General features: G+C 35.3%; 2 protein-coding genes, 2 long non-coding RNA genes and 1 pseudogene across 5 annotated transcripts; 4 read left to right on the top strand and 1 right to left on the bottom strand.

Moving 5' to 3' along the window:
• The first annotated feature begins 71,564 nt into the window (after positions 1 to 71,564).
• Positions 71,565 to 72,992, top strand: LOC102137073 (elongation factor 1-alpha 1 pseudogene; annotated as a pseudogene).
• Positions 72,993 to 204,649: 131,657 nt separating this feature from the next.
• ZNF804B (zinc finger protein 804B) lies at positions 204,650 to 799,994 on the top strand. Its single transcript, XM_005550294.5, has 4 exons — positions 204,650 to 205,268; positions 685,577 to 685,720; positions 788,055 to 788,185; positions 794,036 to 799,994. Exons 1-4 carry the CDS (start codon positions 205,161 to 205,163, stop codon positions 797,700 to 797,702), a joined length of 4,050 nt encoding a protein of 1,349 aa, XP_005550351.3. The 5' UTR covers positions 204,650 to 205,160; the 3' UTR covers positions 797,703 to 799,994.
• TEX47 (testis expressed 47) lies at positions 239,294 to 240,237 on the bottom strand. The gene has a single exon (XM_005550291.5). It carries the CDS (start codon positions 240,131 to 240,133, stop codon positions 239,372 to 239,374), a length of 762 nt encoding a protein of 253 aa, XP_005550348.3. The 5' UTR covers positions 240,134 to 240,237; the 3' UTR covers positions 239,294 to 239,371.
• Positions 799,995 to 910,077: 110,083 nt separating the features above from the next.
• LOC135969908 (uncharacterized) lies at positions 910,078 to 959,123 on the top strand. 2 transcript variants are annotated; one of them, XR_010585262.1, is made up of 6 exons: positions 910,078 to 910,204; positions 931,108 to 931,164; positions 936,356 to 936,504; positions 953,829 to 953,904; positions 956,433 to 956,928; positions 958,837 to 959,123. It is a non-coding gene; the product is annotated as an uncharacterized lncRNA (long non-coding RNA). The 2 variants fall into 2 exon arrangements; XR_010585263.1 differs by lacking the exon at positions 936,356 to 936,504 and having other exon boundaries at positions 956,310 to 956,928.
• Positions 959,124 to 1,131,810: 172,687 nt separating this feature from the next.
• On the top strand, positions 1,131,811 to 1,140,283 carry LOC135969907 (uncharacterized). The gene is made up of 2 exons (XR_010585261.1): positions 1,131,811 to 1,131,898; positions 1,139,663 to 1,140,283. It is a non-coding gene; the product is annotated as an uncharacterized lncRNA (long non-coding RNA).
• The last annotated feature ends 13,150 nt before the right edge of the window (positions 1,140,284 to 1,153,433 follow it).

Below are 1,153,433 nucleotides of genomic sequence, written 5' to 3'. Positions count from 1 at the left end.
TTCTGAGAGTGTTTAAAATGGTAAGGCTGTGTTTCTGTGTGGCGGGGGCCATAGCTCCCTGCAAGCCGCTGTGACTTCACCATTGCTTACTACTTTGGGTTTTTGTTCACAGAGATGTTTTGGGTTCACAGAGATGCTTAGCTTATTTTCGAATCAGCTATGTGCTTTTAGTTTTCTCTTTTTGTGCTTTATCTATTACCATTATGTATTTCAAACACGGGGTTTAAAAATAGGAATTTATTATGTCTTGTTGACTATAAGTTTTTGTATATCTTCAGTAGAATATACTAAGCATAACTTCAACTTTTCTTCACAAGGTAGGTAATTTGTGTTTGAAAATTAATTATTGTATCATGCGATAGCACAGTTGTATTTTCAAAACATTTTTTAAGTAATTTCCCTTTCCGCTAAATAACCTCTAGTCAAATCACTAAAAGCTGCTTATTTTACTTCCTATGTATTTTTCAAATTTATACTCTCCTCTGTAGCTATTGTTTCTGCCTAATTCAGACTATCATGAGATTCCTAATTTGTCTCCCTATCTTCAGGTCTGCCTCCAAAATATATATCCCATAGGCTCCTTCAGGTCTGATCATTTTATGTCTCCTCTCCCCCAGGTGGAGGTCTAGCTTCCTACTGAGGCACACAAGCCTTACATGGCCTGATCTGTTCCCATCTCTAGCCTTCCAAATCACGTCGGTTCCCCACATGCCTCCTGCACTTCCTTCTGCCCATAATTCTGGTCACTCTTTCCTTTTCCTGAACAATCCTACGTATCTTTCAGAATTGATCTCAGGTATTCTTCATTAAACTCCCAGACTGGGCTAGTTGTAAGCTTTGTTCAGTTTTGTGCACCAATGTTTGAGTTACAAAAAAAGTTGCAAAGATAGTACAGAGAATTCCTGTAAAATCTCCACCCAATTTTAGTTTCCTTAATGTGATTATCTTACATTACTGATATATTTGTCAAAACTAAGAAACTAACATTAACATTGATACATTACCATGAACTAAACTCCATTTTTTTCCCCCAGGTTTCAACAGTTTATCCGTTAATGTCTTCCTGTTCTAGAATCCAATCCAGGATACTGCATTGCAGTCCTCCTGTTACAGAATCCAATCCAGAATACCACACTGCATTTAGTTGTTATTTTTCTCTACTTTCCTCTGATCTGTGACAATTTATCAGCTTTTCATTGTTTTTCTTATTCAGATTTGTAACCCAGCAACTAAATTAAGTGATAAAATATGCAATAAATTATTCTGGTTTTGGTAGCTTTTCTGCATTCTCATTTTGCTATTTGCCCTTTATTTTCTAACTGCTACTAAAAATCGCTGCTTTGCACTGCACACAAATGATCTGGCTACCAGTCCCAGCAACTTTACCTCTGGGCTTTATGTTAGCTATTTCTGACTCATAGGCCTTTTCCATTTCTTCTGGGTTCACAGTAATTTCCTGGATGAATTTAATTAAAAGGTTTAGGTCTTTTAATTAAATAATTATTAATAAAGTAAATAAGATTAGAGGTTACAGAACTGAGAATCTAAAACATTTCAGAGGCACCATTCGACATAACATCAAGTGGTAAGATGGGATTCCAAAATTTCATGGAGGTCTAGCAATGTAAATGCTGTAGATTTCATGTCCACAAGATGAGAAGACAACAGACCCCTTTCAGTACTTAGTACCACCAGCTCCTTGCTGGCCATAGGATGGAATAACAATGCTAAGGAGTGTCACTTTGTACAAGACAAACTTCTTTTAGGAGTTAATGCTAATATATGGACTATGACCTTAGATCAAATAGCAGTGAGAATGTGCCCCAGTGGGGTGCATATGACACCAGGACCAATAATTCACTACTGGATTTGAGGGAACAGCATAAAGTAGGCAAGAGAAAGAATTTTGAAAATATCTGCGTGCAGTTCTGTAGTTTTAGGCTTAGATTGTTCACTCATCTAAATACTACCTCCAAGCCCTGTAAATGATAACTTTGTCCTAACAGACACACTTTTAGACAAAGAATCTCTAGTTTGGATGTTTAACTTTTATTCCCTTGAAGTCCTCAATGATACTTAAGCCTGCCATGAAAACAATGAATAAAAAAATTACTTGGTCTAACTGGATACAGAAAGTAATTTTATAAATTTGCTAACAATATTCTAACAGACTTTTCACATTATCCACTTTATAACCCTTTGACAAAAATACAATTTAGATAAATCACAGCTTTGGAAGTACCTGCAGCTGAGAAATACAATACCAAAGATTATAGGGTTTTTTATGAACGTCATCCCCAAAGAATTACAGCCAAATTATTTAGAACCTGTGGGGAGAAATAAAACTCAGGGTTGCATTTATATGTAATTTTATTGTCCTGAGGCCAGGCTGACTACAGAGAAACAAAGGCATTTGCTCAAGATAGATGGTGGCCTCTTGGACAATACCTGTTAGCACAGTGATTGGTACAGTTACAACACCCTAATGATTATATAATTACATGCACACAAGTTAAAAGCCAAATCTGGAAACCTTGCACACCAACACCAGACACATAATTCACTACTAGCTCTGAAGGACAATCATTTGATTCTGTCTTTTTTCCTTGTAAATGTAAATGGCAGTCAAACCCCCCATATCTTAGTGACTAGTATAGAGCATTTCCCAGAGGAAGTAGATGCATGGTGAGAATTTTTAATTTAAAAAATTCTGTCTGGGCACAGTGACTCACTTCTACAATCCTAGCACTTTGGGAGGCTGAGGTGGGAGGATCGCTTAAGGCCAGAAGTTTGAGACCAGCTTGGGCAATATAGTGAGACACTGTTACTACAAAAAATAAAAAATAAAAAATCAGCTGGGTGCAGTGATGCGTGCATATAGTCCTAGCTACTTGAGAGGCTAAGGCAAGAGGATTTCTTGAGCCCAGGAGTTTGAGGTTGACTAATTCCACTGAGTATACATTCGTGTCCTTATTTACCATCTCAATATCTTGTCTGGTGGACTGTCTATTCAAATCTTTTCCCCGTTTTTTGTAAATTTTTATTATTCTTTATATATTTAGGATATATATCTTTTATTAGATGTATGCTTTGTAAATACTTCCTTCCAGTTTGTGACTGGTCTTTTAATACCCTTGGCAGCATTTTTCAAAGAGCAGAAATACATAATTTTGATGAAGTTTGAGTGGCAAGTTTTTATTTGATGGATCATGCTTTTGGTGGTGTATCTGTATCTGTTAATATTTTTCTATCTCTAAATCAAAAAAATTTCTAATGTGTTTTTCTGTAGAAGTTTTGCATTTTTCAGTTTTTTATTGTAATAAAAAGATACAATATGTGATCTACCCTATTAACGCGTTTTTAAGTGTACAGTACAGTGTTAACTATATGTGTACTGTGGTACAACAGTTCTCTAGAATTATTTTGAGTGAGTAAAACTCTATGCCTATTGAACATCAACTCCCCATCCTTTCTCAGCCTGGAAACCTCAGTTCTACTCCTATGAGTTTGACTACTTTAGATACCTCATATGAGTAGAATTATGCAGTATAATTTGTCCTTCTGTGACTGGCTTGTTTCACTTAGCATATCTTCAAGTTTAATCCATGTTGTTGCCATTTGACAGGTTTTCCTTCTTTTATAAGGCTAAACAATATTCCATTGTATGCATATACTACATTTTCTTTATTCTTCAATGGACATGTAGGTTGTTTTCACCTCTTGGCTATTGTGACTAATGCTGCAATGAACATGGAAGTGCAAATATCTCTCCAAGATTCTGTTTCAAATTCTTTTGGAGAAATACTCAGGATTTGAATTGATAGGTCACATACATAGTACTTATATGTGTATAATATAATATATATAATTTTTTTGAGGAACATACAAACTGTTTTCCACAGTGGCTGAACCATTTTATTTTTCCATCAACTGTGTAAAATAGTTTCAATTTCTCCACATTTACACCACTTGTTTCTTGTTTTGCTTTTGCTTTTGATCATAGCCATCCTAATATGTTTGATTTCATATCTCATAGTGGTTTTGAATTATATTTCCCTGATGATTAGAAGAAAGAATCTTCTCATATACCCACTGGCCATTTTAGTGTCTTCTTTGGAGAAATGTCTGTCCAAGTTCCTTACTCATTTTTTAATTGGGTTATTTGGAGTTTTTTGCTATTGAGCTGTAGGAGTTGCTGGTGTACTTTGCATATTAATCACGTATCAGATATATGATTTGGAAACATTTTTTCTAGTTTTGTAGGTTGCCTTTTTACTCTGCTATTTCCTTTGCTATACAGAAGCTTTTAAATTTATATAGTCCTACTTGGCTATTTTTGTATTTTTTACCTGTGCTTTTGGTGTCATAGCCAGGAAATTATTGCCAAGATCAATGTTATAAAGCTTCCTCCTATGATTTCTTGAAGGAATTTTAGAGTTTCACATCTTATATTTAAGTCTTTTAGCTATTTTGAATTATGTACCTGGTGTGATATAAAGGTCCAATTTAATTATTTGCATGTGGATATCCCATTTGTCCACCACAATTTGTTAAAGAGATCATCCTTCCCCCACTGTATATTCTTGGCATCCTTGTCAAAAATAGTAGATCCTATATGCATGAATTTATTTCTGAACTCTATTCTGTTCCATTTGTCTATGTGTCCAGTTTTATACCAGTACTATACTATTTTGATTACTGTAGTAGGTTTGTATTATGTTTTGAAGTCATGAAGTATGATGCCTCCATCTTTGTATTTTTTCCTCAGCATTGTTTTGGTTACTTGGGGTCCTTTGTGGTTACATCTAAATTTTAAGATTGCTTTTTCTGTTTCTGAAGAAAAAGTTATTGGGATTTTGATAGAGATTGCATTGAGACTGTAGATTACTCTGGATATTATGGGCAGTTACACAATATTAAGTTTTCTAATTCATGAACATTGGGTACCTTTCTATTTATTTGTGTCTTCTTCATCTTTCAGAAATAATTTCTAGTTTTTAGTGTATGTCTTTTATCTCCTTAGTTAAGTTTATTCCTAAGTATTTTATTCTTTTTGATGCTATTGTAATTGGCTTTGTTTTTATAAGTTTCCCTTTAGATTATCTGTTCTTAGTGCATAGAAATACAATGAATTCTGTATGTTGATTTCGTGTTCTGCTACTCTAGTAAATCATTTTAGTAAATCAAATCATTTCGTGTTCTGCTACTTTTAGTAAATCATTTCGTGTTCTGCTACTTTAGTGTTTTAGGGAAGTCTTCAGGATTTTCTGCAAATGAGAGCATGTCCTCTATGAACAGAGGTAATTTTACTTATTTCTTCCTATTTTGATGCCTTTTATTTCTTTCTCTTGACTAAATCCTCCAGCCAGGACTTCCGGCATTATGTTGAATAAAAATGGTGAGAGTAAGCATGCTTTCCTGAGTTCTCATTTTAGTGGAAATGCTTTCAGTTTTTCACCATTGAGTATAATGTTAGCTGTGAGCTTTTCATATATAGACTTTATTCTACTGATGTATTTTTCTTCAATACCTAGTTTGTTGAATGCTTTAAAATGAAAGGGTGTTGAATTTTGTCACATACTTTTACTGCATCTATTGAGATGCACATGGCTAAAAAAGCACTTGTTTTTTTAACCTTTATTCTGTTAATGTGATATAGTACTTGATCGATTTTCATATGCTGAACTATCCTTGCATCCTTTTGATAAATCTAACTTGGTCATGGTGTATAATCCTTTCAATGTGCTGTTGAATTCGGTTTGCTGATACTTTGTTGAGGATTTTTGCATCTATATTAATCAGGGATATCAGCCTGCAGTTTCTTTTCTTGTCCCATGTATAAAATGGTGTTAAAAGTAGTGTCTCCTTTATTTTTTTTTTTTTTTGGAAAAAATTCAGAATGACTGGCATTAATTCTTATTTAAGTGTTTGGTAGAATTACCCAGTTAAGCCATTTATTTAGTCCTGAATTTTTTTTTTTTATTGGGAGGTTTTACTAATTCAATCTCCTTAACTCATTATTGGTTTGTTCATATTTTCTATTTCTTCATGGTTGAGTCTGAATGACTGAATGTGTCTAGGAATTTATCTTTCTCTAGGTTATCCAATTTGTATATAATTGTTCAAAGTAGTCTCTTAAAATTCTTTTCATTTTTGTGGCATCAGTGGTAATGTCTTCCCTTTCATTTCTGATTATATTAATTTGAGTCTTCTGTCTTTTCTTAGCTAGAGTTGATCTAGCTAAGGGTATGTAAGTATTGTTGATGTGTTTTAAAAACCCAGCTCTTAGTTTTATTAGTTTTTTTTCTGACGTTTTCTCTATTCTCTATTTAATTTATTTCTGCTCTAATATTGATTATTTTCTTGCTTCTGCTAACTTTGGGCTTAGTTTATTCTTCTTTTTCTAATTCCTTGAGGTATAGAGCTAGGTATGTATTTGAGATTCTTTTTCTTTCCTAATGTATGCTTACTTCTATAAGTTTCCTTCTTAGAACTGCTTTTGCTGCATCTTACAAGTTTAGGAATGCTGTATTTCATTTTTATTTGTCTCAAATTATTTTCTCATTTCCCCTTTGATATCTTGTTTGAATATTTGTTGTTCAAGAATATGTTGTTTCTACATTTTTTGAATTTTACAGTTTCCAACTGCTATTGATTTCTAGTTTCATTTCATTATAGTCATAAAAAATATGAATATTACAGTGTTCTTAAGTCTATTAAGACTTATTTAGTGGCTGAACATGTAATCTATTATTGAAGAATGTTCAGTGTGCACTTGAGAAAAATGTATATTCTACTTTTATTGGTTGGATGTTCTGTATATGCCTTTTAGTTCTATTTGGTCTATAATGTTGTTCAAGTCCTCTATTTACTTATTCATCTTCTGTCTGGATGTTCTATCCATTATTAAAAGTGGGTTTTTGAAATATTTTACCATTGTTCTATTGCTATTTGATTATAATGCATTTCATCATGGACTTCTGTGGCCTCTACCAAAAGTCAATTTAGATTTAAGAACATGTGAAAGGACATAAAAGATAGTCCACACAAATAGTGACCAAAAGAGAGCAGAGACGGCCATACTTATATTAGACAAAATAGAGTATATGTCAAAAATTGTCACAAGAAATAAGGAAAGATATTTTATAATCAATAAAAGGGTCAATTTACCTGGAAGACATGACAATTTTGAGAAAAGAATCAAAACATGTCACTACCAAAAATAAATAAATAAATAAAAATAAAAACAATGAAACATGGAAAAAGAAAGGAAGAGAAGGAAAGAGGGATAAGACATAATAAAGCTACAAGACAGACAGGAAACAACTAACAAAATGGAAATAGTAAGTCCTTCCCTATCAGTAATTACTTTATTTTATTTTATTTTATTTTATTTTATTTTATTTTATTTTATTTTATTTTTGAGATGGAGTCTAACTCTGTCACCCAGGCTGGAATGCAGTGGTGTGATCTTGGCTCACTGCAACCTCTGCCTCCCGCATTCAAGTGATTCTCCTGCTTCAGCCTCCTGAGTAGCTGGGATTAGAGGCTCCTGCCACCATGCCCAACTAATTTTTGTATTTTTAGTAGAGATGGGGTTTCACTGTGTTGGCCAGGCTGTTTTTTGAACTCCTGACTGTGTGATCCACCCGCCTTGGCCTCCCAAAGTGCTGGGATGACAAGTGTGAGCCACTGCACCTGGCCAGTAATAGCTTTAAATGTGACTGACTTAAAGTACCATATAAAAGATGTAAAGTGGCTGAATGGATGAAACAACCACCAAAAGTGAAAAACGATTTACCTATATGCTGTCCACACTTTAATATTTTAGTTTAATTTTCTTTCTCTTTCTTTCCTCTTTTTATTCATTTTGTTAATTGTCTTGTAACTTTTTGGCCTTTCATTTCCTGTTTCTGTTTTTCTTTGTTTTCCATCAATTTTTTTTCATAGTGACATATTTTGATTCCCTTTGAATTTTCTTCTCTGTATCTTCTATAGGTATTTGATTTGTGGTTATCATGGAATTTATATAACATATATAAAAGGTATAATAATCTATTAAAAGATGATAAAAATGTAACTTTAATTGTATATAAAATTGACTCTTTTACTCCTCCCACCACACCTGATATATTGGTGTCACAAATTATGTATATTTACATTGTGTGTCAATTGGGGGAGCCAGCCCCCAATATTTCAATGTAGGTCTATTTTCCCTAAGTGTTGGCTGGTCTGAGAAATAAAGAGAAAGAGTACAAAGAGAGAAATTTTACTGCTGGGCCTCTGGGGGTGTCATCATGTATTGATAGGACCATCATGATGACCCCGAGCCGCAAAACCAGCAAGTTTTTATTAGGGATTTTAAAAGGGGAGGGGTGTATGAACAGGGAGTAGGTCACAAGGATCATGTGCTTCAAAGGGCTATAAATATCACAAGGCATAGGCAAAATTAGAATTACTGATGAGGGTCTATGTCCAGCTGTGCACGCATTGTCTTGATAAACATCTTAGCAGGAAACCAGGTTCGAGAGCAGACAACTGGTCTGACTAGAATTTACCAGGCTGGAATTTCACAATTCTAGTAAGCCTGAGGGAACTGCAGGAGACCAGGGCATATTTCAGTCCTTATCTCAACCGCATAAGACAGACACTCTCAGAGCGGCCGTCTATAGACCTATCCCCAGGAATGCATTCCTTCTCCAGGGTTGTTCCTTGCTTGGAAAAGAATTGAGCGATATTTCTCCTACTCACATATCTGTCTATAGTCTTTCTTCTAGAAGAAAAATATGGCTCTATTCTGCCCGACCCTGCTGGCAGTCAGACCTTATGGTTATCTTCCCTTGTTCCCTGAAAATCGCTGTTATTCTGTTCTTTTTCAGGGTGCACTGATTTCATATTATTCAAACACACATGTCTTACAATCCATTTATACAATAGTGGTCCTGAGGTGATGTACATTTTCAGCTTACAAAGATAACGTGATTAAGAGATTAAAGTAAAGACAGGCATAAGAAATTATAAGAGTATTGATTGGGGAACTTATAAAAGTCCATGAAATCTTCACACTTTATGTTCTTCTGCCTCGGCTCCATCTAGTCCCTCTGTTCAGGGTCCCTGACTTCCTGTAGCATGTGTCCATTAATATATATTTATAGTTATAGTTTTTTATACTTTTGTCTTTTAACTTTTATATCATAATTAAAAGTGATTTATGAACCACTAGTATAGATAGTATTACAGTATTTCGCATTTGTTTATATTTGTATGTGTTTCTATATGTGTGTATGTGTGTGTGTGTATATATTATACACACAACTTTATAAGTGAACTTTATATTTTCGTATGCCTTTGTGTTTCTGTCTAGCATACTTTCATTTCAACTTGAAGGACTCCCTTTAGAATTTCTCATAACGCAGGTCTAGTAGTAATAAACTCTCTTAGCTTTTGTTTGTCTGAAAAGTCTTTTTATCTCTCTTTCATTTTTGAAGGACAGTTTTGGTAGATATAGTATTCATGGCTGAACTTTTTTCTTCCAGCATTTTGACTACATCATCTCTCTTCTGGTCTGTAAGATTTCTGCTGAGAAATCCACTGATAGTGTTATGGGGGATCCATGATATGGATGAATCACTTTGCTTTTGTTGTATTCAAAACTCTTTTTGTTTTTGACATCTGAAAATTTTATTGTTTCTCAGTGATGACTTCTATTTATCATAGTTGGAATTTGTTGGACTTCTTGAATCTGGGTTAAGTTTCTTACCCAGAATTGAGACATTTTCAGTCATTATTTCAACAAATAAGCTTTCTGAACTTTTTCTCTTTCTCATTCATCTCCTTCTGGAATTCTAATATACTCCAAATGTATGCTGGTTTATTTGATTGTGTCTCTTAAGTTCTTGAGGCTTTCTTCACTCTTTTATTTTGCCCCTCTGAATGAATAATTTCAGAAGAAATTATCAATTTCTTAAACTTCTTAAAGTTCTCTGATTCTTCTACTTGATCAAGTCAGCTGTTGAAACCTTTCCAGTGAATTGAACAATTTAGTTATTGTATTCTTCAGCTTAAAACAATTTTCATTTGGCTCTTTTAAATTTTTAAAATCTCTTTGTTGATATTCTCATTTTGTTTGCACATAATTTTCTTTGGGTCATTTATGGTTTATAATGATTAGTTTGAATTTTTTTGTCAGGTAGTTAATAGACCTCTGTTTCTATAAGGCCATTTTCTGGAAATTTGTTTCTTCAATTCTACCATATCTCTTTCTACATGTGCCTCATAACTTTGTTTTGGATCCACCCATTTAAAAAAAAACCACCACCATTTCCATTCTCTATGGACTGACTTCATACAGAAAAATACTTTCACTAATTTGCCTAGCTTCAGATTCTGGGGCTGCTCTGCGCTTTTCTGTGGATGCAACTCTCTGGACTTGGAAATGTAATTCCCAATTAGAGGGATCTACTATTTCCTTTGTTTTGATTTGTTTTGTTTTTAATAAAGCATGTAATTTCTTCCTTTCTCTGGTGTTTATCTCTAGTACTTTACTACAGGTTTTCTTGGACTACCAGAAGCCACTCAAATCTCTTCTATTCTCAGACCCCTATCCTTCTAGAGTATGTCAGGTCCTATCAGTGCTTTCAGATAGGTGAGACAAAACTAGGCCCTTGAACAGCAACTCCCCAAAAAAGCCAGAACATTGGATGCATGTTCCAACTATTTCCCTCCTCAGGGAGAAGTCAGAATTTGGGGGTTTCTCCCACTTGTTTCATGCTGAATTGTCAGGAGGGACGGCTACAAGTGAGTGCCTGCCTATCCAAACCATTTCCTTTTGTCTCAGCAGCTTCCTACCTGCACCTTTCTTAATGCTCAGATTCAGGCAAGACAGAAACCAGTCCCTTAGCAGCCCCCTGGAAGGTCTGGTCATTGCACATATATTTCAGTCTTCTCTCCCATCCTGTTCCCCCAGGGAGAAGATTGGACCTGGGAGTTTTTTCCTAATTGTGCTGAGCTGACTTGCAGGAGGGGCTACGGTAAGTGAGTACAAACATTTTCTGTTGACATGAATGCAGCTGTTTTCCCATCATCTGGGTTGCAAAAGTCTCTTACCTGATTTCTGGATTTACCATAAAAGGAATTGGTCCATGTGCTGTTGAATCAGTGTCTCTGTGGGGAGAGAGAGATAGTCAGGGGCTTCCTATTCCATTATCTTGCTGATATTATTGTTTTAAGTTTTGCATTTATTCTTACAACCCATGAGTTAGTTTTAAAAAAATGCAATTAGATAAACAGGGAAGTTGTTGTTCTTCTTATTTATATGGATAGTCAGTTGTTTAAGAGATTATCAATTGTCCACTGAAAACAGCATTGAAAAAATCAGTATTTATGTAAGAGATTGTCCTTTCTCTACTGAATTGCTGTTGTATTTTTTTCCTAAACTTAAGTATGGGTCTATTTCTGAACTCTTTGTTCCACTGATCTATTAGTATGTCTTACTATAATATGACACTCTCTTGATTACTATAGTTTTATGATATTTATTGAAGTCAAGGAATATAAATTCTATAGATTTGTTATTTTTCTGTCAAAGGAGTATTGGCTTTCCTAGACCTTTTGTATTTACATGTGAATTTTAATGTCGGTATGTCAGTTTCTACTTTGATTGGGATTATGATGACTCTGTAGATCCACTTTGATGAGTTGACATCTCATTACTATTGTGCCTTTGTACCATTAACACAGTGTAGCTCTCCACTTATTCACATCATCTTTGATTTCTCTCAAGAATTCAGTGCACATTTTCGGCACATATGTTGTCAGATTTATTCCTAGGTATTTCATATTTATTATATTATTGTAAATTTTTAAAATAATTTCTTACTGTTACTTGCTAATATATAGAAATACAATTGATTTGTGTTTATGATCTTATATCTTACAATTTTTTCAGCTGACTTATTAGTTCTAGGAGCTTAATTTTTGTAGATTCAATATAATTTTTTACACAGTTTTTAAAATAATGTGTTTGGTTTTGGTATCAGAGGAATACTGTCCTCATAGAAAGTTTGGAAATATTCTTTTCTCTTCAAATTTATGGAAGAGTTTTTGTACAATAGATATTATTCCATTCACAAATTAGAATTCTCCATAAAGCTAAATAGATCTGGAGTCTTCTGTGTAGGAAAGTTTTACACTACAAATTCAATAATAGGTATTAAGTACTCATGTTATCTATTTCGTCTTTTATGATCTTTTATAGTTTGTATCCTTAAATGAGTTTTTCTATTTCATCTAACTTGTCTAAATTGACGTAAAGTTATTCACAATTATTCCTTTATTGACCTTTTAATATATGTGGAATTGCATGTTGAGACAGTTATGTCATGTCTCTCATTCCAGATATTTGTAATTTGTGTCATGTCTATGTTTTTCTAATCATTTTAGGTTTCATTTTTTCTTTTTTTTACTAATTTTGTTTTCCAAAATAAAAACTTAGTACTATAAATGTATTTATCTATATCTGTAGATTTAAAATTTATTGCATCCCACAATCACGGTATTTGTGTTTTGGTTTTTATTTAGCTACTTTTTCAAATTTCACTTCTATTTATTTTGACCCATTAATTGTTTAGATTTCTATTATCTAGTCTTAATATTTGGTGTTTTGCTTTGAATAGTCAATCTTTTATATACTTAAATAATAAGAAATGATATATTTTATATTTACCCTGAAGTTAACCTTTTCTGATGTTCTTCATCATTTTGTGTAAATCCAGATTTCTATCTGGTATCATTTTAGTTCCACCTAAAATGTTCCCTTTAGATTTCTTGTATTGTTGGTCTTCTATAATAAGTTTTTAAGGTTTTTGTATTTTGTTAAAAAAATTACATTTAGTAAAGTAAAGGTATTATTTCATTGTCCTTTTGCTAGTCTTATTTCCAGAAAATATTTTTTTATTTTTATCTTTATTTCTGTTAGATAATGTGTCTCACCCCTGCCCCACTACTTCCCTTTCCCAACACACCACCAGCTTCTTTTAGAATTTTTTTTTATCACTAACCTTCAGTAATTTAATTATTCTGTGACTTTACACAATTTTATTTATTTATGTATTTATTTATTTGTCTTTTGTACTCATTGAGCTTCTTGAAACTGTGAGTTTATATTTTTTACCACATTTGGAAAATTATCAGACATTATTTATTTTAAAAACTTGAATAATTTTCCCTGCTTTATCCTCCTTCATATATTTCATTCAGACATGTGGACATTAGAATTCTGAAGTTGTCTGATAACTCATTTATACTCTGTTATTATATTTTTAGTCTTTTCCTTCTGTTTCATTGTGGATGATTTTTAATGTTATCTTTTTATGTTCATTAATATTTTCTTCTTCAATGTTTATCTTCTTTTAATCTCATCCATTATGTATTTCATAACAGACATTTTAGTTTTTTATCTCTAGACATTTGATTTTGGTTATTTAAAGAAAATGATTAAATGCCATTTTGAAAAACTGTTACATCTCTAAATGTAAAACCCAAAACTATAAAAACTCTAGAAGACAACCTAGACAATACCATTCTGGATATAGGCATAGGCAAAGATTTCATGACAAATATGCCCAAAACAGTTGCAACCAAGCCAAAATTAACAAATGGGATCTAATTAAACTAAAGAGCTTCTGCACAGCAAAGGAAACTATCAACAGAGTGAACAGACAACCTACAAAGTGGGAGAATATTTTCGCAAACTATACTTCTGACAAAGATCTAATATCCAGCATCTATAAGGAACTTAAATTTACAAGACAAAAACCAACTCCATTAAAAAGTGGGCAAACAACATGAGCAGACACTTTTCAAATGAAGACACACATGTGGACATATATATATATATAAAAGCTCAACATCACTGATCATTAGAGAAGCGTATATCAAAACCACAGTGAGATACCATCTCACACCAGTCACAGTGGCTATTATCAAAAAGTCAAAAAGTAGCAGATGCTGGAGAGGTTGTGAAGAAAAAGGAACACATAAACTGTTGATACGAGTGTAAATTACTTCAACCATTGTGGAAGAAAGTGTAGCAATTCCTCAAAGACCTAAAAACAGAAATACCATCTGACCCAGCAATCCCATTACTGGGTATATACCCAAAGGAATGTAAATTATTCTGTGTAAAGGCACATGCACACATATCTTCATTGAAGCACTATTCACAATAGCAAAGACATGGAATCAATGTTGATGCCCAACAATGATAGACTGGATAAAGAAAACATGGTACCTATACACCATGGAATACTATGCAGCCATAAAAAGAACAAGATCATGTCCTTTTCAGGAACATGGATGGAGCTGGAGGCCATTATCCTTAGCAAATTAACGCAGGAACAGAAAACCAAATACCACATATTCTCACTTATAAGTGGGGGCTAAGTGATGAGAACATATGGAAGCATAAAGGGAACAACACACACGGGGCTTGTTGGAGGGTAGAAGGTAGAAGGAGAGGGAGCATCAGGAAAAATAACTAATAAGTACTAGGCTTAATACCTGGGTGATAAAATAATCCGTACAACAAACCCCAATGACATAAGTTTACCTATATGACAAACCTGCACATGTATCCCTGAACTTAAAATACAAGTTAAATTTAAGAAAAATGTTAAGTCTTTACTTAACTTGCTCAATATTTCTTCAACCTTTGTGAATATATGGAATGTTTACTTACGTATTTCTACTAATTCTATCATCTGTAGAATTTTTGGCTATATATATAAAGGTCATATTTTCCTCCTTCTTTGCATGCCTTATATTTTTTTTTGTTGGATCTCAGACTTGGATATTTTACCTTGTACAGTGATGGATATTTTGTGTTCCCATAGATATTCTTGAGCTCTGTTCTAGAATTCGGTTACGTTACTTGAAGTTTGATCCTTTTGAATTTGGGCTTTATGCTTCTTTTTGGGGCTATAGCATTGTTTAGCACTAATCTTGCTCAATCTGTGATACAAATCTCTTCTACAATTCTCTCTGATGTTCTATGAATTATTGAGATTTCTAGAAGCAGAAACTCCTTTTGACCTTGTTTGAGTTGTGGTTATTTTTCCATTTATTCCTTTCAAATGGCTGTTTTTCCAGGCCTAAATAATTTTTTTACACAATTGTGCTCATTACTACTTAGCTTACAATGCAATAGCAACTCCTGCAGATCTCTGAAGCATGCGTATATTCTCTCTCCCTCTTTCAATTCATCTCTTTTTTCTCCAGTGCTCAGCCCTGGGAACTCTAGCCACCTTGACCTTCCTGGACTCCTAACTCTATCTCTGCAACTCAGAGACATTGCTGGTACTTGGGTTCCCCTGCCTTGCACTGTGGCTGGAAATCTCTCTCCAAACAGTAAAGTTACCATCCTTGGGGTCATCTTGTTTATTTTCTATCTCTTTGTGGCTACTGTTCTATGTTGCCTGATGTCCCAAATATTTACAACTATTGTTCCCTATATTTTGTCCAATTCTTTGTTTCAGGCAAGAGGTTATATCTAGGCCCTGTTACTCCATCTTTTCCAGAAGCAGAAATTGGCACAAGAACTTCTAATAACATATTTTTTCTGTAACTACTTATATGCATTTTGTAAGTGAACTTCCATACAAAAGTGTGGACATAAGAACAACTACTTTAATTGAGGTGGAAGTTGGGCTCTATGCACTCTCTCCCTTGACACATACTCTTCTCATTTTTATAAACCTTGAGACTTCTTTGTGTGATTTTTAAGCTCATAGTTAGGTCTGATTCAATAATCTGATGTGATAAAGCAGAATTCTCCATATTGTAGCTCTGGCATGTTTTTCCAAACTTCTTTTTCATTATTTCCCTTTCTAAGCCTTATATTTCTGCCAATAAAATTACATTATGTTCATTGTATTATTAAGTTCTACCCTTTCGTGTATCTGTATGCTTTTATATTGTTCCCTACACTTGAAATATTTTCTACCATTTCCACATGGCAATATATTGCAACACCAAGCTCAAAGAGCGCTTCCTAACCAAATCTTTCATAAAAATGCTTGTTATAAATAATTTCTACTGTTGGAATTTCATAGTATCAGTCTATGTTTTTTTATCCTACTTTGTATTTTACATGGCATCCGAGTGCAATTGTGAATCATCACTGTTTGTGTCTGATATCTGTAATATTTGTCATGTAGGCAGTTAATACCAAATATATTTGAATGAATAAATATACTTTAATGTATAAAGTGGTTATATAATGTCTTTTTCTTTTTCCATACACAATATTAGCTAATACTTATATAGCACTCATTGCATGTCAGATAGAATCATAAATGTTTTATCTGTATCTACTTATCAAAATTGCCTTGTGATGTAGAAATTAATATTTTGATTTTGTAAATGGCAAATGTTAAGTAACTTCACCAAGTTACTTTAAGTAGTGTTGCTGGGATTGGAACCACGGCAGTCTAATTCTAGAGGCTATTCTGTTAGTCTCTGTACTAAGTACCTCTTAGATAAAAAATTAATACTTAATTTCCTATGGTATTAATCATTAGTTATTTTATGTATGCTTATCTTTTTTACATATAATTATTAAGCTGTTTGTGGACAGAACTACATTGTATAATTTTACATCCCTTCCAATCCATTCTGGACTGCAGCATAATTAATTGAACATAGAGATATTCAGTTTAAAAACTTTTTTATTCATTAATAATTCTTCCTCTAATCATTTATTAATAACTTTGTATCCACTTATAAAAGCAATGTAGAATTACTTATAATAACATACATACATACAACTGCTTTCCCCAACAAAACTATAAAACAATATGTCATAAATACTATTGAGTTTGCCTAGACTTTATTTTCTCATCTTAACTTCCTAATGACATCCCTGTTTCAGTTCTTGGAATTATCTATTCCCCATTATATCCACACTAGAGAGATTAAATCAGGTTCCTGTAACCACAAGTCAGTCATGTGACCCAAGTTTTTGTAATTTCATTCCCCTCCAACCAAACTGTCCTTGTTCCTAGATTATTGTTGTGATTCCTATTTTCAAGGCTGTAGAATTGCCTTGGTTCCTGCCTCCCACCAAGCTTTATTCTCTGAACCCTCGATATTTCGGATGATTTTACTTTTTGTACAAATTAGCCAATTTGCACAAAATTGGAACAGTTGTGCAAACAATTATGCAGTTGTGCAAACAATTGTGCAAACAATTGTTTGCACAAAATTGGAACAAACAATTATAACTGACCTACAAGGATACAAGGGCAGAAATTAGAGGAGGCAGTACTGACATACTTCTTAATCTCAGAAAACTTAGAGTGGAACAAATTAGGCAAAATTACAAAACATAAAAAAACTTAGCTTTGAATTTTCTGACCACTAACATAAAAAAGCCAAAGTTTCATAACTCTGTAAATTATAGGAAAGGGGATCAAATAAAATCGTTGGGAGAAACCTCCTCCTTTTTTTTGCTTAGAACTTTGAGTTAAAACATGAAATGGCAGAATTTGTGTATAGACACTGAGCAATATAATGGCAGTACCTTCAATAGCAGTTTCATCAAACTACTACAGAGCGTTTCTTCATAGAACCATTTATTAGATCAGCCCTCAATAAACGCTGAGGACATAAGGCTAAATCAAGTGCTGCGAAGACATTTCTACAATTGATTGATTTCCAATTACGGCATAAACCTGAGGAAAACATGAGGGACTTCCATGTGTCAGAACTGACAGGTTTATCTCTGAAGTACACACTGCAGGGAGAGAAAAACCTGGAAAAAAAAAAAAAGCTTTTAAATACATTACGTTATGAAATTATAGTCAAATATTAAAATTAGGTGCCTTTTCCCATTTTCCATAACATAATAGTAAATATAATTACTTCTGTATTACTTTAAAGTAACTACAAATATTTTATTGATACATATAGATTTATGAGGATGTTTAGGGAGAAGCCGTCTCAGTTAAATGGGAAGGAGTTCTTAATCTTCAAAATCTTTATTATAATCAGAAGGAAGCAAAAATCTTTAAGCTACTTACCATTTTGTAAACTCTTGTAACTTAATTTGTCAAATTCTCTATTTCTACTTTATATCATTTTAAAAAGAAGTCTAATTAGAGATTTTTATCTAAAGCACCTCAGACAAGAATTCCCAAATGAGACGCAAACAGAAAAGTAAGCAGGAAGGTAAACTCTCATTGTAATAAGGAAACAAAATGAAAAGTGTGCAAAAGTGTTAGTGAGACCACAACAGGCTTCTACAATTACACTCAGGAGGGAGATAGTAGCTTATGTGTTGTCTCCTTTTTTAAACAAATGAGAAGGGGAATAAAATGCAGAATAATCAAAATGGCTGACACACAGCTCTTTAAAAATAGGTTTCCAATCGCGCAACTAAAGAAATAACATTTTCTCTAAAGGCACATAAGGAAATACAAGTAATGAAGCAGTAGGCAAAATAAAATAGAAAATCTGAATGAAACAAAATGGCTTGTGTTTTGGGTACTGAAATCAACTAGGCTGATTTAATAACTTATTTGGGGGAAGCCAAATGGAATTGGAAATCAGCAGTACTATTTCAAAAATTTGCCCACTTTTTAAAAGAAAGCAAAGAAGAACTGTGAATTCTACCTAAATATTTATTACTAACCAATTTTGAATAAGTAGTAAAATGAAATGACAGAAGAAATGTGTACTGCTGCTAATAAAGAGAAAATTAAAAATGATAATGACTGGTGGCAATTATTTATTCCAGTTTTAAACATGTCTTATACTCATGATCATGTGTCGTATGATCACACATGGCCTCCAAAGTCTAAAATATTTACTCTCTGGCCCTTTATAGAAAAAGTTTAGACTGTCAGTTAGCATTTGAATTATCTGCCCTTTAGTTATTTCATCCATGTGAGAAATGGAATAAAATCCATTAGAAGAAATTACTGTAAAGTACTTGACAATATTGGTGTCTAATACACATTTGTCATGACAATGAGCAGCTTAGTAGTAGAAAAATGTCTTTTCAATTGGTTTGTTGCTGAAGGAATGTAGATACCCCTTGTTTTATAGTGTAAGTTCCAAAGTTCAATGTAGAGTAATAGTATTTTATTCCTCTCCTTTCTCGGTGATTTCAGGAGAATTTCCAAGTATTAACTAAGCCTCATGGTGAATATCATCCCCCTTTTACAAATACAAAAATTATAGCAGTGAGAATTTAAATTAGTTATTTAGGAAGATGTAGTAAAATGATAGAGGAACTGGGAATAAAATTATCCTCATGAGTCAGTGCATTACTTCTTTGATTATTCTCCAGCTCTAGCACACAGATAAAATACTTTTAGAATTGTTTCCATTTATTTTTCCTTCTCCCATGATAAGGGTGGAAAGAATATTTACTGGGAAAGTTGTGACTATTTCACCCATTACAATCAATAAAACTAATCTATGAAAGAAACTTGACTGACAATTCATTCATTCTTTTTTTTTTTTTTTTTTTTTTTTGAGACGGAGTCTCGCTCTGTCGCCCAGGCTGGAGTGCAGTGGCCAGATCTCAGCTCACTGCAAGCTCCGCCTCCCGGGTTCCTGCCATTCTCCTGCCTCAGCCTCCCGAGTAGCTGGGACTACAGGCGCCTGCCACCTCGCCCGGCTAGTTTTTTGTATTTTTTAGTAGAGACGGGGTTTCACCGTGTTAGCCAGGATGGTCTCGATCTCCTGACCTCGTGATCCACCCGTCTCGGCCTCCCAAAGTGCTGGGATTACAGGCTTGAGCCACCGCGCCCGGCATTCTTAATCTTCCCTAAAAGGTGTGAGTCTAGTTAGGACGAATTTTTTTTAAAAATGTAGTTTTTGGGGAAATTGAAATGACTTGAAACAGAATAAAGAAAGATTTTAATAAAGCTTGAAATGTGGTAAAACTTCTCTTTCATTTCTTATTGAAATGTCAGGACCCTGGCTGAACCAAAGAAAACATCTATGTATACCGGGTTGTGAGGCAAGGAGAAAGAGTTTCATAATTTTTATTTCGTTCTGTAAGAGTAGAGCAAGGCCACCAAATCACTAGGATGACAGAAGGAAGAGCCTGGAGGATTATGTTTCTTCTTGAGCCTGAAGCACATTGTCTTTCAGTTTCTGAAATTCTGCTCCTTTGTCAAAGCACAGTTCAGAGGCTGAGTCCAGCATAACATGTTCTGCTTTAGAAGGCTTATTACACCTTCCTCTATGTTCCCTTAAAATTCTGTTGAACCTCTATCTCAGTGGTTCACAAAGTCTGGTTCCTGGATCAGCAGCATCAGCATCACTTGAAAACTTGCTAGAAATGCAAATTTTTAAACAACCGCTTGCCCACCCCATAGTCCCCTAAGTCAGAAACTCAGGGGACGGAGTCCACTAATCTGTTAGCAAGTCCTTCAAGTGATTCTAATGCCCACTAAAGTTTAAGAACCATGGCTACCACAACTTGTATTTCATCTTGTATTTTGTTAGGGTTTGCATTTTACAGTGATTCCTCCGAGGGCTCTCCAAGACTGAAAGTGTGTCTTATTCATTTTTTAGAATGAATAAGACATTCTAAAAATGGAATGATTCAATTTTTAGAATCCTGCATTCCTCGTATTGCTAAGACCATGGAGTTCATAGTATTTTGCACTCAGTAGTAACTCAATGAATGCTGTTAAACTGATATCACACTTGTGTTAGTATATAATATTAATTGTATTTGTGAAATATATACCATTTGATAATTTTCCTAGTATTTGAGAAAATAATGTTCTATATTTTCTCTTGAACATATGAATCCTCAAAAAGTAATGCAGATTTTCACAGTCTGGTTTTCCTTGTACAATCCAGAGAAGGTTTCTCTATGATTCTGCCATGTGCTGCTTATCTTGGTGAAACTGTAATGATTAAGAATACAAACTCTGAAACCAGACTAATAGGAATTGTATCCCAGCCTCTGTCACTTTTTCTCTGGGCTTGTTCAAGTTACTTAACCTTTTTATGCCTGAGTTTCTGTCTGAAAAATAAGTTGTAATGTCTACTTTGTTAAGTTGCTATGAATTTCAAAAATAAACTTAAAAATACACAATTTAAAACATGTCAATTAGTAAATGTTTACTGTTGTGTATTAGTTTTATTATTATTAACTTTAATTCTTTAATTAGTTCTTTAAGAAAGAACACATGGAAATTTATTACTGCGAATAATCATAATGAGCTCAACTAGTTATTCTAAAAGTAGCACATAATTTCTATACTGTGAAAGAACATAATGTTTCTATACTAGGAAAAATATATCTGGATAACTGTTTATTTTCTAAATTGTTCAATTGAGAAAATTACTTCTTTCTAAAAAAAACTGAGTTGTTACAAATACCCTTATAAAGAGACAGTATACTACTAGAGGAAGAACAGTAATCTTGGAATCACAAGGACTGAGTTGGAGCACTACTTCTATTCTGATCATGATTAGTTTTTTATTTTAGGTGAAAAGTACAAGGTATAAGTTACTTAGCAAAACTGAACTTCAATTTTCCACCTCTGTAAAAATAAAAGCAATAATACCTTATAAACCAGTTAATTTCATAGTTGTTATAAGAAACAAAAAATAATTACTATGAAAATGCATCATAAAATGTAAAGTGCTACATAAATACAAGGTGTCTTGTTGCTGTTATAAAATTGAACTACTGTGCTACTCATTATTTGTTAATGTGTTCTCTTGTGTTACATGGACATGGTTTATCATTGGTTGTGCAAGTTGGGAGCAAGTGGGGTAGTATTCTTCATGATGTAGTCACATCCCTTAAGAACTAGGTTCAGAATTTTGAAACATTTCACATTGGCTAATAAAACACTATTGGGCACAAATAACTTCTGCTCTGACAACTGACCCTGCTTGGATTTAAATTGGTGTCCATGAGGTGTAAGACATTGCAGTATATCATGCAGGGCCATCAAATGCTTTGCCTTTGAAGACAAACATATATTCTAGCCTACTGTCACTACAGTCCTAGTTAATCAGTTCCCTGGTGCTTCTCTTTATGACTCCAGGCTGTTCAGTAGTTCTGTGGTAAAACTACATTCTAGCAGGGCCTTTGATTTTATTTGAAGTTTTCATGCTTTTGCTTGAGTTTTCTATGTCTTAATATTTATGAGTGGTGCCCCAAACTTGATGGTAGTTTTAGAATCAACCTAGAAATCTCCTACTATCTCTGATCTGGCTGGTTTCCTAAAAGAAATCCTTCCCTTTGATTACTTTTGAAGTTAAATTAACAGAATATAATATACACATCTCAGGTTTGGAGATTCTCTTGCTCTGTAAATGTAGAACCAGCCTGAGCTTCCATGAAGCATGGGGCCCATCTCTCCCTCCCTACATGGGGCAGCAGTGTTCCTGTAGTGGAGTGTGGGCCAGCCACAGAGCTGTCTGTTTTGGGTGAGAGAGAAGGGATTCTGCCCTGAAGCCATTTCAGTTGTAGCTGTAGGATAGGCATTTTCCAGGGACTTCAGTTGCATTGTGGTCTGGAGATAAAGGACAATGTCTATCTGAACTGAAAGTCATGAACCCTGAAAGAGGGATATGATGAGAAACGGATCACTTTCTTACCTGCCAAGGATATGGGGCTGCTGCAGCCGCCTTCCCACTCTCTGTGGAGACCTCCACTCATCTGACTATGAGTTCCCCCTTGTAATGCCCATCAGGACAGGTGCTTCTGCTCCTCTTTGGGGTAGCTGAGGATAAGGTGGCTTTTACTCATAAACATCACCTACTAGATTGGAGATCAAACCACACCACCAAATAAAAAACCTGCTGACAGAGGGAATAGGGCTAAGGAAGAAGATAAGCTTCCTGAGACCTCCATACTCCCAGACCTGAAGAAGAGAATGAACCAGCTCATATTCCAAATACACTGCTACTACAATTAACGTTTGAGAAAGCCACTACACAAAAGCTATCTGTAACCAAGGAACTTATACAGAGCCTTGGCCCCCTGAAAGAATATCTAATCAAAGCAAAACAATCATACACAACATACATTATAGTCACAACCTCAAGAGGGAGAAGAGAACCCCATTGAAATGAAAGTAAAATAAAAAATAAGAAGTAATAGCTTATTCAGATGAGTAGGAATCAGTGCAAGAATTCCAGCATTAGAAAAAAATAGAGTGTTTTGATACCCCCAAAGGATCGCATTTGCTCACTAGCAATTGATATTAACCAAAATGAAAATTTTGAAATGACAGATAATTCAAAATATGAATTGTAATGAATCTCAATGAGCTCCAAGAGAAAGTTGAAAACTAACACAAATAAGAAAAATAATTCAGAATATAAATGAAACATTTACTAAAGGGATACACTTAAATCTTTAAACTATTGAAGGAATTGCAAAATATAGTTGATAGATGCTAGACTGAGCAGAAAAAAATTTCAGAGCTTGAAGACTGGTACTTTCAATTAACTCAGTCAGATGACAATAAAGAAAAAATAATTTAAAACTAAACAAAGGATCCAGGAAATAGGGCATGTGTAAAGCAAACATACCTATGAATTATAGATATTCTGAGGGAGAAGAAGAAAAAGTGAAAAGCTTGGAAAACATATTTGACAGAATAATTCGGGAAAGCTTCCCTGGTCTAGCTAAAGAATTGGACATTCAGATACATGAAGCTCAGAAAATGCCTGGGAGGTACTCTGAGAGATGAACCTCATCAAAGCATATAGTCATGAGACTATCCAAAGTCAATGTGAAAATAAAAATCATAAAAGCAGCAAGAGAGACACATTTAATTACTTATAAAGGAAATCCTATCAGATTAACAGCAGACATCTCAGCAGAAACCTTATAAACTGAAAGATAGTGGGGGTCTATTTTCATCTTTCTTAAAGAAAAAATATGTCAGCCATGAATTTTATATTCTGCTAAACCAAGCTTCATAAATGATGGAGAAATGAACTCTTTCCCTGCAAGCAAACACTGAGGAAATTCATCACCACTAGACTGATCCTACAAGAAATGCTCAAAGGAGTTCTAAACATGAAAATGAAAAAATGATACTAGCAATCATAAAAGTACATGAAAGAACAAGGTTCACGGATGCCATAAAGCAATTACAAAATTAAGAGTACAAAACAAGTAGGTAACAATTCATATTATGACAGGAACAAAACCTCATATATCAATATTAACCTTCAATGTAAATGGTCTAAACACTCCACTTAAAAGACAAGGAATTGCAAATCGGATTAAAAAAAAAAACAAGATCCAACCCCACACTGCCTACAGTAAATCCATCTAACAGGTAAAGACATCCACAGACTCAGAGTATAGGTATGAAAAAAGGTACACCATAGAAATGGAAATGAAAAATGAGCAGGAATAGCTATCCTAATATCAGATAAAAACAGATTTTAAATAAAAAACAATGAAAAAAAGACAAGGTCATTATATGATAAAGAATTCTAGTCAACAAGATCATATATAACAATCCTGAATATATACACACCCAACACCAGAATACCAAGACTCATAAAACAAATACTACAATATCACAAAAAGAGATAGAAAGCAATACAATAATAGTGGTGGACTTCAACACTCCACTGGCAGCATTAGATAAATCACTGAGAGAGAACATTGACAAAGAAACTCTGACTGAAATTGCACTCTAGACGAAATAAACCTAATAGACTATTACAGATCATTTTACCCAACAATTGCAGAATATACATTTTTCTAATCTACTCATGAAACATTCTCCAAAATAGACCATACACTTGGCCATAAAGCATCTTAATACATTAAAAAATCAAAGTCATATTGCATATCTTCTTAGACTACAATAGAATAAAATTAAAAATTAATACTAAGAGGAACTCTCAAAACTATACAAATACATAGAAACTAAACAACCTGCTCTTGAATGATCTTTAGGTAAATGATGAAATTAAGGCAGAGATTAAAACAAAATGAAACAAATGAAAATAGGGAGACAACATACCAAAACTTCTGGGATACAGCAAAAGCAGTGCTAAGAGAAAAGTTTATAGCATTAAATGCCTACATGAGAAAGATTTCAAATTAGCAACCTAATGCTACACCTCAATGAACAAGAAAAACAAGAATAAACCAAACAGAAAGCTAGCACAAGAAAAAAATAACAAAGGTTAGGTCAGAGCAAAATTATATTGAGAATAAAAAATGATACAAAGGATCAATGACACAAAAGTTTGTTCTTTCAAAAGATAAGTAAAATTTGTAGACCTCTAGTTAGATTACCAAGAAAAAAAAAGGAAGAAGATTTAAATAAGCATAGTAAGAAATAATAAAGGTGAGATTACCACTGATACCACAGAAATACAAAAGATTATCACAGACTACTATGAGCATCTCTATGTGCAGAAACTAGAAAAGCCAGAAAAAAAGGATGAATTCCTGGAAACCTTCTACCTCTAAAGATTAAGCCATGAAGAAATTCTTAACAGACCAATAATGAGTAATGACATTGAATCAGTAATAAAAATCTCTCAATTAAAAAAAGCCCAGGGCTAAATGGATTCACAGCCACATTTTACCAGATGTACAAGGACTGGTGCCAATTTTGCTGGAGTTGTTCCAGAAAATTGAGGAAGAGGGATTCCTTCCTTATTCTATGAAACCAGTATTACCCTGATATTAAAATCAAGCAAGGAGACAACAAAAAAGAAAATTACAGGCCAACATATCTGATAAACATAGACACAAAAATCCTCAACCAAATATTAGCAAACCAAATCCAACAGCACATGAAATAGATAATTCACCATAATCAGGTGGGTTTTATACTAGGGATGCAATGATAGTTCAGCATACACAAATCAATAAATGTGATTCACTACATAAATAGAATTAAAACAAAAACCATGTGATCATCTCAATAGATGCAAGAAAAACATTTGAGAAAATTCAACATCCTTTCATGATAAAAACCTTCAAAAAAGTAAGCATCAAAGGAACATATGTGAAAATAATAAAAGGAATATATGACAAACCCACAGCCAGAATCATATTAAATGGGGAAAAGCAGAAAACTTTTCTCCTAACCAGAATAAGACAAGGATGACACTTTCACCATTTCTATTCAATATAGTACTAGAAGTCCTAGCCAGAGCAATGATTCAAGATAAAGAAAACAAAAGGCATCCACACTAAGAAAGAGGAAGTAAAATTATTTCTGTTCACTAATAAGATAATCTTATACCTAGAAAATTTTAAAGACTCTGTCAGAGGACACCCAGATTTGATAAATGACTTTAGTAAAGTTTTAGGATACAAAGTCAAGGTACAAAAATCAGTAGCATTTCTGTACAACAATAAGGTGAAAGCTGTGAACTAAACCAAGAACTCAGTACCATTTACAATAGCTATACAAAATAATAAAATACCTAGGAATACATTTAACCAAGGAGGTGAAAGATCTCTACAAGTAGAACTACAAAACAATAATAAAGAAGTCATAGAGGACATAAATGAAAAAAAATCTCATGCTCATGAAGTGGAAGAATCAATATTGGTAAAATGACAATACTGCCCATAGTAATATACAGATTCAATGCAATTCCTATTAAATTACTAATAATTTTTCACAGAGTTAGACAAAAGCAATCTTGAAATTCATATGAAATCAAAACAGAGCCTGAATAGCCAAGGAAACCTTAAGCAAAAATAACAAAGCTGCAGGTGTCACATTTCCTGACTTCAAATTATACTACAAGGCTATAATCACCAAAATAGCATGGTACTGGTACAAAAGTAGACACATAGGTCAATGGAATAAAATATATACCCTAGAAATAAATCCACATACCTACAACCAAGTGATATTTAACAAAGTTGGCAAAAATATATTCTGGAGAAAGGACAACCTATTCAATAAATGGTGCTGGAAAAATTGGATAGCCATATGCAGAAGAATGAAACTGGACCTCTATCTCTCACCATATACAGAATTAACTAAGATGAATTAAAGGTTTAAATGTAAGACCTAAAACTATACAAATTCTGGAAGAAATTCTAGAAAAACCTCTTCTGAACATTGACCTATGCAAAGAATTTATGACTAAGACCTCAAAAGCAAATGCAACAAAAACAAAAATAGACAAATGGCACTTAATTAAGCTAAAAACCTTTTGCACAACAAAAGAAACTTATCAACACAGTAAACAGACAATCTACAGAATGGAAGAAGATATTTGCAAAGTATGTTATCTGACAAAGGACTAATATGCAGAATCTGTAGGAAACTCAAACAACAGCAACAAAAACAACTGCAAATAACCACATTAAAAAGTGGGCAAATAACATGAACCCCATTAAAAAGTGGGCAAATAACCTGAACAAACACTTCTCAAAATAAGACATACAAGAAGCCCAAAAACATATGGAAAAATGTTCAACATCAGTAATCATAAGAGAAATGTACATTTAAATCACAATGAGATGCCATCTCAAACCAATCAGAATGACTTTTATTAAAAAGTCAAAAAAACAACCAATGCTGATGAGAATTTGAAGAAAAGGGAATGCTTATACACTGTTAGTGACAGTGTAAATTAGTGCAACCTCTTTGAAAACAGTACAAAAATTTCTCAAATTAAACCTAAAACTGCCATTTGACCCAGCAACCCCACTTCTGAGTATATACCCAAAGGAAAAGAAATCTTTATACCAAAATTACACCTGCATTGTATGTTTATTACAGAACTATTCTCAAAAGTAAAGTCACAGAATCAACCTAAGTGTCCATCAATGGATGATTGGATAAAGAAAAGATGATATATATACATTATGTAATACTAATGAGTCATAAAAAAGAATGAAATCATGTATTTTACAGCAACACAGATGGAGCTGAAAGCCATTATTTTACGTGAGATAACTCAGAAACAGAAATCAAATACTCATTTGTAAGTGGGAAATGAAAAATGGGTACACCTGTACATACAGAGGGGAATGACAGACACTGGAGACTCCAAATGGGAGGGCAGAAGCAGAGTAAGGATTGAAAAATTATCTATTGGGTACATGGTTTACTAATTAAGTGATGGGTACACCAAAAGCCCATACCTCACCCCTACACAGTATATCCATGTAACAAACCTGCCTATGTACCCCCTGAATCTATTTTTTTTTTGAAGAATGACTCTAAGTTTTTTGATGTGAGCCATAGGAACGATGATAGTACCATTTCTTGAGAAGGAGAATAGTCATGAGGAGGATGTCTGAGAAGAGAATAAATAATTAATTTTAGTTATAATACATATGAGTTGGCTATTATATATAGAATATGTGCAACTAATGCAACTGTTATTTACTGAAATCTATAGTTCAGGAGATAAATCATTGCTTAGTATACAAATATTGAGTTTTCATTGAACACATATACTTAAGCTGTGGGATTGGGTAATATAGAGATGGAGACAAGGGTAGGGAGGGAGTAAGGGGAGAGAGACAGAAAGATGTAACTGGGTGAAGGTCTTAGATGCAGGAGCAAAGTCCTTGAATGAACAAGGAAAGGAGCCAGGGTATAAGGAGAGTATTTGGATTTACACAGGATAAGGGACAGAGTATTTTATTAGAATGGGAGAGAAAGGAGAACGTTTACATATACATGCAGAGAGGCCAGCAGGCAGATTAGGCTGTGAGAAGATTATCTTTAAGTGAGAGGGAGGAGGGGGTGTGGATATTGGCAGTTTGAATTGAGAGAAGTTCTGAAATAACATCTTGGCTTGTGGGAGAACCAAATTACTTGAGACATGCTGAGAATTGACTTGTGCTTAAAAATATTAGATAAACTCAGTCAGGAGGGTTGAGTGCTTTCCTTCTGCCATTCTCTGATGCTCAGATGCAGGTGTGGATTAGCCAGACAGTTGGATTTAGCCCTAACTCACATTCTATCAAGTGGTTATCATAGAGAAAGAAGAACAAGAAAGTGGAAGGGATATGAAAAGGAGTGATTAGCAATTACAGAAAACATTCTACTTTATTGTGTAATGCGAAAATGTATGATGTCAGTCAATATTCCTACACAGCACAATTTATAATATACCCAAAGTGTCCCATCAATGCATAATCATTTTTTGTTGGGTATCAAAGTCAACAGTCTCATTTTTCTAGTAGAACTCTTCCCACCTTCAAACATGTAGAATATACTATAATAAGGTGGTATTGCTTTTTCTGTGCTTACTTCAATAAACATTTATGGACTATCTTACTAGGTACCAGGGACCTTTTCTCTACAATCAATTTAACCAGTGAGTTTTAAAACTGATTGTTCTTGATCAGGACAAAGTGTTTTTCTTCAGTGCAGAATTTGGCCCTGTGAAAAATCCAGAAGGCATGCATTGAGTGGAAACCATTGAGGAAAATGCTGTTACTGTCTTGAAAAAGAAGACTGCCCCATTAGACCCACCAGTGTTCTTTTTGGGTTGGCAGGTGGCCCTGCCTCTGTTTTTCCTTCTCAGGTGCAATGAATACTGTTCTGTAGTTGCTGCAGGAAAGCAAATCATACTAGAAGAAATCAAATCCTTAGCAATAGACAAAGAGACTCACATTCCCAGCAACTGATGATAGGATAATGTGTGACTGACATCATAACATGGCTGCAGTCAGGCAGAATGTGCCAACTGTTATGAAATAAAATGTGATGAGCCAACTACAAAAATAAGTTTGGACACCTCAATGTAAGGAAAACAGGAGGTTGAGAAGGGAAAGTGGCAGGGCCATTGGAAAGCCACACATTCGAGCTTCCATTAGACTTGGTTGAGGATGGGGATGTGTTTGATGGTAGCAGTATGAATTATTTAGGATAATTTAAGTTGACTCAGGTTTATTTAGGTGCTTTTTTCCTTTATGTACTAGCCTGCCATTATGAATAATGATTCTAATAATTTAGAGTGTCTTTGCTTTTATAACCAAAATTACTAACTCTTTTAGGCCACTAAGAAAACATTTAAATAATTAGCGTTGTTGAGGTGGAGCAAAACAGCCTTGAATGCCTGTTGACCAAAGAGATACGGGGCTTTCGCTCCCTCTAAAAGTGGTCAGAGATGTGGGAAATCATCATATTTGCTTCAGTATTCCATTTGGCTAATGGCACAGCATGATATTTTACAGCCTGAAGGTAGGAGGAAAAGTCTCTACATAAAGAAGGCAATAAACAGCCAAGGAACTAGGAAGCTCTCCTTAATCTCCCTCTGGCAAACCAAGTAAGGTGGATTGTAAAAGCCTGACTTGAAGCCACACTGTTTTGAACGTAAAGACAAGGCTCAAATGTTCTTAATTCACTCCCAGGGAACACTCAATCCAGCTGACTGTAACATAAGGAATTTAATAAAATAAAAGCAAGTTATCTAGTCGAACCTCCTGCTGCTTTTTTTTATAATATCAAAATGAAAATAGGCTTAATTTGTTGTTGTAATCAAATTCATTACAACATCCAAATGTGTTTTATGCTGTTTCCCCCTTGGATATTGTATTGCTGCTGATAGTATGAATTGGAAGGGGGTAAAATTGTTCACTTGTTGAATGCAAATTAATTCATGGCACTGAGGTATCGTTCACCAAACCTCACAGGAGGCAATTTATAAAGTAGTCATTTCAAAATGGAAACATAATGGCTTGGCTGAGTTTTTTTATTTTAATTTATTTTATTTAATAAGAAGCATTTTATTTTTTGTTTAATAAAGAGCTCACTAGACAACTTTATATGAAATCTTATAAGTCCAACATAAGGAAGCGTTTATCCATGCTCTCACTCTAAGTGCAAAAGGTTAGATTCCTAATTATCAGATAATTACAATATATGATGCTTTTCTGGTGCTATGTGGGCTCACCTAGGATGATAAAAGTGTATCCACTGCCCATGAGGCTGATAAATGAGACAAAGTGAGCGTACAAACAACTGAAGCTTAAAGAACACAGTAGATAACAGAAGAGTGGCAGATAAAAAGAGTTATGAGTTCAGATGAGTGAATTCAAGCTGTTTCTTAGCTCTATTAGTGTTATATTATCCGTTTTAGAGAATTTAATTTTTGCCACTTCCTACATGCACTTCCTACATGGTGTATATTTCTCATCTCTCATTTGCTTTTTTGAAAATTGTAATCAGCAAGGTTTCGTTAAAAATAGGTGAAGAAGAAGAATTAATTCAGGCAATTAGGCTGGCTCATCGGGGCTGTACTAAAGATAACAAACAAGCTGATACTTGTAGAAAACATAAGTGAAACATATATGCAGAATAGAGGGTGATTTGTATATGCTGTCTTCTAAACTTCCCAAATGATGACAGAGCAGGGGTCAGCTAAAAAATATTAAGCATGAATAAGGTACTGACATACTGACAGATAGAAAATTACTTTTAATACGTAATAAAAACCATCTGTCAAGATGGAGAAGATTTAGAAGACTGAGAAAATGGGTGGGACATCCCCATGGATAGATGAATAAGTCACATTGTGTGTCTATAGAATGACGTTGATGATTGTTACTTTACGCATTAGTTGATGTCCAGTTGAGGAAAGAGCAACTTCAAAATAAAACAGAGATACAGACTATAGCCAGCTTAGCATTCTGTGAGGCGAGTTCTTAACTTCTCTAGTCACTTCTCTAGGCACTCTGGGGAGACATTTGTTTGGACTTGCCATATTGTAGGGGGGGTGTGTGTGTGTGCGCGTGTGTACCTGCGTGTGTATGGTGGGAGATGGAATGTGGGTATCTCTCCTTCAAGCCAATGAGTAAAATTGAAAGATCATCTGTCTGCCGCCTTCCTCTCCCTCCTTATATCCCTCTATTTTGTTTTGTGGTGGTGGTCTCTCGGTAAGTAGAAAGGTAGGACACTGATTTCAGAGAAGCCTTCCTTTGTCTTTGCTTCGGTTCTTAAGTAGTCTTGGGATAAAATAATCAATTATTTATCCTAAACAGGGCTTTTGAAAGTCAAATCTGACAGAGAATTTTAGGATTTGGATTAACAGAGGAAAAAGTAACCACAGAGTTGATTTGATGAGGAGAATAGAATAGTGTCTCTCAGTCAAGATAAAATGTAGCCAAGTTATCAGCAACCCGTAGAGTACAGATGATCTCTGACTTACCATGCTTTGACTTAGGATTTTTTAACTTTACAATGGGTTTATTGGAATGTAACTCCATCAAAAGTCAAGGACCTCCTTAGAACTTATAATGGGGTTATTGTTTCTACTGAATGTTATTGCATTCACACCCATAAAATTGAAAAAACTAGTAAGTCAAACCATCCTAAATAGAAGATGGTTTGCTCTGTTGCCAGGATAAAGTGCATTTTCAACTTATGATATTTTTTATTTACAAGGGACTTATTGGGACAAAACCCCATCGTAAATCAAGGAGCACTTATACTTTGAATGTGAAATAGAAATAATAGGTCTTTATAACTCAACCTCTGAGTACTGCTATTCAACTGTAAGCCATCAGCACACTGATAGAATTGCAAGCACAGTAGCCCTATCTGTTATATGGGAACATTTAGTCAGTAGCTCCTAATCTAATAATAATAATAATACCATATGTATCTATGGAAATTAAAAATATAAAGCAAGTTTTCACATGTTTTATTATTTTGAACTACATAGTAAATGTATATCGTAGGAAAACTACAGCCACTATCCCCTGGTTACCGAAAACAACTCATAATCTGTATGAAACAATATCAACTCATATTATATTGGACATCAATAACTCATTTATTGTCTTTGTGAATCAATACCAATATCTATGGCACTGTGTTTTGTAGGATTAGGAATGCTACATACTATTCTGAAAACCAAAGAGTGAAGACAGCAATTAAATCACACAGGAAAACAAAGCAATTAGAAAGAGAACTAAAATTAGAACTCAAAACTCTTACTATTATTCTGATGTTCACAAGAAAGATGGTTTACACTAATTATACAATATAGAAGTATGAGCTTCTGTGTATACATCGTAGACTCTGACCATTTCCTTCTCAATTCAATATTTAAGTATACATTAGCATATGACACAAGTTAAAATTATCATTAACTTCGTAGTTAGTGTATACATTCTTCCTTATAACTTTAAACTATTTCATTCTAAAAGAATAAAAAAGACCAGAGGCAGCAGCCAGATTTAACTGGACATATTTTTAGGTCAATGATGCATTCCATTTCAACATTTTTGTTTTGTAATCAAAACTCCATATCAGCACTTAAAATATACGGGTATTAGATGAATGACATAGAACAGATAAATTATCCTCAGGTGCCCTTTTTGGCATTACAAATGAGTCATTTTGGAAAGAACTTTTTATATCAAAGCTTTTACAAAGAGCCAGTTCAGGAAAACATTTGGTATTTACAATAACTAGTATTTCTAAAACTGCAAAGCCCACGTTATATTAAAAAAAATTCTCACTTCTCAGAAATTTAAAGAACCCCTAGAATGCTAAATGCAAAGCTATTTTAAATTGTGAAACAGACCAGCAGTGAGAAAAAGCTGTAGCATGTTTCAGGAGATAGGAGTGATTACAAGCTCTGGGCCTATCACTGTCTAGTTGTATAACCTTGAGCAGGAAATGATATCTCTAAACCTCAACTTCTTCATCTGAAATAAAAAGGAGTAGGGCTAGATAACACATAAACACCATTTCAGCTTTAATAATCTCTGGCCATAAAACCTAAATTTTGTAGTATTACTTGGCAGATCAGAATCCTATAAAGTAATTTGATTCCCTCAGCAGCCTGTGGCTATAAAGAAGTTTATTTTAGCATTTCTGCTCACATTTCACTGAGCATTGTTTCTTTTACCTTTACACAGCAGACTTCAGTCCTCTGAAAAGTTCACCTTTGTATTTCTGGATGTTGCTGAGATGTCTTACATATGCCTGTGAATAAATCTCAGCCTGCCGAAGCTCTTCAAGCTTTGCTGTTGCTCTGATGGCCGATTGCCACTCTGTCCAGTTACTGTCTCCTGCAATTCCTAACCTGGAGACCCATTAGGGGCAAAAAAATCATGCTGTGTTTCTTGTAGGTGGGGTGTCACTGCATTAGAACTAATTTAGAAACACCTTTTCCTCAGGAGGCTTTGGACTCACCTCATGGGGCCTGAGCTGTGAAGGCATCTTCATTTCCCGGTGTCTCTCTTTTACGGCTGTAGAATCCATGCATAAATCTTCCTCACTGGCTCCTTTTCCTCTTACACAAATCAATGTATGTAGATTCCTGAGAGGTTGCTGACCCCACAAAAGCAATCTGAATTTGGACCAAGTCAAGGCCTTCTCTGGTAGTTGTGCCTGTTGGTGGGAACTAATATTTTAAAACAGTGGATACACCCCCTACAACACATTCTCTTCAGTCCTCCTAATAAAAGGGAGAAGCATCTAACACGAAGAAGCCTGCACTCAGATTAGAAGTGTCCTGTTTTGGAGTCATGTGAATTTTCCTTGTTTTAGGGTCATGTTAATGAAAGTTCTTTCATTTAAGATTTACTGTTAGCACACCCTAAATTTTATAATCATTATCTGTGTGGTATGGGGTTGCCGCCAGCAACTAGGTGCTTATAAACGTGATTTCAATTTCAAAAAAGAGAATGTAAGCTTCTATAGCAGTCAGTACGGTGTTGTGGAAAGACTGAAACTTTCAGTCAGACGTGGGATCAAATCTTATCTCCACCACTACTGTAGAGAAAATTGTTTATAGCTTGACCCTCCATTTTCTCACCCATTAAATGGAGATCATAATGCATAACTTGTAGAGCTTCTTAGAAAACTAAATGAGCCAATGCATGTAAAGTGCTCAGTATAGTAAACTTTAACAAGTGTGATATATCTGAAGGGACTCTCTCAATGGTTGGTGATATGGTTTGGCTCTGTGTCCCCAATGAAATCTCATCTCGAATTGTAATCCCCGTGTGTCAAGGAAGGGACCTGGTGGGCAGTGATTGGATCGTGGGGGCAGTTTCCCCCACGGTATTCTCATGATAGTGAGTAAGTTCTCATGAGATTTGATGGTTTTATAAGTGTTTGATGATTCCTCCTTCACACTCACACTCTGTCTTGCATGCCACCATGTAATTTGTACCTGCTTCCCCTTCTGCCATGATCATGTTTCCTGAGGCCTCCCCAGTCATGTGGAATTGTGAGTCACTTAAACCTCTTTTCTTTATAAATTACCCTGTCTTTGGCAGTGTTTTATAGCAGTGTGAAAATGGACTAATACATATTTTATTTATAATTATTACTGACTTGGTATACAGTAGCTAGATGATCTAAATGTATTATATGACTTAGACAAAGTAAATTCACCTCTGTGGGACTTAGTTTTCTCAATGGGAAAATAGGAAGATCAGCGCCAGTGATTTCTAAAGTTTCCTTGAGCTCTAAAATGAATTATTCTACAATTTAAATGTTTAATTCCTTTATTTAATGATATTGCTTTTCTCTTTGATACCTGTCAAATTCACATTAAAACTATTATCACACTTCATTTATTTTCTAATAAATTTCTGACAACATGAATGAAACCTACAAGGATCCTATTGAGTTTTGTTAATTTAAGTCTACATAATTCTAAGTGGGATCTGAAGATATAAAATATTTGATTGTGGTTGCCATACATGTTATTTAATGAGTCAACATATGAAGTTTCCAGGTGCTACTCATTTTTATTGGGAGGTGATAATTAGCTTTATTATGTCTATCTGGCAACACACTATACGTTGTTTCCTCACATGGTTTCATCCCTCTATATATTCAAAAATCAACTGAAGCTAGAATCAATCATTTTCTATATGTGCCAGTTGGGTTTAGTTGTGCCTGAAGAGTTTAATTTTGAATGTAAAAGGTGACAAAATAGCTTTGACAGCGCTAGTTTGACATACATTTTTGTGGAATAGAACCACAACTCAGTCGCCTTGAAAATCTGTATTTGTTCCAACACTAACCAATGCCATTATTTTCCATTTCATTTGAAAAATGTTGAACAAAATTAATTCCATCATGATATTTCATTATATACGCATAAACAATGTGAGGATACTTTATCCTTTTTCTTTTCTAACAAAATATTTAATTTCTGTCTTGGACAATTGTTATCATCTTGCTCTTCTCTTTTGAAAACCTATTCATTATACCCTTGTGGGTTCTTTATGTTCTCTCCAAAGTTAATAATTTAAAATAATTTTTCTGCTTAACATTTTCCTCTGATCTCATGGTTGAAAAGCAACAATTTGAATTTTTCTGTTCAAAAAACAAGACTCATGGACTTCCCTTAAAAATAATACTTTTCATTGTTAGTACTATCTTTAAAATTCTTTAGCTCTTTACACTTATGTAAAACCACAGAAACCAGAGTGTGAGGAATTGGTAATTTGTACTATTTTTAATTATTATCATGATTGTTATATGAACTGTTTATAGTCCATATTAATAAAAATGAATGGAGTGGCAGTAACAAATCCAATGAATCTCTAAATGTTGAGACATGGTATTTTGGCCACAAAATGATCATCTTTATGCATTTCCAGTGGACACTTCTCATTTGAATATTCTCCTTTTTTATTGCTGTTTTTCTACCATGTGATGGTTTCTTAGTACAAGCATCTACCACATGGTTTCCAGTGTTTTCATGTATATAGTGACAGTAAAAATCATGATCATGACCTGTGCCAATATTCTTATTGCAACTTCCAAATATCCCTATCATATTGCTTATAAAAGTTATACACTGATTGTATATTTGCTTTTTACCATCTACATGCAAGAGATTATTGCTTCAAACACATGTTTTTCTGCTTTTGTTGGTAAAAATTAGAGAAATCAGAAAGTAGAAAAAATAAATATCATCTATAGCTTTATGTCCCTAATGTAGCCACTATTAATATTCACTCTTGACCAATGTGACTTTTTGGCTTTTGTATGATTAGTGTGGTGCTTCCTTCTCTTATTTTGAAAGTAAACTGCTTAAACATTGTATATGCCCTTTGGCATTCCTGAAAAACAAATTTTTGATAAGCAAGAATTAACCTTAGTCTAAATTTCATGTGACAATCTAAGACTGAATAATACTGATTGAAATTTAAAATGATTGACAATATAACAGAATTTTATCTTGTAAAAATCATGTAAAAGAAAAAGTATTATAATATATATATGTAAAGTTTGAAACAGATGAAAATATCCTGGCATTTGAGAGCCATTCAAATCCCAGAAGTTATAACTCTTTCAAGAATGCATGTTGACCTATTCAAACGAAAAAAAAATCCTGATCCACAACCCAAATATCATATATTCCCTTCCTGTGTCCTGAAGTGCTAAAAAGAGTAATGCTCATGTTAACATAAATTTTCTTTGCCATCTCCCAAAGCTTTATGACCTTTTCCATCCTTGACCTAATTGTACAAGACAAACAGAAATTGTTTTGACTGAAGGTTTACTTATCTCCTAGTAGTGAATGGAGAGGGTGGATAATCATAAATGTAAGAATTGACGATAAAAGTATGTAAAGGAAACAAATGAGGGAGTAGTTATTTGCTTTACAAAAGTGGTCATTAAAAATTATTTAAACAAGTCTTCCCTTATTTTCTTTTAAAAAGTATGGTTTAATTTAATCACAAAAATTTTAAAAGCTAATATATAAGATGAGGTATATTGGATTTGGAATTATAGTGCAATTCATTTAGAATCTATCTGGTAAGTTGAGTTAGGTTTTATTCAAGAAATAAGTATTGAGTTTATCTCTCACTTTTAAGCAATTACACTTGCTCTGTTTTGGGGGCATTATTTAATACTAATGACATCAACTTTACTGACAGGGAGCTGGGGTGTTTTTAAGTAAGACTTGTTTTAATAATTATTTTCTGATGGTGTGGTATTAGACACCAAATCAACAACCACAAAGATGCCAAACTGATATCATTTTTCAGAAGGTCTCTCACAGGTGAAGAAATTATCTACAAAAATAACAACGTCTAATATACGTAGAGAAAATAATGTTATTTTATATTCTGCTTGTGATTATCTGAGTTTGGGGGTTAGAAAGAAAAGTTGATAATAGTCCTTATAAGGAATCTCTTTTTGAAATTTTATCTGTCTTGGAAAAGATAGCATAAATCATATTAATATTTAAATTGCAAGCATATTTTGACTCAAAATGTGTTTAGGAACTAAAGATAATTTTATACTAGTTCAAAAGATACTGGTTGGAAGAGTGTTCTCATTTATTAAATCTGTCTGTTGAAGTCATTGATAAAGTTGTTGAACCAACAGGTCGTAGGAGGAAATACGTCAAAAACCAATAATCTTTTCAACTGCCACTTCTGAGATAACAATCCTGGATTGAGACACTGGTTGAGAAACCAACTATATTTTGAGGTACAGTCATGTATTGCTTAATGACAGGAATACATTCTGAAAAATGCACTGTTAGGCTATTTTGTCATTGTGTGAACGCTATAGTACAGCCTACTACACATCTAGGCTAGATGGCACACCTTGTTGCTCCTAGGCTACGAACCAGCACAGAAGGTTACTCTACTGAATACTGTGGACAACTGTAACACAATGGCAAGTATTTATATATGTAAACATATCTAAACATAGAATAGGTACAATAAAAATACCATTATAGACCTAGCACAGTGGCTCACCCCTGTAATCTCAGCAGTTTGGGAGGCCGAGGCAGGTGGATCATGAGGTCAGAAGATCAAGACCATCTTGGCTAAAATGGTGAAACCCTGTCTCCACTAAAAATACAAAAAAAGTAGACAGACGTGGTGGCGGGCACCTGTAGTCCTAGCTACTCGGGAGATTGAGGCAGGAGAATGGTGTGAGTCCAGGAGGCAGAATGCCACCACACTCCAGCAAACAAAACAAAACAAAACAAAAACACACATACACACACACAAAACACAAAAAACAAAAATATACCATTATAAAGGGTTAAAAAATGGCATACCTATATAGGGCACTTACCAGGAGCTTACAGGACTGGAAATTGCTCTGGGCGAGTCAGTAAGTGAGTGGTGACTGAATGAGGGCCTAGAGCATTGCTGTATACTACTGAAGACTTGATAAACACTGTACACTTAGGCTACACTAAATTTGCAAAAATTATTTTTCTTCAATAATAAATCTTGGCTTACTGTAACTTCTTTAGAAATTTTTATCTTTTTAACTTTTTGACTCTTTCATAATAACATATTGAAACAGAAACATATTGTACAGCTCTACGAAAGTGTTTTCTTTCTTTGATCCTTATTCTATAAGCTTTTTTCTACTTGTAAAATTTTTATCTAATCTTTTTTTTTTACTTTTAAAACTTTTTTGTTAAAACTAAGACATAAACACACACATTAGCCCAGGCCTACCTAGGGTCAGTATCATCAATTTCACGGTCTTCCACCTTTACATCCTGTGTCAATGGATGGTCTTTGAGAGAAATAACAAGCATGGGGCTGTCATCTCCTATCATAACAATGCCTTCTTTTGGAATAGAAGGACCTTCCTGAGACTGTTTCACAGTTAACACTTTTTAAATAAGTAAAATGAGTACATTCTGAAATAAGATAAAAATACAACATAATAAACGTATAAACCAGTAACATAGTAATTTATTATTGAGTATTATGTACTGTACATAATTATATGTGTGTTACTTTTCTTTGACTGGCAGTGCAGTAGGTTTATTTATGCCAGCATCCCCACAAACACATGAGTAATGCATTGTGCTAGGACTTTATGATGTCCATGATATCACTAGGCAATAGGAACTTTTCAGCTCCATTATAATCTCCCAGAACCACTGTTATATATGTGGTCTGTTGTTGACTGAAACATCCTTATACAGTGCATGACTGTACAAGAGTTCTGAGGGATTGTTATAAAAGTTGTCTGCCTTTAGCATTACATTTATTCCATTGCGGTGATATCTCATAAAATATCTACAATTTACCCTTTAACAACATGAATTTGTGCTGCAAGAGTCAACTTATACGTGCATTTTTTCCATCTCTGCCACCCCTGAGACAGCAAGATGAACCCCTCCTCTTCCTCTCCCTCCTTGACCTACTCAAAATGAAAATGATGAGGATGAAGATCTTTATGACGATACACTTCCAGTTAACAAACAGTAAATATATTTTCACTTCCTTATGGTATTTTATCTTTTCTTACTGATTCAAAGTCACCACATGGGGATACGTGCATTCGCCAGTCACCATTCCTGCAATTGGTGACATTTTTCCTTGGAGGAAATGGCCACTACAGATGTCTCACTTCATTTAAAAAATATAAAAATTTTCAAAGCATCTTATAGGCCAAAGAGCTGAGTAAGATCCTCACTCAAATACTCAAGAATTTCTCTGAGGAAAACTCAGGGAAGGAAACAGCTTTGAAGATTTTCCCAACAGCCACGGTAAACAACAAACACTGAAGTCATAGAGCTTTAGTGCTGAGAATGTCAACATCTGCATGAAAAGTGGCTCCTTTGGCCAGCAGGAGGGAAGACACTGTTTGCGGGAGCCACTCTGAAGCAAGTAGAACTCTGGGGCCTAGGGGCTGATGGGTCAGCATAGGGCTGCTAAGCACGGTATGACCTCCTGTTAAGGGGGAGCAGAATATGGGGTGAAAAGTGTCAGAACAACAGCTGCAACAGACTCAGAACTGTGGGACCCAACATGCCCAGTTGGCAGTGGACAGAGGACAGTGACGGGGGCACCTGTGGCTAGGCCACTGCTCACAGTTCTAAAGGTTGTGCAGGCCTGAGAGCCCAGAGAAGCAGCAGCAGAGTGTGGGACAGGGGCCATACCAGCAGCTAAGACCCTGCACATTGTAGGGTGCCTGCTCTGGGCATCCTCTCTACTACCCAAGGCTGTCTCTTGTCCTTGAAGATGGACATCAAAGCTGTGTCCAGCTAGTGTGTACAAACCCAGAAAAAAGGGAGTCCCCACAAGGGGGGCCCAGGCTGTGTCCACACAGCCTTCCCTGGTCTCTGCGGCCTTTCCCACTGCCCAAGAGGACCTCCTTGTCTGTCTGAAGGTCCCTGGCATTGCACACGTCCCCTAGGACTGGAAGAGAGCTGGAGGCTCTGACTCAAACACCCTTGAGCTTACTCTGGCCAGTGCCTAGCCAGGCTCAGATACGGTCTTGATACTGACCCCTGTGAGTGTCTACACCAGCCCCTCCCGGAAGATATCATCATAGCAAAAAGGCTTCTGCAACCCGGTGCTGGGTGTGGCGCTTGGGCATCAATGTGACGGGGGCAAGCTCAGGAGGCAGCCTCTCTGAGAGCCCTCGAAATGCCAACTGCAGCCAGAAAATCGAGAGCACAGGTGCCAGGGCATCCTCACCACCTCCTTTCCACATGTACCGGGGCAGAGAAAATCCCAGCTCTGATGTCTGTGATGACCAAGCTGGGCAGTAGAGGCCACCTAGTCAAATTAGAGCATTGGGTCAGGGTTGTGCTGAGTCTGAAGGCTCCGCCCACAGGACTTGCTGGGTCTTCCTGACACTGCTCTTTCTTGCTTCCAGGTCCCACTTCCAGCCTGGAGCCCTCCGTACCCCGTGGCATGTGCATCCTGCTCATCCTGGCATGCAGGCCCTGTGGGCCACCGCGGCCGAGGCTAGCTTGCAGGCTGAGGCAGATCTGGGAGTCTGGGGCCCAGATTCGGTCATGATCGGAGAAGGGTCCTGAGGACCTGGTGTTCCCCAGAGGCCTGAAGTTTGTTTGCCTTCTGGGGTATTTATGAACACATCTCAGGTTCAGGCCAGGTGATTTGTGAGAGTGGGAAGATACCTGCTTTTTCCATCACCTTAAAAACACCTGAAAGCCAGCCCTTGGGTGTCAAATCCCTCTGGCGGTCTTTGAGGTGCTGAGCTCAAGGTGTCTGGTGTCAGGCCCTGCCCCAGCATGCCTCTGAGAGCTCCAGCAGAGGCAGGTGGAGAACCTGACCCCTGACACCATCTCCCCACACCGGCCCATCCCTCTGCAGTGCGCCACGGTGCCTGCCCTCCCCCATGTGGGGAGTACAAGAGACTCTCCGGGCCTCCGGTGGTCACAGGTCCTCGTCCTCCCTGGCTGCCTCAGTGCCTTGGCACTAGTGGGTGTGCCTCATGGGGCACCGGCATCTGATGTGGCAGGTGGTGTGAAAAGAATGCCTGCCCAGCATGGCCATGCCCAGCAGATGCAGAGCTGCAGGGAACATAGCGGGCAGCAGGCCATCTGGAAGGCCATTCCACTTTTCCGCAGGAGCGCCATCCTGAGGCTCCTGCCCCTGTGGGCTGGCGGTGGTGGTTGCAGTAGGGCTGCCTCATGCCCAGGAGGGCCTCCGTCAGTGCCACCAGGAAACCCAGAGTCTCCACAAACAGGGCCAAGTCATGGACAGGTACCTGACACACCCTGCCATGCCATGAAGGCTAAGGCGCACTGCCTATAGTCCCCTAAACTTCTGGCTCCAGTGCTATAAGTGGTGGGGCCAGAAGTCTGCAAAGGAGTGAGTTTTGTTCAGCTCATTTGCCACGCGGATTTCAGTGCAGAGTTTCAACATTAGCAACATGGTCAAGATCATGATTATGCTCTGCCACAGGAGAGGTGAGTCAAAATGACTTCTGAACCAGAAGAGTATCCATAAAACATTGGCCACTAGTGGCACTAGACACAAGCAGGTAGCGAAGCCATTGGCATTCTGAGTGCTCCCTGCAGTGTACTGCAGGATACATGGGAGCGCCCCTCTAAAGACCATGGCTGTAGTTGACTCAGTTGACTCCAGGAAACCCGCAGGTGCAGCGGCACCAGAAGCCAACCCAGCCCACAGACCTGTGCTGCCCTGCCGGATACCTGGGGTCTGCCTGGCAGAAGCCCCTCCATTCTCACGGGCTCCTGCAACCACACACCACAGTCACCTCCCCATTGTTGCAGCTATTCTGTACAGTTCTCCACCAACAGGACCCAACACCACCTCCTCCCCCCGGGCCAGTGCACTCTGCTCGTCTGTCAGTCCTTGCATGCCAGCGCCCCTTATGATTTTCCAAACATTTTCTTTCCTCTAGCTTACTTTATTGTAAGAATACAGAATGTAATATATATAACATACATAATGTGTTTTAAATGACTGTTTATGTTATCAATAAGGCTTTAAGTCAATGGTAGGCTATTAGTGTCTAAGTTTACAGGGAGTCAAAAGTTATACATAGATTTTCAGCTGCACAGGGGTAGGCAGCCCTAATTCTTGCTTTGTTTAAATGTTAGCCATATATTCTCTCTTTGGTTTAAAAGGTGGGTCCTTGCACCAAGCATACACAATTGGCATCACATCTACTCTAAGTCACATCGTTCCCACAGAGAGTGTTCTCAGACTCATTAGCACCTTCTAACCTGGGACCAGGGAATGACAGAAGGTGAAAGGGAGTTATGCTGAGGGAGCAAAGATTGAGAAATTGCTGTGGTACAATTTCTCTCTTTTCCTCTTTATACACATACCGAGTAAATGGACATCTACTGTGAAAACATGCCTTAACTTGAACCCCATACATTGACTATGAATTACTAACCAGGCAATGAATTATTGAAATTGGCCATAAGTCATTCTGCAACAACCAAGTGCCCTATAGGGCAAAGTCAAATAAAACATGATATTTTCCCTTAGATAGCTTAGTTCTACAAAGAAAAATAATCAACTACTATGGCACAACACTATATAAGTGCCATGATATACAGATCTCTGAGAACCGTAGATGAATTATACTTGGTTGATGAGGAAAGTCTTCTGGAGAAAGGTAACACTGGTAAGGGAATGAGTATGGTTTAGGTAGATTAAAAAGAAGGAAAGAATGGACTTTTAAAAAATGACATAAGAGCATCTGCCAGGGTCCTAGTTCATGAATATGACACTTGGAACTATAAATATTACATCAAAGCAGGAACTCTAATAAGTGACTGTGGAAGAGTGGTAGAGCTGACACTGAGACAGATAGTCCCAGGACCAGATCCTGGAGGGGTCTCGTTATAGATGAAGATTCTAAATTTTATCCTGAAAGTTATAGGGAGACACTGAAATCCTATTTAGACAACCATGATTAAAGATATAACCTATTTTCTATAGTAAAATGATTGACATTTCTAGGAAATTATACTTTGCCTTAAATATGAAAAAGTATCCTAAGCTAATTTTATCTTTGTAAGTAATAAAACCTGAAAATTAAAAGAGCAGACTGTTACTTTTGGTACCCTTGTTCAGAAGTGATTAAGAAAACATTCTCGGCCAGGCACGGTGGCTCACAACTGTAATCCCAGCACTTTGGGAGGCTGAGGCGGGTGGATCATGAGGTCAGGAGATTGAGACGATCCTGGCTAACACGGTGAAACCCCGTCTTTACTAAAAATACAAAAAGTTAGCCGGGCGTGGTTGCGGGCGCCTGTAGTCCCAGCTACTAGGGAGGCTGAGGCAAGAGAATGGCATGAACCCGGGAGGCGGAGCTTGGGCGATAGCGCAAGATTCTGTCTCGGAAAAAAAAAAAAAAAAGAAAAAAAAGAAAACATTGTTTTATTTTTATTAGTTCATTTTGTTGAAAATAACAATATCACACTTCAAATGCAAACACACAAACCAGTGTATGCTATAAATATTTAAAATATCAAAATTTGCAAGCATTCCATAATGTGCATACAGATTGTTGTGAATTTATACACATACATGCACCACAAATATATATACATAATATTAAATGCTTTCTTTCTTAAGCATTTGTTAATTTTTCCCTAACATGTGCTGGCCTATAGTTTAGTTGAATTCTTAGTAATTTATTCAATTGCACTTGATAAATGATTCATGAAATTATTTACATCTTTTATCCTTTCAACACAGAAGTGCAATATTGCCCTAGCTTAATTTACTGTATCTAGTGACTTTGAGTAGAACAATACTACTGGCTAACAAATATTTTAGCCTGCTTTCCATTTCTGTGTAACCTGCTCTGCCTTTGATATATATATATATCTCTGATATGATATATCTATATATGATATATATATAAAATACACTAATCCGAGCCAAGAAATTGGGAAAAAACTGCAATAAAAATGTGATGAGGCGAGGTGCAGTGGCTCACGCCTGTAATTCCAGAACTTTGGGAGGCCAAGCGAGGTGGATCACTTGAGGTCAGGAGTTCAAGACCAGATTGAACAACATGGTGAAACCCCATCTCTACTAAAAATACAAAAAATTAACTGGGCATGGTGGTGCATACTTGTGATCACAGCTACTTGGAAGGCTGAGGCAGGAGAATCGGTTGAACCTGGAGGTGGAGGCTGCAGTGAGCCGAGATTGCGCCACTGCATTCCAGACTGGGCGACAGAATGAGACTCCATCTCAAAAAAAAAAAAAAAAAAGAAAAGAAAAAAATGTGATGAGTTTGCAAAGTTTGTTCTATTTGGAAAGTTCTTTCATCCAGTGTTTTATAAAGCTGTTCAGTTTATTATTTTAATGTATTTTAAATATAAATAATAGCTTACATTATTGAGTACCTGTGTTTGAATCACTGCTGCATCACTTACTAGCTGTGTGAATTTGGGCAAATTTCTTAGCATCTCTACGTCTTAATTCCAGGATCTGCAAAAGAGATAATTAGACCAATATTTTCACAGGTTTTGTGAAGATAATATGAATTCACACGTGTAAAAATATTTTAAACAATCATTGGCAGGTAATTAGCACTTAGCATTTATTAGCTTTTATTATTTTATATTGCAGTTAAGTAACTAGGTTTCTCTATCTTGTAGGCGTTAGCACAGACACTTGAATCTGCTTCCAAATTCATGCACATGTGTGTATTAGTCCGTTCTTACACTGCTGTTAAAAAAATACCTGAGACTGGGTAATTTATAAAGAAAATAGGTTTAATTGATTTACGGTTCTGCAGACTGTACAGGAGGCATGACTGGTGAGGTCTCATGAAACTTACAATCATGAGGGAAGGTGAAGGGGGAGCAGGCACATCTTACATGGCCAAAGCAGGAGGAAGGGGTGGGGGAGGTGCTGCACACTTAAAAAAAGGAAAGACAGATCTCCTGAAAACTGTATCATGAGAGCAGCACTAGGGGGATGGTGCTAAACCATTAGAAATCACCCCATGAGCCAATCACCTCCCACCAGGCCCCACTTAGAGCATTGGGGATTACATTTCAACATGAGATTTGGGTGGGGGCACAGACCCAAACCATATCAGTGTGATAGATTTTTCTCCAAGCTGTAATATCATCCTTTCCCTTTGCTTCGCTAGTTTTGTATAGCGTACGGAACTTTTAGGGATTAGCTCAGTCTTTTGTTTTCTGCTAAGTTTTGTCTGAACACGTCAGCCCACAAAGCTCCTTCTTTGTTAATATCTTTTTAACATATCTTCTTTACTAGATCATATTAAAATAAGAGATTTTTAGCTTACCCAGTCCCCTGCAAGGTATGTTCTTGGTTAGTAATTCTCTCTCTCTCTCTCTTCATCATCATTCTATGAATGATAAATTAGATTACCTGGATCACAGAACCATTGAGTGAATTGTTATGCAAGTAATCTAACTCCTTCTATGGTGTCAACTCTGTCAGCTGTAACTCACCCATCCTTCACTTGGCATATTCAGTCACTATTTTTATTCAGGTTTTTGTTGTTGTTTAGAATTTTTAGGTGCCTGTGCCTCTAAGGTTATATTGAAAGAATTACTGAAATAACATAATTTCTTAAAGTGCTATGAATGATATGCACTGGCCTTTTCCTAAATCACCTAGTTGTTCCAGAAAAATTCAAATTTGATTGGCACTTTTTTCTTCTCTAAGAAAAAAGCAGCTTTTAACTATGGAAAGCAAAGGCTTCATTTACTGGGTATCATTACAGAACTATGGCCCAGAACAGAAGCTTCCTAAAATTCTAAGAAAGCTTAATTGGATATTATAACTTATAATTATTTATTTCATCATCAGATGAGATGAGAGAATTGGATCTTTTCTGACATTCAATCAAAGTGATTTACTTTCTGTTTTTCTTTAATTTAGCCTTTTGATAAGGCAAGATTTGTACATTCAGAGATCAAAATATTTGAACAAAATCCCATGTTTTAATATATTAGTGAAATTTTAGTAGAGGTTCAGTGTTCCAAAGAACAATCTTGCTAAATAGAATCAGATGATTCTTTTATTTTTCCATTTATGAGGTATAAAAATGTCAGATTACTTAGGAGAAATGAAAGAAAAGAATGAACTTTGTCTTTCAGACAAACATGTAGAATCTACCTGCTTCTATGAATAGTTTGTGACCCTCCAGATAGTGAAATATGAAAAGAACACAGGCAGTTAGGAATGCTCTTTCCTCACAGAATGTGCTAGTGGTTATGTGGAGGGAGGTCATCTGTCTTTGGTAAAAGAAACTCCATTGTCCACTTCATCATGGGAGGATTCACTCAGAAGGCCAGGATTCATAAAGGAGAAAGCAAGAATTCAAGAGTTTTGGTGCATTTTCTCTACTCTAATTAGAAGCGATGATTTTTTTACACAACTGTGGTGCATAAGAAAAAAAATCGATTATCTCCTGCTCTATCTTGTTTTATCTTTGTACCCCTCATGGCAATTTCCCACTCTCTGTCTCAATTTCACACATTTTCCTAAAAGCAGACTGCCTTTTTATGGTTGTTACTTATGTACTCATCTATCTTCCTAACTAGGTTATGAGTTCCTGGAGGGCAGGACCAATGTCTTACCACACTTTATATATATCACAGCTTTAGGCTCAGAGAACTGCACATAGGTTATCAATGGATGTTTGCTGAATTGAAAACAAAATAAACCCAGAATTTTTTTTCCTATACAGAAAGAGCTAAATAATTTTATTTTCTAGCATGTTTTTAAAAGTTCTTCCCACCACCTCTTCTTTAATCATTCTTCTAGATTTGTGTGTATAGAAGGCCAGAAAAGGTGTGTGGGGGTGGGGAAAATTTGGGGGCAGAGCAATTTCTGGTTCAACAGGCCTGTTTCAGATTTTCTCATTACCTCCATGTTAAGTATCACTGAAATATTTTCCTGGGGATCAGAATATTTGTGTTCTTTACATAACCTAAGTTCTGACTTGGAGTTTACAAATGAACTACCCATGGAAAAGTATTTTGATTTTACCAGCCTTCCATTTCCTAATCTGTAAATGAGGCTGCTGGATGAATTAACACCAGGCACTTTCAAGCTCTGAGATGATATCATGTTTGATCAATTGTTCAGCATTGTCTCTTTCTTTTTTCCCTTTCTCTCTTCTCTCCTTCCTTTAGATGCCAGAAACTGTTCTTGGAAGAAAACATACAACATCTCTGTCTTTGTGGAGCTTACATTATATTGATCGTATGTAGAAGCAAAATAAGCGTGAGGTTACTTAATGGTAGGTGAGTAGGGTCAGTGCAGTATGAACAAGGTAGAGCATCATCTGTTTTGGTCAATAATAATGTGTTTGAAGGGAATAAAATGGACTATTATTAAGTTCCTACTTGATTTGCAGAAAAACTGCTAACAAATTTTCGATATGACTAAGAGACCTGAGACACAGCCAGAGACTCCTATTTTATTACCAATTTTCTGAAATGAGTAGCTCTCCTTTTGTAAAAAGGAAGCTTAAGAAAATGCAGTTATAATAACACTAAAAGTATGTGTAATACTGTGAAACTTGTTCCAGTCTGTCTTCAATAAGCTAATTATTATATATCTAGAGAAAGAAATACAAAAACTTTGGGAAGACTATTGAATCCTGACTCTATACTTGCACTTACTCCTGGTGTCACAGAAGATCACTGAATTCTACCAGTAAGAAGAAGAGCTTTTGTGGGCAGGAGTGGATACACGAAAATGAACTAAGTAAGCCTAAGGACAGAATCAACAGGACATGGGACTCCAGTTTCTAGAGTTCCTGATTAATACAACTACACAGGTGTGCTGGAGCCAGCTTATATCTACTCATGGAGCCGATTGTGGGCATCCCTTTCCAACTCCATGGTTTAGTGAATTTACATTGGTAGTTTGAAGTTGGACATAGTTGAACTGATTATAGAAATCAGCAAATGCTACAAATCATGACCTTCCCTTCCCAGAATGGTATTATTAACAATTTGCCAAGCACAACACTATGAATGAATATCCTTGGCAAATAGCAAATTGCTATGCTGTCTCCCTTTATTTTTTTTAATATAAACTATTATATTGGGAAGGTAAAGTGAATATTATTTGAATATTTCCAAAGGCCAAATAATTATGGTTAGTTGGGGGGTATAAACCAGAAATTGTGTGTGCTTATAGAGAGGAAGAGTATGTGCCAAGGGATAGTTAGATCTTGGCACATACTTGTGGCATTTTTGAAGTAGAATGAGTTAATTTTTGAAGTAGAATAAATTAATTAAGGAAATGCCATCATAATCACACTAAAAGTATATATAGTACTGTGAAAATTGTTCCACTCTATCTTTAGTGGGTTGTGTGTGTGTGCACACATTTGTGTATGCGAGTTTACGTGTGTTGAGAAGCCAAGTAAAAAATAATATGGAATTGGCTCATCTAGAATGGAAGGAAAATAATATAATGGACAAAGTAGGGTGACCCTTCATGTTCAAAGTGATGCCTCAGTGACTATGATATAGCTCTTTCTTCTTGCCATAGCTGATTAATTCTAGGGTAGACACGAGAGCCATGTATGAATAATCAGATCTGCTGTCACTGGGATTTGAATTTGAACAGAGTCATCTGGAAGAGGGAGGTCATAAGATCTGTGTAATGTTTCTGGAGGATAATAGTCAACACAATCTTAGCCACACTGAATTTACTCCATCCCTAGCAAAAAGATGGATCACATTTTTAGCCCAGGCTTACTCATCTGAATTATCACCCTAGTAATGCATCTTTCAAAGAAACTAGGACTTACATCATGTCTACTCCTAACTGAAAAGTAGAATGAAGAGTTGTCTGAACCCTGGTAATAAAAATATGGAGGAAATGGATGGGTGAAAAGTATGGAATAAATCCAGTCTAATATTATTTTCTCCTGTAGTTTTCAAATTCTTTCTTTTACACCAGATTAATGACTTTCTGATTTTTTAATATTATCTGTCTTGGGTCACCTTTTGATGTAGTTTTGCTTCAACTAACCCAAGAAATTGCTACACTCATCATGGTTAGCTGTCTAAAACCTATTGAATTCCAAATCTCCGTGTATTCACTTGTAGCAAAGAATTAACCCTGATCCCAAATCATACTCTGTTCTTTATGACTGGGTATTCTTAAAATACCCATCTAAAAATTTCATTTTTAGAATTAAGGAAATTTAAATCAATGAAACTTCTTCAGAGTGTAACTCTTACTCTCTACTCTAATTTTGCATTTCACTATTTGGGGAAATTGTGGGAATATAAGTGGCAGGATTGAGCAGATTATTAGATTTGTATAGCAAGAAAGGCATAGGGGGAACATTTCAGAGCAGTTTGAAGGGTTGGGATTCTCTAAATCATGTGAATGCTCCTAGATATCTTTATTTCAATTACCAGAATGTTTATAATTTCCTGCTGGTATCATATCTTTCATATAAAATAATGAGTCGTGAATATAACTGATATTGTAGTTAAGCCACTGATGGAATCAATATCTGCATTTGACTTTTAACAGCTTTGGCTCTATGACTATAAGAGATAGGAGATTTGTTTGTTTGTTTTTAGCATGGTTAACATACAGTACCCAAGTATCAATTTGAGCCTTGAGGTAAGATTTTTAAAACTTGCTTTTAGCATGCTTTCACTTTAAATTACTTGATGCCATTGGATGTAGCAAAGATACTACTGTGGCTGAGAAATTTTTCATCCATTGTTATTTCTCTGGTAACCACAGTCAATAAATTGATTGGCTAATTTGCTGCATTTTACCATGGGCTGGTATTTTCCCATCCTGGAAAAATGAGAGGGTATCTCAATGCTTTTTGCTTCACACCAACCTAAGAAAAATTCCAGAAAGTTAACTTTCTCTGAGGATCTGTGGCCATTGCCGTGCTCCTAGTATCTACTTCTGTGTTTGTTTAGGTATTATGGTTGCAAACGATAGACACAACTGTGGTAGTGCCTTCTGATCCTAAGTTTCTATAGATTGACCATCATTACATGGTTATGTTGCATCTAATGTGGACCCAATAATATGTATTTTCATTCTTTTACAACCTGTTGACAATATAGCAACATGGCATTGGAGGCATAATGCAAAAGTATACATAGAGCTTAGGCATTAGATCCAGGTGAGGTGGCTTGCTAAATAATTTTAGCATCACAAAAGGTCATTTTAATGTAATTTCAGGGCCATAAATTGATGGTGTTAGAAGCCTGTAAGTCCCTTCTTGTGGCTTCCTATGACCTTTGAGAATCTGAGGCATAAGTAGAATATCTTCTCCACCATTCTGAGAATATTATCCTTGACAAACTGGAGAGTTTTGAAAAGTATCACTCATCCCAAATCTTCTACCTTTGTATTTCCTAGTATTCCCTCTTGATAATAAATCTTCTATATTTTTTATAATAAATTATAACTTCTGCAAGAATGCTATGCCAGAACTGTTTTTCTCCCAATCTCTATCTCGCCAACTCTTCTAAAGGACTGATTCAGAAACTTTGACTCACATGATTTAAAAAATAGAATGTTTTTTGGAAGGAAAAATGGTATAGTTTACAATCAAATAGCTGGACAACCAAGTCTCAGGAAGAGCAGAAAATACAACTTAGACAATAAGAAAATTTATTGGTTAATGTGGATGCTATAGCAGTACATTAGCATTGGTTTTATCCAGTGCTTCAAAACTTTCTCCAAGAAATTTGCCTCTTTCTATATTTCCTTCATGTATCATGTCTCATTCTAAAGTTGACTTATTTTGTCATGTCATAAGATAACATTCATAAGCTCCTAAAGCTACATTCTTCCTTATTCAGAGAGAGAGAGAGAAAGAGTGACGGGGGGGGGGGGGGAGAGAGAGAGAGAGAGAGAGAGAGAGAGAGAGAAATTTCTGCTGTAATCATTGAATAAAAGTCTTGAGATTTACTGTAACTGAACTAATTCAGCACTTGTTCATTCATAGAATGTCAAATACTAACTAGCTGATATAGGCGTTAGTATGCTGGTAAGTGTTTAAAATAATATCTCAAAAAAGTAAGCATGTATATATACACAAGTTTACTATAAATTTTACTGATATATGTAATCAATAATAAGTTTTTTATACCTTAACATTGCTAAAAGAATAGATTTTAAGTGTTTTCACTACAAATAAATGATAAGTATGTGAAGTAATATATATGTTAATTAAACTTGACTTAATCATTCTAAAATGTACACATGCTGCAAAACATCGTGTTATATACCATAAATATATACAATATTTGTCAATTAAAACAAATAATAAAAACAAATAAAGTCTTCCAAACATACAAAATTTTTATTGATGTAAAACATATTTAGCTCTCAATTTACAAAATAATAGAATATATTATACTTTCACTGTAAATTCCATATGACCAATTAATTCCCACAGAATAAATTTGTTAAACTCTTTTTCTTTTCTTTTTTGAGATGGAGTCTCGCTCTGTTGCCCAGGCTGGAGTGCCATGGTGTGATCTCAGCTCACTGCAATCTCCACCTCCCGGCGTAACTCAGCTCGTGTGTGTGTGTGTGTGTATGTGTGTGTGTATGTGTGTGTGTGTGTGCAGAAAGAGAGAAAAAGAAAGAGAGAAAGGAGGGGGAGAGAGAGAGAGATTTATTGTAAGGAGTTGTCTCACATCATTATAGAGACTGAGAAGTCCAGACTCAGGAGAGTCAATAGTATTGTTACAAATGAAGTCTGAGTCTGAAGGCAAGAGGAGACCAATGTCTCAGTTTGACGACAGGCAGCAGGAGATTATTTCTTACTCAGCCTTCTGTTCTATTCTATTTAGGTCTTCAAAACATGAGGCCACTACATTGGGGAGGGAGATCTGCTTTACTCAGTCTACCCATTTAAATGTTAATCTCATCCAGACATACCTAAAAATTATGTTTAAAAAATATTTGGGCATCACGTGACCCAGTCAAGTTGACACATAAAACTGACTATCGCACGAAGGTTGTGTGACTCTGCTCAACTTTATAGTTCCTGGGAGAAAAATATGATTGACAACATCAGAGTTAATGGGCAAAAGCTGGAAGTATTCTCCTCAAGAACCAGAGCAAGACAGGATGCCTTCTCTCACCACTTCTATTCAACACAGTACTAGAAGTCCTTGCCAGAGCAATCAGGCAAGAGGAAGAAATATAAGGCATGCAATAGGAAAGAAGAAGGCAAACTATCTCTTTTCACTGACAATATGATTTGATACCTAGAAAACCCTAAAGACTCCACCAAAAGGCTCCTGGAACTAATAAACAAGTTCAGTAAAGTTTCAGGATACAAAATTAGTGTAAAACTATCAGTAGCATTTCTATACACCAATAATATTCAAGCTGAGAGCCAAATCAAGAATGCAATCCCATTTACAATAGTTGCAGAAGAAATAAAATACCTAGGAGTACATCTAACCAAGGAGATGAAAGATCTTTACAAGGAGAACTACAAATCACTGTTTAAAGAAATCACAGATGACACAAACAAATGGAAAAGCATTCCATGCTCATGGGTTGAAAGAATCAATATCATTAAAATGGCCATACTGCTCAAAGCAATCTACAGTCTCAATGCTATTCCTATCAAGCCCAGCAATGTTATCTTTCACAGAAATAGAAAAACTATTCTAAATTCATATGGAACCAAAAAAGAGCCTGAACAGCTAGAGCTTTCCTAACAAAAGGAACAAAGATGGGAGCATCACATTATCTGACTTCAAACTATGCTATAACACATAACCAAAACAGCATGGTACTGGTACAAAAACAAAGACACATAGACAAATGGAACAGAATAGAGAACTCAGAAATAAAGCCACACAGCTAGTCATCTGATCTTCAACAAAGTTGACAAAAACAAGCAATGGAGAAAGGACTCCCTATTGAATAAATGATGTTAGGATAGCTGGCTAGCCATATGCAGAAGAATTAAACTGAACCACTATCTCTCACTATATACAAAATTTAACTGAAGATGGATTAAATATTTAAATGTAAGAACTCAAATTATAAGAATCCTAGAAGAAAAGCTATGAAATACTATTCTGGACATCAGTCTTGGGAAAGAATTTATGATTAAGCCCTCAAAAGCAATTGCAGCAACAACAAAAAAACTTGACAAGTGGGACCTCATAAACTCAACAGCCTCTGCACAACAAAACAATCAACAGAGGAAACAGACAACCTATGTAACGGGAGAAAGTATTTGCAAACTAGGCATGTGACAAAGGTCGACTATAGAGAATCTAAAAGGAACTTAATTCAAGAAGCAAAAAGCAAATAACTGCATTAAAAATTAGGCAAAAGACATGAACAGATACTTCTCAAAAGACAGACAAGTGGCCAAGAAACATATGAAAAATGTTCAACATCACTAATCATTGAAGAAATGCAAGTCAAAACCACGGTGAGATACAGTCTCATACAAGTCAGAATGGCTATTACTAAAAAGTCAAAAAATAACAAATGCTTGTGAGACTGCAGAGAAAAGGAAACATGATACACTGTTGGTGGGAATGTTAATTAGTGCAGCCACTGTGGAAAACTGTTTGGAGATTTTTCCAAGAATCTACAGCACAACTATCATTTCACCCAACAATTACATTACTGGGCATATACCCAATGGAAAATAAATTCTTCTACCAAAAAGACACATGTACTAAAATATTCATCACAGTACTATTCACAATAGTAAAGATGTGGAATCAACCTAGGCGCCCATCAGTGGCAAATTGAATAACGAAAATGTGGTACATATATACCATGGAATACCACACAGCCACGAAAAGGAATGAAATCATATCCTTTGCAGCAACATGGATGCAGCTGGAAGCCATTATTCTAAGCAAATTAGCACAGTAACAAAAAACCAAATACCTCATGTTCTCACTTATTGTAAGTGGGAGCTAAACATTGGATACTCATGGACATAAAAACGGCAAAAACAGACACTGGCGACTATCAGAGGTGATAGGAAGGAAGGAGGGTAACAGTTGAAAAACTATAATTGTTAGGTACTATGCTCACTACCTGGGTGATGAGAGCAGTCATATCCGAAACCTGAGCAGCACTCAATATACCCAGGTAACAAGCCTGCAAATATATACCCTGAATCTAAAATAAAAGTTGAAATTATATAAACAACAAAAAAATATGGTTGGTCCAGCTTAGAACACTAGTAGTCAACATTCTCTTAAAATTGCTAGATGCAACTGAAGTAGGCCAAAATAGTTCTAATCCATATTTGGCATAACATAATTATCTCATTTTAATTCAAATAATTGATAATATATTTCCAAATTTAAATAAAATCTAAAATAATTGTATTTTTAGAAGTCAAATAATAACTGCATCATGGGTATGAATTTAAGGGACTATTTATCACTTTTGCTCTTAGATTTACAAAGTTGTCCAAAAAAAGAAAGAGGAAGAAAATGGATAAAGCAATCTGATTGCTTGTATATGTGTATTAATTGGATTAGATTTGACTACAGCTAACAAAAAAACCCATACAACAATGGTTTTAATAAGGATGATGTCTATTTCTTTTTTTTTAATTTAAATATTTTATTATTATACTTTAAAATCTGAGATTAATGTGCAGAACATGCAGGTTTCTTACATAGGTATACACGTGCCATGGTGGTTTGCTGCACCCACCAACCTGTCATCTACATTAGGTATGTCTCCTGATGCTATCCCCAACAGGCCCCAGTGTGTGATGTTCCCCTCCTTGGGTCCATGTGTTCTCATTGTTCAGCTCCTACTTATGAATGAGAACATGCAGTGTTTAGTTTTCTGTTTTTGTGTTAGTGTGCTGAGAATGATAAATGGTATTGGAAAAATGGCTAGCCATATGCAGAAAACTGAAACTGGACCCCTTCCTTGTACCTTATACAAAAATTAACTCAAGATGGATTAAAAACTTAAACGTAAGACCTAAAACCATAAAAACCCTACAAAAAAACCTAGGCAATACCATTCAGGACATAGGCATGGGCAAAGACTTCATGACTATTTCTTTATCAAGAGTATGGAATAAGTTAGTTGAAGGATGCTATGATGCTACACAGTGTTGGAAAGCCATATTACTTTTCTCTTTTCCCTCTGTGAAGACCAGGGTTCCCAATATGAACACATGGCAGGAAATGAATGCTTCAGTTCTAATATTGTATCCTCATTCCAGCCAGTTGAAAGGGCATATTCTCGAAATTTTATACTTTTTTCTGTTTACATTCCATTGCCAGGACTCTTAGTCTACTTCCATATTGCTACAAGGGAGGCTGAGAAATGTGGCTTCTGTTCTGGGACACCGTGGTTCAGCTACATATTAGAGGGAAATCTATGAATTTGGAATAAGGGCAAATATTAAGAGAAAAGTATCCATTTCTTAAATGCCACATAATTCCACCGGTTTCTTTTAAAACAAAACCGATTTTGCTTAGTATTAAAAATAGTCTTACTGGCCGGGCACGGGGGCTCACGCCTGTAATCCCAACACTTTGAAAGACCAAGGCAGGCGGATCACTTGAGATCAGGGGTCTGAGACCAGCCTGGCCAACATGGTGAAACCCCATCTCTACTGGGTAGCCTGGCGTAGTGGTGTGCGCCTGTATTCCCAGCTATTCCAGTGGCTGAGGCATGAGAATCGCTTGAGCCTGGAAGGCAGAGGTTGCCGGGAGCCGAGATTGGGCGGGCCACTGCACTCCAGCCTGGGCGACAGAGAGAGACTCTATCACAAATATTTATGTGTACTCTTACTGTCAAGAGTCTGTAAGAGTCTGGCTCCTGAAAAATTTTTGTTGATATAATGGTTCTTCATTTAAAAAAATTTTTAAGGTTCATACAACTAACAGTTTTAAAAAATACCCGGGGTTTAAAGTTTTTAGGTAAATATATTTATTTTTAAAGAAAATTGTGTTTTACACTAATGAATGGAAAACTCATAATCACTTCCCATAATAGAGAGTAATCACACACATGAATAAAATGTAAGCAATCCTAGGTTTCTGGCTTGTTCAGATGCCAATTTTATTCTGCAGAGTTTGGAAAATTCCTTTTTTTTGCTTTGTGTGGCTTTAATTCAATTCTTATTTTTCTTTTACATCATCTTTCTTTTCTTCACTTTTTCAATGTTACTCAATTGTTTTCAATTTATCTATTAAATATTTAACATTTTGAGTAATAATACTCTTTATTTTTGTGTTTTAAAAATAGAAAATATTAAGCCATCTCTTAACCCATCACACAACTAAGAACTCAGTGTTACCAATAACTTTATTCTTGTCCTGTGTCCCTCACATCCCATTGCTCTGCTACTCCCCCAGAGCAATCTCTGTACTGAATTTTCCATTTATCCTCCCTTGAATGTTTCTAATACAATAAATCCTCACTTAACTTTGTTGGGGTGGGTTCTTTGAAACTACAACTTTAAACAAAATGATGTATAATGAAACCAATTTTATCTAGGTTAATTTACCTAAACAAGTCGAGTTCCACGACATATTTCTATTCACAAAAACATCACCAAACTTCTTATTAAAGACCCCAAACACTTCTAATATCAAACATTGAAATAAATGAATGTGAGCTCTACATACATTTAAGAAAGATTAATAAGAAGTAAGATAATCATTCACCCAATTTTGGGTGGATGAGTGAGTGATGATGGTCATAGTGATGGTGGGTTAAATCAAGAAATAAGTGTTTGCAAAGAAAAATTTTAAGGAGTGCCTCCTACAACCACGTAGTTCAAACAGATACAATAATGAATATGGGAGGCTCACTGAACACTTTTGTACCAATCATTTGTTGTCATGCATTTGTATTTTATTGTATATCTTGCAGATTTTTATTTTACAATAATTTTTATTAATTTATTCATTCATTTCCCAACCAGCTTATTCTAGTTCAGGGTCAAGGATGGTCAGAGCCTATCCCATAAGGTCAGGGCACAGGACGGAAAGCAACCCTGGATGGGACACCATTCCATTGCAGGGTGCACACGTACACACACATACCCCTACTCATTCATATTGGGACAATTTGGACATGCCAAGTCATCTAACTGTGCACATCTTTGGGATGTGGAAAGAACCTGGAGTACACAAGAGAACCTACACAGACTTGGAGAAAACTTGCAAACTCCTCATGGTGCCCTGCCAAGAGTGGAATTTATTTCTCATCAAGTTTAAAACTAACTGACGTTGAACAAAACAATGTTATTTGAGGAACTGCTACAATTTCATTACATACTCAAGTATCCCTAAACAATATATTGTTTAATTTTCTTGTGTTTAGTTTTCTTATTATCTAATGTCATATATTTACACCCAACTTATTGTTTGCATTTCCTGGCCAACCCATTGTGTTTCCTCTGAAAACTTGAAAAAATATCCAATAATATGCTAGCACATTTGTATCATGGAAAAAAACATATAGGGGCTATAGTCAAAAGAAGCACAATATTTTTAAGCTGAGATTCTACAGCAATTCACATTTTCTTAAAGATTCTTCAAAGATGTCTGATAATGTTATATATAAATATTTCAACATAAGCTGTCAATGTGAGCTAGATTTAGTGATTTTAATTCACTATTTATTCAATCATAAAATAAATAAAGCAAATAGGCATATGTCTTGTTTCACTATTATCTATTTTTATATAATTTAACAAATTGGAACCATGTTTTAATCTAACATTCTCTTCATATAATTTTGTAAACAAAATGGACAATATTAAAGATACAGAATACTGGAACACATTGGGGGAAATCTACAAGTGAAAGAATCTGTAGTATATGTTAGACGGAAAGAAAATCTGTATTTGAGAGTGGATACATGTTCATTCATTCATTTCGTTAATTATGTAATTGTTATTTTGAATCAATGATATGCTAGACATTCTAATCTGTGTGTGAGGGGTGACCAAATACACACATGGGTTTCTAGAATTTTAATAATAGACTCTAAATAGTTTAGCCAACAAAGAAATATTTGCTTACAAACTGTGATTAAGGCTGGGAAGAAAATGAGCAGATAGCCATATCAGGTGGAAAATGACCAATAAAATGGAAGATATAAATAAATTTCCACAAGAGGCAAAAAGAAGAAATTTATAGAGAAGATTTTGATAGTCTGATAGAATTTGCAAAGATTTTGGCTAAAGATAAGCTTAGAAAGAGAATTTAAGTGTAGGAGAATCTTAAGAAAAATCACAGGCATCCAAAAATGTGAGATTTGTTCAGAGAGTATCATGCAATTTTGTTTGTTGAATACTTAAACAGTATTGACTCTGCACCAAATACTGGCCTAAATATTTATCTTAGCTCATTTACTCTTCACAGTCACTATTTCAGGGAGATTCTATTATTTTTCCGATATTCAGATGAGGAAATTGAGGCATGGAGAGCACAAGAAACTTGCTTAATGCCATCCCCATCAAGCTACCAATGAGTTTCTTCACAGAATTGGAAAAAACTGCTTTAAAGTTCATATGGAACCAAAAAAGAGCCCGCATCTCCAAGACAATCCTAAGTCAAAAGAACAAAGCTGGAGGCATCACGCTACCTGACTTCAAACTATACTACAAGGCTACAGTAACCAAAACAGCATGGTACTGGTACCAAAACAGAGATATAGACCAATGGAACAGAACAGAGTCCTCAGAAATAATACCACACATCTACAGCCATCTGATCTTTGACAAACCTGAGAGAAACAAGAAATGGGGAAAGGATTCCCTATTTAATAAATGGTGCTGGGAAAATTGGCTAGCCATAAGTAGAAAGCTGAAACTGGATCCTTTCCTTACTCCTTATACGAAAATTAATTCAAGATGGATTAGAGACTTAAATGTTAGACCTAATACCATAAAAATCCTAGAGGAAAACCTAGGTAGTACCATTCAGGACATAGGCATGGGCAAAGACTTCATGTCTAAAACACCAAAAGCAACGGCAGCAAAAGCCAAAATTGACAAATGGGATCTCATTAAACTAAAGAGCTTCTGCACAGCAAAAGAAACTACCATCAGAGTGAACAGGTAACCTACAGAATGGGAGAAAATTTTTGCAATCTACTCATCTGACAAAGGGCTAATATCCAGAACCTACAAAGAACTCAAACAAATTTACAAGAAAAAAACAAACAACCCCATCAAAAAGTGGGCAAAGGATATGAACAGACATTTCTCAAAAGAAGACATTCATACAGCCAACAGACACATGAAAAAATGTTCATCATCACTGGCCATCAGAGAAATGCAAATCAAAACCACAATGAGATACCATCTCACACCAGTTAGAATGGCGATCATTAAAAAGTCAGGAAACAACAGGTGCTGGAGAGGATGTGGAGAAATAGGAACGCTTTTACACTGTTGGTGGGATTGTAAACTAGTTCAACCATTATGGAAAACAGTATGGCGATTCCTCAAGGATCTAGAACTAGATGTACCATATGACCCAGCCATCCCATTACTGGGTATATACCCAAAGGATTATAAATTATGCTGCTATAAAGACACATGCACACGTATGTTTATTGCAGCACTATTCACAATAGCAAAGACTTGGAAGCAACCCAAATGTCCATCAGTGACAGATTGGATTAAGAAAATGTGGCACATATACACCATGGAATACTATGCAGCCATCAAAAAGGATGAGTTTGTGTCCTTTGTAGGGACATGGATGCAGCTGGAAACCATCATTCTTAGCAAACTATCACAAGAACAGAAAACCAAACACCGCATGTTCTCACTCATAGGTGGGAACTGAACAATGAGATCACTTGGACTCAGGAAGGGGAACATCACTCACCGGGGCCTATCATGGGGAGGGGGGAGGGGGGAGGGATTGCATTGGGAGTTATACCTGATGTAAATGACGAGTTGATGGGTGCAGCACACCAACATGGCACAAGTATACATATGTAACAAACCTGCACGTTATGCACATGTACCCTACAACTTAAAGTATAATAATAATAAATAAATTAAAAAAAAAAAAGTTTACAGAACCCAAAGAGGATCACTATGAACCCTGACTGGACAGATAGTAAAACACTGAGGAAGTCATCTGAGATTCTAGTTTCCTCATCTACAGGAAATATTTAGGGTAAAATGAAATAGAAGGCAAAGTTCATAATTCTTTGCATAAGAGTATGAATATTAATTATTGATCATTTCTGCAGTGGGAGATGGGCTCCAAAGGGAGTAATAAACATTAGTGTTTGGCAATGTTTGGTAATGTTTGTTAGACATGTATTTTGGGACTCGCATTGACTTTGGTTCCCGTCGTTTCAACAATAATTGATGCATGTGGGTACGATTGACTTTTTTGCAAAGTTGATTGACTGTTAAGCCAACTGCCCATGTTTTAAATATTAATGAAAATACAAATTACTTGGCAGTTTTGTTAAAAATGCAGAATCCCAATGTCCACCCTAACACATTTCTGATTTTATTGGTCTGATATGTGACCTGTGAACCAGTATTTTTTAACAAGAATCTGAGGGATTCTTTTATAGATGGCCAACAATCCATACTTAGGAAAGACTAAAGTGAGGCATGGTTACCTTTGTCTGCTATCAATAACTGATATATATTTGTGGTATAGGATTGTCAGTCTAAAATCCCATTACAATCCAGGAAGTAGTGTCTATAGAATGCCAAATCCCAGGCCTCTGTAAAAATATAAGTAACCTCAAAAGGATTTGGTTAGACTCACATTTAACAATTCACAGTGGTGAATTCAAGGAAATGAGGGTGGTTCCTTAACTTTTGAGTGGAAAGCCTGGTTGGGGGGGGTGGGTAGCATAACATTTCCCAGCATGTTCCTTACTGCCACTGCCTGGGAGCGGATTCTAGACAGGCCTGGCAGGCCCATGTTCCCATACACTGGGCCAATTTTTGTTCCTGGCTCAGTGCTGTGCTTACTTAGAGGGGTAATAGCTTTGTCTGTTTTGCTCCTCAGTGGGACATATCTCCCATCTATTTTGTTTAGGAACTCTAAACACAGTCCAAAGGGAAGCTCAGCTGTGGAACTCTGAATAGGATCTGGCTAGAAGCAGCCTCAACACACTTTTTTTTTTTTTTTTTTTCACTCTTCTCATAGTCCTTTTCAGACCTGGGAGATTTTTCAGAAGACTTGGTGCTGCAGGCTGTTGCCTGAAACCACCCATCAAGGAGCATGTCCACCTCTTACTTTTTGGCTGGCTGTAAACCTTGGTACATTCAGCACAGAAAGTGGAGGCTGAAGAGGGTCATCAGTTTGTGCCTGAAGGAGGTCATTGTTTACCCCTTATGAAAGCAATGGGAAGCAGAGTCTTTTTCTCCTACTTCCCAGAAGCAGAGTAAGCATACCCTTTTGAATGAGAAATGCTGGTGTGTTAGGCAAGTTTCCTATAAGAACCCCATTGCATCTTGTCTTTACTCTTTCTGGATGCCTTCAGCTTATACTGCCCTTATCTCTTTCCTATCTCCTGATAGCCCTCCTTAGACATTTGACATGGTTTCCTGATGACAGCCTGTCTTGACTCATTGTTTAATTGCTGTGCAGTGCTCAAACTTCTCCTTCAGGCAAACAGCGTAAATACACAGCACATTCTTTACAAATTGACTTAAAGTCTTGGTCTCTATAAACAAGTACCTTTTTTGTATAATGATGTATTTTTCTCTGGGTAGATACCCAGTAGTGGATTGCTGGATCAAATAGTTGTTCTACTTTTATTTCCTTAAGACGTCTCCACAATGTTTTCCATAGTGGTCGTAATTCACAATTGCAAAAATGTGGAACCAATCTGAATGCCCATCAATCAATGAGTGGATAAAGAAGCTGTGGGGTATATATATATATATCACATATATATATATATCACATATAAAATATATGATGGAATATTACTCAGCCATAAAAAGGAATGAATTGTATTCACAGCAACCTGCATGGGATTGGAGACTATTATCTTAAGTGAAATAACTCAGGAATGAAAAACAAAACATAGTATGTTCTCACTCGTAAGTGGGAGCTAAGCTATGAGGATGCAAAGGCATAAGAATGGCACAATGGACTTTGGGGACTCAGTGGGAAAGAGTGGGAAGGGGGTGAGGGATAAAAGACTACAAATTGGGTTCAGTGTATACTTCTTGGGTGATAGGTGCACCAGAATCTCACAAATCACCACTTACTCATGGAACCAAATACCTCCCGTTTCCCAGAAACCTATGGAAATCAAAAATTAAAAAAAAAAAAAAATCCTCACAAAACAATGATATGAAACAGGATTTCTCTGAATTCTATTCATTCTGAGAACAGCATGACTAATTGTGAGGTTTCCACAATAAGCAAAATAAAGAACTGAAATGTAGAGTTCATTCTTCTGTTTCCTTTAACAATCTGCAGCCCTTGGGGCAGTGCCCAGCTCAGAAGGAAAGTTCACAGCCTCAAAATGGCTGATCATATACTTGTGTTGAGAGATGTTTTGAAATAAATATTTCTTTGAAATTCAATCTTCTCTAAGATTGCTTTGATCCTAATTCTAAAGTATAACAGATTGAAGCATAATTAGACAAATCTTTATTTATTTCTTGTTTGCTCACGTGATTAACTTACATGTACAAGTTTCAATAACTATATTGCAGAGGAAGAGGAAGCTCAGTGTTTCCAGAGATTCCCAAGCTTTTCATTTCATTGGGCCTTAGTCATGTTTTCACAATGTTATAAGACTGAAAGGAATACTTTAGAGTTTCATTTATTAAGCAATGAAGTTTAAATAACTTTATAAATGCTTATGTCCTAACAATTTGTTAGATGTTTAAGGAAAAAAATACACATAAGTTATAAAAATAATATGATATTTAATTTTTAGATAAGAACAATTACCTACTAGTGATATGCATGTATCTAATGAATGCTGCACAACTTCTCAGATATTAGATCCAGACTAGACACAGCCAGGACCCCCATTTTATCTGTTCCACATTGTGTTTTTTTTTACTGCTTACTTGCTTATCATTGTAGTAATCTCTGAAAACAAAACTTTGCAAAGATATGGCATTGAAAGGAATGTAGTATAATCCATTGTTAAAACTGAACTACTTCAACCTAGTAGTTTGCAGTATCTGACAGATGTTACGTATCATTGTGTTTCCCTTAAAACTTTAAAATATTCCATGGTTCTGGGTGAATTTTGTGGTTATAACCCAGGATGCAATTGCAGAGGTAGTGAAACATTGGTATACATGATTCAGCACATTTCAAGAATTTGACCTGAACACATTTCAATTTGCATCCAAACATACTGAATTCAAAACACATATTCCAATCCTAATGTTTTTATTTCGGATAGATTTTCCCATAGGTGCATTATGTTGTTGGGGGGACTAAAAGTAGGGATTCAAATCAAGTTTCAAATCCTTGTTTCAGTATTTGTTAGCTAGAAGTTTGTCTCTGAGCAAGTTACCTAACACATTTGAGCCTAGTTTCTTCATATATAATGTAGAAATAATAATAATAAGCACATCTCATAGTAGTTGTCAGAATTATAGTAAACATTATACTTTGAGTACCTAGTACAATATTTGGCACCTTTGGGGCTACAGTGAGTGTTATTTTCCTTCCTATTTCTCTATGAAGAGAGATTTTCTCATGAAGTTAACCAAGTTTCTATTTTGAAACACATATTTAAAACGAGAAATCTTTCTGTAAATACCATGAAGGGCAATGATTCATAAATTAGCAAAATGGAGACTAACACATACGAGATCAGATGTTTAATTTTGGAGGATTTATGCCATTGCAACCATTAACAATCTCCCCCTAATAACAGTTTCTCAGTGGCAAGTAAGAAGTGAAAGGCAGAGAAGCAAGAAGTCAAGCAAAAGGCAGCTAGATTAAGAAAGTAGGAACAGACGTACCCTATATCAAAAGATGTTCTATATGTTCCCCTCAAAAAAAGTTATAGGAAAAATTATTGTTTAGGTTTTTTCCCAATTTTTGAGAGTCCTATTGCTCAGAATTGTCATTAGGATCAAGAATTCCTAATACATTTCTTAAAATGTGTATGTTATGTGTGATTGTGTGGCTGAGGGAAACCATTGAACCAGTGGATTTCATCACCCATTCTACACATCTTTCCTCAGATCTGACATAGGTAGTTGGGAAAATTATTTCTGGAGAAGAATCTCATTCATTCAACGTTCCTTAGAGCTACATGAGATCATTAATAAAGATTTTCTCAATTAACTACTAAATCAGCAATTAAGGCAAAGAGGTCTACTGCAAATAAAAGGATTATTGATTTTAAAAATTTCAGTCACATCTAGTAATGATGGATATTAATCACACACAATCTTAACTATAAACTCTGACTCTCCCTACCAATTAAACATAAAAAAAAAAGAGGAAAAGTTAGATGGTTTTCAAGTGGTCAAACTGCCAAGACAGTAATGAGATTGTATGGTATAGCATAACACTTTTTAAAAAAGTATACATGCTTTAAAACAGAATTTTAAAATAGCTTGAAATATATTTCAGCTGAGTTAAAACTGATCAGGCATGCGATACATGAGCACATTTATTTGCAGGACCACATAAAATTACAATAATGGAAAGGCAGCGTGATATACAAATAGTTACAGCTACATCCTAGACTTGCATAGAGCAGCATATATGCCAGACTACGTGTTAATTATTAAATATCATGTAAGAATGCTAAAAGTAGAGTGCAATAACCTAGTGAATTCCTTCATGTTTAAATTTATTAAAATAAAAATATAGAATTTTAAAATCTGGATATGTTCATTTTAGTTTAACAGGATATTTAGTCTCACAAAAATTGAAAAAGCCTACAACCCAACACCTTTCCCTCTTTGACTAGATGACAACATTTTCTTTAGCATTTTTTAATGCTGGCAGAAGCTCCAGTTATTAGCCCTGTGATGAGTGAGTTTTGGCAATCTAGAGAAGATAGTACTAGTTCGACAGGGCAGTGTTACAAATTTTCTTAAAATTTTTCCTCGTCCATGACTAATTATATGTAGACCTTTTGTAAATTAAGAATTTCAAGTTTCATGCTAATTTATGTGACTGATAGCAGCCTTTACTCAAAGAGTAGCTTCTGTTTATATCTTTATCAAATGCTGTTCTATCTAGTCGGCTTTTTCCTGATTGCAAATCTGAAGGAGTGTTTTTTTCTGTCCTAGAAAGCATGACTGCAAATCTGAAGAAGTATTCTGTGTGTGTGTGTCAATGCAAACATTGCACTGGACACAGTTAAATAAGTAAGGAAGACTTTATTCAAGGCCATTACAATAGGGGAGCAAGACCTAATACAATGTGAACTCACCTTTGCTGAAACAAGGGGTGAGAAAGTTTTAAGCGCTGGAGTAAGAGGGAAAACACAGGCCATTTGTATTGGCTGATTGGCTTTACCCAAAGGACAAGTAAAGTTTCTTTTATTTTTGTGACTGGAGGTAGTTTTATAATTTGGGGCAAGCCACCCACTCAGGAAGTTAGGCTCCTGTGTTCTTACAAAGACCCAGAGGTAACACTTTATCTTCCTTGATAATTACATATCAAAGGGATGGCTCCTGGATCTTTGAGAAAGACAATCCTGAGTTGTGAAACTGGTAAGAGGCTTTTAGAAAGATTTACTCTCAAAGGGGCAGATAAAGGATTTACAATTAAAGTTTTCTGAAGTAAATGCTCTAAGAAAAGGAAGGTCTAGGGGCCTAGCTAGAGTCAAGAAAGAGCCTGTCTAAAGCTTAATCAAGCTGGAAGTAACTTGAAGCCCATCTTGATCACAAGTATTAACAGAGGTTCAGCTGTGAACACTGATGAGAACCCTATAATAATGGCAAATGGTTGGGATGCAGAAGTTATCCCAGTGTTTAATCTTACCAGAGTTTATTATGATTATGATGATGTACTCATTAGATGCATTTAAGAAATCACCATGAACCCCATTCATAAGGTGAAAGTGTATTGTGTCCATGTACATGTGAGTCAGACCTTTCATTGATTCTCACCCCTAAGTCAGACCTCTCATTGATTCTCACCGCCCACCCACAGAAATGTGTGAGAAAAACATAGAAAACTTTTTCATTTTTCATTTCATGTTTTCATAATCTTTGTTAATCTGACACAAAATGGGCCATATTTATATTTTGAATCCTTGTAGCCCATCATGGACTGTTATGATGTACAGTGGACATCTATAACATCTGATATCAGGCTTTCAGTTAATTCTGTAAATTACCACTGGAGTATAATGGAATTAACCTAGAATTTAGGGTGGGAAAAATAAGGCGAAATTATGGGTAGATTTATATCTTTGTCAAAAAGACTTTTCTAATTTAGAATGTTCCAAAGGTAGAATTGATTGGGTTAGGAGGTAGAGAACTCTCTGTTAATCGGAGTATTCGAACTGAAACTTCATATAAGACATAATCAAAAGAATCAATAAATCGGTTGAAAAAAAAGAATTATTGACCTCAAAGGCCCTCATTTTAACTTCGCAGTAATTAGATTTGCCATCTGTCCAGCCAAAGTTATTACCACTTTCTTATTCAATTATTATTACTTGAATGCTAGTTATAATTCATCTGAATTTCCATGCTTTTATTTCATAGATTTAGTTAGAATATTAAATGAAGTATTATGCCTTGAATGTCTTTATCCTAAACATATGCAAAACAAAAACAAAAGTCTTCTAGCTCTCTATTTGCCCAAATTAACATGCAGTTGAAAAAAGTCATAATTAGTAGGTAATGTAAAGCAATAGAAATTTTGAAGGCCCTTAGCTTCCTGAAGAAAATTTTCATGACTGAAATTATCACTGGTTTGTATATACAGTTTCTCCCAATAATTTGGCAGTAGTTAGTATTTTAAAATCCTCTCTAAGGGTGTTGTGTTGAATTTTTAATACATTCTTTTTTGTTGGATAATTTGGCTGAATATTAATTATAGTAAAATATTCTGAAAAGGTTAAAAAATTCAATCAATTGTCCGGTACATTGTCTTTCTAATGAAAAGGACCCTGGAGTTTCCAAACATTCATGTGAGCACAAACTTCATTTTCCCATACAATTTTATTGCATAAAGACTCCTTCCAAAGATTGTAAAGGAATGGGTCTTTTTTGTTCTTTTCATTTTTTCTTTTTTTAAATTTTTTTTTATTTTGAAGGTAAAAGCTATCTTATTTTCTTTTTTTTAATTATTATTATTATTATACTTTAAGTTCTAGGGTACATGTGCATAATGTGCAGGTTTGTTACATATGTATACTTGTGCCATGTTGGTGTGCTGCACCCATCAACTCATCAGCACCCATCAACGTGTCATTTACATCAGGTATAACTCCCAGTGCAATCCCTCCCCCCTCCCCCCTCCCCATGATAGGCCCCGGTGTGTGATGTTTCCCTTCCCGAGTCCAAGTGATCTCATTGTTCAGTTCCCACCTATGAGTGAGAACATGCGGTGTTTGGTTTTCTGTTCTTGTGATAGTTTGCTAAGAATGATGGTTTCCAGCTGCATCCATGTCCCTACAAAGGACGCAAACTCATCCTTTTTGATGGCTGCATAGTATTCCATGGTGTATATGTACCACATTTTCTTTCTTTTTTTTTTTTTTTTTTTTTTTTTTTTTTTGAGGTGGAGTCTCGCTCTGTCGCCCAGGCTGGAGTGCAGTGGCGCGATCTCGGCTCACTGCAAGCTCCGCCTCCCGGGTTCCCGCCATTCTCCTGCCTCAGCCTCCCGAGTAGCTGGGGCTACAGGCGCCGCCACCACGCCCGGCTAATTTTTTTGTATTTTTAGTGGAGACGGGGTTTCATTGTGTTAGCCAGGATGGTCTCGATCTCCTGACCTCATGATCCGCCCGTCTCAGCCTCCCAAAGTGCTGGGATTACAGGCTTGAGCCACCGCGCCCGGCCTGTACCACATTTTCTTAATCCAGTCTGTCACTGATGGACATTTGGGTTGATTCCAAGTCTTTGCTATTGTGAATAGTGCCGCAATAAACATGTGTGCATGTGTCTCTATAGCAGCATGATTTATAATCCTTTGGGTATATCCCCAGTAATGGGATGGCTGGGTCATATGGTACATCTAGTTCTAGATCTTTGAGGAATCGCCATACTGTTTTCCATAATGGTTGAACTAGTTTACAATCCCACCAACAGTCCACATCCTCTCCAGCACCTGTTGTTTCCTGACTTTTTAATGATCGCCATTCTAACTGGTGTGAGATGGTATCTCATTGTGGTTTTGATTTGCATTTCTCTGATTTTTTCAAGAGTAGAATTTCCATTTCCTTTACTAGTCATTTTTGGCAGATAATAATCATTTGGCATATTTTTATGATGCTTTGTATCACTTACTGTAGACATAAGAATTTCCCCTTGAGAAGTTTTCTAAAGAGAGCATTTGACAACTACTTAAAAAATGATTGGATGATATTCTCAACATTTATCCATTACCCATTTTATATTTTGCTTAACAAAGAAATGCATTGAAGATAGACTTACAGTTCACAAGAAACTCCAGGAGAAGCAATTACTTTGGCACCAAAACTATATTTCACTTCTTGAATTAATTGATTTGGGAATCAGCAAACTGGAACCAGAATGCACATGCATTACACAAGACTCTTGCCCTGAAGCTTGTAGTTAATAAAATAAACTATTGAAAAAAAAAATGTAGCTTGGGAAAATGTTTTAAATGTAGTATTGTGTTCCAATTCTTTTTTGGTAAACTTTTTAATCTGTCAGGTTGAGGAAAATGTGATTGATTTCAAAAGTGTCACTCTGATAGAATAAAGCCATCTCAGAAAAGAAGAGATTGTCAAGGGCAAACAGCTACCAAAGCACTAGCTGATTCCACATGCGGAGTATTTGTATCATATGTGAAGTTGTAAAGAATTCCCACATAACCTAACTAAATATATTTTGTGATTTGTAGTACTGAACAAATATTTGTTCCGGCTACTTGTTTTTATTAAATACTGTAAACTCATGACCCATAGGCTGCATTTAATAAGCTTTGTTTGTTCTGCGTATTTTTGTTTTTCTTTGTTCTTTTTCTGAATTTTAAAATGTATTAACATTTAAAAATTATTTAAATATCCAGATGTCTGATATTTCTTGAAAAATTGAAACTCCAACTGCGTTGGGCCCCCTGCCACACATGGCATTCATATACCCATTTATGTATCCATCTTTTCAATTAGTGAATAAATGTTTGTTGGAAATTAATTATTTGCCAGGCACTGATGTAGGAATTGGAAATATAGAAGGTCCCTGCTCTCATGAAGCTCCTATATTAGATAGAGAGGGAATGCATTTTTCTAGTTCATTACAAATAGCATCTCTTTATTTATGTGTTTTCTTGGCTTAAAATTGTAATTCCTAGTCTACATACTTGGAATGAAAGATGACATAAAGTTAACTCTAAAGCAATTTTTAAATAATGTTTTTATTTTGCCTTGAGGACTTTTTAAGATTAAAATCTGATACCTTAAATTGTATGAGTAAAATTGTAATTTAAGAACTGGCAAAGATTGTAAATACTTATCATATTTAACTAAAATGTCAGTTAAGTATAATCAGCTCTGATTTTTTTCTCATTTTCTGTTTATCAAACATTTATAGAGCATTAATTATGCACTATAAAATATTTTAGGTATGAAATTACATACATGATAAGACATGGCTCCTCCTCTTAATGTGAAATAAATTTAACACAATGTGATACACTCTAACAGAGTTTACATACAAAGTGTAATTCAGAATATTTAAAAAAGAAAGCCAAATTTTTCTTGGGAATTCAAGGAAGGTCTCACAGAAGAAGGGACATTTGGTTCTTTCTGAAAGAAGATGACAAAAATGAAAAGTAGTCATTTTCTAGGAATATAAGACGCGAGAAACAGAATGTACAAACCATGAAAGCATAAGGTGTCATAATATAGAAAACTGATCATCCTAAAATTTATTTAGTCAGTGGTTCTGACTTACTTTTCAACAAATCTTTCTCTGGATCTGTTAATACTGTGTTACTGAATGGTTGGGCTGTCAATCTCCTCTGCCAACATCAGCTTAGCTTAAGTGTACTTGTCAAAAAGAAAGGCTTTTGGTTTCATCTGAGACCTACTGAAACAGAGTGCATTTGCATTTTTTGAAAGAGTCCTCTTTGATATTTACAATAGGCTGGTATAATATATTTTCCCGTAGAATTAACAAGGAAACGAAAAGTGTTCTATAAAAATAGTAGAGTTTTTTTCCCCCCCAGTGGGTTTGCCACCAGAAAACAAGTGTTGTGAAAAGTAACCCAAGAGCCAGATGGAAGAGGAACACACTCATATCAGCATTGTTGTCATGGGACATGTAGATGGGGCAAGTCCACCACTACTGGCCATCTGATCCACAAATGAAGTGGCATCGACAAAAGAACCATTGAAAAATTTGAGAAGGAGACTGCTGAGATGGGAACGGGCTCATTCAAGTATGCCTGGGTCTTGGATAAACTGAAAGCTGAACGTGAACGTGGTATCACCATTGATATCTCCCTGCCAAAATTTGAGACCAGCAAATACTACGTGACTACCATTGATTCCCCAGGACACAGACACTTTATCAAAAACATGATTATAGGGACATCTCAGGCTGACCATGCTGTCCTGATTGTTGCTGCTGGTGTTGCTGAATTTGAAGCTGGAACCTCCAAGAATGGGTGGACCCATGAGCATGCTTTTCTGGCTTACACACTGGGTGGGAAACAACTAATTGTTGATGTTAGCAAAAGGGATCCATTTGAACGATCCTAAAACCAGAAGAAATACGAAGAAATAATTAAGGAAGTCAGCACTTACCTTAAGAAAATTAACTACAGCCCTGACACAGTAGCATTTGTGCCAGTTTCTGGTTGGAATGGTGACAACATACTGGAGCCAAGTGCTAGCATGCCTAGGTTCAAGGGATGGAAAGTCACTCGGAAAGATGGCAATGCAAGTGGAACCAAACTGCTTGAGGCTCTGGACTGCATCCTACCACCAGCTTGTCCAACTGACAAGCCCTTGCCCCTGCCTCTCCAGGATGTCTACAAAATTGTTGGTATTGCTACTCTGTCTATTGGTGGAGTGGAGACTGGTGTTCTCAAACCTGGTATGGTGATCACTTTTGTTCCAGTCAATGTTACAACTGAAGTAAAGTCTGTTGAAATACACCACGAAGTTTTGAGTGACTCTCTTCCTCAGAACATTGTGGCCTTCAATGTCAAGAATGTGTCTGTCAAAAATGTTCATTGTGGCATTGTTGCTGGTGACAACAAACATGATTCATCAACAGAAACAACTGACTTCACTGCTCAGGTGATTATCCTGAATCATCCAGTCTAAATCAGTGCTGGCCATTCCCCTGTACTGGATTGCCACACAGCTCACATTGCATGCAAATTTGCCGAGCTGAAAGAAAAGATTGATCGCCATTCTGGTCAGAAGCTGAAAGATGGTCCTAAATTCTTGAAGTCTGGTGATGTTGCCATCAGTTGATATGGTTCTTGGCAAGCCAATGTGTGTTGAGAGCTTCTCAGACTATCCTCCTTTGAGTTGCTTTGCTGTTCATGATATGAGACGGAGAGTTGCCATGGGTGTCATCAAAGCAGTGGACAAGAAGGCTGCTGGAGCTGGCAAGGTCACCAAGTCTGCCCAGAGAGTTCAGAAGGCTAAATGAATATTATCTCTAATACCTGCCACCCCAGTCTTAATCAGTGGTAGAAGAATGGTCTCAGAACTGTTTGTTTCAATTGGCCATTTAAGTTTAATAGTAAAAGACTGGTTAAGGATAACAATGCCCCATAAAACCTTCAGAAGGAGAGATGAATGTTTTGTGGACCACTTTTTTTTTTGTAAGTGGCAGTTTTAAGTTATTAGTTTTTAAAATCTGTACTACTTTTTGTTTGTTTGTTTGTTTTGAGACAGAATCTCACTCTGTTGCCCAGGCTGGAGTGCACTGGCGTGACCTCGGCTCACTGCAACCTCCGCCTCCTGGGTTCAAGTGATTCTCCTGCCTCAGCCTCCCTAGTACCTGGGACTACAGGCGCTGGCCACTGTACCCAGCTATTTTTTTTTTTTTTTTTTTTTTTGTATTTTTAGTATAGACGGGGTTTCTCCATGTTGGCCAGGCTAGTCTCCAACTGCTGACCTCAGGTGATCCACCAGCCTCAGTCTCCCAAAGTACCGGGATTACAGGTGTGAGCTGCCTCGTCCAGCCTAAAATCAGTACTTTTTTTTTTTTTTTTTTTTTTTTTTTTTGAGACAGAGTCTCGCTCTGTCACCCAAGCTGGAGTGAAGTGGCGCGATCTCGGTTCACTGCAAGCTCCGCCTTCTGGGTTCACACCATTCTCCTGCCTCAGCCTCCCAAGTGGCTGGGACTACAGGCGCCCGCTACCACGCCTGGCTAATTTTTTTGTATTTTCAGTAGAGACGGGGTTTCACTAAAATCAGTACTTTTTAATGGAAACAACTTAACCAAAAATCTGTCACATAATTTTGAGATCCATTAAAACAAAGTTTGGTGAAAAAAAAAAAATAGTAGAAACCTCAACTTATAAGTAATTGCTTATTGTAAACTATACACAATTGATTCCTAACTTATCAGAAAGTGTGTGGCCAGTTTTTTAAGTCAACTGTTTGGAACTCAGAATTTCCAACAGAAATTGCTGTGTACATAGTGCTCAATTCATAATCCATCAGAGAAATATCCATATCCTTCAATCAAGTATGAAAATAATCCATTTGCCACAATCCTTTGACGGCAATGATTTAGAGTTTTGACTTTAGAGTTTTGAAACAGGATCTTAGCTTGCCATTCTGTTCTGCATTTCAGTTAAAACACAAGGTAAATGGGACAGTAAGGTGTCTGAAGATACATTAGAAAGAAATGAGAGAAATGGAATCAAAGGAGATAAGAAATGACAGAAAAGGAATATGTTTTTGGAGGAGTTGGATGAACTGAGTAACCAAGGACCCATCAAGTTATAGTGACCTCTATCTCATCTACTGTTTTCGATTTTTGATGGTTCAGAACTTTTGGAACAGGAGAGATGGTGCTCGAAAGCTATGCTGTCCAATTTGGTAGCCACCAGACACATGTGGCTATTTAAATTTGAATTAATTAAAATTAAATGCAGCTAACATGTATTTTCTCAGTTGCACTAGTCACATTTCAACCACTCAATACGACGTTTCTTTTATGACTACCATATTGGACTGCAGAGATACAGAACATTTTCATCACTGTATAACATGTATTAGGTAAAGAAGCCAATAGTAAGTATTTTAGGCTTAGTGGGCCATGATCTGTGTCTCATACTCTCCCTTTTTTTTTTCACAACCTTTACAAATGTTAAAAACATTATTAGCTCATGAATTGTACAATAAAAATGTAGAGGCTGGACACCGTTGGTTAATCCCTGCTCTGGAACATCTCATCCTTTTCCTCTAACGAAGAGCAGATTAGGAGGTCAGAGGTAGGTTCATGATTACAAAGGTTTTCTTGATCCTAAAATAGGTACTTATGCTTCACGTTGAAATTTCAGCAAAAATAGGGGCATGATCCTTTCTACCTCTGCTAAGAACTGTGATTGGGTCTATGTGTTTCCTCTACCATGCCCTCATGAGCAGGGCCGTATTTTGAATCTCAGTGCTCATGGATGGTGGTACCTGAGAAAATGTATTACAATGTGATTGCTTTGGAAGCATCAGTCTTTCTGTCCATGGCATTTTCAGATGAATAAATTACTAAAAATACATATTGATGAAAGATTCACATGCTCTATTACAATATCATTATAATTAACCTAAAAAGTCATTCTCTATTTAATGTAATGAAGTGAAGCATCATATAGAGTATTTATGCTCATTTTTAAAAAGATGTGTTATATTTATAGTGAGAGTTTAAATTTATGTATATATTTTGCATCATAAAAATGCGATCATTTGCTACAATTTTTCTATTACTAAAATTCTAAATATTTTATATTTCTCCTTTAGCTATCCCCACTGGTAATAGTAAATATGAAGTTTCTAATCTTAATTTTGCTTTAAAAACAGAAAAGAAAAATGTAGAAATATTTTCTAAAATATTTATGCATTCAATTCAACAAGATTTGTTAAATATTAACTATGTGGCAAACACTATGCTAATAAGTAGTTAATATTATATATAATATATATAATAGTATTTATATATATATATATATTAGTTTGAAGCATGAATAGAATAATTCAATTGTGATTTGACTTAATAACACATTATGTGTTTGTAAAGGGTTTAAGCCCTGTTGGGTATTTGTCATTCACTGCCTAGTTTATTCCTCACAAAAATCTCATAGAGAAGACACTATTATTACACCCATTTTAGAAATGAGGCACATTTGTTTACTTCTGCCAGGATTATCTTTTCTACTACTATATGATCCAGAAAAATGCAATGAGACATGTGAAAACCTCAAGCAGTGCCTAGTTCATGATAAAAACTCAACTATTAAAATTCAAAGCATTATGACAGTAGAATATAGTAGTTAGGACTACAGGCTCTGGAATCAGACTGTGGTTTCAGATGCACTCCAGCGCCAAAACCAGACAATGACATTGTAAAAGAGGAAAACTACAGACCAGTATCCCATGAATACAGATGCAACTATCCTCAGCAAAATATTAGCGGATAAAATAAAAGTAATTGTACACTATGACCAAGTGGGAATTATCCTAGGTATGCAAGACTGGTTCGACATTTGAAAATTAATTAATGTAATTCATCACATTAACAGGTTAAAGAAGAAAAATCACATAATCATAACAATAGATGTAGAAAAAGTATTTGAAAAAATCGAACACTCATTTATGGTTAAAACTCTCTACAAACTAGAAGTATTGGCAGACTTCTTCAATTTGCTAAAGAACATTTACAAAAAAAACTATGGCTAGCATCACACTAACAGTGACAAACTAGAAGCTTTCTCTCTAAGATTAGGAGTAAAGCAAGAGTATCTCCTCTCACTACTCATATTCCATATTGTACTGGAAGTCCCAGCTAATGCAATAAAACAACAAAAAGAAAACAGAGAAAAAAGGAAGTAAAAAGTGCACAAATTGGGAAGGAAAAAATAATATTTTCTCTATTCACAGATATCATTATTTATATAGAAAATTCCAAAGAATCAACAAACAAGCCTTAGAACTTATAAGTGATTATAGCAGATTTGCAGGATACAAAGTGGTATGGGTTAGCTGTGTCCCCACCAAATCTCAACTTGAACTGTATCTCCCCGAATTCCCACGTGTTGTGGGAGGGACCCAGGGGGAGGTAATTGAATCATGGGAGCTGGTCTTTCCCATGTTATTCTTGTGATAGTGAATAAGTCTCACAAGCTCTCATGGGTTTATCAGAGGTTTCTGCTTTGCTTCTCTCTCATTTTCTCTTGCCGCCACCATGTAAGAAGTGCCTTTCACCTCTTGCCATGATTCTGAGGCCTCCCCAGCAAGGTGGAACTGTTAAGTCCAATTAAATCTCCTGTTGTTAACATACAAAAGTCAGTTGCTTTCCTATATACCAGCAGTGAACAACTGCATTTGAAGTACAAAACACAAATTCATTTATATGAAAATTAAAAACAACACAAAATATTTGTCCAAAAATGAAATACTTAGATATAAATTTATCAAAAACATATAAAACTGTATGAGAAAAATTATAAAACTCTGATTAAAAAATCAGACAATTTAAATAAATGAAAACATTCCCTGTTAATGTGTAGAAAGATTCAATATTGTTACGATGTCAGTTCTTCCTACCTTAATCTACAGATTCAAGGCAATCCCAATCAAAATCTTAGAAAAATTATTTTGTGGATATTGACAAACTAATTTGAAAGTTGAAATAGAAATGCAAAAGACAAGGTGTAACCAAAACAATAACAAAGAAAAATAATTGGTGGATTGATTCTACCTGACTTCAAGACTTACTATAATGGTATAGTAAGTAATAGAGACAATGTGATATTGGTGAAATAGACAAATAGGTGAATAGCACAAAATAGAGAAACTAGATATAGACCCAGTTAATACAAATGAGGTCAACTGATCTTTGACAAAGGAGCAAACACAATTTCATGCAAAAATCATAGTCTTTTTTTTTTTTTTTAAATGGTTGTCTATTCACACACAAAAACTGAACATAGACTCAAACTTTATATTGTTGGCAAAAATTAGCTAATAACAGATCATAGATCTAAATGTAAAATAAACAAACTATAAAGCTGCTAAAGATAATATGGAATAAAATCTAGGTGATCTTGTGTTTAGTGATGACTTTTTAGATACAAACCAAAAACATAATCCAAAAAATACAAAAATAATAAGTTGGGCTTCATTAAAATTAAAGGCTTCTGATCTGCAAAATATACTGTTAAGAAAATTAAAATAAAGGCTCGTAGAAAAACTTTTGTAAAACAAATATCTGATAAAGGACTCATCCAAAATAGACAAAGAATGCTTAAAACTCAACAATAAGAAAACTAACTGTCCGATTAAAAAAACAGGCAAACTATGAGAACAGACGACTCAACAAAGAAGATATACAGATGGCATTTAGGGTGACTTGATGCTCAATATCATACTGGACCAGGGAATTGAGAATGAAAACAGCAATAAGATAGCACTGCACACCACTAGAATAACTAAAATCCAGTACACCGACAACACCAAATGCTGATGAGCACGTGGGGCAACAGGATCTCTCACTGTTTGTGGGAATGTAATATGGTGTAGCCACTTTGAAAGACAATCTGGCAGATTTCTTTTCGCCCAAAACGAAGTTAAGCATTATCTTGCCACACAGTCTAGCTATTGCATTTGTTGAGGGTTAATTTGTGTCTCTCTAGAAAGGTATGTTGAAGTGCTAAGTACCTTAGAATATGACCTTGTTTAGAAATAAGATCTTTACTAAGATTATCAAGCTAAAATGAGGTCATTTGGTTCAGCCCTAATCCAACATAACTAATGTCCTTATAAGAATGGAAAATTTGTACACAAACACAGACGTGCACAAGGGAAAGACTATGTGATGACACAGGGGAGAACTCCATGTAAAATGAAGGCAGAGATTAGCATCTACAAGCCAAGGAACACTAAAGATTGCTGATAATTCTCTAAACACTATTAGATAAGCATGATTATGGCCATAAGAAGAAACCCATGCTGCTGACATCTTGATTTCAGACTCCTACCCTCTACAACTTGACACAATAAATTTCTATTGCTTTAAGCCTCTCAGTTTGTAATATTTTGTTATGACAGCCATAGAAAACTAATATAGAACTCCTGGATACGTATCTTAGCAGCTTTATTCATAATTGCCACAACTTGGAAACAAGCAAGATGCCCTTTAATTGGTAATAGAACAATGCAATGGAATATTATTCAATGATTTTTAAAAAAGAGATATCCAGCCATGAAAAGATGTGGAAGCACCTTAAATGAATATTACTTAGTGAGAGAAGCCAGTCTGAAAAGACTAAATACTGTACAATTCCAACTATATTATATTCTGAAAAAAGCAAAACTATAGAGACAGTAAAATGATCACCAGTATCTAGGGATTTGGCATGAAGGATGAACATGTGAAGCACAGGTAATTTTTAAGACAGTGAAACTATTCTGTGTAATACTTTAATAGCAGATTCATGATATTATGCATTTATTAAATCCCAGGTAACTGTACAACTCAAAAAGTAAACCCTAATGTAAACTATGCATTTTAGTTAATAGTCATGTATCATCAACTGTAACAAAGGTACCATACTATTGTAAGATTGTAATAACAGGCGAAGCTGTGTACAGGGGAGAAAGGAGATGTAACAAGAGGGTATAATGTCATTTTCTGCACTTTCTGTTCAATTTTCTGTAAACTTTAAACTGCTCTAAAAACTAAAGTATTTTAGTTTTAATTTTTTATTTTGTTTTTAAGTGATGCATAATTGTACATATTTACGGCTTACAGTGTGATGCTTCAATCATGTATGCGTGGCATAATAATCAAATCAGGGTAATTAAAAAAACTGAAGTCTACTAATTAAAGTAAAATGTAATCCAAAATTTACTAGCTGTGTGTCCTTAAATGATTTGTCTTTCTGGTAACTTGGTTTTCTCCTCTGTAAAAAGGAACTAATAACAGAACAACAACCTTATAGAGTTGTGAGAATCAAATGCAGGTAAATACAGAATCAAATACAGGTAAACACTTAGCACAATGCCTTGTACTTATAAGTACTCAAGTGTGTTGTTAAATAAAGAGAAGGAAGAATTTTATAGGTCACATACTAGTATCTATTTTTAAAGTGGAAGTTTTTGAAATAGCTAGAGACTGGCCAATTAGTAATTTAATGTATAGTATAAAGTCTAATTTCATTACATTTCACATTGGGCTTGTTTGTGACTGGTGCATAGTGTTGAAACAATCATCCAAAATTACCGAATTTACTCTTGGTAATATGCATTTTCTCAAACAAGGTTTAAATGATCTTATACAACTCCTTACATTATGCAGCAGATGTGAACATTGTGTGAAATGTACCAAGTGGAGTTATTATGACAGACAACTATAAACACAACTTAAATGCCTTATCTTCAGTGCTGTATTCAAACAATCCTGTTTGGACAAACAGAAGTTTAGAATCATATTAGCGTACATATAAGATCTTTAGGGACATTTAATAATGGCTTATATATTCTTATTTTATTAGAAATCTTGTCTTTACTAGCAAGTGAGGTTGAAAATCAGCATTATGTTGTCTAAGTCAGTTTTCAAAGCTGGCAACATAAAGCTCATAGGCTGGTAGTGGTATTCATAAATCAAGGATTACTTTCATCTTCACTGACAGAGATTTATGTAACATTGTTTTAAATTTGTGCTTCATGTGGTAAAGCAAATTGAGTCTATTTTATAAACAAAAGCAAATTGAGGAAACCCATAGAAGACTTTGGCCACAGAAGGGTATAAATGATCTTTAACTAAATTTTGTCAGTACTATATGTTGAACTATTTAGATAAAACATGTTTTTGACATTTATTGCAAAATAATACCTTTTTCTAGACTCCTGCATTCAATGAAGTTGAGTATAAATGAATCATTGAGGGAATTAGTAATCCTTCTCTTGACATGAATTATATTATCTGAGGATGTGAAAATCTGAATGTTTTCTTCTAAGTAAATTATTGTGAAAAAGTATCCAGACCGATGATGATGAATTTAAGGTAGGCCAAAACATTACATGACCCACATGCATAATTGCTAGGCAAATTTACTGCCATTATTTAGGATTTTTATGTATATTCATTCCCACGGGTGTAATCCCATGTAGAGTCAAGGTAAGTAAATCATTCTGATGGTGGTGCCTGCTTATAGAAATAGAACAGGTTTTACAGAGCATGAGGCTTTCTGGTGGACACCCTGCCACCAGCACTGGCATTGTTGTTATTATTCCCCTGTAGAAAAACAAAAAGGCCATCCATTATGAACAAAGCTCTGCAGTAGGAAGAAAAATATATATGTTTTTAGACTCCAAGGAATATAACATTTAATGAGAAAAAGAGGCTAATGTGTATATGTGTATAAACATTAAAACATAGACAATCAGCCACAGGACTAAACAGCAGTAGGTATGAAAGATGAAGCATGCGTAAAAGTTTTTTTTTTTTTTAAACAAAACCAAAGCAAACAACACTGTAACTATATCCAGAAAAATTATTTGATAATATTAGCAATACAATTAGTGTGACACTCAAATTTATATATATACCTGTGTGTATATATGTGCATGTGTGTATACATATATATAGCAAATGCCATTTATACAATTTCAATTTAAATATGAATTGTTTTAGCTACTGCTAACTGGAGAGGGGATAATAGACCTTTGATATCAGTTCTTTCATTTCTCAAAAATGTTACTCTAGATAAACCTAAACTAAAACACTGTAATATATATTTATGTTATTTACATTGAACTATAGTGGCCCTGACATATATAGTAGATAGCCTTCCCTCCTAGCTAACATAATTTAAGTGGCATGCCATGTCTCTATGTCATACCAGCAGAGATGTCAGAAAAAAAGATGTAATTAATTCAATAGCTAATTATTTTTTCTACTCTGATTAAATTTATCCTTCCATGGCTCATCTTAGTTCACTTATATTATCTTTATTACTTGTACATGTGTACTTATTTCCTCCATTTTTTCCTTATTTTTTATGCTCTTTCTTAACATGCTTTGAACTTCTTTTCTAACTCGTGTTAGATTAGTGATCATGTCTTAATCTAACTTTTAATTTCCTGCATTGATTTGATGAAATGGACTGAATATTTTTAGTAGTTACCTTTGCATTTCTTTAATCCTCAGTTTAAAAAATACATGGAGTCGATGAATGAATTAGGAAACAAAACCTAGTGATCTATTGCCTACAAGAAACATGCTTCACCTATAAAGACACACATAGACTGAAAATAAAGGCATGAGAAAAGATATTCCATGCAAACAAAACCCACAAAACAGCAGGAGTAGTTGTACTTTTATCAGAGAAAACATATTTCAAGAAAGAAACTATAAGAAGAGACAGAGAAGGTCATTATATAATGATAAAAGTTTCAACTCAGCACCAGATATAATCATTTTAAATATATACACCTAACACTTGAGCACCTAGGTATACAAAGAAAATATTATTAGAGCTAAAGAGAGAGATAGATTCCAATACAAAAATAGTTGATAACTTCAACATGCCACTTTCAGCATTTGACCGATCTTCCAGGCAGAAAATCAAAAAAGGAAACATCAGACTTAATCTGCACTGTAGACCAAGTGGACTTAGTAGATATTTATAGAGTATTTCACCCAACGGCTGCAGAATACTCATTCTTTTCCTCAGTACATGGGTCATTATCAAGGATAGACCATATGTTTGGTCGCAAAACAAATCTTAAAAAATTCAAAAAAGTTTAAATAATATCAAGCATCTTGTCTGACCATGATGGAATAAAACTAGAAACCAATAACAAGAGGAATTTTGGAAACTATACAAACAAATGGAAATTAAACAATATGCTGCTGAATGAACAATGGGTCAATAAAGAAATTTAGAAGGAAATAAAAAAATTTCTCCAAGCAAATAATAATGAAAAGACAATATAGTAAACTCTATGGGATATAGGAAAAGCAGTACTAAGTGGGAAATTTATAGCTGTAAGTGCCTACATCAAAAAACAAGAACAACTTTAGATAAACAACATAATGACACATCTTAAAGAACTAAAAAAGCAAGATGAAACCAAACCCAAAATTAGTAGAAGAGAAATAATAATGATTAAAGCAGAAATAAATAAATTTGAAGTGAATAAAACAGTACAAAATATTAATGAAACAAAAAGTTGTTTTTTTGGAAAGCGTAGCAAAACTGACAAAACCTTAGGCAGACTAAGAAAAAAGGGAAAAACTCAAATAAATAAAATCAGAGATAAAAACTGAGACATTACAACCAATACCACAGAAATTTAAAGGATCCTTAGTGGCTACTATATGCCAATAAATTGAAAAATCTAGGGGGAAAAAAAGGATAATTTCTTGACACACATAATCTACCAAGATTGAGTTATGAGGAAATCCAAAACCTAAGCAGACCAATAACAATGAGATTGAAACTATAATATAAAAAGTCTCCCAGAGCAAGAAAAACTCAGCACCTAACAGCTTCACTGCTGAATTCTACCAAACTTTTAAAGAAGAACTAGTATCAATCCTACTCAAACTCTTCTTAAAAATAAAGGAGCAGGGAATACTTCCAAACTAATTCTTCAAAGCCAGTATTATTCTGATACTAAAACCAGAGAAAGGTACATTTAAAAAATGAAAAACTACAGGCCATATCGCTGATGAATATTGATGTAAAAATCCTTAACAAAATATTAGCAAACCAAACTCAACGACACATTAAAGAGATCAGTCATTATGACCAAGTGGAATTTATTATAGGGATGCAAAGATGGTTGGACATATGCAAATGAAACAGTGTGATATGTTATATCAACAGAATGAAGGAAAAATCATATGATTATTTCAATTGATGCCAAAAAACATTTCATAAAATTTAATATCCCTTCATAATAAAAAACTCTTATAAAACTGTCTGTAGAAGGAACAGACCTCAACATAATAAAATCCATATACAACAGAGCCACAACTAGTATCACACTGAATGGGGAAAAACTGAAAGCCTTTCCTCTAAGATCAGGAACATGACATAGATGTCCAATTTCAAAATGTTATTCAACATAGTACTGGAAGTCCTAGCTAGAGCAATCAGACAAGAGAAAAAAATAAAAGGTATCCAAATTGGAAAGAAAGAAATCAAATTGTCTTTGTTTGCAAATGATATGGTCTTATATTTTAAAAAACTTAAAGACTCCACCAAAAAAACTATTTAAACTGATAAATAAATTCAGTAAATCAATAAATTTTCAGGATACAAAATCAACTTACAAAAATCAGTAGCATTTCTATCACCAACAGTAAACAATCTGAAAATGAAATCAAGAAAGTAATTTCATTTACAATAGCTACATGTAAAATAAAATATCTAGAATTAAATTTAACCAAAGAAGTGAAAGATCTCTACAATAAAAACTATAAAACATTGATGAAAGAAATGGAAAGATATTTCATGTTCATGGGTAGGAAGAATCAATATTGTTAAAGCATCCATACTACCTAAATCAATCTATAGATTTAATACAATCTCCATCAAAATACCAATGACATTCTTCACAAAAATAGAAAAAAGAAGTCCTAAAATTTATATGGAACCACAAAAGACCCAGAATACCCAAAGCTATCCTGATCAAAAGGGACAAAACTGGAGGAATCACATTTCTGACTTTAAATTATACTACAGAGCTGCAGTAACCAAAACAGTATTGGCATAAAACCAGACACAGATCAATGGAACAGAATAGAGAACATACAGGTAAATCCATACATTTTCAGTGAACTCATTTTTGACAAAGGTGCCAAGAACATACTTTGGGAGAAAGGACAGTCTAATAAATGGTGCTGTAAAACCTGGATATTCATATGGAAAAGAATGAATGTCCACAATGTATCTCTTGCAATATACAAAAATCAAATCAAAATTGATTAAAGCCTTAAATCTAACACCTCAAACTATGAAGCTACTACAAGAAAACACTGGGCAAACTCTTCAGGACATTGGTCTGGGCAAAGAGTTTTTGGTTAATACCCCATAAGCACAGGAAGCCAAAGGAAAAATTGACAAATGGGGTCACTTCAAGTTAAAGAGCTTCTGTATAGCAAGGAAAGAAACAACAAAGTGAAGAGATAATCCAAAGAATGGGAGAAAATATTTGCAAATTACTTGTCTTACAAGGAATTACTAACCAGACTATACAAGTAGCTAAAAAAAACAAAAAAACAAACAAAAAAAAAAACAAAAAAAAAACTCTATAGGAGAAAATCTAATAATCCAATTAAAGCATGAGCAAAGTGTCTGAATAGCCATTTCTCAAAAGATGACATACAAATGGCAAACAGGCATAAGAAAAGTGCTCAACATCACTGATCATCAGAGAAATACAAATCAAAACTACAATGAAATGTCATCTCACCCTAGTTAAAATGGCTTTCATCCAAATGTCAGGCAACAACAAATGCTGGTGAGGATGTGGAGGAAAGGGAACCCTTCCATACTGTTGATGAGAATGTAAATTAATACAACCATTATGGAGAAGAGTTTGGAGGATTCTCCAAAAAACTAATAATAGAGCTACTATAGGATCTAGCACTCCCACTCCTAGATATGTGCCCAAAATAAAGGAAATCAGTATATCAAAGAGATATATGCACTTTCATGTTTATTGCAGCATTATTCACAATAGCCATGCTTTGGAAGCAACCTAAGTGTTCATCAACAGATGAATAGATCAATAAAATTGTATATATTCATAATGAAGTACTACTTTTCAGCGATTAAAAAAGAATGAGATCGGCCGGGCGCGGTGGCTCACGCCTGTAATCCCAGCACTTTGGGAGGCCGAGGCGGGCGGATCACAAGGTCAGGAGATCGAGACCACGGTGAAACCCCGTCTTTACTAAAAATACAAAAAATTAGCCGGGCGCGGTTGTGGGCGCCTGTAGTCCCAGCTACTCGGGAGGCTGAGGCAGGAGAATGGCGTGAACCCGGGAGGCGGGGCTTGCAGTGAGCCGAGATCGCGCCACGGCACTCCAGCCTGGGCGACAGAGCGAGACTCCGTCTCAAAAAAAAAAAAAAAAAAAAAAAAAAGAATGAGATCCAATCATTTCAACAACATGAATGGAAGTAGAGATCACTGCGTTAATTGAAATAAGCCAGGCAAAGAAAGACAAAATTTGCATATTCTCACTTATTTGTGAGAGCGAAAAATTAAGACGACCGAACTCATGGCGATAGAGAGTAGAACAATGGTTACCAGTAATGGAGGAGTCAGAAGCAAGTGAGGATGGTTAATGGGTGGCAAGTGGAGATGGTTAATGGTTACAAACAAATAGAAAGAATGAATAAGAACCCATATATCTAGCACAACAGGGTGACTGTAGTAAAATATAATTTAATTGTGCATTATAACAACAGTAAAAGGGTATAATTGAATTGTTTGTAACACAAAATATAAATTCTTGAGTTGATGAATACCCCATTTACCCTGGTGTGATTATTACACATTCCACGCCTATATCAAAATATCTCATGTAATCCGTAAACATATATACCTATGATGTACCCACAAAAATTAAAAATGAAATTAAAAAATAAAAATTATATTTTCTCTTCAAGTCTACATAAGATTTGTCTACAATATCATTATTCATCTCTCCAGAAAGATGAGAATTTAGGTATACTTAAACTTTTCACCAAACCTTTCCATTTTCTTTATCATTTGTTTTAAGACATTAGTTCTAAACTTTCCTTAGCATAACATAATCAGATGTTAATTAAATATCCCAACAAATAATATATTTATCTTTTTTTGCATTTCATTCTTGGCTTTTAGGACCTCTTTTCTTCTGACTTAAATTCTTTCTTTTGTATCTCTTTGAGCAAACCTCTGTAATTCCTGAACTCTTCTTAACATTTGAGCATCTAGAAATGTCTTTATTTCACCATTTCTCTTTAAAGTAGCTTAGTTAGATATGGAACTCTAGGTTGGAATCCTTTTCTCTCAGCACTTTGAAAATATCTCATTGTGTTCTCCCATCTATTTTAGCTCATGTCATTCTAGTGATTGCTCCTTTGTAGTTAATCTGGCCCATCTTTTATGTTATTTTAAAGGTAATTTTTTATCTCTGATATACTGAAATTTTAACAGGGCATATTTCTGTTTGTTTTTATTATTGTCCATCCTTTCTAACACTCTGTTTTCACTTTCCGTCTGAGGAATCATTACTTTGTTAGTCCTCGAAATTTTCAGTCATCAATTTTTCAAATTTTGCTGCACCATCATTTTTCTTATTCTTTTCTTCTAAAACTTTTATTAGATGATCTTTCTATCCTTCAAGTTTTTAATAAACTGGTTCATATTTTTCATCATTTTATCTCCCGCACCTGAATTCAGGTTGAATTTAACAGTATTATTATTTAATGATTTAATGGTTGATTTAATGGTTGATGACCTTTAAACCAAATCCTTTTAACCAGCTATGGGCACCATCCCCCACTTTCTGAATGCTTTACTGCTAACTGCTTCCTGAGTTATTTTCAGAGCCTGTATCAGGCTGAGTCTAGAATTTTATATAAAATGTTTCATTTGTTTAGCTTTCTTCCCTTGAGGATTCCAATAGACCCAACTCTTGGTTCAGGGTCTTCAGGGAGAACTCTAATTAAGACAATTACTATTTTCTCATTAATTTTCTCTTTATGATTATATCCACTTTATATTTCATCTTTTGGGTTGCTATTTTATGAACTCACACACACATGCACACACAAATGGATTTCAGAATTTCCATTTGGTTTTTCTTTTTTTGGCAATTAGCAGAATTTATCTAATAAATAAGAGGTCCCAGACTCCAAGTGGCTCCAGGATAGACTAATTCATTCACTTACAAACACAGAAGCATCAGTGATGTAAAGCAGAAATGTGAGCCAATTTCTAAAAAGGCATCAGTAGGGGAAAGGCATACTGGAAATTTACTTGTCCAGGAGACTACACTAGGCCAGACCATGGACTCTCTGATTTCATTTTTAGAAATATTTTTGTAAATTTTATTATTTAAAATTATACTGTAAAATTTGTCTTTTTGGTGTGAAGCTCTCTGAATTTTAACGCATATATAGATTTGTGTAACCAACACTGCAGCCAGGATTTAAAACCTTACTATCATATTAGTCTCTTTACCTTCCTCCCTATTTGTTACAGTTGGCATGCATAACATCTACTTATGTTGAAAAGCCCAGTGGACAATGGTAAAATTTTTGCACCCAATCATCAAATATACCATATGGGACCAATGGGAGAATAATCTATTTATTTACTCAGATGGAAACCAACCTGTGAAAATGCTGAGATGGTGGTGGTAGATGGGGGCTGGAAGGCAGTGATTTTCTGTGTCATAGTGCTACAACTGTAATGCCTAGATCCCAGATATTGATCACATAAGGGGAGTGGCTTTGTGTCCCTAACTATGAATGTTGAGATGGCAGAGCAGAGTTGGAGGCTCAGTTTGTAATACACAATATATTCGTAATTGCGCTGCTGATTATGTGGCAGGTGAGATAGTGGTTCCCCATTTTACAGTCTATAAGCTACACAACTTATGGACTTGTTCCCTGTCTCTGAGGGCTCTGCTGGATCTCTCTTCAGTATCCCAGAAGGCAGTGGGAAATACCAGCACTACATAACTCCTATTGTCCCCATCTTCATAAGCTTTATCAGTTACACGTTTCAGGTCAGGTGTATATACTTTTATTTTTAAACCATCTTTTGTTTAATATTACCTATATATACTTACTGATATCCTTATCAAGCTGTTACAGACATCTTCTTTGCTTCAATAATATTTCTTCCTGTCATGTTATCAAAGCTTATATTATAGTAGTGGTTTTGAAAGGCTCATTTGAAAATTTTCTTTGCCTTTTTTCATTTGTAAATATAGTTGAGAACTACCATAGAAACTGGTAAAACAAACAGTTTTCACCTATATGAGAAATTATGACTTTAGTTATTGTACTTTTTTTTCACTTTGTACCCTCCATCCATTGTCTGATCCTCTCTGTGTCCTGGGAATCTGACCCCTAGAAACTCTTTGCCTTCTGCTTGATTTCAGCCAGTCATAGGCACAGAAAGGACAACAGAAAGAGAGAGAGAGAGAAAGACTGTGGTATTCATCTCCTCTGCTCTTTCCTGCCTTGTGCAGTTCTGTAAGTGGCTACACAGCATGTATTGCAAAGCTTCCCTTCAATCTCCAGCTCTCAACAGGCTCTGTAATAATCTTCAAACCTCCACCTTGTCTTGCCCCATTGATATTAAGGGTAGGCTGAGGAAACAGGTGCACAAAATGGGATTCCTTTGTTTAATTAAGGCAACTGGATTCTTCTTCACCACAGGAGAAGGGAGACAGGTCATCTTTGGCATGCAATAACACTCGTTTTCATTGGTCGGAGTGTGAGATGATGGTGTGCTGATAGACGGCAAGCTGTTTCTTGTGTCCTGGGAATGCCTACTTCTGATTTTCCTAGACAGCATACACAAAGAAAAACATAATGTAAAGTCTTTCAACTACCAACTCAAGACATTATAGATAATCATGAAATCTTTTGAGAAGCCTTAAAGAAATTCCCTAGACTCATGTAGCAATAGGGAAGACATGGTTAAGAATCAAGTGCAAAAACCTGATTGTCTGGGTTGATAAGTTGCAAAAACTGTTAAATATGCAAACTCTCCAAGTCTATTATACTAATATAAATGCAACACTGGGCAAAAAGAGGGATGAAAATATGAAGCTAATCATTTTGAACACCAAATCTCTGTGAACTTTCCTTGCTAGTAAAAGCAGCCTCTTTTAGATATGATGATAGTGGAAGATGCTACTGTGGATTGAGTTCCCTGATGTTAGGGATTAATGGGCTTAATACTTATAAGATACAGAGATGGTGATTTCTAAAACATGCGTGTTTAGCTCTCCTCTTTGATAGGTAAAAAAGCCAGATAGGCCCTGTAGAATGCCTGTGTATTATTAATCCAGTGGCGAATACAATTATAACTGTAGTCTGTTACGGTATCTTTCTTGTATCAAATCGACACAGCTTCTAGAAACTTTATGAAACTATTGTCTTAGCAAAAATTTCCTGTTTCATATCAGCAGAGACAATCAGAGGTACTTCGCTTTGACTAATAGGATTAATTTTATGCTTTCATTGTCTCAACTCCAGGATAAGAAAGCTCCTGGTCTTGGCCATAATATAAACATAACACTCTATGGGAACTGTGACCAACCTATAGAACCTCACTGTGGTCCATTGCATGTATAACATTATGCTAATTAGATTTGGTGACCAGTAATGAGCAAGTATCTAAACGTCTCATCAAGGAACATCTAAGCCAGAGGATAGAGGGTACAATTTTAGGGGTACGTACATGATGATATTTCCAAGCATTGCATGGTCTCAGAAATGTCAGGGTAACTTTTTTATGTGAGAAAGAGGTTGCTGTATTTTGTACTGCTCCACATAAAAAAATTACAATAATTAGTGTTTTAAAGGGGTATCAGAACAAGTGAAGGATCTGCAATAGGTCAAGGTTTTCAGGACAAACTTTCTTGACCCAGTAGATCCAATTGTACTTAAAGGATAGAAAGAGACGCTACATAGAACCTCTGCTTCATGGCAAAGAGAGAACAAGAGTACAGACTCCTAGGATTTTGGAGTAAGTTTTTTCCTGTGCATTGCATTCTGTGGCTGATGAGAAACATAACAATATATCTTACATCAGAACTAAAACACTTGATTTCCTCATCAAAAATAATGTCTTCTTGTTTGTTTGGATGATATCTAGATATTCCAACGTTTGACAGAATAATATCTCCGATGCTTAAACTGTGTTGGGCTGTATCGACAGCTGGATAGGTAACCTTTCTGTGTATCAGAGGCTCTTGGCTAGTGACCCGTCAAGGGATACCCTGCTGCATAAATCAGTTTATGATCTAAATCTCACAAGGAGAAGCTACAGTTTTGACATCCTTTTTATCTCCTTTTCTGGAAAGTTCTGAGCTGGCTCCTTATATGCTCTGTATCACATGTATTAAGCAGTCTTTTGTCAACTGCAAGAAATCCCCATTCCCACCTCCCAGTATTAAAAAAAAAAACTTTTAACAGAAAATAAAGATGGAAACATCATCAGTGTCATCATATTTGGCTTTTTCATCTAAAAATTATAATTATACAGCCTTATAAGAAGGAGATTTCTTTAAAAGTCTATCTAGGAACTTTGTCAAATTACCTTGTATCCTTAGGGGTTATTTATTTTTAGGGGGTGGTGTTGCCACACAGGCCGTGAGATTTAGGTCTTTTCTCTTTTCCAAGTACAATTCCATTTACATGAGGCATGTAGCACCCTAGCAACACTATCCTGCCTTGAACTAGACTGCACAGTTTCAGAACAGGGTTAAGGGTGGAATAAAAAAGGCATGATTTCTCTGATTAGGATTATCAAAGTATAACTCTAATCCCTCCAATGAAGTCTGTTCCCTTCCAGTAAACTCCCTGTAAGACTATTACTAATAATAAAAGAATGTTATCTTTGATCTTTGGTTCATGGTAGAGTCATCACAAGAGGTATGTATCAAATTAGTAAACTATAATTTAAATGCTTAACATTGATTGACTACACTGCCCCTAGAAGATGACTTTTTAAACTTCCCTGGATATGCTATTGATCTCTAGTTCCTTGGTTCTTTTCCTGAAGCTTAGAGTGGGTTTTGAGACCATATGTCTGGCTTTCTGTACCTAACTGTAAAATAAATGAGAAAAAATGAACACATGACCTAGGTCAGGCACAGTGGCCCATGTCTGGAATCCCAGCATTTTGGGAGGCCTAGTTGTGAGGATTGCTTGAGGCCAGGAGTTCAGAGTGGGCAACATAGTGAGACTCTGTCTCTAAAAACAAACAAACAAAAACAGCCAGGCATAGAGGCCTGTGTCTGTAGTCCTAGCAATTCTGGAGGCAGAGGTGCTGGAAGGATTACTTGAGCTCAGGAATTTAAGGTTATCATGAAGTATGATTGGGTTACTGTACTCCTTCACTCCAGCCTGGGTGATAGAGTCAGACCCTGTCTCTACAAAAAAGAAACAATTCCCCGCTCCCTGCCTCAAACAAACAAAAAAATCCAAAAACAAAAACCTAGCAGCACACACAGCAAACCTGTTGTATAAACACAGCAAACTTGTTGTATAAGCACAGCAAATGTTTATAATGAGAAAGTTACTGAAATAAGAGGACTAGTATATTTGTGGCACTCTGGAAATCCCACAGGAATCGAACAAGGCTAGATGTTCAGCCAGAGAAGGTCTCTGGCTGAAAACGCACCATGGCATGATTTGAATTGTAGACCAAATAATGTAGTCACAGCTGTATAATGTAACAGAACTTAGGCCATCAGTACTGATCTGCTCATTTTTTGGCTAGGAGAACACAAGGCCCTCTTCTGTGATGAAGAATTGGGGCCCACGCCTTGCCATTATAGACACATGACAAAAAAAGCCACTGCCTTCCAACCCTGATCCACCACTACCACAGCATCCTCACAGATTTAAATATCTTTAGTACTTGGCTGTGTCTCTTTTCCGTGGAGCAATTTGGGTTTTCAGTTGGTTCTGCCCTGTAAGCAGTCCATACCTTCTCAGAAAGACCACTTGCAGGGAATCAGCTATAAAAACAATTAACTCTTCTTACCTCTCATGCAGAATTGCTGAAGAGGCCGGGCACAGTGGCTCATGCCCATAATCCAAGCTCTTTGGAAGGCTGAGGTGGGCAGATTGCTTGAGCCCAGGAGTTTGAGACCAGCCTGAGCAACATAGTGAGATCTCTTCCCTTTTTAAAACATAAAATTTAAAAAAAGAAACTATAGAATTGCTGAAGAGATATAATGAGAAATGATTCTGTGATTTGAAAGAAACAATAAAACAACTTTTGGAGATGACATATTTACATGGTAGATGATCCCTTTGTAAAAAAAAAAAAAGGTAGTACTGAGAATGCATAGGTTTGTATACTGATGGTGCAGCAGCAATGATAGGCAGGTGTGAAAGCTTTACACATTAAGTTCAATTTGAAAACTCTAAAATTGAAGAGTACATTTTTCTATTCACAGAGACTCTTTTATATGTAAAGATTTGCCTGGAATTCTGGAATCCATAATAATAATGTTGTCAAAATGATACCTCTAGTAAAATTCAAGCCTCTACACTCCAATTCTATTTTTAGTTTTATTTAAAGCGATGGGAGCAGAACAGAACATTCCACTGTTTTATACTGAAGCATGCTGATAGTAAAAAGAAAGAAATTTGTCAAGAGTTTGTAAATTTAAAGAATCATGTAAGAAAGTCACTATATGTAGTCCATGCTTAAAAGTAGGGGGTTATGGTTGACCTCCATAAAGGCAAAGTATATACATAAATTATTTAAATTTATCTACATGAACTATTCCCTTTAATTATTCAATCATTTTCTTATTAGTATGGATTCAGGTTACTTACTTTACATTTTGGGTAAGTATCCATAATACTTTATGGGTAGCTCAAATGGATCCATCTTGGCTATGGAAAGCTCTTTCACTTGGCTCTTATGTATCATTGGCATACTCTCATTATTGTATTTTCTCCCTTCTTCTCTCTCTCCTTACATCCCTTCCTCTGTCCTCCCACCATTCATACACCTTCTTACTTTCTGGCATTATAGTATCTTCTAGGCTGATGTTTTATATTTCCTGCCCCAATCCTAGAATCAACTATTGTTCTAAGAAGCCCTGGTTCACTTTATTGGAGAACGGCATTAGAAACCCAGGTCTGAGCACTAGGTGTGCTGGCTGCTACTGGAATGTCCTTGTTTCTAAGATCTGTCAATTGACAGAGCAAGGAAATATATATATACGTAAATATATATATGTATACTAACCCATGTATTTATGTATAACTGTTTCTATCTGTACCTATATTAAGCAAAATATGAGTTTACACTGATGTCTCTAGCTCTATTATATTACTCCATGGATGAATTTAGTCTTCTCCCCTTGCTTCCACTCCAACATTAAGACACCCGGTTTCCCACCATCTGCCAGCCATGGACTTTACTGTTCAAGTGCAGTACAGATTTATAATGGTTGCAGAAAGTTAAACTGTACCCCTGTGGAGGGAAACAATGTTATCATCTGTAGTATAATGTTTATGTACTGTCCCTTTTAAGTCTTACAATTTCTGCTTACTTCCAAAATTACTTAGGTGAGCCTCATTTTCGCCAAGCTGCTTCTGTCAGATTGGTTCATATACTTGTGATTCACTTATGTTATTTTGTCCCTATCTGTATTTTGGCTTAGGATCCTTCAACCTCCTAAATGATTTACTTTTATTTTTTATTTATTTATTTTTTTAGAGACAAGGTTTGCTCTGTTGCCCAGGGTGGAGTGCAGTGGCACAATCATAGCACAATCATAGCCCATGTTATGTAGCCTTGAACTCCTGGGCTCCAGCAGTCCTGCATCAGCCTCCCAAGTAGCTAGAACTATAGGCACATGTCACCACACCTAGCTAATTTAATTTAATTTAGGTTTTTTTTTTTTTTTTTTTTTTTTTTTTTTTTTTTTTTTAAGAGAAGAGGTCTTACTATATACCCAGGCTAGTATCAGACCTTGGTGTCAAGTGATTGGTCTCTCAAAGTGCTGGAAGTACAGGCACAAGCCATCATGTCCAGCCCCCTAAAAGATTTTTAAAATTTGCATCTATTAGGGTCCACTCTTTGTGCTGTGAAATTCTATGATTTTGACAAATGTATAATGTCACATATCTACTATTACAGCACCACACAGAAGACTTTCAGCACCCTATAAAATTCCTTGTACTCTACCCATTTAGCCCTCCCCCTCCCTCCAAACTCTTGCAACCACTGATCTGTTTACTATCTCTTTTATTTTGCTTTTTTAAAGGATATCATATAAATATAATTGCATAGTATCTAGCCTTTTTAGACTGACTTCTTTCATTAGAAGTATAAATTTAAGATTCAGCCTTGTTATTCACATGGCTTGATAGATTATTTTGAGTTACTAAATAATATTCCATTATATAGATATACTATACTTTGTTTATCCATTTGCCTATTAAATAATATTTTAGCTGCTCATCATTTTTGGCAATTGTGAATGAAAGCTGCTATTAACCTGGAGTGCAGATTTTTAAGTGGAAGTGTTTTCGGATCAGTTAGGTAAATAGTGAGGAACATGATTGCTGGATTGTATGGTGAATGTGTTTGGTTTTGTAAGAAACTGGTAAATGGTCTTCCAATTTGGTCATATCATTTACATTTCCACCAATAATGGCTGAGAGTTCTTGTTCTATATCTCCTCCAGCAATTGCTATTGTCATTTTTTAGACTGTAGCTATTCTAGTACTTGTGTAGTGATATCTCATTGTTTTATTTTACATTTCTCTAATAAAACATAAGGTTGAATATCATCCCATTTGCATATTTGCCATTTGTAGATTTTCTTTGATGAGGTGTCTATTCAAACTCTTGCCTACTTTTAATTGTTTTTTCTTACTGTTGAGTTTTAAATATTTATATATTTTGTATAAAAGTCCTTTATCACATATATTTTGCAAATATTTTTGTGTAAGGTCTGTGTCTAAGTTTTTTTTTTCATTTCTTGTTTCATTTTTACATATGAATGTCTAAAGTTTCCAACACCATTTCTTGAAAAGACAATCCTTTTTCCATTGAATTGCCTTTGCTCCTTTGTCAAAATCAGTTTATGTATGTATGTGGTTTTATGTCTAGACCTTCCCTTCTATCCCACTGATTTTCGTGTCTGTTCTTTCTCCAATAACATGCTGTCTTGATTACTGTAGCTTTGTAATAAGTATTGAAATTAGGTGGTATAAGTTCTTCAACTTTGTTCTTCACTATTCTATTGGCCACTTTAGATCCTTTGCTTTTTTGTATAAATTTTAAATCAGTTTGTCAATATCTACAGAATAACCTACCAGAATTTTAATTAGGATTGAGCTGAATCTACAGGTCAAGTTAGGAAAAACTGATATCTTAATAATTTTGAGTCTTCTAACCCATAAGCACAGAATATATGGTCTTTATACCAAAGTACTTCATTTTTGGGATGCTATTGTAAATGATATTGCTTTTTAAATTCCATATGCCAATTGTCCAATGCCAGTGTAAAGTTAAGCAATTGACTTCTGTATGTTGACCTTGTATCCTGTGGGTTTGCTATTTCTTGCTTATTACTTATAGGAGGATGTTGTAGATTCTTTGGAAATTGTTACATTGAAAATTATGCCATCTTTAAATAAAGATGGTTTTTGTTACTTCATTTCCAAACTGTGTAACTTTTATTTCATTTTGTTGCCATACTCCACAAACTAGGATTAGTCTTCCTCCAGCAATTCCTCAAAATTATCAGCATATGGCATTAGGGGCTTTGGTTCCAGTTAAGCAGGTCTAGCCTATGTGTATTTAGGTACACATGTCTCTTCATATTTGGGGGTTTTGGTTTGTCTAGTGATGTATAGTTCTATGATGGATCCAAAAACAGTCACTGATTTTAAGTTTGTCCAGGTTTTTCTTGTTAAGGTTGGGAGTGATGACTTTTAATCTGTTTACATGTCAGAAATGAAACTGGAAGTCTCTTAAACTATTTAATGTGAAAAACTTCTAAAGGAATATAAATACATTTGAATTATCACACAATTTTACAATATTGTATACATCAGTGAAAGACAAGGAAGAACTATTTAATATTGAAGAATAATCAAACTCTAAAGTACAATTATAAGAGATGGAACTAACTAAAATCATGTTAATGGAGGAAAATAAGTGTTCATTCACAGCTAAATAAAACAAAAAAATTCTGTAATTTTCTATCACGTGTGGAAAAATATTTCTTATCATGGTAAGTACCAATAATTTGAAGATATTGTTATTAAGATATCTTGATCAGAAACTGTGTATAGACATCACAAATGTTGAAAAAAGTATCATCATGAAAACAAACTCAAGTTTCTCATTAAATTTGTTTTAAGATTTCCTTTGAAAGTTTTATAAGTTATTTATAAGTTATATAAATTATAAAGGTTATTTCTGATATATACACAAGTAAATGTGCCCATTAATTATTAATAATTTATTTTTGTTAGAACATGTAATTAATTTTTACACCAAATTCCCTCTATTTCAAAACTCATCCCAACTTGTCCATTATGTAGTATAGGTATCATGATTTTCTCAGTGTGCCATGAAGAAAAAACTTTCTGTGAAAGACTGCTATAGTATGAAGTATCAGGGGAAGAAAACAGTGGTCTTTATTTTTTATAGAATGTTGGACAGACACAAAAGTTCATAACCTTTTGGCATTCTGAAAAATGTCTTTCTGCCAGAGAGACCAACATCAAGAATTACCTTTTTTCAGGGGTCAGCGAAGCAGCTCAAAAGTGTTAAAACAGAGAAGTCAGAGTATAGTGGGTTTTAAAAAAAATTATTTATTAAATCTGGGGTGGGAAAAATATGGGTTTGTGTTCCTGAAGAAACACTCATCTTTGGTCTCAGAGCCCATGTGTCTCCCTTCCCACATTTTAATTTTGGTGGATTGATAGTGAAGACTAGGAAGGAAAGAAAAGCTGGCTGAAGTCAGCAGTGTTGACGTCATGAGATACTGAGTAACACTGAAACTATTTCCTGGAGCAGAAGATCCTTTGTAACGTAGAAAGCTGGGTGTCCCCTTTCCACTCCTTAGCTAGCTCATGAACATGTCAAATGGCATAGGACCGCATTCCCTCCACCAGCAGGTCAAGCTCTGCAGCAAAAGCACTTCTCTCCATGGAGTAGCAGTGAAGGACCAGAGGATCCTTGTGTTGCGGTCTTGCATTGCTAGTCGACCTTATGAGAGATAACCCTGTGCATTGTTCATAGTGTGCGGCACTGTGTATCCTGTCCCTTTTCTGAACCACAGCTGCACTGATGAGGTTAACTGAGAAGGTTCTATTGGAAGGTCTGATTTCCTATTTCCCTCTTTCCACTTGGATTTCTGATGTAGTAAAGAACTCTGTGGATGATTCTTCCCACATTATTAAAAAAAAAAGTGTTACTCTGATGATTAGCCTCTCATTGAAACAAGCAACCATATTTAGAATCCTAGAAAGCTTTGATGATACACTGGAGAATGTAAGAGATGACAAGGTACTCTGATGAGAGGTATTTAAATGTGGAATGTTGCTTGGTCTGAGATAATTTAGTAGAAGGAGGCTTGAAGACCAATTCTTTATAGGTTTGACATGGTTAATAATTGAACTACATTTCTCCTGGGAAAATAAAATACTTGATTGATTTAGCCTTTGGAAATGTCTCTCTCATAGAGGCCTTATTTGAAGTTCACTCAAAGCCTTAACTATATTCTCACCTTGTATCTTTGGTGGGCTGTACCTTGAAAGAGCATAGGTTCAGGAGTCTTGAAAATTACAACTTTGAATGTCTTAAATATTTTTCTCCTAGCCATTAATGGACACATTACCAATGGTCTAGTTTTCTGTTATAGCTTACTCTGGACTGTTTGAATATAATGTAGTAAAGTCTCTGCATTTTGTAAGGAGCTTTGAGTAACTATCTCTCTTCAAGTTGACCTTTGAAACTGTGTATTCCTGATTTACAAGTTGTATATTAGCATCAGTTTATACAGTATATATTTACCTTCTAAAACAGGTTCTCTACTTTCTTCCCTAATTAGAGTCTATTCTTGTTATCAGGTAATATTATGTTGAATTACACAAACGAACAAAGAGTAAGCAAGTTTTTAACAAAATAAGTCCTTTATTGCTACAAAATTCTTTGGAAAATCTACCACAAATATTTGCAGAAAAACAAGTAAAACCAGAAAAAAAGGACCAATAATATCTACTGGCATCCATAAATCTACTGAAAACACAGCACCTTTCACTACAAAATGAAAGCCAGAATTTTGTGATTTAGGATTGGCTTTTACATGCCTTGAAAACTCATGTAGGAGGTTGGCTTATCTTCTTACAGCAGCTTTGAGTAGGAAGAATTAGCAAAAAATGAATCAAAAAGGGCAATATGATGTGGATGAAAGGGCCGTTAACTTTTTTTGCTAAATTCACCAAGGACTCTATGATGTTCCAAAAGCAATCTTTGCCTCAGCCCTGGCATTTCTCTTCTTGGCTGCCCAGAAGGAGGTTGTGCTTCTCCCTAGGGGAGGAGCCTCTAATATGCCTGCAGTCATCCAGTCCCAAAGCTCTAGGCAGCAATGGACCACCATTCCATGTAAGCATGCATGTATGTATGGTTTATCTAGCCATCTATCTTTAGTAACTGAAAGACTTGAAACAAGATTTCCATGCTCATTTTGCAGTAAGCTAAAGACATGGTACTTGAAATTTATTTAGTTTAAAAATGTCAAGTTCATTAAAATATGAAGGCCAGTGGTGAGCAGCAGGTCTACATAGCTCTTGAAAACCTCTGTCCTTTTCAGTGTTAATGAGAATATGGGCTTTTAAAACAACAGCAGGTAAACGAGCTTAAATGGCTAGAAACAAAGATTAGAATCTCACGAATGCTTTGTCTGACATTGTGATATTTCTAATTGTTCTATTTATTGTGCTATACATTAGCCAGATTATTTGAGTGGGCTTGTTAGTAACAGGCTCATGCACAAGCACACAGTGTATGAAGCTGTTAGCATTGCACAGATCATCCACATGCAGCAGACACAGCAGGAGGTTCTCACACATGGCTTTCCAGCTTTAATTGGAATTTTATATTAAGAGTTCCCTGTGAAGGAAATATTTAGTCTCAATTGGACAGACAACAGAAAACCATACTAATGCAATTTTTATCTTTACTGTCAATTCAACTCAAATTTATCTATTTATTTGTTTATTCCACAATATTGCTATGAAATTAAAAATAATATTTAAGATATAGAATTTAATTTTATATGATGTATATATTCATGTATAAATATGTGTGTGCATATATATACATATCATCCATTAAAACTTAATATAAGGGAAGTAATGTAACAGTGGAAATGAATGAATTTTTAAATACATGATATTGAGAATATTGGTTCCAGGAAAATTCAAAGTAAAATCTCACATCATACCACATACTCAAATAATTTCCAGATAAATTAAAGAGCTAACTGTAAAATTTTTAAATCATTAAATGCTGGAAAAAATTTAGAAGCAGAAAGTAATGGAAAAAATTTAACAATAAACTGATAGGTTTTACAATGTAAATTTAAGAATTTCTGTAAAATACAAAAATAATAAGTAATATTAAATTATGTATTAAGTTAGAGAAATAGTCTTAATATATATGTAAAGAGTTAATCTTAATATATCAATAGTCTTCATAAATGAATAAGAAATAAGCAAAGGACTTAAGCAGACTAACTACAAAAGAAGAAATTGAAATGATCAAGAAATGGAAAATTATTTAATTTCATTTATAATAAAAGAAATAACTGAATATTATCACTTTTTTACTCATATTGGTAAATATTTGAAATGTTCATGCAAGATATTGAATTTTACTTTCTTCATGTTAACATCTAACATTTATAAGTGCTCAATATTTGCTAGAAACTATTCTAAGCACTTTGCATGTATTCAATTTAATTCTCTTAATAAACCTATGAGACTGGTATCATTATTATTACCTGTTTACAGATAGAAAAAGTGAGGCACTGAGAGATTAAATATTTTCCAGGATCGCAAAGGTAACTAGTGGTGAAACTGGTACCACAACTTGGACAGTCTCTCTTTTGCTTTTGAGCTCTCAGCCTCTCTACTACCTGCTCCTCAACTCTTAGCAAGAGTGAGGTGAGAGAGACATCACGTGTGCTCATCAAAGCATATTTTGACACCCAATGTCTGAAAAACAGTTTACAAACATAGACACGCATACATCACAGTCCCATAGAACTTTAATTACAGAACATGACAAAAACCTAAATATTAAGTATTGAAAATCAGAGCACACAATTTTACATACAACATGATATCTGTATAAAGTTAGTCATGGATAACAGGGTAAAAATTTCTAAGCGATTTTTTAAAGCATACCTTTCTATGTTTTAGAATTTTCCTAGCATGACTAACATAACCTTTTTTGTTCAAAATCTCTGTGAAATTCTATTTAAATGTTAAAATAAAAGGTAGTAATACATGGGCTTCTTAAACATTTAGAGGGATTATAGGCAAAAGACTTACTGGGTGTAAAGGGGGGCTATCTCTTTAATAGTTGTCGTTTGTTTAAATGTCCATTTAGGTAGGTTGAAAATAACAAAAGCCTTAAGCTCATGTCAGTTACATTTGACTCACTAATTCAACAAATACTGAATGTGGACATTCCATATGGACCAAACATTCTTCTAAAAATACTGCAGGGAACAAAAATATACTGAGTTTCTCTTCTTGAGGCATTTTTATTCCAGCATGGAGAGACAAACAATAAACAAATATATGATAAACAAGAATAAAACAGGTGACTCGAAATTGATGGGTGATGCTATTTTCTGTAGGATAGTTGGAAAAAGACATTTACATTAAGTGATATCTATGCAGACAGAAAGAAGTAAGAGAAGAAATCTAAGGAAAAACATTCCTCACAGAGACAAGAGGAATGGATCCCTGGGGTGAGCATATGCTTGATTTGCTGGGAAACAGCAAGGTGGCCATATGGCACAAATGAAGTTGCAAGGGGAATGGAAAGGAGATTGGAGACAAATGCAGTCTATGCAGGGCTCTATAGGTCATTATGAGTACTTTGCTTTGCTCTCTAAAGGAGTGTGGGCTTTGACAAGAGAAGTGATGTGATCTGACTTAATTACAAAAACTCATTCTGGATGTTGGATGGAGAAGAGATTTGGAAGGCAAGGATGGAAGCAAGGCAACCAGTGAGGAGACTATTGCAGTGATTTCACATGTGAGGTAATTGGAATGTGACCTGGGTTCATAGCAAGGGAGAGTGTGATTTGGGATAGATTGTGAAGGTAGACCTAGCAGAATTTGCTGATGGATTGAATGTTGGATATGAGAGAAAAAAGAAGTCAAAAATGACTCTAAGAGGAAAAATGCAAAGTTAACTTCACTTAAATGATATAATACCTCTTCTTGCTCTCCCACATCAGAGTCCTATTCCTCTCCATGGTGTTGGAGGCAGCATGTATGGGGACACACCTCCGCGATTCTCTGATGTCCTGAGTGATTATTTTGACCAATCTGTACATGTCTTAAGGAAAGATATTGTCCTACTATCATTTCTACCTCTAGCAGCTGGTACAGTTCCTTACATGTAGTAGGTACTCAACATAAAATTTTTTGAATGAATATGTTATTTACTTACCTGAGTGATTAATTAAGTGAATAGTTTTTGGGTTTTGTATATAATTCATTATGACAGTTTACTCTCTTTTCCAGAGTAGACTCAAATTACCTAAATTAAATGTATTACTGTGATTAATAAGGTTTCTTTCATTCTACATTGTTTAGTTTTTCAATTTATTTTCTTAAATTACATACACTAACCAACATATACTTATTAAATTGGTCTCTAGATCTTTTGGCAAAAGTCCCAGAATCACAAGCTCAGTCAAAATCAAAATAATAAATCATTTCAGAGAGGCATAGAGCCCGTTCAATGGTGATGGCTAAGTGTTATAAATTCTGAGTGCTGGGGACTTCATAAATATTTCTGGTGACTTTATTTTGAAACCTGAGGTGTCTTTTTACTTAAAAAAAAAACAACCGGCCGGGCGCGGTGGCTCAAGCCTGTAATCCCAGCACTTCGGGAGGCCGAGACGGGCGGATCACGAGGTCAGGAGATCGAGACCATCCTGGTGAACACAGTGAAACCCCGTCTCTACTAAAACTACAAAAAACTAGCCAGGCGAGGTGGCAGGCGCCTGTAGTCCCAGCTACTCGGGAGGCTGAGGCAGGAGAATGGCGTGAACCCGGGAGGCGGAGCTTGCAGTGAGCTGAGATCAGGCCACTGCACTCCAGCCTGGGCGACAGAGCGAGACTCCGTCTCAAAAAAAAAAAAAAAAAAAAAAAAAAAACAACCAGGAGAACTTCCAAATATTTCTTTTTAAATAAGTAGATCCCCCCCAATTCTCTATTCCTCCATTCTTATATCCAGGTCATCAGAACCTCAAACACAGATTTCTGTGACTTTCTTCTGATTGATATCTCATCAGCTGCCAGGCTCCTTTTCCTTCTTCCTAACACCTTACTTACTGATTAGTCTTCCTAACCCTCAGGATTCATTGTCATTCATCCTAGAAAGAATATAAGATAGCCCCCTTTAGCCAAAGGACGCTGCTCAGTTTCCTCATCCTGTGTGTTGGGTGCCTTCCATTCTGACCAGTGTTTATGGAATGTATCCCTGGGTAAGATATTTTGCTACAAACCTTGCCTCTCTTCTGTGACTACATTGCTCATACTTCTCTGCTCTAGCTAGAGAACTTCTTGCTGTTTCCTTTCCTCTCTGTTATTGCAATTATCTGCATGATTCTCATTTCTTATCTACTGATATCTTCACTTGATGAACAAATTAGAAATTCCTTTTTGCCAATCTGAGAGCTGCATAACGTTTCAGACTGTATTAGAGAATCACCTGCTGCAAACCACCAGTCATCTCAAGCTATCCCCTATGAAGCTCTCTCCTTTGAAGTAATGCTGTATTACGTTCATTTCAAACCTTTTAAAAACAAATTGTAAAGTTCTTAGAATTTTCATATGTGTTTTATATTTCCAAATAAACAGTACATCCTGGGGATAAGTAAGATATATATCTTGTTTTCATTTTATCCCCAATTTTTCAGTTACTATGCATAGTTTAGTATACCAAGACTTGCTAATAAGCACATATTAATTTGATTAGGTTTAAGAAGTATCACAGAAGATGTTAAACATTTTATATCAAATTCCATGTTATGCTTGGGAGCAGGCTTGTGACTTACAAGATTGAGTACTGGCAGCCACTACATATGCATTCACGCTTGTGACCTCAGTGTCTATTTTTATTGAACTTCCTGACACTGATTTAATCTTAGCCTGCAACCTAAATAATTAAGAACCAAACTTTATAAACTATATAAAAGTGAATTTATGAAATACATTGTCCATTCATGACATCTACTGCAATACTTTGCAGAGTCAGTATATCATGGTAATGAGAAAACAGAGACTTTGGAGTCAGTTGAACTTGAAGTAAAATACCAGATTCATATTCTAGAAACAGGCAACATCATTCCTCTAGTGCTCTCGTTTTTTATTACACAATAGTACAAATAATTATTTTAACTATTTTATAGGGTTGTAATAAGCCATACATACAAGACATGTAAAACAGTGCTTGACACTTAGTGGGTTCTCAAAAAGTTTTAGAAATTACTATTGCTACCATATCGTCTTTATTTTTGTTAAGTAACATTAATTCAAATATTATATTTTAATAATATCAATCATATTAAAATAGTTCTCAACCCATAAGTAAGAGAGAAAAAATTGAGGGCTATGGGCCTCCAAAGAAATAGCTATCAAAAAGCTTTCATATTTTCTTACTTTCTAAAATAAAGCCACCTTAGTCTTCAAAATTATTTGCGAAATAAAGTAGAATAGAAGCCACTAATTCATCTGTCAACAATGGGATATAGAAGTTTATTAAAAATAAACCAAAGAATTATAGAATACAAGTATTACATTTAAGAAAAGATAGAAATTGAGAGTTATTTAAAGATAACTAGCCTCACATTTAAAAAAATAAAATCTTGAGGATATCATCTACTGTACCAAAATACTATAATTAGTAAGTCAAATGACCATTAATCCTCAAAACTGGTAAAGTTATTTTATGATGAGCACTGTCTAAGAAAATAAACAGAAGAGAATAAATGTTTCTGCCAAATAACATAAGAATATTTTATTAACTTGGAGAACATACAATATATCCAGTGAAAACTCTGACATTGAGCACACAAATTTATATCACATTCTGCCGAAATACCACTAAAATGATAGAAATGGGATTTTTAAAAAAGGTGTATGGCACATGGACAAAGAGTTGGGAGCAGAGAAGCGGGATGTAAAAAAATCTTGTTAGCTGGAAAACAGATGGACAAGTGCTTCAGCAGACTGAAGAAAGCTGGATTTTAAGCCAGCTCTGGAGAAGACACCTGATTTGCAAAACAAAATTTCCCAAAGGCTCACCAGAGGTTTTGGTGGCACTTGTTACCTCTGATAATAGAGATGAAGGAGGGGCTAAAATCCAAATGATTTTTTGAAACACTCTTTAAGAAACAATTACATACCCAAGCTCCCTTCTCCCATTCCACCTAACTTGGTCACTACTCTTCTCTCATACTAGCAAAAAAGAGTGGTTTTACGTTTCTTAACTGGTAAAACTGAGGTACTGACGATTTCTGCATAATTCAAATGAGATCTCTAGTTTTCTTTCTCTACTCCAGTCTCTAGCACTGGCAGCCAGGCTTATACCTCCCAGGCAGAGACGGCTGACTATTCTATGCAGACTGAACAGACAGAGGGAAAGTGTCCCTGCAAACTGACCAAAATGGGTTACCACACGGAAAATTCCATGGTCAATAAAAAGAAAGACCGCAATATGTTTTCTAGTGCTTCAAAGTTAAATCAACAATAACAACAGCTCTAAGGAAGTAAACTTATGGAGGTAAAAAAAAAACTCCCTCAATTACTATTATATACATAACCCATGAATTATGTGTAATTGTACATTATCTAGAAAGTCTGTGAATAACACCCTGATGTTTAAAAGAAAGAATTATTCAAAGATCAGAAAGAGCTCTTGGAAATTTAAAATATGTAATTAAAAACTAAAAACCTCAACAAAAGAATTGCAAGATAAAAATGGAAGAAATCTTCCAGACAGTAAAACAATTTCTAAAATAGAGAAGAGAAATAGAAGAGAATACAGAGAGAAATTAGAAGGCTATTCCAGGAAGTCCTACATCTAAAAGATAGGAGTTCTAGAAAGAAAGAAAAGTAAATGGAGGAAAAGAAATCATTAAAAAAATTGATTTGAGTAAATGTTCTAGAACAGGGATATGAGATTCCAGAATTTTCTATCAATTTCCTGAGTGGATGAAAATAACTGACCAAGCACATCACCAATATATTTCAGAACATTGAAGAAAATGAGAAGATTCTGAAACAAAAATCAGTGTGATACAAAGTATCTCAGGTTAGAATGGCATGGTATGTCTTAGAAACATTATTAGAAGCTAGAATATACTGGAGAATGGTCTCAAAATTCTAAGGAAAATAGTGACTCAGGACACTCCTGAAGGATGTGCTCCATAAAAAAGAGAAAGTAAAACCAAGAAAGAGAAGGACAAGTGATTCATAAACTTGGGACTCAACCCAAGGGAAAAGGGGAGAAAGTTTCCTGGATGATGGTGAAGGCAAATCTCAGATTAGTTTCCCTCAAAGCAGAGCCTGCAAAAAGGACTTGGGTATGGTTTATGTGGGAGATAATCCCAGCAGGCAGTAATGAAGGAAAGGGTGAGTGAGAAAAAGAAAGAGGAAAAGTCAATATAAGAATACTTTACTGGGGGAAGACATTATTGAAAATGGCAGATATGAGACAGCACTAACTTGTAGTTCTCACTTGGAGTGACACAGCAGGGAGACCCACACTGTGAACTTATTCTCCAATAACTACCGTAGAAACATACCAGGACAGCTGAGAGAATCCTCAGACCCTTTGAAGGAGGTGGATTGCTGCTGCAGGCTCCATGGGACAGCCAAGGAACTGTGAGGCCACCGCTTTCTCACCTGGGAGGCTTGTAGCCTGGGGTGAGTTCTCAGCTCTGCTCACTGGCTGCCTGGAAATAAACTCAGTGCTGTTGCAGAGACACAGCGAGAGTGAGAGTGGCCTTTTGGACTGCAGGTTGCGTGGGAGCAGAGTGAGGCCTGTGGCTGCCACTTTCTCTCACTTCCCTGGCAATCTGTGTGATGCAGCAGGGATGGCCATAATCCTTCTGGTAACTCCATTAGCCTGGGAACCACATGCTGGACCCCCAAAGCAGCCACAGCCAGCCTCACCCAAGGAGAGTCTGAGCTCAGAAACAACTAACCCTGCCTCCACCCGATGGTCTTTCTCTACCCACTCTGGTAGCTGAAGACAAAGGTCATAATCTCTTAGAAGCACTATGATCCTGCCCACCACCTGAGAAACCTGAATACTTATCCAAAGGCATTGTTGGGCAGATTTGTATCCTCCCTGTATAATCACAGATGATGTGCTCTTGAAAGTGCCACCTCCTAGATGGAGGCCAACCAACACAAAACCAGAGCACTTAACAAAAACACAACCAAGGATCTTCATAGAGTCCACTTCACTCCCTTGTACCTCCAGCAGAGTAGGTGCTGGTATCCATGGCTGAGAGATCTGAAGATGGATCACATCACAGAACTCTTTGCGGACATTCCTCAGTACCAGCCTGGAGCCTGGTAGCTCCGCTGGGTGGCTAGATCAAGAAGAGAAATAACAATCACTGCAGTTTGGCTCTCAGGAAGCCCCATTCCTAGGGGAAAGGGAAGAGCACCATGTCAAGGGAGAACCCCTGTGGGACAAAGAATCTGGGCAGCAGCTTTAAGTCTCAGATCTTCCTTTGACATAGTCTACTCAAATGAGAAGAAACCAGAAAAACAATTCTGGTAATATGACAAAACGATGCTCTTTAAAGCCCGCAGAAGATCACAGTAGCTCACCAACAATGAATCCAACCAAGAAGAAATTTCTGAATTTCTAGAAAAAGAATTCAGAAGGTTGATTATTAAGCCAATTAAGGAGGCACCAGAGAGAGGTGAAGTCCAACTTAAAGAAATCAAAAACATGATACAGGATGTGAATGGAAAAATCTCTAGTGAAATAGATAGCATAAATTAAAAAAAAATAACAACTTTTGGAAATCAAGGACACACTTAGAGAAATTAAAAATGCCCTGGAAAGTCTCAGCAATAGAATCAAACAAGTAGAAGAAATCACTTCAGAGCTTGAAGATAAGGCTTTTGAATTAACCCAATCCATCAAAGACAAAGAGAAAAGAACTTTAAAAACATGAACAAAGACTCCAAGAAGTTTGTGATTATGTTAAATGATCAAACCTAAGAATAATTGGTGTTCCTGAGGAAGAAGAGAAATCTGAAAGTTTGGAAAATATACTTGAGGGAATAATCAAGGAAACTTCTTTGGCTTTGCTAGAGATCTAGACATTCAAACACGAGAAGCTCAAAGAACACCTAGGAAATACATTGCAAAAAGATGATTGCCTAGGCACATAGTCATCAGGTTATCTAAAGTCAAGAGGAAGGAAAGAATCTTAAGAGCTGTGAGGCAGAAGCATCAGGCAAGCTATAAAGGAAAACCTATCTGATTAACAGCAGATTTATCAGCAGAAACGCTACAAGCTAGAGGGATTGGGGTCCGATCTTCAGCCTTCTTCAATTATCAGTCAAGAATTTTTATCCAGTGAAACTAAGTTTCATAAATGAAGGAAAGATACAGTCTTTTTATGACAAACAAATGCTGAATTTGCCACTACCAAGCCAGCACTATAAGAACCGCTAAAAGGAGCTCTAAATCTTGAAACAAATCCTCAAAATACACCAAATAGAATCTCTTTAAAGCATATATTTTATAGGACCTATAAAACAAAAATACAATGGAAAACAAGGTATTCAGGCAACAAATAGCACAATGAACAGAATAGTACTTCACATATCAATATTGACATTGAATGTAAATGGACTAAATGCTCCACTTGAAAGATAAAGAATGACAGAATGATTAAGAACTCATCAACCAAGTATCTGCTGTCTTCAAAAGACTCACCTGACACATAAGGACTCACATAAACTTAAGGTAAAGGGGTGGAAAAAGGTATCCCATGCAAATGGGCAGCCAAAGTGAGCAGGAGAAGCTATTCTTATATCAGAAAAAACAAACTTTAAAGCAACAGCAGTTTAAAAAGTCAAAGAGGGACATTATATAATGATAAACAGACTAGTCTAACAGGAAAATGTCATCATCCTAATTATATATGCATCTAACACTGGAGCTCCCAAATTTATACAACAATTACTACTAGACCTAAGAAATAAGATAGATGCCAACACAATAATAGTGGGGGACTTCAATACTCTGCAGACAGCACTAGACAGTCATCAAGACAGAAAGGCAACAAAGAAACAAGACAGTCAACAAAGAAACAAACTATACGCTAGAATAAATGGACTTAATAGATATTTACAGAACATTCTACTCAACAACTGCAGAATATACATTCTATTCATCAGCATATGGAACATTCTCCAAGATAGACCATATGATAGACCACAAAACAAGTCTCAACAAATTTAAGAATATCGAAATTATATCAAGTACTCTCTCAGACTGGAGTGGAATAAAGTTGGAAATCAACTCCAAAAGGAACCATCAAAATCATATAAATACATGGAAATTAAATAATCTGCTTCTGAATGATTGTTGGGTCAACAATGAAATCAAGATGGAAATTAAAAACTTCTTTGAATTGAACAATGATGGTGACACAACTTATAGAAACTTCTGGGATACAGCAAAAGCAGTGTCAAGAGGAAAGTTCATAGCCTTAAATACATCAAAAAGTCTGAAAGAGCACAAACAGACAATCTCAAGTCACACCTGAAGGAACTAGAGAAATAAGAACAAACCAAATCCAAACCCAGCAGAAGAGAAGAAATAACCAAGATCAGAGCAGAACTAAATGAAGTTGAAACAAAAAAATTCAAAAGATAAATGAAACGATAAGCTTGTTCTTTGAAAAGATAAAATTGTTAGCCCATTAGCAAGATTAACCAAGAAGACAGAAGATTCAAATAAGCTCAATTACAAATGAAATGCGAGATATTACAACCCATACCACAGAATTACAAAAGATAATTCAAGGCTACTATGAACACCTTTATGCACATAACCTAGAAAACCAAGAGGGGGTGGATAAGTTTCTGGAAATATACAACCTTCCTAGATTGAACCAGCAGGAAACAGAAACTCCAAACAGACCAATAACAAGCAGCAAGATTGAGATGGTAATTAGGAAGTTACCAACAACAAAAAATTCAGGACCAGAAGGATTCACAGCTGACATCTATCAGACATTCAAAAAGAATTGGTACCAATGCTATTGATACTATTCCAAAAGATAGAGAAAGAGGGAATTCTCCCTAAATCATTCTATGAAGCCAGTATCACCCTAATAGCAAAACCAGGAAAGGACATAACAAAAAAAGCCAACAACAACAACAACAACAAAAAGAAACAACTACACACCAATATCCCTGATGAACATAGATGCAAAAATCCTCAATAAAATACTAACTGACCGAATCCAACAGCATATCAAAAAGATAATCCACCAAGATCAAGTGGGTTTCATACCAGGGATGCAGGGATGGTTTAACATTAGAAAGTCAATAAATGTGATACACCATATAAACAGCATTAAAAACAAAAATCACATAATCATCTCAATAGACACAGAAAAAAGCCTTTGACAAAATCCTCATCCCTTTGTGATTAAAACCCTCAGCAAAATCAGCATAGAAGGCATATAACTTAAGGTAATAAAAGCCATCCATGACAATCCCACAGCCAACATTATACTGAATGCGGAAAAGTTGAAAGCATTTCCCCTGAAAACTGGAACAAGGCAAGAATGCCCACTTTCACCACTTCTATTCAACATAGTATTGGAAGTCCTAGCCAGAGCAATCAGACAAGAGAAAGAAATGAAGGCCATTCAAATTGGTAATGAGGAAGTCAAAGTGTTGCCATTTGCTGATGACATGACTGTATACCTAGAAAACCCTAAAGACTCAACCAAAAAGCTCCTAGAGCTGGTAAATTAATTCAGCAAAGTTTCAGGATACAAAATTAATGTATACAAATCAGTAGCTCTGCTATAAGCCAACAGCGACCAAGCTGAGAATCAAATCAAGAACCCAACCCTTTTTACAATAGCTGCAAAAAATGAAAATAAAAATAAAATACTTAGAAATATACTTAACCAAGGAGGTGAAAGACATCTCCAAAATAAAATACAAAACACTGCTGAAAGAAATCATAAATGACACAAACAAATGGAAACACATCCTATGCTCATGGATGGGTAGAATCAATATTGTGAAAATTATCATACTGCCAAAAGCAATCTACGAATTCAATGCAATTCCCATCAAAATACCAACATCATTCTTCACAGAACTAGAAGAAAACGATCCTAAAATTTATATGGAACCAAAAAAGAGCCTACATTGCCAAAGCAAGACTAAGCAAAATTAAAAAAAAAAAAAAAAAAAAAAAAAGCAAACAACAACTAAAAATATGGAGGCATTATATCACCTGACTTCAAACTATACTATAAAGCATAGTTGCCAAAACAGCATGGTACTGGTATAAAAATAGGCATATAAACCAATGGAACAGAATCCAGAATCCAGAAATAAAGCCAAATATAGTCAACTGATCTTTGACAAAACATACAAAAACATAAACGGGGGAAAAGACACCCTATTCAACAAATGGTTCTGGGATAATTGGCAAGTCACATGTAGAAGAATGAAACTGGATCTTCATCTCTCATCCTATATGAAAACCAACTTAAGGTGGATCAAAGACTTAAGTCTAAGTCCAGAAACCATAAAAATTCTAGAAGATAACATTGGTAAAAACCTTTTAGACATTAGCTTAGGCAAAGACTTCACGATCAAGAACCCAAAAGCAAATGCAACAAATACCTTAAGATAAATAGATAGGACTTAATTAAACTGAAATGCTTTTGCACAGCAAAAGAAATAATTAGCAGAGTAAACAGACATTCCTCAGAGTGGGAGAAAATCTTTGCAATCTATGCATCCAACAAAGGACTAATACTCAGAATCTATAAGGAACTCAAACAAATCAGGAAGAACAAAACAATCTCATCAAAAAGTGGGCTGAGGACACGAGTAGACCATCCTCAAAAAAAGATACACAAGTGGCCAAAAAACATGAAAAAATGCTCACCATCACTAATTATTAGGGAAATGCAAATCAAAACTACAATGCAATACCCCCTCATTCCTGTGAGAATGGCCATAATTTAAAAATAAAAAAAAAATAGATGTTGGCATGGATGTGATGAAAAGGGAATACTTTTTTTTTTTTTTTCTTTGAGACAGAGTCTTGCTCTGTTGCTAGGCTGGAGTGCAGTGGTGTGATCTCAGCTCACTGCAACCTCCTCCTCCCTGGTTCAAGTGATTCTCCTTCCTCAGCCTCCTGAGTAGCTGGGACTACAGGCATGCGCCACCACACCGAGCTATTTTTTGTATTTTTTGTAGAGATAGGGTTTCACCATGTTGGCCAGGATGGTCTCGGTGCCCTGACCTCGTGATCCACCCGCCTTGGCCTCCCAAAGTGCTGGGATTACAGGTGTGAAAAGGGAACACTTTTACACTAATGGTGGGAATATACCACCATAGAAAACAGTGTGGAGATTCTTTAAAGAGCTAAAAGTAGTTCAACCATTTGATCCAGCAATCCCACTCCTGAATATCTACCCAGAGGAAAATAAGTCATTATATGAACAAAAAAAAAAAAAAAAAAAAAAAAAAAACCCCGCTCATGCATGTTTATAGCAACACAATTTGCAATTGCAAAAATATGGAACCAGCCCAAATGCTCATCAATCAACAAGTGGGTAAAGAAAATGTGGTACATATATATACATATTTACCATGGAATACTGCTCAGCCATAAAAAGGAACAAAATAATGTCATTCACATCAACCTGGATGGAATTGGAGACCATTACTCCAAGTGAAGTAACTCAGGAATGGAAAACCAAACATTGTATGTTGTCACTCATAAGTGAGAAGTATGCTATGAGGACACAAAGGCATAAAAATGATACAATGGACTTTGGGAACTCGGGGGAAAGAGTGGGTAGGGGTTGTGGGTTAAAAGACTAGACATTGGGCACAGTGTATACTGCTCGGGTGATGGGTGCACCAAAATCTCAGAAATTGTCACTAAATAACTTATTCAGGTAACCAAACACCACCTGTTCCCCAAAAACCTATTGAAATAAATAAAAAAAAAAATGAAAAAGAATACATCTACTGGTCTCACATTGTAAGCTACTGTGGTTCAATTACAGAGGACCTCTGTGAGGAGCATCTGTAATGACCCCAAGAATTGTTACCTTGTAAGAGAGGAGGCTGAAATATTAATCCAGTGGTCACCTTCCCCATTGTTCAACATTAATACTGAATTGTTAGCTCTTCCTTACTTCTGGGCCTCATTCTGGAGTAGTTGAGGCAGAGAGTAGAAAGCCCTACCAAGAGAACTTGAGGTGGGATGATGGCGTTAGTCTGAGATCTCGGGGCACATTCTACCCCAGCGACAGCTGAAATCAGAGATGTGAGAGAATATGAGGTGAGACAGCAAGAAGGGTGGCTGCTATAGGCCCATAGATTCAGGCCCACCAAGCTGCCATCTGTGACTGAAGCAAGTCATAATTCTTCAAAAGAGTACTTCAGATTGAAATGGATGAACTATCTTGACTTTTTAACATAGTGAGTGAAGTTACACACAACTGAGGGGAAAGTGTGGGCATGAATTAGTGATAAGTAAATAGAATACGAAGTAATAAGGGAAAAAGAAAATTATTAATTCTGAGGAAAAAATTTGTTAAGCAATAATAAAAAATTGTCATAGTTTCTTATATGCCTCATTAGTGAATATCATTTACAAGGAAATAATGATATAAATTTTGAATCCTGAGCTAAAAAATTATGATGCACTGAGTATGCAATTAGGGGTGGAGGGTGAAAGAGTGAGGTGTCAATAGATAATGACTAAAAAATTTAAAGTTAAGAAGTGATAAAATAAATTTATCATTTAGAAATGTTGAATACATCAGGGATATTTTCATGTTTCTGCATGGTCAAGGCTTTCTGAACAATGGAAATTGACATGCGATAAAGATAATGACTTTTTTCCCCCTGCCCTCTCCATTTACTCTTTACACCCTAACCACTTGTCTGCTTCATTGTGAAGCCATCTGCTCCCACTCAAAGGGTAACAAGGTAACAAAACCTTTCTTGTCTCCTCCAGCGCCTAATGCTTACATTTGAGAGTAGAGATCTTTTCCTGAATCTGCCAGAAAGGCATGCTTTTGTGCTCTCTCTCTTTCTGGAGAAGAGGAGGAATGAACATGACAGCTCCTATATAATAGCCCATTTCATAATTTCAGGGGTCCTCTACTGTAATACAGATCTCCTGGATGTGCAAGTGACATTTTCCATCTTCTTTTCAACTAGTGTGTGAATAATGGGGTGTGAAGAAAGCAAGCAAGATATTCTGTAACTAAATAATAGGTTTGCCTCTGATGCAGAAAACTAATGTTTACTGTTACAATAAATACATATAGATATATAAAAGGTTATCAGAATTATATACTGAAGTATCACCTAAAATGATTGAATTTGGTTGTTTCAAGATTGAGAAACAGAGATGAAGTAATTCAGAAAATGGTTTCTTATGATAAGCCTTACATCTATTTGACTCTGGAGACTATGTACCTGTGTAACTTTGATAAAAATAAACATTAATTTAAATGTTTAAATGACTACCAATAAACTCCATTATCACAAAAGAAAAGTAGCTCTTTAGCATTATCTAGCTGACCTTGCAATTTGCAGTAGTGTAATATTTCTGTATTACAGTTTGATTTTACTTTTACTGCATTGTTTGCTATACTCTTACTAAAAACGTATTAGCCTACATTATGCACTTGTTGCTTCACAAATGAATTCAAGAGCTATATGGTTAAAGGAGCTGGGCTCACACTGTAATTATTTAAGTTTGGCCACAAATGGCCTTCAAAGAATGCCTTGGGATTTTTTCATTTTCTCTGGGTCAATACCTTTCCTCTTTAGGACCTTTTGCTATAAATGTAATTGCAGTTTATCAAGGCAGTTAGTCATACACAAAAGATTTCTGAGATACCAGTATGAGAAGGTCTGCACAGTAGTTTTCTAGCTGCTATCAGTCATATAACTTGGTGACATAAAGATTTTATCCTTGTCCCACATTTTTTCTCCTTAACCTTGAACAGTATTTCTTTGTGTATTACATTTATCTCAATAGCTTTTGTGGAAAAATAGATGAAAATGGTCTATGAAGCTGTTAATATATTTTGATATTAACATGAAGTTTGCCATTTCAAAGATGGAGAATGCTAAATAATAATGAGTAATATAAATTTACAAAATTTTTTGCATTACATCTGAACTTATTACCCATACAAAATCTCTTGCTTCTTGCATAAATGCTATTTTTTCTGTAATAAAGATATTTGATTGACTATTTTGGAGATTTTGAAGGCTAAAGTTTTGGAAAATTCCCTTTAGTGATAGATTATTAACTCTGCATAATTTAATAATATTTTGGTTTATTTTTCAACAAATTTAGCTGACTTTAATTTGAAATTCATGAATTGGTGCAGGTCCATTCTACAAAATAGAATGAGAGTTCCCACTGGGCAATGGCAGAACAGTGGGTTTTGTAAGGTGGGAACAGGGGAGGAGAACAACAGAAAAAAAAAGCTGGCCTGGTGTGGTGGCTCACGCCTGTAATCCTAGCACTTTGGGAGGCTGAGGTGGGTGGATTGCCTCAGCTCAGGAGTTCAAGACTAGCCTGGGCAACACAGTGAAACCCCATCTCTACTAAAATACAAACAATTAGCCAGGCGTGGCGGCATGTGCCTGTAGTCCCAGCTACTTGGGAGACTGAGGCAGAGAATTACTTGAATCTGGGAGGCGGAGGTTGCAGTGAGCCCAGATGGCGCTGCTGCAGTCCAGCTTGGGCTACAGAGCAAGACGCCTTCTCCAAAAAAAAAAAAAAAAAAAAAAAAAAAAAAGCGCACTTGTTTTCGTCAGATCAGGTTACTTCAGATTAGTTTTTTGCAAGAGCTAAAGCAGAGGAATCTTCCACATTATGCTGACTCATATAGACTGGAATATCCTGTTTTCAAAGAAAAATTGGTATTTTGGAGGTTTATCTGCTTTTCCAGTTTGATTATGTGGCATTTAGCTTGAGTGACTCCATATCAATTTGGTTTGGTCTGCTAGGGTCCAGTTCAGGAGCTCAGACTAAAACAATTGCTTCTCAGGACTTTTGTTTAACAATCATTGTATGAACTTACTAATTTGTCTGCCATTGTAAATGTTCTAATTTTTTTTCCAGCTTGTCATTTGCCTTTGTAGTTCTGTTTGTCCTATCTTCCCTACATTAACAGCAGAGTTGGCTCTTTTCTATTGTTTTTATTTTTATGTTTTTCTCTTTTTATGTATTTCTTTATTTTATTGCTCCCTGACTGGGCTGGGCACTCACAGACCACTTTGTAGTTAAGAAACCAGGATCCATGAGAGAAGAAAGGTTGCCTAGGTCCCTACATCAAGAGTGTGGGAGCCAGAATTGAAACCCAGTCCCAGGTGGGGAAGAGCCTGCAAGGGTATTTCTCAGGTCAGCTGCCTAGGCCAGAGAGACAATCCAGAAGAGGCTTGGGAAGTGAAGAGGAGGGTTCAAGTGGCTGATAAAATTCACAAGGGTCATGGCAGAGCAAGCCAACAGAAGACTACCTCCCACTCCCGCTGCCGGGCAGCTCTGTTCTCATACCTTCTTGTGGTATTGGCAATGGGACGTCCAGAACCTCCCCTCACTCAACAGATCCCTCACAGTGACCATGGTACACTGGACTGTGGGCCTTTGCCTTCCAGGCTCTCACAGGTTAGTGGAAAATCCTATAGCCCTCTTCAGTTTAGACTGTCATTTTAAAAAGGTAAGTGGCAATGGGTATGCAGGAACTGCAGTTTTAGGCCCCAAATAAGTCTACTCATGAATGCTGGAGCCTTTTGGCATCAGAGCCTGAAGCACTGATGTAGTCTGGTGTTGGACTTCAGGCTGTGTGGCCGGGCCATGAGAACCAGGAGCCCACCTCCACCCCAACCCCACTACCAATCCTTGCATCGGACAAATGGGAAGAACAGATAGATTACATGCTCAATTCCATGTCAGTTACATACTCAACAGTCACACGCTCAATTTCTAAATGTGTCGGCTCTTTCCTAACTTCCCAGATTGATAAGGTGATGCAGAGGATGAAACATGTGACAAGCTATATTAATCAGGGTTCTCTTAGAGGGACAGAACTTTCTCTTTCTCTCTCTCTCTCTCTCTATATATATATATAATATGAATCTATAAATCTATATATAAATACATATATAAATCTATAAATCTATATATATAAATACATATATATATAAATATATATATATAAAGGGGAGTTTGGCCGGGCATGGTGGTCACACCTATAATCCCAGCATTTTGGGAGGCCAAGGTGGGCAGATCATCTGAGATTGGGAGTTCGAGACCAGCCTGACCAACATGGAGAAACCCTGTCTCTATTAAAAATACAAAATTATTCAAGCATGGTGGCGCATGCCTGTAATCCCAGCTCCTCGGGAGGCTGAGAATGGCTTGAACCCGGGAGGCAGAGGTTGTGATGAGCTGAGATGGTGCCATTGCACTCCAGCTTGGGCAACCAGAGTGAAATTCAGTCTCAAAATGAAAAATAAAAAATAAAATAAAAAAAAGAGCTAGGTGCGGTGCCTCACCCCTGTAATCCAGCACTTTGGGAGGCTGAGGTGGGCAGATCACGAGGTCAGGAGTTCGAAACCAGCCTGACAAACATGGTGAAACCCCCTCTCTACTAAAAAAACAAAAAACAAAAAAACAAAAATGAGCAGGGCGTGATGGAGCGCACCCATAATCCCAGCTACTCAGGAGGTTGAGGCAGGTGAATCGCTTGAATCCGGGAGGTAGAGGTTGCAGTGAGCCAAGATTTCACCATTGCACTCCAGCCTGGGTGACAGAGTGAGACTCCCCCTCAAAAAAAAAAAAAAAAAAAAAAAAAAAAAGTCGGGAGTTTATTATTAACTTACACAATCACAAGGTCCCACAATAGGCTTTCTGCAAGCTGAGGAGCAAAGAGCCAGTCCAAGTCCCAAAACTGAAAAACTTGGAGTCTGATGTTCGAAGGCAGGAAGCATCCAGCACGGGAGAAAGATGTAGGCTGGGTAGCGAGGCCCGTCTCTCCTTTTCACATTTTCTGCCTGCTTTATATTTGCTGGCAGCTGATTAGATGGATCCCACCAGATTAAGGGTGGATCTGCCTTCCCCAGCCCACTGACTCAAATGTTAATCTCTTTTGGCAACACCCTCACAGACACACCCAGGATCAATACTTTGTATACTTCAATCCAGTCGTTGACACTCAGTATTAACCATCAGGCAAGCACTTCTGTAGACAAGCAGCACTGCGCTTGGATTCTGGTTTTGGACTGTGCTGGGCCATTTGTCTCCCCAGTTTCATCTCTAACTTACACCACATACTTATTCAGTAACCACAAAGGTGTAGTATCCCCCCAAAATGAGACGGTCTTTATTTCTGGGACCATGAGGGATCACTGTTCGCCTTCCCTCCTTGAGTGAATCACCTCTGTGCTGGCGGGCACCCCCTTCCTCCCTCCTCCTTCTTTCTTTCCATCTACCTCTCTCTCAGTATGGCTGGGCAAATGTTGGAGCGGGGAGAAACAGTGTGCTAGACCCTGTCAACCCTTAGATAGAAGACATGAATTTCTTTCTTTCGAAGGCAGGAAGCATCCAGCACAGGAGAAAGATGTAGGCTGGGTAGGAATTTTACCCTGGAGTTTGCTGCTAGGCCCCTGCAGGGCGAGTTGCAAGGAGGGGATTGTTTCAGGAAACGGCCCAGGGGCAGGTGTAGGCTCGGCTTCCGTAAAGAACCCCATTTGGTTGGACAAATGGAAAAGAAGGCTGGATAAAGCTGGAGATGCAAGGTCGGATCAGGGAGCAGCACAAAAGCCTGGCCGAGGGAAGTCACCACTATGCCAGAGAAGAATCCATTATGGGGACACAGAAATAACCAGAATAGAAATGATCGTGCTTTACTGATTACAAAATAATGCATTTCTACGAAACAGTCCTCATCCTGACAAATCCCTCTCTCTGGTAGACTTTGTACATTGTAAACGCGCCATGTTTATTTGGTTAATAAACGGAAGGACACACGAATTTTATAAAGTCGATCCTTTTTTCTCCCATCTAAGAAAAACCCCAAAGTCGGGTGCACCCTGAGGCCCTTCCATTCTGACAACTTCATTTCCCTGGAAAGTATGTCTGGAGGCCATTCCACGACAAAGTATACAAATCTTAATATTCCTCTTCAGTTTTCATAATGTGAAGGCTACTGAGGAGCGCAGGACACAGACTTAGGTCATTTCCACGGGTTTGCCCTGCAGCTCCCCCAGAGGTTCAGACCCTGCAGCGGGTGCTCTGGGGCCTCCCAGGCGGGTTGGGTTAGAGAGGAAGAGAAGGAAAACGCTCCTAGTGCTTAGCAGGGCCCTGCACAAAGGCGGTGGCTGCGCAGGGGCCAGGAAAGAGGCCGAGAGGCAGGATGTGGCCAGAGCTTCTGGGCGGTGGTGGAGAGGGCTGCTTTCAGGTCCCCGCGCACCCCCACTCACCGTCCCCCCCCCCCCCCGCCTCGGCCGCCTCTCCTGGCTGCCAGAACCACAAGGGCTGCAGCTCCGCGGTGACAGGTCCTGGGTCCCCGCAGGGTCCTGCCTCGTGCTAGGAGCAGGCCAGGTGCCCTGGAACGAACTTGAGGCCCAGCACTGATAGCTTGCAACTGTGGGAAGGGCTGGTGGCAAGTGGTACCTGGAAGCAGTGTTGAGCCCAAGGGCGGAGAGAAAGGGACGTCTCGCTAAGGCTGGCCGGGCGCACTGGCTGCCATCTCCAGGTCAGGGTGGTGTTGGCCGGGGCATTCGGGCCTGGGACACCAGCGTGCCCTCAGAGGAGAGTTTGGCCCCAAGCCTCCTCTGATTCCCAGGAGAAGTTGCGCACATTCCTCTGAACCCCTGGGAAGCTCTGCTGGCAGGAGTAGTCAGGGGCCAGCACCCCAGGCTGACCGGGGTGAGCGATTGGGGCCTGTGCCCAGACTGCCTCCACACTGGAGCTTCCCTGGCTTCTCTTCGGTATTCAAGCTCTCTGGTTCTGAAACCAAACCTGGATTCATGGCTTGGGAATCTGTGTTTTCTGGCCAGTTCACCTATGACAGTAATACCAGGATAAGCGTACCTTTCGAAGGCCTCAATTAGAATGTGTTTCGATATTTGTCAGATTCGGTTCTCTTGCCCCTCTGGCCTTGCTCAGGTCTGTCAAGCCATGACCTGAGCTCACTGTCCACTGGGAGCCTCAGTGGAAATCAGTATTTTAAATATTTATCTGGCACGGTGGCTCACGCCTGTAATCCCAGCACTTTGGGAGGCTGAGGCGGGTGGATTACCTGAGGTCAGGAGTTCGAGACCAGCTTGGTCCAACCTGGTGAAACGCAGTCTCTACTAAAAATGCAAAAATTAGCCTGGCGTGGTGGTGGGCAGCTTTAATCCCAGCTACTGGGGAGGCTGAAGCAGAATAGCTTGAACCTGGGAGGCAGAGGTTGCAGTGAGTTGGGATAGCACCACTGTGCTCCAGCCTGAGCAACATAGTGAGACTCCCGTCTTAAAAAAAAAAAAATTAAACATTTATAACTATACTTTTTTAGTAGCTTAGTTGCCATTAAAATTCTGGCAGTTCATTTTAAAAGACAAGGTCATTACTACCATTACTAGTTGAGGGTAGTTGTCCAGGTGCTCGGCATTTTTAGCAAAGAATTGGACAAAATGCACAAGCAAGGCAGCGAAGGCAAAGATTTCTTTTAAATGAGCCTACACTCCACAAGGTGGGAGCCAGCTCTAGCAAGAGGCTCAGGAGTACTAGCTATAGAATTTTCTGGCATTTACATACCCTCTGGATTTATATACTCTCTAGAGGTTTCTCCTTGGTTCCCTCTAGTGGTCCGTGACCAGTCTGGTTGGTTGAAGAGTAGGCCTGCAACCAGTCTGCTTGGTTGCTGGAGGGGACCAATCAGAGGTATTTTCATTTTCCAACTTCCAGGCAGCAACTGTCACACATAAAAAGGAGGGGTTGGTATCCAGTCAGCATGAGTCAGCCTTAGGTTTCCTGCCCCCAGACCCTTATTGCTTCTCTCATTACGACTATGTATTTGCCAGTTGGAGAGAGGGAATAATAGTTGCAGGGTGGGCAGTGGCAGGGGGAGGGGTGTGAGTCAGATAACATAACTTCTAAAAATAAACTTTTTATTTTCGGAATAATTTAAGATTTACAGAATTGCATGGATAGTATAGTGGGCTGCTACATAGCCTTCATCTAGTTTCAGTTTTCTCTGTTATAAACTTAGATTACCATGTACATTTGTCAACACTAAGAAACCAGCATTGGTATATTACTATCAGCTAAATACTTCACTTTATTTGGATTTTACTGGTTTTTCTATGAACGTTCTTTTTCTCTTCCGAGAGCCAATCTGGGCTATCACATTCCATTTAGTCAACACATCTCCTTAGTCTCTTCTGATGTGTGACAGTTTTTCAACCTTTCCTTGTATGTACTGACCTTTTTACTTTTGAGGATTGCTGGTCATGTATTTTTGCTTCAATTTGGGTTTATCTGACATATTCCTCATGATTAGATCGGGTTATGAGTTTTTGGAAAGAATACTACAGAGATGATGTGCCTTTTTCATCCCTTTATACCAGGGAGTACATGGAATCCACATGACATCACTGGTCATGTTAACCTTGGTCACTTGGCTAAGGTAGCGTTTTCCAGGCTTTTTCACTGTAAAGTTACTATTTTTTCCTTTCCTGATTCTTTTCTTTGAAGTCAATTACCAAATCTGCCACACTTAATGGGAGTGGGGATGGGGAACTTAAGCTTCACCTTTGGAGAGAAGAGTATCTCTCTCTCTCTCTCTCTCTCTCTCTCTCTCTCTCTCTCTATCTATCTATCTATCTATATCTATCTATCTATCTATCTATTTTGTGTGTGTGTGTGTGTGTGTGTGATTTAGAATCCTCTTATAAGGAAACTTTGTCTCTTTTCTCTCTTTATTTAATCAATCAATACAGACTTACGCATATTTGTTTTAGACTTTAGATTATACTCTAACACTACATTATTTATTTTATTTTCCAGCTTTGGACATTAGGAGCTCCTTCAGGTTGGTGTCTGTGTCCTTCTGAGATTGCTTTATGAGATTTTTTTTTTTAGTGCTTTTTAATTTCTGATACTTCAAGGTACTTCAGACTCATCTTGTATTTTCCCTGTTCGTTCCTAAATCAACCAAGATGCTCTGGTTCTTTTAAATGGAGAATTGTATTAGAAACCAAAATCTGGGCACTGGATGTAAGGTGGTTTTTTAAACGTGAGAAGTCTGTGCATATGTGGTTGGTTGAGTGAAAAGTTCCAGTAGAGGAGACAGAAATAAGAAAAGAGAATGATATAACTGGAACACAAATAATTGGTAGGAATTAACAGCACAAGTAATCAGGCAGTCACATTCATATTTCTGTTATTTACAGGAAGAAAGATAGACTAGAGTCATATAAAGTTTAATTGATGTCAAAAATTAAAATGTATGTTATCTCTCTCTCCCTCTCTCTCTCTTTTTTTTTTTTTTTTGAAACAGTCTCGCTCTGTTGCCCAGGCTGGAGTGCAGTGGTGCCATCTCAGCTCATTGCAATGGCAGCCTCCCGGGTTCAAGCGATTCTCCTGCCTCAGCCTCCTGAGTAGCTGGGACTACAAGAGCCCACCACCATGCCCAGCTAATTTGTTGTTGTTGTTGTTATTTTTAGTAGAGACAGAATTTCACCATGTTAGCCAGATGGTCTCGATCTTCTGACCTTGTGATCTGCCCACCTTGACCTCCCAAAGTGCTGGGATGACAGGCATGAGACACTGTGCCTGGCCCTCATCTCTCTTTTTAAATAGAGGTGAAGTTACCATCCAAAACCAGTGGTATTAAATGTGAGGATGAAGGCTTGACTTGATTAGAAACACTTTGGAATTTGCTGAATGAACTAAAGAGAATCATTAGAGATGAGTAAAATTAGACTGCATAGCAGGGAAAGGAAGGTCCATTTGAAATTAGAAAAACTAGTAATGGTCAAGTTAGTTTCTTGTTTCTCCAGGAATGCTCTGTAGAATGAAAGAAAAGGACAAAAAGGTGAAGTTACTTGCCCCAGTAATTGTGTGATTTTGGTAAAAGTCACTAATGAATATTTGCAAACAAAGTGAAATATTTTCCAACACAGAATTTTTAAAACATCTCCACTGTTATGTCTTCAGAAATTTTGTGACCTATTTAACATCATTTGGTGGCTTGAAATTGGTTATGGTGGGAGTTTTATACCACAGACACTGGAAACACAACAAAGCAGGGCTCCCATTTCCCTGAGAGACCGTTGTTGAAAAGCTGTCAAAACACCACTGCTCCTTCTCACTCACCTTACTTTTAGAGAAGGATGGATGAATGTTTTAAATCATTTTTTCCAATACAAACTATGAAGGAACAGCAAATGGGTACTTTCATGAAACAAATGGGCAATATGTATTCTTTGATTTAATGTTCCCTTGCATGTGAACAAACTTGTAAGTCGGCTTGAAAGCAGTTGTGCTTGCAAGACCAAATGGAACAAGCTTTTGGTAGAAAAGGAAAGAAAATGCAAGATTCTGATGACATCACACTTCTATAGCTCCTCAGCAAAAGGTCACAGTCCTGGCCTCTGGCAGACATGTGGGGTGAAGATAGTTCTAAGCAGCAGTGGGAAGCAGTTGTGTGTACACGTGGTAAGAATCACACGTGCACTTGATAAGTCACAGCCCAAGTGTGCCAGCAACAATGTGAAATTCCTTAAACTGCAGCTTCTCACAGAAAATTCCCTCACACAGTGGCCTGGATAAATATATATTACAGAGTATCAAGACAGAACAGACCTTTACAGGATACACCTTCCCTCTTCCTTGACATGAGAATGCAATTTGGACGTTTCTCTGTACATTATTCACCCATTATTTGGTGAAAGCCCAGCTAATCCTGTTGATTTCAGGTCCCCTTTCTAGCCACTTATAGGCAATGTAGAATATAATAAAAATGTCTCAATAATATTGATTTATAGTATGTATTATTTAATTAGTATTCATTCAAATAACAATTTATCAAAATTTTGTGTGAGAAATGACAGGAGCACTTCCCTGGTAGAAGGGATGGCATCATGTATTCCTTGAAGGTATGTCATAAGGCTGAAGGGACAGCTGACTTGGGAGGAGAGATGACTTCATAGGCACATGACCTAAGAAGCCGCACAGAGCTCCGCAGTCAGAAAGGCCCCACGCTTGGCTTGGCTTAATTCTTTACTATTGCCATCTTGAAATTGTTAATTTATCTTTGAATTTGTTGTTTTTAAAATTTTTACCTTCTATTTTTTCTTTTACATTTTTTTAATTTTAAATTTTGTAGGTAGATAATAGGTATATGAATTTATGTGATATATGGAATATTTTGATACAAGCATACGACGTGTAATAATCACATCAGGGTAAATGGGGTGTCCATCACCTTAAGCCTTTAGCCTTCGCATTACAAACAATCCAGTTACACTCTTTTAGTTATTTAAAAATGTACAGTTAAATTATTATTGACTGTAGTCACCCTGTTGTGCTATCAAATACTAGATTTTATTCATTCTTTGTAACTATTTGTTGTACCCACTAACCATCCCCACTTCCCTCCTATTCTCTACTATCCTTCCAAGCTTTTTGTAACCATCATTTCTACTCCTTATCTGTGTGAGTTCAACTGTCTTAATTTTTAGTTCCCACAAATAAGTTAGAACATGTGAAGTTTGTCTTTCTGCACCTGGCTTATTTCACTTAACATAATGACCTCCAGTTCCATCCATGTTGTTGCTAATGACAGGATCTCATTCTTTTTTATGACTGAATAGTACTCTATTGTATATATGTACCACATTTTCTTTATCCATTCTTCTTTTAATGGATACTTAGGTTGCTTCCAAATCTTGGGTATTGTGAATAGTGCTGCAGTGAACATGGGAGTGCAGATATCTGTTTGATACCCTGACTTCCTTTTTTGGGGGATATATACCTAGCAGTGGGATTGCTGGATCCTACAGTATCCTTATTTTTAGTTTTCTGAAAAACCTCCAAGCTATTCTCCATAGTGGAATTTTAATTTTTAAAATTTTCCACGTGACACTGATTCATGAACTTATGATTTTTACAAGAAGAACCATGGAATAATAGAGCATATGTATAAGCAAAGGAAATACAAGAATTATAGCATGTTCAGCATTCCTTGTGTCTTAATTTACATGTAGAATTTACTATGCCTGGTAAGTACAGAATTCCAGTGGAGAAACAATGTGTAGGGGCTCAGTGAGACTAAAAGGAAATACAAGGCAAGCATAGCATGTTACATCTACAGTTGAGTAAGCAGAGTTGCACCACACTTTCTGTCTGTACAAGTCTGAAACTTGTCTCAAACACAGATAAAAAGCAATGGCATTCTATTATAATGTAAATGGACAGATGGCCAAGGGACTCCATCATATCCTTTTTTGCTTTTGCTATTCCCATGTATATAATCAACCACTTTTAGAGGGGAGACACTTCATAACTAACCCTTCCACAATATGTCACTTTTGAGATAGGAGAATGTAAGGTGAATAATTTGCATCCTGACTTTTTACCTACATAAGAAACAGTGGCCTCGATAAATATATATTACAGAGTATCAAGACAGAACAGACCTTTACATGATACAACTTCACTCTTCCTTGACATGAGAATGCAATTTGGACGTTTCTGTGTACATCATTCACCCATTATTTGGTGAAAGCCCAGCTAATCCTATTGATTTTCAGGTTCCCTTTCTAGATAATTATAGGCAATGTAGAATATAATAAAAATGTCTCAATAATATTGATTTATAGTATGTATTATTTAATTATATTCATTCAAATAACACTTTATCAAAATTTAATATTGATTCAATTTAATTCCATGTACTATGGTTTATTTGATATTTATGTTCAAGTGATATTTATATTACAATTAAAACTTAGTTATATGTACTTAATACTTATTTTTAATTTAGGATGCCTGGTTGGGCGTTATGTATGTCTTTGATGAGAATATATTCTAAGTAAAGCTAAACCTTAAACCTTATCTTCGTATTTCCAAAATCATGAGTGCAAATCAACGTATTATTATAAGGTTTATGAATCAAGTTGATCCTTTAATTTTAGAATTTAAATATTTTCAAGCTAAAAAATAACAGAATGTACTCCCAAGTTTAATTTCTTGTTAATAAAGAACTAAAACTGCTGACGGATGTAAACACAAATTTACATCCGTCAGTTAGCAATCATCCTGCAAGTAATATATTTGGTAAAACTTCAACAAAACTGTTCCAAATGTGAAATGGAAACAGTTTTGTCACAGGTTCATATGTTTCAGCTCTAATCCCAATATCTCTGAATCTAAACTTGTTTGGAAATAGGGTTTTTGAAGATGTAATTAGTTAAGTTTGGATAAGGATATACTAGTTAGATGTGCTCCTAATTCAATACGACCACTATTCTTACAAAAAAAGGGGACAATTTGGACACAGACAAGCACATAGAGAAAGTGCCATGTGAAGATAGACAGAGATTGGGGATTTATGCTAAAGATTGCCAGCCTACCACCAGAAACCCTCAGAAGGAACCAATCCTTCTGACTTCTTGATCGCACACTTCTAGTCCTCAGAACTGTAAAATAATGCATTTCTGTTGTATAAACCACTCAGTTTGTAGTATTTTTGTTAAAGTAGTTCTAATAAATACATACAGCCTTTTATAAAATTGTAGTTTAGAAGGCATATGGTTTTCCTCAGTTAAATGTAGAAAAACTTTATTTTCATATATAAAATTAGGTTTGAAGCTATTAGTGAAATAAATTCATCTCTAATTTCCAAAGTCTTTTTTAGTGATACCAAAAGCCAAAACTAATGCCAAGCAAAATTCTTTGTAGTTCAGCTTTTCTGAGGGTCCTCCCTGTCTTTCTACTCATTATTTGTTTGTAACCAATTCTGATCTTTATTTCCGTATCGTAGTTTCAGGTGTATTCTTAATTTAAAAAGAAATCACAACATAAACCCTCAGTTTGTCAACAAATTTTGCAAGAACATATATTAGAATGGATATTCAATTGTGTTTCCTCTCTTAAAATTTAGGACTTAAAAATTATTTTTACCTCTTTGTGGAAACGAAAACTTTGTTCCCACTTCATGTAGATTCAGTTGTGTTAGGGAAGTTAATAAAAAAAGAAAACTAGATATCAGGATATTGTAAGATCCTGAAATCACACCTACACTATTTGCAGCTCTAAAATATGAGGTTAGAGTTAATGATTCAAGTATTGTTTTTCTAGCATGTTATAAATCATTGTACGAAGAGTAGTCATATGTGATAATAAAATGAATACTTTCTAGTGAAAATTGTATTTTTTTTGTTCTCAATATATAATTTGGTTCTTTTTAAATCTCTTTCACATACATGCCCTTCTAGAATATCTGAAATCATTCCCTATTATTACAGTGTTTTAGTTTAGGGTGCAATCTGTTATTAGATTATATCTTTGAGCAGAGAAAAAGTAAAAAATATTTTAAACTGTAAAGGGATCCTTCATTCTTAATATTGTCAAGTAAAATGCTACCATAGCTATGAAAATCTTCATATTATTTTTAAATTAAAGTAATCAATTTTATTCTCAGAGACTTAATATACTTACTAGAAATTAAGATATTTCTAATACACATATTTTAGGGTAAATATTATGTAGAAACTTTTCTGCAAAGAGTACTTTGTAATTTTGCACAATGCCTGATTTATAACAGCTGAAAAGCAAAGATAAAGCAGAATCGCTAAAGGCAGCTAGGGAAAAAGAAACACTACACAGAAAGAATGAAAGATAAGAATTGTAGCAGTTATTGTCAAAAACTGCACAATTCAGAAAAGCAATGAAGTGACACCTTTAAAGTATCAAAAAAAAAAAAAAAAAAAAAAGGAAACCAAGAAATCTATTCACAGTGAAAATATCTTTCAAGAGTAAAGTCTAAATGAAGATTTGTTTTTCAGAAAAAAATCAACAGGTAACTGCATTTATTGCCAATGGGCCAATGCTACAAGGTATGATCGAGCAAGTTTTTCAGGCAAAAGGATTATGAGACCAGATACAAATTTGAATTTACCCACAAAAATAAAGAGCTCTAGAAATGGTAAAAATGAATATAAACATTTTCCCTAATTTTCAGTATCTAAACTATAAATAAGTATTTAAAGCAACAATAATAATCGTGTATTGTGATATTTATAGGTAAAATAAAATGCATAATAATAGTACAATGAATTTGAGGCAAGAATTGAAAGGATACAGTTGTAAAGTTCTAACATTATTCATATTAAAAGATAGATTGTGATAAAACCGAGATATAAATTGTAAACCTTAATGCAACTGTTTTAACAATGAAGTATTATTAATAAGACAGAAGTAAAAATTAAATGGCATCATAACAAACATTCAATTAACACAAAAGCAGGCAGCAAAAAGAAAAAAGTGAACAAAGAATATACAAGTATAGAACAACAAACAATATAATAGATTTTAACCCTGCCATGTTAATAGTTGTATTAAATATAAATGACATAAAATCAATAAAAATATAGAGATTGTCCTAATGTGTTAAAAAAGCAAAACCTAACTATAGTCTGTCTACAAAAAACACATTTTATTTTATTTTTTGTTTTTGAGATGAAGTCTCTCTCTGTCACCCAGACTGGAGTGCAGTGATGTGATCTCGGTTCACTGCGACTTCTGCCTCCCAGTTCAAGTGATTCTCCTGCCTCAGCCTCTTGAGTAACTGGGATTACAGGCAACCACCACCATGCCCAGCTAATTTTTGTATTTTTAGTAGAGATGGGGTTTCACCATGTTGGCCAGGCTGGTCTCAAACTCCTAACCACAAGTGATCTTCTGGCCTCGGCTTCCCAGAGTGCTGAGATTACAGGTGAGTGCCACTGTACATGGCCTAAAAGCCATATTTTAAATATAAATATATTGCTAGGTTAAAAATCATAAGTATGCACAAAGACAATGGTCGCTTTTGCCTATATTCTTGTCTTTCAGTATTTCATTCCAACATTTTCTATATATTAATAATGTAGAAAATAAGAGGAACAAATTAAGTTATGGGAAAAAAAACTACTTCTAAGGCCTAATTTGCATACAGAGCATGCCTACATTCTTAATAGCTGTAAGATGTTTTAGTGTGTTGTCTCTTACACAGTTGTCCAACTCCAATCCCACTGCAAGACATTTCTGGAAAGAAAACACAGATCTAGAAACACTACAGGAAGGAGATAAAGAAATAAACAATGAGGCATAAGGTCTAAAATCTCTGCCAGAAAAATTAAGTCCATTCTTGTCTAAAAATACTAAAATAATGTCCAGGTAAGACAGAGCATGTGCCACAGAGAAGATGTTAAAGAGTTTCACAATTTAAAAAAGGAGAATTTAACACACATAATTTCTTTGGAGGAAGAATAAACCATAAAGGAGGTGCCTCTGGCTAATGGGATAGTGAATTAAATGAAAGAGGACAGTTTTGAATCCTGCAAGACAAAAGGGGAACACAAAACTAGATAATTCACAATCCCATTGCCTATCATAAAAGCAAACAAAACCATTAAAGTTTTTGAGTTTTGAAATTCTGTGAGAGAGGAGTATCATTACATTAAAAATCTTGTAAAACACTGTAATACCATACATAAAAAAAATAGACAAGAGAAGATTAACAGATTCAAAATGAGCTTTTGAAAGAAATCTGAAAACAAAATTCAACACATATTAACTGAGGAAATTTTCCCTCAGACTAACAACCATGAAGCAGAAGAAAACTCAAAGTCAACACTATAAATGGAATGAGATAGTCTCACAAATAAATGAAGAATTGAAAAAATAATCTGAATCAGAAATTAAAAATCTAAGACTAGAAATGGACAAAAACAATAAAAATTAAAAGGAAGTTGATTGAACTCAAAAATGAAATGGAATTAAAAGACAGAATTAACATAGCAATGAAGAATGGATTTTAAGATGTCCATGAGAGAATTGATTTAAGACAATTAAATAAGGAGCACTGAAGAAAAACAGAAAAATACTTGAGAATAGAAATGAGTAAAGCAGTGAATATGATACAAAGATAGAAAGAGAAGGAATAATATGTGTATTATTGCAATCCCTGAATAAAACAAAGAATGAAAAGCAAAACTTTAGGACTTTAGACATTAGAAAATAAGTATTATTGAAAACATTGGAAAATAATACTTGAAATTATAATCACAGAAAACTTCCCAGACATTTAATAAAAAGTTTGAAACTAAAAATTGGAAGACCTCACTGGGTAATTGAGAAAATACCGTTTATGAGAAAATTTAGTTTAACTAATAAACTTTAAGACATATTCTAATAACCATTAGGTTTCAGAGTTAAAAGAAAAATTCTCATGACTTCATGACCTAAATAAACAAATATATAACTTGCAACGACAGATATATTGGACTGACATCAGTCTTTTGATAATCAAATTTTAAAGCAGTACTTAAAAAAAAATGCTCAATGAGAAAAAATAGTGTAAATTGTGTATTTGATATTCAGTCAAACTGTCCCTCCAGAACCAAGCAAGACTACAGTAAAACAGATAATAACAAACAAGAACTTAGGTAAATCTGTATGCAGTAACCTTCTTGAGTAATCTATTAGAATATGAACTTTATATTTTTAATAACATCATTTAAAAGAAGCCTGGGACCATTTTTTAAAAATTCTTTTTAATTCAAACGTTCCAAGCATATTGAACTAATGCAATATTTAATTTCCTGAGAAGTGTATGCACCAATATTGGTGGATGTACTTGAGAAAAATAATTAACACAATATTCCCAATAGGGTTTTTTTTCTCTATTTGGGAAACATTAATAAATTAATAAATTTATTCTGGGGACTAAGGGGACTTGAAACCTTCAAAGGGAAATTCACCAAGAATTTTGAAAATTATTGAAGTATAAATCAGTATGTAGGGGAAAATTATGAGGCACAAAACACCTGTCCTCAACAGGTAAAACCAATCAGATAAGAAGTTTAAATATTTCCTATTTGGAAAACAATAACTTGGCATCAAATCAGTGTGACTAAAGGATTAACCGAGGAGATCTCTATAAAACAAAGAAGAACTCTTAAACATAAATAGTACCTCTTGAAGAACAAAACTACAACATTCAGACCAAATTTGATTTGTACCTCCTCCAAGCTTTAAGGTTTGTAAAGAAAGCTGGTGCCTTATGTCATTTCAGATTTGCAACCAGGCAGCAGCGTGAAAACATGCTGACTTAGTAGTTAAAACTTCTTCTTCATCAAATGATGACAGTAATTCCACACCCCGAAAATACAAAGGAATATTTTCTTTATTAATTTGCAGATATTAATCTGGCTTATTAACCCATGTGCAATCATTTCATTGTGAATCAGACTACCCTGAGTTTCCAGAATGCTTTCAGGTTCAATTCTGTTGTTCAACTAGGGGCATTTTTCACTTTTCAGTATCTAGTTAATTTCTAATCTTTGTTCTTTCCCCCTGTAAAAAAAAATGCAGTTCATTGAAAATTAGAGCTAATTACGTTATTACATTTATCAAAAATATGTCTAAGAGACCTTAGAATTATTATAAATGTTTTTGTCCCTTAACCTGAAACATTTTTGATTAGCCTATGAGGTGGTGATACTTTTCCTATAACTGAATACATTTCTGCTGGTTTACATGTTTTAAGGAATTCAGTTAGATCCCTGTCTATCCACACTTGTATATTTAGCATTGGTATTACTTCATTGAGGAGGAACAATTTATCAGTTCCCCGGCTTGTTAGCTTGCCATACCTTAGGGACCCTCTCAATATTTTTTTCTTGTGTCTGTGTCTGAAGTTGAAAATCCCAAGCAATTTTATGTCCTTACATACTGCTAACTATCCACCTCTTCCCAACACAATGACATCTGTATTGTCCCACATCTCTGATTTTACTTCAAAGACACTTCTATGACCAGGGTATATGGGAGAAGTGGCTTGAATAGGGCAGAGAACAATATTGAGCATCTAAGAGTCAGATATTTTGATGGACATTTTAAACCTGCCATCTAATTTCATCTTATTATTTCACAGAAGAGAACATTGTGTCTCAAAGAGGTTAGGTAAGCTTTCCAAGACAAACTCAAGCTTATCTTAATCCAAAGTCCAGTAGTGCAAGAACATGATATGAAAAAAAGCAAGAAAATTCTGAACGCTCTTCTAAATGATTTTTAAATCTAGTTAACCCAGCCTTTCACATCCTTGTGATCTTTGACATTAGAGACTTTGAGAGAGTGATGAGGGTGGTGGGTAACTAGGAGAACTATCAGTTCCATTTGGAAGATTACAAAATAACAAAGTTACTCATTACAAAGTGAGAAAGGAAAAGAGTCTCTGTGAACACTCATCTTTCCTTCAGAAATACAGTATCCAAACCACATTGAGTTTTTCCTTCCTAACCATCTCTAAAAACTATTATCTGAACAAAAAATCTCAGCACTAATCTAGTTAAAATGTGTATTTGTCTTGTTTTACCAGAAAAGTTCTTTGAAGGCAGCAGTCTTGATATATACAGTCATGCACCATACAGCAACGTTTTAATCAGTGACAGACTGCATATCTGATAGTGGTCCCATAAGATTATATTGTATTTTTACTATACATTTTCCATGTTTAGATATGTTTAGATACACAGATACTTACCATTGTGTTTTAATTGCCTATAGTATTCACTAGAATGATATGCTGTACAGGTTTTTAGCCTAGGAGCAATAGGCTATAGCATATATCCAAGGTGTGTAGTAGACTATACCAGCTAGGTTTTGAGAAGTACACTCTAGATACCTGTGTAATAATGAAATTGCTTATGGATGCATTTCTCAGAACCTATACATGTTGTTAAGTGACACACAACTGTATATTTCTTTAGTATGCTCTAATTCCCAAATGGAGGTTAATCTCATAGAATTGAGTTTTGTTGAACCAAGCTGTCCCAGGTTTCAACCTTTATTGTGATTTTGCTCACCTTCTACTTTCTCCGTTGTGAGCTGCAGCAACATTTTATAGAGTTGTTATTTTACTAAGCTGTTTCTCTGGAAGCAGTTGTAATGTCTGTGGTGATAATGTACCACTTCGTTTTTTACAGGAGCACTGAGAAATCTGGAGAAGCTTTTGGAAGGTATTGACACCACTCAAAAGGAAACACTTTAAAATGAAAACTAGACACTTGACAATTAAAGTTCTTTATGATATGACTCTGTTTCTCATGAACCTTGAGGTTTCTGAGATGTTACCCATCTCATTCATGTATGTCTGTACCTACTTATCTATCTGAATACTGCAGAAACACCAGGCATTTGGGTAGAGAAAAGTATTCTGTATTGATGCTCACAACCACATCAACAGTAACATTGCTGCATTGGTCTGTAACACCCAGACCTATAGGCAACATGATGAACTCTAATGAAAACTTTCAAGGCAAGTGATTAAGTTTCATTGGTAGAGGAGAGATGATAACAGAAACAACAATGGATTTATCATCTGTCACTCTTCCCTTCTGAAAGATGGGATAGATAGGATCCTGGGCTGCACTCACTCTTTTTGATATGTAAATATACCTTTCCAAGGAAAAAGTAAGCCCTAGTGTCTATGGCTTTTATTACCTAAACATATCGCCAAGGTTTGGGCTTCATATTTTTTGAAATGTAAATTCCTAGCAAGACAGTCTTCTTGACATCTTGGTTGCTTAACCTAAGGGCCTAATCTAGGCTGTAACAAATCGTTCCTCTAGGAGAAAGAAGAGAAGTTTTATCATACTCTTGGATCAGCATCATTAACTCCGCAAATTACTGCAGATCTAATCCTCATAATATGTGACTAGTTAAATGTTTCTAGGGGAAAGGAAAGCAAACATTATTTTTATGTTGTATACATTTATGTGTCTCAGGTGGCTCAAAATTTTTACAGGAGAAATATAGGGAAGTTTTATTTCCCCACATGCTCTCACCATCCTCTCAATATTATCACTCAGGGCTGCCCTTCATATACAGCGTGTTTGACCAGTGGGACTATTCTCTGGACATTTTATATGTTTCAGGAATTTTCACTCCAACTTTGCTTATGATATTTCCTCTATCCAGAATATCCTTCTCAGTTCCATGGATCCTAATCCTACCAGATACTTCAACATGCAACTCAAATACTTTCTCTTCAATGGGTTATGCCAGATTATTCAGCTGGATACCTTCTCTTCCTTCTTTGAAATATAATCTCATAGTCTGGTACTCTTTTATTGTATTTAATTATATTTTATTTTGGATTATTGTTATTTAGATATTAGGTACTTTCCCTGATAGATTTTATACTGACTTGAAGCCAGGTTTCTGATTCTGATTTAAGATAGTATTGAATATTATATATATATATTTTCCAGATGAAGATGTCTCATTTATTTATTCATTTTTCCCATGGCCTAGCATGTTTGTCCTTAACTTCATAGGAACCTGATCTTTCTATTGGAAGGTAAGTTGTTTAATTTGGGAAGGCATGTTAATTTAGGTAACAAATTCTTACTTTATCACAGGCTAAGAGCTACACCTCATAGAAGTAAGTACATAGCATCTGCACTCATAGAATGGTGTCTATGACCACCATAATGCATGTACTTTTAATAATATTTCATATGTAAAATTCTTCTTGAAGCCATTTTAGAAATTTATGTCCCATACTTAATACAATGCAAGTATATTAATTTATATGATATTAATATAATTGCTGACATACTGAATTATACAGTTCCATGAATATTGCATGAATAAATAAAGTTTGGCTTATTGCCGTTATTACCTTATGAATCATTTGTAACAACATTATCAATCATTTTTAGGGGAACTAAACATTTGGTGAATTCCAATTAAGTGTTAAGAGTATAACAAGAGTAAGGATCTGAAAATAATTATTTGTATTATTTTGATTCTTAGCTGTTAATTTTTAATATTGCTAAAGTTAGTAGGCTGATATTAGTATCCAATATTCAATTTTATAATAGAATATAGGCTGAGCTTCAACTTCAAACTTTCATACCCTTCATAGAAACTTTTAATTTGGTGTGACTTTTGAGGGAGAATTGGCACTTTCTTGTTGGTATCTGCATTTGGCACTCCCCTCTAATTCTGTTCTAACCTTATTGCAATGACACTCTTCAAGTGTTGGATTATAGACTATCCAGAAAATATGAGACTGGATTTCTAATTATGAGGCAATGAAAGAACAATATTTTTTAGTGAAGCCATGAGGAGAATGTAAAAGTGAATGCAAGGCCTGATCATTTTGGGGTTGTGAACATCATTGCTTTATACCATCCAACTAAATGTGTGGTATTAGGCAAACTGTTTTCCTTTTAGAACTTCCATAAAGAAAATTTCAAAGTTCAACTCCATGACTGTTTTGGAGATTTTTGGAAAAGACTTTGATCCCCTTTGAATTATAGGGATAAAAATGTGTTAATGAGATCAATAAGAGTTCAAAAATTTGAACTAAGGTTAATTATATCATAAAACATGATTATATTTCTTTTGAAATAAATGAATTTGAAAATTATAGAACAATGCCTACAAAATTGTTTCATGATATGCCAAAGCTATCAAATGTTTTAAAAATAAATGACTGCAATTACTTCACGAGTTCTAAAAGATTCAATTATATTAATGATAATACTTATTTTTAATAGAAATAAAAATTATTCCTACTGCAGATTATCCATGGTTATAAAGTTTAAGGAAAAGTTACACATATGTCCGACTAATTTGAAAAATTCAACACCTCTATGTACTTTTGAGAGGCATATTTCATTTATATAAATAAATCTTATGACTTTATTTCATTTCTTTTTATTCCTTTGTTGGTTCATGCATCAGCAATTGCGATGGTAGAGCAATAATACTAAGCACTACATGTGAACCTGTTGGAAGATGAGGTCTTTTGTGATTTGCTGCTTTGAATAGGCTGAATTATATTGTTAGTTTGTATTATATTCAAGAGGAAAGAGTGTTTTAAAGTGTTCTATTGTGTGTAGAGCTCAAGATACTGCAATAATCTTAGATGAAACTTTTTTATATTGAGGCTTTCAAGTACTTGCATACATATCCTATGTTTTACTTTTAGAAATACTCTTGGAGACAATGTGACTCTTCATTGCCTAATAAATATTTACTTTAGATTATGAGTAAGCTATCTTCTTTTGTGCTTAAAAAAAAAAGAAAATAGAAACTTTTCTTTTTACTCCTCCTCATTTTCCTCCTCCTCTTTCCTCTTTTGGTGGTATTACAGTCTACCCAGATTCCTTGACATAGAAAGCCTTGATAGATTCCCTTGAAGTGTTTCCCTCCAGACTATATTTTGTAGAAAGTCTGAGGAGACCAAACCTAGCTATTTCTAAGGAGGAGTATTCACAGCTGAAAGATGGTAATATTAGTTTGTGCACAGTCTTCCTATCATATGACTTTTGTCTTGACATGCTTTTAAGATTTTCTCTGTCCTCTCCATTTCAACTTCATTTATTCTAGGTTGTTTCTCATTCCCTCTAACGGGATTACCACAAGCCATTCTTAATTTATTTCTCTGAACCTATGATTCTTTTCATTTATTCCATCCTTTATAATTTACCATTCTTAAATAGTTGATCCATTTACATACTTATTTGTTCATTGTTTATTCATTTGTTTAATCATTCACTATTTTTTCATATATCAAACTTTTGTCAAATATCTTCTATATGCCATAAATTCTGGTAGAGAACTGAAACTCAGTTGCCATTTTCATGAGACTTAGTAATTCATTTTTCTACTCAAATCTTAAGTAGCTCCCATTTATCCTAATGCCTCAAGTCAATTTAACTGCTTACATTTCAATAAAGGCTCTCCACATTATAGCCCTTGAGTCTACCAACTCATTCAGTTATTATAGTATTAGATATATATTTATTAAACACTGGTGACATTTAAGGTACGGCTCTCTGATATTCTCTTTCAATATCATTGAAAATTTTTTTTTTTTTTTTTTACAGTTGCCAAATAAAATACAGAATGCCCAGTTAGTTTGAATTTCAAGATAAACAACAAACAAATTTTTAGTATAAAAGTGTTTATAAAATGTTTGGGACATATTTATACTAAAATTGTTTGTTAATAACATTTACCTGGGAAGTCTGTATTTTCATTTTTAAATCTGGCAAGGAACATTTTGGAACTTTGCTTCTTTCTATGAAGTTGTGTGATTCACTCAGAATTTCTTGGTAATAGTACAATATTCTTAGCACTTTATATATCTTAACTCAAGTAATCCTCAAATATATCCAATGCTGTAAGAATAGTATTATCTCACTTTAAACATGAGTGTGTTGAGATGCAGGTATCAACGAACTTGCCCATTCACCAAGCTGGTAACTGTCAGTACCGGGTACAAGCCAATGACTTCGTATCCAGTGTTTTAACCATTACATACGATAGGTTCTGCGGAGCAACACACCTTTTACAGATGCCTAAGATTGCTCCAGAAAATAGTACTTGATAGTCACATTTCATATGGCACTTCCATAAATATGAACTCTTAGGAATGTAAGCACATTTTAAAGGTATTGACATTTTTATTTTGCCCGGGTATTCATAGACCCTGAGTGCATGGATACCAGAAAATTTATTAGGCCCCCTCTTCTCTGTTTCCCAACTGCTCTGGGAAGAAATCAGTGTTCCACAAAGCTGGCCTATAAGCTACAGACTGGCTTGTTCCAAAGACCACTCTCCAGACTTCGAGATATTAAAGCATGTGCTCATTCTGTGTCCTGCAGTTACACCTTCTGAGACCCACTGAAGGAGATTCCATCCTTCTTTCCCACGTGAAATCAAACTAAGTCCACAGATCAGTCCACCCCTCTGTATTTTTGACATGTGCCAGGTTATTCTGCAATGATCAGAGATTGTTCTCTTATCTCTCTCATTTGAATAACGATCCTTTCCCTTCTTTTCCACTGGAGTCCTTGAACTAAGCATTACTAAAGCTTATTATACTTAACCAATCTCTGTGCATCTATGTCTCCAGAAAAGGTGTTATTGGCTGACTTATGTCCCTACCAAATTTATATTGAAGTCCTTACCCCTAGAAATATAGAGTATAGTCATATTTGGATATAAAGTCTTTTAGGAGGTGTTTAAGATTAAGATGAGGTCTAGGGTGGACCGTCATTTAATATGATAGAGGTGCCCTTAACAGAAGAGAAAATTTGTGCATAAAGAGAAATAGCAGACATGCACTCACAGAGAGACGACCAAGTGAATATTTAGTGAGAAGGGAGTCATCTGCAAGCCAGTGAGAGGGTCCTGAGAAGAAATGAAACCTGCTAATCCCTTGATCTCAAATTTTTAACCTCTAGAACTATGAGAAAATAAACGTATGTTGTTTGAACCACCCAGTCTGTGGCATTTTGTTTTGGCAACCCTAGAAAACTAATACATGAGGCTCATTGTTTAGGCAAAAGAATAATAATAATAATCTGATTCTGACTCTACCTCTGAAAACAGACGTGAAATTAATGCAAACTAATATTCCCATGAACATGTCATTCTGCTTTGAACCCATAAAGTTCAAATTATTCAAATTTTAGCTGTCCTCCACTACCACAGATATTGCTCTTACTGGCTATTACCCATGCCACTAGTTTACTATTTTTTGAACCCCTGTTATGCGCTAAATGATGAGCTAGTGATTTTCATATGATATCTCAACTAATCCTCACAACAACTCTGGAAGTTAGATATTATGACACATGATACTTGCAGTCAAGACACAAAAGCATAAGAACCATTATTCATTGTTGTTTCATAGGTAGAACATTGTCATTCAATTCCATTTCAGATTACACAAGATCAGGCTTAGTATCTTAATTTACCCACAACCTGAGAACATGATTGGTCCTTGATGCATATTGCTGAGTGATTACTTGATTGAATTGGGAGAGGAAGCTAGAAAGGGTAGAAATCCACTATCTTCTTGACAATGCATCTGCCCACATCATACTTCCTGTGGACTCTGTGCTATCTTGATAGAGAGGTTGCACCATCCATGCATTCAAATATATGATATCAGAATAATCATTTAGCTCATTTAAACTTGACTCAGGAGATAACTTTTTTCCTCCATTTGTATAAATTTAAGGGGCACAAGTGTAGCTTTGTTATGCTGATATATTGCATAGTGATGAAGTTTTAGACTTTTAGTATAACCATCACCCAATAATGTATATTGTACCCATTAAGTCATTTCTCATCCTTCACCCACCTCCCAACCTCTCACCATTCCAAGTCTTCAAAGTCTATTATTCTACACCCTATGTCCATGGATACACATCATTTAGCTCCTACTTATAAATTATCACTTATAAGTGAGAACGTGGTATTTGCCTTTCTGTTTCTGAGTTTTCACTTAAGATAATGGCCTCTAATTCCATCCATGTTTCTGCAAAATACGATTTCATTTCATTCTTTTCCATGGCTGAATGGTATTCCATTGTGTGTGTGTGTGTGTGTATACACACACACTTGATATATATATGCCTGATATATATGTGTGTGTGTGTGTGTGTGTATATATATATACACACACACACACACACCTGATCATCTATTGATGGACATTTAGATTGATTCCATTTGTTTGCTATTGTGAATAGTGTTGCAATGATTTTAGTATAATCTCTATGAAAATCAGTATAGAGATTTCTCAAATAACTGAAAATGGAACCACAATTTGGTCCAGCAATCCTACTAGTGGGTATTTACCCAAAGGAAAATAAATCATAACATTAAAAACATAACTGCATTCATAGGAAAAAAACTTTTTGAAGTTTTGATCTGAAATTCCATACCCATATGTGAGAAGTTTGGATAGTAGAAAGAACATTTGGCAAGAGGCCATATAATCTGGTTTATAGTACTGGTCCTATTCTGTAATAAAAAGAGCAATGTAATGTTTTCAATTTGAATATTCAGAGTCATAATACGGGCAATCATGGAAGCTTTACTTACTTCATAGGACTGCTGAAAGAACCAGAAAAGGAATAGGGGGCTGCTTTGAAACATTTGCTTCCTGAAACCTAGAAAAATTTAGGCTCTCTTCCTTTGCTCCTTTCCAAATTTTACTGTTTTTCCCATTCCTTCCAAAACCTTGGAGTGATTGCTGGATTAGGTGGCAGACTAGACCGATTGACAATTCTCTATTTTATTGCATATACTAGATAATATTTTATTTTTTTATTATGGTAAGAACAAAACATGAGATGAACAATCTTAACAAATTTTTAAGTGTACAATACTTTACTGTTGACTATAGGTACAATGTTGTACAGCAGTTCTATAGAGCTTATTAATCTTTTAAAAAATTTATAATGAATGAAATTGATTGGCTCACAGTTCTGAAGGCTGGGAAGTCCCAATACAAAGGTACCAGCATCTGGCAAAGGCCTTCTTCTGCATCATTCCAGGGCAGCAAACAACAGGACAATAGAGATAGCAAGAGGGGACTGAACCTGCCCTTTTAAAATGCACAAATCCCACTCATAAGGGTGGAGTTCTTATGGCCTAATCACCTCCTAACGGTCCTACCTCTTAATACTTTTACAAAGGAAATTAAATTTCAACATGAGTTTTGGAGGGGACAAACATGCAAACCATAGCAATGTATAATCAGCATGGAAATAAATTTCCAGTAAACTGTAAGAAGCAGTCCATTGAGACCTGAAAATAATTCCTTCCTAAGAATAAAGAAAGACCAAGAAAAAAACATATTCTGCATCTACTACATATAGAATAAACAGAAAATTATCCAAGATATCACTTTGGGGTAGGGGGAATCTATCCCCTCAAATATTTGTTCTTTGAATTATGAACAATCTAATTACACTCTTTAAGTCACTTTTAAATATACAATTAAGTTATTATTGACTATAGTCACCCTGCTGTGCTATCAAATAGTAGGTCTTACTTATTCTTTTTATTTTTGTACCCATTAACTATCTCTATCTCCCCCCAACTCTCCCACTACCTTTCACAGCCTCTGATAACTATCCTACTACTCTTAACATCCACGAGTTCAATTGTTTTGATTTTTAGATTCTACAAATAAGTAAGAACATGTTTGTCTTTCTGTGCCTGGCTTACAGTTCCATCAAAGTTGTTGCAAATGACTGGATGTCATTTTGTATACACAGGTGCTCCCTTGTGTATACGTACCACTTTTTCCTTATCCATTAATCTGTCGATGGACACTTATGTAGCTTCCAAATCTTGGCTATTGTAAACAGTGCTGCAACAAACATAAAAGTGCAGTTATTGTTTTGATATAGTTATTTCCTTTCTTTCGGGTATGTCCCTTGCAGTGGGATTGCTGGATCATAAGGTAGCTTAATTTTTAGTTTTTTTTTTTTTTTTTTTTTTTTGAGGAACCTCCAAACTGTTCTCCATAGTGGATATACTAATTTACATTCCCACCAACAGTGTATGAGGGTTATCTTTTCTCCAAATCCTTGCCAGCATTTGTTATTGCCTGTCTTTTAGATTTAAGACATTTTAACTGGGGTGAGAGGATATCTCATTGTAGTTTTGATTTGCATTTTGCCGATGATCAATGATCTTGAGCATGTTTTCTTATCCCTGTTTGCCGTTTTATGTCTTCTTTTGAGAAATGTCTATTATCCATTTTAAAATTGGATTATTAGTTTTTTTCCTGTAGAGTTCTTCGAGCTCTTTATATATTCTGGTTATTAATCCCTTGTCAGATTGGTGGTTTGCAAATATTTTCTCCTATTCTGTAGGTTGTATCTTCACTTTGCTGTTTCCTTTGCTTTTCAAATTGATGTCATCCCATTTTCCCATTTGTCCTTTTCTTTCCTTTTTTTTTTTTTTTTTTTGAGACAGAGCCTCACTCTGTGGGCCAGGCTGGAGTGCAATGACACCATCTTGGCTCACTGCAACCTCTGCCTCCCAGGTTCAAGAGATTCTCCTGTTTCAGCCTCCCAAGTAGCTGGGATTACAGGCACATGCCACCACATCCAGTCCAGCTATTTTTTTATTTTTAGTAGAGACTGGGTTTTGCCACGTTGGCCAGGCTGGTCTTGAACTTTTGACCTCAGGTAAAAACCCCACCTCGGCCTCCCAAAGTGCTGGGATTACAGGCATAAGCCACCCCACTGGGCCGCATTTGTCCATTTTTGCTTTGGTTGTCTATGTTTGTAGAATATTGCTCAAGAAATTTTTGCTCAGATCAATGTCCTGGAGATTTTCCCCAATGTTTTCTTTTAGTAGTTACGTGGCTTGAGTCCTTAGATTTACTTCTTTAATTCATTTTGATTTGATTTTTGTGTATGGCAAGAGATAGGGGTCTAGCTTTATTCTTCTGCATATGAATATCCAATTTTCCCATGCCCCATTTATTGAAGAGATTGTCTTTTCAATATTGTTCTTGGCACTTTTGTCAAAAATTAATTCAGTGTATGTGTGTGAATTTGTTTCTAGGTTCTCCATTCTGTTCCATTGGTTTATGTGTCTCTTTTTATCCCGGTACCATGCTGTAGAATAATTCAAAATCAGTTAATCTGATTCCTCCAGTTTTGTTCTTTTTGCTTAGGATAGCTTTGTTTATTCTGGGACTTTTGTGGATACATATAAATTTTAGATTTTTTTTTTCTATTTCTTTGAAGCATGTCATTGGTATTTTGATAGGAATTGCATTCAATCTGTATATTTCTTTTTGTAGTATGGACGTTTTAACAATATTGATTCTTCTAATACATAAACATGGAACATCCATTTTTTGGTGTCATTTTCAATTTCCTGCATAAATATTTTATCATTTTCATTGTAGAGAACTTTTACTTCTTTGTTTAATTGCTAGGTATTTAATTTTATGTGTGAATATCTTAATGGGATTACTTTTTAAATTTGTATTGTGCACTGTTGGTATATAGAAATGCTATTGATTTTTGTATGTTGATTTTGTATCCTGCAACTTTACAGAATTTATCAGTTCTAATAGCTTTTTGGTGGAGTGTTTAATTTTTTCCAAATATAAAATCATATCATCTGCAAACAAGAATAATTTGACATCTTCCTTTCTAATTTTGATGCCCTTTATATCTTTCTCTTTTCTGGTTGCTCTAGCTAGAGCCTCAGTTACTATATTTAATAACAGTGGTGACAATGGGCATTTTCATCTTGTTCCATATCATAGAGGAATGGCTTTCAGTGTTTCCCTTTACAGCTAGGATACTAAGATCTGGAACAAGACAAGGATGCCCATGTGGATCTGTCATATGTGGCTTCTACCATATATGTCATATATGTTCCTTCCATCCCCAGCTTTCTTTAGGATTTTTATCCTGAAGGGATGTTGAATTTTGTCAAATTATTTTTCAGCATCAATTGAAATGATCATATGTTTTTTATCCTTCATTCTGTTGATATCATCACCCTGATTGATTTGGATATGCTAAACCATCCTTGAATCCCAGGGATAAATCCCACTTGGTCATGATGAATGATCTTTCTAATGTAATATTAAATTTGGTTTGCTAGTATTCTGTTGAGAATTTTTGCATCAATGCTTATCGAGGATATTGGCCTGTAGTTTTCTTTTTCTTGATGGGTCTTTAGGATAATACTGGCCTTATAAATTTAGTTTAGATATATTCCCTCCTCCTCCATTCTTTGGGATAGTTTTAGTAGGATTGGTATTAATTCTTTAAATGGCTGGTAGAATTCAATATTGAAACCATTGGGTTCCAGAGTTTTCTTTACTAGGAGACTTTTTATTATGGGTTTGCTCTCGTTACTTGTTATTGGTCTGTTCAGATTTTGGATTTCTTCCTGTTTCAATCTTAGTAGGTTGTCTGTATCTAGGAATTTGTCCATTTCATCTAGATTTTCCAATTTATTGTCATATAGTTGCTTACAGTAGCCACTAATGATGCTGTGACTTTCTGTGGTATCAGTTGTAATATCTCCTTTATAATTTCTGATTTTATTTTTGTGAATTTTCTCTCTTTTTTCTTAATCTAGCTGAAGGTTTGTCAATTTTGTTTAACTTTTCAAAAAACAACTTTTTATTTCATTGATCTTTTGTATTTTTACATTTTTATTTTTGTATTTCTGCTCTGTTCTTTATTATTTATTTTCTTCTACTAATTTTTGGTTTCATTCATTCTTGCATTTTTCGTTCTTTAAGATGCATCATTAGGTTGTCTATTTGAAGTTTCTCTTTTGTGATGTAGGCACTTATAGCTATAAACTTTTCTCTTAGTACTGCCTTTTCCATATTCCATAGGTTTTGGTATGTTGTGTCTCCATTACCATTTGTTTCAAGAAATTTTTAAAGTTTCTTCTTAATTTCTTCATTGACCCACTGGTCATTCAGTAACATATCATTTAATTTCCATGTATTTGGGTAGTTTCCAAAATTCCTCTTGTTATCTAGTTCTATTGTACTATGATCAGAGAAGATGCTTGATATTATTTCAACTTTTATGAATTTTTTAAGACTTGTTTTGTGACCTAACATAGGGTCTATACTTAAGAATGATTCATGTATGTAGGAAAGGAATGTGAATTTCTGCAGCTCTTGGATGAAATGGTCTGTAAATATCTATCAGATCCATTTAATCTATAGTGCAGATTTAGTTTGACTATTCTTTTTATTTTTTTTTGATTTTCTGGCCAATGCTGAAAGTGGGGTGTGTTGAAGTCACCAGTTATTATTGTGTTATGGTCTATCTCTCTCTTTAGCTCTAATTATACTTCCTTTATATATCTGGGTGCTCCAGAGTTGGGTGCATATATGTTCAAAATTGTTATAATCTCTTCCTGAATTCACCCTTTTATCACTATATAGTGACTTTCCTTGTCTCTTCTTATAATTTTTGTCTTGAAATTTATTTTGTCTAAGTACAGCTACTCCTGCTCTTTTGTGGCTTCCATTGGCATAGGATAACTTTTTCCTTCTCTTTATTTTCAGTCTGTATGCCTTTATAAGTGAAGTGTGCTTATTGTAGGCAAGGGATCATTGAGTCTTGTTTTTTATCCATTTAGCCACTCAATGTCTTTTGATTGGAGAGTTCAGTTCATTTACATTCAATGTTATTATTGATAAGTAACGACTTCTGCCATTTTGTGATTTGTTTTCTAGTTGTTTTGTGGTCTTCTCTTCCTTCTTTCTTTCCTTCCTGTTTTCCTCTAGTGAAGGTGATTTTCTCAGGTGATATAATTTAGTTTCTTGCTTTATATTTTTTCGTGTAGCCATTGTATGTTTTCTGGTTTGATGGTACTACAAGGCTTGCAAATCCCATTTTGTAACCCATTATTTAAACGGATAAGAACTTAACATTATTTGCATAAACAAAGAAACAAGCAAAAAGAAAACTAATAAAAGCACTATGTCTTAACTTCATCTCCCCACTTTTTAACTTTCTGTTGTTTCTATTTATATCTTATTGTACTGACTGTCTTAAAAAGCTGTTGTAGTTATTATTTTTGGTTGGTTCATTGTTTAGTCTTTCTACTTAGGATAAGAGTAGTTTACACACCACAGTTATGTGTTATAATGTTACATGTTTCTCTGTGTACTATTACCAGTGATTTTTCTACTTTTAGGTGATTATTTATTGCCTGTTTTGTACCTTCAGATGATTATGTATTGCTCATTAATGTCCTTTCCTTTTTTTCTTTTTTTTTTGAGACGGAGTCTCGCTCTGTTGCCCAGGTTGGAGTGCAGTGGCCGGATCTCAGCTCACTGAAAACTCTGCCTCCCAGGTTTACGCCATTCTCCCACCTCAGCCTCCCCAGTAGCTGGGACTACAGGCTCCCGCCACCTTGCCTGGCTAGTTTTTTGTATTTTTTAGTAGAGACGGGGTGTCACCGTGTTAGCCAGGATGATCTTGATCTCCTGACCTCGTAATCCACCGTCTCGGCCGCCCAAAGTGCTGGTCCTTTTCTTTCTAATTGAAGTTTTATCTTTAATATTTCTTGTAGGATAGGTCTGGTATTGATGAAAACCCTCAGTTTTTGTTTATCTTGGAAAGTCTATTTCTCCTTCATGTTTGAAGGATATTTTCATCAGATATACCATTCTAGCATGGATTTTTTTTTCCTTAAGCCCTTTAAATATGCCATGCCACTCTCTTTTAGCTTTTAAGGTTTCCACGGAAAAGCCTGCTGCCAGATGTATTGGAGCTCCGTTGTATGTTATTTGCTTTTTTTCTTTTGTTGCTTTTAGGATCCTGTCTTTATCCTTGACCTTTGGGAGGTTGATTTTTAAATGCCTTGAGGTAGCCTTTGGGTTAAATCTGCTTGGTGTTCTATAACCTTCATGTGCTTGGATATTGATATCTTTCTCTAGGTTTGGGAAGTTATCTGTTATATCTTTTTGAATAAACTTTCTACCTTTATCTCTTTCTCTTTTTCCTCTTTAAGGCCAGCAACTCAGATTTGCCCTTTGGTGCCTATTTTCTATATTCTATAGCTGTGCTTCATTTTATTTTATTCTTTGTTCTTTTGTTTCCTCTGTGTATTTTCAAATAGCCTGTCTTCAACCTCACTAATTCTTTCTTCTGCTTGACCAGTTCCACTATTAAAGGATGCCGATGAACTGTTTAGTATGTCAATTGCATTTTTTCAGCTCCAGAATTTCAGTTTAATTTTTTAAAAAAATTATTTCAATCCCTTCATTAAATTTATCTGATAGGATTCTAAATTCTCTCTCTGTGTTATATTGAATTTCTTTGTGTTTCCTTAGAATAGCTATTTTGAATTCTCTGTCTGAAAGGTTTCATATTTCTGTTTCTTCAGAGTTGGTTCCTAGTGCCTTATTTAGTTCATCTGGTGAGGTCATGCTTTCCTGTATGGTATTTATGCTAGCAGATGTTCTTCATTGTCTGGGTAATGAAGAGCTAGGTATTTATTATAGTCTTCACTGTCTGGGCTTATTTGTAGCTGTCCTTCTTGGGAAGATTTTCCAGATATTTGAAAGAACTTGGGTGTTGTAATCTAAGCAGTCTCTACTTTAGGGGGCACAAAAAGCCCAGTAACACACTGTGGTTCTTGCAGACTTGTAGAGGTACTGCCTTGATAATTTTTGACAAGATCTGGGATAATTCTCTGGATTATCAAGCAGAGGTTCTTGTTCTCTTCCCTTACTTTTTCCCAAACAGAATCTCTCTCTTGGTTCTGAGCCACCTAAAGCTGGGGATGGAGTGACACAAGCACCCTTGTGGCCACTACCACTATGACTGCACTGGGTCAGACCTAAAGCCAGCATAGCACTGGGTCTCACACAAGGCCTGCTGTAACCACTCCTGGCTACTGCTTATGTTCACTCAAGGCCCTGGGGCTCTACAACCAGCAGGTGGCAAAGCCAGCCCTGTCTGTGTCCTTCCTTTCAGGATGGTATGGTGCCCCAGGCTTCAGTTGGGTCCAGAGGTGCCGTCCGGGATCAAAGACTAGTCAAGAATGTTAGAAATCTACCTGGTGTTCTATTGTATTGGGCTGAGCTGGCACTTAAACCACAAGATGCAGTCCTTCCCACTCTTGTCTTCCATTTCCACAGGCAGAGAGCCTCATCCTGTAGCTATCACCACCCCAGACCATGACGAATACTGCCAGATCACCAGTCAATGTTTCCTTAAGGCCCGTGGGCTCTTAAGTTAGCTTGTGGTGAATTCTTTCTGGCCTGGGACTCACCTTTTAGGGCAGTGGGCTCCCCTCTGGCCCAGGGCCGGTACAGAAATGCCATCCAAAAATCAAGTCCTAGAGTTGAGGACCCCAAGAGACTGCTTCGTGCTCTGCCCCACTGTGGTCATGCTGTTACCTATGGAACAAGACAAAGTCTCCTTTACTTTTTCCTCTCTTTATCTCAAGCACAAGGACTTTTGCCCCATAACCACAAGAGCTGGTAATGTGCTGAGTCTCATCTGAAGCCAGCAAGTCCCAGAGGCTCACCCCAGGCCCTTGATATAGCACCTGTGTATCAAAGCTGGTTATTCAGGGTGCAGTGGCTCTTTAGTTAGCAGGTGATGAATGGTCTCAGGACTGGGTCCTTTCCTTCAAGGCGGTGGGTTCCCTTCTGGCCAGGGTGTGTCTAGAAATGTCTGGAGCTAGGTCCTGGAATGGGGGCCTCACGACTCTGACCCTATCCTGCTGTGACTGAGCTGATATCCAACATGCAAGACAAAGTCCTCCCAACTCTCCCCTCTCCTATCTTCATGCAGAAGGAAGGGATCTCTTTTGGAGCTGTGGGATGTGCTGCCTGAGGTTAGAGGAGGGGTGATGCCGGCATTTCCTTGGCTGCCAAAGCTTGTGTCTCAGTATGTTGTCTGCCCACTCTGTCTAATGTCAATGGGACTAGTTCAAGACCAAGACTGGCCTAAGAGTTGCAGTCCTTATGGCCTAGAATACCTTTCCAATTTACTTGGAGATTCAGAGTACTGTAGCCCATGGTGGCGAGGTTTGCAAGCACTCAAGTTTTGACCACTGGGATCCTTGATTCCCCTCTGGCTAGGGCTGTCTTTTGCTCCCTCTGTGAGTGGACATTAGCTAATTTGGTTTGGTTTTTCTTTCTGCTTTAACAGGACAGCACTGAGTTCAATGCCTTACACTTGCTGTGCTCTCCCTCCCTGAGCACCCAGAAATGCCCTCTGCACCAAGCCACTACTGCCAGGGTAGGGGTGTGGCAATGGCTATTCAGGATTGTTTTTTTATCTCTCCCAGTGCCTCTTTCAGTGAATATAAAGTTAAAACCAGGTACTATGAATGCTCACCTGGTTTTTGGTTCTTATGAAGGTGTTGTTTTCTATGTAGATATTTGTTAACTTGGTGTCCTTGCTGGGGGAATGATCGGTAGCATCTTCTATTCTGCCATCTTGCTTCACTTCTTATTTCTCTTTCTTGACTGAAACTTTATGCCCATTAATGAGTAACTCCTCATTTTCCCCTCCTTCCAGCCCACAGTAACCAACATTTCACTCTAATTCTAAAGAGTGGAATTAGTCTTTCTAATTCTAAAGAGTGGAATACTTAAATTGTAACAACTTAAGCATTTTAGATACCTCATATAAGTGGGATCATGCAGTATTTGTCTTCCTGTGACTGGCTTACTTCACTTAGCATAATGTCCTTAAGGAAATAAACTAAATGTTTATTGACAGGAAAATGTATAAAGAAAACATAATTTACACATACTATAGAATATTATTTAACCTTTAAAAAAGAAGGAAATTCTGCAACATGCATCAACATGGACAATATTTTATTTTTAATAGAACCTTTAAGTTTTCTATTAAAAATAGTGAATAAAAGGGCTTTTTTAATATACTAAAGTCACTCTATTTTGGTAGTAGCTGTTATATCTTGGAATTTGTTGTCAGGATTTAACTGTTTTTCTAACAGCAGGGCATAGTGATGCTGGAATAATAGTTAACGATTATTGAACAAGTATGTACTGGGCATTAAGCTGAGACTTTTGCATACATTTTAATGGCTTAATTCTGACATCAACTGTATGAGGTAGATACCATTCTAAATATGAGAAAATGGAAAATTCACAGGCCAAGAAACTTGCCCAAAGTTATATAACTAGTAACTGTGGAGCCAGGATTTGAACACTGGCAGTCTGACTCTGTGCCCTTCTTACATATGGCTTTATTTTGGAGAAATAGAAGTTTGCCAGAAAATAAACATAATAAAGCATCCCAAGCAGAAAGGAGAATGTGAAAAACAATAGAATGCATTTAAAGCATCTGTTCTCTCACTTCATGTACATTACTATACCCTCAGCATCTGGCATGCTGCTTGGCACAAAGTAGGTATTTAATAAATGCTTATGAATTTAATAAATGGAAAGTGGAGACTTGGAGTGCTCAGGAGGCCATAAGGAAACTGATATATACAGAACTTAGAACATGACTGGAAAAATATAAAGAAGTCAGTATACAATATTAAATGAATAAAGATTTCTGGATAAAATATTATATAAAGCAAGCTCATTCATTCATTTATTTATTCATACATTCTCTAACAATTTATTGACCATTTGCCTTATACAAAATATTTAAGAATCACAGATATATAAATAATGGAGCTAGACTCTGCTTTAGAGGCATAGACCTTAAATATTTTAAGCAAGACCTTTGAAGAATAAAGTCACAGAAATTATTGCATTTACTGACAGCATTTATAAAAATAAAAGTTATTAAGCTGTTACCTAGATAATAACATAAAGCAATTATCTCTGTTGACATACATTAGCATTAAAAATTAAGGGAATTTTAGCATTTTTTACACCAATAAAATCGCCATTATTTATTATGATATTTGCATGCCAGAAATCATTATCTTTTTAATAAGATAGGTAAACAGAATTCAGTATCATTTGGTGAGAAAGTAACAAACATGCATAGAAATCAATAGAAAAGTGGTTTTCTGGCTGGTCAGTGACACTGTCTTGCCATGATATGAGCAATGATGAGATTGAAGTGTATGTACATTAGAAAGGAAACACAGCAATAAACATGTAGCAATATTTTGTGTATATGCAAAAGCAACATAAAATTTTACTTTAAAGGCTAGATATTGAGTAGATAGCTATCAATCCTTGACAAAAATACAAATTTAAGAAAACAACAAAGTGGAATTAAAGAGGAACTTATATTAATAAAAAGTGAAAGTGAATTTTATTGCCACATGAATTCTTTGTTTTACTAATTATTCCTGTTTTCTGCATAACATGGAATAAATCATCACTGACACTGTTCTAGCATTTAAGCTTATATTAATCAATGTAATACTTGTAAGCAGTATTTATTGTTAGTGAGAAAATTGTGGGATTACTGAGAAATTGTGGAATTAACAATTTAATGAGGGAGAAATTGTGGGATCAACCCTTTGAAAAGGAATGGAAGAAAGCAGAAATGGAGAAGAAGTCAGGCTATGACACAGGTCCAATGACAGTGTCTGCTGACCCCAAGGAGTGCTCAGGAGCTAGAATGGCCCCTAAGAGTCATCTGTTCCAAGTTTGGTTGAGATGGCCAAGCCCATCTTCAGCATCGGTTGTTCACTAAATGTGAGCTGCCTGGAAAACTGCTTTACTTTGGGAGAAATGGCTTTCTGCATCTGAAACAATTCCCGAAGGGACTGACAGTCAAAGGCAGTCTAACAACAGCACTTCCAGCAGCCAGGGCAACAAGTTTGTCACTGAAGGGGCCACACATCCATTCCTACCATACTCGCCTATAAGATAAGAGAAAGAACATTTCAGGAAAAGGAATAGTCTCCTTCTCCATCCTTCTGTATTACCAGTTCTGCTACCCATAACTAATCTTATTCTATGGTTTCTGTTTTGATATTTTCTAGTGGTTAGTCCTTAAGTACTAGATTACATATCTTTACCTCTATTTCTTCAGTATTTCTTCAGTCATAATCATGTTCCATGCTTATGAGCATGGGTTTTTGTTGGAGGAATGAAAGTTTACCAGAAAATCAAAATCATAAAACATTCTAGGAAAGAGAGGGTGAATGATATGGTTTGGTTCTGTGTCCCCATCCAAATCTCATCTCATAGCTCCCATAATTCCAATGTGTTGTGGTAGGGACCCTGTGGGAGATGATTGAATCATGAGGGTGGGTCTTTCTCATGTTGGTCTCGTGATAGTGAACGGGTCTCATGAGATCTGATGGCTTTATAAAGCAGAGTTTCCCTGCACAAGCTCTCTCTTTGCCTGCCATCATCCACGTAAGATGTGACTTGCTCCTGCTTGTCTTCTGCCACGATTGTGAGGCTTCCCCAGCCATGTGGAATTCTGTGAGTTCTCCATTAAACCTCTTTCCTTTGTAAATTGCCCAGTCTCAGGTATGTCTTTACAGCAGTGTGAAAATCGGCTAATACGGTGAACAACAATGAGATGCATTTTAAGCATCAGTTCTCCCCTTCTTTTATCTGCATTATTGCATCCTCAGCGCTTGAATACTGCCAGGCACAGAGAAGGTATTTAATAAACATTTATTGACTTCTTCGGTGAAAGATGAGGATTTGGCTTACTTTTCTTACCCGTGCTCTCAAATATTTATAGCTTAATTATTATTTTTAATTTGTCTATTGATCTCTTCTCTAATTTGAATGCTATGTTTACACCGTTTTTTAAAAATTGTATGTGCCCTCAACTGCTAACAGCATCCATCACTCACCTCCTGACTCATACAATAAAGACTCCCATGACTTTCCTTTACCTTTTCCTGTTTTCTGCTTCCCAGCATCTATCTTCTATAGCTTTACTTTTATATTATTAAATTTGTTGACATTTATATTCTATTTCTGAAACCACAACCATGCTTTTCCTTCCTTGCGTCGCAGGATCAAATGTGATAATGGCTACAAACGGTTCAAATAAATGAAACTTTGGAAACCACTGGTTTAAGACTACCATCTCAGAGGTTCTTACAGCTAAATAGCATCTGCTGCGTTGTCAGCTGAGAACTGTGGCCTGGACTTACCCTGTAGTTTTGTTTTATTTGGCATAGGTAATGTTTTATACATTTGAACCAATATTTAAAAACTAGATGATTTTAGGTTGACTCTTAAAGTAAAGAGCAAGTGAACAGTATTTATCCTGTTTTTTCATTGTCAAAGAATGTGCTAGAATTAGATTTTTTTTCTATAGGAACAATGTCACCATACTTGGGTTGCTCCTAAGAGGAACATTTCTAGCATCTTTGTACCCTTTGCATCATAATGCTGGCATGTAAAGTTCCCCTTGTCCCAGAATTTTCTCCCCCAGGAGATCTTCTATTTCCTGCCTTTGTCTGGATTAGATACTCTCCAGGTCTGCTGCATTTGAGGATGCTCCTTTTCTTCTGGAACTCCTGCTATTCTGAGGCTGTATCTCCTGGAATGTTCTTTTATCTGCCTCTTTTCATTCACATTTTCTGCCCACACTTTCTTTCCTACCCTGTAAAATATATTATTGCTTTTTCATTCTAGCAATAATATTATAAATCCCTAAGAATGCTTTGACATTCCCTAGTTGATACTTTTGTCAAGAATCCTAGCTTTATTTGATCTCTCTGATCATATCAGAGGTTTCTCTTCTGCTTCCTGAGTGATCTGTTTTTCTCTGATGTTAAATTTTCTATTTTCTTGTTTTGGTCATTATTCTCTTTCATGATTTGATTCTTCTCTTATACCTAATGATCCTTGGTTGTCGTTAAAGATGATTAGGTGAAGGGGTGAGTAGGTGCTTTGGGGTGTTCTTTGCTATTGTGTAAATCAGTGTGTTTTCTTTCAGGTCCCTGCCTTAATTGGTATTCTGACTAGGAGCTCTCTATGGAATGAGGCCTGGGAGTGCCCTCACATGATTTTTTATTCCTTAGTGGGAGAGTTTGGTGGATGTAGTCCAATTGCTCTTGGCATCAGGATTCACTTCTTTCTGGTAAGTCTTATTTATTTATTTACTTATTTATTTATGTACTGGCTGGAAATCTAGCAACTACATATTCCCTAGACTCCACAGCAGACATGATTTTGGGAGTAAAGTAGGTTCTGTACATTACATACAATTGTATCAGATTTGTAAAGTAGGAGAGAGAAAAAAACATCTTCCTACTGTCTTATGGCTCTTTTTCTGCTGGCAATAAAGGTGTTAGAGATGTATCTCTGCAGGAATGTTCCAATCTCCAATCTCCAGCTTTCTGTTTGTCAGAGTGTAGGCAGGCACTCTTTACTGAGTCCTGTTTTTTGATCTGTGAGTTCATGAGCTCAATAGTTTCCATAGTTCTGCTTGTTACAGAAGTAGCAATTGCTCTTGTGGATCAGTTCTGCACTGCTCTGGAAATCATTTCTGAAAGCCAGTTGTAGATCCTGCTGCTTCATCACTTCCATTGATTTAATCACCTAATTCCCTTTATTTAATCTTGAGTTGCTTTAAAAAAAAAAACCCAGAGTTGTTTTTATTTCAGTACTGACATCAGACAGACAGAATGAGCAGGTAGGGAACTAGTGACACTCCACAAGTATATTCCTGATGGTAATGTCTATTCTTTCATTTCGTTAGAATGTATAGAGACAGATGCTTTTTTCCAGTCTAGACCTTCAGCCCGGGTCTTACTTGAATTACCTGGTCTGCCAGTTTCAGAAGCAGAAGCTGAAGAAGAAATGCTGTCTGTCATAAAATTGATATATCTGGCCATTTAATATGTTAAAGACTTTTCTAAATGTTAATAATTGTGAAGTTTTTGAAAGCAATCTTTTAAAAGCTTATACCTTTTTTCTCCTTAGAGGAAAAATATTTTAAACTCTTGAATGTTTTATTCCTGGCAGACAAGCAAACATCATCATTTTCTATTTAAACCTACACATCAAAATCGGAAAAATGTAAGGTTTTTTTAGTTAGAAGAAAACTTGTATGCAAATTTTGATGTTGCCACTTATAACTTTGGAAGGTGAAGCAAATTACTCCCTCTGAGCTTCAATTTTTAAAACATTTTTAAATGTGGGTATGAATATTTACTATGCAATAGTCAAGTAAGAATTAAATATTATGAGGTAGACAAATGAAGATGACTACTATAGTGCCTACTATACAGTACTTGTTCTTTTTTTTTTTTGTTTTTAAGATGCTCCCCTTTGGATAACTAAAACAGTTTCTAAAAGCGATTTCCTTAATGTTGCTTCATGAACATAAAGATGTCCATGAAGCATACGAAAATCAAGTACCAAGAAAAATCTGCTAAAAACATGAAGAGTGAAGTTTACTGTTTTGCCCCAAGAGGCATCATTATAATATATACAGAAGATAAAATGGTTTAATATCTTCAAATTGTGATAGATAATAGAGACAACAATGGATTAAAAGTTCTAAGATGCATTGCAAACCTCATCTGAAATTTTTCAAAGGAAAATTGTAATCAAGCTAATAAAGTATACTGAATCTCAAAGAGATCTCTAGCTTATCTTCTAATGCATTATCCTGAGCATTGATTGAATTGTCATAGCTTCTGAAAGCTGTAGAAAATCCATAATTTTGGAGATAAAATTGTGGAAAGGATGGTATAAACAAATATCTAGCATAAAAGATCTATGTGGTCTTTTATAATTTTACTCTGAGTTTTCTTTAAAAAGTATTTAAAAAATATTTCTCTTTGGGAAAAGTGGCACTGAAAGTCATCATCAGCATATGGTGATTATAATGACTAGAAGATAAGTTTTTATTTTTCACCATGACCTGGCCATCTAAATAAAATATTAGTTTCCCATATTATTAAGCTTAATATCTTCAGGCATAATGAAATGTTCAGCCACAAACAAATAGACCTCTACTCCCTGATTGGATCTTAAATGAGCCAATGAAAATGAAGTCCCTACTCCCGAGGTAACAGCCTAGTAAGAGGTAGACCAAGAAAGAATATAACCTGGTTTTAATAGTTAGGAGAACTGGTACAAACTTATTAGATCTCTGATCAGGAAATACTGCTTCTGAGATCACTGCTTTTCTTAAAATGTGATATTTAAGGTATGAATGAATTCCTTTGACTTCTCCCTTAAGTACACAATTTGAGCAGGGCAATATGGGCAGATCATGAGCTAGAGACCATTTATAAAATATAAGGCCAAAGCAGGAATACCTGAGCCCCGAGGAGATTGTACAAGTTTCCAGAGAGAGAGAAAGAGAAAAAATTTGCTTTAAAAGATCAAGAATTAGAATCGACTTTTTAGCAGTACTGAAAGCTAGAAGGCTGTTCTGAAAATGTGCAGTGAAAATGATTTCCAATCTAGAATTCTATACTATCAATCATATGTAAACATAAAAATAAACATTTTCAGACACACAAGATGTGGAAAAAAACCTCACATGCATCCTTTTCTAGGAAACTACTGAAGCATATGCTCCTCCAAAACAGAGTAAACCAATAAAAGAGAATATATGGGATCCAGGAACTGGAAGATCTAGTACAACAGAAAGATAAAGAGAATTCCTAGGATGATGGCAAAGGAGAGTATGAGGAAGATATAGAGTGCAGCTTGACCAGGCTAAGCAAGTAAGAGGTGTCTGGAACAGATGTCTCTGTGAAGGTGGAATTGTTAGGATTCCTGATGTGTTGGGATATATTGAATAAATATTTATACAACTGGGATTTTTTTAGGGATGAAGAAAAATAATTACGTAAAAATTAAGCCAATAGAATAATATTTTGTGTAGGAAAGGAAAAGTATATATAGTATACTACATGGATCAGTCATAAATAGCATTTACTTAGCTATAATAAATAAATGTCTGCCTAAAGATCCAAGAAACAGCAATGTGCATCAACCTGTCATACTTTGACTTCTTAGTACGTCAAAGTTTACTACTAATGGTTTGTAAATGTTGAGCATATTTCTATCAGCTATTTATAATATGTGCATAAGTAATTACTCATCAATTATTATTATTATTTTTAAAGACAGGGTCTCACTCTGTTGCCCAGGCTGAAGTGCAGTGGCATAATCATAGCTCTTGAAAATCCTGGGCTCAAGGGATCTCCCCACCTCAGCTTCCTGAGTGGCTAGAACTATGGGCTTGCACTACCACACCCAATTAATGTAAAATTTTTTTTAGAGACTGGATCTCACTATCTCGTCCAGGTTGGTCTAGAACTGCTGGCCTCCAGTGATTATCACGCCTTGGCCTCCTAAAATGCTGGGATTACCGGCCTGAGACATTATACCTGGCCAATTATTTCTTATGATCTAAGCATGATTTTAGAGAGATCAAGTCAATGACCGAATTTTTGAGGATCTATGTTACATATTCAAGATGGAAATCATAAATATCTGTATGTAATGAATAATTGATGGTAATTTAAAATATGTTTTAAGTGGATACTCACAAATACAACAACAATGCATGGTTTTATTATATAGTTTGATGAAAATGATTTTTCTTTGAAAAGAGTCAGTGCATTTCCATTTTGCCTGTCAATAAGATATTGTCATTCACTACAACAGAGAGGATAAAAAATTGCAAATAATTTTCATCAACATACTAATTAAAAGAGAAAATGCCATAATGGGATGCTGTACCAAATACTGCATTAAAGGATAGCAATCATAAATATTTGTGGTTGGTAGATGGAGGCAATGGGGATATACTCCTGATTTTATGCCTAAAATAATATAATAATTTAAGACAATGCCGCTACTATAATATAATAAAGTTATTTTTCCTTTTTTTTTTTTTTTTCCTGAAACATAGTCTTGCTCTGTTGCCCAAGCTAGAGTGCAGTGGTGCAGTTGGCTCACTGCAACCTCCGCCTCCTGGGTTCAAGTGATTCTCCTCTCAGCCCCACAAGTAGCTGGGACTACAGGTGCACGCCACCATGCCCAGCTATTTTTATTTTATTTTATTTTATTTTTTTGTATTTTTAGGAGAGATGGGATTTCAGCATGTTGGCCGGGCTGGTCTCAAACTCCTGACCTCTGCCTGCCTTGGCCTCCCAAAGTGCTGGGATTACAGACATGAGCCAGTGCGCCTGGCCTTTTCCTGATGTTTTCTAATCAGATCTCTTTTGGCTACCTTGTTTTAAAAATGTAGTGAATTAAAGCAACATTAAAAAAAGTGAATTTAGAGGGTTAGAATAGTATAATCCAGTTATAAATCTAAGTGGTTTGACCATTTTATTTTTTATAGGCAAAAGACTATTGGTTAACTTTCTAAAAACAAAACCATTTCTTTCATTTGTGAAATATAAAATGCTATATTAAGCCTTTTGTCAAGCAACTATTAAGAGAGCACTTACCGGAGAATGTATAAAAACTGTATTTTTGAGTAATTATATACCTAATGCCACTTGAACTAAAGCATGTGAGAAAAATGTGTGCGTTTTTCTTCATTTAAGGACTCATCGATGATAAAAATGTATGACTTTTTTTCAAAACAAAGGCAGTGGGAACATGGGAGAAAAATGCCTTCTTTATTCCTGAAATATATATTTTCAGTGGTTATACTCTTAAGGAAATCCTAAGGCTGTAATGCATTTGGTGTATTTTTTTTTTTTCCTGTGACACAATAAGAATAAAATGGCAGCTCAGCATGAGACAACTATTATATACAACATCAGATATATTTCAGGTATTTGAAAGCTGGAAATTTTCTCTACCATGGGTTATGGTTTTAGCTTTATAACTGCCTTGCTGTGTGAAATTGGACAAGTCATTTAACCCTTCTTCATTTTCTTCCACCAAATCATAAATGGCAATTATAAAACTCCATAGTATTTTATCTATGCATACACTTTGCTCTTGTATACAGAAATATCCCTTCTAATGGTACTTCCTGCAGGTCTGTCTAAAATGCTCAGTGAGTGACCTATAATCCAGCTCTCCACTTAGTGAATGTTACTTTTACCTGTGGAGACCCTTATTAACAACGTGCTGACTGCCCTTCAAGCTGCCTGATATTTACACTCAAACACAACTTCCCTGTCTCTGCTTTCCCCTTGTCAGTGTGGTCTATAGGTGCCACATATAGGACACTTTTAGCAGCTATGTCAATCAGATCAAGTGATTCTTTTGTGGACTTTTAACCTCAAGCAGAAATACAAGTTTTCTCACATTTACCACGTTTAGGACCATCCTCTTTGATGTACCACTCGGCAGGTAAGTGGCAACACATTATGGTCCTTTTGCCTTCCATTAATATTTCTAAGACTTTTTTGTATTTTTTTAATTCCATATTTTATTTTAGATATAATGGGATACCTGTGTAGGTTTGTTACATGGGTATATTGTGTGATGCTGAAGTTTGCTGTATGGATTCTGCCACCCAAGTAGTAAGCATAGTACCCAATAGGGAGCTTTTCAATGCCTTCCCCCCAACAAAGCCCCCCCTGCCATAGTCTGCAGTGTCTATTGTTCCCATGTTATGTCCATGAGTGCTCAACGTTTAGCTCATACTTATAAATGAGAACATGAGATATTTGAGTTTCTGTTTCTGAATTAATTCACTTAGGACAATAGCCTCCAGCTTCATCCATTTTGCTGCAAAGAATATGATATCCTTTTTATGGCTGTGCAATATTCTATGGTGTATATGTACAATCATGGTGGCCTATATGTATATTAAGAATTAAATAATAATATATATGTATGGTAAAATTATTTATGGTAGAATCATAATTTTCTAAATGAATGAGTAACTCTAATTCATGAAAAAGTTGTCATGGCTTGATTTCCTGCAAAGTCATAGGTTAGAGCCTGAATTATTACTGAAGCTAATATTATTTTATACTTATATAGCAGGTTGTAATATGCTCACCATTTTGTAAAACATTGGGAATGAAATTTGACCTATCAAGAAATCGAAGTATGACAGTTTGATGCGTGTGTTTCTTTCTTGAGGTCTTTTAGAGGTTGCATGTATGTCAGGTAATTATCTTTTATATAGCAAAATAAAGATTGCTTTATAAAAGTTTTAAGTTTCTGGAAACATGAGGAAATTTTGGTTTATTTGTAAGCCTTAGTATCTTGTCCTTAATGCTAAATTTTCATAATTCAACTCAAGTAGGAAATATCAGACATGACTCTGGAATAGGAACATACAGCCTTGTGTTAGCAATATCCTTTTTAGAAAATGCAGTTGGCATATGTAGCACCTCCAGAAAGAAAGAAACATTGTGAAGATGCTCTATTCTGTTCCTGACCACTCTGAGTATCAGACCGCTATCTACTATTTTAAGTATTTAGATTTTTGCCAGAGCCAAATATCCAGCTATATCTATAGTAGGCTGGATTTTCTATCTTGGGGATTTAATAGCAGAATAAAAATAGTAATTGGGAATAAGCATGTATTTAGGAATAAAACTATAAATTTTTTAGTATTCATTGATACATATGTAAACATATAAAATCTATGAACATAATGGAATGATTTCTGACATCACTACCTAGTTATCTTCTTATCTTTCAAATATGGTACTCCCAGGACAGTAAACTCATTTTGTATTTAGATGGCACATCTTGCATTATTCTGTTCTCTTCATTTCCACTTATATATATCTCATGTCATTTTTTGTTGTACTACATTTTGATACTGGGATAGTCATTATTTATATTGTTAGTTGCCCCAAATTTTCAATCTTTACATCAACAAGTACTCAAAGTTGAGTCTAATACTGTAGCTTAGGTAAGTTCTGCAGTGATTTTGCTTTTTGCTAATATGCTCTGCAAAATGCTGGCTCCCTGGTTTGTCTATTAATCCCAGCACTGACTTCTGTCTGTCAGGCTCTGCAGCCTTCATTTGATCTTGAATGTATGCTTTTGTGTTGGCTTTTGATACACAGACGTGACAAGGAAGACCATTTTTTGGGAAGAATCCCTTTTGAGTTGGAATTTTAGCTGAGGAATAGATGCAAAGGGCCATATTGCTTCCTAAATAATAATATTAAAGATGACCGATATTTTCTGCTTATCATACTACTTACTGTTTATCAAGTGTTCATTTCTCACCTGGGCTTAGGCAGTGGTAAGAATAGTAAAAATTCTGGCCCCAAAAATGTAATAAACCTTTCTTAAATTCCATTTGGGTACTAAACACTATTCTGGGTCTTCCAACCTTTATTATCTTCCAGTCCTCAGAACAAACATGGCTGATAGATAGTAATGTTATCTGTTAAGATTAATAAACTACTTCCCTGAGAGATAATGTGAACTTCCCAAGGTCATTCAGCTGGTAAATGGCTGCATTCATGTGTTCTGACTGCCACTTCAATGATTCATCATTGATATGGTTTGGCTGTGTCCCCATCCAAATCTCATCTTGAATTGTAGCTCCCATAATTCTCAAATGTCATGGGAGGGACCAAGTGGGAGGTAATTGAGTCACGGGGGTGGGTCTTTCCCATGCTGTTCTTGTGATGGTGAATAAGTCTCACGAGATCTGATGATTTTATAAAGGGAAGTTTCCTTGCACATGGTCTCTTGTCTGCTGCCATGTAAGATGTGACTCTGCTCCTCTTGCACCTTCCACCACAAATGTGAGGCCTCCCCAGCAATGTGAAAATGTGAGTCAGTGTAACCTCTTTCCTTTACAAATTACCTAGTCTTGGGTATGCCTTTATTAGCAGTGTGAGAACAGACTAATACAATCATTTTGCAAAATTTGAGACCTTTTAAAATGGCACAGAATAGGGCTCATCTCAATGAATATTCTATGTGCATTTAAAAAGAATGTAAACTTTGCAGCGTAAGTTAGGTGTTGTAACCTATGCATAAAAATTACGTTAAAGTAGTTGATAGTGTTTTTCAGACTATGAATTTAGTTTTATTATAATATCAGTTGCTGAGAGAGGGGTGGTAAAATTACTGTGATTGTGGAATTATATATTTCTCCCTTGAGTTTTATCTATTCTTTTGACTTCATGTATTTTGAAGCTCTGTTACTAGATACATACATATTTATGATTATTATATCTTCAGATATAATAATCAGATGAATTGACCTGACCATTGTTATGAAATGTGCCACTTTATTGCTAGTAATACTCTAGCTTGTAGTCTACTTTTTTTCTGATACCTGTATAACCACACAAGCTTTCTTACTCTTACTGTTTGCATTATCTTTTACAATTTATTTACCTTCAGCCTAGTTGTATTTTTATATTCAAATATGTCTCTTCTAGCTAATATATACTTGGCTCTTGCTCTTTTTTAAACCAATTTTTGATAATATCTTTCTTAATATTGGCATATTTAGTTTATTAACAATTAATTATCGCTGAAAGGATTGACTTTGGGCTTCTGTACCAGTTTTTTATTTGGTTCTGTTTGTCCCATCTGTTTCTGTTCCTTTGTTTTTTTCCTGCCATCTCTTGGATTACTTTAGTAATTTTTGCATATGATTTTAATGTAACTATTGACTTTTTAGCTATATCTCTTGCACTCTTTTTTTTGTGCTTTTTCTACAAATTACCATAAGCACCTACAAAATACCATAAGTATTTGTCACTTAATGTAATGGGCAATAAAGTTGCAACTATATAGATCTCATTCTTTTTCCTGTAATTCTCTGTGCTAGTCTGTCATATTTATTACATTTACATACATTTTACAACCCCACAGGATGATGCTACAATATTTTCTATAAAAGGTCCTATGGATTTTAAAGAAATTAAAAGGAAATGTAGCTTTTTATATTTGGCTCCCCTCTTTTATAAAAACATTTTTAAGGCTTTTTATTTCTTCCTAAAGATCTAGGTTTTCATATGGTATATCTTCAGCCTGTGGAACCCCCTTTATCATTTATTTTTATTTTTCCCTATTCGTATTTCTTATTTTTATTGTTTCTGGGCCATTGGTTTTAAGTGTATAGTTTTTCTATAAACAACATACATCTGCATTTACTTTGTAATCTAATTCAAGACTTTAAAAAATAATTTCAACTTTTATTTTAGATTCAGGTGGTACACATACAGGTTTGGTACGTGGGTTTAGTGTGTGATTCTGAGATTTGGGAAATGAATGATCCCTTCACCCAGGTAGTAAGCATAATACCCAATAGGTAGTTTTCTGGGCCTTCCCCTCCTCTAGTAGTCCTCGGTGTCTACTGTTCTCATCTTTATATTCATGTGTACCCAAAGGTTAGCTACCACTTATAAGTGAGAACATGCAATATTTGTTTTTTTATTTGTTTGTTTGTTTCTCCAATAATTTACCTAGGATAATAACCTCCAGCTGCATCCATGTTGCTGCAAAGGACATGATTTTATTCCTTGTTATGGGTCTATAGGATTTCTTAGTGTTCTATGTACCACAGATTTAAAATCCAATTGGCCTGTTGATGGGCACCTAGGTTGCTTCCATGAATGATGCTGTGATAAACATACGAGTATCTATTGTCTTTGTCTAAAATATCTATTGTATTTTAAATACAATACTATCTATTGTATTTTAAATACAATACTGTCTATTGTATTTGAAAAGAATGATTTACTTTTTAAATACCCAGTAATGGGATTGCTGGGTCAATTGGTAGTTCTGTTTTAAGTTCTTTGAGAAATTTCCAAACTGCTTTCCACATCATTTGTTACAGTAGTGAATTTCTGTTGACAATGAATTCTCTTAGTTTTACTTTTAGAATAAAATATTTTTACTTTTATTCTTAGAGAGTATTTTCACTGAGTATAAAATTTTTATTGATTTTTTTTAGTGTCAGTACTTCAAATAATACTTTTCCACTATTTTTTTGGACTTAGCCATTTCTGATGAAGTTATTGACCATTCAAGTTGTTCCCTTTTCATTTTTCTCTGACTGCTTTCATGATTTTATCACTCAGAAATTTGACTATGATGTGCTTAGCAATTGTTCTCTTAATATTTATTCTGCTTGGGGTTCACTGAGCTTCTTGAATATGCACATTTATTTTTGCCAAATATGGGAAAGTTTTAGTCACTATTTGTTCAAATATTTTTGTGCTTTAAAAAATTACTTCTTCTGGAACTGCAATTATGTACATTAGCACTTTTGCTTTTGTCCAAAAGTTCCCTGAGTTACTATTCACCTTTTATGTATCTTTTTTTGTTCTGTCTTGGTAGTAGGTAACTTGTATTGATCCATTTTAAGGCTCGTTTATTTTTCTGTCATCTCCATTCTCTTCTTAAGTAAATTCAATTGAAGAAATCTCAGATATTGTCCTTGTCAGTTCTAAAATTTGCATTTGGGGTTTAAAAATCGCTTTTTAATTTGTCTCCAAGATTTTCTTTTTGAAACAATTTCTCATTGTGTTGCTATTTTTATTGAGAATAATTATGACAATTCTTTTAAAATCCATTTGTGATAATTTTACTACATGGTTTTTCTTTTGATATGTCAGTTGATTGTATTTTCTCTAGATTTTGGCTAGACATTTCTGGTTCTTCATGTGTCAAATAATTTAGAATTGTGTCTGGGGCATTTTGAATGTTATAGAGACTGAATTTTGCTGTATTTCTCTGAAGTATGTTAATTGTTTGTTTTACTATGTTATTAATTGGTTGGAGTCAAATTGTAAACTCTGACTCTTAACTGGCAGCTCAGATCTTGGTTCAGTTTCTTAATCTTTAACCTGTACTGCTCTGAGTTTGCCAGGTGCATTTGTAGTTTCAGGGGTCAAATACATGGAAAGGGTTTCTGAAGAGAATTTGGGGCTCAAATCTGTGACTTTTCATTTCCTGATTCCTCCCTTATTTGTGAATATTTATAATTTACTTGAACTTTTCTCTGATTTTCTAGGATAGAAAGACCGGATTTTTCCATCAAAATGTTAGCAAATTTTACGGTTCCAACTTCAGTTTGCCCATTTGGAAAAAGCCATAAAAACTGAAAATGCACCCCATTCTAGTCTCTTTTGGCCCTGTAGAATCTTAGCCTTACTGGAAGCTTTATTTTGCATTATTGTCTAAACTGTTGTGGGCTTTAAAAATATTTTAATATCATAACTTAGAGTTTCAGAATATCATAATTTCATTTTATATTCAAATATGAAGTATTTCATGACAGTTAAATCTTTCCAAAGATTCCTTTAGACACTTTGCAAAATTGAATTTTTGTAAATTATACTCAAATACTGATAGAGCGATTTCACAAGCAGCAAAATAGAATATTTTTTCATTTTGGACATTTAAATTAACTAACTGTATTATCACACTCCATTAGGATGCTAAACATTATGAAGCAAACTTAAAGTTTATAAAGCAGCTTTTTCAGTATTCAAAAGCTCCAATGGGAATTTTGTTTCTGTGAAGACCAAAGGTTTGTGATCTATGTTGGTGGTGATCATAGAAGAAGAATCAAGGGAATAAATTATTGTGTCAGAATTACCTGTATAGGCAGTGTTTTTGATGTCATAGAGCAATTTCGGCTTCCCTTTCTTCTTATAATTGTATCAGATTCTCATTGTTAAAGAATTCCTCATCCCCAGCTACTCTATTACTTCTGGAATTTGTAGAAAGGTCAGTGAGTCTCAGGAGTTGTGATTACTTTTTCTAGCTGACATTTATTGATCTCATTACCTTCATGCTCATATTTCAAAAAAATTTTTTTCTTTCTGTTACCATTTCAAAGATGACAGAAATGCTGCAGTGCTCACTGTATTAGAACTGTATGTAATTAAAATTTGTACTCTGTGTTTCATCACAATCCCACTGTCAGAACCACAGCATGTATTGTTTATAAATTAGATTGTTATAATTAGAACACACAGTGTGCATAAAAGAAGGCTGAATTTATATGCTAACATATATTTTATATCTTTTCATGAAAAATGAATGTTGTAGAATCTTTGGGAATAAAACATTTTACTAGTACTGAATGACTCACTTGACTCTTGCCATTGCCAGTGCTTTGTCTTTAATGATTGCTTTTGCAAAATCATTTCTAAAAAAGATTCTAAAGATAAGGAATATTAAAGAGATGTGAATAAAGATGATTAAATAAAATATATATAACCATGTTTTAATTTTCCTAAGACTGAGTCACAATTAGATAGGTTTATTATAAATATATAGATTTATTTTATATATATATAAATACTTTCATATATTTAACCTCACAGTTCTAGCCCAATTTTCCTTGTCTACATTTAAAAGAAAACTTTAAAAGGATGGTGAAATAGTTTTTTAAAAGGTTTATTTGCATAAGGCAGATTTAGAAGCAGTTTTTCTTTTGTCTGTTTAAGCCAAAATTGTACATATTAAATTCCTTCTTCATATTTGCCAAGAGACCATCCAACCAGAAAGATTTAAAAATTCTCTCTATGAAAGTTAAGAATAGGCACAGGACATTCAGCTGTCATGATGAATCAGAAAACTAATCTATGAAGCATTTCCTGGAGGTTATTTTAGATGGATTAATTTACAGAGCACCCTAATTTACAGAGGCTAATAAATTATAGTTGATAGTTATGATCAAAACCGTTATTAGATAGGTATGCCATTGTTTATGTATACATCTTAATCCTTTGGACCATAGATTTGGCCCCTATTCACTTCTGTGGATTATTTGTTTCTTTATTCTCATTTCTAATTTGAGAGATAAAATTCAGAGAAGCATGGTTCGCCTCTCACTGACGGTTCATCAATTTTAAGGACCTGCTGATACTCTGTAACCTAAAGTTTGTTCATATTTCTGATAAATTTGCAATCTCTTTCTTTACTCGTATTTATTTAAAGATTACTGACACATGACAATCATCAGTCTCAGGCAAAGGCTAACCTCACTGCCAAACACAAAGACATAATCATTTTTGACTTCCGCATTAGGCTCAAAAAAATTCTGGATTGAAATCTTCACTAACCATAATAGAATATGCTAATTCCAAGAAATAAGTGTATTCATGTGCCATTTTATAAGGTCAGCCTAATATTCCTGAAGAAAACACCCCTATGTTCTTTCTTATAAAATGACTTATTATTTTTAATGACAAGCATGTTTCATGACATATGGATAATATATGTGAAGTTCAGAGATTCTCTGTGTAATTAATGAATTAATCTAGGTGGGATATAAACTAGTTTAAAAAAAGAAAATGAGTCTATTTTAATAATATTCATGTCTTCAGATGTTGGTCAGAGACCAGAACTGTCTTTGTCAACCTAAGACATTTTTTTTTTCAACAGGCATTATCATGGATAAATCAGATTATTTGAAATCAAATCAACAAATTTACTGACTAGTACCATAGGTTAGGTACTATGCTGGCTGTAGTAGAAAATATGAAGATGCTGGCACCAAGTACTGGGCCAGTAAGTTATAGATATTATTTTATTTATTCCCAACAATGTTGAAGGGGGTGTTAGTTCCATTTTATAGCTGATGATATAAGCTGATGGTTTAGAAATAGTAGACAAATTATTAGATGCCAGCAATGCCAAAATGCAAAGCCCTTTGGTTTATGGTAACTTCTTCATACTTCTTTGATCATATGTATACTCTGAATGAATTATGAAAACTGTGCTCCCCCTCATGCATGTTTAAGTTGAAACCCAAATTTTTTCCATCACAAATAAGTTATTAAAGATAATGTGCTTTTGACATATTGCAAATATTGGCATTTAAAAAGTTATCTCCAGATCACTCACTTAGAAACGTACAATTGAATCTAAATATCACAATGATTTGATGCTCTTCATCATTTATATTTTAGAAAGTACATACACATATTATTTATCTCATAGAAATGAATGGCTGTTAAAATTTGTGTCAGCTGGGGTTCTCCAGAAAAACAGCACCAACAGGATATACAGAGAGATATATAAGAGCAGACTTATTACCAGGGTTGCCTCATATTGTTATAGAAGTCCCACAATCTGCTGTCTGCAGGCTGGAAAACCAGGAAAGCAGAGAAAGCAGAGCGAGTAATTTGGTCTGAGGAGAATGCGGTTGAGATTGGTGATGGTGTTAGAGCCGGTCTGAGTCCAAAACTCTGAGAACCAGGAGAACTGAAGTCCAAGGGCAAGAGAAAAGAGATGTCTCAGATCAGGCAGAGTGATCAAATTTGCAGTCTTTCTGCCTTTTTGTTATATACAGGCCCTTAATAAATTGAATGATGCCTGCTCACGTGGGCTAGTGTGATCTTCTTTACTCATCCTACTAGTTCAAATACTAATCCCCTATGGGAACACCCTCACAGACACACCCAGAAATAATGTTTACCCAGAGCTATATGGGAATTCCTTACCCCAGTCAAGTTGACCCATGAAATTAACCATCACATAGTTATATGGTGAATAGAAATAACCTTTGGTTATAATCTTTTGGTCAATAGAAACAATCCTTGTTGCCTTGTTGCCTCTGCAATTTTTCTGTCCACTCAGTTAATGTTGATACTTCTACCATTTATGCTGGTTTTTATTTGGCAAACTTTTATATATTCTTATGTTTTTAACATTCGTGCAGAATTTTGTTTTACATATATCTCTTCTAGGCAGAATATATTTTTAAATTTTTTAAATTTTTAATTTTTGTTGGTATATAGTAGAGATATATATTTGTGAGTGTACATATTTATGGAATACATGAGATTTTGATACAGGCATTCAATGTGTAACAATCATATCAGGGTATATGGGGTATCCATTGCCTCAGGCATTTAATCTTTCTTTGTGTTACAAACAATCCAATCATACTCTTTTAGTTATTTGAAAATGTACAATAAATTATTGTTGACTGTAGCCACTCTGTTATGTTATCAAATACCAAATATTATTCATTCTATCTAGCTATATTTTTGTGCCCATTGATCATCCCCATTTCCCTCTCCACCATTACCCTTCCCAGCCTTAAGTAACTATCATTCTGTTCTCTGTTACCATGAATTCAATTGTTTTAATTTTTAGCTTCCACAAATAAGTGATAACATTCTATGTTTGTCCTTCTGTGCCTGGCTTATTACACTTAATATAATGACCTCCAATCCCATCCATGTTTTTGCAAATGATAGAAACTCATTCTTTTTCATGGCTTCATTGTAAATATGTACCATGTTTTCTTTATTCATTCATCTGTTGATGGACACTTAGGTTACTTTGAAATCTTCACTATTATGAATAATGTTGCAGTAAACATGAGAGTGGAGCTATCTCTTCAATATACTGATGTCCTTTCTTTGGGGATATACCTAGCAGTGAGATGTCTGGATTATATGGTAGCTCTATTTTAATTTTTTTGAGCATCCTCCAAACTGCTCTCCATAGTGGTTGTACTAATTTACATTCCAGCATTTGAACCAACAGTGTACAAGGGTTCACTTTTCTCCACATGCTCTCCAGCGATTTTTATTGCTTGCTTTTTTGATATAAGGCATTTTAATTGGGGTGAAATGGTATCTTATTGTAGTTTTAATTTGCATTTTCTAGTGATCAATGATGCAGAGCACATTTTCCTATGGCTGTTTGGCATTTTTATATCATTTTTAAAGAAATATCTATTCAAATATTTTGTTCCTTTTTAATCAGATATTTAGATCTTTTTCCTGTAAGGTTGTTTGAGCTCTTATGTTCTGGTTATTAATCTGTTGTCAGATGGAGAGTTTGCAAATATTTTCTCCCACTCTGTGGGTTGTCACATCACTTTGCTGGCTGTTTCCTTTGCAGTGCAGAAGCTTTTTAAATTGATGTGATCCTATTTGTCAATTTTTGCTTTGGTTGCCTGTACCCATGGGGGTATTACTCAACAAATCTTTGCCCAGTCCCGTATGATGGAGAAGTTCCTTAATGTTTTCTTTTAGTAGTTTCATTGCTTGAGGTCTTATATTTAGGTCTTTAATCTATTTTGATTTGATTTTTGTGTATGTTGACAGACAGGGGTCTGGTTTCATTCTTCTGCATATGGATATCCAGTTTTCCCAGCACCATTTATTGAGGAGACTACATGTAATTTCCCCAGTGTATGTTCTTGGCACCTTTGTCAAAAATGAGTTAACTGTAGATGATGGATTTGTTTCTGGGTTCTCTTTCCTGTTCCATTGGAACAGAAAACTGCTAGATGAATGTTGGCACAAATATCCTCAACAAAGTATTTGCAAAGCAAATTCAAAAATAAAATAAAAGATAATTGGAACAGAAAAGAGAACCTCAAAACAAATCCACACATCTACAGTGAACATTAACCATTCTGTTGGATAATACCATGCTGTTTTCATGTTAATACCATCCTGTTTTGGTTACTATAGCTATATAGAATAATTTGAGGTCAGGTATTGTGATTTCTCCAGTTTTGTTTTTTGTTTTGCTTTGCTTTTGCTCAAGGTAGCTTTGACTATTCTGAGTCTTTTGTGGTTCCACATACATTTTAGGAATGTTTTTTGTATTCTGTGAACAAGGTAATTGATATTTTAGTAGGGATTGCATTGAATTCGTAGATTGCTTTGGATAGTATGGGCATTTTGACAATATTGATTATTTTAATCCATGAACATGGTGTCCTGTTCAATTTCTTTTATCAATGTTTTATAGTTTTCATTGTAGATATTTTTCACTTCCTTAGTTAATTTCCAGCTATTTTATTTTATTTGTAGCAATTGTAAATAGAATTACTTTCTTGATTTCTTTTTCAGATTGTTTGTTGTTGGCTACAGACATGTGATGATTTGTGTACGTTGATTGTGTATCCTGCAATTTTACTGAATTAGTTTATTAGTTCTCATAATTTTTTGGTGAAGAGTTTAGGTTTTTCCAAATATAAGACTATATCATCTGCAAACAAGGATAATTTTATGTCTTCCATTTCCATTTGGAGACTCTATTTCTTTCTCTTGTCTGATTGCTCTAGCTAGGACTTCAAGAACTATGTTGAATAACAGTGGTGAAAGTGGGCATTATTGTCATATTCCAGATCTTAGAGGAGAGGCTTTCAGTTTTTCCCTATTCAGAATGATACTAGCCATGGGTCTGTTGTATATGGATTTTATTGTGTTAGGGTATGTTTCTTCTATAGCCAATTTTTTAAGGGTTTTTATCCAAGAGGGATATTGGATTTTATCCAATGATTTTTCAGCATCAATTGAAATGATCATATGGTTTTTGTCCTTCATTCTGTTGATATGATGTATCACATTGATTGATTTACATATGTTAAACCATCTTTGCATCCTAGTATAAATCCCACTTGGTCATGGTGAATGATCTTTTTAATGCATTTTTTAATTTGGTTTGGAAATATTTTGTTGAGGATTTTTGTGCCAATATTCATCTAGAAGTAGTTTTTTTGTTCAATGTTCTTCCTTTGGTTTTGATATCAGGGTAATACTGGACTCATTAAGTGAGTTTTTAAGTATTCCCTCCCCCTGTCTTTTATAAATGCTTGGTAAAATTTGTCAGTGAAGCCATCGAGTCCTGGGCTTTTCTTTCCTGTGGGATTTTTTAGTATAGGTTTGATCCTGTTATTGGTTTGTTCAGGTTTTGGATTTCTTCATGGTTCAATCTTTGTACATTGTTTATGTCTAGGAAATTATCCATTTCTTCTAGGTTTTCAAATTGATTGCAATATAGTTGCTCATAGAAGCCTCTAATGATACTTTGAATTTCTGCAGTATCAGTTGTATTATAATATCTCCTTTTTCATCTCTGATAGTATTTATTTTAATCTTCTTTTTTTTAGTCTGCCTAAAAGTTTGTCAGTTTTATTTTTTCAAAACAATTTTGTTTCATCAATCTTTTGTATTGTTTTCTTCATTTCAAATTCATTTATTTTTTTCTGATTTTTATTATTTCTTCTACTAATTTTTGGTTTGGATTGCTTTTGCTTTTGTAGTTCTTTAAGGTGCATGGTTAGGTTGTTTATTCGAAGTTATTTTTCTTTTCTCATGCAGGCATTTGTAGCTATAAACTTTCCTCTTACTACTGCTTTTGCTGTATCTCATAGATTTTGGTATGTTGTGTTTCCAATATCATTGGTTTTAAGAAAATTTTCAATTTCCTTCTTAATTTCTTCATTGACCCACTGGTCATTCAGGAGCATATTGTTTAACTTCCATTTGTTTTGCTATTGTTTTCAGGTTTTATTCCATTGCAGTCAGAGAAGATATTGGATGTAATTTCATTTTCTTTTTTGAATTTTTAAGACTTACTTTGTGGGCCGGGCGCGGTGGCTCAAGCCTGTAATCGCAGCACTTTGGGAGGCCGAGACGGGCGGATCACAAGGTCAGGAGATCGAGACCATCCTGGCTAACACGGCGAAACCCCGTCTCTACTAAAAACACAAAAAATTAGCTGGGCGAGGTGGCGGCGCCTGTGGTCCCAGCTACTCGGGAGGCTGAGGCAGGAGAATGGCGTGAACCCGGGAGGCGGAGTTTGCAGTGAGCTGAGATCTGGCCACTGCACTCCAGCCTGGGCGACAGAGCAAGACTCCGTCTCAAAAAAAAAAAAAAAAAAAAAAAAAAAAAAGACTTACTTTGTGGTCTAACATATGGTCTATCCTTGAGAATGATCCATGTACTGAGGAAAGCATGTGTGGCCTTGATGAAATGTTTTATAAGTATCTATTAGGTCCATTTGGTCTATAGTGCAGACTAAGTCTGATGTTTCCTTGTTTATTCTCTATCTGAATGGTCTGTCTAATGCTGAAAATCTGGTGTTGAAGTTTCCAGCTATTATTGTATTGGGATCTATGTCCCTCTTTAGCTCTAACAATATTTGCTTTATATATCTAGGTGTTCTAGTGTTGGGTGCATATGTATATTTACAAATGCTATATCCTCTTGCTGAATTGATTCCTTTATCATTATATAATGTCTTTCCTTGTCTCTTCTTACAGTGTTTTAAATCTATTTTGTCTGATATAAGTATAGCTACTACTGCTCCATTTTTTGGTTTCCTTTGGCATGGAATATCTTTTTCCATTCCTTTATTTTCAGTCTTCATATGTCTTTATAGGTGAAGTGTATTTCTTTTAGGCAACAAATTGTTGGGTCTTGTGTTTGTATCCCTTCATTCATTGTATGACTTTTGATTGGAGAGTTTAGTCAATTTACATTCAGTATTGTTATTGATAAGTAAGGACTTATTCTTGCCATTTTGTTATTTGTTTTTTGGTTGCTCTGTGGTCTGCTTTTCCTTCTTTGATTCCTTCCTGTCTTTCTTTTAGTAAAGGTGATCTTCTCTGGTTGTATGTTTTAATTTTTTGCTTTTTACTTTTGTTTTTACATCTGTTGTCTGATTTTTTATTTGAAGTTACCATGATGTTTGCAAATAATATAAGCCATTATTTTATACTGATGACAACAAATGATTGCATGAACAAATAAACAAACTAAAAAACAAGCAATGATACAACTAATAAAAACTTTACACTTTAACTTGGTCCCGCTGCTTTTTTAAAACCGTGTTTATTGTTTACATTTATATTTTATTATACTATGTGTTGAAGAATTGCTGTTGTTTTTTGATAGGTTCATATTTCAGTATTTTTACTCAAGATATAGTTTATACACTACAATTACTGTGTTATAATATTCTGTGTTTTTCTGTGTACTTACTATTACTAGTGAGTTTTATACGTTCAGATGGTTCCTTATTGTTCATTGACATCCTTTTATTTCAGATTGAAGAACTCCCTTTTGCATTTCTTGTAGGACAGGTATGGTGTTGATAATGGCCCTCACTTTTGTTTGGAAAATACCTTATTTTTCTTTCACATTTCAAGGGTATTTTTGCTGGACGTGCTATTCTAGGATAACAATTTTTATTCTTCAGTGCTTTAAATATGTCACACCTCTTTCTCTTCTGGTCTGTAAGGTTTCTACTGAAAAGCCTGCTGCCAGCCATATTAGAGCACCATTGTATGTTATTTGTTTCCTTTTTCTTGCTGCTTTTAGGATCCTTTATCCTTGGGAGTTTGATTATTAAATGTCTTGACATAGTTTTCTTTAGTTTAAATCTGCTTGTTGTTCTATAACCTTCTTGTATTTGAATGTTATATCTTTCTCCGGGTTTGGGAAGTTTTCTTGTAGTCCTTTTGAATAAAATTTCTCTTTCTCTCTCTCTCTCTCTCTCTCTCTGTCTGCTCTTTAAGACTAATAACTCTCGTATTTATGCTTCACTCTTTTTATCCTTTGTTTTCTTTTGTGTCTTCTGACTGTATATTTTCAAATAACCTGTCTTCAAGCTCACTGATTCTTTATTCTGCTTTCTTAATTCTGCTATTAAGAGATTCTGGTGCATTCTTCAATATGTCAATTGCACTTTTCAACTTCAGAATTTCTGCTTGATTCTTCTAAATTATTTCAATCTTGTTGTTCAGTTTATCTAATACCAATCTGAATGCCTTCTGTGTGTTATCTTGAACTTCTTTGAGTTTCCTTAAAACAGCTATTTTGAATTCTCTGTCTGAAAAGTCACAAATCTCTGTTTCTCCAGGAGGTTCCTGGTGCCTTATTTAGTTCCTTTGGTAAGGCCATATTTTTCTTTTGGATATTCATTAGTGTCTGGGTGGCATCGAAGAGTTAAGTATTTATTGTAGCCTTTGCAGTCTGGGTTTGTTTGTAACCATCCTTCATGTCAAGACTTTCCGGGTATTTCAAGAAACCTGGGTGTTGTGACCTAAGTTTTTTGTCATTGCATCCATATTTGCACAAGGGAGCACCCTAAGCCCAGTAACGCAGTGGTTCTTATAGACTCATAGAGGTACCACCTTGGTTGTTTTGGATAAGATGTGTAAGAATTCTCTGGATTACCAGGCAGAGAGTATTGCTTTATTTTCTTACTTTCTCACAAACAAATGGAGTCTCTCTCTGTGCTGAGCTGCCTGGAGCTGTGGGAGAGGTGACACAAGCACACCTGTGGCCACCACCACTGGGAGTGTGCGGGGTCAGGCCTGAAGCCAATACAGCACTGGGTCTTATCCAAGGCCTGCAGTAATCACTGCCTGGTGACCACTTATGTTCACTCAAGGTACCGGGTCTCTACAATCAATAGGTGGTGAAGCCCAGCCAGGTTTGTGTCCTTCCTTTCAGGGAAGAGAGTTCCACCAGCCCGGCACAGGTCTAGAGATACCATCTTGGAGCTAGTGCCTGGGGTTGGAAACCTTAGGGATCTACCTGCTGCTCTAATCTACTGTGGCTCGGCTGGCATAAAAACCTCAAGATAAAGTTCTTCTGACTCTTCCCTCCCATTTCCACAAACATAGGAGTCTCTCCCCATGGCCGCCATCACCCAAAGCCTGTGACAAGAACTGCCCAGCTATCACTGATGTTCACTCTTCAGTCAGCTTTTAGTGAAGCCTTCTCTGCCTGGGACTCTCCCTTCAGAGAAGTGGGCTCCCCTCTGACCCAGGGCAGGTCCAAAAATGCAATGTAAGAGCCAAGACCTGGAAATGGGGACCCCAAGAACCTGTTTGATGCCTTATACCACTGTGGCTGCACCGGGTGCGAAGTGTCCTTTACTCTTCCCTCTGTTTTTTCTCAAGCACAAGGAGTCTTTCCACATATTCACCGCAGCTGGGATTGTGCTGAGTCATATCTGAAGCTAGCACATCTCCAAGTCTCACCCAAGGCCCGTGGTGAGTATTGCCTGACTACAACTGCTGATTATTTAGAGTCGAAGGGCTCTTCAGTCATCAGGTGATTAATCCTGCCAAGACAGGATCCTTCCCTTCAAGGCAGAGGGTTCCCTTCTGATCCAGGGTGTTTCTAGAAATGTTGTCCAGGACTAAGGGCCTGGAATGGGAGCCTCAAAATTCTGCCTGGCACCGTCTTCTACTGTGGCTGAGCTCGTATCCAAGTTGCAAGACAAAGTCCCCTTTACTGTCCCCTCTCCTTTCCTCAAGCAGAGGGAAGGAGTCTCTCTCAGAGCTGTGAGCTACTTCCCTGGGGTTAGGGGAAGGGTGATGCAAGCACTTCTTTGGCCACCCCAGTTGGTGTTTCACAGGGTCCCCCAAGTCCACGGGCTCCAGGTCCAGCACAGTACCAGGACTTTCCCAGGAATTGCAGTCTTTGTGGCCTAGACTGCCTCTCAAGTTTATTTGGGACTCAAGAGCACTTTCCCTGTGGTGGCAAGGCTTGCTAGAAGTGAGGTTCCTATTGATGAGAGGGGTGATTCCTCTCAGGCTAGGCTGTTCTAAATGCTCCCTCTGTGGGCACCAGCTGAGTTCTGTCTGGTGTTGCTTTCCACCCCGATAGGGCAGCACTAAGTTCCAAGGAAAAATCCCGTAATCACTACACTTCCTCCCCTAAGTGCACAGATTCTCTCTCTACACCACAAGGCTGCTGCCAGGGGATGGGGAGGGGGTAGCATCAGCAATTCAAGACTGTCGTTCCTGTCTTCTTCAGTGCTTCTTTTGGTGATAACAAAGTTAAGACCAGGTACTATGATTAATCACCTGATGTTTGATTCTCATAAAGGTGATTTTTTTCTGTAGGTAGTTCTTCAATTTGGTGTTCCTGTGGGGAGAATGATTGGTGGAATCTTCAATCTAGATATCTTGCTCCACCTCCTCCTCCTATTCCTTTAATCTTTAAACCAAATCAGACAAATCAATTTTTAAATAAATTTAAATGAATCATATACATTGATATCACAGATTCCTGGTGTACTAGTTTTCAATTACTGAGTAACAAATTACTGCACACATAATGGCTTAAAATAATACCAATTTATGATCTCAGTATTATGCAGTTATAAGGTCAGGAATGGAGTGACTGAATTCTCTGTTCACTGTCGAGCTGGCTGTGTTTTCATTTGAAGATCAGGGTGCTCCTCCAAACTCATTTGCGTTGTCGGCAAAGTTCAGTTCCTTAATGGGTATCTGCCAAGGTGTCACTCTCATCTCTTCAAGGGCCCTCTAGGTCCCTTGCCACATGGCCCTCTTCCTCTTCAAAGACAGCAATGGGGAACTTCCTGCATATCAAATACCCGTTCTCAAATTTGAAGCTCTTCTTTACGAGCAGAGCTCACCTACCTAGGTTAAGCCCACTGAGGATAATCTGCCCTTATTAAGGTCAGATGTGCCAGTTTTCATACACTACTCATGGGAGAGACTATTCCATCACATTCACAAAGCCTGCCCACCCTCAATGGAGGGATTTATACAGAGCTGCACAGTGAAAGGCGAGAATAATGGGGACATCTTAGAATTATGCCTACCACAGTTGTCTTTACTTTTGTAATCTTGCTTTACAAGGTATTTGGGCCTCTTAATTTGTTTCTAAAGAAATTTTACTTTATTAAAAACCTTTATATTATAAAGATAGTTTGAACAGTGGCCAAGAGTATGATGATCAAGGGCATAATTTTAGAGTCATTATTTAGATTTGAATCATAGCTCTTACTACTTACGTGAAACGGGGCAAGTTGTTTAACCTCTCTTGCCTCAGTGACACATCTGTAAAATGAGAATAGTATTACCTGCTCCCTAGGGCTGTTTTGATGGTTAAATGAATTAATGTGCACAAGATACACACAATACAGTCCAAAAGAATAACAGTTATTAAATGTTAGCTATTAGTATTTATCTTTCACAGTTACTTGGAAGATATTAATTCTGTTTTGTAATCTACTAGATTTCAGTTATACACTGAAGCTATGTTTATCTAGCTACCCATACATGCATTTCATATTATGGATGTCCTACTCTTTATTAATATTCTATTGCATTCATATTAACATTTTTATTAATAGAATTAATATTAATGCTGATATTCTATTTTATATCGTGGCTGTATGACAGAAAAATTGAAGAAAGCGGAGGTGCCAGGAAAATTATCTATACAGAAAGGAGAGACAAAGGGAATACAGACTCCTGAGAGGAGAGATGGCTAGATGTGTCCTGAGCAACAGCAAATTGTCAGTGTGGCTGGAAGTGAACAAGGAGGGAGTGGTAAGAGATAGGATCAGAGAGAGATCCTATTTGTCTAGATCATGTAGGGTCTTGTACTTTGGTTTTCACTCAGAGGAAGCTAGAAAGCCATTGACGGTTTTAAAGCAAACATGACATAATCTGTATTTTGGTTTAAAAAGAAAACTATCATTACTGTATCATACTACATTGAAACAAAGGTAAGAGAAGCAGCCCAGATAGTTGAAGTGGATCATGACAGTAGCTTAGACTAGAGTAATAGATATAGGGGTAGTTAGAATTAGATTATCTTGAACTATTAGATTCTGGATATTTGAAGAAAAAGTTGAGAGTGTTTATAGTTAGTTGTATATAGTTATGAGGAAAAGCAAGAATTAAGTTATGCCTATAAATGTTTTGATCTCAGAAATTAGGAAAAAATGGAATTGCCATTTACTGATATATAGGACTATGAGAGGGAAAGATATGCAAGAGATCAAGAGTCAGTTTTAAACATGTTAAAGAGGCAACTAAGTTGCCTGGCTTCAGATGTTAAGAAAACAATTTGAACGTATTAATTTAGAGTTCAGAAGTCAGGTTTGGCTTGGAGATGAAAGTTAGCAATTTTTCAGGAGATTGACAGTATTTGTAGTTATGAGTTTACATGAGATCTCATCTCTTATAGAGTGAACATAGATAAAGAGGAGACCAGTACAGGAAAAGAGTCCTAAGGAATATCAGTGTTGCAGATAATGAAGGAAGAGAGAAAGAAAGGGGACAAATGTAGGAGTTATGTCTCTGAGTAGACAGTAAGTGGATGGTATCCAGTGAATAGTGCATGATATCCAGTAAACTCAGGAACACCTGAGTTTAGATAGGAGAATTAACAGTTCATTCATTCCAACATGGGAGAATACAGAGTACAGTATTTGTGTATAGAAATTTTGCCCTGTGGTATAATATAGCCAGAGAAACACATTCTAGAGTTAAATGTTGTCCTTTTAGGTATAGTAATTAGGAGAATAATTACTATTAGACTCTGATTCCTTAATCTGGAATTGGAAGGAAATACAGAGAGAAATAAAGTTTTGCACTTTGAGGGGAGAGGGCTCAGTCGTGGTTAGAGACTAAGGGGGAGGGTCCATGGAAAGAAAGGAGGGTAAGGGCTGTCTGTACCACTGTCAAAAAATAGGAAGGCTGGGTGTGCATATCTTGTTTAGATGATACTTTAAAACTTAAACATCTTAAATATTTTCCCTATAAAAGTTAATATCCAAAGTGGTCTCAATGTAATTATATTGCCTAACATTGTCATCCCAAACAAAACACATTTTTTATGAAAAAATATCTCATGTATTTCAAGTTTTTCATGGAAATCAGTAATAATATGCAATATTCTATGATGAATTCAAAATCCATTTTGATGGATGGAATAAAGGTATGTGAGGAAAACAGAGAAGTGAAATATGTAGGCTAAATGATGTAAATATGAAGTTACATTAGAAATTGTTAATTTTATTATTAAATACTATGGGTTATTGTGGATGAATCTACCCCATTTTTACTCCTAGATAAGAGAAATATAGTTTCCTGGGGACTAGGTATGTCTTCAGAAAATATCATACTCAAAATGAAATGATTGGCACTACACATCAAACATAAATATTTATAATTATTTCTTATTGATGAAAGTACAAATAAATTACTGATGATCATGTGAGAGATTTTTCTGTGGACAGAAATATCTGAACGTATTCCACTAAAGAAACTAAATAATCTCACACAAGACTCATCCAACTTAACAAGGTGTGCAATTTTCAAAGACTCTATCTGAATATAGTAAATGTTATGTGTTGGAAGTCTGCCTTTGTGGATATTCACTCCACCTGAACCCAAATCACGTACCATTATATAATGAAGAGAATTTTCAAAGGAAAAAAAATAGAAATGGTTGATAATTTATGAAAAGAAGTGTTATTTGAATGAAATGTTACCATTCTGGGGTTAATGGTTTGGCAAAAATTTAGAACATCATTGTATTTTTTTGCTGAAGAGAGTATAGAGAAAAGACTATCATTCAGTCCCAGGTAGAGTTTAAATTGATAGAATTTTTGAGAAGCAATGTGGCAATATTTATTACAATTTTAAGTGTGTCATTGATTCAGTTCTAGGAATTTATACAAACAAAACACTTTCACAAATGTGCAAAAATGAGTGTTCATGTATATTTAGTGAAGGACATTGGAAATAGTACAAATGTTCATTAATAGGATTCATTAAATAAATTAGCATGTGTCCAACAACCTCTACATAATAGTTTTAAAATATTTATTATTTTTAAAAAATAATACAACATATGCAGTTATATTTTCTGTTTAAGAAACAAAAGTATGGCCATTCCTCAAGGATCTAGAACTAGATGTACCATATGACCCAGCCATCCCATTACTGGGGATATACCCAAAGGATTATAAATCATGCTGCTATAAAGACACATGCACACGTATGTTTATTGCGGCACTATTCACAATAGCAAAGACTTGGAATCAACCCAAATGTCCATCAGTGACAGATTGGATTAAGAAAATGTGGCACATATACACCATGGAATACTATGCAGCCATCAAAAAGGATGAGTTTGTGTCCTTTGTAGGGACATGGATGCAGCTGGAAACCATCATTCTTAGCAAACTATCACAAGAACAGAAAACCAAACACCGCATGTTCTCACTCATAGGTGGGAACTGAACAATGAGATCACTTGGACTCGGGAAGGGGAACATCACACACCGGGGCCTATCATGGGGAGGGGGGAGGGGGGAGGGATTGCATTAGGAGTTATACCTGATGTAAATGACGAGTTGATGGGTGCTGACGAGTTGATGGGTGCAGCACACCAACATGGCACAAGTATACATATGTAACAAACCTGCACGTTATGCACATGTACCCTAGAACTTAAAGTACAATAATAATAAATAAATTAAAAAAAAAAAAAGAAACAAAAGGACAGTGGTAAAGAACAGAGGGTCAATGGTGGGAGCAGTCTCTGCTTTGGATTCAGGCAATATGGGCAAGAAAAGTGATACAGAATTTCAACGCATAATAAAACCAACTAAAGGTCAGTCTGCTTTTTATTATGATGGTAAGCTGGCAATTTAAACTATGTCGGTCACAAAATACTTCTCCCCACTGGGGTAGGTTGCTCCCATAGCACTTGGGAATAGAGTGGGTGGCGGGGAGAGAGAGAGAGATGAGATTGGAACAGAGGGTGAGAGAGAGAGATTGGGAGAGGAGGGAAAAGGAGGAGGGAGAGAGAATGTGAACAAGTAGTAAATTAGGGATAGCCCCATGTGTTTCAAATGTGAAATTATAATAGAAAATATTGTTATATTTTGAATTTTTATGTGTTATGATACAGGATTTGGCAAATAGTAACCCATGGCCCCATTCCGGACAGCTGCCTGTTTTTTTTTTTATTAAAATGCAGCTGCACTCATCCTTTTATGCATTGTCTAGGGCTGCTTTCACCCTGCAACCGAATTCAGTAGTTGCAATAAATACCTTATGCAAAAGAACAAAACTGGATCCTTGCCTTTCACCACATACAAACATTAACTTAAGAAGGATTAAAGATGTAAATGTAAGACCTCAAACTACAAGAATCCTAGAAGAACACCTAGTAAACATCATTCTGGGCATCGGTCTTGGGAAATAATTTATGACTAAGTCCTCAAAAGCAATTGTAATAAAAATTAAAACTGACAAATGAAACCTAATTAAACTCAAGAGCTTTAACACAGCCAAAGAAACTATTAACAGAGTAAAAATATACCCTACAGACTGAGAGAAAATATTCACAAACTATACATCCAACAAAGGACCAATATCCAGAGTCTGTAAAGAACTTAACCAATTGAACAAGCAAAAAACAAATAATCCCATTAAAAATTGGGCAATAGACATGAACAAACACTTCTCAAAAGAAGACTGGCAAGTAGTCAATAAACATATAAAACAGCCCAACGTCACTAATCATCAGAGAAATGTATTTCAAAATCACAGTGAGATAACATCTCACACCAGTCAGAATGACTAGTATCAAAAAGTCAGAAAAACAACAGGTGCTGGCCAGGCTGAGGAGAAAAGGGAATGCTTATACACTGTTGGTGGGAATGTAAATTAGTTCTACCACTGTAGAAAGCAATTTGGAGACTTCTCAAAGAACTTACAACAGAATTACTCTCTGACCCAGCAATCCCGTTACTGGATATATATCCAAAAGAAAATAAATTATTCTACTAAAATGACATGTGCACTCATATGTTCATCACGCATCTTTCACAATAGTAGAGACATGGAATCAACCTAGGTGCCCATCGTTGGTGGACTGAATGAAGAAAAGGTGGTACATATACACCATGAATTACTGAGTAGCCATAAAAAAGAACAAAATTATGTCCTTTGCAGCAACATAGATGTAGCTGGAGGTCATTATCCTAAGCAAATTAACACAGGAGTAGAAAAACAAATACTGGATCTTTTCACTTATAAGTGGGAGCTAAACATTGAGTACTTACATATATAAATATGGCAACAATAGACACTGGGGGCTTCTAGAATTGGGAGGGAGGGAAGGGTTGAGTACTATGCTCACTACCTGAGTGATGGATCATTTGTACCCCAACCCTCAGCATCACACAATATACCTACATAACAAGCCTGCACATGTATCCCTGAATCTAAAACAAAAGTTGAGAATACAATTATCCATTCATCTGTTTATGGACATTTGGGTGGTTTCTACATCTTGGCTGTTATGAATATTGATGGGGCTGCAGATGTCTCTTTAAGATCATGATTTCAATTCTTTTGGATGGATATTCAGAAGTGGAATTGCTAGATCATATGGTAGTGGTAATTCTACTAATTTTTTTGAGAAAACTCCATATTTTATGTTTTCCTCTAATTTCACATTGAAATGTTTGTTGACTACTGTGATAGAAAACCAAGGCTGTCAGAGTATAAGTTAATAGGAGATTGACGTTTAGTAGCATATTCTCAGAGAAGAGCGAGTCCCCATAATTTTGCCAAATGTGCTCTGGGGTTAGGCCTGTCCAATCCTGATGTGCTTCACCCGTTGAACAATTCATTTCATTATTCGATCATGTAAATGGAACATTAGCAAACTGGTCACTTTTTTTTTCCTTTTAAAATTATTGTCCTCCTCTGATTCATTTATTTTACAATTAACTATTGAACACTTAGCATGCAGCAGGACTCTTTATCTAACCACAAAGGAACAGTAAACTAGACAAAAATCTTCCTCCCCAGAGGACCTTATGTTCTACACCTATAGCGCTCATGTCTTCAAATTTTACAACTACAAACTTAAAACTTTTGCTAGGGGATTCTGAAGAAAATGACAGCCTGAGTGTTTATCAAGTCTTCAACTCCCAATCATTTGTCTGTCTAAAGAGATAGCACGTATTCTCTGCCACTCTTAGAGGGAATTAGCCCTTGGGTACTTGTGATTTCCCTGCTGGTGAAAAGTCATGCTAACCTGCTTGTGCAGAGTCCTGGGAAGGTCGACTATGTCTTGCTAGACCTTGAGGACTTGCAGGAAAGTTCAAAGTTGAAAGTATTGCCTCATAAGCTTGGTAAGTCCTAGGCAGATCCTCTGCAGTTGATTCCTGGTCAGCAGTTTTGTTTTATAAAAATTTTGAATATTATTTCAAAATACATGCACCAGTAAAAGATGAATGGAAGAAAAATAAGACAAGAATAGTAACATTAGAGGCAAATTAGATGGTTTTTCTAATGCAGCAAGCACATATACTTAAAATATCACTTCAAAGAACACGTGTAAAGAAAGAAACTTTGGAAAGCCCAGACAGGAGGATCGCTTCAGGCCACAAGTTTGAGACCAGTCTGAGAAACACAGCAAGACCTTTTCTTTACAAAAATCTTAAAAATTAGCTGAGTCTGTTGGTGCACACCTGTAGTCCCAGATACTCAGAAAGCTGGGGTGGGAGGATTGCTTGAGCCCAGGAGTTTGAGACTGCAGTGAGCTAAGATCACACCACCGTGTGCCAGTGTGGGAGACAAAACAAGACTCTGTCCCCACCAACCCCTCCAAAAAAAAAGAAAGAAAAAGAAATAAACTAACAGATTCAAGGTGTTATTGTATGTATGGAGTAGCCAGGCATATTTATGACTTGAGAAGACATATTGGAAAAGTAATTAAATTTGAATGAGATTTAGGGAGAGCAGTTTAATAAAGAATTGTGTTTAGCTGAACAGAACCTTAAAATGAGAACAATTTAATAGAGTTAAACTAAATTTCAAGATAAAAGTTTACATATTTTATGCAAGTACCTCAAATCTGGACAAAGTTGTGATGTCAGGAATTAGCCACAAACATTTCTGCTTTGAAGGTTAAAATACTTTCAACACACTTGCTTCACTCTTAATATTTGATTCAAATTATGTTTTCCGTAATTTTATATTATGCCAAATCAACTAAAGCAGATTTTATTCTTACAAATCATGTACACATATGTATAATAATGAGACTGCATGGAGTCCAAATAAAAATTCCATTTTCTTATGCACTCACAAAATAAGGAGGTTCGATTACTGTTTTGGAAATGTCCACCAAATAATACAATTTTCTCTGGGGACTTTGGAAATAGGCCAATCTAATGAAAAAGAAAAGACACATTGAAATGCAGAACATGTTCTTCTTGAAAAGATTGATGTATTAAATATTTATGCAAACACATTAAATTGGCAAGTGTATGAAAACATTATTACATATTCATCACCTTCACATTTCATCTTTTTAAGAACTCTTTCCTATAAAACTAAAATGGATGACTATAAGTTTTCCAAAGCCACATTTTTCAAATTAATAACATCAGATAGTTTTTCTTCAGAGATTATATTAATTCACATAAATAACAAAATTAATGCTGGAACTGGAAAAGGCTAATAATTTATTCAAAATAGAAGCACTAAAGTGCTGTTTCATCATTAACCTTTCTTCCCAAAACCTGAACTGGAGCCTCCTTTTATGAAAGAGGCTCCCTTAGAGTGAATATTCACTTTGAAAACTAAATGAGCTCTTTTAGGTCATGGAGTTATTTACCAAACAACTGGTTTTGTAACAACTGGAAATGTCATAACAGAATTAATGCATTTCCAAATTTCTAACTTCTCCCAGAGTGTCATAAATCTTTGTTGACTCTAAACTTTTATGATCTTTGGAAAGTGTCATTTAAATTAAAATTTAAATTGATTATACCTCTCATTAAAGCCAGAAGTTGAAATGATTTTATATATGCTCTAAAAGCACTCAGGTTTAATATAATCTGATTTGTTATGGTGATACTGTGTTCTGCATTCAAAGCTTTTTCTACTTCCCTTTCCTGCTAAATTCTTTCCCCATTTCTTTCATCTTTTTCTTACTTCATTATTTATTTGATTGAAACATATGCATTACTATTTTATTCTTTTATCTTCCTATCTTTTCACCCCTCTGACCATTTTTCACCGGCTTGTCTTCTTTTCCCACTTGCACCACTCTCCTTTTGTTCACCCTTGTTGATATTTTTAAATTTTATAATATTTTAGTTTTAATTTTTGTGGGTACATAGTACATGTACATATTTACGGGGTACATGAGATGTTTTGATACAGGCATGCAATGAGTAATAATCACATCAGGGTAAATGGGGGTATTCATCTCCTAAAGCATTTATCCTTTGTGTTACAAATAATATAATTATACTCTTTTATATATTTTTAAATGCACAAACAATATAATTATACTTTTATGTATTTTTAAATGCACAATTAAATTATTATTGACTCTAGTCATCCTGTTGTGCTATCAAATACTAGGCCTTATTCATTCATTCTATTTTTTTGTACCCGTTAACCTTCCCCACTTCCCCCTCAGCCCTCCACTGCCGTTTCCTGCCTCTGGTAACTATCCTTCAGTCATTCACAAAAACATGGATGAAACTGGAGGTCATTATGTTAAGTGAAATTAGCCAGACAGAAAAAGACAAACCTCTTTGATGTTTTAAAGATTGTTGTGTCAATTATTTATTCTCACTTTGAGTCCTCATGATCTCTGTTTTAATAGTTTGTTCACATTAACAACCCTGGGGTGGGGTAGCAAGTTCTTGGTGTTGACTCTACTTAATTTAACTTGGCTATTCCTATCCTACAGCCCGGTAAGAAAAATCCATATCATGACACGGAAGAGATGGAGGAAGAAGAGAAAACAAAAGGTCAGAGATGCGGCCCTACATAGCTGATTTTAAAAGGAACTTAAAATTTGACTTTGGCTAAAATTGACCTCTCCTGTAATTCAATCCAAACCTCTATTGCTTATGTGTGGCCAAGTTCAGTAGTCTTTGGAGTCTCACTTTCCCTAATTATCCAAATGCATTTGTTGAAGCCCCATCCCCTGCCTCGTCCAAATCTCTTAATAGGTTTGCTTCCGCTCACTGCTCATTGCTATTTTCATGGTGCCGCTGAGTTCTGCTCTCCTTCTCTGTTTCTAGTCTTCTCGACATTGCTTTCTCCTCTCATCCCTGGCGTGAAACACAGATGCTGGTTATTCAATCTCTAAAGCACTGTTCTTTTAAGAATAAACTTTTACTGAAGAATGGGGGATAAAAGATGGAGAGTAAGCTCAGAACAGCACAGCAGAGAAAATGTACAAGTAAAACTAAGTTATTTAGTTTAGAGCTTCTTGGTCAGACTCTCCTTAGTCCTGCTTGCCAATTTGTGCTAGATTATGTTTTTCATAGTGACTGTTTCCCACACCTCTCCTCCCCATTCAGGGACCCCAAAGCATGCTCTTGAATCACCAGGAAAATATTTTATATTCTTAATACTTCATTATGGAGAATAATTTATTTCATTTTGTATAACCATTCTGTGTTAGTTTCCCATGGCTGTCCTAACAACTTACTACAAACTGGGTGGCTTAAAGCAACAGAAATTTATTTTTCTCAGTTTTGGAGGCTAGAAATTTGAAATCAAGGTGTCAGCAAGACGATGCTCTTTTCAGAGCCTCTAAAGCAGATTCGTTTTTCTGCCTCCCTCCGGCTTCTTGTGGCTCCAGGCGTTCTTTGATTCTCCTTGGCTTGTGGCTGCCTCACTGATTTCTGCTTCCATGTTTATGTGGCTCTTCTTCCGCATATCTTCTTTCTCTTACAAGGACACTTCGTTGCATTCAGGGCCCACTCCGGTAATTCAGGATGATTCATGCCAAGACCCCTAATTTAATTACATCTACAAAGACCCCTTATCCAAGTAAGGTCACATTCACGAGTTCTGGGAATTAGAATTTAGGCATATCTTCTGGGGAGCCATCATTCAACGCACTACATAGTCTATCTAAACAGACTCCAGTTTTCTCAGCTTTAACAGAGACAATCAATCAAATAATTTTTATTATTTAATTTAAACATAAAAACAGTATTTCTGTCCCTCAGAATAATTCTGTAGCCCAGTTCTTAGAGCAAATTAGATTCAAAAGAATGCTTTTCTTCTCATTAAAAGATTTCTCTTTAAAAATTGTTAAAATGACCTAACATTTTAAAATATGGAAAAATAATTGTAATATCAAAAACTTAACACAACTACATATTTATACGAATGCCTTTATAATCTTTGTGTATATGTGTGTATATATACATGTGAATGTATAAATACATACTTCTAATCATGGTGTACTTATAACTGCAGATTGTGTTTAATCTTAGCATATTAAATACGTTTTTTCAATGTTTTCATGGATGTTTTAATTTACCACTTTTTAATTTTTTAATCTTAATGATTTAATAAAGTATTAGTCATTGTAGAAAATACAAGTAAACTAAAAGAAAAATGAATCACTTGAAATTCTTTTAAAAAAGAAAACCAATCTGGAGACAGATACATCTGTTTTGTTTGTTTGTTTGTTTTTTGGAGACAGAGTGTCGCTCTGTGGCCAGCCTGGAGTACAGTGGTGCGATCTCAGCTCGCTGCAAGCTCCGCCTCCCTGGTTCAAGTGATTCTCTTGCCTCAGCCTCTTGAGTAGCTGGTATTACAGGTGCACGCCACCACACCCAGCTTTTTTTTGTATTTTTAGCAGAGACGGGATTTCACCATGTTGGCCAGGATGGTCTCAATCTCCTGACCTTGTGATCCGCCTGCCTTGGCCTCCCAAAGTGCTGGGATTACAGGCATGAGCCACTGCCCCCAGTGTCTGTATTTTTTAATTTAATTATATCTTCATGTTTGTATGAATCTATATCTGTAGTTGTATCTACATTTATTTATAGTTTTGGTTATAACCCCATCTCAGAAACTAGTTGACTAAAAAATAAACTTCTATTGTTTTTGAATTATTACATATTTTGTGGTCTTTTAAAAAGTACTGCAACTTTTTCTATGAATGAATACACTTGTTTTTATAAGTTTTGAAACATATTGTTAAACGACATTTCTCGAAGCCTAAGCACTGATGATAATCCATATTGCTTTATATATATATATAATCCCTACTGATTATAATGACAATCCTAGAATCAAATGTTATCAATTTCAATATATATTAGGGAAAGTCTAACAACACTTTCTAGAGATTCTCTTATTTTATCATGTTGCCAATTTTCCTAAAAAGTGTTAAGTGAGATTGTTAAGGCTATAATGGATGCAAATAATGTTAACGCTATAATGAATGCAAAATTATTAATTTAAGCATTCTTCCATCATTAAACCTTATATATATTTCTAATTTTTTATTGTTATGTTTATACATATTGATTTATCTGCAGCTAAGTTGTTTTCTTACATAAATTTCCCCGAAATGTGGGTATTCAGAGAAATTGTGGAAATAAATCTAGTCTTCATACAGATTGCAGTTTGCCTTTTATAAGGGTTATATGAAGACAGTTTCATCAGAGTATAGTAGTAAACCGGTTTTACCCCAAGTTCATTATCATTGTTGTATTTTGATGTTAACATCAGTATTTTCAATATGAAAGTAATAGAATTCTACCATAAGATTAGTTTAATTGCATTGCTTCTGTCTCAAAATTAAAGTTAACATGAGTTCCTAAATAGCTTTAAATTCATTTAATGTAATTTATTTATGTCTACTTATTTTTGGGGGGCTTAGTTGAATAAATTGTGTTTTTATTGCAGATGGATCATCCTTCTAGTGATCTATATTTACTTAAATTTCCTATGATTTGTTTTTAGTGAATTTAGTAGTCTATAAGGAATTTAGATTGACATAAGGTCAATTTCCACAGATTGCTAATTAATAATCTTTGTTTATTAATAGTCCTTCTCTGCTACTTTATGTTGCCTATGTCTAAAAAATTTTGTTATATAGTTTTGTTCAGGCATTTTCACTATGTTCTATTTATTGTCACACTTATTTTTGTTCTAATAGCATGCTGTTTTGATTATCACTGTTTTAAAATGTAACTTGATATCTGGCAGAGTTGGCAGCCCCACCTCACAGTTATGCTATTAAACATTTAAAAAATAATCTTTTATTGCATTTTAAAAAAGTTTTGTGAATTGGCAAGAAAATAATTAACGACTATTTTAATGGGTAGTGTGCCAATCCCACAGAGCAACTTATGTCATAGTACCTTTAAAAAATATTAATCAATAGTCAATATTTGCATTATAGAAGAATCAGAAAATATTCAAGGAGTATTTTCATACTAAAACAGGTATTTTAAAATGGGAACTAAGAAATATGTGATTATTTATTGGTTAAGATAAAATGAAAATTAATATTACTGTACTATATTAGGGGCTATTTTTTGTTTTTTAATTCAAATATACACGTATTTTGTAGAAATTTTGACTTACTTGAAATATCACCAGATGTCAGCATATCATCCCTGAAAATTGTATGGGTTTTATATTCTGCCATTCTTTTAACATGGGAGTCTAGCAACCTAGAACACTAGATAAAATATCTTACAAAGCTCAGGAGTTAAAGGGAAATGTTCTATATTGCAAGAAGTCAGGAAATGCAGCTTTGTTTTGGAGACATGGAACTACATTTATATCTGGAAGTTAATTAGATATTGTGAGTTATAACCAATATGATCTAATTCATAATGAAAGAATTTTGCAAAAAAAATAAAAATTTAAATTTTCATATTTTCATTAGGATGTTTTTGTGTTGGCGATTTGCCTGTGCAGTTGATTTGCATGAAGCATGATTAATGATAACTAAGGAAATAGTTTTACCAGGTAGAAGGAGATGAAAAATTATCCTCATAAAATAACACTTCACAGGGTAAGCATTTCAACATTAAAAAATGATTCATTGCGATTTTGTGACATAAAACAACTATGTAAACTAGTAATAAGATAAACTTATTAGCCAGTGTTTATTAGTTTGATTTGTTTACCCCAGGCTTGCGTTTTCTAGGACAAAAGCTTAACGTTCCACTTCTTTCTAGAAACTGCACAAGGTCACGAGGCAAATTACCAGTTCAGGACAATTTGACAAGACAAATGCAAGCATTACAAACCAGTTCATCTATAAGTAATTGAGGATATGAAACTAAACATAGTAGAAATTCATGTTATGTTGTGTTAAATTGCTAGATTACAATCTCAGTTTCTTTACTTTGAAAGGGTGAATCCTTTTGAGAAAATGAAATCCATTTTACAACTCACACATAATGTTTTATGTGGCTGACAGCATAAATATTTTTAAAAGTGTCCCACATAATATAAAATATAAAAGCCTTGGGTCATGGTCACGTGATATGAATAGTTAATATATGAGTTTATATTTAGAATACAAAAGATAGTATAATAAATGCTATTAACTCAAAATAATATTGCTAAAATTATAGAACTTATATATGGAATGAATGTATTATAAAGCTCATTTATTTCAACTTTGGTTCTTGACACAGGTACAGTGGTTTAATACAGCCTGTATTTTGGTTGAGTGGCTATGGATTTTTTATAATTATAAGAAAAGAACTGTGGCATATTCAGTATTTTTACTTGTAATAAGGGTGGGCTTTATGGGCATGCCACCAATGTGGTTGCGCAGGAATCCACACTCTGACGGGGCACACACTTTAATGTTCTACTATTGCTTTCTTGAAATTCTCAATATTTGAACAAAAAACCCCTCCTTTTCATTTTGCACTGGGCTCCTAAACTTATATAGCTTGTCCTTTCTGTAACCAAATACTATTTCCAAGACCCCCTTGTGTTATAATTCCCTTTAACCAAAAGACTACAGTCCTCTGATATTTGGAGCATTTTCTTCTTTTTTATATATATATATATACTTTCTTGTCCTTAAAGTTCAAGAAGAGAAATCATTTTGGGGAATACTGGCATGTGTGAATTGTTTTATTTTTCTGATCACATGACTTTTGGTTTTAGGCTGTAACTCTTGCACTTTTCTTCCTCTTCGAAAATGTATTAATAAGATAATGTTGTAAATGCTGTTGCAACTGCAAGCTGCATTATGTGGCCTCATATGTCCTTCCACTGACAAAAAAATATATAACATAGTAAGTACTTTTATCCTCTTTACCTGGATTCAGTGATTATTAACTTTTATACCATTTGCTTTGTCTCTGTATATATTCTCTCTTGCTCTGTCTCTCACACACATAGACACATTTTTCTTCTGATACATTTGAAAAGAAATTACAAGTATTTTGACATTTCGCTCCAAGGTATTTCAGCTTGCATCTCCTAAGAAAAATTTCCTGCATGACCTCAGTGCCATCCAAAATATTTAAAATTGATAAAATATATCTATCTAATATTATTTCAATTCAAATTTCTCCAATTGTCCCCAAATATTTTTTGTTGATTTAAAAAAATCTAGGATCCAACCCAGAATTACACATTACCTTTGGTTCACATGTCTCTAATTTAATAAAAAACGTCTATATTTGTGATTTTTCCTCAAGAGGATGTTAAGATTGATGAAGGTAGGTATATTTTCTTTTTCTCCAAAGTAGTGTGTGGAATTGAGAGAAAGATAAAAAAGAAAATTTTCTGTCTTCTCATCTTAAAAACCTATATGTCATGTATTATCTCCAAGGTAATAAGAACAGATTGTATAATAGCCCCAGTGTACTGAGATTTATTTTAAATGTGAAAAATATATTCAATTAGGTTGTATTTTAAAATAAGTGTGGCATCTGGAAATCAGAAATGGCAAATTTGGAAAATACACTTCATCTTTAATTGAATGGTTCCTTCCTTTGAATATGACATGGGAAGGGTCCAGGAAAAACAGAAGAGGGTCCAAGCCACAGTGAATGACAACACTATCCTTCCAGACTTCACTGGGATTCTCTGAGCCAGCAGACATGGTGGTGACCACGTTGCTTGGCATTTGCTAGGAGCTGGGCCCTCTTCTCTCTCCATGGTTTTGTCAAGCTGGCATCGTAATTTTGCAGACGGTGAAATGAGAACACATAAGAGCTGTGTAAGCAGCAGGGACTCCTGTTTTTCTTTATCATTCTGTCATCTGAAGTCCTTCTCTACCTCCTGTGCTTATGGAACTCTTCTTTGAGGAGAGGGAGGCATGTGGAATGGGATTGGGTGCTCTACTATTGGAGATGTATAGATAGGTCTTATTTGGTTGGTTGTGAATCCATGAATTATTGTGGAAAGGCAGTGTCTTTCTCTTGATGACTCAGAGCAACATCAGTCAAGATCAATGGCTTCTCGATGATGAGGCTTAATGAATCCAAATCATTGAACTGAAACTTTTCTTTTTAAATTTCAAGGCATATAAACTCATGAAATCAGTTTTGCTTCTTATCATTTGCCGTGCGTTCTCAGCTATCACTGTACAACTTTACTGTCTGACTTAACTGATACGCTTTTGCAAAATAAGTAATTGAAACTAAGTCTGAGAAAACCTCATCCTAAATTCTTTCCTTGAGTTTGATTGAATCATCATCCCCATCTTTGTTACTTGATTTGCTAAGAGGCAGTACTAAAAACATTGCACCTTTTGCTTAGGGACCTCAGGACTCTACAGTCACTCTCACTCCACTTTTTAACCCTGTTGGGTTCATTTCAGGAGGACACATCACTACCTTAAGGATTTTTAAATTGCTGCTAAAAAATGCCTCTCTTTTTCTCGGTCCCTCCCTCTATCCCTTCTTTCTTTCTTTCTCTCCTTCCTTCCTTCCTTCCTTCCTTCCTTCCTTCCTTCCTTCCTTCCTTCCTTCCTTCCTTCCTTCCTTCGTTCTATTTGGAACCTAAACTGAGTTAGACATTAGGCAATTGCAAAACATTGCTTTTTCTTTTTTCAAAGTTTTAAACCTCTCTTCAGTTAAATATTAGGGTAAAACAGAACAGATCTATAAAAAATGAAAATGGTCAACATGAAGAAAGAGTGCAATTAGTAAGCCAATAAGGCAGCCTAGAGTGAAAGAATTTAGAGTTGTTAGGGAAAAAAAAATCTAGTTTAAAATATGTAGTTTCTGAAGACTTTCTCAAAAAGTATTTTTTTTTTTATTATACTTTAAGTTCTAGGGTACATGTGCATAACGTGCAGGTTTGTTACATATGTCTACTTGTGCCATGTTGGTGTGCTGCACCCATCAACTCGTCAGCACCCATCAACTCGTCATTTACATCAGGTATAACTCCCAAAGCAATCCCTCCCCCCTCCCCCCTCCCCATGATAGGCCCCGGTGTGTGATGTTCCCCTTCCGGAGTCCAAGTGATCTCATTGTTCAGTTCCCACCCATGAGTGAGAACATGCGGTGTTTGGTTTTCTGTTCTTGTGATAGTTTGCTAAGAATGATGGTTTCCAGCTGCATCCATGTCCCTACAAAGGACACAAACTCATCCTTTTTTATGGCTGCATAGTATTCCATGGTGTATATGTGCCACATTTTCTTAATCCAATCTGTCACTGATGGATATTTGGGTTGATTCCAAGTCTTTGCTATTGTGAATAGTGCCGCAATAAACATACATGTGCATGTGTCTTTATAGCAGCATGATTTATAATCCTTTGGGTATATACCCAGTAATGGGATGGCTGGGTCATACGGTACATCTAGTTCTAGATCCTTGAGGAATCGCCATACTGTTTTCCATAATGGTTGAACTAGTTTACAATCCCACCAACAGTGTAAAAGTGTTCCTATTTCTCCACATCCTCTCCAGCACCTGTTGTTTCCTGACTTTTTAATGATCGCCATTCTAACTGGTGTGAGATGGTATCTCATTGTGGTTTTGATTTGCATTTCTCTGATGGCCAGTGATGATGAGCATTTTTTCATGTGTCTGTTGGCTGTATGAATGTCTTCTTTTGAGAAATGTCTGTTCATATCCTTTGCCCACTTTTTGATGGGGTTGTTTGTTTTTTTCTTGTAAATTTGTTTGAGTTCTTTGTAGGTTCTGGATATTAGCCCTGTGTCAGATGAGTAGATTGCAAAAATGTTCTCCCATTCTGTAGGTTACCTGTTCACTCTGATGGTAGTTTCTTTTGCTGTGCAGAAGCTCTTTAGTTTAATTAGATCCCATTTGTCAATTGTGGCTTTTGCTGCCATTGCTTTTGGTGTTTTAGACATGAAGTCTTTGCCGATGCCTATGTCCTGAATGGTACTACCTAGGTTTTCCTCTAGGGTTTTTATGGTATTAGGTCTAACATTTAAGTCTCTAATCCATCTGGAAGAACATACCATGCTCATGGATAGGAAGAATCAATATCGTGAAAATGGCCATACTGCCCAAGGTTATTTATAGATTCAATGCCATCCCCATCAAGCTACCAATGAGTTTCTTCACAGAATTGGAAAAAACTGCTTTAAAGTTCATATGGAACCAAAAAAGAGCCCACATCTCCAAGACAATCCTAAGTCAAAAGAACAAAGCTGGAGGCATCCCGCTACCTGACTTCAAACTATACTACAAGGCTACAGTAACCAAAACAGCATGGTACTGGTACCAAAACAGAGATATAGACCAATGGAACAGAACAGAGTCCTCAGAGATAATACCACACATCTACAGCCATCTGATCTTTGACAAACCTGAGAGAAACAAGAAATGGGGAAAGGATTCCCTGTTTAATAAATGGTGCTGGGAAAATTGGCTAGCCATAAGTAGAAAGCTGAAACTGGATCCTTTCCTTACTCCTTATATCAAAAAGTATTTTGTTCAATGAATTTATTTTAAAAGTTTCATAGCTTTTCATAGTTACACTGTCATGATTATTTTAATGAAGGACAGAAACACAGTGTTTTGTAGTCTCTTGTGTAGATACATCTGGCAAAACTTTTAAAACACTGAACTGTTTTGGTTTCCAGTGCTCTGTAGTCCAGGTCAAGAATGGCAGTGGCTGGGTCCTGGGTTTCTGGCTTGCTGGCTTTGTCCCAGCTACAGCTGGGGAGATCTATGTCCAGTGGTACCCCAGGGAAGAGGGCTCAGCTCATGTGGAAGAGCCTCACCTATTTATTGCACTTTCCTGGGGAACGTGAGCATGCTGAATACTTTCCTGAGGTAGTTCCTGGATGAGTAGGCCCTAGTTATTTTATCTTTAAAATTGGGTTAATTTTTAAAATATACTTTAAAAACTGATTTGTAACATACGTTAAAGAAATAGTAAATAGTATCGTGAATAATATTTGCCCTCAGACTCCACTTTTATTCCCTTTCCTTTACTTGCCACTAAAGGAAATCACTAACCTGACTCCTAACACCATAGATTAGTTTTTACATTTTTGAAATTTATATTAATGGCCTCATACATCATACACTTCTTTGTGCCTGGTTTGTTTTGTTCAACTTGACATTCATTTTCTTTTGTGTAGCAGTTACTTGCTTTTATTGTTATCTAATATTTTACCATATGAATATACCACAGTTTCTATCCATGCTATGGTTGAGGAACATTTGAGTTGTTTCCATTTTGAGGTTTTTATGAATACTTCTTCAGTAAACATTCTTGTATGTGTATTTTGGTGATCACCTGCATGCATATGTGGTGTAGAATTGCTGGATCATAGGGTATGTGAGTACTCAGCTCTAGGAGATGTTGTCAACAGTTTTCTGGAATACTTGCACTAATCTCAGTACATGCTATATGAAAATTTAAATTATTTTTCATACTTGCCAACACTTGGTACTGTTAGTCTCTTTGATTGTAGCCATTCTGTTGGATGTATCTTGATATCTCATTGACTCTTCAGTGTACCACTCAAAGAGTTTTTACGCACACACACACCCCCCCAAGATAAACATGTAGAGCATTGACAAAACTCAAGAACACTCTCTTATATATCTTCCTAGTCAGTATACCCCTATCTCTTCCTAGTCAATATACCCCACCCAAGAAATAACAGCTATCACAACTTGCATCACCATAAATTATTTTTGTCTGTTCTTGAATTGTATATAAATGAAATAACAGTTTGTAGTTTATGTCCATGATATTAATATGTGTTAAGAGATGAACATTGCAAGCAAGTTTTATTTTATATTGTTGTGTAATATTCCCTTGATGGATGTATTACATTTTATTTTTCCCCTCTCTTGATCATGGACACTTGTGCTGTTCCAAATTTTGGCTATTAGGAATAAAGCAGCTGCAAATATTCTTATGTGTGCCTTTGGTGGGTGTAAACACTCATTTATGTTTACTGTTTATCTAGGAAAAAGATTGCTGGTCATGAAATAGATAATATAAGTTTAGCTTTACTAGATATTGCCAAGCAGTTTCTCAAATGAGTTTTTCCAACTTGTGTATTTTTTTTTCTATGACAACAATTAATTTATTGAGAAAAGAGGACTGGGAAGATTTCAGTTTATTTTTAACATTTTATTCTTAATTTTATTTTATTTAAATTGACAAAATTGTATATATTTATTGTATACAATGTAATATTTTGAAATAGAAATGCATTATGGCATGCTAAAATGAGCTAATTAATATATGCATTACCTCAGTTATCATTTTAGTGGTAAGAGTTTTTAAAACCCATTCTCATTATTTGTCAGTACTAAAATTTGAAATTAGATCCTGTGTCATATTATATACAAAAAAATCAGGTTAGTAAATGTAAGACCCAAAACTATAATATAAAACTGCCAGTAGAAAACATAAGGGAAAAGCTCTATGGCACTGATCTGGGCAATGATTTTTGTGGCTCTAACCCCCAAAGCACAGGCAGCAAGTAAATGGGCAAATGGGATTACATTAAACTAAAATGCTTCTGAACAGCAAAGGAAACAATTAGAAAGTAAAGAGACAACCTATGGAATGAGAGAAAATATTTGCAAACCATATGTCTGATAAGAACTTAATATCCAGAATATATAAGGAATCCAACTTAAAAGCAAAAAAAAAAAAAAAAAAAAAAAAAAAAAAAATCCCGAATAAATTGATTAAAAATTGGCAAAGTATTTGAATAGACATTTCTCAAAAGAAGACATACAAATAACCAACAGCTAGATGAAAAAAAGGCTTTATATTACTAATCATCAGGGAAATGCAAATTAAAACCACCATGAGATATCACCTACATCTATTAGAATGACTATTAACAAAAAAAGCATAAGATAACAAGTGTTGGGGAGGATGTGAACAAAGGGTACCCTGTTGGAAGGAATGGAAATTAGTACAGCCACTATAGAAAACAGTGTGGAGACTCCTCAAAGAATTAAAAATAGAGCTACCATATGGTGCAGCAATCCCAGTCTTGGGTATATACATACAAAGGCAATACAATCAGTATCTTAAAGAGATAAGTGCACTCACATTTTATTGCATTATTCACAATAGCCAAGAAATTGCATCAACTTAAATGTCTGTCTGTGGGTGAATGGATAAAGAAAATGTGGAATACATACACAGTGGAATATTATTCAGCCATAATAAAGAAGGAAATTCTGTCATTTGTGACAACACGGATAAATCTGGAAGACATTATATTAAGGGAAATAAGCCAGGCACAGAAGAACAAATACTACATGATGTCACTTGCATGTGGAATCTAAAAATGTTGATCTCATAAAAGTACAGAGTAGAATAGTAGTGACCAGAGGCTGGAGTGGTGGTGGTTGTGGGCAGTTGTTGAGATGTTGGTCAAAGGATACAGAGTTTTAGATAGGAGGACTAACTTCAAGAGATCTATCATATAGCATTTTTTTCTAATGTAAACACCCACCAGCAATGTGAGATAATTCCAGATCCTGGTCATCATTTTGTACTTTGGTCTTTTTAATTTTAATCATTCGGAAGGGTCGGTAGAGATTTGTCATTGCTTTTTAAATTTGCATTTCTCTGTTGAAAAAATATATTGAGCATCCTTTCTTATGCTTCATATTTAGTGTTTCAATATCCTTTTTTGTGAAGTGCCTTTGAAGTTTTTCTCTTCTTTTTTAATGTTTTTCTTTATTATTGATTTGTAGGAGTTCTTTACATTTATATTCAAGATATAAGTTCTTTATATTCAAGACATAAATTTTTCATTGTATCTCTATATTGTCTGTATGTTTTCCCAGTGCAGTTTGCTTTTTCATTTGTGATCAAAAGAAAAACCACAGTATTAATAAAAAGATACTCTGTTAGTTACCAGTATTTAAATATTAGGAGGAATTATAGAAAAATCTGGATTTCTAATTTCTCTTAAAGTAGTAGGAGGATCCTGCAATATTTTGCTTGAGATCTCATATACCTTAGGCTGCATGGTAGCTACTCACATGAGCTGCCTACTATGGCATCTCTATGCCTACTATGCCTACTATGGCATCTACTATGTTGCTTCCTACACCAACCTACTTCACAGGTTCATGATACCAGCCCAGTTCTGTTGGTGTCTAGTGTGAGAGCCTGCTCTAAGGTCTCTCTTTTTTAAATTTATGAGCTCTACCTACCAGAGTTTTTTGCCTGACAGGTTCAATAGTTTAAGGGACAATTAAGGTCCCTTTTGGATGATACATACTTAAGAATGCCAAATCTCTGACTACCAGGTAATAAAAAATTTAATGTAATTGAATGCATAGTTTCTACAATACTTCATTTTTCAAGTAGCAAGATATAAAGCATCATATCTGGGAGAAGTTGAGACTTTAAATAAAGAAAATGAGAATTTAATAATAGTGGAATTAGCTTTAATAGAGTTTAAATAGTAGAATCAGTGGAATTTGATTAGATGTTTCATAGGATGCAGATGTAAAAAGGCAAAAAATCATAACCCAAATTTCAGAATTTGTCATATATATGTGTATTCATATATATATACATATATGTATATACATATATGTATATGTACACACACATATATATGTGTTCATACACACATACATATCCCCGTATTGCTTTAGGTGTTAGAACCGTAGAAGTGGATATATTAGAGAAGTTCTCTTCTTTCATAGACTTGTAATTCAAAAATGATAAATCAATACGTAAATATACAAGCAAAATATTAAAATATACAATAGTTTAAGCTGCTAAACAAATTTTTATAGTAATCAAGACAGTATGATATTTGTAAAAGAATAGACAAATAGATCAATTGAATTGAATAGAGCCCAGAAATAGCTCACACAAATGCAGTCAATTGATCTTGGACAAAAGAGGAAAGGCAGTTTAATGGGGAAAGTATAGTCTTTTCAACAAATGGTACTGGATCAACATGAAAAAAAATGAAAAGGAATCTAGACACAGATTTTCACATTTATAACATTTAACTCAAAAGGGTAATAAACTTTGCCCTTTACTTTTAAGGGCAGAATCATAAGACCCTAGAAGAAAATATAGAGAAAAATATAGTTGTCCTTGGGTTTGGTAATGACTTTTTAAATAGAGCACTGAAAACATGATTCAGGAAAGAAAAAATTGGTAAGTTGAACTCAAATTAAAAATATCTGCTCTGCAAAAGACACAGTTGAAAGAATGAAAAGATCAACCATGGACTTGGAGAAAATAATTGCAAAACATATCTGGTAAAGGATTGCTATCTAAAATATAAGAACTCTTAAAAGTTAACAACAGTGCAACAAACAACTTCATTAAAAATGGGCAAATGATGTTAACAGATAACTCAGCAAAAAAGATATATGGATGAGAAGTAAGCATATTAAGAGATGTTCAACATCATAAGTCATTAGGAAATTGTGAATTAAAACAACAGTGCAATGCTATTACATATCCATTTAAATTGTCAAAATCCAAAACATTGACAACAATAAATGTTGACGAGCACACGGAGCAAAAGGAACTCTCATCCACTACTGGTGGGATTGAAATATGGCACAGCCACATTGGGAGACAATTTGTCAATATTTTACAAAACTAAGCCTAAGATTCAGCATAACTAAGATACTATATTTCTTAGTATTTAGCCAAATAAGTTGAAAACTTATGTCCACACAAAAACTAGCATATGAATGTTTATAGCAGCTTTATTCATAATTGCCATAACTTCAAAGTGACCAAAATATTAATCAGTAGGTAAATAGATAAACTGTGGTGCATGCGTTTCTTAGGGATGCTGTAACAAAGTGTCACAAATTGGGTGCCTTAAACAACAGAAATTAATTGTAACACAATTCTGGAGGCTAGAAGTCTGAAATCAAGGTATTGGCAGGGTTGGTTCTTCTGAAGGATAATTTGTTCCTTGTCTCTTTCCTAACATCTGATGGTTTGCTAGCAATCTTCTGGCATTCTTTGGTTCATGGCATTGGCTCATGGCATAATGACTACAATCTTCATGACTACAATCTTCACATGACATTCTCCTTGTGCCTCTGTCTCTGCATTCAAATCCTTCCCAACCCCCCCTTTTTTTTGTATAAAGACAAGAGTCATATTGGATTAGGGTCCACCCCAATGACATCACTTCAACTTGATCATCTGTAAAAACTATATTTCCAAATAAGGTAACATTCACAGATGATTAGGACTTTGCCACTTTAGGTGGGGGGTGCAGAATTCAACCCCTAACATAGTGGAATATTATTTGTTAACAAAAATTAAGGCGATATCAAGCCACTTAAAGATGTGGAAGAGACTTCAATGTCTTGCTGAATGAAAGTGGGCAGTCTGACAGCTACCTATTGTATGATTCTACCTACACAACATTCTTGAGCAGGTAAAATTAAGGAAAGAGTGAAAAGATCAGTGATTGCTAAGGATTCAGAGGGAGACAAGGAAAGATGAATAGACGGAGCACCGGGAATATTAGTGCTGTGAAACTATTCTGTATGATGTTGTAATGGTTAATACATGTTGTTATACATTTGTCAAAACCTGTAGACTCTACACTACAAAGAGTGAACCCTAATGTAAACCATGAAGTTTAGTTCATAATATTATATCAACATTGGGTCTTCAATTGTAACAATGTACTACATAAATGCAAGATGTTAATAATAGAAAAAACCTGTGTGCTGGGGCAGTAAGGGGATATATAGGATCTCTCTGTACTTTCTGTTCAAATTTTCTGCAAACCTAAAACTACTCTAAAAAATAAAGTCTATTAATTTATTTCACAACAACAATAAAAAGTTCCAGGTTCTAAGTGGCTCCATTAGCTTCAATGGTCAGAAGGAAGGGCCTCTCTGAAGAGACAACCTTTACATCTGACCTGAAGGACAAGAAGATGTTTCCCTTGTGACGTGCAGATAGGAGGATTTCTAGTAAAAAGAAGGGCTGGAAAAGAGACTCTGCAGTGGAAAGCTGCGTGTGCCTGAGGAACACTGTGAGGAGCAGAGGGAGTTCCCAGGGCAAGGCAGAAGGAGGCAGGCAGGGACCTGATCAAACAGGACTTTTAAAACAGAGCATGGTTTGGATTTTAGTGTGATATGAAATCATTAGATGGCTAAATAGGGATGTACTAGGATATAATATATTAAAATAAATATCACTATGGCCTTTGGATATAAAACATTAATTGTGTTTGGAGGCAACACTGGAGGCAGGAAGATTGGTTAGGAAGACATTACAATGGCCTAAGCAGGAGATAATACTGGTTTGGACTAAGGTGGAGTCAGGGGATATAGAGGTGTGGGTATACTTAAGATATGTTGATAAAGGTAATGGAAGAGAGGACTTCTCACTGTGTCAATCATCTATGACACAACTACAAATCTGGAAATACATGGAAATATCAACTTGGTTACAGGCTGAAGTCCATGCCCTTTGCCATTCACATCCTCTTCCGTGGAATGAGGACTCATCAGATAAAATATCGTTTTAAATAAATGGACTTTGTGAAATTGCACATCATTGTTGCTTTTCATAATGTTTGCTGTAATAGAATTTTACTTATATCTAAAACCAATTTAGTATGGACATATTTCCAATTTTCTTTCACTTTTCACTGAAAATTTTTAACTACTGGAGTTGGAAAGAAAGTATCTCTTTTAGTAGAGAGAAAAGTTAATACAACTGAACAACTTGATATCTTTAGCAACTATGTAAATAAATATACACATCTTTCTTTTATTTACATTTGATGAGCCACATCTAAAATATATGCTAGCAAAATGGGGAGCTGTGAAATACGATGACAGCACACTGATAGATATCAGTTACAATCTGGCAAGGAAAAGAAGGGAGTTGCTTTCATTTTCCATTTGTTTTTAGAATTATTCTTAAAACTAGATAAATACGACAAATGTGCCAATTTTTTGCCTCAATATTTTAAGATGAATGGCAAAAAATTAGAAAGAAAAGGACAACCTAATGTTTAAAATATGGCAAATGAACAAATTCTGTATTATCCATTTCTAAAGGAAAAATTCTTCAAAATTTAAAAATTTTTAAGAAATTCAGCAAAATTGCAGTAGTCTCTGAAACATTACTATAAAAAGTAGATTATTTTGTTTCCTCTGGGAAAAACTCAAATAGATGCAGGATAATAGTCTAATGAACAAGAATGTCAGGATGGCTAACAAATACTTTGAATAAGATATAAAACAGAATAGTGTGTTTGAATTTTATATTTTGATTACTCTTATCCATCCTTTCATTTTATAAAGTTATGGCTGATTCATAAAAATAAGCGGTATTAGGAAATATGTTTGCTCAATGAAGAAGACATAGCATCCTTGGGCTATTATTTACAGAAGTGACATCATTCATCTTTCTAATCCATTCTAAGTCGCTTATGCCTTGGCCCTCAATGCTGTTTGCTACCGACATTTATTTATCCAGAGTAAAATAGTAGCTATCAACTGAGCCACACTATCTTCTTTAAAAATTCCACTTTAGGCCGGGCGCAGTGGCTCAAGCCTGTAATCCCAGCACTTTGAGAAGCCGAGACGGGCGGATCACGAGGTCAGGAGATCGAGACCATCATGGCTAACCCAGTGAAACCCCATCTCTACTAAAAAATACAAAAAAGTAAAACTAGCCAGGCGAGGTGGCGGGCACTTGTAGTCCCAGCTACTCGGGAGGTTGAGGCAGGAGAATGGCGTGAACCCGGGAGGCAGAGCTTGCAGTGAGCTGAGATCCGGCCACTGCACTCCAGCCTGGGTGACACAGAGCGAGACTCCGTCTCAAAAAAAAAAAAAAAAAAAAAAAAAAAATCCACTTTATTCATTTTTTGGTCAAGATTTCACCAATTTTTGAAGTTTACTATTTGCAAATACATTATTTTCTTGCTGTAAAATATATCTAATGTCTATACATGAGTAGTATTACTTTTTCTCAGCTTCAGGAAACACCTTACAGCTGCAAGTTGAATAAACACTATGTTGTTAAACACGCCATTGATGTGATGTTAAATACATCAATAGAAAGGAGAAGATGGATCTGTTGCATCTACTGCCACTTCTCTATAAATTTATTTTTATTTCAAAATAAACCAACAATTTATTTAAAATAAACAATTCCTACAATATTTACATTGCACTATCCCAGTTTCAGTAATTTTTATTCTGAAGGTTTGCAAGGAACTGGCATTTTTACCTTATATATTCAGAAGCTTTGCAAACACTTTAAAAAACTATCTAAAACCTTTAAAATCTATCTAAAAGTAGATGTACTTCTATGTATTTTTAAAATAAAATATTAAGGATAATAAGTCATTGTAATGATGTAAGCAAAAAGTCAAGCTTTTATTGGGTAGCTACAAAAGTTGTAATTAGATTCTTTTTTGTTCCTTTTTGCTTAAGAATTTTATGAGTTGCCTGAATAGGAAAAATTAAATTAACAGTTTTTTTTTTTTTCTTTTAACCTGTTTCTGCTTTTGTGAGAGGTCCTTAATCTCAACCGGGATGCGAATGGGGCATTGTGGGAGACAGGAGAGGAGAATCCTGGGGAGAATACTCAGAGCATTGGCGGTAACCTTTCAATTCCAGCACTGAAGCAACAGACTGAGAGGAGGTGAACCTTTTCCTTCTCCCAGGCACAGACAAGGCGAGGTGAGGCAGAGATGGATTGCAGAACCCCATTCAGCAACCGTGGGGTGGAGGACAGTGCAGGGTGTCTCCAGGCTCTGGGAGGGCTATCTTCTCCTTTCAGAGCACATTTCTGCACAGGTCTTTTAATTCTCAGTGCAGCTCGCTCCCTGGTGGCTTAAATTACGGTAAACGAAATAACGTCCGTTAAAAACCACTTCTGAGGGGGGTGATTGTTGGGGGTTTTGAAAGCACAGAGGTCTTATACAGACCAAAAATATGTGCCTCGTTAAAGATACAGAAAGGCTTGTAAGTGAATCTTCATAACTCTGGGTACGTACATGTATACGCACATATACGCATGCATGTCTCTTTTCTATACCTTAATATAAGTTTTCTGCCCAAAACTTTCCTCGTCCGTGCGTTCCCTACCATGGCACATCTAATCGTCTACCCTATTTGTGGCTGCACAGCTCATTCTGCAGCCGGCTGGGGAGCTGTTGCTTCTGCCAACGCCGTCGTCAGCCAGAGCGCTGAAGAAATGCTGAAGGCCAGCAGGCAACGAAAGAGTAAAGAAAACGCTCTCCTCCTGCCCATCTCCTCCACCACCGCCTCCCCAGTCCTCCCAGGTGACTCCCAAACACAGCAGAAAGTTGACTCAGAGATAGGGCAGAGGAACCGGGGAGCGGGGGGGCCGGGGGGGCTGGGCGGCTGAGGCCCGGAGGTGGTAGAGGCGGGTCCCGCAGCCCCGAGAGCCCCCCGCGGCCGCCACGGCAGCTGTCACCTCCTGGCCTCGCCCCACAGCACACCTGAGCCTCCTGGGCAACCCCGAGCCCACAGCTCCCAGCTGCAGCGCTAACTGCCCTCCTCAAGCACAGGTCGCCGCGTCCCCAACTCCCTGTCCTCACCCCGGCCCTCCCGTCGCCTCCTCCGCCCTCTCCCGACTGCAGCGGGGGCAGCGCTTTGGCGCTCCCAAGGACTCCCAGCCACTCTCCCAGCACCGGCAGCGGCGGCGGCGGCGGCCGCTGCTGGATCCCGGCACTGCCTCCCGCAGTCCAGGACACCCCCGACCGGACGATGGGGACCCGCGCCTGAGCATCCCCAGGGCAGGCGCCAGGCGCGAAGGCAGGGGGCGGGAGGAAAGGGGCGGGGGAATTCCTGATTCCCTGGCGGACCCTGGAAGTTGTCCTTAAATAAATATATCGCTGGCCCGCGGTTGAGCAGCCACCTCGTCAGAGCAGCATGTGGACTGGCTCGCCGGGTCCCCTCCGTGCTCTGTGCTGTCGCCGCCACCGCCTGTGTCAGAGCTGCAGCTGTCGGCAGCAGGAGCCCCGCACGGGGCGCGGAGCAGGGACGCGCTGCAGCCGCCTCCCCCTGCGTCCTGCTGGCCACTTCTTCTCGGGAGGTGGCAGTCGCTGTTGCTGCTAAGAAACCCGCCCGCTTTCCACGGCTGGTCGCCTGGTGAGGAGTTGAGACTCTGCGCCTCCGCCCGGACCCACATGGCTTGTTACCTGGTCATCAGTTCGAGACATCTCAGCAATGGGCACTACCGGGGCATTAAAGGAGTCTTCAGGGGACCCCTCTGCAAGAACGGATCTCCCTCTCCGGTAATGTGCGCGCGCACACACGTACACACACAAACGTTCCAACTCAACACAAACGAAAAGATATTGAGAGATAGTATCCTGATACAATGAGTAGGTGGTGGACATGTAAAACGTAAACCTTATCCATAGGTATGGAGATACATCGTGTCCATTTATACGATTTATTGACAGACTGTGACACAGAGAGGGGTGTGTATTTACATGTGTGTGTGTATTTTCAATCCAGTCAGTAGGATCTATAGTGCTACGGATGTAAATATTTACTGAATGCAGTTAACTGCAGAGCTCTGAAGGTAGCTCCTCTGTGCTATGTCAACTTATGCATCTGCTGATTTGGGCAGTGTAGAAAGTTTGACTGGCACGTTATAATGTGCTTTGTGAAGTCATCAGTTGAGATTAGTTTAATAATGTTACTGTTACTTTATGAGAAAAACTCAAAGATTTTGCCTCAAATCACTGGCAAAAGGAAAGGTATAGGTAGTGAAAACTTGATTGTATCTAATGCTCAACTATGCACATTCTTTAAGGGGAAGTAAAAGAATTCTTTATGGAAATCTGAGTTGGATAGTTTATTGTATAATATACAAATATATTAACATGCAATTAGAGTGATTGCTTTTTAACTTAGTAATCTATTCAATTTAGTTACTATTCAGTTTATTCATATTCTTTTTATAAAATAATTTCATCCAGATTATATGAGTTAAACCCATTATTAATTCATTTCTTGGTACATACTATAAACTAATGTTTTAAGGCTCCAAATGTGTTTCAAGAAAATATGTGTGAATGTGTATGTGTGTGTATATATGTATATATATATATAAATTTTGGACTACTAGTGACTAGGTATGCAAACTTAAAGACCAACTTTTGAGGTTTAATATAAAAAACAGTATTTAAGTCCGTATATCAAGAGGGAAAACTAGATTTTCCCTCTTGATATTTTTGTGTGGTTGATATTTTAATTTTTGTGTGGTTGATATTTTCCATCATGGCTTAATGTTTCATTAGCATGAATTATTCAAAACTGCAACATATTATAAAAACCTTTGATTATTAATAAATACTATATGTAATTTACATGAGAAATCTAAAATCAGAAAGTACAAGTGCCTAGAGATATCACTAGGATTCCTCATGACAAATTATTCCTTCACATGCTTTTATGTACTACAAAAAGTGGATTGTTGCAACTATTCCCCCCAACAACTGTATACAGTACTGAGTCAGAACTGTTAGATGGAAAATACTGTTTATATGAGTACTTAACAATTAAACTCACAGGGTTAGCAGGCACTTGCAGAGTTCTAGTTGAATAAAGCCCACATTCAGTCCCTCTAAGTGGCAGGTCTGAATCTTTCCCATTTCTAAAGATTCTCAGAATTGGAGTTCCTGCAGTCTCAGCAAACCACTTTAATGTTTAACAACGCACAGTGCCAGGAGAACCTTTCTTACAGCAAACTTAAATCCTTTACATTCTTCTTTAGGTCCATTTTATCTAGAAAACCTACAGTGTTCCGCCTTTCTCACAGGTATTATTTTTCAACGCTTTGGTAATCTCTGTGCCTGTCTTTCTCGCCCTCCTTTTGGTTATGGAAAACTAAATTGGATAGTGCATTGTACTGTTTGTGCCTCAAGACTTCTCAGTATAAAGGGAGAATTGCTTCATAATCTTACACGGTTTAGTTCTTTTCAAGTTGGTTAGACTATGGTGTTCATCTTCCCAAATCTGTAGGGCTTGCAGAGGAATTTCTGTTACACAGTCAAAAAATGTCCTTTCTCTCCCACTTGGTCAGTCATCTCCCAAGAGCCTGACTGACACTATAGAGACTAGATGTGTGAATGTGGATGGGAGAAGACAGCCCACTGACCACACGGCTGTGCTGGTTGACCAGGGTTCATCAGGTACTCCCCACCCATAGGGCACTATTTTTATTCACTGCTGGGCTGGTTTTTACTAAAGTACAAATTAATTAACTTTGCTATCTAGGATCTACACTTTGACTCACTGGAAGGTTCTCTCCAATATTAATTTACACATTTGGATGTACTTAAATTACATATGCATCATCAAAAAATATCTAAATTAAATGATGTATGTACTTTCTCAACACTATTTGATTTACTTGGTCTTCTTTTACATTTTATTATGGAATTTGCATGGCTTTTTCAATATTTGAATAGTTTTTCATGTGAGCTGGGCACTGTGTGAAAATTTGTGTTTATTCATTCTCTGTCATTGGCAGGTTGTCGAGATGAGTCTTCCAACAAGTTGAGGTCCTCTTCCCATTACATAATACTTAACCTTTCTCCCTAAGTTGAAATGGACCACTACCTTCTGGACCTTAGACCTTTACACATTTGAAAACTTTCCTAATCTAGACAAATGTATGTTTGCCTTCTTTATTAATTAGTTGCAAAGTATGAAACTGTAAACTGTGATTATAGATCTTTTTTTTTTTTTATTCAGCAATACACATTCCCCAGTTATTTTCAGGTTGACATAACTTTATTGATTTTTTTCCTTTAGTATAAATGTTAAACTCAGAGATCCATAAAATATATTCATCTATTTTTAAAAAACATAGCTATTCTGACATTATTTTTTTTTTCAAATTTAGTGCCAGGAATGACCTAAAATTGACCTCTACATCAATGACTTTAATTATTTCCACTCACTGGAACTCAGTTTATTTAGTATTGAGATATTCTTAGTTGACTTAACTAACTTTCACTAAGCTTTCCAATACTTTAACTTTGGTCCTTGCCCTTTTAATCCAAGTGTCTCTCCTATTAATTTTGTTCCACATTTTTCTGTTTTATTAGAACTGTTTACATGTAGAACATGGTCTTAATATTCCATAAAAAAATCATTGGTTAAGACTACTTTCTACCTCTGCTACAGAAAGGAGAAAGCTACAATCCCTTTTCGACATAATAAGGCTTTCTTCTTTGGTAGTTCTGATATAAATATACCTGGATATTATGGATAAAACATTTCACTTGCCTATAGACATAATTCTTCAATTATATAGGTAAAGTAGTTGTGTACATTTATGTTCAAATCGCATGTCTGTAAAATCTGAATATATGATATTAAGCTGAAAGTAAAAAAGAATATATTTATTTCAAAGGATTTCATTAGAAAACATGTGGAATCATTACATGGAATTGTTATAATAAATTCTTAATGAGTTATTTGAGAAATAAAGCATTTTACCCCCAAACAGTTTTCACAGATCAGTAAACTGAAAATCCCAGAGTGAAATTCAGCTTCTATCTTCAAAGCGAAAACATGGTAATGTATTTTATCTATTGCATCTCTCCTCTTTTTAGAGACTGTGTGTGAAAAAATAGCATACTGCTCTTTAAACCTAATTAAAATGCGAATAATTGAGTGGAGATAGTTTATACTACTTTAAATCCAGGGATATATTAAAGAAAGTAAAAGAAAAGAAAAATGAGAGGATTTTATGGTGCTTAATGATAAAAGTCTCTATTTTTAGAAATTGTGCATTTTCTAAATTCTACCACAATTTATGATGCTTATCCCCTATTCTATCTAACCTCTAAAATAATATGACTGCATGATGACTTTAAAAATCATTATAAGATAAACATACACACATTATAGATAGATAGATACACATTGCTATCTGTGCTCAAGTCAAATAAGTTATTTATATATTATACAGTCTTCTACCATCAAAGATATTAATGGTAAAACTTTGTTTTAATAATTGGGAGCACTTAGGGGACCCAGCAAGCCAGTCCACATGGTCTGCTCTGAAGAGGTGGCTGCTCAGTTTAATAATTAAATTTAATAACTTAATCAATAATTAAGCTATTCATGAAGAACAGTCTATAGATGAATTCAGTGTTCATGAACTTCTAAGTTCTATCACCACATTTGAATTCAATAAAACAAATATCTTCTATGTAACAAGAAAAATATATTTGACTTGATTTTTAGTTATGTAATCTAAAATAGCATCTCAAGTTTATATTTGAATGTAGTGTGGTTAATAGTGAGACTATCATTTGGGATAATTACATGTTAATAATAATGGTAGATATGTATTTTATCTGTGGTACATATTTAGCTTATTATTACTCTTTTGAAGTTTAGATAAGTTTACATTTCTTAAGAAGTGCTTATTCCTGGGAGCACCATAGAGACTAGAAGGATGTGGAATATAAATAAACAAGCATTTTAAATGGACCAAAAATCTACATAATTCCCTTGATAAGTTACAAATGTATATATCTATAAATGAAAGAAGTTCTAGAAGAGATGAACTACCTTGAAGGTGCGTCCATCCAGAGAACTTCTTAAATAAGGAAATGAATGCAGTTAAGCCCTTGTCCTTTTTTTTAAATGCCTATAATATCTGATTGTGTATATTTTCATTATGCTTAATAAATACACATTAAAGACATTCAAAATTGTTCTCAAAGTGATGTACTTTTCAAGTGCCAAATATAATTATGAAGACGTGCCCTCCTGTAGAGAAGTCACCTGCATCCTCTTCTTGAATTCATGAATACGTAATACTGCCTTTGATGTTGAAACTTTCAGATGTTTTCAATAAAGACAACTTCGTTACAATTCTTATAATACATGTTCTCTTTATATGTCAAGTATCATATAAAGCAACCTCCTTTCTTCTCATTGCCTTTACAATCATTTCTTCTTTCCCCTAACTGATTTCAAAAACTTTGTAGTTAGCACTTATGCTAGTTGGTACTTTCCAGAACCTAAACAAATTTGTGTTTATTTGACTTCAGAAAGTTTCCATAGTAAGAAGACTCAAATAGGTATTTGAGTGCTATAATTTGTGGCTTATATTAGATTATACTACATTTATTTCATAATTAAAATTTGAGGGCTTATATACCTTGATTAGTTTCTTTTAGATATATGATTAAAATAAACTCTATTTTAGTTTCTGCTCCATAATTTGGAACTAAAATAAAAATGAAACATGTTGGTATCATGGGTAGGCTAAATGTGCATGGCATTTAACATAGAACTTAACTATTTGTGGCTTAAAAGAAAACATTATGTTAGTTGTAACTGTGAAATTTTTCTGTATAACACATATGCACTAAAATACATATTTTTATGTGTTAGTAATAACAAAGCTTGAAATGCCAGTGGGTTTTAGGCTGTGTTGGAAGCAAAGAGCAAGAAGAATGATATATATTTCAAATAACTATCAAGTGCCTTTCAGCGTGAAGTTGATTTTTTCAAAATACACATTTTCATAATTCGTTGGTATATACGAACATATTTTGTAGAAATAATATGAATGAAAATTGAAATAAAAATGCTGCTTTGCTTGAAAATGCCTTTGGAATGTAACAAATGTAGTTTTTCATAAAAATTCAAGTAACTCTTATAAAATGACAGCTGAGAAAGCCTTTTGTAGATTGATTTTACAAATCAGGTTTACTTAGAGAATAAGATCTGAAGAGAGAAATTAAATATTTGATATGTTTTCAAGAAAAAGTATAGTTATAGTGATAATAGCGATATACCAATTCCCAAGTTATGTAGTCTCTTGATTTGGAAGTACTTACTAAACTTGGAAGGAAATTCTGGAAAAATAAATTGCTTCCTACATTAGACAGCATTTTCAGTTGTAGCTAAGACACTCTAAACTTATTGAAGACAAAAAATACAAAATAATATATGGTGTTTAAATTGGAGAAGGATTTCTGTTCTTGCGATAGTTTGCTGAGAATGATGGTTTCCAGCTGCATCCATGTCCCTACAAACGACACAAACTCACCCTTTTTTATGGCTGCATAGTATTCCATGGTGTATATGTGCCACATTTTCTTAATCCAGTCTGTCACTGATAAAAGTATAAAAAAAAAAAAAAAATTGGAGAAGGACCTGTAATCCCAGCACTTTGGGAGGCAGAGGTGTGAGGATCCCTTGAAGCCAGAGTTTGAAGCCAGGTATTCTAGACCAGCTTGGGCAACAAGCAAGACCCCATTTCTAACCACAACAACAACAAAAATTAGCTGGGCGTGGCAGCTCATGCCTATGGTCCTAGCCACTTGGAAGGCTGAAGAAGGAGGATCGCTTGAGCCTAGGAGCTGAAGGCTGCAGTGAACCATAATGAGGTCACTTCACTCCAGCCCCTAGGCAACAAAGGGCAACCTTGTCTCAAAAATAAATAAATAATACAGAAAAGGGGGTTTTGATTTGCTTTTTAAAATATTCGCTAAAGATATTAATTTTCCTGAGATAGCACTCAGATAACATGTATTCGACTAATCTCTTATTTCTTTCAAATTTGATATCTAAATTCTAAACTAATACTTCTGAAGAACTGATAATATATTTTTCTTTTCACAGAAAAGGATAACTATACTGTTGAGTCATTTTCTTTTCTTTTTTGGCTGGGAGGAAGAGACAAATCTGTGACTTAGCAAAGGGATAGGGATTGATGTTGGCCTTAAAAGCAACATGATATACCCATTTCTGCTCATCTCCTGTTCCTAGTCCAGCTCTTATTTTATTTACAATGGCTCTCATTATGTTTACATTTATATTTTGCTGTTTTAATGTATAAAGCTTCTTTCAGATGACTTAGATCTGTTGTGAAAACAAGTTGGGTTGTAAATCAATAATAAAATATTGAATATCCAAAGTAAGGATGTTACTCAGGATTTTGCACTGGACAGCAATGAGAATGATTCATAGAGATTATTCAGTTTGTTCATTTCTAGCAAGTATAATTAGGACTGCCAGTTTTCTTTTTTTCTTTGACAATTGGCAATTTCCTTTTGGCAAATTTTATTTCACTTTTGTGTGGGTGTAAGAGGCAGAATATAGCTTATTTTGAAACGGATATTGCCAGTTTTTTCTTTTCTTAAAAAATCTTCTTCCTCTCTATTCTTCTGCCATCAATCCTTATTCATTTCATTCACATAATTATCAAGTTTTTCAATATCTTTTTTTGGTTCACACATAAATGTTGGCATATACTTCTAACTCCAGAGATACTAGCCCTCGCAAATGTTAAGAACTATGCTATTCTGAACGCTGTTTCACCCAACCTTACAAGTTTCTCCCCTGTTCACCATGCACACATAACTTTCATCTCTAGTTCAGAATTTACAGCTTTCCCCATATCTCCATTCAGAACCCACCTACCAGTGTTCTTCCCCTGCCCTTCTTCCCACAGCTATTACTCAGCACTTCACTTGTCCTGTGTACTCCTCAGCACCAGACAAATACAGTCAGCTTCTCCTCTTTCCACTCACATATGTCCCTTCCAGTTCTTTATTTTGCTGTGAATAATTATACTCTCTAACGTCTTCCTTGGCAAGCAAAGGCTATATGCATTTTCTTTTTGTGAATGAAATAAATGCCATATTCTAAACAAAAATGGCCATGGGGCCTCTTTTTTAAATGACAGAGAGGATAGAGGCATGCCTTAAATTAGACTTGTTCTATTCATTTGCTTCATCTGATATGAAACGAAGAGGCATGGAGGTGGCCATATTAGTTGCATTCACATTATTTAAAAACTTGAATAATATTTTAAGTGTAGGTGCATGATTCAGCCTGCACCTACAGTTTCAGCTTTCACTGTTTATTATTCCACATGATTCTACTGTTGTCCGCTTATACTGAAGAGTTCTTGAATATGACATGTTTGCAGACCTTTCTGCCATTGCACAGGCAGTTCCCTCTGCCCCCCAATTTTTTTTATCCTTCATTTGTGGGGCCATATCTTGTATATTCTTATAGTCTTAACTAAGGAGTTTAGTCTTGAGTTTCCTTTCACAGGTCAAGTGCATCTCTTATAGCCTGCCATTACCTCCATCAATTTCCATCACCTTCATTGAAATCCTTGGGGTAAGTCTGCTGTCATCCTTATGTCTGCAAAGCTTCTACTTTATTTTACTCAATAAATATCTGTTTGAATGAACGGATGTGTGAATAAAAATGAATGATGAACAATGTATTATTAGATCCTTCATCATTCAGGACATTGCCACTGATATATTTGACAACAGTGTAGCTGGTATGAGGAATACTGGAAATTTCCATTTAGTCGTTGACTTTAATGTTTATCTTATGATTTAAAAGCCACTTAAACTTAATGAATTGCTGTGACTACCTCTTATGCAATGTCATCGCAAGAAGCCTCCAGAAAATTGGGGCTAGCTCTACAGTTTACCTATATATTTATTTGGAAATTAGTGAAATTTAAGGAAATCTTAAGTATATATTTAGGGATTAAGAACATTAACTTACAAATATTGGGCCGGGTGCAGTGGCTCACGCCTTTAATCCTAGCACTTTGGTAGGCCCAGGTGGGTGAATTGCCTGAGCTCAGGAGTTTGAGATCAACCTGGGCAAGATGGTGAAACCCATCTCTACTAAAAATACAAAAAGTTAGCTGGGCATAGTGGCATGAGCCTGTAATTCCAGCAACTCAGGAGGCTGAGGCCGGAGAATCGCTTGAACCTGGGAGGCAGAGGTTGTAGTGAGCCGAGAGCGCGCCACTGCACTCCAGCCTGGACGACAGAGTGAGACTCTGTCTCAGAAAACAAACAAACAAAACTTACAAATACTGTCTTTTATGTGTTCAGTTTCTATGATAAATTATACCTAAATGTATTTCACTCTTTGATTATTACTTTCGGCCACTGATAGGCGGACAATATCACATGAGGATCAAAAGTGAAGGCCCTAGAGTTAAACTGCCTGTTTTCAAATTCTAGTTGTAACATTGACTAGTAATTTTATAACGTCTCTTAACTTCAGTTTTAACTTCTTCACAGTGGGGAACAATGGTTCCTAGTATGGTGTTTTGAGCCTATTGCTTGACATTCATTGAGTGTTCGGTAAACATTAACAATGATTATTACTCAGATTGTGTGTGTTGATATGTGTGCATGCATATATACACCTGATGTTGTAGTGGGGGAAAACTTCCAACAAGTTTTATCAAACTCCAATTGGGATAATTTTCCTTGTCTTAGTTAATTTAATGATTTCAATAGAAAATAAATACATTTCAATGGAAATTTAATTAGTATAAATATGTTCCCTTTTGTCCTGGTGGTAGGTCCACAAAGAAGATTTTTCCATAGAGATTTTTTCCCCCAGTTAGAAATTTTTAGAATGCAAACTGTTCTACTGATGGATTAAGTGGTCACTGTTTTCATGGCAATGTTTATCACTTTAAGATCTAACAAGGTCATTTGGTCAATTGCTTTAAGTATAATTTAGTGTCTCCTATCAATTCAATTTGCAGAGTGCTTTATTCTATGTAGCATTTCAGAACATCTTTTGCTGAAGGCCACAAGAAACTGAAGACTGGTATATATAAATTGATGTAATTCGTACATGAGCTAGTTAAGCCATATTTTTTCATTGGTGGCATATTTAATAGCTTCTGATAAATGAATTACAAGTTAGGAACTTGATCATTTCTTTCCTATTTAGGAATAAGAGGTACATGAGAAGAAGGAAAAATAGCGTCTTTTAATCCTTTTCTTTTTTTTTTGAAAGAGAGACAATAATTCCTTGACCAACGACCACTGTAGCCTTTGAGATAGCAACATCCTGGAAAAGCCACAGGGTGATTGTTGCATAATTGTTAAGAATCTCCAATTGCCTGAATTTATCAGTCACATACTTTTCAGCAAGGTTTTGTTAGCACTTTTCCCTTCTCGGACCAGTTAGGATGGGACCACAGTCTGTAAGAGAAGCTTGGTCTTCTTCCAAACAATAAATTTTATCTAAAATATTTAGTCAACTAGGGTGGACATACAGAAAGATAGTGATGCTCTTAGGAGTGAAGAGAAACTATTTTTTTGGTATGGTCAGTTTCTTAATCCAAATAAACTTTTTATCTGATAAATTAGATAGGTAATTTATTTGCCTTGTTTATAGAGTATAAACATTGGAAAGACCCTTAGCAATCTAGGTTCGCCTACCGATCTATATTTTAAATATATCACTATGGTAGGCAGATTAATGATATCCCCAAATATGTTTATCTTAGAATCCCCAACACTTACAAATCCAATATCTTACATGACAAAAGTGACTTTCCAGTTACGATTGAATTAAAGAGGATGAGATGATTATCCTGGACCACACGGTGGGGTCCAGCATAATCACAAGGGGCATAAGAGGCAGGCATGAATGTCAGAGAGACAGCTTTGAGGATGCTATGCTTCTGGGTGTGAAGTTAGAGGAAGAAGCCACAAGCCAGGGAGTGCAAGTGACTTCTTGAATGTGGAAAGGGCGAGTAAATGGATTCTCCCATACGGGCTCAAGAAAAATCACAGCCTTACTAGCATGTTGATTTGTGTCCAGTGGAGCTTCTGACATAGAGGACTATAAGATGATAAATTGATGTTGCATTAAGCCAGTAAGTCTGTTAATTCAACCACACTCAACCTTAACATGGGTGAATATTTCCAATGGTGTGGGAGCTCCCTGCTTATCAAGGTGATTTCTTCTCCTGTGAGATGAATGAATTAATGCCAGTCTCCTATCTCTGCCCAAATGTCCCTTCCTCTTTCTTTCTTTTACTCACTGGACTTCAGTGTGCCTTTTTGAAGCAAGAGTGTAGGGAAACAAGAAAAGCTCTCTGTTCAACATAATATCCCTTTAAATATTCAGAGACAGCTGGTAAATTTCATTGTTAAGACATAAAAAGGACTGAAACATTTGTGAGAACAAAGAACATCCTAAGCAATGTATATCACTTGCATTATTTCCTTATAAATTGAAATTTATGCAACTCAAAATGCTTTACTACACATTTTAATGTAGTGCAGGTTTGAAATATACTGATGATTCTTATATTCTTGATAAGGTGGTAAACTCAGTACAACACTATCATATATTAAGAAAAAACACTGTTCACATTTTTAAATATTGCCTACTTTACCCAGATGTTTCCCTTTCATACCATCTACATCCTGTATCCAGAGAGTAAACAGAAAAATTGAATCATTTTAAAGGGATATTTTAAGGCTTTCTCTTTTGGTTTTTTACTCTTCCGCTTACAGATTTGTGAATTCCTAGGGGAAAAAAAGCATTAGTTTTAAATAAAATGTGATGTATGAATTGAAGTAATAGCTATAATTTCATAAAACAAAAAATTCTATTCTGGACATAGTGGCATATAAATGGAAAGTTATTTTTAACTTTTGTATTCAAGAATAAAATAATATATTAAATTATCACTAATCATATGTGTATAGCTTTTTGATGCCACGAATGTAGACAGAGAACAGTACAGGCCCTGGAAGCTTTATTTTAAAAATTAATATTAAAAGGAATTTTAGTAAATAACACACATATTTGCAGCTCAACTGACAGCAAACTATTGAAATAAAGCCCTCATTTCTTGGTGTTGATAGGTAACTGGACAATGTCTCTGTTGCTTCACTTTTCTGTTTCACTTTGGCCAAAGCAAACTTACTAACCATTTGAAACAAATAAATAACAGAATACTTATTAGGCAAAAATGAATGGATTTATGCTAATAAAACACATATATTATATGAAGGGTGACATCTGTGAAGTATTTCATTATCTTTTCCTTAATATCACATGTCGATATTCAAAGATCTGATTATCATGTAGATTTAGAACTGTTTTGCAAGTGGTTAGGAATGGCCCTTTGTTGAGTTGTCATTATTTGAGAGGACATGTGATTTATGTATGTAATGGCAAGACAGCAATAAATGATTAAAGGAAAGAAACCTGTAGCTTGGACTTCTCACAAAAATGAAATTTATGTGCAAATAATATGTAAACTTTATTACAAAAGTTGTTATACTTCCACAAGCATGCATGAAGATAAAATACAAATTTTTGTCACTATGGAAACGGGGTTATTGCCAAGAAGATTGTAGATAAAGCCCAAACGATGCTTACTTAAATGAATTTAAATAGATTTAAAGAATTGATCATGTATTTTAAACCACATTTAATGTCCTTCTTTCAATATTCATGTGCTACATACTATACATTTAGGAAGTGTGTATAATATCCCTGGAAGAATCCTTGGTGACCACCACTGATGATTTGCTTTCCTATCATCATTGAAAGACGATTTGTGAAATTGTGTTTTAAAGGAAAAGTACTAAAAAACAATAAATCTTCTTTATTTGTTTCTTCCAATAGCAGGTCACTTTACCATGGATGTGTTGTTTTCATTTTTGTATATCACTGTGTTTAAATCTCTATGATCATCAGGATGCATTCCACCCCTGGAGTGATAAAGCAAACCAGTCTTCCACAGGGAATACAGAAGGTGAGAAAGCACAGTTAAAGAGAAATGATAATTGGCCTAAAATATTCATAAAGAGTGGCCTTGGGTGGATTTACATAGTATATAAGCATTTCTAAGTCTGAAGGTCTTAGAAGTAAACCAAATTCGTAGTAACTGGAATACAACATGTGATCTCATTGTATGACAACTTTGGGTACATGAAGTTCTAAATTCTTCATTAAGTCACAAATATTAGGTTAGCCCTATGATTTAATTTCTGATCTTGATGAGTGCTGTGTTTGATGAGGCAAGGAAGGAACTGCAAACTCAAAATTTCTTACTCCCCTTTTTGGAAACAACTCACTAATACTTGACCAGTATATTTCAGGTAGTGGTTGTTTTATTTTTAAAGCTATGATGTCCTTTGTTCAAAGGAAATTCTAGGAGCCAGCAAAATAGACATAAGCAGAACTACTTTATTTAAAGGTGGGAGAAAGGTCTTGAATGGTGAAAGTTTCTTCCTTTTCCTCTGTATCTGGGCAGAAAAGGTGCTTTTGGCATAAGCCCCGAACACTTTGATTTGAATAACACTTAGATGGACCATGAAACGGAAGCAGCTGCTGTTTCTAAAACATGTTTAAAATTCATACGTCTTACCTGGAGTAATTAAATTAGCTATCTGATACACTGACAATTAATTCCATCTCTAAACGTTGATTATGTATTAGTTTCATTCTGTTTGCAGTGTTTATGAAAAATGTTAAAGTGACTTTGGGAGCTCAGCCCTCAGGAACTCCTGAGTGGCTACATTCAAGAAAGCACAAGAAATTTTCCCCTGAGCTAAGTGCTCAAGGAGGAGGGGAGGACCACTTTAAAGAGTAAAGCAGGAATTAGCAGTATGTATGGCAGAAACCTGGATAAGGAAGAGTCATCTGGAAGAAGCCAAATAGTTCTAGAATTAAAAACAAAAATATTTAAACTGGGGAGTCAAAGTCATTCATTCATTCATTCATTCATTCTGTCAGTCAGTAAATCAATCATATATTCAACAAGTATTTTTTAAGAGTATATTGTCTGTCAGACACTTGCTGGCCATGTAGCAAAACTGAATGATAAATCACATTGTGGGAAGAGAAGATATGTTTCCCATAAACCAAATAATCCTGGGAAATAACACCACTTTGATAAATGACTGCATTCGATTGTTCTTGTATTGCTATAAAGAAATACCTGAGACTGGGTTATGTATAAAGAAAACAGACTTAATTGGCTCATGATTCTGCAGGCTTTACAGGTAGCATGGTGCTGGCATCTGCTTGGCTTCTGGGGAGGTTTTAGGAAGCTTACAATCATGGTGGAAGGTAAAGTGGGAGCCCGCATGTCACATGGCCAGAGCAGGAGCAAGAGAAGGGGGTGAGGGAGATGCCACTCTCTTTTAAATGACCAGATCGCCTGAGAACTCATATCATGAAGACAGCACAAAACCATGATGGATCCGCCCCTGTGATCCAATCACCTCTCACCGGGCCCCACTTTCAACATTACAAATTACAATCAACATGAGATTTGGGTGGAGACAAATATCCAAACTGTATGAGTGACCAAACTCCTTTGGGTAAAACAGAAAAAAGAAAAAAGTGAGGTAAGGGGCATCTGAAATGGATGGACTGAGATAGTTACCTCTGTTGTCATGGGTCAGTTGACTCATGCACAAAGCACTTAGGTCAGAGTTTAGAATTAATTTAGAGCTATACAATTCTAAATTTTTATCTAGAGACTTTTCAATTTTGCTCTTTTGTTTTTAAGGTTTTTTTTTTTTCTAATTTTGAAACTTCAGCTACCTCCAAGTGACCAAGGGGATTACAGCAATTGAAGGGCTCCTGTCAATCCTCTTAGTTTGGTTGTGGGGTGCAGCCTATGGGCCAGTACCAAAAGTGTGAGCAGCGAGGGGCTGAGGGACTGTTCTAGATGTAAGACTGAGAGGAAAGAAAGCATTAGAGCACTAGATTGGACCTGGTCTAGTGTGAGGGCCTAAGTACCTCTTTTTCCTTGGGTATCTGTGTGTAAGAGAGGCACAGTTGGCCCCTGTCCATAGTGAAGGTTCTGTTTCTACTCCATGGAGAATTCTCTGTTCCTGGTGGTCAATGGCAGACATTTCAATTTAGATACTGCTAAATGCAAATATACATTGGAGATATCTATTCATCCTACTAAGTATTTATTCTTCAATGTGAATAAAGGATCTGGAAACAATTCTCTTAATACCTCAGGTGTTGGGTCTCTGAAAGAAAAAGCAGGAGATCACTGAAGAGAATAATAATGAGAGCTGAAGATGAGTGTTGCTGTAAGGTTCTGCTTTGATGGGATAGGTTTAGGGCCCTCTAAATTGTGGAGACCACAAAAAGGAAGCTCCTAATAGAGAAATGAGGACTTAAAGGAAAGCGCACTGGGTGGAAGAGCTCTGTGCTGCTCTGTGTGGAAGACCCTGTCACCAAGGTTCCAAGTGAAAATCTCTCAGGGGGATTATGGCTATGACTTGAAGCTGGTGGAATTCAGATAGTAAGTTTTCGCAAACATTTTGGGGTCCTTACTGTATACTGAGTACCGTTATAGGTACTGGTGATAGTGAAGTCAACACAACAGACATGCTGTCTGTGTTAGTGGAGACTAAGGAAGATAGGCAACAAACAGATTTTTATTTCCTAATACCTTATATAAAAATGTATCAGAATTTAAAATTCTTGTGAAGATAAGTAACTGATGCTAAAGAGGGATTATAACAGGGTGACCCTACCTAGTCCTACAGTTGGGTAAGACTTCCCAGAGTAAATGATGCCTAATCTGAGACATGAAGAATGAGGAGGAGCTATCTGGGCCTAGACTTCTGAGTCAGACCCAAGGAATGGCTCTTTGGAGGTTGGCTCAGAGGCAGAGGGGCAACAAGAAAGCAAAGGCTGATAGGTGAGGACCAACCATGCAGGATCCTGTAGGCCATGTAACAAGGAAATAAGAAAATCACCTCAAGTAGATAGACATATGGCCTTTAATCCAACTACAGAACTAAACATGACCATTCCATAGTCCCGACAGAAGCTTTTCTACTTACTTCTCAGTTTTGCCAAATGAGATAGGTAACCATGACTTTTGTTGTTGTTGTTGTTGTTGTTATTGTTTCAAACGAAAATCAGAAATAATTTACAAACAAGAAAATAGGATTTCCAAAGTTGAATCATCATTAATTTAGTTACATGCGCAGTAAATTCAGGATCCGTTCCTGTGTATAGCTCTATAAAGTTAATTTTCAGTTCTTCTCTCCTTATAAGAGTCAACAGACGAGGTGACTCTCCTCATTCCTGAAAAGCATGTATGGCCACTAAAAGATGAGTCCTTTCCAGTGTTGCTTGGTAACAAAGGTTGTATCTTTCTATATTTATTTAAAATTTGAAAATAAAAATTGTGATATGTGTAGGGCTTTGTGGTATAGTTTATGTATGTAAGTTGCCTTCATTCATGCATTTCTGCATGTTGTCCCTCCAATTTTAAGGTGGGAACACGGAAATTTTCCCTTTTCATACTAAGTACAGAGAAGGGCTTATCTGTATTGACTTTAGAGTTGGACTGAGCTGGTTTGACCTTCCATTCTAGCTCTGACCAGCTGTGTGACTACTTTACCATTATGAGGCTCAGGTTGTTCACTTGTGGTGTTACTTGTCTTATAGGGCCTTTGCAGGCAGTGAATGAGCTAATTAATGTTAAAGGCTTAACACAGGGTCTTGCACGTAGTAAGTGTACAATGAAAGGAGCTGATGATTACTTTGATCACAGTTGGCTTGTTCTGTCAAAAGCAGGTTTCCATGACCCCTTAAAATGTTCTCAGTAGTGACGGGGAACTTAACATTTTTGTATCAAATTGTTGACATTGTTGCTCTTCTGGATGGCTCTATCAGATTGCATTATACTGTAGCTGGTTTTTCTTGGGAAAAGAAGTTCAGGCATGAGGGCCAGTTAGCATTATGTTGAGCACAACTGTTGCAAATAGCAGCCCAGTGTTTTCACAACTCTCATAATACAAAAATGTCCAGTGTGCCCTACTTTCCTGGTACTGCTTTTAATTCAAGATAATGATACATTTGCAGTGGCTTTTCTATTTCTTGTGGGGTTTTTTTTTTTTTTTTTTTTTTTTTTTTGTCAGAGCAAATTGAGTTAAATAAACCAGTTGTTTTCATGAACTTGCTGCCATGTGGAAGGATTTTTTTTTTTTTTTTAACCACTTTTCTATAAGGCTAGATATTTAATCTAAAACTACTGTCTCTGTGCTGGTAAGCATCCAACCTCATTACTGTTTAAATGTCTTACATCTTTGGAAATTCTGATGAATCCCAATTAGTATTCATAAACCCCCACCCCCACCCTGTTCACTTCCTAAGTTAAAATAAGGAAATATTAGTGCAAAAACATGTGTATCAGTGTCTAGTCAGGATGTCAGAAATCAGTCTTAGCTTTTCAAACAGAGGGAATCCAATACCAAGGAATTGTTTACCGATGTGTTAAAAAGCCTGACAGAGAGAAAGGAGTTAGTTGTTATTACCCAGGATTAGTAACTGCAGGAAGTCACTATTGCACCTAGAACTGGAAGGGAAAAGGGGAAAGTGGTGTAAGCAGTATTATGTGGACCTTACAAGCATGTACCCTGGGCTTGCTGCAGCTGCTACTGAAACCACCTGACCTCTGCTTTGCAGGCATCCATGAGCTCACAGTCCTGCTGGTGCTACTGGACTCACTGACTGGTGCTACAGGTGAGCGACTGGTGCCTACAACCACTGGCTCCTGCCATAATGATGCTTATATTATAGAGAGGCAACCACTAGCCTGGTGCTGCTTCTGCCACCACCAAAACTCATTAGTGCTAAGATGCTAAGGCAGTTGGACACAGAAGCAGAAGAAAATTAATCATGGCTTCTTTCCTTCTCCTAACTTCCACTCTCCCACCAGTCCTTTCCTTTGCAAGACCCAACCAGAAACCAGCTGGCAAGGGGATCTGGGATAGGTACTTTACTGGCTTCAAGCCAGCAGTTTATAGGCATGCAGTCCCAGAGTAAAGTAGAAAGAGTGAGAATAGAGTTGAATGCTATCAGACAAATACCCAGCACTGTATTTAGACCATTTAATATAAGATTGCAGAAACTGGCCGGGGGCGGTGGCTCACGCCTGTAATCCCAGCACTTTGGGAGGCCAAGGTGGATGGATCACTTGAGGTCAGGAGTTCGAGATCAGCCTGGCCTGGCCAACATGATGAAACCCCATCTCTATTAAATTATAAAAATTAGCCAGGTGTGGTGGCATGTGCTTGTAATCCCAGCTACTCTGGAGGCTGAGGGACGAGAATAGATTGAGACCTGTGAGCAGAGGTTGCAGTGAGCCGAGATCACGCCACTGCACTCCAGCATGTGTGACAGAGTGAGACTCCATCTAAAAAAAAAAAAAAAAAAAGATTGCAGAAACTGAGAGGAAGTGGCATTAACTAATGAAGGAAATTATTTTCTGAATATATATGTATATATATATCTCTTATAAAGAAATCTGAAGAATGGGTACAAATATTTATGTTCAACTCACACCTCATCTATTAGTTTCCTACTGCTACTGTAATGAACTATCACAAATTTAGTGAAAACAATTACATAAATTTATTATTTTGCTATTCTGTGGGTCAGTGTCACTAGGCTAAAATCAAGTTATACGTACAGCTGCCCTGCTTTCTAGAGGTATTGTCTCAAAAGAGAATCCATTTTAATGTTTTTTTCCAGCTTCTAGATAGAAGTTTCCCACATTCTTAGGCTCATTGCAACTTATCTCCATTTTCAAGCTAGCAACTTCCTCTCATGCTGCCATCTTTATGATTCTCTGCAGTGGGAAAAACTCTTTGCTTTAAAGAACTCATGATTAGATTGGGTCCACTGGAATAAACCAGGATACTCTTCCCATTTTAAGATCTTTAGTTTTAATCACATCTATAATGTCCCTTTTGACATATAAGACAGCACTCACAGGTTCAGATCATGGACATCTATGAAGAGCATTATTCTGCTTACTATATCTCAGAGTTTTAGACTCATATACATCTGTAGTTATTCACTGGCTATCGTTTTCCTTAGAAATCTCAAACACATAATCTTTAAAACAAAATTACTCTTCCAGCAAACATGCTTCCCCCTTGGTTGGGGACACTGTCTTCATCTAGCAGCCAAGGCTTGAAGCTTGAGAATATTTTTCTGTAGTCACTCATTAGATTGGGAAAACTGCTAACTTTCATTCCTAAATATATCTCCAATCTACTCCTGCCCTGCACTTCTCTTACCACTCCTATATCCTGCCAAGGAATGCAGGCATTACCCTGAAAGTACTTCTTGATTAATGGTGCCTCGCATTGTGCTGGCTGGTGGAGCAGCTGATGTGCATAAGGTACCCATGTTGTCTGCTCCAATGGAATGTGCAGTCTAGCATGGAAAGTGCACATTAAACAAATAAATATTGGGTAAATGTCCATTTCTGATCTTTCTGCTCATGGCTCCCCAGTTTCATTTTCAAAAATCGGGGTTTTTAAATTTCTGAATATTCTAGAGAGAGGACAACTTGTGTTATTTAAAAGTAATCAAAGTAAGTACTTTTTGTGTATGTGTGTCACTTTTCCCTGATTCTGAGATATAAAGATGGCAAAAAAGACTACTAAATGACATGTCAAGTATGGCAGTTTAATTTTAATAAAATCAAGCTAGAATGGCTTTAGGGATCATCTCCATCAATTGTTGTTTAAACGGGGTTAAGTTGAAGATTTTAGGCCCTCACACTAGACTTAATGAATCCGAATATCCGGAGTGGGGCCTGGGCTATGCATTTTAAACAAGTATTCCGTGGATTTTTTGTGCCCATTAACATTATGAAATTATTGAACCAATATTAACTCATGAATAATCCCGGGATTTATAACATTGAGGCCAGAGGATGAGGAAGGTTTTATGGCTGGCTCACTGTCTGTTCTCTCCTTTTTCCATTAGTAACTCCTGTGAATATTCTCTGTGAAGCTTCCCTGGTGACTAAATGTGTCCCTAGTGCCCAGTTCACAATCAGAGTAACATGCAAGAAGCACTCACTGTATGCCAGACATACAGTGTTAAAGTCAGCCTTTCACATGTTGTCATATTTAATCCTTAACACAACCTTAAGCTGGAGACACTGTTATCTTTCATTTTGTAGATAAGATGAAACACTCGAACTTTAACTTTACATTTTACGACATTACATGGCAGAGTGCTGGGGATTCATTCCAGGGCTTTCAAATTACAAAGCTCAAATGTGAAACTACTTCTCTGAAAATTGACTATTATTCCCTCTCTGTGCCACCATGAAAATTTTCACATTCTTTTATTACAGAATAATGTCATTTAGATTGTTGGTTCACATATCTGTTCTCCTTTCTTGGATTCCCCCAGCAACAGGATCAGTGTCTTCTTTATCCAAGTATTTGATAGCCCTAAGGTGCTGCAGGGTCTATGGGTTTAGAAGATACTCAATAAACTGTCCAACTGGTCATTCATTCATTCAATCTCGGTTGATTAGAGTGGGTTAAAATGTAAATATTAAGTAAAAGTAAAATTTGGGTATATACATAATCAACAAAATTAAAAGATAAACGTTATATGAAAACGTGTGCAACGTCATTGATCATCAGAGAAATGCAAATCAAAACTACAATGAGATGTCCTCTCACCCCAGCTAAAATGACTTATATCCAAAAGACAGGGAATACAAAATGCTGGTGAGGATGTGGAGAAAAGGGATCCCTTGTACGCTGTTGGTGGGAATGTAAATTAGTACATTCACTAAAAAGAACGGTTTGGAGGTTCCTCAAAAAACTAAAAATTAGAGACATATTCATATCTTCAGCAGTTAATATGTACACGTAATTAACTGATGTTCAGACCCTATTTTTTAGTAAGAAATTAATGGTAAAGACTTTTTTTTTTTTTTTTTTTTTTTTTTGAGAGAGGATCTCACTCTGTCACTCAGGAGGGAGTGCAGTGGCACGATCATGGCTCATTGCAGCCTTGACTTCCCAGGACTCAGGTGATCCTTCCACCTGAGCCTCGTGAGTAGCTGGGACTACAGGTGCACCACTATGCCTGGCTAATTTTTTGATTTTTTTGTAGACAAAGGGTTTCACCATATTGCCCAGACTGGTCTCGGACACCTGAGCTCAAGTGATCCGCCAACTTCGGCCTCCCAAAATGCTAGGATTACAGGCGTAAACCACTGTATGTGGCCTAATGGTAAAGACTCTAATTGGCAATTACAAAAAACTATAAAGACACTTTCTGAGAACCCAAAGACATCAAAAGTGTGTAACATTTCAAAAGTGAAGCAAATACTTTTCAACACTTTTATCTCACATAAACTGCAAATAATGATATAATTTGAAAGCTCTTAGTTATCTTTCTTCATAGGAAGAAATAAAAATGAGTATTTTGATTCCCTTATCATTATGCACTTTTACTTATTTTATAATATACTAATTCTGTTCATAGGTATGAATATTAAAAACTAATTTATACATCAGGCAATAAGGCACAGTAGTATTATCATCTCATTCTTTTGGGCACATATAGTTAAGCAACCAATTTCTTGTTAGAAACATATAATGGAAACAAAACCCTGTAAAACCGACACAAGTCTATTTTAATCTTAGAATTTGAGTTCTTTAAAATAACAATAAAAAATCCTTCATATGTATATTAAGCCATTTAATTGAAATAGTGGGGTAATTTTCTGATATTCACATTATTATTGAAGAATATAAGTAGGGTTTCCATAATGCATACTAATAGAAGTTAATTAAATGATCAGGGTCTGGTTATCTGAATTGGCATTCAAGCGTTTATTGAAGTGTAGCTCATATTCTTCCCGAGGATATTAAGAGCAGCAGTAGAAGCCTGCTTAAGGACTTACCCTGGGCTTTGTCTTGCTAAGACATATTCTAGAGTATCTTCAGCCTACTGACTCCTTGTTGCAGAGACATTATATATCAGCAGCTTAACTAATTGGACTAACATTCTTGAGGTCACCCAGGGATACTGGTCAGAATTCAAACCATTTTATGTCCTTGTCACAAAGCTGATCATCATAACTGCATTATGGAACGTGTCAGCCAACAGACTATATGCCAAACACAACTTAATTCAACAAACATTTATGGAGTTGCTGATTATTTTCTTATATCATTTATTGTATTTAATATTTGTGTGCTCATTCAGTTTGCAAAATGCTGAAACCCAGAGGCTAAACAAACTACTCAAAGTCTCAGTTAGCGAGTGGAAAATCTGAGATTTGAACACAGATCCTCAAATGTGAAACCTGGGATTCTTTCTGCTGTGTGTGAGTAGGTTGCTTTGAAAAAATCCTCAGGTTACTCTTATGACTTCAAGAGACAACCCCACAACACTTTACCTGACTAAAGCAACAAAGAATTAATTGATTGAGAAGACTCAGGGGTAGAAAACGTCTCCAGGCCCTGGCCAAGATGGGAAAGGAAATTGGGAGCTGAGGTGACTCATTGTTTACAGTCTATTTCCAAATATCTCATCTCTGCTCTTATGTTAGCTTCATAATTTGCTGCCTTACAAATGGGCTTTCTACACCCATTTGTAAGTAGTAACTATTCCAGCTTGTGTGTGTGTGTGTGTGTGTGTGTGTGTGTGTGTGGTGTAACAGGGCAAGAAAGGGGAGAAAAAGAGATTGGGTTGGGGAGAAGAGGGTGACAGGATCACACATCTGTATCTCACTCAGGGAGCTATGGAAAGAGACGCTCAGAAAAATTCGTGGGCAGCTCTATCAGAAGGAGATCAGAGGAGGGGCATTAATATTAATAGATATAATCTGCATTATTTACGCAAAGCCTTTCTTGTATGGCACTGTTAAACACTGATAGTTAAATCCCTGGTTCTTCCACTTGATTAGGAGCCATTTTATGAATTTTAATTGGTTTCTTTAGTTCAATATAGTTATATATACACATATATGTACATATATGCACATGTATTTATATACACTAATATCTCCATCTCTCCATATTTCAAATATGCAAATGTATGTAATTTTATTTACACAGGCATTTTATTTCCATTAATCAACTAGGAGTCTTCTTCATCAAAGAGGTATTTTGATGCTTCTAGAAACACATAGTGGGCAAACATTGCCTTATTGTCATTTGTAAAGTAATTACTTATGTTTATGCAACCATCACTTGGTTAGTATTAGCAGGAAGAACAAGGTCAGGTGAGAAAAAAGAAACAGTGCTTCTGTGAGTAGAACTTGCTTAGCTGTGGTTTTCCAGCTCCTCTGATATGGTACAGTCCTCTGTGTAAATATCTTTAGCAGCAGGCATGGGTGAGTGGTCTTCCTAAGAATTATCGCACAAATAAGCATTGGTGTACAAGAGGATTCTTGGGGGAAACATTATACTTATTTCAATGTTATGTGAGATCCCTAAATATTTTTTCAGTTACAGAAACACTGGCACTTTCAAAAAAAGGCCAAAAGTGCAAATGTCAAACTGATAATTACCTTCCCTTTATGTGGTAAAAGGAATATAGAAACTGTGGAAATCATCTCATTCAAAGATAATATTGAGTACCTTCATAAAAATCATCCTGGTTAAAAAATATTCAAACTTTATCTCTTACAGTCCATCATTCAGCTCCCTCACCCCAATAAGTCAACCCAATAGGCATGTGGCTAAAGTGCCAGACTTATAAATACTTTAAGTTTTTGCATGTCGTTTGTGCTTTGTGAGACTGTAGAAAGTAACAGTAATATGTGGATTTTGGTAAAAATTCCATACCCAAAATAAGGCCATAGAATTGCAGTCCTGATTTCAAGGGGAGAATGAGAAAGATGGAGACTTCATCTAGCTTCCACACTCCTATTGATTAGTGCTGTGACTTTGGGCACATCTCTACTTGCTTCATTTTCCTCATTGAGACACTGGGCTGGAATAGACAGTATTAAAAGTTCCCTTAGTGTGATGTCTTCATACATAATATCTTAGAGGTATGATAGTTATATTTCTTTAAAAACAGTACATTTTGAAAAGAGATGCTGATCATTGTAGAAGGTGAGCGATGGGTAAATAGGTTTGTTATGCTACTGTCTTCACTTTTGTGAATAAAAATGTTTAGATAATTTAGATAAACACGGAAAGAGAAACATAGCTGCAGAGAATCGTTACAATAATACAGGAATGGTAAAAGAGTAGATTGAACTTTCTTGCCTCTTCCATCCTAAAAAACATGATATGTTTATTCTAAGAAGTTACTGCAACATAAAACGTGATATGAACAGTAGAATGTAGTGGGAAATGGGAACAGAGAAGTTGGAAAAATTTCCAAGGCCCCTTGGGTCATTTTGGTTGAAATGCTTTATCATTTTGTTATACGTGTCATATAAGACGTATTCATAGTCAAGTTTAATGAATACACATTTAATGAATACACATTACAAGTTTCATGAATATACATTAATGAATATACATTACAGAGATAAATGGTTCATGAATTCACCATCATTTTGGATCATGCATTATTGCTCTTTAAAGTCATTAGTTTGGAAAATTGAGATTTGATTATAATTTGTAATTTGCTAGCATGCCCTAACTGGGCAAAAAAGGAAGTGACCTGGATAAGGGCCAAATTTCAGAGCAAAATTTATAAATACAATGTGGTTGATCCATAAAGTATATAGAACACAGGAGACAATCTTCAATTAACTGTAAAAGTTTGACCATGGAAATAGCAGTGTATTAACCCAAGGCTTGAGCTGTAACATTAGAGCTCACACATATTCTCAACTCACTTTCTGCACAGCTAGGTTTCTTCTAGAGATGAGTGCAATTATTTATCTAAGCAAATGTTTATTAAGAAGACACCATGCTGTTCCTGAGCTGCGCACATCATCACTCAAGACCTTTAAAGTCCAAGATTATTATACACTGCCATTCAAAACTGGATAGAGCCCTTTTCCCCTGGGGCCACAATTGGACATTGAATCTCACATGAAAAGGCAGAACCAACCTCACTGGAAACCAGAATAAAGAGATGATCTTCCTTTTACTAAAAACTTTAGAATCCTAAAAGTGACCTTGATATTTTTAAATACACTCCTCACATTCACTGCCAATGGCTAAGCTTTGGGAAATACTGTCTATACTTGTTTCCTCACCAGACTCTGGCTCCTCAACCTACCATATCCTGCTTCTGCCTCTACTGCATTGCATAGGTCACCCTCTCCAAGTCACCAATGATCTTCTTGTTATTAAACTTACTTTTACATTTCTTTCTCACTTGACTTTGACACAGAAATTGATGTTGAGTATTCTCCTCTTTAGGGAATGTTCTTTTCTTTCTCTGCTTTTCTTTTTCTGCTTCTGGGCAATTTAAATTATGTTATCTTACATTTCTTTGTAGGTCGCTCTTTTTTTTTTTTTTTCATAGGCATTTCTCAGGATTTAGAATGAGGCTTTCTTCTCTGCTTATTCTATATATTTGTGTTGGTGACAGATAGAACCATTCCTGAAGTCTCAGACATTATCCAGAAATTGATTTCCAAATCTTCATGTTCTTGTCAGATCTACCTATGAGCTTTGAGGAAATATATCAAACTCTGCATTGGGTGGTATAACGGTGATTCTCAGACACCTCAAATTCGGCATGTTCAAAACGAACCTCATCTCACTCCCTGTGAAACCCAAACTGTTGCTTCTCCAGTATTCTTGATCTTAGGGAATGGCACCTTCACCTGCCTGGTACTTCATCCTAGACTCTTTCCTCTTCTTCACACTCTTTATTTTCAGACAAATACCAAGATATTGGACACATCTCTTGATTCTTTCGAGCTCTTTTGGTTCATTAAAGGACACTATAGAAGTCTGTCTTTGTACAGATTTCTATTATCTCTTTCCTGGATTGTTGTAATAACCTCTTCCCTTAAGGTGTATCTATACAGTCTCATTACCTGGTTCTCATCCGATCTGTTTCCCACAATTCAAAGTGGTCCTTCAATAATGCATATCTAACCATAGTATGTCTCTGAGAATAATAAAACTGCTTTCCATTTCTATTAAGATAATGTCATGATGCTTCTTTACTCCACTTTAAATGTCTTCATAATCTGACCCCATACCTTGCTATCCAGCCTCATCTCTCATGACTTCCCTTTGTACTTGAGGTCCTGCCTTGTAGAAATTCTTTCAGTTCTCCCAACACGGTATGGATCTTCTTGCCTTCAGATTTTAGAATATCCCTCTGTTAGACTACATACATATATAGATATGTACATACAGTCTCCTCTGCCAGGAACACTCCCCTCCTACTCCTTGACTTTTAATTCGCTTATTTCTATTTAACTTTCAGAAATCTCTGTATCTTTGTTCTCTTAGAGGCATCCCCTGATCCTCTAAATTAGGTGAAGTTAGGAAACCATTGTAACTTGGACCTCCAGGATGACAACAATTATTATAATTTTTTAACTTCTTTATATGTCTGGGGTGAAGGGAGAAAGATCCTGCATACTCTCTAAGGTAGAAATTATGCTTATTTTGCTTATGACTGTACCCCTGCTGATGCTTGGCAAAGTGCTTGACACCATTTTTCAGTTCATCCTTGCTGAATAACTAAATGCAGAGAGAAAATAAAATGTAATATTTGTCAGGTACTCCCAGTACCAATTGAGAGAAATAGTGGGCAAGCTATTTCAATATAATACCAAAGGACACCTTGGCACCTAAATTTTAATTGCAAATAGAGTAGATGCTATACCAGTGAATTTGGGGAGGGCTATAGAGAGCCCTTTATGTGCTTGTGTCTTCCATAGTCCCTAGGATATGACTGTGCATATAACGGGCAATCAATAAATAATTCTTGGATTAATGTTTGAATGACTTTTATTTGATTAAGGGAAGAAATTAAGCTCAATAAGCACTGCTGATTTTTCTTCTCTTTACTAAATGCAGATATAAGATTAAGGGGAGATATCGGAGATTTCAGGCTAAGAATAATGTTTGGGGTAATTCCTCCTTTATTTTAATTTATCAAACTGCTTTTATTCTGTTTTCTCTCCTAGGAGTTGCTCACTTATATCAGAAAATACTGTTAGTACCTAGCTATTTCAACAAAGAATAAGATTTAATATAATTTATATGACCTATACCTCATCTGAAGATATCAATATGGAGATACTCAACCAGGAAGGAGCAATTTTTGTTTGATAATTCCAACAAAAATTGTTTGATTTCCATTTCAATAATGAAAATATTGATAATGGCCTGTTTATGGGATTGCATAACACTTTTGAAAAAAGTAAAATTAACCTTATGGAGTAATTTTTACAGATATTTTAAATGATTCCTTTTTGTGATGAAGCACTAAAGATATAAATGAAAAAAAGGCCATGGCAATTGTTTACAAGTTGCTGGCAGGAAGATGAGTGTGCACACAAACATGGCAGCAGAGTTGCTAGAACGTGGTTGAATGAGGACAGAAGAAAGTTCCTTGAATTTGCCAGTCTTCACAGAGGACATAATTTGATTGAGGAGCAGAATTTTGCTAAGAGAAGTGAGGAAGGGTGACAAAGGCAAAAAGCATGGAAAAATTAGGGAAATGTTAGAGAACAAAGTGTGAGAAAAGAGAATGAGAAAGGAGAAAGAGACATGAGAAAACCATAAGGTGAGTCTGGGTAGCAAAGTAAGCATGGATCAGAGAATCAGGACTTTGCAGATTATTTATTATATAATTTTGCTTTTTATCCTTAAGGAGAAATGGAATCCATTGAAGAATTTTGATCAGGGAAATAACATTTATTGAGTGCTGACTATACTCAAATTACTGTGAATTTAACTGTTAACCAAATAGTGAACTCTGTGAATAAGTGTTTATGCACACTTCTTTAAAGACGTTCCTTCCCATTGAGTTTAAAGGCCTTATTACTAGGAGTTTACATACCTATGTGAAAGATGAATCTGAGAATATTACTTAAAAGATGATAATATTACTTAAAAATATTATGAATTTTATTACATAGAAAATTACTATTAATTTACTTAATCGTAAAATATAGATCCTGTTATCACTCTCATTGTGCAGATGAGGAAACTGGGGTACAGAAAGGTAAAGAAACAAATTACACTTCTACAAAGTTGTAGAACCGGTTTCAATTCAGCAATTTGACACCAGAATGGCTCTCTTGATTAAACCTTATGCTATAGTGTCTTTATGTTTGAGAGAAACATGATATAACTGAGAAGAGAGAGTAGGAAGAAGAAATTGGAGTGAGGAAAATGCCTAAGCAGGGCACAGAAACAAGATCAGACAATGGGAATACTCTGGAAAATAAATGAGGATTGAATTGATTGGCTGTCAATCATACAAAGAAATAAAGGAATCTAGGATAATTTTTGAATTTCTGACTTAGCAGCTGTTTGGAGAGTGGTTCATTTTATAGCAACAAGGAGGGGGTGGGAGGGGTAGGCTGAAGGAATAGTGGCAGCAGGGAATGATGCATTCATCTAGTGCATGTGGAGATGCAGATGCCTGTGGAGTTCCAGTGGGACTTCTTGAGAAGGCCCTGCATGAGGCCTGGAGGCCAGGTGGAATTTGGTGTAGTAGTGAAGAAAACACGTAGAATTAAATCCAGACCCCCTAATTATGCCCACAAGTCCCTACATAGTGTATCTCTGGCCACTCTCACCAACCTCACTCCCCTCTTGCTTCCAGTACTCTGGTCTCTCTGGTATTCTTTCTGTCCTTCAACACACCAAGCTTGCTCCTCCCCCAGTGCCTTTGCACTTTTTCTGTCATATGGAATGTTCTGACCATTACCATCCCACCTCTTTTCATTCAGATCTCAGTTTGAGAAGGCTTCACTGATCACCAAATGTAAAGCAGACCCATTAGTCACTGTCAATATTATGACTTTTTTAGAGCACATGAAATCATCTGAAATCATTTTCTCTATTTGTTTGTTTTTTTTTCCTCTTCCAGAGTATATGCTCACTGGAAACACTGGCCTTGTCTTTTTTACCATTGTATCTTCAGGGTGTAGGCAGCAATGCAGACAACATAGTTGTACAATACATATTTGTTAAATGAATTAGTGAAGATATAAATATGTATTTGAAGTCATTATCTCTTAGATGAGAGTTGAGGTCATGGCATTAATTAGAATGCATTAGAGAAGCATGCAACTAGAGTGATCAGGGAAAGAGAAGAATGGCTTGACATCACTATTATTCTCTTCATATCTTCTTTAAGGATAAACGGTAATCTTTTCAACTGAAAATATAGGTGAACTAATTCTATAAATATTCACATTCAGTTAAAAATGGTTTCTTTTTCATTTGAAATTTATAGCTACTTATGCTTAAATAAAATATATTTGCCTACATTATATGGAAAATCTCTTTTAAGTTTCTGTCTATATGGAAACATACTAGCAAAAGCATTTTAATAAATCCAAAGTACAACCATTGTTAGAAATTAACAACAAAACAAATAACTAAAATAAAATGTATTGAACTTGGTCTTTCAAATAAATAAGAAAACACAGAGAACAGTAATAAGAACTAGTTTTTTTATATAGTAACTCAACATGAGGCCATCCAATATAAAATTTTTCTCAGATACTATAAACTGCCCATACCAATTAAAATTCTAAACTAATGAGAAAAAGTGAGTAGACAGGCATAATTTACTAAAAGTTACTTACTGGTAGAGGAACAAGTGTTGGCATAATCAATGTGGTGAAGTTAATGATCACAGACCCTAAATGGGAGAATACAGTTAACTTGCTTTTACTGTTACTGCTGTTACAGTTATACCAGCATACTGTTATACTTCCTTTTACCATCGGCAAAACACCTTTATGTGTTTAGGTCTCAGAATCTTTACCTGTGGAATAAGAGGAGTCAAACAGATATTTGAAAGGTACTTCTTGGGTTCTCTCTGTATGCTGTTAAAATCTGTACACTGTGTTTACTACATACATCCTGTCCACAATCAGGAAATTTAAGTAACTGACCACAAGGGGGAGAACTTTAATTCTGCATTAAATTATTTAATACAATATGAAATGATTTGAAAGTACTTGGCTATGTGAGGTTGGTGATAGGCTGCTTCATTTCCACTTCCTTGTGGAAATTGGGACATTCAACTACTAGTGATAGGTTTAACTTAATTGAAATGTGATTTTGTGTTTGTAGAGTTATGATACAGTCACCGGATGTCAAATTATATTTGTATTAAGCAATGATGCTCCATGAAGGTATCCAGATGCCTTTTTTATTAAAGTGATGATAGTAGAATGTCACAATTCACCGTGGAAGAGTTTTTCCTTTCAAATAATGTTGTTTAAGTTATTCTTCAAGAAATCTATTACCTTTTTGAATGTCAACTCGGAAACAAGGATAGGATCATCAACAGGGCAGTCTGTTGTGAAGTATTCATATAAAAAGAAAAGAATTAGAATAGTGCTAGCCACACCACTTGAATGTAATATGATCATTGGCTTTATATGAGTATATGTTATATGTTTGTTGTTACATGAATATTAAATATTATATGTTCACACTGTTAAATATTCATTTTTCTGTTTGGGTTAACTTAAGTACTTTTATTTTATTTAAAATGTTATTTTAAGGCAATTATAGCTTTCTTTATTTTTAAAAAATTTTATTTGATTTTATTTTAAGTTCCGGATACATGTGCAGGATGTGCAGATTTGTTACATAGGTAAATGTATGCCACGGTGGTTTGCTGCACCTGTCTTCCCATCCCTTAGGTATCAAGCCCCACGTGCATTAGCTATTTACCCTGATGTTCTCCTTCCCCTCATACCCCTGACAGGCTGCAGTGTGTGTTTCTCTCCCTGCGTCTATGTGTTCTCAATATTCAGCTCCCACTTATAAGTGAGAACATGAAGTATTTGGTTTTCTGCTCCTGCATTAGTTTGCTAAGGATAATGGCCCTCTGTTCCATCCATGTCCTTGCAAAGGACATGATCTTGTTCCTTTTTATGTATAGTATATATTCATAGTATTCTATGGTATGTGTGTGTGTGTGTGTGTGTATATATATATATTTGATAAAATCCAGAAATTTTATCAATTTTTATCAATTTAAAATATATATATACACACACACATATATATACACACATATACATATATATACACACACACATATACATATATATACACACACACGCACATATATATAACATTTTCTTTATCCAGTCTATGATTGATGGGCATTTGAGTTGATTCCATGTCTTTGCTATTGTAAACAGGGATGTGATGAACATAAGCATGCATATATCTTCATTCTATTATTATTTTCATTAAGAATTAACTTATGAGTCATACTAAGGCTTAAAAGTTCACATTTTTAGAATTCATTAAGCTAAATTTGCAAGGTATGAAGATAAGATTTCTGGATTTTATCAAATATACCCAAACATACACAGCTAAATGAGTCCAATTTAAAGACATTATATTAGTAACCTATATAAGTATCTCAATAACTCATTTGTTACTGAAAACAATTTGTGCTTCCCCTTAGAAGCATTGTTACTCTCATTTAAATATGTTTAGTGACAGCAGACCTGTCTTTGAGAGTGAGTATAGATTAAAAAAAAATTCTATATGGAGATCAAATCTTAAAGTTACTAATTAAGTTGGAGTGTAATGATAATTTGGAGATCAAAAATTAGGTATAATTAAAATATTCAATCTCCCTTTGATTTATAAACCTCCTTTATTCAACTGCCATTGAGTCACAAAATGTTTTCAGCAATGGTAGTGTTACCTGGACAAATATAAATCTTCCAGAGGTGACTCCTATACGGGGTAAATTTATTTGAATAAATTCATTCTGATGTATTCACAAAAATGAACAAATAAATAAGTAACTGAAATTATTTCTAGTCACAATGTGTTTATTTTCCAGTTATGTTCATAGTTGAGCCTTCATGAATTCTTTAAAATTACGATATACTAAGTAAATCAGCAATTTTATCGTTGACAGATACTCTATAACTTCTTTCAAAAATGATTAAGATTGTTAATAATTCTCTTTTTGGCTTAGTGAATTAGGTTTCTATCGGTATTTCTCACACCAAAAAGTATTATAGACCCATAAAAAGATCTATGCCAGGCAGTGTGGTGAATATAAATCTTATTGCTACTTGTACATCCAGTGACTAGCACAGTGATTGGCCGACTAGCACATTTTTACCAGTAGCTATCCAATAAATTTTGGTACATAAATTAATGAATAATAAATGATACAAAGAGCTTATATACATATATATTATTTTCCCCATTACATATGTATTATTTTTCCACAGTGCTGCATAATCATTCACCCAAACCTTAGTGGTTAAATAAACAATAATCACTAATGTTCACGAAACTCCAATTTGGGCAGGACTCAGTGGAAACAGCTCATCTCTTCTCCACACAATGTCAGCTGAGCTGGCTTCCCAGGTTTACTGGAGGCCTGGGATCTGGGGCCACATGTCTAGTGGATGATAGGGGCTGTTGGCTGCGACCTCAGCTCGGGATGTTGTCTGAAATTGCTGGATTTCTCACAGCATAGTGTTTGAATTCCAGGAGCTAGCATTCAAGTGAGCAAGGCAAAGTGCACAACATTTTTATGACCTAGCCTTCGAGATCACACGGAATCATTTCTTTTGTATTTTAGTGGTTGAGGCAGTCACAGAGGAGGTTTGCCTGCGTTCAAGGGGAGAGAGTTAGAAGCCACTACACAATGGGAGGAATATTAAGCTCATGTTGTAAGAAAGGCGTGTGGGATTGGATATATTGCAGTAACCATTTCTGGAAAATACAATATGCCATAATTTCTTATTTATAAACATACAATTTTTTATCCAAAACCCAAACTTCTATTCACTAGCTAACTTTAGAAAATACTATTCCCAAACAAAATTCACCCTGCTAAAGAAATTCTGTCTGATCCAATAAACATTTATTATCCATTATTCTCTTATATATGCTAGTCTTCTCTCCCAAACCACTTTCACATTCATTCTAATACTGAACCAAGGAGTATATCTTTGTTAAACGTTTTCTCTATTCCTTTTTTGGCTGGGAAAATATTTACTTACGTTTCCAGTCAGTTTGTCACTGATCATTTACTACTGATGGGCCCCTGTGTCTTTTTCGCAGTTTAAAGAATAGACAGCCTATTGTTGATTAATATTAGGTGTTTTTTTCTAAATTGATATAAATTTTGAAAGTTATATACTCTTTCTTAGCTAGAAGAATTCTCATTTTGTCTAAAACATTTTTTTTCTATTACTAACTTGAAAGAAACTTCAAGTTCAGTTAAAAGTGAAAAACACCATTCTAATTAATGATGTATTACAAAATTTGGAAAATAGAATGGTCTTTCCTAAAATTTGATTCTGTTATGTAACAATGATGCATCTCATTTTTGTTTATTATATACATTTTGTTTGTTACATATAATTTGGTCAGTATTTTCATATGCAGAACAAAATTTTCTGCAAACAAAAAATTTGAAGTGCACAGTGAGATTGGTTTGGCCCCCAAATAAGTTAAAAATTAAATAAATAAAAAAATTAAAATGATGATATAAGTATTTTCTCCATTAACTCCAAAGTCTGTTTCATAAGATATTAAGGTAATTTGGGACATATATCATTGCAGTATTCAAAATATTGATGTCAATTAATTGTTTAAACAAGCTAAAAACTTTTAAACAATGCGAAAAGTATTCATCTGGATAAAAGAAGGGATCAACTTGAAATTGGTCATATAGAAATCATATATAATTAGTTACTTTCTAGAAAGTGAATTGAGAAAATAACCAGATTGTTTATTTTACATAAAATCATTTAGAAGTAAGTTTTAATAGTGGGCAGATAATGTTTTCTGTGTACCCTGCCATATCCCTTAGCGCCTGGCAAATGTTTGTAACATAGAGGGATGTTCAATAAATGATGTTGCATGGAGTAGCACAATGCCATTTGAAAATGTATTTTCTTCTCATTCCAAATAGCTATTGTTTTCTGTAGCTTTATAATGGTGTCAATGCTCTTGATTGTATAGGCCAGAATATATGGGCTTTGGAAATATTTTTTATAATTAGATTTTGTTTTCTGAATGCAGGAATTTTACAGTGATTATTCCTTCACTTGTGCTCTCAAAGCCCTTCCTATATACTGCTACTATAATGATATATTATATTACATTACATACCATATCGTAACTACTTCTACATGTACTTTCCTCTAACCTTAGGTTGCAAGCAACTCAAGGGTGGGATTTTTCTTCTCTATTTTATACCCTCAGAACACTGTACTTCTGGTGTGTAGTCATGACTATTCATTAACTGTTGAGGGATTGGATGACAATCTGAATTCCATTTGTCTTTTTTCATCCATTTTATTTTTTTTTTGAAAAGTGTCAATTCATGAAAATGATGTTAATATTTGAGAATTTATGATAAACTTATTAAACCCATCTATCTAGTAAAATAATGTATTGAACTCTAATATCACAACAAATAGATACATTTTAAAGTTTAGCTCAACATACTCTGTGAAGATTAATATATTACCTCCATGTATATTGCAATGTTCTGTTTCTTTTCTTTTAAAAGGGACAAGTAACTTTAAGAATGTTTTCTTCTTTATTTAAGTAGCACAAATTCCTTAAGAGACATGAGCACATTATCCCTCTCAATCCTAGAAACGTGAAGGAGCAGGCCATACCACCTCAGAATCCAGAATGATGTGTATGGGTCTATTATACATGTTTATAAATGTTGCTGGGTCCATGAATTCTTCAGATTTGCACAAGTACTTTATGATTTGTTCTGGGAGGAGCAGGTCAGGTGCAACTTGGTGTAAGTTATCACCTGGTCCTTTAGTGCCTACTTTCATAGTCTTGCAAAGATAGACTGACAGTTTATGAGTTTGTGTGAGAAAATCTGTGATGACCTCTTTTAGGGACTGTGATTGTGTCACATCATCGAGATACATAACTGGCACTTTTATCACTGAAACATGCCATTGCATAAAAAGCCTCATTGGAATGTTATGAGAAATGACTATAATTTTCATTTGTTGAATAAAAAATTCTGTTTCATCTTTGTCATGGCCAGTATAATCTAAAAGCACTTGGTAGAGAGTGTCGCTGGAGGACTCGAGGATATGCAGAATGGAAGTAGGATAGATGAGCAGCAATCCTGTCACTGTTTCTCCCAGGTGATGTTTCAAAACTGACTGAAACACTTGTTCATAGTAGTCAGCAACATCTTTTCTTTCTACCTTTGTTTGTATCTTGGCCACTAGAAACATCCTATGAAGAAGGAATTTCTTTAGGTGTAGTCGTTGTTTCTCCTCTTGAAAGTGCAGGTAATTGCTACGTGGGACTTGGAGCAAAACATGAGGCCCCAGTGGCAAAGGCCTTTTGCTGCCCTTCTGGTTACGGACTGAAAAGGACATGATGAGTCTTATTTATTTTACCAGATGATTCTAGTTTTTAGCTTTTCATGATATTTACGCTGTCTGGGTGCCTCTGTAGTCATGAACTCTTGTTTTCATTTCTTCTGACAAGAAAAAAAAAAAAAAAAGAGTAAATCACAGTTTGTCAAATGTTACTAAATAGCAAAATCCCAATCTTTTACCAGTTTTATCAGGAAACAATATCTTTGAAATGAAAGATAATGTTAAAACAATACTCAAACTATAGAGTTTTTTTTTTTTTTTTTTAGTTTACAATGAAAGAGCTAAATCATATCCTAGGAAAAAACTTTGTAAATGTCATGTAATGGTGATTACAGATTGTCCTTTATAAGACAAATTTTAAAAAATGGTATTTTTATGGTAATTCTTCCGATTTCTTTTATAAATCTAACTGGTCTATAACTCTTTTTAAAAAATCCAAGGCTTTCTAGGTCCTAATTAGCTATGTAACCTTTAGTCAGGACCCTAATAGTTAATAATGTTCCTTGATTAATTACAGTAAACATTTCAAGGGAAAAGTTTTGGTTCTTTGTTTTTCCTCCTATCGACAAATCTCGGAAATGATTCTTTTTTTTCCCCCATTTATTATTATTTTTTTCTTGTTGTTGTTGTTAAGGGCTACATGAAAGTATTCTGCTACTTTAACTTACTCTGCTTACAAATCTCCTCAAATTTTTTTCCAGGTCAACTTACCATTTTTCTTTGTTTCCTGTGCTTCTGTCACGTACCTGTCCTCCAGGCCCTGCTTGTCCTCCATCAGGCTCCCAACTGCCAGTTCTCTGGTGTTCTCAGCTGTCCTGTGTTCTGCCTTCCCTCAGGCATATGTGAGTCAGAATGTCAGCACCATTAAAGGACCAGAGCGCCAAGTTTCTTAATTTAATACGGGTATCTTGACAAACACTTCAAAGTCACTGCAGAGGAAGTGTGAATGGCTTATTCCTGAATGGTTTATTTTTAGTCAGGTGCATTTGTAAGTCAGACAGATGGTGAGAATCTGGACATCTTTTTCCTTTCTTTTTTTCTTTTTGATAAATAAAAAGTATGGTTGTAGAACTCCTCTGTTCTACTTAGACACTAACTAAAGACTTTAAGAACACATATCTGAACCTATGTAATGGTGAATATGTGATGAGAAACTTCTATAGTAAGATTTGGTTTACTTAACTTAATGTGAATTTAATTTAAGAGCTGCACCTCTTAACATTGTGTCTTAAAAGATGCACCTCTTAAAATTGTGTCTTAAGAGATGCATCTCTTAAAATTGCATCCACATGAGTTCTAAACAATAATTTTAAAACAAGTTTAGAAAACATGTTTATTCAATTTTTAACAAACCTAAGAGTAATTTTTTCCCTGAGGTCTGTATTATCCAAACTAATGATCCGATTTTAATGAAAATACAATGATAAATTATCTAAGTAAATGAAGGTAGAGAGGTGAGTTAATAATTATTTAATGGTGTAATACATAAAAATGGACTATTCTTCCTCATTGTGATTCACTTTGTCACTCCCTGAAGCAATACAATGTTTCCCAAGATGTAAACCATGGTGCCAAACCATGTCATTGCCCAGTCTAGTTATTATCTCACTCTCATTGTTCTTACAGCTTTGCTGGAAGAATGTGTCCATGTTGACCAGAGCCTTCATTATGGCCTTCTCTCCTCTCCTGGTTTCTATGATATTGCACTTTCTTGGATTTCTTTCTAAATCTCTATATGTGGCCTCACCCCGTAATACCTTCCCACACCCAACTTTGGAAAATACTGAGGCTCTGCGCTCATGATGTGGATGGATGTCCTGCTCTACTTCTTTGCCCAGTTAGCTCAGTACCATCTATATGTCTCTTTTGTGAGGGCAGGTAAGTGGTCCTTAAAGTCACTCTTGCCACTAGATTGCACGATTGAAATTGGAAAGTGATCATGGGACTTTCCTGCGGAGCTTAGCTGTGGACTAAAAATCTTTTACAATCTGAGGCTCAAGGTAGACACAACTAGTTGATTGGGGTTGAGAAAGAAGAAGAAACCGAGATCCCATTCTAGATGATTTTTGCACAGAAAATTCTCAAATTATTATCTCCAGTCACTTATTCACAACTCTTCTCTCCTTGGATGTAACTCTGTCTTTTCAAATTTAAAACGAAAACATTTAAACAATTATTTTCCTCATTGAACATGTTTTCCTTTACAAATACCCCACTTGTGTCTAAATTAACACTTTTTTTTCCCTCTCAGTTCCCGGGCCAAAATCCTTGGTATTATTTTTTCATGTTTCCTCTAAGTTGTATACTCCAACTGTATTCTGTTACTAAGTCTTTTTACTCACTTTAATATGCCTTAAGGGTTCTTGATTTACACTACCTCTTTCACAGTCCTACTTCTTTATTTGGATTATAATAAGGGTCTCTATCCACAGTATTTCTAGATTTCTCCACCCCAAAAATTCAGCTAAGAGTGTGAAACCGTAAGCCCTTTGACAAATCTACTTTATAAGGTTAAAAAGATTCTGATTTTACAAAGTCCTCCCTGCTTATTTCCCCTCCATAGAATCCTGGGAGGCAAAGCCTCTGCCTTTACCACGTCCAGAGGGACTTCCGGTATTTATTTCCAATTCCCATTGATGGATTAAGCCAGAGAGAACATGGGGACATGCAACAGTGTGATTTGTTACCTAACACAGCTACTGATGAAAGTCAGTAGGAGAATTTATGAGACACTGCCACCCAGGAGCCCCTTTTCAGTGCATAAACTCAAACTAGTCTTTTATACACTGGTAAGATTCTTCCTCTTCATGAAACTGTTTTCCTTACTGACAGACCAATTTCTTCCCAAACATGGTCAAGAACTACCCCTCAAGATAAGGCTAACCCCAGGATGTACTGTTCCACCTCAACTTTCTGTTGACTTCATTTACATATTTTTATTATAATTATGTTCTCAAAATATAAAGAATTGCCACAGCAAATGAGAGTGATGTACTATAGAGTTTTGAACAAGATTGTTAACTCACCTGGTCAGATTCCCACTATCTTCTTGGATTCCCTGAATCTCAGAATAAATAATAAAAACTATTTCATAGTTCTGCTTGCTTTATCTTCTGGCTTTGCTCACTCTCCTCCAGATCTAGTTATTGTGCACTGCTTTCTCCAAATCTCTTTTTTAAGATTTCTATTTCCATGGGTATCACAACCTTGATGACTTCCCCCTTCTTCTAAATCATAGCTCCCCACTCTGATCAATACTTCCAACACAATATCTCTCTGATAATCACATGTGTCTTTCCACTTTTTGCTCCTATCAAAAGAAGCTTAGTGGTAACTTTTTCTTACCATGTGTGCTTTTTGTTTTCCTTTTATTTCATATATCTAGATTCCTCCAATATAAACCTAATAGAAGAATGATATTTCATTCTTCTATTATTCTCCCCCAACTCTATAGAAAATCAACTAAGCTATCCTTTCTTCAAAAGAGTGATAATATCTTAACAAAGCCTAGTTGTTGTTATCTTGAAAAACATATGAACTATCATTTCTGTAAGTCAAAAAAGGCAAGTAGAGACAATTTGTGTGGTTCAAACTAATACATTCAGAAGCAACAGTTTGTAATCTCCATGGATAGTTTGACATCTGTATTCAATTTTCCCAAAGTAATTTTCCATTTTCAATGCTTTTTTTTTTTTTTTTTTCTGTTGGGTTGCTTCCTCAAACTTTGAGCTTCATTGTCACATGGCTATCTGAAAAGTTTAAAGGCAACTTATTTCCTTATCATTCATCAGTCACACTCTGAACTGTCAAGGGTAAGTTCTGACTAGATAGAAATAGAAGCAACATGCAATTCAAACAGTTTTTGGGTCATTGTCATGTGTAATTAGAATTGTAGACTCTCTGCTCAATGGACATTCAGCATTTAAGTGCCCAGGTGCCACAATCCTTATGTGCCATCTATTAAGGGCAAGTTATTTACCCTTAGATGATGACTGAAGAGAACTCTTCTATCTGTCTATGTATCTGGATAAAGAAGCATTTGTATTATTCTACCCAGAATGATCCGTTTAGAATAGCTATCCAAATTCAAGTTCAAACAACCGATAAGTCACAGAACCTTAATAGAAGCTTAGGATGCCAAGTCTTCTTTCAATTATTCTACTTATCTACCTTTTTAATTCAACTTATCTCACATTAATACATAGCATGTACTTGTAACTCGTGTCAAACAGTACACCTTACTATTACTGATATACTTTATGCCCTGGTTTCATTTTTCAGAACCAAATGCTTCTGAATAAACAAACTTAATCGTGTCCTTTTGTTTTTGTAAGCCAGATAGAAAGGATTAAAACAACTAAATACCATTTATGATTCACCATGTGCCATGCACTAGATACTTTTACATACAGTAACTAGGCTACTTTTAACAGTAACCCTATATGATAGACAGAAACTTTTCTACAATTTATAGAGGAGTAAACTAAAATGTAGAGTAGTTACGTATTTTGCACACAATTAAAATCTTCTCTCAGCAGCCTCCATATTCTGTCTACTTGAGTAAAGAGGAGGTAAATTATCTCCTATTTCTATCCATGACCATAGTGTAATTCTTCCCCTTGTCTATGAGATGAGATGATATCCAAACCAAAAGATAGCTTATGGTTTGGATAAAGTAAATTTAAAGAAAAACTTCTACATTATAGCTAGGTTTCAGCAGCATTTATCTACCGTTATTATCTACTCATTTGTCTCAGATTTATTGATGCCTTTGGTGTACCAGGCAATATCATTAGGTACTATAAGAAATGTAAGTCTGAAAAATACCTGCTCCTTAATTTCAGGAGCTTAGAGTCAGGTACAGGTGACGAAATGTACATGAATCTGAGATGTTCTTGAGACAGAACAGGGAAAAACAATAAATACGATGCAAGTGATATTTAGTGCTTTAGAAACACCGATTTAGAAAGGGTAAATTTGGAGTTTTCTTAGAAACCTTAGTGAAAGAGTTCTCATTTGATCATGGCCTTCAGAGAAACAGGATTGAGGGACAGCTTCATGAATTGGTCTCACATTCATTCCTTTTAAATGTGAGGTTGTGCATTTACTAAAGTTGATTTCCATCTGGAATACCAGACTTTAAACTCTCACCTGTGCTTGGGTCCTAGCAAAACAAAACACTCTAAATCATTTCCTTTCACTTTATGTCTTATATCAAAATGATCAGCCAAAGAGAACTAATCATCTAAATAAATGGCTTACAGCTTGGGTAGAGCCTTTCACTAAGATCACATATAATAAGCTATTGAGTAGACAAAAAATATACTTGATTTAGCAAAGCAAATCTGAGTGAGCTTAGTTATCAAATCACTAGGTATTTGAATATTTATTGAAAAAGATACTCCCCCTCCAAGAAAAAAACAAAAACAAAAACAAAAACCCAAACTAGATTACTTTCTCTTTCATTGACTCTCTTCAATAGTATTATGGAACAGTGTTTGGTAATTACTTATCAAGGGGAGCGCAGGCTAGGAACATTTAGTTATTTGATTACAACATTTAACATAGTTTTCATCTATCTGCTATTTGTAGACAAATGTGTCAGACTCTATGGAAATATTCTTGTGAATCAGATATTCTATCTGCACATGAAAAATTTAATTCTGTTAGTGGATCTTAAGATCCCCACGACTATGTTAGTACAGGGCTGGATGGGCGTATACAAGTGTGCAAAGATATAAACAATGAAAGCACAAAATGCAACATTTAAACCTGGCTGGAAGAATAAGCATTTAAGCTAGTATTAAAAAATAGATATGACGTGTGTGTGTGTGTGTGTGTGTGTGTGTGTGTGTGTGTGTTTAAAGAGCAGAGGGCATATGTTAAAGGTAGGAAGTGTGGCACATCATTAAGAAAATGGAAACAGGCCGGGCGCGGTGGCTCAACCCTGTAATCCCAGCACTTTGGGAGGCCGAGGCGGGTGGATCACGAGGTCAGGAGATCGAGACCATCCTGGCTAACATGGTGAAACCCCGTCTCTACTAAAAATACAAAAAACTAGCCGGGCGTGGTGGCGGGCGCCTGTAGTCCCTCCTACTGAGGCAGGAGAATGGCGTAAACCCGGGAGGCGGAGCTTGCAGTGAGCCGAGATTGCGCCACTGCACTCCAGCCTGGGTGACACAGCGAGACTCCGTCTCAAAAAAAAAAAAAAAAAAAAAAAAAAAAAAAGGAAACAATGTGTTCTGGCTAAAGCACTAGCCCTCAAACCACAGAATCTGCAAATTTTGTTAAACTGAAGATTCCTGGTCTCTAGGCCTAAAATGTCTAATTAGTAGGCTTAAAGTGAGACCCCAAAATTTGCATTTTTGACCAGTAATCTCCCAGTCTCTCTACATACCTCACTTTAAGAAAGAAGAGGCTAACTCACAGTGATTCAAACCATGACTGTCTATTAGAATAATCTAGTGGAGATTTTTTTATTTAATTTTATGTTCATAGGTGTTTGGGGAACAGGTGGTGTTTGGTTACATGAGTAAGTTCTTTAGTGGTGATTTGCACGATTTTGGTGCACCCACCCAGCACTCAAAAAGCCAGTTCCCAGTCTTACTTAATTAGTCTGGAATGGAACCCTGGTGTGTATGTTTGTTAAAACATCTCCAGGTGATTCTAAATGTAGCCAGGAGTGGAACTCCTAGAGGGTGAGTCGTGGGGAGGAGAGGGGGGAAAAAAAAGTAAGTTGGAATCAGTTTGTGGAGGACTTCGATGCCACGCTCAGAAGTTTGATTTTACTCTGTGGATAGTAGAGAATCACGAGAATTTCTTGAGTGCCCATAATCATAACTGTGTTAAGGAAGTTGCCGTGAAGTGCAGAGGAATTGGAGACGGGAAATACTAGAGGCACCCAGAGCCCTTTTAGGAACTCTGCAGTTGGCAAGTGAGCCCTCTTATCTTCTGCCGGCTTAACAGTAAATTGTTTCAACTTTGCCGAAAACCAATTTGCAAATGTAAATCATAAGCTTAAAAATCTACTCTTTGACTAAGTAAGGCCTCTTCTAGATCCCATGGTAAGTAAATAAAATTATGAGTTTCAAGTTGAGGCTAAGTGAAGAAAAAAATTTAAAAAAGAAATAAAATTACTGACAAACATTTGAAATATAAAGATAGTTTTTATAGAAAAAAACTTAAAAAAAATGAATATATGTATTAATGAACAACTACTATGATGCCCTTGAAATTAATTTTGAAGAATATTTCAAGGGAAGAAAAAATAGTTATTCACTGAAACGAATAGCATAATATAAAAAATTATAGATATTTAAAAATAAAATTGGGATCTGATATGGTTTGGCTGTGTGGCCCCACTCAAATCTTATCTCGAATTGTAATCTCCATGTGTTGAGGGAGGGATCTGATGGGAGGTGATTGGATCATGAGGCAGTTTCCCTCCTGCTGCTATCGTGATAGCGCGGGAGTTCTCAGGAAATCTGATGACTTTAAAAATGGCGGTATGTGCTGTGCTCTCTCCCTCCTGCCTCATATGAAGAAGCTCCTTGTTCCCCTTCACCTTCTGCCATGACTGTAAATTTCCTGAGGCCTCCTCAATCATGCGGAACTGTGAGTCAATTAAACCTCTTTTGTTTATAAATTGCCCAGTCTCAGGTATTACCTTTATAACAGTACGAAAGTGAGCTAATAATATCTTTGTTCAGGCACAACTTTTTTCTTTTAAACTCAGTAAAAGAAACTAGGTCCCAGAAGCTACAGTGGTCTAAGCAGCAGCAAGTTTATGCATTCATTTTTGTTTGTTTTTGTTAAAATATGTTAAAATTGTCACACTGCTGGCACACTTCATTTGCATGAAATTCTATACTACACTTACTAATTGTAGTAAAGTTGCCCTCTATCTCCGGGACAAGACCAAAAAAAAAAAAAAAAAAAAAAAAAAAAAGCAACAAAACCACTCTGGAATGTAATTTTCTCTGAGATCTAACCAAACTCTGTTTAGTGGGTTGGGAGAAGACTATAAACGAAAATAACATTTTGACATTTGTCCTTCAACTTTAAGAAAATGGTTTGCCTATATAATTTTTGGTAATTTTTTAGAAGATAATATTTTCTACCCTCATATGGTCCTCAGATTTAAACCATAATAAGCAGGGGAAAAAAGGAAAATAATGCAACTGAGTGCTAAGGCAGAACATTGTGTCAGAAGAAATTAATGAAAGTGGAGTATATACTGAATATTAAGGACAGAATTTCATAGGGCCAACAAGATAACGATCTATATTTTTCACATATGCAGGCAAAGTGGATTTTGCAATTGCCAATTACATTAAATGCACTAAATAAAGCTCCTAACATTGATATGATAAGGCACCACCTTAAGTTTTCCAGGCTGCAACTGTGCATAATTTTAAAATGGTTTTCTGAAAACCATTTTAAGTTTAAATTGGATTCCCAACCTTATTTTTAAAAAGCATAGAAACAAGAAAAGAGAGAAATCTAGCCATGTTTTAATTGGTAGAATTTGGGACTGATATTTGTTTTGTATTTTCCAAATTTTTCAAGTGTGTCTATGTTATTATGTTCAGAAAAAAATAACATTAACAAATAAGGCTATCCCTTTGGTTTGGTGAATGATGATACATGTGTTGCTTTGTTTGTAAGTCTAGGATTGTCTAGCCTAAAAGCCTGCTATTGAGTAAAACTTGTAAAATGATGGATCATGAACCAAATTGAACAAAGAGAAACTTCACTCAGAGAAATCTTGACCTACTAACAGTCAAGATAGGAAAATACAAGGGTGTAAGATAGGGCAGTTACTAAGACACAGTCCAGGAATTTTATCCCAGACACCTTGCATACTACCGAGTAAAAGGTGAGTCTTTAAAGAATTTGCTCCAGTTGGATAGAGTCTGAACTAAGGCAGTTGCTAAGACTGAAAATGTGCGAGCCGTCACCAAGGTAGACAAAACTTGATCCACTGGATATGGGAGGTTAGGAATGCAAGGATTTAGAGATGACACTTCAGGTTTGAATATCAGTCACTGGGAGGACTAACATTTTTTCTTTAAATAAAGATGGAAGATACAGAAGGATGCCCAGATTTGGGAAGAAAAATAGTTTGTATAGATTATCTTGAAGTGGAATGGCCATGGAAATATCCAGGTATAAATGTAACTATGAATCTGAAGATCGGAGGAAGTCTGGACTTATGATGCAAATTTGATAGTTGTCTGCATTGAGGGTAGAACTGAAACCATGGGAAACAATGAAGTCATGAGATAGTGAAAGGAAAGAAGAAGGTGGAGAAGCACATTGTGGAACATACAGTTTTAGGGAGCAGGCAAATAAGAGGCAGTGAAAGAGGCAACAACAAATCAGAAATAGGTAGAGAATTAAGAAAACACAGGCTTATGAAGGTCCCTGCAGGAGAAAGGTTTGAAAGTTGGTGGTTGAAGTAAAATTCTAAACAAAGATAAAAAAGCTTAAGGACTGGGGTGACCATTTAATATTGGGAATTACATTTCCTAGGGGTTTAAAGAAAAGTAGATCTGGTAAAATAGCTGAGGGAAGCCAGGTTGCGAGCATTGAGTGGATCAAACGAGAATAAGTGGTCAGAGGGTAGACCACTCCTCCACATTTGTCAGTAAGAAGAATGAAAGCACTCTGATAGTAAACTGTAGAGGAGGAAGATAGTAGATTAACAGTAGTATAGTAATCCTAGGTTTTTACCTATTAAAAACTAGCATGCTGGGTTTCTTTTTGTCTTTTCTATCATTGTGTCCAGCCAGGAAGGTGGAATCTGAAAATGGAATGCTGTATGGTATGCTTTCAAAATGTTTTAAGATTATTAACTTCTATACAGAGATTTGGAGACTACAGATAATACTAAACTCTCAGTTATGTTTCTTTTACCGTCTTTTAATCGGTTTTTTTTTTTCAGCTTCTTTGCAAGACAGAACGCTAAAGCTTTATGACTTAACTAACACACAGTGCACATTATGATGGGGTGACATAAACACAACACATTTGAATTTAGTTTTTTATGACTTAAAATCTTTGTGTAATAGCAAAGTTGCTTTACACATACAAATTTTATTATGATTGGAGTAATAGCTTCACAATTTCATTACTCAGGCCCATATAACCTATTATGCTAAAATGTGATATCAATAAGCTAATATCTATTTTAATGCTTCCTTTTGGTTTAGCTTTGAACAATTGTCACATGGAATGGAGAAAATTTGACTAGTAGAAGTTTAGAGCTGGAGGGGAACTTGGTACCACTGACATAACATACTCCGTTTAAAATTAAGAAAACCATGACAAAAAGAGATCAATATTACTGACTTCAAGTTGCTTACTTGTAAAGTTGCCAAGAAACATGTATACATGAAATACTAAAACAGTGAGATAATAGTTCACACTAGAGTATTTTTTAATATATTATAAAAGTTTCAGTAGCTAAAGTGGTGCTAGAGCTATTCTGAAAGAAGTTGTAGGAACCTGAATTTTATGACACTTAATATTGAGAACCATTAAATATTTTAAGCAATAAAGTTATATGATGAGTTACACATTTAATGGTGACTAGTTTTGGGAAGACAGAAATTTTATAGTCAGGTATGCCCTACTAAAACATCATTGTATTCCAAATATGCAATGAGGGTCTAGGCTAGAATTTAGAACTTTAAAATGTATTTCTTTTTAAAGTAACAGTAATATTAATCCAAGTCTAAATAACATATTGTTTTTATTCTATGTAACTAGAGTAGCAGTACAGTAAAAACAACATAATAAAATATTTTTAAATATTGAGTATGTCCTAGATGCCTAAGCAGATTGCCTTTAATTTATCCAACAAGCCTTTATTATCCTGGAACTTTACCAGCATCCACTAAATTTAAAGCCCCTTTGCCTATTTTAACTCAAGATACCTTCACATTTTCTTGGAAACTGTACCTACTAACATTAGCAGTTGTAGACAATTGAGAGACTTATGTATCACTGTTTTAATATATGTGAACATAATGTATGGTCACTTTTTTTGTGAAGACTATTTTGTGAAAATTTAATAGCGTGATGAAGTAGAGCATCATGTTGATGGTGCCTGCTTCATTAGGGACAGCACATTCCTAGGGGTCTAGAGTAAGAATGCAGTGGTATGGGAAGTATAGGCACCTGTCCTCCATCATCATCATGAATGCCTCTCTGATCCATGTCTCACCTATCATTATAGTTCTTTGTCTCAGTGACAAGTACCTCTTAACTATATATGTGCCACTGTTGGCCTCATGGAAACCATTTCAATAGTGGTATGTGTTCCAAGAGTTCCTAGGCAAAGCTGTACTTGTCTCTGTGTGCCTTGTGTGCTGAAATATAGATAATAGATAATAGCTTTGTGGGGTTTTTTTTTTCCTAACTCAGGAGATTTTAAGTGACACATTTTGTAAGATAGTGGCAGACCTAACTGTGAGGACCTTATTTCTAACCCATTGATTTAGCTAGTAGAAATCATTATTTCCATGTGTTTTCTATTTAAACTTTTTAAATTTTAAATTGGCTATATCCCTTCCACTGTTCAGTTGTGGTATACTCAGAAAAATCGAAACATTAATCATACAAGGTGAATAAAAGCATAAATATAAAGGCAAAGTTCTCAAAATCATATAATTAGTTTCAGAGTCAAATATCAAAATTATTTGAATTACTCAATTCTTAAAATTGTCAACTCTTTTAGCTATAGAACTTGAGTATAGATTGCAGTTGCTGTGATTATATTTGCTCCTAATTATCATTTTCATTAAGGATAGTTTGGATTTAAGAGAGGTCACACTTTTTTGGTTTGGTTCCCTGGGAAGAGTAACTTTGTTTTAATCATTAACAGAGTTGCAAGTGTAAGTTAACTTTCATATCTGGTATTTTCTCTACCTTAAAATAAGGTAGAGAATAGCCTGGCCTAGTCATTGTTATATGGATTAAATCTCTCATCTACTTCTCAAAATAATGCATCTATCTACCATGGACCCATATTTAATGCCTATCTCATTTGAGTCTGTGTGTATGCGTATATGTGTGTGTGTGTGTGTTGTTAGAAAAGTTCTTAAAACTTTTCAGTAATAAGCCATTATCATAGTAGAAAGAAAGCATACTTTTAAGCTTTGACTCTTGACCAAACTGAAGGCCGATTTTGGATCTCAGTCTCACAAGGTTCAGGGAGGTGATATTTAATAAGTTTCTAGAGGTTAAGGCCAATGGTGTGACTTGTGTTCAGTGACTCATCTTTGTTGTTAGAAATTTGCCTCCAGTGATCTATTTGAGAACCAGGCTACTTTTACATTTTTTATAAGGTCATTCTCCAAGACCTATGCCTCTTAAAAAGAGGAAAATTCTTCGTGGTCATGTTATTATATTGGAATTCAAGTGCAGGTCTCTGGCCTAATGTATATCTTCTCTGCCTTCAAAAAACTGTTTTCTTTGTGACTTAAAAAATAAAAATTCTATATCTTTTTTGACTGAAGATGACTTTATGCTTTTAACCTATATTTCAGAAAGCCAATCTTTAGAAAAAATGAAATATTTTTAGCGAAAACTAAAGCATAGCCATGCTCTGCAAACTTTTAAAATAGTTTCAGGCTGTAATTGCTGTTTTCCATTTGACTTTCAAATTTGTTTTCATTGGCATAATTTTATTATTTTATAGTTAAGCATTTTTTTATAATAAAATATAAAGGTGAACAATAAAAGGAACAAAAATAAGTTTATATTATAAAAAATAAAATTAAAGAGAAAGAATTTTGTATGGGTAGGGTGATGGCAAAGTCAAATAAAATTCAACCACACCATACAGAAGAGCTAGATTAAATCTTCAATGCTTTGTGTTACATGAGTAGAAAAGAATGATCGCTCTGAATATTATAACCTCTAAGAGGAGAGAATGTTGTTGCAGCAATATCTGGGAAATACAATCAGTGTGTCTGAAGCCAGCATCTATTTATCTTAAATTAATCTTTTTATTTTTTCTGAGTAAGTGGATGATAATCCTGGTGCTGGGTGCCAGTGTCTTTTTATTCATGGCATAGATAAAACTAGAGCACTCCTATGTTGGTGAGAGCTATACAATTCAAAAGGTCTCAAGCTGTAACTCTTCCATAAGATTATAGACAGCTTTATAGATTTTCAACATGATTTTGGGATTTAGAATCAGTAAATAATTGTATTTAAAGTAAAGTCTTGTGCATTATCAAGTGTATTTTACCTTTCTGCCCTCAGGAAAGTATAAACAAGGTGTTCTAAATATAAGGCAGCAATTTTTCTTCTTCACTATTAAATTCTCTGGTCAAAAGAGTTCCTACATCCAAAGTGGAAAAGGCTTCACTAAGCTGTAAACTATCTGGTTGCTGTTAGTGTGAGCCATAGGGTGAAGAGCAGCATGGTGCCTCTGATACAGTGAACCTCAAATGACACCACATTGAAGGCCCAGCAATCAGGCTTACATTCAAATATGTACTTGCTTTCTCTCTTCTGAAAAGAAAACCAGGCTGGGCACAGTGGCTTATGCCTGTAATCCCAGCACTTTGGGAGGCTGAGGAGGGAGGATCAACTGAGGTCAGGAGTTCGAGACCCATCTGGCCAACATGGTGAAGCCCCGTCTCTACTAGAAATTAGCCAGGCATGGTGGCATGCACCTGTAATCCCAGCTACTCAGGAGGAGGAGAATCACTTGAACCCGGGAGATGGAGGTTGCAGTGAGCTGAGATTGCGCCATTGCACTCCAGTCTGGGGGACAAGAGTGAGACTTCATCTCAAAAAAAAAAAAAAAAAAGTGAACTAGAAAAGTAGTCTGGATTTTTTTTTAAGTAGGTCTTCTTTCCTAGGCGTTGTAAGTATTATATTGTCATCTTGTCTAGGGTAGAGGGTAGAGTAGCAAGAAGGAAGTGAGATCTCCTCACCTCTATGTTGAACAGTGTACTGATATTTAACCATCTTCTAACTCTCGCATTATCTCTCTAGAATATATGTGAATATACAAATATTTGTCAGTAGATATTGCGATTAAAAGCTGTGAAAAATATGTAAAATACAATGAAATTTTGGTCCTCCTGGAAAAGCATCTGAAAAGACTTCAGAAAGGAATGCCGCAGTGACTCAATATGTTAGATTTAATTAAGTGGTACTGATAGCAGGATGAAAGTTAAACAACTTAAAAATTAGGTAAGGCTATGTGGTTTATAAGAGTTATGAACTCAACCATTGGTAAGTTATGAAATCCCTTTTATAGACTATGCATAGGGCTCAAGGTGACCCTTAGTCGCACTGGCAAAATACAGTCAGCAACTGGGTTGAAACCCCAGATCAATATAGATCTTCAATTGGCTAAGAAGGTAACCTCAAAACTGTTTGTGGTGATATCATTATTTCCTTCTTAGATAAAATTATTTTAACCCTGGAAGATTTATAATTTACAGTAGAAATACCTAAATTAACTAAATTTGGCAACATATTTTTATATTAAGAAATGGTGTACACACTTGGTATTTTAAGGATTTCTGATGTGAAAGAGAATCTGCCTTACTAAGTAACAGGTTTGCTTTTTAATTCCATCTTTTTATTTATTTATTTATTTATTATATTTTAAGTTCTAGGGTACATGTGCATAACGTGCAGGTTTGTTACATATATATATACTTGTGCCATGTTGGTGTGCTGCACCCATCAACTCGTCAGCACCCATCAACTCGTCATTTACATCAGGTATAACTCCCAATGCAATCCCTCCCCCCTCCACCCTCCCCATGATAGGCCCCGGTGTGTGATGTTCCCCTTCCCCAGTCCAAGTGATCTCATTGTTCAATTCCCACCTATGAGTGAGAACATGTGGTGTTTGGTTCTCTGTTCTTGTGATAGTTTGCTAAGAATGATGGTTTCGAGCTGCTTCCATGTCCCTACAAAGGACACAAACTCATCCTTTTTTATGGCTGCATAGTATTCCATGGTGTATATGTGCCACATTTTCTTAATCCAGTCTGTCACTGATGGACATTTGGGTTGATTCTAAGTCTTTGCTATTGTGAATAGTGCCGCAATAAACATACGTGTGCATGTGTCTTTATAGCAGCATGATTTATAATCCTTTGGGTATATCCCCAGTAATGGGATGGCTGGGTCATATGGTACATCTAGTTCTAGATCTTTGAGGAATCGCCATACTGTTTTCCATAATGGTTGAACTAGTTTACAATCCCACCAACAGTGTAAAAGTGTTCCTATTTCTCCACATCCTCTCCAGCACCTGTTGTTTCCTGACATTTTAATGATTGCCATTCTAACTGGTGTGAGATGGTATCTCATTGTGGTTTTGATTTGCATTTCTCTGATGGCCAGTGATGATGAGCATTTTTTCATGTGTCTGTTGGCTGTATGAATGTCTTCTGTGGAAAACTATCAAACAGGAAGGACACCTACATCAAAACCCCATCAGTACGCCACCATCATCAAAGACCAGAGGCAGATAAAACCACAAAGATGGGGAAAAAGCAGGGCAGAAAAGCTGGAAATTCAAAAAATAAGAGCACATCTCCCCCGGCAAAGGAGCGCAGCTCATCGCCAGCAACGGATCAAAGCTGGACGGAGAATGACTTTGACTAGATGAGAAGAAGGCTTCAGTCCATCAAACTTCTCAGAGCTAAAGAAGGAATTACGTACCCAGCGCAAAGAAACTAAAAATCTTGAAAAAAAAAGTGTAAGAATTGATAGCTAGAGTAATTAATGCAGAGAAGGTCATAAACGAAATGAAAGAGATGAAAACCATGACACGAGAAATACATGACAAATGCACAAGCTTCAGTAATCGACTTTATCAACTGGAAGAAAGAGTATCAGCGATTGAGGATCAAATGAATGAAATGAAGCGAGAAGAGAAACCAAAAGAAAAAAGAAGAAAAAGAAATGAACAAAGCCTGCAAGAAGTATGGGATTATGTAAAAAGGCCAAATCTACGTCTGATTGGGGTGCCTGAAAGTGAGGGGGAATATGGAACCAAGTTGGAAAACATTCTTCAGGATATCATCCAGGAGAACTTCCCCAACCTAGTAGGGCAAGCCAACATTCAAATCCAGGAAATACAGAGAACGCCACAAAGATACTCCTCGAGAAGAGCAACTCCAAGACACATAATTGCCAGATTCACCAAAGTTGAAATGAAGGAAAAAATCTTAAGGGCAGCCAGAGAGAAAGGTTGGGTTACCCACAAAGGGAAGCCCATCAGACTAACAGCAGATCTCTCGACAGAAACTCTACAAGCCAGAAGAGAATGGGGGCCAATATTCAACATTCTTAAAGAAAAGAATTTAATTCCATCTTAAAATGCATAACTGAGTAATTGATTTGGATCTGCTATTTTAAATAGAAATCTTTCCAAGTTTTACATAGCATTGAAACATTTGAGATTTTATGTATGTATACAGAATCTATTATTGTTTGTCATCTATCTACCTACCTACCTACCAATCTACCAACCTATCTACCTATCTACCTTCCTTCTGAGCTATTTGGTTTGTCAGCCAGGCAATTATAAAGGAATTGTTTTTAAAGAAAGGATTTTTAAAAATTGGGCCAATGATCCATTGAAATCCTCTTATAACATACTATTAAAATATGTTAGACTAATAATTTGCAAATTGATTTTAAAAACTTAAGGGTAAGTCAGGTTTTGAATTTGCTAATTGGACAAATTTAATATTAAGCTTTAAAACCAAAGTGAACCGATGAAATTTTTTATGCATAAAAGCTTCTCTCAAGGACACAGGAACATTTTTTATTGACAGTATTGATTTGTCTTCTCCCTTATGAGAATGTGAGGAGATAGAAGTCAACACCTATAGTTAGTTAAGAGTGACTGCCTCCTGCCCCAAGTGTTCCCAGCCTTTCAGCACAGTTGCTTCTCTTAGCGGTGGAAGGTGGCCATCTTCAGTATCAGTAACCATCCTGACCTTTCTGAGACCAAAGGCCAAGTAGCTATGGACCAACCTGAGAAATTGCTCTCATGTATTCATGCCAACTTTCTACTCCTTTGTTGTTTTATATGACACAGGTAATATTCATTTCTTATAGAAAATTTAAAGAACAAACATAGGCAACAAGAAGATGATGTTCACTTATATCTCATAACCTAAATTAACCACTATCCATATTCCGTTATACTCCTCTGTAATTGCAATTGTGTATAGATGTGTTTAGTTTGAAACATAATGAATTCTAGTTAACATGTATCCCTGATAATGTTGCACACTCTCATTCACACAGTCATGCTTTTTTCCTGCCTTGTATTATAATTATGGTGTTCTACCTTGCTTTTACCACTTAGTAACATATTATGAATTCCTGTTATTAGTAAAATAAAAATAAGAACTAAAAGTACTTTAAAATATATTTAAAGACAATGTAAAAGTATATAAAAATCATAAAAAAGAGCTGAGCCGGGGGCCTCATGCCTGTAATCCTAGCACTTCAGGAGACCAAGGTAGGTGGATTGTTTGAGCCCAGAAGTTTGAGACCAGCCTGGGCAACATGGCAAAACCTCATCTCTACAAAAATCCCCCAAAAAAGTTATCAAGGTGTGGTGCTGCACACCTGTAGTTGCAGCTACTTGAGAGGCTGAGATGGGAGGATCACCTGAGTCCAGGGAGATTACAGTTTCAGTAAGCAATGTGAGACCCTGTCTCACATTTAAAAAAGAAAAAAAAAAAAGAAGAAGCATAAAAAAGTGTTAAAGCCTAAACCATAAAGCAATAGCTTTATGTTTAATGGTTGCATAAATTCCAATGTACAAATGCACTTTATTAAATAATCTTCCAATCTTCAGCATTTTAAATTGCCTACTTTTTGTTAAAATAAGCAACAGTCTATGAACATCTTTGAATCTTAGTTAATTCATTGTACAATTTAAGTAATTTCAGATGTAAAATATGTGGCAAAATGATTATGTATTTTTTAAGGGTTTGACACATATTTTCAAGTTATCCTACAGAAAGATGAACCAGTTTATGTCCAGGAGTTGCTTCTTAGTTAAACCCTTGATAGGATAAACTGAGAAACCGACCAAAATTAGAATGCCACATCTAAGAATAATTTTTAAAAAAACCCATTAAAAAACAAACTAAATAGATGCTAGTTTTGTTATCAGAAACTGTTGAGTTTAAGGTGTGAGGTGCTCTTATGTTAATTCTGACCAAACCTAGCAAAGATCCTGTTATTACATCAATCTGTTGCACTGGGGTCGTCAGAAATACCAAATGTATGGCTGTTGGTTTGCAGCCAACAAACATATGCAAAAAAGCTCAATATCACTCATCTTTAGAGAAAATTTAAACCACAATGAGATACAATCTCATACCAGTTAGAATGGCGATTATTACAAAGTCAAGGAACAACAGATGGTGCGGAGAGATAAGAACACTTTTACACTGTTGGTGGGCATGTAAATTAGTTCAACTATTGTGGAAGACAGTGTGGTGATTCCTCAAAGACCAAGAACCATAAATACCATTTGACCCAGCAATCTCATTAGTGTGTATATACCCAAAGGAATATAACCCATTACTGTGTATACACCCAAAGGAATATAAACCATTCTGTTATAAAGGTGAATGCACATATATGTTCTTTGCAGCACCATTTACAATATCAAAAATATGGAATCAACCCAGATGCCCATCAATGATAGATTGGATAAAGAAATGGTGGTAATATACACCATGGAGTACTATGCAGCTATAAAAAGGAATGAAATCATGTCAGTTGCAGGGGCATAGATGGAACTGGAAGCCATTATCCTCAGCAAACTAACACAGGAACAGAAAACCAAGTGCTGTATATTCTCCTTCATAAGTAGGAGCTGAACAATGAGAACATGTAGACACAGGAAGGGGAATAACACACATTGGGGCCTGTGGGACAGGGGAGGGAGAGCATCAGAAAAAAATAGCTAACATATGCTGGGCTTAATACTTAGGTGATGGGTTGATAGGTGCAGCAAACCACCATGGTACACATTTACCTCTGTAGCAAACCTGCACATCCTGCACATGTACCCCAGAACTTAAAATAAAATTTAAAAACACCAATTTGAGAACTTTTTGATGATCATATACCATGTAATATCTTTTGTCGATAAATTCTCATATACACTGGAAATCTCCCCTTCTTTCATCACTGTTGTTGTTACAGTAGCCTCTACCAGAGTAATTAAAATCATGTAGGAGTGGTACAGCTTTTCTTAACACAGCCAATATAGATTTCATGGTATAACAGTTGAGTACTTAGGCACCAGCCAATAATCCATCCCTATGAATTCAAGGAAGATTGTCCTTCATCCATTCCAAAAGAAATTGACCTTTATCGAGTCCAAAAGGCATTTAATTTTGTCTTTAATATTTCTGGTAATATAGTGTCCATTACCCATGTAAAAAATAAGTGTGCACTTAACATCCATTACAATGGCTACTATCAAAAAAAAATAAAAAAATAACAAGTGTTGACAAGAACGTGGAAACTTTGGAATGTACACTGTTGGTGGGATTGTAAAATGGTGCAACCACCATGGAAAACTGTGTGGAGGTTCCTCAAAGCACAAAAATAGATTTACCAGATGAATCAACAATCCCACTTCTAGATATGCAGCCAAAAGAATAAAAAATAGGGTCTCCAAGAAATATTTGCCCACCCATGTTTATAACAGCACTATTCACAATAGCTAAGAAGTAGAAGCAACACAACTGTACATTGATGAATGAATGGATTAAAAAATATGGTGTATGTATATATATGTGTGTGTGTATATATGATATATACATATACACAATGGAATATTATTCAGCCTTAAAAAGGAAGGAAATCCTGTCACACACTACAACACAAGTGAACCTTGAAGACATTATGCCAAGTGAAATAATCCAGTCACACACACACATACAACCAAATACTGTTTGAGTCCACATATATGAGGTATCTAAATTAGTCAAATTCCTAGAAACGGAAAGTAGAATAGTGGTTACTAGAGACCAAGGAGAGGGGAAAATGGGGAGTTGTTTAATGGATATAAAATTTCTATTTTGCACAAAAAGTTCTGGAGATGTGAATATACCTCACACTATTGAACTGTAAACTTAAAAATAATTAAAATGGTAAATTTTATGTTAGGTGTTTTTTTACTACAATTAAAAAAATGGTGAATTACATGTAATGTCAATTATGTTTTAATTTTAAAATTGAAAAAAAATTCCCATAAATCTTATGTAAAATTTAAAAACATGTTTAATTCTCTATATTCAGTTTGCTAAATATTTTTAAGTGTTATTATATTTTCTTATCTAGACTAAGGTTTCTTACTGTAGTTGTTTTTACATGGCATCAATTTCTTCATGTTTTTTATATAAACTCTTTTCTCTCTACCAATATATGATATCCATATTATTCTGCTGAAATTCAACATAACAAAATATATCTTGGATAAAGTCTAGACATAGGAAAGAAGTTTATTGTGTTAAATACTAAAAACTTCGGACAATTTTTAAAGTCATACCCATCCTTTTAAACATGTAAGTTGGAGATATTCTCAAGATCCACATAAACTTATGTATTTTCTTATGTGCAGGGTATTTTATCTATTAAAGATGCTAAATTAGTTATATAGTTTTTATACACTTGACTGCTGTAAGACCCTTAGCAAGAATCCATCATAATTACTTAGATTTTTAAATGCTAAAGAAAAATGGTGAATTTGTACTCACTAGGTTTTGTAGTGAATTCTTGACATGCATAGATGATGCTCCATCAGGCTAAATAGTACACAGGCAGAAACAGAGATAAGACATTTCTGGAAGTGTGAAAATTCTGATTTGAGAGAAATATATGCAGAATTGATATTTATAGTACTTATTTTCTGGCTCTAATATGTTATATATTCTGCTCTTGGATATTGGCTAATTATGTCAGTAAATGCTGTATCTGGAAAACATTTTGTCAAGTGATTAAGACTTTTCATATTTCTGGTAAAAGAACAGTATATATACTTTTATACATGTTTCCAAAGATCGAACAGTTTTAAAAGCATGTACATCTGGCTATTATTTAACCAGACTCAATAAATGCATGAAAGATTGTAGACTCTTTAGAATAATGTGTTATTTTAATTCTTACATGACTCTGTTACAGAGCAAGTTTATTTCCATTCTGAGGTTTGATGTATAATCTTTCTAGTCATAGAACCATATGAACCAGTTACTGTCTCTTATCTCCCTTCACACACACACACACACACACACACACACACACACACACACACACACACACAGGTTAATGATGACAGCACTTTTTCTACTCATAGATTATTATGAGACTCAGTTGAGGCAACTTAATTCTTTGAAAAGTCATGGATTTCATGTAAAGACAATTTAGGGTTTAAATTTGGCCTCTATATTTTATTATAATTGGATCATTAAGCTATGAATGAAATCTGTTAGACAATTTTCTAATTTAAAAAATAGGAATAGGTGTCAATGCCTACCTAAAGTTGTTGTATAAAGCAAAATATGATAATATTAAGTGCCTAATGTAAACTCTGACATCCAATAAGAGTTTCTTCCTTCTCCTTCATTTCCTACAGAAAGGCTTGAATTTTTTACTTTTGTTTCCCCTTAGTTTTCTTTCATGTTGAAAAAACACAAACAAACATGTCAAGTTTATAAATGAAGACAGATAAAAAAAATTTTCATTAGTACCCTGTTTATCATCCTGAGCTTTTAGTGGAATGATTTCTGGGGATTAATCTTGTCCTGCAAATTTCTTGTTTTAAAAATAATATGTATATATTCTTATATATATGTCTATATATATATTCTTACATATATGTATATATGGGTTCATACATATATGTATTATGTATATTCTTACATATTCTCACATATATGTATGACATAAATTAGAATAAAAGAATATTTTAAATGTTATATAATAAAATATATAAAATCTCTATATTTTTATATATTCTCTATATGTAACATTTAAAAATGTTATTTTATTATTTAATTGTAATCTCTTTCAATGCTATCCATATGATTTGGTAGAAACTCAGTATAACAAAAAACAACTTGGACAAAAGCTAGGCATAGAATACAATTTATTGTGTTTAATACCAGAAATCTAGTACAGTTTTTCAAGTAAGTTCTTTCCATATTAGAATATAAGTTAAAATTAGTGTAAGGCTATGTTATTATTAGGATATGTATATAACTATATGTTAGGTATGTTATTAGAATATATTATGTATAAACACATATATGTATATATATAATTATATATAATGTCCTTTGTATGTAACCAAAAAATATATAATATATAATTATATATAATGTCCCTTGTATGTAACCAATCTCACATTGTTGCTGTTTCTTCCCCCTTGTGGGCACCTTTCCCCACTTGGTCATGCTCTGATATCGCATGCAAGGTAGCCCCTCCTTGCCAATGTCCTCCTTCACCTTCTCAGGCTCTGACACCTTTCTGACACTTTCACTGTGTAGTCCCACCCATTGGATAACACTTTCTCAGCCTGCTTAGGTTCCCACACACCGCACTCAGCTTTCCTCTTTTGCATATGTGTACCTCACTGCTCTTTTGGGGCTCTGTCTTCCCATGCCAAGCTGACTTCCTCTCCCACTGCATGGTCACCATCTTTAACCTGCTCATGCTCTGTCAGGGCACTCTAGGACACCCATTCACATAGCCCTCTTTACCTTCATGAAGCTCCAAAATCCCATTTTGGTCATTCTTTCTCAAAATGTGGACACTCTTTCCACCCTTCTTGGTTTCTGTAACCCCGTACCAGTCCTCTTGCTGGTAAATGCTCTTGATATCCTGCTCAGACTCTAATATTTCACACCAGGCAATTCCTCCCTCTTTAGGCGCGATATCCTCCTCAACCAGCTTCAAATTTAACACTCCTCATTGAGCTTTCCTCTTGCATGAATGCGCTTATCACCCTGCTCAGGCTCTGTTACCCCATGCCAAGCTGCACTCACATGCAGATGCCCTTTCTATTACACTGGGTTCCAAATCCACTTTGCTGCGCCTTCTTCCTGTGTGGATGCTTCATTCACCTTGCTTAAATTACACCATTCCTTGAAAGGCTGCTCTCCCTGTAGGCAGTTAGCACTGCCCCACCTAATGGCTCTATGATGGAATTGTCCATGAAGGGAAAGGAAGGAAAGGGAGAGGATACAGAAAAGATTATTAGTGACTTGCACTCTATTTTAAATATTTAATTGCATTTATAAAAATAAATATTTTATTCTAGAATAGCTTTAGTTTTACAGAAGGCTGGCAAAGGCTGTTCAGAGAGTTCTGGTATACCCTGCACCCAGTATGCCTAAGATTTTCCATTGGTATGATATATTCATCACAACTAATAAACCAATATTGTGGTACATTTTGTATCAACATCCATAATTGACTGTGATTTCCAGTAACATTTTTAAAGAGGAGAAAAGGATTTAATCTATTTTTTTCCATTTATCCTATATCTTACAATTTCCTCCCCGAACTGAACTGTTACTCAGATAGAGGAACACTGAAATTACTGGTGTGATAGGAATTCCCTAGGATATTGTTCTCCTCTTTATAGATTTTTGTGGAGGGTTGCTATTGTAACCTATAATCTGTAGCCCCGCATTCCTTTTTTACTGGACAGATAATTTTGTGAGATGAGGTCTGTAAAGGGCCTGGCACTGTGCACAGGCCACTTGATTTATCAGGCACTGGAGCAGAGTGCTAGGGGAATATAGGTTTTTCAGTGACTGTAAAAGAAAAAAGTTTGAGATGAGGAAAATAAATTGTCCCTGGAACCTATTTTTAAAAAGGCAAAATCTATAATAAATGAATAAATGTTTTATTAAACGTCCGTGAAGCATAACATTATATCAACTTCATGATCTATTAAATTTAGTAGTCACAAAAATATATTTGTACTTGAAAAAAAAAATCTGTAGGTTAGATTTTCTTCACCAAAAATCTCGAGTTGGCATAAAATCATTGCTGATAAATTATGGATTATCCTAATTAAATAAATAACATATAGCCAAAAATTTTAGAAGCAAAGGGGATAATAATAATTATGTCCATTTTTTCTCAGAAAAGTATATATTAATGAAAGATAGTCAATTTTAATATACTGTTATGATACATATGAAAGTCATAAAAATGTCCCATCTACAATTTAGTGAGTGAGCAGCAAATTTTACTTCTCTTTCTTTCTTCTATAAACAAATATTTTGTATCATGGGGGATTAAGAGATAATAATATAAAAAACGCATGCACTGGCAAATTCCAACAGGAGATTTGATTATTTGAGTTCATTATGAGGGGATCCCATAGCATAGGATATGGGAAAAATAAACCTAGACTTGTAGTCAGAAGCCCTGGGTGACTTTCTCCTCTGCCACTTAGTTACTCATTAATGTCAGAAGGCTATGTGTTGCCTAAGAGCTTTGATATCATTATCTGTATAGTAGGAATGCTAATCATATCTGTGTATCAACACTAAAGTACTCATAAAATCACTCAATGAACTGTCATGTCTATCACAATGTTAGATGAAATTGCTGGTCATGATTCTTGTTGTACTACTATGTCCTTTCTTTAGATGTATGTCAGAACCAATGAGGTTGATATAATTAGAACATTTTAGGCTCTTCATATAGCTCTCAATGTCAATTTTCAGATAATTACAAGTTATTTAAATAAACAGCAGTAGGAGATAGTAGAGTGATTGACTGTATTTTCTTCACTGCCCATTGTGATACCCTGTGAAAATATATCTACATTTTCATTTTGTTTTGTTTTGTTTTTTGAGACAGTCTCTTTCCATCACCCAGGCTGGAATGCAATTGGTGCAACTATGGCTCACTGCAAACTCCACCTCCCAGGTTAAAGCAATTCTGCCTCAGCCTCTCGAGTAGCTAGGACCACTGGTACATGCCTGCACACCCGGCTATTTTTTTTTTCTTGTATTTTTAGTAGAGATGAGGTTTCACCAGTTGGCGAGGCCAGACTCAAACTCCTGGCCTCAACTGATCAGGCTGCCTCAACCTCCCAAAGTGCTGGAATTACAGGTGTGAGCCACAGTGCCCGGCCAGTATGTCCACATTTTCTATGTCTCCTTGGTTTATTTTTGGTTCCAATGAAGAGGGGGGTACCTGAGGCATTTTGGGACAGGCACCTCATGATAGATCCCACCAACTTCTTTCTGTCTGCTGTCTTGGAAGATACATACCCATCTTGAATGTTTCCTCCTTACTGACTTGTCCTAGGGACATAAAAGTGCTTTGTCTATAGACTTTTATCTTAAGTTTTAAAAATCCACAAAGAACAGAAAAAAACTATTAAAATTTCTTGCCCTCCATAATTATATGAAGAACATGAGTTTCTAGGTAGAAAGTTGTTATAAAAATATACATAGATTTAAAAGTTTCATTCTTTTCAAAAAAGTTTAGCAAAATTGTTCTGAAAACTAAAACAAATTATGATTCCACTGCTTGAAACCCTGGCATTTATTGAAGGTTCCTCAAAGGAACTGACCTATATGTTTTGGCAAGGTCATAAAACTGCTCAAAGTTTTGCTCAGGAAGCATAATTTGTCCTGTGAAGCTTCTTAAATGTAACTTTTGAACACATTATAAATATTTTAAATCAATTGGTTGAACTTAATGTCATTTAAGTTGTAATGAAAGCTCTACTCAAATGCTGTCCCCTCAAGGGACAAGATAATAAATAAAGATACATATTTTTGCCACTTCTTTTTTAGCAAGACCTGCTGAAATGTGAGAATGTTTTAAATTACAAAGCAATTTAAGAATTCTAAGGAGGACATATAGATCCATAACTTGTTACATCTTTTGTAGGATACAGCCAGCCCATACTTCATGATAAAAAAAACATTCCACAAAAATACGTTTGAAAAGTCAAATGTCTAAAAAATACAATAGACTTTTTTATGATATGGGTATAATATTTCACGTTCGGGAAGCTATCAATGAGTACCATTTCTTAAGCATCACCCTGCTGGCAGTGCCTTTGCTTCCTAGGGTTCAGGTGTTGCAGTGAGTGGGCTCAGACCTTCACAGGCAGCAGGAGAGGCAATTGCCTGCCCATTCTCTTCTGGGAAAAAGAGAAGTCACGTCATGAGCCTCCCTGTCTCACAGGAACGTTGTTTCTGTCTGTTCCTTTCCATGAGGACTTGATCTGAATGCTGCGTGGCTTGCAGTTGTTAAATCACTTGAACTAGATGCCTGGAGTATTCTGGTGCATGGTGAAGGGAAAAGTGAGTGGGATATCCCAGGCTTATGTATGTGGCCGCCTGTGGGAAACTCTAGCCGTCTTCTAAAGCAACACTGCAAGTTGCCTTTTCTTATTACTGTTCTCACTGCCAGCCATTGAATGAGGACTGAGGAGGAGGGAAGGATTTGGAAAGGAAGAGATTAACTTGGATAAGGGGATACTGGCAGCGATGGTGACAATGTGTGAACTGATAGGGGTCTGAGAGTCCTAGGAATCTGCATGGGTCCCCTCAGCATGGAAGAGAGAAGGGAGGGGAGAAAAACCTGTGAATATGCTGCGGTGAGAATCGTCAGAAAGCAGTTTGGTTTTTGGCTTGGCTGGTGCTGCTACAAATAATAGCCTAAAAATGTCACAGCTACCTCATGAGGGCTGACTTTTCTTCCCTGGCTCAAACGTCTATGTGTATCTCTAATCTCAGTCAATTCTGGAATAAAATTTTGAATTTGGCCTACAGAAGGTGGTTTAGGGCATGACTTATAATATACAAACATATCTATTGTGTAAATGTCAAGAATCACCTTTTCCATGTGAGTGTATTAAAAAACCTGTTATATACCGTAATTCCCTGGTCACAAGGGAACAAGTCAAATCTCCATCAAATCCAAGTCTAGTGGGCATTGCTAAGTGCTCACATTAATTCCAACATACAGTTTATATTTACTTATATCCTACTTCAAATGAAAGAATTAAATAATGACCAGATAGATACGATAAATCTATATGTGACTGTAGTCGATATTTTCCATTGTTTTTCTGTGTGTTGCCAGTAATTACAAATGGTGTTCATAAAATCCCAGTATTTCCAACACAGATATGCTTTAAATTTTAAATTGTGTTTCCTGTATATGCAGCACCATGGAAAGGAGGAGAATATGATATTGAATATAGTATCTTTAAATAATATCCTTTGGCTACATTCAAGGTTATTGTAAACTCGCAGAAATTATCGAATTAAAACCTTATAACCATCTCCTCACAGGTACTTCCGAAGGCGAAATACCAAAGTCAAACATTCTTTTAGAAAAATGTTGGCTTCTTTTCTTTCAAAATATCATCTCTAACTAATTATAAAAATCAAAGGAAACCACTATAGTATCTGTTTTGGCTAGTTGAGGAAAGTCAGTTGTTACTCAGCTCATGTAACATAGTTCATCTTATATATGTAGCATTTTTATTACTGTTCTAGTACTGATTTCAGTTTGTTGCAATTTATACTATTTGTGCTCTGTCTGAAACACTTTTTACTTCAGATAGAAGCAAAAAGTTTGAGGAATGCTGGAGCACTACTGTCTTTTGGAAACATTCTATTTTTTTATTGTAATGCAATAATTAATTTAAGGTGGAAATCCAAAATGTTCTCTATAGTATGGTGCTAGTATAAACTGACACTGACTCCTGTACAAATTAAGCTGCAACACTGTTTAGAAGGATTGTGAGACTGTAAGACCAACTAATTATATTTATCAATTTTCTTTTTACCACAGTGATTTATTTATCAGAGTTCTTAAGGCAATGTAACTATACAGAAAATACCTTTTATTAGTGCTAGTTGAAACTTCTGAAATAGCCTTGGTTGTATGAAGAACTTTTTTAAGTGAAAACCAAAGCCAGCTTTATTTTTATGGGAACTAAAAGAATGGATACTCAACCTTGATTAACCTCATGATAGTTTAAAAACAACCAATCTTGGTTTCTTGTTTATCGAGCCATTTTCTCTGCTTAAAGTTTATTAACATTATTGTCATTACGGTTTATAGTTACTGCTAAATGTAGCCCACAGGCCAGTTGGTGCTGAAAGGGAAGACCTTTTATCCTATAATGTTTAATTACTTCTTTCAGCCTGAGAAAGTATGGGCAGAAAGATAGTGAACTTTAGCATAAGAACAATTGAACAGAGTTCTATTTAGTCTGATGGTTTTCCTCAATTGTAAAATTGATTCTCTTGATCAATAGTGTAGAGAGAAGAAAATGTAATGCTGCAGAGAAGTGAGGTGGAAAATGGTACAATTCAATAGGACTTGACAGCAACACCACAATCTTGTAGTGGCATAGATTCCAAGAATAGCTTTGTTCATGGCCACTTGTAAATACAAATAAAATCAGCAAACACAATTTAAGTTATTTCCCGCTTTGATTTAGTCACATCATTTCTTTTGTCCATTATTTTGAGTAATCAAGAGTCCTCTAATGAAGCATTTACTTGGTAGAAAGAATTGTGTAAGAGATGGCAAGATATATTGTTAGAATTTTCTATGTAAGTCTAGTTAGGAAAATGCAATAAATAGGCTGGGTGCAGTGGCTCATGCCTGTAATCCCAGCACTTTGGGAGGCTGAGGCAGGTGGATCACAAGGTCAGGAGTTGAAGACCAGCCTGGCCAATATGGTGAAATCCCTTGTTTACACAAAAATACGAAAATTAGTCTGGCGTGGTGGCAGGTGCCTGTAGTCCCAGCTACTTGAGAGACGGAGGCAGGAGAATCGCTTGAACCTGGGAGGCAGAGATTGCAGTGAGCCAAGATCACCATCACTGCACTCCAGCCTAGGCAATAGGGTGAGACTCCGTCGCAAAAACAAACACAAAAACTGCAATAAATATATAAATATACAAATACATTCAATGAAGTCGTAGTGCATATATACACTAGTGAGCAAAATAGTCAAAACCCAAAATGCTCAGCCATCTCCATGATGCCTGTTGCACAGGTATAAACAGCCTGGACAGTGATTTTTCCTGAGAATGCAAGAATATGAACCTTACATGTACTTGAGATTCAGATGTGTTATACTGACAAAGATGTTTGACAAATTATCTCCTTACTGATGCCACAATTCAAGATGGGATAAAGGATTTTCTAATAGATAAAGGTCACCAGGAGAATGTTAGGGGTCTGACAGGGGGTGCCAGGCTCAGATGGTGGGCAGAAAGGCAGCAGGTATGAGATTTCAGTGGGGAATGGCAGTGGTTTCCAGTGCAACGAGCTGAGTAAAATTGGCTACCACCCTTCTCAGTCTCCAGGTACCATGAGCATGTGGCAAACTGTAAAGCACTAGTTGGACAAGGACAGTTTCTGCTGTTGGGGTCTAGGGATACACTCACTGATGGCTGGACACTAGAAAAGGAAGGTGTTTGCTTGCTGGCTTGAGAGAACAATGAGAAGAAAAGGAAGAAAATGTCAGTAAAAAAGAAGCACTGATGGAAGCATAAGACCTGAAGAGGCCACAGAATGCAAGAGGTCCTATGGGGGCCACCCCAGAAAGAATGAGCAGCAGCCTGAATGCCCAGAAAGAAAGGAAAATGGGACAGCTGCAGATGGCAACTCACAGATTGCAGCCCAGATGCTCCCTGGCCTGCTACTCTATCTCTGACTTCACATGTACAATAGCCCGTGTCCTCTGGTCTCCACAGTGCAGAGAAGTCAAAGTACACTGGTCTGGTTCAGCCTTCTCTACAATCCCAGGTTTTCTGAGAGCATTTGAAAAGACAAAAGAAATAGGAGTGCTGAGCATTTGGTATATGAGGGTGATATGGTTTACCTTTGTTTCCCCACCCAAATCTCATCTTGAATTGTAATCCCGTAATCCCCACATGTCCTGGGAGGGACGCAGATGGAAGTAGTTGAATCATGGGGGCAGTTAGCCTCATGCTGTTCTTGTGATATTTGATGGTTACATAAGGAGCATTTCCCCCACTTCCTTTGCATTTCTCCTTGCCGCCTCCATGTGAAAAAGGACATGCTTGCTTTTCCTTCCACCATGATTGTAAGTTTCCTGAGACCTCCCCAACCATGCAGAACTTTGAGTCAATTAAACCTCTTCCTTTTACAAATTACCCAGTCTCAGGTATTTCTTCGTAGCACTGTGAGAACGGACTGATACCTAGGGCTACTAAATCAACATATATACGAACTTTACCTTATCTAGCACCTTCAAATCAATGTTGTTTAAACATCACTTCTTTACCTGTTCCTGGCCCCTTCATCTATTTCTTCACAATCTCCCGTAAATGTGATGGTGAATAAAGCTCATTTTGTGTTATCTTTGACTTTCTGACTCTGTCCTTGATTTCAACATTGCATCTGATGCATTCCAGATCTTGGAACCCTATCCCAGAATAAAAGTTAAGTTTGCCTTAGCCTTTAGAATTGTGGAGTAGGCCGACAAAATAAAATGATCCAAAGACTTACAATCAGCAGTAATGATCAAACAGATCTATGAAGGAAGTTTAGAATAAATAGCTAATGAGTTATAAAAGTTCTTAATGGAGAAGGCAGTCTTAATCATGTATAGCTATATCACTGAGGGAAAATCCAAATGATCCTGGCTTTGAAAAGGGCCTTAGAAACTTCTAAGCCTAAACAAAGGTAATGACATATTAGAAATTTTCTGGTACATTTTTGTCCTCATCTGGTTCTGTACTCAAAGGCAGCACCGTTTCAAAAAATTGGATGGAAGGGTGGATTGGGGAGTGCAGAAGGAGCTGAGTGGGATCCTTTGAGAGATGGTAATAGTGTATAAGTGAATATATTTATCTCATTTTCCAGAATCACATTGCTCAAAATATCAGCTACTTTATCAGCAAAGCTAAAGGTCCTGGCACTGGTGGTGGTAACTCCACAGCTTATGTACTGTGGACTCTCAGTCATCTCCAAAAATTGACTAACGATGAGGATTTTCCTAGAGAAAGAAATGACTTTAATTTACAGAGTCCAAAGACCATAGACCACTAGTCTCTGAGCATCTAGTGTGTGGAGAAGCAGACATACCAACCAGACACTCTGAGACACCAGCAACACTCTCAGGTTGCAGCCTGGATGCTCCCTGGCCTGCTACTCTGTCCCTGACTTCACATATACAATTTCCCGCAGATACCTGTGTCCTCTGGTCTCCACAGTAGAGAGAGGTCAAAGTAATCTAACAGAATCCAGAAGGCCTGGCCTTCAGCATCACTGTATCCCTGGCTAATACAAAGACCAAGTCACTTTTCCTTGCTGGTCCTCATTTTTCTCACTTTTAAAAAAAGAGATTGAGTCTGGATGACTCCTCACATCTTTCCCAGCACTTTGAATTTTTAAATTTATAAATCATTTGGGAAAATTTCACTCAGTTCCATCTGTACTTGTATGATGATGCTGCTCACTTAAACTCTTCCTCTGTCTCATCCAATATCCACTAAGTCCCGTGTGACTCAGTTTCCTCTTTGTATCAGCGTTGGCTTGGGTGATTCCTGCCTCCTCTGAGATGGTGAAATATAGAACAAATAGTTCTTATTTTATTTGTACATTTCCTTTTTCTGAAGTCAGTTTTGACTGCAAAACCAGCAAATCTTCTGTGAATAACTCTGTTTGCTTTTTAATAACATAGGAAGATTTCTGATAACACAGATGATTCAAGATTACTAAAAGGTTTAATGATATACGCACTTGAAATAGTAAATGAATTATGTTGAAAAAGAAAATACTTAGAAGTAAATGATACAGAATTGTCTGAAAACCATTGTAATCTCAGCCATCATGAATAAATTCAGTGATCTTAGTACTTTTTAAAAATGTTCTACAACTGATATTATATATTTAGAGAAAATATTCCATAACATTTCAAAACCTTTTAACTCACATAATATATCCTACTCATAACAAATTTTAGTTTTGAAAACTGCTTCTAAACAAGTCATTTAACCTCCCTGCAACTCCTTTTCCTCATCTGTAAACTGCAGAGTAAATAGCTAATCTCTAAAGTGCCTTCCAATTTGAAAATGTTATGATTTGATGTTGCTTGTCATTTATTATATGCAGTGAGAACAACTATTTTAGTGGCTAGGCGCAATCGAAAACCTAATGATAATGACTTCAACAGGGGTCTAATTGGAGCTTTTAGATATAAATTCAATTTATGCTAAGATATTTCTCATGGGCCTTAGTTGGATGGTGGCTTTACAGAATATTATTAGGGTTGGGTGAATTCCAAAGCATCTTTATTTTATAGCAGTACTTTTCAATAGAGTCATACTAATTTGTAAGTTCATAGTGTAGAAAGACTTTGGCAATGGGAATTATTTTTAAATGAAAAATGATGAATATATTTTGCGTAGGTTACATAATTTCAGAGCCAGAAGCGATCCTGGAAAATTTATGCAGTATTACCAGGACAAGAACAATGCTAAAATAAGGAAATATATAAACCTGATTCATTAATCAGAAGATTTATATGGATAATTTTCTAACAGAAAGAAATATTTTGGGATTAAATAATAAAAGTGAATATGTTTCCAAGATAAAACAGTTGTCCCCATTATTCCTACCAGATGTCATGTGGAGAAATAAGCAACAAAACAGAAAATAATTTTTAAAATTGTGTAGATAAATATTTTTCAGATTGTATTTTGTGAACATTATGTCTGCAAAATCCTATTGCTCAAAAATGGGCATTGTATTCAAATAAATTTGGGAAACACTATTTTAAACAAATTAAGTCATATTTTAACTATAGAACTTTTAGAAGCCTTACTATTTTAGTGTGATATTTACTGTTAATTTCCAAGAGAAGGATACAGTATACACATTTTTAAAAATAAACTTATTAACTAGGGAACTTTAAAAAATTTTGATACAGATTAAAATATAATAATTATAAAGAAAGAGTATTACACAATTTTAAATTTTGATCCATGCTATCTTGGAAAACATTCAGCTTAAAATATTTGTACTTGCAGTTGTGCAACTATATATGTGTCTTTGTATTTACATATATGTGTTTTTTTAAACTAAAAAACAACTTGGGAATATATTCAGGAAAACTTTTATGTTAATGTTTGTTTTTATGGTGCTGTTTGTCTTTATGGTGTTCCAGTCTGGGTTCTGGATTATGTTTTTAGTTTTTGCCACTCATGTGGGCCCTAGGTGCACTTTTAACAGTTTGCTTTGTATCTGTACTTTACTATCTCACTTCACTTTCTCATGACCTAAAACTGAATTTGGCCCAACCTAAGTTATTTATCCATTGCCCACTCTCATATTCCCTCCACTCTCAAAATCACATAAGGTTGTTCTCTCTGCAGCATGCCATATCTCCACTAGCAGTGCTGCAACACACCCTGCCAGGAGCGTAGGACCATTCTGAACTCCTTTCTTTCTCCACTGATTATTGCCAAATAGTTAATAAGTCTTGTTGATTTCACCTGCTAATGGATAGCTACCTGAAGAAGAATGGAACTGGAGGCTTTTCTTGTATCAGATACAAATATCTTCTTTTTTTCTCTCTCTGCTACACGATTGTAATTGCCTCCTAATTATTCATCACGCATACTTTTCCAAGCTCTTTTTTCTTATTGTTACAATAAACATTTGAAACACAAATGTGATCATACCTTTTCTTCCCTTCATAACTTCTCATAGCTTCTTCCTTAGCAGAAAATGTCAAAGTCCTTACTAAGGCCCACAAGGTCGTCAATGACATTTGAATTCTAATGCTTTCTAGTTTTTAAAAATCAGCTTTATAGAGGTGTAATTAATGTGCAATAAATGCAACCATTTTCAGTGCACAATTTGCCATTTTGACAAATTTATAACTTTATATAATTAGGGTATAGGACATTTCTAGCACACCAGAAAGTTCCCTTGGGCCTCTTCTCAGTCAGCCCCAAACTCTACCCTAGGCCCTTACTGGTTTCTATGATTCAGTGCATTTTTTTTTCTTCAATTTAAGTGGAAGAGTCCTTGACATGTGCATGCAGTGCTGGGTCTTCCCTAGTGTTGTTTCCTCTGCCTAGGATCCTCCTCTTTGCCTCTAATGCCAAACACATACCCAATTGCCCACCAACTCTTATCCATCCATTTTCAATTTAAACATCATTTCCTGAGTCATTTGGAAGAGTGCCTGGCCACATATTAAGCACTAAAGAAATGTTAGTTATTTATGAATTATAAATTGGTAGCTTGAACAACAGGATTTTCCTGTAATAAAATTATAGAAAAATGGGTAACAGTTTAAAATAAAAATACTAATTTGCATCTATTGAGGTGATCATATGATTTACAAAGTGAGACAGTTTTGATGCGGGTATGTTGTTCATTCTGACATTTGCTTGAAACCAGAAGAGCTCTCTGTTTTTCTTTAGTCTGTTATTGGTCAATATATTTTTCTAAGATGCCATTGAAAGTAGAATTTAGAGAAAAAAACATTAGATCACCTTACAGATAATATCTTCTGTAGTTGTAGGGTGCCTTAACTCTGTGTTCCTAATACACAAAAAGAAGCTCTATGTTTATCCAGCTACTGAACTGTTATGTGGAAGAGAAAGAGAAAGAGAAGGAGAAGGAAGTAATTACTTTATTGGGGCTTATCCCATCCATTATCCTTTATCTATTATCACGTATCTATTGTTGAGATACTCTTTTCTATTTTTAAGACAAGATCTCTCTCTCTGTCACCCAGGCTGGGGTGCGCTGGTGCCATCATAGCTCACTGTAGCCTTGAACTCCTGTGCTCAAACTAGCTGGGACTACAGGTGTGTGCCACTGCACCTGAACATTTCTAATTTTTTTTAATGATCTATGATGTCACTGTGAAGGCTACATTGAACAGATCATGGTTCTGGATTAATTCTCTCAAAACCACACAGATGTGAGCTTGTTCTATAATTAAATATCAATTATTTTAGGAAATCTTCCTTGGTGTGATATCCCTTCTGGTGATTAATAAATCATAAAGCTCAAAGAAGACATTTGAAGGAGCTGCTATTAAACTAATGTGATCCTATTAAAGGGAAAGTGAGAAAAATCATTTTAGCCAGAATTTGACATTAAACTTTGTAAATAAATTAAAAAATGTTTAATTTTTTTCTAAGTAAATTGAAGAAAGTCTCATATAATAAAACTGGATACTCTTCCACAATTTACTCTAAGATAAAAAATTAAAGAGGAGAAGTTGGAAGTGTGTTTTGTTAGTGACTGATGTGATTTGTATTTATGTGCTCTCCAAAGACCTTGTGTAGCCTAGAAACATTCATTTGTTAAAATGCTAAAAAGTAAAATATTTATTGTTTCATATAAAATCTTCTATGAGATGAAAATAAGGGAAGATTATTTGTTTTAACCATAAATTGTGCTATAATATTTTACTCCAAATATTTGCTATTGTACTAATATTTGTAATAGTATCATCAATTATGTTGATTATAGTCATGTTCATTTACCTTGAATCAAATTTTTCAAATCTCAAATACATTTCTAAACCATTTATTTCAGTTGTTTGAAGAAAGCTAGTTACGCTGCTATTGTATCCCTGGGTTTATGATTTTACAATTTCTTGTGTTTCTGATATTTTACCATGGTGTGGCCCTGGCAGGATTTAAGGAGTGTGTTCAAACGAGAAAAAGAGGCAAAGAGAATGTAGCACAGATGCAGCTGAAGGCTTTCATACAAACCAAATCATACTCGATTACTAAAATATTAAACTGGGGCTTTTGTTGCCAAAGGGCATTTAAGAACTCAAATTATGTAATTAAAGTGTTTATGCTGATCAAATTAACCAGGGCACAAAGCGATCCATAACAAAAATGAAAAGTTATTCAAGTTAATGCAAAACTTATTAACATGTACAAGTTAGAAATTTAGCAAAAAACAGAAACATCCAGCTGCTATACATATATACACAAATACAAATCACTTTAAAACCCACCATATAAAGATAACATTTCATTCTATTTCTTTTATTTCATTTGAAGCCATGTTTTTCAACATATTGGGATCCTATATTCATGCATTTTTATAACTTTCTTTTTATACTCAAAATGCTAACACACCCTTACATCTTTTTTAAACTTTTATTTTGAAATAATTTTAGACTCATATAAATGTTGTAAAAATAGCATGTTTTCAGTGTACCCAGCTTCTTCCAATGATAACATTTTACATAACCAGAATACAGTGACCAAAAATAGGAAACTGACATTGGTAAAACATTATTGGTCTACACTGTAGCCCTTATTTAGATTTCACAAGTTTTTATATATGCCCCTTTTGTGTGGGTGCATATGTGTGTGTATTTCTTTGAAATTTTATCTTCAATATAGCTTTAATTTGCATTTCTTTTATGGTGAATGAGTTAAATATCTTTTCATAAGTTTAATTACAGTTTTTATATCTTTTATGTGAATTATTTGTTCATGTATTTGCCTACTTTTCTAACTGGTTTTCATATTCTGTTTTGCAAATTTTAACAATTCTTTAAGCGTTAGGAATATCAGCTCTTTATTTGTGATATATGTTGCAAATATTTTACTTTGTCAGTTGTCTTTAGATTAAATTTTTTTTTGAAAAAAAAAGCTGTGTTAAAATATAGTTCACATACCATATATTTCACACATCTATAGCGCACACTTGAATGTCTTCCAGTATATTCAGAGTTGTGCAAACATCACCACAATTAATTTTGGAACTTCTTTCCTGGAAACAAAGAAACCTTATAGTCACTAGCAGTCACTATTTCCTTCCCAAATTTTCCAGCTTTAGGTAAAGGTCAACCTACTTTCTATTCGTAAGGATTTGCCTATTCTTGAAATTTCTTCTTACATCCTAAGACTTAATAGGTCTACAAACATGATATTGTAAAGAGCTGCATTGTATTCTATGGTAAAATGCTGCCATATTTGTTTCAGCCAGTGTGATTATTAAATATTTAGGTTGTTTCTAAATATCACCTTATAAATGATGCATTTGATTAACACTCTAATGAGTTATGACTACTTTCATGTTAATTTCCTAACGACTGTTTGGTCAAAGACAGGGCACATTTTTAAAGCTTTGTCACATTTTGCCAAAAAAAAAAAAAAAAAAATTGAAAGATGTTTTAATTTGAACTCCCTTTGAAAATGGACAATTCTTGAACCTTTACCAAAAACTGTAATTAGAGATTATTTTAAAAATTATCTTATTTGAAAGATGCCTCTAACTCTCTGATTAACAGGAATTCAATTGTTTTCTTAATCACATTAATGAGATATTCTTATGACAGACTGACCATGCTCTTTGACCATTTATAATTGAAATGATAGCTTCTTACAGATGCCTAAGAGCTTATATATGAAACATATTCACAAGTTTTGTCAAATATGTGGCCAATTTTTCTCCATTTTTTTGCCTTTTAAAATTTTGTTTCTGCTTTTTGTTCTGTAGATGTGAAAATATTTTTATAAATATATTAATCTTTTTATTTTAATCTTGAAAATTACACATATTATGTATACACCTGAAGGAAAGCCTTTTCTAATTCCTTTATTTTTATTTTATCCACTAGTATATGTGGAATTTATTGACTTGTATATTAGGTGGAGCTCTGTGTTTCCCCAATTAAACAATTGTGGCGTATGCATTTTGTAGAAGCCAATGGTGATGCATTTCGACAGGAACATGTACTATTCCTGCTCAGAAAAAAATCAGTGAAAATTGTCTAATGTACTCTTATGCCGTAAATACAAACAATTATCATACTCATTTGCTTGTGCTTAAAGTTATTTCAGTGAGCACATTAGTAATAATGCGCTAACTTAGAATATCAAATATTAATCATTGTATTTTGTATACCTTAAAACACATACTGAATTTTTTAAAGGTGCAGACAACCAGCACACTTTCCCACCCAAGCTAATTTCAATGTAATTTGAAATTGATTTGAATCTGTATTTGGAAGATGCAAGTGGCTCATTCTTAAGTTTTATGGAGAAATCAGAGAATTTTAGACCTGCGCAACACAGTCTCCTGTACCTGAGATAAAAGCGGGAGCTATTTTTTGTTTGTTTTTCCTTTCTGCTCTGGGTTTATAATTAGAATACAAATAGTCTTGGTCCTGCAAAAAAAAAAAAAAAAAAATCTAGGGAAGGATTATTGATATAAAATAGATTTGATTTTTTTGATGGCATTTCCTGAATCAGAATCAAATTGTTTGGTCAAAGATGTGTTTGGTCGCATCTTAAGTGTTACTGACTTCAGTCATTGCTGTTTGAGATTTCCCATAGGCTGAACCTAGCCTAGCTCACTGCTTGCATTATCATCCTGTGGAGAAGCAAAACAAAACAATACTGACACAGAAATCAACCTTCTCCCATAATAATGTCCTTAGAAATAGGCCTGATAGCCAAATTGAAAAAAGCATAGTTGCCCCATATCTGATCTAGCCATTTCTTGCACTATGAACTCTGAGGAATTTAGGCTGGACCATCAATTTGAAAATACATCAGTGTCATTAATGCAGTGAGGCCAGGGCAGTTTGAATGATCATCTTCATGATAAAATCTGATTGTTTTTATTGAATGCTTTTATTTTTAACCTGTCATAAATTTATGTTTGCATAATACAAATTTGCAATTTAATATTTTATATCCTCTTTCAGTGTTTCCTTTCTGCTTTTTTTTTTTGCTATTCTATCTTACGCTTTTTTAAAAAAAATAAGTATTGTTGACATTAATCAGTTCCAAGGATTATAGGAAAAAGAGGTTTTTTTTTAACTAGTTATCTCCCCTTTCTAACTTTAGAAGATTTGAGGATGCAATCTGACCTCTGTTATTTACTCTGGGAATTTGAGGAAATTACTTAACTTTTCTGATTCTACTTTTCTAATCCATAAAATGGGTTGAAAGCTGCTATCTTGTAAGGCAGTAGTGAGGGTTAACTGAGGTTCTTCAGCTATTACAAAAAAGTCAAGTGATTACTTGTATCTGGCATGTTGCTAGGGAATTACAATATTGAGATGAAGAAGGTAGAAACTCAGGGACTTGGCCCTCAATAAATTTTAGGACCAGTAAAAGATAGGAAAATTTAGAGTCTGCGAGTTTTAACGAGACTGATTCTAGAAGAGCAATTCATTATTTCTGCTAATAATATAATGCAAAACATCAGTTGTCATCATACTTGAATGTTTGTTTTGTTATTAACTTAATGGAGCGCCTTAATTCTATTGACCTCATGTGAGAAAGCCCAGCTTCTCAAATAATTTGATTGTGTCTTTGTGAATTTATTTCACTAGGGTGGGGAAATTGAGAACCAGAGACTTGTGGTGATTTTCTTAAGGCTTTAGTGATAAGATCAAGGCTAGATCCAAATTTCCAGTAGATTTATGTAACTTAGTGCATTTTCATACTTATGCCAAAATTGCTTATTTTCTTTTTATCAGAAACACTATTCAGAAAATGAGATCAGGTTTTTTTCAGGTAGAATACAATTAAAAAAAGAAAAAACAATTACAGGGAAAGCTCTTATCCAGAAATGGAGCTAGTTTTCAGCATCTATTTAGAATTTAAATACATTCTAGTGGACTCCAAGCAGATTAGCTTGTATTTGAAATATAAGCTCAAATGGGAGGTTATAATCAGAAAGAATTAGAACTCTGGAAATTAAACTTACCTTGAGAGTAAATGGCTTTCTATGTGGAATTATTTTTTCTAAAAACAATTTTACACAAAATGCCTTTATAGGTAACTATTATTTTAATCAAATGTAATAATATACAAATGACATGAAGGAATGTAGGCTATATTGTGAATTATTTTTGAATTGTGACTATTACAGCTATTATAACCAGGAATGTAGCTAAAAACCTAGAATTATGTATTCAGACAATAACTGATCACATGTATTAATTCATGCTTTAGAATTCCGATATAGTCTATACAAGAAAAACTAGTCATCTCCAATTGATTAAAAGACAAGTAATTCTAATAATCTTGTGAGTGCAGAATTGAAAATGCACGTGATAATGGAGTTCAAGTAATAGAAAGTTCTTCAAGAAACTTATGAACCCCTTCTGAGATTTACTTTATAATGATTTATAGACTATCTTGATTGGGGTGATGGTTTTATGGGTTTTATATTTGCCAAAATTTATTGAACTATACACTTACTTTGTGTATACATTTTACTATATATAAATTATATCCCAATAAAGTAGATTGAACAAAACATCACCTTAAGTTGAATGATGCTATATTGATGTCAAATGCTCTGTTTGTCAAACTATTTTTCCTCATTCAGTCTCCTTGTTCTTTATACTTTGGTTACTAGAAGTGTAGCTTTTGGGAAAAAATAAAAATAATATATTCTTATAAAAGTATGATTAAATACTTACCTGAAAAATGTCCAGAACAACATATGACAGAATTTTGACGTCTATGAAAGGCACCCAGCCCTCTTTGGATTTCAGCAGCACTTTCTTTTGTACAAGGAAATGATGCTTATATAGAAAAGACACCACTGAACTTTCAGTGGTCTCCTATGAACGGAACTGTAGTACTCATTGTGTTTTAATCAACTGGAGTTTTATTCTATTTTTATATTACTTTAAAATTGAAGTTTACACATTGGTAATGTTAACATTTTTTAGTGGTAATAAAATGACATTCTGCAAGGAAATCAGGATACAGTAGCATACTGCATTAATTTTTAGAAGTTAGCATGAACCCAAGATCATGAAATCACTTTTCTATCTCTGTTGCTGAAAGCTTCTGAAGCTGGCAACAGAAGTAGCTACATCTTCACATCACCAGTACTCCTGATTGCCCCCTTGTGTTGATCTGTTGAATTTTAATCCCAGTCAAAAAAGGGGAACCAGGCATTTTTAGAGATCTCTTTCTGTTGTTGAAGGAGAGATCATTCAGAATGAGCACAGAATTTTCTATTATTACAAAAAGCAAAAAGTCTTTTTAAATATATAAAATCTATTCCTGAATGGACAAAGAACCCCACTGAAGGAGGCTATCACTGGCCAATGGATAAAAATGTAAACTTGAATAAGCTTGAATTCAAATGAAAATAATTTGAATCTGTAAAAAGCCATGAGTTCAAAATATAATTTAAATGAAAACTTACAATAAAATTTGCTATGATGTAGTTATGATGCCAAGAGAGGGTAACTTCTATAGTAGATACTTTTTTAAAATTTATTTTATCAACTGTAGAATGTGTGTGTGCAGGCATTCAATATATGCATATACATATATCCTTTTTCAGTGTTTGAGATTGTTTCACATATATATAAATAGTTATAGGCAAAATGAAAGCAAAGAAAAAGCCAATATAAATATTTGAGCTCATATAAACTCTGCATATGCAGATTGTGTGCATATATATTTGTATGTGTATCTTTGTGTAGCTAGTCTATAGGAAAGAGTAAAGAGGATTAAATTTGAGTAAGCCCAACATTCTCTGTAAAAGTAAGAACTCTGTCAATGGCAGGATGTTGTAACAGCTATTTTCTTACTAAGCAATCCTGGTATATGATAACCACTCAGAAAGATACTATATCAAAGGGATAACCAAGGCATATGCAAGGGATCAAGGTGATCCTTTGATCACCTCTGGTGGTCATACCCATTAATTAGTTAACATTACGTTTTGAGATAATAGGTTAGCCAGGTTCCAAAAAGAAGAATTGTTGGGGCAGACTTGAACCTTCATTTTCTAGTAGATAAATTGCCATTCTATTGAAGTTACAGATAAATTTAACAGAAGTTTTGAATCACAATAAGTGACTGGGTCACAACACAAGAATAATAAGGTAGTATTGATCACTTCAAAAGTAGAGATCACATATTTTCTGGAAAAGATGTGAAATTCTTGGACTTAAAAGTCCCATGGGGCAGCAAATTGAATCACTCTGGACTACACAACAAATCACTTGGTAGTCAAGCAAGAACAACAATGACATTTACATTCAGATACAGTTCTTTCTATTTTTAAATTAAGTAAAATTATTATCATTCTAGGAAATTGCCAAACGAAATATCTACTTCAAATACTCACCCTTTAGAGGGCATAAGACAAGAAATAATCAACAAATTATAAAAACATAAAAATGTATAAATGTACAAATGAGTAAATGAATGATGATCAACATTCTACTGAATGCTCGAGGAGCTCTGTGCAGATCTCTGGAGTATGCTGTCTCTCTTTCTCTTTCTATGCAACTCTCTCTTTCCCAGTATTCTGTCCTGCAGACACTTGCCACCTGGATTCCAAGTCTCTTCACCTTTGGAAGTCCATCAGCCTTATTCAGAGGAGTGAACAGGGGGCCGACGTAGGGATCACTTCGTTTGTTTCCTGTCTGACAAGGAACTCTGTTCTTTGTTGGCTGATGTGCAGTGTTTCGAAAAACCTTGATTCATAGGTTTTGGCTTTTCTTTTGTTTGTTTCAGGGAGGGCAAAACTATTTTCTGTTAGTCCTTCCTTGCCACAAGCAAGAAAGGACATATATGTTTAATATTATTGTAACAAAATAGGAAGTACTCATAAGGTTTTTCTGCTGCATACCAAAATAAGACTGTTGCCCTAAAAAAGTTCTTGTCCACTTGTTTGAGTTGAGAACTAAACAATCCCCTTTCTTCATGGTGCACAATATTTTTTTTTTGTAAGGAGTAACTGACAGACAAATTATGGTTATTCATACTTGGCTATATGGCATACATTTACTTTAAAATGAAAGAAGTGATCCTGTAACTTCAAGAGAAAGTGAGTGATCAATATTGGTTGCCAGTGATAAAATTGATGCTTTCGAATGAAATAAAAATTTTGGAAAACTTGTGTGGCATCCACTGTGAGTTGAGAGATTCCCAATACTTAGATTTTTCTGATAAGGATGTGATGATATTAACAAACATATTTTTTAATTTTTAAGAAAATGTGTTAATATTGGAAGAACTGCATAACTGAGTGAAATCATATTTTTCAATGATCAATGGTAGAAAAGCATGCAAATATGAAAGACCATTTAAAGAGTGGAATATACAATTTAATATAACAGAGTATAATGTAACAGGGTATAATAATATTTATTGATTGGGTTTCAGATTGCACATTGTAATGAAGCTTTAATAAACCACCAACTGTCAAGTTTTAGTGTAGTATCAGGGAAGAATGTTCACAATTATCTGGAAACTCTATTAAAATATTCCTCTTTTTCCAACTGCCTGTCTGTGTGAGACTGAATTTTCTTCAAGTACTTCAAAATAACATATTGCAACAGATTGTACTCAGAATTATGTAAGAGAATTTAGCTGACTTTCGATGGCCATCCATTAAAGAGATGTGCAAAAATGTAAAATACCACCGCTAATCTCCCCAATTTTTTTTGAGAAATTTTGTTTTCTACTAAAATGTGTTATTTATTTAAAAATATAATACATGTATTATTTTGAATTAAATTAATAAGTATTTTATTTTTTTAAGTTTTTCGTTTATGAGAAATATTGATAAATATAACTGACTTAAAAAAATCTTTGGGATTTTCAATTAACTTTAGGGTATTAAGGGATTCACAGACAAAAATATTTTAAAATTGCTTCTTTCATCACTGTAATATCATATAAAGATAAAGCCAACATTATTCAAGCATATATCACATGCCTGGTCCTATCAAAGCTCTGTTAAAATATGCTCAAGCCATTTGTTTGTAAGGAAAGTACAATAAGATAAATACTATTATAGCCTCCTTATAGATATGAAAAATGGGATATAATTTTCCCAAATCATCAGCTAATGTGAAAAAAGTCAAAATTTAAACACAGGTTGACCGTCTCTCAAGTTTGTATTCTTAAACACCATTTTATATTTTTCGGCTAAGAGTTTTGTTACATGTTACAGTGATTTCAATATTTTAGAGTAGAACACATGGGATATCCTTGTTGAAGTATTTGGAAGATTATTTGAAGTATTTATTTGGAAGGGGCTTGAAAGTAGTTTTCTATAATTAAAAAGTGTTTGCTTATTTTTTAAGTTCAAAATAGATTTGTTACCTATACTATTAAGTAGATTTTAGAATACTAAATATCTTTTATTACACATTTTTTACTTTCTCCTAATTTAGAAAGTACATTATAGTGGTGAGAGCAGGGGCTCAGATTTTCTTGATTTGACATTGTAGGGCCATGGTCAAACCCTGCAAACTCTTTGTGCCTCTGTTTCATAATCTTGAAAACTGAGAGAAATAGAACCTACCTGGTAAAGAACTTTTTTAAGTTCCTTTTTTTAAAATTTTTTTTTTATTATTTATTTATTTACTTATTTATTTTCTTTTATTTATTTATTCTTTTTTTAAAAAACATTTTTATTATTATTATACTTTAAGTTCTAGGGTACATGTGCATAATGTGCAGGTTTGTTACATATGTATACTTGTGCCATGTTGCTGTGCTGCACCCATCAACTCGTCAGCACCCATCAACTCGTCATTTACATCAGGTATAACTCCCAATGCAATCCCTCCCCCCTCCCTCCTCCCCCCTCCCCATGATAGGCCCCGGTGTGTGATGTTCCCCTTCCCGAGTCCAAGTGATCTCATTGTTCAGTACCCACCTATGAGTGAGAACATGCGGTGTTTGGTTTTCTGTTCTTGCGATAGTTTGCTGAGAATGATGGTTTCCAGCTGCATCCATGTCCCTACAAAGGACACAAACTCATCCTTTTTTATGGCTGCATAGTATTCCATGGTGTATATGTGCCACATTTTCTTAATCCAGTCTGTCACTGATGGACATTTGGGTTGATTCCAAGTCTTTGCTATTGTGAATAGTGCCACAATAAACATACGTGTGCATGTGTCTTTATAGCAGCATGACTTATAATCCTTTGGGTATATCCCCAGTAATGGGATGGCTGGGTCATATGGTACATCTAGTTCTAGATCCTTGAGGAATCGCCATACTGTTTTCCATAATGGTTGAACTAGTTTACAATCCCACCAACAGTGTAAAAGTGTTCCTATTTCTCTACAACCTCTCCAGCACCTGTTGTTTCCTGACTTTTTAATGATCGCCATTTTAACTGGTGTGAGATGGTATCTCATTGTGGTTTTGATTTGCATTTCTCTGATGGCCAGTGATGATGAGCATTTTTTCATGTGTCTGTTGGCTGTATGAATGTCTTCTTTTGAGAAATGTCTGTTCATATCCTTTGCCCACTTTTTGATGGGGTTGTTTGTTTTTTTCTTGTAAATTTGTTTGAGTTCTTTGTAGGTTCTGGATATTAGCCCTTTGTCAGATGAGTAGATTGCAAAAATTTTCTCCCATTGTGTAGGTTGCCTGTTCACTCTGATGGTAGTTTCTTTTGCTGTGCAGAAGCTCTTTAGTTTAATTAGATCCCATTTGTCAATTTTGGCTTTTGCTGCCGTCGCTTTTGGTGTTTTAGACATGAAGTCTTTGCCCATGCCTATGTCCTGAATGGTACTACCTAGGTTTTCTTCTAGGGTTTTTATGGTATTAGGTCTAACATTTAAGTCTCTGATCCATCTTGAATTAATTTTCGTATAAGGAGTAAGGAGAGGATCCAGTTTCAGCTTTCTACTTATGGCTAGCCAATTTTCCCAGCACCATTTATTAAATAGGGAATCCTTTCCCCATTTCTTGTTTGAACTAATAAATATAAAAGTCTCAGAAACCTGCCCTTAGCATGGTAAGCTTTCCAATAAATACTAACTATACTTGTTATAATAACTAGGTAGTGTTAGGGGGTTATGAATGTAACCTCCATAAATAAAGTCTTTTAAGTAGAATGAGAACTTGCACCCTTTGATTCATAATTTCGGTTATTAATTACATGTAACTAGACCACATACAATCACAGTTAACTTCAGTTTCCATCTTCAATGCCTGATAACTACATAGTTGGCATAATTGCAACTCTCAATTTGTTAGCTTTATAAAAATAGTTGAGCCAATAGGTTAATGTATGCTTAGCTTATCCTCACTCCTTTTCCAGTAGGATTGAGACCAGTTTATGTCTACCTGCTGTTTAAAGAGTTATAGAAAAACCTGGGTTCCTAGCATCTAACCTTAATCAATTCTCATGGTGGAGTCCCTTATATTTGGCACCTTGAGAAGCTGCTAAGTTGTCCACACCTTAATATTAGGCACATGCTAAGTGCTTTATATACCTTTTTATATTTAGTCAATAGAAAACCTATAAATTGGTTATGTTATACCTACATTAGGTATAACATAAGGTATACCTCTTAGTTTCCTTAGGAGGAATACTGCTGTCCAGAAAGTAGAGAAATATGCTCAGTGTTGCACAGCTATTAGGTGGCAAATATGAGGTTTAAGCCTAGGCTGGTCATCTCATTTTTGAAAGCTAAAGACTTTGACTTTCTTAGCTTCAAGAAATTGAAGTAATTAGATTGAAATTGAAATAGTTAGATCCATCTATAAGCTTATTTGCAATATTAGATCCTGTGATTCTGCAACAGTTGCAACAGGAGTATGGGGAATAACACAGTCTTTGGAATCCTATAAAGTGAAGATTGAATAGTTTACTAGCCATGTTAGCAGTTTAACCGAGAGCAGGTTCTTCAACCCTTACGTACTCATTTCTTCATCTAAAAACAAAAATAGGCATAATAATTTTACCTCACAGGATACTCAGGAGGACTAAATCAAACAGTCTATACGTAGCACGTGGCATATAATGAGCATTCAATATATACTATCTCACCTCCTGTTAACGGGGACTATTTTTAGTTTGGCGCCTTGGGTGCTAGCCCTTTTCCATTAGAAGAGAGTTTGTAAAGAAGCCAGTTGTTCTCCAGGTTTCTAAAAGCTCTGGTTCTTGTGATAGCCCCTTCATGGGAGATGCCAAAGAATTTTAGATAATGCTATAGAAAAGTACCATACAAATGTATAGCCACTGAGAAGGCACATTTTAGAGAAAAATGTTCCCACAGACCAGAACAAAGTTCTGGCACAGAGGCAGAGTTCTGCAGCCTTCCACAAACGCAGGCATTTTTCTTTGTCCCTGTCCATGGCAAAGCTATGCTCTGACCTCGTCATCCTTCAATCAGTTGTTCATCTAAAGCATTTCCTTTCTAATGATCATCGTCATGGAGGCAATTTGTTTGATTGGCAGCTTATTATTTCCTATTACCAGGTCCTCTGCTAATGAGTATTTCCCATCTGGATAAATATGTTCTAAATGGAACTTCTTCTGGAAGAGTAACAATATCTAGCCTTTTTAATGCAACAATTGTCTGTAAAATAAGAATGCCATGAATTTTATTTACTTCAGAATAACAATAGACAATATTAAAAGTATTATTTTGAGTAAATCTCCTTAAAATTGGGGATATTAGTAGTTGTGTTGAAACCAGCCAACTCAGTAAACAAGTTTCTCAAAATATTTAACTCAGTTTCATTTGTAGGACATTAACCATTAACTCATGTTCTATCACATTAACTTTTCAGGGATAGTTTTGAACTGAGATGAGATTGAATTGAATACATTAACTAATAAGCCACTAGATTGGACATACAGAAAACCAATAATTAGTATTGTAGTATTTGTGTTTGGGAAGGTGGGATAAAGTGTGATGAACAAGCGTTCTTAATGAGTGAGAAAACAGCTCAAAGTACATATTGATCTACAAACAAAATTGACTGACTATAAAATACAGTGACTTGAGATTATAATGCTTTCATAAGTCCCAAATTTGGAAGGGTTATATATCAGAATACTTAAAATACTCATTGACTGCTAGGGAATAGAATATTTAATAGCAGATTATTATACTGTCCTAGTTAAAATAATCACATGGGTAAAACTAAAGATATTCTAGTACATTTAACTCTTATCTATCTTCTTTAACTTCCCACTTAGATATGAAATGATTGTTAATATTCATTGTGTAGCACAGAATTTCGCCTGTCCAAAGAAAGATCTGGCCTTTGCCCTAGGCTTTTGGGAGGTTATTTACATCATACATAATAGGAATGTCATTGTTTAGGATGAATCTGGATCTGGATTTACACTGGATCTTAGAGTGATGCCAGCTACACGCCATAGTCTTAGAGTGGGAGCTATTCATGCCAGGAAGACCAACAATGTGACATAGAGTGAGGACTTTTGGTCACGTTGTATCAGTTGGTGTGGAGACTGAGTCCAACTAATGGGCAATCAATCTATTAAGAAAGCCCACATAATAAAGCCACAATAAAAACTATGGACGTAGAAACTGGGTGAGCTTTCTTAGTGGTAATCTGTGCATATTGTTACACATCAATTCTGGGCAGGTAATATGTCTAGACTCCACTGGGAGAAGACAATGGAAATTTTTATTTGGAACCTTCCTAGACTCTTTGTAGCTCTTCCTTTGGCTGATTTCAGTTTGTGTCCTTTTTCTGTAGTAATCAGTAACCATAAGTACAAAAGCTTTCATAGAGTTGTGTAAATTCTTCTAGAAAATCATTCAACCTGAGGGTGATTTGGGGACCCCTCCCTCCTGAGCTTTTGGTTGGTGTCAGAAGTAAGGACAGTTGAGGACGGTGCTCTCAAACCTCACAGTTTGGTTAACTCCAGGGATTCATAATAAACATTATAAGCATCACTAAATCCTGTATTGACTTCTGAATTTTCTCAGCCTAAATTATATTCAGTAGAATTTTGCAGTTATTTTGGGCATATTATATTTCTCAGAAAGAGGTAATCAAACACTTATGTAATACAGAATTTATCAATTGCCTACTAGGCATGTCTAGCTAACATGTAAGATTATTTTATTAGTCCAGATATTTCATTGATTGAGATATGTCATAATCTCAGCTATGCTATGCTTTCTGATTGGACTAAACAATATATACTTTTTCATCAAATGATTCAATACAAATATTTAAGTAAAATAGTCTTATTCTATTCCAAATCCATCTGAATTTTTATATTTTTAGCATGGGGCAAATCAAATAAAAGTTTGTGTATTTTTCTGTTGATTTTCCCTAAGGTTGTCTTAATGACCTGTGAATAGCAAGACTAATTATTTTGTTATGTCCTCATCAATTTTACAAATAAATTGAACCAGCCAAATAAGTTGGTTCCATTTGATTAGCTCCCACTCATTCTGCTTCAGCCATTGTCATTTGTTGGGAAGTGAGATTACAGAAACCAGCTCTCCCGTGAAGTGGAACACTGCCAACTCTGTTGGGGGAACATAAATCATATCACAGTTATATCTCAAATACATTATTAATAAAACTTTGCACTGTGGGTTTCAGCCTGCAGCAGACATTTTTGAACAGGTCAGAAAATGAAGAGTGTAAGTGGAAACACTGTGCCTTTAATTACAGCTCCACAAATGGCAGCACTAGAGCTACAGAATTGTTAAAAATCAATTAAGGAAGGTTGCCACCTGATCTCTCTGCACATAATCTGTTTAATTAGGTAGTCTGTTTCTGAAATCGAATGTTTCTGGAAACTAAGACTTTTCAACAGTGTGCAATTTTCCTTAGAAGAAATAGTTCAGAGATTTACTGGGCTCTGCTGCTTCAAAAGAACTAAGAATTTAAGAAATAATTGTACTCCTTTGCACAAATGGTATAACCTGACCCAAGCGTGTTAAAGAAACTTACCTGGTAACCTCTTAAAATGTAGTATAACTTTTTTAAGATTCGTCCTCAAATTGTTTGGGCATTTTATAATTTTTATTTTACTTGTTCACTAATAGAAATAATATTCATGATTCTGCAGTACAGAAAATACATCTCTAGTTGAAATATGTTCATAATAATTTCTATAATCCTTAAATTATAAGAAAAAAATAGAATTTTTATTTTGATTTTTAATAAATAATTTGACACATGCAATAAAGTTTGCTGTTAGAAACAAAAGCTGAGGAATGCTTTGTAATAGAAAGTATCTTTTGGAAGATATTCTAGTAAGGGAACATTTAAAATTGTATTATTGGTGTTCATGGTATCCCTATTTACAACAGTTCCATTATTCACTTGTTATTGTTGAATTCTAGCACTATTTACTTATTAGCTCATTTATTCCTCATGTAATTATGAGGAATTTATTAATATTCTCATTTTATAGTGAAGAAATTGAAACTCAGATGATTTTGGTAACTTAAGTAGATCTACGGGCATCAAAATAAAAAATTCATTAATTTCCTGAGAATGTTTTTTAGGATGTCACTATAAATAATTTTTTAAATGAGTAGAATAAATAATAACAAAGGCTGGGCGTGGTGGCTCATGCCTGTAATCTCGGCACTTTGGGAGGTGGAGGTGGGCAGATCACAAGGTCAGGAGATGGAGCCCATCCTGGCTAACACAGTCAAACCCTATCTCTAGTTAAAATACAAAAAATTAGCTGGGCGTGGTGGCGGGTGCCTGTAGTCCCAGCTACTCGGGAGGCTGAGGCAGGAGAATCACTTGAACCCAGGAGGTGGAGGTTGCAGTGAGCCAAGATTGCGTTACTGTACTCCAGCCTAGGTGACAGAGCGAGACTCTGTCTCAAAAGAAAAAAAAAATAATAATAAAATAACAAATGAAGACAATGTCAAACTTATTATATCTTACTTCTGAATCACAATGGCAATTGTAATATTTTAAGTTAATTTAAAAACATTTTATGCAAAAAGATCCCTATTGATGCCATTCATTGATCTAGAAAAAAATAAAATAAACTCTTTTAACAATACCTGGTAAACTTCTAATTGTTTATAAAGGTTAAAAAATCTTATTTTTTTGATATAAAAATGTTCAAACACGTGGAAAACACATAGATTCTAACATGACTCCCATAAACCCTTTATGTAGAATTAACAAATGTTAATATTTTGCAAATTTGCTTCTATAACATTTTTGCTAAATTATTTTAACATAAATTGCAGATATGATACCTCAAACCTAAATTTTTTTTATCAACTTAACGTTTCTCCCATTATAATGCCAAAGAGTATCATTACTATACCAAAAAAAGTTTACTAAATTTCCTTAATATTGTCTAATATCCTTTGCATTTTTCAATTTCACTAATTAACCATGAATGTATTTTAAAAAAGTTAATTTGTTTAAACCAAGATCCAATTAATAAGGCATTATTTTTAGCTGGTATTTTTCTCTGGTCTCTTTAGTTTCTGAATCACCCCCAACCCTCTTTTTGGTGACATTGACTTGTTGAAGAGAAAGTTCCACCTATTTGTCTTATTTCTTCTTTGGCTTCATAGTATCATCCAATCTGTTTCTCTACTCCCTGTATTATTGATAAACAAGAAGTTAGATTTAGCAGCTTGTTTAAATTCATATTATAGTATTTTGGAAGTAATTCTTCATAAGTGATTCTGTAAACCTATAGCATTGCATCTGATGCATACAATGTCCAATTTTCCCATTATTTCTTTTGCTAAGAGTGATCTGGGAATTTAGGTGGCTGCAGCATGATTCCTTCATGGTAGATTTGTGCTTTTCCCTTCCCCATCGGAATCTTGCTATGAAAAATGCAATTGGAGGCTGTACATTTTTAATTTTTAGTTTCATGTCAATCTCTGTAATACCAATGCCATATTCTTATATTTCCCCTGGTTTAACCCATAATTTTGAGATTTATAATAGGATATTTGGGGAGTTAAATAATCCTTAATTGTTGCAGACCATTTTATCTCTTGAATAAACCTCTGTAAAATGTGAAACTGCTCTTAATGTTTGTGGATCTGAGAGCGGGAAGTTCTCTCATTAAAGCAAAACTATCATAGAAATCCTTTTCTGTGAGTTTATTTTTAAAATAACTTAGTTTCCTCTTCCTTTCCAAATCCATGAAGAGAAGGATTTGCTTCTGGAAAACTTAACAAAGGGAGACATTGATGTTTTAGTAAGGCAAGGGGTGGTTCAGTGGAAAAGTATGTAACAATAGCTCTTGCCTTAGCCAGATCAGTTCCATTTTCATCTATTATGTGTTGAACTTCTGATTCTGTGTAACATGTGGTTTACAAGGTAGAAAGGTATAAACAGAATAATAAAAGCACACACATATGCGCGCGCACGCGCGCACACACACACAATAACAACACACACTGTACGAAATATGCCACCTCTTGTCCACCTGGATCTTAGTACGTGGTGTAGGACCCTTTGAATTATCCAGATGGCATTGTGCCTGGAGAAGAATCTGGAAATCCTGAACCTAGCTCCTCTCCAGATGAGGGACAATGGGTAACCATGTGTGCTTTGTTGCTTTGCTAGTGTAACCCACAGGCATGGTCCGTAAAATGTTTCTATTATTTTTCAAATGTAACTGGCTATTTCAAGCTGCTGACTTTTGCTCAGGATTTTTTTTTTTTTTTCTCTTGCTACAGTTCTTCCTTTTTTTCTGCCAGGAAAGTTTTCTTTTTTCTTTTTGAGATAGGATCTCACTTCCTTTGAAAAAAATCTTAATTATCCTTCAAAAGCAGAATACAAGTCACCTCATTTCTAAAATCTTCCCTGAGCCTCTCTTCTGTCTTATCACAAGAACTTTCCAGTTTGCAATTGATTGCTGGTATAATTATTTTCCTCCCTGAAGGGAGAGGCCCTCAAAGTTGGGTGGCGTGTCCTTTTCATCTCTGTTAGTTCTTAGGTTATAATAAGCAGTAAATATTTGTTTATTGGTAAAAAATATTGTCAGCCTTCTGTAAAACTGGAAAAGAGAAGAAAGGAAAGAAAAGGGGAGAAAGAGAGAAGTCATCAACATAGAAGTCTGAGATCTCATTTAAGTCTCTGACTTTGGAGTATCACCAGCTTGCAGTGCAGAAAGGCACTGGTGGTCAAAGATATGCTGACACTGGCAGAACATTTTGCATTAAGTTGAAAATTTAAGTTATTTACTTTAGACATTAACTTAATAATGCCATAACTCTTGATGTCCAATAAATCTCTTATTGTTTTACATTTTCAAATAAGTATTATTTGCAATATGATTTACTGGAGCAGAGTCTAATACTTTTTGCATCTGTAAAACCACCCACAGAGTCACTGGTAGGTACTAGATATGCTTATTGAGCTGAGTAGAAAAAGCTATCTGCCAAAAAAGAATATTCATGAAAAAACAATTCCAATGAGAAACCAGATAATCTCTAGCTTTCTGGAAGTTTATAGAGCCGCTACAAAAAGGAAGAATGAAAAGTGGGGCATAAGAAACACCTCAGGGCAAATGTTATATGTTATCTCCTCAGTGCCACCAGGGATGTGCTAGTCAGAGTGTGGAAGTAGACATTTATCCACACATTGACTTTAGATGCCTTGAGGCCTGGCACAGTCTGATACGACCTGGGGAAAAATAGCCTGGGATTGGAACTCAACTGCTCACACACAATGCTTATTTCCTAAGGCCCAGGGAGGAACAGGAAGAATGGAGGCCTATTTCCTTTTTGGTATCACATTCTTTTCAGAGGGAAGATGAAAAACAAAAAGGGGTATATGTCTATATGTGAGACTACCATATAGATGTATATATGTGTGTATATATGTCTATATGTGAGACTACCATATGTGTATATACATATGTTGTTGCATATGTATATGAGTGTACATATACACATAAATATATATACACATTTTTATATGTAATTATATACAAATACATATATATAAAAATGTGTATATACACACACACTAACGATTATTTAAGGATATGCAGTAATTATTGTTCCAGAAACTAAGAAGAAAATAGAAAATGGCAGCAAAGAAATGGAAAACAATCTTTTGACTTTGGCAAACTATTCTTAATTTGACATGGTATCTGGAATACTTGAAGATACTCTCAGTGTAAATTAGTGTATTAAATTTAGCAGAATTAACTATCCTTTAGAAAATATAAGAAACAATATTACTATATATCAATGAAGTGAAAAAGCAAAGCACAGAAAACTCTTCAGCAAAATTCTCTTCACTCCGATAGTGTTCAGTCTCATTCTGTGAGCGTAGCCTTGTTCTCAACTATGTTAGTATTCCATCAAAAAATATTTGTTTAAGAAAAGCTCTGTTTCCAATGCCTTGTTAAGAAATCAAAATATTTCTTCCTTGAATAAGAAGTTCCTTTTAAAAAATATATATTTAGCTTTAGAAGCTTATTTTTTAAACCATTTCTTTAGCTACTAATTTTAACGCTTAATTTTAAAACCCTCTGAATTATTAAAATATAAAATAAAAGGATGTTTTTAATAAACTTTTTAAATAAACTTGGAATAGTGTCTACACAGGTTTGATCAGGAGAATCAGTGGAATAGGTGATATTAAATATTGTCTTCCATTAAAGTTATCTAGGTGTGGGGGTTCAGGGATGGTCGGGGCTCATGTTATCTTCACAATGTTTGCATTACATGAGGTGAGGTGGATTTTAATAAAACAAATTATGATAAAGTGTGATGAGTGCAGCAGTGGGGAAATATGCAAAATCTAAACGTACTTAGCATGGAGAAGAGAAAAAGAAACTCTGTCTAAGGACTTGGCTATGCTTCCTGAAGTGGTGACACCTAAACTGTTGTGGTTGTTCTTGTTGTGGTTGTTTTTCAGTAGTTGCTTTGGTTCTTAGTTGGTTTGTTTTCGAATATGGATACAAGTTCTTTAAGCTTTCCTATATAGGAATAATATAAAAGGGAGGAGGAACCACGTTGAAAAAGGCACAGACGTGAGTCAGCATATAGCATTTGGGGAATTATTACTAATTTGGTATGGCTAGAGCAGTAGTTTCCAATCAGAAGTGATGTTGCCCCCACAGGGAAATTTGGCAATGGCTAGAAACATTTTTGGCTTTCACAAAAGGAGTGGGGGAACAGTACTACAGCATCCAATAGGGAGAGACCAGGGATGATGCTAAAATATCCTACAGTACAAACAGGACATCCTCCACAACAAATAATTACCTAGGCCAAAATGTCAATAATATCAAGGTTGAGAAATGCTGGGTTAGAGCATGAAAGCTTAGGTGATCAAAAGAGATGAAGCTGAACAGGCAGAGAGTGTCCACATTATGGGGGCAGAAGGAGGAGTTGGGATGGCTTTGAATACCTGCTTCAGGAGCAAATGAGTAGCGTGAGTATTATCAGTGATGAAGAAATAAAAGGAAAGATGCAGGCCCAAGCACAAATGCATAGGTGTGAATAGCACAGCTAAGGAGTGCACTCACAGAGGTTACCGTGCACCTAGTTTTTCCCGGAGTTGTGCAGTGAGCAAACTGCACCATCAGTCTCAGGGAAGAAACCTTTTTGCAGATATAAAACCTGAAGAAACTGTGAAATCCGAAATGATTGTAAAGTATATTTAGATTGAAATATTTCATATGAAAATGCATTTTCTTTTTCTTTTTCTTTTTTTTGAAAATAAAAGGTCAGTGTCTAATTTTAGAGATTATGGACTTGATTAGGAGAGGATTAAGAAGGGCATATAGATTGGTAAAAAAAAAATGGGAAAAAGTCTCAGGGACAAGAAAGATCAATAATTATGTCATACAAATGGTGACACAAATAGAGGAACTAGTATGGGAGGTGCTGAGCCATGAGGCAGGAAAGTTTAACATTACTTGACAAAGAGATTTGGATACTAGCTGTTGGAAGTTTAGATTTGATGCAGTAGGTTAGAAAAAGTCCTTGTAAGTTCCTGAACAGGAGAGAGATGGATGAAAATGGCCTTTGAGTAATACTGTTTTTCCAGCCCTGTGTTAGATAGATCATAGCATGAAGAAAATGAGGCATGTGAAAGGGTGATCAGCTAGGAGACTATTGAAGTTCTGCCCTCAATTTACAAACAAAATAGCTGCTCACTGCTCCCCATAAAATATTCCTTTATATACATGAAACGTGCTATTAAGTTTCCTTTCAATTTTCTTGGGTATGTACACTTAGTCCTTTAGCCTTTTCTCATCGGGCACATTTCCCAACACTGCGGTGATTTATTTTGCTCTTGCCTTTGTACTCTCCAATTTTATTTTTCCATATCTCACTTCATTTACCATGATTCAAATTGAACAGAGTATTCTAATAAAGTTCAGATCAAAACTGAGTAGAAGGAAAGGGTCTTATCTATTCAAAATAAAATATTTATTTATTTTTATTTTTTAAGGAATTTAAGAAAAATGAGAAGAGTGGGCTTGATCCAACATTTTATATTTTTAATCATAAATAATGAGTAACAACATATGAATAACTGATTAGTAAATGTATAAACTACTGTATTAAAAGTTATTTTTTTATTTTTATTTTTTTGGGACAGAGTCTCAGTCTGTTGCCTAGGCTGGAGTGCAGTGGCACAATCTTGGCTCACTGCAACCTTCACCTCCTGAGTTCAATTGATTCTCATGCCTCAGACTCCCAAGTAACTGGGATCACAGGTGCTCACCACCATGGCCAGCTAATTAAAAGTTGTTTCTTAAAATTAAAATTTTAATTTTATTAATTTATTATTTAAATCTAAATTTTCTTAAAATTTAATTTGTCTTCAGTGTTTATAGAAGGACATTTCCATTCAAGCCTCACTTTAATATGTGAACATTTAAAAAAATAATTGCAAGGTTATTTTTTAAAAATCCTTGCCTTATTTAAAAATAAGGCAAAATTATTTTAAACTTATGGAGTTAAGTTCTCCTTGTATTCAGGCCTAGAGAAAAAAAAATTGACCTCTTTCTGCCTTTCATTATAAATATAATAAAAATGTACCAGCAAAATACCTGAGTATAAATAAATGCAAAGATTTTTTTCCACAAGCCTAGGATGGGTTAAATGATTCAAACAATAGGAAGAAATTCTATATCAGATAATAGACTAGATTTATCTTCCTATTTGAAATAAGTTTTTTAAGTCAAAATATGGGAAACAATAATTCTCAAGACATTTTACATCAGGCAAAGAGAGCAAAGGTCCCTGTGAGGTAAAAACAAACAAGGTGAGCCTTATGTCATGTGAGTGCTTCAGTTTACTTCCTGGATAAAGTTTCCAGGCACAACACGGGGAGAGGGAACTCAGGTAGAGCCTGGCTCTTTTTCGGAGTTAAGGAGATAAAACTAGTGGCTAAAGTTTGCAGAATAGAATATCAGAGGAGAGAAAGACACAGCCAAAAACCTGAAAAATCTATATACACTCTCCCATGATTATTCAGTAGAGTTCTGATCAGTGCATGTATATGTGAAAATCATCTAAGACTTGTGGAAAAAACACCCAAAAGGATTAGCAGAAACATCTGGGAATAGTACTATTCCCATCAACCAGAGTGAAAAATCTTGTAATTTACAGGGGATGGTTCTCAGAAATCTTTGCCCCTGTAGGGTAAGATTTACCCTAGACAAAATGCCTAAGAAGCTTAATAGCAAGATCCAAAAAGACCAAACCGTTTCTAAGAAATTTAAACATACTATAGAGCAAAGATCAAGAATATTTATAGAAAAAATATTTATTACCCAATAACTTAAACATTTACGATGAATGGCATTCGAACAAGAAGTACCAAAATACAAAAAAGCAAAACAACAACAACAAAAGAACAAAAATCATTCAAAACTAATCCATAAATGACATAGTAAAATGGTATTAAAACATTTACTATAACTGTATTCCTTATGTTTAGAAAGCTAGAGGAAAGGTTGAACATGTTAAACATAGTCATGAAAGATTTTTAAAAAGATTCAAATCAGGCTTCCAAAGATGAAAAGTTTCAATGTCTAAGATGAAAAATACACTGGTTGAGATTAACAGAAGATTAAACATTGCAGAAGAAAATATTGGAGAACTTGGAAACAGCAGTAGAAAATATCTGATGTGAAACGTAAAGCAAAAAGCCTGGAAAAGAAAAATAAGTAGATTGTTGGTAAGTTGTGAAACAACTTCAGGTAGCCTAATATATGTGTAAATGAAGTGCCTGCAGAAGGGGTAGGGCATAAAAATATCTCAAGAAATAATAGCTGAATATTTTCTAAATTTTATACAAGCTATACATCTGCAGATCTAAGAACCTCAACAACAAACATAAGAAACATAAAAATGCACACCAAAGCACATTACAATCAAATTGCATAACAGAGGTGATAAAATCTTAAAAGCAACCAAAAGAAAAAAGACACATTTTGGAAGAGAGGAACAAAGACACCAATGACAGCAGATTTCTTTGGAAACAATGCAAGCTAAAAGACAGTGGAGCAACATCTTTAAAATATTGGAACAAAGAAACCAAAATCTAGAATTCTTAACCTACCAAAAATACCATTTAAAAACAGAGATGAAATAAAGATTATTTTTTTCAGACAAGCAAGGGCTAACGATTATAATACTAGCAGACCTACATTATAAGAAATGTTGAAGGAATTATTAAATAGAAGCAAAACATTACCACATGGAATTCTGGTTCTACAGGAAGAAACAGCATGGAACAGTAACTATATGAGTAAATATAGAGAGTTTTTCTTATTATTTAATACTCTTTATTGTCGACTGTTTAAAGCAACAACAATAATAACGCATCATGGAATTTATATGCAGAATTGAAATGTGTGAAAACAGTGATACAAAATTTGGTAAGGGAGAAATGGACGCATACTTGGTTCTTACATGTGAAGTGGTATAACATTGAGTACCATGTGATATGAAATACTTCAGAGATGCAAATGTCTGCTCTGAGAAAGGAACATCTCTTGCTTTCCAGTGATAGCTTCTTCAAATCTATTTGGCATATGGTGGTGGTGAAAAGAGGGCAGGGAGTTTTTTCATGGTAGATACTATGGAAGAAATGAAGCCCAAGAGGAAAAGATAAGTTTTTAAAATTTTGTCTTAAAGAGGGAATGCAAAAGTCAAAAACACAATTCAGCATCTGGTTGTCCTTGCATACAAGGCAAAGTTTAAGCCTGACACCCCAAGAACATACATCATGATGTATTATCAGAGGACCAGTCAAGTTGTGTTTGATCCCTAGCTTCCAACTAGCATGTATGTTCTAGTTGCAATGTTAGATATATTTCTTACTATGAGTCACAGTCAGAATAGTTGGAGAGCCAGTGGTCTGAGATGAGTTAAAGTCTTTGACCTTAGCTATAAAAATCAATGGATATAAGCAAATTGCAGTATAGCACTTTCAATTTAGGCAACTAAGCTATGTAAAAATTAGTATGTGATCAACTTTTAGCTATGTTTTAAAAATTTTAATTAAGTTATTTTCTGGGTAAGCAGCAAATTCTAAAAGCAGAGAATACAATAAAAATGTTATATCACACCTCTCTCTCTTAGACTTAGCCTCCCTTCCAAGAAGCAACCAAGAGACAGTTTCTTGTGTATGCTTTTGAGGATATTTTACTCAGGTGTTTTAAGACAGCTTCAGGGATTTTTCTACCTAGACTGATTAAGGCCCTAGAAGGCTGAATACCTTTGTATTGCTCAGATAGCCTGATTTATGAGTACCCAACAATCACATTGTAATTCTGCTGCCCAACCCTTGTTACCTGGCCACTCCAAATAAGACTCATTAAAAATGACTGACCCCATGAGGAAAAGGATCCACTGGCTGACTCTCTAAGACACATACCTAACTTATGCCCTCTTCATGATGGAATACAAGAAAACATCTGATAACAATGGCTAACATTTAATGAGTGTTTATTCTGTTCCATTATGATTTAAGCAGTGTACAAGACATCAATCCTCATATAAACATCAAATAATCCCTTTGAGAATGGTGCTAGCATTTTTTTGTTACAGATGAGAAACCTGAAGCACTTAAGTAACTGCAAATTCACGCAGCTAGTAAATGATGAAGTTTCGATTCAAGCCAGGCAGTCTGACTCCAAGGTTATGCACTTTATCCCAATACCAAACTGCCTCTTCTCTAAACTGGTAAAAACTGCTCTCTTTTCTTGCTGAAATAGAAAAGATATGGCTTTTTGAGGACCCATGGCTAATCATCAAACAATGGTTTTCCTCTCCTCCAACCCATTTCTGTACCAGAGGTGTGACCCTACCCTGCTTGGAGTGATAAGAGGCTATACCCCTGTACTCTTCTCTAGCTCAAACTAAAGAGGAATGAAAGGCAACATTAAGTAGGTATTTATGCATGTGTGTTTTTATCCATATTCTGTGAATTGGTGTCTCTGTTAAAAGATTCAATCATCTGGAGAAAAGATAACCTGCTTTACCTTCTTCTGGAATTAAAAAGTCAGTCTTTCATCAGTCAGACAAACGTATTCTGGGACAAGCTTAAGTAGTGGCCCTCAGGCAGTCTTAGATTTTCTAACAGCTGAAGGGTGAATAAGGAGGAACACAATTGGAAGCAGAGTTAATGGAGTTGGCAGAAGAGATACGTAAAGGATTTATTTAGTTTTGTGTTGAGGGTTATGTGGTGTCAAGGCTCCATAAAATCTTAACTAAAATTGGCACTGCTCTCCAAGAGTTCTTGGTAAAGTGAATTTTTTCTGGGAAATGTAGAGATGCCAGTTTCAAAGAGGTGGTCATTGAAAGATAGCTGGATTATGCTAACATTGATTTTTCATATTCTATTCAAAGATTTTTTTGTGCTCAGTAGTCAATATCTCTCTAAAATGCTTAACTTTAAATATGTGACATTATATCACATTAAAATGCTATATATAACTCCCAAATATAGAAAGTTAGTCCCCAAATATTGTATAAATATTTATATATATTTTCACTGAACTATCAATGTACCAAGTTTCTCCAAATTTTAAATTTAAATTTTGGCTAAAAATTTCACCAATGTATAATAACTTTCATAAAGATGAGTATGCACAGAACCATAGATATTAAGATGGTATGACCTTCTTGAAAATAGATTGTGCTTATTTAATTCTAACAGAGCTTTAAACATGCATGAGGACTTAATAAATGTGTGTTTATTGGTGCTAAGGATAAGATTAAAATGTTTTGAAGGCTGTTACAATTAGATTTAGCACATTGTTTAAAAAACACAAATTCCACAAGGAAAATATTTCAAGTACATAGTTAATAATATTTTTAATGCTGTTTTCAACTATTTTCAATTTTTTAACTGAATGTAGGAATTAATATTTTAATATCTTGGTAGTGGTTTCCATATTTCCTGGGTCTTTCAACATAATAATAATAGTGAATATTTGTTTATTTTTACTATAAGCCAGGAAAATGTATTAGACATTTGACAAGTTATCATATTTAAACCTTAAATAACTCGATGATGAATTCCCATTTTACCTTCATTTTATATGTGCAAAACAGAAGCTTAAGTCATCATTTGGCTATTTTCACACACACAGAAAATGAGGGGAACAAGATTCAAACCAGGAAGTTTTATTCCAAAGGCTGTGCTCTTAAGTAAGTACTGCATTTCTTTCTTTCTTTTTTCTTTTTTTTTTTGAAACAGAGTGTCACTCTGTTGCCCAGGCTGGAGGGCAGTGGCACAGTCTCGGCTCACTGCAACCTCCACCTCCCAGGTTCAAGCAATTTCATGCCTCATCCTTCTGAGTAGTTGGAATTACAGGCTTGTGCCATCATGCCCAGCTAAGTTTTCTATTTTTAGTAGAGACAGGGTTTCGCCATTTTGGCCATGCTGGTCTCGAACTCCTGACCTCAGGTGATCCGCCCACCTTAGCTTCCCAAAGTGCTGGGATTACAGGCGAGAGCCATGGCACCTGGCCTGCATTTCTTTACCTATAATTATCTATTTCTCTTCACCTCTAATTTCACTAATTCATAAACAGCAAAAAAGTCTAAATACTTCTTCTCCCCAAATTAGGCTAACCTCTGACTTTGTCTTGATGGATATTACTTTTTTAGTTTCCTTTCTTCAAGGTACTTTCACCAACATAAAGCCTCTTGTAGCAATAGGAGTTAAATTTGATAAATTTTATCACTTATTGGAAGGATAGAAAGTAACTTTAGCAACAAAAAACATGCAAATAAGCATGAATATTACTTGAAGTCAAAGGGTAGACAGAGATGGAGTGATGATTTTTTGTTTTAAATTAAAGCCATTACTTTTTATACAGTTGGTGATTATCAGAGAGGGACAGAGAGAATGGGGCATGCGATAGAATTTGATGAATATTTTATAGTTGATGAAAATAGAAAACCAGTTACTAAACGCTGCCAGATGATGTGCTACCGCAGGATCCCTGAAGTGGTAGAGCACAGTGAACACACTGGGGTACTTTGAGGCGAGTACAGACATGATTAAAAAAAAAAAATCATTAACAGAAAGGCCATAATGAATTATAGTTATACTAATATTGAGATTAATAATATATCATTTGAAAGACTTTTGGAGACATTGTAGCATAGAGAAACATAGTTATTTTCCAGAATAATGATTTTGAAAATAACTGTTAGCATTATGCATTTGAGAAAACACAGCGGCAACAACTGTGAACTTAATGATGCCAATATTTTCTGGCTTTTTGTTTTTCTGGTTCTATAGCTATAAGGTAGACATATTTTCAACATTAATTTTAGGAAATAAAACAGCTTGAGATGGAAGATTATTAATGAGGAAGCTTATAAACATTCCCTGAATGTGTAGGAATGGATATATAAATGAACACCATTATGAATGCATTAAATATTAATGTTGACATTTAAGTATATATTTTGCATATCATTGGACCTCTGTCTAATGAGCAGATAGGTTTCATTGGTTTTTTTCAGGCAACGCTTCTCACCAATCAAATTAATAAGAATGAGGAATGTTTGCTTACTTTAGGAGCTGTGGATGTGTGTGCACGTGTGTGTGTCTGTGTGTGTGGTGTTTCTGTATGGGTAATGTTTGGGTTTAGTGTTTTGTCTATATTTATTTAAAAACTTATGACTTAATGACAACTCATCAGATACAACCAATGAGTTTAGCAGGAAAATTGGATTAGGCCACTTTTTCATCTGTTTTACAAAAACTGATATAAGCCAGTTTAATAAAAGGGCACGAGCTTTTCTCTAAATGGTAATTTTATAAGACATTTAAAAATAATAATTAATTCAGTCTACTTTTATGTGGGTCTTGATTTATGTGAGTTATGTGAATCATGATTTAGCAAAATTTTATTTGGGGAATAAGAATATACTATTCTCTTTAATTTTCTCTTTCATTAGTTTTGAGTAACCACTTAGAACCATAATTTACAGTCATAATGTTTTCCAGTTTTGATCTGACAACTTAAATCTGACAATTAATAAGATAATTTATAAATAATCAGGTCCATTAGGACGGAAATGTTTCCCATAGCAATTATGTGCAGCTCAGTGTTTCCTCAAGGAAACATTTGACTCTGTGTCCATGTGCATGCGTATGGAAATATAGTGTCGTTTAGATATAAACTAATACTTATTGTTTAAACTAATATTATATAATGGATATTTGAGTATGCAGAAACAATTTAAAAATGTGCTTTTAGTCAAAAGGATAATTCCTGAAATTTATTACATTCATTAAAAAACTATAAATTTCCTAATGTAGTTCAAAAAGAATAAAGTTATGGAGTTGTATAAATTTCTCTATTGAGAAAAATCAATATTTTATAAATATTTTTAAATTATAGAAAAAGTAAGGTTAATATTTGATGTTTTATATCTAAACTTTCTAAAATATAATGTTCACTTGTGTCTGTTTTCTTTTAAAATCTGGTTACACTGACTTCATATATAATTAAGAACTCTGCTTTGTAATATTTGGAAAATCGAAACTCACCAGATTTGAGCTGATAGAGAAAGAAAATGCTCTTGCTCAGAGTATTACAACATAAAATATTCTAGAGGACAACAGTATATTTGACAACTTTTTCTTTGAAGAAATAAAAACTGGGTAAAGACTTATGTTTATAGTTTATACATGTATCATTTAGCAGATTTAATATTTTAATTTTTCAGTTGTTTGCTTGACATTGGAGTATATTTTATCCTTCCTTTAAATTGTTACAGGTGATATATTTATTTTTGATACATTAAGTGAATTAAAATGGGATTTCTTTGAATATTTTTATGTATACCCTGGTGGGTAGCAAAATTATGCCTGGAAATTTCTGACTTCAGTAAGTTTTTTACTCTTCATATTCACAAATAAATAATCTCTTTAATTGGATCAAAGCAAGTTACCCAAGCTTCATGTGAATTCTTTATCAGTAGGATTATTGTATTATGAGAATCTGAGTTTCATATTTACAATCCTGTGTCTGAGATAATTGGATTGTTTTGGTAAAGAATTGTGCTAACAAAAGGAAAATGAGGCAGAGGAAGAAAAGAAAGAACTTGATACATACAAATAGAAAGACATGAATAAAAGAAATATGTTAGGCACTGCATTAACCAATGTGAGATATAAAGGAATATGAATAATTAATTTGTTTAAAGCAGTGTACCTCCAGAAAAACTTTTGGTCTGTATTTGGTATCTTCAAATGCCATTTAATAAAATAGCACCAGAACATTGATTAAGTAATGTTGTTTTGAATGGTACAGTTTTATGCTTTTTATTCCATGGGCAAAGCAAGTTATTATTCCTGGAAGAAATAAAGTTGGCAAAGTCTATTACAGAATCACACTAGTCAATTATGCTAAATTTCTGCCCAGGATGCTGACTGACTGCTTTGTTTTAAACTGTTAATCTTTACCTCGTTTACAGTTTCTTTTCATTCAATTGATACATATTAATCTACTAGAGTGTTCCAGATATATTTTTAAGTGCTAGAGAACATAAAGATGAGTGAGATGTGGTCCTTGTCGTTATGAGGATCCCAGTGTAATAAATGAGAAGTATGATAATTTTTAAAAATGGGCTTATAACATTAATGGCTACCATTTTAAGCACTAGTCATCTACTAGACATTATTAAATGTTTTCACCAACTCCCTTAACATTTCCATGGAATTAAAGAAAAAGATGAAGCCAGGAGTCTTCTGAAACTAGCCAGCAATGCACAGGAAGGAAACAACCTTGCCAGCAGAGCTGCTGAGGAAAGACCTGAAGACATGTTCTGGAAGGATCCAGTGGCTGGAACTGGAATAGTACAAATACCAGTTAATATCTAACTGATAAAGTAAGGCATTTAATATAGGGTGCTTAGGATTTCATACTTTATCCTCAGCAGAAGTGGGAAGCTACCACATTTTTTTGTATGGATTTTATTGATCTCTCAGCGATATGTGTCACATTTTCTACGGTGGTTCCTAAAACCTTTGATACCCACTGTCTGCAGTACAGTGTCACTGTAATAACATTTCTTCTATCATAGGTCTGCACTTATTCTTTACACTTTCAGTGTACTTTCAAATAAAAGATATCTTATTCTTACAAGAATCTGAGATATGTAGAATATACTTTAACCATTTTGGAGAAGGGAGAAATGCTGAGTGTTCCAGCAGCTATCATTAATAACCCTTGCATATTGTTCAGTAGCATAAGATTAGAATTATGAGAACAAGAAGGAGATGCAGCCACGTGGCATGGAGGAGAAGCAAGAGAAGTGAATGCTGTGTTGGGGTGGGGGGTGGGACCCAATGCTAAGGACAACTGACAATCACTTCAACATCTCCCATCTGCCAGCCTCACTAGCAACATCACCGCTACACTAAACTACCATCTGGCATGGCTGAGAAATGGGATGTTTTACTAAATAACTTACTCAGTTTAATAGAACTTTTGGGTTGAATTATGTGCTTTCAAATAAGTAGACTAAAGAGCATGTAGTATAAAATTATGCAGCCCATATTTTAACCTTTTTTTGATCATCTAAAATCTACTTCAGGCCCACTCACTCACGTTGGAGCTTCATAAATTTGGGGGGAAAAAACCCTCATACTTTCAAGGCACCATGTCTGGCACTGGGAATGCAAAGATGAAATGCTATAGCCCCTACCCTAAAAAGCTCACCATTTAGCCAATAGTACAAAATTACACTGATTATAGAGCATCTGAGTATTTATGTCAAGGTAAATGACTAGCCTAGGAATAATGATGGAGGTATACAAGAAAACAGAATGGAAAATTAAACCCAAGGAACATGGTAAACAATGTTATGAGCTGTAGCTAATACTGTAGATACACCAAAATTTAAAGTAATAGAATTTTCCAGTTGAAAATTTGTTCCATGGGTCCTAAAGTCACCCCTTTGTAGATTACTTGTAACGATCCTTTTATTTTTGTGAAATACATGATCACTATGTAATTTTTGCATGGCATTGACTGAGACAAGAGAGCAATTTCCCAGTCAGGAAATGTCCACTGGCCTAACCCACCCTCTTGTACTGGGCCTAACCCACCCCCTTGTACTGGGTAGGTGCCAACTATGAACCCGGGTTTTGTTGCTTTGATTCATGGATGTTTACACTCATTTTTTTCAGCTTTTCCTGCTTCAAACTGATTATACTGTTCACTATCCTGCATTCTGCTTTTCACTTTGCTTCCACTCCTGTCTCATGCTAAGAACCCAGAATTTCACACCTGTACCATTGCAGTGGTCTCTATTCATCACGCCACATCTCACTGCAGTTAAAGTAAAAAAAGGTTTTTTTTATACTTTAAATTCTAGGGTACATGTGCACAATGTGCAGGTTTGTTACATATGTATACATGTGCCATATTGGTGTGCTGCACCCATTAACTCGTCATTTACATTAGGTGTATCTCCTAATGCTATCCCTCCTCCCTCCCCGCTTCCCCACAATAGGACCCTGTGTGTGATGTTCCCCTTCATGTGTCCAGGTGATCTCATGGTTCAATTCCCATCTATGAGTGAGAACATGCGGTATTTGGTTTTCTGTTCTTGCGATAGTTTGCTGAGAATGATGGTTTCCAGCTGCATCCATGTCCCTACAAAGAACACGAACTCATCCTTTTTTATGGTTGCATAGTATTCCATGGTATACATGTGTCACATTTTCTTAATCCAGGCTGTCACTGATGGATATTTGGGTTGATTCCAAGTCTTAGCTCTTGTGAATAGTGCCGCAATAAACATACGTGTGCATGTGTCTTTATAGCAGCATGACTTATAATCCTTTGGGTATATCCCCAGCGTTGGGATGGCTGGGTCAAATGGTATTTCTAGTTCTAGATCCTTGAGGAATCGCCACACTGTTTTTCCACAATGGTTGAACTAGTTTACAGTCCCACCAACAGTGAAAAAGTGTTCCTATTTCTCCACATCCTCTCCAGCACCTGTTGTTTCCTGACTTTTTAATGATTGCCATTCTAACTGGTGTGAGATGGATCTCATGGTGGTTTTGATTTGCATTTCTCTGATGGTGAGTGATAACATTTTTTCATGTGTCTGCTGGCTGTATGAATGTCTTCTTTTGAGAACTGTCTGTTCATATCCTTTGCCCACTTTTTGATGGGGTTGTTTTTTTCTTGTAAATTTATTGAGTTCTTTATAGGTTCTGGATATTAGCCCTTCGTCAGATGAGTGGATTGCAAAAATGTTCTCCCATTCTGTAGGTTGCCTGTTCACTCTGATGGTAGTTTCATTTCCTGTGCAGAAGCTCTTTAGTTTAATTAGATCCCATTTGTCAATTTGGGCTTTTGTTGCCGTTGCTTTTGGTGTTTTAGACATGAAGTCCTTGCCCATGCCTATGTCCTGAATGTTATTACCTAGGTTTTATTCTAGAGTTTTTATGGTATTAGGTCTAACATTTAAGTCTCTAATCCATCTTGAATTAATTTTCGTATAAGGAGTAAGGAGAGGATCCAGTTTCAGCTTTCTACTTATGGCTAGCCAATTTTCCCAGCACCATGTATTAAATAGGGAATCCTTTCCCCATTTCTTGTTTCTCTCAGGTTTGTCAAAGATCAGATGGCCGTAGATGTGTGGTATTATTTCTGAGGGCTCTTTTCTGTTCCACTGGTCTATGTCTCTGTTTTGGTACCAGTACCATGCTGTTTTGGTTACTGTAGCCTTGTAGTATAGTTTGAAGTCAGGTAGCGTGATGCCTCCAGCTTTGTTCTTTTGACTTGGGATTGCTTGGCAATGCAGGGTCTTTTTTGGTTCCATATGAACTTTAAAGCAGTTTTATCCAATTCTGTGAATAAAGTCATTGGCAGCTTAATGGGGATGGCATTGAATCTATAAATTACCTTGGGTAGTATGGCCATTTTCACAGTATTGATTCTTCCTATGCATGAGCATGGTATGTTCTTCCATTTGTTTGTGTCCTCTTCTATTTCACTGAGCAGTGGTTTGTAGTTCTCCTTGAAGAGGTCCTTTACATCCCTTGTAAGTTGGATTCCTAGGTATTTTATTCTCTTTGAAGCTATTGTGAATGGGAGTTCATTCATGATTTGGCTCTCTGTTTGTCTGTTACTGGTGTATAAGAATGCTTGTGATTTTTGCATATTGATTTTGTATCCTAAGAGTTTGCTGAAGTTGCTTATCAGCTTAAGGAGATTTGGGGCTGAGACAATGGGGTTTTCTAAATATACAATTGTGTCATCTGCAAACAGGGACAATTTGACTTCTTCTTTTCCTAACTGAATACCCTTGATTTCTTTCTCTTGCCTGATTGCCCTAGCCAGAACTTCCAACACTAGGTTGAATATGAGCGGTGAAAGAGGGCATCCCTGTCTTGTGCCAGTTTTCAAAGGGAGTTTTTCCAGTTTTTGCACATTCAGTATGATATTGGCTGTGGGTTTGTCATAAATAGCTCTTATTATTTTGAGATATGTTCCATCAATACCGAATTTATTGAGCATTTTTAGCGTGAAGGGCTGTTGAATTTTGTCAAAGGCCTTTTCTGCATCTTTTGAGATAATCTTGTGGTTTTTGTCTTTGGTTCTGTTTATATGCTGGATTACGTTTATTGGTTTGCATATGTTGAACCAGCCTTACATCCCAGGGATGAAGCCCACTTGATCATGGTGGATAAGCTTTTTGATGTGCTGCTGGATCAGGTTTGCCAGTATTTTATTGAGGATTTTTGCATCGATGTTCATCAGGGATATTGGTCTAAAATTCTCTTTTTTTGTTGTTGTATCTCTGTCAGGCTTTGGTATCAGGATGATGTTGGCATCGTAAAATGAGTTAGGGAGGATTCCCTCTTTTTCTATTGATTGGAATAGTTTCAGAAGGAATGGTACCAACTCCTCCTTGTCCCTCTGGTAGAATTCGGCTGTGAATCCATCTGGTCCTGGACTTTTTTCGGTTGTAGGCTATTAATTATTGCCTCAATTTCGGAGCTTGCTATTGGTCTATTCAGGGATTCAGCTTCTTCCTGGTTTAGTCTTGGGAGAGTGTAAGTGTCCAGAAAATTATCCATTTCTTCTAGATTTTCTAGTTTATTTGCGTAGAGGTGTTTATAGTATTCTCTGATGGTAGTTTGTATTTCTATGGGGTCGGTGGTGATATCCCCTTTATCATTTTTTTTTTGCGTCTATTTGATTCTTTTCTCTTTTCTTCCTTATTAGTCTTGCTAGCGGTGTATCAATTTTGTTGATCTTTTCAAAAAACCAGCTCCTGGATTCATTGATCTTTTGGAGGGTTTTTTGTGTCTCTATCTCCTTCAGTTCTGCTCTGATCTTAGTTATTTCTTGCCTTCTGCTAGCTTTTTAATGTATTTGCTCTTGCTTCTCTAGTTCTTTTAATTGTGACATTAGGGTGTCAATTTTAGATCTTTCCTGCTTTCTCTTGTGGACATTTAGTGCTATAAATTTCCCTCTACACACTGCTTTAAATATGTCCCAGAGATTCTGGTATGTTGTATCTTTGTTCTCATTGGTTTCAAAGAACATCTTTATTTCTGCCTTCATTTCGTTATGTACCCAGTAGTCATTCAGGAGCAGGTTGTTCACTTTCCATGTAGTTGAGTAGTTTTGATTGAGTTTTTTAGTCCTGAGTTCTAGTTTGATTGCACTGTGGTCTGAGAGACAGTTTGTTATAATTTCTGTTCTTGTACATTTGCTGAGGAGTGCTTTACTTCTAATTATGTGGTCAGTTTTGGAATAAGTGTGATGTGGTGCTGAGAAGAATGTATATTCTGTTGATTTGGGGTGGAGAGTTCTGTAGATGTCTGTTAGGTCTGCTTGCTGCAGAGATGAGTTCAATTCCTGGATATCCTTGTTAACTTTCTGTCTCATTGATCTGTCTAATATTGACAGTGGGGCATTAAAGTCTCCCATTATTATTTTGTGGGGGTCTAAGTCTCTTTGTAAGTCTCTAAGGACTTGCTTTATGAATCTGGGTCCTCCTGTATTGGGTGCATATATATTTAAGATAGTTAACTCTTCCTGATGAATTGATCCCTTTACCATTATGTAATGGCCTTCTTTGTCTCTTTTGATCTTTGATGGTTTAAAGTCTGTTTTATCAGACACTAGGATTGCAACCCCTGCCTTTTTTTGTTTTCCATTTGCTTGGTAGATCTTCCTCCATCCCTTTATTTTGAGGCTATGTGTGTCTCTGCATGTGAGATGGATCTCCTGAATACAGCAAACTGATGGGTCTTGACTCTTTATCCAGTTTGCCAGTCTGTGTCTTTTAATTGGACTAGTCTATTTACATTTAAGGTTAATATTGTTATGTGTGAACTTGATCCTGTCACTATGATATTAGGTGGTTATTTTGCTCGCTAGTTGATTCAGTTTCTTCCTAGCATTGATGGACTTTACATTTTGATGTGTTTTTGCAGTGGCTTGTACCTGTTGTTCATTTCCATGTTTAGTGCTTCCTTCAGGATCTCTTGTAAGGCAGGCCTGGTGGTGACAAAATCTCTACGCCTTTGCTTGTCTGTAAAGGATTTTATTTCTCCTTCACTTATGAAACTTAATTTGGCTGGATATGAAATTCTGCGTTGAAAATTCTTTTCTTTAAGAATGTTGAATATTGGCCCCCACTCTCTTCTGGCTTGTAGAGTTTCTGCCGAGAGATCTGCTGTTAGTCTGATGGGCTTCCCTTTGCGTGTAACCCGACCTTTGTCTCTGGCTACCCTTGACATTTTTTCCTTCATTTCAACTTTGGTGAATCTGGCAATTATGTGTCTTGGAGTTGCTCTTCTCGAGGAGTATCTTTGTGGTGTTCTCTGTATTTCCTGAATTTGAACGTTGGCCTGCTTTACTAGGTTGGGGAAGTTCTCCTGGATGATATCCTGCAGAGTGTTTTCCAACTTCATTCCATTTTCTCCGTCACTTTCAGGCACACCAATCAGACGTAGATTTGGTCTTTTCACATAATCCCATATTTCTTGGAGGCTTTGTTCATTTCTTTTTACTCTTTTTTCTCTACACTTCTCACTTCATTTCATTCATTTGATCTTCAATCACCGACACTCTTTCTTCAGTTGATCGAGTTGGTTACTGAAGCTTGTGCATTTGTCACATAGTTCTTGTGTTATGGTTTTCATCTCTATCAGTTCTTTTAAGGACTTCTCTACATTGGTTATTCTAATTAGGTATTCGTCAAATCTTTTTTCAGGGTTTTTAGTTTCTTTGTGCTAGTTACGTAGTTCCTCCTTTAGCTCTGAGAACTTTCATTAACTGAAGCCTTCTTCTCTCAACTCCTCCAAGTCATTCTCCGTCCAGCTTTGTTCCATTGCTGGTGATGAGCTGCATTCCTTTGGAGGGGGAGATTCAGTCTGATTTTTTGAATTTCCAGCTTTTCTGCACTGCTTTTTCCCCATCTTGTGCTTTTGTCTGCCTTTGGTCTTTGATGATGGTGACATACTGATGGGGTTTTGGTGTGGGTGTCCTTTCTGTTTGTTAGTTTTCCTTCTAACAGTCAGGACCCTCAGCTGTAGGTCTGTTGGAGATTGCTTGAGGTCCACTCCAGACCCTGTTAGCCTGGGTATCAGCAGCAGTGGCTGCAGAAGATAGAATATTGCTGAACAGTGAGTGTTGCTGTCTGATTCTTGTTCTGGAAACTTCGTCTCAGGGGTGTATGCCGCCGTGTGAGGTGTGAGGTGTCGGTCTGTACTTAGTGGGGGATGTCTCCCAGTTAGGCTACTCAGGGGTCAGGGACCCACTTGAGCAGTCAGATTGTTCGTTCTCAGATCTCAACCTCCGTGCTGGGATATTCACTGCTCTCTTCAAAGCTGTCAGACAGGGGCATTTACATCTGCAGAGGTTTCTGCTGCTTTTTGTTTAGCTATGCCCTGTCCCCAGAGGTGGAGTCTACAGAGGCAGGCTGGCCTCCTTGAGCTGTGGTGGGCTCCACCCAATTCGAGCTTCCTGGTGGCTTTGTTTACCTACTTAAGCCTCAGCAATGGTGGGCGCCCCTCCTCCAGCCTCGCTGCCACCTTGCAGTTAGATCTCAGACTGCTGCGCTAGCAATGCGGGAGGCTCTGTGGGCGTAGGACCCTCTAGGCCAGGTGTGGGATATAATCTCCTGGTGTGCAGTTTGCTAAGACCCTTGGTAAATCTCAGTATTAGGGTGGGAGTTACCCGATTTTCCAGGTGTTGTGTGTCTCAATTTCCTTTGGGTAGGAAAAGGAATTCCCTTCCCCCTTGCGCTTCCCAGGTGAGGTGATGCCTCGCCCTGCTTCAGCTCTCGCTGGTCGGGCTGTACCCGTGGGCCAGTGCCAACTGAACAACATGCCCCAGTGAGATGAACCCGGTACCTCAGTTGAAAATGCAGAAATCACCCATCTTCTATGTTGCTCATGCTTGGAGCTGGAGGCTGGAGTTCTTCCTATTCGGGCATCTTGGGCATGCCCTAAAGTAAAATTTTTGAATGATAAGCCTAATCATGTCACTTCCCCTCATAATATCTATTAGTGGCCATGATGATAAAAGCCTATAATATGTCTACAAGGCCCTGCAGTGGTCTAATCCATGCCTGTCCTTCTAGCTTCATCTTGTACTACTGTCTCCTTGCTCATGTTGCTACAGCAAAACTTGCCCGTTTTCAAATCCTGGAATACATCCTATGGCTTCTTGTCTCATAGCTTTTCACATGCTGTTCCCTCTCCCTACAATGCTCTGATACCCCTGCACCCGGAACCATACCTCGGCTTCCTTAATACTTATTATTCCTGATGTCCATACAAATGACCCTTCCTCTACAAACATTTCCCTTGTCCTCCAAAAAAAGCTGGTTGTCTTTGTTGGTGTGCCATGCCCATCATAGCTTGAATATCAATCTGTTTTGCCATTTAAATATAATTATATTTACTCATTCAACAGGTATTTATTGAGCATTTACTATGTTCCAGACACTGGCGTTACATGGTCTTATGTCCATGTTACATTAAACCGGAGTTACAAAAGACAAGCCCTGTTTTATTTTGTTTTTTCTTTTACGGAGTTTATAGTTTAATGGTGGAAAAAATGAAGTGAATAATACTTTAAAAACTGAATTTCACATGTAGTTTCTGTAGATGAAATAAAACAAGGTGATTTGGTAAAAAGTAGCACAAAGTAGAGAGGGACAAGTGGGCTATTTCGAGTGGATGTCAAGTAAGGCTTTCTGAGGAAGTGGCATTTGAACTGTGATTTTATTGCTAAGAGAATGCCAATCACAGGATTATCAGGCAGCAGAACTTTCCAGGAAAGGGAAAGACCAGTGAAAATGTCTGTCTGGAGGCAGAAACAAGCTTGGCGGTTGGAAGAGGAAGACCGGTGTCACAGATTCAATTAAAATTGGCCATCACGTGCCTGTCTCCTCCACTAGACTGCAAGTGTCTGTAGGATGGGGCTCTGTCTCCTTTATCTCTGAAGTTTATTGTACAAAATCACACTTTAAAACTCTGCTCAGCAGTTACTTCTTTTGGGAAGAATTTGATGTCTTCTCTCCTACTCCCTGCCCATCCCCACTACAAAAACACACACCTGCATTCATCCTGGGTAGAAATGACTGCTTTCTTTTTGTAATTCAATGCTACTGCCTTCATATTTTTTTCTTAACATGTAGAACTCTTTCTCATATTTGTTTGTTTTTATACCTCTCACTTCTAACACAGTCGTGAGAGTAGGGGCTATTTCTGATTCAGTTACATGTTTCAAATGCCTAGTGTAATAAGCTCTTAAGCATGCAATCAAATTTTGTTGCAATGAATGAGACAATGAATGTATATATGCCTTATCTCTGCTATGGCTTCTATTTTTGTCTTGATCAAGGTTTCTTGGAAAACAGAACCTGAGGTAAGGTACCTTAAATGGTAATGTGGTTATTGAGATGTGCAATTTCAGGGTCAGGCAAATGGAAGTGATGCCAGGAAGGATGAGAATGAGAATGTGTTACACAGCTGGCTTTCAGAGACCAACTAGTTGCTTGGTCATATGAGATGTCTCGGGATAGGCTGTTTGGAAAATCCACCCCTAGAGGAGTATTCATCAGAGGCACGATGGAGAGGGAATTTATCTGCTGACTTTCTCTTGCCTCTAGTTTTCTATTATTTGTCAATGTATTGATGTTAACTCCCCTGGGTCAACTGGCCCCACAGGTATCCTCTGGAGAAGTAAGATCTCTTGCCTGTACTTCATCTGAGACCAAAAGCAATGGAAAGAACTGGAGATTCAGTGTTGGTCTCAGGCAGTTGGTCAACAGGGGCCCACAGGGTCGGTTGTGGCAGTGGCAGCTATGGTGGAACAAATGGCCAAGGACCTGAGATGGCAGGCAAATTTGAGCTGCTCTGAGAAAGTGCATAAGAAGTGACTAATAAAATCTGCAGACTTGATTTTCTTCTAGTCTCTTTCTTCTCCACCCATAAAAATGTTTAACTTGGCCAGACACAGTGGCTCATGCCTGTAATCCCAGCACTTTGGGAGGCTGAGGTGGGTGGATCACCTGAGGTCAGGAGTTCGAGGCCATCTTGACCAACATAGAGAAACCCCATCTCTACTAAAAATACAAAATTAGCTGGACGTGGTGGTGCATGCCTGTAATCCCAGCTACATGGGAGGCTGAGGCAGAAGAATCACTTGAAGCCAGGAGGCACAGGTCATGGTGAGTCAAGATGGCATCATTGCACTCCAGCCTGGGCAACAAGAGCGAAACTTCATCTAAAAAAAAAAAAAAAAAAAAAAAAATAGGCCAGTTACGGTGGCTTACACCCATTATCTCAGCACTTTGGGAGGCAGGAGGATCATTTGGGCCTGGGAGTTCTAGATCAACCTGGGCAACATAGGGAAGCCTTGTCTCTACAGAAAGTAAAAAAAAATAGCTGGGCATGGTGGTGTCCACCTGTGGTCCCAGCTACTCCTGAGGCTGAGGTGGGAGAAATGCTTGAGCCCAGGAGGTCAAAGACGTAGTGAGCTATGATTGCACCACTGTACTCCATCCTGGGTGACAGAGCAAGACCCTGTTTCTTCAAAAAATTTAAATAAATACATACATAAATACATATATAAAATGAAAACAAGAAACAAACTTCTGTGACCTCGAATTCCCTTTTAATTTCCACTTAGTTCTCTCTCTTCTTTCTACCAAAACTTTTATTCCATCTATCTATGCCTCACCCTTGACACACCATGGAGGGCCAGCCCCCTTTAGGGTTTTACATCTGCTGTGCTCTTATATGGCTCCCATCTCTTTGATCTTGCTGCCATCTGCGCCTAGAGTGACCTTTTCGACTTCTTTACATCTTTGTAACTCAGGCTGTTTAAAATGGCGTCTATGCCTTTTCCCAGCTTAGTCTGAATGTCGTGTGCCTCCTTACTTAAAATGGCATCCTGCCCTTCCCTGAATCTTAATACTTATTACATTGGTTTAATATAGTATATTTTATACATTCTTCCAAAAATATTGTGCGAGTGAATTCTCTTACTGTTTTAAATTCATCTTTATGTATTGATTTTTGGTTCAATGTCTTGTCCACAATGAATAGTAAATAAATGTTGGCTAAGCAAAACTATACTAGTTAAGACTAATAGAATAGGTGACTGACCAGGAGATCATTTATCTTATTTAATTTTAACGTGGACAAAAAGGCCAGAAAATAATACATATAATTTTACCTTATAATTAATAAACTTTTGATTTAATTGTAATTTTAAATAATATTATGAAAATAAGTTAAAGCGATGATTATCTGTGATAGAGTCTTTCAAGATGGCCATGATCAATTTTTCGTTTCCTTTGTGACTTTGTTTCTTTTTCATCAAGAGGTTGTGTTTATTCCCTTCCCCTTAAATTCAGAATTCAGGCTGGGATTATAACTTACCTTGCTTAACAGAGTGTAAAAGAAGTGCCTGAAATGAGGTGAAAAGCTTCCACTTTTTGTTTTGGGGCACTCAGCTGCAATATAAGTGGTGTATCTTCCCAATATCACCATGTAGTATTGTGAGCATGACTAACCTAATTGTGTGAAGAGAAAGAGGTCACATAAAAAACAAAACAAAACAAAAAGCCCTGACGTGTGACCTGACATGAAGCTTTTTCCGCCCAGGTCTGCAGTCAAGTAAAATGCACCCAAATGAGTAATCCCAGCCAATGCCACCTGGAGCAGAATAACCTCTCAGCTCAGCTCATCTAACCTACAGAACCATGAAAAAGTAATAGATAATAGTTCTAATCCACAAGGTTTAGGGTGATTTGTTGAGTATTGATAGATAATGGTCATACCCATATTTAGCTTGATATTTCCTTTAGAAATGAATCTTAACTTGATGACTTAGTACTAAAATGGTTGGCTTATGATAATGACCCTAGAATTGATTATAGTCAAGCCTGGTCATTCAGTTTACAAGAGTCCACCAAGTGTTTCTGTGAAAGTGGAGCATTATAGAATGCCTTATAAGATGGGCACAACAGAATTGTGCACATTGCTTTGTGGTCATATGAACACAGTAGACCCTCATTAGTGGAACGATGAGTACATAAGAAATATGAGAAAAATAATAGCTGGTGGAGAAGACTCTAAGTAAAGGAAAAATCTTGACATCATTAGGAGTAAACTTGCTATATTAGGGTTCTGCAGAGAGACAGACCAATAGGAGATATGTATATGAGAGAGGCGATTTTTTTTTTTTTTTTTTTTTTTAGGGAAATTGGCTTACAGTATTATGGAGACTGAGAAGTCTCATGATAGACAATAGGCTGTCTGCAAGCTGAAGAACCAGGGAGGCCAGTTGCTTTGCTGTCCAAGGCTGAAAGCCTTAGAAACAGGGAAGCCTGTGGTGTAACTCAGTTTGTGGCTGAAAGCCACAGAGTGCAAAGACCAGAGAACCTGGAGTTTTAATATCCAGGGGCAGGAGAAAAAGGGTGTCCCAGATCCAAGAAAGAAAAAATGAATTTGCCTTTTCTCTGCCTCTTTGTTCATCTGCACCCTTCGCTAGTTGAATGGTGCACGCCCACATTAAGGGGGGATTTTCCTCACTAAGTCTACAGACTTACATGCCAATCTCCTAGGGAAACACTCTCAATGACACATCTAGAAATCATGTAGTACCAATTCTCTTGGTATCCCCTAATCTGGTCAAGTTGACACCTTGCTTACTTGCAATAATGCAACTTTCTAACAATATGTTTAATATAATGCTAGTAATGACAAGAACAATAAAAAATCACATTTTACTGAGTTCTTTTATATGCTTAGAAAATAGTATCTCATTTAATGCTCAGAATAACCACATGAGACAGTTGCTATTATTATAGCTACTTCACAGTTAATTAAACTGAAATATAGAGAAATTAAGTAACTTGTACCAAGCCACATGACAAGTGATAGAGTCTGGCTGAAAATTGATCATCTGATACTAGACCCCTCAATATTAACTGCTGGTTATATTAATATATAATGTCTGTTAACATAATCACCTATTTTTTTTAATATATATATATAAATGGGCAATATTCATAATTCTACTCTGTGTGTGTGTGTGTGTGTGTGTGTATGTATGTGTGTGTCTATTATGCTTTTCTTTAAAACAAAAACTGCCGTGACAAGATGTTTTGGAACGCGAAGGTCCCCTATATTTCAGTGTCAAAGGTAGTACATAGCTTTGGTAAATGACTTCCCTTTACTGATAGCCTGACTGCATCTACCTTCCCCTTCCTTCTATCCCTTATTTGGATGTTGGTACTAGAATTACCTTCTCCAGTCCTCCTCGCTGCTCATTGATCAGCTCATGAACCAACTGGGCTACGTATATCCATTACTAAAGAACAGTAACCTGATGTTAGGACAGAGTAAAGGTACTTGAGTATAATACATAATCTATTGTTTTCTCATTACTTCTTCCTCAACTATTATTCCTTAGTTCTCCAAATAGGAGAAAATAATTTTTACCTCTTTTCAAATCACAAGAGTGATTGTAGAAGTGATTTTAAGCATTCAGGCACATACTCCCATGCACACATAACAAACTCTATTCCACCCATCAGCTTAATGTTCTTGGCAATTTTTTTAACTCACACTGTGGGCAACCACTGCCAGCTTCAATTGGCTTGCTGCCTTTATTGATGTTTTCAGGACCCAAGACCTTTTTATTCATGTTTCCCATTAATCTCAGATGCTTTACAACATTTCTAAAGACAGGAGAACATATTGGGTCAAATTTACAGCTATCTTTGAACTCAGTAGTTGAATCTGCTAAGTCAAACCCAGGTTTCAGCCAGCAAAGTAGCTTTGAAATGCTGAAAAAGACTCAAAAGCTTTCTTAGGTGTCAGTTCCTCATGGGAGAAAAGAGAAGGGAATCGCATTTCAATGATTCAAATCTAGGTATATCACAAGTGCAGCCTGTTTATTTTATTTTTAGTGGAGTGAGAAGAATCACCTATTGAAGATGCTTTCTTATATCCACATATTTAGTCTGTTTTTTTAAAAAGTTTAAACCCATCACACACTACAGAGGCAACATATTTTTATAAATCACATGCTTTCATCTTATATGATATCTTAGTAATACAGTAATTCTTTAATATAAGGCTTACAAATATTTTTTAAAACTTTTCAGCATAATTATTTGAAGAATAGGGCTAGTATAGGCCACAACTATAAAACATGGCATTTATTTTTGCTTCCCTTTCATCTTTCTTCCAGTCCTTTGTATTACCCACCAGGTATACCTACCTTGGGGCCCATCCATCAGTCCTTCAACTCTCAGCAATAACCTGTTACTTTGAAAATAAATGGTATTTTCTCTGGGCAAAATTAAGAAGTTAGTCAGCCCTCTTTTGATCTTTATGACGCTTTTCAACATTTCCCAACGCTGCTTACTTTCTCTTCCTTCAGGTGTTAGAAAATCTCCTTTTTAAAATATCCCCTCTCACTCCATCAGATAGGGGAAGTAAATAGCAATATTCATTATTTTATTACCTAATCATAAGCTAAAACAAATACATTTTGACCAAATATATATCAAAAATTGTACTTTAAGTTCAATTTCTGAGTTTTAATGGTGGCAATGTTAGGTTTTAGCCTCCTTTAAATGTACTTTTGAGTATGAGAATATGTGTGGGGATATGTTTCAAAGATAAAGAACCCCTGGAGTTACATGTTTAATCCAAAGGTAGACTTGCAAGTATTACTGACTTGAGAATGAAGCAGTGTAGTGGGGAAGGGAAAATCTCCTCATGCCTTCCCAAGGAAGACAAGCAAGTGCAGGGCCAGCCAAGGCTTCTTACCTAGGCTTCCCTTGTATTTGGAAAATGTATCAGCCAGATGTCAGCCACAGATAAATCACTAAAACCAGCCTAGCAATTTTAAGAAGAAATGGCTTAAATATAGGGAAATATAGAATTATAAGATAGTTGGAAGTACTGAAGGACAGGCTCTGGGTTGGCCTCTGTAATTCTACCACAGACCAGGCCCTCCAGGGATGCTGCCAACTGTCACCATTAGAAAGGTGGGTGATTGGAAAACAACCACTTCCTGGTTGTCTTAGATGAAATTCCAAGATCAGGAAACTGCTACACTATTAGATGAAATTCCAAGATCAGGAAACTGCCACACTATCTCGTTAGAACTGCATCAGCTGACATTGAATTCCTAGAATCCACGGCTTCCCTCTCAATCTCAATTCACTTTCAAATAAATGATTTTTCTTTAATGACAAATTATAGTCAGAACCTAAGTCACTTTCAGAGGTGTAGCTGCAAGGGAGTCTTGAAAATGCAGATTTTTAGCTTTCTAGGCCCTATGGTACAGAAAACGGTGAGAAAAGATACCAAAGGGAGTCAATCCTGATATGTTAAGAATGCAAGTGCTCAAGTCATTTGTATGACCCCTGATCAAAACAGTTACACATTGCAAAAAAAAAAAAGGCATTGCCTAGATAAACAAAATATTCTTGAATCATTTGCTCTAAACTAGGATATTATTTCTAGGCCTGTATTCTATTTATTTGAAACACTTTTTCTATCTATATTATTGATGACAGCAATTAGATATTAACATCTAATATGTCTGTCATAAGGAAAGATATTGTGTTAATAAAATTCAGTAATGATATAATTTAATGTCATTTGTTTCTGATATTAAGTTCTATATTTCAAAACATTTTTCTATTAAAGGATTGATAATTCTGAATTCTGCAAGGAAGGGAGAACAACATAAACTGACTTTTTATTAAACTGGAGAAACATTTAGGAATAAATGATTGATATGTTGAATTGTCTCTTGCAGGTAGGTAAAGGTACTTGGAAAACAAAACATACTATCTTTCATTCTTAGTGAGGTGATTAAATGAGATCAAGTATGGCAATCTGAACTATCTCTGTGAACTTTAATAAGCTACTCTTAGGGAGTCTGAACTGAAGACTGTGCAAGCATATAGAGGCTCCTAAGTTCAGAACAATTAAGGGGGTAGAGGAGAGAACACATCATTATTATAATACAAAAGTAAAAGTGCAATTTACCCTGGTAAAAAAAAAACGCACTACAAAAACCTGAAAACGTAGGGGAAAAGTGCTTTTTAAATTTTTCAATTATTAAAAACAAGTGAAAGATAATAAAAAATGCATGAATTATATAGCTGAAAATATATGCTAATAAGAGAATAATTACACTATACTTTAGTGGACCTGAGCAAAATGTAAATATTATAAAGAAACACAAACATAAAATATATATTTAAACTTTAGTACACAATATGATGCTATTGTAGAATTTTTCCAATTGTTGAAGACAATGATAAAAGTGAAAACTGGGCTGGCTGCTGTAGCTCACGCCTGTAATCCCAGCACTTTGGGAGGCCGAGGCTGGCAGATCACCTGAAGTTGGGAGTTCAAGACCAGCCTGACCAATGTGGAGAAACCCCATCTCTATAGAAAAAATACAAAAATTAGCTGGGTGTGGTGGTGCATACCTGTAATCCCAGCTACTAGGGAGGCTGAGGCAGGAGAATTGCTTGAACCCGGGAGGCAGAGGTTGCGGTGAGCCAAGATTGCACCATTGCACTCCAGCCTGGGCAACAAGAGCAAAACTCTGTCTCAAAAAAACAAAACAAAACAAAAACAAACAACAAAAAAAAAACGTGAAAACTGAAGTGAAAGTGGTAATATGCAGGAAATTTTATGGTTTTTCCAAATGTATGTAACAGATTTCCATGGTGAACTGTGTTTTGTATTCAAACACAAGAAATTTTAAAACTTAGACAAAAATGCATTATTTCTTTAGTATCTCAGGGGAACTTAACTGGAAATTTTGTGTATCATCTTATTTATTGAAATGCTATAAAATAGGTAAACACATTTAAGTGGGATTCAGGGAGTTTAAACACAGTTCAGTATTATGCGGATAAATAATGGACCTGTGCAAAATTGAACTGGTGCTTTAAAATCCATGATTATGCCTGTAATCTGAACACTTTGGGAGGCCAAGGCAGGAAATGGCTTTAACCTAGCGGTTTGAGGTTGCAGTGAGCTATGATTGTGCCACTTCACTCCAGCCTGAGTGACAGAGCAAGAGCCTCTCCCTAAAAGAAAAAATAAAGAATCCATGATATTTCTATCATGCTTCTTGCACACCCTTCTAGGAGGAATTGATTTGCACTTAGTCTAATAAAATAATGTCCCCTCTTTCTCTCAAGTCTATTTCTTTTCCTTCTTTCCCAGTCTACCAAGACAGATCAGTTTTAGCTTGCCATAGCAACCTCTTGGACTTGACCCAGTCTTTGCAGACCTGTCAGATTAGTGATCTCTGTTGAACAAATTCCTTAAGTGACTCTTTCCTATCACGTTAGATCTAACTTGCTCTTTCTGAATTCTCTAATATAGATTTAAGTTAGCTGAATTAATTTTTGCTGTTCTTTCTGAATGCACTCCTGCGAGTCTAATGAGTCTAGGCCTCTTTAATTTAAATAAAACTATAATGCTTATTCCAGCATCTATACCTTTATTTACAATTATCCCTTTGATCAAAATATCTGTTTGTCATTTATTCGGTGACCAAAAATCCTAGACCCTTCTGGAGATCCCAGGCCAAACTTTTCCTTACCTATCAATGAGTTCTCTGACCACTAGGTCTATTTTAATCCACCCACTCCCTCACTTCTCTACTCTCTTGTTGCATTTAGAATAATTCTGTCTTATATTGTTTGCTGTTAAGTTCATGTGTTTTAATCAATTGTCCTGCAAAAAGCTGTAAACTCCTTGAAAACCTGGGCTATGCTTTCATCTTCTTCTTAATTAAAAGCAGTGTCTACCTCATAGGTCAATTTCCAGGAGTTTTCAATACTATGCTTTAGCTCTAATAAAATCATTATAAGAGAATATAAATGACCTAGAAATGTTAATAAAATATATACCACTTAAAAAGTATGTTGATTAAAGTGAAATTTTAGAAATATGAATTAAAAATAAGTAATAAAGACAAACATATCACAGTGAGCTTTACCTTAAAAACATCATCTGAGGTAGTACAGGAAATTATACAGAGAATATTTGAAAAAATAGAATATATATATATATTTGAGACAGAGTCTCCCTCTGTCACCCAGACTGGAGTGCAGTGACACGATATTGGCTCACTGAAACTTCCACCTCCCGGGTTCAAGCGATTCTCATGCCTCAACCTCCTGAGTAGCTGGCATTACAGGTGTGTGCCACCAGGGAAAATACAATTTTAAAAAGCAAAATGACTAATCAAGTCTTTGTAGATACTGACTGATAAGAACTAGAAAGTAGAACATTTCTCACTCTTCCTCAGCATTAGAACCCTGAGATGAACATTAGCCAGGTCATGAATTTGTGGGTATATGTAGGATTAGAAAGAAGCAATTTGGAAACAATGAATTGTTAAATAATTGATTAATTTATATTAAAAGAGATGAAATCTGTAACACATATCTATCTGAAGGTATTATAATTTGAATTCCAGTCCTTCTTATTTTAGGGGTTAAATGGATATTAAGGGAATGTGAACCAGTGGTTAAAATCTCTTTGGGAGTTAGAAGTATCTGATATAAAATCCTGTCTACTCTTTTAATTATGGTGTGAATGTGGCCTAGTTACTTAGCTTCCTCCCTCAATTACATTCTTTATAAAATAAGCATAATAATAGTGTCTACCTCATAGAATGAGTAGAAGATTAAAAGCGAGACTGAATTTATAGCAGGGGAAAAATTCTTGGCATATCAAAAACATTAAATAAATGTTTGCTGTTATTGCTGTTATTATTTTCACAAGATATATTATCTTTTACATCCACTCATAACAGAGCCAATATTTCTGTAAACCTTATTGTTTTGGAATTAAATGAAAAGTTGTGTGATAATATGTTACTCATTTCAATACATAAGGAATTTATATTTCTTCCTTACAAAAATAGAGCTTTTGAGAATATTCCTCATTATTTGAAAGGTGAAACAACAGAATATGACAGAAAATATTGAAAAATACTATTGTAAAAGAGATGGGGTTAAATAATCATTGGCCATTGCAAGTAAAATTTTGGGATTAAGTATATTGTTAAATTAGTCAATATGTACATTTTAACTGAAATAATTAGTTTAGGTATTACCTCTAACTTAAGATAACTCATTAATCTCATTTGAACTTAAAATTCTTCCAGTGGTGGTAATTTGAAATGGGCTATAAACCCACTGGTACTTTAGGTATACAAGGGTTTCGGTCATACTTTGGGTCAGAAGGGTTTCAGTTCCTTCTGTCAGAATTCAATTCAGATTTCAAACCAGACTCTGGTCTCACCTTCTCCATTAGATAACACCAAAAATTTTCCTATTTCCCTTTAGAATTTATTATTTATATCACATTTTTAAAAATTTGATAATTTGAAGCCTTGTCTTGCAACTTACTACCTCAATTTTAATTTTATAGAAGATAGGTTGCTCAGTATTCTCATCTGTATAATGCATATAATAAGGGTGTCTGCCCGATGAGAATGGTATATGCATCAAGAGTCAATATATATAAAATCCTTAGAAGAGTGTCTGGCATATATTCAAACCTATTTGTTAAATAAAAACTAGACTTCTTTTGCACTTCTTTAATCACCTATACTACGCTATTTTTGACAATGAAAACAAAATAGTACTTGAAATAATCATGAAGAAATTGGCAATTTTGGATAATAATGTACTTTTATACTAAAAGCTACTTTAATACACACGCATCCAATATAGATAAATTAGTAAAATATTTTATTATTATTATTATTATACTCAGAAAACAGTATAAAAAGGACCAGGTGGTTTGAAACAGGATTCAAGGTGCAAGAGATTACAAAGAAGCCTTCCTTGTAGATTGAATGTTAGTGCCAATTACTGACATAAACATCTTTGGAGGAGACGTTGTTAGAGCAAAGTTAATGACTTCTGTTCTTGTTGTGTACAATTTAAAGGGCCTATAATATGTTTTACCCATGCATCCTCAGCAAGGATGATATTGCAACCAAAGGGGGTAAAAATTGGTTGCTGCGGAGTAAAAAAATCTTACTTTTTATGCACAAAGTATAGAAAGGCACATAGTATATAAACATTTATGTGGTATATTTATATTATCAAAATTTCATGGAGGGCAATTAGAAAAATATTGTCTATAACACTTATTGGGAAGCACAGATAATGTAAAAAAGTATGAAGTTATTCAAGAACTATGGAATTTATGTGAGAATATGTTAGGGAGATCATATGTGTGTATGTATGCATATACACATAGACATCTAAAGGGAGTCAGTGTACACACAGGAATTGAAGCCACACACATAGAAGAGTTTACCACGGTCAGTAAATTCCAACTCACATGAAGAACATTAGGAGAGGTTTAATAATCTTTCTGGACCCAACCCTGTGGAAATTCAATTTTTAAAGCTTCCCAAGTTATGTTTAAAGTGTAGGTAGAATGAAAAGCCACTTAAGGGCGTGCATGGTGGCTCATGCCTGTAGCGTCAGCACTTTGGGAGGCTGAAGCTCAGAAGTTAGAGACCAGCCTGGAAAACATGGTGAAAACCAGTTTCTACAAAAAATACAAAAATTAGCCAGGCTTGATGGCAGGAACCTAGAATCCCAGCTACTCAGAAGGCTGAGGCAAGAGAATTGCTTGAGCCCAGGAGGTGGAGATCGCAGTGAGCCCAGATCGTGCCACTGCACTCTAGCCTCTAGCCTGGGCTACACAGTGAGACTGTCTTAAAAAAGAAAAAAGAACTCCACTTATCTGGGGAGAGGAGTATTTAATGAATAAAAGTTGTTCTGTGACAGTCGTATGTAATTTGTTCCCAGAGCAACTGGTATGAAAGATACTTTGGAACTTCAGAAAATATGGTGTTTTGCTAGCAGAGTCAAGGGAAAATTTGATATAAAGAGGCTGAGTTGTACAGTTTGTAATCTGAATTGTACAGTATCTGCAGTTCATAATCAGTTTCAGCTTTTGCTGAGAATTTGAAGAATGCCATAAGAATATTTACTGGATTTAACAAAATGGAGATCATTGGTTTTGGCAAAGCAGATGACAAGTTGAAAAGAGATTACAGTAGAAATAGTTTATTGTATATAGATTATCTAATTTCTATTTTTTCCCAGAAACACCATGGTTATAATCTTTTGTCTAATATCTGTTGGATTGTCATTTTCTTATTGATACATAACAATGTCTTGTAATTTAAGAATTACTGAATTTATTACATATTTTAAACTCTTTATAAAACTTGCTTTGTTGTTTTAATTTTATTTTTAATTTAATTTTCTTTTGGTTTTTTCATTTCAAAGTTTAAAATATTGTGCAGTAGAATTTACCAATGTGATACAGTAAACTAAGGAAAGACACTGGGCAGGAGCAATTTATACACAACGAGACAAACCAAGGAAGAAAATTTAAATTAAATTTTTCTTAAATGTAATTGAGGATGTTGATTAAAAATTGATGACTTTCCATTTTCAATATGGTGATTATTAATTTTGCTTCTTTTGTCTTCCTTCCATGTATGAATACTTGTACTGTTCTAACATCTGTTACCTTAATTTAGTGGCTAGTGAACATTATTCTAATTGAAAATTCTTTAAACATTAAGGCATTTAACGAGATAGATTAATAGAAACAAATAAACACTATTTAATTAAAGATTTATATTATTATCTAACCATTGCACAAAAGGCATCTCAGAACTCTAACTCATAGTAAAATGAGCATATTAATCTTTCCATTTCCCAAATAGTGTTTTAAAGATAAATGAAAGAATATATCTTCATTATTATTAAATTATTATGGAGATATTTAAAATTGTGATAGAAGGTTTAGGATTCTGACTGGACTATATGTTTATAAAAATAAATGAATGGATTGCATTTGGAAAGAATATTTATAAAGCTAATTTTCATACAACTTTCTTTTGCCATCCAAATAATATTTTTTCGATAATTGAAACCTAGATCTCTGAAAAAGAACTTCAGTCCGCAATCATAAAAATACTATGAGATTATATTGCTGAGTTAGGACCATGAGAACAGTGTTTCTGCAGATTTTTTCTTCTAGGTGCCCAGCCCACAGCAGATTCTTCATCAATATTTGTTAGAATTTAAATTTATCCCAATTATTTAAATAAGAATGCAGAGATTTCATGGTATAAGAATAGAATAATCAACCCTCTTTGTGTTCTAACTATTTTACTGCTTCATAAAGTTATTGAGTCTAAGACATCTGAACATGTATCAGAATATTCACTAATTATTGTGAACATATTTTAAAATGGCTTAGGCTACAGATTCTTTCCTTATAAATCCATCCAATTGTTTGGGGAATCCAATTGTAGGGTGCTTCTTATTAGGACAAAAAAAAATTAGTAAACTTGTTCTTTTTCTAAAAACATCATAATAGATTTGCAATTTTCCATTATATATTTATTCAGCTTATTTTTGGAAGATGTTGGTGTTGGTAAGAGATCACTGAGAATACTAGATTACCATGTACAACTTATATTCTGGGAACTGTAAGTAACATTTAGCTGCTTACCCCAAATGGCCAAGTAAATGAACAACTGTTGCGTCTTATCATAGAAATAAAGGTTCACATAATCATCCTTCAGTGCAGAGTATTAACATTTGTTTGAGAAGAGCTCTTCAGTAGAAAAAACAGCTAATATAGACGCTATTATTTTTGTCTCAATAAAACCAAAACAAAGCTCTGAGTCTGTTCTCTTTCACCCCATTGCCTCTGTTGGAGAAAACACAACCAAAGCTCCAGTGTTCAGCACCAGCTCATGAGCACATTTGCCTCACTTAGTGTTTAAGATTGTATGCAGAAGGGCTTTATTTTTAGAATTAACGCTGGTGCAATTCTTCATTAAAACATGTATGCCTAAAGAACATGAGCAGACCCTTTTCAAAAGAAGACATACAAGTGGCCAATAATATATTAAAAAATGCTCAACATCAGTAATCATCAGAGAAATACAAATCAAAACCACAACGAAATACCATCTCACACCAGTTAGAATGGCCGTTATTAAAAAGTACAAAATTACAGATGTTGGTGAGGCTGTGGAGAAAAGGAAATGCTTATACATGGATGGTGGGAATGTAAATTAGTTTAGCCACTGTGGAAAGCAGTTTGGAGATTTCTCAAATAAAACAGAGCTTCCGTTTGACCCAGCAATTTCATTACTGGGTATATACCCAAAGAAAAATAAATTGTTCTACCAAAAAATCACATGCATTTGTATGTTCATTGCAGCACTATTCATGATAACAAAGACAAGGAATAAACCCAGGTGCCCATCAGTGGTTGATTGGATAAAGAAAATGTGGCACATACGCATCATGGAAAAGAATGAGATCATGTCATTTGTGGCAACATGAATGCAGTTGGAGATCATAAATCTAAGTGAATTAATGCAGGAATGGAAAAACAAATATTGCATTTTCTTGCTTACAAGTGAAAGCTAAACATTTAGCATTACACATGAACATAAAGGTGGGAACAATAGATACTGGGGACTATTACAGTGGGGAAGGAGGAAGGGGACAAGGGTTGAAAAACTACATATTGGATACTATGCTCGGCAGCTGGGTCACAGGATCATTCATATCTCAAACCTCAGTGTCACATAATATCCCCGTGTAACAAACCTGCACGTGTACCCCCTGAATCTAAAATAAAAATTGAAATTAAAAAATGTCTTCTAAATAGTCTTTTAAATGACTATGCTTTATACAAAAATAGAAGAAAAAAATTTAAAAAAAAATTCCCTCTGGGTTAAACATGGTAAAGAATTGTCACACAAAAGAAGCATTTGCCAGCCATCATTCACAAATTTCATGATATCTAGGAATCTCATAAGGAAATTGTTTAAAATGATTATTTACAGGCCCCCTTGCCAGAGATTTTGATCTCATCAGGTTGGGATCTAGGGAACTCCAGAGACTGCATGCTCCACACTTTCACAAACATTGAAAAATAATCTTTTTTTTTCTTTGTCTTCCATGTGTTTAAAATCAGGCAGAGAGTTGTTGTTTCTTCTTTGTGCATACAACTAGACTAGACTTACAAGACACTGTTACATATGGTATGGCCATATAACTGAGCTGTAGACAACTAAAAGTGAGTGGAAGGCAATTGTCAGTCCTGACTCATAAAACCTTACTCAACACACTTGTCCAAGCTCTTTTCCGCTTTCAGGCTAGCTTAAGTGGAGGTGACCACCATGGTGGCAGTGAAAGTCAACAAAATGTATAGGAGCAAGTCACAAATGACATGATCTCATTCTTTTCCATGATGCATGTGTGCCACATTTTCTTTATCCAATCAACCACTGATGGAAACCTGGGTTTATTCCTTGTCTTTGTTATTGTGAATAGTGCTGCAATGAATATACAAATGCATGTGGTTTTTTGGTAGAACAATTTATTTTTCTTTGGGTATATACCCAGTAATGAAATTGCTGGGTCAAATAGAAGCTCTGTTTTAAGTTATTTGAGAAATCTCCAAACTGCTTTCCACAGTGGCTAAACTAATTTACATTCCCACCATCCATGTATAAGCAGTTCTCAAATTCAGCATGCATACAAATCAAATCATGTGCTCATTAAACTCACAGATTATGAAATTCTACCACCAAAAATTTTGATAGGTCTAGAAGAAACACATGAATCCGTATTTTAAAAATCATGAGGCAATTCTGATTTGTGTGCTTCTGGCTCTATAAGTTGAGAAACACTGAATGTGTGTATGTGTGTTTTAGTAATAGTCAATGTACTTAATGCTAGTATTGGTTACCAATTATATGTCACTTATCAAACTACATCTATTTCTGCATTTTTTTATATGTTTACTTTAGAAGACAATAGCATTATAGATTACAGAAAAACTGGATCTCCAGAAATCACATTCTAGATTACAGAAGAAGAAAACTGGATCTCAAGAAATCATCTAGTTTAATGGAGATCCTAATGAAGGCAGATGTCTAATCTCACTTTTTTGCAAACTAAGTAATACCAGCTACCTCAACTCTTCCCTTAGGGTATTATTTTATATCTCTATAATGATTTTATCTGTTTTTTTTTTTTTCTGAGCACTGTCCATATTCCTTACCTCCTTTAAAAAATAAGGAGAGCAAAGTAAATATATTGATAAATGTTATGAATGCAGAGTATTACACAAAAATAATTTGTAGGCTTTACATAAGTAGCCATTATTTATATTATATGTATTTTAAATACAGAGGATATTATTTAATTTCCTGAATGTATTGGAGACTTCAAAATGAAGAGTACATGTATCTTGTTCATTTTTACATGCCTGACTTATGTAGGTTCTCTTTTGCTTCTTACATATTTATTTATTTTGCTTTATATCTATATATCTATTTATCATCTATATCTATCATCTATATCTATCAATCTTCTATCTATCTAATTTTGGCTTTTTATCTTAATGTTTAAAAAAATCTATGGCACTATATACTCCTATTTGACCTTGATTCTCCTCCAGTGGTTTCCTATTTGTATGTTGAGGAACTATTATATTTTAAACAAGAAGCGTGGCATTTTACATAAATTTCATATTAGAAATAGCAATTTATATTACCTACTATATGACAGATGGAGAAATGAGATTGTTATATAATAACTGACTTGCCCAATGTCATTTACCTAGTAAATTGCATTGTAATTTAACATTTTTTCATACTCTTTTGTCTTAAAAAAATTAAACGTTGTGAGAAAAACTTGTATAATGAGCATCCTTATATAGATATTTTTTATTTCATTATGAAATGAATTTTAACCAGAATTCTGTTGTCTTTGAGTGGAAGTCACCATAGTGGCAGTCTACAATTATGTTTATTAGTTTCATCCATTGAATCAGGGTGCACATATTTCCCTTCTAGAAGTCTACTAATAATAATTTTCTCTCAATGCTTTTCCACTTTGAGCTTAAAGTGCTCCTGAATAAATTACTACACTAAATCCTGCCATCAACCAATGCAAAAGAGGAAGCATTTCAATGCATATATAATTTGTATCCCTACTGGAAATGCAGCATTAGAGTTCTAGTCACCTCATATTGGATGATTCTTATTTTTGAGTAAAATTCAGTTTATGTTTATGTACTAAAGATTCCATCACCAAAGTGAAATAGTTGGGCCTCATATTGTGTTTTCTGCTACCTTTCTGAGAGCAGGAACTTTTATTTTGGATTAAAATGTCTTTTATTTTTCGCTGAGTATTGAAATTTTTATGGTTTAGAGTCCAGTTGTCTAAATGACATCACTAACTTGTATTTACTATGCTAATTTATCTTTTCTCATAAAACAATACTGGGTTTTCTCTGTGACTGCTGCCTTTTCAGTGAGGTATTGATCTGATTTTGGCTAAACAATACAATATTGCTAAAATCTGGTTAATAAGAGGACCATATCAGATAATTCAGTACAACTGTATATCATTTTCTATTAGAAATTTTATTTTTTCTCCTTGAATAGTCTATTTTTCCTAAGTTGGACCATATTAAATGTGCAGATGCACAAAGAACAACTATGAACAATTACAATATACTAGATATGAAAAATGTTTTGATAAAAAGTCTGTTAGGAATTATATCTCCTTTCTGCATCTTTCAGAAATTAGGTTCTTACTTTTCATAAGCTTTCTTAAGATTAAAGAGAGAATATCTTCTTTTCATTGTGAAATCGGTAACATATAAAAGCCATCTTATATACATCTGTTTACACCTGATGAAACATTATAATGAAATTGAAAATCACCATACCTTGTGTGCAATAAAATAATGCATTATTAATTAATATTAGCACTCAGATCATTAAGAAAATAAAATGTTCTTTATCGAATTTTTCAAGTTGACCTTTTGCTCTGAAATTTATCACTGCAGAAAATATTTAAATGGGAAGTCTGAATTTAATGCTTTTGTATCTATCTGTTCTTTTCAGGAATTTGAGGCATTTTGTTAGTTTTCCATTAACCACAAATATATATCTTACATTTCACCATAAGATATGAAAAGAAGTTAGGAGATGAATTAGTCCAAAACAATGGACCATATTTATAGGATCATTAATGCAAATAAAGGAGCAGTTATACATTTATTCCAAAATTTTATCTGAAATTTAGGAGGTTTTGTGGTAAAGGTAGATGGATTAGGGATGTTACTCTTCCTATACAGATTTCCTGCTCTGAAAAAATGTATATTTGTAGGTGCGGGTAGGTTTTGATGTTACTCAGAGGCCCTACCTGCTAACAGACACTTGGCACTCTAAGCCATTTGTCAAGTTACCATGAGTTTTAGCTATTGTCTTCCTGTGAAAACTCAGGAGTTAACAGGAATTGTTTTTCTTTGATAGTTGAACAAATTTTGGCTTGAACTATTGATATGGTTTGACTCTGTGTCCCCACCCAAATCTCTCATCTTGTAGTTCCCGTAATTTCCACATGTTGTGGGAGGGTCCCGGTGGGAGATAATTGAATTATGGGAATGAGTCTTTCCCATGCTGTTCTTGTGATGGTGAATGAGTCTCCTGAGATTTGATGCTTTTAAAAACTGGAAGTGCCCTGGACAAGCTCTCTTTTTGCCTGCTGCCATCCACGTAAGGTGTGACTTGCTCCTTCTCGCTTTCTGCCATGATTATGAGGCCTCCCCAGCCATGTGGAACTGTAAGTCCAGTAAAACTCTGTCTTTAGTAAAATGCCCAGTCTTGGTTATGTCTTTATCAGCAGCATGAAAACAGACTAATACAGCTATATTCAATGGGGATCCCTATATTATCTTTCTAATGTTTCAGAAAGGTGTAAAGAATCCCAAGTTCCTCCTGGTATCTTCTGACTGGAACTTTCTCCTTGTTCTTATCTAACTTATGAGATGGTTAATTTTATGTGTCAACATGACCAAGCTAAAAGATGCCCAGATAGCCAGTGAAACATTATCTCTGGGTATATCCGTGAGGATGTTTTTGGAACAGATTAGCATTTGAATTAGTAGACTGAGTTAAGAAGATTTGCCTTCACTCATGTTGGCAGGCATCATCTAATCCATTTATTGAGCATCTGAATAGAACTATTTGGACAAGAACAATAGGGCCAATTTTCTTTCTCTCCTCTTGAGCTGGCCATCCATCTTCTCCTGCCCTTGGACACCAGAGTGCTAGGACATCAGAGTGCTAGGCTTTCAGGTTTAGAGATGCACACTGGTGCCATCCTCTGGTTCTCAGGACCTTACAGTTGGAACTGCATTACACCATTAGCTTTCCTGGTTCTCCAGCTTGCAGATGTTGTACTCATGTGCAAATTTAACATACAAAAGCCTAAAGTTATACAATATTTTTACCGTCTTCCTTTTAAACCAAAGATCCTTGTCATGCATTACTTCCAGCCACCCTACTGTTTACATAAATGCCTTTACTGTCCAGAAATATATTTAAATATATTAATTTTGATGCTACAAGTTAGTTATTGTTGTTGTTTAATGCAGTAAGTGTTTATTTAGATCTACATATTTTTCCTAATTTGTATGATCTCTATTATTTCCAGCATCATAGACCTTCCTTCTCAGATATTTTTCTTCATACTTCAAGTATAGAAGTTACGTGGTGCTTTAGGGGGTATTAGTTTTTTAGGTTTATTTATGATGGGTTTGTGTCTATCTGTAGATACCTTAATTTCCACTCTAACTTGTAGAAAATAGTTTTTTGGGGGATTATCTTTCTAGCTTTATAAACAAGTTTTTTCCTTCTCTCTTATGTCTCTGGCTTCCATTATTGTTGAAAAATCACTGTTGTTTTTGTTGTTGTTGAGACAGTCTCGCTCTGTCGCCCAGTCTGGAGTGCAGTGGTGTGATCTCGGCTCACTGCAAGCTCCACCTCCTGGGTTCACCCCATTCTCCTGCCTCAGCCTCCGGAGTAAATGGGACTACAGGCGCCCACCACCACGCCTGGATAATTTTTTGTTTTTTGTTTTTCTTTTTTAGTAGAATCGGGGTTTCACCGTGTTGACCAGGATGGTCTCGATTTCCTGACCTCGTGATCCACCCATCTCGGCCTCCCAAAGTGCTGGGATTACAGGCATGAGCCACCGTGCCCAGCCTGAAAAGTCATTGTCATTTTAATTGTTCGTTTTTCGTATAGAATATCTTTTCTCTTTTACTCCTTTTGTAAGTTCTACAGTTTCACTACCATTTGCCTCATTGCAGACTTTTTTTAAAAAAAGTATCCTTGGTGATCTCTGAGATTCCTAAAAGGGCAAATTCACATCATTAATCATTTCTGGAAAAATCCTAGCCATTATTGTATTTCAGAATTAACTTCTCCCTCTCATCTTTTTCCAAAATGTTTTCTCTTTCTCTTTTGTTTTTGTTAAACTTCTGTACCTTTCATCTCCTGGTCACTTTGTTTCTGGAAACACACATTAGTGGGAACACTAATTTGGGATCAGTTAAAAGAGAATTTCAGATTTGAAATTTCAGATTTCAGTTCAGGCATTTTGAACTATATTGGTATTGTTACTTATAACTCTAAACTTGTTTAAATGTTGAATTATGGTCAGAAGTTCTTAGAGGAAACTTTTTAATTATTCTCCCATTGTCTTCCTATCAGAGTAATTTTTTTAACTTAGTTTATTTGAAGAATGTGTTGCCTTTTGTGGGGGCTTATATGGGGTTTTAATGTGGGTTTTAAATTTAACCTGTTTGCTGAGGTTCCAGGTTTTGCTTCGTATCCCTCAAGCACTTTGGTCATTATATCCCAAATCTGGGTCAATCAACAGCTATCAAAAGATACCTCCAGGGTAAATGCCAGTTTCAGCATTTGATATGGTAAGCACACATGGATTACTATTTTATTATAGTTTCTGACCTCCAAGGAATATAGTTGCTTTCTCACCACCCAAGCAAGAATTTAAAAAGGCATTTCAAAAATATGTCATCTACCATTTTGGGACATATTCATTTGAACATCTATCATCCATATTGCTTTATTATACACATTCAAAATTGTATTTTTGAAATATGAACCCATTATTTATATAAACTCTTTAAAAATTATTTTTAAAATATTGAGAGATATATATTTAATAAATACATACCCTACCCGTCTCATTTAAGTTTTCAAAAATATGGTATATAAATTATAGCATTATCAAAGTATGGATAAAATATCAAAAACTGTACAGTAGAAAGTAAATTATACTAAAGCTTATGCAAATAATACTTATTAAAATACAGTATTGAACTTAATAGATTTGACTTAAAAGTGTGGCTACCAAAGGTAATAGGCATAAGGAAACTTAGTAAGGAAAAACACTCAGATACCAACACTTCCCAGCATTTAGCTCGAAAAGCTGTGTGTCATAATGTGAAGCGACATTTTGAAAGATATAACAGACAATAGCTTCCAATAACTTTATAAAACAGAGGAAACAGTAATTACATGGCTCTTTTAAACTTTTATTCTCAACGTCCAGCAGATAATTTGAAATTAACATTCATTGGGGACATTATTACAAATTAACTTAATGTGGAAAAAGGATGAAGCATTCTGATGATTTTCTTTAAAATAAGCAAACATCATGGAAAATTAGATAAATTTATTATTAGCATGTCTCTAAAATAAATAAAACCACCCAATCTATTCTCCAAACAGACTCTTTATAAGTGTTGGAAAATAGTTAATTTTAGATTAAGCATTACAGTGAATTTCTCAGTTGTGGGCATCAGTGAGTTAAATTTAAAAACTAAGCAATCACTTTTTCTTTTCTTTTCTTTTTTTTTTTTAAGATGGAATTTCGCTCTTGTTGTCCAGGCTGGAGTGCAATGGCATAATCTTAGCTCATTGCAAACTCCACCTCCCCTGTTGAAGTGATTCTCCTGCTTCAGCCTCCCGAGTAGCTGGGATTACAGGCATGAACCACCACGTCCAGCTAATTTTGTATTTTTATTAGAAATGGGGTTTCACCGTGTTGGTCAGGCTGGTCTCAAACTCCTGACCTTAAGTGATCCACCCACCTCAGCCTCCCAAAGTGCTGGGATTACAGATGTGAGCCACCACACCTGGCACAATCATATGTTATTAATGACATATTTTAGTTTGAAAATCCTAAGAAAAAACATCACATAACATTTTATTTATCAAAGAATGGAGGCAACCAAGATATCCTTCATTAGGTAAATGATAAACAAACTTTGGTAAATCCATATAACAAAATACTATTCAATGATAAAAAGAAATGAGCTATCAAGCCTCAAAAAGACATGGAGGAAACTTAAATGCATATTGCTATGTGAAAGAAGCCAGTCTAAATAGGATATATACTGCATTGTTTTGATAATATAACATTCTAGAAAAGATAAAATTATGAAGATAAAAATAGATCAGAGGTTTGGGGAGGCGAGTGGTTATAAATATATGAAACACTGGGGATATTTTAGGTTAAACTATACTGTATATTATTGAACTGGTGGATATGTGACCCTATGCATTTTAAAAAACTTCTAGAACTGTATAACACAAACAGTGAACTTTAATGTATACAATTAAAATTAAATTAAGAAGTCAAGATACACCTAATAAAGTGCCAAATGACAAAAAATCTGTTAAAATGTATAAAACAATCTCACTGAAGGTGGTATAAATTTTTTATTTTGTTTTGCTTTTCTTTTTAAACTAACCTAAGTAATTTTGGAAATGAATGGAGATTGTTGAGAGTAAAGCCAAAAGAAAGTGTATATAACTACTATGTTCTAGTTGACAAAGTTGGTTCTCACATTAGAAATTTAACAATTATGAAATCACTATACTTATACATGGAAATGGAACAAATAAGTAAATGGATGGCAGATGGTAGAAGCCAAGCTTCTCACTGTTGAAGTGGGAAGTTACAAATAAGCAAGGAGGAAGGCTAGAATACACCTTGTCATGCTGGATTAGAGTTGGATGCATCAATATGACTTCATGTTTAGCTTCATTAGATACTGATAGATATACCTAGCAATATTTGTAGATATGTGCTGGTACACATGGGAATTAGTGTTCATGCATATATTTCCTAGCGCTGTCCCTTCAGAAGGCCTAGAAGCAATGATACCTCATTAGCAATGAGCACATCCAGCACCAAGATCTGGTTTCTAATACCATTCTCCAATAAAAGAAACCAGTGCTCCTTCGAGAAATGCATGGTTATGGGACCAGGGCAGGGTATACAAGATGAGGCTGTCCTGTCTTGTCTTGTGATACCAGAAAGTAAGGATGTGCTCAGTAAAGAAAACTGTGAAGGTTTGTCAAAAGGACACAGAAGACAACTGAAAGAGCTCCCAGTAGTCAAAGCTGGAACAAGTTGTGCAACAGAGTAAACCATATTGGATTATAACCAAAAGTGTAAAATAAATATCTATGAGTTTTGTACTTATATAAATACATTATTGAATAATTAAACAGATGGGGGAAATAGACAAGTTTTCATGCACAAGAACGCCAAATAAATTATGTAGTCACTGTTCCATCAAGACATTGGATTATAACTCCTTACTGCTTATGTGCAGACTACACATTGTGATTTAATTTCAAAGAGTAGGGTAATGAGCTAGGGGAGAGATAGTAATTGTATGGTAGAGAAACCTGACAAGCACTACCTTAGGCAGGTGGTTAGTGATAAGTCATGTTGATAACATGTACCTTTAATATGATGTGCTGAGAATGATTATCTGTCTGGTTTATGTCTCCAAAATTCACTACCCTAGTGTAACCATGTGAAAAACCTCTGAAGAAATCCAAATGAAGCATAGAGTTTAGTTCATAGTAATTTGTCAAGATGGCTTCATTAGCTGTGTCAAATATATCATACTAATATAAGATGCCAGGAACATGGAAAAATGGGTGAGAAGTACAAAGGAACTCTCTGTACTGCCTCTGGAACTGTTTAGCGAATGTAAACTATTCTAAAATGGAAAGCTCATTTGCATAGAAAATAAGAAGAATAATGAAACTAAAATTCGGGATATTGATTACTTTTGGCAGGGGGAGGGAAAGGAATAAGGCACATGGAGCCTTCAAAAAGGTTAGCAATATTTCATAAACTGGGTGATGTTTACATTTTTATTTTTTATTTTTACATTCATCTATACTTTATGTATGATTTTGTATGTTGATATCCCAGTTATTTATAAAGTAACAATTGCCTAAAGAATACGTGATACAGAAATTGAAGAAATTCTAAGAGATAAGTTTATCAGAGAGGTTTCTCTGGGAGGTAATGCTTAATCATTTGGCCAAAGAAATAATTGGAATGCTAGAGCTATAATTGATGGGGAATTGAAGATGGAATATGACATTGCAATTATGTGTTGTGCCCAGTGCCTTTGTAAGAGGAAAGATAGGTTGTCTTTCAGAAGTGAGAAATTTATTTGGCAGGGCATTTGAAAGGGTATGCTCTGAGAATTATGCATATTAATTTTTCTCATAAAAGTGAATAATGCTCATAGTGATAATAATAGCTATAATTCATGCCTATTATGAGTTAATCACAAGTTGACTGCTTTCCAATTCTTCTCAAAGGCTGTGCATGGATAATTGATAGTCAAGAGAGATGTTCAATAAACTTATTGCCTGTTGTTGATATTTTACTCTTACTTTACATAAACTGTGATAGACTGACTAATGCCACCACTAAAGATATCCATGCATTAACCCCAGAACCTGTGCATGTGTTACCTTATGTAGCATAAGGGACTTTGCAGAGAGGATTAAGTTAAGGATCTTAAAATGGGGAGATCATCCTGGATTATCTAAATAGGCCCAAATAATCATGTGGGTTCTTATAAGAGGGATGCAGAAGGAATGGGAGTCAGCAAAAGATGTCATAGTGGAACCAGAGGTTGAAGTCATGCGCCTTAAGGACCATGGAAGGGGCTCGAATGCAGGCATGTGGGTGGCTTCTACAGACTGGAAAAGACAAGGTAACAAATTCTCTCTTAAAGTCACCAGAAGGAACAGAGTCTTGCTGACACCTTAATTTTGGACTTTGGAATTCCAGAAATGTAGGGGATTAAATATGTGCTGTTTCATACCACTAACTGTGGTAATTTGTTATACTACAATAGGAAACTAATACATTATGTCATGAAACCTCACCAGAACTCTATAGATTGGAACTTGGATTCCTAAATTTACAGATAAAGAATTAGAGTCTCAGCTGAATTAAGGAACGTATTTGTATTCAGCTTCTCTTCTCTGGTGAGTGACAAAGCTGAGATTTAAATCAAAGTCTCTCTTCCTCTGAAGCCTATGCCCTTTCAGCTCTATTACTGCCAGATTAGTGCAGTGGTCCTGGAGTTAAGCTGTCTCTATTGGAATCCTACTTTACCACTTGCTGGTGAAGTTAGTTAACAGCTTGGGGGAAGAATAGTACTTTTTTTTTTTTTTTTTTTTGGCCTCAGATTCATGAACAAAATGGGTAAATAACAGTACTTAACCTGCGTTATTGTCAAAATAATCTAAGTATTTAGCAGCATACTTTCATATCTACTGAAATAGCCTGAAGGTCTTTTAAACCAGAAATGTCCAAAATTGAATTTATTATCCAAACTCTCAAGCTACCCCACCTCCTTCCTATATTATTTCTCCATTCTTATGGCTGCATCATCTTACATTCTCTGCATCTCATCTTCTCTTCCAACCTCCTACTAGATACTTTGTTATCCATGACTCCCCGCTCTGCTGCACACACATGCTAGATATCTAATTGTTCACATATAAAATTCTTCACTTGGAATCCAAATATAGTTATCATGTATCATTTATATGGTCACACGTCTCCCCCGCTTCTCTCTCCCACAGTCTAGAGGACCCTCCCGCTGTTATTAACAGTATTTCCAACATCTCAGTCTTCAGATCTTACCTTCTCCTTGATACGGTGGAAGGTAATTTTCTTCGAGAGGATTCAATTTACTTTTGCTTCCAAACGCTAGATGCCTCACTGCCCTCAATGTTGGTGCTGAAGAGAGGCCTAAGTGCTTGTTTGCTCTGCAGTGATGCTATTGCTGGTCTAGTCCCAACACAGGTCACACATGCCTCTGGGCTCCTGCTCCAGGGTGATAGCTTCACTGGTTCACATCATCATGATCAGCCATTGTTTCCAAGAACCACACACAGAGGACAGAGTGGTGGGTCCTGAATGGTCACAGTCTTAACCCTTGTCTCTTCTAGAGCCATCTAGCGCCAACCCTTAAGTTCCAGTTGTCAGTCTAAGTAAACAATGCAGGTACACATCCCCATCCCCAATTTTTGGTGAGTTCCATTTTAGAGCCCTTTCCTTTCTTTAGATTCCATTCTGGTCCACAGTGCCAGAGCTTCTGATATTTGATCAGTGTAAAATAGATCAACACTTCATTCCTAAAATGTTTAAGAGGTTGTATTCAGAGAAATTCTGCATTCTTTATATATGATATCTTCAATATTTTTCTTGCACTTCTTATGCACACCAAGGTATTTGAGAAGAGCAGCTAAAATAAGCCAAATAAATGATCCTATCAAAACTTTCTGGGGACAGTGGTTACCTAGTCACCTTATACAAAATCCCATAAGAAAAAGCTGCTCTAAGGTTACATGCATTTCCAAATATGGACAATAAATAGGTGACAAGGTTTCTAAAACTGAGCCTTATTAGACATTCTGTTTCACCTTGTCACTATATCATCCAGCTCTAATCTCTATCTTCACTGTCATATTCTTCATTCAAGCCTGCATCACCTCTCACTTAAGAATTGCCTCAGCTCCTAGCCAGTCATCTTGCCTCCAGACTCTCCTTTTTTTGTCTACCCACTACTTTAACAGTTCTCAAAACAAACATAATGGATTATTTGTTTTTTCGTTTAAAAGCCCTTTTTTACTTCTCATTACTTCTGGGATCAATTTCAACTTATTTCAATCAATTCAAGACAAGGTCCTCTAGAAAGGGGCTACAACCTAACTTTCTACTGTTAGCTCCCAGTACCACCATCCTTTGATACCCATATCTCCTCCTATGTACATAAAATCTATTTTGTCCAAAGTATGTATATAGTAGTAAAAATCTACTTTTAAGAAGGAAAAGAAGGCAAGTCCTTTCTTTCTACATTGCTAGTTTACATATTTTATGAGATATAATTAACGTGGATTTCATATGTAGATTAAAATGCATTCAGGATAAAACACTGAGTTTTACTTGACAAAAGATATTGTGAATTGGTGTTTCTAAAAATTCAAATTTTATGAATAGTACAATGAAACAGTAAACATGTTCTAAGGCTATGTTTAACATTGCAGGTTGGGAGTTACAATTTCTGTTGATATTACAAAAAAGGTATGTATTTAAAATACTTATTTTAGAACAAGATTGATGGACATACTTTATGTATCAAGATTTAAAATTTTGTAAATTCATATGATATAGCAATAAGATTGTGAATGAACAAAGATGCATCCTGAGTAGACTTGCTATACTATAAAAAGTCTTATAGAAAATAACCCAAGGTGCCTTCCTTACTGAGTTTTTTATTCACCCAATTAAAAATATACAGATTTTAAAATAACTTGTTATATTCTTCAATGAGAAAGCAATTAATTCAAGTTAATTCACTGAAAATAAGTCTAAGTAAACGTATCTTCAGAGTAAATATGGCACTGACTTAGTTTTGTCTGTCTTATGAAACACTAACATCTCATTATAAACTCTAATGATCTCAGACAGAAAATTTTGTTTTCCTATAAAATATAATCTATTTGAATATTAGTGACTTCAATAAGAAAGATTGTTAAAGTCATGTTGAGTAGGCTTAGTTGAGGCAATCAACAGAAAAATATATGTATTAATATTTTCATTGCCCACAGGAATCAGATAAGAAATTATTTTCGACTGGGCACGGTGGCTCATGCCTGTAATCCCAGCACTTTGGGAGGCCAAGGTGGGCAGATCACGAGGTCAGGAGTTCGAGACCAGCCTGACCAACATGATGAAACCCCTTCTCTACTAAAAATACAAAAAATTAGCCAAGCATGGTGGTGGGCGCCTGTAGTACCAGCTACTCTGGAGGCTGAGGAAGGAGAATGGCGTGAACCCAGGAGGCGGAGCTTGCAGTGAGTCAAGATCACTGCACTCCAGCCTGGGCGACAGAGGAAGACTCTGTCTCAAAAAAAAAAAAAAAAAAAAAAAAAAAAAAAAAAAAAAAAAAAAAACCAAACAAATTATTTTCGAGGGATAAACTCAAATTAGACCAAACTCCATCTCAACTTTACGCTTGTAGTAATTCCTTCTCCACTAGAATTTTTAACTGAGGAACAAATAACAAATTATATAATTAGAAATAACATTTTACAGTTTCTCTATCTAGACTTTCTTGCTCACCTTTGTGTTTAAAGACAGAAAAGAAAAAGTGGCCAAATGGCTGGCAACGATGAGAAGTAAACCAGAAGTAAAGACCTGACTGGATAAGTCAAATGGTGGATAATCAAATCTGAACTCAAGTCATGGCAAATAAAAATGCAGATAACAGAACATCAAATCGAAATGGAAATATGAATGTGGGGAATATGTAGTTTGGATGTGTCAACCTTATTTGAGGTAAATGGCTAGAAAAAAAAAAAAGAGCATACCTGTGAAAAGCATGATGGTATTTAGTCAGTTCAAACATGATGGTGTTTGGTCAGTTCAAATAGAGAATGGAACCAATAGTGTGCGCATCTTCTGTGCCTCTGCTTCTTACCTCTTCTGATCACGTTGGTCCGAATTCTGCTTATATATTTTATTTTATTTTTTTCTCATTTATTTATTTATTTATTTATTATTATTATACTTTTAAGTTCTAGGGTACATGTGTGTAACGTGCAGGTTTGTTACATATGTATACTTGTGCCATGTTGGTGTGCTGCACCCATCGACTCGTCATTTACATCAGGTATAACTCCCAATGCAATCCCTCCCCCCTCCCCCCTCCCCATGATAGGCCCCGGTGTGTGATGTTCCCCTTCCTGAGTCCAAGTGATCTCATTGTTCAGTTCCCACCTATGAGTGAGAACATGCGGTGTTTGGTTTTCTGTTCTTGTGATAGTTTGCTAAGAATGATGGTTTCGAGCTGCTTCCATGTCCCTACAAAGGACACAAACTCATCCTTTTTTATGGCTGCATAGTATTCCATGGTGTATATGTGCCACATTTTCTTAATCCAGTCTGTCACTGATGGACATTTGGGTTGATTCCAAGTCTTTGCTATTGTGAATAGTGCCGCAATAAACATATGTGTGCATGTGTCTTTATAGCAGCATGATTTATAATCCTTTGGGTATATCCCCAGTAATGGGATGGCTGGGTCATATGGTATATCTAGTTCTAGATCCTTGAGGAATCGCCATACTGTTTTCCATAATGGTTGAACTAGTTTACAATCCCACCAACAGTGTAAAAGTGTTCCTATTTCTCCACATCCTCTCCAGCACCTGTTGTTTCCTGACTTTTTAATGATTGCCATTGTAACTGGTGTGAGATGGTATCTCATTGTGGTTTTGATTTGCATTTCTCTGATGGCCAGCGATGCTGAGCATTTTTTCATGTGTCTGTTGGCTGTATGAATGTCTTCTTTTGAGAAATGTCTGTTCATATCCTTTGCCCACTTTTTGATGGGATTGTTTGCTTTTTTCTTGTAAATTTGTTTGAGTTCTTTGTAGGTTCTGGATATTAGCCCTTTGTCAGCTGAGTAGATTGCAAAAATTTTCTCCCATTCTGTAGGTTGCCTGTTCACTCTGATGGCAGTTTCTTTTGCTGTGCAGAAGCTCTTTAGTTTAATTAGATCCCATTTTTCAATTTTGGCTTTTGTTGCCGTTGCTTTTGGTGTTTTAGACATGAAGTCCTTGCCCATGCCTATGTCCTGAATGGTACTACCTAGGTTTTCTTCTAGGGTTTTTATGGTATTAGGTCTAACATTTAAGTCTCTAATCCATCTTGAATTAATTTTCGTATAAGGAGTAAGGAAAGGATCCAGTTTCAGCTTTCTACTTATGGCTAGCCAATTTTCCCAGCACCATTTATTAAATAGGGAATCCTTTCCCCATTTCTTGTTTCTCTCAGGTTTGTCAAAGATCAGATGGCTGTAGATGTGTGGTATTATTTCTGAGGACTCTGTTCTGTTCCACTGGTCTATATCTCTGTTTTGGTACCAGTACCATGCTGTTTTGGTTACTGTAGCCTTGTAGTATAGTTTGAAGTCAGGTAGCATGATGCCTCCAGCTTTGTTCTTTTGACTTAGGATTGTCTTGGCGATGTGGGCTCTTTTTTGGTTCCATATGAACTTTAAAGCAGTTTTTTCCAATTCTGTGAAGAAACTCATTGGTAGCTTAATGGGGATGGCATTTAATCTATAAATAACCTTGGGCAGTATGGCCATTTTCACTATATTGATTCTTCCTATCCATGAGCATGGTATGTTCTTCCATTTGTTTGTGTCCTCTTTTATTTCACTGAGTAGTGGTTTGTAGTTCTCCTTGAAGAGGTCCTTTACATCCCTTGTAAGTTGGATTCCTAGGTATTTTATTCTCTTTGAAGCAATTGTGAATGGAAGTTCATTCATGATTTGGGTCTCTGTTTGTCTGTTACTGGTGTATAATCTGCTTAAGCTGATAAGCAACTTCAGCAAAGTCTCAGGATACAAAATTAATGTGCAAAAATCACATACTCATATATTTTAAACTCCTGGCCTTTCCGCCTATGCCCCTTACTTCAGTGAAGTTATCTTTTAATGTTCCAACTAGAGTTGTTAGATCACTATCATACATGTTAACATTTCATGTTAGAATTGTGACTGCATCTTTCTCTTCCTAGCACTTTTTACATGGTTTGGACATTTTAGGCTTTCAAAAAATGTTTGTTGAATCAAAACATGCAAGAATACATTAATATTCTTGGAGATGAACAGGTAGACAAAAATCAGTGCTCTTAGTGGCACTATAAGAGGGATGTGGAGAAGCTTATCTGACATAGAAAAAAAGTGTTTATCTCTCCATATCACACCTTCTGGGAAGGCTGGATAGGTCTCAGGGAGCAGCAGGAAGCAGGGAGAGTGACAGATTGTGGCTACAGTCACTAGCAACACAAACCAGCAGAGGGAAACCACCTAGAGAATGAACTGTCTCTCAGCCCAGGGATTTCATGACACAGGAGTCTGGACAAGTAGGACAGTGCAATCCTTGTGGATCTGTGAGCACCTGGTTTATTTATGATGGTCAGTACCATGTTGCAGAAGAAATGATAGGCCAGGCAGCACAGAGACTCAAGGCTCAATGCAGCCCTTCCCTATAGGATCCTAAATATTGTCCTGTCCATAGCACCTCCCAAACTCCACTCTCTCTCACCCTTTCTTGCAAACACAAACCTCTGAAGCATGTCTCATTTTATTGGTTTAATTCAATTTATTTCCCCTAATAAAACTCAAAAAGGATGTACTAGTTAACATGCATGACCACAGAGAACCTGCTATCACTCACATTCTTATACATATTAGCTTAACAACATATTTCAATCCTTTTTTAATTCCCTTACTCTTTCAAATCAAAATTTAGTACTATCCATCATTTGGTGATTTTGTGACAAGTGATGAAGAATCATTGAACATAATTCTATAAAAAATTATATAAAGTTTATTACACGTTTAGTATATAATGTATGGAACTGTTCAATATTTTATCTGAAGTTCCCAGTAAGAATACATTTTATATTGCAAGTTATACATGTACCTACGTAAAATATATGGTCTATCTAAAACAACTTTCAAATAATATTTAACATATATATAATAAATCAAGCCAAACTTAATATAAAATTATTTAATTACCATCTAGAAATATGCCATTTAAATAATTTAAAATACATGTCATGAGCCAGTAAATTGATTTTGTAACTAGTAGGTGATAGACTGTAGTTTAAAAAAAAAGCAGCACAGACTTTATAATGAAAAATATTGCACCTTGCCAGTCAGTGGTTTAAGAAACTGACTAGAATACAATTGTTTCTTCCTTTTATAATATGTTCATTTAATGATGAGTAAATTAAAAATAATTAAATGATATTGGGCCTGTATATTCTGTTAATTATGTTTCTGTGTTTCAGCTAAGACTATGTGAGTGCCCATATATTCAATTAAAAAAATTAATACTTGTGTTACTCATTCTCAAAATTAATTTTATTATTCAATCATTTATTGCGGTAAAACTTGGTTGATTGTAAATACATGTTTCAATCTTTCCGACTTGTTTATGTAAGAGAGACATAGTCAAATTTATCACATATGTAGTCTAATAACTGAGCTCACTTGATGGTCAACAGATAAAAATTCTTCACCATCAAGAAATTTGATGAGTCCCAGCGACTTGAGATGCTGGGGTATGATCACTTGAGCCTGAGAGGTTAGGGCTGCAGTGACTGTGACTGAACCACTGCACTGTATCCTGGGTGACAGGGTGAGACCCTGTTCCAAAAATAAATAAATAAATAAATGAAATAAATAAATGAAATAAATAAATGAACAAATGAAATTTAATAATTTTTCCCCTTTCATAGGCATTTACTTCTAATGACTCTTTTAAAACATTTAGGAATTAGTAAATTATAACTAATACGCACATCAACCTGAAGAATCAGTAGGTATCTTAGTCATAAATAATTTAAAATTTTTTCTTAAAAACAAAGATGAAAGAAATCTCTAAGGCAGAGTAGTTCCTGGAGAAGATAGAGAAGGTAAAGATTATGAATAAGTGGAGGGAATAGAAAGAACAAAAATTAGAAAAAGTCTTCTGGGTCCTATGGGCTTTTACTAGTATCTCTGGCTCTTTGCGACGTTTGCTCTCATTAGCTGAGCACGTTAACACAGTTAAAAGGCAGTCACACACTTTACACACTTAAACCTAGATTATCTTACTCAAAGTCCCTCTTACCTATAGAAGATGTCAGAAGAAAGTGGTTCAAGAGAAAGCAAAAAGGAAAAGAGAACTTCGTATAAGGAAGAAAAAGAAAAAGCCATGGGAAGTGTAGAGGGGACTAGGGGAAGACAAAAAGAAGACAAAGCTGAGAGATAGAAGCCAGAAAACAAAGAGGGACATTTCACCTAAAAATTCAGAGTATTTGGACAAAGTCTACTTGAACTGTCTATGGGATTCTAGAAGCTCTTCTGCAAACTGACTCTTCTTGAAGTGCAGAGGAAAGTGTCCAGGCATTAAATGAGAGAGCTGAATACAAAGCTGTGCAACTTTAAGTGTTAATCAGATTTGAATTGCAGTCATCTCATATGTAAAGGGAGGTTAAAAATATTCAGCTTGTTGCTTTGATGCAGGGATTCAGTGCACATGTAAATCACTTGGCATGCCAGGCTCTCAGAAACGTGAGTCTCTCCTTCTCTTCAGAGAGTTTTACTGGATCTTTGTTGGCATGTTGGAATGGACTCATAAGTTACCACTTGTATAATCTGATAATGGAACCTGCTCAGGTATATGTGTACAATGGAGTGCCTTAATGAAATATTAATTTGATAAAATGGGTCCTCTGTAGTTGACTCAATCAGGTGCTTACTTCTAATGACTTATTTTTATTCCTGTAAAACATTTTTTTTTGGAGGCAGGTTAGAATCCTATTAAAATTTGAAACTAAATAAGAGCAGACAGAGTACATTTTCTCTTAGTTATTAGTAGTTAACAATTTAACCCTTCCCCTTCTGAGCTGTACAGATTTGTTACTGCTTTGAAGCATTGAATAAACTTTACTATCAGAAAACATGCCACTTGGCAATCACATAATTTTATGATGTCTTGAAAAATGCAGCCAGGTGCGGTGGCTCACACCTGTAATCCCAGCACTTTGGGAGGCCAAGGAGGGCAGATCACAAGGTCAGGGGTTCAAGACCAGCCTGACCAACATGGTAAAAACCCCATCTCTACTAAAAATACAAAAATTAGCCGGGCATGGTGGCACGCACCTGTAATCCCAGCTACTCAGGAGACTGAAGCAGGAGAATCACTTGAACCCAGGAGGCAGAGGTCGCAGTGAGCCAAGATCATGCCACCGCATTCCAGTCTGGGTGACAGAGAGAGACACTCAAGAAAAAAAAGAAAAAAAGAAGAAAATTGCCTGTTACACCATAGCATCTATTCTCCTGACTGTAAGGACAGAGCCATTTTCCTTCTGTTCAACTTAATACCATGTAACTATGAGGATATGTGCACAGAGAAGACAATGATGTCTGGGATTGCTAAGAAAAAAGTTTTTTTTTTTTTTTTAAGATTTAGAAAAAGATACATTCCTTCATAAGGCTATATCCTCATGTTTCCTCCATTCAGTCAAAACGTCCATTCCATTCTGCCTGTTGAAACTGCATATGCTTTTTCTTATGTCACAAATGGACTTTGTCTCTGATTTAAATAAAATAAGAAATGTTCTTCAGAGAGGTCTGTTGAGTCACAGAACTCACTCTTCAGGTTTAAGAAATGTATCAAATAACTTTGTGAGAGCCAAGCTCTACAGCAAAGTAGCAAGAACATAAGAAGGTTGAGTACTTTTGGGAGAAGATATGATTAAGAGAAGAAAAGGATGCAGAATAGAGAAAATTGGTGGGTATTGCGGGTACTATGTCTTTGAGACAAATTAATGGAGTGCAGTTAATCTATAAAAATAAATACACCATGCTGTTAAATATATAATCTAAATCCTAAAAATCAAAGGGTACAATTATTATATTGCATTACAAAGGATTTTGATATAGGAATATTTCACAGGACAAGGCACATTGTATATGACAAAAAATTACATGTGATAAAATAAAGAAAAAAAATTCCATTAAAAGTGCTAACAACTACAGTGTTTGAACTCTTTCTCTGCTGTTTGTCCTACTATAGTCTATTCATGGGGAAGCTTTCCTACTATAGTCTATTAATAGGGAAGCAGAGTGATCCTTTAAAAATGTGTCCAGTTATGTCACTTCTCCTCAGTTGCTTCCTAGCTCTCTGGGAGTAAAAGAGCACATTCTTATAATATTTTGCCAGGCCTGCTTAGTCTGACCTCTGTTGTCTCTTTGAGGTAATTTTCCATCTCAACTCCTTCCTTCATTCTGCTTCTGCCATTCTGGTTTCCCCAGAGTTCTCAGAACAAACCAGGTCCGCTTCTGCCTCCTACTCTCTTATCTCTCTGAAATCCACTTCCCTCATCTATCTCCATAGCCAAATTTCTCATCTCTTTCCTGTCTTAACTCAGTGAAGCCTTTGCTGAATAAGTAACATAAAATAAAATAAAAAACTCCTTTGTTTCATTTTTTAACAGTATTTATTACATATTTAACAGTATTTAATACTGTTGTTTTCAACAGTATTTAATACTTTCCTGTCTGCTCTTACTACAATGTAAACATTAAGTAAGCTCTGTTTTGTTCAATGCTGTATCATCTAGAAAAGGCTTGACATGCAGTAGAAATTCCATAAATATTTGGTGAAAAAATAAGTGAAAGAATTAGGATATTTTTATGCTTCCCTTAAATACCTAAGGATTATCCCTATGCTAAAAATATTATTTTCACCCAACCACCATGAAAGTATAAACTTATACACGTAGGACAAAATTTTTAAGAGTTCAATATAAACAGAGGCCTTTACTGATATTAAAACCAATATGTTTAGTAACTCTAAGCCATGTGCAAAATGATCCATGATATGATACAACAATAATGAATATTCAAGTAACTTGATCACTTCTCTTATCTTTAGTTCAATGCACATTTTTCTTTAGATTGCTTTATTTGATTCTAGGATTTTTAAAAATTGGCAATCGTTACACATGATGAACTATTCAGAGACCTTAAAAACATATTTAAATGGAAATGAATAAAACTATGGATATTGCATTCCTATTAGATGTTACTTGCTTTAAAAAAGTATGTAGGGCAAAATATATCCAAAGATTTACGTAAGCCAGAAACATAAGAAATAGTTTGAGATTAAGGACTATTTCAAATAGACAATATTTTTCCATTTTGAGCTATTAAATTTTCAACAATAAATTTCAATTAAATTTGGTCATTCCAAAAGCATTGGTCAAGCATGTAGTGTGTATCAGGCACTGTGATCAGTGTTTGGGAAAAGAGAAAAAAATCTCTTTATTATTGAGGAGTATGCAGTATACTCCCATGTGGGTTTAGACAGATATTTGAACAAATATTTAAAATATAAACTAATAATTCCTATAATAGAGTGACATAAAAAGTATTTATGTAATGTCTTTTGTACTTTAGATGGCCATCATATTTTTCTTTCTTTCCTATTAAGTTAATGGAAATAAATTACAACGCAAAGAAGATTAGTTGTGTTATTGAATTGACCCACGGAAAAAAAGTTCTATAGAATTGCTCTGCTTTTTGCTTATGTTCAAGGCAAACAAAGGTAAAATATTATAAAGTAGCCATACTACATACAGAATGCTCAAAAAGTAATTTAATGATAAATGCTTCTAGAAGTTGTGACTTCCTATTTTCAATGTAACATTTATATACTCTATTTTAATTTGCTTTTTCAAGTTATTAGTGGCTTTTTCAGCCATTATCCAGACTAATTTTGGTACATGAAAGATATAAACCCAGTGAAAATGGATTTTTTCTTCAACAGGAAAAAAGTGTTGTGAGTGAGCTATTTTCCATATAATTCATTAGAATTAGAACTTAATATTTTCCATTTTCAATATTCTTTCAAAGTTAGCATTTCAATCTAAAATAAAAGTGAGCATGTAGGACATTAAATCTACTTGCCTGATATGTAGTTATCTAAACTGAAGGCTTTAAAATAATTATTTTCCATTCAGTATATTAAAAATTCATCTTCTCATCTCATTTAATTACTTACAATTTTCAAGGACTTTTAAATTATGTTTCTATGAAATTCAACACATCTTAGGATGAGTGTTTGTTTCTTATTCCATGAAATGTCCATTATCAGCATAAACCAAGCTTGCAAATTCAAAATAGTAAAAACAACTTTACTATTTGCATTCCATTATCCTTATACATGGTTTTGGGCTTAACTAGAGAAGGTATTTGCAATTCTCTTGATAATTCTTTTTCTCTACCATCACCCATCCAGATATTTATGTGATCTTAAATTGGTTATATTAGAGAGAGAGAGAGAGAGAGAGAGAGAAAAAGAAAGAGCGAGAGAGTGAGAGAGAGAGAAAAAAAAAGAGAGAGAGAGAGAGAGTGAGAGAGAGAGAGAGAGAAAAAAGAGTACTAGTTTTGGTTAGATTTGATCCAAAGACAAATTTTTAGAAAATGAAGCTAGAAGCTAGGGGACTTGAATAAATTGGCCTCACAATACATACTCAGTTAAGCTGAAAAGAGTTAGAATTTGAATTCACATATAATATTTAGTATTATTGGAATAATTATAATAAGCACTTAGAGATATGTTTTCTTTTGATAAGCTTTGTCCATGTATCCCAATTAATGCTGGCTTGGTATATTACTAAAACCTAAAATAACTTATTTTGAACCTATGTCCTTATTGTAATTCTAGAGGAAACCTCTTATAAAATGTGATTAGAACACAGTCATCTAAGCCACTCAAAGCAGGGGATCATTAAAAAAATGACATATGCAAAACTTAGATATTCTAACTTTAGTCATAATTGCATAGATATAACTGCATTCATCGTTCTTTTGATTTAGCTCTAAACCCGATGCACTTTCTCTTGAGTTTGGGGGACTCGCAAAGACTTTCTTGGCTAAGCCACATCCCTCATACATTGTATATAAGTTTTCATTTTGATTTTTTCGAGTGGGATAAATGACTATTAGAATCAATTTCAAGATATTATTCTAAGTTTTTATTACTTCCCCAAACATTTCATAGTTGTCTTATGCACGTCTGTTTTTCAGCAGCTCGCCTCTATAGAGACTTCCCAAAGCATTTGGATTAATACCCTTCCATTTCTCATTCTAGTACATTTGCTCACTTTATAATTAAATTATTTAAGTACAATAAAAGAAAAATTGGTAATTTATTTGGGGAAACAGAGGCTACTGATTCTGGATGCCCAAAAGTCACTTTATAGGAACAGGAGTAAGTGAGCATCAGTGAGTATATAGCACTTTTTCTTTCCTGAATAAACACATTAAAAAGAGGCATTTTTATTTTGAGCAAAAGTTAATGTGCTGAGTCCATTAAAGAGAGAATGATTAATTTTTTTTTCAGGAGCTTAGATTTTAAAATCTATGTTTATAAGAGAAAATGTAATTTCCCAACTCTTTCTACTTTAAATATAATCAATTCTGAAAGTAAATATATTTGAATAAACTATGTTATGAATGAAAGTTTATTTAAATGCATAAAACTGTGCCTACATTATTTTAAAATATGGATATGTATGTATTTCTGAGATTCAGTAAAAATAAGAAACAAAGGCAGTAAATTTCAAGATGGCATTTGCTATTTTTCAGCAAAAATAAAACTATGCAAATTATCTGTTTCAAATGTAAAATGCCAGTTTGTGATTTTATTTATGTTATTATTTTTTAAAATTTCAACTTTTATTTTAGATATGGGAGTACGTGTGCAGGTTTGTTACATGGATATATTGTATGATGCTGAGGTTTAAGGTATGGATCCTGTCAAACAAGTAATAAGCATAGTACCCAATAGTTTTTCAACCCATCACCCTTCTCCCTTCCTCCCCGCTCTAATAGTCTCCAGTGTTTATTGATTCTATCTTTATGTCCACATGTGCTCAGTGTTGCTCCCACTTACAATCGAGAAAATGTGGTAGTTGCTTTTCTGTTCCTGCATTAACTCTCTTAGGATTAGGGCCTCCAGTTCCATCCATGTTGCTGCAAAGGACATGGTTTCATTCTTTTTAATGGCTGTATAGTATTCTTCCATAGTGTATCTGTGCCACGTTTTCTTTATCCAGTCCACCACTGATGGGCACCTAGCTTGATTCTGTATCTTTGTTGTTGTGACTAGAACTGTGATGAACATGCACATGCATGTACCTTTTTGGTGTAACAATTTATTTTCCTTTGGCTATATACCCAGCACTGGGATTGCTGGGTTGAATGGTAGTTCTATTGTAAGTTGTTTGAGAGCTCTCCAAAACTGCTTTCCACAGTGGCCGAACTACTTTACATTCCTATCAACAGTGTAAAATAATCCCTTTTCTCCATAGCCTCACCAGCATGTGTTATTTTTCAGCTTTTTATTAATAACCATTCTGAGTAGTGTGGGATGATATCTCATTGTTATTTTGATTTGCATTTCCCTGATGATTAGTGATGTTGACAATTTTTTCATGTTTGTTGGCCACTTGCATGTCTTCTTTTGAGAAGTATCTGTCCATGCCCTTTGCCCTTTTTTAATGAGTTATTTGGTCTTTTGGTTGTTGATTTAAGCTCCTTATAGACTCTGGATATTAGACCTTATTGATGCATAGTTTGTGAATATTTTCTGCCATTCTATAGGTTTTCTGTTTACTCTGCTGATAGTGTATTTTGTTGTACAGAATCTCAGAAAAAGAGCTTAACTAGGTCCCTCTTGTCAGTATTTGGTTTTGTTGCAATTGCTTTTGGAGCTTAGCTTTGCCAAAAATTCTTTGCCATGGCTGATGTCAAGAAGGGTATTTCTTAGCTTTTCTTCTAGGATTCTTATAGTTTGAGGTCTTACATTTAAATCTTTAATCTATCTTGACTTAATTTTTGTATATGGTAGAAGATAGGGCTCCAGTTTCATTCTGCATTTGGCTAGTCAGGTATCCCAACACCATTTATTCAATAGGGAGTCCTTTCCCCATTGCTAATTTTTGTCAGCCTTGTCAAAGATCAGATAGTAGTAGGTGTGTGGACTTATTTCTGAGTTTTATATTCTGTTCCACTGGTCTATATGTTCATTTTTGTAACAGTATCATGCTGTTTTGGTTCTTGTAGCCTTATAGCATTGTTTGAAGTTGGAGGGTGTGATGCTTCCAGCTTTGTTACAATACTTTTGCTTAGGATTGCTTTGGCTATTCAGGCCCTTTTTGGTTCCACATGAATTTTAAAATATTTTTTTTTCTAATTCTGTGAAAAATTACATTAATAGCTTGATAGAAATGCAGTTGAATCTGTAAATTGCTTTGGGCATTATGACAATTTTAATTATATTGATTCTTCCAATCCATGAGCATGGAATTTTTTTATTTATTTGTGTCATCTCTGATTTATTTCAGCAGTCTTTTGTAGTTCCCTTTGTAGAGAATTTCATCCCTGGTTAGCTGCATTTCAAGGTATTTTATTTTACTTTTTGCTATTATAAATGGGATTGTGTTCTTAATTTAACTCTCAACCTGGATATTATTGGTATAGAAATGCTACTGATTTTTATACATTAATTTTGTATCCTGAAACATTACAGAAAGTACCTATCAGTTCTAGGAGTCTTTTGGGAGTTTTTAGGGTTTTCCATGTAAAGAATTATTTTATTGGTGAAAAGAGATAGTTTGATGTCCTCTTTTCCTAGTCGATGCCTTTTATTTCTTTCTCTTAACTTATTGCTCTGGCAAGGACTTGCAGTCCTATGTTGAATAGGAGTGGTGAGAATGGGCATTCTTGTCTTGTTCCAATTCTCAAGGGAAATGTTTCCAACTTTTGCCCCTTTAGTATGATGTTGGCTGTTGATTTGTCATAGATGGCTCTTGTTATTTTGAGTTATGGTCCTTTGACACCTAGCCTGTTAAGGGATTTTATCATGAAGGGATGTTGGATTTTATCAAATGCTTTTTCTGTGTCTGTTGAGATAATCATATGGTTTTTGCTTTTAATTCTGTATATGTGCTGAATCGCAGTTATTTATTTGCATATGTAGAACCAACCTTGCATCCCAGAGATAAAGCCTACTTGATTGTGGCAAATTAACTTTTCATTGTGCTGTTGAATACAGTATGCTAGGTTTTGTTTTGTTTTTTTTAGATGGAGTCTCACTCTGTCACCTAGACTGGAGCACAGTGACACAATCTCAGCTCACTGCAACCTCAGCCTCCCAGATGTCTGGGATTACAGGCATCTGCCACCATGCATGGCTAATTTTTTGTATTATTAGTAGAGATGGGGTTTCACCATGTTGGCCAGGCTAGCCTTGAACTGCCGACATCAAGTGATTTCTCTGTCTTGACCTCCCAGAGCTCTGGGATTAGAGGCAAGAGCTACCACACCTGGCCACAGTTTGGTAGTTTTTGGTAAGTATTTTTGTATCAACATTCATCAGGGATGTTGGCCTGAAGTTTTCATTTTCTGGTGTGTCTCTCTGCCAGATTTCGGTATTGGCTGATGCTGGCTTCATAGAATGAGTTAGGGATAAGCTCCTTCTCCCTGACAATTTGGGATAATTTCAGTAGGACTGGTACCAGTTCCTCTTGGTGCATCTGGTAGAATTCAGCTATTAATCCATTTGAGTTGAGGCTTTTTTTTTTTTTTTTTTTTTTTTTTTTTTTTTGGTTGTAGGTTTTTAAAAAAAATTACTGATTCAATTTCAGAATTCAATATTGGTCTATTCAGGGTTTCAATTTCTTCCTGATTAAATCTGGGAGATTTTGTGTTTCCAAGAATTTATCCATTTTCTCTAGATTTTCTGATTTGTTGCACATAGAATTGTTTGTAGTAGTCTGAAGATCTTTTGTATTTATGTAGAATAGCTCGTAATGTAATATTTTCCATTTCTGATTGTAATCATTTCTGATTATTCATATCTTTTTTTTCTTTGTTAGTCTAGTTCGCAGTCTGTCAACCATTTTTATTCTTTTGAAGAACTAACTCTTGATTTCATTGATCTTTTGTATGAATTTTTGCATCTCAATTTTGTTCAGTTATTCTCCACTTTTAGTTATTTCTTAGCCCTGGGATTGGTTTGTTCTTTTTTTCTAGTTCCTTTAGGTGCAAAGTTCAATAGTTAATTTGAGGTCTTTCTAACTTCATGATGAAGACAGTTAGCACTAAAAATTCCCTTTTAGCGCGCTGCTCAGAGATTTTGGTAAGTTGTGTTCCTATTTTCATTTATTTCAAATAATTTTTAAATTTCCGCCTTAATTGTAATGTTCACCCAGGAGTTATTCAGGAACATGTTGTTTAATTTCCATATATTTATGTGGTTTGGGGAGATCGTCTTGATTATGGTTTCTATTTCTGTACTATGGTCAGAGTGTGCTCGGTACGAATTATATTGTGTTGAATTTATTGAGATTTGGTTTATTACAAAGCATGTGGTCAATCTTAGAATATGTTCCATGTGCAGATGAAAATAATGTATATTCTGGTTGTTCGGTGGAGTGTTCCGTAGATGTCTAGTAGTTCTACTTGGTCAGGTGTCGAGTTTAAGTCCACAGTTTCTTTGCTAGTTTTCTGCCTCAACAACGTATATAATGCTGTTAATGGCGTGTTGAAGTTTCCCACTATTATTGTATGGCTGTTTAGGTCTTTTCATAGGTCAAGAAGAATTCATTTTATAAATCTGAGTGCTCCAATGTTGAGTTCATTTATATTTAGGATAATTAAGTTTTCTTGTTGAATTGTACCCTTTATCATTATGTAATGGCTTTCTTTGTCTTTCTTGTTATTGGTTTACAGTCTGTTTTATCTAATATGAGAATAGTGACTCCTGTTCTTTTTTGCTTTCCATTTGCATGATAGATATTTACCTTCATGTCTAATACAAATTTGGTTTTACCTACATATTTCATATTTCTACTATTAGCTGTCTTTTTAAAAATAATTACCTCTTTAATGCAGTTTTAGACATATTAATAGTTTAGAGAAGCCTGTGGGTGTTGTTATATGTGAGATAGGTCCCTCAAAGATAGCACAGGGTTGAGTCTTGTCTTTTTATCCAGTTTTTCACTCTATGTTTTTTAACTGGTGTGTTTAGCCCATTTAAATTCAGGGTTAATATTAATATGTAACTTTGATTATGTCATCATCTCGTTAGCTGATTGTTATGTAGACTTGATTTTGTAGATGTGTGATTTTAAAAAGTCATTTAGTTTTTATATAGTTAAATACATGACTGCTACTACTACTACTAAGAAGAACAACAGAAGCTAACATTGCCATATAACATTGCTATGTGCCATGAACTAATTTATTCCCTTATGATAATTTTAGGAGTGAGGTACTATTACAATGACCATTTTGTAGATGATGAAACTGAAGCACAGACTAACTAAGTAGCCCAAAGTTTGGGGCCTTTAACTTTGTAAGTTTAGAGGCAGCACTTAAAATGAGGGAGCATGGCTTCATCATGTTCTAAACCATTACCTATCGCACATTTTTACAAAAAATGGAACCAAATTCCATGTGTTTGAATTTTAACTTCCAGTTGTCTTCTACCAAACTCTTGTATTTACTAAAAAGATTAATTTTAATTACCTACTAAATAAATCCATGCTAACTGACTTAATTCATTCAGTTAGAAAAATCAGGTTGTTTAGTAAAAGAGCAGGTTTAACTTTAATTTTTTAAAACTGTATTGACTATTTGACTAAACTGGCTGGGTCTACATGCACAAACAACTTTGTTATTAGAAGCTTGGGAACAAGCCTTCTTTCTGAGATTCCTTAGTTAGTCAGTTAATCAATAGCATTTACCAAATGCACTCTGAGAGGTTGGGAAGGTAAAAAAGATATATTAGACATGTAGTCTCAGATGATAAAGTAATTACAATCTAGTAGGAAACTTATATTCTTGATCTCTAAACATTTGAATGTGATGCTTGATTGGTGATATTATTCTGAGATCTTTAAGATGCATTATACAGATCATAGCTTTAAAGATTTTTTTTCGTAACTGAAACATAATGTGTAAATGTGTTATACTCTGGTTGTTTTTCTACTCGTTTGGTCCTTTTTTTTAATGAATGATAGTTATTCCCAGAAAAATAATTAACACCTGTATATATAATCTGAAAAAGTAACACATATCATACCTTTTCTTTCACAGATGACTAAAACAATAAAATTAAACTCAGGCAAGCGCATCTTTTATTATGAATAAATGTTGAGAATGGGTTTCAAACTGACAAAAAATACTTCTACCTTCATTTACATATTCATGCATCATTTTCAAAGAATATTTGCAAGAACTTGAGAGAATCTTCCCAGTGTTTTTGTTGTTTTGTTTTGTTTTGTTTTTAAGAAAATAATGAACTACTTTTTCTTTTAATGCTGACTTAGTAATACTTTCAAACACCCCCACCCTCATTTGACTTTAGAGAAGATGTTTTAGAAGAAGGGGAACATTTTTGCTCATTGCAAATGTCACCTGACTATTTTTAAAGATTTATTTATCATTCATTCAAGGTAGCGTAATGTCATGAGAATGCCAGCTTTGAAATAAATAATCTGTCATGTCTTCTACTGGCCACTCTTGAAGTTTGATTAGATGCAAGTTTGCTTCTCTTTGAACAATTCAATTTATTTTTTCTAAGAAATGATTATATTGTTCAAGATAAAGTATAAAATTATGTTGCTGTCTGGAGTATTTATTGAGATATATACCACTGCAGATGTGAGAAATTCAAATATTTTTATGGCAAGTATCCTGATCTGAAAAAGCTTACTACTTACTGAAGATAGATGGAAAAAATCAATCTTTATTTTTAAGAAATTACTATTCAACCTAATTGACGAGTAAGCCTATGGCAGATATTGGTGCATATTAAATACAGGCATTCTCAGAAGAGTTACAGAACCCCAAACCAAATTCTCTCCCTGTATGTTCTTCAGTTGTAGTTTTTGCTTTTCGTTAGGAAGATGATTATAATTTAAAACATGTTCATCTCATGAAAAACTACTTTTCCTCATCTACATGAGAAGATTAACAAAGGTGAAGAATACTGTTTCTTTGACACTTGTAGGTGCCTATATTCCAATTGCTAATTATTTTTCAATCTGATGGAAATGCATATGGATGAAAGAGCTGTGTTACTAGAGTGTGTTTCATTTTGCTTCAGTAAGTGCTGAAAAGGCAGAAGATGGCAGGGTAGGTCTTTAAATAGGTGATTTTTAAAAAATCTTCTTCTTTGTTTTTCTTCTCCTAAAATTGCAGAGCAGACTTCATTTCCTAGTAAATATTCGAATGCCGGAGTTAGCTCATATTTTGTTATTAACTCAAGTTGTTCACCAATTTGCTTGTTCAACTTTCTCTAATTCAGGAGATTTTATGTTGCACAGACTTGGAGTTTTCTTGATTGCCTTGTTAATGCTCTTATTCCCTAGCAATCAATTTAGTTTGATTGATGTTTGTTATGCAGCCTAGTTAGTTCCTTCACTTGAATTTCATTTACAGGTTGTTGTTTTGTTTTTTTTTTAATTTGTGTCCTTAGCTATCAATTTGTCTTGATTGCTATTTACTTCCTGACTTGTTGATATTGCAAGACTGCATAAGCGTCCTAATTACCTTTATGTCCACTGCAAATTTAGTTTTACCCACATATTTCATATTTCTATTATTAGCTGTCTTTCGGTAAATAATTGCCTGTTTAATGCAGCTTTAATGCATTTGTTGTCAATATAGACAATGGTTTGAATGTATATTTGCTTATTTCTAACTTAGAATATAAAACATGTACATATTATCATGAGATACCTTATAACTATTATAAAAAGTAATACTTTCAAACACCCCCACCCTCATTTGACTTTAGAGAAGATGTTTTAGAAGAAGGGGAACATTTTTGCTCATTGCAAGTGTCATTAGATTTAAAAACATAACCAGGGCAAAGAATGAATAAGTAGATAGACAGACTGTGGTGACAGCCTTAGGCTACCTTAGAACACAGCAAGCTTAACCTGCACGTCAGGTTTATGTCTCACCATTGTGAATTAAAAAACAAAAAATACCAAACAAAAACTAGGTCACTAATAATGTCCTCTGTTTCTGAGAGTGATTTCAGTCAGCACTGATAAACTGAATAATGTCTTCAGTATTTCAGGGAGTCTGAAGCAAAGATCTCCCAATTTAAATTGCTTCAAGGTGAGGCAGAAACTTCTTTGGAATGCCATATTTCTAATAATTCTCTAAGAAAGGTAACTGAATATCTATTAGATTAGAAAAAATTGGTTTGCTTAATTCTATGAACTGTTGTATTTATTTTAATATTTTAACATCAAATAATCCTATAATGTCTTAAAAACATGAAAAATTAATTCTCTAGAGGGCCCATTCAGTGCTGATAAATAGTAGATGCTCATTCAATGTAGATAAACTGTCCTCGGATCTATTTTACCATTTAAGACACTCAAGCTGTGAATCTTTGCATGATCCTTCTCTACAGTTAGGTGAGAGAATGTTTCATCTGCTCTCTACCTTAAGCAGACTGTTGTATAATCATCCCTTCTGTTCAATATTTATGGAGACTAGATCCAATGCAAGTGTGATTGAAGAATCGTAAGGGAAGATGTTCTGCAAAATGAGGGCCATGTCTCTACATCTAGTAATGTTATCAGTAGTTGTAAAACTCACAATATTCTTCCAGCAAGCCTTTCTGCATGCCAGAGTATGCTGGTGCCATAAGAGCTAAAAAGTTGCAAATTTAAGAGTAATAAATAATTGTATCATTGAAGTAACTTTAGAATTGAGGCAATAGGTTAACTGGCATTTGTATCAGGAAGTAAGAGGGTGGTCAAATAATCAGAGAAAACTTAGAGAATGTGATTTGTGGTTTTCATTCAGGTCTTGAAGAAGCTTTTGAATGATTTGGTATTAAAGAAAGGAACAGTGAAACAATGCTAGGATAAGAGTTTATTTGAAGGCAGAGAGGTTAAAGTGGGCACAAGAGCCTAAAATACAGGAATTTACATAAGTGTGAAAGGACATTTGCAGAAAGGTTCAGAATCATACCCTAAGTAGGACTTTACCTTAATAAACAATAAAAGGATGCTTTTTTAATGACATGAAAAACTTTGTAGTATATGAATGTTTCTTTCTTCTCTTGCCTTTTGAAAGAAATATTTTTGCCTACAGTCTACCATTCAAATTCTGTCCTTCTTTAAAGCCCAGTACAAATGTATATATCATTATATAGGTAGTTATTATGTCTTATTTATGTAATTTATGTATATTTATATCATTCTTATGTATTTATGTTTACACCCACATTATTTTTATATAATTTACATATTTTTTAAAACTTTTTTTCACCTAATATATTGTAAGGCTGCACCACCAGCACAGAGTGGTATCTCTTTCTGGATCACTCAGCAATTAATCATTCATTCTATTGAGGCAAGCTTTTTGTTCTGTTGTTTTTTTAATTGAGGGATACTTTACATACAAAATCAAACAAAGGTCTTAAGTGTTCAGTTCTATGAGTTTTATAAATTATACACAGCCATATAACTACATCCAGATCAAGATTCGAACATTTTCGTCACCCAGAAAGTTCTTTTGTGCCCTTTTCTAGCTGATGTCCCTTTTCTGAATTTTATTGTTATGAGATTAATTTTTCTGGTTATTTATATTTATGGAATTGCATTATATATATGTTATATGTGTATATCTAGTATGTTTTAAGTGACATGTTTTTAAAGTTCATGCTTATATTTTTAATTTTTTCCTGTGTATTTCCAATTAGTATCTTATCCTATAAATATACAGTAATTTACTTATCCATTTTCCTTTCACACATTTGTAATGCTTTCTAATGTTTCCAATGAGAAAATGGTTGATGCGTGTTAATTGTATAGGCAACCACAAAAACAGTCCTCCAAAGTAACTGTACTATTTCACACTCTCATCAGAAATATGTGAGAGTCCTTTTTGCTCCATATAGTCATCAACACTTGTTGTTGCTAGTCTTTCTTACTCATTGTAGTCTTCTGTAAAGTTTCTCTACAAGGCTTTAGTCTATTTTTAATTGGGTTGTTTATCTTTGGATTATTGACTGCTAGGAGTTTATTATATAATCTGGATATAATCTTTCATCGGATAGGTATGGGAAATATATTTTTTCTAATCTATGGCATGCCTATTCATTTTCTTAAATTCTTAGGTTTCATAACATTGTTTGTTGGTGAGCAACATTTTTTAATTTAGATAAAGTACAATTTATTGATTTCTTTCTTGTATAGTTAGTGTCATTGCTGACACTAAGTTCACAAATACTCATTTTTCTGAAAGCTATATGGTTTTGAATTTCACATTTTGTCTGTGTTCATCTTAGGTAAATTTTTGTGTATAGAGTGAGATAAAGGCCAAAGCTTATTTATCTCCAAAGTTTATGTTTTCCATGAAGCTTTGTGAGTTTTTAAAACAAATGTACTAATTCGGCTCTTCATTTCTGTTAGTCAAATTTTCACATAAAAACTTATCTTCTCAATATGTTTGTAATTATATTGAGAACCAAAATTTTAATATTTTTCCATATATTTACAGTGTGGTTTTTTTACTTTGTTTTTAAAAAGCAAATTGTATTTGAATCAATGATTCCAAATGCTGTGTGCATTAATATTGATTTGTGACTGATTAAATAAATCAAAAATTCTAATAGGAGTGTTAGATGGAACAACTAAAGAAAACTAGAAAAGGAAAGAGTAGTATTTACAAGATGCTTTCTTTCAGAAGCAACCTTTTGCATTTAGATTGTTTTTGATGTTATCAAAACATTAGATAAGGTTTTTCAAAATGTCAACATAGGTAGCTTCCTGGTCAACAAAGCCAGCATTACTCCTTTATTTACACAAAAGAAGTGGGTTCACAGACTGGCAAAGAGTGATATCTAGTGAGATTACCTTAATGTCTTGATGGCATATATTCTCATTTATTTAACTTTCACTTTGCTGTGTGATTCCTACCAGTTAAGACTGGAATGTAATGTGCTAATGAAATCATTGAAATAGTTAAGCATATTATATCTCTTTTAATGGAGAAATCAGATGTAGTGTATTTAGGAAACTTTATTACTTAAATTCAAATTCATTGCTTCTGCAAGTTTCTCTGGAGATAGCACAATGAGCAGTATCTTTTATATTCACAAGGAGGTTAGAGTCCGATGCTTTTGTTTGGAAGACAGAGTTTTGCTTTTGTTGCCCAAGCTGGAGTGCAATGGTGCAATCTCGGCTCACTGCAACCTCTGCCTCCTGGGTTCAAGCGATTCTTCCGCCTCAGCCTCTGGAGCAGCTGGGATTACAGGTCCCTACTACCAGGATCAGCTAATTTTTTTTTTCTCTTTTTTTGTATTTTTAGTAGAGATGGGGTTTCAACATCTTGGCCAGGCTGGTCTGGAACTCCTGACCTCAGGTGATCCACCTGCCTGCCTCGGCCTCCCAAAGTGCTGGGATTACAGGCATGAGCCACCATGTCTCGCCAGAATCTGGTGTATTTTTAAGCGTAATATGTACTCTTAAACAGTATGTTGTCCTCTCCTCTACATGACAGAAGTGTATTTGCTGATGAAATAATTTAGATACCTGTCAAAATGGTAATTATTTCTAGCAAAAAATAGCAAAAGAAAATCTGTTTTCCAAGAAGCCCAACTTTACTTTTGTGAATGCCTGAGGATTGCTAAAAGGCAATGACATTATAAGTATTGCTAAAGTGGCAGGCTGTAAATAGAGCTGACTGAGCAAAGTTGCCATGGGAAACTTGTAGACTTTTCCAAAAATGGAAACTGAACCAAAAGCATTGATTGTAGTTGAAGTCTGGGTTCTGAGAGAAAGTCTTTCTGCTTCCTATTGAATGTGCCTACCAGGCTGCTAGAGAATAGGTGGGTTTGTGGACATATGCTCTGTTTATCTATCTCTTTGCAAATTCCCTTATATCAGTTTGTCTTCAAACTCAGCACATCAGGTAATGAACACTGACAAAGGAAAAAGAAGTTTGGGAATGGAAATGAATCTTCTCATGCAAAAATTTGTCTTGAATGTAGTCCAGTAAAGGGTAATCTAAAATGGCTTACAGAGAGGATTTTATAGGACTTTTTTTAAGTTGCCATAGGGTCCATGTTTGGCATGCTCTCTCCTGCTCCTTCATTTGTTTTTTCTTTCACAATTGCTCCTGCTAACACTCTCCCTCTAGTTACAAAGTGAAAAACACGTGACCTGAAGAGGGTTTCTTTCCTGAGGACAAATGAGCAACACTTAAGCTGGAATACCAATTTTTTTGACTCTAGCCAGCAGTGCTTGATCATTCCCTCACATATTTTGCAACTCCTCTGCCTGCTGAACCACCAACATAGTAAATAGTAGAATCCTGCTCTCAAATAATGGCTATAAAATGTTCAATTTTGGTTTCCTTGCACAATTCACTAATACAGTGTATGTTTCAATAATTATGTTTTACAATTAAGTTATATAAAAACTCCTGACAATAATTGATAAACAAAAAAATGGAAACAGTACATTCTGAAAATTAAATGTAGGAGCTAATTATTTCAAAGGACATTGTTGACAGATTTCATTTTGATGTAGAAAGGATATTTATTATTTTGGTTTATAAGCCTTGTTGAGTTTATTAAGCAATTTAAGTTGAGAAGAAAATGTGAATCTAAAGATTTAGTTGAACAAAGTATTATCTTGTTATAATAAAAATCCTTTAAGTTAAAATTTAAGGTGTTTCTAATTTGGAACCTTATTTCTGAGCTGTTTAGATTTAACCAAATCTATTTTTAAAAAACCTAAGTAGAATATAGCACATTATCTCTTCTTACCCTTTTTTAATGAGTAGTTTTTATTTATTAATCTAACAGGAGTTGTGTTAGAAATATTATATGTATATTTTTAGGTAACTGAGCACCATTTTGATATTAATCAAATTTTAAGAGAAAATAATTGCTTATCTTTAATGAGAGTTTCTTCTATTACTGATTTTTATTTTAAAAGTAAAATGTTCTGACAAAACATTTTTCAGATAACATGTACTTATACTGTACACTATCTGCCAATAGATTTTGCCTTTCCTGATTAATAATGTTGGCTTGTGAATTCTAAATTCCAAAGGTACATATTTTCACAAACAGAATCAGTGACATATTAAAAGGATCTGGGGGTTAACTCATAAAATGGTCTCACAAGATATTCCCAATAGATTCTATTCCAACTTAACTAGAAACTTAAAAATAAGTTTCACATTATGAACAAATTAAATAGATGAACTTAATGATTGAGATGGCCTATACTTTTATAAATAGATGAAAATTAATGAAAGAAATTATATTAAGTATGTATTAATGAATTATTTAATTTTCAAAAACAGATTTTTGGCTTCATAATGACTATGTATGTAAAATATTTTGTAGAAGTTGTACTCTAAGTGTGGGTTAATAGACACTAAATTATTTTCATAGACAGAACTTAGCCACGTGATCCTGAAAACATATTCCAGGAAAAATTTAAATGTTGTGTTATATTGGAAACAGGGAAGAATTGGAAGAATGGCAATAAAGTTATTTATTTAATGTTAAGATTCATTACTAAAAATTAAATATATATTTGCTGACATTATAGTTTTATCATAAAAATAAGGATAGTGTAACAATATCTATGATATATTTAAAATCATATATTTAAACATGTTGTGAAGGAATTTGTTCCCCACTACAAAAGGTTTAGTTAATTCATATTAATGAAAATAATTCAAATGGCTCCCATAATATATGTTTTGAGTGAATATATTTATGATTATAAATCACCTTAAATTTTTCCTGTAAAGAAAACAAAATGTATCTGTGGGCTTAACAAAAATATTGATCACTTAAAATGAAAGCTCTTGTGAGAAATTCTTGAGCAATGTTGTTTTCAAAGGCCCTTTGACTTCAGGAGAAAGAATATGAAAGGCTATTGAATTTACATTTTCCATTATTTATTTTCAAAATTAATGAATAGAACTAGATCCCACCTTCTTTATAGTTGGGATGTATTGAATATTGGATGAATATATGGAGAGCTCAGATTTATGTAAACTCACCTAGGAAATATGAATGGATAATGACCATTAACTCTCACCAACACAAAATTATTTTTTAAATAAAATTATGATTATAAGGTATTTTCTGAGATTCTTGTGTATTAAAATTGGCATAGTGGTATTGGTAATGAAAGCAATGCCTGAGAGTCCAACTGACCATAACTGCACACTCTATTGTACTGCTAGTGAATGGTTTAGCAGATTTCCATGCATCTTAGAAGCCTTAGATTGATTAAAAAATTAATGATTGATGACAGTTAGGACTTAGACTGTATAAAATAAGATGGAACTATCATGGGTTGCTGATTATTTCATTTTGCTATTTAGAAATGTAGAGGAATACTTATTTAATATATACAAGTTAGATTATATGAAACTTTTCTGTGCCTTTTATTTCTGTCATATGGCATTGAAATATAGAGTCTTATAGTAACACTTTAGGATGTTATATTATGAAATGTAATACTCTATATTTTCAATGACGTATTGTACTGTAAATCCCCAATATCTACCTGAAATTTAAGAAAATTGGTTTTGAGAGGAATATCATTTGTCTTAAGGTTATATATATACATAAGAGTGTTAATAATACTTTAGTGTTTTTAATGAAAGATGATGTGTTGAAATATGCAGGTCTAGAAGCTTCAAAATTAGCTGAAATATAATATGTTTCAAAAAAATTAATATTGGGCTGGGCGCAGTGGCTCATGCCTGTAATCCCAGCATTTTGGGAGGCCAAGGTGAGTGGGTCACCTGAAGTCAGGAGTTCGAGACCAGCCTGACCAACATGGTGAAGCCCCATGTCTACTAATAATACAAAAATTAGCCTAAGTGGTGGTAGATGCCTGTAATCCTAGCTACTTGGAAGGCTGAGGAAGGAGAATTGCTAGAACCCTGGAGGTGGAGGGTGGAATGAGCCGAGATAGCACCATTGCACTCCAGCCTGTGGGACAGGTAAAAAAAAAAAAAAATAATAATAATAATACAAATAAAAATAGTGTTCAAATGGTCTGAACCATGTTGAATACCAGAGTGTCATTGCTGTGGTTGGAACATGTTAAAATGTTAAGATTTTTGTCAAGGCTACAGTTGTACATGTTGAAACTAATGAAGAATATGGTGATTCTACAGAAAATACAGTTGAACATTTCTGTCATGAACCTTCTGTAGTCATGTACAATATTTTGGTATGGTGTACTATTGACTCAAGTGGAAATAAGAGTGACTCGACAGCTTACTCTTTTAAGTGTGTCTTTGGAATCAGGGGCCTGAGATGCTATTCTCAGAATAGAGAGGCATCCATTATATGGCCCTCATAACATTCAACTATTTTCTGAGTAAAATAGTGATTACAAGACACTTTTCTGGGAATTTTGCAAATTACATCAAGATTGCCAGGCTAAATGTAAGAGTGAAGGACTAAATTTTGATGTCACAATACACAAAAGAGGGATGGGTTGTTCATTGCCACATTATTCTAGTGACAATAAACCCTGACGTTTCCATTCTATTTTAGTAGAAGAAGAAAATCGTGAGCAAATTGAAGGATATCCAGAAAAGATTTAAAGATGAGAATTACACAGAATACATAGATAGATCAGGAAATGAATAAGATAGTTAAAAATTAGTCCATATCTGAAAGAGGGGAAAGCACTATTTAAGGAAGGAAATTAATGATTTGAAATTTATCCAGAAATAATAAAAATAACATAAGAAATGTGTGGGCATTATTATCAGGAAAAACTAACTTGGTAATGAAGCTTGAATAATAAAAGAGAATAATCTCTCATGGAAAGATAATGGAGTTTCTTATCATTTAGAGAATCTGAAACTCAGCAAGCTTATCCTTTAGCAGCAGTGCCAGTGTAGTACCAAAAGGACTAGATAAGCAGTTAGTGAGCCTTAGTTCTAGTACTCATGGTTCGATAAATACTTTCAAATAAACATAATCCGTTGGCATGTGCTGTTAAAGATGTGTATTGTATTAGAATTATTGGCACTACTTGAATTATATACGCTATTGTATTTGTAATTTTTTGGTTCAGTTATAACTAGGGAACTTTAGATCTCTTACTGTCAAGTCAGAATTCAGGAGCATTGCCGGCTGGTTCAAGGGACATCTGTTACATTAAATTTTATGATTTTTTGCATGAGTTATTGCTCTATCTGTTGAGAGCGTCTTGTTTCACTTGAATTTAACTTTAATTTTAAACATTTGTAGAAAATGTTTATAACACAATAAAATCGTACATAAGGTTTAAAATGTCGTAATGGAAAATGAATTGTATGTTGTCTCTCATGTTTCTACATAGCCAAAAGTAATGTAAATAATGGTACAATTTTGGACTGTTATATAGCAGTTTTCAGAATGCAACTTAGACTTGTTTTACACATATTGGAAAACCAAGATGAATTTTTATTTCAGTTAAATATTCCCTGGCATCAGTATCCAAGGCCCAAGAGTGGGGTTGGGGGGTGAGGGGGATGATAGATTCTTCCTGATTCTATAATAAAATGACTTAGCATTTCCCTGTGAGCTTGGATATATACACATGTTTGTGATAAATTCTGTGAGTATATTTCTTACATACAGAGTGAGGAGCAATTGAAACACATCAAAGAAATATGTGTCCTTCATCAGCAACAGACAAGAAAAAGGGATGATGGACAATTTTCATTTTACTTGGGGCACAAAAATCAAGTTGCTTAATTTTTTTTCTGTGGAAGGAGTGTTTATACTACTCAGTTTTCAAACCTCAATCGTGTATTTTATTATGTATGGATATGTTACATTTCACATTAAAGCTATATGTTTAAATATAACTAAGGAGGCATCATTATAAACTATATTTCTAGATGCCTTTCTTATCTGCTTGGGGTGTCTTGGATCGAGCTGAAGCTTATTCATGTAAACCGTTGATGATGCCTTAAGCCATCCTTACAAAGAAGTGTAGTGAAAATGACACATCTTAAAATATTTGTGATTGAATTGATGGGTAATATGAAACTGATTCATTCATCGCAATAAATAAGAAAAGAAGTTTTAATGATTCATGAGAAAATAGAAGTTAGGTTCGATTGTTAACCAGAAAAGGATGTTGTATTCTCAAATAAAGGCATGATGATAAAGGAGCCTATACATTGAGAGGGACAGTCTTTTTAAAGCAAGACATTTTGACATCCATTTGGTCTCTTCTAGAGGAAGCACACTCCATTAAAACAAAGAATAGAATTATTTTAAGCCTATACATGTCAGGAGAATGAGATATGTTTTGACTTGTTATTTTGGCTAACAAGTATATTTTCATTTCTGTGATTCCTAATTTGCAAATTGATTAAAGTGGTTTTAGTACAGTGTTTCCTGTGGTCACGTAGGACTGTCTTAGGCTGACTCAGAATCTATGATCCAGGCACATTGCTATCATAGCATTACTTAAACTGCAAAAATAACAGATTTCCCTACTATAGTAATTCTGATTAACAGCATAAGTTCTGAGACAGGCCTGATTCTAAATGTCAGTCATGACCTCTTATATCCTAATCATTACACAGTTCAGTAGAGAAGAAAAGTAGTTGAATTTGTACTCAGACATGTGTCAAGCACAGAAGCCACCAGAGGTGAAGGTCTATCCTTCAAAGCAGTTCAAAAGAGAAAACATCCAAGAGCTCTGAGCCTGCATATTAGGAGGGAGACTTGACAGATATACAAAGAGGAACTTTGGCTAAGTGCAATTCAAGTATAGTAAAGGATAGCATTACTTCTCATCACTAACATACAACCACCCCACATCCTGGAATTTGATGCACAAGGTTAAATAGCAAAACAAAACAAAACTTTAAAATATAGAACTATTTTAAAGAATTATCACAAATCAGAACTCTCCTTCATAATGGCCTGATAATTTAGAGATTATCATCTATATAATTGTATTGTTATTCAAAGGAAATTAACTCCTCGCTTATAGTACAGTATTAATTTTGCATAACTGAAATCACATTAGAAACCATGTTACTGCTAGCAACATTACTACTAACACTTACTTGGTGATTTTATGCTAATTTACCTGGATAGCCTTACGGGTAAAATGCATTGTACGAATACATGTAAAGTAGAATAAACCCTTATATTTGTGAATAATTTCTTTCATAATATATTAAACAAATTTCAAATTTAGATTTAGAAAGCAACTTATTGAGCCATTTAATTCATTTGCTTTTAAACCTAGTTTATTATTACCATATCCTGGTTCATCATCCCATATTATATTAAAAAAAGATTTCCAGGCTTCATTACCAATCTACTGAATCTGAATCTACTTAGCGGAAGGGGAGTGGCACATAGGAGAAAGAGGCTGGAATGGAAAATACTAGAAAATTGAAATTTGAAATAAATCACTAGGAGATTTTGATGATTTTAAATATATAGAACATTAGTAAAAAACTCATTTTATAGATACAGTTATTAATTTATCCATGCATATATTTATTCAGCATTTTGATATAAATATATAATTAAAATAATTAAAAATTATATATCATCCCTATCTGCAGAGACTTTATAATGTAAAGTCATTAGTTATGTAAGTATTTGCATGATAACCCATGTCAACAAAGAATAAATTATCAATTTATTGTCAGTGGTGTGGATAGCAAGAGTTGTGATATCGTGGAAAAGATCTGAACTAGATATCATGATTGTAGCTCATGCAACTTTTCTAAAAATCAATGTCCTTGCTGATAAAATGAATGCGCTAATTTAGATGATTTCCAAGATTCTTTTTAGCTCAATAATCTTAAAATTATGTTATTTCAGAGAAGGATGAGTGTGAGGTGGAAGGATGGTGGAATTGTGAAAAAGTAGAACGCGAGACTGGTAGATGGGTAAAGCAGGAGAGACAGTTGGGAGAATGCAAAGTTGGTGGAAGGAGAGGAGTGAGTTAAGACAAAAAGACTGGTTGGTGAAGTATTGAGTTTTACTAATAATTTCAAAGATACAAGCGCTTGAGAGACACAGGTGAATAGGAAGACCCAGGAAAGGTCTGTCCTTCTTTCATTAAATTCACATTTTTGGCCCAGAGTAGTGGAAGAGGTTCCTCTGAGAAGTGTGTGTGTTACCTCACCCAGAAGGGAATATTTTAAATTATAAAACATTTCTATTGTATGCACAAATAATTATATAGCTTATGTGACATTTATAGGGAACCATATTCCACAAATTTATAGACCCTAGATTTGTTTCGTAGAAGAAATCCAGAAATCCTAAACCATAGACCACCTAATAAAACATTTATATGCATTAGGATTCTTAATTCATTTGTTTCCCATGAGAATGGTTACTAGCATGTTTACTAGAGGGTGAGACTAGGTTAACCTGCTTTCTTTCATTCTCATTAGTGTCCCCAATAACAGGTAGAAAAATAGGTCATAGACTAGCTTCTAAAATCTTTCTTTCCCAGGGACAAATTACATGTTTAGGAATAAACATGGTACAGCAAGATGACAGGATGTAATTTGAAGATAAATCTCTATCTTAATTGTATCAACATTTAAAAAATTGATTGGGATTAAGTTCTGCTGATATATAACTAACTGTCCCTCACTGAGTAAAGAAGAATTTAAAGTTTGAAAATGTAAAATATTGTAAAAGAAAAGAGATTTTATTTAAAATTGATTCTTCTAACTTTATTTCAGAATACATGCTTAGATGGCACTTTTTGGGAACAGTCGGTAGGGAGAAAGAAATGACTCAAGATTATGGCACAACTTCAGGATCAACAGAATTTGATTCCGTTTAGAATTTTCAGGTTCAGAATTTTCTCAACCTGTCTGTTAGTCCCATTCTGTTACTGTCTATATTTCGTTAAAGTTAATATCCAAAGTAAAGCATGAGATGTGCATTTGTTATGCATTTTATCACTATTAGCTTTTACCACTGGAAAAAGTTATCAGCAGTTTTGCTGGGAACTGTCATATTTCTGAATTTGATGTAATAATTTTAAAATATGCCTTTTTATGAGATTTCAACTAAGAGACATCCTCTGTCCCTTTGACTTTATTATGTGGTCACTAGAACTCATATATTGAACTAAAGTTTACATTTGAATTTTTACTTTTTATGAATTAGATTAATTTTTACTAAACTGTTGCATTCTTAAAATTATTTTAATGAAATTCCAAGAAAGTTGTCTCTATAATTCATACGTATAGACATTTATGTATTAAAGCATATTTATGTACCAAAGCTAATTCTTGTCAACCCTTATACAAAATGGCACTTGTTTTAATTGAAGCTAATAGCTAATTACAGCTAATATACTTTTTCTAATTAGCCTCACAGATAAATATATCACATAGTCTGTAAGGAATGTATGAAGTGCTATTTACCAAAGTGACAGCAATCAATCTATTATGTAATTTTGGTTTTCATAATAGTAATGATTAATTAAAAAGGCCAACATCAGATGCTGCATTTAGGCATTTTTTTTCAATTATGACTTCATTTCTTGAGGATAATGATTTCAATATATAGTCTTTTAATAAATCAGACAGATTCAAGTTATTCCTCTTACATCTCTAAAATTGGAAAAATATATTTGCGTATCATTCAGGGAAATAAAACTGTGTAATTTTAAACCACATCCAATTCTGCTAATTAAGTAATTATTGAAGACAAAATAACTCATAGAGAAACCCTATATATTCCATATTTTTCCTGTCTCTCCTCATTTTCTATTCTTATTTAATTATGAGGTATAGCACATTAGGATTTCATGACTGGCACCTGGAAGCAAAGATAAGATGGTTGCAGGCTTTCTGGTATGACATGGTGTGTGACATGAGCTAACTCCCAGCATAAAGGGAAATGAATAAGAGTAAGTGTTCCTTATTGAACTTGATTGTACATAAGAGCTACTCTGTAGTGTTGCTTCTGGAGTCTCTGACATAGAACTCTCTGATAATGATTTCTCCTCAGTGGACCAAGATGCCATTAAGTCATTCTCCATGTTAAAATCTGCTTATGGATGAGTTTCACTTAAAAATTAAATTTAGGTCACTTCTGGACAATTGTCTTCTAATTTTTTGTTCTCTACATAAATGGAAAATAAGTCTATAAAGTTTGTCATCCAATTAAAACTTTTATATAATTAAGGCTGTGTTTATCAAAGACAAAGTAACTGATTCAATTTGTTCAAAATGGACTGTTCATTGAAATGTTCAACCTAGTTATATGATGTTGTAGAGACAAAAATATGGTTGACAATGTTTGCCTTCTTAAATCTCTGAAAGGATATGATTTAGTGCAAATGTCTCTCAAATATGTTTTTCTTTTAGTTAAAAGTAATAATGATTAATTCTGTCATCTTTCTCATTTTTCCTGAGGTAATAGATATTATCAACTTGATATATATCTTACTACACCTTATTCTATGCTAATAAATGTAGAAATATGTATAGACATATATAAAATAGAAGTGTCTTTAAGTTTATTTTACAAAAATAAGTTCATAGTAGATCAGTTTGCTTTCTGTTTTTAAGATACCATGATATCCCTCCAGGTCAATAGAAATAATTAAAACAGTATTTTAAGCAGCCACATAGGATTTCATAAATTGGATGTAATATAATTTGTGTGATCATTCTAGTGATACCAATTTGTGTTGTTTGTAGATTTGTTTTGACTTTGCTGCTATAAATATACTTCAATAAACACATCTCCAACTGGTACACCTTTTTCTCCAGGGTAGAGTTCCAATAATGGAGTTTCTGGGTCAGAGGATGTAGATATTTTTTTAAAATATTACTGTATTACCTTCATAAATGGCTGTAGTAATATATATCCCCACCAGTCATATGTGAGATTTACAATTTATATATGTTCTTGTCATTCTAAATGCTGTTAACGATTTTGTTTTATTTTCCTTTTTCTTTTTGACTAACCTGATTGGTTAAAAAAACTATCATATCTAATTATTATTTATATTTGCAATTCTTTGCATGATACCTCGAGCATGTGTTTTTGCTTTCTTTGACATATTAGGTTTCCCTGTGTCTGATTTTCCTGTTCTTATACTTTAGTTTGTACTTTTCTTATCAATGTATAGATGTTCTTTTATGAGACATTAATCATGTATCTCAAATATGTGACAAGTATTTTTCCCTGTAAGCGTTTGTGGTAGGGGACTAGCTACCTCTCCTACATCATACCTTTACCTCTATACCCCCTGTGTTTACTTCTAGCCAATCTGATTTCCTGACTAACTGTCAAACAAGACAAGCCTTTGTATTAAGTCCTCAACCTGAGAAAACTCTTCCACAAGAAGTTTACATGACTGACTCACTCATTTCATTCAAGACTAAAATAACACTGTTGTAACTCTCTCTCCTGATTCGGTGTTATTTTTACTCATAAAAGTAGTATTTCTCATTACTGTATATTATGTATCTCCTGTGTGCTATCACTTCTGTTATACAATCTCCATGACAACAGGAATGTCTATTTTGTTCACTTTGTGCACCCCTCAAGCCTGTAATCCCAGCACTTTGGGAGGCAGAGGCGGGCGGATCACAAGGTCAGGAGATCGAGACCACAGTGAAACCCCGTCTCTACTAAAAATACAAAAAATTAGCCGGGCGCGGTGGCGGGCGCCTGTAGTCCCAGCTACTCAGGAGGCTGAGGCAGGAGAATGGCGGGAACCCGGGAGGCGGAGCTTGCAGTGAGCCGAGATCGCGCCACTGCACTCCAGCCTGGGCAACAGCATGAGACTCCGTCTCAAAAAAAAAAAAAAAAAAAAAAAATTAAAAAAAAAATAAATAAATAAAAATAAAACTCTGCCTAGTACACAGTAAATTCATACTTAGATTTGATGAATAATTTGGTTTTTGTTTTTATTGATGGTATCCCAATTTTTAAAAATCTAAAAATCACTGGAATCTCTCAAATAACTTATATTAAAACTTCTGGCCTAGCACTGTATTATACCTGTACATTTGGTTAGGGCATTTCCCTTTCCAAATCTTTGTTTGTAGTAATGTAGGCACTACTCAGTATTCTCAAATACCTATCGGTGGACTCTTCATTATTTACTAGTCCTTAGTCTCACATCGTAAAGTTTTTAGCAATAATTAGATCTTAGAGCTGAGCATAAGTACCCCAGTCACTGTCCTCTGAGGCCATCACCATTTACACATCACTTACTCTGACACTTACACATCCCAACCTCAGGCCCTGTGCCACTGCCGAGGCGACTGCTGTCTACAACTACCTGTTGTAGACAGAATCTTGTTCCCCCAAAATTCATATGTCACAGCCCTAACCCCAGTATCTCAAAAAGTAACCCTTTTGAAGATAAGATCTCTAAATAGGTGACTACATTAACATGAGGCCATTAGGGTGGGTTCTAATTTAACCTGACTAGTGTTCTTATGAAAAGAGAAACTTTGGGTTTACAGAAAGGGACACTAAAGATGCATGTGTGCGGTGGAAAGACCACGTGAGGACACAGAGAAAGTGGGCATCTGCAAGCCATGGAGAGAGGCCTTGGGAGAAGATAAACCTGTTGATAGCTTGAATATGATGAATGCTAGGATCTTAAAGCCAATGATAATAGAAAAGAGAAAAAAGTCTGCAGCAGCCAACTTTGTAGGACCAGGTGTGTCATTGAACATGGAGAATAGAAAGCATGATGCTGGTTAGCTAAAGACAGTCCAGTGTCAATGGCAAAGATTCTGATCTAGCAGGCAAAGGAAAGCATGGCAGAAGAGGAAGCTCTGAAAGTAGGGAAGTCTAAAATTAGATAAAGTGACAAAGTTATGATGCTAGGTGATCTTCAGAATTGTGACATGCTTCCTATGCAGGAGAGTAAAGTAGAAGGCTTGGAGAAGAAAATCTAGGCAGGATGTTGGGAGACCTGCCCATATACTGGAGTCAGGTACCAGAAAGAAATGGATTTTCTAGGTCAAAAATGTAAAACAGAAATCTTGTTCTAGACCAAGTCATCAAGGAAGGCAGCAGATTGGAAATACTGTGACTATGGAAATATGTGACAATTTAGAATTCATTTTACTGCATTCTGGATGTTAAGCTGAAGCATCTGATAAACCTTTTTAATGCAGGCACAGCTTATGGAAAAAGGTAGAATTCTTCTGTTATTTTAGTCACAAAGATCTGGGAAATCCTAGGCCGACATGTTTAATTCTGTTCTACTCTTTTATTTAAAATCGAAGGAGGCTAGGTGTGGTGGTTCATGCCTGTAATCCCAGCACTTTGAGAGACTGAGGCAGGCAGATCACTTGAGGTCAGGAGTTCGAGACCAGCCTGGTCAACTTGGCAAAACCCCTTGTCTATAAAAAATACAAAAAAAAAAAAAAAAAATAGCCAGGCATAGTGGTGCATGCCTGTAGTCCCAGCTACTCGGGAGGCTGAAGTGGGAGAATTACCTGAACCTGGGAAGCGCAGGAGGTTACATGCCACAGCACTCCAGCCTGGGTGACAGTGCAAGACTCCATCTCAAAATAAGTAAGTAAATACATAAATTAATTAATTAAAAGAAACTGTCCACATGATATGCAAAGCCCCACATGGAAGTGGAAGGGGAGTAAAGTCGTGTCCCACTTTTCTTAGCTAGCATTTTCTAATCCATCTTTCCCCGTAGGCAACATTGAAACATACATGACGCCAGCTGCTAGGTGATTTTCCTAAGTCCTGCTTCAGAATTACCCTTACAACCAATGTAAGATAACAGTAACTAGCAATTGTGTAGACTTTTTATTTTTTGCTAAATGTTTTTTCTCATTTTAAAATAAATTATAGACCACACTTAGATGTCTGCCGAGTGGTGGGGAGCTGGGGAAGCTGTTCCGTAGTTTGTTGCACAAGTGCAGGGCTCCTCAAAAGAATTAAAAAGTGAGTAGCAGCGCATACAATTTGGGGGCTTAGCAAAAAGAAGTGTCCTTCATGATATTGGAAATGTTCCTGTATTCCCAAGTGTGCCTTGACTATGAAAGCAGTGCCAAAATTAACAGACATGTTTTTTAGCATCTATAAGCTGCATATGGTAAGTCACAGAGGAGACTTTCAAAAAGGCCCTATTGAAAGCAATCATTGTAAGAGTGGCATTTTAGAATAAAATGCTGTTAATTACTTTGATTAAATTAGACATATAAATAAAGATGTTTTTCAAAAGTGTTTCAGATAATCAGATACATTTCTGAGAAAAACAGTCTCATTTAGTAAAAGCACAAATTACTAACACTTGAAATAGCAAACAATGTTATAGTTTGATCTGAGAGGCTTTTTTATCTAATACATTCAAACACATGAAGAGAAACATCACGTACTGAAGGCCTAAGACACCACGTTCAGTCTGAGTTGTAATTTGAGCATGTATAGAGAACTGCTTGGATCCTAGACCCTATACATTACTCATCTTATAGGCAGCCTGAAAATTGCCTTATCCCTGTCCTTAAGACAAGTATTGTCATAAGACTCAAGTTCATTGACATTGATTCTGCAGAATTTTTCTTTCTCTCTTGCTCTCTCTCTGTCTTGTTCTCTCTTTGATCTAGGTGTTACAGTTTCCAATAATTGGTTTCTAGCCCCTTCCCCAAGTGATCAACACTTCTCTTTCAGCCACCCTTATTTCTCTAACTTTTGTACCCTTATTTCACAATTATATCCTCATTATCTTCTCACCTACAATGATATAAACTGTATTCCTACCTTGTCTTTAAATTACCATGCATTTATGTTTTTTTGGCCATGCATGCTTAATTCTTCTTATAACTGAATTAATATGTGGACCAGTCTTCTAGGAGCCTGCATTTTCTGTCCCTGAACCCCCGTTTATCCATGACTCTATCCCCAATATCTCCTACCAAACCTCATCAGAGTGAGGCATTGCCCATTTGTATATCTCCAAGTTTCTTGGTCTACTCTGGCTGCTACAGACGGGTCTACTTAACATTTTGTTGACCAGTTTTCCAGAAGCTGGTCAAATCAACCTCTTCCTTCTTGTAGAATACTGTTAACTTTTGGTACTGTCCTTTAGATTTACAGAGTCAATTGTCTGTCCTAAAATAATCCACTCCTGACTTTATTTCTCTTTGGAACAGGACCTCTTATCCTCCCCTCTTCCACTCTGAGCCATGGATAGAGAACTGCTTGTATCCTTGACCCTCTGTGTTTCTCTTGCTTCCACCTGAGCTCTAATTAGGAAAACTTATTCTGAATAAATGACACTTGGAAGAACAAACTCTGACTTACAAAGTAGCATTATACAGTTTAAGTATTTTTAGCTACCAGCTGTGCAAGCAATAAGTAAGAGACTTTGAAGTGCTAAAAATATTTGGGAAGTGTCAAGTGGGAGTTGGCAAATACCCTGGAGTGAGAAAAGCCCTAGATACGATACATCTGGCACACATTTTTAGAATGTTCTATTTTTAGTCTGTGTTTTGATTTCTGAAGAGATCCAGGGGTGTTTCCCTTAAAAAGAATCAAAAGTGACAGAAATGCTTTTAGAGAACAAGGTAATCTCTGAAGTATTCTTTCTCTCTTCCCTCTGCCCTTCAAATTAAAATTGGCATGATGCCTGGCATTATTCTTAAATCATAAATCACTCTGAAATCTTTAGGAGGAAAACATTCTGTAATGTCCAATTATGAATAAGAAAACACTGCTTGTAACAGTAAAGTATCTTGCTTTTTGGTTACAGCTCTGAGGTTATCACTGCCATTATTGTTTTCCTAGTTATTATTATTGACTAATCATTACAAAATCTTCTAGCTAATTCTTTTTAGTTGGCTCATATATGACACTTATTTTGGACAGTGTATTCAATTGAGCCCTTGTCATCGTTGCTCAATAAATAAAGAATATAACCAAAGGAAAAATAAAATTTAATGATGCAAGTTTATCTTTTGGTTCAAGTTGTAACATTACCAACCCTCAGAATATTTCCTGACTTCTAGTCTCGGGAAATACAGTAACTTGAATACAGTGTTGAGCTCCTAGATAAGCTCTCTTTATCATACACAGATCTCTTGCTGGAAGATCTCCTGTGGCCCTCAATAGAAATATAACTCCCAAGCCTCCTAATTAGTATGAAAAATGGGGAGAGAAACTGGGGATGGGTGTGAGTGTGCTCATGTATTGAATTGGAGTAAGAGGCAACAGAGTCCAGTCAAAAAATCTTAGTGCATCTTACTTTTCTACTATATCCCTAAGGTTCTGGAAAAAAAAAAAAAAAATAGCTCATGGGTTAAGAAATGCCTGAAACTTATACACTTACCAGAACAATTTGTTAATTAATTGAGTTTTGAGATAAAAGGTTATCAGCAAGTCTTTATAGAGTTATCACCTCTGATTTCCAATAATGCCATGGATTATTAAACATTTTATTTCTTGTCAGCCCCATGTCACATCTTGTACAGTTTGTATAAGGACACTTTATATCCCAGACTTCCTCAAGGAATCTGTCACTTTCTCTGTATATTCTGAAAATTTTCAGTCTCTTCTAGTGATAGTATTGGTTTGCTGTAAACATTTCCTGATTCTATCTGACAAGAGACTGTTAGTTTTTGAACAACAACAACAAAATCTCTGTTTGGAAAATAATCTGAGAAATCCTATTGCCATACTATCATTAGTGTAATGGTGATTTAAAAATACTTTTAAGATATTACAATTTTGTGATGTCTTTTCATAGATATTTAATTTATAAAAATATACAATTCATTTGTAAATATCATAAACTGTTTGTTAATATGTTTGTCTTTACAACCATTTCAAGTTTTTAATGACTCAGCATTTTTTCTCCAACTTTCAAAAAAAAAAATGTATCTTAAAAATTTAGATTGTTTTTAAAGAAAGGTAGTTCCAAAATATATGTTTTGGTTCTACTCAGTGTAATTGTGGAGTGTCCACATAGTCTTAGATTTACATATTCAATTATTTTTTAGACAATTTGTTGAGGAGATCATTAAACAAATGTTTAGTTTTCAGAATTCACTAGGAGGTGAATTATAGGTATAGGCACCTACAATATTATCTATTTACTTTTTAGTTTCTATTTTGATATTGTGTTACAAATGTCTCAGGTTTTAAATCTCCTTTAAAAACTCAGCAGAAAGAAGATTTATTTGATTATCTGTTGGGATATAGTTGTAAAAATTAAAGATAATAGCAATGAATGTTGACATTTGGCCAGTGATCTGCATTAACTGAGGAGAAATGCAAAGTGTTTCTGTGTCATCACAAACAAACCAGCTAAACCTCTAACAATTTAAAAGGCAACCTACTTCATCATCTTTAAAGTAGAGAGAAAGTTGGCAAGAAATATGCATCAGCAATATTTTCTAGTTGAACAAATATCTGAATATAATTCTAGGCTTATGTTTCCAAAAAATGTCCCAGACCATATTTAAAAAGTGCTTCAAATTATGTCTCTCAAATTATGTTTATGATTCATATATTGAACTTTCATTACCATTAAAGAGACTTATTGAATGTGTATGCATGAGTTAATTAAGACATCATGTTTTGTGGTAGTTGATAAGAAAGAGAAGGAGAGTTAATGGCCTAGAATGCTGACTTTTCATGGGTTCTTCAAGACAGCGTTCACCAGGGAAAGGGAAACTTTCTATGGCATTCATCAAATTTGTTGAAGAAATTAAGAATTATAAAATCTTCCTCTTACCAACATGCAGAATCATACAGATGTGCCTTTATTTTATAGATACACTTATGATAATACTGCAAGTGCTAAAATAATGAGAGCTATCAAATGATTTTTTCCCTTGCAAGGAAATGTCCTTCCTGTAATCAGTAGATATTATAGCCCAGCCATCACTAGCCATAATATTAGCCTTCTCTTTGGTCAGTAGCTTAAGAATTGAAGCATAACATTTAGACTTCAGTAGTTTCTGCACACCTGTCTACTTTATCACTGGCTCAGGGGAATTTAATGTGCATGTTTTGCCTCAGTGAGTCAGTTTTATTGGTGTTCTTGCAAAAGTTGCGTACACAGTATAAACTTTCCTGAGAAAGATACTTCTTTGCCATAAGGCTTAAAACTATTCTAAAACTAAAATTAAAAATAATTCTAATTTTAATCTAAATGATCTAAATTTAAGAACAAATACCAAAGAATCAAACCTATAGTTAATTCATGTATGATAACTCAGATAAGTAAATAATTGGTATTTATATTTGAAGCAAGCTCAGTGTTTCAATGCAAAGGTTTTATGCATCTGTCTGTAAAACTGGGATTGTTGTTATTGTTTTCTGAGTTCATGACGGTCAGTTTAACTAAAATGCAAAAGTTGTTTATAGCATTATTTACATAAGGATACAGGTGGAATGCAAAGAAAGGCTGCATCTGCCATCATGGAAATAAGTTTTATGAATCTTTAAATACTACATTAGTTATCTATGTATATTTATTTTCCTTATTAAGAAAAACTGATAAGGGATAATGGACCTATCTCCCCAGTGTAATCTGGCATAAACATCTTATAGCTCTGACTTCAGTTTTATATTTACTTGTGTTATCATACGATTATCTGTCTCCTCTGTTTGATTGTAGGCTCCATAAAATGAGTCCAGTTAGATTTTGCTTATCACTGTATTCCCTGAACCTATCACCTTGCCTGAAATCTAGTAAATGATCAATAAATGTCTGTTGAATTAATGAGCAAATTATAAGAAAAGTGATTCAATATTTTTTTAAAAAACAACTTCAAAACACCTGTTCACACTTGATCAATTGAAACTTGTTAATAAAAAAACAAAATTAGACTGTGTAATTTAATGCTAGTACTATTGGTGTTTCCCAGAAGCAGAAGTGTATATAGAAGAGGAAAAATATGTTTTCTGTCTGCCCTTCTAAGTTCTTGGCAGAGGCCTCTGTAACAAAAGGCATATTAACAAGAGAAAAGCGTATAAATGCCTCTAATATAGGTTAATATGATACAGGAGTCTTCATAAAGAAATGAAGAAATGATTAAACTTGAGTGCTTTTATGCTAGGCTTGATAAAGAGTGGAAAGTCACAGACAAAATGGGTATGAGCTAAGAGTATTAAGCTGAGTGAAACTTGGCAAGATCTGTTCATTCAGACCTCTCTCAGCATCCCTCTGTCATTGCACATATGAATACTCATTTCCTAGTTCATAGCATTAAATGACTACATCAAAAAGTCTGAAAGAGTACAACTAGACGACCTAATGTCACACCTCAAGGAACCAGAGAAACAGAACAAACTAAATCCAAACCCAGCTGAAGAAAAGAAATCACAAAGATCAGAACAAAAATGAATGAAATGGAAACAAAAAAATACAAAAGATAAATGAAACAAAAAGCTGATTCTCGGTTAATTAGTGAGGTTAACCAAGAAAAGAAGACAGATGATTCAAATGAGCTCAATTAAAAATGAAACTAGAGATTTAAAAACCAACACCATAGAAATTCCAAAGATCATTCAAGGCTACTATGAACACCTTTATGCACACAAACTAAAAAATCTAGAGGAGATGAGTAAATTCCTGAAAATATACAGCCTCCTAGATTAGGAAGAAATAGAGACACTAAGCAGACCAATAACATGCAGCAAGATTGAATCAGTAATAATAATTTAAAAATGCCCACAAAATGTCCAGAACTAGATGAATTCACAGATGAATTCTATCAGACGTTCAAAGAAGAATTGGAACATTCCTACTGAAATGATTCCAAAAGATAAATGATTCCAAATGATAAAGAGGGAATCTTCCCTAAATTTTTATATGAATCTAGTATCAACCTAATACCAAAACCATATAACAACAACAACAACGAAATTTACAGACCAATATCACTGATGAACATAGATGCAAAAATTCCCAACAAAATATTAGCTAACCCAATCCAACAGCATATTAAAAATATAATACACCATGATCAAGTGAGTTTTATACTAGGGATGCAGGGATGGTTTAATATACACATGACAATAAATGTGATATGTCACATAAAGAGAATTAAAAACAAAAACCACATGATTATCTCAATAAATGCAGAAAAAGCATTTGATAAAATTTAATATCTCTTTATAATAAAAAAAAACTCAACAAAATAGACATAGTGGAAACTTACCTCAAAGTAATAAAAGCCATATATGACAAACTAACGTCATATTGAATCAGGAAAAGTTGAAAGCATTTCCCCTGAGAACTGGAACAAGACAAGGATGCACACTTTCACCACTGCTATTCAACCTAGTACTGGAACTCACAGGTAGAGCAATTAAACAAGAGAAAGAAATAAGGGGCATCCAAATTTGAAAGAGGACATGAAACTGTCACTAATCACCAATGATATGATTGTGTACCTAGAAAACTCTAAAGATTCGTCCAGAAAGCTCCTATATCTGATAAATTCAGTAAAGTCTCAAGATACAAAGTCATTGTACATGAATCAGTAGCACTGCTTTACACCAACAATGACCAAGCTGAATGTCAAATCAGGAACTCAATCCATTTTACAACAGCTGAAAAAACAAACAAACTTAGGAATATACTTAACCAAGGAGGTGAAAGATCTCTACAATGAAAACTACAAACCACTGCTGAAAGAAATCATAGATGACACAAACAAAAACACATCCCATTCTTGTGGATGAGTAGAATCAATATTGTGAAAATGACCATATTGCCAAAATCAATACCTACAAATTAAATGCAATAATACCATCGTCTTTCTTCCAGAACTAGAAAAGCAATCATACAATTTGTATTAAGCCAAAAAAGAGCCCACATAGCCAAAGCAATACTAAGGAAAAAACAAATATGGAGGCATCACATTACTCAACTTCAAACTATACTACCTCGCTATAGTTAACCAAAACGACATGGTACTGGTATAAAAATAGACATGTAGACCAATAGAACAGAATAGAGAACCCAGAAATAAAGCCAAATACAGCCAACTGATCTTCAACAAAGCATACAAAAAACAAATTGGGGAAAGGACACTCTATTCAGTAAATCGGACTGGGAAAACTGGCAAGCCACATGTAGAAAAATAAAAATGGTTCCTCATCTCTCACTTTGTACAAAAATCAGCTCAATATGGATCAAAGACTTTAAGACCTGAAATCAAAAATTCTAGAAGATAATTTCAGAGAAACTCTTCTAGACTTTGGCTTAGGCAAACGATTCATGACTAAGACTCCAAAAGCAAATATGAAAAAAGTTCTACACAGCAAAGGAAATAATCAGCAGGGTAAACAGACAACTCACATAGTGGGAGAAAACATTCGCAAACTGTGCATCCAACAAAGGAATAATATCCAGAATCTACAAGGAACTCAAATCAGCAAGAAAAACATAATCCCATCAAACAGAAGGCAAAGGACATGAATAGACAATTCTCAAGAGAGGATTAACAACCAACAAACGTATGAAAAAAAATGCTAAACATTACCAATTATTAGCAAAGTGCATATTAAAACCACAATGAGATACCACCTTACTCCTGCAAAAGTGATGATAATTAAAAAGTAAAAAACCAATAGATGTTGGTGTGGATGTGGTGAAAAGTGAACACCTTTACATTCCTGATGGGAATGTAAACTATGAAAAACACTATGGCAATTCCTTAAAGACTAAACGTAGAACTACCATTCAATCCAGCAATCCCACTACTGGGTATCTACCCAGAGAAAAAGACAATGTTATAAGAAAAGACACATGCACATGCATGTTTATAGCAGCACAATTAATAATTGCAAAGATATGGAACCACACTAAGTGCCCATCAAACAAAGAGTGGGTAAAGAAAAGGTAAATATATATCTATAAATATATATCTATAAATACAAATATTTATATAGATGTGTGTGTGTATGTGTGTGTGTGTATATACAACTGTGTATGTATGCACACACATACACATACCATGGAATACTATTCAGTCATAAAAAGGAACAAAATAATATCTTTTGCAGCAACTTGGATGGATTGGAGGCCATTATTCTAGGTGGAGTAACTCAGAAATGGAAAAACAAACATATATTCTCACTTATAAGTGGAAGCTAAGCTATGAGGATGTGAAGGCATAAGAATGATATAATGAACTTTGGCGACTTGGGGAGAAAGGTGGGAGTGAAGTAGGGATATTGGTTACAATGTATACAGCTCAGGTGACAGGTGCACCAAAATCTCAGAAATCACCACTAAAGAACTTATCCATGTAACCAAAAACTACCTCTACTCAAACCATTGAAGTAAAAGGAAAGAAAGAAAGAAAGAAAGAAAGAAAGAAAGAAAGAAAGAAAGAAAGAAAGAAAGAAAGAAAGAAAGAAAGAAAGAAAGAAAGAAAGAAGGAAAGAAAGAAAGAAAGAAAGGAGGGAAGGGGGAGGGAGGGAGGGGGGAGGGAGGGAGGGGGAGGGAGGGGGGAGGGAGGGGGGAGGGAGGAAGGAAGGAAGGAAGGAAGGAAGGAAGGAAGGAAGGAAGGAAGAAAGGAAGGAAGGAAGGAAACACCTTTCCTGGTCAGCCATGGTGGCTCGCAGCTGTAATCTTAGCACTTTGGGAGGCTGAGGTAAGAGGATCTCTTGAGGGTGTGAGTTTGAGACCAGCCTGAGCAACATGGTGAGACCTCATCTCTATTTATTTATTATTATTTTTTTTTATTAAAAGGAATGCTGCTTACTTTCAAGTGTAGGGTGGGCACCTTCCACATGAGGATCAGAAAGTCTTTCCTGCACATGATGTTTCTCAAATTCCTTATTTTGAGTAGTCTGTCTAAAATCCTATCAAGGAGAAAATTAAATATATGTATTAATTCTAACTCCTCCTTTGCTTAGTAGGTGCCATAAGTTTTTAGCAAAATTATTTAAAAAATTTTTTTATTCTATTCGGAAGTTCATTCAACTACTTATGACAGTTAAAAGACTGAACCTCCTTAGAATCTCTTCTCTTCTTTTCTCTGCTTCTTTTCTTTTCTTGTTTTCCTTTCTTTCTTTTTTTCTTTTCTCTTCCTTTCCTTCTTTCTCTTTCCTTTTCTTTCTTTCATCTTCCCATTTCCCTATTTTTTCTTTTTTTTCTCTCTCTCCCTCCCTTCCTCCATTTCTTTTTTCCTTCCTCCTGCTCACCCTCCCTCTTCCTTCTCTTTCTTCCTTCCTTCCCTTTCCCCTTCTCCCTTCTTCCTTCCTTTGTCTTTCTCCCTTTTATTTTTTTAAATAAAAATAACATATGCCTGTGGTCCTAGAATACTATTGCGGAAATGGCCTTGGAAAGCACTTTAAGAATAAAAAAGTTAAAAGCAATGATGTTCCCAGCATTACACTATCATTTTAATGTCAGAATAAAAACTTGGAAAATAGTTAATGATTCCTAATTTAAAGATATCTTTCTTATGTAGGGAAGTTTATTTAGAGGAACTTTCCCTCTGAGGTTTCAATAACAGAGTCATAGAGTCATCCTGCCAAATTAAACTGATAATAGACAGATGATCAGAGCAAAAGGCATAGGAATTTATTAGTATGCATATAAACATGGGACTCCTGCAAATGTAAGACTTGAAGGGCCAGATAGCTGAAGTTTAAATAACCTCTTCATAGGGGAGAGGGAAATGGGCGATGTAGGCAATTGAGAGGGGTAGTAAATGACCTTTAGGAGAAATCAACGGGCCCAGGAGACAGAAATTAGCTTGTAAATGATTCTCTTTGGAACATGAGAGACACTGAAAGAGACAAGGCCTTGTGACAAAGTGTGTGCAGGTGTTGGTTACATTCTTCAATCTTCCTTCTTGTGTTAGATAATGAAATTTCAGGGAGAGAATGGAAGGAAAATGCATTCCTTCAGGAAGAGCTTCCAATAAGGGAACTTCATAAATAGAGTTCTACCTTGTGCTTGGTGGGGAGAAACAGGAGAAGGTCAAAAAGTTCTTGGTGCTGAGGTTGCTTCTAAGGCCTTTTAATTTCCTTGACTTCAAAAGTGCTCAGCATGCCAAGGCACCATACTATGGAGCATTGCTCTCTGAGCTTCAACAATTACATTTAAGCTAGACTGAAAAATGTAGCCACAAAATATTAATAAATAAAATAGATGTAATGAGAACAATGTATTTAAAGACATGGATATAAAGATATATTGGAGAATTCTAGCAAAATAGCAGATTAGGCTGTTGGAAATAGGCCTGCTTCCTGCCTCAAACACATAAATACTTATTAAAAAACTGAGAATAGCAAAAACAAAGTGTTATTGCTTTCCACATAACTGAATTTGACAGAAAGAGATTTCCCAGGGGTGAAAAACAAATAATTAAAAAGAAAATGACAGGGGAAGACCAAATCTCTGATGGTCTGCTGGCATTCTGGCATTAGATACTGGCAACAGGACTGTAGGCTACAGTCCCTAATGCCCATTTATAGATAAAGAAATATTTCATTTCAAACAATGCACTAGAATCTAGGCCTCCTCATCAAATAAAGAGCCTAAGCTTATTCTTTGCTCTGAATAGGAAATATCTATCCATCGACCTGCAAAATATCAGGGAAGTTAGTTAATCTAGGGGTTTGAGTCAGTATGAGGGAGAATCACTGACAAGCATCAAAACCCCAGCTTCACTATAAGTGAATGAAAGTTTTGAAGTTATCTTAACTATAGAACACAGTAATCTACAGGACAAGAAATGATATAAAAATAGAGTTGGGGTAATTGTTGCTATTTGAGCTCTGGACAAAAGCAAGTTTCATAAATAAATAAATTAATTTCTTGTAAGATATCCAAAAGAAAAAAAATCAATAAGAAGCAAAAGTCAATGACATAGTGGCAAACAATGTTTTCAGAAAAGAAAAATCAGTATGTGTGCACCTTCAATATTGAAGGGTCACAGTGAGTCCCAAATAGGATAGTCCAAAGCCCTAACCAAGTTTAACTGCAACATGTTAAAACCAAAGAAAAAAACTTTACATCTTTGAGAGAGAGAGATTGAGAAACGTATGTCGACAAAAAGAATTGAACTGTATAAAATATTGGAAGATATTTATTCCGATCCAAATATGAGTGACCATGGGCTGTGACAGCCCTCAGGAGGTCCTGAGAACATGTGCTCAAGGTGGTTGGGGAACATGTGCTGAGAACATGTGCTTGGTTATATACATTTTAGAGAAGCATGAGACATCAATCAAATACACTTAAGAAACATATTGGTTTGGTCCAGAAAGGTGGGCCAATTCAAAGCCGGGTTGGCAGGGGGGAGGGGGAGCTTTCCAGGCTATAGGTGAATTTAAACTTTCTGGTTGACAATTGGTTGAGTTTGTCTAAAGATCTAGGATTGATAGAAAGAGAATGTTCAGGTTATGATAAAAGATTGTGGAGACCAAAGTTCTTTTGAAGTCTTACAATAGTTGCCCTCAGAGAAAATATATGACAAGTGTTTCCTATTCAGATCTCAATTTCTTTAGGATTGGGAAGGTCTGGAAGAAAAAGATCTAGCTATGTTAATAGAGATTCTTTATAGATGCATGATTTTCCCCACAAAGAACAACTTTGCTTGGCTGTTTCAAAATACGGCAAAGAAACATGTTTTGGGGTAAAATATTTTTATTTTCTTCCTTGTCTCGTAATGTTATACCAGAGTCAGTTTGGAAAATCACTTGGTTAGACCAAGTGTTACCATCAAATGAAAATATAAAGTCTTTTATAGTCTTGGGACCATATATATTATGTGTGTTAGTTCTTCTTGGCATTTATTTCTTAAACATTTCCATTTTCCTTTAAGTGATTTTATCACTGCTTCTTTTATATTCACCACTGAGTAGCTTATGGCACTAAATATAGCAGACCTCGTTTATAGGAGCAATATTAACCTATATTGATTTGCAGTCGTGTAACATTTAAATGCAATAAGGTTTATTAATGGCATTCTTTCCCAAAGAACAGAAAAACAGTTGCATACTTAAATGTATGGGTGTGACTTGTCATGCATGCTGATGTATTCTACCATTGTTATGCTTGCAAGCTGCAAGCCACAATCAGAAAACCCCTAGTAATTGTAATAGAACAAATTAAAAAGAGGAAAAGCTTCTTTCTCTCTGCTTAGCATTCATAAATACAGGAAATAATTTATCAGGACTTAGTAAATTATTGTTGTTACAGATAAGGTATTTCTCTATTTTATGTATTAATAATTGAAATTGGAAACAGTTTCCACTGGAGCTTATTACACAGCAGCTTCCCTTTCGTGCATCTCCAGGCCTTGAAAGTAGTGGTGTGTAAACTATAGGAGTATGATTACCAGCATAGGTACTGGAGGAAACACACCACAATATCGTTTCCGTATGATAGATTCTATTCAGACTTCTCTGTTAGCAAGCGCTTTCTTTAGTATTTCTGTAGTATTTTTCTTTGTAATTTCCAATTATGTAAAATCTCAAGCCATACAGCAGTAAATTAAATTTGTTATAAAAAGTTTTGAGTTTAACTTCCTCTGCCCTGGAGTCTTCATTTTGTAGAGAAACAAAAGTATAGCCTTTTGTTTGCTTGCTTAGTTTAGTTCATTGAGATAATACAAAGTAAAACACATCCTTTACAGAGTACATTTCAATGAGTTCTGATAAATATAAACAATGTGACTACCACTACAATGAAGATATGGAGTATTCTCATTACCCCGAAGAGTTTCCTTGTGACTGTGTGTTTTCCAGTCTCCTCCCCACAGTTAGCTCCTGGAAAACACAGGTCCGATTTCTGCACCTATAACTTTGAATTTTCTAGAATGTTTTATAAATGGGAGCCACATTTTCTTTTAAAAGAACATTTAAAGGGCTATGTACCTTTCTGTATTTGTCTTCTATCACTTAGCATATGCTTTTCATATTCATTCATTTCATCGTATCTATCAGTTCCTTTTTATAGCTGAATAGTATTGCAATGTGCGGATGTATGAAAATTTATCCATTTATAGTTTGTTAGACATTTAGGTTATTTTCAGTTTGTGATCATTATGCATAAAAGTACTGTAAATATTTACAAATAAATTTGTGTGTAGAAATATATTTTCCTTTATGTTGAATAAAAATCCAGGAGATATTTATGGGATTTTGGTGAGTAAATGTTTCACATTGTACTGATATCTCAGAGTGTTTTTCAAAGCGGCTGTATCATGTTGCATTCCCACCAGTAGTCTGTGAGAGTTCAGGTTATTCCATATGGTTGTTAGGACTTGGAATTGCCATTAAAGAATTAATTTTTGCCATCGTAAAAAGTATGTAAAGGTATCACGGTGCAATTTTTGTTTGCATTTTCTAATAACTAATGATATTGAGTATAATTTATTTGTTTCACTTTTGTATCTTTGTTTATAATGTGTTCAAATATTTTGTCTATTTTTATTGTATTTTTAAATTTTGTAATTATTGAGTTGCAAGATTAATATTTACATTATGGATGCAAGTTCTATATACACATGCATAGGTAGCCATGGGTTCTGCATCTGGAGATTCAACCAACTGCAGATGGAAAATATTCAGGAAAAAAAAAACCACTAAAAAATAACAATACAACAATAAAAAAGATAAAAATACAAAAATATTATAAAAACTATTTACATAGTATTTACATAGTTTTAGGTAATAACAGTAACCTAGAGTGGTTTAAAATATACAAAAGGATGTGTGTTAGTTGTATGCAAATATAGGTTGAGCATCCCTAATTTTAATTCAAAAATAGGAAATTTGAAATACTCTAAAATCTGAAACTTTTTGAGCACTGACATGACTCAAGTAAAAAATTCTACAATTAGTACTTAATAAAAACTTTGTTTCATGTACAAAAGTATTAAATATATTGTATAAAATTACCTTTGGGTTATGCGTGTAATGTATATATAAAACATAAAAGATGGGGTTGGTTTTTTTTTTCTCTTGTAAATTTGTTTCAGTTCCTTGTAGGTTCTGGATATTAACCCTTTGTCAGATGGATAGATTGCAAAATTTTTCTCCCATTCTGTAGGTTTCATGTTCACTCTGATGATAGTTTCTTTTGTTTAGTTTAATTAGATCCCATTTCTCAATTTTGACTTCTGTTGCCATTGCTTTGGTGTCCTAGTCATGAGGTCTTTGCCTATGCCTATGTCCTGAATGGTATTGCCTAGGTTTTCTTCTAGGGTTTTTAGGTATTACATTTAAGTCTTTAATCCGTCTTGAGTTAATTTTTGTATAAGGTGTAAGGAGGGGCTCCAGTTTCAGTTTTCTGCATATGGCTAGCCCGTTTTCCCAACACCAGTTGGGAAAACACCAGTTTTTAAGTAGGGAATCCTTTCTCCATTGCCTGTTTTTGTCAGGTTTGTCAAAGATCAGTTGGTTGTAGATGTGTGGCATTATTTCTCAGGACTCTGTTCTTGTTCCATTGGTTTATATATCTGTTTTGCTACCAGTACCATGCTGTTTTGTTTACTGTAGCCTTGTAGTATACTTTGAAGTCAGGTAGCATGATTCCTCCAGCTTTGTTCTTTTTGCTGAGGACTGCCTTGGCTATGTACGGCCTCTTTTTTGGTTCCATACGAAATTTAAAGTAGTTTTTTTCTAATTCTGGGAAGAAAGTCAATGGTAGCTTGATGGGAGTAGCATTAAATCTATAAATTTGGGCAGTATGGCCATTTTCACGATATTGATTTTTCCTATCCATGAGCATGGAATATTTTTCCATTTGTTTGTGTCCTCTTTTATTTCCTTGAGCAGTGGTTTGTAGTTCTCCTTGAAGAGGTCCTTCACATCCCTTGTACGTTGTATTCCTAGGTTTTTCATTCTCTTTGTAGCAATTGTGAATGGGAGTTCGCTCATGATTTGGCTCTCTGTTTGTCTATTATTGGTGTATAGGAATGCTTGTGATTTTTGCACATTTATTTTGTATCCTGAGACTTTGCTGAAGTTAATAATCCACTTAAGGAGACTTTGGGCTGAGATGACGCAATTTTCTAAATATACAATCATGTCATCTGCCAACAGAGACTATTTGACTTCCTCTCTTCCTATTTGAATACACTTTATTTATTTCTCTTGCCTTATTTCCCTGGCCAGAACTTCCAATGCTATGTTGAATAGGAGTGGTGAAAGAGGGCATCCTTGTCCTGTGCTGGTTTTCAAAGGGAATGTCCATCTTTTGCCCATTCAGTATGATATTGGCTGTTGGTTTGTCATAAATAATTCCTATTATTTTGAGATACATTTCATCGATACTTAGTTTATTGAGAGTTTTTAACATGAAGGGGTGTTGAATTTTATCAAAGGCCTTTTCTGCATCTGTTGAGATAATTATGTGGTTTTTGTCATTGGTTCTGTTTATGTGATGGACTACGTTTATTGATTTGTGTATATTGAACCAGCCTTGCATCCCAGGGATTAAGCCAACTTGATTGTGGTGGATAAGCTTTTTGAAGTGCTGATGGATTCTGTTTGCCAGTATTTTATTGAGGTTTATCACATTGATGTTCATCAGGAATATTGGGCTGAAATTTTCTTTTCTTGGTTGTGTCTTTGCCAGGTTTTGGTATCAGGATGATAATGGCCTCATAAAATGAGTTAGGGAGGAGTCCCTCTATTGTTTGGAATAGTTTCAGAAGGTATTGTACAATTTCCTGTTTGTACGTCTGATAGAATTAAGCTGTGAATCCATCTGGTCCTGGGCTTTTTTTTTTGATTGGTAGGCTATTAATTACTGCCTCAATTTCAGAACTTGCTATTGGTCTATTCAGGGATTTGATTCTTCCTGGTTTAGTCTTGGGAGGGTGTCAAAGAGTGGGCAAAGGATATGAACAGACCCTTCTCAAAAGAAGATGTTTATGTGGCCAACAAACATATGAAAAAAAGTTCATCATCACTTGTCATTAGAGAAATGCAAACCAAAACCACAATGAGATACCATCTCATGCCAGTTAGAAGGGTGGTCATTAAAAATTCAGGAAACAACAGATGCTGGAGAGGATATAGAGAAATAGGAATGCTTTTACAATTTTGGTGGGAGTGTAAATTAATTAAACCATTGTGGAAGACAGTGTGGAAATTCCTCAAGGATCTAGAACCAGAAATACCATTTGACCCAGCAATCCCATTACTAGGTATATACCCAAAGGATTATAAATCATTCTACAATAAAAACACATGCACACGTTTGTTTACTGCAGCACTGTTCGCAAGAGCAAAGACTTGGAACCAACCCAAATGATCATCAGTGATAGACTGGGTAGAGACTATGTGGCATATATACAGCATGGAATACCCTACAGCCATTAAAAAGGATGAATGCATGTCTTTTGCAGGGACATGGATAAAGCTACAAACCATGATTCTTAGCCGACTAACACAGGAGCAGAAAACCAAACATTGCATGTTCTCACTCGTAAGTGGGTGTTGAACAATGAGAACACATGGACACAGGGAGGGGAACATCAAACACCAGGGCCTGTCAGGTGGTTGGGGGGAGCTAGGGGAAGGGAGGGATAGCATTAGGAGACATACCTAATGTAGATGACAGGTTGATGGGTGCAGCAAACCACCACGGCACGTGTATACCTATGTAACAAACCTGCAGGTTTTGCACATGTATCCCAGAACTTAAAGTATATATATAAAAGAAAAAAATAATAAAAGAATTTTGTGTTTAGACTTGGGTTCCACCCCCAGTAAATCTCATTTGTATATGAAAAATTCAAAAATCCAAAATAAATCTAAAATTCCAAACAATTCTGGTCCCAAGCATTTCAGATAAGGAGTACCCAATCTATACTGTGCCATTTCACATAAGCAATGTAAGCATCTGTGGATTTTGGTATCCGCAGGGATCCTGGAACCAATTCTCAAGGATACTGAGGAACAACCATATGTTTTCACACATTTTATCTCTTTGTAAATTGTTTTTTAATTTTCTTAAGAATATCTGTAGTGAGCTATAAGTGATATTTCATGGTTATAAATTAGTGATAGACAAAATATCTAATTAAGTGTCTTAGACGAACAATACTACCTGCTGCTTAATGGTAGATGGTAAAAGGGCCCAGGAGACTTTCCAGATCTCCATGATAACCAGAGCTGGGGACTTCCCAGAGACCCCACCAGGATGGGACTTTAAGATTCTCATAGCAAACATGCCGTTATGTCTGTGATAACGAGTCCTAAAAAACCCTAGTTGTCCTAGAGACAAGGCCACCTCTGCACGGAAACAACCTTCATGTACTAGCCACTTGTCCTTTTTTTTTTTTTTTTTTTTTTTTTTTTTTTTTTGAGATGGGGTCTCTGTTGTCCAGGCTGGAGTGCAGTGGCACAATCATGGGCCACCATAGCCTCAACCTCCAAGGCCATGAACCTTAAAACAAAGCTTACTCTTACAAGAATAGCTTAAAGTCCCTTTATGGAAGAAATACCTGGTAACTGACCTAGACTGAATGCCAATATAAGAAGAGAAGAATCCCCCAAACTCTGGAAATAGCCTCCAAACAGAGATCTTCCCTGACTGACCCCCTGCCTGTACTTGGCCCATGCCACCAGCCTGCTCCTGCTATCCATCTGATAAGAGCCCTCCCTAAATAGACCTCTTGAGCATTAGATGGTGTCTAAGACTCATCTTTCATGTGTAATGGATGGAAGAAGAGAAGTCACCCCAGGGAAGCTGGGTAACTAGGAACACTAGGAACCACAGAAGTGACATTATCTTTACAAAACAGGAGAGGTGTTTTTTGTTGTTGTTGCTATTTCTATTGCTGATGAAGTCCTATTTACCAATTTATATTTTAGGTTTGTGCTTTTTGAGTCCTGTTTAGGATATATTTTTCTAGTCCGCGATCACAGAAGTTTTCTCTTAACTTCTCTAGAGTTTTAGATTTAGATTTTACATTTTGATATCTGACCATTTTGAATTATTTTTTAAAATTAATTTTGTATGTGATTACTTTTGTATATTATGTGAAGTATGAGTTGAGAAAGCTTTGGTGTGGTTTTTTGAAAATTAATGACATATTTGGATTTATTTTTGGATTGTTCCATTCTGTTCTATTAATCTTTACAACTACTTTTACACTAATACCAGAAATCAGGTAATATGATCATGTAATGTAAGTCATCCAATCTTGTTCTTTTTCAAAATTGTTTTGGCAATTCTATCCAAGGTTTCTCAACCCTCAGGACAATTGACCATTTTCACTTGATAATTCTTTGCTATGGGAGTGCTGCCTGGGACGCTTTAAAATGTTTAGCAGCATCCCTGGCCTCTACTTACTAATTACTAATAGCATCTTTCCCAATTGTGATCACCAAAAATATCTCCAGACAATGCCAAAAATCCCTTGGGAGACAAAGCTGTCCTCTGGTTGAGAACCATTATTCCAGTTTTTTGCTATTTCATTTACATTCTAGAATTGGCTTGAAAATTTGGTAAAGAACCAACATAACATTAGTAACTTTTCTAATCCATGAATGTGGCATATCTTCCATTTACTTAGGTTTTTAATTTCCTTTAGCAGGGTTTTATAGTTTTTATTATATGGAAATTGCAGCTTTATTGACCAATTTATCTAAAAATATTTTATATATTTGATACTATTATAAATGGTGCTTTAAAATTTACTTTCTGATTGTTGTTTCTAATATAGTCATGTGCTACATAAAGATGTTTTCATCAACCACATATATGAAAATGGTCCTGTAAGATTATAATGTGGTATTTTTACTGTTCCTTATGTTTAGATACATAAATATTTACCATTATGCTACAGTTGCCTACAGTATTCAGTACAGTAACATGCTGTACAGGTTTGTAGCCTAGGAGCAATAGTCTATATATCATGTGGAGTGTAGTAGGTTATGTCATCTAGATTTGTGTCAGTACACACTATCACGTTCACACAATGGCAGGTTTGCCTAATGATGCATTTCTCAGACTGTATCCTTGTTATTAAACAATGCATGACTTATATAGACATGCAATTTAGTTTTGTATATTAATCATATATCCTGCAACCTTGCTAAACTCTCCTGTTAGTCCTGGTAAATCTCTGATAGGTACCTTAGGATTTTCTACTTTGACAATCATGTCATAAGTGAATAGGGATATTTCTTCTCCAACAAAAAGATTTACATTGTATCTGCAGCAGTAGAAATTGTTCCATGTTGTTTGTTTAATTTTTATCTATTTATCTGTCTAAATTGTTTATCAGTTTAATTGCATTGTAATTAATTTAATTAGATTGTCTATTTATGTAACTAAACTGCCTCTGTCATTAAGTAGTTCTAAATAAGGCATTTCAAAAAATAGATGATTCGATAAGATAGCTAACTAGAGTCTGTTTTAAGTTAGAAGTTTAGCATATTTTCTAATTATTTACTATCTCATTCTTGCCTTGAGAGATAACAGTCACATAAATTTTGAATTCATGAAAACAAACATATTATTTATTTCCTCCCAGTGGCTGATGTAGACTGTACCTCTGTAGAACATATAAGACTTAATGCTCATTTTCTTCTATTTTTAAGCCTCTGTGCTATTTTGTAAGTCTTCATACACAAACAGAAGTTCAGTCAAAGAAGTAAGAGAATCATATTATATACATATAGAAAATACGTTTTTTTCTCTTTATGCGTTTGCAGATTTTAAGAAATTGCTAGCCATATTTGAATTCTTACATTTGATATAAGGATCAAATTAGATTATGTATATAAAATCATTTTAAGCTGTAAAATGAGAGGCAAGTGCTAGATATGGCTTACGCATGCAGTAAATACTCCATATATACTTTTTGAATTGCTAATGCTTCTCAGATATATGGAAAATTTCCATTGAAACTTAAAAGCCTCAAGAAGAAAGAGAAGTGAGCTATTTTGTGTATGTGTGTGGCTCTGCTTTTACTCTAGTTACTGTTACATAACATACCTCTGAAACTGTTACTAAGCAATTAGGACAGAGTTGTTTTATGAGATTAACAGTGTTCTTTTAAATGCCACCCATCCAATGGGTGTTCTTTTAAATGCCACCCATCCAATCATCCAGTTGATTTTTGCTACTTTGCAGGAATTTGTGCAATTTCTCCAAATAAGAAATATTTGGAGGACACTAGCATAGCAGAAAACCTCAGTGGGTCTGAATTGTCTGGGACTATACATCGGAAGGATGATGCTTCTTTTCTATGCTAGTGCTTAGTCACTGCTATTCCACATTTAGTGCTTTCTCTGTCTCCTTAAAAACATTTCCAAATAAAAAATTAAAGAAAATTTGATAGGTATGCACTTGTGGACCTTGCTTCAACATTTTGTATTAATATAGAACCATTGGTCAATAATTATGCTAAATATGATTTGGAGTAGAAACTGAATTTGAATTGTACCTGTTACCTTTATGTTTCTTCTTCAAGGAAAAATATATTTTGTGTACACACACACACACGTGCACATGCGCGTATGTAATGTCTATTATTTTCTGTCATTGATTCTGCAATGAGAGCAATAATATCTTTTTTTGATAATATCTCCAAAAAAACCTTGAAAGTTTTAACATGTACTTACTTTCTGTTGCAAAAATTACTTTTACATTCAAGAAGTTCAACATCTTTATTACAAAAGGTTTCTGGGAAAAATATAGATTTCTATAAACTATATATACACAGACACAGGAGATTGGTTTATGGAGATGAGCAAAATGGCCATGAGACACTCACCAAATGCACTGAACTCAAACTTTAAAACAAAACAAAACCCATTAATGCAAATGTAGGCAGCTCCTGCATTCTTTAACATATTTCTGAATAGCTTCTAAAAGGATAAGGTTTTTTTTTTTTTTTCAATAAATGATGAAACTTCAAGTTTAAAATATATAAACACTAAAAAAATTGATTTCATATCCAAGGGTGAATTTCTCTTTATTTATATCTGTATCCAGCTGGTAGTGGGTGGTATCTCATTCCTGGAAATTCATACATTGGAAAGGAAATGCTTAAGAGAATATTCATTTAGCTACAAAGCAATGGCATTTCAAGCTCTGAAATGTCATTTGGAGGAGTCCCTGATTCCATGGGAGAGAAATGTGGCTGTTCTTTGGCAGACTTGGTAAAGCTCACTTCTCAGATTGATGGGTCTTGTAAAGTCCTATTGGCTTTGTTGACTGAGCTGTACATATCAGTATGATTTAACTGGGCTTGTGCCATATTCACATTGCAAGAATTATTGTCATTAGTATTATTAATATGCATGCATTCTCCTTGTTCTTTGCATCTGTCTGAAATTTTTAGAAAATTAGAATACTGACAAGGCCTCAAACTTGTGTCTGTGTGAATTTTTATTTTTAAAATGAAAGCAATTTATTAATAGCCATGCATGAGACTAGGTGGATAAGTAGGAAATTCATACTACATTATGTGATTCGTAACAAAATCATTTTTATGTGCAAATTTGATTTGTGATAATTTTGTCTTATCTGTTAAATATCTTTTTATGTTTTAGTACTTTGATGTAGCTGATTATAATGACGTAATCAGGTTTTTATAAATCTAATATTAATGCAGGTTATAGAAGGGGAAAGACTTTCCTTTTATTGATTGATTTTTAACAGTTTTTATTCTTAATGATCAAAATAAAACAGTTCATGCCAGAAAACTTGGAAAATACTAGAGCAAGAAACTCCAAACAAAAGACACTATAATCTGTAATTCCCATAGATGCCTTTGATATTTTGATCTGTTTGTCTTTCCCAGCTTAGGGAACACTGGCAAAAAAGTTGGGTTTCTAAAGAATAAAAGCACTCACACTTTTCCTCGATTTTTGTTGGGCTGAGTCCATCTCACACAATGAATGGATACATAGAAGAGTGGCAACTACAGTAAGAATACTGATCACATGGTACCTAATTGATTTGCAAGTGTTACTTCTGGGTACGGGCAATGGGAGGAATCCTGTTAACCTATTATATAAAAATACCTGCATTGGTGTAGGAAGTCCAAGCACTTCCTACCGCCATAGACCAACTCTTACCTAGTGTTAGCATTGAATCATTTGTCTGGTCATCTAGACTCAGAGCGTCTCCTAATTTTTTCTTCCCTTTATGTTTGTTGTTCTCTTGAACCTTATGGAGACCTAAAGGCCCTATGTGATTCGATTCCACTATTCCACTCCACATTTATGAACTTTCATTCTCTAATTTGCTCAATCAGATACAGTCATACATTCCTTCTTTCTGATTTGCTCTGGAACATGTTAAACTCATTCCTTGTTCAGCGATCTTAGGCTGTATTAACATAATCTGGGATGTCCATTTCCCTGACTTTTACCAGTCCCCAGCTCTAATGTCACTTTCTCAGATAGATCTTCCTTCACCACCCTCTCTAAATAAGCCTCAAATTAACACCTATCGTTTTGTTTGACCCCATTTAAAAAATAGAACACATTATTTAAAATTGCTTTGAGGTTTTTATTTATGTATCTATTGTCTATCTTGATTTTATAACAAGGTTCCCTCAACCTCTGATCTTGTGATATTAGAATTGAGGTTGTTTATTTTGTACATCCTTGTATCTTCATTGTTTAGATAATTTTAGCAAAGAGGCAATGCCTAATAAGTAAATACTGAGTGAATGTTGGATAATAGAGCTTGGTTATCTGTTTGCCTGAATGTGATTATTAGATAAGTTCCGGATCATAGAATCTTAAGAGTCTTCTTTATATTCACTCAAGACAAAGAGGACCTAGTCTCCGAAAAGAAAAAGGTTGTCTACCTTCCCCAGAGAAAATAAGAAGATTTCCATTCCTTCATAATATAAATATATGCTTCATACTACACATAATTTTTAATGATTGCATTCTATTATACAGATATAAAATATTTTCAATCACTAATGTTTTACTGTTGATCATTTTATTTTCTTCCAGTTGTTCTGTATTATGAATGTCACCTCTGTGGATATTTTTGTGCACCTATTTGAGTAAAACTCTGATTATTTCCATAGACCATATTTGTTGAAATGAAATTGCTATATTAAAATATATGCCCCTCTTTCAATATTTTCTATACTACCATTTGAAAGTTTGATAAAATACTTATGGTTTAAATACTTATAACGAAAAATGGATATTTTCAGAAAAGTTCGAAACTCTTGGATACACTTGTTTAACTTTTCAGTTTTTTTTTTTTTTTAATTTAACTGCATTGTTAAAGTGAATAAAGATTGATTTTTTTTCCAAAGTGAGAATCGGAGAAAACTAATTTGGTTGTCTCACTCTATAGCCATTTTAGCCAAAATAGGAATGTGAATTGTTTCAAGTTGTCATTCCTTCTTCCTTCTGTTTACTGATACTCTTAAAAAAATTGAGGGTCAGCCAAAAATAAGGCTTGAAACACATCAGCAAGAGATTGTATTCATATTGCTCATTGTTTTAATGAATAGAATCCTTTAAGCTAACTTTGAGGGATGAGTATTACTTTTCTTGAAAGTTAAATGTTACCTTTTATCTCACAAAGATGTCAATTAACATGCTGTAAGAGAAACTCTTTCTAAAACATGTTTTGTTTTTTTCCCCCACCTGTTGGCATGAGCAGATATTTAATGCACCTGCTGCCTTGCAAAAATATCAATCATATTGTACTCCTAAAATGTCCAAGTAAAATAGGAGCAACATTTAAAATGTGTGGTTTTGGGGTCACCGTTAAGGTATCTTTAGTTTTCTTTCCTACGAAAATTATTTTCTTCACTGATAATATTTCAGCTTTGCTCTTAAGAAAAGTTAACGGGTGAAAGGTGGAGTTTAAATTCTTAACCGTGGGTAATTCACTTATTTTCACTATTTGGCTTTACAATTTGAAAAATGAGCATATTTTAGAAGACACTTCCCCATGATAAGAATTATGTGAGTCTGACAAGAATTATTAAGTATAGTAAGAGAAGATTAGAGAACAAAATCATTTTGAATGCATCTTAGAAAGGAGATTTTTGGACAGTGGTGGCTCACGCTTATAATCCTAGCTTTTTGGGCAGCTGAGGTGGGAGGATCTCTTGAGCTCAGGAGTTCGAAACCAACATGGGCAACATAGTGAGACCTTGTCACTATTAAAAAAAAAAAAAAGGAAAAAAAAAACCTTTTTTTTTCCTTTTTAAAATAACTATGTGGTAAATACTTTTTGAATGAGTTTATATAGCAACCTGAGGCAATATATTTTCCATGAGGAGCCCCATATTTCTTAGTCCTTAATAGAAAAAAAAATGAGTTTTTAAAGAATATTCCATATAAACAAGCATGTTGCTTTTCACTATAAAGAGTAGCTAAAATTTCTCCTGAAGAAAAGTATTATTTTATCTGTATGAGAGGCTTTAAGGTCTTTTTGGAACTGAATATTATCCAGAAGTCCTCAAATTTATAGAACAAATGTGAAGAATATTAAGAATTCTATCTAGCTAGAAAAGCAAGCCTTTGTCTTAGAAACCTGGTGTATATTTCAATCTCATATTCTTAACTTTTCTGTAATCCAGATCCCAACTGATTATGATTTATAACTTTTAAATTTTTCCCTTTTCATCATTTTACATTCTACCCAAATCTTTACTAAAAAGCCTATTTTTGGGTTTTAAACTATTAACACTTAAAATTGAATTCAGACAGTCCAGGACATTGGTTTAAGCCAAGATTTTGTGGCTAAGACCTGGGAAACACAGACAGCATAAACAAAAATAGACAAATGAGACTATATTAAACTAAAAAGCCTTCTGCACAGCGAAGGAAACAATCAACAGAGTGAAAAGACAACCTGCTGAATGAGAGAAAATATTTGCAAACTATTCATCCAAAACGGGACTAATATCCATAATATGCAAGAAATTCAACTCAAAGGCAAAAAAAAATTAATTTTAAAGTGGGCAAAGGATCTGAATAGACATTTCTCAAGACATACACATGGCAAACAGATAGATTAAAAGATGAGCAACATCACTCATCATCGGGAAAATGCAAATAAAAACCACAACAAGCTATCTTCTTACTCCAGTAAGAATGGCTATTATCAAAAAGACAAAAAATAACAAATGCTGGTGAGGATGTGGAGAAGAGAGAACTCCTATTTCCTCTTGGTGAGAATGTAAATTAGTACAGTCATTATGGAAAACAGTATGGAAGTTTCTCAAAAAACTAAAAATGGAATTACCATATGATCCAGCAATCCCACTATTAAGTATTTATTCAAAGGAAAGAAAATCAGTGTATCGAAGGGATGCATGCATCCTTATGTTTATTGCACCACTATTAACAATTGCTAAGATATGGAATCAGTCTAAGTGTCCTAAGTGTCTTTTACATCAACCAAATTATGTCATTGTTAATTGCACACATACATAAATAAAGAGCATTTCAAAAACTTAGTTTATGTCATTGGCTTTGCTATTAACACCTTGCTCATAACACTAAAATTAATAACATAGCAATGATAATGTTCATGGCACTCTTTATTTCCATATTTCAAAATTTTAGTTTTATATTTAAAAATAAAGAAAATTGGCTGGGTGTGGTGGCTCACACCTGTAATCCCAGCACTTTGGGAGGCTGAGGCGGGTGGATCACAAGGTCAGGAGATCAAGACCATCCTGGCTAACATGGTGAAACCCCGTCTCTACTGAAAATACAAAAAATTAGCCGGGTGTGGTGGTGGGTGCCTTTTGTCCCAGCTACTCAGGAGGCTGAGGCAGGAGAATGGTGTGAACCTGGGAGGCAGACCTTTCAGTGAGCCAAGATTGTGCCATTGCGCTCCAGCCTGGTGACAGAGTGAGACTCCATCTAAAAAAAAAAAAAAAAAAAAAAAAAAAAAAAAAAAAGAAAGAAAGAAAGAAGGAAAGAAAGAAAATGATATCTTATGTGTTAGAGAAATTTCTGCCATCTAAACTTTTAATTTTCTAAGCTAAATTAGTCTGAAAATAGAGAAAATTGCCCTCAACTGGACTACTTCTAACTTGGATATAGGTTTTTAATATGATGGACCAAGGAAAACAGAAAAAAATTAAATGTAGTATATTTCCTTCTGGAATTAATTATGAACATGTTAATATAAAATGTTATCTCATACTGTGAAAATCATATTGGTAAGACTCCATGCCATTCTGTGTTTTTCTAAAATTCTGTATAAATGCTAACAACTATTTTACTTTTGTTGCATATGCTTTTCTTGTAGCATGAAGCTTCAATTTCAGATAGAGCAAACTGTGCCTTGACTTATTCATGCTGCATTAATTAGAGCAACTTATTTTCTTCTTATAGATGAATACTGCCTAAAAATAGGAGTTCTGACAATCTGTCTCTTATTGATGAAAAAAATTTTTTGATACACTTTGAATTGCAAATGAATGAAAGCTCAATGATTAGACTTTGAACACATCACTCTACCATTCCTCATTTTATGACTCAACATTAATATTTTCTGTGTATGAAAGGAAGCCCATTTAAAGTAGAAACTTCTGGCCCCTTTGGCGCTTTATGTTCCCCACATCTTAGTTTTTCCAGAGTAAGAGAACATACTCACAGCTTGTGTTTATTGAGATGTCTTAAACCTTGCTTTCTTTCTAATTTGATACTTAAGAAACCTTGGATTGACAACTATCACATTACGATTTTCTATTTGAACAATACTTCTAGCATCAGTGCATACTTACTTCAAGGCAGAATAAAGAGGCTAAAGTGAATTCATGTTGGTAACCTCAAGCACAATTATACACTGATAGAGTATCATTGTATAAATATTACCTGAAAAGTAATCTGTGTGTGTGTGTTTCTTTCATGCAGAGGTTATCAAATGCATGAATTAACCAAATAAATATTCAAGGTCTATAATAAGTAGATAAAAATATTTTCTGGTATTCTTGCATTAATTATGAAAGAAAATTGTAACTAAAGTTTTCAAAAATTTTATTCTCGCAATTGAGGAATTTGACTTTTAGGTGGATGAGATTTTGAGAAAAAAAAGTATTATTTTGAACTGAAATTTTCTTAATATGTATGATTAAATTCAACTCTAAACTGTTGTTTTATTGAGTTGTTTAATTGTTCTTCCTTCTCTGCATCCCTTAACTTTCTTCTTAGTCTTAAAAAAATATTTAATAGCAAAAATAAACATAAAAGGAGACGATAATTGATCATTTACTTCTAAAATACTTAGCTAGTCTCTTGATTTATATAAATACATAAGTAAATGTGTGTGCATATGTGTGTGTGTACACAAACATAAATGTGTATATATACACAGAGTACTGTGATATCTGTAGTTATAGATTTGCTCACTATGAAACAGAAAAACAGAAGACTATATTTTGTTAATGGCAGATTGCATCTCACAGCAGTGAATCTGACATCAGGTGATTGCTTTCTAGGTTTCTGAGCGGAAAAAGTAAGTGTTGAATACAAAGTATTCATTTCTGCGAATACTTATCATGGAAAACATGAGCTAAACAATTGGAGCCCACTTGGTTCTAGAATTTTCCTTAGAAATTCAAATGATAATGACAGTAATTTCTTTGTATGTTTTTATTTCTCTCATATGAAAATTTTATTTTATAAATTCAATGGATACAAACACATAAAATATATCCAAAAAGTTCATTACCTTGAAAATTATTCGTAAAAATGGAGGCTCCTCATGCATAAGATAAATCCACAATTCAACAATAATTCCAATGCTCATGTTATAGCTTTTACTAAAGAACCAAAATCTTTTCATGTATCTTATTTTATTTATGTAACTAATTTTGACTTGTGGCAAGTAATAATAGCTTGGGCTGAGTCACACAGAGCCATCCATAGATATCACCATGAAATCTGGCTGGTATCTTGGCATTTGCCTTATGCTGTTGTCTCTAGTCACTATTAACTATGTATAGTACTCTTAAAATGGCTGGCCACCTTGTGGCTCACCATCTGTGTGATTATAATATTTCTGACTTTAAAGTGAAGGAAGTGTCACACAGTTTGGACTTTAATCAACCTCTGGAGACTTTCAGATTTAATGTCACATCGAAGAGTAACTTTTTGCATTTTAGATACTGATTCTCATGATGTAGGATGCTTACATTATTCATTACCCTTCACTTGCTCAAGACAAATACAGACTAATGATAATGTTGGGAGGAATTCTACGGCACTCATTTCAATCTGCATTAATCTAAAAACTGGAGAGGTGGACATTTTCTTTCTTTCATATTGTCTTCCCACTAAGGAATTATAATTCCAACTAAATCTCTGAAAGTGGAGTCTTTGTTCCTGTATAGAGATATAGTATTCTTTCAAGGTTTCACCTGTGATTGAAAAGAGTCCATTATCTTTGGTAGTGAGTATAATTCACCTGCCTGATGCATTCAGCTTTGTTGGCTGCTTTGTGAGCTCTCTCATTCTAGAGGTTGTCTGACTTTTGACTTTTCATTTGTACACCAAGATCATCCTCTCTGAAGTGTTCTCCTCCAATTCGGTAAGATTCATGGATCTTTCTTGTTATGTAGTACACATTTCTTATGTATTGTCATTGTCTGTTTATGGCAAGTTTACCCTTACAGATGAACTTTGTGAAGAGGACTATTCAAGTGTGTTATGTTACCTTGTTACTACATTTTACACATAAGCTTAACTATTAGTTAAATAAATATGTGGTTCAGATTGTTTGAGGGAATGTTTTGCTGGTTATTAACTAGCTCCAAGACATTAAAACTTTCTTAGACTAAAAATGTTTATGTGTTTTTAATACACATAACTGCATTCTTACTGTCCTGAAACCTTTTAGCCTCCTGGAAACTCTTATTTTTATTTCAATATTTAAATAATATGGCTGGAACCTCTATTCTACTTTCTTGAGAATATCTGAGAGCTGTCATTTCTCCTTCTCAGCTCTTCCTCTGATACCTGGTTTCTGCCAATTTCTCCATCCCCACGCTGAATCTCATCTGCAAGTGTTCCCTCATAGATTTATAACATGTTTGCATACTGATAGCTGCTCTCATCTCCTCCCACCTCTACTGATACAAATTCATGATAGTTGTGTATAGTCAAAATATTAACTATTTGGAACAATGGAAGTGGTTTACAGCACTGTACACTATGGACAGCAGCTTAAAATGGCATATTAGCTACCACTGAAAAATTCATCCATCCCATGCCAGGGGAAACCTCTTACAGGTCATGCTCCTTCTGTGGCCCCAGTTTATTGTTATCTTCTGATCCTCTGTGAAATTTTCCTTCTAAGTTTGGCACAAATATTCTTGACAACTCCTTGTATGCAAAAATTAGCTTGTGCTGTCCACTGCAATGAAAATTTTGACCTTTAATAATTTACCCTGAAGAAGACAAAAAAGTCATTAAAATGTTTTTTAACAAAGACTGCTTCCCTTTTTAAAAATCAACTGTGTCTGTTGTACAAATTATTATATAAATTTTGTTAAACATTCATTCTTACAGTTTATTCAATTATTTAAAAAATGTATTTCAAAATATATTTTAAAAATAACTAGGTGAAGATGATGGGCTATGATCTATGTTACGTTCTGAAAGATAGCACCAGAAACAAGACCCCACCCTATCATCAAAATGCTCACAGTCTACTGGTTGGCAGCTGGAGAAGTGGTAACACAGAACTATGATGTAGTTTGACTTGAGCTATACCAAAAATAATGTGGAGCACCAGTGGTATTATCTGGCCCGGAAAGGAAAATGTGTGTGTGCGGGAGTAGGGGTGGTGCTCACAGAAGGTTCTAGGAGAGAACGTTATCTGAGATATTCGGGCATAAGAGGGAGGAATAAGAGAAGGTACAAAGGAGAAATGTAGAAGTAAGGAGGGATAAGAAATGAGGCAAAGTACTCTCTTAGGTGAGGGCTAAGTTAAAAATATACATAGAGTATTGTTAACTCTCTTAGAGATCCATTTATTTGACATATTATCTTTGTGGGTTTTTTTAAGTTAATTGTTTCTTCTGTTTATTTCTATGACGTCAAGATACTCTTCTCCTTTCTGAAATATAGTACTGAATTCCACGAGCTTTGTGAAATGTGTTTTGTTGAAAAATTACTTACGCGGTATAATTAGTGTGCCCGAGTAGACTTTCCATCTCCATCAGACATGGTGTAGCTGTTTTTTTGAACAAATATTTAATGAATAAAAGAAAATATTCAATTGGCTGTCATTTTTCTGTTTAAACAGAAACAAACAAAAAGTTTGATACTTTTTCCTTCTGAATCCACCAATGATTTTGTCATTGACAAATAACCTTGGATAATTAAGATTTATTCAGGATGAAAACCTCTGTAAGGGTAGGAACTTCAGAGAGTTGTAGTGTATGAAATATAGTTTACACATTAAAGAACTGAATGTGAATCAAAACCCCTGATTCTATCACAAGTGCTCTTAGGCATAATAAAATAATGAAAAAACACCCAATTCTATTCCAAAAAGCTTTTAACATGAAATTGAACACATCTATTGCAGTTTAAAGGAAAGTTTTCTAAATAAACAATAAGTATGTTGTGTATTGTATAAATATTTTATCCATATATTTTTAAATTACTGTTAGAATTTTTAGTGTCTTCTTGTTTTAAAGATGTCATACATTTTCTTTGTTTGGGTGGAACCATCGTTCACTAATCTTCAATGTGGTTGTTGGCTGGTGTTCTCCAATTAAGCCTCATAGGTTGTGTGATTTATGAATGTTTAGATGCTAAATGAAGATTGATTACTGTCCTGCACTTGAGTTTGAGGTATCCACAAGGGAAATATCTTTAGTATTTTTTTTTTTCTTCATGACTATTTTTGAAGTTTTTATATCCCTAAATACAGCAGTGACCTCTTAATAGCTTTTAAATTGAAAAGAAAAAATTCAAGCACTGGTTTGTAAAGTACCTAGCTGAAATGAAATTCCTCAAGAAGAGCTCATGAGATTGAGTTTTTCCATATCTCTTCACAGAATTTGCCCTCGTGGGCATGAGGTAAAAAAGGAGAACTCAGTGGTTCATGATTAATGTCAGAAAACTCTGATCCTGGCATGACACAAACTAAATCACCAAAAGCAAAAGGTAAAGAAAAATGATGATTGCTCAGCAATTTACACCAGAGGATGAAAAGGAAAGGCATTTTAAATTAATGGTCCCAAAGCCTTGATGCCGCCCTGCCACATTTCATCAATCTTATCTGAGATGTATCTCCTATGAAAAGGGGAGTTCATAGTCACTTAAGAAATACCAAACAGTAAATTTTTTAAATAGAGGCCCCTTTTACATTTTACATTAGAATTTTCTCTGTAGTACACAAGCTTTTAGGGTAGAATTTGATTAAAGTACACTCTGCTGCCTGGAAAAGCTTTTCCTTGTGAAAGCTGTCTAGTTTTATTGTCAAAATAGTATTTGACTGAAATATGTTTAATTGCATTGAAGAAACTGGTAGTGACAATTCATTGTCCTGAGGTTTTTATAGACCTGAAATGGATTATCTCTGCACTCACTTCTTTAAGGACCGGAAGTTGCCTTGTAGAATTTGTATAGAACGCTGTTTGTACTGGTAAGTTGTGGTTTCTCTTCACCAGCATCATAGTGCTTTTCTCGCCACTCAGGATACCATCTAATTCTACAGTTTATATAGCAAGCAGTTAGCCAGATGACGATATGTAGTTGTATTGGTGTAATAGTCATGCATTGCTATTCAGGTTTCTGAAAAGGAGTAGTATGATGGGCAGTGGTCTGATTTAAACTTGCTCCTCATTGAACTCAGTATGGCTTCATTGTAGGTCATTTTTGAAAAAACACAGAAAGAATAATTTCTAATGGGTGGCTGCTAATTGATAATTTGAAGGAACCATTCTCCATGAATGTCTTGCTTTATGAAGTATGCCTAAGAATTTGGGTCTAAGAATATATAAACCATGTTTTTGAAAATTTATTTCATTTATGGATGTGTGCACTTAACAAAGTGACCTTGTGGTATTGTCTGCTTTTCACAGAAAATTTCCAAATGTTCTTAAACTCACATATATATATATGTATTTATATAATTATAAATTTATGATCTTAAAAAGAGAGAAAGCATTTCATCTAAACATTAGCTTAGCAGTTTTTTTCTGTAACAGAAATGTGTACAGTGCTATTATGAAGGCATGTACCCAGTATGTACAGCCATTTTTATTTTTATAATGTATCTTCATAACATAACACAGAAAAAACCCTAAACAATTAACATGTTTAGCTTTTGAATTACATGAATGCAGCTCAATTAGAAAACTGCCATCTCAGACGGTCTCAAAAGCAAGGAAGAGGGAAGGTCATTTCCTTTTCAAGTACTGGAAGATTTAATATTATGAAGATGTTAGCACTACCCAAAGTAATCTACACTTTCAGTATAATTTCTACCAAAATCCCAATGATGTATATTCAGGAGTAGAAAAGTAATACTAAAATTAATATGGACTCTGAAAGGGGTACTGAATAGCCAAAACAATCTTGAAAAAACAAAGTTGGGAGACTCATACTTCCTAATTTAAAAACATATTACAAAGGTACAGTAATCTAAACAGTGTGGTACTGGCGTGCCAGATATATACACCCATGGACTAGAACAGAGAGCACGAAAGTAAGCCTCATGTATATGGTCAAATGATTTTTGATAAAAGTGCCAAAAGTTTTCAATGAGGAAAAGGCAGTACTTTCAACAGATGGTGCTGGGAGAAAATGGCTATCTACGTGCAAAAAAATGAAGTTGAACCCTTTACCTTATACCTTATACACACATCATATACAGAGATTGACTCAAAATGAATGACAAATCTAAACATATGAGTAAAATCTATGAAAGCCACAGAATAAAACATGGGGAAAAATGTTTATAACTGGATTTAAGGGTTATTTCTTGGCTATGACTCCCAAAACAAAGGCAACAACAACAAAAAAGAATGATAAGTTGTATTTCATCAAAATTAAAACTTTTTTTATATCAAAGAATCTTGTTAGGAGAGTTAAAAGGCAACCTATGGAATGAGAAAAAGTATTTGTAAATCATATACCTGGCAAGAGAGTAACAAAATATCAAGGATTTCTACAAATTATGAACAAACAAATAAAAAAGTACATTAATAAACGACAAAGAATTGAATACACTTTTCTCCAAAAAAGATAAATGGCCAACAAATGCATGAAAAGATGATCAACATCATTAATCAATAGGGAAATGCAAATCAAAACCACCTTACAACTATTAATATGGCTATTACTAAAGAAAAGCTAAACAATCCCCAAGAAAACAGAATATAAGAAGTGCTGGCAAGAATGTGGAGAAATTGAAACACTTGTGCACTGTTGCTGAGAATGTAAAGTGGTGCAGCTGCTGTGGATAAAAAGTATGGCAGTTCCTCAGCAAACATAGAATAGTCATATGATCCAACAATTCCATTTTACTAGATATACACCCAAAATAATTGAAAGCAAGAACTTGAACAGATATTTTTACACCAATCTTCATAGCTGTATTATTCACAATTGCCAAAAAGGTGGAAATTACCCAAATGTATATCAACAGATGAGTGAATAAACAAAATGTGGTATATACATACAATGAAATATTTTTTGATTTTATAAAGAAATTCTGATCTATAATACAACATGGATGAACCTGGAAAACATTATGCCAAGTGAAATAAGCTGCACACAAAATGGGAAATATTATATGATGCCATTAAGTGAGATATCTAGAATAGTCAAATTCATAAAAACAGAAAGCAGAATAGTGGTTTACCAGGAGTTAGGAGGAAAGATGGTAAGGAGTTATTGTTTTATGCATACAGAGTTTCAATTGGGAATGCTGAAAATTTCTGGAGATAAACAGTGGTGATGATTGTGCAACAATGTGAATGTACTCAGTGCCCCTGAATTATAAACTTAACAATAGTTAAATGGTGAAGTTGATGTTGTGTATGTTTTACAACAAAACAAAAAGAAGAAAACTCATGTGAAACCACATGCCTGGTATTCATATAACCAGTGTTGTAAGCACTCACCTTTGTTTTCTGTATTACTGTGGGAGCAAAACAGGCTCTCAGAAACTCACCTGAAATTTGAAGAGAACAGAGCTCCACAGCTACAAGGAAATCTTGCATACAGCAGAAACAATTATATAAAGCTTCTTAAAGAATGTACGCCTATGATTTCCCTAAGTATATATTGTAGTTCAGAGAGAAATGTTGGGCAAAATTTTACTGTTGGAGAAAATTTATTTTATAGGCTATGAGGATTTATAACATATAGGGTGTTACTACTTTAATAGAATGTTGTTTTAATAACCCAGGAAATAAAACATTTGAACTCTTAAATATTAAAGGGTAGAAACAACAAAACTAATAAAGATAATTTTCTTGGTAAGACAATATCTTCATTCTACCTCTACCCCATCATGGTGTCTTCACAAACTTCACTTTGACTTAGTACCTTTTTTCCTTAAAAAATAACTTTTTCCTGCATTATAATGGAGTGAAATCATGTGTTCAGAGGCCTTGGAAAGAGAATAGGTTACAAAGATTCTCTCTCTTGTTTCTCTATTTGCATTGGAAGCTGGAATCAATGGAATTTCTCAACCCTGTTATGTAAAAATAGCCCTGCATGATCTTTGTAAGTCCACTCATAGAGTGGATATAGGGTTAGAAGCTATTATTTGCTCTTAGAAAGTTGAATCTTCACCCATAAGGAAGTTTAACCTTGAAAGAGTGACAATCAGTGATGAGGAGCTTTATGTGAGGATTACCATTTTTCCATTTACGTTTGGCTATCACAAATATGTCTGAGCTATAAAGAGATGAGAAACTTGAAAACAGATGGCCCATCTGTTTCTGTCTGTATGAATTGTGGAGCATTTGACAGAAATGTCAATCATGTAAATTGAATTCTAAGAGCACTCTACAGTTCCATAAGTTTGTCCTTACAAGTCGTTGTGAATCACTGCCGTATCTTTTTCTTATTGCAGTGAATTGAGAGTATTTGCTACTTGTTAAGATTATTTTGCTCTCTAATAGCATATAATTTATCTTTAAGCAACACAAAGCAAACAAGGATTAAGGTGACAATAAGTCAATCTTTTCACCTTTCTCAAATGGCTTTTAAAAGTGCATAATCCTGAACGACAAACAACTATGAAGTAGTAAGTATGGGTGATTAAGAGGAAGAATTTTTTGGGGAAAAAAGCTCTTAAGTTTAAATCACCTCAATTAAGTAAAATTCTTTTAATATCTGTGTTATCTTCTGTTAAGTGGGAATTGTGAAATTCTAATACATATCTAATTCATAAGTCAGTTCCAAAGAAAAGATAAAAGCTTTCATAATTTTTGCATTGGCTAAACCATGCAATAGTCCACATCTCTCTAGCATGTTTTGAAGGAATTCCTTATTAATATTATCATATAATATAACTAGAATTATATGTGTATACAGATAGAATACTTTCCTAAACAATATAGTATTATGTGTAATTTTGTTGCATATACTTTTTAAGTATTATTAATGTGTGTGCAATAAAATCGGCTTTTTGGTGAGGTGTAGAAAGAGCAGATTTAATAATGGACAAAATGGATGATTGTAGCATTAATCTATAACTATTGCAACTAATTATAACTGTACATCAAAACCACAAGAGTAGCCTGGACCTCACTTCTTGAAATTGGTTTGGTATGTTTGGACTGATGCCAAGTATGACCTGTAGTTTTAAAAGAACTCCTGAAAATTCTCAATGCTCTTCCTCCAGTTAGTATTTATTGATATAGAAGAGTGATGGCTCAGCCTTTCTGTATTAGATAATTGTACCCTAACATATGTGTTATTGTTGTAACCTATATGTAGAATAAGTAACAGAAGATGAGTTGTTTATTTCCCTTCCTGTCCTTCTAAACTCATACCAAGGAGCTAGTCTTTTCCTGTCTGTGTGTGAAGTTGAGGGTAGTCTCCATGACTTTTAGAGTCATTTTCAAATAATGAAAGTCATCTAGACACACACATGCGTATCCACACACAAACACACACAATACATACACAAAGAGAGATAAAATAATTCTCAGTTCAGTTACAAATATTTTGAGACAAGTGTAATGTTGCAAGTGAGTCTGGGTCTCCCTTTGCTCCACCATGGATGTACTGATTCCATTGCAGCTTGTTGCACTTCAGAGAAAGCTGACACCTACAGGATCTAGAATTCTAGACTTTTTTTTTTTCAAGTAGAATACACCAGTCCATTGTGACCCCCAAACTCTGGCAAACACCAAGCTTTTAAATGGTCACTTTGGAGTCCCTTTAATTTTATTTACATATGCCTTAGAGAGTTAAATAGAAACCTTTTAGTTTTTGATAGTATAAAAGGAAAGATGAAGACCATAGATTTTGGATGAACTAAGGAGATGATGCACATTGCTATGAAGAACTACCTAAGACGGGGTAATTTATGGAGAAAAGAGGTTTAATTGACTCTCAGTTCCACAGGCTGTACAGCTGGCATGGCTGGGCGAGCCTCAGGAGACTTTCATTGCAGAAAGGTGAAGGGGAAGCAAGAACATCTTCACATGCTGGCAGGAGTGAGAGCGCAAAGAGGGAAGTGCTACACACTTTTAAACAACCAGATCTGGTGAGAACTCACTCACAATTACAGGAACAGCGAGGGAGAAATCCACCCCCATGATCCAATCATGTCCTACCAGGTCCTTCTCCCAACACTGGGAATTACACTTTGACGTGAGATTTGGGTGGGGACACAGAGCCAAACCATACCAATGGACAAGGGAAAGACCACTTCCTGTTTATGTCTAAGGTTGATGAAATAAGCAGAAATTTAAGAATATGATTTAAATTGCAAAGGTAACCAATAGTATTACTAATAAAACAGTAGTAAAACACCGTGGGGAGGAAGCAGAGAGCAGCTGATGAATAACAAAGGAATAAGTTCTTATGTTTCAGTAGGAAGTTATGAATGATGACTATAATTTAAAAAGCAAAAAAAAAAAAATCAAGTGTAAAGATGAGATTATAATTAGGAACTTTTACATGAGAAAATTTACTGTTTTTCAACCATCCTCACCCAAAAGTGTTCCTGGAGCCAGAGAAGGGTGTGACAGAGTACTGTAGGCCTTTGCTACCAGTAATTTCATTAGAGTTAATGGAAATATTTAGTCTACAGCCATACCACCCCAAATACACCTTCATCTGATCTTGAAAGCTAAGCAGGGTCTTTGGCCTGGTTAATACTTTAACCGGACACTGCCTGGGAATACAGGGCACTTTTTTAAAAAAGGAAACATTTTAAAAATAATAGTGTGACTATATTCTAACCTTTCAAAAAAATTCATGAGGAGAGTCTTCTAGATATTCTTAAAAATTTAATAACAAAATTAGTCAAAGTTAACTGAATTTTTCAAGAAATAATTACAAAAAATGATGTTAGAAATTTATCATGTTAATGATACTTAATAAGGCAGTATTAAGTTGTTAGGGACCTTATATTATGTTGAAATGTACTAATACTGTTGTCCTTTTTTAAGCAATAACTTTTGTCAAAGTGGCAAGGAGGTTTGGATGGACAGAAATTCGTGCACATGTTGTACCTTCCCTGATGCAGAAAACCCTGATTCATCATCTTTTTCTGATTATATCATTTTTGCTCTTATCACTAATTTGTATTCTTTTTTCCTTCCTGAAAATGTGAATGCTTTCCAAATAGCATTCTTAACACTTTGCTCTCTTACTATCCTGATGAATCCATCCACATTCCTAGGTTTAAACATTTTAACTTGTTGTTTCATGTCTTTCTTTGCCTGCAACATTGTGTTGAGACTGATATGGTGAGTGCCTTGAACACAGTGCCTGGAACTGGTTGTCTAGAATGAATAAAATGAGCTAGATTATGAATGAATGAATAAGTCGATGCATTTATGGAAGAATAAGGTGCATACATTGCTTTCAAATTGTAAGGACATTTTTCAAATGGGAAATATTACACCAAAATACAGCGTTAAGACTGGACTGATGAGAACTAAACTGCCTCCTTATCAAGGGTTATAAAAAGAAGTACCGTGCTACCTCAGGTAGTTCACAATATACTGTGTACATCCTTAATCCATATTACATAGGTTAGATTTATTTTTGAATATATGTAATTCTTCTTGGACACATGTCTTTTCTACATATATGTTTATTAAATGCACGTTTTATGTATTTACAATTACAGTCTTACATACACTGTGTTTACATTAACCCTTTATCCGATCAAATAATTACTTTCTCACTGTCAACTGAAAATTGGGTTTTTGTTAAAACAGCTAATGTTCCTCTAATTTCCTTTATCCAGGTTAGAAAGTGTCTATCTCTTGGTTTTACAGATCAAAGAACCTGTAACTTCATCAAAATAAAGCATATTTGCTACTGATTACATTTAGTATATAGTGATATTAAATTCATTTTCCATGAAGACTATTACTGAGGCTTCATTTAGTTAATAGTAATAAAGATTCTGGCAGTCTTACTCTCTTGTTGTTATAGCAGTGCATAGCTTTTAAAAGTGAATGACTTGATGTTCAATTCCGTTTTATAAAACATCAAGGTGCATTTACTTTGCCTTGTATAAGAAACTGATGAGTATGCGAGATGAGGTTAATGCAATGAGTAAAATAAATCATTTCCATGTTACAACTAATAGCCTTAATAGTTTAGCAAACCACATAAAAGTTTGCTTTTAAATGGACACTTAGGCTAATTTGACAGCATGCTGGCCATTAGGCAACAATTACTGTCATTAGAGTGATGACATTTTTTCTTCCATCCCCACTCAATTCTAGAAAAACAAGAGGGAGGAAGAAAGAAGGACAAACTGTTTACTTGAACATTAAATTGTGGTGCCTGTGAGTCAAACTAATTATTCTGTTGCAGCTGAAACAACCAATAAATTTTCACAGCCAGTACTTTGCACCTGAAACACTTTGCATTTATTAGCTAAAATTATTTGCTATATACACGATTGCTTAGAGAGAGGAGAATTTTTTTCTAAAGCTGTGTTTTATATCACACTGTAGTCATTTTCTTCCAGTTTGAAACAAGATATAAACCTATATGAATTGCATAAATATCGGGCTTAAAAATTGTTTAGCTTAGTATTGTAATAGAACATATAATGGAATTTTTCCAAAAATGAGAATCTTGACTGGCAAATACATCTGAATACAGTTATAAAACCTGAAGAGGTAACACTCAACTGGTTTCTTCCTCCTTTGCTCCTTTTCTCTTTCCCTTCATTTCCATTTTCTCCTTCCTTTCCTTCCATTTTACTTCTCCATCCACCTTTTTTCCCCAAAAGCAGTGATGGTACAATGTCTATGCTCTTTTCAATGTTAGTAGACATTTAAGTGACATTATGTAATTATTTTATTTTATTTTATTTTGTTATAAGTTCTGGGATACATGTGCAGGATGTGTAGGCTTGTTACGTAGGTAAACATGTGCCGTGGTGGTTTGCTGCACCCATCAACCCATCACCTAGGTATTAAAGCCCCATATGCATTAGCTATTTATTCTGATGCCCCCCCCAGCCCCACAAGCCCCTACACTGTTGTATACTAATTTTAGCTATGCCTCTGGATCAAATGACACAGGAAAAGAAAAACTTTATTTTCCAAACATTTTATAACAAGTAAACCAGATATTCTAAGATTTCCTTTTGTAATTTTGCAGGTCTGATATTAATTTTTCTTTTGCAAAATCAAAGCAGATTTTATTGATATAAATTAAATATTTCAAAATTTTCTTACCTCTATCGTTAAGAAAATTGTACAAAATATACAGGGTTGGGAAACTATAGCCCATGGAAGAAGTCTTGCCCACTTCCTGTTTCTGTAAATGAAGTTCTATTTGAACACAGCCTTGCCTATTATTTCTTTACTTATTGCTAGGCTGCTTTCACACTTCAAACAATGGCAGAATTGAGTAGTTGCAACAGCTAGCAGATGGCCTTAAAAGCCTAAACTATTTACTCTATAGCTCTTTCAGCAAAGATTTGCCAAATGCTGCACTAGAGTGTTCACTTAGCTTGACATTTTGACCTTTTGGTCAATGACTGAAGTTTCATGTAGCATTGGTTTAAAAGTCATTGCTGCATACTATATAAGTCATCATGTAGGTATTTATTCCTTCATCCAACTATATCAAATGTTTCTTTTACCAGGTGATAAGAAGACAAAACTTGATAAGACAGTTTTTGACAAAGAAATGTATAAATATATATCATCATGTACAAAACTCTGAGATATATTCTGTCATTCTTCTACAATGTGTGTGTGTGTGTGTATGTGTGTGTGTATATATATATATTCTGTCACTCTTCTACAGTTTGTAAGGAGTACTATGGAAGTCATACTTGTTCTGTTCACCCTTCCAATTCTCCAAAATAATTATCTGCAGAATAAAGCAGTGGCCTTTAACTTCTGAAATTACTGTTCTGCAAAATGTTGAGATATGGAGATAAATTTCATAGCTAATGGTCCACATGCTATAAGATAAAAATTGTATTTTTTTTAGTGGCATAATTTTTCTGATTTGTGTCTGCCTCATCTACCTATATTCCACTCACACATGAATATACATAATTTTTACAATATTACCCTTTTATTATTCTTTAAGCAGAAAATGCATTGCACCAGAATTTCCTTCTAGCAGAACGTACATTCACTCTGTGAGGAGATTCTCAGTGTTCATTGAAGGAAAGAGATACTCTAGGGACCTGGAGTGGAAGAGATTAAGTAGGACTCCATTTACTGTGTCATTTGGTTTATCTTTTACCCCTTTTCCAGTTTACCAGAGCTATAGATCTAGAGCTGCAGGTTTTTCTAAAGGAGATCAAATTTGACATGGCGATATATTGAGAAATAAAAACAAGATAAGGAAACTGTATTTCCTTATCCCAGTTCCTCCAGAAATATTTAGTTGTAAAGTCTTTATTGAGAAGCTATTACATGTCCGGCATTTTGCTAAGAGATGACATTGAGCTCAAAGCTTCACTAAAAATGGAATTTTAATCGTGTATTTTATCTCCATTTTTCAATGACTTGTACATCACAAATGTGTTCCAATCTACTTATACTGTCTCATTTCTCACCAGCTTAAAATGTCTACTCTTTTAAACTGTTTCCAAATTCTCCAGGCAGTTTTTATTGTTCTAATCTGTCTTAAAGTAGCCTATTATTTATCCCTTGGTAGTAATACCCAATTTATTTTATTATAAATCATATATTTACATGTCAGACTGTCTTCCTAAATGGCTAGCTTTCCAAGGTTAGGAAGCTATATTTTATTCAGCCCTTTTCCTTGCCAGGTTCCAACATAATGTGTCCTAGGTGTACCTAGCATAGCCTATGTACTTAATGAAGCTTAGTGTAGGATTGTGATAGAAAACAAGTCCCCTGTTAATTATCAGTTTTTCATAAACACACATTTAATCAGAAAATACAACATTCTTTTGAGAAATGGAAGACAGTGTTGATATGAGGATACTTTCAAATTGAAATTCTGATCATCCTTGAAACTCACTGTCATTTAAGAAAATACATGGTTGGGAGTGATAATCTCTACACTATTTAAAGATTGCTGAGTCTGATAAAAAAGTCAGAACTCCAAGGGTTCTATAATTCTTCTTACTAGCAGTATACCTGCCTTTAAGTCAAAAATAAAAGATGTATTTGGGAAAAGAAGGAATGCAGAAATACAGGATTAAATGTAGCATTATGAGTGACAGTTAGACTTGCAGATTGAATTTCTACAAACTTCTTTGTTAACTAGGCCTTAGTATGGGATTCTGCCCTCTGATACTATTCTTATTTCATGATTTCTAAGAGGTAAATATCCATATTTTCCAAAGACAGTGAATGACACATAGATATCCTGCAGTAAGAGATTACTAATGCAAGTTATTGACTGAATATTGAAATAACTATTGACATTTTAATGTTCTTCTCTTTAAGAAAATTCTGCCACTCTCCACACTCAAGCACTCAAGGTTTTTTTTTTTTTTTTCCCCATGATGCCAAATTTTACATATTCATTAAAATAGTGTGCAAGGTTTTTCTTACGTATTGTAATCCATTACGTACCTTAAGTGATATAAAGCTATTGTCTCTAGGGGGAAAACTTGTATCCTTGTGAATAAGGTTTCGTTTATTATAGAAAACACAGTTGCTTACTTCAGAGCTTGTAAGACGTAGAATAATAGGTACTAAAAGCCACAAGAAGAATATTAAGGGAAAACAAGCCAATCCTGGTATGTTTTCTGTAAATTTCTCTCTCTTTTTTAAAATCTGAAGTATGATGTGTTTTGATCAAAGACAAACATGTGTGAATAAAACCTAGAAACATATTTAATTGTGCTTTTCAATTTTCTAGCTAATAATATTTCTTCTAGAACACTTCCAAGTATAATCTTTTTTTTTTTTTTTTTTAAGGCTGTTGACTCAAAGTTACAAGACGTAGACATGCCATTAGCAGGAGATTGCAAAGTCAATTATTTGCACACACTTTCATGCTACAGTGACCTACTCTCTTGATCTTGAGAGAAAAGGTGGATTTTATTCGCTATGTATGAGACCACGATAAAGTTCATTGTTGAACTTAATAGTCAGTGGTTTCTTTTTGTGTCTAGCATTTTGCTTGTTGGAAGAAAAGAAACAGGAATATAATGTGTACAGCTCTTTATGTATTAAATGATCTTGTTGAACAATAATTCATAAGATGCCATCACCCCATTGACACAACTTTTTTTTTTAATTCCCTATGGCTCTTTTTCCTGTTCTGATGATAAAATTTTGAGATGTTCATTACTTTTCTGGACTACCATAGAAAGTACAAAGCCCTGAGTTTAAGTCATACAGTACAGTTCTGAAGTTTGAATGTCTAATTTCTGACAATAATCCAAAGTTATATGATAAAGGTTGCATAGTCATTCCTCCTATAAGGGATATATAGAGATTCCCAAAGTGGCATATAGGGATTCCTGAAGTGACAGAAGTCATCTTCTCCCTGACTGCCAACTGCAGATAGTGAAGAAAAGTGTTTTAAGACAGTTTCTTAGTGAAACTCTCTGGGCCTCATGAAAATATAAAAAACAGTAAACACATATATAAAAATACATATATATGAAAATATATCAGATATAAATATAAAAGCTTTGAAGATATTTAAAATACTCAAGTTGGACAGCATGTTGACTACACTTGACAATACATTGCGTTGTGGAAAGATGTTAAGAAAGTGGATGTAAAGTATTCTTACAACACAAATGATAATTATGTGAGGTAAAGCACATATCAGTTAGATTTAATCATTCCATTAATGTATATATAGTTTAAAGCATCATGTACATGATAAGTATATATAATTTTATCTGGCCATTAGAAAAATAATTTTTAAAAATCCATATTGATAGTTTATCTCATGTTATAGTCTGTTTGAAATCTGAAGTTAAATCATACTATGAACAAAATGTTTAAAAATTAAAATTCAAGCTGATTCTTTAAAATATTTTTAAATTATTTTTAATTTTTATGGGTACATAGTAGATGTACATATTTATAGGGTACATGAGATATTTTCATACAGGCATACAGTATGTAATAATCACATCAGAGTAAATTGGGTATCCATCACCTAAAATATTTACCATTTCTTTGTTATAAGCATTCCACTTATACTTTGTTATTACAAAATGTATAATAAATTACTGTTGACTGCAGTCACCCTGTTGTGTTAGCAAGTACTAGATCTTTTTCTTTCTAACAATATTTCTGTGCCCATTAACCATTTCCATCCCCTGACTTTTCCCAGCTTCTTGTAACCATCACTCTACTCTCTACCTCCAGCAGTTCTATTGTTTTAATTTTTAGCTCCCCAAAATAAGTGAGAATATGTGAAGTTTGTCTTTCCATGCCTGTCTTATTTCACTTAAAATAATGTCTTCCAGTTCTATCCCTGTTATTTCAGATGACAGAATGGCATTTTTTTATAGCTGAATAGTACCCCACTGGGCATATGTACCACATTTTCCTTATCCATTCAGTCTGTTGGTGGACACTTAGATTGCCTGTAAACTCTGGCTGTTGTGAATAGTGTTGCAGTAAACATGGGAGGGCAGATGTCTCTTCAACAGAAAACAATATACTGATTTCCTTTCTTTTGGGCATATTCCTAGCTGTGGGATTGCTAGACCATCTGGCAGTTCTATTTTTAGTTTTTTGAGGAAACTTCATTCTGTTCTTCATAGTGATTATACTATTTTCACCAACAGTGTACTAGCGTTCCTTTTTCCTATATCCTCGGCAATATTTGTTATTGCTTGTCTTTTAGGAGAAAAATGTCATTTTAACAAGGATGAGATAGTATCTCGTTGTTTTGATTTGCGTAGCTCTCATGATCCTTGACACTGAGATATACCTGTTTGCCATTTGTATGTCTGCTTTTGAGAAATCTGTATTCAGATTTTTGACTGTTCTTAATCAGATTATGAAATGTTTTCTCATTGAGTTGTTTGAACTCCTTATATATTCTGGCTATTAAGCCTTTGTTGGATGGATAGTTTGCAAGTTATTCTTCCATTCTGTGGGTTGTCTCTTCACTTTGTTGATTGTTTCCTTTGCTGTGCAGAAGCTTTTTAATTTGATGTGATCACACTTGTCCGTTTTTGCTTTGGTTGCATACAAGGTTGAGTAATACCCCCAAAGTGCATGCAACCAAATCCAATATCCTGCAGAATTTCCCCCAATGTTTCCTTTTAGTGGTTTAATAGTTTGGGGTCTCAGATTTAGGTTTTTAACCCATTTTGACTTGATTTTTGTATATGGTGAGAGATAGGGGTTCATTTTTCTGCATATGCATATCCAGTTTTCCCAGTGCCATTTATTGAAGAGACTGTCCTTTCTCCAGTGTATGTTCCTGGTACCTTTGTTGCAAATGAGTTTACTGTGGATGTATAGGTTTATTTCTGGGTTCTCTATTCTGTTCCATTGGTCTATAGTATAATTTGAAGTCAGGTATTAGTTCTGTAGTATATTTTGAAGTCAGGTAATGTAATTCCTCCATTTTTGTTCTTATTGCTCAGAATGGCTTTGAATATTCTGTTTTTTTTAGTCCTGTAAAAATTTTAGGATTATTTTTTCTATTTCTGTGAAGAATGTCCATTGATATTTTGATAGGGATTGAGTTGAATTTGTAGATCACTTTGGTTAGTATTGATATTTTTAACAATGTTGTTTATTCTCATTTGTAAACATGGAATATTTTTCCATTTTTTGTGTCCTCTTCAATTTCTTGCATCAATGTTTTAAATTTTCATTGTAGAGATCTTTTTTTTTTTGTTGTTAATTCCCAGATACTTGATTTTATTTGTACTTATTGTGAATGAGATTATTTTTACATTTCTTTTTCAGACTGTTCGTTGCTGGCATATGGAAATGCTACTGGTTTTTCTATGTTGATCTTATATGTTGCAACTCTATTGAATTTATCGGTTTTAGTATTTTTTGGTGAACTCTTTCAATTTTCCCAAGTATAAGATTGTCATCTGAAAACAGGGATAGATAGTTTGACTTCTTCCTTTCCAGTATGGATGCTCTTGTTTTCTTTCTCTTATCTGATTGCTCTAGCTAGGGCTTCCAGTACTATGTTAAATAACAGTGATAAAAATGGGCATACGTGTCAGGTTTCATATCTTAGAGGAAAGGCTTTCAGGTTTTCCCCATTCACTATGATACTACCTGTGGGTCTGTGGTACATGGCTTTTATTGTGTGTGGTATGTTCCTTCTATATGCAGAGTTTGATGGTTTTTTATCATGAAGAGATGTTGAAGTTTATCTAATGGTTTTTCAGCATCAATTGAAATGATCATATAGTTTTTGTACTTCATTCTGTTGATATGATGCATCACATTGATTGATTTGTGTGTGTTGAACCATTCTTACATTACTGAGATAGCTCTCACTTGGTCCTGATGAAGGACCTTTTTAATGTGTTATTGAATTTGGTTTGCTAGTGTTTTGTAAAGGATTTTTGCATCAATGTTGATCAGGGATATTGGCCCGTAGATTATTTTTTTGATGTGTCTCTGTCTCTGCCTCTTTTTGGTATCAGGGTAATACTGGCCTTGTAGAATGAATTTGGAAGTATTCTCTCATCCTCTATTTTTTTTTTTCTTTTGGAATAGTTTGGGTACCAGCAGTATTAGTTCTTTTTTAAATGTTTGATAAAATTTTACAATGAAGTCATCAGATCCTGAGCTTTTCTTTGATGTTAGACTTTTTATTACAGCCTCTATTTCATTACTTGTTATTGGTCTGCTCAAGTTTTGAATTTCTTCATGGTTCACTCTTAGTAGGTTGTAATGTCTAGGAATTTATCCGTTTCTTCTAGCTTATTCAATTTATTAGCATAGAGTTGCTCATGGTAGTCTCTAATGATCCTTTGAATTTTTGTAATATCCATAGTAATGTCTCTATTTTATCTCTGATTTTCTTCATTTGGGTCTTCTCTCCTTTTTTATCAGTTGCTGGAGTTTTGGCAATTGTGTTTCTCTTTTCAAAAAACTAACTTTTTATTCTGTTTTTTTTTTTTTAATTTCAATTTCATTTATTTCTGATTTTATCTTTATTTTCTTTTTCTTCTACTAACTTTGGGTTTGGTTTGCTCCTGCTTTTCTAGTTCTTTAAGATGCATCATTGGGTTGTTTATTTAAAGTTTTTTCTTTTTTTTTATGTTTGCCCTTATTACTGCAAACTTTCCTCCTAATACTGCTTTCTCTGTATTCCATAATTTTTTGTGTGTTATGCTTTGATTTTCATTTGTTTCAATAAATTTTAAAACGTTCTTCTTTATTTCTTCATTGGTCTAGTTGTCATTCAGGAACATATTGTTTAATTTTCATGTCTTTGTGTAATTTTCAAAGTTTCTCTTGTCATTGATTTCTAGTTTTATTCCATTGTGGCCAGAAAAGACACTTGATATTATTTTAATATTTTTAAATGTTAAAGCCTTTTTTTTTTGTGGCTTAAAGTATGGCATATCTTTGAAAATGATTCTAGTGCTGAAGAGACTAATGTGGATTCTGTAGCCATTGGGTTAAGTGTTCTGTAAATTAGGTCTATTTTTCTGTAGTGAACATTAAGTCTGAGTTTTCTTTGTTGATTTTCTGCCTGGAAAATCTATCCAATGCTGAAAGTGAGGTGTTGGTCTTCAGCTATTATTGTACTGGGGTTTATCTCTCTCTTTAGCTCTAATAATATTTGCTTTATTTATCTGAGTGTTCCAGTTTTGGGTGAATATACATTTGCAATTGTTATATCCCCTTGCTGAATTGACACCTTTGTTATTTCTTTATCTCTTCTTACAGTTTTTGTCTTGAAATCTTTTTTTTTTCTAATATATCTACTACTGCTCTTTTTTTGGTTTCCATTGACATGGAATATCTTTTTCCCTCCCTTTATTTTCAGTCTATGTGTATCTTTTTAGGCGAAGTGTGTTTCTTCTAGGCAACAGATCGTTTGCTCTTTTTTTTTTTAATTTATGCATCTACTCTGTGTCATTTAATTGGAAAACTTAGTCTATTTATATTCAATATTAAGTAAAGACTACTGCCATTTTGTTTTCTGTTTTCTGGTTGTTTTGTGATTCCCTCCTTCCCTGCCTCCCTCCCTCCCTCCCTATCTTTCTTCTTGTGAAGATTATTTTCTATGGTGGTATTTTTAGTTTCTTGATATATGTGTTTGTGTATCCAGTGGGTTTTAAATTTGAAGTTACATGAGGCTTGCAAGTAACATCCTATATTCCATTATTTTATACTGATGACAACACTGATTGCAAAAACAAACAAAAAACCAAACATGCAAGAGAAAACTAGTAAAACTGCACACTTTAATTTCATCATCTGCTTTTAAACATTTATTGATTCTATTTATAATATATATGTCTTGAAAAGTTATTGTAGTTATTATTTTTGATCAGTTCATTTTTTAGTCTTTCGACTCAATATGTGAATAATTTATACACCACAAATACAGTGTTGTACAAAAGACCCATGTTTTCCTTTGTATTTAATATCGTCAGTAAGTTTTGTAACCTCAGATGATTTCTTTTTGCTCACTAATTCCCTTTTCCTTCTCATTGAAGTACTCTCTTTAGCGTTTCTTGTAGGACATGTCTGTGATGGTGAAATCCCTCAGCTTTTGATTTTTCTCGGAAAGTCTTTATTTCTCTTTCATGTTTGAAGAACAATTCACTGGATATACTATATATAAAGGTTCCCCACCTCCCCGCACTTTGGCACTTTAAACATGTTATGCTACTCTCTCCTGGCCTGTAAGGTTTCCACAGAAAAGCCTGCTGACAGATGTATTGGAGCTCCTTTTTATGTTATTTGCTTTTTTCTTTCTTGCTTGCTTTCTTTCTTTTTTTTTTTTTTTTTTTGTTGCTGTTTTTAGAATTCTTTCTTTCTTCTTGAACTTTGAGAGGTTGATTATTAAGTATCTTCAGATAGTATTCTTTAGTTGTATCCGCTTGGTGTTCTATAACCTTCCTGTACTTGAATATTGATATGTTTCTCTATGTTTGGAAAGATCTCTGTTAATATCCTTTTGAATAAAAATTTTCTATCCCAATCTCTCTCTTACATCCTCTTTAACGTTAATAACTCTTAAATTTGCCCTTTTGAGGGCATTTTATAGATCTTTTAGATGTGCTTCATTCTTTTCTATTCTTTTTCTTTCTTCTTTCTTCTTTTACTGTATATTTTTAAATACCCTGTCTTTAAGCTCACTAATTTTTTCATCTGCTTAATCACTTGTGTTGTTAAGAAATTCTTATGCATTCTTTGGTATGTAAGTTGCATTTTTCAACTTCAGAATTTGTGCTTGATTCTTTTAGATTATTTTAATCTCTTTGTTACATTTATCTGGTAGCATTTGAATTCCTTCTCTGCATTTTCTTGAATTTTGTTGAGCTTCTTCAGAAAAGCTATTTTGAATTCTCTGTCTGAAAAGCCACATATCTCTATTGGTCATGGGTTGGTCACTGGTGCCTTATTTAGTTTGTTTTTTGAGTTCATGTGTTCCTGGATGGTCTTGATACTTGTGGATTGTTGGTGTCTGGGCATTGAAGATTTAGATATTCATCGCAGTCTTCACAGTCTGAGCTGGTTCATACCTGTCCTTCTTAGGAAGGTTTTCCAAATATTGAAAGGGAATTGGTTGTTGTGATCTAAGTCTTTGGTCACTGCAGTCATATCTGCAATAGGAGGTATTCCAAGACCAGTCATGTTGTGACTCTTGCAGACTCTTAGAGTTAACCATCTTTGTTGTCTTGGATAAGATCAGGAAGAGTTCCCCGGATTTCCAGGCAGAGACTTTTGTTTCCTTCCCTTACTTTCATTCAAACGGCGTCTATCTCTTCATGCTGACCTGCATGAAGCCGGGGAAGGGGTGACACAAGCACCCCCATGGCCATCACCACTGGGACTATGCTAGGTCAGACCTGAAGACAGTTCAGTCCTGGGTTTCACCTAAAGCCCACAGTGACCACTGCCTGGATACTGCTGATGTTCATTCAAGGCCCAAGTGCTCCACAGTTTACGGGTGTTTATTCCAGCCAGCCTATTGCCCTTCCCTTCAGAGCAGTGAGCTTCCCCCAAGCCCAAGGCAGGTCTGTAAATGCCATCTGGAATCCAAGGCCTGGGGTGTGGAAACTTAGGAATCTACTTGGCACTCTGTTCTGCAACTGAGCTGACACCCAAACTCTAAGACAAAGTCCTTTTCACTCTTCTCTCTCCTCTCCTCAAACAAGAGTCTATTCTCATAGCCACCACAGTAGGAATGTGCTGTGTCACACCTGAAGCCAGCATGGCACTGGGTCTTACCCAAGGTTCACAAGCACATACTGCCTGCCTACAACTGATGTTTATTCAAGGCCCAGGGGCTCTTGGTCAGAAGATGATAAATCCTGCCAGGAGTGAGTACTTCCCTTCAAGGCAGTATGTTCCATTCTGGCCCATGATGTGTCCAGAAATGTCTGGACATTTGGAGCTAGGCTCCAAAATGGGGTCCTTAAGACTCTACCTGATGCCCTATTCTACTGTGGTTGAGCTGTTATCTAAGTTCCAAGACAAAGCCTTCTTTCTCTCCCCTCTCCTCTCCTCAGGTGGAAGGAGGGAGTCTCTCCCCGAGCTGTGAGCTACACTGCCTGGGGTTGAGGAAAGGGTAACACAGCACTCCCTTGACTGCCCTAGCTGGTGTCTCACTGGGTTGCATGCACCCCAAGTCCACTGGCTCTGAACCCAGCGTAGCACCAGGACTGCAGACCTAGTGGCCTAGACTACCTTCAAGTTTATTTAGAATGCCAGAGAACTTTAGCCCACAGTGGTGGGACTAGCCACAATTTAGGTCCTGAGTGCTAGGGTGGATGTTCCCCTCTGGCTAGGCTGGTCTAAATGCTTCCTCCATGGAAGCCACCTGAATCCTGCTCTCTTTTGCTTTCCTTGTGATTGGGCAGCACTGAATTCTAATGCAAAATCCCAAGATCACTGTGCTCTCCTCCCCCAAGCATATACAGATTCTCTCTCTGGGCCAAGAGGCTGCTGCTAGGGGATCAGGGAGAGGTGGTGTAGATAATGCAAGACTGTCTTTCATACTCTCTTTAGTGCCTCTTTCCTTGATATTATGTTAAAACTAAGTACTCTGCTGACCTCATTTTTTATTCTTATAAAGCAGTTTTCTTGTGCGGATAGTTATTCAATTTGTTTTTTATTCTGGGGAGGATGATCATTAGATGGTTCTATTTGGCTGTCTTGCTCTGCCTTCTTTCAAGCTGATTCTTTCTCTCATGTGTGCTATCTGGGACTTGGGGGCTCCCTTGTGAGGCCTTCAGCTGCAACTCCCATACGAGGCTGGGTGTTTTCTATGGCTGCCCACCCATAGCAGCCAGTAGTCTTCTAAAATAAATAAATAACTCACAGAAACGCTTTACCTTCATTCATAGTTTTAATTTGACTGTTTAAGAGGAATATCTATGCTGTATTGAATGCAGGCTCTGGCTGTAAAGTTGCCTTGCATCCTTAATGATGTTCTCTTGGTCAGCACTTTGATAGCCTGAGGTTGAGTTTCTTTCTTGTACAGTTCACCTTTGGACCACAAGAGACCCACGGGCATCTTTAGTTGTAATAGTTTTCACTGTATTTGTTTTCTCAGTCTGCCATAATAAACTACCATAAACTGAACGGCTTAAACAACAGAAATTTATTTTCTCGATGCTTCTTGAAACTAGAAATCCACGATTAGGGCATTGGAAGTTTTATTTTTATTGAGGCCTCTCTCTTTGGCATGCAGATGGCTGCCTTCTTACTGTGCCCTCACATAGTTGTCCCCAGGTATGTATTGTCTGTGTCCTAATCTTTCCTTTTTATAAGAACACCAGTCATATTAGATTAGAGCCCAACCATGAGACCTTATTTTACCTTAGTTACACCCTTCTAAAGGCTCTATGTTCAAATACAATTCTCATTCTGAGGTACTGAGGATTAGGACTTCAATTTATGAATTTAAGGAACAGTATTCAACCCATATCAACCACATTATGAAAGAATGTATTCCTAGAAACAGCACAACCCACCTTGGCTCCTCTGCCTGAGTGACTCGCCTTCATCACTCCTGCTACCTAGATGTCATGGGAAGGAATCTGACTCCAGATCACCACGTCCTCCAAACTCCAAGAGAATCAGCTCAAGAGCTTCTAGTGATATCCATAAAGTCCTTCTTACTAAGCTTTAGGTGGAAGAAATAATATTCTATCTTGCTATGGGTGGGGAAATGGGACTAGCAGCTCTTACTCCAAGACTCCTTATAAAATTCTCTCACTCCACTCTCATATGCTAAGCCTGTGATTTTCAACCTTGGGAATGCCATTGGGATTGAGCACCATTGCTCAGACCCTCAGCACTACAGCTGTGGTCTGGACCAAAAGCCTCACATTCCTGGAAGCTTGCCAGCAATGAAGACTCTCAGGTCTAGCATGAGACCTGTTGAATCAGGTTCTACATTCAACAAGATCCTCAAATGATATTTGTGCCCATTAAAATTTGAGAAGTATGCTGTTATAGACTAGTGGTTCCCAAATTTTAGTAGACATCATAATCATCTGGACAGCTTTTTAAAACACAGAATGTTAGGCCCCATCTTCAGAGTTTTCAATTCAGTATATCTAGGATGGAGGCTGATAATTTGCACTTCTAGTCATGTTGATGCTGCTAATTTGGGAATCACTCTTTGAAACCACTGAGTGTAGATACTACACTGTCCAATACTGCAGCCACTAGTCACATATTGTAATTATTTGAAATGTGCCTTGCATTGAGGTGTGCTATAAGTATAAAATATACATCAGATTTCAGAAAGACAGTATGACAAGGCAACATATCACATTTATGAATTTTTTTTTTTTTTTTTTTTTTAAGACGGAGTCTCGCTCTGTCGCCCAGGCTGGAGTGCAGTGACCGGATCTCAGCTCACTGCAAGCTCCGCCTGCTGGGTCCACGCCATTCTCCTGCCTCAGCCTCCCCAGTAGCTGGGACTACAGGCGCCCGCCACCTCGCCCGGCTAGTTTTTTTTTGTATTTTTTAGTAGAGACGGGGTTTCACCGTGTTAGCCAGGATGCTCTCCATCTCCTGACCTCGTGATCCACCCATCTTGGCCTCCCAAAGTGCTGGGATTACAGGCTTGAGCCACGGCGCCCGGCCCACATTTATGAATTTTTATTCATTATATGCTGAAAGGCTAGTATCTTAATATTGTTGAGTTAAATAAAACATATTAAAATTAGTTTTACTTTTTAATTTCTATTTGTAGTGTGACTACTGGAAAATATAAAGTTACATATATGGTTCACATTATATTTCTATTGATTGGCACTGTTCATCTTGATCTCCATTTGGCTCAGGGTCCCTGAAGTGTTTCTAAAGCTGATTCTTGGTCATTTACCTTGAAAATTTATTATTTGCTCTTGTGTCTTACTTGAATAGGCTATATATGACAAACCTTGGCACCTCAGTGAAAATTCCAGTTTTAACATTCCAGGTTACATGTAAATATCTTGGGTAATCCTCATCAAATCCCATAAAGAAGACATTATTATCTGCATTTTTCCAAATGAGAAACTTAAATGAAAATAACTTACCTAACTTTCTCTAACTAGCAAGTAAGATGCAAATATAGATTTGTCTGACTTCCAAGTCCGTGCTTTTCCAGTTAACCATGCAGCCTTCACTCTAGCACAGAGATATGTGGATGATTAACTTTGTGAATTTTTTGCAAACTGTCTGCCTAAGTTTGTATAAGTGCACCTTTGTAGGAGGTTCGTATAAAAGTAGACATATCTAGCAGCCGCTTAGTGTTTAACAAGACAATCAGTTCTTCTTAATGGAGGAACCTACCTAGATTGCAAATGCTATCATCTTTAAGGGTGGTGTAATCAAGTAATTGTGTTTTTGCATGTTTTTGTTTCTTTGCTTGTTGTTTACTTAGACTTGCCAACTCAGACTGTTCTCAGACCTGGAGCAGTACTAGCTGTGTTATATTATTAAATTTATAATAATTATTTAATAGAAGTATATTCACTCTGTGTAACTGAATGCTAACTTTGACTCTTTCCCCTTTGTTTGTGCCAGACTTCTCAGTAGCCCTTTTTTCTCTGACTTTATGAGTGGTCCAGACATAAGTAATAATGCAGCACAATAGAGAGTATCAATGCAAAAATTCTTGACTTCTACATTCCAAGTTAGCTCTCCAGAGCAAATTGACTCAAGCCAAATATATTTTCTCTCTGACACTTTCTGTAACAAGGTAGGCAGTATCTTTACTAAGATATTAGATTGTTTCTTTTTAAACTTCTAATTAAATCACTTAGAAAACCATATTGCAGTTGTCCATTGTATGTCAATATCCCTGATTTGATGGTGATCTTGAGGACAAAATTCGTATATATTTTTAATCTCCAGAGCCAGAGACATGTAGGCATGCGATAAATGGTCTGCCTTAAACTTACCTTACACTAAAATAGTTTTAAATCAGAGAAACCCTTGACACTAGAAGTGGGTGATTTAAAAAGAAACAAATAAAAAAATAAATAACTCACAGAAACTCTTTACCTTCATTCATAGTTTTGACTGTTCAAGAGGAATATCTAAAGTCTTATGATAGTAAAATTTTCTTATTCTTTAGAAAGTCTGAGTGTATCTATTTTAGAAGCCCTATAGTCTACAGTAGTTTTTAATAACTATACGAATTAATGGATGAATGAATTTCCAAAAAATTATTGAAAATTGGATTTTTAAATTAACATGAGACCAGTAAACATTTGTGTTTGTTTAACCAAAAAAAAAAATAAATCCATTATCTTTGTCATTTTATAAAGGAAATTCTAAAATTAAAGTATAGAAAAGATATAAACTCAGAATAAAAATCAAATTTTGAAAACACATTTATTTTTACTTTAAAATTAAAGGCACTACCCTATCACATTCATTTTTCCATGGACTGTACTTGTTAGTTGTCTGTGGAGTATTAGGAGAGAACTGCTTGTTTGAGATGCAAGGTCAGAGTGTAAAGGATGTGAAGGGCCATGGGGGAGTCTCATGATTCCCTCTCCTTTGTGTGGCCTCTGTTCACTACACACAGCACGAGTGCTTTCATAGTCAGCTCACCTATTTCAGCTAGTTACCCTTTTATCTTTGGCTTAGTAAGACTGCCATTATAGAAAAAGGAAAAAGCCACAAAAATTTAAGCTCTAAAACATTAGCTTCTCCTTTAATGGAAAGATGTGAACCAACATACTTTGTATATAGGGCAAGGGTCAGAGATACTGGAAGATTTTAACAGGCAGAATAACCATAGACTCTTTGAAAGGAGAAAAGTGGTCTATAACCACCATGGGTCACCTGTTGATCCTTCCTCAATGGTAAAGTCATTATATACTTGCCAAGATTAACTGAATGGAAGCAGAAGTAAATTCAGATGTAGATAATATCGTTATTGAAAGCATATACTTTCTTCTAATAGGAACTAATAAACTCTCATAGTCTTTCAAAATGGTTCATCACATGCCTCAAATATTTGCACAAAACTGGAAACATAATTTACAACTAATTATTTCTCTGGATAGACCCTCCATTTATAAAATGCTAGCAGGAGATCTGCAAATTCTGGAAAACATAGAGGTTTTGATGGCCACCAACTACATTAATATAATATTCAAAGCAACAGAGCCAAGACAGACTGCCTAATTATCTAAATTACTTCTGCGTTTCTCTAGTTCTATCCCAATAATTGTTTTCCAACATAATTTACTTCCTCTCATACCTCACTGTATTTATTCTCATACTTCCAACCTCTTCAAAGCAAGATGGAGCTAGTGATAACTGATGATTTCTGACTCATCTTACTTTGTTTTGTTTTTTTTTTAGTTTTGATGCAGTGTTTTTTTTTTGTTTTTTGTTTTTTTTTTTCTGTGTGTTTTTTTTAATTATTATTATACTTTAAGTTCTAGGGTACATGTGCATAACGTGCAGGTTTGTTACATATGTATACTTGTGCCATGTTGCTGTCCTGCACCCATCAACTCATCAGCACCCATCAGCTCGTCATTTACATCAGGTATAACTCCCAATGCAATCCCTCCCCCCTCCACCCTCCCCATGATAGACCCTGGTGTGTGATGTTCCCCTTCCCGAGTCCAAGTGATCTCATTGTTCAGTTCCCACCTATGAGTGAGAACATGCGGTGTTTGGTTTTCTGTTCTTGTGATAGTTTGCTAAGAATGATGGTTTCCAGCTACATCCATGTCCCTACAAAGGACACAAACTCATCCTTTTTGATGGCTGCATAGTATTCCATGGTGTATATGTGCCACATTTTCTTAATCCAATCTGTCACTGATGGACATTTGGGTTGATTCCAAGTCTTTGCTATTGTGAATAGTGCCGCAATAAACAGGCATGTGCATGTGTCTTTATAGCAGCATGATTTATAATCCTTTGGGTATATACCCAGTAATGGGATGGCTGGGTCATATGGTACATCTAGTTCTAGATCCTTGAGGAATCGCCATCCTATTTTCCATAATGGTTGAACTAGTTTACAGTCCCACCAACAGTGTAAAAGTGTTCCTATTTCTCCACAGCCTCTCTAGCACCTGTTGTTTCCTGACTTTTTAAAGATCGCCATTCTAACTGGTGTGAGATGGTATCTCATTGTGGTTTTGATTTGCATTTCTCTGAAGGCCAGTGATGATGAGCATTTTTTCATGTGTCTGTTGGCTGTATGAATGTCTTCTTTTGAGAAATGTCTGTTCATATCCTTTGCCCACTTTTTGATGGGGTTGTTTGTTTTTTTCTTGTAAATTTGTTTGAGTTCTTTGTAGGTTCTGGATATTAGCCCTTTGTCAGATGAGTAGATTGCAAAAATTTTCTCCCATTCTGTAGGTTGCCTGTTCACTCTGATGGTAGTTTCTTTTGCTGTACAGAAGCTCTTTAGTTTAATGAGATCCCATTTGTCAATTTTGGCTTTTGCTGCCATTGCTTTTGATGTTTTAGACATGAAGTCTTTGCCTATGCCTATGTCCTGAATGGTACTACCTAGGTTTTCATCTAGGGTTTTTATGGTATTAGGTCTAACATTTAAGTCTCTAATCCATCTTGAATTAATTTTCGTATAAGGAGTAAGGAAAGGATCCAGTTTCAGCTTTCTACTTATGGCTAGCCAATTTTCCCAGCACCATTTATTAAACAGGGAATCCTTTCCCCAATTCTTGTTTCTCTCAGGTTTGTCAAAGATCAGATGGCTGTAGATGTGTGGTATTATTTCTGAGGACTCTGTTCTGTTCCATTGGTCTGTATCTCTGTTTTGGTAGCAGTACCATGCTGTTTTGGTGACTGTAGCCTTGTAGTATAGTTTGAAGTCAGGTAGCGTGATGCCTCCAGCTTTGTTCTTTTGACTTAGGATTGTCTTGGAGATGTGGGCTCTTTTTTGGTTCCATATGAACTTTAAAGCAGTTTTTTCCAATTCTGTGAAGAAACTCATTGGTAACTTGATGGGGATAGCATTGAATCTATAAATAACCTTGGGCAGTATGGCCATTTTCACGATATTAATTCTTCCTATCCATGAGCATGGTATGTTCTTCCATTTGTTTGTGTCCTCTTTTATTTCACTGAGCAGTGGTTTGCAGTTCTCCCTGAAGAGGTCCTTTACATCCCTTGTAAGTTGGATTCCTAGGTATTTTATTCTCTTTGAAGCAATTGTGAATGGAAGTTCATTCATTTTTTGGCTCTCTGTTTGTCTGTTACTGGTGTATAAGAATGCTTGTGATTTTTGCACATTAATTTTGTATCCTGAGACTTTGCTGAAGTTGCTTATCAGCTTAAGGAGATTTTAGGCTGAGACAATGGGGTTTTCTAAATATACAATCATGTCATCTGCAAAGAGGGACAATTTGACTTCTTCTTTTCCTAACTGAATACCCTTGATTTCTTTCTCTTGCCTGATTGCCCTAGCCAGAACTTCCAACACTATGTTGAATAGGAGTGGTGAGCAAGGGCATCCCTGTCTTGTGCCAGTTTGCAAAGGGAGTTTTTCCAGTTTTTGCGCATTCAGTATGATATTGGCTGTGGGTTTGTCATAAATAGCTCTTATGATTTTGAGGTACGTTCCATCAATACCGAATTTATTGAGCGTTTTTAGCATGAAGGGCTGTTGAATTTTGTCAAAAGCCTTTTCTGCATCTATTGAGATACTCATGTGGTTCTTGTCTTTGGTTCTGTTTATATGCTGGATTATGTTTATTGATTTGCGAATGTTGAACCAGCCTTGCATCCGAGGGATGAAGCCCACTTGATCATGGTGGATAAGCTTTTTGATGTGCTGCTGAATCCAATTTGTCAGTATTTTATTGAGGATTTTTGCATCGATGTTCATCAGGGATATTGGTCTAAAATTCTCTTTTTTTGTTGTGTCTCTGCCAGGCTTTGCTATCAGGATGATGTTGGCCTCATAAAATGAGTTAGGGAGGATTCCCTCTTTTTCTATTGATTGGAATAGTTTCAGAAGGAATGGTACCAGCTCCTCCTTGTACCTCTGGTAGAATTCAGCTGTGAATCCATCTGGTCCTGGACTTTTTTTGGTTGGTAGGCTATTAATTATTGCCTCAATTTCAGAGCCTGCTATTGGTCTATTCAGGGATTCAACTTCTTCCTGGTTTAGTCTAGGAAGAGTGTAAGTTTCCAGGAAATTATCCATTTCTTCTAGATTTTCTAGTTTATTTGCATAGAGGTGTTTATAGTGTTCTCTGATGGTAGTTTGTATTTCTGTGGGGTCGGTGGTGATATCCCCTTTATCATTTTTTATTGCATCTATTTGATTCTTCTCTCTTTTCTTCTTTGTTAGTCTTGCTAGCGGTCTGTCAATTTTGTTGATCTTTTCAAAAAACCAACTCCTGGATTCAATGATTTTTTGGAGGGTTTTTTGTGTCTCTATCTCCTTCAGTTCTGCTCTGATCTTAGTTATTTCTTGCCTTCTGCTAGCTTTTGAATGTGTTTGCTGTTGCTTCTCTAGTTTTTTTAATTGTGATGTTAGAGTGTCAATTTTAGATCTTTCCTGTTTTCTCTTGTGGGCATTTAGTGCTATAAATTTCCCTCTACACACTGCTTTAAATGTGTCCCAGAGATTCTGGTATGTTGTATCTTTGTTCTCATTGGTTTCAAAGAACATCTTTATTTCTGCCTTCATTTTGTTATGTACCCAGTAGTCATTCAGGAGCAGGTTGTTTAGTTTCCATGTAGTTGAGTGGTTTTGATTGAGTTTCTTAGTCCTGAGTTCTAGTTTGATTGCACTGTGGTCTGAGAGACAGTTTGTTATAATTTCTGTTCTTGTACATTTGCTGAGGAGTGCTTTACTTCCAATTATGTGGTCAATTTTGGAATAAGTGTGATGTGGGGCTGAGAAGAATGTATATTCTGTTGATTTGGGGTGGAGAGTTCTATAGATGTCTATTAGGTCTGCTTGCTGCAGAGATGAGTTCAATTCCTGGATATCCTTGTTAACTTTCTGTCTCGTTGATCTGTCTAATGTTGACAGTGGAGTGTTGAAGTCTCCCATTATTATTGTATGGGAGTCTAAGTCTCTTTGTAAGTCTCTAAGGACTTGCTTTATGAATCTGGGTGCTCCTGTATTGGGTGCATATATATTTAGGATAGTTAGCTCTTCCTGTTGAATTGATCCTTTTACCATTATGTAATGGCCTTCTTTGTCTCTTTTGATCTTTGATGGTTTAAAGTCTGTTTTATCAGAGACTAGTACTGCAACCCCTGCTTTTTTTTGTTCTCCATTTGCTTGGTAAATCTTCCTCCATCCCTTTATTTTGAGCCTTTGTATGTCTCTGCGTGTGAGATGGGTCTCCTGAATACAGCAGACTGATGGGTCTTGACTCTTGATCCAGTTTGCCAGTCTGTGTCTTTTAATTGGAGCATTTAGTCCATTTACATTTAAGGTTAAGATTGTTATGTGTGAACTTGATCCTGCCATTATGATATTAACTGGTTATTTTGCTCGTTAGTTGATGCAGTTTCTTCCTAGCCTCGATGGTCTTTACATTTTGGCATGTTTTTGCAATGGCTGGTACCGGTTGTTCCTTTCCATGTTTAGTGCTTCCTTCAGGGTCTCTTGTAAGGCAGGCCTAGTGGTGACAAAATCTCTAAGCATTTGCTTATCTGTAAAGGATTTCATTTCTCCTTCACTTATGAAACTTAGTTTGGCTGGATATGAAATTCTGGGTTGAAAATTCTTTTCTTTCAGAATGTTGAATATTGGCCCCCACTCTCTTCTGGCTTGGAGAGTTTCTGCTGAGAGATCTGCTGTTAGTCTGATGGGCTTCCCTTTGTGGGTAACCCGACCTTTCTCTCTGGCTGCCCTTAAGATATTTTCCTTCATTTCAACTTTGGTGAATCTGGCAATTTTGTGTCTTGGAGTTGCTCTTCTCAAGGAGTATCTTTGTGGCGTTCTCTGTATTTCCTGGATTTGAATGTTGGCCTGCCCTACTAGGTTGGGGAAGTTCTCCTGGATGATATCCTGAAGAGTGTTTTCCAACTTGGTTCCATTTTCCCCCTCACTTTCAGGCACCCCAATCAGACGTAGATTTGGTCTTTTTACATAATCCCATACTTCTTGCAGGCGTTGTTCATGTATTTTTCTTCTTTTTTCTTTTGGTTTCTCTTCTCGCTTCATTTCATTCATTTGATCCTCAATCGCAGATACTCTTTCTTCCAGTTGATCGAGTCGGTTACTGAAGCTTGTGCATTTGTCACGTATTTCTCGTGTCATGGTTTTCATCTCTTTCATTTCGTTTATGACCTTCTCTGCATTAATTACTGTAGCCATCAATTCTTCCACTTTTTTTTCAAGATTTTTAGTTTCTTTGCGCTGGGTACGTAATTCCTCCTTTAGCTCTGAGAAATTTGATGGACTGAAGCCTTCTTCTCTCATCTCGTCAAAGTCATTCTCCGTCCAGCTTTGATCCGTTGCTGGCGATGAGCTGCGCTCCTTTGCCAGGGGAGATGCGCTCTTATTTTTTGAATTTCCAGCTTTTCTGCCCTGCTTTTTCCCCACCTTTATGGTTTTATCTGCCTCTGGTCTTTGATGATGGTGATGTACTGATGGGGTTTTGGTGTAGGTGTCCTTCCTGTTTGATAGTTTTCCTTCTAACAGTCAGGACCCTCAGCTGTAGGTCTGTTGGAGATTGCTTGAGGTCCACTCCAGACCCTGTTTGCCTGGGTATCAGTAGCAGAGGCTGCAGAAGATAGAATATTTCTGAACAGCGAGGGTACCTGTCTGATTCTTGCTTTGGAGGCTTCCTCTCAGGGGTGTACTCCACCCTGTGAGGTGTGGGGTGTCAGACTGCCCCTAGTGGGGGATGTCTCCCAGTTAGGCTACTCAGGGGTCAGGGACCCACTTGAGCAGGCAGTCTGTCCCTTCTCAGATCTCAACCTCCGTGTTGGGAGATCCACTGCTCTCTTCAAAGCTGTCAGACAGAGTCGTTTGCGTCTGCAGAGGTTTCTGCTGCTTTTTTTGTTTACTATGCCCTGTCCCCAGAGGTGGAGTCTACAGAGACAGGCAGGTTTCCTTGAGCTGCTGTGAGCTCCAACCAGTTTGAGCTTCCCAGCGGCTTTGTTTACCTACTTAAGTGTCAGCAATGGCGGGCGCCCCTCCCCCAGCCTCGCTGCTGCCTTGCTGTGAGATCGCAGACTGCTGTGCTAGCAATGAGGGAGGCTCCATCGGCGTGGGACCCTCACGGCCAGGTGTGGGATATAATCTCCTGGTGTGCCTGTTTGCTTAAAATGCGGTATTGGGGTGGGAGTTACCCGATTTTCCAGGTGTTGTGTGTCTCAGTTCCCCTGGCTAGGAAAAGGGATTCCCTTCCCCCATGCGCTTCCCAGGTGAGGCGATGCCTCGCCCTGCTTCAGCCCTCGCTGGTCGGGCTGCAGCAGCTGACCAGCACCGATTGTCCGGCACTCCCTAGTGAGATGAACCCAGTACCTCAGTTGAAAATGCAGAAATCACCGGTATTCTGTGTCGCTCGCGCTGGGAGTTGGAGACTGGAGCTGTTCCTATTCGGCCATCTTGCTCTACCCTGACTCATCTTACTTTGAACAATTATGAAATTTATTTCCTATCCCACAGTATAAAAAAGACCTTGTCTATTTCCATGCTTTTACTGTTTAATTTTTTATCCAGAGAAACAAAACCGAATGACCTCCCAAAGTGCTTCATGCTTCTGCCAACACAGAAGTTAATACAGTTTTTATGTCTAAAACTTAAAAACTGAAAATTAAAAACAGTCCACTCTACCTAATACACTTGGATCTGGTGAAAATAAACTGCAGGGATCCTAGTGCATTGACAGATTTCAGCACTCTTTCACCTTGCCTTCTCTTGTAGTGGGCTTTGCTCTCTGTTCCTGACCTCATGCCATGCTGTCCTTTGTTTGGCCTGGTGCCTAGTTTACCTTTTACTTGATATAGATTCTCTAGCATTCACCTTTGATTCACCAGAGATCTAAATCTGCGTTTCTCCTCATCATGGTCTATTTCTAGATCTTTGTGTATCTTCTTTCCTATCCCCAAAACTAGTCCTGGACCTTGGGACCCCATCCCAGGCCTCTTCCATTCTACAAAAGAAGAGTGGGCTCAGGGCTGAACAAAATTAAACAAAGCTAAACTACTCGCCAAATAAAGGTTTGTTTTGTTTTGTTTTGTTTTAACAGCACCTCATTTCCAAGTAAATCAGTGTTTGAAATAACAGTGATTATTTGAGATAACTTGAGTCATTTATTTCTTTGGAGCCTATTATTGAAAATTCTCTATCAAATAGCTCTATGTCATATAGTCTGACTTTTTTGTACCTTTCCCATAAGGATGGCTACTTACTTGTCCCTCAACTACTTGATTATTACAATTGCATGAAATTGTCTTCCTTATTAAGCTCTCTTCATCAAACAATCAAGCATACCCTCACCACAACATCCACATGACCTCAGCTATTTCTGAGTGAATACTGTAGAGCTTGATTTGTACAGAACTTATATTATTACACCATTGTGAGGAAAATTGTTAAGACCAAGATTTCTCTCCTGAACTGGGCTCTGAGTAACAGAAAGAAAATAACTATGTCTGTTTGTCTCAGCATGGGTTAAAAACCTAACACATTTCTGGATCCTCCCTCATAGGAACATAATAAACATTGAAGTCTGGCTTTGTAAGGAATCCTTAGTCTTTCTTTGTAAAGAATCGTTAGTCTCTCTTTTCATATTTAAATTTTTTTATGAGAACATATTTCTTTTTCCCCAGAACTTAAAGTACTTTAATTTCTTTGAAGTATAGGCAGGGCAAGATAAAAACACTTAAAAAAAAAAAAAAAACTAGTTAAATAGGCATTCTATTTTTTAGTTTTTAATTTTTAGGCATAGATAATTATACACATATTTGAGGTACATTTTATAGTTTGATACAAGCATACAATGTGTAACAAATAAGCCTGGGTAATTGGGATATCCATCACCTGAAACATTTATCATTTATTTGGGTTGGGAACATTCCAAATCTTCTCTTCTAGCTACTTTGAAACAGACAATAAATTATTCTTAACAATAGTTGCCTTATTGTGCTACTGAATGCTGGATCTTTTTCCTTCTAACCGTATTTTTGTTCCTGTTAACCAAACCTTGTTAATCCCCTCCTCTACCCTTTTCTTCCCAGCCTCTAGTAACCGTTATTTTACTTTTTATATCTATAAAATCATGTTTTTAGCTCCCATTTAAGAATGAGAACATGCAATATTTGTCCTTATATGCCTGGCTTATTTCATTTAACATAATGTCCTCCAGTACCATCCATGTTCTTGTTAGTTTATTAAACAAAATTTGTTTGTAGCCTAATGAGTAAGAAAACAGTAAAACATATTTTACCACCAAGAAAAATAAAAATGTAAAGGAGCTCTCTATATCATGAAAGTGTGGATTCAGATACAAATAAATGAAGTATGTAGTAAAAATAAAATGTCACTAAGGGAAGATCAGAATTTTATTTTCTCTTTTGAAAATGTGGAGACTTGATTTCTCAGCGTTATCATCTGACTTGTTTGTCAGCAAGAGAGAGATGTGCTGCTGTCTTTTGCCTATGATGACACTTGATCAGTTGATACATCATTGTGAAAAAGGCAAAGGGCATTATGCATTCACTGACATGTATACAGCATCAACAGTTGTTAATAGCAACTATAGCAAATGCTTCATAGAAAAACAAAAGGAGCATAGATAAGACAAGGAGCATAGATGGTCCTCAACTGCTCTTTTGAGAGGGATTATGTCTAATACAAAGAATTATTTCATTACCACTTCCAGTACTCTTGAAAAACAACAACAGAAGAATGTGAGGTTTAGAGACTGGTTGATTAAACCACTCTGCAAATGTGATTTTGAAAACTGCAGAAGAGGGGAATGACATAAAATGAAGAAGGGTATCTCTATAGGAAGAAGGAAGGTTAACATATGAGTAAGACTAAAGGAAACTTGGAGAAGTGAGAGAAGAACCTTTTAAAACCAATTCATGCAAGAAGGATTTATATAATTTGCTATCTATGTAAACATGACTAGACCTCCCTTTAAATCAGTGGGTTCCAATCTTAAATGTATCTTAAAATATCCAGGGGAAGATTTGCAAAATACTGATGCCGAAGTCACACCCTCAGATATTCTGATTCAATTAAAATTTCCCAGGGTTTTATTTATTATTATTTGAGTGGAGTCTTGCTCTGTCACCATGCTGGAGTGCAGTGTTGTGATCCTGGCTCACTGCAACCTATGCCTCCCGGGTTCAAGGGATTCTCCTGCCTCAGCCTCCTGAGTAGCTGGGATTACAGGCGCATACCACCATGCCCAGCTAATTTTTGTATTTGTAGTAGAGACGGGGTTTCACCATGTTGGCCAGGATGGTCTTGATCTCCTGACTTCGTGATCCACCCACTTTGGCTTCGCAAAGTGCTGAGATTATTCTCAGAGTTTTAAATTATCTCCAGGGTTGGCAACCATTTCAATCGGTAATTTCAAAGGAGATTTTGTTTTGTTCATACTAGGTGAGACTATTCCTCAGTCTTTATTCCTATAAGATAACAAAACACTGAGCCATGTTGGCATCTTTGCATCATAGTGCCTGTCCAACAGAGACAAAACAACTATACCATTCTTCTAAAGCTAAACTCCTGTTTCTATCAAGGAATAGCCTGAGGTGCACTTCTGGTCACTCTAACCAAGGGCCCCAGAATGCTGAGGCTTAGAGTTTCTACAGAAGAGTGATAAGTAATGCAACTCTTCTCCCCAGATGATTTTAGAATATGACTGTCACCATAGTCAGATGCTTCCATTGGCCATTTTCCCAATGATACCTAATGACATTCAGAGATAGCTTATAATTTTGCTCTTTTATGAAAAAACACCAAAGTAGCGCTGTCATGAACCATTGTAAAAATCTACTAATTAATGACCTGGCATCATGGATATTTTCATCTGAAGCCCAAATGAATCACTAGGAAACCTAAAATTGACCTTTCCTAATTATTTCTCATTTTTTCCTCTTGCCTAATCTTCCCTCTGAAGAAGCGTTATATCATCTTTCTATTTATCTACGTATCTACCTACCTATTATTTATCCCTTCCATCATTTTTTATTATGAAAATAGCAAAGTTTATAATAGCATATTTGGAAAACTCAGAAAAATGAAAAGAATGTAAATCATCTATTGTGGTTCTAGCCATTGATAACTAATATTATTTAGTTGTCCACCTTGTTAGTAATTTAAAAATATTAGGATGATACTATATATACATAATTTTATATCATATGCTTTTCATGTAACAAATGTATAAAAATATTTTTCAATGTAATAAAAACTTGATGCTTATAAGAATATCTACTGTAGAAATATATATACTTATTGGGCATATCATGGGAAGCATGAGATTTAATTTTAGTTACACAATTATTATTAATTAGGTCTTTGGGTATTTTTTAAAATAAGTGGATTGTGTCCTTTTCCAAATTTAGTTTTGGAAACACTTGCACAGACACACACACATGTTTTCTCTCTGGATATACAGATAAATAGATATCCATCACTGTTAAACTCGTTTGCAGATTATCTCATTTAATCCTCCACCAACCCTTTGGGTTAAGCATTATTCTTTTTACAGAGAAAAAAATGGAGGTTCAGATCAAATAAATTTCTGAAGATCAGGTTCCTCTGATGTAATGTTCCAAACATTTTCACCACTATACCATATTGTATCCCAGTTATTACTGCTAAAGATATTTTATCTTAATTTTTTTCAACAGTTTCATATAAATATTTTGAAGCACAGAGTAAAGGTGAGGAATTTTCTAGTAAGAGTGAGCACTCCTTATTATCTGTATTTTGCCATTAACACTTTCACTGTATGAGTTTTATAACATATCTGTGTTTCTACTCATTTCGATATCCATCCATTTATCCATATTGTTTCTTTAGGTGTATCAGTCCTTAATTTTTGAGCCCTATTATACCACTGCCTAAACTAAGCAATGGCTATGATAAATATATTTTGGCTGTTTTAGTTTTGTTTCCTTTTTAGCCTATTGTTCTTTGGTCATAGGTAGGAATGATCAAACCCAAATAATATTAAAGATACAGAAAATCACAAAGTTATTTTGCATCAGTATCATCAGTCATTGATCTTCCAGGAATATGAAAATTAAGAAATACTATACTGGGTAAAGTAAAAAATCTGCTTAAAAACACTGGAGTTGAAAATGTAGTCATTCTACTACTCTTAGGTGCAGAGGAAACAATTTTTTAAAGCTATTTAACACTGATTTGGTTTTCCTCATGATTTTAGTCAGAGCCCGGAAGCCAGTGCCACTGCTGGTCCTCGTGATGCCTTTACGTATGTTTGAAAAAGTATTTCTGCCTCAGATCTTGATTTCCCTCTGTCAGAAAATTGTCATTATGAAGGTACAAGCCTACAATGTGAACATAGCCCCTCTGGATGTGGTTCCTGTGTAGTACACAACCACTGCTGCTGACTTCAGAGATCCTCCAGGAGGTTCCTGGAGCAGATTCAGCAGATGATGTATCTGCCCCGCTGGGCTTGACTCTGTGACGCTCTGGAGGGGATCCTTCCCATGAGCCTGCTGCTTAGGTACCTGGCTCTGCTGCAGCAGCTTCTCTGCCGAACTTCTGAGCCGTGTTCTTCAACCAGTTTCGCATAGAATCCAGGAATCCAACCTACAATATGAGAATCAAGAAAGGCTCAAGGGGCTACTCCCTGCCTATGGGGTAGCCCTCCTCTGCAGGAGCAGTCACGGAGCAGTAACACGGGCACTTCAATAAAGCTGTTTTCTTCTACCCTGCCACTAGCTTGCCCTTCAATTCTTTACTGTGCAAACCCAAGACAAAAAACAAAGTGGGTCAATGAAGCTACATGCCAGAGCCTTTTACCTCAACATTTCACATTATGAGGCTTACATATGATATGGCCACTACCATGAGGTCTTTCATTCACCGGCCTGAAACATAGAGCTGAACACACAGAATCCCTTGAGATAATTTTCTAAAATGATGCAAAAAATTACAATATTGGCGTTTCTTTTTCTCTGCATTTATTTCCCTCCTTTGCTGTACTCTTCCACAATTCTCAGGTATCATAAACCCTTGGCTATTCTTTTACTTCTTCCATATCAGCTCCTTCTTTTTTCTGAGTCCAGTCACAGATTAAACCTGAGGATGACAGCGATGAGAAAAAGTTTAATGTGAGAATTAGCCATTGATGGCTTAAATGGTGCTAAAGAATCTTAGAAAACCCTCAATCTCTCCCTCTTCCAAAAGTGTGGTTTAAGGCGGATTATGTTGCTTTAAAGTCCTATTTTGCACACCAGTATTAAATATTAACTCTCCTTTTTCTCTTTACATTGCTTGTCAATTTCTCCTACCTTTCTTTCTTTCTACCTTGGACTAAAGAGAGCGTCATGTGCTTGTTTAAATTTCCATGCAGGTTGAAATAAGTTACCCATCTAGATTACATGATTATGGTTGCTTAACAATCACTGTGCCACAAATTTAGTGGCATACAAGAACACCCAGTTATTATCTCATAGTTCTATAGACCAAAAATCAATGTGGGTTCAACTGGGTTTTTTCCTCAGGATGTCATAAGATATCATCTGGGCTGGCCTTACATAGAGGCTCTGGTTAAAAAAATCTACTTTCAAGCTCATGTAAGAGAAAATAACTTTTAAATGGCTGATGTGATTAGATTACACTCAATGGGATAATTTGCCTTTTCATTAACTCAAAGTCAGCTGATTAGTAACTTTAAGTACATCTACAAAATCTTTTTGTCACATAAAATGATAAAATCAAGGTATGGTATCTCATTATATTCACAGTCCCAGATATTAGCATACAGAATCTTGGTGGACCACTTTTAGAATTCTGCCTAAAACATTTCTTATTTTAAATCAGAAATCTAACTCTTGGGACTTCTATAACTCTTTTGTTTATAATAATCAAAATAGTCCTTCTCAGAGTTCACAGTTACTTGTGAGGAGATTATTCTAGTGATATAATTGTATTTATACTTTTTTACCTTTTATTTTAAAAATAAGAATTTTTTATTTGTATTTAATTGAGTGATATTATAAAGATCACATATTTTATTAAAAGAAGAAAGCAGCACAACATACGAAAATGCCTAAACTACTTATAAAATACGAGCTTTTAAATATTTACTTTTTGGGTATTATTTATATATATGCTTTATCCATTATGAAATCTGGCATATAATTCTAATGCTTTTAAAATATAGAAAATATATTGATTTTCTTTCTTTGAAATATTGTTATATCCATTAGGAAGAAGGTAGGAAAGAAATAGCACTATGTTTTGTGTAACTTGTTTATTCATTATTCCAAAGATCACTTGGACCACCTTCTGAGAATGTTGAAGTCTAGAAAATTTGAGCCAGATTGTGTTGATATTTTACCAAATCCTTGAGGAGCAGATTAATGTTTTGCAAAGTGAGTATAAGACTACATTGACATTTGATGACAAAAAAGTTATGAGAAATAAAAATGTAAATTTAAAACTAGTGAATTAAATACCTTGTTTATTCACTGCTTGGCTTGCACAATTTAATGAACAGGAGAAGTCAATGACCCAAAAGGAATAGTTCCTATCTGCACCAAACAAATGCTAGAATTCTCCTCTTCCAATTATTTTCTACAAAGCTTACTATCCAACTTCCCAAGCAATGGTAACAAACAAAGCAACTAGAATTAAGCATTTGTTTATTTAAAATATGTGAAAATTCATATACATGCCAAAACATCTATGTATTGTATAGACGTAAATATAGGATCTCACTAGAAGATTTTGAGAAAAGCAATGATATTATTAGATTAAGGCTCTACTATATTTATTAAAAATATTTATTTGATTTATTCTTATTATAAAACTGATCAGTGTATGTTCTGAACAATAGGAAAAAAATAGAAAATTTGAAAGAAACAACTGATTACATAGACTCTCTCCCAAAATCTTTTACTGTCACTATAATATTAGATGAGTTTTTTCTAAACTTTTGAAGCAGGTTTTTCAGTTTTGATCATATACGTATAGGCTGATGTATTCACTTACTATTGTAACAAGTATTTTTCTGTTATTACAATCTCTTCATAAAATCAGTTTTGCCTCATTGATTCTTCATCTTATATAAATTTTATCATAAATATTATCTTACACTTAATTTTCTCTTTGCTTGAGTTAATGTCTTTATATCTGAGTGATTTAATTCTTTCATCATATGCTAACTCTTCTACATTAATTTTTTTATTCAACTGCCTCCTGCCACGCTTTCAGTTCTAGAAATCATTGAACTATGATATGGCACAGGATGTTTAAGTAAAATTGAGTGGCAATGTTTTTATAAAATAGTTTTCCCATTTATTTGTGCAAAAGCTCTTTTGTACTCATTAAACATGCAAAGATGATGGATATGCATTTATTCATGTACCTTTGACGCTTTGAAACATGCAAGTGACAGTGTTTTTCAACTATTTCATGACACAATCAATTTGATTCCAGAAAACAAATGCCAAAAACTGATGAATTCTTAGAGAAAATTTAGGTTGGTGATTTTTAACTTTCTCATTGTAGCCTTTGGCTACTTAAGTCACTAGTTGCTTCAACAAGGATAATACTATTATATTTATTCAGGTTATATCCAACTCAAGTTTACACTTCAGTAGTCTTTCATAAAAGCTATCCTATCTTTAACACCATCTTTTAGGAATAATGATTCTGTTTAGAGGTTTTCCCTACTTTGTTGGTTCATCATAGATTTCATGCTACATTTCTCAACATTGGTGTTTGCCTTGTTTTAATCACATTTATTTATTTTTATCTTATTCATTAATTGAATTGGGTCATGTATGAAAAGTTTATGAAAATAACTTATCCTCTTCATGAATTTCCCCTGGGTTCATTTTGCATAGAGTGGAAATCAACCATAAAAATTAATTCCACAGTATATACGAGCTTCCGGAACTGGAGTTGCATCAACACACATCAGAAACGTCAGATGGTCTGGGCTAGATTGTTTCATTTTGTTGTTATGTCATTGGCTCTTTTTTAATTCCTGGAAAAATAATGGATGACGGATGACTACTCTTTTAAGAGCTTCAGATATTCAGAGGTCCTTGCATATCGCCTGCCTATCTATTGCCATGTCTCTGTTCTCCCTGTGCACATCACTGGTAAGCAGGAGCAGACTGGATGAAAGAGGGGTAGAGGTGTTGTAGAAGGAAGGCTCTTTGATTTGCAAATGGAAAAATAGATAGGTCAAGGATGAGAGTAAGTGGGTAGAAAGTTGAATCTATATCAGAAAACCAAAAACTTGTAAGTAGCTCTGAAACTTGTCATAAACAATATATATGTTATTTGCAGAGCATATAATAGATATACTTACAAATTGACAAGATTTTAATTTTATCAAATTATATTTCAAGGACATCTCTAGGAATCCCTTAGGTGTAGAAATTCTAACAAAAATGATGCATGGTATTATTTCACTATCATAAAAAATATGCATCTGACTCAAGATTATTTTTGTACAAATAAGGCAGCCATTGTACATTTCTTCCCCAAGGCCATCCTTTCCCTAAATCCCAAGCATTCTCACCTCCAGTTGGACTGAAGGTACCAATTCTTGGCTAGAGTATGATTTTATGACTTATGTTATAGAACATAACTCCTCACTCTCTAAGTGGGAGATGTGCTTCATGACTTCCTTCCAAAGAGTGCTGTATGGAAATGTGAGAAAGAGTAACTTCACGGTAGAGAAACCTGAAAAACACCACCCGATCAAAGTCAGAAAGTTGAGCATTAGTAGTGATAAATTATGTCTATAATATATGCCTTTGTTATTTGCGACGAGAGTTTTTACCTCTGTTGTCGTCCTCCCCAAACTTTATAACGCTAGCTTAATCATGAGAAAAACATGAGACAATTCTCAGTTGAAGGACATTCTGCAAAATACCTGACCAATACTCAAAGCTGTGAAGGTCATCAAGAAGAAGCAAAGTCTGAGAAATTGTCAGACCTTAGAGGATCTAAGAAACCATGACAGCTAAACATAGTGTGGCATTGTAGATGGGATCCTGGAACAAAAACAGAAATTAAATCTAAGGAAAGCTGAAAAAAGTATGGACTTTAGTAGATAATTTCTATATCAATATTGATTCGTTAATTTTGTTATGAATGTCCCATACTAATATAATATTAAAAATAGGAGATAAAGGAAAATTTCTCTAACTGTAGATTGTAGGCATTTTAAAAAACAATACCTTGCACTTCCTTTCTGTATTTTCTGCATAGAAATAGTGACCCTATGTTACATATTTCTGCCTAAAATAACTTGTACCATACAAAGTTAAATGTTTCATCCTTTTGGAAGAACGTTGCATTAATTTCTACCAGTCTACTCCATTGTTCTTCTCTTATGTTCTTGTTTGCTGGCTCTTGATTGCAATTCTTCCTTATATTCAGTGCTGTTGGAGTATCCCTCTGACACATCTTATTGAACAGATTTATGGTCGTCTATCTTAGAAGGTTTTCAGCTGTTAACTTTGTCTTTACTATGTGTACTTAAATCTTGAATCGTTGTGGTTTTGGATGATAACTCTAATGCAAGGTTCTGAAATAATACAGTTTAAACAGAACAATTTAAATTGGCAAGTGTTTAAACTCTGTACTAAAGAGTGATTATCACATGCTATTTACTTTAAAGCTATATAGAGCTTTGTCTTATATGTGAATTAAAACATTTATAAAAGAGAATAACTTAGAAAACAGTGAATCAGAAGTACTTGATTCAGCAAGTACTTAAATCAGCAAGTACTTAAATCAGAAGTACTTAAAAGCAGCAAAGTAGCCTCAGAAGGAATCTGAACAAACTTGACCTAGTGAGGTATAAAATACAAAGATGGTTGAAATTGAGCCAGGAGTGAAGCCCTACCTACCAGAACATTTAGGTTGGAAGATGTCCATATCTAGAGTTTCCTTCCATCAGACTCAACAGATGGACATGGTAAAAGGTATGTGTGCATGGTGTGTATGAGAGTATGTGTGTGTGTGTGTGTGTAAACTGGACATGCTGTAGCATGCAAAAATTGAATTACTTCTTAGAAATATTTGCATAATGCTTTTAAGGCAATATGTTTAACTGATACACACTTGGAATGGTGAAAGTGTGAATTAGGGCCAATGTTCCAAACTATTAATAAAGTGGTGGTTTCACCCAGCACTAGTTCCAGATTTCGGAGACACCTTGAGAATTATCTAATCAGTCATTAAGTTAACATCTTTTTTTAGAGTTTGTTGTCACTTATTTATTTAAAGTGATCACCTCATTTTGTAGTTATCATTACATCTAGACAATAAGGGATGTGGTTGAATTTCAAAAGTATTCTAACTTAACAAGTCTTATTTTTTTTAGCTTATCCTCACTTAGGGCTTCATATAAATTTGTAACGATTTCTTCTGAAGACATGGAGTTTAATTTAAACTACTGTCTTTTTTGTTTTACTGTAGAACAACAGAATTCTTATTACAGAAGTTGAAAAATTTTAATCACTATTGGATATTAACTAAAGTTCTGTTTCTAATTGTAATGATACATTTAAGTGTTTACATGTGGCATATATTTCTAGATTCCTTGAGTAAAACGTTTGTATGCCATCAACATCTGTATTGCCATCAGGAGTGTCATTTTTAGTGGCAGGGGCATCCACCTGGAAACCTGAAGGAATCATCTACCCAGAAAAAGTGATAGGGTATATCTGTGGTACAAATTTTTGCTTTGATTTGTTTCTATTGTTCACAGATTGGCTTATCCAGTCATTTATTCATTCAGAAGTTTTCTCTGCTAAAGCACCTTCCTCTCCTATTGTGCCACTCAAAATTTGGCCCATCTTTTGGAACTCAGTTGAAATGCCATTTTGCCATTAAGTTGATTGAAATCCTCTCAAATACTTATGATCTATCCCTTTTCAGAATGCTAGTAACTTTTTTACTCTTTTGAGATTCTCTTATGTTGTGCCTTGTATGACACTTGTTCCCGTAAAGATCTTAGCACTCCTATTAGCCTACCATGTCCGGAAAGGGCTGTCTGCCCCTTTGTCATCCTTGGCCTCATCTGGCACAGAACACTATGCCCTCCGTGTGAGGTCACTGCCTGTCACCTTATGTTTCTATCCTGCTTTGTATACTCATGTTCTTCTTTCTCACTTTCCTGCTGTCGCCTGTCTTTCTTTAGAACTACATTTTCCTCTGGTCCTCCTTCTTTGAGCATGTATTATTTTTAATATGCTCCCCATCCATATAATCCTGGCTAGCCTCTACTCACTTCCCATCCACAACCCTCATCACTTTAAGGGAAGATATCTTAAACTGAGAGGGTTTGGAATAAAGTGGGGAAGTGGGATTTGTCAAACAGAACGAAAGCATGCATGCAGGTGACAGTCCTGAATGTGCATAAATGACATTGGAAGAAAGCAGAAAGACAGTGGATGGAAATGTGCAAATGAAAGAAGATTCTATGGATTGGGAGAGCAGGGAAGTGAGAAATCATCCTTAAGTGATGTTCAAGAAGAACAGAGGAGATGATACTATCTCCCAATTTACCTGATCACTGGGATAATTGGGCCAAAAGCAGGGGTGCAGAGCAGAGTCTTAATGCACAAAGTGCTTTGGCCTCCTTAATGAGCCTGCATTAACTGCCAGCTGCAAATATTTCTCAGTAAAATAGGGCAAAAAGTTTTCACAATAAGATTGCTAAGATTTTGTTAAGTGTGTTTGGCCATTAAGGGAAAAATGTGAAAATTTGTGAGATATTTTCTTCTTCTGAAACAATCATTTCCTATTAGCATTTTAGTCATAAATTTACTTCACTAGCTCTTATGTTCTTAGTTTCTTCAACCTACAGCAGAAGAGCTGAAAACATTATTAGAGTAACATGATATGAGGAAATCACGAGATTCTGATCAGTTTTGCAACAGAGCTGAAAGGTAATGTTTTAGAGACTGTCAAATTATTTTCAGAGACTCATACTAGACTACTTCTTACTGAAAATATTTATATACAGCAGAATTTAACTCAAAGTTCTAAAAAAAAGTACATTTTATAATATTGGTATTAAAATGTCTTATGTCAATACTATATAAAATTGCTGTTTTTGTTTTAGTCTAGACTAGTATAGTTAGTGAGGATGTTAAAACTTGAGAGGAATAATATAATTCTTACAGATTTAAATTGATTTCTTTCAACTGGACTTATACACTGGACTATGGAAAGAGAGAAGTGTGAACAAGGGCAAATTCATATTTAAAGGGAACTTTTCATGAAACACTTTGTAGTCTACTCTGTTATTTTTCCTCCAATGAGGAATTCTATCTTTCGTTCAGCACACACAAAAATTAATTGTAATCAGCATTTTTGTTGCCTAATGCCTCATATAGTTAAATTTTTTCTTAAATAAAAAATAACAATTTGAAATTTAAAATAACATTTTATGGAGAACAGAGTATTAATGAGCCAGTATGTAAAAATATTTTTTCATTTTAAAAGAAGCTTATTTAATTTTCAATATTCAATTCAAAAAAATACAAAGGGATAAGCAGAAGCGAAGTTTGGCTGTGTGTATTTTACAAGTCACTTACTAAATAAAACATTTATTTCCAGATATTTTCTTTAGCCACGTATTAATATTCAACCTAGCCCAGTCCCTTTGAAAATTGTTAACAACTAGATTCTTTATTTCATGTCCTAGTGATGTGTAACAGTAAAAGATCATTTTTACTCAATGCATAAGTGAGAGATCCTTTGTTTATTCAATATTCTCATCATTTCCTTGAGTAAAAATGATAAATATGTTATTTACCAAGAAAGGATAAAAAGTTCTAGCTGACTCTTGGCATGACATACACTATGTGATACAATCCAGTTGTCTCATAAGGAATCAAAGAAGCATAGGGATAAGGTTCTATCCTACGAAATATTTTAATATACTGCATGGCACAAACAAACAAGGTAGATAATTTTTCTGAATGTAATACAAAAATCAGGGTGTCTCATTTGAGGAAACATGTACCATTGGTGTCTCATTTGAGGAAAGATGTACCATTTATTTTATCTTTAAGCAAGATAATAATTTATAATTATGACTGATTCACATATAATCTGCAGCAATAATAAATCATTAAGCAATGAACTGTGAAAGGAAGTGTGCTAGTAATTTGGTTATTTCAGTAGGGCAAGTATTTACCTATTTATTCATTTTAACTGTTTTCCAAATTTTGGTATAGCTGTCAAATAAAACCAAATGATTATAAGGCATACAAAGTGATGATTTGATCTACATATATTTTGTGAATTAATCAAATTAGGTTACATGTTTTGCCTCACTGTGCTGTATATTAGATCCCCTGAACATATTTATCTTCCAACTGAAAGTTTATACTCTTTGACCATCTCCCTTTTTATCCTACCCTCTGCCTCAGATAGCTACCATTCTACTGTCTGTTTCAATCAGTATAATGTGTTTAGATTCCACATTTAACTGAGATCATGCAGTATTTGTCTTTATTTGTATGACTTATTTCACTTAGGACAGTGCCTTCACATTTCACTCATGTTGTTGCAAATGTCAGGATTTCATTATTTTTTATGGCATCATATATATGATATTTATATATATATGATGATATATATTATATGCCATAGTATATATTCATATATAGTATAATATATAATATGATATTATATATATATAGTGATTCAAAATATAGGTCCAAGTTTTATATAATCATATAATATAATATACAATATATAGTTATATATAACATATAATACATAATATTATATATATTATTCAGGTGTGGGGATGGGTTTGGAGTGATGTTGGTCAAAGGATACACAATTTCAGATAGCAGGAGTAAGTTTAAGAACTCTATTGTACAACATGGTGACTATAGTTAACAATATATTATATTCTAGAAAATGCCGAGAAAGTGGATGTAAAGTGTTCTCACCACAAAAGGAACCATGGGAGATAATGCACATGCTAATTAGCTATATTTATTCTTACTGAAAAAATAACTGTGAAGTAACACATATGTTAGTTAGCTATATTTAGTCATTTCATCTTTTTTCAAAAAAAAAGATACTCTTTTTTTTCTTTTCTTTTTTCTTTTTTTTTTTTTTTAGAGCAAAACGAAACATTTTATTAGTCTTGGGAAAAAATACAGAAACACACAATAAAAAACTTCTCTAGTATGAACATTAGCAAGTTTCACAATCATACTATTAAATTTTGCATTGGCAGAGAGTTCAAGGTGTAGATATCTGTCAGCCTGTGTCACATAGCTTGGTAGCCAGCAGCAGTCTTTTGAAAACAACCAATAAAAATACAAGATCTAAGCCCAAGGCTAAACTGACACAGAGGTCTTCTGCAACCAAGTTATGTTAGAAAACATGAAGATAAGGTTTTGATAATTCAAAGCAAGTCTCACCATTATAAAACTGCATGATGATTAGGGCTAAATAGTTATTCATTTAAATAAAAATATTCATACACTGTTATGTTAGATAATCTTATACTATTGAGAATTGAATGCCTGTCATGTACATGATGAAGATATTTATAATGGAATAAATTTGTAGGGTTTTTTGGGCATTTTGAAAGTACATTTTGTATTATTATTGTCCTTTTCTTATCACAATGAATATATCATTAAAAGCATCATGTTATACAGAATACAAACAATTTTGTCAATTAAAAATTTTTAAATTAAAAAATAAATATTTTAAAACATAAAAAGCAAATGACCCTTAGATGTTGAAACAATGAATCATAAATGCCCAACTCATTTAATCAAAACCACTTTTTTTGTAATGTATTATAATATTTAGATATATAAAATGTGTGAGTAATACTATAACATACTTTTAACATTGAGATCAAAAACTACAACACTGTTAAACTAATTTAAAAAGTACAAATACAATAATATATTTACATTTAAAGAACTTTTTTTTTATACTTTATGTTCTAGGATACATGTGCACAACGTGCAGGTTTGTTACATATGTATACATGTGCCATGTTGGTATGGTGCACCCATTAACTCATCATTTACATTAGGTATATCCCCTAATGCTATCCCTCCCCACTACCCCCACCGCACAACAGGCCCTGGTGGGTGATGTTCCACCTCCTGTCTCCAAGTGATCTCATTGTACAATTCCCACCTATGAGTGAGAACATGTGGTGTTTGGTTTTCTGTTCTTGGTGATAGTTTGCTGAGAATGATGGTTTCCAGCTGCATCCATGTCCCTACAAAGGACACAAACTCATCCTATTTTATGGCTGCATAGTATTCCATGGTGTATCTGTGCCACATTCTCAATCCAGTCTGTCATTGATGGACACTTGGGTTGGTTCCAAGTCTTTGCTATTGTGAATAGTGCCACAATAAACATACGTGTGCATGTGTCTTTATAACAGCATGATTTATAATCCTTTGGGTATATGCCCAGTAATGGAATGGCTGGGTCAAATGGTATTTCTAGTTCTAGATCCTTGAGGAATCGCCACACTGTCTTCCACAATGGTTGAAGTAGTTTACAGTCCCACCAACAGCGTAAAAGTATTCCTATTTCTCCACATCCTCTCCAGCACCTGTTGTTTCCTGACTTTTTAATGACTGCCATTCTAACTGGTGTGAGATGGTGTCACATTGTGGTTTTGATTTGCATTTCTCTGATGGCTAGTGATGATGAGCATTTTTTCATGTGTCTGTTGGCTGCATAAATGTCTTCTTTTGAGAAGTGTCTGTTCATATCCTTTGCCCATTTTTCAATGGGGTTGATTTTTTTCTTGTAAATTTGTTTGAGTTCTTTGTAGGTTCCGGAAATTAGCCCTTTGTCAGATGAGTAGATTGCAAAATTTTTCTCCCATTCTATAGATTGCCTGTTCACTCTGATGGTAGTTTCTTTTGCTGTGCAAAGCTGTTTAGTTTAATTAGATCCCATTTGTCAATTTTGGCTTTTGTTTCCATTGCTTTTGGTGTTTTAGACATGAAGTCCTTGCCCATGCCTATGTCCTGAATGGTATTACCTAGGTTTTCTTCTAGGGTCTTTATGGTTTTAGGTCTAACATTTAAGTCTCTAATCCATTTTGAATTAATTTTCGTATAAGGAGTGAGGAGAGGATCCAGTTTCAGCTTTCTATTTATAGCTAGCCAATTTTCCCAGCACCATTTATTAAATAGGGAATCCTTTCCCTATTTCTTGTTTTTGTCAGGTTTGTCAAATATCAGATGGTTGTAGATGTGATGATAGTATTATTTCTGAGGACTCTGTTCTGTTCCATTGGTCTCTATCTCTGTTTTAGTACCAGTACCATGCTGTTTTGCTTACTGTAGCCTTGTAATATACTTTGAAGTCAGGTAGCATGATGCCTCCAGCTTTGTTCTTTTGACTTAGGATTGTCTTGACGTTGTGGGCCCTTTTTTGGTTCCATATGAACTTTAAAGTTATTTTTTCCAATTCTGTGAAGAAAGTCATTGGTAGCTTAATGGGGATAGCATTGAATCTATAAATTACCTTGGGCAGTATGACCATTTTCACAGTATTGATTCTTCCTATCCATGAGCATGGAATGTTCTTCCATTTGTTTGTATCCTCTTTTACTTCATTGAGAAGTGGTTTGCAGTTCTCCTTGAAGATGTCCTTCATATCCCTTGTAAGTTGGATTCCTAGGTATTTTATTCTCTTTGAAGCAATTGTGAATGGGAGATCCTTCATGATTTGGCTCTCTGTTTGTCTGTTACTGGTGTATAAGAATGCTTGTGATTTTTGCACATTGATTTTGTATCCTGAGACTTTGCTGAAGTTGCTTATCAGCTTGAGGAGATTTTGGGCTGAGACGATGGGGTTTTCTATATATACAATCATGTCATCTGCAAACAGGGACAATTTGACTTCTTCTTTTCCTAACTGAATACCCTTTATTTCTTTCTATTACCTGATTGCCCTGACCAGAACTTCCAACACTGTGTTGAATAGGAGTGGTGAGAGAGGGCATCCCTGTCTTGTGCCAGTTTTTAAGGGGAATGCTTCCAGTTTTTGCCCATTCAGTATGATATTGGCTGTGGGTTTGTCAAAAATAGCTCTTATTATTTTGAGGTACGTTCCATCAATACCGAATTTATTGAGAGTTTTTAGCATGAAGGTTTGTTGAATTTTGTCAAAGGCCTTTTCTGCATCTATTGAGATAATCATGTGGTTTTTGTCTTTGGTTCTGTTTATATGCTGGATTATGTTTATTGATATGTGTAGGTTGAACCAGCCTTGCATCCCAGGGATGAAGCCCACTTGATCATGGTGGGTAAGCTTTTTGATGTGCTGCTGGATTCAGTTTGCCAATATTTTATTGAGGATTTTTGCATCGATGTTCATCAGGGATATTGGTCTAAAATTCTTTTTTTTGGTTGTTGTGTCTCTGCCAGGCTTTGGTATCAGGATGATGTTGGCCTCATAAAATGAGGTAGGGAGGATTCCCTCTTATTCTATTGATTGGAATAGTTTCAGAAGGAATGGTACCAGCTCCTCCTTGTACCTCTGGTAGAATTCAGCTGTGAATCCATCTGGTCCTGTACTTTTTTGATTGGTAGGCCATTAATTATTGCCTCAATTTCAGAGCCTGCTGTTGTTCTATTCAGGGATTCACCTTCTTCCTGGTTTAGTCTTGGGAAAGTGTATGTGTCCAGGAATGTATCCATTTCTTCTAGGTTTTCTAGTTTATTTGCATAGAAGTGTTTACAGTAATCTCTGATGGTAGTTTGTATTTCTGTGGGGTCGGTGGTGATATCCCCTTTATTATTTTTTATTGCATCTATTTGATTCTTCTCTCTTTTCTTGTTTATTAGTCTTGCTAGTGGTCTATCAATTTTGTTGATCTTTTCAAAAAACCAACTCCTGGATTCAATGATTTTTGGGAGGGTTTTTGTGTCTCTATCTCCTTCAGTTCTGCTCTGATCTTAGTTATTTCTTGCCTTCTTCTAGCTTTTGAAAGTGTTTGCTCTTGCTTCTCTAGTTCTTTTAATTGTAATGTTAGGGTGTCAATTTTAGATCTTTCCTGCTTTCTCTTGTGGGCATTTAGTGCTATAAATTTCCCTCTACACACTGCTTTAAATGTGTCCCAGAGATTCTGGTATGTTGTATCTTTGTTCTCATTGGTTTCAAAGAACATCTTTATTTCTACCTTCATTTCATAATGTACTCAGTAATCATTCATGAGCAGGTTGTTCAGATTCCATGTAACTGAGCAGTTTTGATTGAGTTTCTTAGTCCTGTGTTCCAGTTTCATTGCACTGTGGTCTGAGAGACAGTTTGTTATAATTTCTGTTCTTTTTACATTTGCTGAGGAGTGCTTTACTTCCAACTATGTAGTCAATTTTGGAATAAGTGTGATGTGGGGCTGAGTAGAATGTATATTCTGTTGATTTGGGGTGGAGAGTTCTGCAGATGTCTATTAGGTCTGCCTGGTGCAGAGCTAAGTTCAATTCCTGGATATCCTTGTTAACTTTCTGTCTCGTTGATCTGTCTAATGTTGACAGTGGGGTACTAAAGTCTCCCATTATTATTGTGTGAGAGTCTAAGTCTCTTTGTAAGTCTCTAAGGACTTGCTTTGTGAAGCTTGGTGCTCCTGTTTTGGGTGCATATATATTTAGGATAGTTAGCTCTTCTTGTTTAAAGATCTCTTTACCATTATGTAATGGTCTTCTTTGTCTCTTTTGATCTTTGATGGTTTAAAGTCTGTTTTGTCAGAGACTAGGATTGCAACCCCTGCTTTGTTTTGCTTTCTATTTGCTTGGTAGATCTTCCTCCATCCCTTTATTTTGAGCCTATGTTTGTCTCTGCATGTGAGATGGGTCTCCTGAATACAGCAAACTGATGGGTCTTGACTCTATCAATTTGACTCATCTAATTTGCCAGTCTGTGTCTTTTAATTGGAGCATTTAACCCATTTACATTTAAGGTTAATATTGTTATGTGTGAACTTGATCCCGTCATTATGATGTTAGCTGGTTATTTTGCTCGTTAGTTGATGCAGTTTCTTCCTAGCATTGATAGTCTTTACATTTTGGCATGTTTTTGCAATGGCTGGTACCGGTTGTTCCTTTCCATATTTAGTGCTTCCTTCAGGAGCTCTTGTAAGGCAGGCCTGGTGGTGACAAAATCTCTAAGCATTTGCTTATCTGTAAAGGATTTTATTTCTCCTTCACTTATGAAACTTAGTTTGGCTGGATATGAAATTCTGGGTTTAAAATTCTTTTCTTTAAGAATGTTGAATATTGGTCCCCACTCTCTTCTGGCTTATAGAGTTTCTTCTGAGAGATCTGCTGTTAGTCTGATGGGCTTCCCTTTGTGTGTAACCCGACCTTTGTGTCTGGCTGCCCTTAACATTTTTTCCTTCATTTCAACTTTGGTGAATCTGACAATTATGTGTCTTGGAGTTGCTCTTCTCAAGGAGTATCTTTGTGGCATTCTCTGTATTTCCTGAATTTGAATGTTGGCCTGTCTTGCTAGGTTGGGGAAGTTCTCCTGGATAATATCCTGCAGAGTGTTTTCCAACTTGATTCCTTTCTCCCCATCACTTTCAGGTACACCAATCAGATGTAGATTTGGTCTTTTCACGTAATCCCATATTTCTTGGAGGCCATGTTCATTTCTTTTTACTCTTTTTTTCTCTAAACTTCTCTTCTTGCTTCATTTCATTCATTTGATCTGCAATCTCTGAAACCTTTTCTTCCAGTTGATCGAGTCAGTTACTGACGCTTGTGCATTTGTCACATAGTTCTCGTGTCATGGTTTTCATCTCTATTAGGTTGTTTATGGACTTTTCTGCGTTGGTTATTCTAGTTATGCATTTGTCAAATCTTTTTTCAAGGTTTTTAGTTTCTTTGCGCTGGGTTTGTAGTTCCTTCTTTAGCTCTGAGATGTTTGATTGACGGAAGCCTTCTTCTCTGAACTCGTCAAAGTCATTCTCTGTCCAGCTTTTTTCCGTTGCTGGCGAGGAGCTGCATTCCTTTGGAGGGGGAGAGGCACTCTGATTTTTTGAATTTTGAGCTTCTCTGCACTGCTTTTTCCCCATCTTTTTGGTTTTGTCTACCTTTAGTCTTTGACGATGGTAACGTACAGGTGGGGTTTTGGTGTAGATTCCTTTCTGTTTGTTAGTTTTCCTTCTAACAGTCAGGACCCTTAGCTGCAGGTCTGTTGGAGTTTGCTTGAGGTTCACTCCAGTTAGGCTACTCCCAGTTAGGCTCTCCCAGTTAGGCTACTCTGGGGTCAGGGACCCACTTGAGCAGGCAGTCTGTCTGTTCTCAGATCTCAACCTCAATGCTGGGAGAATCACTACTCTCTTCAAAGCTGTCAGACAGGGACATTTACATCTGCAGAGGTTTCTGCTGCTTTTTGTTTAGCTATGCCCTGTCCCCAGAGGTGGAGTCTACAGAGGCGGGCAGGCCTCCTTGAGCTGTGGTGGGCTCCACCCAGTTCAAGCTTCCTGACTGCTTTGTTTACCTACTTAAGCCTCAGCAATGTCGGGCGCCCCTCCCCTAGCCACGCTGCAGTCTTGCAGTTTGATCTCAGACTGCTGTGCTAGTAATGAGGGAGGCTTCGTGGGCTTGGGACCCTCTGAGCCAGGTGCGAGATATAATCTCCTAGTGTGCCATTTGCTAAGACCCTTGGTAAAGCGCAGTAGTAGGGTGGAAATGACCCAATTTTCCAGGTGTTGTGTGTCATGTTTTCCCTTGGCTAGGAAAAGGAATTCCCTTCCCCCTTGCACTTCCGGGTGAGGCGATGCCTTGCCCTGCTCCGGCTCTTGCTCGATGGACTGCAGCCACTGTCCTGCACCGAGTGTCTGACATGACCCAGTGAGATGAACCCGGTACCTCGGTTGGAAATGCAGAAATCAGCCATCTTCTGTGTCACTCACGCTGGGAGCTGGAGGCTGGAGCTGTTCCTATTCAGCCATCTTGGCGCCCCCCTACCTAAGTAATTTTTAAGCAACTATTGGATGAAAGATTTGTGCATACAATATATAGATAGGGCACTCATGTTTACGTTTAGTGCTTAGTTAAGCTAGAAATAAAATGTAGATTTATGGATATTCACATTGAAAAATAGTTAAAAATTTTTGAGAAATTCACATACAAAACCTAATCTTTTAAACCCCAAATATTTTCCCACAATAACATATTTGCATTTTTCTTGCTTTTCTTATTATTGAATGTTCACTATGTTTAGGTCCTGTTTTAAGCACTTTACATGTAGTGTGTATTGTCTCATTTATTTATACAAGCCAATTAAATAGATAGCAATTTTCATGGAAATACACTCTAAATGACAAAAGTTATGTTATGAAAGGTGGCATCTTTTTTTTTTAATTTATTTATTATTATTATACTTTAAGTTCTAGGGTACATGTGCATAATGTGCAGGTTTGTTACATATGTATACTTGTGCCATGTTGCTGTGCTGCACCCATCAACTCGTCAGCACCCATCAACTCGTCATTTACATCAGGTATAATTCCCAATGCAATCCCTCCCCCCTCCCCCCTCCCCATGATAGGCCCCGGTGTGTGATGTTCCCCTTCCCGAGTCCAAGTGATCTCATTGTTCAGTTCCCACCTATGAGTGAGAACATGCGGTGTTTGGTTTTCTGTTCTTGTGATAGTTTGCTAAGAATGATGGTTTCCAGCTGCATCCATGTCCCTACAAAGGACACAAACTCATCCTTTTTGATGGCTGCATAGTATTCCATGGTGTATATGTGCCACATTTTCTTAATCCAATCTGTCACTGATGGACATTTGGGTTGATTCCAAGTCTTTGCTATTGTGAATAGTGCCGCAATAAACATACGTGTGCATGTGTCTTTATAGCAGCATAATTTATAATCCTTTGGGTATATACCCAGTAATGGGATGGCTGGGTCATATGGTACATCTAGTTCTAGATCCTTGAGGAATCGCCATACTGTTTTCCATAATGGTTGAACTAGTTTACAATCCCACCAACAGTGTAAAAGTGTTCCTATTTCTCCACATCCTCTCCAGCACCTGTTGTTTCCTGACTTTTTAATGATCGCCATTCTAACTGGTGTGAGATGGTATCTCATTGTGGTTTTGATTTGCATTTCTCTGATGGCCAGTGATGATGAGCATTTTTTCATGTGTCTGTTAGCTGTATGAATGTCTTCTTTTGAGACATGTCTGTTCATATCCTTTGCCCACTTTTTGATGGGGTTGTTTTTTTCTTGTAAATTTGTTTGAGTTCTTTGTAGGTTCTGGATATTAGCCCTTTGTCAGATGAGTAGATTGCAAAAATTTTCTCCCATTCTGTAGGTTGCCTGTTCACTCTGATGGTAGTTTCTTTTGCTGTGCAGAAGCTCTTTAGTTTAATGAGATCCCATTTGTCAATTTTGGCTTTTGCTGCCATTGCTTTTGGTGTTTTAGACATGAAGTCTTTGCCCATGCCTATGTCCTGAATGGTACTACCTAGGTTTTCCTCTAGGATTTTTATGGTATTAGGTCTAACATTTAAGTCTCTAATTCATCTTGAATTAATTTTCGTATAAGGAGTAAGGAAAGGATCCAGTTTCAGCTTTCTACTTATGGCTAGCCAATTTTCCCAGCACCATTTATTAAATAGGGAATCCTTTCCCCATTTCTTGTTTCTCTCAGGTTTGTCAAAGATCAGATGGCTGTAGATGTGTGGTATTATTTCTGAGGAGTCTGTTCTGTTCCATTCTTCTATATCTCTGATTTGGTACCAGTACCATGCTGTTTTGGTTACTGTAGCCTTGTAGTATAGTTTGAAGTCAGGTAGCGTGATGCCTCCAGCTTTGTCCTTTTGACTTAGGATTGTCTTGGAGATGTGGGCTCTTTTTTGGTTCCATATGAACTTTAAAGCAGTTTTTTCCAATTCTGTGAAGAAACTCATTGGTAGCTTGATGGGGATGGCATTGAATCTATAAATTACCTTGGGCAGTATGGCCATTTTCACTATATTGATTCTTCCTATCCATGAGCATGGTATGTTCTTCCATTTGTTTGTGTCCTCTTTGATTTCACTGAGCAGTGGTTTGTAGTTCTCCTTGAAGAGGTCCTTTACATCCCTTGTCAGTTGGATTCCTAGGTATTTTATTCTCTTTGAAGCAATTGTGAATGGAAGTTCATTCCTGATTTGGCTCTCTGTTTGTCTGTTACTGGTGTATAAGAATGCTTGTGATCTTTGCACATTAATTTTGTATCCTGAGACTTTGCTGAAGTTGCTTATCAGCTTAAGGAGATTTTGGGCTGAGACAATGGGGTTTTCTAAATATACAATCATGTCATCTGCAAAGAGGGACAATTTGACTTCTTCTTTTCCTATCTGAATACCCTTGATTTCTTTGTCTTGCCTGATTGCCCTAGCCAGAACTTCCAACACTATGTTGAATAGGAGTGGTGAGAGAGGGCATCCCTGTCTTGTGCCAGTTTGCAAAGGAAATTTTTCCAGTTTTTGCCCATTCAGTATGATATTGGCTGTGGGTTTGTCAAAAATAGCTCTTACGATTTTGAGGTACATTCCATCAATACCGAATTTATTGAGGGTTTTTAGCATGAAGGGCTGTTGAATTTTGTCAAAAGCCTTTTCTGCATCTATTGAGATAATCATGTGGTTCTTGTCTTTGGTCCTGTTTATATGCTGGATTATGTTTATTGATTTGCGAAAGTTGAACCAGCCTTGCATCCCAGGGATGAAGCCCACTTGATCATGGTGGATAAGCTTTTTGATGTGTTGCTGAATCCGGTTTGCCAGTATTTTATTGAGGATTTTTGCATCGATGTTCATCAGGGATATTGGTCTAAAATTCTCTTTTTTTGTTGTGTCTCTGCCAGGCTTTGCTATCAGGATGATGTTGGCCTCATAAAATGAGTTAGGGAGGATTCCCTCTTTTTCTATTGATTGGAATAGTTTCAGAAGGAATGGTACCAACTCCTCCTTGTACCTCTGGTAGAATTCAGCTGTGAATCCATCTGGTCCTGGACTTTTTTTGGTTGGTAGGCTATTAATTATTGCCTCAATTTCAGAGCCTGCTATTGGTCTATTCAGGGATTCAACTTCTTCCTGGTTTAGTCTTGGAAGAGTGTAAGTGTCCAGGAAATTATCCATTTCTTCTAGATTTTCCAGTTTATTTGTGTAGAGGTGTTTATAGTATTCTCTGATGGTAGTTTGTATTTCTGTGGGGTCGGTGGTGATATCCCCTTTATCATTTTTAATTGCGTCGATTTGATTCTTCTCTCTTTTCTTCTTTATTAGTCTTGCTAATGGTCTGTCAATTTTGTTGATCTTTTCAAAAAACCAACTCCTGGATTCATTGATTTATTGGAGGGTTTTTTGTGTCTCTATCTCCTTCAGTTCTGCTCTGATCTTAGTTATTTCTTGCCTTCTTCTAGCTTTTGAAAGTGTTTGCTCTTGCTTCTCTAGTTCTTTTAATTGCGATGTTAGAGTATCAATTTTAGATCTTTCCTGTTTTCTCTTGTGGGCATTTAGTGCTATAAATTTCCCTCTACACACTGCTTTAAATGTGTCCCAGAGATTCTGGTATGTTGTATCTTTGTTCTCATTGGTTTCAAAGAACATCTTTATTTCTGCCTTCATTTTGTTATGTACCCAGTAGTCATTCAGGAGCAGGTTGTTTAGTTTCCATGTAGTTGAGTGGTTTTGATTGAGTTTCTTAGTCCTGAGTTCTAGTTTGATTGCACTGTGGTCTGAGAGACAGTTTGTTATAATTTCTCTTCTTGTACATTTGCTGAGGAGTGCTTTATTTCCAATTACGTGGTCAATTTTGGAATAAGTGTGATGTGGTGCTGAGAGGAATGTATATTCTGTTGATTTGGGGTGGAGAGTTCTATAGATGTCTATTAGGTCTGCTTGCTGCAGAGATGAGTTCAATTCCTGGATATCCTTGTTAACTTTCTGTCTCGTTGATCTGTCTAATGTTGACAGTGGAGTGTTGAAGTCTCCCATTATTATTGTATGGGAGTCTAAGTCTCTTTGTAAGTCTCTAAGGACTTGCTTTATGAATCTGGGTGCTCCTGTATTGGGTGCATATATATTTAGGATAGTTAGCTCTTCCTGTTGAATTGATCCCTTTACCATTATGTAATGGCCTTCTTTGTCTCTTTTGATCTTTGATGGTTTAAAGTCTGTTTTATCAGAGACTAGTATTGCAACCCCTGCTTTTTTTTGTTCTTCATTTGCTTGGTAAATCTTCCTCCATCCCTTTATTTTGAGCCTTTGTATGTCTCTGCGTGTGAGATGGGTCTCCTGAATACAGCAGACTGATGGGTCTTGACTCTTTATCCAGTTTGCCAGTCTATGTCTTTTAATTGGAGCATTTAGTCCATTTACATTTAAGGTTAATATTGTTATGTGTGAACTTGATCCTGCCATTATGATATTAACTGGTTATTTTGCTCGTTAGTTGATGCAGTTTCTTTCTAGCCTCGATGGTCTTTACATTTTGGCATGTTTTTGCAATGGCTGGTACCGGTTGTTCCTTTCCATGTTTAGTGCTTCCTTCAGGGTCTCTTGTAAGGCAGGCCTAGTGGTGACAAAATCTCTAAGCATTTGCTTATCTGTAAAGGATTTTATTTCTCCTTCACTTATGAAACTTAGTTTGGCTGGATATGAAATTCTGGGTTGAAAATTCTTTTCTTTAAGAATGTTGAATATTGGTCCCCACTCTCTTCTGGCTTGGAGAGTTTCTGCCGAGAGATCTGCTGTTAGTCTGATGGGCTTCCCTTTGTGGGTAACCCGACCTTTCTCTCTGGCTGCCCTTAAGATTTTTTCCTTCATTTCAACTTTGGTGAATCTGGCAATTATGTGTCTTGGAGTTGTTCTTCTCGAGGAGTATCTTTGTGGCGTTCTCTGTATTTCCTGGATTTGAATGTTGGCCTGCCCTACTAGGTTGGGGAAGTTCTCTTGGATGATATCCTGAAGAGTGTTTTCCAACTTGGTTCCATATTCCCCCTCACTTTCAGGCACCCCAATCAGACGTAGATTTGGTCTTTTTACATAATCCCATACTTCTTGCAGGCGTTGTTCATGTATTTTTCTTCTTTTTTCTTTTGGTTTCTCTTCTCACTTCATTTCATTCATTTGATCCTCAATCGCTGATACTCTTTCTTCCAGTTGATCGAGTCGGTTACTGAAGCTTGTGCATTTGTCACGTATTTCTCGTGTCATGGTTTTCATCTCTTCATTTCATTCATTTGATCCTCAATCGCTGATACTCTATCTTCCAGTTGATCGAGTCGGTTACTGAAGCTTGTGCATTTGTCACGTATTTCTCGTGTCATGGTTTTCATCTCTTTCATTTCGTTTATGACCTTCTCTGCATTAATTACTGTAGCCATCAATTCTTCCACTTTTTTTTCAAGATTTTTAGTTTCTTTGCGCTGGGTACGTAATTCCTCCTTTAGCTCTGAGAAGTTTGATGGACTGAAGTCTTCTTCTCTCATCTTGTCAAAGTCATTCTCCGTGCAGCTTTGATCCGTTACTGGCGATGAGCTGCGCTCCTTTGCCGGGGGAGATGCGCTCTTATTTTTTGAATTTCCAGCTTTTCTGCCCTGCTTTTTCCCCATCTTTGTGGTTTTATCTGCCTCTGGTCTTTGATGATGGTGATGTACTGATGGGGTTTTGGTGTAGGTGTCCTTCCTGTTTGATAGTTTTCCTTCTAACAGTCAGGACCCTCAGCTGTAGGTCTGTTGGAGATTGCTTGAGGTCCACTCCAGACCCTGTTTGTCTCAGCTGAAAATGCAGAAATCACCGGTCTTCTGTGTCGCTCACGCTGGGAGTTGGAGACTGGAGCTGTTCCTATTCGGCCATCTTGCTCCGCCCCCCGGTGGCATCCTTTTTTATAACTACTAGAGAAGGGGGTGGAATGTAATCATTTTATCTAGTATCATATTATTTATCTCTAATTGACAATTTTCACAGATGTAAAAGCCCTCATATGGTGTTTAGGGACTTAAATCATCTATAGCCTTCTTATCTAACGTTAAATAGTATCTTCAACCTGGCTCTTTAAATAATAAACGAATGGATGAGAAAAAAGAAAGTGAACCAAATATGTTAATGGAAAAAATATTACAAAAAGTTAGAGGATTAATGAATTCAACAACTGTTACAAATCAACTGTTCAAATTACTTTCTGTGTCAGTACAGTTTGAGTCTCTTCTAATACAGAAGTAAACTCAATTCTTGAATGTGAATTTAGTATAATTCTGAAGGAGCCTTCAATGGTGATTAAAGACACAGTTATTACACAAGATTACCAATTACATTTGTTTTCACACAGCTATATACTTTTTTTTTTTTTTTTCAAAATCCTTACCAATTTTCAGAGGCAAGGGTTACAGTAAGCTAATATACCACTAGATCCCTTTCAGTTTCATTTTCAGGGTGATAGTAATTATTTCATATCTGGGAACATTTTCTGATACTATAATAGTTCATGTGTGATTTTGTGTGATTTATTCAGAATCTCATCAGCTTCTTTAGGAGGCAGAAATGTAACATAGTTCTCCAGAGGAGAAAGTGCCATAGTGCAATGTGGGACTAAGGCACTGCAGTTTTAGCCCAGACCCTTGACTGTGAAAAGTCAGAATAATACCTTTAGTTGTTTTGCTGGACATTGTGTAAATATTGTGGAAGAGTATCCTTTATTTTGCTAAGTTCAGAATGCACAGTGGGATAATGTGTGATCTGGAACTTGCCCAATGTTTGTAAATGCTGAGGCACATGAAGAGAGAGGAGATATTGGCAAACCTTTACTTGCAGTTCCTAGAAACTGAAGAGCTATGTAACCAGAATGTAGAATTACTTTCAATCATAATATTTTAGTATGAGAATGAGTCATTTAGCATCAACTCTTTCAATTTATTGATGAAGAAACTAAAGCTCAAAGAAGTTAAGTGACTTGTTGGAAATTATTACTAAATGGATGCCAGAATCAGAATGAAATCAAAATGTTCAGATTCAAAGCCAAGTGCTTTTCTGAGTGCCTCATACTGCCTCTTACATTAGACTACCTCTGACCCACAGATTAAATTCAATTATTCGACTTATAAATAGTGTTCTCTTTTCATAGCCACAGCATCAATCATACAGGTGAAAACCCATGCCTTTGTGGTACTACTTCCTTTATGTCAATTATGTTTAAAAGTGGTAAAATCTACCCTATTTGTGAGTGCCATAGTTTCAGGAAGAGTAGTTGTGTATAGGCATTCTTAAAACAAACTTTCATGCATAATTTTTTATTTAAATTAAAAAAAGTATGTAACAAGAAGAAAGGAGTTTTGCAGTATAATGTGAAAATGTGATACTGAGTAAGCAAAAAAAAAAAAAAAAGAGCAGGTCAGATTTTATTTTTATGGTGGGCAAGGATTGGTGGACTTGGTATTGGTAATATCTGGTTAGAGATTTTAAAATGTATTGAAAAAAGCAAATCAATGAAAATTAAACAATCTATAAATAATACTTAGACATCATAATTAAAACAGCTACTATTATAAGACAGACCTATTTAAGAAAGGGTGGTTTCTTTTGTTTCCCATCTGACTTTGGCTATATCTTTTCGGAAAATACTTTATAAACTTTGGAATCTCATGAATAATTTAGTTATTCATATAAAGTATGATCGTAAAATTAAGAGGATGCATATAGAACAGTTGAATTACTTACACAGGGAATGTGACTTTATTTTATGAAGCTGTGGGTCTTGTTGATTTAAATAGTTTCTGGGGGTTTTTTGTATACTGGTTGAAAGATTATGTTGTATTATGTTAGGCTATAATTGTGTTATTCATAGGAATGAATTGTATAATCATAGTGTGGTGATGGCATGCAGGTAACCATGACTACTACTATTGTTCCGTCAATTTTTGCATCTTTATGCAGTGGTGAATATTTTTAGTGGTTCTATTATTTGCTCTTTTAAAACTTGGAACCAAAATTATAAGTCATCTCTATTAAAAAAAAAACTTGCATAATTTTACAGGGTCCGCCTTTTAGATACTTAGGTATGGAATATCAACAAGGAAGTTCACGGAAAGAGATTTCTAATTTAAACAAAAATATGTATCAGTGGGGCTACCATCTTCATTTTTCTGACTATAATATTTGCATTTCTGGACATTTTTTTCTAGCCTTCTTCTCTGTGTAATCATTAATTCCTGGCTATATTTTGTGTATCAGATTTCTGAAAAGTTCCTCTTCTGTTTCATTCACACAAACACTATTATTGTTTAGGACTTCACCACTCATACTTGGATTATTGAAGTATCATTCTGAGTGGCCTTCATTTCATTCTTAACAGTATCTATCCTTGGCTTCATCTTTTCTTACTAATCCTTTTGGCTTGACTGCGTTCTAAAGTAGTATAAAACTCATAAAAACTCATCACAAAATTCTTCCAAAGCTTAACGTTTCTTCTATGAGAGATTGTAGCTCTCAAAGTGAATATAAAAATATTTATTTATTTGGTAAGGAGCATTGTTTTCTTTACAGAGACTCCCACTGATGGAGTACAAAGCACTGAGTGTCAGAAGCCTTGGAGGCTTTTTAGGCTACACAGCAATGTACATCACAGAGAACATCACAGATTTTTTTTGTGGTTGTTCTTCCTTCTATAGTTATGAAGTCTACGGCAAGCAGAATCACAAGGTCAAAGTCAAAGGTTATAGAACAATTTCAATAGTATGTAGATGGAAATACAAATAAGTTATAGCTGCTAATTTTGATGCGCCAATTTTTTATTCGCAGGTAACATAAATTACTCAAGATAATAAAATTCTTCATTATTGAAATTTCATATTGAGGTAAAATTTTTCAGTTATTGCACATGTAGAATGTTCCCTTCATTACATGAAAACTACTCTTACAAATCCTAGATCCACTTATTGACTCTGATAGCAGAGTTATGACAAAATCTGATAATCAAAAATTGTAGCAAATAGCTCAGTCTTTACTTGCACATCTCAAAAAGTGGAAGTGTTTCCAAACCCAATACTAATAAAATTCTCCTTCCTTCTCACCTTTTCATTACATTGCAGACCTTCCACACTCCTCAGAGACTTATGCTTTCACCAGCTCTGAGCAATTTTTCTCCTTTTCTACCTCAGATTATTATGTAAACATAACTGGCAGTTCTCTACAAGACATAATTAGTCTTTAATTTACAGAAGAAAGGAGCAAATGGGACTAGATACTCTGTTTGGCTGCATGGAAAAGGTGGGCGTCTATGAACAATTTCCAGTTAATTATTTTCAATCACAAAAGTAATGGTTTTTGTGATTAGATTTTTGAAAACAGACAATTTTTACAAGAACCTATATATCATGCAACAGTATAGCTGACTGTGCTGGAGTTTGGTAACAAAACCTTTACATTTAAAGAGGTCTCAAAGCAAGGGCATTTTTTTTTTCTAGGTAAAATGATGGCTTTTATTTTCACTACAAAATCTTTTTCTAATCTCTCAGATTATAATCCAGAGAGATCTCAATTCTCTTCCTCCATTAAAAAAATCTTTTAGACCAATATTTTCTCTCTGCTTAATTCTCTGTATTTGGAAGGTAATAACAATATCATGCCTCTTATCATAGATGGGAGAATTTGTCAATCCATTTTTAAAACACCTCATGTTTTATCTATTCACAATTGTAAACGCATTCAGAAGAATATGCAGCGACATTATACAAACCAGCCTTGAAACCTCATTTATATCATGCGTTGTGAAGAATGATTATGTTTTAAAAGTTTGTCTGATTTTCAATCTTGTATGGAGTAAAACTTTGAAAAATATAACAAAAATTAAAATAATAGTTACTATATGTATCATATTAATAAAGTATAGCACAATTGATGTGGTTAGATGCCATGGCCATATTAAAGTTTTTAAAGCTACTTTCGATGTCGGTAAATATTCACTTAAGAGGTAGGACATAGTTCTAATAAATAGTTCTCTCACCAGCAAACACTGTTAACAGAGACTTCACAAGGAGGCATATTTTCAGGAGAGGCTTCTTCAAACTATTCAACTCACCTGAGCTCCTCCGCAAATGTAGATTTTTTTTTTTTTTTCATAACTGATCACATTATTATTTTCTTAGGGTGCTAACAATATCACCACAGGACATTGAGCACTTCTTTGTGGACTGACAAAAGGTGTTCCTTCATGACAGGGTCAATACTGCACCGGGCAGGTGGCTTGACCAGCATATGAATTGCGTGTCGGCCTCTCTCATCCTCCAACTGCGAGCTTCTGGGCTGGGGCACGACCTTCAGCACTGTATGCAGCAGCTGTCTTACCTGGTCCCTCTTTCTGATTTCAATGCCTAAGTTTCCTTTAATTCATTCTCAGCCTCCACTGCAGGGGAAAGCTTGGCAGTCTTTGGCCAAAAGAAGTTGCATATAATGGATGAGGAATGATGTTTTAAAATTAGATTTTATAAAGAATCTAGAGGAGGCATGTCTTCCTACCTATGCTAAATGAGACTCCATCTCTTAATTACATTTTACAAAACGTAAGAGGCATTTTACAAAATGTTTACAAAGTATATCTTCTTGTTACACTAGTTTATGTCTCTATTTAATCCAGCTCAAAAAGTTAGAGTGAGTATAGGATTGGGTTTTCCAGGTTCAGGAAACACTTCAAAGGAGGTCATACTTTGAACATGTTATCTAAAGCTATCCATGATTTTTTTTTATATATATATATATATATATATATTTATATATTATAATTATATATTTATTATAATTATATATGATTATGTATTTATATATTATAATTATATATGATTATATATTTATATATTATAATTATATATGATTATATATTTATATATTATAATTTATATGATTATATATTTACATATATTGGTAAAAAGCTTTGAAATACTTATGAATAGCAGCTGTATAGAAGCAAATATTCACTGTCTTATGTTGACAGCATGGAACAAAAGGCAAAATCATGACTTGGGAAACTGTAGGATGAATATATGTCAAATCTTTTATTTAACTCATTAATTAATAAGAGATTCAGTAAAATCTTAGGACCAGCTCAAAGGAAAAATTTAAAGAATATAGGCTGCCAGTAAGTGGAAATAAGTTTGGTAGTATATGCAAAATTAGTTAATAACCTATAGAGTAATAAAATGTCACTTTTCTAGAGAAGGAAAACCAATTATATCTCAATTTGTCAGATGTAATTTATTTGCATTTCTATGAACAATAATTATTTGCATGACAATCAGTTTTGTATAAGTTATAATTGTATAGTTGTAAGTTGTATAATATAACTTCTTTTACATTAGTCTAGTTAATAGAAAATCAGTTAAAGTTATTCATACCTATTGAATCAGATAATCCCCAGATATTCCATCAGACAGCTTCTACCACCTTGTTGAAATGATGCCCAGTAATTTCATTTGCTGATTTCCAAATCTTAGACATTTTTCTTGACACATCCAAATATATTGCATCAGACAACGAGTCTCTAAAGTTAAAAAAAGAATAAATCACAGTTTCTATATATCTTTTAATTACACAAAAAACCAAACAGGTTCTTGAAGTCCTACTCTGAATCATATAGTTAATCTATGAGCACCCAAAAGAAACAGACTATCCCCAGTATGCTCGCCATTCACTGAGAATTTCACAGTTGAGCCTTGCTCTCTCCACAGATACTACATCTGCCCATGCTACTAAGTCTCAGATCAGTTCTGAGAAAGACAAAGAGCTATATTTATCTAACAAACGCATATTATTGCCACACATTGCTTACCAAGTCTTTCCCGATGTTTATAACATTCCCCCAACCCTGCCTGTCAACCACTCACTGATTCCAGCACAGTTCATGCAGCTGGTGGCAGACCTGATTCTCTCTCATTAGCTTCCAATATCTCCCACTCTCCACATTCTCACCCATGTAAGAATACCTTACCCCTACTTAAGAAGAAATATTGAGACCAGCTGGCATGATATCCCACCTTTATTCCCATCTTTCACTCATAACATTGCTCATAGAATCCTACCAAAGAGGAAAGGCTTTCCTTTCACTTTCAAGTAGATGCTTACACTCTATCCACTCCCATCTCCTTGAATGTAGCCCATGTTTAGCCCCTCTGTCTTAAATAATTTTCATTTTTCTTTTCCAATGACATTTTCCTTTTTACCTTTGAACATGTTCAGGTTTCTCTCATGTTGGATATTTTTACCTAGATTACCTCCACCTGGTCCTGCCCTTGACACATGGGAATTACTACAATTCAAGATGACGTTTAGGTGGGGACACAGAGCCAAACCATATCATTCTGCCCCTGGCACCTTCCATATCTCATGTCCTGACATTTCAAAACACAATCATGCCCTACAAACAGTCCCCCAAAGTCTTAACTCATTCCAGCATTAACCCAAAAGTCCAAGTTAAATGTCTTATCTGAGACAAGGGAAGTCTCTTCCACCTATGAGTCTGTAAAATCAAAAGCAAGTTAGTTGCTTCCTAGATACAATAGAGATACAGGCATTGGGCAAATACACCTGTTCCAAATGGGAGAAGTTGGCTAAAATAAAGGAGCTACAGGATTCATGCAAGTCTACAACCCGATCAGGCAGTCATTAAACCTTAAAGTTCCAAAATGATCTCCTTCGACTTCATGTCTCTCATCCAGGTCACGCGGATGCAATAGGTGGGGTCCTATGGCCTTGGGGAGCCCTGTCCCTATGGCTTTGAGAGTGCAGTGCCCCTCACAGCTTTTATGAGCTGACTTTGAGTGTCTGTGGCTTTACCAGGTGCACAGTGCAAGCTGTTGGTGGATCTATTGTTTTGGGATCTGGTTTATGGTAGCCCTCTTCACACAGCTCCACTAAGTAGTGCTCTAGTGAGGACACTGGGGGGTATCAAATTCCAAATTTTCCCCTGCATGGCCCTAGAAGAGGTTCTTCATGAGGGCTCTACCCCTGTAGCAAACTTCTGACTGAATATCCAAGCATTTCCATACATCCTCTGAAAGCTAGGCGGTGGCCCCCAAACCTCAATTCTTAACTGCTGTGCACTCACACTTCCAATACCATGTATAAGCCACCAAAGTTTGGGGCTTGCATTCTCTGAAGCAATGGCCTGGGCTGTACCTTGGCCCTTTCAGCCATGGCTGGGACACAGGACACCAAGTCCTAAGACTGCATAAAGCTGCAAGGCCCTGGGCCCTGGCCACAAAACCATTTTTTCCTCCTAATCTTCAGGGTCTGTGATGGGAGGGGCTGCCATGAAGACTTCTGCCATGTCATGGAGACATTTTCCCCATTGTCTTGGTTATCAACATTTGGCTCCTTGTCACTCATGCAAATTTCTGCAGACTGCTTGAATTTCTCCTCAGAAAATGGATTTTTCTTTTCTATTGCATCATTAGGCTACAAATTTTCTGAACTTTTTTGCTCTGCTTTCCTTTAAGCATTCCAAGCCATCTCACTCAAGTTCAAAGTTCCATAGATCTCTAGTACAGGGGTAAGATGGCATCAGTCTTTTTACTAAAGTGTAACAAGGGTGACCTTTGCTCCACTTCCCGAGACGTTCCTCATCTTCTTCTCGAGACCACCTCAGCCTGGACTTCATTGTCCATATCACTATCAGCATTTTGGTCAAAGGCATTCAACAAGTCTCTAGGAAGTTCCAAACTTTCCCATATTTTCTTGTCTTATTCTGAGCCCTCCAAACTGTTCAAACCTCTGCCTGTTACCCAGTTCTGAAGTCACTTCCACATTTTTGGGTATTTTTACAGCCAATGCCCCACTATGCCCAGTACCAATTTTCTGTATTAATCTGTTCTCATGCTGCTATGAATAAATACCCAAGACTGGGTAATTTATAAAGAAAAGAGGTTTAATTGACTCACAGTTCCACATGGCTGGGTAGCCCTCAGGAGACTTAATCATGGCAGAAGGCACCTCTTCACGGGGTGGCAGGAGAGAGAATGAATGCAAGCAGGGGAAATGCCAGACACTTATAAAACCATCAGATCTCATGAGACTCACTCATTATCATGATGACAGCATGGGGGAAACTGCCCCCATGATCCAATTACCTTCACGTGGTCCTGCCCTTAACACATGGGAATTATTACAATTCAAGGTGAGATTTGGGTGGGGACACAGAGGCAAACCATATCAAGTTATTTCAATATTTTGTACTTAAAGTGGTAAGATTTTATCAGAGAAAGGTAATTTTAAATAAGTCACGTTCCTGAGATCAATTAAGAGAGAAGAAACATATGAGAATTAGAAAGCTAATACTCACCATGAAAAATCTAGTTAATGAATATGCTTTACTTAAAAATGAGATATTGAATCTACCAGCATGATCTCTACTTTTGACATGATGGTGGAAAGGTAACATCTTATATACAATGAGAATCCATTTATGTAGAACATACCTTCCTTTCTGCACTTAAGTTGGAATATCTGAGATTCTTTATTTTTATTTTTTTAATTGACACATAATAATTGTGAATATCTATGGGGCACATAGTGATGTTTTGATACATGCAATTTATAGTGATTAAAACAGATCAATTAATATTCATAGCATCTCAAACATTTATCATTTCTTTGTATTGGGAACATTCAATAGTCTCTCTTTAGCTATTTGAAATTATATATAATTTTTTTAAATTTATTTATTATTATTATACTTTAAGTTGTAGGGTACATGAAAGGCTCACTTATTCCAATACAAAATCTGTATTTGGCATTCGATGACACTTTCAATTAAGAACTAAATTATTTGTTTATTAAATGTTCATTGTTTCACTTGAGATGATATTGTATTTAAGAATTTCTAGCTGTTTTATTAAAGCAAAACTGAATTGTAAAAAACAAACAAACAAACAAAAAAACAAAAAAAAGAAATTATATATAATTGATAACTCTAGTCTACATTCTAGAACATTAGAATGTATTTCTCCTATCTAGCTGTAATTTTGTGTCCTTTGACAAATCTTTCCCTTTCCCCTCCTTTCTCCTACCCTTCCCAGCCTTTAGTAATCTCTTTGCTTCTGTACAATCAACTCTTTTAGGTTCTACATATGAAAGAGAACATACGCTGTTTAACTTTCTGTTACCAGCTTATTTTATCTAACAATCTCAGGGTCATTTATGTCACTGTGAATGACAAGTTTAATTTCTTTTTAAGAGTTAAGCACTTGAGTTGACTCTATATCTTGGTTTTATGAATACTGCTGCAATAAATATGGGGGTGCAGATATGTCTTTGATATTTTCATTGCCTTCCTTTGGATAAATACTTAGTAGTGGAATTGTTGTATCATATGGTAGTTCTATTTGTAGTCTTTTAGGATCCTCTATACTGTTCTTTAGAGTGGCTATAATAGTTTACATTCCCACCGATAGTGTATAAAAGTTTCCTACTCTCTGCACCCTCACAAACATTTATTTTTTTCTTTTTGATAATAGCCATTCTAACTGTGGTCAGATGATATCTCATTGTGATTTTGATTTACATTTCTCTGATGATTAGTGATTGAACTTTTAAAAATATATTTCTTGACCATTTGTATGTCTTTGGAAAATGTCTGTTCAGATAATTTGCCAATTTTCAAATCAAATTGTTTATTTGCTGTTGAGATGTTTGATATCCTTGTATATTCTAGATGTTAATGTTCATCAGAGGAATAGTTTGCAAACATTTTCTCCCATTTCATAGGTTGGCTTTCCACTCTGTTAATTGTTTCCTTTGCTATGCAGAAGCTTTGTTACTTGATATAATCACACTTGTTTTTGTTTTCATCACCTGTGCTTCTGAAACCTTATTCATAAAACCTTTTCCCAGACCGATGTTTTGAAGCATTTCCTCTATGTTTTCCCCTAGTAATCTTACAGTATGAGGACTTACATTGAAATCTTTAACCCATTTTGAGTTGACTTTTTAATACAGTAAGAAATGGAGGTCTGCTTTCATTCTTCTACATATAGATATCAAGTTTTCCCAGAACCACTTAACAGGGTGTACTTTCCTCAGTGGATATACTTGACACCTTTGTCAAAAGTTAGTTGGCTGTAGCTATGTGAATTAATTCCTGGGTTCTTTATTCTGTTCCTTTAATCTGTGTTTCTGTGGTCGAAAGTGAAGAATGTTCCATACACTGATGAAAATAATGTTTTCTGCAGCTGTTGGTTGAAATGTTTTGTAAATATCTATTAAGTCCATCTAGTCTATGGTGCACTGTAACTTTGATGTTTCTTTGTGGATTTTCTGTCTAGATGAGCTATCCAATTCTGAGAGTTGTGGGTGGGTTGAAGTTCCTAACTATTACTGTATTGTGGCACAACTATCTCTTTAGATCCAATAGTATTTGCCTTATAAATCTGGACCCTGCAATGTTAGATACATAGATAATTGTTATATCCTCTTACTGAATTGATTCCTTATTTATTATACAATGTCTTTTTTGTTTCTTTTTACAGTTTTTGACTTAGACTGTTTTATCTGATATTAGTATAGCTACATTTGCGCTTGTTTGGTTTCTATTTGTGTGAAACATATTTTTCCATAACTTCACTTTATATGTTTCTATACAGGTGAGTTGAGTTTCATGTAGACAGCATATAATTGGATCTTATATGTTTATTCAGCCAGTGGGTATTTTTAATTGTGGAAATATAATCAATTTATATCCAAGGATATTATCAATATGTGAACACTTACTATTTTTTATTCTTTTCTTATTATTTCACTTCATATTTTCTCTCTGTTTATTTTTGAAGTTTGATGGTTTTTAGTAGTTGTAAGTTGTGACAATGCAGCCACCCATGTGGGCTTGCTGTAATAAAGATAGAACCTTTCTCTTTCTTTTTTGTGCATAGGCAATATTAGTGAGTTTCATAATTTAATGTGTTTTCATGATGATATTTATTGTCTTTTTGCTTCCAGATGTAGGACTCCCTTAAGCATTTCTTGTAAGGCCAATCTAGTGATGATAAATTCGTTTAGTTTTTCCTTGTCAGGAAAATAATTAATTTACTCTTCATTTCTAAAGTTTAGCTTTCCTGGGTGTAGTATTCTTCACTTTCAATTTTTTTGTTTGTCTGTTTGTTTTAGTATTTTGAATGTATCATTCCATTCTCTCCTGACCTGTAAGATTTCTGCTGAGAAATCTGTTAGTATAATGGGGATTTTCTTATATGTGACTTGATGCTTTTATCTTCCTGTTTTTAGAATTATTTCTTTATCTTTGACTTCTGACAATTAGACTATAATCTGCCTCAGAGAGGGTCTGTTTAGGTTAAATCTATTTGGTAATCCTTGAGCTTTCTGGATATGGATATACATCTTTCCCAAGACTTTGGAATTTTTCAGCTATTATTTCTTTTCACTTCTTTTCTTGTTTTGGAATTCCCATAATGTGAGTATTTGTTTGGTTAATGGTGTCCCATAAATCCTGTAGGCTTTCTTTTTTTTTATTATTTTATGTTGCATATTTTATTTTTACTCATTGAATTCTTTAGCTATAAGTGTTTTGGGTTATTTTTATGCTATCTATTTCTTGGTTTAATTTCTCATTCAAAACATGAATTGTTTCCCTGCCTTCATTTAATTATCTATATTATATCACACTGACTTTCCTTAAGATTATTATTTTGATATTTTTTCTGGCATTTCATCTATATCCTGATGATTATTGTCTGTTACTAGAAAATTATTGTGTTCTTTTGGATATGTAATGTTTCCCTGCTTTTTCATATTTGATGCATTCCTACGTTGATATCTACACATTTGGTAGAATAGTCATCTTTTCCAGTTTTATGGAGTTGGGTTCGTAGAGAAAGACTTATTTCTATAGACAGCTTTAGAATATCAATTGAATGAGGTGCATGGGCTCTGGTTCTAGGTGGATGCAGTAGTGCAGTCTTTGTGCATTTTCTTCAGCAGTAATCCACTTTAGTGATGTTTTCAAATGTCTCAGTGGACTGGGCTGAGTACATGGTGGCAATGCTGTGGCTTTGCTGGAGGTGAACTCACAGGACTATGTCTCTGGACAAGGGTACAAACATGAACATGATGGATCAGCCAATTGAGGGTGTGATTCACTATGGTTGGGGCTGCAGGGCAGTTACTCTGGCTACAGCCACTGTTGCTTGGTTGTCTCAAGGGTGTGTCCAGTGGGCTGTTTCTCAAGCCGTAGATATGGGCACAAGGCCACTCAGCCAACATGATGGTGCGTCTGCTGATGATGGGCATGCCAGACTGTTTGTCACATTTTGGGCACAGGTACATCACTGCTAGGCCAGTCTGGTGGCATGTTTGCTGAAGGTGGGCTGTCAGGTTGTTTCTCAGGCCCTGGGTGCAGTTGCAGTGGGTACTGGTTTCCCTGCTGTGCAGGACAAGAGTCAGTCAATCTTGGACTTAGGTTTCAAGCAGCCAGAGTTACGACAATGCAGCCACCCATGTGGGCTTGCTGGGATGAAGATAGAGCCCCAGTGCTGGGGAGGTAAAGTGGCTATTGGCTCCCAGAGCATAGTGCTCTCTAGAAGTAGCTCTAGTCTTAAGGCTGTACCATGCTGCGGTGGCTTGCGACACAAAGGGTCAGTAGGGAATGGGGAGTGACCACCTTGTTCACCTAATCAGTAGTAATGCTGCTGTGTGAATTCCTGGCAGCTCTCTAAACTGGGCTCAGGACTTTCAAGGACTGTGGGATTCTCCTGTTGTAAGGACTACAAGTGTTTGTGGTGACAGTGGGGGTTGGTGGAGTTTCTCCACTTACTTTTTTTCCACAAGGGCAAGTCTCTCTTGACTTCAGGTTGATCTAATCATAGGAGACAGGATAGCAGAGGCTGGGTGATTCATTAATCTCTCTACAGTGCCCTCCTGGACTTCTGAGCACAACAGGGGCCTCTCATCTCCCCTGCTGCCTTCTAGTTCTCTCTCTTCAATACTCCAGTTAAATCCTGGTTGTTCTTTGCTTTGTTTCTTTTTTTGTGGGGAGGATGAGTGTCATGTGCCTCTAGTCAGCCGTCTTGCTGACTTTACATGACGAACTTTTAAATAGGTATGTTTTATATAGTTTATATGAAATCCCAGCAAAATCTGTAAACAAACAATTGGACCTTGATGAAGGTGGAGATGATCCTGATTTGTTTTTTTTTTTTTTTAATTATCCGGATATGTCTTAGTTTTTGTTGTTGTTTTGTTTTGCTTTCAATTACTATATATTTTTCTTAAAATTTCAAATTGTTTATGAAAATGCGATTTACGTATGTCAGTGTGCTTGTGCTCTGAAGGATTACTAAAGGGCACATAGGTTTGTGGGACAGTGTTTTCTTTAACTCCCTAGAAAGAAGGTTTCTTCATCAGGAGTGTCATTCTATGAAAGGAGGCTTATGTGTTGCTTTCCTAATTCTTAAATAAGAGCGAGATATCACAGAAATACTTAACTTGTGTTGACATCTACCTTTTGCTCATGATGAAAGAGAACATGAGCTATCACATGTGAGTGAAGCAAGGCATAAAGATAAGTAGAAGAAAGGAATGGTTAGATAGGAAATGAAACTAGAAGGGAAAACTAAATGGGAACTCGAGTATTTTAAGTAATCCATCTTAACCCATATTCATCCATAAGAAAAATCTTACACATTAGGAGAAAAAATTAACTAGATGGATAAATACACATGCACATAAAAATTACTCTCACAGAATTTTGTCATTAAATACATTTAGAGAAGTTAGCCTGACCCATACTTCTGATTTCAAAATCCATAAATACCAACATATATAACAAAATGAGGTAGTATAGGAATTTGATAGGAATATTTGTTTCTTCATTTATTAGTGATATTCTACTTCTACCATCCTATTTCTAATATTTGAATAGATGGGTGGTGGCCACCTTAGATATTCATTTTATAAATGCAATTTCCAACAGTTAGCTGTATGAGTTCTCCTCTATAGTGCTGACTTTTTCACCAGTGAACTCAATTGGCTGTTAGTTCAAATACTCCACTGAAGAAACTAAAGACATGTATTTAAATTCCTAGTGTAAAAACGTGGTGAGACAACAGATGAATTCATTTACTGAATATGATGGCATGTATGACTTGACACAGATTAACATTCTCCTACGTCTGTGGAAAATACCACAAATACTTTGCTCTGTTGGTGGTATAGAAATAAAATAAGATGATACATGAAGTTTGTCTAAACTATGGAGATGACATTTTTATGGAGATGTCCTTAAATTGGTTAATTCCTCTCTAATAACCATTCCAGAATATTTGAGCATTTTACTAGAGTTTATATTTTTACTGGGTATGTAGACTTGCGAAAGTCTTAAAGTCTCTCCATATCACTAGATAAGGAAAAAATTCATTTGTTCCTAACTATAAGATTCCGTGTTTATATAGATTTGCATGAGAAACACAGAAAATCCATGCAGAGGCAATGTTCTGTACAATGCTTTTTCATTAACTATCTTTCATCTCTGTTCTTGATTCTGATTTAGCTGCTCCTTGCTTTCAGACTTGAGCTCCTGTGCCTGGGAGTTTTTGGCTACAGCACAACATCACTCTTGCCTCATTTTTCATGTCACAATTTTCCCACAGAATAGGAAGTTTTAAACTGATAATAAATTACAATGAAACCAAGCTGACAGAGGATTCCTAGTTTGCTAAATTGTGGGTGGCACCCTGCCAAGTGGAAGGTGTCTAGAGCTGCACTTTGACCACCACATATGTTATCCTACACTCCATGACTATATTTCTTAATGCTTCACATTTTACATTAAAACAGTGAGGACCTCTCTGCCAAACAACTGTGATTTTGCAGAGCTCTCATGTCTAATAATATCCCACTGACTAGATGAGATATAACATAGACTATGAATAACCACTTATTTGTGATTAAGAAAAAGCATCCATGGCTTCTACTTCTGATAGAGTCCACTCTGTACTTTCCTTTGCAATATTGGATAGCTATTAATTTTTCAGGATAATACTTAGGGTACAGAGAAGTGTATTTCATTGCTTAACTCATGTCAACTTATTATGGGGCTTTAGCTTCTCCCTACTCACTTGATAATTTTAGCTCACAAACTTAGTGTTTCCCTTCCTTTTATATGTCATGACACATGGAGATGATAATATTTGGCATATTGGCACTGGGGTAAAATGAGACTGTTTCTAACGTTCTGTCCACTCCAAAGTCTGGACAATCGTTATATTAGTATACTTTTGGCTGTTCATTAGTGGCATTTCCATTAGGAGGCTTTGTAACTACCTCTTTACTAAGAGTTGCTGAGAAATATATTACTTTTTTTTTTTTTTTTTTTTACAAATGTTTCCAAAGTCCTCTCAGAGAAGAGTATCATTCTTAAAAAAAAAAATGATGTGAAATTAAGTGTCCAATCCTTTAGGTTGTCTAGAAGTCCTGGCTATCACATTCCATGGGCCTGCATAGTCTATGGAGCCATCAACTCCCCATTCTTCTGGTTATAAAAAATGGTATTGAAGATTCTCACATGTTAAAATTTATGGAGAGTAATCTCCGATACTACTGTCCTACCTCAATCACAATTATCCCAGAATATAAGAAATGAAAAAAACAAACAAAAATGTTCCCCATTTCTGTCCAGTAGCGAATGGGGACAGATGAAAGCTTTGAGTGACTAGTTATACCCATACCTATAGATGCACCCATACCTGTAGATACAACCCACATGACCAGTGTGTGATTTACTTACTTATACCACTCCACTCCTCTTCTAAAGTCTTTCCAACTTTCTTTTCAAAGCTTACTGTACATTTAAATTTGTGATATAATGATTAGTCTTAAGCATTTTATTGATTCTCAAGTACTCATAAACTGAGTTTGAATTAGCAGAACTCAGAGTCAGAGATGTTTTAAATTAACTCAATTATGGCAACAGACAGACTTTTTGCTCTTACGTGGAATTTAAGTGGGTGAATACTGTAATTATTGAATGACATAGATTTTGTTGTTTGTAATTAGTTAAAATCTAAATGCAAACTTAAACATATTACAGTTTGAGTCATTAGCTTATTAATTTTTTATGAAGCTATTATCTATCTTAAGAGATTGGAGTCTACCAAGTAATCAAGGCAATGTCTCCAAAAATTATATTATTATAAAAAATGGAATTTCCTTATTTTATAATCCTTCAAAAGCAATTATGCATGTTGGTCACTGTTATTTAAAACAAACTTCCTGATATTATAAACTTCCCAGAAAATCTTGTTTTTAAAAAACAGATATATTACATGTTATCTGACATTGTCCATTCTATATACTACTCATAGCTATTGGCATATTGTCAGTACAAAGTGCTGACAGTCCATAAATAATTTGACTTCTCTTCCTCTTCCATCTTCAGATCAAAATATTCCCTAAGTTCAGTTATTATGTCTCATGTATTGTTTGAATCCATCACACTATTTAAATCCTTTTGTTTCCACATTGATTCAGTTTCTTGCCCTCTTGCTCTTGGATCATGGTAGTCATTAACTAGTGTCCAAACTATTTTTTACTCTACTGAAAGTATGATTTTTTAAAAGGCAAAGCTCATTGTATTATTCATTGACTTAATTATAAATTCACTGCCAAAGTTTCCTATAATCTGCAAGATATGTTTCAAACTCCTTAGCAAATTTATTAATCAACTGGTCCCTGTCTACCCCTTGGCCATGAAACCACAACTTCCTTCTCCTTATTACATGGTTTACTTCTAATTACATCAGCTGTATGCATGATCCATTCATTCAACAAATATGCATTAAATCTCTGTAATGTGCCAAGTGCTGTGCTAAGCATTGGTAATGTAATAGCAGATAAGTGAAATAGGTCCTCAGGAAGCTACAATGTTCTAGGCATGAATATAACAAAATTGGCAATAGTAATATACCATAACAAGTGATATGATGTGCTTAGGAGTAATGTTCAATAATTAGATAGGTCAAGAGAATGGAACAGTGTTGCCCTTGTAGGGGAGAATAGCTTACATATTTGTAATTATGTTTGTATCAGAAACAGCATGGAATATACAAGGAGCTGGGACACTTTGTTTTGCTAAAGCACAGGGGTACACAGAGGGGGAAGAGCACAGTGAAATGGCATAATATGATTACATTTGTATTTGTATCAGGTTTATTTGATTTCCTTGTAGAGAATAAATTGAAGAAAGGCCACATTAGATGCAGGAAGACAAAATGGAAACTATTCCACAAATTTGGTTATGAGATACTGGTGACTTGATTTGGATATAACCCTGGGTATGGTGAGAAAAGGATAAATTTGGTAAACATTTCAGAGGCACAAGTGATAGAATCTAAAGACTGAAATGATCGTGGGAAAAAAGGAGAATGAGATAGAGAGGATATTGTCCTGGTTTGTGGCTTAGCAAATGAGTTTCCTGATGGTATTACACAGTAGTAGAGCAAACCCAGGAGAAATGAAAAGTCTATAATGAAAGATAGAAGTTCAGATTTAGACACGATGATTTTAAGATTTGGTTGGACATCCAAATGGAGCTTTTGGTGAAGAGATGAATATGGTGGTCTGGCTCTTAGTAAAATAAGTCTGAACCACTGATTTATATTTAGAAATCTTTAACATAAAGATATTCTAAGAAAGTGAATAACAATATCCAAGGATAATTTAGAGTAAGAAGAAAAGTTGGCCTTAGAATAAAATTCCTGAGAAATATCAGTATTTGGAACATCAATAAGAAATAAAGAGTTGACAAATGAAATAAAGGTGAGGCAAGAAGAAAGTAATTTTAAAAAACCTGTGAGAGAGAGAGAGAGTTTAGAATAATAGATCAAAGAAAGTAAAACACTGACTGAAAAGTATGCTTTTGATTGTATAAAAAGCAAATCATTTTTTACATGCAAGATAATGATAAAGTTGAACATGTTTAAATGCTGCAGAAAAAGAGCTAGCTAGAGAGAGACAGAGGGAGAGAGAGAGAGAGAAACAGAGAGAGAGAGAGGGAATCTTCTCTGGAAGATACAGGGAATAAAAATAAGAGTCCTTAAAGCTAGCTCTCTGAGGATGTTGAATAGGAAAAGGATTCTGCACAATGGTAGATGGACTAACCTTAAAATAAGAGAATTTCTTCCATTGTAATAAAACAAATAAAAAATAAAGATACAGTTGAGATTGTTAGTTTAGCATTTATAACAGAAAAACAATAACCTTAGATTTCTCAGCCCTTCTTTCCACCATACATGAGGCTAATTACATTTTATACTTTCAACATCTATTCAGTAAATCTATAGACCCTTTTATGAGAGTTCAGTGACCAAAATAGAGAATAATATTCTCATTCATTTTCTCTCTCTCTCTCTCTCTCTCTCTCTCTCTCTCTCTCTCTCTCTCTTTCTCTCTCTCTCTCTTTCATTATCTGTAGGAAGAGAGGACCTCTCCAAAGTGGGTCTGCGCTGTTATATGTGAGCCTTCAATGTGAAAACGAAGAATGTCATGAAAGAAGCTCTTCTCAGACAATACAATACTTTTTGAATGGCAAGGCCCTAAAATCTAGAGATCAGTTCAGGGAAGATGCAAATTTTGGTATCATCCCTGAACTGGTCAGATGACTCTCCAGCCCGAGAGCCCTTGTATTACTTGGTGCAAATGCTTATGCCCTCGGCGTTCTGCTTTTTCTAGTGGGTAAAATTAGGCAGTTGGGTCATCTCCTTGTTTGCCTTTTTTGCAGACAAAGAAGGCTGTACTGGAATGTCAGTTTGTGAATCCTTCAACCTTTTACCCCTGGAATTTGTTTGTTCTTGCTTGTCTAGTAAAGTGCTTTCTTTACATATTTACTCAACCCATGATTCCTTACCTCATCATGTTTATCTAGCATGTGACCTTTGAAACATTTGAGTGGTACATAATTATAGAGTGGTTTGCTATGATAGTGATATATTTTTTAAATGTCAATATATAACATAAATAATATAAGTAGTAAGGAATACCCTGAAGTGAGCATTTTATACAATAATCTTCATCCAATATTGGCGGGAACTTGAGGTAATTACAAACAGCAACTTGATTAGCTTGTGAAATAGAAAGCAGTCATATGAAAAGAGTGAGCAAGAAAGTTGTGCATTTGGAGTTTTCATGATGATAGAAAACATTAAAATGGCATTGAGGAGAAAGCTCTAGGAAGGTAAACAAGATTGCTGGGCAGCTTCAAAAGCCAGTTGAGTTTGGAAACTATGAAGATATAGTTAACTTACTTACTGTGGACAATTATAAAATATACTGTGTTGGTTGTGCAATTGTAGTGCCATTTTGTGGTTTTTGAATGCCATTTTCTATTTCATCTGTTCATTCATGTAGAGAAACTTAATCCATTAAGAATCAACTCATGTACCTCATTCTCTGTGAGTAATCATCAAGCAGGGCATGCCATACAGTAGGCTTGCCATAAATGTTTGTTGAAATGATTAAAATTATGCTTTGTTTGTGCTGACCCTTTTACAGTGATTTTAGTCAACTGTTTATGTTCTTTATTCTTCAGCTTCCTTGTCAAACATGAATAATAACAATGCCTATTTCATAGGGTTGTTTTGTGGATTAAATGAGTTCACACATATAAAAAACCTGAAGTAGTATCTGGAACAATTTAAGTACTCAATTAAAATTAATCATGATAATTATTATTATCAAACAATTGTTATTATTATATTTAATTCTATGTCCATTACTTATTTACAGGAATTGATCTCCTACTAGCCTGCAAATTACTTAGCAAAGTTGTCCTTTTATTTTCAAGAGCTTAGTATGAGCTTTGCATAGAACCAGCACACATAAGTGCTTATTGAACAAATGAATTACAATGAATAATAACTGAATGTTTTTTGGAAAAGCTAATATTTGTTTGTTGTTTTGTTTGTATTGAGGCAGAGTCTTGCTCTGTCACTGAAGATGGAGTGCAATGATGTGATCTCTGCTTACTGTAACCTCTGCCTCCCAGGCTCAAGCAATTCTCCTGCCTCAGCCTCTCGAGTAGCTGGAATTACAGACATGCATCACCACACCTGGCTAATTTTTATGCTTTTACTAGAAACAGCGTTTCACCATGTTGACCAGGCTGGTTTCGAACTCCTAACCTCAAATGATCCACCAACCTCAGCCTCCCAAAGTGCTGGGATTACAGGTGTGAGCTACCATGCCTGACCTGGAAAAGCTAATATTAACAGAAGAAGAATATCCTGTGATGTAATATGGGATTAAAGGAAAACATACACACAGGCTTTGGAATCCAACTAAGTTTCTAGTTGAGAAGTCTTAAGCAAGCTACTTAATTTCATTAAGCCTCAATTTGTTCATCCATAAAATCAGTATAATTGTACTCAACTCATAGAGTAATGATGATTGCACACATTTTACACTAAAGATGTAGATGTTTGGTTATTACTCTCACCACCATCACCAACTTCATCAGTGGGGTCATTATTGTCATTGTCATGGTCATCAGATTGACCTTTTGATTACCAGACTTAACATAATGAAACAAAACACCTCAGTAACAGTGAAGTTTCTGCTTCCTAAAATGTAACTTTCATTTTAATTAGATTATCCTTCCAGTAATATAATTGAGTGTTAGAAGCTGGAATGGGGGCTGCTGCTTAGGAATTTCAGGTGGCACTATGTTAGTAATATTCTGATATTTGTCTACTTAATGAGAAAAGCAATTCAGTACAGAAAGAAAAGACTCTATTTTGATGTAAAAATCTGATATATAAAGAATCTTATTTTGGGAAGAAAACAACTAAATATATCAGGGTTGTGCTTAAGTTACCAGCTGCAAGCATTAGTCATGACTGTGTTATAAAAGAGTTAATTAAATTCTTTGGGTGAAGGAGGTGCAGAAGGAAGTCAACACAGTCTTCTGATGAGATGAGTCACTGTGATCATATCAGAAAAAAGCATAGGAGCTGAAGAAAGTCCTGGCTCCCAGACTGATGCCATATTGCAGGATCAGCCTGTCTGAAAAGCCACTGACCAATAGGAAGCTCAGACAAAATAGTTTAGTTTCATCTGAAGCCTCATCAGTACATAGGCAGTTTAAATTTGTATATTCAATTTTATTTAGCATGTTTTCAAGGACCGGGGAGAATAAACGTCCTTGGATTCATGACTATTGGTGTTGAAGAGAGGGGATTGAGCATAGTGAGTAATTTCTTCCCATACTAAATAATGTTGCTAGGTCAGAGAGTATATTGATTTATTAAATAGTATGTATGCTTGATCATGACAAAGAAAACAAGATGAAAACATTTAGATTTATCAATACTTCTGTTAGCCTCATGACTTTCCATTCTGTTGATGTGTGTTGCCTGCTTCTCCCTCACTCATCGATCTTGAGTTTTATGATTCTAATCTGTCAAATATCTTAACTTTTTTGGTCCAGACTCATCTCTCAAGTAAATTTTAGAAAACAGTGTTTTCCATTTCCCTTGTCTTTTTCCTAAGTTATTTTCCACAATATGTGAGAAATATTCTGAAACCCAAATCAGCCACATAATTTCTATTCAATTCCTCCCTTTTGTCTTATGGGTTCACCTAGCACATAATAAAGGGTCATTTGTGATCTGACCTTGACTCCCTCTCCAGTTTTATTAAAGTGTGGTTTCTTTCTCCAATATTATGCTGCAGCTATAGTGGTAGCTGCTAAAAGTATTATTCAGTTTCTTGCTGATGTTCCTTTGTAAATGTTGTGATCTTTTCTTGGAATGCCCTTCCTTTGGCCTTCATCACTTAGCAAATGCTGGTTTTCCCTTAAAAACCCTGCATCACACACTATGGCCTTTTGGGGACTGGGAGGTTGGGAGACGAATAGTATAAGGAGAAATACCTAATGTAAATGATGAGTTGATGGGTGCAGCAAACCAACATGGCACATGTATACCTATGTAACAAACCTGCAGGTTGTGCATATGTACCCTAGAACTTAAAGTATAATAATAATATATGTGTGTATGTGTGTGTGTATGTGTATATATATATATGTGTGTATATATATGTGTGTATATATATCTATATATCTGATATGTGAGTGTGTGTATGTATATATATGTATATATCAGAAATTGGGGGGAAAAACCCTGCTCAGACATTTCCTCCCTGTAAAACTTTCCCTGACTATACCCACACAGACTCAGTTAGCCTTTGTACATGGCCCGTGTGTCACCATGCACAATATTTCATTATGGCAGTCTTCACACACTCTTATAATCATTTGTTTGTACAACTGCCTTCTTCAATAAACCCCGAGCTATTTAAGAACAGGCAACATTTTTCTCTCAGTCTCCGAAAAGCTTGTCACAGGGTAGAAGACAAATAAAATTGTGTTGAACTTAATTTCTAAGTGATATAATATAGATAATGAAAAACTTTTTCAATGGAGTAGTGTAAATCGAAGCAAAAATATACATCCTATTTTTTTTTCCTTCTTCTGCCATTAAAATTTACAGGATGTGGAAAAGGCAAATATTTTCTTTAGGCTTCTGGGTTTTTTTTTTTCCAAATTTACATTGAAAGATTTGAATAACTAATACCCAAGTCCCTTTTTTACAAACATGTATTATGACTTTGTCTATACTAAGACAGTCTCTTAAAATAGAAGCATGACCTTATTTTGCAAATTAATTTATATCATTTCATGCAAATGTACAATTCCAGAGACTAGTGAGTTACTCCATAAGAAAGGCTGTTGAAGGTGAATTTACATCTTTAGGTAATAGGCAACCTTTTCAAAAACCAATGCCGTTCTGAGGCTGAGATTCATAAAGCAAATGGAATTGTTTAGAGTAGCTAGATTTTATTTCATATTGGCAAATGCTTTTAATATTTGTGCAATAGGTTTGTTTTTTCTTGATACAACCTGTTCAGTGGCGTGGAGGCAAATACTGTGTGATCTCATTTATTTGCAAAATTTCCTTTTTGGTGAATAAATGATATATCAGCTCAAGATCACACAGCTATTTTATTTTGAGTTGAAATAAATCCTAAGATACTAAATATGATAGGATAAATCTTTTACAACATTATCAGAAAGTTGATTTTTTTCCCCTCAAGTTTTATGTCACAGTGATAGGAGCATTTGAAAGTAGACCAGAAATGGTTTCAAATTTTTGTGGCTTTAGGTGTGGGAAATGTATGCCCAAAATTCTTTATAATATATTCTTGTGTTGGGGGCACAGGATATGGGGTGGGAGAGAGAATGAGTTAAGGGGGAAAAATTCAGACTCAATAAATATTTAAATGTTTCTGGAAAAGATTCAACTACATTTTAAAGTAAATGTTACGTGTCAGAAACTAATAAATGAGATATAAGATTAATGAGTCTTTAATTTTATGTGAGATAGTACAGGTTTAGCTGCTTTCTTTTCTTCATTTCAGAATATTTTCAAAATTATGAGATTATCTTTACTTCAATAAGGGTGTTTATATTTAAAAGTCTGTCACATTGAGAAACATGAAAATATAAATAAAGCTAGATTTTAAGAGCAATGTAAATACCCACATCATTGGTGAAGGCACAGAGGCTTCACAAGTTGATCAGCCTTGAGGATGAAAGTCCGTTTGAAAATAAGAGCGACATCAGGGAGTAGGAGGTATGCACATAGGAAATTGTTAGGTTTCCAAACATAACCTACCTGGGAATGAAGAAACTTTTACTTTATTTAAAAAATTTTTTAATTGTAAATACACAAGTATGGTTGCATATATTTATGGCATACAAAGTGATGTTAACAATTTATGAATATAATGTGGAATAATTAAATGATTCTAATTAGCATATTCATTACCTCAAATATTTATCATGTTTTGTGATAAAAACATTTGAAATTTATTCTCCTGGTTATTTTAAAATATACAATAAATTATTTATGACTATGGTCCATTCTTGTGCAACATATCTAAAAGGAAAAAAAAAGCGTATCCCTCCTGTCTAACTGAGGCTTTGTATCCTTTGACCATCATCTTTCCATCACCACCCAACCACTTCCACTCCTACTCCCCAACCTCTAGTAACCACCATTCTACCCTCTGCTACTTTGAGTTTTATTGTTTTAGGTTCCATATGTAAGTGAGATCATGTGGTATTTGTCTTTCTGTACCTGGCTTATTTCACTTAGCATAATGTTCTCCAACTCACCTTGCCACAAATGAAGGAATTTCTTTATAAAATCTGAATAGTATTCAGTAATGTGTACATATTTCGTATTGGTTAGCCATTCATCTGTTGATGTACACTTAGGTTGATTTCATAACTTGGTTATTGTAAATAGTGCTGCAACAAACATAGGAGTGCAGTCATCTCTTGACAAACTGGTTTCAAATCTTTTGGATAAATACTCAAAAGTGGGAGTGCTGTATCATATAGTAATTCTATTTTTAGTGTTTTGTGGAACCTACACACAGTTTTCTATACGAATGTACTAACTTAAATTCCCTCCGGGTACAAGCAGAACCCCATATGCTAATAAAAAAACAAATATATTTCCTTTCCCATTTAATGTGAAACTTAAAACATGAATTTGTAAAAAAAAAAAAAAAAAAGGATGTAAGTATTTTCAACAGAGGAAAAGAATGCCTTTCCTGATGAATGACATAATTAAATAAATATGAAAGGAAATATTGTTCCAAAACCTAATTAGGGTTAAATTTAAGAATTTAAAGAAGAAAATATTGAAAAATTTTTAATAAATAGGTGAAATGTCTGTCTGTCTGCTTTGTATCTTCATTTTTTTTAGTTATGTTATTTAGAAGATTAATCATTTTCTGATTAAAGAACTAATTATGATCGTTTATTGCATCATTTTTCATAACTTATTATTAGTGTAGCATCAACATTTACAATACAAGTTTCATTGTTCTTTTTTAAACACAAAGAAAACATAATGATGTGTTAATTTTTTAGGTCTAATTGATATCTTCCTACATATTCATTTGCTGTAGTTGTATCTATTGTATTTATTTGTTATTGAATCCCAACTGAAGAATTTCAAAGTTGTTTTATGTTTAATTCACTCAATAAGCATTTATTGAGTACCGCATATATAAGGTCCTGGACGGTGGAGATTACAGGTTAATAAAACAAAGTTACTGCCATATAATTAGACAGAAAACTTTTTTTTTTGTAGTTTTACATTTATTTATTTATTTTTGTTATACTTTAAGTTCTGGAATACATGTACAGAACGTGCAGGCTTGTTACATAGGTATACGTGTGCCATGGTGGTTTGCTGCACCTATCAATTCACAATTTCTCCTAATGCTATCCCTCCCCTAGCCCCCTACCCCCTGACAGGCCCCAGTGTGTGGTATCCCCCTCCCTCTGTCCATGTGTTCTCATTGTTCAACTCCGACTTATGAGTGAGAACATGCGGTGTTTGGTTTTCTGTTTCTGTGTTAGTTTGGTGAGAATGATGGCTTCCAGCTTCATCCATATCCCTGCAAAGGACATGAACTCATCCATTTTGATGGTCACATAGTATTTCATGGTGTATATATGCCACATTTTCTTTATCCAGTCTTTCATTGATGGTCATTTGGGTTGGTTCCAAGTCTTTGCTATTGTGAACAGTGCTGCAATAAACATACGTGTGCATTTATCTTTATAGTGGAATGATTTATAATCCTTTGGGTATACAGCCAGTAATGGGATTGCTGGGTCAAATGGTATTTCTGGTTGTAGATCCTTGAGGAATCACCACACTGTCTTCCACAATGGTTGAACTAATTGACACTCCCACCAACAGTGTAAAAGCATTCCTATTTCTCTACAGCCTCTCCAGCATCTGTTGTTTCCTGAATTTTTAGTGATCACCATTGAGATAATAGTCTGTTACACTCTAAGTGTTCTATTGAGAAAACTGCAATATGAATTTCTACAACTGTACATTGCACATTCACATATCACTATAGACAGTTACATTTTGGGGGAAGGAATTACATGTGAATGAGCATTTTGGAGAAATATGATGGTGAAAGGAGTATTTTAGAAGACAGAATTTTACCCAAATTTTCAATAAGTGTTCTAAACTACATATCACATTTTTTATTAGACAGTATTTGGAAAAGACCCACCTGCTGAAAAGACAGAACAAACATGATTACTGTTATAATTATTGCTTCATAGGGGATGTTATGTATGTAGGAAAATCACAGGCAATTCATTAAAAACCTCTTTTGGTAGCTTCTGTCACCAGCAAAGAAAAGAGTTTAATTTCATTTTATTATAGTTCAAAAGTCTCCCTAAGATGTAATTCTGATATTTTGTCACAGGATCCAATTGTGTTATTAGAATAAGAAAATGGTGTATTTAAAAAAAAATAACCTGCATTGGCTTTTTATTCTGATGATAGTGAGGAAAGTATGTGTATGTTTCATGTATGATGGAAAAAAATGAGTAAGACATAAATCTTCAGAATTAAAGCCTGGAAACAAAGTTTATGTTCCAGTGAAGACTTTAAGTGACAGCATGACAAACTTTTGATCAGTGTTTCTTATCATGGAGTAACTTATTGATCAATTAACAATCAATTAGAATTTCAGACATGGCTTAGATGGCCTTATCCTATTTCAAAATGTAATGAGCCAAAAAAACGGGTTGGCAGATTCCAAAATCTATGAATATACTGATTTAAGAACAGTGAAAACATTCAAATGTCATATTTTTGTTAGTACATTGGACCTCCAGGGTATGGGAAAAATAATACACTGGAATATTTGCAGTCATTCCACATATATATAAAATATACATAAATATATGTTATATAATATAAATATATATTATATATAATATATAAATATTTAATATATTATATATATATCCAAGTAAAAGCAATAGAACAAAACACAGTATGTGTTACCTGCACTGCTCACGGCAATTGAACATTCAGTATTAACTCTTAATTCCCTTGAAACAAAACCAAAATGGATCATGTATAGGGATGTATAATTCTTAAGCTGCCTGAGGGAAAATTCTGAATTATCCACTTATTAGTTATTTGCAAATTATTGACCTTATCCTTGGCTAAACCTTATCCATAAAAAGAGGAAAGAATATTACCTTAATCATGAGGCTATTGTAAGAATTTCAGGTATTACTACACAGAAGACCCTGAACACTGATGTGCACAGAAAAAATGCTTAAAATTAATAAATATTAGCAGTTAATAATGTTACTAATATTAGTATTATGATAAATAAAAGTATGATAATTTATATGAGGAGATTCCTTCTTCCTGATTCTCCTACCCCAGCAACTAAATTTAAATAGAGCATTTATGATAAGAATAAAATGGAAGATAAATTGGTTAATATGATTTTTATTTAAGTGTGGTTTTTAAAAAAGACAAGTGAATGTATTTTACAAAACTATGTTTCTTTTATCAACTCTATACAGAAACTGAGACCTTAGTCTTAATGTATAACTTAGAAAAGAGTTTTCATGACAAAGTGCTGAAACAATATGGTGTGGACACCTGATTTCCTGGTAATCTGATTAAATACAGTAGTAAAACTTGGGGAACTTGGATGTTGGACACATTATACTGTCCCTTCCAATCACTAGGAGTCTGAAGTAGCCAGCATTTGGTTGAACTCCCTTCCAAGCTGAATTCTTTTTAATAAAGGGACAATATTATTTGGTGACAGTGGTAAGATCTGTATGCTTAAATTGTCAGACAATGAAGAGCCAGAATTGCCATTTTGTTGTGAAGATGTGGAAATCAAAATTGGTTCTTGCTCTGATGTTTAATCTACTATTTCACATCAGTGAGTCTCCAAAATGCCTCTGGGTATAGCTGACGTTTTCCTGCAAAATGAACTTTAAATCTTTTTAATTACTTGCCACAATACATGAATGAGACAATTTTAACCTAAAGAAAATTTAAGGGCAGATGTTACCAGTAAATCATTCTAACCAAAAAGAAAAAAAATAATTCCTGTGAGTCCTATGAACAATGCTCGCATTTCAGTAGAAATGTATTCAGGTTGACCTGCCAGAATGAGTTGGTTCCTTAAAATACCAATAGAAAATCAAATATAGTAATCATTTAGAATGTACAGATCACCAACATGCTTAAGAATGTCCACTAAATAGCATAATTATTGCTTTTAGTTGTGTTTTACCAGTGTATATATCATCACACTAGAAAAAGCTGTTGATTGTGGTATTTGTTGTAATCAAACCAAATCAATTTAACACATGTATCAATTATTTAAACATAACCTAAAATTTGAGGATGCATCTAATCTATAGTATTAGTTATATACATATATACTTATTTTTACTCAGCCTTATTGACCTATAATTGACAAATAAAAATTGGATGTGTTTATAGTACACAACATAATGCATGGACATATGTATACATTTTGAAATGATTACTACAATGAAGCTAATTAATGTATCCATTGCCTCACATAGTTACCAATTTTTGGAGTGTGATAAGAACATTTAAGTTCTACTCTTTTTGTAAATTTCAGGTATACAATACGTTATTAAGTATAGTCACCATGCTATATATTAGATCGCCAGAACTTGTTCATCCTGCCAAACTGGAACTTTCTACCCTTTGACCAACTCTTCCAACTCCCCCTATACCCCAGCCCCTGGCATCTGCCATTCTAAATGGCAAATGAACTTTTATAAGTTCAACTTGTTTAGATACCACACATGAATAAGATTATGCAACATTGTCTTACTATGCCTGGCTTATTTCACTTAGCATAATGTCTTATAGGTTCATTCATGTTGTCTCAAATGGCTGAAATTTCGTTTGCAAAGCTGAATAATGTTAAATTCTGTACACACACACGCATGTCATATTTTCTTTATCCATTCATCCACTGATATGCACTTGCACTGATTCCATATCTTGTCTAGTGTCAATAATGGTGCACTAAACACTGGGGTGCAGATATCCCCTTGATACGCTGATTTTACTTGCTTATTTTAGATGTATGCTCAGAAGTGGGATTGCTGGATTGTTTTAATTTGTGAGAAACCTCCATACTCTTTTCCATAATGTGTATACTAATTTGCATTTCTACCAACAGTGTACGAGAGTTCCCTTCTCTCCACATCCTTGCTAACACTTTTTGTCCTTTTGATAAAAAACATCAAAACATGTGTGAGGTGATATCTCATTGTAGTTTTATTGCATATTTCCCTAATGATTAGTGATGTTAAGCATCTTTTTACATATCTATTGGCTATCTGTATGTATTCTTTTTTTAATTATTTTTTTCTATTATACCTTAAATTCTAGGGTACGTGTGCACAATGTGCAGGTTTGTTACATATGTATACATGTGCCATGTTGGTGTGCTGCACCCGATAACTCATCATTTATATTAGGTATATCTCCTAATGCTATCCCTCCCCCCTTTCCCCACCCTACAACAGGCCCCGGTATGATGTTCCCCACCCTGTGTCCAAGTGTTCTCGTTGTTCAGTTCCCACCTATGAGTGAGAACATGTGGTGTTTGGTTTTCTATCCTTGTGATAGTTTGCTCAGAATGATGGTTTCCAGCTGCATCCATGTCCCTACAAAGGACACAAACTCATCCTTTTTTAAGGCTGCACAGTGTTCCATGGTGTATATGTGCCACATTTTCTTAATCAAGTCTATCATTGATGGACATTTGGGTTGGTTCCAAGTCTTTGCTATTGTGAATAGTGCCGCAATAAACATACGTGTGCATGTGTCTTTATAACAGCATGATTTATAATCCTTTGGGTATATGCCCAGTAATGGGATGGCTGGGTCAAATGTTATTTCTAGTTCTAGATCCTTGAGGAATCACCACACTGTCTTCCACAATGGTTGAACTAGTTTGCAGTCCCACCAACAGTGTAAAAGTGTTCCTATTTCTCCACATCCTCTCCAGCACCTGTTGTTTCCTGACTTTTTAATGATCGCCATTCTAACTGATGTGAGATGGTATCTCATTGTGGTTTTGATTTGCATTTCTCTGATGGCAAGTGATGATGAGCATTTTTTCGTGGGTCTGTTGGCTGCATAAATATCTTCTTTTGAGAAGTGTCTGTTCATACCCTATGCCCACTTTTTGATGGGGTTGATTTTTTCTTGAAAATTTGTTTAAGTTCTTTGTAGATTCTGGATATTAGCCCTTTGTCAGACGGGTAGATTGTAAAAACAGAGCTATAGACCAGTGGAACAGAATAGAGCCCTCAGAAATAATACCACACATCTTCAACCATCTGATCTTTGACAAAACTGACAAAAAGAAGAAATAGGGGAAAGGATTCCCTATTTAATAAATGGTCCTAGGAAAACTGGCTAGCCATTTGTAGAAAGCTGAAACTGGATCCCTTCCTTACACCTTATACAAAAATTAAGTTAAGATGGTTTAAAGACTTAAATGTTAGACCTAAAACCATAAAAACCCTGGAAGAAAACCTAGGCAATACCATTCAGGCCATAGGCATGGACAAGGACTTCATGACTAAAACACCAAAGCAATGGCAACAAAAGCCAGAATTGACAAATGGGATCTAATTAAACTAAACAGCTTCTGCACAGCAAAGGAAACTACCATCAGGGTGAACAGGCAACCTGCAGAATGGGTTTTTACAATTCTGTATGTATTCTTTCGAGAAACATTTATTCAGGTCCTTTGCTCAGTTTTTAATTGGGTTATTTGTTTTCTTGCTATTGGATTGTTTGAGTTCCATATGTATTTTGGTTATTTTTTATTTTATTTATTTATTTATTTATTTATTTTTATTATACTTTAAGTTGTAGGGTACATGTGCATAACGTGCAGGTTTGTTACATGTGTATACTTGTGCCGTGTTGCTGTGCTGCACCCATCAACTCGTCATTTACATCAGGTATAACTCCCAATGCAATCCCTCCCCCCTCCCCCCTCCCCATGATAGGCCCCGGTGTGTGATGTTCCCCTTCCGGAGTCCAAGTGATCTCATTGTTCAGTTCCCACCTATGAGTGAGAACATGCGGTGTTTGGTTTTCTGTTCTTGTGATAGTTTGCTAAGAATGATGGTTTCCAGCTGCATCCATGTCCCTACAAAGGACACAAACTCATCCTTTTTTATGGCTGCATAGTATTCCATGGTGTATATGTGCCACATTTTCTTAATCCAATCTGTCACTGATGGACATTTGGGTTGATTCCAAGTCTTTGCTATTGTGAATAGTGCTGCAATAAACATACATGTGCATGTGTCTTTATAGCAGCATAATTTATAATCCTTTGGGTATATACCCAGTAATGAGATGGCTGGGTCATATGGTACATCTAGTTCTAGATCCTTGAGGAATCGCCATACTGTTTTCCATAATGGTTGAACTAGTTTACAATCCCACCAACAGTGTAAAAGTGTTCCTATTTCTCCACATCCTCTCCAGCACCTGTTGTTTCCTGACTTTTTAATGATCGCCATTCTAACTGGTGTGAGATGGTATCTCATTGTGGTTTTGATTTGCATTTCTCTGATGGCCAGTGATGATGAGCATTTTTTCATGTGTCTGTTGGCTGTATGAATGTCTTCTTTTGAGAAATGTCTGTTCATATCCTTTGCCCACTTTTTGATGGGGTTGTTTGTTTTTTTCTTGTAAATTGTTTGAGTTCTTTGTAGGTTCTGGATATTAGCCCTTTGTCAGCTGAGTAGATTGCAAAAATTTTCTCCCATTCTGTAGCTTGCCTGTTCACTCTGATGGTAGTGTCTTTTGCTGTGCAGAAGCTCTTTAGTTTAATGAGATCCCATTTGTCAATATTGGCTTTTGCTGCCGTTGCTTTTGGTGTTTTAGACATGAAGTCCTTGCCCATGCCTATGTCCTGAATGGTACTACCTAGGTTTTCCTCTAGGATTTTTATGGTATTAGGTCTAACATTTAAGTCTCTAATCCATCTTGAATTAATTTTCGTATAAGGAGTAAGGAAAGGATCCAGTTTCAGCTTTCTACTTATGGCTAGCCAATTTTCCCAGCACCATTTATTAAATAGGGAATCCTTTCCCCATTTCTTGTTTCTCTCAGGTTTGTCAAAGATCAGATGGCTGTAGATGTGTGGTATTATTTCTGAGGACTCTGTTCTGTTCCATTGGTCTATATCTCTGTTTTGGTAGCAGTACCATGCTGTTTTGGTTACTGTAGCCTTGTAGTATAGTTTGAAGTCAGGTAGCGTGATGCCTCCAGCTTTGTCCTTTTGACTTAGGATTGTCTTGGAGATGCGGGCTCTTTTTTGGTTCCATATGAACTTTAAAGCAGTTTTTTCCAATTCTGTGAAGAAACTCATTGGTAGCTTGACGGGGATGGCATTGAATCTATAAATTACCTTGGGCAGTATGGCCATTTTCACTATATTGATTCTTCCTATCCATGAGCATGGTATGTTCTTCCATTTGTTTGTGTCCTCTTCTATTTCACTGAGCAGTGGTTTGTAGTTCTCCTTGAAGAGGTCCTTTACATCCCTTGTAAGTTGGATTCCTAGGTATTTTATTCTCTTTAAAGCAATTGTGAATGGAAGTTCATTCATGATTTGGCTCTCTGTTTGTCTGTTACTGGTGTATAAGAATGCTTGTGATTTTTGCACATTAATTTTGTATCCTGAGACTTTGCTGAAGTTGCTTATCAGCTTAAGGAGATTTTGGGCTGAGACAATGGGGTTTTCTAAATATACAATCATGTCATCTGCAAACAGGGACAATTTGACTTCTTCTTTTCCTAACTGAATACCCTTGATTTCTTTCTCTTGCCTGATTGCCCTAGCCAGAACTTCCAACACTATGTTGAATAGGAGTGGTGAGAGAGGGCATCCCTGTCTTGTGCCAGTTTGCAAAGGAAATTTTTACAGTTTTTACCCATTCAGTATGATATTGGCTGTGGGTTTGTCATAAATAGCTCTTATTATTTTGAGAATCATTCCATCAATACCGAATTTATTGAGGGTTTTTAGCATGAAGGGCTGTTGAATTTTGTCAAAAGCCTTTTCTGCATCAATTGAGATAATCATGTGGTTCTTGTCTTTGGTTTTGTTTATATGCTGGATTATGTTTATTGATTTGCGAATGTTGAACCAGCCTTGCATCCCAGGGATGAAGCCCACTTGATCATGGTGGATAAGCTTTTTGATGTGTTGCTGAATCCGGTTTGCCAGTATTTTATTGAGGATTTTTGCATCGATGTTCATCAGGGATATTGGTCTAAAATTCTCTTTTTTTGTTGTGTCTCTGCCAGGCTTTGGTATCAGGATGATATTGGCCTCATAAAATGAGTTAGGGAGGATTCCCTCTTTTTCTATTGATTGGAATAGTTTCAGAAGGAATGGTACCAACTCCTCCTTGTACCTCTGGTAGAATTCAGCTGTGAATCCATCTGGTCCTGGACTTTTTTTGGTTGGTAGGCTATTAATTATTGCCTCAATTTCAGAGCCTGCTATTGGTCTATTCAGGGATTCAACTTCTTCCTGGTTTAGTCTTGGAAGAGTGTAAGTGTCCAGGAAATTATCCATTTCTTCTAGATTTTCCAGTTTATTTGCGTAGAGGTGTTTATAGTATTCTCTGATGGTAGTTTGTATTTCTGTGGGGTCGATGGTGATATCCCCTTTATCATTTTTAATTACGTCGATTTGATTCTTCTCTCTTTTCTTCTTTATTAGTCTTGCTAGTGGTCTGTCAATTTTGTTGATCTTTTCAAAAAACCAACTCCTGGATTCATTGATTTTTTGGAGAGTTTTTTGTGTCTCTATCTCCTTCAGTTCTGCTCTGATCTTAGTTATTTCTTGCCTTCAGCTAGCTTTCGAATGCGTTTGCTCTTGCTTCTCTAGTTCTTTTAATTGCGATGTTAGAGTGTCAATTTTAGATTTCCTGCTTTCTCTTGTGGGCATTTAGTGCTATAAATTTCCCTCTACACACTGCTTTAAATGTGTCCCAGAGATTCTGGTATGTTGTATCTTTGTTCTCATTGGTTTCAAAGAACATCTATATTTCTGCCTTCATTTTGTTATGTACCCAGTAGTCATTCAGGAGCAGGTTGTTCAGTTTCCATGTAGTTGAGTGGTTTTCATTGAGTTTCTTAGTCCTGAGTTCTAGTTTGATTGCACTGGGGTCTGAGAGACAGTTTGTTATAATTTCTGTTCTTGTACATTTGCTGAGGAGTGCTTTACTTCCAATTACATGGTCGATTTTAGAGTAAGTACGATGTGGTGCTGAGAAGAATGTATATTCTGTTGATTTGGGGTGGAGAGTTCTATAGATGTCTATTAGGTCTGCTTGCTGCAGAGAAGAGTTCAATTCCTGGATATCCTTGTTAACTTTCTGTCTCTTTGATCTGTCTAATGTTGACAGTGGAGTGTTGAAGTCTCCCATTATTATTGTATGGGAGTCTAAGTCTCTTTGTAAGTCTCTAAGGACTTGCTTTATGAATCTGGGTGCTCCTGTATTGGGTGCATATATATTTAGGATAGTTAGCTCTTCCTGTTGAATTGATCCCTTTACCATTATGTAATGGCCTTCTTTGTCTCTTTTGATCTTTGATGGTTTAAAGTCTGTTTTATCAGAGACTAGTATTGCAACCCCTGCTTTTTTTTGTTCTCCATTTGCTTGGTAAATCTTCCTCCATCCCTTTATTTTGAGCCTTTGTATGTCTCTGCGTGTGAGATGGGTCTCCTGAATACAGCAGACTGATGGGTCTTGACTCTTTATCCAGTTTGCCAGTCTGTGTCTTTTAATTGGAGCATTTAGTCCATTTACATTTAAGGTTAATATTGTTATGTGTGAACTTGATCCTGCCATTATGATATTAACTGGTTATTTTGCTCGTTACTTGATGCAGTTTCTTCCTAGCCTCGATGGTCTTTACATTTTGGCATGTTTTTGCAATGGCTGGTACCGGTTGTTCCTTTCCATGTTTAGTGCTTCCTTCAGGGTCTCTTGTAAGGCAGGCCTAGTGGTGACAAAATCTCTAAGCATTTGCTTATCTGTAAAGGATTTCATTTCTCCTTCACTTATGAAGCTTAGTTTGGCTGGATATGAAATTCTGGGTTGAAAATTCTTTTCTTTAAGAATGTTGAATATTGGCCCCCACTCTCTTCTGGCTTGGAGAGTTTCTGCTGAGAGATCTGCTGTTAGTCTGATGGGCTTCCCTTTGTGGGTAACCCGACCTTTCTCTCTGGCTGCCCTTAAGATTTTTTCCTTCATTTCAACTTTGGTGAATCTGGCAATTTTTTGTCTTGGAGTTGCTCTTCTCAAGGAGTATCTTTGTGGCGTTCTCTGTATTTCCTGGATTTGAATGTTGGCCTGCCCTACTAGGTTGGGGAAGTTCTCCTGGATGATATCCTGAAGAGTGTTTTCCAACTTGGTTCCATCTTCCCCCTCACTTTCAGGCACCCCAATCAGACGTAGATTTGGTCTTTTTACATAATCCCATACTTCTTGCAGACCTTGTTCATTTCTTTTTCTTCTTTTTTCTTTTGGTTTCTCTTCTCACTTCATTTCATTCATTTGATCCTCAATCGCAGATACTCTTTCTTCCAGTTGATCGAGTCGGTTACTGAAGCTTGTGCATTTGTCACGTATTTCTCGTGTCATGGTTTTCATCTCTTTCATTTCGTTTATGACCTTCTCTGCATTAATTACTCTAGCCATCAATTCTTCCACTTTTTTTTCAAGATTTTTAGTTTCTTTGCACTGGTTACGTAATTCCTCCTTTAGCTCTGAGAAATTTGATGGACTGAAGCCTTCTTCTCTCATCTCGTCAAAGTCATTCTCCGTCCAGCTTTGATCCGTTGCTGGCGATGAGCTGCGCTCCTTTGCCGGGGGAGATGCGCTCTTATTTTTTGAATTTCCAGCTTTTCTGCCCTGCTTTTTCCCCATCTTTATGGTTTTATCTGCCTCTGGTCTTTGATGATGGTGATGTACTGATGGGGTTTTGGTGTAGGTGTCCTTCCTGTTTGATAGTTTTCCTTCTAACAGTCAGGACCCTCAGCTGTAGGTCTGTTGGAGATTGCTTGAGGTCCACTCCAGACCCTGTTTGCCTGGGTATCAGCAGCAGAGGCTGCAGAAGATAGAATATTTCTGAACAGCGAGTGTACCTATCTGATTCTTGCTTTGGAAGCTTCCTCTCAGGGGTGTACTCCACCCTGTGAGGTGTGGGGTGTCAGACTGCCCCTAGTGGGGGATGTCTCCCAGTTAGGCTACTCAGGGGTCAGGGACCCACTTGAGCAGGGAGTCTGTCCCTTCTCAGATCTCAACCTCCGTGTTGGGAGATCCACTGCTCTCTTCAAAGCTGTCAGACAGAGTCGTTTGCGTCTGCAGAGGTTTCGGCTGCGTTTGTTATTGCCCTGTCCCCAGAGGTGGAGTCTACAGAGACAGGCAGGTTTCCTTGAGCTGCTGTGAGCTCCACCCAGTTCGAGCTTCCCAGCAGCTTTGTTTACCTACTTAAGCCTCAGCAATAGCGGGCGCCCCTCCCCAAGCCTCGCTGCTGCCTTGCCCGTAGATCACAGACTGCTGTTCTAGCAATGAGGGAGGCTCCGTGGGTTTGGGACCCTCCCGGCCAGGTGTGGGATATGATCTCCTGGTGTGCCTGTTTGCTTAAAGCACAGTATTGGGGTGGGCGTTACCCGATTTTCCAGGTGTTGTGTGTCTCAGTTCCCCTGGCTAGGAATAGGGATTCCCTTCCCCCTTGCGCTTCCCAGGTGAGGCAATGCCTCGCCCTGCTTCAGCTCTCGCTGGTCGGGCTGCAGCAGCTGACCAGCACTGATCGTCCGGCACTCCCCAGTGAGATGAACCCAGTACCTCAGTTGAAAATGCAGCAATCACCGGTCTTCCGTGTTGCTCGCGCTGGGAGTTGGAGACTGGAGCTGTTCCTATTCGGCCATCTTGCTCCGCCCCCCCTCGTATTTTGGTTATTAACTCCTTATCAGATATATGGTTTGCAAATATTTTTGCTCATTCTGTAAGGTGTCTCTTCGCTCTATTGATTTGTTGCCTTTGCTGTGTGGAAGTTATTTAGTTTGATATGATCCCATTCACCTAGTTTTGCTTTTATTGTCTTTGCTTTGGGGTTATATTCAAATAATCAGACCAATGTCAAGAAGCATTTCCCCTATGTTATCTTCTAGAATATTTAAAGTTTTAAGTCTTCCTGTTAAGTTTTTAATCCTTTTTCAGTTGATTTTTGCATGCAATGTGATACAAAGGTACAATTTAATTCTTCTGCAAGTGGATATCCAGTTTTCCCAGCACCATTTATTAATGAGACTGTCCTATCTCCACCTTGTATTTATGGCATTTTTACTGAAGACCAATTGACCATAAAAGTGATGACCTAATTTTAAGCTCTTTATTCTGTTTCACTGGCCAGTATGGCAATTTTCTATTTTTTTTTAATTGCCAATATCATGACATTTTGATTACGGTACCTTTGTAGTGTATTTTAAAATAAGGTACTATGACATCTATGGCTGTGCTATTTTTTCTTAAGATTTGTTTGGATGTTTGCTGTCTTTTGTGGTTTTATACTACTTTTAAGAATTTTCTTACTGGTCTGTGAAAAATGCCATTTCCATTTTAATAGGGATTTGATTGTATCTGTAGATTACTTTGTGTAGTATAAACGTTTTACAGTATTAATTCTTCTAATCAATTAACATGGGTTATCTTTCCATTATTTTGTGTTCTTTAAATTTCTCTTATTGTGTTTTAGTTTTTAGTGTACAGATCTTTCACCTCCTTGATTAAATATATTTCTAAGCATTTTGTTTTATGCTATTATAAGTGAAATTGTTTTCATAATTTTTTTAGACAGTTTACTGTTAGATGCTACTAATTCATATATGTTGATTTTGTCTTCTGCAAATTGAATTTATTTATTTTCACAGGGTTTTTTTGGTGGAAATTTTAAGGTGTTCTCTATAATCATCTAAAAACAGAAAATTTTTATTTTTTTTCTCTTCAATTTAAATGTCTTTTATTCTTGTAGGCTCTATCTAGAATTTTCAGTACAGCATTGCAATAGAAGGAAAAAGCATTCTTATCCTATGTCCTCCAGCTTTTCTGGGTATAGTTTTTTTGGTTGCCAGTTTTTTTATTGTAGCATACTGAATTTATCATCTCATACTTCCCTGGAGTGCATGGGTACTGTTGAGAAATTCACTGATGGTTCTAATAGAGTTTCTTTCATATGTGATAAGTTGCTTTTATCATGCTGCTTTCAAAATTCTCTTTATCTTTGACTTTTGAGAATTTGTCACCATGTGTCTTGGTGATGATCTGTTAATGTTTAATCCATTTCAGGTTTTTTGATCATCATGGATCTGGAAATTCATTTTCCTCTCCAGATTTGGAGATTTTTCTGTTTTATTTATTTAAATATACTTTTATACTTTTCCTCTGCTCATTCTAGGAGTTCTATAATGCATGCATTGATTCATTTAATGATATCTCATAAATCCCACAGGCTTACTTTACTCCTTTTTATCCTTTATTTCTTTTTTATCTCATAAATCTCTTATTTATTTTTATCTCATAAATCCCATGGACTTTCTTTACTCTTTTTTATCCTTTATTTATTTTTATTCTTTTGGATAATTTCAAATGACCTGTCTTTGAAATCACTAGTTCTTACTTCTACTTGATTGAGTCTTGCTTCCACTTGACTGAACTATCTGTTGGATTTTTCAGTTTAATTATTGTGTTTTTCAGCTCCAGAATTTTTGTTTGGTTCTTTTCTGTGGATTCTATCCCTTTCTTAAAACTCTCATTTCATTGATATATTTTTTTCTTATTTTTGGTTAGTAGTATGTCTATGTTCTCTTGTAGCTCACTGAGCTTCTTTAAGACAATTTTGAATTATTTGCCAGACAGTTTGTAGATCTTCATTTCTTTAGGGCCAGTTAATAGTGATTTCTTTTATTCCTTTGATGGTATTGTGTTTCTTTGATTATTTGTAATCCCCTGGACTTGCATTGGTGTCTGTGGTTTTAAAGAAGTGGACACCTCTTCTAGTCTTTATAAACTGGCTTCACCAGGGAATGTCCTTCATCGGTCAGCCTTTCCAGTTATTATGTGCAGCTTATCTGATGGGGTCTGTGTGTACCAGCCTGGGGTTGGGACAGGGCCTAGAGCCTGAGTCTATGGAAGCTGGCCTGATGCCAAAGTGAAACTGTTATCTGGGTCTATGGCGATGTCCTGAGTTTGTGGGAACCATCCTGTGCTGAGGTCAGTTGGGGCAGGTCTGGTTGTTGGGACCATAAAGGTGTGTCTGGACTCTGGGTCTGTGGGGCCAGTCTTGTGAAGATCTCCTGGGGTAGGCCTGAACCTTGGGTCTGGTGGAGCCTTAGTCCTTGGTGGCTGGCCTGGAACCTTGGTCTATAGGAACTGTCCTGAAGCATGGGTCCATGAGGACTAACCTCACACTAGTTCAGGTTTTAAGCCTGATTGGGAGGGGCTTGGCCTGACTCTGAGATGTACCTGGAAACTGGATCCAAGGAAACAGACCTGGTCCTGAGTCTGTGGAAATCAGCCTGATACTGCAGTTTACTAGAGTGGGCCTGGAGTCTGGGTCGGCCCTGGTAGGCCTGTTACCTGTATCTTTGTGGGCAGGCCTGATGCCAGGGAACCACAAGGGTAGTTCTATTCCTGGGTCCACAGTGGCCAGCCTGATGCTGGGACAAGTCTTAAGCTTGAGTGCGTGGGAGTTGGCCTGGGGCCTTAGTCTGTGTTGCGGGAAGTCAGGGACCCCGAACGGAGGGACCGGCTGAAGCCGTGGCAGAAGAACATAAATTGTGAAGATTTCATGGACGTTTATTAGTTTCCCAAATTTAAATTTTTATAATTTCTTGTGCCTGTATTTACTGCAATCTCTGAACATAAATTGTGAAGATTTCATGGACACTTACCACTTCCCCAGTCAATATCCTTGTGATTTCCTATGCCTATCTTTACTTTAATCTCTTAATCCCGTCATCTTCTTCATAAACTGAGGAGGATGAATGTAACCTCAGGACCCTGTGATGATTGTGTCAGCTGCACAAACTGTTTGTAGAGCATGTGTGTTTGAACAATATGAAATCTGGGCATCTTATAAAAGAACAGGGTAACAGTGATGTTCAGGGAACAAGAGAGGTAACTTTGAATTGGCCGCCGGTGGGCCAGACGGAACAGAGCTATATTTCTCCTCTTTCAAAAGCAAATAGGAGAAGTATCGCTGAATTCTTTTTCTCAGCAAGGATCATCCCTGAGAAAGAGAATGCACCCTGAAGGCAGGCTTATAGATGGCCCCTTTAAGGCCTGCCGCCTTTTACCATGGAAGCCTAAGGGATGAAATAAGCCCGGTCTCCTGTAGCGCTCCCAGGCTTGTTAGGACAGGAAAATTCCCACCTAATAAATTTTGGTCAGACAGGTTGTCTGCTCTTAAACCCTGTTTCCTGATAAGATGTTATCAATGACCATGCGTGCCCAAAACTTCATTAGCAATTTTAATTTCGCCCCATCTGGTGGTCTTATGATCTCAGTCCTGTGATCTCGCCCTGCCTCCATTTGCTTTGTGATATCTTATTACCTGGTGAAGTATGTGATCTCTGTGACCCATACCCTATTCGTGCACTCCCTCCCCTTTTGAAAATCACTAATAAAAACTTGCTGGTTTTACAGCTTGGTGAACATCACAGATCCTGCCGACATGTGATGTCTCCCCTGGGCACCCAGCTTTACATTTCTCTCTCTTGTGCTCTTTCTCTTTATTTCTCAAACCAGCCGAGACACCTAGGAAACAGAAAAGAACCCACGTGAAATATCGGGAGTGGGTTCTCCCGATAAGTCTGCAAGTGCCAGCCTGGAGTCTGGGGCCATGAGGGCTGACCTGGCTCGGGGGTGTCCTTGGAACCTATGCTCACATGAGTGAGTCTGGAGCCTTGGCTTTAAGGACTGGCCTGGCACCAATCTAAGCCTAGATTCTGGCACCATGGGGCCTTGCCTTAACACTGGGCCACTGGGGTTCACTAGGATGGGGCTGGTGTTGAAGTTTGTAGTAACATCAGGTATTTACGTCCCTTTTCTTTCCTCGAGCAGAAGATAAGTCTTTTCACACTGTACTGTCCAGGCTTGTGGGAAGGGTTTCATGAGTAATGCGAACTGTCCTTGCTACTTTTTGCAATGTGTATTTTCTTGTATCTGTGCCCCACCACTTGCTATAATTTGTCAGCTAAATTTCTTAGCTTTTGTGAAGATAATTTTATCCATAGATAGTTGTTCAAATTAATGTTTCTGTAAGGGAATCAGCACTGCGAAATCTTATTCTACCATCTTGCAGACATCACCAGTATCATCATGTATGACTTAAAGTAAGGATTCAAAGTCATTTTTAAAATAAACTGTTCCTACCAGAGGAGCCAAAGTGTTAGATCAGTGAAGGCTGAGAAATGTGCTATAATTTTTGTATTTCAGCTTAACTATAAATAGTAGCACATATTGGTAAAGAATCGATTCTAGCTCTGGAACCAGACAGAGAAGGAGATGGACATGAGTCTCAGCTTTAATATTTACTTGCTGTGCACTTTGAACAAGTTATTCAATGTCAATAAACTTCATCTAATAATAATAGGGATAATGTAACAGTGTTTCAAAATGCATTCAGAAATGTTACAATATTTCTGAAACTTCTATTTGAAGTCTTCTAACTTTGGGAGATGAAAGAAACCAGTTTGAGGTGTTTCATGAGGGTTTTTCATAGAGAATATGAAAAGTGGTTCAAGTTATCTCACTTGAATAATATGTAGAACACACACTTAGTATTAGTTCAGACACTGAAAATGATTTGCCCTAAAATATTTACCAAATCTGAGATTTTTTTTCACTGCTGATATTGAGCCAAATTTAAATGTTTGAATTTCTACTGATATGTAAACTTTTTTTCTCATATCGTTAAGTTGTAACCTCTCTGAATAGATCTTAGGGTAAAAAGCTTTCACTGTAAAATAAGCCCTAATTTCAGCTATCATAATTTGGGACTAATGCACAGCTAGCCCTGCTCTGAAGGATTGGATAAGAATCTGTTTTACCCATTGAATTCTTCATCTTATCCAAGATTCTACCAGTGAATCAGTCACAGCTTTGAAATCTAGAGTTTCTGAATGAGTTTAATCCTCTCCTGTTTCCTAGGCAAAAATAGTTCAAAATATTTTTTTTTCATAGATCTGAGTATCCTGTAGTTATATTATGGATATGAGATAGGAGCAGGTTTTTAAAATCTGGACTACAGGTAATGAAATAATGCATATATTATGTACACAGGACAATTTAATAAGCTATTCTGTTTTAAAATACAATCTCATAGTCATTTCTATATACCATTTCATAAAATATGCATTTTTATTGACTTCTTTGGGCAGGAATTGTATGTGTAAAACAAATATGGAAATCAAGGACAGCTGTACAATAAATCAAAGTCACAATGCTGAAAGCAGAAACTTGAGATGCTCCTTTAAAAAAAAATGACTTCTAAATCAACTCGTGGTTGCCTGACATTTCCACTGATTAATGCTGGGGTCCTTTGAGGCATACTAATCGGATAAACAAGGAAAAATGGAATTTCTTGCCCTAAGATGAGGATCAGTTTGAAGATATTCATGACCCAGTCACATCACTTAATCACGAATATTTGCAACCTGAAGCAGAAATTAATTCAATGTGAATTTTTTACAATTAAACACAATAGTTTTTATATTGCAGCACATAATTAACCTTCATTGTCTCAAATTTTGCAAAATAAAACTAATTTCTACTTTTAATTACAAACATGTAATTTTTGTGAGTTATAACAAAATGGAATATTTTCTGACTAGGTTATAGAGTAAATTTAGTTAAGAAAGTTCCTGGAACAATGTCATTGCCAAACATAATATAGCATCAGCCATAAAATGTCATGGTTGATAAGATGCTCACTGAAAGCTATTCAAAGGACTTCTCTATTAACTTTTGCAAATGCACACTTTGAATCCATAAATCTTTATGGGAACACATTTTAACAAATGTACTGTGGTTTATATTTAAAAGCACTATGTGGTTTATAGTTAAAAGCAATTATGATTGTCTGCTGAACTGAACTGACTAAAGGGAAGGTTTTCACTGAACACAAAACACTTAAGAACAGTAAAGATTGTTGTTAAAATTCAGAGTATCAGCCTCCCTCCAAACTGGGTCGCGACATCTTTTAATAAGACCAGCTTCAGTGAATGTATGTTAAGAGATATCAGGAGCTAAAGTAAGTTAATACAAAAGAAAACATCAGAAGAGTACATTCTAAAGAATGTGAGGTATATATACACAATAGAATACTACTTAGCCATAGAAAATGAAATCCTACTATTTGTAACAACATGGATTATGATATTATCACAAGTGAAATAAGCAAGACACAGAAAGACAGATACTGCATGATCTCACTCATATGTGGAATTTAAAATAGTTCATCTTATAGAATTAGAGAGTAGAATGATATTTATCAGGGGCTGGAGTAAGATTGATGGGATATAAAGGGATGGGGAGAAGAATACATAATTACAATTAGATAGGAGGAATATTTAATAATATAGAGACAGAAAGTAGATAAGTGATTGGTTGGTGCCATGAGAGTGGTTGCAGGGGAAGAGCATAGATTTTTGGGGAGAGCCATGGGGAATGTCTACTAATAGTTATGGAGCTTCTTTTTTATGTGATGGAAGTACTCTAAAATTACGATTATGGTTTTATAACTTTGTGAACATACTAAGAACAATTTGTTCATTTTAAGAATTGTATAAGATGTGGATTTTATCTCAGTGAAGCTATTGAAAGGAAAAGGATGTATCCTGTATACACCAGGATATTCTCACAGGTGCCTCAGATTTAGAAAAATCACATTGTCTCAACCTCTTCCGAATTCTCCACATATTGTGTCTTATTTTTCTTTTTTCTACGTCAGATAGTAGTATCATTCTATAACCAGTTGTTCAGTTAGAACACCCTGAAGGTCTTTCTCATTTTTATCTTCTCCCATATCCAACCAAATTCAGATCTTGAATTTATCTTGTCCTTTCTGGTTTTGTTGTCTTCTTTTCTAGTTCTCCTTCCTTTATTTCTGACTCCCTGCAATCCCTTCTCCAATTTGGAGCATGATACTCTCCTTGCTGCCAGATCTTTACACATCTGGAGTGACCTTCTCTCTTTTGCTGCCTGGTGAAATATCTATTATTTAAATTACTTTAAACTGTTCTCATGTACATTTCATTAAGAGTTATTTGAGCTCTACTTTGTGTATTTTGTAGCTCTTTTTACATGGCAGTGTTGTATCAATTATCCCATTAATGATCACTTACTTCTTTGCTTCTGAAATTCCTGTATTCTGACAAAATAAGTATCTTATCCAATGTTGTATTTCAGAGGCTACTAGATATTACCTGGTTTAACACATATTAATTGACTAAGAAGTTAACTGGCAATTAGGAAGCCTGGATTTTTATACTGAATCTTGCAACAAATGCAGGTTTCTCAAACCTACCCCTATATAAGGGTCAATTAAGTTAGTTTCAAGATTCCAGGATCTATGTTCTTAAGATTTTCAGGTGATTTTGATTTACAACATCTAGAGACTACTATGAAAACCTTAACACTGCATAATTTATAGGGAAACATTGGAATTAATATTTCATTAAAAATACATTAGAGAAAGTTAGTGATTATATTTTGAAGGAAAAAGTTACGTATTTCTAAAGTATTGTACACCTTCTTGGTATGCAAAAAAAGTGTCAGTGAAAACTCAGTCTAGAAAAAAAGAAAACCTTGGAACCTGTTAAATATTTAGTGAATTTGATAGTGTCCAGGTGGATACATAATAAAACATAAATTTCTCTGCCTGAAAAGATTCACAATGCCTGCGAACAGATACGAACAATGTATGCTGGAAATGATAATGAGATGTTTGCCATGAATAAATATTTCTTTACTAAATATGAAAATCAATGATGAAAAGAGAATACTTTTCATAGCTTAAAATGAGTGTCTTGATAAAACTATTTTATGACTTGGGTTATAAACTTAAGGAATCATATTAAAAATATAGTAATAGGTTGATCATATTTTTAAAACAGATTATACAGCAGTATGTTAGTTCGTGAAAGTTCCAAAACATTCTGAAATTTTAGTTCTGCTCACTTTGGAGGGTGTTATTGTGTCGGCGGTCATTACATTTCATCAACCCATTAGACAAAATATTAGGAACAATGTCTCAGTATGCACTTCGATGGATTTTTAATTAATCGATTTTTGCTCAGAAGAATGAAGATCAGAAGTGGAAATTCTATTTGAGTAATATGGATAATTTGTCTAGCAGCAAATGATACAAGCTCTGAAGTATTTCACCAGAGCAGGAGTCTTCCTTCCCATAATAAGCCAACTGTCATTGAGGTGCTATTTAAAAAACATCATTACTTCATTTTGTATGAAAAAATAACCAAATATATTTTAAAAAGAAGACCTACAAATAAAATTTAAAACCACTAACAAATTTTGGGGCTAGGGACTAAATAAAATTAAAATCTCTCATAAAGATCTGGAAGAAATAAATGGCGTAAACTGTTGGTTCCCAAAGTTCTTTGGTTCACAGGTCCTACACTCGTCAGTAGCTTTATTATAAACTAATAAAATCTGTTTTAGAGCTATTTTCGGTTCACAGCAAAACTGAGCAAAATATTTAGAGTTCATACATACCCCCTCTCCCTGCCACAGACACAACCTCCCCCAGTATCAATGTCTCCCACCATAGTGGTACATTTGTTTCGATTGATGACCATACATTGATGACCAAACTTTCAGCTAAAACTGAAAGTTTATGGCTTACATTAGGGTTCACTCATGGTTTGTACATTCTGTGGATTTAGACAAATATATGCTGGTATCAACCACTGTAGTATACAGAATAGTTTCACTGCTCTAAAAATCCTCTGTGTTCTGCCTATTCATCACAGTCTCCTCGCTAACCCTTGGTAACTGCTGATCTTCCTATCTTCATAGATTTGCCTTTTTCAGACCGTCATATAGTTGGAATCATACAGTAGATCGCCATTTCAGACTGGCTTCCTTCATTTGGTAAAATGCATTTAAGATTCCTCCATGTCTTTTCAACACTGAATAATATTCTTTTTAGCACTGAATGATATTCCATTGTCTGGATGTACCAGTTTATTTATTTACCCACTGTAAGAAATCTTGCTGGATTCCAAGTTTTTGGTTGGTATGAATAAAGCTGCTATAAACTTTTGTGTTTAGGTTTTTATGTGGACATAAGTTTTCATTCATTTGTGTAAATACCAAGAAGTATGAATGCTGGATACTATGGTGAGAGTTGGTTTGGTTTTGTAAGAAATGGTCACACTGTATTCTAAAGTGGCTATACCATTTTGCATTCCAGTTGGCAATAAATGAGAGTTCCTGTTGGTCTACGTCCTTACTGGCATTTGGTTTTGTCTGTGTTCTAGATTTTGACCATTTTAATTGGTGTGCAGTTGTATCTCATCGTTGTTTTAATTTGTAATCCTATAATGATATATGGTGTTAAACATCTTTTCATATGCTTACTTGATATTTTTATAACTTCTTAAATGAGATGTCAAAGTCTGCTGTCTTATTTTAAAAACCAGTTTGCTAGTTTTCTTATTATTAGGTTTTAAGAGTTCTTTGTATTTATTTTGAGTAACAATTCTTATCACATGTGTCTTTTGCAAATATTTTCTCCCAGTGTGTGGCTTGTCTTCTCATTCTCTTGACATTGTATTATGTAGAGCAGAAGTTTTTAATTTGAATGTAGTCCAGGTTATCAATTACTTATTTCATAGATCATGACTTTGGTGTTATATCTAAAAGTCATCACCATACAAAAGTCATTTTAGGTTTTCCAATGGGATCTTCTAGGATTTTCTTTAGATTTCCATTTTATATTTAAGTCTATTCATTCTGAGTTGATTTTGGTGAAAGGTGTATAGTCAGTGGACTAGATTAAGATTTTGCATGTGGATATCCAGTTGTTCCAGCACCATTTGTTAAAATGACTATTTTTGCTCCATTATGTTGCCATTCCTAATCAATCAACTGGCTATGTTTATGTAGGTTTATTTCTGAGCTCTCTATTCTGTTCAATTGATCTATTTGTCTATTCTTTCACTAATGTCCACCACCTTGGTTACTGTAGCTTTATAGTAAGTTTGAAGTCAGGTAGTACAGTCCTCCAACTTTGTTCTTCAATATTGAATTTACTATTCTGGGTCTTTTGCTCTCTCTGTAAAGTTTAGAATCAATTGGATGATATCTATAATATAACTTACTGGAATTTTGAGATCACATTGACTCTCTAGATTAAGTTGGGAAGAACTGATGTCTTCACAATGTTGAGTCTTACTGTCCATGAACATGGATTATCTCTTGATTTATTTGGTTCTCCTTTGATATCTTTAACCAAATTTTTCTATTTTTCCTCATATATACCTTATGTATTTTGTTAGATTTATACCTAAGTGGCATAGTTTGGATATTTGTCCCTACCCAAATCTTGTTGAAATATAATCCTAAGTGCTGGAGGTGGGGCCTTGTGGGAGGTGGTTGTATCATGGGGTCAGATCCCTCATGAAAGGCTTGGGCCATCCCCTTAGTGATAAGTGAGCTCTGGCTCTGAGTTCATATAAGATCTGGTTGTAAGATCATATAAGATCAAAGGGTGTGGCACTTTGCCCCCAAGCTCTCTCTGTTGCTCCTGCTCCTGCCATGTGAGATGCTTATTTGCACCTGCTTCACCTTCTGCCATGATATTAAGCCTCCTGATGCCTCTCCAGAAGCAGATGCTGCTATGCTTCCTGTACAGCACAGTGAGCCAATTAAACATCTTTTCTTTCTGAATTACCTATTCTCAGATATTCTTAATAGCTATATAACAACAGCCTAATACACTAAGAATTTCATATTGTATGTGTGTTTATATAAATGGCTGTCATTTAAATTTCAAATTACAGTTGTCTATTGCTGGCATATAGGAAAGCAACTGACTTTTGTATATTAACCTTCACTCATGCAACCTTACTAAAATCACTTATTAGTTCTTGGCATATTTTTGTCAATCTTTCAGATTTTCTACCTAGATGATCATGTCATCTTTGAACAAAGAAACTTTTTATTCATCCCAAATCCGTATACATTTTCTTTTCTTTTTCTTTCTTTTCTTTTCCTTTCTTTCTCTCTTTCTCTTTCTCCTTCCACTTTCTTTATTTTCTTTCTTTCTGTCTCTTTCTCTTTCTCCCTTCCCTCCCCTTCCTTTCCTTTCTTTCTTTTGTACTTAAGACTTCCAGTAAAATGTTGAAAAACAGTGGTAAGAAGGGACATCCTTACCTGTTCCTGATCTTACTGGAAAAGCTTCATGTTTCTTGCCATTAAATATGATATTAGCTGTAGCTGTTTATAGATGTTCTTTATCAAGTTGAATAAGTTTTTCTTTATTTGTAGGATATGGTTTGGCTGTGCCCCATTCAAAATCTCACCTTGAATTGTATCTCCCAGAATTCCCAGTTGCAGAAGGGACCCAGAGGGAGGTAATTGAATCATGGAGGCCAGCCTTCTTGTGCTATTCTTGTGATAGTGAATAAGTCTCATGAGATCTGATGGGTTTATCAGGGGTTTCCAATTTTGCCTCTTCCTTATTTTTCTCTTGCTGCCGCCATGTAAGAAGTGCCTTTTGCCTCCTGCCATGATTCTGAGGCCTCCCTAGCCATGTGGAACTGTAAGTCCAATTAAACCTTTTTGTTCCCAGTTTCAGGTATGTCTTTATCATCAGCATGAAAACTAACTAATACATTGTAGTTTTCTAAGAGATATTATCATAAATAGGTATTGGATTCTGTTAAACACTTTTCTATATCTATAGATACAGTCATGTGGTTTTTATTTATTCTGTTGATATGATGGATTCCATTAATTGATTTTCAAATGCTGAACTAGGATTACATACCTGGGATATATCCTACCTTATTGTGGTGTATGATTCTTTTTATACATTGTCGGATTTGATTTGCTAACATGTTGAGGATTTAAAAATCTATATTCATGAGAGAGATTGTTTTAAGATTCTAATTTCTAGTAATGTTATTGTTGGGTGTTGATATTAGGGAACCTTCCACGGCTCCTCTAGGCCATAGAAATAGTTCAATGTTAACCTTAAGTTGTTAGATCCATGCAACTTAATAGTGGTAGTTCACATGTGCTGTCCAACATATGTTACTGTATCATTCCCAATATTTCAACTACAACAGAATAATCTGAGAGTTTACTGTGGCATCTTGGAGCACCTCAACACGTAGTTTGGGAGTTGTAGGTATAAACACAACTTCCACCTATTCATTTCTACAGTATTCTATTTACGTCTTTATTAGGACATGTATTTTAGACTGGCGTATAATATTAATATCAATGGGTGGATCTATTTCTGAAATTATGCTGTGAACAGCTCAAGAACAGTGACTTTTCTTGTTTATCTTAATGTTTGCATGTTCCCTCAGAGTAGACAATGTAGAGTGCTTGCTTGTAAATTAGAAATATAATTGAATGTTTAATTCAAAATTTAGGAAATAAAATCAGGTAAAAATGAAGTCACTCAAAAGATACAAAACAGCACAAGTATGAGACACAGAAGCCAAGTGTCATGAGCAGTATGGAAGTAACAGAAAAAAGGGTCATTAATAATTATAGCAACAGAAAGAAGGAAATTGAGGCAATCATTGGTATAGAGAGAAAAGTTTCTGTATTTGTGATGAGAAATATGTGAAAGAATGTGAGATCTGAAAAAAATCTGTTGTAAGAAAACACATCAATAAAATATTTCAAATCACTCTAAATAGAAATGAGTAAATCTGGGCCAGGCATGATGGCTCACACCTATATTCCCAGCACTTTGGGAAGCTGAGTCAGGTGGATCATGAGGTCAGGAGATTGAGACCAGCCTGGCTAACATGGTGAAGACCTGACTTTACTAAAAGTACAAAAATTAGCCAGGCATGGTGGTGCGCACCTGTAATCCCAGCTACTTGGGAGGCTGAGTTAGGAGAATCGCTTGTACCCGGGAGGTGAGGGTTGCAGTGAGCCGAGCTTGTGCAACTATACTCCAGTCTGGGCGACAGAGCAAGACTCCATCTCAAAAAAAAAAAAAAAAAAAAAAAAAAAAGAAATGAGTAAATTTGGCAATAAAAACACTTTTTTGTATTGACTTACATTAGGGGGGTGAATATGAAACAGTTTGTCTGAGAAGTCTTAATCCTGAATTCCAGTTCCTTTCATTTCAAGGGACTGAGCATGACTAAGATTGAGGTCTGATTGGGATGCCAACATGTTGCAATTTATTCTATACTATGTGATAAATGGAAACAGGTTTTTCATTATTTTTTTTTCTGAGATGGAATTCTGGTGCTGGTTTGAAAAATATGAATAATTTTATAAAATAATTTTGCTTTGCCTCTTAAAAGATCTCGACTGTTGTAATTTGTTTCTCATTTTTTCATTAAAAATCAAAAGTTATAGTTACATCCATTGCTATCAAATCTATGACTTGTTTATTAATGATTGGCTCCTTAGAACTTTTGTCTAAGCATCATTTTGCCTCAATTAAAGACATGGTTATGTGGTTTCTGAAAAATAATTAATTTACCTGAGCAACCTTTATGAGATAAGTATGCATGATATATACATATACTTAAAGCCTACTTAATTAAAGTTTCAATAGAAAAAAAGTCATAATTTGCAAATATCCATCTACTAGTATTCATGTTATACAACTGTGGATATAATAAAGAAATAATTCTACAAATATTTGGTGAGAGACTGCTTTGTACTAGCACTTTGCAAGGTACTGGGAAAATAATGACGAGAAAAGCAAAGTCTCTTACAGCTGAGCTTCCAGTCTATTGTGAGACCCAGACATAAATCAAATATTCACATAAGTAAATATAAAATTAAAGTCCTGTTCATGTTCAGAAGGTGAAGGATTTGACACTAGGAAATTTTAAAACAGAAGGATTTGGCTTCTAGTGAAAATGTAGGAGACTTCTCTAGAGTGTCATCAATTATATTAAGTTTACTAGGAGGTAAATGACAAATACAGTTGCCTCAAAAGAGTCTAGTGAGAAGAATGGCATGTAAAATACATTGAAAAGAGGTGGGTGTGAAACTGAAGAAGGTTTTAGGAGCGGTATTATGTAGATTGTTGGATGCCATTTTAAAAGTTTATATTTGTCTTAAGAGTAATGGAAAACTATTAAAAAACACAGAGATGACATCATCATATTTATGTTTTGAAAAGATAGCAGAATGGAATCAAGCATGTATATGAGTGACAGTGCAGGGTAATTGCTGGAATACCAGATAGTTGGCTACTGTAGTAAGAGCAACAGATGATGGTGGTATGGAAGGAGTGGATAGATTTGATATAATTACGAGTTAAAATGGGCAGAATTTTACTAAAGATGGAATGAGCAAGAAGGAAGTAGTGATCTGTACAAACAGATGGATGATGGTTTTATTCACTGAGATAGAGAATCTTGAAAGAAAATTAAATTGGGGGTAAGGTGTAGTTGGGAGGTACATTTTGCCTTTGCAACATCCAATAAGAGATACCAAATCAGAAATAGGGTATAGAGGTCTAAAGTGAAAAAGAAGAATTTTTCTAGTTAGTTTGGAATAACTTCCTTTAGTGTCACTTTAACAGAATTCCTTAAATTTGTTTCTAATAAAGAACATTATCTGTTTATAGAAATTAGTATAAATAAGAATTACTATATTTGGATCCAAAATTCACTAAAAATATACTAATTCAAAACAAAGAAAAATATTTTTGAATAATAACTCTTCCCAACATATTGTGTTACATTTTTAAGACCGTTTTCAACTGGAAAAAAAAAATGTATTCTCTACGACTATCAAATCGAAAGAGCAATTTTCACAGCAAATATTTAATATAAACTTTATCAGCAAATTGACCACTGCTTATCAATATTGCCATTAATACAAATCAAAACCACTGAGATACAATCTCATGCCAGTCAGGATTCTGATTATTAAAATGTCAAGAAACAATAGCTGCTGGTGAGAATGTGAAGAAATAGGAATGCTTTTGACACTGTTGATGAGAATGTGAATTAGTTCAACCATTGTGGAAGACAGTGTAGGAATTCCTCAAAGACCTAGAACCAGAAATATCATTTGACCCAGCAATCCCATTACTGGTTATATACCCAAAGGAATATAAGTCATTCTATTATAAAGAAACATGCATGCGTATATTCACTGAAGCACTATTCACAATAGCAAAGACATGGAATCAATCCAAATGCCCATCAGTGATAGAATGGATAAATAAAATGTAGTACATATATACCATGAAATACTATGAAACCATAAAAAAGGAATGAGATCATGTTCTTTGCAGGGACATGGATGGAGATGGAAGCCATTATCCTCAGCAAACTAATGCAGGAACAGAAAACCAGACACCAAACCTTCTTACTTATAAGTTGGAGCTGAACAATAAGAACACATGGACACAGAGAGGAGAACACACACTGGGGCCTGTTCATTGGGGAGTGGAAAAGGGAGAACATGAAGATAAATAGCTGATGTATGCTGAGCTTAATACCTAGGTGATGAGTTAATAGGTGTGCAAACCACTATGGGATATTTTACCAATGTTACAAACCCGCACAACCTGCACACGTATCCCAGAACTTAAAACTTAAACAAATATATATCTATATCTATATATATATGGATATATATAAGGACTATACATATATAGTCATATTATATATCCACTAATGAACAACAAATTATATCATCTAGTGATGCCAACTGGTTACTAAGAAAGTCTCTTATGGCTGGAATGGATGATATGATATCCAAGAACTGAGCCTTACCTTTGAACATGAAAGAAGTTGATTCTTCCAGTCAATTCAGACATATTTCTGAATGGAGAAACGGATTCATATTTATAATCCTTCTCCCTGGATATGGATTGGCTTTATGTCCCTACCCAAATCACATCTTGAATTGTAGTTCCCATAATCCCCACATGTCCTGGGAGGGACCCAGTGGAAGGTAGTTGAACCATAGAGGTGGTTACCCCCATGGTACTGTTTTCCTCATAGTGAGTTCTCATGAGATCTGATGGTTTTATAAAGGGCTTTTCCCTCTTCGCTGGACACTTCTTCCTGCCATCATGTGAAGAAGGATGTGTTTGCTTCCCCTTTTGCCATGATTGGAAGTTTCCTGAGACCTTCCCAGCCCAGTGGAACAGTGAGTCAATTAATCCTCTTTCCTTTATAAATTACCCAGTCTTGGACTCTTCTTAAAGCAGCATGAGAATGGACTAATACAGTAAATTGGTATCACAGAAAGTGGGGTGCTGCTGTAAAGATACCCAAAAATGTAGAAGCAACTTTGGAACTGGGTAACAGGCAGAGGTTGGAACTGTTTGTGGGGGGCTCAGAAGAAGATAAGAAAATGTGGGAAAGTTTGGGACTTCCTGGAGACTTGCTGAATCACTTTGACCAAAATGTTGATAGTGATATGGACAATGAAGTCCAGGTTGAGGTAGTCTCAGATGGAGATGAGAAACTTTTTGGAAACTGGAGTAAAAATGACTTTTGCTATGCAAAGAGACTGGTGGCATTTCATTCCTTCCCTAGAGATCTGAGGAACTTTGAACTTCAGTTAGATGACTTAGGGCATCTGGCAGAAGAAATTTCTAAGTAGTGAAATGTTCAAGCAGCAGCAAACTATAAAAGTTTGGAAAATTTACAGCCTGACAATGCAATGGAAAGAAAACCCCATTTTCTGGAGAGAAATTCAAGCAGGCTACAGAAATTTGCATAAGTAACGAGTTGCCAAATGTTAATCAGTAAGACAATGGGGAAAATATTTCCAGGGCATGTCAGAGACCTTCACAGTAGCCCCGTCTATCACAGGCTGGGTGACCTATGAGGGAAAAATGGTTTCCTGTGCTGGACCTAGGGGCCCCCTGCTCTCTGCAGCCTTGGGACATGGTGTCCTGTGTCCTAGCTGATTCAGCTCCAGCCATGGCTAAAAGGACAAAGGTACATCTCAGGCCATTGCCTCAGAGGGTGCAAGCCCGAAGCCTTGGCAGCTTCCAGGAGGTGTTGGGCACCTGTGGGTGCACAGAAGACAAGAATTGATGTTTGGGAACCTCCACACTAGATTTCAGAGGATGTGTGGAAACGCCTGGATGTCCAGGCAGAAGTCTACTGCAGGGACGGAACCCTCATAGAGAACATTTACTAGGGCAGTGTGGAGGGGAAATGTGGGGTTAGATCCCACACAGGGTCTCCACTGGGCACTGCTTAATGGAGCTGTGAGAAGAATACCACCATTCTCCAGACCCCAGAATGGTAGATCCATCGACAGCTTGCACCATGTACCTGGAAAATCCACAGACACTCAATGTCAGTTGTGAAGGCAGCCTGGAAGTGGGCCATGTCCTGCAAAGTCACAGGGGTGGAGCTGCTGAAGGTGGTGGGAGCTCACCTCTTGCATCAGCATGACTTGGATGTGAGACATGGAGTCAAAGGAGATCATTTTGGAACTTTAAGGTTTAATGATTGCCCTATTGGATTTCAGACTTGTGTTGAGCCTGTAGCACCTTTATTTTGGCCAATTTGTGTCATTTGGAACTGGTGTATTTACCCAATCCCTGTACCCCCATTGTATCTAGGAAGTAACTCATTTGCTTTTGATTTTATAGGCTCTTAGGTGGAAGGGACTTGCCTTGTCTCAGATGAGACTTTGGACTTGGACTTTTGGGTTAATGCTGGAATTAGCTAAGACATTGTGGGACTGTTAGAAAGGTCACAATTATGTTTTGAAAGGTGAGGACATGAGATTTTGGAGGAACTAGGGGTGGAATGATATAGTTTGGCTCTGTGTCCCCACCCAAATCTCATCTTGAATTGTAGTCCTCATAATCCCCAGATTTCATGGGAAGGACCCCATAGGAGGTAATTGAATCATGGAGAGTGTTACCCCCATGCTATTCCCATGATAAGTGAGTGAGTTCTCATGAGATTTGATTTTACAAAGGGCTTTTTCCTCTTTGCTTGGCCCTTCTCCTTCCTGCCATTATGTGAAGAAGGATGTTTTGTTCCTCTTCCACCATGATTGTAAGTTTCCTGAGGCCTCCCCAGCCATGCAGAACTGTGGGTAAATTAATCCCCTTTCCTTTATAAATTACCCAGTCTCAGGCAGTTCTTTATAGCAGCATAAGAAGAGAGTAATACACCTCTGAAAAAAGCTGTGTAAAATAGAATGCTGCTATACTTATTACAAGAGAAATAGAAGATCAAAGACATGAGACCATTTGTGTCTCTTGATAAGGTTATTCTTTCTGTATTTCAAAATGTCACAAATAAAAGAAATTATAAACAAAAAGTTTGTAACTTAAAGTCTGAACAATAGGGTTTTGATGGACTAAATAAAGGTCTCTCTTCTCTCGTTGTCTGAAATGCTGTCTAGATAGTTGGACATTATTATGGTTAATTATCTAACTAATTATACCTCCTTAAAACATTCAGGTTTGTTAAAAACATGATGTTATTGTTATTGTCAGTGATTTAGAAGATATGTTTCTGATCTGGAAAATTTTGATTTTGATTTTCCTTTTTATCCAATTCCAGAAAAGGAACTGGAAAGTTTGAGATAGTTACTCGTATAGTTTCTGGTTCCCTAAACATTGTTGGAGATACCCTATTACTTACCTTTTTTTTTTTTAGACTCCATAGAGAGTGATTCTGATGCAAGTATACCCATAAATAGAATATAATCAATTATATCACTGGTGCAGTCCAGCTATTATGATCAATTATTATCTATTTCTTGTAATCATTCCTCATTTATTTTAATAGTTTTCTATAACTTTACCTGCATAACTTAAATAACTTAAATTTTGATGTTTGCTTGCAATCATCTATTTTCTGGCTATTCTTTAGGGTAGATAATTTTTATAAATAGCTGAATTTATCCTTTGAGCATTTTAAAATTGCATTAAATTCCCATGTTTGTCTGCAAGTTACAGATTATGTCACTTTACCATATCACTCTTTTCTGCAGACAAGCATTAACGTCTATGGGTGATTTTGTATTAACAGCAAACAACTTCATTTTAGTATTCTCTGCGTTGGACTTTGTAAAGTTAAGGAAGTGGTGTAGTAATATTTACTAGTTGTGTGATTTTGAATGTTAATTAATTTATCCAAATTCAAATTTCTTTCACCAGATTATAGGGAAACTTAAAATTGCCTAGTTGATTGTCCATATAAATTAGGGATAATATATATTAAAATACCAAAAATAATGATTGGCATTTGTTACATATTATCAGCTGAAGGTGAAATTTGAAAGGAGTGCTTTATTACTCATAAAATATTGCAGCCTTCAGGGTTGTCATTCTGACTGGCTGGGAAGCATAGCCTCCAGCCAGAAGTCAGAAACAGATACTTCAAGGGTGGAAAGAATAAGATAGTAATTTATGCTGAATGAGGTAGCCAAGTATAAATATTCAGTAAGCTATGGAAGGAGTCGTAATTGTTCACAAATGGAGAAACAGGCACAGCACATGTGCAACTGAGCTTCATGCCTCTCCACAGGACCCATGTTTAAAAAAAATGGTGACAACAGCATGAACTCAGGGCACTCTCTGATGTTAAAAAGTGAAGCAGAAGGCATGAAAACCCTCACTGTGCATTCTCTCTAGACTGTCTAGAACCCCTCAGTCATCAGTGGTCTCTTAGGCAAAAAAAAGGAGGGGCAGCATCAGGCGATTGGTTGATCTCAGTGGCGAAGTCTTTTTTTTTCCCCCACTTTGAATATAGAGCCTTTTGGCTTGTTTTATTTTTCTCTTCTTTTTTTTAATTTCCATAGGTTATTTGGGAACAGGTGGTGTTTGCTTACATGAGTAAGTTCTTTAGTGGTGATTTTGGTGCACCCATCACCTGAGAAGTATACACTGCACACACTATTTGTAGTCTTTTATCCCTTACCCCCTTCTCATCCTCTCCCCCTGAGTTCCCAAAGTCCATTGTGTCATTCTTATGCCTTTGCATCCTCATAGCTTAGCTCCCACTTATTAGTGAGAACATATGATGTGTCTGTGTGTATGTGTGTATGTGTGTGTGTGTATATATATATATACTACTCAGCCATAAAAAGAAATGAATTAATGGCATTTGCAGCAACCTGAATAAGATGAGATTATTATTCTAAGTGAAGTAACTAAGGAATGAAGTCTTTTTAAAAGGACTGATTTCTGTTTAACCTTCAGGGAGGGGATATAATGAGGGGTCTGTAACCTCCTATCTAGTCATGACAGGGAATTCAGCTTTCATGGTCTCTTTGTAGCCCCATGGTCTCTTTGTTGGCCAAGAGATCGTCTGTTCCATTGCTTGGGATGCTTAGAATTTTATTTTTATGTCTCAATATTATGATTGTTGCAATGAATGATAATACATTATCATTAAAAATAATAAAAATAAGCCATTAATTCAGTTACCTTAATTAGGTAATTTTATTAGAAATACCCCTGCTACTATTTTGAAAGATGGTCTTGAAACACAGAATAAATTATGGAAAGATTATAGAGACTGTTTGATTTAAAAAACTCATTTCAATTAATTGGTTTTAGTACACGTCTTGTCATTCCTCAAGTACTGCTCTTAATTATTTCCTTACTTGGATTGGCTAATGGTTTTTCTCTTCATATGAATTTTATGAAATAAATCAAGGTCAAGTTTAAGATAGAAAAAGGATGCTTTTAGAGAAGGCAAAGTAGGGTCTTAAAGATGGAATTTGTATGACAAATTATCTTGCCCTTTGCTTCTGTTTCAGGGGCATACTTCTTATAAAATATTTGCTGACAAGGTAGAAACACAATTTTAGTTTCTTGTAAATAGCCAAGAGTATTTGTAGTCAGTTCTCCCAAGCACATTTGCTTTATATTGTACCAAGTCGCTATTGTCTATCATTAACGTATCACTAACAATCATATTATGTGAACACTTAATAATTATCTACCTTCATGCTGAGATTCCTTGACTTACTATATGTACAATGAAAATGTTGAATCAGCTTTTTTAGTACAAGGTCATTGACAGGCCATATGGGAGACACTGACTGATAAGAATGGAATCTTCTCACTCAGCCCAATGCTCCACCAAAGGGAGATTTTCACTTTGTTTCTTATTAGCACGATTCACAATTGAGATGTGGGGATGATCTTATGGTTCACTTCTCTAATGTGTTGGACTTGGCCTTCATGGGTTTGCAAGAGCTGGCTCTTAAAATTTTAGAAAACTTGCTAACTGGTTTTTGAATACTTGGTAGCTTGAAATTGGTAACAGTGTGAATACTTATACCACACAAATTGGAAAATGCCTCTGCCTCTCTATTCCCCAAAGATCTTATTGTTAAACATTTATTAGCACATCTGGTTTACTTCCACAACTTTAGTACTCAGCTAGTACTAGAAAAGTCCCTGATGAATACATTTGTTCTTTACTAAAAGTTTCAAGTGACAGAAATTTAAAAAAAAAAAATACTGCAGAAACTACACTGCTCTGCGTATAACTTCTTTTGAATAGTTAATAATTTCCTACAGTCTGGCCAGGCACAGTGGCTCAGGCTTGTAATCTCAGCACTTTGGGAGGCCAAGGCGGGTGTATAATCTGAAGTCAGAAGTTCGAGACCAGCCTGGCCAACATGGCGAAACTTCATCTCTACTAAAAATACAAAAATTAGCCATGCATGGTGGTATGTGCCTGGAGTCCCAGCTACTCAGGAGGTTGAGGCAGGAGAATTGCTTGAACCCAGGAGGTGGAGGTTGCAGTGAACTGAGATCATGCCACTGCACTCCAGACTGGACAGCAGAGTAAAACTCTGTCTCAGAACAAAAACAACAAATTTCCCACTAGTCTAAGTAGATGGAAAAAAAATAGTTTTTTTCCAGTTATGAGAAGTTTACCACAACGTGGCTGTTCTAGGTCCAAAGTACGAATGCTTTCTATTTAAAATCATGTTTCGGAAGATAAAGTTTTAAAAAAATGTTAAAGGCAATGACAAAAGAAAAGATTTTAGTATTATTACCAAGTGACTTCAATATAAAATTTTATCCATTAATGCAGCATCACGAACTTCCTGTAATTTCCTTTCTGCTCTCAGATGAAGGGATTATAGGTTATTGCCACCTAAGAAAGCATGGGATCAGAGTCTTAAAATAAATCAATATTCATGTGGTCTAAAATGATTCCTCCTGTAATAAAGTCGTACCGTTTTCAATCAAAAATATAATTCAAATGGGGAATTGGCAAAATTCCAATGCTTGCTGTATGGTTAGTGGTTTTACAACTAATTCCTTGTATCATAGTGCATGATCCTTGGATTCATGTCCCTGATGATCAGTCACTTTGTTAATTCACCTGTCCATCAGGACTCATTTGTGATACCTTATTCTTCCTTCAGATGGTTTAAATTTTAATAGAGAATACAATTCTCATCTTCTAAAAGTGCATTAGATATCGTCATCTACCTGGGTCTTATTTATTAAAAGACCTTCCAAGAATATAGCTAGGAAATTTTCTTCCTCTTTCTGCTTTTTAAAAACTGTTTGTTTTCATATATCAAAACCTGCTCATTATAACAAGTGAAATGATAGAGATGAACAGAGAAAAAGCTAATAATTCCCACCTAAGTCCCTCTTAATGATTACCTTTCTGTCGTAACAACATTTTATATACATATATTATTTCATGTCATTTTCCAAGTTCATAAATACATACACAAATGGATATAACTCATTATCATTTTGTTGAAGTTTTATCAAGGTGGAGGCACAAAATAAACCTCATTTTATGACTTTTTTTTTTAACAGAAAATGTATTATGGATATCACTCCTGGACAATAGATACAGGTCCTACTCACTCTTAATGACCAGACAATATTCCATAATATAGATGTATCAATGTTTTCAGCTATTCATTTATCTATAAACCTTCATATTATTTTTGTATTTTATCTCTTCTACAAGAAATACTGCATTAAAGATGTTTACCTGTGTGTAGGTGTGTGTGCATGTATACAGTTACTTCAGTGAAAAAAAAAATTCTAGAAGAGTTACTACTACATTTTTAAATAGATATTACCAAATTGTTTTTCAAATAATTGTATCAGTATATTCCCACAAGTAAACTTTTAGGAACTATTTACTTTCAATGACCAAAATAATTTGGTACTATTACCGACTGATTTAAATGTAGAATTTCAACCATTAATACAGAATTATTAAAAGGATATGAGGATGAATTTCTCCACATACTATCAAGTGCTGGATTTTATTGTTCCTGTTCGTTTTTGTTGGATTCAGAAGCCTGAAGTTTGCTATTTTACTATTCATGCTTCTGAGTCCAGCAAATATCAATTTTAATATATGCCAATCTGATAAGAATAAAAATGTGGTCTTCATGCCCACTAGTGAGATTGAACATTTTTTCATATACTAAGATTCTAGTTTGAATTTTATTTTGTTAATTATGTTTCAATTCATTACTCATTTTCCCTTTAATCTTTTAATTTTTGAGTTTTATTTCATCTCATAAATTTATGAGTTTCCTTTATCAAATATATTAACAATTTTCAGTAAACATTCATGGTTACAAATACAGACTGGTGCCAGACTACCTGCCTTCAAATCCTGTCTTCCACATCTCTTACCAGTGTGTCTTTTGGGAGGTGTCCTGTCTTCCCTGTTTTCAGTTTCTTCATTTATAAAATGGAAAGAATGCCAAGACCTCCCTCACTGGGCTGTTTTGAGGAAGAAGTGTTAGCTATTAATATATATGCATTAGCTCTTTCCCCCTGTGATTTTGTTTGTCTTTGGACTTTGGGATATCTTTCATTTTACCAACTTAAAGGTTTTTTTATGTTGTTAAATATGTCTATTTTGCTTTATGGATTATGCATTTTCTTTCAGTTAAAGATCTCTCTCCTAACTCTTTTATTTTTCAGGTATTAACTTTTTTATTTTATTTTTATTCTATTTTATTTTATTTTTGAGATAAGGTCTTGCTCTGTCACCAAGGCTGGAATGCAGTGGAGTGATTATGACTCACTGCAGCCTCTAGCTCCTGGGATCAAGCGATCCTGCCACATCAGCCTCCTGAGTGGCTGGGGCTACAGCTGTGTGCCACCATGCCCAGCAAATTTTTTTTAATTGTTTACATTCAGTTTTATAATTTTTCTCTATCGTTCCTATGTTTCTAAATAGCTAGTAAATTACAGGATAACTAAAACTATGCTCAGTGATTGCTGGTGCTAAATTGCATATATGAAATAACTGTAAAACAAGAAGTAATTAAAATAATAAATAATTTTCATTATTATAGATTTTGAAGCTAAGTTAAAATTGCTACATTGAACATTACAATTTAAAAATACACATCAAAGAAGCATTTATTATTTTACTTATTTTGGGGTCATTTTCACCAAACTAGCAACCTCATGGGTACAAAAACATTGAATGGTGTATAGTTTCTGATTTTGTGTCCTTGGTTAACGACAGGAAGCACAGAACTCAAACCTCATACACAAGCAACCCATCTTACTATGGCTTTCCTATCCAGGCATTGCCTCGACAAAACATACTCACATTTAGCCCAGTTCATTCTTTTCCATGCATGTGGAATAATGATACTCAGATTTTCTAAGAAAACTGATATTTCCCACACTCACTTCTTCGCACTGCAGTTTAAGAGTATATGAAAGCTAATTACCCTTTGGTCATCCAAGTTTGAAAGAGTTATTTGGGCTTTCACATTTTTCTGTTACCTTGTTAGTGTAAGACTTGTCTATGTTCCTCCAGCTTAATTAAGATCAACTGTGCTTATCAAAGTCATTGATTTCTTCTTTAACATTAAATCATATTCCAAAAGAATTACAAACTTCTCTTGATACATACAGTTTAATTGAGTATAATTATAACAGTTTTATGGTACATTGTTTTTATAAAATTAAATAGAATGTTTCTTACAGAATTTTGTGAAAGACGTTCTGGTTGTGATTTCTGTAATCAAGCTGTCAGAAGGCTAGTCTGTCAAATGAATGAATAAGTGACATTATTTTAGTCAAAACTACACTTTCATTGCTTTTACCTCCTTGTTGTATTTATAGCACCTAGTTATAATTTCTAATTTGACAGACACTTGAGTCTTGTTGCTGTATTCAGTGGTGTTTCTTGTCACTTTCTTTTTACCTCAGGTGCTTTCATTTCTGCATTTGACTCTAGTATCCAGAAAATCATACATAATGGCAATTTACACTGAATAATAAAGTAGATTTGTGTGAATTTTTTCCTGAGCTATTCATTTTGAACTTCAAGTCAATATTGAGAATAATATTAACATTAAAAGTAAACTAATTTGCAGCTGAACTTTGCAGTAGGGATCAAGGAAGAGTTTTGCATAAATATTACTATATTATTTTTCACTATCATAACTTTTTGATTATTTTTGGCTATAGTCATAGTTTTTACTGTTTCAGGTTATCACTTTTCATCTCCTTCCTCTTCTCTTTTCTTCCTCTTCTCTTTTCTTGCTTCCTTCGTTTTTTCCTTCAATCGCTTTTCTTCCTTTCATTTCTCGCTCTCTCTCTCTCTCTCTCTCTCTCTCTCTCTCTCTCGTTGAATATAATTGATTGTACACTCTTATGCACTCAGAGAAAATCTTAAAGCTTCTTATCTGAACTGATCTTTTTGTACTGAAGAGAGTAATATGAAAATTGAAGGCAGAAATTTAAGCTCTGATATAATTGGATGTTGAATGTTGGTCCTGTCTTGTCATAGATGGGGAGAATATAGGTAATAGGTTCTGTCTATGTTGAAGTGTTGTCACTCAGTATTCAATTTCAGTACTCCTAAATAGCCTTAACGTCTTTTTAACCTGCACGATTACATTTTCACAACTATAGCTATGCTGCCACTTAAAATGTGTTTATTTGTCTTAAAATTGTTCACCAAATTTCATGCAGAATTCTAAGCCTGATCTCCTTGGAGATATAACTCATTTGGTAGGTAGAGGCTTTCATAAGTAGTTAGCCCAGTTCTCTCCTGCTGTGTTCTTCTCTTCCCTGGCATTTGCCCTGTCTTTTAGGAAATTAATTGCTGCCTTATATATGCCTATTATACAAGAATAAAATAACTTATTCTTATATGTTCATTTATGTTTATTATATATAATATAAATATATATTATTGTTAATATATATTTATATATTATTTGAAACCTTATATATTCTTACTATGTAAGAATAAAACACTTTCTGGAGAGGAAAAAAAACAGACATCAGAACAGTGCCTGGGATAGCCTATTAGATAAATATTCCATTATTTCATGCATGAATGATGGCACAATAAATTTTCTTTTAAAGATTAGCATTTCAGAGAGATGCTTAGACCATACCACTTCTAAGGAAATAATTGTGGCTGAGAAAGGAAGTAAAGATGAATAAGAAGTAGTAAAGGATGGTCATGCACTGAGTAAGCTTTTTTTCATGTTTGTTATCTGGCATAAAGCATTGGGAAAAAGGAACTCTTTTTTTTTTTTCAGATGTCCCAATCTTTCAATGGACATATTTACAGCTAGAGCAGTCTTATTCATTTATTCTTTTATTTTGGGAGAGGAAGAAGAGGAGGTAGTAAGGTGATTTCCAAAATGTGGATCTCTAAGTCCCTGTAAATACAGACCAACCCTGCTGGACCTGATGCTTTTTCCCCTTCCTCCCTCTCATCCTCATTTTCTTCCTTTTCTTCTCCCTTTCTTTAAAACTATGTTTTGAATGTCTACTTGAAGACCTGTTCAAGGCATTGATATTTATCAGTAAATACAATGGCCAAGAACTTTGCTACCATGTAGTGATTATCTTCTACCACAGGAAGAAAGACAACTAAAATAAAGCAAACATTCAAATGCCAAAATTTAAGATAGGAATAATTACTATTATAAACAGGGTAATGAATTAAAGAGAGATGGAGTTTCATTGATGTTAAGCGTTGACGTAGATTGACTGGCCGTGGAAGACCTACTTGAAAAGGTAAATTTTGAGGGATGACTCGACCAAGAAAGTTCGGTTATGGGGAAATCTGTAGCCGAGGGAAGAATCCTTCTGAGGAAAGGCTGAGTACAGAGGAGGATCATATGACTGGAACTTGGAAAGTGAAGACAAGAATGGTAGAAAGTGAAAGTCCAGGTCTTCTAAACCTTGAAGACCTCTGTAAGTTCAATGAGAAGCCAAAGGGCTGTTATAATAGCATAACACTCAGATCTGATTTGTAGTTTGGATGCTATGTGGAGAAGGGGTTAGATACAGGTTAAAAGAATGAGCACTGGGGTTGGGGTGATTAGGTCCATCAGTAATATTTGTGGGCCTACTGCAAGAGGAAAAATGGAGGGAAATAAATGGGATGGAAGGTTAACAACATGTCACAACAAGGTTGGATCTTACCAGTTTTGTCTAATTCTTGCTATCAACTTCACCTCTAAGCAGATAGAAGTAGGAGAAAGACTGCCCACCCCCTTCCTTTGTCCAGTGAAAAGTCTCACACATGTGAGTGAACATTGTAGCCATTTAGGCAGGAAATTCCATGGTGCTTTGCATTTGGAAAGTGGCCAGGGAAACCTTCCCCTTAGAGCTCTGGAGGTTTGCTGCAAAAAATAATCAGAAAAAGGTGAGGGGTAGAGCTGCACAGGAACAAATGTATAATTATGCAGATTCATTCCCTCAAGTAATTTATTGGTGCTGCTCTTAGAAGAATAGATGAAAACTCTGTCTGGGTGTGGTGATAACTCCAAGTCTCTTCTCAGGTGGTTGATTTTTTCTGGTTATTTTATAAGATCACTAGGGTGAGGATTTAAGACAATTGCATTTCTTTTGGAAAGAAGCTTTCTTGGTCAGATAAGGAAATTCCACAGAGACTCTCTCCCTGTAATGGGAAGGGACACAAGGCAAAGTTAGAGGAGCATTGATTCTGGGGCATCTTCAAAAGCCTCTCAGCATATCAGAGTGCCAGTCTTTGGGATATTGCTTTTTGAGTTCCAACAAAAGGGATGGATAAATGGAATTGTGAACTTTCAAGGATGTAAACACTCAGTCTCAAAGATTCCTTGTCCTGTAGCATAGGATAAATGTAGAGGTGGGCAAAACTGGCCCAATAAAGCTGGAAGCCCAGGGGCACATGCCCTGGTTGCTCAGCTCTGAGGGAAGTGTCATTACTGATGACATTAAACATGGAGAAAAGTAGAGAGGTGCTATGTATGTTTAGAAGTAAAATGAATCAAGTTGAAAACTGGGTTTAAGGAAAATAGTATGTATCTTCTTAGAGCTTATGATGTAACAAGGAAAGGAGATGTAAGGTCAGGGGGAAACCTGTTAAAATTGAATACAGCAAAGAAAATCCCTCCTGCCTCCAGTCCTGGATGTCTTTTTCTTTCAGTATTTTTGATATGACACAGAAATAGGACTAAACTTCGTAGGAAAAGCATAATACCAACCAAATTTCAAATAGTCAACATAATACTTTTCCAGAAAATAAATGGGATTGAAGGTTAATAACCTGTCACAACAAGGTTGGATCTTACCAGTTTTGCTTAATTCCTGAAATCACCACACCTCTAAGCAGATAGGAATGGGGGAAACGCTGTAATGGGAATAGGTTCATTGCCTGATGCACACAGCAAGTCAATGCACTAAGACTCTGGGTTGCAACAGAGGAAGAGGTTTAGTCATAGTGTCACTGAATGAAGAGATGGGAAGAAACCTCAAATCTATCTTCCATGGGAATTTGGGATTAGGGTTTTAAAGGTTTTGGAGTGGGCCAAAGCGTGAAGATCATTGACTGGTCAAAGAGTGCAGGGAGAAGTCATGGGACAGGGAGAGGAAGAAGCTGTATTTTTATGCTGGTCCCATTTCCCTGAGGGTGTCCTCAAACTTGTTGCTGGAATTTGGAGTCTGAAAAACATCTTAAGTGATAGATTCTTAAACAAAAGCCTTACGATTGTAAAGTCAGAGATCCTTTCTATAGGAACAATGGGGATGAAAATCAATTCTTAAACAGTCTTATGACCGAAGTGTCAGAAATCCTGTGTGTAGGAACAGTGGGGATGCAAATGGTCAGTAACCAATGCTAACATGACTTTCAGCAGCAAGAAAATGGGTCAAAGTGCAGCCAGATTAATGCTTAATTATAACTATATTTCTGTCCAGAAAGTGGCATGCAATTCTTATCAACCCTAGGGAGGGGGCAGTTTCAAGACTAAAGAGACAGGGAGGCCAAAAACAGTTTGCTCAGACCATCCAATGACTGGAGCTTGGAGTGAGGGCTACAGTTCCTTGATGGACTAAGAAAGAAAGGAAAAACCCTCTTCATTTATTTTTAAAAATTAATTAATTAATTAATTAAAACTATAACATCCCAAGTGCACTGCTGGGCACAGAGAAGTGTAAGTGGAATTTACATTGTTTCTGACTTTATCGATGTCCAGTGTAATAATAGGGTATTCAGAGGGGGTGTGAGGGATGAAGAGAGGTGAGGCTGAGTAGAGGCAGAAAGGAGTCCAGTGGCAAAGGGCCAATGAAGGAAGCAGGCCACTGTGGAGTGGGGTTAGAGTAGAAGCAAGTGATGTGATGTGATTTCTTATTCTGTGCTATTAAATTTTTGGTCTAAACCTCCTTGATTTCCTCCCCACATCAAGAAGTTGATTACCTGCCTTTGAGGAGCTTGGTCAAGGGATCCTAATTTCAAACATTATGAATTGCAGGCGTGGACAGAGAAGTACATTATTACAAAAACTAATCTAGAAAATGACACAGATTAATTGTGCAAGTAAAGAGAACAACTGAGGCATTTATCAATATTCTATCCCAGAAAAAGAGAAATGTTCCAGAGTCACTTGGGGGAGGTCAATTCTCAGGCCAGTGGTTTAATAATACAAAACAACTTTAACATAGCAGCCTGTTTCATCAACTTTGATTACACTCCTCTGGATGCTTACTTGCCCTTATTGACTGTTAGTAAGATGTTTTCCCTATATTTATTAGAAAAGCAACATTTATATTAAAGATCTGCAAATAAAATAATGTGTTGAAATATGGGGATATTTTGAAACTGCTTAGGTATGGTGAAAGTTAATGATTTCAGTTACATCCTTATAATTACTCTCATCAGGTTTCTACCTTTATGGCTTCTTAATTGTTTAAAGATCATAAAACAGAAAATTTAGCACAAGCTTGAGAAAGATATTATATGGTATAACATAATTTTATATTGATATTATCACTATAAAAAGATTAACAATGGATTTTATTTTCCACACCTTTGATTATTATTTAAACTATAATGCACTATGTACTCTGTAGCATAACATTCCTACTAAATAAACATTCTGTTTTTATTTAGAAACAAGCATTTCTTAAGGTTTTAACTTTTACCAGGCTTACCCTAATGATGCAAAATAAGGAATGGGGGTTCTGGTAGTACATGAAGGGAAAAAGACAGGATGACACTTCCCACGGGGAGAAGTCAAATTTACCCCTCAGAAATGTGGTAGTGAAGGATTTTGTTTGTTTGTTTGTTTTTAGATAGGGTTTCACTCTTGTCCATCTGGAGTGCAGTGGTACAATTTCAGCTCATTGCAACCTTGACCTCCCAGGCTCAGGTGATCCTCCCACCTCAGCCTCCAGAGTAGCTAGGACTGCAGGCCTGGGCCACCACATCCAGCCAATCTTTGTATTTTTTGTGGAGACAGGCTTTCGCCATATTGCCCAGACTGGTCTCTAAATCCTGAGCTCAAGTGATCTTTCAAGTTTGGCCTCCCAAAGTGCTAGGATTACAGGTGTGAGCCATCATGCCCAGCTGGAATGGTTCCTTTCAGGCTAAATAATTCTCTTTTGGTCAAATTAATTTGCCTCATTCTAGTGTATTGATACTGTAGTCATGAAACCTGATGCCTATCATAATCCCAAAAAACAAAATCCTAAATATAAATATTGAAATTCTGAAACCCGAATTCTGGGGTTTATTCTGGGATTATTGCATTTTCAGTTGTATGCAGGATAGTTGCTTCATGTTAGTTTCATCACATTAGGTGAAATCATTACTTTGTGCATTAGTCTGTCCTTTCATTGCAATAAAGAAATACCTGAAGCTGGGTGATATATGAAGAAAAGAGATGTAATTGGCTCACATTCTGCAGGCTGTAAAGGAAGCGTGGCATGGGCTTCCACTTCTGGTGAAGGCCTCAGGAAGCTTACAATCATGGTGGAAGGCAAAAGGATAGTAGGCGTGTCACGTGGCAAGAGTGGAAGCCAGAAAGAGAAAAGGAGGAGATCTTAGACTCTTAAACACCCAGATCTTAGACTTTTAAACAACCAGAGCAAGAACTCTTTCATCACCAAGGAGACTGCAATAAGCCATTCATGAGGGATTCACCATGATCTAATACCTCCCACTAGGCCCCATCTCACCAAGGATCACATTTCAACATGAGATTCAGAAGGGGCACACATCCAGGCCATATCACTTTGTTATTGTTTTTATTTGGAAATAAAATATAGTTTAAAGACATATATATGGGTACCAAGTTGACAAGTGCTAAACTTGTGGGACTTAATTTTGGATGTCAACTTGAGAGGATTAAGGAATACTTTAAAACCTGGTAAAACATTATTTTGGGTATATCTGTGAGGGTGTTTCCAGAGGAGATTAGTGTGTGAGGTTGAGCGGACTAGATGGGAAATGCTCCCAGTGTTGGAGAGCACCATCTAATTGGCTGGGGCCTGGAGAAAATGAAAACAGAAGGTGAATTGGTCTCTCTTTGAGACTTTCTTCTGCTGCCTTGGAAATTAGAGCTCTGGACTGACTCATCAGCCTTTGGACTCCAGGACTTACAACAGTGGTAACCTGGGTCCTCAGGCTTTCAGCGCCCTCTGACTGGGAGTTACACCATTGGCTTCCCTGGTTCTGAGGCCTTGGGACTTGGACTAATACTATTGGCATCCCAGGGTCTCCAGCTTGCAGATAGCCTGTTATGGGACTTCTGAGCCACCATAATTGCAAATGTCAATTCTGCTACTAAGTCCACTATCGTATATCTATATACATGTCATATTGGTTCTGTCTCTCTGAAGAGCCCTAATTCTGATTTGGTATTGGGAAATCTGAATATCATTTCTTCTTACTGTATTCCTTACAATGTAATGGAAGAGATCTGTGAAATTGTTCTCTTGCAAAAAGGCTGTGATAAGTGAAGGAGTCTACTTAATGGTGAAAGATAAAAGCTTAAAAGTGAATTATTATTGGTGCTGTGAAAGCAGAAAATCACTTAATTGCAATGGCAGAGCAATAACCAGACTTTCAAGTGGACAGCATATACTTACAAAATCTGTAGATCACAACCACTCTCCCAATCTATATGCAGTCGTTTAAAGATAACAGGAGAGGACAAAATGCAGGTGAAAAATACAAGAAATCTCCCTTGCCAGATTATTTAATCATACATTAATTCTACTCCTCCACACATAGTGCCAATTTGATGTGCTATGTAGTTCATCTTTGCATCATTTCCAGTACTGAGATATATATTATGCAAAGATTTTTAGAGTTTTATCTTATACATTTTTGCAAAATTGACTCCACAAAAGTGCATTAATACAATATTGACTTCGTGTGTAAGCATTGTGCATGTACGTAAAAAACACTGAAACTTAATAGAGGAAAAGGTCCTTTTTGTACCTCAGCATTTGTGAAAGACAACATTTCTCGATATCCTGGCTTTATTGGCAACTACATATGGAGTGGTGACACAATGCAGTTTTTGGTCAATGTCGTCAAAATTTTGGTTGTCTGTCCTGGTATTTCAGATGACCACAGTTATAAAGCTGGGTGCACACAATTACCAACCATAGTAATATGTATTTATACATTTCACTATTTTACTTTTTTCTTTATCACTATGGTTTGTCTGCTCATAACTATTATACCCTTATAACTGTTGTTAGTATACCTGAGTGGTTATGCTTGCAAAATATATGTGTTATTATTGCCTATTTTATGGTTAATGTAGCCTATAAAGTGTTCTGTTGTGTTTGCATATGATTCTCAAATATCTCCCTTTAAAAATGTAAATATGTGTCTTTCAAATAATTTAAATTTTTTTTCCAGAATTGTATTTATGAAATTTTGATCTTTTGGGATTTTAGCATTTAGAATTATGGTGTTTGGAATTATATCTTTTGTGACTCTGGCCCAAACCCCATGAAAATGTGTGTGTGTGTGTGTGTGTGTGTGTGTGTGTGTGTGTGTGTGTGTGTGTGTTGTGTATTCGTATCAGGGAAGGAACACATTAGAAAGTGTGAATTTAAGCTTATGTTCAAAATTTCATCTACCACCTATGCTACCACCTATAACTCTGAAATGTATATATTCAAAACAGTCCATGCCCTCTCCTGGGACCCACATATATTTCCTAGAGGCAGCACTATTGTGGGTAAGAGCAGGGATTTTGAAGTAACAGTTCTAACCATGTCATAACCCAGCTGTGTAACTTTGTGTGAGTTACTCACCTCTTTGTGCTTCACTCAGTTTCATTTCATAAGGTTGTATAAAAATTAAGAGAATTTATATAAAATGCTCACATCAGGGCCTGGTAATAGCACCATATAAATGATCACATTTATCATTATTACTATCATATCTTACTGTCTATTGCACATCTCCATCATCAGGATGTCTCACAAACAACTAAACTCAGTATGTGCTCAAATTAACTTTATCTTCTTACTCTCTACCTCTCTCCCAATCTCCTCCTCTTCTGTATATTATATGTGTACTCTTGCCCAAGTCAGTTATCTTGGTTTCCTTGAAACATTCATCACTCCCAATTCCTAGGGGGTCCAGTTATTCTTCATATACTCATCAAAAGCACTGCCCTTGTCTTCCCAGCTGCTAGTGCTTGAGGCAGACTCAATACCATATCCAGGAGGCATCACCATGATATCTTCCTGATGACCACTACTTCCAGAAAGAAGGCCCTTCTCATCTGTCCTTTACTCTGTCAATAGGATGTTTTTCTTAAATAGTAAACAGAAATATACAATCCTGCCACTCACATACTTAGAAATCATTCCATGTATCTCCATTCTTTACAGAACATATGAACTTCTAGACGTGGAGTACAAGGCACTCATAGTCACCCCTGTAATTACTTCTTCCACAGCCTCTTGGTTTGGCTCCCATCTCCAGTTGGACCTTGTTACCTCCCCTCAAACCCCATTTTTACCACTCCCAAAAGTCTTGCCCTAAGCAGTATTGGCCTGACTTCTACCCAGCCTCCACCTCAAAAAGAGTTAGCACTCCTCTCTGCGTTTTCTTGGCAATCAGTCTCTCCAGAATGGCTTTTGTCATATTATTTTGTTATTTTTGTTTATATATTGATATTTTTTCTTATTTTGACTGTTAGCTCTTTGAAGGCAAGACTATACCATATTATTTTTGTTTCTTGGTACTTAAAATAGAACCTGTTACACAGTAGGTGTTCAGTTAATATCTTTTCAATTAGTGAAGGGAGTAGTCTGAGGTAAGTCAGGGAATTGACTGCTGATGACTAACACATCATCTCCTGCCCATTATTTCCTATTAAGTGGACACAATCAACTCAAGTTTTTATTTTCCAGGTTCATCAAGGTGAGTATAATAACTCAAAGAGACTTGTAATTCCTAAATACTTAGTTATATTTTTATGCTTTTTTCCTACCTTCTGGTATTGTAAGGATTCACTTATGAAATAATAAATTTACATTATCAGAAGAAACTTGCTATGAATAGAAGCTTAATAGTGGATTAAAGTCAGAGTTGTTCTGAAATTTTACTTTTCCCTTACTAGCTTTTGACCTTAGGATAGGTACTTTAACCTTCTAAGATACATCTGAAAATTTGACATAATAATAATACTTTACTTCATGATTGTTGTAAGAAGTAGGATAATCTATTTATAGTACTTAGTACAATGTCAGACATGAAAGTAAGTACAGTGTAAGTATTAGCAATCGTTATTAATTGTTCAACTACAGCAGAACTGTACCTCCCAGCTAGAAAGAAATGACACAAAATTGCTGGTCAAACTAAGCTACTTTTTTTTTCTTTATGATCACGAGAGTGGTTAAATTTGGGGCATTTTGAGGACCTACTGCTTGTCGAATGCTGTGCCAGACTTGGAAACATATAGCTATTTGTTTATGAGAATAAATTCTTTAGTCAATTGGCTCATAGTCTATGGTTTCAAAAATGTTCATCTTTAGAATACATATTGGAAGCAAAAGAAAATAGGAACCTAGCTCAAATGTAAATCAAACTGAGGCGTCAGTAGAACAAATCACCAATCAACAGATACCTGTTAGGTATCATGCTATGCAGAACTCATAGGAAGAAGTTTCATGCCATTCAGTTAATTATTAGAGAGAAAAACTGGTAGTAATCAAGATGGGAAACTGGGGGAAGCAAATATAGAACCCCCTGTGTTTTATGATCTATAGGAAATGAGAATGTAGAATAGCTTCATGTGAAGAAAGAGGAAAGCCATCACAATGTTGAAAATATTTTCTTTGCTTTCAAATTATTTAACTAAAATTGTCTGCATCAGTAGAGGAAGACCCCAGTATTTCATTCAATCACCCATTCATTTGTTCATTCATTCATTAAACGTGTAACTAAGTACCCAGGCAAGTAGAATACACTGAATCACAATTGGTTGAATGAATGAGTGAATAGCTAGGACTGTCCTTGGTGTTGGTTACAGCCAGTAGAGAAATCAGACAAAGTGCCCTCACAAAAAATATATTTTCAAATTAGTAGTATTGTGTGTTACTCTCAATAAACTACCAACTAAGATGTATTGGGTAGTTTAGAGGTGGTTGTGTCAGTGCAGCAGGTTGGGTTCTCAAGGAAGCAGACTCTGAGACAAAGTTTAGTGTTCAGAATATTTATTAGAGAAGGAGCTGAAGCAGTATTGGGCAGAGGGAGAGGTCAAGCTGCACTGCAGCATTGGCAGACCCTCTGTGGAGCTCTGGACCTTTAATGGTTACCCAGAGTTGTGCTACCTTGGGTCCAAATGACTGGGCTTTTGTAAGAGTGCCTCAGCCAGCCACTGGATATTGTCTGCTCCAGAAGAATATAACTTTGAGTGAGGCTGTTCTCTCTCCTGGAAACAATCCCTTAAGGGCAGACAGCTGACTATCCACTCACAGCCCTCCCTGAAACTGGGGCAACAAGTTCTTCCTTGACAAGCAAGCTGCCTGGTATAACCCATGTCTACCATAGTCACTTAAGGTTTCAGGAGCAATAACCTAAGAACAACTCAAATTGACTTATATAATAATTAGCTAAAATAACTGAAAAGTTGAGAACTAAGTAAACCTTAAATGTGGTTTTCATTAGAGCTCACATCTTGCTGTTTATTTCTTGGTTGATGGATTGATTGTTCCTTTATAAAAGTCCGGTCATACAATCATGGAAAAAAAATCCTGATCCTTTCCCCCTTTTTAAGATTTCTAATCCCTAAGGTTCTTTTCTGGTGGGGCATGTCATGTGCACATTAAGACGTTTTACAGAATTCCTGTTCTCCACCCAACAGATGCCTATAGTAAACTGGAGGCTTCTTTGTAATTATCTCTCATCCTCCCTGAATGTTGGTGGTAAATATTCTTAACTTCAGTGAAAGGTGGTCACATCATAAATAACAGAAGCAGAATTCAATTGTCTGGTGGACACCCATGCTGATTACCTGTTCTCTGCATCACACTAGCTTCACTTAAGAGTCATCCAGAAAGGCAAGAATCAGGCTGGGCACAGATTTTCATGATTGTCTCCAGAACAGAATTATGGAGAAGGCTAGAAGAAAAATTGCCTGGGGTGCCAGGCCACAAAAGCCACTAAAATATCACTGGAAAAAGTGTGGAGGAAAAAAAAATGACTAGAATTTCTCTCAGGGAAGGTACTGTTTGTGGTCAGAAGAAATACTACCATGAGCCGCCTGTCAAGAGAAAGAACCCTCTGATAGGAGCTTGCCAGAGCAGCTGCCCTCTAGGTCATGTGAGCAAGTAAAGTGCAGAGCATGTGTTTCGATGAATGAGGCCTGCACTGTGAGCTAGAAGTAAATCATTCAGTGGTATTGCCACTGGCTGCCTTTCTTCTCAGCCCTGAAGGCAGCCTGCTGGTGCCAGCATTGAGCTTTCTTCTTACACATAGTGGAACAAATGTACTTATTGGAGTCCCATGTTACCAGCTGGGCCAAAGTAATCCTCACCCTTCCTCTCAGCCCATAGGATTTCTGCAGGGATGCATCATATGTGTTTGTTTTTCTTTTTGTATTCTGGTGATGCAATAAAGCTTAGGCTTCAGGAACCCTCACCAATATGGGACCCCTTTAAAACACTGAAAGGGGCCAAGTAATTTATACACATGTTTATTAATTAGTCTTTTCTTACTGCTGTAACAAATTCCTACAAACACAGTGGGTTAAAACACCAATTTATTCCCTTATAGATCTGGAGGTCAGAAGTCTAAAACCAAAGTGTTAGAAGCCTGTGTTTCTTCTAAAGGCTTCTGGTGGGATTGGGGAGGGGTTTTTGCTTCCTTCCTTTCTCCAGCTTCTAGAGGCTGGCTGCCTGCATTCCCTGGGTTGTGCTCCTCCTTCACATCATCTCAACCTTTTACTTCTATCCTCAGATCCTCTTTTGTCCCTCTGATCTCCTGCCTCCTTTTATAAAGACTCTTACCCCTTCATTATGTCCATCTCCTGATAACCCAGGATAATCTTCCCATTTCAAAATGCTTAATTTAATCACATCTGCAGTCTTCTGTTGTAGATAGTGACTGGTAAATTTTGAGGATTAGAAAGTAGACATCTTGGGGAGCCATTATTCTGCCCACCACAACACAATCATATGTTTAAGTACAATTTGTGGAAAACATTGCTTGCACACTCAGTTAAAATGGCCATCTCTAATAACTTCTGATATCACACATTACCTAAGGTTTGGTAGCGTTGGATAGTTTCCAGCATTCAGGGTTCTAAGGGGAATTTGGTTTGAGAACACATTTGGTTTGGTTTCATGGGACATACTGATCACAGTAATAGCGTGTATTTTTAAGGTATTGCTGGCTAGCTGCTGTGGGAATGACTTCCCAGGAGTAGTCCTACTGCCTGTTATGTAACTCATTCAACATTGTTCCCTGAAGGTCCTGGACCAAGTATCAAACTGCAATAAAATCATGTTCTATGGTGCCTGGAACTCTTAAGTATATAGGCAGTGGAGGGGAATCAGTGCTCAAAATACCTGGGAGCCTGAAAACAAGTCTGTAGAAAATGATGAGAATGATTAGCAGGTTAAAAATGTAAGTGAAGAATTTGTTTTTCATTGATGGCTGGCGAAAATTATCCTTAATTAAAAACCAGTTTTAATCAAACATGCTAGAAGACAGACTGGACTTTCTTTAAAAAAATTATCTTTAGATAAAATGATATTACCAAATATTTGTCATCTGGGGTAACAATTAATGAGTATGCAGCCAAAAATTGTAGAGAAAAAATTGTTTTTAAGCTATGTCAGGCAGTTCATAATAAGAACATTACATTCTTTTGCTTCTTTGTTTTGTTTTGTTTTGTTTTGATTTTTTGAGATGGAGTTTCGCTCTTGTTGCCCAGGCTGGAGTGCAATGGCATGATCTCAGCTCACTGCAACCTCCGCCTCCTGGGTTCAAACAGTTCTCCTGCCTCAGCCTCCTGAGTGTTCTTATTCTAGTTTATGATGTTTGTGGTGTATATATATCTCTCATATATATATATATCTCTCTCTCTTATGTGTGTGTGTATATATATATATCTTATGGTTATTTTATCATCCTAAATATTTAATACCTAGATATCTAACTATTTTTTGTATACCAAACTGTATAAGCTTCACATCTTACAAAATTGGGATCCAACACTGGTTATACTTGTATCAGTCAGGGTTCAATCAGAGAAGCTGATAAGCTACCAATCAATCTATCTATCTTCCAAACTACCTACCTATAAATAAACATGTATTATAAGGACTTGGCTTGTGTAATTGTGTGCAGCTGCTGATTAAGCAAGTCTGAAATGAACAGGGCAGGTAGTTACGAAGGGAAGATCCAGGAAAGGGGAAGCAATTATAGACCAAGTCGTCGATTGGAATCTTTATCATCAGCAGGAGCCCAGGCCTTTGTAGGGCTTACTTGGTTGAGTTAGGCCCATCCAGGATAATCTCCTTCATTTAGTGGCAGATACACAGAGACTTTCATTATGTATGTACAAATTTCTTGGCAGCATCTCAATTTGTGTCTGATTGAGTAACTGGCAGAAGGTGTATGCATGCTACCAAATGGTTGATGTCTTCCCTTTCATAAGCCTAGCCTAGTCCAGCTGACACAGCAAACACCCATGGCAACACTCCTAGTGTTATTGGCCAAAGTTGTGTCTTCCTGGAACACTGAGAGTTGGAAGACTTCCGTTCTCTTGGGATTCATACTCATTACCTTATTAGCTGCATGTGTATTTTAGCTGGTAAAATTTTACAAAGGGAAGTAGGTCAATACCAGTAGTTAGCCACAGGGGCTGTGAAGTCAAACAACCTGAAATCAAAGTCAGGCTTCATCATATTCTATCTGTGTGACTTTAGGCACATGTCCAAACTATGGTATCTTTTTTTTGTTTTTTGAGACAGAGTCTCGCTCTGTCACCCAGGTTAGAGTGCAATGGCACAATCTCGGCTCACTGCAAGCTCCGCCTCCTGGGTTCATGCCATTCTCCTGCCCCAGTCTCCTGAGTAGCTGGGACTACAGGTGCCCGCCACCACACCTAAACTATGCTATCTTTTTTTAGAGAGTGTTTATGTTAAAAGATTTTTTAAAAGTTTAAGCAAGATAATCCATGAAAAATGCTTAAACCAGTGTGGATGACAGTGCACTCAAATGTTAGTAGTTAAGAGTTAAATATCAACTATTTTCAACCAGAGAGCATACTAGATGCTTTTATTTATGCGAGTTCATTTGGTCTTTATAATTAGTGTTGAGAAGTTTTTAAGACAGAATTGGATAAATAAGAAAAATACTGTGAGCTTTTTCCTCTTAAAGTTGTAGCAATATATTCCCATTTTGTTACTTTCCAAAATAAGGGTACATATGTCTAGAATATTTTATATATTACTGAAGCCTGATAACATTTTTAGTATATTCTTAAGATGTTTTATTATATGAATGTTTTATGAAATAGAAACAACGTCTCTTAAAACCAAACATCTGCATTAAGTTATTACCTATTTATAAATATTTTTATTCACTGATTTTTCTGTAAGGAGAGTAAATGTGATCACAATGTTTAATGTATTACTAAAAAGAAACACATGATGTTTAAAAAAGCTACCCTGACATTTTTCAAAATGCTCTCTTACGCAAGGCATTGGCTGCATTCTATATTGGGAATAGAGAGCAAACTACTGGAAGAGCAAGAGATAACATTATAAACGGGAGATGCTATAGTACTGGCGTGTAATAGGGCTACCTGGAATGTTTTAAAATTTTTAATTTGCCCTTTATAAATCTACATAGTGAATGAGACTCTGTTAAGCACTATATGAATAGATTAATTCAAAAGTTATCAGTATGTGTCTTTGAGAAAAGAGCCAATGTTTTGTTAGACTAGACTAGGAAATTTGGACTGTGAGGGACCAGACGCTAGAGACACTTAGAAGACTACAGATGGGTCTCCCTAAGCCTGTTTAGAAACAGTCTTCAAGGCTAGAACTGAGATGAGTTTGTGCCCCAGGGGAAGGGGCCAGTGCCTCTGAAATATCAGTACTGTGCTCAGGAATGGTGACTGGGAATCACTGAGCATGGCTTGTGATTGGACAACAAGAAGCATGAGCAGGTACTCTTTTATGAGTTGTGACCCCAGTACTCTGTAGGTAAGAGACAAAAAAGGGTGATTCTCCAGGACTGACTGACTTATTCGTAATGTGACTGTGCTTTATGAAAGGAGAAAACTTGTAAGGCCTGCCTGCCATAATTACTGTGACCAAGATGACAAGAGAAATCTGTTATGCACCTTTACCTAGAGAGCTTCAGTTAAATGGAGTTTGATGGGGCACAAAGTGTTAAAGGGCAAGGCCCTCCCCACAGAAGGAAAACTCGTGTACCATTAAAGTCTAAATGTCTCAAATGAGACTGTGTATGTGAAATTAAAATCATACCATTACAGAACTAAATGAGCTTATTAAGGATAATTAGGGAATTTTTAACCAGAAAAAAGAAATATGCATAGTTTAGTCATCCAAATACAATCACTATTTGATTCATTCCTTTAAATTTTTTAAATGTAGAATCTGTTTATTTCAATTTTGGAATTATATCACATATAAATTTTTGTACTTTTAAAAGTATAACATACAATAAGCATTTTGAATGTTATTCTATGATATTTTATGAACATTATCTTAATGACTGTACAATGTTCCATTTTGTGATTGTGTTATGTTTGGAACTGTATATACTATGGTCTATACTTACACTTTTAGAAATAGTCTGCCATGTATCTTTTCAGTAGAATTTTTCCCCAGTATTTAGCACTGTACTTAAAAGCCTAGATGCTAGAATTGAATAAACTCAATTTTAAGCCACTTAATATTTGAATGACCTTGGAAGATTATTTCTTTTTAAAATGTTTCAGCATTATCATCTGAAAATTAAGATAATAATACCTGCTGGCAGAATTAGAGTGAGGTTAAATGAGATATGCATGAAAGCAAGATGCCTGCTACAAACTACTGCTTGATAAGTGGTACCTTATTATTGAGTTTATTGTCCTAGGGAAAAGCAAAATTATTGTGTCTAAGGGGTGTAAAGGTTTTATTTAATATGTTTCTTGTTACCTACTGCCAAAGTATGTTTTCAAACATCCAGACAATTAACAGCAAACAAATCAGTAGAAAAGATATTTTAGACTCTGTTCTGTGTTATGAAGTAAAGTGGCAAGGCACATTAGAAGGTAACCTTACTTGCAGGAGTAGTTGGCAGATAGAAATTATTTCAAGTACTATGGTCCCAAATATCAAGATTCTTATTTTTTGTTTTTGAGAAAATTGCAAATGCAAAAAGCGCTGGCTTGAGAATAAGCTTAGCAAGTCTGAGAAACAGAAAATTGATCCAGGTGAAGGAGCACGCTCAGAATGAGCTGAGGTGTGACGGTGGGGGTCCAGGCTAGACCTTGAGGTGCCCCCAGGTCATGATAACAGCTTCAGGTCTGGCTCCCAGAATGATGTAATAACACTGGAGGGTTTATGCAAGATGAGGTGAATGTTAGAATCAGGCTGCTGTCTGCTGATACCATCTCAGTTACTTCTTAGCTGTGTGAGCTGAGAGCAAGTTAAGTTCTCTGAGGCATGGTTTCTTCATCTGTAAATTGATGGTAATAATAGAATCTATGTCCTTGGTTTGTTGTGAAGACAAAATGAGATGTACCATGTCACAATTCAAACCACTGTGCCTGGCCTACAGTAAGAATTTAGTAAGATTTAACCTCAGGCTCAGTGTCAACTTTTATAAGGTCAGTAGACCATTGACTTTTTTTCTTGAACTCAAGGAGCTCGCTGCCCCTTAATGGGCATTCAAGTCTTCATTTGTAGAGAAAGAGAAAAACTGTGTACTATCTTATCATGGTATTTCTCCATTCCTAGTTATCAAGATTTCAAAATATAGTCATCCCCCAGTATCCATAGAGTAGTGGGGGATTGGTTACAGGACCCCTGTGAATACCAAAATTCGTAGATGCTCAAGTCTCTCATATAAAATGGTGTAATATTTGCATATAACCTATGCACATCCTCTTGTATAATTTAAATCATCCCTAAATTACTTATCATACTAATACTATGTACATATTTGTTATACTGTGTTGTTTAGGGAGTATTGACAAGAAAAACTATGTTTATGTTCAATATAGACACAGCTGTCCTTTTTCTGAATGTTTTTGATCTGAGGTTGCTTCAACCCATACATGTGGAACCCATTCAATTCAAGGGTTGTCTGTATTGTATTGTGAAGACCAACTCAATCAGGAAATTTCAGTACCTAAATAATGCTTTGACAAAAATATTACTTTGAAAATGTATGTGTCTGGACTTAAATGTGTTTTTATTTATTTTTATTTTTAAAAAATTTCACTCAAGTATGGAAAATGTATTTTTAATTAATTAAGAAAGTCTTTACAGGGTCATTTCACGTGATTGAGAGGTAACGGCACTCACTCAAAGGCATAGTTATAAAAAAATATAATTGAAACTGTGATATGAGAAAGCAGTAATGCCCACAGAACAAACAATCCCAGGAATAATCAGTAAATGGCCAATTCCATCACTAACTTCTAGTCTGTTTTCTGACTAATTCAATCACAATGTTCTCGTTCTCAAATTTAGTTCAATTTTGCTATTATTCCAATTTAAAATGCCAGTTTTAACAAAAGGAAATATGCTTCTCTATGAGCAGAAATATTTGAAATTTTTTTAAGTAGAGATATTTCAAGTATGTAGTAGATATTGTGTGCATACACATGTACACACACACCCGCACCGCCCCCACACACACATTTAATTTGTCCTCCAAAAACGTAACATGGCATCCTACTAAGAAATACTTACTTTTCCTACCCTAATTGTGAGATCCTGACTGTTACTTCTATAAGTTTTCTTACAAATCCTTCTTGTTCTGGCCAATTTTTCAGAGTGGTGACCTATCTCAAGCTGAGTCAAAGACCATAATCCTTGCTGCAGGTGATGAAAATGGGAAAGAGAAGCTGACCTAAGCTAGGCTGATAGAGGCCATTCTTCAGAGTTTTGACCTTGAAAGAAAGGGTCTGACTTTTAGCTCTTTTCTGTAGGTACAGATGTGAGGCTTTAGAGAAATGGTTTCCATGATCTTACCTTTGGAATAATTCAATCTGCAATAGGGAGAATGAGACCACTTGGCAAAGGAGAAAAACCCACACAAATGATAGAAGGAGAACACATGTCTTTCACAGTCCCAATTCCAATTTTCTCTGAGGCCTTGGTAACATTTCTTTTTCATAGTTAGAATGATTTGACTCACTGCCACTTTAAACTTTAGGAATCAAGACTATTTGAAATTACTATGCCTTATTTTCCTTTTGTAGTTTCTACTTGCCATAAGATTGCATAACTACTCAACAAATGCCTTTTAAATTAAAGAATGAACTCTGAACACATTTCAACTATTCTTTGAATAACTCTTAAACATTTGGATATCTGATATAGTATGGACTTGCACTGTCTCATCCAATCTGAGCTTTACCTGAAATTTGGGGCTACTGCCTCAGAGGGACTAGATCATGTACTCTCTTTTGGAGTATATGAACAAGTTATATAAAAATAACAGTATGAATAAATATTCTATACAAAATAAATAAGGGGCCTCCAAATAAAGGATGAAATTCAGGAGAGTGACATGAGACTATGTAAATATAACCAGAAAGGCAACACAGAATAATATGTTGTTTAAGAAGAATTATAAAGGTTATTTTTGCCCTTTTCTTATTTCACCTCTATTTAGATAATTAAAGAAACACAATGAAGAAATAAGGCTACTGCTTGGGAATTGCAAATGTGAGCTTGTTTATTTTATCTTCTCTGAAACTATATATCATAAAGAGGAAACAGAGCTCAGAAATGCACCTGGGCAATAAACTATTAGGTTTCTGAAGTGAGTTCAAGCCAGGGTATCAAAGAGCTTATTCAATTAGGACATAGTTACTAGCCCTCAATCAGAGATTATGGAGAATCTAGTTTGAAATAAAGACTATTGACCCATTATTAACAACTGATAAAATAATAAATTTCAGAAATATTTCTAGTAATTTCTGTCAAAACATGTCATGGAAATTTTTAAAAGATTAGTTATCACTACCTGAAATAAATTATTGAGCACTAGAAGTCAGCATAAGCAACCCAAGAACCCTTTCAATTGAGTTTCTAATTAATTGATAGGAATTGTTTCTTATATTCTCCACAATAGCCTTTTATTGATACAGATTGGAAAATAAATTTTCACTTTGTATTTAATTTAGAAAGTGAGTCACATCCTACCATGGGGAAGGATTTTCAAGTGCATTGAGTGAACAAAAATATGCTCACTCTGATAGATTTTCAGCGGAAAGAAATTATTCTATTTTTATTCTACTTAAAGTTTTTATTAGAAAAGGCTGCTTATTTTTATCTAACAGGTTTTCTGAATATATTGACATAATTATCTGATCACCCTATTTATTTTGCTAGATTTCCTATATCAGATCATTCTTGAAATTTTGCATTTGATATGTTGATATATTCTTATTTTTTAAGAACTTTTTCTATTTTCATAAGTAAAATTCATCTATTATTTTGTTTTATACCACCTTCAATTTTGTGGTATTGGTGTCACTAGATTCATAATCAAATGTGATATTTGTAGCATCAGAATTACTTTTCCTTAGAAATTATGTAGAACTCATCTGTGAAATAATCTGTGTAGATCTTCAAATACTTTTGATCTGTGTTTAATTTCAGGTCATTTAATTGTAATTAGAAAATCCTCTTTTTATTCTAAATTTTTAACTTTGTTAATAGGGGTTCAGGTAATATTCAAAATGATATCAATCTCAGAAGTTCCTCTGATTTTGAAATGATCACATAAAACAAGGCAGGCATTTAGCATCAGCCCAGAGCTTGTCATAGTATTAAAAGAATTTTTCAATTTGTAGGACTGCCAAAGCCCACCACAAGGGAAGTACCAATTTATAGAGGGTGGGGTGGGAGGAATATTGAGGGAAGTAAAGATGAGAAATGGGGAAGGTAGAGTACTAATGATATTTGTTAAGTGTCTGGATACAGCCATTCCTGAAGCAAAAACTACCTCCTAGAGTGTTCATTTCTGTGAGCCAATAAATTCTAATTGTTTTTTGCCAACTTGAGTTGAATTTCTTGTAAAGTCAAAGGAGTTGGATTAAAATATTCTTCCATCTCTTTCTAGGAGAAAATAAATACATATTCCAGGCAAATGAAAAATTTAGTAATATAGTTTGGCTGTGCCTCCACCCAAATCTAATCTTGAATTTTAATTCTCACAATTCCCATGTGTCATGAGAGGAACCCAGTGGGAGGTGATTGAATTAAGGGGCAGGTCTTTCCTGTGCTGTTCTTGTGATAGTGAATGAGTCTCATGAGATCTGATGCTCTTAAAAAGAAGAGTTTCCTTGCACAAGCTCTCTCTTTGCCTGCCTTCATCCATGTGATATGTGAATTGCTCCTCCTTGCCTTCTGCCATAATTGTGAGGCCTCCCATGCCATGTGGAACTATAAGTCCATTAAACCTTTTTCTTCCCAGTCTCTGGTATGTCTTTATCAGCAGCACAAAAATGGACTAATACAGTAAAATTGATGCCAGTAGAGTGGGGTGCTGCTGAAAAGATACCTGAACATATGGAAGTGACTTCGGAACTGTGTAACAGGCAGAGATTGGAACAGTTTGGAGGGCACAGAAGAAGACAGGAAAATGTGGAAAAGTTTGGAACTTCCTAGAGACTTGGTGAATGGCTTTGACATTCAATGATCAAAATGATGATAGTGATATGAACAATAACTTCCAGGCTGAGGTGGTCTCAGATGGAGATGAGGAACTTTTTGGGAACTAAAGCAAAGGTGACTCTTCTTACGTTTTTGCAAAGAGACTGGCAGCATTTTGTCATTGCCCTAGATATTTGTGAACTTTGAACTTGAGAAAGATAATTTAGGGTATCTGGCAGAAAAAATTTCTAAGCAGCAAAGCATTCAATAGGTGACTTGGGTACTGTTAAAGGCATTCAGTTTTATAAAGGAAGCAGAGCCTAAAAGTTCAGAAAATTTGCAGCCTGACAATGCAATAGAGAAGAAAATACCATTTTCTAAGGCCAAGTTCAAGCTAACTCCAGAAATTTGCATAAGTAATGAGAAGCCAAATGTTAATCCCCAAGACAATGAGGAAAATGTCTCCAGGGCGTGTCAGATGTCTTTACAGCAGCCCCTCCCATCACAGACCCAGAGGCCTAGGAGGAAGAAATGGTTTTGTAGGCCAGGCCCTGGGTCCCTGTGCTGTGTGCCATCTAGGGACTTGGTGCCCTTCATGCCAGCCACTGCAGCCATGATTTAAAGGGGCCCAGGTACAGCTCAGGCTGTGGCTTCATAGGGTGCAGGCCTCAAGCCTTGGCAGCTTCCATGTGGTGTTGAGCCTGCAGGTACACAGAAGTCAAGAATTGAGCTTTGGGAACCTCCACCTAGATTTCAGAGGATGTGTGGAAATGCCTGGATGACCAGACAGAAGTTTGCCGCAGGGGTGGAGCTCTCATAGAGAACGTCTGCTAGGGCAGTGTGGAAGGGAAATACGGAATCAAAGCCCTCACACAGAGTCCCTACTGGGGCACTGTCTAGTGGAGTGTAAGAAGAAGGCCACAATCCTCCAGACCCCAGAATGGTAGATAACACTGACGGTTTGCACCATGTGCCTGGAAAAGCCACAGATACTCAACACCAGTCTGTGAAAGCAGCCAGGAGGGAGGCTGTACCCTTAAGAGCCACAGAGGCAAAGCTGTCCAAGACCATGGGAATCCACCTCTTGGATCAGCATGACCTGATGTCAAAGGAGATCATTTTGAAGCTTTAAGATTTGACTACCCTGCTAGACTTAAGATTTGCATGGGACCTGTAGCCCTTTTGTTTTGGCCAATTTCTTCCATTTGGAACACCTGTATTTACCCAGTGCCTGTATCCCCATTGTATCTAAGAAGCAACTAACTTGCTTTTGATTTTACAGGCTCCTAGGTGGAGGGGACTTACCTTGTCTCTGATGAGATGTTGGATTGTGGACTTTGAGTTAATGCTGAAATGAGTTAAGACTTTGGGAAACTGTTGCGAAGGCTTGATTGGTTTTGAAATGTGAAGACACGGGATTTGGGAGGGGCCAGGGATGGAATTATATGGTTTGGCTGTGTCCCCACCCAAATCTCATCTTGAATTGTAACTTCCACAATCCTCCTGTGAGGTGATTGAATTATGCAGGCAGATCTTTCCTGTGCTGTTCTCATGAGAGTGAATGAGTCTCATGAGATTTGATGTTTTTAAAAAGGGTAGTTTCCCTATACATGCTCTCTTTGCCTACCTCCATCCTTGTAAGACGTGACTTGCTCCTCCTTGCCTTCTGCCATGATTCTGAGTCCTCCCCAGCCATATGGAAGTGTAAGTCCATTAAACCTCTTTTTCTTCTCAGTCTCAGGTATGTCTTTATCAGCAGCATGAAAACAGACTAATACAGTCAGTTATAAAGAATCTCTCTTATATACATAAGAGAAATATTGTCAAGTAATACAACCAGTTAGATCCAAATAACTTCAGATAATATGACTGTGACATTTACAGAAATTTTTATTCAAAGATTAAGAGAAATTTTTATATAAAATAAAATATTGTAGCTAGTAGAGTGATGTTATACCAGAACTATTGTTAAAAAATAGTAAAGGCTTAATTAAGCATACATGCAAACTGAAAGGGCGGATAAAATTCAGTATTAGTGGGTGGACATACAGGAGATAGAAGGATGCTGGGAATAGGAGGGATTAGGGATCCCTGGGAATAGGAAGGATGCTGGGAATAGGAGGAGGTCCCTGGGAATAGGAGGGATTGACAATTAAAGCACTGCTGGAGGAATAAGCCTCAGGGCAATGGGGAGAAGAACACAGGGGTGACCTACATAGCAAGTGTATGGTGTCATATGCCAATGGGAATGGCCCTGTCTAATGGCTTCAATATTAGGTGACATAATCTGCAGAGTGGGAGCATATATGTGGAGACTGAAGTTGAGGGAGAATGGAGGATATCTGAAACAGTGATGATGAAAAGCTATCTACACAGCCAATGTGGAATGTTCCCTTGATGTTGCTTTCCCTGTCATCATGGTCAGTAATCAATCCTATTGTGTAATGTTCTTCAATAAACTTAACTGCTACAAGGAAGGTACAGGAAAACCAGGTTCTTGGGATCATCTAGAGCTGGAGTTCAGAAGTGGAGGGAAAGAGTAAGAGCATAGAGGTAAGGAATTCTAGATTTTGGCAGAAGGGTGATTGGCTGAATAATGGGTCATGGTATGTTAATAAATGAGGAAAGTGAAGAAAGAAGGTTGACTTTTTTCAAATGTGGACGTTTCTGATAGCTATAAGATATAAAATCACTTACAAAAATTACACATTTTTTAACAACCTTAATTGCAATCTTAATTAGAGCAACCTGTGTTTTGATTAGGTATTGTTTAAGAAAGATAATTTAACGAGATGGTTTATTCTTGAGTAAGATTTCTGAAATAATTGAAAGAAACAGGAAGATAAATTTTGTGGTGCCTGGTGCTGTAACACTTTATGTTCTGCTCAAGTTCAAAAGATAACTTTTTTAAAGTACTAAATTTGAAAATATGATTTCAAGATACTTAAAAAAATTCTGTCTTTACAATTACATTTAAAATGTTGCTTCATCCTAACTTTATATTTTTTAATAAAAAATACTATATTAGCTTCTCCAAGGTTCTCTCTTTCTTAAGCTAATCAGTGGGATTCAAGTGAAATTAGGTGAATAAACAATTAAAACTACTTAACTATGTCAATATAAATATAAATACCTAAAGTGCTATTCACCTTAAAAATATTTCTGGAAAAACCACAGGGGTTTTTATCATATGACCTCTAATTGAATTATTGTACTCACTCTTATTCAGGTTAACCAGTTGAAAGTTTTCTTAGAACCCCTTTGTATTAAAATATTTCTGTAATATATAAATAAGGTTAATAAGAGCAATACTCTAAAGGCATTACTCTAAAATGTTCTATGGCTATTGAGAGTTAAGAAGACATAATTTTATCAATTAATATTAAATGTTTATGAACTTAGTAATGGGATAGTGAGCTCGATTTGGAATTCCTTCATGTCTAAATATTTCACATTATTAAGGTGAATCTCAGTGTGAAGACTAACTTTTTCAGACTTGCTCAGTACTTTACAATATATTATTGCATCAATGACTTGAGCACTGAGGGAAATCAAGTTTAATCAGTACATTCTGTGCTAGAAAAAACAAATCCTAAGCTTTATCTCCCTTTAGTGTAGCATGTGCTTACTAGAAATGCTCAATTAACAATTTTGAAAATTGTTGGTCATGCTTCTAATTTGATGCAGCCTCTAAAGACCAGTATGCAAGAGTCTTTGAAATTAATATATTGCTGAGAAAATAAAATTCTTCTTCATTTGGGCTAGGAAAATATGTTGTATTTGTTTTCCTGCCATTCTTTTACCAGGAGGAGGTTTTTCCTTTCCCTGCAATATTACCTAAATATTTTGCAATCAGATAAATAAAATGATAAAACGAGGTGTTAGGGCAATATATATATAAAAAAACCACAATATTGCAATTTGTCTAACACAATTTATTTTTTCAGTGTGTTACCTCTCTTACATGTTTTCTTTCTAACTAAAATTTTTCAGTTGCCTCCAAAAGTATGTCCAGTATTATTTTCTCCTCTGAAAGGGAGTAAAATAACAAATTAAGAAGAAGGAATTAGGGAGTCTGAGAAACGTCATTGGTCTTTCTATACTCCCTTCTTCTTTCTTCTACCATTTACTCCTTAAAATATTTTAAACTTTCAAGAATTTTCACTGGATTCAGACCATGATATTATAAGATATAGCAAGGCCCACTTTATTCATTCAGGAGGTTAAAGGAGATGGAGTATGGTACCAATTGTTTATTACGGCAATTCTGACGTAGTAGTTTTAGTTCTTGTCACTCTTCTTCCATGCTGTTATACTTCTAATTTTTAAAATCCATAACTCTTTCAGCTTTGAATGGCTCAAAATGTACCTGCCACTTTTACTTTTAAGTATATCAAATTCCTAATTATTTGTCAAATTATATGTATCCATTTAGCAAAAAATAAATTTCATAGAGGCCACAAAATGTAGAATCACCATTTGTGAATGAGAGATAAGATAAAATGAGGTTCTTGCAGTAGTTCTAGAACATAGCTATTAGATATTCTAACTGCAGTTGAAGCATTAAATATTACCTGGTCATATTTTTTTCTACCCAGGGACAGCCTCTAGGCTAAATGTTTTATATTTTGACATTCCTTTTGCAGTTCTATGTTTAGCAGGTAAAAAGTAAAACATAAGACAGTTTGGCATGTGTCACAATTTAATAAGTAGAATACCATTAAATAAAGACCTGATTTGAATACAGAGTCCTTCACTCTTAGCCATATAGCCCTTTGGTAAATTTTTCAATATCTGGGAACTTGACTTATTTACTCAACATTTGTTAAACACTTATTCTCTCTAAAATTCTCTTATGGGTGATATAGATACTTCAGTGAATAAAACTGATAAATATCTGCCTTTATGAGGCTCACATTCTAGTTGGGGCAGACAGGCATTAAAAAGGGTGAAAAATATATGAAATGTAGATAATAAGTGTAAGTCAAAAAACAAAAACAACATAGGAGACAAGAACTAATATAGGAGGACTAATATTTTAGATAGTGTGTGCAAGAAAGGTCCTTCTCAGAGGTGAGTTTTGTGTAAGCATGACTTGCAGATATCCAGGGGAAAAGCTTTCTAAATAAAGGAAATAGATGTCCAACGACTCTGAGATGAGATCAATACTGGCATATCCAGGGAGCAGCAAGAGGCCTGTGTGACCATTACACTGTGAAGAGTATTATAAGATAAAAAGATGAAAATAGAGAGTCATCAGGGAACTAGCTTATGGAGTACCTTGGCTGTTATGAGAAACCATGAAGGCTTTGAGTATTGGCGTGACAGGATAACTTACATTTTTTATTTTTTTTTTTTAGAATTACACAACCTACTAGAATGAAAATAGAGTGAAGATAGGATAGTCCTAAAGTAAGGAATCTGATTAAAAGGCATTGCAATAGTCAAGGATAAAGATGATGGCTTGGACCAGGGCAGTGGTGGTGGTGACAGGTAATCAAAGATTGGGTCTATTTTGAAGAAATCTCATTCAAATCCTGTTGAAGTTAATTAGATTTGCAAGAAGACTATTGTGTTTTTGAGAGAGTGAGAAAAATCGTGTAGCTTCAGTCTCTTCACCTGAAACAAAATAGTATATCATTAGCTCATTTGCTTTGTGGATTGTTGTAGAAAACATATTATAAAAATTAAATAAATGGTAGTTATTATTTGGGCTATTTGCACTAGTTATATTTGGACTATGCCAAAGACTGAACATACCATTTTATAACATACCTTTTAGGAAATAATACTTCCTTTCTGAGTGTAGGAGAACCTCTAATTAGCTCTTTATGTTCAAGAAACTTTTCTTCTTCTGTATTTATGTGATTTTGATTGGTAAAGGTTATGATCCATAAAGATTCAAGTGACTCTTCATAATTGAGCCTTTTATCGATGGAAGGCATCTCATCCAGTCATTTTCCATTTGGTTGCATGTCTTGAGGAAGAGTCCCTTTCACTAGTGAACACAGTGAACTATTCATTTCTGTCTCAGCATGCTCAATCTAGAAATCCCAAGGAACAGGAGGTGACATCTCCCATGACGAGCTGCCTTATTCCTAAAAATTTTAAGTGCATTTTGTAGCAAGTTAAAGCAGGGCATTTTGATGCTTTTTTGTCATAATAAGGAATTTCCCACATATCCCTACATTTTTAGGGAAAAAAGTCTATATCCTAAATATGTGCTAAAATCCATCTACAGAAATCTATCAACAGATAATGATTAATTTTCTCCACACTGAAATGTGAAAAGTTTGATGCATTCTGAATATTTTTGCTTGATATATGCAATTTGATAAGGAGAATCCACAGTTACTATTACAAAGTTAGGCTTTCAGAGATAAAAAAGACTTAACCGAGGGATGTTGGAACAACAGAGATGAATTGGGCTTTACTATCCTGTATCTAATAGACCCAAGGTTACTCCATATGATTGAGATAAAAAAAAAATCAGCCTTCTTCAGGGACACTAGTCAGCTCAGGGCTAGAAATTTGAAACTTATTCAGTGCCAGGAATATAGAAAATAATAATTAGAATTGAAGGGAGAACTGAGTCTAATTAGATATTAGGCAGGGCAGGAACTGAACAGGGTCAGGTGTTCTTCAGAAATACCTCTGGACCACTCCATTAGATATACTACCCTGCACCTCCAACTGAGTGTTCTCATAACTTGATGCACTTGTCCTTTTTAGAGTAACAGATTTACATTTATTTTGTTATTTGATCAATATTGCTTACTTCCAATCCATTCTAGGTCTATAAGTTCCGCTAAGGCTGGTTTAGATCCCCATTATTAACTAAGAATAAGCACAATACATGTTATATATAACTCAATCACTTATGGAAGAAAGTGAGGAAGAGATAAAAAGAAAAACAGGCCATCAAAATTTAAGCAGATTAAATGAAGACTATTCTGAGATATAGCTGGGGATTCATATGATCTCTAACATGGACATCTTTGGAAACTGGACTTTTCTTATACCCCTTCACTATTTTAAAATCTAACTACTCTCATTGTTTACCCTTTCCCATGTCTATTGACCAAATTGTTCCTCTTGTTGTATTTGGGTGTTATAGATCATGTTGTCAATGACCTATGAAAAGCAAATGACCTTATTTTCAACTTTCTATACTTTAGTTTCTTCTCTGAAACTATTCCTTTCTTCAAATCCGAGGGAACATCTTCACTTCCTTTCAATTTCATAAATTTACCTAAATTATTTCCAGGTTTCCTGGAAATTCACCCATTCTAATAGTTATTTTTGATAGGATATGATGTAAATGTCAGTTTATTTTTCTGCTTATAAATTTTGCAACTGAAGTTATATCAATAGTTTAAGAATTATACAACACTTATCTACCAAAATATTACCCAACTTTGCGTGAAGAACATTGGTAAAAGCTTCCTATAGATTATTGATAAATACCAACTAGTAATATTAAGCTGATGAAAGGGAACAAATGCTAAATGACAGCTGAACAGTCATCCTAAATTATATTAAAATTTGAATATAAATAGATGTTCAAATGCAAAATAGATAATTTTTATCCACATATATTTCCTGGTTAGGCTTTTTAGAAATCAAAATTATAAAGTAGGCAAACTTAGTTATATGCATTTCTTATCTGATATATTAGTGTTTTTTATTATTACTTTTTCCCACAAGCACCTATTACAGTAATGTTCTCTATTTTCCATTCACATTTGAATTTTGGATTCAAATTCAAAGCAAAATTCAAAATTCAAGCAAAACAAAATTCAAAGCAAAATTCAAAGCAAAACAAAATACCTTTAATACAAATTACACTAAGGAGTAGAAAATTATATTACACAGTTTGTTGCATGACTCACATATAGTAAAAATAATAAAACTAATAACTCTTTTTCTTTTGAAACGCCATCTATCACTAGGTTGCAGATGAAGTAGAGGTGGACTTATTCCTGATTTCAAAATCTTACCATTATTCTCCTTCTTATTAAACTAACTTTTATGACTGATCTAAGTAGCTAAACACAAAATAAATCACCAACTCATATGTAACTCTCATTTGCATGGTACCCAGGGAATACCCAGTGTGGGATTACTACGTGTGTAGTGATCTAAATAAGTGTAAAATGGTAATTCTTCAGGGATGCAAAGGAAATGAATGACCTAAAGATAATTTTTATTTTTCTACTATATTACTTGTAGTTGAAAATTCTTTTAATGTTCAATATATAGATAATTACATATTATAGGCACTTTGAAGATTGATATTTACTATTAACAGAAAAAGTATTTTAATAATAATCTGTGTTTTGTTCATGTAATATTATTTTGAGAAAAGGATTTCCAAGGGCATTTTATTTTTGGAAATGCCCTTTGAAATTTTGTAAATGCCTTTTGTAAGTGCTTCTTGAAATAAAGATCCCCTTTACAGCAAAGAAGACTTTAAAGAGGAAACTATGATTGACTGCCACAAACTTTGAAATTCTGCTAATTAACCTAGAAACTGAAAATGTAGTTTACTGTTATGGAATCTATCTTTACACACACATACACACACAGTATAATATTACAAGGATTTTCGGAATGACTATGTGTGATTATTTGAACTTTCTAAAACATCATGAGCTCTACAAGAAATAATACATGTTTATAATCATATCTGTTAATAATTTCTGTTCCTTGACTGCCTTTTTTTTTCTCCAAATGCACTCTCTTGGTTCCGGGTTTCTCATCATTTGGGGGAATGCCTATAATGTTAGTGGCTCAGCAGGAACATAAATAAATGACTAAGACAAGAATAAATGGCATTGATTATTATTGTACATTCCTAATAATCTTATAATATATATTCAGAAACACATGTATTTGAGGATGTACCTAACTGTATATGTCTGAGTAATACTCATGCTCAAGCAATATTCCAAGTGTACCAAAACTATTACACTTTGGAAAGAACTGAAACCAATATAAAAACCAAATTTCCTATAACTTAAGTATAATAATAAAAGTGAAACATTTTGAGACAGTTAAACTTTGAAGATATTTTTGTTTTCAGAAATTAAAAACTATAACCTATGGATTAAGTTTATACCTGAAAAAATAGCTTATTTCTTCTATTTGTCTTTGTGTTGCATCCTAAAGGATTGGAAGATATGACCAAATGGTTCCAAATGTACTTCAGATACGAGTAGGACCCATTTAATGATGCCTGAGGCCTGGAGTCAACATAACACTGTGATTTTAGCCACATTATTGTTTCTTCATTGGGTTCATTTACAAACTCTCATCAGAACAGTCGAAGAAATGGCAGAAGCTGGGGATAGATGGAATAGGACAAAGATATCTAGGCAGGATGTAGGTCTGGCAAGTCTTGCTGAGCTGTCAAGCTATCTAAATCACTGTGATCAAAATCTGGGTGGACACAGAAAGAAGCTTGATCTATAGGCAGAGCACAGCAGATGGATTTTCTCAACTGTAGCAATGCCCTGAGTTATGTGACGAATATGGTTCCAGGAGATTTGCACAGCCAGTGAGAATCTGTTGCCAGTCTCAGGGAGTGGGAGTGGGAAGCAGAATCTTAGAATCCTTAGAATCTTACAATCAGCAAGCTGATTGAATTTCAAGAGAAAGCTGAAATCCTAGGAGGACCAACCATAGTGAAGTCAAGATACTGAAAGAGAGGTTAAATGATACAGTATAAACCGTGCTATAGGTTTAAGCAGAAGTCTACAGATCATAGCTCTCACCCCAGGCACATTGGGTACCAAGTTATACCAGGTTTTTCAGGTATTGGCTGCTAACAATATTTCCCACTGTGGCAAGTGTTTACAGTGGTAAGCATGGAAAATTGGTTTCAATGACACCAGCAAATCAGCTTATTCCATTAGTATTAAAACTCTAAACAATTATATTAATACTTCCAGATCTGACTTAGATTTTTGTATCAACAAGGTCAGGTACGCAAGATGCATTGTAGAAACTGATTTCTTAATGTCTGTAAATGTCTTCAAATGTTTAGATAACAACAGTTATACACACACACATATATTTAACTACCTACATAGATATAAAACCATCTTCTTTAAAACAAATGAGTTCTCTAAAATAATTACTATTTATATGATTTCTATTTTTCACATTTTTATTCTATTCAGACTGGATTTTTACTTCTTCAATGAAATATTATTTATTACTGATTTCTAATAAGTAAAAATACTATGGTGAAAAACTGCAGCATGACAATTTCTATAAATAATCATTTATACAATAATATTACTGAAAGAAAAAGATAAATATGGACTTTGAAAAATTGCCCTGAAGCTCTTTTTATTTCAAGGGGACAGACTGTTTCTGTACACAATTTCATTTTCCTTGAACTTTCTTTAGGTTAATCTTTCCAAATCAAGTAAGCCTGTTCAGCATTCATTCTGTAAGTTTAGAATATGCTCGTCAAAATCAAAGCTCTTTTGAAAAATCGAAGCTGCCTTTGTTGGTGAACATTCATAAATTGACATGTTTTCTATGTTTGAGAATTTCTACTTTCTTTCCTTTCATCTGCACACTTCAAGATTTATTATAGATTGTCAAAAGAAATGATTGCCTTCCTAGTTTTATAGAACTCCAAATAAGAAATCTAATTTGTTGTTTCTCTCGGATCCTTGGTTAAAGTTTCTGAATGGTTTGGGGCAGAACTCTTTTTCCTCCATAAGTAAGCCTGTTTCAGTAGTTGAAAAATGCTCTTGGAGTTGATGAATTGAAGTACAATTATGTTTTGGCTTTTAATTGCTCCCCAAATCTGCTATGTTCACTCTGCAAGAGTGAGTATTAATCCATGGAACCATGGTTAATTGTGAGGTTGGTAAATTCAATGATGTTTGGATATTTCACTTGGATGCATGAACACTCTATATGCCACTCAAATGACCTCATTCCAGATGCTTTACAAGTGTATCTATGACACTTTGCAGGATTTTTTTGTCTATGTGCGAAGGAGGCACACAGCTGTTAATTGACAAGGTAAGTAATTGTCTTCTGATTACAGTAGTTAAAGGCTGTTCTCTAATGGATTTTACTTGTCACTTTTAATTCTTTTTAATCTTTGTCTGCATTTCATTAGAATGGCTTTATCATTTGGATTGCCCTCCTGTTGGTTGGTTATTCTGATAAGATTTAATGGGCTATCTTCCAACTATGGCAATCCCTCAAAAATATAATAGAGTGATACTTAGATTCTTCCAGAATTTTTAAAACATGATTGCTTTTCCAACCCATTTTTTCTTTTTTACACTTCACATTTTTGCAAACCAAGTACTTTGCATTTTCTACATGCCTTGAGCAAGTTTCTGCTTTAATCTTCCATGACTTAATCTATTGACTAAATATGAGATAGTTGGTGAGGTAGTTGGGAAAGAGTCTATTATCATTTTCTATTCTGCTTACCTGCTGTGATTTTATTTATTTATTTATTTAATTTACAAGCAATAGGCTTTCGCTGCACTTTTCTAAGAGATGATTCAGGTACTGACAAAAATATTTGTAAACCTTTTAGGATCTAGGGATAACAGAAGAGCAAATTTGTAAAAATGGTTTATTATGCATTTCTGAGGCAGAAATGTAATGTTAAGTCATCATTTATTCTATAATAGAGCATTCTTAGGTCTTGCATATGTTCCCCTACATATAAAATGACAATTTACATATAAATGCATATCTCTAATCATATCTCACTCCTCTATAGCTAGTGTATTTACCAAACAGCTCTTTATAAGATATACTGTAATAACTGAATACAGTCAAAGTGTCTGGTTAGTGGCAATAATTTATTGATGTAATAACAACTGTTGAAAATAAAAAAATGCAAATATTTGTGGGAAAGAGATAAGATAGAATATCTGGCCTTTTTAATGTTTAATAATCTGGGATAAATTGTCCTACCTTGGTTTCAAATACAGTTGAGTCATTTAGCAATCATATCTGGCAAAGGTTATATGATGCTGAACCATGCAGCAGATGGTGGAATTACAGGATGCAAAATTTTACGGAATGCTTTTTCAAAGTTTGCTAAAGCAAGATCTAGTGCATGGTTTTTATAACAAGCTAATTCTTCCTAGAAGCTTGTATGTAAGTAATTTGACAAAAGTTATAATAAAAATTTGTTATTGTATACAATTGAATCCATGCCTAATTGTTGTTTTTAGTATTCACAGCATAGATTTAAAAAAAATGAAAGGAAGAACAATTTTCAAAGGACTCAGTGCAGTCATTCGTTTTTAAGATGTACCAGTGAAGTGGCAAGTCAAAATTGGTGTATGTTTGGAAGCTTAAATGGATTTCATTTTTGGTAATGTAACTAAGAGTTTTAAAGCATAAGTATGAAAATAAGTAAGACAAACAGTGATCATTTTCAATTCTTGATTTGCCCTTGTTTAAATTGTAGCTGACCAAAATGGTTGTGTGACTCTAACCTCAATTATCCTATATTTTCTGATTATAAAAAAAGGGTCCAAATGTTAAGTACTAAATGTGCTTATGAGATATTATAATGCTTCAGAGTCCCAGAAGTGACCTCACATCATTTAAGTAATTATGTAGATGAATACATAAACATTAACATGAATAACACATAAACAAATACAACATCAATATATACTATGTAAATATTAGTTATTCAAATATGCAAGTGCTTTGCAAATTTAACTAGTTTTGATATCTATTTAAATTATTTTCATTCATAGATTCACCAGAAAATCATATATTTGATTCTATACGTTAGTGTCTGTTGAACTTTACATATTAAACTAAAATTTTGTTAAAATGTGGAACCCATTGGTAGAAGACATTGACTCTCAAGTATTTCATTTATGTTTGTCTTCTATGTGACACATAAAACTGGTAATTCTACTTTCTACTTTCTTTCTTTTCCCAAATCTTTCATTGCTTTCTTCTACTTTCCTACCATAAGAAATATATGTACTATGTACTGGGCAGAGTCCTCTCTTCTTGACCAAAGCTAAATTACAAGAGGTTATGGAGGAAATATCCATGTTCAATTAGAAAATCTCTGGAAATAAAAATCTCTCAACAAAATCATAGTAGTGATTATGTGCTTATATATATAAGCTTACACATATATGTATATAAATATATGTATATGAATTTATTTCATTTCTACCATAACCCTTCAAGAGATCATATTTGATTTTACAGACAAGAGAATTAATTTGCCCAGGATCGCACAGTTTCTAAGAGGAAGTACCACAAATCCAATCCAGTCTGGCTGACTCAAGAATTGTTCCTCTCAGTGTTCTGTTCTGATTCTCTATTAAGTTTATAGTTTCATGATTATTACTGTTAAACCATGAGAAATAAGGCCTAACTGAAAGGTGGAAATATCTAGAAGCAAGAACAGACCCTCAGATAAACACCAAAAGGGAAATGACATGTAAATAAATTCCCATTTATGAAAACCTAGAAAACAAAGGCAAGGTGGATATAGGAGCTGAGAATGAGATCTGGAACCCTTAAAAAGTCTGGAATGTGGTAGCCACTTGAAATCTATCACAAGCTATTGCTTATTTGTGACATGATTTTGCTCACTTTTGAAAATTATTTATAATTAATTTTCAAAAAGAGCAAAGCAATGTATTGTGAGTCAGATCTATGAGTAAAGGCCTCATGTAATAAGGACTGGATTCAGTTTATTCATCATCCTAGATCCTTGCACTTGCCTTGCCTTGCTCTCTAGCCAGAATATCCCTGGTACTAACTTGTACCGCTCCTGCATCCTACATAAGAGTTACAGCTGCTGCCTCTAATATTGCTCTTGTTTGGGAGCAGACCCCCTGTCATGCTCCATGTCCCCTACCTCTGGGCCTCCTCGTTGCCTCAGACCACCTCTGCACAATATGGACATGCTGGGAGTTAACACCTTGTGGAGGCAAACATTGAACAATGTGAAATGGGAGGCGGTTGATGTTTTCTTCCTTCTTCTTCCCCTAGCTAGACTTTTCAAAGCTGTAGTAGCTACATAAAGCCTCTCTAAATATGTCTGGTGAGACTGAACAGTCAACTGATACAGAGCCATGGCCAGCCCAGCAAGGCTCTCCTTCTTTATATTTGCCATTCCACCTCCCTTGCCACATTCCCCTTTGCTCTCATTTCTCTCCATGTGCTCCCAGGTAAAGTGTTATGATATAAGCCTTTTTTCCCTTTTTTTTTTTTCTAGCAAGTCTAAGGAAAGCTAAAGTATAGAATACTAGCTTGAATGTAGTTTAATTTCTATGAAGATTACATGTGGTTGCCTTCAAAAATTTTCCTTAATAACTACTTTTTATTGATTTTTATATGGTTAACTCTGTTTCTCAGCTCATTGCTAATTCTTGAACAAGGAATTCTTCAGTATTAAAATTACCAGTCTCTTGATGTAACAAGACATAATATTTCATTATGTTGTGTTTGTTACCTAAAAATGTGCTGTGCTCAGATACAGATAGCTATGTTTTGGGAAAAAAAGTTTTTCCCATTTCTCTGAATAGGTATTATAGAATCACAGTGTAAGTATATAATGTTTATATATATATATATATAAACCTTTGGCAGCAAATAATGTCTTAACAATTTCTTAATAGCCTCCTCTGTAAAGTGCAAATGAGTGGTAATTTAACTCAACCACTTTAAAATGCTTCATAAGAGGCAGGGAAAACCTTTTTAATTTTTTGCACACATACATACTAATACAAATGCACACACATACCCAAACACACTTACCAATCACAAAACCAGAAACAACATAAAAAAAACCATCTAAATATATTAAAATAGAAATATTGAAATATAATTAAAATGAAATTAAATTTATTTTTAAGTCAAAGTTATTTTAATTTGATACTACCTGAAAATGTGCAGGTGGCAAGTACATATTTAAAATACAGGTGTTGTATTTTCTGCTAACTTTACTTTTGAAAGACTTTCAACATATCGTTTCTTATGGAAAATTATACTCAATAATTCTCAGCTACACGGCATTGACTTAGAATGGATTGTAGGCTGTGCTAACTGAAATATAAGGTGAAGAACCCAAAGAGCTATGTGTTTGGATTGTTTAAAGAGAAACAAATAGCCTAAGATTTTTTTCTCAAATTTTAAAAGTAGTTGTTATATTTGGAGACAGTAAAATAAATAGATCTGGCCATTACAACTGTGAAACACAATAGGAAAATAAGCACAAAGGATATTCTTAGTTTCCAACATCTAATTGCAATTGGGCTTTCTCTTCCCATCAGCATTAATTAATAATAGATAACATTTATGTTGTATGTACTGAATATTTCTCATCACATCCTCAATATTTAAATACAAAGGGAATAAAAACTTCACTGGGATACCATTTTTGTCTGTTTTGTTTATTGCTACATCTTTACCTCATAGAAGGTTTCTGGAATGCAGTAGATGTTCAGTGATTTTTTTGTGGCCTAAGTAAATATGAAAATATTTTTAAATGCTAGAAAAAAATATAAGAAGAAATGAAATGTATCAGGGGAGAATAAGAGAGACTTGGGATGTATTTTCAGGACATGATTAGTTAGTTCCTCTTCATCTCCTAAATAAATAGTATAATGTTTGGCACAAAGGAGAACAATCAACATGTATTTGATAAAATAAATTAACCCTAAATATTGTGTATAGGTATAGTTTTAGTTCGTTGACTACTTCTAGGTATTCAATAGCCTCATGATGATTATTAGTCTATAAAGATGAAAAAGATAAAAAGTAGGAAATTCAGCATTAGTAATTGTCTACTTTATTGAAAAAACAATTCCCTTCAAAAAATACAAAAATACTATTCTGGTCTTTAAGGATTTTTAATTTGTTTTGGTAGGCTGCCTATAGGCACATGTATGCAAGTAAAAATATACATATACTTACAGAGAGTATAAAGGAAATGAAAATATTTTAAAAGCTATTAAGAAAGACTGATACAGACTATATCAAATGCAAAAATGCTGAGAATTGCACGTGTAATTAAAAATAAAGAGGTGATCAGAATCAGGCAACAAATAACACATTTTGAGGAAAGTTTGGACATAAGTATTGAGTATGTGGACGAGCTGTCCCTACATATTGCTTCATCTAAATTTATCTTTCCTGTTTTCTTCTTCATTTTTTATTATCAAATTTAATGATAGATTTTATCATTGAATAATATGAAAGATTGACTTTAGCAAACCACAGCATATCTAAAAATTCACGAGTTTAGAGATTGTAATTATCTCAGGATAATAAAGCCAGTTAGGAAAAAAAAAAAGTGAAGTCTTTCAAATTAAGTCACTTAGATGTAAATTAGATGTAAATCACACATCATTTTAAGGAGAGAAAAGCAATTTCCTTTCAAACATGGTGAGACCTAGCCAAGTCAGCAACAGAAGCAAATATGTAGTAACAGGTGGCAAAAAGTTTATTATTTTACAATATTTTTCTATCAGATTTGCCTCAATTTCTTGGGTTGAGTATTTTCAGAGCTTTGAATGAATACTGGAATTTAAACAAGTTTTCTCAGTAAAAGTAGAAAGTAGATAACTAGCCTCAGTAAAGCTAAAAGTATGTGCAAAAGGGAATGAAAGCATGATATGGTGGTCTTGGTCATAATCAAAAGCAAATAAACAAGCATTTGATTCCTGAGGATTTTAAATTTTTCAAGGATAGACAATACATCCCACAAAGAGCACAAATAAAACATACTTTTGTCTTTCCACTTTCCCTTGTGTGGCTCATTCTGCCTCTCACTGCAACCACCTACAAGGATTCAATGCCTTTCTATGGCACTTCCTGCTGAGGGCTTCCCTCCTGGGGTTTCGGTGAATGAGTGATACCATGAGTTTCAGACATTTTCTTCTCTCCTTGTCTCCATCAACATGTGCCTATACAGAGTCTTGTTTTACCTCCTTGAGAAGGCAATAGCTATATAAGTTAAGGGGAATTAGGCACAGGAGTTTTTTCTATTCTTTACATTTATTTATTCAATCATTTATTTGCCTCTGTTAATAAATATATCTCATGTGTCTTAGTTTGTGTAGGTTGTTAAAACAAAACACCATAGATTGAGTGCCATATAAACAACAGACATTTATTTCCCATTGTTCTGGAGGCTGAGAAATGCAAAATCAAGGGGCCAAAACATTTGGTGTCTGATGAGCGCCTTCTTCCTGGTTATTAGATGGTGCCTTTTAGCTGTGGCCTCACATGGTGAAATAAAGGATTTCTCTGGGGTCTTTCTACGGGCAGTAATCCCATATGAGGGCTCTACGTTATTACTAATCACCTCCCAAAGTCATTCCCTTCTAATACCATCACTTTAGGCTTAACATTTCAACATATGAATTTTGGGGGAACACACATTCAGACGATAGCATCATGGACACTTATGTTATACTTTGGTTTTTACTCTAACATTGATTTCTTTTCTTTCTTTCTTTCTTTTTTTTTTTTTTTTTTTTTTTTTTTTTTGAGACTGAGTCTCACTCTGTTGCCCAGGCTGGAGTGCAGTGGCGCGATCTCGGCTCACTGCAACCTCTGCCTCCTGAGTTCAAGTGATTCTCCTACCTCAGCCTCCTGAGCAACTGGGACTACAGGCACGTGCCACCATGCCCAGCTAATTTTTGTATTTTTAGTAGAGACAGGGTTTCACCATATTGGCCAGGATGGTCTCAAAATCCTGACCTTGTGATCCACCCGCCTCAGCCTCTCAAAGTGCATTGATTTATTTTTTTGCTCAAACTGTACCAACTTTGGCTATTGGAAGCTTTTGCAATTGTCTCCTCAGCTCCTTTGACATATTCCCATTATTGTGATTTTTGATTATTTTTGAACAGTTCTTTACTTGCTCACAGCACAAGATGGTACAGCTCATCTTATATATTTCTAAAGAGTCCTGGTTCCTTTTATTGGAGGGTGGTATTAGAAACCAAGATCTGGGTGCTAGTTGTACTCACTGTTACTGAGGTATCATTGCTTCTAGGCCCTTTTTCCTGAAAGAGCAAGGGAATATTTATGTATATACTAAATCATACATATACATATATTCATAAATCTTTATATATGTAACCGTTTGTATTTATATGAAACTAAAAATGAGTTCATATTGTTATTTCCATTTCTACTCCGTTACTTCATGGATTGTTCCAGCTACCTCCCTTCACTTATTTGTATCCTGCCACTCTAACTCTGAGAAAACTGGCTCTAACCATCTTCCACTTACTTACCTTAAAGACTAACATTGGTAAACTTGACTCTGTCTTCGGCCAAGAAAATGTTCCTTCTTGGGAATAGGAGAGGGAATTCAATCTGCAAACTTTTATGCACTGAGGTCCATGTGTCTGAAGGAACTGCCAAATTGTTTTGCAGGTCTCCTGGAGAGGACCCCCTTCAGCTGGTGTAGAAAGGCCCAATTATCCAAGGTCGGTTATTTACTAGTTCAGATGTTGAAACATATTTTAGCTCAGGCATTCAAGCAAATGACCTCAATTTGCTTGGAAGTGAGTTAGAACTTTGTGAAACCACTCAAATTATTGTGGGATAGCTTCCTTCACTACTGGTTGGCAACTTACTCTGAGCTCACAGGCCTCAGAAGCCCACCAGGATAGGTGACCTAGTTAAACATCTTTAAGCAATAATTCCATATACAAATACACAGATATTAGTCAAAGACCTTACAAACACTTTGTAGTATTGTCAAACATTTGGGAGGACAGAAAAATGAAGATAGGGCTAATATGTATTGCAAGCTATTGAATTGCAGATATCATTCTAGGCCATTTAGGTCACATGTTCATTCTAAAAGTTCTAAAAATCTCAAGTAACAAAGATTTTACTTTGTTGAACAAATGTCAGGATGCCTGTATAAATCATTATCTCCCATACTCCTTTCTTCTGAATCAGTACTGTGACTTTTTTTTCAAATGTTTATTTAACCTCTGTGTGTGTGTGTGTGTACACACACACAAATATACATTTACTTTATTTAAAATGTGCCATATCAGGAACTCTTTCCAGTTGGCTTTTTGAAGTTTCCTAAATGCTGAGAAAGTCCACCTTTCTTATGCCTACTAAACATTGAATTCTCTGCTGTTTCCTTTTCGAGTCATATGAAATTGCCTCCACTGCTGTCCACAAGACAAATCTTGGAGAAGATATGGGTACATTCACTTATTTAAAAAAAAAATCCTGGAATTTTAGTACATTAGTCACTGAGATGCAGTAGTTTTCCTACCCTGATTGATGGAAACTCTTCTCGTTTGCTACAATGTATTTCTGATGAAAACCAAAGAGTAGCTCACACTTTTTTTTTTTTCAGTTTGCAGACTTTTTCAAAACAAAAATGATGATTAATTTTCAGTTAAATTATTTATTTTGCTTATGCAAGTATTGATAAACCTATTCACATTAAAAAGTCATTACATATGGAAATAGACCTAAAAAGAATAGTTGCCTTACCATGTCAGTAATTGATTCAATTAAAACTGATTGAGAAACTTTGAAGAGGAACAGCAGAAAATAATATTTGTTTTAAAGCTGAGTCCCTAGCAATATCTATCATGGCCTTCATTTATTTTCAATAAGTACAAAAGTTAAAATATAAGTATTACCCCCAATAATATGAGCATGAAAACTCTGATAATGTGCTGTTCTCATGATACAGTGGTTTTGCTATGGTTTGAATGTTTTTGTTGCCTCCAAAATTCATGTTGAAACTTCATCCCCAATGAAATAGTACTAGGAAGTGTGGCTTTTGGGAGGTGGGAGAATCATGAACCCTCCACCCTCATTAATGAGATTAAATGCCCTTATAAAGGGGTTTGATGGAGAGGCTTGCCCTTTCTGCCCATTCCACCATGTGAGGACACAGTATTTCTCCCCTCTGGAGGATGCAGTCACAAAATGCCATCTTGGAAGCAGAGAACAGCCCTGGCCAGACACACAACCTGCCAGTGATTTGACCTTAGACTTCCCAGCCTCTAGAACTGTGAGAAATAAAAAATTATTTTTAATGAATTACCCAGTCTGTGGTAATCAGTTGTAGCACACAAACTAAGACAATGTTCTATTTTGTGTAACTGTGCAAGAGACAATTATAACAAAATGAGAGCATGCATTGAAAAGATATATCTGAACCTTGCATAAGTCAAAAATATAACACAGGTCAATGTAAATCACCAGTATTTTTAATAATAAATTTGTGAAGGTGTACATATATGCAATAGGAACAGTGGAAAAACTGTGTTACTAGTTTAGCATAAAACTAAGTTATCAGATAATTGCAAAAATTAACAAATGAGAATCCCAACGAGTCAAAATTTGATATAAAATACTTGCATTTACATTTGTTTCCTGTTAAGTTTTTAAACTCTTTAAAGATAGATACAAAAATATTTTTAGTCAAACCTTTGCCACTCCCCTAGAACTTCTCTATTGAACTCATCAACAGTGCATCTCTACAGAACTGAGTTTGAAAATCAACTCACGCCTGTAATCCCAGCCCTTTGGGAGGCCAAGGCCAGTGGACCACGAGGTCAGGAGATTGAGACCATCCTGGCTAACACGGTGAAACCTGTCTCTGCTAAAAATAAAAAATAGAAAGTAAAAAAAAAAAAAAAAAAAAAAAAAAATGGGCATGATAGCAGGTGCCTGTTAGTCCCAGCTGCTCGGGAGACTGAGGCAGGAGAATGGTGTGAACCTGGGAGGTGGAGCTTGCAGTGAGCCCAGATTGCACCACTGTACTCCAGCCTGGGCAACAGAGTGAGACTCTGCCTCAAAAAAAAAAGAAGAAGAAAAAAAGTAAAGGAAAGAAAAGAAAAATCAGTACCTCCGCAGATTAGAGATGGATCAATCTATGGTTTGACCAGCAAGTAACTTTCAAAACTGAACACTACGATGATGCATGGCAGTTCTGACAATACAAGTAGGATCAGAATGTAAGTGTGGAAATTCAGTGTCACTAGGGCAGAATGAGCTGAGAGAAAGTTTAATAGGTAGAAAATAATCATGAAGAAAACAGTTGCCCAAGGACTGGAGGGGAACCAGGTGGAAGAGTTGATCCGAGACAGATGTGACCGATGATTCTTATCAAATGCTCCTCTTTGCTGGCCTTGCTTAGACCCTTCTTTAGTTGTTTTTAGTGGTTGCTTTTGACTCAAAAGTGATCTGTTTATTGTAGTGTGAGAGACCATATATTTGCCGTCATTGCTGTCCATGTTATTAGTTGGATGGATGTTTTTCCCAGTTCCTGATTTTACGATAATCCAGTTCAAAGTGATATGCATGGAATTTCAAGAACAGATGTCACAAACTTTTCTTTGTTTTTGAAATCATTAGATTGTCTAGCTCATTGATATTTTTGAACATAGGCTTTCTATTGCACTCCTCATCAAAGTAATTTTCATTATGTGTTGTTTTTTCCAAGTTTATTTATTTTTATTGTAAGTGGCCAAATGATAGGCCCTTTCTAGGTAACTACGTCTATACAAAATAAAATAAGGTTAAAATTATGCAATGAAACTGGCACTTCAGTGAGCTATAGACCTTCCCTGTAGACATTGTCCTTAGATCATCCTCACACCTATAATGTTGAATTATTCCCTCCCTAGGTTTCATTCCTATTATTTCTGATCTTTAATCTCTGCTTATCCAGAAAGTCATTTTCAGTTGCAGGGCTAACTTCCTGAAATCCTCACATATTTATTTGGGCTAAATCCTGTATTCAGGTTCATGTTGAACCCCCAACTAAAATTAATAGGATATGTGCAGCTGCATCTCTGGACAGACCACACCTCCTCTCGATTTCTGCAATCCCCGTCCCTCACTTAACTTTTAAGTGCTTTGAGAACTGTTGTGACTACTTCAGAATGAACTATGTTTCTGGGACTCTTTCTTGCTGGCTCATTTCAGCAGAAGCCTGAATTTACTTGTACGTGGCTCACAGATCAATTTCTGCAGTGTCCGTGTTTGTAATATACATAAATGTGTTGGATGAAAGCATTGAAATAAAATTTTTGAGTCTGCGAATTAAGCTGGAATTGAAATCAGAGAAAATAATGAAAGGTGATGAAAACTGATTCAAGGAGATGTTTTGAGTAAGAGTGCCAACAGGCACCAAATCATTTTAAATGAAGGCAAATATTAAATAATTTAAGAGTGAAGAACCAAGCTGGAGACTATCTGTTAAATAGAATAATGAATCAGCAGTTCGATCATTATATGGTTTGAAAGTTATTATGGAAAAATCACAAAAGCTATCAACTCAAATAAAACCTAACAAGAAATTAATAGAAATATAATATCAAAAGTGATAGGATACCTATCAAAACATTAAAAAATTATAATATAGGACTCTGATTATGTTACTGTAGAAATATTCTCATTTGCTTAAATTTGTGACAGCGTTTCTTCAGTTGGAAAGCCCACAAAGATGCAAACTCTGATTTATTTTATAATGAATCTTCTTTCCAGAAATTCATTTCATTTTACTACAAATGCATCACCCACTTTTTTCTGTAAGCTGCTTGTCTTAGTACGATTATCTACTTTGATATATACTATATATCAAATTTGATATATACTACTATATCATATCGCTTAGCCATCATTTACTTAGCAGGTAAAATACATATTCAGAAGCTATATAATAACATAATAATTTTAGCAAATTTTTATAGTGCACTAGCTTGGATACAGACCTAAGCACTTTACATATAATTTATAAAATTTATTTAAGGTAGGAACAATTAAAATTTTATTTTATAGGTGGGGAGACTAGGAAGTTAAGTAAGCTGTATGAGGCTCTACACAATAAGAAAAAGAGACTGGATTCAAACCCTGGCAGTTTCTGCTTCAGAATCCATGTCTTAATGTTATTATCCTTACGTGTTATCCTTACAAATTCAGTGCAAGGCAAAAAGCATCATAAGTTTTTTTTGTTTGTTTGTTTTTGAGACAGAGTCTTGCTCTGTTGCCCAGGCTGGAGTGCAGTGGTATGATCTTGGCTCACTGCAACCTCTACCTCCTGGGTTCAAGCAATTCTCTTGCCTCAGTCTCCTGAGTATCTGCGATTGCAGGTGCATGCCACCACACCCAGTTAATTTTTGTATTTTTAGTAGAGACAGGGTTTCACCATGTTGGTCAGGCTGGTCTCGAACTCCTGACCTTGTGATCCTCCCGCCTCAGCCTCCCAAAGTGCTGGGATTACAGGTGTGAGCCATTGCGCCTGGCCCATAACAACTTTTATTAATGAAGAAACTGAGATAAGGACTAACTAAAAACAAAGAAACAAACAAAAAACAATGCTAAGGTTATAAAGTTCTTAAATAACTTTGGATTCAAATTTCATTCTAACTTTAAACTCCGTGCTCCTCCTACATGACATTTGCCTCATCTTATCTAAAACTTGTCATTCCATATTGCTTTTTAAATGGGGATGAAGGAGATGAATTAATGACTCTGAACTGTAAACTGCCAAAATAAATAATTTAATATGCATTTATTTGTTTATAAGCTCAAGTACCTGCCTAAATTTCACTAAATTTTGTATTTTTATAACTGGTCGGAAGATGAAAATTTCTTACTGAAAAGTAAGTTGTGTTGTTTTAACAAGCAAACTGAAACAAAATCTTGAATGAAAAGTATAATTCAACAGTGCAGTACAATTATATACATTTGAATATTTATATTATATATGTACCTATTTGAATATGTATTTTATATACACACACACACACACATGCACATACACACACACACACACCTTAAAGGTGGCATGGGAATGGTTTGTTTAAGAAAAATTTAGGCTAATTTTGACTGTGATGATTTCATCCTTGAGGACACCTCCAGAAGGTGAGATTGCAAGAGCTAAAACCCGTGGAACTTCCAACTCACTACTATATCATAACTTGAAACCTACAGCTCTTTCTTTGAAAGGATGATCTAAGGACAGCTATATACAAATATATAATAAAAAGGGAAGAAAAATAATGTAAAGCAAAAATTATTTTCCCAAAAATGTTAAAATAGAAATCCACATGTTTCACAGTTTGGGTACATGGCTTAAAATCCACCTGCTCACTGGGAAGCAGCAGCCACTAAGAAATAGATGCACCTCTAGGGACTGGGAAAAGGCCCAGTTCAGTGAAAGGTATATGATATTCTGATGTGACAAACAAGAGGAGTTCGCCGTTCAGGTAGATGGTGGGCTTCATGGATATCAAAGGACCATAATGGAAATGTTGCAACTGATAGGCATTGTGATCAAGAGTTCAAAAGTCATGTCCATAATTTGGGGGTTTTTAGAGCTCTACATAGGGGAAATTTCTCAGTAAGGGTTGGGTTGGGGTTTTAAGGTAAGCCATCATCTCATCCAGGTAGACTTGTAAGAATAACTTTAGTTTTAGAAGTATTAGGCAAGTCATAAAGACAAAGAAAGATCAGGCTTAGAGATGTAATGCAGAAGGAGCTCAGGACAATACTGGGTGACAGTGAGGACTGGACTGAACTAACTGCAAGAGTGACCTCATGTTGATACCCAGACTGGTACTCTCCTTGATCTTGAAAGGCTTCAATTTTTTAGGTATTGGGTCATATGGCTCATCTGAAAGAAGAGGTAAATCTCTAAGGCTAGAACCTAGGTAGAGGTTAATAATGTGTATTTCAGAAACCTCCAATTAATTAAATGAGTGTTTCAAACACATGTATTTTATTGACAGTTTTTCCCTTGGGAAAAATGACAATAAACCATATTTTGTAGACCAATGGAACAGAATAGAGAACCCAGAAATAAATCCATACTTATACAGTGAACTCATTCTCTACAAAAGTGCCAAGAACAGACATTGGGGAAAAGAGTCTCTTCAATAAATGGTGCTGGGAAAACTGGATATCCATATGCAGAAGAATGAACTAGACCCGTATCACTTACTGTTTATAAAAATCAAAGTGTATTGAAGACTTAAATCGAAGCCATCCAACTATGAAACTACTACAGTAAATCATTGGAGAACCTCTCCAGGACATTGATCTGGGCAAAGATTTCTTGAGTACTACCCCAAAAGCACAGGCAGCCAAAGCAAAAATGAACAAATTGGATAACATCAAGTTAAAAGTCTTCTGTGCAGCAAAGGAAATAATCAACAAAGTGAAGACACAACTTATAGAATGGGAGAAAATATTTGCAAACTATCCCTCTGACAAGAGATTGATTACGATAATATATAAGGAGTTCAAACTACTCAATAGGAAAAAATCTAATAATCTGATTAAAAATGGGTAAAAGACCTAAACAGACATTTTTCAAAAGAAGACACACAAATGGCAAACACATTCACAATATAAATGTGGTTCATATTGTCACCCATAAAGAGACATGAATATGTTCTATTGTAATCATTTTTCTTCAAACTTAAACTCATTAATGGAATATTCCATTGTATGTCTGTATCAAAATATCTCACATGCTCCATAAATACGTATATCTACTATGTACTCAAAAATATTACAAATTTTAAAGGAAACCATATTATAAAGGAAGTTTCAAGGTTATGTGTGTGTGTGTGTGTGTGTGTGTGAGTGTGTGTGTGTGTGTGTGTCTGTGTGTATGTATACGTACACAGGTATGTATATATTTAACCTCTGTTCCATTAGAAAACCAAATGTGATTCATATCAAACCACCCACAAAAAGGAAATAATACATTCTATTTTCATCATTTTCCTTCAAACTGAAATTCATTAACGGAATACAAAAAGCAATGCAATTTCGAAAGAAATCACTTAATGTAGCAATTTTAGTGCACACAGTCTGATTCAAGAGCATTTCATTTACTCATGGGCACTATGGCAAAACTCTATCATCTGTATTCATTATATAAAACAGTTCCTCTAGCAGGCATGTTTAGGTTTGAGCTATTTTCACGGTGTGCATATCACCAATTTGGCAAGGTTGGCATTCAAACAGAAGTGTCAGAAATGAATATTTTGTATACTTATCAGATATGTTCATTTATGACAATATTGCTATTTTTATAAAACTCTCTGATATACAGTGTAGTTTTAATGATGAACATAAACAGCTACTCCTGTTTAAAATATAAAATTGGATCTACTTATGATAATAAAATATCTTAATTATTTTTCACTTTTAAGACTATAAAAAAGTCTAACTCACATTTATAAAAGGTGTGAAAAATTCAATTTCTCACAACCTAAAAAGCACACAAAATTTTACTAATTTTATTTTGTAAAATCAGAAATAATTGATTATAAGTAACTGATGTAAAGGTAATGTAAAACTACGTTTCTTTTCACACTTAATTTATATATGATATTACAAATTTATTTATGTATTTATTCATTTATTTGTTTTAGATTCAGGGATACAAGTGCTTGTTTATACATGGATATTACATGCTTAATCATAGGGATTGGGCTTTTAGTGTACCCATTATTTAAGTGTTGGATATTATACCCAATAGGTAAATTTTTAATCTTCATCCCCCTTCCTTTTTCCCTCCTTTTAGAGTTTCCAGAGTCTATTCCTTCCTTCTTTATCTACATGTGTGCCCTTTGTTTAGCTCCCACTTATACGTGAGAACATGCGATATTTTATTTTCTGCTTCTGTGTTAGTTCACTTAGGATAATGGCCTCCAGCTCCATTCATGTTACTGCAAAAGACATGATCTCATTCTTTTTTATAGCTGCATAGTATTCCATGGTATATATACATCACATTTTAAAAATCCAATCAACCATTGGGGACACAGGTTGATTCCATGACTTTGCTATTGTAAATGGTGCTATGATAAACATATGAATGCAGGTGTCAGTTTTACATGATTTCCTTTCCTTTGGGTAGATACTCAGTAGAAGGATGGCTGGATAGAATAATAGTTCTATTGTCAGTTCTTTGAGACATTTCCAAACTGTTTTTTCCATAGAGGTTGAATTAAATTGCATTCCCACCAACAGTGTGTGAGCATTCCTTTTTCTTCACAGCTGTGCCAATGTTTGTTTTTCTGTTTGTTTGTTTGTTTGTTTTACATTTTAATAAAATCCATTATGGGTGGTATAAGATGATATCTCAATATAGTTGTTGCATTTCTCTGATTAGTAATGTTGACCGTTTTTTCATGTGTTTGTTGGTCGCTTGTATTTATTCTTTTGAGAAATGTCTGTTCATGTCCTTTGCTCAGTTTTGAATGGGGTTGTTTGTTTGCATCTTTAGTTGTTTTGGGTTCCTTGTAGATTGTTCATATTAGTCATTTGTCAGAGGCATAATTTGTAAACAGCTTCTCCCATTCTGTAGGTTGTCTGTTTATTCTGCTGGTTATTTCATTTGCTGTGCAGAAGCTTTTTAGTTTAATTAGGTTTTATTTGTCTATTTTTTTGTTTAGTTGGATTTGCTTTTGGAGTCTTTATCATAAAGTATTTGCTTAGGCCAATGTCTAGACAATATTTTCCTAGGTTTTCTTCTAATATTTTTTTTATAGTTTCAGGTCCTACATTTAGGTATTTAATCTATCTTGAATTAATTTTTGTGCATGGTGGGTGAGAGATAGGTGTCCAGCTTCATTCTTCTGCATATGGCTAGCCAGTTTTCACAGAACCATTTATTGAATAGGGTGTCCTTTCCCAATTGTTTATTTTTGTTGACATTATCAAAGATCAGTTGGTTATAGATAGTGGCTTTATTTCTGGGTTCTCTATTATCTTCCATTGATCTATGTGTCTATTTTGTACTGATACTGTGGTGTTTGGTTATTATAACCTTGTAGTATAATTTGAAATCAGGCAATGCAATGTGTCCAGATTTGTTCTTTTAACATAGAAATACTTTGATTATTCAGGCTTTTTTTTTGGTCCTGGTTCTTTTTTTTTTTTTTTTTTTTTTTTCTGTAATGAGCTTGAAAATTGTTTTTTTCAAATTCTGAGAAAAAATGCTGTTGGTAATTTGTCAGGAATTATATTGAATCTAGAAGTTGCTTTGGGTAATGTAATTATTCCAATCAATGAACATTGGGTATTTTTCCATTTATTTGTGTCGTTCATAATTTATTTCATCCGTGATTTGTAGTTCTTCTTGTAGAGATATTCCATTTCCTTGGTTAAATGTATTTCTAGGTATTTGTGTGTGTGTGTGTGTGTGTGTGTGTGTGTGTCTGTTGTAAAGGGGATCAAGTTCTTGATTTGGTTTTCACCTTGAATGCTATTGGTGTACAGAAGTTCTACTGATTTTTGTATGTTGATTTTGTATCTTGAGACTTTTTGTATCTTGAAGTCTGCGAGTCTTCTAAAGAAGTCTTCAGGGTTTTCTAGGTATATGATTATGTTATTAGTGAATAGAGAACCTTGACTTCCTCTTTTCAATTTGGATTCCTTTTATTTCTTTCTCCTGCTTGATTGCTCTGGCTAGGACTTCCATTATTATGTTAAATAGGAGTAGTGACAGTGAACATAATTGTCTTGTTCTAATTCTTAGAGGAAATGCTTTCAACTACTCCTCATTCAGTATGACGTTGGTTATGGGTTTGAAATATATAGCTGTTATTATTTTGAGGTATGTTTTATGTACACCTGGTTTGTTGAAAGTTTTTAATCAAGAAGGGAAGTTTAGTTTTATTGAATGCTTTTTCTGCATCTAATTGAGATAATCATATAGTTTTTGTTCTCAGTATTGTTTATATAGTGGACCATGTTTATTGATTCACATATGCTGAACCATCCTTGAATCCCCGGAATAAAGACCTCTTTATCATGGTGAATTGTCTTTTTTGATGTACTGTTGGACTCAGTTTGCTAGTATTTTGTGGAAGATTTTTACATCTATGTTCATCAGGGTTATTGGCCTGTAGTTGCCTTTCGTTGTTATTATTGTTGTGTCCTTGCCTGATTTTACTATTAGGGCTATACTGGATTCACAGAATGAGTTAGGAAGGGATCTCTCTCCTCTTCAATTTCTCAGAAATAGTTTGAGTAAGATTAGCACCAGCTCTTCTTCATAAACCTGGTAAAATTCAGCTGTGAATCTATCTGGTCCTGGACTTTTTTTGTTGGGAGATATTTTTTACTACTGATTCAATGTTCTTTTTCATTATTGGTTTGTTCAGGGTTTCTATTAATATTTCCACCTGGTTCAATCTTGGGAGTTTGTATGTTTCCGGGAATGTATCAATTTCCCCTAAGTTTTCTAGTTTGTGTGAATAGAGGTGTTCACATGATGTTTCATATTTCTTTGGTGTCAGTTGTCATGTCACTTTATTTTTCTGCTGGGACAAGTCCCATGACTCTCTCCTTTTTTTCCCCTCTTAGTTTCACCTCTATCAATGTTTTCTTTATTTAACTTATTTTTAAATAACCTTTAAATTTTTTCCACCTTCCTGGGATGAGTCCTTTGACTCTCCCCTCTACCCTTCAATCTTTTTGTGTTAATTAGCCTTAATATTTGTAAGATCTATGAGGGAAATCTGAGGCCGCAAATTTGACAATGCTTCTGGAACTGTTATTTGATTCTGCAGGAATCAAATACCCATCTGTGATTGTTCAGTAGTGAGCTGTGTGTCCTGCATCAATGCAAACATGTTCTTCTACTCTGCAGCGTTAAAAACCAAAGACACTGCTGCCAAATTAGTTACTCACAATCCATTTTAGTAAAGGTTTCTCAGGAAGCTGATGATATCAATCTAAAGAATGGAACACTTTCCTTAAACTATACCTTCTGATTTCAATGGTTACTTGATTTTGCCCTTCCCCTACATTTACTGCCTTCTTGGTAGCCACAGGTCTCAGAGGTAGTTTCTGTTGTCTCTGTATAATTCTGCCCTTGGGGGGTTGTCTCTGAGGCTAGCTTGGAAAGACTCATATCTGAGCATGGTCCAGGCTCAAGGCTTGACCCAGCACTCTCTTTTAATTTCATTGTAACTGTTATAGATAACAATAACCAAGGAATTAAACATTTCACTTTTTTATTAGTTTGCATTTCCTTATGCATCCAATGAATGGACTCCTTGGGAGTTAGATTTATCTCTAAATTCCTTGGGTAGCTTTTACCTTTAGTAACCGAACTAAAGCACAGTTGCCGTTTCATACCATGGATGACTACATGGCCACCCAGGAATTTGAAGTTTTTTATTCCCTACCCTTATATGCATTCTTTTCCCGGCCCATATGTTTCTTTGATCCTGGGTCAGTCCAGCAAATCCAACTTCACTAACACCAACTGGGTAGGGGAAAACTATCTCAACCTGTGTTTTCCTCCACTCTCACACAACTACAACCATCATCAACACAGAAGATTTACGTAACCAAAGGTACGGGGCTTTTGTCTCACACAGCAAGCAGCAGACACGTTTTGGGTGTTCCCCAATTCAGTTTTGTCACCATCTAACCCGGAAATAGTTTCTGATCTCACAGGTCCCTACGGATACCTCCAACATTCCCAGATACCAGTAGCAAGCCCAGTCAGGCCTCTGAAACTTCTAACCAACCAGCATCATGTTGGGGTTCCCATGACCCCTTCATTAGGTTCAATTAATTTGATGTAGCAGTTCACAGAACTCAGAGAAACACTTATATTTGTTGTTTCATTAAAAAGGATATTACAAAAGATACAGATGAAGAGATGTATAGGGCGTGGTCTTCGAGAAGAGTCATGGAGCTTTGATGCTTCCCCGAGTACAGCCCTCTAGGGACACCCATGTGTTCAGCTCTCTGGAAGATCCATACATTTATTTAAAAGCACTTACAAATAAAATGTAAGTTCCAAATGGCAGAAATGGTGTCAGTACTATTCTCTGTTTTACATCTAGTGTGTAGTGTGGAGCCCAGCATCTATGGATACTCAAGAAAAACTTGTAAGATGTATGAATTCAAAGAAAATTTCAAATATTTATGATATATCACTTACTGTTATATGTTTTTGTTTTCCCAGTCAACAGGTGCTAAAGGCATAGCCATTATCCTGAACTTGTCTGTGAAACCTTACATATTTAAAGGAGTTTTTTAATACTTTAAAAGATTAGGCACCAGTGTTTATACTACAGAATTAGTAATGACTTTTAGTATTATGTGCTAGATCCTCTGTGTTTTAAACTGTATGATACAGTAATGAATGCTTTTGGAAACTAGCCTGAAATTGATGGCTTGTGTAGAGAGAAATTGGAGAGTTAGATGAGAAAAATGGATCCGTATTGATCTATTACACTTCTGAATGAAGATTTGATAAAACGATTAAATTCTAATGAAGAGAAATACAATTAGAAAAAGCCATTCTTTAAGAAAGTCCCTTAATTCCACCAAAAGGAACTAGAAAGTAGGAAGATAACATAGAAAAATCCTGTAGCAATGTAGGCCTAAGGTTTAAAACAGACTGGGCTGGGAGGATGGTTAGAGAAATCTGTGAGTAAAGAGATGGGTAAGTGATATGTTTTAGAATATGAAAACAAGACCAAACTAACATGGAGGAAGAACTGGAGTAGGAGAATAGAGAATATCCCATGTTTTCAAGAAGGAGATAGATTATATCATTGAATAAACTGAGGACAGCAGGTTGTTGTAGGGAGTAAGATGATGAATTTGGTTTTGGAGCTGTAAGGATTTGACAGCTATGTGACTCACAGAAATATTTAACAGGAGTTGTAAATACAGTACTGGAACTTAGATAAAGAACATATATGGAGATGTAATTGCAGTTGTTAAAGGTACAGTTATTAAAGGGAAAATGAAGAAAATGAATGAATTCTTCAAGAATATATTCCAATTGGAAATTACTCTGGTAGTTTTACATATTAGTTAATAAGTAAACCACTTTTTATTTATAATTTATTCATAAAGTTTTGGATTATAATGAGTGGTTTATAATTCTTTTGATATTTAGAATAACTTTTTGATATCATGCATGATGATAATTATTTTAATGTGTGTGATTTGAGAATATACTGATGAATTATAAATCCAGTGATCCTTTTACATGAATTTATGTAGTTACTGCTGCTAGATACATTAGTAATAGTTTCCATATGTTTGAGATATCTATGATGGAGTGGACTGTAAAATATAAATTGATGAGTATTTTCCAGCTTTTCTATTTCAGCCACCACCCCTCCTTTCTTAGCAAATCTATAGAGGTACTCTTAGTGCCTTAGGAATTATCCATAGCTGAGAATAATAACTTCACATCTTTTTAGTATTCTAAGTTTAAAAGACAGAAATTATAAACACGTTAGGGGATACATGTGAACAGGAGAAATCAGCATTTCTCTTACTGTCAAACAAGAAATTTGACCCTTGAACTGGAGAGAAGCAGTGTAAGTATGTGCATTCTGTTCCTTTACCTGATGAATCTGGGTGGCTTGAAGAGAATTATAATTTCCTTGAAAGTGTTTATAGAACAATGGAGTTGTATCCTATGTCTCAGACATAATCCGTACAAAAAGGACAAGCTTAGAGAGCCAGAGACAATTTCCAAAACTTCTCCACTATTACTAAGTGGCATGGGAGGTAATCTCTGAATTTCCTTTGGGCTCTATGCGGGCTGGGGAACTGAGATGAGAGAAATAGTGGGTCCTTCCCAGAAGGTCACCAGACTGCAATGAAGAGATGAGCATTAAAAAGTTGTACTGTGGGCCACAAGCCTGAAGCTAGAGAAGGAAATGTCTCAATCTCCTAAGACTGTCACAGCCAGGAAGTCAAAGAGGGGCTGAACCACAGAGGGGAGAGAAGGCAATCATGAAACACCTGAACCCATTGGTAATAGAGTGCAGTTTTACTGTATGAAAAACAGGAAATGTAGGCAGAAACAACTTAAGATTAGAACAGTTTGATGATTTTCCTCCTTTTACCTATTTGTGGACATTAGTTATGAAGTTACATAATTAGCTGTTTTTTGTTTGTTTGTTTCCTTTTCTTCCACCTGCTAGAGAGTAATGATAGGTAGCTTTTATCTCAGGCAGAAAGTACACAGAGGGAAGAACACAGGCTTGGAGGCGGCTGCTTCTGGGTATTCTCGGCTACAGAGAGAGGAAGAAGTTGTGGAATCAGTGGCTTCTAATGAAACACCGATCATGACTGGCCATCTACATACATGAGGAGGGAAGGAAAAGTATCTTACTTTTAATATTATAGAGTAGTTTTCAGATCTTAGTTCAAAAGGGCCTCCCTTTTAGAAAAGTTTGATTATTCTAGAATGATTTGACTCTCTTTAAGCAGTCTTACAGGTCATCTCTGGAAAGGTGATCTTATTTGGAAATACAGTAGCAATGCAACAGACACTTTTAATGTCTCTCTGACACGACAAAAGGCAAAGGAAATTGATCCTATTGGATGTGGCAAGATCTAGGTCAATGGTGACCTTTTAGAGAGACATTTCTGTAGAAGGCCTGGCAGAAGACAAATTGCAAGGGAATAAAGAAGAAATAAGTGAGAAAAGTGGAGAAGAAATGACTGAAGATCAAGAAGAGTGCCCACAAAAAAAGTGGTAAGCGAAACGGCAAGAGTTAGAAAGGTTAACCTATATAAAATTCAGGCTAAAAAGGAGAAATACATTGCTTGAAAACACCAGAGGAAGAAAAGAAAATTAGTTCCTGAATTTCTGTTACATTTAAACTGCAGATGTGTTTAATAAGTGCAGGCTTTCATGCAGAGCTCTGTCATTAGTATTGGAGGGGAAAAAGTCCAACTAATAGTTATAATCTATTAATAGGCATGAAGTAAATCATGTTTGGGTAATTAGTAAGAGAACATAAATAAAGGAGAAAAAATTTTAAAATCTAATAGACCTAGAATAAATCACATATTAGGTGTAATTACCAGGAAAATACTTGGATCATGGCAAATGATTTGACAACATAGTTATGTTTAATTTACCAACCTATTTTAAATGGAAACATAACACTTGCAATGTATTTTACTGTCTATTTGTTATACCAGCATATTGAGATAATAATGAAAATACCATGAGATAGTAAAGAACTACTTGTTCTCTTGAAGAGTTATGAGATTAGCCAAAATGTTCAAACTTTACATTAAATTTTGTATCATGATGTTAATTTATTTTAAATTTACTCTGTCATTCCAATGAGAATGGCTTTCTCTGCAAAGGTTTCTGCAAACTGTCAATTGTCCCAGTGCTGGCTGTTGATCTTCTAGGCAGATTTGGGCCATAACACAGCCCTTTGCACCCAGTTACCAGGAATAATTGAAATTCATCAGTTTTCCACATTTTGATTTCATTTTCATGGTAACATCTCTTTCACAGACTCTCATTGCCACATTTTTGCTTTACTGCTGAAGTCTGGAAATTAGTCTTCATCACATTGTTCTTTCATTCCGCCTTTAATCAAATGCCTAATTAATCTTCTTTAAGCATAGCTTAAATCATTCTGCTCTCTTTTTCAAAAATCAGTAGCACCTCTGAGCTTCTATTTTGTTAGCCTTTAGTTGAATTTTTGTTTTGCTCTTTTCTGACAAATGAAATATTTTATTTTGTCACTCTACTCCTACAGTGAATTTACGTGTCTTAACAGTGCATAATTCATCTCACCTGATACATCTTTAACTTATTTATATGTTGAAATTAGTGCATTATATAACTATTTGGACCAAACTCTGTTCTCGATCCCAGTAATATGAAGGTGGATATGCAGTTGAGGGGGGGAAAAAAGACAAAAATACACAGCATTTGCCTTTGAAGAGGCCACCAGTTTGGTGTGGCAGCAGATGAGAAAACCAGTGATTCCAAAATAGAATGTAGAAAAAAATGAGAGTGCAGACAGGAGAGGATAATGTTTCAGAAAATTTTCAATGGTAGGTGGGGTGCTAGGTAAAGGTGAGTCACCAGGGTGTGTACCAAGCAAATAAAATAGCACAAAACTGCCATACATATAGTATATTCAGAAGATTAATTACAGGAGTTCAATAATGCAAATTCATGAAAAACCAGCTAGGTTAGCTAGTGAGCTGATGGGAAGTCCTCACAGAGTACTATGGTAAAATTTGCAATTTAAAAGCATCATTTTGGAAGCAATGTGGTATATGGGTTTGGGTTGAATGAACCAAAGGCAAGTTGACTAGGTAGATGGCTATCACAGCAATGTAGGAAATGAATAATGTGGTTCTGGACAAAGAGAGTGGCAGCATGAACAGAGTTAAGGAGACAGATATAAGTGACAATTCAAAGACTTTCAAAATAAATATACTTTATATTTCGTAATAATTTTACATTTACAGAAAAATTGAAGAGAAAGTATAGAAGGTTCTATATGCTTTCTTAAATGCTGGCTGAGTTTCTCCTATTATTAACATATTGGATTAATGTGGTACATTTGTTACAATTAATGAACCAAAATTGATACATTATTAACTACAGTCAATAGTTTACATTGGGTTTCACTCTCTGTGTTATTCAATTTTATGGGATGTAGAGTAACAAAAATGTGCAATATAATATGTGCACCATTACAGTCACAGTATTGTGCAGAATAGTTTTCCTGCCCTAAATATCTACTATGATTTTTTCATTCATCTCTCCTCTCCTCCCATCACCACCACCCCAAATCTCAGGCAACCACTGATCTTTTTACTGTTTCTATAGATTTTCTTTTTCAAGGTTGTCATATAGTGGGAATCAATATAATATACAGCCTTTACAGATGGCCTTCTTTCACTTAGTAATATGATTCTAAGTTTCCTCCAAGTCTTTTTGTGGCTTGGTAGCTCATTTCTTGTCATTTTTAAATAATATTCTATTGGCTGGATACACCACAGTTTATCTCCAACCATTGAAGGATATCTTGGTTGCTTCCAAGTTTTGACAATTATGAATAAAGCTGCTATAAACATTTGTGTCAAGGTTTTTGTATGGAAAAAAAAGTATAAAAATACTTTTATACAAAAAAATGGTTTTTGTATAAAAAATGGTTTTTGTATAAAAGTATTTTTAAATTCACCTGGATAAACACCAAAGAATGAATGCTGAATCATTTGCTAAGGGTTTTATTTCACTTTGTAAGAAACTGTCAAACTGTCTTCCAAAGTGGCTGGTATCAATTTGCATTCCCACCAGCAATGACAGTGAGTTCTTGTAGCTCCACAACCTCTCCAGCATTTGGTGTCAATGTTCTGGATTCTAGTCATTCTAGTAGGTGTGTATTGCCTTGTTATTTTAATTTGTAACTCTGTAATGACAGATAACATTGAGTATCTTTTCATATGCTTATTTGCCACATGAATGTCTTCTTTAGTGAGTTGTCTGTTGAGAGTTTTTCATACTTTTTAGTTGTATTTTTATTGTTGCATTTTAAGAATTGTTTGTATAGCTTAAAGTCTTATCACATATGTGTTTTGCAAATATTTTCTCTCAGTCTGTAGCTTATCTTTCCATAATTTTAAGTTTCTTTCTCAGAGTAGAAGTTTTTCATTTTAATAAAAACCAACCTATTAATTTTTTCTTTCATGGATTGTGCTTTTAGTGTTGAATCTAAAAACTGATTGTCAACACAAAAATGTGAATATATTTAATGCTACCAAATTGTATTCTTAAAATAGTTAAGATAGGGCTAGGTGCACTTTGGGAGGTCAAGGTGGGCAGATCACTTGAAGTCAAGAGTTTGACACCAGTCTGGCCAACATGGTGAAACTCCATGTCTACCAAAAAATAGAGAAATTAGGCAGGGTGGTGTGGGGTGTATCCGTAGTCCCAGCTATTCAGGAGGCTGAGGCAGGAGAATCACTTGAACCTGGGAGGCCCAGGTTGCAGTGAGCTGAGATCACACCACTGTGCTGTAGCCTAGGTGACAGAGTGAGACTCTATCTCAAAAAAAAAAAAAAAAAAAAGGTTAAAATGGCAACTTTTATGTCATGTACATTTTACAATGCACAGACTATGCAAAAACTCATTGCCAAACTGAAGATCACATAGATTTTCTCCTAAGCTATCTTATAAAATTTTCATAGTCTTAGATATTACATTTAGGTCTATGATTTATTTTGAGATAATTTTTCTGAAAGGCATAAAGGTCAGTGGCTAGGTTCATTTTCTTGTGTGTGGACGTCCAATTATTCCTGTACCATTTGTTGAAAAGGTTGTCTTTTCTCCGTTGAATAGCCTTTGCTCCTTTGTCAAAAATAAGTTGGCCCTATTTATTTGAGTCTATTTCTGGGCTCTCTATTTTGTTCAATTGATCTGTTTGTCTGTTCTTTTGCCATTACCACATTGTCTTGATTACTGTACCTTTATAGTAAGTCTTGAAACTGGGTTTTGTCAGTCTTCCAACTTTCTTCTTTTTATGTTAATTTTGTGTTTGCTATTTTGGGATTTTCGCCTTTTCATACAAGCTCTAGAATCAGTTTGTCGATAAACACAGAGTAACTTGCTGGGATTTTGATTGGAATTGTGTTAAATCGATAGATGAAGTTGGAAAGAACTGACATCTTAATAATATTGAGGCTGCATAGTGCTTATATTAAGTGAAGAGTGAAGAGAGAGGAATTAGGGGTTACTTCTGCATCTCAAATTAGGACAACTAGGTGGGTCTTGACCCTCAGTTGGGTATAAAGGGAGGTACAGATTTTGAAGTGATGATGATAAATTAGATATTAGATATTTAGAATTTGAATTGCCACAGGGCAACCAGATAGATACAATCACCGTGCAATTGAATAGATATGGAATACAGGGGCCTGGCCTGGATATAAAGATTTAAAAATCTTCAACATACATATAATTGATTACCTATGGAGAAAATAGATGTGGGAGAGAATATGTGAGAATTTGTTGGGAAATATAAAAATTTAACATTTTTATATAGAAAAAGTTGCCCTGGAAGGAACTATAGTGAAAATGTCAGAGGTGAAATGAAATAAAATAATCCACAGCAGGTGAAGTTGTTTGGGAAGCTACATGAGAAAATGATTCAAAAGGAACTTGTCAGTATGCCAAATTAAAATAGCATGAAGATAGTTGGCTCACTGTATCTGGGTGATGGGATCATCGTACAACGAGCCTCAATGACATGCAATTTACCCATGTAATAAACCTGCACATGTACCCCTGAACCTAAAATCAAAGTCATAAAAGAAGAAAAAAAATAGCATAAAGAGTGAAAGTGCAAGGGCAAACCAAATTTCCTGGACATGAAATAATGGAGACACGAGTATGAATAACTCTTATAAAACAAATGCTTAACTTGAGAGAGGGAGCAATATAATTAAAGGAGGGTGATAAAAGGACTAGGGAGGGTCTTTTATAATCATCTCACCCTCATTTTCATCATTATCATCATTGCCATCAGTCTCATTATTTAGCTGGAACAAATTGGAGTTTATTTATATGTTGAGGGCAAATAACTAGTTCAAAATTGAAAGGTAAAAAAACAAGCCAGGCGCTGTGGCTCACACCTGTAATCCCAGCACTTTGGGAGGCCGAGGTGGGCGGATCATGAGGTCAGGAGATTGAGACCATCCTGGCCAACACAGTGAAACCTCATCTCTACTAAAAATACAAAAATTAGCCGGACATGGTGGCGTGTCTGTAATCCCAGCTACTTAGGAGGCTGAGGCACAAGAATCACTTGAACCAAGGAGGCGGAGGTTGCAGTCAGCTGAGATCGTGCCACTGCACTCCAGCCCAAAAAAAAAAAAAAAAAAAAAAAAAGCAGGGAACACATTTTCCCAAAGTAATGAAAAATAATTTCCTTTCAGGGATAGGGGCAAGAATTAAGCTTAAACTGGACAAGACACTTTTCTCTCAAGCAATTAATAATAAGTAAACAGAAGTGGTTGAACAATGAGAACAAGCGAGCAAGCTGGATGTTTAAACCATAGCCAAAAAAAAAAAGAATATAAATTATTCGTATCTAATAATCATTTGGATACTAATCATTTGATTATTGGACACTAGTAAAAGTTAATTAAAAGTAGATTAATAAATTTTAATCAAAATATCTCTCCTCTCAACCTTGAATAAATGTTCAAGAAAATATTTAACTTACTTCCAGTATGTTTTACTTCAAAATTTAGCTTTGACATATTGGATATAAAGTGTGGAAATTTTCAACTCCTTCTCCCTAAAATCATGCAAAATATGCAAATGAAATTGAGCCATGGTTCAATGACGCGATTCACCGGCTTTTTGTCATTACTGAGAATAATGACAATGCAGAGATGTCAGACATTGCAACGTATTTGAATCTCCCAATATACTTTGTACAAATCTCACATAGATGGATGAATAAGACATTAAGTTTAGATGTGGGTTTGCTCCTTGAATGATACCTGGTGCCACTAGTTTCAATCTTTCTTGTTGATGCTCTTTTTGCATTGCTCTTTGTCAGTCAGGATTCACTCATAGAGAATTTAATGCAGGTAATTAATTACATGGATGTGAAAAGGCCTGAAAAAAAAAAACCAGAATAGAGGAAAAAGAAACATTCAAGATTTTAACTGCATAGTCATTCTTAAGGCTGAGGGAAGAATAGTAGGCTATGGGGTCACCAATGCTTAGAATCATGGAGGGTTGAGCCAGTGCTGAAACCAGGAAAGATAAATTCATGAAGGTGTTAGAACTTCAAGAGGGTCTGAGCACTGGTGGTTAGGCTAAGATAAGTGTTCTGTGTTGTAGCTGCTAGAACTGCAAAAAACAAAAAAAACTATTAAACATTTAGCTTTACATGTTTACAGAGACCATAACTAAGTATTTTTTTTTCCTCTATCTTCCTGCTTTCCTTTTTCCTGTGACTGCCTCTAATGGAAGAAACTTAACTACAAGTCAGCTGGCCAAGGAATGTGGAAAACATAGTTAACAGGGCCCTAACTCCCTTAAAATGCATAATAGAGCATAGAGGGATAGAAGAGGGACCCAAAGATCAGCAATTTTATGATTGGCAAAATGAACTCTCCACTAGGAGCATTCTTTGCCAAGATTCCTGAATGAAAGAGGGTTTTAAATGGAAATAACCATTACCTCTGTCATCCACTCAACAGTGTATTTGAATTGAAGACATTCCAAACATGGGCCAGAAGACCTAATTTTTAATGACAGCTTTACCCTTAAGAGGAAAATAAGGAAAACATCTACAATAAGCGTATACTCAGGAGGATTCACAGAGACTGTATTTTGAACTGGATCATTGTTTGGTGTCCTGAAGGTTTTCCCACCCCAGAGAGATGCATCCTATTAAGATAACATATAGATGAGATTAGACCAGTATTGTATACAGTAGGAGACAGGGTCATACAGTAGAGAAGAGTAAGACATATTGAGCCCAGCTGTATTTTTAGGCACATACATTTAGGAAAGATAATGGATGGAAATTGAGGATCTAAACATTGATTTCTATAAAAATATCACAATCCTGTACCTCTTATGAAAGTCTTATGAACTTCTGCATGTATACTTCACCTTGAAAACTGCTCTTATAGATGATTAAGAAATTGGGTATATTTAAATAATAATAAAGCTTAAAAGGTTGTGCAATGAACTTTAGTATGAAATGGTAGTTCTGTGTAGTGTTTAGCCTATTGTAAACATGTTCAATTTCTGAAGGGAGAATCAAGATTTTGCCTCATTAAAGTCAAGTCAACATTATTAGTGAGCATTAATTAATCATGTATTTAAAGGTCAACGGGGATTTTTTTTTTTTTTTTTTTTTTGACAAGAGTCTCACTCCAGTTGCCCAGACTGGAGCAGCGGCATGATCTTGGCTTACTGCAGCTTGACCTCCCGGGTTCAGGTGATTCTCCCACCTCAGCCTCCTGAGTATCTGGGACTACAGGTGTGTGCCACCACACCCGGGAAATTTTTTTTTTTTTTTTTTTAGTAAAAACAGTGTTTCACCCTGTTCCCCAAGCTGGTCTTGAACTCCTGGACTCAGGCAATCCGCCCACCTAGGCCTCCCTGAGTCCTGGGATTACAGACATGAGCCACTGTGCCAAGCCACAGTTTTTGTATTTTAAATTGAGACAGAAAGTAAAGACTGTAATTCTTGAATAAGGCATTTGTGATATCTATGGTTCAAATTGTTTATGACTTATGATAGGTATGGCTATTAAAACACATATTACTCCTTAAAAACACAAAATACAAGGTTGTTCAATTATAATAGTATTCTGCATTTCCTGCTCCAAATAAAAAGACTTTGAAAGAGTGGGTCTCCATTTCTATATTTGTCCCTTAGAACCTCAGACAGGATGTTTTGAGTCTTCCTGAACCCTGTGAGAAAGTAAATAACCTACAACTACTTCTTGCATAGCTTTGAAATATAATGAAATCAATTGGACCTAAAATCCATTTTAAAGGTTCAAATATTAAGCTGTAGTTATAAAATTATAAAGCCTTTCTCACCAATTAGTCTGGTTTGTAGTGTAGATACTCCATTTTCATAAAGGTTAATGATATACACCCATAGTCTTTATTTCTATTTTATTTACCAGCATATTTCCTTATCTGTCCTTCTTCTAGCAACTACATTTTGGCATAATTATCGGGAGATACTTTTTTACAAGAATTTTAAATTACCTAGATTCCACTAGAGTGCTATATAGTAAGTTGAATAATGGCACCAGAGATATAAAGTCTCTTGTCTAGAACATGTAAATATTACCTTATATGGCAAAGATATTGCAGATATGATTAAGAATTTTGAGACAGAGTTGTTATCCTGATTATCTGAGTGACCTTAAATGCAATCACATGTATATTTATAAGAGGGAAGAAGAGGCAGTTTTGACTACACAGAGAAGGCAACAGGAGAAGATGGGACTGAGAGAGGTTTAAAGATACTAACCTTGAAAATTGGATGACGTGCCAGATGATAAACCGAGGAATTCTAGCAGCCATCACAAGCTAGAAGAGGCAAGGGACAAATTCTCCACTAGAGCTTCCAAAAGGAGTATTGTCCTGCTGATAATTCGATTTTGTCCAAGTGATACTGTTTTAGACTTCTGGCCTCCAGACATATGACAGAATAAATTTTTGTTGTTTCAAGTCACCAAGTTTTGGTAAACTGTTACAGCAGTCATAGGAATCTAATATAGGTACGATGCATCATTTATAGAGAAAACTATAGTAGCAACTGGGTTAAGTTAGGCCAATGTAATTCTCATACGTCTCTTTCAAATTCAGTATTACCCAATAAGAAAATTTTCCTTCTAAGTTTCTATTATTCTTTTAAAAGCCTGCATTCTGTGCTATTATGCTTACTTACTGTAATTGATTAACTCTCTGGTTGTTCTTTTGAAAGACTATATCCAATCACTAATCAAAAGACAGCCATTACCCAGTATGATACCCAGTTGGATGACTTCAAGCAATTTGCTCAATGGGGAGACATCCGAATCGGTTTAAATTGTGATGGCTTTTTAGTCATAATGTTGATGCTATATTGACTAAATTGTAATTGTATTATACTTACGTTATTTTTGGCAGTGAGAAAATTTTTATTCAAATTATCATACTCATTACCTATGTAACTATTGAAAAATACGTTTTGAAGGCTTGTAATTGTGTTGTTTTATTTCATAGTTGGCAAAGAAATGTAAAATCACACTTTGAATCTTTAAAACTATTCCAGAAGAGTTTCTACAGTTTGAGTTTGGTAACTTTTCTTAAGACTGATCATGAATACTTTGTCTTTTTTTCAACTACTGTTAAAAAAATGATGGAAAATGTATCATTTGTCAGCAGACTTTTGAAAGTTCTGTAGACCTGATATACAATAGCATGAATTATTTTGTGTCTGTAAGAAGGTTTCTACGTTTGAAAGCAGCAAAGTACAATCAAGGAACAACTAATCTTAGACCAGAAAGAAACTGGATGAACCTTCTTTCACATGCAAACTGAAAACGAACTCTGACTTTTTTTGAAGATCACTAACTCTGACTTTTTTTGAAGATCAAACTTTTTGAATACCAACTCATGCTAAACTCATAATCTTACAATTGTTTTATGACATAATTATTCACATTCCCATTTTAAAGCTAAAATAACTAAGTCTCAGAGTAGTTAAATATCTCCTCCTTGGAGTACTAAGTCAGAATTAGGTACCAGGTCTGCCTATGTCTTTTCTGTCTCCATGCAGCACTATCTTAAGTAATATAGCCACTTTATCAATTCGTGAGATCATCTCCATAGCTCCTAGACCCTTTATTTACACATAAGAAATTAAATTTTGAATACCTACACCTCTTTCAAAATCCATCTTCTTTCAGAAACTACAGGGAAAATGTCATTCAACAGACAGCAAAATGGTGCCCAGTGTAGATTAAATAAAAACAAAATATTCTGTTCTGAGTTTTACAATGTGGTATAATGAGTTTTTCACAAGAAAAAAAAATGGCCATAATGTGACGTGCCCCCGGCTCTCATACTTTTAATGTTATTAAATTAAGTTCCTTTGGCCTTACCTTGAAAATTTCATTCCAAAGCACACTAACAAGCTATTTGTTACTTTTTAATTATTTCAGTTGTTATCTGAAATGTGAGCAAGGTTAAATTTTTTCGTGGGAGAGTTGTAACACTTCGAATTCTCATTAAGAACTGCAGAATTTGTCCCTTCAGTCTTCTGACCAGCGTTCTCCATTCATTACTTTAGAGTTTCCTCCTGGAAGAGGACTACAGAGATAAGATGAGGTCAGTAATAAGGCGATGATGATGGTGATGATGATGAGAAATCTGACATTGGAGGAAGTTCAACTGTAGAGAATTCTATTGTGCATTTCCAGTCACCTCTAAGTCAAAGTCAGATATTTTTCATATATACTTTTTTGATCTTATGAGACAATTGTATCACTTAATTCATCATCATCAGACTGAGTTTAATGAAAGACTAAAGAGGTATAACATTTTGAGTGCTTATTATGTTTTAAGCACTGGGCTAGCCCCTTGACCTACCTGATCTCAAATGGCCACTGTCATCTTTAGTATCATTAATGGTGGTTTTCTGCCCTTGCTGCATGGCAGGCTTATCTAGGGACATTGAAAATTATTGATGCCTGGCTTAGGTTTCATGACAGAAAAGTTACAGCAGAACATTTCAAAAGGTCAGTTACAGCCGTCATTATTTTTTAAAAATTAAATTAAAATTTGAAGCCAAGGGAAGGGAAGTATCATCAGCTTCAAGATAAAAATGTTATTCCCTCTTATCTCTATTTGGTCAGTTTAGAAAATTCAAGAAGACTTTCTTCACTAAACTACCTTTCTGGCAAAAAATAACCCTATGAAGTGTGAGACATTGAAATATTAATTTGCTTTGCTTTTCTCCGTTCTTCCTCATAGTCAAAATAAATCAATAATTATAAAATTACTCACCCAAAGGACTCTCACTTCTGCCTCTGATATGCTTTTGTATGTCTTTTCTGTACTAAATTTACTGTTTCCTTCTATAAGTCAAAAGCATGTGTCTGGTCTGGGGAATTCAGGTGAAGAGAATTCAAAATTAGAATGAGGAACATAAAACATAGCACCTGGCTGTGCCCAGTTACTTCAGTCAAGCAAGCTAATAACTCAGGCAGAACCAACTAGCCTTCTTTGATAATCCTGGCATGGAAAGTTACTAAGACATAAAAATCAATTAAAAATACATAATTTTAAACATACATGTTTTAAATGAGTTTCTATAGTGTTTGTTTATCTAGCATGCTCATATGGCTAGCAAGGTTTATTTCCAAGTGAGTTGAGTTCCTTTGACTTGTGTAGCACCTTTTTTTATATAAACTTTTTTTAGTGGAGTAGACATAAAGTTACTAGAAAAATTCAGTTAATGCTCTTTACAAAGCCTAGAAGAGATCTCACAAACAGAAAATCAGCCATCGTAATATACTGTCAGGTGCACCTTTGTCTATTTAAAATGAAGTTTACACACTCACCTGTAATCCCAGCTACTCAGAAGGCCGAGGCAGGAGAATTGCTTGCTTGAACGTAGGAGGCAGAGGTTGCAGTGAGCCAAGATCGCGCCACTGCACTACAGCCTGGGCAACAGAGCAAGAACTCCATCTAAAAAACAGACAAAGAAAAACAAAACAAACAAAACAAAACAGAAAACACACTTACCTAAGATTTTTAAAATATTAAAAATCCAAAAATCTACTGTTAGTCATCAGCACCTTACATCCAATGAATTGGTTTTTAGCTTTATTGTTTTTAATTTCCATTTTGTTTGTGTGGCAGAATATACTCCTTTTTAATTACACTTTAAGTAGTTTGCAAAAGAAAATAATAGTAACAGTAATGATTATTTAAAAGTGGGCTTTTCAGTAGAGGTAGATGTTCAAATATGTTCATGACCAACATGCTGAGACAGATAGTTGAGAAGCTACATTGCTTTATCCAACAAAAATATAGCCACCTTTTCTGTGACACCTACTGTCCAAGACATTTTGCATATATTAAATGACTTAGTCATCATAAAATGTGCTCCTATTTCCATTTTATAAGGATGATAAACGAAATCCAGAGAGGTGAAGGAACTGCCTGAGAGGTAGACCAAGTGATTCCCTGCCTGTATCACACCCCACACCAGCAGGCTTTCTGCTCCTCAAGGCTTTATGGCACATTGGTAGAGAGCTCATTGCTGTCTGCCTAGATCAACTATTTGCTTCTTTGTTTCGGAGTCATGAAACCCTCTTTGACTTTCTGTTGGGTTGGAGCTATGTATAAGACTAATGTATCTCCTACAGTTTTACCTGGGACTAAACATATTCTGTAAAGACTGTGAGTTATTAAGATGTCTAACATGGTGAAATGCCTAGCATATTTGAAAGCTCACTTTTAACATTTTTTCTCTACAATACAAAGTTATGTTCAGTAATAGCGGTGGAACAAAATAAATGATAATTGCCATAAAAGTAATACAAACAGTTAAAAAATTATTGAACTTTTATGTATAGTCTGCCAGAAAAATAGCTAAAATAAGTGATATCGTATAAAAAAAGAAAGTAACATGTTAATACTTTTAAATGCCATTAATGTATTGGACTTACAATAGATTTTTTTCAAAAACTAAGTATTATAGTAATGGATTAAAATGTTGAAATTTCTGTTTCTAGTTTTAGTTTCTGAAAATTTCTATACCTTTAATTAATAAAGAAGCTAAAGATTTACACAGAGGTATAGAATTAAAGTAAATCAAGCCCTTCCTTTATTTTGATAATTGTTGTGTTATTAGTGTTTATTTCTAATTTATCATTTAAATGCAGAACCAGGTGGTACCAGAGAGACACAAAATGCACAGCAAAAACTATGATGATTACAAAATATTATGAGCTTACTCTAAAGACAATTTTTATGTAGCTGGGTCTGTGAGTGTTGGATAGCAGCTGTATAAGTACTAGTTATTTGAATTAACTTCATGTACTATACAGTGTTTATTAGAAGATTAATAAAAATGTGCTAATTTAAAATGTATGAGCCTATATATAATGTATATGTAAACATGAATTATGTTATATGTTAAAGTATGTGTAAAGTAATATATATATTAAACTATTTATTTACATAGTTAAAATACAATAGTAACCACAGCAGTTTTTTAGAACTGTCCTGTCTGATGTGACAGCCATTGGCCACATGTAGCTACTTATATTAAACTTAAATTTGTCAGTACTTAAAGAAAATCGAGTATACTAAAACTTACTTAAAGAAAATAAAATTTGAATTCTTCAGTCACATTAGCCATGTTTCACATGCTACATAGCTCATGTGGCTAGTAACTACTGTATAGGACCTCATAGATACAGAACATTCCCATTACTGCAGAAAGTTTGTCGGGATGCACTGATTTAGAATTTATATCATCAAAGATTTTCTTGATTAGAAATACTTGATTACTAACATTGTTGAGAATTACCAGTGGAAGAAGATAAAAATCAAACGGACTTTTAGTAGGTATTATTATTATATAACATTTCTCTACAGACAATGCAACCTTTATTCCTGAGTTTGCCACTGCTCCAGTGACCCATTCTTCTATGGCTTTCACATTCTTGTAGGCAACTGGTGCCTTGCCACCTTATCAGACCTTATGCAGAACATTATTGGTGTAGATTCGATGTCAAGTTGTTCTGTCTCTTCAGAGGACACACCCCATCAATGATTCTACATCTTTTCTCTCTTTACTGCCAATTCACCATGAATTGAAGCAAGCTGTGTCTTACCTTCCTACAAATTCACATTATTTTGCCATGGCTTTGTTTTCTCTCTCTAGTCAATTTGAACCATTTTCATATCCTAGTTCTCTTAAATTGAATTTTATGGTTCTGTTTGCCTCCCAGTCATTCCTAGTTCCATTATAATTTGCCTTCCACCAAATCTGTCCTGGCTATTGTCATCCCAGTCTCTACAGTAACTCATCCCTGACCGAACCCTGTGGACTGAACCCTGACACCATGATCCTGTGGTGTCTATAAAACTTGTCACAGTATACTTGAAAGGTGGATTTTATCATCTCTTATGGGCAAGAAAATGTAAACTCCTAGAATACGTAAGTAATTCTGAGCCCCAGGACCGAGTTCAGGTTTTTTTTTTTTTTTTTTTTTTTAAATGTAGAGATCACTAAGCAAATATTTGTAGAGGGAATTTTGATATTATTTTGAATAACCTAGTTGTGAGCTCAAGTAGGGGGCAAGAGGACAATCAGCTAAAATAAAGAGCATGCATGTCTGCTATCCTCAAGACTATGGAGTCCTCAAGAAGATATACTATGATGGCAAGCAAATTATTCTGCATGTGTGAAGATGCACCTCCTCCAATGCTCAGATGTATTACAGATGCATCAATGATGCACTGTAAATCAATACCTTGAAATTGTCCATGGCTCTATTCATTTAATGTAAAAAGCATAATAAAGAGTTTGCTTTATGCAAAGCATTGTGCTAGACACTGAGGATAGCAAGATGACTAAGACATTTCACCTGCCCTTAAGAGGAACATTTATTTGTTAGGAACAAGACACAAATATTTAAAATAATTATGATGATAATGATAGTTATTGATCATTTAGCACTCATAATTTTCCAGCACTAAATGCTTCTCATATATTTTATCATATAATTTACTTAACAGTGTATGAGATAAGTATTGATGTTATTACCATTTTATAGGTGAGGAAACTGAGGCAGAGAGGATGAGTAAGTTGCCAAAGATGATACAGATAGTAATTGGTTGAGTTGGAATTGTATCCAGGTAGCCTGGAAATTTGGAATATTTGTAAGGATTTATAAGACTCCATGGAATATATTTGTATTAGACTTTCATTTTAACCCAAATATACGATGTGGCAAGAGAAGGAATATACAGGCAAGCATGGGAAGTCTGAAACACAACCAAGTGCAAACTCCTCCCAAGTCCTTAGTCACACATGGATAGATTTTGCCTCCAGAAGGAATCACCGTGAACTGCACTGTAACTCTTGGCTCCAGGTGAGCTCAGAGTAGAAATTGCCAGGAGGATATGTCATTTCCCTCTGGCTTCTGGTCAAGCTGGACTGTCTAACAGGTTATGCTGGGTGCAAAGCATCGGTAAACAAACTTGTACTGCAGATAGCTAGGGAGTTCTGGACTTTAAACAGCACATCATAAATCCCACTGTTCTTATCTTGAAAAAGATTCAAAGCCGGTCATCTAGGCTGCTCCAGAAATAAGAATAATTCCTAGACTAGCTTTGTATTTACGCTATCCTACATGGAAGAGTTAATAATGGTGATGGGGACACAAGGGAGAAAAGTTTAGGAAAAAGCATACTGATGATCCATGAGTGAAAGCATATGCACAACTGCAGAAACAAAGGCTGTTTTCCTAGTGCTTTGCTGGGGCAAGGGGTGGACTTGAAATAACATTAATTACTCTAAGACAGTAAATGTACTGAGCACTTCAGGTATGTAATATTTATCCACATAACAACCCTGTGAAATCAGTTTCCCTTCATTTATAACTGAGAACATTGAGGCTTAGTGAGAAGAAGCAATTTGTCAAAACTTAGATGAAGAGAAAATAGAGAAGCACTATCACCTTGTCTTAAAAATAGGTGATTATGATTTTTACAATGTTGTCTGCAGGTAAATTTGGAAAGAATTGAAGGGTTGTAGGTGAAGGTCAAAAGAGACTTGTGGTTTTATTTATGACCAAATGCAGTAAAGGATCTTGTTGATGACTAACAGAAATTTTTTTCAGTTCTTGATAACTTTAAAGACCTTGATGAAAATATTGGGAGTAGTCTCAGCTCAGAAAGACTTGTTCTCATTCAAGAGTCCATTCTCTTTTTGACCATCAGGAAATGTCAGGACTGGCTGGATAGTGTTATGTTTTTATTGCTCCCATACCAATGTTTAGCATTGTGATTGACCGCCACTCTCCTGAAGAAAAGGACTTTGGAGACTTTTTTTTTTTTTTTTTTAGTTTTATCCAGCTGTATTTAATTTTGGTGTGTCAATATGACAGATGTCAAGGAAACTTCTTGGCTTTTTTTCTTAATCTCTTAGGCTTAAGGGGGTGTCTGACAGCCTGATTTTGATGATGAGATGGCTGTCACGGCTGTAAGTAGCACCAAGGAGAATAGATAAAAAGGTTTTTGAAACTTAAGGATATATTAGTAGAATTATTGGGAACAGAAGTAGTCCATTTTCTGAAATGGTTTCACGAATATACTCTATCATGTAGATATTGATATGAATATATATATACTATATATCTATATGTGTTTGATATATGTAAAATGATCAAAATAATTTATACCTGGACTAACTTTCAAACTTCTTATTTTTATTATTTTTCTTAATCTTATATCTCAAAGAAACCAATTTCTACCAATTTTTGCTTTCATTAAAAAAATTCTAACAGTCTTAGCCATAATTGATTACTATTGTCCATTCATAAGCATTCCATTAAAAAAGGAAGAAACCAGGCCATGGGTTTTAGTTTAAATTTTCTTGGCTTAAAAAATTAAATTTAAAAATTGAGTAAATTGTTCTTCGAATGCTTAAAAAGTAAGATTTTATTATTTCCAGTGTAATGGGTGCTACTTTTTCCTTCAGTATCGTAGTGTGTTTGGTACAGAACAGAATGAGTAAACAACAACAGTGGCCTGTCTGTGCTTCGTTTGTTCAAGTGCCTGCAACTAACTGCAAATTTTAGAGGGCCATGTTGAAACTCCAATAATCTAAAATAATTAAAAATGAATAATACATAGTATTTATGATTACATAAAATGCATTTTATGCTGGATATATATTTCAATGCATGTCAGCTACATGCTCAAAACTGTGGAGCACTCAAGAAGTTGTACTGTGACGGCAAGCACATTACTCTGCATGTGCCAAGATTCCCTCTAATGATCAGATATATTACAGATGCATCAATGATGTATTATAAATCAATATCTTCAGATTGTCCATGGCAATTCAATTGGTTTGAGTTTCTGGCAAAAAAATGACTTGACTAACATATTAGTATTCTGGTTTCATGAAATGTTAATAGATTTTGTTTTTAAGAAAATGAATTTCTTGGAGGGAATTGAGTAATTTGACATTTCAGGTTTTTTAACATATTTGTCTATAATACGACAATTTTCCTTATGAATATCAAAGAGAACAGTGCCATATACTGGCTTTTCCCAATATATTTTTTGAAGAAAGATATTTCTCAAATCTCTCTTTAGGGGGAACTTCTTGATGGCTGAGTAAACCATGGCCACGGGATGTACTTTGAGAAATACTGAATTACACAGTCTTGAGACTAGTGGGAAGTGAAGCTAACAATATTTTGGGTTAAAATCAGTCTCCAGTCGATAGACAAAGTAATCCCTACAGAGATTATTGAGTTTCTGCTTTATTAATAATCTCTACTGTCTTACAAATAATATACTTTGGAACTTCTTCATGTCAAAAACTTAGAATATCCATCAAGAGAATATCATTAATTATTGAAAAAGAAGTACCAGAATTTTACATCTCATTATTAGAAAATTTTCTTCTGCTTTCTGCAGATTTTTGCATTACGGTATTTTTGTGTGTGTGTGGCCCCCAGAACACATAAAACTCCACTAATTCACATCCTTCTGCAGATTCAGAGTACAGAGATTCTTTATTTATCAACTTTTTCTGAAACTAAGCTATTTTTCTTCTTTAAATTATACACTGTGTGATCCACATGAAGATTTGTAGGCCATAAAAGCATCATTAGTGTACTGAGATAGTAACATGATAAATATATCTCACACAGATAGATTTACCTTTTGCAACTCAGATTTCTCACAGGGAAATGATACCTGCTCTGCCTACCTCACAGGGATGTCAGAAAACAAAAATGAAAATAATGCAGTGTATGTGAAAATCTTTTGTAAATTGCAAAGCAGCCTACAAAGACAAATAACTTTAATAATGATAATGATCATGACTCCCAACTGTACCTGATCATTTCTGGAAAACAGAACAGCTTATAAATTAGCCAAAGAAAAAACATCCCGCTGGCTCAAATAGAGATTGTGTCAAAGAGTATGTTTACTTTAAAACATAATTCATTTTGGGAAAACACTAGAGGAGAAAAATAAATGTTAATACTGATGTTCGAGGTATTTCTAAAAATTCAGAAATCAGCTCTTTAAGAATCTATGAATACAAAAAGAATTGAGATGAGTACTTTTTGTTTGTTTGTTTTTGGTCTGTTTTTCAACTATTTTTCTGCTTATAACATTGGAAGAGCACAAATCCCAAAACAGTTTTTTTTTAACGTTATTGTGTTGTTCAAGGTAGAGTTATCTTAAGTGAAAAATCTCTGAAGCAGTAAAGAAAAGATACTGAAAGTGCCTCAATGATCAGAATGTTTTCTTCTTGCAAAAGTTATATAGTACTTTCAAAAGTACAGGTCAGAGTATGTCTTTGCACTCAATTTTGATTTTTATATAAATTCCTAGATGTTTCTACCACAGCTGGATCTCTAAGGAAGTAGTTAAGAAAAGAAAAATGTAAGCGCAGATAACATATAGTTCTTTTTAGTCCCATAGGAAGGCCATAGTGTCATGTTACTGAATAAAATATTTTGAGGTTCACACAATTCACATATAAATCTGTCTTAAATATAATTCATATATTTTATATTTTTCAAAATAAACATGATGGTATTAGGTTTGCCATTAAGTAATGGCAAAACAGCAATTACTTTTGTACCAACCTAATACTTTCTGATGATAAATTCAGACAATAAAAAAGTAAAACATTATTTAAAATCCATTTTTTATCTGCAAGTATATATAATTATTATTTTGATTTAAAAACCTCAGGATTTTTTCCTACCATTTTTGATCAGTTTTACTTTAGAAAAATCAAATAATACTATGCTATTATAAAATAATAATATTTTATAACTTGTTTGGCACTGAAGTACTTTTGTAGGTATTTTTGTGAACATCATAATTATGCAGCATAGAATTTATTATGTATATCCAAGTCTATTCCAATTAATAGTGAAATTTTTAATAAATTCCTATTGTTGGGCATTTGAATGTTTTGATTTGTTTTAGTATAAAACCTAATTGGTGAACATTGTTAAACTAACATCTTTGAACTTTAGACAATTATTTATTTGGGTTAAAGTCCTAGACATGTAGTTGTTAAGCAATATTAAAATTGGACACATATAAAACTGTATACATATTGCTAGATCTTCATTAAGAAATCGTAGCAATTTCTCTCCAATGAAAGCTAGATTTAACCATTTCACAATGTATACTTCAAAACATAATATTGTACACAATAAGTTATATACAATTTTATGTGTCAATTTAAAATAAATACATGAAGTTGAAAAGTATACGAGAATGGCCTTTAGCCCATCCTTTTTTCACTATGAAAGTATTAAGAAGTATGTTTTTTCCTTTCCCAGTCAGATGCATAAAATGTGAAACCTTATTAGCTCAGTCTGCATTTATTTTATTAATAATGAGGTTGAACATCTTTTTATGTTTATCAGCCATTCTTTTGCTATGTGTGAAATGTGTTAATTTCTATTTGTTCTCTTTTTCATATTAATTTGCTCATATTTTTCTAATGGATATTAACACATAACTCGTTTAACATATTTTCTCATTTCTCTGTTTTTTCTACTTCTCTGTGTAACTAAATCACTACCTTTGCATTTGATTAAAAATTAAATACTCTTTTTATTCTGAAAATGACAGGAATCCCTAAGGGAGTAAGAACCAGCTCTGTAAAAGAGACCCTGATACACGTAAAATGAGACCCTAGTTGTATCCTGTCTGTGGCTAAGTGCCTTATGCCAGGGTGAAAGCAGTCGTGTTCACATTTGGTTGAGTGTTTCTGAGAGTGTGGTCTTAGCCCTCCTTGCAGCAGAATTCATTGTGGTGACTGCTCCACAATAGATTCCTGTTCCCTCTGTATCCCTGTTATTTCCAGGGATAGGCCTAGAACCTGCATTTAATAATTAGGTATTTCTTATACCTGCTAAAGTTTGATAACTCCTAAGTTGAATAATTCTTGAGTATTAATCTTGAGATAAATTCAGGATATCATTTGAGGACTTTTTTTTACCTTCAGTGCTCCCTCCTCTATGCATGGATCATTATGGAAAGAGATCCACCTTATATATTCGATACATTAAAACATTTAAGTAATTCAATAAAGTGGTATTATTGTTTTGTTAGATGAGAATAATATATCATCATATTTCCCTTGTCAGCATGCCTTCCATTAAGTCCACAATTAAAATTAATGCTCAGTTTTAGGAAATCTCATTGATTTACATTTCTTTAAACCACAAAGTACAACAAAACATTTGGGAAGCCAGCAAGAAATGAAAATAAATGTGTACTTCCCAAGCAACCTAACATAACAGGATATTAAAATGGGCTCCTCTCTTTCTAGTTAGACTAAGGCTTCCAAGATTGAGAACAATACAGCAGTTGCCAGAGTCTTATATGAGTAATAGCTAACATTTTCAGTGCTCATTACATGCAAGGTACTCTGCTAAGACCTCTAAATGTATTAACCCCTCAAATGATTTGATGAGGTAGAATACTATTATTTACCATTATTTCCATTACAGATTAGAATATTAGGCAGAGAGTTTCAATAACTTCCTCATGGTCATTAAACAGTTTGCTGGGAAAGCTGTGATTTAAACACAGGCCACTGGGCTGCAGAGCATGTGCTCTTAGCTACCAATCCATGCTTTATATCCTGGGAGATTGTAAAATTAGTGCCGGTGGCATTAGCCCATGAAGACAAAAATATATATTTGGGTGAGTAAGAAGATTCTTAAGAATAATAGTGAGGAATTCATTATTCAGAGAAGAACTATATTCCCTTTAATTTCTCATGGTAAAATTCTGTGTAGACTTCTCCTTCATCTTAAATAAGGAAGAAGTTTAAAATGAACCTCTTGGAAACTGAATATATATTCCCAACAGTTGGGGGGTTAGTGTCAGTTTTCACCAAGAAAAATTGAAACACCAAAGACTACTGGAGTGGTTTTCCTGACCATAGAGTGAAGAGGGAGGATCTGCATCTCAATTGAAAGGTGGCTGCGGGTCGCTTTATCCTGGAGGCTGTATGAGAGAGTTATGTTTGGAAGCTGACTGTGGCCCACTTGCCCTCCTAAAAGGGACTTGCTCCTAGAGAATGGCTGAAACAGAGGTTACCTAGGAAAGGAGTAGGAAGTCAACGTGGAAGAAAGCAGCTTTCTGAAGGAAACATTGACCATAGTAAGGGAATGGTAATAAGGAAGATGACCTAGAGGAAGTGATCCTTAGAAACCCCAGATGAACCCCAAAAAGAAACTAGAGATGGGGCATCTGTCACATCTGCCTATGAGGCAACTGCCAATCAAGCCAGCTCCATGAAACTTTGCTCATCTTTGTGAATCTTCTATTTCTCCTTGTTCTGACCTCTGAGGGTTAGAAATAGCATCATGAAGAAAAAAGGGGGTGAAATGACTATGAGAGAAGACACATCTCCAAATACAGCATTACGAGACTGGGACTAGCCCATGCTGAGGAGACAGGAAGGTTTAAAGAATACATTGAACATTTTTAATAAGAATGTATTTGATTCTTTCTTTTCATTTTAACTAGAAAGCAAAATGACAATATACTTTTTCAGAATGACAGGAATAACTAAGAAACATGAGGTGATTTTTATACCAAGATAGAGAAGATCATCCCTACAAAGCATCTAGGGGATGTCTTGTTACTAAAGAAACAATCATCTAAGCAGTTTTATCCCAATCTTCCTGTATTTTAGGAACTGAACAACCAAAGTTGATGAAATTCTTTTATTAGCTTTTGTGTAAAACTGGGATATAGCTTATACTTTTGAAGAAGTTACATCATCTACTTCTAATCTGACTCATTTCTATTTTCTGTATAGAAGCAGGGGAGCACATTTCCTAAGTTCCCCTTCTTCAGAATCTTGTCTGCCCTCCTTATAAAGGGAAGTTCATGTATCTGAGATCTTTGATTTGTGGGAACATAAAAATCAAATTGACTTTATGCAACATTTTTATAGAGAATTAGGTTTTTTGAAAGGCCAATATCAAAGTCTGCTTTGTTCTAATTTAAAAGATAATCAAAATATCTTCAACACTGTGGGAAGTCTCCCAGTAAACATGGATTTATATTTAGCACAATTTATTTTAAAACCAGAAAGTCTGCCAAAGTGATATAAACATTAACTTATTTTGATTTTAGAAGACAGATATTAGTGAGAAGTAATAAAATATTGCCAGCCTTCATAGGCAACTCATCAGCACTGTTAAAACTAAATAAGAAAAGACCCAGTTATGCCTAACATGGGCCAATGTTGGTTGAAAGGCAAGTAGACCCCATAACTGGCTAGCCACATTTGAAGGCTAAATAGAAGATAGGTGAAGGAAATGTACAATACCAAAAGTTGCAACGTGGACTCATTTGATGAAGGGGAAAACATGGGACATTTTAAGGAAAATGTCAGAGGAAATTGCTTGATAGTGAGAACTACTTATGCGTGACTCTTAAGAAAATTGTCTCCTTAGGAAATTGTGTTCTCAAAATGTCTTTAATAAAAACAGACATAACTAAATATTCTATATTATGGCCAGACATTAGAAAAATTGTTTTTACCTGTCATAGCTCCTCATTTTCCTGAGGAAGACTTAGGATTTGTCTGAGTTTGAGGGTTCTGGAGACGTACTCAACCTGTTTCCCATTCAAGCCTGATAACATGAATGTGAGGCTAAGACCCCATTAAAACCGAATTGGATAATTTTGTACATGAAATGCAAATTCAAATGAAATAGCATATATAAACTGCATAAAGGCAAGGTGATATTACATATATTACATGTATATAAGAATCTCCACTTATTCACTGAGAGTTTATTGAAATAAACCCAATACTGCTCTCTTCATGGGAGGCATAAGGAAGTCCTAGCTTTCAATGTGCTGAAAGGCCCCTAGGGAAAAGAAAATAACAGGAATGAGAACACACGCACACACAGTTTGATGCAATGAGTAAGTGCTACATTATGGAACACAAGTCTACAGGTGTTCAGAAAAAATAATGAGAACTGGAATACTGCAGACAAATTTTCTGAAAAAGCAAAACAAAACCAAAAAAAAAAAAAAAAAAAAAAAGACGCTATCTTGAAGTGTGCCTTGAAAAGTGAGTAAGTTATAGAAAACCAGAGATTGGAAGTGAGGAAATTTCAAAAAAAGAAATAAAAGCCCACAGGTCCAATGGAGAAAATTACAAAGAAATTGGACTAGGGAAGCAGCATAGCACAGTGGCTACAAACAGAGTCATGAGCCAGATTTCCCTGAGAGTCCTAGCTCCACTACCTACTGCTGTGACCTTAGTATTATGTCATCATTCTGTACCACACTTCCATTGTCAGTAAAGTGGAGATAAACTATCATATCCATTTTTATGTGAGCATTTTGAGAATTAATGAGTTGATACATGTAATGAACTTATGCTAGGACTCAGTACCTAGAAAGCATTCAACAATATTGTCATTATTGTTCTGCAATGGTAGAAGATGTGATTGTCATGGCTAGAATGAAGCCAAATTATGTAACAATAGCAAATGTCACTTGTTACAGGCTGAGCAATAGACCCTAAGCTCAATACTTTGTGTACATTTTCTTCATTATTCCCAACCGCAGTCTGGAGAGGGAAACATCATTTCTCTCACTTTAGAGAGGAAGGGGCTGAGACTTCAAGAAGCAATTTTCTTAAGGATTCCACTGCTGGTAAAATACAGCCAAAGAGTTGGTCAGATCTGTTGGCCTATGCACCAGTGTTTTTATCTGCTGTGTTATAATACCTTAACCTAAATTTCCCAGGGCCCCGAGATTTAGGCAGGGGGCGTGTATCTCAGACCGAAATTTACTGGATGGGATTGAAGCAGAAAAGAGTTCATATTCTGGAAAACAAGCCAGGTGGCAGCTGGAGGCTGTTGGAATACTCTAGGAAGGGAGGTAAATGAGCTTCTTGTCTATTGGCAGTGCTGAGACCTGCAAAGGCAGAACCAGGACACTAGATTTGTTCACCACAAATTTTTCACCCTATTTTTCACACTAATTTTCAAATAAAATTTACACTATTTTATTCTGGGCCCTGAAGTTGAGACTTCAGTTAAGTATGACTCTTGTTTGTGGAGCCCACCTGACTAATGATATGGTTGCATCTGGAGGACCAACACTGCAAGAGAGACCTAGGTTCCTTTCACATAAGGCCAAGGCTAAGGGAGTCTGGTGTTAGCCCGTTTACTTTTCCCAATGCTGGCTGAGTGCATCTACCATTGCCTTCATGAGACTGGTAATTAGCTTTCCTGTTACCTTGTATTGCATTTCACTTGCCCGATGGGAGCTCATGTTCACATTCTCTGAGCTGCCTTCCCTGCATAAGTCACTTAAGAAATAACAAAGTTGTCCTAGAAGACAATGATTGCTCCTAATACAGTTGAGAATTCTATGCTTTGTAGCCTTAGACCCTTTACGAGCAAATAGTAGAAAAAAAATGTCATGGCTAATGCACTTCGGTAATATAAAAGGTTTCTACAAGGAAAATACTGCTAACAGTAAACTGTTTATATATAGAAAAGATAAATCATAATGGAGTGGTAATTTCAGTTTATATTGTATCTCATTGTGTCTCTCCTTGGGGAACTCCAAGTGCTCTAAAGACACTATCTCATTACTATTTTGAGTACCTCTGAGAAATATGCAGGAAGCATTTTCTCCAATTTTTGTTTAAGGATTTAAGTCACAGGGAATTTATACGGCTTTTCAGTGGATGAAAGTGGATTATTCCTTTTCACAGAGAGGATTGTTTCAGTGAATGGCTGATTGTCTGGTAAGATTAGTCACTCAATTTAAGAAAAACAAAAAAAAGAACAATGTCCCCAACAAAAACAAATAAGCAAACAAAAAAATACCCTGTTAATCTGTTTCGATACATGTTTTGGCAACATTTTGTAGACTTGTTTGAACTTAATAAATGCAGCCAGGAACAGAATCTATTTTTCTGACTTTATCTGCTAAGTAACCAACCACACTGTTAGGTGAAAGTTGTTGATAAGTAAGACGAAATTTTTAAGAAAAAATTTAGGAGACTTGAGGTTTCTAGGTAAATGTGCAAAACAGTGGGAATGGAACTGCTTTTTTCTGCTTTCCACTATCTCAGTGAGGCCAACCCTAATCAATAACATGTCAACATCCCCACCAGAGCATAATCTCTTCACCCAGAAATGATGAATGAAGAATGCTAGGTCACTTCTTTAGAGTTTCTAAAAATTGTAATGGAGTCTACTAACTCTTTTAGGCATGTGACTCCCTAAAGCACTTACCTCTTCATGCATAACTGGAGGGTTTGATGATGCTGCTTCTCTGCCCACCTTTCCCACAGCATTCCTGCTTCCCCAATTTCCTTCCTTGACTCAGTTGAATAGATTCAGAAATTACTAAAGTTGCAGCATAGTTCTGGAAGATTCTAGTGCTTGTCATCTTGGTTGATCCTTTTGGGTAAATTCTGTGTACAACAACTTAACTAATCTTTATTCCCAGATGTAATAACCCATATTTTATTGCTCTCAAATTTATGTATAACCTAACATCCTGTTTTTATCTTAACCGTCTTTCAAAGAGAAAATGTTTTCGAGCTACTATGTACTACTTTATGAATGCTGATCTCTGGCTAATAATTAGGAAAGGTAATGCCCCTGTTATTTTTAGTCAGTTTTATTACCTTGACCTTATTTCTTTCAATAAATGTTTCAGTGGTGGAACAAAAAGGTATCTGAACTGTAAATTCTGCATTAGTGTTTTGTTAAATCGTTCTACATAGGCACTAGTTTTCAGCTACAAAGTGATTAGAAAATATTGGTTGTATTTGGTACTTAATGAACTGTTTCAAAGTGAATCAAGACCAAGCTCAAGCATTCATCACCATTTCTTTTCCGTGACTTACAATAGAAATCTACAGATGTTAATCACCAAGATACTTTTCCTGATTTGTAAAACCTGAGAAAGTTGGATATTCTCTTATGCCTGCTTTAATTTGCATATTTCTGTACAGTGTAAAGCCTAGCAGAAGCCAAGAAATTGCTTAATTTTTTGCTGATCTTGAATACAGCCCAAATGTTGCTTGAAGTATCTGCAACGGTCTTCTCCGCATGATCACCCACTTAGTCTGCTCCGTGACTCCTCCTTCACATCTACTGATAGTCAGATTTTCTTCTGTTTGTATCAAGGTTTTATGTGATTTATCACATTGTTTACTTTTTAGCTTATGTAGGTATTTCCTATCATATTACAAAAGTCCTTGTTAGGTTGTAAATTATTTTAACTACACAAGCTATTAGATGTGTAGATACTCTTACATCTTTCTTGTTCTTTCCATAAAACATGAGCCCTATCTGATACACAAGGATGATATTAAGGTGAAAGCTTTTTATTATCTAATTTTCATTTTGCTTTCATGGTCAGACTTGATTTTCAATATATTTTTGTTATAAAAAAGTATTACATATCTCTTATCTACTTTTGGCATCATTCTACCTATTCCTATATAACAGGAAATACGAATAGGCCTCTCACTAGCTTAGATGAATGTTCTATAAGAGAGAAGACAAGATCAGTTATTTTTATATTTCTAAACATATTTGAGACTGATTAAAAGAATATAAAGCTCTCTTTTGGCTTAATACTCTTTACTGATAGATCAGATAAAGTAGAAAACTGAGAAATAGCAAAAATTTGTGGTTTTGAATTTTTTAACCTTCAAAAATATTTCTAAATTTATAGACTTTGAATTTATTTTTAGCTTGCTAACTAACATCTCATGTCCTGAAAAATAACGATACAGCTGTAGACAAAATGTTGATTATTATAATTTATAAGATTTTTAGTGTGACTTCAAATATTTTAAATATTCTTCTTTGCTTCCTATTGAAAACAAGCTCAGACTATCTCTTTTAATTGAAGATCTCTTGCCTGTTTGTGTTGTGTGCAGCCTAGTTAATTCCATTTAAAAGAATACTTACCATATTCACTATATTCAGGTAAGAATGCTATTTCTTTATGTGTGTGTGTGGTTTTTTTTTTGGGGGGGGTGGTCTCAATTTGTTTACTGTGATAAAATATATATAACATTTGTTACTTTAATAATTGTTGAATGTACAATTCAATGGCATTAAGTTCATTCATATTTTTGTGCATTCATCACTACTATCTATCTCAAGAAAGTTTTCATCTTTCTAAACTGAAACTCTGGATTCATAATACAATAATCCCCCTGCCACCTTTCCCCCAGCTTTTAATAAGCACTGTTCTACTTTTTCTGTATACTTTGATGATTGTAGGTGCTTCACATCAGTGGAATTCTACAAATCATACAATCATTTTGTATCCAGCTTATTTCACTTAGCATAATGTTTCCAAGGGTCGTTTTTTTTGTAGGATCTATCAGAGCTTTTTTCTTTTTAAGGCTGAATAATATTTGTGTGTGTGTGTGTGTGTGTGTGCGCGCGCGCGCGTGCATGTGTGTGATGATTTAGCTGTGTCTCCACCGATATCTCATCTTGAATTCCCACAAGTTGTAGGAGGCACTGCGTGGGAGGTAATTGAATCATTGGGGGAGGGCTTTCCTGTGCTGTTCTCTTGATAGTGAATAAGTCTCATGAGACGTGATAGCTTTATAAGGCAGAGTTTCCCTGCAAAAGCTTACTCTCTCTCTCTTTTTTTTTTTTTTTTGCCTGCTACCATCCATGTAAGAAGTGACTTGCCCTTCCTTTCCTTCTACCGTGATTATGAGGCTTCCCCAGGCACATAAAACTATCAGTCCAATTAAACCTCTTTCTTTTGTAAATTACCCAGTCTCAGGTATGTCTTTATCAGCAGCATGAAAACAGACTAATACAATAAATTGGTACCAGTAGAATGGGGTGTTGTTAAAAAGATACACAAAAATATGGAAGAGACTATGGAACTGGGTAACAGGTGGGGGCTGGAACAGTTTGGAGGGCTCAGAAAAAGATAGGAAAATGTGGGAAATTTTGGAACTTCCTAGAAACTTGTGGAATGGCTTTGGCAAAAATTCTAATAGTTATATGAACAATAAGGTCCAGACTGAGGTGGTCTCAGATGGAGATGAGGAACTTGTTGAGAACTGGAGTTAAAGGTTACTCTTGTTATGTTTTAGCAAAAAGATTGGCAGCATTTTGCCCCTGCCCTAAAGATCTGTGGAACTTTGAAATTTAGAGAGATGATTTAGGGTATCTGGTGGAAGAAATTTTTAAGCAACAAAGCATTCAAGAGGTGATTTGGGTGCTGTTAAAGGCATTCAGTTTTAAAAGTTTTAAAAGGGTAACACAGCATAAAAGCTTGGAAAATTTGGAGCCTGACAATGTGAGAGAAAAGAAAATCCCATGTTCTGGGGAGAAATTTAAGCTGGCTGAAGAAATGTGCATAAATAATTAGGAACCTAATGTTAATCACCAAGGCAATGGGGCAGATGTCTCTAGGGCATGTCAGAGGTCTTCAGACAGGGCAGCCACCCTCATCACACACCCGGAGGCCTAGTGGAAAAATATAGTTTTATGGGTCAGACCATGAGTCCCCATGCTGTATGCATTCTAGGGACTTGGTGCCCTTTGTCCAGGCTACTCCAGCCATGACTAAAAGGGGCCAAGGTACAGCTCAGGCCATGGCTTCAGAGGGTGCGATCTCCAGCCTTGGCAGCTTCTACGTGGTGTCGAGCCTTCAGGTACACAGAAGTCAAAATTTGAGGATCAGGAACCTCTGCTTAGATTTCAGAAGATGTATGGAAACACCCGGACATCCAGGCAGAAGTGTGCTGTAGGGGCAGGGCTTTCATGAAGAATCTGCTAGGGCAGTGCAGAAGGGAAATGTGGGATTAGAGCCCCCACACAGAGTCTCTACTGAGGCACTGCCTAGTGGAGGTTTGAGAAGAGGGCCATTGTCCTCCAGATCTCAGAATGGTAGATTCACCAACAGCTTGCACCGTGTGACCTCTTGCCTCAGCGTGACCTGGAAATGAGATAAAGAGTTAAAGGAGATCATTTTTGCAGCTTTACAATGTGACTGTTGTACCTAGGAAGTAACTTACTTGCCTTTTATTTACAGACTCATAAGCAGAAGGGACTTGCCATGTCTCTCAGATGAGACTTTTTACTGTAGACTTTTGAGTTAATGCTGAAATGAGTTAAATCTTTGGGGGACTGTTGGGAAGGCATGATTCGTTTTGAAATGTGAGGACCTGAGATTTGGGAGGGGCTAGAGATGGAATGATATGGTTTGGCTGTGCCCCCACCAAATCTCATCTCGAATTCCCACATGTCATGGGAGGTACCTGTTGGGAGGTAATTGAATCATGGGGTGGGGAGGTCTTTCCCGTGCTGTTCTTTTGATAGTGAATAAGTCTCGTGAGATCTGATGGCTTTATAAGGCAGAGTTTCTCTGCACAAGCTCTGTTTTTCTGCCTGCTGCCATTCACGTAAGACAAAACTTACTCTTCTTTATCTTCCGCCATGATTGTAAGGCTTCCCCAGCCACATGGAACTGAAGTGCTGTTTGATAGCATTTCATCCACAGCAGAACACCTTTAAAATGAAATGAACCCTTTCAAACCCTGCCACTGCCTTATTAACTAAATTGAGGTAATATTCCAAATCCTCTGCTGTCATTTCATCAATGTTCACAGCATCTTCACCAGGAATAGATTACATGTCAGAAAAAAAAAAAAAAAAAAAAAAAAAAAACAACAAAAAAAAACTTCCTTTGCTCATCCATAAAAAAACACTCCTCATCCATTCAAATTTTATCATGTGATTGCAGCAATTCAGTCATATCTTCAGGCTCCACTTCTAGTTCTAATTCTCTTGCTATGTCCACCACATCTGCAGTTACTTCCTCTACTGAAAGCTTGAACTGCTCAAAGTCATCCATGATGGTTAGAATCAACTTATTCTAAACTATTAATGTAGATATTTTGTCTTCTCTTATGAATCACACACGTTGTTGATAGCATCTAGAATGGTGAATCTTTTCTGGCAGGTATTCGATTTACCTTGCTCAAATCCATCAGAGGAATGGCTATCTGTAGCAACTATAACCTTACAAAATGTATTACTTCAATAATAAGACTTGAAAGTTCAAATTACTTTTTGATCCATGAGCTGCAGAATGAATGTTTGTGTTAGTGGGCATCAAATGGCATTAATCTGGTAGAGATCCACCAGAGAACCAGGATAACCAAATATGCTGCCAATGAGCAGAAATAGTATGAAATAAATCTCTTTTTCTGAGTACAAAAAATATCCTGGACTTAAAATTTATTAAACCATGCTATAAAAAGTTGTGCTGTCTTCCAGGATTTGTTCTTCCATACATAGAGCACAGGTAAAGCAGATTTACCATAATTCTTAGTGGCTCTAGGATTTTCAGAATGGGAAATGTGCATTGGCTTCAACTTTAGGTTACCAAGTGCTTCAGCTTCTAACAAGAGAGGCAGCCTGTCACTGAAAGCTTTAGAGCCAGATTTTGACTTTTACTCTCTAACTATGAAAGTCCTAGTGCTTTTTATCTTTATCCAATAAAAGGCAATAGAAGGTTCCTTATGCTACATTGAAAATGTATTGTTTAATGTAGTCTCTCTATCAATGATCTTAACTAGATCTCCTGGATTACTTGCTGTGCTTCTACATTATCACTTTCTACTTCACCTTACAATTTTATGTTATGTAGATGATTTCTAATGAACCAACCTCTGCTAGCTGCTGACTTTTCCTCTGCAGATTCATTCTCTCTCTCAGTCTTCATAGAATAGAAGTGAGTCATGGACTTGCTCTAGATTGGGCTTTTGTTTAAGGGAGTGTTATGGTTGATTGATATTCAATGTAAAACTTTCTTGTTATCAGCAACAGGCTTTTTTTGCTTTTTTGTCATTCACGTGTTCATTGTAGGAGAACTTTTAATTTTCTTCAATAATTTTTTTTTTACACTAACACCTTGGCTAAGTGTTTGATAAAGAGACCCAGCATTCAACCTATGTCAGCTTTCAATATGCCTTCTTCAATAAGCTTAATCATGTCTAGCTTTTGATTACAAATGAGAGAAGTGCAACTCTGCTTTTCATTTGAACCCTTAGAAGACATTTTAGAATTATTAATTGGCCTAATTTCAATATTGTTATATCCCCAGGAATAGGAGGGCCAAAGGAGAGGAGGGGAGATGGGGAAACAGCCTGTCAGTGGAGCAGTGAGAACACACATGACTTATGGATTAAGTTTGCCATCTTTTATGAGTATGGGTCATGTCATCCCAAAACAATTACAATAGTAACATCAAAGATCACTGATTAAAGATCACCATAACAAATATAATAATAATTAAAACACTTAAATATTGCAAGAGTTACCAAAATGTGACATAGAGAGAAGTGAGCACATGCTTTTGGAGTAATTGGGCTAATACTCTTGGTTAACACAGGATTGCCACAGACCTTCCATTTGTTAAAAAAGACAGCTTCTGTGAAGTATAGTAAAGTGAAGCACAATAAAATGTGGTATTCATGTTCATATATGTGTGTGTGCACTCCATTTTTTATTGATTTATTCATCAACGGACATTTGGGTAATGCTCACCTTTTGGTTATTGTATATAATGCTGTTATAAACATTAGTGCTCAAGCATCTGTTCAAGTCCTTACTTTCAATTCTTTGGGGAATATGCCTAGAAGTGGTATTGCTGGATTACATGGTAATTCTATGTTTAATTTTTTTGAGGAATCACCATATTGTCTTTTGCAATAGCTTTACCACTTTATATTCCTACCACCAATGCCCAAGAGTTCCAATTTTTCCACATCTTGCCAACACTTATCTTCTGTTTTTCTCTTTTTAAGTAAAGAATTTTAAGTGCCAAAACAATATATGGGAGATTTGCAAGTATATTTTTTTCTAGAAATTTTGACCACAGCAATATCTAGGAGGGGACTTCCAAAAGCTCCTAAAATAATGGAATGGAAAGATAAAAACTAATAATAATAATAATAATAATAATAAACTTCATTTCTCAATATAAGCTTCATCAAGTTCAAGATACTTTTGTAAACAATGATACCAGACATTTATTCTATCCCTAAAGAACTGAGGGTCCTGAGAATGTAACCACGTCAACGATATCTTTTTTACATTATTGATGGAAGAAAAACGAGTGCTCATTAAAGATTTTTTTAAGATTAAGAAACAAAGCAGTAGCCAGAAGGTGCCAAATCAGGACTGTACAACTGTATGCCTAATGATTTCCCATCAAAACTCTTGCAAAATTGCCCTTATTGGATGATAGGACTGAGATGGAGCATTGTAAGGATTCTCTGATGAAGGTTTCCTCAGGGTTTCTTTTTTGTTTGTTTGTTGTTGTTGATTGTTTTGGTTTTTGGTTTTTGGTTTTTTGTTGTTGTTGTTTGTTTTTGCTAAAGATTTGGCTAAATTTCTCAAAGCACACTTACAATAAGCAGATGTTATTGTTCTTTGACCATCCAGAAAGTCAACAAACAAAATGCCTTGATGATTCCAAATACCATTGCCATGACCTTTGGTCTTGGCAGATGTGTTTTTACTTCAACTGGAGCACTTCCTCCTCTTGGTATTCATTGCTTTGATAGTGCTTTGTCTTCAGGATTGTACCAGTAAAGCTATGTTTCATCTCCTGTTGTGATTCTTGGAGTAAATTCTCAGGATGTTGATCCCATTTGTTTAAAGTTTCCGGTAAAAGCTCTACTGTTGCCTGTAGCTTGCCTGGGCACAATGGTTCTGGCACCCATTCAGTGGAAAGTTAGTTCATCTTTAATTTTTCAGTCAGAATTGTATTGAGATGTCTATGATGTTGGCTATTTTTTTCTGCTATTAATTATTAGTTCTCTTCAGTTAGAATACTGATATTACCAGGAATTCTGAGTTGAGATGTACTATTTAACTGAGGACATCAACAGAACTGGAGCACTGAACCAGCAATCTCAGTTTTTGTGATAGTGAACAAAGAATTGCAAACTAACACCAAAATGCAAGTTTAAAGCAGAGTTTATTGAAGCACTGTAATGCACTCTCAGAGGGAGAGCAGACTGATTTCTGTGAAGTGCAATCAGCTCCTCTTTACAAAACTTGGAGGACTTTCATGGAGGTTTTGTGGGGAGGAGTTGAGGTTTGGGCTATGTGTGAGTGACAAGATGAAGTCATTTGATTGGCAGTTTATGGACATATAGCTAAAATTAAACTGTGCATATTTTTACCTATAATTTGTTAAGAAAAGCCAACCTGGAGGGTGGGGGGTGGTAAAGCCACATGTAAATTTTATTATAATGATGGTAAAATGAGCTTGGGACGAACTTGAGGATACAGTTCTATGTTGGGGGATTTCCACCTGTGCCCTAGTTTCTCCTCCAGGATATGTTCGCCACAGATTTTATCACAATCTCCATTCTTTAGGATGGATAGAGTTAGGGAAGTTCGGGGGCTGAACTTAGGTGAGCTATGGGCTGTCTTGGTGATAACCTTTTTGTTCTCTTTTCTTACCTGCTCCCAGCTTCTAATATCTATCTAACTACCTAACACTAACAAAATTATATTTTTAAAGAAATAGAAAGAAATAGTTGTGGATGATCTGCCACTGTGGGATTCATCTTCAACATCATCTTATCCTTTCTAAAATGAGTTACCCATTTGTAAAGTGCTTATTTCTTTAGAACATTTTCCCCAAAAGCTTTTTTAAGACATAAGTGATTTCACATTATTCCACTAGTCTTCACCATAAATTTGATGTTTGTTCTTGCTTTAATTTTAGCAGAATTCAATTTGTTCTGACAGGAACTCTCTTCAAGTTGATGTCTTATTCTTTTTTAGTGTTTCAAACTATATTCTGTTCGGATATGCTATAACAAGTAAGTATGAGTTTATTTAGGTATAAAAATGTTTAAAATGTATGCATAGTTTTTTCTAATATGCATTTTCCATGAACTTTTTGAAGACCCCTTGTATCACATTCTGTTCCCATTATTCTAACAGGGGCTGGTAGCAATAGGCTTAAATTAATGCTAGTATAAAAGTCAAACCAAGTAGCTATATTTTATCCAATAATATTAGCTACATCTTATTACACTCATCTCCTTTTTTAAAAAGTGTCTAGTCATAATTACTCCTACTGAATGAAAAAATGTAGATATTTGTGTAAAATCTTATAATGCAGTATTTATGAAACCTCCACAATTCTCCAAAAGCAGAGAATATACATTTGAATTCATTTAAAGAAACAAAACAATTTCAATTTGATTCAGATATGTCACATAAACTTAATCCCTTCTTTATATTTTTCTTTATTTTCAATGGATCCTATAACATATACATGTCATTTCTATTTTCAGAAAAAAGTCATACAAATAGTGGTAAGCTTTAAGATCTGGACTAATATGCATTATTTTATTTTAAAGTAATGAGTAGGTGAAAGTCAATATTATCTAGCATGGAATTTGATCTCATTCTGCTCTTTCAAAAAAGAAATCACAACTGGAGGTAACATTTTTTAAGAAGACTATTAGCCAGGCATAGAAAGACAAATACTGAGTGATCTCAGCTATATAGAGAATTAGAAAAAGTGGAAGTCATAGGAATGCAGACTAGAAAATTGTTATCAGAGGCGGGGAAGGGTGATGGACAGGGAAAAGGGAGATGTTGATCAAAAGGTATAAAGTTTCAGTTAGACAGGAGAAATAAGATTTAGTGATCTATTATGCAACATGGTGACTAGAAGAAGTAATAATGTGGATTTCAAAATTGCTAAAATAATAGATTTTAAATGTTTTCACTAAAAATTAAGTATATAAGTTAATGAATTTGTTAATTAGCTTAATTTAATCATCCAACATTATAAACATATATCAATATGTCACATTGTATCCTATGAATATATACAATTATTATTTGCCAATTAAAAATAAAATTTAGGCTGGGTACAGTGGCTCATGCCTGTAATCCCAGCATGTTAGAAGGCCAGGAGTTGGAGCTCAGGAGTTATAGTCCAGCTTGGGCCAAATGGAGAAACCCCATCTCTATAGACAATATAAAAATTAGCTAGGTGTGATGGTGCATTCCTATAGTCCCAGCTACTTGCGAGGTTGAGGTGGGAGGGTTGCTTAAGCTTGGGAAGTGGAGGTTGCAGTGAGCCATGTTTCTGTCATTGCACTCCAGCCTAGGTGACAGAGTGAGACTCTGTCTCAAATAAAATTTCATTTAATTAAAAAAAAACTAAAATAAATGATATAAAGTACAAAAAATAAGACACTGAAATCTAAAATGACAATATAATTTTAACAAACCAAATTACAGATACTTATGTATTTAATAGTTCAAAAAATATTGCCAATTAACTGACGACTGAAAGGCAGAGAAGGAGCCATTACTCATAGATAACAGATGGGTACATTTAAAGATTCAGGAGTAGAACTATAGCTATTTCTTGATAAGACAATAATATAAACAGTAAGGGGCTTTTCCACAAATGAAGACACTATCTGAAAATAGAGATATTTTAAACATGAGGTTTTGATTGCTTTAATGACCTAATGCATTCATACATTTAAAATTTACTTAATATCTACCAGGTGTCCAGTACTGTGCTAGGCAGGAGCAGACTCAAACAATTCTTTGGTTTTCTAATTCAGGTATTATTCAGTTATTTACAACCATCATATTTTTATTTAATAAATGGCTTGTACTACCTACACTAAGTGTAACCTTACATGAAGTAACAACTTGTAATTAATTTAATACATTCATTGATTAATTCCACAAACTATACTTATTTCCCACTGTGGACCAGACCTTATGCTCCATGTTAGTGAGCAGGGATGATGCTTTTCCCTCCTTAAATAGTTCAGAGACATTCATTATAATTGATTCCGGATCAGTGTACTAATCCAGAGGATAAATCCTCTTTTTTCATTTTTGGTTAGTTATATAAAGCTTAGGATAAGGAAATAAAAAAAAAAAAAAACTGTTTCGTAACCTTTAAAGACACAAGAGTTGGAGAGGTTTTCTATTTATTTTCTCAATTCTATGCTGCATTAGCTAATCTCAAAAACTTTCTGGCATGATACCAGAATGAACTGAGATCTTCAGCATGCTTTGAATCAGTCTCCAGATAAAGAGATCATTGAGCTTCCAAATGATGTTGAAACTCATTATCCTCCAACAGGAAAGCATTATTCCATTATCCCCTAGAAACATTACTACTATGAAACATCTGCAAACAACAGTACGTGGTCAGAGATTGATGGGATCCACATTTTGTAGATTTAAATATATTGTAAAGATGAAAAAAAATCAATGAACATTTATAAATAATGAGACATAAAAAGATCTTATGGCTTAAGCCCATTTTGTAGGATGTAGTAGTGTACCCGTAAAACTACAGAATTACTTATAAGCCTATTAGGATGTGACGTTAATCTAAATGTGGGGATAATGAACATAGCTGTAGAAATTCACAATCAGGAATTTGCAAGAGTGAATACATTGAAATGATGAGCCATCTAAATGAAATAAATTGGAAATCAACAATGGATATAATTGACAAGCTGGAGGTAGTTTCCCTGTTAGAGGTCGCATAGACTTATGGAAATAAGATAAAGTCATTCAGATATTAATAGTCAATTTTTCTTCCTAAAATCTTTCAGATAAATAGAAAACTCTCAAAATGATCAACCTTGAAATATTTCAGAAGTTCTTTCAGCTTTCCTAAAACTAAGGAAATCAAAATATTCAGAATAACTGTAAATGAGATAGAACTGTATTCTATGGCTCAGTTGAATTAGGATAAAATGAACTTTATGTAAATTAAATTAAGATATTAAAAATAAATAAGATATTTGGCCAAGTGTGTTGATTCATGCCTGTAATCCCAGTACTTTGGGAGGCTGGGACAGGGTAGGTTGCTTGAGCTCAGAAGTTCAAGACCAGCCTGGGCAACATGGCAAAACCCTGCATCCACAAAAATATTAAAAATTAGCTGGGCGTGATTGTGTGCACCTGTTCATTCCAGCTACTCAGGAGGTTAAGGTGGGAATGATCACTTAAGCCTGGGAAGTGGAGGTTGCAGGGAGCCAAGATTGCGCCACTGTACTGTAGTCTGGTGTAGTGAGACCCTGTCTCAAAAAACAAACAAAAAACCCCAGAGTGAGGCTGTGTATCAAAAAAATAGGATAATCAAAAAATATATATATACACACACATTTTTAAAATGTTTAATATATTAACATTAATATACATTTAATGTTTAAAAAGTACACGACCGCAAAGTAATTCTGTGAGCTGTCCGTAAAAATATCTGTCATATTACAGGTACACTGTGAGTATGTTTCAAAATGTTGAACAATTTTCACCTGAATGTCTAATGCAGATATTGGAGAGCAATGACCAGGTCCCTATTGGCTTTGTTGGCAATTAAAAGGATGGTAAAGATTTCTTTCCTCATCTTAAAATTGTGTTTACTTTCCTACTAGCAAGTATTAGCATAATATAAAAAGTGATCTCATATTACAGATCAAAGTGTCAAAATTGTTTTCATGTGGAATTATATCGTTGTTTTAAATTATTGAATGTAGAAACTAGCAATTATTACATATTTTACATACACAGAGCAAGAAAAAATGTAGAGCATAGAGCAGTGTTCCCCATGCCCTGGGCTGCTACCAGTCAGTGGCCTGTTAGGAACCGGGCCATACAGCAGGAGGTGAGCCATGAGCGAGCAAATCTTCATCATTATTTACAGCTACTCTGCATGACTCACATTACCACCTGAGCTCTGCCACCTGTCAGATCAGCGGCAGCATTAGATTCCTTATAGGAGAACAAACCCTATTGTGAATTGTACATGCGAGGAACCTAGGTTGTGCTTTCCTTATGAGAATCTAATGTCTGATGAACTGTCACTGTCTCCCATCTCCCCCTGATGAGACCATCTAGTTGCAGGAAAACACGCTCAGGGCTCCCATTGATTCTACAATATGCTGAGTTGTATAATCATTTCATTATATATTACAATGAAATATATAGTAGAAATAAAGTGCACAAGACATATAATGCATTTGAATCATCCCGAAGTCATCCCTTGCCCTGTCTGTGGAAAAATTGTCTTTCATGAAACCAATCCCTGGTGCCAAAAAGGTTAGGGACCACCTACATACAGGCTATGCTTAGGAGTCATTTTGATATAGATCAATATGCCAGCTCTGCTAATTTTTATACCTGTAATCTGGGACAAATCTATTAAACTTTCTAAATTTAAATGTTCTCATCTGCACAAGGTATATAATATCTATATCTTAGGATTGTTATATATGGTTAAGTTACTTATAAAATACTTAGTAGACCACCTCACACATAGTACTCTTCCAAAATTATTAGCTATTATCAGTGATTATTATTTAATCATATTAGTTACTAGTGAAAGGGTTGCAGTGTATATGGTGTAATTGTGGCTTCCAGATACTTGTAGCATACAGATAGCAAATAAGAGTATCTGAGCAGGGAAGGAAAGAGAAATAGGCAAGGTATTCATTCTCTTGGAAAATTCAATGTCATTCTATTTGCATTTTATGTTAAACTATCTCTGCTTGAAACACAGAAAAATGTCGCTTGTATTACTTGAAGTTATTCTAAAATAATGTTATGTATTTAAAAATATTAATATAAGTAGTCAGTTGAATAAAATAAAACTAATTTGAAAATTAAATCAATATTATCTCTAAAGACAAAATATCCCGGATTTACCCAGGAAAACTTCTGCTATTGAAATGTAGTCTCTTAAGAGGTTTGTGAAGAGAATTTTTAAAAATCCCATTCCATAAACCATCATGTCAGAGAGACAATACCTAGAAAATCTAATAAATTATGTTCTATTGACTACATCTGCTGAATAGTCCCTTATGTGAATTCATTCAATCTTTTCCATTCTCTGATGAATATCCTTGTTCTAAAAAAAGTCTCAATTTTTATTTCTTTTCTTTCTGTTGTTGGCTTAAAGAAGCTAGCCATAAACAATCAGGTCGACAGCTGCCTATGAGAATTATGAGTCTCTTTCAGAGTTACTCCCAGAGCTTCTTTGGGAACTCTGAGTTGCTGCCCTGCAGACTTAGGCTGATTTTTTGCTTTTGGCTCCTTATTTTGTCAGTCAATAGAAGAAGGCATCAGAAGGTTACCACCAAGCTGAAATTGAAATCGTCTCCACTGACCCCATGGCATGAACCTTTCATTTTGTTCTCTGGGATGGGTCACATCTTATTTGTCCATTGTAAATTTTCAGTGTCTATTCACTGAATTCCCATTCAGTATTTTAAATCAGTTTCTCAAGGGCTTCCTAGGAAAACAAGCACAAGATAACAGAATCTGAGCTGCCACTCATGAACTTATTTGTCTTGCCTTTGTAAGTAGAATCCAGTCCACATAAAGGTACAACGCCTTGGTCAAGAATTTCAGTTTTTTAAACCTTATATAAAGAAACTCACAAATCTGTCATTCCCTTAATTATAGTTACCCTATGTTTGCTAGCCTTACAGTGTATGTAAAATTGGTTATAAATTAATAATACTAATAACATTATTTTACTTCTTTGAAAGTAATTAATTGATATATAGTGAATTAATATGCACAGGGAGTTATATTTCATCAACTATTCTATTGCAAAAATACCAAGTCACTTTTCAAATCTTAATGGTAGAATAGTCATTATCTAAAACTTGAGATAAGAGTTTCATTACTTAACATACAGTAAAAAAGAATTCTTAATTCTGTTTTCATTGTAAGTACTTAATCTGTGAGATTTCACCCTTCCAAAATGTCCCACATTCCTGACAAAATGAAGCAAGTGGTGATCCCCATTTTGGCATACCAGATTGGCAGGAGCAAGGGGCTTGTGCAGGCGTTCCTAAAATTACATGAAGTCATTACTGATATTTGCCCAGGAGGTACTTCTTTCACATATTCACTGTTGACAGTTGAACTCAACTACTGGTCTCCTTTAGGACCAGACTTGATTCCACCCTCATTGGTCCATATCTGTGCCATGATAATTGTTAATTTTGAATGCGGTAGTCTGCCCCCCGTTATCCATGGTTTCAGTTGCTTGCAGTCAACCTTGATCCAAAAGTATTAAGCAGAATATATGAGAAATAAACAGTTCATGTTTTAAATTCCACACCATTTTCAGGAGTGTGATGAAATCTTGCACTGTCTCACTCCATCCCATTCAGTCATGAATCATTCTGTTATCTGGCCTATTCAGTTGTATTTGCTATCTGCCCAGGAGTCAGTTTGGAACCATCTAGGTTACTAGATTGAAAAAACCTAGTAGATATAGAGTTTGGTACCATCTGAGATTTTAGGTACTTACTAGGGATCTTGGAATATATGCCCCTAGGGTAAGGGGAAGCTACTGTAATGTGTATTGTTGCTCCACTAGAAAACCTGAGGCTCTGTTGAGGCCCAGGAAGCTACAAATGTATATGCACACACACTATTTGTCTTTCAGATTCTAATGAGTGCACTTAGAGAGAAAAGCATTGTCTTGTTAGAAAAAAACATGGGGCTGGGAATTTGTCATCCTGGCCTCCAGACACATTTTTGCATTAATTAAATTTCTGCACTTAGGTAGATCATTTAACCCTCTCTGCATTCCATTTTATCTGGAAAGTGTGAAAGTTTTAAGTGTATTTAAAAGATATAGGATTTATAGAGAGGATATATGTCCCTCTAATACCCTTTTCATTTTAAAATTGTATTTCCATTTTTGGTCATTACTAAGTAGAAGAGATGCAGTTGAGAAATGAAATGCTTACTCACCAGTGGACAAAATAAGAAATGTTGAAAAAAGTCAAAATGAAGAGTGAGATGCCCTGGAGGGGAAGGAAGGACAGAGCTTGGCTGAGGTTTTTTAAGAGGCCGGTCCTTCCCAGAGAGCATGGTAGGCTCTTCGCATGGTAGACAAATATTGTGAGGCTTTTAATTATCATTTGGTGAGTTTCTACTTCAGTAATTAGTGCACGTTTTAAGCACTTAAAGAACTGGACTCCCGTGCTTAACGTGTAATTAGTCTAAAGAGCAAAGGAAATATTATTAAAAATAAAGTTGACTTTGTACATCAGAACTATGAATAGTATAGCGGCTATTGCATATGATGTAGTAGGTGCTTTAGAAAGGAAAGAAAGTTTAGATGTAAGAGATCTGGAAATCAAATGGTTAGATTATAAAATAAAATTATTTTGCTCTATTTTTCAAAGTAATTTAATTTAAAGGCAGCACAATCAATTAAATATATCTGGCCATCACTGAATCTGAAATTTGGAATACTACAATTGATACTCTTCTAGCAATTTAGGGAAACAAAATGTGGTATTTAATGACCATTGGACATTTATCATTATTAGTAAAGTCTGAAGAGGAGTTGTATTGCTTTTATTTTATTACAAACTTCATGATGCCATTTATTATTTATTCACTTAACAAGAATCTAATATAGCATTAACATCATCATCCACCTGTCCCCATATGATTTTGAGACATATTATACAATCTAGAAATAATAGTGGTAAACATCGAAAACACCTGTAATCACTTCACGACTTAATCATCAACGTAGAAGTGAACTCACAGAAAATAATTTGTTTCATTGAGAGATCATGATTGTTGTCCATGATGATTGCCATTAAATGTCATCATTCATAATGTGTTTCTTGCTACAGAATGGTAAATAAATTTACTATGAAATGTAAAACTGCTACATATTCAGGAATATAAAACAAAATGTGGTCAAGAATAAGCATCTAAGTAAACTTCTTCAGATCTCCTGAAAAAAAGTAATTTTCCTGAAAGTGAGTGGCACAGCCCCATAGGCCAAATTTAAAGAATCTTTTGTTAGGCTCTTTAACATGGCAATGGTATGAGGTTGGGGGAAGAGGGGATACACTCACACTCATAGGCTATGATCTACCTCCTAGGCAGGAACTACTGTCTAAGGGTCACATAAGATGCCTAAGGGGGTTTGTTTGTTGGTTTCCCTGTTCTGGTCTTGTATGCGTGTGGAATGTTATTCAATGTTGGGCTTTTTTGGCATCAATTTTTATTATCTTTTGTTCCTGCCTTCTCTCTTTCTCTCTCTTTTTTTTTTTTTTTTTTTTTTTTGAGACGGAATCTCGCTCTGTCTGTCGCCCAGGCTGGAGTGCAGTGGCGCTATCTCCACTCACTGCAAGCTCCGCCTCCCAGGTTCACGCCATTCTCCTGCCTCAGCCTCCCAAGAAGCTGGGACTACAGGCGCCCGCCACCACGCCCGGCTAATTTTTTGTATTTTTAGTAGAGACGGGGTTTCACTGTTTTAGCCAGGATGGTCTCGATCTCCCGACCTTGTGATCTGCTCGCCTCGGCCTCCCAAAGTCCTAGGATTACAGGCATGAGCCACCTTGCCCCGCCTCTCTCTTTTTTTAATCTGTCAACATATGAATGCAACTAGAAGAACTATCAATGTTAAAGTACCCCGGTGTTCCTGGGATTAACCCAACTGGGACATTATGCAGTACTATTTACATGGATTTGGCTTACTGTATTTTGTTTAGAATTTTTTCCATCTATTTTAAGTGAGATAAGATAGCTAATTTTTAAAAATATTTTATAGCAAATAGTCAAGTAATGTTTCAGACTACGGCATAGTTTTTTCTTCTTTTTGTATTTGTATGCATTTACCGGGTACAAGTATGATTTAGTTTCCCTGAAACTACCAATTTGCTTTGCAAAAATTTTCTTCTTACTTTGGAGAGATATTTTAGGAAATAATAGGTCTTTTTCAGAAAACAGTTGTCTGAAGTTTAGAAAATGTTTCAGCTTCAGTTTTTTTTCTATTAAATTCAATTAAAATTAAAACATTTTTATTAAAAAATGTGTATGAATGTATCCCATTTTTCAATTCATTATGCATTCTATCTGAACATATGCAGAAAGAGGTGTCTAAATAATGTTGACACATTTTTATGACCTTTATGTTTCAGTTTTAGGTGATTCAAAATTTTATTTAGTCTTTTGTAGTGCATAAATTTATGTCATAATAATACATAGTTTTATCAGCAAAGAAAGCTGTAATTCTTTTTTAAAAATATATATAGTTACCTGTTTTCTTGCCTTTAACATCAATATTGAGTCAATTTGCCTCAATATTTTCTGTTTCCACAATTAAACCTAAATTATTATCACTGCAAATTGACATCTTTGTGTGTGTATGCTGGGCTGATGTTCCAATGACAAGCACCCTTAGGGGCTGAAGGCTAGGGTCTGCTTGAGATCCATGGCCATCTGTTCTGATTGGCCTCTGCCCCTACCACCTTAGTCTTTAAACATTTTGGGTATCATCTACAGGTGTATGAAAAAAAAATTAACTAAACTTAAAATGTCATAAATCTTTGTAAATAAAGATTATAAATTGTTTTACTATTATTATAAACTAAGACTCAAAAGCAAATACTATATTTTATTTTTCACCATCAGCACGAAAGTAATGTGTGATCTAAGAGTTCATTTATTATTTGTTTGTTTGAAACCTGAGGAAAACTCTGACCAGATGACCTGGCTCATAGTTCTAGCAGAATGAGGCACTGAGGAGGATTAAAAAAAGAATCATGAGGAAAAATGACTTGAGTTCCAGATTTGAAACCAACAGAGGTCACCAAAAGGAAAGAGGGAGAAGTTATCAATTACCGTAGCAAGATGTTGATTCAGAGTTAGCTCTCAGATCTTCCTCTCTGCTCCTTTCTTTTTTATTTTTTTATTATTGTTATACTTTAAGTTCTAGGGTACATGTTCACAACATGCAGGTTTGTTACATATGTATCCATGTGCCATGTTGGTGTGCTGCACCCATTAATTAGTCATTTGCATTAGGTATATCTCCTAATGCTATCCCTCTCCCCTCCTCCCACCCCATGACAGGCCCCGGTGTGTGATGTTCCCCTTCCTGTGTCCAAGTGTTCTCATTGTTCAATTCCCACCTATGAGTGAGAACATGTGGTGTTTGGTTTTCTGTCTTTGCGATTTGAGAAAAAATTCTCTCTTTGCTGAGAATGAGGGTTTCCACCTTCATCCATGTCCCTACAGAGGACATGAACTCATCCTTTTTTATGGCTGCATAGTATTCCAGGGTGTATATGTGCCAAATTTCCTTAATCCAGTCTATCATTGGTAGACATTTGGGTTGGTTCCAAGTCTTTGCTATTGTGAATAGTGCCGCAATGAACATACGTGTGCATGTGTCTTTATAGCAGCATGATTTATAATCCTTTGGGTATATGCCCATGAATGGGATGGCTGGGTCGAATAGTATTTCTAGTTGTAGATCCTCGAAGACTGGTGAATCTGCTTCTTTTTCTGATGCCAGTACTTTATTTTAACACTACTACTAATAATGATGATGATGATGATAATGATGATGATGATAATTTTTGCTCTATTTTCTTTTTCTGAATAGACGTTTACTTTTGTACCTTACCCAAGATCAAAAAAGAATTTCTGAAGCCTGATTATTGGTCTCTAGAGATATAATAAGGTTTTTCACTACTAGCAATAATAGCAAAGAAAAGTTTAACATTTCTAGCTATCATAAGACAAGTGGTCATGATGAAAACTGGATTCAGACCTAGGACCAGTTTCACAGAAGAGTAGAATCACTTTCTCACATCAGATTTTACTTTTTAGTTCTTTGCTTGCTTCTACTTGTTATCTCTCTTCTGAGACCGTTCTACTAGAAGTCCTCAATTATATCAATGCAAGAATTAAGTATATACACCTTTCAGCTTTTGACTGAAATTATTTCATTTCTCCAAGCACTTGAGACAGTAGCCTATTCCACTATCTGTGAAAGGTTCTTCATAGATGCTGAGACACCTTCTCTCATTTTCTTCCATTTTGACCATTTACTCAGATGCTTCTTTGATTATATGCTGCAGCCTTCCCCGTCACCTTTTAAAAATTATTCTCTTTAGAATATATAAGGAGCACAAACAAATCCATAGGAAAAAGTCTAATAATCCAGTCAAAAAATGGGCAGAAGATTTAAATGGATATTCTCAAAAGAACACATACAAATGGCAAACAGGCATATGAAAATGTGCTCAACATCATTGATTATAATAAAAATGCAAGTTAAAACTACAGTGAGATATCTTGTCACCAGTTAAAATGACTTATATCCAAAACACAGGCAATAACAAATGCTAGTAAAGATGTATAGAAAAGAGAACACTTATACACCACTGGTGAGAATTTGAATTAGTACAACCACTATAGAGGACAGTTTGGAGTTTCCTCAAAATACTAAAATTAGAGCTACTATATGATCCAGCAATCCCTCTGCTGGCTATCAGTATATCAGAGAGATATCTGTATTCCCATGTTTGTTGCAGCACTGTTTACAACAGCCAACATTTGGAGGCAACCTGTCTCTATAAACAGATGAATGGATAAAGAAAATGTGGTACTTACACACAATGGAGTACTATTCAGCCATAAAAAACAATGAGATCCTGTCATTTGCAGCAACATGGATGGAACTGGAGATCATTATGTTAAGTGAAATAAGCCACCCACAGAAAGAAAAACATCACATATTCTCACTTATTTGTAGGATCTAAAAATCAAAGCAATTGACCTCATGGACATGATGAATAAAAGGATGGTGACCAGAGGCTAGGAAGAGTAATGAGGGGCTGGGAGGGAAGTAGGGATGGCTAATGGGTACCAAACAAATAGTAGGAGAGAATAAATAAGACCTACTACTGATAGCACGTCAGAGTAAATATAGTCAATAATAAATATACATTTTAAAAATAACTACAATACTATAACTGGATTTTTGGTAACACAAAGGATAAATGCTTGAGAGGATGGATACCCATTTCCCATGATGTGATTATTACATATTACATGCCTATATGAAAAATGTAATATGCCCCATAAATGTATATACCAACTATATACACAAAAAAATTAAAAATTAAAAAATATTCTATTTAAAAAATCCATATATCTTATTATTGTATGTTTCTTCTAGAGTCACCTGCTCTACCCTTATGCTTTCAAAAACTACCTATTTGTTGATAAATTATTTCAGATTTCTCTCTTGGGGTTTATAACTGTCAATAGCTACTCAGTTTTTGGTTTGATATCGCTGACTAGCTGCTGCATGTTACTTCACACTGGATAAATCCAACAGACCCATTTGATCATCCAACAAGAAAAAAGGAGTTAGCCCAGTTTTTTTCCCTTTGCTGAATGTTCCACGTTCGAACAGCCTCTAATTTTGTAAATGATATGATTTCTCATCCATAATATCTCACCTTTCACCTAAAAACCCATGCTGTTCTCTTTGCTCAATATCTCACCATCTCTCACCTGGATAATTGTAATGGACTCCTACCTGGTTTCCCAGCTTCAAGTCTTATATCCTCAGATCTGTCCTGTACTCTGCTGTCAGTAAGGCTTCTAAAATACAAAACTGGTAATTCTGTTCTCTTTCATTGTTTTGGTCCATTTTCTCCTGAATCAGGTATGTATCATGGCAAATGGGGGCCCTTCATTATCTGGCTCTGTGCCTTCCTTTCACTCTGTCCCGCCTTGCGGTTTGAACTTCAAGCACCCTGAATTCTTATCAGTTTTCAGAAGGTAACAAACTCTGTTGTGTTGTTGTGTCTTTACATCATTGCCAATTCTATTATCTTTCTCTAGAATGCCTTCCTCTCAATAGGAACATTTGCTTTTTTTCTTCCCAGCACTTTGTTTAAATATTGCCTTTTCTAAAAAATTCCTTGACCACCCCTTCCTTCCTTCCTTCCTTCCTTCCTTCCTTCCTTCCTTCCTTCCTTCCTTCCTTCCTTCCTTTCCTTTCCTTTCCTTTCCTTTCCTTTCCTTTCCTTTCCTTTCCTTTCTTCCTTTGTCACTCCTTCCCTCCCTTTCTTTCTTTCTTCTCTTTCTCCCTTTCTTTCTCTCTTTCTCTCTCTCTTTCTTTTTGAGACGGAGTTCCACTCTTGTTGCCCAAGCTGGAGTGCAATGGCACAATCTCGGCTCACCACAACCTCCACCTCCTGGGTTCAAGTGATTCTCCTGCCTCAGGCTCCCAAGTAGCTGGGATTACATCCATGAGCCATCATGCCCAGCAATTTTTTTGTATTTTTAGTAGACATGGGGTTTCTCCATGTTGGTCCCGCTGATCTCAAACTCCCAACCTCAGTTGATCCGCCCGCCTTGGCCTCCCAAAGTGCTGGGATTACAGGCCTGAGCCACTGCACCCGGCCAACCACTTCCTTCTCAGAAGGAATTTACTCAGCTTTATTTCAGTATTACTTCCATTGTAACATTTGTGTACATCAATATTGCAGTCCTAATAATTCACTTTACAACTACAAAATGGGAATAACACAGAACTCTGAAAATTGCTGGGAGTATAAAATGAGATCAGTATGTGAAAATGCCAGGAACATAGCAGGTGCTCAGAAAAGCAGGAACTTTATTTTTTCTATCTGTATATTTGCAGAGACTGACTATCTCTGGAGCAATTTTTGTTATTTTTATTAGTTTCTCTAATTAAATGGTTGCTTTTTCACCAGTTCTCTAATATAAAAATTAAAAAACAAATTTTATTTTGAAGTGTCTGTATGTTTGGAAGATAATGACAGAACTGTGAATGCTGGTGCCTGGATATACAAAGACCAACACCTATCAAGGTGTTTCCTACATTTCTTTTCCAAAGATGGCAATTACTGAATATTTAATTGCTGCATTAAGAATTGCTGGTTATCGGAACTTGATAACCAGTAAGAGAGGAGGGAAAAGGAAGAAGGAGTTGTGGGGTCTACCTTTTTTGTTTATCTCTTCCTTTCCAACACACGTGCCACTTGAAATCACCCTCATTTACCCGAGACTGGCACAGATGCAGGAGAAATAGTAAGAAAATCTTTTTTGGTACAGGCTCTCTATTGGTGATACTGTTTATATTTAAGACACCAGTAAAATGCGGTTTGCTTAAAACAAATGCCTAGGGTAGCTTCCTGTGAATATGGGATACATTTAGGTTGGACATAGTTAGGTTCAATATTTCTCTTATTCTGTAAAGTCACTTTAAGTCAAAATCATGTTATCTGAAATACAAATTAATTAACACATCCTATTTAACAAAAGAAAATGTCAAGGTCTCCTAAACTAATTAGTGATTCAACGTTCTCAACTATCACTTTTCATCCACAATTAGAGAGAAAGCTTTTGATTGTTGTAAGCTGTCATTTTTCTTTTTATAAGTTGCAAAACATGTACTAGGACACATCTTTGGTGAACATATTGTCATCTACCAATATAATGGCACATTAATTTTTTTCATCAAAGTGATAAAGTCTTTTGATGAACATATTCTTTGATTTTATAAAAGTGATCAGGTTTCCAGTCTAGTGACTGCAATTTTAAAGGGATTCATTAAACACAGTGGACTAATTATCTTGAGCAATCATCTTTCTCTGAGTTTTGAAACGCCAGTCCAAAAGTGAATTTTATTATAGAATTATTACAGAGAAAGATCTTTAAGTACAAAAGCAGTATTTGAAGGCAGTGTATAGTGAAATAAGCATAGCCCTATAATCATGTTAGGATCACAAAAGTTTAATCCTAAATCCACCATTAAATTGACATTGACTCTTCAACATGAACGAGTTACAAGTGATGTGCAATAAACAATGTGTAGATGAACATCAAGGGTTTTTAGACTGAACTGTGATGTACTTCAATCAACTCCCCAGGTATGCCCACTTTGAAAACAAACTCATAAATTAACTCCATGGGAGGCAAACACATCCAAATCTTTCTCTAGCGTCTGGATCAAATGTTTTTCCATCTTTTTGGTTTGTGCACACTTATTTAGAGAAGGTAAAAGGTCAGGTGTGTGACTGTGACCTGTACTAGAATGTACTAGAACTGTCAGGAAAGCAGTTTTGATTTGAAAAATTGCTTTCAAAAAAGTCTGAAAATAAGTAATTGAAACTAAAGTGGAAAATATACTGAAAGTTAATAGTGTAAGTTGAGCGAATAATTTCTTGCTCAAATATACTTGGTTTAATGACTCACAGTATAAAACACAATTATTGTAAATTAATAGCCTATTCTTCTAGTGTTTTGGAATATGTATGTTAATTTCCAGAAGCCTCGTAAGTGCTGTTTTTCTCATGGCAATGAAACCAACTTAACCCTAACCTTAAATTGGGGCTTAACAAAAGGATGCATCTCAACAATCTCATAACACGATTCTGGTTTGAATCACTTTCTTGGCTCTGGCCTCAGACTCTCTTCAGCTCCAGACCCTGGTTCAAACATCTTCTAAATATTCTAAAGTTCTTCAATGAAAAAGATTTGTCACTGACTTTCTTATCTTCTTAATGCTAATCATCAGACTGCATTCTCTTTAAATGAATGGCACTGCCCTCCGAATAATCTTCCCTGCTAAAATTCTCAGAGTGCTCTTTAGTCCTCTTCCTCCCTTAGCCCTCCACACCCATTCCCTCACCATATCCTGCTCGCTTCATCTCTGAAATACCTCTCAGATCATTTTCTCTTTTCCAGTCTCAGGACCATTATGTCAATCCCTGCTCTTACCTTCTCTGACTTTTATTATTGCTCTTGTTTTCTAACTGATGTATTTGCTTCACCCTTACCTACGTTAGTTTTTCTTTTAACTGCCACCAACTTAATAGAATACAAATCATCTTCATCTTCCTTAAATACCTACTTTTTCTTGATGAATTATAGTTTACACTCATTAACATATGTAAGTTAGTGTATGACCCCAAACTATTTTCCTAAGGGCATCTCTTGCACTTTTTACTTCTCTTTTCCAGCCCAACTTTTCATCCTCCATGTCTTTGCACAACCTTTCTATTAAAAATTCCCTTTCATGACTTTACTTATACCTTTCTCTACCTGTCACATCGATAGTCATTTTAAGACAGTTAAAATGTTCCATCTCTGTGACACATTTATTAAGATCCTAACAAAAATTGAACCTCTCTCTATTGTGAACCTCATCAATAGTTTGAGAAAATATTTCTCATATCATATAATACAGAGATTGTCCCCAAACTTGGTAATGCCCAGAACAACTTGAGGAATTTTAAACAATAGAATTTCACATGCCTAGATTCCGCTATAAATTTATGAGTTATTATTCTGAAGATGAGGTCCTAGAAGCTTGCCAGTACCTTGAGAGGTATGAATTTACTAGGCCATCTCTCTATTCCCAGTCTCCTGGATGATTCTTTGCACAAAAATGTATGTTAATGAGTAGTTGTAAAATAAAAGATGAACTCATTAGTTTTAGTTTTTCATTCAAATCTACAAGATCATTCTTCCCTACTCTCCAACCAAAATCTGGAGGTAGGTTGGGCTAGTGTCTACTGAAACTTGACAAGGGTATTTGGAGATCCTTTGGCTAACAGACCTCTGTAGTGTCCGATAGACCCTGTAAAAGTGAATTGAGCAGGGGCTTTAGAAATAGAACTGGATTCATGCTTGGCTTTACTTTTTTTAATACTATGATCTTGGACACATTACCTAATCAGACTGAGCCCCAGTTACTTCACATGTAAAATGGTGATTACATTAAATGCTACAGAGAAGAGAGTAAGGATCATTATATTAAAAGAGATGGTGAAGGTAAAGCATGGAACAGGGTGGGCATGTATCATATGGAGGTTCCTATTACAACAAATCTTTAGTCATTTTCACTAACTTCGTGAGTTAACATCTGATGATAGTCCATCAATAAACACTTTCTTCCAATATTTAACACATTAAATCTGTAACTATAGGCACAGAATTTTGCTCACCAACTTGAAATAAGATATACAGCTCTTACTCAATTATCATTCAAGAGGAAAACATCAAGGGTAGAATAACTCTGCATCTGTGGTCTACAATCCTGCTTTAGTCTAGGGAAGGTTAAAGAATGAAGACCAATTTAGGGAATATAAAATATTTGGGAAAGTCTTCAGACACCTATCCTTTGTACACGGCTGCTGGAACACTTTCTGAGCTCCCAAAGGAAAGAAAAGTCCACTCATACTAATATGTGGTTAAAGACATCTCTAGCTGAGCGATGATATAAGAATATTTGTATGATGGAATCATGCTGTAGCATTTATATCTACTCATCACTCTCTCAATCTTGATACATTTGAACAATAGTAATTCCATGGTTAGCCATATCATTTAGAATATTCCATTGTTAAACATATTTCAGAGTTATTAATTGATAAATAATTATTCCATTTTAATTTGGCTAAGAAAACCTATCATTTTGGCAACTGTACTTTGAGACCATGCTTCACATGATATTTTTGTTTACATTCTACACGCATGCCTGTGTGCAGTAAATCAGGCTCAATAGTGTCTTTCCTGTCACATTCCATCATGTCACACTAATAAAATTTGACATGCTCAGGGATGTGGTGATGAGTAACCGTATGTGATGATACCTTGGGGAATGCTTAAAAATGATGTTCTGTGGTGGTTTCAAAACCTTATGTATACTTCCAAGTTGTCTAAGTAACCCTAACTAAATACATTGTTCCAGCCATGAAAAGATTAATTTAGTTCTTTAGCACCAATGTCACTAAAAGAAATTAACATTTAAACTGATTAGTCATCACTAAATAACACAGGATCATAAAATAGAGTACACCTAATATTTCAAAAAAGCTATACCATATCTCATGTGAATGAGCAGACCAAAGCTGTAAGACACTGATAAGGAAAAACAAAGACATTTATCACAGGTTTAAAATAATAATCATTTGGGATTTTTGTGGTTGTTGTTAGCTTTTTTATATAATGTCTCCTAAAATAGTCATTATTTCTATAACTACTAATCTGGCTTCTGAACTAAATCCCCTCTTCATGCTAAGAACATCATATCATCTAGTCTTTGTCAATATTCTGCATCATTATTCCCATTTACTAGTTGACTAAATAGAAGCTGAAGAAGTGAAATTGACAAGCTGAAATTCACATAGCTAATAAGCAGAATTAAAACTAGGATTCAGATATTTTGTGCTGTGTCCAAACACTGCAATTTCCAGATCCTGCCAGTCTCTTGTGCCCCTTGGAGCTGAACATTTTCCCAGGACACCATATCCTTGTGTGGGACTCCAACCACCTTTCCTGGAGAGATTGCCTTGTGGTTAGGATTCTCTTCACCAAGAGAAGAAGGGCTAGAGACCTCTATCTGAGAACTGATTGCTGACTCCTACAACTGTGCGGAGAAACCTCCACAGCCTATGAAAGCACATCGGGCAAGCCTGCTCTGATTAGTAGCATATTATGATTTCTGACGTAAAGCAGTCTCTAAAACCCAGGAGGATACATCTAGAAGAAGTCCTGTTTACACTCTTCTTGAACCTATATATAGTAGACTTGGTGCTAAGCTTTGAAAATGAAGCCAACAGAACATTACCTAGGTGACATGATCTCAATAGTCTATAGTTTTATATCAAAAACCACTTCCCCACTGGAATAAACTAATCCACATGAAACAATGGCTTATGTAATATAAACCATTCCTGATTTTACTACCATTTAACTTGGTAGTGGTGAAAGTGGAATATATACTGTAGACTATTGAGATCATGCCACCTAGGTAATGTTCTGTTGGTTTCATTTTATATATATTCTTTTACAGAGATGGAGTTTCACTATGTTGCCCAGACTGGTCTCAAAGACCTGGGCTCAAGCAATCCTCCCACCTTAGCCTTCCAAAGTTCTGGAATTACAAGGCATGAACCACCACACCTGGCCTTAATAGGAAAGTTTTTGTAAATAATTTTTTGCTTTTTATGGATAATTGGTAAAATATTGTAATATCTGGTTCAAAGTTGACATTATATATTCCAGTTTGGAGAGATATTATCAAAACATTCACTCATATGTTTGTTATTTGTAATACTTTTTCTGATCTAGAAAATGCAATATCATAGTGATTTTTAAGGGTAATTTCTGTAGCAATATGAGATAGTAAATTTTATGCACATTTATTTTATATAATTTATCATAAACAGCCTGTTGATAATAATCTACACAGATAATGAATGGATAATCTGATGAATAAGAGGAACATATTTAGGATTTGTCATATGCTATGTAATCTTTAAAAAGCTAATAATGTTCTTCATTCTCTAGTTTCAAATTAGTATCTGTGTATTTCAGTCCGTAGCATGTGGACAACATTCCTATTCGGGGGCGGGGAGGAAGTCTTATTGAATGTGAATATAATTTGCTACAACTGGTCACCATTTTGTAACAAGTATAGATACACATCCCCTAGCCCACTTTCTTTTACTTTTTTTAAAACATCCAATTCCCCAATGAATTCTGAAGATTTATCATGATTTCATCTCATAAACAAATGCAAAACTTCAAATATTGGGATTGAAAATGACTATGAAGATACCATCTTACTCTGTAGTTTTTCCAAATGCATTTTATCTGTCTAACCAAAGTCAAATTCCTAAATAGCTTTTGACCTAAAAATAGAATCTAGAAAAATATAGTTCATTTGTTGATTCAATGCAATGTAAGGTAGATCTGAAATAAAATTCCCAATTGTTTGGGAAAAATATCCTAATACTTTTCATTTACTACTACTTTTAATTTTGTTCCTAAAGTGAAACCACAGCTACCAGCAAAAGCATTTGTTGGGTTGAACTTTCATAGTTAAAGTCACAGATGGGAGCTCAGTATTTTTTAACTTACAAGCTTCATTTGTTGAATGTCACTTTTTGAATTGTGAAATCTTGTTTCTGTTATTCCTTTTTTCTTTTGATTTTTTGGCGGGGGTGAGAAGTAAAGGGCTTAATTTATCAATTTTTTGCCTTCAGGACAGAGAAATTATTAAAGAATCAGCCAAATGCAATGGCTTATTATGTGTTTTATGAAAAATAGGAAAGAGAGTTAACTCTAATGTTTCCATTTCATTTAGTGTTATCTTTTTTCTTTGCTTATCTGTTTGATTTCTATCACTTGTGGCTTATCAGTAATAAGTCTAGTCAAAAGCAGTTATAACGGAAACAGTATTGGTCATTTTTAGCAAAAAATATATTTTTAATAATTTATGAATTTTCAGTGACTAAAGTTGAAGTAGGTAGTAGAGCAGTGTGTTGAACCTATAACTGTTTCATAAACATTTTCTGCATAGATCTTCAATTGAAAAGAGATGATAATTCTAAATGCAGGCATAATCCTTTAAATCAATTAGATATATTTTCTTCTTCTCTTTCTTTCTTCTTATTTCCTTCCCTTATTCATATTTTTTTCTTTGTTTCTTTCTTCTTCCTCTTCTCCCTCCATTCCTTCCCACTAGATAGGTTGGCAAATATTAGCTGATATTTTTATGCAAGGGAATGACCATTTTTACATTTCGTTAGTTTGAAAGGATTTTTTTTATTCTACATCTAAATTACTATCTCTCAAATAATGCTTTTTCAAGCATTTTTCAAGAGCTTTAAAATGTACCACCCAAAATACTCATTTTGTTATAAAATGAGCTTTGATAACACTACATATTCTATTATACAATAACCTCATTACCATGCAAATGACTCCTAGAATTACTATAGTAAAAAAAACCTGATTAAAAATACCCCTTTCTTGACTATTACCATCACGTGACACTGTGTTTCCAGGACAGTAATTTGAAAAACACTAAACTGAGCCAATTGTAGTTATATGTCAGGACCCATATGTTCTCACAAGTGCCCTGTTTCTTTTTACTTTGAAAGAAGCTATCATGGAAAACTGGGGGGGAAGTGGGTAAATAAACTTAGGTGGATTGGTATTTTGTAAAGCAATCAAAATGCTAGACAATTCTGTGTCTGTTGCCATAGACTGAATGGTCAGCTTACAGGGAGAAGAACTCAGGAGTTTACATGAAGCTCTTATTTTGGTGGTTGGTATAGAGACACAATAGGTACGCAATCTGTGGTTTTGTTACTCTTGGTGATGATGTTACTTACTGGTAACACTCTCCACCATGTCTTTAAACAATACTGAAAATATGTTCCCATGTGTTTACTGTATATCAAACTTAGCTTTATCTTTACCACTTTTATTAAGAATTTTCTAAAATTTCTTCTCTTTCATGTTGTAATCATATAATTCTGATGTATTAGATGCATAGTTTAACATTGTATTGCTGTCTGAAGCATTAAAATAATATCTATAAACTATTAGATATCAGTACCATTATCTCTAGGCTAAATAATGAAATTAAGAATAATAATAGCACAAATGTATTCGATGTTTTTTATTTGTCTTGCTCTATACCATATATTTTACATATGTCACATAACATATGTGTTATTTAATCCTCAGAACAGCCATATGAGGCACGTATTTCTGTGTTACTTCAAAATATGAGGAAAATGTGATGCATTAAGAGTTAATAACTTACCCATTGTCACAAGGCTGTTGGGTAGAACTTTTGGGATTCAAATCTTGGTCTATCATATTCAAAACTGGTGTTCTAAACTGATTATTCTGCTTCATGCTACAACTAGATGGCTAAAAACAGAAATCAGTTTGACTTTGGAGTGCTTTTCTGCCATTCTTACAGTATGAAATTTTAAGCATAATTGGGGTATTACATTTACCACTCAGCTATCTCTGAATTTCAAGTGTTCTGCTAATGAGACATGGACTATACAGATGGTGAAATATCTGGGGTTTATACAAAAGATAGAGGATACACAAAGAATGACTTCAGAAGGTGATACATGCAAGCAGGTTAAATTGAATTGAAGAATAAAATGATAAAATTGTATTTCACAAAAAAGAAAAACATAAGAAAATTGCAAAGCAGAATGGGAGAACCAAGAACAAATGAGAAAGCTTTTTTGGCACATTTGTCAAAAAATGTATATATTTTAATTTTTTGGAAGGCAGAATTCCTTAAGAGAGGAGTTTTATCATGTAACTTAAGGGAAGACATATGTGCTAACCCGTGTCATGCTAAAATTAATAAACACACTGTACATAAAATTAAATGTTTTTATATATACAGTCCGTAAAGAACTCTTGCACTTCAAACAGAAGATTTGGTTTAAAGAATGTGATTATGAAGTACTATATCTAGTTTAGACTCCTGGAACCAGAATTAAAAGGAAATTTCAACTTGGTTCAACTTTTCTTAGGAACCAGGAAGTAAAACAAACTAAGCATACAGTTATGCTGTTAGACACTTTCAGTAAAGAAATGAGAGTTTCTAAACAGAATCACTGTATTTCATTGCTGACCTATTGTATATCATGCCATGTGTTTGTTATCAGAATGTGTTTTGGGAAAGTTTTACAACACATTTTAATATATACCTTGAAAATGACATTTTTTTTTGTATATAAGTTTTATATTACTGGCGGCTATTTTCTGTTAAAAAATGATTTCAGAATGTCATCATAGTTTCCACAATTGTGAAAGAGACTTTCTAGATTGGTATCCTATCCCCTGGCATCCACGAATGCAATGTCTTCAAGTTAGACTGCTTAGTGTGCAATTATTTTATTGAATATTCATTTTTGTGCATTGGGATTCCAACATAAAGTGAATTCCTCTGCTTCAAGAAAATATAGAACTTAATCACCAAATTGTACATTTGACCTTTGAACAATGTGGGAGTTAGAGGCACCAAACCCCTGCACCATCGAAAATCCATGTATAATTTTAAAACGTAACTATTAATAACCTGCTGTCGACAGGAAGTTTTACCACTAACAATCAATTAACACATATTTTATATGTTATGTGTATCAAATACTGTATTCTTACAATAAAGTGAGCTAGAAAAAAAATGTTAGTAAGAAAATTATAAGGAAAATAAATTTATGATACTCTAGTATATTTATCAACATCTTAAGTTTGTGTCGTCTGTTTGCAAGATGAATTGTCTGTCTGTAATAGTAGGCAACCACAGCTGCAGACTTCAATCCATGGTACATATCAAGCAATTCAACTTTTTCTTGTAATATCATGACTTTTCTCTGATTTTTGAGAGTACTTCCAGCATCACTATTGGTGCTTTATGTAAGTCCCATAGCGTTATTTAAGGTTTACAGTATTGCGCTAAACATGACGAAAACTATGTGAAAACTGGAGAGGTCACTTTTTACTTCTAGACACAATTTATTGGAGAGATGAACTTCCCAAGTGGAGATGATTAGCAGATTCTTGTAATATTTGAGCCCACCATAATAGTAGTGGGAGAGGGCTATGAAATTATTACAGCAGTATATATGTACCACAGTTATTTTTTATCCAGTTATGATTTAATACTGCATCTTTACATTTGGTTATATTTCTCTGGGCTGTGAATGGTACCATGTAGGGTCAGTATTTGTGTGAATGAGTTTTCATAAATTTTAACTTTTTATAATAGATTTGTGTATATCTTAAATGATAAAATAGCCTAATTTTTGCATATATTTTATGCATTTATGATATACCTTTTTCCTTTTTATATATATTCTTAGACTGTGTGGTTTGTCTGCTAGTTTTTTTGAATTGCCACAAATCTCCAAAAAACTTTCCAGTATATTTCTAGAAAATAATTCATGTATGGGAGGCTGAGGCTGGTAGATCACCTGAGGTCAGGAGTTTGAGACCAGCCTGGCCAACATGGTGAAACCCTGTCTCTACTAAAAATTTAAAGAAAATAAATAAATTAGCCAGATGTGGTGGCAGGTGCCTGTAATCTTAGCTACTTGGGAGGCTGAGGCAGGAGAATTGCTGGAACCCAGGAGGTGGAGATTGCAGTGAGCCGAGATCGTGCCATTGCATTCCACCCCGGGTCAACAATAGCAAGACACTGTCTTAAAAATAAATAAATAAATAAATAAATAAATAAAATAATAATAATAATCCATGTATAAGGGAACTCTCACAGTTCAAACTTGTGTTGTTCAAGAGTCAACTATATTTAGAACAAAGTAACCAATTCTTGAAAAATGAAGTTGGAGTATAAGCAGGGTGTACTTTCTATAATGCTTTTAAAGGATTGTCAACAATTGAGAAAAGAGTTTCTAGAATTAAAGAATGACTTTTATGAGGAGAATAAAAGAAAAATACTGCAGTAAAAATGCCTTAGAGTTTCAACTCTGCATTTTCCAGCTCAGGTGAAACTGCAAATTATGGTAGCTATTATTGAACTAAGCTAGAATCTCAAACAGATCAATGAGAGGTTCAAATGGTGATTGCTAAGTTATATAACTTGTCATAAAGTCCCTTATTATATAAGTAACCTCATCTTTTATTGTATCTTAAGTACAAACTAAAGAAACCACAAAATAAGATCTTCTGTAGCAATAACAGTAAAGCAAAATAATCATTAAAGCATAGAGATGAAGATTTAACAATATCATACCATGTCTATTTAAACAGAAATAGTGCATTGTACTTGACTTTGAGTACCAATAATGTTTATTTAAGCTTGCTTCTATTCAGTGAAATGATAAGGGACACTAACTGTCTTGTTAGCAAAGAAAGCCTTATCCACAGAGAAAAGAAAATAACTATCCCAGTACTCTTTCTCAGAATGGGCATTTTTCTTCTATTTTTCTCTTTGTAGCCTTTATAGTATTTATAAACCGATTATCATAAGCTTTTTCAGTAGTAACTCCTGTTAAGAAAACACAAATCAATGGTACTAAAATAACTTAAAGCTACATGAAGTCTTTTTAGTGTGTTTGTGCATATATGTGTGTAGTGTGTGTGTGTGTGTATATATAAATATATGCAGATATATAGATATATATACAAACTATTCCACTGCATTATTTTAGCATATCTGTGAGCTAAACTGAAGGAGGGAAAAAGTAAAATGATACAGCTGTAGTTGTACTAATATACTTAATTTTTATTTATTTTAGGTGTTTAGGAGCAAATTTTATATTCCTTGCTCTGTGCCTCGAAAGTCCTAGTGGGCAGAGAAAACCTTTCTAGCTAATGCTATTGGAACTTGTGGTCAGTTGGTTCATAAAAAGTAACCCCTTAAAGCTGTAAATTGTGAGATGATATACACAGAGCTTGCCATTTTAACTTAGACTATCCCTAAATCCCTTGTAGTAGAGCTGATTTTTTTTTTTTTGCACGGGCCTGCTCATGCTCAAAGTGGAGTTGCACATTGTCTTTTCTTGCATAAAATATATCCTTATTCATCAAAAACAACTACTAATTTGGGTTCTTCAAAGTACAGTGAGAACTTAATTGATACTTGTGAAGCTATATTTTTACAGGCGGGTCTTTGTTCTTAGAACTCCCAAGATGGGGGTGGGCTGCTCCCAAGACGGCAGCAAGCCTTTTGTTCTCCGACCTGGGGTTCCTGGCCTCAGGGATGCCAAGGAATGGAACCTTGGGCCATGCAGTGAGTGTTATAGCTCTATTAGAAGCCATGGGTCACAGAAGAGAACCGTGGAACCCAGTGACTAGTGTTCAACTCAATGAGGATGAACCCCAGCACTTAGCCTTGCAGGAACAATGGCGAGCCTTTAGCCTGATTGGGAGCAGCAATGGGCGCCTCGCTCAATCAGGAGTGCAGCCGACACCCTGCCAGATCCAGAGGGATGAAAGTCAATGGCTGGTCTGCCATGGTGGCGAACAGCAGTGGTGGACAGTAAGCAAAAGCTCAGCTCGAGCCGGAACAAACACGGACCAGAAGAGTGTGCAGTTGCAAGATTTAATAGAGTGAAAAAAGAACTCCCATAGGGGACCCAAAAGGTTTTTCCCCCAAGAGGGGTTGCCACTCCCAGCTCAAATGCCTGGGATTTATATCCCAATCATTGTCCCTCCACCTGTGCTCTTAGGCAATATATGATTTGACTATTTCTTTACCTCCTGTTTTTAGCCTAATTTGTATTTTAGTGAGCCCTTTTTACTAACTGATTGGTCGGGTGTGAGCTGAGTTACAAGCCCTGTGTTTAAAGGTAGGTGTGGTCACCTTCCCCAGCTAGTCTTAGGAATTCTTATTGGCCTAGGAAATCCAGCTAGTCCTGTCTGTCAATATGAATGTAAAATCTTTCTAGATTTATACTATTTCCTCAATATTCTAAGGTCATTGTTCTCATACATAATTCAATAATATCTATTCCTGAGCCTTTCCAGAGCATTGAACCTAGTTTTCATAAAAATAGCTCTTTCATTTCAAAAATATTTTATCAATAAATGAAATATTCAATTAAATTATATAATTAGAAGTAACAAGTATAACTGCCACAAACAGGTTGGGTAAGAAATATATATTCTTATAAGCAGACAGGCTTGGATGGTGGGAAGTCAAGTTCTCAAGTGCCCAAGGATGGTATACCCTTCACCTCATCCAAGCTCTAGATACTGTGGTTTACAGAGAAATAAGAAGCTATTGGTAAGCCTGCAAGTCAGTTCTTTAGGGGTAAGTTAAGAGAGTTTTTACTGAAAAATTCCAAAGGCCTTGGATAAAATAAGTAGCCAACTTTTAATACACTTCAAATATACTTTAACATTCTGTTTGGACACTTAGAACCCAGAGAGAGAAGATCTGTGGAATAGTTATTTAGAAGGCATGCATTTACTGATTTTAAAATGAAGTCACGAAACACTTTATTTTCTTTATTAGATTTTGTATGAAAACACATTTCAAGTTGAAATAGGTATGACCAGAAATACAAAATTTTACTCTTCATTTCAAAATAGGGAAAAATGGACATTTTATCTCATTTAGGCCACAGTGATACTTTAAGTTTTATGTCATGGCCCGAATGGATTTACCTAACCAATGAAAGTGTCAATCCATTGCCTCTGTAGATGCAGAAACTATGGCCTTGTCCTTTGCAATAGTGAACACAAATGACAAACTACTTCTAGAACTCCCTGAGCATAGGTAAATCATTGTTATTAAGCCCATGAAATGTGAATAGTAGAGGTTTCTTTCTTTTAGTTTTTATCTGGAATGAGCTGGGAATATTGAAGTTGAGGGAATTGTAGGGAGAAGTGTTGGACAGTCTACCTCCTTCAGTAGAAGGACTCGTGAGTCTCCAGCAGAATCAAGCTTTGTAACACAGCCTCTTACTGAGGCTGAATTTTTTCTTGTTTTCTTGGTGCTTTTTATGTGCTTGTTTATTTGGTTTTCCCTGAGGTCCTTGCTGTGGTGGTAGGTTTGTAAAGAAAAAGTCACATGATCCCCATTATACTGTTTGAAGGAAAAGAGAACACTCAGCTCTGCTTCCACACTTTCTCCCCTACAGGTGCCACCAGCAGCACTCTGCCAGTGGGCTTTCCCAAGTTACCTCTGTTCTTCTGCCTTCACAGTTCACAGATGGGTTTCCTCTGCTTCAACAATACTTCGCCAATTCAAAAACCAACCATTTTTTCCCTCATCTTTCACCTCTCAGCCCAAAAACAAACATCTCCTGGCCTTGCATTATTTACCCAGAAAAATCTGGCATGATCAAATCCTGGGCTTATTCTTGGTAGGATTAATACTATGGAATAAAATGCACCAGGAAGAAAAGTGTTTATATGAATGACCTGTAAGGCTGGTCTGCCTCTAGCCTGAACTGAACTGTGGTTTCTGGTCAATTTATAACATGTGGTTATGGTGTGAATTTCTGTTTAAAAATGCAACAACAGTAGTAATAAATTATTTGGGGTTCAAAGTATGCAAGTCATTAGGGCATTTACATCTATTACTTTATTTGTTCCTTGTAGTAACTCAGCGAAGTCGGCACAAATAATAGCTCCTTCTTCTTATTATTATTATTTTGAGACAGAGTATTACTTTGTTGCCCAGGCTGGAGTGCAGTGGCGCTATCTTAGCTCACTGCAAACTCCACCTCCCGGGTTCAAGCATTTCTTCTGCCTCAGCCTCCAGAGTAGCTGGGACTACAGGCTCATGCCACCACACCTGGCTAATTTTTGTAGTTTTAGTAGAAACTGGGTTTCATCATGTTGGCCAGGCTGGTCTCGAAGTCCTGACCTCAAGTGATCCACGCACCTTGGCCTCCCAAAGTGCTGGGATTACGGGTGTGATCCCCATGTGTGGGCAGCTCCATATTATTATAGATTAAAAGACTAGGGCTTTGGGGGATTAATTTGTTCAAATTCCAATAGCTAGTGTCTGCAAATGCGATCTGAGCCTGAGTCATCTTATTTTGAAATCTGAGATCTTAATCCTGAAAGACGGTTGCTTTCTCTAATTAATCATTGAGTTATTTTAGACTTGGGCGAACTCTGAGATGCCAAACAATAGGATTTTGAAATCACAGAAGGATCTATTTGAAAGACAGTCCCTGACACTTAGAGAAATGGATTTGTTGTATAATTGACCTAAAGTAAGAGGTGATTGGCAAAAGATGTCATAGTGTCATCAAACCCTATAGCTGAAAGGGCACTTTGAGTTCTTGGCACTATATAATAAAATCAGACAAAGAAAGGAAGCATGACAGGTTGTGAGTTAGTAACTATGACACTCAGAGACCAATTGAAGAGAGAACATTCTAGAATATCTGGATGAGGATTTAGAATATGTCATTTGATTTGTAAAATATGACTTTTTAACAACATTCAAGAGAATAGTTCCAGCAAAAGATGGAAGAGGGCACCAGTTTGCAGTAGTAAAAGAGTAAATGGGAAGTGAGAAAATGACAGCAGTTAGTATAATCTGCCTTTCAAAATGTTTAGCAAGATATCCCAGGTATGCACTTCAATTAAGCAAAAATCATGTTGAGAGTGATTGTGGCTATGTCAGTGAAGTCAAGCTATACATAGGAGGTCGCCTACCATACTCCTTGTTGATTTTTCCCTCCTATGAAATTCTTTTCTTTTGCCTTGTCAAGTGTTTTACTAACTGTACAGCCACTTTTTCTCCTTCCTGAATACAGTAAACTAAAAATTTCTTTCTGTCATGTTTTATAGCAATGTAACAAATTTAATGTTCTTAATATACCCTTGTAGAACTTGAAAATTGAAGTATAGGTATTTATAAATAACCAGAATTTATTATGGTTAAGCAAAACTCAGGGAATTGTATCTCACTTATAATTTGAAATTTAAATCATTTGAATCTTCCTTTTCTCCATTTCATTTTGAAGTAATAAAACATGATCTTAGCTTTGAAATTGGTCTTTGACTAGAATAAAAATTTAAGTAAACATTTTGATGAACTAGTAGTGTATATTTCATTCTCAGCTGCCCTCAAAAGGAATAAGCTTTAATAAGTAGAGCTAATTTTATCACAGTACTTGGTGAAAATGCATTCAACAGAAGGTAAGGAGTACGTCTAGTGGTACCACAGAAAACCAGGGCTTCAAGAGATGATAATTCAGGGCAGTGATTACAAAAAAAAAAAAAAAAAAATGAGGCTGCCGCATGAGCCCTCCTGCGGTATGAATTAATCCTTTGAACCTTTCTGTTTCACATTATTTAACAAAGGACCTAAAATTAATGGTAATACCTCTTTGACTAAAAAAGTTAATCCCTGACTGTGTGAAGCATGTGTCTGGCTCTCCTTATAAAGCTAGATTCAACATTATGAGATTTTTACTTTATAATCCACCCCACATCATTCCACAGTAATTTCCTCTCTTCCCTGTATTTATTAATTATTATAGAGGTAGCGTTTTTTTATTTACCTGAATTTTAATATTTGACAAATTAAAATAAGTTAAATTATTTTAAATTTTAGAATATCACATAGGTATGAAACTAATTATGCTAAATCTATACATCAAATATTTAATAAAGCTGATCTTATGTATACCCTGTGACTCAGCAATCCCACTTTAGAAAACAAAGAATATTTGTTGCAGCTTTGTTCAATTTAGTTTCAAACTAGAATTAACCTGAATGTGCTTCAAGAATGTAATAGATAAACAAATAGTGCTATATTTCTAAAATAGAATACTGTATCAGAGTGAAATGAACAAAATATCATCACAGGCAGTAATATGAATGGCTCGGAAAAACCACAAATGTGAGCAAAAGAAACTAGACACATATGCTGATAAGTCCGCCTGTTATCTGTCTGTCTATCTATCTGTATCATCCATCCATTTATCCATCCATCCATCCATCCATCCATCCATCCATCCATCCATCCATCCATCATCTAGCTATATATCTAATCCACACAAGCAAAATTGGCCTATAGTGGGATGAAAAGTTAGAGTAGTGATTCTTACGATGCAAAGGGACTGTGACACAGCATGATGGATATTACAGAACTCTAACAATGTTCTATTTATCTTTTTTTAATGTTCAAATGATATTTTTATTTATATTTTTAATTTTTACAGGTACTTCATAGGTATATATATTTATGGGGTAGGTGAGATATTTTGTTACAGGCATTCAATGTGTACTAATTACATCAGGGTAAGTGAGGATCCATCACCTGAAGCATTTGTCATTTCTTTGTGTTTCAGACATTCCGATTATACTGTTTTAGTTCTTTTAAAATGTATAAGAGATCAATGTTGACTGTATACAACTTTTTGTGCTATCAAGTACTAGGTCTTATTTATTCTATCTAACTATATACTTTTCTGCCCACTAACAATCCCCACTTCCTCCCATAACACCACCCACTACCCTTCCCACCCTCTGGTAACCATCCTTCTGCTCTCCATCTTCCTGAGTTCAATTGTTTTAATTTTTAGCTCCCACAAATGAGTGACAGCATGCAAAATTTGTTTTTATGTGTCTTATTTATTTCACTTAACGTATTCTACAGTTCCATCTATGTTGTTGCAAATAACAGGATCTCATCCCTTTCCTTTTTATGACTGAATAGTACTCCATTGTGCATATACCACGTTTTCCTTATCCCTCTGTTGATGGACACACAAGTTAATTCCATATTTTACCTGCTGTGAAGAGTGTAGATATCTCTTCAGTATACTCATTTACTTTCTTTTGGGTATACACTTCAAAGTTACATTGCTGAATCTTATGGTAGTTGTATTTTTGCTTTTTTGAAGAACCTCCATAGTACTCTCCATAGTAGCTGTACTAATTTACATACCCACCAACAGGGTATGAAGGTTCCCTTTTCCATATCCTTGCCAACATTTGTTATTGCCTGTCTTTTGTATAAAAACCACATAACTAGGGTGACATTATAACTCATTTTAGTTTTGATTTGCATTTCTATGATGTTCAAGGATGTTGAGTGCCTTTTTATATACCTGTATGCCATGTTTATGTCTACTTTTGAGAAATGTCTATTTAGATAGTTTGCCAATTTTTAAATTGAATTATTATTTTTCTTTTTGAGTTGTTTGAGCTCCTTAGATATTTTAGTTGTTAAATGCTTGTCAGATGGATAGTTTGCAAATATTTTCCCTCATTTTGTGCATTGTTTCTTCACTTCGTTGATTATTTCCCTTTGTCATGCAGAAGCTTTTTAAGTTGATGTGATCTTATTTATCCATGTTTGCTTTGGTTGCCTGTGCGTGTGGGGTATGACTCAATAAATCTTTGCCCAGACCAATGACCTTCTGAGTTTCCCCAAAGTTTTCTTTTCATATTTTTATTGTTGAAGGTCTTAATTTAAGTCTTTAATTAATTTTGTTTTGATTTTTGCATATTATGAGCAATAGGGGCCTAGTTTTATTCTTCTGCATATGGATATCTAATTTTCTCAGCACCATTTATTGAAGACTGTCCTTTCCCTAATGTATGTTCTTGACAACTTTGTCGAAAATGAGTTCATTGTAGATTTATGGATATTTTTTTTTCTGGGTGCTCCATTCTATTTCATTGGTCTGTATGTCTGTTATTACGTCAGTACCATGCTCTTTTGGTTACTATATCTCAGTAAGATAATTTGAAGCTAGTAATGTGATTCTTCCAATTTTGTTCTTTTTGCTCAGGATAGCTTTTGGCTATTCTAGCTCTGTGGTTCCATATACATTTTAGGATTACTGTTTTTATTTCTGCAAAGAGGTTCATTGTTATTTTGGTAGGGATGCATTCAATGTGTAGATTGCTTTTGGTAGTATGCACATTTTAACAATATTAACTCTTCCAATCCATGAGCATAGAATATCTTTTCACTTTCTGTGTCCTTTTCAATATCTTTCATCAATATTTTGTAATTTTTATTGTAGCGATCTTTCACTTATTTGGTTAAATGTATTTCTAGGTATTTTATTTTATTTATAGCTTTTGTAAATTGGATTACTTTCTTGATTTCTTTTTCATATTGTTCACATTTAATGCTACCAATTTTTCTGTAATGACTTTGTATCCAGCATCTTTAATGAATTTGTTGATCAGTTCTAATAGGTTCTGGTGGAGTATTTAGATTTTTTACAAATATAAGATCATATCATCTGAAAACAAGGATAATTTGACTTCCTATCAAGTTTGGAGGCTCTTGATTTCTTTCTCATTCTAACTGCTAGGACTACCAGTATGATGACGAATAACAGTGCTGAAAGTCAGCCTCCTTGTGCTCCAGATCTTAGAAGAAAGGCTGTCAGTTTTTCCCAATTCATGATACCAGCTGTGGGTCTGTCATATACAGCTTTTATTGTGTGGAGGTATGTTCATTCCATACCCAGTTTTTTGAGGGATTTCTTTTTCATCATGAAGGGAGGTTGAATTTTATGAAATGTCTTGTCAGTATCAATTGAAATGATCATATGATTGTGTTTTTCATTCTGTTGATAGGATGTAGCACATTGACTGACTTGCATATGTTAAACCATCTTTGCATCATTGGGATAAATCTCACTTGGTTATGATGAATGATCTTTTTAATGTGTTGTTGAATTTGTTTTTTAAAAACATTTTATTGAGGATTTTTGCATCAGTGTTTATCAGAAATATTGGCCTGTGGTTCTCTTTCTTTTCTTTTCTTTCTCTCTCTCTTTTTCTTTCTTTCTTTCTTTTTCTTTCTTTCCCTTCCTTCCTTCCTTCCTTCCTTCCTTCCTTCCTTCCTTCCTTCCTTCCATCCTTCCTTCCTTCTTTCTTTTTTTTCTTTTCATGTTTCTTTGCCTGGTTTTGGTATTAGCATAATACTGGCCTCATTGAATGAGTTTGGAAGTATTTCATTTCTCTCTATTTCTTGGAATAGTTAGAGTAGGATTGGTATTAGTTCTTTAAACAATTGGTGTAATTCAGCTGTGAAGTTATCTGATCGCAAGGTTTTATTGGTGGGAGACTTTTTATTACAGCCTCGATGCCATTATTTGTTATTAATATTCTCAGGTTTTGAATTTGTTCATGATTCAATCTTGGGAGGTTGTATATATGTAGAATTTTGCCATTTCTTCTAGGTTTTCAAATTAACTGGCATATAATTGCTCATAGTATTTTGTAATGATCCTTAGAATTTCTGTGGCATTAGTTGTAATATCTCCTTTTACGTCTCTGATTTTATTTACTTGAGTCTTCTCTCTTTTTTGTTAGTCTGGCTAAGCTTTTGCGTATTTTGTTTATCTTTTCAAAAAGAAACTTTTCACTTCATTGATATTTTGTATTTTTTGTTCAAATTTATTTCTGCTCTGATTTATGTTTTCTCTACTAATTTTGGGAATAGTTTGCTTTTGCTTTTTTAGTTCTGTAAGTTGCATCATTAGGTTGTTTATTTGAAGTTTATCTTCTTTTTTGACATAAGCACTTATAGCTATAACATAAACTTTCCTCTTAGTACTACTTTAGCTGTATCTCATAGGCATTGGTGTGTTGTGTTTTCATTTTCATTTAAGACATTTTAAAAAATTTTCTTCTTAATTTCTTCATTGGCTCACTGGTCTTTTAGAAGCATATTGTTTACTTACCATGCATTTGTATAGTTTCTGAAGTTCCTCTTGTTAGTGATTTGTAGTTTTACTCCCTTGTGGTTAGAGTAGATACTTGATGCGATTTCTATTTCTTTGAATGTTTTAATGCTTGTTTTGTGGCCAAACATGTTATATCCTTAAGAATAATACATGTGCTGAGGAGAATGTGTATTCTGCAGCCATTGAATGACATGTTATATAGACATCTATTAGGTGCATTTGGTCAATACTGCAGAATAAGTCTTAGGTTTTTTGTTGATTATCTGTCTAGGTCATCTGTTCTATGATGAAAATTGGGTGTTGAATTATCCAGTTATTATTGTGTTGAGGTCTCTCTCTTTAGCCCTAGTAATATTTGCTTTATATTTATAACTACTATATCCTCTTGATGAATTGACCTCTTTATCAACATTTAATGACATTTTTGTCTCCTTTTTTGTTTGTTGTCTTGAAATTTATTTTATTTGCTGTAAGTATGGTTGCTCCTGCTTTTTGGCTTCTATTTGCATGAAATATCTTTTCCTATTCTTTCATTTTTAGTCTTTGTGTGTCTTTATAGGAGAAGTATATTTCTTGTAGGCAGCAGAATGTTGGGGTTGCATTTCACCCATTTACATCCTCTATGTCTTTTGATTGGATAGCTTCATCCATTTATGGTTGAGGTTATTATTGATAAGCAAGGATTTACTCCTGCCATTTTTAATTTTTTTCTGGTGGTTTTGTGGTTTCTTTCCTTCCTTTCTTCCTTCCTCCCTGTCTTCCTTCTTATGAAAGTTATTTTTATGGTGCTATATTTTAATTTCTTGATTTTTATTTTCTGTGTATCTGTTGTAGTTTTTAAAATTTGAGAGGACTATGAAGCTTGCAAATTACTTCTTATAACCCATCATTTTAAACTGATGGCAACACTGATTGCAAAAACAAACAATAAAACATTCAAAGTGAAAACTAATAAAAACTCTACACTTTAAATTAATCTTTCCACTTTTTGACTTTTGTTTGTTTCTGCATCTTATTATACTGTTTATATCTTGAAAAGTTGTCAGTTACCATTTTTAATCATTTCATCTTTAAGTCTTCCTACTTATTATATGAGAAGTTTAGATACAACAATTACAGTGTTATGATATTTGTATTTTTCTTTGTGCTTGCTATTCCCAGTGAGCTTTTTCATTTAGAGGATTTCTTATTGCTTATTAACATCTGTTTCTTTTATATTGAATAGCTCTCTTTAGCATTTCCTGCAAAACAGGTCTCCTGTTTATAAAATTCTTCACCTTTTGTTTGTCTGGGAAAGTCTTTATCTGTCCTTCATGTCTGAAGGATATTTTCCTGGAACAATTGATTCTAAAAGAAAATATTTTTTCCTTCAGCATTTAAAATATGTCATGCGATTCTCTCCTAACCTGCAAGGTTTCTATTGATAAGTCTGCTGCCAGATATTTTGGAGCTTCTTTGTATGTATTTGTTTCTTTTCTCTTGTCACTTTTAGGATTCTTTCTTTATCCTTTGCCTTTGGGAGCTTGATTACTAAATGTTTTGAGATAGTTTTATTTGGGTTAAATCTGCATGGTATTTGATAACTTTCTTGTACTTGGATGTTGATATCTTTCTCTAGGTTTGAGAAGTTCTCTGTTATTATACCTTTGAATAAGCTTTCTAGTCTAATCTCTCTACTTATGCTTTAAGGTCAATAACTTAGATTTGCCCTTTTGAAGCTACTTCCTACATCTCGTAGGCATGTTGAATTATTTTATATTCTTTTTTTGTTTGTCTCCTCTGACTGTGTATACATTTTCAGACAGTCTTTAAGCTCACTATTGCTTTCTTCTGTTAAAAAAAAAAAAATCTGCTATTGAGAGACTCTGATGCATTCTTTGGTATAGCAATTAAATTTTTCAGCTTCAGAATTTGGTTGATTTTTTTAAAGTATTTAAATCGTTTTGTTAAATTTATCTCATATAATTAATTCTTAATCTGTGGTATCTTGAATTTTGTTTAACTTTCTTAAAACAGCTATTTTAACTTCTCTGTCTGAAAGGTCACATATTTTTGACACTCCAGGATTAGTCACTGGTGCCTTACTTGGTTTGTTTTGTGAGGTCGTGATTTTTTGAATGATCTTGATGCTTGTGGGTGTTCATCAATGTGTAGGCATTGACGACTTGGGTATTTGTTGTCGTCATCACAGTCTGGGCTTTTTGTACATGTCTTTCTTTAGAAGACTTTCCAAGTATTCAAAGGGAATTGAGTGTTGTGATCTAAGTTTGGTCCCTGCAGCCATATCTGCATTAGAGGGTGCCCCAAGCCCAGTAACACTGTGACTCTTATTGACTTGTAGAGATACTTCCCTGGTCATCTTGGCTACTGTCCTGGAGAATTACCCAGAATATCATTCAGAGTCTCTTGTTCTCTTCCCTTACTTTCCTCTAAACTAACTGAGTCTCTTTCTCCATACTGTCCTGCCTGGAGTTTGGGGAGGAGTGAAACAGTAATCCCTGTGTCCACCACACTGAGACCATGCTGGGTCAGACTTGATATTAGCACAGTACTGAGTCTCACCCAAAACCTGTGCTAACTATTGCTTAGCTACCATTGAAATTTATTAAAGTTCCAAGGGCTCTTTAGTCAGCAGATGGTACAGCCAGCCAGGGTTGTGTCTTTCCCAGCAGGGCAACAAGTTCCTTTCTGGCCCAGGGTTGGTCTAGAAATGCTGTCTCATAGCTAGGGCCTGAAATCAGGAACATTAGGAATCTACTTAGTGCTTTAGTTTACTGTGGCAGAACTTATACCCAAGTTGCAAGACTACGTCCTTTTTACTCTTCTCTTTCCTTTCATCAAGTAGAGTAAGTCTTGCCCCATGTTCATGCCCACCCCAGGCCAATAGTGGGTAATGCCTGGATCCTGCTGATGCATATTCAAGAACCAAGAAAGAACTGGGTCCTTTCTTTCAAGGCAATGGGCTCCCTCCTGGCTCAAGGTGTGTCTAGAAATGTTGTCCAAGAGCTAAGACCTAGAATGGGGGCTTCAGGACTCTGCTTGGTCCTTTATTTTACTGTGGCTAAGCTGTTATCCAAGTTGTATGACAAAGACTTCTTTACTCTCCCCCTTCCTCTGCTCAAGTGGAAGAAAATAGTCTCTCCTGGAAATGTTAGCTGCACTGCCTGGGGTCGGGGGAAGGGTGGTGCAAGCACTTTCCTGGCTGCCCTGGCTGGTGTCTCACTAGGTCATGTGTCCTGTGAACCCAGGACAGCACCAAGACTTGCCCAGGATTGCATTCCTTGTGGTCTCCAATGCCTTTTGTGTTTATTTAGGACACCAGAGTGCTTTATCCTGTGGTGATGAGGCTTACTGGAACTCAGGTTCTGAAAACTGAGATGAGGAGCTCCACTCTGGCTAGTTCTGGCCTGAATGTTCCCTCTGTGTATATTGGTCTGAAACGGGGGCCTTAAAACTCTGCCTGGTACCCTACTCTGCTATGGCTGAGCTGGTATCCAAGTTGAAAGGTAATGTCCTCCTTATTCTCCCCTATCCTTTCCTCAAGTGGAAGGAAAGAGTGTCTTCTTAAACTGTGAGCTACACTATCTAGGGTTGGGGAACGGGTAACATAAACACTCCCTTGGCTGCCCCAAGCTGGTATCTCACTAGGTTGTGTGTACCCCATGTCCACTGACTCTAAGGCCAGCATGGCACCAAAACTTGCCTAGGAATTGCATTCCTTGTGGCTTAGACTTTCTTTCAAATTTGTGTAGGACCCCAGCGCACTTTAGCCCATGGTGACGGGGCTATCCATAACTTACGTTCTGACTTCTGGGATGGACAATTCCTCTCTGGCTAGGGCTGGTCTAAATGCTCCCACCACGAGTGCAGGCCAAATTATGCCTTGTCTTGCTTTCTGCTGTAATAGAGCAGCACTGAGTTCCAATGCAATGTCCCAGGATCCCTAAAGTCTCCCTTCCCCAAGCATATTCTCTCTTCATGCTATGCAGATACTTCTGCGGGATGGGGGAAGGTTGGTCTCCACAATTCAAGACTGTCTTTCTTCAGTGGCTCTTTCCCTGATATGATGTTAAAACCAGGTACTGTGATTGCTCGCCTGGTTTTCGAGTCTTATGAAGGTATTTTTTTGTGAGGATAGTTGCTCAATTTGCTATTCCTGTAGGGGTTAAAAATCACTGATGGATTCTATTTAGCTATCTTGTTATGCCTATGCCTACTCCTCTAAAGTTCTATTTATTGATCAGGTTGCTGGCTATAAGGATGTGTTTACTTCATGAAAATTCATTAACCTTATGATTTGTTCCCTTATTGTGTGTAACTTATGTTTTAATAAAATATGTGCTTTAAAAAATGTATGTGCTTAGAGCAACATCCTAAGAGATCTTTTATATGCCAGTTTATTCTCTACTATGATCCAGACCAATAGAATGCTTTAATATTTCAACCTGTAATCTTTCTGAATTGATTATTAATTGAAATGGGAACTGTAACAAATTAACATTGAGCAGATGTCATTTAATGTAAACAGTATCAAATAGGAAATTACCCTTTCTTTAAGATGCTATTACAAAGAGGTGTGCTACCTAATCATAGATACTAAATCACTAACTTTTATTCATTCTGTTTTTAAGAAGCATAGTACTATGGATAGAATTTATGCATCTAAAATTGAGATACCATGTAAAAGACACTTAGAAATATGTTAAAGCACTTATTCCAAAGATAAGCTAATTTAAATTTGACTTTTTCAGCAATCCAAATTCTGCTAATACCGCATATTTTACTGTTCATAAAATTATATGTGACAGTAGAAAAATTTGGTTCAATATGTATCAAAACATGGTAAGGGAAGACTAACACAGTTGTAGCTACTGTCCTTGATATGCCAATAATAATAAAAACCCCATTAATACTACCCTCTTGCTGTTGACCATCACTCTTGAGGGAATGTGTTTTGTAATTAATTATCAGAAGCACAATTTTGAAATTACATAAAAGAAAAAAAATTAAGTTCACTTTTTCTTGATGACTTTGTACAAAATAAACTTGCCCATTACTCCAGAGAACTCAAAAAGAGAGCTGAGTTTCTTCTCCCCATTACTATAACAGTACATAGTATAGAGTTGTGCAATGGTTATGGAAAATTATTATTCTCTGGAAATTATTAGAATTGAATGGAATATTTTTATTGCTGATTCACACACTCTGATTTGAGCACCAATCATCTGCTTCTGCACAGGATCATATCTGGCTACATCTAGAGTTACTTTGCCCTTATCTTAGGGGAAGATATTTTTTCAAAAATATATGCAAGGGCATTGCATGTCTACTCTGCACCAGAAAATTTGTTAAATTCTAGCAAGATACTGAAATGAATGCATTATCTATGTTTTCAATAAATTTATACTAAAGACAAGGCATAAATGCAAGGAAGAAATTAAGAAATTGATATAGGTTATATGTAAAGAATAAAATACAATGGGGGTTCATGTCTCGTAAAAATTAGTTTTGGCAAAAGTGACCAGAGAAGGCTAATAAGTTGAGACTTTCATGTTGACTAAAATATAAACATGTGGCAATATGAGAATAGCATTCCTGGAAGAAGAGTTAGAACAAGGTGCAGAGGAGAAAAAAAAATAATGGGTATTAATAGTAATAATAAGTCATAAACCTTGACAGGAGTATAAGCTACGTATAGGAGCACCTTGAGGAACAGACTGAAAAGTGTACTGAAGCCAGATCCTGGAGAAATTAAACATTTGTATGTTGTTCATTAGATAAGTGACCTAAATGATATTTGTTTTATAGTAATTATATATAAAATAAACTAGAGGGTTAAAAAAAAAGATCCTAAAAACCCCCAAAAAGTAATCCAATTTGGTCTGTTCATCTCTGCAGGAGAAAAATAAGGATAAATACTGGTATTAAAAAGTCTGCAAAAATCATTTGCTTTTAAAAATTATTTCTTCTTTCTCTAAGGGAGAAATGCTATAGATTTCTTTCCAATGTGCCTAAACATTTTTCCCCTTAGTTTCAAATACTGCATTCCTAAGTACATCCACAAGTTTAGGTAGAGCAAATCTTAGATGTGTATAAAAAGTTGATTGATTTTAATATTCAAATAATACCTTCCTTTATGGCACAATGGCTGTGACAAGATTAGCCAGAATCACAGCACTTATTTTATGAAGAAAAATAAGAAGTCAGTGACAGTCATTTTATTTATGCATCTGTCTGCACATTCACATCTAAATCCTTCTGGCATTTGAATATACAGCTTCCAAATTCAGGATCTTGTTGGGAGGCATGAGTCATTCAGAATCCAGCAGAAATGACAAGTGCTGGAAATTCTTTTTGTGGGTCCTTAATTTCAGTCTTTTATAGAGTTAGCCTTTTTATAAGCTGATGTCACTGTGAAACCAAGCAAACACCAATAAACAGGCTAACAGCTTCTTGGCTTTCTAACATGCAAAGGCTGGTCTGGTCTAAGATTAGACATATGGAGGCAGGCTCCAAATAAATCAGAATAGAATGATGGAATCATTTAGTTTGTGATGTAAGGAGCCCTTAGAAATGGCCTACTTGAGCATTGACAGTGTGCAGACATGTTGTGGAGTACTTTGGACAAACTTATGGAGTGGTAGGACTGCAATCTTACACACACATATTTTAATCAAAGCAATATCCTCTGATCTGATCTAATTTAAATACATTTCTAGATTTTCATCTGATGAATAATTCAGAAATCTGCAAACCAAGTCCAGCAACTTATGGAATACAGGTTCTAGAGTCATTTTATGGACCCTATGCAACAGTCAGAAAAAGAATAAATGGCTTGTGTAGGATCACAGCTTATTTCTCCTCAGCCTTCTCTTGGAGAAGAAAAAATAGTTAACAATGTAGTCTATAGTATTTATGATAGTGTAAGTTAACTTTAAATGTCAGTTCTTTCTCTTGTTCTTTATCAGTTTGGTTTTCATGTAATTTCATGCTTTCTATTTATTAATAATAATTTAGCGTATATGTTTCTCTGGTATTTAAGGAATATTCATAATTCTCTCCCTTTACTACAGAAATGGATTTGATCGTTGATTTCTGTTGTTGCTATGAGTTTGTGTTATCTTTATGCAGGTTGTTCTATCAACCCTTTATCATGTTTAGAAAGTGACTCAAGTTACTCTAGAGAACCATCTTTGGGACAACCCACAAGTTATATATGAACTTAGATACCAATTTAATGTCCATATTATAATTAACATATTTGCCAAACCTAATTGAAATGTACATTTTGACAAAAATGCCTATATTCCTATGGGCAACTAGACAGGATATTTGACTATTCCAGAAAATCTGGGAGAAACTTTCAATATATTTATGTGGATTCAACAGTGACTGGGCTTAGACAGGTCTTAAGTCAACAGTGACTTAGCTAATGACTTAAGCTGAAAAGTATTGATCAATGATAAGTATCCATTATTGAATTATGTACTCTAAGTCTCATTTGTGGTAGGGATACAAAAGAAGTAGCAGAGTCTTCTCAATTTTACAAAATAATGGGCAAAATAAAGCATATTTAAAGAAAGCAATTAGAGAATGGTACACAAATGTAATTATGGCTTACTGTATATGTGAACAGATCAATTTCAGAAAGTGAAAGAGAGTTTGGGACAAAGAGTCCAATAAACATATGGCTGCAACTATAAACTTGATTTGGACTTTGAAGGAAAAGTGTAGTTTGGATATAGTACCTAATATACAAGTCTTACACATAGAAGAAACAAAATATTTGTTGAAGTAAACATTCTTCCAGAGAAGCAGGAAAAGCATGGAGTGACCATGCAGTTTCACTGTTCCTATAAAACAGTGGGAACAGAGAGAACATTCCCGTGCCATGGTAATTCTGCACCTTTTCTGTGTACCTTAGAGTTACCCATTTATAAAACAGTTAGTCCAATAAATAGTAAAGGTGAGAGAAAGTTCCTCTTCAAGTCTCAAAATAAGTTACTAAAAGGACATATTGAAAAGAGAGGATCTGGTCAGGCATGGTGGCTTGTGCCTGTAATCCCACACTTTGGGAATTCGAGGCAAGTGGATCACCTGAGGTTGGGAGTTCGAGAACAGCCTGGCCAACATGGTGAAAACCTGTCTTATTAAAATTACACAAATTAGCCAGACATGGTGGCTCACGCCTGTAATTCCAGCTACTCGGGAAGCTGAAGCACGAAAATTGCTTGAATCCTGGAGACGGAGGTTGCAGTGAGCTGAGATCACACCATTGCACTCCAGCCTGAGACTACTGACTGCACTCCAGCAACAGACTGAGACCCTGTCTCAAGAAAAAAAAAAAAAAAGACACAATTTTAAAAAGTTAGTGCTTATACAAGACTTAGTGCATTCAAAACTTTGGAAGTCATGTAGAATATATGGTCTTAGATTAAAATCTATTGTGGCTGCACACTGATATCGGCAGGAAAAACTGACCATTTGAAGTTGATACTTATATAGTGAAAAGTTAACTCTTGGAAAGAGAAATATGAAAAGTTAACAATCAGAAAGAATATGCACATATTACCAATTTAAATAGTGATAAAATAATTTTGTAAATAGAAATTATAAGAACACCATTTATGCATAAAAAATAAAAGCATTTATAAAACAAATTATCCCTACCACAAATGAGACTATCTTAGAAATGTTATACACAGTATAGCTAAAGGACTAATTCCTATTCTATCTAAAAAAATAAAATAAAATGGATGCATTTTTAAAAGCATGTTTACTCTGTCCTACCTAAAAGTTAGACTTTGGGTGAATAAGAAGATATAACAGCTTTTTTATTTTGTATAGGGAAAGTCTTTGCTTGTTTGATATAGTAAGATTTATATGATACTATTTTATAAGAATTAGCCCCATACTAGCAGATAAAAGGTGAAAACAAAGAAATAAAGCAATTTCTGTCATGTGGCCAAATGCATGTAACCAAAACTAAACCCTTAAGTTTGAATACTTTCAGATTTTATTTTTCCATGTATTTGCATTGCTTTTAAATGTTACTTTTTTTCCCAATCTTCTTTTGTATATAAGGGCAAAGAACTTTGTTCATGTCTGAGGAATAGTTCCTGGTAAACCCTCTTTCAGCCACCTGGTTTTGAAATAAATAACTTTCACTCTTTCTGCAATAGTAATCTGTTCTTGATTTAAAAAAAGATGTTTAGAAAAAGAAAACAAAATACTTGTTCACCTACATGAGCCTGGAGTAATATGATTTAGTAGTTGTGTTGTGCTTATAAATACATTTTTGGGGAACTGAGAAAATCATTTTTCTTCTGCTTACTTTGAAAATAATAAGAGCCCTTTGCAATGTAATCTCCCTGAGGAAACAATCAACACAGGGACCTCCACAGGCAAACCACTTTTCTAGCCCCTGCCTTTCTAATCTAAATCTTTCCATTAATATCTGATATATTCTGTCAACCTTGATGACTGTCTTAGAATGTAATTCCAAAGTTACTCTCAGCATTTTATTTGCAAAAGCACAAATATCAGAGTCCTTTTCTTTTTTAGAGATTGGCTTAATCTTTAACACTAGACTTGGAATGTTGCTATGTGGGGCTCTACATTTGAAAGCAAAACAGTTGGCAGGGAATTAACTTTAGCCTGTAGTGGCTGGAATTGACTCTTTCAGTTGCCAAATCTTTTTTTTTGTTTGTTTGTTTCTGACACAGAAATTCATTTAAATGAAAGAGAATATATTTTCTTTTGTACAAATTTTGATGGATCATATTCTTTCTCACCAGTCGATTGCACATGGGAAAGTACATCAGTAAAATCATTACATTTTAGTCACTTACCTTGAATGAGTAGAAACTAAGGGAGCTCCAAACAAACAAACCATCAGAAAACCAAAATAAAATAAAACAGTCTAAACAAATGCTTTTCACACATTGAAATTATAATTGTAAATCAGATGTCTTTTGGCACAAATTATTAGATTGAAGATATTTGGAAGATTTTAATGTGAGACATAAAATTTACTGTAATCTCTTCTTGTGCCTTGGGCTTTGTCTGCAGTGGCAAAAGTTTGGAGAAGCAAGCGAGTATTCATTTTTCTGCTGAGTAAATCGTTGTGGAAACTAGTGAGCCTGAATATTCAGATTCCTTTCCCTCGAATTCTTGTGTCACTTTCATATTATATTGTCAAAAATATTAACTGAGTTCTTTTTCTCCTCAAACGTAACTTTGACATGTAAGGATCCTGTTCCAAAGTAACAAAAATTAATGACACCGTTAGAGTTCAAAAGAAACTTGTCAATTAACCAAACCCCTCTTTTAGAGGTAGGAAAATTGGGAATGAAGGAAATCATACACTTCTAGCTGGTAGTAAGGCCAGATATAGACCAGAAGTCTCCTTGATCTCCTACCTGAAAACAGGACTTACACTGCATTTGCTTGTGTGGGTTGGGAAAGTCATTTGTGTTTCATTTTATTGTATTTCTCAGATATTGCATTTCTTTTTTTCTTTTTCTTTTTTTTTTTTTTTTTTTACAAATTGAAGGTTTGTGGCAATGCTGCCTCAAACAAGTCTACATGTGCCATTCTCCCGACAGCCTGTGCTCACTTCTTGTCTCTGTGTCACACTTTGGTAATTCTCACAATATTTCAAACTCTTTCATTATTATTCTATTTGTTATGGTGAGCCGTGATCAGTGATCTTTGATGTTTATATTGTAATTGCTTGGAGGCACCAAGAACCATGTTCATATAGAACTGTGAACTTAACCAATAAATGTTGTATATATTCTGACTGCTTCACTGACCAGCAGTTCCCCCATCTCTCTCCTTCTCCTTGGCCCTCCCTATTCCCTGAGACACAATAATATTGAAATTAGGTCAATTGTTAATCCTGTAATGACCTCTAAGTGTTTAAGTAATAGGAAAGTCAGACTTCTCTCACTCTAAACCAAAAGCTAGAAACTATTAAGTTTAGTGAGGAAGGCATGTCAAAAGCTGAGATAAGCTGAAAGCTTGCCCACTGGAGTCAAACAGTTAGCAAAGTTCTGAATGCAAAGGAAAAGTTTTTAAAGAAAATTAACAGTGCTACTCCTGTGAATGCATGAATGATGAGAAAGCAAAACAGCCTTATTGCTAATATGGAGAAAGTTTGAGTGGACTAAAGAGAAGATCAAACCAGTCACAACATTCTCTTAAGCAAAAGCCTAACCCAGAGCAAGGCCTTCACTCTCTTCAATTCTGTGAAGGCTGGGGGAGGTGAGGAAGCTGTAGAAGAAAAGATTGAAGCTAGGAGCGGGTAGTTCATGAGGTTTAAGGAAGGGAGCCATCTCTGTAACATTAAAGTTATAAGGTGATGATATAGAAACTGCAGCAAGTGATCCAGAAGATCTAGCTAAGATTATTGATAAGTAAAAGGTTTTCAATGGCAGATAAAAGAGGCTTCTATTGGAAGAAGATACCATGTGCAACTTTCATAGCTAATGAGAAGAATTCCTAACAGGGAATAATGTAGCTGGTGACTTTAAGTTGAAGCCAGCATTCATTCACCATTCAGAAAATCCTAGACTCTTGATAATTATGCTAAATCTGTTCTGTCTGTGCACTATAAATGCAACAATAAAGCATGGAAGACAGCACAACATTTTACATCATGCCTTACTGAATACTTTAAGCCCACTGTTGAGTCCTATTACTCAGGAAAAAAAAAGATTAATGTCAAAGTGTTTCTGCCCATTGACAATGCACCTATTCACCCAAGAGCTCTGATGAAGATGTATAAGGAGACTATTGACCTAAAGGAAGAAGCCAAGGCACAAAATATAATTTTAGGTAATTTACTTGAACCAAGATGAGGCAGCTGCTCGGAAGCCTCAACCCAAGTAACCTTGTAGTATGAGCCCCATTTGGCCTTTGTTACAGGCAGGTTTTTAGAGGCAAAAAAGACAAGGAGCGGGCTGATACAAAGTTATTTTTTAGGAATCCTAATGGTTTACAGAAATGACAATGATTAGTGATTATCTATACATTGTGAACTAGAGCGTATGGGCTACAGTGTCCAGCATGTGGCATTCTTAGGTTAATTTGCAGCCATTTGTGGTGACAGTCTAGAGTGCACATTGCAAGCAGCTTCAAGTGGGGAGGCAGATGTTTGACTGCTGCCTCATTCCCATTTCTCTCTGGGACTGATAATTAAGTGGTTGGAATTCCTCAGATAATTTTTTTTTCTTAAAATTAATGTTTTTATGCCTGCGAACACAGCATCCACTCTGTAGCCTATGAATCAAGCAGTAATTTCAACTATCAAGCCCTGTTATTTAATAAAATACCTTTCATAAATTTATAATGCCATAGATAGTGATTTCTTTGATGGATCTGGGAAAGCTAAATTGAACACCTTCTCCAAAGAATTAATTATTCTAGATGCCATTAAGAACATTCATGTTTCATGGAAAGAGGTTGAAATATCAATATTAACAGAAGTTTAAATAAGTTATTTCTAGCCCTCATCAGTAACTTTGAGGGGTTCAAGACTTCAGTGGAGGAAATCACTGCAGATATGGTTTTAATAGCAAGAAAACAGCTGGGCACAGTGGCTCATGCCTGTAATCCCAGCACTTTGGAAGGCCGAGGTGGGAGGATCACCTGAGGTCAGGAGTTCCAGACCAGCCTGGCCAATATGATGAAACCCTGTCTCTACTAAAAATACAAAAATTAGCTGGGCATAGTGGCACACACCTGTACTCCCAGCTGCTCAGTAGGCTGAGGCAGAAGAATCACTTGAACCCGGGAATCAGAGGCTGCAGTGAGCCAAGATTGTGCCATTTCACTCCAGCCTGGGCGATAAGAGCAAAACTCCATCTAAAAAAAAAAAAAAAAAAAAGGCCTGAAGACATTACTGATTTATTATAATTTCTTAATAAAATTTTAACAGATGAGGAGTTGCTTCTTTTGGATGAGCAAAGAAAGTGGTTTCTTGAGATGCCTGAGATGAATCTACTTCTGGTGAAGATGCTGTGAACATTGTTCAAATGACAACAAAGAATTTAGAATATTACATGAACTTAGTTGATAAAGCAGCTGCAGGTTTTGAGAGGATTCACTCCAAATTCGAAAGAAGTTCTACTGTGGGCAAACTGCTGTCAAACAGCACTGCATGCTCCAGAGGAACTTTTCATGAAAGGAAGAGTAAATCAAAGTGGTCAACTGTATTGTTATCTACTTGTAAGAAACTGCCACAGATACCCCAGTCTTTGGCAACCACCACCCTGATCAGTCAGCAGAAATCAACATCAAGGCAAGAAGACCCTCCCTCAGGAAAAAGATTTTTACTCACTGAAGGCTCAAATGATTGTTAGCATTTTTCAGCAATAAAGTATTTTAAAATTATGCCTGGTACCTTGCTTTATGGACCGAATGCTATTTCACACATAATAGACTATAGGATACCATAAATATAACTTTTGTATGCACAGGAAACCAACAAATTAATGCGACTTGCTCCATTGCAGTGTTTGCTTTATTTCCAGTGATCTGCAACTGAACCTATGATGTCTCCGAGTTATGCCTGTGTTGCATTTTCTTCATACAAATGAATTTTTAAAGTTATCCATTCGATTTAGGAAACATAAATGTTTGCTAAACACGGAATCTAAAAAAAATAGCCAACCTAAATAGAAACAAGTCTTCAAGAACAACATAAATTAAAAATTAGCTATGCAAAGTATTCACATAAAAGACAAAATTATCACATATATTTAAGAAACATAAATTTTTAAATTATAAAATAAATATTTGTCAATATGTTTAATTTCCAGTATTATGAATCTATGAAATATGCAAACAAGTGATTAATTTCAATATGATTGTTGATTAGCTCAGCAGCCACTGACAAGTGGCCATAAGGTACAAGAAATTATCTCTAATAACACAAAATTGCCATCTGAATGCTTTTAAGGCCTCATAAACCCTGATAGAGTGTAAGAAATAGCGCACAAATTATTGCGTTTGCTATCAACTAAATTCTGAATAACTCATCAACTCTTAAGGTTATGACTAGAGGGTATCGATTCACTGTTTTATCCACTGAAGCAGTTGTTATAACTTTAGCAATATTTTAATCCATGTAATGAATCATGAAATCTATATTTTAAAAAAGTATTTGAATGGCATTCAGTGGTATTTGCATCATGAAATTAAACATTCATTACCACTCCCATAAAGTAAAAATAAAATATACCACCATGACAAACAGCCTGTATGAAAAAGGAGAAAATTAATTGCCTGAGGACATTATGTAGAAAGCAGAAATGTCAAAGTGTGATAGTCAGGTGGCAGAGAGAGAAATCTAAACTGGATGTTTTAGCAGTTCATCCTGTAAGAATATTTTACATGTTAAATTATACTTTGCTCACAAAAAGGTATAATTTACAAAAACTATGCATATAATTTTCATTTTTAGAATGAAATAAGAAATAATTATAAACTCTAAGAAAACATTGATCCTGTTATGTATAAGATAATATCTGTCTAGAACTTTTCTAAAAATGGGAGATTAAGTGTACTTATTAGCAGGATGAAAAATAGACTCACCATTAACTGTTAACAGTTTGTGGAGATACAACACACTACACATATTCAAAGTGCACAGTTTAACCAGTTGTGACATATGTATACATCTATGCATCACTAAAATCAAGACAGTTTAATGTATGTATCATCCTTGAGAGTTATCTAATGCCTTTTAAAAATTCCTTTCTTCTCTCTTTTCACCCCCTTTACCCCATACCCCTTCTTTCCCTTCCACCCCTCCCTGAGTTCAGAGTACCACTGAAAACAAGCTAATTACTCATCCACAGGGGAGTGGATAAAAAATGGTGGCATATCCATACGACAGAATGCCATCCAACAATGGAAATGAAGAACTGATATACACAAAATGCATTAAACTAAAAAAAAAAAAAAGCTAAGTGAAGTCAGACAAAAATATTACATATTCTATGATTCTGTTTATATAAAGTCTTATGAAATGCAAAGTAACCTGCAGTGACTTATTGTTTTTGGAACTACCAGATGTACATTACCATTACCATTTATACTGAAACTATTCCAGAAAAATGGGAAGGAGGGACTCCTGCCCAATTCATTCTATGAGGCCATGATCCTTCTGGCACCATACCTAGCAGGGACACAACACAAAAAGAAAACTTCAAGCCAGTGTCCATGATGAACATCAATACAAACATCCTCAACAAAATACTAGCAAACCAAATCCAGCAGCACATCAAAGAGCCTATCCACCATGATCAAATAGGCTTTATCCCAGGATACAAGGTTAGTTCAACATTCATAAATCAATAAACATGATTAATCACATAAACAAAACCACAAACTAACCACATGATTATCTCAAGAGACACAGAAATGGCCTTCAAAAAATTCAACATCCCTTCATGTTAAAAACTCAATAAACTAGGTATTGAAGGAATATGTCTCAAAATAATAAGAGCCATATATGACAAACCCACAGCCAATATCATACTGAATGGGCAAAAGCTAGGAACATTCACCTTGAAAACTGGCACAAGACAGAGATGCCCTCTTTCACCACTCCTATTCAGCATAGTATTGGAAGTCCTGGAAAGGGAAATCAGGCAAGAGAAAGAAATAAAGGCATCCACACAAGAAGACAGGAAGTCAAACCATCTTTGTTTGCAAATGACATGATCCTATATCTAGAAAACCCCATCATCTCAGCCCAAAAGCTTCTTAAGCTGATAAGAAACTTCAGCAAATCTTAGGATGCAAAATCAATGTGCAAAAATTTCTAGCATTTCTGTACACCTACAGTAGGCAAGCAGAGAGCCAAATTATGAAATAATTGTGAATTCCATTCACAATTGCTTAAAAAAGAAAATACCTAGAAAAATAGTTTACAAGAGAAGTGAAGGACCTCTTCAAAGAGAACTATAAACCACTGCTCAAAGGAATCAGAGAGGACACAAGCAAATGGAAAAGTATTCCATGCTCATGGACAAGAAGAATCAACATCGTGAAAATGGCCATACTGCCCAAAGTAATTTATAGATTTGATGCTATTCCAATTAAACTGTCATGGACATTCCTCACTGAATTAGAAAAAACTATCTCAGAATTCATATGGAACCAAAGAAAGAGCTTGAATAGCCAATACAATCCTAAGTGTAAAGAACAAAGCTGAAGGCACCACACTACCTGACTTCAAACTATACTTCAAGACTACAATAACCAAAAGAGCATGATGCTGATACTAAAACAGACCCATAGACCAATGAAACAGAATAGAAAATTCAGAAATAAGACCACACACCTACAACCATCTGATTTTTGACAATATGTAGACCAATGGAACAGAATAGAGAATTTGGAAATAAGACCATACACCTACAACAATCGGATCTTTGACAAACCTGATGGAGACAAGCAATAAGGAAGGACTGCTATTTAATAAATGGTGCTGGGAGAGCTGACTAGCCATATGCAGAAAATTGTACCTGGACCCCCTCCTTATACCTTATACAAAAATTAAGATGGATTAAAGACTTAAATGTAAAACCCAAAACTATAGAAACCCTAGGAGAAAATCTAGGCAATATCATCTGACATAGGCACAGGCAAAGATTTCATGAGAGAGATGCCAAAAGCAATTGCAACAAAATCAAAAATTGACAAATGGGATCTAATTAAACTAAAGAGCTTCTGTATAGCAAAAGAAACTATCATCAGAGTGAACAGATAACCTACAGAATGGGAGAACATTTTTGCAATCTATCCATCCAAAAAAGGGTAATATCTACAAGGAACTTAATCAAAAAACAGGAAAAAAAAAAAACCCTATTAAAAAGTGGGCAAAGGACATGAACAGACATTTCTCAAAAGAAGACATACATATGATCAACAAACATATGAAAAAAGCTCAATATCACCAATCATTAGAGAAATGCAAATCAAATCCACAATGAGAGAGCATCTCATGCCAATCAGAATGGCTACTCGTAAAAAGTCAAAAACAATAGACACTGGAAAGTTTGCGGAGAAATAAGAATGCTTTTACATTGTTGGTGGGAGTGTAAATTAATTCTACTATTATGGGAGACAGTGTGGTGATTCCTCAAAGATCTAGTGGCAGAAATACTATTTGACCCAGCAATCTTAATACCTAGGCCATCGATGGGATGATTTGTGCAGCAAACCACTGTGGCACATATTTACCTATGTAACAATCCTGCACATCCTGCACAGGTAGCCCTGAACTTCAAATAAAAGCTGAAGAAAAAAAATTTATCTTTATATCTTTCAACTACTAACACCTAAAACAAAACAAAACAGAACAGAACAAAAAGGCCTCAGTGCTTGACTGTAGCAGTTTTAAAAGTTTTTCCAGGGACAATATGGGTTGCCACAAAAATCCGACAGGAAGAAAACAAAACGCAGATGCAAAATATGTGAAAATAAAAGTCACACTACCAGCTCTCCCTTTGTTGATGGCTTCCTTTTGCAAATTGTCTTCCACTAAATAATGTAGTCTGCATAAAAATCCTTTCATTTTTCTTCCTCTTTTCTTCCATTGGCTATTTGATGACAATATTTTGTATATAAGAGTTTTCATATTATCTACTTTTTTGTAACTGCTACATGAAAATAAAGAGAGAAGTGTTTTTGAAATTTTAATTATGAGAAAACCAGGATTCTTAGATCTTGATTCAATCTACGTCACTTGGTTACTCATTTGGATTTATACTTTTGTCTTAACAGCACCCTTAGATTCTTGGTTTTTCCTTTTCTTGTTATAATAGTTTACACACAGGTTAGTGGATTTAGATTTAGTTTCATTATATAGAGTTAAAAATATCTTTAGTTGAAGATAGTTGACATTTTTGTACACTTTAGTTTTGAATACTGAAGAAATATCTCATTTCTATGTGAATATATTATTCTTCAATTGATTAGAAAGTTGGATGCTTAGACATTACTAAAAGTTATTTAAATAATGACATCTTATTAGTATGTTTCCACATACAGATCTGGCCATTAAAGATTGATGAGTAGAACACTGACCTTAGAATGTCCAAGTTTTCATGAAAATATTCACTAAATGAACAATATGATTAACAAACAGATTACTAAACCTTTGCAAATAAGTATTTTTATTGCAATACTAGCTTGATCGACTAATGAGATGATTTAAGGCATATCGGTTAAAATGGGGATCGTTTATGGAAATGCTACTCTCACACACACATAGAGACATATGTAATTTTTTAAACTTTTAATTGTTAAATAGACAAAATAATTGGTGTGAATCTAGACATTCTTTTTAGTTAGAAATGTTAAAAATTGATACCTTTCATTTTACTATTTGTAGTAAATGCATAAAGCCCAAGGTAATTTCTGATCACCTTGCATGTTCGTGCTCACTCTGAGTATTTATATCTTTACAATAATGTTAATAGCATTTTTAAGACTACATGTTTTCTTCTAATGAAAGCGTTACATAATTAATTAGATCACATTGCAATTAGTGAAAAATACTATAAGCTAGTGTGTTTTATGCGAAATAAAAAAAATAATGTGACCTTGAGGTTATCTGTCATTATGCAAGGAATAGTTTCACTGTTAATGCAATAAAAGTTAATACATGTCATTTCAGAGTGATTAAACATTATTTATTATTAATCTTTGGGGTAGATTTCTCTGTTATAAATTGATAAAATTCTAAATAACTGCTGTTTTATAAAGTAATAAGAATATAACAGAAAATATATAAAGCTTTCTATCAAAAACACAAACAAGCAAAAAAAAAAACCAAAAACAAACAAACAAACAAACAAAAAAAACCTAGTCCATCTGTACTCCAGCCAAAGGCAGAAATCCAAAAGACAGTAGCAAAAGGTCAGGTCAGGAAGCTAGCTCACTATCTGTAGTAGAAAGCAGAGCCTGTTTTCAGTAAGGAAAATGTATGTTTAATGCAAAGAACATTATTTCTAACAAGTAACTTATCCAGAATATGGAGCCATAGGGAGTTTAGAAATTTTAAAAAAGTCAGTAATAAAGGGCACTGGTGTCCCCAGAAGGCCATGATTAAGTGTCTAGCTGAGGCTTCTGCTTGCACAGGATTTTTTCTTCCCCCTCTTAGTTTGCAACACAAAGACTGGTCCCACTGGAAGAAAAACTTGTTATCCACATAGTATATCACTCAGTTGGGTACAGATAATTACATGTCTTCCCTGTGGGAAGAAATCCTTTTTATTAGGCTTTGTGGGCCCATTCTTTATTTACTTATATTGTTTGGGTGCCAGTTATGGGAGGCCAGGCTTTCCCTTTCCCTCTGGAGTCAGCATTCTTCAGGGCAATCCTCAAAACTCCTGCAAGACTCCATTCCCAAACCAGACTCTTCTACTCTAACCTGCCAATTTTTTTTTTAACTATCATAGTACAGCACATTCAAATCTAATGTCATGTTTTTATATTGCTGTTGAAATCTGAAAAAGACAAAATAACCCAAAACAAAACTTAGAAAATATAAACAAATTAACAGCACAATAGAAATATAAGGCTTTTACTATAGTATTTATTTGAATTGTTTCTATAATCAATATATGACCTGATAGGTTACACTTACACATTTGATTAACAGATGACAAAAAAGATCAAATTGCTGAGTGTCCCACACCCATGAGAAACAGAAGGTCTGATTTAAACTCAGGCTGACTTCAGAACGATACTCCTAACCACAAGGATGTACTGCCCCTTTCATTTTTAATAACTAGTTTCAAAACTCAGATCTTCCTAGACATTATTCTCACTGGCATCTTTCTATTTTGGTCACTTATGCAGAATTTATGACTTTTATATACATATACACACATACATATACATGTAAACATTCATATATGTGTGTATATGTATATGTGAGAATATATATAATACATGTATATATTATATATTTAGTATATTATATATCTGTATGTGTATAATATATAGGTATATATGTATATTATAAAATATGTGTACATGTTATATATACGCATAGGTATAAGTACATCTATAATAGACATATATGTATATATATTTAAAAATGTATTTGTTCACCTTCGTGTGGTGCTCAGAACTGTGTTTTGTGATTTTCATGTCTGAACTTATTTAATCATTACAGCCATTCTGTGAGAGTGATATTGTTATCCTCATTTTACAGAGGTTAAATGATGCACTGATATATATCACTGAGTTTGCATGTGGTTGAGTGAGGATTGAAAGATTTTTGTCCCAATCTCTGTACAACCCAAATGCTCTTTACTCCTAAGTAGATGTAACATGCTTCCTTCTTTTCTCAAGTTTTATCTCTATGAGCTAACTATACATTCTTTTAGTATAGGGGCAATACCTTCCAAATCATATACAATTCCTGTAGCCCCTAACACAGTAAGAGTTTAATACATAGTTGGTGAATATATTTCTAACCTTAGGATTCCTGTCCTGGTTTGCAAAATCTCCAACTGAGATCATAAATCTCATCTTAAATTTACTACAAATACTTAGACTCCTGAAAAATATTTCATGACAACGAGCTTCTTACCAAGGAGCACTGATGATTTTGATCAGACCCGGAGAGTGTCAAGGTCAGGATTGATACAACAAAATATTGATTCCCATAGATGTAAATATTGTTGACTTTCCTATACTCTCAAGTTTCTACCAATATATAAATTTCAAATCATGAACAATCTTAGAAGAGATATGTTCCCTACTCCCACACAAATAGCCTTTGGCTAAAGTATTATCTGGGACTAAGGAAACGATTTATGGTTTCTTTCTTCTGTCTCCCCCAACATATTATTTTTAAATTCTACTTTACAGCACCAGAACCGTGATTCTTTCTTCCATTCATTTTCTTTTCTACCCTTTCACAAGGGAAATCTGGATTCTTTTGCCCACCTGAGCCATCTGTTTTCTCTTTCTATCTCCATGTTTTCATCACACTTCTCACATATGTTTTACTTCCCCTTTTTTCTGTCACTTGGCATTCCTCCCTATATGGGCATTCCAGTGTGAAACCATAGTGATATTCAGGCATGCACTAATGAAGAGGCAGACTCTTACCTGAGCTTTTGCTGACACTCTTTGGGAAAGCTTCATGGTATTTATTTAGATTTTTAAGTTATGGTTGTTTCTTATCAATGAAAGTTATTTTTTTCATTTTATATTACAGAAGACATTCTACTAAAAAGAGTGTAAACGTTCCCTGCCATCACTGCAGTTTCACAGAATAGAGATTTGCTTTTTAATATAACCACTAATGAGGACACAGATTCCAACTTAGAGTAGTAATAGAGCATGTAAGCTGACAAATTCCAGAATCAGAATTTCTTATAGCATAATGGACAGAAGCAAAACATTCTATAGAAATCAATTTTTAAAATCACTTACTTGTGCTTTGACAAATTCAAAGTGAACTCAGGACATACAAAATGGAATAACAGACACTGGAGACTCCAAAACTGTCTCCACTGGGAGGAGAGTGAGGGATGAAATACTACCTATTGGATATATTGTACCTTACTTGGGCGATTGGTTCACCAAAAGCCGAGACTTCACCACTACACAATAAATCCAAGTAACACCACTGTACTTGTACCCCTACATCTATACAATTTTTTTTTTTAAAAAAAGCACACAATGTAAGTTCAGACTTTGTGTAAAGGCTCTGAAACAAGAAACAGAAAGTCCAAGAAAGAAGTGCTAGGAAAATAATCAAAAGGAGCACGTAGTGGAATAATATGAAAAGGATCATAATTACTACCTAAGCTACTGGTCAGAAATAGTGACCGGCTGTAACAAAAGAGAAAATGGGGGATAGTAATAATATACTCTCTAAAGTTTGTATGACTTCCTCTTTATTAATACCTGGAGTAAAATCTGTATCATTCTTATGACCAAATGTAGATTTATTATTTCTCAGGAATACTTTGGTCACCTTCTTAAGCCCCAGAATTGAAAAGCTCATCAAATGTCATTCATTTCTTTTATATCTGAGAGTCAAATTCAAGCCTATTAATTTAGACCCATTATAAAATTGTAACTTAATGAGGCTTATTGTGCTTAGGTATGTACCTGTGTTGCAGAGCAGCATGTCTATTTCCTTTCTCTAAATATACACAGTACTTTAAATACCTAACATATGATTTTGTACCCGTTTATGTTGTCCTTTGTATCTCATGAATTAATCCTATCCTTGCAGGTGGTCTGTGAGTTTCTTGAAAACAGGGATTGTGTATTATTATCATGCACAGTAAAATAGCACAGTAACTCACCCAAACATTCATAACATAGCCAAATCCCTACCCTACACCAAGCTCTTTCAAGAATACCATAGAAATGTGAAGACAATTTAAAAAATAATTTTAGGTGTGAATTCTTTATCTTTTGATTTGATGTTTTCCTTTCATGTTAGATGTCTCCCCTGTTTCAGAGAAAGAGATAGCTTCCTCCTTTCTAAAACCAGTTTTTAGAACTGGCTAAGTTCAGTGCTGAATTTATTTTAGCGACAACTAGTGATCTATGGACTAGCAAAACTCGAAATGCATATTTTAAAGCTTCGGGGGATAAAGGAAAGAGGAGGTCTCTACTGGGGATGATTCTGTCTTCCTCTCTAGGAGATGGCTTGAAACAGAAAACTTTTCTCTATGGAATCCCAAGAATATGAATGTTATTTCTAAATATGTTGTTAAATAGATGCTGATTTTGATTACATGGTTTGAGAAAGAAAAATTTATATATCTATATTTTAAAGATTCCAGAGATCCATGTATATGTCTTGAGTTTTAGAGACACAAAAATTCTATTCCTTAGACCAACCTCATTTTCCAGATGAGGAAATAGAGCCTCCTGAATTAATTGCTCTGCCATAGGTCTCACAGACAGGAGTCAGGACTTGAATTCTCATTCCAGATCCGCCGTTTATCATCCGGCATAAACCTTTGACAAGCCAAAGAACTTTTCCTGGATTAATTTTCTTAAAAGATTCTTGAGATTGCTTCCAATTACCTGCCTGTGTGATTATTCTAACTTTTCTATTTTACTTTTTTACAATAGGCCCACAACTTCTATTGCAGCTACCATACATTTCTTTTTAGACTAGTTCTCTACACAGCACACACATACACATACACACACATGTACATACTCACACAAATGCACATACAGAATAGATTGGAGCCCAGCTCAGTATGGCTTGCTGAGTTGACACCAGTGGTAACAATAAGTATGGATTCTGCAACTGCTGAAGCACCTGTGACACTCTTGGACAACTGTAGGCTCTTTGCCACAGCCTGGGTGGGCTGTATCATCAGCACTGCCATTATGATACACATAAACATTGGCCCCAGTTTCCAGCTAACTAGGCTATCTGACTCCAGCTCACAGACATTTTTAGTTAGTTCTCATAAAAGCAGGTATATGTGCATGAGCTGATGTACAGACCTTCTTTTTGAGGTTTTCTCAAGTCACTTATCCAAGTTTTGCAGTTATATGCGATGATTATTTAATAGACAAGCATAAGTAGTTTATAGCAGCTCTTTTGACCCTTGTGAATGTCTTTCTCTCAGAGTGAACTAGCATTTTTTAATGTTTCTTTTTTCTTTCTTTGACACATTTTCTCAGCTTAAAGTGAGTATTTAAGATTTAAGACACAGAGCTTCTGTGAACATACTTTTTTCACAATTTCTAGTATTCTCTAAGTTTGAAATTAAATTACCCACTAGAATTTCAACAGATAGAAGCCTGGAGCAGCCAGTTTGATATAATGGTGTGCCTTTGTGAGCATAATCACTTTTTAGACATCTCTGGTACAGAACCAGTAAACCAAGCAGCAGACTTATTATTAGACATGATAGCAGACGTTCACGAGAATAGAGAGAATGTCCTTGGTGTTTTGTAATTCATCTGACTTGCTTTTTCTTAAAAGCAAAGCCATTGGCTTTATACTATTTTAATACATCATCTCAGGAGTTTGCAGGCCTCTGTTTAGCACATGTAGAACATAAACACAGCAGAGATTAATACCTGAACAATATAAGAAGTTCAGAGAGGGAAAACTTACTTGAAATTCACTGAATCTATTTGAAGGGAACATATTTGCAATCAATTCCCAAGGAAAGGTGAAGCAATGGCTAGGTCAGCATTGCTTAATGGTCATTTCTTTCATAGATGGCTCTCACAAATTTTAAATTAAAAGAAAAATGGTTTGTAATTGAGCAGGCATCACTAGTAACTTTCCAGAAAACTTAGTTGTCTGACATTTTTCATTGATTTTTCTTATATTAGAAAATGAAATGTCAGACGCTATTAATTGCATTTTTACAATAAATAGTTACATCAGGAGTAACGGCTAAATGAAAGTACTTCCTGTCTAATGCACAATAGATATATTCGTTTAAATGTATTCAATTTAGATGAAAGCAATATGTCTATATTCATTACAGTTATACCCACCTGTGGGCTGAATTGATGAGGTGGTAATTACTACCTTTATAAATGGAACAGCATTGTCAGTCTGGAGGAAGAAAACCTATTTTCTTATCATCATATTTCACACACCCACACAATAGGCACATTCCAAAAACTTTCTTCCAATCATAAAAATTTTACTCTTGAATTTCCAGTGGACTTAATGATTGTAAACATGATCACTCAATAGGCTTTTTTGGAGGGTTGCAAAGGGTTGGTCTCATAGGGCATGATGGAGGGGAACTGAGAGTCTCAAAATCTCTTCGTGCAAAGTAACTCTCATGTTTGTTATTCTGCATGCCTGCAGTGCAGCTGTAGGCATCATGTGTCATGGATTTGATTATTCTTATACCATGCATTGTTTTCTGAGTTCAATGAAGGTAGGACAATTAAAATGTGACTTTGTTGAATACTTTTATTTTTAGAACTTGTTCTAAAAATAAAGTCTGTTAATTAGAAAAAGCGAGTACACATAGTTCCTATACACTCTGCTCAATCCTAAATAGTTTCTCTTATTATTATTTTGTATCGTGTGGTGAGTTAGTGTATTAGTCTGTTTTTATGCTGCTAGCAAAGACATACCCAAGACTGAATAATTTATAAAGGAAATAGGCCTAATTGACTCACAAGTCCACATGGCTGGGGAGGCCTCAGAATCATGATGAAAGGGGGATGAGGAGCAAGGTCATGTCTTACATGGCGGCAGGCAAGAGGGCATGTGCAGGAGAACTCCCATTTATAAAACCATCTGGTCTCATAAGATATATTCACTATCACGAAAACAGCACAGGAAAAACCCACCCTCCATGATTCAATCACCTCCCACCAGGTCCCTCCGATGATATGTGGGGATTATTATAATTCAAGGTAAGATTTGGGTGGGGACACATAGCCAAACTATATCATTCTGCCCCTGGTTCCTCCCAAATCTCATGTCCTCACATTTCAAAACCAATCATGCCTTCTACTGCCCCTCAAAGTCTTAACTCATTCCAGCATTAACCCAAAAGTTCAAGTCCAAAGTCTCATCTGAGAAAAGGCAAGTCTCTTTCACGTATGATCCTATAAAATCAAAAGCAACGTAGTTACTTCCTAGATACAAAGGGAGTGCAGGCAATGGTTAAACACATCTGCTCCAAGTGGGAGAAATTGGAGAAAACAAAGGGGGTTTAGGCCCCATGCAAGTCCAAAATCTAATGGGGCAGTCAAATCTTAAAGCTTCAAAATGATATCTTTTGAGCTCCTGTCTCACATCCGGGTCGCATATTATGTTCTCTTGACTATGTTTGGAATTCTTAAATACATGAAAGTAAAAATAAAAGAGATTAAAAACTCCTGAAAACTCTAATTATGCAAAGAAAATTAAATTTTCTAGCTTTATTTTTATTTTACATTCTTGGGTACATGTGCAGGTTTGTTACATAGGTAAACGTGTGCCATGGTGGTTTGCTGCACCTATTAACCCATCACCTAGGTATTAAGCCCAGCATACATCATCTGTTTATCCTAATGCACTCCTTCCCTCACCTCCACCACCAGACAAGCCCCAGTTTGTGTTGCTCTCCTCCCTGTGTCCATGTGTTCTCATCATTCAGCTCCCACTTATAAGGACATGCGACATTTGGTTTTCTGTTCCTACATTAGTTTGCTGAGGATAATGGCTTCCAGCTCCATCCACATCCCTACAGAGGACATGATCTCATTCCTTTTTATGGCTGCATAGTATTCCATGGTGTATATGTACCACATTTTCTTTATCCAGTCTATCATTGATGGGCATTTGAGTTGATTCCATGTCTTTGCAATTGTGAACAATGCCACAATGAACATATGTATGCATGTATTTCATGTAACAGAATGACTTATATTCCTTTGGGTATATAACCAGTAAATGGGATTGCTGGGTCAAATGGTATTTCTAGTTCTAGATCTCTGACAAATTACTACACTGTTTTCTACAATGGTTGCTAATTTACATTCTCACCAACAGTGTAAAAGCATTCCTATTTCTCTGCAACCTTGCCAGCAACTGTTGTTTCTTGACTTTTTAAGCATCTCCATTCTGACTTGTAAGAGATGATATCTCATTGTGGTTTTGACTTGCATTTCTCTAATGATCAGTGATGTTGAGCTTTCATTCATATATTTATTGGCCACATGAATCTCTTCTTTTCAGAAGTGTCTGTTCATGCCCTTTGCCCACTTTTTAATAGGGTTGTTTGCTTTTTTCTTAAAAATTTGTTTAAGTTATTTGTAGATTCTGGATATTAGACTTTTGTCAGATGGATAGATTGCAAAAATTTTCTCCCACTCTTTAGGCTGCCTGTTCACTCTGATAATAGTGTTTTTGTTATTGTTGTTGTTGTTTTTCCTGTGCAGAAGCTCTTTAATTAGATCCCATTTGTCAATTTTTGCTTTTGTTGCAATTGTTTTTGGCAATTTCATCAATAAATCTTTGTCTGTGCCTGTGTCTTGAATGCTATTCCCTAGATTTTCTTCTAGGGATTTTGTTGTTTTGGGTTTTATATTTAAATCTTTAATCCATCTTGAGTTAATTTTTGTAAAAGGTGAAGGGATCCAGTTTCAATTTTCTGCATATGACCAGCCAGTTCTCCCAATCCTTTCCCAATTACTTGTTTTTGTCAGGTTCATCGAAGATCAGATAGTTGTATATTTGTGGTCTTATTTCTGATTAATCTGTTCCATTGGTCTATGTGCCTGTTTTTGTACCAGTACCATACTGTTTTGGTTACTGTAGCCTTGTAGTATACTTTGAAGTCCAGTGGCATGATGACTCCAACTTTGTTCTTTTAGCTTAGGATTGTCATTGCTATGCAAGCTCTTTTTTGAATCTATATGAATTTTACAATAGTTTCTTCTAATTCTGTGAAGGATGTCAATGGTAATTTAATGGGAACAGCACTGACTTTATAAATTACTTTGAGCAGTATGGCCATTTTCATGATATTGATTTTTCCTATCCATGAGCATGGAATGTTTTTCCATTTGTTTGTGTCCTCTCTGATTTACCTGACCAGTGGTTTGTAGTCCTCCTTGAAGAGGTCCTTCACTTCCCTCATTAGCTATATTCCTAGGTATTTTATTCTCTTTGTAAATTTGCTAGCTTTTGTATGAGACAGTGGGCTAAAGACGATAAAAAATTCCTCTTACCTGCCCAAATTTCCATCAGGAATTTGCTTTGTAGACTCAGGGGAAAATGGTATTTTGTTGAAAATAATTTTATACTGTCACATGCATTCAGTGATACACACACACACAGAAACAGACCCCAGAACATCCAAACATTGAGTACCTATATAGGGGAAGAAAAATAATTGTCTTCTTCTCAAGCATTTTGCTGTGACTCCCTATAACAAAACACAAATTAACAAGATAAGAAACAGAAGTTTGATAACATGTATACCTCCTGTGCACATGGGAGATAACCCGGAGAAATAAATAAATTTCTAGACTAAATTTCAAAGAGTTGTCTTAGACTTCAGGCTTGAATATCATCGTTCTCTGAAACAAAGAAGTACGAGGTGAAAGGTCAGGTTAAGGCCCATGAAAAGTGCTACTACAAAACAGGAAAAGGTTTGTTATGCAGATTTAAGTCCATGCCTTTTCCATTTATTAAGAGTCTCTAGTAATTTAGAGCTAGCCTTCTTTTAGGTTGTCTTAGGTGTCTTAGGAGACACCTTTACAAGTAAAGCTTTCTTTTATAGATGTAAATTTATCTTAGAAAAGGATAGATAACTTTTCAAAGCTTCTCCTGTGTCTATAACTTCTCAAAATAACTAGTTCAAAATTATCCTTATGCTAAGGAGGTGTACTAGAGTGGCATACTTAGGTTTCCTACAGTCATATTTTGGGGTGGCATATTCTGAGCCCCATCACCTATATTTGCCATGTGGTGTACTTAGTACTTCCATAAAAAGATTTTTTCTTCACAATAATCTTGTAAGCTGCTTATTATTATCCCCCTTAATTTGTTCTGAGATAACTGAAACCTTTAGAGTTTGAACTTCTGTAAGATAGAGGCTGACATTCAAGCTAGTCAGGTTTCAAAGACTAAGATTTTTTTTCCTATTATAAAAATAGAATAAATAAGTAAATGAAACCTCTAAAGCAAGTTTTCTGTTATCCAAGCTGTTACAGAGATGCAGGAAGATGATGGGTGCCAAAAGAGTTCTGACTCAGCATCAGCCACTTGATTGGAGGAGGGGAAATTCACTCTCTTTGAAGCAGGATTTCATTTGGGGCTAATAGAATGAATTAGAGAATATTAGAATTCTTAAAGCAATCTCTTACGCATAACAGTGAAAGGTCAAATGTGGGCTTTCATGCAAAGACTATGAATTCAATTCTCACAGCTCTGTGCTGGTATTACCCATAAGGAGCGATGAAGAACAGCAATTGATTTCTTCCCTTTCTTTTTTATGATCAGAGCACATATTTACAACCAATGCAACAAGACTACTACCTTGCATTTTCCTAGTACCCATCTGTCAGCTTCAAGAGCATTATACATTTTTTAAATTACAATTAGTTATCTCACTCTTCCTGGGAGTTAACTGCTCCATATCATCCTGAACCCACAAATGAGTTAGCAGAGACAGCCTGGACTTATGTGGCATCTGGATAAATGCTAAGTAATTGGAACAGCCTTGAGTATGTTGAATCATGCCTCTGAAGTCAGACAGATCTGAGCTTTAATACAGTGAATGCATTTCTAAACATGTTTGTGCCTTATTTTCCATATCTTTAAATGAGATAATAATAGAATATACTTCAGAGGGTTATTATGAAGATTAAGTGAGTGAACAAGTGTCAAGTACGTGGCACATTTCTAGTTTACAGTGTAGTTCATGAGGAGTTAATGTGCCATAATAATTACAATAATAATAACAATTTGATAGCAAACATTCATACTTCTAAATGCATTACTCTAGTAAGAATACTTGGCACTTTAAAAACATACCTGTTTTATGCATTAACGTACACTTTTTGGTGTGAAAAAGTACATATTCTCTCCTTGCACCCAAAACATTAAGTATAAAAAGTAATTATTACAGAATTCATACTGAACAACAACAAAAAATTCCCCTTGGCATTACTGAATGTTTTAAAAATGACTCTCGTTAAGATAATTGTCATATTCAATTTGTAATTTATTTTCTTTTTTTTTTTTTTTTTTTTTTTTTTTTTTGAGACGGAGTCTCGCTGTGTCTCCCAGGCTGGAGTGCAGTGGCGTGATCTCGGCTCACTGCAAGCTCCACCTCCCGGGTTCACGCCATTCTCCTGCCTCAGCCTCCCAAGTAGCTGAGACTACAGGCGCCCGCCACCACGCCCAGCTAGTTTTTTGTATTTTTAATAGAGACGGGGTTTCACCATGTTAGCCAGGATAGTCTCGATCTCCTGACCTCGTGATCCACCCGCCTCGGCCTCCCAAAGTGCTGGGATTACAGGCTTGAGCCACCGCGCCCGGCCACAATTTGTAATTTATTTTCAACCTTTAATGAATCATTGAGAGTGATTAACAAGAAGGTTTCTTTTATGTTATACATTTTTTTTTCTGTCAGATAAGCTTTCAAAACTTCTTCCTCTAGGCAAACTGTAAGAAGGGAAATTTAAATAACTGGCAAATGAATGAATGAATTATATATCAAATCTTGTATCTATAATTCTTTATTTTAAAACTTTATTGATACTGAGAATAGGTCATCATTTTTTACTCTTTCATACTTACACTCCATCTCTAAATATATTTAAAGATTGTATAATTATTTCAAAGAGTAAGTCATCTTATTTACCTTCAGGCCTTTTTTTTTTTCAGTAAAAGCATCCTGTCATTCAACAAAAAACCAAGAAATAATGTGTGCTAATAATGTGTATATAATGCTATGTGAGAGAGACATTAACTTCTAATTATTCTTAAGTAGTCTGATCTAGGTAACCCTCTATAGCAACTTGTGATTATCACTCTATCGCAACTTACAGTTTTTACCTCTAATGGGAAAGTAATTCTTTCCCATTAAACTGTAAATTAATGAGTATAAGACCCAGTAAGAAATTGACATTTAGAAGTTGCTAAATAAGAGATAATTGAATGTATGAATACTTAATAAACAGTTGAATGAATGGATGGTTACATGTGTGGATAGATGGTTGGATGGATGAGGTAGCATGAGACAGTGAAAAGCATGCCCCCCTTTACCATTACCTAGCCATTAGACTTTATACAAAACATGAAATTACTAAATATCAGTTGCCTCTTTAAAAAATAATAGAGATTTCTACCCTTATAATTCAGTCTATGTCTGTATGTTTTATGGTAGTATTTATACTCCACTGGTTTACTCTTTCTCTCTTAATAAGGAGGCCAGAATATGCCCCAGAGATTGTCATTAGCACCTTAGAGGTAAGAAAGATAAGGATATCTGCATAATTTCCTGGCAAGAATAATGAAGCAAGAAATGTGATGTGTAGTTTAGTCTAATGACCCTGTAAAATAGAAGTGTTCAGAAAAAGATGGTATAAAACTTAAATTTTGGTGAAGCTGTCTTAAAATTATAAAATTTTGAATTAAAAATCATCAATATGATACTTAAAGAACATTTTAGAAATATAGAATGTTTAGATGAAGGTAAACATTCACTCTTGACCATTGAACTATTGTCATAAAATCTTCTACATAATCTGAAAGAATATAAAAATACATTTTTAGCCTCAAATCTATCCTGAATTTTCAGTTGTTCCCCTACCCCAGTTCATGAGGCTAAGGTATTTTTGAGCGCTAAGGCAGTGTTGACCATTGTATAAGAACATGGTCAGTTTTCTAAGGCTGTTGTCATAAAGAAGTAAGAAGAACTATGACCAGGCCAGCCGCAGTGGCTCACACCTGTAATCCCAGCACTTTGGGAGGTGTAGGCGGGCGGATCACGAGGTCAGGAGATCAAGACCATCCTGGCTAACATGGTGAAACCCCACCTCTACTAAAAATGCAAAAAATAAGCTGGGTCTGGTGGTGGACCCCTGTAGTCCCAGCTACTTGGGAGGCTGAGGCAGGAGAATAGCATGAACCCAGGAGGCAGAGCTTGCAGTGAGCTGAGATCATGCCACTGCACTCCAGCCTGGGCGACAGAGCAAAAAAAGAAGAACTATGATTAAACCAAATTAATCCCTAGTGTCAATCCAGTCCTTGTGATTATACTAAGAAAGGACACGAAAAAGAAAGGAAAGAAAGAAAGGAAAGAAAGAGGAAGGGAGGAAGGGAGGAAGGAAGGCAGGCAGGCCAGCCGGCCGGGTGCAGTGGCTCACATCTGTAATCCCAGCGCTTTGGGAGGCTGCAGCAGGTGGATCACCTGAGGTGAGGAGTTCGAGACCAGCCTGGCTAACATGGTGAAACCCCATCTCTACTAAAAATACAAAGAAAGTAGCTAGGCGCGGTGGCACACGCCTGTAATCTCAGCTGCTGGAGGGGCTGAGACAGGAGAATCTCTTGAACTCCAGGAGGAGGAGGTTGAGGTGAACCGAGATCACGCCATTGCACTCCAGCCTGTGTGACAGAGTGAAACTCCACCTCAAAAAAAGAAAAATAACTTAGTGAGAAAGAGTGTAGAAATAATGGTTTCCTTTGATTCTAAGTCTACTAAATCAAGGGATTTAGCACCACTTCAATGCTGTACTCCTTTCTCACTTGTCAATAGTGACTGTCTCAGCTGGCAATTATCCTAGTTCTTTCAGCAACTGGAATTTGACCTTGAAATCAGAGTCTCCATTCTCATTACTGGCTACAGCCTGTCCACTAGTTTTTTATATCAGCCATTATTCTAGAATGTAACCGAATTCTTACTTTAACTCTCTTAGATAGGCAATCCATATACTTGGTCTAGTTGTGCTGTTAGTTAATGGTATCATGCCCTTCTTTCTTTTTGCCATGTGTTTTGCCCTCTTATATTTGGGCTTAAATCATGATGTTACCCACATGTCTAAATTAATTGTCCCATTACTTCACCCTACTCTGAAAATATGCCTACAATTATTTCTGCTTACTTTCTTTTCTGGTCAGCTATTTGCCTATGATGTACACTTATGACCTGATTTCTTTCTATCAAGGATAGTTGTTTTGGAGAAACAAGGATAAAATCCATTCTTTAGTTTGTTCGTTCAGTGTATATACATATTTACTTGGTATTCTCAAAGTGCCAGTCATTCTTTTATTTGGTATTGGGATAATAGAGCAAAAGTTGTAGAATGATATGAGGCATAAATATATAAACCATTATTATCCATTAACTTACATAATGCATATTAAGTAGCACATATTCTGGGCTAGACAACATGTTGTTTAGCATTGTGTAACAAAAATGAATAAAATGGCTTCTTCCCTCAAAAAATTGGTGGAAAAAATAGACATGAAAACAGATAATTTAATGCTGTGTGACATATCTGGTAATAGAATTAAAGAGGAAAATATAGAAGCAGGGTTTGACAAAATATGATACAGGCAAGGTAAGAAGTTTTTCTGGTATATTAAGAAGGTTGGCATTAAAGGAATATAGCAAATCACAGCTGTTTACTAACAAAGGAGCCAGGCATAGGTTGTTTGAATTCAAATTCCTTCTCCACTTGTTAACTTGGAGACCATGAGTGTGTAATCTCTCTAAGCACTGGTTGATGCATCTATAATGCAGATGAAAATAGAACCTAACTCATAGAATTGTTGTGAGGAATGATGAGATAATTCATACCTTGTGCATAGTTTATACTCAGTAAACATTGGCCACTATTATTCTATAATCAAAGAGAGAGTTAAAGAGGATTTTAAGCAGGAGAATTATGTATCCAAAACTGTTTTAAATGGAGCATACTAAAAATTTTAAGGAGAATATTTTGAAGAACATGGACATAAATCCATTGGTAATGTGTAGCAGGAACTGATGCTTGCGGAGGAGGCTTAGGCAGTGTTGAACATTGTGGATACATCCAGCTCTATCTATAGTGTGAATGGGGACACTCATGGAAGAGCATATGAAATGGATACATCATTTGGCTGAAGATAGAATTGCATAGAACACTAAAATTTAAGGGATAATATCAGAAAAACAGAGGCCAGTGAAGGATATAAAGAAGAATGGCCAGTGATGTGCTTGGTAATAGGCACAATCACAACCTAGCAACGGGTGGCAAGAAGGATGAGTAACAACCAGGCTTCAGGCCAGGGCTACTTTAGAACTCATGATATGTTGGTTGATAAGTTAGGGATGATGCGAAACTAAAAGTTACTTTCACAGTGTCATGAATTCCCAGAAAATAATGTGCTCCATCATATTTGTTTAAGTTAAATACCACTTTGATTAATATGAGATCTGGTTATGCTATTAGAGAGAAGTCTAACCAACATTTTTGTATTTTTTCTTAAAGGATTTTGCAGAAAAGGAGAAGTCCACAGCAAAGGCCCTGGAAGATGTAAAGGCAAACTTTTACTGTGAATTATGTGACAAGCAGTATCACAAACACCAGGAGTTTGACAATCATATTAATTCTTATGATCATGCTCATAAGCAGGTAAGCCAAAGTGGGAAAAGTCCTTCATATTCCTGTATTTGTACCTTCAGAACAGAACCGCATGAATTTGACCTTATTTACTGTCATATAAGACTATGAGGTGAGAACATTTTATGTCCTTTTTTTCCCCTGGAAAGGTTGTGTTTTGTGTTTAAATGTTATCCAAAGTCATTTTTTCCTAGAAGTACTATACTACTAGAGGTAAACTTAGAGATAATCTAAGAATAGACTGACATATTTATTTTAGAATTATATTCAGTTAACCCTTAAACAACACAGTGGTTAGGAATGTCAGTCAAAAATCCGCATGTAACTTTTGCAGTTAAAAATCCGCATATAACTTTTGATTCTCTCAGAACTTTACTAACAGCCTACTGTTGACCAGGAAGAAGTTTTACTGTAACATAAACAATCCATTAATGCATGTTTTATATATGTTATATATATTATATTCTGTATTGTTACAATAAAGTAAGCCAGAGAAGAGAAAATGTTATTAAGAAAATAAGGTAAGGAAGGGAAAATATAGTTACTATTCATTAACTGGAAGTGGATCATCATAAAGGTCTTCATCTTCATTGTCTTCACGATGAGTAGGTTCTGGAGGAAGAGAAAGAGAAGGAGTTGGTCTTGCTGTCTCAGGGGTGGCAGAGGTCGAAGAAAATCCACATGTAAGTGGACCCATTCAATTCAAACCTATATGTTGTTCAAGGGTCAACTGTATGTAGGGAAACCAGGACCCAGGAAAAGTAATAATGTCTCATTCAAAGTTACTTAACTAGTTAGTGATAGGTTTAGAATCCTGGACTAGGGCTAGGACAGAATCTATTACAGAATCGATTATAGTCTACATCTTTCAAGGACTCTAAGTTATAGGAAATATTAGGTCTTTGGGAAAGCAATTCTCAATAAAAGATTACATTTTCCTAAGCATACTCTCTTAAGAAAGTTAGGCCGGGCGCGGTGGCTCAAGCCTGTAATCCCAGCACTTTGGGAGGCCGAGACGGGCGGATCACGAGGTCAGGAGATCGAGACCATCCTGGCTGACACCGTGAAACCCCGTCTCTACTAAAAAATACAAAAAACTAGCCGAGCGAGGTGGCGGGCGCCTGTAGTCCCAGCTACTTGGGAGGCTGAGGCAGGAGAATGGCGTGAACCCGGGAGGCGGAGCTTGCAGTGAGCTGAGATCCGGCCACTGCACTCCAGCCTGGGTGGCAGAGCGAGACTCCGTCTAAAAAAAAAAAAAAAAAAAAAAAAAAAGAAAGTCAAAGTTGTTATTTAATAAATGGAACACTGAAAACAGGCAAACAAAAAATCCAAAAGGGAAAAGCCTGGGGTAATCACAGGTGAAAACATTTCAGTTTATTTACTTGAAAGATCGTATGGACATCTATATTATTAGCGTTGAAATACTACATGTGGCTTCTTATATTACCTACTCTCCAAATGTGAAAAAAGAGGCTATTGTTCTCATCTGGTTAGATGTTATCCTTGCTGATTGAGGTATGGTGATACTGGCAATTTAGGAATGTTAAATACCACCAACTGAGAAAAAAAATTTCATGTGGCCAAAGATTATTGCTAACAGCTGTAATAAGGTACACATTCCTGATGCCAAATGTACCTGGCATGTTGGAATGTGTGGGTAAGTCTTGTATACTCTATCTTAAATATTTATTCAGATTAAGCAAAAATAAATATTTTGTCAGACATCACTAGCATTTTATTGAGTGTATACTAAATATATATGTATGTGCATATATACACATATATATGTATGTATATATGTGTATATATACATATATGTGTGTGTATATATATCCTTGGGAAATGCAAGCCTGGCAAAGACACAGCCTTTATACTTAAAAATAAGATATATGTATACAGTTGGCTTCATTTTCTCTGACAAGGGCTAGATAATGAGATAAACTGTTTTAGGATTGTAATTCCCAAATCCTAGTGTGCGTAACAATGACCTCAGAATATGTTAATTGTTCAGATTCCCAGAATCTTCCTCAGATATTCTAGTTCAATAATTCTGAGATAGGGCCTAGCAATCTATATTTTAAAATGAATTAAAAATGAAAAACTTAAAACATATATAAATGTGAACTAATGGCTATCACCCAACTTCAATGATAATCAGTCTTGCTTGATTTATACCACTCACCACACCTCCGCCACTGTTACATTATTATGAAGCAAGTGCCAGATGGTATATCATTTTATCTAAAAGTATTTCAAGATATATGGTGATGCTTTAAAATGGATGTTTTGATTATTATCTAACCTAAAAATCAACAGTAAATTTTTAAATACCAGTTAGTGCTCTTGTTACCTTAATGGTCTCATAAATGATTTGTAAATTTGAATTCACTGAAATTAGTATCCCTAAATATCCACACTTTTGGTTGACATGTCTTGAAGTCTCTTTTAATATATTTTAATCTATAGGTTTTTCTGTCCCTTTTTAAATTGTACATTTTGCAGTTTTTTTCCCACATTTGGGATTATGCAAAATTCTACTCACTGTTATCTTTCAACATTTTCCTTGGTGTCCTTTTGACTGGTTTTTATGGATAGGGATTTGGCCAATTTCAGACATATTTTTTCGTGGCAAGAATATATTAGAGGGTATTTTGTGTGCTTCCATAAGGAGGCATATAATGTCTGGTTGGCTCTCTTTTTTTTTTTTTTTTTTTGAGACAGAGTCTCGCTCTGTCACCCAGGCTGGAGTGCAGTGGCTGGATCTCAGCTCACTGCAAGCTCTGGCTCCCAGGTTTACACCATTCTCCTGCCTCAGCCTCCCAGGTAGCTGGGACTATAGGTGCCCGCCACCTCGCCCAGCTAGTTTTTTGTATTTTTAAGTAGAGACGGGGTTTCACCGTGTTAGCCAGGATGGTCTCGATCTCCTGACCTCGTAATCCGCCCGTCTCGGCCTCCCAAAGTACTGGGATTACAGGCTTCAGCCACTGCACCTGGCTTGTCTCTCTTTTTATAACCTTAAGTTTGGTGAGTGAGTTGAGGTACTATCAGATTATTAATCCATTTGTCATTAAGTTTCCACTGGCTTTTTTCTCATTAATGATTTTGTAATGGTCATTTGCTCAAATATCTTTATTTGTATTTGTAAAATGATGATTCAAATTATTTTACCCCTTCTAACTGTATTAGATAGATTATGTCTGTAAAGAGAAACTTCTTATAAGCACCACTCCCTGTGGGATTTTATGCAGGTGGTCTTCAGGCTGAATATTAAGAAAAAATTATTCGGGGATTCGGAGAAATAAAAGACCAGGAAAGGTCTCATGCAATAGTGGGATTTGATTTGTATCTTACACATGTATAAGTAGATGTTAAAATAGAGGATCAAGATGAGATGGCATTCTTGTCGGTGGAAATATAAGAAGCTAAGGTAAGAAAATTGAAGAGCATGAGGCATCTTTTGAGAACTGTAGGAAGTATTGAACTATGTGGGGTGAATCTCCCATACCAGGTCTGCAAGCCACAGCATCTCTTGTACTCTGGAATCCTGCCTAATCAATTTCCGTTTTTTATCACTTTCTTCAGTCTTATTTCTATTAGCTATCTAACATGTTGATAAACAACCTTCCTCAATCATTCTATTCTATTCTATTCTATTCTATTCTATTCTATTCTATTCTATTCTATTCTATTCTATTCTATTTTATTCTATTCTATTCTACATGTGCATTTCCGTCTTCCATCTATTTGCTTGTTTCATTTGTTTGTTTATTGACTTTCTGTCATTCTAACTTTCCTGGTTATTCTCCTTCATCAAACAATGATTTGGTTTGAACTGTGTGCTACTGTGTTCATTGTGAAAAATCGACACATTTGGTCTCCACCTTCAGGGAGCTGGTAATCTAATTGAAGAGAAGACAAGTCAATAGATCTTGTGATACATTAATTTAAGTGTTGTAAAAAATTTATACATAGGACACTTAAAAGAGAGCACAAAAAAAAAACTGATTCCGGAAAGAAGAGAAGATAAATGAGCTGGATTTCTTAAAGACTGAATAGAAGCTAACTGTGTACTCAAGAATAATAGGTCCTATATGGTAGAAAACCTATTGTCAAGGCATGGGGGCAGTTAAAAAGTGTAATCTATGAAGGAGCAAATGATTCACTATGGCTGCTTAAGGCCATCATCACTCTCTTGGGGATCACTTTAGAAATCTTTGAAACTGCATCCTATTTACCTCATTCTCTTTTTGCAGTGCATCTTGTCCTCATTCTTCATTTGGCATTCTCATTTCCACCATCATAATTAATCTCACTTCTAAATCATTGCTGAGGTCTTCAAACTGGACCCCCCACCTCCAGTATTTTTCCTGCTCCACACCAACCCATCCACTTATGGCCAGATAAATCTTTTCATACAACCCCATTTATATGATCACTCTTTTCCTAGGAAATATTTAGTGCTTGATGACTGATTTTTGAAAGGGTCTGAACTACTTATTATGCTATTCGAATCCACAATCTGGCTCTTGCCTCCATTTCCAGATTTATCTTCTGCAAATCCAGAATTTCCCTACAGTTTCTTTAAACATGTCTTATGCTTTCCCACATGCTCATCTTGGATCATTATCTTCCCTCTCCCTGAAGTGCCCTCTTGTCTTGTGTCTCTTTTACAGCACATACTTCTGCATATTTAATGCAGAGATTGACAACTTACATGGGATATTAAAATAGCTGAGATTTCATGGTAAACTAATTTAACACAGCATTTTAAAAATACCTTTTGCTTGAAATCTATTAATATTATGGAGAATTTTTGTACATGCTTCCCACTTTAAAAAACACTGGAATAATTAAATTTGCTATAAACTTTGTTAGACTGCTTTCTTGGATAATGTTGAAATACTTCCATTTAAAAATTTATTTTAGCCCAAAATATTTTGAAAATTACCTCAATTTTGGATGAAGCTGAGTTTAATATCTTTCTTTTAAATAAAACTGAATTTTATATAAAGGAAAAGGAATTATGCACTGAAGTAAATCATGTAAAAGTATACATTTTTTTTCAAATTTCAAAGCTAAATTTGTCCATTTGGTTCTTCTTTAAGAGCTCTTCTTGATTGTGATGATGATTATAATGGTGGTGGTGGAAATTTGGCTATTTTTTGGCCTGAGTAATGTGAACAGTTGCCATAATTTTATTTTCCATGTAGGTACAGATGAACTAACTGGCTTCTTCTGTTGAACTTCCAAAAATATGCTTTTTTTGGTACACTTAGAAGTAAATCCAAACTCTCATGAAATCCATTCTATTACTCATCAATAGAACATCTTAGATCTGATAACGAAATAATTTTTGAATACTCTTTTCTGCTTTTCCTTCATTCATGTATAATTACTCAGGATCCCACCACTTAATAAGTACCTTCTGAAGCATTTGTTGTTGTCTTCTATCAGCATCATGTGTTTATTTTATCACAAAGATTATATTTTTCATGGTTATATTGTAATTCTAGATGACTAAGTCAACACACAACTTCAAGAAATAAAGTAAAAGAGTATGTGATGCATATATTTAAATAAATTCCATTGGAGCTTTGAAAATATTTTTCTATAATTTGAACAAAAAGTAAGATTATTTATTTATTTATTTATTTATTTATTTTTGCCTCATGGCACTCCAGTATGGGCAATCCAGAGTGAGACCTGTCTCAAAAAAAATAATTTAAGATATTTTCTTAGGTATTATTTGTAGAGAAAGACAGCTCATCAAAAACAAACCTGATTTTTAAAATTTCTTCAATGAGGAAAAATAATGAATTTCTAGCTTTGACAAGTCATTCTATATATCGCTTACATTTTTTGAAACAACTCAATATCTTAGCTATTGCCTTGAACTTAAAATTCGGTGTAAATGTTGAGTATTATTCCTACTGCAATTCGAATGTGTATACAAATTATAATCACTTAGATAAAGACAGAACTGTAACTATTAATATAGGTAACATGTCAATAACAACTAATTCCTTTTGAGACTACCTACAAGTCATAATCTCTTTCTCAAGATTGTTAGCTGCAAATGTATTACTGGAATGAATAATACACATCCTCACATGCAGCAGCAGTCTCTCCTGCCCCAGGGACTTTCTGACTCATCTCAATTTTGAAAAAACAAATGAGCCAGATCCCTGTACAATTAACCCATAAAAATATCTTTAATAATAAAAACAAATCCACTTTGAAACCCTCCACATGTGACACTTAATCCTTCTAATCTCCATTTGCTTCACAATAGGATTTACTTTTACGCAGAAGGAGTTGTTCACTTGTCAAGCCCTGAATTTGAACTCCAATGGATTCATTGTTTAAAATACTGTTTCGGATTCACTGCATCTCTACTTACTCTGGATAACATATTCAAAACAGAGCTACCATTGTCATCTTGACTTTAAAAGGAAAAGACCCCAAAATTGATAAAAGAATTTAATCTAATTACCTTTTTTGTTTCTGTAATTTGATTTATATTTTCCCCAAATACTGCCCAAATGATATACAGTATGTGTAAGTTATTAGTACTCTAAAAGTGGTAACAAAATGTCAAAGTGTAGATGATTCGTGGGGTCAGCAAGATTGAAGAAATAAAGACTGGAGTACCTGGAATGAATACTTTCAGTAGCATAAAATAATACTATCTCCTGCTCCGTTTTGCATTCTGTAAACCAAGATTTCTGGTAAAGTGTGTATGTGTGTGTGTGCATGTGTGTGTGCGCGTGTGTGTGTGTATCCTGGAATCACCCAGTAGTTTCAACCTTTATTAGCAGAGAAGTACGAGACAAAAGAACCAAAGGTGATCTTAGCTTCCTGCTCATATTTAACTCTCCCAAATTACTGTCTGTATCTTACCTAAGAGGCTTTTTGATCTCAAGTTTCTCCTACCTGAAAATAAATTAAAAATTCTGCATTCTGGCTCCTTCTGACTTCCAAATATATCAAGTAATTTCCTTCTACCTTAGGGCACTGGCTATAGCTGACTTTTCTGTCTGGAAAATTCTTCTATCTGACCTTCAATGTTCTCATTCTCTTCATTTGTGTCTCAGCTTAAATGTCACCTCTTCAGTAGGACACTTCTCTTTTACCTTAAGTATTCAGTTACCAGTTTTCCAGTTCTAATATCTTGTTGCTACTATCAGTGGGGGTGTACCTTTAATGACTCTCCAGAGCCAGCTGTTCAATATTTGAGAACTTTGTGAGCCGGTTGTTCCCACTGGTAGATTGAAATCAGCCACAATGGGATATCTACAAACAGTACAAGTCAGGGTTTTCTGTGTTTTATTTGGTTTTTCTAAAGAGTTGATAATCCAGCTTTTTAACTGCTTATCACTCTTTAAAAAGAAAAAAAATACTTTTTAATTTTGTCATCATACTCCACTCCCAGCTATTAACCTCATAAAGGGAAGGGCATAGATGGTTCTATTAGCCACTGTGTCTCTAGAACTTAGAGAAATTTCTGGCACATAGTAACATTCAATAGATTTTTTTAATGAATAAGTAGCTGAATAACTTAGTTTTTAGAGTAGACCATTTCACTCTGTCCTACGTCAATATATTGACCTATCATTGATTAATCATTACTTAAGTGAACAGAGTAAATACTGTGGTAAACATATGGGGTGGCTAATCTCAAGTTATTTGTGATTATTTAACAAAAGGTGTCATGAAAGCACATTTTTATAATTTAAGAAAATATTTGATCCCATATTAATGTTGACAAGGTGTGCCACCCTAATATGTTCAGACTTGACTTTGTGGAATATTACTAATCTTCAAGGACTTTTAAGCAAGCAAATGATATGACTAGATTTGTGATTTAGATAAATAATCCTAAAAGCAGTTTATGTTGGTACACAAGAAGGAGAGCTTGGCTCTGTGATCAGATAGGCATTCAAGAGTTCAAGAAAGACAATAGGAGTCTTTATAACAATGACAATGAAGGGAAGAGAAAGGGATAGATTCTGAATTTGTCAATGGATTACAAAATGTGAACACATGTTTTGCATAACTAGTAATCAACTAATACAAATTTGAGGAGATTTTAAAAGGGAAATTTGTCAAGCATGAAAAGAAGAATCATACCACCCGGTGTTGACAAGGTGTGAGAAAACATTGCTTATGAGGGTGTAAATTGTCTTAATCCTTCAGCGTTCCACTCTTGATTATTATGAAAAGGCTTAAATGTCAATTTTTCCTATTAACAGTTCCATTTGGCTAGTATCCTAGGAAAATAATCAGATGAATTTCAAATATTTATGTACAAGGGTATTTAAACTAGAAAAATACTGGAAACAATCTAAATGTACAATGAAGAGAGAGTGGCTAAATTATGGTGGACTTAAACTGGAGTAATGTGCTAGAATTAAACTTACGTTTTGGGTCTATTTTTATGTAAAATTTAATTATTAAAAGTTATTGGATAATTATTTATATTAAAAATCAAGAAACATAGAAGTATAGAAAAATATTTAAAATTATTTAGTAATAATTTGGTTCACATCTTTCAGACAAGTCTCTAAATGTTTACTATCCAATCACAAACTTTGATGTAACAATATAAAATATGGTTATGCTATACATAGTATTCTGTCTTCATATATTTTCACTTAATGTTTTATCTCACAAGCCCATAGAGATCTATACTGTATTGTGTGTTAAATAAATACTCAGAATTTACATTATTGTGACTTGTAAATATTTTTCCAACTGAACTTCATAACATACTATGATGACTTTATGAGTCTATCTTCTTTCTTGGCAAGTATTTTTTCCTGGAGTTAGAAATTGCTTTACTAACTGGAAAGTCATCCAAAGGCAAGTCATTCTAGAATGTTAATGTGTTAGGGGTATTTCATCAATATTGCATCACTGCCTCTTACTCATTCTTTCCTGAATTATATACCATATATAAGAACAAAGTTTCACTACAAACATCACATAAGTTAGATAATCAATCAGTCCTTTCTCCCTCTTCCCTTACACATATATAGTAAAGGCCTCCATCTTTCTGCCCCAATCCTGACAATTTGTCCATCAGGTCAGTTGCATAGCTCTTATTCTAGGACTTATTTTCACCATCATTTTGTAAATGCTTTTGCTTCTCTCCTGGAATATACTTCTTGTTTCTATGATCCCATGGCTTTCTATGTTTTCTTTATTTCCTTATTTTGGTGGAACCTATCCTCTAGGGCTTCCTAACAAAGGATACATATGATATAAAATTTGGGTATCCGTTTCTATCAGTAAAAGTAAATGTGTTTATTCTACACTCACAGTTGATTTATTTTCAAACTGAGTTGCAGTTTTCAGTTTTATTGTTGAGAAGCTATATGCCATCTTGTATCCTAATTGTTTCTTTCAGGAAACTTTTAAACTTTTCATCATTTCTTCCTACAACAAAAATTGGTCTAGTGCCTTCTGTATGCCCAGCACCATTCCAAATGCTGGCGATTCAGTATGGAGTGAACCAGACAATCATCTCCATCCTCGTGGAGCTAACATCATAGAGAGTATATAAAAAAGAAAGTGAACATATAAAATAAGAAAAACAGATATAATATGTTCTATATACTATGGAAAAAAAAACATAAAGAAGTGAAGTGTATAGAGAATACTGTGGGGTAAATAGCATTTTAATTAGGGGTTTTAGTAAAGATCTTAATTAAATAGCAATTATGAACAAGGGCCTAAAGGACATGAGGGAGCAACCCATAGAGCCATGTCTCTGAAAGAGAGTGTTCCACACAGAGGGGATGCCAAATGTCAAGTTTGGGAAGTAGGGCCATTTAGTGTTCCAAATACCCCTAACACATTAACATTCTAGAATGACTTGCCTTTGGATTGCTTTCCAGTTACTGTGCAGCGCATTCCATGAGATCTCTCAGTAGGGAAAAAATGTCATTTGTTTTAGAAAAGTGGTATTTTAATATTATTTCTTTGATAATATCTTCCTCTACAATCTATTTCTGTTTCCTTTCAAAATCTGAATACACAATTAAAAGACAAAGAGTGTCATAGTTCACAAAAAAGACTCAACTCTGAGATGTCTACAAGAAACCTACTTCAAATATAAAGACAGATTAAAAGAAAAGTAATAGAGAAACATACAGCATGAATACTAGCTGGAAGAGCAACATTAATTTCAGGCAAAGCTGAGTTGAGAAGAAGCAAAATTTTCAGAGATAAAGAGGAACATTACATAATGATAAAGGAATTATATCTCTAAGAAGATATAACAATCTTTCATGTGTATGTATTTACCTAACAACAGAGCATCCAAATAATGTGATGCAAAACCTGATAGAAATGCAAAGAGAAACAGATGAATCCACTGTTTTACTTGGAGATACCAATACCTCTTTGTCAGTAACTGACAAATCTAGCAGGCATAAAATCAGTAAGAACATAGTTGAACTGAACAGTCCCATCAATCAATTGAATCTAACTGATACTATAGAATACTTCATCGAACAGCATAAGAGTACACATTATTCTCCAACTCACATAAAACATTCACCAAGAAGGCTAAATTATGATTTAAAAATACACTTTAAAATTTTTAAATAAAAAAGTCATACAAAATATGCTCTCAAATCACAATGTAATTAAAGTAGACACCTGTAATAAATAGTTGGAAACTCTCAAAACCCTTGGATATTAAAAACACATGAATTAAATAAGTATCAAAAAAGTAAAAATATTTCAAGTCAAATGAAAATATATCTTAGTAAAATTTGTGGAGTGTGGCAAAGAGTGTTTAGAAAAAAATTATAGTGTTGAATGTCATATTGAAAAAAGAAGAAATATCAAAAATTGATAATTTAAGCTCTTACCAAAAAAACTGCAAAAAGAATAGCAATTAAATTCAAAGTAAACAGAAGAGATTAAAAATTAGAGCAGAAATCAATAACACTAAAAATAAGAACCAATTGAGAAAATCAATGAAACTAAAAGCTGGCTCTCTTAAAAAGATACAGTTGATATATGTTTAATCAGGTTAACTAAGGAGAGAGACAGACATGGGGGATGGAGAGAGAGAGAGAGACAGAGAGAGAGAGAGTTAGGATAATAAATAGTATAAGTGACTCTATGCCCCCAAATGTGATAACTTTGATGAAATGTCAATTTCTTAAAAGACACAATCTATCAAAACTCATACAAGAAGAAATAATCTGAATATTAAAGGAGAAAACCAAAGTTGGTGAGCTAACACGATCCAGTTTCAAAATGTACTATAAAACTACAGTAAATAAGAGAGTATAGTATTGTCAAGAGAATAAATAGATCAACAGAGCAGAGTAGAAATCCCAGAAACAGACGTGCACTAATATAGTCAACTCCTACTCTTTGACAAAGAAGTAAAGGTAATTCAATGGAGAAGATATTCTGTTGAACAAATGGTGCTGAAACACCTGGACATCCACATTCATCTGATTTTCTATAAGAAGCTACAGGACTTTTGCTAATTGTACATTATTCAATCATTATAGTTTGTATGTAGTGGTATCTCACTGTGATTTATTTATTTTGATTCCTCCAAAAGCTAATAATATGGAACATACTTTCATTTGCTTATTTGATATTTACATATCTTCTTTGGTGAAGTTTCTATTCACAAATTATGCTAATTTTTCTAACATGGTTGCTTGCCTTATTGTTTAAGAATTTTTAAAGTTCTTCATATATTTTGAATGCAAATCCTTTATGAGATACAAGATGTATAAATATTTTCTCCCAAGATTGCAAAATGTTTTTATATTTCTCTGAATATTGTATAATTTTAGTTTTCTAATGTAGGTCTATGATCTAATTTTGAGTATTAATTTTTGTGCATGGCATGAGGCAAGGGTCCAAGTTCAATTTTTTTCATATAGACACCCAGTTAGTCCAACATAATTTGAGGGAAATGCTATTTGTTTCTCATGGATTTACTTTGGAAGCACTGTTTGAAGACTATTATTCATAAATGTATAAGTTTATTTCTAGATTCTCTATTTCATTACTTTGACTTATATGTTTATGCTTATGCCAGTACCACTCTATCTTATTTGCTGTAACTTTATAGCAAGTTTTGAAATTAGATAGTATGGGTTCTCCAAATTTGCTCGTTTTTAACAATTGTCTTAGCGATTCTAAGTCATTTGAATTTTGATAAAACTTTTGGATTCTGTTTGCAATTTCTAAAGCAAACCTATTGGATTTTGATAGAAATTGCACTAAATTTAGATTAATTTGATGTAATTCTAATCCTTAATCATATTGAGTCTCCCAATTTATACATATATGTCTATTTACTTAAATTGCCTTTAATTTATTGCAGAAATCTTGTGTAGCTTTTATTTTACACACTTTTTCTTGTTAAATATATTGCTACATATTTTAGTGATTTTTATGCTGTTTGAAAGGGAATTTTAACTTGACTTTCTGATTGTTGCCACTACATGAATATCCAATAGGTTTTTTATATTAATATTACTATATTAATCCTGTAATTTTGTTCAACTTGGTTGTAAATTCTAGCATCTTTTTTGTTAGACTTTTAGGATTTTATGTATATAAGAACATGTCATCTGCAAATAAAGCCAGTCTTCTTTCTTTTTGAGCTATATGTCTGCACTTATGTTGTTGTTTCTCGCACAGAATTCCAACGTGTTTTTGAATAAAAGTTGCAGAAATGGCCATTTTTGTGTTCTGAAGCTTAGGTAGAGATAATTCTTTTGGCATTGAGTACGATGTTAGTTATAGGTTTCTTAATAGCTATCCTTTATGAGAATGAAAGCATTTTTTTACTCCTAGTTTATTGAGAGGGTGTTTTATTTATTTTGAAATTATAAATGGGATTCTGTTTTGCCAGATGCTTTTTTTTTTTTTTTTTTGCATTTACTGGGATGAATATGTGGTGCTTGCTCTTTATCGTGTTAATGTGGTATAAGATATTAATTGATTTTTTGGATATTAATTCACCTTTGCATTTCTGGAGTAAATCTCACTCATGGTGTATAATATCTTTTTAGAATTTATAGGATTTAAAATTGATGACGATTTGTTAAGGATTTTTGTGTTTATGTTCATGAGAGAAATATAGTTCACTTTCTTGAGATATGTGGGCGGGGGGGTCTGGTATCTGAACACTAGAATTAGAAATGAGTGGGAAATGTTTCTTGCTCTCCCAATTCCTGAATTTCTGTAGAGTTCTTATTCATTCTTTAAATGTTTAATAGAATTTACCAGTGAAGCCACTTTTAGTTATTCATTTCTTTACTTAATGAAAATTTATTGAGACCTTTCTATTTCTTCTTGGCTTGTACGTATTGTCCAGTTAATGTATGTTGTCAAAGTTGTTGGCATAAATTATATACAATATTTTCTCATAATACTTTTAATATACCCTATCTAATATCCCCTACATTATTTGCTTTTGGTGACACGTGTCTTCTCTGTTTTTCTCAGTAAGCCTAGCTAAACGTTTATGGACACGAGTCATCTTTACAAACAAAACCTTTGTTTTCATTTATTTTCTACTTTTTAAAAATCTACTTGAAGTTGATTTCTGATTTCTCTTCTGACATGTATAATATACTTTATCTTTATTTTGTGTATAATTTATTCTTTTTAAAGGTTTATTTGCTTTTAAACAATCCTGAACCCTTAGAGTAACTGTTAATATAATAATGGGTTTCTTAAAGTAATTCTGTGGGAACCAATAAAATTTTGCCAGAGCACATAGACATGTGGTTGTCTGACTTACTCAGAAAGTAACTCTGAACAGAAAAATAAATATATAGTATATTTTTTATGACATCTTCTTTTGATATTTTACAATCATGAATTTGATATTTTCTTGAGAAGTATTGATGATAGCCATTTTGTTTGCATTTTAAAGGTGTACTTACATGGTTTGGTCATATTATGAAATAAATGGAGGCCAAATAAGCCTACCTCAGTGCGGGGGTGGGCTTCAGTTTGAGGGGTAGGCTGGAGGAACACTGAAAAACACAGCCAAGTTTTTTTTCTTTGAGATGGGGTTTCACTCTTGTTGCCCAGGCTGGAGTGCAATGGTGCGATCTTGGCTCACTAAAACCTCTGCCTCCTGGGTTCAAGTGATTCTCCTGCCTCAGCCTCCTGAGTAGCTGGGATTATGCCACCATGCCAGCTAATTTTGTATTTTTAGTAGAGACGGGGTTTCCCCATGTTGGTCGGGCTGACTTCAGGTGACCCGGCTGCCTCTGCCTCCCAAAGTGCTGGGATTACAGGTGTGGCCTGTAGTTTTTTAGGAAGTAGTTTTGTATCTACTCCAGTGCGTACAGTAAAAGCCTCAGCATTTTCCTCAATGGAGTGTGAATCTATTAATTTTAGACATAATGTCATACCTGTTTGCAAAAGGGAGCTAATTCTTCAACTTAGCCAAAAAGCCATGTAAGTAATCATTAGGGGTTTTAACTCAATATAATTTTTTGACTTATATTCCAAGATAAGCCTAGCTAATATAATGAGCTTGTTTTTAAATAGAAATATTAAATATATGGCATTTAATTGTTGAAGTGTATATATGTTAAATGATCTGTTTCTTCTGAATTATACTTCTGTGATATTCCCTTTTCTTTTTTTATTGTGGTCAACTCCCTTTTCTTTCATAATAGTTAGCCAAATGGGAGGAAGTGTATTAAATTGACTGCTACTCCATACCCAGAATCTTTACCCACTGTTACTATCAAACTAGATTCTAACTCTAGATGTAATCTACTTTACCTCTTTGAATAGTAAATGATACCTACTATATAAGATTTCCATGAAATTAAATACCACCTGTGATGGTTAATATTAAGTGTCAGTATGACGGGCTAGAGGGATGCTGAGATGGCTGGTGAAGCAGTGTTTTTGGGTGTGTCTGTGAGGGCGTTTCCAGAGGAAATGGTTGTGTCATGCAGGACCAATAGAAACAAGCAGATGAAAGCGAGGGGTTTCTGTCTCTTTCTGTTTCCTCCTCTCTCCCCACTCCCATTTCTCTCTCCCCATTCCATAAGGAAATATCTTTCTCCCCCTTTCCTTGGACATCAGACTCCAGGTTCTTTGGCTCTTGAACTCTGTGACTTGAATTCGCAGCCTCCTAGGGTCTCTCGGGTGTTCAGCCTCAGAATGGGCGATGCACTGTTGCCTTTCCTGGTTCTAAAGCTTTCAGACTTGGACTGACCCATGCCACTGGCCTCTCTGGTTCTCTACCTTGCATATGGCCTCTCATGAAATTTCCCTGACTCTGTGAGCTCATTTCCCTAATGATCCCTCTCTCATATTGGTTCTGTCTCTCTGGAGAATTTGGACTACTACACTGTCATAAACTCTCTCAATGCAGTGCTTAATCCAATGAATACTTCTATAGTAAAAAATATATTTTTTAATTTTTATTTTTTAATCTGCATGTAATTGTATCCTTATCTTTTTATTCTCTAAGACAGCATCCGTTTTCCAGTTTATCCAATATCATAAAATGACAAAACAAAAAGTAAAAATATAATCAAACCTTTCCTCACTCAACTAGAAATTTCTGTTTATTTTGTCCAGAGAAATATAAAATGATCTGAATCTTAAAGGACCTTATAAAACCTTTAGGTATTAACAGAGGCAGGAGTATACTGCACTTTCACATACTAGATTATTGTCAAGTCTTCTCCATAAAGTCAAAAGCTAAATGAAAGTAAACGAAAAGAGACTTTCCCACAAAGTAATGGTGGTAAATCCACATCAAAAGTCTGAGTTACCCTCCACTTTAAATAATTCCATATGTTTCAAACATAATTAAGGAAACTGGAATATATTTGAGATTCAATTTTGAACAACTAATATGTGTTAAATTTGAGCAGTATAAAAGTGGCCCTTTGCAAAAACATTCTGGATCCAGATATACATTTGAAAAAAGGAACTTAATTGGCTATAATAAAAACAGTGATGATCACTTATTCTTTAGGATAGTTTTTTAAAAAACAGTTTGAGGATGAAATATATTTGCTTTCTGCAGGCAAAACCTGATGACCATATTAATTTAGGCCCAAACTGTTTTTTTCTGAGGAACGTAACAATTCACTAAACTGAAATAAAATACTCTTATTTAAATGCTTCCCACAATGCCTTTGTACTCAGAATATTTAGAAATAGGTAGTAAATAAATGTGTATCAAAAAATAAAGTCTATTAACATTAAAATAAGATAAAAAGAAAATTTTAAACTAATTTTATATCAAAACCACCCATCAAGACCATATTCTTTATGTATTTTTTGTGGGAGGAACCATATATCTATTTTCAAAGTTGATTCCCAAATTTGTGTAGCTTCTCAAATACACATCAAGTTATAATGCTAAGTAGGGGTAATAATATTTGTGAATGACCTCAGCAGGTAAATTTTTATTCTTACTTGGCCTCCATATTTGATTAAATTTAGTCAACATTTATTTAGCTACTACCATTTGCAAAAATCTGCCTAAAGTGATTTGAGGAGAAAACCAAAGTAAGATGTGCCTCTAGTCTTCAGGAAGCTTCCATATGCACAGTGACCAGATATCCAGATTTCATTTGGAAACCAGTAGACTCTTGAGCATGTGTAATGATTCCTAGAGTGGTGAGGTGAGATGAGGAGAGCATGTAAGACAAGTATACATGTAAATCTAATATATTGAGTCAACTGTTATGAAAATTATAAAATTCCCCATGGCGATTAAAAAAAGAGAAAATAAGATCAACGTGCAAATCATTAATGGACAGCAAAGTTCCATTCATACATGTATAGAGAAAAGAATTAATTCTCAAGGTAATTAAAATTAGAACTTTCCAATTTATCTAATGCACATGTGACATTCACCTGATCATTTAGTATAATTAGAAATTCACATTAGTCATATTAAATTCATGGTAAAATACAAAGATTTCAGAATCCCAAACTATAGTGAGATTTAAAATTATATTTATGTTTAAGAGAACAAAGTGTAGATTAGCATACATAATTTAAGTTTTAGTGAGATTTAAACTTATGTTTGAGAGAATAAATTGTAGATAAGCATACATAATTTAAATTGTATGAAATCATTTTCTTAGATTTCAGAGATGGTGCTTTTATATAAGGAAATGAACATGGCTCATCTCACTGTATTCTTTTTGCTTTTCCATAAAAATATTCTGACCAGTAATTTTGGAATCTGGAAGTCTTGTTTTTAGGGCTAGAGGATTGTTTTCTAATTAATATAATTTTAAAATTTAAATTTATTTTTCAGATTTTACATGTGAAACATTAGGAAAGATTAATACATCCCTAATTACATGAAGGTAGTATGGAAAAGTGGGCAGAATAGCAACCCAAAGTCTAAAGTTATGACTCCACCACTAAGAAACACTTAGAATTTGAGAATGTCACATTGTGTTTCTTAGTTTTAATATTCATGTGAAAATTATGATAATAACACCTATCTCACCCAGAAGAAACAAAATTGTGAAGAAACTTAGAAGTTCTAAAAATATAAGGTATAATGTAAACATGAATAACAATAACATTTACAGCTTGATGTTTATTTAGGCCTTATAATTTTCAAAATATGTATATATAGTTAGCTGATTAGAAAATGATTGATTCATTACTGTGGAAATAGCCTGGTACTGTGAAAAGGCCATGTTTTCAGTTAGAAGAGTTAGATTTGAGCCCTAGTCCAATCACTTTTTAGTTTTCTGGTTTCTGTCACATCGTTCATCCTTACCGAATCCCTTCAGTTCCTTAGGTGTGATCTGAGGCTCATAGATCTGTCCCATCCACTTGAAAATGTTGATGTGATGATGATGATGAGTTCAGATGAGGCATGTTAAAGTACTTCATAAGTTCCTGTACAAATATAACTTTATTTTTCTCATCATGATTTTCTAAACAAATTCATTTGTATAGTATGTTAGCTCTAGGCAGAGGGTGCAGGAATAAGTACAATTCAGAGAAGCTGTAGTGGGGTAGTCAATGGCTTCCAAACCTGAGTCAGAACTGTGAATCTTAGGTTCACAGCTGGGTGTGCTCCAGAGAAACTGGACTATAGGAACTGCCTGTCATGAAGTTTTGTAACTATTCCAACTATTCAGTGCAAGATGATTGCTGCCAGCACTTCTCTATATGCTATGGGAAAATTACACACCAAAGATCTGTCATATACAATTGCTTTATTCAAGATACTTACAATCCAGACAGAGAGATAATAAACACAAAAGTACTTAAAGAATAAAGAGTTTAAAATCATTGACCAAGTTTCACAAAGAAGAAACTGTTAATTGACAAATGACAAGTTAAGAAAATAATTGCCCCCTCACAAGTTCTAGAGATCTGCAGATAAGAAGAATCAAGTAGGGGAAAAAAGATTCAAGATGCACGAATGAATGCAGGTGAGGAGAGGGAGGATAATAGAGCAAGAGGTTTTCAGTAGGCAAAGTGAAATTAGATCAAAGCGTCAGTAAAGCAGACACGGAAAGGAGGAGGGGGCAGAACTCTGAGAACAAGGGCTTTAATGAGGGAATGTTTATATGAATGTATATTTCGAAATGGAGAAAGGAAAATGAGAAAACTGATGTCTGATGTTGATTTTATGAATCATCTGATGCACATCATCGCTCAATTCATGAAACTGGTAGTTTTCTAAACTAAGGGTTGTGATCTATGAGTAGGTCATGACTCATTATGGGGTCATTGAATCATTTTAGTGGGTCGCAACTAGTAATGTTCAAAAATAAAATAGACTGAAAGAGACAATATTACATCCCACTGCATTTTGTAAGAGCAAGTTTGTTTTGTGAAATTTTGTTGCAGTTAAATTTATATGTATGTGTATCCTGGGCCATGAAATAAAAAGGATATTTTCTGTGGGGTGCAGTTAAAAAATCCCAAAAACCACTCAACTAGAGAATCTCTATAAACTGAACAAAAACATTGCCAAGGGGCAAATAAAGCTTGTACGTATCATGCTGGTTTAGATTTGTGTTGAGTAGTTAATACAATGTCTGCCTTTTTCCAGTGGTTCTCAGAAGGCCAGAAGCACACATAAAGGAACTAGTGATGTTGATCAAAGGTTAGAAATTGGACCCAGTGGAGTTAGGGCTGTTGGGGAACTGAAGATGCCCTGGTTGTTAATGAGGCTAGGTCAAGGTGGCAGACCCGACTTTCCAGACTATCGGGGGGGATCTTCAATTACTAAAGCTTCCCTTCAGTTGTTGGAAAATATCTTTTCCACTGAGCTTCAAGTCTACCTTATTGTAATGTCTACTTTTAATATCTATGATTTTGTCTTCTGGTGCCACACACCATAAATCTAATCACTTCTCTACAATGAGCAGTTTTATGTTTTTAAAAATAGCTATTGTCATTTGGGTTCACTTGGGTCTAAATGTAATGCTAGTTCAGGGAGCCTTAGAGGCCTGGAAGCTGATAAGGGTGGGTACAAAAATTTAGTTGAAGCTGTAGGCATGATAGGGGACTGGTTTGTGCAAGACAGAGTCTATCAAATCTGAGGATGCTCAAATTGAATGGGACAGGTGTGTGGATCAGCAGAGGCCAGACACATATGCATAACTGCAAATCAGGAAATAAGATGGCAACCACAACATCATTTCTGAACTCTTCTCCTTCTCTTTGAATTGGCAATATGCCTTGAGAGAGGGCCTGGTACTCCAGAGTTCAAGAACATGACGCTCTTAAATCTTTATTCTTGTTTTTTCTTCAGCTTTTTCTCAGGGGTTTTCAGCCCTTCATATGTCCTCAGAACAGCACAGCCCTTCAACTTTTCTAAATCCAGCTATTTAGAATACCTTAAATGTGTATCACTGGCCGGTTTACTGTGCTTCTGAACATGAAAAGAATTTATCAATTGAATATATAATTAAGCTACTTAAAAATATTTGGATAAATCAACTGTTTTTGAATGACTGATTCTGTGTTTGGTCTCATCTATAGACCCATTTGTCTATGAGGGCTCCTATATGTAGATTAGATTATTTATATCTACAAATACACTGAATGAGGAATAGAAGTTTTGCCTATAATTTTACTCAATTTTAACAATGTGGACTTTCTATATTATGTCATTTTTCTTTATATATATGGAATTTAATAGATTTCTTCTTCTCTCTTTTTTTCTGTAAAATTAGTGTTTTGTGCTGCTAACATAATTCTTATATATTTTAAGTGAAAAATCATTACATAGTTGGCAATGTATCTCACCTCTCCCTAAATAACCTCTACTATTTATGATTTAGAACTGAATTCTCTCCTTACTTGACCTCTTGTTTGATTTATAATTGACATAGTTCCTATATTTTCTGCTTATATTCTTCATTTTATGTTTGGTGAATCTCAATTGATTTTTCTTTTTTACCTTGCATTTTTTTCCATTTTTGTATTCATCTTCCTTGGCTTTCTACACTGAGTATAAATACTAGACCATAGTCTCAACCCGTGGGGACCAGAGCATAATTTCTTGCTGAGTACTTAAAATTTTCCTGTTTCATTCTATTTTATAATTGCTTTACCCACTGGTTTTCAGAAGATAGGCCTTCATTATTCCAAAGTATGCTTGGTTTATTGTTTAAAAGACAGAATAGGCTCACCCCACTTTAGTCCATTTCTAGCCATGCTTTATTCTTTGTTTAGCTTTTAATTGCTATTCTAAACTCTACAGTGTCTATAGCAGATGCTGGCACTGCCCTGTCCATATTACTCAAGCCTTTCAAGTGTCCTCCAACTTTCTCCCAACTGTCAGTACCTACATCTCTGTCTCTGTGTCTGAGGCATTTTTGTTTTTAACTGTTGTTTTACTTCCTAAAATCACTGAAGGCCATTCTGCTCTTATGTAGAAGATATATGAGGCTGGACTTAACACAACTTTACTCCCCCAAATCCCTAACAAATAACCCTACTGAATATAGACATTCCATGCCCTTTATAAATGGGAGAATTCTGAAGCATAGGTTTTATCCCAATTTCCAGTACTTTTCCATGAGATGAAGCTTCAATTACTCACCTGAGGTAGCTGATTTAATCACACACCCTTTGTTGGCACTTTTTTCCTTCTCTGAACCACTACCCCTACTCTCTGCCAGTGTTTCCTGGCCCTCTGAAATACACTATTTTCCCTCAAATCTTTGTTTCAGAGTCTGTCTCACTAATTTTCTTGAAGTTATAGTTCTCTGATTTATAAAGTAGTGAAAACACTTCAGTTTTGGCAGAATTAAATAAATGTGCAGAACCTGATTCATAATAGGTACTCTAATACTATTTCACCTAGTTAAAAGAAATGCTATCTTTAACCTCTGAGTGCTTTCTCCCAAATATAATTTTACTCCCTCTATATCTCAATAGAATGAGCTATTTTTTTTACTACATGGACAGAGCCATGTCAGTGGTCAACAATGTGATAAAATCTGAGGGTTGCATATGAAGAGTTCACACATTTTTCTGTCTTTTATGCCTGCAACTCCATCACTAGTCACACATTTTCATGCAGTGAGAATAGTCTTTTTTCTTGCAGTCCTATTTTAATCACTACAAACACTACAGAGTAATGTTCAGTGAATGGTTATTGGAAGAGTCTATCTTTTTCTTTTTCTTTTCTTCCCCTAAAGGAAAAATATGCTATGATCTTTCACACTTTCCACCAACTTCTCTTCTCCAGGCTTTTCCTACTCATCCTGCAAAACTTCATTTACAGGTCTTCTACAAAGCTTGACCTCACCCTCCAAAGCTTTTTAGTTACCTTTACTCTAAGTTGCCATAGTTTTAACATTTATTTCAATCAAAGTGCACAATCTACTGAGCTGTTAACTTGCTTATCTCATTAGCAAGATCCTTAATTGGTATTATTGCAACTCAACACCTGGAACAATGTTTACACATACTGACACTCAACTGTTAGATGAATGGATTACATTTATCAATATTGTTGGAAAGAAATAAGCTATTGTTAGGCCTTAAAGTGGCTTTAATTGAATCTAAATTTTAATTGAATGAGTTGGTGCATCTCAATTGATTTTGCTTTTTTACCTTGCTTTTTCCCCTTATATTTTAAAATTACTTTTAATTGCAAAAATTGTAATTTTTCACCAACCTAATACATAGTTATGGAATATGTATTATTCCACTGCCTCAAATAGACACTGCTGACTGCCTATGTCTCATTTACCACCCCTACTTTTATGTTATCATGTAATTAAACCATATTCTTCTGTTTCCAATGTGTGGACAACATTTAACTTGCTAATGGCTGATCTGTGAATATTTTTTACTTTAGATACAAAGAAGCCTTTAGGTCATGTTATACACTGAAAAAAATAAAGATAACTTAAAATAATACAGTATTTGGATTTGACTCAATTTCTGCTTAAGAAAAGGAAAGAAACTAGACATCAAAATGCATACTCTTTCCAAAGCATATATTATATAAAATTACATTTATTTAATTTTGTTATATTTGTCATAATTTATCACCAAATTTATAATGTATTGGTCTTCTAAATGTTGGAATACAAAGCATATTTGTTTAATAAAAGGTTGAATAATGTGTTTTACTTACCAATTAAATGACTATATAGTATAGCAGTGCTGTAGGAGAAAAACTTAAATTATTAAATGCCACTGAACACAAGCCGGTGATTGCTTTTGTCTTATGGCAACAAATTCTAGTCTTAAATGTCAGTTTACATAGTTCTTTATTTTAAACACACACATTTACGAACACCCTTGGGCTTTACTAAGAAATGTTATACCTGCCACACTAGGGAAAGTGTTTTCTTATTAATGACAAGGAAAGTGAATAAATTAGTAGTTTTAGTATTGTAAAACAGTATGTTTAGAATGAGTTTACTTGAGGCACTAGTATCTAAAAAATATCTTAACAAAGCAATGATCCCTTTACATTTAATGGTTAGATAAAATAAGTTTGTCATTAAATGGGTTTCAGAGAAATTACATTTGCCACTTTTTAAAGTGAATGCCAATCAACATGTAAATGAGAAATTCAACCCCCTTTAAATTGCAAAAAAAAAATCCTAGGGACAGTTAATTTTATAGTTGTTAGTGATGGTCAGATTATTGTAAAATAATCCTTTGTATTTCATTATAAAAGAAATTATAGAAACACATAATCAGACATTCACAGTGAAAACAGAATGAATGATAATCCTGCCTGGCAGAGAATATTGTTCCATTTTGTTTGTGTACTGATGTTTTAGTTATCCTCAAAGAGTAGAAACAAAAACATTAATAGCTGAAATCTGTGTATATATTAGATGGGGAGTGGTACTAGAAGTTGTTATAATACTGTTTTGTATTACAGTGAACCACTAAGATTGGGGTTAATTCAGGTATCAGAGTTATCCTAAGCACTGAGGTTTTCACTCAGACACAAAAAGTAGGCTTACCCTGCTCCTTGGGCTTTCAGGTTCTTGCATATACAGCTCTCACTGACAAAGCCCCGTAAGATTCAGATGCCAGCATCATATCTTTCAGACTAGAAGGAGCTAGAATATCTGATATGCCAGTGAGATCCACTATGTCAATCTGTCTCTCAGGTCTTGATCTCTACTTTTATGCTGGTTTGAGAACCGTGACCTAGTCAGCTGTTCATTTGATAAGTATTTCTTTCAACATGTACTCAGTATGCACTTAACAGTACTGCAGATAGTTTTGGTCCCTGTAAGTCCCAGATGAGAAAAGCTAACTTAAATTGATAGCTAATGGAATTAACCTAAATGCCCATCACTAGTAGACTGGATAATGAAAGTGTTTTACAGATATACGATGGAATGCCATGCAGCTGTAAAAAAGAATGAGATTATCTCCTTTGCAGGGACATGGATGAAGCTGGAGGCCATTATTCTTAGCAAACTAACACAGGAACAGAATATCAAATACCATGTTCTCACTTTTAAGTGGGAGCTAAATAATGAGAACAAATAGACACAGAGGGAAACAACACCCACTGTAACCTTTCAGTGGATGGAGGGTGGGAGGAGGGAGAGGATAAGGAAAAATAACTAATGTGTACTAGGCTTAATACCTGGATGTATTAGTCATGGTTCTCTTAGAGGGACAGAACTAATAGGGGGTGTGTGTGTGTGTGTGTGTGTACACACACATATACACATATATATACACATACACACATATACACACATATACACATATATATGTATACACATACACACATATACACATATATACACATATATATGTATATATACACATATGTGTGTATATGTATACATATATATGTATACATATATGTATGTCTTCTCAACATCCATTAAAAAGAAAACAAGAATCTTCTCCCATATAATGCTGTGCCAGACAACTCTTCTAATATATATGAAAATTTTTATTTTTGGAAGAACTAATGAGAACTAATAGGAGATATATATATGTATATCTTCTCTTAGAGGGACAGAACTAATATATATATACATACATATATAATATAATGTATAATTATACATATATATATTATATGTGTATATATATTAGTTCTGTCCCTCTAAGAGAACCCTAATACATCCAGTGAGTTTATTAAGTGTTAACTTATATGAGCACAAGGTCCCACAACAGGCTATCTGCAAGCTGAGGTGCAAGGAGAGCCAATCCAAGTCCCGAAATTGAAGAGTTTGGAGTCCGATGTTTGAGGGCAGGAAGCATCCAGCATGAGAGAAAGATGTAGGCTGGGAGGCTAGGCATGTCTCATCTTTTCACATTTTTCTGCCTGCTTCATATTCCATGGAAGCTGGTTAGATTTTGCCCACCAGATTAAGGGTGGATCTGCTTTCCCCAGCCCACTGACTCAAATATTGATCTCTTATGGGCAACACCCACAGAGACATACTCAGGATTAATACTTTGTATTCCTCAATCCAATCAAGTTGATACTCAGTATCAACCATCACACTGGGTGATGAAATAATCTGTACAACAAACCCTCATGAAAGGAATTCAGCTATATAACAACCCTGCACATGTGCCCCTGAATTAAAATTTAAAAAACAAACAAGAATATTCTGTAGCTTTGAATCAGGCACTCAGGGATGCCACATGATTGGCTAACATACGTCTAAGGCTTTCTAGGCAGCCACTGAAATGTTATACTACCTTTTCAGCAGCCCAGGAGGCTGAGGAAGAGAATTGCTTGAACTTGGAAGGCAGTGGTTGCAGTAAGCCGGGATCATGCCACTGCACTCCAGCCTGGGTGACAGAGCCAGGCTCCATCTCAGAACAAAAACAAAAACCCTTATTTTGTTCTCAAGTGAAAGCAACAGACAAAAAGTGGAAACCAAAAGACAAACTATTTTTATACAAATGAAATAATTTGAAAGATATGTTATCTTTCTTCACAAACCTTTCTATGTTTAAATAAATTGCTTGGAAGATGTTGAGAAGCAAGCTTTGATATGATTTTGATATTTAGGTATGACCTGAATGTTGAGAAAAGATAAAGATTATGAAATTCAAATTACCCATATTTGTAAAGGGTATTTCTGCTCTACTTCCTTGTATTTCTTAGATGATATGGAAAGTTTCCATTATCCTTGATCTTTATGGCACTTATGTAGCAATAATAAAGATCATAGGTAAAATCTGTCATATATATGCACATATATATATATAATTACATACATATTTGCTATTAAGATGACAATAGTATTCCAAAAATAAAATCTTCATATATATTGGAAGAGTTGGCTATCACAATGTTACATAGGAGTAGATTCTTGTTTTCTTTTTAATGGATGCTGACAAGAATGCCTGAGAATCTATCTGCTGGCACTGGAAGATTTTACACAATACAATCTGATAGTATTTTCCCTACTTAACATTAATCTTCTTATATAAGTACCGGTCTTCTATAAAATTGTTAATTAATTAAAAGAAGTCATACCATTACTCTTGATATTGCAAAAAAATGGCCTTTATGGGTAAACATAAACATGTAACTAAAACATAAATGAAATCAGGCAGTTACAAATAAGAAAATTAGTCATTTGGGGCAAGCTAAAGAGTTAAGAAAACACGGGGATATAATTTGCTGGCACTTTAGAGAAAATTGAAAGAAATAATGGGGCTTCTCTCCAGGGGTATATATTATAAAATTATAGTATGTTGGCATATTGGTAGGGTTGCTATTTTTAGCAAACCAGAATGCAGCATTCTCAGCTATATTTGAATTGAGGAGAAGTACCAAAGAGCTTTTAATGTTGAATGTTCAAAATATTGCATGGGATATACTTATACTCAAAAATAATCATTATTCATCTGAAATTCATATGTGACTGGGCCTCCTGTATCTGGCAACCCTACCTAGTAGGAAATAATGTTGTATACATTTTTTTAAAAAGTGATTAACCTAGTAATATGATTATTTGGCATTTAAGGAAACATAAACAAAGGACTATTTCTGAGATATTTTCCAGTGAAGTTTGGAAAGCAATCTTATCCATTGCGTTAAGATAAAGAAGGGGAAAAGTCATATTTTGCTTTGTTTTATTAACTTCAATTTCTTATCACTATTGAGCATAGAATATGTATTTACTTAGCAGTCAAAAGTTCATGTGGTAAATAAACATTATAAATGTAAACCAAGGATCAATTCTTCAAAAGCAAATTTATTCAGTATAAAATGTCAGAGCAGCTTTTATACTTCCAAATACGTAAGATGTAAATTGGAAAGTGTTTGCATTCTAACTAGCTTTAACACATCCATTATATAATAACATGTGAGGAAAAAAGATTACAGCTTCTCTTTTATTACCCCTTTAAAATTCCTTCATTTTCATTTTCGTGTAATGTGGTTTAGAGAAGAAAAATCAGAACTGACAATATTATTTAACGAAACTGTTTTAATTATGTAGATAATGTAAATGTAGCACCAAGTCTGCACATTTATAATGCTGTTTTCAACATTGTAAAATTGTGGTATTCAACAGTTGGGAAATCTGGAGTAACGTTTGTTAGCTCTCAGAATTTGCTATACAGCTTACGACAAAGAATTCAATGTGAACCATTCTGAATTATGATGATTATATATAGATGAAATGCTTCAAAGCTTACTGCATGTGAAGCACTTTGCCTCATGCTTTGCAATCATTGTATACTATGTATGTTTTAAAATATTAGTATATTTGAAAAATTGTAGAAACACTTCCTTTTCAGATATGTTTTGCTAGATAACCCTCTAATGATAATGCTGAATAAAAATCCATTGCTGAAATTGCACAAAAATAAAAGGTGTGCAAAATCTAAAATAAGAACAAAGCTATAACTCTGAGTGAAAAGTAAAGATTGAAGATGGTCATCACTTAAAGAATTTTGTATTATCCTAGAAGACTTCACCTTTTTAAAAACAGCTTCATGTCACCTGGAGACAAAAGATAAATACTGGGGAATGCACAAGCTGTAGAGTCTAAGAAGATAAACCCAGGACATAAGGTTTACATCCTCAGCTTCAAAGGAGATGGTGCATAACCAAGGTATGACAAAGTATGGACCAAAACATTACAAAGAACCTTGTCCATCAGCCACGGTGCTAAGGGAATGTGAAAAAACAATCAATCTGAGAATTAAGTTCTCAGCAGAGTTTTAGTATAATTCACAATCTTTATGATATGAAGAATCTTATATTTACTTATTTTAAAACTATGTCAGGCAACTTACATTGGCAAGAGTCAAATGTTTCCTAGAGGAATGGCAAATTAAACTATGACATCACATAATAAGGTAAAGTTCTAAGAAAAATAAAAATCTCATGGACAAAATTCAAAAAGTGCAGCAAGAATAAGGTGCCATGAATAAGTGAGATTAATACAAATATCAAAATCATACCCACAAAGATGTTAACATACTGAAAATACTACACCCCAAATTATAAACAGAACTATGACTAGGAGATTTTAATAAATGAGAAGCTTGAAAATACAAGCAAGTAAATAGAATCCCAGAAATATTTAGAAAATACAAATAAACTTCTAGGATTAAAAAATATAAATTAAAATTAGAAACCTCAATGAATAATTAGCTGTGGCCTAAAAAACAGACTTGAAGAAATTTCACAGAATTTCTCACAGAGACTTTTGTTGGAAAAATATGAAAAAGGGATAATAGACATACCACTCTTAGATAGCTAAGGGAAAATAATAAAATTAAAAATTATAACTGTTTAAATAGCAGAAGAGTTTCAAGTGGCCAGTATTTGAACACAATGAAATTAAATCAGAAACCAGTAAGTTTTACATAGGAAATTTTACATAGTTGGAAATTGTAAAAATTACATATAAAATTTCATGAATCAAAGAAAACATCAAAAATAATGATGGAAATTAAGATATTGTATTTTTCCAAGATGGTGGATTAGAGGTTTTCAGCATGCTTCAGCTGCTTTGAAATAGCAACAGTACATAAAGATTAACTCTGTAAGCATTGATTAAAGAAAGAAAATGGGAATCCACCAGAATAATGAAGGACACCCTAAATCCTGGACAGGAGAACATGAGCAAAAAGCCCCTGTGACAGCATCCAGCTGATAAAAGTGAGTGAAACCCTAGCACGCGAGAAAGGCAGACAGCCTCCTTCTGTGACTCAACCTTCCACTGAGGATCTAAGCAACCCAGGGAGAGGGAGAGACCTTTGTTCCTCTCAAGCCATGGAGCTAACTTGGGGAGAGGCTTGGAGGTGCTGTGAGGAAAAACAGTGGGAAAAGCTGCAGACATTTTCCCAGACCTGAGACTGAGAGAAGGATGTCATTATAATCTGGGTGCACACAAAGTTAGCCATTCTGTGGTGACTCGGCAATGAGGCCACATGGGCATTTTAGTCTTGGGGCAGAGATAGAAGTATCTGCTGTGGACCAGGGTAGGAACCTCCACAACCAGAGCAATAGAAAGTGTCTCAGCAGTAGATGCTGGAATTGTGCTCCCTACTGTGGGACAAGAGGAGATATATGACAGCTGCAGTTTCTCCTGGACAACGAGACTTGCACCCAGGGGCAGTTTGTCAACCTGGACCTGTCATTATTCAGTGCCCCAGCCGCTTCCCGGAGATCATGGTGCAGCAGGCCCCTTTCTGCTCTGCCACCAGGCAGAAGTCTAGGCATTTGGAGCACCTATTTGCCTGTACCAGCAGCCTAAGCCTCCCCATACTTCATAGACATAGACTGTGGTGCAGCAGGGCCCTCTCAGATTTCCAGGCATTTGAAGCAGCTACTCATCTGGATTAGCAGCCTGACCTGCCCCACCTTTCCTATGTAGAGATCCTGGTATAGGGAGCTCCTCTGTGTTTCATGCCCAGTGAGATCTCCAGGCATTCGAGCCCTGCTCACTTGATTCAGCAGCCTGAGCCATTTCATTCTTCCTGGGAATAGATCATGATGCAGTAGGGTCCTCTCTGCTGCCCACCCAGGCAGATCTCCAGACATTCTGAGCAACCACTCACTTGGATAAGCAGCCTGAACTGTCCTATCCTTCCTGGGCATAGATTGTGGTGAAATAGTACCCTCTCTACTCCATACTTAGGCATATCTCCAGACATTAAAAGCATATACTTGACCAGATTGGCAACCTGAGCTGCCCCTCCCTTCCTGTGCAGAGATCTGTATGCATGGATGCCATCTCTGCTTCATGTCCAGACAAATCTCCAGGAATTCAGACCACCTGATTGCCTTTTTCAGCAGCCTGAGTTACCCCACCACTCCTGTGAGATCATCTTGGTGCAGGGGGCTCCTCTTCACTACATGCCCAGACATATCTCCAGACATCTGGAGTACCCACTTTCCCGGATTAGGAGTTTAGGCTTCCCTCATACCTATGCAGAGAACTCAGGGCTGAGGAGATTTCCAAGTTCCACACACCTAGGCACACCTCTGGGCACTTGCTGACTGCCCAGTGGATTCTCCTTTGACACTGGTGTTTATGCCTGACATCAGGAGAACAGTAAGTGGACCTGCCCGGTCTAGCCTTGCTCATCAGGGCCCCCACCCCTCCAGGTATGAGTAGGGTGTTCAGGCCACTGTGCACTCCACAAATCAGGACATTGCCTGAGGCAACAGAGACCTTCTGCCATTAAACAAGGATCAGGTGTATACTGAGCTGTTAGTCACAGCCAGCTCTTAACTATAAGCACCATCTATTGGCTGGTAGATCCAACCACACAGCTCAATATTCAACTGCTGACAGAAGCGCATAAAGCTATAGAAGTAAAATCAAAACACCCTACCCAACATTCTCTACAATCACATAACTAGGGATGGGTAAAGGGAAAGGGAAATAAAAAAAATAATAATATTACAGAGAAATAAAGAAAAATATTCTACCCACACTACTCTAATTACCAAAATTAGAAGTGCTAGTCTCCAGATGACAAAGAACCAGTGCAAAAATTATGGCACCATGAAATATCAGAATGTAGCAACACCAAAGGATCACAATAGATCTTCAGCCACATCCCTAACCAAAATGAAAACTCAGAAATGACACAAAGAATTCAAAGTGTGAATTACAAGGAAGCTCAACAAGATCCAAGAAAAGGCTGAAAAGCAAAACAAAGGAATTTCAAATGCAATTCAGGAAAGGAAAGAAGAGATAAGCTTATTAAAGAGAAATTAATCAGATCTTCTGGAATTGAAAAACTCACTTAAAGGAATTTCAAAATACAATGGAAAGCTTTATCAACAGACTGAACCAAGACAAAGTAAGAATTTTAGAGCTTGCAGATTGGTCTTTTGGAGTAAGCCAGTTAAACAAAAATAAATTTTAAAAAAGTTTTAAAAACAATGAACAAAGTCTTTAAGAAATATGGGATGATGTAAAGCGACCAAATCTATGAATTCCTGGCATTCCTGAAAGAGATAGAGAAAAGATAAGCGACCTAGAAAACATATATAAGGGAACACTTAAAGAGAATTTTTCCTAATCTTGCTACAGAGTAGACAGCAAGATACAAGAAATCCAGAGAACATCCGTGAGCTACTATACAAAACAAACAACACCAAGGCATATAGTCACCAGTCTGTTCATGGTGAAAGCTAAAGAAAAAATCTTAAAGGTAGCTAGAGAAAAAGTTCAGATCATGTACAAAGGGAACACAATCAGGCTAACAGTGGGAGTTCTCAGCAGAAACCTTACAAACCAGGAGAGTCTGGAGGCCTATTTTCATCATTCTTAAAAAAAAAATAAAAAAGAAAGAAAGAAAGAATGAATGAATGAAATTCCAGCCAAGAATTTCATATTCTCCCAAACTAAGCTCTCAAGCAAAGGAGAAATAATTTTTTTTTTTCAGAAAAGCAAGAAGTAAGGCAATTTATAATCACTAGATTATTCTTACAAGTAATACATAAGGGAGTTCTAAATAGGGAAACAAAAGTATAATACCTGCTACCACAAAATACACTTAAGTACATAGCCCACAGCCCCTATAAAGCAAACACACCATTGAAACTACAAAGCAACCAGCTAAAAACTCACGACAGGATCAAAACCTCATATATCAATATTAATCTTGAATGTAGGCTAAATGCCCCACTTAAAAGTCATAGAGTGGTAGGCTGAATTAGAAAAAAAAAAAAGCACACTATAAGATCCATGTATCTGCTGTCTTCAAGACACCCACCTCACAGTAGCAACACCTATACTGTCCAAGTAAAGGATTGGAGAAAGAAGTATCATAAAAACAGAATACACAAAAAAAGGTAGGGTAGCTATTCTTATATGAAATAAATCAGATTTTAAACCAATAACAGTTAAAAAAAAAAAACACAAAGAAGGGCATTGCATAATAATAAAGTGTTTGATACAACGAGAAGATTTAACTGTCCTAAATATATACGCACCTAACATTGGAACACCCAGATTCATAAAAAAAAGTACTTCTAGACCTACGAAAAGATATAGACAGCCACACAATAATGGTGGAGGACTTGAACACTCCACTGACAGCATTAGGCAGAGAACTAACAAAGAAATTCTTAGTTTAAATTTAACAATTGGCCAGTTGGACCTAATATATATGTACAAAAAAACCTCTACCCATCAACCACAGAATATACATTATTCTCACCCACACACAGAACATACACCAAGGTTGACCACATGTTCAGCCATATAGCAGGCTCAACAAATTTTTCAAAAAATCAGAATCATACCACACATACTCTTGAACCAAAGGGGAATAAAAACAGAAATCAATACCAGGAAGATCTCTCAAAACTACAAAATTCCATGGAAATTAAACACCTTGCTACTGAATGACTTTTGGGTAAATAACAAAACTAAGGCAGAAATAAAAACATTATCTGAAATAAATGAAAACACAGATACAGTATACTAAAATCTCTGGGATGCAGCAAAAGCAGTATTAAGTGGAAAGTTTACAGTGCTAAATGCCTACCACAAAAAGTTAGAAATACCCCAAATTAACAATCAAACATCACACCTAGAGGAAATAAAAAACAAGAACAAACTACTAAGGTAGATGGAGAAAAAAAAAATAACTAAAATCACACCAGAAGTAAATGAAATTGAGACCCCAAAATCTACCCAAATAATTTATGAAACCAAAAGTTGGATCTCTGAAGAATAAGTAGGATTGACAGACTGCTAGCTAGACTAACAAAGGTAGGTGTGGTGGTTCACATCAGTAATCCCAGCACTTTGGGAGGCTGAGGCTTGTGAATCACAAGGTGAGGAGTTCGAGATCAGCCTGGCCAAGATGGTTAAACCCTCTCTCTACTAAAAACACAAAAAAATTAGCCAGGTGTGGTGTCAGGCGCCTGTAATCCCAGCTACTCAGGAGGCTGAGGGAGAGAACTGCTTGAACCCAGGAGGGGAGGTTGTAGTGAGCCAAGATCACGCCACTGCACTCCAGCCTGGGCGACAGAGCAAGATTTTGTCTCAAAAAAAAAAAAAAAAAAAAAAAAAAAAAGAAGATCCAAATAAGCACAATCAGAAATGACAAAGGTGATGTTACAACTGATTCCACAGATACCAGAGACCCTCAGATATTGTTATGAACACCCCCATACACACAAATTAGGAAATCTAGAGAAAATGAATAAATTCCTGGACATACAATCTCTCTAGATTGAATTAGGAAGAAATTGAAACCCTTAACACACAAATATCATGTTCTGAAATGGAATCAGAAATAAAAATAAAAAATCTACCAACTAAAAAAAGCCCTGGACCAGATGGATTCACAGCAGAATTCTACCAGACATACAAATAAGAGCTGGTACTAATCTTACTGAAACTATTCCAGAAAATCAAGGAGGAGGGACTCCTCCCCAACTCATTCTACAAAACCAGCATCCCCCTGATACCAAAACTTGGCAAAGACACAACAAGATAAGAAAACTACAGACCAATATCCCTGAAGAACACAGACACAAAAATTTTCAACAAAATAATAGCAAAGTGAATCCGGCAGCACATCAAAATGTTAATTCAGCATGATCAAATAGGCGTCATTCCTAAGATTCACAACTGGTTCAATGTATGCAAATCAATAAATGTGATTCACCACATAAACAGAATGAAAAACAAAAACAAAAAAAATGCTCATCTCAATAGACGTGAGAAAAAGGTTTTGATAAAATCTAACATCTCTTCATGTTAAAAACATTCAAGAAACTAGGCATCGAAAGAGTGTGCCTCAAAATAATAAGAGCTATCGCCAACATCATAGTGAATGGACAAAAACTATAGGCATTCCCCCTTGAGAACTGGAACAAGGCAAAAATGTCCACTGTCACCACTCTTATTCAACATAGTACTAGAAGTCCTAAAGAGAAAGAAATAAAAGGCATCCAAAGAGGTAAAGAAGTAAAACCATCCCTTTTTGCTGATAATGTGATTCTATACTTAGAAAACTCTACAGACTCTACAAAAATGTTCTTGGAAACACATAAATGACATTAGCAAAGTTTTAGGACACAAAATGAATGTACATAAATTCAAGGTGAGACCCAAATCAAAAACACAATTTCATTTGCCATATTCACAAAACAAAAAACAAATAAAAAACAACTAGGAATACATCTAACCAAGGAAGTGAAAGACACAAGACATCTACAAAATACTGCTGAAAGAAATAATAGGTAATACAAACAAATAGAAAATAATTCCATGCTCATGGACTGGAAGTACCAATATCATTAAAAAAACAAACTGCCCAAAGCAATGTAAAGATTCAATGCTATTTCTGTCAAGCTACAAATGTTATTTTTCACAGAGATAGAAAAAACTATTCTAAAATTCATATGGAACCATAAAAAGCCCAAATAGCTCTTCAAACCATACCATTAGGCTACAGTAGCCAAAACAGTATGGTATTGGTACAAAAATAGACCAATGGAACACAATGGAGAACCCAGAAATGAAACTGCACAGCTATATCCATCTGATCTTTGACAAAGTCAACAAAAACAAGCAATGGGGAAAGGAGTCTCTAGTCAATAAATGGTGGTGGGATACGTGGCCAGCAAATGTAGAGGAATGAAACTGGACACCTACCTTTTGCCATACAAAAATTAAGTCAAGATGTATTAAAGATTTAAATGTAAGACTTCAAATTATAAAAATCCTAGAAGAGAACCTAAGAAATGGCATTCTGGATGCCGGTCTTCAGAAATAATCTATGACAAAGTCCTAAAATCAATTGCAACAAAAACAACATTTGACAAATGGGATCTATTTAACTCAAGAGCTTCTGCACAGCAAAAACATATCAATAGAATACACAGACAATATACCTAATGAGAGAAAGTACTCGCAAACTGTGCATCCACCAAAGGTCTAATATCAAGAATCTATAAGAAACTTAAATTATTAAAACAGCATAAACCAATAATCCCCTTAAAAAGTGTGCAAAAGACATGAACAGACAATTCCCAAAATAAGATTTATAAGCAGTCAGCAAACCTATGAAAAAGTGTTCCTCACAAATTATCACAGAAATGAAAATCAAAACCACAATGTGATACCATCTCACATCAGTCAGAATAGCTATTAAAAAGTAAAAATCAAACAAACAAACAAAAAACAAAACAAATAGATGCTTGAGAGGCTGTGGAAAAAAGGGAATGCATATACAGTGTTGGAGGGAACATAAATTAGTTCAGCTACTGTGGACAGAAGTTTGGCGATTTCCCTAGAACCTAAAACAGGACTACTATTTGACCCAGCAATCCCATTAGCGGGTGTTATGTCCCAAAGAAAAGAAATCATTCTACCAAATAGGCACATGCACCCATTTGTTCATCCACAGCACTATTCACAACAGAGAAAACATGAAATCAATCTAGGTGTCCATCAATGGTGTATTGGAAAGATAATGTGGTACATATACACCATAGAATACTATGCAGCCATAAAAAAGAATGAAATCTTGTTCTTTGCAGCAACATGAATGCAGCTAGAGACCATTATCCTAAACGAATTAACAAAGAAGCAGAAAATCAGATGCCTTCTGTTCACACTTACAATTGGGAGCTAAATACTAGTTACACATGGAGGTAAAAGTGGCGACCATAGACACTGGAAACACTGGGGAAGGAGGCGGGCAAGGTTTCAAAAACTACTGGATACTATGCTCAGTAACTGGGTGACTGGATCTATAAATCCCAAACCTCAGGTGTCAGATATTCCCAGGTAACAAACCTGCACGTATACCCACTGTATCTAAGATGAAAGTTGAAATTATTACAAATAAAAAGTTGACATAAGGACAGAAAAAATATCTATAATTAAATAAATATGAAAATGCTGCTTTTCAAAACTTCTGGGATATAGCTAAGGTAATATTCATAGGTATTCTAGTTTTAAGAGCTTGTTTTAGAACAGAAATAATGCTAAAAGTTATAAGCTAAGTATTCAACTTCAAATTTGAATATTTTTATAAATGACAGTAATGTAAGCATAAAAAAGTAAAATGTAAAACCTAATAATAATTGAAACAGGATCAATAGAGTCAAAAGAAGGCAATTTGTATAAACTAAAACATGTCTTGTTAAATTAATAAAAAAAGGCATCAGCCAAAAGTACATTAATATGAAAGACAATATAGGTATAAGTAGAGATGCTATTGATGTTATGCAGCTAATAAAGAATATTAGGAAAAACTTTATGTAAATGTATACATGAATACATTCTCATAAAAATTGATTTCACTGAAACTGATTCCAGAAGAAATAGTAAACCTTAATGGTTCAATCAGAATCAAAATAACTGAAATTTCTTTTAAAATCCTCTCATTATGTAAACACCAGTTCCAGGTGGTTTCAAGGTAAGGTTTTCAGGTAATTCTAATATTACACAAAATTCTCCAGACCATTTAAAAAAGAAGGACAACAAAAAAAGATTATAAAACATTAAAAAAATGTATATTACAGGCCCACCTAGTCATTAACAGATACAAAAATAGTAAATACATTACTTGCATCTAAATCCATCAATTAAAAAATAAAAATATATAGGTATAATCTAAGCTGGATTTCTCCAAAGAATGCAAACCCCATTTATACTAGAAAATGGATGAATGTAGTTCACCTCATTATTCCTACTTTAGATGGAGGGGAAAAATTAACATTCAATATCCATGCAGAATGAAAACCCTGAGGAAACTAAAAAAGAAGGGAACTCCCCTACATAGTAAATTATTTTTACTAAAAAAGAATGAATATGTTATTAATGGCACATGCTGAAACCTCCTTTTAAAATTGTGAACAAGGAACAAGTCAGTGGAAAGTTTCTGCTATCACAATTTCTATTTAACACTGAATTGACGGTCCTAGCTAATGCACTGAGATAGGATTAAAATGTTTAATAATCAGAAAGGAAGAAACAATAGTGTCACTATATCTACAAAACATAAACTTACTGATTATTAGAATTAATAATTTAGTCATGTTACTGGATAAATATTAATATTCAGAAGAAAACTGCATTTCTAGATAACAGTAAAAAATCACTTACAGAATATAATTGTATTACAAGAAAATTACAATAACATCAAAAATATGAAATACTTAATAATTAAACTACCGTTAAGATGAGTAAATCCTTTAGAAAGAAGATTATATACAATTTTATTGAAGGATATTAACACCTAAATTTAAAAAAATCCCACAACATATTCTTAGAAAATTTCAGTAATACAAATGCATAGATAGTCCCATAATTTAAAATACTCCTTCAAATGAAAATCCCAAAAGGATTTCCTGTGGAATGTGGAAAATGTACTCCATACGGAGGACTGAAAACAGCAAGACACTATTTTTTTAATTTTTGTTTATTTATTTATTTATTTATTTATTTATTTATTTATTTATTTGTTGAGTCAGAATTTCACTCTGTTGCCCAGACTGGAGTGTGGTGGTACAATCTCGGCTCACTGCAGTCCCCGCCTCCCAGGTTCAAGCAATTCTGCCTCAGCCTCCCAAATAGCTGGGATTGCAGGTGCATGCCACCATGTCCAACTAATTTTTGTATTTTTAGTAGAGACAGGGTTTCACCATGTTGCCCAGGCTGGTCTCGAACTCCTGACCTCAGGTGATCCACCCGCCTTGGCCTCCCAAAGTGCTGGGACTAGAGGCATGAGCCACCACACACAACCAGGACTGTTATAGAAGAAAAATAAAGAGAGGAATTTTCATTTGAAGTGTTACAGTGTATTAGTCTGTTCTTACACTACTATGAAGAAATAACTGAGACTGGCTACTTTATAAAGGAGAGAGATTTAATTGACTCACAGTTAAGCATTGCTGGGCAGCCTCAGGAAACTTACAATCATGGAGGAAGAAAGAGGAGAAGCAGGCACCTTCTTCACAGGGATGGCAGGACAGAGTGAGTGCAAGCAGAGGAAATGTCAGACACTTATAAAACCCTCAGATTTCATAAGACTAATTAGCTATCATGAGAACAGCATGGGAGAAACTGCCCCCACGATCCAGTCACCTTCCCTGGTCCTGCCCTTGACACGTGGGGATTATGGGGATTACAATTTGAGGTGAGATTTAGGTGGGCACACACAGCAAAACCATATTATAGTGATTAAAACAGAATAGTGGTGAGAGAGAGCTAGACAAGTGAAAAAAAGGGACAAAACAGCAAGCCTCGAACCTACTCCATTCATGGATACAAACTGGATTTACAGCCCAGTGGGTGTTGCTGGTTAGTGTGGAAAAAGAGAGCCCATTTCATTAATAATACTGGAAAACATGACCATCTATTTGAACAATAAAATAAAATTGGACTTCTACATCATACTTTACACAAATAAATATCATGTGGATTAAAGATTTATCTGCAAGGGTATAGGAAAATATCTTCATAATTGTGGTGGAGGAAATAATTTTTAATAAAATCATAAAAAGCAGATAGCCTAAAAAAAGATAATTTCAATGATACACAAAAACCAAAAACTTTACAGAAAGGGAAATATAAGTAATAATCTGTAAAAAAAAAAAAAAAGTTTCTAGTATTTACAACTGTCAGAGAATTAGTATTCAGACTATAAATCGGTAAAAAGTGATTCATAAAAATTAGTAAAAGATAAAAATAGGCATTTTGTAGAGGGGTAATATAAATTGCTTATAATTTTTTAATACTTAAGCTTAATAGTAATTAGCAAACTTCAAATTAAAACTACAGCCCAGTTCGAAAACATAAAGACCTGATTGCAAAAATTACTAAAACCACATTAGTATTTGTTCAATACTAATGTGCTGGGATGAGTTTAATGATTAAAAAAACACTTTATTTTTCTGAAAATGATTTAGCATGGGTCTACTTTATGACCAAGCAAATTCATAACCGTGAACATAGACTATAGTAACTTTTTCACATTTGTACCAAGAGACATTTACATATTATATTCTTATCAAAACTGTTTATAATAGTAAAAAATTGGAAACGATTCAAATAAGCCATTAAAAGGGTCTGGCTGCTGGGCACAGTGGCTCAAGCCTATAATCCCACCACTTTGGAAGGCTGAGGTGAAAGGATTGCTTAAGTCCAGGAATTCAAGACCAGCCTGGGAAAAATAGCAAGGTGCTATATATATATATATACACACACACACACACACACATATATATATATATGTAATATATACACACACACACACACACACAAGTTGGGCATGCTGGTATGTGCCTGTGGTCCCAGCTACATGGGAGGCTGAGGTGGAAGGATTGCTTCAGCCCAGAAGATTGAGGCTGCAGTGAGTTGTGTTTGGACCACTGTACTCCAGCCTGGGCAACAGAGCAAGACTTTGTCCAAAAAAAAAACAAAAGTGGATTAGTTATACATTGAAATACTATAAAGCACTTAAAATAAACATTCTATCACTAACACATCCAAATAGATGAAGCTTAAAAACATAATACTCAGCAAACAAGCCACCACAAGGATGCATAGGATATTATTTCATTTGCATAAATATCCAAAACATATGAAACACCACATCTAGGCTTGCTCGAAGGTGGAAAATTAATAATGAAAGTTAAGTGAGTGATTTCCATACTCTTCAGAATTATAATTTCCTGTGGAGGAGGAGGACGGTGCAGCTGGCTACAACAGAGGCCTTTATGGCACTAGCAGCTGGTGACTTTCCTAACATCTGGTAGTGATTATTCAGGTGTGTTTACAATTATTCTCTAAACTGCATATGTTTAATATGTTTCATTTATGATAGATATAAGAATTAAAACTTTTTTAAAAAAGAGAACATATATATGAAACTTAAAATGCCATTGTGAGCCAGGTGATTGAGTTTGACAAGTTGCTGCTGCTCCTAGTGTGTTACTACCCTGTAAAATGGCTCATTAAAGATCAAATTTTGCGATGTTTGCTTCTCATCATCTGTATTGAGTTTAATTAAAAACACACTTATTATACTGAGCTATAGGATGGAGTATCTCCTGTAGAAGGAGAAATGTCCCTCAGTTTTGTAGTGACTAAATACTGGAGTCAATTTCTGAAGGAAATTAGAGATTATCCTTCCATGAATTTTTTAAAATATGCTTTTTAAATATCTGAGTCCTAATTTCATGCATTATCCATCCAATGCCCAAATCATGTTGTATTACATAAATGTTCACATGAAATTATGCTAATAGTAATGTCCTTTACATATAAAAGGAGTCACTGCTCTTTGTATTTAATCACTCTTTTAAATGAATAATTGGCATATATTTATAATTGTATATATTTTTTAAACTTTTATTTTAGGTTAAGGGATACATGTGCAGGTTTGTTACAGAGGTAAATTGCATGTTGTAGGGCTTTGGTTTGCAGATTATTTCATTACTCAGGTAATGAGCATAGTACCTAATAGGTAATTGTTTTATTCTCACCTTCCTCCAACTCTCCACCATCAAGTTGGCTCTGGTTTCTGTTATTCCCTTCTTGTGTTCCTATATACTCTATGTTTAGCTCCCACTTATATGTGAGAACATGTGACATTTGGTTTTCTGTTCCTGTAATCACTGTTTTTTTTCCAGTGAGAAGTTTTACATGTTTTCAGGTGCATTATACAGATATTGATCTCTCATAAAGTCACCCCATCCAAATTTGCCAGCCTTGTATAATATGTCATCAAAATATGATTGGCCCTTCATATTCATGGGTGCCACATCTGTGGATTCAACAAACTGAAGACTGAAAATATTTGGAAAAAAATACAATAAAAATAACAATACAACAATAAAAATAACATAAATAAAATATAGTATAACTATTTATATAAACTTTACATTTTGTTAGGTATTATAAATATCTGGAGATGATTTAAAATATACTAGGGGATGTGTATAGGCTATCTGAAAATACTACACCATTTTATGTAAGGAAATTGAGCATCTGCAGATTTTGGTAACCACAGGGATCCTGGAACTAATCCTCTGAAGATACCAGGAGCAACTGTATATATTTTTCACCACCTTAATTGCTCAGAATCCTGCTCTGCTAGTCTAATGCATAATGAAAATTTAGCTGTGTCAGTGTGACTATGTGTAACAATAGTATGGCAGCTTAATTTTGGTTACATAGTTGAATTACAACAAAATAATTTAGGAAAAGCCATAAGCTGCAATGCTCTGTAATTGTAGAATCAAAAACAGGTGAAGATGGTAGCAATAGATATACAATTGGCCCTTGAACAAATGGGGGTTAGGGAAACCAGCCCATCTCCCAGTCAGACATCCGTGTATAACTTTTAACTCCCCAAAAACTTAGCCATTAAAAGTCTACTGTTGACCACAGGCCTTACCAATAACATAAACAGTTAACATGTATTTTATATATGTATTATGTACTGTATTCTTATAATAAAGCTAGAGAGACAATATTGTTATTAAAATCATAGGAAAGAAAAATATACTGATAAATATTTACTTAATATACTATTAACTATAAATTGGATCATCATAAAGGTTTTCATCTTCCTCATCTTCACATTGAGTAGGCTGAGAAGGAAATAGGAGAGGTTCATCTTTCTGTCTCAGGGTGCCAGAGGTGGAAATAGTGAAGGAGGTGGAAGAGGAGGCAGGAGAGGCAAACATACTCACTGCAAGTTTACAAAAATACATCGTAATTTCTGTCTGATTTTTTTTTTTTTTTTTGCTTTTTCGTTTCTAAAAAAGAATGTTTCTACAGTTATCAATCCTTTGTCCACAATTTGCCCGTATCATAGAAGGGTTCATGTCATAAGATGAGTCAAAAGTAGTCTTGAATAATCAGAACCCTTCTACCAGATTGTCTAGTGTCAGTTTTGTTTTCTGGCACTGCTTATTTTATGTTTTCTTCCTCATCATCTAGCTGTGGTTAATTTCCATCATTATCTTTTGTTAATTCCTTTACTGTGGTGTCTATTAGCTCTACTTTTTCTAAGATCCATATCTTGTAACCTTGCACCCCAACTGTTTTGTTGTGGTGGTTGATTTTGTTTTGTTTTTGTTTTTTTGCCACATCCACAAGATCTTTCATGATTTCCTTGATTGACTCTGTTGTAAATCCTGTGATGTCACTCACAATACCTGTGTACAGTTTTCTCCAGCAGTAATTTATTGTTACAGACTCGATGACTTTCACCGATTTTTCTATAACAATGATGGCATCTTCAATGGTATAATCCTTCCAGACTTTCATGATGTATTCTCTATCAGGGTTCTCTTCCATTGCATTGACAATCCTTTCCATAGAATGCCATGTGTAATGAGCCTTAAGCGTCCTAATGACCCCCTGATTTAGCAAGCAGACTAAGTCATTGCCTTCAGTGTTGAGCTCATGAAGTTCTGGGTGCTAGGGTCAGTGTCCAATATCAAAAGAATTTTAGAAAGGCAGTCCTGTATTGGATTCCAGCACTTTGGGAGGTCGAGGCGGGCGGATCACCTGAAGTCAGGAGTTCAAGACCAGCCTGGTCAACATGGTGAAACCTTGTCTCTACTAAAAATACAAACATTAGCCAGGCATGGTGGCAGGTGCCTGTAATCCCAGTTACTCGGGAGCCAGAGGCAGGAGAATTGCTTGAATGCATCCCAGGAGGTGGAGATTGTAGTGAGCTGAGATCATACCACTGGACTCTGACCTGGGCAACAGAGCGAAACTCTGTCAAAATAAAATAAAAGAGGGAAGGGAAGGGGGAAGGGAAGGCGGAAGGGAAGGGGGAAGGGAAAAAAGAAAGGCAGCCCCTTACTGGAAAGATACTTGTGTCTTCATGGACAAAGCATCAGTGAAATCAATCCAGAATTCTCATTGTCCAGGCTTTCTTGTGCTACAACGAAGACTAGCAGCTGCTGCTTATTTTTTCCCTTTCATGATTCTGGGGTTAGCAGTTTTATAGATAAGGTCAGTCCTAATAATAAACCAAGTGCATTTGCAGGAAACAGTAAAGTTAGCCTAGCCCTTTTTATCTTAAATACTAAGGCTCACGTCTCTTCCTTACTAATAAATGTCCTTTGTGGCACTTTTTTCTTTTGAATAAAGTACTTTTTTCTTTATTAAAAACCTATTTAAGTAGATATACTTTCCCCTCAATGATTTTCTTAATAGGGTCTGGGAATTTTGCTGCTGCTTGGTCTGCAGATGTTGTTTCCCCTGCTGTCGTGACAGTTTTTAAATACTAAAGCTATCTCTATAATCATCAAACCATCCTTTGCTTTATATCCTGCACCTTCCTTTTAAGTTTTCACATAATGACTTCATTTTTTCTCAAATCACATTAGAATTTATAGACATGCTTTTTGTATGCCAATCCTGAAGCTGCAAAAAAGCTGTACCTTCAGTAAAAGGTAAAACAAGTATTTCACAAAAAGAGTAAGATTTTGTGTCTGCTGGTATAACTGCAATGATAACTTCATGAATTTCTTATTGTTTCTTTACCATGGTTCTTATGTTGGATTCATTTATCTTGTAAGAGTAGGCAACTGCAGATGTATCATATCAAGCAATTCAACTTTTTCTTGCAATGTCATGAGTTTTCTCTGCTTCTTGGGAACACTTCCAGCATCACTAGTGGCACTTCATATGGGTCCAATATTGTTATTCAAGGTTTACGGCATTTGCACTAAGTACAATAAAAATATGAGAAAACCATGATAGTTTACCTTTTACTGCTATATGCAATTTACTGTAGAGAGGAACTGCTCACTTGAAATGATTACTGTTACAAGGGCATTTTAAGCAGAAAAAACACTTCAGCTAAAGGCAATAGCAGCAGAAGTTGACTATAAAATTATTACAGCAATAGAGTACTATAGTTAATTTCATGCAGTTATGATTTAATATTGTATCTGTACATTTGTTTGCATTTCTCTGAACTGCAATAGAGCCATGAATAATCCATTGGTATGTATAAGTTTTGATACATTTTAACTTTTTATAATAGATTTGTGATATTTTTAGTGGTAAATGATAAAGCAAACTAGTATATACATACATTTTATGGAATATGACATATATTTTTCTTTATTTTTGATGTATTTTAACCTATATTTTATGTATCTTTGTCTTCAAGTTTTTTTAAATTGTCCAAAGTCTCCCCAAATTTTTCTTATATAGTTATTGAAAAAATGCTGTGTGTAAGTGTAGCCAAATCCGTGTTGTTCAAGGGTCAATTGTACATATACAGTCATGCATCATTTTAAAGATATGCATATGTTCTGAGAAATGTGTTGTTAGGCAATTTCATCATTGTGGGAACACCAAAAACTGCACATAAAAAAACGTGATGGTATAGCCTACTACACACCTAATCCATATGGTATAGCCTATTATCCCTAGGCTAAAAACCTATACAACATGTTACTGCACTGAATATTGCAGGCAATTGTAACACAATGGTAAGTATTTGTGTATCTAAATGTATCTAAATGTTGTTTATCTAAACATATCTAAACATAGAAAAGGTATAGAAAAATACAGTATTATGGGACCACTGTTGTACATCCAGTGTGCATCAACATCCAGTGTGCATCAAGAATGTGTGAAACATTCTTATGTAGTGCCTGACCTTATTTTCCATGAGGTGTGTTATTCTATAGCTTAGTCATTTGAATCACCCTTTTCATCAGAATCACTCTCACTTTCTGGGTTTACTATAATGCTTGTATTTATGTTTGAATGTTGATTAATAGAAATATTTTTGTAAAGTACAACTCTAGAACTCACATACTCTACCTTAATGAACTCTAATTTTAAAGAGGGAGTTTTAGAAAATCTTTTAAAGAAATGAAAATGCCTTGTGAACTTCCAAAACACTCATATTTCCCCCTTTTTCAACTTCGTTGATTGGCCTGGAACTCAAAGTTTTATTTTTTGATAGTTTTTTCTCTCAGGGAAGTTTCATGTCTTTCTTCAGTCATGGGAGTTTCTCTACTATCATTTATTCAGTTATGCCTCTGGCCCATGCTCATTATTTTCATGCTCTGGCAGTTCAGCCTAATGGTTAAGAGCATGCCCTCTTGAGCCTGATTGTTCAGGTCCAATTCCTGGCTTCTCTATTTATTAGCTATGTGACCATGGGTAAGTTAATTACTTTCTCTTCCTCAAAGGCTTGCTGTGATGAGTAAGTAAATGAATATATGTAAAGTCCTTAGACAGTGCTCCATATATTTTAAGTATTATGTAAGTGTGTGCTCTTATTATAATGATTACTTTTATATAGAGGTGTAAATCTTTTTATCTTTTTTTCCATTCCTCTTTCATACTTTCTATCTGTATAACATTTGGAATTGCATTATGAGCTACTAGGGTTGGTGCTCCAGAATATTTGTGTGCCCAATAACTGTGTCCACCTTTCTTTTTTAGTCTATATAATTAGGGTTTGCTTAGATTTTTGTTTCAATTTCAATCATTATATTTTTATATTTCAAAAATCTCTAATAATTTCTTATTGTACAATTGCTTAGTCTTATATGGGTATAATATCTTTCTAATCTCTCTCCAGATATTTGGACATATTTTGGACATGTTATTAAACACACTTTTTGCTAACTCTTTCAACACCTGTAAGTGTCTCTGTCACGGTTCTGATATTTGCTGCTTTCTTGTGCAATTTGTAGCTTAGCTGTCCTGTATGATTATCTCCTCTCTTCATTCAGGGAGATGGCTATGAGCTGATATGTGGCTTAGATTTGTTTGTGACTGTGAGAAAGTGACATCCCTTGGAAGCTGTTTTTCTGAGTATGGGCAATTGCAACCAAATGTTGTGACCCATTCAGGACACATTATGCCTCCATCTTCCTGATCTCCTTCAGTTAGTATTCCTACCTGGGGACTTTTCAATTGTTGTTTGCCAAGGTTAACTTACCTGACTGCTCCAGCTGAGAGACCATACTAATAACTCTGCTCATTGCTTCTTAGCCTCTTATTCACCAGTTGCATGCCCTACTAGCATAGACCAGTTAATGTTATTGCTTTATTTTAAAGTTGTGCTTTGATACGGCTTTTTTCCCCCCTGCTTTTTGTTTCTCGGGATTCTCTAGAGTCTGTAGTGCATCTAGAGTGACTTTTGTTTTTTGTGGAGCTATGTTTTTATTTTTATGTGTGACAAAATAATGTCTATGAATTTGATGCAGGAGAAGAAAACTGCATAATGTATTCAAGTCTGCTATGTTGAAACAGAATTCAATAGTGACCTTCAAAAAGATATGTTCTAACCGCATGAACCTGTGAATGTGACCTTTTTTTTTTAAAGGTGACTTATGCAGGTGTCATTAAGTTAAGAAACTAGAAATCAGGTCATCCTCAATTATCTGTGTGGACCCCAAAGTTAGTGATAAATGTCCTTACGGGAAACACACAGGGAGAAGGAACAGAAGATCATGTAAAGATAGAGGCAGAGATGAGAGTTATGTGGCCACAAGCCAAGGGACTCCATTAACCACTGGAGCTAGAAGAGGCAGGGAAGGATTCAACTTTAAGCTTTTAGAGGAAGTGTAGCCCTGCTGACATTTCGATTTTGGACTTGTGGTTGCTGGGCTGTGAAATAATAAATTTCTCTTGTTTCAATTAACCAAGTTTGTGGTAATTTTTAAATGAAGTCCTAGGAAATTGATAAAGGTATCTTCTATTAATACCCAATTTTAGCAGAAAGTATTGTCTCTCATTTCACAGAAAATATTAAGACAGTACAGGAAAACTTCCTTAATTTCTCTTTGTCACTTACAAACATGTTTATATCCACATCTATACCTATCTTCCACATCCCACTTACTGTTCAAAGTTAAGTTTGTGTTAGGAACCCTCTGCCACTTCTGCCTCTGCTTTACCGGCAAACCTCTTTGTAATCTAGTAGACATTTTCCTTTTACATATAAACATAGCCAAGCCTCTTTGAAATAAAAAAATTCCTGCAGGTTTAACAAATCACCCTTCAACTTCTGCTCTGCATTCTGTCTTCATTTTACAGCCAATCATTGAGGGAGAGTAGCCAGCACACACCGTCCTGTCGGTATCACATATCTCAAACTAATGCAGTCTTTCTCTTGAGCCTAACATGCCACTGAAAGCTAACAGTACCTAAGGTCCTTCACATTGCCAAAGCCTGCACATATTTTCTATGCTTATTTCAATTGCCCTCACTTTGATATTTGACTCCCATCATTGCACACCACCCTTCAATCTCTGTTTACCCTCTTCTGTTTCTTCTGATTGGTTGTTTCTTCCTAATCTCATACATAGGTTTCTTCCTCTCCCCAGTGTCTTTTAAATGTCAGGAGTATAATCCAAGGTTCTGTCTTTGTCCCTCACTTCTTGCTACATTGCATGATCTCAAGGTGAGCACATTCATGCTCATGATTTTATCTTTATTTGATACACTGGAGAGTCTCAAATATATTCTCATAATTTAGAACTCATTTTTGGGCTTCAATATTGAACATCCAAATGCCACCTGCACATCTCCATTAGGATGTCCCAAGGACACTTTAATCTTTATTTTTGACATCTTCTCATCCTGACTTCACACTTGTTACTCTGTATTACCTTGTTTACTCAACAGATTCTTCATTCAAACAACTGAAAACAGAATATTGTTATTATCGAGAAGTCGTTTTTGTGTTCTCTCATTTACATCTTTATACTTGATTTAAGCAATCATTTTATTCTGCTGTATGTCATGTAAAATTGGATCTGGAATGATAAATAGTTTTTATCTCAATCACCATGTGCCATTGATTTGTAGGGGCTGCCAAGAATACAAAGTTGAGAAAGATAGTATGATCACCTCTAGAGTGAAAGGAAAGACTTCCACAGTTGATAGATAGATGAAATGGCAAGGGTAAAGAAAACTGAAGCATCTAGCTCTGAATGTATTATCATGATCTTAGATTATGAAGGTCACAGGTTAAGTCAATGTGTGTGTGTGTGTGTGTGTGTGTGTGTGTGTGTGTGTGTGTATATGCGCATGCGCACACTTGATTTGGGATATTTTAGTAAATAAAGAGATAAGCACAAAAAGGATGCTCTAGGCAGGAAGAACAAAGTCAGAGAGGAGTCAAGTGGAACTGAGGGGATACTAATGAGAACTCCATAATTTAATCTGCAAAGAGGGAAGTGTATAGTTAATGAGAGAAATTTAGATTGGACTCAAATTAGTTAAGGCCATTTGTGCCAAGTTAAATAATTTTTATTTAAGGTAATACAAAAGGATAGTAAAATCCCATTCTTTCTGGCATTGTGGAATTTTAAAAATTCCATTTAAATTTATTTTTAAACACTTCCCTTACAGGGTAATCTGAAAATAAAATGATGCAGTTTTAAACAATAATAATTATTCAAAAAAAGAGACATATTGAGAAAATACAATTTTTCTATTTTAATTAAGAATGGTAGTAACAGCAGTAATATATCTTCTGCCTGCAGTGTCACCCACCATCTGTGTGTTTCTTGACCCCTGGCAATAGTCCCAGGCAGGGATAGAACTCATTCCTGGAGTGGGTGCAGCCACATTAATTTTCACTAGGGCTTGATAGTAAGTTTCCATATTGCAGTTCTTTTAGGGAGAGACCTCTGGTCACTCGACTTCATGGCAGACATCTCAGCTAATTGAAGAAGTGATAGTATTCTCTACAACCATGAGTACAATTAATGAAAGTATTCTATATTGCCTAGGCTTACATTTTTTTTTCTTCCCATAATTTATCAGAGAATTTGAGGTTTGCAAATAGATTTTTAAGATATCATTCAAGACTTTCACTGACCTCCAGAACAGGGCCATTTCCATCCTTCTTCTGAGCAGCTTGCCTGTTTGACTTTTAACAAGCCACCAGAATAGCTGCCCTAACACTCCTGCTATTGCTATTTCTGATATTACCAGTCTAGCACCAAGGTTTACTTATTTTTTCTCTTTTCTCATCATCAGCCAGCTATGAACAAAGAACTGTTCTTCATGATAAAGGTCATATTTACATTTCAAAGTTTTGAGTGACTGTACTGCCTGACAGTAATATATATTATAAACAATATGGACCCAAATTTCCAAGTAGCAGCATTGACTATAAATATATCTAAGTAGGAACAATAGGAGGCTCACCTATCAATAATTATTTCCAGTTTTAAGGATATACATTTAATAAACTATAATATGATTTCCTCTAAGATACAGTTTTTCATATAAAAAGCAAAGTGTCAAGTACAGTTCAAGTAATTCCAAAGTTCCTCTTGCATGAATCACCTTCTCGAATATGTTATCCTAACATTGATCTTCCATTTAACATCAAGGTATGCTCTATTTCACTCTGTGAAATCAGACTTTGTACTTCATTGGTCATTTTATTCACATATGCTTTCTCTCTCTGCTTCTTTATTTGGTTCCAAAAAATATTGGCACTGTAAGAAATAAAGTTTTTATCAGGTATACAATAAAAATAATTTCTCCTTTTCAGGAAATCAAAAAAGTGAGAAAATGGCTCCAAAAGCTTAGTAATACTTGTGTGTGTGTGTGTGTCTCTTTGGGTGTGTTGGCAATGGAAAGAACTTAAACTAAAATTGCATATACTAAGTTGTACCAATATTTTGTGAATCAATTTAAATAATTATGTGCTACTAAATTGGAAACATTATTTATTAGAAAAAGGACTTCCCTGAGAATTGAGGAGCTGACTGCTTGGAGTGATTTGGACAACTGGTCCAAATCATTCTGCAGATCTTGATTTAAACCACATTTTATGTCCTTGTATTCCTTCCTTTTCATTTGTTGATATTGATCCTTTGTTTCACCTTTTTATCCTATTCCCTCAGAATATGAAATGCTTCTTTCTTCTTTCCAAGGCCATATTTCCCACCTGCTAGGACTGGATTCCCTCTCTCCTTTGTGAACTTGCTCTATCCATTGTAATTTCTCTGTTTTGTATATTCTACACCTTTTACAGTAGCTATTTGATATCAGCCTATGTTATCAGGATTCTGGTGGTTGCAAGTGACAAATCAAATTTGTAAGTGTGAAAATGTGTTGGTTCACAAATTTGAAAAGACCAAAGAAATAGGTAGTTTTAAACATGACTGCATCCATGGGCTCAGATGATAACTTTTTTTTTTCGTCTCTTCACTCTAATTCCCTCTATGTGTTGATCAAACTTACTTCCACCAAATACAGTCTAGATATACATGAGACCTGGACTGACCATAGATATCTTCAGACCTTATCCTACAAGCCAGGCATTGCAGAAGACAGGACTTCTAGTTGTCCACAGTCAGTTAATGGTTCTTAAGTTGCTGAACTACTGGCTCAAATCGGTAGCAAGGAAGGAGTCATTTTCCAACAGAAGGATGTTTTTGTTTTTTCATTTAAATAAGAAGAAATGCTGAATAGGCAAGCAATAGGTGTCCTCTAAATAGAAAGTATATTGGGTAGGATAGAAACATAGAAAGAGGAAGAGATTTTGGAGTGATTATTAAAAATCTGATTTATGACATGTTGTGGAGTTTGTGTATGCCTGGTGATAAGTAGCTGGAAATACAGATTGCACTTTAGGATAATGAAGTTCACTGTCTTCAATATATTATTCTTTATATAATTATATCTTTTCTGGAAATAATCTCTCTTTGGTAACCTAAAGGCTGCCCACATTTCACTTCACTCTTCCTACACGTGTTGCTGTGATGAACCTTTTGGACCAAAAGTCGAATGAATATCTTTCTCCTATGTTTATTAAAAACATCATTTTTACTAAAAGTAATGACTACTTTTCTTTCTTCACAGTACTTGATTACATTGTCTTTGGCATTATTCAAGATGGTATTTCCAACTCCCTATCAAAGACACACACAAATTACAATATATCACAAATCCAATTTTTAATAATCACTTCCAGATTCCTCCTCTTCCTGTGTTTTTATTATATTCAACGATTTTATCAAATTCTTAATTAAAGTATCTAGGGAAGTCAGTATTGGCTTTTCTCTTTCTCATCTGTACATTCAGCATCTCAACAAATCCCACTTATGTTAGACTTCTTTAGAGTCTACTCTGCTTTCCAGCAACATTGCAAACATGTCACGACGAGATCTTCATTAAACTATTCCAACAGCTTTTTAATGTGCCTGCATTCTTCATTCTTTCCCATTCCAGGCAGCAAGGCACAATGCTATTTGATTTATTTTCCTACATGAAAAAATTTGTCTTTTAGGAAGTTAAGGATTTTTTAAAAACTTTCATTGTGTCTTTTTAACTTACAACATAAAGCTCAAAATTCTTAGCATCAAATTTTTAAATTATTCTCATTTTTTATCAATAGACTTGCAATTCCACATTCCATATTTCAACCACATTCAGAAATGTGCCTTTCTCCCAACATATCATTTCCTTAACGCTTCTGAATCTGCACTCATACAGTTCCTTCCACTAGGAGCACCCTTTTTTATTGAATTTGATCTCAGTCTTCTAAGCCATAGGGCCAAGAAAGCACCTAGCACATAGCAAATGGTCAATAAATATGTGTTGCATGTATGAATAAATTTGATCATAATTTATTTTAGCTTTACATTTTCTAAACTGGAAACATAATTTATGCCATGAGTACTTCACAGGCAAAATCAAGAAGGTTTTGTTAAAATTGATTAATTAAAATGTATGTCTTCATTAGCCTGATGTGGTGAAATTGTTCCATAAAACACAGATAGAACAGGAGCCAAAAATACTGTGGGAAAATCATTAGAAGGCTGTTCTTGAAAAATCAAAACAAAACAAAAGTAATTGAAGTTAAATGCAGGGTTCTAAACAACAGATACATTCCCAAAATATGACTTTGAGTACATTTCACAAAAGAACTAAGTTTTGCAGCTACCCCTTTATGTTCCTGTCACTTTTAAAAACGATCTTTTGAGCTTTATTTGTAGCACAGCAAGTATCAGAGAGTTGGAGAAGGGAAAAAATGCTTTAATCTTCATCTTTTTCCCTCTTATGGATGTATAGGTGGAAAGTTTTCTTAAAAGAAACAACGTATACACCACCCACCATCAGATCATGAAAACAAAACAAACATTTAATTAACTGTCTTAGAACACTGGAAAGGCCAACTCCAGTTCTGTTTACCTATTCCCCAGCTTTGGTACAAATGTTGCCTTTATACTGCCCTCATGTTTTCTGACAGTGTTTGTCAGAAAAACAAATACTATTACATTGATTTTCAAATGCTACGTAGCTGCAGTTTTAAAAATAAACAGTTGTTTTTCGTAATCTTAAAAAATGCTTTAACTGATTAAAAGACTACTTCTCACATATAGATAATTATAAAAACATGTAATCGATTTTTATAACAAACCTAAGCACTATGTCATCATAAAAATGCACAACCCTTCAAAAGTAGTTTTGAGGATATTTTACTAAAACCAGATCCTAAAAGAAAACATTAACTTCAAAAGACAGACTAAAGCAGTGACCTCAAGCTACTCACTACGAAGTGGCAACATTAGACAATAGGATCATCAAAATGAAAACCATGCCGAGCTAAATGAAAGGAAGACAATAAACTTGCTTTCTTTCAAAAAAATGGTTTTGTCAGGATTTCTAATGACGTCTCAAAGGTTATAGATGAAAGGTAGACCAAATGGCTAGGTGAAGTTGTTGGTTAAATGTTTTATTTTGTTACAATTAATTTTCAAGTTAAAATTATTTAAAGTGGTCAAGTTCTAATTAAATATTAGAATTTTATTCAGTTGTCGCCAACTTACAAATATTTACTGCTAGAAGCTCACAAACAACATGCTCGGTTTAATATTTTCCATTTGCAAAGTATAACATAATTGAAGAAACAAATGGGACCCAAATCATTATTTCTGGAATACTATTTTCTATTTATGAATCTTGTTTTATAAATATCACCTTGATGTCTAGCACATATTAAGAGCTCAAATACTTAATGTTTTATTGATGTGCCACTGCATGGCAGATGTTCTGAGTGGCAGATTTAAATTTGCTCCCAAACCTCAGTTTAATTCTCATTTCCTAGGCCATCAGCATTTCTAATAACCAAAACAAGGCTTTGACATCTCTCTAAATAATAAAAAAAATATGTACGGAATTGGTGGGTTCTTGGTCTCACTTACTTCAAGAATGAAGCCACGTACCCTCGTGGTGAGTGTTACAGTTCTTAAAGATGGTGTGTCTGGAGTTCGTTCCTTCTTCCCGGTGGGTTCGTGGTCTGGCTGGCTTCAGGAGCGAAGCTGCAGACCCTCGTGGTGAGTGTTACAGCTCATAAAGGCAGTGTGGACCCAAAGAGTGAGCAGCAGCAAGATTTATTGCAAACAGCAGAACAAGAAGACTTCCACAGTCTGGAAGGGGACCTGGCTTGCCTGGGGCAGCCTGCTTTTATTCCCTTATATGGCCCCACCCACATCCTGCTGATTGGTCCATTTTACAGAGAGCTGATTGGTCCGTTTTGACAGGGTGCTGATTGGTGCATTTACAATCCTTTAGCTAGACACAGAGTGCTAGACAGAAAAGTTCTCCAAGTTCCCACTAGGTTTAGCTAGATACAGAGTACCAATTGGTGTATTTACAAACCTTGAGCTAGACACAGAGTGCTGATTGGTGTATTTACAAACACTGAGCTAGACACAGAGTGCTGATTGGTGCATTTACCAACCCCTAGCTCGACGTAAAAGTTCCCTAAGTCCCCACCAGACTCAGGAGCCCAGCTGACCTCACTGGGTGGATCTCATAAGGGGGCTCCCGGCAGAGCTGCCCACCAGTCCCCAGCGTCGCCTGTACCCCTCAGCCCTTGGGTGGTGGATAGGTCCGGGCCTCACAGATCAGGGGGCAATGCCAGTCAGGGAGCCTTGGACCACATCAGAGCCCATGGCAGAGTGGGGGGTGCTTGGGCATGGCGGACTGCAGGTCCTGAGCCCTGCCCTCAGGGAGGCAGCTGAGGCCCAGTGAGAATTCCAGCACAGCAGGAGACCCCCGCAACCTCCGCAGCTGCTGGCCCGGGTGCTAAGCCCCTCACTGCCCTGGGCTGGCAGCGCAGGCTGGCCGCTCTGAGTGTGGGGCCTGCCGAGCCTGTGCCCACGCCAATGCCCCCTGGAACTCGCGCTGGCCCAAGGAGTGCCAGCAAGCAGAGGGAGGCGGCTCCGGTCTTGGCCAGCCCAGAGAGGGGCTCCCACAGCGCCATGGTGGGCTGAAGGGCTCTTCAAGTGCTGCCAGAGTGGACGCCGAGGCTGAGGCCGAGAAGGCACGGAGCGAGGGCTGATGGCACGTTGCCACCTCTCAAAATGACTTTACATGTTTGGAACATTATTTTTCTGCATCAATAATGTTAAACATTAATCTCAGTAAGAGATTTTTTCTTTTTCTCAAGTCAGTAGCTACATTCTGCTTTTTCTGTTTCAGATAACCGTCTTTCAAATTCGAGTCTTGGCTGTGAAGAGTAGACATACTAAAAATCCATTCTTTTTTTTTTTTTTTTTTGAGAGGGAGTCTCGCTCTGTCACCCGGGCTGGAGTGCAGTGGCGTGATCTCGGCTTATTGCAAGCTCTGCCTCCTGGGTTCAGTCCATTCTCTGGCCTCAGCCTCCCGAGTAGCTGGAACTACAGGTGCCTGCTACCACGCCTGGCTAATTTTTTGTATTTTTAGTAGAGACGGGGTTTCACTGTGTTAGCCGGGATGGTCTTGATCTCCTGACCTTGTGATCCGCCCGTCTCGGTCTCCCAAAGTGCTGGGATTACAGGTGTGAGCCACCACACCCGGCCTAAAAATCCTTTTTGATGCACTCTTCCCCTGTGACTGATGACTATTCCAAAACCTCTCATCTCTACCAAAACCTCCAACACTATCTCCCTGCTTCATTCTTAATTGGTGACATTTTTCCTATTTAAGCAAGAAAATACACATAATCATCCTTAGAAGAGATGTTCCTCAGACTCCTAACACTATGTAACTGTCCTGCTTACTTTTGTACTTATCTCTTCTAGCTGCACTCTAGTTATTATGAAAAAGTTTGGATATCCATCTAGAGTCTTCTATCAACTCTTCCACTTGCAGTTCTTCCCTTCTCATTTACTTATTCAGGTTTCCCTTCCAGTACGTCACTGTACCCTGACTTTCCTCCATTGTTGCTAGCCACTCTTTTTCAATCTCACTGTGGATTCCTTCACATCTCCCATCCTCCAAATATTGGAAGTATTCTTGGACTCAAGCCATGGTGTCCTCTCACTTCTATCATTATTTATCCTTAGTAATATCTTCTGGTCTCAGTGAGACAGAGAATAGAAAACTCTCAAATGTGTAGCTCTGAAATGAATTTGTCTCCTGATTCCAGACTTTTATGTAAGTGAACAGAGTTGCATCTACATTTGGATGTCTAATAGGCATCTGAAAATTATCTACACCTTACTCTTGATCTTTCTTCTCAAAAACCTGTTTTTCTTCAAGTCTTTCCATTCCAAGGAAATGGAAAGTTCAGCCTTCCAGCTTCTCTGGCCAAAAACTCCAGCTTCTCTTTTTCTTTCTCATTACACATCAAATCAAGAAAACATGTTTCTCTACTTTAAAAATTTAGCAATTTCCAGTCAACTTGTTAACACCCAGAAATACTATAATAGCTTTATAACCAATCTACCTGCTTCTGCCCTTGTATGTCCCGCTTTTAGTCTATTCCCAAAAGAGTAGTCAACTTATTCTTATGATTGGGTCAAAACCCTCCAGCTCTTTTCCATCTCACTCAAAGCAGAAGTCAAAATGGATAATGATGTGGTGCTTCCTGCTGCTTTCTTTGAATCCAGTGCTGTCTAGACACATCAACCTTCTAGCTACTCTGTCCTCCAGGCTCTTGCACTTGTAGTTCTCTTTGGCTTGAACATTCTGGCCACAGATATCTACACAGTTTATTCCCCTCTCTATTTCAGATCTCTGATCCAATTCCATCTTTCTTAATATAGTCTTTTGTACCTATTATATTTGCAATCTATCTCTTTGCCATTTCACATTTCTCATTTCCTACCATTTTAAATAGATTTTATTGTGTTATGCTATTTTACTTATGAACTTTTATTTTCTCCCTAGAAGAAACTGAGCTATATGAAGATAAAGTTTATTCTTTGTCCCATTTATGGATATATCCCCATCACCTAGAAATTTTACCTGCACCTACTAGGCATTCTAAAGTGCAAAACCTCTTGGATTTGCAAAGACACGGAATCAACCCAAACGCCCATCAGTGATAGACTAGATAAAGAAAATGTGGTACATATACACCATGGAGTACTATGCAGCATGAAAAGGAACGAGAGCATGTTATTTGCAGAGACACGAATGGATCTGGAAGCCAGTATCCTTAGCAAACTAACACAGGAACCGAAAACCAAACCCCATATATTTTCATGCATAAGTGGGAGATGAACAATGAGAACACATGAACACAGGGAGAGAATAACACGTGCTGTGTCCTGTGGCAAGGGTGTGAGGGGAGGGAGAGCATCAGGAAAAATAGGTAAAGCATGCTGGTCTTAATACTTAGGTGATGGATTGATAGGTGGAGCAAACCACCACGGCACATGGTTGCCTATGGAACAAACCTGCACATCCTGCACATGTACCCTGGAACTTAAAATTAAATAAAAATTACTCCATGTACAGTTATATAGGTAAAAGACCCCTTAGATATACACACATGTAGTATATATAGGTTGAGTGTTACACTGGTTCAGATTACAAAGTCTCAGAGACTATATTGTGTTTTTATAAGGGGTTCACTAAAATGTAAACACAAATAATTTCAAATTTACAATATAATATGTGTTTATTTGGGGGAATACAGTGGACTTCTGAGATAAATTGAAAATATATTTTAAAATGCTATTTTATGTGTGTTTCAAAGGGAACATTTAACTATGTCTGTGACAATCAAAATAAAATCATAAAAAATTCAGTAAGTATAATTGAGTTTTACTTTCTTTGAAAGTACATTTGATAATCACAATACCTCTTTAACTGGATATTTGACTATATTTTAAATAACGTTAAAGTTAACTTCCTAGCATTAAAATATTTGTCAACTCTATCATTTTAAATGTAATCATATATTTGTACTTAGTATGACTCTAGGGGTATTCTGGAGTCTTTTTATCACTTTAATCTACTAAACAATGTAGGCAGTATACTATATATCACCAGAAGTGTTCATAAGTTGTTTTTTTCCCTCCTTCTGAAAAATATGATGTCTGTATTTTAGTGTATATGTTTGTGTCTTTTGAGCTGTAGGTGTACATCTGGAATTTGCTAACATTAGCACACAGAAATGTACACTCGAATGATTTGAAGCAATTTTGGTCTGTTGTCAAATTTAATAGACTTTTTCAGTTTATTATGTATACAGATATTCATTATATATAAATATATAATATATAAAAATATAAAATATATAAACACATAAATATAAAATGTTATATATAGATATAAAATTTTACATACACACAGAAGATAAATTCCTCAAATGCATAGCTAATGCACCAATAAACAAACATTTGTGAGTATATTTAGCTTATTAGTCATTTCTGATGCTAAGATCTACCATCAAAAACATCTAAAGGAGTTTTTTTTAAGATGTTTATATTTTAATGTCTGTAACATGATGTCTAATCTTTGTTTAACCATCAGTGTTTTGTAGTAAATTTCAAAAATATCATGACCATCTGCACAATTCTCTCACTTCATGACTTATGTTGAAAATTTAACAGCATAATTGTATTCTGAAAAGCTAGTTGTATCATATATCCTATTGTTCATGGATTTATATTATAGAATGTGTTTCTTTAAGGGATACTTCTTTAAGACATGTATATAATTATGATTGCTATAGATGATAAGTTGGGATGGTTATAAATTTATTATCAAAGTAAGGTTTAAAATATTAATATTTTATTTGGCTCCCAGGGGAGAAAAACCAATAGCTCTCAATTATTTTATGAGAGAGTCGCACAAATTTTGAAGAACTGCATTTTCATCAGCATTTTCTCAAATGATGTGAAAACATTTAAAGTTTCCTAACTAGTGCTATATTACAATGGAATACCTAAGAAATTATATGTTTGATATTAATATGAATTTATTTCAACCAGAATAATTTAGGATGATTTGTAAAAATTTATAATATTAGGAGTTTTTTAGATAATGCAATTAAAAATGCAAAATAATAAAAACAACTAAAATTTCTGCTCTAAATGATGTTTATAAGCCTAGATTACTACACAACTCTCTGCTTGAAGCATATGGCAAAGTCAAGTGTAATGTGAATATAGATAACAACAAAAAATGCCATAGCGAGGATCAAAATGAAATAAATATCTGTAGACTTTATAGACAAGGTTTTTCTGTGTTTCCCAGACTGAAGCGTAGCGGTTGGATCATAGTCTATACACTATAAACAGATAAGAAACCCAAAGTAAGGTATAGTGTTAATGGACTATGGATCCAAGAGCAAGCAAAAGTACTTCCAGAATTGTAAAGGATAAATATAATCCACTCAGAGTCCAGACGTCTCTGGTTAACGTGTGGCCCTGGGGTAGGCTTTCCCACAGTAGAAAGAAGAGAGCCTAAAACAATGTAACAAACAGTGGCAAAGCACAAACTCTGGTTACTGCTTTTAACAAGTTCCCTGCCTATGGAGGCTACCTAATTCATGACTATGAAATGGCACATGTGCCTGTGATATTGCTAATATCATCATAACACAGAGAGGCTAATTACTACCTAAGACATGATTTGGATGGAGGCCCCAAGGACAAGTAATTTAAAAACTTATTTTTAAAAAGTTGACAAAAATAACAAAACAACAACAGCAAAATAAAGACTTTCCACTCAATATGAAGCTCAAAATAAAAAGCCAAAACAAGGAAAAAATCAAATAATAAATGTGATGGGCTGAATAATACCCCCTCTCCTCTCAAACAGGAGGTCCTAATCTCTGCAACTTGTATACGCTCTCTTATTTGGAAAAATGGTCTTTGCTAGTGTGATCAAAATGTGTGTCTTGAGATGGCACCATTAACCTGGATTCGGGGGGGGGGTGTAAATAAAGTAAAATATGTCCTTATAATACGAGGCAGAGGGATATTTGATGATACACAGAAGAGCCTCTTTTCTGGTGTGATCATGGAGGCAGACACTGGAGTGATGCAGTCACAAGCCAGAGAATGCCAGCAGCCACCAGAAGCTCTAAGAGGCAAAACCCAGATTCTCCCCTAAACCCTCTGAAGGAAGCATGATCCTGCCAATACCTTGATTTCAGCCCAGTGAAACTAATTTTATACTCCTGGCTGCCAGAATTGTGAAAGAATAAATTTCTGTTGTTTTAAGCTGCCAAGTTTGTAGTGATATGTTATATCAGCCATAGGAAATTAGTACAATAAGAGATATAGTTACAAAACCAATCAGAACATGAAATTAAATAAAATTTATTGTCTCCATAATGAATTCATACTCTGAAAAGATAAAAATTTGAAATATGTTCAGGATACTTTAAAAATGTGGTAAATTAACAACAGAAGGTTCTGAAAGTAATCAAAATGTTGTCATACAAAATTAATGAATTTTATAGAAAAAGAATTTAAGTATCCAAGAAGAATCTCTAAAATTGACACTACTGAAGGAAGTATTAATAAATTAAAATGTGGTATTGAGAAGCAGTAAAAAAAAAAAAGATGAAAGTTTTGTAAAAAGCAGTTCAGCATCAAGTGGTTCCAATTATCACATAACACTTGGTAACACACATACGCTTGCAGTAAAAAACTATAAACTATATGTGTATGTGTATTAGACCCCCTTAACACCATACCTTGCTTTGTGTTTCTGATGTGTTTATAGCCTATGGACTATAATTGAGCCACTGCACTTCAGCCTGGGTGGCACAGCAAGAACCTGTCTGTATAATCTGCAGGGCTATTTATTTGATTTGTTCACTGCTATGTCACTTTTTGTTGTTATTTATATTCATATTGTACTTGGCTTCGCCATGTGTTTAAATCAGAGTGTTATGTCATGAGCTCGGCTTATAATATCATCTAGACCAGAAATTCTAATTGTTTTTATTATTTTATATTTTTAATTTTATTAACTAAAAATCCCCTAATATTATGAATTTATACAAATTATCCTATATACACATACATATACAGTTGACCCTAAATAGCATAGATTAGCATTCCATGGGGCTACATAGATGTAGATTTTTTTCAGTAAATATATTAAAACATTTTTTGGAGACTTTTCACAGTTTAAAAAACTTTAAGTCTCAGACATACTATGTAACTTAGAAATATCAAAAAGATTAAGAAAAACTTAGATATGTCATAAATGCATAAAATACAAGGAGATACTAGTCTATTTTATCATTTACTGCCATAAAATATACACAAATCTGTTATAAAATGTTAAAATTTATCAAAATGTTCACACACAGAGCATACATAGCCCCGTAAATGTAAACCAACACAAAGATGCAGTATTAAATCATAACTGAATAAAAGTAACTGTAGTACATGCTAGATTGCTATAATAATTTTATAGCAACTTCCTGTTGCTATTGCAGTGAGCACAAATATTGTGAGTATCCCCTTAAAAATGCCTTGTGATGCCGATCGTCTTCATGTTGGAAGTTCGTCTCTCCAATTGCATCTTGCAGTGAAAAATGATACCTCTCGGTTCTCACATATTTTTTATTGTGTTCAGTGTTGTACCTTGAATAACTCCATGGGACCCATATGAGGTAGCACTAGTGAGGCTAAAAGTGCTCTGCAAAGGAAAAGTCATGACATTATAGGAAAAATTTGAATTGTTTGACATGTACCGTAGATTGAGGTCTGCAGCGTGGTTGCCCACTATTTCAAGATAAATGAACACAGCATAAGGACCGCTGTAAAAAAGAAAGAAAGAAAAGGAAACTCACAAAGCCATCACTGCAGCTATCCCATCAGTTGGAAAAACCTTGCAATTTTTGTGAACTACCATTTTTATCTCCTCTGGAAAGTGCAACTTTTATATGGGGGCAGGATTGCTATAAGAAAGACACATCTATAGACTCTAACAGAATTTGGAGAAAAAATGAAGTTATTATATGACAACTTCAAGCAAAACCAAGGTGAAGGATCTAAAGCTAGCTAATTTAATGCTAACAAAGGATGGTGTGATAATTTTAGAAACATTTTTGGTTAAAAAAAAATGTCAAGATATCAGGACAAACAGCTTCTGGCAACCAAGTGGCAGCAGATGAGTTCTGAGGGGGCCATTATGAAAATCATTGGAGGGAAGGGGGTGGCAGCTCATACCTGTAATCTCAGCAATTTTAGAGGCGGAAGCAGGAGGACTGCTTGAACCCAGGAGAGCAAGGTTAGTCTGAGTAACATAGTGAGACCCTGTCTCTACAATATAAAAAAATTTAAATTTAAATTAAAAAAAAATAGGCAGGCATGATGGTGCAGTCCTGTAGTCCCAACTATTTGGAAGGCTGAGACAGGAGGATAGCCTGAGTCCTGGAGGTTGAGGCTGCAGTGAGCTGTGATCATGTGACTGACTGCACTCAAGCTTGGGCAACAGAGCAAGACCCCGTCACAAAAAATAAAAGAAGAAAATAAAATCTTTGAAGAGAAGGGATATCTGCCTGAACAGATTTTTAATTCAGTCAAAAGTGCCCTATTACAGAAAAAGAAAAGCCACAAATGATACTTATTAGTAAGAAAGAGAAATGAGCACCAGAATTTAAGATTAGAAGGAATAAGTTTACATTTCTGTGCAAATGCAGCTGGGTTTGTGATCAGGACTTCACTTATTTACAATGCTTTTAACCCTCAAGTCTTGAAAGAAAAGATAGACACCAGCTGCCAGTTTTTGTTTGTACAACAAGAAAGCCTGGACAAAGCCTCCACCTCTTTTGCCTCTGTTACCCTGAGACAGCAATACCAACCCCTCCTCTGCCTCCTTCTCCTCAGCCTACTCAATATGGACACAGCGAGGATGAAGACTTTTATGATGATCCACTTTCACTTTATAAACACTTTTTCTGGATTGGTTCAATCAGTGTTTTCTCCCTGAAGTCAGGAAGGTGTCTCCAGTAAGAGACTACATTTCTAAAGTTCTTTTGATGTTGAAAAATGCCCCAGGCTTCCCAGAATCCCATGAATTCAGCAACTACGGTATTGAGGTGGTCTGCTTGTCCTGAAGCACAACGTCTCTTATGTAGCCTCTAAATCAGGACTTTAGGACTTTATCACTAGGACTTTAAGGCTCATTACACACAATCCTCTATGGAAAGTACAAAGTGCGACTCTGTCTCAAAAGAAAAAGAAGAAGAAGAAAAAAAAACTGACTGCCAATAGTATGAAACATAACCCTGAACGTGAGAACAACATGAAAGTCTGAAAGAATTATACCACTGAAGATGCCATCATTGTTATAGAAAAAGTCGTGAAAGCCAGCAAGCCTGAAACAATGAATTACTCCTGGAGAAAACTGCCCAAATGTTGTGCATGACTTCATAGGATTTACGACAGAGCCAGTCAAGAAAATGACAAAATAGACTGTGGATATGGCAAAATAGGGGGTCGGTGAAGGTTTTCAAGATACAGATTCTGGGGAAATTCAATAGCTAACAGATACCTATGAGAGGAGTTAACAGAAGACAGACAACTGGCTGAAGATGAATGTTTCCAAGCCAATGCTGGACAACGAGGAAGAAGACATAGAAGAAGCAGTGCCAGAAAAAAAATGACATTAGACACTCTGTCTGAAGGGTTCTGATTATTTAAGACCAATTTTGTGACATGGACCCTTCTATCATATGAGCATTGAAACTAAAGAAAATGGAGGAAATATTGATACTAAATAAAAACATTTCTTAGAGCAAATGAAAAAGGAAAATATAGACAGAAATGCATGTATTTCCATAAATTTACACTGGGTGTTCTGGTCTCTCCTGCCTCCCCTTCCACCTTCTCCACTTCTTTTGCCTCTGCCACCCTGAGACAGCAGTGCCAACCCCTCCTTTTCCTCCTTCTCAGTCTACTCAATATGGACACAATGAGTATGAAGATTTTTATGATGATCCACTTCCGCTTGGTGAATAGTAAATATATTGTATTTTTCTTATAATTTTCTTAATAACAATTTATTTTTCCAGCTTTAAGAATATGATACATACTATATATGACAAACAAAATATGTGTTAATGAATGTTTATATTATTTGTAAGGCTTCTGGTAAAGAGTAGGCTATTAATAGTTATGTTTTTGGGGAATCAAAAGTTATACTCAGATTTTTTTAGTGCACGTGGGGTTGGTACCGCTAACCCCTGCATTGTTCCATGGCCAACTGTATATATACATATGTATATACACATGTGCACACACACGTATGTGTGTTTTCAGACATTAGATAACTCAAGGCTATTGTCTTGGTGAGAAAGGAGGTAAGTAATAGGAATCTCAAATTTTCTCAGATTTTCTCCCAGAAGTCATTTTTTGAGAGTTGTGTTGCCAAAAAGTCAAGCTAAATCTAGCAGCAACCATCTTGCTGGGTATCAGAGACAAATAGTAAATTTCTGGACTATTAAATAAACTAATGGTTAGAGGATAAACTATTTGTTGGGGGTACCTAAAGAAAACTCTAGAAGACTGGATAGGATAGATATTTCGCTCAGGCCTTGGCTAACTTTTGAGCTGCTCACAAATGTAGTAAGACTCTATAGTAGATAAAACAGTCAGACTAGGAGGCTGATAAATGAGTAAAAGTTACACAATGCTGAGGAGACACTAACATGTGGATCCAGCCAAAGGGAGAAACCTCAGTGAACATTGGACATTTATGTGCAAACTCAGAAAAAAATATTGAAATAAGATCAAGTATCTAGGAGTAAGAACAATGCTAAAATAAGTTTTCCCTAACAAAGACTAAGTCTCAACAGCATCAAAGTCTTTCATACAATTTAATAGATTTTCAGAAAAACAAAACACATACCACTTTGCAGCAAAAGATAAACGTCCAGAGCCTGTACAGTATATCATTACAATGTTCAGCATACCATGAAAATTACTAGATATGTAAAGAACACAACCAAAGATGATCCAGATATTACAGTTAATAGGTAAGGGCTTCAAAATAATTATGTTTAATGAGTTGAACAAAGAAAAATATGAATAAAATCTATGTATTAAAGTGTAGTACTTTACACAGCAGAAGGTAAGAATACTGTATTTAAACAGAAAATGTTTATTGTGATGCACAAAGAGAAAAGAATAGAAATAATTGATAAGAACATGAAAATGTGGGTAGGGCACTGTCAGAAGATCTAACAGATATATAACTGGAGTTCCAGAAGGAAAGAAGAGCGAGAAAGGGACAGAATTAAAATCTGAAGAGATGGTAGCTGATAATTTTTCAAATCTGATGAAATATATTATCTCATGGATTCAGGCAACTAAGTAAACCATCAAAACAATAAATACAACAAAAACTACAACTAAGCACCAAACATAGCTGACAAGATCTAAGAAAAAGAGAAAACTTGATAAGACAGATTACTTTTAAAGATGCAATAATCAACAATAAAGCTTTTGGCTTACTTTCTAGCAGTAAACATAAAACAATGGAAACACATTTTTAAAATGTTGAAAGAACAAATAATTGTCAATCATAATTTGACACTCAGATGAATCCTTCAAAAATATTATAAAAATATTTACATTTCAAGAAAACAAAAAAATAAAACTGAAGGGATTTTCACCAGCCCACATGTGCATAAAAATACTAAAGGGAATGATTCACAATAAAGGTTAATTATGGCATGTAGATTCATGAACATGTAGGAAAAAGTAAAGAACATCAGAATGGATAAATATTTTGGTAAATATAAAAGATTATTGACTTTTGAAGAATGAACAATAAAATATATTTTTGCATCTGTAAAGTATGATAATAATAGGTCAATGAGAAGAAATACAGCTTCATTATGGAAAAGCAAGTATTATTAAAAGTTTCTTGCATTGTTTTTAGAAGTCATAAAAATGCTAACATATGGTAGATCATAAGTTAATTGTTAAAATACTTTACTCTCTAGTGTGATTACCAAAAGAATAATAAAGTAAGATACAAATTAAAAGAAAATAGAGGAGGTAAAATGTAATGATAAAATGATTTGGTTAATCTTTAGCAATGTAAGAAACAAAGAATGAAGAAACAAAACAGGTAGTAGAAATTTTAAATATTAGCAAAGTAGTAGCCATAAACTCAACTGCAATTGTCATTACATTAAATATAAATGCAGGAGGAGTGGAACAAGAGGGCCAGATAGAAGGCTCCATTGATCATCTGCCCCATAGGAACACGAGTTTTAACAACTGTCTACACCAAAAAAAAAAAAAAAAAAGAAGAAGAAACCTTCCTAAGAATAAAAATCAGGTGAGCACTCACAGTATCTGGTTTTAAATTCACATCCCTGAAAGAGGTACTGAAGAGGATAGAAAAGAGGTACTGAAGAGGATAGAAAAGGTACTGAAGAGGATAGAAAAAGTCTTAAATTGCTAATGCCACCCCTTCCCCACCCCTAGCAGCAGCCATGTGGTGCAGAGAGAATCTGTGTACTTGAGAGAGGGAGAGTGCAGCCGTTGAGAGACATTGCATTAAACTCAGTGCTGCCCTGTCATAGCAGAAAGCAAAACCCGACTGAACTCAGCTGGTGCCCATTCACAGAGGGAGTATTTAGACCAGCTTTACCTGAAGGGGAATCACTCGTCTCAGTGGTGGGAACTTGAGTTGCTGCAAGCCTTGTCACCATGGGCTAAAGTGCTCTGGGTCACTAAATAAAAGGCAGTCTAGGCCACAAGGACTACAACTCTTAGGCAAGGTCTAGTGCTGAGCTGAGCTCAGAGCCAGTGGACTTGGGGGACATGTGACCTACTAAGATACCAGACAGGTGGCTAAGAAATTACTTGCACAACCCCTTTCCCAATCCCAGGAAACACAGCTTGGGGCTCCAAGAGAGATTTCTTCCTTCCACTTGAGGAAGGGAGAGAGAATAGTAAAGAGAACTTCATCTTGTATCTTGGATACCAACTCAGCCATAGTAGGATTGGACATCAGTCAAGATTGTGAGGCCCCCCTTCCAGTCCCTAACTCCCAGATGATGACATTTCTAGACATCCCCTAGGCCAGAAGGAAATCTGCTGCCTTGAAAGAGAGGAACCAGTTTCAGGAGGATCCATCACTTTCTAACTAAAGAGCACATGGGCACGGGAATAACCAGCAGCAATACCCAGTTAGTATCATAGACCTTTGTTGAGACTCTGAGATGTGCTGGCTTCAGGCGAGACCCAGCACATTCCAAGCTCTGATGGCTACAGTGAAAGAGAACTTCTGCTTGGGAAAAGCAGAGGGAAAAGCAAAGGGAACACTGTCTTGCACCTTAGGTACCATCCCAGCCACAAGGAAGTATAGCACAAAGTGGGCTCTTGGGGTCCCCAATTACAGGCTTTGACTCTTTGATGGCATTTTCTGGGCCTTCCCAGAGCCAGAGAGGAGCCCACTTCACTGAAAGGTGGGTCCCAGGGCTGGCAGCATTCACCACAAGCTGACTGTAAGAGCCCTTTGGCCTTAACTGAACATCACCAGTAGCCTGGCAGTACTCCCCGTGGGTTTGTAGTGGTGGTAGCCATTACACCTTTGGTAGTAGAGACTCCTTTGCCTGTAGAAAGGAGAGGTAAGAGGGGGAAGGACTGTGTCTTGTGGTTTGAGTGCCAGCTCAGCCATGGTACAACCGAACATCAGGTAATTTTCTAAAGTTTCTGACCAGTCCCTGGCTCCTGGATGGCATCACTTCTGAGAGCCTTGAATGAACATAAGCCATAGTTGGGTAGTAGTTACAGTGAGCCTTGGGTAAGACCCAGTGCTGCGCTGGCTTCAAGTATGACCTAGTACAGCCCCAGGGCCACAGGGGTACTACAGTCACTCCAACCCAGCTACAAGTGGCTCACCACAGAGAGACTCCATTTGTTTGGGAGAACATAATGGAAGAAATCAAGAGTTTCTAACTAGTAATCCAGAGAATTTTTCTAGATTTTATCCAAGACTACTGTGGCAGTACCTCTATAGGTCTGCAAGAACCACAATGTTACTGGGCTTGGAGTCCTACCTAATACAGATACAGTTTAGGTCACAACACCCAAGTCCTGTCCAATACCTGAAAAATCTTTCCAAAAAGGTCAGGTATGAAGAAGTCCAGACTGTGAAGAATACAGTAAGTACCCAACTCTTCAATGCCCAGACACTGACAAATATCCACAAGTGCTGACACCATCTAGGAAAATGCGACCTCACCAAACAAATTAAATATGATACCAGAAACCAATCATAATAAAACAGAGATATGTGACTTTTCAGAGAGAGAATTTAAAAATAGTTGTTTTTAGGAAACTCAGACATTCATTATAACACAGAGAAGGAATTCAGAATTCTATAAGGATAATTTAACAAAGAGATTGAAATAATTAAAAATAATTAAGCAGAAATTCTTGAGTTGAAAATTGCAACTAACATACTGAAGAATAGATCAGTCTTTTAATATCAGAATTGATCAAACAGAAGAAAGAGTGAGTTTGAAGACAGGTTATTTAAAAATACACAGAGGACACAAAAGAAAAAAGGATAAAAAAGATGAAGCACACCCACAAAATCTAGAAAATAGCCTCAGAGGGGCAAGTCTAAAAGTCCTTGGACTTAAAGAGGAAAGAGAGAGAGAGAGGGATTAGGGTAGAAAGTTTATTCAAATGAGCAATAATAGAGAATTTCCTAAATCTAGAGAAAGATACTAATATCCAAGTACAAGAAAGTTACACGATACCAAACAAGTTTTACCCAAAGAAGACTATCTTGAGGCATTTAATAATCAAACTCCCAAAAGTCAAGGATAAGGAAAGGATCCCAAAAGCAGCAAGAGAAAAGAAACAAGTAACATACAATGGAGTTCTAATATGATTGGCAGAAGACTTGTTAGGGAAACCTTACATGCCGAGAAAGACAGGCATAAGATATTTAAAGTGCTGAAAGAAAAACAAAATACTTTCATCCTAGAAGAGTAAAACAATCCTAGTTAAAAAATTCTTCAAAAATGAAAGAGAAATAAGGACTTTCGCAGACAAACAAAAGCTGAGGGATATTATCAACACCATACCTGTCTGTCCTACAAGAAATGATAAAGGAATTTTTTTCAATCTGAAAGAAATGGATGTTAATGAGCAATAAGAAATCATGTGAAGGTATAAAACTCAATGATAATAGTAAGTACACAGAAAAACACAGACTATTATAACACTGCAACTGTGGTGTGTAAACTACTCTCATCTTAAGTAGAAAGACAAAAAGTTGAACCAATCAAAAATAATAGCTACAACAACTTTTCAAGACATTGACAGTAGAATAAGATATAAATAGAAACAAAAAAATTACAAAGCAGGGGACAAAGTTAAGGTGCAGAATTTTTATTAGTTTTCTTTTTGCTTGTTCATTTGTTTAAGCAGTGCTAAATTATCAGCTTAAAGTAATATTTTATAATATTGTATTTGCAAACCTCATGGTAACTTCTAATCTAAAAACATATAACAAATACACAAAAAATAGAAAGCAAGAAATTAAATCATACCATGAGAAAAAATCACCTTCACTTAAAATGGACCAAAAAAGAAGTAAAGAATGAAGAGAACACAAAACAACCAGAAAACAAATAACAAAATGGCAATAGCAGATCCTTACTTACCAATAATAACATCGAATGTAAATGTTATTTATATTCTACAAATTGTTAAAATTATCTTAATGTAATGAAATAATTGGATGAAAGGTCAATATATTAAAAATTAATTGTATTTTTATATATTAGTAATAAACAACTGAACTTTTTTTTGTAACATCTGAAATAGCATCAAAAAACCTACATTTAGAAGTAAATTTAACCAATAGGTATGTAGGACCCCACACTTAAAACTATAAAACAGTGGTGAGAAAAATTTAGAGACTTAAATAAATGGAAGGATATTTCATAGTTATAATTAAAAATATGAGTCCTGTGATTATATATATCTGTAGTTATTTCTACTCGATTGTTTCATGCTTTACATTTGCTACATTTTTCTGGAGGTCATTTTTTATCTTCTGAACTTTTTTTTGAATTTTTAAGTGTATCTTTTTAATGATTTGGAAGTCATGTATGATTTTTTCTATTCATTCTACAGTTACCCACAGTGTTTAACCAACATGTTTAATTATACCCTTTTCTTTTAGCTTTTTTGAAATGTATAATATGCTATTAGTAAGTATGGTCAAATGTTCTCACCACAAAGAAGACGAGTGTTAGAGGTGATGGATATGTTCATTAGATTGATTTGATAATTCCACCATATATACATGTATCAAAATATGACATTATATTCCAAAAATGATACAATTGTTATTTGTCCCAATTAAATAAAATAAAAGTAAATTTTAAAATAAATGAATAAACTGTTTTCTTTCAATGTCTGGAATTACTAGGTATTAATATCCTCTATCAGTAAGAATGCAGAAATGGGCCGGTGCTGGTGGCTCACGACTGTAATCCCAGCACTTTGGGAGGCCTAGGCAAGTGGATCACCAGGTCAGGAGATAGAGACCATCCTGGCTATACGGTGAAAACTCGTCTACTAAAAATACAAAAAAAAATTAGCCGGGCGAGGAGAATGGAGTGAACCTAGGAGGAGGAGCTTGCAGTGAGCTGAGATTGGGCCACGGAACTACAGCCTGGGTGACAGAGTGAGACAATGTCTCAAAAAAAAAAAAAAAAAAATGCAGAAATGAGAAACATGAGAAACTCAATTGCATTTTCCAATCTCCATTTCTTATTTTGAGATCACACGCAGTATTATTTCCATTTTTTAAAATTTGCACACTATTAGTTAATTTTAATTAAAATTGTTTTCCGTTTTTGTTTGTTTGTTTTTTAAAGTTTGTAGCAACATTCTTTTAGCTGAAATTGTCTTACCCATTTCTATGGCAACTCTGTCATCATTTGGTAGTCTGCCTTAAGTGAGTCAAGACTCACTTCTTTCTCTTGGAGGCTCTTCTCTTTCCTTAGATTTTGGTCTAATTGGTTAGACACTGCAACTCTTTGATGGATTCAAGAAAAGTAGTTACGATTCAGTAGATTTTCTAGCCTTTTCTCATGGTTGGTGAGCAGAATGACCTTACCAGATTTCTGCATTTTAAGTAGAAACCATAAGTTTATTTTAAACTTCGTAATGCCAAATGTCTGCATAAATAGTTATATTTTACCCTCACATGTAAATGCTAATTTAACCAAGTAAAAAATTTGAGATTCAAAATGATTTTCCCTCAGAATGATACTGCTTCATCGTAGTCCAGTAACCAGTTTCGATAGTGAGAAGTATAATGACACTAATTCTTGCTCGATAAGAGATCAGTTGGATTTATTTGTTCAGTGTTTTTTTTTTCAGAGATTTTAGAATTTTTCTCACCTATGTTTTGAAATCTCACTTAAAATATGTCTAATTGCTGTTCTCTCTTGTTACTTTTATTTTTAAAAAAATACTTCTCTACATCTGCTGGGTCTTCTTAATGCTTCCCTTCTGTTCTGATCAATTTTCTCCTGTTAATTCTTTGATAATTATTTTCCTGTCTCTCTTATTTCCTTTTATCACTCTTAATTCACTGATATTAAAATTTTAGCGCCTTAGTTTCATGTCTTAATTCTTTATGTTATTTTTCATATATATTAATGTATATACTAATTTTTTAAGTTCTTGGTGAATTCCTAGTTTTAATCTTTAGCTTCATTCATTCTGACATTCAGTTCTATCTAATTTTTCCTTACACACAATTTTCAATACTTATTTTGGTTTTTCCAGTTAATGGGGATTCACTTTTATATATCTAAGGACATTAATTATAATATGTGTTTACTTACTCTGTTTCCTCATGTTCATTGTGTGAGAACTTTCATGATACTAGTTTTCCTCAACTGCATGCCAGTTTTTGCCAGTATATAAATTTTGTATTTGAGAATTCCTGCCGCCTGTTCTTTGGATGGTAGTTCAATATACCTTTCCTGCCTCTGGTAATTATATGAGCACCCTGAATGTATTATTATCTGGGGATTCTGATAGTTTTTATTTATTTATTTATTTTGAAGTTGAGGGCTTCTTGCTTCTTCTGAGAGTGAATAATTATCTGGGCCCATTTTTACATCTCTCTGGTCTCAGTGCATACACCATATATTTGATGTAGGAGAAAACATCACTGCTGCCCACTGCTCAATACAAGATGCTATGTAGTACAGTTGCTCAAAATGCAATTCTGCATTGACTCACCCTTCAGATTGCCTCAAAGCTTTCTTGCTGACTCTGACTTTGTATATTCCCTGGGAATTTTTCTTGCCATGAAGACCATCTTTTCTTGCAAATGCTTTGTACTCCTATTTTATGCTGACTGGTTTTTCTCCAAATCTCTTTTTGTTTCTATCAGTGTCTCTTATTCCTGAAATGGTCAAAATAATCAGCCTGTTAATGGTACTCTTTTTTGTTTGTTTTTCACAGCTATCAATAATTTATATTTTATAAATTGTACTTTGTTCTCATTTTATTTGATTTGGCACATATTGAAAAATACAGATTATGTACATAGTCTGCAAATTTGAATCGATCTCAGGGTCCTAAAAATATATTTGACGTATTTAGATTAAAATAGGCTCTTTTAATGTGAAGTCAACCTCAGTGTCCATCAACTAATGAGTAGATAAAGAAAATGTAGTATACATACACTTTGAAATACTGTTGAGCCATTAAAAGGAACAAAACAATGTATCTTGCAGCCATTTGGATGGAGCTGGAGGACATTATTCTAAGTGAAGTAACACAGGAGTGGAAAACCACAAACTACATTCTCACTTATAAGTGGGAGCTAAGCTTTCATTACTCAAAATCATACAGAGTGGTATAATGTACTCTAGAGAATCAGAAGGGGTAGGGTGGAAGAGGGAAGGGATAAAAAAAAAACTACACATTAGGTAAAATGTACACTACTTGGGTGATGGGTACACTAAAATGTCGGAATTCATCACTATATAATTCATCCATGTAACCAAAACCACTTGTACCTAAAAGTTATTGAAACAAAAATAAATAAATAAATAAATAAATTAAGCTCTTTTAGAACACTAAGCTTCCTTGTTAAACAAATCAGTTAATATTGCAAAATTCGATTATGCAGGAAAAAAATCTCTACCTGTTGATATCACGATCCTTAATTTATCTAGATTTATAGATATATAATGTTAAAATAAAATTTTTGTCCTCTTTCTTTTCATATAATTTTTGGTGTTATGAAGCTTTCTGCTTGGCTATTAGGTCTAAAAACTAGGATATATGATGGATATCCTTATTTAAGTTATGTCTTGTTAGACAGTCTTTGGGAGGACCGAACTCTTTCTATTTTTGAGAGCCACATTTTCCCTGGCTCTATACAATAAGATGACTATCTTTTTCTTATAAATTGCAGGTCTTTCTACAAGGCTCATTAATAATTCCTTTCAGAGCTCATTTTCCTACAACAGGAAAATACATAGGAGATCTCAGTGTCCTAATCCAGAATAAACTTTTGAATTGTTGCATGTAGTGGACCCCAGTCATTGACAAATTATACACTCCAATTAACTATTCATGTAAGTTCTTTAGTGAAGAGTCTCAGCATGTAGCCTACTAATTTTTTTAAAAGAGCCACCTTTCCTCTCCCTAAACTGTGAAACAGAGAACTTAATAGGTAATTCAGTAATACTTTGTGATAGCTTTATCCTTCATGAGCTGCTGGCCTGAGTCTCTGAGCCCAGTTCCTTATATGAGAAGAGCACGGTTTTCATCTCAACTATTTTAATATTGACTTCTTTTATACTCATTTTGTTGAGAAATCAATTGAGTCAAATATGACTACTTGTAGTTTTTATTGCTTTGCATTAACCAATAATTATGTATACAAAATTGAACTAAGAGTCAAGAAATATAAGCTTAACATAGCCCCTCAGCTGTAAATGTTTTCATGAATTCTAAATCATATACAACTATCTTAATCAGTATAGGTAGATGTGTTCTGCCTGGCCAGGTCACAATTTCAAGTAGCATATACTAAAAGTATGTTTTAATTCTCATTCTTCAGCTCCTTTTTAATGGCTTCCTACTAAGTCCAATTAATTGGACACACGCTGTCCTAGAGTAGCAAAATTAAAAATATGTGTTTTTGGTTTTTTTTTTTGTATGTCGATGAAATGTTTTCTCTTTTGGGTCTAAAAGTTATTGCCAGAGACAACTGGTCTTGCTGTCTAAATAGATAAGAATTACTTACTACTAACTATGCTAAGTAATGAGCATCTTCCTTAAAAGCTATTCTCCAAAAATGAAGTGTTCATTTTATTCATACATCAGTTCTGGAGAAAAATGTAAGATTATGCTGCCTTCTATTACCCACAGTCCACAGAAGCCAATGTTGCTCTATCTGTGATAGGTAAATTGTAATATATTTTCTGAAAGAGTTTAGGCCCAAATTAAATATGCTGCAGAACTTTGACATTTTCAACTGAGCATTTTTCACTTTATTTGGGGGTAGGGTACTTTTCCTTTTGATGTAGTTTGAGATTTACAGGAATAGTAAAAAGATCTCTATATATCCCTAGATTCACCAGTTATTTATGTTTTATCTATATTCTGTATTATTCTCTCTCTATGAAGATATGGATGTAATTTTTTTCCTAACCATTTGAGAGGATATTGGAGACCTCATTCCCCTTTAAGCCTAAATACTTCAAGTGCACTTTTGAAGAGTAGGCACATTATTTTACATAAACACAGAACAATTCCAAAGTCAGGACATATAGATAGCACTATTTTTAACCCCCATATTCAAATTTCATAAATTGTATCAATAATATTCTTTAGATGTATTATTTCCTGGGTCTAGGATCTAATATAGGATCAGGCATTATATTTACTTATTTTTTTTAGTTCCTCTAATGTATGACACTGTTAACCTATGCCCATATGTGTACAGTTTTTTTTTTTTCAGGTAAAATTTCCATAACAGTGAACTACAAATATTTAGAGAGTTTTAACAAAGGCCTCTATCTCATATATATATATATATATATATATATATATATATACACACACACACACTTTAAATTCTGGGGTACATGTGCAGAACGTGTGGGTTTACTACATAGGTATACATGTGCCATGGTGGTTTGCCGCACCCATCAACCCGTCATCTACATTAGGTATTTCTCCTAATGTTATCCGTCCCGTAGCCACCACCCCCTGACAGGCCCTGGTGTGTGATGTTCCCTCTATTTCTATAATCAGCACTACTATTATTATACAGGACATCTCTGCTGTCCTCAAAAGTGGGATCACATAGTACATGCTATTTTATGTTTGGCTTTTTTAGCTCAGCCTAATGACTATGTAATAATACATCTATGTTTTTGCATGTATCTGTTGTTCACACCTTGTATTACAAAGCAATTCTTAATTATCTGAATATAGCAAAAATTATTTATTCCTGTGTTGGCAGCTGTTTAGACTGTTACAGAAAAGCTTCTTTGAAACTTTTGGTACAAATTTTATTATATTTGGTGCATATGTATTTTCGTATATATATATTGAGTAAATAGAAACGGAATCACCATATCATAAGGTAAACATATATTCAGTTTTACAAAAACCTGGCAAAACTGTTTTCAAAGTGGTTGGTCCATATTAAATCCCCACCAGCTATATGTGAGAGTTGCTAGTTCTAAAGAATAGGCAAAATGAATCGATGTGAAAAAAAAGTTAGAAAATGGATTTGTCTCAGGGTTGGGATAATTTCAGAGTGACTAATTAAGTGAATTTTGGACTTGACTTGGAGAACTTTAGGGCCCATTTTCTTAGATACCACACCTATATCTTATTAAGATTTCCAGTCAGACTTCTTAACTTTCATAATAAATATTCTGTCCTTCTTTTCACCTCTTTGTTTTCCAAAGCTTAAGAACTACCAGTTATATAGATTGCTAGCATTTTAAACTCTTGTCCAAGATTTTATGAACAAATTGTCTGCTTTTCAGTTTTTAATCACAAACTTAACTAAGAGAATTGATATTTAAGGAAGATGGTCTATTTGACCAACTATTCATGTATTACTCTAGGAATTCTACATTATGTCCTATTATCAGGTCACACAGCCCAAATATCAGTTATCTGTAACATGTTATTTTCCACATAAAAACGTATGTCACTAGATTGCAATTTAAAATAAAAGTTCTTATTTTTTATTTGCTTGACAGTTGAAACTCTATTGATGTTTATAATGAAAATACTTGCTTTTTTCTCTTCTCTAGGATTCTGATTTCTGATTACTATTTAAGTTTTATTCATATATGCCAACTAAAGGCATTTCTAAAGTGAGGTATCACAGTTTTAAATCTTCAAATACAAGTTCAAAAAAAAAAAAATATCCAAAACAACAGCAACAAAACTCAGCTGGCTTATTCAGAGTGCTTTTCAGCAATTTACTCACTTAGGGAATATCTAGTTTTCATTGTGGATTAAACACCTCTGACCTGACTCACTGCTGTAAAATTCCCAGTTTTGAAATAATATTTTGTTTTATTTGTCCTAAGAGACTGAGGGTTAACTGCTTTCTCCCATTTAGCTCTTAAAATATATCAGTTTATTTACAGTATTTAACATACATATATTAGGACCTTGTTATTCTATAAAAACAGAACTACTTGTTTAATTAAACCACTAATTGTCTTAACCAAAGGAAAACATCTTACTGAAATAAATGATTTGTCTTGGTAATAGAAGTGTCAAAAGTGTAAATAGATCCCTAATTGATAGATAATTTCGCAACAATTAATTCTGCTGCCTAAGTATTCCCCAGCAAGCTCCACGTTGCCTCTCATTTTAGATCAGCACATCACCATCTCCTGCTTGATTATTTCTTTCCCTCCAGTCTTGCCCACTTTATCTATGCTACTACCTTTCATCTTTGTAAAGTACACTTATGGCCATGTTACTCTGCTGCATGAGACGTCCCATTGTCTTCCTTCTCATACCACTATACAGCTCAAAATAAAGCCTAACCTCTTTATGTTGGCTTAAAAGCCTTTCAGAATTCAACTTACTTCTTCTGTCTCATCTCTTACCTTCCCCTGTTTTGCACCCATACTCTAATTATAATTATTTGCTAGCCTTATAAGTGTCCTTCTCTTCCATGTGAATCTTTGTATATGCCCTTTTATTTTAACCTGGAACACTCTACAGCAGCTTTTATACTTCACTTAATGACTACTCTTGCTGTGATGTACTACTGACTAGAGGAAAAAGTTAGAACTATTTTTAATTAGTGGTGAAGGTAAGCCTCTGACAGCATGATATTGGATTCTGAAGATGAGAAAACAGCCATCTAAGGAGAAATAAGAGTAGTCTAGAAAGGGCAGAAGTCCTGAACTGGGAAAGATTATGGCTTATTTGAGTCATAGAAAAAATTCAGCATAGCTGGAGAGCATTGGAATGGAGAGAGAGACAGAGAAGAGAGAATGACAGAAGATGAAACTGGAGAGGTATATACCGAGTGTCTAAATCATGTGTGATATCACAGACTATTCCAAAGACCTTGGATTTTAGTCTAAGATCATTTCTAAGCCACAAATAAGCTTTAATCAGGCAAAAGTTTTAATCTGAAAAAAGTGATTGCTCTGTTTGTATTGTAAACAGTGGATAGAAGTGGAGGAGGGTGAAATTGGCAGCTGAGAGATCTGCTAGAAAGTTACTGTATGTGGCATCTAGGAAGAAAATAATGATGGCTTGGGTAGGTATAAGCATTGGAAGGGGATAAAAGCTACTAATATATAACTTAGGGGATGAGCTAAACAGAACTTGCTGAGGAATAGGGAGTTGATAAAAATTCTCTTACATTTATGTAGAGAATTTCAGAGACTGGAATTTTTCTACAAGTGTTTTTTGTTTTGTTTTCTTTTGTTTGTTGTTGCTCTCTCTCTTTTTTTTTTTTTCTGCAACAGTAACAGTGCATCAACAAAAAATTCTGATAGATACCTTAAACTTACCACACACTTATTTTGACAGTTTTTCATCTTATTTCTTAGAGTTTAGCTGATCTCCTTCATAAACAAGTTTATTCATGGATGGCTGAAAAATGCTTATTATTTCTATCAACTAAATAAAATGGCCTGCAGTAGTTGATCTTGACAGGACAATGCAATAGCTTTCTCGCTGATCCTTGTGACTCATTATTTCCTCTTCCAAACTCACCCCTGCGAACCCTATGCACCACCATCACAATTTCCTCAAGAACCATTTCAATTAATTTTCTTTTCTGCTTAATATAGTTTTTATAGCCCACTACACTCAGGACTAGATTTGTCTTTCAGACTTGATTTCTCCTTTCTTTTCCTCATGAACGCAATGTTTCAGCTAAAAATAGCTATTTAGTGTTCCTTGAATCCTCTAGAATTTTATCATTATTTTGTCTTTACTCTTGCAGTCTTTCACAGGACATATTAATATCCTCTCTAAAACAAAATTTTGCCACCCTCAGGACTTGGAATGAGAGTAATGCATAGTAGTTAAGATAATTAGCTTTGCAGTTAAAGAAACATAGGTGAGAATTCTGCCTCTGTCACTTAATAGATGTGTGACCCCACCAAGTTCTTAGCCTAAGGACCCATTTCCCTTTCTCTGAGATGGGGAAGATGAGAGTATCTACTTTATGATGTTGCACTAAAAATTAAATAAGACCTTGCTTGCAACACATTTTATAACATTGTTTAACGTAAATTAAGCACTGAACAAATGACAGGTATCAATATCTTTATTAAGCTTCACTTTAAATGCTATGACTTTATATGAAAAACTCCTGGCATCAGCTTGAACTATCAACTTGAATGTGATGTTATATATTCCCATTGTTATTATATATATTATGAGACATATATACATCAGCACAATGTCTTACATGTTCATTATCATAACCAATTGTCTACATCTGTTGCATCATTCTTACCACATTCTGCTGTGCAATAAGATTGTGTGTGTACCAAATATATAATAATTTGCTGTCTATATATTTTGTTTTTTGTTCCATATCTAATTCTTAGATAACCGATTTATGCCCTCCTTTCACATTGCTTACACCTGTATGAGAGTTAAGCCTCAGCTCACTGAACTCTATGTGAGAGTTAAGCCTCAGCTCTCTCCAACCCTGTCCCAGCTATCGGGGACATGGATGGACCCTTGGTGTTAGTTGTTCCAGGTACATTCTTTTCCTCCGTTACTTAGAAATCAGAGCCCAAAAACCTCTTGGGCAATGTTAAGCTAAAGCTTGAGAATGGCCGTGTTCAGATATAATGCATTCTAAAATAGAGGAGGTTATGCTAGAGAGAGAGAGAGAGAGACGGAAGAATGATATAGTTGATCACAGAGAAGGAGAGATGGAAGACCATACAGTCCTCTATTGACAGATAAAATAATTTCAATTCATAGCTTCCTTGTTCCTGTTGTCAGTCTATTTTGCAATCTAGCTACACTTCCTGCTAGGTCTTTTGGTGAAATAGCCTATAGTCTTCCATGAAATTATCTTCAGTTTTAGTAGATTTGCTACTAACACATAAACCATCTTTGTAAGAGGCCACATGCCTATCTCCATTCCTTTCAAGCACTATAGCTGCATGAATATCTTTTTCATCTTCATCTAGGTCAGTGCCTAACACAGAGCAGCAGTAACAACCTGATAGCAATAAATTTGTTTTACCATTGCTCATAGTCTAGGATTTAACACAATACAATTCAGGCACAAAATCGGGCTGATTTAAAAATTAATTTAAATTAATTTCTTTGAAAACATTGGTAGTGTTTTATAAAAATCCTTGAGATTTTCTCTGAGATCCTGGGCTGAGAATTACTACATTAAACCAAAGTGTAGTAAGTACCAAAGTTGGCTTTACTTATGACTGCCTCATGCATTTGGAAAAAGTAAAGATGTTTCTGGATTGAGATCTTATTCTAGTAAATAATAGCTTCTTTGAAGCTGTGTTGTATTCCAGACATTTCACTTATTAACCAAGGAGAAGGCAGATATTTGTATATTGCTGACATGAAGACATTCTAAATTGCACATTCTAAATGTCAAATGGATATTTCAAAACTTTCATAGTTGTATTTTTTGAAACTTCAATTTATGTAGTATAGAAAATATAACTATTTTGAAATATAATTTAAAGTTCTTGGTCCTGCAAAGATGACAATGTCATGATTCCAAGGGAGAGTAATGATGTGTTAAAAGGTACATACAAAATTAATCAGATACAATAGATTGCAGAGGTTACCAGCTAGGGCTCAGGAGTCAGGCAGCTTGGACCTCAAATAAATTCTGTAAAACTAATTGCTACTTGTATAATTCTGAGCAAGTTATCCGACATCTCTTAGCCTCAATTTTCTTATCTTAAACATCAGAAGGTAGATGCAAGAAGTACTCACAGAGTTTGGGAAAAAAATAAAACAAGCTATTTAAGCAAAAGGTTTGGCATTATATCTGACATGTAAAAATCTTACAATTCATGTGGGCTATTGGTGGTATTTCATTGCAGTAGTCATCATAGACAGATTTTCACCTGATTTTACTTTTTTCCTGTCTTCAGTAAGAATTAGATGAAAAAGACTATAAAACCTCATCTATGACAAAAATTATGTTTATAAATTAATGATGCATAAACATTGAAAGGGAAAACTCCAATATTTTAACAGGGATCTTTGCTAATAAAGATAAGAAACATTTTCAATTATTTCTGCTGGTATACATATATTTTCCGAGGCTCTACTAACCAAGACAGACTTAATTTGCCCTCAGCTTAAGTGAACTTTAGACAGGTTTATTCCCGACTATAGGTCCTTGACTTGACCTCCCTTTTTAGAGCACTTTTTAATGAAAACTTTTAATTATAAATTCTTTATCTGCCTCTTTGAAGTGTAAACATTTTATAATCCATAAATGTCTTTCCCAAAGACCTGGGAGTCACCCCTTTGAAATATAATCATGGAAGGACATAGGATCATTGTGTCCCAGTCTCTGTTGGACCATAGGAACCTAACTTTAATAAGCAACAGTTGACAAACACATGTGGCCTAATCTCACTGATGGACATCTCCCAAAACACCCTCCAGAAGTTTTCCATTAGTTCACTCCTGCCTTTAAAAATTACCTGCCTGAGTTCGATGGGGTTGAGTTCAATTTCTCTCCCCTATTTCAATAGTCTCTCTCCTTTATTGCAATAGTCTTGAATGAAGCTTTCCTTGCTTGTTTAATTTATCTGGTGCAATTTTGTCTTTGACATTACAAGGATCATATCTATGGTAAAATAGAAGTGCAAAGGATGTGTGGCTGTGTGTGTGTGTGTGTCTATCTGTCTAGACATAAGAAAATTTTTGTTAGCTAAAAAAGCTAAAGCAGAATTGAAGTTCAGTGTCGTTAAAGTGTTTGTCTTCAAACTTATCTCTTAATAGATTACAATGATTGTATTTTAGGAGAACCTGCCAAATTCAAACACTCAGCTATGTCGTGGCAATATAGTGTCAGCCCCAGAGACTTAGCAGCTAATAGATTTCTTTTAAAAGCACAGACCTCTCATCTAAGTCCAAGTCCCCACTGGCTACTGATTTGTAGAGTAGCATTTGACAAAAGACATGGTCTTAATCTTACCTGGGTCTCATTTTCCTGTTTATAAAATAGAAAAAAAAGTTCTGAGAAGAAGTACAAAATTAGAAATGGAAAAAAGAATAAAATATTTTCACCTAGAAAGATTTTTCTCTCCTTCGGTATGTAAGACAGACTTGCATTAGAGACAGCATAGCGTGGCTGGTTAGAGCCACTCTCTGAAGTGGGCTGGCTGCCTGTTTATGCCTCTAAGTGTCTGTGCCTCCACTGCGTAATGAGAATGATTATAACAGCATTTATGTCGTAGTTTTCTTGTGAAAATTAAAGGGATTAATATGAATAAAGAACTTGCATTTTTAATATGCCTTGTACATAGCGCTTTGAAGTCATCCTAGCTTTGTATGTTTGCTCTTATATCATTATTATTATGAAATATTTTGATACACGTTAAGGAGGAACACAGTGACCACCAGTCAACTTGATTTAAACATGAAAACAGAGTCTATTAATGATTTTCTTTTGACAAAATTGTGGGATTTTATTATAATCATGACAAGATCAGGGTCACATGCACTTCTGAGATCAAGAAATTACTACATCATATAGTGTGAAAGAAAAATTGTGTTAACAAAGTCGAAAAGGTGCTAGTGTAATTTTGAGTAAATATTATCTCTGTCATAATGCCCATTTCCAAGGTAATTCGGTGTTCTTCCTCAACATAGTTTGTTGTTGTTGTTGTTTGTAGCATGTCTTTTATTAAATGACTGCATTATAATTTGAATAACAGATTTCCTATAGTTGAAATATTCTGGATGGTTTCCAATTTTTTATCATTATGATAAATGTGATAAACATAAATGTTATACATGCACAAGGGAAATAAAAACCTATGATGATAAAATCTCAATCTTCAGCAAATTATTTTGTAAATTCTTTTTTTCCTTATACTTCTGGCATTAATTTTTGAAAGAGGATATTTTTTGATACACATATTAATTTGCAGATCCAATGACATTTATTCATCCATAGTTTTACATCTATCTACATTGAATAAAGATGTGTACTTTTTCCACAGTAGCAATTTTTATTCTGATATTGTGTAAAGTTACTAAAGGTTAGATTGCTTTGTTTAGGAAAATTAAAATGTATATGGCTTTCTGAAATTATCATTTTTAATAGATGTAATAATTGTCCCAATTTTGAATTAGTGTAGTTAATACAACTTAGGGATTTTGTTTTATAATAGACTAAACAAAATAAGGTATATATAAAGAGCACCATTAAGTAGCATCAGATAGCTGACTTATCCAAACAAATTTCATCTCCAAGCATAATTTGTATCCAATCAGCAAACAATTCAGAGGTCAAAGAAGATGATTTTTACTTTAATTACAGGTTACATAATCATATTAACAAAATATCCCATTATCGTTGTGACTTCATAATAGTTTTCTGAGATTTGAATGTGAAAGTAGGTCAAATATTTCATAAGGAAGGAAATAGAAAGAGGCCCATGATGTTTTCACAAAGTCAAGGATTCCACGCATTACTGTGCCTTTATCTCACTCTGCTCTTATTAAAACTCAACACCTGCAATCATTATTTTTGCTTTGACACTTAATATTGAATTTTAAATTTTAGTTGCTTAAAACATTTTCATCTCAACTGATCATGTCTTTTATTTTATTTTTTCTGGAAGTATTGAAAGCTGTGAAATTATGTGAGTCTGGCCTTGAAAAGGAAAATTTTGGGGGCCACTGATATTTTAGCACTGAGTTTGATGATTTCTGCTCTACAATCAAATATGTCTGAAGGCAACAAAAACAGCAAAAGTGATGTAATTGACTTTCTTTTTTAATTTAAGCTAATTTTAGGACCGAGGGTAGGGAAGAGACATATAAAAATGAATGAAGAAAATACAGTTTATAGAAATGGTTATAACTTGTATATCATTCCCCAAAAGAAGCAATCACAGGCAACTTCAGTAGCAGTTTAGAACACAGATTTAGGAATTATACAGACATTTCCCCCCTAAACTTTGTTCCATCACTATTACAAGGAACAGCCATTGTTCAGACGTGTAATGATATGTGAGATGCATTTTAGACGTGGAATTGCAGAATCAGGATCATGATACATATAGAAATGTAATTGCTGTTACCAAATTACTCTCTAAAAGGACTGCATGCATCCGTTTACACTCCCAAGAGTAAATGAATGTGCTCGTTTCTTCATACACTGAATGCTACTAGGTTGCATAAAAACATTATGACTTAGTTTAATGAGAGAAAAACATGAAGTCGCTAGTGTTTACATTAAATTTCTTTATGAGTAACATTAATTTTATTTTTAAAAGTCAAAATAAGCCTAAGGAAACTTTCTTAGTGCTTCTGCATTTCAAACTAAATGTTTTACATAATAAATATTTGAAGATATAAAGCATACAAGGAACCGTGCATAGAGTATTAGAAAAAGTATAGACATAATCCAAAATATCCTTTTAAAATAATATTTTTAAATGGTTAATTGCATTCATGAAATTATTAAGTCAATTAAACACTATCCAAGTTTTATATAAATATTCAAACTTTGCATAGATGCACACATGTTTATATTCTGCTTAAATGTCATACTTTACTGGAAAATCTGAGAATGGCCAATATTGGAACCATGCAGCTCTTTCCATGTATTTATGAAATATATTGCCACTTAAATTATATATTTTATTCTAAGCAATTCATTCATTTAGAGTATCTTTTCAAGAGGTTTTTGCATTGACTAAAAGAAACAGAATATAAAATCTTATTTTTGAGCAATAATAGCTATATATGTAGATAAAGTTTTATTCAAATAATTTTAAAAACAATACATTTCCAGTCAAGTTATTTGCCTTTACATGAGGCACTAATTATTGAGAAAATAACTAATATAAACTTATAGAAACATTTGTTTTTATAGTTCGGAAAATGAGAAATTTAAAAAGAAATTCCACTCTAAAGATACAACCCAGTTAATTTAGGAACATAGATAACTCAAGAGTTCATTTAAAGGAAAAGATGCTTGCAGAGCATTGCCTAATCACCTTTATTCCTCAAGTATATACTCAATTAAAACCTTAGATTCCAAGGTTCTTGCTATTAGTAATGAGACATATGACGTGAGTTTCCCAAATGTGCTTAATAAATAGAGTTATACTTTTGAAAAACAAAAGCACAATGAAAGTATTTTTAAAAGACTTCTGATCAGTTTCACTTGCAAGAAAAAAAGTGAGTCTTTTGAGTATTTTTCAAATACAATGCTCCTTATTCTTGGAATATTTGAACATTCTTGACAAAACTATATTTTCCTTATTTCTTTGCTCTGTAGTACCTTCATGTAAAAATAAGCAAGGCATTAGAAAAGACCATGAATCTCTCAACTGCCTCATGCTGTTTTCTGTGAGCAATACTAGTGAAATGCTGAAATGCATGAAATAAGAGACGATTCATTCTTTTGAGTTCTGAAAATCAGTTGTGCATATAATAGTTCTGTGAGATCCTATTCAGTCAGAATATTCAGGGCTTGTTTTGATAACAAAGTCAAATTTGATTCAGTTAGACTCCTGAAGGAAGTTGGGAATATAAAGGCTAAGTCAACATCCTAACAGGAATTCTAAGTTATTCCCTATATGCACTGGTATTTCTGCATTCTAGAGACTCAAATATATCACTATCAGTTAAATAATACTGATATTTTTCTCCAAATATAATTACCTCTTTCTTTTACCACCATCTGCTTTTCTACTTTTCCATTCACATGGATATTACTCTCAGGAAAATTATCCCATGAGGTATACAAATGTGGAACTAACCACCTCCCTCATTCTGAACTAACAAGAACAGGGGTGTTTCTCGACCCAGTGTTGGCAAACATCTTGGAAAGGCTCAGATAGTAAATATTTTTGGTTTTGCGGCTCATACAGTTCCTGTGGCAAGGAATCAACTCTGCCAATACAGTCTGAAAGCAGCCTTAGGTAAAAAAGTAGAAGTGACTGTTTTTCTATTTATTTACAAAAGCAGGCTGAAGGTCAGATTTGGCCCATGGGTCTTAGTTTGCTGACTCCTACCTGTAACACAACATGCCTAAGAAGAAACTAATCTCAAAACTTCTTTGAGAGAATTAGTAATTTTATTTATTTATTTAACTTTTATTTTAGTATCAGGGGGTACATGTGCAGGTTTGCTACATGAGTATATTACCTGATGCTGAGGTTTGGGCTTCTAATGATCCCGTCATCCTAGTAGTAAACATAGTACCTGATAGGTAGTTATTTAACCCTTGCCCCTCTCCCTTCCTTCCCCCTTTTGGAATCCCCAGTGTCTATTGTTCCCAGCTCTGTGTCCGTGTGTACCCAATGTTTAGCTCCTGCTTATAAGTGAGAACAGAACATGTGGCATTTGGCTTTCGTTTCTGTGTTAATTCACTTAGGATGAGGGCCTCCAGCTGCGTCCGTGTTGCTGCAAAGGACATGATTTCATTTATTTTTATGGCTGCATAGTGAGAACTATAATTTGTAATTAAAGATGTGGAGCAAAATGATCTAGAAACTTCTCTATATTTTATTTGGCAGCTCAATGACTTAAAGTATGTGGAGAGGAGTTTTAGATTTGAAAGAGGGAGTATGCAGAGGCCGGGCGTGGTGACTCATGCCTGTAATCCCAGCACTTTGGGAGGCCGAGGCAGGTGGATCACAAGGTCAGGAGTAGAGACCAGCCTGGCCAATATCGTGAAACCCCGTCTCCACTAAAAATACAAAAATTAGTCGGGTGTGGTGGTGCACACCTGTAGTCCCAGCTGCTCTGGAGGCTGAGGCAGAAGAATCTCTTGAACCCTGGAGGGAGAGGTTGCAGTGAACCAAGATCGCACCACTGCACTCCAGCCTGGGCGACAAGTGAGACCCCATCTCAAAAAAAAAAAAAAAAAAAAAAAAGAAGCAGAATGCTTGGTTGAACACTAACTGACTAACTGTAACCCTTCCTTTTGGCAACATTTAATAATTTTAGTAGGGCAGATGCTGCTGGTCACTTAATCAATGTCCATTCCACTCTCTCTCCTTACGGACAAAACCCAGATTTATTTTGAGGGATGGCCATATAGCTAGCTAAAAACCTGGATGTCTCACATTTCTTACTTAAATGTCAATAGCATGTGAAGTTCTTCTAACAAATGGTGTAAGAGTGGAAGTCTACTCAGGTAGACTTTCAAAAGCTGTTGTTTTTAAGGCAGAAAAAATAAAAGAGTCAGCTTTTGCTCTGAGCCCTTCTTTTTGCCTTCATGGAATGCACTTCTGATGCTTGACATTTCTCAGGCATATTGTGACCTTGAGGATAAAGCCACATGTTTAAGTTGGAGGAAACTGATAACTGGGGGGAGACTGAGCTGTGGACTCCCTTGAGGAGGTGTAAGTATCTATCATGGTGTGATTGAATATAGATTCTTGGTTAGGAGTAAAAGAAACCTGATTTAATTAAGCTGCTGAAGCCAAGATTCTGATACATAGAGGTCAACTCAATACTATCTTTAGATTTAAAATAGTGTCTTTATTTTTTATAAGAGTAACATGATACAAAATTCAATTTTACACCAGAGTCTAATTTCATGTTTCTTTTTCTGCTTCTATTTTAATAGTTATTTTTTCAAAGAGAGTTCTATTTCAGAACATTTAGGTAGGAAATTAAGGAAATTTCAAAAACCCTTTCCCTGTGCAAAGGTGCTCTTACTTTGCAGGCATGTTCAAACTAAATACTTCTGTCTGCAATATTCTCAGCAGCAGGCATCGCTGACCCTAAACTAGAGTATAAAAGAGTGGGAGGATGAAGTAGAAATTGAAAAAGCTCTTAAAAATCAATATAATGTTAGGTTGTACAAGATACTGAAATAAAAGACATTGCTCTTAAGAAAACAGCTAGATAGCTAGGTCAGAGTGCAGTAGGTCAAGTTCTTTTTATGAACTGAGCAGGGAGGATGTGACCATGAAAGAGTTGCACAGCAGGGAAAGATTGCGGCAGAGCAGATAACAGCCTGCCAGATAAAGATGGCTTCATGTCAGGAACCACACAATCTGGGAGGACAGAGGTTTGCCAAAGGATTCTCTTAAGATTTTTTTTTTTAATTTTTGGGGCCTAGTACAAATGCGTTTCTTTCCCACAAGAAGCATGATCAATTCTCCTGATCTTTACAAATAAATAAATAAAGATTCCCTTAAGACCTTGGTCTTGTCCACACGTGACTTGAAGCAATAGAGGTACAAATGAATCTCACACAGAAAAATATCCTTACTGATTCTCTTAACTCTACATTCTAATGCTTGGAAGTATATCTGATAGTCAGAGATCTGAGAAATGTATTTGAATACTTTGTTAAAATGACTAATACTTTTCAAATATTAACTGTCAGGAATTTATAAGGTGGATTATATACTAGACTCCAGAGAATATACGTAATATTCAAACACCCTCCACTTCATCTCAAAGAAATGGTGATAAGTTTGAAACGCTGTTGCATGAGAAAGTGTCTGAATTTTTCTGTTCTGGAATCTTTCCTTTTTTTCTCACATTGAATTTATTCTCCACGGTATAGACTGTGATGGAATGCCAAATTATTTCTTCTGAAGCCTGATTAGTAAATATTAGTCTAATCAAATATTTACTCAAGACATAATCTTTCATTACTGAATTTTTATTTGTTCATTACAGAAATGCTGGGTATTTCCAAACCTGAACGCACTCTCTGTAGATACTTCATGGGAATTAATATTATTGCACTATCACATGTATGTTCTTATCATGCTATAAACATGGCAATTAAAAGTCCTGTGACTACTACTACTAACTCAGTTGGAAAAGCAGTTATTCTCTTACTCATCACCAAGGCACTTCTTAGGAATGCATTTTAGAACAGTAATCAATAGAGATATTTATGTTGATATAGTATTGGTTATATTCATGTCTGATATAATATGGGTTACAATGGCACTACGAAGTTTAACTTTGGGTATGCCATGGGTAGAAATTAAATAAACCTTGTAATTAAAACCAGATAAAAGGTCATGCTTTGTACCATAGCTGACTTGGATCTTGGCCATAATAGCTAAAATATGAGAGGATCCGGGTAATGTCTCAGATGTAGTGGGACACTAGAGCTACCCATTTGCCATTTGAGAATTTCTCAGATGATCCTTGGCCTTGAAAAGAAATGGTGTGGCTTGCCTGGGGCACATACCTTCAACACCTTACCATATGCTACTCCCTCAGCCAGGGAGGTGACCCTAGTCCACCCTGAGTTATAAATAATTTTTTCTCTTTCACACACCACGTTTTCAGCTTGTCTTAAAATCTAGAAATATCCTCAAACTAACGTGTAAACCAACAGCGGTATCTGTAGGCCTGGCTGTATCTCTCCAGAACATTGGGCTCAGCCAGTTAAACTCTGACAAGGAACCTTTATGTCCTGATTGTCCAAGCAGAAATGGCTGACCATCAGCAATTAAACATAGCATTCAGCAGTTCGTATTCTAGCACATGCCAAAAGAATCCTCCAGGAATTATTATAACCAATTTAACTCAACACTTCCAAGGAAGGGGATTATGGTGTTCACACCCAGAGTAATTTCTTCTCACTGATTGTTTTAGCTTGCTTGTGGCACAATTGGTCCTTAAAGCTAGAGTCACATTAGAGAAAGTATGCTTGGATGCATTTATTCCAGCAATGTCAGGAAACTTTTCCCGGTTAGTAGCCCAAACTGTAGCTTCTAACATGGGAGATCTTTTAAAAATATTTTAGCCCATTTCATTATGTGTTTGTATTGCAACCAGAACACATAAAAAATAATGGAATGCAGCTAGGTGCTGTGATGCATGCCTGTAGTCCTAGCTACTAGGAAGGCTGAAGAAGGAGGATTGCCTGAGGCCAGCCTGGGTAACATAGCAACACCTTATCAAGAAGAGAAAAGGAAAAAAAAAAAAGATATATTCAAAGAAGCAGAAAATAAAGAAAGTCCCATTTTAATCATGAGAATTCATCTGGGAAATAGTAGGCTTTTTAATAGAATTTAATTCTTTTATTTTGATTGTAGGATTATTCAAATTACAACTTACCCTGTTCTAGATTATTGCCAGTGATCTGTAAATGTCTTCCAAATCATTTGATAAAAACATTTTCAAACAATGAGCAGTATTTTGGAACAGGCTAGACTTTTAAATCCAGAAAATGACACTGTTATAAATTTCTAGGATTCTGCATAAACTCTGCTTATTTTTCCTTACTCTTAGGAAGATTAGATATTCTGTTTTCAAGTCCCAGTCCGTTTTCTGGTCTCTCATTTGGTGTGGATCAAGTCACTTAACCTTCTATGTGTTTGTTTCTTCATCTTTAAAATTAGGTTAATAATTTTGACCTTTTGCCTTGGGGTTTTACTCTGAAGTAAAGAAAAACATTAACACATGGAAATTATCCTGGGATCTATAGATGAAAAGTGCAGAGATGGAAGGAGTTATTCTATTTAAAGGAGAAAAAAGTAGACACACTTGAGTGAATTCACTTCACATGCACGTTCTCCTTCAGTGAAGTTGGAAGAATGTGGTTTACTGGGATATGCAGATGTTTACATGCATGTTTGGACTGGTAAGCAATGATATTGAGAATATTACTATTCCTAACACATAGAGACTTACTGGCCTGATCAATTTGATTCTTCACTTATATATTCACAGCTGAAATCTGCTTGCAATACACATGCAAAGCATTCTTGCTGGCAGGTAGGGAAATAAAGATTGTTTAGTTTGTGTTTTTAACATGAACTCAAGAAGAAAATTAAATTGCAAATACTTCATAAATGTATTTTTACAAATACGTTTCTATAAATTTTAGTTTACCTCTTGCTGAGAGAAAATCAAATGCATTGTGAAAAGTGGAGAGGCTATGTGAAGATCACCTTCCCTTTCTTTTCCTTGACCTCTGCAACTGTCCTTTATTGCATTGTTTTTCATCTGGGTAGAGGTTATGGGAGGTAACTACTCTCTGAAACTATGAAACCTATCTGCTTTGTCATTTCTCTTTAAGTCCCTTTAAAATATCCAAGGATGTGAATTAGATGTTTAGACATGTCTTTTACTTTACATACCTGTTTTTCCCTACTTCCCTCTAGGAAACATAAGAAATCCAGTTTTTCCCTCTTCTCTGATTAATATCAATTTTGTATGGCATTAATACCCAACAGCACAATTCAAATAAAATTTATCAAAGAAAATCCTGACAACAAATCACATTTTAATTCATATTTTATAATTTTACTCAATAGTGACATGTAATCTTCAATTTATGGAAATTGTAGATGTTTGGATTAAAAATATAAATTATTTAAGACAAGAAAGACCATTTCTTATATAAAATTGATGATAGACAACTGACAACCTTAAATTCTTAGGCTCAAATCTAAAGTGTGACAAGGTAGAAGTATGCCCAACATGCTTCCTTGTTTTGACTTCTCCTTTGCAAAAGAAAACTACACCTACCAGTCATACTGTCCAGATGAAAGCCACTCAAACAGTCTGCTTTCAATAAGAACATGAATTAAATACTCTCAATGGAATCCCACTGCTGGTTGAATCGAGCATTCTTTGCACATCCTGCTTCACAAAGTTCCACAAAATCTGACCATTCCTTATATTTTAACATGATTATAGTTCATACATACTGAGCATTTGCTATATATCAGGTGCTATGCTAAACCATTTAACTTTCCACACTTAAATAATAATCCCAATAATTCTACAAGGTAAATATTGATAGTTTGCTAAGTTACAAATGTGTAACTAAATCTAGAGAAAATTGAGTAACTTTGCAAGAGTCTCAAAGTTAGTAAGTGACAGAAACAAAATATAAACTCGGATCTGCCTGATTTAGGATGGTTTTCTTAATACTTATACTGTCTTGTCTCCTGTCCAAATAACTCTGGAAATACTTTGTTTTATTCTCCCTATTGTTAGTTGCTGCTCTCTGTCTTCTTCACTTCCACTTTCAGAAAATTTCAAGCTCTTAACTGCTCTAACCTGTTCACCAAGTTCCTACTGATGCTGGCATCAGCTTGGCTTCTGGGGCAGCCTCAGGAAACTTACAATCATTGTAGAAGACGAATGGGGAGCAGGCATGTCACATGGTGAGAGTGAAAGCCAGGAGATGGGTGGAGGTGCTACATACTTTTATACAATCATGTCTCATGAGAACTCACTCACTATAATGAGGACAGCACCAAGTTGATAGTTCTAAGCCATTCATGAGGAACTGCCCCCATAATGCAATCACTTCACACCAGGCCCCAGCTCCACCCCTGGGGATTATAGTTCAACATGAGATTTGGATTGACATAGATCCAAACCATATCAAGGTAAGCAAGTGATTATTGTTCTAGTAATTTTTGAAAAAGTTTATAAATTATTATCTATGAATTATACCTCTGTATTTGATTATAGATGCTAAGCAGTTTAGGAATCTGAAGTTAGTAAGCTTTTCTTTTTAAAATATTGATACATCCAAGAAGAGAAGATAATAATTAAATGTAGCATTGTTTTAGTTTTGTGATTATATATTATTTTTATATTATATACATTGATTTTATTGATTTTAACAGAAAATTTAGCTCTGATGGAGTTTTGTCATCTTGATAGTGAAAACAGTCTCATCATTCTTTTAAATGAGTCACTGCTAAAAAAGTATCTGAATAGACACATAGCTCTAAATACACACACACACAAACACACACACACACAGCTGATCATGTCAAGTTATCTAAAGTCAGAAGACTTACCAATTGATCCTGTAATAGCAGAATTTTATCAATTTGGGAAATTAACTGGGCCCTGATCATCACTGGTAAAAATATGTGCTATATAATGATAATTTCTTTGTCTTGTGAAAACACTAAACTTCCTAGTAGAACTGGCTAACTTGTATTTATTATCTGCATTGTAGAAATTATGTGGAACCAGAAAATAAGAAATACCTCTGTACAATTGTGTGTGTGTGTTTGTGTGTTTGTGTGTGTGTGTGTGTGTGTGTGTGTGTGTGTGTAGGTATCACCAAAAAATATTAAAATATTTTCCAAACGAAACTAAGCATGTGACTTAATATTAATTCTGTTGGTCTTCATGCCCATTAAGATGTTCTTAATCAGTGGATCTCTGTGTAACAAAGGTGGTTCTGGATGTGGGTTAGCAAGATTAACATGTTGAAGGGAAATATAAAAATGAAACTGTCTTCTTCCTAACATTATGAGGCAGCATACTTAAACTTTAATAAAATTCTAGTAGAATTTTCCTCTTTTCAATTTACCTAAATGTACTAAATGTACTGCTATCTCTAACCTACATCATCCTGGCATTTAAGTCACAGTGTTGACAGAATCTAATCAGAAAATGTCAACCTATAAATTTTGTGGACCAATGTAAAAGGGTTCCTTTTATCATAATATATACCTGGGGTCCCCAACCCTTGGACCACAAGCCAGTACACACTTCTTTGGGAGATTGCAAAAGTGAAGGGAAAAGCCACAAGCACAGAAAAAGGAAGGAAAATTAAGATATGTAAGCTGAGTCTTCCACTTAGGTTATGGAAAATCACAACAAAAGATCACCTCCCATCACAACAAGAACACACTAGGTGTTCTACAAAACCTAAATTTTATAAAGACCATCAGAAAGCTGAGGTTGCAATGTAAGCGAATGAAATGAACGGCCCATCATGGACTAGTTGAGAAGAAATCCTTCCACAAGCAAGTCTGCACTCATCCACACAACCCACTCTTTTGTGTGGTCTTTGCTTAAAAGAGAGCTCATGAAGATTCTGAGAAGCACAGAGGCATGAAAAAGACCCTTTGTACTGCTAACAGGAGAAGTTTGCCTAAGTTTGAAACAGGAAAAACAAGGAAAACCCTCCCATATTCTGGATTCTGCATGAGTTTAAAGGCAAAGATCTTTTGTCACTTAAAGAGGGGCCAGCAAACACTCCCTTTACTTTTAGCTTGGCAGCAAGTACAGAGAAATTTTACCTACAATGGAGACAGGTCAGGACTATTGAGAAAGCCCAACTCCAGGGCACAGGTACACAGAGACTGAGACTAAGGCTGAAACAAAAAAGCCAAAAGAAGTCTTCTTGTGATTTAGATTCTGCCTGAGAGTGAGGTAGGAGGTCATTAGCCACTATGGGAGGGACAAGAATTCTATTTACATTCCAGAACTTGTACAGAGAAGAAGACAAAGGTTATCTCCTGCCTATAATCTGGATTATATGTTGACCGTGAGGCAGAAGTCATCTGTTACTAAGTGGAGGGGTGGAAAACATGCTCATGGTGTAAAGTCTGCAATGACTAGGAAGAAGTGTATGCTTCTGGGAAAAGAGCAGAAAAGTTGAGAGTGATTTCCTCTGGGGTGTAAATGTATATGAGCCTGCACCCAATGTGACTAAATGTGAAGCAAAGAACTGGACTAAATGAGGGTGACTCCCAATGAGCAGTTAACTAGAGTTATTCTATGAGAGAGGATATCAAGTAAGGAGGAACATTCTAAGACAAAGCACCTGGCTAAGAAGCTGGAAAAGACAGATGGAGTGATAAAGAAACAAGATGCATTTTGAAAAGAGCAGCTGGCTAGACTAGAGGAAAGGAACTTAGAGTTCTGCAAGGTCACCACTCAACATAATTAGAAAGCTGCTGAAGAGGTGGCAGGAAAGTTCAAGTACATAAGTATCATCCAGTCTGTACTGATCCATATGCCACAATTCTCCCGTATTATCACCAGGACACCCATGAAACTCTCAGCTGCTCTGCTCTGGCCAACCAGTATAGCCAGAGCAAGATTGTGAAGGAAAGATAAAATGAACTTTTAGAGCATGCACAACTTCTGCAACATTAATTCAAGGGATGCAACAAATTGTTTTTCCTAATAAGAAAATAACCTATTTGAAGAGAAGAGCATGAAAAAGTATTATGTAGCAGATTCAACAGAATTATATCACATCTTAATCAGAAACAATGTAAAAAGCCAAGACCTAGATCAGGGATCAGTCGTCAAAGAACACTCTTCAATAGTAGTAAACCTCATTTATGGTGATTAAAAGAGAAGGACAGCTCTCTCCACAGTTTTGTATTTTTAACTTAACTTCTACTGATTATAAATTATTTCTCTTGTAACTAAGCTCCGTCATTTGGTGAACCTACATTCTAACAAATTTGGAGTTTGGGTGGCGGGAGCTAATAGGAAGGAAAGAGGAGGAGGCAAACAATCTTGGGGCAACAGTGCTATGTGGAATTGTCTGGACTGTGGCATGTTTATTTTCTCTCTTTTGCTTTTTTCCTTTGATGATGTAAGGGCTATCTCATTTTAACTTCTAATAGTGATCACGCAAGCAAAAAGACAAAAAGGAGAAAAGATGTACCTTTTTAATGGAATAGTATTTATGATTACAAGTAAAACAAGGCATTTTTGTCAATATAAAGGCAATTTTGACCAAGCGCGATGGCTCACACCTATAATCCCAGCACTTTGAGAGGTCAAGGTGAGCAGATCACCTGAGGTCAGGAGTTTGAGACCAGCGTAGCCAACATGGTGAAACCCTGTGTCTACTGAAAATACAAAAATTAACCGGGTATGGTGGCGAGCACCTGTAATCCCAGCTACCTGGGAGACTGAGGCAGGAGAATTGCTTGAACCCGGAGGCAGAGGTTTCAGTGAGCTGAGATGGTGCCACTGCATTCCAGCCTGGGTGACAGAGCAAGACTCCATCTCAAAAATATATAATTAATTTATTAATGGAAAAAATTAAGGGAATTTTGGCTTACACAACTTCTCCTTTACCATAAATACTGTTATATTCATACTATTCACTATCAATAATAAATGTTTTATGATTAAGATTGGCATTGTAAAACCAAAAACTCAAAATCCCTCATCCAAAAACCTATGGGCAACTGAAAACCCCTCCCACACAGGGAACTGCACAGAGTAGCAAGAGGCAGGTGTCTGCCAGTGGTAGACAAGAGCACTGAGAAAGATAGAGCTCTACTCCTGTGCCCACGCCACAGGTGCACAGAGCCTGTTTAAGCGTGAAAACATATGCATTGAAACAAAACTTCTCACACACACACACTCTAGGCCTTTTAGCAAGTACTACGCAATAGCAATGTACTTCTGAGATAGAAGAAGAATACTGATAGAAAGTCCTTCTGTGGTGCAGGCACACGGGGCCAGCTGAAGTATTAGGGTACAGGACTAATGATAAGATAGTATCTATATGCAAATAAGGTACTTGAAGGCTGTGGAGACTGAATTTAAATAAAGCAACAAAGACCAAATGCAGTTCAACTAGAGATTGGGTTTGCCCAACACTCGTACTTGAGGGCTCACAGAAAAAGAAGCATGTCTGTTTCTGGGTATAAATATTTTATGCATTAATCTATACTGTTCATCTACAAACAATGTTCAGTATTTGATTAAAAATTATTTGGCACATATAAGTCAAGAAAATATTACTCATCATTAAGAGGTATAATATTCAATACAACTAGATTCAGAAATGGGGTGGGGGTCTAGGGGAGGGACAGCATTAGGGAAATACTTAAGGTAGTGATGGGTTGATGCGTGCAGCAAACTACCATAGCATGTGTATATCTGTGTAACAAAACTACACATTCTGCACATGTACCCCAGAACTTAAAGTATAAATAAATGAATAAATAAATAAAAACCAATGGCCTAGATGTTGGAATTATCAGAAACTTTAACAAATAGTAACATGTTAAAGGATTTAGTGGAAAAAGTAATGATATACATTAAAAATGAAAAATATTTTAAGTAGTACTATAAAAAATAAATAAAAATGCTAGAAACTAAAAACATGGTATCAAAGATAAAAAATTTTTCTGATAGTCTTATTGCTGATTGGATATAGAAGAGGAAATAATCAATGAACTTGAATCCATGCTTATAACTTAACTAAATAAAAACACACACAAAAAAATCAGTGGCAAAAAAACTGTAACAGAGCACTTGTGATATTTAGCACAATATAAACTCATTTAGCATATACACTATTGGAGTGCAAGGAGGATGAGAGAGCATGAGGTAGAAAAAAAGCTGAAAAGATACTATTTGAGGATTTGCCAAAATTAATAAAAGATAGAAAACTACAGATTCCAGAAGCTCAGAGTATCCCTAAAAGGACAGACATAATGAAAAACATGCCAAGGTACATCATAGTCAACTTATGAAAAATAAAGAGAAAATATTTAATCCAACCAAGGGGATAAAAAAGAAACTTTACATATAAGAGAGCAATAGTAAGAAGATAGCAGACACTTCAGAAAAAGCATGCAACTAAATGATCTTTTTAAAGTACTTCAATTAAAAAAGAAACTAGAAATACATATCCAAAAAATATGTTTCCTTAAAAGTAGGTAAGATGAAGAAGTCATACAGAAATGTATAAATAAAACAAGACAGAGTAAATATGTTAGGAAATATAAAGGTTCCTTTAAAAGTATTATTAACATATGATTTTTGAATGCATCAAGTAAAATAATAGGAAATAGTTTACCATTATACTGAAATGAAGTATATGACACCAAAACATGACATATTGAAGAGTATTAGTTGAAAATATACATTAATATCATTTTAAGTGGATCATATTATAGAATTTTAACATAAACTGTAATAATTTTATGATGCATATTTTAATGTCTAGTGCAACTATGAAAGTAACATAGGTAGACATAACTAATCAATGGAAAAGATAAAATATAATTCTACAAATGTTTGATCCACTCAAAAGCATATAGGAAAGAGAGAAAAGAGCTGATTCACCAAGTATACAGATGGTATTTTAAGTATTCAGATGATATACACAAATACAAACATTGAAATAATTACATTAACTGTAAATAAAGTAATCGGCTCAATTAAAAGGAAAAAAGTCCTGAATGAATAAAAACACAAGATCCAAATAAATGGCTTTTAAAATAAATACACTTTAAAGACACAATCTATTTTAAATTAAATGAATAAAAAATGATATACCATGTCAATGCTAAGAAAAGAGATACGACAGTACTAATATTAGACAAAGTGAATTTCAAAGGAAAGAGTATTTTGAAATGACAAGTTGGATATTTCATAGTTATAAAAAGTTAACTGAATAACAAGATACAGCAATTCTAAATCCTTGAATATGTATGCATCTGATAAGAAAGTTCCCAAAAACACATAGTAAACGCTGACAGAAACAAAGGGAACTATGGACCAATCACAAAATATAAGTGCAGAATTTTATATCTTTTCACTAGTAATTGATAAAACAAGTAGGCAAAAATTTCCATAAGGTAATACATGATTTAAACAAAACTGTTAACCACTTGACATAATGATATTTATAGAATTTGAAATACGGCAAATAGAATAAATATTTTCTGCTTTCAAGTGCACATGGTGTATTTGCCAAGATAGACCATAGGCTGAGTCATTATAAACATTTCTACAACTATCTTAAAAACATTTATGTAACTGTCTAAGACCTGACATCATGCAGAATATATTCTCTGACCAAAATAGTATTAAATTAGAAATTGGTAACAATAAGATATCTAGAAAATATATGAATATTTACATGTTATTGAAAGCATACTACTAAATAATATCTGGTTCCTTTAAAATATTAATAAAATCAATAATCACTAGGGAGACTGGTGAATAATATAGAATACACAAATTGCCAATATCAGGTTTAAATGAGGTAACATTGCATTAGATGCTTCAAATATCAAAAGAGTAAAAAGAAAATATTTGGAACAATGTTTTGACAATAAAAAAGCTAATTTAAATAAAATGCAAAACAATCTTGAAATAAATTACCAAAACTCACTCAAAAAAGAATAAAACTTCTGTTTTGTCTTATGTATCTTACATAAACTGAATTCATGATTTAACAAGTTCCAACAACAACCAGAAAAAAATACTCCAGGAAAACATAGCTTCAGTGGTGACTCTAGTATTTAAGGAATATGTAATATTAATTTTATGCACAGTCTTTTAGAAAATAGAGGATAAAACATTCTCCAACTCATTTTATGAGGCCATTGTTACCATGGTACTTATAGACTTAAGTTTATGTTCCCTCAACCCCCGATATAATAGCATTAAGAAGTAAGTAGACTCTTTGGGAGGTGACTGGACATGAGGGTGCAGCCTTCATGAGTGGGATTAGTGCCCTTACAAATAAGACAAGAGAGCTTGCCTCTTCTCTCTGGCCTAGGCCATGTGAGGATATAACAAAAAGATGGCCATCTACAAACCAGGAAGAATTTCATAACTAGACACTGGATCTGTCTGCAGGCACCTTGATCTTGAACTTCCCAGCTTTCAGAACTGTTAGAATTCAATGTTTGTTAGCTAAGCCACCCAGTCTATGGTATTCTGTTATAGCAATCTGAATTCACTAAAACCACACTGGAATGACACAAGGACTTTGAAAGATAATACAGGCCAATATCACACTTGAACATAGATGCAAAGTTCATAATGAATGTTAGCAAATCAAATCCATCAATATTTCAAAATGTTAATATAAAAAACAAGCAATATTCATCCTATGAATGTGAAGTTTAACACAATAAAACAAATAGAAGTTATTCACTACATAAAGGGAAATTAATAATGTGATCCTTTTAAATAGATGCAAAAATGTATTTAATAATACAACACACTTGTATCATAATTGTGTTGCTTAGTTTTCTTTATGGCCATCTACCTTTATCATTAAAGGATAAGAATGCAAGGTATTGTTCTAATCTTACCTATGCTACCTCTTTGTTTATTACCTAGACTGTACGGTAATAAAGCGGATTCACTCTTTACCACCTACTTTGCACAATACCATATTTGTTTTCCCATTATTATTTGTAAACGTGTAAAGTAGCACTTTTTTTCTGAAATATGTATGCCATGTGCTGTCTGTTCTCAATAAGAGCTGATTAATTACACACCCTCAAAGAATATTTTTCTTCCCAAATGGATTATGTTCTCTTTAAATGGAGGAAGGTTACTGACAATCATTGTATATGCCATGGCCGAAATAAATGAGTTCTTGTCAGAACAAGGGGAGAAAAATAGAAATTTGGGCTAAGCCAAAACATGAGGCTGGCAAATTTGGCCTCTGGATTCTTAGAAATCCTCCCCATCTGTCTGGTGATTGATAGTCCTCTTTTTATCAGACAAATACACTTTTGGAAGGGTCTTTTATAAGAGATACAATCACTTTGGTTTTCCATAAGTATTGGATTTGCAATTAGTATTTTGTTGATGTTTAATAGCAAGGCATTGAAACATTCTTTAATAATTGTCCATTTATTTCCTCCATGCGGTAGGTATCCAATTTTGCTTTGTGTATTTTAATGCTCCGTTATCATTACGAAGAAACCTTCCTTATTCCTGGTAAAATATCTTTGCTCTGAGATCTAATCTGTCTTACAGTGATATGGCGCCCCTAGCTTTCTTTTGACTCGTGTTGACATAATATATGTTCTTACATTCTTTTCTTTTAACCCATTTGTCCTCATTTTTAAAAAAGCTTGTTTGTGTGGTCAATAGAGATGAACTCACATTTTTATCCAAAGAATACTCTCTTTTAATTTTGGTGTTTAGACCATTTACATTTAATATTATTATTATGTTTAGATTTGATTTATTATCTTGCTATTTATTTTATAATTGTCCAGTCTACCTTACTTTTCTTTTTTTTTTTTTTTTTTTTGCATTTTCTTGCACTGAGTACATTTAATGATGTTCTTTTATCTCCTTTGTTGTCCTCCTAGCTAAAACACTTTATCATTTTAATGGCTGCTGTAGAGTTTATAGTATATTTTTCTTTAACTTACAGACCAGTTTCAACTGCTATTACATCCTGATAATATTTGATTGGATACAAGATATTCATTTTTCTCATTTTTTTTTGTATTGCAATACATATCCTAGTGTTTAGTACTATGATTCAGTTAAGTTACTTGGAATCAGTTTTATACTTTTATTTCTTGCTTTTATGATTTTTTTAAGCAACTCCAAAGTGGTACTCAATCTATGACTAATTATTCTCTACTGAAGCATGACTTTTCTGAATTATCTATTCAATATACTATTATTCTTTCCAGTTTTGTTAGTGAAAACAACCACTATTCCTGGCCTTATATGAATGCTAGACACTGTTTTTCTTACATTTTTTCAGATGATTTTTTCCCCCTAAACTGGAACAGTTTCCTCACACAGATGCATTGTTCAGTACACTGAAAACTTGAGGCAGATATCTTGGTTTTTTTTCTCTGCTTAAACCTGAGCACTCAGAACTGACTAAACCAAATTTGTGACTAGATGTCTTTAAACAAAATCTCTTCTTCCAGTTTTCTGTATTCCTTAAAAACATTTTAACTTTGCAAACTTCCTAAACACAATTAATCTTTTACTATTCCTGTATATTTCCAAAGCACATTGTGTGCACCCTTATTAAGAAACTCCACTCTATCTTATAGAAGTGTAACCACTTGTCTGTCTTCCTTGAAGGGAAAAAATTGATTTGTTGATTTGTATATTTTTACATTTCATAGTAAGAATAAGGATTAACATAGTAGCAATTAACAATATTTGTTGTTAGATAAGCAATAAAGAATTCTCAATCATTTCTATAACTCAAAAATAAAAGTATAGTTCTGGAATCTAGAAGGCTAATAAAAGAAACAGAAGTACCCCAAATTTTCAAACATGATTCCAAAAATGAGTCAAGTGTCAATTGCTGTGAGTAAATTAATCAATTTCCTCCTCTGCATTATACAAGTTTTGTGTGCTGGTAATACCTAATATTAAATAAATATAATATGGAATATTTATATTCAGTACTAACAGAGTATTAAAAAACCCTCTCTTTTTTTTTTCCAAATAGCAATTTTCTCTCTCTGACACAGTTGAACTATAGTTTATGTGTGTTCTTAAATCATGTAGGACAATTTCCAAAAGGTCTTTGCTTGTAAGACAAGGGCTCACTCTATGAACTAGGCTTTCAAGTACATAGGGTCTGAGGAAGTGAGTAGCAGGGTATGTAGCAATAAAGATTTCATAAGCCTTTCTTCCTGTCTTCTGACCAACGGTATCCACTCTTTAATGCTCAGATCATCTGTTCTTTATAATTTCCAGAGAACTATTGACCTTTTTTTTTCTGATAACATACACAGCATAATTATATTTCTTGAAATTTTCTATTTTTAGAAGGATTTGAAGTATTTGTCAAAAACTGAATTCAGGTTGAGTCCACTGTTCTCCCTGTAGCTATTTCTAATTCTGTGAGGTTCTTGTTCTTTGCGCTCAGAATATTCTCTCTTTGAAAGACCGATCTGCCTTCTTCTTCAAATCCTTAGCTTAGATGTAGTTATCTGACCACTGTCTACCATGAGCATGTTTCCTTTAAAGAATGAAGCTAATGAAAGGTTTTGGCACTTGCTCTGAGTAACAGTCAGCTACAGTATTATTACCTCACATGATAACTATGTAGTTTTCTCCATACCTGGGAAACATTTCCTATACTTAATATGGGAAATGAAAATAATTTCAACAGATACATATTTTAGACTGTTTAAAATCACTTTGTATGAGTTAAGAGGATAATCTTTAAATACACTTCCAATTCAGGATTAAGCCCTAAACTTCAAGAGGTTCATTTGATTTTGGCTGTTTCTCAGTTCATTCAATATCATTAGCTGTGCTTAGTGGCGGATTCTAAAGAAGAGGTCTTACTTGCATGTAAGTCAATTGTTTTAGAGAAAATATTAATTAAAATAAGTGGTGGGTGAATTTAAGTCAAGCAGGGCCATGCCTCTATTCTGAGTTTAAATCCCTGACTCATTTTTTTTCTGTCTTCCTGGATACAATATAGAAATATGTATTTGATAAATATCTCCATCCAAAAAAAAGAATTCAAAATCACATTTAGAGCTTTGAACTAAATCTTTCACAGTAACAGATGCTCTTTCCTGAAACAAGCTCATCCCACCCAGTGTATTTAATAGAATCAATTTTACAAGTGAGGGGCAGGTGGGTGGAGGAACATGCATCTCATAACCTGCCTCCCTTCATACTCATTCATATATGGCATATTTTTCCCATTTGTGTTTTTATAGGCACACAGATTATTATAGTTGCATAGCCAGAGTGATACCAGCAAGGCCTGGGGCCCAGCTTTGCAGCACATTTTTGCAGTGACTGTGACAAGCTTGGAAAAATAACCTGGTTGACAACTACATTTATCTGCTAAATGTGTCTTGGAGCAGAGAATAGCAACAATGGAGAAGATACTTTTACTCTTTCTGTCCAGAAAGTCACCTCTGCACTTAGGATAAAGAATAATACGGAGCCTTGTGGATGGAAAAGAATATATTATTTATTTATAGTACCTTTTTGGTTTTTCTTCTTTTTCCACAGAGACTGAAAGAATTAAAGCAAAGGGAATTTGCTCGGAATGTAGCTTCTAAGTCATGGAAAGATGAGAAGAAACAAGAAAAAGCACTTAAACGACTCCATCAGCTGGCTGAGTTAAGGCAGCAATCTGAATGGTAAGAATTAAAGGTGTCTGGAATGGTTCAAAACTCTCTTCAAAACCTATTGGGAAATTTTAAAGGCAAATCTACTGTAACAATGTAAACAAATAATAACTAACTAACAGATATGTCTGAAGGGCAAATATAGTTAAACATACATAAATTAATTACTTTTGGCCTTTGATATTTTTCTTTCCTAATATTGTTAATTTAATGTACCCTATAATGAAATGATCCCAGAATAATTCAAATACATTAGCATTTATTCTATCCAGTTGAATAAATGGATTAATATCACTTCTTAATATATGTTCTAAATTTTATAATAATACTTTTAAAAACCATAATTAACAATACATCTTAGGGGGTGGAAAATACGTCTTCTGAACATTTCCCTGTACATACCTGAGTCGAGTATAAATAACACGATCATTGTCTGGCTGACAAACAAGATGTAATTAATGCAGTTAAGTTTACCACACAGTGCCATTTAAATTGATAATTATAATATAACAAGCTTTATACTAATACATTTTTGTAGCTGAAAAATAGCAGTTTTACAAAAGCTTGGAACCACTGGATGTTTCAAAGTTGTTACCTGGAATGCAATTAAATTTGCAGATTGTGATTTGTGTGTATATGAATCATAATGTAAAACACTAATGTAGCTAATTAATGTGTTTGACAGCAACCTAGTGAATTGTGAAATTTATGCCTCTGTGCCAGAATTTAAACCCCTGTTGCTTAAATGGAAAGTAATATGTAATAAACAGGAGTGAGTAGCTCAATTAGTTACCACAAAATATTAGACTTAAAAGGTAATTTTAAGGAAACAGTTATTTTTGTAGGACCAATTATGAGTAAAAATATAATTAATATTCAACTTGCATGTATTTATGTATTTGTAACTCTTAAAATAATCTAATTAATTTATGAAAATACATAAAAATCATATTAAAAATAAATGAGAAATTTAGTATGAAGACAAATAAAGATACAACACGTAGTCAGAAGTAAGGTTAATACAAAAATGCATGGTCTGGGGTCTTATACAATGCTAGAAGCAACATATACATTTGCTACTGAGCTTTCTACAGTCAACACAATGAGGGACTTACAATATGTTGTTCAAACATATTGTCATTGAGAACTCAGACAGTCCTTGCCAAAATAGGACTTAGAAGGAAAAGTTCTATTGTTGTTAGGGCAGCATGCAGGAAACAATCTAGGGAAAGAGTCAATTCCTGGAGTGATTGATGATGAGATGCAGTAAGTCAGATCGTAACAAATGGTACAAGTTCGACCATAGATAGACATCTTTACATAGGTCCCTTAAGGCCACAACAGCGAATCTAAATAGTCTTAATAAATATAATTTTGGTTGTTTGTTATTATGAAAGTTGTCACACTTCTACATTTCTACTTACCCATTCTATATTTTCCTCTGGCGTAAATAACAAAAAATCAGAGGTGGCTTGCTGATGGCGGTGGTAATGGTGATGGTGATGATGATAATGATGGTGATGATGATGATGGTTTGTTTAGAAGTTCTAAGTTTGCCAGAGCTACCCATTAAGTTTCTTCCAAATAAAAAGGTCCACTCTATTAAGTTTTAGCTGTCCCTCTGTAAGCCTTATTCACTAAACAATCACAAACCTAACCACTCCTTTTGGTGATTTGATAAAATAGGCAAGCTCTCTGGGCCACAATGTGCTCATATTGCTAGGGAAAAGACAAGTGTTCAGCTTTCTAGATATAGAGCATGAAACTAGGAAAATATTTTTTTTATCTTCTACTACCCATCACCTGCCTCCTAGCCAATTGCTCTCTCTGCTTAAATAGCCTCATGGCTGAAGGAAAGTCACTTAACAAATACTTTATTTTGGTAGGTGAATTGACAAGTGAAAGTTAAAAATAAAAGAAAAAGAAAAAATCATTGGCATTACTCTTCTCCCAGACAATCTTTCTTTGTCCTTTTTCCTCATAATGAGGGCTTCTGAATAGTATGATCCAGGTAACAAAATTCTTCCGTGACCCTTTGGGAGAAGAGAGGTGAATTTACTGGTAGTGCGTAAAATGATGGCAAAAAAAAATAGTAATAGATCTTATAAAGGGTCATCAAATTTGACCGTCTCTTAACTAGTTCCAGCCAATCTGTTTCCTCAGCAATATCAGTTATTATATCAGGATGAGGGGATAGTCACTCTCTGTATGTGAACTTCTTATATATATAAGTTTAAGTACATCTTAATATTAAAATTTTTCCAAAATCGAAAAATTTTAGGGCCATTGATTCTGAGACTGTGAATTCTTTAAATGGTGTCTTTTCTTAATGTTCCACATTATCTAGCTCTTATATTTATGAAGTTTTTCATATAAGAGCTGGAAAATGGAACATTAAAAAATGACACCATTTTAAAAAATCATGTTGTTTTGATATGTTTTTCTGTTTGGAAAGGATACATTTTGAATAGAAGAGAATAAAATTGTGCATTCGTTAAGCTGCAGAGTATTAGAATTTTTGGAGAACAATTTGAATGGATAATCAATCAATAAGAATTAAAAGCCAAACTCCACAGACATTTTATTAACCATTATTTTAATATAAGTAAGAAAATATTTTAAAAACTAAAGAAAGTTCCAAAGAAGTGAGGGAAACATTAAATGTGGAGAAAACTGTAAAAATTTAAGCTTCATTGAGAATGCAAATGTGGTTTCCAGGGGCTGGCTGGTGGGAGAAATTTGAAGGTATTGTTCAAAGTTTATAAACTTTCAGATGTAAGATGAATAATTTTTGAGGATCTAATGTAGAGTATGATTACCTTCGCTAATAATACTATATTGTTTACTTGAAATTGGCCAAGAGAGTGAATCTGGTGTCCTTATCTCACACAAAATGGTAACTACGTGTATGATAGATGTACAAATTAATTTGTATGCCTACATCAAATGATCACATTGTGTACCTTGAATATATACAATTTTTATTTTCCAGTTATATCTGAATAAACCTAGAAAAAATTAAAGCTATAATAATGTTATAATACATAAACTTGTATTAAAATAGTAGAATTTAAAACCCCACAAAGATAAAAACAGGGTTTTCCAAAATAATAAGAATAACTTTGATTTAAGAAAAAGCAAATTAAAGTTTATAAAGCAATACGATAAAAAGTTTAAAGAATAAAAGTAAGAAGTATCAAAGATTAACAATAAGGACAAAATGTTAAAACTTGTGAAAAATCTATAATTATAAATGCAATTTAAATTGCAAAATGAGAGCTAGAATGAAGGACAAGAAGCTAGAGAACAGTATATTACAAAAACAGTAAGAGCAAAGAAATTTTAAAATATTTAAAGGAATGTAAAAGGAAGAAGCTTGCACATTAGAGAGCTAAATGGTAAAATGAAATAGCAGTATAGAAAAGAACATTTAGATTAGCATAAAGCAAGAAAATGAATAAAATAGTGTCAGGATGATCAGCAAAATTATTAAGAAAAGGATATATATAATATATATATAACATAATATAATAAATACTAAAATCACTGCATAATAATGGAATTGGAAAAGGAAGAATAGTATCCATACACTAGACTTGTGGAATAATTTCAACCTGTATGAGTTTCATACAGGTGATAATGTCAGATTGATTGAAGCTTCTGGAGAAGGCTAACTTAATCCAGAAGTATAGTTCCTACTTAATCCAAATGGTGGCTACAAATATGAGAAATAATCTCTTTGGTACCAAGGCAAAGTTGAATGTTGCAGCTGTTTCTGGATCACTTCCTTCTATCTGCAGGCTGGAGGCACTTTCAAAGACCAAAAATGTTGTAATAAAGTCTCTACACTCCTTATTTACTTTTGTGCTTGAAAGAAACATTCAGTAACTTATATGCCATCTTAGAATGCTCCTCACTATTCATTTTATTAAATATGCCTAATGAACATAAAAGATGACTCAAAAAAAGGAGATTAATGTGATGAATAAGAACTTTCCATTATGAAAGAGTTACTGTAAGGAAGAGAATACAGCTTTTAAAAACTTCTAAATTTAGTTTTTTACAAGATTTAAAGGAACTCTGTAATTCTAAAATTACAACCATTCATGAAGAGGAGACATTCTAAAATCATTAAAAACTAAATAGTGGCTAAAATTATTGTTTGCAAGTTAAAATCCATACGGTCATAATTTATAAACAGATTGAATATTGTAAAAAAATTGAGTCAGTAAAATAGAAATTAAATCAAAGAAATTCTCCCTGAACTATAGAAAAAGACTGAAGACAGAGTAAAGTACTGAGATAAATATCAATACCTAACGGATATATTCAGGAGAACCAATGATTTTAAAACATAAATTCCAAAGGAAGCAATAATCAGATAAATCGAGGGAAAAAAAAATGTATCTGAACTGAAGAAAGTTAAATTCAAAGTGCCCAAGAACTACTAGTAAAAATTCACCCAAATTAATCAACCTGTAACTATGTTCTGTTAAAATTTTATACATACATATATATACATATTAATATATATACTCTTTATGTAACAAATCTAATAAATTACATGTATTTATATTTTTACACTTTATACAAAGGGAAAAGCATACAGGCACACAAGCAGATTCATCTCAAAGATAAATAAAGGGAGGTTAATTCAGTATGTCTGTAATATTATACATCTAGAGACAATGAAGCAAAGTACATGAAATTTGTACTTTATGACTCTTGAATTCTATGCTGATTTGCCAAAGAATCGGTAAAAGAAACCAACAGGAATTTGTTAGACAAGGACTCAGAAAGCACTACTCTACATTAGAATTTGAGCAACATATGGAAGAGATATCAGTTGGCTTAGAATTTTATATTCAAGCAACAAATGACTAGATGAAAGTAAAATAAAAATCAAAATTAGAAATAAGCAAACAAACACATCCAAGCATATGGAACAAGAAAAAGGAAAATAATGCCAGTTCAAAGCAAACAATAAGAAAAATGATGTGATTTGTATTGTCTTCTTTCCAGTGAAGCCTTTTTATAGTAGAGGTTATATAGATAGACTGTTAAAGGGCATATAATTTTAATCTAAAGAATTTTATCTCTTATATATGTTGACATTTTCAGTCTTCTGTATGAATTGTTAATGAAGCTCAGTAGAACAAATAACCTTTTAAGACCTTCAAAACATAAAACATATAATACAGAAATGGTAGAAAAAATATTTTGGTGAGTAAGAAGCAAAGGAAAAGATTTCAAAATCATTGAAGACATTTAGATAGATTGTACATATCTCTTATTTTATTATGCATTTATTATAATTAGTCAAATTACTGACGAGTCATAAAGAAAGAACTTATCACTGTGTTTCAAAGGTAAGTGAATATGAGGGAATTTTAAAACCGAGGAACTAAACATTATAAAATGTTAGAACTAATACATAAAAGCAAATTTAAAAAATATTTTTATATTTTTAAAGTGACTTTTAATTCTATTTAATTTCTTATTTAATGTGAATGCACTGATCGGAAAACTATTAGTGAAATAATGTTAAATCTGTATTCCTAAGATTGATAGATTCTGTAGGACATATATTGTGATGTAAATGCTTTAGAAGCACTAGCATAAGATATTCACTTGCTATTGCTTTTTGGTAATTGCAAAATACTACATGTAAACAATTCATTTTAGAAATAGCCACTGCAAAATTTATGCTAAGCTATATAAGCACAACAAAAGGTTGTATTTTAGAAGATGTAGTTCATAAATTGTAAAATAACTCATCTTAGAAACACTATGAAATGTTCATATGTAGATAAGATTCCAAAGCTAGTATCTTAATCATTTAAATATTTATTGTATTTACAGTGTTTCTGGAAATGGACCAGCATACAAAGCCCCCAAGGTAGCCATAGAAAAGCAACTCCAGCAAGGAATTTTCCCCGTTAAGAATGGCAGAAAGGTATCATGCATGAAGAGTGCTCTTCTCCTTAAAGGAAAAAATCTCCCCAGAATCATTTCCGATAAACAGCGGTCCACCGTGCCAAATCGACACCAATTACAATCAGACAGGCGTTGTTTGTTTGGAAATCGGGTACCTCAAACATCTTCAGATCTCAGCAATGCAAATCACAGAACAGGAGTATCATTTTCTTTTTCCAAAAAAGTGCACCTAAAATTAGAATCTTCAGCATCAGTTTTCAGTGAGAACACAGAAGAAACTCACGATTGTAACAAGTCACCCATTTGTAAAACAAAACAAATTGCAGATAAATGCAAGTGCTACAGGTTTGCAAATAAAGATACACACCTTACCAAGGAAAAAGAGGTAAACATCTCACCAAGCCATCTGGAAAGTGTTTTACACAATACCATCTCCATAAACTCTAAAATTTTGCAAGACAGTAACAACTCTATTGATGAGACACTAGAAGATTCAATTGGCATTCATGCTTCATTCTCTAAATCTAACATGCATCTTTCAGATGTAGATTTTACTCCTTCCAGCAGAGAAAAAGAAACTAGAAATACATTGAAGAACACTTTAGAAAACTGTGTGAATCACCCATGCCAAGCAAATGCTTCCTTCAGCCCACCAAACATTTACAACCATGGTGATGCCAGGATATTTGAATGCCTGGATGAGTTTTCATCAGCAGAGCCAAGTGAACAAAAGAGTACAGTGCATCTGAATCCAAATTCCAGAATAGAGAACAGAGAAAAATCTTTAGATAAAACAGAAAGAGTTAGCAAAAATGTTCAAAGACTTGTAAGAGAAGCATGTACCCATAATGTGGCATCTAAACCACTACCTTTTCTCCACGTTCAAAGCAAGGATGGCCACACCACTCTTCAATGGCCTACGGAACTTCTGCTCTTTACAAAAACAGAACCCTGTATCTCTTATGGCTGCAACCCCCTATATTTTGATTTTAAGCTTTCTCGGAACACAAAGGAAGACCACAATCCAGAGGACTTAAAAACAGAATTGTGTAAGAAGTCCTTGGAAGTGAAGACTAAAAGAGAGAGCCAAGACTTAGGTGTAATCGAAGACCAACAAAAATTGATCCAAGAAGATAATCAATATCTGAAACCAAAGATGATGATAGCTAATCCGGATTGGGAAAAATTCCAGAGGAAATATAATTTGGATTATAGTGATTCTGAGCCAAATAAAAGTGAATATGCTTTTAGTGCAAATGATTTGGAAATGAAAAATCCTGAAGTGCCTCTTTACCTCAATACATCTCTAAAGGATTATGCTGGAAAGAATAATAGTGAGAACGAACTTAAGGAAGCTTCAAGGGCCCATTGGCAAGGCAGCAGAAAGGTAGTTCTAAATGATACAGATGAGGACCTATCTTGTCCTTCCTACATCTCTAGGACTAAAAAGAATAAATTGATTCCCTGCAATCCTCATTTGGAATTTGAAGATGAAAGACAATTCAACTGCAAGTCCAGTTGTTATACAGTAGGGGGTAACAGTGACCATGGGAAAGACTTCAGTGTAATTTTAAAGAGTAACCACATCAGCATGACCAACAAGGTTTCTGGATGTGGAGACCGAAGATACAAGAGATGCTCTCCAAAGTCATCTTTGAGTAGATATTCTTGCTCTTCGGACACATCCCCTAGCAGCATGTCTAGCTTGAGAAGTACTTGTTCAAGTCATAGATTCAATGGTAATAGCAGAGGTAATTTTCTCTGCTTCTATAAAAGAGAACACCACTCAGTTGAAAGGCACAAACGGAAATGTCTGAAGCACAACTGCCTCTACTTGTCTGATGAAATAGCAAAGAGCAGTCAAATGCAGTCTGAACCACAGAAAGAGAAGAACTGCAAATTGTGGGAATCATTTAAAAATGAAAAATACTCAAAACGTAGATACTGTCACTGTAGAGAAAGACAAAAACTGGGCAAAAATCAACAACAATTTTCAGGGCTAAAATCTACGAGAATCATCTGTTGTGATTCTAACTCACAGATTTCCTGTACTGGAAGCAGTAAAAAACCACCTAATTGCCAGGGAACTCAGCACGATAGATTGGACTCTTACTCAAGGGAGAAAATGTATTACTTGAATAAAGGCAAGAGAAATGAAGAGTCTTTGGGCAGCCCTCACATTTGTGATCTGGGAAAAGTCAGGCCCATGAAGTATAACTCCGGGAACATCAGCTGCCTTCTAAAGAACTGTTCCAGTGGCCCTTCAGACACTACAGAATCGAACATTACAGAAGGAGAGAGGAGCCCTCTGACGGCAAAAAGCCTTTTAGAAAGAGTACAAGCCAAGAAATGTCAGGAACAATCAAGTAATGTTGAGGTCTCTTCAAACAGTTGTAAAAATGAATTAGAGGCTCCTTCGCAAGTCCCATGCACAATTCAACTTGTACCATCAGGCTGTAACAGACAAGCATTGCCTTTGTCTGAAAAAATACAGTATGCAAGTGAGAGCAGAAATGATCAAGACAGTGCAATTCCAAGGACTACGGAGAAAGACAAAAGCAAAAGCTCACAGACAAATAATTTTACAATTTTAGCAGACACTGATTGTGATAATCATCTTTCTAAAGGTATAATTCACCTAGTAACAGAGTCTCAGTCACTAAACATAAAAATGAATCCAACAACAAAAGAACAATCAAAACCTTTAATTAGTGAAATCCAACCTTTTATTCAAAGCTGTGACCCAGTACCAAATGAATTCCCTGGTGCTTTTCCATCTAATAGATATACTGGTGTTACTGATTCAACAGAGACCAAAGAAGACCAAATAAATCTAGACTTAAAGGATGCAAGCATGCATATAAATCATGTAGAGGGAAATATAAACTCTTACTATGACAGAACTATGCAGAAGCCTGACAAAGTCAAAGACGAATTAGACGTGTGTCATAAATCTCTCTCTCCCCCTTTACTTCAACAACCCATAACATTTTCTCCTGACGAAATAGATAAATATAAGATCCTACAGCTACAAGCCCAGCAGCATATGCAGAAGCAACTCCTGTCAAAGCATCTTCGAGTTTTGCCTGCTGCAGGGCCTACTGCCTTCTCTCCGGCTTCAACCGTACAGACAGTTCCAGTTCACCAGCACACTTCTATCACTACCATCCACCACACATTCCTGCAGCATTTTGCTGTTTCTGCTTCCTTAAGTTCTCATAACAATCACTTCCCTATTGCTCATCTACATCCTCTTTCACAGGCACATTTCACTCCTATTTCATTTTCTACTCTGACTCCAACCATTATACCTGCACACCCCACTTTCTTAGCAGGTCATCCCCTGCATTTAGTAGCTGCTACCCCCTTCCACCCATCTCACATAACACTTCAGCCCCTGCCCCCTACAGCATTTATTCCTACATTGTTTGGCCCTCACTTAAATCCAGCCACAACTTCTATCATCCACTTGAATCCTTTAATCCAACCAGTATTCCAAGGTCAAGATTTTTGCCATCATTCTTGCTCTAGCCAGATGCAACAGTTAAATGAAGTGAAAGAGGCCTTAAATGTGTCCACACACTTGAACTAATAAGTGTTAAAGCCCCTCTTGTGGATAATTTTTTTAATTGTCACTACCTATACAATAATATATTTAAAGAAGTCTATCTATTGTAAGATTTAAAATATTGCTGCCAATTCAAAATGTGACCAATATATAAATATGAACTGAATTGCTAATATTAAAACAAAGAGCATTTAAATAATTTTTTAGCTTGCCAAAATAATAGGCAAATTTAAATAATTTTATGAAAATGTAGAGGGAAGAGGGAAAGGGTTAAAGATTTGTTTTGGATGGGTTCTCACATGTTATAAAATGCAACAGAAAACACTCAAGCAGAGCATTAAAATTAAAAAGAAAAATCAGATGAAATGTGGCGCCCTGTGTTCTAAGTATTTGTTGCGCGAATGAATGAGTGTTGATTTGGCTTATTTGTTAGATAATAAAAGGTCAGTGAAATGAAGTAATTATTTAAAGTAATTTCTATCATTAACTATTGACTGAGTTTTAAATTAATGTAGTCTGTTACTGTATTTTCATAGGAAATAAAAACAAGACATTTTCTGATTAATTTAGGTTGAAAATTACGCTTTAATGAAAAACAATCTTTATAGATTATACTTTTGAGTTTCTGTGAAAAATAAACTATCTTCATTTCACACAAATCTATGTCAAGGTAATTTTGTAAGTGTAAGAATCAGCAAAATCTAAAACTAAGAATGTTTAACTTTTGTATAAAAAACATATACAAGCTATCATTAGTGTTTGATGATGCAAACTCAAAAATAAATTGTGCTCAGAATAATCTTTTAAATATATTGGTCAATCTGTCAAATATTACAGGAACTAAAATGTTTATTATTCTTCTACTCAAAAATTTTACTATGTTCAGCCAATACATGTATAAGGATAGAGGTAAAGGTTTGAAAATGTCAGTGTTTTTACATGTTTATTGAGGATATCTTATTAAATATCTGGTGTGTTTTATTCACTTGTACTAGATATTTATGAAACATGAATGATGAGGAATAAAATCACCATCCATGTAATTTTGCAAATAATTTCAAACATTCATTCAAAATGGTTTTCGGCCCCCAAAATTTGTATTTCATACATCTATATTGGTGCATAATCCTACAGTTAGGTTTATTATTTTATGTTCTTAAGCACGAGTTTCAGAGAAAATCAAACTTAACAGAAATGGAGGTAATCATTTATCTAATGCTGTCTATACAAAGATGCAAACTCCTCTACTTCTTCAGCCTTGGCTTCAAAAGGAAGATAGCTATATTTACTTAAGGCCTGTTGTGATTCAGGTAGAGGTACCCTAACCACTTGTTTGCATTATCTTCTTTAATTTTCACAACTGTATTTTGAAATCAGTATTATCATTCCTCATTACAGGTAAAGAAAATGAAATAGAAAGGTTAAATACTAAATACCTGGTAAACAGTAGGAAAGGACATCATTGATTCAGGAGAGACAGGTGAGAGAGAAAGAGAAAGAAAGGGTGGAGGGAAGAAAAATAATAAAAGGAGATAAAGTAAATTTGAAGTTTTAACAGAAAGAAAAACTGCAGTTTCCAAGATATCACCAGAAACTTGTGAGAAGAATGTTCTGACTGGAATATAACAGTGACAAAATCTAATTTATTTAAAATGAATGGAGAAATGAAGAAAAACCATCAAATAGCAAGGAGCTATAGTTGCATGGAATTCCATAAAAATGATTATAAAAGACCATTGATCAACATTGAGTAAATCCAAAAAGAAGTGAGACAAATGAAATATTTCTTATAAAATGGATGACAAATGGTCTAGCAGGCTTTTTTTTTAAGTAATGTGGATAATTATTTCCTAAAGCAAATTACGAAGCTGATGCAGAGCCAAGATAGAGTAATCATGGGAACTCACTAGAAGTCCTATTATAGACACTGACCTCCTGATTGATTTTTATAATTGCCTTGGTGACAATTTAAACTCTCATAAGGTTAGACCTGAGCACCTCTACTGAGCACTTAATTTTGACTAACAAAGACAGATTGATATGAATGGATGGCATGGAAGTGACTATTCAATCTTGTATTAACAGTGATGAAGTGTTCACTGGACAAACTAATTTGGACTATGTGGAAAGCAACCGTCTCCCTTTAAATAAAAGATAATTTGTACTCCAAGGTGAGAAATTGGAAAAGTTGTGGCATCACATGAGGAAATATGCAATTATGCAGCTTACTTCCTTCCAAATCAGTAACTATAGGCTGAAACACTGTTTTATTTTCCATTTTACCTTAAGATAAACACTCTTGGAAAAAAAAATAAACAGAATTGAAAATATATATTGAACACTAAAATAGTTCAATTATAAAAAAAATTGTCACTGTAATGGATTTTTTTTAGCAGTGTTTCCCTCCATTTACATAATTATTTGACATGTGACTTTTAGCATTAAATTTATTTTATGACTATTGCCTGACATTTACAGGTTAATTCTCTTCATGGGATTACTGTTTCACAAGTGGCTCATGGAGGCAGTTTTGTAAAAAATCTGTCTTAAACTCTAAATGCTTAAGAAAGACTGTGAAATCTTTACAGACATGCATGCACAAACACACATTTATCTATCTATATGTCTTTCTTACAGATTATGAACCAGTCTAGCATCAGATAGTATCATTGGATTCGAGGTAAACAAAATAAATACTTTGTATGAAGAACTGAAAATGTGGGAAAGTTCATCTTCTTAATAATTCCCTGCCAAATTCAGCAAGAAAAAAAATACAATGGGCCTATAAAAATGCAAAGGTAAACTTAAGGTTTATCTTTAAGACGTTATAAATATTGGAAGTGATTAGAATATAGAGAATGATTTAGAAAGTCTCCAATTCCCAAAGTTTTTGCTTAGGTAGACATTTTACAAAATCCCTTGAAACTTGTTTCACTTCCCAAAAATGGATTTAAACAGTGACTCCTTTTCTTTAGTTTCTGCCAGGACTTAATGGAATCTCTCTGTTATCTCTAAATGGAAATATACTTAAAGAAACTAATTCTGTAAAATGTTTCTGTTAAATGAAACACTTAACCAGTACAATTACTCAGGATTCTATTGCTGAATCTGACTATCTCCTTAATGCATGAAGTTATTACTTACATAGCTCCAAATGCTGGCAGCAGCACAGCTTTCTGAATTTTACCACCATACTTTTAAGCATTTCAAATCATTTGAAATGTACTTCAAATGATTTGAAACAATAATTGGAGATATGGAGATGGCTCTACCCATTAGGATACCGCTTGGTATTCAAGTATTCTACATGTGTATGAATGAAACGTCCAGATCCCCCCCTCCACCCCAGGATATGTGGATAGTTAACTCCTTAGTGGTGAAATAATACTGCTGCTCATCTCAAATCAGTAGCACATTTGTTAATCATCCCTAAAAAGTTATCCACATTTTCAGAGTTTCTGAGTTTCCAGAAACATAATTAACGTTCTGAAAAAAATAAATGTAAATATCAGATCCAGTTTTGTAAAAACACAATTTAAAGGATTCAAATCTTACACATCAATGTATGCAGATAAGATAGTTAGGGGCAAAATGAACCTAGTGCTTATCTCTGGCCCAGCAAAGCTCATGAAAAGGTTTAGTTTTGATTCTTTAAATTAGATGAAATTCTGAAGGAAAATGTGCTCTCATTGGCAAATAGAAACATTATTAAAAACATGTGAGTGACTAGTTCCACGCAATAATAGTCAGGAAAACAGATAGTTGCCCTTTGTGTTTCAGACTGAAACCACTTCACTAAGATGAGAATTTCCTACTAAAATACAAGTTCTCCTGCCAATAAGCCTGGGTCTGGAGGATTTTCCAAGGTTATCATTTCATTCCAGCAAAAATATTATCCACTTCTATTAGGTAGACATTGAAGGTGATTGTTGTATTTTTGGATTAAGCTATATTAAAATGGAAGCAGCAGCTGAATGGGTTAGGTTTAGAATAAGCCAATATTAGAAAGATAAGCCAAAGGGTCATTTTCATTCTGTGGAGCTATATATAGGAGGGAGAGCTCCCAATCCACTTTTTAAATTCTTTTCTCAAAGTCACTTCCTCTTTTTGCAACCCCCCATTTTTCTTAATTAGCAAGAGTAAGAATATCTTGTGAGAAACATTAAAATAAAATCAGGCAAATTGGAAAACTTAAAATATGTATGAGTGCACATGTGAGTGTGAATCTGTGTGTGTTTTAAATAAATATACTCTTTAGTCTTTAATTGTAGATCTTGATCTTTGTTGAAAATAGTGTTTTCAAAAACATATTCACATATTGAAACAATAACTTCAAGAAGTTTCTTATCCCCACGCAAAATTGTTAGTTCCTTCCATATGTGAGATAAAATAGTTGACAATGTAAATTAGTTGTGTAGCTGTTTAAAGCAAATTCTCATCTTACTCAATTCTATTTAAAGTACTTAATTTATAATTAAACTTGGTGATCCTCTGGCAATATGACACATAAACCAATAATTTTGTGTTGCATTTTCTGTATAAATTGTCTTTTTAAACTATACTGTGGCTAAGTAAATTGCACTATTGTACATGCAAAGCAGCTTTTTTTAGGTTATTCAATAAATTACTTGGACTGTAGTTCAATGCAATAATATTTTTTTCAATAAAAAGCTTAATGATACAGGAGTGTTAGTCATGTATTTCTAACAAAAAGCATACCAAAATATAAGAACAAAATCAAATGCAAGATGGTGTGGAAATATTCTGTATTTTACACTGCTGAATTAAAATGTATTTATCATTTTATTTATTATTGTATGTATTTATATTATATATTTAAAGGCTGGGATTTCTTAGACTATTTCTTAAAATTTTAGTGTTATTAAACTAAGCTGTTTCCTCAAACTGAAAATAAATATAACTTTAAAAATTCTATAGATGTATTCTTTGTTGAAACCTATCATATATATAAATACTATAAAATCTGTTTCTTTTTATTTGCTTTTAAAAATGTGAATTAATGCTTTGCAATGTTCTAACAAAGCTTCATAAATAGTCCCAGGAATGTGTTCTCTAACTGGTAGTATAATATAATATGGTAGCATTCTACACATTTCTTATAACTTTCATGTGAACTCTAGAGATACTTTAATTAAAAGAAACCCCAATAAGCTGTTAGTCTCAATAGGACTCAACTCACTAGGAAATCTCTTTAATCAAGCATGACCAATGTCGTGGGAAAATGTCATTTCATACAACTCCCACGTATCTTTACTTTCTTAATCATTGCACCCCATGTTTAATAAACCCTCATCTGCTGGATGCTACTCTGATATTTGTGCAAAATATCAGAACAGGCGTTGTTAGAAATAAGCACTAGATACTCTCTTGTTCTTGAATTATATCTATCCTTATCCTTCCCCATACCCTTCAAATAAGCTTTAACCAAATGCTAAATCTTCTTACTTTTGTGTTTTAATTGAATGAGCTGTCACTACCTGTGCATTTTAATGGAGCAGAACTTTGCAATGCACCCTAAACTAGTGGTAGAATTTGAGTTTTCAGTAGATAAATGTTTCAGATGCCAGTTACCTGCCTCCCTACACTTCCAGCCTAGATTCCCTACTTTTATGCTAGATCATTTATCAGAATTCTGCTTTGTAATAAAAAAGTATCTTTTCACACAATATGTACACATCCACACACAACTACATGCACACATGTGCCTACCTACATTGTTGGTGGAGTCATGATAGAAACTCTCCTTTCTTAATCAAATTGTCACCATTTATTGAGTACCTAATATGAGCCAAATACTGTATATGTCCTCCCCACTAGCTATATTCCTGGATTCCCCTGAGGAGGAAATTAAGTTTCTCCTGAAAATGAAAGTAGATGGTATTAATAATTACACTGAGACACAGGAGCAAATGGTAATCTATGGTCTCTATACTCAGAGCCTACTCTTCATAATGTGTGAGCCTTCTGCCTTTGTTCACTCTCTGTGTCATTTTCTTGGTCCATCATAAAAATTTTTGTACCAATAGAAAATGACTGTCACATACTCTTTTTTTTTTTTTTTTTTTTTTTTTTTAAGAGATAGGACCTCACTCTGTCACCTAAGCTGGAGTGCAGTGGCACCATCATAGTTCACTGCAGCCTCAAATTCCTGGGCTCAAGCAATCCTCCTGCCTCATTCTGCAGAGTAACTGGGCCTACAGGCACATGCCACCACACTCTGGCTAATTTTTAAAATTTTTTGTTGAGACAGGGGTCTCACTGTGTTGCTCAGGCTGGCTGCAAACTCCTGGCCTAAATTACCCTCTGAGCTCTTCATCCCACAGTGCTGGGATTACAGGTGTGAGCCACTGTGCCCAACCCATCACATACTCTTGAGGTTGTTTTCTTTTACTACATTTACTGGTAGATTTGAGTCATTTCCCAAATGTCAATTTATTAATACTTTGAATTCTAGGGAGAAAGTCTAGCAGAACTTTCTGAAGGTGCTTAGCAATAAATAAATAAATGAAAACCACTCAGCAGACTGGCACACTCAAGAGAATACTATACTTTATAAAGAATCATCAGTCAGGCCGGGCGTGGTGGCTCACGCCTGTAATCCCAGCACTTTGGGAGGCTGAGGTGGGCGGATCACAAGGTCAGGAGATCGAGACCATGGTGAAACCCCGTCTCTACTAAAAATACAAAAAAAATTAGCCGGGCGCGGTGGCGGGCGCCTGTAGTCCCAGCTACTCAGGAGGCTGAGGCAGGAGAATGGTGTGAACCCGGGAGGCGGAGCTTGCAGTGAGCCGAGATCGCGCCACTGCACTCCAGCCTGGGCAACAGAGCGAGACTCCGTCTCAAAAAAAAAAAAAAAAAAAAAAAAAAAAAAGAATCATCAGTCAAACACCTTACAAGTTAAACATTTTCTTTATATTGTTTATCAGAGAGATATTTCAAAGACACAGGATTTCAGTTATTTGGGATATAGCATGACATGTTCAGAAGAGGAAGCAAACTCTGATATCTCTTCATGGAATTGCTTCATTCATTATCAGGACATTTTAACAGATGCTTTTGTCTTTTGTTATATTTTATTCATAGTTTGTGGTCAAAAATATTTCTTCCATATTTCCAAGACTTAAAGAGAGTAAAGAAAATATATTCTAAAAATAGACAATTACGAAATAACTGGGATGTAACTCTCTGTTCTTTAAACCCCTAACTCCCCCAATAGTTTTTCGGGAAATTGTATTATTCTGTTTCACACTGCTATAAAGAACTACCTGAGACCAGGTCATTTACAAAGAAAAGATGCTTACAGATATATACAGTTCCACAGGCTGTACAGGAAGCATGGCTTGGGAAACCTTAGGAAAATTACAATCATGGTGGAAGGGTGAAGGGGAAGCAAGCATGTCTGCCACATGGTGGGAGGAGAGAGAGCAAAATGGGAAGTACTACACACTTTTAAATAACCAGAACTCATGATAACTCACCATGATGAGAACAGCAAGGGGGAAATCCATCCCCCATGATTCAATCACCTTTCACCAGGTCCCTCACCCAACACTGGGAATTACAACCTCACATGAGATTTGGGTGAGATCACAGATCCAAACCATATCATTCTGTCCTGGCCCCTTCCAAATCTCATACATTTCTCACATTTTAGAATACAATCTTGCCTTCCCAACAGTCCTGCAAAGTCTTAACTCATTTCAGCATTAACTCAAAAGTCAGTCCAAAATCTCATCGGAGACAAGGCAAGTCCCTCCCACCTATGAGCCTGAAAAATCAAAAACAAGTTAGTTACTTCCACTATACAATGGAAGTATAGGCATTGGGTAAGTAACCTCATTCCAAAAGGGAGAAATTGGCCAATATAAAGGGATTACAGGCCCCATTCAAATCCAAAACTCAGCAGGGCAGTCATTAAATCTTAAAGCTTTGAAATAATCTTCCTTGACTCCTTGTCTTACATTCAGGCTACACTGACATGAGGAGTGGGTTCCTGAGACTGTGGGTAGCTCTGCCCCTGTGGTTGCTTTCACAGGCTGGCATTGAGTGCCTGCAGCTTTTCCAGGTACACAGTGCAAGCTGTAGTTGGATCTACGTTTCTGGGATCTGGACGATGGTGGCCCTCTTCTCACAGTTTAATAAGGCAGTGCCCTAATGGTGACTCTTTGTGGGAACTCCAATCCCACATTTCCCCTTCACACTGCCCTAGTAGTGGTTCTCCATGAGGGCTCCATCCCTGCAGCAAACTTCTGCATGGACATCCAGGCATTTCCATACATCTTTTGAAACCTAGGTGGAGGATCCCAAACCTCAACATTTGCCTTCTAGCTACCCACAGCCCCAATGCCATGTGGATGCCACCAAGGCTTGGGACTTGCACACTCTGAAGCAATGGCCCAATCTGCACCTTGACCCCTTTTAGCCATAGCTGAAGCTGGAATGGTTGGAATGCCAGGTTCCATGTCCTGAGGCTGCACAGAGCAATGGTGCCCTGGGCCTGCCCCCTGAAACCATTTTTTCCCTTCTAAGTCTCCAGGGGCTGCCACAAAGGTCTCTGAAATGCCCTGGAGGCATTTTCCCCATTGTCTTGACTATTAACATTAGGCTGTTCTTCACTCATGCAATTTTATGCAGCCTAGTATTTCTCCCCAGTATATGGGTTTTCTTTTTTACTGCATGGTCAGGCTGCAAATTTTCCAAACATTTATGCTCTGTTTCTGTTTCAAACATAAGTTTCAATTTCAGGTCATTTCTTTGCTTATGCAAATAAGCATAGAAGTTTAGAAGCAGCCAGGCCACATCTTGAACATTTTGTTGCTTAGAAATTTCTTCTGCCACATACCCTAAATCATTACTCTCAAAGTGACCTTTACTCCAGTTCTCAATAAGTTCACAATCTCCATCTAAGACCTCCTTATTCTAGAACTCATTCCAGACTATCTGCATTTTGGTCAAACCACTCAACAAGTCTCTAGAAAATTCCAAACTTTCCCTCATATTCCTGTCTTTTTCTGAGCCCTGCAAACTGTTCCAACCTCTGCCCACTACCCAATTCCAAAGTCACTTCCATATTTTTGGTATTTTATAGCAATGCCCCACTTCTCTGGTACAAAATTTTTGTATTAGTTCTTTCTCACATGCTATTAAAAAACTACCTGATACTAGGTAATTTATAAATAAAAGAGGTTTAATAGACTCACAGTTCCACAGGCTGTACAGCAGGCATGGCTCGAGAGGCCTCAGGAAACTTATAATTGTAGCAGAAGGGTGAAGGGGAAGCAAGATCATCTTTACATGGTAGCAGGGGAGACAGTGTGCAAAGAAGAACTGCTACTCACTTTTAAACAACCAGATCTCATGAGAACCCACTCACTATCATGAGAACAGAAAGGGGGGAAATATGCCCCCATAATCCAATGACCTCTTACCAGGTCCCTCAGCCAACACTGGGTATTACAATTCGACAGGAGATTTGGGTGGGGACAGAGAACCAAACCATATTAAAGATTTTTCAATGTTGACTAAAATAAAGATAAAATTAAATGATCTGTGAAAATGTGATGAATCTAGTTAACTTGAATATTTTTTCTTCTGGACATTTGTCCTTATCTGTATGTGATAACAATGACTACCAATTCTCAATTTAGCACAAGGAGCATATATCATTAAGGTAAAGCTAAAATTTCCTTTAGTTTGCCTAATTATAATATAAATATACAAATAATTTTAGAATTATACAAATTTCATAGTGACAATCCACTTCCATCGTTCCAATCCAAAGTCAATAATGTTTGCAGAACTGAAGCTTTCATATGCTAAATAGAACGTTTGGCATAGTTCAGTTTCAGGAAATGGGTTCATATACATTGCATTTAAAGTACTTAGAACATGAAATGAATACATTTATCATTGCAATCAACCAGGACTTTTATGAGAAAGGTTCATTTCAGACCCCATCATACACTATTTATTCTCAAGAAAATTTATCAGTCTTCCTAATTTGAAGCAATTTATTCATTTGACTCTAGTATTCTGTGTACTTTGATTTTCCTCAAGTCTGACTGATTCCTTTTTTGCAGACTTTTTTTCCTCCAGAGCTTCTTTATGCTACCAGACTCTAAAAGTGGAGTGACCCAGGATTTTACTCTTAGAAATCTTCTTACTTCTGTTGTACACATTATATGATTTTATTCAGCATCAAGCATTTAAGAACCATTTACACACTGATAATTCTCAACTTTATATCTTCAGGTATGATTTTCCCTTGAACTCTACACTGTATTCAACAGCTTAGTCAAAACTTGCATAGAATGTCTGTTAGTCATCAGAAAGTTAATGTCCTAAAAGGAAGTCTTGGTTTGCTTCCACAAATCCACATCTTCCCCAGTACTCTGTATCTCAATAAAGAGCTCTATCAGTCCCCCAGTTTCTCAAGCTAAATTATTGAGCATCCTCTTTGATTACTTTCTCATATCTCCCTTTCTTATCACCAATTAACCATCATGTTCTACGAGTTCTACCTTCACAATATATCCCCAAACAGACCTCTTCTCATCTCTGTTGCTACCATCATAGTACATTCCGTCATCTTCTCTTACCTGAATACAGAAGTAAACTCCTAACTGGCATTTCTGCATTTCATGTACTTACAGACTAATCTATAGAGAGGAGACAGAGTGCTATCCTAAATATAGAAATCTCGAATAGTTTCCAGCTATTTTTAGAACAAAAATCAATGTTCTTTCAATAACCTTTAAGAGCCAGTTTCATCTGGCTTCTGACAATCTCTATAACTTTATCTTCTTCATTCTTTCTTGCTCACTCTGATTTTGCTGCTTCTCAAACAAATCAAGCATCTACCATACAAAGCCTTTGCATTTGCCATTTTCTCTGATTAGAATGCTCTTTCCTAGGTATTCTGATGATTCCTTTTCTCTTTCACTCAAGTGTTTTTCAAATGTCTACTCCTCAGGGAGGTCACACTTAACCACTGAATCTAGAAGATACCTACTTAAATATGGAAGATTATACAATTAACCTTGAATTATTTTATAAAAAATTAATAATCTACTATTAGTGTACACTATATTTTACACACTAATATTTATAGTTGCATTTGCATTATATATTTCTGAAGTCCATCTTAGAAATAAACATTTTGTGAGGAGGGAATTTGTGAGAGGAGAATTTTTTTCCTCTTTTGTTCAATGCTATATTTCAATTTCCTAGAATTATACTGGAAACATAGAAGACACCCTGTAAATATTTGTGGAGTAAAATAATAAATGAATGAATTGAAGAAGACTTTCAGCTTATTGGTTGACTTGATGCAATGATCTTTTACCAAGTGTCAGTGTGCAAAGTTTGATGCAATTTATTAAACAGATTATAATTTGGGAATCAAAGCCTATAATTTCATCCAAAGAGTAGAAGTAAAAAAAAAAAAAAAAAGCTTGTTGAAATTGATAAAATATTTGTTGAAGTGTTGTTTAGTTGTTATTTTAACTTTTAGAATATCCTTAGGACATAATGTATTATTTCCTTGAAGATGTAAAATGTACATGCATACATAAAATATTAATATGTATTTTAATTATTGCATTGATTAGCACAAATACATATCATATAACCTCTTTCAGTTGAGGGATTGTCTTCAATCCCGATAGTCAGAGGCAGTATAATCAATATTGTCTGGGTACATATATCTACTCCTCCATATGTAATGTTCCCACTGCTATTTACAGTTGGTAGGACAAGTTGGAAATTCTATGGAGAGTCAATCCCTTAACCATTTAACTAATGTACATTAGGTAGCTACTACATGCAAGGCACAAACATAGCAGTACATAAACTATCTAAAAGTTCTACTCTTACCTTCCATTTTAGTGGAGGGGGAAGAAAAAGAACAAAATAAATAAGCAAAATATGTGATCAAAAATAGTAAGTGCTGAAGAAGTTAATGGCAGTCTACACATCATGGAAGAGCCTATATTTGTACCAAACTGTTTTATTATGAAATCTATGCTTATTCTTCTACATGAAATGGTATAAGATAGCGATGGCTATCTGGGCAATGATGAATGTTTATTTGGTTGCTCCACTAAAGAAGAATGGTGAGTTTAAAGAAATTCATCTATTTTGAATGGCCTGTAGAGAATATTTATAAAATTTACCCTAATGTTGGCCATGTTAAGCCTATTTTGACTTTGAGCCTGGAATTCTGTAATTGCACCGCTTCAAAATGTGTTGCTGTTGAATAATTTAAAATGCAACTGAGGCTTGTAGGAGAGACGATGGCATATTTACAAAGATATGAATGCAATATTGTAGTCATCAGTAATTAATGCATGTTCAAAAAAGGAAAAATAAACTTGATTTCACAGAATGACAGGTGTAGTAGTCTTCTGAGTTCTCTGTTTTAGGAAAGCAGTTAGGTGTGAGGAAAACCTTTAGCTTTTGGCAAAATTTACAGGGATATTCCATTTCATCAAGAGGATAGGCTCCCCAGGGTTTGCTGCCATTGTCTAACTAGTGGCTGTATTTATTAAAGTGTGACTGTTTCATGTCTCTTTGATGTGAAGCCATTTTCTTCAGTCACACAATCAATAATTATTTACTGGGCTTTTTGTTTTCTGTTATCCTAGTTATTTCTCCCCTCCCGGCCACCCACTGACTTAAACAATAGCACAATTTCTTTTTTTTCTGTCTAGGAGCAGAATGAAAACTGTAAAATCATCCCATATGAAAATGGAAACTACATGAGAAATGTTACTTCTTGATTTCTAATTACCTTTCAAATGATAAATAAATTAATTAGCAGTTAATGAGGCTATCTAATAAATGAAGCTTTTTGGATTGCTTTTACACAGAAAAATGTATCTTTGAGGATGATATCAAGGGTTTCTCCTTGGAAAACCAGACTCTGAATTGCAGCACTGCCTGGCCTTGGTTTCTTATTTCAAATTGAGCTGTCCTATTCTTGACGGCAGCATGGGGTTAGTTGTCACCACTTATATAGATGTTTCAGTGCTTCAGGCTGATTTCTGGCATGTCCTTGAAGCATTACACTGACCCTCTTGGGCACGCCTGTTCTCCTTCTGCTCCTTAGATATTCTGCCCTCATCAATTTTTCTCACATGCCAATCCTATTGGAATTGAGTTTTCACAATTATTGTGACAAATATGAAGAAGCAAATGCATCCTGAACCCTGACCAGTGCGAATTTTATTCTGCCTACTAAGGTTGCATAGGTAGTAGTTGCACTAGAATTTAGTAACCAGCTGTGACAAGGAGACAAATTCTTATGAATTGAAAGTGTTTGTGACCACAGAGTTACTTTGTCAACTTGAGACTCGATATATGATAGTGTTCTATTCAGAGAAAATGAGTTCATGTGCCAATTTGAGGGGCATGTCATTAATGAAGATTTCAGAGAGATAAGAGTTTAAATATTTTCATAGAGGAGTGAGCTTATCCAAAAGTTTTCAATGTTATTCATGTTTCCTCAGTCAAGATGTACAGACATATCACAGCAAAAACATAGCAATCATAGTTTACTAACAGGTTAAAGAGAAATGGTCACAATCTATTTGTCTCATCTACTACCACAAGATTCTTAAACATTAATTGGCTATGCCAGGATTGTCAAGCTCTAGAACAATAGTGTACTTGTGATTTTGCATCTTACTTTTTTTTTAACTTACCATTATAACATTTTCCTTCTTGCTACATTGTTTCTTGATTAGCATTTTGAATTAGGAAGAAAAGTGCATGGAGTGAATATACCGTAATTTACATAACCATTCCCCATGTTCTTGTTATTTAGACTTTCCCCCAGCTTTTTGCAAATATATAGAATGCTTCAATGAACATTTTTACAGATGTAGTATTTTTTTTCTTCTTATCATTACTGATATATGGTTGGTTCTTGGAAATGGAGATCAAAGCACACATATTGATGTTTTGTAGATATTACCAAATTGCTTTCCAATGAGTTTTATCAAGGTCAAAAATATAAATATATCAAAAACCATGACAGTAATGTGCTATAATTCATTCAACTCTTCCCTCTCCTGTCTATCATTATCATTATCCTCATCATCATCACTATTATTATTCCATCTATACTATAATTATACCATAATTAAACAGCAATTGAAGATTTAAAAAGACTTTTGTATGTTCTTTTTTCCTTTATAAATTTAAAAAATAGTTATAGTTTCTACTTTTTGAATTATCTGTCAATATCTTTGGGAATCTACATAAAATAAGATTGTGTGTGGGAGTTTGTAGCTCTTGTTCTTTAATGGACTACAAATAAGCCTTAATCATTATACTTCACAATTTTATTCCTAAACTTGCATACCTACACTTTATACCCCATCTGAATGTCTAATTGCCTGTCTAGGAATCAAGTATCTTCCTATAGGATCTTGTCTCTTATCATTGTATTACACATATTTCCTTTAGAAAGAAAAAATTATACTAACAATAAATGCTAACTAGTTCTTTCAAAGATATCAATAATGATAAAAATGCTGTTCGCATATAGTAGAGAATCATAGAATCTTACAATTAGGAGAGACTTTAGAGATCATTTGGGGCCAAGAACAGCAGCTACAATCTTGTAGACACTCTGATTTATTGAATGAATGACTGAATCTAATATCATGTTTTCATTTTAAAAATAATGAATTTTCTAAAGTGTGTCCCAGGAATACAAATGAATTTGCCAATGTAAGCTGGTATTGAATAAAGAAATTTAGTTCTTCACTATAATACTGTGCCATCCAGATTTAGGTTGATGGCAAAAGTAAAGAGCGTTAGTAATAACTTAGATAATGGACCTTAGAACTGAACTACTCAGTTTCAATGCCTCTTTCATTTTCTAGATGTGTGACCTGCGGCAAACCACTTAACCTCTCATAGCCTCAGTTTCTTTATTTAAAGATATATATAATGATAGCACAATCTGTGTAATAAGGAATTTGAGTGGAATGTAGCCTCTAAACCCTTGGAATAAGAAATTTGGCTGGCCTATATCCTGAGTCCCTAGAAGGTAGTCTCTAAATTCTAGGACTTCCCTGAGTGATATGTGTGCCTTTGATATTTGTGGTTAGCCTTGATAGTTTATCCTTATGAGGTGACTCATGATCTGCTCCTAGATAGTTTAAAGTAATGAGATGACTCAGGATGGAAGCCGGCCATGCCAGAAAGACAAATCATGTGGTTAGCGGGCTGTGGCTTTGAGCCAGGTGATATCAACCCAACCTCCAGGGAGGGGAGAGGAGAAATGGAGGTTGAGTGACATGGGCAAGGATTTAATCAATTGTGCCTATGTAATGAAGCCCTGATATAAACTATGCATACAACATTCTGGTGTGCTTCCTTGGTTGTTAACACTGTGTCATGACTCCAGGAAGAGAACAATGGAAGCTTTGCATTTTGAATCCACTTAGAGGTTGTTCTATGCACCTCTTCTTTTAGCTGGTTCTGATTTGTATCCTTTTTGCTATACTAACATTGTCATCAAATGTATAGTACTTTCATGAGTTCTGTGAGTTGTCTGTTGTGAATTGAGCCTGAAGGGGTAGTAGGAATCCCCAGATTTGTTGCCAGTTGGTCAGAAGTGAAGATGGCCTATGGACCCTTGAACTTTCAGCTGGTGTCTGAAGTGAAGGTAATCTTGTGAAGGATTGTGTCTTTAACCTTTGAAACTTATCACAACTCTCAGTAGTTGGTGTAAAAAATTGCAATATCTCATAGAGTTATGAGAATTAAATAATGCTTAGAATAGTAACCATATATAATAAACACTGTGTAAGTGTTAAATATTGTAATTATCATTAAAAGTTCAGGTTTTCTCATGACTGATGAATATAATGTCCATATAATAAGCATTGGTCATTTTTTACTTAGTACTTTTAATTTAACCAGTAAAACCATTCTATAAAATGTTTCTATATAGCTACTTTCCCAATTGTCTGTTTTAAGGAAATATCTATTAAGTGGTAGTTCTGACATTTAAAATAAAAAAAAAATAAAAAAAAAAAAAAAAAAAAAAAAAAAAAAACCTTAAAAGGTCTGTGTTCCTCCTAGCAATGCAATATATATCCTTTCCCACTTATTCTAACCAAAGGCTAAAATCTCATTTTCTAGAAAGAACTATTACATGTATAATCACTTAAAAATGTTTTGGTTGATCTTTTGCTGCCAAAAGAATGGAAAGTTTACTTCTAGATTTCTATATAATCTAAGCTAACTGACTCACTGTACTGAATGTTCAGCTATCTGTCATAGCCAATAGATTCCAGAAATTATAATAGTGCAAACTCAGTAAGTGACTATTTTAAAATAAAATTTATTAAAATGTGTTTGTAATAGAAGTACTCAATGAGTAAGTAAATCCACAAGGCTCTTGAAGCCAGCGGGCTGATAGGAGTTCTTACTCTTCAAATTCTGCCTCCCACTGCTTTCTTGAGTGTCATCTTTAATTCAACTGAACAGAGGTGGGGAAGGAAGTGGGGAGTAACAGGACATGCAGGAGAGGAATGGGAAAAAATATATAAAACATTTAATATGGTTTAAGCCTAGAAGTAATTTCAGCTCACATTCCATTGACTAGATCTCAGTCAGATAGACACATCTAACTGCAAGGGAGGCTGGGAAATACAGCATGTCTGTGGAAGAAGAGGAGAAAATGTAATACTACTAGTTTAATATTTCATTCTTAATGTTTCATATGCTTTGCAGCCCTATCAAGTCCTTGCAGGAAGTAGTCCGTAACAGCTTAATGCTGATTATTTTATTAACACCCTTTCCTTCAGTGAAATACCCTACTTGCCTATCACAACTAAAAGTCTCTCTTTTTCACAGCTGTCTCATGCCTAAAATTTCACCATTGAATTTTCATTATAGATATTCACTATAGACATTTTTGGCTTTTTTCCCCCATTACAATGCAAATTATATCAGGGATAAATGTTATCAGTCATTAATATCTTGGAAAGAATGAGTTCATCAGACACTTTCCTACTGACTGTTGTTCACAGAAAGAGTTTTTCACTGGTGGGAGTGGGCAGAAACCTGACCACACAGGTCACAAAGAAAAGTGGGTAAATGCAAAAGCTCCATCATGTCCATTTCTTATTGCTCTGTCTAGAGCAAGCCTAGATTCATTCATAAATGCTCTGTCATATGCACAGGGTGCCTCATATTTTATGAAGGAGAACAAAACTGTAGTTCTGATTCTGGCAAATTTAAATACTTGTTTCTTCCTCTGAGTGAATGAAAAACAAAATGTTTAAGATTGTGCTTGCCCTTTTTCTTATCTTTTCTGCTTCTTATCCCAAGCCTTAACACTTGCTTTTGTTTCTCCTTCTCTTGGCCCATATCATGTGATAAAAAAAGGGTGGGGAAATGATGTTTGCTGGTCCTGACAAAATGCAAATGTGTAATTTCAGAATCCCAGGGTTTTCTAAGGGAATGTTGTGCTGTCTAAGAGCATGATCCAAGCCTCTATTTTATAGCAGGTCAGTTATTCAGCATCTGACCCTCACCCCTCTTTCTTCTGACATTTCTTGTCTTTTGGTTTCAAAATATTACTTTGGAAAATTGTAAAATAATAAATACCTAGCGCTGTCCTGTTGCAGAGCAGTTTCTTAAACACTGCACTCATTACTGAATTTTCCATACCACACCTGCCAGTTCAATGAGAGATAGCCTATTTCATTGTATAATTCCTCATCTTCAGATTTGCTTCAAAAGTCTACAAAACAGACAAGCACAGGCTTTATAAAAGTCCTTACCTTTAGGTGCTTGGTGATGTTCAATTGACCTATGAAATTACATATTTATAATTGATAAACTGCTTATGGTTATAGTGCTTTCTTTTGCTTTATGTTCCTAACAAATGAGCATATATCGTCACCTGAATTCCCTGTCAACAGAAACTTTATTGTTCTTGAAATAAGGAAAGAAAAAAAAAATCACTGAAATGATCACTTAGAATGTCACAACTACACTGTACCCTTTGCAGTATGTGACCTATCCTGGGGGAGGGCATACTCTAGTCAGAATGTTGCCCTGAATCATCATTTCAGAACTGTTATGCCTGGGAACCAATGCTACAAGAGTGGAGTAAAAATGAAGACCAAGAGAGGAGGGAGAAACAGTAAGAATTAGGTTTCATCTCTGATTTCTAGGAAAGTGGTGCGTTGTTTTGATGAAACGTAGACATTCCCACAGTTTGATCAATAAAACAAAAATTAATAGGAGTATGAAATACAATAAAAATCAAGGCAAAAATGTATAAATCATCTAAGACACTCATTATTATTTAGAGCTTTTGGATGCTTGGAAAACTACTTGACATTTGTTAACTTCCATTAAGAAATAAAAGCAATGAACTTTCATATTAAAATTTTCCCCCAAAGAAAGTGTGTACATTTTAAGTGTCTGGGTACATTTTAGTTAATGCGAAAATGTTTCTATCATTTTTTTATGCATATATTTTACTTTTTTATTTAGAATTCTGTGAACACACACACACAGATTATGGTTTTTATTTCATTTTATTTTGTTTTTCATATAGGCTCGTTTTCAACCAGGCATAAAGGTAGGAGAAAAATAGAGATTCTTTTTTTAAAAAAAAATAGTTTGAACTAAAGCAAGTTTTAGATTAGTGGAGAGACTATTTTGATGTTGTTTCTGGCTTTTTAGTCCAGTACTTTCACAAACATGTAGTTTTGCTTTCTCTTCATTCTGGTTCATTTGGGTATTATTTTTAAAAGAATGACTTTGGACAAAATAAAAACCTGCTGAAGCTCACGTAAGTTAGCATACTATGCTAATAGCTGATATTCAAGTTAAAAGATACATATTCAGGTCAAGTCCTTACTGATTTTAAGACTGAATGACCTAGCCAGGTTGACATTTGTCCTCACAAAAGTGTCCCTTCAGTATCTCTAGGGACCAACGAGACTACAGGTGCTACAGGAAGCTATAAATAATAATGAGTGTCTCAGATTATTTATACACAATATGACTAAAATAAATTAAAAGGTGATAGTTGAAAATTCTAATTTTTTTTGACCTCCACATTTATATCTTAGAAAGTATGCCTCCTAACAGGCAGTGCTATTAAGTAAAGAACAAAACCTTTAGACTGATACTGTCTAATTTCAGATTCCAGCTCCATCTTTTACCAGCTATGGATACTTGGGAAACTACTAGACCTTTGTTAACTTCCATTTCCTCATCTAAATGACAGTAATAAGTGTAGTTTCTACCTTAGGAGGTTGTAGTTAGCATTTTGTAAAAGTGTTTGGTACACATAGAGGTGTAGTCATATTGGCTAGTGGATTGATTAAGCAGCATACCAATTTAAAAGCATATTTTAAAGCATTTCTTTCAATTAAAAGCAATATAAGCCAAGATAATAAAAATGGGAAGGAAAAACCTGTAGTTTGGATTTTTCAAAAAGGAAAAAGCCATGCCCCTCACTGCCACCTTAGATAGATTCACTCACTCATTTGTTTCCTGTCTTTTGGCTTAGTCTATGGACTTTAGCGTAAGGTAAGAACAGAACTCCTGCTTTCCTGAACTGCCCTGAGTAACCAGGCCCTAAACACACATGCTTCTTCATACTGCACACTGCTATGAATATGTAAAACAGCATCCTGATATATCCTGGAGATTTAGCCTTTATTATTTTGCAGAAAATCTCTAATTGGGCAACTTACTATCCAAATTATTAATATCTGCAAGGATCATAAAATCTTATTATTAAAAATTATTTTCTTGATTTCTGTCTTTCCACCTGTGCTTGTCACCTGAGAAGCAGATGCCAGATTGGTAATTAGATGTATAAATGATTTCTTAGAGAAAACATCTGTGAGGAAAAATCACCAGGAGGGAGTTAGAAGGGATCAGGAGAATTGTCAAAGATGTAGGTATAATTCCCGTGAAAGATAGATAAAAGCAAGGAAAGTTGTGTAGGAGAAGTTGTGCAACTCTGAGACTGTTTCAGCAAAGCTAATGGGGAGCACTTGAGCCAAAGCCATTCATTATTGGAATCTTATATTTCCTAAAATAAGGCCTCGCCTAGATTCCCTGTTGTATTTAATCATTGGCTATGAGCACCTGGTGGGAGGCATGACCTCTCATCAAACATATCCCTGGATTTCCTAGCACATCAGCTGGGCCCATCTTTCAATTATGCTCCCTTCAATGGGAGACAGAGAATACTTAATGGCGACGAAACCACCTGATGCTTGAGTCTCTTCTACACTATCTCCTTTCTGCAATGCTAGAATTCCATTACCCCCTCTACTGAGGTGTCAGTTTAGCATTTACCCTTTGTTCCCTCCCTCTGCCTTTTAATCTATCTCATATGATACCCAGATCATCCCTTACGCTGTTGAATGTATCACAATAAATTTCAGAGAAAACAGCAATGTTTAAATTTTTTTTTGTTTAGAATTAGCTATTAGTCAAGAGATACAGAACATAAATAATAATTCCCAGAGTAAGCAGAGTCTCCAGTTATTATTAATCTTTGCCAAGACTGATAAATGATTGACTAATTACATGAAATATTATAGACTCAGAAAAGCAGAGCAGAATGTTAAAACAGGGTGTAAGCAACGGTCCCATTAATATTGTGTTTTATTCACTGATGCTGCTTGTGATCTGATTGTAAAAACAAATCAGTATTTATATATTCCAAAGTTTCTCCAAACCTATAAAAATACCATTTAGTTTTATATTTTTACTCATTAGTGTTTACAGTGTAAATAATAATTTAAAATGATAATCAATGATGATAATAAAGTCATTTTCAAAACAAATTTACAGCAAAGGGTATTACACATTATAAATCAGTGACAATAATCAATTTACCATGCTTCCAAATATACATAGACTAAACTTTTCTCATGAACATTTCAAAACATTCAAATTTGGTATAATTTTGTAACAAGTTATAATAATTTATGAAAAGGACAGTTGGTAGTCAGCCACTGTCTAGAGAAACAAAGAGAGAAACTCAGAGCTAAGTTTAGAGTGCTTTGCAGTTAGTTTTATTAATTCCATTTGCCTAAATAAGGTAAAGATTTGCCTTTTTTTTTCTAGAGTGTTTTAGTCAGTTCACGCTGCTATAACAAAATACTATACACCAGGTAGCTTAAACAACAGAAATTTATTTCTTACCGTTCTAGAGGCCGAGAAGTCCAAGATCAAAGTTCCAGAAAAGTAGGTTTTATTCTGAGATCTCTTCTCTTGGCTTGTAGGCAGGCACTGCTATCTCACTGCTCAAATGACCTCTTTGTACACACCCACAGAAAGATAGAGAGAGAACAAACTCTCTGGTGTCTCTCTTTTACAGATGCTACATGAGGGCCCCACCCTCATGACATCATTTAACCCTAATCATCTCCCAAAGGCCCCTCTCCAAATATTATCACATGTGTGATTAGGGCTTCAATATGTGAATGTGGGGGTGGGGGCACACAAACATTCAGTCCATAGCATAGAGGAACTGCCATAGCCTCAGATGTCAATCTGTAACACAGCACAAATTCACAACATGATCAGATGACAGTATTTCCCAGGTCAATGGGAGGTACACTCTTTTCCCTCTGCAGTTGCTCTTTGCAAATTCTCCCATGGTTCCCCAAGGTTCTTTATAAAGATCAGTTTCATTCCTCCTTTGTACTGAAAACTATCTGCTGAGAGATGGGGATTTCAAGGATATTCTTCAAAGCCAGTTGATGCAACAGTGACCTCCTGGTCTGTTGGTCTTGATTACTTCCAGGGCCACCATAACCAAATTGGAATCCTGGGTTACTGAGTAAACCATTATAGGTTGACACAAAGCCCCATGCATAGCACGGCTTCACTGCAGTCCCGGTGCCCTCTTACTGCCACCACGGTGATGATGTGCATCTCTGCGGACTCTCCCAGGACTCTGTGAGTAACTCTAGTGTCAAACTCAGGCAGTAACATCCTACAGCAAAAATTACCTGAACCCCAACTATCACAGCTTTCATCCACACACGTATAGGTGTACACAAGTATGTGTGCGCACGCACACACACATAGAGCTGTTTTCTCAAGATGTCATCTAGGATGACATCACTGGGTACTTGCAAGGTAGAGCCCAAACTACCTCTGGCCTAACACATGGCTGGTATAGAATGTTGAGCACAAATCCAGACTCTTCCTCCCTTATGGTGAAGCTTATCTCTGAGGTCTTATTTTCTTCTGTATGTCTTAGGCTGGCTCCTCCTATTTAATCCTATAGATTTCAGTACACTTAAAATTTCAGAGAGAGGCTGGGCACAGTGAGACTGTAATCCTAGCACTTTGGGAGGACGAGGGGGCGGATCACCTGAGGTCAGGACTTCAAGACCAGCCTGGCCAACATGGCGAAACCCCATCTCTACTAAAAATACAAAAATTAGCCTGGTGTGGTGGCTCATGCTGTAATCCCAGCTGCTCAGGAGGCTGAGAAAGAATTGCAAGGAGAATTGCTTGCACCCAGGAGGTGAAGTTTGCAGTAAGCCAAGATTTGTGCCACTCTACTCCAGCCTGGGTTACAGAGTGAGACTTCGTTTCAAAAAAAAAAAAAAATCAGAATCTTTTGACAAAGTTTGTCTGATTCCATGTTCAGCCAGAAGTTTCTATTATATTCTTCATAATGAAATGAATACATTCCTTACACCAACTTGATGTAAGACATATCAACATAGAGATAGACAAATAGATGGATAGATGATGAGAGAGAGAGAGAGATGATAGATGTGGGTTCTTACTTTGAAAATTTAATGTGATAAAAAACACTGCGTTGTATGAACCAAAAAGTAACAATGATAAAGCCCTATTATAGTCCTTGATGCCCTAGAGAAGTAGCTCTGATACCCTGGACGCCTTTGCCCCTGACTCCCACATTACTGCTACATTACAAAGTTGAAATACAAAGAAATAGAAATCATGACACTTCTATTTTGAGATGTGTTTTCCACCAATTTGCTTTGAATTCTTCATTCATAGGGGAAAATCCTAAGCTCACTGAGTCTTAGAATCAATAGGTCTGACTTTTTGGAAAACTTTCTAAGTTAAAGATACCCACAGGCAAGTATCTGAGCTCCAAAGGAATGTACTCTTCTGGCTAAAATATTGTCTTGCAATGCTTCTGCCTAGTGTCTAAGGGAGTACTTCCCCTACTCAATACCCAGGCACTGAAATTCCTTCATGGCCCAAAGCCCAAAAAGATGCTGAGAAGTATGGGGTCAAGAGCAAGTGGAGATCTGGAGATGAGGCTGATGAAGCACTGCTCTGCAGGAGACCCGTGCATCTTTGCTTTTGCCCTATGGAGCCTGTCAGGAAGAAGGTTCTAGGTGAAAAACTGTCCTTCAGTACTTGTCACTTAAAATTAAATGTGGCAAGTTCCACCAGGCTCTTGTTAAAAAACCTAATGATGCATTTCCATTTTCAGTTTTATTTCTTCTTCCTGAACCATTGGCATTTCTTTAACATCAATCTGGAGGAGGTTGCTGTGAACTTTACCTGTTTGAACTCAGTCAATTCTGAATTTGTTTTCTAGGTAGTCTAATTTTATCATAAAAAAAACCTCAGCTCTGAAATTAAAGTTAGGTTATATCAGGTTTCTTGGGAATCTGAAATGTATGCCATATTGGCCTCCTTAAGCTTTATTTCTTAATATGAAAATAAAATCTCACATTTTAAACTTTAAGAAGAGAGAGTGAATAGGCTTTGGGAATTCAACAGTATCTAGCCACAGCAGCAATACTTGTAGCAGCAAATTTGTAGATACAATGGCATGAAATTTCAACTGCTTATTACTCTCATTAATCTTTGCTCTTACTTTTGCTATCTTTGTGCCTCTGACTGTCTTGTTATCCTCGCTGGAGTAATGCCAAGCTAGCACCCATTTTCAAAGCTAACATGTTGGCCTCATTTCCTAAACTGTAGGCCCCTCCAGGATAGAGGCCACATCCTCTTGTTTACAGTTTTGTAGCGCCTAGCATAGTTCCCGGGACTTTGTAGGTGATCCATAAGTATTTAATTTTTAAAAATGAATTTTAAAAGACTTGCCAAACTTGTATTTAAACTGCTTGCTGGAGGCAACAATGCAGAATTCCTGGTCCAGGTGTCAGCATTTACCTGTGACTAATCTGATAACAGTGTGCTGGCCACGCCTCGGCCTTCTGCCTGGGTTGGGTACGGTTGGAGTAGGGGGACCCGTGAAATCTTTGACTCCTCATGACATGCTGCAACTGGGTAGTTGAGGGGTGTAGTCATAGATGTCCTCCTTTTGATCTCTAAATGGAGAAGTATACAGCTTGTTATATTGTAATTAGGGATCTGATGTGGTCTGCCCACATTAGGATGAAGGTATAGCACATGTAAATAGTGAGAATTCAGAGTCATTTTGAGTAATTTTAAGTATTTATGTTACTGTGAACACAACATTTCTGAGCTTTAGCTTCTTATCTGCAAAATGAGTACACTAATATCTTCTTCTCTCTGGATTTTTATGTATCTGATGAAAAATAATACAGAAAAGCTTTGCAGATCATAAAATCCTATTCAAACATAAGATATCAGTATTACTATCTTATCTATAGCAAGTCTATGAGTGGTAAGGCATCTGAAATTTTCCATCAGAGACTTCAGCAAAGCAGGTAACTATGTATAAATTATGCAAGAATTTGGATAATTTTGTAGTAAATTTGGAAATAAATGCAAACTCCACCAGTTGCAGAACAGGAGCACATGTTAGCATTTGGGTTACATGTTGAAGTGCAAGTGAAGTAAGTACTCCCAGAAAATGAGGCAATGATGGAGACCAATATCTCAACTACCTGATTCCAGTTAAAATGCCAATAACATTTTTCAAAGAGAAACTTCTGCCATCAAAACCACAACTGCTTACCGCAGGATGATATGACTTAGAAGACCATAAAATAAGAGCTGATGTTTTGTCTTTACATGTAATGAGAAATGACAGAATCGCAATGGGGGCAGCCCTAAGAATCACACTCCTCTGAAACATTCAGGAGCCCCAAATAATCAGGGATGCCACTAAAAACGGGAAATGTCCTCATATAAAAGATGCAACAGCTCCTGTGGCATCCCCAGACTCACCGATGCCCAGACGAATCCTTCCCTCATCCAGGGTCAGGCTTGCAGCAACTGCAATCAAGCCTTCTCACAACTATCCCCTACTTCCCTCTACTTCTTGCCTTCAGCAAGTGTTCAACCTGTCCCCTAACCATATGAATTGTTTTCCATGAGGATTTCTTATACTTAGATCTCTATACATAAAGATCAAGAAATTATAATTTGTAACAACGCATACTCTGCATTCTCAAGCTGAGGTAGTTAATAGAAAACAGTATTGAAATATACATGCCATATGAAGTATCTCAATTGTATTGACAAAGGGTAATATCATAAACTGTTTAGTCATAAAGAGACTTAGCTTTTCAGGTCAAGTGCTGTGTAGTTTTTTGTTTTGTTTTGTTTTGTTTTTGGATATTTCTCTACTTGACAGTGGAATTACACTAACTCATGAAGACAGAAACCTAGAAATAAAGCACAAAGCTCCATAACTTTGTTGGAAGTTATCTTTCTGCACACTAAACAAATTACCCAAATGTGTCATTCTTTGATTACAAAATCATTTTCCCTAAGTAAATTTTCTCTGAGTGTTAAGATGTACATCCAACAGGAGTGTCAATAAAGCGCCTAAGAATCTAGGGTTCTAGGGTATTTATGTGTGATTAGATTTCTCTTCTTCTGTGGCCTTCCTGAGCTAAAATATAGTTCAGGAGAGCTGTCCTTGTTTCTGACCCAAAATTTTATTGCATTGTCAAAGATTAGCTCAGCTTTTCCGTTAGCCAACAATCTGCAGTTCTTCAAGACTGCAACTCTCCCTAGGATTTTTTTCACAGCATCTGAATGCAGGTTTACATTCACTCTGGCTCTTCCTTTTTCGTTATTCAGACCTTCTCAAACTATTTATTGTTTTTTATTTTGTTTTGTTTTGTTTTGTTTTTTGCCAGATGAATGAATGAACAGGTAATAAAGAGAATTATAATGAGACATTAAATCACATTCTTAAATGTCTTTGTCATCTAAAACAAAGACAACAGTTTTGCTCACCATTGTATCTCTGGAAAATATTAAAGACTTTGGCACATAGGGAGCCCTCATTATTTATCAAATAAAAAAATGAATAGTGTAAGAAAATGGCACATGCTTAGGAAAAGGAAACACTCCACCTCTTGTGATCATTTACTGCCCTTACCATGGAGCCATGAGTCACAGTTTGGGTGAACTCTCTTCAGTTAAGACCTCCAAGTACATCTGGGAAAAATTACAATCTAACATTACCTTATTTTATTTATTCCAAAATAAAGTGACAGAAATAGGTTACAGGTACTTAAAGACACAAGAAGCAACACACTATAAACAGCATGTGACTATTAAGGATCTTGATATACCACCTTTCCTTAAATGCAATCCTTACCATTCATAGGCTCTGGAAAATCATAGCAATGAGAAGATTTTTTACTTCGATCATACTCACTGATTAGCTCTGCTCTGCTGCATCCCCTCCTTCCAGAATGCAGGTTTGACATGCCTTCACCTGCTTGTTCTGCTTAGTGGACTCTCTCAAGTGAGCCATGGGCACAATCTTAACATTGGAAGAACCATGGAAGAGTCCACATTCTTATTACTTCTTCAGTGCTACACTATTTTCTTTTGGAGTGGGAGGGACTTTCATTCAAGCTCACTAATCTGAGGATCCTGACACAGAATTCAGTCCAAACACTTGCTAGAGGCACTGTATGTTTTTTTCTGATTGATATCAGGTTTCATTGAATTGTAAAAACAGAGAGAACTTCCCAGTGTGGGAGACAGGCATCCTTGTACCATAATGGAAGATGCTCATGAGTAAACTCCTTAGAGGAAAAACACACACACACACACATTTAGAGAAGGGTGAGAAGTATCTTTCAGTTGGAAGTTGGGGTATTCTGTGAAAGAAGGATTGATGTCTGAACAGCTAGGTTTGGGTGAGAATGGGTGAGAACAATCTGTGTTTTTTTTTTTTTTTTTTTTTTTTTTAATGTAGTAAAGTCATTCCATATAAGTGTCTTTGTTGTTTCTTCTTTTTGAAATGATATTTATCTACATTATTTCATGACTGATTTTTTTTACAGTTTCAAATACTACTCAAATGTTCTCTGCTCAGAGATACTTCCTTGACTATCTATTTAAATTACTTCCTATGTCATTATAAAATATTAGCCTATCCTATAGGCTTCATAGGACTAACAGTATTTTTTTCTTAATGGTTGCTGTCTTTCTATGCCATAACATATACACTCTTTCCATTCACCTCCTTTTTTTTTCACTGCTAGATCCACAGCCCCTAGAGTAGTTCTTGGCCAAGAGTAACTGTGTGACCACCTTACTGATACAAGTAAAGGGCTTGTAATGCCAAGGCATTTCTGATGGGCAAAATGGATCTACTGGAAATTTTTCAGCTATGGGAGAACACAGGTCCAGAATTGGGCCTCAGAGAAATTCTGTTTGTGGCAACATGCAGTCTGGAACTGAAAAGAGAGATCCTGGGTCAGAAAGACTAAAAAGAAGATATTTTAAATATGTGTGTATATCTATATATACATGTAATTTCTGTATGATCTTGCTAATATTGCTTTATTTTTTTATTTGTACAATATATTAGCTGTTTAAACTATAAACCTGTTTTAAGCTGAAGAAAATGTATTATTTAAGACCTGTTAAGCATGATAGATTATACATATTTCTCAACTTAGCTATTAGTATTGTTCGTTGTTGCTTTTTGGTGGCTTAAGGTTATCAGCACATCTCTGTATAAATGAAGACAACTACTAACCAAAGCACCTAAGCATTTTAACCCAGACAATATAAAGAGCCTCATAATTCAGAATTTACTGCAATTATTACAGTTAATAAATAGTAAAGGCTATTTAAAAACTTTGTGTCTTGAGATGGTATGCCCTTGTATTCCAAAAACTTAATAAGGGATAATAATAATGATTAGGATAATGATAATCACATCAAGGTCATGAAAGTATGTTTAAAAAGCTTAAAATGAGATTCCTGCAGAGACGATAAAAAGGGTCCTCTCAGACCAAGTTGAGAATTGAATTTCCACATACTCCAATTAATTTCACACAGAGGAAAGGAAAAAAAAATAACAATTACATGGATCCATGCCATACTCTCAATCCTGTGCAGCAACCACAACAAATCAACAATATAATTATTCAGTACCTGATGTGTTAGATGCTGATGGTCACATACAATTTGCAAATACATGCCACTGGACAAACAGAAAACTAGATATATCAGTGAAAACTGCAACCTCTGGTAAATGTCAGAAAAAAAAAATAGTCACATAGTCACTCTGAGCAAGATCATCTTTTTTTTTAAATTCAAGAGTTGGATGCTGTTTTTATCTCTTATGACTTCTCTATATTACTTGCAGTAAAACTTAAGGAAAAAATGTAATAATGGGTCCCCACATCTTATTTTTATCTGACCTCGCCTTCAATTCTGCAGAGTATATTTAAAAGGCAGATCTGATGGTGACTCTCCAATACTAATAAACAGTTAGTAGCTCTCAACAATCAACTGAACAAGACCAACCTTCTAAACCTTACTTTTAACATTCTCTATTGCTTGTGGCTTACTTAATTCTCACTTTTAATAACGTATCAATACCAACTGTTTATAGTAGAGACAATTGCTTGCCTCTACTCATGCAACCCAAAATGCCCACCTTGCCTATCCTACCTTCTTACTTCCTCTGTTTCCTAAATCTTACTTAATCTTCAAGGCTAAAGTTATACATCATCTCCTTAAGGATGCCTTCCCCATATCTTGAGCCTTAGTTAACTGTCTTTAGTTGATAATTCCATGCACTCTGTGGATGCTTCTATTCCATTTACAGTTGACTTCCTTCATATTCAGTTACATCGCTTTACCTAATTTCAGAATTACATCTGTCCTCAATTTATTCCAAAAGTGTATCCATTCTCACTACTTCTTTCAAATGGCCCAATGATATCAAAACTTGATGCTAATGTAAATCACCATTTAAATGTTGCTATGTTGCTTGACTAGTAGCAATATTTGCAATACATAGTTGAAACTTCTGTAACTGTTATTAAAATATTTAATAAAGTATAAAATATAAACCTGCAGAAAACTCCATGTTGTAAATATATACAGAGAAACATACATTTTTACAAATTGAACATACCCACATAATTATCACATAGATCAAGATATTGAGATATAAAATATTTTCAGAACCACAGAAACCTAATCCTGGACCTCTCTCTCATAATCACTAATTCCTGCTGAAATTTTGTATGATGTTTAACTTTATATAAATGAAATAACACAACTCTTTTGTATTTCAATTAATTCCCTCAAGTTTGGGTTCATGAGATTTGCCCATGGCCCCCATGTAGAAATGGTTTATTATTTTACAGAACTGTATAGTATTCCCTTATATGAGTATGATACAATTTGCATATTCTTTGGTTGATGGTTATTTGCTCTCTTTACAGTTTGTGGCTAGTGAGAAGAATCTTCTGTGCACATTTTTGTACTTGTCTTTTGGTACAAATATGTGTGCATTTCTACTGGGTATATGCCTAGGAGTAGAAAGTCAAGTCACATGATATGCATATGTTAATCTTTATTAGATACTGCCAAACAGTTTTTCAGATCGGCTATGTCAATTTACAGTATTCACAGGTAGTGTATGAGAGTTCTGCTTGATCTACGTCTTCTCCATCAGTGGCTGTTTTCAGTCACTGATTGATTGATGCAGTCATTTTATTGTAGTTTAAATTTGTGATTCCTGATGACAAATTATGTTTTGTACTCTTTAAAAACTGTTAATTTTCACTTAAGTGTCCTCTGTTTTAAAGTCCCTATCAGGTTTTTGTTCACTTTTAATCATATGACTGTTTCAATTTTTCTTATAGACTTCAGGAATTATATATTCTGCATGTGAATCCTTTATGAAATCAATGAATTGCAATTATATTTTCTCCTACTCAGTGGTTCCCATTTTCATTCCCTTAATGCTGTCTTTTAATGAATACTTTTGTTTTAATGTGAACCAACTTATCGATCTTTCCTTTGTGGTTAATGGGGGATGTGTTTTGTGCGTGTGTGTGTGTGTGTGTGTGTATGTGTGTTTTCTTCTGAATACTTCTAAGATTTTCTCTGTTTTCTGCTTTAGCTGTTTTCCTATAGTGTGCCTAGATCTTTTACTTTGAATTTATTCTGCTTGGATTTCATAAGACTTCTTGAATATGTGTCTCAATGCCTTTTAATTATTTTTGAAAATGATTGGTCAATACTACATAAAATCTTGCTTCTGCTGATTCTGCTCTTTTCTTCTCTTTTGGAATGTTTTATATATACACACACATATATATATGTCTCTGTGTGTGTGTGTGTATATATATACATATCAATTTCTATTCTCTTTTTTTTTTTTTTTTTGAGACGGAGTCTCGCTCTGTCGCCCAGGCTGCAGTGCTGTGGCCGGATCTCAGCTCACTGCAAGCTCCGCCTCCCGGGTTCCCGCCATTCTCCTGCCTCAGCCTCCCGAGTAGCTGGGACTACAGGCGCCTGCCACCTCGCCCGGCTAGTTTTTTGTATTTTTTAGTAGAGACGGGGTTTCACCGTGTTAGCCAGGATGGTCTCGATCTCCTGACCTCGTGATCCGCCCGTCTCGGCCTCCCAAAGTGCTGGGATTACAGGCTTGAGCCACTGCGCCCGGCCCTAATTTCTATTCTTATCAGTATTTTCCATAGTTTTATTCTTTAAGCTACAGCCTGAATGTTTTCTGCTGGTCTGTTTTCTAGTTCATTAATTCTAACACTCTTGTTTTGCCATGGTAAACACTTACATTAAGTTGTTGATATCTTAATATCCATTGTTTGATTTTTCTGTTCTAGAATTGGAATTGGACTTTTAAAATAGATTCTATCTCTGTGGTAAAACTATTCAAATGTCACATATTTTCTTGAATATCTTATCATATTCACTTTAAAATCCCAGACAGATTAATACCAAAAACTGGGCTATTTATATGTTTGTTACTATTGTCTGCTTTTCTTTCAGATATATTTCTTAGACTTAGTAATTTTTTTCAATTTCTTAAAACTCTTAAAAAGTGTAGATGCTTTGCATGATTTATCTTTCCAGAGTAATTTTTAATAAAGTAAAATTTATCTTTATCCTATCTTCTCTTTGGATGCTGACAAACATTTTTAACATCCAACCATACTGAATTGTCTTGAATGTGAGTTGGCATTTGTGTAAGCCTGAGTATTCTCTTGTTTACTCACTAAGAATTCCAACTGAAAACTGGAGTGTATGTGGGATCCTCTTCCTTGTCAGGGTCTCAACAAAATTTGTACATCTTCAACACCATGACCTAATTTAAAAAGCAAAAAGGATTATAAGATAATACTGTAAGTCAACAAATTTGATAACTTAGATAAAATAGTTAAATTCCTAGGAGGACACAAACTACCAAAACTGATAAAAGAAGAAATACAAAATCTGAAAAGACCTATAACTAGTAATTAGAGTAAATTAGTAATTTATTTTAAAATTTATTTATTTTTAAATTGGCAAATAACATTGCTTTTTAATTATTTACAACATTTTTTAAAAGTATATATAATTGTGGAGTGGTTAAACCTAGCTAATTAATAAGTACATTACCTCACATAGTAATCATTTTTATGATACTTGCACACAACATTCTTTTTAGATTTTTCAAGAATATAATGCACTATCATTAATTGTAGTATTCTTGCTGTACAATAGTTCTCTTGGGATTTAAAAACTTCACACACACACACACACCCCCCACAATTCAGGCTTTACTATAATCTACAAATACTTAAAAAATTAATATCTATACTTCACAAACTCTTCCAAAAAAACGGGAGAGAGGGAAAACTTTCTCTTTATTCTATAAGGCTAGTGTTAGCCTGATTCTCAAGTCAGGCAAAAGTACCACTAGAAAGGAAAACTATAGACCAATATGACTTATGAACATAGATGCAAAAATTATCAATAAAATATAGCAACTTGACCCCAGAAATATACAAAAAGAGATTATACACCATGACCAAGTGAGATAAGACTGGTTTAATATCTGAAAATCAGTGAAAGTGATGTACCATGATAATAAAATAAAGGACAAAAAATTACATTATCATCATAGTAGATATAGGAGAAGTATTCACAAAATCTGATACACTTTCATGATGACAATACTCAACAACTTAAGAATAGAAAGAAACTTCCTGAAGCGGATAAAGGGCATATGAAAAAAAAACCCACAAATATTATTATACTTAATGGGGAAAATTGTATATATTATTGTAACATCAAGAACAAAACAAGGATATCCATACTGGCTGCTTCTATTCAACACTGCACTAAGTGACTGTAGCCAGAGATATTAAGCAAGAAAATAAATAAAAAGCATACACATTGGAAAAGAAGAAGTAAAACAATCTGTCTTAGTTTGCTTTGTGTTGCTACAACATCTGAGTCTGAGAAATTTATAAAGAAAAGAAATGTATCTGACTCACAATTTTGGAGGCTGGGAAGTCCAGAGGCACGGAACCAGCATCTGTCATCCAGTGAGGGCCGTATTGCTGTGTCATCCCCATGACAGAAGTTGGAAGAGCTACTGAATGCATGAGACAGAAAGAGAAAGAGGGCCAAACTCATCCTTTTTCTTATGAACTCACTTTTGTAATAACTAACCCCCTCCCTGATAACAGTAATGACATTAATTCATTCATCAAGGTTGCCCTCATGATCTAACCCCTTCTTAAAGGACCCACCTGTCAATATCACAATGGCAATGAAATTTCAATATTAATCTTGGAGGGGACATTCAAACCATAGCACTGTTTTTATTGACAGATGGCATCATTTGGTATAAAGAAACTTCTAAGAAATCACACACACACACACACACACACTACTACTACCCCTAATAAAGGAGGATAGTAAGATTATATGATACAAGATGACTAAAATCAATTGTATTTCTACATGCTAGCAGTGAAAAATCTGAGGACAAAATTAAAGAAACATCCTCATTTATAATAATACTAAAATAAAAACTTAGAAATAAAATCAACATAAGTGAAAGAATTGTATGCCAAAATTTTACATTATTTAAAAAACTTAATAAGATCAAAAAAGGAAAAACATCCCATGCTTATAGATAAGAAAGATAAGTTTCTTTTTTATTTTTATTTTTTGAGACAAAGTTTTACTCTTGTTGTCCAGGCTAGAGTGCAATGGCATGATCTCAGCAGCTCACTGCAACCTTCATCTCCTGGGTTCATGCAATTGTTCTGCCTCAGCCTCCCAAGTAGCTGGCATTACAGGTACCCACGACCGCGCACAGCTAATTTTTGTATTTTTAGTAGAAACAAGGTTTCACCAAGTTGGCCAAGCTGTTCTCGAACTCCTGACCTCAGGTGATCCACCCGCCTCAGCCTCCCAAAGTACTTGGATTACAGGCGTGAGCCATTACACCCGGCCAAGAAATCTTAATAGAAGATGGTAATACTCCTCAAATTGATCTGCAGATTCAATGCAATGCCTATCAAAATCTCTACTTGCTTTTTTGCAAAAATTGACAAGATTATTTTAAATTTTAACACTGTGAGCTTGCCAAAATCTGTATTCTGTTTTTCAATATCTTTCTGCTTTTAGCATGTTAGTCACCTCTTCTGCAAATTTTCAGAATGTTTTAAAGGTCCTGATGGGGGATATACAAGAATAGTGTTCAATTTGTTGTTCATCTCTACTCACCAATATATTCACCCTCAAACTTCCAGCAAACTGGGAATTCCAAACTCCAATTTTCATCTCACCAGTTTCAAGAGATTTTCACATGCTCTACTGGCTTTTTTCTCTCTTAGCCTTGTCCCTCTGACTCATGACCCGTTCCAAAATCAACAAATTCCCTGAAGGGTAAGGTAACACACAGAATGCTAGCTTACCTCTCTGCAGCTTTTTCTCTCCGTAACTTTAACTCATTAGATCTAGTGTCTCAAGAGCTCTCCAATGCCTTGTTTGCTTTTGTTTTTGTATGCCTTTCCTAGTTTCCTCAGCAAAAGTGATGGTTCAGGACAAGTTTATCTGTTCTGAAGTGAAATTGAGTTCTCAATTTTCTTTCTTAAAAATGTATTTCTTTTCAGTCATAATTCTCCTACTTAACCATCACTGGCTACATTTCAGTTTCCTTTCCTACTCCCTCTTATCAACCTGTACAATTTTACTGTTTCAAGAATCTTCCCTGAATTTCTTTTTCTTTTTTATGTCATTTCTAGGCAGCTTTACCAATCTCATGGCTTGAAATTCTATTTATGAGCAAATATCTTCCAAAGTCTTATTTCCCATTCTGATCACCCTCTCATAGCCTAGACAACTATATCAACCTTCTACTTGTCATGTTCTGGGAGAGTCTATTTGGCATCTTAGTCTTATTAAGATGGAAATGAGAAATCTCAAATTCATAAATCTCAAAGCTATTACTTCGACCATTTTACTCATCTCAGTAAAAGGCACCAAAATCCACTCAATTGTGTTAGCCAAAATTCCAAGTTTTCTTGACTGACTTTTTTCACCTTCTACATCGATTGCATCATCAAGTTCAGTAAGCTCTACCATTAAAATATGACCCAGTCTATTCAATGTATCCATCTCCACTATTACTACCTAGTCCAATCCATTCAGCGGTCTCCTTGCTTTTGTTCTCGCATAAACCCATCACCACCATTATCATTTTCTCATGGCAAGCAGAGTGATTTTTTTTTTTTTTTTGTATATTAGGTGGTTATATCACTCTTGTATTTGAAACCCTCCAGATGCTTGAAAACAGGTAAGATCATAACCCTAGTTAATAAACCTTTAAAAGATTTTGCGCAGCCTTGTACTTGTCCTGCCCTCCAGCTAAACTCACTTTCTTTCTGTTTTTGAAAGATAATTCAATAGTTTCTGCCGGGTACTTTTAAACAGTTTGTTCTTTTGGATAAATTCAACACTCCTCCTTCATTAACAAACACATGAAATATTAACAGTGTATACTTCCTTTACTAGTGTGTATGTTTGGGTTTATACATTTATTCCTAAAACCAGCATTATTTTTTAATAGTCAAACACTGGAATATTTCCATCGATTCAGCAATAAGAAAAACGTCTCTATTTTCTTTACAATATTTAACATTGTTATAGAAGTACTGGCCAAATAAATTTCAACATAGAATTAAATAAAAGGCACAAATATTGGAAAATAAGATTTAAACATAGTTTTATTTGCCAGAAATATGATTTTATATACATTGAATCCAAGACCATCAAATAGCCATTAGAAACTAAATGAGAATCCAGTTATGTAACTGGTTATAAGATTAATGTTTAAATCCATAGGTTTCCTTTCTGAAAATGTTAATAATTTAGAAAATATGATGCATAGTTATGACATTTGCATTGCTAAACATACACCTCAGGAAAAAGTCAACAAAAATGTCAATACCCATAGCAGGAAAAATTTAAAACTCTACTGAAGTGCACTAAAGACATCTTGAGGAAATTGAGAGGCATGCTTTTTTTAGGCAGAAAGAGCAATATGATTATGTCAATTATTTATAAAACAGTCACGGCTGGGCGCGGTGGCTCATACCTGTAATCCCAGCACTTTGGGAGACCGAGGCGGGTAGATGACCTGAGGTTGAGACCAGTCTGGCCAACATGGCGAAACCCCGTGTCTACTGAAAATCCAAAAATTTAGCCAGGCTTGGTGGCAGGCGCCTGTAATCCCAGCTACTTGGGAAGCTAAGACAGGAGAATCGCTTGAACCTGCGAGGCAGAGGCTGCAGTGAGCTGATATCTGCCACTGCACTCCAGCCTGGGTGACAAAAGTGAAAATCCAGATCAAAAAAGTAAAATAATAAAAATTTTTTAAAAAAGCAGTCACACACGCACACACACACACACACACACACCCCCACGTAAAATGTACTTTGAAAGAAATCTGGTAATGAATGTGGGAATAAAGAGGGTATTGTAGCCCAATCTGTTATTAAAATATATGAAATGAAACTTCACAATATAAATGTTTGGTACTAGAAAACAAGTCAGGTTTATGGTATAACCCAAAATTATAAGACTCTTTAGCACATAAGTGTGATAGAGTTTCATAGAAGTGGAAAAAGTAGACATTATTTAACAAACTTTTGTAGGAACTACTTTGCTGCTTAATAAAGGGCGTATTCCTAAAACCCTTCTTGAATTAAATTGTAGATATTTTAAACAAAACATACAGGTGAACCTAACATTAAAATACAGAGTTTTCTTATCATAATTGAATAGCCAGAAGCCAAAAAAAAAAAAAACCAGACTGATGATAAATAGATACTATTATAAATATTGCTAGTAGGATTGTAAATAACTTTCTGTAAAGAAAATGTAATGCTCTCTGTCATAACTTTAATGTGCATATACTTTGACCCAGAAGTTCCACTCCAGGGAATTTTTCTCGTTCATATCCTAATGTGAATGGAAAGGTTGTGAACAAGGTTTTTCACTGAAATAACATAATTGAACATAAGTAATGAAATCATTTATTATAAAGTTGTATAATGAGATTAAATATTACGCTGTCATCAAAAAGAATGAAATAGAACTCTGGGTACAGAAAAACAGAGAGGGCAGTATTTTTTAATAAGTGAAACAAGGCAAGTTGTCAGAGTATGTGATAGAGATGCTATAGATATTAATATGAATACGGATTACAAATATGTCTGAGTGATTGTTTATGAATATTCATGAAATATACACTCCATATTTGATAGCAAAAGCAATCTTGGCAGCATTTTATTCTTATAGTTATTCTCTAACACTCTTCGGCTATAAAGTTTAATATCTTCATTTTTATACTTCATTTTTATATGATGTATCATTTTACGTCAACCCAAACTCATGCTTTAAAATAATTGCCTTGATTGTATTTACATAATTATTCTTCCAATTAGGTTTATAATTAGCTTGTGAAGTATCACAGAAATTATGTTAGGATAGCCGGGAGCGGTGGCTCATGCCTGTAATCTCAGCACTTTCGGAGGCTGTGGCTGGCGGATCACCTGAGGTCAGGAGTTCAAGACTAGGTTGGCCAACATGGTGAAATCCTGCCTCTACTAAAAATGCAAAAAATTAGCCAGGTGTACTGGCACAGGCCTGTGATCCCAGCCACTTGGGAAGCTGAGACGGGAGAATTGCTTGAACCTGGGAGGCGGAGGTTGCAGTGAGCCAAGATCGAGCCACTGCACTCCAGCCTGGGTGACAGAGGGAGACTCTGTCTCAAAAAAAAAAAAAAAAGAGAGAGAGAGAGAAATTATGTTGGAAATTTGGAGATACAGTGTGATGTAAAAGAAATCGGTATCTATATAGAGCTGAATCTTTCATCCTCACAATAGCATAAGTGTAGAGTTCAAAGTTTTTCTGTGTTTTTATAAATCTTTGTAGATTGTCTTCAGAAAATTCTTGCACCACTTTTTGTCATGATATTCCTAAACACATTAGTTTCTGTTGTTATTATGACATGTAACAATTTTCTACTGTAAGTTTTAATTGGTTGTTGCTCTTCTATAGAAGCATAATGGAATTTTATTGTTGATCATGTATCTAGTAATCTTGTTGAATTTTATTACTTTATTTCTTGAATTTGTTTATTTTCTTAGAGTTGAAAAAAAATCATGCATTTTCTTTTGTTCAATTTTTGTCTCTTTTGGTCTTAGGGCTTTGGTTAAAAAAAAAATACCCTGTAAAATCAATTGGTTAGTCATCTATCTAATTTTTTGCTCTAACATTCATATAGGACAATAGTTACCCTTATCTTGAAAATGTTTACAAAGATATTTGAATTTTTGATAATTTGTATGTGTGTGTGTGAATGTTGAGTAATATATAACTTTGAATGATATTTTTAATGTTTTTGATGATTTTTAGCATTAAATTGCTAGAAGTTTGTCCACTTTATCTAGGTTTTCAATGTAACTGGCACAAATATACTGGTATTGCACTTCTATAATTTTTGTTCTTTTTTCAACCAATATTTAATTACTTTTTTCTTTTTAATCACTCCTGGTGTCTTTTTATTTCTCTCTTTGATTAAATTGCAAATTTTCTAAGTTGTTATTCTTTTCAAATAACTACTTATACTTTTCTCTATAATGTTCTTCTCTTTCAAAAAATTATTTCTAATTTTGTTTTCCCTTGATTCAGGAAACATTTCTTAGTTTGACCTTTTAGGTCTCTAATTTATTTTTTTTAATTCTATATAATCTGCTCTTCATCTAGTTGTTTTGTTTTCCATTCAACAATTAAATTCTTAATTTATTATATCTCTAATTTGTTTTATTTTATTGTCCTCAGTTTTTGTTTCATGGCATCTTGTTTTTATTTAACAGTGCTGATTCCTTTCATTGCTTCGTATAATCAATTTAAAGTGCTTTTCTGTTTTATTAGTAACTACTTTTTTTCTATGTAAGGTTTCCTTATTGTTATGGTTCTGTCATATTGGTCTTTCTCAGATGCTTTTTCTCTCAATTTCTACGAACTCTATCTGGCCTGTCTTCTGGAAGCTGCATCTGTTTCTTCTGTGGCTATAGTGGAGTGACCTGTAGTGGCTGGACTACTCAGTGTTTCCCTGTGGGACTGTGCAGCCTATTGAAATGGCCTTGTCTATGGCAAGCACTTGGCTTACCCATGCAATATCACTTGTCAGGCATGCCTTACAGCTTCAGTACGCTGTGAATTCCTCTTCTTCAGGAGCTTGCCTGTGTGTCACTTAGCTTAATGTTTATCTGTGCTTTTTCAGGTTACATGCAGGTGAGGGAGACTTGAGCATGAGTTCACTATCTGGTAAGATGAATTTACTATATCACTTTTGTAACAAAAATATTTTAAGCTTAAAATATCTACACAGTGCCTGGAATATATTAATTTCCTTGTAAATGTCTGTTGAACTGAAATAAACATTGTAATTTCAAATAATTAAATTTGATAAGCATAGAATTTGATGCTTGATCAAATTTACCTTTTTCAAAATCAAACAATCATTTATTGCTGTCAATTTCCAGACAATACATACTCTTATAATAATATAATGGCATTTAGTTTACTGAATGACAGAGTATGCCAGAGTACAGCTTTCTAGCCGTAAATTCTGGATCTATCACATGCTCTTTTCATAGAAATTCTAATATTTATTATCACTGTCACAATTCATCTCTTTTACATGAAAAAAAAATGTAACATTTTAGTGTGCCTTTTTTCATTGACTATCCTCAAATCATAATCACATATTGCAAATTAAAAATTGGCATTTACTTGACAGAGGGGAGAGTTATTTTCTTTGCTCATACTTTCAATGGTATGACCTAAAAAGTTATAGATGTCCATGCTCAGAAACTCACTCTTACTTGGCAACTTTTTCTAGTGATTACACTTTACTTCCCTCTTGCTCCACAAGTTCCATAATAACCTTTGCTCAAAAGTAATAGAATTTAACCTGAAGATATACAGAAGTTTGCTTTTGAGATAAACTCTGAAGTTAGCTTTCTATAGAAGTAAGCACACCTTAAAGTATCTGAACAGTTCAGTATTATCATATATTGGGCTATCTCAAAGAAAGGGAGATTTTGATACTCTTCTCATATATAAAATGTTCTCTCCCAAAGTTTGAACCATAGAGAGACCACATGCTAAGCAAAATGTCAATCCCTTTTAAGAATCTTGTAGAAACACTTTATAGACCTGGTAGCAGAGTACTTTGAACTCTCAAGATCGTTGTATTCTTTTTTCTTTTATATATATATATACACACACACACACATATACACACACATATGTATGTATATATGTATGTATTTATTATATTATATATTATATTGTATATAATGTACACATATGTATTATATATTTAATAATAAATAATATTTATTATATATTATATATACATATTATATATTATGTATGTATGTGTGTATATATGTGTGTGTGTGTGTGTATGTATATGTACGTATGTGTGTATTGAGACGGAGTTTTGCTCTGTCACTTAGACTGGAGTGCAGTGGTGCGATCTTGGCCTACTGCAACCTCTGCCTTCTGGGTTCAAGCAAGTCTCCTGCCTCAGCCTCCCAAATAGCTGGGATTACAAACATTTGCCACCACGCCTGGCTAATTTTTGTATTCTTCTTAGAGACAGGATTTCACTATGTTGGCCAGGCTGGTCTCGAACTCCTGACCTCAGATGATCCACCCACCTCAGACTTCCAAAGTCGTGGGATTACAGGCCTGAGCCACCATGCCCAGCCAGTTGTATTCTTTATACTTCAGGGCTCAGGCTTCCTCTAAATGCTCTGTGTTCCCTAAAATACTTGCAACAACCTCATGGCCAATGTGTCCATGGAATGATTTTTTATGATACAATACCTTCCCAAAAGTACACGTTACTTAAAAACAACATAGAGCAGCTCAGGGCAATAAAATAATAATGCAGTTAAATGTTAACATTATCTGTCATTTTGATTCATTTTTATGCCAGATAAACCACATCAGGGAGATGCTGCTTCAATTTTTGATTTGCATCTATTTTCCTTTCCTCTGTTCCCATAGTTTATGTGGAAAATTTGTTGATTTCAGATTACTTTCCCTACCACTGACAAGCTTAATTATTTAAATTTAATTTAATTTTTCATTTCCACAGTTTTAGGGTACAGGTGGTTTTTGGTTACATAGATAAGTTCTTTAGTGGCAATTTCTGGGATTTTGGTGCAACCTATCACCTGAGCATTGTACACTGTACCCACCCCTTATTCCTCACCCCTCTCCCACCCTTCCCCTCCAAGTCTCCAAAGTCCATTATATCATTCTTATGGCTTTATATCCTCATAGATTAGCTTCCTCTTATAAGTGAGAACATATGATATTTGGTTTTCCATTCCTCAGTTACTTCATTTAGAATAATGTCCTCCAGCTCCATCCAGGTTGCTGCAAAAAACATTATTTTGTTCCTTTCTATGGGTAAGTAGTACTCCATGGGGTGTGTATATATACACACACACACACACACACACACACACACATATACACACACACACACACACACATATAAACATATATATATATATCACATTTTATTCCACTCGTTAGTTGATGGGCACTTAGGTTGGTTCCGTATTTTTCCGACTGTGAATCATTTTGCTATAAACATGTGTGTGCATGCTTCTTTTTCATATAATGATTTTTTTTAATCACAGGGAAGATACCCAGCAGTGGGATTGCTGGATTGAATGGTAGTTCTACTGTGAGTTATAGAAGGTACCTCTATACTGTTTTCCATAGTGGTTGTTATGGTTTACATTCCTACCAGCAGTGTAAAAGTGTTCCCTTTTCACCACATCCACACCAACATCTATTACTTTTTATCTTTTTAATTGTGGCCATTCTTGCAGGAGTAAAGTAGTATCTCATTGTGGTTTTAATCCTCATTTCCCTGATAATTAGTGATACTGGGCATTTTTTCATGTGTTTGTTGGCAATTGTATATCCTCTTTTGAGAATTATCTGTTCATGTCCTTTGCCCACTCTGTGATGGGATTATTTGTTTTTTTTTTTCTTGCTGATCTGTTTGACTTCCTGTGGATTCTGGATATTAGTCCTTTGTTAGATGCAGTTTGTGAATATTTTCTCCCACTCTGTAGGTTTTCTGTTTACCCTGCTGATTATTTCTTTTGCTGCGCTGAAGCTCTCCAGTTTAATTAGTTCCCATTTATTTATTTTTGTTTTTATTGCATTTGCTTTTGGGTTATTGGTCATGAATTATTTGCCTAAGCCAATGTCTAGAAGAGTTTTTCTGATGTTATCGTTTAGAATATTTATGGTTTTGCATCTTGGATTTGAGTCTTTGATCCAGCTTTAGTTGATTTTTGTATAAGGTAAGAGATGAGAATCCAGTTTCATTCTTCTACATGTGGCTTGCCTGTTTCCCCAGCCCCATTTGTTGAATAGGATATCCTTTCCCCAACTTATGTTTTTGTAGGCTTTGTTAAAGATCAGTGGGCTGTAAGTATTTGGATTTTTTTTTATTATTGATTCTCTGTTCTGTTCCATTGGCCTTCATGCCTATTTCTATTGAGTACCATACTGTTTTGGTAACTATAGCCTTGTAGTGTGAAGTCAGGTAATTTGATGACTCCAAATTTGTTCTTTTTGCTTAGAATTGCTTTAGCTATGCAGGCTGTCAATATCCCTGGTGAATATAAATGCAAAATACTCAACGAAATACTAGCTAACTGAATCCAACAGCATAGCAAAAGGATAATACATCATTATTAAGTGGGTTTCATACCAGGAATGCAGGGATGTTTTAACATATACAAGTCAATAGTTGTGTTTATGTGACATACCACATAAACAAAATTGTAAACGAAAATCATAAACATCTCAATAGAAGCAGAAAAATAACTTGATAAAATCCAGCATCCTTTTATGACAAAGACCCTCAACAAAATAGGAATAGAAGGGACAGTCCTCAAAGTAATAAAAGCCACCTATGACAAACCCACAGTCAACATAATACTAAATGGGGAAAAGTTGAAAGCATTTCCCCTGAGAACTGGAATGAGACAAGGATGCCCACTTTCACCACTTCTATTCAACATAGTACTGGAAGTCCTGGCCAGAGCATTCAGACAAGAGAGAGAAATAAAGGGCATCCACATTGGAAAAGAGGAAATGAAGCTGTCTCTGTTCACCAGTGATATGATTGTATACCTAGAAAACTCTATAAAGATTTATCCGAAAAGCTCCTAGGTCTGATAAACAAATTCAGTAAAGTCTCAGGGTACAGAATCAACATACACACATAAGTAGCACTGCTTTATACCAACAATGGCCAAGCTGAGTATCAAATCAAGAAATCTATCCGTTTTACAATGGCTGCAAAAACAAACAAATGAACTTAGAATCATACTTAACCAAGGAGGTAAAAATTCTGTACAAGCAACCTATGAAACATTGCTGAAAGAAATCACAGATGCCACAAATATAGAGGGGGTAGAATCAATATTGTGAAAATTGCCAGAAAATAACTTCCTTTAGCATTTCTTATAGGACAAGTCTAGTATTGATGAACATCCTTAGCTTTTGTTTTATGGTAAATTTTTTATATCTCCTATGTTATTTTTTAAGAACAATTTTGTCAGGTATAATATTCTTGGTTGGAGGCTTTCCCTTTTAGTACTTTGAATATACCATCACACTTCTTTCTGGCGTGCAAGGTTTCTGCTTAGAAATCTACTGACTTCACACACCTGCTTTTCCAAGAAATATTAGTATAAATCTGGCTAGTTATTCATATTAAATTTTCTAAAAATATAAAATGATATTTTTCCCTCAAAATTTATAATTTTAGCATTAACAAACATTCATCACTAAGTATTGTATTTGGCCTTGATATTGAGAGTTGAGTTAAATATTTTGTTGGGCAAAAATCAGAGGTGAGGTATAAAACACATTGTTGTGCTAAAAGAACCATGCAGATTATCCAACAAAGTGTTTCATTGCTAAAATATTACATCATTTCCTCTATAAATGATCCATAATAATAATACTAATATTTTACATTTATTACACATTTGCCAGGTTCTATGCCAAATGTTTATGTTATGATTTTACTAATCCTCCGGGCAATCCTATAAAGTAAGTATTATTGTTATCCCATTTTATACATGATAAAACTGTGACTTATAGAGGCTGTCAGGATCTACCTGGAAACAAGTAAGAGAGGTACAGGAAGGTGTTAAAGGACCAACAAGGTACAAGACTAGGAACAGTAAAAAGTTTTCATACCTCTAGGCTTGAGTGACAAGGAGAAACAAGATTATCTGAAACCAGTAAGAGCTGAAATGGTGTAAAAAGCATTATGCTTCTGAAGGTACACTTACCATCAAACAAACACCCTAGGTTTCAGATTCCCAGGCTACACATCTTTTCACTACAGCCCAGGGGTGAAGCTTCAAAAAGCAGGTGAAAAGAAGTATCCAGTTTAGTTATGGTAGTTTTCTCTGAGGTTAGCACCTTGTTCTTCCTGCAGAAAAGTAGGGTCTGAAGCACTAACTGCAATAGGAGTATAGCAGTTAAGCACTGGGTTCCAGTGAGTGTCACTTGCTCATGAAAATCAGATACACCATCTCAATGGCTGTTCATTCTTAGAGGTCCTTGGAGAGGAGCGGGAATGCAAATCAAAGAAAAGCATGAGAGGTTGAAATGAGGAGCAGAAATAGCCTGGTAAACATTCCACAGTAATCTTATAAGAACCATCAATACGCGTCTTATAACAAATTGACTTGATACACTTTATTGCGCTCTATACAATGCTGAACACTTCTGAAACATTTTCTAGAGCCTATATTTCTAGAGGCTACGTTTTCTAGAGTTGTTGGCCAACATACCTATGTCCAGAGGAAGGCAAGTAAAAAATGTGAAGTTCGGAAAAGCCTGTTTATTAGTTAAAGAAATGGAGATCTTTATCCAAGAAGAGAAAAAAAAAAATCAATGGAGTCAAGTAGTATAAAAAAATCCATAATTACCATGGAAAAACTGGGACTTAAATGAGAAAAAATAAATTAATTAAAAAACAACTTAGTTTTTATATTAAAAACATGATTCTAGGCCGGGCGCGGTGGCTCAAGCCTGTAATCCCAGCACTTTGGGAGGCCGAGGCGGGCGAAGCACAAGGTCAGGAGATCGAGACCATCCTGGCTAACACAGTGAAACCCCGTCTCTACTAAAAAATACAAGAAAATTAGCTGGGCGTGGTGGCGGGCGCCTGTAGTCCCAGCTACTCGGGAGGCTGAGGCAGGAGAATGGCGTGAACCCGGGGGGGCGGAGCTTGCAGCGAGCCGAGATCACGCCACTGCACTCCAGCCTGGGGCACAGAGCAAGACTCCGTCTCAAAAAAAAAAAAAAAAAGATTCTAATTATAATTCAAAATGCTAAATTCCGTCTAAAACCAAAATGGATTATCCTGCAAGGTGATGAGTTCCTCATCCCAGGAAGTATTTCAGCAGGATGTCATGAGAGGGCTTCCTATATTCAGATATCTTACAAGGTTATCTCAAAAATACTTTTGAAGTACAATTAAGATTCTGGGCAATGTCATAAATGTATAATCTTTAGAACATTGCAGGCCTCTATACGATCTCTTATCTTGCAAAGAAACATTTGCCTAGAGAGTTCAACTGGCTGAAAATGAGTTCCTAAAAGTTTCCAGAAAAGCAATTTTAAAAATATGCTATCCCTCCCCCCTCCCCCCTCCCCATGACAGGCCCCTGTGTGTGATGTTCCCCTTCCTGAGTCCAAGTGATCTCATTGTTCAGTTCCCACCTATGAGTGAGAACATGCGGTGTTTGGTTTTCTGTTCTTGTGATAGATTGCTAAGAATGATGGTTTCCAGCTGCATCCATGTCCCTACAAAGGACACAAACTCATCCTTTTTGATGGCTGCATAGTATTCCATGGTATATATGTGCCACATTTTCTTAATCCAATCTGTCACTGATGGACATTTGGGTTGATTCCAAGTCTTTGCTATTGTGAATAGTGCTGCAATAAACATACGAGTGCATGTGTCTTTATAGCAGCATAATTTATAATCCTTTGGGTATATACCCAGTAATGGGATGGCTGGGTCTAGGGATTGCATTGGGAGTTATACCTGATGTAAATGACAAGTTGATGGGTGCAGCACAGCAACATGGCACAAGTATACATATGTAACAAACCTGCACGTTATGCACATGTACCCTACAACTTAAAGTATGATAATAATAAATAAATTAAAATAAATAAATAAATAAATAAAAATATGCTTTATTCTAAATTACATTGTTATGAATTCTAAGTAAATACCAAAAAACCTCAATAGGACTTTGCAAAAATTTATATTGCTTTTATTATTCTATTTTCATTTGATTAGCTCTCTGCAGTGTACATCAACCCTTTAGCCAGAATGCAAAGACAATGAGAAACTTAACATTTTTCTCCCATTAACATTCTATCATTAGTAGGGCTGAGCAAGTTAAATTTCCGCTGGTGCAGCGTGCTCTGCATAAGATAACAGAAATCTTCCGCATTGAGGGAGTTCTTCAGGGTATAGGATATCATATCACTAATGTATTATCTGCTGAATGTAGTTTTCATTTTAGAGTATAATGAGAGAATAAGCAATTATCTGGGCTTGGAGTAGATGACACATATGGGATTTTGTTTGAACAAACGGAATTACAATCACCTTATTGTTGGAAGGAGTTCTAAATATCCACAGGTCAGATATTTCTTCTAAGGTGAAATTGCTACTTACAAATAAGTAGAGAATTTCTCAGTTTGAATTGTGGGTCATTGAGGGTCAAGGGCAGCAGCCCTACAGCCACAGACAATAGATAAGTCTTACTAAATATTAGCACCCTCTGAAATCCCACTGAAATATGTCCAATGGGAAAAAAGTTATTTTCCACCTCTCTGATTAGCAGTCATCTCTTTTTCGTATGTGTTCTTTAAGTGTCCAGAAACTCGAGGGTCTCTTTACCCTTCTCCTGTTAAAATCTTTCTAAAGAAGAAAGCTAAGAGACTCATACAACTCATAGTGATCTCAGGTACATTTGTATTGTAAAAGCACTTAATTTTATTTTGTGGTTTTAAAACTTGTATTTACCTTATCTTAGCTACTGTATCACCATAGGAATAGTTCAATAAGACAAATGATGCTATTTATTTTAGTGATGTATACACTACAATAAGATAAATACAAACTTGAGTTGTACGTGCTATAACATAGCACATCTGCAAACATATATACACACATATACACATTCAGTCAAAAAGAGAATCCAGAAAGCACTCATTTTATTTTATTTTAACCCAAAGAACATAAACCTGAATTACTAAGAATACAAAAGGCCATTTCAGGCACTGGTCAGAAGTCCCCACAGGACAGTAGCTATGTAACTACAATATTCCTAACCCCACTTGTGCGTTTGCATCAGCTGACGTATTTCCCAGGTTAACAAAATACAGAATATTAGTGTTTGAGGCAATCATAGCAAATTTGTTCAAGTCTCTTAACCGGGAGATAAAAATGCAAAACAAAATAAAGCAGAACAACAGCAACAAAACCCCGAGACTCAAAAAGATGTAAGAATTGATTGTCACAAAACAACTGTCCAATGTCAAAATCAAAATGAAAACTCAGATATTTTGTACTTGGAGTCTTCAAAATATTTCTATACCCCTTCACTCATTCTTTGATATTCTACATTTTTATGTCATATCTTGTTGTTATGTGGATATTCTTTTTATGTGAGAAATTTAAATGAAGACATTGTTTTTAAAGTAGAATTATGGTAATGTTATATATAAAAATATATTTTTTAAGGAAAATATTCTGATGAGTGCATGCGTGTGTGTGTGTGTGTGTGTGTGTGTGTGTGTATTGGCAGGAGCAAGAAATTAATATTTCAGAGTAAAGATATGTTTTTATGCTATTAAGTACAACTCAAGTGTTTATCATATCGTAATGTATAAATCACTAAAATAACTGAATACTTTTGTTTTATTATCTTTTGTCTTATTGAGCTATGCCTATGGTAATACAATAACTAAGATAAAGTAAATACAAGTTTTAATAGGACTTGCTATAATCTAGCATACTTGCATATGTATATACACACACACACACGCACACACACACATATACATATGTATATTCAATCAAAGAGAGAATCCAAAAAGCAACTATGTAAACATAATTTAACCAGAATATAAAAGCATTCTCAAAAATTAGATATTTTTCCAATATTTTAACCACATTTAACAATTTTGTAAAATATTGAAAGTACTTAGTAGAAAAACTTTCTTCCATCAATTCTGTATATTCAACAAAATACAACACTGTCATTCTTCAAAATTTTATTAGTACTTCTGTAATTCATAAGTCAGTGACCACTTGTCATTAAATGCTATTTTTAATAAACTATCAAAAGCACTATATGGTGGGAGGGGGTTGTAAAAAAATAAAAATAAAAAAGCTTAAAATTGAGTTGATGCAAAATTAGATTATCCCCCTAAAGACTATAATGCAAATCATCATTGATAACTTGATTATAGGCAGGAAGTATATTATATTCTTTGCATCTCAAAATCAGAAGCTGCCAAATGATGCTTTTGGGTTGATATTATTTGGAAGTTATATTGTGATTATTAGACAAATTCTCAAATATTTGTTTGTAATTGATCTTTATTTACAAAATAATAACCAGGCATGAAAGTTGAAATTTAAAAAGTGTCCAGAAAATGAAAGTAGAGGAAAGCATTAAAGCTGCTGCCTATGATTAATTGCTTTCTCATTTCTCTGGGAAAGAAAAAAAGTAGAAAACTCAGTCTAATTTCCTTATAAATTTGATGACAATTGGATTTCCTGACATATAGATTATTTGTGTTTGCTAAGAGAAGAGTCCTTATCTATGGAATGGTTTTATTAAGAGAATCCTGGATTAAGATTGCTTATAGTAAACAAATGCAGAGCCTGTGGATTCAGAAGGCATGTCTTCATGGAAAATGTCTGATACAGTTTGGCTCTGTATCCCCACCCAAATATCATCTTGTAGCTCCCATAATCCCCATGTGTTGTGGGAGGGACCCAGTGGCAGATGATTGAATCATGGGGTTGGATCTTTCCTCTGCTGTTTTGGTGATAGTGAATGGGTCTCATGAGATCTGATGGTTTTAAAAACAGGAGTTTCTCTGTACAAGCTCTGTCTTTCCTGCTGCCATCCATGTAAGATGTAACTTGCTCTTCCTTGCCTTCTGTTATAATTTTGAGGCCTCCCAAGCCACGTGAAACTGTAAATCCAATAAGCCTCCTTCTTTTGTAAATTGGCCAGTCTCAGGTTTGTCTTTATCAGCAGTGAGAAAATGAACTAATACAGTAAATTGGTTCTGAAAGTGGAGTGCTTTTGATAAGATACCTGAAAATATAGAAACGGCTTTAGAACTGAGTAACAAGCAGAGGTTGGAACAGTTTGGAGGTCTCAGAAGAAGATCAGAAAATGTGGGACAGTTTGGAACGTCCTAGAGATTGTTGAATGGTTTTTCCCAAAATGTGGATAGCAAAATGGACAATAAAGTCCAGGCTGTGGAACCTCTGCCGAGATTTCAGAGGATGTATGGAAACACTTGGATGCCTAGGCAGCAGTTTGCTATAGAATCAGGCTCCTCATGGAGACCCTCTGCTAGGTCAGTGCAGAAGGGAAATGTGAAGTGGGAGCCATCACAGAGTCCCTAATTGGGCACTGCCTAGTGAAGCTGTGAGAAGAGGGCCACCATTCTCCAGATCCCAGAATGGTAGATCTACTGATGGCTTACACCATGCGCCTGGAAAAGCCGCAGACACTCAATGCCAGCCCATGAAGTTAGCCGTGAGGGAGGCTGTACCCTTCAAATTCACAGCGGTAGAGCTGCTCAAGACCATGGGAACCCACTTCTTGCATCAGCATGACCTGGATATGAGACCTGGCACCAAAGGAGATCATTTTGGACCTTTAAGATTTGACGGCCCCACTGGGTTATGGACTTGCACAGGGCTTGTAGCCCCTTTGTTTTGGCCAATTTCTCCCACTTGGACTGGCTGTATTTACCCAATGCCTATACTCCCATTGTATCTAGGAAGTAACTAACTTGCTTTTTATTTTGTAGGCTCATAGGTGGTAGGGAATTACCTTGTCTCTAATGAGATTTTGGACTGCGGACTTTTAAATTAATGCTAAAATGAGTTAATACTTTGGGGGACTGTTGGGAAGACACAGTTGGTTTTGAAATGTGAAGATATGAGATTTGGGAGATGCTGGGCAGAATTATTTGGTTTGACTCTATGTCCCCACCCAAATCTCATCCTGTAGCTCCCATAATCCCCATGTGTTGTGGGAGGGACCCAGTTGGAGATGATTGAATCATGAGTGCAGGTGTTTGTCATACTGTTCTTGTGATAGTGAATGGGTCTCATAAGATCTGATGATTTTTAAAATTGGGAGTTTCTCTGTACAAGCTCTCTCTTTGCCTGCTGCCATCCATGTAAGATGTGACTTGCTCTCCTTGCCTTTCACCATGATTGTGAGGCCTTAAAGCCATGTGGAACTATAACTCCAATAAACCTCTTTCTTTTGTAAATTGGCCAGTCTCGGGTATGTTTTTGTCAGCAGCATGAAAATGGACTAATACAATGTCATATAAGCTGTGTAGCTAGCCTAATATGACAAAGATTTGGGAGGCTGTCCTTGATGTCTCAAACCTCCCTTTGCTTTGTTTGTGTGTCTTGATAGAATGTATCCTTGAATTATGTAGCAAATCAGAATTCTGACTAGTACCTTACCTTATTCATGTGAGTCTGATTTGATAATTTGATCTTTTTGATCGCTTGATCATCTATTTATATCCTGCCTCTTAGAACATTGTCAGTATCAAACATTCTCCCAAACTCAGTCTTATCGCCACAATTTTCTTGACAAATATCGTGGCACCACAAAACGTCCCAAATTCCCATATCATTCCCTTCCAGATTATCATCCCAATAGGGCTCCAGTATTACCTTATCTGCTTTTATTCCATACCCCTCCTGAAATTTCTAATGCTTCTACTGTGCCCTTAGTGCTCAGAGGATATAATCGGCATAATGCTATGTTTCTCTAACATTTTTTTTCTGAATGATTTTCACAGTAACTTTTTAAAACTGTAACCTGATTTTCTTCTGAGGCACTAACCACAGAAAAAATAAATTTTCACATGGACGCTGTTTTATCTTTCACATATTCTGTCTCACTGAGTCCAAAGATAGATGTCTATCTTGCCTCTCATTTCTTTTCATCTCATTTTGTCTTTATCATTCCGTAACTCTCATACTGACTACCCACTTTGGCACAATTTCCTACAAAACTTTGACAATTCATTCCTTGGTGACTTTAGCTGTCACTCATTATAATGTGATGATTTGTTACATTTAGCTGTTCCTAGCAGACGTACATTGCTATGAATAGTTTTATTTATTCATCTGGAAAAATTGTAAGTGTCATGAGATCCAAAGAATAACCACCTCTTTAGAATCCAAACCCTCCAACATCAAAGATACTTGTATCCTTTTCTCCAAATCTTTTCCACGTTTTTAGAAAATATTTCTAACAACTTGGTCTTCCAGTTCCTCATCCTCCTCTTCTCCAAGGGCCTTGACTTCTGGTCTATCTCAGCCACTCATTGCTATGTTTATACCATAACATTTAATTCCTAATATTTTTTTAAACTCTGAAGTGTCTATTATTACTTATAAATCTTTTATATAGATATGTACACAGGAAAAAAAAAACAGATCTATAGATACAAATAGAATTTGAGGAAACTTCTTGAGGACTTCCTCTCTCATTCGCCACCAACAAAATTAGGCATTTCTAATGGAGATTGGCAATGTTAATTTAGCCTTTTGTAGATAAAAAAAGTGATTCTTCAGACATTCCCATGCAGTTGATACAAAATGATTTCTCCTCTGTTGATTTTTATTTCCATATGCAATGGCATTCATTTTAAGAAAAATTTTTTTGAAGATTCAATATTAACCTTTGATTTTTTAGCAGAACTTTGGTACCTGGTAATAACTTTTAAATTACCCACTTATTATTTTTTGTACCTGCCACTTATTAAGTGTGTATTTGAAGGAGATAGAGACCAGTGATGTGTTTTAAAATAGCAGAGACACTGAAGAACTGATTATGTGAGCTAAATAGACAGGGATTGAGAGGCAGACAGATGATCAGGGGAAATAACTAACATTTATTGTTTATTAAAGTAGAATTTACCTTCATCAGAATGTACAGGTATTAACTGTTTATCTCAATGAGTTTTACAATCATATACACTCATGTGGTCACTACCCAAAACAAGATATAGAACACTTTCATGATGTAAGACAGGGTTCTCATTCTCATTTTTAGTTCATCCTTCACAGAAAATTCCCTTCCTGACTTGTATCATCACTGCTTCCTTTGCCTTTGTTTGGACTATATAGGGATGGAGTTCATATCTTTTCATGGAAAAGAAATTGAGAGATATTCTAATCTTATAAGGGGAAATATGGATACTTATTATTTAAAAAATAAGCAGGAAGATAAATTCTCAACCAGTAAGAATTATGTTTTAAATAGAAAGAAACTGTGTGTTTACAAATAAAGCATGTATAATAGATGACAGTTTCTCTTTCTATCTCACACACACAAACACACACACACATACTCACATAAATACACAATATCATAAAGACAATGGAAATGAATAGAGCCTTAAACTATAGCAGAAGTTGCATGGGCTATGGCTGAAGAAAGGAAGCTCAGACAGCAATCAGGGAATTTCAGGGAAACATAATCATCAGTGATTTGTCAAGATTAGGCTGTATAGAAAGCTTCTCCGAGCTATTTTTAAAATAAGCCTTATAACATCACTAATCAGCAGTAGTGACTGGGCAAAATATCAGCCTCACAGTGTAGTTTCTCACCTAAATCCTGATTTCACGTTTATTCAAAAGGTTTTGTTTTTAAAGAGAAAATGTTACTGCACTCCATTCTGATGTGGTTTGCTAGTATACAAATCAGGAAACAAATGCATACATTAAGAACAGTAAAATAGCCTCTGTTGAATCACATTACCACGTTTATCCTTGATTGTAACTATTTTATCTCCTGCAGTACACCCATTAGTAGGAACAAAATGGGTGTCCTGAACACATACTGTCCTCTTCACTGTGGGTTCATGCCCTATGTTGTTAAGGTTTTTGCATAATATGATAGCACAACAACCAATTGAATGTATACTTTTCTAGAATATGTGCTGTTTATTTCCTAATTACATCCATTGCTATTCTGGGTCTCACCTGCAGTCTCTGGACCTTTTTGAAACAAGTGAAGGACATTATTGTTGATTATAGCACCTGAAATAAGTGATACCCACAGATTGGTCTTCCTCTTTCAATAAGAGAGGTCTCTTTTAAAAGGAGATGTCAAAGCAAAGGCTAATGGGATATTTTTCATTGTCCTAACTCTGCTTGGCATATCCAGTGTTAGACATTTCCCTAGAAATTGAACTGATGCCATTCTGAATCTCCTGGAGTCAGTGCTCAAAAAAGCAACCAGCCAGCATGTTCTTGTAAAGCACGCTTCAGTCTGTATCACTTCTCGGTTCACAACATTTTAGTGGGCAAAAGCAAGGTCCTTTTCTTATTAAATTGCTTCTTATTAATGTTGATTTCTTATTAATTTGTATGTTATTTTTACGTATTTTGAATACTAATTCTCCTTCAATTAAAAACATTTTAAAATATGTTCTCCAAGTTTGTGGCTTATAGTATTTTCAAATCATTTTAATGTAGTCAAAATGGTGAATGATTTGTTTTAGAGTCTGATATTTTGTAGTCCTAATTTTCTAAATCTTTCTCTATTCTAATATTCAAACATATATTCTGTATTTGTTCCCTTAAACTTTGGAGTTTTGTCATTCATATTTAAGTCTTTGATTCAGTCGGATTTTTAAAAGTGTTATATAAAATCAAAATCAAATGTCACCTTTTATAGTGTTAACAAATTGTCTCAGAACCATTTATTAAATATTCAGTCATTTCCCCACTGATGCCCATTGTTCATACATCAGAGTCTCTTGCATTTATCATTTCTATTAGCTTTTGACTCCACTGCCACCTTCCCAATGAGGACTTTATTTTCCTATAATTACACCCTACCCTTCACACAATCACAGATAAACTTTCTATGTACCTTTCTTGGGTAATTTTTCTCTGTGGCAATTATCACTACTGATGTATTATATGTTTTAATTATTCATTTCATTGATTTATTTTCCCTCAGCTGTACCACATCTCCATAAGAACAGTTTTATTTGCTCTATTGCTGCTGTATCACTAAACCTTCAAACAAAATTAGAATACAATAAATGCTAACATATGTTAACTCATTAAATTTATAGTCTATATGTGTTTTGCCATTCCTATATAAAATGTCTTAATTATTATTTTACAGTCTGTCAATATTTTATATCTCAATATATTCACCTGGTCGTCTTCACTGAGAGTATCTTGGAACTGGGTCAAATTTACTTCCACAGCTATAAAAAATACCCTATTTAGGGGGTTGTTAAATCAGCATACCAATTTGGAAGAAACTGAAAAGTTTTTACATTGAGACTTCTTTTCTACAAACATTGTTTATCTCTTTAGTTGTGTAGGTCTTATTTAATTGCCTTTAAGAATATTTGTAATTTTGTATATATGATTCTTGCGTACATTTTGCTAGCTAGTGTGTTTCTTAAGTTCATTTTGTATTTGTTGCTGTTGTAAATGATAACTTTTAATTAATTACTTTTTTTTTTTTGAGATGGAGTTTCACTCTTGTTGCTCAGGCTGGAGTGAAATGGTGCAATCTCTGCTCACAGCAACCTCCAACTCCCAGGTTCAAACGGTTCTCCTGCCTCAGCCTCCCAATTAGCTGGGATTACAGGCATGTGCCACTACGCCCAGCTAATTTTGTGTTTTTAGTAGAGACGGGGTTTCTCCATGTTGGTCAGGCTGGTCTCAAACTCCCAAACTCAGGTGATCTGCCTGCCTCTGCCTCCCAAAATGCTGGGGCCTAAATTTTTATATAGAGGTTAAATTAGCTTTTTAAAATACAGACTGAAAAATGACAGTTTTATTTTCTATTTCAAAAGTAGATGTACTTTGTCTCTTCTCGTGTATTCTTTTGTCTTAAATGATGGTGAATAACCTCTAATAATTTGTTGAATGAAAACCATAAGTCAGCTTTATCTTTAGCCTTATTTTTAAAATAGCATTTACAAAATCACCACTGAAGTTATATTTGTTGTAGGAGGTTTTCTGGGGGTATTCTTTTTCAGATTAAAATTTTTTATTTGAATTATTTATTTAAAATAATATTTTAAAACTTTATTAATGTGTTATTTTGACTGTTATTGTGAATTACATTTTTATGTTCTGTAGACAGCATTACAATGCTAGAATAAGACTTAAGTCACAATATTGTAGTATACTTTTGTATATTGCTTGTTAATTTTTAAATAATTTTTGTATATATTCTTACATATATATTACATATGTATAATAAAAACAATCTTTATTAGTCTTTTTCTCATTTGGCTTTGGGTTTAGTGTTAAAGATAAAAATATCCCATAAAATAAATTAGGAGGGGTTTTTGTTTTTTTTTTTTTCCTGGAATAGCTTATGTATATTTTGACATACTTATTACATTATGTTACTATATATTGAACTCACTCTAAAAAACATCTCAGTCTGAAGTTTTCCCCTACAGAAGAATTATCAATTGCTGTTTCAATTTTCTTAATAATTTTAGTTTTTTTGTTTCTCCTGATTTAATTTTTGTTAGTGTGGTTTCAGGAATTGTTCATTATTTCTAATTTTCAAAAGGATATGCTTTTTCTTTTAATAATCTATTGGAATATTGCATATACTGCATTTTATTTTTAGCTTTTTATTATGTAAAAATAAGACATCCACAAACGTAGAAAAAATACTATCACAAACTCCCATGTATACACATCTATCAGTTTATGCGCATTGTATCAATGAATAAGTAATTCTACAGAAGTTAAAATTAATTAACTAGAACAACTTATATGAATAGCTATGATTTTCGAAAGAGTTGTGTAACAGATGTATTTCGAGATGTTTGTGATAAAACATCATTTAAATTTAGATATAATAATTTCTAGCTAGTATTTAAGAAAATATATCACAAAAATATTGCTATAGACTAGTTTTAATACTATTGCTCAATTCTGCAATAATTTCACTGTTATCCCCTCCAAACTGTCCTTGCCATGCACAATACTTTTAGAAACAATAATCTGCCTTCAATAGGCAGAGAAAACCCAGCTGAGATAAGGCTATGCATCCATCATGTCCTCACAGCCTGCAGCAACTTGTATGGCATTTTAGTTCTAAGTCTTCCTTTTCAAATTGCTGACAGAAGGCACCTGGTTTTTGGTGTTGGGGTTCACACAGGGGATTATCTCCCAAAAGGTCAATCCAATGTCTTTTCAGTACTAGGATGGATTTAAACCTTAGAGTTAAAATCCCCTCTGGAAATAAAAGGAAGGTATTTAACATTTAGAGTTTGGTAAGAGATGAAATGACAAGACATGGCGTTGCGAAAAATTTGGGCAGAGCTATAATTCTACTTCACTGTTTATGAGTAGAAAACACTATTTTAGATGACTGAGCAATTTTTTAAAAAATCATACATATAACTTTCTTCTCAGCGACATCATGTTAGGGTAAGAGTGGTGCTGGATTTTTTTTTTCTCTTCTTTCTAATATTTGTTCTTTGTTAAAAGAGACAGAAATGCCATGCTTCGATATTATTCAGAGGCAATATATATTATGTATTCCATAGTTTGGAATTTATCAGTATTTACCTGCATCTAATATTTCCTTGAAGCAAGTTGAAATTTTCCACTTAGCAATTTTTATGTAAGATTCAGATAAGTGCACAGATTGAAACATGAACTAAAGACGGGATGAGGAAGGATGAGATTGTTATTATCCTAGAAACTAGCTGATAGCATTTGGCTGTGTCCACACCCAAATCTCATCTTGAATTGTAACCTCCACAATTTCCACGTGTTGTCAGAAGGCCTGGTGGAGGTGACTGAATTATGGGGGCACGTCTTTCCCGCACTGTTCTGCTGATAGTGAATGAGTCTCATGAGATCCGATGGCTTTAAAATGGGAGTTTCCTTGCACAAGCTCTCATTTTTTTGGCTGCCGCCATCCACATAAGATGTGACTTGCTTCTCCTTGCCTTCGTGCCACGATTGTGAGGCTTCCCCAACCATGTGGATCTGTAGTTCAATTAAACATCTCTCTTTTGTAAATTGCCCAGTCTTGGGTATCTTTATCAGCAGCAGGAAAATGGACTATTACACTAGTATTAAGTAAAGAATTTAGATGTTACCCCATTGGAAAGTAAAACGGAAACATTAATCTCACTTTGCAACAGTTTTTTTCAACTGTATGGCATGTTAGATACAAAACAAAACAAAAAAAAAATGAGAAAGCAAACACTAGGACCCATCTAACACCAACTAATTCAGAATCGCTGAGGGTTGGGCTCAAAAAATTATCCCCTAAGTTACTCTAATAAGCAGCGAGTGTTGAAATACACTATTTTAGAAAAGTGCATCCCAGGAGAGCAACCAGAAAAGTATTTAAAATAACATGTTAATAAGCAACACTATTAGATGATAATTAACATATTAAATGTCCAGACTTTAATTACAGTTGGATTTAGACCCTCTACATTCTATAGCTAATTAAAATAATTATTATATTCCAATATTTACTTCCTGTAATGGGTCTTTAAATGTATACAAAAATAACTAAACTATCATTTTAGTTTTTAATTGTTTAAAATCAGGGGAAAAAATCTTCGAGACCAAAAGATATGCAATTAAACTCACTAGCCAGTGTACAATTTCCATGGAAAATAAAACTAAATGTTCTGAACATCACAATATCCATCAAGGAGAAAAAATAAAGCCCTTTGATATGGGCTTTTGTATGGTTAAATTTTTAGAATATTTATAAAAATAATCCATATAAAAAAGATATTTATATTATTTAAAATATAGCAAGAAAGGAAGATGCTCTGCAAAATAGGATCTGCATCATTTCAGTTAATAAAACAAAACATGACGACTCAAGAGACATAAAGGAAAAAAAAATGAAGACTACTTTTGAGCATCAGAATATGTTTATTTAAGAACTCCATTTCAAAAGACAACTCTTTTTCTTTAGGAAAATTTATAGAGGGTCTTTTTGAATGTCACATGTGACAGATGTCCATCCTCATAGCCAGAATGAAGGATAAAGAGATAGTTGAGTTACAATGATTAAAGTTGGGGAATTTTTAGCTTCTTGGGACAACCTGGTAGAATCATGGGGGAAAAAAAGCTTCAACAACATGGTAGGTTGCCAGCAACAGTCTGAGAAGGGAAGAGGGAGTCTTGCAGGATTTGATTTGCCTTTGAAGACAGGCAAGAGAATAACTACATAGGAGTGGGAGACCAAGAAGGAGCCAGGGTTTTATAAACCCACAATTTGGAGTCTTGATTCATTTCATTTCATTTTAAATTTTAAAAAGAATGTGACCCCATGTGTATGAATTACATACATCTAACAAACCCTTCTAGATAGTCCAGAAATAAACTTCATGAATACCAAAACTATAAATCCAGGGTTCTCAAATTAGGGCACTTAAGAGTAGACTCCAGTGTGGTGTGAGAAGAGATGGAGTTAGAAGAAGGATAAATAGTCTTAAAATAGGGGACACATACTATGGATTACACTAAAAGTTTTCAAAGGACAACACAGCCATAAATATTAAGATAATCATCAGATTGTAATTTTCATTTTTACTCCTTCCTTAAAGATAGAGCTACAGTCCAGCTCTCTTGTTTATTTTCTATTCCCCTTTCTCTTTTCAAAATGACTCTTCTCTCACTTTACAAAAGAAAGGCACATTTGTCCAGCCCTCCAGAATGTTTCAGCACTCTTCAGGTCTCCAGTGTTGCTCAGCAGTGAAGTGCAAAACTTCTCGGGTACAAAGGGACAATTCTAATTAATAGTGTTGAGGCGCCTCCTTTAATCAAGACATCAAAAACCTTTGGTGTGTTTTGTATCTTTCTATGCTTTTTACATATTTTTGTTCAGGACAATGGATGGTATTAGAGATAGGATATTTTGGCCTGTGTAAGTGCGATACCATGGAGTTTGTGGGACCTAATGGGAGGTGTTTTGGGTCACGGGGACAGCCATTCTCTCATGAATGGCTTGGTGCCATCCTTGCAGTAATGAGCTATCTTTTTATTAGTTCCCAAGAAAGCTGATTGTTAAAAAGAATCTGCCACCTCCCCCTGCTCCTTACATCCTCTCTCATCATGTGAGCTCTGCACATGCCAGCTCTCTCTTGCCTGCTACCACAAGTGGAAGCAGCCTGCGGTCTTTACCAGAAGCAGATGCTGGTGCCATGCTTCTTGTACAGCCCGCAAAGCTGTAGGCCTAGTAAATTCCTTCTCTTTATAAATTACTCAACCTCAGTTATTCCTTTCTAGAAACGCTAAATAGACTAAGGCAGTTGGAATAATCTGAATTCATGAACATTGTAGAGCATGTTGGTAGAATTGAGGAAAAATTCCCCTTAATGTCTTTCCCTCTACTTTTCAATAACTATTGTCAAATAGTGCATTATTCCTGAAGAATAGTGATTTGAGAATTTTGGCAAAACATTTTTTAACGCTATGAATCCATCTCCTTCTAAAAATAACACTTACAAAATTTCTGAAATCTATGAAAAAGCTATTAATTTTTAATTATAAAGCATGAATATTAGTAAAAGTGTAAGTAAAGCTAGAAGTCTCATTTAGCCATCAGCATTATCTTGGGAGCCTAATTTAAATTAGCTTTTCCCAGTGTGAAAGCTAGGACTTAGTGTAGGGAAAATTATAATGTCTGTTTCACTATTGATAGTTTAAAAATATTAGATGCAAAGTCTACCATTGTAATTAAATTGGTATCATGTGAATACAGAACTATACAGAGATCAGAAAATAGGAGAGAACATTGTTCAATACATTTTATCAAAACTTGATGTAAATAAAAAGTAGGATTTGAGTAATGAGGTCCAGGGATGTTTCTGATCTCTATCTATTAAAATTGGATATTCATATGTATTTTAAAGAAAATCTTCATTGATAACTATGTGTGATGTGAAATTCTTGTCAAATAATATTATCCTAGTAAATATATGGCCAGGACATTTTCGCTGTTGTTTGAGTAGATTCTGGCTGGATGGGCAATGATCAGGTAAAAGAATGGTTTACTGCTCATCCTTCCACTTTAAAAATTACTTTATTTGGGGAATGCTATTTTTAAAATAATCTCTTTAAATTATGTGTCAACTGTATACTTTTGTAAGTATTGAAAAAACAAAAGTTCAAATATCTTAAAATAATAGATTATAGTAATGTAAGAATCTGAGTAGTATGAAGAAGTGTAAGTGCTGATGTTGTAAATTAGGCATTCATAAGGAGCTAGTAAAGCAAAAGAGAAATATTCTGGAAATTGTGGAATGTAGTTAGAAGCTTTAGTAAGACATGAGTTTTACATTTGTGAAGAGGAAAGTGAGTATAGGCTGGGTGTGGTGGCTCACGCCTGTAATCCCAGCACTCTGGGAGGCCAAGGTGGGTGGATCACTTGAGGTCAGGAGTTTGAGACCAGCCTGGCCAACATGGTGAAATGCTTTCTCTACTAATAACACAAAAATTTGCCAGGCTTGGTGGCTCACACCTGTAATCCCAACTACTCAGGAGGCTGAGGCAGGAGAATCACTTGAACCCAGGAGGCGGAGGTTGCAGTGCACACCACTGCACTCCAGGCCAGGACAGAACAAGACTCTCTTAAAAAAAAAAAAAAAAAAAAAAAAAAGTAAGTAGGTATAGAAAATAAATACAAATTTATTGATTTATTTTTTATTTTCTGGGCTGAACATTCTCAATCAAAAGGCAAAACAAAGTGAATATGTGTAATGTCCATGTCAAAATTAGAGCCTTAAAAATAAATATAAAGTTGAATGAGGAAATTTGATCACAGCAACAATGAACAAGTGTCTTCATTCATTGATATTTGGTAAGATTATAGGTCTATAATCTCATCATTAATTCTAGAGTTCAAAAACTTCTGAAAACCAAAACAGTTTTATAACTTATTTGGAAACAAGACCTGATATTAATAGATGTGTGGCTATTTGTAATTTTTATCTTACTTTATCAAACTTAGTATGATATATTGTTATATGTTTCCTTACAGAGATAGTTATTGGTTTGAGTACAGGGCGCTTCCCTAGACCCTGCTGAGAATTTATATAATTTATGGTATATGTACTCTATTAACATTGCAATGTCTGAAAATTATGAATATCAAAACATATGTGTCAGCAAAGAATTTGTAAAAGAAACTGTTGACCTGCTCAGAATATTGATGTAAAATAAACTGCAGGAATCTAGTCATTTTTCTACACTGAAAAGACCTTTGACTCAGGTTTCCCTGAGTTGGTGAAAGAATCCAACTGGCAGATGAAGGAACACTTCAGCTATCATAAGAAGTAGTTCATCTGAACTCACCAAAAGAGTGCACCTAAATAAGCATTTAGCAACAGAAATCTGGAAAATATTGCTTTTCCATTCTTGGTGGTACTTTGGAGCTCCAAAATACTGGAAAATACTGTTGCTGTATGAAACCAGAAATTTGTGTAAATTCAGCCCTCAAAATATTGTGACAACAAAGTGAAGAAAATACATTACCTGAAACATGAATATGATATATTCATTCATTCAGTTAGCAACTATTACAGAATGCTTAATGTGTGTCTGGCACTGCTTCAGGTGCTGAAAATGCAGTGGTGACATGGACATTTGCCTTCATTTTTTGACTATGCGGCATGTGCTGAAGAGCTTCCTTATATTTAGGAGATGGATTTCCTAGGTCAGAGCTGCTCTTCTCAGATTAGAAGTCTGCAACTTGCTCTTCTAGATGCTCTTCATCTAGGTCTCATGTATGTCACTTACAATTTGCTAAACAGAGGCACTCACCCAAGACTTCTGTCCAGAAGGAACAACTAGAGGAAGAAAACACTGAAAGGGACATTTTTCTAAATGTTTTAGCTGTCAAGTCATTGCCAGTAGCCGAGAAGTTGGAGTTCCCGAAGCAGCAAGTGATCAGTGTATGAACTGTGGTTATCTAACTCCCCTGGCAACAGTGGTGGGGTCTTTATTAGAACATCCCTACGGGGAGGCTCCTGGTGGCTTAGCCTCCAAGTCTAATGATCTTTCCCTTTGGAGAGTCCATAAGCAAACTTTCAGCTTTTAATAAATTTATTAATTTCTGTGATAACTATGTATTTCTGCAATTAACAACCCTGAATCATATAAAAAGTGAAAAAAAGTTTCTGAACTCATTGGCTGGCATTCTAGGAGGGCAAACTGATGAATTCTTAAACTGATCAGTACCAGACATTTTTTCAAAAAGAGGATGGATAGTGAATGGGGGGATACCATTTTAAAAGGCAAGGGCAGACCTCCCACAGAAGATAGCATTTAAGACTAAGTGAGATGTGACAGAAAAAAAGGAGTTAGTCTTGGAGATAGGGAGTTAGCTATCTGGCAGAGAACATGGTAAATGCAAAGTTGCTGAGGTGGGACTTTGCTTAGAATATTTGAAGAACAGCAAGAAAGTTAATGTGGCTGGACTAAGTCCAGATAAATTTAGATAAAATTAGGTCTGAGGGATAGCCTGGGGTCAGAATTATGTAGATCATTGTAGACCATAGCATAGATAGGTGATTGGTTGATTGCTAGCTAGCTAGCTAGATAGATAGATAGATACATACATACATACATACATAGATACATAGATAGATACATAGATAGATACATAGATAGATATGGTGAGTATTCAGCCTGTTTTACAAAATCCTTAGAATCAACCTAATAATATAATGCTTATTAATCAAAATGACAAGTTAGAACATTTAGTTTTGTGGCTTTTTAGTAATATAATTTAAAAATAGTTTTTATATTAAAATAAAGAGATACATAGTAGAATGCTGATTTTGCAGGAATTTAAAAGTTATTATGGGAGTCCCTAAGGATAGTTTAAGTTTGTGGACAATTTAGATTAAGTTTCCTAACTTCTTATTTGTATGCTATCTTTTGCAATTAGGTAAACGAAGTTAAAAAGTTTAAGAACTGTATTGTTAAGCAACATACATTCAGAAAAATGAATCCGATTTTTTTAGATAAGCATTTCCTCTTTTTTAGTTTTATACATTTAGTGAACAGAAGTGCAGATTTGTTACATATGTCCATTGTGTAGTAGTGAAGTCTGGGCTTTTCATGTACTCATCACCTAAATAGTGAACTTTGTACCCAACAGGTGATTTTTCAACCCTCCCCCATATTCCCCCTTCCCACCTTTTGTAGTCTCCAATGTCTCTTATTCCACTCTGTGCGTCCATGTGTACCCATTATTAACTCCCATTTATAAGTAACAGCATGAAGTATGTGACTTTCTGAGTTATTTTACTTGAGAAACTGGCCTCCAGTTCCATCTATCTTACTACACAAGACATGATTTCATTCTTTTCTTTGGCCGACTGGAATAAAAATTTAAATTAGACATTTACAAAGATGCACTCGTCTATTTAAAATAAGTGTGGTCTTGTGAAAGGGTACAGACCTTCAAATCACTCAGTCCTGGATTCAAATTTTGTTCTGCCACTTATTACCCATGTGATCATGGAGAAAGTTACTTAAATATTTTTTACTCCAGTTTCCTATTTGCAAAATTAGAAAAAAGCACACAAAGTTGTTATATATATTAAATTAAATAAGGCAGTTTTATTTATTTTTATTTTATTTTATTTATTTATTTATTTATTTATTTATTTATTTTTGAGATGGAGTCTCTCTCTGTCTCTCAGGCTGGAGTGCAATGACACTATCCCGGCTCACTGCAAACTCCGCCTCCCAAGTTCAAGCAATTCTCCTGCCTCAGCCTCCCGAGTAGCTGGGATTACAGGCACCCGCCATCATGCCCAGCTAATTTTTGTATTTTTGTGGAGATAGAGTTTCACCATTTTGGCCAGGCTGGTCTCAAACTCCTGACCTCAGGTGATCCACCCGATAATGCAGCATTTCTAAGGCACAAATTAAGATGCTTCCCATAAGTCATGCAACTAATATATGTTAATTTTCTTTCTTTTTTACATTTAATTTTTTATCTTTTGATATCCAGTTTGTTTCACAGTATAGCTCAAGAGCCAGAAGGGAAAGGAGAAGAAAGGTGCTTGGAATAACATCTATACTAACTAACAACAACAACAAAAATAAAAGACTGGTTTGCCAAGAAACCTCTCTGAGAGTATCTATATCACATCTTGAAAGCTTCATGTCTCTTGATAAATTCACAGGTTTTGAGTTTGTTGAATTTAGCATCTCACCTTCTTTAGTGCTTCCTATCTCTCCAAAGCACCTGGAGATACAAAAGCCAGCAAGGATAAAACAACCTGCCTCCTTTACCTGAAAGTAGGATGGAAATAAACTCAAGATAATTGGCTTTTGAGATAGCTGGTAGGTATATTTATGTAAACATCATAGATTTTTGGAAAGTACCAGTGACTGGAAAAGTTCAGAAGCTAACATCAAGGTCACACCAGTCCAGAACAAACTAGGAAATACATGTTTGGAGATGTGTTGGCCATCTAGAACTACAGCCAACTAGAAACTGATAGATAAAGGTACAAAAAATAGGAATCCAAAGGGTTACACAATGATGTGTGTAGAAAAGAGGTCACAATCAGAAATGTAAAAAATTAAAATTTAATGCCAAAAACCAAATGTGTTGAATATTTCCGTGCAGTAGGAAATATGTGAGAGAGGACAAATGAAAAGAGTCTTCAGTGAAAGAGTGTGATTAGTAGATTTTTTCACAGTTAATAGGCTGCAAATGGAGAACATTACTAGTGCAAGGTTATGTACTTCTTTGATAGACAAAAAAAAGCTCAGAATGCAAACACAATTCCTCAGCAAAAGAACAGTAGGGAGGTATTGGTGTTGAACCTAGGGGCTTGTGTATATGAGTATCCACCAGGAATGGCTGATTCATGTTACATTTTGCTAATGAAGAATAAATCAGTGAGCTTATTTTGCAATGCAGGATTTTCAGTGTACTGGAATCTTTACATGTACTGGTTCAAATTCTGCCTCCTCTACTTAACTACCAATGTCGCTGTGGGCCATAGACTCAGTTTCTTCAACTTCATTTGTAAAATGGAAATAATAATCCCTATCTTATAGCATATAAGAGGCAACTGATATATTATTTACTTCAGTATTATTATTTTAGTATTTATAATTATTATTAAAAATCAATATGAACATCTTTTTTTCTCACAAACCTACATATCAACCACATTTAGATATCCCTGCCTTTCTTTCTAAAATATTAAAACTAATGTAAATGTTCAGATGATACTGGATTCTCCTCATTTTTAGGAATGCGGGATCAGGATCACATTACCATATTATTAGCTCTTTTATATCTAACTAAAACACGAACAGCAAGAACATCAAACTATAAGGTCTAAGGAAAGGATATGGTCTTTCGTCAAGACATTTATTGCTAATGCTTCTGCATGAAATGATTAAGACCTTGCTTTACATATAGGTCTAAATGTATTATCTGTTCAAATAAATTCCACTTAAATTTAAAGTGTTATTTATTTTCTTTTCTATAAGAAATATGTAAGTTATTTGATCCCCCAATTCCCTACCAGTGCCAGACATTTCAGTAGCTATTCTGGGCATTAAAAATCCTGGTAGGTTTAACTGCTCTCAGTTAAAGGAATTCTTTCAAAGGCGTTCAGTTCAGAAAAGAGGCTCCCTCTGAAGCATTCAAAGGATAGTGATGCTAAAATATGCAGTGTTTATAAGGTTTCAGGCCAGCGAATTTTTCATCAGCCTTCTCAGAACACAGTAGGATTTTATCATTTCATATCTCTATTTCGAGATCTCTCAGCAATCAGTATTGTGGGTCCTATTTTTGATCAATCAACCTCCCTATGGCTTTGTGCCCAGGAATTGAGGATAGTTGCTAGGCTGACAAATGTTCTTGGGGTTTAAATTTGGTGAATATTTACTCTCTAACAAAAAGAACACAGATACTACATCCAGTTCCCATTTTCTGCTCTTGATCAGGAAATAATTATAGCTTCTGAATTTATACAGTGACTTAAACATTTTCCCACCCAGGGTGCTGGCATTCTGGGAAAAAATAACATATAATGTTTGATTTCAGGCTATCCTGTGAGTCTGGTTTTTAAAAGCAGAGTCACCCTCCGTACCAGTTTATTGAGTATGCAGTAACTAACAACAGTAGCTCTGTGTGAAAATTAAAAGACAAGCATGCATTTGGTCAGCTTGATACCATGGTCGTTTAAATAAAGGAGAGGAACAAAATTAGTTTTGCCACGACTTAGGTAACAATGGATACTGTCTAATGCTCTATGTGAAACTAGAGTCAGTAGTCTGCCGTTTGAAATTGTACTGACATTAGACATTTATTGAAGACAATTTTACTTTGTCATCAACAGAAAAATTTTTGTAGAGCTGCAAATGGCCTGACTAGACAAAGTCTTTTCTCCTAAAGGGTTAGTACCAAAAAGTGAATAAATAACTGTCATTTCAAGGATTGATGCCATATTAGAGTTCTCTTGCTGGGGAGGAAATTGAGAACAGTCTCAGGTGAAAAGAGAGGAACAACCAGGGCAGTATTATGTGGCTTTGTTGACCCAGCTAGCACAAAGCAATGGTTTTAACGTGTTTTCTAAACAAATTCAAGTAATCACTTCAATTCATCCATTTTGTAGGATGGATAGATTTCATAACAAGTTCTGCTTGGATAGCTTAGCTCACAGGAAGAGTATGCTCTGGACCCTGAGGAATCAGTGAGGAGCCAATTGTTAAGATTATTCCTTGGCCTACATTTTTCAGCATGTGTGTCACTATCCACTCTGCATTTAGCCAGCTCTCAAACTGGGCAATAGTCACAGTGTATACTGCATGGGTTTTAAATTAGGATAAAATGTTAGAAGCTTCCTCAGCTTCACGGCCAGGAGAAAATGAATTTGCCCATGCCAGACAGAGATGGCCACAGTTTGATTAAGGAACTTTAAAAAGTTAAGAGAAGTGTCCGAAATTTGCAAAGCACCCACTCAAGGGAATTACATGGCTGTGCTCATGAAAATCATATGAAACACCTTGCAAAGCTTTTCACTCAGCTTTGACCTTATCACTTGCTCTTTAACTTACTTCTGGAAACTAATGCTGTGGAAAAAAATCAGAGAAGGTACTTGAACAAATAGCTTAAATTGTATTGTCCAAAAGTTCCTTACACAGTCCAAACACCTCGAAAATCTAGAGTTTCTTGGCTTTAGCTTTGAGCAATAATCTTGCCTGATAAACGGATACATACTGATGTTACCTAATGGTTGAAAGTGTTTTTACTCAGTTACCAAATAATCATTAGTGCAGAATAGATGTGAGGCCTATTATAAGTGTCAGTCAGAAGCACTCTTTACTCCTCCACACTTCCAAAAATTCCTCTGTTCCATCTTTCCCCTTGAACTCACGTTTTATTTAAATGTTTCTAATAAATGCTGACACAAAAGAAACGTCGTTTACTTCAACTTACTCTAATCGTGCTGTCCACTAAGAACAAATCAAATTTCCCAATTTCTGTGAAACAAGCCTCTTGCTCTTTCTCATCTTATTTTTAATTTTTGACAATAAAAATGTATGGATATGAGCTTGACCACAACAATAAGTAGGAAAAATGAACTAGCAACCCTGGATCTAAACCTGACTCCAACTCACATTTCTAACCCTCAATATCTTTTCTATAAAATAAAATGATCTATATTAGAATGGTATCTAAAGTCCTTTTCAGCTATGATATTTCACAAGTCTTTCATTAGTCTTTCATCATCTGTGTATACACAGAAAACAATAGTATCTTGCCTTTTGCAAGTTCTATAGTTTTTTAAAAAAATTAATAATTCTCCAATTTATCTTTATCTTAAAAACCAGCCTCCTTGAAATTAAACTGACATGGGTTAATATCTCGCTTATACTCTAATGAGAGAAAAAAAATTTAAACTTTTTGAAAAAAAATCATTAAGAAAAATGTGCATGTAAGAGAACATATATATCCTATATCAATAAATATATAGGCATGATACAAATCTGTGTCTATAATTATATAGACAACTATATCAGGGTATATACCTTATCAGAAAACAGAATGAAAATACATTAATATAATAAAACTTAAAATATAGTAACTAAAGCCAAGAACTGATGACTACTGAGAAATAAATAAAATGGTATTATGAATGAATTTGTGTTGTTCTAACTGCATCACATATTTCCAATGAGAGCTTGACATTGATTGAATATTGGCCAGTCCAAGACTGGAAGAAGAATGTGTTGTCCTGGACCCTAGAAAACTACATCTGATTGTTATTGTGAATTGTATCTCATATGGCTGTAATTATTCTGAATTGTGTTCACTAATTTCTTTTCACAAAAAAATGCTTAAAATGCAGTAAGAAATGGGTTTAAGCAGATTTTAAATGGATTCGTTTTAAAAGCACTAGAGTATTACTTCTATTTTTAAAGAAATATCATTTATTTTGGAATTGTGAAGAACTGTGTCAGCACATTTTTAAACCACTAAGCTTTTGTTGTTGTTGTTGTTGTTGCTTTTCTTTCCAATTCCAGTTTTTTTTTTGTTTGTTTTAATTTTAAGTTCAGGGTTACAAGTGTGGGTTTGTTACATGGGTAAATTTGTGCCATAGGGCTTTGTTGTACAAATTATTTAATCACCCAGGTATTAAGCCTAGTATCCATTAGTTATGTTTCCTGATCCTCTCCCTCCTCCCACCCTCTACCCTCGGAAAGGACCCAGTATGCGTTGTTCCCATCTATGTGGCCGTGTGTTCTCATGATTTAGTTCTCACTTATAAGTGAGAATATGCAGTATTTGGTTTTCTGTTCTTGTGTTAGTTTGCACTTGTGAGAATATGCAGTATGTGGTTTTCTGTTCCTGTGTTAGTTTGCTAAGGGTAATGGCCTGCAAAGGACATGATCTCACTCCTTTTTATGGCTGCATATTATTCCATGGTGTGTATGGACATTTTCTTTATCCAGTCCTTATTTTCTTTATCCAGTCTATCATTTAGTTTGATTCCATGTCTTTGCTATCGTGAATAGTGATGCAGTAAATGTACATGTGCATGTGAATTTATGATTCTATGATTTACATTCCTTTGGGTATATACCCAGTAATAGGATTGCTGGGTCAAATGGTATTTCTATCTTTAGGTCTTGGAGGAATCATGACACTGTCTTCCACAATGACTGAACTAATTTACACTCCTACTAACAGTGAGTAAGTGGTCTTTTTTTCTCCACAACTTTGCCAGCATCTGTTATTTTTTGACTTTTATATAACAGCCATTCTGACTGGTGTTAGATGGTACCTCATTGGGGTTTGGATTTGCATTTCTCTACAGACCAGTGATGTTGAGCTTTTTGTCATATGTTTTTGTTTCAAAATAAAAATTAGAAATCAAAGAAAAAAATAAATGTGGCAAATGACATGTCAGTTTATTCTGTAATTACAGGGGGATGCTTCAGTATGCTGTAATTCCTATCCTACAGAGCAGCAGTCCATGGTTCCCAAACTTTTTGGCTCATAAGGTGTGCACAACCTAGATCCCAGGCATGTGCAGTTCACAATAGGGTTCGTGCTTCTGTGAGAATCTAATGCCACAGCTGATCTGACAGGAGGTGGAGCTCAGGCAGTAATGCTCCCTTGCCCACCCCTCATCTCCTGCTGTGTGGCCCGGTTTCTAACAAGCCACAGACCATTACCAGTCTGCAGCCTAAAGGTTGGGGACCCCTGCTATAGAAGGCAATTAGTATGGGGTTAATAGCAGATGAACAAGAAAGATAACATCAGGCAAATAAAACACACAGTAAAACAACGTATATAACACCACAGTGGTTTTATTGATGACAGAAGAAAAAACATTTTCCTTTCACTTGTAAAAAGAATTTTTTTATTTAACTCAATATTTTCCCCATTCTTTGTGTGAGCTGAATCTTTTTTTCACTCTAAAATATGTTTATTCTTTCTACAAGTAATAATATCCACTATAGATGCTATTTATTCTGAGGAGAAAGTAGAGGGGTCTATCAACAGGTTTTGACCAGAATGTTTCAGTCAATGGCTCCTTTCTTCACATAAACTCTATTTTAAATAGGAAGAATATGAAATTGAACCCTCAAATTAACTTTTCCATACTTTGTCAAGATACATTTCTGTTGAAACTTATCTGTAAATGCGAAGTGTTTGCATGTTTGCATAAATATAAATAAATCTCTGGTAGAATAAATTTTGGACGCTGCTGTCAAAAGCAAGCAGGAAGAAAGGAAGGAGGGAGGGAGGGGGAGGGAAGGAGGGAGGTAGGAGGGGAAGGAGGGGAAAAGGGTAGAGAGGGAGTGGGGAGGGGAAGGAGGGAGGGAGGAGGGGAGGGAGGGGAAAAGGGTAGAGACGGAGTGGGGAGGGAAGGGAGGGAGGGAGGGAAGGAAAGAAGGAAACAGCATCTGAGGCAAAAACTTTTAATCTGAAGGTTTAGTGGGGAAGATGAGAAAACAATCCCTGGAAGTAAAAGTCAATGATAAAAGAGAGACTATAATGGAAGGAGAGAAAATACCAATCGGTTTGCTACCATTCAGGCCACAGCTTCAAGAGGCAGTGTAGTTGATAGCTTAAATTATGAGTTGTTTCCAGAGAAACTGTAAAAGTCCCTGTGCTTGCATTGATCTATTGGATGCTAAAGTAAGTAGGGAAGGAAGGCTAGTGAATTACTGGTTCTTTTTTTGTCCATTTTTCCTACTAGTAAAAGACAAGCTCATTGGTTAACTGTCCTATACCTGCAAGTTGTGTTCCCTGGGTCTCTAGGCAGTTTTGGAAGACATGAGGGCTCCAGTGGTCCAGTCCAGTCAGTGTTTGGTTCTGTGGACTCCTCCAAGTATGTGTGTAAATGTGTGTGTATGCTGGTTGGGGGATACATGGCCTGTTTTGATGGTGGTGGTGATTACAGCAGTTGCAATGACCTAAGTTTTATGGTTGAAGTAATTTCATGAGTCATTCCTAATGACGCTCTGGTTAGGAAGAAAAGCAATCTCCCAAGTCCTGAGGGTCAGGTGAAGTCAGGTAGATTCAGAAGGCAGAAGCTCATTTTCACTCTCACTCTTTAGTGATCTTCAGATCTCACATAAGAACACTTTGCATTCAATTCTTGACTAGAAGGGGAGGTGCAAATCTAATTCTTCAAGGTGATAATTAGTTGCAATTTCCTAAAAAACATTAAAGAGGACTAGAAACCAAGCCATGTTCAAACTATTGCAGGTGGTACAGAATTGATATTTCTCATCATTCTTCTTCACTCAAATTCCCTAGATTCCCCTCACTCCCTCTCAGCCCTTAAGCAGGTCAGGAGATGACACATCTTTGATTCTTAATGTATTGGAGGCCTTCCTTGTCTTGCCTTTGTTGGGCTGTGGCTGTTGAAATGTTTCACTCACAATTATCAATGGTCATAGAAGAACCAAAAGACACATCAGTGAATACCCTAGGATAAGAACATACTCCACTATACCTCTATTGTGTAATAACAAACTTATCCAGCCTTACATTCCTGCTTTATAACTTTCAGTTAGATCCATTTCCTCATGTATTTCCCCGGTTACTGCTGCCATATACTAATCAGACCTTTCATTTCTTTGCTGTTTAAGTTTTTCTTCCCAAAGCAAAGTCTATTCTTCTCTTTTTGGATTGTGAGGAGATTTAATCATTGGCCCCTCAGTGGGTCCTGGGGCCAATGAGGGATATTGAGGACAGATTATTTTGAGAACAAACATTATCTTTTTATACTCTGGCTTAGGTCAAGTCAGTAGACAATCCCTAGAAAAGGGCAAGCTGTTCTCCTATGACAAGTTGTTTTAGGGCTGCCTCTACTGACCAAGAAGATTAAAGAAAATTTAGTAAGTTGATATTCATGGGTTCATTTATCTAAGCATAACTACCCCAGGTTTTAGGGTCTCACTCTTTCTCTATCAAGGCCATAGTTTGACGTCTGAGACTTACTAAGAAGACACATTTCATCTCCTCTACAACTTTCCCATTCTATGTTCAGATCTGAGATTTGATCTTCAGCACAGTCTACCAGAGGAACAATATATAAACAACTCCTTGAAAGCTCCCATAAAGACTCTTTGGTTTTCATAGAAAACAGCTATCATTAGCCTCTCATTTTTATCTTTCTCAGTTTCCAATGGTACTAAAAGCTCAGTTATTATTGTCCCCATAATGACCAATGCAGCAGCTGCTTGTATTCCAGCACCTTACTTACCTATACTCCATTCCAGTTAACCCCAACTCAAGGCATGAGTAATTATGATATCTCTGAATACTAAAAATTATTATCCTCTCACACTTACCATGAGCTTTGGGAATTCAACTCCAAAATACCTCCTGAAGGATGTGTGCTGTCTAGAACTAGTCTAGGATTTCCTCAAACACAGAGCCTGAGGAAAAGAGCAAGACAAAAGAGGGAAGTGAAACAGAAGGAGGAAGAGTAAATGCAAAAGATGTCTAAGGGAGCTGACAGCATCACCAGAAAAACAGCTTGTGAGTTCAGATATGAACAGCTAATATGTTCGCAGGGAACATATCCAGAGACACAGCATGAAATCCCCATGTAGTAGTCTGCTTAGGTTGCCAAAAGAAAATACCACTGACTAGATGGCTTCAACAACAGATGTTTATTTTGTCACAGCTCTGAAGGCTGGAAGTCCAAGATCAAGATGTCAGCAGGTTTGACTTCTCCCGAGGCTCTCTCCTTGGCTTGCAGATGGCCACCTTCTCACTGTGTTCCCACATGGCCTCTCCTCTGAGTGTATGCATCCCTAGTGTCTTTTTCTTTCAAGAAGGACACCAATCATATGGGATTAAGGCCCCATCTTGGTGACCTCGTTTAGCCTTTGTTACCTCCTTAAAGTCCTTGTCTCCAAATACAGTCACATTGGAGGTTAGAGCTTCATAATATGAATTTGTCGGGAAGGGATTCAATACAGTCTAGAACCTCCACTTCTCAAAACAGTCTGTTTTGCATATGTGAGGGGGTAGTGGCAAGGTTGAGAGGACACGTCAGAGGAAAGTTCAAGCAATTAAACTATTGAATATTCCTTATGTCCTCTGTCTCTGAGCAATGTCTGCCACATAGGCATTAACTCCCCACACTTCCAGGCTTATCTGGGCAGACTTTGAAGAGGACAGAAACTTTATGGGTCTATTCAGCAAGTCCTCATTTGTAACAATAATTGTTTTCAATTAATGCTATTTATCAGGCTCCATGGTCTGTAGCAGTAATAAGACTGTAATTAGGAAGAAAGCAAAGAAAGCCTAGAAGAGGAAACTGGTAGAAGGGAACTGGAAGGGTGAAAACATAAAGTATTGAAGATCTAATAGTACATTTTTCTGGATTGGTAAATTTTATCTTTACATCAGATAATATGTTTGACTTTTAATGATTTGGGATATTTGACACTTCATTCTAAATGAAGCCAAACTAGCAATTTGTAATGGAGAACTCATATGACATAGTCTATGCTGATGATAAAAATCTCTGAAATAATGTTTCTGTGGGATATGGGAAAATTAGCTGTTAGATTGCCAATTTGTGCAACCTGGGAAAATTTGGCTACAGAAGAGCTTGTAAAGTGGTAGTCCTTGATGTTGTCCTTCAAAGCTAGGGGTGAAGGGGTGTGAGGAAAGCTCTCATTTTTACAGAGTATTATGTACTTTTCTTGTCCTTTTGCAAAAATTATCTGAACTTACAATTTTAGAGATAGAACAAGTGATTACAGGTTAAAGACTGGATATCCTTAGAAACATGAATAATGACATGCAATAAAGTGAACATAGGTCTTTTTTGTTTTCATTGCAGGTTTTTGGCCCTGGACTCTTATACTTTCAAGGATAGTTATAAGTACTTTGGTCATTTTTAACCAGGATCAGCTGAGACAATGATAGCAGAGCATTACACCAAGTGTGAGGCCTTCTAAGTCCAGGGACTTGTGCAACTGCAAAGGATATGCAATCATGAAGCTGGCCTTGTTTACAACTTCATTTATTGCAAAATGAAGAATAAGAAACAAGTATTTTTACTATTTCACACAGAAATTATGTATTAGTACAAAGAAAGAAAATATATTATTTTAAATAATCAAAGAAAGTAAAAATTATATTATCTGAATATAAACAATCTTTCCCCATATATCAAAATTTAAAGTCAGTATTTAAATTTTAATTCAGAAAATAACATAATTTATTAATATTTTAATAGTATATAATTAATTATTTTCTTCATACATGATTGTAGTTTAGGATCATTTATTCAGTATAACATAAAGTAAAACTGGAATATCTGAGTTGTTCTGATATATTTTTATGATAGATGTAATATAGTATTTCTCATATATCCCACACCCAGCTTTCCCTATTGTTAATATCTTACAATATTATGCTTCATTTGTTAAAATTAGTTAACTGAAAGATGGAATGAAGGAAAATTAGCTCACATTGATACATAAGTATTAACTAAAGCCCATACTCTATTCAGATAGCCTTAGTTTTTACCCAATGTCCTTTTTCTGTTCCAGGATTTTATCCAGGATACCCTGTTAAACATAGTTGCCATGTCTCTTTATGTTCATCTTGACTGTGACAATTTTTCAGACTTTTTTTTTTTTGGTTTTGATAACCTTGACGATTTTGAATACTCATCAGATATTTTGAATGATGCCCCTCTATTGCAATTTTTCTGATGTTTTTCCTCATGATTAAACTGGAGTTATGGGTTTGGGGAAGAATATCACAGACATAAAGTGCCATCATCATCATATCATATCTAAGATAGATACTATCAAGATGATTTCCAACTGTTAATGTTGACCTTAATCACTGATGTGCCATAATGTTCTTTAGGCTTCTCCACTGTAAGGTCATTCATCTTTCCTCCCCTTCCCATGTGGTGCTGTTTGAAAGGAAGTCACTATGCACAACCCACGCTTGAGAGGAGAGGAGACATGTTCCATCTCCTTAAGGCAGAATAATACCTACATAGATTTCTTCTGTCCCTTTCCCCTATTTATCTATTTATGTATTAATAATCTATTCTTCTATTAATCAATTATTTATTTCTGTCAGTATGGCTGACAGAAATCTGACTCACAGTATCTACCATCCATTTACTCTCCTCAATTCCAGCGTGCCTAGGAGCAATATAAAAATCATTAACCCAAACCCCCAAAGGGACAACTTTATCAACAAAATTATAATGTCTGTGTACAGTTACTTGTGCCTTTAGTTTCACAGCCTTTACTCATTTACAAAATTACTTAGGTTGCTACGTTTTCTTCCAATCCCCTTAAGTAAGGCTGCATTATACTTTTGTACTAGGCATATTATTTTATCACAATTTACATCTCATCCTGGGATTCCCCATACCACCTGAAAACAGTGTCGTTGTTGTTTTTTAATTGTCATATATTAAAGCTCACTCTTTGCATTTTAAATTCTATGGGCTTTTATAAATTCATAGTTTCATATATTTGCCATAAGAACATAACACAGAATAAATTCACTTTCCATAAAATTTAGTTTTTTATCTTTTCAACCATCTTAACTCTGGCTACAACTGATTGGGTATAATTTCTTTAGTTTTGCCTTCTCTATGCCATATAATTGGTACCATCTAGTATGTAGCTTTTTCAGACTAGCTCTTTCACTTAGCAACATGTACTTAACATGCATCCATGTATTTTCATAACTTGAGAACTCATTTACTTTTATCTCTAAATAATATTTCATTTAGGGCTAACCATATTTTATTAATTAGTTGATGATTATTTAGATTATATCCACTTTTTGCCTGTTATTAATAATGTTGCTATGGACATTTATGCACAAGTATTTGTGAGGACATACATTTTTATTTCTTATGGATATATAACTAGGAGTAGAATATATAACTGGGTCATATGGTAACTCTATGTTGAACCATTTGAAGAACTGCCAGATGGTTTCCCAAAGTGGCCGCATCATTTTATATTCCACCTATCTACAAACATGAAATATATCTCAAATACTTAGGTTTCTTTGATTTATTTCGTCAGTGTTTTATAGCTTTCTGCATATAGTTCCTATACACATTTTAATTTTATACGATGTGATTTCAAAGTTTTGGTGCAATTTAAATTTTCTTTTTAGTTTCAAATTCTAACATTTTGCTGCTGGTGTATAGGCAATCAATTGAATTTTATATGTTGACCTTTCACTAGGTCAATTTACCACATGCCCTCATTAGTTTCAGAAGCTTTTGTTGATGCTTCTGAGTGTTTTACATAGACAATTATGTCAATTCCAACAAAGATAATTTTATATTTTCATTTCTAAATTTTATGTCTTTTACTTCTTTTTTCTTGTCTTACTTCAGTAGATAAGACTTCCATTGTGACATTGTGTAGGAGTTATAAGAAAGGTATCCTTGCCTTATTACTGATCTTAGGTGAAAAGTGAATATTTTCTCACCATTAAGCCTGTTGATATGGAAGACTGCATTGATTTTTTTTTTTTTTTTTTTTCAGTATTGAACTGGGAATAAACCCCATTTAGTTGTGGAGTAAAATTATTTTTGTATATTTTTGGATGTAATAGGATAATGTTGCCCTTATACAAGGAGTTAGAAAGTGTTCCTTTTGCTTCTATTTACTGGAAGAAATTGTGAAGAATTGGTAGCATTTCTTATTCAAGCATTTGGTAGAATTAACCAGCAAAGCCATATGAGTATGGCGTTAACTGTTATTTTAAGTTCAGGGGTACAAGTGCAGGTTTGTTACATAGGTAATGTTGTGTCATGACAGTTTGTTGTACAGATTATTTCATCACCCAGGTATTAAGCCTATTACCATTAGTTATTTTTCCTGATCCTTCCCCTCCTCCCACCTTCCGCCTCCCACCAAAAGCCCCAGTGTGTGTTGGTCTCTGTACTCTATGTGTCCATTTGTTCTCATCATTTAGCTCCCACTTATAGGTGAGAACCTGTGGTACTTGGTTTTCTGTTACTATGTTAGTTTGCTAAGGATAATGGCCTCCAGCTCCATCCATGTCCCTGAAAAGGACATGTTCCTGTTCTTTTTTAATGGCTGTATAGTATTCCATGGTGTAAACGTACCATACTTTAAAAACTGAATCAATAATTAACAACTTCCTAAAAGACAAATCACCATAAAGGGCACAAAGGTGAGATAATATGGTGATTTTTCTTTTGGAAAGTTATTAATTATTGATGCATTTTTCTAAGTAGATACAAGCCAATTTATGTTTTCTCATTCTCTTTCTATAAACCTTGGTGGTTTGTATCTTCCAAAGAATAAGTCCATTTCATCTAATATAAAAATTGTGAGAATTCAAGATATGAAATCAACCTAAGTGTCCATCAGTGGATGAATGGAGAAAGAAAAAGTGGTACATTTAGACAATGTAATACTACTCAGACATAAAAATAATGAAACCCTGTAATTTGCTGGCACATGGATGGAACTGGAGGACATTGTGTTAACTGAAATAAGCCAAGCACAGAAAGACAAATATTACATGTTCTCATTCATATGTGAGAGCCAAAAAAAAAAAAAAATGAACTCATGGAGATAGAAAGTAGAATGATGGTTACCAGAGGCTGGGAAGGGTAGTAGGGCGTGGGGAATATAGAGGGGAAGATTGATGGGCACAAAGATACAGTTAGGTAGAAGGAAGTAAATCTAATGTTTGATAGCATAGTAGGACAACTATAGTTAACAATAGCATATTGTATATTTCAAAATAACTAAAAGAGTAGAATTGGAAAGTTTCTAACACAAAGAAGTGATAAACGCTTGAGGTGATAGATATTTCAATTACCCTGGTTTAATTATTGCATATTATATGACACACATATAATATACATTATATGTGTATCAAAAGATCCCATGCACCCTATAAATAAGTACAACTTTTATGTATCCATAAAAATTAAAAATAGAAAATTTAAAAAAATGAAAAAATGAATAAAAATTAAAATAAAAATTGTGGACATAAGGTTGTTCATGGTATTTTTTGCTATCCTTTTAATATCAATAAGTCAGTAGTTATGACCTCTCTATATTTCTAATATTGGTCATTTGTGCCTTCTATCTTTTTTCTAGGTTACCTTAGCTAGATATTTATTGATTTGTAAAAATATTTTCATAGAGGCAACTTTTGGTTAACTTGATTGTCCCTAGTGTTTTACTGTTTAAAATGATATTGATTTCTGCTCTAACTTTTATTTCTTTTCTTTGTTTTGGACTTAAATTGACCTTCTTTCTATAGCTTTCTATGTGAAATATAGATTAAAATATTACTGATTTAGATATTTACTTATATATGCATTTAGTATTAAAAATTTCTCTCATGCCCCACTTTAACTATATCCCATACATTTTGATAAGTTGTATTTGTATTTTACTCAGTTCAAAATATTTCTAAATTTTGTTGAATCTACTTTTTTGACTTATAGGTTACTTGGATATATGATGTTAAACTTGTAAACATTTGGAGTGTTACTATTTTTTATTTCTAGTTTAACTCTACTGTAATTTGAGATACTTTCTATTATTTCTATTCTTTTTCAGTTTAAATACCTGTTTTATGGTCCAGAACATGGTATATCCTGGTAAATTATTAATATCAGCTTCAGAACTATGTGTATTTTGCTATTGTTACATGGAATATTCTAAAATTGTCAATTAGATTAAATTAATTGATGGGGCTGTTCAATTCATCTATATTCTCAATGATTTTTCTATCTCCTGGATCTATCATCTATTGAAAGAAGAGTATTCACTTTCCAACTCTAATAGGAGACATGACTAATTCTCTTTGAAGTTTTTGCCTTATATATTTTGCTGCTCTGTTATTAGGTTCCTACATATTTGGGACTACTATATTGTCCTGGATAATTCACCCCTTTAACATATATCATATCTATATTATTGCTGATGATTTTCTTGTTTGAAATCTGCTTTGTCTGAAATTCATATAGCTACTTCAGATACTTTTGATTAGTGTTATGATATAAATTTCTTCCTCAGTTTACTTTTAAGCTATTGGAATCCTTATATTAAAGAGTGTTTCTTGTAGACAACATATTTTTGTGTCTCTTTTCTTTAAATCCATACTGAAAATCTTTATTTAAAACTGGTGTATTTAGATCATTGACATTTAAAGTGATTCTTGATATAGTTGGCTCAATATTCTCCATATATGTAGCTGTTTTCTCTTTTTTGGCAGTTGTTCTTTCCCCTCCCCCATTTTTCTGCTTTCTCTAGCTTTAATTCTGCATTTTATATAATTCCATTTTATCTCCTCTATTAGCATGTCAATTATACTTCTTTTTAAATGTTACGTTGATTGTTCTAGAATTTTCATATACATTTTTTAACCAGTAAAGGGTATTTTCAAATGACACTATACAACTTAATGTGTAATGCCCATGTTTATTTATATATGTATATATGTATATGTGTATACCTATATAAAATTCTAATAGTCTACATATACATATACAAATATGTATACATATACAAATTATCTACATATACATATACACATATACACATATATGTGTAGAATATTTTCTGTCATATAGCCATATGTCACATCATACAGACATATGAATACATATATGTATGCATGTTTGAATATGTCTTATATATGTATGTTCATATATACATCTGTATGTATACATATATGTCTTACATATGTATGTTTATATATACATATTTATACATCTCTTACATATGTATGTTATATATACATATGTATACATATATATGACATATAAATGACATATGTATATATGACAGAAAATTCTAATTCCTCCCATTGCTGATGATATTTCTGTTACTCATTCACTGATTTGTATATTATAATCACCCAACACATTGTTACCATTACTTTAAAAAAGGTTATCTTTTAGATTAAGAAAAATTAACGATTTTATTTAATCATTATTTATTCCTTCTCTGATATTCTTTTCTTTGTAATGGAGATCCAAGTTCCTGATGGATATAATTTTCCTTTTCCCTGAAGAACCTCTTTTAACATTTTTTGCCAACAAGTCTTTTGATGGTGTATTTTCTCAGTTTTTGTTTGTCTGAAAGTCTTTATTTCTTCTTCACTGTTGAAGAAGGTTAATTTTGCTGGATACAGAATTTCTGTTTGGGAGTTTTTTTCTTTTTTTCTTCTTTTTTTTTTTAATATTCATTATTCTCTCTTCCTGCTTGTATGGAATCACCGTACCGTGATTCTCACTGTAACTCCTTGTTCTTTTCTAGGTACAGTGATTATTTTCCCTGTCTAATTTCTTTCAAGATTTTCTTTTTATCTTAGTTTTCTGAAGTTAGACATGTTATCCTTAGGTGTAATATTTTTGGAATTTATCCTGCTTGGTTTTCCCTGAGCTTCTTTAATCTACGGCTTTGTGTACGTCATTAATTTTGAATGCTCTTGACCATTATTACTTCAACTATTTTGTCTGTTTTTGCCTCTCTTTCTTCTCCCCCGGCATTCCAATTACACTTACATTTACCTTTTGTAGTTATTCCAACAGTTCTTGGGTATTCAGGTTTATTCTCCTTTTTGCATTCAGAAGTTTCTATTGATATATCTTCAAGCTCACTGTTTCTTCTCTTGGTTGTGTACAGTGGACTGATTCACTCAGAAAAGTCTTTTTTTATTTTTTTATTATTATTATTTTTTATTTAGAAGGAGTTTCACTCTTGTTGCCCAGGGTGGAGTGCAATGGTGTGATCTAGGCTCACTGCAACCTCCGCCTCCTGGGTTCAAGCGATTCTCCTGCCTCAGCCTCCCAAGTAGCTGGGATTACCGGTGCGTGCCACCACGCCTGGCTAATTTTGCTTTTTTTTTTTTTTTTCCAGTAAAGACAGGGTTTCACCATGTTGATCAGGCTGGTCTCGAACTCCTGACCTCAAGTGATCCACCTGCCTCAGCCTCCCAAAGTGCTGAGATTATAGGCCTTCGCTACTGCGCCCAACCCAAAGTCATTCTTAATTCACTGTAATGTTTTTGATTTTTAAAATTTATTTTGAACCTTTTGTATTAAGAATTCTGACTCCATTCTTTTTTTAATGTTTGACTTCTGATAGCTTCTAAGACTTCCTCCTCTGTATGTCTTTGGTTCCACATCTGAGCAAGCTAATAAGAAAGCCTGGGTGCTTTCTGCTTTGGTGCTTACAGGAGATCCAAACCACACAACCCTCTGCTTGCACACAGGAACTCTCACCTCAATCTCACTTTCTAACCACAAGCAAAACCCAAAGGCAGTCTCCTTTCCTTTCTCTCATAAACCATTGTGGACCTACTTGGGAGGTCTGCATTCCATTGTCCACAAAGACTTGAATTCTGTAAGTAATAATTTTTTAAGCTCTTTTGGAGTGTGTTTCACATCCTCAGTCTCAACATCTGAATTAAATATTGACTGAGAGTGAATCCTGCGCATTCAGAATGGTTACAAAATGCTCTCTTGGAGTTTGTGTGTCTCTGCTTACATTAACTGTTATTGCATGTTGACTACTTTTCTCTATGAGTTCTTAACTTCTTAATTATTTTTAAAAATCCTCTGATGATTCCAACATCTGTGTCATTCCTGAGACTGTTTCTGCTGCTTACTTTGGCTTTAAGTACTATTTTGTTGGCCTTTTAAAATGTCTTATAATTTTTTGTTTAAAGTCCAACTTGTATCAGTTAACAGAACTGAGGTATATCAGCCTTTAATGTCAGGACTTACATTAATCTGGGTAGGAGTTGGGCTGTGTTTAATGTTTGCTATAGTTTCAGATGCCATAGTCTTTTGTATTCCTGCAGTACTCTTATTTGTGTTTATTTTTTTGACTTTGGGATTCCCTAAATAGTCTTCTTCAGACAGATTCTGCATGTTGTAGTAATTTCAGATATAATCCACTGTTATTAACTGAAGACCTGACCTAATAATGGTCAGGTATGGGGTAGGAAAAGCACATTATAATCTCACGTGAAATCTCATTCTTTTAGCGGGCCTGTGTCTCTGACCTGTGACCTTCACAAGCATTTTTCTCATGATATAGCTTTCCCATCTCTGTGCCATTTATGTAAGACAAGACTGCTAGAAGGTGCTAGCATGAAAAGAACGTGATTTCCAAGCTTAGACAAGGCTCTGGTAAAGTCTTTCTCCTGGTGGGTAGACATTTGTTACAGATAATGCACTGGGCATATTTTGCAATGATTGTTATTTCCGTTCTTGCCAGAGATAGGAGGAAACCGTTTTCTTTTCTTCCTCATGGGAACAAGATGAGGTTCTTTGAGGTAACAGTCCCTAAGATAGGAACCCTGGGACTTTCCACTCTAAGGATTACCCACATTCAGGATCCAGAAGTTTTCATAATTACCTCTTAAGTTTTCCTACTAGTTTATGGCCCCAGAGGCTTCTGTTCCAGGTAAGCAGTTCTCTGCAAATCTGAATTTGCCTGTATTTCTAGATTTGAGGGTGACAGTTTGCCCTGTAATATCAGTTCTCTGATGGGTACAAGAAAAGTCATCGATTTTTAAGTTTCTTTAACTATTTCTTATTGTAAGAACGGGAATTGCAAATGCTAAGCTCTTTAAAGGTTTGGGCTAAAACTGGAGGTAATGTTCATATTCTGTTTTTATCAAATTCACTGTTAAATGTATATAATCTATGCTTCATACTTAGACAAAATTGAAACAATAATCAGTGATCACTCATTCATTTTTAGATATTTGGGTTAATTGAGGAAGACTTTCATTTCCTTCTCCTGTATTCTCCTTGTATGATGGAACAGGAGATAAACGGTGAAAGGCCAAGGGAATGTCTGGAGTTAGGACTTCAGGTGATTCACAACTTGGGGGCCACTCACCCCACACTGCCCAGCCCAGATTTCTTCCTTCGATAAGAAGTAATATTGTTTCTTACAAATAAAATGAACCCAACTGTGGTCCAGGAGTCAGCATCTTCCACATGGTATTCAGATCTTAGAAAAATAAAAATAAAAATAAAGGAAAAAATACAACCCCATGAAATAAGACAGTTATAGCTGATGCTTTTTCTTTTTCATCATCCTTGTCTCTGTTTTCCTTTTCTTATCCCTCTTCTTCATGTAAGTCTTTCCTTATAACCCAATATAATTAGACAGAAACATAATAGTAACATATTACCAAGAGTGCAATTATTTCTACTTTAAAGTATAAAACTGGTCAAACAAAATTGATAATATTAATCTCAGTTAAGATAGCTATTTCAATACAGACAGATGAAAAAAGGACTCATTATTCATCACTTTAGTAAGTTTCACACACCACCTGTTCTAACCAGAAAAGAGTATTCTCTCGAGTAAAATTGTTCCTCATTCTTTCAAAAATTTAAAGTGCTTTGTCTATAATGCTTTGGTATCCTAATTTCCCTTTATCTGGATTACATAGCCCATTGCATTCAAGCATAGTAAAAGAAAATGCTAAAATTTTACCTCGAATATTAAAGCACAAGGACTTCTGTGAATGATGAGAGATTTCTTGAGTGTCATTGGTCAACACTCATTCCAACATATTGACAGAATGAAAATACTAACACCTAACTCCCTAGTAAAATATGTACTTTCAGTACAGAAAATAAATAACCCTGTTTTCTACTTGAGAAAAAGTAGGGAAAATATTAAAGTAGAAAAATATGGCATTAGAGAGAGAAGTACCTGAATTTGAATCTCGCACTCGCTACGCAGCTTCAATGAGTTATACAACCTCTCTAATCCTTGGTTTCCTTAACCTTAAAATGGACACACTAATATTTAACTGGAAGAATTGTCGAAATGTTTAATTTGGTTCATCGAAATAAATAATGCAGAATGATAGATATTCAATGTGATAACTATAATTATTGTTAATGTGTAAAAGTTTTCCTCACAGAGATATATTTCATTAAAAACCATTACAACTTGCATTTGAAATGAATAGAGAAAGATCTGCTACTCTATTTCTACTCATACCTCCAGATAGCATGATGCTTCTTCCTGAAATAAAAATAAGAGGAGGAGGGGCCGGGCGCAGTGGCTCACGACTGTAATCCCAGCACCTTGGGAGGCCGAGGCAGGCGGATCACGAGGTCAGGAGATCAGGACCATCCTAGCTAACACGGTGAAACCCCGTCTCTACTGAAAATACAAAAAAATTAGCCCAGCGTGGTGTTGGGCGCCTGTAGTCCCAGCTACTAGGGAGGTTGAGGCAAGAGAATGGCGTGAACCCGGGAGGCGGAGCTTGCAGTGAGCGGAGATGGCGCCGCTGCACTGCAGCCTGGGAGGCAGAGCGAGACTCCCTCTCAAAAAGATAAAATAAAATAGAGGAGGAGGAAAGGGAAGAAGAGGAGGAGAAAGAAAGGCGGAGGCAGAGATGGCTCCACTCCTGAATAGGTTTTACGTAGTGTGGTATTTAAGCACTTCATCTTGACCAAATTTGATAACAAAGTTTCTTTCCAGGTTCCTTGGGACTCTATTTTAGTGTTTGTTTCCACTCTAGATTAGACCTTTCCAAATACTCTCAGAAACTTTATGTCCACCAATCAAATTCTGCTGTCTGGAAGGACTGCCAGCAGTCTTTTATACCTCTCTATATTGCCATTACGGAAATACTGGTGTTTGGGGTCATATTTCTAACTAGGGAATTGAGAGTTACAGATAGCATAAGGAGTAGTATAAGGATATTGCAACAAGGATTTTTAAAGTTTCCCTGAGTAAGGGATCTCAAGCCTTATACGGAAGAAATATATCATATTTGTATGTGTGTTAGTGTGTGTTTGTGTGTGTGTATGTGTGTGTGTCTCATCCAGCTTGTGACCCTGTGAGCCCTGTACAGAAAAGGGTAGAGATGCTGGGCAGGCTGAGAACATAGACATTGCCACATTTAATAATGCAAGAGGGTATTCCTTTAGTTGAATACTTCTTTTCAGAAATTCACACAAAATCAGATATAAAGAAATTCAACAGAAAAGAAAAATCAGTCTAGGCATGGTGGCTCACTCCTGTAATCCAAGCATTTTGGGAGACCGAGGCAGGAGGATGGCTTGAGCTCAGGAGTTCGAGACCACCGGGCCAACATGGCAAAACTCTGTATCTACAAAATATACAAAAATTAGGTGGGTGTGGTGGTGCATGCCTATAGTTAAGCTACTTGGAGACTGAGGCAGAAGGATCGCTTGAACCCAGGAAGCTGAGGCTACAGTGAGCCGCGAATACACTACTGCTCTCCAGCCTGGGTGACAAAGTGAGACTCTGTTTCAAAAAAAAAAAAAAAAAAAATCTAAGCATGGTGGTGCATGCCTGTAGTCCCAGCTACCTGGGAGGCTGAGGTGGGAGGATGGCTTCAACCTGAGAGGTGAAGTTTGCAGTGAGCTGAGATGGTGGCATTGCACTCTAGATTGGGTGACAGAGCGAGACTTTGTCTCCAAGAAAAAAGAAAAAAAATCACTTTTCTAGTTTATTTCATAAATTGTCAAGAATTTGTTAAATTTTTTCAAAAGAGTTTTAAAATGTGTTATTCCAAAGAAACCCATAAAACATTGAGAAAGGAAGAAAAACAACAGTGTTTCTTCATACCAACACATAGCAAATACTGAATGAACAATTCAATTCCATCAGCTTTCAAACCCAAGGTTTTTGGTTCTTGTTTGTGATGGTGCTGGTAGTGGCGATATATATGTAAGTGTGTATATTTTAAGTTATAAAGGATTTTGAAATTCTTGTACCTTAGTTATTGAAACTGCAGTCATTTAATATGGAGTTTCACCAGTTTATGTGTGAAAGACTAATGAGAGGGTTAAAAGAATTCACAATTTCCCCAAAGAAAAAAGAAATAATGAAATAAATCCACTATTAGAGTCTAAATGGTAATGCAGCCTCATTTAAGTAACAAAGAAATTATAACTTTCCAAATAATAAAAAGCTTAAAGCAGCTTAAAAATAACTCTGAGTGAACACAGGACAACTGAAAAACAAACTGGAAGAATGGAAGCTCAGTTCCTACCTTACCACTGAGGAATTGTAAGTCATCATTCCTGTATACATTTCTCCAGTGGCTCCACGGAACTTAAAAATGCCCTCCAAATTGCCTTCAGTTTTCACAGGTCACCTAAAAGAAACATCATTTTCCTTTCTTAGCAAACATGATAAAGACCCTGAGGAGATGTAAACAATCTATTGATGAGGACAAAAATGGCTTTTAATTTGCCATAGGTGATTTGAGCCAGAAGCTACTGGCGCACCAAATCTGTGAAGCTGACATCTATAGGTCAAAAATAAAAGCAAAAGAGCAAATAAAACAATCCATGAGCAAACACATTTTAAAAAAATTAAATTGTATAGTTCCAGTTGACAGAAATTTTCCAAAGAAATAGTACCACCTTTTGGTCCACTGTAAGATGCAAAAAAAAAAAAAAAAAAAAAAAAGCATTTGAAAAGATTATTCTGCATCAGAGAATTTTTTCTCTCTGCTATGAATGTTAGGAAGAGTTGGGTATACATCTTTGTGTGGACATATGTTTTCATTTATTTGGGATAGTTTCTCTGGTGACTTATTTTGTGACCTTGCCAAACATTCGGGTATTTTCCAGTTTCCCTTCTATTTTTTGATGTATTGTTCAATTCCATTACATTCATATAACATACTTTGTATTACTTCCATTTGTAACATTTTGCAGGCTTGTTTTGTGGTACAGAAGATGGTCTATCTCTTTGATTGCTCCATGTACACTTGGAACAACTCTCTTTTCTGCTTATTTGATAGACTTCTTTATAAATATCAATCCGAACAATTTGGTTGCTACTGATGTTCAAGGCTTCTATATCCTTAGAGATTTTCTATTTACTTTTTCTATCTTACCAATTACTGCAAAAGGAGTACTATATGTATCTGTAGGTTTGTCCATTTTTCCTTTTAGTTCTATCAGTCTTTAAAGTTCTATCAGTACTTTAACATTTTGTGATTGGTTCCATACATATTTGATATTTTTATGTCTTCTTCAGATAGACCCTTTATCACTATAAAATTAAAATTTTCTTTATCCATTTTTTTTTAGACAGAGTCTTGCTTTTTCTCTGTCACTCAGGCTGAAGTTCAATGGCAAGATCTTGGCTCACTGCAAATTCTACCTCTGGGATTCAAGTGATTCCGTGCCTCAGTCTCCCAAGTGGCTGGGGCTACAGACATGGGCCACCATACCCAGCTAATTTTTGTATTTTCAGTAGAGATAGAATTTCACTATGTTGGTCAGGCTGGTCTTGAACTCCTGGGCTCAGGTGATCCACCTGCTTCAGACTCCCAAAGTGCTGGGATTACAGGCATGAGTCACTGTGCCTGGCCATCTCTTTATCCCTTGTGAAAGTCATTTTGAAATATGCTTTGTGGGATATTAATATAGTCTTCCAGCTCTCTTTTCATTAGTATTTGCATATGTTATTTTTAATTTTTAAACTTTCTATATTTTTATGCTAAAAGGGGATTGTTCTATAGACAGAATACTTTGGGTCTTCCTTTTTTTCAAAAGCCAATATAATAATCTCTGCATTTTAATTGGAATATTTAGACCATATAAATTCAAGGTAAAGTGATAATGTATGTGGTTGGCCAAATAATGCCATACCCAAAGACATCCACAGCCTAATCCACAGGATCTGAGAACGTACATGGCAAAGGGGATTAGATTATGTTGCAGATGGAATTGAAGTTAATAATGAGTTGACCTGAAAATATGGAGATTATCTTATTTAGTTAAATACAGGGTCCTTAATACTGGAATAGGGAAGTGGAAGCGAGAGACTGTGGCATAAAAAGGACTTGGCCCAATTTTGATATACAAAAGTGGTCAATAAGCAAGGAATATGGGCAACCTCTATGAACTGAAAAAGGAAAAGTTATTTGGATTCTCTCACAAAAGAAAACCAGTCCTACTGATACCTTCATTTTAGTTCATTGAGACCCATTTCAGAAATCCAGTGCTGGGAAGTAATATAGAATAGTGGAGGTAAAGTTACAAAGATGAAATTTTTCATCTCATCCATTGGCATTCGTGTGTATATATAAATATGTAAACACATAGTATATATATATACACACACAGAGAAACACAAAACCCACATATATTCACTTAAATCAATTAAAATTCAGTCAAATTTTTAGCACCTTCAATGTGTAATTTAGCAGCTACAGTGGCATCTATCCCTAAATAGTTTTTATTTATGGGGTATGATATGTAATAACTGAAGTGGTGATAATACAGAGCACTATGATATTTGACAAAAGTAAAGTGCAAATTGAATACAAATGCTAAATAAGGAATAAAATTAGTAATCAAGTGTAACAAATCATGACTGCAGAGTCTTTAATGAAAAGTTTACATATGAAATGGATATTGCGAAGAGCTCTTAAATGCCTTTACTAAGATGTTTAGACTTTAGTCAAGAGTTAGTGGGGAAGATGAAAATGTTTTCTCTTGTCTTTTCTTTATTTGCTTTTTTTATTTTCTTTTAAGTGGTGAAATCACCTAAACCAGAATCCTCTTTTAGGAAGATCATATTGGTGGTAGTAAAAAAATGGAAATGGCAAGATCATAAGAGAAGAGTGTCTAGGTTAAAAATTAATGGAATAATTCATCCATGAAAAATAAAAGAATAAACTCCATAGTGGAGGGATATTGAAAGGAAACACTTATGAATACTACGGAAGTAGAACGAACAGAATTTGAAGACAGAAAAACCATAAAATAGTTTTTATATAAATTATTTAAATTATATATAAAGTATAAATTGGATCTCCTGGGTTTTGTACTCAATGGTTAAACTCTTTGTAATTCCATGTATGAACTATTATTTACTTTGCTAGTATTTATCCCTTACTGCCAGCCTCTTAATAATTCGGATAATATTATTATGTCCACCAGATAGAAAGAGAAAGGGTAGTAAAATGTAATCCAATTAGTTGTCTTTCCTACTTACCAGTAATATTCTGGGGGAAAAAAACCAGTTATTACGGTATAAGCTTATACATTTTTACTTTGTATACTCTCAATATACAATTAAGAGATGAATATAAGTAAAAAGGCCTACTGTATTTGATCTTTGGCTGACTTCACAACCAATAATTGTTTTTTCACCTGAACTTCACAATTAAAACTATCAAGCATGAGAACTTAGAGAATGCGCAGTTGCTCACTCCAGGTACTTGTAACAGTAGAATATTTATATATGTAAAAATATGAAACTATTATTTATAAACTATCCCTTTTGTATATATAAGTCTCATCTGGTAATTATGCCCCAAACTCAGAAGAAAGTGTAATGACAGGCATATAAATATATATTTATTTTTTATGTCGTATTCATTTTCACAAGGTAATTTTATTTGATAAATCAATTAAGCCTAGTTAATAAATACTATAGAAAATGAATATAATTTTTATTTCTCTTAATGGATTATTTGTGGCAAAAATAATATAATTTTGTTTGAAAAACAGTTATTTATAGGTATAATATATAGAGGAAATTGGTTGGAAATAAAGCAATTATTTGCTATGAAACTTTTTAGATGTCACCCCTACCTAACTTGTAGAATTCTTGGTCTTTTGGAATGTATAGCACAGAGACCTTTATGAAAGATAATTCCATTACCTCTCTGTTTCAGATGTATTGTTTCAGGACAGGCAAGCCCCAAAATTGGAGTTTAGCCCAAAAGAATTCTTGGGTTCACCCAGGAAAGAATTCAAGGGCAAGCTGCTGGCAGTGTTAGACAGCAATCTTTTATTGAATGATACTGCTCTTCGCAGAGCAGGGCTAACTCATAGGCAGTACACCCAGATTTGCTAATGTATGGGCTCTTGGCAGCTGTACTTAAACTCCTGTAAATCCACTTTCGATTATGTGCAAATTAATGGGTGGGTCAATGCAAATTGAGGAGCAGGTTACTTAAAACTTTCTAAGAAAGGGGCAGTAATTTCTGAGTTGTTGCTTTGCAAAATGGTGGTAACTTTTGGGCCATTGCCATGGCATTTGTAATTTGTCATGGCACTGGTGGACTGGTGGGTGTGTCTTATGCCAATGAGCAATGAGGGCAGCTAGAGATCATTTTCATTGCCATCTGCTTGTTATTGTCAGTTTCTTCACTTTATCCTGGCTGGACAAGATTTTGTTTTGGTCGTCGGGGTTGTGAGCAGAATAAAAAGTCCTGCCAGTCTCTCACCTCATACAACTGAGTTCATAAGTTGTTCCTTCATGGATTTTTTTTTTTTTTTTGAGATAGAGTTTTGCTTTTGTTGCCCAGGCTAAAGTGCAATGGCGTGATCTCAGCTCACCGCAACCTCCACCTCCTGGGTTCAAGGTATTCTCCTGCCTCAGCCTCCCAAGTAGCTGGGATTACAGGCATGTGCCCCCATGCCCAGCTAATTTTGCATTTTTAGTAGAGATGGGGTTTCTCCATGTTGGTCAGGGTGGTCTTGATCTCCTGTCCTCAGGTGATCCGCGCACCTCAGCCTCCCAAAGTGCTGGGATTACAGGTGTGAGCCACCATGCCTGGCCCCTTCACAGATTTTAATCATTGCCTCATTAAATTAAAGGTCTTTACTACTTCAGTAAGTACATATTTGCACTTATCAAAGGGAGATATAAAATAGTCCAGTGAAAACAAGAAATTCAGCTGAGAATCTAAATGTGTTTCTTATTACACATAACAAGATCTTACTCTTAAAATCTTAAAAAATTTTTAAATTATATATACTTGGGACAGGGAGGAAGGAGCTCTCTGTGTTCAAAAGCTTGGATTCAAATATCAACAGATGTAGGCAAGTAGGTAATTCTTAGATGACAAAATAAGAATGTGTATTGTTATGAAAGCTGGCTTTTCTGCTCCAAGAACAATAAAGTTGGCTGGTTGGCAAGATAAGAGACAGCTGGGAACTGAAGATTAAGTGTGTAAGATTATTATATTTTAAAATTTGAGAAATGACCTCAGCACTACTTTCTCCTACCTCTTCAATCTGCAGCAAAACTGTTCATAACATTATGTTCCAGGAAAGTATAGGAAACAGATCTACCAACATTGCACAAGATGAAAACTCATAAATTAAAAAAAAAAAAAATCCTTTCCAATAGCATGTAGAAACAAGGTTAAAAGTTAGAGCTATAGTTCAGGCAGCTATGCTGGTAAAGTCCCTAAGACTTATTAACCAAATTATTAATAAATTTGCAAAATAAGGAAATGACTTACAATTGATTACTACATAGGCAAAATAACTGAAATTGTGGGAAAAAACCGAAAATCACTTCTCAGCTATTTCTGTAATGTATGTCAATAGCAAAACCCAGAATTTTCAAACCTTATTTTCTAAAGAGAAAATTAGAAAAAGAGCTGCAAGCTGCACATTTATTATTAAGGGGACTGATTCACAATCAGTCAAAATGTAAAGATGAAGTTTTTCACCATTGAAAATTATTTCCAGATTGTGTTTCTGTATGTGGATTTTTTGGCTACAGCAAGATAATAAACACTTTAGGAACAAAAACAGAGCTGTAATATCACCACCACTCATGATCCAGGACTTCAAATAATGGTGAAAAATAGAACAATAATTATTGCCCCTCGACCCTCCTAAAAACACACACAGTCTTCTGCTTGGGGAAGAAAGGAGAAAGAAGAGAAAGAAATCACAGAAACAGCCAAAGGGAAAAACAAAATAGGAAAAGGTGCAAAACAAGAAAGCAGGAGAGTGAAGCTGAGTTTTATGGCTCCTTCTGTTCCCTGGTTGCATGCACCTGCATCTCCCCTGGTCTAAAGAGTTCTAAAGATGATGTATAAAGGAGCAATGCAACAATAGCAGATAATAATTTGGGTAATTAATAGGTCTGTAACAACTCTCATTTTCATTATCATTACATTACCTGTTACATTCACTCTTCCCAACTTGGAGTGAAAAATGCAGATGGAAAGTTCCTTTGAGAAAGCACATTGTTTTATTGCTTAATGTTCAAAAGGAAGATGTATAATGAATTGAGCATAACATATAATTAAAGCTTGTTTACTGAATTTAGCATCGAAAAGTTCATAACCAGATGGAAACATCTGACGAAAACTAGGAGTGTCTCTTACGAAGCACGTGCCATAACATATCTAGGACCTAAATTTATGAATCCTGGGCATAAGCACTTTTAAATAGAAATGCTGATAGATACTTGACTATAGTGTCAAGAAAATCCTTGCTCTAATGAAAATGTTCAAATGTTTCAATAGGCTAAAGCTTGACAAAAATAAGGGATAGAGAATTTTGCAGCCCCTGCTGTTTTTTTTTTTCTCTTCTTTCTCTTTCTTTCTTTTTCTTTCTTTCTCTCTCTCTTCCTTCCTTCCTTCCTCCTTTCTTCTTCGATTCTTCCTTCCTTTTTCTCTTTCTTTTCTTTCTTTCTTTCTCTTTCTCTCTCTTTCCTTTCTCTCTCTCTTCTTTCTCTTTCTTTCTTCCTTTCTTTCTGTCTTTCTTTCTTTGTCTTTCTTTCTTTCTTTCTTTCTTTCTTTCTTTCTTTCTTTCTCTCTCTCTCTCCCTTTCTTTTTCTTTCTTTCTTTCTTTCTTTCTTTCTTTCTTTTTTTCTTTCTTTCTTTCTTTCTTTCTTTCTTTTTCTCTTTCTTTCTTTTTCTCTTTCTTTCCTTCCTTCCTTCCTTCTCTCTCTCTCTCTCTTTCTTTCTTTCTTTCTTTCTTTCTTTCTTTCTTTCTTTCTTTCTTTCTTTCTTTCTTTCTTTCTTTCTTTCTTTCTTTCTTTCTTTCTTTCTTTTCTTTCTTTCTTTCTTTTTCTTTTCCATTAGAAAAAGAAGGAGAAACTGTGCTATCCAGGCACAGGGAACACATTTCTGGAAGCTGTTTACGAACAACACACCAGCAAAAGAACCAATACATTCTAGTTACATTGTAAAATATTAGAGGCTTATATTTTATTCAACTATTATTCAATATAAAATATTGTTCACAGTCAAAAGAAAAGTCATCCTTAAGCCTTTTATTAGAAGTTTTCATAATGTTATTTAGATAGATTCCCAGCCTGCCTGTTTAAGATTGCCTCACAAAGCAGAGGCAAAAGTCTAGGCTGTCTTGGAAACATGGTTAAAAGTAATTTAGGTTTTATTCCAATAAGATACACTTCATATAAATGGACTTCTGAGTTTCGACTATATGTTTATAAAACCTAAACATAAGAATAATTCCATCCCTTTCATCCACCTCACATTTATAAGAAAAAGTAGCAAATATTTCTAATGACTTGGTGTTTGGGATGAGTGTACAATGGACCCTTTCATTATGAATATGACATTTGAGTAAGTTTGTAGATATGACATTTCAGCAAGTTTGTTGTATGTAAAGACATTCTTTAAAAGAGGTTCAGAATCAGGTTATTTGTTTTCTTGCTATTGAATTGTTTCTTAATTCTTAAAATATTAATAAGATGCGAGCAAATGGTTTAAATTTCAGAAATCGAAATATCCTTGAAGGTCACTGTATTAGTCTGTTCTCACACTGCTGATAAAGACATACCAGAGAGTGGGCAATTTACAAAAGAAAGGGGTTTAATTGGACTCAGAGTTCCACGTGGCTGGGGAAGCCTCACAATCCTGGTGGAAGGCAAGGAAGAGCAATTCATATCTTATGTGGATGGCAACAGGCAAAGCGAGAGAGCTTGAGCAGGGAAACACCTCTTTTTAAAAAATCAGATCTCATGAGACTTATTCACTGTGAAGAGAACGAGGCAGGAAAGACCAGACCCCATAATTCAATCATCTCCCACCAGGCTCCTCTCACAACATGTGGAAATGGGTGCAGCACACCAACATGGCACAAGTATACATATGTAACAAACCTGCATGTTATGCACATGTACCCTACAACTTAAAGTATAATAATAATAAATTAATTAATTAATTAAAAAAAATTCAAGATAAGACCCCCATCTCAAAAAAAATGAGGTTCAGAACATTTGCATTGCAATGTATCTACTTAAAAATGCCTTTGTATCCTCATTAAAATCTTAAGACTCCATCCCTCCAAAACACACACACACACACACACACACACACACACAACTAACTTTTGATAGTGTTAACAATGGGGGAAAAAAAGGACAGATAATACCTCATCCTTTATTTCATTTTATGGTAGGAACAATACAGAGATACAAAACCATTCGTGAAAACTTCCTTGTTGTCGGGTGTTAATTGAACAAGTTAAATTGTGTTGACTGTGGCCTTTAATCACATTCTCCTGAGTTCCAACTATGTGTAATTCCTACTCAGCACGCCTACTGGGATGTGTAAAGGGCATATCAAACTTGAACATGCCTCAAACAGAATTCTTGATACATTCTACCTGTCCAGAGCTACTTTTCTTTGATTCCCCACCACATTTTCAGTTCATGATACCTTTATCAACACTTTCTCAGACCAAAAATGTAGCAGATAGCTTTGACTCTTTTCTTCTCTACCACCTTCATGCTGCCAGCACCCCCTCTCCCATATAGTTAGTTTACTGGATTGTATTCTTCTACCTCCCTTATCATTGTTTGTATGAATTACTACATTTGTCTCCTAAATGAACTCGTTTTCATTCAGAACCTGTTAAAACTTATTCCTCAAAGGCCAGCCAAAGGGATCTATTTGGAACATACATGTATACGTTCTAAGCCACTGCCACTTTCCTGATCTAATTTGTCTCACATTTTGCTTTGTTCACTGACTTTCAAACAAACTAGTATTCTTTCTATTCCAACAGAAGCCAAACTCCGTCTTCTCTGAGTATTTGTATATTTCTTCTTTGCATAAATGCCTAAATTTATATTTTTCATTCAGGTATTGTAATAGTCTGTTCCCACACTGCTAATAAAGACATATCCAAGGCTGGGTAATTTATAAAGGAAAGAAGTTTAATTGACTCAAAATTCCACATTGCTGGGGAGGCCCCACAATTATGGTTGAAGGCGAATGAGAAGCAAAGTCACCTCTTACGTGGCAGCAGGCAAGAGAGCTTGTGCAGGGAAACTCCCAATCATAAAACCATCAGATCTCATGAGATTTATTTACTGCCACAAGAACAGTGTGGAGAAGCCACCCCCGTGATTCAATTTTCTCCACCTGGCCTCACCCTTGACATGTGGGGATTATTACAATTCAAGGTGAAATGTGGGTGGGGACACAGCCAAACTATATCAGGTATCAAGTCAAACTTCATTTTCTCTTGAAAGATCCCCCTACTGACTCTCAGCTTTGTCAGTATCCAGTATATCACTATTTCTTCTCAGTAATTGAATATAACTATCTGATGTTAGAATACCATATTTATCTATTCTAATATTAATTGGATGTTATGTTTATTTGATTTACTTATGGTCCATCTTTCTCTCCATTTGAATGTTAGTTCTGTGAGAGCAACGAACTCATTTGTTCTGTTCACTGTATAGCCAAGATCAGACACTGAGTAAATATTCAAAATTTATTCTTCAAAAGAGTCAGCAAATTTCTGGGATCACCACCGTCACGTACTCATAAAGACAAAGCTCATGACCACAGTACTCAAATAAGCATTGTCACTCTGGCCATGACATGTGATAAACTTTAATGGTAGGTGTCCATAAGATTAAATGGCAGGTTCATTGTTTCCAGTCAAATACATGCAGCATTTACTTTTGTCTAAAATATTCTATTATTTTTTGTTGTGCTTTTTCAAAATTTTATATTTTAGGAAATAAGTGACTCTTTGTTGAAGGATGACTAGGACAAACTTAATGTCTTCAGCTGGACCATGTTTTAGACAGGCTTCTTCCTGTTCTAGCTAGACCCCTGGCCTCTCTTTCCTTAGAGCATTTGCTTTAGAAAACTTTCAATGGAAAATCCTTTTTCTGCCCTTTGAGATGTAAATTTTTTAAAAAGCCTCTTATCCAGGACTATCTTTTTCAAAGAACTGGGAGCCATCCCTTTGAAATGTGATTATCAAGAATGATAGTGCCCCTATCTTCCAGTGTCTGTGAAAGCTGACTAGAGCGAGCCTTGCTCCAATTTGTGAAACAACTTCCTGTCTAGAGGGAGACTTGCTCCAATTTGTAAAACTACATCCTGTCTGAAGTTTACACAAATGGCCTGAAATATCCTCCTTCACCTCAGCTACTAATAATCCTGCTGTTAGTTTCAGCTGAATTGAGTTCAGACTCAGTTCTGGCTTCGCTCCCCTTCGACAATAGTGCTCAATAAACTCTTCCTTGCCTCTTTACCTTTCTCCAGAGCCATTTTTGCTTCAGCAGGTTGAATTAACTAATAGTAAAATGCAGGGATCTTAAGTGGCATTTCAAAAAGTTTCAACAAATGTGTAAGTCCATGCAATCCCTATCCCTCTCTAGTTGTATAATATTCTCATCATCCCAGGAAGTTCCTTCTCATGTGCTTTCTCCCATAATCCAACTTCACAGAAACAACTGCTGATTTATTTCCACCATTATGACTAATTCCACGTATTCCAGAAATGCATATGCAGGGATTTATACAGTATGTGTGTACTCTTTTCTTTCTGGGTTATTTTACACAGCTTGATATTTTTGAGATTTATTCATGCTGCTATTTATACCAATAGTTCATGCCTTTGTATTAGTGAGTAGTATGCCATGGTGTGACTGTGTCTGTTGGTTGATAGATAGCTGTGGTTTCTCCAGTTGGGGGTTATTATGCATGAAGCTGCTGGAAACATTCCTATATAAGGCTTTTGTTTTGAAACTTACATTTTTATTTTTGGGAGATGAATCCTTAGGAATAGAATTGGGTCATAAGAGAAAATGTAAGTTAAGCTGTGAAGAAACTGCCTAAGAGTTTCCCAAATTGCATTGCTTTACTTTTTCATCAACAAAGTATGAGTTCTGGCTGTTTCACATCCTTTCCAACATCTAATGTCAGACTTTTTAACTGGAATCATTTTAGTAAGTGTGCTTAGTGGTTCAGTGTAGTTTTAATTTGCCTTTCTCCGATAATTAATGTTAAGCACTCTTCTGTGTGCTTATTGACCATTTGGATAACTTCTTTTGTAAAATATCTACTTATTTTTTTCCCATATATTTAGTGGCTTCTTGGTCTATATATTACCTCTTTTATAGTAGTTGTTAGTAGCCTGAATAAAAATTATTTTTCACATATATGCATAAAATATTCTCCTAAAACTTCCTCCAATACATCAATAACCCCCTTCTCTGTAGCCCCTCACTTCACCTATCTATCCAACACACCATTCAGCTTCTAAACTTTCAACATACTCATGGATATTAGCTCTCACATACAAAGGCTCAGGTGGCCTAAACCCAGGTCACCTACCTTGGGCTCATCCTAACCCCTGTAGATTCAGAAAATCTGAGACAGGTCTCAGTTAATTTAGGAAGTTTATTTTGCCAAGATTGAGGACACATACCAATGACAGAGTCTCAGGAAGTCCTGATGACATGTGTCCAAGGTAGTTGGAGTACAGTTTGCTTTTTTGCATTTTAGGGATACATGAGACATCAATCAAGTACATTTAAGAAATACATTGGTTTGGTCCAGAAAGGCGGGACAACTCAAAGCAGGAGCTTCCAGGCTATAGTTAAACTTTTAACATTTTCTGGTTGACAATTGGTTGAGTATGTCTAAAGACCTGGGATCAGTAGAAAGAAATGTTTGGGTTGCAATAAGAGGTTGTGGAGACCAAAGGTTTAAATTGCAGATGAAGCTTTTAGCTAGCAGGCTTCAGAGAGAACAGGCTGTAAAATGTTTCTTATCAGACTTAAAGTCTATGTTGATGTTAATGCCAGAGAGGTATAATGAGGCATGTCCGACCCCCACTTACCTTCATGGCCTGAAGCAGTCTTTCCGGTTAAATTTTAAGAGCCCTGAGTGAGGAGGAAGTCTGTTTAGATGGTTGGGGAGCCTTAGAATTATATTTTTGGTTTACATTCCCCCCTCTTCTGGACAAGATTTGCCAGAGGCAACTTCAAAGGCCAGCAATTTTTATTTTTATGAATAGCATTGCCAGGGTGGCATGACTGCCTGCCCCGGGTCCATCTTGTCCTTCAGTGGGACTCCCTATAGCCAAGGGCCTTAAGAGTCAAAAGATTTACAGCCAATTAATTGTCCTAGGCCAGATAGGAATGAATGTGGACAGGCATTCATTATCTTTTAAAAGTATTATTTTAAGTAAAAAGCCAATGAACAAAACCAAAAGGCAAAATTATAATACTGACTTATTTCTAACTTCTATGTCTTGAGCCACTGTAAGCTTGGCTTTTATTACAGATACAGCAATTAGCTATATACAGACACAAGCATTGTTCTGAAAAAAGGAAAATATCCATATATAGATAGATTTATTTTCATAACTTATAACTGGATTATTGTACCCAGGAGGCTTTGTTACAGGGTATTTTTACCCTGTAAGTAAATATTTTACTTTAAAATATAAAATTTATTACTTTAATTCTATAGTAAGCAGAAAAATTATGGTTGAGGTGGATGCAAAGGTGACACATAATAGTGTAGAAGGCAGCTAAATTTGTCTTACCAGCGGATTAGGCATTTTTCAACCGCTTCTTGATTTGGAGGGTTTGACTTTGACCTAATTTCATCCCTCAAAACTGGCCCTTACAATCTTACATGCCCACCTCTTCTGAGCCTGGAGAAAGGATGCTTTATGGTTTTAACAGCAGAACACTCTCACTGAAACAGATCCAGGCCCAGTGGGAGGTCAAATGAAGGTGATTCATATATATGGTTCCATGATTTTTATTTCTTTGAAAGTAAAACAAGGAGACATAAACAAAATTTGTAATTTGACAATTATAAGAGTAATTTGTTTGTAAGAATGGAAAAAGGAACGTATTTCACTAGGTCACCCATTAAAAATATGAAGAAAAATTATAATCTTGTACTCTCTAGAGGATTATTGTAGCCAATAAATAATGATTTAATCTGCACCCAGAAAAGTTAGGGCTGAAATTTAGTATTAAGTGTTATGCTTTTCCCTTGAAACAATTTCTCAAGCGGCTTTTTTTCTTTTTTAAGGGAGAAATTATAGCAAGACCAATTTGTGTGCAAAATAAGTTTCAGGCTTATTATATTTGGCCTGGTTATTTTGCATTGAATGCAGCAAGAATTGATTGGCCATATAGGCTTTGTTTAAGTTGGCCTTGCCTGAACTTTACCTAAAAATATGCTATTTTAGTTAAAGTCTTGGTAAAATAACCAATGTCTCCAAGTGTTCCAAAAGACTCTTATTGAACTTATGCAGATAACTATATTGTTATACAATTACAATCTGAATTTTAGAACTCAGAGAGAAAGGTAAATTTGCTTACAAAAACGTAGTTTGCCCAAATAACTTTTTTTTTAAATATTTTTTTGACTCTTCTTTAACCAGAGCAGCAACTTTTAAAGCAAGATGTTTGTTTGCCTTGGAAAAGCCATTTACAAACCAAAGAGCTCATGAGACCTGTCTGCTAGGCATTGTAGAATTTAGTAGCTCCTCATAATTAGAACTAGGAAAGAGGCTTTCTGTTCATTAGGCAGCAAGATTTTATGTAAACCATTTTTATTTTGTTATGGAACACTCTTTTGGGAAACATGATTTCCATTAGCATAGGGGTAGTTTCATTTAATATTCCATAGCAAGGCAGTAAATGCCCCAAACAGAAATTCTCTAGTTCAGTCTTTGTCATTGAAAAATACTCACAGATTTTGCCATGAGCCCCAATAAAAGCTCCACATAAAGGGCTATGCAATGGAGGATTTGTCTCAACTAGCACTCCAGCTTTACCCTATATTTTGTGGGCTTAGGCAATTTACTAGTTCCTATTTAGCATGTGCAATTAACATTTCTTGAAAGAACAGATTTATATGCCTTCATTTTGTAGAATGAGACTGGGGAAACATCCCTCAGTTAGATGTAGTACCCATTTCCATAAGACTTTTAAGTAAAGGGATTATAATTACCTTACATAAAGCTTATCTAAACATCTTAAATTTCATAATGCTATTAACCTGTATGTTATTATTTTCTGGTCCCAGGATTGTTTTTTAAATCTCCAGACTATTTTATCTTTTCTGGTGAAAAACAAAGGATTTAGTTTCTTAGCAGGGAGTTGCATTTATAAGACCCATGAGGGACAGTAATTATAAGGCTCCTTAAACAGTCCTATGATTCCTGTGGGAGGGCACCTATGTAAAAAGGGGCCTGCTTAACCCCCACATTTACCATGATCTGGGTAATGGGCATATTTGATGGGAGGGTATCCCAGTTATAAAGTTAGTCCAACATGGCTTGCATATGAAGCATATTAACTACTTCATCTGGGGTGCTTTACTTGGTATTTATAGGGAGAGTTGGGTAGTCCTCTTTTCAGAGAAAACGGACCTTACAGTGACATTTATGTGACCCACTAGGGTGATTCAGTTTTCAGGAATAACGCCCTGTGCATTCGGATCACATATACTCATCAGTGATTGTTCAGTAATGAGCTGTGGATTCTGTATTCATCCAAACAAGGTCTTAAATTCCGTAGCATTTGAAATTAAATGGTTATTTACATAACTTTAAAGTGGTTTATCTCCTTAAAGTGGTTATTTTACAGTCCACTATAGCAAAGTTTTTTTTTAAAGAAGCTGAATGATGCCAATCTATAAAATGGAACAATTACTTTACATTATATCCTTTGGTTTTTAAATAGTTACTTGGTTTTATCCTTCCCACATATTGACTATTTTCTTGGTAACTACAGAGCTCAAAGTTAACTTTTGTTTCCCTGGCTTTAAAAAAAAAAAATCATGTAGTTTTATTTGTATAATTTACTTTATTATAAAGCAACTCTTAAATAGTTTCTTATCCCCAAAAGACTTACAGTTTTTGAAAATCGACATCCTTGTGTTTTATAGAATTTTACCAAAAGCATATTTTATGCTTCTACTATTTTAATTCTTTAGTAACTCAAATTTACAGTGGAAAAACCACTGCAAGTGTTTAACATGACTTTATGATTTTAAATTACTGGAGAGTTTGACATTAGATTTACCAAATTAATTTTGCCAAAGATTGCCAACGTCATGTGAATTAAAAGGCACCTGGGCTAGCTTCTACCTATCTGATAAGCACTTACATTTTTTAAGTTATTCTATTAGAGTTCTTTCATGTAGTTTGGCAGTGAAATATCACTTCCACATGACACATAAAAACAGAGATATAACAGGCATGCAGAGTGTAAGGAATGTCCAAAAGATACTTTATTTGCCTGTTTTCAAAAGATTTTTCTCCCTTACTTTAGTAATTAGTAAAAGTTACAGGAGCTGGGTCAAAGCTTTTTGAAAAGAGAAAGAGTGGCACTTTTAAGATATCAAGCTGAAGAATATTAGAGGCAGATTTTAGAATTTAAAAAGTTTAAAACTTCTTGCATTAAAATAAGTTGATATTTGTAATAAAATCTTGTTTTAACCAATTATTTAGTTTAGTATTAGTGCATTTTTAAATATCAGAAATACATCTCTAGAAAGACTATTATAATTTCATTTTTAATCATAGCCAACTGAATTATATAACCCCTTTAAAATTTCCTTTTTTATTAACCTTACTATGACTTATATAGACCATTCACAACATGCTTAGGATTTCTGTTTTGACCTAAATATACCTTTTTCTTGAACAATCTAGTCATTTTATTTTAGGGTAAAAATTCACCACATAACATTCTTTCTTACATAAAATTACTCTCCTTTTACCTTCTTTACCAAAAATACCTCTTTATATTTTAAACTTTATATTTTATTTCCTGATTCCTTTACCTTGCTTTACATATAACCTTTAAATAAGATTTGAATTAGACAAAGATATTTACCTTTTAATAAGAACATTTTCAAATTTTAAAAACGTTTTAAATTGGAAAATACCCAAATACCTACAATCAATTAATAACCTTAGATCCTAAATCATGAAAAGTTTGATTACATGTATCTAGTCAATTACATTTACCTGATTCAATTATTTAATAGTTTACCTAGTTTTATTTATATAAAACTGTGATAGCCAATATTTAAAGTTATTTTCCTATTAAACATTTTTATGGCTGTGAATTTCAGGTATTTTACTTAAGTAAAAAAACTTATGGTTAAATGTAGGGGTATTTATTCCAGTATCTCAGGATTTGGCTGTTTTCATGAAGCAAACAATATTTTATAAGCATACACAAGCAAAAATCATTTTGCCTTGGGCTGGGTTTTATATTTTTATAATCCTTATGGCAAATCTTATAGTATTCTGCAGGAATAAACAGGAAATCATTTGATTAAAAAAATGCTAACTAAATGTTAACAATTATTAAGACATTGCTAATATTATTTTAGCAATAATTTTTGAGCCATCTTATTTATTAAAGAATTAAGTCATGTGAACTTGAAAAAGCATTTGACTAGTCTTTTGTTAAGCACTTTTATTTTTTAAGACAATTAGAGATCTTTTATATATTTTTAGTAATGAAACTGTGTACACAACACATAAATACATAGATGTATTTCGGCATGCTGATAGAAGTACCTTTTATAAATTAATAAAGACCACATTTTTTTCCTTAGACTTTCAAATTCTTGATAACCATTTTCACAACCCTAGGCAGTTGTCAGCTAAATAACCTTAAATTTGCATATTAAAGGAAACGACTCAGGTGAAAATCAAGTAGCAAAATTTATATCATAAGTTACAGAGGGAAAAAGTCTGGTGGTGTTAGAGATGATTTTTATTGTTTTTAGCCAAATTAAACATAAAATTATAGAAATCAATCACAGGATTGTATAAGGAGACTAATTTTATTTAGATAGGGACTACCTATCTTTTAAATGGATCTCTGAGCTCTGCGCAGAGCCCACACTGAATCCTGGGTTTCCAAAAAGGGAAAATTACTTTGAAGTTAGACCACATGATACTTTTACAGTGGACTTAATTTTTTTTCTTTTAACAGAGACGTTTCTAAGTGTCTAAACTGCACTCTTCCTTAAAAATCCCCAGAGTAGCCTCTGTTGCAATAGATATTAATGAAGAAAACAGAATTGAGTTAACTGAGAAGAAAAATAAAATTTGCTGAAAAAAAATAAGACAAGGTCCTAGGAAAATAAAAACAAAAACAAAAACCTGAAAGCCTTTTAAATACAAACATAGACACATACACATATACACACACATATCTTGGATGTAAGCTTTAATTAAGCTGACTTATAACCATTGGGCTTCTTTTACATATATATATATATATGTAGATATAGATATAGACATCTATCTATCTATATTAATCAAGTCTTGAATAGAGTTTTCAAGCCCAATGGGAAAAAGACCAAAACAGCAACAAAAACAGAAACAAATACCACCACCAAAAAAAAAAAAAAAAAAAAAAAAAAAAACTGTTCAGCAAAACAAATAATCACACAACTTTAATGATTACTGAACACTCTAATGGTAAGGAGAAATTAAGACCGACTGGTGGTTAGCCAACATTAGCCAAGACAAACCCCAGTTCACTTACTTACCTAGGGATGGGTTTCAGGCTGTAGACTGCTCTTTACCATCATAGAAGCATGAAAACAAAACAAAACAAAACTCCTCTTCCTTGTTGGAAGTGAGCGTAAACTCCATAAAGAGGTTATTTGCCTTACAAACTCATGGAAGCAGGAAAACTTGGCTTCCTTGTTGGAAGCAAGTAAAACTCCAAAAAAAAAAAAAAAGAGGAGCTACACAATAAAATAATCTTTAGATTGCTACCAAATTTCTGGAGATCACGGATTCTCTCGAGGGGGTGCTCTCAGACCTCAGCAAATTATAGTATTGGTTTGAGCCATAAAGTTAGCTCATGCTGGTACCAGTACCAATAGGAGATTCGTAAAAGGTCAGCGGCATCTTCACTCAGAATCCCTCTGTGGTTACCAAATGTAGACCCAGAAAATCTGAGACAGGTCTTATTAATTTAGGAAGTTTATTTTGCCAAGGTTGAGGACATTCCATGACACAGTCTCAGGAAGTCCTGATGACATATGCCCAAAGTGGTTGGGGTGCAGCTTGCTTTTATACATTTTAGGGAGACATGACACATCAAGTACATTTAAGAAATACATTGGTTTGGTCCAGAAAGGTGGGACAACTCAAAGAGGGGGCTTCCAGGCTATAGGTAAATTTAAAAGTTTTCTGGTTGACAATTGGTTATATCTAAAGACCTGGGATCAGTAGAAAGAAATGTTTGTGTTGCAATAAGAGGCTATGGAGAACAGTTTTATTATGCTGGTGAAGCTTTTAGCTAGCAGGCTTCAGAGAGAACAGGCTGTAAAATGTTTCTTATCAGACTTAAAGTCTGTGTTGATGTTAATGCCAGAGAGTTATAATGAGGCATGTCTGACCCCTACTTCCCTTCATGGCTTGAACTAGTCTTTCCAGTTAAATTTTAAGAGCCCTGAGTGAGGAGGAAGTCCATTTAGATGGTTGGGGGGCCTTAGAATTTTATTTTTGGTTTACACCCCTAATTCTCAGGCCATACCATTCTGACAAAAAGCTAATTCGGGACATGTCCCTTCCTTATACAAAGAAAAACCTCTTCTTCTTCTTGGGTCTTCTAGGATACTTCCAGCTGTGAATTCCCATCTTCAGTTTACTGACCAAGCCGCTCTACATGGCATCATGTGGGTCCATCCTAAAAACTCTGGACCCAGCTTCTCCCTTTAACTCCCATTTCAAAATTTTTTTAATGGCCCCAGCACTGGGACTACTCAACCCCAACAAGCACTTTACTCTGTATGTTTATTCTGACCAAGGCCTTGCTCTTGGGCTACTCTGTCTGACATACGGCAATGCCCCACAAGCCACTACCTACCTCTCCACACAACTGGACTCTGTCCTCCAAGGTTAGCCTGTTTAAGGATTTTGGATGTGGCCATGCTGCTGGCTTCAGAAGCACAAAAACTAAGCATCTGCTAACACATTACTGTTGCATCTTCTCGTAACCTACAGGAACACATGAGCCATTGCTCCCTCCTTTCCCTACTGCCATCCTGCCTACAGCCTACTGCCATCCTGCCTACAGCAAATACATGCCTTACTCATAATCAACCTTTAGTCACCTTCCAAAGATTCAAAGCTCTCAACCTGGCCACCCTCCTTCCTATGAGTACCTCCAACTCCGAACTCTCTCACTCCTACTTGGACCTTTTAGATTCCCTTCCTTCACCTTTCCAGCATATAGCAGAAACCCCTAACCTGGGACGCCTACCTGGTTTATTAATGGAAGTGGTTTTAAGGAACCACATCCTGCAGTGGACTACACCACCACTGATAAAAAATGGATTCTTGGAGTCCAACCTCCTCCCATCCCATACCACCTCCCAATAAGTGGAACTAGTTGCCCTAATCAGGGCCCTCACCCTAGCAAAAGGAAAGAGGGTTGATATGTACACTGACTCTAAGTTTGCATACTATATCCTATGTTCTCATGTCCTAATCTGGCAGGAAAGAGGTTTTCTGACCACCAAAGAAACCCCCAAAGTAAATGGCAGGTTAATACGTAAGCTGCTGGAGGCAGCTAAACTACCACTAGAGATTGCCATTATCCATTACAAAGAACATTAAAAGGCTACAAACACTATTGCTAAGAGGAACACCTTGGTGGATTCAGTAGCCTAGCAGGCAGCTCTTATAATCCCTGACTACTATCCATTTTTTCCCAGCATACACCCTGTATATACCCAGGAGGAACAAACCTCACTCGCCCAGGCTGGCACCATTCAGGAAGGGGAATGGTTCTACCTCAATAACAAAATTCTCCCGCCTAAGTCCCAGGAACCCTCTGTTCTTTCATATGTACACAACCATTTCTATGCCACTTACTGCCTGCTACTCCAGCTCTTAAAAACTTATATACATTTTCCCATCATGGCTGCCAATCTCAAAGGTATTACTAAGGCCTGTTCCATTTGCACTCAAACTTCCCCTCAGGGAACCATGAGGCCCCTCCTTTCACCACTCACCAGGCCCAAGTACACCTGTCAGAACAGGACTGGCCAATCAACTTCACCCACATGCCCCCTGTAAAACTGGTCCAGTATCTTCTGACAATAGTAGATACATCCTTTGTATAAACAAAATCTTCTCCTACTACCACCAAAGAGGCACACACTGTCGCTTCTATTCTCTTCACTCATTAGTCCCCAGTTTGAACTCCCCTCTTCCATCCAGCCAGATGATAGGCCAGCATTTGTTTCATAGGTTAACCAACAGCTGGCAGAGGCTCTAAACATCAAATGGGTCTTCCATATCCCTTACCACCTCCAATCTTCAGGTAAAGTTGTACTGGCCAATGCCCTCTTAAAGCAACAACTGACGAAACTCTCCCTAGAGGTTAAGATGGCCTGGACTTCACTTCTCCCATTGATCCTCATGTATTTACAAGCCATTCCCTGCAAGCCCCTCAGTCTAAGCCCATTTGAACTCATGTACAGGCACCCCTTTATCCTCCAGAATCTCTCTCTATTCCCCTCCTGTCTATATGGGGTACTTGGCCAGCATTACACTTTATTAAACATCTAATAAAACAGTACACTAATGCTTACTTGCCCAAGCCTGAAGGCTGATCTTCTGAATACTCCTCCCAGTCCCTGCAACCTGGAGACTGGGTCTGGATTGCAGACTCCTCCTCCCTCTCCAACCTGAGTAAATGTGTCCTCACCAAATTATCCTAGCTATTCCCACTGTGGCAAAGCTAGCAACTTTTCCACAATGGATACACCATTCCAAACTAAACAGAGCATCAGACCCACATCCAAAAATTTCCTTACCCCAAAGATATTCTTCCTCCCTCAAATCACTGCACTTAACAAGAATTCTAGAGGTTGCCAGCCCTAAAGGTTCTGGCCCATAACACTTTCCATCTCCAATTTTAAATCTTTCATTCTGTACCTTGTTTCAGATCTTTCCTGGTATCCCTTTCCCATGTCCCTAAACAGTCCACTTCAATTTCTCACACTAATCCAGGAGTTATGATTGCAAGTCACCTTCCAAAATTTCACTCCTACTCAAATCTTCCTTTTCTCCTTTTGTCTTCTTTGTTTTTGAGATGCTCTAAGTCCCTACCCCCAACCTTTGATAGTTGGGCACCCTTTGCCAACCTAATGCACTACCTCCTTAACCAAGCCCAGTCGCCCCTCTCCTCTAGTTGCTGAATATGCCTATCCACACAAACCCAACAGTTTCCTGCCATCCCCACAGACTTATGCAACTGGACCCGGTCTAGCATGACCCTATACCTCATTTATAAGGCTGTTCCATTTTCAGAAACTTTATATATCTTCAGTCATCTAAACACCTTCCCACCACAGACATTTTGTTCTTTTCAAAACTACAAATGCAGGGTTGTTACCCTCCCATGACTCCTTACTCCTGGTCTATCCCTAATACAGGCAAATGTCCCCAGACCACCCATTGGAAGTCTCATTTCCACCCAGACATCACTCATAGCTCAGGTCCTCCTCTGCTTTTGCAGATCTTTCTCCAACCCCAACCATGGGACTCTGGTGGGCAGTCTACCTCCATCCCTGTACAACTCTATCCTCACTTTCAACCCATCTCAGGATCATCAAATCACCAAATAAATCACTGAACAGGCTCTTCCTCAGCCTTCAAAAATCTACTGTGATTTTTCTGCCCCCCTTCCATCTCAGCACCCACTTCTTCTATCTCCTCCCCACCTCTCTGTATAAGCAACACTCACATGTACTCAGAACTCCATTGGAGGGAATGCAATAACTCCTCTCTCTCATGCTTCCTCTTGCCTAGCCCTTATTCCAACTCACAGTGACTGTTAGTGAACAAAATCCATTATTTCCTTTTTTTACAAAATCACACTTCCTTCACTGCTTCCCCCCACTAACATACCTTATCAGCCACTCACCAGAGCTGTCCTTGAAGATAACTTTTCAATATGGGAGAATAAGAACAATGTCCAAGAGGGTGTAAGGAAAATGGCTGTGCTTCAGTCAGGAGTAGACTGAGGCAGATATCTGGTACAGCATGTCACAGCAGGTTTGGAGTGCAGGCGCACAAACCCCTGCACTATGTAATCACATTTATGTAGCCATTTAATGTAACCTGTTTGTGTGAGCTCATATCTGGCTTTGAGCCTCTTTTGTCTGTGAGATATATACCTGCACTGCTGACTCTGTAGGAGAGAGACAGAATAAAGCCATGTTCCAACTGCTTACAGTCCCTCTAGTGTTCTTTCAGCTACCTGCCACCCATCAACCAGCTCCCCTCAGGCCCCAGCTCCAGTTGGAACCTGACAATTGGTGTAGTTATCAGGATACAGAACTGTGCTGCTAGGATGGGCTCTGAAGAAAACATAGGTGGTGGTGGATGGGTCCCCTCTGAGTATGGAGAAGGCACTGAAGCACCTGGAAGCACAGAGCACTGAGAAGGAGCATGCCTTTGCCAGCAGAGTTGGATGGGCATTTTTGACTGCACTACAGGAAGTGCACACTCAGTCCCTGTGGGATGCAGCACAGGTAAGAGATTTTCAGGTACAAGCAGAATACCTGGAGACCCAGATACACAGCGTGGAATGCAAATTAGGGACTGCTGTCCTCACTCCGTGTGGGATGCCACATACATGAGGTGACTACTGCCATGGCAGCCCTAGGGGAAGCAGAGGGCCATTGGTGGGACTGGGGATATGTGCCATAAAAAAGGGAAAGGCATGCTTTTTGCAGGGGGCCACCTCGTGGGACAAGAAGGGGTCCCAGCAGGTTACCCACATGCAGATGTGGACTGATTTGATTTTGGCTGGGGTTGCCAGAGGGAAAACTGATAGACAAGCCAATGAAGTGCTGTTAACTTTGTGGAGGCAATTGTTCCCGAAGCAGCAATTCCAGAAAATGCTCAAAGGAGGGCAGGACGATGCTGCTCCACCCAGTCCTGCCCAGCTGCTCCAGCTCAAGGACTACTTGCAGACAGGTGGCAGTATAGAGCTATTTGGTTTGATTAGGGAGCTGGCCAAGGTGCCCGCCTTGTGGGGACACCAGTTGACTGAAGGCTACATGTGGAATTGGCAATTCACTGGTGAGTCCTAGACCTACTAGCCGCTGAGAAAGGGGGCACGGCACATGTATATATCCCTGAGAAGAATGCTGTTTTTATGTTAATGAATCTGCCATTGTTCATGATGCAGCCCGCAGGCTCTTTGATAGGGCCACAGAAATCCAATGTCAAGCCGCAAACTCCTAGTGGCAAGGGTCATCCCTTCTAAAATGGATGCTGTGGGTTGCCCTTGTCTTTGGGCCCCTAACCTTTTTCCTTCTGTTACTAACAATTGGCCAGTGCATACTTAACATTATATCTCACTTCATCTCCCAAGGCTGAACTCTCTTATCCAGGCAACTACCCAGAAACATATTGATACCGTCCTTCCTCCAAGTCCATTGTCAGTGCCTTCAGGAAAGTGACTCTGAAGTCGGACACTTACCACTTCCAAACCTGAATCCTGATTACAATACCAATACCCTTATTTGGAAGGAAGCAGCCATGTCCCCTTCCTTTTATACCAAAGTAAAGGACAGGAATGTTAGCCCAAGCTTCGCCATCTTGTAGACCCCCACCATTTTACATACCCTGGATGGAGTGAAAAATTCCACTGGGGCCTGGGCCATGAGAAACATCCTGTTGGGCAGGTCTCAGGCCTAATGGCTTGACCACTGGAAATTTCTCCCTTGTCAGTAGCTACCCACACCACCCCATCCTGTTTTGCAACACTCCCCTACTCCCATCCGGACCTATAACTGCCCTCGTCTATAAGCTGGGCTTGGGCTCTGGCACTCACTGGTGTCCCCCTCTGCAGGTATCTTCCTCCAACAAACCTGTGTAGCTGTGGACTGTGGCTCCCACCCCTTGTCTCTATCTCTTTTTCATCCTAACAATTATAAGCCTATAAGTCTTCATTCCTGTGGCTTTAATGTAATAATGAAATTCAGATGTAGTGAGTACTAGAACTCAGTTCCTCCATTTCAAGATTTTTGGCTATTCTAGTCTTTTTACATTTCTGTATGTTTTACAGACCATCTTGTCCATTTTTACAAAAAAACAAGCAAGCTAGGATTTTGATATGGATTGTACTAAATCTACACCCCAATTTGAGGAGAGTTAGATTTAATAATATGGTGCCTTACAATACATGAGTGTGATATATATCTGTATTTATTTAGGTCTTCTGTAATTTCTCTCAGCAATGTTTCCCACTTTGCGGTATAAAAGAAGACAGACATTTGGCAGACAAGTAGACATTTGCTAAATGTCTAATTATATTATGGTTTTAGAAACTATTTTAAATAATATTGTAGTTTTATTACATTTTCCAATTATTCACTGTTACTATATAGAAAAACAATAGATTTTTATATTTATTTGGTATTTTAAGACTGCTAAATTCACCTAGTAATTATGATTTTTTTGGTAAATTATTTAGGATAGTCTACACAGATAATTATATCATCTACATTTTTCTTGTTATCTATTGCAACTTAATTCTCTGTCAGCTAACCAGTCAAGCACGAAAGCCATCCTGTGTCTATTCTTTTAGAGAGTAGAGATAGTCATTTTTAGTATTTAGTTCATTCGTTTTCTTTGCAAACTCTGCTCTCTGATGACCTTGAAGAAAAAACAAGGTTTTTTTTAGTTGGCTTAGTCTCATTATTAGGGTAGGAAAAATTCTCATTTGAAAATTTCTCCAGCCTAAGAGGAAGCAGAAATCCTATTTATATTGTGGTTCTTTGTAATTATAAAATCAATTTTATGTTTATTATTTAAAAAGTTTGTACAAATACAAAGAATAATTAATTTTATACTCATGGTCCCGCCATCAAAAATTTAAAAAATAAATCCTCATTATGCCATAATTTTTGTAAGATTAAAGCATTTTAAATAAAATCAAAGAACCACAAACCTGTCCTCACTCCACCCTCCCTTTGTCCTCTTATTCCAAGAGATTTCATTGCCATAAATTTACTGTGTATTCACCTCACACTTTAACCACAGGTATAAAACAATGAAAACGAATATTACTTCTAAAATTCCGCTAAATAGTATCACAGTGTGCAAATCACTCTATGTTTTCAAAAATACTTTTCAAGATTTATGTTCATATATAGATCTAATTAATTCATTTTAACATATATTATACTCTATGATAAATACATTTTAATTTATCAATTATATATGATACACATTTAGATAATTTTCTTTCTTTCCTTTCTTGGAGCTACAATATGCAACATTTTATGAATTTTCTGAAACACATGTATTAGAGTTTCTTCAGGGTCCATACCAGTCTAATAGGAATTTTCTGTGATAATGGGACTGTTCTATGATCTGTGCTGCTCAATATGGTCTGTATTAGGAACAGGTGGTTTCTGAGCACTTGAAATATGGCTAGTGAGATTGAAGAACAACATTTTTAATTCTATTAATTTTAAATAAACAATTTAAATAGCTACATGTGGCTACTGTCTACTGTATTTAGAGAGTACAGGTCTATTCCAAGGAACAGAATTATTAGATAATCACGTATGCATATTTAAGCATTACTAGCTAATGTAGAATTGCTCTCCAGAGTAGACTCCAATGTCTTGTTTTCAACTAGCTATAACATGCAATGATCTATTGCCCCATCTCCTTGGCTATATACTTAGTTTTATTACTTTATACATTTTTTAGATAATTTTATGAGTATAAAAGAGTATCTCATTAACGGTTGATTTGTAATTCCCTGTGTGGTGCTGTAATACTTATACATCTATCAAGGACTCTTATTTCCTCCCTTTGAAATTATCTACTTATTTTTCCTTTGGAAGATTTACCTTTTTTCATTGTGGGAATTCTTCATAAACTTGTCATTTTACTTGATAAAATGGTCATACTTAAAAGTCTGAGATTTCTCATTCACTTGAACTTTGTAGTCTTTTGTTACATAGTTGCTTAAATTGTTGAAATGTATCAATATTTTCCCTCACTGTTTCAAGTATTAATGCCTTTCCTAAGGAACCATTTCCTATTATGATGTCACAAATGTATTTTGCTAGGTTTACTGGGAAGATACACTAGTGGGATAGTTCTGTGTATACAGTGATTAAGCACACAGGTTCTGAAGCCAGTCTGTTTCTTTCAAAATTACCTCATTGCTTTTGAAGAATCAGGTAGTTAGTCAACTCGGTGTCTCAGTGCCTTTGTCTGTAATGACAAAAGATAGAAATGACACTATTAATAATAATACTTTCCTCACAGAATTGTTCTGAGTTTTACACCTGTTAACAAAATGAAAGAGTTAGTACAACATTCAGCATGCTATGTTAGCTATTATCATTCTAAATGTTTAGCCGTGTTTTCTTTTTTTGGTTGGTCACTATACATATATTACATGATGATGAATGTGTTCTATCATCTTTCACATGTATATCCAAATGACCAAACATCCTTCATTGAACAATGTATATATTTTTTCATCCTGAGGTTTGTCTATATAATTCTAGATATTCTTTTCTGTTCCATTGCGTTCTCTATTTTTGTGCCAATACCATGTTATTTTATTTAGCATAAACTACAGCAAGCCTTGAAGTTCTGTTCAGCAAATTTTTCTGTGCTCTTAAGATTTTTTTGTCTAAAAATTGTTTTGGCTACTTAATCCTTATAATTCTGCTTATTAGCATTGCATCAGTTTGAGTTTTGTAATGACATGAATTTGTAAAAAGATATTTATGATATCAGTATTCCTCACCATAGGATATTCGTTCATCTTTAGTTCATTTTGATGACCTTCAAAAAGTTGTTTAATTTTTCCCATAAAAACTTTGTATATACATTGTTAAAAATATTCTCTTAGGTTTCTTTGGCTATTTAAAGTAAGTTTATACTGAAATTAAAATTTTAATTGTCTGTAATATATGTAGAAAATTATTATAGTTGTATGTTGACCTTTTCTACAGGCATTAATGGTTACAGCCAGGATGAACATCCCATTGGGTTGCAGTAGCATCTGGTTGTACTGAAGCTTTATTACTGGCACCTGAAATGTTTCATTTTTTTTCTTTCTAGCTCAGCAATGCATTTAATTTTTTAAAGATATGGTTTATACTATGTTCTTCCCAAAAGAGAAGAGAATTATGTTGGTTTGGGTCCATTCTTTCATGATGTTTGAACTTAAATTCTCTATATAAATTTTAAAATTATTGATTCACATTCCATGAATAACTGAAGATTTCATTTTTCTTTCATAAATATATAAATACTTTGTAGCTATCTTTTCAATATTGAATGTTCTCCTCATTAAAAATAATACATTCCAAATCATACAGATTTACTTGTTCATAAATGACATTTTGTTCTAGTTATTTCCTAGTTAATATTTTTTAATTATTGTATATTTTCCATCTACTAAAGTGTAACTTGGTTATTTCTGATGGATAAGAAGAATGAGTTTTTTTAGATGTAAATCTTCAATCCAATGTATTTGGCCATAGAAATGTGAGCTAACAAATATATACTGTTTTAAGCTATTAAGTTTGTGATAATTTGTTATGCAGCAATAGAAAGCTAATACAATTGACTTGCTTCTAACTTTGATGAGAATAAGTCCAAAGCTCTACAATTATGTCAGATGTTTGCTTTAGGATTCTAGTAAATATATTTTATCAAATTAAGAAACATTGTTTCTGTTTCTCATTTATGATTATTTAAATTAAAAATCAATGTAGAATTATGTTTAATGCTTTTCTACATCTGTAATATCGTATCATATTTCTCTTTGAATATGTTACTCTGGATATTAGTAGTGTTTCATTTTGTAATACCAAATCTGCCCTGCATTTCTGGATCATGATTACATTTCTATTCTATGTTAAGCTAATAATATGTACTCATCACTTATCTCTAGAATCTAACTATGATGCATGTTTTCTCTTAGTTTTATATCTTATTGGACATTATTTGAATCATCTTAAGGCACTGGGCAGAGGTACTTAGACACGTATGCTCAGGTTGATATCCCATCCAGAAGTTGTAACTATTTTCTTGTTGAAGTTTATCTTTGCCCAAGGGCCTTGAAGTAAATAAAAACTGTAGCAAGATGCTGTCATAGGTTGGGTTTTTTTTTTTTTTCTTTAGTGTTGATAAAGTTCTAGGATACATGTGCACAACGTGCAGGTTTGTTACATATGTATACATGTGCCATGTTGGTGTGCTGCACCCATTAACTCGTCATTTACATCAGGTATATCTCCTAATGCTATCCCTCCACCCTCCTCCCTCCCTACAATAGGACCCGGTGTGTGATGCTCCCCTTCCTGTGTCCAAGTGATCTCATTGTTCAATTCCCACCTATGAGTGAGAACATGCAGTATTTAGTTTTCTGTTCTTGCGATAGTTTGCTGAGAATGATGGTTTCCAGCTGCATCCATGTCCCTCCAAAGTCACGAACTCATCCTTTTTTATGGCTGCATAGTATTCCATGGTGTATATGTGCCACATTTTCTTAATCCAGTGTGTCACTGATGGACATTTGGGTTAATTTCAAGCCTTTGCTATTGTGAATAGTGCTACAATAAACATACGTGTGCATGTGTCTTTATAGCAGCATGACTTGTAATCCTTTGGGTATATACCCAGTAATGGGATGGCTGGGTCAAATGGTATTTCTAGTTCTAGATCCTTGAGGAATCGCCACACTGTTTTCCACAATGGTTGAACTAGTTTACAGTCCCACCAACAGTGTAAAAGTGTTCCTATTTCTCCACATCCTCTCCAGCACCTGTTGTTTCCTGATTTTTTAGTGATTGCCATTCTAACTGGTGTGAGATGGTATCTCATTGTGGTTTTGATTTGCATTTCTCTGATGGCCAGTGATGATGAGCATGTTTTCATGTGTCTGTTGGCTCTATGAATGACTTATTTTGAGAAGTGTCTGTTCATATCCTTTGCCTACTTTTTGATGGCATTGTTTTTTTCTTGTAAATTTGATTGAGTTCTTTATAGGTTCTGGATATTAGCCGTTTGTCAGATGAGTATATTGCAAACATTTTCTCCCATTCTGTAGGTTGCCTGTTCACTCTGATGGTAGTTTCTTTTGCTGTGAAGAAGCTCTTTAGTTTAATTAGATCCCATTTGTCAATTTTGGCTTCTGTTGCCGTTGCTTTTGGTGTTTTAGACATGAAGTCCTTGCACATGCCTATGTCCTGAATGGTATTACCTAGGTTTTCTTCTAGAGTTTTTATGGTATTAGGTCTAACATTTAAGTCACTAATCCATCTTGAATTAATTTTCATATAAGGAGTAAGGAAAGGATCCAGTTTCAGCTTTCTGCTTATGGCTAGCCAATTTTCCCAGCACCATTTATTAAATAGGGAATCTTTCCCCATTTCTTGTTCTTGTCAGGTTTGTCAAAGATCAGATGGCTGTAGATGTGTTGTATTATTTCTGAGGGCTCTGTTCTGTTCCATTGGTCTACATCTCTGTTTTGGTACCAGTACAATGCTGTTTTGGTTACTGTAGCCTTGTAATATAGTTTGAAGTCAGGTAGCATGATGACTCCAGCTTTGTTCTTTTGGCTTAGGACTGTCTTGGCAATGCAGGGTCTTTTTTGGTTCCATATGAACTTTAAAGCAGTTTTTTCCAATTCTGTGAAGAAAGTCTTTGGTAGCTTAATGGGGATGGCATTGAATCTATCAATTACCTTGGGCAGTATGGCCATTTTCACGATATTGATTCTTCCTATCCATGAGCATGGTATGTTCTTCCATTTGTTTGTGTCCTCTTTTATTTCACTGAGCAGTGGTTTGTAGTTCTCCCTGAAGAGGTCCTTTACATCCCTTGTAAGTTGGATTCCTAGGTATTTTATTCTCTTTGAAGCAGTTGTGAATGGGAGTTCATTCATGATTTGGCTCTCTGTTTGTCTCTTACTGGTGTATAAGAATGCTTGTGATTTTTGCACATTTTGTATCCTGAGACTTTGCTGAAGTTGCTTATCAGCTTAAGGAGATTTTAGGCTTAGATGATGGGGTTTTCTAAATATACAATCATGTCATCTGCAAAGAGGGACAATTTGACTTCTTCTTTTCCTAACTGAATACCCTTGATTTCTTTCTCTTGCCTAATTGTCCTAGCCAGAACTTCCAACACTATGTTGAATAGGAGTGGTGAGAGAGGGCATCCCTGTCTTGTGCCAGTTTTCAAAGGGAATTTTTCCAGTTTTTGCCCATTCAGTATGATATTGGCTGTGGGTTTGTCATAAATAGCTCTTATTATTTTGAGAAACATTCCATCAATACCGAATTTATTGAGCATTTTTAGCATGAAGGGCTGTTGAATTTTGTCAAAGGCCTTTTCTGCATCTATTGAGATAATCATGTGGTTTTTGTCTTTGGTTCTGTTTATATGCTGGATTACATTTATTGATTTGCATATGTTGAACCAACCTTGCATCCCAGGGATGAAGCCCACTTGATCATGGTGGATAAGTTTTTTGATGTGCTGCTGGATTCGGTTTGCCAGTATTTTATTGAGGATTTTTGCATCGATGTTCGTCAGGGATATTGGTCTAAAATTCTCTTTTTTGTTGTATCTCTGTCAGGCTTTGGTATCAGGATGATGTTGGTGCTGTAAAATGAGTTAGGGGGTATTCCCTCTCTTTCTATTGATTGGAAGAGTTTCAGAAGGAATGGTACCAACTCCTCCTTGTACCTCTGGTAGAATTCGGCTGTGAATCCCTCTGGTCCTGGACTTCTTTTGGTTGGTAGGCTATTAATTATTGCCTCAATTTCAGAGCCTGCTACTGGTCTATTCAGGGATTCAACTTCTTCCTGGCTTAGTCTTGGGAGAGTGTAATTGTCCAGGAAATTATCCATTTCTAGATTGGGTTTTTTTGAGCAAACATATTTGAAGACAGTTGAGCACACAGTTGAGCATCCACTAACACTTGTGGAAGGGAAGGGAAGAAAGCAGGATTGAGCAGAGTAAGAAGTGAAGCTACCTGCAGTCCCAATATCAGTGTCAGCCTGGGCAGTTCTGGAGTTAGAATGGCCATCCAAAGTTGTCCTGATTGCACATGAGCCATCCCAGGAAGGACATAACTTTGCGGAAGGTGGCTTTCTGAAGCTGAAACAATTCCCTGAAGTGCTGACATCTGAAAGCTGTCTACTGTCAGCACTCCCAGAAACTGGGATACCAAATCTTTCCTTGAAAGGAGAGTTGGGTTAAACCCACAGTATCCACTACAGGTATGTATGAAGAGACAATTATAAACAAACAAAAAAAAATCCACAAAACTTCTGCAGACTTGAATGATCCATTCAGGTAAGGACAATGCTGATGTTGGCTGTCGTAAATGGGATGGCCTGGCACTCTTGAAAAATCTCAAATACATTAAAAGGAACCTTGTGTATTACCATAGATGTAAACATGTTATGCATTGCTTTGTATAATACACCTCTTGCAGAATGACCATCAGATATTTTCAGTGTTTAGAGTTTTTTCCTCCTCTGAAATGTAGAAGGCTTATCATGGCCTAAGTAACCTTTCAGCCAATGAGAGGTAGGAAATTATCACATATCCTGAACCATAATTATTCCAACTGCAAATTTTATAAAACAAAAGTAAATATCTTCTGGTATGTGAGGTTTTAGTTGCAACATTGCTCTCCTCCGATGCCATGCTACCTGGATAGTATAGCTTAGAATCTGTGCAGGCTCTAATGTCAAGTTTAGCACCTCACTTCTCTCCTAATCTTTTCTCTCCAGCCCAGCTCAAATGGACAAAGAGGTCATTTTATATTTACCACCTAAGAATTTGATTTGAAAATAGGATCAGAAACCAGAGGAAATTTGATTTATGCCAGCCCTACGTCCAAGGTACCTACAAAAGGATAATATGCTTGTTTTTATGAGATAGTACTGATTGAGTGAGGGCACAATATGAAAATGGCTTATGGTTTGGCTACAGGGTCAGTTCAAAGGTCAAAGCCTCAAGTACTGTTCATTTGTTAGCAGATTTCAGAACAACTAATTTCACCTGTATTGTATTTATTTTTTCAGCCTCTTCAAAACCATTCTGTTGAGATTTACATCACAACTTCCCTCTCTTTTTCACATTTATTAAATTTGAAAAGCTTCCAAATACTGTTTCACCAACCTGTACCTCTATACAAATGACAAAACTTTTATTAAAACCATTTTTTTTTTTTTGATGAGTAAATCTGGAAAATAAGGAAGTAAAAGAATTACCTTGGGTCTGAGTTTTGATGGATAATATAGCCTCGTTTGAAAACCTAAATACACACATTTGCCGCACTAATATTTTTTTATATTTTGGTAAATAGTTATATCTTTAATAAATGGTTAAATTCCAAGAAAAATTTTGGCTCACAAGTCTTATTTCATCTCTTATGTTGGACCTTTAGAGTTATCAGTCCAAAGTGTTTACGACTCAGTGTCTGATAAATTCTTCCTTCCAGAAAACTTTAATCCTTCTTGTTTACCTCAAAGTTCAATATAAACACATTAAGTGCAAAGTCCTATATAAAATTCAAGTTGTTGAAAAAGACATTTTCCTTATTCATGTAAAGTTAGTCACGTAAAAATATGAAACATCAAGAGTAGTGTCTCATAAATTTTAAGTTTGAAATGGAAAGACTTTACGTGACTTAGACTTAATATGGCTTAGATTGCATGGCTAAAAACATAAATAGGCAATAAGTCAAAACAGGCTAAGTGGTTATTGATATCCATTGCTTAATTTAGAATATGACAACAATGATTTCTCTTATATTTCTTTTTGAGGAGAAATAGGATATAGAAGAGATTCAGTATTTTTAAGGTAACCAGAATGCCCTTGGAAAAGTTTTCTGTTCTTTTTTCTTTTTGTAGAGATAGGGTTTTGACATGTTGCCCAGGCTGAGCTCAAGTGATCTGCCCACCTCGGCTTCCCAAGTTGCTGGGATTACATGTATGAGCCACCATGCCTGGCCCCTTGGATAATATTTTTTTTAAAGATAAAAATAAGACTCTAGTGGGAGCTGAATGATGTGAACACATGGACAGATGGGGCAGAACAACACACACTGGGGCCTGTTGGAGGAAGTAGGGGGAGGGATGGTACAGGGAAGAACAGCTAATGGATGTGGGGCTTAATACCTGGGTGATGGGATGGTCTGTGTAGTAAATAACTGTGGCACATGTTTACCTATGTAATAAACATGCACATCCTGCATATGTACCCTGGAAGTTAAAAGTTGATTTAAAAAAAGAAAACACACACACACACACACATACACACACACACACACACATATATACACATACACATATATGCACACTAAGGAGTTCCAGAATTAATTCAACGGATAATTAGCTGGTTATGAAGCCAAAAACATGGCCCTGCCCCCGGTTTATAGATATATAGATAGATAGATGATTGATAGATAGATAGATGGATAGATATAGATAGATATAGATTGATAGATGGATAGATATAGATAGATAGATATAGATCTATTTCCCTTCAGGGTATTGCACTGATATACTGCATACTGAGATAGACTGTGACATAATGTATATTGGAGTTGAAATACTCTCAGTCCCCATTATTTAGAAGAGATTAGATCCTTAGATTCTCTTTAACTAAAATTAAAGAACCATATCCGAATTCCACAGAGAGGAAAACATGTCTTAATGAGTACTCAGTGGGTGTTAAAGTAAGGGCAATGACTAGAGCAAAAACTAACAGGAAAACATGCCAATCCATCTTGCTAGCATTTTAAGACAATATACCACCTTCATTCTCTCTCTCTCTCTTCCTCTCTCCCTTAAACTCAATGCCACTCATTACCTGTCTTGCCTCCCTCCCTTCATCTCTCCAGCTCGACACACGTTCTCTTATTTTATTATATGATTTATTCCCATTTGTGGAATTTTCCAAATGATATGGAGAAAAGGTTTTTCTGGAGGTTCATCAAAATTCTTCTCTAAGACTAAGAATAAATTAAAGCAGGCGTGTGGCATCCCTGCTGGTGGGGATTGGCTCCCCATGTTTAACAGTGTAATCTAATATTAACAAAATTAATTGCTAGGCTTGAGTACCCTCCAGCTCACATCAAAAGTCTTCAGCCTACTGTTCCAAGTATATATTTTCAACATGGTTTTCTAGTCTATATTATGTAGATATTAATTAAGTCCTGTGGTCATCTTTTTCCAATGATAGCTTATTTCCAATCATAGGAATTGTTTTTATTGGTTTAATTTATATTTTTCTATGTTTATCATTACATCTCTTACCTCTGATTCCAATTTACCAATTATTACAGTTTAACAGCCAAGTTCTAAATATTAAATGTGTTTATATTTTAAATATGTTTGTTATATATAGCATATATAACATTATATATGTATGCGTGTGTATGTATGTGTGTGTGTGTGTGTGTGTGTATACACACATATATACACACACCAGAAATTTGACAACATTTTTTATTCCAAAAATAAAAGCATCCAGCAAAGAAGCCAAAAACATGGCCCTGCTCCGGTTTAAACCTTCTGACTTCAGGGACATAATTACAGCAGAAACTGACTTAGGTCCAATTACATGCAGGGCTCTAGCTGGGTGCCTCCTGTTTCTTCAAAGATGAGTAGCCAGAATTTAGAATTTAAATTGTCAGCTCAAAGAAACACAGGGTGTATTTAGTTTCTGCTACTTAAAGAGTCATCTGAGAACCTAGAGGGGAAGACTCCTATGTCATTCATGTATTTCTCTGAGCTTGACCCTAGTTTTTTAGGTTAGAAAGGGGTCCTAGGTTCCTGAAAAATGGAAAACTTAGCACTCTTTTCAATTACTTTGTACTTTATGAATAACTTATGGCCAGAGCCTGCTATTCAATGCAAATGAATGTGACTCTATTCTCCCACATTGCATATAAGGGATGGAGGGTGGAGAGTGGGAGGGAAATGGAGGGGGAAATGAAAATCTCTTGAAATAATATAGTAATTAGTTTCTCTGTTTGAAAACTCTAAGTTTCATTAAACAGCAATAATAACCAGCAGTAAGTAAACTGCCACCCCCAGGAGAGGGAAAAATGTCAAATTTCATCCTAAAAAGACTTTTGTGAAAACACAGGCAGTCAATTCCATTTTATTCTGAAGATTTATTTCATACCAGTCAAAATTAATTCAAACCTGTCTCCCAGATGCAATGAGTGTGAAGAACTAAACTTACTGTCATCGGATTTTGCTGTGTCTCACCATCTCTAAATATTGAATATGGATGGCAGAAATAGACTTTTATTTGAAATCTGTGTTAAGGAAGCTTTAGTTCAAAAAAACACATGCTGATACAACAGTGTGTGAGCATGTGTGTGTGTGTGTCTTTGTGTGTGTGTGAGAAAGATAAAGAAAGAGAGATAACCAGAGAGAAAGAGAGATTTTCCTTTTCTAGGATCTACTTCTGTATATGTACCTCTCCTTTGTATCATATACATGTAATAAAACCAGGGAAGGGGAGAGGGGCTCATTTTAGCCTTCCTGAAAGAAAGGCCTTAGTGTTAAATGCTATGTAAAATGATTTCACTCACCACTAAAGAAGTGACATATTTGAAAAATGATACAGCAGTTCTTTGAAATTCACTAAAGAGTTCCAGAATTAATTCAATGGATAATTAGCTGGTTATGGAGCCAAATCACAACTTGCATGTTGCAATTAAAATAGTAAATAATCATTTCACTTACTGTATGAGTTTTTTCCTTGTGAACTGAAAAATTTTATTACAAAGTATGAAATCAGGGAACTTAGTATGTACATATTTACAGGTATTTATGGAACTTCAAATTCTATTCCAGGTAAATTTGAATAAAAATAGTTTAAACAAAAGTCAATATTCTTTCTTTGACAAGGCAGGTACCCTAATTCTGCTACATGAAGTTGGCATAATATATATTAACAGCCAATGCCAAAATCCAAAAACATTATAATTCACATATTATAATAGACAATAATGTTAATGATAGGTAAAATGTGTGCCTAATTCATTTAAACAGATTCCCTTCTCTTGTCACCCATCAATCCAATTGCAGCAAAACCCAAATTAGTAAGCTTTTACAAGTGTCATGCATTGCATGCATTGCACTAAATGAGTATGTGGTACTCATACATAAAGAAATGCTTTCAAGTGAGTTTGAACTGCCCTTCTTTTGGGGCTCTAGAACATCAGATCGACAAATTGGCACCCATTTGGCCTGTCAAAATCCATTAAAACCTTGGGTGAGTATCTTTTTAGCGTCTAGGAAGGCAGCCAACACCACCTCCCATGCTTTGTCAAAGGTCAGATATATGGCATGTCTTGTCTCTCCTTAGAGGGGTTTGTCCATCTTGGGAATCTTTAAACATGATCCAAGTTTACTAGCCTCAGCTCTCTGATGGGCTCAAAAAAAGTTATGATCCCACCGATTATCTGGAGTTTTCTTGTTGCAAGGGAAGAAGACACTATTTTAATAGATTCCTACATACTATGCAGAACTAGAGGTGACCTAATAAACATTTGTCTGTATTTTTAATTGTTGTAAACATTGTTCACAACAGGTACATAATATTCCACTGCAAATATCTACCATAATTTACTTGACTATTGCACTGTTGTTAAATGGTTTCTTTCCAGTTTTTTACCGTTAAGAAAGCAATTGCAGTAAACATATTTATGTATATAGCTTATTTTGTATTCAGTATTATTTCCTTAGGACATGTCCACAAATACAAAATACTTGGTTAAAAAAGAATAGGGTCAGACTCCAGCTGATGGGTTTGAATCAAGTTCTACCATTGATTGTCTGTATTCTTCAGGTCGTTGAGTAATCCTCCAAACATTTTTTTGTAAAATATTTTCATTTTGCAAAATAATAATAGTAGCATCTGTCTCTTAAAGTTGCTGTGAGAAGTAAGTGAAATAGCACAAATGCAGTGCCTGGGAGTGGATCATCAGAAGGTAAGCATGCAATTGTTGTTATTATAAGATAATCTTTTTATAGAATTTTTACAAACAACTTTCTATAATTGAGCATTTCACACCATCCTAAAATGTATAACAGAAGCCTGCCTTTAGAAATCTTTGACATTTATTTTCATCCAGAAAACATAAGTTCTCTTATGTACACTGTTTTATTATCACATATGTTGTATGATACAGTCAAAACGCCAGGGGTATGTATGAAGGCGAATATACTTGGGCTCAAATCCTGGTATCGTATTTAATCATTTACGAACTTGAAAACTATTTTTAACTTCTCGATTTTCAGGTCCCACATGATATTAATAATCACTCCTAGTCATTAAAAGGATTAGATATAATATAGGTAAATTACTTAGACATATTACATACTCAAAATAGGTTTCTCATCCTAAGTGCACATTAGAATTACCTAGAGATCTGATGTCCAGCTGCATCCCAAGCCATTCCCATCTAAATTTGGAGGCTGGCCCCAAGTCAGTATGTTGTTACAGCTCCCTAGGTGAGGCAAATAGTCAGGTTGTCAAACCACTGCCTCCTCATCATGTTATAGGCTTAATAACAACCAAAATGTATAAATGACTTTATAATTTACAAATCACTACCATAAACATAATTGGATTTGATTACTACAAAATATTTGAAGCATTATTTTTATTGAAAATGCTTATATTTTTACAAAAGTACATGGATTATGAGCTATGATAATGGGTCATGTTGGCACAATTCCCTTTGCTCTATCTCAAATTCAAGGTATTTCATGTAAGCTCATACAGTTGTCACCAGATCTGTTTACAAATCTCTTGTTACATTTATATCATATATCAACACCTCAAGCACAAAATATTTTTTATGTAAAAAGCCAGCCAAATCCTTCACAAAATGTCTGTAAATAATGTTCAGTACTTTCTTCTGCCTCTTACTCAGTGACCTGATCATAGATACACAGACAGATGGATAAATAGATAAATAGAATACCAACAAGTTGCAAATAACTTTGTCTTATCTGTAGCCTGCCACCCCCCGCCCTTTCTTTGCTATGAACACCAAGAACCTAGGTCTATAGGCATTAAAAAATACTGTAGAAACTTGCAAAGAGTAAAATAATTGGTTGGGATTTCAGAAACATTGATTTTCATACAGAATCCAAGAGAAAGGGCCTACTGATGAATGAAGAAGTGGCTTTCTAGATTATTGTAAAACAAGGATTTTGTAAAACAGCAGCATATGTTACTCCCTTCCACCACTAAAAAAGCTATAATATGGTTTTTCTGTCCCTCCATGTATGACTACTTGATTTAGATGACTCATATTGTCCTGTAAGTTTTTACGGCTCAGTTCTTAATGGATTTTGTATTGGAACCTTATAATTTAAGAAATTTAAAGAGTATTTTCTTGGACTATTGAAAAAGTACCTGTTTGGGGCTATTTCAAAGATATATGGAGTCCCAAGATAGGAATACTTGTTAAAATAAGAGTACTGTTGACATAATGGTATAGCTTGAAAAGCAAACAATATATCTTTAAAATAAATTATACAGGTTTAATAGAAAATGATACCTCAATATCACTGGCCAATGTGATGTAAAAAGTCTAGCTGCATTTAGCCAATAGATGTGACTATTTTGACTGGCCTCTAAAATTCCTACTCCTGCTTCTAAGTATCCTTGTAGCCTATTTTTAGATATTACAATATTATGAAACATTCCAAAAGATGCATACAGAATAAAACTCTGCTGCTGACTCAGCTTCTATTGTATCTTAACCCAATAATGATATATTGAGAATTAAGACTCTGTATACTATAGTATATATTTTAATTATACTTTTATAAACCTGAATAAAATATAATTAAAATGTACTTACTCTAGAGCTACAATATGAGAGTCTATTATTTTAATGCACACATTATAGAAAATGTAATTGACTTCCCAACAAAACCAGAAACTCTTCCTCATAACGAGGAAAACTAATCTCTATGCTGGGTAGATTTATCAGGAGTTATTATTATCTTAAGCTAAAAAGTCAAAACAAGTAAATATTTTATAAGGTGTCATTATTAACAAATGTATATTGATTCTCTCCTCTCCCCAGATTTTTTCCACCCTATTGTTCACTTAAGGAAAAAGCAGGTTGATTTACTTATTTCAATATTTTCTTCTCACTCAATTTGGGTCTGGAAAGTACCTTGTGAGTATGATCTCTAATGTTTCTTGCTGATGTGTAGCAGGATTATTCCTGTAGACTTATGAAAACAGAATCCCAACACAGAGTACAAGACGGTGCTCCATGACATACCACTTCCAAAGACATAAATTTTTCCTTGTCAGGAGCACAATGCTTCTTGTTATTGTAACCAAATTCTCATTGATTAAAACAAAAACTCAGGCTGCATAAGACAGCAGCTGCAAGTAGTTATCTAAGCTGTGTCTACATAAGGCAATTTTTACACAGTAGTGCAAGCAAAAGAAGATCATTTATTTACCTGTCTTTTTCAATCTATTTTTATAAATCCAGAGAAAGATTAATAGTTCTTCAGAAAAAGTATTTTTAATAAGTCAGACATTTTTGATTAAAACAAAAATTTTGATGAAATGTTTAGTATGGCTCAATAAAAATAAAAGCTAAAGTATATATGGAATTGTGGGGTTTTATTCAAAAAGTTTGTGAGAATCATTTGATGAAGAAAATCTGATTAACTATTTTCAATTTGGGAGTAAAGAGGTAGCTAATTGCCTCCTCAAAATAGGTTAAAAAATGGGATTAGGTTGCTCAAGAGAGATAATAGTTTTTTGATCAGAAATATAATTTCTATGGCTGTAAATATTTTAGCTGCATAAGTGTGGTAATCCAACAGACAAGCTGTCTGTAGTTTTAAAATATAAACAGGGTAATTTGCATTAGACACTGTCTAGTCAGTATGAAGCCAAAATGTTGCTCGTCAGAAGTTTTCAGGGGTAATTGACTTCAAACTTTTATTTTTCTTTTTAATACCTGACAATTTACAATATGAGCTTTTCCTTGGAAAACTCATATTTCTCTGGACTGTCTGCCTGGAGGAACATGGAGTGGCTAACTCACAATTTGCTTTCAGTAAATTCCGTGATCTAGTTGTTATTAGAAAAGCAATGTAATGCTTGTGTGATTTAGTCAGGTAAAATAACAATGTGTGCTAACCGGTCACTTGGTGCTTAGAACACTAGCACAGACTTCCACATGGATATTATAATCCCAGTGACTACTTGCCATATTAGGAGAGTCTGGTCATCTATGAAAGCTAACAGCCAGCAAGGGAATGGCTAAGATTTCAGCGGTGAGTTTATAATTCCCAAGGACTCCATAGGACACTTTCTCTACTCTCCAGAGTTTTATAGATGAAGGCAGAGTATTATTTGTAAAAACTCTCTGTTTGTCCTCAGTCAAGGTCATGAGAATTTCAGAATAAATTCAGAAAATGGATGCACTGCACTCAACATATTCATGTGTTAAAGATACAAATATAATTTACCAGGCAAAAATAGCAACCGATCATAAATAGAGCAGAAGTACTTTCAAGGAGATTAAATCCATGCTTTGCACAATTAAGCAGTGCTACCCACTGAGTGAGGATGCTTTATAGTATCTCATATTTTCATAACAAACTGTTTGGTAAATTTAAATGAAAAGTTTAGTGGGTTCAACAGTGAGTGACCTGCTAATGAGTTGTTAAACCAAACAAATAAGGAAAGAAAAAAAAAAAGGAAATAAGGAAAGTAAGAAAAAAAGGATAGCTCATTTAAGCAAAAATCGCAAGTCTAATAAAACACAGCAGCTACATAGCAGTTTATTCTAATACAAAGCTATGCTTCGATTTATGAAAAGGGGAAAAACCTGCACAGTACCTGCAATAAATGTCTTCCATGTCTGTTGGGATAGAATGTTGCAGTAGTTTTGCTATAGCTTCAAATTCAAAATGCGTAAGATTAAGTTTTTAAATTATTGTTTTAATAGAATTTTAGCAAAAAACAAATTGAAAATATTCAGTTGCAATGATTGGAATTGCCATCATGAACCCAAATTTGAACACCTTAGGCCAATATTAGCATAGCCTCACATTATAATATTTTGATTATAGTACCTTTATTTTACAAAAAATAGGGGGCTTTCTGTTGTGAATTGTATTTTTCAAATCAAAAGGTAGAAGAGTACCCACTGTGTGTCATGGTACATTCTATATTTTAACTCTTTTAAACACCACAGTGATTTTGGAAAGTTAACATCCCCAGTGGATGAAAACAGATTCAGAGAAGCTGTCTGACTTTGCCTCTAAGTACAAGACGTGCGTTTGTTGTATAAACTTGTTTTTCCTAAGTTTACTGTATTACTATGAGTGGTACTGCTATCTCACCGATCAACAAACATAAATCAAACATAAATATATGAACTCATGAAAAGTGCTTAGTGCAACCCCCAGAAAAAGTGAGTTTCTATAATTTTTTATGATGATAATCATCATCATATTAGGATTCTCTTTTGCATCCAAGTAGTGCTACACTTCCCTTCATAATTTCTACCTGCTATCTCTCTTAGCAGTTCCTTTTTACAGTTCTTGCTATGCCTTCCTTAACTCGAGCTTCTGTTGCCTCCTGACTTGATTGTCATAATAAAGTACAAAGTGATTTCTCATCTCTCATTTTGCCTCTTTTTTCCAAAACCATTTACATCTTTAATGTTAGTATCACCATGATTTTTCTAAAATGAGATCTATGTTAGATTACTGTTTAAGGTCCCTCAATGATTTCTAATAGGAAGGCACAGACCCTTTCGTGGTATAAATGGTCTTATGTCATGTACCCTCCCTTTTCCTATTAAATGTTATATCTTAGCACTCTCATTTCTCAACAGGAGAGCTAAAACTTTTACATGCTATGAATGGTTCTGTGCAGTCTACCAATCTGCCTTATGTTTACCTGCTAAACATCATCACTCACTACTCATATTCAATCATATTCTAGACCCCAAAGGTCTAACTTTGAGTTGCTCAAATCTTGCATAAGTTTTCATGGTTGCACACCTCACATGGTAGTTACACTTTAAGTTTCCATATACACTATACTTACATGCTTTTTTTTCCCCTGCTGTTCTCTTGTAGAAGTAACTAATTTATTATCTGTGCCTCCTCTAAATTCCCAGTTTACCTATGTTAGAAACTGTGCTATTCTATCTTATACACACACACACACACACACACACACACACACACACACACGTTTGTTTATATGCATTTTTGATAGCAAGCTTTGTTTCGGCAGAACCTAGCATGTACTAAAGCACCTGGCATATTACCTGGATTATATTCCAATCTCCATGACAATAATTGGAAACATTTCAGGATTACTTAGTAGTACTAGGACCTCATAAATATAGGCAAATTTGTTAAGACATGGTATTTTCTGTCATTTAAGAAGTCCAGAATTGTCAAAATTGTTGTCAATTTGCAGAGTAATTTAATTCTGATCATTCTTTTTGTTACTAGACTTGTGAATTATTCAAGAATTGTGTTTCCTTCTTTATGCTGGCTTCCAGAATGTATACCTCCAATATTTATATGTAAAATAAATAAGATATGTATTTTGTTTCATAAATTCACTATCCTTATTTTACATTTCCTATTTTACTTCATACTAATTTTGTTACCATATTTTACTTTTTACCCAGTGTTAGCTTGGAAAATGGAACATGAGGAAAAGCTTATATGCAAAGGGTTTATCGAGTGGTAACATTACAGACCAGAAGAATTAGGAAAGAAAAGGAAGGGAGGCGAGAAGGCAAAGTAGGTATTTGGGAGTGTGATACAAACCTGGCCATAGAGTTAGAAGAAAACACAGTTGTTTATATGCTGGATTACATTTATTGATTTGCATATGTTGAATGAGCCTTGCATCGCAGGGATGAAGCCCACTTGATCATGGTGGATAAGCTTTTTGATGTGCTGCTGGATTTGGTTTGCCAGTATTTTACTGAGGATTTTTGCATCGATGTTCATCAGGGATATTGGTCTAAAATTCTCTTTTTTTGTTGTGTCTCTGCCAGGCTTTGGTATCAGGATGATGTTCACCTCATAAAATGAGTTAGGGAGGATTCCCTCTTTTTCTATTGATTGGAAGAGATTCAGAAGGAATGGTACCAGCTCCTCCGTGTACCTCTGGTAGAATTCGGCTGTGAATCCATCTGGTCCTGGACTTTTTTTGGTTGCTAGGCTATTAATTATTGCCTCAATTTCAGAGCCTGCTATTGGTCTATTCAGGGATGCAAGTTCTTCCTGGTTTAGTCTTGGGAGACTGTAAGTGTCCAGGAAATTATCCATTTCTTCTAGATTTTCTAGTTTATTTGCATAGAGGTGTTTATAGTATTCTCTGATGGTAGTTTGTATTTCTGTGGAGTCGGTGGTGATATCCCCTTTATCATTTTTTATTGCATCTATTTGATTCTTCTCTCTTTTCCTCTTTATTAGTCTTGCTAGCGGTCTATCAATTTTGTTAAGAACCAAAGACAAAAACCACATGATTATCTCAATAGATGCAGAAAAGGCCTTTGACAAAATTCAACATCCTTCATGCTAAAAACTCTCAATAAATTCGGTATTGATGGAACATTTCTGAAAATAATAAGAGCTATTTATGACAAACCCACAGCCAAAATCATACCGAATGGGCAAAAACTGGAAGCATTCCCTTTGAAAACTGGCTCAAGACAGGGATTCCCTCTCTCACCACTCCTATTCAACACAGTGTTGGAAGTTCTGGCTAGGGCAATAAGGCAAGAGAAAGAAATAAAGAGTATTCAGTTAGGAAAAGAAGAATTCAAATCGTCCCTGTTTGTAGATGACATGATTGTATATTTAGAAAACCCCATCGTCTCAGCCCCAAATCTCCTTAAGCTGATAAGCAACTTCAGCAAAATCTCAGGATACAAAATCAATGTGCAAAAATCACAAGCATTCTTATACACCAGTAAGAGACAAACAGAGAGCCAAATCATGAAGGAACTCCCATTCACAATAGCTTCCAAGAGAATAAAATACCTAGGAATCCAACTTATAAGGGATGTAAAGGACCTTTTCAGGGAGAACTACAAACCACTGCTCAGTGAAATAAAAGAGGACACAAACAAATGGAAGAACATACCATGCTCATGGATAGGAAGAATCAATATCGTGAAAATGGCCATACTGCCCAAGGTAATTGATAGATTCAATGCCATCCCCATTAAGCTACCAAAGACTTTCTTCACAGAATTGGAAACACTGCTTTAAAGTTCATATGGAACCAAAAAAGAGCCTACATTGCCAAGACAATCCTAAGTCAAAAGAACAAAGCTGGAGTCATCACGCTACCTGACTTCAAACTATACTACAAGGCTACAGTAATCAAAACAGCATGGTACTGGTACCAAAACAGAGATGTAGACCAATAGAACAGAACAGAGCCCTCAGAAATAATACCACACATCTACGGCCATCTGATCTTTGACAAACCTGAGAGAAACAAGAAATGAGGAAAGGATTCCCTATTTAATAAATGGTGCTGGGAAAATTGGCTAGCCATAAGTAGAAAGCTGAAACTGGATCCTTTCCTTTCTCCTTATATGAAAATTAATTCAAGATGGATTAGAGACTTAAATGTTACACCTAATACCATAAAATCCCTAGAAGAAAACTTAGGTAACACCATTCAGGACATAGGCATGGGCAAGGACTTCACGTCTAAAACACCAAAAGCAACGGCAACAAAAGCCAAAATTGACAAATGAGATCTCATTAAACTAAAGAGCTTCTGCACAGCAAAAGAAACTACCATCAGAGTGAACAGGCAACCTACAGAATGGGAGAAAATTTTTGCAATCTACTCATCTGACAAAGGGCTAATATCCAGAACCTACAAAGAACTCAAACAAATTTACAAGAAAAAAACAAACAACCCCATGAAAAAGTGGGCAAAGGATATGAACAGATATTTCTCAAAAGAAGACATTCATACAGCCAACAGACATATGAAAACATGCTCATCATCACTGGCCATCAGAGAAATGCAAATCAAAACCACAATGAGATACCATCTCACACCAGTTACAATGGTGATCATTAAAAAGTCAGGAAACAACAGATGCTGGAGAGGCTGTGGAGAAATAGGAACACTTTTACACTGTTGGTGGGATTGTAAACTAGTTCAACCATTGTGGAAAACAGTGTGGCGATTCCTCAAGGATCTAGAACTAGAAAAACCATTTGACCCAGCCATCCTATTACTGGGTATATACCCAAAGGATTATAAATCATGCTGCTATAGAGACACATGCACACGTATGTTCATTGCGGCACTATTCACAATAGCAAAGGCTTGAAATCAACCCAAATGTCCATCAGTGACAGCCTGGATTAAGAAAATGTGGCACATATACACCATGGAATACTATGCAACCATAAAAAAGGATGAGTTTGTGTCCTTTGTAGGGACATGGATGCAGCTGGAAACCATCATTCTCAGCAAACTATCGCAAGAACAGAAAACCAAATACAGCATGTTCTCACTTATAGGTGGGAATTGAACAATGAGATCACTTGGACACCCGAAGGGGAACATCACACACTGGGACCTATTGTGGGGAGGGGTGAGGGGGGAGGGATTGCATTGGGAGATATACCTGATGTAAATGACGAGTTGATGGGTGCTGATGAGTTGATGGGTGCAGCACACCAACATGGCACATATATACTTATGTAACAAACCTGCACGTTGTGCACATGTACCCTAGAACTTTAAGTATAAAAAAAAAATACACAGCTGACTGTTTGCCATAAGAAACGTCTTTCGGAAAAGACATGTAGAATCGTGTTGCTTCAGTATAGTCCATCAGGAGGAGGACGGAAAAGACATTCACTTTCCAGATTCTTAAAGTCCCCAGTCCCTCGTTTTTATTCTCCCCATGGGCGTTAAAATTCTTGCTTTCTTGGATTGTCCTCCTTTCCCTGTCTAGGCAATTGCTGGAAAAGCTGGATGTCAATCCCTGAGGCTGGATGTCTTCCTCTAGGTCAGAAAGCTTTGGACAGGAACAGAACTTGTGTGTGTCCCGCTGGGTGAGGCTTTAGTGCTAGAGTTGCAGTGGCCCACTATGGTGACATCAAGAGGGACTCTGATACATTCCACTTCTTACCTCCAAACAAGCTGTAGTAGTAAATAGTGTCAGAAGGGAAAATAAAGGCAGAGGCTTAAAGAGGCAGATAGTTAAACTGAGTTCATCCCTTGTGCCTTTCTGCTTGCATCCTTTTATGGTATCTGGATCTTATATAAGAACAGGATGGTATCATATCTTCCATAAAAGGGAATATGCAGGTTCCACCGCTTTAAAAATCTTAACAAACTTTAACAAACTGAAACTGTAGTCTGCAGTGCAGCAGCTAACCCCAAGATCTAGTACCATGGAGTCAAGATTTCCTTCATCCTAAGCCATCATCTTCCCTCATCTGGTATGCTTGCTTTCTGGAGTGACCTAGATATTAAATTCAAACTCAGAGAAGTGTGATTTCTTGTTGTGCTAATATATATTCACAATTTTCATTGGCCATGGAAATGCCAAAAGACAGTCTAGTGAATTACTTAGGTTCCAGGTCTACTCTTATGTTCCCCCATGGTGCAGTTGTAACTGTAGGTATCCCTGGTCAAAGTCAATTTCCCCACTCAGTAAAATAAGTTTGCTCTTGGGATGCTAGTATCATGGCCCCCTTTCCTTTAATATATCAGATTTCTTTTTTCAGATGCCTGACCAAATAGCCAAGATATTATTTTCCAGGAATAAGTAAGTCCATATCTTTATGTATGACTGTTTCTCTTTTCATATAAAGTGGATGTTAAAGTGCACCACTCATAGATCTAGTCACTGGAAGGATTTTTCTTTATCCTTATTTTTATAAAATCACCCTTTAGTGGAACTATAATGAGTAACAGATTAACTCCAGTTAGTATCATCATATCATTCTTAAATTTCTGTAAACCAGGCCTGAGCATTTTTCTTCATCTAATTAGGTTGTAGGGAAACCCCCGTGAAACTACAGGTAAGAAGCAAGATAGAAGCATCAGGACAAAAGAGGTAAGTGTCAAAGGAGTGTAGAACACCTATTCATAACTTACACATTAGCAGGTCTGTTACCCACAAGGTGACAGCTTTAGTTGTGTAATTATTTGATGTTCCATAGTCAGGTACATAGTTTCATCTAAGGCATAGTAGCTGCAGATTAATATATTCATTTAATGAACATTTTAGCTAAACATACACTGCTAAATAACTCATAAAGACTATGTTTCAGGTCAGATATAAAAATGCATTGTACTGAATATAAAAGAAAATATATCAGTATTTGTGGAACACATCTCAAGTAGTGTTGAGTGAAAAATTTACAGCATTAAATGAATGAATTAAAGGAAATATTCTAAGTTCCTACCTCAAGTATCTAGAAAAAGAAAAATAAATCCAAACCAAGTAGAATTGGAGAAATAATAAAGATATGAGCATAAATAAATGAAATAGAAAACAGAAAAACAATAGAGAAAACCAATACAACAAAGATTTGGTTCTTTGCAAAACATCAATAAAACTGACAAATATGTAGCATGACAGAGAGACAGAAAGAGACACATGGAAAACAAAGTACCAATATCATGAATGAAACAGGAATATCACTATAATTCCTGCAGACATCAAGAAGATATGAAAAACTATGCACATAAATGGGACAAAATAGATGAAATGGGCCCTTTCTTGAAATACACAAACTACTATAACTATTAGCACATACAATTTAACAATATAAAAATGTTATACACCATAGTCAAGTGAAGTTCATTCCAGGGATGCAAAACAAGATCAATATTTGACAATCAATATAGTCCACCACATTAATTAGCTAATTTTAAAAAACATATCAATTGATGTAGAAAAATCCTCAGTTTGATAAGCAGCATCTACAGAAATCCTACATCTAGCATTCTCCTTCAGTGGTGAAAGTTTGAAACATTTCCTCCTAAGATCTGTAACAAGGCAAGTATACATGCTCTCACAATTTTTATTCAATAAACATTAGAAATTGTAGCTAGTGGATTAAGGCAAGAAAATAAAAATTAAGGGCATGCAGATCAGAAAGGAAAAATGAAACTTTTTATTTGCAGATGACATGACTGTCAATGTAAAAATTTAAATTCAATCTAATAAAATTCTAGAATTAATCAGTTTAGCAAGGTCACATGACACAAGTTAAAATTCAAAAATCAATTATATTCCTATCTACTAGCAACAAACATGTGGATACCAAAATTGAAATTACAATATATTTTATTACTTCCAAAAATCAAAATGACTTACAGGTATATTTAATAACCATTTATAGTAACTGTATCCTGAAAACTAAAAATCATTTATTAAAAAAGTCAAAAAAGATCTAAGTAAATGGAAAGACGTACCATATTTATGGGCTAGAAGGCTAACATGGCAAGCATGAATTTCTGCCGAGTTAATATACAGGTGTAACAAACTTCTTACCAAAATTCTATGTTTTTTGTAGATATAGACAAGATCTATAGAATAGCTAAAACTATTTTGAAAAAGAAGAATGAAATGGAAGGAATCTGTTTCTCTGGTTTCAAGATTTAACATATAGGTATAGTAATCAATAGTATGTGACTGTGGTAGAAGAATAATCATATAGATCAACAGAACAGAATAGAGAACCAAGAAATAGACCCACACAAATATAGCCAACTGATTTTTTACCAAGATGCAAAAGCAATTCACTGAGGAAAGATAACTCTTTCAACAATAATAGTGAAGCAATTGGAAACAAATCCATAGGCCAAAAAATCAAATCTTACACTGTACATAAAAATTAACACATAATAGATCACAAACTTAAATGTAAAAAGCGAAATGATAAGACTCTTCGAAGAGTAGGATGAAGAACATCTTCAGAATGTAGAGTTAGGCAAATAACTCTTATATTTTAAACCAAAAGTATGATAGTTACAGGAAAAACTGATATGTTGGAATTCATTGAAATGAAAAGTGTTGGTCTGCAAAAAGCTGACAAGAGGATGAAAAGACAAGCTATAGACTAGGCAAAAGTATTTGAAAACAATGTATCTAACAAAGAACAAGTATCTAGAATTTATGAAAACTCTCCAAACTGAACAACAAAGAAATAAACAATCTGATTAGAAAATGAGTAATCACAGGCAGAGGCATTTCACCAAAAGGCATTTAGAAATGGAAAATAAGCACATGAAAAGCTATTCAACATCATTAGCCTTTAGGGAAATGCAAATGTAAATCACAGTAGATATCACTACACATCTACCAGAATGCCTAAGAGAAAAAAGTGACAACACCAAACGCTGGTTAGGACACAGAGAAACTAGATCACTCCTAAATTACTTGTAAGAATATAAATGGTTCAATTACTCTAAGAAACATTTTGAAATTTTTTTTAAAATCTCACATAGAACTACCATATAACCCAGCAATTTTATTCTTGAGCAGTTTTCCATAGGAAAAAAAACTTAAATTCATACAAAAACATGTACACGAATGTTTATTAGTTTTATTCAAAATAGTTAAAAACTAGAAAGGACCCAGATGATCTTCAAAGAGGGAATTGTTAAGGAAACTTGGATATCCTTATCATGAAATACTGCTTAACACCAAAAAGAACAAACTATTGATACACACAACAAGCTCAACGAATCTCCAGAGAATTACGCTGAGTCAAAAGCAGTTAATCCCCAAAGGTTTCATACTAAATGATTTCATTTAAAAACTGTTATGGGCTGAATATGTTTCTGCAAATTTTGTATGCTTAAGCCTTAATTCTACCTCAGAATGTGATTATATTTGGATATAAGGTCTTTAAAGAGATAATTAAGGTAATAAGAGGTCATTAAAGTGGGTCTTAATCTAATATGCCTGGTGTCTTTAAAATAATAGGTGATTAGGACACACACACAGAGTGGCAAGACTAGGCATCTAACAGTCAAAGAGAAGGCTTCAGGAAAAAAACAACCCTGCCAACACCTTGATCTTGGACTTCTAGCCTCTAGAACTATGAGGGCATAAATTTCTCTTGTTTAAGCCACCCAGTCTGTGGTACTTTGTTATGGCAGCCCTAGCCAATGAATACAATAACCTTCCTGAAGTGAAAAAATTACAGAAATATGGAACATATTAGTGGTTGTCAGGGATTAAGAAAAAGAGTGAAAGGGGATTGGGTGTAATTGCAAAACAGCAAAATGAGAGATCCTTGTGATGATGGAAATGTACTGTATCTTGACTCTTACAATATTCATATCCCAGTCGAGATATTGTACTATAATTTGCAAGATAGTACCATGGTGGGGGAGACTGTTTAAAGGGTACAAATGCTTGCTTTGTATTGTTTCTTACCATTCCATGTGTCTACAATTATTCCCACATAGGAAAATGTTAAACTAAATATGAGATATTATGTCAATATTCAACCAGAAGGGATTTAATAGAGACTGTACAGAAAAATTGGAAAAGCAAAATTATAGAATCTGTAAGAATTGATTTAATTATTGATTTCTAGGCTATATCCAATAAAGCTACAAATCTGAGGTCAGAAAATTGCCACCCCCAATTACTCATCAGGCCCTGGATCAAACCAGTCACTATAGTTATCTCCAAATTTCCAGATCCCTACGTTTGTGCTAGCCAGCAACCATATCACCAAGAGAATGGGCTCTGTCACATTCGTGACCTTTTAATCTCACACCAGTATAACTAATTTATGAAAGTTAATTTATATACAATGGTCCAGATTAAGGAAATCTAGAAAGTTAGTTTTTAAATTTCCAACCTCTCCACCTAGAAGGCAGTTGGAATGGAAATTTTTAGAGGAAATACATATTACCAACTACACTAATACTTGTCTTTTAGGGTCATAGTAAGAATTAAATAATTTTTGTGGAAGTGTTTCCTTAACTGCTAGTCGAATGTTAGTTTCACTTCTAATCTTCACGTCTACATAGCTTGAAAAATTGCCTCTTCTTTACTCTTAGATTTCATTAATGGGAAGGTGATGAAAGTGGGATGAGAAGCCCTTTGTCAAATCCATACATCTGTATTCAGTAAAATATAGACTTTCAGTCCTTGGCAGTTTTCCCATCTCTTTCTATGCTATCAGTTGCATATCCACATTACAACTTGTAACTCTTAAATTCATACTTTTCACTCTGATCTTAAGCTTTGAAATTTCATCTTATATATCAGGTATCTTCAACTAAGATGTTCTAAATGTACTTCATAATTAATTTTCTCCAAATTCAAGACATCTTGGGGAGGGGAATTAGGGACATATTGGTCAAAAATACAACATTTCCTTTAAAGTCCTTAAATTTAAGGCAAGAGGAATAAGTTCATGAAATCTATTGTACAATATGGTGGCTATGGTTAATATCAATGTATTGTCTTGAAAATTGCTAAGAGAGTAGGTTTTAAGTGTTCTCAGCATAAAAAAAAAAAGTTGGGAATAGTTCATATGTTAATTAGCTCAAAAAAACTCCCACAAATGCAAGACACCTTGAATTTGGGTTATATGTACAGTTTCATTAAAAAATGATTCAAAGATTTGCAGCAATATAGACAGTAAAAGAGGTTAAAAATGAAAGTAAGGAGATTTCAAAAATAGATAATGAACTGAAGCAAGTTTATATGCCTCTCAAGATATCACAGTTTTGCCTGTCTCCAAAATCTTGGACCAAACCAAGTGACCTTGTGATTACTTTCTCCACTTTTTCTCCTAACATCTCTTTCTCAGTCTCTTCCAGGGTGAAGGATGGACTTTGCTGTGTTCTCTTTTGTACATGCCTCAGTGAGATGCGCAAAGCACAACTTGGTCAGATTCACAGAGACTCTCGTCTCCTCTAACTCTTCCTGACTCAGGTGAAAATCACCTCATGCAATCTGGTTTACCCAAGTAAAGGCCTGGGTAACAGAACCTAGAAGCCTGGGAAAGATAACACACTGTAGTGAACCAGAGATAGACAAAAAGAAATGAACATTTAATCCCTTTCATTTTCTCTGCCTGCGAAACTGTTCAGGATGGGGTGGGCTTACACATCCTGTCTGAAAAATGAGCCTTATGACCTCAAAACTGGCTGTGTTATATTTTTGAAGCTGTGGCCAGTTGGATAATGTATCAATTTGTATTTTCTCTTCTGCTCTGTCTTGCCTCACTTTTTCATTTCCTTTTCTCCCTTTATTCTTGCAGCCCAAGTACTGCATTTCCAAATAAAGTCACTCACAGTGTTTAATCAGGCTGTAAATTTTAAGAAATCTGGACCAAGATAGTTTTCTCCAAGAGTATCCCACAAATGCAGATCTTCAGAGTGAGATTTTATTACTGGATTACTTGCCTGTCTGTTGGTAAGTGAGATCACAATAACAAAGGGAAGATGATAGTAACTTGGCATGCAGTGGTACCACAATCATTAAACATTGGCCTGTGGTTAGTTGTGACCAAGGCTTGGGGAAATCAAATGGGTGCATCATTTGATCACTGTGGAGACAATGATACTTATGAAGATTGTAATTTCAGATGCTTATTTTAATGACATCATAGGTCTTGCAAAATAAAATAATAGGATGGATGCAGCTGCATAAAAGATGCTGTGAAAGCCAGAGATCTTCTGCAGTTTAAAGGAGATTCTGATATGCTGCAGCCGCATAGCAGACAGTGCTTAAACTTAACTCCAGATTATGATCATAACGGTGTCAGATCCTCAGTAGATATGCAATCAGAAGCATGTCTGATGTCAATGCCAGGATCATAATAGGAAAATTGATTAGAATGGAAATATTTGAGTAGAAGAGCCAAAGATCATGGAATCTCCAAGTTCCTCTTACCCCTCCTGGCTGGCAGAGGCTGTTCCTTACCACTTATCAGAGCCTCCGTTTTGCCAGTAGACCAAACAAAGACCTCATTTGAAGTAGGTATCAAATAAAATGTTGCTCGTCTCCTACACTCCACCACCACCTATTGTCTCCAGGCTAACCAGAATCAGGTTTTAGCACATCCCAAAGAGGCTGAAAAATTATCTAAATATCAAAGAAAGAGGAAACCTGGAAAATATGAACTAGCACACACAAATTGAAATGCATGGTTATGGATCCTGAAGGTGTTAGAACAAGAGACAAAAACGTGGAAATTAAATACAAAAAAATTCATCACATGAAGGTATTCACCTATGATTTAGGATTGAAATGTTGGCAAAAATATCTGTAACTGGACATAATTTTCTGGAATCACTTCTTGAATCCTGGGCATCACAATCTAGAGCAAATGATGTAGAGATGATATAAATTCTTTGATATTATTTTGAAGAAAGTCTCAGATTTCAGTAGTTGAGTAAATTCAGAATGAATCTACTCAGTAATAGCTAAGAACAATCATTCTTTCTATTTGTAGGTCCAGGAGGTTCAGAAGATACTTTTTAAAAAATTAAGGTGGTAGGGGATGCTTTGACGAGGAAAGCATCTGAACTTTGAGAATTTCAGTGATGACTGACCTCTGCAGTCCAGAGGCAGTAAAGGCACTGCCATGGAACTGGGGTATTTAATATCAATAGGGATGATGGGATTCCAGGAGGGCATAGCCCGAAGAGCAGAACATAGCTGTGAGAAGCAAGGAAGTCATAATTACTTCAGGCAATAATGTTTTTTCCTACAGGAGATAAGGTGATGGTTAATCAATCACGATGTTCCTAGGAGTTTGACAGATAGACATCTGGCAAGGATATCCTTCCATTTGTGTAACAAAATAGTCAAGGTCTGGCAAGAAGAAAGTTGACAGTCCTCCAGTGAAAAATTAGAGGCTCCCACTCTTTTGAATACTTAAGTCAGTTTAGAGACCAAAGCCCAGTGATTGAAAGGAAGGCTACTACACTTGAGGGAGGACCCTACTGTGCCACCATAAGTATTTATGAAAGAAATAGTTCTCCAGTTTTCCCCAAAGTGAGTTACAGGCATTTCCCAGGGTAACAGCAAAGTGGGAAGAATGGATTACTGAAGTTTTTAAGGATTGCTAGAGACTGTCATGAGCCAAGAAAGATAGAATGGAACCAAACAAATCTTCAAACAAAAACCAATCAATCCAACAGCAAACAAAAATCCCTCTCACAGTTCTCTTGCTAGAATGGAGTTTATGAATAACAGGTGACAAATGGAGTTTTTCCAGTCATTCTGACAGTTGGTTCAGTAGGTCCATGGAAAACCATGGTGGTATTCCTCTTGTCTTTGAATGCATAATTGGAATACATATACCACCATCTGGAAGGACTCTCGTATCTTGTATTGGTTAGCTGACTTGAATGTGGTAGGAATAGTCAAATAAAAGATCCTAAAATGTCTCCCTATATATTCACTGGTCACAGAGAGTAAATTAGGAGCAATATTGCATACTTTGAGTACTTGCAGAAATTAGCATCACTATTGAAAGAATTGAAGGCAGCCTGGCACGATGTCTCATACTTGTAATCCCAGCAATTTGGAAGGCCAAGAGGGAAGGATTGCTTGAGAGTAAGAGTTCGAGACCAGCCTGGGCAACACAGTGAGACCTCATCTCTACAAAAATTTTTTAAAAACACCTGGCATGGTGTCATGTGCCTCTAGTTGCAGCTACCTGGAAGGTTGAGGTGGAAGGATTACTTGAACCTGGAGTTGAGGCTGTAGTGAGCCATGATCTTGTGGGTGATAGAATGAGACCCTGTCTCAAAACATGAAAAGCACTGAACGATGCAAGGTAGTTGGTCTCTACCACGTCTCTATTAAAATGTACAAAATGAAGTAATTTAATGAAGAATAATATTTCACCTGGATTGAAAAACCCAGAATAAAGACTGTCTTAAACTTAAGTAATAATGTAGATACAGAATGTTATTAATAAATACCACCAGGTGGATGTATACCAATGATGATGTCAATAAAAGAAATCATTAAACCAGAGAGAAAGTAAATTGTCTATGAAAACAAAGTTTAGAACATACTCTGAGAATATAACATGACAATCATAAAAAAAGAAAGAATAACCCTAAAAGACTGAGAGTCTAAAGGCAAGTAGAAGAACCCAAGTGTATAACCTCTTGTATTTTTGTATAAATTACATGGGAGAAATTCCACTATTTACCATAGTCCTAGATACTTCTTTGCCCTGGCCCTTATCTAAATTCTAAGACCTTTTCAATTCTTTTTAAAGTTATTTTCTCAAAAAAGGAAAAGTTGAAGGCAGCCCTTAAAGGGAGAATCAAGAAAATAACAATTGATTCTGAAGTTGGGGAACTGAAGATGTATAAGCTCACAAATTGATTGGTCACATATCAATTAATTATACTTTTTATTTAAAATAAGTTTTATACCAAATGTAGGACTAAGCACAAACTATATATGCAAATTATAAAACTCAGAGTACATGAAATGTTAAAACGGCTGTAAATTTGATAAGCATTACTAGTATCATCTTTGGAATAACTCTTTAGAAGAAAAAAGTGGCATTATTATATACAAAAAGTGGATGTTTTATGGCCATTATATATATTAAAATTTTTCTCAAATTATTTGTTTTTATAATGATCTATGTTAAAGCCTCACTAATTTATTGAAAAGTTCAAGTGAGATAACCTCAAAAGTGCTTTAAAATGAATTAAGAATAATGAAATTAATACAAATTATTTGCACATAATAGATTTAGAAAAGCCACACTCATATAGTTTGTTTTCCATTATAAGTAAATACAGGCCATCAATTTTTTGACCATTATACATTATACAGCAGTTCCAGGCTCATTTACCCTGGCACCCAACATAGTTCAAATTCCACTTTCCAAGGGAACATACTTCAGATTTCACTCTCCAAGGGAAAACCAACACATTTGAATGTTAACTCCAATCAAGCCAAACCAGAAAATAAATTTGCTTTAGAAAATGCAGTGTTCTGGCCGGGCGCGGTGGCTCACGCCTGTAATCCCAGCACTTTGGGAGGCCGAGGCGGGCGGATCACAAGGTCAGGAGATCGAGACCACGGTGAAACCCCGTCTCTACTAAAAAAAAATACAAAAAATTAGCCGGGCGCAGTTGTGGGCGCCTGTAGTCCCAGCTACTCGGGAGGCTGAGGCAGGAGAATGGCGTGAACCCGGGAGGCGGAGCTTGCAGTGAGCCGAGATCGCGCCACTGCACTCCAGCCTGGGCTGGGCGACAGAGCGAGACTCCGTCTCAAAAAAAAAAAAAAAGAAAAAAAAAAAAGAAAATGCAGTGTTCTTCAAGTCAAACCTGTATGACACAGGAATATCCCTGATATTATAGATTATTTTGCCATCACTCTACTTAACTAGGAACAGGAAGAGAAGGTTGACTGAAATCACATGTTTTTTTTTTATTATTATACTTTAAGTTCTAGGGTACATGTGCATAACGTGCAGGTTTGTTACATATGTATACTTGTGCCATGTTGGTGTGCTGCACCCATCAACTCGTCAGCACCCATCAACTCGTCATTTACATCAGGTATAACTCCCAATGCAATCCCTCCCCCCTCCCCACTCCCCATAGAATGGCAATCATTAAAAAGTCAGGAAACAACAGGTGCTGGAGAGGATGTGGAGAAATAGAAATCACATTTTTACCTATAGAACAGTACAGCATTTTAAATCATATTTCTCAAGGGCCTTTGCAAAGTTATCTTTAGAAGTTGGCAGTCAAGTTAACTTGAACTCAAATGTGAAATGTATTGAATAATTAAGCATCTAACTATCCATTGCTGACAAGAACATTAAGTTTGTACGTACACAAATAAGTGAAAAAATAGACCAGTAGTAGAAAAATAGCCAACTGTAGCAGAGTTCACTTAATGTAGCTCTACTCTTGCTGTGCTAGTTATATTTGTATGTTAACCTCTTGGGGATTATTACATCTCAGTAGAGATGTTAACCTCTACTAAAGAATGTTAAACATATTGACGCTTTTATTCATTATTTTATTTGTCTCCCCTCAGATGTAATTTATAAAAATTGATCATTTCAAGATGGTGAAGTTGGTATTGAAATAGGAAATAGAAATCTGGTATTCACTGGATGCATGAAATCACCATAAAAATATGCTGAGAATACTATAAAATATTATGGTCAGAAAGACTGTAGCCAAAGAGACGTCAAAAGCAACAGCATCTAATGCAATTAGTATAAAACAATACTGAAATCTATCAATAAAAATTAATGTGTCATCTGTGTAATAAGCAAAGAGGTAGACATTAGCCACCTACTACACTTATAAATTAATTTTGCAAATTGAAGCAAAACCAACAATTTGTACTGGGAAATTTCTTTGTTACTAACAACATGCCACTAGTTCAAGAGTTGCTATATCATGTAAAAAATCCCTATAACTAATCCATCTCTTGTTCAACTCTAGCCTGAAAAGGGATGAATGCGTTATAAGCTTCAGAACCCTTCTCTAAGAACTGGGAGTTCCCAATAAATTATACAGTCTCATTTGGAACAAAATGAAAACTCAATCTACCTAAGAAAGAGTTTCTCAGACATTTCACCTTTGTGTCTGCAGGAAATGAAAAAAAAAAAATTGAAACAGCATTTGTACTCTGTAATTGGTCCAACCTTAATGGAAGATATTCACTAACTGAGCAGAACACCAAGACAAGCTTTTAGTAAATGGCACATTATTTCATAAAGAGCTCTGCTCAAGGCAATTTATTTGAAACAGGAAGGCTTATTTAAAACTACCACTTGGAATTGTGTAGAATCAAATCAATTTCATAGTTTCTTTAATTTTATTGATGTTTCTTCAGCTTTTATATTTTGTACATTTGAAATAACAAAAATATCTGTGAGACGTATCAAATTTAACTCCACTTTAAACTTAATTTTTATCCTTTGAGTGTCTTTTTTTAAAAGAAAAGGTTTGTTTTCATTTCAGGCACTCTGAATATAGCAATAGAAATCATTGTACCAGAGAGTACTCTGACAAATTTTCAGCATTTAATGAGAATGTGGGCAGGAAGCCAAATAACTTGTTCTTCCTGTAGGAAGGTAAAGATTATTATATTATTGGGCAATTATGTTTACAATGGAAAGTCTAGAATAAAGAAGCCTCAATACGGTTTGTGGAACAAACCGTGCGAGAGAGTGGCAGCAAATTTTATGGCAGATTTTGCCACCAGACCTCAATGTGTATTATGCCTCGGGACTAGATCAGCTTTGGAATTCAAACACTTCCTCATTTCCATCTCTAAACACTGGATTGTCATTTCCCTGCAACGAGTATTCCATTTGCCTTCATTCGTAGTTGCAGGGTATTTCCTGGTAATCATTACATTTCCTGTAACCATAAAATAATTACCAAATAATAGCTGATAAGAACTTTGCTTCATTTTTTTTTTCTGCTAGAATCAAAATTTAGAGAAGCAAAGCATCAGAATCCATTTCCAAAATTTGATTGGTGCCACTCAGAACAAAGACCCATATTCCACTGTAATGTTGATATTTTTGTCTGTTTTTGTATCATGTGTATCTGCTTTATAATTTCCCTACATTCTCAAGTATTAATTGTCAAATGATTTTTAACTGATTACTTCTGAATTAAAACACAATGGTTTTCATTTTGTCTACATGGATTTATAGCTTCATATAGTTGCAATCACAACATTTTATACTTTTAGTAAGATTATATTCATCCAACAAGGGACTATATCCAGAATATACAAGGAACTCAAACAACGCAACAGCAAAAAAAGTAAATAATCCCATTAAAAAGTGGGCAAAGGGTTTCAATAAGAATTGCTTAAAAGAAGACATACAAATGGCCAACAAGTACATGAAAAAATGATCAGCATCACTAATCATCAGGGAAATGCAAATCAAAACCACAATGAGATAGCATTTCATTGCAGTTAGAATGGCTATTATCAGAAAAATTAAAAACAGATGCCAGCAAGAACACAGAGAAAAAGGAACTCTTATGCACTGTTGATGGGAATGTAAACACAACTATTATGGAAAACAGTACAGAGATTTCTCAAAAAACTACAAATGAAACTACCATATGATCCAACAATCCCACTACTGGGTGTTTATCCAAAGGAAGTGAAGTCAGTGCATCAAAGAGCTACAGGCACTCCCATGTTTCTTGCAGCACTATTCATAACAGCAAAGATATGGAATCTACTTAAGTGTCCATCATCAGATGAATGAATAAAGAAAATGTGGCATATATTTACAATGGAATATTATTTGGCCATAAAAAGAATGAAATCCAGTGATTTGCAGTAATAGGAACAGAACTGGAGGTCATTGTGTTTAGTAAAACATTCCAGGCATAGAAGACAAATATTGCTTGTTCTCACTCATATGTGAGAACTAAAAAAGTTTGTTCTCATGGAGGTAAAGTGTAGAGTGACATTTACCTGCGGATAGAAGGGGTGTGGTGATGGGGGGATGAAAAAATGTAGGAAAATGGATGCAGACATACAGTTAAATAGAAGGAATAAGTTCTAATGTTCAATAGTACAACAGGATAACTATAATTACAACATATTACACATTTCAAAATAGCTAGAAGAGATTTTAAATGTTCCCAATACATAGAAATGATAAATGCTCAAGATGACTGTTATCCTAAGTACCCTGACTTGATCATTATACATTATACACATGTAACACAATATCACATGTACCCCCATAAACATGTACAAGTATCATATATCCATAGAAAAAAGTAAAATTCAAGCTAAAAGGATTATGTGTTAAATATTTTCTATTTTCACATTGCTTTAACAAAACAGAGTGTACAATGATCCATTATATTTATATACCTGTATCATAATTTAGTTAATTGTTTCTCTTCTGTGGAACAAATAGGTGGCTTAAAATTTATGCTGCTACATTTGAACTTTCAAGAAATACATATATATTCTCTTCATGCTTTGCTTCTTTTTTTCTGATAAATATTTTTAGAATATAAGTCGCCAAGAATGAGATTGAATAATAGGATGAAAATTTTTGACATGTATTTTATCATTAATTCTGATTTTTATCATGAACTAATATTTAATATTTTTAACTATAAAATATATACAATATGAAAATAATAAAACTAACATCTAGTAAATACCACTGAGAGTGAATAAATTATAACACTGCCATATTTGATTCATATCTCTATTTTTCTTTTAAAATAAAATCTTAGAAATGCTAGGGTCAGCTTTCCAACCCTTCATATGATTGCCTTCAACTTAAGTTCCACCCTAAAAATGGTACTATCATTCCCAGGCATGCTTTTGTGTTTTACCAGATTTGTATGTATCCATAAACAATATAGAGTATGGTTTAAAGAGTTTATGCATATATTTTAACATATTAGTATCACGTTCTTCTTTTTTATTTTTACATAAATTTTTTTGAGTTCTATTCATGTTTGTTCCAGTGGTTATAATTAATCTATTTTAATTATTATGTAGTAGTTTGTGGCATGTTTATTTGTCCATTTTCATAGAGTATTTCATAACATACTTACCCATTTTCATGCATATGTCTTTTTGATTTTATTCTATTACAAACTAATTTGGTAATGATCTTGTTTCTATTTGTAAGCTTGAGCATTTGTACAGGAGGTTCTTCATGATTCATACTTAATGTAATTGCTTGGTTCTTCTTTACCCATAATCTCCCTTAGTGTTATTGGATCTAGTACACCCTGCCTTCGAGATAATATGAAATTGTATTCCATTTTAGTTTTTAATTACATTTACATGATTACTGCTGAGGTTTAACATCTTTTTGAGTATTAGGGAATTTAGTTTTCTCCTATGTGCATCACATTTTCATAATTTTGCCCAGTTTTTCCTTGGGTTGTTTTTATTTTTCTTACTGATTCCAAAGGGATCTGTAAATTATTGAAACTAATTCTTTTTTAGTATTGTGCTTTTCAGCTTTTCTTTTCACTTTAATTGTGCATTACATCATATAAAAGTTTTCATTTTAATGTAGTCTTAGTTGTAAATCTTTTTAAATTTGGTTTGTTTTTCCTGTTATTTGTTTAAAAATTATTTATCTCCCCTAACATCAAATGAATATTCTTCACCTCTGTTTTTTCTACAAATTTTCAATTTTGCTTTTCACACTTATGAAATTACTTATAATTATTCAGTTACTAATTAACCTTGTTACTTGCTCAATTTTGCCAACATTTTGAGTTATTTTAAAATAAAATATATTGGTGTTTTTAATCTCTATTTTAAAGTTTCTATTTAATTACCTCTTGCTCTTTAATGTTATTTGTTTACCTTCTTTACCTTCTCTATTTTCTTCTAATTTCTTGAGTTGGAAAACTTCAAAAAATCTTCAATATTTACTTTTTTCTAATGTAAGCATTTCATGCCAGTTTTTTGAAACTATTGCTTTATACACATTTAACAAGTTTGGACACATTGTATTTTCACTGTTATTAGTTCAAAATGTATTTTAATCTCTATTATCAATATAACTCCTTATTTGGTCTGTGAATTTTTTGGAAGATTGTACCTGATTATATTTTAACCCAAATGTATTGGGAAGTGTGTGTTCAATTTCTATTAATTTCTAAACTTTGATTACTTCTATGTGACTCAAGAGAGTGATGTCACCAAAATGGTGGAGTTGGGTCCGGTGTGGTGGCTCACACCTGTAATGCCAGCACTTTGAGAGACTGAGGCCAGCAGATCACTTGAGGCCAGGAGTTCGAGACCAGCCTGGCCAACATGGTAAAACCCTGTCTCTACTAAAAATACAGAAAGAAAAAAAGTTAGCTTGCCCATGGTGGTGCATGCCTGTAATCCCATCTACTTGGGAAGCTGAGGGACAAGAATCACTTGATCATGGGAGGCAGAGGTTGCAGTGAGCTAAGGCCGCACCACTGCACTCCAGCCAGAGTGATAGAGCGAGACTGTGTCTCAAACCAAGAATGACAGCAACAAAACAACAAAATGGTGGAATAGAAGCAATCTGGTTTCACCCTCCCCGCAGAAAACAAAACAAAACAAAATCCTGTCCAGTGTCAAAATTATCACCACCAGTACTCCAGAACTCAAAACTGAGGCTGTGATAATCCCTGAGCCACAGAGAAGTAAACTGCATGGGGAGGGTAGAAGAAATGGACTTTTCCATGTGTTACATGCTTCCTACAAACTGTCAGGCACTTCACAGAAAAGTTCCCCTGGAGTTACTGTCTCTGGGAAATGTGATATTGCAGCAGACAGCTGGTTTCCCCATCATCTTGGGTTCCTACACAGAAAAGCTGTTTTTCCTTCAACCCACTGAAAACAACTTGAGTGCCTTTAGGGAGAGGAACCCCTAAAGGGTTGCTGGAAATAGACAGTGGAGGTGGGGTTAGCAGTCCCAGTGCACAAAACATGGGCACTGCTCTCCAGCTCACACAAAGGAGATGACAAATCAAAGAGGTAATGCAGCACTCAGCATGAACCCCTAACCAGCCTCTCTACACAGCCAGGGAATCCCCTTTGGGTTCCTCCCCCTAACCCCAATTCAGCACAAATGGCACATCAAACTTTGGTAAAAGCTGAGGCAAACTTGAAATTAGGGCACCATGTAGTGCCAACAAGGAGGCAGCAACTTAGGAATAAGGGAAATCAATAGTCAAACTGCATAGATACTCTAAACATACATACACTAGAAAGGCCAAACTAACCCAGACTGGAAAAACAGGAATAAACAACTAATCCTTCAGTGCAAAGACATCAACAGGTGTCCATTAGAAACAACAGTATACAAGGAATTATAACCCTCCCAAATGGACAAAGGCAGGAGCCAGTGACCAACCCAATGAGACAGCAATATAAGAACTCTTAGATCAATAATTCAAAATAACAGTTTTGAGGAAACTCAGAAAATTCCAAGATAAAGCACAAAAGCAATTTATCAGAAAGATTTAACAAAGGGGTTGAAATAATTAAAACAAACAAACAAACGGAATCTTGGAAATGAGGAAAACATTAGCTGAAATGAAAAACTCATCAGAAGGTCTCAACAGCAGAATTGATCAAAAATAAACAGTGAGTTTGAAGACAGACTATTTGAAAACACACAGAGGAGAAAAAAAAAAAGAATGAAAAGGAATGAAGAATGCCTCTGAGACCTAGAAAATATATCCCATGGAATACTATGCCGCCATAAAAAAGGATGAGTTTGTGTCCTTTGTAGGGACATGGATGCAGCTGGAAACCATCATTCTTAGCAAACTATCACAAGAACAGAAAACCAAACACCGCATGTTCTCACTCATAGGTGGGAACTGAACAATGAGATCACTTGGACTCAGGAAGGGGAACATCACACACCGGGGCCTATCATGGGGATGGGGGGCGGGGAGGGGGGAGGGATTGCATTGGGAGTTATACCTGATGTAAATGACGAGTTGATGGGTGCTGACGAGTTGATGGGTGCAGCACACCAACATGGCACAAGTATACATATGTAACAAACCTGCACGTTATGCACATGTACCCTAGAACTTAAAGTATAATAAAAAATAAATAAATAAAAATTAAAAAAAAAAGAAAATAATCCCAGTAGAACAAATCTGAGCCATTGTCTTTCAAGAGGGAGTTGAGAAAGAACAAGGGTTAGAAAGCTTATTCAAGGAAATAATAACAAAAATCTTTCTAAACCTAGAGAATGATATACATATCCAGGTACAGGCAGGTCAGAGATCACCAAACAGATGCAACCCGAAAAAAACTACCCCTAGGCATATAATTCTATGTGATCCAGTTTCTTGAATATTTCTTATGATATGTCACGTAACCTATTACTTGGTAAAGTTTTCCAAGTGTCACACGTACACAGTAGTCAGCAATGCTATTTAACAAGTGTTTCTAGATCTTCTCAGTTGTGATGAAGCTTATATTGCCTGTATCCCCTGTCTCATAATGACTGTGACTCAATGCTTAATTGTATTGGCATGTAGCAGTAGCTTGAAATATATTTTCACTAACCCAGCGAGAGTTTGGGTGTTTTTGTAACTGCAGGATTATCAGCCAATGTTAATGTGGTGGATGTGGGGTGATATTAGAGGCCTAGCAGTGAGAAAGGTGACAATCCATGTTGCATATGAGCAAAACACTTAATGAAGATGTTATGTGCTATAACTTGCTTAAATATGTATCTAATAAACTTGTAGCACTACAAGAAGTATTTGAAAGTACAAACAATATTGGCACATATTGATCTGTATTGACTGTGCTTACCTAGCTATTATGAAAGAGACCCAAAGAATATCTGCTTTTAAAAAGTATGTGTTATCCCTTCATTTGGTATAGGGTTCTATATCACTGAGTCAGATTAACTTACTACTTGTTTTTGAAATCTTATATATCCTTATTAACTTCAGTCTAGTTGATTATTTAAAACTCCATCACTATGGAGTAAATATTTCTTGAAAAGAATGTAAAAAGTATCCAGCATAAACATGGAACAAATGAAATGTAATTAAAATTACAAACTTCTGTCAATCAAAAGACACCATTAAAAGAGTGAAAAGGCAACTCTGAGTGAGAGAAGATATTTGCAGGACAAAGAAAAAACAAAACACACAAATATTCTTGCAAATCAATCAGAAACAAAAGTCAAACCAAATAAAAAAATATAAATGATCTTTTACACCCCCCACCCCAAAATGATATCCAAATAATCAATGCACATTGAAAATGGTCCTAGAAGATATTAGTCATTAGGGAAATGCAAATCAAAACCATGGTAGCATACCTATTATACCCTAAAAATGTTAAAATGAAAAAGATGAAAAACACTCTCACATACTGCTGTTTGCAGTGTGAATTTGTTCTTTGCAAGACTGTTTTTGCAGGATCAACTAAAGCTCAAAATATGTGTAATCCTATGACCTGGCTATCTCAGCCACACTAAAGAGATCTTTGAGGATGCCAGCTTTATGTGAAGGAAATTCATTCAATGCAGCAAGCTAAGGCAGTTACAGGCTTATCTCATTGGTCCTCTCTTCCCTTCAGGAATAACTGTTCTGCAATGCTTGTTGTCTACTACCTTAAAGTCATTGTGTTAAATATTTAACTGCTTTTTAGTTGTTTAAAGTAGAAGGTTAAACTGATTTGTATTAATCATCCATCTCAGCTGAAAGCAAATGTTGTATGGAAGCTTTTGTTGGCTAACCACGGGGCCATTTCATCTTCCTGCTGGGTCATAGCACATGGAGCTGCACTTGTCCTAGTGGTACACATCTGGTGTGATGTCTGACTCAATTCCAAGAAATTTTGCCTATAATCTGAAAGATGTTTAAACCGTACATAATTGGTTTGTTGTGTGTGTGTGTGTTTTAGTGTTTTCTTTCTTTTTCTAGGAGGTAGACAAGAAATCGTTTTTTCCCTTTACATATTTGATTTTAAAAAAAACTTCTTAATTAAAAAATTAACTGATAAAGACGTAATTCCTAACATATCTGGATTTCAGTTTGGGAGTTTGCAGTGAGACCCCATATGTGAACTTGCTTTTCTTGTGTTTTTACACATGAAAATGATACCAGAAATATTAATGACATCAGAAAATGCTACTCTTGCATATTGTTGAATTTTATGATAAGCTCATTAAAATGCTTTGGACTGCTTATTAAGATGCTGTAGGAGTAAAGCTGTTCTTTAACTTAAAATTTTTATAAATATGGGCACACTAATAAAGTGTACGATGGCTTAAATGTAAAACAACTGTAGTTTAATTTCTCTTTTAAAATTGTTTTGGTTTCTTTGTATCTTATTTTATTCAGCAGAGAACCAGATTATGTAATTTGTTTGATATTTTGTTGCTGTTGTTTTTGAATTTGAAGACAGTGTGTGCTTAACTAGGGAATCATTAAACAGCCATGGAAATTTATAGTGACTCACATAGAAACTCATTTAAAAATTCACTTTTTTTTTTTTTTTTCAAATTTTACCCCTCTGTTTTTGGCTGTGAATGGCAAAATGATTTAGTAGTTGAAGTTAATTTTTGGTCCACTCTTACTGATTTCAACTCTTCTTCCTCACTTTTACCTTTGAGACAGCTAGTGCCTCATGTGCCTCTCCAAGATACCCAGTTGTGGCATCCAGTGCCACAGTAAGCAGGTATTGTCTTTTTCTATTCTGTTTGTTTTCCTCAAAATTGTATACAGTGAATCTAATAAGCAGAGATAAGTTTGTGAATAGTGTGCAATAATGGTTTAATGCAGGGATATAGGGTCAGCAACTTTTTTCCTGTAAGGGGCCAGATAGTAAGTATTTTCAGCTCTTAGGTCTTACAGTTTCTCTTGCACCTACTCAATTCTGCCTTGTGACACTAAAGCAGCCATAAGCAATATGTAAGTAAATAAGCATGACTGTGTTCCATTAAAGCTTTATGTACAAAAATAGTCAATGGGTTATGTTTGGCTTGTGGGCCATAATTTTCTGAACATTAGTTTAAAAGGTTATGCTTCCCAAAGCTGTATGCTGGGATTTTAACACATGACTCAGGGAAACGCTATAACTCAATGTCAAAGGTGTATTTTAATGGTGACAGTTTCAGGTTCATTGGTAGAACCGTTGTTAGTAATACATTTTTAAGCCATTCAGCATCCAGCAAATTGGATAATTAAACAGCAGATGCCAATGAAATGTACCTCATGAAAAAACAGTTTATATTTACTATAATCACTATATAAAAGTCTAACACTCACTGAAGTTCAAAAAAAGCAATTCATAAAAGAATAATAATTGATATTAATCTTTCCAAGCATTGTCAGCTGATGATTGTGGTAGTTGGGAAACTTTAAAAATAACAGAAAGTATGTAGTGATCAGATATTAGAGTTTGCTAAATTATTTGGATTCCCATTTTTAAAAAGTCTCATTGTTTTGCAAAATGATTGTCTAATGTGGACATGTAAAGTCCAAGTTGCATGAGTGGAGAAATTATCTTCCCTAAAATATCCACATAGAAATCAATATATAAGTCACAAGTCTCAGTTAGATAGAGGAACACAAAAATAACTTTCTGTTAACTAACTTCAATGAATAATTGCAATTTTCTTTCTAACAAAGGAGCAATTCTTTCTTGGTTAATGTTTCTGTATCTGGGGCTATATGTAGACAGTAAAATTACATTTATTTTTGCAATTCTAGCTTGAATAGATGCGTTAACTTTGGAACCTGTCAGAAAAGCATGGGTTTTCAAATACGACTATTTTATTAAAAAGTTGTATGATGAATTTGAAGACTCTTCTACAAAGGACAGGTCCATGGTTTCAGATCATTTTTGGAAAAAAAAATCAGTTAACCAGTATTTTCTGCTATACTGTCATTTGTAGTTCTTTAAGTTTCTTTGTGCATGTAGCATTGCAGCTGAGATATATTTGGCCATTGTAACAATATTCTTTTCTTCACTAAACCCAGGTAACTTAATAAGTTTCTTGAAACTACATAGAAGAATTGAAAGTATTATTAAAACATTTACAACATCTTTTAAAAAAAGCATATTCAAAGATTTCAGTGGTCACTCAGCAGGAAAATTTCATTGATTTTGCCAGTATGATTCTATGAGCTTTCAAAATACCAGGCAGGTCAGGATATCAGGTAATGTTTCAAGTCATTTCACAATACTTTTAAAGCTGTACATTTAGTCTTGAAATTACTATAATCCTGACTTTTATTTTTCCTTAATAATTCATACCTTCATTTATTCAACAAACACATTCTCAACCTACTACACGTTAAGATTTGGGAAATCAGTGATGAACAAGTTAGATGAATTTTCTGCTCTTATAAAATGAGCATTCTAGTTGTCAGAAACAAACATTAAACAAGTATAGAAATATACCTGATGAGTTTAGAATATGATAAATACCATAAGAAAAACGGGCACATGACATTACAGAATGTGAGTTACCGAACCCAGTAGTACCTAAAAAATGAGGGACCCAAAGATTCCTTTACGAAAGAAAAGTGCAAATATGAAGTAGTATGTCATTACTCTTCATTTTCTAAGGATATTTCCTAAAAAAATAAGAATTTTCTAAGGAATTATGGCTATTTGATGACTGCAATCATCTGAAGGAGAATATAAAATATTTCAACATTTTAAACTCACAATAAAATAAGTTACACTTTCCTTTATTTTTTAAGGCTTCTCTAATCTGATGGACACTCCCGCAATGATGCTTCTTATTTTAACTTTAAGAAACCCTAAGATCCTTCACTCCTATGCTGCTGTCAACGAGCAGCTAAGAAGCACAGAGAAATAGGCCATACAAAGTCTACCTCTCTGAACACTCTGGTTTGTTGAGATGACAGATGGTTAAGTCTCTCTCTGACATCAAGAGATAGAGCCTAAGTTATCATGGAATTGTTTCTTTTGGAATGTCAAGTTTACATGCACCATATCACTCTTCTAAAATGGCCTCAAGATTCAGGGTCTCATCTCACTTTTGATTTAACTGCACTCCATATTCATCCATGTGTGAAAAATGGTGGTCACACTAGAAAGCTTGTGCTTACTGTTTCCTTGCGTATCTGAATACCTGCATCACATTCAAATCTAACTTACTGCCTTAATTTGATAGCTGAAAGAAACACTGAACAAGTCACACTCCTGCAAGGGCATGAAACATAGAATGGCAAGTATATTCACTAGGATTGTGTTTTTCTACAAGTAACAGACAACCTGGCAAATGGTGGCCTAAATTACTAATCAGTTTATTTTATTCTTGTACATAAGTTGGCAAACCATGATTGGTCTCAAGGAACTATCAAAATTCAATTTCCTTCAAGCTTTCTGCCTAGCCTTCCTTCACATGTAGCTTCCATTCTCCAGTTTTCCCCCTGTGAACCTGGTAAAAAGGGGTATCAATGTTCAAACCCAAAATATAAATAATTATTCAGGAATATCTTAACCAATTTATTTCATGTATAGTTTGTAGTTTTATAAATGCACAGCTTTGGGAGGCTGAGGTGGGCGGATCACGAGGTCACATCGAGACCATCCTGGCTAACATGGTGAAACCCCATCTTTACTGAAAATACAAAAAAAAAAAAAAAAAAACTAGCCAGGCATGGTGGCGGTGCCTGTAGTCCCAGCAACTCGGGAGGCTGAGGCAGGAGAATGGCGTGAACCCGGGAGGCGGAGCTTGCAGTGAGCCGAGATGGCGCCACTGCACTCCAGCCTGGGCGACAGAGCGGGACTCCATCTCAAAAAAATAACATAAAATAAAATAACAGCACAGAAGTAATATGTGATACAATTCCCTGAAAATGTATCTTTCAGTAAGTATAAAGTAAAATACCTGTGATAAGCAAGCATGACCGTGGTTGAATTGGCAGTGTATTTTTTATTCATAGTTCTTAATAATAGGCATTTTCTTTGATGTGTGTATGTGTATGTATATATGTCCTATCTTGTGCTTATGTAGTCTTGATTAATTATTCCAGGCATCACAGAAAGCGATTGATACTTTTGTTTGGAATTGAAAAATTGCTTTGCAGTTCATATAAAGCAGGTAGCTACCAGGAGTTTAAGTAACAAATATAAAAAGATTAACTATCTGGAGCAATTCTCAAAGCCTTTACTATGTGAATGCACATGCAGAATTTCCAAGATGACATTATAGTACTCAGCATTTTCCATGATCCATATTTCACCACGAACATTTTTTCTTGCAGATTATCTTACTGAGATATCTTGGAACATGGTTTGAATAACATTGCTCTAACTTCTTTCACGTCATGAAGCTCTAATGTATTTTTTAATATTTTATACACTGCACTATTTAACAAAGGAAAAGATATCATATTATTTAATTGTTTTACGAATGTATGTCATTTTCCTCTACAACTGCTACAAATTGGCACTTAAGTTAGAAAGCTATTTTATAATATATTTGTATTAATCTAGAAGGCTTAACTACACCTAGATTATACAGTAGTTGCTCAATAAATAGAATCATAAACTAACTTCATTTCCAAACTGCACAAAACAGTCAATCTAGTAATGACTGGTGGGGGTGGGGCAGGATAGAATCATTGCTAGGGCTCTTACACGAACATCATACGTATCACTTTTCTGTATTTATCACTCCATTAAGTCTGTTCAAAATCAACCTTCCTATCTAAAATGACCAAGAATTCAAATTGAATTCTTTAGATGCATATGTGATCCGATTGCTTGTTCTATTTGATTCACACAGACAACAATCTGTTTTCTTTCCAAATTGTATTTGTTGTCATTATTTTAATCTAGCATTTTGTTTCAAGTTATTGGAATATTCTGAATTATATAGGAGGTTTATACAATAACAAACAGTTTAAGAAACAAGTCGAAGTATCACTCTGCCCAGCCTGAACATCCCTTTTAGCCATGTGTCTATTTCTTTTGGACCCCAATTTTAGACAATGAAATCTGTGGTTTATTCTTTTAATTGTTGCCATAGACTCACTGAAATGCCTGCTATATACATGCATGTTGGACAATGAACTTCATAACTGACATATTCATCAGAGAATCAGGAGGAGAGAAGGTGATCACTTAAAAAGAAAAGCCTAGTTTGTATAAGATGGATGTTGATCAGGTGCTCTCCAGCATCACAGTTACATTTGTTCTGTTCAATTAGGGTTGCGGACTAGACAGAAAATGTTTTGTAAAAGGAAATATCCACCGTCTTTGAAGCACTATTAAACATAAATTCTTTCCAAAAGTATTTTTAAAAATTACAGAGAAAATACAAAATTATGTGATTCATTTTTTATTATTATAAAAAGATACACTTAGGCCAGTAGTAAAATTGTTGAGTTTCTTTCTCCTAATGGTTAATTCACCATATAAAATATATAATTTATTCACAGTGGCTTATTATGAGATTCTAATTGCCTATTTTTCCAGAAATGGTGAACAATCTGTCATTTAAAACAGGGAGCAGAATAGATTAAACATGAAGGGAAAATATACAAGCAGTGAGGCCCTCAACTTTTTCAGCACTGTTTCGGTCCGTCCTCTTTTTCTCTCCCTCTCCTTCCTTCTGTGGATTTCTGTTCCTTCTATCCCACACTTTTCGTTCAGAACTGTTCATTTTTCTTTTTTAAAATGACAAGGGCCATTCCAGGCTTATTAAGTGGAAACTTGACCGATAGCATTGAAAAGGTCACCTGTAATTCAGGCTACAAGTGATAAAAATTTAGGGGTTAAGATCAACATAGACTGGGAGGAAAATTGAAAAAATAGAGATAAAGATTTATAGACATGAGGCTATTCAAAGAAGACCTAGTGCTTCCAGTTGCTGAGAAATCAAATTGATGACCAGAAAATAAGATCAGATTAAGAAATATGAGGTTGGTAGGGCCTCCTGAGGCACAGTCAGGGGACACTGAAATGTATTTTTAGTGGATTATGAAGGGTCTGGGAATGGATAACTCTGAAATCCTTTTACAGTACATCACAATGTGTCACATATTCCTTGAGAAACTCAATTACCAAACATCCCAGACAACATGAGTGGCTCCACTTGAAGTGAGAAAAACTGTAAAAGTGACATGAAATGTTAAATTGGCTTTAGGGTTCAGAAAAGTATTTTATGTAGGTATACACCCTGATTTTCTTCAGCACAGAAAGCTTATATTTATAGAAAAGGACATGTTACCTGTGGGAAAAAAATTAAGTAGACTTTAAAGAAATATTTAAGGATTATTCTGAGCCCTTAACATGACTAGACATACATTTTTATTTATAATTATTTAAAGTATCTCTATTTTATTGTTCCTCAACTTTAATTCACCCAGGAGAGGTGCTTAGGAGCTAAATGAAAGTAAACAATTACAAAAAATGTATGTTTTGAAGAATTTTTTATGAAGTTGGGGGGCAGGGAGAGTTTTTCTTAAGGGAAAGAACAAAATAGAATTACTGAAATAAATATTAGAAGAAATAAATGAATTCACTGTATGAGCAATAATGTACTGGAATAAATGCAACAAACACTTTTCTTCAAGCATAATTGCCTGAGAATAATAGTAGATAACATTTAAATTCAAATTTTATTTTGTGAAGGATAACATTTAAATTAAAATTTTTTTGTGGAAGCAACTATCTTAACTATCTGTGCTAACGACAGCTCTATGATAGAAGGAACTTTGTTTATTATGCTTACTATGCAGATGCAGAAACAGAGAAAGGAAGAGGATTAGCAACTTTCCCAGATCTGAGTTGAGCTGAGGTTTGAGTCAAGGCAATGTTACTTTTGGGGCTTTAACAACTACATTTTATTGTCTCCTAAACAGATGCTTCCTTTTCTTATTTAATAAGAATAGACCTTGGAGGTCTGGATCTGGACATGAACAGACACTTTTCCAAAGAAGATATACACATGACCAACAAGCATATGAAAAAAAGCTCTATATCACTGATCAAAAGAAATGCAAATAAAAACCACAACGAGATGCCATCTCACACTAGTCAGATTGGCTATTATTAAAAAGTCAAAAAATAATAGATGCTGTTGAGGTTGCAGAGAAAAGGGAACACTTATACACTGTTGGTGGGAGTGTAAATTAGTTCAACCATTGTGTAAAGTAATATGTGAACTCCTCAAAGAGCTAAAAAGGAACTACCATTGGACCCAGCAATCCCATTACTGGGGATATACTCAGAGGAATATAAATCATTCTACTATAAACACACATGCACACAGATTTTCATTGTAGCACTATTTACAATAGCAAAAACATGGAATCAGCCTAAATTCTCATCAATGACAGACTGGATAAAGAAAATGTGGTACGTATACACCATGCAATACTGTGCAGCCATAAAAAAGAATGAGATCATATATTCTGTGGGAACATGGATGGAGCTGGAGACCATTATCCTTAGCAAACTAACGAAGGAACACAAAACCAAATAGTGCATGTTTTCACTTATAAGTGGGAAGTAAATGATGAGGATTTATGAACACAAAGTAACAACAGACACTGGGACCTACTTGAGGGTAGAAGGTAGGAGGAGGGATAGGATTAGAAAAAATAACTGTTGGGTACTTGGCTTATGTGTGAGTCCCTTGTCATACTGCTATAAAGACATGCCTGAGACTGGGTAATTTATGGAGAAAAGAGGTTTAATCGACTCACACTTCTGCAGGCTGTACATGTACAGGAGGCATGGCTGGGTAGCCCTCAGGAATCTTACAATCATGGCAGAAGGGCTAGGGGAAGCAAGCAAGTCTTCACGTGACAGTAGAAGAAAGAGAGAGAGAGAAAAAAAAAAGTGTGTGTGGGGGGGAAGTGCTACATAATTTCAAACAACCAGATCTCATGATAATTCATAAGAACAACAAGGGGAAACTGTTTCCATGATCCAATCACCTCCCACCAGGTCCCTCCCCCAACACTGAGGATTACAATTCAACATGAAATTTAAGTGAGGAATCAAAGCATATCAGCTTAGTACCTGGGTGAGGAAATAATCTGTACAACAAAACCTCATGACAAAAATTGACCTATATAACAAACCTGCACATGTACCCAAAACCTAAAGTAAGAGTTAAAAAAAATTATACAGGAGTATACTTAGAAGGCATAGTTTCTGAATTCTAAATCATTATTCATAAATATTTTACCCAATATTTTTATTTGCATATTTCCTATAAAAAATAATAGATCAAAGACTTCTAATTGTTAAAAAAAAAAAAGCAAGCTGCTAATATTTATTGTGCCTTTACTCTTTGCCAGGCTTTATTAAAGGCTTTACCTGTGTTACACTGTTTAACTCTCCAAATAACTCTACAATATAGTTACAGTTATTGTTTCTGAGAGAGGATGGAACTGAGGCTCTATAAGGTCAAGTCACTTGATCTAGGCCAGTAGTTCTATTTTTAACATGCTTATGAAACACCTTAAAAAGTTATTAAAAGATTCCCTGATTTCAACACCAGATGATCTAATTCAGCCCAATAATTTGCTTATGCTTCTGGTCAGACGACCACACTTTGAAAACTACTGCTCTCCTAATGGTGTTAGCAATTGTCTGAATTCTGAGACTTTAATCAACACATTTAGAGTTACAAAACATACGTTTTGTGATGTTCATTCAGTAGATATTGATTGATGCTGAATCCAAATCACATCAAACTAAATTATTCATGTACCATGACAGACAGGAATCCTAAAGGCATTTTTATAAAAGACATTTGCCTCTAATCCTTAAGGACAGACACTTAAGTAGCTCATTTTGGTACATAGAAATTAGATTTCAATACTAAACTCTACTCACTTTTCTCAAAGCATATTAAATCAGCAAATAGTTTGTATCAAGCATCATCGTAAATGAATTAAAATTGTTTTGTTTTAAATAATAAACTTTAAAAGCGAGAGATTTAATAGATTCCCAAATTGATAAAGCTAATTAGTGCCAGATTCTACCACACCCTATTTTCAGTTTCCTTGAATGAGTAGTATGTTAACAACTCCCCTTGGTCTTCCAATATAATTTTTCCCCATATTTTATTTAGGTACGTGACTACTGATAATTAACAATGGAATTTAAATTCCCCAGGAGCTCTCGCATCTAGGCATGGGACCAAGGCTAAGTTCCAGTCAATGGGATGTAAGTAGAAATGATGTGTGTAACGTTAAGAATCAGTTTTTCAGAGAGATAATTTATCTTTCTTTTCTTTCTTGTCTTTGATAGCATCTTCAACCTTTCTGGACTACAGCACCTGCCAACTGACCCCACATCATGGCTCCAACGCTGGCTTCATCACATATCTTCTCTCTTAGTCCCTTCGGCTCTCAGGGTGAAATAGCTTAACAAAATTGCTGACCTAGGTGCCTCAGCATTGTTTCTTTGTCATAGTCTCTGTATTATCTTATTTTGAGCCATTCTTTTCCTGCAAAGATCCTAACTGAATGAGATAATACCTACCTCATAAGCTATTTGTAAGGTTTAAATAAATCAATGCATATTTAATACATGAAGCTGTGCCTAGTTTATAGTAATTACTAAAAAAAGTTACTTATTTCTCCATCCAAAACATACACACAATAGTATATCCTTCATGAGTACTTCTTGTGGACTAAAAGGCAGTGTCTTTAAAGTGTTTTGCAGTCTCTGACAAAACTACACTATTACTCTTACTCAAGGTTTTAATTGATTGTATGTACACAAGGTTAGTTTGTATGAGCTTTGGAAAAACGAGAAATTCAAAGCGGAACAGTGAAGGGAGGAAAGTGTATGTTCCACTAATAAAATAAATATTAGTTCCTGTAATCAGATTGTGAGTGACAGTGAAGTCCAGTGGACCTATTTTGCCATCCGACAGATGGCTGAGAAGTTGCTGGTGTGGCAAGCAAGCAGTGCAATTGCTAACTCTGACTGCAAAATGGCAGACTCATTCGCTTGGGGGGCCAGAATGAGGGATGGTTCACATGGGAAGCACAAAGTCACCCTTGATGAAAGTTCAGAGAAGAAAGAGATCATCAAACTTACTCTAATTACCAAAAGGTGATGACATTAGAGGAAGAATTAGAGTTGGAAATAGTACTTTTGGTAGACAGGACTGATTTCTAAGAAAGTCCATACTCATGCGATACAAAGACAGTTTGTGGGCCCCAAGGCAGAGTAGCTGCCTCAGGTGGGCAAGTGGCTAAAGTTCACCAAGCAATGTGGCCCAAAACTCACATAGACACTATGCCTACCTGCATCCCATGATGCCAGGAGAACCACATTTCCATGGCAAGGGACAGTGAACAGAGAGGAGCCAACATGGAAATGAAAAAGAGTTATAAACAAAAAGAAAACAAGAGAGGAACCTTCAGGGTAACAGAATCAGTCACTCTTGAATATGTGACAGAGTAGAAGGTTATACCTCTTATATCTGGATATTGAAATTCCATTTCTAGGCTCTGGACCGTACTTCTTTGAAGGTTACAAATATCAATAGCTCAGTTGGATCTCAGATTGGAGCTATTATGGGTTGAATCGCACCCCTCCGAAATTCACATGTTGAAGTCCTAACTCCCAGTATCTCAAAATGTGACCTTATTCAGAGGCAGGGTATTTATAGAGATAAGCAAGTTAAAATGAGGCCATTGGGGTGGACTTTAAGCCAATAAAAAGGGGAAATTTGGAGACAGATTCACCCAAAGAGACAATGCATGTGAAGAGAGAGGCAGAGATTGAAGTGATGCTTCTACTAGCCCAGGAACACAAAGATTGCCAGGAAACCTCCAGAGGCTAGGTGACAGGCAGGGAACAGATTCTTCCTCACGACGCTCCAAAGGACCTAATCCTGCTGATACCCTGATTGTTTAATTCTAGCCTCCAGAACTGTGAGACAATAAATTTATGTTGTATGCCACCCAGTTTGTGGCACAATGTTTCAGCAACCCTAAGAAAACTAACACAGAAGCTGATAATAAAATCCCTGTATTAGTTAAGATTTTTAAAAAAATAAATGATGAAAACAAAACAAAATCCCTTTTATGAACTGAACTCTAAATGTGAAATGTGTAGGATCAGTAAATGAAACTCTCAGGAGTGTACATGTTCCGGACATATTTTGATTCAGGTGGTTAAATGATACTATCAGGAGTTTAACTCTAACTCTGGCTCTCGGTGCTACCTTGCTTCTGGGTTGGCTTTTTACCCTGGCGAGCTCTCTTCAAATGAAAATAAGATGGGACTTAACAATTCCAGCTTTAAGAAAGCTCAACCAGCAATTAGAGAAAGTTAAACAACCTCTTCTTTCTAAGGTTCATAGCAACATAGGTTTTACCTCCCATATTACCAGCGTTACTTAATTATTGCCAGTTACTTCACACAGCTGGAAACAACTTGGAAAGCTGTTTAACCAGAGGGGTAAGTGGATAAGAATAGTTGAAGAATTGGTAATTCATTCAGTGCGATTTCTCTCTTTTCTCTGTTATGGTGGAGACAAATATGCATATTTTTATTTGAGCATGAAAATCAAGAAGGAAAAGAAAGAAATTACAGGTAAGATATAAATTACAAATTTTTTTCTTTATTAAAGGTGTAGTGGTATTTCCAAAAGTATCTCTTCCTGAAAAGAGAAGATTTTAGTGTTTAAAACATTTTGTAGAGAGGTTAGAAATCCTAGATTTAACCAATAAAACAACAGAAAAATAATTTAACATTTTGGGAACCCATCTATTCGTGTGTTAAAAGAAAAAGTAGTTGCATTTTCTGAGCAGGGACATGGATGGAGCTGGAGAAAATTATTCTTAGCAAACTAACAAAGGAACAGAAAACCAAATACTGCATGTTCTCTCTTATAAATAGGAGCTAAATGATGAGAACTCATGGACACACAGAGGGAAACAGCACACACTGGGGACCTGTCTGAGCATGGAGGGTGCAGAAGGGAGGGGATCAGGAAAAATAATTGATGGGTTCTAGGCTTAATACCTGGGTAATGAAACAATCTGTACAACAAACCACCATGACAGCAGTTTATCTATGTAACAAACCTGCACTTGTACCCCTGAACTTAAAATGAAATGATAGTAAAACAAAATTTAAAAATAGATATGCTATGATTTCTGTGATATATGTAGTTGGAGACACCAGAGATTTTATGCAGCCATGTTTTTGTTTGCTTGTTTGTTTGTTTTTGTAGCATTTATGTAAGCTTTTATTTTCAAATACTTTTTTATTAAAAATTTAAATTTAAGAAAGTATTAATTTTTAAAAATATTATCTTGATCAGTACTTGTTGCTGAGTGTTTTTAAAGTAGAATTTATGGAGAATAAAATTAGAATTGTCAACATAACTATGGTACAGAAACAACTATTTTTTTTTTGTTTGTTTTTGTTTTTGTTTTTTTTGTTTTTTTTGAGATGGAGTCTTGCTCATCGCCCAGGCTGGAGTGCAGTGGCGCGATCTGGGCTCACTGCAAGCTCCGCCTCCCGGGTTCCTGCCATTCTCCTGTCTCAGCCTACAGAGTAGCTGGGACTACAGGCGCCTGCCACCGTGCCCAGCTAATTTTTTGTATTTTTAGCAAAGAAGGGGTTTCACAGTGTTAGCCAAGATGGTCTCCATCTCCTGACCTTGTGATCCGCCTGCCTCGGCCTCCCAAAGTACTGGGATTACAGGCATGAGCCACTGCGCCCGGACAGAAATAACTGTTGTTAATGTTATAATGTATTCTCTCTGAGCTATTTTTCTATAATATACCTATGCAACTTAGGAAGAGGACATGATATTGGCTTATTATTTAACCCTTGTATTAATGTCTCTTTGATTTTGTGTCCTTTGTTTTAACTTGCAACAGATATATTTGTGAGGAAGTAGGGAATTAATAATAGAGAAAGAAATTAACTTGGCAAATGTATTTTTCAACTTCTTTATCAGATTCAATTAAATGTACAAGTCACTTTCCTTTAGAGAGTTGCTTATCTAATGTATTCCAATAAGAAATTCATTAATGTGAATTAAATCATTTATTTCTAATGGTATTAGGGATAAAAATGTAACAGACTTTATCAGTCACACAAAGATAATAGGAAACAGGTAAGGACAGTAGACTGACAAAGGAAATGTATAACCTTCAAACAAAATTGACCACCAGAGAGGCACAACTATATGCATGAGCTCTGCATGCAGACAAGCAAATGGAACTGATAGGCATTTTACAGACATCTGATAAAATAAATAGCCGACAACGCTGCACAATAACTTCCCGTTGTGACCACTGCTTCCTTTCTTGAATGTATAATAATGGAGGCTTTTGAATGTGACACATTTATCCATTTGTGAAAATAATGTAACGCTAACATACATTATTTTAGCTGAAAATAATATCACAGTCCTGTTCTTGTATTTGATGGCAGAGGCTAAATAATAACACTTTCAAAGGGTGCTTACATACACATACACACACCCATACCCCACCTTAGTCATGCTGAAACATAAGAAACAATTGAAAAATAGTGTAAGTTAATTGGGGAAATTATATAGTGCAATTATAGAGTCTTATTGAAAATCATTTATATGCAAATATATTTATAGATGTGGACAATCTATAATAGGAAAACCTTATTCTGATTACTCTTAAATATATGAGTTTATTTATCTATTCTATTCAGTCTTCTACTGAATTCTGCATTACATTTGTATAGTAGATATACAAGGAAAAATGTTCAGTTGCCCCTCACTACTACTATAATGAAATTAAGTTCTGATGACAGAGTAGTATATTGAATAAAAAAGAATCTATCTGAAACTTTCATCAACTCATAATCAAAAAGCCATAGGAATGTATGTTGAAACACAGATAGTGTTTGTTCCTTCCAGTGAATAAAAATAGAAAATGTGGAGAAAAGAGCAGTGTCTAGGATAATACTTAGAGGAACTGGGTTAACATTTTCAATGAAAGCAATACAAGTATTATTGGGTCTTTAGAGACTAGAAACTACAACAAGAGAAACTGGCCATCAGGCTTAAGTAAAGAAGGCTGCTACCTGTATGCAGGAACTAGGATATTTCAAGCTTTTAAAGCAAGGAAAAGAACAGTGTTCACCATTCACTGAACAACTTAACCCGGATCACTTTCTGAATCCAATATGTGCTCTAAATTGCCCCCGGAATAATGTAGAAAGATACTTCATAGAAAAAGAGAGCACTCAAGTTATCTTAGGGCCTGGAATTATTCCAGTACTCAACAAAGAATCAGATCTCTACTCACTCAATTTACCAAATCCATTGCAAACAGACTGGGGACTACAGATGTAAAAGTAAGCCGATAACAATGGAAGTTAACCGTTTTCACTTAAATTGTTATACAAAAATCAAACTTTTAATAGTACAGAATATAGATAATTAACACCATTTCAAAACACTTTGTTTTCCCTCCAAAGTCCCATAGCTCCCAGTCTATCTTAGTGGCATCAAAAGACCTCACATCTAAAGATCAAAATTTCAAAAGAAATACTACACCCCAATATACTGACAAAATATTGAAACTTATTTTTATATAGTGCTTAGCATTATAAAAAGCATTTGCAACCAAATTATGTCATCCTCATAACTATGTTTTGAGTTGGTGGAACACGTATTATCACCATTTTAAAGACAAAGGGATTAAGACCATGAAGTTAAATAAAATTATCAAGACTAATTTTTTTATTTTATTTATTTTTTATTCAAACACCAACGTGAACCAGATAAATTTTTTTAAAATGATAATACTGTTACAACCAAGACTCAGTACTCTCTTTAGTATTTATATTATGTATTTTATATAAAATTACACAAAATTGCCGTGAAATAATCAAATCCAGATATACTGTTTTGACTTTTGCTACAACTACACTTGTCTCCATAAAACAGAAAAGGCAATTAAGAAAAATGGTGTGGGCCGGGCGCGGTGGCTCACGCCTGTAATCCCAGCACTTTGGGAGGCCGAGGCGGGCGGATCACAAGGTCAGGAGATCGAGACCACGGTGAAACCCCGTCTCTACTAAAAATACAAAAAAATTAGCCGGGCGCAGTTGTGGGCGCCTGTAGTCCCAGCTACTCGGGAGGCTGAGGCAGGAGAATGGCGTGAACCCGGGAGGCGGAGCTTGCGGTGAGCCGAGATCGCGCCACTGCACTCCAGCCTGGGCGACAGAGCCAGACTCCGTCTCAAAAAAAAAAAAAAAAGAAAAAGAAAAAAAGAAAAATGGTGTGCTCCTTCCTCAGACTGGGTTCTGGGAGTGAAAGAAAAAAAACATAAACTATAAGCGCCTTATCCATGCTTCTGATCTTGTCTTCCCTTTCTGGTATGGTAGTACTGGAAGAAGGGAAATCAGGAACCGGCTTGTTTCTGCAGCATTGGAGAGGACTGTGGTTTGTTGAGGAATTAGGCACCTTAGCGCACTCTAAGAAAGGGAAGTAGGAAGCTTGGCTCTGGAGGCACAGCTTGCCCCATTAAATTGGTTCAAGGAGACCCATCCCTATCCCTTACAACTTCTCACTCAAGAACAAGCTACTCAGTCAAAACAGTGGCCAGAATCTGACTAACTACGGTCCAGGAGGAATGACTATTAATTTTATTTCCCAACACATTCAGGCTGAGATAAAAATCCTCAAGAAAAGTTCTTACCTTAAGAGTAAGGATGAAGATTTAATGTGACATTTGGGACATTTTATTTTTAGCTTTATGTCTAAAACACCCAAATAAGTAAGATTTGTTTCAATTTTAAATCATTTGTGCAAAGAAGGCTTAACTTGGTTTTTTGAAAGCCAGAAGAGATAGGAAAGAATTGAGATAAACTGTTGTTAATTTCTCAAGTCGACTCAGAAACCAATAATCAATTTCCTTTGAAGGCTGTGAACATACCAACAATATGTCAAATTATATTCTCCTTCATTCAAATACCATGACTGTTTTCTTCCCCTGTGTGACAGAAGTATCTTTTTTCTGTGAAAGAAGCAGCATTCATCTTCTTAATCACGTCGCCAAAATTTTTCGGGTTGAATAGATTTTATTTCAATCTCGTTAAAGGCTTTCTTTTTTTTCAGAACCACTGACTGCCTACAGACACAGAAACCAGATTATCTGGGCTTGAATTCAGTGCCACAACTTGGGAAAGTCATCTGAATTATGCGTGTGTCTTGATTTCCCCATTGTACAATGGTAATAATAGTAATCCTACTCTTGGGACTGATGAGAGGGATTCAGTTTACATGAGTATACTTAGAACAGTGACTTCTAATGTACTTAGATCAGTGACTTCCACAAACGATGCTGTAATTAGTGTTATATATTATTTTTATTTGTTGTTGTTATTTGTGTCTCTCTCATTCTAGGCCCATTCCAGAACCATCATTCTTGAATACTTTTCTTGGCATTCCTAGAACAACTGCACTATTGCATGTGTTCCTCTTAGTTTCTCCCATCATGTTTGCTGGAGTACAGCCACAAATAAATTTCTTAGAAAGAATGACTCAGATAACATTTCTGTGTTCTTGTCTGAAAATAACTTTTGTGTGCTGTGAACCTTTAATGCTGAGTGGCTGGAAATACTGGTATCCAATTATTTTCTATTAAAACTTAGAAGATGTTGCTTGTTTGTCCTCACTCATACTACATTAGTGATCAAAGTCTAGCCACTTGAATAGTTGTACATTTATTAGTGACAGGTCACTTTTCTCTGGAAACTTTTTACAATGTCTTGGAATTTTTTTAAACTTTTTCCACTGAAAGTTTAGAAGACTTTATCAATATATGGACCTTTCTTCATTTTTTTTTTCTATAGGCCGTTGGAGGACTATACAACCTAATGATTTTTTATTTTCTTCAACAATGAGAAATTAATTCGAATATTTCTTATGAAATATTTTTATCCATTTTTCTAATATTTTTATTAATATATCTTCTTCTTTTTAAAATTTATTTATAAAGAAAAGAGGTTTAATTGGCTCATAGTTCCACATGGCTGGGGAGGCCTCACTATCATGGCAGAAGGCAAAGAAGGAGCAAAGTCATGTCTTACATGGTGTACAGAAGGAGAAGTGCAGGGGAGCTCCCCTTTATAAATCCATCAGATCTTGTGAGACTTATTCACTATCATGAGAAGAGCATGGGAAAAACCAATCTCCATGATTCAATTACCTTCCACCAGGTCTCTCCCACACACATGGGAATTATTGGAGCTACGACTCAACACGAGATTTGGGTAGGGACACAGCCAAACCATATCATTCCACCCCAACCCCTCTCAAATCTCACATCCTCACATTTCAAAATATGGCTTCCTAACAGTCCCCCAAAGTCATAACTCATTTCAGCATTAACGCAAAAACCCACAGGCCAAAGTCTCATCTAAGACAAGGCAATTCCCTTCCACCTATGAGCCTGTAAAATCAAAAACAACCTCCTGGATTAATTTTCTATTAAAAAAATCTCTTTTTTTTCAGTTTTTGAATTTTGCATTCAGCCAGACTTATATTTGGGTGTATGTGTTATGTGTGTGTGTATTTCTTTTATTTCAAAGGGCTTTTTCCCGGTCTCTAAATGTTGTCTGTTTATAGCATTTGATTCTTACTTTATAAATTTGTCTTTATATATCAAATATAATTTTTAAATTATCTTCTAATTCCTGAATTACCTTTGTAATTTTGGGGCTTTTGAATTAGCTATTCTGTTAGTCTTTCTTCTTATTGCTGTTAATGTTCTTCATTTGCTGAATTATCCTTAACCATTTATTTCTATTTTAAGAATTAGAAATTGGGTTAATCTAAATATTACATATAAATTTCCTCCACTGTTGTACATGTAAGTTCTTTTCCCTAATCAGTTGCCTCTTAAAATGGAAAGTTTGGCTAGATGCTTTGTGAAAAGGGAGGACACTTGTCAACTAGTAGGCTTTGCTTCAGGTCTATGTGGTCTATTAGTTGTCAACTCACAGAGGTCAGAATATGAAGGGCATTAATTAAGGGTGGCAGCAACCACATCTCCAGTCCTAGTTATCTTTTAAATATGAGTCAAAACTTCAGTTATCATTTCAAACAATTTTTAAAAGATAAATAAGTGGCTACAGTTATAATATTTAGACTTCCCATGGCTATAACTTTATATTCAGATAGTAGTTTGTAAAATACCTTAGCAATCAGTAATCCCTTCAAAATCTGTTCTCTACTACTCTATAGGTCTGTATGCAATAATTATACTTCCAATCACAAAACGAAAAAAACTTCAGAAAAGTGTCAGTGTTCAGGTAGCATTTTCTCTACTTCGTATATGGTTTCATATTGAATTTTGCATACTTGCATGAAGATTATTACAGAAGCCTCAAGTTACTGAGAATAATCACAAAGTGGCTAATATCATGACCATAATTGCTTAACTACAATGGATTAATACAGCACAGTGATGTTTAGGAGAGAAGACTGTTCTATAGCCAATGACAAAACTGAGAGCTAGGAGCAGGCAGACTGTGTAATGATTGAGTAGTTCACGGCACATGCACTTGAAGGAGGACCAAAGGACCTGCTGTGAAGCGATTCCAAGGGTATGCAATTATCCGACTATGTACGATTGAGAAGGATGCCGTATAATGGGAATCACTAGAGAAGAGGTGAAGGAAGGTGAAGGCGGTAGTGAATCATGCAGAATGGAGTAGACTGAGTTACCCACAAGGTGCCTCCACTGGTGACTGAATGAGAATTGACTGGGGAAGTGCAGCATGGGTAACTTCCTTAGTCAAACCTGTGATAAATTAGAAGAAACATTTTTCTAAAAAGCAGCATCAGTATTTTCAATACTGACATAAAGCTCTTCATGAGAGACCGTGTTAACCGTGGAACATGGTTGGGAGTGTTGTGGTGGTGCTAGGGAGGTGGATGTGGTGGATGGGAGAGGCAATAGTCTTTTTCATGACTTTAAATATAAATATGTCCAGTAACTGCATGATACTAGTTGCTTTATGAAGGTAAATTAAATAAATTTTTAAGTAAAACAAATGTGAGGATCTATTATTGATAAAAAAGAGCTTTCTCAAAACCATATTGTATAAGAGAGGATATGAAGTTCATTGTACATGAAATTTCCCAGTCATAAGTGTGTAAAAAGCTAGGTTTTTAGTTTTAGCTCTCATTTTGTGGAAAAGAGAGAGCTTAGTCAATTCATAGCATAGAGAAAATACATGCTGAAGTCAAAGCAGAATTGTAAATAAATAAAAAGGACAGCTTAAAAGAATCTTATTTATAAGTGAAATCACAAGACAGGCTTTCATCATCAATCAAGACAACCGTCATCACAGTCCAAATAACCTGGTAATGGTCTGCACACATGATCACCAGAGATAAAGCATGAAATCCCGACAGCCCTTTCTGAATGGCAATCACAGGACCCAGATGCCAGCCTTTGAAAGACCTTTTGTTAGCAGCAGGATCTGACTCACTGGCAGGCTTTTCAGTTTCCCTGGCAGCTTTGAAAGTTGCTTCTAAGTCAGTTATGTGATTAGGCTCTTCAGGGAGCCTGGGTTTGCTTATCTTTGTCTATGTTGTATCTTTGAAGAATGCAGCTTCTCACAAAGACAGGTAACTGTGCAGATCCCGTAAGTTTGGATTGCTATTTTTCCAGGAGTGAACTATCTCTTTTGTTAAACTAAAACATAATCAGTGTTCCAGAATATGCTTACCTAAGCAAAAATTCTGGATGGCTAGAGAACACAGGTTTCTTACATTTTGATTCTGGGTACCTGGTCTTTCTTCCTTCCTGGATTCTACTCCCATTTTAGAATTTCCAAAGATTCTTCTTTATCTTGTCATACCAATCACTTTCTCTAGAATCCATCTAAAACTATGTTTTATGGAAAAAATGAGAAAGAAACGGAAGTTCAAAAGAGAGGAAGAAAAAGGAATATTAAGAATGGTCATAGGAAATGTCTTTCTAATTACATCTTCATAGGTGTTTTGCAAATGCATTAATCCTGAAGACAGATGTGGTTTTAAAAAATGTTTAAATCACATAGAATTGAGGAAACTAACAAATAACCCTTCTCATTAAGCCTGACACCCATCAAAATAAGGCCCTACAGCCTGTATTTCTTTGTACTCATACCTGTACACACAGGGAATAAAGGCAATAATGTTTAGAAAGGCAGTGTTGTATGCATCAGACCGAAATTTGATCTCTTTTCTATTTTGTTAGAATAAGTGACAAATTGTGCTCTGGGAGAAAGATGTCAAAGTAACTTGCAAAAAAAGATCCAAGATTCTGACAAAGTAATGAGATCCTAACAGTGCCTGACTGTGAATATTTGATACCACATGTGTGTTGTGTTATGTTTTGTCTTTACAGTGTCCCCTGGTCAATTTTATATAATCCATGGTTTTCTTCCTTGCTAATATATAATTTTGGAGTAGATTTAATTGAATTAATTTTATCATTTACTCAGGGCCCTGAGAGAACCAAATTTATATATGTATTATTATAATTGCCTTCAGTTAAAGTATGTTGTATCTTATTTAAAGAACTTAAAAGCAATGGAAAATAATATATTATTTTGCATATACGTTGCATAATTTATTTTGTATTGCTACAAATTCAAAATAATATACCAAGGATACATATGATAAAATAGCAGCTTAAATTAAAATTTAACATATATAACAATTAAATTATCATTGCTTTTATTAGTAAAAATGTTCTCCCTTATCTCCTAAGAGCCATCGACATTTGAACAACAGTGCATTTTGATTTATTTATTAAAGTATGGGTTGTCACGAACTTAAAAATGAAATAATAATACCGGGCCACATCTCTTCACCCTCAATACTGTGGCATTGCGAGATAGATATATATATACATTTTTTTTTTTCTCCTTTATCATCTGGCAAAGAGGGTCTGCCTAGTTAGAGCAGAGGTTGTTCTCACTGGCTCCAAGGGTGGAAGCAGATGTGTTCAGCCTTAGGACCCTTCATCCTTAGCCAAGGGTACTGAGAAAATTACAAATGAGACAGACTTGATCTTCAACTAGGGAGTCAGTGCTCATCAATCTTAACCATCAGGCCATCCCCTGCTAGATTTTTCAGCCAGATCAGCTTGGGAGAAGTTTAAGCAGAATTTTTATCCCATTTTTTTTTTCTCTTATATTATTTTTGCTGGTATTGTAAGAAAAGGTAGGGAGAAATTTAAATAGTAAGTCTTTATTCAGAAAATGTACTTTATGATTCCCAAAAGCCCTCAGCATAACTGAATGGGAATATTAACAGAGGACTATGTAATGTGTGAGCTATATTGTCACTTCAACATGGTTTCTTTAGAAAGCCTTAATTTAACATTTGGCTGAAGAAGAGAGAAATTGTCCCCTCGGAAGGGCATAGGGCACAGATACTAATGCAGCATTTCAGCATAGTATGTTCTGGATTGACTTTCAGAGACCTAGGCATTTAAAGATAATATGGCTAAGAGCAGAAATTTTATGTCTTTAAGTGTGGGAAAACATTTTTCTTTTGTGTTTAAAAGCAGAATTTCATCTCATTTGAATGATGGCAATTGCAACAACAAACATATTAATAAAATTATGCTCATTCTCTTTTTTTTTTTTTTTTTTTTTTTTTTTTGAGACGGAGTCTTGCTCTGTCACCCAGGCTGTAGTGCAGTGGCCGGATCTCAGCTCACTGCAAGCTCCGCCTCCCGGGTTTACGCCATTCTCCTGCCTCAGCCTCCCAAGTAGCTGGGACTACAGGCGCCCGCCACCTCGCCCGGCTAGTTTTTTTTTTTTTTTTTTTTGTATTTTTTAGTAGAGACGGGGTTTCACCGTGTTAGCCGGGATGGTCTCTCGATCTCCTGACCTCGTGATCCGCCCGTCTCGGCCTCCCAAAGTGCTGGGATTACAGGCTTGAGCCACCGCGCCCGGCCTCATTTTCTTTTATTTTCATCCTGTCCAATATGATCTTACTACTTTCCATTATACAACTTGTTTATTTTTAAGTACAGTTACTACTCCAAGTTGCTCAGTTGCATCCAAACTTTAAAAATTAAGCAAAACCCCATATTATTTTGGTATTAATATCAAATATTTATATGTTTTACTTTACTATAATCTTTCCAGGTACCACGTTATTTGAACCTCATATAGATGATATAGGGTACCTAAAGGAAAAGATGATTATCCTAGTCTTACACACATGGGAATAAATGTTCAGAAAGATTCACTCACTTCCCCAAGCTAGTAACTGAAATTGCCAGGATCTGATGGTTTCCACACCTAAAGCTAGAGATCTCTGAGCGGCGTGTTCCAATATTTTTATCTCCTCAGGTTTTAGGCTGCCAGGCAGAGTTTATGTGCCATTAATCATCTAGCCAGTTGTCTTTATCTGTGAGTAACCTCATTCTTTAGACCTGTGGGCCATACACAGATTGTCATTTTTATATGTATCCCTTAACAGAAATATAGTTGGAAAGTATTGCTATAGGCTACCAGTGTCTCCTAGAGACATTTACCTAAATAAGTGTTCTCTATTCTAAATGCATCCTAATATTGAGTTATTAAGTCTTATCATGTGGCCTTACCTACAGTGCAATTCTCTCTTTAGATCATATACCAATTCTTGACCACATATCTCTTACTATATTTCAAGAAGAAACAGGTAAATAAATATCTCTGTATATACTTCAGGAAGATAGAGAAATGGATGAATAGATATATCGTCGATCAATAGGTAGATAGATAGATAGATAGATAGATAGATAGATAGATAGATAGATGTAGATACAGACTATGCTTGTTGTTCTAAATCCACGTAAGTGTCCAATTAATTACTATTTTCTTCTCAAGTTGAAGTTCAGCATACCTTTGGATGCTATGGCAATAATTAAGGTTCTTATACACTCAATGAAAGTAACAAACAAAAAGGTAACTTTTGAATGTTGTTTTACCATTCACAATTTACTGGGTACTTTTATGTGTGTTTTTTAAGTTTTCACAAGAATTTTGTGAATCATCCGTTATTCCATGACTATCCCTAAGTTTCAAATGAGAAAGTGTTTGTTTGTTAGATATAGTTCCTTTTACAGTTACTTTAAGTTCATTATCAGCCTAGACCTTCCTAAATGTTCTGAGGAATGATCCTGACTAGCCATCTCATTTCTGCCAAATGAATGCTTCCACTAATATTTATTATTTGGTCTCCTTGTAATAACTCACAAAATTCTTAGAATATATTGTTTTCTCTTTCTTGACTAACATATCCTGAGACTAACTGAGGTATTCAGCTATCCCTAGCTAGGGTCATTAGTTCCACCTACATCCTCAAACTTTCAGAATCCTCATCTCCACCTAAAGTAAAGGATTTAAAAATAGACCACAGTTTTCAATATAAAATTTGCTTAATAACACAGAACTATTATAAGACATAATTCCTACCAAGGAGAAGAGATGGTCATTTCATCACACAAAGCCTTTATAATTGGTATCTCTCCATTCGCAGTGCATTTGCTAATAATCCCCTTAAGATTAGAGGGTGACAAGCTCACAGCAGTGAACAAGGAGCACACAGTATCAAATGGGAATCGTGAGGACAGAAAATCACATGACTAGAATAGATTCAGAATCCTGGGCTGCTTTACTTACCACCCAACATTCTGCCTTTCAGCAAAAATAGTGCCATAATGTGCTCCACAGGCCCAAAGTCACACTCAATCCCCATTCTCACATAAATATTTCATATTAAAGAAACCCCTTCAGAGCCTGAGAGTTCACACAAGCTTCTTTCAAAATGACAGATGACCCTCTGCCCTACGGAGACTGATTTCACTGACTGCCTCAGTGTAAGTTTTGGAAAGAGCATCCTGTGATGAATTTCAGTACCAACAGTTATTCTGCTGTTCACTAGCCTAATAGCCAGGCAGCAATGAAGAGCCTTGACACCAAATTCCTAGCCTTAGGTTGAGCAGTCAGGACAGCAATCTCCTTGAACGTCTGGTAGACACTTCCCTGCCTTAGTCCTTGATATGTGGCAGATTATTAACTTCAGAATTGTCAGAATGACAAACAAGGAGAAAGCACACTCTGAAGAGTGCTTGATATTAGGAATGTCTTGTTTTTAATGTTAGTCAGGGACTTTAAAAAGCTTATATTCTAACTGACCATTATATTATAGTTAACAATGCTGACCTAAAAACACCAATAGTCTCAAGTCAGTTCTTTACCAAAATATCTGTATTCTTGGACAGACACCGAAAGCCTTTCATCTTTGTAAACTTTCAGCTCTTCTGCATCCAACATCAGACACGTTTACACATCTTATTCTACCAGATCCAACATAACAGAAAAGTGGTGGAAAGAGATAAGGCAATGAGTTGGTATTTACAAAGCATTTTCCTGTTTTATCCATCCATTCATTCATTTATTCAGTTAATCATCAGTATTCAATGGGCATCTATTATATGCTAGTCAGTGGTATGGTTATGGAATGGTAAGATAAAATTACATTCTATGAGCAGACCCAAGTCTAGTGGGGTTATAGGGAGTGTGTGTGTGTGTGTGTGTGTGTGTGCGCGCACGCAAAATAGTATTAATAGGTAACCATGAGTCAGATATAATGTAGGACTTCATAACCATAAAATACACACACACACACACACACACACACACGCACACACTTACATACTTTTCTAACTTTGATTGGAAGCTAATGAAAATATCTGAGCAGGAAAAGAGCATGATCAGATTTGCTTTGCAGACATACCTCTTTGGCTACACTGTGTAGAATGTGAGAAAATAGAAAAGTGGAGCAACCAGTTGGGAGTTCAAGATGACAGTGTTGGAGCGAACTGAAGGTATTTAGGACTAGGGTGAGATTGTCAAGGGAGTTAAAAATTTACCAGTTTTGAACAAATTTTGAAGTTAGATCTAAGAGAAGTGAATGTGGAGCTTGAGAAAACAATCCAGAAAAGCTCTTAAATTTCTCTAAACAGCTGGATGGCTGGTGCTACGTGCTGAATTTAGAAGAACTTAAGAGATGGCAGCAACTAAGAGTTCTATGTTAGGTCTAGAATTATGAATGTCTTGTAGACATGCAGTGGAATTATTACATTGGCAGTTGGATATACAGATCAGAGAGAGGTTCAGGATGAAGTTGCAAATTGAAGATTCATCCATCTACCATATAGGTGATATTTAAATCTATGAGATTAAGTAAAATCACTTATGGGGTGAAAGTAGACAGAGAAGTGAAGTCTAAGGGTTGAACGTTGGAGCACTTAGAAATGCTAAGTGAAGAGGTTGATTCATGAAAGGAGACTAAGTCATGAGTAAAATAAGAGGAAAATCAGGATAGTGTGTTTTTTTGTTCATATTCATTTTGGCTGCATGAATCATTTTGAGGAGTGTGTGGTAGTGTTACCTCCAATAACAAGTTACCATAGTTCATCTAGTCTAAGATGGCCTTTGTTTTCCGCATTTACATAACTGATATCAGTATGCATCTTGTAATACTGGCATCTTCAGATTGTGTCACAATTTAATTGGCAGAGTTTTTTAATGCTGGTACATAAAATAATAGTACATTTTGTAATTTGTATCCAAATTTTATTGGATCTAATTCTTTTAGATCCAATGAAATTTAATAAGATGACTATACAACACAGCACAAACACAAGTTAGAGATATTTCTCTCTTTCTCTGTTTTTCACTGTCTCTTGTTGTCTCTCTCTCTCCATTACCATTACCATATTTAAGTATTTGAATACTTAAGGATTCTTGAGAATTTCTTAAGAGAAAATTTATTTTCCTAATCAAAAATAATAAGTAAGCAACAAATTAATGAGTTCCTACATGGGATATTTGAGAAGAAGGATAAATTCCCATGGTATATTATCAGTGTGTTTATCATCACATATAATACTTTATAAAGGGAGGATAAATATACAGATGTTCCTTGAATTACAGTGGGGTTACATTCCAATAAACCCATTTTAAGTTGAAATATTATAAATAAAAATGTATTTAGTACACCTAACCCACCAAACATGATAGCTTAGCCTCACCTACTATAAATGTGCCCAGAACACTTCGTAGCCTACAGTTGGGCAAAATCATCTCATGACACAGTACACTGTGGAGTGTCAGTTGTTTACGCTCATGACTGTAGCTGACTGGAAGCTAAGGCTCACAACTGTGGCCTAGCATCTTAAGAATATCGTACCACACATCCCTAGCCTGGGGAAAGATCAAAATTCAAAATTTGAAATACAGTTTCTACTGAATAAATACCCCTTTTGCACCATCATAAAATAGAACAATTCAAAGTCAAACCATTATAAACTGGGGACTATCGGTGTTATGCTCCGATTATAAATCCATCAAATGAAAATTTACTCTGTTATTTATCAAGCAAATACATTTAAACTATTCTTATAAATTTCACAACTAAAACATATCTTGATAAAATATTAATGATTACTTTCAATTTACTAGAAATAAAACTATGGCACATGCGAGAACATTGATAACTTATTCATAGTAATTTTGCAACAAAATTGTATCTCCAAATATTTAATAATTGCTTTTATAATGAAAATTGGCCTTGGAAATGAATGTAAACGCTACAGCTATCCAAAATTGTTATGTAACTTGAAGTAGTAAACAACTCATTATTTTACCAAAAAGTAGTAAGCTGTATATAGTCATTGTGCATTTGTCATACACAGGAGTTGTTTTTTCATTGTGACAAACTGATATTCCTGCCTAAATTAAATATTGAAAAATTATCAGCAAAATATTTCATGAAGTATATGGATGTGGAGAATACCAATATTTGCAACTCATTCCTGCTACCAATAATTTTTAAATGGAGATAAGTAAATAGGATACTGCTGGATTGGGGACTGTTTTATGATTTTCTTGCAGTTCGTTTTCATTAGGTTATTAAGTTGTTACTCTGTTTCAAAGTTGAGGATGAACGAATACCCTGGTTTACTGTTTTGTAAACAAGTATTCCTGTCAGTGACACTAAATTGTTCAGCTGCAGTAATGAGTCAAAGATCAATTAAGTGTAAGACCCATAATGGATCAAGGCAGATTTTTTTTTTCCCCAATCCATTTGAATTTAGAAAGAGACAGCCTGGTTTAATCTGTCTTCTGAAACGCAAGGTCAGCAGACTGGAGGATATCAGCTGCCACTCTTTTTGACATCTCCAATCAATCAACCTTGATTAGCCATGGAATTGGACTTCAGAGTTAAGAAAATGATGTTTCTTGCCTCCTCTACTAATGCTTGAATTGAAAGCAAAATGCATCTTGATTTTAAATTTTAAACAAATTTTGAAGTCCAATTTTTATGTATTATTCAAGCCTTGCCTGTAAGACCCATAAATTCACAAAGTTAAAATGTATTTCAATAAAGAGCTAGACAGCTTTATTCTTATTTAAAAATACAATTACATTTCTTTTTTATTATATTTTAAATTGCAATGTAAATATAACTTAAAAATATTTATCTCACAGAATTATTTTCATCCAAACATCATATTTATAGCTACAGAGAAAGTGACCTCTAATTAGATGAAATTAAAAAAAAAAGTCTGCAGGGTATGTTTCCCCAATGACCATGAAAACAATTTGCATTTCAGGGATTAGAGTATATATTTTTATTAGAAGAACGACAAGTCCAAATGAAACCCAGACAATCTGACTACAAAGCCAAAGCTAAGCAGAGCAATGGAAACAAAACCATCTGGAATATTTGGCATCATGCTCATAGAATACCCAAAATTGGAAATGGGTCACTTTGTTTTGTTGAAGTTGGGGTGTGTGTGTACGTGTGTGTGTGTGTGTGTGTTTGTCTAACAGGGACACTTTGTTTTCTTTCTTTTCTTTGGTGATGTTTTCCCGGTATGCCCGGATTTGTTCTATGTAAAGGTTATGTAATTTATCTCTGAGTATGACTGCATCATCTCCTTCTTCTCTCTGACCTCTCATCCCATTTCGGACTTTTTTTTTCTATGACCTTGGCCTTGTTCTTTGTTTTGCCTAGGCCATGTTAACATAATCCACTAACATATTTTATTTGAGTGAATCCATTTTGTTTTGCTTAAAATATTGGGTTATATGCTTCAACTCTCCATTTAACACTTGTGAACAATTTGTTTTTACCATATTCTCCAGCAATAAAATGTGTGGTCTTTTGCAGTCAGTATTTGTATTGAGAAATTTAATATGCTTCACATTACTTTAAAAAGGCACACTTTCTTTCCATTTGAAATTTGGCAGAAATTTGGCGAGGTGAGTTCTATTACCTGTCCACAAGTTTCCCATTTTCTACTTAATACTATTAGAGGAGTTCCTGCTTCAAGTTTTGGGAACTTTGATTGCTTCAAGTTTTGGGAACCTTGCTTGCCATTTCCTGTGACCTCTCTATAGGTGATTTATGAAACATAACCATAGTTTGCATGTTTACAAAATGTTTATGCAGGCGTTTCTTCATGGTTTCTACATGACAAATAAAGATTCAAATTTTCTTGTGAATTGGTTTCTAGATGTATTGCCTATGAAGATCTGGGGAAATTCTATACAATCTTACAGTTCCTGTTCCCTAGGATGTCTATTGAAAAGTTTACTCCTCATCTCCAATGTTGCAGACGCAATAAATAAAATAAAGTGGCAAAATGATGACAAAGACACCAGTAACCTAGTATGAGTCTTGCTGTGGCTGGGAAAAGAAAAGATAAATATTTCATATCCATATTTTTACAGGGTCATTTTCATTAAAAAATTACTTCTGGCTATAATGCTAAGATGAATTGATTAGTCAGGCTAGTGTATTATAAGTACAAAAAAAGACGAATGGAAAACAACATAGCATTGAGTATCAACATGGGTCAAAACACAATAATCTCACTCTGGAGAAAAAAAGTAGTCCAAAGATCCAAATGAGGATGACAAGTCATAGTGAGAAGCATAGGGAAGTAGAGTCAAATCTACTAAGCAAAAGTCAGCAAGGGTAGTTACAGAGGTTGAATAAGTTCAACAGAAAGGAAAAAGTGTTATAAGTTAAGATGAAGGTGTCTGGGAATGCTAACTTCAATGATTTGATGGGTATTTGTAACTCCACCTGACTGTAGCTTATAAGTTACCTTTTGGGGATTGAATAACCTATGGCCTGATAAACTACATGTATGACTATCTCACAGAGAAGATAGAGGATAATAACTGCTCTCCCTCCCATCATTGCTTGAAAGTATGTTATCAAATGTCCCTTTTTCAGATTATAGTCACTAATGTTAATTATTAAATCATTAAACATATGAAACTTTCTTTCATTGGCAGAATAAACCATAGGCTTGGATATATAAGTGATCTTCAAAATATTTGTGGAAAATGTGTATTATGAAAAAAGTATGTATGGATTTCCATTTTTTGACCAAAATAAACTCCTGCTAACTTATTATAATATGTCTGAACAGAATATAGTTTGAGACATTAAGAAGAATAACACATCAATTTGAAAAGAGCCTCTATAAGAGCAACGTTAATCTGCTACAACTGAAGCAAGAACAAACATCAAATGTGCGGTGAAGCTTGAGTGGATGAAAGGTGAACTCATCGATTCTTTACAAAAAGTTTATGGGAAAAATGCCCCATATAAATCAGTAGTTTATAGAAACTTATTTTAAGAAGGGTTGAGACGATGTTAAAGATGAAGCCTACAGTGGCAAACCATCCCCATCAATTTGCAAGAAAAAAAAAATTTGTCGGTTCTCAAATTGAATAGGACTGGCAACTCACGGCAGAAACAATAGCCAGTATCATAGACATCTCCATTGTTTGAGCTTACACAATTGTGACTGAAAAATTAAAACTGAGCAAAATTTCCACTGAATGTGTACCAAAACCATTGCACCCAGATCAACTGTAGACAAGAGCAAAGTTTTCAATGGAAATTTTAAACAAGTAGGATCAAGATCCTGAAGTGTTTCTTCCAAGAATTGTAATAGGAGATGAAATATGGCTTTACCAATATGATCCTGAAGACAAAACACAATCAAAGCAATGGCTACCAAGAGGTGGACATGGTCCAGTCACAGCAAAAGTAGACTGGTCAGGAACAAAGGTCATAGCAATGTTTATTTTGTGTAATGCTCAAGGCATTTTCTTGTTGACTTTCTGAAGGGCCAAAGAACGGTAACATCTGCTTACTATGAGGGTGTTTTGAGAAAGTCAGCCAAAGCTTTAGCAGAAAAATATCCGAGACAGTCTTTCCAGAGAGTCCTTGTCCACCACAGCAATGCTTCTGCTAATTCCTCTCCTTAAACTAGGGTAATTTTGCAAGAGTTCCGATGGGAAATCATTAGGCAACCACGTCACCATTCTGATTTGGCTCCTTCTGACTTCTTTTTGGTTCCTAATGTTAAGAAATCTTTAAAGGGCATCTGTGTTTCTTTAGTTAATAATGTCAAAAAGACAGCATTGACATGGTTAACTTTCCAGGATCCTCGGTTATTTAGAGATGGACTAAATGGCTGGTATCATCACTTATAAAAGTGTATTACTTCGATGGAGTTTATATTGAAAAATAAAGTTTATTTTTTATTCTTATCTTTTACTTTTATTTTGGAGTTTATATTGAAAAATAAAGTTTATTTTTATGCTTATCTTTTACTTGTATTTTGTCACGAGCTTTTTGAAGCCTTCTTGTATATGCCTGTAAAATAGAAAATTCTATATGTTGTTGTAAAAATTTATTGTGTAACTCTTATATGCTAAGAGGAATATACCAGTGAAGTGGGACTCAGAAATAGAAAGATGAAACGCATAGTACTTTTCAAGAGCTTATAATATATGGTGGGAGGCAGAAAAAACAATAACCACTCAAATTGTTATTATGTTATTTATTGTGATAACTTCTGGGATGCATATGATAAGCACCTACTGTAGGCAGAATAAAACATCACACTAGATAATATCCAAGAAATAATGTGTGTACAAGAAGAATGCATGGCAAAACAGGTTCAATGTCATGAGAGTTCTGTCTTTGGACAGACAAAGGAGGAAAAAATCTCACTTCATTAGAGAATAAGGATATCTGGTTTATAAAGACTGGATGAAATAGAGAGAAAACCAAATAAGATGAACAGTAGGAGGTATAAAGAAGCAGATAATCTGAATAATACCAGATGTGTTTAGAGGTCGTAGTATCTTAGTTTAACTGGAGCACAGCATATGTGTTCAGAAAGAGAAGAAGGTGGGTATAGAATTAAAAGTGGAGAAACTCAATATTTTTGTGAGCCTTCAATATTTTGGCCATGCTGTAAACAAATTTACATAAATTACATCATTTATCTTCCCAACCATACTATCAAGATAGGCATAATCATCACCAACTTAAAGATGAGGATTTTAAGAGACCCAGAGCAACTGTAACTTAATTTAAATCAAACAGATGTTTTGTGGGAAAACTAGAATTTGAAATAATATGTATTTTGTTCTTTTCATGACAACATGTTGCCTCATGGAAAAGTCAGATGAGACTAAAACACAAAATTATCTCTTTTTAATCAGGTTCCTGGGTTTGTGATAATTTATGTAATAAATTTTCTTTAATAGTGATTTAAGAAGCTCTAATCAAATTATTTTCACACTATTTCTTCCATTTCTTTCATTCATCATATGCTCTTGTTTTTAACAAGAAAGTGCAAATAAAAAATACTTGTCTTTTTTCCTAGCAGAATCAGAATTAAAATGTGGTAAGTCCTGTTTCAAAGCTTGGAATAGCGTGAGGTAGAGATAGACCTACAGTCTGCAGTGTTTTGTCAAAATCAGTGGCAGGCATGATATTAGTCATTTTTCAATAATATGCTAACTCATGGAAATTGCCTAACAATATTATATTATTGAGAGGAAAATAGCAATTATTCTTTACCAAGTTTCTTTACCCTCGCTTTAAAAATGTGCAGAATTTCTTTTGTTTTCAGGAAACTTGTTTGGAGCCCTTCATCATGAAGATTAAATAATTAAAGTATGAGAAAGTGAATAGCCCAATGTGTGACATGTGTATATTATTAAATGTATACTAATTTATTTATTAATTCATGCATGTAATTTAATTACATTTTATTAATTGAAACAAATCAGCTATGGGAGCTAATTTAGATGTCAAAATATTGCCTGTGATACTCACTGAATGAATTTGTCCCCTCCTCACAAAATGTACATTTGTTTTCAGATAACACCTTATAATCTAAAGTGGTGGAAGGCAGGAAAATTTCTTTTTAACTTGCCTTATAAGAACAACACCAACAGTGAATAGACACTAAATATTCTTGACAAGGAAAACTAATTAAGCTCCCTTTTCACATTCAACTCTCCAAATAAATAGCCCATTGCCTTAATTTTAAATTGTATATATATACTTTTTGCTATACATAATTTTCATTTGGTGCATTTTATTTACTACTGACCACTCTCCAAACCATTGCTGTGTTTCAGAATCAGTAGGAATAATGAGAACTAAACAAAACTCTAAAATAGTAAAGTAATTCTTGGATGTATTTTCAGTAATAAAAACATAATTTTTGTAAAAATATTTCACATAGTCTGAGTTTTCTAAAATCAGAAACAGAATGGTGTATGTTGCACAGGTGATTTACTAAGGGGAACCCCAATTAGCAATAGGGAAGCAGTCTTGGATAGGGGAAGCAACTTGGTGAAGTTGGAAGCAGTACTGGATAGAGGAAGCGACTTGGTGAGGAGTCGGTGGCAGTCTAGCCACAGCCTGGTCCCAAGGGATCTCTGGAGAATGAATAGCTCCACAGAGTGCCCTGATTTAAGGCAAGGAAGCAAGACTTGTACAGTCATTGACCCAGGAGGGTGGAACCCCTGAAGAATCTCTGGGGAAGGTTATTTCTGTCAATCTAGGCCAGTTGTTACCAACGTGTGGTCCCAAGACCAGCAGGGTCAGCATCACCTGAGAACTTGTAAGACATGACACCTACTACATCAGAAACTCTGGAAGTGGGGCCAACCAATTTGTGATTGCATAGGCTTTCTAGGTGACTCTGATGTATCTTGAAGTTTGAGAACCACTGGCTTAGGGCAATCCTCCAGAGAATGATAAAGCTGTGAGCTCCTAGCAGCCAGTCCTCACAGCATTAAATGCTGGCTCAACAACTCTGTGAAGGAAGTCCAGGTGGGCCACCAACAGCACCCACTACATGTTAAATGCTTTAGTTGTATTACAGTAAATAATCTCTCTCTTGTATTAACTATTTGTAGCTTGTGTAAACTTGATAATTTAACATCTGCCCTATGCTAGACACTCTTTGCTCTGGACAACCCAATAGTATGTCTAAATCACCTTGCTTTGACTTCCTACCTCACTCCTCATCCCTCCCCTTCCTCCTTCTGTGAGGGCACTTTTCAAATACAAACCAGCTACTCCAGGTTCACGCTCAACCACCTCATTTTTTGTACTCTCACATCTGCTCTAATCACCCCCACAGCAAAGGAACCAGACAACTAGAAATACCTCCTTTGTTCTAGAGCCCACTGACATTATTTTAACCAGCCAATCCTAAATCTATTTATGCTGCCTCACCTATTCTTTCCCACCAAAGCCATAATAAAGTCCTCTGCCTTAATGCTCCTTCCCATCCCTCTGCTGCATGACCAACCTCTGATGTAACAGACGTAATGACGTAACACACCTCCTGCTTTTAGAAACTCTGAGTAATAAGCTATCTTTTCAATGGCAATTGTTTTCTGATCTGTTGGACTTAACATATCTCAAATTTTCTATTAATTCATTATATTTTCAAATCTATCTCTATCACAATCCACTCCCTGTGGTGCACACAGGATTTGTACCTAGGAGGTATAAAGAGTTCTACCACAGTGTGTGTGAAACCATTACTTCCACTGATTTGGAGTTAAAATTTCAATTTGGGGCAGTTAAAGGAAAAGAGATTCAAAAGAGAATATAAAATTATACCTCATACAATTTCTCATAATGTGAATTCCCTTTTTATTTTAAACAGGCATAATCAAAGTTCACACAAAGATAGGGAAAGTATTTGACTTTACCACACAAGAGTTGGCCGAGAGAAGAAATTCAACTTGTCCTCTGTGCCAGAATTTAAATAGATTTTCCTTTGAGGTATCACATTTCAATTGCAAACCCCTTTGTGCTCACATGCAGAACACAATTTTATTATAAAGACTGTAGTATATATACTTTTTGTCAAAACAAAGTAACAATTACGTGCTCTTTGTTTTCACAGTGTGAATGTGTATGCCAAGGCTGACAGTTTGAGTGACAAATAATAACAAATATTAAACAAAAGTACCAATGTAAAAAGAGTGTAATTATGTAATGAAGCTATTTTCCCACAATAACTAATGTGACATGCATCCTTTGGCATTGATTTGCATTGGATAGTTCTACAAATTGCCCAGAGTCAGCAACATTGCTTTATTATGTGCTAATACTTGTTCATGACTATATGTTTCGAGTAAAGATATTTTATTTATCAAGGACTTTAAATTCAAAAGTGTGAACACAATCCCAGCTCCAGTGACCTTGTCTTTCAGGTATTCTCTGGTGTGCCAACTGAGAAAATTGCAGGAGATACATTCGTCTTCATCATGTGTGTTTGATAGCAGTTATTGAATTTTTTAAATTAAATAGTTTGCAGCCTATTTTAGAGTCCAAAATTTTCTGCTAAATTTTCTATCCTAAGAGTGATTTATCTGTAGGTCCAAAACACCAGAGGCGATAAAGCTGTGGCCCAAAAGATTCTTGCTCTGTAAATAGATTTAAAAGTTTTTATCTCACTAGAAGAGAAGCTAACGCTTTACACAGATGCCAAAGTCCAATGGTGTGCAAAATGCCCAAGTTATATCATCTTCAGTGGTCAAAGCTGGGCTAGAGACTAGTGTCAGCCTCCTTTGTGAAATATTCCTTGAAAAATAGAGGTTTTAGCTACTTGAGGATTACAAGTCACTACTAGCATAATTCAAAATTTAATCCTACTCCTGATTTTATCAGGACAAGGAAGAATAAGATTTAATGTTTACAGGGCCAATATCTTAGCTTTTAACATAGAGGAATGTTTGATGAGCTTATCATCACCTAGCAAGCCTATCCCATGCTGTGATGATATAAAAGAAGCTGATATTCCATGCCATGTAGTTTCATTTATAAGACTTGGTTTATACTAGGAGAAAAAAGATTAAGAAATAGAATTCAAAACCCACAGCATTTTAAATGTATTATTTTCCCCCAGTCATAAACTTTTTAAGCATAGAAAATTGCTTTTTGTACTAGGAGCTCATGATTTGTTGTGTCATAACCACCCTAACCTATTCAATCAGACATAATGACAATTGTGGTAAAAACAAGGATAATGGTAATTACAATATTAATAATATACCTGCAATTTCATAAGCATTTATAGGTGTCAAAATTGTTCTAAATGCTTTGGATATACGTATTATCATTAGAACAACCTCATTAGGTTCATTTTCCAGATGAATCTGAGATGAACACCTAATCCTATATATGGGACTCTGGAATTAGGCAGATTGGGTTCAAATCCAGGCTCTGCCACTGAAAAGGTGGGTAACCATGGGAACATTACTTGATCTCTGACACACATTAATTGAACTGTAAATAGCTGACCACTTAAAAGACCCTTAAAGGGAAGCCTCTTTATAATATGAATAGTATTTCTGACATGAGCTGTCAGCTTTACTTCTGAAATATGTTTTGATTTGGTTTCCTCCTACCCACATTCACAGTTGTTTTATGAGTCTCTAACTTCATCTATCTCACCTAGACAAACTTTATTCTCTTCCTCTACTACCAGTGGTGTTTCAGAACAAGCTGTAATGGTTCATAAACATACAACTGTTAAAATTCAGGAATTCTGAACTCTGGTTATTAAACAATTGGCAACTTGAAATCAGCCACAGTGGGAGTATTTATACCAGAGAAATCTGTAAATTCTATAAATCTGTGCTTTTTCTTCTCCCCATTGCCTGCTGGAGACCCAGTTTACCAGCAAATTAATCCTACTCTGCTAGCCTAATAATATTCAAAACACACACCTGGTCACTTTTTTACATACTGTACTTCTATTGACTTCCCAATTCCTGGAATCCAAATTACTTAAAATTACTTGTAATCATTTTGATAACTTAATAACAGACAATCTTCCCAGCCACTCCAACTCTCATTTCCTTCATGAAACAACAAATTTATACTATGTTACAAAAACTCTTGACTTCTTAACATTCCCCAAATACATTATGAACTCTGCACATATTGTCATTCGTAGTTTCATTTGCCTAGAATTGTCTTCATATGACGTATACTAGGATATTTTTTCCTTGTTCTTCATGATTCAATTTTGTTTTCTAATCTGTATAACTTCCCCAAAGCCTTTCTCACTTCAGGAGAAAAGAAACTCCTCCTTCAGCTTTTTTTAATAGCACATTTGTAAATGTGGACCTTAAACTTATCACCTTAATTTATATTTGCCTAGGTGTCTAGCTAAACAGATCCAGGATGTGAGATGGTGGCTTATTACCTAGAGTACAGTAGGTGCTTATCAGAGAAAAAGTTTTCTTTAGGGAGTTAGCAGGTAAGGAAAACTCTACTTAGGAAATAGACTATTGCAGTAGGAGTCAAGACTACTGCAATAGAGGAGACAGACTGAACTCAACCCTTCTGAAACAAAAGGTAGGACAGCCTTCAAGCATTGAGGTGATCTCAATGAGGGAAAAGTGCTGGAGGACCTTGGGGAGGCAGTGTTGGTCAATGTGATTAGGCCACCTGTGTTTGCTAATCGTATTATCAAAGTTAGGCTTCTACCCTTTCACAGAAATACATATGGAGGCTCTATCTTTCTTAATGATTGTATTTGAAAGAAATGGCTCCCAGATCCTTGAGAAAGAAATTCCTGATTTGTAAAACACACAAGAGCCCAGCAAAGATTTGCATCTCAAAGGGGCAGAGAAAGAATTTACAATTTCAGATTTTCTAAAGTAAATACTCTAAAAAAGGGAGATCAGGGACCTAAAGTCAGAAAGAAACCAGTTTACAGTTAAGCTAAGGGGAACATTAAGGCTATCTTGGTCATGTTTGGCAAATGTCTTAAGAATTGATTGTGATTGTGACCAGTGATGTGACTCCCGTTAGTTATATGCATTCTAAATATACTTATGGCTAAAAGCAATTAATACATTGACCTTTCTATATAGAAATACTAAGTACATAAACGGTGACTACCAATTGATGTTATCTTGGGAATATTTTTATATTAGTCTGCCTAAATCTATATTCCTACAAAGCTGTGTGCATAAAAGCATTGTATAAACAAAACCATATTTGAAATGTTGTGAAATAGTTGACTATTTAAAGAACCCTTAAAGAGAAGACTGTATATATTTTGCATAATACCACAAAATTAAATGTTTTGTAAAAATTTATTTTCTAATCTGGCTCCCCTTTTAAAAGTAAGTTATTTTTGGTGTTTTGGGGATATTCTCTTCCTTGATCTCAGTTCTAGTTACACAGGTGTTTAATAATTCACTGAGATGCACCTTTATATGTCACTTTTCTAAATATGTATTATATTTCAATATAATCATTTTTCTGTATATCTATTATCCTTCAGTAAAAGAAGATATAGAACAAGTGATATGAGATTTGAAATTACAGTTTCTGGATTAGACACCTAAGGCAAGTTGCTTAATTGCTCTATGTCTTAGTTACTGCATCTATAATGTAATGTCATTTACCTAAATTACTAGTTAACATAAGTCAAAAGGGATCATATATGGTAAGTATACTACATAAAACTCTTAAGTTAAATATATGTGAGTTTTATGAATAAATTAATATTTATAATATTATTATTGTTATAATATATTGACATGTTTGTATTTATGATATATTTTATTTAGAGTCCATTAATTGCTCACATGACCCTGAGTGGAAAATGATTAATACACTGTGAAATTTGTTTATGCTAAATTTATTTATTTTTGCCTTTGTTAATAAGTTTTTACACCTGGTCTTAACATAGAGATTTTTGTTTTGGAAAAATATTGTCTTTCCGAATTTTCAACGTTTTAAATAAAAACTTTCAAATATAGAACAAAGTGGAAAAAAATTTTCAGTAATCCTCTGTATCTACCACCTACATTCTCCCATTTTTTCTTGCTTTTCTCATATACCTAATTTCTTTACATGGAGTAGAATTCACCTATATAAGTGTACAGCCTTAAGAGTTTTGACACACAAATATATTTGCATAACTACTACCATAATGAAGATATATATTTTCATTTTCCCAAAAGGTTATCAAATGCCAGTTGGTAATCATTTCCCTCCCCTACTTCCAGCTCCTGGCAACCTCAGATATGATTTCTGATCCCTTGAAAGTTTTTGTTTCTTTGAAAGTATTTGTTTTCCTAAATTGACAAATGAAAATAGTATATATTTATGGTGATGTGATATTGTGTGTATATGTGTATATATACACATATATATACACATATATACATACATATTTACATATACATATGCATATACGTATATACATATGTATATATACGTATACATATATACACACATATATACATATGTATGTATCTACACATACACACTGTGGAATGGCTAAATCAAGGAAATTAACATATCCAGTACTCCACGTGGTTTTTTGGTTTGTTTGTTGTGTTTTGTTTTTGTGGTGAGATGCCATAGTTTTTCCATTTCCAGAATGTTATATAAATGGAATCTGTATTAGTCCGTTTTCATGCTGCTAATAAAGATATACCCAAGACTGGGCAATTTACAAAACAAAGAAGTTTATTGGACTTACAGTTTCACATGCTGGGGAGGCCTCACAATCATGACGGAAGGCAAGGAGGAGCAAGTCACGTCAAGCATGGATGGCAGCAGGCAGAAAGAGAGCTTTTTCATGGAGATTCCTGTTCTTAAAGTCATCAGATCTCCTGAGACTTATCCACTATCACGAGAACAGCATGAGAAAGACCCGACATCATGATTCAATTATCTCCCACAGGGTCCCTCCCATAACATGTGGGAATTATGGGATCTACAAGATGACATTTGAGTGGAGACACAGAGCCAAACCATATCAGAATTTTACAGCATATAGCTTTTTGGATTTGGCTTTTTTTTAAATTTAAAGTAATGCCATTCAGATTCATTAATGTCATGTCATACATGTCATAAATATTTAACATGTCATACATGTATTTGCAGTGATTTCTTTTCTTTTGCTGAATATTATTCCATTATTGAACTGTACCCCAATTTGATTACCCATTCAACAGCTGATGGACATTTGGTTTCTCTCCAGATTCTGGCAATTATGAAACCTGCTATAAATGTTTACAAACAGTTTTTGAATGGAAATCGATTTCATTTGTCTTAGAGAAATTTTCTCTTGGAGGAACATTATATTCCTAGATGCAAGATTGCTAAATCATATGACAGAAGTGTGTTTAACTTCTTATAATATTGCAAAAAGTGTTTTCCAAAGTGGTTATGTTGTTTCGCATTTCCCCCAATACCACATGAGGACGTTCACTGCACCTCATCATTCCCAGAAGTTGGAATTGTTGAATTTATTTTCATTTTATAGCCATTCTATTAGATATGAAGTGATATCTCAGTGTACTTTCAATTTTAATTTCCATAATGACTAACGATATTGAGTAATTTTACCTGTTTATTAGCTGTCTATGTCTTCGCTGGTGTGTCTGTTCAAATCTTTTCCCATTTTTTCTTATTGTATGTTCATGTTCTCGTTGGTAACTTGTAATAGTTCTTTATATTTTCTGTACACATCTTTTATTAATATTTCTTTGCAAATTTTTTATTATTTTAATAGTTATATTCAAATTTGCTCTAATTTTTTTTTCTTCCTCCTTCTTCCTTTGGGCTTACTTTTCTGTTCAATTACTAATTCCTTGAGATACAGAGTTAGATTCACTTTGAGATTTTCCCTATTTTCCTAATATAAGGATATAATATATAAATTCTGTTTTGAACCCTATACCTCCACTTCACACATTTTTATATATTTTAAAATTTTATTCAATCCAATATATTTACCAATTTCCCTTATGACTTTCTTTTTGACCCAATGTTATTGAGAAGTGTGTTTTTACTTTCTAAGTGTTTGGGAAATATTTCCAACATCTTTTCATTATGTACTCTAGTTTACTTATTTGGTTTTCAATTCTTTATATCTGTTAGTTTATGTTAAGGTAGAAAATATAGTCTCCTGGTGAATGTTTCATGTGTGGTTGAAGAGAATGTGTATTCTTCTGTTTGGTGGACTGTTCCAGTAGGTCAAGTTGATTGATTATATTGTTCAAGTCTCATATATTCTTAATGGTTTTCTGTCTTTAGGAGAGAGGTCATGAAGTCTCTACATGTAATTGCAAACTTGTCTGATTTTCCTCTCAGGTCTGTCGGTTTCTTTATATATTTTTGAAGGAAATGTACATGTATGCATAAAACTATTATATATTTTTAATGAATTGCTTTCATTATCATTGTAAATTTTCATTTATCTCTGCTAATATTGTTTGCTCAGAGTTTGTTTTGATAGTAATAAAGTCTATCTTTCTTCTGATAACTGTTTGTACTATATAGCATTTTTAATCATTATAATGTTAACATATCTATGTTTATATATTAAAAGCATATTTCTTTTAAAAGTATCTAATTTCTGATTTTTGAATCTAATATTCCAAACTTTTTCTATTCACAATTTAGAATATTTCACATAGTTTCATATAACATAAATTTACATAGTTTTTCAATAGTTATTAATATGATTGAATTTAAATCTGTCATCCTTCTAGATGTTCTTGCTTTTCTCATCTTTTCTCTTTTATTTCATTCCTTGTTTTGAAACACACAAAAATGATTATTTTTATGATTACACATTTTTTCCCTATTAGCTTATTAGTTTTACTTGTTTAGAATGTTTTAGTTTCATTAACACTTAAAACACACAACTTTAATATAACAGTCTGCTTTCAAGCAATATGATATTATTTCACACATAGTATTAAAACCTTGCAACAATATACTCTAACTCCTCCAAGTTATCCTGTATACTGTGTTTGTAATACGTTTGAATTTTATATGTTATAAGCCTCACAATATAGTACTTTTTGCTTGATGATTGTCTTTTAAAATAAGTAATGAAAGAAAAAAGCATTTTGTATTTACTCTCATTTTACCATTACTAAGCACTCTTCTTCTATTTGTGCAGATCCACATTTTTATCCTTTGCCTGAAGAAACTTCTTTAATATTTCTTGTAGCTCAATTTTGCTAGTAATTTTTTAAAACTTTTTTCTAACAGCCTTTATTTTGTCTTCATTTTATTTTGCCTTCATTTTATTTTTCATGATATTTTTGATGGAAAAATAGAATTTTAATTTGAATGGTTGTTTCTTCTTTCAGCACTTTAGGGCTGGCTTGCATAATTTCTGATAAAAAGTCTGACGTCATGACTCTTGGATGCTCTGGTCTTTTCATTATTTTTTCTCTTTTGTTTCATTTTGAGGATTTTTATTGATATAAATTTAAGTTTCCTGATTCTTTAGCTTTGTTCATTCTTCTAATAATCCTACTGCATGAATTCTCTATCAATGTTATTGATAATTTATTTCCAGCATTTTCTAAAAGCATTTCTAGCTTTTATTTCTAGCATTTTCATTTGACTTTATCCTACCGTTTTAGTTTCTCTGCCAAAACTCCTTGTTTATCTGTTAACAAATGCTGTCCTCTTTTTCCAATACGTTCTTTAACATGTTAATCATAGTTATTCTAAAGTCTTTGACTGCGCACCCTTTTTTTGGTCTTGGTGATTATACATTTCTTGAAAATAAATCACATTTTATTTGCTTGCTTTACATGTTTCAAAATTTTCGATGGAATGCTGGATATTATGTAGTGAAGAATAGAGGCCGGTAAAGACAGAGTTTCTGCTCATTGACAGGCACAACTCTTGTATCATTAGACACCTAGTATAAGGTTTGGATTAATGTAGCCAGTTGAGTTTGGTTTGAGTTTTATTTTTTATATCATGATTCAAATTGCTTCAGTGATGGTCTGCCTGTTACTTTGTTCTTAGTGTGTGTTTGGCATGCTAGAGAATCCTCTCAACATTTACGCTTACTCTGAGCTTTCAGCAGTTCCTTCAGTCCTGTGCCACAGCTAAGAGTTTCCACATCCTCAGTGTTAGACTGATGTTGTTTCTTTCTCAGTGCTAGGCTTTTGTTTTAGGCAAGATAGATGCTCTCTGTTGTCTTTGTCCAGCTTCTGTCTTAGGCAGGTCCTAAGAACCCATATCTCAAAAGTTAGACATTTTTAGCATTTCTGGCCTTTCTCCTACTGGCATCGAGACTGAGTTTGTATCTGTGGTTGGCCTTGAACAGGAGCTTTATGTGTCGATTTCAGTGGATTATAAATGTAGCTTCCAGGGAAAAAACTGGTCCCACACCTCTCCTGTAGATGCATTTTGCTTATATGTCTCTCTTGGACAAATGGATTTTTTGCCTGCGCCCTGAACGTGAAAAGTTTTGTTCCTCCTCTTCCAGCTGGGTAAGAATTTTTCTTTGTATAAATGGTAAATCCAGGAAAGAGCACAAGTTTTTGATCTGTCACTTTCAAAACTGCCAAGCACCTCAGCATTTCTATGAGCCTCTTAGATCTTCTGCCTTGTCCCAATCTGAGGATGTTGAAGAAAAGCTTGCAAGTGAGTGAAAACTCCTTTTTTCCCCTTAGGTTCCCCAGCTGTTCTAAACACGGCCTTTAAGAATTTGTTAGAATTTTAGCTGATTTCTCCTTAACTGGTGAATGGCAGCTAAATCTTTCTCCAATTTCCTGTCATAGGTAGAAGAGTGGGTTTCCCTTGTCTCTCCTTGGAGGACATTGACCTTATTTAATATTTAGTTGGTTTGAATAGCTCAAAGTGAATCTATGACTTTCTAAAAAAGATGACAAATAACTTAGCCTCCAAAAATATAATTGATATGTGCTCTGTTGATATTTATATTTTTTATTATATAGACTGACATTACCAGACTTCATTTCTGATTACAATAATCAACACATTGACATAGTTTCATTAAGCATTTAAATTTTAAGATAAACATTTTCAGCCTGGAGCAGTGGCTCATACCTGTAATTCCAGCACTTTGGGAGGCCAAGGTGGGTGGATCACCTGAGGTCAGGAGTTTGAGACCAACCTCACCAACATGGTAAAACCCTGTCTCTACTAAAAATACAAAAATTAACCAGGCGTGATGGCAGTACCTGTAATCCCAGCTACTCAGGAGGCTGAGGCAGGAGAATTGCTTGAAGCCAGGAGGCAGAGTTTTCAGTGAGCCAAGATCAGGCCACTGCACTACAGCCTGGGTGACAGAGTGAGACTCTGTCTCAAAAAAAATAAAATAAAAATAAAAACATTTTAAAGGCATCCGGGTATAACAAACAAATCACTTACAAGCAAAAGAAATCAAACTGACCTCAAGATTCTCTATACAGGCATAAAATGTCATAAGCCAATTGAAAAATGTACAATAAAATTATACCCATCCAAGGGCTCATAAGCTTCAATATAATAATTAGGCACTCACAAGCATGAAGTAAAAATGTAATAAAATTTGGTTTGTATATTAGAGGTAGACCTGGCATGATGTAGCACTGGATTAAGCGTGTGTGTGTTTGTGGGGTGGGGAGTGGTAGTAAGGGAAAGAAAGGTATTAAGAATGATGACAGGGTCCTTGTTCTTTTGTCTTGAGAAACTGAGTGAATAATAGTACTTTTTACTGAAATAGGAAAGATTGATGGAAAATCATGTTATGAGGTGAGAGGCACAAATCAAAAAGTTCTATTTTAGACATGTTTAACTTGAGATGCCTATTAGTCATTCAAGTGACAGCTGGGTTTATGAATCTGGAACTCAGGGGAAAAGTTAGACAAGAGGACATATGTTTGGAACTCATCACCCAATTTATAGTATTTTCAGCAATACAACTGGGTAAGATGAAATAGAAAGACATATTAGAGAAATAATAAAATAGAACTTACAACCAAGAAATAAAACATTCAAAAAGTTAAGAAAAAAATCAAGAAATGTACTATCACAGAAAAAGCAAGATAACAAGTCAGGAATCAGGTAGTTGTCAACGTGTAAAATTCAACAAAGAAGCAGGGAGAACACTAGGGAATTTAATGCAACATCAGCAAAGCATAGAGGACAAAAGCCTGATCAAAGAGAATTTGAAAGAAAATGGGAGATGAGGACAAAGAGATGGCAATATAGATTATTTTTAAATTAGTCTTTGAAAAGGTGAGAAAAAAGGCAAATGCTGGAATAAAATGTAGCATAAACAGTGGAGATTTTTAGACAAAAATGCACTTTTTTTATTGCAAGATTTGAGATACCAAAGCACATTGGTTTAATTATTTGGTATAGCAGAAAAATTGTTGTTGTGAGAGAAAAGGGAAGAGGCAAGAAAAACTGAAATATTTAGGAAGGAAAGAGGGCGAAAATCTGGGTCACAAGTATAGGATTGGCCTTTAGTAGGACCACAGACACTTCTTTGTAGTATCAGGAAGAGAAACAGAGCATGTGTGTTACAAATTCTGTAGGTTATTGGTTTGTTACAGGAAGATTAAATCAAATTCCTCTCTATATCTTGATAAGCAAACATAAGGTAAAGATAACATCTGAGAGTAGCTAGGGGATTGGAGAGGTTGGAAGAGAGAAGAAAAATACAATTGTCCCTGGGAATGGGAATTCTCACTTATTAGGGAAATATAAAAAATTATCTGAATATGTTGATTACCCATTTCAGCTGTGTGGGTATAAATTGAAAGGTAGTTCATATAACCTGATTGAATAATTTGCTACAGCAAAATTCAGCTTTTCAGATATAAATGTAGTATAGAAAAAGTGTTAGGTTAAATAGATTTGCAGTTCAGTCAGGTGAATAAGAAGAAGGGAAAATGTCAAGAAATAAGGATTTTTCTAATTGAATAATGTTAATGATGAAACACAAGATCTGGAACTGGAATTTTAATTGGAAGATGAAACTAACAATTGATAACAGAAAATAAAATAGTAAATTTGTCCAGCTGAATTAATAGAAAAAGGAGGAGGAGGCAGGAGTACAGGGAGATGCTTAAAAGTGGAATTTTGGAAGTATTCCCTTACAAATTAGCGTGGCTGTGTTCCAATAACGTTTTACTTAAAAATAAAACAGGTAGCAGACCAGATTTAGGACATGGGCCATGTTTGCAGACTCTATATTAATGGGTGCCATGGAACCCTACTAGTCTAAAGTAGTGTTTGGATATAGTTCCAAGTTCAGGCCACAGGTCTAGACTGGGGTAACAGTTTCTCTGTCACTGAGGCAATATGACCAAGAGGATGTCATGATACTAGCCTTAGCCGTCATGCATAAGATGCTGGAGGGAGCTTCTGGAGAACCAGTCAAAAAGATGTATTGTACAAAATGATAAGCAGATCCTTGCCTCAGAGCACAGTGGACACCTCTTGATTTCTGCCGTGAAACTTCTCTGACACTCTTGTAAATGGAACCCTGTAGCATCCTGATCAGCACTCATATATAAACATGTAGAAAGTCCAGAGTAATGAACACTTTCAATATCAGCTTTGATCCACAGGGTACAGGAAAAATGGTCAGATGCATTTGTCTTTTATCACCTGAGTAGATAGTTTTAACGTAGATTTTATAAGACTTCTCAGAATTTTCTGCTTGACAGTACTAGTTGCTCATAGTCATGGCCAACTCAGTTACATAGCCTTGTATTTGCTTCCCCTTCTGCATTTTGCTTTCTTCATCTCTCAACTCATAATTCTGAGATTACCTTCCCCAAAACACACCTGTATCAAATGCTTGTCTCAGAAACTTATTTCAAGGGAACTCAGTGTAAGATATCCTATTAAAACTGTTTTAAAATGCTAAAGGCAAAATTGCATTATATTCCAAACTTCCAAGATAAGAACGAAGAAGTTTTTATTTCTGCATGCATTTATTTATGAGAAAAAAAATATTCCCCACCAAAACCTAATTTTAGATACAATAAAGAATGTGGAATAATTAATCTCCTTTTCTTTCTCATAGAAATGAAAACGATGTATTTGAATACAGATTTAGGAGTCAAATATAATCAAACGGGTCTGTAAACTGAACTGGTCAGCAGTATTTGATATAACTCCAAGTAACTCATATGATGTCTCTGAATCTCTGCATGAAGAAATTAAACTCTTGGGAGGCCTAGGCGGGCAGAGAACGAGGTCAGGAGATCGAGACCATCCTGGCTAACACGTTGAAACCCCATCTCTACTAAAAATACAAAAAATTAGCCGGGCATGGTGGTGGGTGCCTGTAGTCCCAGCTACTCGGGAGGCTGAGGCAGGAGAATGGCGTGAACCCAGGGGGCGGAGCTTGCAGTGAGCCCAGATTGCGCCACTGCACTCCAGCCTGGGCGACAGAGCGAGACTCCGTCTCAAAAAAAAAAAAAAAAAAAAAGGAAATTAAACTCAAAGGCAATTTGTTTTTCACTGATTTCACAGAAGAAAACACAAATCAGATTTTTAAATGAGACTATTTCTACTTTCTCTACAGTTTTGTGTGGCTTCTTCGTTTCTCTTTTTCATACAGGGTGTTGAGAAGAGCAGTTTAGTAAGGTTGAGGTAGAGTATTCAGGAAAAGAAAACTAACTCTGTTAATTTATTTATTTTGATTCATATTTGGAGTCATAGCATGTAGCTTTACCTTTATTTTAACTTGGTTATAGGGGAAAATGAAGATAAATGATAGTCTTCCCTCCTCTGTTTGCATATGTTGTTCTTTATTTCTCTAAACTAGAGATGTGCTGAGTGTAACACAATATGTCACTCTTAAATGGGTTGCTACTTCTATCTGTCACATTTGATCAGAAGACACACAGGTTTGGGGTAAGAAACATGCAAATAAAAATCAGAGAAATAAAAACAATTTCCATTTTCACTTAAAAATTCACAAACTGTGGTGCTCTGAGCAGCATATGGTGGTTAAGAAAATATGTCTTTCATTTGTCTTGCTTTCATAGAAAACGCGATTTGGAGAAAGTGAATGTTGAAAATGTTATCGTTTAGCTGTCCGAGCATTTTGGAGTGCTATGAAGATATCACTTAATTAAAACAGAGACTATGAAGTCTCGTTCCCCTCCTGTCTTGAGCCTAATGTGACCAAAGAGGTGAGATGTGATATTTTAACTCATTGGTTGATGAAAACATTTTGTATAATCTACCCAAATAGTCAAAATTTCCAAAGCAAAATATGGTGCTACAGTTGCCCTTTGGTTCTTCATCAAACGAGTGCCTTATAAAAGCCGCAACAGTGTTTGACACAACAGAAGCCTAAGCAACACTTAGAATAAATAAACAATTATCAACATCTAAATCTCACCATTAGTCAAATCTCAGCCTGCCCTCTCTGCCTGTAGAATCTTGTCTGCCATGATGACTCTTATTTTTAGTTTTTAGTTTTCTCTCTCTGATTTGTAGATTTCACCTCTCTTTTGCTAGTAAAAAGCTCCACAAAGCACACTTTTTCACTTGTTATGATTAGAAAGCCCCATGAAATACAACATAATTTATTGTGTATGAAACAATTCTGTGCCTATTGATTCTACCTGTTTTAAGAAAAAAAGAAAAAACTTTAATTACCAAAAAAAAAGCCATTAATGTAATTTTATTAATATTTTAAGGTTAATTTGTTCAGTTTCAGAAGACTCACGTGTCACATCTGGTAAACTAAATCCAGGGATTTTTGTAAAAAGTAGTTGTGAACGGTCAAATGAAAAAGTAGAAGAAACGGTGTGAAGAGGTAAGAAAAAGAGAAGTGAGAACTTGGAATTAGAAGTTGCTGATCTGCTACATAGTACCTTGGACTAATCTTTTAACTCTCTGAGATTCCATTTACGCTGATATGAGACTAATAATACTTGTATCACCAGGTTGCTCAAGGAGAATATGAAATGATATATATGAATACCTTCTTCAGCTACAAAACACTTAACATGTTATCTACCATTTCTCAGTAAAACTATAGAATTTTAAGATAGAGTATATCTAATAGGAGATAGCTTATAAAATAATAATAATATCTTGAAGGTTTATTATGCATTAACATCAGCTAACACCCAAGACATTTTTTGGCATTTCATGACTCTCCTGTTTTTAGAAAGCCAATCGATGACTATTTTCTGTGTTCATATTTCCAGCTGAAATATACTTTTTTGATATGATAATTTTTACCTAAAAACATTTATTGATTTTGTAGCAAGTCACGATAAAAAACAATAAATACTACTTTTCAACCTGGGTAATTCTGCCTTGAAGTCATATTTAAAATTATCAGTAGAAAGAAAAGTTATTTTGTTTGGATCAAAGACTAAGACAGTGACTACATCTGCCCATCCTGCGTCCCCTCACTCTTGGGAATTTTTACTTTTGTTGTGTATTTATCTACAGTTGTTAGCTCAACACTGTCACCCAAGGTCTTGAGATCTGGAACAGCTGCAACTACAGATCAAAAGTCCTCAGAAAGCAAAATTTCTTGGTGATGGCAAAAGAGAAGTAAAATACTTTTCCAAAAGTAGTATTTGAGAAACACTTTGGAATAAATCTAAACTCACTGTAAACAGTCTCGTTTAGACTTATCTTTGATAGACTCTACTTTACTTAGATCATAGTTTTAATTTTGACTTCTATCCAGAAGTTGATGCCCAAATTTTTACAGGAAAAAAAAAATACATGTTTCTCAACTCTAAGGAATGAATGCATCTAGTGCTCCTTCTCCAAGACAGAAACAGGGATAAGGCAAGAAAACAAAAAAAGATGAACCCAGAATATTTTGGACCATAGTTAGAAAATTGTCAAAGAAAGATGGAGCATGTTAAAAGGATATAGGAGCCAACCAAATGGACAATTTGGACTTCGAAATAGATAATAATATTAATGTGGGATAACCCATCAACTAAAATAAGAACCATGAGTCTATGCTGTTATACATGAATAAATAGAAAATTTGAAAGCTTAAGGAGAAATGGTATATGTATATAGTTTCAAAGTACATCCTCACAAAATACTGATTAATTAAAAGGAGAAAATTAGCAACTTTGCAGTGCAGTAGCCTGGCAGACATCACCTTAATGAAGTGATCAAAGTCAAGAGTATCAAAAATGAAATAAACTAAAATATTTTGCCAGTTGATAGAATGCAATGAGAAAATCACAGCATCCCATGCACTTAATGAGGAACATGAGCCAACTCCAAGTAAAAGGCCATACTACAAGATAACTGTACAGGAATCTTTAAAAACTTCAAGGTCATGAAAGCTAAGGAAAAACTGAGGAACTGTTTCAGATGGAAAGAAACTAAAGAGGAATATTTAAATGCAATGCATGGTTCTGAACTCCATCATTCTGCTCTAAAGGTCACTATTGGTGTGATTGATGAAACCTGAATGATGTCTGAGGTTTAGATGGCAGTAATGTCCCAATGTTTATTTCTTGGTATTGATGGTTATTGTGGTTATGCAGAAGATATATTGTTTGAAGAAAATACACACTAAAATACTCAAAGGTTATGAAACATCAAGTCAGCAACACATCCTCAAATGAAAAGGTTTTACAATACACTTGCAACTTTTCTGTAGGTTTGAGATTGTAATATATTCATGAATATCAAAAACAAATTATTACAGTGAATAGGAATTGATCCACAGAAAAAACCTTGATTATCTTAATAGCATTTCTTAATTTAATTTAATTGAAGAAAAAATCAATGAAAATAAAATAGAATTATATTTAGTGAAACGTAAAATCCCATTCACACCTTTCCTACTTCTCAATCGACTTTCCAAGTGGAAACACTATTATTGGCCTTTTCCTGTGAATGTATATGTATGAGAATGGCAATGTAACAAAGGGTTAATACCATACCATTAGGCAGCTAGTCTGTCTGAGTTCAAATCCCTCTGAGTTCAAATCTAGTCTTAGCAGTTCTGCAAATCTGAGAAAGTTACTTAGCTTCTCCTCACAGTAATGCCTTCATTTCGGCAACTGAGTTGGTAATCACATCTAATGAATAAGGTGGTTATAAAGATTAAATGGTATAATACATATAGAGGTCCTAGAATTATGTTTGCCCATAATAATCATGCTCTTATAGACAGTGTGTCTAGTTTTCCACTAAAAAATGCGATCAAAATATACATATAGTTGTGCAACTTTACTTTTCTGTGTGTATAATATACATACAGTTGTGAAACTTTACAATCAATATTCCACATTGCTTTTTTGTCTTGTTTTAGTAAAAATTATTATTGTAATTTTTCTTAATAAAACTATATCATAAACACGTCTTTTCATCTACGATTTCAGAGGAGAGCTCATGCTCAGGTCAAAAATTCTACAACTCTGCTGGTTATCCATTTATTTCGAAGGACCCAAAGTGCTTTTCTCTACATGGTAGCTCCATTCAGAATTACCTTTGAGACACTCCCGATAGCACCAGGATGTCTGACTGACAACCTGAGATCACAAGTTGCCCTCTAAGTGCCAGGAGATGGACAGCAGCTGATGTGCTCAGCATTCAGGGGAACCAGGAAAGCCAGTACAGGTGGAAGGGACCAGAAAGATGAGGTAAGACCAGTCCCAATGAGATGAGCTGGGTACCTCAGTTGGAAATGCAGAAATCACCCAACTTCTGTATTGATCTCACTGGGAACTGCAGACCGGAGCTGTTCTTATTCTGTCATCCTGGCTTGAAGCCACGAGTTTCAAGCCACGGTGGGTGCAGCCCACGGAGGATGAGCCAAAGCAGGGTGGGGTGTCGCCTCACCCAGAAAGCAAAAGGGGTTGAGGAACTCCCTCTCCCAGCCAAGGGAAGGCATGAGGGACTGTGCCATGAAGAAGAGTGCACTCTGGTCCAGATATTATGCTTTTTCCACCATCTTCGCAACACACAGACCAGGAGATTTCATCAGGTGCCTACGCCACCAGGCCCTGGGTTTCAAGCACAAAACTGGGCAGCCATTTGGACAGACATCAAACTAGCTGCAGGAGTTTTTCTTCACACCTAAGTGGCACCTGGAATGCCAGCAAGACAGAATCATTCACCCTCCTGGAAAGGGGGCTGAAGCCAGGGAGCCAAATGGTCTAGCTCAGCTGATTCCGCCCCCACAGAGGCCAGCAAGCTAAGATCCACTGGTTTGAAATTCTCGCTGCCAGCACAACAGTCTGAAGTGGATGTGGGATGCTCAAGCTTGGTGACAGGAGGGGCGTCCACCATTACTGAAGCTTGGGTAGGTGGTTTCCCATCACAGTGTAAACAAAGCCACCTGTAAGTTCGAACTTGGTGGAGCCCACTGCAGCTCTGCAAAGCCGCTGTAGCCAGACTGCCTCTCTGGATTCCTCCTTTCTGGGCAGGGCATCTCTGAAAAATAGGCAGCAGACCCAGTAAGGGGCTTGTAGATAAAACTGCCATCTCCTTGGGACAGAGCACCTAGGGGAAGGGGCAGCTGTGGGCGCAGCTTCAGCAGACTTAAATGCTCTCGCCTGCTGGCTCTGAAGAGAGCAGTGGATTTCCCAGCACAGCACTGAAGCTCTGCTAAGGGACAGACTGTCTCTTCAAATGGGTCTCTGACCCCTATGCCTCCTGACTGGGAGACACTTCCCAGCATGGGTCAACAGGCACCTCATATAGGAGAGCTCTGGCTGGCATCTGGTGGATGCTCCTCTGGGATGAAGCTTTCAGAGGAAGGAACAGGCAGCAATCTTTGCTGTTCTGCAGCCTCCGCTGGTGATACCCAGGAAAAGACAGTCTGGGGTGGACCGCCAAGCAAACTCCAGCAGACCTGCAGCAGAGGGGCCTAACTGTTAGAAGAAAAGCTAACAAACAGAAAGGAATAGCATCAACATCAACAAAATGGATGTCTATACAAATACCCCATCCAAAGTTCCCCAACATCAAATACCAAAGGTAGATAAATCCACAAAGATGAGGAAAAAAGAGTGCAAACACCAGAAAATTCCAAAAACCAGGATGCCTCTTCTCCTCCAAAGGATCACAACTCCTTGCCAGCAAGGGAACAAAACTAAACTAACAAAACTAAATGGAGAATGAGTTTTGATAAATTGACAGAAGTATGCTTCAAAAGGTGGGTAATAAACTCCTCCAAGCTAAAGGAGCATGTTCTAACCCAATGCAATGAAGCTAAGAACCTTGAAAAAAGGTTAGAGGAATTGCTAACTAGAATAACTGGTTTAGAGAAGAACATAAATGACTTCATGGAGCTGAAAAACAGAGCAGGAGAACTTCGTGAAGCATACACAAGTATCAATAGCCAAATCATGAATGAACTCCCATTCACAATTGCTACAGAGAGAATAAAATACGTAGAAATACAACTTACAAGGGATGTGAAGGACCTCTTCAAGGAGAACTACAAGCCACTGCTCAAGGAAATAAGAGAGGACACAAACAAATGGAAAAATATTCCATGTTCATGGATTGAACGAATCAATATAGTGAAAATGGCCACAGTGACCAAAGTAATTTATAGATTCAATGCTATCCCCACAAAGCTACCATGGATTTATTCACAGAATTAGGAAAAAACCACTTCAAATTTCATATGGAACCAAGAAACTCCTGTATAGCCAAGACAATCCTAAGCAAAAAGAATAAAGCTGAAGGCATCACGCTACCTGACTTCCAACTATACTACAAGGCTACAGTAACCAAAATAGCATGATACTGGTACCAAAACAGATACATAGACCAATGGAACAGAAGGCCTCAGAAATAACACCACACATCTACAACCATCTGATCTTTGACAACCCTGACAAAAACAAGCAATGGGGAAAGGATTCCCTGTTTAATAAATGCTGTTGGGAAAACTGGCTAGCCATATGCAGGAAACTAAAATTGAACCCCTTTCTTTACACCTTCCACAAAAATTAACCCACGATGGAACAAAGACTTTAATCTAAGACCTAAAACCATAAAAGCCCTAGAAGAAAACCTATGCAACACCATTCAGGACATAGGCATGGGCAAAGACTTCATTACTATAACACTAAAAACAATGGCAACAAAAGCCAAAATTGACAAATGGGTTCAAATTAAACTAAAGATCTTCTGCATAGCAAAAGAAACTATGATCAGAGTTAACAGGCAACCTACAGAATGGGAGAAAATTTTTGCAGTCTATCCATCTGACAAAGGGCTAATATCCAGAAACTACAAAGAACTTAAATTTATGAAAAACAAACAAACAGACCCATCAAAAAGTGGGCAAAGGATATAAATAGACACTTCTCAAAAGAAGACATTTATGTGGACAACAAACATTTGAAAAAAAGCTCATCATCACTGGTCATTAGAGAAATGCAAATCAAAACCACAATGAGATACCATCTCACACCAGATAGAATGGCGGTCATTAAAAACTCAGGAAACAACAGATGCTGGAGAGGATGTGGAGAAATAGGAATGCTTTTACACTGTTAATGGGAGTGTAAATTAGTTCAACCATTGTGGAATACAGTGTGGTGATTCCTCATAGATCTAGAACAAGAAATACCATTTGACTCATCAATCCCATTGCTGGGTATATACCAAAGGATTATAAATCATTCTACTACAAAGACACATACACACGTATGTTTATTGCAGCACTGTTCACAATAGCAAAGACTTGGAACCAACCCAAATGTCTTATCACTGATAGGCTGGATAATGAAAATGTTGCACATATACACCAGGAAATACTAAGGAGTCATAAAGAAAGAAGGGTTAATGTCTTTTTCAGGGACATGGATGAAGCTGGAAACCATCATTCTCAGCAAACTAACACAGGAACAGAAAACCAAACACCGCATGTTCTCACTCATAAGTGGGAGTTGAACAATGAGGACACATGGACACAGGGAGGGGAATATCACACACCAGGGCCTGTCGGGGGTTGTGGGGCTAGGGGAGAGATAGCATTAGGAGAAATACCTAATGTAGATGACGGGTTGATGGGTGCAACAAACCCACCATGGCATGTATCTACCTATGTAACAAACCTGCACGTTCTGCACATGTATCCCAGAACTTAAATATACAGAAAAAAAAAAAAAAAAGAAAGAAAAAAAGATGAGGTAAGACTGTCCTTACTTCTGGAGGTTGATGGTAGCAGTTAAGTTGAGAATCAAGTACCCAAGGTGAATCAGAATTGAAGTTTAAGAGTGTGTGCTTAAGACACCAGAAGTCACTGCTGCCCATGGTAGCTTGGCAGAGCTTGTAGGAACAAGTGAATCTCAAAGGTCTAGGAAGAAAGGCAGCAGAAATCAGGACTCAGCAATGAAAGGAACAGAAATAGGCTGAGAGAGTGGGCCACAGAAACACGTAAACATGAACAACAACAGGAAAATTTACTCTGCTGCCACTGATCCAAAACTGTGCTTCATTTTAGGACATTTTCTATGAAGGCAAGAATCAATTTCCAGCTTGTCTGACTTGAGTATGGTAAAAGGGTCATGTTTGGTTGAACCTGAGATAAGAGGCGCAAGCAGGTCCTGATAATGGCAAGCCTAGAGTGTATCATCAAAGATAGCACACAGGCTGATCTTAGGGGCCACAAGCCACCTATAACTATGAAACCCAGTGATTTCCAGATATTCTTCAATGCCTATAATATGCAGCACGAAAGACAGAAAGAAACTTTGTTGAAATGGGATTCTGTCAGGAATTTATTTTTAACTTTTTTTAACTACTCTGGCACCAACATCTTTTGCATAGTAAGAAATGGTTCTTTCTCTTCAAGAAGCAATTGATTCTGTTATAGGGAATCTTTAATGTAAGGTTTAGTAAAATTGTAAAAAATGTGGCTATTTTTATTAAGCACACTGAGGAAAGAGAGAATTTTGTACTTTAAGATGTATCCATTTGAATGAAGAATAATATTCTAATACCAGTTACAAATTGTACTGAAAAATGAAACAGAGGAAATATTTGGCCTGGGTGACAAAGGAACCAGTCACTTTCTACTCTGGATTCTGAGGCTTTGGGTTTTGTTGGAGAAAGGGAATCAGTAGCTTAGTAGCTGTCACCTCGCACACCTCCAGAATGCACCATTTGCATAGTGGTGCATGTAATGATGTTCCCTGGTGTTGTGCAGCCAGCACAGCCTGCATTGTTAAAAGTAGCAGCCTTGCTACAGGTCTTTCTCTTTAAAGCTTGTTCTACAATGATCTGCACTGGATTTGGCCCTTTCTGTAATCACATTCGTATTCTTGGTCTTCACTTTTGCAGTTGTTTAAAGATGAGTTTAAGAACAGCATTTTCAATTTATTTCCATAGCAGCTTTGATAGCCTTGGCATGCTCTTTAGAATGCTTCCTGCACACTAGGCCTTAAGAGCTAACTGTCTTATACCTGATCTCTGCCATGCCAGAATTAAATTTCTTCAGCGTAGTATTGCTTCTTCGCTACAGAGAGAGAAAGTTATCTTATCTCCTTAAGCAGGAAAAACCACTTTTCAATTAGAGTCATAGCTAAAATTATATCCTGATGTACAACTCCTTGACACTACAAAATGAATGTTGGCATTACTCTTTATTAACATTACACACAATATTTGTAGGCTATACACCATTTTGCAACACATAGGACATGCTAAAATTATGTAGTAATATCAATATGAATAAGACCTAGTCTCTCTCCTCAAGTTACTTTCAGTCTAATAAAGGAGTGATAAGGAGCACAAAAAATTAAAATTCAGGGTGTTCCTTGAGGGAAGTGTATGTAATTTCACTGGCTTCTGGAAGGCAAGTACTCCTATTCTCTGTGTTCTCAACCACAAGCACATACTTTAATAATTATTTGGCAATTAAACAAGTGCTATTTTAGCATATGAACAAAAGGTTCTATTAGCCTGGAATGTGACAACAAATCTTATTGATTGTTTGAAATAAAAGTGGTTCAAAGAGGAAATAATATTCAATCTTGAGTTTCAAAGACAAATAAGATACTGGTAGGCGGAGAAAAGACAAACCCTCCGGGCACAGACAATATGTGAGCAAAAGCATCTATACAAGTTCATTCTCTGTCCCTGGAGCTCTCTTCCCCAGAGGTCAATGCCTCTCACCCCTCAGTTCACTCGGGTCTCTCCTCAGATGTCATCCCACCAGAGACTCCTGCCTCATGACCTTTGTTAAAATAACACTTTATCCATCACTCTCTTTCCTTTTGCCTCTTATTAAATGTACTTCTTATTTCTAACTTAAATACGTACCTAAATTTTCTCCTAATTTTTAGTATCTGTCTCCCTGATTTAAATGTAAGCTCCATAAGACAAAAAAAAAAAAAAAAAAATACTATTTTGTCCACGGTTGAAGCCTCAGATCCAAGAACAGTACTTCACACAGAGAAGATAGTTACTAGGAATAATATATTTTTTTTAATTTGGAGTCAAGGAATTAAGTAGAAACAGGAAAATATAATTAACTGGAAGCCTTGATTATTAAGGATAGCTTTAACTAAGGAGCATTCCCTTCTCTGGTTCAGCTCAATGAAAAAGTGAATACTTGATCACCACACACTCCACTTGGGAGAAACCCAGAGTTACCACCATCACTCCACCACAGAAGCTGTCTTTGCCCTACCCTAAATAAAGGTGCTGCACTTTTTGTAAGTTGCTGATCTCTTCACAATGGCAAATTCAGTCATTTCCAATCATACTTTTATACTTGCAAAGGGATAGGCCTTATATTACCCGAAGAAGGTACCCTGGTGTCTCAGGCAATGAACAGGGCCAGGTAGCTGCAAAAAGTTCCTGTCCTTTCTGTTAAGCTACCAGGGCAGGTGGAAGAGCAAAGCAGGTGGGGGCTTAGGCAAATCTGCACTCTTGCTCCTTACATGCAGGCACAAGCATCAGCCCCAGTGGAGACTAGAGAACAGTTCTCTGGGCACTGGGGGACTTTCCAGAAAGAAGCAGAGCTGCCTTTGCTGCACAGAAGAATCCACATGGGCAGTGGTGGGTAGCAGGTGGTAGTAACCCCTACCCAGCTCCCATGTATTTGCCAAGGTAGGTCTCACATCTGTAGTGTTCCACTAGCAGCAGTTTGCTGGGTTTTAGTAGCCTGCACTGAGACCTCAAAACTGCCCCAGGCCACATGCCTTCCCTGCTGAGATTGAAACCATGGCTTTGAAAGCACACCCCTCCCCTCTGCCCATGATGCAGGGGCATCCAGCTCCTGCATCCATGGATACAGCACACTTCCCACTCACCACTCAGTTCTGGCCAAGGGAGTTTGTCTTCACTCAATATTGTATCACAAATCCTAATTGGGAGCTTCCCTCAAACCGTGACCACCACCCAAGTTAACTGGTGGACTTCTGCAACGTCCCCTGTGAGATAGGATCAATAATGGCTTTCCTCCATCCCCACTGGAGTCTGGGAGTGTACAGAGAGCACATCCCCATGCCGCTCCTTCTCATCTGCTCCCCACCACTCACTAAATCAGCTCCAGTGCTGGGAAGGATTAAGACATTCCCCTGTGGTCTGGATTACCAGGTTTCCCAGTGGGAGTGTGTGTCACAGAGGCAGTCTCTCTCCCCTCACACTCTGGAGACTTGTAGTTTTCTGCCTGGCTCACAGTGTAGGCTGCAGCCCGCCTCTTCTTTCAAAGGGTCTGTGGTTTCTTTCAGTGTGTTCCTGTTAAGTTCCTACATTGCCTCTTGGAAAATAGTTCACAGCACGAATTTCTACACACTATTTTGTCTTTCCGGGTGGGTGAGGCATGCTAACAACGCCTCCAATCCAGCATCGAAATCATCATTCCTGACGCAAGTCAGTGTCTAGGTGTTTCCAAATGCTGAGAAGTTGGTTGGAATTCTACCAAAACTATATGTCAATGAGGTTAAAATTTTTATATGTAATATATAACACATATTATATATTTATAATTATATTTAATTCCTTCCTTCTAAGAATGTGGCAAACTGCTCTATTTTAGCTATTTTAAAATATTTTTCAATACTTTTTTTAAGTAAAAAACATGCCAATAATCAGATATTGTCTAAAAATATGGCAAGATTTAGGAGCTGATAAGCAGAAACCTAGGAATCAAAGCTCTTCATAGAATTCTTGTGATGAATCAAATACTTTTGCCTATATATCTGATTGGACAAAATGGAAACACAGCCTTGTCTCACTCTTGAATGCTCAATGGACATGAGCCATACATAGGCTTATAAGTTTTCAGACTATACTAACTGAAGACAGAACTGACAGTTTAAAAGATTTGTCTAAGTTTAGACATCTAATTAGACATAATGTTAGAAACCAGAACTCTTGTGGCTTCAGTAAAGCAATTCCAGCACTCAAATCACTCATTCCTAATAAATATGTATATATGTCTCAGGCAGTGAGTGGATTAATGAGTCTAAATTTTTCCAACAAGTCAGTTAATTGTTAACATGGGTTTTTGCAGATTTCTCATCCATACATATGCAAAAACTTCTTTGGACACAAGAAATTTAATCTCAAAAATATGACATAGATTTAGTGTCTTATAAATAAGCCTAAACAATACTAGTAACATTTTGACATAGTTTTGCTTGGGTGCAAGACCCTTAATCCTGTCAACCAGACCCATTTTCTTAGTCAATAAATGAAAAGAAAACTTTTTTATCTGATTATTTACAGGAAAGCCCACCTTAATCATTTTAACCAAATATAACCCATTATTGCTTATTATCCAAATAGAATTCTCCCAACTATTCTTTAAAACTCTTAGCAGCGAAATAGAGTAAGGATTAGGACTGCCAAAAAACAGTACTTCACCTTTGAATATACTTTTACACTTCTTTTAAGATGTAAGAAAACATAGTATAAAGAATATAAACTTGACTAACCAGCATTGTAAAGAGAAGCATCATAGCATATGTATATGTATATATATGTATGTGTATGTACATATATATCATATGTATGTGTGTGTGTATATATATATATGTGCATATTTGTGTGTGTATACACACACAAACACACACACACACACACATAAGTAGCTGGGCAGCCACACGTGTAGTCCCAGTTACTCTAGAAGCTGAGGTGGGAGGTTGAAGCCAGAAGTTCCATGCTGCAGTGCACTATGACCATGCCTGTGAATAGCCTCTGCACTCCAGTCTAGACAACATACTGAGATCCCATCTCTTACAAAGAGAGAGAGAGAGAGACAGAGAGAGACGAAATTACATTCCTGTCCTTAGCCTTTATTCACATCAGTAAGAGCACTTTGCTTCAACTTTCAGACCCAGTGATGCTTGAGCACATCATTTTTTATTATATGACTTAAAATGATGATTAGGAGAAATCAGGAGTTAATAGGAGACAGGAATCAAGGAAACTAGATACTATACATATACCAAGGGTCATGAAAATAATACAGAATACGTTTGGTTTCCACCATCTCTCTTTTACTTATTTGCTGAAACATCATGGATCAGTTACTTAAATCTTTCTGACATGAAGTTTATCCAATGTAATAAAGACAGATTCCTGAGAGGACTAAATTGGCAATTTTTGTATATTTCAAGAATACTGTGAGGTTTAATACAGTCACATCAGCCATACGTGAGTACTGAGTACTTCAAAAGTGACCAGTCTGAATTAAGATATGCTGTAATAGTCAAATGAATCCTGGATATTTGAAGACTTAGTACCCAAGTAGCAAAATATATCATTCATAATTTTACATTGATTGCATGTTGAAATGATATTTTAGATATATATACAGTTAAATCAAATATATTAAAATTCATTCTACTTTTTTTACTTAACATTGCTACTAGAATATTTGAAAATACAAATATTTCTATTGCACAGCATTATATGAATATTTTGCCATTTCCCCACCTAGACCAAAATCACCTTGACAGAAAGGGTTCTCTGTCTTATTTATCTTGTGGTCCCAGGATCTAGTAAAAATCCTGACACAAAGAAAACCTCAAATAAATATGTGTAAAATTTATAATGAGTAAAAATAACAATTTTAATCAGGAGTTCTTAATGCAGTTTCCTAAAGAACGATTATTGCCCTTATAAATATACAAACTCAAACCACATTTCCTTGATTTCCTATCCCATTACTCAGGTTTTCAAATAATACTTGTTCTGGTCTCACTGTTTCCCATAACTTATGAGTCAAAGGAGAAATTACAAGTAAAATTAGAAAACATATTGAACTAAATGGAAATTAAAATGCAACATATTCAATTTTAAACAGTGTCTAGAAGAATATTTATGGCTTTACAAGGGGAAGAAATCCTAAAATTAATTATTTAAATTTCCATCTTAAAATACAGTTTGAAAAAAAGCAGAGCAAATTAAGCTCAAAATAAGCAGAAGGAATGGAATAATAATTTTAGTAAGAACAGATTCTACTGAAATAAAAATAGGAAAATGAATGTGCCCCAAAGCTTATTTTGATAAAGTCCTAGACAGACAGTTCAGAAAAAAAAAGATTCTACAATTAATATTAACACCATAACAAAAGCCCATTACAAACAATGTACTGTGAATAAATTCAACATAAGTACAATGAACAAATTCAAAACTAACAAAACACATTAGAATAGAAGATACCTTGAATAATTCATGTTATTTAAGCTAACTGAATCTGTAGTTTCATACTTCCCACAAAAAAAAGTCTAGACCCATGTGGCTCTAATGGTTAATTGTATTAAAAAAAGAAAATGAAATAATATAAATTCTATGCATATTGTTGCAACAACTAGAAAGTGAGAGAGTACTTTCAAACCAATTTTGTGAAGCTAGCATTACTATGATAAAAAATTGAGACAAAGACATTAAAATTAAAGTGCAGATCAATATATCTCAGGAACATAGAAACAAAAATCCTTAAGAAAATTTTAACAAATGGAATCCCAAGACCAAAAGAAATGTGAATACCACCTGACCAAGTGTACAGTTCAAAGATATTTGACAAATGAACAATTCCAGTAGTACAAGTATAGTTTAACATTAAAAACAATTAGTGTAATTCACAGTACTGATAGATAAAAAAAAAAAAAAACAAAACCATACAGTTATTTCAACAGATGCAGAATATGCTTGGTCAAAATGTAACACTTATTGATGATAAACAACAAGCACAAAACAATAACTCACGGCAAACAACTAAACATTAAACTTAATGATGACAGACTAAAGGCTTTCACCCAGGATCAAAGGAAAACTAAAAATATGCACTTTCAACACACCTATTCAACATTTTCAACACACCTACTCAACATATAGAAGGACCTAGTTAGTGGAATAATACTAGAGAACACTTATGTAGCCTGTGGATAGAAAATGAAGCAAAAAAAATTTTTTACTTATAGATGAAATGATTCTTACAAATCCATAAAAAGAAACTGAAATTTAAAATGGGAAAACAAATGACCTGAAAAAAATGCACAAATGACTCATACAGAGACAATACATAAATTGTTTAAAAAAATCCTGAAATATAGCTCAGCACTATTAGTCGTCAGGAAAATACGTATAAAATCCACAATGTTATGTCATTATGCATCCATTACAACAGTTAAATCAGAAAGACATACAATATCATGTGTTGGTGAATATGTATAGCAATCTTATAAGTTTCTGGTGGGATTTTAAGTGGTACAAACTCTTGGGGAAACAGCTTATCTCAGTTTCTCAAAAACCCAACCATATGACTTATCAATCCTATATCTATGCATTTACTAAAGAGAAATAAAAGGCATGTTTTCACACAACTTCAACATGCATGCTCATAGAATCTGTATTCATATAATCAGAAACTGGAAACAAATAAATATTTCACAATATGTGGGCAGATAAATACATTTTTGGTAATATCTATATAATGGTTTATTACTTACCAGTAAATATGAATGAAGTACTGATAAATGCAGCTACATGATAAATCTGAAAAAACCATTATACTGAGGAACAGAAACCACATATAGAAGAGTAAATAATACTATGTGAATCTGTTTATGTGGAATTCTATAAAGGACAAAAATAGTCTATAATGTGAGAAAGCAGATTGGTTTTTGCCTTGTGTTCAGGGTGTTTGTAAAAGTGCATGGGAATGAAGGCAGATTTCATTGTAAGGATCATGAATAAATTTTTGTGTATATATTTTTTATTTAAAATATAATAATAATTTGTCAAAACTCATTGAAACTTTCATTTGAGTATATTTTCTAATTTATAAACCATGCCTCAATAAACTCAACTGAAAAAAATAGGAAGTGGTTGCTAGGGAGAGGGAATAGATATGAAAAAGGTACACTCACGAGCAAAGGCACCTAGGGAGGAACACATAGGACATCTGTGGGAGTAGTGGCAAGTTCCATTCAATTGGAACAGAAGACAAATGAACATAAATTGTTGCAACACAAATTAGAACATTAAATAGAGTTAGAACAGTGAAGGTTATAAACATCAGAATAAACATCTCAAACATTATTTGTAAACTGATAAGAATGAGTCAATTTTTATTTGCCTTTCTCTGTTTTTCCTCACCTTTCCTCTATTCTCTCTCCTCCTTTCTTTTTTTTTTTTTTTTTTAAACATTTGGAGTAACATCCTCAGACAAGTAGATAGACAAGCCTCCAGCAAACAATAGGAGGAAGAATGCCATGATTCCTCCTTAAATTGTAGAAGCTCTTTGGCCTCTGCTGTGCATAATCTGCCTACCCATCAAATCACAAAATTTGTTTGTTTATATAATGTCATCCTTTCTCACAACTTTTAGCAACAGAATTCTTAAGCTCTCAAGGGAACTGTCTATTTGAGGAACCATAAGGATTGGTCAAATATACTGGAATACTGCAAAGGCTAAAAAATGAGATTCTTTATAAGACTATGAATCAAGTGAACTAAATATTAGGCAAGACAACGTTGTTGTATCCAGATGGCTAATTTGCATGGCTCTGTTTAACCCTTGATATTTTTCCACACACATTTCCTTATTATAAAGACTGTTTTAAGAAATACATTACCTCCTTTGGAGAGAAAAACACCTTGCAGAAATCAGGCTGCCGGATTTGAGTCTTGCTATTCACGTTTCTAAAATGAAGGCAAAAAGAGGTTTAAAAGATTTGGGACTTTGAAAAGGCAGTAGCTACTTTAGTAGCCTACAATGAATTGGTCTTTTCTTAGATTAACAAGCTAGTGAAGTTTTAAATACGAGCTTTTTAAAATAGAGTCTTGCTTGAAAAGTTCAAAATCAAAATTCAGATAGTGTTCTCAATATCACTATTATTTCAAAGTTAAATTAATGTGTGTAATTAAGTACCTTTCAAAGGTTTTATAGAAAACAAAACATTTAGGTGATATGAAGTTATAAAAATGTGTTAATATATGATATAAAAATACGATATCAATATAGCAATATGACTGTTGTTACTTTTAATTTCCCATCAAGTAGGGATCCACAATCATTGCCTTCAGTCTAAACACTACCAAAATTGTTTTCTATCTGTACATGGAACTCCTAAAAATTTTCTCTATACTTAACTGTTTCAGCACATTCTTGTAATCTCATTGTATCGCACTTGTAAGTGTAGAATAAGATGTCTAAAAAGTAGCACAGAAGCATTATTTGGAGTAGAGGTGAAGCGGTGTCAATATTTGGTCATATCTTGCACCCTCTCTGAAATCCTCTCTTCTGTGAACTCACACAATCATTCCATGCCCATCCTGGTTGCTTTCCCCTAGGCAACTAAAGAAAAAAAGAAAGTCAGTAAGGAACAGAATAGAACATTTAATATTTGGAAATTATAGAGATCCACAAACCAAAGGAATTTGTTATTTATATTCTGTCAACATTCAGGCTGAAGCCTAAGAAATTGAGACAGATTTGAATTCTACTTCGCTGAGTGTTGCTTAGGAAAGTCACAAACTCTCTTAACCTCAGTTGTATCACCTATGTAAATGATGTCTCAGCTAACTATGAGAGCACTTTGTAGTATTAAACCATATTACAGACAGCTACCTGGTAACATCAGCATTAACAAAAGGCATGAATATGTGGAGACTTGAATTTGAGTCCTGACAGCACAATGTGTTAATTTTATGAGTTTGGTCTGTTTTCTAAATTTCTCTAAGCCTCAGTTTTCTAATCACTAAATTAATGATTGTATTTACTTCATAGAATAGTTGTGAAGATTAAGTGATAATCAATTTAAGGTAGCATGCAAAGTAGCTGATTTTTCCTCTGAAGCAATTCTAAGTGTTGGACACCCGCACAAGTAAAGTGACTCCCTCTTCTATAGATTCAAAACAAATGCAAACTCTTCAAACATAAGGCAGAACAAAATAAAACAAAATTAAAAATATGTAGTTGCAGATTGTTTAGCTTCTCCGGTAACCCTAATAACTGTAATAACTACTTCTTCCACATGTTTTTGTTGCTGTTGTTTTAGGTCAGAATGAATACACTCTCAGTAATCAACCTGATGTTTTCCTTCATCATATTCCATAATAAATGCTACCCAAGTATGCAAAGGGACCCAGTATGCAAATTTAATTCTGTTTTCTCCACAGCTACTGTTTTTTTAAGAAATAGTTTTCAGTAATTTATCTATGTCCCTGAGTTGATCATTTCTTTTCCCATTTCCTTCTGTTTCATATACTCAGGAACCTAATGCTTTTTCTTCAATAGTTTAAAAATAATTATCCTCCACACAAAATAAACAATAATTACATGAACAGCAAAACAAGCTTTTAAAAATTCTCTTTTAATTAACAACTTGAGATCTGAAAAGTTTATAAATGATTGAAAAGTAAAAATAATATATTATCTTGCATAAAAAAAAAATGAAGCAGCAGGCTGGGTGCAGTGGCTCACGCCTGTAATCCTAGAACTTTGGGAGGCTGAGGCAGGTGGATCACCTGAGGTCAGGTGTTCAAGACCAGCCTGGAAAACATGATGAAACCGCATTTCTACTAAAAATACAAAAATTAGCCGAATGTGGTGTTGAGCACCTGTAATCCCAGCTACTCAGGAGGCTGAGGCAGGAGAATCACTGGAAGCTGGGAGGCAGAAGTTGCAGTGAGCTGAGATTACACCACTATACTCCAACCTGGGTGAAGGAGTGAGACTCTGTCTCAAAAAAAATGAAAAAGAAAGAAAGAAAAAAAGAAACAAACAACAACAACAAACAAACAAAAAACAAAGCAGCCTAGGAGAAAAAAATGACTTAATAAAAGAAATAAATGAAATAGAGAAATATGAGCCAAATAGGTATTATAACCCTAACATTTACAATTCTATTTATAGAATCCAAATATCAACAATACACTCTTGTGATAAATCTGATTGAATTATCAGTGACAAGTGGAAGCTTCCTGTGCTGCTAAGTCAAGAGAGAACCGAAGCAATGTATTAACTACACATTTTGACAAATTTTAAAAAACCCTTCTATTAATGTATTAACCATTTATAAAAGAGATTTTAAGGAAATACAGAATTTGGGTAAAGTAATCATAAACTTTTGAAAAAGAAACTCTTTTATTATATTAATATGCTTAAGGCGGCAATGAAATAACTGGGTCTTAGGAGATCATCCTGGGAATATTATTATTATTATTATTTGACACGGATTCTCACCCTGGTTGCCCAGGCTGGAGTGCAATAGCACGATCTCAGCTCACTGCAACCTCTGCCTCCCGGGTTCAAGTGATTCTCCTGCCTCAGCCTCCTGAGTAGCTGGGATTACTGGCATGCCACGATGTCCAGCTAATGTTTTCAATCTTTAGTAAAGCTGGGGTTTCACCATGTTGGCCAGGCTGGTCTCGAACTCCTGACCTTGTGATCCACCTGCCTTGGCCTCCCAAAGTTCTGGGATTACAGGCATGAGCCCTGCGCCTGGCCAGGAATATTATTTTATCCAAGAGAAGTTTTCACCTCTCCTAATATTCACAGATTAACAGACTATGTATCAATTACTTAAATGAAGAGCTTGATAAGAATCTCCAAAAGGCTGATAGAAAGAGAATTGTAAAGGAGGAAACAAAGAAAGATTGGGCTTAAGAATGGCTAGTGGAGGGGAGCGGAGCAAGATGGCCGAATAGGAACAGCTCCAGTCTCCAACTCCCAGCGTGAGTGACACAGAAGACCGGTGATTTCTGCATTTTCAACTGAGGTACTGGGTTCATCTCACTAGGGAGTGCCGGACAATCGGTGCTGGTCAGCTGCTTCAGCCTGACCAGTGAGAGCTGAAGCAGGGCGAGGCATCACCTCACCTGGGAAGTGCAAGGGGAAAGGGAATCCCTTTTCCTAGCCAGTGGAACTGAGACACAAAACACCTGGAAAATTGGGTAACTCCCACCCCAGTACTGCGCTTTAAGCAAACAGGCACACCAGGAGATTATATCCCACAACTGGCCGGGAGGGTCCCACCCCCACGGAGCCTCCCTCATTGCTAGCACAGCAGTCTGTGATCTACCGGCAAGGCAGCAGCGAGGCTGGAGGAGGGGTGCCTGCCATTGCTGAGGCTTAAGTAGGTAAACAAAGCCGCTGGGAAACTCAAAATGGGTGGAGCTCACAGCAGCTCAAGGAAACCTGCCTGTCTCTGTAGACTAGACTCCACCTCTAGGGACAAGGCACAGTAAACAACAACAAAAGCAGCAGAAACCTCTGCAGATGCAAACAACTCTGTCTGACAGCTTTGAAGAGAGCAGTGGATCTCCCAACACGGAGGTTGAGATCTGAGAAGGGACAGACTGCCTGCTCAAGTGGGTCCCTGACCCCTGAGTAGCCTAACTGGGAGACATCCCCCACTAGGGGCAGTCTGACACCCCACACCTCACAGGGTGGAGTACACCCCTGAGAGGAAGCCTCCAAAGCAAGAATCAGACAGGGACACTCGCTGTTCAGCAATATTCTATCTTCTGCAGCCTCTGCTGCTGACACCCAGACAAACAGGGTCTGGAGTGGACCTCAAACAATCTCCAACAGACCTACAGCTGAGGGTCCTGACTGTTAGAAGGAAAACTATCAAACAGGAAGGACACCTACACCAAAACCCCATCAGCACGTCACCATCATCAAAGACCAGAGGCAGATAAAACCACAAAGATGGGGAAAAAGCAGGGCAGAAAAGCTGGAAATTCAAAAAATAAGAGCGCATCTCCCCCAGCAAAGGAGCATAGCTCATCGCCAGCAACGGATCAAAGCTGGATGGAGAATGACTTTGACGAGATGAGAGAAGAAGGCTTCGGTCCATCAAACTTCTCAGAGCTAAAAGAGGAATTACGTACCCAGCGCAAAGAAACTAAAAATCTTGAAAAAAAAGTGGAAGAATTGATGGCTAGAGTAATTAATGCAGAGAAGGTCATAAATGAAATGAAAGAGATGAAAACCATGACACGAGAAATACGTGACAAATGCACAAGCTTCAGTAACCGACTCGATCAACTGGAAGAAAGAGTATCAGCGATTGAGGATCAAATGAATGAAATGAAGCGAGAAGAGAAACCAAAAGAAAAAAGAAGAAAAAGAAATGAAGAAAGCCTGAAAGAAGTATGGGATTATGTAAAAAGACCAAATCTACGTCTGATTGGGGTGCCTGAAAGTGAGGGGGAAAATGGAACCAAGTTGGAAAACACTCTTCAGGATATCATCCAGGAGAACTTCCCCAACCTAGTAGGGCAAGCCAACATTCAAATCCAGGAAATACAGAGAACGCCACAAAGATACTCCTCGAGAAGAGCAACTCCAAGACACATAATTGCCAGATTCACCAAAGTTGAAATGAAGGAAAAAATCTTAAGGGCAGCCAGACAGAAAGGTCGGGTTACCCACAAAGGGAAGCCCATCAGACTAACAGCAGATCTCTCAGCAGAAACTCTCCAAGCCAGAAGAGAGTGGGGGCCAATATTCAACATTCTTAAAGAAAAGAATTTTCAACCCAGAATTTCATATCCAGCCAAACTAAGTTTCATAAAGTGAAAGAGAAATAAAATCCTTTACAGATAAGCAAATGCTTAGAGATTTTGTCACCACTAGGCCTGCCTTACAAGAGACCCTGAAGGAAGCACTCAACATGGAAAGGAACAACCGGTACCAGCCATTGCAAAAACATGCCAAAATGTAAAGACCATCGAGGCTAGGAAGAAACTGCATCAACTAACGAGTATATAACCAGTTAATATCATGATGACAGGATCAAGTTCACACATAACAATATTAACCTTAAATGTAAATGGACTAAATGCTCCAATTAAAAGACATAGACTGGCAAACTGGATAAAGAGTCAAGACCCATCAGTCTGCTGTATTCAGGAGACCCATCTCACATGCAGAGACATACATAGGCTCAAAATAAAGGGATGGAGGGAAGATTTACCAAGCAAATGGAGAACAAAAGAAATCAGGGGTTGCAATACTAGTCTCTGATAAAATAGACTTTAAACCATCAAAGATCAAAAGAAAAAAAGGTGGCCATTACATAATGGTAAAGGGATCAATTCAACAGGAAGAACTAACTATCCTAAATATATATGCACTCAATACAGGAGCACCCAGATTCATAAAGCAAGTCCTTAGAGACTTACAAAGAGACTTAGACTCCCATACAATAATAATGGGAGACTTCAACACTCCACTGTCAACATTAGACAGATCAACGAGACAGAAAGTTAACAAGGATATCCAGGAATTGAACTCAGCTCTGCAGCAAGCAGACCTAATAGACATCTATAGAACTCTCCACCCCAAATCAACAGAATATACATTCTTCTCAGCACCACATCGCACTTATTCCAAAATTGACCACATAATTGGAAGTAAAGCACTCCTCAGCAAATGTACAAGAACAGAAATTGTAACAAACTGTCTCTCAGACCACAGTGCAATCAAACTAGAACTCAGGACTAAGAAACTCAATCAAAACCGCTCAACTACATGGAAACTGAACAACCTGCTCCCGAATGACTACTGGGTACATAAGGAAATGAAGGCAGAAATAAAGCTGTTCTTTGAAACCAATGAGAACAAAGATACAACATACCAGAATCTCTGGGACACATTTAAAGCAGTGTGTAGAGGGAAATTTATAGCACTAAATGCCCACAAGAGAAAGCAAGAAAGATCTAAAATTGATACTCTAACATAACAATTCAAAGAACTAGAGAAGCAAGAGCAAACACATTCGAAAGCTAGCAGAAGGCAAGAAATAACTAAGATCAGAGCAGAACTGAAGGAGATAGAGACACAAAAAACCCTCCAAAAAATCAATGAATCCAGGAGTTGGTTTTTTGAAAAGATCAACAAAATTGACAGACCGCTAGCAAGACTAATAAAGAAGAAAAGAGAGAAGAATCAAATAGATGCAATAAAACATGATAAAGGGGATATCACCACCGACCCCACAGAAATACAAACTACCATCAGAGAATACTATAAACACCTCTACGCAAATAAACTAGAAAATCTAGAAGAAATGGATAATTTCCTGGACACTTACACTCTTCCAAGACTAAACCAGGAAGAAGTTGAATCCCTGAATAGACCAATAGCAGGCTCTGAAACTGAGGCAATAATTAATAGCCTACCAACCAAAAAAAGTCCAGGACCAGGTGGATTCACAGCTGAATTCTACCAGAGGTACAAGGAGGAACTGGTACCATTCCTTCTGAAACTATTTCAATCAATAGAAAAAGAGGGAATCCTCCCTAACTCATTTTATGAGGCCAACATCATCCTGATACCAAAGCCTGGCAGAGACACAACAAAAAAAGAGAATTTTAGACCAATATCTCTGATGAACATCGATGCAAAAATCCTCAATAAAATACTGGCAAACCAGATTCAACAGCACATCAAAAAGCTTATCCACCATGATCAAGTGGGCTTCATCCCTGGGATGCAAGGCTGGTTCAACATTCGCAAATCAATAAACATAATCCAGCATATAAACAGAACCAAAGACAAGAGCCACATGATTATCTCAATAGATGCAGAAAAGGCTTTTGACAAAATTCAACAGCACTTCATGCTAAAAACGCTCAAAAAATTCGGTATTGATGGAACGTACCTCAAAATCATAAGAGCTATTTATGAGAAACCCACAGCCAATATCATACTGAATGGGCAAAAACTGGAAAAATTCCCTTTGAAAACTGGCACAAGACAGGGATGCCCTCTCTCACCACTCCTATTCCACATAGGGTTGGAAGTTCTGGCTAGGGCAATCAGACAAGAGAAAGAAATCAAGGGTATTCAGTTAGGAAAAGAAGAAGTCAAATTGTCCCTCTTTGCAGATGACATGATTGTATATTTAGAAAATCCCATTGTCTCAGCCCAAAATCTCCTTAAGCTGATAAGCAACTTCAGCAAAGTCTCAGGATACAAAATTAATGTGCAAAAATCACAAGCATTCGTATACACCAATAACAGACACACAGAGAGCCAAATCATGAATGAACTTCCATTCACAATTGCTTTAAAGAGAATAAAATACCTAGGAATCCAACTTACATGGGATGTAAAGGACCTCTTCAAGGAGAACTACAAACCACTGCTCAGTGAAATAAAAGAGGACACAAACAAATGGAAGAACATACCATGCTCATGGATAGGAAGAATCAATATCGTGAAAATGGCCATACTGCCCAAGGTAATTTATAGATTCAATGCCATCCCCATCAAGCTACCAATGAGTTTCTTCACAGAATTGGAAAAAACTGCTTTAAAGTTCATATGGAACCAAAAAAGAGCCCGCATCTCCAAGACAATCCTAAGTCAAAAGAACAAAGCTGGAGGCATCACGCTACCTGACTTCAAACTATGCTACAAGGCTACAGTAACCAAAACAGCATGGTACTGGTACCAAAACAGAGATATAGACCAATGGAACAGAACAGAGTCCTCAGAAATAATACCACACATCTATAGCCATCTGATCTTTGACAAACCTGAGAGAAACAAGAAATGGGGAAAGGATTCCCTATTTAATAAATGGTGCTGGGAAAATTGGCTAGCCATAAGTAGAAAGCTGAAACTGGATCCTTTCCTTACTCCTTATACGAAAATTAATTCAAGATGGATTAGAGACTTAAATGTCAGACCCAAAACCATAAAAACCCTAGAGGAAAACCTAGGTAGTACCATTCAGGACATAGGCATGGGCAAAGACTTCATGTCTAAAACACCAAAAGCAATGGCAGCAAAACCCAAAATTGACAAATGGGATCTCATTAAACTAAAGAGCTTCTGCGCAGCAAAAGAAACTACCATCAGAGTGAACAGGCAACCTACAGAATGGGAGAAAATTTTTGCAATCTACTCATCTGACAAAGGGCTAATATCCAGAACCTACAAAGAACTCAAACAAATTTACAAGAAAAAAACAAACAACCCCATCAAAAAGTGGGCAAAGTATATGAACAGATATTTCTCAAAAGAAGACATTCATACAGCCAACAGACATATGAAAAAATGCTCATCATCACTGGCCATCAGAGAAATGCAAATCAAAACCACAATGAGATACCATCTCATACCAGTTAGAATGGCGATCATTAAAAAGTCAGGAAACAACAGGTGCTGGAGAGGCTGTGGAGAAATAGGAACACTTTTACACTGTTGGTGGGATTGTAAACTAGTTCAACCATTATGGAAAACAGTATGGCGATTCCTCAAGGATCTAGAACTAGATGTACCATATGACCCAGCCATCCCATTACTGGGGATATACCCAAAGGATTATAAATCATGCTGCTATAAACACACATGCACACGTATATTTATTGCGGCACTATTCACAATAGCAAAGACTTGGAATCAACCCAAATGTCCATCAGTGACAGACTAGATTAAGGAAATGTGGCACATATACACCATGGAATACTATGCAACCATAAAAAAGGATGAGTTTGTGTCCTTTGTAGGGACATGGATGCAGCTGGAAACCATCATTCTTAGCAAACTATCACAAGAACAGAAAACCAAACACCGCATGTTCTCACTCTTAGGTGGGAACTGAACAATGAGAAAACTTGGACTTGGGAAGGGGAACATCACACACCGGGGCCTATCATGGGGAGGGGGGAGGGGGAAGGGATTGCATTGGGAATTATACCTGATGTAAATGACGAGTTGATGTGTGCTGACGAGTTCATGGGTGCAGCACAGCAACATGGCACAAGTATACATATGTAACAAACCTGCACGTTATGCACATGTACCCTAGAACTGAAAGTATAATAATAATAAAAAATAAAATAAATAAATAAATAAATAAATAAATAAAAAGAATGGCTAGTGGAGATCCACAAAGAGAGCACCTTATTTGGGGGATGTTATTCATGTCCAAAATAAAAATTAGAGAATTCCATTTGTAAACAGAATGGAATCTAACAGTGTTAATTGTTGTTATCATGGATACAGTTAAGCTTTTTGAATCATCTGAAAATAATCAGTCTGCACCTGTCAATGGAACATTAAGTATAGAGGACCAGGGAAGTGAAGGAAAAAAATAAGTCATTGGATATTTAGACACTATTCATTCCTAGATCAACAGTGAAAGATTATCCTAATTGTATAATTCAAAATTCTTAGTCTTTGAATGTAAATGTTTTTCAGCAATTGTCACAAAAATGTAAGCACAATATAAAATAATATATCTCTCTGATCATATATCTATTGACCCCATTCTAAAATAGCAAAATATACCCAAGTTATGGTTCTTCCTTCAAAAACATGTTTTTGTTGTTTTAACTGGACTTTATTTTAAAAGATTCTACACTATTTTTAAATCGGTTAGTTATCCAGTTTGGGAAATGAGGCACATCAACTCTTTACTGCTCCCTACTTTCTGCTCTTTACCACACAGAGCATGGCTAAGCTACCATAATGAAAAAGACATAAAAGAACAAAAATGAAGGAAGGAAGGAAGGAAGGAAGGAAGGAAGGAAGGAAGGAAGGAAGGAAGGAAGGAAGGAAGGAAGGAAGGAAGGAATGGAGGGAGGGAGGGAGGGAGGGGAGAGGAGGGGAGGGAGGGAGGGGAGGGAAGGGAAGGGGAGGGGAAAATTAGGCAGAAGAAATAAATTTATTTCTCCCTTGAAAGCAACATAAAATCCAGAGTAGGTAGGTGGCCCTGCTCAGTGAGATCATCCAGGAACTCAAATTTCTTCTGTCTTCAGGTTTCTTTGCTCCCCGAAGTTCTTTTGTGCATTTTTAACAAACTTCCAGATGACATCAAAGCTGTTGGTTGGTGCATGGATACAATTCTCTACAGGAATGTGACTCTGGACTAATAGAGTCACAACTAACTAATTAAAATCTATAATTAAAATATCTTTATTGTTGCTGGCCACAATTCAAATACTCAATTCTCACAGATTACTGGTGGCTATCATTCCAGACCCTGCAGACCAAGTACATTTTCATCAGCACAGAAAGTTATAGTAAGAAGGTTGGTCTTGAGTACAATGTACTTGTATAATTTATTATATTTAATGAACAACTATTACTATATTTTACACTACTGAGACTTTCTAGATTTGGCTATAGTTATATTTCTTACGTCTTGCTAACAGAAACAATGTTATTCTGATAACTACTTTCTAACTCTCAAGTATCATTATATCAAAAGATCTTCCTGAATTTTATGTGAACAAATACTCTTAACTCTTTGTATTCCTGAGACTAGATTTCCCTTGAATTGTTTTTCTACTCTAATTATTTCTTATTTTGTTTCAGTTATTTAGTTAATAAGCATTTTAAATGCTGACCATAATCATAGTTAATGTCCACAAACACTTTAATACATGCCAAGTATTATAAGCCTTTCACTTTATTTCTGTCTTAAAATTCTTGCAACAAAATTAAATACATTATTTTCCTCATTTGACAGATAAGAAATCTAACAGAGATCTAGAGAGGTTACATATGATTTGCCTCCCACCCCACCAAAAAAAAAAAAAAAAAAAAAAAACAGTGTTTGAAATGTGATTCAATGACAAAACTTCATAATCCACCTACTTAACTACTGTGATATTTCCTTTATGCCAGGTGTCTTGGTACCTTTACCCTTTACCCTGACTATGAGAAGAGGGGATGAGGAAGAGAAAACAAAGCATCTACAAGCTTAATAAGACATGATAGGCCGGGCGTGGTGGCTCAAGCCTGTAATCCCAGCACTTTGGGAGGCTGAGACGGGCGGATCACGAGGTCAGGAGATCGAGACCATCCTGGCTAACACAATGAAACCCCGTCTCCACTAAAAATACAAAAAAATTAGCCGGGCGTGGTGGCGGCACCTGTAGTCCCAGCTACTCGGGAGGCTGAGGCAGGAGAATGGCGGGAACCCGGGAGGCGGAGCTTGCAGTGAGCCGAGATCGCGCCACTGCACTCCAGCCTGGGCGACAGAGCGAGACTCCGCCTCAAAAAAAAAAATAAAAATAAATAAATAAATAAAAATAAGACATGATACATATCAGGGGATAACAAGCAAGCTCATCAATGCTACAGAAATAGGAGTGAAAGCCAGTAAATATCTCTACATGCATTATATAGAAACTCAGAAAAGGTAGTTTGATGATGCAAAAACTAAAGCACTTGGGTCACTGATCAAGAGGAATCAAAGGACTAATTATCAACTTGCACATAGGACAGTGATTACTGCAAGCAGAAACCATATTGTCCTGTAGTAACTAATGCCAAAAAGGAATCAGACACACCAATATCCTCCCAACTGGAGAAGAGGCAGGCAAGTAACATAAAAGAGAAAGCTGGGGAAACAGATCTATTTGTAGAATTAGCCCTTCAGGAAAGTAGATTAGAAGAGAGAATCAAGCCATGCAAAGCTCACAAAGTCTTCTCTGATTTGGTCAAGTCAGAATTTGAGATCTGAACTAACATCTGGACCACAAGCATGGAGTGTAGGAAGCCAATGACAGGTAAAATTAGGCCTAAGGTAACAAACTTACCATAAAATCCTAACCAGTACAGAGAAAGTATAAAAAAGGATTCAGCACCCAAGTGACAGAGCTTCAGACATTGTTAGAGTATCACATCTGCAAACAATAAAGCCAAAGTTCTATGTAAGGCTTTGATGCAGGAAGTCAGGGATCCCGAATGGAGGGACTGACTGAAGCCATGGCAGAAGAATATAAATTGTGAAGATTTCATGGACATTTCTTAGTTCCCCAAATTAATACTTTTGTAATTTCTTATGCCTGTCTTTACTGCAATCTCTGAGCACAAATTGTGAAGATTTCATGGACACTTATTACTTCCTCAATCAAAACCCTTGTGATTTCCTATGCCTGTCTTTACTTTAATCTCTTAATCCAATCATCTTCGTAAGCTGAGGAGGATGAACGTCACCTCAGGACCCTGTCATGATTGCGTTAACTCCACAAATTGTTTGTAGAGCATGTGTGCTCAAACAATATGACATCTGGGCACCTTGAAAAAAGAACAGGATAACGGCAATGTTCAGGGAACAAGAGAGATAACCTTAAACTCTGACTGCTGGTGAGTCGGGTGAAAGAGAGCCATATTTCTCTTCTTTCAAAAGCAAATAGGAGAAATATTGCTGAATTCTTTTTCTCAGCAAGGAACATCCCTGAGAAAGAGAATGCACCCCTGAGGGTAGGCCTATGAATGGCCCCCTTGGGGGTGACTGTCTTTTATGGTCGAAGCCAAAGGGAAGAAATAAGCCCCAGTCTTCTGTAGTGCTCCCAGGCTTATTAGGATGAGGAAACTCCTACCTAATACATTTTGCTCAGACAGGTTGTCTGCTCTCAAACCCTGTCTCCTGATAAGATGTTATCAATGACAATGTGTGCCCAAAACTTCATTAGCAATTTTAATTTCACCCCATCCTGTGGTCCTGTGATCTTGCCCTGCTTCCATTTGCTTTGTGATATTTTATTACCTTGTGAAGCATGTGATCTCTGTGACCCACACCCTATTTGTACACTCCCTCCCCTTTTGAAAATCACTAATAAAAACTGCTGGTTTTATTAGGCAAGGACTAACTAGTCTGACTCTGTATAGGGCTCGAGACAGTCAGGAAAAGCAATAGTTGGCATTCTACATTACACAAAAGTTGTCCTGACCTCTAATTCTGTCATCTACAAAATTCCTGTGACTTACAGATTACTTGTCAGTTGCTGATAAACTGCCTTAACTGTCTTTCTTGTATAAGCTCTTTAAAGGAAAATTTGTATTTATGTATACATTTTCTGGTAGTTTTTCTTTCTCCTTCATACCCATAGAAAATATATTCTTTATATAAAGATCACTCATACCCTGAAGTATATCTACACAGAATTTAAAAATACGTTTTGTGTCTTCTTAGTAATAGCCTTGGTGATTTAGGTCATATGACTTTGTTTGAATATATAAACAATCTCCATTTACAACAGTTAATGCTATTCAAAAGATTTACTTAGGTAGTTACATTTAACATATATTAAATTTTGTTTTCTGATTCCTGAATTTGTTATATTTCTGTACAGGATATTCTCTTAGTTTTTGAAAACTATTTCCAACCTCTTCTTCTCTAAAAATCAAGAAGGCACACACAATGGTTTTATTTCTATGAGCTTTTTTTTTTTTTAAATAAATGTTGTTGCATATATTACACATCTATAACATGATGTTATGTGATTCATACAGGTAGTAAAATGGTTGCTATAATAAAGCAGATTAGTATATCTGTCAGCTCACATAGTTACTCTTTTGTGACAAGAACAGTTACAATCTACTTATTTAACCACAATCCCTAATAAATACAATTTTATTAACGTTAGTCATTTTGTTGTACATTATATCTCTAAATTCATTCACCCTACATGTTATTTTGTATCTATTGACCTGTATCTCCCCATTTCCTTACCTCCTTAGCCCAAGCCCATGGTAACAACTGTTTCATTTTCTATCTCTGTATGTTTAAACTCTCTTATACACACTCTCTCTCACACACACACACACTTCACATATAAGTGATTGTGCAATATTTTTCATTCTGCGTTGTTTTTGTCTTTGTATCAAACATTTATAAACAAGTCTCAGGACTATTAAAACTCAGTCCCACTAATACGTAATTTGTAGACACCCACTGGAGAAACAGAGAAGGTAAGAGATTGTAACTACTATGAAGAATCTCAGTTTATCCTGGATGAAGGGAAAAAGACATATGCACAAATAACTGCAATGCAAGTACACAATGATAAATGCTGTAAGGAAACTATAAACATTTCCTGTGGCAGCAAAAAGGAAAAAGTGATTGATTAATTGGGATTATAGATATTAAGAAAGAGAAGCTTTGGAAAGGATATGACATTTGAGTTACGCCTTAAAGGATAGTTACTTCAAAAAGGCAGAGAAGGAAAATGAGAGGAGGGTGAGGAAGAAAATGATATTTTTGGCAGAGGGAGGAAAGAATCCAAGACCTAAAATTGCATGTTTTATTCAAAGGGCAGGAAATAGCATTCTGTATCTGAAGTCTGGTGGGGTAAAGAGAAGAGGCAAAGCTGTTGGAAGATAGTAGATTCATACCAAAAAAAGGCATTGAACACCCTATTGAGATACGCTTTTAACCCTAGGAAATGGGGAGCCATATAAACCAGATTCATAATGGGGATTCAATTAAGATTATGTTAATATCATATTTGTAGATTTTTGATATCTCCTTTTGAAGATTGCAAAATGTGTTATCAATAAAGCAGTACTGTATGGCAGTAAAATGAGTTATTTGACTTTCAGAATAGATTATGTAAGAGATATGTATGATCTAGTCCAAAGCAGTGGTTTAAAACAAAAACAATAAAAAGCAAAACAAGCCAGTCAGTGGGGAGAGGGGACATTTGCATATTGTAGCAAGAGTACTAACAAAGAGCTAAGTCATCTTCCTTAGACTCCATTTGCCTATGGAAGACTACATTTTATAGTTTTAGAGAATGAGTCAAGGAGGACATAATAAAAGAAAGAAATTAGGACTACAGGTAAAGGAAGAGGTGTTAGAAAATACAATTAAATTGGCTTGCACATATGGTAGAGGCTTTGATTTCAGCCACACAGCTAGCCTACAATTCCCAACCTCCTTTGTAGTTAATTGGGACATGCGACTGAGTTCTATCTAAGCAAATATAGCCTGAGTGATGTGTGCCACTTCCAGTCCTGGCCAAAAAATCCTCCCATGCATATTCCTTGTTCTTTCTCCTTCTGCCACAGAATGTAAGTGACAATGCAGCCCTATAGGGAGTAGGAGATGCCTTAGTTCAAGGATAAGACACATGAGAATGACATGTACTTACATAGTTAATGTTCCTTGAGTGATCAATAAACCTCTATTATTTTTTAGTTGTATTGTTTTTGAGACAATGAGGTCTGTTTGTTTCTGCAGTTTAGCCAAACAGATGAATTGAGTTTAAAATTCCTGTAATATAGAGATTACAATATAAGGTGCCAAGATGATAAATAAATAGGACCCTAAAGTTCACAGAGGAGAAAAACTCAATTCAGAATGAGAAGGCTGAGAGAGTTTCCCAGCAATTAACCTTAAATTCAGGTTGGAAGTTTAATGAAATAAGAAATAATGGGATAGGCATTCCTGAAAACAGGAAAAAGCCACCCAGATATAAATAAAAGATCAAAGGCCAGGATTTTTGTGGGTTTTATATATTGCCATTTGGATTCTTAGAAATAGAGACAACTTAGTAGGTTTTACTGAGAGTTTATTTAAGAGTTTAAGTTCAATTAATAATTATTTTGTTCAAAGGTAGAACTATGAGAGGTTCTTTTGTCCATAGGTTCAGGTAGGTCTTTGCTTAAAGAATAGACACTAAAATCATAGGTAATCCTCACAGAAGCTTCATTGCAGCTACCCACCCTCCCTAGACCAAATGGTTTAGCAAGTAAAGAGACTCCAGGAAAAAAAGTAGTTTCTCACCACACAAATCAGGATGTGGACTGTCAACAGAGAAACAAAAGTAAACGTGTTTTGACAAACTGTGGGTGCCAATGGAAATCGGATCTTCCTCATTTTGTCAGAGGACTAAGATAACAGACCAAATTCTTCTTCTATTTTCTGAATTACCTTCCTTTGCAAATCATATAAATTTTAAAACCAACTCATTAACTTCCACAAAGGAAGACAAGTGGAAATTTTATTGAGATTACATTAAAGTTATAAATAATTTGTCAAGAACTGGCAACTTTATAGTGTTAAACCTTTCAACCAATATACATCATAAATCTCTATGCTTAGTTCTATTTCAATTTTTCTTGTTGATGCTATGTCATTTTTTATAGAGTGGTGTTTCTCACCTAGGGACAGTTTTGTAGCGATGTTATTGAAAAATCTTGTTGTAGAGATGGGGCAAATATTTTATTAGTTATATTTCCTAATATTTTGCTTAGTTTTATGCAACTGTAAATAGTAACATTCTCTCTATAACATTTCAGTTTATTACATTTAGAAATGTCATTTTCTAGCTGTTAGTGAATCATAGATACAGAATTAATTTCTATGTATTGATCTTGTATCCAGGGACCTTCCAAAATTCACATAGCAATTATAACTTTTTAATATTTTCTCTATTCAGTTGTGACAGATTTATATCCTTCTCTCTAAGTATTAAATATTTTCTTTTTTCATGTCTTATAATACTGGTTAAGATCTCCAACGTGTAATCTAGGACAGTCAATCTCATAGGAACAGAGTAGAGAGGTGGTTGCCAGAGGCTGAAGGGGAGAGAAAGGGATAAGGAAAAGAGAAATGCTAATTAAGAGGTACAAACTTTTAGTTAGACTTGAGGAATAAGCTTTAGTGATCTAGATCTATTGCACTGATATTTAATCAAGCAAATAACATATCCATCACCTCACCAACTTTTGTATGGTGAGAATGTTGAAAATATATACTTTTAGCAATTTTGAAATACACAATACATTATTAACTATGGTCAAATTCAAAAAACTCAGATAAACCCTGGGACATACTATGTGAGATGACCATCCCCAAGACACATAGTCATCAGATTCTCAAAGGTCAATTCAAAAGAAAAAATCTTAAATCTAGAGAGGAGCAGGTCCCTAACTAAAGGAACCCCATCAGGATAACAGCAGATCCTTCAGAAAGAAATCTTACAAGCTAGAAGAGATTGGGGACCTATTTTCAATATTCTTTTAAAAAGTCAATTTCAATCAAAAGTTGCATATCCCATCAAATTAAATTTCTTAAGTGAAGGAGAAATGAAATCCTTTTCAGACAAGCAAATGCTAAGGGAATTCATTACCATTAGACCTGCCTTACAAGAGTTCCTCAAGGCAGTGCCAAACTTGGAAATGAAAGAACAATAACTGCACCAAAAAACACACTTAAGCACATACTCCATCGACACTATAGAGCAACTATACAATCAAGTCTACACAGCAACCAGCTAACAGCATGATGACAGGATCACATCCTCACATATCAATATTGACCCTGAATGTGAAGAGGCTAAATACCTCACTTAAAAAGCATGAAGTGGCAAGTTGAATAAAAAACAAGAACCAAATGTCTACTGTCTTTAAATGACCCATCTCACAATTAATGATACCCACAGGCTCAAAGTAAAGGGATGAATAAAGATCTATCAGGCAAATGGAAAACAACAAAGAGCAGGGGTAGCTATTCTTGTATATGATAATCAAACAGATTTTAAGCAATGTTGAAAAATGACAAATAAGGGCATTACATAATAATGAAGGGCTCAATCCAACAAGAAGACATAATTCTCCTAAATATATACCTACCCAACATTGGAGCACCGAGATTCATAACACTGGTTCTTAGAGACCCATTAAGAGACTTGGGCAACCACACAATAATACTAGAGAACTTCAACACTACACTGACAGCATCATACAGATCACTGCAGTAGCAAATGAACTTAGATGTTCTGGGTTTAACCTTGATACTTGACCAATTAGGCATAATAAATATCTACACAACACTCCATCTACGAACAACAGAATATAAATTTTTATCACCCATGCAAGGCATATAAGATGCCTTATAAGGCATATAAGATGACCCACATGCTTCGCCATAAAGCAAGTCTCAACAAATTCAAAAAAATCAAAATTATAACAACCATACTGTTGGACTACATCGTGATAAAAAAATAGAAATCAATACCAAGAAGATATATTAAAACTGAACAATCGCATGGAATTTAGAAAATCAGCTTCTGAATGACTTTTGAGTAAACAAAAAATTAAGGCAGAATTAAAAAATTCTTTAAAGCTAATGAAAATGAAGACAATATACCAGAATCTTTGGGACACAGCTAAAGCAGTGTTAAGAGAAGTTTTTTTTCTTCTGGGCATGGTGGCTCACACCTGTAATTCTTTGGGAGGCCAAGGCAGGTACAGATTGCCCAAACTCAGGAGTTTGACACCAGCCTGGGCAGCACAGTGAAACCCCATCTCCACTAAAATACAAAAAATTACCAGAGTGTGGTGGCATATGCCTGTAGTCCCAGCTACTTAGGAGACTGAGGCAGGAGAAGTGCTTATACCCGAGAGGCGGAGGTTGCAGTGAGCTGAGATTGTGCCACTACACTCCAATCTGGGTGACAGAGTGACACTCCATTTCCAAAAAAAAAAAAAGAGAGAAAAGTTTTTAGTACTAAATGCCTACATCAAGAACATATACAGATCTCAAATTAACAATCTAATGGCATACCTAGAGGAACTAGAAAAACAAGAGCAAACCAACCCAAAGTTAGCAGAAGAACAGAAATAACCAAAATCAGAGTTGAATAGAATAAAATTCAGATGCAAAAATCCATACAAAACATCAAAAATGTTGGTCATTCTAAAGATTAAACAAGATTGATAGATCACTAGCTAGATTAATAAAGGAAAAAAGAGAAGATTCAAATAAACACAATCAGAAACAACAAAGGTGACATTACAACCAACCCCACAGAAATACAAAAATTCCTGAGAAACTATTATGAACACCTCTATGCATACAAACTAGACAACCTAGAAGAAATGGACAAATTCGTAGAAACACACAGTTTCCTAATATTGAACCAGGAAGAAATTAAAATCTTGAGCAGACTAATAATGAGTTCTTAAATTGAATCCGTAATAAAAACCTATCAACTAAAAAAAAGCTGTGGACCAAACGGATTCAAAGCCAAATTCTACCAGATGTAAAATGAAGAGCTAATACCAATCCTACTGAAATTATTCAAAAATATCAAGGACGAGGGTTTCCCTCCCTCCTAACTCCTTCTACAAAGCCAGTATCATTCTGATTCCAAAACCTGGCAGAGACAAAAAAAAAAAAAAAAAAAAAAAAAGAAAGAAAAATTCAGTCCAATATCTCTGATGAACATAGACATAAAAATCCTCAACAAAATGCAATAATACAAACCAAATCCCACAGCACATCAAAAGTTAATTCATCATGATCAGAAAACCTGATTTCTTTCCACAGTATTTTCAAATTCTCATTGCGGATATCTTTCACCTCTGTGGTAAGCTGTATTCCTAGGTATTTTATTCTTTTGTGACTTTATTCCTGGGATGCAAAGTTGGTTTAATATATGCAAATCAAGAAATATAATTTACCACATAAAGGGAATTAGCAACAAAAACCACATGATCATCTCAATACACACAGAAAGGGCTTTGATAAAATTCATTGTCCCTTCATATTAAAAACCCTCAGCAAATTACATATTGATATATTGACATATTGAAGGAAGATAACTCAAAATAATAAGAGCCATCTATGACAAACCCACAGCCAGCATCTTACTGAAGGGGCAAAAGCTAGAAACATTCCCCTTGAGAACTGAAGCAAGATACGGATGCCCACTCTTACTACTCCTATTCATCATAGTATTGGAAGTCCTAGCCAGAGCAATCAGGGAAGAGAAATAAACAAAAGTCATCAAAATAGGAAGAGAAGAAGTCAAACTGTCTCTCTTCACAGAAAAATATGATTCTCTACATAAAAAAACCATAGATTCCACCAGAGGGCTTCTAGAACTGACAAACAGCTTCAGTCAAATTTCGGAAAACAAAATCATTGTTCAAAAATCAGCATTATTTATCTACACCAATAACATCTAAGATCAGAGCCAAGTAAAAGAAATTCCATTTACAATAGCCACAAAATAATAAAATACCTAAGAATACACCTTATCAAGGAAGTGAAAAATCTGTACAATGACAATTTTAAAATACTGCTCAAAGAAATCAGAGACAATACAAACAAGGAGAAAACATTCTATGCTCATGAATAGGAAGAATCCACATTGTTGAAATAGTCAACTTCCCAAAGCAATTTACAGATTTGTTGCTATTCCTATCAAACTAGCAAAGTCATTTTTCACAGAATTAGAAAAAACTATTCTGAAATTCATATAGATCCAAAAAACATTCAAATACCAAAAATCAATAATACTTAAGCAAAAAGGACAAAGTGGGGCATCACATTTCTCAACTTCAAACTATACTACAAGGCTACAGTAACCAAAACAGCATAGTACTGGTACAAAAACAGACACTTAGATCAATGGAACAGGATACAGAACCTAAAAATAAAGCCACACACCTACAGCCATTTGATGTTTGACAAAGTTGACACTAACACACAATGGGGGGAAGAATTTCCTATTCAATATTTAGTGCTAGGATAATTGGCTAGCCATAAGCAGAAGACTGAAACCAGACCCCTTTCTTATACCATATACAAAAATTAACTCAACATGAATTAAAGACTTAAATGTAAAACCCAGAACTATAAAAGCCCTGGAAAACAACCTAGGCATGAGCAAGGATTTCATTACAAAGACACCAAAAGAAATGGCAACAAAAGCAAAAAATGACAAGTGAGACCTAATTAAACTCAAGAGCTTTGGCACAGAAAAAGAAACAGAATAAACAGACAACCTACAGAATGGGAGAAAATATTCAGAAACTATGCATCCAACAAAAGTCTAATAATCAGAATCTATAAGGAACTTAGTAAGCAAAATCCAAATAACCCTAATCTTTTAAATGGGCAAAGGATATAAACAGACACCTCTCAAAAGAACACATACATGTGACCAACAAATATATGAAAAATGCTCATCCTCATTAATAAAAAATGCAAATGAAAACTACAAAATTACCTCACACCAATCAGAACAATGGTTATTAAAAAGTCAAAAAACAACAGATCCTGGCCAGGTTGTGGATAAAAGGGAATGCTTATACACTGTTGGTGAAAATGTAAGTTAGTTCAGCAATTGTGGAAAGTAGTTTGGAGATTCTCAAAGAACTTTAAACAGAGCTACCATTCAACCCAGAATCCTGCCACTGGGCATATGCAAAGGAAAACAAATCATTCTACCAAAATGACACATGCACTTGTACGTCTATTATAGAGCTATTCACAAGAGCAAAGACATGCAATCAACCATGATACCCATCGACAATGGACTAAATAAAGAAAATGTGGCACTTACACACTATGAAATACTACACAGACATAAAAAAGAATAAAATCATAGCAACATGGAAGAAGCTGGATGCCATTATCCTAAGCAAATGAATGCAGGAACAGAAAACCAAATAACATACATTCTCACTTTTAAGTGGAAACTAAACGCTGAATACATATGGACTTAAAGATGGGAACAACAGACACTGGGGAATGCTTGATGGAGTAGGGTGGGCATGGCCTACCCTGTAACCTGATAGGCTACCTATCAGGTACTATGCTCACTACATTGGTGATGGGATCATTCATACACCAAGCCTCAGTGACATGCAATTTACCCATGTCAGAAACTTGCACATGTACCCCCAAACCTAAAATGAAAGTGGAAAAAAATAAATTAAAAAAATAAATAGTAAATAATAAGGTCTCAGTGTTTAAGAAAAATATCATTAGCTGATGTCTTCATCTTACTTACAGTCTCAAATGGAAAGTTGTCAATAGTTTACCATTAAGCATGTCTATAAATTGCCCATGTGTGTAATTTATTAAATTAAGCAAATTACCTTATATTCCTAGTTTATTAAGATTTTTTCCATCAGTAAATGCTGAACTTTATTAAATACTATTTATGTATCTAGTAATATGATTACATAATGTTTTGCCTTTTATACTTTAATTTTATTAATCAATGAGTACCTTTCCTGGCATAAATTAGCAGTTTTGCCAAACAATTAAAATATGTTACACTTTTATTTTTAAAAATTTGATTCACCAATTAAAATATGTTACGTTTTTATTTTTAAAAATTTGATTCAAAACCTATTGACATGCTTTACATGGAAAATTGTAAACTATATTAGAAAAAGTGCATCTCTAAATGTCTACATTGTATAATTCTATCAAGATAAGAAAGTTTTTGAGGATCCATATCTGTACTGGCTGCAAAATTACATGAAAATAAAAACATTTTTTCATGTGTCTGTTGGCTGTATGAATGTCTTCTTTTGAGAAATGTCTGTTCATATCCTTTGCCCACTTTTTGATGGGGTTGTTTGTTTTTTTCTTGTAAATTTGTTTGAGTTCTTTGTAGGCTCTGGATATTAGCCCTTTGTCAGATGAGTAGATTGCAAAAATTTTCTCCCATTCTGTAGGTTGCCTGTTCACTCTGATGGTAGTTTCTTTTGCTGTGCAGAAGCTCTTTAGTTTAATGAGATCCCATTTGTCAATTTTGGCTTTTGCTGCCGTTGCTTTTGGTGTTTTAGACATGAAGTCTTTGCCCATGCCTATGCAGCCATCAAAAAGGATGAGTTTGTGTCCTTTGTAGGGACATGGATGCAGCTGGAAACCATCATTCTTAGCAAACTATCACAAGAACAGAAAACCAAACACCGCATGTTCTCACTCATAGGTGGGAACTGAACAATGAGATCACTTGGACTCAGGAAGGGGAACATCACACACCGGGGCCTATCATGGGGAGGGGGGAGGGGGGAGGGATTGCATTGGGAGTTATACCTGATGTAAATGATGAGTTGATGGGTGCAGCACACCAACATGGCACAAGTATACATATGTAACAAACCTGCACGTTATGCACATGTACCCTACAACTTAAAGTATAATAATAATAAATAAATTTAAAAAAAAATAAGAAAATGCAAAAAAAAAAAAAAAGAAAAGAAAAACATTTAAAAACATGTTTTCAGAATGCCTTCTCCATAGGATGAGCTTCTCTTACAAACATTTATAAGTTTTGCTCATTTTTAAATTGTTAGCTTTAACTGAGATACTCATTTTCTAGACTGACCATCCAAAATGTTGATAATATACTTCTTGACAAATCTGTGGGTAATAAGCATCTCATAAACTTCTAGTGAAAAAGATAAGTTGATATTGATATCAATGTTATGGAGGGAAGTTTAGCCATATCTATCAAAATTACTTTGTTTATATCCTTTGACTCATGAATTCCAGTTCTGATAAGTGAGAATTTAAACTTAAATTATCTTAAACATTTTTAAATGGCCTGTGTAAGTCATCGCAGCTTTATGTGTTATAGCAAAACTTTGGAGATAGCCGTGTATCAGTCAGGATAGTCTAGGTTATGGTGAACTGACAAACACCACCAAAATCTTAGTACTTTAAAACAGCAAAGTTTTATTTATTACTCATGCTGCATGTTTAGCAATGGGCTTTACAAGGGTACTGCTCACAGAATTTAAACTGCCACTAGAACCAAAAAGAAACTGCCTGGAATAGTGCAGGCTTCAGTGACAGAACAGAAAAGAGAACATAAAATCATTATATAAAGATTAAATAAAGATTCTGACTACATCAACTATATTTACACATCTTTAGCAAAGTAAAATATATGGCTAATTTGGGCCCTAATGAGAGTACAAATTATAGCATAATTCTCTTTCAAGGTAGAGATTTGAATATTGGTAATCTGTGAGATCTACTGTAGTCTTCCATTCAGATAAACAAATATTTGGTTTCATCCTTCTCTCACATATGTATTCACTTCCTCCAAAGGGAAAACATCCAAACCTCTCACCCATTTACTGCTTTAAGCTCAAAGTTCTAGGTCTCAGTCATTTCAGAAGTTCAACAAGTCCAACACCATCTGCCAGATGTACCAAATATAAAGTAGAACAGCCCACCTGCTATGAACACTCCATTCAGATGGACAAATTTACAGCAATTACTTGTATTTAGCAATGCTGATTCATACTGGCCATATACAGAAATGGGCTTCTATACTGGGAGTGGAGAATGTTCCTTGATTGGCTTCTGATTTGTCTTCCTAAGACTAATTTCCAGTCCATCATTCTCCACAGTTTTTGAGTCCAACACCTGGGTGGTAATTCTTTTTTCATTTTTCCCCTAGGCTACAAGTGAATAGGTTATGTGACAGTACGACTTTTTAATCATTGAGAAGTTTTCTCAGCTCATTTTCTGCCCACAGAGGACTGAAGCAAAATAGTGATTTTTAAGTATCAAACAATGAATGTCCTTTTTAGTTCAGGAAGGTGTTTCTCTTTGTAGTATAACTCAAATAATGTATTGAACTCTTTTCTATTTAATTTCAATCAGCATTATGTACAAATAACCACACTTACAAATTCTTCTCAAGACATGCTTCTCTGCATATTCTTAATTGCAGATGTCTTGAACGGCCAAGATTTTTGAAGGAAACCTTATCCTTAGCCCTTTTTTTCACTAAGTCAACTTTCCAACTAAACAAATGTATTGCCTGCCATTTAACCTGTTCAGATGTGATAGAAATTGTTATTTGGGCCATAAGTTTTATATGGTCTTTGCCAAACACTGACATCAAACAATTTTTCTCTTAATTTTACCTTTTACTGTCATAAATCAAGACAATTTCCTCTTGCAAACCTCATATCCTAACTTTTATGACTGTTTTGCTTCCTTTCCTTCTCTCCATAAAACTAGTAATTCTGCCCTGGGCTTATCTCTCCTTGTAATTCATTTTCAAGTACAGTCAACAGTAGACAACTTATACTACTAGTATTCTTTTACCACACTTTTCACCAACCAAAAAGGACATTATTGATGTCCTAAGTTGTTGCAGGTTATGGTTTTAATACTGGTTCTTCAAAGCATAACATAAACCTCTGTCTTTACAGAGTTAACAACACTTCTCTTGCCACTCATTGCCCAAACAAGATGCCAATAATATATTGTTAGGTTCTAAGTTTTGGTAGAACAAAAATTCTGGTCCGATTTTTTATAACAGTCATGATTGCCTAGATAATGCTATAGTAACAAATAAAAACAAACTCTTTGTAAATTTTAGTAAAAATGTTAATTTCTCATTCACACAAGATGTCTAGCATGGGTCTTAAATACTGTGTTCTATATAGATTCCAGGTCAAAAAAGAATAAAACATCTGGAATTGTACTAGTTTTATTGTCTGGTGAATTAAAAAAGGAGGAGGAGAAGAGGACGAGTAAGAAAAATGAAGGAAGAGGAGGACGGGAACAGAAGTAAGGAAGAATATGGCAAACCATTTACTCTCTCTTAAAATTTCTACCGTAAGTGAATTTTAGCACTGTCATTCATAGTTCATTGGTTAAAATTAGACATGTGGCCAGGTCTTTTTCACAAGGACAGAGAATAATAATGCTCAGGAATTGGAAATGGATATGGTGAACATAACAAAGTCTACCTACCACAAATAAATGTCCATCCATAGGCAACTTTAATTAATTATGCTAAATATGTATAAAGCAGTATCAAAAAGCTATTTAAGAAAAAGAATGAAGATAGACTGAGTATATTAATAAAAATCTACAAGTCTAATGTCATGTGAAATAAATTAAGAGCAGTATGTATAACATGCTTCATTTTGTGTAAGTAAAAGGATGAGGGGAGAAAAATCCACTTTCTTATACCCTTATATAGTCATACAAAAGCGTGTAAGAATAAATCAGAAACTAAAAAGGCTAGTAATATATGTGTACAGGGAATTGATTGAATGAAGAATAAGAAGAGAGTGTAGACTGTTCATGATATGATAGTTTTGATTTTTGCATTTTGAGCCATATAAATGTATTTGCTACTCAAAGTTCTATTTAAAATAGCAAACTATATTTTGAAGAAAAAGAATATTTGTTTTGCATTTATAATTATAACTCTCTACTAGTGAGTGTATTCCTGACAACCACATCACAGAGAATGTCAATTCATTTAGAACACCTGGTGTTGGTGAAAAGAAAATGTTCAATTTATTTCTCACTCTACCTTTTTGTTTGTATCATCACCATGATATTCAGGTAACTCTTTAAGGTAACAAGAGTTTCAGAGCATTATCTGTATCATTGCGTAGCATTTTAAGTATTTTAATATTCAAGGTCTTATTCCTATAACACTAATCACAATTTAAGATATTAATGTAGTATTTTGTGCCCTTTGTTTTTGTTTTAAGATGTTCCTCTGAATTATGCAGGGAATAAACTTCAGATATATAGCTATAACTCAAAACTTACACTAGAATTCTTTTAAAATTCCAGACAAAATAGCTCCAATATTGACTATTACATTTGCAAATTTTTACCTTAAAATATTTTATATAAAGGAAACATTTATGGTCAGTAACATATCTTTTCTAGTACATCGTTAGCATCCCCTGAAAAATATAATTTGTTATAAAATTCACTAATAATACAAAGTATGTGTCACACAATAATATGAGACTGAGTTTGGAAATCTAGCTGTATTTTTCAGCCATGATATAGCAACACTTCCAAACTGAGTATATTGCTTTACTATATTGTTTTAAATAAATTTAAGGTGCTTGCTTCTTTAAATTTCAGAATTTTTTTGTTTGTTTTCCAGCACTAGGTGCTGAGCAACTTATGTAGCTAGTTAGGTGACATAGTACTTGCTGTATATTTTCAGAATTGTTTACTTAGCTGGAAAAACAAATATATTTTTAACGAAAAGTGATGTTTTCAGTTTTGTACCAAGAAACTTTTAAATAGTTTGCTAAACAATCATTAATTTAGTGAAAATCTAAAGTACACATTTTGTGCTGACTAAATTTTAGCTGTCTCAACTGAAATAAATAGTAGAGGGTTGCCATATATTCTTGGTATGTAGGTTTTCAAAATTTCACTACTCATGATGACTTCAGAGTGTCATTGGCTTACAGCTGTACATAAATAGGCAATTTTCATCATTAACTATAGATGCTAAAGAACCTTGTTGATAATTTTGATACTTTAAATAAACTTCCTGTTACATTTAAAAGGTTTATTTTTTTAACTTCATCATATAGCTAAAACAGAGGATATTCTAAAACTAGGTGAAGGCTCCATCAAGGTTTTGTTGTTCACTGGTTTTTACATAATTAGTGTAAGTAATGTATACTGTGTAACATATAGTGTGAGTGTAAATTTAGGTGTTATCATAATCCATAAATTTGTGTAACTGGGCAAAGGAAAATATAATGCATTGCAGGAAAAACTGCCCTTATTTATACTAGAGAACACTTTTTCTTATAGTAGCTAGGAGCTACATTAGGCACAGGATTGTCTGATATATGGACCAAAGAATGACATTTTTATTAATCCATATACTAACATATTTTAATATTTAATTTAAAAATAAGTATAAATACATAAAGGCCATATTTGTACCTCCCTCTCCAATAGCTCCCCTTGTAACTACCAATGCTGGCAGTCTATACACCCCAATATATTGCCCAGAGCTCCAATTATGGCTAAGGAATCTATTATAATAGAACATCAGTTACATCTTAAAAAAATTAATTTTACCGAAGGTTAAGTAATTGCTAAAAGCATTTGTGTAACCTCCTGTTCTTTTCTATGAAATTGTTCAACTGATTCAAACTTAATTACTTTAATTAATTTATTAGCTATGAATATTTATTGAACATATAACAATGGGGGGGGGCAGCAAGATGGCCAACTAGAGACAGCCAGGAGGATCATCTCCCACTGAAAGACTGGGACATCAGGAAGACTGGCGCACGCCCAGCAGATCTCGAGAGGGAAGATCTCGAGAGCAGATAGAGGGGAGGCACTAGGGCTGAGATGAAGGGAGAGGAAGCTGGAAGCCCTGCAAGGGGCTACTGTGCACCAGGACTAGTTCTTGGCCCCCAGTGACTCTTGGGAAATGGGTAAGGTGAAGAGGCAAGCAGCAACCTGTTCTTGCCATGGGCCTCTAGAATCCCAGCAGGAGGCGAGGACACCCCTTGACTACCACAGACACTTGAATTGGCAGGAAGAACTGCTCAGAGAAGTAGTAGAAGCAGAGCTCCAACCAGAGTGGAGTGCAAAGAGTTTGGTGCAGGAGCATCTGTAGTGGAGCATCCTGTCCTCCTAGGCACAATTCACTCCCCTAGGAGACTTTAGCCCTAGGAGAACTGTCAGACCTGAACTCTGCAGGGTGGTCTTGCCCATGAGAGGAGGTTAGTCTGACCTGAACACTTCTCATTCTGCTGACCTCTCCCAAGGCCCCAGCCTGGCCAAGTCTATTGCAGTGCAGCCCTGAGGTACCTCCTGGCTGCCTGCATCATAGCTCTGGAGCTGGCAGACCACACCTGACTGGTAGAGTGATCCCTCAGAGAGACCCCAGTGAATATGCACCAGCCCATCCACACTCTCCCCGCACTGCAGCCTCCACCATGTCACTTTGCCTGAACACACTAGCCCAGGGCCACACCTCACAACACTCTGCCAATGTATGTGTACACAGGTGAACCTTGCCTTCCCTCCACCAGCAGTGTGTGTGTGTGTGTGTGTGTGTGCATGTGAACCCTGCCATGCCGCTGCTGCCAGTATGCGTATACCCTGTATTCCCTCTCCCTGGACACACTGCCGCTGTCAGTGGAGTGTTGGTAGGAACAGAGCCTGCAGCCCTGCCCTGTTAGCACACTGCACCTATGTCAAAACTGCTGCCAGTGTGAAAATAGGCAAGGAGAAAAGTGAGATGCTCCTGCCTGAGCAGCCACTACTATTGCCTACAGGAATGCACAGAGAGGGTTCACACAGTCTTGTACCCACAAGTGCCCCACCTCCATGTTAATGACACTGCCAGCGTGAACATGCATATAGTCCCTGATGGGTGCCCCGTGCCTCCCTGAGCTGTGCTATCAGTGACAGCCACTGCTACAAAGCCCACATGGAAGTTAGCACCCTGGCACCTGCTAGCTCACTGACACAGTCAATGAGCATGTACCCCACCATGCTGCAGCAGCTGCTACTGCTGGCACTTATGAACAAGGAAAGATCCCACTGCCACTGCCCTATGAAGTGCTTTGATTGGCACCATCCATCGGACTGTGGTGATCACCAGTCTGGGGGCACCTCAGCCCTCCTAGTGCAGCAGGTTTCTAATCTTGAGAAGTCAAAGGACAAAACACAGGACCAATACCAGTCCCCCAGAGTTAAATCATGCAGTCCAGGAGTCCTGAACTGGCCCTTCACTCCCTAAAATTTTCCACAAATGGAGCCAGTCAACTAAATATCCAATCAAATTATCCTCTCTAGGATATTTTATTACAATCAAATATCCAAGGTAATCAAATAGGATAAAAGAAAATAAAAACCATCAAAGGACAACTTCAAAGATTGAAGAAACATCAGCCCAGAAAGATGAGAAAGAACCAGCACAAGAACTCTAACAACTCAAAAACACAGAGTCTTCTTTTCTCCAAATGATCCATCTTCTCCAGCAAGGGTTGTTTACTGGTCTGAGATGGCTAAAATGACAGAAATAGAATTCAGAATATGGATAGAAACAAAGATGATTGAGATCCAAGAGAACATTGAATCCAAATCTAAGGAAGCTAAGAATCACAATAAAAAGATACAGCAGTTTAAAAACACAGTATAAGAACTTCATAATGCAATCACAAGCATTAACTGCATAATAGACGATGCAGAAGAAAGAATCTCAGAGCTTGAAGGCTGGCTTTCTGAAATAAGACTATCATACAACAATAAAGACTAAAAAATGAAAAGAAAAGAAACAAAACCCTCATGAAATATGGGGTTACGTAAAGAGACCAAATGCATAACTCATTGTTGTCCCTGAAGGAAATGGTGAGAGTGTGAACAACTTGGAAAGCATATTTCAGGATATTATTCATGAGACTTCCCCCAACCTAGCTAGAGAGGAAAACAGTCAAATTCAGGAAATGCTGAGAACCCCAGCAAAATCCTTTACAAGAAGATCAACCACGAGACATAATCATCAGATTCTTGAAGGTCAAAATGAAAGAAAAAATATTAAAGGCAGGTAGAGAGAAAGGACAGGTCACTTACAAAGGGAAGCCCATCAGACAAACAGAAGATTTATCAGCAGAAATTCTATAAGCCAGAAGAGATTGAAAGCCCATATTCAACATTCTTAAAGAAATGAAATTCCAGCCAAGAATTTCGTGTCAAGCTGAACTAAGCTTCATAAATGAAGGAGAAATAAGATCCTTTTCAGTCAACAAAATGCAGAGTGAAATCATTACCACCAGATCTGCCTTACAAGAGCTCCTGAAAGAGACAGTAAATATAGAAATGAAAGGCCATTATTATACACTATAAAAATATTTTTAAGTACATAAACCAGTGACACTATAAAGCAACCACACAAACAAGCCTGCAAAATAACCAACTAACAACATGATGACAGGATCAAATCCACACATAACAATACCAGCCTTGAATGTAAATGGGCTAAATGCCTCCAAATAAAAGGCACAGAGTGACCAGCTGAATAAAGAAGCAAAATCCAATAGTATTCTGTTTTCAAGAGACCCATCCCACATGCAGTGACAATGATAGATTCAAAATAAAGGATGGAGAAAATCTGCTAAGCAAATGAAAAACAGAAAAAAAAGAGGAATTGTAAAATAAATTTCAGACAAAACAGACTCTAAACAAGGTTCAAAATATACAAAGAAGGGCATTACATAATGATACATGGTTCAGTTCAACAAGAAGAGCTAACTATCCTAAACATATATGCACCCAACACAGGAGCACCCAGACAAATAAAACAGGTTTTTAGAGACATTCAAAGAGATGTAGACTTTGACACAATAATGGGAGACCTGAACATGACTTAAATCCAAGAGCTGTGTTGTTGAAAAAATTAATAACAGAGACTGCTAGCTACACTTAATAAAGAAGAAAGCAGATCCAAATAAATGCAGTTAGAAACAACAAAGAATATATTACCACTGACCCCACAGAAATAAACCAACTGTCACAGACTACTATGAACACCTCTATACACACAAACTAGACAATCTAGAAGAAATCGGTAAGTTCCTGGACACATACACCTCCCAAGACTGAATCAGGAAGAAATTGAAACCCTGAATAGACCATTAATGAGCTCCAAATTTGAATCAATAATAAACAGCTTACCAGGCAATAAAAGCCCAAGACAAGATGCATTCACAGCAAATTTCTACCAGATGTTGAAAGAAGAGCTGTAACTATTCCTATTGAAACTATTCCCAAAAATTCAGGAGCAGGGACTCTTCCCCAACACATTCCATGAGGCCAGCACTATCCTTATAGCCAAACCTGGCAGAGACACAACAAAAAATGGAAACACAAAGCCAATATCCTTGATGAACATTTATGCAAAAATCCTCAACTGAATACTAGCAAACTGAATGCATCAGCATATCAAAGAGCTAATCCACCATGATCAAATAGACTTTATCCCTGGGAGGCAAGGTGGTTCAACACACACAAATCAATAAATGTGATTCATCACAAAATCAGAACTGAAGACAAAACCCACATGATTATCTTAATAGATGTAAAAAAGGCTTTTGATAAAATTCAATATCCCTTCCTGTTAAAAAATTTCAGCAAACTAGGTATTGAAGGAACATACATTATTCAAAATAATAAGAGCCATCTATGACAAACCTACAGCCAAGATCATACTGAATGGGCAAAATCTGGAAGCATTCTCTTTGGAAACTGGCACAAGACAAGGATGCTGTCTCTCACCAATCCTATTCAACAGAGTATTAGAAGCCCTGGCCAGAGAAATAAGTCAAGAGAAAGATAAAGGACATTCAAATAGGAAGAGAGGAGTAAAACTCTCCGTCTTTGCAGATGATATGATTCTATCTCTAGAAAATCCCACAGGGTCTGCTAAAAAGCTCCTTCTGCTTATAAACAACTTCAGCAAAGGTTCAAAATCAATGCCAATGTACAAAAATCAACAGGAAGACTGAGAGCCAAATCAAGAATGCAATCCAATTCACGATTGCCACAAAAAGTATAAAATACCTAAGAATACACCAAACCAGTGAGGCAAAGGATCTCTACAATAAGAATTACAAAATACTTCTCAAAAACAGATATGACACAAACAAATGGAAAAAGATTTCATGCTCATGGATAGAAAAAAATTGAAATTGTAAAAATGGCCATGCTGACCAAAGTAATTTACAGATTCAATGCTGTTACTATCAAATTACCAATGCCATTCTTCACAGAACTAGAAAAAGTGCTTTAAAATTTATATAGAACCAAAAAAGAGCCTGAATATCCAAGGCAATCCTAAGTAAAAAGAACAAAGCAGGAGGCATCATGCTACCCAACTTCAAATTATACTACAGGGCTACCAAAACAGCATAGTACTGTTACAAAAACAGACACATAGACCAATGGAACAGAATACAGAGCCCAGAGATAAGGCCACACATCTACAACTATCTGATCTTTGACAAACCTGACATAAACAAGCAATAGGTAAAGGACTCCCTGTTCAGTAAATGGTGCTGGGATAACTGCCTAGCCCTATGTGGAAGATTGAAACTGCACCCCTTCATTACACCATATACAAAAATTAACTCAAGATGGATTAAAGACTTCAATGTAAAACCTGAAACTATAAAAACCCTAGAAGAAAACTAGGCAATACCATTCAGGACATAGGAACGGGCCTCCTCCTTTCTAATAAAATTTTTGGCTTTTTGTTCATGTGCTTGTGCCACCTATTTTATGCTGGTTTTATCAGACAAGGCTTGTAATGGATATTTTAACCACTAGAGAATATTTGCTCATCTCATTTCAGAGTCTAAAGCAGTTTCCTAGGGATTTGAAATTGTTACTGACTCAACTCTGGGTAACTGCTAAAAAAATTAATGCATTTACAAAATATTTTCATATTGTCTGATAAAATGAATTATATCTTGTTGGATTTTTTTCTTCAAAAAGCAACAAATGTTATTTATTTTCAAGGTCTTAGTAAGACTTTGAATGATTTTGCTTTTTGTGTTTATAATATGACTATTCTTGTTATTCCAAAGGGCAATTTGTCTCTAAAATTTGTCTCTAAAAACCTGTTAGAAATGCAAGTACTTATTTGTCCAGAATTGGTGTGTTCTTGGTCTCTTTGACTTCAAGAATGAAGCTGTGGACCGTTTCATGAGTGTTACAGTTCTTAAAGGTGGTGTGTCCAGAGTTTGTTCCTTCGGATGTTCAGATGTGTCTGGAGCTTCTTCCTTCTGGTGGGTTTGTGGTCTTGCTGACAAGAGTGAAGCTGCAGACCTTTGTGGTGAGTGTTACAGTTCTTAAAGGTAGCGTGTCTGGAGTTGTTAGTTCTTCCCAGTGGGTTCATGGTCTTGCTGGCTTCAAGAGTGAAGCTGCAGCCTTTGCAGTGAGTGTTACGGCTCATAAAGGTGGCGTTGACCCAAAGAGTGAGCAGCATGGCTTTCCTCTCTGTCGACCCTAGGTTACAGGAAAAGTGGAAGCTGGTTGTAGGCAAACCCACACTCCCAGCTCCAAAGAGTCGGGGGTTGTTAGAGAGCACTTTCCCAGAAACCCTGAATCTCATGTCTTTAGTCCAGCAGCCACGTTAGTCGCTTTTAACTGGCCCACAGGTGCCTGGTCTTCAGCCCCTGAATTCTAAGGAAAAACAGGACAGGATAGCAAGTGAAAGGGGTCTGTTAGTGCTCACTGCTTGGTGATAGTCGATGTCCCACTGCTTGGCAATAGGTGAAAGTCTCACCACGTGGTGACAGGTGAAAGTCCCTTCGTGGTCATCAAAATGCGTCCCGAATTGGTGGGTTCTTGGTCTCCCTGACTTCAAGAACGAAGCCGCGGACCCTTGCGGTGAGTGTTACAGTTCTTAAAGATGGTGTGTCCCGAGTTTGCTCCTTCTGATGTTCGGATGTGTTCAAGCTTCTTCCTTCTGGTGGGTTCACGGTCTTCCTGGCTTCAGGATGAAGCTGCAGACCTTCTCAGTGAGTGTTACAGCTCATAAAGGCAGCATGGACCCAAACTGTGAGAAGCAGCAAGATTTACCGCAAAGCACTAAACAACAAAACTCCCACAGTTAGACCCGGATTCAACCGGGTTGCCGCTGGCTGGGCAGTCTGCTTTTATTCCCTTATCTGGCCCCACCCACATCCTGATGATTGGTCCATTTTATAGAAAGCTGATTGGTCTATTTCACAGAGAGCTGATTGGTGCATTTTACAGAGAACTAATTGGTCCATTTTGACAGAGTCCTGATTGGTGCCTTTACAATCCTTTAGCTAGACAGAGAGTGCTAGACAGAAAAGTTCTCCAAGTCCCCACTAGGTTAGCTAGATACAGAGTACCAACTGGTGTATTTACAAACCCTGAGTTAGACACAGAGTGCTGATTGGTGTGTTTACAATCCTTTGGCTAGACAGTGTGCCAGACAGAAAAGTTCTCCAAGTCCTCACTAAGTTAGCTAGATAGAGAGTACTGATTGGTGTATTTACAAACCTTGAGCTAGACACAGGGTGCTGATTGGTGTATTTACAATCCTATAGGTAGACATAAAGGTTCACCAAGTCCCCACTAGACCCAGGAGCCCAGCTGGCTTCAACTAGTGGATCGCGCACAGGAGTTGCAGGTGGAGCTGCCCACTAGTCCCAGCTGTGTGCTCACATTCCTCAGCCCTTGGGCGATCGATGGGACTGGGTGCCCTGGCACAGGGGGTGGCACTCGTCGGGTAGGCTGGGGCAGTGCAGGAGCCCATGGCGGGGGGGAGGGGGAGGCTCAGGTATGGCGGGCTGCAGGTCCCGAGCCCTGCCCCCTGGGGAGGCAGCTGAGGCCCTGTGAGAATTGGAGCACAGTGCTGGCAGGCCTGCACTGCTGGGGGACACAGCTGCACCCTCTGCAGCTGCTGGCCCGGGTGCTAAGCCCCTCACTGCCCAGGGCTGGCGGTGCTGGCCCTCCGCTCCAAGTGTGGGGCCCACCAAACCCAGGTCTACCCGGAACTCATGCTGGCCCACAAGCACCTTGCACAGCCTCAGTTCCTGCCTGCACTTCTCCCTCCACACCTCCCTGCAAGCAGAGGGAGCTGGCTCCGGCCTCGGCCAGCCCAGAGAGGGGCTCCCACAGTGCAGCTGTGGGCTGAAAGACTTCTCGTGCACTGCCAGAGTGGATGCTGAGGCCGAGGAGGTGTCGAGAGCAAGGACTGATAGCAGTTGTCACCTCTCACTTACATAGAAAATAATTATGTTTTACCTATCCTACCTATGAAGAGAAATATTTAAAAGTAAAACAATGAAGTCTTAGTAATAGGATGGCAAAGCATTGACTGAGGCTGTAGAGAGGGACTTTCATTCTCATCTCACAGATCCTTGCAACACGAGCAAAGTTCTATTGACTGTAGTAACAAAATAAGTGAATATTTACTTAGCCATTTGTCTCATAGCCAGGTATATTAGTACTTGATTCTCCCCTGCCTAAATTCATCATTAAATGTGTATATATGAACATATTTCAGAATCTTCAAGTAACTTAACTCAGGGAATAGATTATGTATAAAATAAGTTGATTTATTCAATAACATATCAACTTCCAAATATCCAAGAGTAGTTATCTATCTTATGGTGAGTTTTCCCTAAGAATTTTTTAGTTTGACACAGACTTAGAAAATTTTAATTTTCAACCCTCCTCTTATAAATATTTGAAGCAACAAGTTTTAGTTTTACACTAAGAAACATAAATCATTCTCATTTGCAAAGGTATGCTTTGTAAAACAATATGTTAAACAAATTCCTCACCTGGATATAGTAATCCCCAGTTTTGTTGATCAATATCTAAATGTTTAGATTTCCCTCACAAATGTGAATGAAAACTTTATAGGGAATATAAACATGGAAACTAAATATTTTCTTGTTCAGTTGTTTTTCTATGTATGGTAATTCATAAAAATGACTAGCATATAATACATTTGAAATTAGGAAATGTTAATACATATAAAAGCAATAATTTCCCCCAACATCATATAAACATTTTTAGGAAATGAAAATTCACTTTATGTTGAACAAGTGGTAAATGATGAGAGGAATTTCAGTATGGATGAGTCTAATATTTACAGAAAATTGTTATTTTATATAAGCATTTATTTCTCTGCTTCTAGAATAATGTAACATTTCCTGAAGTATGGCATTTCGAATTTGAAAATAAGCTCTTAAGAACAAAATGATTATTTTACTTATATTTTGGGTTTAAAGGGTAAAAGCTCTGTTTCAGCCCACAAAAATTATTTTTTTCTATATGCTTCTTGGGTACATTATTGTAATTCAAAAAAAGACTGAAAATAGAGGCATAAAATAGTTTCCACTTACATGCTGTGAAATTCTCACCAAAAGATTTTAAATTGAACTTGCTCAACAGGCAGAGAGAACCATCTTCTTTCTTCAAAGACATAAGGACTTCTTCAGTAAGAGGAAAAAGTCTAGCAGCATTTTCAGAAAGGGGCACGTTCAGTGCCTCTGTGATTCTTGCTCATATTGGCTCGACTCCTAGCATCAGAACACGCCAAAGGAAAAGAACATGTGCAGGAGACAAGGAAGAGTAGATTAAAGAACACGCTAACCTAACGGCCTGGAACAAGTATCTTAAAATGATACCATCATTTGATTTGCACATTTTGTGGTCTGAAAGTCCAAAACAACCAGTGCTTACAACATTAAATATATTTCTTAGTCTACTATATGTAAAACTAGATATAAACTTCCTTTCACCTTGAAACAAGGTTTGGGACTTGTTTAAAATTTCTGAGTAGCAAAGTACTACTCCAGTAGCAAAGTGCTTTCTTCTAAAGGATAGGGAAATACTCACCTCTATTATTTAAGCTTTCTATAATAAAAATCTATTCTATTTAGCCCTTGAATACAGCAAAAGTGTTTTAATAATAAATATGCATTTTAATTCTAATCAGATTTTCAAATCATAACAAGCCTTTTCTATATTTGGTAGCTACTCTGGCTAAAGTACTGTTTCAATTTGTGCACTTTCGGATGTGGTAACTACAAGAAAAACATCAGTTAGCTCAAACTGAGAATGTTTCCATGTATTAGTATGACACTTTAGGAACTACTTGCTTGGATTCTACAATGTAAAGGGATAGTTGTTAATTCATGCCAGGGGAAAAGTATGTTGAAGAATTAAGACAAATAAAATGATTAGATAGGACAACCTGAATGTGAGGTACTATTGGGACAACCAGCCCCCAATATTTCAACGTAGGTTCTTTCTATTTTCCCTAAGTGTCAGCTGGTCTGAGAAATAAAGAAAAAGAGTACAAAGAGATAAATTTTACAGCTGGGCCTCCGGGGGTGACATCACATATTGGCAAGTTCTGTGATGCCCACCTGAGCTACAAAACCAGCAAGTTTTTATTAGGGATTTCAAAAGGGGAGGGATGTACGAATAGGGAATATGTCACAGGGATCACATGCTTCAGAGGACAATAAAAGATCACAAGGCAGAGGATGAAATTAGAATTACTGATGAGGTTCCATGACCCACTGGGCATGCATTGTTTTGATAAACATCTTAACAGGAAACAGGGTTTGAGAGCAGATAACCAGTCTGACTAGAATTTACCAGGCTGGAATTTCCCAATCCTGGTAAGCCTGAAGGCACTGCAGGAGACCAGGGAGTATTTTATCCCTTATCTTCAACAGCATAAGGTAGATACTCCCAGAGCGGTCATTGACAGTCCTATCCCTGGGAATGCATTCCTTCCCCAGGGTTATTCCTTGCTGGGAAAAGAATTCAGTGATATTTTTAGTATTTGCTTTCTGCAAGAAGAAAAATATGACTCTATTCTGCCTGACCCCATGGGCAGTCAGACCTTAAGGTTATATTCCCTTGTTCCCTGAAGATCGCTGTTGTTCTGTTCTTTTTCAGGGTGCCCTGATTTCATATTGTTCAAACACACATGCTTTACAAACAATTTGTACAGTTAATGCAATCATCACATAGTCCTGAGGTGACATACATCTTCAGCTCATGAAGATGACAGGATTAAGAGATTAAAGTAAAATCTATTAAAAATAGATTAAAATAAAGACAGGCATAGGAAATTATAAGAGTATTGATTGGGGAAGTGATAAATGTCCATGAAATCTTCACAATTTATGTTCAGAGATTGCAGTAAAGACAGGCGTAAGAAATTATAAAAGTATTAATTTGCGGAACTGATAAATGTCCAGGAAATCTTCACAATTTATGTTCTTCTGCCACGGCTTCAGCCAGTCCCTCCATTCAGGGTCCCTGACTTCCCGCAACAAGGTACTGTGAGAAAGAGATGAAAAGCGCCATCATAATGGAACGGTTTGAGCTACTCCAAGATACAAAACAGAAAATTAACCCACAGAAAAGTGTTTCAAGTAGATTAAATCATCATAAAAACAGAAGACAATCTCGGACCTTACATAGAAGAAAGTTGGTTTATTATTTCATTGGAGAAAACTCATAGAACTCTGACTCAGCCTTCACAAGTAATGATGTAAGACCATTCTGCCAATGCAGCCTACTTCTCCCTGTCCCCCATGCCTCTCAGATCATAAGATGAGAGTGCTTTGCCTCACTGCTTACGAGGTACACTGCTCACTTCCCACAATGGAGCTTTGCTGTTGCCTCTGATGAATGAAATTTATAGGACTCCTTTGACACCCAGCCTACAGGCAGACAGAAAGCTGTTAGCTAACATTTGCTTGCTAGCTGGCTGTGGATGCTATAATGTTATGGGTCTCATTGCACCAGATTCTATAAAAAAATTGCAGTTTGGAGGAGCCAGATAACATCACAAGAAAATGTTAATGCCCTTTGGAGGTAACTTTAACCAATAATAGATGAGAGACAGGAAGAAGCCAGAACAAATTATTTTCTCTTCCTCTCCCCCCTGAAGATACAATATTTTCATCGTAACCAGCTGTGATTTCTTGCAAAGCTGTGGCAGCTCTGCATTGCAACACTTTCCTTCTCTGCCTTGCTCTCCTTTTCCCCTCACTTTTGTTTCCATAAGATTGCACTCACCCACTCACATAAACATTTAATAAAATTAGCATCTATGTCTTACCTCAGGTTCTCCTTCTAGGAAACCTAAATAACCAAGAAAAGGATTTTCAGGAAAAATAGCAAAGAGCCCTTTCCTTTTGCAAATATTTCTCTCAAGTATGTATAAATGAAAGGGATAAAATTTTAAAATAGAACAAGTAAGCAATTATGCAAACAGTAAAATAAAACAAAACTTAAGAACACTACATCAGCCATGAAACTTAACAGTTGTTGCAAGAATTAAAATATTAGCCAAGTTGCTTTACTTTGGATCAGAGCCTGACAGCGTAAGTTAGCTAACTTGAGAAAGAATCTGCTAAGGTTCTTAAGAAAATTCCAAGTTCCTAGGAATTTGGGGTATTATATAGTATATGTCTTAAAAGTAACTAACTGTCAAGTAAATAGAATCTAGTAATGACTTTTAATGATATTACTGTGAACATGAAGAAATGAATGAGAAAAGATATAAACTATAAAATAAATCAATTCAATTGTTTCAGACAACTTTGCACAATGATACAGTAATGCTGGTGGTGGGTATATGTGCATGGTGATTTAAAAAACTGTTTTTAACATCTCCAAATTTAAAGTAGGCACTGTATTCCCATGATGTGCTTACAGAAGACCAAAATGTCTAGGCTGCTTATTTGCCATATGCAAGAAGATATGTATGATAAGGATTTCTCCTTTGATTTTCTTCCTTATCTATTTATATACAAAGTACTTGCTAAAAGGCTTGAAAGCAGGCTCAAACATTTTCTATGAAAAAATATAATAGGTGATAATTTTGCCTAGAATGTCAAAGTTGAAAGTAATGACAAATGCTTTCTTAAAAAGTTGAGTGAAGTCCCACACATTGAGAATTAGCCAATTCTCATAATGCAAGCAATGCTATCAAGGTAGAGGGTAAGAAGAGAGAACTCTCTAAAAATACACAAATTACCTTAGCCTTGTGACTGGCCAGTGACTAAGGCAGCCAGGAATAGAAGAAAAAAAGCAGTATAATCATTATTTAGTTGGAAGACACCTGACAGAGTGCTGTAACTGAACACATCCAAATAGTCTAGAGGAATAAATAGCTACACAATAGTAAGAAATTATCTGCTACTCTGTGGAGCTCTGGCAGAAGAATAAAACAATGGAAAAAATTAAAGATGCAGCAAGGATACCACTAATATCAGAAGTATTGAGTGATGCAAATCTTATTCACTGTAACAAAATAGATTCTGGAGGAAATTTGAAACAAAAGACAGATACATATTTAAGCTTCACAAAGAGATGACCATGGCTTGTGTTTTAAACTAGGCACAGTTGAATCTATACATTAAATGCATTCAGCATGAGAGACTACAAAACCTTAAGTACTGTGAATATAAGAAAATAAAAACTAAAAATGATTTTAAAAAATATTTTGAGAACACTCTTTAGAAGAGCACAAGGGGAATAAATATTGTATCTTCCTTTTCTAGAAGAATATGTCAGTGAGATTATTTATGATGATTAGAAACGTTAACATTACCCGACTATCATGCACTATTTAAGATTTGTTACTCTTGATTAAGCAATTCTGTCTCTAAAATTCAACTGCCCCAAAAGGATTAAATGTATGATAGTTATTATAAATTCATGTAAATGTTTTGACTGAATGCTCTCCCTATTGCCAACTGAATTTACCTTAAAGATACAGGAAATTCAGATATAGCTAAGAAGAGGAAAGAATATGCCAATGTAGATAACCACACTGGAGAAATGTTAGAAAACTGGAAGCTACCTAGAAACACTGAAATTGAATAAGAATAAATAGATCCTTCAAAATGTTGTATGTGTCTAACTTTCTCTATTCCTTTATTCTACCAGTAGTAACTTTTAGCCCTCTCTATCAAACTATCCTAGGCTGTAAATGAACCAGAGATTATATGTCATCCAAGACCTAACCAAAACATAGCAGAATACGTATATAGCAATGAGCACAATTAAACTGTATTTATTCTTTACTCCACCCCATCATCATTGTATGTGGTGATGCTTTCTCTCTTTTCACTATATCTTGCAATATTTCTACATAAGTTTCTGGGAATGCTTTTCCAACTCTGCTCATGACCTTCTTCCTGTCAAGAACGGCTTTCTACCTGATGTCTTAGTATTCTTACTTACCCAGCCCTAATAGCATTTCAATGAACCTCTCTCAATTGATCCCCTGGTAACTCATTTTTGTAACAATTATCACAGTTTTCACACCATTAACTACATTTAACTAAATTAACTACATTTTCTATTAATAGATTTTAAATTATTTGAGGAATTTTTATGAAATTCCTAGAACTCTACATACTGTTAGTAAATCCTACCCAAACCTTGGCTGAGACACAGCCTTCCAGAGGGACCATCATCACCCAGATGCAAAACATAACATCCTTCTGTTCATCTACTCATCAACACCATTTCTCACCTGCTATTATTTCCCAGTAACTCATCCCTCTTGTAACTTATTATCTGAAATTAGTAAAATCAAGTTTTCTCCCACTTCTTCTATAAAGCTCCATTTGCACATTCTGTGCTGGCTGAATTCTTGCTGTAACCCAGAAACAATGTTTCTCTTGAAATCCTCTCAAACAAAGGTATTCTTCTTCATTCTTGACAGACCTCAGAGACTGAGTTATTCCATATTTCCTAAAAAAAAAAAAAAATATGATTTTGCTGAAATTCTTTTTTTAGACTATACCATCATTTGCCTTAATTTGTTTAAGATTTTAGCCTTCCTCACAATTGAACCCAAAATTCTTGAAAATATCAACCTCCACCTATATCATTCATCCAGAATTTCTGTCTTTCATTTCCTTGACCTCCTCACTTGCTACAACAGGTTATTCTACTTGAACTCAGTCATGTCCTCTCATGAGCAAACTTACACTTTGTCATCAGAATTATCATGTAACCTCCAAAATTTCAGAATATCACTTTCTGTATCTCCAGTTAATGTGCACTAGAAATAATACCTTGCTCTATCAGGTCCAAGGAAAGAAACATGACTCTCATTTCTGCCAGCCAATGATTAGGCAGGACTTACTATCTCTGCGTTATCAGTGAGTACCACACGGAGAGCAAAAACTCTCGTTTCCACCAAGCAGTAATGAGAACAACCCCTTTAAGTTTTAATAAAGGTAAAATGGAGAAAACACACTCTATATATACCTAACAGTAATAAGAAAACTACCCTTTTCCCTAGCCGAAACAGTGGCCATAGACAGCCAACGAAATGGAAGGACTGACTAAGATCCAGAGTCTCATAAAAAAGTACCCCAAAATGTCCATATTTAAATGAAAAATCAATCATCATTTCAAGGACAAGAAAAATATCAAACAGAATTTAGAAAGATAATCAGTAGATGCTGGCTGAGTGCACTGGTTTATGTCTGTAATCCCAGGAATTTGGGAGGCCAAGGCACACAGATCACTTGAGGCAAGGAGTTCAAGACCAGGTTGAGAAGCATAGCAAGACCCCACCTCTTCAAAATAAATAAAAAATAGCTAGATGGATAGATAAATTAAAAAGCAGATTCCAGTTCTAAGTTGACAGAGATGTTAGAGTTATCAGAAAAAGGTTTTAAAGCAGACATTATACAAATGCTTCAACATGCTTGAATGGTAAAATAAAAAGTCTCAGCTAAAAAAAGAAAGTCTAGGCACATAAAAGAAAGCATAAAGAAAAAACGAACAAAGATTCTAGCAATGAAATGAACTTAGAAATTTAGGTGAGGGGATTTCCAACCAAAGTATTGAAGTGATAGACTGGTTTATTCTTGCTGCTTTTAGTGAAATTCAAAAATAAATAAATAAATTGAAGAAATATTTATAAACATAAAGGAAATGGCCTACACACATTACGAAAGATACTAAAATTAAGACATTTACTGTACCAAGTATTTTTTAGAGAAAAATATGAGTATGTGGCATTATAACCTTTGGATGATACCTTAGAAAGATCAGAAGTTCATAGTGTTCAGTCACACAAAAACTCTTAAGTAAATTAAAGGCTCATGCATTGACCGCCTTTGCCATATTAGCAGAACCAAAAAGTAGAAGAGATTATCTCAGAAAGATCTGTAGACAAATTTCCTGTTTAGTGGAGTGAATTCCCATGCCATATATGGAGAGACCCACAAGGTATTTGAGAATGTTATATGAGTAGAAACCCTGCCAGTTTTGTCCAGAAGGCACAGAAAGTAAAAGAAAGTTGTTGAACTGCAATATTCCATAGTCAAGATATAAGCTAATAAGACTACTCATTTACAAATACATTCTACTTTTTATGAAAAGGAATGAGTGACTTAGAAGGTAGAGTCAAAAGCCCATAGGACAGAGATGAACCCAAAGGATGAATTCATGTGCCTCGGAAGATTATTCCCAGGCACTGCCAACAAGTGAAGTTTGCCCATCTAGATACTGAAATTGCTTGGACCAGTTGATTCTGGTTTTCCTTCAATTGTTTCACTCTTGGAATGGAAATATCTGTAGCTACTAAATATATCTGTCTCACCATTATATTTTTGATCGGATAACCTAATTCTTGTGTTTCAACAACTTTACAGAAGAAAAGAAATTGTGCTGCAGGATGGATTATAACCAGAGCCTCACCCATGCCTAATTTGTATTACTTAGATGATGATACATGAGACTTTTGAACTTCTAAGATTTAGATAAGATTTTGGGTTTTAGTTGATGCTGCAATGGGTTAAGATTTGGGGGTGGTTTGAATAGGGTGACTGTACTTTGTAGGTTGTATTCAGGTAATCTGAGGTCCAGATTTTGGACTGTGATAGGCAGAATATGTTCCCACCCAAGATGTCCACATTCTGAACTTATTAATGTTACGTTATTTAAAAATAAATAAATAAATAAATATTGCAGATAGAATTTTGCTAATCAGCTGACTTTTTTTTTTTTTTTTGAGATGGAGTCTCACTCTGTCCCCCAGGCTGGAGTTCAATGGTGCGATCTCAGCTTACTGAAACCTCCATCTCCTGGGTTCAAGCAATTCTCCTGCCTTAGCCTCTTAAGTAGCTAGGCTTACAGGCACCCACCACGCACAGCTAATTTTTGTATTTCTAGTAGAAACGTGGTTTCACCATGTTGGTCACGCTGGTCTCAAACTCCTGACCTCAGGTGATCCACCTGCCTTGGCCTCCCAAACTGCTGGGATTACAGGTGTGAGTCACCTCTCCCAGCCTCTGCTTTTTAAGATAGGGAAGATAGAAGGTCAATATGCAGAAATCAATTGTTTTCATAAATACAAGCGATGAACAACTGGAATTTCACATTTAAAAACCAATATTATAATAGCACTAATAGAATAGAATATTTAGCATGCATCTAACAAAGTATGTCAAATATCTGTTGCAGAAGACTACAAAACACCGAGGAAAGAAATTACAGATATAAATAAATGATGACATGCCCCACATTTATGTATTGAAATATTCAACATGGTTAGAATTTTAGTACTACTCTATTTGTTCTGTAGATTCTTCAGTACAACCCCGGTCAAAATTCTAGCAAACTATTTTGTAGCTATCAACATACTGAACCGAAAGTTTGTATGGGAAGACAAAAGACCTAGAACAGAAAACACAATTCGTAAGAAGGATTGAATTTAAAGGCCTTACACCATCCAATATTTGCAGACTTACTATAACAGCTGTAGTAATCACAACATTCATTATTTGGGTGATGGGTACACTAGCAACCCAATCTCCAACATTATACAATATATCCATGTAACAAACATCCACATGTACCCCCTGAATCCTAAAACATAAAAGAAAAAACAGCAAAAGCTATAAGAATCAAACTAATGTGGTACTGACTTAAGAAAAAAATATATAGTCCAATGGAACAGAATACAGATACCAGTAAAGACCAACACAAATACTGACAGCTTATTTTGACAGAGAGGCAAAGGCAATTAAATAAAGGACAAGATATCCAAAAAACTGAGCACCTGTATACAAAATGTGAACTTAGACATGGATCTTATATATTACACAAAATTAACTCAAAATAAATCAAAATTTCAATCTCTTTATATAAAAATGAATATTAAAATATATATTATATAAATATATAAATATAAAGTGCAAATATAGATATAAAGTTCAAAACTATCAAACTTTTGGGAGAAAATCTATGTGACTTTGGTGAAGAGTTTTTAGAAAATTATCTAAAGCATGATCTGTGAAAGAAAGCATTGGTAAGTTGAATTTGTATAATTTTGAAATCCTCTCTGTAAAAATCACTTATAAGAGACAAGCCAGGGCTGGGCGCAGTGGTTCATGCTTATAATCCCAGCACTTTGGGAAGTCAAGGTGAGCAGATCATGAGGCCAGGAGTTGCAGACAAGCCTGGTCAACATGGTGAAACCCCATCTCCACTATATATATATATATAAGCTGGGCATGGTAGTGCATGCCAGCAATCCCACCTACTTGGGTACTTGGGAGGGTGAGGCAAGAGAATTGCTCACAACTGCCACAGGTTAGGAGAAAATATTTGCAAAATACATAGTTAATAATTAATTTGTATCCAAAGTACATATTAAAAAAACACAAGAAGCTCAAAATTAATAAAAATTCCAATTAAAAAATAGGCAAAAGACATATGACCAAAGAGTACATAGAAAAGGGAAATAAACTTGTGAAAAGGTATTCAACATTATTTGTCATTAGAAGAATGTTAATTAAAAATACTATGAGATGGCATTTCTTAACCTATTCAAATGACCAAAATCCAAAAACCTAACAATAACAATTGCTGGTGAGGATTCAAAGCAACAGGAACCCTAATTCATTGCTGGTAGAAATACAAAATGTTTCAGCTACATTGGATGACAGTTTGGCTATGTCTTAGAAAACTAAACCTGCTTACCATATGATCCAGCAATCACACTCCATGGTATTTCACAAATGACTAGAAAACTTACATCCACACAAAAACATGCCCATGAATGTTTATAGCAGATTATTCATCATCACCAAATCAAGACACAGGCAAGATGACCTTCAACAGGTAAATGAATAAATAAAATGTAGTATATTTATACAATAGAATACTATTCAATGGTAACATGTGCTATCAAGCCATGTAAAGACATGGATAACTCTTAATTGCATATTGCAAAGTGAAATAAGGAAGTCTAAATAAGTTACATAGTATGATTTCATTTATATGGTATTTTAGAAAAGCGAAATTATAAAGACAGTAAACAGATAAGTAGTTGACAAAGGTCCAGGAGTGGGGTGATCTGGGGGGTTAAATTAGTAAAACAGGGAATTATTTAGGGTGATTAAACCATTTTATATGATAATTTAATGGCAGACACACTGTATATTTGTCAAAACCATTAAAACTTTGCAGCACAAATAATGAACATTAAATATGAAAACATTTTTAAAATCATTTAGGAAGCAGAGGACCCCAGGATGAAATACAGACTGTAACCCCAAAATAATATAACTATGGTAAAAATATATAAAGCAATCTAACTGAATGGGGGATGCTGATCTAAGTAACCTTGCAAACGAGTGGCTTCTATAAGACTAAAGGCAAAAAGCACTGTACGTAAACACTGTACTTTAGTTGATAAAGTTGTTACCCATGAAGGTAGAAGTTAACAATTCTGAAACAACTACATATCTGTACTGGGATTAAACAATAAAATAAATGGACAATGCATAATGGGAGCCAGATTTCTCATTTTTGAAGCTCAAGTTTACAGAAAAGCAAGAAGAGAAGGCTGGAATAATCCATGTGGTGATGGATTAGAACAGGAGACATCAGTATGGAATCATGTTCATCTTAATATAGATACAGATGCTTATGTGTAGACATGTGTATATGCATTGGTTAGTACACACAGATATTCTTTTTACTCTATCAGCTGAGAGGATAGAAACAATGGCACCCCAAGAGCAAGAAACTCACCTATCACTCAGACATTTGGTTTTTCCTAATACGATACTCCAATAAAAGGAACTGGGTCTCAGAGAGATGACTGATTGTCAGGCTTCAGCAGGGAACATATAAATTGAATGAGGAACATTTTGTAATATCAGAAAGTTAAAAAGTGCTTTCAAAAACCTCCCACAATAATGCGGGTATATAAGAAAAACCCAGGAACCAATTTAAAGCCAATTGCCAAAGCTGGAACAATTCAAGAAACCAAATAAAGCAACATTGGATTATAAATCAAAGTATGAAATATACATTTATGAGTCCATATTGATATAAAAAATTAATGGAATAAATTAAGTGGAGATAGTTAAATATCCCTTGCAGAAGATTCTTACACAATTTATGTAGATATTCTACTCTCAAGGAGGTGGAGCATAGCTCTTCATACCTTAAGTTTGTGCTGCTCATAGTGAATTCCTTCCAAAGAGAACAAGGGGAAAAAGAGTAAGTTTACAGTGGAGAAACCTGACAAATACTACCTCAGCCTGATGAGAAAGGTCAACATCAACAGTCACAAATTATGGTGATAATATCTATCTTTGATGTGATATGATGGGAATGAGACTTAACCTCCATTATCTTCCTCCCGAAAACACATAACCCAAGGCTAATCATGAGAAAAACATCAGACAAATCTATGTATTCAATTGAGAGTGACTCTAGAAAATATCTGACCAATACTCATCAAAACTGTTAAGGTGACCAAAACAGAAAAATTCTGATAAACTGTTGAAAGCCAGTACAGCCTAGGAGACATGACAATGAAATGTAATGTGATCTTCTGGATGACATAATATGGTAACATAACAAGGACATTAGGTAAAGACTAAGGAACTCTAAATAAAGTATGGACTTTGGTTTGTGATAATATACAAATATCAGTTGGGACAAATGTACCATACTGATGTCAGATACTAATAATAGGGAAAACTGAGTATGGGACTCCATTATTCTCTTCCTTGTTATAAATCCAAACTATTTAGAAATTAAGTTCATTTTTACAAAGTTATGGGCCACACAAGCACATATTTCTCAAACCTGTGCAGTGGTTCACATTTAATAAAAATTGTTACTCCTTAGAGCCAGACAATCTAATATCATGCCCATAACTGTATTCAATTCCAAATCCAGGATTTTGGAGCACACGTCTTTGTGTGGGACAACCTGTAGATGAGTTAAGGGCTTTCCAACCTGGACTGCATGGCACAATATGCAGAGTAGTTAAAAACACAATCTCTGAAAACAAATCACCCAGGGTAAATCCTAGCTCTATGGCTTACGAATCTTTTGACTTTGATGTTGGTTAAGGAAGGGAGATTGCTTTGTGGGGATTGCCATAAGAGATAAACAATCACAGTTGGTTTTTTAGGTATTATTTTCCTGTCAATAAAAATTTATACAAGGTTCAGTAGCTTTGAGGCAATTTACATTTAGTCCACTCCAGGGGACTTGTTGACTCAATTCTTACTTCTATAACTCAGTCTGAATATTGTTTTTGTTAACAAGAGGCTTTGGTGTTCTTGCCAATCCACCACGGTACCCAACTCCCCAGTCAAGAAATAAGCTTAACATCCTCAGTCTTGACTTCTAGGAAAGTGCAAAGTGGAGTAACCTGGGACGAGTAGTTATAGTCCTGCCCTTGCCTCACATGTACATTACTTTAGATTACTCTTCCAACTGGAAATTTTTAGGGATGTTAAGTGGGGGAATATGCCACAGAAGATTGAGAGGGATATAGTACACAGAAAAGTAAATAGACTGATTACTTGTAAGTTGTTGAATCAATAACTGCTTCCAACAGGAAGTAAGGTTCTGAAGGTCCAGGAGTACATCAAGGCACCATCTCTGAAACTGGGGATTCAGATACCCACATCTGAAATTTTTATTTTTCAAAACAATAATAAAAATGCATGTACTCTGACCAGAAGATATCATAACTAAAGCTAAGCAGGAAAAAGGAGATGCCCACTACCATTCCTTTGTGTTATTATCTCAAATTTTATTCAATAAAATATTGTGAAATCCAAGCCTTAGATACTTCATTCCCATTCTTTTGGGAAGTAGGAACTGAAAAGCCACCTGCTTCTATTTACTCTGCTCAAGTTTATACTACTACCATATATCTGAAAATAATCAGTTTTTCACACCACTCCACTGACTCTCAGGAGCAATACGAGAACTCATTAGGTTACAGCTGTGAATCACATGAAGTATTTACGAGCATAGTGTCATTTAAATGTAATTTACAGGGTTATTCTCATTCAATAATTTTGGTGTGACCTGTGTTCTGAAAATTTCCACTTGTTCCACTTTATAGTTAATGATAAAATGCCATTCAAGCTGCAATTGAAAAAGGATTTAAAGCAAATATTCAACTAAATAATAAACTATAGGACTTATTTTCTGAAGTGACAGAGAAAAATAGAACAATGAAAATAATTCTAGCCTGGAACAAAAAAAATACAAATTTGTAAAAGAAATAATTTTTCAATAAAAATTGTGAAGCAGAATTATGTGTATTTTCACACGTAGCTCAGAGATCACATAAATGCCAAGAGAACTGACAGTTGCTGAAATAAATGTGTTTTTTTATGAAAAGCAAAGTAGTAAAACAAGCAAAATAGATGCATAAAATGGGTAAATTTTCAGTGTATTAGTTATTGCTGCCTCAGGGCATCCGTAAATTACAAACTTGTTTTTAAACTTTTTTTTAGTATTCATGAACGTATTCTGGATCTGTTCTTCCTTCTACCGCTCTTGTGATTTGACCTTTTGCTTATTTATAATCTTCTTTGAAGTACATAAATTAAAGGATACAAGATATTTGGATGGAGCAGATTCATATTAAAAAAACGTAATTGGGGATAAGATACTAATTTTGGAAGCATCATCGTTGTAAGAAAATCTTAGTAAAACATAAGATTTTACTTCATCTCTTCTTATCCAAACACTTATTTTAACAAATATAAAACTTATTCTTTTGCTTTTCTCTTTCAAAAATGGACAATGCCATACACAATGACTATGAAAGTTTTAAATGAGTCTTAGTTCATCTGACCATACCTTCTTCACAGGTTTATAAGGCAGCAGTGAAAATGTGTAATGAGATACAGAAAATAGGAAACAGCTGTAGATTACAATGTTTTTTAGTATGGCAATGAATCTTTCGGTAGAAATGTCATTTTGTTGTGCAAATCTGGAGACGTAAACAGCACATTCTCTAGAGCTACAGAGGACAGAGCAGAGAAAAGCACCACTTAATGGAGTTACCCCAAAGTTTATGCACCCTAATGTTCCTATCTGGCATCCATTCCTGCAATTGCAATTAGGAATTAAAGCAAGTATCTCAAGAACTGTAAGAAATGTTTAATTCAGCTTTTAAGCAGAAAATCAATACCTAAAAATGAACTTTAAATAACTGCCAAAAGTGCAGATTGTAAGAAAGTAGTAAGTTAAAGTTAACTCCACAGTTAATGCATTTTTCATAAGACCTGCAGGAATCCCCCTTCTTAAGGATGCTGAAACTTAAAATGAACTCAAAACCAGGCAAATAACAGAACAAAAAGATCAAGAACAAAATTAGGAATAACAAACATAGCCACTTTAACAATATCAAGTAAGAAGGTTTAAAGTTATAACAATACACTCAGCCCACAGTGTGGTTATAAACTTATGTTATCTATAATTTGCTATACGATATGCTTAAGAACAGTAATAGTAAATTTATAGAGTTTACTTCATATATGGAATTTGTCCTCAACAAAGTCTTTTGTTGTCTTCATTAAATTAAAAATAAATAAGATCTATTTGGTTGTAATGACAGAGAAGGTCTTGTTTGCTTATAGAATGTATAATCTGTGTTTCATAACTGATAACGGAAAGTCTGTAGGTTTGTGGTGGGAATGGTAACTTACTCCAAAGTCAAAGACTCTGGAATAATGAAAAGATAATCACAGGAGGAAACAGCAGAAATTATCTATGAATTAACTTTAGCATCATATGAGGGCAAACCACCAAATCATAGCCAGAGCCTGTCGAGAAGTTTACTTTTCTGCCTTAAAAACACCCCGCACTGTCCACTGCAGGCTGCCCTAAGTGCGCAGAACAACTCTAAGTTACACTATAATTTTTTGACCACATTTTATGAATAACAGATTATGGTAGACTAATGGTGCCAAAATGGAAAGTACTTGAGAAAAGTATTGTCTAATAATGAGATCCTTTTGAAAATACCTATTCCTGTGAGTGGACCCATTTTTTAAGTGCACACGGGTCAGTATACTGCCCTGAAATTCACAAAGGTAAAATGGACAGACTTTGGATTTACTACATTGTCCTGTGACTTTATGTTTTAACTTTCTTATAGTTTATTCTATATGGTTTATATACTGTTTATTATGTTTAAGAGGAAAAATGCAAGACTAAGATAAAAGCTACTTAATTTTCTTTAAATAGCTAAACTTTTTGTATATCAGTAATTTTATCTTCACTTTTGAGTTCAAAAATAATCATGGTCATGCACAGTTAATTTTTCTGCATATATTACCTATTGCATATAGGTATCACTATAATGGATCTATTATACTCATTATGTCAATCAAAAATTAGCATAAAATATAGAAATATATGAGTTAACATCTGATAGAAACTGTAAAAGAAAATCGATTTTTAAAATCCAGCAGCCTTACCACTTCTCCCTCTCACTCACAAATATTCATGACCAATAGCCATGTTGGAAAAGCAACTTTTTTTTTTTAAATTTATTTATTATTATTATACTTTAAGTTGTAGGGTACATGTGCATAACGTGCAGGTTTGTTACATATGTATACTTGTGCCATGTTGGTGTGCTGCACCCATCAACTCATCATTTACATCAGGTATAACTCCCAATGCAATCCCTCCCCCCTCCCCCCTCCCCATGATAGGCCCCTGTGTGTGATGTTCCCCTTCCTGAGTCCAAGTGATCTTATTGTTCAGTTCCCACCTATGAGTGAGAACATGCGGTGTTTGGTTTTCTGTTCTTGTGATAGTTTGCTAAGAATGATGGTTTCCAGCTGCATCCATGTCCCTACAAAGGACGCAAACTCATCCTTTTTGATGGCTGCATAGTATTCCATGGTGTATATGTGCCACATTTTCTTAATCCAATCTGTCACTGATGGACATTTGGGTTGAGTTCAACGCAACTTTTAAAATCAGATTTTAAATAAGTGGAAATAGAAATTTTTACAACAATTCTCTCTCATCGCTAACAACTATATTAAATCAATGACCATTCTTCTATGTTGATTTTTCCCTACTCCACTATAAGTTCTGGAAGGAACCAAGTCTTATGTGACTCTGACTCAAAATCATTTATTACAGCACCCTAGTTGTTACCTAGGTATAAAATAAGTGTTTATTGAGATGACAAATACAAAGAGCATATACATATGGTTAAGAGATCAACCTCACAATTATTTTTTCACCTAAAAGCTGCATTTTACAATAATTAGTAAAACAGTTCTATTTGAAATATGACACATTCAGGAATGTAAATAAAACAATTGCAATGCTTAACAAATTATTATAAAGCAAACACTATTGTAATCAGAACCCAGGCTGAAAAACAAGTTGCATATCAATTATCTCCTCTCTTCGAAATGTAACTTTACTGATAGCTATTTTTTGTTTATAGTTTTATCACCTGAGTACAACTGTAAACACTATCATATAGTTTTTTTCTCTTTATTCGTTTGATACAAATACAATTGTATAGTATACATACACCTGTGTCAGACTTTCTTTATTCATTGTCAACTATTGTAAGGTTATCCATGTTATTCGGTTTCAATAGGTCATTATTTTGTTTCTGAGTGTTCCATTTCCTGAATGTTGAATAGTATTTATTTCATTTACTTACCTATTTTATTGTTGATGGGTATTCATGCTATCTCCAGTGTTTGGCTTTTATGCATTATGCTACCATGAACATTCTTGTGTACACCTATATATCTATATCCAGAAACAGAACACTGGGTCATGTAGAATACATAGGTTTACTTTATTAAATACTGCTAAAGTTATCTAAAGTATCTTGCAATACTTTTGAAAAAAATATGTACTTCTACCAGCAGCCTCTTTTGCTCTATGTTCTCACCAATTCTTTATATTGTATGGAATTTTGTGTTTCATTGATTGATTGATTAGTGATAGCTATTTTTGTAGATGACAGTTGAGGTTTTCATTTGTAATTTCCTGATTAGGAAGGTGAACAATTTTCCAAATGATTGTTGACCATTTGGATATCCTGTTTTGTGAAAAACCAGTTCCAGTATTTTGTCCATGATTCTCCTGAATCATCTGACTTTTTCTGATTGATTTCTAGGAGCTCTTTATAAATTCAGCATATGAGCCCTTACTCTGTTCTGCATGTTAGCTTTTCACTCTCTTAATGATATATTCTGATGAACAACATTTTTATTTTTAATACAGACCACTTTGGCAATCTTTATTTTATGATTAGTACTTTTTTCCTGTATCATTAAAACTCTTTTCTACTCCTGAGGTCATATTATCTTCAAAAGATTTATGCTTTGTTTGGGCTTACCTTCAGTTGTTCTTTTGAAGAGTGAAAAGCAGAAGTCATGCTTTTTAATTATTATTGTTTCTTATATTGACGTATCATCATATACTGGGAAGACCATCTTTTCCTTCCTGCTCTGCTGAACAATCTTTATCATGAATTAAGTGTTCATAGATGTGTAGGGTCTATTTACGGACTCTCTTCTTTGCTCCAGTAGCCTGTTTGTCTCTATCTTTGTGTCATACCATTATACACCAAAAACTGAATATTTATAATAAATCTTCATATTTTCTATAGTAACTTCTCTCATCTTATGCTTCTGTATTATTGCTTTGCCTATTCTTATTTGTTTACACTTGCATACAACATTAAATTGATTCTGCCAATTTCCACAAAACAATTTGTTGGAATTTTGATTTTTTCATTGCACCTATAGATCAGTTTGAAAATCAGAGACATATATAAGTTATTGAATCTTTCAATCCATGAACTCAGTATATTTCTCTATTTACTTAGGTCTTCTATAACTTTAGCAATCATGTTTTACAATATTTTTTGTAGAAATTAAATTTTTATTAGCATTATTCCTATGTATTTGATGTTTTAACACCATCAAAATGGTATATTTTTGTTTTATTTTAAATAATTTGCTTATTGTACAAAGACAATTGAGTTTTGTATATTGGCCCTATAAACAACTACTATAATAACTTTACAGTAAATTTAACAATTTATCTTATATTATTCTTGATTTTTCTATATATACAATAAATATAAGCAAGATTATGTTATCTTTTAAATAATATTTTTTCTTTTCATGTAGTGGTTACAACTTCGAATAGATTGTTGCTTGGAAATGGTGAGAATAGACATATTTGTCTTGTTCCAAATCTGAGAGAGAAAGGTGTCAACAATTCATTATTAAGTATGATAGTTACTCTAGAGCTTATGTATACATCTTTTTATCACATTTAGTTATCCTCTATTATTTTTTGTATTTCTTTTCTTTTTGCTTACAGCTTCTGTTATGAATACAGGTTAAATTTTTATCAAATGCTTTTTCTGAATTTATTTGATTCATATCTTTAAAATTTACTCGATTTTTGTACTGACTAATATCAATTAATTTTTAAACGTGAAATTATAATTATTTCCTGGAATAAATAGTTGTGTATTAGTGTAGGGGGGCACACAGTTAGTCAACTTTGTCTTTGAATTTGAGCCTTTCATTTATTTATAGTTAATGCAGTCTTAATGATTAAGGGTTTAAATCTTCTATTTTACTATGTGCTTTTTATTTATTAGTGTTCTATAATTTGTTTAAAGATTTCTATCAAGTTTTCCCTTTAGTTAGTTTGGAAGTTATTCACTCTTAATATTCCTTTGTAGGTTTTCTTTGGCAATTACAACAAAGATTCTTAATAAAATCTAATTATACCTGGAACTTTGCATTATCTGGATAATCAAAGGGCTTTAAGCAATTGTATTTCCATTTACTTCCCTCAAAATATATATGCTATATTTCTCTATATATACTGTTTTGTGATGAACTATGAAATCAAGACAATAGACGTACATAATCAGAATTCATTTAGATTTACCACATAGTAACCTTTATGCTGATTTTCATTTTCTTTTTCTGCCTTTCTATTTTTCATCTGGTAACATTTCCTTCTACATGAAGAACACTCTTTAGTATTTTCATTAGGGCAGCACTTCTGTTGACAGATATTGTTAGTCTGTCTTCTGAAAATTCTTGTGTGTTATTTTTTAAAGGTGCTTTGCTAGCTTTAAGTAGCTGGAATACTGGGTTAATAGTTAATTTTGTTTATTACACCATCTTCCAGATTCCTTTGTGTCTAATAAGAAGTCAGATGTTTGTTAATCTTTCAAAACAAATCCATCTTTAATATGTATTTACCTTAAAATTCTCTCTCAGTTTGATTTCCTGTAGTTTTACTATGAGGCAGAAATTTATTTAAGTATATTGCTTGATATTTATTACATCTCTGAAACTATTAATATTTATTATGGTCTAAATATGTTCTCCAAAATTCATATGTTAAAACTTATCCACCAATGTTATAGTATTTAGAGGTAGGATTTTTAGGAGGTAAGTAGGAAGGACTACACTCTGGTGAATGGGAATAATGATATTAAAGAGGATTCACATTGCATTCAACTTTTCTTCCCCTTCCATCCTCCTACCATGTGAGGACGCAGCTTTCAAAGTGCCATCTTGGTGGACAAAAGCAGCCCTCATAAGACACAAAACATGCCACTGCCTTGATTTTGCCAGTCTAGTCCCCAGAACAGTGAGAAATCAATTTATGTTATTAATTACCCAGTCATGGGTATTTTTTAATAGTAGCAAGTTTTCAGCTATTATATAAATTTTATTGTGACCCATTTGCCTTCATTTGTCTTTCCATGACTCTGATTAAAAATACATTCTATATCTTTCTACCATATCATCTAGATCTCTAATTCTCTAATCTTCCCTTCCAGGATTATTTCATGTCTCTGTGTATCCTTCTGTTTTTTCTGATTTATTTCTAGTTTGTCAAATATCTCTTTAGGTATTCTGATCTCATGTTAAACCCATCCACTGAGTTGAGTCATTAATCTTAGATATTGTTTCAGCACTAAAATTTACACTTGGTTCTTTTATAAAACAGCCTTGTAAATTTGTGTTGTTGCTAGTTCTCTGTTTTAATCTCATCTAAATTTCCTTGAGTATAGAAGGCATATTTATTTTCAATTTTTTCCAATAATTTCAATATCTGAAGATCTTGTGGGAATTTTTTCTATTTAACATTGTACTTCTGCTGGTTCACCTTCAGATTGCCTTGTCTCCTCATGTGTCTAGCTATCGGAGGAACCACCTCCCAATATTTCAACATAGGTTCTTTCTGTTTTCCATAAGTGTCAGCCAGCTGAGAAATAAAGAGTACAAAGAAAGGAATTTTACAGCTGAGCCTCTGGGAGTAACATCACACATCGGTAGGACCATGATGCCCACCTGAGCTGCAAAACCAGCAGATTTTTATTGAGGATTTCAAAAGGGGAGGGGGTGCAAGAACAGTGAGTAGGTCACAAGATCACATGCTTCAAAGGGCAAAAAGGAGAACAAAGATCATATGATTCTGAGGCCAATAAAGATCACAAGGCAAAGGGCAAAGCCAAGATCACAAGGCAAAGGGCAAAATAAAAAATTCCTGATAAGGGTCTATGTTCAGCTGTGCACGTATTGTCTTGATAAACATCTTAAACAACACAAAACAGGGTTTGAGAGCAGAGAACCAGTCTGACCTCAAATTTACCAGAGTGGGGTTTCTTCCCCACCCTAATAAGCCTGAGGGTACTGCAGTAGACCAGGGCATATTTCAGTCCTTATCTCAATTACATAAGACAGACACTCCCAGAGCGGCCATTTATAGACCTCCCCCCAGGAATGCACTCCTTCGGAAAAGAATTCAGTGATATCTTCCCTACTTCCACGTCCATTTATAGGCTCTCTGCAAGAAGAAAAATATGGCTCTATTCTGCCCGACACAACAGGCAGTCAGACCTTATGGTTGTCTTCCCTTGTTCCCTGAAAATTGCTGTTATTCTGTTCTTTTTCAAGGTGCACTGATTTCATATTGTTCAAACACACATGTTTTACAATCAATTTGTACAGTTAACACAATAGTGGTCCTGAGGTGATGTACAGTCTCAGCTTATGAAGATAACAGGATTAAGAAATTAAAGACAGGCATAAGAAATTATAAAAGTATTAATTTGGGGAACTGATAAATGTCCACTTTAAAATGAAATCTTCACAATTTATGTTCCTCGGCTGTGGCTCCAGCCAATGCCTCCGTTCAGGGTCCCTGACTTCCCACAACATCTAGCTATCTTTGCTTGTGGGACAGAAATTTTGTTATATTCTTCCAGATAATATTTTTCTTTTATTTCTGCGAGATGCCTGGGGACACTAGTTATCTAAGACCCTCTTAATACAATTTCTGAGACAATTTTTTTCTGAGCTTCAAATGTAACTCTAAACTGGTATATAAGCCTTATAAAAGCTAGTAGACTTCTAGTTCATTTGTTCAATCTTTTTTTTTTTCCATTTCAAAATGCCAGTGGTTTTATAGCACCACTTTAACAGGCTCTGACTATAACCTTTCCACCATGCCCTAAGGTACTAAAAAATACTGATCGGCTTTTCAGCCATCTCTTCCAATTTAACATATGACCTCAGAACATAAGAAGCTCTGAAAATGGAAGACCTACTTTTCTAATCTTTCCATATTTCTGACATTCTTTAGAACTTCAAAATTGAATAGTTCTGCTGTTCAATTCATAATTACATCTCCAATGCCTTCAACCTGATTTTGTCTACTTTTGCCAGTTCTCTTAGAGGGTTGTTATAAATTCACACATCTATTATTATAGAAGGTCATACTTTTAAATAACAGGTATTTATTATTATGTAATACCTGTTGGTTCTTGAACATTCAGAAAGTGTTAAAAAGCACAAAGAAACAAAAACATTTTTTCATAAAATCCAGAATTATCTACTGCTAGCATTTCACATACAAATTTCCTTTTTTTCCTATGTATGTGTATTTGAGTATCCATATAATCTTTTGTAACACTGGCTCATATAATACATACTAATTTATAGCCTGTTTGTTGGTTTACTCAGTATTTTACCAATATTTGTTCATGTTGCTAAGTCATCTTCTAAAATGTTTGTGAGAGTCATGAATGTTTTATTAAAAACATATGTGATTATAATAAGAATTAAAGTTGTAGAAAAATTATAAGGAAAAGAAAAATCTACAGAGCACTATTAACAACAGATAAGTATGATTGTAAATATTTCTCAAGAGATAGATAAATATAGAAATGGACATGTAGATCAATAGGCAGAAATAAAATTGTTAAGAATGAGATCTTATTTCATATACTATTTGAAGAAGAATTATTAAATTTTATTTGAATTTCAAGTCAAATTAACTCTGAAGAAGTACATTCAAAATTGACAAACTTTATTTCTTAACAAGAATATATATATATGCACATTATATAATTATATACACATGGATATAAATAAATTTTGATATGTTATTGAAGGAATCATTTGACAATTATGATTGCTCCTCTCCCCTTAGGTATAGGCTAGCTTTCCAGTTAGGTGGAAATAATTCTGGCACAGAGGTACTTAAAAAGGAAGATCAGACCATAGGTCTTTTCAAACAAAAACTGCAATGTCAGCAATAAATGTCAAATTGTTTCCCCAAGTTATTGTCTGGCCCTAAAAATAGCAAGCCCAGGTGAGATTCTTTAGGAATAGGTAGGCTCTCAAATATATTTTATATCTATTTTCCATGCTGGATCAACAAAGTAAGACTTCACACGTTGTACTGAATCACAGAAGTATGTCTGATCTCTGAGCATGGAGTTCAGCACCTTCCAATACTGCAAAGAGTCACGATGAAATCTTTTGTTTCTCCTTGGCCTTTACTTGTCAGGGCTTATATCACAAAGTATCCATTTTCTGTTTCCTTGTTGCTAATGAATTTTTTCACTGGATTTTAGTGCTATTTGTTTATTTTCCCAGTTATGAGATAATGCTGATCCAAGCCACAGTCCCCAAAGCCTGCTTATGTTGGTCCTCTTCTAGCTGGTGTCCCTGCCTCTACTCTATTAATACATCTGCTCTGTCTTCCTCAGAAAATTCAGAATGAGCTTCACAAAACATTAATCATATCATCTCTCTTCTACTTAAACTCCTCCATTGGCTCCCCTGGACTTGGCCCTGCTGCTTCCTTCATGCTTTTCACTCCTGTATTTCCCTCATTCCTACTGTTTATCTCCAGTATCTCCCTCACTCCTACTACAACACAGTAGCCCCTGCCTGTCCTTCAAACAGCACAAGCCGGAAGCCACCTCAGGGGCTTTGCATTTTTCCTTCCTGTTACATAATTCTTTTCTTTGAAATTTTACTAGGGCGTTTTTCTTCTCATTATTCATATTTTAACTTTAAGTTGGAACTGCAAAGCAGTGTTCCTTACTCACCTCACTAAAGCAGTACTCCTGGTCATTTTATGCTATTTTTCCATTTTATCTTTTCCATAACACTTGTCAATTCAGGAAAATATTTATTTGTTTACTTCCTTACTTATTTACTTACTTATTTTAATAGAGTCCAGAACAAAAGAGGAAGAGTCTGAAATTTTACCTTACTTGAAACTTATTAGGTGAGCCTGACACATCTTTCTCATTGCTCTAAGGGGATGAGATACTGCTGGGTCAAAGACAATGTACATTATTATTCACAACAATAGTGTCTGTGTCAGTTTCTGGAGTCCCAATTCCTACAGGATGAGTCAAAGAGGATCAGGTAACACCTGAACACAAGTGAATTATATTACAGGGGAAAAAAATCTGGGCTTAGGAAAGTCAAAACTTACAGATGAGACTTTAAGAAAACCTCCTCTTTGCTCCAGAGAAATACTCTAAATACGCACTACATATTATAAGGATGTGTGTGTTGGGGCTCAGAAACAACTATCTTAAAATATGGTGCTTCGTACGTGCTGAGTTGAAAAAGGAGCCTCGGGTTTCTCTGACCTACCCCTTACCCCACACTGTCTCTCCCCAGGCATAGGATTTTCTAAACTTCCTTGTCTGCCTAAAGTCCAGACCTACCAAAGAAGAAAACTACCTTCAGTGCTTCCTCTGAGTTTTTCTTAACTGAACCTATATTGCAGGAAGGAAGACTAAAGTCTGTCAACAAACCTGGACAGACTTTTGTCACAAATCTTTGTCCATTCTGTGGGCCCGACAGACTTTGCCCTCGACCACTGTATGTTCTTCAAGCCCATTGAATTCTCCCTAGTAATTATTTCTTGCCCCTCAAAAGAATTCCTCTTCTTCCTCCTTCCTACAACCTGTTTTGCCAGGATTCAAGCCTCCACTTTTTCTGTAACCTTAAGATGGTATATAAGCTCCTGCACTTCACTGGGGAGTTGGATCTTCATTCTGAAGGCTTTCATATATACAAGTTCAATAAAATTGTATGTCTTTTCTCCAATTAATATGCCTCTTGCAAATTCCCTTTAGTCCTTACATGTATTTTACATAATGTCGTCTTATCACGTGTGTGTTAGTAATAATATATTGCCTTTCACCTCCAAATTTACCTCTCAATATATGTTCTGTAATAATAGATGGAATTCCTTTGAGTATTTCTCTTTTAAAGGAAGCATGATGTTAAGCTGTCTCAGTTGAGAGTGCTGGACTGGCAGGAAGTTCCCTGAGGAAGGGGCTCCCCTTGGTTTTCCAGCTGCAGCACTGAGTAGGGTGTCAGCAACCATGGGTGTGAGAACATCTGGTAGAGCTCTGATTGAGCTGTGGGCCCAGAATGTAAGAAACATCAGCAACTTTATAACCTTAGCCTGGAGATAAACTTTCCATAGCTCTCTTGACCAAGAAAACTGTTGCCCTGAAGGCCTTTCATCCAAATCAGCATTCCTCCTCTGCCATCCTCTCTGAAGGTCCCTGGGCAGCCTGCCGGCAGCCTGGAAGGATCCTACAGAGCAGCTATTCTCACTGCAGTCCCTTATGCAGCCTGCCTATGTCCTGGGAATTCTCACTAAGCCTCTGTTGAGCACGGTACAGCTGCCTGCAACCCAAATTGTTCGCACTTCTCTGGACACCTGTGCCCCTAACTGCTGATTGCCTTCTCCCAGCCTGCATTCTGGAGAGTTGCCTCCTGCTTGCCGAGTGCAGCAAACAAAACCAGCTCTGGCCTAACCAAACCTGTGAACTTCTCTGCTATACAATGAGCTAAACTATTAGGTTGATGCAAAAGTAATTGTCGTTTTTGCCATTAAAAGCAATGACAAAAAACACAATTGTTTTGCACCTTCCTAATACTAAATGACAAGTTCCTCAAGAAGTTCTAAAATCCTTCAAAATTTGTCTTTCTTTCAGTACTTTCCCTCTGAATGATCCATCTATCTATCTGTCCATCTAACTATCTATCTATCTTCTGTCATCTGTCTATCTCTATTTCTATCAATCATTTATCCATCTATATATTGTGGCTACTTTTTATCAGAGTTCAATTATTTTTACATTAAATTTGCCCCATTTAACCTACAGTATCAATTTCCCCTTGTTTAACCTACTGTATGATTTTTATGTTCTATTTAGATCTACAAAATTTCAATGCATTTAATCAATTCATGTTGTAAATATATATGCTGTTTCTAATCTTTCATCACTATTAAGAATATGAAAAAGAACATCTCTGATCATGAACATTTGCATGTGTCTGTGATTATTTCCTCAGAGAAAATACCTAAAAGAGAAAATGCTGCTTCAAAAATTATGTACATTTTTGGCTTTTTATATACTTTGCAGAAATGCCCTCCAGAAAGGATGTGAAAAAACATACTTTTTGTAGTGAAGTATGGAATGACAAATTCCCATCACATTATAATAAGTATGGTTTATTTTTAAAAAGGAAAAGGAAAAAAATGCACTAAGATTACCCAACAGCATTTCCCCTAGCCTACAAAATATTTACCAAAGGTGAGGAAAACCCATATTACAGCACATGTGGAACTCTCAGAGGTTATTACTTAGAGAAATAAAAGTTGTGTTGGATGAAAAATTATTTCTAAGTCCCTCTTGACTTGTAAACACTCCATACCCCAGAGCCCTCTCCACTTTTGCTTCCACCAGAACCTCTTCACACCTCATTTCTTCATTCATCAAAAACCTCAAAGGAACTCAGAAGGCTTACAGCTCAGCCAAAGTATGAGTTTTAAAAGCTTATCAGTCAACTTCATCACTACTTACTGTTTTCTTGGGGGACAAAGAGTATTCTGAATTTCAAACATATTACAGAAAGTTAAAACTAAAAGGAATATTTGTTCTAATGAAGCATTAGACTTTTTTTATTTCCATGAAAAGGAACATGCTTAAATTCTGAGAATGAGGGACATTTGGTTTGCTACAGTAACTGAAGATCTGAAATTCCTGGATTGTTAATTTGGAAGACATGGGTTTTGTCAGGTACCAGGTTTAAATCAACAGATGTGTCTTTAAAGTAATAGGTAATAGTCCACTGAATTGTATTTGTAGAGGCAATGAATCAAATTATTACAAGCTGGTAGTAAAATATAAAATGAAACTAACTAGAAAAAAGCAATGAGTCAAGATGACTATAGGCTTGGAAATCAATTTACGAACCTCCCAATAAACCTTAAAGATGATTAAAGCTTATTCTCAATCATTAACTGGTAAGGCCAGAGCTATCTTTATTAAACAGGGAATTGAAAAGAGGCAAATGTCTATGTTCCAGGACACTTCACAGTTCCTACATATTTGCTATTTATTCAAACACTTGTATTCTGGACCTTAACTTTCCTTCCACACTCAGCATCATCTCTCAATTTTGGCAAACTCAATTTATTCCAATTGATTACTTTGCATAGGTAAATTGCTCCCACAAGTCGTGCCACAATTACTGTCAATTAGGCTTAAACCTGCTCAGGGACTCCTTGGCTGCAAATGTTTACAGACATGTTACTAAATGATCACCTATATGAACATTAAAAAATAATAAATCTCCAGGCTGGTTGATTTGGCCATTCATACAGCTGTTGCCCTCATTTTTGAAATGAGATAATAGTTTTCCCACATTCTTGCCAATTAAAGTATAAGGATTACTGGCTTAATGCTTTTAAAAGATTTCTTGTGTCTTCAAGAGTAAGATCCTCCTAAAATGCATGGGACCCCTATGCCTCCATTGTGTCACTTAAAAATTGCACAAACGAGATGAACAGTTTGGTAACCTAATTCCATTATCATGAGTCTCATGAATCTACTATAAACTCCTGGTCAAAGCCTTGGAACTGACTTATTAATAGATGTTTGAAAAACCAAGGAAACAGAATATTCTTTTCAACTTGAACTCCTCATTGACAGGAAATGAAAAGAGTAGCGGGTTTTTTGTTTGAGGGGTGTGTGTGTGTGTGTGTGTGTGTGTGTGTGTGTGTGGTTCCTGCACTCAGCAGCCCCAAAGCTGTGGCTGCTTCAGAGAGACTTCCTGCAGAGTGATAGGCTCCCTTCTGAGGAAAACAGGAGTGAAAGCTGTTTTGGATCTCAGCACCACAGGATGCTGCACATGGCACCAGCTTTCAAAGTCCCTCTTATGCTCTTCAATGGGACAATGTCACTTTAGTGAAATGCGACTAGGTTGAAAAGTACAGAAATATCATGTTGCTTTTGTCTCCTACTTAGTACTTCAAGGGTTCTGCCATATGCCCTTTTTTTGAGAAAATAAAATAAAATTGTTTAATCATATATTGTGAACCTAAAGTGTTCAGAATTCACAAGTAGACAAAGATATCTGCAGGACTGGGTGAACAATGTCCCAAAGATGTCCACAGCCTAATCCCTGGAATTTGTTAATATGCTTCCTTGCATGACAAAAGGGATGTTGCAGAAGTGATGGAATTATGGGCTTTGAGATGGGGAGATTATCCTGTATTATCCAGGTAAGCCAAAGTAATCAAAAGTGATCAAAATCAGAAAAAGAAGATATGACTATAGAACCAGAGGTTGGAGTGGTGAACTCTGAAGATGAAGGAAGAGGCCATAAGCAAACATGTGCAGGTGGCCTCTCAAAGCTGATAAAAGCTTTTATGTAGCCTCCAGATAAAAATGCAGCCCTGCCAACTCCCTGATATCAGCCTCTGAACATCAGAACTAAAGGAATATAATTTTTATTGTTTAATGCTACTGTTTCTGGTAACTTGTTAGAGTAGCAATAGGAAACTGATACAAGAACCAATCAGCATATACAGAACTCCTAGGATGAATTTAGTTTTGTGACTGTTTAGGGATTTCATGATGGTGAAACTCAGGATAAAGTCAAAGTGCTTCTAAAATCTCCAAAGACTCAAGAAGTCCCACAGTATTCTGACTGCCACAAGCTAAATGATGCCTGGAATAGAGACCAAAGCAGTCATCGTTAAAAGTTAAAAAGTCTTCTGCACATGGCTAGCCAGTTTTCCCAACACCATTTATTAAATGGGGAATCCTTTCCCCAGTGCTTATTTTTGTCAGGTTTGTCAAAGGTCAGATGGTTGTAGATGTGTGGTGTTATTTCTAAGGCTTCTGTTCTGTTCCATTGTTCTATATATCTGTTTTTATACCAGTACCATGCTGTTTTTGTTACTGTAGCCTTGTAGTATAGTTTGAAATCAGGTAGCATGATGCCTCCAGCTTTGTTCTTTTTGCATAGGATTGTCTTGGCTATATGGACTCTTTTTTAGTTCCATATGAAATTTAAAGTATTATTTTTTCCAATCCTGTGAAGAAAGACAGTGGTAGTTTGATGGGGATAGCATTGAATCTGTAAATTACTTTGGGCAGTATGGCCATTTTCATGATGCTGATTCTTCCTATCCATCAGTATGGATTGTTTTTCCATTTGTTTCTGTCCTCTCTTATTTCCTTGAGTAGTGACTTGTAGTTCTCCTTGAAGAGGTCCTTCTCATCCCTTGTCAGTTGTATTCCTAGGTATTTTATTCTTTCTGCAGCAATTGTGAATGAGAGTTCACTCATGATTTGACTCTCTGTTTGTCTGTTACTGGTGTATAGGAATACTTGTGATTTTTGTACATTGATTTTGTATCCTGAGACTTTGCTGAAGTTGCTTATCAGCTTAAGGAGATTTTGGGCTGAGACGATGGGGTTTTCTAAATACACAATCATGTCTTCTGCAAACTGAGACAATTTGACTTCCTGTCTTCCTAATTCAATACCCTTTTTTCTTTCTCTTGCCTGACTGCCGTGGCCAGAACTTCCAATACTATGTTGAATAGGAGTGGTGAGAGAGGGCATCCTTGTCTTGTGCCAGTTTCCAAAGGGAATGCTTCCAGATTTTGCCCATTCAGTATGATATTGGCTGTGGGTTTGTCATAAATAGCTCTTACTATTTTGAGATACATTCCATAAATGCCTAGTTTATTGAATTTTTTAGCATGAATTTTGTTGAAAGTCTTTTCTGCATCTATTGAGATAATCATGTGTTTTTTGTCATTGGTTCTGTCTATGTGATGGATTATGTTTATTGATTTGCATATGCTAAACCAGCCTTGCACCCCAGGGATGAAGCCCACTTGATCATGGTGGGTAAGCTTTTTGATGTACTGCTGGATTTTGGCTTGCCAGTATTTTATTGAGGATTTTCACACTGATGTTCATCAGGGATATTGGTCTGAAATTTTCTTTTTGTGTTGTATCTCTGCCAGGTTTTGGTATCAGGATGATGCTGGCCTCATAAAATGAGTTAGGGAAGATTCTCTCTTTTTCTATTGTTTGGAACAGTTTCAGAAGGAATGGTACCATCTTCTCTTTGTACCTCTGGTAGAATTCAGCCGTGAACCCATCTGGTCCTGGACTTTTTTTATTGGTAGGCTATTAATTACTGCCTCAATTTCACTACTTGTTATTGGTCTATTCAGGGATTTGACTTCTTCCTGGTTTAGTCTTGGGAGGGTGTATGTGTTCAGGAATTTATCCATTTCTTCTAGATTTTCTAGTTTATTTGCATAAAGGTCTATATAGTATTTTCCAATGGTAGTTTGTATTCCTGTGGGATTGGTGGTGATATTCCCTTTATTATTTTTTATTGCATCTGTTGGATCCCTTCTTTACACCTCATACAAAATTAACTCAAGATTAATTAAAGACTTAAATGTAAGATCTAAAACCATAAAAACCCTAGAAGAAAACCTAGGCAATACTATTCAGGACATAGGCAGGGGCAAAGACTTCATGACTAAAACACCAAAAGCAATGGCAACAAAAGCCAAAATTCACAAATGGGATCTAAATAAACTGAAGAGCTTCTGCAAAGCAAAAGACACTATCATCAGAGTGGACAGGCAACCTAAAGAATGGGAGGAAATTTTTGCAATCTATCCATCTGCCAAAGGGCTAATATCCAGAATCTACAAAGAACTTAAACAAATTTGTAAGAAAAAAACAATCCCATCAAAAAGTAGGTGAAGGATATGAACAGACACTTCTCAAAAGAAGACATTTATGTGGCCAACAAACATTTGAAAAAAACCTCATCATCACCAGTCATTGGAGAAATGCAAATCAAAACCACAATGAGATACCATCTCACACCAGTTAGAATGGTGATCATTAAAAAGTCAGGAAACCACAGATGCTGGGGAGGTTGTGGAGAAATAGTAGCTCTTTTACGCTGTCGGTGCGAGTGTAAATTAGTTCAACCATTGTGGAAGACAGTGTGGTGATTCCTCAAGGATCTAAATCTAGAAATACCATTTCACCCAGCAATCCCATTATTGGGTATATACCCAAAGGATTGTAAATAATTCTACTATAAAGACACAAGCACACATATGTTTATTGCATCACTGTTCACAATAACAAAGACTTGGAACCAACCCAAATGTCCATCAGTGATAGACTGGATTAAGAAAATGTTGCACATATACACCATGGAATACCCTGCAACCATAAAAAAGGATGAGTTCATGTCCTTTGCAGGGACATGGATGAAGCTGGAAACCATCATTCTCAGCAAACTAACACAAGAACAGAAAACCAAACACCGCATGTTCTCACTCATAAGTGGGAGTCAAACATCGAGAACACATGGACATGGCAGTGTGGGACATCACACACCATGGCCTCTCAGTGGGGGTGGGCCCAGGGTAGGGATAGCATTAGGATAAATACCTAATGTAGGTGATGGGTTGATGGGTGCAGTAAATCACAATGGCACGTGTATATCTATGAAACAAACCTGTGTGTTCTGCACATGTATCCCAGAACTTAAAGTAAAAAAAAAAAAAAATTAAAAAGTCATTCTAGAAACCATCCCTTCTTTAGGTCATGTTACTACTTGGAAAGTCTTTGGTCCAGTAGATTAGTCTTTAAAATATTGCTATCAAAACATGTTAATAATTTGTTTCCAACCTATTTCTTGAGCCCCATCTCTTCCTCTAGCATTGTACATGACAGATGCATCCCTGAAACAAACATACCAGTGCCGCTGGAGCCACTGATTAGAATGCCTGACTTACCTGGCAAATGTCTGCTCTTCCAGAAGTCCGGAGTAAGTAAGCATTACCTTTGTAAAAAGCCTTTCGTAACTTTCCACATCCCTTCCTTAACAGCCTAAATACTTTGCCAAATAAAATATTATTACACTATCAATGTTATAATGTAATGTAATTTCTATTATGACATAATCTTTTTAAAAATCTTCCTATTCCTACTTGATTATGGTTTTATAAAGAATCAAAAGAGCAATCTTATTAATTTCTTGATCCTTGATACTTAAGTTTTGGCACTTAAAAATGAATGAATGAATGAACGAATGAAAGAGTATAGGTTTTAATAAGTTCAATTTGTGTGCATGCCAACAAGTTTTCCATGGCAAAAATACCTGACCCCTGACATGGCTCTCAGAGCTCTGTGTAACCTGTCTCCAGCTTCTTCTGCCTTTCCTCTACTCCATTGCCTTGCTTCCCAGCTCTACTAACCATCTTTCAGTTACTCAAAATAAAAACTCTTTTTTGTTGTTTTAGGAATTCTGCAAATGCCTCTGTTCATTATTCAAACCACATCAACTAAATCCACTTCTACTTCTCATCACACACTTCGCTTTGCTAGCTTCTTTCTATCCAATAAGTCTCACGTTAAATTACAATTTTCTCAAAGGCCTATTGTGACCAACCAATCTAAAGTAGATAGCTATTATTACACTCTCTCACAGCTCATATTCTTTTCCTGTGTATCACAACCTGCAATTAAGCACACGTGTTTCGGTCTCTCCCTCAGAAATGAAGTTCAACGAAGACAGAGGCCATGTCAGTTTGCTTCCCCATTATTGTACCATCTACATGGCAAAATTTGCACACAATGTGAGGGTTCAAAAATATTTGTTCACTTATTGACTAAATGAAGGATACATGCATGAAAGAAAATAGAAATGACTTAATAGCACAAGTTTCCCAAGCAGAGATGGATATTTTGCTACACTTTGTAGACATGAAGAGAATCAGCTACATGTGGACAAATTAATGAATACAAATCTACCAATTTGTTTGTAAAAAAAAGTGTACAAATCAGTACATTTTAATCCCAGGTTAAAATAATACTTGCCAGATATTATGGTATATAGGTACCAATTTAAATAGTAATTATAGCTGAGCGGATTCAATTAGTGTGTACACATTCCATACAAACATCAAAGTCTTCATTCAAGAAAATAAAATGAAGTATATTTGACACTAGATTGCTCTCATGTCTGAACAGTAAATATTGTTTCTGATCTTAAAAGTTGTTTTATGGCCAGAGATTCAGAAGGAGTTATTGTTGTTTCCTACTTTGCACTTAAATACATTTTCAAGTGATAATAGAATTTGTACAAATTTCTTCATTCACAATTTGCTTTTTTGCTTCATTCACAATTGTGTTATTTGTTTCATATTATAAACAACCATATAGTACTGCATCAACATGTTAAGTTTCAACTTTCTGAAAGCTGTGAATTCTATAGTCTAGAGAACAATGGCTCTATTTCAGTCACCAGGAAAAGCAGCATAATTTTATCAGGCACAACTAATTATTTTAGAGTGTTTTTAGACAGTGATAATGTTAATTGTGACTGCTACTAAGATCATCTCCAAGTTCTTAAAATAACTGATTAACCTCTTGTTTTCAAGACTCCTTGAATTTCTGTTGTTTTCCGGGGCTAAGAGACTAAGAAACATATATATATGTTATATATATATATATGTTATATATATATATATGTTAATATATATTATATGCTTCTCTTACACAGTGTTTAATAGGAGTAGTGATAAGACATATATATATATGTGTATATATCTATATATGCCAAGAGAGAGAGAAAATCATAACATTTTACTTTTTTTTTAATAGTTTTGTTCTCAATGCACATTAGTACTCATTCTTACTTGAGGTTCAGAAAAACATTAAGATTTTTGTCTCTTATCCTTCCCCCATTAATTATCAATATAAACATCCTTATCACATTGTATTATAATAAAACTTTATCAATATTGTTCATAGTTATCTGTATCCATATGTTTTTTCCCACATCAGCAAATATTCTAATTTTTTCATCTTGGTATAAAAAAATCTCTACAATGCATGTTATACAAAAGGCCTTAATAATATTAGTTCAATTGAGCAGACTGGAGTAGGAATTGAAATTGTACTAGATCAGAAATATCACATAAGAGTAAGGGCACCACCCCTCTCACACTTATACAAAACATTTCTAAGCAACTACAGCACAGAATCCTGAAGAGTCAGCTTTGTTTTCAGGAGCCTTCTTAACACACCCTTCTAAACAGTCACCATCAGTTAATCAAAATTGGCAGAGAAATTGAAACCTACTTGTGCTGTCTGGACTTGATGGCACTAAGATTACTTGTGATGTTCTAGAACATGGTAGAAACTACAATAATAAAACAGGGTCATAGTATTAATAGATATGATGCTGTCATTTAGCTTAAAGTTTTTAAATATAGTAAATACACACCAATGCACTCATACACAGCACATTATAAATAATAGAATCCTATCCATTGTCCATGTTTAAAAAAAGAAACACTTGCCCCTCTTCACTATTCTTGTCTTCCTGAAGTCATGATGAGGTTATTTCTGGAAAGAGTGGTTGTTGGTAGAATGAGAAAGAAAAACTGTAAGCATATAGCACCAATTCCATCACATCCACAGTATGTATATCTTACTATCATGTAGCATCAGATGCATAGTGTGAATAGCTATTTTGGGTCACAACAGTATAGCCCGAGAATTTAATACATTTTTTAAGTTAGGCATGATTTGATTGTATTTGGCATAGAAGATTTAGAATGTGACAAAAAGTAAATTAATCTTAATGTAATATATCTTACTTTTATCATCATTTATCTTTATTATTCTAATTATGGAAATCTGTTGGTGGACAATGGGCACAAACTGAATAAAAAGATTGGATGGTTTTTATTTAAGGTGCAATTGCTAACAACTCATACACAGTTAACATTTCAAATGAAAGGGCAAACAGTGTTTGTGACTAAAATTAATGGAAAAGATGAGAATAATCTGTTCTCTTCATTTCTCTTATTGAAGCTCGGCTACACCTTATGTCCTCCTGATGGATGGCTATCAATCATTTGTGTCATGCATGTCTTTCATACAGATGACATCAAGCACCAGATACACTGGATGTGGGAATGCGGAAATCTGATATTTCAAGTTGACCATCCAGATAGATTACCAAAATTCATTTTATAATTGTCTTCTGTGAATTTAATCTGCTATTTTGAATAGAAAAAATTACGAGAGATTAAATTTTCCATCTTTCTACTCTAGCACTTTCAATACTACAAAAACATTTTAGAGACTGTAATGATTGTTCAATATTCTGTCTTTAGGTGCAACTTGTTAAGTACTTGATTCATCTGTCCAAAATTTATAAGCAACGTATAAGAAGCACTTTAACAAAGACGTTTGATGAACAAGTTGTTTTGGACTAATTTGCTTTTAATCACATCATAGGAAATCCTAATATTTCCCAGGTGAGTATTGGCAGGATTGTAAAAAATCATAAAAAGTTTTTCATAAAATAATAATTCATTCGGAATTATATTTGCAAACATAATAGGTTTTGCCTACCTATACAAGCACTAATTATGTAAGGGAAGGTATATAACAAAAACCTGAAATGAACATACATTTCACAAGTTTTAATTATATGATCTTGAAGTGTTCAAATTGCTGCATGTGTCAAAAATTATATTAAGAAATAGGGGCTGGTCACAGTGGCTCACACCTGTAATCCCCTAACTTTGGGAGGCTGAGGTGGGTAGATCATTTGAGGCAAGGAGTTTGAGACCAGCCTGGCCAACATGGTGAAACCCCATCTCTACTTAAAAAAAAATTAGCCAGGCACGGTGGCTGTAATCACAGCTACTTGGGAGGAAGGATAATCACTTGAACCCTGCAGGTACAGATTGCAGTGAGCCCAGATTGCACCACTACACTCCAGCCTAGGCAACTGAGTGATACAACGTCTTAAAAAAATAAAAAGAAAGAAAAAATAAATAGGAACAGTGGGAAGGAAAAATATCAAGAATCAAATACTTATTCTAAAATACGAAACAGAATGTATTGGCCTTTCTTCAAATTTTAAATGCTATCCTTTAAAAATGTTCTAAAATCAATCAATTCTTAACTATACAATAGTTGTTAATATATCATTAGTTAAATAGGATATAAAATAAACAACTTAAATATACAAATATTGTTCTGCAAAAAATACGTTGTAATTTGTAATAGTTGTATTTATTTAGGAATAAATATTTTCTTCTAGAATATCTGAATGTAGCCTAAAATATAATTTTATAGACATTCGAACTGTATTAAAATGCCAATTTTGAACCTTCTGTTCTTTAGAAATGACAAATTCGTATTGTTACATACAATATTTTTAATAGAAAATAGTTTTAATTAAAAACCTTTAAATTATACTAAAAAGTTGCCATATTGGACTTAAACTCCCTAAAAAAACTAGTTCTTTATCTAGTTTTCATAGGGATATTTATTTCAGAATGCATATTTAAAGGAAAATAATACCTTTAAGGTTTTCAGTAAACAGTGGACAGGTGGAGTAAACTAGCCTGGAAGGGTGCTTGGTCTAGAGTCAACACTGCAGTATAACTATGAAGTCTACTAAATACAAACAAGGAATTTTCTAAAAATATAATTTTTAATTAAGAAAAATTTAGACAGTATGTATGCCAATTATAAATAGTTCACACTTGCCCCCAAATGTTACAGTCCCTCTAAATATTAATTGATTCATTTACTTCTAATTATAACTTAATATGTAGTACTTATATAAGGAAGGGTAGAGAGCATTTCACAAGCTTAAAATATAATATAATACCTGCTTTTTCATAGGCATAACTTTCTTACTCAGATGTATTTCCCAAAAAAGTGGTTTTTAAATAAAACAGATAATCAAATATATAAAAGAGAAACTATTTTTATTACACTTGAAACATACTGGATAATGAAACATTGAACGTGTCTCTATCATGATCCATATTGTTCCTTTTATACATGAATCCTTTTATAATGCAAAAGAGAAGAAAAAAAAACCTAAGTTTCAGCAAATGAAAAGGAAACATGTAAAATAAGAGTAGGTACAGAAGTTTCTAGTCTGGAGGTCAGATCCAGGCATCATTATGTTGAAGTTGATGTGGTCACACCCCCAGTGATGACAGAAAAACATTTCACCTAAGGAACTATTTGAGATAAAGAGCAAATGAAGTCTTACACAGTGTTTAACAGGAGTAGTGATAAGAAGTAGGAGGTAATGACATCCTGAAGTCGCAACCTCAGGGAAATGGTTGACAAGAGTAATTTACCTAACACTTTGGAACCTCTAAAGTCTCTATCTAATAATTATCTCTCTGCCTCCCTAACCTGCATTTATCCACTCTCTTTTCATCCATTCTCTTTAATTCTTGGAGTGTGCTTCCACAGTTTTGTTCCCTGACTTCTTCATTTGTCTGAGTCCCTCTCATAGAGTTTGCCCCCACCCCATACACACACACATTAATGCCAAATTTATATTTTCTTTCCTTTTCTTTCTTATTGTGTCTATAGACTTCTTCTTAAGAAACTATATTATGAAACTCAAGTAAAATATTTAGTATTTATTGGGCTTTTAGAATAAGACATTATTTTTATTACAAAATTCAGAATAAAATATCACCACTTTTTAAAAAATCTCTAAATTAACTTACCTTTGACTTTCATTCAGCTACTATTATAAATGTAGTGACAAGAAATAGAAAAAAAATTCTCTATTTTAATTTATACTTAGCAAAATATATGTTGGCACAATTAAACCTCATGGCAAGAATGAGGACCCGGAACCTGTGTCAGTTTTTAATCCCTTTCTATGTAATTTACTCACGAAGTTTTGATTTAATCTTTGGACTCACAGAAATAAATTAGGTATAAAAATAGGTGTAGCTGGTGTTGTGTTAAATCAGTCAAATTCATTTTTTCTTTTTTCACTAGTGATATTTCCCAATTGTTCTTAGTACAAATGTGTGACTTCAAACAGCATGCACCAAAAGTCATTCAAGCATTTTACACATTTAATTACCAGCAAATCATTAAGAAAAGCCAGCATCTAAAATTAGGAAAGTATTCTGGAGCAGGGCATTTCCTCCCTTGGCACTATCAAAAGCTCTTCTCAGAGGTAAATATTTTGTTCACACAAGAGACGTCAGCTGATTGTACAACCCCGGTAGGCCATAAAATGACCTTACTAATTGAAATGCATTGCAAATAATAGCAGGGATTTCACACATCAAAGACTGGACTTGAAACAAACTAAAAAAAAACCACACCAAATCTGGAGAAATTGATTTTGTGTGATGGCCATTTGTTTATTAATATACATTAGAGTATATTAATATACATAATGCAATATAATTACAGTATATATTATAACAATATATCTTACTGTTCTGATATGCATGCACATTTGAAGGGTGAATGTGATCAATTATTGAACTCAGAAATTAATTAAGATTGCAAGTAAAAATACTTCTAAAAGATGGAATTTTCCTCCAGTCTCAGAACACTTGGGAAAAGTCACTTTGTCATCATGACATGAGCAAAATATGTCAAAATAAAAAGCTCTATTTTGTTTCTCTATCTAAAAAAAAATCACCCTCTTGTATGTGCAGCTGTTTACACATATATGCACGTCTGCATGTTCTTTGGGGAAGGAGGGCCTGTACCTTGTTTTTGTCCCTTAACCATTTATATCTGAATTCTTCTAATTAATTCACATAAATCTATTTTGTTCTTTGTAAGGGCTCTATATTAGTCCATGCCTACTGTGGATGTAACATAATTATTTAGCCTGCCAAATATTGTAGTCATTATGTTATTTCCTTAATTATGTGATTACAAACAACACTGCAAGAAATGTTCTTGTATGTAAGTCAACTCAGACATATGCTAGTTTGTCAGTAACAGTCCTGCATGAAATGAAAGATATAACTCTTTTCATAGATTTTATCGAAATGTCACTCAACAAAAAATATATAAAAAGATGTGTTCTGAAACCTCACTGACAGTTTTTGTCAAACATTTTTGATGTCTCCTAAGTATTTAGGTAAATATATTATGCCTCATTATTTTAATTTAAATTTTTCCAAGTAAATTGAACATCTTGTCACATGTTGTCTTTTTATGTCTGTTCTTTGCCTATTTTTCTATGGGTTAATACATTTTTTTGAATTTTCTAATTAGTCCTCTTCATATTTTAAACAATTGAGCATTTGGTCTTGCACACATATTGAAAATACTTTTCTATAATGTGGTTTGTCTTTTAACTCTGTTAAGTATTTTTTCAACTGTATTGAAGCATAATTTAAATATAATAAAATGAACCAGTTTTAAGTGCAAAATTTGAGGTTTTATAACATGTGGCATAAAATTATTTCTGTCCCTCAGAATGTCCTCATTCCCACTTCAAATCATTTCTTCCCTATTCACTTTCCCAAGCAATTATAGATCAAATTTTCATAACTATAAATTAGGTTTTTCTTTAATTGTATTTATTTATATTATTTTTATTTTTACATACTATTTCTGTAGCAATAGATTAGCTTTGTGTTCTAAAATTTTATACAGATCTGTCCCTAACCTTTACCTCAGGACTCTTATGGTGGGAAAAAAGGAGGCTATGAGACTTCACTGCCTAACAACAGTATTCCAGAACTCCATGCTGTCAATAATGTAGCAAACAAATTATTTTGTGAAGGACTGGCTTCTTAACCTTATATGTTAGCATACAAATTGATAAAGCAAGTTTTTAAAAATTTTCTCCAAGATGGCAGATAAGAGGATTTTAGTGTGCTTCAGCCACTTGAAAATAGCAAAATGGTCCAAAAAGATCAACTCTGGGAGCTTTAATTCAAAAAGGAAAACAGGAATCCACTGGAATCTTGAAGGACAACTCAGATCCTGGGGAGGAAAACATTGGCAAACAGCCTCTGTGATGGTATCCAGCTGATAAAAGTGAGTACAGTACATGAGGGAGGCAGGGAGCCTGCCTCCATGACATCTTTCCACTGGGGATCTGAGCAACCCAGGCCAACAGTGAGCACTTTGTTTCTCCCAAGCCTTGGAACTAACATAGGGAGAGGCTCGGAGGACTGAGAGGAAAAGACATGGGGAAAAGCTGCAAATATTTTCCCAGACCTTGGACCAAGAGCATGATGTCATTTTTAATCTGGGTGCACACAAAGTCAACCATTCTTTGGCAAAAAAGCAGTGTGGTCATGCAGGTATTTTTGTCTCAGGCCAGAGACTGGGGCACTTTTTCTGGATTGTGGTAGCGGTCCCTACAGCCAGAATTGTGAAAAGCACCTCTACATTAGGCATTAGAATTGTGCGTTCCCCTATTGCAGGCTTAGGGCAGGAGGAGTGCTGCTATAGCTACAGTTTCTACTGGGAAACAGAATTGAAGCCAGGGCCAGTTTGGCAATCTGGAACCAGTCTGTGTGTGTAAATGCTGGGTGCCCCAGCTTGCTCCCCTGAGATCATGGTGCAGTGGGGCTCTCTCTACTCTACCCCTAGGTAGCCATTCAGAATACACATTTATCTGGATCACTAGCCTGAGCCACCCCACCCTTCTCAGACATAGATCCTTGTGCAATGAGGTCTTCTTTGCTCCATGCCCAGGCAGATCTCCAAGAATGGAGCATATACTCACATGCACTAGTAACCTGAGGCACCCCACCCCTCCTTTGCAGAGATCCTGGCGAAGGGGGCCCTCTTCACTTCACAACCAGTCAGATCTTCAGGCATTCAGGGCAATCACTTGTCTGGTTCAGCAGCCTGAGCTGTGCCACCTTTCCTGAGCATAGACCATGGTACAGTCGAAAGTTCTGTTCTCCACACTCAGGCTTATCTCTTGACATTCAGAGCACCTACACTCCTGGACCAGCAACCTGACCCACCCTGCCTTTCCTAAGCAAAGATTGTGGTATGGGAGGGACAGGGCACTCTGCTTCACATCCAGGCATATTTCCAGGCATTTTGAGTAACTGGTCGCTTTGTTAGGCAGCCTGAGCCACCCCACCCTTCCTCAACATAGATCATGGTGCAGCAAGGCCCTGTCTGCTCCACACCCAGGCACATCTCCAGGCATTTGGAACACCTGCTCACCCAGATTGGTAGCCTAAGCCACTTCCTGTGGAGGTCCTGTAGCAGCTTGGCTCTCTGCTTCATACCCAGACTGCTCTCCAGTCATTCAGAGCTCCTGCTTGCCTTGTTCAACAGCGTAAGTCACACCACCTGTCCTGTAAAGAGATCTTTGTGCAGGGCTCCCTTTCCACTCCAAACCCAGTCAAATTTTCAGGCATTCGGAGCATCTGCTCACCTGAATCAGCAGCCTACACTGCCAAACCATTCCTGTGCAGACACTGTGGGGAAGCAGGGTCCTATCCAACCAAAGCCCAGGCAGATCTCCAGGCAGCGGGAGCACCAGTTCATCTGTATTACCAGCCAGAGCCGCCCCACCCTTCCAGTACAGAGGCTGTGGTGCAGCAGGGCTCTATCAACTCCATGGCCAGGCAGATCTCCAAGTACCTGTAACATCCACTCTCCTTGATCAGGAGTTTAGGCCACCCCCATCCCCAGCTTGTTCAGATAACTTTGGTTTAAGGAGGTTTCCCAGCTCCATTCCTAGGCACACAACTGGGCACTTGCTGGTCACCCACTGGGTTCTTCCTCAGCACTGGTGCTCATGCCTGCCATCAGGGGACTGGTGGTCAGGGCTTCCCAATCTAGCCTCATCCATCTCTTGCCCATCTAGGGCTTGGCATTGAGCTCAGAACACTGCACTCCATGTATCAGCCCATTGTCTGAGACAACAGAGAGCTTCTTTTGGACAACAAGGATCAAGTATATATCCAGCCATGTTGACTGCAGTCAGCTCTTACCCATAAATGCCATCTACTGACTGTAGGTCAAACCGCACAACTCAATATAAAACCTGTCAAAAGAAGCATGTAGGGATGTAGAAGCAAAGCCAAAACATCCTACTGAATATTCTCTAAAGTCACACACCCTAAGGAAAGGAGGAAAGGAAAGAAAAAAATCAGTAATATTATAGAAAAGGAAAGAAACAATTAAAAATCCTATTTGCATGAAAATAATTACAAAATTTTAAGTGCTAGCATTCCCAGATGAGAAGGAACCAGCATAAGAATTCTGACAAACATGAAAAATCTGAATGTACTGACACCACCAAACTATCACACTAGCTCTATAGAAATGGTCCCTAAACAAAATGGAAACTGAGAAATGACAGACAAAGAATTCAAAGCATAGATTGCAAGGAAGCTCAGTGAGATCCAAGATAAGGTGGAAATCAACAACAATAAAAACCTTCTAAACAATACAGGAAATGAAGGAATAAATAAATATATTGAATTGAAAATCTCACTTAAGGAATTTAGAAATATAAATGAAACCTTTATCAATTGATTGGACCAAACAGAAGAAAGAATTTCAGAACTTGACCAGTCATTCATGCTTACCTAGTCAGACGAAAATAAAGAAAAAAGAATTTAGAAAAATGAAGCATCTTCAAGAAACATGGAATTATGTAAGATGACAAAACCTGTGAGTTATTGGCATTCCTGAGAAAGAAGGAGAAAAAGCAAAACTAGAAAATATATTTGAGGTAATAATTCAAAAAATTTTAAACTTTTTTTAGAGGTAGACATTCAGATACAAGAAATTCAGAGAACATCTTGGGATAATATAAAAAATGGACACTACCAGAGCATACAGTCACCAGGGTGCTGAAGGGCAATGTTAAACAAAAAAATCTAAAAGGCAGCTATAGGAAAAGGTCACATTATATACAAAGTGTTAGATGTGAGTTCTAAATTTCTTTTCAAAGAATCAATAGGTTGTATGTTAAATACTTTAACGTCTACTTTTAAACTTAACGTCCTCATAAAGCAACCTTTTTCAATTACCAGCTCCACCCTGACTCATTTCAATCACCTGCTCTACCCTGATTCATTCCAATTACCTACTTCACCCTGACTCATTCTGATTACCTGCTCTGTCATAACCATTTTCCCCTGCCAAACCACTCACCCAGTCACGCCCTTTAAATTAGCCAATCAGAATTAGGTTAGCCTATGTGGTCTAACCCTAGCCAACAGGGGAACAATGCAGCAGCAGGGGCCACGTGTGTCAGGGATAAGAACCCCTTCCCTTCCCTTGTCCAAGTGTGCGTTCACCATTGCTCCATCCGTAAGGGTGCACCCTTGTATAGAAGTGTGCACCCTTGCCTTGCTGAGAACTAAAAAGAAAATGTTATATTCGAGTGCTATTTTTTTGTGGCACCAAACCTTTATATATAACAATTTGGGGGCTTGCCCATGATTACATTCCCCTCTGGAGTCGGTCTCTGGCTCTCTTTCATGAGGAGGTGCATACCCCGCCCCTTGTGGCGGCTTCACGGGTAAGAAATCAGAACCCACCCAGTGCCAGGAATAACCCGGGCACTGAGCAACACAGAAAAAAATAAACAAATTAAAAAAAAAAAAAAAAAAAAAAACTGGCCAGCACAGCAACCTAGCTTAAAGGATCCTCATATACTACTGCGATGACTCTGTGCACACCAATGAAGGAGAAGCTGCAGGAGCTGGTAAAGTATTTCCTTGGTGGTCAGGACCAAGGTAAGAAAGCCATAGAGCGGCGGGGGGGTGGTGAAGTACTCCTTGGTTGGGTGGCTTAGAGGTTCAAAAGAGGTGAGACATCCCCACTGGGGGGATTGAAACTCACATGAACCTCCAGTAGTAGAAAAGCTAAGAAATTTCCAGTGGGAAAATTGAGCCTCACCCTAAAAGGCAAGAAATTTCCAGTGGGGGAAATTGAGCCTCACCTCAAAAGGTGAGAAATTTCCAGTAAGGGAAACTGAATCTTGAAACTTATCCCAAAACCATCAAGATGGGAAATACCCCAAGCAAGACAAGGAGCAAGGGGGATAAAGATGGTAACAAAGATATCCCCCTAGATAGGCCCCTAGGTCTCAGGATAAAACACTGGGAGGATAATGAAAGGACTAAACATAAGAAAAAGCAACAAATGATAAAATATTGCTATTTTATTTGGACTCAGGGACCCATCCTCAAACCCTCAATATTCTGGCCAAAGTTTGGTTCAAATGAGGATGTGATGTGAAAGCTTCTAACCTGATATGTTAATGATAAAAGTCCAGTGTCTCAAGAAGAACGAGGCTATGCCTTTTGTTGGAGGTAAGGATCCGCACTCCTTTTTCCCTTAAAAACAAATAGGGAAGAACCCAATCTGGCACCTCAAAATTAAAAGTTAGATGAGCCAGCTCTCATGCTTAAAGACTCCAGTGCATGGGATTCCCCTAGACTATCTTCCCTCACTCAGTGTCCCCAGTCTTTCCCCTCAGACAGCCACTGCCACTTCAGATCCCATTCCAATTTCCCCCTCTATTCACATTATCCCTCCTCCTTATAATCCTGACTCTTAGGAATTACCATCCCACTGCCTGTTTCCTCCCAACCTAAAGACTCTTCTCTAAAAGGACCTCAGCCTCCATCTGGAGGACCAAGGTCCTTGTCTACCAGCCCCCCTAAAGAGTATGGAGGAGCAGGGTTAAAGAATCCCAGAACTAAGAGGGAGGAAGGACAAGATAGGTGCTATAGATGTGGAAGAACAGGCCACTTCAAGAGAGGATGTCCTGGACTAAGAAAGGAGAAAGAAGCCCTTCCTCTCATTTCTTTCGAGGAAGAATAGGGGATGAGGGGCTCTGTCCCTTCTATTTTGAGTCCCACCAGAAGCCCTTGATAAATTTGGAGGTGGGACTTAAACATGAGCTTATCACCTTTTTAGTCAATTCAGGGACTGCTCGCTCCTCTGTTTGTTTCCCCCCATCTAATGTTGTCTTCTCCTCAGAGGAACTTTTAGTCTCTGGGATAAAAGGGGAAGGAGAGGGGAGAACAGCAGCATAAGCAGCTGGTAGAGGCAGGGAAAGACCAGCAGAGACGAAAGAGAGAGACAGAGAGGAAACAGAGAGAGAGAGAGAGAGAGAGAGAGAGAGAGGAAAAACAGAAAGAGAAAGAAAAAAGAGAGGCAGAGAGACAGAAAGGGAAGAAGAGACAGAGAGACAAAGAGGGAGTCAAAGAGAGGGAGAGAGCAAGAGAGAGAGATAGAAACTCAAAGAGAGAAAGAAAGAGAGAAAGAGAGAGATAGAAGTAGTAAAGAGAGAACAATGTATCCTATTCCTTTAAAAACCAGGGTAAATTTAAAACCTATAATTGATAATTGAAAGTCTTCTCCGTGACACTATAACACTCCAATACCACTTTGTTGTCAGTATAAACAAAGGCATAGCTTGAAAGCACTGAGACCACTGACAATCTGTAGACTTCCTAATCAAAAATCCTTAACCCAGTAACCCATGGATGGCCCAAATGCATTTAATCTGTAGCGGCAACTGTTTTGCTAGTAGAAGAAAGTAGAAAAATAGCTTTTAGAGGAAACCTCATTGTGAGCACACCTCACCAGTTCATAACTATCCTAAGTCAAAAAAAAAAAAAAAAAGAAGAAGCAAAAAGGCAACTTACCAACTTAAAAATCTTAAAAATCTTAAAGTATGGGGCTATCATGTTAGAAAAAGATGATTTAACATTAACCACTGAAAATTCTCTTAACCCAGCAAGTTTCCTAACAGGGGATCTAAATCTTAATTACCATACAAAGGTCCGACCAGACCTAGGAGGAACTCCCTTCAGTACAATATGATACATGGTTCCTTCTGGGTGATTGAGGAAAAATGCTCATCATCACTGGTCATCAGAGAAATGCAAATCAAAACCACAATGAGATAGCATCTCACACCAGTTAGAACGGCAATCATTAAAAAGTCAGATAACAACAGGTGTTGGAGAGGATGTGGAGAAATAGGAACATTTTTACACTGTTGGTGGGATTGTAAACTGGTTCAACCATTGTGGAAAACAGTATGGCGATCCCTCAAGGATCTAGAACTAGAAATACCATTTGACCCAGCCATCCCATTACTGAGTATATACCCAAAGGATTATAAATCATGCTGCTATAAAGACACATGCACACGTATGTTTATTGCGGCACTATTCACAATAGCAAAGACTTGGAATCAACCCAAATGTCCATCAGTGACAGACTGGATTAAGAAAATGTGGCACATATACACCATGGAATACTATGCAGCCATCAAAAAGGATGAGTTTGTGTCCTTTGTAGGGACATGGATGCAGCTGGAAACCATCATTCTCAGCAAACTATTGCAAGAACAGAAAACCAAACACCGCATGTTCTCACTCATAGGTGGGAATTGAACAATGAGATCACTTGGACTCGGGAAGGGGAACATCACACACCGGGACCTATTATGCGGAGGGGGGAGGGGGGAGGGGGGAGGGATGGCATTGGGAGTTATACCTGATGTAAATGACGAGTTGATGGGTGCTGATGAGTTGATGGGTGCAGCACACCAACATGGCACATGTATACATATGTAACAAACCTGCATGTTATGCACATGTACCCTAGAACTTAAAGTATTAAAAAAAAAAAAAAAAAAAAAAAAAAGAAGCAGAGGTCAAATTTGAACTTAAAAAAAAAAAAAAAAGAAAGACACAATGGGTATTCAGTAATTGATAAGGAAACTCTTCTAAAAGCAGAGTTAGGAAAATTGCCTAATAATTGGTCTGCTCAAACATTTGAGCTGTTTGCACCCAGTCAAGCCTTAAAGTATTTACAGAACCAGGAAGGAACCATCTATACCAATTCTAAGTTAATTTGGGCTAAACGAGGTCTTATTAATAGCAAAAGATAATTGAAATCCCAAACTTACAAGGTTTTCAACAAAAGTAAAATTTGTTAAAAGTTAACAGTGTAACATGTACTATCTTAACTTCTAATCTTGTGGCCTTACGCAGTCTAGTCCACAGTCATGCAGGAAGTTTCCTTTGGAAAAGAATGGTTATCATCTTTGGGAAAAAAAAGAGGTAGAATTTATGTAAAAAGAATGTCATATGGTAAATTCTTTTCCTAAAAATATTAACTGGTTGTTTAAAGAAAGGGATGTTTGCAACAAGTCAGAAAGTTGAGGCAGGTTGAAGAATTGTCTGTGAAAGTCATGGAAAAAAAAAAGTGTGTTGTGAAAGGGAACTTATGCAAGAAATGTTGTATAATTTAAAAGTAATTAGGCCTCCTGAATGTAAAACTATTGAAGAAACAGTTTATGTGCAAAGTGTATAAGGAAAGTAAAATATACTTTTGGTAAAATGATTATAAGGAGGCATAATAATGTGGATTTTTATCTACATTAAAAGGCTAAAAGAATTCTGTTTTAAAGGTTTAAGCAAGTTTTAAAATGTTAATTGTAAAGGAAATTCTGTGTGTAAACATATTGGCTAAAGTTAAAAAGGTATCATCCAGTTTTTCTGTGAGCCGAACATTAAAATAAAAGCACAACGGGTTTTTCTTAAAGCACTAACTTGTTCTTTAACAAAAATTATAAAAGGTTAAAAAGAGTCTATAAAAAAATCTTGCCTTATGGTCAGATGTTAAAAGTAAATAAATATGTCTACAAGGTTTTATTAAAATTGAGTTTAACATTAATAACACACTAATATAAAGGTGAGATTTAGCTTCTCTGGTATAAAAATCATACAGGAAGTACTGTCAAATATAAAATGGTGTTTGGCTTTCTTTGGTCTAAAAACTGATAAAAATAGGTGCTGAAGGAAATTTCTCAGGAAGAAGGCACCAAAGACTATAAAGTCCACTGCTGATGTCCCCACATTTAAAACAAAAGATCAATTTCTTAGAAATTATATACTTGGTTTATCTTCCTCTTTCCTTTCTCTCAAAACTAAAAGTCTTTTAGCACAGGTAACACCCCTAGAACTTCCAGTAAGCCAGAACCAGCTTGAAGATTCTTCTTATCAAAGGGTGGAAAGAAGGAAAACTCAAGCCAGCCTGGGAAGGACCCTACCTTGTGCTGCTAGCCACTTAGACTGCTGTTTGTACAGTGAAAAGGGGATGGACTCATCATATCCAAGTCAAGAAAGCCCCGCCCCCTCCAGAGTCATGGGCCACGGTCCCAGGGGAAAAACCCTACCAAACTAAAGCTAAAAAAAATTTAACACTCTTTCTTCTATTCTATTACTCTTTCTTCTTTCCTCACTCTATTGTTGACCATCTAGTTATTAACATAACCAAGTCAATTTTGCCTTAAACTATTGCATTTAACGCTTGCCTTGTTATACTTTGTGGGGACTTGCCAAGTCAAAGACAGCTCTCTACTTCAGAAAAGCGCCACTGTCCCTCCTGACTCTCCTCAGACTGGGCATTAGTGAATTGGGACCATTCATTCCAGGGAGATTTCGACAAAGACTCCAGTGTCAACCAGGAGTCTTGCTCCCTGTTCTAGAGCTTTTAGGCCATAGTTAGTCCAATGTTCTGTGGACCACTAAAGAGCAAGAATGGACTGCCCCAACCGGTTTTTGTAGTTTCCTAAAACCATACATTCATTTTACTGGAGGGACAGCCCTCCCCACTAACTGTCAGCTAACCAGTGTAATTCTATACAGGTTATTATCTGAAACCCTCAAAGTTCTTCCCCTTTTCTAAACCGGTTCCCTTCTTTAAGCTGGTTTTGTGGTATGAGGGCTGAGTTTTCAGGGACAAACCCTATTAGATTCTTTGAAGTGCATTTCTTTGATCTCCCACCACCTGCACCTTCCTCTAAGCCTTCTTCCAAAACCTCTCACAATGGAACAATAGCTCTTCCTCCATCTAAGGACAAGACCAAGATAGCTATCATAAAAGTTAAAAGACTTAAAACAAACTTTGGCGATTAAGACAGGATTCCAAGAAGCAAATGCCTGTTTGGAATGGATCAAATATTCTGTCGGCACGTTAAACTAAAGCAATTGTTATGCTTGTGCACATGGCAGGCTAGAGGCCCAGACTGTCCCCTTTCCACTAAGGTAGTCCTCCAGTCAACCGGGCATGGGCTGCATGGTAGCTCTTTTCCAGGATTCTACAGCCTGGAGTAGTAAGTCATGCCAAGATCTCTCTCTGCTATATCCCAAAGTCCGGCACTCTGTGGGTCAGCCCCCGAGGGTCATCCAGCTTCCATCTCCCAACACTAAGTTTACTTCGTGTCTCTCACGACAGGGAGGAAACTTAGCGTTCCTTGGAGACCAGAAGGGATGCAGTGAACTTAAGAATTTTCAAGAGCTTATCAACCAGTCAGCCCTTGTTCATCCCCTAGCGGATGTGTGGTGGTATTGGGGTGGAACTTTACTGGACACTCTGCTGAATAACTGGAGTGGCACTTGTGCTTTAGTCCAGCTGGCTATCCCTTTCACCCTGGCATTTTATCAACCAGAGGAAGGAAAAAAAGACATCATAAAGTGCGAAAAGCCCCTTATAGGTCTTTCGACTCTCATGTCTATTTAAACACAATTGAAGTCCCATGGGGAGTACCAGATCAAATTTAAAACCCGAAATCAAATAGCTGCTGGATTTAAGTCAATATTTTGGTAGGTGACAATAAAAATGTAGATTGTATAAGCTACATCTACTAAGCCAAGACATGTTAAAAACATTTGAAAAGAAAGCTGTGAGGAAATACGAGGGGAGGGGTTGTTAGATATAAGTCATCAATTTATATTCAAAGAATCAGTATGTCAGTATGTTCAATTCTTTACCGTCTACTTTTAAACTTAACTTCCTCATAAAGCAACCTTTTTCCATTATCTGCTCCACCCTGACTCATTTCAATCACCTGTTCCACCCTGACTCATTCTGAGTACCTACTCTACCCTGACTCATTCCAATTACCTACTCCACCCTGACTCATTCCAATTACCTGCTCTGTCATAACCATTTTTCCCACCAAACCACTCACCTCATCACTTTCTTTAAATCTGCCAATCAGAATTAGCTTAGCCTGTGCCATCTGACCCCAGCCAATAGGGGAACGACACAGCTGCAGGGCCCACGTGCATCAGGGATAAGAACCCCTTTCCCTCCCTTGTACACGTGTGCGTTTACCATTGCTCCATCTGTAAGGGTGTGCCCTTCTATAGAAGTACCTTGCCTTGTTGAGAATTAAAAAGAAAATATTATATTTGAGTACTATTTCTTTTGTAGCACCAAAACTTTATATATAACAAAAGAGAACTCCATCAGGCTAAAAGCAGATTTCTCAGCAGAAACCTCATAAGTCAGAAGAAATTGGGGGCCTATTTTTAGCATTCTTAAAAGAAAGATATTCTAACCAATAATTTTATATCCTGCCAAACTAAGCTTCATAAACAAAGGAGAAATAAACTCTTTTCCAGACAAGCAAGGGCTAAGGGGGCACATTACCATTAGACCAACCTTATGAGAGATTCTTATAGGAATTCTAAACATGGAAATGAAAAAAGAATGTCTACTACCACAAAAACACACTTAAGTTCATAGTCCACACAGCCTATACAGCACCACACAATAGAAATCATTAAAAAGTCAGGAAACAACAGGTGCTGGAGAGGATGTGGAGAAATAGGAACACTTTTACACTGTTGGTGGGATTGTAAAACTAGTTCAACCATTATGGAAAACAGTATGGTGATTCCGCAAGGATCTAGAACTAGATGTACCATATGACCCAGCCATCCCATTACTGGGTATATACCCAAAGGATTATAAATCATGCTGCTATAAAGACACATGCACACGTATGTTTATTGCGGCACTATTCACAATAGCAAAGACTCGGAATCAACCCAAATGTCCATCAGTGACAGACTGGATTAAGAAAATGTGGCACATATACACCATGGAATACTACGCAGCCATAAAAAAGGATGAGTTTGTGTCCTTTGTAGGGACATGGATGCAGCTGGAAACCATCGTTCTTAGCAAACTATCACAAGAACAGAAAACCAAACACTGCATGTTCTCACTCATAGGTGGGAACTGAACAATGAGATCACTTGGACTCGGAAAGGGGAACATCACACACCGGGGCCTATCATGGGGAGGGGGGAGGGGGGAAGGATTACATTGGGAGTTATACCTGATGTAAATGACGAGTTGATGGGTGCTGACGAGTTGATGGGTGCAGCACAGCAACATGGCACAAGTATACATATGTAACAAACCTGCACGTTATGCACATGTACCCTAGAACTTAAAGTATAATAAAAAAAAAATCCCATGATGTTAAAATAATATCTTAGTACATTAATAATACAGATCAAACTGATAATAGAAGTTGTCCTTGATTGGATGGGATTATAGTGGGTTTCTTATGTTCTAAACCTATATTTCTGTAACATTTAAATTATTAAAGCAAGTATATATAATACATAATAAAAAGTGTAAATGCAAAAAAAAAAAAGAAATTACAAAGAAACAAGTTAAGAACTTCTTAATAGGAACAAAATATCATATATCAATATGAACCTTAAATGTAAATGCTTTAAATGCCCCACTTAGAATGCATAGAGTAGCAATTTGGATTAAAAAACAAGATCAATACATCTGCTATCTTCAAGAGAACCATCCAACATTTATGACACCCACAGGATCAAAGAAAAGGATTGGAGAAAGATCTATCATGCAAATGGAAATCAAAAAAGAACAGGGGTCACTATTCTTATATCAAATAAAACAGATATAAGAATTTAAGCTAACAATAGTCAAAAAGGACAAATGAGGGCATTACATAATAATAAAGAGTTCAATTCAAAAGAAGACTTAACTATCTTAAATATATATTCCCTCAACCAATGAGTACCCATATTCATAAACAGATACATCTAGACCTACAAAAAGACTTAGACAGCCACATAATAATAGTGGAGGACTTCAACACTCCACTGACAGCATTAGACAGATTATCAAAGCAGAAGAATAACAAAGAAATTCTGGACATCATATAATACTTGACCAAGTAGGCCTAATAAACATCTACAGAACACTCCACCCATCAATCACAGAATATACATTCTTCTCACCTGAACATGGATCACATACTCCAAGAATGGCCACATTCTTGGCCATAAAGCAAGTCTCAAAAAATAAAAAATAATAATAATAATCAAATAATACCAGTCATACACTCAGACCACAGTGGAATCAAATAGAAATTAATACCAAGAATATCTGTCCAAAACAACACAATTACATGGAAATAAAATAACTTATTCCAGAATGACTTTTGGGTTAACAATAAAATAAAGGCAGAAATCAAAAAATTCTTAGAAATAAATGAAAACAGGGAAACATCATACCAAAATCTCTGGGATGCATGAAAAGCGGTGTTAAGAGGAGAGCTTATAGTGCTAAACACCTAGTTCGAAAAGTTGGAAAGATATCAAATTAATAATCTAACATCACACATCGAGGAAGTAGAAAAACAAGAACAAACATACCCCAACACTACCAGAAGCAAAGAAATAACTAAAATCAGAGGAGAACTGAATGAAATTGAGACCCAAAAATCCTAACCAAAAATCAATGAAAGCAAAAGTTGCTTTTTCAAAAGGGTAAACAAGATTGATAGACCATTAGCTAGATAATAGAGAAAATCCAAGTAAACACATTAAGAAACAACATTACAACCAATACTATCAAAATACAAAAGATGCTGAGATTATAATTAGCACCTCTATGCACACAAACTACAATATCTAGAGGAAATAGATAAGTTTCTGGAAACACCCAATCTCCCAAGTTTGAATCAGGAAGTAATTGAAACCCTGAACAGATCAATATCAACTTCTAAAATTGAATCAGTAATAAAAAATCAATCAACCAAAAGAAGCCCTGAACCAGATGGATTCATAACCAAATTCTACCAGACATACAAAGATGAACTTGTACCAATCCTACGAAAACTATTTCAAAAAATCAAGGGGGAGGAATTCCTCCCTAACTCATTTAATAAAGCCAGCATCACCCTGAAAGCAAAACCTGGGAAAAACACAATGATAAAAGAAAACTACAGGCCAATATTCTTTCCCAGTGAGGACAGGTACTAAAATTCTCAACAAAATGCTAGCAAACTGAATCATGCAGCAAACTCAAAAGTTAATTCACCACAAGTAGGCTTTGTTCCTGAGATACAAGATTGGTTCAAGGTTACATGCAAATCAATGAATGTGATTTACTACATAAAAAGAATTTAAAACAAAACCCATGTGATTATCTCAATTGATGTAGAAAAAAGCCTCATAAAATTCAACATTCCATCATGATAAAAACCCTCAACAAATTAGGCATTGAAGGAACATACCTCAAAGTATTAGGAGCCATCTATACAAAACCCACAGTCAATATCATACTGAACAAGCAAAAGCTGGAAGCATTCCTCTTGAGAACTGCATGAAGGCAAGGATGCTGATGCTCACCACCTGTGTTCAACATAGCACTGGAGGTCTGCCAGAGCAATCAAACAAGAGAAAGAAAAGGCATTCAAATAGGTAAAGAAGAAGTCGAACTATCTTAACTTGCTGACAATCTCATTGTATACCTATAAGATACTAAAGACTCTGTCAAAAGGCTCCTGGAACTAAGAAATGACTTCAGTAAAGTTTCAGGATACAAAATCAATATACAAAAATTGGTAGCATTCCTGTATACCAATAACATTTAAGCTGAGAGTCAAATCAAGAATGCAATCCTATTTATAATAGCCACAGAGGAAATAAAATACTAAGAATACATCTAACCAAAGAAGTAAAAGATTTCTACAATAAGAACAAAACACTGCTGAAAGAAATCATAGATGAAAAACAAAAAAAAAATGGAAAAACATCTCATACTCATGGATTAGAATAATTAATATCATTAAAATGGCCATACTGCCCAAAGCAATCTACAGATTCAATGCTATTTCTATCAATCAACCAATTTTATTTTTCAAAAAGTGAGAAAAACCTGTTTTAAAACTCATATGGAACCAAAAAAAAGAGCCTGAATGTCCAAAGCAATTCTAAACATAAAGAACAAAGCTGAATGCATCACATTACCCAACTTCAAACTATACCATAAAGCTCTAGTAATCAAAACAGTGTGGTACCAGTGAAAAAAACAGACACAAAGACCAATAAAACAGAATAGAGAACCCAGAAATAGAGCCTTATACTTACAACCATCTGATTTTTGACACAAATTGACAAAAGTAAGCAATGAGGAAGGGACTCCCTATTCACTAAATGATGCTGGGATACCTGGTTAGCTATATGCAGAAGAATGAAATTGGACCCCTACCTTTCACTAAATACAAAAGTTAACCCAGGAAGAATTAAGATCTCAAAATGTAAAAATTCTAACCAAAAACCTAGAAAACACCATTTTGGACATTGACTTTGGGAAATAATTTATGACTAAGTTCTCAAAAGCAGTTGCAAGAAAAAAAAATTGTCAAGTGGGACCTAATTAAACAAAAGAGCTTCTGTACAGCAAAAGAAACTATCAACAAAGTGAACAGACAACCTACAGAATGGGAGGAAATATTTGCAAAATATGCATCTGACAAAGTTTTAATATCCAGAATCTACAAAGTGCTTTCAACAGTTCAACAAGCAAAAGATACATAACACCATTAAAATGTGGGCAAAAGACATGAACATGTACAAAAACTTCTCGAAAGAAGATATGCAAGCAGCCAACAAACATATGAGCAAATGCTCAACATCACTAATCATCAGAGAACTGCAAATCAAATACCATAATGAGGTACCATCTCACACCATTCAGAATGGCCATTATTAGTACATGTGCTGTTGAAGCAAGCAATAACAGATGCTGGTGAGGCTGTGGAGAAAAGTGAATGCTTATACACTGTTGATGGAAATTAGTTCAGGCACTGTTGAAAGCAGTTTGGAGATTTCTCAAATGACTTAAAACAGAATTACCATTTGACTGAGCAATCTTATTACTAAATATGCATCCAAAAGAAAGTAAATTGTTCCACCAAAAAGGCACATGCATTGTATGTTCACTACTGCAATAATAGCAAAGACATGGAATCAGTCTATGTGCCCATCAATGGTGGACTGGATAAAGAAAATATGGCACATATATACCATGGAATACTATGCAGCCACAAAAAAGGAAATTATGCCATTTAGAACAATATGGAGGCAGCTATAGAACATTATCCTAAGTCAGTTAATCCAGGAACAGAAAGCCAAATACTACAGGTTGTCACTTATAAGTGGGAGCTAAACGTGGTGTACTCATGGACATAAAGATGGCAACAATAGACAGTGGGGAATACTAGAGTGGGGAGGGAGGCAAGGTTTGAAAATCTAACTGTTGGGCACTATCCTCACTATATAGGGGATCATTCACATCTCAAACCTCAGCATCACATAATATACCCAGGTATTAAGCCTGTACATGTACTGCTTGAATCTAAAATAAAATTTGAAATTATAAAAAAAATAAAAAAATAAAACTTTAAATAAATGCAAAGTATGTACTATTTTCTATTTCTGGCTTATTTCACTTAGCCCCATTTTTTAGTACATATCTATCTTGTATCTGTAGTGTATTCGTTTGTACTCCTGTGGAGTGTTATATATGAGTACACAAATGTTTTAATCCATTCATCAGGTAATGGACATTAAGGTTGTTTCCCATTTTGATAATATAAAAAATGTATCTGCAAGACTTTGTGTGAGTATAGTTTTCAATCCTTTTGCATAAATACCTAAGAAGAGGATTGCTAGCTCTATTTTAAGTGTGTATTTAACCTTATCAGAAATTGTCTGTTATGGTTTGGATGTGTGTCCCCTCATATTGACATGTTGCAAGTGGAGCCTAGTGGAAGGTATTTGGGTCATGGGGCTGATCCCTTTTTGAATGGCTTGGTGCCATCCTTGCAGTAATGAGTGAGTTCTCACTGTATGAGTTCATGTGATAGCTGGTCCCTTAAAAGAGCCTGGAATCTCCTCCTGTCTCTCTTCCCCCGGCTCTTGCCATGGAACACACTTGATTCCCCTTTGCCTTATGCCATGAGTGGAATTTTCCTGAGGTCCTCACCAGAAGGCGAGCAGATGCTAGTGCCATTCTTATTGTAAAGCCTGTATAACTGTAAGCCAAAATAAGCCTCTTTTCTTTATAAATTACCCAGCCTCAAGTATTTCTTTATAGCAATGCGAATGGACTAACACAGCGTCAAACTGATTTTCAAAGTAGCTGGAAACTTTACTTTTCTGTCAGCAATATATAAGAGTTCCATTTGTCTGACATTCAGTCTTTTAAATGTTCAAGTTGATGTGTTGTGATATTTTATAATGGTTTTATTTAAAATGCCTGATGAATAGTGATGTTGAATATGATTTAATGTTTCTTTGCCAGTAATATACTATGTTTTATGAAGAGTTTGTTCAAAACTTTCGCTATTTGTTTTTATTGGGTTATCTTTTCTTTATTGAACTTTAAGAACTGTTGATACATTATGAAAGCTGGCTTTTCATCAGATGTACATGCAAGTACATAGGGACACACACATTTTTCACCCAGTCTGGTTTGCCTTGTTATTTTTCCTAACAGGTTTTTAATGACCAAAAGTTAAGTTCTCAATGTTAATAACATCTGATTAATCAATATTTTTATTTTATAATCTGTGCTATTTCTGTCAAATCTAAAGACATTTTACCTCTCCAAATTCTCAAAATTATTTTCATATGTTTTATTTTATAATTTCTGTAGTATTAGATTTTATATTTGGGTTCATAATCTCTTTTTGGACAATGTTCATGTCATGGTGAGCTATTGCAAGACATTTCCTTTTGTCCATAAGGTATCTAATTATTTCGGAGTCATTTTTTTGAAAACACTATTTTGCCTCTTTGGATTACCTTCACATTTTTATTAAAATGAAACTTACCATATATATACAGGTCTACTTCTGGATGCTATTCAGTTTCATTGATCTATATGTCTGTCCTTCAAAAATAATAAGTTATCTAGATTATTGTAACTTTATAATAAGCCTTGAAGTCAGATAGTTTTTAAATTGACACATAATACTTTACATACCTATAAAGTACGTGTGATATTTTGTTACATGTATAGAATGTGCAATGATCAAATCAGGGTATTTGGCGTATCCATCACCTTGAGAATATATCATTTCTATGGGTTGGAAGCAATTCAAGTCTGCAATTCTAGCTACTCTGAAATTTATAATACATTGTTGTTAATATGGAGAAAACACTCCAGAACATTGGTCTAGGCAACAATTTTACAGCCAAGACCTAATCTGCTGTTGAACACTGGAACTTATATCTTCCATCATACTATATATTTTGTACTCATTAACCAGCCTCTCTCCATCCCTTACATTCACCCACGCACTTCCCAGCCTCTAACATCTTTCATCTACGTCATGAGATCAACTATTTTAGCCCCCACATATGAGTGAGAACACATGATATTTGTCTCTGTGTCTGGCTTATTTTACTTAACATAACTTCCAGTTCCGTTTATGTTACTGCAAATGACAGAATTTTATTCTTTTATCTGGTTGAATTGAATTTCACTGTGTATATATACCATATTTCCTTTATTATCCATCCATTGATGGACACTTAGGTTGACTATATCTTTGCTATTGTGAATAGTGCTGCAATAAACATGTGAGTCCAGGTATCTTTTTGACATGCTGATTTTTTTTCTTTTGGATAAATACCAAATAGTGTGATTGTTGCATCGTTTAGTAGTTATATTTTTAGTTTCTTGAGAAATCGCCACAATATTTTCCACAGCATCTGTTCTAATTTACCTTTCCACTGATTGTACAAAACATTCCTTTTCTTCACATTCTCACCAGCATCTGTTATTTTCTGTCTTTTTGTTAACAGCCATTTTAACTGAGTTGAGAAGATATTTCATTGTGGTTTTGATTTGCATTTCCCTAACTCTTTTAGGATTAGGATGTTGAGCATTTTTTTTTTATATATACCTATTGGCCATTTGTACGTTTTCTTTTGAAAAACGTCCTTTCATGTCCTTTGCTCACTTTTTAATGGGATTATTATTATTATTATTTTGCTATTGAGTTTCCTATATATTTAGATACTAGTCCCTTGTCTGCTGAATAGTATACAAACATTTTCTCTCATTCAGCAGATTGTTCTCTTCACTCTGTTGATTATTTCCTTTGCTGCACAGAGGACTTTTAGTTTAACATAGTCCCATGTGTCTAATTTTATTGTTGATGATGTCTGCATTTTTGAGGTCTTAGCCATGAAATTATTGTCTAGACCAATGTCCTGGAGTGTTTTCCCTATGTTTTCTTCTAGTAGTTTTATTTTGGGTCTTACATTTAAGTCTTTCTGCCAACTTGTGTTGATTTTTGTACATAGTGAGAGATTGGGTCCAGTTTCATTCTTCTGTATATAGATATCCTATCCTTCCAGCACCATTTTTTGAGGAGTTTGTTCTTTCCTTGATTATGTTCTTGGTAACTTGTCAAAAATCACTTGGCTGTAAGTACATGGATTTTTGTTTTTTTCCATTCAGTTTCATCAGTCTATGTGTCTGCTTTTATGCCAGTATCATTCTGTTTCAGCCCATATAACCTTGTAATATATTTTTTACCAAATGCTTCTTCTGCATATTTTGAGATGATTGTATGGTTTTTGTCCTTTGTTCTTTTGATGTGATGTATAAAATTTATTGATTTGCATATGTTGACTCATTGTTGCATCTTTGGAATAAATTCCACTGTATCATAGTGTATTATCTTTTTGATGTGATGTTGGACTTGATTTGCTAGTATCTTTTTGAGAATTTTTGCATCTATTTTTGATAGGGATACTGGCTTGTAGATTTCTGGGTTTTCTTTTTGTTGTTGTTATTGTTGCACCTTTGGTTTTAGGATCAGGGTAATGCTGGACTCATAGAATTAGGGAGAATTCCCTCCTCTTCAATTTTTTGGAATAGTTTGAGAATAATTGGTATTAGTTCTTTGAAAATTTGGTAGAATTTGGCAGTGAAGCCAAATATACCTGAAATTTTCTCTGTTGGGAGAGTTTTTATTACTGATTCAACCTCAGTATTCATTATTGGTTTGTACATATTTTCTATTTTCTCCTTTCAATCTTGGAAGTTTGTATTTGTCCAGGAATTTATCCATTTCCCCTAGGTTTTCCATTTTGTTACTGTATAGTTTTTTCATAATAGTCATGGAAGATCTTTTGTATTTTTGTAGTGTCAGTTGTATTGTTTCCTTTTTCCTTTCTGATTTTACTTATTTGGGTCTTCTCTCTTTTTGCCTGATTAGTCTAGCAAGCATTTTTGTTTATCTTTTAAAAAAACCCACTTTTCATTTTGTTGATCTTTTGTATCTTTTTTTTCAGTCTGTATTTCATTTTGTTCTGCTCTGATGTTTATTTATTTCCTTCTACTAATTTTGAATTTAGTTTGTTCTTACTTTCCTAGTTCATTGAGGTACATAATTAAATTGTTTTCTTAAAAATTTCTACTTTCTAAATGTAGGCATTCATTGTTGTAAGGTTCCTTTTTGCAATGATTTTGCTGTATCCTGTAAGTTTTGATATGTTGTGTTTGATTCTTATTTGTTTCAAAAAATTCTTTGAATTCCTCATGAGTTTCTTGTATGCAGGTTGTAATTAGGTCATTTTTAAAATCTATTCAGCCAGTCTGTATCTTCTAAGTGGAAAGTTCAATCCATTTACACTGAAGGTTATTATTGATATGTGAAGGCTTATTCCTGTCATTTTATTTATTGATTTCTGGTTGTGTTATATATCCGTTATTCCTTTCTTTCTTACTTTTTGTTTTTCAGTGTGGTAGGGTGGAGCTTAATTGGGCAGACCTGCCCGCAGGGACCCTGGTGGTGCATGTCAAGCAAGGTTGGCTGTGGTAGTTAATGGGCCAGGTGATTACCAGGTCTCTGGCGGTATGCTAGGTGGGGGGCCACAGTGGCTGTACTGTGACCATGTTACTGGAGAAGGCGAAGTTGCTTTCGGTGGAAGGCTCCACAGGCAGGCAGCTAGGGACACAAACTTTGCTAATGCTTTAGCCCCAGAGGCTGCAACCCAGCACAGTGGCAGCTATGAGCAGTGAAATTTACCCTTGGGGTACAAAAACAATGCCCCATTATCCCTTTGCTGTGGGAGCAGTGCTGATGCTAGTGGCTCGCTCTTTGGTCCTGGCTCTGACTCCATCAGCAGTAACAACCAGCAGTGGTGGATGCTGGGGGTGCAATAGACTTTTATCCCGGCTACCCTTCTGGAAGGATGTCACTGCCAGCAACTCCGGACTCAGCTTTGGCAGCAGTTGCCTGCATCAAAGACTGTTGTGAGTGGGGAAAGGTAATGGGGCTCCAGGAATGTGAGGACGTAAGGGCTTTGGGATCTCCAAGGCAGGATGCAGTCTGGTGGGGGCTGGGCTTTCAAAATGGCACCTTGTTGTAGCTGCTTAGGACTCTGAGGGTGTGTAGAATCCTGCATAAGCTCCCTCTCTAAAGCAATACCTTCTCACAGTCTCCAGACAGTTTCCAGTGATGGTCTTAGGTCCCATAAGGGCCAAAGGACCCTCCCATGGCTAGGATTGAAGGAGCCCCTATGGGGAATGTGTACTACTGGGGATCTCTCACTTATTATTTTTCCAAACTGGAGAGTGTCTCTAGGCTCCCAGGTGATCCTAGCTGAGCAGGCTGCCTCACTTCCCTCCCCTTCCTTGATTTAGCTGTTTCTTATCACTTCTCTGTTGAATTCCAGTATTCTGTCTTAGAAGATCTCTTCAAAGTGTAGTTATCTACCTGCTATTTTGGTTCTTCTTTGTGGAAGAGGCAAGTACCTGATGTGTCCAGTCAGCTATCTGGAAGTCAGATAGTTTAAGTCCTCCTATTATTTTTCTTTTTCAAAATTGTTCTGGTAATCTATTATATTTTAAAATATACATTTCAGAGTTAATCACTTTCCACAAAAAAGACCCAATGAAATTACACTGAATCTATAAATCAATTTGAGAATAGTAGACATCTTAACAACATTGAGATCACGAATCTATAAGCATGATGTGTTTATTGATTTATTTAGATATTCTTTAATTTATCTCATCTGTATTTTGTAGATTTCCTCAAACAGATCTTGTATATACTTTCTTATATTTATTTTTAAGAGTTTCATGTATTTGGAGGCTATTACATTTGGTATTTTAAATTTTGCATTTTCTAGTTGTATATTCATAGCATATAGAAACAGTTTATAAATAAACTAAGTTCTCAAAAGGTACCTGTGGATTCCTTCAGGTTAACTGTGTAAATGTTCATGTAATCTATAAATAAATATTATTTACTTTCTACTCTCATATATATATATTATGTCCTTTCATGTCATATTGCATTGGCCATGACACAAATAAAAAGTTGAATAAAGAAGTAACAACTGTGTATTTTTCCTGATTTTGAGAGAAATATATTTAGTCTTTGAATGTTAAGTGTGATTTAACTCTAGGATTTTTCTTTTCTTTTTTTGAGACAGAGTCTCCCTCTGTTGTTCAGGCTGGAGTGCAGTGATGTAATCTTAGCTCCCCGCAGCCTTGACCTCCCAAGGTCAAGTGAATGGTCAGCCCTGCAAGTACCTGGGACTACAAGCATGTACCAGCACTCTGGCTAGTATTTTTGTACTTTTTGTAGAGATGGGATTTGCCATGTTGCCCAGGCTGGTCTCTAACTCCTGGTCTCAATTGATCCACCGATCTCAGCCACCCAAAGTGCTAGGATTACAGGTGTGAGTCACCATGCCTGGTCAATGATTTAACTCTAGGTTTTTGGTAAATTTATTTAATTAATTTGAATAGACTTATATCACTCCACTAAAATCCAACATCTCCATCATTTACTAAATTTCTATAAGTATGTGAACTTATTTCTGTGTCATTAAATTTTTTTGTTAATTATTACTTTCTATTAACATGTTTTCATTACTCTTTATTTTCCTTTATTTTCCTTTTTTTTTTTAGATGGAGTCTCGCTCTGTCACCCATGCTGGAGTGCAGTGGCGCAATCTCAGCATCTCAGCTCACTGTAAGCTCCGCCTGTTGGGTTCACACCACTCTCCTGTCTCAGTCTCCCAAGTAGCACATTCTACCTCACCTGGCTAATTTTTTTGCATTTTTAAGAGAAATGGAGTTTCACTGTGTTAGCCAGGATGGTATTGATTTCCAGATCTTGTGATCTGTCCTCCTTGGCCTCCCAAAGTGCTGGGATTACAGGCGTGAACCACTGAGCCCAGCCTATTTTACATTTTAATGACTGTTTTGGGTAGACATTAATTACATGCCCTACCACTCCCCTCAATATTCTGGCTATTCTTATTATAAGCTTTGTAATTAGCTTCTCTGGTTCTTCAGAGATTATATAGTTACTTTTATTGATATATTGGGATTTTGAAAATTTATATTTTAATCTAGAGATTATTCCTTATTATAATAATGAGTTTAAAAGTATTCATTTTATTTGTTCTAGTCATCTTTTGTGTTTTTAAAGAATATTTCAAAGAGTTTATCATAGGAAGCTTGTCAATTTGCTGTTAGACTTATTCTTAATGTCTTTTATCTTTTTAAAGAATTTTCACTATTAATAGGAGTCCTTCTTCTGTGACACCTTCCTGAAGTTCCTGCTTCTTAATTGCCCTGCCTTTACTCAATTGTTGTCATTCATCATCAAACCATTCAGTATGTAAGCACTAAGACGAACTCCACTGAATTTCTTGAGGTTCAAAACATAGTCCAATACCATAGGTGGCATTTTCAATATCCAAATTCAATGAAACCATTGATATGTTCCTTACTGTAAGCATTCTCCTTTGAAAGTCAAGATTATTAAAGCAGCAACGAGCAGAGTTATCAGGACAAAAGACAAAAATTATTCAAACAGATAATTAAGTGACTCTAAAGGAGATTGTTTCTACTTGCACCCCTATATTCCTGTATATGTGAATTTTGCCCAGGGTAGTGGCTTTATATTGGTCAATATCTCAAAGTTTATATAATTCTTGTAGGACACCACCCAACTCCACAAGATGTTGTCCTAGCCCACACTGTAACTCTGGTTTCAGTAAACAGTTTGAATTTTGAAAAGATAGATACTTCTAGATGTGAGGCCTGTAATAACACCAATGATTTACATAGCAGGAGAATATGGGATACTGACAGCTTCTAATACATTCTGTAAGTCCAGCAGAAGTAGTGATGGCAGCATTGAAGGACGGAAAGACCTGTAAACATCTGCATAGAATGGGTGTATATTCACCCCATGAGGGCAAATCCCTCACCTCAGAGGAGAAAGAAGTACACAGTAACCAATATTCCACAGGGTAGCTGATTGCCTTTTCCCTCTCTTTGAACAAAGACACATTGTGGGCTCAGTTTTGGAATCTGGTATTGGCAAGTTGAGCTCTTGGTAATGGAAGTAGCCAGAGGATATATTGCCAAAGGCAGGGACCTAGAAAACAATGTTTGAAGGGGTCAATTTCTGTAATAGAGAGGAGGGCAGGACAAGCATAAAAAGCAGATATAAAAGCAACCGGGCAAATCACTGGCATAGGAGCTTTTTTGTGATTACTTTCACATGTATTTCCACTTTCTCCCCTTCAATCTTATTGTGCTATTTTAGTACTTCTAGTATCTCCCCTTATATATTTAAATATACATATCCTGTTCTGATTTCATCAAGTTTATATTAATATAATGTAATCTATAATTTTAAAGGGTAAAGCAATCTACAGACTAACATCATCTCTAAATAGAAAATCTAGAGATTTTTTTTTGCCAGTTCTCTTCACAAAGGGTGTTGGTGTTATTGTTTTTACTTTCTAAAATAATTTTTTTTCATTTTCTGTTCTGAAACCATAATTGTTTGGCCCTTCAGTTGAATAGGTGGAATGTTCATCTATACCATGTCCTTTTTCCACTGTTTCTCTAATAATCTCTCATTTGTCTTTAATTGGCACAAGTGTTTTCTCCTGAAAATCCTTTGAACTCTTATTCTAAGTATGAGATTTTTTTCCTAATCCATAGAAAAATGGTCACTATTTCTATTTGATTTATGAAAACTTTTTTTAAATAAGTGTCCTTCATTTGTTGTTTCTATTATCCCTTTTCTCCTGTGTAGGTTCCTTTTCTCATAATTCATCTTGTTAATAAAGTTCTTCCTCACCTAGTTAATTTCAGAAAATTCATGTCAAGTAGGATAAGGCACTAATTCAGGCTAGCAAGGATTATTTGTGGTTCACATAAATTCCTTATGAGATGGTTTATGCGATGACTGTATTTAATTCAAATTTTAGATTCCTTTTTCAGAATAAAACAGGCTAGTCATTGTTTATAAGGTTATTTCTGAGGTGCAAAATTATCTTCTCTCCATCTATGTTTTTATACATCCTGAATTCCCCCATGCAATCTTGGCTGCCACAGTCAGACAGAAAAAGTGCAAGGACACTTTTTTCTTGTATCTGTAATGGAAACTTAAGTGGGTTTTTTTGTTGCTGTTGTTTTGCTTTGTTTTTCAATGTTTATTTCTTCTTCAGTGTCAAAGTTCAGCAAATATATTCTGGCTCCTTCAGAATCTTCTCTTCCTTATCAAAATGGTCTCACTGTGTGTTTCCTTTTCAGTCTCAGAAACTTGATTTTCAATGGGCCAAAGATAGTTCTAGCCAAGAGCCCATGCAACCATTTCTACTACATAAAACAAAAATCAGTTTTGGGTTTGGACCTGTATGGTACCACTCTATCAACTTTGGGCAACTCCGTGCTGCTACCTTTTTCTAAGATTTATAGTAATTATGTTTTCTGTGGACACCTTCCCTTTCCCTCTTTGATATTCACTGCATTAAGAAGCCCTTTCTCCTAGCTACAATAAAGTACAAAAAGACAAGTATCAATTTTACTTTGAAATTCTGATACTGTAACAATACAATAATTAATATGCAACAAAATCCAATTCCATTTAGCTTACAAAACTTTCATAGATTAATGTTTCTGTAAACTATACCAACATTTTTTTTTTACCATTTCATCTGGCATGAGAAAATAATCATATACTTTTAAGCCAACATTCTCTATTAACACGAATTTCTGTGACAGAAAAAAAGAAAGAAAAATTATGTTGATTCTACTATTGTTTCTTCACTAGTATAATTACATCTATTGATTTATTATTTTTCCATTTATTTTCAAATGATTAAAAACCTAGTAAAATATGTAACTACATGAGGCTTATGGCTCAAGAACCTGATCATTTCCCAGAGTGGAGAAAAAAACATGAAAATAAATGCAGTTTAATATGTATTAAATAGGTATCTATATAAAGATGCAATGGGCATACCAAGAAGGGGAGAACTAAATAAGAGCTTTTATTCCTTTCTAAACTAGTAGATAAATTATTTTTAAAATAGCATTAAAAATCAAAACAAGTTATTAGCTCTTTCAATGTTAAAATGTATTTGCTGACAGTCTAAAGGTCATTGTCAAAGAAGAAAAAATGGTAGAGACTAAGCTAATGCTACTGTAAGAAGATTTAAACTCCCTCTATCACTCTGTAAAAATATGATGAATGGAAGATTGTAGGTAACATGGTATAAACTAGGGTATCAAGATTTAGGAAAAAAAAATGAGGCTGTTTAGATGCTCCTGAAGAATGCTGAGTGGGAGTGCAAGAGATTTAAACATTCAGTAACTTTTTGTAAATGCCATCACATGTTGTTCTTTCCAGCATAAGGAATGGTCCCAAATGCCTTGACATTTAAGCATGTGCACATATAATTATTTTCAAGCCTTATCCTTTTAAATCTGATTTGAGATAGAAAATTTTTCCTTCTTTCTCCTTTTTCATGCATTTTCCTGCTTATCTTGATGGTTTTCCTTCCCACCACATAGAGCAGCAATTTTTGTAAATGTTTCTACATTTTAAAGCCATTAACATCACATGTGTAATTCATAGGAATGAAAATCCTCAAAATTCATAGGAATGAAAGCCCTCAAAATTGGCTCATTCAATCAAATTTTCCTTCCTTGAAATAAATATGAAAAACTAGTATTTGGAGTAAATCACATGAGATATATATATATATATATATATATATATAAAATAATTTCTCAGGTGAATTGATAGACAGACACAAGTTTTGCCAGCAATAACTCTAAATACATGAGTTCTTCATCTGGGAATTTCTTTAAATTTGGAAACTAGATTATATAATCATTTGCACAGCTACATCCCAAAAATGCTTCACATACAGGAACAACAATTTTGTTGACTAAATTTTACAATTGTAGCAATAAATTAGTCTGATTATATATAACTGACTATTTTAAATGCACTTCAAGGTATAGTCATAAGAGTATGGAGTTTTATTATAATTTTCAAATAAGAAATATTTTTAAGCTGGTCTGACTTCATAAGAGTTTTTCTGAGAAATATCACTTTGTCAAACATAGGTAGTCTACCAACTTCAGACTTCCATATGTCTTTTCCTTCACTGACAAGTTTTTCAAAGGGGTAGTTTATAACATCCATCCACTTCTCAATGTATTACAATTTGTCTTTGCCTCCAACATTATTCAGAAGCTGGTCTTAATGACTTAAAATTGGCAAGCAAAAGACACATGGAATCATGATTTGAGTTCTGTATATGATAGGATCCTGTTTTCCTGATCCTACTCATTATTAGCTTCCCTACTTTAACTTCAGGGACCCTCTCCTTTCCTGATTTAATTCCATTATTTCTTTACTTCCATCCATGGGGTTATTATTTTAACAGTAGTGTTTCTGAGGATGCTATCATCACCTTCTTTTACTTTATCCACTCTCACTAAGAGATGCCATCCAACCCTATTATTCCAAACACTACATACAGGAGATTGCATTGTTTTGGTCAGAATCCTCCTTTTTCTCCATATCTATTCTATAGTTGCTTCTGGGAAAAGTACATTTTCCCGTCCCTTTGATGGTAAGTTTGGCCATATCACTTGTTTTGGTTAATGGAATATGAGCGTAAAGACAATTTGCTAAGTGCACACTGAAGCTTCAAGAGACATCCTGCACTTTTGCTCACCCCTCTTGCATCTTAGCCATCCACCATGAGAAGAACAACACTTGGGAAGTGTCTAGTCACAGGATAAGACGACACATGAAACATCACTGAGATCAACTATAACCTGATGACACTATAACCCTCAACCTAGTCCAGTAGAGCTACATCAAATCCACAGACCTGGGAACAAGAAATCAGTGTCTGTTGTTGCAAACCACTGAGCTTTGGTGTCGTTTTTAATGTAGCAGTTTTTGAGGAAAATATTTGATACTATACTTGTTAATGTCTTTCCAAACATTCTTCTGAATTTTAAACAAAAATATCTGTCATTTGAATTTCCCCAACTAGATGATTCATAGGTACCTCAAATTCAATGTGTATAAAGATGAACTTACTTTCTCTCTAGGTAACATAATTTTTCCATGTTATTTCCTATTTCAGTGAAGAAAAATTTCATCTGTCTATTTTCCAAGCAGAAAAATAACCAAGGTGCTATCTTTTTTTTTTCTCCCTCTTCCTTGGCCTATTGCTGATTGATTAATCATCAATTCCTTTGACAGTAACATAATTTTATGAACTAATGAATATATTTTCACAGCATTTTATGTATCCCTATAAGCTGTCTTACTTTTTCAAAAAACAGGGCAGAATATAAACAAATAATCAAAAGGAATTCTGTTGACTTTTTCTTTTCAGTAGCTCTAAATTATTTACTCACTTTTCCAACCACACTGCTATTACATTTGTTTAGACATTTATTTTTTCTTGCAAAGAATGACACATGCCTTCTAACTTCCTGCAGGTTACTTACTCTCCAGCGTGTTCTCCACTCTTTTTCCAGTTTCCTTTTTAACATAAAAATTGGATCTACTTAAAGTCCTCACTGTTTAGCTACTTTCAGAATAAATGCAATCAAAGAAGAAGATATACACTCAACTTGCTATTCAAATATATTAACACATTACAGCTCTATGAAAACAGAAAGCTCTCCTGGTTTGTCTCATGTTTTTTAAAAAACTAGTTTCCTTCTCATGAACATGTCTTTTGCCCTCTACCTCTAATCCAGCTACATAGTCCAGCTGATCCCTACCCATATATCTCAACCCAATTCAGGTGTTATCTCATCTGAGGACCCTTTTGAAATTATTTTATGCCACTTCATTTTCAGTTAATCTGAGTTAACTGCCTCTTGGGAATTTGTGCATAAGTCTATAGTGGCATATATCATAGTTCCTTAGAATATTAACTTATGCATCTGCCTTCTTCTTTAGATGTTTCATAGAAAATAAGGAAAGTGCATGTGTCTTTATAGCAGCGTGACTTATAATCCTTTGGGTATATCCCCAGTAGTGGGATGGCTGGGTCAAATGGTATTTGCCACACTGTTTTCCATAATGGTTGAACTAGTTTACAGTCCCACCAACAGTGTAAAAGTGTTCCTATTTCTCCACATCCTCTCCAGCACCTGTTGTTTCCTGATTTTTTAATGATTGCCATTCTAACTGGTGTGAGATGGTATCTCATTGTGATTTTGATTTGCAGCACTATTCACAATAGCAAAGACTTGGAATCAACCCAAATGTCCATCAGTGACAGACTGGATTAAGAAAATGTGGCATATATACACCATGAAATACTATGCAGCCATAAAAAAGGATGAGTTCGTGTCCTTTGTAGGGACATGGATGCAGCTGGAAACCATCATTCTCAGCAAACTATCGCAAGAACAGAAAACCAAACACCGCATGTTCTCACTCATAGGTGGGAATTGAACAATGAGATCACTTGGACACAGGAAGGGGAACATCACACACCAGGTCCTATTGTGGGGAGGGGGTAGGAGAGAGGGATAGCATTAGGAGATATACCTAATGTAAATGACGAGTTAATGGGTGCAGCACACCAACATGGCACATGTATACATATGTAACAAACCTGCACATTGTGCACATGTACCCTAGAACTTAAAGTATAATAATAATAAAAAGAAAATAAGGAAAGTATATTTCTTTATGTAGATTCTCCTTGGCTTACAATGAGGTTACCTCCAAACACATTCATTATAGGTTGAAAATACTGTAAGATAATAACACGTTTAATACACCCAACCTACCAAATATCATAGCTTAGGTTAGCCTACCTTAAACATGCTAAGAACACTTACATTAGGTTACAGTTGGGCAAAATCATCTAACACAAAGCTATTTTATGATGCAGTGTTGATTATCTCATGTAATTTATTGAATACTGTCCTGAAAGTGAAAAACAGAATGGTTGTATGAGTACTTGAAGTACAGTTTCTACTGAATGCATATCGGTGTCACGCCACTGAAAATTCAAAACATTTTTAGCTGGAGCTATTTTAAAGTGGAAACTGCCTGTATCTAGCTTCCAGGACAGTAGTCTTATTTGTCATTATATCTCAAGCACCTACACATATATAGTCAAAAATATTTGGAACATGAATAAATGAATGAAATTTTGGGTAAATAGGTAATGATTAGGCTTAATTTAGGACTCTAAGTTCTCAAATAAAACAAAAATTCATCATAAACTGAAACTCTTTTACATTTGAAATACATCAACTCAAAATAGCCACCCTAGGAAGGCTTCTTCAACCTACCAAGAGAAAAGTTGGGCATTCCACACTGGCTTAGAACTTTGTACAAACTTTAATCATCACACCGTATTGCTATTATTTTGTTTTCATGTCTGGCTTTTCCAGTACATTGTGAAATCCCTGAACCCTGAGTGCCAGTTTTATAAAGCTGCGACATTCTAAAATTGAATGCAGTTAAATCTCAAAGCGAAATGCTATTACTATATACAATAAGGATCAACGCTTGTTGAATCAGTTACCATTCCTTGAATAGTAATAGAGCTTTATTATGTATCATACACAAATCCCCAGAGCTGAGAATAAGGCAGAGGTACAACAGAACAATCACCTACACATATTTACTATAAAACCTTAAGAGTATGAAATTCAAAATAAGAAAGGATGGTTCACTGTACTCTATGGTTAGAGGATGTTTGAAAATTATCTATAGGATTGCAACTTTAATAACGGCTTCAAGAAGCTGAGAATAAATTGGCCTCAAATAAACCAACAGCCCTTGATCTTCTATTATCATTTGAAGTTATGTATAATTGCACTTAAGTTTTATATTGGTCTCAATTAAATATGGTCTATAACATTAGGATATCAGCAATTTTCATTTTAAAAGACCATTACTAATCCAACTGAGTTTGATTATTTTATCAGGTTAGCAGGTCTTTTCCTGAGCTCTGCAGCATTGCTGTTTTTAATATGCATCTGTACTTCATGTATTTGTCTTCAAACCCCTCCTATGAAAACTATTTTCGTTGGTGGAGGATCTGATTTTATGAATTGTGCTTTCATTTTTTCACATTGTATAGCATTGTAATAGTAAGTAAACTTCATGACTGCTTAAAATGTATAAAGTACTCCTGGATTACATTCTCATTATATACTTTATATTACAAATTATAAGTATTTTATTATTTTTTTGAAGAGCACTGAAAATCAGTAAATAATTTATATTAGTGTCTTAATTATTTATGGATTTCTCATTAAAATTCCATTTCATATGCATAAATATTATTACAAACATTTAATAAGAAAACTCTTATTTGGATAGATAGGGGTATAAATAAATAACATTCTTCTACAACCTGATAAAACATTATTATATCTAACACATATATAATATCATACATTTCACTTTTCTCTATAATTAAAATGGTGAAAGTGTCATGAATGTCACTCAGAATGAAAATTATGACTTTGTTGCTAACAATTTGATGCATAAAGAATTCTCTGAGCACCAGTTGTGGCTTTTGATACAATTAGGCTACCTATTATATATTATTGTTTTTATATTTGTGAATCCAAAACCACTTGAGAGAAAATTCACATTCTCAGTCTGTTTTAGAAATGAAATATTCTCACCTTGTGTCTTCCTTGAAATTATAGTCAAAAGTGCTTAAGGAATTGTAAACAATGAACTCTCAGGTCATTTTAAGGACTCACAAACAATGCTTCTAAAAGAATTTTCCTCCACACCATCTTTCATAGCATCAGAGTGAGGCACACTGTAATGACTGAATTGCCTTTTATATTATTGTCTCCTATCCAAATGGCATATATGTCATGTACACTGCACAAGCTAAAATATTATTATCATACTTAACCACAAGTTCTTCAATTGCATGTGTCTGTAGTGCACTAAACTTTAATGAGCTTCATTCTGCTTGGCCCTGACCATCTCTTCAATTAATGATCACTATGTAATTAGTTCCTACCTTCTAAAGTATTTACCCTACCTACTTTGAAATAATCTGTGAATTTAATGATCATAGCCTTTAATCTATCATTTATTCACTGAGGAAAGATTGTTACATTCCAAACTTGATTGTTAAATGTCATTAGGATTGACACTGATACATTGTTAAATATACTTGTCTTGAAGAAAGGCGTCATACTCTGTAATATATCAAGATAGATTAGAACTATTTTTAAAGGCTGTTATTTTTCAAGAGAGATGAAAGTTATTGAAAGGAACTTGTTCTTTTTAAAGACACTGGTTGATATGCAATTCATTATTTCCTAAGTGATACTGAATCCTGTACCAAAACTTGATGATAGGCAGACTTCCAATATCTTCTTGTAATACATAAAAATATCTTTGCTTAAAATATTATTTATTGCTCAGCTTTCCTTTTAAAGTATTATTTATTCTTCTGTTGATTGACTTAGAATATTACCAATCAGAAAATTGCTAATTAATTGGTCTAGCAGTCATGAGTCTTAAAATTGGAGGTGGTAATTACTTCAAAAAATTATATTCAAGTTAAAATTACGCCAATAACACCAAAACTCTGGGTAAGCATGGTAAACATGCTTCCATTCCTTCTAGCCAGGCTGGAATGAATTAGAAAGCTACAGGGATGGACTTTTGAATAAAATTGCCACTAACATTAAAAATAAAAACAAAATCCCACATGTCTGTGGCATTCTGGTCCCTGCTTCCAAACTACAAAATTACTTCTGAAACTCTGTAAGGATTGTAAAACATATTTTGGACCAACTCATTATCAAAGGGTACTAGAGCCAGAAACCATCATTAGGTATCAATTAATTTAAATCAGTTAACATATGAAAAGACTCATGTTCCAAATGTTGGAATTCTCTGCTTGAAATTGGGGAAGTATGGTTAGTACAGAGCAGGAACCGGAATCCAAATCTAACTCCTAGAATTTCTTGGCAAAAATGGTGGGGCTGAAAAACAGTTGGTTGAGACAAAGCAAGGATCAGAACAAAATCTACCAATTCTCATTCCAGTCATTCCAGTATTCTTTTCAGTCATATGATTACATGTCATGTAGGGAAAGGGAGAGAATGAAGTTTAGCAATAGTGAAAAAGACCCTATGGGAAGATTTTGGCAAGGTTCAATTACAAAGTCATACTCTGTAATGCCTTCCAGCATTGGCAAATGGAAAGGAGAGGAGATAAAATCTCTGATGAAAATCTGATTCCTGCCTTTTTTGTGTATGTTTCATTTTCTCTTTGGATACTTATGTCATTTCTCTTAATCACTGAAAATTTTTAAATTTGCCAAAACACATCCAAATGTGGGTCTTTTTGTCTTTCATATTTTTCTACTTCAAAGAGTCTGAGAGTTTGAAATGTCTGGCTTTTTTTTTTTTTTCAAATAGAAAAATTTTAATAATTTTTTTTAACATTGCTTCTCCTCACTGTCCTGTTTTGAATATTGCTGACACTTCCAACACTCCTTTCTCATTTTCAGAAAAATCTATGATGTCATCAACTCTGAGATTCAACTCAATTTAAGAGATATTCAAATGTAAAACAAATAAAGCAGTAGGAATTGTCATATGGTATAGATTGTTAGGCGCATCTCACTTTCAGTGTTGTTAATATGTAAAAATATTGCTTCTGGAAATCAATAAATAGGTAAATTATGGCTTTACATAAATCAATTTTATAGTCTTCTTTTATAATCCCAAACCTTTTATAATTCTAAATTCTGTGAACATATTTCAAGGTCATCTTTTAAAATTTATTTTTAAATTGACAAGTAAAATCAAATATATTTATAGTATACAACATCATGTCATGATATATGTATACACTTTGGAATGGCTAAATCAAGCTATTTAACATATTCATTAACTCACATATTTACCCTTTTTTTGGCCAGGAAAACCCTCTAAATCTATTCTCTTAGCAATTTTTAACTTATTGTTATTAACTATAGGCACTGTGAGGTACAATAGATCTCTTGATTTTATTCCTCCCATCTAACTGAAATTTTGTCTTCTTTGACTGACATCTCCCCAATCCTCCCATTCCCCAGCATCTGGTAACCACCATTTTGCTCTCTGTTTCTATTAATTAGACTGTCATAGATTCCACTGATGACTAAGACAATGCCGTCTTTCTGTGTTGGGGTTATTTCACATAATATAATGTTCTTCAGATTCATCAATGTTCTTGTAACTGGCAAGATTGTCTTTCCTTTTTTTAAAAGGCCAAATAGTATTCTATTGTGGAAATATGCCACATTTCCTTTTTCCATTTGTCTGTCAATGGACACTCAGGTTAATTCCATAGCACGGCTATTGTGAATAATACTGCAACAAACAAGGGAGTGCAATTACCTCTTTAACATAGTGTTGTCATTTCCTTTAGATATATATTAGTAGTGGGATTACTGAAACATACAGTCCTTTATTTTTAATTTTTTGAGGAACCTCCAAATTGTTTTTCATAAGAGCTGTATTGATTTACATTTCCACCCACAGTACAAGAGTTTCCTTTTCTTCATATCCTTTCCAACATTTATTTTTTCTCTTTTTGGTAATAGCTATGCTAACTGGTATGAGGTAATATCTCTTTGTGATTTTAATTTGCACTTCTCTGATGGTTAATGATTGTAAGCATTTTTTTCACATACCTGTTGACCATTTGTATATCTTCTTTAGAGAAATGTCTACTCAAGTCCTTTGCCCATTTTTAATTGAGTTGTTTTCTTACAATTGAGTTGTTTGAGTTCCTTGTATATTTTAGATATAACCCCTTATTACATGTGTGGTTTGCAAATTTATTCTCCTCTACATAGGTTATCTCTTTATTCTGTTGATTGTTTCCTTTGCTGTGCAGAAGCTTTTTAGATTGATTAGCTTTTTAGATTGTTTCCTTTGCTGTGCAGAAGCCATTTGTCTATTTTTGCTTTTGTTGCCTGTGCTTTTAGGTTTAAATCCAAAAATTATTGCCCAAACCAATGTCATGGAGTTTTTCCTTTATATTTTCTTATAGTAGTCTAACAGTTTCAGGTATTACATTTAAGCCTGTAATCCATTTTGAGTTTATTTTTGTATATAGTTATGAAAGTCTAATTTTATTCTTTTCATGTAGATACACTGTTTTCCCAGCACCATTTATCAAAGAGACTGTGCTTTCCCCATTGTGTGTTTGCAGCATCTTTGTCAGAAATCAACTGACTATGAATGAATGAACTACTTTTTGAGCCCTCTATTCTGGTCCATTGGTCTGTACTTCTGTTTTTATGCCAATACCATGTGGTTCTGGTTTCAAAGTTATATTATAAATAATAAAATTTAATACAATAGTTAATCTACTATCACTATAGACTAGATTTTTTATTATATGTATTTTTAAATTTAGTAATCATTGTTTTAATTTCCCAAACTCTGGTTTTGTTAACATTTGGAACATTCTGAACTTATTTTACATTATTGAGATACTACTCTCATTATTTAATAGAATATTTGTAAGCCTTCTTGTTTAAAGTTATTTGATTTGTGTCCTCTAATGACCACATTATTAAACTTCAGGGTAAATTCCAATCCACCGTAACTCATTTAATATTGGTAATGTCTGGGTCTGTCAGTAGTTGTTTTCTCATGTCAGTTTTGTCAATCTCAAAAAAAAAAAAGAATAAAATATGAAAGTAACACAAAAAGTAAAAACAAAATATAAACATGAAAAAATTCAAACTTATTTCTTATGATGTTTTGAGATTTCAAGATCCAGTGTGAATGCCATGGTAGATAGATAGGGGTTTAGGCAAAGAAAAACAGGTGCAATTTCAGAGAAATTTATTTTTGTGAGTCAAAAGCCAATGTTTCAATGCTTCTTAGTTATTTTCAGCAGTTTTCACAGTCTCCTGGATACCTCTGTGCAGAGTCTATATGACCTCCTTGGGATTCTTTACTTTGAAGGTTCTGGCACTTAGCTAAAACTCTGCCATTCATTTCCCCAAATCCCTGCCACTGCTCTGAAGTCCATCCTTTTATTCCCAGTTCACTCTGAATTAGGAGATGTTATAGGGATTCTAGAGAAGTTGAGATGGGAAAAATTGAGGAATTTCTTTACCCGTTCTGCTGGGGCTCCCTTTCATAGCATGTATTCTCTCATCTGTAACATTTATTGACAATAAGCTTGGAAGTGTCATGTAAATGAATGGAATACCTCTCTATTTATTGGTGTTATAGAATGGCTTCACCCTTAGTAAATGTACTAACACATTTAGAGGGAAATAAAGAGACTTTTAAAATATTTATGGCTTCAGGATATCATCTTGTTCTGTGTATTCAAATTCCAGTCTATATTTTCTAAATTGAAAACATGCCATACAGTTTTTTGGTATAAAATTCTTCCATGCCACCCGACATAAAGAGAAAACTCCTTGATAACATGGTTTCTATTTTTTCAAAGTCATCTCCCAGAATACAACAAATGCTCACTAAACTCTATTTTTGTATTTATTTATTTTTATTTTTATTTTATATTTTTGAGACCGAGTCTCACTCTGTCACCTAGGCTGGAGTACAGTGGTGCAATCTTGGCTCACCGCAACCTCCACCTCCTGGGCTCAAGCAATTCTCCTGCCTCAGCCTCCCAAGTAGCTGGGACTACATTTGTGCACCACTACACCTGGCTAATTTTTGTATTTTTAGTAGAGAGGAGGTTTTGTGATGTTGGCCAGGCTGGTCTCTGACTCCTGACCTCGAGTGATCCAGCTTCCTCAGCCTCCCAAAGTGCTGAGATTAAAGGCATGAGCCACTGCTCCAGGCCTAAACTCTGTTTTTAACTGTTCATCATAGTTGAACCTACTGTGATGAACTGGACCTACTATGATCTTTCATGTTCCTATATTTGGCCTATTCAGCCTGAAATGTATTTCTCTATTTCTCCTTTTTTTTTTTTTTTTTTTTTTTTTTTTTTTTTTTTTTGTGTGAGAAGTATATTTCTGTTCATCTTTCTTGACTCAGGTCAAATATCATTTACTCTGTGAAGTCTCTTCTGGCCCTTCTACCAGATTTGGACTCTCATACACCTTTTCTTATAAAACTCTTTTAATAGTCCTCTAATATTTTTGTCTGTATACTTGTTCCATATGTTTCCATTTTCACCCTGCATAAAAAGTCAGACGTTGGTCAAATAGGGGGGTCAGAAATCCTAATACTTCCTCCATCCTAATCTTTCCAGCCTATTTTATGAACTACATAGAATCCTAGAAGTATTCTACGAGTTCTGCTTATGGCACTCCTCAGAGCTCTATTTTTGTCATTATACAATTAACTAACACAAATACTGGATGCTAAAAACAAACGGCACATAGTTTAAATAATAATAAATCAATAAATAAAACATTTTGAATGCAGGGCTTAGCCAAAACAGTATTTTCCAACTTGAGATTTACCATTAAACAATTTATCTGACAACCTCATTTCACCTCTTTCAGAGTCTTCTTCCCATTTCTGTGTACATCCTTTTCCCAAATTCCAGATCAATTACTCAGAGCTCTTGGTTCATTAGTTATTTTACTACCATTATTACTAACTCTACTATGTGCCTCACACCTTCTAGGCATTTTATGTGCATTAATCTACTTAATTGGATCTGAAAACAATCTTTAAATGTTGGTGCTATTATTATTCACACGTTAAAAATAAGGAAACAGAGGACAAAAGGGGAGATATTTTTGCCCTTATAAGTCTGTCCAGATTCCCTCAAATCATATTATTCTAATATTACTCTAGTATTTACCAGTATTATTAATTACAGTAAAATATTATCAATGTCTTATTATGATATAATTCTAGAATTTGTTCAACATTAAGATATTAATGTTGCCTTATATTTACATAGTGCTTTATCACTTGGAAAACATTTTTACACACTTGCTTATCTAATTCTCACAATCGCATGGTAATACAAGGAATGTGATATCCATGTGAAGCATGAAAGATGAATAAACTGAGGCCTACAGAGGTTAAGACAGAGTAAACTTGCAAATTTACAAATTTATATCACAGCCTTTTTTATTTATTTATTTATTTTTGAGGTGGAGTCTTGCTCTGTCCCTCAAGCTGGAGTGCAGTGGCTCGATCTTGGCTCACTGCAATCTCTGCCTCCGGGGTTCAAGCGATTCTCCTGCCTCAGCCTCCCCAGTAGCTGGGACTACAGGTGCCTGCCACCATGCCTGGCTAATTTTTGTATTTTTAGTAGAGATGCAGTTTCATTATGTTGGTCAGGCTGTTCCCAAACTCCTGATCTCAGGTGATCCACCCACCTCGGCCTCCCAAAGTGCTGGAATTATAGGCCTGAGCTACTTTGCCTGGCCCAAAGTCTTTATTGTATGCCAGGACACTATCTTATGTTTAAATTTGGCATTGTAGTAAGCTAGATAATGGCTCCCAATATTACCACTCTCTTGTACCTGGAAAAGTAAATGTTACCTTATTCGGAAAAAGGGACTTTGCAGGTATGATTAAATTAAAGATCCTGAGATAAGGAGATTTTCCTTGATTTACCTGGTATGTTCTAACTACTATTGCATATTCCTTATAAGAGGGAGACAGAGACTTTTATATACACAAATGAAAAGGTGATATGAAGATAAAGAAGGCAGACATTTAAATATTCTGGCTTTGAGGACTGGAGTTATACACAACCACGAGCCAAAAACTGCTGGCAGCCCCAGAAGCTGAGAGAAGCAAGGAACAAATTCTCCTATAGAGCCTTCAGAGGGAATGTGGCCCAACAGTTCATCAACCAATGAAATGAAGTCAAACTCAGACCTCCAGAAGTATAAGAAAATAAATTGATGTTATTTAAAGCCACTAAATGTATGGTAATTTTTTACAGTGCCATAAGAAACTAATACAGGCATTTACTGAAATTACCATAGATCTAAACTGATTAGCCTCATTATGCTAATTTAATCCACAGAGTTTTCTCTTAGTTTGGGCTAAAGTCAAAAGAGTTAAAATAAATACAATAAACTAAAATTTCTATGAATTTAAAATAAATCTCTTATTTTTCCCTTGGTTTCACAAGAAACAACATTAACAACAGGCAACTTGTTTCTATTATTCTGACCCAATTTCCTGCTGCACCAATATTCACCCAGTCATAATATACATGAGATACATATATAATTGGCACCTCTCTTTTACAGCGTCTTGCTGGCCTTTTTTTTTTTTTAGCTTTATCCTTCTGTATATGATTTGTATATCATTTCACCATTTACCTCTCTTGTAATTTAGTCCTCAAGCTTCCTAAGACATTTACCTCTACTTCCAAACTTGCATACCTATGTGATTCCCATCTTTTCCATACTTTTATACCTCATGAAATTTTAAATACTTCCATTCCCATTGCCTTATTTCTTGTTTGCTGGAATTTGTATGGGGTCTTAGATTTTACAGTTTACTTTCTTCACTGAGTTTTACTTATCAGGGTTTCGTAGCTATTGCTATGAACTCTTTCAAATAGCTTATCATTATAAAAAATTCCTACATCATATTTCCAACAGAGTTGTACAGCATAATTTTTCCAATACAGTTTACATTTCTGAAAATGTGAGAGAGATGCAGTGCTTTTATTTGTAACAATCATCACTCTGCTGATGTACCACATTCTGTGAGTCTGTACCAGCATACTTTTACCTAAATTGAGCTGACACAGCTTCTGAAGTAATTTTTGAAGGACCTTAATTTCTCACAGCTCTCTTTTTACATCCTTTGCCTTCAATTACTTCCTAAGTTAAAGAAAGGAAACATAGGAATGGAATCTGTATTAGTAGGTCCTAATCATACTCTTTATAATGCAATGTCTGGGCCTGGCCATTGGGATCTGTTGACAGTAGTATAACAGTCAAGCTAATGATTTAGTATTCCAGTTCACTTCATTTTAGGGAATTGATAGCTAAGCAGCAGAAAATCATATTTCAGAGCTCCCTGCATATCTGCAAATTCAGGAGTGGTTCCTGTAAAGCACCTGCCTAAATTTTAGTCATATATTTGTTATTTATATCCTGATTAGTTTTAAAAGGAATTTAAGACAGCCTTGTAGATATAAAATACATCAAAAGAGGATGAAACCTATAAAAAATAGAACAAACAGATTGATCATTAAGTCAGACACATTATGGGTGTACCACAAGTTTGGCACTAAGATGTCTAAGCAGGTCAAAGGGAAGATAATCATAGCTCAGTTCAGTGTTCTCAGCTCTTTTTCATCTGAAAACTAGAAAGAAATCTCTCCCAAAGTTCTTCAAGAAAAAAGATTCTGTGTAAGAAATGGACGAGTTCCTTACATGAGACACCAAAAACTTCCAGAGGACCATTTACTCAGTTTATAAATATGTCCTTGATATCAAAATAAAGTATCAACCAATAAAATGCTATCCAAGGGAAACTGAAAATTTGGTTGGTATAATTCAGCTATACCACCAAGAATATTACAGTTCAAACAACATATCTGACTCTTCACCAACCCTATGCCTATGTTTTTCCTGCTGTTTTTGTTAGTTGAAGATAATTTTTATTATATATCTACCTATAGATATATAATATCTATATATAGATATTATATATGAAGGGCATGTGTTGATATCTACACACCCTTCAAAGCCTAGTCCAAATATTACCTTTAGGCATGTAACATAGTGTATAAGAGCATAGACTATGTAGTCAGAAAGAGCTTGGCTGACTCTTTCATGTGAAAGATATGTAAGCAAGTTACTTTACCTCTCCAAGCCTTGGCTTCCATACCTGCAGGTATATCACAAAACTCTATATCACAAAATTGTCAATAGCTTTAAATTTGAGAATGGAACATAATAAATATTCAATAATGATACCTTTAACTTTTGTCAGAGCCTTTTGAAGAACTTTTTGTTAGAGACATTCTGCCACCAGCTATGAAGAAGTAAACTATCACATTTGTTGTGAGAGAGTCAGTTGACTAGGACTTGGGGTTGATCTTTAGGAACTGAGAGCAACCAGTAGCCAGCAAGAAAATTGAAACCTCAGTGCTACAACCACAAAGAACTGGATTCTGCCAGCAAACACGAAGATTAGAAGAGGACCTCAAGTCTCAGAAAAGATTTTAGTCACGCACACCTCATTTTCAGTCTGGTGAGCAGAGAGGCCTCCTAATCTATGCCCAGGTTTCTGACACATGGAAACTATGACATAATAAATTTGTTGCTTTAAGCGGCTAAATTGGTAGTAATTGATTGTTACACAGCAGTAGAAAACTAATACAGACATATTAGTTAACCTTTATGACCTTAAGTTATTTCATTGTATAATAGAGATAATGGCACTCATCATATAGAAGTGGTGTGAGTGTCAATTATAATTATTAATGCATACATATTTGTAGATAGTACATACTATAAAATCTGAGATGGCATTATCACTTTTACAACTCTATGATGCTTAGGAATTGCTTTTGTACTCTGGTAATTTCTTCATGGCTCTTATCTCCCCCACAATATATTGTGAGCTAGTGAAAGGGAGAGCTTCTATCTTGCATCTCTTTGGAGCTGAATAAAGAATTCTTATAAAATTAGTGATAATGATAGAAATCAGAATATTGGTTACCTGTACAGGTGAAGGAAGATATAGACTGGGAAGAGGTACCAAAAAAACTTGTAAAGTTTGGAAACACTCTGAGTAATATAAAAAATTTCAAGCTGTGTACTTAATATTAGTATATTTTATAGACTTTTTGTATTTAACTTATACTTTAATTTTTGTAAATGCTGTTGAGGTAACAGATTGATGGTAATCACAGTATTTTTTAATGAAAAATACAATTTCTATTATGTTTGATTTGCAATAAACTCAAGCAAATTTGACAGAAAATGAAATGGGTATGTACCAAGTTTTCCAGAGTGAAAGTGACAGTAGCAGTTGCACTATACTTTCAAAAATAGCAAGATAACTCATCTATAATGACATGATAATATGAGACTCCTGAGTGAGGGTTTCAGGACTTAAGCTTTTCAGGTGACACTTTTCAGGTAAATGGTTTCAGAATAGACCTTTCTAAAACAAAGAAAATTTTAAAAAAGAGTAAAACCAAAATCATAAAAGTAATTCATTTGGTCCTATTTCATGACCTACATTTTCCTATATTTAAAGCATTTGAATTTTACCAGCATTTAAAAAAATTGAAACCACATATTTAAATGGTCTTCATGAATTGTTTAATTCTGATAAGAAAAATGAAAGACATGATATTCTTGGAACATCAGAGCCAATGGTAAAAATAGTAAAGGGGCACGTGCTTGCAGGAGTCTTTCTTGAAACCACATTGAACTCTCATTGGCAGTGTCAGCAGGTTAATTAAGAAATCTCTTAGGTATGGCACATGTTCAATACAGATTGACATTACTTTGGACATGGTTATAGCAAACGCTTGTTCATCAATACTCACCCAACTGATTGACCTAAGTTAAAATTAGAAAAGTGCCACTGGCTTCAAGGATTAAATGCCTGCAAAATCACTGCATAGAAGAATGAGAGGCAACCATTTGAGGAACACAGGAAGATAAATAGCATTCAGTGTCAGACTATTGAAATGGTCTGTTCACTTCAGTGAGTCTAAAGGATGTTTTAGAAGGCAGCAAAGTAGATATTTTCATGACTTCAGTCTCAGGAAATAAGGAAAGCCCTTCTTTTATCCTTAACTTTCAGACTTACTCTCAGAGCTTCAAGGGATTTAAGAGATCACCAAATCCAAATTCCTCTATTTGTAGGGGAGGGTGGGGGGGAAACAAAAAACCCAGCACAGAGATATTAAACTGCAGGAAGAAGAGAGGATTAAAAAGAGACTTGTATTATATTGTATTATCTTAAAACGAAACTAATGGTTGTATTAAGGAAAATATACCAGCATGATAATTAATTTTCAGAATTATAAAATAATACTATTTTATGGAAAATCTTATTAAAATTTTTGAAAAACTATTTTCAGTTCTCCTTTTAAGTAATAAAATATGTTCTGATCACAGAGAAATCTCTGGTTCAATAAAATACAGAAGACAAAGAGTAATTGCATTATCATTGCATAATTTGTGACCAAAAGAGAGACAGCAGCAAAGAACATAAGTAGAGTCTGAGCAGGTTTAATCATACATTTAACTGCTCTTGTCCTATCCTCTGGCTCCCTGAAAACAGACATTACTTCTTGTGTCAATAAGAAAGTCACTCTACATAAATGAAGTTAGTGATAGTAGGAGACTGAGAACCTGCAATTAAAAAGCCACCTTTGGAAAGGCCTGGAGAGAAATTTAAGTGTTCATGCTGCAAAGTACTAGATTATGAAAGGAAAAAAAATCAGATATAATATAAAAGCCATTAAACTGATCTAAGTGATTGGTCACTCCTTACTGCCGCATATATCTATTGTTTCTTCCTCTAGGTTGGACATAATCAATGTCAACGTCGTGATTGTTCACAACTCCATGAGCCCTGCATAAATCCACCTGTTGGCATGGTTACCAGAAGGTAATTTAATCTGTAGTGCCACTGATTTTAATAAGAAGATTAACTAAACAGACTGGCTAAAAATTGGAACAATTTAGCCACTTACTACTTAGATTGCTCTCTCTATTGCTTGGATAGGCCAAGGAGTGTCAAGTTTTCCCAGAGGGTAGTTGGCACAGAAGCAGATGTCACCGTAAGTGACTTTCCTGACACCATGGCACAAGCTAGTAGAAAAGCTAGGATCTAAGCAAGGCCTTGGGATCACTTACCCAGGGTTCTTTCTACCTTATCAGTTATTTACTCACTGTGTCAAATTCACTGCCACAGTGTATAATTTCAGAATATATATATCTAACAGTATAAATACATGCCAGAGGCAGATCAAGTATAACGATCAGTATTTTCCAGAGCCCAGCTCCCGCTCTATTTCGTAACAGCTCAATCTAAGCAATATTGTCTTTTATTTTCCTTCACACCACCAATTCCCAGTTAGAGACTAATTTACATGAGGATGCAATTCCCTTATTTTCAATATTACCCCAAATCTCAGAATCCTGAAGAAAAGTCTCTAGTTGCTACCATCCAGTCTGATATAAGCATCTACATTCGATGTCCCAAACCTTATTGCCCTTGACTTGTCAGCAATTTGCCTGCCCTCTGTCATGTTACCACCCATGAGACATGCTCCTTGATAAACATTAGCTAATAAATAATCTCAAGCAATTGTGTTCTCATGATTTTGCCTTACTGAGAGCCAGAAAAACCAAGGCAGTATAGCTCAAGCTTTTTATTATATAAATAAGGAAATTTTAGCCCAAGAATTTTACTCCTCATCTAACATCCTGAAAACAGAATTAAGAACTACAACTTAAGATTCTGGACACCTAACAGAACGGGTATTTTCTCTTCCTCAAATCATGTCAATTAAGCTGTCATTATGAAGAACTGGCCTAAAACACACAAATCATTCTGACATGATGTTAGCTAATATGACTCTTTGAATCTTCAAGTGGAAATAAAATTAATCCACAAGAGTATAGCACATTAATGTGTAAATTATGCACTGCTGTGAAATGTGTAACATAAAAAAGGACTAAAACAATGTTTGACTCTTTAAGCACTGCACATATTTCAAAAAAAGAATACTTGATTTCACACAAAATTGAAAACCATTTCAATTTGCCACAAAATTGAACTATAATGTTCAGAGTGTACTTGGGAAAACTTGAATGTTCACATAATAAGTTAAACCTGGGTTATTTCATTTCTTTGCAACCCTTTTTTCAGAAAAATTACTTTCTAGCTAAAAAGGAAATAATTGTTTTGACAAGATCCACCGGATTCATTGACAGATAAAATTTCTTTGGTTTTTGTTTTGATCTTTGATAAACATTTAATAATTATTGGGAAAGTATTTAATTTCTTCATTAAAAGTGGTTATCTAAGAAACTATAGTGAAACAGTGAAATAACAAGCTAAAACTGTGAAACAGTGAAATAACAAGCTAAAACTGTGAAACAGTGAAATAACAAGCTAAAACTGTGTTATAAAAATAGTGAAAAAAATTTCTGGATGAATATAAAAGCTATTGGCTTAATACAATGTTATGGCAAATTAATCATCTTTTTTTTCTTAATCTGATAAGCTACTGCTATTCTTATTTGTCACTCGTAATGGCATTAACTTTGTCCCAGTCATTCACTAAAAAATATAGTCTTATTCAAGTTTTCTGTTTTCTGACCATCTCCTATCCAAAGAGCAAGCAGTTCCTATAGCATCTACTTTTTCAATGTTTTATAAATGCACATTGTACTTTCCCTTCCCTTTATTACAGTCTCAGTGCAAGTATAACTGGTATTTGCTTCCCTCTAGACTCAGTCAGTAGGAATCATCTGGTACCTGGCTGGAAGACTGATGTTGTGTCAACAAAGTCCAGCCTTTGTCATTGTTCTTTCCTTAAAAAATATTTATCACTCCCCTATTATACTAGGGTATGGCTCAAGTTCCTTACTTTTACATTTAAGAGTTTCTATGATCTGAACTAAAGCTTTCTTTCTGTCCTTGATAATATCTCATTGAGGTCTCCATGCTCTAAAGTAATGATATCTAATGATGGAAATCCTTATATCTACTCTGTCCAATATGGCGGCTACTAGCTCCATATGTCTTCTGAGCACTCCGTAGACATACTGAGCATATGTGGCTAATGTAACTGAGGAACTGAAATCTTGATTTAATATAAATTGTGTAGCAATATGTAGCTAGTGGCTAGTATACTGGATAGTTCAGCTCTGAAGTAGTGGGTCTCAAACTTTAGAGTACATTAGAATCACATAAAGGACTTGTGAAAACAGATGGCTAGACTCCATTCCAGATTCTTTGAGCTTACAGATAAAACCCAGGAATTTGAATTTCTAAAAAAGTTCTCAAATTATGCTGCTGGTTGGTCTGCAATGCAAATTGGAGAATCACTTTCCTAGACAAGTTTAAATCCTTGTTGTCTCTTGAACAAATCCAATACATGTATTTATATCTGCATGGGTTTCTGTCTGTAAAGTTACATTATTCCTTGCTTTAAATTTACTTACATGCCTGCTTCATAAAATAATAAATTACTTGAAAACAAAGATTATGTCTTTGTCATATTTGCAAGACCTAAAATGTCTTGCACAGTCATATTAACATAAACATAGGAAAGGGATTTTTTGATTGAAATATAAACCAGTTGGTTTTCAAAATACTAAACATTAAAACTGATTTTATTCATTCTAAATTTAAATTGTAATTAGGTAAAGAAATTAGTTATAAAACCATATAAAATACTCTAAAGTTAACTTTAAAATTTGGATTACATAAATTTGAGGAGACATTTATTTCCATTAAGACACTTATATAATAATACTTCAATTGCATAAGTAATTATATTTCTGAAGTAAAAATGACAAATATCACAGATATTAAAAAAGTAGTTAATGTCAAAAGGTATTAAAAGCTGTTAAAAAATAAGGCAAATCTACCTCTCTCAATGGATTTTTCAAACATATGAGAAATACTTTTTAGCAATTTTCAACTTTGTCTACATAACTCAGTTCTTTAAAAAAGTAAAACTAGCTCACATTTTCTGTTGAAATGAGACTCAATACCAAAGAGAACGAGGTATCATTAAAATGAAGCTCAAGGTGATACAAGCATCAGAAGAAATGTTTCCAAGATCTTGCAGCAGTGTGGCTAGTTAAGACCAGACGATTAGTTCCTTGCTGTGATAAGCCACCTTCAAACCTGCAATTCGAAAGAAGCCACCTATAGAGAAATCACTTCTACTTCTTTTTAAATTATAGTAAGTCACCAACAAATTATGTTTCTTCAAGCCATCAAAGAAGTTTGCTCAGCACATTTTTCAAACAAATTCACTCTATAGTATTAGAGACTCAAAAATAAGTGACTGTTTCATTAACCAAATCACAGTTTTCCCATTTCATACTAATAGAGGCCATTACATAGACTCTAAGGAATGTGGTTAATGAATAAACACTCAAAATCATAGCACAGGGAAGAGCCTTGATGGCATCATCTGGCCTTAACTGAACATTATCTGTTGCTAGGTAACCGAAGATAATAAAAAGGGGTCTGAAGCAGGCCAGCAATGAAAACTAGCCTCAGCCAATCTTTAATAAGAGTCCTGCTGCCACCAGTACCATTAAGTTTGTAGGAGGTCCAAAATCAAAATGCAGCAGCAAACTCGAAGAGGCAAAGTTTCTTTTACCCCATGATCTAATGTCCACCTTTCTATACCAATAAAAGGTAAGGCTGACAATAAATTCTCTAAGAAAAAAAAAAAAATCCATGCTCCTTGGACTCTGAGAAAGTAATTTCTAATATTTTATGACAGCCATTCTAATGCTCATTCAGCAAATATCTAAAAGCTTTAAATAAATTCAGTAAGTGTCCTAGGTAGATGACTTGTTTTGATTGATAGTGTTTTTGTTTTGTTTTGTTTTCTGTTGTTTTTGTTACTTTGATTTTTGTTAATGTAATTTATGTTCCCTTTTGCACACCATAATCCCAGCACTTTGGGAGATCAATACAGGTTGATTGTTTGGGCCCAGGAGTTCAGGACCAGCCTGGGTGACCAGCCCATCTCTACAAATAATAATAATAAATTAGCCGGGTATGGTGCTGTGCACGTGTGGTAGCAGCTACTCAGGAGGCTGAGGTGAAAGGATGGCTTGACCCCAGGAGGTCGAGGCTGCAGAGAGCCATAACCATGCCACTGCACTCTAGCCTGGGTGACAGACCGAGACCCTGTCTTAAAATAAAATAAAATAAAATAAAATATCTTTAGGAAAAAAATATCTACCTGGGCAAATCAACATAAACAGGTTGCTAATTTTAATGCTGAAGTTACTGGGATCTTAAATATGTGTGACGTGGAAGCCTTATGAGTCATTTATTCCACTTGTTCACACCTTTAATCAAGTAGTACTTCATTAGAGGCTACATAGGAATTTAACTGGTAGAAAATGTTAAGTACCTTGCTTTACTGTCTCAGAACTATTTCCAGTCCTCCATGGCTCCCTAGGTATAAACCAGGAGTCCTGTTAATTCTAGTTTATCCTTCCTTTCTATTTATGTTCTACTGCCTGTAGTTTCTACAGCATAAGCCTCTTGCAGAATTGCTAATAGAAAGACCCACACATACTTTCAACTGCCAGTTCAATTTGCTCAGGGAGAGTCTTCTCATCACCAAGAAATACCAGGTTCTATAGTGGGCAGCATTGGTGGAAGGCAATTCACTATTTCAGGAAGAGGGACGTGTAAAATTTTTCATGCTCATCAAAGAAGTAATAAGTTAAAAACAATTCAGAAACAGTTCTATCAATATTAAACATTCGTCTGTCTACCTTAGCTGGTTTGGCAATTACTTTTCTTTCTGTTTGCAATCTCCTTCCCTATCTTCTCATGATTAATGTCTGTATGTCCTTTAAGACCAAACTTAGGTAACATTTTCTCCGAAAGCCTACCTATGAACATTAGACTGGATTTATGTGACCAGTCTCTCACTTAGATTGCCAAGTCCTTCAATAGAGATTGCTGATTACTCCTCTTGGGATCATAGGTATCTAGGAATATTCCTGTCACATAAGAGATGTTCAAATAATGTCAGATGAACTGCAATGAACTAGACTTTCAATCTAAGTAATTGATCCTATCTCTTATCTTACTGAAAAGCATGAAAAAGAAAAAATGTCTCCCCCTCCAATGATAAATGTCTGTTGCATCATAATCTGTTCTTTTGCATAGCCTTGTTCTATAGCCTATACTTATTCTACCCTTTTCTTCTCTCATAGAGAAACAAGTCTGTCCTCTTTTCCAAAAATAATACCTATGCTCCTTGCGAACTCATTCTATAAATGAATTGCATAGCTTTTTTCTTAAAAAGCCTCACTCTTCTCCTGACCCATTTCATTGGCCTACAAACACGTTCAGTTTACTTAGTCTAAAATCCTCTTGAGAGACCTTATCATACCCTTGAATTATAATTCTCTTTTTTCATTTGACTCACACATTTTCCCAAATAAATCTTCTGATCAGTAAACAATCAAAAATGTTTGTCAATAAATGAGGACAGAAAGTGAGGAGATACTGAGAAGCTGATTTGTAACTGTAAAATAATAAATGTGCTGGTAGAAGGCAATAAAATATACTATTTACATAAAGACTAGCATGGTACTTAAGCTCTACTTTCTCATCAAACCATCACTCATTGAATGCTTAAGTTGTTGCAGCTCAAAAGGCACTAACTCTGTATGAGAATTTACCTGATACCTAAATTCTGACTTTTTGTGGGAATGTTAATTTCATGTTAGAAATCTTAATTTTGAACACGTATGGTATATGTAAACTTCCTCTGAAAATACTTATCTGCTATGTGAAAAAGTTTTGATAATTTTAATTTGTTGTTGATATTATTTGGTTTGATTTGGTTTAGTTTGGTTCGTTGTGTGGAGTTCATTTTATGTTACAATAGACATGATTTAATTGTTTGAAGGGTTAGTGAAGATGGATGGTGGACGGTGGGGATGGAGAAGGGGAAGAAGATTCAAACTTTCTCTGTACAATATTGAGACATACCTGTCACTAGAAAATGCTTATTGCTACAGAAGCAGTTACCAAACAAATAAATTCTTGTGTCATCAAGCAAATAGAATTCAAGTTGAAAGAAATTATATTTATATTTGACATTTTAGCTATCTCTTTGTGAAGTGAGAGATTATTTAAATTACCTTGTAAGACCTCATTGTGGTAGATTATTCAATCCAAATTTAAGTATGGTACCCTGTGTCCTCACCTTAGGTTAATGTCTTACCACATGGACTAATAGGCGTGGTCATGTGACTTGCTTTGGCTAATAGAATATAACAAACAAATATAATGCAAGCAGATTTTTTTAAATGCTCTACCTTGGTTGTTGGGTTCTTGTTGTTCTTGGAATGAATTTCCATGTGAACAAGACTGGGCTAGCCTGCAGGAATGAGCAGTTGAGTTAAAGCCTTAGATCAACCAGCTCCCATGTGATTATAAATACATGAAGGCACCCAGGCAAAACCAGAACTCTTCAGCTAAGTGCAGCCCAAATCACTAGCCAATAACTGAGTACTATAGTCTGAAATCTTTTATCTTATAATAATTGTCACTTTGGGGTGATCACAGGATTCTGTCAGAGACAAATTAATTGTGCTAATAGACTGGTAGTAAACACAATGTTTAGTAGTAATATATTAGCTGTGCATACTTAAGCAAAGCAATGAAGGATTAAATTTCATAAAGTGCAAGTACTTATATTGATTTATCCTGGAAATTCTTCAATAACATTGAATTTATAAATAAGACAAATTCTAGAATATAAATATGATCCTCTATAGTAACCATTCATTATTTTTAAATGTGGATATCATATATTCCATTACCTCTACCCTGTTGCATAAGTATTTAATATATAAAAATACAGTATTATTTAATTTGTGATATTTTTCTCATTCTCAGATTTTAAATGCATACTATGTTTCAATGCCCAATATTCTTGACTATTTGAGTCTGTATGCAATATTTGTAGTAAGCAAATGCAAGCTAATAGTTGACAAAAATCACAATTTCTTAATCCAGATAATCCTTGGATAAGCATGAAACAATGAAAACCCAGAATGATTTATGAGCTATAAAGTACTGTAAGCTACAACATACTGTAAAGATTATTACAGTACTTTATAAATCCATCTGCCTTAAAGAGCATCTATTTAATATTCAGGTTTCTTAATCTGATAGTTTACTGTATATATTACATATTTATTCATTTATAAAATATAATATTTATCTAAAATAGAGTTCATGTCTAAAGATTTTAGTTTACACAATGACTACATAGCTGCATAAACTACAACATTTATTTGTACTAAATTTAAAGTTCTACATACTGTTAAGCTCTACCTGGCTAAGTCATTGTTGTTCTTCTGCCAAAAAGAAAGGTGAGATATAGCAACATAAATATGAAGATACTGCAACGTATTCAGTTAGTATCATCTCTTGAACAGCAAATAATTTTTTGCAGAAAAAACCCAGAAACTTTTATGAAGCTGGCATAAGGGTTGTTAAAATACTATTTATATATACAGAAGGCAGATTTCATCGATCTTCAAGTTACTAAAACATCTTCATGCAGAATAATTTGATCTTGTTTGTTTTTATTATGTTTGTGTTAATGTTTTTTATGTTTTCTCTGTTCTTCAGATGATTGTGTGAGATGAAGTTGTGATAACTGGATAGCCATGGAGCTGAGTGCCCAAAGCCAAAACAAAACAAACAGAGCCAAGACAAGAAGTGCAGATGAATTCCAGGAGTTGGAATATGGCCAAGAATCAAAATATATGTTAGTGTTAGGGTTTATATAATCAGCAATATCATGGGAAACAATAAGCCATAGACAAATAACATCCTAGAATCAATTATGAAGAAAAAAAGAACTTTGAGGGCTTTTGAATTTTTGCTGAGTGATTAATATGTTATGAATAGTATGTTCATACTTAGCCTAGATTATATAATTTAATCCTCACCACAGTCTTGTGAGGTAGTTATTGTTGTATTGGTGTTTTCATTCTATCAATGAGGAACAGGCACAGATAAATTATGTGACTTGCCTAAAGGTCACTAAATTTAAATGGTTGAAACATAATAAAATCCCAATCATGTAAGAGTTGAAAGCCTGTCCTTTAAATTTGGTATTGTGGCAAGACAAAAGGAGCCTAATTGCTGAGCTAAACTTTTGCCTTTGCCCCAGAATTATTGTATTAGCATTCCCAATATGTTAATGTGTTTTTGCATTTTTATAAAGGAATACCTGAGACTGGATAATTTGTAAAGAAAGATATTTTACTGGCTCATGATTCTGCGGGTACAAGCATAGCACTGGCATTTGCTCAGCTTCTGGAGAGGCCCCAGGGAGCTTATACTCATGGCAAAAGGTGAAGCAGGAGCAGGCATATCATATGGCAAAACAAAAAGCAGGAAAGCAAGAAAGAGATTAGGAAGGTTCTAAACTCTTTTTAACAATAAGAACTTGCTGCAACTCATTACCATGCGGAGGGCACCAAACCATTCATGAGAAATCCGCCCCCATGACCCAAACATCTCCCATTAGGCCCACCTCAAATATTGAGGGTCACATTTCAAAATGAGATTTGAAAGGGACAAACATCCAAACCATATACCCAGTCTCACTAGCACTTTATTAATGACCCAGTCTTTAAAATGGCCACTGCCACTATATCCCTGGCACTGCTTTGTAAATTACAAATAGAGTGGTGGCTTCTCTGTCTAATGTAACTCTCTAGTAAGCTTGAATTATTTTAAACTCTCTATCTATCTATCTATCTATCTATCTATCTATCTATCTGCCAACACAAAATGAACAAATCATGAAATAAATGTTTATTTATTTGGCTAACACCACCCATCAGAATGTAGTGACCAGCAGTCCAGGAATACCTTGGTTCTCCCAGTGCAGTGGACTCCAAACTCTGGGGAGTCAGAAAACAAAGTTGGGGCTGGATGCAAGTTTCCCATTGCTAAAGCATGCAGTCCAGGAGCTGGGAACTAGCATTGGCCCCCTAAGATCCAGAAATGAGGCCAGTCTACTGAATCTCCCTTAGACCACAATCAAACCCTCAAGGTCATCAAATAAGATAAAAGAAAAAAAAAAATTCAAAGTATAGAAACCTCAAAGATTGAAGAAACATCAGCCCACAAAGCTGGGAAAGAACCAGCACAAGAACTCTGAAAACTCAAAAGCCAGAGTGCCTTCTTTTCCCCAAACAACCACACCACCTCTCCCGGAAGGGTTTAAAAATGGGCTGAGATAGCTAAAGTGCCAGAAATAGAATTTAGAATATGAATAGAAATAAAGACCATTGAGATGAAGGAGTACACTGAAACTCAGTGCAAGAAAGCTAAGAATCACAATAAAACAATACAGGAACTTATAGACAAAATAGCCAGTATAGAAAAAAATTGTAACTTACCTGATATAGCTGAAAAAACACACTACAAGAATTTCATAAGGAAATCACAAGTAGTAATAGCAGAACAGATGAAGCAGAGAAAAGAATCTCAAAGCTGGAACACTGGCTTTTTGAAATAAGACACACAAGCATAACAATAAAAGAATGAAAACGAATGAACAAAACTTCGAAGAAATATGAGATTATATAAAGTGACCAAATCTACGACTCATCGGTGTCCTTGAAAAACACAAAGAGGGTGTAAGCAACTTGGAAAACATTTCATGATATTATCTATGAGACCTTCCCCAACCTAACTAGAGAGGCCAACATTCAAATTCAGGAAATGCAGAGAACCCCAGTAAGATACTTCACAAAAAGAACATCCACAAGAGAAATAATTTTCAGATTCTCTGAGGTCTAAATGAAAGAAAAATGTTAAATGCAGCTGGAAGAAGAATCAAGTCACCTACAAAGGAAAGCCCATCAAACTAACAGCTGACTTATCAGCAGAAATCCTACAAGCTAGAAGAGATTCAGGGCCAATATTCAACATTCTTAAAGAAAAGAAATTGCAACCCAGAATTTCATATCAGGCCAAACTAAACTTCAAAAATGAAGGAGAAATAAGACTTTTGTAAGCCAAGCAAATGCTGAGGGAATTTGTTACCACCAGACCTGCCTTACAAGCACGTCTAAATAAAGCACCAATATGGAAAGAAAAGACGATTAACAGCCACTACAAAAACACTCTTGTTGTTGTTGATGTTGTTGTTTTTGTTTTATTATACTTTAAGTTCTAGGATACATGTGCAGAACATGCAGTTTTGTTACTTAGGTATACATGTGCCACGGTGGTTTGCTGCACCCAATAACTCGTCATCTACATTAGGTATTTCTCCTAATGCTGTCCCTCGCCTAGGCCCCCAACTCCTGACAGACCCTGGTGTGTAATGATCCACTCCCTGTGTCCACGTGTTCTCATTGTTCAACTCCCATTTTTGAGCGAGAACGTGCGGTGTTTGGATTTCTGTTCCTGTGTTAGTTTTTTGAGAATTATGGTTTCCAGCTTCATCCATATACCTGTAAAGCACATGAACTCATTCTTTCTTATGGCTGCATAGTATTCCATGGTGTTTACGTGCCACATTTTCTTTATCCAGTCTATCACTGATGGGCATTTGAGTTGGTTCCACGTCTTTGCTATTGTGCTGCAATAAACCTACATGTACATGAGTCTTTATAGTAGCATGATTTATAATCCTTTAGGTATATATCCAGTAATGGGATTGGTGGATCAAATGATAATTCTAGTTCCAGATCCTTGAAGAATCACCACACTGTCTTCCACAATGGTTGAACTAATTTACACTCCCACCAACAGTGTAAAAGTGTTCCTATTTCTCCACATCCTCCCTAGTATCTGTTGTTTCCTAACTTTTTAATAATCACCATTCTAAATGGCTTGAGATGGTATCTCATTGTAGTTTTGATTTGTATTTCTCTAATGACCCGTGATAATGAGCTTTTTTTCATATGTTTGTTGGTCATATCAATGTCTTCTTTGGAAAAGTATCTGTTCATATCCTTCACCCACTTTTTGATGGGGACGTTTGTTTGTTTTCTTGTAACTGTGTTTAAGTTTCCTTGTAGATTCTGGATATTAGCCCTTTGTCAGACGGATAGATTGTAAAAATTTTCTCCCATTCTGTAGGTTGCCTATTCACTCTGATGATAGTTTCAATTGCTGTGCAGAAGCTCCTTAGTTTAATTAGATCCCATTTATCAATTTTGGCTTCTGTTGCCATTGCTTTTGGTGTTTTAGTCATGAAGTTTTTGCTGTGCCTATGTCCTGAAAGGTATTGCCTAGGTTTTCTTTTAGGGTTTTTATGGTTTTAGGTCTTACATTTAAGTCTTTGATCCATCTTGAGTTAATTTTTGTATAAGATGTAAGTAAGGGGTCCAGTTTCAGTTTTCTGCATATGGCTAGCCAGTTTTCCCAACACCATTTATTAAATAGGGAATCCTTTCTCCATTGCTTGTTTTTGTCAGGTTTGTCAAAAATCAGATGATTGTAGATGTGTGGTGTTATTCCTGAGGCCTCTGTTCTGTTCCATTGGTCTATATGTCTGTTTTGGTACTAGTACAATGCTGTTTTGGTTACTGTAGCCTTGTAGTATAGTTTGAATTCAGGTAGCATGATGCCTCCAGCTTTATTCCTTTTGCTTAGGATTGTCTTGGCTGTACAGGCTCTTTTTTGGTTCCACATAAAATTTAAAGTAGTTTTTTCCAATTCCATGACGAAAGTCAATGGTAGCTTGATGAGAATAGCATTGAATCTATAAATTACTTTGGGCAATATGGTCATTTTCACAATATTCATTCTTCCTATCCATGAGCATGGACTATTTTTCCATTTTTTTTGTGTGTGCCCTCTCTTATTTCCTTTATTTCCTTGAGCAGTGATTTGCAATTTTCCTTGAAGAGGTCCTTCACATCCCTTGTAAGTTGTATTCCTAGGTATTTTATTATCTTTGTAGTAATTGTGAATGGGAGTTCACTCATGATTTGGATCTCTTTTTGTCTATTATTAGTGTATAGGAATGCTTGTGATTTTTGCACATTGATTTTGTATCCTGAGATTTGCTGAAGTTGCTTATCAGCTTAAGGAGATTTGGGCCTGAGATGATGGGGTTTTCTAAATATACAATCATGTCATCTGCAAACAGACACAATTTGACTTCCTCTCTTCCTCTTTGAATACCCTTTATTTCTTTCTCTTGCCTGATTGCCCTGGCCAGAACTTCCAATACTATGTTGAATAGGAGTGGTGAGAGAGGGCATCCTTGTCTTGTGCTGGTTTTCAAAGGGAATGCTTCCAGCTTTTGCCCATTCAGTGTGATATTGGCTGTTGGTCTGTCATAAATAGCTCTTATGATTTTGAGATATGTTCCATCAATGCCTAGTTTATTGAGAGTTTTTAGCAGAAAGGCTGTTGAATTTTGTTGAAAACCTTTTCTGCATCTATTGAGATAATCATGTGTTTTTTGTCATTGGTTCTGTTTATGTGATGGATTACATTTATTGATTTGCATGTGTTGAAACAGGCTTGTATCCCAGGGATGAAGCTGACTTGGTCATGGTGGATAAGCTTTTTGATGTGCTGCTGAATTCAGTTTGCCAGTATTTTATTGAGGATTTTTGCATTAATGTTCATCAGGGATATTGGCCTGAAATTTTCTTTTTTTGTTGTGTCTCTGCCAGATTTTGGTATTAGGATGATGCTGGCCTCATTAAATGAGTTAGGGAGGAGCCCCTCTTTTTCTACTGTTTGGAATAGTTTCAGAAGGAATGGTACCAGCTCCTCTTTGTACCTCTGGTAGAATTTGACTGTGACTTTGCCTGGCCCTGGGCTTTTTTTGGTTGGTAGGCTATTAATCACTGCCTCAATTTCAGAGCTTGTTATTGGTCTATTCAGGGATTCGACTTCTTCCTGGTTTAGTCTTGGGAGGGTGTATGTGTCCAGGAATTTATCAATTCCTTCTAGATTTTCTAATTTATTTGCATAGAGGTGTTTATAGTATTTTCTGATGGTAGTTTGTATTTCTGTGAGATTGGGGTGATATCCCATTTATCATTTTTTACTGTGTCTATTTGATTCTTCTCTGTCTTCTTTATTAGTCTGGCTAGTGGTCTATTTTGTTCGTATTTTCAAAAAACTAGCTCCTGGATTCATTGATTTTTTTGAAGGGATTTTTGTGTCTCTATCTCTTTCAGTTCTCCTCTGATGTTAGTTATTTCTTGTATTTTGCTAGCTTTTGAATTTGTTTGTTATTGCTTCTCTAGTTCTTTTAATTGTGATGTTAGGGTGTCAATTTTAGATCTTTCCCACTTTCTCCTGTGTGCATTTAGTGCTATAAATATCCCTCTAAACACTGCTTAAGCTGTGTCCCAGAGATTCTGGTACATTGTATCTTTGTTCTCATTAGTTTCAGAGAACTTATTTATTTCTGCCTTAATTTCATTATTTACCCAGTAGTCATTCAGGAGCAGGTTGTTTAGTTTCCATGTAGTTGTGCAGTTTTGAGTGAATTTATTAATCCTGAATTCTAATTTCATTACACTGTGGTATGAGAGACTGTTTTATGATTTCTGTTCTTTTGCATTTGCTAAGTAGTGTTTTCCTTCCAATTATGTTATCAACATTATAATAAGTGTGATATGGTGCTGAGAAGAATGTATATTCTGTTGATTTGGGGTGGGGAGTTCTGTAGATGTCTGTTAGGTCTACTTGATCAAGACCTGAGTTCAAGTCCTGAACATTCTTGTTAATTTTCTGTCTTGGTGATTTGTCTAATATTGACAATGGGGTGTTACAGTCTCCCACTCTTATTGTGTGGGAGTCCAAGTCTGTTTGTAGGTCTCTAAGAACTTGCTTTATGAATCTGGGTGCTCCTGTATTGAGTGCATATATATAGGATAGCTAGCTCTTCTTGCTGCATTGATCCCTTTGCCATTATGTAACGACCTTCTTTGTCTCTTTTGATCTTTGTTGACTTAAACTCTGTTTTATTAGAGACTAGGATTGTAACCCCTGTTTTTTTGCTTTCCTTTTGCTTGGTAAATATTCCTCCATCCCTTTATTTTGAGCCTCTGTGTGTCTTTGTACATGAGATGGGTCTCCTGAATGCAGCACACTGATGGGTCTTGACTCTTTATCCAATTTGCCAGTCTGTGTCTTTTAATTGGGAGCATTTAGCCCATTTACATTTAAGGCTAATATTGTTATGTGTGAATTTGATCCTGTCATTATGATGCTAGCTGGTAATTTTGCCCATTAGTTGCAGTTTCTTCAGAGTTTCGAAGGTCTTTACAATTTGGTATGCTTTTGCAGTGGCTGGTACCAGTTTTTCTTTCCATATTTAGTGCTTCCTTCAGGTGCTCTTGTACGGCAGGCCTGGTGGTGACAAAATCTCTCAACATTTGCTTGTCTGTAAAGGATTTTATTTCTTCCTCACTTATGAAGCTTAGTTTGGCTGGATATGAAATTGTGGGTTGAAATTCTTTCCCTTAGGAATGTTGAGGCTGGGCGTAGTGGTTCATGCCTGTAATCCCACCACTTTCAGAGTTTGAGGCAGGCAGATCACAAGGTCAGGAGATCAAGACCATCCTGGCTAACATAGTGAAAACCCATATCTACTAAAAATACAAAAATTAGCCGGGAATGGTGGTATGTGCCTGCAGTCCCAGCTACTCAGGAAGCTGAGGCAGAAGAATCGCTTGAACCAGGGAGGCAGAGGTTGCAGCACACCAAGATCACACCACTGCACTCCAGCCTGGGCGACAGAAAGAGATTCCATCTCAACGAAAAAACAGAACAAACAAACAAACAAACAAAAAGGTTGAATATTGGCCCCCACTCACTTCTGGCTTGCAGGATTTCTTCAGAGAGATCCACTGTTAGTCCAATGGGCTTCCCTTTGTGGGTAACTTGACCTTTCTCTCTGGCTGCCCTTAACATTTTTTCTTTCATTTCATCCTTGGCGAATCCAGTGATTATATGTCTTGGGGTTGCTTTTCTTGAGGAGTATCTTTGTGATGTTCTCTGTATTTCCTGAATTTGAATGTTGGCCTGTCTTGCTAGGATAGGGAAGTTCTCCTGGATAATATCCTGAAGAGTGTTTTCAAACTTGGTTCCATTCTCCCTGTCACTTCCAGGTACACCAATCAAACGTAGCTTTGGTCTTTTCACATAGTCCCATATTTCTTGGAGGCTTTGTTTGTTCCTTTTCATTATTTTTTCTCCAATCTTGTCTTCTACTTTATTTCATTAAGTTTATCTTCAATCTCTGATATCCTTCCTTTAGCTTCCTGCTTGATTCAGCAGGGGCTTATATACAAAACTCCCATCTCCCTGGGACAGAGCATCCGGGGGAAGGGGTGGCTGTGGGCAAAGCTTCAGCAGACTTAAACATTTCTGACTCCTGGCTCTGAAAAAAGCAGAGAATCTCCCAGCACAATACTCAAGCTCTGCTAAGGGACAGACTGCCTCCTCAAGTGGGTCCCTGACCCCTGTGCCTCCTGACTGGGAGAAAACTCCCAGCAGTGGTTAACAGATACTTCATACAGGAGAGCTCTGGCTGGCATCTGGTGAGTGCCCCTATAGGATGAAGCTTCCAGAGGAAGGAACAGGCAGCAATCTTTGCTGTTCTGCAGCCTCCACTGGTGATACCCAGGCAAACAGGGCCTGCATGGACCTCCAGCAAACTACAGCAGACCTGCAGCAGAGAGACCTGACTGTTAGAAGGAAACCTAACAAACAGAAAGGAATAGCATCAATATCAACAAAAAGGACGTCCACACAGAAACCCCACCCAGAGGTCACCAACATCAAAGACCAAAGGTAGATACATCCACGAAGATGAGGAAAACCCAGCACAAAACAGCTGAAAATTCCAAAAACCAGAATGCCTCTTCTCCTCCAAAGGATCACAGCTCCTCACCAGCAAGGGAGCAAAACTGGACAGAGAATTAGTTTGACAAGTTGACAGAAGTAGGCTTCAGAAGGTGAGTAATAACAAAGTTCAGATAAAACATACTTTAAACAAACAAATATTTTAAAAAGACAAAGAAGAACATTATATAATGGTAAAGAGTGCAATTCCACAAAAAGACATAATCATTCTAAATACATATGCACCCAACATAGGAGCACCCATAAATTCATAGATTCATAAAGCAAGTTCCTAGAGATCTTCAAAGAGACTTAGACTCACACACAAACTCGTGCTGACGAGTTGATGGGTGCAGCACAGCAACATGGCAGAAGTATACATATGTAACAAACCTGCACATTATGCACATGTACCCTAGAACTTAAAGTATAATAATAATAATAATAATAATAAAAAGCAAATTCTTCTTTCTTTCTTATCAGGAAAAAAAAAAGAAACTAATGAGAATAAAAGTATAATGTATCAGAATATCTGGGACACAGATAAGGCAATGTTAAGAGGGAAATGCACAGCACTAAATGCCCACATCAAAAAGTTAGAAAGATCTCAATTTAACAACCTAACATCACAACTAAAAGAACTAGAGAAGCAAGAGCAAAACAACTTTAAAGCTACGAGAAGATGAGAAATAACCAAAATCGGAGCTGAGCTGAAAGACACTGAGACATGAAAAACCAATGAAAAGATCAACAAGTTCAGGAACTTCTTTTGAAAAAAAAGTTAGTAAAATAGATAGACTGCTAGCTAGACTACTAAAGAAGAAAAGAGAGAAGATCCAAATAAACACAATTAGAAATGACAAAGAGGATATTACCACTGACCCCACAGAAATACAAATAAGCAGCCTAGAATATAAACATCTCTAAGCACATGAATTAGAAAATCTAGAAGAAATGTATAAATTCCTGGACACATACATCCTTGCAAGGCTGAGCCAAGAAGAAATTGAGTGCCTGAACAGACCAATAATGAGCTTTGAAGTTGAATCAGTAATATAGCCTACCAACAAGAAAAGCCCAGGACCAGACTGATTCACAACCAAATTCTACCAGATGTAAAAAGAAAAGCTAGTCCCATTCCTACTAGAACTATTCAGAAAAATTGAGAAGGGGCTCTGCCCTAATGTATTCTATGAAGCCAGCATTATGCTGATACCAAAATCTGGCAGAGACACAACAATACAAGAAAACTTCAGGCCAATATATGCAAAAATCCTCAGCAAAATACTAACAAACTGAATCCAAGAGCACGTCAAAAACTTATCCACCATGATTAGGTAAGCTTCATCTCTGGGAGGCAAGGTTAGTTCAGTGTATGCAAATCAATAAATGTGATTCATTGCATGTAAAGAACTAAAGACAAAACCACATTATGATCTCAATAAATGCAGAAAATGCTGTTGATAAAATTCAACACCCCTTCATGTTAAAAACTATCCATAAACTAGGTAATGAAGGAATATAACTCAAAATAACAAGAGCCATGTATGACAAACCCACAGACAACATCACATTCAATGGGCAAAAGCTGGCAGCACTCCCCTTAAAAACTGGCACAAAGATAAGAATGCCCTTTTTCAACATTCTTATTCAACATAGTATTGGAAGTCCTGGACAGAGCATCAGGTAAGAGAATGAAATAAGCGCATCCAAATAGGAAGAGAGAAAGTCAAACTACCCCTGTTTGCAGATGACATCATCCTATATCTAGAAAATCTCACAGTCTTGACAAAAAAGCTCCTTATACTGATGAATAACGTCCACAAAGTCTCAGGATGGAGAATCAATATACAAAAATCACTAGCATTCCCATACATCAACAAGACACAAGCTGAGAGCCAAATCAGAAAGGCAATCCCATTCACAGTTGCCACACAAAGAAAAACATACCTACGAATACAGTTAAACAGGGAGGTGAAAGATCTCTACAAGGAGAACAACAGAGCACTGCTCAAAAAAGAATCAGAGATGATACAAACAAATGAAAAAACATGCCATGCTTATGAATATGAAAAATCAATATCATTAAAATGGCCCCTACTGCCCAAAGCAATTTATAGATTCAATGATATTTCTATTAAGCTACTAATGACATTCTTCATAGAACTAGGAAAAAAACTATTTTAAAATTCATATGGAACCAAGAATAGCCAAAGCAATCCTAAGCAAAAAGAACAAAGCAGGAGGCATCATACTACCAAAACTTAAACTATACTATGGGACTAAAGAAACCAAAACAGCAGGGTACTGGTACAAAAACAACACATAGACCAATGGAACAGATTAAAGCAGAAACAAGACCACACACCTACAACCATCTGATCCTCAAAAAACCTGACAAAAATAAGCAACGGGGGAACAATTCCCTATTCAATAAATGGTTCTGGGATAATTGGCTAACCATATGCAGAAGATTAAAACTGGACTTCTTCTTTACACCATATATAAAAATTAACTCAAGATGGATGAAAGACTTAAATGTGAAACCTAAATCTATAAAAAACCTGGAAGACAACCTAGTCAATACCATCTGGACACAGGAACAGGCAAAGATTTCATGACAAAGATGCCTAAAGCAATTGCAACAAATGCAAAAAATTCGACAAGTTGGGTCTGATTAAACAAAAGAGCTTCTACATGGTAAAAGAAATTATCAACAAAGTGGACAACCTAAAGAATAGAAAACAATTTGCAAACTATTCATCTAACAAAGGTCTAATATTTAGCATGATAAGGAATTTAAATTCAGGAGAAAAACTCCACTAAAAATTAAACAAAGGACATGAACAAACGTTTTTCAATAGAAGACATACATGTGGCCAACAAACATATCAAAAAACCTCAATAGCACTGATCATTAGAAAAATGCAAATCAAAACCCCAATGAGATACCATCTCACACCAGTCAGAATGACTACTATGAAAATATCGAAAAAATAACAGATATTGGCAAGGTTGCAAAGAAAAGACAATGCTTATACACTGTTGGGGGTGTGTAAATTAGTTCATCCATTGTAGAAAACAGTGCAGCTATTCCTCAAAGACCTGAAAACAGAAATACTATTCAACCCAGCAACCTCAATACTGGGATATACTTGCAGAAATATAAATTGTTCTATCATAAAGCTACATGCACATGTAGGTTCACTGTAACACTATTCACAATAGCAAAGACATGGAATCAACCTAAATGCCTGTCAATGGTAGATGGGATAAAGAAAATGTGGTACATATATACCATGGAATACTATGCAGCTGTAAAAAAATAATGAGATCATCTCCTTTGTTGGAACATGGTTGGAGCTGGAGGTCATTATCCTAAACTAATATACAAACAGAAAGCCAAATACTGCAGGTTCTCAATTATAAGTGGTAGCTAAATGATGAGAACACATGGACACATGAAGGGGAACAACACACACTGGGGACTATTAGAGGATAAAGGATGTGAGGAAGGAGAGGATCATGAAAAATAACTGACAAGTACTAGGCTTAATACCTGGGTGACAAAATACTCTGTAAAACAAATCCCCGTGACACAACTTTACCAACATAACAACCCTGCATATGTACCCTTGAACTTAAAATTAAAGTTAACAAAAAAAAGACACAATCTAATCGTTGTAGGAAGTTATTGATATATACAAATGGCTTAAGAATATGTAGTTCTCTAACGGGAATCAAATATTCTAAAATCTATATCCTGGTATATATGAACCAAATATATTTTCATATTAGGACTAGCGGGACCACTTAATAACCAGGTTTACAAGTGTTAGAAGCAGAGCTAAGCCATGACTGAGGAAATATGGTGAAATTCAATGTTTGGGTTTAGCATAAAGCCTCAATACAGCGATGGTTCAATAAACATTCACTATTTTAGTGTTTTATTTGGCCGCTAATTAGTAAAGATCCCAAGGAAAGAAATATTTGCCAAAGGAGGGTGTATTGTTCTCATGCTGCTAATAAAAACATACCCAAGGCTCGGTAGTTTTATAAAGAAAAGAGGTTTATTGGACTCACAGTTCCACATGGCTGGGGAAGTCTCACAATCATGGCAGAAGGGAAAGGAGAAGCAAAGGCATGTCTTACATGGTGGCAGTCAAGAGGGCTTCGGCAGGGGAACTCCCATTTATAAAACCATCAGATCTCATAAGACTTATTCACTACCATGAGAGTAGTATGAAGGAAACTGTCCCTATGATTCAATTATCTCCACCTGGCCCCACCCATGACACATGGGGATTGTTACAATTCGAGGTGGGATTTGGGTGGGGACACAGCTAAATAATATCAGAGAGGAACTTTACACCTCTTATGTGAAAGAAAAATATTATGCATGCCTTTTTTGTTTTCAGGAGAGATCAAGAAAAGAGCAATCTAACTAAGCCATGGCAAGTATTTATTATAAAAGAGTGTTGAATATAATGCGATGCAGAAAATAAAGTTAAAAGTGTCTCTATGAGAATCCAAAAAAGAAGCGGTTATTTCAGGATGGGAAATATTAATTTATTTTATCTTAGTTATATCTATAGCTGCCAAATTCACTGTTCATTTCTGAGTATATTTTAAGATCAGCCCAATAAGACTGATCCATTTAATTAGAAAGGTGCTTAAGTTATATGGACTGCAGTACTGTTAGTTTCAGATCCTACTGAATGGAAGCAACTCCCCCAGACTCCTGACATTAGTTCCAAACAAGCCTATCACCTACAAAGTCCTATAAGATTTAGTGCCCTATAGGTCTTCTTGGTCTGCTTGAATACTTGGAACCTTACATTCTAGTTTTCCTTTGCAGGATACTACTTCACAGAACCCAGATACCGTACTGTGAGAAGCCCAAGTCATATAGAAAGGCTGTGGGTAGGCGTTCCAGTAGGTAGTCTTAGTTGAACCCATCCTTTGAGTCATCACAGGGCAGCTGCCAGACATGAGTGAAGAAGACTACAGATGATGACAGCCCAGAACTATTCTAATCTTCCCAGCAGAAGCTCCAAATATTGCTCTATATTCACAGTGTACTGTCTCAATTCCCAACCATCAAATTCATAAGCATAATAAATTGCTATGACTTTATGCCATGAAGTGTGGGTGGTTTGCAACACAGCAATAGACAGATAGCCAGAATACCAGGGATGTCAAAATGGCTTGTTTACATCCTATTACTATATGAAAACTAATATACTGCAAAAGCCCTAGGTAGGCATACATTTTCATTGTGGCATTATTGATAACAGGGAATAGATACATTTGTAAGATTAAATGAGGCAGAAATGATTTACACATTAATAAAAGCAAAAACTATGCAGCCATTAAAATAGTGTAAAATGAAGATAGCAATCAAGAAAATGTGTATGTTCTTAGGTTAAGCTAAAAATAAAAACATCAAATAATGTACAATTAGGTGTGCATTTATTAAAACATATATAATATTTATGAAGAGTATTAAAAGTCTGTGTGCAAAAGAGAAAATTTCTGCCAACATTAAGTA

The sequence above is a fragment of the Macaca fascicularis genome, chromosome 3 (assembly GCF_037993035.2).
Source record: "Macaca fascicularis isolate 582-1 chromosome 3, T2T-MFA8v1.1".
Lineage (NCBI taxonomy): Eukaryota > Metazoa > Chordata > Mammalia > Primates > Cercopithecidae > Macaca > Macaca fascicularis.
This window is presented reverse-complemented; position numbering and strand designations above follow the sequence as displayed.

Excerpts from the sequence above, each read along its gene's own strand:
- ZNF804B (XM_005550294.5), top strand. The coding sequence starts at position 205,161 with ATGGCTTGTTACCTGGTCATCAGTTCGAGACATCTCAGCAATGGGCAC. Across the intron at positions 205,269-685,576 it reads AGAACGGATCTCCCTCTCCG|GATTTTGCAGAAAAGGAGAA; the intron begins GTAATGTGCGCG and ends TTTTTCTTAAAG. Across the intron at positions 685,721-788,054 it reads ATGATCATGCTCATAAGCAG|AGACTGAAAGAATTAAAGCA; the intron begins GTAAGCCAAAGT and ends CTTTTTCCACAG.
- TEX47 (XM_005550291.5), bottom strand. The coding sequence starts at position 240,133 with ATGTCCTTTTCAGTCCGTAACCAGAAGGGCAGCAAAAGGCCTTTGCCA.